The sequence below is a fragment of the Colletotrichum aenigma genome, assembly GCF_013390185.1.
Source record: "Colletotrichum aenigma strain Cg56 chromosome Unknown KSG_Cg56_contig05, whole genome shotgun sequence".
NCBI classification, from domain to species: Eukaryota; Fungi; Ascomycota; class Sordariomycetes; order Glomerellales; family Glomerellaceae; genus Colletotrichum; species Colletotrichum aenigma.
Window position 1 is genome coordinate 884214 of NW_023500911.1, and position 1068729 is coordinate 1952942.

At 51.8% G+C, this 1068729-nt stretch overlaps 312 protein-coding genes across 312 annotated transcripts in view; 154 read left to right on the plus strand and 158 right to left on the minus strand.

Annotated features, from left to right (window-relative positions):
• The window catches only part of naf1 (H/ACA ribonucleoprotein complex non-core subunit NAF1), a gene marked incomplete at both ends in the record, with an annotated part of 1869 nt that extends 1136 nt beyond the window's left edge, over window positions 1–733 (plus strand). Inside the window, one exon of the mRNA XM_037323139.1 lies at window positions 1–733. This exon is cut by the window's left edge and continues 1136 nt beyond it. Within this exon, the coding sequence (XP_037178054.1) occupies window positions 1–733 (733 nt within the window).
• A 4332-nt stretch (window positions 734–5065) lies between these two features.
• Window positions 5066–7199, plus strand: CGCA056_v007892 (uncharacterized protein; the record flags this gene model as incomplete). The annotated part of the gene is made up of 2 exons (XM_037323140.1): window positions 5066–6589; window positions 6642–7199. 2 exons carry the CDS (start codon window positions 5066–5068, stop codon window positions 7197–7199), a joined length of 2082 nt encoding a protein of 693 aa, XP_037177772.1.
• Window positions 7200–9598: 2399 nt separating this feature from the next.
• CGCA056_v007893 (uncharacterized protein) lies at window positions 9599–10125 on the minus strand (the record flags this gene model as incomplete). Its single annotated transcript, XM_037323141.1, has 4 exons — window positions 9599–9689; window positions 9753–9935; window positions 10045–10064; window positions 10123–10125. The coding sequence occupies 4 exons, from the start codon at window positions 10123–10125 to the stop codon at window positions 9599–9601; spliced, it is 297 nt and encodes a 98-aa protein (XP_037178056.1).
• A 509-nt stretch (window positions 10126–10634) lies between these two features.
• CGCA056_v007894 (54S ribosomal protein L3) lies at window positions 10635–11939 on the plus strand (the record flags this gene model as incomplete). The annotated part of the gene is made up of 1 exon (XM_037323142.1): window positions 10635–11939. One exon carries the CDS (start codon window positions 10635–10637, stop codon window positions 11937–11939), a length of 1305 nt encoding a protein of 434 aa, XP_037177773.1.
• Window positions 11940–12410: 471 nt separating this feature from the next.
• On the minus strand, window positions 12411–15024 carry Pla2g4f (Cytosolic phospholipase A2 zeta; the record flags this gene model as incomplete). Its single annotated transcript, XM_037323143.1, has 2 exons — window positions 12411–14402; window positions 14470–15024. The coding sequence occupies 2 exons, from the start codon at window positions 15022–15024 to the stop codon at window positions 12411–12413; spliced, it is 2547 nt and encodes an 848-aa protein (XP_037178057.1).
• A 1550-nt stretch (window positions 15025–16574) lies between these two features.
• On the plus strand, window positions 16575–18495 carry aurF-2 (Monooxygenase aurF; the record flags this gene model as incomplete). The annotated part of the gene is made up of 7 exons (XM_037323144.1): window positions 16575–16608; window positions 16671–16802; window positions 16859–16887; window positions 16949–16979; window positions 17036–17318; window positions 17371–17440; window positions 17497–18495. 7 exons carry the CDS (start codon window positions 16575–16577, stop codon window positions 18493–18495), a joined length of 1578 nt encoding a protein of 525 aa, XP_037178059.1.
• Window positions 18496–23039: 4544 nt separating this feature from the next.
• On the plus strand, window positions 23040–24892 carry CGCA056_v007897 (Cell division control protein 3; the record flags this gene model as incomplete). The annotated part of the gene is made up of 4 exons (XM_037323145.1): window positions 23040–23313; window positions 23408–23680; window positions 23741–24207; window positions 24257–24892. 4 exons carry the CDS (start codon window positions 23040–23042, stop codon window positions 24890–24892), a joined length of 1650 nt encoding a protein of 549 aa, XP_037178058.1.
• Window positions 24893–26405: 1513 nt separating this feature from the next.
• CGCA056_v007898 (37S ribosomal protein NAM9) lies at window positions 26406–28253 on the minus strand (the record flags this gene model as incomplete). Its single annotated transcript, XM_037323146.1, has 3 exons — window positions 26406–27407; window positions 27480–28037; window positions 28212–28253. The coding sequence occupies 3 exons, from the start codon at window positions 28251–28253 to the stop codon at window positions 26406–26408; spliced, it is 1602 nt and encodes a 533-aa protein (XP_037177774.1).
• Window positions 28254–28662: 409 nt separating this feature from the next.
• CGCA056_v007899 (uncharacterized protein) lies at window positions 28663–28848 on the plus strand (the record flags this gene model as incomplete). The annotated part of the gene is made up of 1 exon (XM_037323147.1): window positions 28663–28848. One exon carries the CDS (start codon window positions 28663–28665, stop codon window positions 28846–28848), a length of 186 nt encoding a protein of 61 aa, XP_037178060.1.
• A 256-nt stretch (window positions 28849–29104) lies between these two features.
• Window positions 29105–30449, plus strand: CGCA056_v007900 (La protein-like protein; the record flags this gene model as incomplete). Its single annotated transcript, XM_037323148.1, has 3 exons — window positions 29105–29392; window positions 29454–30244; window positions 30299–30449. 3 exons carry the CDS (start codon window positions 29105–29107, stop codon window positions 30447–30449), a joined length of 1230 nt encoding a protein of 409 aa, XP_037178208.1.
• A 479-nt stretch (window positions 30450–30928) lies between these two features.
• On the minus strand, window positions 30929–32526 carry vrtL-1 (Efflux pump vrtL; the record flags this gene model as incomplete). Its single annotated transcript, XM_037323149.1, has 2 exons — window positions 30929–32250; window positions 32310–32526. 2 exons carry the CDS (start codon window positions 32524–32526, stop codon window positions 30929–30931), a joined length of 1539 nt encoding a protein of 512 aa, XP_037178207.1.
• Window positions 32527–34218: 1692 nt separating this feature from the next.
• CYP86A4 (Cytochrome P450 86A4) lies at window positions 34219–35263 on the minus strand (the record flags this gene model as incomplete). Its single annotated transcript, XM_037323150.1, has 3 exons — window positions 34219–34223; window positions 34267–34797; window positions 34864–35263. The coding sequence occupies 3 exons, from the start codon at window positions 35261–35263 to the stop codon at window positions 34219–34221; spliced, it is 936 nt and encodes a 311-aa protein (XP_037178206.1).
• A 412-nt stretch (window positions 35264–35675) lies between these two features.
• Window positions 35676–37310, plus strand: CGCA056_v007903 (Cytochrome P450 52A13; the record flags this gene model as incomplete). Its single annotated transcript, XM_037323151.1, has 2 exons — window positions 35676–35766; window positions 35842–37310. 2 exons carry the CDS (start codon window positions 35676–35678, stop codon window positions 37308–37310), a joined length of 1560 nt encoding a protein of 519 aa, XP_037178205.1.
• Window positions 37311–39299: 1989 nt separating this feature from the next.
• Window positions 39300–47501, plus strand: alt5-2 (Highly reducing polyketide synthase alt5; the record flags this gene model as incomplete). Its single annotated transcript, XM_037323152.1, has 6 exons — window positions 39300–39494; window positions 39547–39691; window positions 39788–42782; window positions 42836–43821; window positions 43880–44066; window positions 44141–47501. 6 exons carry the CDS (start codon window positions 39300–39302, stop codon window positions 47499–47501), a joined length of 7869 nt encoding a protein of 2622 aa, XP_037178204.1.
• Window positions 47502–57023: 9522 nt separating this feature from the next.
• Window positions 57024–59984, plus strand: CGCA056_v007905 (Xylanolytic transcriptional activator xlnR-like protein; the record flags this gene model as incomplete). The annotated part of the gene is made up of 3 exons (XM_037323153.1): window positions 57024–57147; window positions 57433–59777; window positions 59841–59984. 3 exons carry the CDS (start codon window positions 57024–57026, stop codon window positions 59982–59984), a joined length of 2613 nt encoding a protein of 870 aa, XP_037178203.1.
• Window positions 59985–60760: 776 nt separating this feature from the next.
• CGCA056_v007906 (Vegetative incompatibility protein HET-E-1) lies at window positions 60761–63309 on the minus strand (the record flags this gene model as incomplete). The annotated part of the gene is made up of 4 exons (XM_037323154.1): window positions 60761–61880; window positions 61933–62511; window positions 62563–62587; window positions 62646–63309. The coding sequence occupies 4 exons, from the start codon at window positions 63307–63309 to the stop codon at window positions 60761–60763; spliced, it is 2388 nt and encodes a 795-aa protein (XP_037178202.1).
• Window positions 63310–66591: 3282 nt separating this feature from the next.
• On the plus strand, window positions 66592–69274 carry CGCA056_v007907 (Nitrogen assimilation transcription factor nit-4; the record flags this gene model as incomplete). Its single annotated transcript, XM_037323155.1, has 2 exons — window positions 66592–68162; window positions 68209–69274. The coding sequence occupies 2 exons, from the start codon at window positions 66592–66594 to the stop codon at window positions 69272–69274; spliced, it is 2637 nt and encodes an 878-aa protein (XP_037178201.1).
• Window positions 69275–70782: 1508 nt separating this feature from the next.
• CGCA056_v007908 (putative RING finger protein) lies at window positions 70783–72514 on the plus strand (the record flags this gene model as incomplete). The annotated part of the gene is made up of 4 exons (XM_037323156.1): window positions 70783–70926; window positions 70984–71474; window positions 71565–72293; window positions 72331–72514. 4 exons carry the CDS (start codon window positions 70783–70785, stop codon window positions 72512–72514), a joined length of 1548 nt encoding a protein of 515 aa, XP_037178200.1.
• A 5357-nt stretch (window positions 72515–77871) lies between these two features.
• On the plus strand, window positions 77872–78657 carry CGCA056_v007909 (uncharacterized protein; the record flags this gene model as incomplete). Its single annotated transcript, XM_037323157.1, has 1 exon — window positions 77872–78657. The coding sequence occupies one exon, from the start codon at window positions 77872–77874 to the stop codon at window positions 78655–78657; it is 786 nt and encodes a 261-aa protein (XP_037178199.1).
• A 1420-nt stretch (window positions 78658–80077) lies between these two features.
• mtp-2 (Mitochondrial fission 1 protein) lies at window positions 80078–80799 on the minus strand (the record flags this gene model as incomplete). The annotated part of the gene is made up of 4 exons (XM_037323158.1): window positions 80078–80407; window positions 80523–80616; window positions 80696–80714; window positions 80784–80799. The coding sequence occupies 4 exons, from the start codon at window positions 80797–80799 to the stop codon at window positions 80078–80080; spliced, it is 459 nt and encodes a 152-aa protein (XP_037177543.1).
• Window positions 80800–81570: 771 nt separating this feature from the next.
• On the plus strand, window positions 81571–82481 carry SPC24 (putative kinetochore protein SPC24; the record flags this gene model as incomplete). The annotated part of the gene is made up of 3 exons (XM_037323159.1): window positions 81571–81597; window positions 81663–81795; window positions 82036–82481. The coding sequence occupies 3 exons, from the start codon at window positions 81571–81573 to the stop codon at window positions 82479–82481; spliced, it is 606 nt and encodes a 201-aa protein (XP_037177544.1).
• A 526-nt stretch (window positions 82482–83007) lies between these two features.
• On the minus strand, window positions 83008–83736 carry CGCA056_v007912 (uncharacterized protein; the record flags this gene model as incomplete). Its single annotated transcript, XM_037323160.1, has 1 exon — window positions 83008–83736. One exon carries the CDS (start codon window positions 83734–83736, stop codon window positions 83008–83010), a length of 729 nt encoding a protein of 242 aa, XP_037177545.1.
• Window positions 83737–87904: 4168 nt separating this feature from the next.
• scn1 (Cut9-interacting protein scn1) lies at window positions 87905–88999 on the plus strand (the record flags this gene model as incomplete). The annotated part of the gene is made up of 1 exon (XM_037323161.1): window positions 87905–88999. One exon carries the CDS (start codon window positions 87905–87907, stop codon window positions 88997–88999), a length of 1095 nt encoding a protein of 364 aa, XP_037177546.1.
• A 758-nt stretch (window positions 89000–89757) lies between these two features.
• On the minus strand, window positions 89758–92116 carry CGCA056_v007914 (uncharacterized protein; the record flags this gene model as incomplete). The annotated part of the gene is made up of 3 exons (XM_037323162.1): window positions 89758–91857; window positions 91910–91980; window positions 92035–92116. The coding sequence occupies 3 exons, from the start codon at window positions 92114–92116 to the stop codon at window positions 89758–89760; spliced, it is 2253 nt and encodes a 750-aa protein (XP_037177539.1).
• A 2186-nt stretch (window positions 92117–94302) lies between these two features.
• On the minus strand, window positions 94303–96920 carry yanR (Transcription factor yanR; the record flags this gene model as incomplete). The annotated part of the gene is made up of 6 exons (XM_037323163.1): window positions 94303–94397; window positions 94494–95195; window positions 95244–95353; window positions 95412–96026; window positions 96077–96159; window positions 96555–96920. 6 exons carry the CDS (start codon window positions 96918–96920, stop codon window positions 94303–94305), a joined length of 1971 nt encoding a protein of 656 aa, XP_037177540.1.
• A 5060-nt stretch (window positions 96921–101980) lies between these two features.
• Window positions 101981–105583, minus strand: CGCA056_v007916 (Bifunctional cytochrome P450/NADPH--P450 reductase; the record flags this gene model as incomplete). Its single annotated transcript, XM_037323164.1, has 6 exons — window positions 101981–102656; window positions 102725–104364; window positions 104427–105110; window positions 105177–105212; window positions 105280–105401; window positions 105454–105583. 6 exons carry the CDS (start codon window positions 105581–105583, stop codon window positions 101981–101983), a joined length of 3288 nt encoding a protein of 1095 aa, XP_037177541.1.
• A 2425-nt stretch (window positions 105584–108008) lies between these two features.
• On the plus strand, window positions 108009–109060 carry nhm1 (m7GpppX diphosphatase; the record flags this gene model as incomplete). The annotated part of the gene is made up of 2 exons (XM_037323165.1): window positions 108009–108078; window positions 108144–109060. The coding sequence occupies 2 exons, from the start codon at window positions 108009–108011 to the stop codon at window positions 109058–109060; spliced, it is 987 nt and encodes a 328-aa protein (XP_037177542.1).
• A 131-nt stretch (window positions 109061–109191) lies between these two features.
• GILT1 (GILT-like protein 1) lies at window positions 109192–110001 on the minus strand (the record flags this gene model as incomplete). Its single annotated transcript, XM_037323166.1, has 3 exons — window positions 109192–109487; window positions 109549–109675; window positions 109738–110001. 3 exons carry the CDS (start codon window positions 109999–110001, stop codon window positions 109192–109194), a joined length of 687 nt encoding a protein of 228 aa, XP_037177537.1.
• Window positions 110002–111353: 1352 nt separating this feature from the next.
• Window positions 111354–113139, plus strand: hxkA-2 (Hexokinase-1; the record flags this gene model as incomplete). The annotated part of the gene is made up of 3 exons (XM_037323167.1): window positions 111354–111541; window positions 111682–111699; window positions 111783–113139. The coding sequence occupies 3 exons, from the start codon at window positions 111354–111356 to the stop codon at window positions 113137–113139; spliced, it is 1563 nt and encodes a 520-aa protein (XP_037177538.1).
• Window positions 113140–114062: 923 nt separating this feature from the next.
• Window positions 114063–115343, minus strand: CGCA056_v007920 (uncharacterized protein; the record flags this gene model as incomplete). Its single annotated transcript, XM_037323168.1, has 1 exon — window positions 114063–115343. One exon carries the CDS (start codon window positions 115341–115343, stop codon window positions 114063–114065), a length of 1281 nt encoding a protein of 426 aa, XP_037178266.1.
• Window positions 115344–125297: 9954 nt separating this feature from the next.
• On the minus strand, window positions 125298–126179 carry CGCA056_v007921 (uncharacterized protein; the record flags this gene model as incomplete). The annotated part of the gene is made up of 1 exon (XM_037323169.1): window positions 125298–126179. One exon carries the CDS (start codon window positions 126177–126179, stop codon window positions 125298–125300), a length of 882 nt encoding a protein of 293 aa, XP_037178265.1.
• Window positions 126180–128772: 2593 nt separating this feature from the next.
• Window positions 128773–130107, minus strand: CGCA056_v007922 (uncharacterized protein; the record flags this gene model as incomplete). The annotated part of the gene is made up of 1 exon (XM_037323170.1): window positions 128773–130107. The coding sequence occupies one exon, from the start codon at window positions 130105–130107 to the stop codon at window positions 128773–128775; it is 1335 nt and encodes a 444-aa protein (XP_037178268.1).
• A 3377-nt stretch (window positions 130108–133484) lies between these two features.
• On the minus strand, window positions 133485–135585 carry PUT4-2 (Proline-specific permease; the record flags this gene model as incomplete). Its single annotated transcript, XM_037323171.1, has 5 exons — window positions 133485–133601; window positions 133655–133995; window positions 134064–134485; window positions 134715–135169; window positions 135241–135585. 5 exons carry the CDS (start codon window positions 135583–135585, stop codon window positions 133485–133487), a joined length of 1680 nt encoding a protein of 559 aa, XP_037178267.1.
• Window positions 135586–136669: 1084 nt separating this feature from the next.
• Window positions 136670–138385, minus strand: stcB-6 (putative sterigmatocystin biosynthesis P450 monooxygenase STCB; the record flags this gene model as incomplete). Its single annotated transcript, XM_037323172.1, has 4 exons — window positions 136670–136928; window positions 136992–137605; window positions 137680–138213; window positions 138290–138385. The coding sequence occupies 4 exons, from the start codon at window positions 138383–138385 to the stop codon at window positions 136670–136672; spliced, it is 1503 nt and encodes a 500-aa protein (XP_037178270.1).
• A 1215-nt stretch (window positions 138386–139600) lies between these two features.
• Window positions 139601–140225, minus strand: CGCA056_v007925 (uncharacterized protein; the record flags this gene model as incomplete). Its single annotated transcript, XM_037323173.1, has 2 exons — window positions 139601–139790; window positions 139867–140225. The coding sequence occupies 2 exons, from the start codon at window positions 140223–140225 to the stop codon at window positions 139601–139603; spliced, it is 549 nt and encodes a 182-aa protein (XP_037178269.1).
• Window positions 140226–141179: 954 nt separating this feature from the next.
• Window positions 141180–142046, plus strand: CGCA056_v007926 (uncharacterized protein; the record flags this gene model as incomplete). Its single annotated transcript, XM_037323174.1, has 3 exons — window positions 141180–141417; window positions 141486–141936; window positions 141974–142046. The coding sequence occupies 3 exons, from the start codon at window positions 141180–141182 to the stop codon at window positions 142044–142046; spliced, it is 762 nt and encodes a 253-aa protein (XP_037178272.1).
• Window positions 142047–142494: 448 nt separating this feature from the next.
• Window positions 142495–147111, minus strand: CGCA056_v007927 (Sugar transporter STL1; the record flags this gene model as incomplete). Its single annotated transcript, XM_037323175.1, has 9 exons — window positions 142495–144089; window positions 144973–145335; window positions 145387–145707; window positions 145765–146119; window positions 146175–146278; window positions 146332–146390; window positions 146446–146750; window positions 146803–146833; window positions 146897–147111. The coding sequence occupies 9 exons, from the start codon at window positions 147109–147111 to the stop codon at window positions 142495–142497; spliced, it is 3348 nt and encodes a 1115-aa protein (XP_037178271.1).
• Window positions 147112–149336: 2225 nt separating this feature from the next.
• CGCA056_v007928 (FAD-dependent monooxygenase OpS4) lies at window positions 149337–150729 on the plus strand (the record flags this gene model as incomplete). The annotated part of the gene is made up of 2 exons (XM_037323176.1): window positions 149337–150626; window positions 150694–150729. The coding sequence occupies 2 exons, from the start codon at window positions 149337–149339 to the stop codon at window positions 150727–150729; spliced, it is 1326 nt and encodes a 441-aa protein (XP_037178264.1).
• Window positions 150730–151466: 737 nt separating this feature from the next.
• RTM1-8 (Protein RTM1) lies at window positions 151467–152418 on the minus strand (the record flags this gene model as incomplete). Its single annotated transcript, XM_037323177.1, has 2 exons — window positions 151467–152158; window positions 152217–152418. 2 exons carry the CDS (start codon window positions 152416–152418, stop codon window positions 151467–151469), a joined length of 894 nt encoding a protein of 297 aa, XP_037178263.1.
• A 2192-nt stretch (window positions 152419–154610) lies between these two features.
• On the plus strand, window positions 154611–155732 carry metXA (Homoserine O-acetyltransferase; the record flags this gene model as incomplete). Its single annotated transcript, XM_037323178.1, has 2 exons — window positions 154611–155506; window positions 155558–155732. 2 exons carry the CDS (start codon window positions 154611–154613, stop codon window positions 155730–155732), a joined length of 1071 nt encoding a protein of 356 aa, XP_037177582.1.
• Window positions 155733–157198: 1466 nt separating this feature from the next.
• On the plus strand, window positions 157199–158292 carry RED1-1 (NADP-dependent oxidoreductase RED1; the record flags this gene model as incomplete). The annotated part of the gene is made up of 2 exons (XM_037323179.1): window positions 157199–157960; window positions 158014–158292. 2 exons carry the CDS (start codon window positions 157199–157201, stop codon window positions 158290–158292), a joined length of 1041 nt encoding a protein of 346 aa, XP_037177583.1.
• Window positions 158293–160040: 1748 nt separating this feature from the next.
• PLT2-2 (putative polyol transporter 2) lies at window positions 160041–162363 on the plus strand (the record flags this gene model as incomplete). The annotated part of the gene is made up of 9 exons (XM_037323180.1): window positions 160041–160187; window positions 160265–160644; window positions 160702–161325; window positions 161381–161552; window positions 161601–161695; window positions 161752–161885; window positions 161938–161997; window positions 162053–162145; window positions 162200–162363. The coding sequence occupies 9 exons, from the start codon at window positions 160041–160043 to the stop codon at window positions 162361–162363; spliced, it is 1869 nt and encodes a 622-aa protein (XP_037177580.1).
• Window positions 162364–164132: 1769 nt separating this feature from the next.
• On the plus strand, window positions 164133–166207 carry DNAH12 (Dynein heavy chain 12, axonemal; the record flags this gene model as incomplete). The annotated part of the gene is made up of 4 exons (XM_037323181.1): window positions 164133–164275; window positions 164325–164548; window positions 164602–164721; window positions 164781–166207. The coding sequence occupies 4 exons, from the start codon at window positions 164133–164135 to the stop codon at window positions 166205–166207; spliced, it is 1914 nt and encodes a 637-aa protein (XP_037177581.1).
• Window positions 166208–168792: 2585 nt separating this feature from the next.
• CGCA056_v007934 (putative endo-1,3(4)-beta-glucanase) lies at window positions 168793–171183 on the minus strand (the record flags this gene model as incomplete). Its single annotated transcript, XM_037323182.1, has 3 exons — window positions 168793–170635; window positions 170695–170963; window positions 171052–171183. 3 exons carry the CDS (start codon window positions 171181–171183, stop codon window positions 168793–168795), a joined length of 2244 nt encoding a protein of 747 aa, XP_037177578.1.
• A 7597-nt stretch (window positions 171184–178780) lies between these two features.
• On the minus strand, window positions 178781–182793 carry Pxd (Peroxidase; the record flags this gene model as incomplete). The annotated part of the gene is made up of 4 exons (XM_037323183.1): window positions 178781–178785; window positions 178842–179988; window positions 180058–182284; window positions 182360–182793. 4 exons carry the CDS (start codon window positions 182791–182793, stop codon window positions 178781–178783), a joined length of 3813 nt encoding a protein of 1270 aa, XP_037177579.1.
• A 1836-nt stretch (window positions 182794–184629) lies between these two features.
• sorD-5 (FAD-linked oxidoreductase sorD) lies at window positions 184630–186313 on the plus strand (the record flags this gene model as incomplete). Its single annotated transcript, XM_037323184.1, has 2 exons — window positions 184630–184933; window positions 185061–186313. The coding sequence occupies 2 exons, from the start codon at window positions 184630–184632 to the stop codon at window positions 186311–186313; spliced, it is 1557 nt and encodes a 518-aa protein (XP_037177577.1).
• A 129-nt stretch (window positions 186314–186442) lies between these two features.
• CGCA056_v007937 (uncharacterized protein) lies at window positions 186443–187582 on the minus strand (the record flags this gene model as incomplete). The annotated part of the gene is made up of 1 exon (XM_037323185.1): window positions 186443–187582. One exon carries the CDS (start codon window positions 187580–187582, stop codon window positions 186443–186445), a length of 1140 nt encoding a protein of 379 aa, XP_037178061.1.
• Window positions 187583–188105: 523 nt separating this feature from the next.
• Window positions 188106–189165, minus strand: CGCA056_v007938 (uncharacterized protein; the record flags this gene model as incomplete). Its single annotated transcript, XM_037323186.1, has 2 exons — window positions 188106–188611; window positions 188667–189165. 2 exons carry the CDS (start codon window positions 189163–189165, stop codon window positions 188106–188108), a joined length of 1005 nt encoding a protein of 334 aa, XP_037178073.1.
• Window positions 189166–190472: 1307 nt separating this feature from the next.
• Window positions 190473–194063, minus strand: prp22 (Pre-mRNA-splicing factor ATP-dependent RNA helicase prp22; the record flags this gene model as incomplete). Its single annotated transcript, XM_037323187.1, has 1 exon — window positions 190473–194063. The coding sequence occupies one exon, from the start codon at window positions 194061–194063 to the stop codon at window positions 190473–190475; it is 3591 nt and encodes a 1196-aa protein (XP_037177585.1).
• A 992-nt stretch (window positions 194064–195055) lies between these two features.
• ARG82 (Inositol polyphosphate multikinase) lies at window positions 195056–196275 on the minus strand (the record flags this gene model as incomplete). The annotated part of the gene is made up of 2 exons (XM_037323188.1): window positions 195056–196115; window positions 196211–196275. The coding sequence occupies 2 exons, from the start codon at window positions 196273–196275 to the stop codon at window positions 195056–195058; spliced, it is 1125 nt and encodes a 374-aa protein (XP_037178332.1).
• A 2820-nt stretch (window positions 196276–199095) lies between these two features.
• arb1-0 (Argonaute-binding protein 1) lies at window positions 199096–200595 on the plus strand (the record flags this gene model as incomplete). Its single annotated transcript, XM_037323189.1, has 4 exons — window positions 199096–199165; window positions 199220–199286; window positions 199338–199355; window positions 199425–200595. 4 exons carry the CDS (start codon window positions 199096–199098, stop codon window positions 200593–200595), a joined length of 1326 nt encoding a protein of 441 aa, XP_037178331.1.
• A 482-nt stretch (window positions 200596–201077) lies between these two features.
• Window positions 201078–201665, minus strand: pmp3-1 (Plasma membrane proteolipid 3; the record flags this gene model as incomplete). The annotated part of the gene is made up of 3 exons (XM_037323190.1): window positions 201078–201425; window positions 201485–201552; window positions 201608–201665. 3 exons carry the CDS (start codon window positions 201663–201665, stop codon window positions 201078–201080), a joined length of 474 nt encoding a protein of 157 aa, XP_037178330.1.
• An 858-nt stretch (window positions 201666–202523) lies between these two features.
• Window positions 202524–204089, plus strand: CLP1 (mRNA cleavage and polyadenylation factor CLP1; the record flags this gene model as incomplete). Its single annotated transcript, XM_037323191.1, has 4 exons — window positions 202524–202559; window positions 202645–203443; window positions 203502–203768; window positions 203821–204089. The coding sequence occupies 4 exons, from the start codon at window positions 202524–202526 to the stop codon at window positions 204087–204089; spliced, it is 1371 nt and encodes a 456-aa protein (XP_037178329.1).
• A 2872-nt stretch (window positions 204090–206961) lies between these two features.
• CGCA056_v007944 (Acyltransferase BOA11) lies at window positions 206962–208720 on the plus strand (the record flags this gene model as incomplete). The annotated part of the gene is made up of 2 exons (XM_037323192.1): window positions 206962–208067; window positions 208129–208720. 2 exons carry the CDS (start codon window positions 206962–206964, stop codon window positions 208718–208720), a joined length of 1698 nt encoding a protein of 565 aa, XP_037178336.1.
• Window positions 208721–209220: 500 nt separating this feature from the next.
• On the minus strand, window positions 209221–210585 carry CGCA056_v007945 (Secondary metabolism regulator LAE1; the record flags this gene model as incomplete). The annotated part of the gene is made up of 8 exons (XM_037323193.1): window positions 209221–209248; window positions 209296–209712; window positions 209786–209923; window positions 209973–210010; window positions 210066–210220; window positions 210278–210319; window positions 210368–210458; window positions 210511–210585. The coding sequence occupies 8 exons, from the start codon at window positions 210583–210585 to the stop codon at window positions 209221–209223; spliced, it is 984 nt and encodes a 327-aa protein (XP_037178335.1).
• Window positions 210586–213311: 2726 nt separating this feature from the next.
• On the plus strand, window positions 213312–213643 carry CGCA056_v007946 (uncharacterized protein; the record flags this gene model as incomplete). Its single annotated transcript, XM_037323194.1, has 2 exons — window positions 213312–213431; window positions 213485–213643. The coding sequence occupies 2 exons, from the start codon at window positions 213312–213314 to the stop codon at window positions 213641–213643; spliced, it is 279 nt and encodes a 92-aa protein (XP_037178334.1).
• Window positions 213644–214108: 465 nt separating this feature from the next.
• Window positions 214109–214933, plus strand: CGCA056_v007947 (uncharacterized protein; the record flags this gene model as incomplete). Its single annotated transcript, XM_037323195.1, has 2 exons — window positions 214109–214139; window positions 214191–214933. The coding sequence occupies 2 exons, from the start codon at window positions 214109–214111 to the stop codon at window positions 214931–214933; spliced, it is 774 nt and encodes a 257-aa protein (XP_037178333.1).
• A 403-nt stretch (window positions 214934–215336) lies between these two features.
• On the plus strand, window positions 215337–217790 carry CGCA056_v007948 (Heterokaryon incompatibility protein 6, OR allele; the record flags this gene model as incomplete). The annotated part of the gene is made up of 1 exon (XM_037323196.1): window positions 215337–217790. The coding sequence occupies one exon, from the start codon at window positions 215337–215339 to the stop codon at window positions 217788–217790; it is 2454 nt and encodes an 817-aa protein (XP_037178338.1).
• Window positions 217791–218189: 399 nt separating this feature from the next.
• On the minus strand, window positions 218190–219995 carry CGCA056_v007949 (uncharacterized protein; the record flags this gene model as incomplete). Its single annotated transcript, XM_037323197.1, has 1 exon — window positions 218190–219995. The coding sequence occupies one exon, from the start codon at window positions 219993–219995 to the stop codon at window positions 218190–218192; it is 1806 nt and encodes a 601-aa protein (XP_037178337.1).
• A 3228-nt stretch (window positions 219996–223223) lies between these two features.
• Window positions 223224–225242, plus strand: patE-3 (Dehydrogenase patE; the record flags this gene model as incomplete). Its single annotated transcript, XM_037323198.1, has 2 exons — window positions 223224–223807; window positions 223862–225242. The coding sequence occupies 2 exons, from the start codon at window positions 223224–223226 to the stop codon at window positions 225240–225242; spliced, it is 1965 nt and encodes a 654-aa protein (XP_037177635.1).
• Window positions 225243–226038: 796 nt separating this feature from the next.
• On the minus strand, window positions 226039–228021 carry patE-4 (Dehydrogenase patE; the record flags this gene model as incomplete). The annotated part of the gene is made up of 1 exon (XM_037323199.1): window positions 226039–228021. The coding sequence occupies one exon, from the start codon at window positions 228019–228021 to the stop codon at window positions 226039–226041; it is 1983 nt and encodes a 660-aa protein (XP_037177636.1).
• A 1901-nt stretch (window positions 228022–229922) lies between these two features.
• On the minus strand, window positions 229923–230562 carry CGCA056_v007952 (PI-PLC X domain-containing protein 1; the record flags this gene model as incomplete). The annotated part of the gene is made up of 3 exons (XM_037323200.1): window positions 229923–229979; window positions 230069–230382; window positions 230460–230562. 3 exons carry the CDS (start codon window positions 230560–230562, stop codon window positions 229923–229925), a joined length of 474 nt encoding a protein of 157 aa, XP_037177637.1.
• A 1930-nt stretch (window positions 230563–232492) lies between these two features.
• CGCA056_v007953 (uncharacterized protein) lies at window positions 232493–233008 on the minus strand (the record flags this gene model as incomplete). Its single annotated transcript, XM_037323201.1, has 2 exons — window positions 232493–232866; window positions 232927–233008. The coding sequence occupies 2 exons, from the start codon at window positions 233006–233008 to the stop codon at window positions 232493–232495; spliced, it is 456 nt and encodes a 151-aa protein (XP_037177638.1).
• Window positions 233009–234005: 997 nt separating this feature from the next.
• Window positions 234006–237433, plus strand: atnG-9 (ABC transporter atnG; the record flags this gene model as incomplete). The annotated part of the gene is made up of 7 exons (XM_037323202.1): window positions 234006–234051; window positions 234112–234261; window positions 234322–236038; window positions 236104–236547; window positions 236602–236688; window positions 236750–237124; window positions 237211–237433. The coding sequence occupies 7 exons, from the start codon at window positions 234006–234008 to the stop codon at window positions 237431–237433; spliced, it is 3042 nt and encodes a 1013-aa protein (XP_037177639.1).
• A 1064-nt stretch (window positions 237434–238497) lies between these two features.
• Window positions 238498–240406, plus strand: CGCA056_v007955 (General alpha-glucoside permease; the record flags this gene model as incomplete). Its single annotated transcript, XM_037323203.1, has 6 exons — window positions 238498–238713; window positions 238775–238915; window positions 239131–239556; window positions 239606–240080; window positions 240135–240305; window positions 240357–240406. 6 exons carry the CDS (start codon window positions 238498–238500, stop codon window positions 240404–240406), a joined length of 1479 nt encoding a protein of 492 aa, XP_037177640.1.
• A 535-nt stretch (window positions 240407–240941) lies between these two features.
• On the plus strand, window positions 240942–242411 carry PGLR2-1 (Polygalacturonase; the record flags this gene model as incomplete). Its single annotated transcript, XM_037323204.1, has 1 exon — window positions 240942–242411. The coding sequence occupies one exon, from the start codon at window positions 240942–240944 to the stop codon at window positions 242409–242411; it is 1470 nt and encodes a 489-aa protein (XP_037177641.1).
• A 755-nt stretch (window positions 242412–243166) lies between these two features.
• CGCA056_v007957 (putative feruloyl esterase) lies at window positions 243167–243745 on the minus strand (the record flags this gene model as incomplete). Its single annotated transcript, XM_037323205.1, has 2 exons — window positions 243167–243661; window positions 243695–243745. 2 exons carry the CDS (start codon window positions 243743–243745, stop codon window positions 243167–243169), a joined length of 546 nt encoding a protein of 181 aa, XP_037177642.1.
• Window positions 243746–244873: 1128 nt separating this feature from the next.
• On the plus strand, window positions 244874–246196 carry CGCA056_v007958 (uncharacterized protein; the record flags this gene model as incomplete). The annotated part of the gene is made up of 2 exons (XM_037323206.1): window positions 244874–245820; window positions 245884–246196. The coding sequence occupies 2 exons, from the start codon at window positions 244874–244876 to the stop codon at window positions 246194–246196; spliced, it is 1260 nt and encodes a 419-aa protein (XP_037177643.1).
• A 109-nt stretch (window positions 246197–246305) lies between these two features.
• On the minus strand, window positions 246306–248147 carry CGCA056_v007959 (General alpha-glucoside permease; the record flags this gene model as incomplete). The annotated part of the gene is made up of 4 exons (XM_037323207.1): window positions 246306–247199; window positions 247258–247506; window positions 247565–247819; window positions 247887–248147. 4 exons carry the CDS (start codon window positions 248145–248147, stop codon window positions 246306–246308), a joined length of 1659 nt encoding a protein of 552 aa, XP_037177644.1.
• Window positions 248148–251278: 3131 nt separating this feature from the next.
• On the minus strand, window positions 251279–253327 carry prlL-26 (MFS transporter prlL; the record flags this gene model as incomplete). Its single annotated transcript, XM_037323208.1, has 9 exons — window positions 251279–251846; window positions 251912–252140; window positions 252206–252273; window positions 252330–252423; window positions 252485–252572; window positions 252622–252705; window positions 252757–252837; window positions 252894–252995; window positions 253064–253327. 9 exons carry the CDS (start codon window positions 253325–253327, stop codon window positions 251279–251281), a joined length of 1578 nt encoding a protein of 525 aa, XP_037178410.1.
• A 1151-nt stretch (window positions 253328–254478) lies between these two features.
• Window positions 254479–256455, minus strand: cysK-1 (Cysteine synthase; the record flags this gene model as incomplete). The annotated part of the gene is made up of 6 exons (XM_037323209.1): window positions 254479–255051; window positions 255115–255475; window positions 255527–255587; window positions 255655–255926; window positions 256004–256196; window positions 256263–256455. The coding sequence occupies 6 exons, from the start codon at window positions 256453–256455 to the stop codon at window positions 254479–254481; spliced, it is 1653 nt and encodes a 550-aa protein (XP_037178409.1).
• Window positions 256456–257625: 1170 nt separating this feature from the next.
• FUS6-9 (Efflux pump FUS6) lies at window positions 257626–260014 on the plus strand (the record flags this gene model as incomplete). Its single annotated transcript, XM_037323210.1, has 9 exons — window positions 257626–257811; window positions 257885–258018; window positions 258071–258375; window positions 258508–258652; window positions 258765–258964; window positions 259030–259387; window positions 259445–259510; window positions 259563–259625; window positions 259690–260014. The coding sequence occupies 9 exons, from the start codon at window positions 257626–257628 to the stop codon at window positions 260012–260014; spliced, it is 1782 nt and encodes a 593-aa protein (XP_037178412.1).
• Window positions 260015–261120: 1106 nt separating this feature from the next.
• Window positions 261121–262890, plus strand: lox-2 (L-amino-acid oxidase; the record flags this gene model as incomplete). The annotated part of the gene is made up of 1 exon (XM_037323211.1): window positions 261121–262890. One exon carries the CDS (start codon window positions 261121–261123, stop codon window positions 262888–262890), a length of 1770 nt encoding a protein of 589 aa, XP_037178411.1.
• A 313-nt stretch (window positions 262891–263203) lies between these two features.
• Window positions 263204–265111, minus strand: AMI1-4 (Amidase 1; the record flags this gene model as incomplete). Its single annotated transcript, XM_037323212.1, has 1 exon — window positions 263204–265111. The coding sequence occupies one exon, from the start codon at window positions 265109–265111 to the stop codon at window positions 263204–263206; it is 1908 nt and encodes a 635-aa protein (XP_037178406.1).
• Window positions 265112–274558: 9447 nt separating this feature from the next.
• Window positions 274559–277487, plus strand: CGCA056_v007965 (Pheromone-regulated membrane protein 10; the record flags this gene model as incomplete). The annotated part of the gene is made up of 4 exons (XM_037323213.1): window positions 274559–275931; window positions 275988–276484; window positions 276738–277016; window positions 277078–277487. 4 exons carry the CDS (start codon window positions 274559–274561, stop codon window positions 277485–277487), a joined length of 2559 nt encoding a protein of 852 aa, XP_037178405.1.
• A 2321-nt stretch (window positions 277488–279808) lies between these two features.
• CGCA056_v007966 (putative alpha-ketoglutarate-dependent sulfonate dioxygenase) lies at window positions 279809–281065 on the minus strand (the record flags this gene model as incomplete). Its single annotated transcript, XM_037323214.1, has 4 exons — window positions 279809–279975; window positions 280025–280399; window positions 280456–280800; window positions 280852–281065. 4 exons carry the CDS (start codon window positions 281063–281065, stop codon window positions 279809–279811), a joined length of 1101 nt encoding a protein of 366 aa, XP_037178408.1.
• A 1591-nt stretch (window positions 281066–282656) lies between these two features.
• On the plus strand, window positions 282657–284995 carry CGCA056_v007967 (putative transporter; the record flags this gene model as incomplete). Its single annotated transcript, XM_037323215.1, has 12 exons — window positions 282657–282815; window positions 282877–282932; window positions 282989–283058; window positions 283129–283186; window positions 283255–283299; window positions 283359–283576; window positions 283632–283912; window positions 283966–284222; window positions 284271–284450; window positions 284505–284518; window positions 284615–284729; window positions 284781–284995. The coding sequence occupies 12 exons, from the start codon at window positions 282657–282659 to the stop codon at window positions 284993–284995; spliced, it is 1668 nt and encodes a 555-aa protein (XP_037178407.1).
• A 2628-nt stretch (window positions 284996–287623) lies between these two features.
• CGCA056_v007968 (uncharacterized protein) lies at window positions 287624–288477 on the plus strand (the record flags this gene model as incomplete). The annotated part of the gene is made up of 2 exons (XM_037323216.1): window positions 287624–288064; window positions 288130–288477. 2 exons carry the CDS (start codon window positions 287624–287626, stop codon window positions 288475–288477), a joined length of 789 nt encoding a protein of 262 aa, XP_037178404.1.
• A 2088-nt stretch (window positions 288478–290565) lies between these two features.
• AQY1-3 (Aquaporin-1) lies at window positions 290566–291549 on the plus strand (the record flags this gene model as incomplete). Its single annotated transcript, XM_037323217.1, has 3 exons — window positions 290566–290874; window positions 290943–291243; window positions 291320–291549. 3 exons carry the CDS (start codon window positions 290566–290568, stop codon window positions 291547–291549), a joined length of 840 nt encoding a protein of 279 aa, XP_037178403.1.
• A 3444-nt stretch (window positions 291550–294993) lies between these two features.
• CGCA056_v007970 (uncharacterized protein) lies at window positions 294994–296554 on the plus strand (the record flags this gene model as incomplete). The annotated part of the gene is made up of 3 exons (XM_037323218.1): window positions 294994–295211; window positions 295266–295530; window positions 295589–296554. The coding sequence occupies 3 exons, from the start codon at window positions 294994–294996 to the stop codon at window positions 296552–296554; spliced, it is 1449 nt and encodes a 482-aa protein (XP_037177708.1).
• An 842-nt stretch (window positions 296555–297396) lies between these two features.
• On the minus strand, window positions 297397–298200 carry rha1 (Rhamnogalacturonan acetylesterase; the record flags this gene model as incomplete). The annotated part of the gene is made up of 1 exon (XM_037323219.1): window positions 297397–298200. One exon carries the CDS (start codon window positions 298198–298200, stop codon window positions 297397–297399), a length of 804 nt encoding a protein of 267 aa, XP_037177709.1.
• Window positions 298201–302443: 4243 nt separating this feature from the next.
• Window positions 302444–304310, minus strand: apf9-3 (FAD-linked oxidoreductase apf9; the record flags this gene model as incomplete). Its single annotated transcript, XM_037323220.1, has 4 exons — window positions 302444–302665; window positions 302732–303782; window positions 303826–303999; window positions 304117–304310. The coding sequence occupies 4 exons, from the start codon at window positions 304308–304310 to the stop codon at window positions 302444–302446; spliced, it is 1641 nt and encodes a 546-aa protein (XP_037177706.1).
• A 519-nt stretch (window positions 304311–304829) lies between these two features.
• On the minus strand, window positions 304830–306278 carry CGCA056_v007973 (Tyrosinase-like protein orsC; the record flags this gene model as incomplete). Its single annotated transcript, XM_037323221.1, has 6 exons — window positions 304830–305111; window positions 305173–305422; window positions 305476–305654; window positions 305721–305807; window positions 305865–306030; window positions 306094–306278. 6 exons carry the CDS (start codon window positions 306276–306278, stop codon window positions 304830–304832), a joined length of 1149 nt encoding a protein of 382 aa, XP_037177707.1.
• A 1686-nt stretch (window positions 306279–307964) lies between these two features.
• Window positions 307965–309464, plus strand: CGCA056_v007974 (uncharacterized protein; the record flags this gene model as incomplete). Its single annotated transcript, XM_037323222.1, has 7 exons — window positions 307965–308150; window positions 308208–308439; window positions 308490–308615; window positions 308684–308801; window positions 308849–308917; window positions 308989–309015; window positions 309077–309464. 7 exons carry the CDS (start codon window positions 307965–307967, stop codon window positions 309462–309464), a joined length of 1146 nt encoding a protein of 381 aa, XP_037177712.1.
• A 166-nt stretch (window positions 309465–309630) lies between these two features.
• Window positions 309631–310335, minus strand: CGCA056_v007975 (putative sterigmatocystin biosynthesis peroxidase stcC; the record flags this gene model as incomplete). Its single annotated transcript, XM_037323223.1, has 3 exons — window positions 309631–309776; window positions 309837–310170; window positions 310267–310335. 3 exons carry the CDS (start codon window positions 310333–310335, stop codon window positions 309631–309633), a joined length of 549 nt encoding a protein of 182 aa, XP_037177713.1.
• Window positions 310336–313125: 2790 nt separating this feature from the next.
• On the plus strand, window positions 313126–313452 carry faeB-2-3 (putative feruloyl esterase B-2; the record flags this gene model as incomplete). Its single annotated transcript, XM_037323224.1, has 1 exon — window positions 313126–313452. The coding sequence occupies one exon, from the start codon at window positions 313126–313128 to the stop codon at window positions 313450–313452; it is 327 nt and encodes a 108-aa protein (XP_037177710.1).
• Window positions 313453–314156: 704 nt separating this feature from the next.
• On the plus strand, window positions 314157–314675 carry faeB-1-2 (putative feruloyl esterase B-1; the record flags this gene model as incomplete). Its single annotated transcript, XM_037323225.1, has 1 exon — window positions 314157–314675. One exon carries the CDS (start codon window positions 314157–314159, stop codon window positions 314673–314675), a length of 519 nt encoding a protein of 172 aa, XP_037177711.1.
• A 633-nt stretch (window positions 314676–315308) lies between these two features.
• Window positions 315309–317766, plus strand: dbp-4 (ATP-dependent RNA helicase dbp-4; the record flags this gene model as incomplete). The annotated part of the gene is made up of 2 exons (XM_037323226.1): window positions 315309–315443; window positions 315517–317766. 2 exons carry the CDS (start codon window positions 315309–315311, stop codon window positions 317764–317766), a joined length of 2385 nt encoding a protein of 794 aa, XP_037177704.1.
• Window positions 317767–318069: 303 nt separating this feature from the next.
• CGCA056_v007979 (uncharacterized protein) lies at window positions 318070–320031 on the minus strand (the record flags this gene model as incomplete). The annotated part of the gene is made up of 1 exon (XM_037323227.1): window positions 318070–320031. One exon carries the CDS (start codon window positions 320029–320031, stop codon window positions 318070–318072), a length of 1962 nt encoding a protein of 653 aa, XP_037177705.1.
• Window positions 320032–321206: 1175 nt separating this feature from the next.
• On the minus strand, window positions 321207–321851 carry CGCA056_v007980 (uncharacterized protein; the record flags this gene model as incomplete). Its single annotated transcript, XM_037323228.1, has 1 exon — window positions 321207–321851. The coding sequence occupies one exon, from the start codon at window positions 321849–321851 to the stop codon at window positions 321207–321209; it is 645 nt and encodes a 214-aa protein (XP_037178474.1).
• Window positions 321852–324381: 2530 nt separating this feature from the next.
• GAL10 (Bifunctional protein GAL10) lies at window positions 324382–325750 on the plus strand (the record flags this gene model as incomplete). Its single annotated transcript, XM_037323229.1, has 4 exons — window positions 324382–324410; window positions 324557–324791; window positions 324847–325297; window positions 325347–325750. The coding sequence occupies 4 exons, from the start codon at window positions 324382–324384 to the stop codon at window positions 325748–325750; spliced, it is 1119 nt and encodes a 372-aa protein (XP_037178473.1).
• Window positions 325751–325965: 215 nt separating this feature from the next.
• Window positions 325966–327027, minus strand: ZTA1 (putative quinone oxidoreductase; the record flags this gene model as incomplete). Its single annotated transcript, XM_037323230.1, has 2 exons — window positions 325966–326220; window positions 326278–327027. The coding sequence occupies 2 exons, from the start codon at window positions 327025–327027 to the stop codon at window positions 325966–325968; spliced, it is 1005 nt and encodes a 334-aa protein (XP_037178472.1).
• A 4175-nt stretch (window positions 327028–331202) lies between these two features.
• RNASEL (2-5A-dependent ribonuclease) lies at window positions 331203–336840 on the plus strand (the record flags this gene model as incomplete). The annotated part of the gene is made up of 3 exons (XM_037323231.1): window positions 331203–333231; window positions 333280–334478; window positions 334528–336840. 3 exons carry the CDS (start codon window positions 331203–331205, stop codon window positions 336838–336840), a joined length of 5541 nt encoding a protein of 1846 aa, XP_037178471.1.
• Window positions 336841–342692: 5852 nt separating this feature from the next.
• On the plus strand, window positions 342693–344082 carry CGCA056_v007984 (uncharacterized protein; the record flags this gene model as incomplete). Its single annotated transcript, XM_037323232.1, has 4 exons — window positions 342693–342806; window positions 342865–342997; window positions 343056–343123; window positions 343198–344082. 4 exons carry the CDS (start codon window positions 342693–342695, stop codon window positions 344080–344082), a joined length of 1200 nt encoding a protein of 399 aa, XP_037178470.1.
• A 5242-nt stretch (window positions 344083–349324) lies between these two features.
• On the minus strand, window positions 349325–349816 carry CGCA056_v007985 (uncharacterized protein; the record flags this gene model as incomplete). Its single annotated transcript, XM_037323233.1, has 1 exon — window positions 349325–349816. The coding sequence occupies one exon, from the start codon at window positions 349814–349816 to the stop codon at window positions 349325–349327; it is 492 nt and encodes a 163-aa protein (XP_037178469.1).
• A 1173-nt stretch (window positions 349817–350989) lies between these two features.
• On the minus strand, window positions 350990–352816 carry FEN2-3 (Pantothenate transporter FEN2; the record flags this gene model as incomplete). Its single annotated transcript, XM_037323234.1, has 7 exons — window positions 350990–351186; window positions 351247–351386; window positions 351446–351552; window positions 351622–351807; window positions 351869–352081; window positions 352134–352216; window positions 352273–352816. The coding sequence occupies 7 exons, from the start codon at window positions 352814–352816 to the stop codon at window positions 350990–350992; spliced, it is 1470 nt and encodes a 489-aa protein (XP_037178468.1).
• A 1952-nt stretch (window positions 352817–354768) lies between these two features.
• MEP (Peptidyl-Lys metalloendopeptidase) lies at window positions 354769–355527 on the minus strand (the record flags this gene model as incomplete). Its single annotated transcript, XM_037323235.1, has 4 exons — window positions 354769–354814; window positions 354872–354994; window positions 355063–355226; window positions 355288–355527. The coding sequence occupies 4 exons, from the start codon at window positions 355525–355527 to the stop codon at window positions 354769–354771; spliced, it is 573 nt and encodes a 190-aa protein (XP_037178467.1).
• A 686-nt stretch (window positions 355528–356213) lies between these two features.
• Window positions 356214–356957, minus strand: CGCA056_v007988 (WSC domain-containing protein; the record flags this gene model as incomplete). The annotated part of the gene is made up of 2 exons (XM_037323236.1): window positions 356214–356553; window positions 356614–356957. 2 exons carry the CDS (start codon window positions 356955–356957, stop codon window positions 356214–356216), a joined length of 684 nt encoding a protein of 227 aa, XP_037178476.1.
• An 889-nt stretch (window positions 356958–357846) lies between these two features.
• Window positions 357847–358713, plus strand: cpo-0 (Non-heme chloroperoxidase; the record flags this gene model as incomplete). Its single annotated transcript, XM_037323237.1, has 1 exon — window positions 357847–358713. The coding sequence occupies one exon, from the start codon at window positions 357847–357849 to the stop codon at window positions 358711–358713; it is 867 nt and encodes a 288-aa protein (XP_037178475.1).
• Window positions 358714–360299: 1586 nt separating this feature from the next.
• CGCA056_v007990 (Vegetative incompatibility protein HET-E-1) lies at window positions 360300–361461 on the minus strand (the record flags this gene model as incomplete). Its single annotated transcript, XM_037323238.1, has 2 exons — window positions 360300–360305; window positions 360346–361461. 2 exons carry the CDS (start codon window positions 361459–361461, stop codon window positions 360300–360302), a joined length of 1122 nt encoding a protein of 373 aa, XP_037177779.1.
• A 7494-nt stretch (window positions 361462–368955) lies between these two features.
• On the plus strand, window positions 368956–372075 carry CGCA056_v007991 (Jerky protein-like protein; the record flags this gene model as incomplete). Its single annotated transcript, XM_037323239.1, has 4 exons — window positions 368956–369151; window positions 369198–369560; window positions 369616–370023; window positions 370460–372075. 4 exons carry the CDS (start codon window positions 368956–368958, stop codon window positions 372073–372075), a joined length of 2583 nt encoding a protein of 860 aa, XP_037177780.1.
• An 8639-nt stretch (window positions 372076–380714) lies between these two features.
• On the minus strand, window positions 380715–380918 carry CGCA056_v007992 (uncharacterized protein; the record flags this gene model as incomplete). Its single annotated transcript, XM_037323240.1, has 1 exon — window positions 380715–380918. One exon carries the CDS (start codon window positions 380916–380918, stop codon window positions 380715–380717), a length of 204 nt encoding a protein of 67 aa, XP_037177781.1.
• A 203-nt stretch (window positions 380919–381121) lies between these two features.
• CGCA056_v007993 (uncharacterized protein) lies at window positions 381122–381860 on the plus strand (the record flags this gene model as incomplete). The annotated part of the gene is made up of 2 exons (XM_037323241.1): window positions 381122–381345; window positions 381395–381860. 2 exons carry the CDS (start codon window positions 381122–381124, stop codon window positions 381858–381860), a joined length of 690 nt encoding a protein of 229 aa, XP_037177782.1.
• Window positions 381861–385620: 3760 nt separating this feature from the next.
• CGCA056_v007994 (Serine/threonine-protein phosphatase 6 regulatory ankyrin repeat subunit B) lies at window positions 385621–391287 on the minus strand (the record flags this gene model as incomplete). Its single annotated transcript, XM_037323242.1, has 3 exons — window positions 385621–389365; window positions 389417–390260; window positions 390309–391287. 3 exons carry the CDS (start codon window positions 391285–391287, stop codon window positions 385621–385623), a joined length of 5568 nt encoding a protein of 1855 aa, XP_037177775.1.
• Window positions 391288–391821: 534 nt separating this feature from the next.
• CGCA056_v007995 (uncharacterized protein) lies at window positions 391822–392745 on the plus strand (the record flags this gene model as incomplete). Its single annotated transcript, XM_037323243.1, has 3 exons — window positions 391822–392134; window positions 392213–392593; window positions 392651–392745. The coding sequence occupies 3 exons, from the start codon at window positions 391822–391824 to the stop codon at window positions 392743–392745; spliced, it is 789 nt and encodes a 262-aa protein (XP_037177776.1).
• A 4989-nt stretch (window positions 392746–397734) lies between these two features.
• On the plus strand, window positions 397735–398649 carry CGCA056_v007996 (uncharacterized protein; the record flags this gene model as incomplete). Its single annotated transcript, XM_037323244.1, has 2 exons — window positions 397735–398220; window positions 398284–398649. The coding sequence occupies 2 exons, from the start codon at window positions 397735–397737 to the stop codon at window positions 398647–398649; spliced, it is 852 nt and encodes a 283-aa protein (XP_037177777.1).
• Window positions 398650–401372: 2723 nt separating this feature from the next.
• Window positions 401373–402955, minus strand: CGCA056_v007997 (uncharacterized protein; the record flags this gene model as incomplete). Its single annotated transcript, XM_037323245.1, has 5 exons — window positions 401373–401491; window positions 401542–401918; window positions 401970–402282; window positions 402351–402574; window positions 402630–402955. The coding sequence occupies 5 exons, from the start codon at window positions 402953–402955 to the stop codon at window positions 401373–401375; spliced, it is 1359 nt and encodes a 452-aa protein (XP_037177778.1).
• Window positions 402956–409802: 6847 nt separating this feature from the next.
• lpqL (putative lipoprotein aminopeptidase LpqL) lies at window positions 409803–411532 on the plus strand (the record flags this gene model as incomplete). Its single annotated transcript, XM_037323246.1, has 5 exons — window positions 409803–409906; window positions 409965–410272; window positions 410329–411069; window positions 411134–411172; window positions 411246–411532. The coding sequence occupies 5 exons, from the start codon at window positions 409803–409805 to the stop codon at window positions 411530–411532; spliced, it is 1479 nt and encodes a 492-aa protein (XP_037177783.1).
• A 730-nt stretch (window positions 411533–412262) lies between these two features.
• trt6 (Cytochrome P450 monooxygenase trt6) lies at window positions 412263–414025 on the plus strand (the record flags this gene model as incomplete). The annotated part of the gene is made up of 5 exons (XM_037323247.1): window positions 412263–412478; window positions 412533–412652; window positions 412714–412882; window positions 412941–413525; window positions 413607–414025. The coding sequence occupies 5 exons, from the start codon at window positions 412263–412265 to the stop codon at window positions 414023–414025; spliced, it is 1509 nt and encodes a 502-aa protein (XP_037177784.1).
• A 2961-nt stretch (window positions 414026–416986) lies between these two features.
• Window positions 416987–418473, plus strand: CGCA056_v008000 (Secondary metabolism regulator LAE1; the record flags this gene model as incomplete). Its single annotated transcript, XM_037323248.1, has 5 exons — window positions 416987–417059; window positions 417159–417626; window positions 417709–417910; window positions 417961–418206; window positions 418272–418473. The coding sequence occupies 5 exons, from the start codon at window positions 416987–416989 to the stop codon at window positions 418471–418473; spliced, it is 1191 nt and encodes a 396-aa protein (XP_037178348.1).
• A 1726-nt stretch (window positions 418474–420199) lies between these two features.
• On the plus strand, window positions 420200–427914 carry gloL-3 (Highly reducing polyketide synthase gloL; the record flags this gene model as incomplete). Its single annotated transcript, XM_037323249.1, has 4 exons — window positions 420200–420238; window positions 420290–425659; window positions 425715–426415; window positions 426474–427914. 4 exons carry the CDS (start codon window positions 420200–420202, stop codon window positions 427912–427914), a joined length of 7551 nt encoding a protein of 2516 aa, XP_037178347.1.
• Window positions 427915–428210: 296 nt separating this feature from the next.
• Window positions 428211–428657, minus strand: CGCA056_v008002 (uncharacterized protein; the record flags this gene model as incomplete). Its single annotated transcript, XM_037323250.1, has 1 exon — window positions 428211–428657. The coding sequence occupies one exon, from the start codon at window positions 428655–428657 to the stop codon at window positions 428211–428213; it is 447 nt and encodes a 148-aa protein (XP_037178346.1).
• A 2033-nt stretch (window positions 428658–430690) lies between these two features.
• GAP1 (Amino-acid permease GAP1) lies at window positions 430691–433583 on the plus strand (the record flags this gene model as incomplete). The annotated part of the gene is made up of 4 exons (XM_037323251.1): window positions 430691–430919; window positions 431015–431847; window positions 431904–432450; window positions 433267–433583. The coding sequence occupies 4 exons, from the start codon at window positions 430691–430693 to the stop codon at window positions 433581–433583; spliced, it is 1926 nt and encodes a 641-aa protein (XP_037178345.1).
• Window positions 433584–434522: 939 nt separating this feature from the next.
• Window positions 434523–434986, plus strand: CGCA056_v008004 (uncharacterized protein; the record flags this gene model as incomplete). Its single annotated transcript, XM_037323252.1, has 3 exons — window positions 434523–434612; window positions 434684–434920; window positions 434981–434986. 3 exons carry the CDS (start codon window positions 434523–434525, stop codon window positions 434984–434986), a joined length of 333 nt encoding a protein of 110 aa, XP_037178352.1.
• Window positions 434987–439588: 4602 nt separating this feature from the next.
• On the plus strand, window positions 439589–441153 carry afvA-2 (NADPH dehydrogenase afvA; the record flags this gene model as incomplete). Its single annotated transcript, XM_037323253.1, has 5 exons — window positions 439589–439687; window positions 439788–440216; window positions 440273–440425; window positions 440492–441047; window positions 441104–441153. 5 exons carry the CDS (start codon window positions 439589–439591, stop codon window positions 441151–441153), a joined length of 1287 nt encoding a protein of 428 aa, XP_037178351.1.
• A 190-nt stretch (window positions 441154–441343) lies between these two features.
• Window positions 441344–443571, minus strand: aurR2-5 (Aurofusarin cluster transcription factor aurR2; the record flags this gene model as incomplete). Its single annotated transcript, XM_037323254.1, has 3 exons — window positions 441344–441953; window positions 442017–442609; window positions 442681–443571. 3 exons carry the CDS (start codon window positions 443569–443571, stop codon window positions 441344–441346), a joined length of 2094 nt encoding a protein of 697 aa, XP_037178350.1.
• A 2342-nt stretch (window positions 443572–445913) lies between these two features.
• PSF2 (DNA replication complex GINS protein PSF2) lies at window positions 445914–446722 on the plus strand (the record flags this gene model as incomplete). Its single annotated transcript, XM_037323255.1, has 2 exons — window positions 445914–446027; window positions 446102–446722. The coding sequence occupies 2 exons, from the start codon at window positions 445914–445916 to the stop codon at window positions 446720–446722; spliced, it is 735 nt and encodes a 244-aa protein (XP_037178349.1).
• A 1307-nt stretch (window positions 446723–448029) lies between these two features.
• Window positions 448030–449960, minus strand: CGCA056_v008008 (uncharacterized protein; the record flags this gene model as incomplete). The annotated part of the gene is made up of 4 exons (XM_037323256.1): window positions 448030–448032; window positions 448073–449269; window positions 449570–449809; window positions 449862–449960. The coding sequence occupies 4 exons, from the start codon at window positions 449958–449960 to the stop codon at window positions 448030–448032; spliced, it is 1539 nt and encodes a 512-aa protein (XP_037178344.1).
• Window positions 449961–450940: 980 nt separating this feature from the next.
• Window positions 450941–451315, minus strand: CGCA056_v008009 (uncharacterized protein; the record flags this gene model as incomplete). The annotated part of the gene is made up of 1 exon (XM_037323257.1): window positions 450941–451315. One exon carries the CDS (start codon window positions 451313–451315, stop codon window positions 450941–450943), a length of 375 nt encoding a protein of 124 aa, XP_037178343.1.
• Window positions 451316–452680: 1365 nt separating this feature from the next.
• abfA-2 (putative alpha-L-arabinofuranosidase A) lies at window positions 452681–454952 on the minus strand (the record flags this gene model as incomplete). Its single annotated transcript, XM_037323258.1, has 7 exons — window positions 452681–453076; window positions 453147–453213; window positions 453310–453581; window positions 453691–453833; window positions 453890–453927; window positions 454235–454749; window positions 454812–454952. The coding sequence occupies 7 exons, from the start codon at window positions 454950–454952 to the stop codon at window positions 452681–452683; spliced, it is 1572 nt and encodes a 523-aa protein (XP_037177651.1).
• Window positions 454953–456480: 1528 nt separating this feature from the next.
• Window positions 456481–457846, plus strand: CGCA056_v008011 (Fasciclin-like arabinogalactan protein; the record flags this gene model as incomplete). The annotated part of the gene is made up of 3 exons (XM_037323259.1): window positions 456481–456957; window positions 457014–457474; window positions 457531–457846. 3 exons carry the CDS (start codon window positions 456481–456483, stop codon window positions 457844–457846), a joined length of 1254 nt encoding a protein of 417 aa, XP_037177652.1.
• Window positions 457847–458373: 527 nt separating this feature from the next.
• ustQ-10 (Tyrosinase ustQ) lies at window positions 458374–459592 on the minus strand (the record flags this gene model as incomplete). Its single annotated transcript, XM_037323260.1, has 4 exons — window positions 458374–458706; window positions 458766–459195; window positions 459247–459402; window positions 459471–459592. The coding sequence occupies 4 exons, from the start codon at window positions 459590–459592 to the stop codon at window positions 458374–458376; spliced, it is 1041 nt and encodes a 346-aa protein (XP_037177653.1).
• A 5178-nt stretch (window positions 459593–464770) lies between these two features.
• On the minus strand, window positions 464771–466210 carry HXT2 (High-affinity glucose transporter HXT2; the record flags this gene model as incomplete). The annotated part of the gene is made up of 2 exons (XM_037323261.1): window positions 464771–465891; window positions 465991–466210. The coding sequence occupies 2 exons, from the start codon at window positions 466208–466210 to the stop codon at window positions 464771–464773; spliced, it is 1341 nt and encodes a 446-aa protein (XP_037177654.1).
• Window positions 466211–466959: 749 nt separating this feature from the next.
• Window positions 466960–468150, plus strand: CGCA056_v008014 (Arylacetonitrilase; the record flags this gene model as incomplete). The annotated part of the gene is made up of 3 exons (XM_037323262.1): window positions 466960–467030; window positions 467114–467322; window positions 467570–468150. 3 exons carry the CDS (start codon window positions 466960–466962, stop codon window positions 468148–468150), a joined length of 861 nt encoding a protein of 286 aa, XP_037177655.1.
• A 1545-nt stretch (window positions 468151–469695) lies between these two features.
• Window positions 469696–470961, plus strand: CGCA056_v008015 (uncharacterized protein; the record flags this gene model as incomplete). The annotated part of the gene is made up of 2 exons (XM_037323263.1): window positions 469696–470047; window positions 470069–470961. The coding sequence occupies 2 exons, from the start codon at window positions 469696–469698 to the stop codon at window positions 470959–470961; spliced, it is 1245 nt and encodes a 414-aa protein (XP_037177656.1).
• Window positions 470962–476196: 5235 nt separating this feature from the next.
• CGCA056_v008016 (uncharacterized protein) lies at window positions 476197–476895 on the plus strand (the record flags this gene model as incomplete). Its single annotated transcript, XM_037323264.1, has 2 exons — window positions 476197–476340; window positions 476476–476895. 2 exons carry the CDS (start codon window positions 476197–476199, stop codon window positions 476893–476895), a joined length of 564 nt encoding a protein of 187 aa, XP_037177657.1.
• A 6409-nt stretch (window positions 476896–483304) lies between these two features.
• Window positions 483305–483718, plus strand: CGCA056_v008017 (uncharacterized protein; the record flags this gene model as incomplete). Its single annotated transcript, XM_037323265.1, has 3 exons — window positions 483305–483336; window positions 483391–483556; window positions 483617–483718. The coding sequence occupies 3 exons, from the start codon at window positions 483305–483307 to the stop codon at window positions 483716–483718; spliced, it is 300 nt and encodes a 99-aa protein (XP_037177658.1).
• Window positions 483719–485041: 1323 nt separating this feature from the next.
• Window positions 485042–486708, minus strand: GPR1 (G protein-coupled receptor GPR1; the record flags this gene model as incomplete). Its single annotated transcript, XM_037323266.1, has 2 exons — window positions 485042–486392; window positions 486470–486708. 2 exons carry the CDS (start codon window positions 486706–486708, stop codon window positions 485042–485044), a joined length of 1590 nt encoding a protein of 529 aa, XP_037177649.1.
• A 5473-nt stretch (window positions 486709–492181) lies between these two features.
• On the plus strand, window positions 492182–493484 carry CGCA056_v008019 (uncharacterized protein; the record flags this gene model as incomplete). The annotated part of the gene is made up of 2 exons (XM_037323267.1): window positions 492182–492260; window positions 493222–493484. 2 exons carry the CDS (start codon window positions 492182–492184, stop codon window positions 493482–493484), a joined length of 342 nt encoding a protein of 113 aa, XP_037177650.1.
• A 2746-nt stretch (window positions 493485–496230) lies between these two features.
• On the minus strand, window positions 496231–500022 carry RAD5-1 (DNA repair protein RAD5; the record flags this gene model as incomplete). The annotated part of the gene is made up of 10 exons (XM_037323268.1): window positions 496231–496644; window positions 496724–496875; window positions 496944–497412; window positions 497480–497984; window positions 498041–498148; window positions 498208–498260; window positions 498320–498399; window positions 498455–498532; window positions 498584–498774; window positions 498830–500022. 10 exons carry the CDS (start codon window positions 500020–500022, stop codon window positions 496231–496233), a joined length of 3243 nt encoding a protein of 1080 aa, XP_037178434.1.
• Window positions 500023–501288: 1266 nt separating this feature from the next.
• Window positions 501289–503418, plus strand: esf1 (Pre-rRNA-processing protein esf1; the record flags this gene model as incomplete). Its single annotated transcript, XM_037323269.1, has 1 exon — window positions 501289–503418. One exon carries the CDS (start codon window positions 501289–501291, stop codon window positions 503416–503418), a length of 2130 nt encoding a protein of 709 aa, XP_037178433.1.
• Window positions 503419–503844: 426 nt separating this feature from the next.
• Window positions 503845–504956, minus strand: CGCA056_v008022 (uncharacterized protein; the record flags this gene model as incomplete). The annotated part of the gene is made up of 2 exons (XM_037323270.1): window positions 503845–504144; window positions 504810–504956. 2 exons carry the CDS (start codon window positions 504954–504956, stop codon window positions 503845–503847), a joined length of 447 nt encoding a protein of 148 aa, XP_037178635.1.
• An 862-nt stretch (window positions 504957–505818) lies between these two features.
• On the minus strand, window positions 505819–507033 carry ARC1 (tRNA-aminoacylation cofactor ARC1; the record flags this gene model as incomplete). Its single annotated transcript, XM_037323271.1, has 1 exon — window positions 505819–507033. The coding sequence occupies one exon, from the start codon at window positions 507031–507033 to the stop codon at window positions 505819–505821; it is 1215 nt and encodes a 404-aa protein (XP_037178435.1).
• Window positions 507034–508022: 989 nt separating this feature from the next.
• Window positions 508023–510868, plus strand: IRC5 (putative ATP-dependent helicase IRC5; the record flags this gene model as incomplete). Its single annotated transcript, XM_037323272.1, has 4 exons — window positions 508023–508533; window positions 508612–508925; window positions 508981–510704; window positions 510757–510868. The coding sequence occupies 4 exons, from the start codon at window positions 508023–508025 to the stop codon at window positions 510866–510868; spliced, it is 2661 nt and encodes an 886-aa protein (XP_037178430.1).
• Window positions 510869–511394: 526 nt separating this feature from the next.
• On the minus strand, window positions 511395–512255 carry CGCA056_v008025 (uncharacterized protein; the record flags this gene model as incomplete). The annotated part of the gene is made up of 1 exon (XM_037323273.1): window positions 511395–512255. One exon carries the CDS (start codon window positions 512253–512255, stop codon window positions 511395–511397), a length of 861 nt encoding a protein of 286 aa, XP_037178429.1.
• Window positions 512256–513189: 934 nt separating this feature from the next.
• Window positions 513190–514338, plus strand: CGCA056_v008026 (Aldo-keto reductase yakc; the record flags this gene model as incomplete). Its single annotated transcript, XM_037323274.1, has 3 exons — window positions 513190–513299; window positions 513354–513704; window positions 513762–514338. 3 exons carry the CDS (start codon window positions 513190–513192, stop codon window positions 514336–514338), a joined length of 1038 nt encoding a protein of 345 aa, XP_037178432.1.
• A 569-nt stretch (window positions 514339–514907) lies between these two features.
• On the plus strand, window positions 514908–515798 carry CGCA056_v008027 (putative hydro-lyase; the record flags this gene model as incomplete). The annotated part of the gene is made up of 1 exon (XM_037323275.1): window positions 514908–515798. The coding sequence occupies one exon, from the start codon at window positions 514908–514910 to the stop codon at window positions 515796–515798; it is 891 nt and encodes a 296-aa protein (XP_037178431.1).
• A 431-nt stretch (window positions 515799–516229) lies between these two features.
• tdiE-17 (putative methyltransferase tdiE) lies at window positions 516230–517799 on the plus strand (the record flags this gene model as incomplete). Its single annotated transcript, XM_037323276.1, has 10 exons — window positions 516230–516265; window positions 516320–516361; window positions 516415–516505; window positions 516556–516578; window positions 516636–516654; window positions 516887–516909; window positions 516972–517009; window positions 517064–517201; window positions 517251–517670; window positions 517730–517799. 10 exons carry the CDS (start codon window positions 516230–516232, stop codon window positions 517797–517799), a joined length of 900 nt encoding a protein of 299 aa, XP_037178438.1.
• A 9533-nt stretch (window positions 517800–527332) lies between these two features.
• CGCA056_v008029 (putative glutamine amidotransferase-like protein) lies at window positions 527333–528156 on the minus strand (the record flags this gene model as incomplete). The annotated part of the gene is made up of 2 exons (XM_037323277.1): window positions 527333–527620; window positions 527683–528156. 2 exons carry the CDS (start codon window positions 528154–528156, stop codon window positions 527333–527335), a joined length of 762 nt encoding a protein of 253 aa, XP_037178437.1.
• Window positions 528157–528691: 535 nt separating this feature from the next.
• CGCA056_v008030 (putative exopolyphosphatase) lies at window positions 528692–529958 on the plus strand (the record flags this gene model as incomplete). The annotated part of the gene is made up of 2 exons (XM_037323278.1): window positions 528692–528806; window positions 528871–529958. 2 exons carry the CDS (start codon window positions 528692–528694, stop codon window positions 529956–529958), a joined length of 1203 nt encoding a protein of 400 aa, XP_037177719.1.
• Window positions 529959–530728: 770 nt separating this feature from the next.
• nucS-1 (Nuclease S1) lies at window positions 530729–531608 on the minus strand (the record flags this gene model as incomplete). Its single annotated transcript, XM_037323279.1, has 2 exons — window positions 530729–530735; window positions 530785–531608. The coding sequence occupies 2 exons, from the start codon at window positions 531606–531608 to the stop codon at window positions 530729–530731; spliced, it is 831 nt and encodes a 276-aa protein (XP_037177720.1).
• Window positions 531609–532719: 1111 nt separating this feature from the next.
• Window positions 532720–534555, minus strand: CGCA056_v008032 (ATPase synthesis protein 25; the record flags this gene model as incomplete). The annotated part of the gene is made up of 1 exon (XM_037323280.1): window positions 532720–534555. The coding sequence occupies one exon, from the start codon at window positions 534553–534555 to the stop codon at window positions 532720–532722; it is 1836 nt and encodes a 611-aa protein (XP_037177717.1).
• Window positions 534556–535474: 919 nt separating this feature from the next.
• Window positions 535475–539626, plus strand: CGCA056_v008033 (DNA-directed RNA polymerase; the record flags this gene model as incomplete). Its single annotated transcript, XM_037323281.1, has 1 exon — window positions 535475–539626. The coding sequence occupies one exon, from the start codon at window positions 535475–535477 to the stop codon at window positions 539624–539626; it is 4152 nt and encodes a 1383-aa protein (XP_037177718.1).
• A 1349-nt stretch (window positions 539627–540975) lies between these two features.
• sle1 (N-acetylmuramoyl-L-alanine amidase sle1) lies at window positions 540976–541407 on the plus strand (the record flags this gene model as incomplete). Its single annotated transcript, XM_037323282.1, has 1 exon — window positions 540976–541407. One exon carries the CDS (start codon window positions 540976–540978, stop codon window positions 541405–541407), a length of 432 nt encoding a protein of 143 aa, XP_037177723.1.
• A 668-nt stretch (window positions 541408–542075) lies between these two features.
• On the minus strand, window positions 542076–542371 carry CGCA056_v008035 (uncharacterized protein; the record flags this gene model as incomplete). The annotated part of the gene is made up of 2 exons (XM_037323283.1): window positions 542076–542096; window positions 542150–542371. The coding sequence occupies 2 exons, from the start codon at window positions 542369–542371 to the stop codon at window positions 542076–542078; spliced, it is 243 nt and encodes an 80-aa protein (XP_037177724.1).
• Window positions 542372–545612: 3241 nt separating this feature from the next.
• Window positions 545613–546704, minus strand: Ank3-2 (Ankyrin-3; the record flags this gene model as incomplete). The annotated part of the gene is made up of 1 exon (XM_037323284.1): window positions 545613–546704. One exon carries the CDS (start codon window positions 546702–546704, stop codon window positions 545613–545615), a length of 1092 nt encoding a protein of 363 aa, XP_037177721.1.
• Window positions 546705–547369: 665 nt separating this feature from the next.
• Window positions 547370–547845, minus strand: CGCA056_v008037 (putative glutathione-dependent formaldehyde-activating enzyme; the record flags this gene model as incomplete). Its single annotated transcript, XM_037323285.1, has 2 exons — window positions 547370–547720; window positions 547780–547845. The coding sequence occupies 2 exons, from the start codon at window positions 547843–547845 to the stop codon at window positions 547370–547372; spliced, it is 417 nt and encodes a 138-aa protein (XP_037177722.1).
• A 374-nt stretch (window positions 547846–548219) lies between these two features.
• On the minus strand, window positions 548220–551646 carry CGCA056_v008038 (uncharacterized protein; the record flags this gene model as incomplete). The annotated part of the gene is made up of 6 exons (XM_037323286.1): window positions 548220–548921; window positions 548983–549150; window positions 549244–549717; window positions 550693–550802; window positions 550860–550989; window positions 551194–551646. 6 exons carry the CDS (start codon window positions 551644–551646, stop codon window positions 548220–548222), a joined length of 2037 nt encoding a protein of 678 aa, XP_037177725.1.
• A 513-nt stretch (window positions 551647–552159) lies between these two features.
• Window positions 552160–554259, minus strand: dotC-7 (Efflux pump dotC; the record flags this gene model as incomplete). The annotated part of the gene is made up of 4 exons (XM_037323287.1): window positions 552160–552372; window positions 552463–553397; window positions 553451–553476; window positions 553550–554259. 4 exons carry the CDS (start codon window positions 554257–554259, stop codon window positions 552160–552162), a joined length of 1884 nt encoding a protein of 627 aa, XP_037177726.1.
• A 2386-nt stretch (window positions 554260–556645) lies between these two features.
• Window positions 556646–557643, minus strand: tdiE-15 (putative methyltransferase tdiE; the record flags this gene model as incomplete). The annotated part of the gene is made up of 6 exons (XM_037323288.1): window positions 556646–556676; window positions 556728–556884; window positions 556939–557201; window positions 557252–557389; window positions 557464–557501; window positions 557575–557643. The coding sequence occupies 6 exons, from the start codon at window positions 557641–557643 to the stop codon at window positions 556646–556648; spliced, it is 696 nt and encodes a 231-aa protein (XP_037177681.1).
• A 3059-nt stretch (window positions 557644–560702) lies between these two features.
• CGCA056_v008041 (Cytochrome P450 monooxygenase lolP1) lies at window positions 560703–562650 on the plus strand (the record flags this gene model as incomplete). Its single annotated transcript, XM_037323289.1, has 6 exons — window positions 560703–560991; window positions 561096–561292; window positions 561356–561702; window positions 561789–561914; window positions 561977–562460; window positions 562519–562650. 6 exons carry the CDS (start codon window positions 560703–560705, stop codon window positions 562648–562650), a joined length of 1575 nt encoding a protein of 524 aa, XP_037177680.1.
• Window positions 562651–564886: 2236 nt separating this feature from the next.
• Window positions 564887–566369, plus strand: CGCA056_v008042 (uncharacterized protein; the record flags this gene model as incomplete). The annotated part of the gene is made up of 6 exons (XM_037323290.1): window positions 564887–565060; window positions 565230–565602; window positions 565654–565771; window positions 565826–565890; window positions 565939–565969; window positions 566024–566369. The coding sequence occupies 6 exons, from the start codon at window positions 564887–564889 to the stop codon at window positions 566367–566369; spliced, it is 1107 nt and encodes a 368-aa protein (XP_037177679.1).
• A 3265-nt stretch (window positions 566370–569634) lies between these two features.
• CGCA056_v008043 (uncharacterized protein) lies at window positions 569635–570220 on the plus strand (the record flags this gene model as incomplete). The annotated part of the gene is made up of 3 exons (XM_037323291.1): window positions 569635–569645; window positions 569707–569983; window positions 570038–570220. The coding sequence occupies 3 exons, from the start codon at window positions 569635–569637 to the stop codon at window positions 570218–570220; spliced, it is 471 nt and encodes a 156-aa protein (XP_037177678.1).
• A 418-nt stretch (window positions 570221–570638) lies between these two features.
• CGCA056_v008044 (uncharacterized protein) lies at window positions 570639–572293 on the plus strand (the record flags this gene model as incomplete). Its single annotated transcript, XM_037323292.1, has 2 exons — window positions 570639–571645; window positions 571696–572293. 2 exons carry the CDS (start codon window positions 570639–570641, stop codon window positions 572291–572293), a joined length of 1605 nt encoding a protein of 534 aa, XP_037177677.1.
• A 133-nt stretch (window positions 572294–572426) lies between these two features.
• On the minus strand, window positions 572427–574535 carry xptC-6 (Dehydrogenase xptC; the record flags this gene model as incomplete). The annotated part of the gene is made up of 5 exons (XM_037323293.1): window positions 572427–573241; window positions 573297–573752; window positions 573805–573931; window positions 573991–574277; window positions 574334–574535. The coding sequence occupies 5 exons, from the start codon at window positions 574533–574535 to the stop codon at window positions 572427–572429; spliced, it is 1887 nt and encodes a 628-aa protein (XP_037177674.1).
• A 681-nt stretch (window positions 574536–575216) lies between these two features.
• Window positions 575217–577037, minus strand: sit1-1 (Siderophore iron transporter 1; the record flags this gene model as incomplete). The annotated part of the gene is made up of 1 exon (XM_037323294.1): window positions 575217–577037. One exon carries the CDS (start codon window positions 577035–577037, stop codon window positions 575217–575219), a length of 1821 nt encoding a protein of 606 aa, XP_037177668.1.
• A 2676-nt stretch (window positions 577038–579713) lies between these two features.
• Window positions 579714–581498, minus strand: put4-3 (putative proline-specific permease put4; the record flags this gene model as incomplete). Its single annotated transcript, XM_037323295.1, has 2 exons — window positions 579714–580977; window positions 581080–581498. The coding sequence occupies 2 exons, from the start codon at window positions 581496–581498 to the stop codon at window positions 579714–579716; spliced, it is 1683 nt and encodes a 560-aa protein (XP_037177665.1).
• Window positions 581499–583411: 1913 nt separating this feature from the next.
• aes1-5 (Acetylesterase) lies at window positions 583412–584481 on the plus strand (the record flags this gene model as incomplete). Its single annotated transcript, XM_037323296.1, has 3 exons — window positions 583412–583524; window positions 583580–584284; window positions 584346–584481. The coding sequence occupies 3 exons, from the start codon at window positions 583412–583414 to the stop codon at window positions 584479–584481; spliced, it is 954 nt and encodes a 317-aa protein (XP_037178211.1).
• Window positions 584482–585078: 597 nt separating this feature from the next.
• CGCA056_v008049 (uncharacterized protein) lies at window positions 585079–585391 on the minus strand (the record flags this gene model as incomplete). Its single annotated transcript, XM_037323297.1, has 2 exons — window positions 585079–585243; window positions 585305–585391. 2 exons carry the CDS (start codon window positions 585389–585391, stop codon window positions 585079–585081), a joined length of 252 nt encoding a protein of 83 aa, XP_037178210.1.
• A 2956-nt stretch (window positions 585392–588347) lies between these two features.
• SDH-4 (L-sorbose 1-dehydrogenase) lies at window positions 588348–589841 on the minus strand (the record flags this gene model as incomplete). The annotated part of the gene is made up of 1 exon (XM_037323298.1): window positions 588348–589841. The coding sequence occupies one exon, from the start codon at window positions 589839–589841 to the stop codon at window positions 588348–588350; it is 1494 nt and encodes a 497-aa protein (XP_037177874.1).
• Window positions 589842–590043: 202 nt separating this feature from the next.
• betA-8 (Oxygen-dependent choline dehydrogenase) lies at window positions 590044–590313 on the minus strand (the record flags this gene model as incomplete). The annotated part of the gene is made up of 2 exons (XM_037323299.1): window positions 590044–590203; window positions 590282–590313. 2 exons carry the CDS (start codon window positions 590311–590313, stop codon window positions 590044–590046), a joined length of 192 nt encoding a protein of 63 aa, XP_037177876.1.
• Window positions 590314–592064: 1751 nt separating this feature from the next.
• ecdD-7 (Major facilitator-type transporter ecdD) lies at window positions 592065–593911 on the plus strand (the record flags this gene model as incomplete). The annotated part of the gene is made up of 6 exons (XM_037323300.1): window positions 592065–592113; window positions 592166–592360; window positions 592426–592767; window positions 592818–593423; window positions 593481–593719; window positions 593774–593911. The coding sequence occupies 6 exons, from the start codon at window positions 592065–592067 to the stop codon at window positions 593909–593911; spliced, it is 1569 nt and encodes a 522-aa protein (XP_037177878.1).
• A 172-nt stretch (window positions 593912–594083) lies between these two features.
• Window positions 594084–595040, minus strand: PHO2 (Acid phosphatase; the record flags this gene model as incomplete). The annotated part of the gene is made up of 2 exons (XM_037323301.1): window positions 594084–594802; window positions 594860–595040. 2 exons carry the CDS (start codon window positions 595038–595040, stop codon window positions 594084–594086), a joined length of 900 nt encoding a protein of 299 aa, XP_037177879.1.
• Window positions 595041–596917: 1877 nt separating this feature from the next.
• Window positions 596918–598175, minus strand: mcpII-2 (Metapyrocatechase 2; the record flags this gene model as incomplete). The annotated part of the gene is made up of 5 exons (XM_037323302.1): window positions 596918–596949; window positions 597000–597109; window positions 597182–597432; window positions 597527–597679; window positions 597765–598175. The coding sequence occupies 5 exons, from the start codon at window positions 598173–598175 to the stop codon at window positions 596918–596920; spliced, it is 957 nt and encodes a 318-aa protein (XP_037177868.1).
• A 2011-nt stretch (window positions 598176–600186) lies between these two features.
• Window positions 600187–601503, plus strand: CGCA056_v008055 (Nitroalkane oxidase; the record flags this gene model as incomplete). Its single annotated transcript, XM_037323303.1, has 2 exons — window positions 600187–601298; window positions 601353–601503. The coding sequence occupies 2 exons, from the start codon at window positions 600187–600189 to the stop codon at window positions 601501–601503; spliced, it is 1263 nt and encodes a 420-aa protein (XP_037177869.1).
• A 753-nt stretch (window positions 601504–602256) lies between these two features.
• CGCA056_v008056 (putative magnesium-dependent phosphatase) lies at window positions 602257–602928 on the plus strand (the record flags this gene model as incomplete). The annotated part of the gene is made up of 1 exon (XM_037323304.1): window positions 602257–602928. One exon carries the CDS (start codon window positions 602257–602259, stop codon window positions 602926–602928), a length of 672 nt encoding a protein of 223 aa, XP_037177870.1.
• Window positions 602929–603405: 477 nt separating this feature from the next.
• SEC14 (SEC14 cytosolic factor) lies at window positions 603406–604884 on the minus strand (the record flags this gene model as incomplete). The annotated part of the gene is made up of 3 exons (XM_037323305.1): window positions 603406–604016; window positions 604070–604581; window positions 604679–604884. 3 exons carry the CDS (start codon window positions 604882–604884, stop codon window positions 603406–603408), a joined length of 1329 nt encoding a protein of 442 aa, XP_037177872.1.
• A 1328-nt stretch (window positions 604885–606212) lies between these two features.
• On the minus strand, window positions 606213–607571 carry CGCA056_v008058 (uncharacterized protein; the record flags this gene model as incomplete). The annotated part of the gene is made up of 1 exon (XM_037323306.1): window positions 606213–607571. One exon carries the CDS (start codon window positions 607569–607571, stop codon window positions 606213–606215), a length of 1359 nt encoding a protein of 452 aa, XP_037177548.1.
• Window positions 607572–608068: 497 nt separating this feature from the next.
• Window positions 608069–609454, minus strand: CGCA056_v008059 (uncharacterized protein; the record flags this gene model as incomplete). The annotated part of the gene is made up of 1 exon (XM_037323307.1): window positions 608069–609454. One exon carries the CDS (start codon window positions 609452–609454, stop codon window positions 608069–608071), a length of 1386 nt encoding a protein of 461 aa, XP_037177549.1.
• An 897-nt stretch (window positions 609455–610351) lies between these two features.
• CGCA056_v008060 (uncharacterized protein) lies at window positions 610352–610728 on the minus strand (the record flags this gene model as incomplete). Its single annotated transcript, XM_037323308.1, has 2 exons — window positions 610352–610567; window positions 610630–610728. The coding sequence occupies 2 exons, from the start codon at window positions 610726–610728 to the stop codon at window positions 610352–610354; spliced, it is 315 nt and encodes a 104-aa protein (XP_037178279.1).
• A 2594-nt stretch (window positions 610729–613322) lies between these two features.
• ge1 (4-O-methyl-glucuronoyl methylesterase) lies at window positions 613323–614720 on the plus strand (the record flags this gene model as incomplete). Its single annotated transcript, XM_037323309.1, has 1 exon — window positions 613323–614720. One exon carries the CDS (start codon window positions 613323–613325, stop codon window positions 614718–614720), a length of 1398 nt encoding a protein of 465 aa, XP_037178278.1.
• Window positions 614721–615714: 994 nt separating this feature from the next.
• CGCA056_v008062 (uncharacterized protein) lies at window positions 615715–616713 on the plus strand (the record flags this gene model as incomplete). Its single annotated transcript, XM_037323310.1, has 3 exons — window positions 615715–615791; window positions 615869–616351; window positions 616452–616713. 3 exons carry the CDS (start codon window positions 615715–615717, stop codon window positions 616711–616713), a joined length of 822 nt encoding a protein of 273 aa, XP_037178281.1.
• Window positions 616714–617077: 364 nt separating this feature from the next.
• Window positions 617078–617698, minus strand: CGCA056_v008063 (uncharacterized protein; the record flags this gene model as incomplete). The annotated part of the gene is made up of 3 exons (XM_037323311.1): window positions 617078–617084; window positions 617138–617544; window positions 617615–617698. The coding sequence occupies 3 exons, from the start codon at window positions 617696–617698 to the stop codon at window positions 617078–617080; spliced, it is 498 nt and encodes a 165-aa protein (XP_037178280.1).
• A 3670-nt stretch (window positions 617699–621368) lies between these two features.
• CGCA056_v008064 (uncharacterized protein) lies at window positions 621369–622475 on the plus strand (the record flags this gene model as incomplete). The annotated part of the gene is made up of 1 exon (XM_037323312.1): window positions 621369–622475. One exon carries the CDS (start codon window positions 621369–621371, stop codon window positions 622473–622475), a length of 1107 nt encoding a protein of 368 aa, XP_037178283.1.
• A 952-nt stretch (window positions 622476–623427) lies between these two features.
• Window positions 623428–624427, minus strand: PXG3-1 (putative peroxygenase 3; the record flags this gene model as incomplete). The annotated part of the gene is made up of 5 exons (XM_037323313.1): window positions 623428–623570; window positions 623622–623985; window positions 624037–624069; window positions 624135–624223; window positions 624277–624427. 5 exons carry the CDS (start codon window positions 624425–624427, stop codon window positions 623428–623430), a joined length of 780 nt encoding a protein of 259 aa, XP_037178282.1.
• Window positions 624428–625171: 744 nt separating this feature from the next.
• Window positions 625172–626263, plus strand: CGCA056_v008066 (putative oxidoreductase; the record flags this gene model as incomplete). The annotated part of the gene is made up of 1 exon (XM_037323314.1): window positions 625172–626263. The coding sequence occupies one exon, from the start codon at window positions 625172–625174 to the stop codon at window positions 626261–626263; it is 1092 nt and encodes a 363-aa protein (XP_037178285.1).
• A 2889-nt stretch (window positions 626264–629152) lies between these two features.
• Window positions 629153–631891, plus strand: bglG-2 (putative beta-glucosidase G; the record flags this gene model as incomplete). Its single annotated transcript, XM_037323315.1, has 2 exons — window positions 629153–629895; window positions 629950–631891. 2 exons carry the CDS (start codon window positions 629153–629155, stop codon window positions 631889–631891), a joined length of 2685 nt encoding a protein of 894 aa, XP_037178284.1.
• Window positions 631892–631983: 92 nt separating this feature from the next.
• Window positions 631984–634277, minus strand: CGCA056_v008068 (Heterokaryon incompatibility protein 6, OR allele; the record flags this gene model as incomplete). The annotated part of the gene is made up of 2 exons (XM_037323316.1): window positions 631984–633480; window positions 633540–634277. 2 exons carry the CDS (start codon window positions 634275–634277, stop codon window positions 631984–631986), a joined length of 2235 nt encoding a protein of 744 aa, XP_037178287.1.
• Window positions 634278–634893: 616 nt separating this feature from the next.
• On the plus strand, window positions 634894–635839 carry Hydrolase (the record flags this gene model as incomplete). Its single annotated transcript, XM_037323317.1, has 2 exons — window positions 634894–634963; window positions 635016–635839. 2 exons carry the CDS (start codon window positions 634894–634896, stop codon window positions 635837–635839), a joined length of 894 nt encoding a protein of 297 aa, XP_037178286.1.
• A 93-nt stretch (window positions 635840–635932) lies between these two features.
• YNL040W (putative alanyl-tRNA editing protein alaX) lies at window positions 635933–637374 on the minus strand (the record flags this gene model as incomplete). The annotated part of the gene is made up of 3 exons (XM_037323318.1): window positions 635933–636557; window positions 636615–637092; window positions 637149–637374. 3 exons carry the CDS (start codon window positions 637372–637374, stop codon window positions 635933–635935), a joined length of 1329 nt encoding a protein of 442 aa, XP_037177597.1.
• Window positions 637375–637697: 323 nt separating this feature from the next.
• mtr-12 (N amino acid transport system protein) lies at window positions 637698–639290 on the minus strand (the record flags this gene model as incomplete). Its single annotated transcript, XM_037323319.1, has 4 exons — window positions 637698–638347; window positions 638412–638558; window positions 638624–639057; window positions 639127–639290. The coding sequence occupies 4 exons, from the start codon at window positions 639288–639290 to the stop codon at window positions 637698–637700; spliced, it is 1395 nt and encodes a 464-aa protein (XP_037177598.1).
• A 2800-nt stretch (window positions 639291–642090) lies between these two features.
• ustM-1 (Methyltransferase ustM) lies at window positions 642091–643028 on the minus strand (the record flags this gene model as incomplete). Its single annotated transcript, XM_037323320.1, has 2 exons — window positions 642091–642725; window positions 642788–643028. 2 exons carry the CDS (start codon window positions 643026–643028, stop codon window positions 642091–642093), a joined length of 876 nt encoding a protein of 291 aa, XP_037177595.1.
• Window positions 643029–650751: 7723 nt separating this feature from the next.
• Window positions 650752–656283, plus strand: ANK2-1 (Ankyrin-2; the record flags this gene model as incomplete). Its single annotated transcript, XM_037323321.1, has 2 exons — window positions 650752–654635; window positions 654948–656283. 2 exons carry the CDS (start codon window positions 650752–650754, stop codon window positions 656281–656283), a joined length of 5220 nt encoding a protein of 1739 aa, XP_037177596.1.
• Window positions 656284–656682: 399 nt separating this feature from the next.
• CGCA056_v008074 (uncharacterized protein) lies at window positions 656683–657196 on the plus strand (the record flags this gene model as incomplete). The annotated part of the gene is made up of 3 exons (XM_037323322.1): window positions 656683–656830; window positions 656878–657035; window positions 657155–657196. The coding sequence occupies 3 exons, from the start codon at window positions 656683–656685 to the stop codon at window positions 657194–657196; spliced, it is 348 nt and encodes a 115-aa protein (XP_037177593.1).
• Window positions 657197–660814: 3618 nt separating this feature from the next.
• Window positions 660815–661427, plus strand: ustYa-5 (Oxidase ustYa; the record flags this gene model as incomplete). The annotated part of the gene is made up of 4 exons (XM_037323323.1): window positions 660815–660899; window positions 660956–661074; window positions 661164–661236; window positions 661294–661427. 4 exons carry the CDS (start codon window positions 660815–660817, stop codon window positions 661425–661427), a joined length of 411 nt encoding a protein of 136 aa, XP_037177594.1.
• A 729-nt stretch (window positions 661428–662156) lies between these two features.
• CGCA056_v008076 (uncharacterized protein) lies at window positions 662157–663383 on the minus strand (the record flags this gene model as incomplete). The annotated part of the gene is made up of 3 exons (XM_037323324.1): window positions 662157–662325; window positions 662386–662878; window positions 662981–663383. The coding sequence occupies 3 exons, from the start codon at window positions 663381–663383 to the stop codon at window positions 662157–662159; spliced, it is 1065 nt and encodes a 354-aa protein (XP_037177591.1).
• A 3412-nt stretch (window positions 663384–666795) lies between these two features.
• CGCA056_v008077 (Uncharacterized protein) lies at window positions 666796–667957 on the minus strand (the record flags this gene model as incomplete). Its single annotated transcript, XM_037323325.1, has 3 exons — window positions 666796–667510; window positions 667564–667821; window positions 667884–667957. 3 exons carry the CDS (start codon window positions 667955–667957, stop codon window positions 666796–666798), a joined length of 1047 nt encoding a protein of 348 aa, XP_037178131.1.
• A 1660-nt stretch (window positions 667958–669617) lies between these two features.
• On the plus strand, window positions 669618–670982 carry gnr1 (Guanine nucleotide-binding protein negative regulator 1; the record flags this gene model as incomplete). Its single annotated transcript, XM_037323326.1, has 1 exon — window positions 669618–670982. The coding sequence occupies one exon, from the start codon at window positions 669618–669620 to the stop codon at window positions 670980–670982; it is 1365 nt and encodes a 454-aa protein (XP_037177589.1).
• Window positions 670983–672993: 2011 nt separating this feature from the next.
• Window positions 672994–674255, plus strand: vpl2 (Versatile peroxidase VPL2; the record flags this gene model as incomplete). The annotated part of the gene is made up of 2 exons (XM_037323327.1): window positions 672994–673986; window positions 674040–674255. The coding sequence occupies 2 exons, from the start codon at window positions 672994–672996 to the stop codon at window positions 674253–674255; spliced, it is 1209 nt and encodes a 402-aa protein (XP_037177590.1).
• A 582-nt stretch (window positions 674256–674837) lies between these two features.
• Window positions 674838–677684, minus strand: CGCA056_v008080 (uncharacterized protein; the record flags this gene model as incomplete). The annotated part of the gene is made up of 2 exons (XM_037323328.1): window positions 674838–676985; window positions 677037–677684. 2 exons carry the CDS (start codon window positions 677682–677684, stop codon window positions 674838–674840), a joined length of 2796 nt encoding a protein of 931 aa, XP_037178554.1.
• Window positions 677685–678873: 1189 nt separating this feature from the next.
• Window positions 678874–679593, plus strand: inhA-4 (Isonitrile hydratase; the record flags this gene model as incomplete). The annotated part of the gene is made up of 1 exon (XM_037323329.1): window positions 678874–679593. The coding sequence occupies one exon, from the start codon at window positions 678874–678876 to the stop codon at window positions 679591–679593; it is 720 nt and encodes a 239-aa protein (XP_037177715.1).
• Window positions 679594–679685: 92 nt separating this feature from the next.
• apr-2 (Subtilisin DY) lies at window positions 679686–682048 on the minus strand (the record flags this gene model as incomplete). Its single annotated transcript, XM_037323330.1, has 3 exons — window positions 679686–680729; window positions 680786–681856; window positions 681905–682048. The coding sequence occupies 3 exons, from the start codon at window positions 682046–682048 to the stop codon at window positions 679686–679688; spliced, it is 2259 nt and encodes a 752-aa protein (XP_037178553.1).
• Window positions 682049–682831: 783 nt separating this feature from the next.
• rihA (Pyrimidine-specific ribonucleoside hydrolase RihA) lies at window positions 682832–683893 on the minus strand (the record flags this gene model as incomplete). Its single annotated transcript, XM_037323331.1, has 2 exons — window positions 682832–683732; window positions 683787–683893. The coding sequence occupies 2 exons, from the start codon at window positions 683891–683893 to the stop codon at window positions 682832–682834; spliced, it is 1008 nt and encodes a 335-aa protein (XP_037178552.1).
• Window positions 683894–684790: 897 nt separating this feature from the next.
• Window positions 684791–686533, plus strand: amdS-3 (Acetamidase; the record flags this gene model as incomplete). Its single annotated transcript, XM_037323332.1, has 1 exon — window positions 684791–686533. The coding sequence occupies one exon, from the start codon at window positions 684791–684793 to the stop codon at window positions 686531–686533; it is 1743 nt and encodes a 580-aa protein (XP_037178560.1).
• A 76-nt stretch (window positions 686534–686609) lies between these two features.
• On the minus strand, window positions 686610–688661 carry CGCA056_v008085 (uncharacterized protein; the record flags this gene model as incomplete). The annotated part of the gene is made up of 5 exons (XM_037323333.1): window positions 686610–687048; window positions 687109–687353; window positions 687408–687564; window positions 687626–687891; window positions 687942–688661. The coding sequence occupies 5 exons, from the start codon at window positions 688659–688661 to the stop codon at window positions 686610–686612; spliced, it is 1827 nt and encodes a 608-aa protein (XP_037178558.1).
• Window positions 688662–691074: 2413 nt separating this feature from the next.
• CGCA056_v008086 (Bifunctional solanapyrone synthase) lies at window positions 691075–692295 on the plus strand (the record flags this gene model as incomplete). Its single annotated transcript, XM_037323334.1, has 2 exons — window positions 691075–691727; window positions 691794–692295. The coding sequence occupies 2 exons, from the start codon at window positions 691075–691077 to the stop codon at window positions 692293–692295; spliced, it is 1155 nt and encodes a 384-aa protein (XP_037178556.1).
• Window positions 692296–692633: 338 nt separating this feature from the next.
• Window positions 692634–693785, minus strand: asqI-2 (Tyrosinase family protein asqI; the record flags this gene model as incomplete). The annotated part of the gene is given in 4 exon segments (XM_037323335.1): window positions 692634–692816; window positions 692874–693029; window positions 693048–693200; window positions 693264–693785. The coding sequence occupies 4 exon segments, from the start codon at window positions 693783–693785 to the stop codon at window positions 692634–692636; spliced, it is 1014 nt and encodes a 337-aa protein (XP_037178555.1).
• Window positions 693786–694816: 1031 nt separating this feature from the next.
• CGCA056_v008088 (Heterokaryon incompatibility protein 6, OR allele) lies at window positions 694817–696976 on the minus strand (the record flags this gene model as incomplete). Its single annotated transcript, XM_037323336.1, has 1 exon — window positions 694817–696976. One exon carries the CDS (start codon window positions 696974–696976, stop codon window positions 694817–694819), a length of 2160 nt encoding a protein of 719 aa, XP_037178144.1.
• Window positions 696977–702957: 5981 nt separating this feature from the next.
• Window positions 702958–704736, minus strand: yanF-8 (FAD-dependent monooxygenase yanF; the record flags this gene model as incomplete). The annotated part of the gene is made up of 5 exons (XM_037323337.1): window positions 702958–703869; window positions 703924–703982; window positions 704033–704165; window positions 704241–704555; window positions 704623–704736. The coding sequence occupies 5 exons, from the start codon at window positions 704734–704736 to the stop codon at window positions 702958–702960; spliced, it is 1533 nt and encodes a 510-aa protein (XP_037178143.1).
• Window positions 704737–706190: 1454 nt separating this feature from the next.
• On the plus strand, window positions 706191–707424 carry CGCA056_v008090 (uncharacterized protein; the record flags this gene model as incomplete). The annotated part of the gene is made up of 4 exons (XM_037323338.1): window positions 706191–706716; window positions 706775–706892; window positions 706958–707012; window positions 707062–707424. 4 exons carry the CDS (start codon window positions 706191–706193, stop codon window positions 707422–707424), a joined length of 1062 nt encoding a protein of 353 aa, XP_037177502.1.
• Window positions 707425–707984: 560 nt separating this feature from the next.
• Window positions 707985–710067, plus strand: CGCA056_v008091 (Vegetative incompatibility protein HET-E-1; the record flags this gene model as incomplete). The annotated part of the gene is made up of 4 exons (XM_037323339.1): window positions 707985–708940; window positions 709000–709462; window positions 709494–709766; window positions 709816–710067. The coding sequence occupies 4 exons, from the start codon at window positions 707985–707987 to the stop codon at window positions 710065–710067; spliced, it is 1944 nt and encodes a 647-aa protein (XP_037177503.1).
• A 1037-nt stretch (window positions 710068–711104) lies between these two features.
• On the minus strand, window positions 711105–713032 carry CGCA056_v008092 (putative MFS-type transporter; the record flags this gene model as incomplete). Its single annotated transcript, XM_037323340.1, has 4 exons — window positions 711105–711107; window positions 711193–712260; window positions 712314–712697; window positions 712751–713032. 4 exons carry the CDS (start codon window positions 713030–713032, stop codon window positions 711105–711107), a joined length of 1737 nt encoding a protein of 578 aa, XP_037177504.1.
• A 2466-nt stretch (window positions 713033–715498) lies between these two features.
• On the minus strand, window positions 715499–716942 carry CGCA056_v008093 (uncharacterized protein; the record flags this gene model as incomplete). Its single annotated transcript, XM_037323341.1, has 4 exons — window positions 715499–715602; window positions 715990–716061; window positions 716125–716845; window positions 716901–716942. The coding sequence occupies 4 exons, from the start codon at window positions 716940–716942 to the stop codon at window positions 715499–715501; spliced, it is 939 nt and encodes a 312-aa protein (XP_037177505.1).
• Window positions 716943–720271: 3329 nt separating this feature from the next.
• Window positions 720272–720607, minus strand: CGCA056_v008094 (uncharacterized protein; the record flags this gene model as incomplete). The annotated part of the gene is made up of 1 exon (XM_037323342.1): window positions 720272–720607. One exon carries the CDS (start codon window positions 720605–720607, stop codon window positions 720272–720274), a length of 336 nt encoding a protein of 111 aa, XP_037177506.1.
• A 204-nt stretch (window positions 720608–720811) lies between these two features.
• Window positions 720812–721834, minus strand: CGCA056_v008095 (uncharacterized protein; the record flags this gene model as incomplete). The annotated part of the gene is made up of 1 exon (XM_037323343.1): window positions 720812–721834. One exon carries the CDS (start codon window positions 721832–721834, stop codon window positions 720812–720814), a length of 1023 nt encoding a protein of 340 aa, XP_037177507.1.
• Window positions 721835–723250: 1416 nt separating this feature from the next.
• On the minus strand, window positions 723251–724786 carry Ank1 (Ankyrin-1; the record flags this gene model as incomplete). The annotated part of the gene is made up of 1 exon (XM_037323344.1): window positions 723251–724786. The coding sequence occupies one exon, from the start codon at window positions 724784–724786 to the stop codon at window positions 723251–723253; it is 1536 nt and encodes a 511-aa protein (XP_037177508.1).
• A 762-nt stretch (window positions 724787–725548) lies between these two features.
• FPV162 (putative ankyrin repeat protein) lies at window positions 725549–726949 on the minus strand (the record flags this gene model as incomplete). The annotated part of the gene is made up of 1 exon (XM_037323345.1): window positions 725549–726949. One exon carries the CDS (start codon window positions 726947–726949, stop codon window positions 725549–725551), a length of 1401 nt encoding a protein of 466 aa, XP_037177509.1.
• Window positions 726950–728304: 1355 nt separating this feature from the next.
• proC (Pyrroline-5-carboxylate reductase) lies at window positions 728305–729201 on the minus strand (the record flags this gene model as incomplete). The annotated part of the gene is made up of 2 exons (XM_037323346.1): window positions 728305–728597; window positions 728649–729201. The coding sequence occupies 2 exons, from the start codon at window positions 729199–729201 to the stop codon at window positions 728305–728307; spliced, it is 846 nt and encodes a 281-aa protein (XP_037177510.1).
• Window positions 729202–729642: 441 nt separating this feature from the next.
• On the minus strand, window positions 729643–731572 carry CGCA056_v008099 (putative MFS-type transporter; the record flags this gene model as incomplete). The annotated part of the gene is made up of 5 exons (XM_037323347.1): window positions 729643–729882; window positions 729947–730708; window positions 730777–731028; window positions 731098–731348; window positions 731491–731572. The coding sequence occupies 5 exons, from the start codon at window positions 731570–731572 to the stop codon at window positions 729643–729645; spliced, it is 1587 nt and encodes a 528-aa protein (XP_037177511.1).
• A 3360-nt stretch (window positions 731573–734932) lies between these two features.
• Window positions 734933–736482, minus strand: ERG5-1 (Cytochrome P450 61; the record flags this gene model as incomplete). The annotated part of the gene is made up of 2 exons (XM_037323348.1): window positions 734933–734968; window positions 735034–736482. 2 exons carry the CDS (start codon window positions 736480–736482, stop codon window positions 734933–734935), a joined length of 1485 nt encoding a protein of 494 aa, XP_037177393.1.
• Window positions 736483–737395: 913 nt separating this feature from the next.
• Window positions 737396–739046, plus strand: CGCA056_v008101 (uncharacterized protein; the record flags this gene model as incomplete). Its single annotated transcript, XM_037323349.1, has 4 exons — window positions 737396–737696; window positions 737765–738048; window positions 738126–738250; window positions 738302–739046. The coding sequence occupies 4 exons, from the start codon at window positions 737396–737398 to the stop codon at window positions 739044–739046; spliced, it is 1455 nt and encodes a 484-aa protein (XP_037177457.1).
• A 4995-nt stretch (window positions 739047–744041) lies between these two features.
• CGCA056_v008102 (uncharacterized protein) lies at window positions 744042–744186 on the plus strand (the record flags this gene model as incomplete). The annotated part of the gene is made up of 2 exons (XM_037323350.1): window positions 744042–744097; window positions 744153–744186. The coding sequence occupies 2 exons, from the start codon at window positions 744042–744044 to the stop codon at window positions 744184–744186; spliced, it is 90 nt and encodes a 29-aa protein (XP_037177392.1).
• Window positions 744187–747772: 3586 nt separating this feature from the next.
• CGCA056_v008103 (uncharacterized protein) lies at window positions 747773–748138 on the plus strand (the record flags this gene model as incomplete). Its single annotated transcript, XM_037323351.1, has 1 exon — window positions 747773–748138. One exon carries the CDS (start codon window positions 747773–747775, stop codon window positions 748136–748138), a length of 366 nt encoding a protein of 121 aa, XP_037177477.1.
• A 2299-nt stretch (window positions 748139–750437) lies between these two features.
• Mutanase lies at window positions 750438–752652 on the plus strand (the record flags this gene model as incomplete). The annotated part of the gene is made up of 2 exons (XM_037323352.1): window positions 750438–750518; window positions 750598–752652. The coding sequence occupies 2 exons, from the start codon at window positions 750438–750440 to the stop codon at window positions 752650–752652; spliced, it is 2136 nt and encodes a 711-aa protein (XP_037177396.1).
• A 111-nt stretch (window positions 752653–752763) lies between these two features.
• CGCA056_v008105 (uncharacterized protein) lies at window positions 752764–754339 on the plus strand (the record flags this gene model as incomplete). The annotated part of the gene is made up of 2 exons (XM_037323353.1): window positions 752764–752810; window positions 752866–754339. 2 exons carry the CDS (start codon window positions 752764–752766, stop codon window positions 754337–754339), a joined length of 1521 nt encoding a protein of 506 aa, XP_037177397.1.
• A 107-nt stretch (window positions 754340–754446) lies between these two features.
• CGCA056_v008106 (uncharacterized protein) lies at window positions 754447–755237 on the minus strand (the record flags this gene model as incomplete). The annotated part of the gene is made up of 2 exons (XM_037323354.1): window positions 754447–754913; window positions 754964–755237. The coding sequence occupies 2 exons, from the start codon at window positions 755235–755237 to the stop codon at window positions 754447–754449; spliced, it is 741 nt and encodes a 246-aa protein (XP_037177394.1).
• Window positions 755238–755697: 460 nt separating this feature from the next.
• On the plus strand, window positions 755698–756713 carry CGCA056_v008107 (uncharacterized protein; the record flags this gene model as incomplete). The annotated part of the gene is made up of 2 exons (XM_037323355.1): window positions 755698–755831; window positions 755957–756713. The coding sequence occupies 2 exons, from the start codon at window positions 755698–755700 to the stop codon at window positions 756711–756713; spliced, it is 891 nt and encodes a 296-aa protein (XP_037177395.1).
• Window positions 756714–756999: 286 nt separating this feature from the next.
• On the minus strand, window positions 757000–757786 carry CGCA056_v008108 (uncharacterized protein; the record flags this gene model as incomplete). Its single annotated transcript, XM_037323356.1, has 3 exons — window positions 757000–757079; window positions 757132–757524; window positions 757711–757786. The coding sequence occupies 3 exons, from the start codon at window positions 757784–757786 to the stop codon at window positions 757000–757002; spliced, it is 549 nt and encodes a 182-aa protein (XP_037177398.1).
• A 562-nt stretch (window positions 757787–758348) lies between these two features.
• CGCA056_v008109 (uncharacterized protein) lies at window positions 758349–759270 on the plus strand (the record flags this gene model as incomplete). The annotated part of the gene is made up of 2 exons (XM_037323357.1): window positions 758349–758486; window positions 758548–759270. The coding sequence occupies 2 exons, from the start codon at window positions 758349–758351 to the stop codon at window positions 759268–759270; spliced, it is 861 nt and encodes a 286-aa protein (XP_037177399.1).
• Window positions 759271–759294: 24 nt separating this feature from the next.
• CGCA056_v008110 (putative oxidoreductase) lies at window positions 759295–760206 on the minus strand (the record flags this gene model as incomplete). The annotated part of the gene is made up of 1 exon (XM_037323358.1): window positions 759295–760206. One exon carries the CDS (start codon window positions 760204–760206, stop codon window positions 759295–759297), a length of 912 nt encoding a protein of 303 aa, XP_037178007.1.
• Window positions 760207–761083: 877 nt separating this feature from the next.
• CGCA056_v008111 (Botcinic acid biosynthesis cluster B protein 16) lies at window positions 761084–761896 on the plus strand (the record flags this gene model as incomplete). Its single annotated transcript, XM_037323359.1, has 2 exons — window positions 761084–761337; window positions 761392–761896. 2 exons carry the CDS (start codon window positions 761084–761086, stop codon window positions 761894–761896), a joined length of 759 nt encoding a protein of 252 aa, XP_037178006.1.
• Window positions 761897–761916: 20 nt separating this feature from the next.
• CGCA056_v008112 (uncharacterized protein) lies at window positions 761917–762904 on the minus strand (the record flags this gene model as incomplete). Its single annotated transcript, XM_037323360.1, has 2 exons — window positions 761917–762692; window positions 762796–762904. 2 exons carry the CDS (start codon window positions 762902–762904, stop codon window positions 761917–761919), a joined length of 885 nt encoding a protein of 294 aa, XP_037178009.1.
• A 1016-nt stretch (window positions 762905–763920) lies between these two features.
• CGCA056_v008113 (D-arabinitol 2-dehydrogenase) lies at window positions 763921–764772 on the minus strand (the record flags this gene model as incomplete). The annotated part of the gene is made up of 1 exon (XM_037323361.1): window positions 763921–764772. The coding sequence occupies one exon, from the start codon at window positions 764770–764772 to the stop codon at window positions 763921–763923; it is 852 nt and encodes a 283-aa protein (XP_037178008.1).
• Window positions 764773–765657: 885 nt separating this feature from the next.
• Window positions 765658–767426, minus strand: PbP450-1-2 (Cytochrome P450 monooxygenase 1; the record flags this gene model as incomplete). Its single annotated transcript, XM_037323362.1, has 5 exons — window positions 765658–765820; window positions 765891–766057; window positions 766125–766439; window positions 766521–767321; window positions 767376–767426. The coding sequence occupies 5 exons, from the start codon at window positions 767424–767426 to the stop codon at window positions 765658–765660; spliced, it is 1497 nt and encodes a 498-aa protein (XP_037178003.1).
• Window positions 767427–768940: 1514 nt separating this feature from the next.
• Window positions 768941–770162, plus strand: radE-3 (Efflux pump radE; the record flags this gene model as incomplete). Its single annotated transcript, XM_037323363.1, has 4 exons — window positions 768941–768963; window positions 769013–769019; window positions 769067–769516; window positions 769563–770162. 4 exons carry the CDS (start codon window positions 768941–768943, stop codon window positions 770160–770162), a joined length of 1080 nt encoding a protein of 359 aa, XP_037178002.1.
• A 390-nt stretch (window positions 770163–770552) lies between these two features.
• Window positions 770553–772158, minus strand: CGCA056_v008116 (uncharacterized protein; the record flags this gene model as incomplete). The annotated part of the gene is made up of 3 exons (XM_037323364.1): window positions 770553–771725; window positions 771761–771863; window positions 771977–772158. The coding sequence occupies 3 exons, from the start codon at window positions 772156–772158 to the stop codon at window positions 770553–770555; spliced, it is 1458 nt and encodes a 485-aa protein (XP_037178005.1).
• A 744-nt stretch (window positions 772159–772902) lies between these two features.
• On the minus strand, window positions 772903–774016 carry ivn1 (Invasion protein 1; the record flags this gene model as incomplete). Its single annotated transcript, XM_037323365.1, has 3 exons — window positions 772903–773718; window positions 773776–773873; window positions 773938–774016. 3 exons carry the CDS (start codon window positions 774014–774016, stop codon window positions 772903–772905), a joined length of 993 nt encoding a protein of 330 aa, XP_037178004.1.
• A 5737-nt stretch (window positions 774017–779753) lies between these two features.
• Window positions 779754–780721, minus strand: PRPX (Pathogen-related protein; the record flags this gene model as incomplete). Its single annotated transcript, XM_037323366.1, has 3 exons — window positions 779754–780063; window positions 780116–780497; window positions 780556–780721. The coding sequence occupies 3 exons, from the start codon at window positions 780719–780721 to the stop codon at window positions 779754–779756; spliced, it is 858 nt and encodes a 285-aa protein (XP_037178011.1).
• A 2778-nt stretch (window positions 780722–783499) lies between these two features.
• On the plus strand, window positions 783500–783820 carry CGCA056_v008119 (uncharacterized protein; the record flags this gene model as incomplete). Its single annotated transcript, XM_037323367.1, has 1 exon — window positions 783500–783820. The coding sequence occupies one exon, from the start codon at window positions 783500–783502 to the stop codon at window positions 783818–783820; it is 321 nt and encodes a 106-aa protein (XP_037178010.1).
• A 467-nt stretch (window positions 783821–784287) lies between these two features.
• Window positions 784288–786012, minus strand: PDAT9-2 (Pisatin demethylase; the record flags this gene model as incomplete). The annotated part of the gene is made up of 4 exons (XM_037323368.1): window positions 784288–784494; window positions 784547–784684; window positions 784747–785744; window positions 785814–786012. The coding sequence occupies 4 exons, from the start codon at window positions 786010–786012 to the stop codon at window positions 784288–784290; spliced, it is 1542 nt and encodes a 513-aa protein (XP_037178678.1).
• Window positions 786013–787258: 1246 nt separating this feature from the next.
• Window positions 787259–788285, minus strand: SAT3-3 (Short-chain dehydrogenase/reductase SAT3; the record flags this gene model as incomplete). The annotated part of the gene is made up of 4 exons (XM_037323369.1): window positions 787259–787476; window positions 787531–787999; window positions 788049–788119; window positions 788210–788285. 4 exons carry the CDS (start codon window positions 788283–788285, stop codon window positions 787259–787261), a joined length of 834 nt encoding a protein of 277 aa, XP_037178679.1.
• Window positions 788286–789272: 987 nt separating this feature from the next.
• Window positions 789273–789981, minus strand: CGCA056_v008122 (Extracellular serine-rich protein; the record flags this gene model as incomplete). Its single annotated transcript, XM_037323370.1, has 3 exons — window positions 789273–789405; window positions 789460–789853; window positions 789912–789981. The coding sequence occupies 3 exons, from the start codon at window positions 789979–789981 to the stop codon at window positions 789273–789275; spliced, it is 597 nt and encodes a 198-aa protein (XP_037178680.1).
• A 1115-nt stretch (window positions 789982–791096) lies between these two features.
• On the minus strand, window positions 791097–793157 carry aflT-5 (Efflux pump aflT; the record flags this gene model as incomplete). Its single annotated transcript, XM_037323371.1, has 7 exons — window positions 791097–791571; window positions 791629–791738; window positions 791794–792299; window positions 792355–792481; window positions 792536–792823; window positions 792888–793056; window positions 793123–793157. The coding sequence occupies 7 exons, from the start codon at window positions 793155–793157 to the stop codon at window positions 791097–791099; spliced, it is 1710 nt and encodes a 569-aa protein (XP_037178681.1).
• Window positions 793158–794621: 1464 nt separating this feature from the next.
• Window positions 794622–796336, plus strand: WAR1-2 (Transcriptional regulator WAR1; the record flags this gene model as incomplete). The annotated part of the gene is made up of 4 exons (XM_037323372.1): window positions 794622–794902; window positions 794965–795195; window positions 795257–795546; window positions 795603–796336. The coding sequence occupies 4 exons, from the start codon at window positions 794622–794624 to the stop codon at window positions 796334–796336; spliced, it is 1536 nt and encodes a 511-aa protein (XP_037178682.1).
• A 3930-nt stretch (window positions 796337–800266) lies between these two features.
• On the minus strand, window positions 800267–801988 carry CGCA056_v008125 (uncharacterized protein; the record flags this gene model as incomplete). Its single annotated transcript, XM_037323373.1, has 1 exon — window positions 800267–801988. The coding sequence occupies one exon, from the start codon at window positions 801986–801988 to the stop codon at window positions 800267–800269; it is 1722 nt and encodes a 573-aa protein (XP_037178683.1).
• An 821-nt stretch (window positions 801989–802809) lies between these two features.
• On the minus strand, window positions 802810–803634 carry CGCA056_v008126 (Uncharacterized protein; the record flags this gene model as incomplete). The annotated part of the gene is made up of 3 exons (XM_037323374.1): window positions 802810–803040; window positions 803099–803412; window positions 803484–803634. 3 exons carry the CDS (start codon window positions 803632–803634, stop codon window positions 802810–802812), a joined length of 696 nt encoding a protein of 231 aa, XP_037178684.1.
• Window positions 803635–806394: 2760 nt separating this feature from the next.
• On the plus strand, window positions 806395–807078 carry CGCA056_v008127 (uncharacterized protein; the record flags this gene model as incomplete). The annotated part of the gene is made up of 1 exon (XM_037323375.1): window positions 806395–807078. One exon carries the CDS (start codon window positions 806395–806397, stop codon window positions 807076–807078), a length of 684 nt encoding a protein of 227 aa, XP_037178685.1.
• A 647-nt stretch (window positions 807079–807725) lies between these two features.
• ADA2-2 (Transcriptional adapter 2) lies at window positions 807726–809426 on the minus strand (the record flags this gene model as incomplete). Its single annotated transcript, XM_037323376.1, has 2 exons — window positions 807726–809222; window positions 809334–809426. The coding sequence occupies 2 exons, from the start codon at window positions 809424–809426 to the stop codon at window positions 807726–807728; spliced, it is 1590 nt and encodes a 529-aa protein (XP_037178676.1).
• Window positions 809427–810580: 1154 nt separating this feature from the next.
• Window positions 810581–811937, plus strand: gal-7 (Galactose-1-phosphate uridylyltransferase; the record flags this gene model as incomplete). The annotated part of the gene is made up of 5 exons (XM_037323377.1): window positions 810581–810681; window positions 810734–810755; window positions 810835–810970; window positions 811023–811667; window positions 811717–811937. The coding sequence occupies 5 exons, from the start codon at window positions 810581–810583 to the stop codon at window positions 811935–811937; spliced, it is 1125 nt and encodes a 374-aa protein (XP_037178677.1).
• A 263-nt stretch (window positions 811938–812200) lies between these two features.
• On the minus strand, window positions 812201–812792 carry ERG28 (Ergosterol biosynthetic protein 28; the record flags this gene model as incomplete). Its single annotated transcript, XM_037323378.1, has 2 exons — window positions 812201–812671; window positions 812730–812792. The coding sequence occupies 2 exons, from the start codon at window positions 812790–812792 to the stop codon at window positions 812201–812203; spliced, it is 534 nt and encodes a 177-aa protein (XP_037178373.1).
• A 493-nt stretch (window positions 812793–813285) lies between these two features.
• Window positions 813286–814346, plus strand: CGCA056_v008131 (Very-long-chain 3-oxoacyl-CoA reductase; the record flags this gene model as incomplete). Its single annotated transcript, XM_037323379.1, has 2 exons — window positions 813286–813429; window positions 813489–814346. The coding sequence occupies 2 exons, from the start codon at window positions 813286–813288 to the stop codon at window positions 814344–814346; spliced, it is 1002 nt and encodes a 333-aa protein (XP_037177949.1).
• Window positions 814347–815037: 691 nt separating this feature from the next.
• Window positions 815038–819358, plus strand: NUP170 (Nucleoporin NUP170; the record flags this gene model as incomplete). Its single annotated transcript, XM_037323380.1, has 3 exons — window positions 815038–815383; window positions 815446–818597; window positions 818645–819358. 3 exons carry the CDS (start codon window positions 815038–815040, stop codon window positions 819356–819358), a joined length of 4212 nt encoding a protein of 1403 aa, XP_037177948.1.
• A 3041-nt stretch (window positions 819359–822399) lies between these two features.
• On the minus strand, window positions 822400–822829 carry CGCA056_v008133 (uncharacterized protein; the record flags this gene model as incomplete). The annotated part of the gene is made up of 3 exons (XM_037323381.1): window positions 822400–822596; window positions 822618–822668; window positions 822727–822829. 3 exons carry the CDS (start codon window positions 822827–822829, stop codon window positions 822400–822402), a joined length of 351 nt encoding a protein of 116 aa, XP_037177947.1.
• Window positions 822830–827172: 4343 nt separating this feature from the next.
• On the plus strand, window positions 827173–828000 carry CGCA056_v008134 (Dioxygenase; the record flags this gene model as incomplete). Its single annotated transcript, XM_037323382.1, has 1 exon — window positions 827173–828000. One exon carries the CDS (start codon window positions 827173–827175, stop codon window positions 827998–828000), a length of 828 nt encoding a protein of 275 aa, XP_037177953.1.
• Window positions 828001–828868: 868 nt separating this feature from the next.
• LIP1-6 (Lipase 1) lies at window positions 828869–830698 on the minus strand (the record flags this gene model as incomplete). The annotated part of the gene is made up of 3 exons (XM_037323383.1): window positions 828869–830023; window positions 830088–830183; window positions 830240–830698. The coding sequence occupies 3 exons, from the start codon at window positions 830696–830698 to the stop codon at window positions 828869–828871; spliced, it is 1710 nt and encodes a 569-aa protein (XP_037177952.1).
• Window positions 830699–835544: 4846 nt separating this feature from the next.
• On the minus strand, window positions 835545–836387 carry hsdA-2 (3-alpha-hydroxysteroid dehydrogenase/carbonyl reductase; the record flags this gene model as incomplete). Its single annotated transcript, XM_037323384.1, has 1 exon — window positions 835545–836387. The coding sequence occupies one exon, from the start codon at window positions 836385–836387 to the stop codon at window positions 835545–835547; it is 843 nt and encodes a 280-aa protein (XP_037177951.1).
• A 771-nt stretch (window positions 836388–837158) lies between these two features.
• On the minus strand, window positions 837159–837692 carry CGCA056_v008137 (uncharacterized protein; the record flags this gene model as incomplete). The annotated part of the gene is made up of 1 exon (XM_037323385.1): window positions 837159–837692. The coding sequence occupies one exon, from the start codon at window positions 837690–837692 to the stop codon at window positions 837159–837161; it is 534 nt and encodes a 177-aa protein (XP_037177950.1).
• Window positions 837693–838397: 705 nt separating this feature from the next.
• On the plus strand, window positions 838398–840221 carry ptaR3-1 (Pestheic acid cluster transcriptional regulator 3; the record flags this gene model as incomplete). Its single annotated transcript, XM_037323386.1, has 1 exon — window positions 838398–840221. One exon carries the CDS (start codon window positions 838398–838400, stop codon window positions 840219–840221), a length of 1824 nt encoding a protein of 607 aa, XP_037177946.1.
• A 474-nt stretch (window positions 840222–840695) lies between these two features.
• Window positions 840696–841241, minus strand: CGCA056_v008139 (uncharacterized protein; the record flags this gene model as incomplete). The annotated part of the gene is made up of 1 exon (XM_037323387.1): window positions 840696–841241. The coding sequence occupies one exon, from the start codon at window positions 841239–841241 to the stop codon at window positions 840696–840698; it is 546 nt and encodes a 181-aa protein (XP_037177945.1).
• An 8001-nt stretch (window positions 841242–849242) lies between these two features.
• CGCA056_v008140 (putative GPI-anchored cupredoxin) lies at window positions 849243–850591 on the plus strand (the record flags this gene model as incomplete). The annotated part of the gene is made up of 2 exons (XM_037323388.1): window positions 849243–849598; window positions 849652–850591. The coding sequence occupies 2 exons, from the start codon at window positions 849243–849245 to the stop codon at window positions 850589–850591; spliced, it is 1296 nt and encodes a 431-aa protein (XP_037178643.1).
• A 419-nt stretch (window positions 850592–851010) lies between these two features.
• vpr-16 (Minor extracellular protease vpr) lies at window positions 851011–853964 on the minus strand (the record flags this gene model as incomplete). Its single annotated transcript, XM_037323389.1, has 4 exons — window positions 851011–851638; window positions 851697–852446; window positions 852501–852968; window positions 853024–853964. 4 exons carry the CDS (start codon window positions 853962–853964, stop codon window positions 851011–851013), a joined length of 2787 nt encoding a protein of 928 aa, XP_037178644.1.
• A 2019-nt stretch (window positions 853965–855983) lies between these two features.
• Window positions 855984–857339, minus strand: CGCA056_v008142 (putative oxidoreductase; the record flags this gene model as incomplete). Its single annotated transcript, XM_037323390.1, has 5 exons — window positions 855984–856325; window positions 856375–856607; window positions 856667–856823; window positions 856877–856983; window positions 857039–857339. 5 exons carry the CDS (start codon window positions 857337–857339, stop codon window positions 855984–855986), a joined length of 1140 nt encoding a protein of 379 aa, XP_037178641.1.
• A 678-nt stretch (window positions 857340–858017) lies between these two features.
• Window positions 858018–859529, minus strand: CGCA056_v008143 (Secondary metabolism regulator LAE1; the record flags this gene model as incomplete). Its single annotated transcript, XM_037323391.1, has 10 exons — window positions 858018–858057; window positions 858123–858542; window positions 858613–858750; window positions 858805–858842; window positions 858898–858935; window positions 858991–859120; window positions 859176–859198; window positions 859267–859352; window positions 859406–859440; window positions 859497–859529. The coding sequence occupies 10 exons, from the start codon at window positions 859527–859529 to the stop codon at window positions 858018–858020; spliced, it is 981 nt and encodes a 326-aa protein (XP_037178642.1).
• Window positions 859530–860908: 1379 nt separating this feature from the next.
• CGCA056_v008144 (putative acetyltransferase) lies at window positions 860909–861719 on the minus strand (the record flags this gene model as incomplete). Its single annotated transcript, XM_037323392.1, has 3 exons — window positions 860909–861278; window positions 861329–861565; window positions 861619–861719. The coding sequence occupies 3 exons, from the start codon at window positions 861717–861719 to the stop codon at window positions 860909–860911; spliced, it is 708 nt and encodes a 235-aa protein (XP_037178640.1).
• A 677-nt stretch (window positions 861720–862396) lies between these two features.
• Window positions 862397–864079, minus strand: EXO5 (Exonuclease V; the record flags this gene model as incomplete). Its single annotated transcript, XM_037323393.1, has 2 exons — window positions 862397–863661; window positions 863722–864079. The coding sequence occupies 2 exons, from the start codon at window positions 864077–864079 to the stop codon at window positions 862397–862399; spliced, it is 1623 nt and encodes a 540-aa protein (XP_037178190.1).
• Window positions 864080–865002: 923 nt separating this feature from the next.
• On the minus strand, window positions 865003–866172 carry CGCA056_v008146 (uncharacterized protein; the record flags this gene model as incomplete). The annotated part of the gene is made up of 1 exon (XM_037323394.1): window positions 865003–866172. One exon carries the CDS (start codon window positions 866170–866172, stop codon window positions 865003–865005), a length of 1170 nt encoding a protein of 389 aa, XP_037178638.1.
• Window positions 866173–866945: 773 nt separating this feature from the next.
• On the minus strand, window positions 866946–868943 carry RTase-15 (putative RNA-directed DNA polymerase from transposon BS; the record flags this gene model as incomplete). Its single annotated transcript, XM_037323395.1, has 1 exon — window positions 866946–868943. One exon carries the CDS (start codon window positions 868941–868943, stop codon window positions 866946–866948), a length of 1998 nt encoding a protein of 665 aa, XP_037178639.1.
• Window positions 868944–870980: 2037 nt separating this feature from the next.
• On the minus strand, window positions 870981–872292 carry CGCA056_v008148 (putative alpha-ketoglutarate-dependent sulfonate dioxygenase; the record flags this gene model as incomplete). The annotated part of the gene is made up of 3 exons (XM_037323396.1): window positions 870981–871182; window positions 871239–871780; window positions 871849–872292. The coding sequence occupies 3 exons, from the start codon at window positions 872290–872292 to the stop codon at window positions 870981–870983; spliced, it is 1188 nt and encodes a 395-aa protein (XP_037178636.1).
• Window positions 872293–873646: 1354 nt separating this feature from the next.
• CGCA056_v008149 (Pantothenate transporter liz1) lies at window positions 873647–875262 on the plus strand (the record flags this gene model as incomplete). Its single annotated transcript, XM_037323397.1, has 3 exons — window positions 873647–874011; window positions 874080–874321; window positions 874391–875262. 3 exons carry the CDS (start codon window positions 873647–873649, stop codon window positions 875260–875262), a joined length of 1479 nt encoding a protein of 492 aa, XP_037178637.1.
• A 396-nt stretch (window positions 875263–875658) lies between these two features.
• On the minus strand, window positions 875659–876180 carry ctxA-6 (Cholera enterotoxin subunit A; the record flags this gene model as incomplete). Its single annotated transcript, XM_037323398.1, has 1 exon — window positions 875659–876180. One exon carries the CDS (start codon window positions 876178–876180, stop codon window positions 875659–875661), a length of 522 nt encoding a protein of 173 aa, XP_037177894.1.
• A 2708-nt stretch (window positions 876181–878888) lies between these two features.
• CGCA056_v008151 (uncharacterized protein) lies at window positions 878889–879894 on the minus strand (the record flags this gene model as incomplete). The annotated part of the gene is made up of 3 exons (XM_037323399.1): window positions 878889–878893; window positions 878979–879291; window positions 879349–879894. The coding sequence occupies 3 exons, from the start codon at window positions 879892–879894 to the stop codon at window positions 878889–878891; spliced, it is 864 nt and encodes a 287-aa protein (XP_037177893.1).
• Window positions 879895–880300: 406 nt separating this feature from the next.
• ywbE (Uncharacterized protein) lies at window positions 880301–880831 on the plus strand (the record flags this gene model as incomplete). Its single annotated transcript, XM_037323400.1, has 1 exon — window positions 880301–880831. The coding sequence occupies one exon, from the start codon at window positions 880301–880303 to the stop codon at window positions 880829–880831; it is 531 nt and encodes a 176-aa protein (XP_037177896.1).
• A 337-nt stretch (window positions 880832–881168) lies between these two features.
• CGCA056_v008153 (putative transporter) lies at window positions 881169–882793 on the minus strand (the record flags this gene model as incomplete). Its single annotated transcript, XM_037323401.1, has 2 exons — window positions 881169–882503; window positions 882593–882793. The coding sequence occupies 2 exons, from the start codon at window positions 882791–882793 to the stop codon at window positions 881169–881171; spliced, it is 1536 nt and encodes a 511-aa protein (XP_037177895.1).
• A 1110-nt stretch (window positions 882794–883903) lies between these two features.
• CGCA056_v008154 (putative deaminase) lies at window positions 883904–885001 on the plus strand (the record flags this gene model as incomplete). Its single annotated transcript, XM_037323402.1, has 1 exon — window positions 883904–885001. The coding sequence occupies one exon, from the start codon at window positions 883904–883906 to the stop codon at window positions 884999–885001; it is 1098 nt and encodes a 365-aa protein (XP_037177898.1).
• A 1659-nt stretch (window positions 885002–886660) lies between these two features.
• CGCA056_v008155 (uncharacterized protein) lies at window positions 886661–887852 on the plus strand (the record flags this gene model as incomplete). The annotated part of the gene is made up of 2 exons (XM_037323403.1): window positions 886661–887777; window positions 887833–887852. The coding sequence occupies 2 exons, from the start codon at window positions 886661–886663 to the stop codon at window positions 887850–887852; spliced, it is 1137 nt and encodes a 378-aa protein (XP_037177897.1).
• Window positions 887853–888257: 405 nt separating this feature from the next.
• Window positions 888258–890097, minus strand: BOT4-1 (Cytochrome P450 monooxygenase BOT4; the record flags this gene model as incomplete). Its single annotated transcript, XM_037323404.1, has 7 exons — window positions 888258–888855; window positions 888930–889040; window positions 889108–889279; window positions 889336–889734; window positions 889793–889862; window positions 890001–890006; window positions 890074–890097. 7 exons carry the CDS (start codon window positions 890095–890097, stop codon window positions 888258–888260), a joined length of 1380 nt encoding a protein of 459 aa, XP_037177900.1.
• Window positions 890098–895710: 5613 nt separating this feature from the next.
• CGCA056_v008157 (uncharacterized protein) lies at window positions 895711–896914 on the plus strand (the record flags this gene model as incomplete). The annotated part of the gene is made up of 2 exons (XM_037323405.1): window positions 895711–896062; window positions 896130–896914. 2 exons carry the CDS (start codon window positions 895711–895713, stop codon window positions 896912–896914), a joined length of 1137 nt encoding a protein of 378 aa, XP_037177899.1.
• Window positions 896915–897461: 547 nt separating this feature from the next.
• On the minus strand, window positions 897462–905454 carry azaB-1 (Highly reducing polyketide synthase azaB; the record flags this gene model as incomplete). The annotated part of the gene is made up of 7 exons (XM_037323406.1): window positions 897462–898304; window positions 898361–898681; window positions 898743–904491; window positions 904550–904883; window positions 904940–904997; window positions 905057–905143; window positions 905203–905454. The coding sequence occupies 7 exons, from the start codon at window positions 905452–905454 to the stop codon at window positions 897462–897464; spliced, it is 7644 nt and encodes a 2547-aa protein (XP_037177902.1).
• A 936-nt stretch (window positions 905455–906390) lies between these two features.
• On the plus strand, window positions 906391–908282 carry roqT-6 (Efflux pump roqT; the record flags this gene model as incomplete). Its single annotated transcript, XM_037323407.1, has 3 exons — window positions 906391–906588; window positions 906645–907067; window positions 907122–908282. The coding sequence occupies 3 exons, from the start codon at window positions 906391–906393 to the stop codon at window positions 908280–908282; spliced, it is 1782 nt and encodes a 593-aa protein (XP_037177901.1).
• Window positions 908283–910269: 1987 nt separating this feature from the next.
• FUB1-3 (Reducing polyketide synthase FUB1) lies at window positions 910270–917731 on the plus strand (the record flags this gene model as incomplete). The annotated part of the gene is made up of 8 exons (XM_037323408.1): window positions 910270–910355; window positions 910418–910557; window positions 910610–910878; window positions 910930–911292; window positions 911344–912337; window positions 912392–916764; window positions 916819–917497; window positions 917562–917731. 8 exons carry the CDS (start codon window positions 910270–910272, stop codon window positions 917729–917731), a joined length of 7074 nt encoding a protein of 2357 aa, XP_037178605.1.
• A 2604-nt stretch (window positions 917732–920335) lies between these two features.
• Cyp4f4 (Cytochrome P450 4F4) lies at window positions 920336–922046 on the plus strand (the record flags this gene model as incomplete). The annotated part of the gene is made up of 2 exons (XM_037323409.1): window positions 920336–920468; window positions 920521–922046. The coding sequence occupies 2 exons, from the start codon at window positions 920336–920338 to the stop codon at window positions 922044–922046; spliced, it is 1659 nt and encodes a 552-aa protein (XP_037177995.1).
• A 474-nt stretch (window positions 922047–922520) lies between these two features.
• CGCA056_v008162 (Acyltransferase BOA11) lies at window positions 922521–924044 on the plus strand (the record flags this gene model as incomplete). The annotated part of the gene is made up of 1 exon (XM_037323410.1): window positions 922521–924044. One exon carries the CDS (start codon window positions 922521–922523, stop codon window positions 924042–924044), a length of 1524 nt encoding a protein of 507 aa, XP_037178606.1.
• Window positions 924045–925647: 1603 nt separating this feature from the next.
• On the plus strand, window positions 925648–927460 carry CGCA056_v008163 (putative metal ion transporter; the record flags this gene model as incomplete). The annotated part of the gene is made up of 2 exons (XM_037323411.1): window positions 925648–926819; window positions 926881–927460. 2 exons carry the CDS (start codon window positions 925648–925650, stop codon window positions 927458–927460), a joined length of 1752 nt encoding a protein of 583 aa, XP_037177547.1.
• A 904-nt stretch (window positions 927461–928364) lies between these two features.
• Window positions 928365–929876, plus strand: MCPA-1 (putative metallocarboxypeptidase A; the record flags this gene model as incomplete). Its single annotated transcript, XM_037323412.1, has 5 exons — window positions 928365–928680; window positions 928767–928996; window positions 929048–929130; window positions 929203–929513; window positions 929569–929876. The coding sequence occupies 5 exons, from the start codon at window positions 928365–928367 to the stop codon at window positions 929874–929876; spliced, it is 1248 nt and encodes a 415-aa protein (XP_037178602.1).
• An 801-nt stretch (window positions 929877–930677) lies between these two features.
• On the plus strand, window positions 930678–933026 carry chyD-3 (Amidase chyE; the record flags this gene model as incomplete). The annotated part of the gene is made up of 4 exons (XM_037323413.1): window positions 930678–930903; window positions 930960–931522; window positions 931573–931831; window positions 931885–933026. The coding sequence occupies 4 exons, from the start codon at window positions 930678–930680 to the stop codon at window positions 933024–933026; spliced, it is 2190 nt and encodes a 729-aa protein (XP_037177984.1).
• Window positions 933027–933215: 189 nt separating this feature from the next.
• Window positions 933216–935008, minus strand: eqxH-4 (Cytochrome P450 monooxygenase eqxH; the record flags this gene model as incomplete). Its single annotated transcript, XM_037323414.1, has 5 exons — window positions 933216–933652; window positions 933724–934323; window positions 934383–934451; window positions 934511–934601; window positions 934646–935008. The coding sequence occupies 5 exons, from the start codon at window positions 935006–935008 to the stop codon at window positions 933216–933218; spliced, it is 1560 nt and encodes a 519-aa protein (XP_037178603.1).
• Window positions 935009–935806: 798 nt separating this feature from the next.
• asqE-2 (Short chain dehydrogenase asqE) lies at window positions 935807–938544 on the plus strand (the record flags this gene model as incomplete). Its single annotated transcript, XM_037323415.1, has 2 exons — window positions 935807–936589; window positions 938164–938544. 2 exons carry the CDS (start codon window positions 935807–935809, stop codon window positions 938542–938544), a joined length of 1164 nt encoding a protein of 387 aa, XP_037178604.1.
• Window positions 938545–939868: 1324 nt separating this feature from the next.
• On the plus strand, window positions 939869–941509 carry CGCA056_v008168 (uncharacterized protein; the record flags this gene model as incomplete). The annotated part of the gene is made up of 2 exons (XM_037323416.1): window positions 939869–940462; window positions 940517–941509. The coding sequence occupies 2 exons, from the start codon at window positions 939869–939871 to the stop codon at window positions 941507–941509; spliced, it is 1587 nt and encodes a 528-aa protein (XP_037178607.1).
• A 1497-nt stretch (window positions 941510–943006) lies between these two features.
• On the plus strand, window positions 943007–943831 carry CGCA056_v008169 (uncharacterized protein; the record flags this gene model as incomplete). The annotated part of the gene is made up of 1 exon (XM_037323417.1): window positions 943007–943831. One exon carries the CDS (start codon window positions 943007–943009, stop codon window positions 943829–943831), a length of 825 nt encoding a protein of 274 aa, XP_037178000.1.
• Window positions 943832–944509: 678 nt separating this feature from the next.
• CGCA056_v008170 (uncharacterized protein) lies at window positions 944510–945222 on the plus strand (the record flags this gene model as incomplete). The annotated part of the gene is made up of 3 exons (XM_037323418.1): window positions 944510–944714; window positions 944765–944971; window positions 945029–945222. 3 exons carry the CDS (start codon window positions 944510–944512, stop codon window positions 945220–945222), a joined length of 606 nt encoding a protein of 201 aa, XP_037177842.1.
• Window positions 945223–945861: 639 nt separating this feature from the next.
• Window positions 945862–946454, plus strand: CGCA056_v008171 (uncharacterized protein; the record flags this gene model as incomplete). The annotated part of the gene is made up of 3 exons (XM_037323419.1): window positions 945862–945917; window positions 945988–946114; window positions 946170–946454. The coding sequence occupies 3 exons, from the start codon at window positions 945862–945864 to the stop codon at window positions 946452–946454; spliced, it is 468 nt and encodes a 155-aa protein (XP_037177841.1).
• A 191-nt stretch (window positions 946455–946645) lies between these two features.
• On the plus strand, window positions 946646–947537 carry CGCA056_v008172 (uncharacterized protein; the record flags this gene model as incomplete). The annotated part of the gene is made up of 2 exons (XM_037323420.1): window positions 946646–947064; window positions 947123–947537. 2 exons carry the CDS (start codon window positions 946646–946648, stop codon window positions 947535–947537), a joined length of 834 nt encoding a protein of 277 aa, XP_037177840.1.
• A 1527-nt stretch (window positions 947538–949064) lies between these two features.
• Window positions 949065–950270, plus strand: oxd-2 (Phenylacetaldoxime dehydratase; the record flags this gene model as incomplete). Its single annotated transcript, XM_037323421.1, has 1 exon — window positions 949065–950270. One exon carries the CDS (start codon window positions 949065–949067, stop codon window positions 950268–950270), a length of 1206 nt encoding a protein of 401 aa, XP_037177839.1.
• Window positions 950271–951640: 1370 nt separating this feature from the next.
• Window positions 951641–953145, plus strand: CGCA056_v008174 (uncharacterized protein; the record flags this gene model as incomplete). Its single annotated transcript, XM_037323422.1, has 8 exons — window positions 951641–951808; window positions 951866–951893; window positions 951949–952120; window positions 952181–952317; window positions 952385–952439; window positions 952501–952566; window positions 952624–952753; window positions 952813–953145. The coding sequence occupies 8 exons, from the start codon at window positions 951641–951643 to the stop codon at window positions 953143–953145; spliced, it is 1089 nt and encodes a 362-aa protein (XP_037177838.1).
• Window positions 953146–955682: 2537 nt separating this feature from the next.
• On the plus strand, window positions 955683–956801 carry CGCA056_v008175 (Laccase; the record flags this gene model as incomplete). The annotated part of the gene is made up of 4 exons (XM_037323423.1): window positions 955683–956062; window positions 956114–956156; window positions 956231–956297; window positions 956386–956801. 4 exons carry the CDS (start codon window positions 955683–955685, stop codon window positions 956799–956801), a joined length of 906 nt encoding a protein of 301 aa, XP_037177837.1.
• A 63-nt stretch (window positions 956802–956864) lies between these two features.
• On the plus strand, window positions 956865–957858 carry CGCA056_v008176 (Laccase; the record flags this gene model as incomplete). Its single annotated transcript, XM_037323424.1, has 3 exons — window positions 956865–957161; window positions 957323–957364; window positions 957424–957858. 3 exons carry the CDS (start codon window positions 956865–956867, stop codon window positions 957856–957858), a joined length of 774 nt encoding a protein of 257 aa, XP_037177836.1.
• A 377-nt stretch (window positions 957859–958235) lies between these two features.
• CGCA056_v008177 (uncharacterized protein) lies at window positions 958236–959897 on the minus strand (the record flags this gene model as incomplete). The annotated part of the gene is made up of 2 exons (XM_037323425.1): window positions 958236–959790; window positions 959845–959897. The coding sequence occupies 2 exons, from the start codon at window positions 959895–959897 to the stop codon at window positions 958236–958238; spliced, it is 1608 nt and encodes a 535-aa protein (XP_037177835.1).
• Window positions 959898–960657: 760 nt separating this feature from the next.
• Window positions 960658–962940, plus strand: ATG1A (Serine/threonine-protein kinase ATG1a; the record flags this gene model as incomplete). The annotated part of the gene is made up of 4 exons (XM_037323426.1): window positions 960658–960678; window positions 960741–960950; window positions 961004–962772; window positions 962808–962940. 4 exons carry the CDS (start codon window positions 960658–960660, stop codon window positions 962938–962940), a joined length of 2133 nt encoding a protein of 710 aa, XP_037177844.1.
• Window positions 962941–966825: 3885 nt separating this feature from the next.
• Window positions 966826–968019, minus strand: CGCA056_v008179 (uncharacterized protein; the record flags this gene model as incomplete). The annotated part of the gene is made up of 1 exon (XM_037323427.1): window positions 966826–968019. One exon carries the CDS (start codon window positions 968017–968019, stop codon window positions 966826–966828), a length of 1194 nt encoding a protein of 397 aa, XP_037177843.1.
• A 5674-nt stretch (window positions 968020–973693) lies between these two features.
• Window positions 973694–975041, minus strand: CGCA056_v008180 (Sterol uptake control protein 2; the record flags this gene model as incomplete). The annotated part of the gene is made up of 3 exons (XM_037323428.1): window positions 973694–974259; window positions 974324–974759; window positions 974964–975041. 3 exons carry the CDS (start codon window positions 975039–975041, stop codon window positions 973694–973696), a joined length of 1080 nt encoding a protein of 359 aa, XP_037178521.1.
• A 26859-nt stretch (window positions 975042–1001900) lies between these two features.
• Window positions 1001901–1003278, plus strand: CGCA056_v008181 (uncharacterized protein; the record flags this gene model as incomplete). The annotated part of the gene is made up of 2 exons (XM_037323429.1): window positions 1001901–1002365; window positions 1002433–1003278. 2 exons carry the CDS (start codon window positions 1001901–1001903, stop codon window positions 1003276–1003278), a joined length of 1311 nt encoding a protein of 436 aa, XP_037178522.1.
• Window positions 1003279–1006278: 3000 nt separating this feature from the next.
• On the plus strand, window positions 1006279–1007118 carry CGCA056_v008182 (uncharacterized protein; the record flags this gene model as incomplete). The annotated part of the gene is made up of 3 exons (XM_037323430.1): window positions 1006279–1006677; window positions 1006751–1006918; window positions 1006981–1007118. The coding sequence occupies 3 exons, from the start codon at window positions 1006279–1006281 to the stop codon at window positions 1007116–1007118; spliced, it is 705 nt and encodes a 234-aa protein (XP_037178519.1).
• Window positions 1007119–1009118: 2000 nt separating this feature from the next.
• On the minus strand, window positions 1009119–1010033 carry CGCA056_v008183 (uncharacterized protein; the record flags this gene model as incomplete). Its single annotated transcript, XM_037323431.1, has 1 exon — window positions 1009119–1010033. One exon carries the CDS (start codon window positions 1010031–1010033, stop codon window positions 1009119–1009121), a length of 915 nt encoding a protein of 304 aa, XP_037178520.1.
• Window positions 1010034–1010934: 901 nt separating this feature from the next.
• On the plus strand, window positions 1010935–1014168 carry CGCA056_v008184 (uncharacterized protein; the record flags this gene model as incomplete). The annotated part of the gene is made up of 3 exons (XM_037323432.1): window positions 1010935–1010938; window positions 1011032–1011206; window positions 1011270–1014168. The coding sequence occupies 3 exons, from the start codon at window positions 1010935–1010937 to the stop codon at window positions 1014166–1014168; spliced, it is 3078 nt and encodes a 1025-aa protein (XP_037178525.1).
• Window positions 1014169–1016649: 2481 nt separating this feature from the next.
• Window positions 1016650–1018405, plus strand: atnN-15 (Aspercryptin biosynthesis cluster-specific transcription regulator atnN; the record flags this gene model as incomplete). Its single annotated transcript, XM_037323433.1, has 2 exons — window positions 1016650–1016702; window positions 1016929–1018405. 2 exons carry the CDS (start codon window positions 1016650–1016652, stop codon window positions 1018403–1018405), a joined length of 1530 nt encoding a protein of 509 aa, XP_037178526.1.
• Window positions 1018406–1019420: 1015 nt separating this feature from the next.
• Tannase lies at window positions 1019421–1021175 on the plus strand (the record flags this gene model as incomplete). The annotated part of the gene is made up of 1 exon (XM_037323434.1): window positions 1019421–1021175. The coding sequence occupies one exon, from the start codon at window positions 1019421–1019423 to the stop codon at window positions 1021173–1021175; it is 1755 nt and encodes a 584-aa protein (XP_037178523.1).
• A 372-nt stretch (window positions 1021176–1021547) lies between these two features.
• tdiE-18 (putative methyltransferase tdiE) lies at window positions 1021548–1022741 on the minus strand (the record flags this gene model as incomplete). The annotated part of the gene is made up of 3 exons (XM_037323435.1): window positions 1021548–1021578; window positions 1021641–1021797; window positions 1021871–1022741. 3 exons carry the CDS (start codon window positions 1022739–1022741, stop codon window positions 1021548–1021550), a joined length of 1059 nt encoding a protein of 352 aa, XP_037178524.1.
• Window positions 1022742–1025343: 2602 nt separating this feature from the next.
• On the plus strand, window positions 1025344–1026444 carry CGCA056_v008188 (uncharacterized protein; the record flags this gene model as incomplete). The annotated part of the gene is made up of 1 exon (XM_037323436.1): window positions 1025344–1026444. One exon carries the CDS (start codon window positions 1025344–1025346, stop codon window positions 1026442–1026444), a length of 1101 nt encoding a protein of 366 aa, XP_037178517.1.
• Window positions 1026445–1027213: 769 nt separating this feature from the next.
• Window positions 1027214–1028095, plus strand: hchA (Protein/nucleic acid deglycase HchA; the record flags this gene model as incomplete). The annotated part of the gene is made up of 1 exon (XM_037323437.1): window positions 1027214–1028095. One exon carries the CDS (start codon window positions 1027214–1027216, stop codon window positions 1028093–1028095), a length of 882 nt encoding a protein of 293 aa, XP_037178518.1.
• Window positions 1028096–1031298: 3203 nt separating this feature from the next.
• Window positions 1031299–1032997, minus strand: CGCA056_v008190 (Secondary metabolism regulator LAE1; the record flags this gene model as incomplete). Its single annotated transcript, XM_037323438.1, has 11 exons — window positions 1031299–1031347; window positions 1031402–1031821; window positions 1031953–1032090; window positions 1032145–1032182; window positions 1032242–1032264; window positions 1032326–1032448; window positions 1032513–1032531; window positions 1032599–1032621; window positions 1032684–1032777; window positions 1032852–1032887; window positions 1032971–1032997. 11 exons carry the CDS (start codon window positions 1032995–1032997, stop codon window positions 1031299–1031301), a joined length of 990 nt encoding a protein of 329 aa, XP_037177769.1.
• Window positions 1032998–1034125: 1128 nt separating this feature from the next.
• CGCA056_v008191 (uncharacterized protein) lies at window positions 1034126–1034812 on the plus strand (the record flags this gene model as incomplete). The annotated part of the gene is made up of 1 exon (XM_037323439.1): window positions 1034126–1034812. One exon carries the CDS (start codon window positions 1034126–1034128, stop codon window positions 1034810–1034812), a length of 687 nt encoding a protein of 228 aa, XP_037177768.1.
• Window positions 1034813–1035124: 312 nt separating this feature from the next.
• On the minus strand, window positions 1035125–1036613 carry CGCA056_v008192 (uncharacterized protein; the record flags this gene model as incomplete). Its single annotated transcript, XM_037323440.1, has 2 exons — window positions 1035125–1036540; window positions 1036596–1036613. 2 exons carry the CDS (start codon window positions 1036611–1036613, stop codon window positions 1035125–1035127), a joined length of 1434 nt encoding a protein of 477 aa, XP_037177771.1.
• Window positions 1036614–1039852: 3239 nt separating this feature from the next.
• bli-3 lies at window positions 1039853–1040530 on the plus strand (the record flags this gene model as incomplete). The annotated part of the gene is made up of 2 exons (XM_037323441.1): window positions 1039853–1040050; window positions 1040108–1040530. The coding sequence occupies 2 exons, from the start codon at window positions 1039853–1039855 to the stop codon at window positions 1040528–1040530; spliced, it is 621 nt and encodes a 206-aa protein (XP_037177770.1).
• Window positions 1040531–1040639: 109 nt separating this feature from the next.
• Window positions 1040640–1041580, minus strand: dph-5 (Diphthine methyl ester synthase; the record flags this gene model as incomplete). Its single annotated transcript, XM_037323442.1, has 2 exons — window positions 1040640–1041365; window positions 1041446–1041580. 2 exons carry the CDS (start codon window positions 1041578–1041580, stop codon window positions 1040640–1040642), a joined length of 861 nt encoding a protein of 286 aa, XP_037177765.1.
• Window positions 1041581–1042070: 490 nt separating this feature from the next.
• Window positions 1042071–1042784, plus strand: snu23 (U4/U6.U5 small nuclear ribonucleoprotein component snu23; the record flags this gene model as incomplete). The annotated part of the gene is made up of 1 exon (XM_037323443.1): window positions 1042071–1042784. The coding sequence occupies one exon, from the start codon at window positions 1042071–1042073 to the stop codon at window positions 1042782–1042784; it is 714 nt and encodes a 237-aa protein (XP_037177764.1).
• Window positions 1042785–1043344: 560 nt separating this feature from the next.
• Window positions 1043345–1043940, plus strand: ubc15 (Ubiquitin-conjugating enzyme E2 15; the record flags this gene model as incomplete). The annotated part of the gene is made up of 2 exons (XM_037323444.1): window positions 1043345–1043510; window positions 1043576–1043940. The coding sequence occupies 2 exons, from the start codon at window positions 1043345–1043347 to the stop codon at window positions 1043938–1043940; spliced, it is 531 nt and encodes a 176-aa protein (XP_037177767.1).
• Window positions 1043941–1048850: 4910 nt separating this feature from the next.
• Cdkl4 (Cyclin-dependent kinase-like 4) lies at window positions 1048851–1050378 on the minus strand (the record flags this gene model as incomplete). Its single annotated transcript, XM_037323445.1, has 2 exons — window positions 1048851–1049753; window positions 1049812–1050378. 2 exons carry the CDS (start codon window positions 1050376–1050378, stop codon window positions 1048851–1048853), a joined length of 1470 nt encoding a protein of 489 aa, XP_037177766.1.
• A 1022-nt stretch (window positions 1050379–1051400) lies between these two features.
• CGCA056_v008198 (putative myosin light chain kinase) lies at window positions 1051401–1053392 on the plus strand (the record flags this gene model as incomplete). Its single annotated transcript, XM_037323446.1, has 2 exons — window positions 1051401–1051607; window positions 1052172–1053392. The coding sequence occupies 2 exons, from the start codon at window positions 1051401–1051403 to the stop codon at window positions 1053390–1053392; spliced, it is 1428 nt and encodes a 475-aa protein (XP_037177762.1).
• A 2941-nt stretch (window positions 1053393–1056333) lies between these two features.
• Window positions 1056334–1057590, minus strand: xdhA-6 (D-xylulose reductase A; the record flags this gene model as incomplete). The annotated part of the gene is made up of 4 exons (XM_037323447.1): window positions 1056334–1056509; window positions 1056560–1056942; window positions 1057001–1057231; window positions 1057298–1057590. 4 exons carry the CDS (start codon window positions 1057588–1057590, stop codon window positions 1056334–1056336), a joined length of 1083 nt encoding a protein of 360 aa, XP_037177761.1.
• Window positions 1057591–1058424: 834 nt separating this feature from the next.
• prlL-25 (MFS transporter prlL) lies at window positions 1058425–1059980 on the plus strand (the record flags this gene model as incomplete). The annotated part of the gene is made up of 3 exons (XM_037323448.1): window positions 1058425–1059240; window positions 1059314–1059560; window positions 1059622–1059980. 3 exons carry the CDS (start codon window positions 1058425–1058427, stop codon window positions 1059978–1059980), a joined length of 1422 nt encoding a protein of 473 aa, XP_037178043.1.
• Window positions 1059981–1062058: 2078 nt separating this feature from the next.
• On the minus strand, window positions 1062059–1063386 carry CGCA056_v008201 (Secondary metabolism regulator LAE1; the record flags this gene model as incomplete). Its single annotated transcript, XM_037323449.1, has 3 exons — window positions 1062059–1062301; window positions 1062354–1063094; window positions 1063165–1063386. 3 exons carry the CDS (start codon window positions 1063384–1063386, stop codon window positions 1062059–1062061), a joined length of 1206 nt encoding a protein of 401 aa, XP_037178039.1.
• Window positions 1063387–1064433: 1047 nt separating this feature from the next.
• Window positions 1064434–1065477, minus strand: CGCA056_v008202 (uncharacterized protein; the record flags this gene model as incomplete). Its single annotated transcript, XM_037323450.1, has 2 exons — window positions 1064434–1065027; window positions 1065079–1065477. 2 exons carry the CDS (start codon window positions 1065475–1065477, stop codon window positions 1064434–1064436), a joined length of 993 nt encoding a protein of 330 aa, XP_037178044.1.
• Between the last annotated feature and the right edge of the window lie 3252 nt (window positions 1065478–1068729).

The following is a 1068729-nucleotide window of genomic DNA, read 5'->3' on the forward strand; positions in this document are numbered from 1 at the left end:
GAGGGCGAGGAACGGCGGCGGGGAGAGGCCCGCGAGAGGGGGCGGCGCGAGGGAGCTGCACCCGCTGCGGAACGAGGTCTCCGCGGGGCCGAGCGACGGCGGGCTGAACTACGACGACGAGGATGACGGGCCGTACAAGCCGCTCACGAGGCCGCCTGGGTTCGGGCAGGTGCCGCCTATGCAGCAGACGTTCAGCCAGGAGCCCGAGCCCGGCAGGTTTGGCGGGCGCAGAGGCGGACGGGGAGACTTCAGGGGACGTGGTGATAGGGGCAGAGGCCGTGGACGTGGTGGACGTGGTGGGTTCGGACAGCGCGAGGGCAGAGACGGGTACTCCATGCCGCAGCAACGGCACCAAGAGCAGCAATCACAGGGACAATGGGGCGGTAACAACAACTACCAGCAGCCTCAACAGCCGCAGCAGCAGTCTGCGCCGGCCCCCGCGGCACCGACCTTCAACTTCCCCTTCCCGGGCATGCCTCCTCAACCGGGCGGTCAAGGATTCCCTGCCGTTCCGCCGCCTCCGCCTGGTTGGCCGGCGCAGGGCGGACAGACGGGGCAGAATCCGGCGGCGGGAGCGTACATCAACCCTGCCTTCTTCGCAGCCCTGCTGGGACAGATGCAGCAGAACCAGGCGCAGAACGGTCAGCAAGCGCAGCAGCAGCCGCAGCAGAACCAGCAGCAACCACCGCAACAGCCACCTCATCAATGGGGCGCTCAGCCTCCTCCGCGATGAAGCAGATAAGCAGAGGGAGGTCTAATTTGAGATGGGTGGCTGCATTGCCTCCAGTCGCCGATGCGCGATCTGATGCAGGGTACCCGGCGGTGCTGATGATTTGGATGGAAGATAGCAGAACGTGGAAGCAGTCCTATCTGAATGTGTGAACGACGGTGACGCAGTCACCTGTTGGGACAACTGAAGGGACAACTGAAAGGCCGTCATGGCACGGATTATGGCGAATGAAGCCAGGGGGCATCAAAGTGTCGGGTGGCTTGGGTAAGCTGCCTGCTTGGCCCCTTCTGCTTGTCGGTCTAGACGGAATTCAAGCCAGGACCTTAAAAAAGCAATTGTATGTAATAAGTAGACTTGAGACCGCAAACAATGCGAGACGAGACAGATTTCAGCCACGGACTAGAGAGGCAAGACACGAGTTATTTAAAGTTAAAAGCTCGTCGGGCTTGGTGATCCTGTTGCATCACCGGTGAAGCTGGCAACGGTGCTGAACGCTTGCACTCATCGAGACTGATGCTGCATAGATGTCATGTTATGGACGATCATGAATGTTCTGGTGCAGGTGCGGGTGCATCTCAACTATCAAACGCCGGCAGCTGATGCAAGGGAGATTCGCTCAGGTCGGTCGGAGATCGTAGATGCGACAAACGGGCCAAGCTGCATACATAGGGCCGACGATCCCGAATTAGCGGTCGATATATCCAAATAGCCGGGCAGAAACATGATCGTCTGAGAAGTGAGACGGCGACCCAGGCTCAAACTTCGTTGGTTGGGAACGTTTCTTTGTTTTCGTCATTTACCCAGAAATGAGTAAGATAAGGGCAGCGCAGATCTACGACGCTGAGCCCCAGGAGCTTGAACTTTGCATTCTGGCAATGTTGACCTCGGTCACAAATGCGACGGTGGCCCCGGTTGGAACGCGTGTTTGACGTGATTGCGGTGTCCACAGGCGCTCCCGCGTGAGGACGGAGGGCTCCATTGGCGAATTTCGTTGTTGACGTTGGTTGCCTGCCAAACCCATGCGCCGATGCGGTGTTTTTCATGCACCCGGGGGACAGGGTACGTCGACTTTAATCTTGCTCGTAGGTTTTCTGTTCCTTCCCATTCCGCGTGTCGTGGCATGGATCGCGGGCAAGGCTGGGTTCCATGTGCGGAGGAAGGCCGGAGGAGGCTTCATCTCGGTAGTGGTGGGGAATGGAACGGCTTGGCGGGAATTGGGAGTCTGTTGGCAGATCATGGCCCCCATCGCCCAATCTGCGATGAGGGGAACCACTGAAGCAGACGGCTCGGGCGGAGGAGACGGCTGTTTCAGAAGGTTTCCCAGTGCGCTAGACGGCGCCGTTTACTCTTCCCCGGGAGATTTCCCCCGTCGCTTTCTTATTTCCCATCTTGTGCCGTCTCGGACAGCGGGAGTTTTGTGCACTCGGTTCGGGCGGAAGAAGCAAGCACAACGCCATAAAATCGAACGGTGAGCGATTTTGGTGATTCCTAGACGTGAAATAGGGTATGGATAGTGTCCGAGCATTGCTCGAGAGCAGAAACTCAAGTCGGCATGACGTGGCCTGACCTGTCTCGTATGAGAGATAAGCAGGGCGAGGCAAGCAGACGTCCTTGGATGCCCATTTTCGTCGCACTGGCTGCCGGGCACTGACTGAGCTGATAGTCTGGGTGCAGATGCATCTTTGTCAGGCCTCCGACTCGAAGCAAAGGCAGGCGGATCGAGAGGAAGAGGAGCTGGCTGCAAAGCACAGAAGATGTCATGCCATTTTGAAGGGCATGATTGCTTCTTGTCTCCTCCCCGGACCCTTTGGAAGGAATGGTGTTTCGGTGGTATTGTCGCTGTCAAGTGAGACATGTGTCTGATGACCGAACGGCGGCGGGGAGCTGTGGCCACCTCTCTAGAAGGCTGCGGGCCGAATGTCGAGATGATGATGGGCAGATTGAGCCTCACCAAGAACGCCGGCCTTTCCAAGCTGCGACTGGAGGGAGAATGCGATAATGACCGTAGTGATGACCTCGGACCAGGCTATTTTGATGCGATTTTTGGCTTTACTATTTCAGTCGTAGACGGCCATGAGGCGGTGGCCTGCCTGAAGCTTGAGAAGCATAAGCAGCCTCCCGCTCTTCTCGAAGGAACCCAAAGAGGAGAGCGAGCATGTGGTCGGTTGGGCTAATGTCGCCCATTGGATGCCTGTGAAGCAAGGAAAAGGGGAGTCGGCGGTTGCAGTGAGTAGACGTCGCCGAGTCGCTGGCGACACCATCAAGTCAACCCCTCCAGAGTCCAGAGGTCACAGGTGCGTGTGCCTGCATGGCCAGTTGGCCACAGGCAGTGGCACAGCATTTTGCGGACGCAGGTACGGCAAGATTGTGGCCCCTGGGCCTTGGTTGGTGATGACGAGAAGCAGGCGGCAGGAGAGTTGGGATTTGGGATTTGGGGGCTGCGGATTGGAGCTCGGGCCGGCCAAACGGTCTTTCCTGGCTGTGCATCATGTGACGTGATTGGACCAACATCAGGCGAACCCTGAGCAAACAATTTCGTCTATCCTGTGGGATGCGCAGTGGAACCACACGACGATGTGAAGGCCAATCAGACAACACCGGTACCTGACAGGATGGAGCGGGGGGCCCCTGGCTAGCGCGGGCCGTGCAGGGCGCTGATGAAGATGGGCGCCGGTGTGGATGGTTTTAGGCTTGGAGCAGGGCCGAGTTGCGGGAATTCGACGAGCGAGCGAGTTGTGCAAGTCTCTGGGGACTCGGGAGGGGGGCAGAGGGGTGATCAGGACCGGCGATGATTGAATGCGACCGTACCGCTGGCATTGAGGGAGCCGGCGATGACACAGGGTGCAATGGAAACCATGACACTATCGCGAAATGTTTGGTTTGTGCTTGTGCAGAGTTGTCATGCTCCCTGAAGGCGCAGGGAGATGCCCCAGAAACAGCCCAAAGGTGAAACGCTGACTCGGCGCGTGGCTTCACGGATCAGTTGCATTGTCGAATGGCCGTTGAATGCGCCGTTGCATTTTTTTTTTTTTTTTTTAACGCAGCCGCAGTTGTTTGTTTGTTCCCATTGTTGAATTGTGCAAAATGTGATCCGAGCCCCCTAGCAGAAATCCAAAAGAGTGGCCTCCGTCGCCAAGGGACACCAGCGACGACCACTGCGACCCCCAGAAGCCGCTAACACGGCAAAAACTGCAGGCGACACAAGCCATGCCGTACCGCACGGCCGCGCTTTCCTGCAAGTGCCATCCCATTTCCATCGGTGAGCCAGCGGCAGGAACCAACCTGAGTACTGAGTGCTGAGTGCAAGACAGGAAGTCGCAACTGCCTGAAGGTGAGGTGGGCAGAAAAAAAGAGGGAAACAAGTGCCAGGAACGCGGCCAATGGGCGACTCGCCGCGCAGGGATCGTCGTCCAAAGTCACGACCAGGCACACCCGCCGACACCCCCGTCAACACGCACACACGCACTCGCTCCCACTCACATTGGGCTGTCATCCTTGTCTCTCCGTCCAACGTTGCCTGGGTCCTCGTCCACTCGTCCAGGATGCGCATGCACTGACTGCAACCTCGACTTCCCCGTCCCCTTCTTCTCGCGCCCTTTCCCACTTTCGTCCCTCTTCTTTCTGTCCGTCCCATCCCATCCCATCCCGTCCGAACTGCACTCACCGGGACTGTTCTCTCTGCCGCTGCCAGACGCAACCGCCAACAGGGTCGTCTTCTCCTGCAGCTTGCAAAGAGTGACTGTGCAGATTCATCCGTTCTTTCCCTCCACACGACGTCTTCCGTCTCGTCTGGATGACAACTCACTGTCATTAACACTGACTCTTGTGTGTGTTGTGCATCGCCTGTGAGCTGGTAGTGAGATCCTCAACCTTTCTCCCCTCATCCACCTCTCACATTACTCTCTTTCCCGGCCCAGCGCCGCTTTACATTCGTTCTCAAAATCGCCCACACCGCACAAAACGGCACCACGTCCTCGAAACCACAACAATAAAAATCTTCGAGAACTAGACACTCTCTCTCACAACCCGTCCACGACAGATCTGAGCACCGCGACTCCCTGGCTGGACCTGTTTACAGCTCGTTCATTCTTTTGACGATCACGATTCATCTGGCACACGTCGCCTAAGAGCATACCCATCATCAGCCTCTCCCGCCCACGCCAGTATTCCCCAGAGATATTTCAGATACCCCTCTGACCCACGAACCACGACATTCACGATTCGACTACCGAAACATTCCATCACCTTCATTCTTATCACGACGACTGCTGGCTGGGCCTATTGAATTACTTGACCTCGATCCACGCGGCCACGACACGACCTCAGCTTCACACAATGGCTCACCACCACCGTGCTGCTCACAGGCATCTGCCTCGCAATCCCGATTTCTGGAACGATGTTGGAAACAGTTTCAAGAACTTGAACCCTTTCGGTTCCGATGATGACGACAGTGAAACCACTACCAAGAACGGAGGTAATGACAAAATCAAGCGTCAAGACGATGACGATGACACGACTACTACGCGCCGGGCTAACAGGCAAGGTCGTTCAACTGTTGTTCGTACCATCTACCAGACCGTCACCGACGGCGCCGTCGCTGCCTCAAGCGCCTCGTCTACGAAGCTCATCGTCGCGCCCTCTGCCCTTCCCACCCGCTCCAAGTCTACTACCACCACAGCCGACTCGGGCACTACCATCCAAAGAGCCGGCGGCGCCATCCTCGTGACCCCCGATGCCTCGTCCTCTACTGCCACAAGCGACTCTGCCACGAGCACTCTCCCCTCCGCCATCGAGGAGTCTGTCACCGAGAGCATCCCCTCGACTCTGGCCATTGCGACTGACGCGCCCACTCTTGCCCGCTCGACCAGGTCCGCAGCCACCGCCAACGAAATTACCGCCGTGTCCAGTGCTTCTGCAACTTCTACCGCCATCAGCGACAAGTCTGCCAGTGAGCCTAGTGGTGCCGCAAAGGCTGGTATTGCCATTGGCGTTTTGGCTGGTGTTCTGGTTGTCTTCCTCCTCGTCTTCTTCCTTTTCAACCGTCGCAAGAAGCAGTTGGAGCAGCAGCGCCTGGCTGATGAGGATGAGAAGACTGGTGCCTTTGGAACTGCCGCCGCTGTCACCAGCGGCAACAACACCCGCGCTCCCCGCGTCAGCCTCCGACCCGTCACTCAATTCCTGCCCAACTTGAACCCCGCCGACAAGCGTCAGAGCAACGTCAACGGAAACATGGCTCCCGCCGCCGCCGCTGGTGCTCTCGGCGCCCGCGCTCCTGGCCAGAGTGCTTGGGAGAGACCCGTCGCTGGCCAGAACGCAAACCCCGTCAACCCCTTCGGATCTGGAGCTGAGAGAATCAACGGCACCATCAAGGAGGAGTCCGTAAGCAACATGAGCCTCAACGAGAAGCCCCTGCCTTCCGTCGCCGCCGATGTCCCCATTGGTACTGCCGTCAGCGAGCCTCCTTCCCCCACCAACAGTTCTATCAACGGAGCCACGATGGCTGCTGGCGCCGCCGGTGCCGCCGCCGTTGCCGGTGGCGCAGTCGCAGCCGGAGCCCTCACTCGCAAGGCTTCCACCCGCAAGGATGGTCCCAAGGCCCTCGATCTTACCATCCCCGCCCCCGCGCCCCTGTCTACCGTCCCCGCCAGCCCTTCTGGTACCGAGTTCAGCGCCAACTCCGCTGGCCCTGGTCACCAGTCCAGCGGCTCCACTGGATCTGCTGCTATCGCCGCCGCTGGTGGACCTGCCAACACGACTGTTCACCGCATCCAACTTGACTTCAAGCCTACTCTCGAGGATGAGATGGAATTGAGAGCTGGCGGCCTTGTGCGTCTCTTGCACGAGTACGATGATGGATGGGTAAGTTTCAAATACATTCCGCTTTACAAGAATCACACTAACACATTCTCAGGCGCTCTGCATTCGCTTGGATAGATCCCAGCAGGGTGTTGTACCGCGCACCTGCTTGTCTACTCGTCCGGTCAAGCCTAGGCCTCAGGGACCTCCCCGTGGCCCTGGTCCCAATGGCCCAAATGGCCCTCCTCGCGGTCCCGGCCCCAACGGTCCTCCTCGCCGCCCTGGTCCCAACTACCCTCCCGGTCAGCGCCCGATGACGCCCCAGGGTGGTCCCCACGGCGGACCCCCTTACTCCCGTCCCGAGTCGCCTGCGCGCCCCAGAACTGCCGGTGGCCGTCCCCAGTCTCCGGCCGGTAACGGCCCAATGGGACCTGGCGGTCGCCCTCAGTCGCCCGGTCCCCGATTCCAAGGACCTCCTGGACAAAGACCTCAGAGCCCGGGAGGACACGCCCGCAAGCAAAGCCCTCCGGGACCTAGCAAGATTCCCCAGCCAAGCCGGATGGGTCCCCCAGGCCCTCCTGGCCCTCCCATGGGCCCTGTCGGCCGCAAGCCCGTCCCTGGCCAAGCCCCTCCTCCCCCTAGCCAGTCCCCTCCCCCTGGCCAAGCCGCCTAAGTGCCACAAAAGCACCGTTCATGTACACTGATTCCCTGCGTATATAACGTCTTTTGGCACAAAGACTGGGGATTCATCTTTCACGTTTGGCGATAGACTGGGGTCTGCTATGCATTCTGGACAGTACGGCGTTTCTGCGAATCAACAAAAAAGAACTTGGGAAGATTCTGTTTTCTTCTTCCCCGACCGGACTCTCACGACGAATCCGACGATGGGAACAAAGACGACACCAACGCGTTGTTTTATACCTTTCGAGTCACTCTCTTACGACACAAACTTTTGATACACCCTTTGCGAGCACCCAACGACAGGGCCCCGCAACTTCTTTTCCTTTACACTTCTTGTCACTCCTTCAGACACCCGATCAAAAACTTCTTTCGATTCATATACCGTGCCCGGACTCGATTCAACGCCAGACCGCGAATGCTGGCGAAAAAAGAGTGCTGGGAAAAGGAAGCGCCTAGTGCTTAATGTATATTGCGCCACTCTTTGTTGTTGTTTTTTCAAACCTCCTTCTCGTTCTTGATTTTCTTGCAGCTCTGGTGGCTGGTGGTCGTCGCAAGCTGGCGACTGTTAGGGTGGAATTTTCCATGCGCGGGCTGCGTTGGTCCCCTTCTTTTTTGGATGCCTTTGTGTAATTTGACACTGGGGCATGGGAGGGGGGCAGGTTGAACGCACCGCGATGCGGGCGGATGGAGGGGGAAATCGTGTTGTTACATGTTCCCTCCCTCGATTTACTAGGGCTAGAGCTGCTTCTTGTGTCGAGCAAGATAGGTAGACAATGAGATGCCATACTCTGAAATGCTTTGAGCCGCAAAGTGACTTGTCGAATCTAATTGTACAAGGCCGAGGATGGTTGTACAGGGCCCTGAAAGAGCAGAGTCTTCCTGACACAAGGAAATGTTGATCAAAACAGTCTTACGGTACATGGGAAGAATGTAGGTGTTGGGTGAACTTGATGTAGTACTCGTGCGAAGGTCTTGCGCGGTGACTTCGCGAGCAGCTGGGCTGATACTGCTTGAACTGGGCTGGAACAGCGCCCTTCCATGCTATTAACTACCCTCTGTCGGTATTGCTGAGGCACTGATATTCTCACTTGATCTCATCTGCCTAGACAACAAAATACGCCAGGTCACCCACACTTGGGTTGGCCAGAAACTCCAAGCGACGAGGAGAAGGCTGGGAAGTAGACATGGGACTCCATACACACAACCGGCAAGGTAACAACGAAAAGACCTCGGCTGCACCTGTTGCTCGCACTCGTGGCCATTCATTCTCAGGGCACCCTAATCGGATTTTTGCAAAGGCCGTTTGTTGTCATCTCATTTGGAACAGTCAAATGGCCTTTTACGCACTGATGATAAAACCTGGTCTTGTCTTGGTGTGTAGCCATGTCACGGTGTGGACTGCAATATCGACGGTGGAGGGCACATAGGGGATCAAGCAAGACTCGCCATTTAGCAATGGAAGCTCTATTCCGTTTACCAAGCTCTATAGAAGGCCGATGAGTCAGCGCCAAAACGAGACGTTCCACAGCCATCGCTACCTATGATCTTACTCTTTTGACGACTGTCAAAAACCCAGAGACTGGCCAGCTAGATCGCAACACCGCAGTTGGTCTGTGGCAACCACAATGGACATTAGTGTGTTGTCGCGGTTAGCTGAAGGTTTATGACTCCAGCTGGCAGGTACCGCCTAGAACGGTCAAAGGAACCAAAAAATGGGATTGCGTGACTTCTGACCTCTTGTCCATCCAGGCTGTGTCGCATTTGCAGCCCTGATGATGTGCGTGCATTGACAAGAGGTCGATCATGGCCAGTGGTGTCTGCTCTTCAGCAAGGCTTCATTTGTGTCTCCTCCCTCAACCGGAGCAGAGATGGTGAAAGCCCAACTCGGTGGACATGATGCGAGCGACCGAATCTTTCTCTTATCATTGTCGTCAAGTCGTTATCAGCCAGATCTCGTGTGACGCCCTGGACAAGCTCAGTATGAGCATGTGATCTAGACGCACTTTCACCGGTAATCTCAAATGGCCAGACCGTAGAATGTCATGACAGGACACACCAAACACCCGATTCTCCTTCTAAAATATCAGCATCTCAGCCAACACGATCTGGCCACTGCTGAAGGTTAGATTGGACGTCCATGTAGGACTCGGCGGAACACGCTACAGCACAGCCGCAGGGGATGTCGGTGTACACGTATGAAAGGACCGAGCTGCGCCCTTGTCTCCCTTCTTTTTTTACAGGTGCGTTCCGTACGGAAAAACCTGGTCGATGAGTTCGTCGATAACACAAGGTCTTCCCGTAGCATCCATTGTTCGCAATCGCCGCAATTACACGGCCCTCAATTCGTTGAGTACCATATTTACAAGTACAATTTTTCCCCACCCATCTCGCTTATGAGTTCTGGATAGCTTGTGACTGCGCCGACTCCTTCTCCTTCTTCGCGGCCTGTTCTCTGTCGTACTCGATCAATTGCTTCGACCAGCTGTGTCACCAGTTGTTAGTCCGTGATCCCCGACTGCTCGTGTGCCATGGCCGAATGACGTACTATCTGCTGGGGAAGAAGCTGTTCTCCCGAGGCATAACGTAGCGCACCTCCTTCTCGGCGCTGATCCTCCAGATAACGGCAACGGTGCCGAGCATGACGGTGCCGATGATGGCGGTGTTCAGCTTCCAGTTCGCGGGCTGCGCGTACCAGCCACCGGCCGGCGACCAGACGTGCTTAGGGTAACTTTTAAAATCGCAAGATGTCAGACAAAAGGTTCGCTTCGATTTCGATGGGGGGTTCCGGTCGGTCGCGGTTCGTAGGTGGGTTGTGGTTTTCGAGGGGTATAACTCACGGAACTTTGGGACCGCCTCCCTGTGCAGCAGTTAGCAATTGGCGCGTCAGGATCAATCAGATGAGGGTTCAATCTTACCATCTTGACTGCTTTTCAACGAGAAGAGGTTGGGGTGGTTCTGGTGATGGCAATCGCTTTCCCGCCTCGACAGGTTTGGTAGCTTTTCGACACAGCCGGGCACTTGACGTTGTAATCTGCGGTACGCTATTCGACCGTTCCTCCACGGTGGAGCTCGCACCGCCCGGAGATTCGGACACCAGATGTTCCGGGCTACACAACGGGCTCAGGTGAAGGCGACTGCGTGGCTCGTGCACGGTTCACCCTGGCATTGGGGGGGAATAGAGCTCACACGACTCCAGTCAATTAGACGTCTAGAAACTTTTTCGTGACGGGAGACCGGCGCTGCGAACGAAGGGACGTGGAACTTTTACTCTGTGCGGAACCCCCCTCCATCGACACCCAGCAATCCCAATTGCTCGGCCTCCGCATCACCGAGTTCGACATTGATCGAAACACTGCTCGACTTTCCCTTTCTTTTGTCCCGTTAACGACCAGCAAAACTCTTCTCCCCACCAAAAAACGACTCCCCGATGAAGAGGTTAAGGATATCAAGATGCACCGGGCAGCTGCTCAACGCCCAGGCCAGGACACACGCCTCGCCGTCCTTGACGCCAATCTCTGTTAGAAGCTCACAGCAACTCGTCCACAATGCCCGCAGCAGCACCTGCGGTGCAAGGTCACTATTCTCGTGGACACGACCCTCCGCCACGGAAGAAGAAAAAGAAGTAGAAGTCCCCGAGGAAGCGCCTGAGGAAGCGCCCGAACAGGAGCTCAAGCCGCTGTCCTTCCCGTCACCACTCCCCGAGAAGGCCCTCTCCTCGGCCAAGCTCGCCGCTCTCCACGCCCGTCTCTCCCTCCCCGAGAAGGTACCGCTGCAGACCCTCGCCCGCTGCCTCGTCGACCCCTCGGCCGACCCGAGCCCCAACTTCAACAACGTCAACCTCGCCGTCGTCGGCGCCTCCCTCATCAACTACCACACCTCCGAGCGTCTCGTCTGCCAATACCCCCGCCTACCCATGACCATCCTCTTCGAGGCCATGCGCGCCTACGCAGGCTCCGACTCGCTCTACCGCATCGCCCACGGCTGGGGCGTCGAGAACACCATCCACCCGGGCGACGAGGTCGACCCGGGCCTGCTGCAGTGGTCCCAGGAACTCCCCACCGTCGGCATCACGGGCGCCTGGGGCTACGAGCGTAAGGAGGCCCACCACCTTGACAAGTTCAAGTGGCGCCGCGGCGTGTCCTCGCGTGTCGTCCTCGACGACGAGTTCGGCGACACCGTGCACACCAAGCGGGCGGAGGCCCCGAAGGAGCCCAAGTCGAGCAGCCCCGAGGAGTTCCTCGAGGACCCGGCCATCGTCCGCGAGCGGTGGATGCGCATCCGCAACAACGCGCACGCGGCGTTCGTGCGGGCCGTCACGGGCGCCATCTACGCGCACTGCGGCCGCGACGCCGTGCGCTCCTTCGTCGACGCCCACGTGCTCAGCCGCAAGGTCGACCTCGAGCGGCTCTTCAGCTTCAAGCTGCCGACGCGGGAGCTGGCGATGCTGTGCGCGCGCGAGGGCTTCGAGCCGCCCGTTGCGCGCCTCGAGAGCGAGACGGGCCGCCTGAGCAGGACGCCCGTGTATGTTGTCGGCATCTACAGCGGCCGTGACAAGCTCGGCGAGGGGGCGGGCGCTAGCCTGACCAACGCGCGGCTGCAGGCGTCCATGAACGCGCTCAAGGCGTGGTACCTTTACAGCCCCGGCAACAACGTGCGGGTGCCGAGTGATATGCTCGTCGAGGGGGCGAAGCCGTGGCAGCCTGTGCATATTGACATGGGTGAGATCATTTAGAGAGAGGAAGAGAGGGTGGGTGTGGGGGGGAGAAGCGGTAGACGAAAAGCATCATGTGTAATTGCCCATGGGGCGAGGACGAAGGATGAGAAGGACTGCCTTGGCGGGGCGGATGGGTGATGACCGGGACACCGAATGCCGTCTGGCAGTGTACATTTTTGAACAAGGACATGTGGAAAAAAAGGTTACGCATGTCTCTGTAAGATGAATAGATCTGTAAAAACAATGACACACTCTTCGAAGCGGGGCGACTTTTGAGTCAAGACTGCACAGATTGAAGATGTTGAAGAGGTGAACACACAGAAGTAGACGAGACGCAAAGAGCTGGAAGAGTAGGTGAATCTGATCATTAAGACAGCTGGCTATTCTGACAATATTACAAACGACGTACACCCCTTATCACAAGTCTCCCTCTCTTTTCCCCGGGTATCAACTCTCCCCCTTTACCAAAAACTCCAGTGGCGAAGCTGCTCAACTGAACTGATCGCCCTCTCCCAACTTGTGCGCCATGCCCCTCTGCACCAGCCTCCTATATCTGTCCTTCTTCGCCTTCTCCTCCCGCTCCAGCCTAAGCTTCCTCTTACGCTCGTAGACCGCCCTTACCGTGCCGCGGATCTGCTCCCGCCCCTCGGCGTAGTTGGCCCGCGCCAGCGCGACGACGTTGTCGATCTGCTCGGGCGTGTAGACAAAGTTCCACGTGCTGAGGTAGTCCGTCGTGCCCGGGTTGATGCCCGGGACCTTGGGGTTGGCCAGGAAGGGCAGGTAGACGATGGCGATGCCGGCGTCGGGCTCCATCAGCTGCCACGAGGAGCGCTCGTCGATGGCCTTGGACGGCGGCGGCGGCTGCGAGGAGCGTTCCTGCGTGGTGCCGACCCAGACGGTGCAGTAGCCCAGCTCGCCGGACTCCTGGTCGCCCGGGGTGAACTTGGCGGCCTGGCCTTTGGCGGTGTCCTCGTCCGGCGTCGAGTGTGGGTGCTCGGCCTGGTGGTCGATCTGGTGCTGCTGGGCGTCGTGGAGCTTGCGGTCCGCCTCGGTGGAGGAGGCGGCCTCGGCCTTCTTGAGCTCGTCGTCGACCTGCTTGGGGGACTCGCCTGCCTTCGGCCAGCCGACGCCGACGGGCCAGCCCTTGATGCCGCGCTGGCGGGCGTAGCCGTCGGCGACGGCGAGCCAGTTGTCCGTCTTGATGTCGGCGGAGGCGTCGAAGGCGACGAGGACGTCGACGTCGCGGCCGGGGCGGAGGAGCGGGTAGATGGGGAGGTTGTTGGACATGCCGGCGTCCATGAGCTGGATGTACTCGGTGCCGAAGATGCTCTTGGGCGCGGTCTTGGGCAGCTTACCCTCCATGCCGTAGGCGAAGTTGGCGACCGTGCCGGGGTCGATGGGGTGGACCTTGCTCAGGTCCTCGTTGTAGCCGTAGATCATCTCGTCGAGGGTGCCGAAACCGGTGAGGCTCTGGACGAGGGGCCTGATCTCGTGGTAGTAGTGGCTGAGGGTCGCGCAGAAGGCGCTGCCGAAGACGCCGAGGAGGAAGGGCATGCGGGTCTCGGGCAGGTGGAAGCCCTCCTCGGGGGGCACGTCGACGCCGTTGTCGAAGCGGCGACCCATGGCCCAGGTGGGGATGCCGGCGGAGAACTCCTCGCAGAAGAACTCGTAGGGCGTGATCTCGAACCACTGGAACCAGGCCTCCTTCTTGGCGACCTCCTTGGCTGCCTCCGAGGTGGCGGGGACGCCAACGGCGCCGTCCACGTCGACGTCCGGGATCTCGTGGCGGACGGCCGTGTAGATGGGCAGCGGGTTCTGCCCGTACTTGATGTACTCCCTCTGGTTGGAGAGCTTGAAGTCCCGGTCGTTCACTTCGAGGTCGCCCCTGGGGACGAGGTACCTTGCCGCCAACAGCAAGCCGTAAACGTCGACGAGGCCAAAGTCGGCGTTCGGATCGCCCTTTAGCTTCTCGACCATGCCGCTGAGGAGATACTTGCTCGTCGGCGCAGAAAGGAGAGTCTGGAAGGCTACTGGCGGGTAGGCGATGTGGATGCCCGCCCGGGCCTTCAGATGTTGCAGGACGCGGCCGAGGCTGCCATGCGAGATGGACGAGTGGTACAGCGTCTGTAGCCAGCATGAGCCGCTGACACCAGAGGTGTAAGTAACGCAGTCGAAGAGTCCGTCCTCGTCGGCGGCAAGCATAGACCCCGTGCCGGCGACGAGGGCTCTCAACCCCCCGCCTGAGCCGCACATGGCGATAGTGGGGACGTCTTCGGGGTGGACGTCCTTCTCGTCAATGTCAAGATACTTGGCCAGGGCCATTGTCGTGACCCTCTTTCTCCTCGACAGAAACTCCTTTTCCTCATCGCAGAGGTCGTTGGATACTCTCACCCGGGCGCTGTACTGCACCTCGGGGTTGATGAAGGGGTCATGAGCTTCTTGCCAAATCTCATCGGCCAGAGATCCGGGTGACATGGATAGCTTGGGTATCAATCAGCATTCTTCCCAACTCGAAACCCAGACCAGCTCACTGGCGGCGATAACTCACCTCTCTCTGGAGTTTCCGGATATAGCCGGGGACTCCCTTGGACCATTCCGGGAGGATGAACCCGACAATCTTGTCGGCGGTCCACTCGACGTCGGTGGCATCGGACAGGTTCTCAAACTTGAGCGCAAAGTTGTACCACGCCGTCTCGTTCGCCTTCCTCTGCTCCGGCGCGCCGCCGCGCGGGGCGGCGCTCTGCTGGTCCGTCGGCGCGATCGATAGGCGCTGAAAGTCGTCAGACGGGTACAGCCACCAAACAAAAAGCCCGCCGGTGAGCACGGCGACGGGGAGAGAGGTGGTAGCTGCCTTTTTCTTGCCGTTGTTGCTGTTGCTGCCGGATCCCTCGGGGCCCTTGTCGCTGGCCGTGAAGAAGCCGTGCTGCGACTGTCGCGACTGCAGCGTGGGCCTCCGGCGGGGGAGGAGGCCATGTGTCCTGATGCGGCCGAGGGTAACGTGGTGAAAGCTCCTCATCTTGCCGGCCGCCGATGGCGCTGCGGGTGCGCGGCGGAGGAGCAGGGCGGCGGCGTGTTGGCGGGAATACGCTGTGAATAACCTCATCTTGGCGATCTTGGGTTCGTCGGGTTGAGGCTGGAGGTCTGGAACATGACTGGCCGGACGGGCCCTGGCGGTCGTGGGTGTTGGTTGGAGATCAGCAACCAGGCGCGGGGGGTAAAAGATTAGTGTGGTGTTGAGAGTGTCGTGCTGGTTCAATACCAGAGCTGTAGAAATGGGCTCTACGGCTGCGGCGGGATTTTCATTGTTTTCTTTGGTATCAAGAGTTTTGTTCTTGGAGACTCCCTCGCACTGAGAGAATTATGAAAAAACCCTTTGGAGAAAGGCGCGCGGCCAGCGACGAGGCGCGAGGCTGTGAACTCAACAACTTCTCTGCTGACCCTGGTCTGCTGTTGACATCATTGAGGCATGATTGAAATCGGTGGATCAGAAGCAAGCAAGGACAGGCAAGGGGGTTTGAAGGTGCGGACCTGTTGATCGGATGGGATTAAGACGATACCTATGCGCGCCGGGACTCCGTCGTGTGCAGCACAAGTCTCGCGCTATGACAGGGAAATCTCCACCGTCCGTTGAGAATGCTCCGGAAGGCTTGATTCGCCAATTACATTGGTGGACCTGAACGTCCGCTGCGCACCGCTGTGGCCCAGCTTGTGGAGCCTGCGACCTGTCGCCCGACCCTCTGTCGCCTTCTGCCATGTGACGATGACGGGCCTCAACTGTCATCGTCACGGCGCGCTGCGTGTCTGAGTCTACCATGCAGTAGAAGCACGCAGAATCTGCAGATGACTTTGCAAGTGATCATAGGGGAGAACAAGAGGACTTCTGTTATGTGTGTCAACCAAGGCCTAACCGTGGGCCAAGTCGGGATGTCAAAGAGCTGCCATCTTAGCTGTGGCCCAACTGGCGATCTGCTTCATCGGACGAACCGGACCCAAGCTTCTCACCGGCTCAAAAGGCGAGTCTCGGAATTGTAGCTGAATTATAGAAGTTCAACTGGATACTCTGAAGCCCATAGCTCTTTTATCGCATTCACGTAGCTTCTAGGCTTCCATTTACAGGTAATGTTGCCGCCGCGGGATTAACTTCTGCGTTTGTAAGTAGCCGGAGCTTAAATATCAACATCAAGCACTCAATTCTGGCGACGAGAATCAGATGCGACTAGATGAGTAAGAAGCGTGTTGGATATGCCGTGTAACGTTGGAGGCGTCAGAACTCTACGATAGCCCTGGATTTCAACCCCGCTCTCGGATGCTCTCACCCAAACACTCGTCGAAGCTTTTTCTACTTATGCCTACCCATGGGCTGACAGTCCAACTCTGTTCAATTTTTTTGCTCTCGGATTCCGGCGTGTGCAGCCTCACTTCATTGAATTCAGCGACGGCGGTGCCTATCCAGATACCCGGGATGAGCTAGTCTCGGGAGCCGCCCACCAGCCCAACTCGCCACACCGAGTGCTGACGCTTATACTTAAAATCCCCCGACGACGAGCCTTCTTTTATTTCAACGCTGCAGTTGGAATTGCATTCATATCCGACAGCAACAACATAAATCTGTTCCCTGAATCAAAACGTCTGTGGGGATACTCCAAGTTCACCATGTCCCGAGGAACGGTTGCCGTCATCGGCGCAGGTGCGTGGTCCTCCCCAGCCGGAAAGAAGACTCGTGCCCGGACTGATATCCGAGCCAAACAGGACCGGGAGGTCTTTCGGCCCTGAAAGAGCTTCGCGAGGTCGGCTTCGACGTGACGCTGTTCGAGAAGCGGTCTGATGTGGGCGGCTTGTGGACGTTCTCGGACGACCCGTCCGTCACCTCGGCGATGGCGTGTAAGTGCAGGCCACAATTCCAACATGTCAAGGCCGATCAAGCTGACCGTGTCCAGGGACAAAGTCGCAGATTAGCAAATTCATAGTCAGTGCAGAAGAAAGAAAACACATCCTGGCATTGACGCGCAGCTAATGAAGGCATCCAGTCGTACATGTCCGACTTTCCGTTTCCTGATCGTAAGTGCATTCGTCTTGAACAGTTCTGCCTCCCGGAAGCTGATGCAGCGGCATAGACTACCCTACCCACATCTCGGCGCAGGAATGGTCTGATTACTACAAGATGTACGCCAAACACTTTGAGCTTTACGATAACATCGTGTTCAACGCGGATGTAGACGTGATCCGGAGGGACCAGGAGAAAGGCAAGTGGGTGGTGCACATCAAAGGCGAAGCGACGCCGCGGCCGTTTGACAGAGTTGTGCTTGCTAGTGGGTCGGAGACAACGCCGGTACATCCAGTGATTGAGAATCTGGAACAGTTCGAGGGGAAATTCATGCACTCTCAAGCCTACAAAGGGTAAGTAGGCCCAGGTTGAAATGTGCCGGAAACTGGCTAATATCACGAACAGGCCAGAGGGGCTCAAAGACAAGAATGTGGTCGTGATGGGCATTGGAAATACTGCTTGTGACACCGTCGTGGTGAGTGTGCGCCACGGTCAGCTGATTCGACTTCACTTGTTTAATGCGATTACCAGGAACTCGCAGACTACGCCTCGAAAGTATATCTGTCACACAGACGAGGTGCGAAAATAATTCCTCGCATGAATCAAGACGGCCCTCTAGATGCTGTGATGTCGTGGCGTACTTCTCGTTTCGGTCACTGGTTGGAGCACTTCCTCCCGGGCGTGTTCAGCCTCCTTACCGAGTCTGTCATCAAGAAGAATTCCATGATCCTCGGGGAACAGGATCCAGGCTGGGGGTTCGAGCCGTCGCCCAGTCTGAAACTCAGCCTAAGCGTCATCGTGGTCAACGATGATCTATTCTCGCGTCTCCGAGAAGGCCGTGCCGAGTCGGTTCGGGGGGTGACGCGCATCGTGGGACCGAAGTCCGTCCAGCTGGACGACGGGAGGATCATCGAGGATGTGGACGTCATCGTCGCGGCTACCGGGTACCGGCCGGATTTCTCACTTCTGCCGGATCTGTCCCACACCCCGGCCCCGGATGCGAAGGCCCCGCCCCTCCCGAATTTGTACCAAAACATATTTGCCATCGACTACCCGGATTCTCTCGCTTGCGTGAGCTACTGCACTGTCGGCGACAATGCGGCATCATATCGCGAGCTCCAGGCCATGGCTATCGCACAGGTATGGGCGGGCAACTCGTCGTTGCCGTCCAAGGCGGAGATGCGCCGCAGCACCGCAGCGTATCAAAAGTGGACTTGGAAAAGGTTTCGAGCCTTTGCCGGAGCGCCCCTCGGGTCTGGCCAGCAGTATCCGTGGTTCAGATTCGTCCACGAGATGGCAGGCACCGGTATGTGCGAGTACCTGGGCTGGGGTTGGAAAGGGTGGCAGTTCTGGTGGCAGGACCGGGAGTTCTACCGCCTAGTAGCGTGGGGGGCTTATTCGCCGCACATCTACCGCCTCTTCGAGACGGGCAAGCGGAAGACGTGGCCGGGAGCAAGGGAGGCCATCATCAAAGTCAACGAGGATAGAGACAAGATGTTTCCAAAGAAAGAGAAGAAAAAGATGGCTTGATCGAGAGTTGAAAGAACGGCTTGCCAGGGCGAAACAAAATGGCGCGGAATTGATTGGTGTTTGCGAGCGTGCCAACCAACCAAATAGATATCTTGATTTTTTTTGGGGTCGTGTTTGCTTGTCTGTCGCGGGCAGGTCTGCGCCAATGCAGTCGACGGGCTGACGAAACGGACGCAAGGTGTTTGGGCGAGACAGTGAGACCCGAGACACGGCAAAGCGGGCTGCCAGACCTGCATCAGGTTTCTTATCTGGCTTGATCCTGCAGTCTGGTCTGTCGACTTGCGATTGCAGGACCATCTGGACCGATGTACTTGTATACTTGCGTGAGTACGCAAATCATAGACGAAGCAGCCACTATCGTCTCGAGACGTAGGATCCGCTGGGCCAATGACACGCCATTTGGTGATATGGAGGAGCATTCCCGTAGCGAGAAACAGGGAAACGTCGCCGCCAGCACTACCTCGCACATGCAAGTGTCAACGATTGCACTTCCTTCGTATGGGCAGCGTGATAGGTGTGTAAGGCCATGATGTGGATGGCTAGCAGTGGCTGCGCATCGGTGCACTGGGGAGCCGTTCTGTGCAGCTAGCGGCGGGGATCAGTCTTCGGCAGACGTCGTGTGCTGTGTTGGTATTTTTTGGAGACACGACTGACTGGCAAGTCCCGATGGGAAGCAGAGGCAGGCTTGACTGGGCTGGCTTGTTGGCTGGCCTGGCAGCTGGCGGAAGGGCTTCTGTTGGTGTGGTCGTGATCCAGGGACTGCTCCTGCAGGCACACGGGGGTTTCCTGCAAGTAAAAGTGGCCAAGCAGATGAAGGGGTGTGAAGACCTGATGTGAATGAAGCTTGCAGGTTATCAGAGGAGCCAATGGAGCCGGGGTTGAGCTTGCAGGTCGGTGTCAGGAAGTGGCTTGTGCATCGGGACCAACATTTTCCCGTTCCTGCCTAGCTGGAGCCGGTTCCACCGCCGACCGGGAGCCGGCTCTCGCTTAAAGGTACGTCCCGCGATGCCAAAGAGGTCCCCTTCGTGTTGGGGCGGCTGCCTGAGGCGCATTGAGACGACGGGTAATTTGTCAAAAAATTGTGCGAGGAACTTGAAGGCATTGGCGGGCATGGGGTTGACGGTTGACGGGTCGAAAAAGAGCAGAATATCTGCAGATGATGGTGACTTGTGACCGACGGCCGACGTTTTCCCATTTCCCGCGTCTCCATTCCACCCGAGCAGAATCTCAATTGCACCGTGGACCTCAGTCCACAGGTGCGTCCCATGTCCACAGTTCACTCTTCCACCTTTTGAGCCCAGCCACATCCAATTTATAGAGGTTTACGCTATATTATAAAAATTCTATTTATACTTTAACATATACATACTAAATATTATAATACTATTTATAACAACTAAGAAAGCTTCAATCTAGGTTTATAGAAGTATTATTAATAATTTTAATAGCTTATAAATAATTTACTATATAAGATAATATAAAAAGAAGAATATAGATTTTTTATTTATTTATTATTTATTCTTAATAGAATTAATTTATTATATTTAAACTTATATTAACTAAAATACTAATTATAAAATAACTCATAACTAAATAAAATAAAATAAAATTTATCTAAAAAAATATAAGTTTAAATAGTTTACTAATTATATTTTCCTTAATATTATAACTAAAATAGTTATAAAAACTACTATAAATATTTTATCTATATCCTATAGATTACTATATATTTTCTATATCTACAAAATAATAAATTAAATATAGAATATATCTATTTATAGTTTTAGTAGATATATCAATAAATAAAAACCTATAGAAACTTAATAATAAAAAGCTTAAAGAGGATATTAATAAGTTAGAGGAAATTTTATAATATAAGGATTATATAAACGAAATAATTATAGTAATAGTTATAGTCCTTTTTAATTACTAAAAATAAAAAAAGAGAAGTAAAGAGGGAAAGGGGGTAGCTATAAGGGTAGCCTGCGTACTAGTAGAGTTTCTAAAAAGTACACTTTAATACACTATGTCACTTTAAAGTGAGTCCACAGTTCACTCTCAGTTGGGTATCCATAATGTGAATCCACGGTGGCCCTGGCGCAGGTGCTGGTGTCCCTGTTTCTTCGTCCCATGGATTATGGTTGAGACGTGGAAATTGGTGGTCGGTTTTGATGCTTTCCTGGCTCTCAATGCGACCAGACGCCACACTCACGAACGCCTAATCAGAGCGCGTCTGCTGCCACACGCCAGCAGAACATGCTACCTGCCTTACTAACATTGAGGCGACTTAACTTCCAGAGGCACTCAAGGTAGGCAGGTGGGCAGTGGGATTCAGTAATGGCGGCGGCCAGAGGCATTCGTCAAAGAGTACAGCAGAGTTAGCCAGCAGCTGGGCCGTCTCATTTTCGTCCCATTCCCAAAGCCCGAATACGTAAGTTTGCAGCTTGCTCGCATTGTTGACAGTACCTTAAAGGCAAGGACTTTATGCACATCGGCCACCAATGCACATGGGACATAGCACAGAAGGCGGCTCTGAAAAACTCAACCGGTGCGTGTCGTTTCACACTGACGGTTCACCTGTCATTGTCGCAAGCCATCACGGACACCTGCGAATTGAATTGTTGGGTATCCGTACGTCGTCCGTAGAGGGAGGCTAAAGCCTAGGCTGCCCAAACGCCCCAGATTGTTTCTTCCGTTGGCCCCCATTGCCGGCAAACACTATGAGAGTGGAGCAGACATGCTGGTAAGGCCATGCCGTGTACGAATCCAGAGCAGGATTAGATTATCGCGTAGTCCGCCGCCCAAGGCCCCTAGCACAGGCATGATAAAGGGGTCCTCAGCTACCTTGCCTTCCAGGTAAGGTAACTGATGGCGGGAAGAGGGAGCATCTAGAACGACAAGTCGGGTCTTCCGCTGAAAAACCGTTGCTTGTGTCTGTCTGCTATGCGATCTGTGAACCATCTGTGAACCACAGGGTCAACCGAGCAAATCTCCCTCGTCCTCATGAAATTCGAGTCTGTCGTCCCCAATCTCAAAGGGCCTCCTTTTGGCGGTTTTTTTTCCCTGATGCTTCATTACGACCTCCACACCTGAGCCAATCAGCGGCTTTCATCGAAGGCAGCCCCGGTCTCTAATTCTCTTTCTCCATCCAATACCCCTGCCACCTACCCCACCCAAACCAAGCTAGCCAGACTGGGATTAGGACAGCTCAACCCCCTTTTGCTGCCAGTGAGAAGGGAACAGCAACGTGCTCGTCCTCGTCAACCACGCAGCGGCCAGCAGCAGGCCACCCTCCCAACCTTTACAGCACATGCTGGTCCCTGTACACAGACGATGCCGCTGGAAACAGAAGGGCAGCTCGCTGCAGCATCTGCGCTGCCAGCACTCCCTCATGCGGCGAACGGAAGCCGAAGCACAGGTGCAGCCGTCCAAGGTCCCCAGGTAGGTAGGCACCTAGGTAGTGGCAGCAGCAGCAGCAGCAGCAGCAGCGTGAACGGGAGGAGGACCGGGGAGGAAAGGGAAGGGACTGTCTGCCACCATGGGAGAAACGGGACGATGTCGCACCGCACAGCCGAAATCTTTCCTGTCCCCGTCGCACCCCAAATTTCCCCTTCCACCTAAAACGTAGTCGTACCTTCGTCGTACTACCTTGCCTGACCGACCTACTCTACCTAATCTCACACCTTTCACAACCACCACACTCTCTCTCCCTGAGGTTGTGATTCTTCCCTTCCCCTTCGACATCATCGATACTGCTTCGAGCATCGCCAGTATCTCTTCCCTCAGGGCTCGAGAAATTCCACCCCAATTGTCCTTTGCAGTCCATCGCCATCACCTGACGTTGCTGCCCCCTTTCTCTCGTTAACCTTTTTCCCCTTCTGCGACACTCCTTGACACGCGACTACTTCGTAGACGTCCAGGTACGTACGTGTTTCCTTCACGATTTCTCTGCGAATACCTCTTGCCATGAACCACGAGGCAGGAGAATATCCCATCCCATCATCCCATCTCTCCTGCTCGCGCCATTCCTTCGACCTCCTGGCTTGATCTTGCTGCCGCGCGGTCTCCTCACGTCCTTCTGCCTCCGATCATCCTCCTCCCTGTCCACCTCACCTCCTTACTCCATCTTTGTTTCCCCCGAGCCTCTTCCATCTTTACGGCATAGCTAACTCTTTCTTCCGCTCCCCAGACTTTTTTCTCGATCAATTCCTTCTCAACCTTGACTGCTCCCCGCGTATTCGATATGGGTAAGCCCCCTTCCTTCCCTGAGACGAAGATTGTGAGACTATGGCAAGGCGAGGCAAGAGGATACTGGATCTATCTGCGGCAAGCGACGACCACATGGCCTCGTTGGACTGTTTCTACCTCCCGCTCCGGATCGATTGAGTTTCAGAATCTCAACAACATCACCTCACTTCTCGTTACCCGACCACATTCGTTCCACCATCTACCATTTCTTGGTTTCCCCTTTTTTGGTCCTTTATTGGTAGACCAGAGATATCAACCTGCCCTACTCAGAGTACCCAAACAAAACGACATACACAATGATCTACAACTTGGACCAGCCCTCCAAAGACCGCAAGGGCAAGGGCAAGACCGTCGGGTGGAGAGATACGGACGCCGATTTCACAATCAAAAACAAACAGCAGTCAAACGCAGGATCGTCTCCCACGACACAAGTTCAAATCGTTCGTTCCATGCTCGACGTGGGTAAACCCGACAGCGACGGACAGCCCGGTCCGTCGTCCGCTAGTCGGCTTTCACAACCTGGCAAGGAGAACGACGATCCCGCCAGACAAGTCTCTGAACGGCCACCGGGTTAGAGAAGATCCTCTTGCCTATGCCTTGCCAAACATACTTACCACTCGTTACTACGGTACGAGCATGAGCGCTAACATGATTGCGTAAATAGCCTCCGAAGGTTCTCCTGCTACCTCCCCGCCGCCCTCGGCGGCGCCGGCGTCGCCCCCCGCCGGCAAGCTTGTTTCTGCGAACGAGATCGAAGAAGCCATTTCTAACGCGTCCTTAGCTGGCGGTGTTGTGCCCCCTATGGCGGCGCCTTCCAGCGATCTTAGGAACATTGTTCGCCGCAAGCTGACGGGCTATGTCGGCTTCGCTAACCTGCCTAACCAATGGCACCGCAAGAGTGTCCGCAAGGGATTCAACTTCAACGTCATGGTTGTTGGTAAGTCTCTTCTAGACAGCTTCGTTTTGTCTTGAACACTCTCTTACAAGTGGCGTACAGGTGAATCTGGCCTCGGAAAGTCCACTCTGGTGAACACCCTCTTCAACACTTCCCTCTACCCTCCCAAGGAGCGCAAGGGACCTAGCCTCGACATTATCCCGAAGACTGTTACCATTCAGTCCATCAGCGCCGACATTGAGGAGGCCGGCGTCCGCCTCCGTCTGACCGTCGTTGACACCCCTGGCTTTGGCGACTTCGTCAACAACGACGAGTCGTGGCGTCCGATTGTCGACAACATCGAGCAGCGTTACGACGCATACCTCGACGCCGAGAACAAGGTCAACCGCATGAACATCGTTGACAACCGCATCCATGCCTGTGTCTTCTTCATTCAGCCCACTGGCCACTCCCTGAAGCCTCTCGACATTGAGGTCATGCGTCGCCTTCACACCAAGGTCAACCTGATCCCCGTCATTGCTAAGGCTGACACCCTCACCGACGAGGAGATCGCCAACTTCAAGTCCAGAGTATGTTCCACTCAATTCCCCCCTACAGCTCAAAATCTAACCCCTCCAGATTTTGTCCGACATCAAGTACCACGGTATCCAGATTTTCGAGGGTCCTCGCTACGAGCTCGATGATGAGGAGACCATTGCTGAGAACAACGAGATCATGTCCAAGGTCCCGTTCGCTGTTGTCGGTGCTACCAACGAGATCACCAACGCGGATGGACGCAAGGTTCGCGGCCGTTCCTACCCCTGGGGTGTGATTGAGGTCGACAACGAGGAACACTGCGACTTCGTCAAGCTTCGCCAGATGCTTATCCGCACCCACATGGAGGAGCTCAAGGAGCACACCAACAACAGCCTGTACGAGAACTACCGTACCGACAAGCTCATTGGTATGGGCGTGTCCCAGGACCCCAGCGTTTTCAAGGAGGTCAACCCCGCTGTCAAGCAGGAGGAGGAGCGCCACCTGCACGAGCAGAAACTCGCCAAGATGGAGGCCGAGATGAAGATGGTCTTCCAGCAGAAGGTCGCCGAAAAGGAGAGCAAGCTGAAGCAGAGCGAAGAGGAGCTCTACTCGCGCCACAGGGAGATGAAGGAGCAGCTCGAGCGCCAACGCATGGAGCTCGAGGAGAAGAAGCAAAGGGTCGAAAGCGGCCGGCCCATCGAGAAGGAAGGCAAGCGGAAGGGTTTCTCGCTCCGCTAAGACTTCTTTGCCGGTCTCTTGACGCCACTTGTTCGCATTCTTCTTTCTACGACCCATGTCTAAGTACCCATGATGCCCATACAATACCAGCACAACGCGCCTCTTTGTCGGTTCTCTTCTTGTTCTTTCTTATCATCCCTTTTTCTCTCGACCTCTTTTAATCACAACCCTCATCTAATCACTTACGGAAACCCAACATCACCAAAAAGTCTTTGCGAAGCAGTCGTGCAAGGGGTTTTGATGCCGACTAGGAGGGAAAGACGCGAAAGCAAACACGAGGAGTCATTGCTTCTGCGAGGCTTGATTCTGGCGATGAGGCGTTCTCGGGAACAGTAGTCCTACTTGCCGCATCCTATCATACTGTGGCGGACATGGGAGAGGAGGACCTCGGGGAGAAACATGGGGTCGGTTGGGCGAACACATTTGCGCTAGCAGAGTATCCTCGTGGTTTCATTTCTTTCGCAAAGACTTGCCACTCGGAATAGGGTTTTCTTATAATCTATGACGCCACGCTCAATACTCTTGCCGCCTTCTGGTGTCGAACCAGCTAATATCTCTCGCTGTGGACGCACAATGTGGTGAGTGGGTAGAGGCACACGCTGGATGGAGGAGCCCACTTATGTACAGCAAATTACCCCTTGATGTTGTATTTTACTCGGATGAGGTCATGGAGAGGGAGGGGTAGGAGACGGTCTGGCATGACAGGCGTCTTCACTTACTTGGCATTTGATTTCCTTGACGTCTACTCTCTTTGTTAGCTTAGTTCCTGTGTGGTTCGAAAAGGGTTGTTTCCCAGAATTTGTCTATCTTGCCATCTCTATCGTCGTGATTCCTGAACCCTTCCAGGTCATTTAGCTACGCCTGAGGTTAGTATTGTAAAGACGCTTTCCTCGTGTCCTTGCCTGTGCCTGATGTCTCGTAGGTGACGCTTGTTATCTTCCAACCCGCCTAAGAAAACCGAAGACCCTGAGTGCGATGAACATCTAGGGCAAAAAGATTTAGCTGGGCGGAGGGTACTTCGACTACCATGGCGCCTGTATTCCCGATGTCTCTACTCTCGTCTCTATCCTCGTGATCTCTATTATCGTCGCGTCTGCCATCGCTGTCTTTCTACCATTTCTTTTACTATTTGACGTCTGGGAACTTCTCGTCGTAGGACATGAAAATGTCCGGCAAAATGGGCGGTGTCTATGCTAGAAACGAACTCTGGAGATTTCCATCCTCTGCATAGTATGTTGACGACTAACAACTCCCAAGTAGCACACCCATGGCCAGCAATGTGGGGGTTGGCCTAGAAGCAAAGGCAGGTAACGGGCAACATGGTGAACGGCAGAGTCTTTCATTTCCTCTACCAAATATGATGTACATATAAGACTACGTCTAAGCCTTTACATTCGGGTCGTAGAAGCTCGGGGTCTATATCCTGTTGTACAATGCCGCCTGGACCCCTCCTCAGGGGCGAATGCTACCACCACGTCCTTCATCCACCAGTCAAACATCATTAACAAAGCGTCTACCGCCTCCTCAAGTACCAGTTAAAGGCGAGCTGGTTTGTCTCGTAAGAGAAGGGTGTGGGCACTTCGGCGAAACCACGACGGGCGACGGGGTGGCGGAGGTAGACGGCGGCGCAGATGTTCTGGTTCACCTCGAGGTAGCGAGGGATGAAGGCGAAGGGGGCCATGTAGCGGCGGGGTTCCCAGGGGGTCCAGTACGGCTTGGACTCGTCGATGGGGTTCTCGGCGTTGGTGCGGAGCAGGCTTGCGAGAGCCGTCTGCTCGGCCAGGGACAGGCCCTTGACAGCCTCGCGCACCTCGTCGCTGGTGATGAGCTCCTTGATAGTGTCCCTAGTCTCTTGTTTCTTGGCGCTGACCTTCTGCTCCGCCTTCTCTGACTCTTGCTGCTCCTGCTGCTGCTGCTCCTGCTCAGGGGAAGTGATGGCCTCGACCTGGTTGCCCTCCAGCTTGAAGTCCTTGAGCATGGAGGAGAGGTGGTCAATGACGTTGTCGGGGCTGATGGTGGCGCTCTCGGCGGTGCGGCCGGCCTGGGAGAGGGCGCGCTTGACCTCGCTCGTGAAGGCGCGGAGCTGGCGCTTCTTGCGAGGGTTGAGGCCGTTGCCGTCGTAGAGGAGTGCCTTGGCGGAGCTGATGAGGCCCTTGAGCTGCTTCTTCTGCTGCGCGGCGCGCTGCTCCTCAGTGAGCTCCTCTGTGGCCTCGGCTGCCTCGCCCTCGCCCTCACCCTCTGCTTCCTCGCCCTCGGCCTTGGCTGCAGACTCTGCCTCGACTTTCTCTTCGGAGGCCTCGGCTTCGGCCTCAGCCGGGGCTTCAGCAGCTGCTTCTGAGCTGTCGTTCTTGTTAAGGAATTCCTCCCTCTTTGCAGCCCGGAGAGTTTCATAGTCTTCGCCGGCGAGCCACTTTGCGTGTAAGGGGGTCTTGGGTCGGCCAGTGGCATAGAGAACGGAGTCTACGTCGACTTGGAACATGTCGCCTGGGTTCAGGAGGTAGGCACCATAGCGCATCTGAAAAGAGGGGCGGTGTTAGTCGTCGTCAAGGCCGAGTCGAGTGTGTGCAACGCGACTGGGAAAGCTTACCGTCTTGCCGTTGACCTTGACGGCGCCGTGTGTGCAGAACTGCTTCGCCTGGAGGGTACTGCTGGCGAACATGGCACGGAAGATGGCCACGTCTAGTCTCCTCTCGAGCGGCGCAAACGCCATTTGCATGTAAGGCGTCATATGCCTAACGGGTCTGCCTAGGAGTTCTGCGGAGTCGTCCCTCTTGGCCTGCCAGGGGTGGACATAGGGAAGACTATCCTCCTTGTCTGAGATGATGCGCTGTTTGCGCTCCTTCTCGGAGCGGGAGAACGAGCCGGCGTTGATATCCAGGTCTTTGCGGCCGGAACCGCGGCCGCCAGCCTGTTCGGAGCCGTCGTACTTGGCGAGGTAGGCCGGGGGCATATCAACGGCAGAGTAAAGGCGGCGAGAGAACATGCGAGACCAGTCGGACTCCTTGATGTTGGCGCCGTGGTAGCCTCGGGTGAGTGACTTGGCCGCCCATTTTTGCTGGAAATGAGTTTGCTTAAAGCGAAAAGGTTTGAGCCTTGTCGTCACCAATTTGAATAGATTGTATTTGTTCCATGACTGGCGGACTTTCTGGCGGTAGAATAGTGGTCAGCGGTTTTTGTTTACAGCCAGGGTGTTGTGTGCGGCGTGGTATAGATAGAAGCATCGCATGAGGTAGAGGTCGAGGAGGGCGGCCTCGCAAGTTGTGTGTGTGCTTCAATTGACGCTCCTGCGAGGGGGAATATGGTTTGTTCGGGGGCATACCATGGACTGAAGGCTGTACCACCTCGGCTTTCTTGCTCTCATCTTGGGCTAGTTGTGTGTCGACGGGGACGTGATCGCACTCGTAGGGCCGGAGGGATGGCGACAGCTTCAGGAGCACGAGACGTCGAGACCGAATTTTTGGTGATGGAACGGCATCTCCCGCACACAAGAAATCGGTACGTACCGCACATCCCACAACGCGCTTGAGGGGTGGAAAGCTCTCGTTGGCTTACCTAAGGCAGCAGCAAAGTCTTGGGCTGTGTTTGGAGCAAGAGTCCCTGGATGGGGTGGTCCGGGTACGTACCGGCCCCTCTCGCGATTCACCCTTCACCTGCCACCCGTGTGGTCAATTTTTTCAGTCTCCCCACCTTACCAAGTGGGACTTGCTGCGGGCGGTGTGCATCGAATGCGCGCAACCTGCTGCGGCAGAAACTGGAGCTGTTGCTCGTGCATGCGAATTCTCGTCGCAAAATCCTCGCTGGGGAAACGGCCTGCTCTCTGCTTTCTCGCGCTGCCAAATAAAATCCACACGAGAAACGAAGCAACTTTTCTTCAACAACACAGCCTTGTTTCTCTCACTCACCCACGTCTCCCACCACGGTCGCCGGATCGCATTGGTCCGATTATTAAACTGTAAGCTTTCTTTTTTTCCTGTCTCCGAATTACTCACGTTACCCTGCTGTCTGACTCTTTGGGGTCGAGGACAGTACCCCGCCACATAATATTCTTCCTCCTTTCCCAGCCTCAATTCACCTTTCGCCGTGTTACTCATCCAGTCATACGCGACGGAGTCATTGTTTCCCGACCGAGTACTTCTTTTTCGAGGAATTTCATCGTTAATTGTCCCTCTTGCAGACTACTTTTTCCCAACTTGAATCTCGACTCGCCACGCAATGAGCGCCGCCGAGGAAACCAAGCCCATCGAGGCTGTCCCCGCTGAGGCGCCCGCCCAGGCTGAGGAGCCCGCGAAGGTCGAGGAACCTGCCAAGACTGAGGAGCCTGCGAAGACCGAGGCCGAGGCCAAGCCTGAAGAGACCGAGGCGAAGCCCGAGGAGAAGAAGGAGGAGCCTGAGGTCCTCAAGACGACTGCAAAGATTGACGATAAGAACCACTCGAACAACGTCAAGTTTGATGCTTCGCTCCTCAAGGAGACAGATGACCCGGCGGAGATCCGCAAGCAGGTAAGGCGCTCTCTGCAAGGATGCCTGTCGTTGACAAACGAGCTAACGTTTTGACGAAAAGGTCGAGTTCTACCTGTCAGACAGCAACTTGCCCCATGACAAGTACCTGTGGGAGCTCACTGGTGGCTTCGAAAACAAGGCCATTCCTCTCAAGACCATCACCTCCTTCAAGCGCATGCGCCGCTTCCAGCCTTACTCCGCCGTTGTCACTGCTCTTAAGGAGAGCCCCGCCCTCGTGATCGCTGGCGAGGAGGGAGAGGAGACGATCCAGCGCAAGCAGCCTTACACCCCTGGTAACGATAGGTTCAACGCTCGCTGCGTCTACGTCAAGGGCTTCGGCGACGAGGAGCCCTCTACTCAGTTCGACCTTGAGGCCTTCTTCACCAAGTTCGGCCCCATCAACTCTGTCCGTCTCCGCCGTACCCAGGAGAAGCTCTTCAAGGGCTCCGTGTTCGTCGAGTTCCCCGATGAGGAGGCCGCTCAGAAGTTCCTCGCCCTCGACCCCAAGCCCAAGTGGAAGGAGCACGACCTGAAGATCATGCCCAAGACCGAGTACGTCAAGGAGAAGAGCGCCCTCATCCACGCTGGCAAGCTCGAGCCCAACACGTCGCGCCGCTTCTTTGAGGGCAAGGATGGCAAGGATGGCAACCGCAGGGGTGGCCGTGGCGGCAACAACAACAAGGACAACTGGAGGGAGCGCCGCGACAACGACCAGAAGAACGGTTTCAGGGGAGGCCGTGGAGGTCGCGGTGGCCGTGGAGGCCGTGGCAGAGGCCGTGGCGGTGATCGCCGGGGCGGGCGTGACAACGAGAACCGCAGGGATCCCAATGAGCGCGGCAACGACCGCAACGCGTATGTCTTCACCCCAAACTTGGCCGTTGACTATCTTACTAACCTTCATTACAGCGGCAAGCCTACCATTCAAGCCACAAACGACAAGGGCGAGCCCGTCGCGGAAGACAAGAACAGCAACGGCAAGCGCGCCCGTGAAGATGACGGAGCCGCTGCTCAGCCCGAGGCGAAGAAGGTCGACACCAAGACTGAGGTCGCCGCATAGGTTATGTGAGAAGAATGGAAACAACCTCACGAACGGCACACTCTATCTGAAAAAAGAACGAGATACCACTTACAAAAGCACTCTATCGGGAATCGATTTATTTTGGCTTCACCTGCCCCTTCGACAAAAATGACGGGCAAACGGTCTATGGCGTTCACGGAAATTGGCTTTAGGTAGCTGGCTTAGAGGTCTGGTTGTTATGAAATAGCATGAGCATGTGGCCTTACTTCAATAACGCCTCACTGTGTGCCCTGTCTGGAGTCGCAAGTGCAAGAATGCCAGCTGCTCTGCTAACTTGCGGCTCTTTTGTGTTGTCATCATAGTCAATCAAGATATTTGTACCACTTATACGCTGCTTGCCTCCTGTCAAGATCCACGCTTGATGACTGCGGAAATCAGCCAACTCCTTTTAGTTGGTGCACCCTTATTGATACTCGAGTTACGACAATAAGACCTTCCAACCTGCGATGAGAGGATCCTCAGCCAGCGGCAAATTGACTCCTCTTTCTCAGCCGCTCCCCAAACACCCACAATAGAATGGGGCCAGGCAAACCAATACCGACGGCAATCAATGCCAGCAGCGTGTTCCCCCACCCATAGTCCAGCCTATGGTACAAAGCCGGTGCAAATAACGGATACCCAAACCCAGCAACGCTTCTCAGCACCATGACCGAGCCGATGGCAGACGCGGCGTACCTCGTATACGTATCGACTAAGAACGCCTGAATGCCCTGGAACCCTACAATGACGCCCGCGCTGAACAGCACCGCGCCAAGGTTGGGTAGGATCCAATGGGCCTTGTACTGCGCAGACCATCCGTATATCAGCAACCCAACAGGCACGAGAACCGCCCCCGGAACCATCATCGGCACGCGAAACTCTGGCTTCCCAGGCCCGCCGTCGGGGACATAGCGCTTCTTGAGAGCGATGTAGACGCGGTCCTGGAACTTGGCGCATGTTTGGGCCCCGAGGAAGAAGCCGAGGCCAAGCGAGATGTAGTTCAGCCCGCTGATGCCGGTCGACTCTCCATACCTTGTCGTCCAGAGGGCCGAGAAGGTGGAGAGGACGAGGTACATGATGCCGTATAGGTACATCATGTACACGGCCAACGCCTGGATGATGACCTGTTTGCCAAAGAGGCGAAAGGGGCGTGTGAGAGCACCAGCGAGGGCGCGAATGACGGTGCGTTCCGGGTTGTCGAACTCGGTGCGCAGGGCGGTGTTGCCCGTCTTCTTGACGAGACGGTTCTTGGTGCGGACCAGGAGGACCGGGGCGCAAGTCTCCTGGAGCACGAACAAGCCGATGCCCTGGACGAGGCCCGCGAAGATGGTGGTGCTGTAGAAGATCCAGCGCCAGGTGGTCTCCTGCGTGATGAAGCCGCCCGCGATGGGGCCGATGGCCGGGCCCAGGAGGGGCGCGAGCGAATATATCGATATAGCCCGCCCGCGCTCCTCGGCGTTGAAGAGGTCTGCGAAGACGGCGCCGCCGACGGCCATGGGCGCCGAGCCGCCGAAGCCTGCGAGGAAGCGGAAGGCGATGAGTTGGGTTTTTGTGGTGGCGAGGCCGCAGCCGAGGTTGAAAGCCATGTAGAGCAGAGTTGTGAGCTGGAGGATGATGATGCGGCCGTACAGCTCGGAGAGAGGGCCCCAGATGAGGGGCCCAAGGGCGTAGGCGAGGACGAAGATGGAGAGGACGAGGATCTGTTCAAAGGCGGAAGGGATGGTGAGGTCGTGGGCTATTGCTTCCAGGGCGGGCGCGACCATGGATGAGGACACTGGCGAAAGGAGGGTGTAGAATGAGACTGTTGACGGTGATTTGTGAGTACATGGACGGTCATGTCCTGAGTTCAAGCCAACTTACCACAGAATACTGCTGCCCGTTTCTTCTTTGAAGGCCAATTCTTGGGGCTGCGGGGGTCGTTCGGCCCATCCCATGTGATGAGAATGGGCTCTTTCTTGTCTTCCGCAGCGACTGAGTCTTCTCCTGTTGAATGCCTGTCGAGCTCAGGAGGGGCAGAGAAGACCTCAACTGAGGAGCGCGCATGCTCTACCACAGCTTCGTTTCCTTCTTGCTTCATTGATGCGTGGGGTGTTTCTTCAGGCTTCAACTGCTCTGGGTCTTCTGGGGTTTCTTGTCCCAACGCAATGGGTATGCAGCATTTGATAGAAACAAGCTGGCAAAGTGTTTCTGTCCGAATGACTCCAGCGTTGGTGGACGCATAAATGCAACATCATCAGAGGTGCATTGGAGGGAGACTTTTCACCAGCGGAGAAACAGACCCTGAGACAAGACTTTCAATTTTTGCCCAAAAGTGATCAAACATGCGGCCATGATCCTTCGTGAAGGTATCCTAGACATATCTCATCCTGTTGACACCCTTCGGCAGGCAACTCCATCTATCCCAATACACGTTTCGGCCGAAATCGTCAATGCTTATCTTTTCCACTCTTTTAGCTCTAGGGCTGAAGGCATTCCGAAACCTATTATCGAGCTGATATAACGCTGACACAGCAACCGTTGTTTTTGCCGCGAGTCGTCTGCTCACGCTTCCGCGTGGAAGCTGCCCAGGTGTCAATGGATGCCGAATTACCCGAGAGGCTCTCATTACTAGACGATTTTCCACTTGTCAAAGAGAGTTTCTCTAAGTATGTACTGAAGTGGGCGATTGCCGAAAAGTAAGAGTTGCGAGAGGGCCGGTGGCAGGTCGTTGCGATTCATTCTGAACCGTGCATCCGAAACTCCAGGGACTAAGCTCGTAGACCGACCCTTCGTCCGATTCAATTATCTCTACTTCGTATTAACCACTTAAAGCTTTTTGTACAGAAACGGGAGCTTTGTAGTGAGAGTGGAAGCATATCTTCCTCGTCACCAGTGTCGTCGTTGTCGTCACCATCGTCTTTACAGAGCCCGAAACAAGGAGAGTTCAAGTCAAAGCCGTGGATACTAAATAATGAATAGCCGTACACCCGGCTACTATCTTTTGATAAGTTCTAGCCTTACAGATGACGGCTCATACATGTGAACAGTCATGACAGCATACGTGTTGTTGACCACTCTAAGCGTTCATTTACGCGCGTCACCCATGCTTTCCCCAGCATCAGGAATAACTTCAATCCTATGCTTGAGCAAGATTGCCGCAAGCGCTGCCACAAAGCCCACCTGAGAGAACCTTTTGCCGGGGCAGATACGCTTGCCGTCACTCCACGGTAGGAATGCGCCCTCAGGGGGGGCCCGGAGCTGCTCGTTTTCCAGCCCTGCAAGTGATTGTGATGAAGTGATCCAACGGCTTGGTCTGAATGATTTCGCATCCGGGCCCCAAACTGGCTTGTGTATTTCAATACTGGGCATGTTAACGTAGACATTGATACTTGGCGGAATATGTCGATCGCTCCCGCTGACGAGAAGTTTCGTAGACTCTGAACCGGTGCACTTCGGCAGCACAGTGACTGATGGATAGAGCCGTAAGGTTTCGTTCTAGATTCACCCTGTGAGCCCAAATCAAACATGCAAGCTCTGTTGTGGCACTCACCATGACAGCTTGGCATCTCTTCAAGCGAGCAAATACTTCCATGAATGATTCCTCAGACTGCCAATCTTTTTTTTTGGCCAAGAACTGACGTGACCTCTGCTGCCAGCCACTCTTGCTCTTGTGGAAGAGCTGCAAGGAGATAGAGCGCGAAAGTCAAGGTATGAGCGGAAGACTCGTGCCCACCAAGTGAGTAAGTGAAGAGATTCCCACGGATCTCTGACTCTTTAAGATAATTCCGTTTCAGGCTCACGTCAGAACTTGCGTTCTCGGTCTCAATCTCACCATTACTCTTGACAATGAAGCTTAGAAGATTATCCGTCTGAGTTCGTCTTGTTCCCTTTTCTTTCAGCTCCTCTTTACTAGAAGCAATCATCTCGTCGAGATATTGGCACATTTCACGCGCGGAATCACGAAAGTTGCTAATCCTTTGGGGCAAGATGGGCAGATCCAAGATCCATTTTGGCACCAGCCGGAGAATGAGCAAGTCCTTGAGACTGGTGTGAAGACAGTCCTTGTAACTGCGTGCATGACCTTGCGGCATGTACTTTTCTGCAGCTTGGCGGAAGTCGTACTTGACACCAAAGCAAACCCCCGTGAAGACATGGAGATACACCTCTCGAACGTCTTCTACGGGGTCAATGATGCGACCGCTCGAGGCTGAGAAATAGTGCTGGATCATCTGCTGCGTCTGCCTGACGGTTTCGGTCCAGACAAGTCGATTGTTCCTGTCGCTCAGTGTAGAGACTGTGGCTTTGCGATGGCGAACCCAGTCCTCGCCATCTGACGAGACAAGACTCGTTCCAAGAAAATCGAGCACCTCTGTGATGATGGTTGTCAGCAAACATCTCTTCGAGGAAACTTTGAGAAAGTTTGGGTGTAGCTTACTGGCATAGTGGCTTATTTTGGGGAACTCATTGGCACGTTTCCGTAACACCTCGTCGGCGACAGCAGGATCGCGTGTGTGTATTTCGATCTCCCTTGGAGTGGCATGAGCGAAGGTGTCGCCGAGCTTCTCATGGACTTGTGAGTCTCCATGAGCGCGGTCTACCCAGGTCCAATCTAGCGCATCGTGCTGAGTCCAGCTTCCCTGGCTGAGGGGCAGACGCTGGATAATCGGGGACAGCCGTTTATTGAAGATTATCCAAAATGGGTTGAATGGGCTGATGGGGCTCCATACCACTGGGATGCCAATGTTTTTGGCGATTCGAATGTTTCGAATCAAGCACAGCAGTGAGTATAGAGCATAACTAGCGCAAAGAAATACGATGACAATAGTGGAAGACATTGGTGATGTGGTAAGAAGCGAAGGGGAGAATGACTGCTCCTGACTACCTCTCGGTGCGGTCCAGCGTGCCCAGCGCAAAGCTCTTTTGAAGCTGTGATCGTGCTTGTTCCGGTCGATAATGCGAGCTAGAGCTGGTCCCTTGTCCCATAGCTCTGATTCTGGTATGGAACCCGAGTCAACTTCTGTTTCCGAAAGTTGCGGGATGTCAAGCACGAGTTGCAGATACGCAGGGGCCAAGCGGAACAAGGAACATACTTTCCAAATCTGCCGACTTGAAGTAAGTGCGTTGTGGGATGCGACGCCCTTGGTTTATAATGCTGGCAAACTCTACTCAACGTCACAATTCTGATCAAATGGTATGTCCATGTCTTATACAGCGTGGCTCATAGTTGGCGCTTTGAGTGCTATCATAATGAGACATGTTGCTCTTGCCATACGGGGAGAGAGGATCATTGGAAAATTGGGTGGACATGCCCAAAAGTTCCAATCTTATACGCCTATCGGTAAGTCAATTATATGTCTCATCTCAGTGAACCCGAGTATATCGTGTTTGGCGACATATGTCTAATGCTCAGTAGAATGGCTGTCTGGAATTCACTTCCTCTTGTCGATCACATCACACGCTTTGAGAGACCAGAATCTCAAATTCATGCACAACACATTCCGTCTGTCTGGCAAAGGAAAGAAAAATCCATACACTTTCGAGGTCAACATGCTTGGCTCACGCACGTTGTTTACTTCTGATCCCGAGAACATTCGAGCCATGTTAGCAACACAATTCAATGACTTCGGGAAAGGCGAAAGGTTCAGAAAAGACTGGTTCGATCTTATGGGAAACAGCATATTCAACGTAGACGGAAGCGCTTGGCATGAGTCTCGCCAACGACTTCGTTCGCTCTTCACTCGCCAACGGGTCAGTGACCTCGCTTGTTTCGAGCGCCATGTTCAAGACATGACACCCATGTTGGGCGGAGGCCGCACCGTCGATGTGAAGGACATCTTGAGTAGACTTGCACTTGATGTATCGGCGGACTTTTCCTTGGGACGACAGATTAATTCGCTGACCAGTCACCAAAATGACGAGTTTTTCGACGCCTTCGAACGTATCCGCCACATCCAATCCTTGATAGAACGATTGGGCCCTCTGAACTTTCTCGTCCCTCGACGCCAGTTTCGCCAGGACCTGGAGACTCTAAATGATTTTATGAAACCAACAAGTGAAAAGGCAGTTTCTATGACTGCAGAAGAGCTCGAGGAGATGGATAAGACAGATCATGGCTGGACGCTTCTTCATGCATGCGCCTCTGTCTCCCGAGACAAACGCTGGCTTCGAGACGAAATGGTTGCTATTCTCATAGCGGGTCGTGACACGACTGCTACAACCATGTCTTGGGCCTTTTATGAGCTAGCCAGGAACCCCGACGTCCTAGCTGACCTTCGGCGTGAAATTGAACTTACGGTTGGCGTTGGCGACTCATCTCGGGAGCCAACTTACAAAGACCTGAAGAGCATGTCTTTCGCTACACATATTCTCAACGAAACTCTGAGACTGTATCCGAATGCACCTTTCAACATCAGAGCAGCCGTCAAAGACACCAGCTTGCCACATGGCGGAGGTCCAGATGGGAATAGCCCAGTTGGTGTTCGCGCTGGCACTCAGGTCATCTATTCCACCCATGTTTTGCAGCTTCGAGAAGACCTCAATGCGTACGACTTCGCACCGATTGATGAGTTCTGCCCTTGCCGTTGGGACTCGTGGACCCCGAAACCGTGGACGTACATTCCGTTCAATGGCGGTCCTCGGATCTGTGTTGGACAACAGCTAGCTCTGACCAAGATGGCATATGTGTTAGTACGTGTATTCCAACGATACAAGAATGTGCAGTTAGGAGTCTCGCCGGGTCAAGTCCAATCAAATGAGTCGGGTTGGACAAGAAAAGGGTCAGAGCCTGAAGGGATAGAAAGATTTGTCGGCACACGACTGCGCATGGCGAGTGAAATCACTCTCTCTCCTAGAGGAAGTGTTGATTTGAGATTTATCGAGTGATGTTCAAGACCATTGTCCTTTTTCTTTTTTTCTTATCAACCTCGAAATCACAGTTCCCGAAAGAATTCTCTCGCCCCTCCCCATTTCTTTTTATTATTTTATCTTCCTCTAGGATGGTCCCTATCATTAGCAATATCATTATCTTGTCTGTTGTCTGTAATCACTTTCTTCCCGACTAACAAAATTCTTGTCAGAATTGCACTAACGGTATTGATGAGCGTTTGACAGGTTCAGATTCACATCCTGTGACTTATACGAACGAACACATCAAGAATGATAGCAGTGCAGAAGCTGAAGTGATACGGGGCAATAAATATCAAATGTGCTTTTTATATTAGATCTAGAAGTTATAAGCTACACCGGGAGTTCTCGGTGACTTTGCCTCGAAGAGCAATGTAGTTCCGACCACTCGAAATTCCACTCTCTCAAAAGCCGCTTCAAGAGGCTGAATAATGTCACCCGTACAGTCTCCTTCATTATGAAAGACACCTGAGAAATTATAAACAGACATGAGCAGCCTTCCGAAAGTGTTGTGCTTTACTCCAGAGCCGAGGACAGTGGCGCCAACGACGGCGCCGCCAGGTTTCAACAGTCGGCACAGGCGCGCGACTGCTTCTCCTTTACGGCGCCCTTCTCCTGGGAGGCAATGAAGAAGCAACATGCAGGAAATGACGTCGAAACCCCCATTCCCTCCTGCATCAGACAAACGAACTGATGATGATGTTTTGTCGTCACCAAGTTCAAAGACATCTGCTAGGACCACATCAACATCCACATCTTTGTGTGTGCGTTTGATGCGTCCTCGAGCCTCGGCGAAGGGGTTTTCGTTGATATCGGCTAGGATCACTGTTGTGCCCGATGCCAGAGGGGCATGTTCAATAAAGTGGCCTGTGCCAACGCCAATGTCAAGCAGGCGGGGACGGGGTACGCCAGAAAGGGAGCTGACGTGTTTGCTGTAGTGTCCCTGAAGAACATCCTCGGGACATCCCCAGGCGCGGGGGCAGATGAACCCAAGGACGAGGGTGTCGTAAAACCACTGGAGAAACAGTGGGAAGTAGATTGCGTTGCCGAACTCAGCTTTGCCCATGACGACGTTATGAGGAAAAATGATATTCTGTCAAGTCAAGCAACCGAACCGATTCTGTCAGAAGCTGCCTCGCAGTTATGTCGGAAACAAGTCCAATGGTGTTTGTGATGTGTTGTAGTCAGTCAGGTCGGATCCAAGTCGTGATGTGGTATAAAGTTTCGCCTGATACGAAACCGAGGCTCCGCTGCTGTCGATGCTGTCTTGTGAACAAGGAGCTATGATCCATGTAACCCTCATAGTTCTGGAAGCCCCCTTACTAGGTTGGGTATCTTTGCCGCGGAACTTACCAGCTTGGAAGGAAGCTGAAGTTTAAATCCAGACGTTGTCTGATGTTGAAGACTGACGTCCCGGAAAGTGGGTATTATCAAACTCAAGAAGCTTAGTCACAAACACTATTGCGCGAGTTTCAAACCTGACTGGACAACACTCGATTCTGGACGGTCGCAAAAGGGTAATGACTCGGTCCGATTTGCATTAGTTCGCGGATGGCGGAACACCAATCCACTCATAACAGTCAGTATAACGAAATCCGAAACTTCGTGAACGGCTCCAAGAAAGTGTCAAACCTTGCAAAGCGGCTGTGATGTGAAATGGGACCGCGGCACTTGTGTCCGGCAGGCTATTCGGTTACGTTCGCCGACGACGTCGGCGTTTGTGATCGACGAAGCTGTCAAAATTAACACCTCGTCATGAATATGTATATATGATATCGGCGTGGCGTCGTTGGCACTTGATCTAGGCGCCCTCAAGTTCAGAAAAGACAACATCAATTTTGACTTACATTCAGTAGTACCTAAGTGAAGTATACTTTACTGTCCGTCTCTTCACCAGAGCAGATGCAGATCTTTGAACCAAACTGTCGGAGACTTTGAGTGAATTCAAGTCTAGACATGAACCCCAACATGGACTTCCCTAAATCAGAGCACACCCAACCCTTAGCCATCATTGGCTTGAACCTCAAATTTCCTGGAGATGCTACGTCACCGGAGGCATTTTGGGACATGCTACAGAATGCACGTAATGCTTCAACGAAAGTGCCGACATCACGCTTCAATGTCGATGCATTCTACCATCCAGATCCAGCTCGTCTGGACAGTGTTAGTCTGCTCGGTGCCTGTTTCTAATACCCCAAGCTGATGGCTGTGATAGATGCGCGTTCCCAAAGCTCACTTCATGAACGAAGATCCTCGAGCTTTCGATGCTGCTTTTTTCAACATGTCTCCCGCGGAGGCGTCCATTCTGGATCCCCAACAACGCGGACTTCTCGAGGGGACATATCACACTTTTGAAAATGGTAAGTCACATCAAATACCGTCTTGGATCGCACCCATATTTGGAAATGTTGTCCAAGTCGACCAGTCACAGGCTCCATGAGGCTAACATTGCGCAGCCGGCTTAGCCATTGAACGTGTAGCCGGGTCTCGCACCTCTGTTTTCTGCGCCTCCTTTGGTCGGGACAGCGACGCCATCGTAGCTCGTGATCCCGAGTTTCAGTCCAGATACCAGGCAACGTCGTCGGGCTCATCGATGTTGTCAAACCGCATCAGCCACTTTTTTGACCTTCGTGGGCCCTCTCTGACAGTTGACACGGCGTGCTCAAGCGGGTTATATGCTCTGCACTTGGCTTGCCAGAGCATCTTGACTGGAGAGTCTGATATGGGTCTTGTCTGTGGCTCGAACACCTACCTCACCCCTGAATGCATGAGCTTCCCACTCAGCAACGCCGGTTTCCTTTCACCTGATGGACGTTCGTATAGTTTCGATCGCAAGGCCAACGGCTATGCCCGTGGCGAAGGGTACGCTTTTGTGCTTCTCAAGCCTCTTGAAGCAGCACTCCGTGACGGAAATACCATTCGTGCCGTAATTCGGGCCACAGGGGTCAACCAAGACGGGCGAACGCCGAGCATCACCCAGCCCAGCGCTGCTGCTCAGGTCGAGCTTATCAAGAATACGTACGAGACAGCCGGCTTGAGTCTTTCTGAGACCGAATACGTGGAGGCTCATGGCACGGGCACGCCAGTTGGAGACCCCATTGAGGCTTCTGCAATTGGTCAGGTTTTCCGGTCTCACCGGAATCGCCACGTGTGGATCGGCTCTGTCAAAAGCAACATCGGGCATCTTGAAGGCGCGAGCGGGCTGGCAGGGTTGCTGAAGGCAGTTTTCGCACTCGAAAAGAGTCTGATACCACCCATTGCAGATTTCGAAGAGGCAAATCCAGCGATTGATGTTGGCGAGTTAGGTATTCGCTTCCCGACGGAACCAACACCTTGGCCAGTAACAGAGTCGGGGATCCGTCGGGCCTCGATCGGCTCCTTTGGGTATGGAGGATCGAATGCGCATGCTGTTCTTGATGATGCTTACAACTACTTGCGGACTCATGGCTTAAGTGGCCACCATCGCTCTGTGGACTCGCCTCGGAAGATCGCCAATGGTAACTTAACAAATGGAGCTCACACCAACGGCACCGACCCCAATGAAAGTAAGGTTGACGGAAAAGCTCAGAATGGAAATAGCCAAGATGGTGGCGTTTCTACCAATTCCTGTGGTCTCTTGACATTCTCTGCCGCAGATGAAGATGGAACACACAGACAAGTCTCGACCCTAGAGAACCATCTCGCTCAACACCCCATCAGCTCAGCAGATGCCCTCGTGGACTTGGCACACACTCTTTCACGTCGCAGTCTCTTGAGTTGGCGCGCTTTCACTGTCGTCGAGTCGTCAGATGACCTCAAGTCTACACTCGGAAAATCACTTTCGCCGGTTGTCTTCGCTCTGCCTTCCAAAACTCCTGAGTTGGGCTTTGTGTTCACAGGGCAAGGTGCCCAATACTCGCGCATGGGTCTTGGCCTTCTGCGATATGAAGTATTCCGTCAAAGTCTGCTTGACTGCAACGAATACTTACGATCCCTCGGATGCGAGTGGTCGGTTCTGGGAGAAATGCAACGGCCAGCAGATTCCTCAACGATTCACAAGCCGGCGCTTTCACAGCCACTTTGCACAGCTCTCCAAGTTGCCATAGTTGATCTTCTTCGATCATGGGACGTCGTCCCTCAGTCCGTGTGCGGACATTCATCGGGCGAGATTGCGGCAGCATATTGTGCTGGTGCCATTGATCGTCTTTCTGCGTGGAAGATTGCCTACTTCCGAGGAGTCTTAGCCGAAAGGCTGGTATCTGACGCATCGAGGGCCAAGACAACTATGATGTCCGTTGGCCTAAGCCAAGAAGATGTTCACACTTACCTTCAAGATGGGCTTTCAATTGCCTGCGTCAATAGCCCTGTCAATGTAACTATATCGGGGCCAGTCGATGCTATCGAGCAGCTTTTGAGCAAGCTGGATGGAGAAGAAATCTTTGCCAGAAAGCTCTCGGTTGAAGTCGGATACCATTCGAAAACGATGGAGGCAGTCGCCGCGGAGTACCAACAAAAGACTCAGGATATTCATGCTCCGCCACAAGATGTCAACAAGGCCTCTCAAAAGCTGTCTTCGATTGCACTGTACTCATCCACGACAGGAGAGCTCGTGCCGCATCTCACGGTGATTGAACCGGCATACTGGGTACGCAACTTGGTGTCGCCTGTTCTCTTTTCCAATGCTATATCATCTATGAGCGAAGCCAAGCAAGGCGCACGTCAGTTCTTGGTGGAGATCGGGCCACAGTCCGCTCTGCGGCGCCCAGTTCAAGACACACTGGATTGCGTCATTGGGAAGACCTCCTCAGATAAATGGCGATATTCCTGCATTCTGAAGAAGGATGGAAACGATGTCAAGTCCCTGTTGGAAGCCATCGGATCCATGTGGACAGAAGGCATCCCGTTTAACTTGAGTAAATTGAACGAGGATTCAATCCAGCCCAGTCGTAAACCACAGCTGATGGTCGACCTCCCTGGATATCCGTTCAACCGCTCACGAGAACTTTGGCAGGAAAGCCGACTAAGCCGCAACTATGCAAATCGACCTTACCGCCGCCATGCTCTTCTTGGCGTTCGAGATAGAGATTGGAATCCCGAGGAACCAAGCTGGAGACATTTCATACGATCAGAAGAGAATCCATGGATCTTGGACCACGCGTTGAATGGGTCTCCCCTTTATCCCGGCGCGGGAATGCTAGTTATGGCCATAGAGGCCGCAAGACAACTTGCCGCTACTGTGGAGTCTCGCATTGTTGGGTATCAACTAGACAACGTGCGTTTTCTCCGCGCCATCAACGTCAGCGACTCAGAACGAGGAACCGAGGCGAAGGTCGTGCTGCGGCGGCGGAGGCAAGCTACCAACACCAGCGGTCAGATGCTCTGTTACGACTGGCGCGTCTTTGGCACGAACGGCGACACTGGGATGAGTGTGCCTACGGCAGTACCAAAGTTGAGTTGGAACCCGAGCAAGGTGTGACGCCTGAGCAGGCGGCTCTCTGTGAAGCTCGCCGTGCTCGCTTCGCTAGCACCATCTACAACGAACTGCAAGAAGATGCGGAACAATGCCGTTTGAGTGTTCACCACAGCCAGCTTTACAAGAACATGTCGAGACGTTCTGGCTTTGACTACGGGCCATACTTCCAGTTTCTCAGGAATATCGGGTACGACAGAGATGGCCATGCTACTGATACTCTATCCCTGAGAGACTACATAAAGACGATGCCATTCGCCGGAGAAGATCCATGCGTTGTGCATCCAAGTACTCTGGACGCGATATGCCATCTCCAGATGGTGGCGCTATCGCAGGGTGGGTGGAATGCCGTTCCCACTATGATGTTCTCTCACCTTCGAAAGCTTTGGGTTTCACATAAGCTTTTCCGTGCCCAGGACAACCCTCAAATCAAGGTCGCAACTCATGAGACCATGAGAGCTTTCAGAGAGGCGGAATGTCGAACGACAGCCATGCTTGCTGGGACCTCCGAGCCCGTTATCGTCTTGGATGGTCAGCGCGGCACCGCTATCTCAAGTTTGTCAAAGACGAACGCGGATATTGGCTCTGACAAGGACTCCAATAAGTTGTTCTACAGTCTTGATTACAAGCCAGATCTGTCGCTTCTGACTGAAACTGAAAAGAGCAAGTACCTCACCAACGCCTTCGAGCAAGATCCTCGGAGCAAGGCCCCAGACAAAGGAATAATTGACCGCGCCGACGCCATTGCACTTCATTTCATCGAAGCCGCTCTCAGCGAGATTGATCAAGATGACCAGGCCACCAAGTATGATGGTAATCTGGAGCGTTATGTGGCATGGATGCGCCGAGTTCGTCAGAGCAGAGAGAAGTGGACGCTAGAGTCTCGAGGACTCGGCGGCTTGGATATCCAGGATATTCTGGAGGAAGCTGACTCTGAGCCTACGCAGAGGCTTACCAAAAAAGTTGGTGAGCATCTGTACCGCATCTTGAGAGGGGAAGAGAACGCCCTGCAAATCATATTCGAGGGCAATCTGGCAGATGGTAAGCACTTCTCAATGAGCAGCCTTGACCCCTGAGTACGCTGACCGACACACCACAGAATTCTATCACTCAAACATCTTTTCAACCAATAATAGCAAGATGGGTGCCTATATGAACATCCTGTCTCACGCGCAGCCAAATATCCGCGTGTTAGAGGTTGGTGCTGGCACGGGGAGCTCGACTGGTCGGATCCTCCCATACTTATCGGTGGATGGGGAAGAATGGGGTCCTTCCAAACCTGTTCGGTAGGTCATCAACCTTTGATACACCTTAATGGTATTTCGAAGTATTCTTGGAACTTTACTCACACAGCCAATAGCTTTGGCGAGTATGTCTACACGGACGTGTCAGCCGGCTTCTTCGAGAAAGCCCGCGAGCGTTTCTCCTACGCCGCAGACCACATGACGTTTCGAAAGCTCGATCTCGAACAAAACCCATTCTCTCAAGGCTTCGACAAGGCAAGTTACGATGTTGTTGTTGCGGGTAATGTTCTCCACGCAACAAGCGATTTGATCCAGACCCTTCGATACGTTCGAAGCCTCCTACGCCCTGGCGGTGTCCTCATCCTCGGAGAGACGGTGAACCTCGATAACGTCCGCGACGGCCTCATTTTTGGTCTCTTGCCTGGCTGGTGGCTGCGAGACGGGCAGTGGTGGTCTACGAATGAGGAGTACCAAGATCAAGGCCCTCTGTTGACCGAAAAGCAGTGGGATGTCGTCCTACGTGAAGCTGGGTTCCCCGGAGTCCAGATGACGTTCAGAGATCATGAAGAAAAGCCGCATCATCGTGTGTCAGTCATGATGACCTCCAAGGTTGAAGACGAAACCACAAGCGAAGATTACGTCAACGTTGCGCCTGATCAACCATGCGGAAGCTCAAGTTATGGAATCATTATCGATCCATCATCTGACATCCAGAGAGTTGTTGCTGAGACGCTTCGGGAGACTCTTACAAAGGAATTTGAAGTTCGCGCACCAGAAGTCATCAACATGGACGACATCCTTTCAAACACCACCCAGCTGCAAGACAGGATCATTGTCAGCTTTCTCGAACTCGAAGGCTCCATCCTCAAAGAAATTTCCGAGCCTACCTTCACCGCCACCAAGAAGATCTGTCTCGACACCAAATCAACCCTCTGGGTGACTCGCGGCGCCAGCCCCAACGCATCAGTTCCCGCGTCAGACATAACTACAGGCTTCGGACGAAGCGTCTGCTCCGAAAGAGGCGACCAAAACTTCACGACCCTATCCTTGTCCACGACTCCCACAGCCATCTCCATTCCGACTATCGTCGACCACATCACCCGCGTCCTCAAGCATCACCGTCCAGGTCTTGACAACGAATCCGAGTTCTCAGAAACAGCAGACGGTATTCTCTGCATCCCACGCCTCACCCCAACCTCATACCTGGAGCAAACCCTCTCCCAGCGCCACAAGATGCCAGAACCCAAGACTTACAGCACCACCACCCCTACCCCAGCCAAACCTCACATTTCGGCAAGTATCGAAACCCCCGGTCTCCTTGACACACTATTCTACGCCGAGTCTTCCCAAGATTCTGGCGATCTAGCCGACGGCGAAGTCGAGATCGAGATCAAAGCAACCTCTCTCAACTTCAAAGACGTTATGATCGCCCTCGGCCAGATCCCGGGGCGCTCCTTCGGGTTCGACGGCGCAGGTATAATTTCCCGCACCGCCCAAAACAGTTCCCTCCGTCCCGGCGATGCTGTCCTCTTCTGTTCGTCCAAGGGCGGTGGCTTCGGCACGTTCGTGCGCTGTCCAGAGCATCAGACGGAGAAGATCCCGCAGGAGATGAGCTTCCACGTCGCGGCGGCGATCCCGGCTGTCTGGTCGACGGCGGTGTACTCGCTGGACCACATCGCAAGGCTACAGAAGGGGGAGACAGTACTGATTCACTCCGCCGCGGGTGGCGTGGGACAAGCTGCCGTGCAGCTCGCGTTGCTGAGGGGCGCCGAGGTGTTCGCGACGGTAGGAAACGAGGCCAAGCGGCAGCTTGTGAAGGATCTGTTTGGGTTGGACGATGGCCACATCTTCAACAGTCGCGACGACACCTTTGCCGAGGACGTTCTTCACGCTACAAAGAATCGCGGCGTGGATGTTGTCCTCAACTCGCTTGGCGGCGAGCTTCTCAGACAGTCGTGGGAATGCATCGCGCCCTTTGGACGGTTCATTGACATCGGCAAGGCGGACATCATCGCGAACAACACGCTCCCCATGGGTCCGTTCAACAAGAACGTCACATTCTCCGCGGTGGACCTTGTGGTTGTCCACGAGGAGGCGAAGCCGCTGATGAAGAGGATCTTGCAAGATGTCGTGCGTCTCTTTGAGGAGCATCCAGGGCTGGCTAAGCCTAAGCCGCTGCATGTATTCTCCCCGTCGAAACTTGAGGATGCGATGAGGTTTCTTCAGGGGGGCAAGAACACTGGTAAGGTTGTGATTGATTTCGATGCATCAGATGAAGTCATCTACCGACCTTCGCCGCAACCTGGACTGGAGTTTAGGGACGATGCGACGTACATTGTCAGCGGTGGGCTAGGTGGATTGGGTCAGGAAATTGTGAGGTGGATGGTCAGCCGAGGAGCGAAAAATCTGCTGCTGCTATCATCTCGCGGAGCCCAGGGGCGAGCGGACGCGATGAAATTCATCGACGAGCTCAAAAGCACCCACGAGGTCAAAATCCTCGCGCCAGCATGCGACATAACCAACCGCACCCTCCTCGCCGAGACGCTTCGCCAGGCCAGAGAGACCCTCCCCCCAGTCAGAGGCTGCATCCAAGCAGCGATGCTCCTGCGCGACGACATGCTCGCCAACATGTCCGCCGCCACCTTCCACGCCGCCCTCGACCCGAAATATCTCGGCTCCCAGAACCTGCACGAGCTGCTCCCCCCAGACCTGGACTTCTTCATCATGCTGTCCTCCTTCTGCGGGATCATGGGCAACCGGGGCCAGAGCAACTACGCCGCCGGCAACGCCTTCGAGGACGCCCTCGCGCGGCACCGGGTCGTGCGCGGCCTCAAGGGCGTGGCCGTCGACCTGATGTTGGTCGCCGAGGCCGGGTGGGCCAACGTCAATTACGAGTCCGTCACGCAGAGCCTGCGGGCCGGCCACGGCGGCCTGACGCAGGCGCAGCTCATTGCTCTGCTGGAGATGCTGTGCGATCCCGCGTATGATTGCTCGCGGCCCGGGGCGGCGCAGGTTGTGAACATGGTCGATAGCCCCGCGGAGCTGGCGCGGATGACGGGGTTGGGGCTGTTGGACTGGATGCAGAAGCCGATTTTCAACAATCTCTTGCGCATGGGCGAGACAGATGATAGTGACTCGGCTGGCGGGCGCGGGGCAGCTGGGGACGATAAGGGTGACGAAGTTGATTATCTTGGTCTTGTCAAGACGGCGGCGGACTTGACTGCGGCCGGCGAGGTTGTCACACAGGGCCTGGTGCAGAAGCTGGGAAAGAGCTTATCTGTCCCGGCCGAGACACTTGATGTTGGGAAGCCTGCGTATGTTGTTGGCGTGGACTCGCTGATTGCGGTCGAGGTGAGATACTGGTTCATGAAGCGGCTGAATGTTGAGGTGCCTGTGTTTGAGATCTTGAAGAACCAGAGTATCACGGAGTTGTGCCAGCAGGTTGCGTCAAAGGTTCTTCAGGGAACAGCTAAATAGGAGTTGCTATCTACAATGCGTGCTAGGACATGTTTTCTTTATTTCGATATATGCTAGAAAAGACGGAAGCATCCGTAGAAAGATATAGACTAGATTTACAGTCCTATTATTACAAGAAATTCTCAGAAATATTCGCTCGTCTCTTGGTGCTCCAGAAAGCCCCAACAAGCCTAAACTTCGTAGTTCAACATGCGCCAAGTTGAAATAGTAGGGCCATGCGTCTCTTCTACCGAAAGGCCCCTGGAAGGAACGGCTGTCGTCTCTGTTGTGCTCTATCGTGCCCTATCGTGATGTGAAAATCTGCCACCAGATCCCCCTTTTGCAAGCCAGATCCGTCCGCAGCATGCAGCAGATACTCAATCCCTCTCTCAGGTCATTACGTTACCTACACCGAGCTTTCGAACTCCCAAAACAAACGTCGAGCTAGCCGATCCTTCTCGATTGAGACTATTCCTCCCCGGCCAACGACGATCATCCATCTCCAGGCGCATCACTCCTCCCAAGACGGGCGAAACAGCACAGCACACGCCCCGAAGTCGTCGAAAGGGGTGTATCAGCGCTCCAATATCAGCACGGAAGAACCCGCGCTGACAGCTCCTACTCCCCCTGGAAACTAGACGGCGCGTTTCGCCCGTGGAGGCGGGCTGCTGTCGGCAGGGTGCCTACAGCGGGGTGTGTCATTGACCCAGACTTTACACGTCTTTGGGAGGAGCCTAGCCAGACAGATTCAGGTCAGGAGGGGATGCCGCTTTTTCAGATGAACGTGATCGACGTCAAAGTTTCAGCTTCTTGATGAAATCAATATCGGGTGCCTTGGTAGCGACGTTGGGACGCTGGGAGGATCCTCGGAAGGAATCTCCCTCATTGCCGTGGGGGGCGAATGGTATGTTGATATTGAAAGGACCGAGCCAATTCGGGCCTATGGATGGACTGGCGGTGTTTGAGAAGCGGGAGGCAAGCGACAAAGGCTAGAGTAGTTATGTTTTGGCACTGATAGAAAGTTGTCCATGCGTGCTGGTCATGGAGGACGTAGATCTAGACACTGAACCATTTACACCATGGTGTTAGATCTCAAGCTCTTGCCATTCAAGTTGCACACGAGCTCCGAGAAGCATCCCAAATCTCCTGCTGCAAAGTGAGAGCACAGCTAAGTCGCACGTCTGGGCTGTCCAGCTAACTTCCCCGCAAAACCGCAGCCCTAGACATCGGCAGTCCGCTGCAAATGCCGCAGGATGGCCTGTCAAATTGGAACACGAGACGGAGGATGATCTTAAACAGGACAGCGTCAGATGTTTAAGGCCGCAAGTGTGTGTGTGTGTTTTCAACGTTCTGGTAGGGGAGCGCGGCTCGACGTGCCGTGGAAACGGTGGTGTGTGGACTTTGGTGATATGGAAAGCCCTCGTGCCGTGGGCTGTCATTCCTGCACCTATACCGCGTTGATGGGGATGCAAATTCGGACAAGCCAATGCTTAGAGCCTGTCGCATCCCCCCGCCAGACGGGTTGATTGATGGCCTTGTAGATGCGGGCAGGGTAGCATACCATCTATGCACATGTGTGTGTATATTTGCTCCTGCCGCTGGTTATGTTCCGAATTGACCGAAAGATCGACCCACACCTTTACAAAACAATGCCTTCACTTTCCACGTCCACAGCCTGTCTCACGCAGGTGATCCCTCCATACTATATGCAAGCCGTGGGCAAACAGATGCAGGTCCCTGGGCCAAGACGGAGGCCGCAGCCGTGAAGCCTACATTCGACCGTGAAGTCGACCTTGGGGTTGTGCCAGCCCGCTTCACTCACAAGGTGTGACTGGAGTTGAACAACTTGTCATCGTACGTAGACGATCAGTCAGTGGTGTTGGCGTCATTATGTGACTTGACGGTGGGTGGCTTCGCTTGCTAGCTTTAGTCCGTAAGTGAAGCTTTTAATAGACACTCGAAATTCGATACCACTTCGAAGTGCAAGTGAGCGAAGGTTCGTCGTCCAAATAGACCTGGCATGCATCATGACAGCTCCAGTAGGGCATGGAGACAAGCTTTAGCCGGTACTTGAATGTCAACCTAATTTTTTCTCCTATGTTCCGAGCTGACACTCAATTCCAATGCAGTTCGCAGCGTCTAAGACAACATCGAACGTATCAGGACGCGTCCACTTTGCGTCCACTGCATGTTTTCTGACGACTGTATGGATGCTGTCTCTTCTTCTAGGGCACGTGACTTATTTTATTTTAGGCCACTCCCCTTTAGTCCTCGACTTGCTACAGTTGCGAAACAAAAGGAGGCCATCGTGTCGAATAGTCGGCTCAACTGAAAGCCTTCGTTCATTTGCAACTGTCTTATGGGCTCTGTCCTCCGAAAAGAGTAACTCCATTGACGAAGAGCGGCATTGCTCATTTCAATCTAACGAATGAGATGTTTGTCAAATAGTCGGCCTCCCTAGCATGACGATATTCATGGGACTTGTGTTTCCTGATCCTTGACCAGAGAAGTAACGACGTGGCGGCAGACCCTCCAAGATCAGCGTCTTAGCGGGTCACGAGAGGGGCATCCTCCCTCCTCAGCTGTAAGCTTGCTGCATCCCATCCGACATGCATCGGCGGCTAGGAAAACTCCCCGACGATCCACTAAGAAGGAGAGCATCTTGCCGGGCCCGGAAGGTCGGATGGAGGTAGACCTGCGCCGTTGACGGGGGGGACCTGCCCCCACGGCGAAAGAGTCCAAGCACATCCGTCATTTGATTTTGATGCTCATTGTGAAAGAATATTTCAACAGACATGATTGAAATTAATCCCCACGAGACCAGCAGCCTCTCGGCCGTAGTCCGGCTTGGAAGACAGACGTCTAGCGAGTGAGGACACTGTTGGACAACACTACGGATTTAGCTTGTCTGGTGGAACGACGGTCCACCTGCCGAAGCCCCCAACTCGACCATGTGTTGGTTGAAGGGTCAAGACCAGCCGGTAATAACACTGCAACTTCACCGCGAAAAGCAGAGCCAGACGCAGTGCATCCTCTAGACTGCAACCCCGGACTGGGAACTCGGAGATCCACCTCGACATCCGCCGTCACTTGACCGCAGCTCAACACGGGGAGACCTGGCCGTCAAGCCTTGTCGGGAGCCCAATGGACCACTCCAAGACCAATGTCACGGCGGCTGAGAAGCGTGTCGTCCAATAGGCTGCTCGTCCTCTTTTCGTGTCTTGTTGGTTCAGAGGATTGATGCGACGACGATGGTCAAGCCAAGACGGCAGAAGAAGCTAAGAACCAGGATAGGAGGGGCTTCAGCGCGCCGTCTCGTATTGATCAACTGAAGGCTTCGAGTCTCGACGGGCCGACCTGAAGCAGCTCGCCCTTGCACTGATTTGGTCTGAGAATTGACGCGGGCAGACTGAGATTATTCGGCGAGGCCACAATGACCAATGAACGGTGGTATCGGATGCTCGCCTGAACCCTCGCTACTAGCTGGGTTCTGGATAGCCAAACTGCCTGGGAGAGGACTCTTGTCCGCCACGTGGAGCTGATGGGCGGACGGAACGGGACTTGTCCCGCCGAAGCAACGTAGGTACGAAACGAAAAGGAGATGTAGCATCGGCCATTATTTAGACACGGCCGGCAACGCTCTAGACTAAGAGAAGGTGTTGACAGAGTCGAGACCTACTGCAATGTCGTCACATCCAAGCGCCTTTGGCCAGGTGTCGGAGATTGACGACGAGCTTGGATGAACGACGACCTAGAGACCTGGTGCACACTGTTATGGGAGGAGCCTCTCGGGAAGGCTTCCTCAGTGGCTTCATAGCCTTTGGAACGCAAAGAGATCTGGTTGATGGTGATGAGCACTCTGATCATAAACGTTGATGACTTGCGTGGCAGGATCTGAGCCACTCCGGGGTTGGCATCTACCGCTCGCTGCTGTCCCTGGATCCATCAGCCCGGGGGTTTGACTGACTGATGAAGTTGGGATTTGGAGCAATTTGAAGATGTGGATGAGTTGGGGTAGAACAGGGGTTGTCGATTGGTTCGTGGAGTAACGAGCGCGGGAAACCCACGAATGAGAACCGCGTTCGCGGTACGCCGTCAGATCTTTCCAAATCTTGGAGTTTCGGACCGACGACCGTTGTGGCATGGCGCCACGCGCGATGCCATTTTGCATTTTGCCTAAATACCTCGTGGCACACTGGGCAACCTAATTTGGTGGTGCCATCACCCTCTGGGTGCAGTCAACGAGCCGCCACTGTTTCCTCGTTGTCTTCCACGGCAATGTGTATGCAACGGTCGGGTATGACGAATGTTATTCTAGATGAATAGATGAATTAATCAGGCTCGGGGTTTGCCTCTCGCTCCTAGCCATCAGCTTGCCGGAAAGGGTGGGCGAGAGATGTTGACCGAGGTTATGTGGCACAGATCACGACCAAGGACGGCTCGGAAAGCTTCGCGAAGGAGCCGTAAAATTCGCAAAAACTGTGTGTGCGCTTGTCGGTACCGAGGCACCGCGGTTGGTTTGGTGCACATAGACAAATATGCTGGCCACCGCGGCACAGGACAACGTCGTTGTCGAGGTCGATGGAGGCGGCATGAAGCCATGGCTGCAAAAGTCCTCCAGAAGCCCCACCCGCACTCTGTGCATTAGCTCTTCGTCCTCCCGTTATTCTGAGCGCCATAGGCCGATGACGGCAAGGAGCGTCGGCCTCAGTTAGGGTGTTATGAGTACTTGGTAAATAACCCCTCAGAATCGACAGCCATTAGCAAGCAGGGATTTCCTGGTAGCATCTGTGAAGGCGGAATGACCCAGCCTCACGCTCTGAAGTGTTGGAGCAGGCGAGTACTTGTCACAGAGCCTAGAAGCCTGTCTTTTGTAGCACGCATAGGCATGGCGGATTGAAGAGACAAGATGACCGCCGGCTGACGACTTGGGCTTGGTATATGATGCTCCTTCGTACGAATCTCGGAAAGGAACGAATGGGACTTTTTGGGGGGCGGACTGTGGGATGACTCGACGAGGTGTGGGAGGTGAGGAGGTGAGGAGGCGGAGACATCCTTTGCTCCGCATGTGCGGAGAAGAGTTGGAGGACGCTGAGTGGGCCGGATCGCAAAGGCGGTTTCTTCACACGTTCGCGGCTCGAAACACGTCAATCGTAGGGTGACTGCGCAAGTATTTGGTTGGGTCGCAACCGTTGGAACGCCTGCTCAGAGGGTGCATGCGGATCGAGCAGCGAGGACAGCTGGCAGATGATAACTCCCAGTACATGCTGTCACTTTGGTCTGGCCAGCTGAAGACTCCCAGTACGTAGATAGCCGTCCATTACTGTTGAAGGAGGAAAAGCTTGTCGAAGTTTAAAGTGCGTACGAAGACGCGGTAATTATGTCGGTTTCGATCAAGACTGCTGTAGCCAGTTCACAGTCATCGAGGTGCATCCCGGCCAGTGTCACCAGGCTCCTGGGTAAGAGTATCAGTGCAGGGCCAGGCAGGAAATAGAGCAGGTCGGTAGTACTTGGTCCCTTATTTCGATCTCTGAGCATCTGCTAGGGCGAGATGCCCCTTACAGCTGCTTTTGCTGATATTAAGTCGACACCCTCAGGCTGCCCCCGCCAATTTGGGTTTCTGGGGATGATGGGTTGAAAGGGTGGCTGGTCGCTGGTTGCTGGTTGCTGCTGCTGGGTCTCTTGATCTCTGTCGGAGCTCAAGCGAGTAGGGAATCCTGGTGAAGTTGCCGGCATTCGACTGCGGAACCGGAGCTGAAGTTTTGCTTTTTTGGAAATTGCCCGACCTCGTCCTCCCCGGGTCATCATTTAACAGTCGGGCTCCATGTCATTTGCCTGCCGGTGGGCGTCAGCGAGAATGTGAGACTTGAACATAGACTGGTTGATGCGGTTAAGGACCGTCAGGCTGGGTGATTGTCGGCGTTGAGGGAGTGGTCATGTTGTGTTTGAAGCTCACACCAGGGCCCAGAGAGGTCTCTGGAGATGGACAGGGAATGCCTTCCGGTCGGGGTTGTACCTTCCCATTGCGAGTTCCCTCGCTCCTGACAGAGGAAAGCTACGTGTAAGTAGGTATCTTGGGTAATGACGTAGGCAACTGGGATGGACGTAGAAGGGGGAAGGAAGCAAGAATGGAGGAAGGAAGGGGGAGACCCTGATGGCAACTGGTGGTTCCTGCAGTGTGAGTGAAGTGCGTGCATGGATCAATCTTCGCAAGTACCTCCCAGAGAAGAACGAAGTCATTCGGTCACTAAAAGCAAGAGCAAATGCTCGTCTTACAGCGCTGGAGATCGCCGTCGCCGCGTGTCCTGTATCCTTAGGGGCAATAACCTACGCCTGTGCGAGCAAACTCCCTGAAAAACAGCTGCTGCAGAGTCAGGTACCTTCGCGTCAGCAATTACGACCACCACCTGGGCTGGGCTGACTTGAACTTGCACTTCTCCAACCTGACCAGAGCCATCCCATCTCATGCCCATTCATCGCAGCCCAACCTCGCCATCGGATTCGACATGGCTTCTCTCCGCATTCTCTACCATACCAACCACCACAATCCCTGTCGTCGTTGGTCGTCTATCTACCTACCTACCTAACTAGCTCGCAGAATTTGTACTGGCATGTACCGGCAGACCAACAACCACCTGCAGCGGACCCCAAGAGAGTGCAGATTACCTGCCTGGGGAGGGCATCAACACCACCGTCTACGGTACATTCGTGGCGCATACTGACGTTCAAATCCCTCGCGCCCACGCCCGCAACGCCGCTTGTGCGTCAATAAAGCCATCCCGCTAGGCGACGCGCCATCCGCACCTTTCTGACAGGCCCGGTTCTTCCTCTGCGAGTCTGCGGCAGACATGGTGCGCCGTACCCGTGCAAGGCGTTCGTTCGTCTCCGCCTGCTTGGCTCTCTTTTGAATTAGGTTCAGTCAATGCAGCCTACCAAGCTTGGGCACGCAGTACGAAATCTGGGGTTCTTGCAGGGACGCCTTCACTTCACTCCCCCATATTCTGCTCTTCACACCACCTCAGAACGCCCTCCTCTTCCCACGCCTTCCAGAACAAAACACTCGAGCCGAGAGAAGCTCTTGTTGTCTGATCTCCTATGTCAACCGCTCGTCACAGCAACTCGGTACGGCGCCCGAGCGCAACGCCAATGCAGCTCGAAGCGGCCCACGAGTGTTGAAAAGGAAGCTCGTCTCCGCAAATTCGCCCGCTGTCCGGCGTAGAGAAAGGCACCACAACGGCCACATCGCGCTCTAATGCTCGTCCTTGCTCCACAGCGGCTCGAATCCTGGTCATGCTTGCCGTTTGCGGTAATGGGAAGGAAGCACGAATCCCGGCAAACATTATAACAGACTTCGCTATAGGGCCAACCCGTCGCCGTGTCTGGCGAGCGCTGGTCGGTACCGAGCATTACTTACGACAGAACGAGGCTGCGCGTGAGTGGAAGGACCAACAGTGCCGGACAACGGACGAAGAAGGATGGAGCAGAACTTCAGAAGAATGACGGTCATGTTCATGTCTGTTCGGCGGTAGTCGAACCGAAAGAGAAGAAGCCAAGAACCCTTCCGCCAAGCCGAATGGTATTATTGGCTGGGATGGCACAGTCCAACGACACCGGGCCTCCCTCCAACCCACTTGGGGCCGGAGCGGGTGGAGTTTTGGAGGTCTGGAGACAAGCCTTGAAGCTGGAGAAGCAGACTCGAAAAGACGATTCCCCATCTCTCGAGATTGGCACCCCCCAGTGTGTGTGCCGCGCCACCCCTACATAGCACCACGCTACCGTCTACTTTCGGCCTCCAACCTGCTTGACCCAAGGAGCAAGTGTCGTGGCTACGGGGGTTGTCCCGAGGCGCGGAGGAGACGACCGAGGCCGTCGGGGAGGAGAGCATGAGAGACAAGAGGAACGGTGGGGAGAAACCCGTCCCGGTGGGTGGGAAAAGCTTTGATGACATGACACTAGCCATCCCGTCCGCTACGTCGTCTGTCACCGCCACCTCGATGGCTTCCTTCGCTGCCTTCGTCGCTTCTGCAGCCGCATCCCCGTCCGTCACGCTCACCGGCTGAGCCCAGCTTCATCTCATCTGAGGATCGACCAGAAAATGCTGGGCCTGTGCCACACATCTCAGTCGACTAGAGCTCGACAAGATCAGCCTGGGGTGGAAAACTTTTGGTTCTAGACCGGCACAGCAACTTTGAGCATGTGGCCCTGTCCCTCGCCCAAGATGCCGCTCTTCTCCACCACACACCCGTAAATGGCCGCCTTCGCCAGTTTTCCTGTGGCTGCTGTTCGTTGCTCCTCACCTTACCATCGCCCATCGTGAGCTAGACCCCTGCTCCCCTCACTGCAACCCTGCCCCGTCCCTCGCAGCTATTATGTACAAGCGTACCATATAATACCTAAGCCCGAGGATCCTGAATGTGACCTTCTCGCTTCTTCCCCCCTTCGAGAACCAGACGCGCCGTAGAGACGTCTCAATGTAGATGCGTCGCCGAACGTTTTCTTTCCTTTTTCGCTGTCTGTTCTCGCGTGTAGACAGATCTTCTACATTTCCTAGTCACCCCAGCCCCGCCACCTCTTGCCCTTTCGTCCCGCGTGTTTATTACTTTGCCAATCCGAGGGTTGCACGGGACGATAACCGTGCCGTCTGGACTCGCCCACATCTTCACCTCGGCCTCGAGCGCTTTCTCGTATGCATGCCAAGTTTCTATCTACGACCATTCGAAAGAAGACTGGCAATCAGAGAGGCGGAAACGACAAGGGGGATTCTAGTTGAAACATTCATCGAGTCGGTCGCCTTCTCGCAATCGTACAGCTACAGTCTTCGCAGCACCTTAGACCATTGCAACGGCAACAGCTCACGACAGAGACCGCATCGTCGCTGTTGCAGTATTCGAACCCGAAGAAGTGGGACGCAAAAGGTTCGACTTACGATTCACCAAAGGTCGTCTTCGTGTCTAAAACCACCGAAGACGACTCTTCAACGAATCATAGCGGAAGACAACCAAGGTGTAAGGTGAGTTGCGCTTCGATTCAGTCAGCAGTACACCAGGCTCCCCACACTCCCTCGCGGTGACTTTTCCACACCCCCCTTCCATCTCTCCCGTCCAGGCAAGTCGGCCTGGCACGCATCAACCCCGCCATGCCAATGTGCTAGCTGTGCCATACTCCAACGGTGGTACTGGTGGTCTCTCTGGTGGTCGTGCCCCTTATTTTGGACCATATTACTTTACTCAATGCCCGCCTGTCTCCTTGATTTTGCCCCTTGACGCACTCCCGGCTCGTTTATGTGCCGCTAACTGAGCTGCGTAGAAAGGCTCTCTCGCTTTAGTCTGCCTCTAGATATATGTTACTCGTCATTCCCTAGTCCACCCCAACGACGACGTCCAGCCATCGAAACCTAGACGATTCCTAGACTTGCTTTCAGCCGCTCTCAGCTCGATTTCAACTACGCATGAACAACAGAAACTAAAGCATATCTGAATATCGTTCACGATTTACCCATTACGCAACCACAAGCGGGCTTGGCCCCAGCACAACGAGGACAGAATGCTATCCAACCCACTACACCGTTTCTCGCCATATCATGGCATGCCACCCAACACGCTCTTCTCCAACACCCACGTCCAGAACGGTCATCCCCATACACCCGGGATGGACGCACTCGCCCCAAGTTCGCATTACGCGCTTCAGCAAATACAACAGCATGTAGGAGTACACAACCCGCATCTTGCCCGTGCCGGGCCCCAGCACAAGCATCGTCAACACCCGTATGGACCCGGTGGAAGAACACCAAGTGCCTCTGGACCCATCCGCAGAAGAATCAGTCGAGCATGCGATCAGTGTAACCAGCTTCGGACGAAATGTGACGGGCAGCACCCATGCGCCCATTGCATAGGTAAGGATCGAAAGACTAACTCACTTCATCTCGCGAGCTCCTCACTAACACCCTTCATAGAGTTTGGCCTGGGGTGTGAATACGTTCGGGAGCGAAAGAAGAGAGGAAAGGCATCGCGGAAGGACCTTGCCGCACAAGCAGCCGCGCAAGCAGCAGCATCAGCCGGCCAAGGGCCAAAGTCGCCATCTGAAGACAACGGGCAATCTTCAGAACAGTCGGAGTCAAATAATTCAAAGACTGGGCAGCCCTCCATTGATGACTTGCAACAACACCATGGCGGCAAGACTCTTGATGACCTCGGCGACGAAGCCATGCAGCGGAGTCAACGCACGGGCTCGCTTGATAGTCTCGGCGATATTGCTGGTCATCAAGCTCAATTGACTGGACACCATGGTATGGACAGGGACCAGTTGGAAAGCCCGACTACTCTCGATCTCAACGGATACGGAGGCGTGCCTCCGGGATACGATAGACAAAGCCTGGGAACACACATGATGGCGGGCCCCTCACATGCCGGATACGGCCCAAATCAGGGGAGCATCTCAGCATATCCTGACATCCCTTACGCCATTCAGACGCACAGTCCGACTGCATACGCCAACGGCGCGCCGTTTCGCATCGCAGCAAGTCCGATTAGTGCCTATCCGCTCGCGGGCGAACCGACGTCCCCTGAATGGATCTCCATGTCCTCGCCGCCAACACAGTATCCGACTCATATGCCCACAGGCTACCCTCAACCTAACCAACAACTACGGTACCCAGTATTGCAGCCTCTGCTGCCCCATCTTGGGAACCTTCTCCCGGTCTCCTTGGCATGCGATCTCATTGATCTGTACTTTGCCTCATCATCGTCTGCGCAAATGCACCCGATGTCTCCATACGTGCTGGGATTCGTCTTCCGGAAGCGATCTTTCCTTCACCCCACGAAACCGAGGTTCTGTCAGCCCGCCTTGTTGGCTAGTATGCTCTGGGTTTCTGCTCAGACCAGCGATGCTCCATTCCTCACCAGCGTCCCATCGGCTCGAGGAAAGATCTGCCAGAAGTTATTGGAATTGACAGTGAGCTTGCTCAAGCCTCTCATCCACACCCCGTCTGGCGACACCTCGCCAGTCACGAGTCCAGTCATTGATGGCGTTGCTCTTGGCGGCCTTGGAGTAGCGCTCCCTGGGTCCATCAGCATGGATGCGCTCACCGGTGAATCGGGTCCTTTTGGCGCTGCAGGGACGCTGGACGATGTCATCACCTACATCCATCTCGCGACGGTGGTATCGGCAAGCGAATACAAGGGCGCCAGTCTTCGCTGGTGGAACGCCGCCTGGTCTCTGGCTCGTGAGCTAAAACTGGGTCGTGAACTACCTCCCACTCCTATGTCTATGAGCCAAAATCACGACATGGACGCAGACGGCGAGGCCGAAGATGGCATCGGCAGCAACGGCCACCCGGGCGTCATCACAGAAGAAGAACGCGAAGAGCGTCGACGTATCTGGTGGCTGACTTACATTGTTGATCGACATCTAGCCCTCTGCTACAACCGACCATTATTCCTCCTCGATCTCGAATGCGCTGGTCTTATGCAACCCATGGACGATACTGCCTGGCAAAATGGCGACTTCCGCCAGCTTGACAACACCACTGATCCGAGCCTCGGAGATGGGTCCAGCCAGTCCGGCCGTGTCCGTGGTCCGCATTTCGAATGCACAGGGCATAGCATTTTCGGGTACTTCTTGCCCCTCATGACCATCTTGGGCGAGATCGTCGACCTGCACCACGCCCGCAATCACCCCAGGTTCGGCGTTGGCTTCCGTTCCGCCCGCGAGTGGGACGACCAGGCGAGCGAAATCACACGACACCTAGAGGCCTACGAGCACAGCCTCAAGCGCTTCGAGCAGCAGCACCTCACGCGCCATGTTAATCTGGACGACAAGATTGACCTTGTCAACCCAGAAAATGGCGAGCACGGCTCCATGGCAGACATCGGCACCCCGTCTGTCCACTCAGTCCACACCAACGCGTCGAATCGCATGACCGAGAGCGACATCCAAACGAAGATCGTCATGGCCTACGGCACCCACGTCATGCACGTCCTGCACATTCTTCTAGCTGGCAAATGGGACCCCATCAACCTCATCGACGACAACGACCTCTGGATCTCGTCCCAGGGCTTCATCACCGCAACGGGTCACGCCGTCTCGGCGGCCGAGGCCATCAGCAACATTCTCGAGTTCGACCCCGGCCTGGAGTTCATGCCCTTCTTCTTCGGCATCTACCTGCTGCAAGGGTCCTTCCTCCTGCTCCTCATCGCCGACAAGCTCCAGCTCGAGGCCTCGCCCAGCGTCGTCAAGGCGTGCGAGACAATTGTGCGTGCACATGAGGCTTGTGTCGTGACGCTCAACACGGAGTACCAGGTAAGCGGGCCTCCCTTGTGAGATTGCCTCCTGAAGAACCCGTAAGCTGACCATTTCATCCAGCGCAACTTTAGTAAAGTAATGCGAAGCGCTCTGGCCCAAGTCAGGGGCCGCGTACCTGAAGACCTCAACGAGCAGCACCAGCGCCGTCGCGAGCTGCTAGCGCTGTACCGTTGGACAGGTGACGGGACCGGACTCGCTCTATAAGGTCTTCCATTCCAAGGATGGAGTTCAAGTGTGGAAAGAAAACGAGATGCTTGATGCGTGGATGGCAATATCACGATGGAATACAGGATACGGAAAACGGAATCGGTGCGATATAGGGATTTTGACCGCGGCGCCGGGGATCGGGTACAGCGGGATATAGGCGGACGACAAAACAAAAACATTACACGACATTGGGATGGAGTACACCAGCTTTGGGGGAAAGGGATGGGACGTTGTCTGCTTGTTGGTTTTCTGAGAAACGATTTATCGTTTGTTGGATGTTTTGTGTTTACTTTTCACTCTTCTTTTTACTTTATACCAGGGGAGTTGTGCGGGATGCGAGGGGATGACGGGAGAGATGGGGGTGGGATGGATGAATGTACGAATGTTTGGATTCATGTAAATAGCCTTGTAAATGTGATTGCTTCGATGTGACTTGGATTGCAATGGCAACGTCTTGCACACAGTTCTCCAATAGAAAACACGATGCTCTTTGCTCGCGCTTGGGGCGGGTCTGGGTTTCAAGTGTGGTCATGAAGTCTACGTCCTATGTGGGGTACCCATCAGGTGTTGTTCATGAACTTTCATGGCCCCATGGTGCCGGAGAACTTTGGTCAGTGATTCCTCCTCGAGGTATTGCGGCGTTACATGAAGGAAGCATGTGTTAAGGATTGATCGGGTGCTGGCGTTGAGTTCGATCAGGTGCCGAGAACATACGACTGGTTCCGGGTCGAGACTTGATGTGATGTAGTCGATTAGAAGAAATGAGGCACGCTTCATGACTCCACCCACTCGATCCGAAGCTGCTGAGATTCCATCCGACGTCTAGCCGAGTCTTGCTTAAAGCGCTCCCACCTTTCAGACTTCTTGCGCCTTTCAGCCTTGAGCGCGACGGTATGCCATACTTTGTCTGGCCACAGCTCATCGATGAGTTCTACCAACTCGTCCATGTCACGAGACACGGCCAGCCGGCGACTGGTTTGCCCAATGGTGTCGTAGGCATCTGGGTTTGCACCTGCTCTCAAGAGCAACTTGGCGTCTTCGACGTTGCCCTTCCAGACGGCAACGAAGAGCGGCGGGGAGTAGAACCGTCCACCTTTCTTGTTGACATCGACCTTGTGTTCCGGCTTAAGAAGAAGCTTGAGGATTGATGTCATGCCGTATGAAACAGCGTAGTACAGGGGCTCTGTATTGCGGATAGCGTTCAGGTTGGTTGTGTGCATGATGTACTGCACCCAGGATTCGAACGGGCCGCCGTTCGAGTGTTTCTTCGTCTCGAAAAAGTCGAGGATAAGACGCTCGTCGGCTTCGGCCATTGTGAATCGTTCCGAGTGGATTGGCCACATGGTCGCTGCGTAGTCGAGCAGAGGGTATTTGACGAAGCGACTATCAATCTGCCTCTGCTTGTCTACAGGGCCTGAAGTGAAGGGGCCGAAGTTAAGGTACGCAAGACACTTGCGCATGATTTTGCGGTGGCCCTCTGTGGTGTCGAGCGCAAAGTCTGAAGCGTTGGATGTGCGAATCCAATCCGATTGCAAGCAAGTTCGTATTGAGTCGTGAGCGAGAGTGACGGTCTTTTTGCTAACGTGGACCAGGTCCTGACATATCTGTGGGATGATGGACGAGTCGTTCAGCCGGCAATCGTTATCGATATCGGTGTCGTTTTCTTCAACGACGACGGCTTCCGCGAGCTCTTCGAGGCCCAAAGGACGGAGGGAAAAGCTCAGCCAGGTAAGGGCCTCGCGGGCAATCTCCTTATCTTGTTCTGGGATGCGGTTCAGGATTGCCGCGTAGGTCTCGTTGAGGGTGGAGGGCATGTCTTGCAGCGCTCGCTTCACATCCCGTGGCGTGCGGAGCACACTCAGTCTGTCCATGCAGACCTTTGCCCATCGAAAGCTAGTAAATGTCAGCTCATGACATAGAATACTGGTGCCTTTTCGTAACGTACGTCCCATGAGCATCTGATACGATCTTGGTCCTTATCTCCTCTTGGATTTCGGGCCTCAGGGTTTGAAAACTGCGTTCGTTCGATAGTCTATGTTTGACGTACAGCTCGATATCCGAATCGATGGACTCAGTGGTCATTTGCCTAAGATATATCTTGGGGGATGCATCAACTGGCTCATGAGTACAAGTAACCAAGACGCGGAGATTAGCATGTTTCTCGCAAAGATCTAGCAAGATCTGAATGATGAGGGCCTCGTGACTGTTCTCGTTCAAGGCGTCAATTGCGAGATAGAAAATGTCGAACAGCCCCAACGCCTGGTCCATGACCTCATGGATCTGGGTGATGGACAGGTTGTTCTGGGGTATCAAAGTGTTACCCGACTGCCTGAGCGGCCGAATATGATCGAGGATTTCTGGTCTCACTGCTGCAACCTGAGCCAAGATGGACCCAAACACATTCGGTATCGCTTGAGACGCAGTATCATCCAGCGAGCAACAGTGAAACCCCAGACCAACTTTGCTGGCCGAGTGTGAGGCATTGGAGTCGATCCGCTCTTGAAGCTTCTCGACCAGGTGCGAGCTGGAAAGGTGTGAGCGATGGCAAGCCAAACCTTGGCAGCAAGAGACTCACAAGAGAACCGTTTTACCCGAACCCGCTGGTTGCATTAGTTGAGGCAGCTTGACGGCAGGCGGGGGCTTCGGGGTCGAACTTACACCGGCCGGCAATCCAAAACACAGGCCAGTTGGTCGGAGCGCCCTCCTCCCATGCCGAGAACCGGCCGGCATGGATCCATTGCCCGCTCCCCGGCACTCGGTCAGCAACAGAGTCACGCAGTTTGTCTCTGCTATTGACGGGCGACAACCATTTAAGCAATTCGGCGATCTCTTCAAGCTCTTGGTGGGTCTTTTTGTCGAGTATGTCTTGGCGCACCATCGCTGTCAAAAGCTGCATCTCCGTCAAGACGGTCGCGGTAGCGTCGACCGAGTCGCGCATCAGAATCATGATGAACCAGGTTTTAGACCTCTCAATGGCTGCGAGATACTGTTCGACGTCATCCGACTTGAATGGCCATGTCAGGCTCTGGATGGCCTGGCCTACTTTGGAGGTGGTGGGAGTTCCGAGCTTCTTTTGTATAGATTCAAGGGTTTCGTTGGTCAGGGCGAGCATAGATTGGACCTGAGCCTGCCATGGGGCAAACGAGTCTGATTTTGTGTGAAGATTACACTGGTACATGGCTCCTTTGAGAGCGAACAGCTCCTGGGTTAGTTTGCGAATGTCATCTTTGGCGGATCTGACGGCAGAAACGTAGGTGCAGAGACGATCAACGACTTCGGTGATGAAGGCGGCGACTTCGATGATAGTCAAAGCCTCGGCCATTTGGTGCTCGGGGACGGCGCGGGCGGGCTTGGATCAACGGACGAAGCTAATCTAGCGATCGAAACGGGTCAGTGGTTGGTGGCTGGCCATAGCTCAGCCGGTGACGTCGGTCGAGGGGCAGTAAGGTACGGATGCCATCGCACATGCATTGCAGGGTGAGGTGAGGTGAGGTGAGGCGAGGAGCTATACTAACCACAAGACTATGGATGGGTAAGGTAGAAGGAGTCATGCGGGAGGCAGCCCTTCTAGTTCCCGGAACCGTACTACCTTGTTTGGAAGTGAATGCCCTTTAGCAGTTGCAGTTGCAGATGCAGATGGGGCGCCACAAAGCCGGACGATTGGCAGGGTCTCTCGGGCGCGACAAATTTCGCAGGTTTCCGAACCACTCGTTGATAGCTTGACGCGGGTGGTTGAGTTAGACGTGGTGGGTTTGAACTTTCTCGGTCGAGGTGGGAGGATTGGATAGGATGGAGGTCGGGTTGATCGCAGACGACGGGAGCGGGGCAGAATTCTGAACCCTCCACTTCCACATTAGACTTGACTGCCCCGTTGCTTGTCTGCCCCGCGACGGCGAACAACACCACTCCATCGCACCTAGGTACTGAACCTGTCACAGTCATGGATGCGTGGAAGATTCAGGTCGGCGGTAAATGTGGGGGAGATGTAACTGCAGAATCCGTTCGTTAGGTTCGGTTTTGTGGGGGGGGGGGGGTAGGAGCCCCTGCCTCGTGCAGCCTGCCTCCACTGTATCCGTACCTACCTAGGGTAGGCAAGGTAAGTGCCTACCGAAGGAAAGGAAAGTGATGTGAAGGAAGGAACGTGCAGTTGAAACTTCCTGCCACAGAGGCAAGGTGGTGGTGTGGTGGTGGTGGTTCACGATGCCTGCCCAGCAACCACAACGAACTGACTTGCCTTGCCTTGCCTTGCCTTGCCTTGCCCTGACTTGCCTGCCTGCTTCACCCGCCATGAGCCGGAGCGCAGGGCATGCCAAGAAGGAGAATGCCGCTTTCGCTGTCCATGATTCCACACCGCAACCCACAACGGACGGTGCTCCCACATGGACTTCCTTACCAGCTCGCACGGGGATATTCGCATAGACGGGCATTTGCTGCTCTGTACCTACTCAACAATGCGTGCGTCGGACCAAGATCGTCGCAGGACGGAAAGGCAGACAGCATATCAGACGCCGAGTTCCCGAGTTGACACGGACATCTGGCACGAGAGTTTGGTTCTTGCAACGTTGGACCGACTACATGAGGCGCTCATTGAATGACAACCGTCGGGAAATCCGGTGGGTGGCTCACGCATATCCACTGTCCACCTCCTGTCATGTCCATCCAGTCTGCTCTCTTCCATGTCATACCTACCTTGCCTTGGGAAAGGTATGCACGACAATTCACCCAATCATCCACTTCCCTGAGCTGGCTGTTACTTCCCAGAGCAACAGCTCACGGCGTTTAGCCAGGCTGGAACCAGCCCACTCCACCACGCCTTTCCGCAATGCGCCCGGGCATGGGCATGGTTGTTCCCTTCTTGGCGGTTCGCCTCCCCATTCGTGCATCCACGGGCCGCGGAGATATCACGTCGTCCCAAATCTTTCGGATAGCCTTGGGGGCCGCCAGTGCCAGTTTACGGCCTAGGCTACTCTGTACCTGCCCACCTGCTTCACCTACCGCCTACCTTGCTTACCGCTTGATACATACTAAGTGGTTACTAAGGTACCCGGTAGGTAAGAAAGCCAACATAGAAAGGTAAGGTAGGTTCAAGTTGAGGGCTTGGCTACATACCCAAGCAAGTAGCCCCAAGGTTTGTTCAACTGATGGAGTCATTGTTGTTGCACTTTTGTATTCGTTCGCCCTTGCAGGTGCATCCTAAACCGAGACGAGGCCTTGTTACTCCCTCCACTCGAATTACCGACTTCGTCTCCAGAACTCCCATCCACTCAATTGGGCGGCGACTTCCACCTACCTACCTACCTTGCCCTACTCGGCACTTAGACGCCTTTTCGGCACGGCCTGTTATACACAGCAGCCCGCGTGTCCAACGATTCATCTGAGGCGCTCTACTCATGGTATTTGTTATTCTTAGCATCGTCCGTCTCTTGGGTCCAAGCCACAAACTGACGCCCCAACCTCCACCCGTCCAAGAAGAGAAAAAGAGGCAAAAGGTCTAGACCTGTCAAAGAAGACTGATTTCTCATCCCGGCACGGCATCCCCCTCCACACAGGCATCTGTGGCGAGGCACCATCCCGCACCAGTTGACACTTCGACCCAACACCGCGACTCATTCCAACCATCCCGGCCTACCTAGGTAATCAATTGCCTTAGGTACCTTCCATTACCCCAGGATGGTGCGGACCTTGAACCGCACTGGGGGCACCGGCACAGAACGTTTCGTTCCCGCAACACAGACTCAGACTTCCTCCCAAGCCAAGCCAGCCTAGTGCAGGTTGTCCAGTCTTGGCATACTGCTTAACGTGAGCAATATCGCTGTATCCGGTACTCTTATGCATTCATACCACACTTCTCGAGTCCTTCCAGCACGCAGACACTGGACTTTGCTGGGATGGCGCACGAGACACTGAACCCCTCCAAAAGCCCATCCCGGGGCCTATCCATCCTGACGTCCCTTTCCCGGCCAGCTTTTTCCCTCATAAGAACATGTGCTGATTCCTTTCTAGAGTCGTCGAGAGGCTCTTCTCGTTCTCGGTAACACCATCATCAACAACGACAACAACACAACAGACGTCACTTCGAGCAAACATGATTGAAGAACTTTAAGACCCAGTCACTTCGAGCCTTGGTTGCAGCTCTGCACCCTTTGAAGTCGTCCATCCGTCAAAGCCGCCTTCACTCTCCCGTCCGGATGCCCGTCAGCCAAGCCACCCCCAGCTGCCCTGCTTGTCTCTTCGCTTCGCGCATCAGACGCTGCGTTGCGCTGCGCCAATCCCGCACGCATACCCTCCCTGCACGCCCCCGATCGTCGCTCAAGCTGTTTATCTCGACGACAGGGCAAGGTGTCTATCCTTATCGATACCTTCCTCTCCCTCCCCTACCTGGCTCTACCTGAACACTCCGCGACCCCCTCAGATCCCCGCCTGTCGCATCCAGATCCCCGGCAAACCTCGCGCCTGATCTTGCTGCTGCACCGACTCCATTCCCTGGGAATCCGCCCCCATCGCGTTCCCACACCTCCGTGCGCCTCCGCGTCTGCCCCGGACCCAGCATATCGGGCCGTGAGATTGACGTCTACCGTAACTACCGGCCAACCAGACAAACAGCATGGACAGCCAACACGTCTTCTCTCAGGCGTCGTCCCTCAAGCCCAGCAAGAGCCCTCCCGATTCCGCTTCTGGGCCACAGCCCAAGAAGAAGTCTCGCAGGGGCGGCGACGGTCCCCAGAAGCGACGTTGCGTGAGTACCGCCTGTGTCGCATGTCGCAGGAGGAAGTCGAAATGCGACGGTGCGGTTCCCAGCTGCGCTGCCTGCGCCAGCGTCTACGGTACCGAGTGTGTCTATGATCCCAACTCGGACCACCGTCGGAAAGGTGTCTACAGAGAGAAAGCCGACAGTATGAAGGCCCATAACTCTACCCTTCAGATTCTCATCGAGGCCATCCTCAACGCCAACGAGGACGAAGTTCCAGACATTGTCAGGAGAATCAGGACCTGTGACAGCCTCGACGTCGTCGCCCAGCAGATCTTGCGACGAGAAACGCCGTCCCACGAAGCTGCAGAAAACGACGAGAGAGAGGACGAGTACCCTGCCGACCAGCCCTTGGAGGGCGAAAGGGAATTGGCTCGCAAGATGGGCGAATTGCGTCTCGAAAATGGCTCCGTGCGCTTCATTGGCGGCACCTCCAACCTGATCTATGTTGACCTGGGCGAAGTCAGCTCCAATGAGCCTGAGTCGGACATCAACTTGGCAAATGAAGATCCCGTCACCAGTTGGACGCGAGTGACCAAGGATAAGGAACTCATCGCCCATCTGCTGAACATGTACTTCAACTACCACTACACGTACTTTACGGTTATGTCAAAAACCCTATTCTACCAAGACTTTTTTAAGGGCAAGCATGGGGTAAACCACAGCAATACTGTGTACTGCTCCCCATTACTCGTCAATGCCATCTTGTCTCTTGGGGCCCACTTCACGAGCGTGCCCGGCGCCTGCGGAACACCAGGCGACAGCCGTACCAAGGGAGAGCATTTCTTTGCCGAGGCCAAACGTTTGTTCGTGGAGAACGATGAATTCGAGCGCCCAAAGCTCACCACCGTTCAGGCATTAGCCATCATGTCCGTCAGGGAGGCCGGTTGTGCTCGAGAAGCCAAGGGCTGGGTGTACTCTGGCATGGCATTCCGGATGGCCCAGGACCTTGGCCTGAACTATGACGACGGCGGCACGTCAACGGACGAGAAGAATTTTGGAGAACAAGCGGTAGATGCTCGAAGGATAACCTTCTGGGGTTGTTTCTTGTTTGACAAGGCCTGGTCCAATTATCTGGGCCGGTTGCCACAAATACCGAAAAACTCGTATAACGTACCCAAGTACGACGTTTTTCCCAACGAGGACGCCGAGCTCTGGTCTCCTTATACAGATGCTGGGTCCGACCACACCAACAGGCAGCCATCGAGGACACGCGCGGTTGGCTTGCAGTTCACGACGCTCTGCGAAATCAGCAGCGATTTGCTGCTGTTCTTCTACCATCCTAACCACATCGGCCGATCGAGCGGGAAGGCCGTGGAGCTGAAAAAGCTGAGCGAGCTGCACCGGAGGCTCGAGGATTGGCGAAAGGATCTGCCTCAAGAGCTGGAGCCAAGAGAAGGACAGCTGCCGCACGTCATACTCTTGCAGTGAGTCTCTCCGTTCTTGATATGCTTCTATTCTGACTTTTGACAGCATGTTCTTCCATCTCCAATATATTCACCTCTTCAGGCCCTTCTTGAAGTACACCCCAGCAGCATCCCCACTTCCGTCGCATGTCTCTCCTAGAAGGATTTGCACCGCCAACGCTGGCGCCATGTCTAAACTGATGAGACTGTACAAGAAGTCATGGAATCTTCGCCAGATCTGTAACATTGCCGTTTACATGATTCATAGTGCTTGCACGATTCACCTGCTCAACTTGCCTGAGAAGACGGCCAAAAGAGACATTATCCACGGCGTGAAACATCTGGAGGAGATTGCTGAAGACTGGCCCTGCGCGCGGCGGACGTTGAGCATTATCAGTGTCTTGGGACGCAAGTGGAATGTTGAGCTGCCCGAAGAAGCTTCCGTTGTCCTTCAACGGACCGACGAGAAGTACGGCCACTACAACACCTCCGACGTCCCGACACCACGATCCAACACCACCTCTTCGCCATCTCAGCAGACAGTAGCACACATCCCAACAACTACTACCGAACCGGAGTCATTCAGCCCGATCACTCGTTTTGCCCAGCACCCAGTGAGCCAAGCGGATCTTTCTCCCAGCGATATCATCATGGGAAGCGCGTCCTTGGCACAAATAAGTGGTGCGGGTCCTCCAACCCAATCAAGAGCTGCAGACAACGTGTCTAACATGAGCATGACTGCGGAGTCTCTCGGTGGCAGCAGGCTTCCCGCTGGCCTCGCGCAGAACATATACCACCAACAAGCACCGCAACGCTTCACCCCCTTGAACAGTGCCCAGGGCAATGTCTTGAGTACCTCGCAGGCAGGTGTTCCGGCGGCTAGAGTGTCGACAGGCCAGGTGTTCCATGGGCTCGACCAGGACTGGTTCCTGAATGACGGCGCTAAATGGCATCAGAATTTTGAAGCGTGGAATATGCCGGGCTCCATGCCGACGAACGAGCAGATGTTTATGTTCGCAGATGGCAACAGCGGCATGCCGCCACGGCAATCATCAGAGGACACGTCCAACGCTTCCAACTTCGACAACCTGAGCTCCCTGACGAGTAACGGGTGGCTTCCCGGGCTGGACTAGGCAAGCGTGGCAGGTGGGGGCGGAATGGATGCAAGAGACGAACATGTACGAATCTTTAGCTAGCTACGATTTCTGAACATATTTTTTTTTTGGCACAAACTTGGTCTCAAAGCTCCGTCAAGCGGCCAGATTGAAGCAGCGCAAGGTCACGTTGGGGATGCTTGCTCAGCTCGCCACTCCAAACCCAAGCGCCTTTGAGACGTGTCCGGAGCTCAGACACATGATGGCTGAAAAATCCAAACTCCAAGCTGGCCAAGACGAAGTGAATCACTTGCCTAGATTGTGATAACACACGATAATCGCGTGGCGTGACATAGTGGCACTAGGCACGCACCGCCACACCGAAGCCGGTGGAAGGGGAGAGAGCTGGTCCAAAGTGGGGGCCAACATTCAACATTCAATGCATCTCCTCCGCGATTAGTAACCGAGCGTGGTAGGTGCGGATGTACCTACCTGGGCATGCTGGCAAGCACCTCTACCCTGACCGCCGCCCGATGAATGATGCATCCCCCACCATAAACGTCACGTCAGAGGTACCTCGACCCTGCCTTACTTACACTTACCGACCGCCCGTGCCTTCCATTTCCTCTTTGCTCCCAAGAGTAAAGACCAACGGAAGACCAACGCATCAAACGTGAAAGCGACCCTGGTTTTTTTTTTTTTTTTTTTTTCTCCCTCTTTTTCTTCCTGTTCATTTGCTTCCGTTTGGAACAAACTTCCTACGACTCACCCTCGCCTCCCGAAGCACAATACGCGTCTACCACTTCGTCTCGCTCTCGCTCTCTAAATAACCTACAGCTACTCCGCGCTGCGATCATCGCCCTTTGCTGTTGCTTTCTGTTGGAGAAATGCTCCTCTCCAAGCTCCGCTCACTGTACAGGGCTTAGCTTAGGTACGTCCCGCCCACCACCCCTACGCCTTACCACCACATCCCAACACACCTCCATTGCGCAAGCCCGTCTTGGAGAAGGGAAAAGGAGATAGATGCCGAAGACGAGCTTCTGGGGCGAATTTTGGGTTCTACCTCATTGGTTGCGCCTCCCGTTGTGAAGCATAAGGCCGACTCTGACATTGCTGCGTTCAGGCTCGACATATCCACATTTCCGCCTCCACCGATCCGACCTACAGTTCCGTGCCACCATACTCTCGTCGTGCTCTCCCGCTCTCCGCCGATAACGACCTGAACCTCGATTCGGCTGACGTCGCGAGGCTGTTTCCTACATCACCAGCACAGCGGACCTCCTCCCAAAGGCCGCACTTGCTTCGAAAATTGCCTTCCGACCTTCATTCACTGGGCTTTCATTTTATCGGATACCACGAGAGCACTCGGCAGCCTTCGCCAATAGCTTACGCGCCCGCCGAAGGAGATACTGCCCCTCCCAACAGCTCTACCCTAACTTCGCCCTTCCACATCATCCAGCCTGGCGTTCAGAGCACTCCGAGCCGCCGGCCTCGCTGTGGGCCTTGGACTTACCGCCCTAGCAGCCTACCAGCGCAACCAGGCTGAAATGGATTCGCACGCCACGAGAGGCGGTCACCTGGATGCCACGGCCGGTCGGGAAGTCGTATACTGCCATGCCTGCTCCAACGAGTGGTGGCAAGATGAGCATGGTTTGCAGTGTCCTCGCTGCGACAGCGAGATAACGGAAATCGTACGTCAAATAAAACTACCTGCGGTCCCGAGGATGCAAGATCTAACGAATGCACAGGTTTCGCCGGACAACGACCCCAGACTTATTGAGGATGGCCCTCCGCTGCATGATTCACCCTCTAATCGCCACAGACATCCGTTGGACGACGATTCTGACCCAGAAGAGGCCGACATAGAGGAGCATTTGCACCGAGGACCCAGTGGCTTTGTTCTCCATCGCACGATATGGGATAACCAGAGACCTGGACAGGGTGCTTCCCCTAACGCTCGGCAACCGACGGACCCGGCCGACGGCGACCAGATTATCAGGCGCTTCATTGATATGGTCAATGAGTTTGGTATGGGCATGCCTCCTCGCCCGCCGCCAGACGAGACCCGGCCGCCCCCTGGATTTGGCGGTGGTCTATTTGGAGGCCCAGGCAATGTGCGCACCTACTACAGAGAAGGCCGTGGAGGAACTACAAGCTTCACAATCGCTACTGGACCGATCCATATCCATCAAGGCGGCAACCGATCCCCCGTCGGGCCTGGAGCCGACCCCTTCCAATCGTATGTTCGCCAAAGTCCCCGTGGCCACCCCACCAATGGACCTCGAGTCACCATGATATCCATCAGATCCAATGCTAATCAGCTTCCCAGTATCTTCAGCAGTGTTCTGGCAGGAGCAGGACCCCCGACCCTGGGCGGACCTCCCAGTCCTGGCCAAGGACAGCGTGCGGCCGGTGGAGCGCCTACACTTCTCCATGAGATTCTCAACATGCTCAACCCGGCGAACGCTAGTCATGGAGATGCTGTGTACACTCAGGAGGCCTTGGATCGGATAATATCCACCTTGATGGAGCAAAACCCTCAGTCGAACGCGGCACCTCCGGCTACCGAGGACGCTCTCAGCAAGCTGAAGCGCAAAAAGGTCGACGAGAAAATGCTGGGACCAGAGGGCAAGGCTGAGTGCACAATCTGCATTGACGACTTCAGCCTCGGTGATGATGCGACAGTTCTGCCCTGCAAGCACTGGTTTCACGATCAGTGTGTCGTGATGTGGTTGAAGGAGCACAACACCTGCCCGATCTGCCGCACGCCTATTGAGGAGTCGAGCAGCAACAATGCCAGCGGCAGTGCGAGCAATGCTAACAACAGCGGAAACAACGCTTCCCAGCGTTCTCCTGATGCTGCCCCAGGTTCATCTGGCAGCAACCAGAACCCTGTATACTGGGATGATGCGCCTCCTGGGATCCCCGGCCACTGGGGAGCGCAGTCTTTTGGCAGCCGCCCAGTCTTTTTCGGTGGACTCGGTCCACCTCCAGTACCGGCGGACTCGACGCGTCCGGACCGATCCGCGGCTACCGATTGGGATGTTCCTTCCCCTCTGTATGGCTTTAGCACAGGCCGAGACATTAATCCCCAGCGCCCTCAGGAGACAAGCCGAATGTCTAGCTTCCGGTCTCGCCGGGATTCTCATTCGCCTCCTAGCCTACGTCGGCACCAGTCCGATTCATTCAGAGCTAGACACAGAAGCCCGTCTTCAGGAAACTGGGAGAGAAATCAAGACAATAACAATCAAGATGGCGGATCCAGTCACGGACCCTTGAACTGGTTGAGAAACACCTTTTCTCGGGGAGGTGGCTCGAGTGGTTCGGGAGACAACTCGAGAGACAGGCGTAGGGCCCAGTGAAGGGAGGCATGGTTGCCACAAGGGTTGGATGAGTGAAAAGTGATAATGGGCATGGACAAAACCATGTCAGGGGGGACTGGCCGGCGGCAGATTATGAATGACGAAATGGATTGCCGGCGTTTAGCATGGGTCGTTTTCTCCATTTTCTCCTTACGAGGGTCATATTCCGGGGCGACGCTTGATTGTCGCCCTGGACGTGTATTGGTAGATCATAGCCCACCACAAAGCAAGGGCATTTGGAATGATTACGGGCTGTCTCTTTTCGCATGTGATGTTCATGGTGCTCCGTTGTCACCCTCATCGGTGGGCATGGGTTTGGGTGACATGCGCAGCGTCCCAGCTTAGAGGTTCATTTACTCATCAAAAGCGCCATGGCAGCAAGGCTGTCAGTCTGCTTTACAAGTTCCATGAGGTTTTGGCAGAAAACATCACGACACCAGGTTAGGCTACAGGTGAACCAAACAGAAACATTGCAACACCGCCAGCCGGTTCCTCAAAACGGGAAACCAATCCCACTACCCCCATGACCACTTTCTGAATTTAGCGCGCTTGCTGGTCTGGTCAGCTCCAGAGGCCCTCTTCGGAATAAGAATCAAGGTATTGGTTCGTATAATATGGGTAGCCGGCTAGCTGGCTTTCTCCTGTTCCACGCCAATTCGATTCTTCGTGAAGTCTTGACAAATGTGCGAACGGTCTCGAGGGCCTTTTGTGATTGTATCGGGCATAGCTACAACTCATCTCGGCAGTGAGTACGCAGAGGCAAGTTGACGAGGAATGGTGTGGAGGTGGTTCTCGTCGGCGTTGTCGTCGTGTATGTATTCTGGCCTGGATATGTTGTGGACAGACAAGGGGGCATGGATGGCTTCGAGGCGGTGAAAAGGGGGGTTCCGGTGGAAATGTCTGCAGTTGGCTCTTGCAGAGGATTCAAGGTCTCGGTGGAATACCAGATTTCTGCAATCCCGTACGGTACGGATCCATGCGGCATTGCTGGCCCGGAACTCATTCAGTAAGAAGTGCTGAGGCTAAATTTATACTGATCAATGATCAGTCGATGTTCACACTGACCATTTAAACACGTGAATGTGGCCGGTCTGTTGTGTCGCGGCTCACATGTCTTGGTGCTTTCTTCGTTTGGGAAGAGGCCAGATGATGAGAAGAGTGTGTTATTGCTGTACAGTGGAGGCGTCTAGTACAAGGCGTTGTGTCCAGGTATCATGACACTCAGAGACGATCCTCGTCCCGCGTCTGGGAGAAATCCTGCTCTCATGTATAAAAGTACGGTTTTCTGGCAGGATCAAGCAACTTCAGGCACAATGATGTATCTATGTACCGTTGCCTGTTTCTAGTTAGAAACTCATAACATTCGCGCGAGCTTCTCTCGGGCCCGATGTCCCGTTCATGGTTCAAGTCATGGGCCATGAGAGCTGTATTGAGGACCCACCGTGGTCTTCTTTCTTGATGTATTATCTGACGATACCCCAACGGTGAGGATGACTGAAGATTGCGTTGGTATTATGGAGTCATTTTCCACGCTCCAGCGTTGATGTTCACTCACACGGTGAGGAAACATTCTGAGGTTGTATCCGGCATGTCTCAACTGGTCATGATGGCCTTTGATCAAATATCGACATCGAAGGGCCTCATTGCCAACTCCCGAAGATTGTGCGTTTGGCCGTCTTATTTATACTCATTCCCTGGGTAGTTTCTTCCCCATGTTCCGGATCTCCTGCCATAGTATATATATATCGCTTCAAGCAGGGCCTAGAGCTACACAGGCCTGCTGCATTCTTGTTTGATCCGGAATCAGCAGAAAAGGGAGCCACTGTACCAATGTGTGAGATCAAAAGGGGTTGAACTCTTCTCTTACGAATCAGGAACCAATTCGTTAGCTTCCGGGAATATCCTTAATGGAAGCAGTCGACTTCAGTCATGGTATTGCTACTCACAGCCTACTCTCCTGTGGAGACAGCGTACTATGATCGGAGCAAGATGCTGGGAACTGCCTACGGCATTGCGTATTCTTGATAACAATACGAAGCCGGCGATTCTGAACGATAGATAATGTAGATCTGGGTTGATAGTGATGCCCGGCGAGTGCTTTTGATTGAGAACACTAGGGAACTCAAGACAGATTTCCAAAATTCAATACGACAATCAGTAAAGCTCCTCATTTTCTTGGCTTTCAAGGCCTCCATGCTCACTCTATGAAGACTATGTCGGCATTCATACCTGCTTCAAAGAGCGAGGTCGGGCAGTCCTCACTCAGATACCGAATGGGGGATGATCATGCTTGAACGCTGTGACCGGAACTTTGCCAATCTCGTGTCGTGTTTTGTTGCATATTCAAATGGGTTCTTGGTATTTCTAAATGTGTAGGAGAGCCAATTGAATGGGATTCGATTTTGAAGCGATCTATTGCCTCTGTGCCCACTGCCTTTTGATGCTACTTGGTCTTGACTGGTGGTAGGGGTGACCAGATGACCGCGATCCAAGTTAGCCTTCAACATTTCGTTTTAACCCTTCACTGCTGGCATGTTACTCTTATGAATAAAGTCGAGAAATAAGTGATGCCCCGCAGGTATTAGTCAAACAAAGATCATTGGTAGAGTTGAAGAGGTACATGCGTCGTTCGACCATGGCGTTCTTGGCATCAGTCTGATCCCTCTTAATGATCTGGAGTTCACTCGAATTTGGTGCGGCCTTTCTACGAGTCCCAGTATTCAAGGTTTTATATGAGTGGGCTGAAGACTTCTCGGGGATACGGCACAACCTATTCTCCATCTTTTGGTACCTACACATCAATGAGATGAAATAGAAAGAAGCAAACCAGACAATTGCGAATGCCTTTGGTCGGATCTAAAATCCACAGCTCCTCGAGCTCGACAGTTTCTGAGGTTATACCAGCTACCTTTAGGTGACTATTACGAGCAGCTTGGTCCCCCTGAGAATTTTGCATCTTGGTTATTCACTGCGTATCGCACTTACAGCCATGGCGGACGAAGACGACTGTGTGGGAGCGATTTTACGGGACAGTGAGATAGACACATCTTGAGTCCATGTTGCCTGTTGCCGGAAACATCTCCCAAGTACCCGTACTGTCGAGTGGATGTTTGTCGACTGGTCATAATTTGAGGCAAATCTTAACTCTTTGAATAATTCGAACTTTCATACAGTTACAATGAAAACTTCGCAAGGGAGTCTGAGAAATATATAAAAAGCAAAATCCAAGACAAGTCTCTATGATTCTCATAATTGTTGGCCTGGGTTTTAACCCTAGTTATAGCGGTCTCTTTGATGCTGACCTACTTGTTTGACTACGTTGGTAGCATGACACCGTGTTCTGACCCTGGGTTCGGCCACAGCCTTAGTAGCCCAGGAGTTGTTGCTTCATAATAAACCGGCGATAGACTAGGGAAGAGATGACAACATTCCAGTCAGTTGATTGAATTTCAACTGAGGTTAAGCGGTATACTAACAGGCAGAAAGCATTTCTTTCTATCTTAAAAACTACTTAAGGGCTGAGAAAAGATCAAATTAGTTTTACGCTTTAATAGGTAGAATGTTAATGCTCCTCCTTTTATGTTGTTTTGAGTACTGAAGTTGATGGTCATGGAACGTTTAAGATGGGATGTCTGTAGACGAGAAGCACGCTGCTACATATCAGGCAGCGTCATGTTCCGTTGAAGGCGTTGAATGTGCCCGGGCACCTTCGCAGATCATAGTGACGTCGATGATATATGTAGTGTCGGAATGAATAAACAGAGAACAGACGTGACGAACCATAAAGACTAGCGAAAAGCTCTTGGTTTCTTCCGTCATCTCTGATCCACCCAATCGCGAGGTGTATAGCAGGCATAAGTCAAATCATCACACAACTTTAGAAAGAATAGTTGTTCCTCCCGGGTCCCCAGCTATTTGGCGGTTTTAGTTCTTGAATCCTGACTGAAGTCCTGTTTTTATAAGTCTAGGTTAAGAATGTGAAAAAGTGTCTTTGGCAATAGTTGAAAATATAGTAAAGATGGAATATTGGATGACCAAAAAAAAAAAAAAAGGATTTTGGTATTCCGAATGCAACACCAAATGATTGCAGATTGCGGTCTATTTCTGACTTATAGTTGAAATGTATCAGCCTTTTGAGGAAGAGTGGTGTTATCTTCATAGCGAATACTGCTGCGACAAATGCGACAACAAACGATGACGGAAGCCGCACGACGCTGGTGTAGAGTCCTGTTAGGTTCCTTCTTCTATCAATGCATAACAATACTCACGTTGAGCTTTTTCTCACCCGGCTGCCTTTTCAACGAATACCGCGAGCACCCCATCGATTGGGCTTGCCCTAAAGTTTCTGTCTCATGTGTTGATCCTCAGCTTTTATTTATCCATTTCTTACAAGAGCTAAGAATCACCGCACGTCCACTTCCTAGCGCAACAATCTCAGCCTGTGAAAGGTTCCATGCATGAATCTTGAAACCGTCTGTTGCTGACTACGTTTAAGCTGTCCCGCTCTAAGAATAAGAAATGCATCACCTAGAACAATACGACTTCGATTGAACAAGAGAGCCTTTTTTCATGAGTGAGTTAGTGGTAAGTATTAGATGCAATGACCCTATCATGCGCAAAACCTCCGTAAAACCTCACCATTGTGATGAGGATTACTTGAGTTGATTCTAATCTCACAGGTCCACAATCCATCAAACGACCTTTTCACCCTCACAACCTTTACGAGCACCTTGCTATTCCCATCTAAAGCTTTGTTCCATCCGCAAGATTCATTTCCCTTAAGCACCTACTTAACTTCTTAGGCTTTTCAAGTCCAACACACCTACCTCCGAAAAGGCTTGACCGTCATCTAACCACAGCATCAAAAAGCTGCAAATTGCTACCCCTCGCTCTCGTCTGCGTTCTCTCCATTCATATCTCTGATTCTCGACACAACCACATTATTTCGGAAGACACCACTATTTATGAACAACCATGGCTACACAGAAATTTTCTTCGTTTGGTGATCTCTGTCCAGAGATTCGGACAATGATATGGGACTTTGTAACCCGTCCTCACGGCATCCGCGGAGTGCAACACTTTTCAATCTTCCCTTGCTACGATATTCCTGCAGACTTCGACGGACACATCGCCCCGATAATGTAGACGAGCCAAAAGGAAGTCGTGGGGGCTCCATCGACGATAGACAGCACGACAGGAAGCCCCTACAGCAACAACTCAACATACACCATCGACAGCGGGCTTTGGACCGCTTGCAGGGAGTCGAGAGCGGCCATGTTTCGTCGCTACAGGCCTGATGAGTGGACCGATTTTTACGAGGTTCAAAAGAAAAAGTACAGCCCAAATCGCGAACCCGATCGAAGCGTCGTTCACCTCAGTAGCATATACGACGATATGCCCGCTACCTTCGAAATGGAACACGGGGAGAAGAGCCAATTCTTCACCGTTCTTCCCGCTACGGACCTTATCTTTATACACCTGACGTCGCTTCGGCAGAGAATTTGGGATCTGAGCAAGCAACTTCCCTTCGCCTCCTGGAAACTTGGTTTCGGGGGCATGTGCCACATCGCCCTGGAATTCGACCCGTCGTGGAGCATCGCTGAACTTAAGCAGTATCAACGAGAGTGGGAGGGGGGCCAGCCTGAACTGAGCGTCGAGCGCTGGAAGGAGTACGACATGCTGGTACAAACCAGTAGGAACGTTCATGCCCGTGGCAACCGCAAGATGTTGTGGCTCGTGGATCGTCATCTGCGAAGAGAACATTTAGCACCCACCGCTGACCAACTAGAAGACATATTGAAGATCGAAGCCATGTCGGACGAAGAGCGAATGATTTTCCATGAAGGCGGCTGCAAGTACTTTGTTGCGTCGACGTATGGAAGATGGCTCTGGGCATACGAGGACGAAGGATCGGTAGACGGTAGCCGCGATACAGTATGGCAGTTTGTACACAGTCTGCGATGGGTCGCCACTGTTCAAGCAATGGATCGCGACGATGATCCTTGGAATCTACCCCTGGGCGCCGTGCAACGATGGGGGGTTTTATTACAGTCGAGCTAATAAATTGGGTATGAACAAAATCCAATAATCAGATCAGCATGTACGGACGCGGTGGACTCCTTGAAATCTCATAACTATGATCCGGTAACTATTCAGGGTGTTTGCTATCTCTAACTGTCAAGCAAAGATTTGCAGCATCAGCATACGCAGTTTTAGTTTCGACTGATTGGGCAGTGGCAGTAACGCCTCCTCTCGATTCCAATACTATTCTTCTGCATCCTCAACAGACATGCGTATTCACCAGTATCATACCTGATGAATGACGAAGCAGCCCGGATTTCACCGTCGACGTCGGTGGTCGAACGGTTGTTTGTCTATTTTCTGAAGCCATCCGGCCTTCCCAACGTAACATGTGGGCTTCCAATCATTCAAATTTGCTGTCTGCACTTGGGCCTGAAGCGTTGGGTCGTCGTTTTGCAATTTAGATATTATTTCCCCCCTAATGCTTTCGGGTTTTCCAATTCTTGCGGCTACATCTTGGCTGTTCTGTCCCTTGACTTGTCGTCCTAAGGAGCCCGGAAGGCAAATTCCCCCCCATCACCAAACAAATCCTGTCATAAAAAAGGTCAGGGAGCATTCACAGCTACCGGCAAGAATCGCATGACGAATGTTCAGCCACAGTCGTTGTTTGAAGGCGAATCCGGGCCAGGCAGTCCTCCGGGGTGTCTGCTACACGATGTAGGGGGCTTGATCCTCCCCACGCCTGCACTTGATGCGTCGGCTCATCGAAACATTACGGCACATACCGGAGGGCCAACAGAAAAGCCTGGTAGAGACGAACTGTGTGCTTGTAGTGCGCTCCCCAGGAAGGGTTAAAGAATACGATCTGCCACAAGCGACTGCGCCGGCTCCAGATGCTCCTCGGTGATGTTGTCTCAAGACAACATACGCGTAATCGCCTCATTGTGTGCGGCTTGTCCCGGCTAACGATTTGCCAATTCCCACCTTTATAGATTTCACATTAACACCTCTAACAAGGCGTGCGACATGCAAAAGCTCGCCAGCGGTGCGATGACTAGCAGAAAGTCTCAGCTGCTCCCAAGCCCGGGCAACATGACCGCGCTCGTGTCCAAGCTCTCGTATGAATCATAAGTCCGTCAAGCCTCACACGCGACCGCACTAGACTAACAAAACATAGACAACGTTTCGAATTCATGCCGCAATAGAATGCTATGAAGGTGAGAAAAGAAGTCTTTGTGTATACGCCTGTACACCGGAAAAGCCGTCGTCATGTCCATACAAGTACACATTACCAAGAAGAAAAAACACATAAAAGGGGAATTCTGTCCTCTCAAAGCAACACCGTCGTCTGCCCGCCCCATCCATCCATTCATCCCATGCTGTCGTGTCTCTCTTCTGCAGTCGCAGCAAGAAGCGTTCGTCGTCTCGCTCATCAGCCGTACCCATCCATCTTCACCCCTCATCTCCTCTTGACGTTCCTCACCAAGAAGGCGCCCACGACACCGGCCGCGACGGCGACACCGCTGATGATGGCGACGCCCATGAGACCCTCCTTGGCGACCTTATCGTCGACGAGCTGGCGCAGGTTCGAGGCCTGCAGGTTCGCGGGCTCCTTCTCGAGGAGGAGGTCGTTGTAGCGGCGGGCCTCGCCGTAGTTGCCGAGCTTGAAGTTGCCGAGGGCGAGGTAGTAGAGGCACTCGCGGCGGCGCTCGGGGGAGACGCGGAAGATCTCGGAGAGGAGGCGGACGCCTAGTTGTTGGTCGTTGCGGTTGTCTGATTTTACGAGGCCCTGTGCGTTGGGGGAGGGGTTTGTTAGCTGTGGTTTGGCCTGGGCGGCGGGGGATATGGGAGAAGCAAGAGGGACAAGGACGAGGGAGAAGGGGGGAGAGGGAGAGATGCCATACCCATGCGTAGTTGAACTTGGTTTGCACGCCGACCATCTCGCCTTCCTTTTCATACTGGGCGCGGAGGACCTGGAGCTCGGATGCCTTGAGGGGCCTGCGGTGCGGTGAGTATTTTACGTTACGCCTGCGCGATGCGTCGCGGGGGAGAGGTGAAGGGCGCGAAGGCAACATACGTTTCCGCGTCGAGGGCGTCTGTCGTCGTCGTCAGTCACTGCTGCGCGGACCATCATGATGTGGAGGGAGGAGGGGTCCTCTACTTACAGGGTAGATCGACCATTTTTGCGTGATGTCGGCAGCTCTCTCACGGGAGGGGAGCTATGGACTTTTCGGAGGGGATCGTCAGGAAAAACTTCAAGCACGGCGCGGGCGCGTTTGTGTGCAGCTATCGTCTAAGGCGGGTTCAAGAAGCCGTCCGAGGGGTTGCACAAGGTGGTTTTGCAGATTTGGGCCTTTACGATCGGAGGGCGGGTTGGTTGGGGTGGCTTGCGAATGGGAAATGGATGATGGCAAACCTGCTTCGGAATGAGGCGGAAGTGGCTGAAGCTCTGACATCTGAAGATTGCGTGGGGACCGCGGAGGGGATCATGTGTGGCGGGCAGGCGCTGGCGCTGGCACGCTGGACAGCAAACACACACAGCAAGCAGCAGCAGCAGCAGCTGATGACGACGGCCGACGGCGGGCGAATGGGATGGACGGGAACCGAAGGAGGGAGGGGTTTCGCCGGGGGGTGCTGGCTCGCTCCAGCACTGGCCAGTCACTGAGGGGGAGACCATCGCACTCTGTAGGAATCAATCACAGGCCTGCAGCAGTCCGCGTACCCAACCTTAGTCAGCCGATTGTCGTCCCGGTGATGTCGACCCGATAAGCGGGCTCCCGTCTTCTTTTTTGTTTAGGCGGTTTCCGCTTTGGGCCGAGTGACAGACACCCACGCAAATCACATCCTTTCATCACTTAATTAATGAACGACGACGCGACAACCCGCGACTTCAACCGAACCTGACGATACCTCTATCGCGAAAGACATCACCCACGAGGAAATACCGTCAAGATGCTTTTGGCAGAAGAGCCCGCGACGGTAGGCGCCCACACCACCGCACCATTGACATCTGCGATGTACTGACTGATCTGGCGCGCACGCAGCTCATCCACCACACAATCGCAAACTTCAACATCCAACCCGATAAACAAGCCATCGCGCGCATCAATGACTCCTACTCCACGCTCCAGCAGGCCCGCGAGATGCGTCTCCGCGATGCCGAAAATGCCCTCAAGAGTACGTTACTCTCGTCACAGTGCATTGCCATTCGCCGGTCAAAAGTGACCCGACTACTACTCCAGCCCTCAATGGCTTATCTATGGGAGACTCCCGAGACCACCCAACACCACCAACGTCAACTCCCACTCCCGCCCCCACCGGCTTTCCTATGGAGAGACCGGGCAACAATTCCTCGCATCTCACACTTTTCTCTCAATCTCAAGACGCTATTTCAAGACGCTGACCAAACCCAAACAGAACTCTCCCGCCAACTAAACACAATGTCCTCCCAACACGCCGAGCTCACGCAAGCGCACTCCTCCACCGCCCACGCCTCCGAGATCGCCCGCCTCGACACCACAAAATTCCGCACCGCAAAGGCCGCCTCCGACGCCGAGATGGAGGCCGAGCGCCTCGCCCAGCAGGCCGCCGACCTCAACGCCCGCCTGCAGGAGCTCGAGATCCAGGGCCTCGACGGCTCCGCCGACGACCAGCAGCGCCGCCGCGACCCCGTCGACGACGAGGTCCTCCTGCGCCTCAAGGTCTACCGCTCCCTCGGCATCGAGATCGAGCGCGACACAAAGGACGGCGAGTTCAGCCGCGCCGTCGTGAGGAACGACCGCAAGGGGGATGTGCACGTCGTGAACCTGGACCCAAAGTTTTCAAAGTTCTTCTACGCCAACTACTTTTGGCAGACGTTGTGATTGATGGCTGGGGCAGACAGCGGGCGCGGTTCAAGCATTGCTATGACGGCGTTTGGGCGGAGTTATGATAGGATACCAGGTCAGGAATTACCTTTTTAACGCAAATACATACACTTGATACAAATATCAGGATGCACAGTTGTAATAGAACTTGTTTGGTTGTCCGTTCGGACGAATGAGATGTGTGATGCGATACTGCCAGACGCCTGATGACTCCCAAGAACCAACCCAAATTCCTTTCCGTAGCTGGCCACGCCTAGCCGACCATGCCTCTGATTTCTTTAGCCATCCCCGTCATAAATTGATCCATTTCTACCTTTCCGTCCGCCCATCACCCCGTCTGCAGCCATCCAAGGCGCAACGTCCCATCCTGACATATGAAAGGTACAGTTAACTCTTACATCACCCGCTTTTAGGGTCTCTCTTTGTCATCATCGTTATTTTCGAAGGTGACCTCGTTGTATAAACCATTCTTGGTCTTTTGTTATCACTCATTAGTGGTTGTAGTTAACGTGGTTCTCCCATTTCATGCCACCGCCACTTTCCTCACAGCCTTTGCTGATAAGCTTGGGAAGTAATCCCCGTCGGCGCCATCAAGAGCCGTAAACGCAATGTGAGATGCGTTTGTTGGTGTCCTCGCGCGAGAGCTGTTTGGGGACGTCATGGCATAGCCTCCCCGATTGCTCTCCGGACTCCTGTTGCGGCCTCCCTTCATCATGAGATAACCGTCGCCACCACCGGGCGTTGTGGGTCCGCCGCTGGGACTCCGGTGGTGGTGCCTCTGATACTGACGGTCAGGAAGCTCAAGACGCGAGTTGATTGTCGTCCACAATTCATCGTCGTTGCCGTTTCCTAGGCGCCATCCACCGAGACCCTCGTAGTCCCGGTCAATGCCAACTGAGGGGAAGAGACCGATCCCGCCGGACTCCGAGATGGGCGTTATCGTGCCGACAGAGTGCGCCGATGCCGAGGACGGCCGGCGGGTACGACGTGAAGCCGAGCGTCGGGTTGGCGTTAATGAGGGAGAAGAACTGGCGGGTGACGGAGTCTTCGACGCGTACGACATGTACCGAGGGCGTCCAGTGATGTACGATGGTAGTAGAGATAGCGCAAGATCGAAGTAGACGAGAATGACTCGGAAGATAAGCACGGTGAAGGCGAGCGTCGTCGTAATTCCGGCGAAGATGGCAAGCGGGACGGTGAACAAGAAGAGGAAGGGGACGATAATGGCGTACATGGGGTTGATGAGGGCCATGATTGCGGTCGTAGAGCGGACGGGGGGAGAGGCGCGTGTAAGGTGATGGCTCGGTGCGGACCTCATTCACCACATCGCCTCGAATCTCCCGGTGTACTGGTCGGAGTGTGGTTTATCTGTTCGGCGTGGCCAGTTGTGGAAACCGGTTGTGACCAGTATCTCCCAGTACCTGAATCGTATGATCCCCTTGCAGTCGTTCGGTCGGTGGTCCGATCGTTCGATACCGTTGTAGTACCCCAACACCCACAGTCGATTTTCCCAATATCTCTCAAGATAGAGAAAAACGAGCGTCCGAGGAAAAAGAAGGTGGTAACTGGACGGACAGCTGGCGACTTTGTACGATGGAATGGCTTGCAGCTGGGAGGAATGGGGGCACACAAAGTCAAAACCCGGACGGCATGGTGGTGGACGGGGGGAGGTATGCTGTAAGAGTATGGGATGAGACGGAGAGGAGCCGGGAGCGAACCTTCAAACCTTGAGGTTGGTTGGTGGCTTCCTAGCGAGTAACTGCAGCACGCAGCAGCAATACCAACAGTACATGAGCAGGAGCGGCTGCAGCATGGAAGGGGGGTCTGAACTGAACCACACCGGAGGGTAAGGTAGGGGTGGCAGTCTAGTCGTCGCGGGCACTTTGTTTGTCTCTTTCACATGCCGGGAGCTAGCGGCAAAGCCTAGCACCGCCCTTGTCCTCCATTCCCTGGTCCTGGTCTGTCTTGTCGGAGGGTTCTATGCAGTGTAACGCTATTTTAGTAGCCACGGAGGGAAAAAATGGAGAAGCCGAGCTTGCGCTATCAGAAGCTACAGGGTCCCAAGTAGGGACTACACCAGTTGCCAGTGGTTGGACTGATGATGGAATGGCCCTCTGCTTTGTTGTGAATGGCTGGCTCACCCAGCGCAGCGGCGTTTTCCTGTGCGATTTCTCGCGCTCAAGCTGGGGGACTCCAGAAAGTTTATGGTGGCCACATACGGGGGCTTCGGAAGGGCCAGTGAGTGGAAAAAGAATTTGCGATTGTCTTTTTTTGTGTTTTCAGGGCCTGTGTGCTCTCTTTCGTATTCGAAGGGTCGTCACTCTGTGGAAACTTCAGGCCGTCCAATATTGCTGCTCAAATCAGAGTCTTGTCCCTGGGACGGGGGCCGGGGAAACAGAGTTTGCAGTTCCTGGACGCTGGCTCCCATGTGAAGACAGACGTGTTTCTGACTGACAGAAACGGCCGTGGGGGCAAGCGGGAAGCAGAGTTTGCCGGGTGAATCAGCGACTTGACTTATGCGCCTTCTGACTGGAGAATCCTGAGCCTGAGGTCTTTTCTGCCAGCCAATGCTCATGTAATGCGACCGCCGCCCTGGCGTTGGTGGGAGAGTGACGAAAGACCAGAGCCCTGCGACCGGACTTGGGATGGGGGGACGTTGGGTGTGGTGTAGTGTAGGCGTGCGTGTGCGAGCAAGCTTGTGCCGGCATGCCGCTATCAGATTCGCAATCGAGCTGCCGTTTTGGTATGAAGTGACGATGAATGCAATTGCGACAGTTGGCCGACAGAGATAAGAGACGACGACGAGTGGGTGCTCTCGGTGAGGTGAGGTCGAATCCCCGAAAGCGATCGCCCAACTTCTCCGCATCTCCAGACTCCAGACTCCAGATGTGCCAGGGCCAGGGTCAGCGTCGTGGAGCGTCCGGGGAAGAGAGCAAGGGCGCAAACCCCCGAATAGAACACCCCGCAGATCCAGACCTGGGCGAAAGACAGAACTTCTGTGGTTCTCCAGTTAGATGCTCTCGCCGGCGAGCGAGGAGCATGGATGGAGCGGCGGCACATCACCACTCGGCGTCTTCATTGCGTGGAGGTAACGTTATGTGCGTGATGTGCGAGTGCTCTCAGTGGTCAGGACGGCTCTCAATGGACCAGGGTTGACGCTGTGCATTTTCTGGTAGTGGTGGGTGGCTGAGGAATGGACAAGATTGGGCCGATGTTCACAACAGCAGTCAGAAGCAGCGAAGATCCTTCGTAGGTGCGAAACATTCAAGCTGCCGACGTTCTGAAGGCAAACGACGGCGATATCTGCCGTCTGCCGCCCCAGGACGGCCCCTGACTGGCAGGCGAGATCGTCTTGGTTTCCCCGCGACTCTGACATCGTAAGGGATGTCCAAAATCCAGTCGAGGCCTCGGGGCGATCCAAATTCCTGGGGTGCATATCGGGGTGTCTTGGTAGCTGAGTGCTGTGGGTGTCACGTCGATAATCCGGGGAATTGTCCACTGGCGGTTGTCTGGGGGCTGTCAATGTGGGAACATCATGGTCCATGCCTCTTCAAGATGGCAGTCAACGCCAGATTGCGAAGGCAGACGCCACAGGTAGCGCAGACAAGCCGATCGTCAGAAGCGATTGCATCTTGCAGGCAAGCTTGGAACATTGAGCTATCGACGAACAGCGAGCGCAGGCCACGCAGAGGTCGAAGCACGACGATGCAACCGGGGGGTGACTCCCCTAGCCGCAGCCCTAGCTTTGATAGATTGACAAGGCGAGATGAGACACCGGGCCTTTGGCGATGTCGAGGTGAGCCGTCGGATTGCATTAGAGGGCCCCGCCTGGCTTGGTCATCTTTACACTGCGCAGCCGTGATTCGCAAGCTTGGAGCTCTCCGGTGAGGACGCAGTCGTCGACGGGCGTCAAGGTGTTTGTCCATGTGTCCGAGTTGTGCATGAAGGGCAGAAAATCTGCAACGAAGCTATGCACTAAGCGAAACCGTCAGGACGTCTGCGAGCGGTTGCTGTGGTGTTGCTGTCTTTCGAGATGGGCTCAGAAGGACAATGGACCTGAGAGCATGTCTTGGTGCTGCGTGGTGAGATGATGAGATCCGAGGTACATCTAGCCTGAGTAGGTGGCAGTGGAAGGGCAATGTGATGGTAAGGTGCCTTAGGTAGGCGAGGAAGAAGAAGCAGACGAGGAGGAGCAAGAGGAGTGAGTCGCGGGCGGGAGAGACACGCAGCGACAACATGGCACCGGTAGCACTGGCGCCTTCCCAAAGTCCGGACGGGGCAGAGGGAAGCTGGGCTGGGCAGGGTGCCTGCCCTGAGGTGTTGGTGTTGGTGTCTTGTCTTACATTGCGTGCCTACCTACCTTGCCTCATGGAGCTCGACGCAGTAAGGGTCTCGAGTGTCTCTCTTTCCCGTTCCCCCGTATGCCCGTCCGTCCCTTCCTGCCCACCAGCGCTGCGAGGTGATAGGCAGGAGGCAGGAGGCAGGAGGTAGGTGAGTGGGGAGATCGGAAGAGGTGCTTGGATCCTTCCAGACCACGTCCCCTTGACATCATTCCGCAGTGTCCCCACTAATTGCCCGTTTCACTCATTCTCGCAGCTGCCCGCACTCCGGCTGCAAGCCTGCCACTGCCGCGGCCACTGCCAATGCTGCCTCCACTACTACGACCACGGCATCATTCATTCCCTCACCACCACCATCATCATCGCGCCTTGAGCAAGTGCGCAAAAGTCGACATCGAGATGCCCCACGGAAGGTAGTCACCTCACCTGTGTTGCATGTGGCAGCCTCCTTCTCATCCCGCCTATCCGTCAACGACCATCAAACAACCCACATTCGTCTCTTTCATCATCGCCGTCTCGCCATTGTCCACATTGACGACCTTGACGTCGTTCGCAAACCACATCCCTCGCACGCACATCCAGAGCGCCGTCGTATTCGCAAATACAAACCGCTTGACTTAGACCGTCCCAGCGTCGTCCGGTCCCTGCTTCCCAGCGTCGCCCTACAGCTTCCAGCCATCCCGCTCTCGGCAACCGACTGGCACCGGGAATCCTTTGACGGATAGCTCCATCTTCAGCTCAGCTCTCCGGCGAGGTACACCCAGTTTTACCGACAATTTACCGCAGTCTTCTTCTTGTCTCCTAGGGGCCTCTGCTATCCTACTGGCCCTTCACCTCGACGTTTGACCTTCGGCGATCCCCGTCTCCCGCTTCCCGCCTTCCCCGCCTGACGTAACCCGGCACAGTCTCTGATACCACCCGTCTTAGACGCATCGACCACCAAGGCTGCCCAGTATGTGTCTTCAACATGAGGATGGGCATCATAACCCCTCAACTGCCGTCACTTCTGCCTCGACTACGTCGGATCCTTTCCCCTGGGACCATGGAATCTACGATGCCCATTGCCACCCCACGGACACCATGTCGTCTATCGAGACGATAATCGGCATGCGCGTCGCTACGCTAACCGTCATGGCCACTCGCAGCCAGGACCAGTCCCTTGTCGCTGAGGTAGCCGCATCCCACGGTGTGCGCTCAAGGGACGAAATGTCTCAAGGCCATCTGATCCCCTCCTTTGGTTGGCACCCCTGGTTCTCCTACCAGCTGTTCGACGACACCGTGCCCGTGGCTGAGAGGACGTACCACGAGGGCCAGCCCGACGCAAAGAAGCGCCACTACCAGGCCGTTCTAGCACCCGCCCCTGAGGACCCCAGCTTTATTGACGCCCTGCCCGCCCCGCGTTCATTGTCAGCCTTTTTAGCAGAGACTCGCGCTCGTCTGCAAGATCATCCCCTTGCTCTAGTCGGTGAGGTAGGTCTTGACAAGGCCTTCCGCCTGCCTGAAGGAACCACCAACGTCGACCAGTCCTCCCGTGACCAGACCCTGACCCCGGGTGGTCGCGAGGGGCGTCGTTTGGCTCCTCAACGTGTCAAGATGCCCCACCAGATTGCCGTGCTGAAAGCTCAGCTGGCGCTCGCGGGCGAGCTAGGCCGACCCGTGAGTGTCCATGGCGTCCAGGCTCATGGTGTACTCCATGATGCCCTTGCATCCCTTTGGAAGGGTCACGAGAAGGAGGTTATCACCAGGCGCCAGAAGAAGATGGTCGCCGAGGGAGCCGAGGACCCCTATTCCGAGGATGAGCTTGATGAAGATGACTACGGCAGGAAGCTCGTGCCGCCGAAGCCTTTCCCGCCGCGGATATGCCTTCATTCGTACTCTGGTTCGGCTGAGATGTTCAAGCAGTACACTAACCCAGCCATTCCCGCACGGATATACTTCTCCTTCTCCTCGGCCGTTAACCTAGGAACCAAGGCCAACGCCAATAGCATAGTGGAGGTCGTCAAGGCTTGTCCAGATGACGCTATTCTGGTTGAGAGCGACCTGCACGTCGCAGGTGAGGAGATGGAAGCTAGACTCGAGGAGATGTACCGCAAGGTATGCGAGATCAAGGGATGGACGCTCAAAGAGGGCGTCGCGCGCATAGGCAAGAACTACCGCCAGTTCATTTTTGGTTGAGGTTCTGGCCAACATGCGCTGGTGTTAATGAGGTCACGAGATAGATGCTCACCGCCATGCGCGGTCATTCACAGTAGATGCTTACAGCGAAAGATTTAGAGCGGAAGAATTCCTCAACAAAATCAGCATTTCAGAATGAGCGTTCCGGTGAGCCATGAGCAATAGGATTTTTGCCGTGGTTGTTTCCATGATGTACTTGACACAAACTGCCCTTTGCTTGATTTACATTAATCGAGCCTCTCACTGATGTGGTGCTTCTTGAGACGCTAGACCTTTAGATCTGACATGGCCATCAAATTCACAGTTGATGTACTCTAGCCCCTTCAACTGACCTTGAATCGCGGACTGAGATATTGAGATGGGAGGGGTCAAGATGAAATCCATCCTCACACGATAACTGAGCAGATGAGGTTGAGCATGAAATGTTTTTGAGTGCAATTGGTCACCGCCAGATATAAGCTGGACAGAGCTAGTTTGCTCAGACTACAACGAACAACTGAAACATATGATTTCTACCTCCCCGTTGGAATTATACCATCCCTCTTTTGTGCATGATACTCATACCACGCAGTTAAAAACAAGCTCAGAAAGCGAACGCCCATATATACATAGAAAAATCAAGGACTCTTTGGAGTCTTTTAGATGGGGAAAAAATGCCGGATATCTTTCTACTACACTTAAAAAAAGCCCAAGCTCGATGACGTTACAAATAAAACAAAACACACATATATATATAGACACAACACAACGACCGCTGCTCAGTTCTTGGACGGAGGAGCCTCGCCGAGCACGTCGTCGATGCCCTCGGGCGCGGGGCCGTCGGAGACGCTGGGGGTGTAGTCGCTGGAGCCCGGGGTGTAGCTGCTGAAGCCGTCGGAGACGACGACGGCGGGGGCGGCCTCGTCGTAGGTGGGCAGGGCGTCGTCGACCATGTAGTCTGCGAAGGCGGCGGTGGGCGAGGGAGGGGTGTTGTTGGTCATGTGTTGCTGCTGCTGGTGGTGGGGTTGGAGGTGGTGCAGCTGGCGCTGTTGGGCCTGGTAGGCGAAGTGGTCCAGCTGCTGCTGCTGCTGCTGCTGCTGCTGCTGTTGTTGTTGTTGTTGGGCAGCGAGGCGGGAGCGGGCTTCCTCGGCGGCGACCATCTCCGAGACGAGGGAGGCTGCGTTGCGGAACTCGACGATCTCCTGCGACATGGCGTTGTTGCCCCCGTCGGAGAAGTGCGAGGAGGCGTTGCTGGCGGAGCGGTAGCGGGAGCTACCCGACAAAAAAGCCTGCTTCTCCTCGTCCTCGGTGGCGGCGGCGTTGGAGGCGGCGAAGACGCGGGACCAGAGGGCGGGTAGGGAGGCGGTGAAGGCGGCCTTGCGGGCCTCGCGGGCGTCGCGGCGGCGTTGGCGACGGGCGCGGCGGTCGGCTTGCTTGCGGGAGGAGGTGGAGGCGAGGCGGGCGCGGAGGAGGAGGGCGATGCCGACGAGGAGGATCAGGATGGCGGTGATTTTGGCGGGGAAGGGGACGAAGCCGTGGGGCGGGGGAGGGGGGCCGCCGTGGTGGTGAGGGCGGCGGTGGTGGTCGTGAGGGCCGAGGGGGTGTTCTTGGTCATCTGGCGGCGGGGGGCCGGGAGGGGGAGGTCCGGGGGGAGGAGGGCCCGGGGGAGGAGGGGGAGGGCCGCCGTGGTGGCCGTCGAAAGGGGGAGGAGGCGGGCCCGGGGGACCTCCGTGGTGGCCTTCAAAGTGAGGAGGAGGCGGGGGAGGAGGAGGCGGGCCGGGAGGACCTCCGTGGTGACCGTGATGAGGAGGCTCGCTGAAGGGAGGAGGAGGAGGCGGCGGCGGGGGGCCATGGCCGTGAGGAGGACCGCGAGGGGGCTCGTCAAAGTCGCCGTGGGGAGGGCCGTGGTGGGGAGGCTCGTCGAAGGGAGGGGGAGGACCGTGGTGAGGCCACTCGCCCTCAGGAGGCGGGGGGCCACAGGGGCAGAAGCCCGGGGGCGGCGGCGGCGGGGGCGCTGTGTGGTTTCCGTGGGTGTGGTTGCCGCCGGGGAAGGGGAAGGCGCCGCACATCGGGGGCGGGCCGCCGTGGTGGTGGCCGGGGCCGCGGTGACGACGGCCGCCGCCGAAGCCGTGGAAGCCGCCGCGGAAACCGCCACCGACGCGGTGCACGAGGGTGTCGAGGACGCACTTGAGGGAGTCGCACTCGCGGAGGGCGTGGCGGTGGAGGCGGACGCCGTGCTCGTGGGCGAGGCGGGCCTCCTTCTCGTGGATGAGGTGCTTCAGGGCGTGGAGCTGGTGGCGCAGGCAGTCGAGCTCGTGGATCTCGGCCTCGGCCTCGGGGGAGTGGTGAGGGTGGTGCTCCTTCTCGCCATCATGACCGTGCGGCGGGTGAGGGCGGTCCTCGCCGTCGTGCTTAGGAGGGTGGTGGAAGTCGGCCTCGTTGTGATTGCCGACGTGGTGGTGAGGGGGCGGGGGGAAGGGGGGGTCCTCGAGGAGGCCGTCCTCGTCGTCGCCGGGGCGGGGCCTGTGGCCGTCCCACTCGGGGAGGGAGAGAGACGGGGGCTGGGGGCGGTCGGTAGAGACGCGGACGGGGCCGGCGACCTCGATGATGGAGGCCGGGGAGGTCTGGCGGAAGCGGGCGACGAAGGCGACGTCGGAGGCGAGGGAGCGGCCGGCGAGGGACTCGAGGTTGAAGCGGAGCAGCTGCTCGTCGCCGGCGCAGGTGGCGGTCCAGGAGGCGATGAAGGTGGAGCCGTCATGGTCGCCGGCGAAGGTGCCGCGGCCGAGGGTGTGGCCGCCCTGGGAAAGGGGGTTGTCGTTTACCTTGATGTTGGGGTAGGCGCACGGGGAGGGGGCTTCGAGGACCTCCAGGTGAAGGGTCTGAAGCGTGTTAGCGAGGTTTTCTGTGATGAGTTGGAGAAGCGAGACTTACGTAAGGGGTAGAATGGTCCTCGTTGAAGCCCGGGGGAATGTCGAAGGTGACAAAGGTCGAGGGCGAAGCATCTAATGACTGTTAGGATTCACTATGCTTGATGATAATGACTGAGAAGAACTCACCCTTGACCTTCTCGTCGATCCGCGAAGGAGCGGCTCCGACCAGGGCCGGCGCGAGCAGGAGAGCTTGCGCCAGGCCGCGCATGATGGGCGACTTTGAAACGGCGGATGAATTACAAGCGACCTCTTCTCGTGAAGTCCTCTAGTTTGCCCGTGGGGCACGGTGGAATCGGGGGGCCTCGTATGTCGAGGAGTTCTCTGCCTAGAGAAACGGGGTCGCTCGTTGTTGTCGTCGGGGTTCAGGGGAGGTGAAAGGTAAAAGTCGGCCCCAGGAAGAAAACAAGAAAAGGTAGACAGGTGATGGTAGAATGGCTGCCTGGGATTTTGTTCGGCTTCCGGTATGTATGTATACGTATGTCGTCGGCTTGGTGGTGGTGGTGTGGTGGTGCCCTTTTCGGGGTTGGCGAGGTCAGTCGGGCTTGTCTTACACCGGCTTGTTGATCGAAGGCTCGATAAGATAGATCCTCCACCCTTCACTCTCTTCAGAGCTATCAACCCAAACTCTCCAGAAACCGAAACGAAACAAATAAACGAATGAGGGTATTGACACTTTTCGAACCTGGTGTTGGTTTGAAAGTGGTTAACTGTCGGAAGGAGGAAAGAGTAAGAAGGAGGGGGGAGGAAAGGGGAGAGAAGGGGTCGACTTGGATGGAACTCGACAAAAGAGGCTTGCCAGAGAAAGGGAAGGGGACTACGCGTCCATGGGGCACCAAACAGTTACACTGCCCTTGCCTTCCTTGCCCATCACCGGCAGCGCAGCGCCGGGCCGCGCAGTCAGTCGCAGCAGCAGCAGCAGCAGCAGTTCGTTCCATAGTACCTTACAGCAAAGCGAGTGAGTTGAGTGGCAGAGTGGCAGAAGTGGGCACATCAAGGACCGTCAGGGACATTGGGGCTGCGCAATCCTCGCGGCGTAGCTAGACCACCGCCGGCCAATGACCGCTGACGAGCTGACGAGTCCCTTCTGTCCCTTGGCCCGTGTGTCGCGGTACGTACACGCTGAATACCCACGACACTCGCGCGCTACTGGACCAACAAGGCCCTCTGTGGCCAATGGAAACGGCCGCACGAGGTGCTAAGCACCGAAGCTGGTGGAGCTGCACCGGGCTGGTGGGGTTGATGCGATGGACTCGGCCGACGCACTGGATTTTGGTAGTCTCGTTTCCTTTTTTTCGCAGCATCTCAATCTGTTTCCCTGCCCTTGCGCGTGCTGTGGGAAAGGGAAGGCTTAGCGGCCGGGATCAAAATGACACTCTCGACCGCGACACTGCCAACCGGTGGGGTTCCATTCCCGGGACGTGGGGTGGCCACGCTAGCGCTTCCGGGTCCGTCGAGTCCACTTTCCCACTTCACTCAGTGCTCTTCCCCAAGAGGCATCGCTAAATGGTGCCAAAAAAAGGGAGTTTGATAGAGTGCGAGAGGGCGAGGGAACCGCAGGGAGGCAAGGGACACGCCCGATGAATGATCCCGCTTGTTCGGCACTGTTGCCGCAGGCTCGGGCGGCTTTGGTTCTGTACTGCACCCATCGACATGCTGCTGCTGCAATGCTAACTAAGGTAAGCATGCACGCCTGACGGACGGCGACGCCGTTTCGGGTCGGACTACCTTCTGCATAGATGAATGGCTCTCAATCCTCGGGAGGGCCATGTTCAATGTTGGTGGAGTCTCCATCATGCCCGCCTGCCGTTTGTCAGTCGCCCGTTGCCCCCGTCGTTCGCTCGCCCACCGCGGCTAGCGACTCACTTGCCGTCTCGAATTGCTCCCAGGAGGCCGTGGTGTGATGGATGATGCGAGAGAGCGAAGAGGCAAGGGTGGCGATCCCGGATCGTGAGAAAAGGCTCATTAACCTATCATTAAGCAATACACTAGCTCCGGGAAGAGGAGTCCGCCCCCCCTTGAAAAGTTGTAGGTACTGCAGCAGAAGTGTACAATAGACAAACCCCGAGAGATTCGCGTCCCGGATGTGGGAATCGAACATGAAGTGGATGATGCACCGACCCGACTCCCACACAATGTAAACCAACTCCCGTCCCGCCAAGAAAAAGAAATACATCTCGCAAAATGACAGTCCCCGGCCGGCGACAGGTGAGAGAGCAAGAGATGAAAACCAGAAACCCTCCCAACCCCCCCCCCCCCCAGCCAGCCAGCCTTCATCAGCAAACATCTTGCGCAATATCCGTACGTCGCCCACCTTCTCCACAGAAAACCACGGGATCTGCAAAACATCCACGACGACGTAAGAGCACTGGGCGCAAAAGGGGCCCCCCGCCCACCTCACAGGAGGTCCTTCAACACCTGGACCCGCGCCCGAGCAACTTCGGACCCTTGATCCCCCTCGCCCATCAACTCCATGATTTGAATCATGCGCGCTGTGACCATCTTCACGTCAGCCTTCTTCGCCACATTATACACGCAAACCGAAAGACGCGTGGGTAGGTAAGGAAGGCAGGTAGGTTTTTACTCACATATATCGGCCCTGGCCCTTACGAACAGCGGGTCCCGCTCCGCCGCCTCCACCGCCGCCGGGTCCTTGGCCGTCTCCCGGAGCACGCTGCCGATGCACAGCGCCTCGAGGAAGGCGCGGTGGTTGAAGACCCACCACACCCGGGCTTCCAGTTCGAAAATGTTGAAGAGCAGAAAGAAAGAGTTGATCGCCTCGTGCGCGGCTTCGAGCGTGCCGCGTACGTTTACGGGAACGTCCGGGGACTCGGAGGCGTGTACGAGCATGATGTTGTGGTGGTAGTTGCTCGTGAGGAACAGCGTCTGACGGACGACGCGCTTGTTGGTTCTTGCCAACGATGTGAGACTGTCCGAGTCCCATGACCGGAAGACGTCGGGGAACGACCGGTACACGGCACGGAAATCGGCCACCAGTTTGGACTTGTGGCGGGCGGTGGTGCAGATTGGCATGTCGAGAGAGCGCGGCGAGCAGATTGTTTCTTGGACCAAGTTGGCCAGCGTCCATGATCCGCGTATGTAGGCAATGTCTGTCGGGTCGCTGGAGGCAATGGCCGAGCCGTCGTCGAGGAGGTCTTCGACGGAGACGTCTGTGTGAGTTGCTGACGGGGGCAGGGAGAGGAGGACGGTTAGAAAGGTGTCCTGAAGAAGGACGGCTTGCCAGAGCTTGCGGCGCTGTTGCTTCTCAAAGATGCTAGCTTCGGGAGTGACTAATAGCGTTTAGCAGGTCTCGATGCGTGACTTCAGGTGTAACTTACCAATGTTGGGATCACGATGCAGGCCCATCGCGTAGGCCTGGCGTATGAGTATGCCTGCGAATGCCCACCCGTCAGAAGCATGGTTGTCGTTGATTAAGAAGTAGGTCAACCTGGCTAAATCAGCATCATTCCCCCAAGATCTCTTTGGAGTCTTGGCAATAGACTTACAAGACCATGGCCTGGATGGACCGTAATGAAGCAGCGCTCAGATAGGAGAACATCCGTAACGCCTGGTTGCTGGCCGATGCATAAAACTCGGCCGTTTGCTTCCCATCTCTCGGCGACGTGGACGTCACAAACTGCGTCCCCAGAGCCAGCATCACAAAGATGAGCCCAATGAAGGCGGCATCCACGCGGTTCTTCTCGTCATTGCCTAAACTCCAAAAGTGCTCATAGTCCGCGTAGAATGTCTGCCGGTGGATCATGGGGTACACCGGGTCGACACACTCAAAATACTGGGCCAGCAGAATGTCTGCCTGGATCTTATCCGGCAGCACAGAGATGACCTCTGGCAAGCCCCCCTCACATGTCCAGTAGTTGGCGAAAGGGTGCTCGGAGCCGATGCCAAAGACATTGCTGGCTGTCGGCAGCGAATAGGGCACATTCGAGAGCAGCCCGGTTGACGACGAGAAGGCGATGGAACCAACGGAACCGCGGGAAGTGAAACCTCTGCCTTCAATGAGACCCCTGTCGGCGATGTTGGGTATCGTGTTGACGTCTGAAGGTTTCTTCTTTGGCGGTTTAGTCATTCGCCGGCCATTGGTGGCTGACCGTGTCGTTTCCCTGAGATGGTCAGTCCGGTAAGCCTCGACAAAGGCAAGGGGGGCACTTACTCGAGCAGGTTCGCGACATGTGCGTACTTGCATTCTGTCTGACGCTTGATGCATGCTAAGCAATGCGGCCTCCCTCGATCGCACTATCATGCGCGTCAGCGTTCCATGCCATGACTTGCATTCTGATTCATATGGGATCGGTGTGTAAACCCCATTTGGAAGCTGTCAAAAGCTCGTCTCGGGGATCTGAGGAGCCAACAAGGTTCGGGCAGCGTGCATGCCACGTGCGAGGCTCATGACTCTCTCGGCGCCCGCCTCCTGCAAATAGTAGCAGACAGGTTGACAGACGGCCGGGTCCAGACTTCGGGCCAGCGTCGGCGCGGCTGCGAGAGCCACGGTGGACCATGAAGCTCCGAGTGCGGGGGAGGGTAGGGGAAGCAAGCGCAGGGAGTGAAGCTCGGCTTGCTAAGCAACGAGGAAGGGAAGAGTCATGGACTCGTTGAATGCGCCGTGAGGCAGAGAGCCAATGCGTACATACCTTCGTTTTGCGCTCGACGCACTCGTGACATGACAGGGTTGGTTTGTTGCGTTTCTGCTTCTTCTTGGGCGGCTCGTCGGAGGCGTTCAGTTGTCCGTCCGGGCTGGCCGAGTTGCCGTCGACGCTGTCCTCTGTCTTGACGATGCCGTTGTAAGGGTATGACTGGGAGGATGAGTGTGCAGCGATGGTTGACGAAGACAATGGCGTTCCGCCTGGGTGCAGAGCTCCATTTGGTGTCGTCGCATTCGTTGTCGGCGGTGGCGGCAGGCGCCCGTGTTCTGAAGCCGGCGATGCGTAGATTGTCGAGGCCGAACTCGGCGTGTATGGTTGCTGCTGATGCTGCGGCGGGTGGTCCTGGGGAGCCATCGCGACAGCTCTGGCGATGGTGGTGATGGTGTTTTTTTGATTGCGGCAGCGGCGCCGAGCGGCAGTCAATCAATTGACACCGATGCCACCGAACCCTCCCGCGACACCGAGCCTGCTATCAATTTCCCACCTCCGGCGCCGGTCGTAAAGTGCCAATTCCGCGATGGACGCTGCTCCAGTTTCCGCCGTCTGGGCACGCGGCGTCTGTGGTGCTGGTCCCCTTCCGGACAGGAGGTCTGCAATCTGCAATCCCCGGGGAAGCACCGGATCGGGGGATGCGCGCCAGCAGCAGCGCAGCGAGGATTGATGGGACGCTCAGGAAATTGGACGCTCGAATCCAGCGGCGCGCGCGAACGCGGATTGGATTGGCAAACGACAAGCAGTGGCCGTCCGCCGTGTGCCGTCCGGGAATAAGGATGAGGTGCGCTGCGGCAACGCAAAAGCTGGGCAAATTGCGGTGCGGCGCGGCGCAGTGTTCGCCGTCCGGAGGTCTTGGTCTTTTTGGGGGTTGCTGCTGGGAATAAACAGGCGATTGCAGCAGCGAACGGGAACACAGCACGCTGCGTATGTAATGGTTGTCGTACACCACCAAGCCAACAAATTTGGGGTCGCCGCGCAGGAATCTCTTGGGTGGGAAAAAGCGATGGGAATAAGGAGGGAAAAGAGAGACAGACGGGAGGGGGATTGGAAACATGAAAGAAAAAAAGAGGGGAAAAGAATTGGTGCAAGAGACCACACACTCGCTGGACTGTGACTTGCTGCTGCTGCTGCGGCAGCGGCAACCAACCCGTACCGTACCTTGCCTTGCCTTGCCTCCTGCTCCTCTCCTCCTCCTCTTTGCTCCCTACCTCCAAGATGAGGAGCAGGACGGGAGTCTCCCAACCTATTCCACACAGCGGCCGCACCCAGACGGAACGGAGCGCAACGCAACCTATGCAACACGGGCACCTCACATGGGAGTCCACAAGTCACTGGACAGAGACCACTCAGTCAAAGTCCCAAAATCTGCCTGGTAACCAATCCAACCCACGCCGCAGCAAACTGAACTAGCCACGGATGGGACCAGGCTGTGAGACGAACAAGGTCCAGGGAGAAATAGAGAGATCACGCCAACGGCCCAGCTGCTGCTCCTCTCTACTAACGTAGTAAGTCCATCTTCCATCCACATGTCGTCCCCGTCTAGCCTCGACTAAAAGACCCTCGAGACGAGATCATAATCAGCCTGTCTTCAACAAGGTGCAGCCACTCAGCATCCAGCCCAACTCTCGTCAAAGCCGTGTCATCTCTCTCTTGAATCATCAACCAACGAGCAGACAAAACCCCCTCGAGTCATCCAGTCATCCATGGCCGAAGGCAACTGCCGGCCGGTCAACGGCATGGCTGGATGGCTGGGGTTCCAATCTTGGTCCATCCCCCATTCTGCATAGGCGATCAGGAGCCGCTAATCGCACTCGCCGCCTGGGGGGCCCAACGCCCGTCTCGTTCGACACGGGCAGGTATCGCCGTCAACGACCTGATTTTGTCCTGCTTTGCCTAGTCTTTCCTCCCGGGTCTGTAAGCTTGTATTCGGTGCTAGTGAGCAGGCCTTGACAGACGTTGGCCGACCCCAGAGCCTGGCTTTTTGGGCGGTATAACTTGGCAAACTTTTAACATGGTTCCTTCACGTCACAGGACAATTGGTTCGCTGGACAAGTCATGTTGGTTCGCGCCGTCCGCCGCGGCATGCTCTGCTGGACTCTTTTCGCTCAACGCGCGCCGGAATGATGCTAGGCACGTTCCCCTCAGCTGCTCAATTGCAATTCCTGAACGTCATTGACCAGGCGATAGTCTATGATAATCTATCCTAGCCCTACGCATATTACATGTTGCGTGTGCTTGTGGGAGCAGCAACAAGAAGACCATAGCTCCCTCCTCGCTCTCGGTCTTGCCCCTCGAACAGCAGTCAAGTCAGCAAGCAGTAAGCTAGGTAGGTTGCCTGCCGGAAAGCTTCGCCTTCCATCGCACCGGGGTCGCGCACTTCTACCCGCCCACATCGACGTCACTGATGCGACGGAATCTGTTCCCCGAACTCCAGTTCAACGGCCCCCTCTGAGCAACACTCGCATCGTGCATCGTAACAATTTCTTCATCGCCTCCTGATCGTATACACCAGGCCAATCCGGCTCTTTCTCCCACAAGGCTCCGGGATCCGTTCCTAACGTCCCGTCCACATATTTGTTGAGCCCTCTCCCTTCTCGGTCATTTGGCCGCCGGGTACGCTTCCCCGGCTGATATCGCCATGGGCTACCCCCTTGCTGGCCCACAAGTCAGCGCTACGGGGCCTGCACTCTGCAGCCCTCCGCCCACACCTGCAGGCGGGCACTCCATAGCCGGGCTCACGAAGCAGTTGTGCATCAAGTAATCCATCAGCGCCGATGGTTTAGTGGTAAAATTCTCCGTTGCCATCCAGCAGCGTCGGGGAGCCGGGGGTTCGATTCCCCCTCGGCGCAAACTTTTGCTTTTGGACGTTACCTAATGCTTCAATTTTCGCTTTTCTTACAGATAAATCATGTTCAAAACTTTTTGGCGCTGAAACAGCCTACAGTTGTGTAAGCAGTAGTCCTATGGCTTTCCCAGCTTGGTGAGTTGCGTTGCGACTCAGCAAGACATGACCGACTAAACTCTCAGCATCTGGCTTCCCTCTTTCCGTTCATTGCATCAACGTGCATGCTCCGTACAGATGCGGCGATAATAGCGATCGATACCTTGTCTCTGAGTCACCGCCCACAGTCGTTTGTTAGACTTGGATCAGTAGACACGATATGTCATGCCGGGCCCTAAGAAGCCTAGGTTTATACTCGGTCGTCTCAACTACCTGCGTTACTTGCTCAGAGCCTTTTTCATGTAAGTTCTTGATTCAGGCCAGCCTGTGCCTCCCACGCTATTGTCAAGACGACGGATCAGAATAATCATCCGCACACGATGCAGGCGGTAGCGTAGATTAGGTGCAGTCGAGCAGGAAAGATTGATCACAAGGACAGTCGACCCGAAGTGTCTACAGCCTTGGATAGGATGATCATCGTGTTCAGCTAGCATTGGAGGCACTTAATACATGGACGGCCAACTCTGCACCCGTTGGTTACCTGGGCTGGAGCCTGTCAAGTAGGGTCCTCCAGGCTGCCTGGGTATGTGCTGTGTGCTCACTTTCATCTTTGTCTTCACCTTCCTCACCTGGGGCGGACTCTTGTCCCACCTAGTCTATATAAGCCGGGTCAGAAGGCAAAGTAAAGCACCCAAGTAAAAGTCGGATTCGGTTGTTGTCTCTGTCGACCACTTGTGTCGATCTCACCGCGGACACGTGCCGTTAAAAGAAGATACAGGCATTCTGTTGCCGAAACAGAGGAAGCCATTATGCTTTTGTCGTTGGCTTCACACTGTCTTTTCTCACACCTTTTGTCACTCAAGTATTCTTCTCGCAGATCAATGCAGGACGATGTCAAAATGCGACTTGTCAGCTACAATCGGACTCACGTACGACGTTCATCTGATTCGCTTCTCGAAGTTTCTTGCTATCGTCCAAAGCTCTACACGCCCAACTATCAGTCATGCAGACTCGCTCCTGGACTGTTTGAATCAAATGAAGGAGTTCATCACTACTGCTCCCTTTTAAGCGCGTCCTACTCAAGTTCAGTCTAGGTCAGGGACTATGGGCGGGTCCGGGGTTTATAAGTAGCAAACTTGCCTCGAGAGACTAGTTCACCAAGGCGGCATATCCCTTGGGCGAATGCTATGGTGGCGAGTCGGTAGACCAGCAACCGATTCCAAGTCTTTTCGAGCCCTCGCGTGGAGCATGGAAGTATCATCAAAGGGCTGGTAATGCTAAATTTCGTGCACCACTGTCTGTCTCGCCTAGCATTGATGTATTCGGGCTTATACGCTTACAGGAGTTTGGGTCTCTTCCGCTCAAAAGCTCTCGAGCTATCCATGGGAAGACTGCGGTTTACCCGGCCCGTGTTTAGGACAGCACACCATCAAACCAAGTGCTGCCAAATGTCTGGACTCTTTCCCCTGTTTCTGTCGCTATCAAGACGAAGGAGAATAAAATACCTAAAGGGGGTTGGTCTCAAGAGCTGGACCAATTTTGTATTGCCGCACGTCAGCGCTCCTGAGAGAGGTTGGTTAATCAGAGCCTTTATTAGCATCGTCAACCATGGAACGCCCAGAGACGAGTGGATCACATCTCTCAGCATACGGGGTACGGAAAGATCTTCCCAGGGGTTGATGATTCATTCGCTGCTGTCTGTCTCGCCTGGCGTCGATGGATTCGGGCTTGAATACTCTCATAGTAGCTTGGTGATGCTTAGTTCATCGATGTCGTCGGTGACCTAGTTACCAAGAGAAAGACAAAGAACGATAGGCTTACATTTCTTAGCTTTGATTCTGCGAACCGCGTTCACCCTGTCTGAACTTTGTGTCGTATGAAAACTCATGTAGCTATGCCACATTTTAAATACCGATTTCCAAGTCGTCCGATCCTTTCGTGGAGCTCACTTCGGGGATGTGAGGCACTTGCAAACGGTGAGTGCCCAGTTGGCGCTATGTATATGAATTTGAATGATATGCATGAGTATATTCTGTGCCATGTTGAATATGGCTCGGGAGCTTATAAGGACTGCTAAACGGAGCAAGCGGAGTTGCGAAACCACAAATCTGTATCATCCAACCCGTCTGACTTCCCGTATTCTAGTTCCCTGAGGACTACCGAAAGATTAGACAGCTATCACCACGCTATTTAATTGAAAGGCTCGTGGCGTAAGATCGGACTCTGGGCGCCATTCGTTTCCGTTGTCTCCAATATATTCGTGTGCTTGTTGTGATCCAACGCTCTGGAGCACTGCAAATACGGCTCAAGTAAATTGGTCTTGCTATGGACGTCACGGCAATTCGGGCAATCGCGAAGAACAACCCATGGACTTATCTCGACATAAGGGAATCTATGCCAATGCTATTTAAATATCAAGTGAGACCACGAGCTATCCAACGCTGAGGGGAGTATCTCAAATCCAAACGAGCCCGCCAATCTAATCAAACACATCAACAGCATACCTCACATTCCTCATCCCCTCAAACCACTTCTTCCCCTCCTCATATTCCATCCCCTCAGCCCCCTCAACACCACCATCCAACAGAACCTTCACCAAAGCCTCCTCAACCGCCTTGCCCATACCCCTCGTCCCGCACACAAACACCTTGGCCCCCTTCCCCCACAGCTTCACCACCTCCTCCTTCTCCCGCCACACCCGGTCCTGCACATACCTACGCCCCTCGCTCTCCCCCACCGCGCGCGAGTACGCCCTCCGCACGCCCACCGCCCCCATCTTCTCCCAGCGGTCAAACTCCTCGCGGTACAGGTCCTCCGCGCCCGGCCGGCGGCAGCCGAAGAAGAGCACCGCAGGCGCGAGAGTCCGGCCGGCCGCGATCATCGCCGCGCGCTCCTGCACGAAGCCGCGGAACGGCGCGAGACCGGAGCCCGCGGCGATCATCACGATGGGCGTCTTCTCGGGCTCCACGGGGAGGTGGAACGCCGCGGGGGACGGGCGTACTGCGATGTGTAGCTTGTCGCCCTTCTTCAGCGCCGCGAGGTAGTGCGTTGCGACGCCGACGTGGCGGCCCTGGCCTGATAGTGAGGGCGCGTCAAGGAGGGAGTATGTTAGTGTCGCCTGCGTCGGGTTCCGTAGCGGCGAGGATGAGATGGAGCTGTTCATTCCTTGTCAGCATCATAGCCCCCCTGATGGTAAACCAGAAGCCGGGATCAAAGAACTTACTACTGCCTCACGCGCATCGGCGGCAACATCCCCAAAAACGCCCCAATCCCAAGCTCGACCTCGGGGAACCTCTCCAGGAGCTCCAGCACCGTCACCCTCTTCACCGTGACCTCAGCGTGACAACGCTCCTCGCCCGCGAGCGTCTCCAGCTCCCTCCGTGCCGCGGACCCCTCCGCCGCCGCCTCCGCCAGGCTCGCCACGTTGCGCTTCGTCGCGGGCTGCGCGAGCTCGACGTACGCGCTGAGCACGTCGACCGCGGACAGCGTCTGGTTCACCGGCAGCGCCCCCGCCGCGGCGTGCTTGTCGCCCGAGAAGGTCAGGCACGCGTCCCACGCGAGGCCGAAGCGCCGCATTACCCGCTCCACGCTCGCGCGCGGGTTGAGCGGCAGCACGGCGAGGTAGTCGCCCGCGCGGTACGACGTGCCCGGCGGGAGCTGCACGTCCATGTGCTTCTTGGCCCTGGCGACCTCCGACGGGGCGTGGTCATCCTCGACGAGGATTGTCTCGTCCGCGACGACGGCTTCCTGCACATCCTGCCGCAGAGTCGATGTGCGAGGGTTCGAGACTTGTACCGACAACCCTCCGGCCGCTGCCGCCGCTGCCGCATCGCCGTTGACGGCATCGGGCACGCCGTACTTGGCTGCCAGCGCGGGCCAGAGCAGCTCGTCCTCCCAGACCTCAAAGTCGCTAAACATGTCCCGCTCCGCGGCGTCCGTCAGCCCCATCTCGACCAGTCGGGTAGCGCCGCGCGCCGCCATGGTGTCGTCGACGAGCCGCGGGATGCGGTGGAAGGTCTGCACCCAGTCGTGGTGTCCGCAGCCGAAGACGGCGTAGCCGACGCCGTCGAGGGCCGTCTCGCCCTTCAGGCTCTCGAGCCAGAGGGTGAAGTGCGCGGCGTTGTCGGGCGGCTGGCCCTCGTAGGAGGCGGTGATGACGACTACGGGCGTGCTGCTGTCGCGGGGCAGGTTGTCGCGCGCGGTGTCGAGGGGGTCGACGACGGCGGCGCGGAAGCCGTGGGCGGGGGCGTCGGCGGCGAGGCGCTGGGCGAGGGCCTCGCAGGTGCCGCTATTAGAGCCATAGTAGATGTGAAGGGGCTTTCCAGAGGTTGTTGTGTCGTGGCCGTTTGTCTGCGATGAGGCGGCAGCTGGTCGGGACGCCAGCGTCGTCGTCGCTTTTCCGGCGAGGCGGTGCTCCAGCTGCGTAGGCGACATGCCGTGCCGCAGCGCCGCGCGCATGTAGAACCCCTTGGGCTTGATGGTCAGGGACTCGGCGATCTTGAGCTGGTAGTTGGGGTCGTCCATGGTGAAGTTGAAGTTCTGCAGCAGCATCGCCGTGGCGAGCAGGGCCTCCTGCCACGCAAAGGGGCGCCCGATGCACGCGCGCATGCCGTTGCCGAAGGGCTTCCACGAGTTGGGGAACTCCTTCTGCAGGCGCTCGAAGCTCTCGTCCAGCATGCGTTCGGGCACGAAGTCCTTGGCCGAGTCCCCGTAGACGACGGGGTCGAGGTGCGCCTTGCCGAGGAGGCAGAGGATGGGCTCGCCCTTTTTAACTGGGTATTTCCCGCCTAGGAGCGTGTCCTCCTTTGCCTCGACGCCGAAGGCGGGAATCGTGGCGCAGAGGCGCAGAGTCTCGCGGAGGACCTGGTAATCGTCAGTATAGCCGCGACTTTACACGAAAGGAGGACATGCTGAGAGAAACTCACCGCGTTCAAGTAAGGCAGCTTGGTCAAGTGGTCGATCGTAATCGGACCCTGCCCGATGACGCTGTCGACCTCCTGCTGCGCCTTCTGGTACGCCGCGGGCTTCTTCAGCAGCTCGTAGAACGCAAACGACAACAAGCCCGACGTCGTCTCGTGCCCTGCGATTAGGAACGTGATGAGGTTGTCAATAATGCTCGCGTCCGTCATCTTCTGGCCCGTCTTGGGGTCGACGCCGTTCAGCATGGCGGCGAGCAGGTCCTTGCGGTCCGAGGGGCTCGCCTTGCGCGCCTGCAGGACCTCGTCGGCGGTCTTGCGCATGAGGTCGATGTCCGCAAAGAACTTGTGCTCGGTGCCGCGGAAGAAGTAGTTGGCGATGGCGGGGCGGCGGTCGCGGTTGCCGCACTCGGTGAGGGCGTCGCCCATGGCCGTGATGAAGGGGTGCAGCTCCTCGCGGTAGTACGAGTTGAAGCGGAAGTCCATGGCGCAGAGGGCGATGGTGTCGAGGGTCAGGCGGGTGAAGTCCTCGGTGGCCATGATGGGCGTGGAGGAGCCGTGGCGGGCCCATTTCATGGCCATCTGCGTCGCGATGTCGTGCATCTCGTCGAACATGCCGCGGATCGTGACGGGGCCGAAGGCGGGGATGAGGATGCGGTGGGCGATGCCCCAGTTTGGTTCGTCGAGTTTTGCCTTGGGATGCGTGTTAGTTGATGTCTGTCGTGTGGTTTGGTGATGAGAGGGGAGGGGGGTGCTCACGGTGAAAAGGCCATCGCCGGCGATCGATCTTACTTCCTGTGTACAAATTGTCAGGGGTTTGCCGTATGGATGAAGAAGTGGTGACGGATGGAGGAAGATTTACCTTGAGGACGTTGTTGAGCGTCTTTTGGAAGCGTGTCTCGTCGCATACTTCGTTGACCAGAGCGTTGGTGGAACAGATAACCAGCGTCTTGCCTCCTGGGAAGCGTAACCTGTAGATTTCACCTGAGACAGTGAGCAATTGGCCCGTCACTGGCCATGGATATCGTTTCCCTACCGAATGTGTCTGCCAGACGGTGGATGTCCTCGAGGGGGTTCTCCGGGTTGAACTCTGCAATATGCCCGAGGAACGGAAGACCCCAGGGTTCGGGGATGGGCACTTCCTCCGGCATCACCGCAGACGGCATGATGAAAAGATTCCACTGACAAAACACGCAATGGTGAGGATATTTGGGCCGCTGGCTTCGTGTTGTTGGTGAACTGCAATCAACTAATGTGTCTCACGGATTGTCGGACAGGACCAACGTCGCGCAAGGATAATGTGATGTGATGCGGTGGACGCAGAGAACGAGATGCTCGCACAAAAGACCCAGGGAATTCCTCCGCTCGGACTTGCAAAGAAACGTCGAGACCAACGAGCTCTGGCCGAATGGGCTTTTATCAATTAGCGTCGTGGTCCCTGTCGTTCGCCCAGGCCGATGGGGATGTGGAAGCGGAACAGCAGGGATGGCGGGCCGGAAGGACGCAGATGCATCTGCTCTGATGGGGGCCTAAAGCGGGCCCCCGGTGAGGCAAGCAACGGGCGATTCCCACGGAGCAGCATGCCTCAGAGCAGAAAACTGCGGTGCTTCTTGCATCGTACGTTGGTGGTGTTGGTGTTGGTGCTCACGTACCTGGAAGTTCCAACGGCTACACGGGATTGGTCGAGAGATGTAACAGTTCAAGTCGTCGATCAAGCTCCGAATTGGGGTTGGGGTATGATTTGCAAGACTGATGTTTGAAAACTATGTTGGTCGTGTTGGTTCGGATGATGCGTTTACCTGCGTCTAGAAGATGCGCCAACGTTGGCCGGCGGGCTACCCTTTATATCGAAGCATTTTTTTCATCAAAGCACGTCCAGGCCTCTGCCGCATCTGGGCATCCCTGACTCTTGTCCGCCGCAGTGGGTTTGCATGCAGACTGTGGCTACACGACCCTTTGAGACACAAACCCACGCGCAACGTTCTTTCAAGCCCAGACTCTGGGGCTTGCAAAGTCCGCACGTTGTTGGCGGAGAAGTTCTGGAGCCCAGCCGTCGTGCGTCCAATTCCCCGAGGACGACTTGCTTGGCCTCCGAATATAGTACCTCGTACGTTTCGTGGGATTGTCCAAGATACGCGGGAGAGTCGACGATGACAGGATTCGCAGCCCCGCAGGCTGGCGAATGAGAAGCGGCGGGTTGCACTAGAGGTTTTACGGGCTACCAGGGTGCGTTAGGCCGACGCTCCGCTCCGAGAGAAGGAATCGAAAAGACCGCCTGCTGCAAAACACCGAGCGAGAGGCAGCAGCCGTGGTGAGCAAGCCCTGCAGGTGGGTTCATGCCGTATCTCGGCCGGTTCTCGTAATGTTTGGTTTCCATTGGCGGAGTGTCAGTGTGTGGCTTCTCTGGAATTGTTCTCCGTAGGTTCTCCACGGCTCATGCGGCGGCCCCCCGGGAGAAAGTCACGACGCCGGCTGATGTGAGGCCGTGGCGGAGGATCGAGGAGTACGAAAGCCACGGGCGGCTTAAGTTTATCCCGGCGTTGTTCGCCGTCTGGTTCGTCCCTTTCCCGACAGCAGTAAAAAAAAGGTGTGGGAGGTCAACAACATGCTGCTGACCAAATTGAGTGCTGACGTGAGGAGCATAGATGAAAAGCCCGGCGCACGAGAGTGAGGGTCAGCCCACAACTAATTTGGCGTGGGAAGATGTCAATGATAAAACGGCGATCTGCGTATTCTCCTATGCCGGTGGGAGGGTTTGCTGGCCCCGTTGCTCGGCGTGGGTTCGACAGGAACGCCGGAGAGATTTTCAATCCCGGAACGGAGTGGGGCTGGCTGGTGTTCTCGGGGAATTCGAGACTGGACCACGGCGAAAGGCCGCCGGGCTGCCGCGGGAGGCCGAATGTGACGAAGTAGAAGAAAAAGACGCCAGCCAAGGAATCTTCTCGCTGATTTCATATATGGATCGTCGGGTTCATGAATCGAGACCAAACACTTTCCGCTGTGTCATGGGGCTATCGTCTTGTCAGAGTGAAAGTATTGCCAGCAGGCGGAATCTTCATTGTGGCTTGGTGGATGGGAGCGTCATTTGATACGGCCATATGTGATGATAGGATATTGTCCATGAGATGAATCATTCCAAAGAAGTCCTGCTTTTCAGGCAAGTATCCTAGCCAAGCGGGCAGGTAACACTACTCTGCCTGTTTTATTCCACTTATTGTTCCCATTATCCTCTTCACACCTGCCGTCTCTAACTAAAGAGACGGGAAACGAGTAAACATCGGGTACGATGTCTCTTAAAACAAACAGCCGAATATCCAAACCAAGTTGTAAGGTGCTTCAGCACTGGACACCTTACTGAGTGTAATAGCGCTGCCAGCCCCACCGCGGGGTAGCGCAATGGCGGGGTGAATTACTCGGCCAGCTCAATCGGGCAGCCATCTCCCTCCTCCCACTCAACCTCTCGGCACGCGAGACACAACACATCCGCGACGGCTTCAGAAACACGTCCATCCGCACCCACACGAGCCAATTGCCAGCCATCCTCCTCCATCAACCTCCACCACGCCCTTCCAAGAGGTCACACTACACACCATGGCCGACGTCAAGGCAAAGGCTGAGGCCTTGGTCCCCAAATTCAAGCTCGACCGCGTCCTCAACCAAGGTAAACCGCCCATATCGCCTCCCATCTCTCACCTCGTCGATTGCTAACACACCACCCACAAACAGACCAAGCAGGCCGCCGCACCTCACTCCTCGGCACCATCGACGCCCAACCCGCCCTCCTGATCCTCGAACGCGCCCCCTTCCCCACCGACCCGTCCTACCTCGCCGCGACCCCGACGACCCTCTCCTCCATCGCGAACCTCGGCGCAAACGACGTCTACCACTGGTACCTCGCCAACACCGGCGGCGCCAGCTCCTCTTCCACCAAACCAGACCCTGCCCTCGCCGACCTCAAGATCAACCTCATCTACCCCTGCACCGAGACGCACGTCAAAAAGTACAGCAAGCAGGGCGTCCGCCTCGTCACCGAGACGCCGCACATCTACGCCTCCGCCGTGCGGCCCTTCATGCAGCGCAAGCGCGACGAGGGCCGCCTCAACTGGGTCTTCAACATCATCGAGGGCCGCACCGAGGTCGAGGACGTCATCTACCGCACGGAGCTCGGCGCCTCGCAGAACGACGAGGGGTTTCTGTTATTGCCGGACCTCAACTGGGACCGCAAGACCATCGAGGCGCTGCACCTGCTCGCGCTCGTCGAGCGCCGCGACATCTGGTCCCTGCGCGACCTGCGCCGCAAGCACATCCCCTGGCTGCGGCACATGAAGGCCAAGCTGCTCTCGGCGGCGGTCATGAAGTACCCCGAGGTCGAGCCGGACCAGCTGAAGCTCTACGTGCACTACCAGCCTACGTACTACCACTTCCACATCCACATCGTGCACGTGCAGCTCGAGGCGGGCGCGACGCAGGCTGTGGGAAAGGCTGTCGGGCTCGACAGCATCACGGAGACGCTCGAGGCCATGGGGGGCGACGAGGAGGCGGGCATGGAACAGATTTCTCTTAGCTATACACTAGGGGAGGCAAGCGAACTATGGACAGAGGTGTACGAGCCGCTCAAGCGGAGCGGTGCAGCTTCTCAATAGCGATGACGAGGTCGTTGACGCCCGAGCCGTGGGGGCAGTCCTTCCATTCTCCACCGTCGCGGATGCAGTAGATTTCGTTGTCGAGGCGCACGGTACAGCTCTTGGTAACGCCGGCCTGGATTTTCTCGTTGTCAGTATCCGTCTTGCACGAAAGAGACCGCGGGATGGACAGCCTCTGGGGGAAAACTTACGTCCTTGCTCCTCCGCACGCTGTCGCGCAGCATGCCCAGGCCCAAGGCACCGTCGTCCTGGGTCGCGCAGTCGTTCAACTCCTTGATGTCGATAGCATGCTCCAGAGCGCAGTCCTCCACCAGCGACCGCTCAGGGATGGCCTGGTACTCGCGGGTCAAACACATGGTGAAGCCGAGGTTGATCTTGGGGTCGGGGTAGAGGTGTGCGGCGCAAAGCTCGATGATGTTTCCCATGCCTACAGAGAGATCATTAGAGCATGTTCTTAGAAGAAGCCGGGCATATAGACTAGACGTTACATTCAGACGGGCCGTGCTTGCAGTCGATTCCATCGTTCTCGGTCGGGGTTCCAATGTAGGACAGGGTGAAGTTGACCTTTTGGTACGTCTTCATCATGGTCGGGAGGACCAGGTCCCTCAAGCAATCCTGCGCCGCCGCCGTCAGCACCCTATCTCCAGACTTGCCAATAGCCAGCTGCGACCACTCACCCTCGCATCAGGGCATTTGCTCATGATGTGCGCCTCCAACGGCACAAGCTTAGCGTTCTGCTCGACTACGGGAGCCTGCTGGGGAATGAAGCGCGCGTGGGGGATCGCCGGCTGTCCCACTACGTAGCCCCAGAAGCCGTAGAAGAAGACGAGGACCACGAGGGCGGCAGGCCAGAGGTTCTTCCTCCGGACGAGCCGTCCAGACATGTTTGGCGGTGGTGGTGCGTTGGCGTTGGTGGTGTAGTATGCCTGCTTCTCGTCCATGGCGGATATCGTACTCGGGGGGATATTTGTTATCGAAATCGGATTGGGGGCGGAGCTCGCGTCGGGCTTTATTTTCGGCGTTTCGTGTTGATGAATCGTTCGTGGGATCAAGGCAGTCGAGAGTGTGATGTTTTGGGGAAGATCTAAATGGCTCCTCAGGTACGGGATCTGGTGACGAAATGGAATGCAAGCTTGCTTAGAAACAAAAGGCTACTTGCGTCCAAGTCCCCTCCCCGATCGGAGGCGCAGAGAGTTTGGGTTGTTGTCGCGAGGGGGCCCCGTTGGAATTGCGACAGCCGTGCAGCGAGCACGGCAGCGGCACCTCAGGCCAAACAGCGACGTTGGAGAGCATGTCAGGGTGCATTGCACTACAACGATACCTTGTATTACGTGAGATTCCCGCGTTGGAAGATGTATCTCCTTACTGGACAGGTTGAGGTGCTGCTTCTCCAAGTGGCCAAAGCTCCATTTCAGCAGCAACGACGGGCAACAGCGGGGAACCTGTCCACTAGAGGCTTATCTTATCGGCTGCTAGGTGCCTCTTCGTACTGTTGTTGCATTCGGCGAGGAAGCTGTGGTCCAGTACCTACCTGATGCAACAGTGCGAATCTGTGTTTCTTTAGCAATGTTCACCGTACGGCGGCAGGGATTCGAGGTTTGCAAACTTCCATCCGATGTCCAAGTCGAGAGATGCCTTCTCTTCAAGACCTGAGTCGATGTTGACCATCTGCAATTACTCTGAAAAGAAAAGCTATCGGCCAGCAGCAAGAGTCATGCAATTGCAAACGTCAGCGAATCACCTTACATAAGAAAGACATACACAGTAGCCTCGTCAGCAAGACACAGTACACAGTGGACATTCATCCACTTTCCCTCGCTCCTCACCTCCACGCACGACGGAGAAGAGAGCAGCAGCAGCGCATCACGGCCGAGTGTAACGTGCCCCTACTATTACATGCAAACGGGGGCCAAAAAATCCCCATCGCTACTTATTCTTCATCTAACAACTTGATTGAAACCTCCTTTTCTATTGTTCCTCCGTTTCAGAGACAATTTCCAGTGACAAGAAGCTTCCTTTTCCAAAACACGCAACCGCTAGACCACCTGGCTGGCCCCCAGACGTTGATAATCCACACACTTCCGCACCAGACCACACCAGGAAACACCCACCCGAGGTGTGAGACCCGGGAAGACTAAGGCGAGGAAACAGCAGAAACGCCTCATTGCCTCCTCCCGCATCCCGCCTAACCGCCTGACCTGACCTCAACCTGGACAACACCAACACAAACACTACTCACCAACGTAGCCATACCCCGTTCGATTGACCACATACGCACGCAAACAACGCAAACATGGATCCCGGCTCTGCGCTGCAGGACTTCCTGCAGCCGCTCCGGGTCGACAACCAGACAGTCCACACACTGTCCCGCCTGTTTTACTCCAATTTCAAAGACCTCGCCCTCAACGCCCACGATCAATTCCTCCCGACTCCCATTTCCGAGTCAATTCTGAGACCCGTAACCCAGCGTGGTCATGGAAGGTGTGTCCATGTCTTGTCGTTCTCTCGTGACGTCTCCCATGCCTTCGTCATGTAGCACCATGTCGGGCCGTTGGAACGTATCACACAACCGTTTACCGACGTCTTCCAAAGTTTCACCAAACGCTGACATGGGACGACAGACACCTTGCCATAGACATGTACGTCCTCACTGCCCTGCAGCAGCAGCATCATCACTCATCAAGATTCCTCTTTGGACGCGACCCAAGCTAACCATCACCAGCGGCGGCACAAATTTGAGAGTGGGCTTCATCGAACTCTCTGGCGCAGAAACACCATCAACTACCCGCAACTCCACACAGACGAACGGGACCTCGTCAACTCCAACCCTGAACCTCAAAGAGCAGGCATGGCCCATAGACAACGCCCTCAAAGCCTCGTCAAATTCAGACCCTCAGGGTCTCTTCGACTGGATTGGCTCCTGTATCGCAACAGTGGTCCGCTCCGCCCTCGAGGAATGGCCCTCTCTCGCGGCGGAACCTGAGCTGCCGCTCGGCATCACCTTCAGCTTCCCAATGGTCCAGCACTCCATCTCCGACGCCACCGTCATGACAATGGGCAAAGGCTTTAGCATACAGGGCGATGCAGAGCTCGGCCCCTTACTCCTGCGAGGCTACGACAAAGCCCGTAGTGCGGCTGTTGACTTCCAACTACCACCAATCCGCATCGCCGCAATCTCAAACGACTCGGTCTCAACACTCATCTCATACATCTTCCTTTCCCCGCCAACGACAAAGGCCTCTATGGGCCTCATCGTCGGCACTGGCTGCAACGCCACCATTCCGCTTAAACTCTCCCTCCTCGGCGGCTCCAAACAGCCCGCAAACATTAGCCTTCTTCCCGGCGAATCGGCGAGCGACGTACGCATCGCCGTGAATACGGAATGGTCCATTCGCGGTACCGCGCCCCCTCTGCGTGAACTGAAGCTCATCACCACCTGGGACTCTGCACTGGACGCAGCCCTGGTAGGCCCCAATGAGATCACTGGCTTCCAACCTTTGGAATACATGACGGCAGGCCGGTATCTGGGCGAACTGGGACGTCTGATGCTTTTAGATTACCTCAAGACCGTTTTAGGAGTCAACGAGGACTCCCTCCCATCACGTCTCCTCGTCAGATACGGTCTCACCACCACGTTCCTAAGCCACTTCAAGCCCCTACACTGCCCAGCTCTTCTCCCGAAACTGGAGTCGGAATTCCCAGCTGACTCCTCTTCACCATTCAAATGGACGGAAGAAATGGCAACAGCCCTGTACCACATTGCAAAAGCAATCGAGCTCCGCGCCGCAGGCATCGTTTCTGCGGCAACCGTCGCTCTCCTCAGGCTTGCCGGGGACCTTCCCTCGGACGGCACGCCTTCCAAAGTCCCGGAGCTGGGCGTTGGATACACGGGCGGCTGCATCTCGCAGTTCCAGGACTACCTCGCCGACACGCAGATGTTCCTCGACGAGATAATGAAGCTAGACTACGATGGCAAGTTGCCCACTAGGGTTGTACTGAGTCCCTGTCACGACGGTGGCATCAAAGGCGCAGGTATCCTGGCGGCTGCGACGTGTGTCAGTCAGAAGCATGATATGTAAAGTTCGGGAGAAAACAATTACGGAGAAACGGGCAAGTCCAGGCAGCATCATTATGCGTTCGAATGATTGGTTCCGAGGATACATTATACTGTACAGCATATAGGAGACGGGCCTTAAAGAGAGAGAGAGAGAGAGAGAGAGAGGGAGAGTCACGTTTGCTTCACTAAAAAACTAGCAGACTCGTATTGGCCCAGTTAAGTCTATCAATATCAAAGGCACATACACATATACATCCCAAGACGTCATGATTGCAACGTTGCAGTGAAGAAAAGAGGAGAGGTGAAGGAATTGTATTCAAAATGACAAATCGCCAACTGTTTCGCTTTGGATATTTGAACCCGGGAGAATCTCCGTGCTGAATGAGAAACCACACCAACGTCATCAAACCTCGCCGCCCGCCCAATATGCCGTCCCACTACAACCACCGAGTAAACAAGAATAAATGACTTTGTAAAACTCCTCGTCATTAAGCTCGATTCTTTCCAATCATCGTGAAAGAGATGAAAAAGACAAATGGCAAAAGAAATCGTTTCTCTCACTCTCCGGCATGCCCTGGTAGATTTTCCCGACATTGCACACACTTACACCCACACGCATATACAAATGCCCGCCGCCTTCGCGTGAATAACTCAAGTACAACCACCCCCCCGGCCCCCCAACCACCCTCTTTGCAATGCAACTGAAGCGATGGTGATGAAGCAGACGCTATGCTATGCTATGCACGTGTTTTCGATTTTTGTTTTGGATGTCGTCAGGAAGGGGGGACTCTCGTTCGGTCCCCCCCACAGTTCAGATGGTACTCCCCTCTCCAATGCTTTTGGTCCCAATGCTCCCCCTTCTCTCTTCCCCGTTGAGGCCGTGTCAGTCATGAAAATAAGGAATGCTTGCGCAAGCGGCGGTAAAAAAAAGGAAGAAAGGGGCCTTTAGTAAGCTGTCGGTCCTCGCATTGCCCTTGTAGATCGGAAATTCAGCCGCGGAGGCGGTACGTCGTCAACAATGCCCTCATCAACGTCGGCCTCGATAGGCGATTCGTCAGCCACGAGTGGCGCCGACATGTCCACCTCGACAGCCCTGGTTACCGGCGTCCTGGAACTGGACTCGGCCTCAAGCCTCGCGTCAACCTCGAGCGTCCTGGGAGTTATTGGCGGATTGCTGTCCTTGGCGGGCGTGAGCTCCCGCCGCATGCTCGTAGGTCGAAGAGTCCGCACCTTGTTGGGCTCGCTGGTCACCCTCAGCAAATCAGGCTCCTCCTTCTCTATGCGATCCATCTCTCTGACCGCCAACTCCTTGGTCTCTATCAGACGTCTCTGTATGTTGGCAATCTCCTCCCTGCAATGCGCGTCACGGAGGAACTGATGAGCAGCGTGCTCGGCCGTGCCTTGCACATACTCCAGATGCTTGTCGAGCTCGTCGTAAACGTCTGGCACGTTGCTACCCATCCCGCCGGCCTGGCCGGCTCGTGTATATGATGGTCCGGGTCCGCCTCGTCTGCCAGCGCCCATTCGTCGTGCGCTCATGTACCGCAGAGATGGCAAGGCCTCATCAACTGGGGCGGCAGCCAAGGACGCGTTCGCATCAGCCTTCATGGATCCATCTCCAGCATCGTCATCTTCGTCTCCGTGCTCAAGCTCCGCCATGCGTCGGATGCTTGCAACCTTGGCCGCCATCTTCGCCTTGCGCATCATGTTTCTGCTTGCCGACACGAACTTGACCAGATCTTCAAAGAACTTCTCCACAAATTCGTCGTAGAAGACAGTCACTTGTGTCTTGCTGCGGTATCTTGACTGGTTGTCTTCACCAGACATGACGGACGCGGTCCGAACGCGCTTCTTCACCTCTGCTCTAGCATACGCTTGCGCCTGGGTAAAGGCGTTCTGCGTCTGCTGCTGTAGAGCCGACGGTGTTTCGCTGCTGGGGGTGGACGGGTTCGCCGCTGTCTTTTCTTTATCTTGGGGCGCTGACGCGACCTCGGGCGTATCTGACTTGGTCGCGGGCGTCTCATCGACGGGAGCAGGAGTGGCATCGGCGTATTCGTCCTTTTGCTTCAGTGATTCGGTAGATCCACGGTTGCGAAGAGGCTTCACGGTGTTTTCGCTAGCCAATGCGGCGAGCTGGGCCTGGCGCTGGACAATCTGGTCGCCCATCTTGTCGAGCTGGGAGACCCAGTCGGGCACATTGTTGATGACGTTCTTGAGGGCGTCCATGATCAAAACCCCCTGGTCTTCTTCGTGTCGAAATCTGGCCGTCGTGACTGATTTGGGAGACGTTAGGTGTTCCTGGACAGCCTAACGTCTTGATGCGGGGAGAGAGTAGATAAAATCGATTGAGGTTGGTTGCAGAGGTAGCAGCGACAGCAACCAGTTTTGAGGGGGTTGTTCGGTGGAAGATGGGGCGACGATCGGCGCTGCAGACCTGAGGACGGGGAAGGCGAAAAAAAGAGGAGGAGATCGGCGCAGTTATGGGTGAAGCATGGTCCGCCAGCAAGCGAGGTTGGCGTGTCTCTCGTTGGGGGGTCGTACCGCAGTTGGAGGCAAGCGAAAGGGTCGATAATCGTGCGTCAGGTCCAACGTGATGTGATGGCAGAGCGTCAAGACGGGTGAAGACGCTTACCTGCTCACGGTTGGGTCCGGGCGGGAGTCTGATATAACTAGCGGCGGCGTTTTGTGCCGGCAGAGAGGCTCGAGAAAGATGTTGGGCAGACAGCAACCTTCGAGGCGTCGGGAACAAAAAGGCCGTAAATTGGGCGAGGGCGATCGGCCGCTAAAAAGACGACTTGAGATCTGCGCGGGAGAGAAACCAGGCTTTAGACTGGATTTTGTGGGCAGGTGGGAAAGGAAAAGTAAGATATAGATGGAACGGAGAGATCAATCGATGAACAGCGGCAGACCGGGACCATGTAAAGAAAAAGGGCCCCCTAGTACTCTGTATATCGGTACGGCGTGGTGAGGGCGGCGGCGGCGGCGGCGGTACCTTAAGATGGATGAGGAGGCGGATGGGGCCTTGTGGGTGTGCCGTTTGGTGTATGCTTGGCGTCAAAGTTGGGGGTCAATGGCACTAAGTGAAGCCGCTAATGCTGGGGGGAGGAGAAGTGACGAGGAGGATGTCAACGACGAGTGGTCAAGGAAGAGAGGATGGTAGTCGAAGCGTGTTATGCTGCTTCTCGGATCGAGTCGGCTGGTGGGCACAAGGACGGGTATACGAGATGCCGAGTCCAAGAGCAAGTTGTAGTGTCGTCGGGGAGAGGCGCGTTTGGTTTGCTGGGTGTGATGAGGGAAGCAGAGTAGAGAGAGATAGCGCCTACACACAAACACGTCTGGGGGAGAGTGGAAGGAGGGAAGAGGAGGAGGAGGAGGGTGTGCGAGAGCAGGAGGAGTAGCGGTTATGAGAGAGAAGTTGTGCAAGGTGAGAGAGAGCGGTGGGGGTTGGGCAAGACGAGGATGAATAGGCCGGGGAGGGGAGAGTGTGAGAAGACTGAGAAGGCCAATGGCACAAGGCGGGCAGGCACAAAAGGACTGGACTTGCGAATGGGCGGATGCGAGCAGCAGATGGGCAGGTACTGCGAGGTATCAGGTGTAGGGGCGCTTGTGTGTGTGAGGTGCAGACGTGGATGCAGATGCAGACGCAGGCGCAGATGCAGATGCAGCAACAGAGATGCAGCCAGAGCAGAGCAGAGCAGAGCAGAGCAGAGCAGAGCAGAGCAGAGCAGCAGAGAGGAGAAGGACGGGGAGTGCAGCAGTCGGTGGTGGGAAAAGCGCAAATACAGGGTAAGGTAGCCAATCCACCCACTCTGCTGCTGTTCTTTCTTGTTGGAGCGTGAGGGGGATGGTCCGGATGGAGAACGGTGGTGGAAGGGCCTGCTCCAAAAAGCGAGCAGGGGTTGGCTGGTCCGTTGCTCTGCAAATCTGCAAAGAGAGGCGGACGGGGGACGGGGACGGGGGGTAGCGGATGGGGACGGACGGCGACGAGGACGAGGGCAGCAAGACGCCGATGGTGGATGCTTGTTGGAAAGTGATGGTGGTGGAGGAAGAAGATGTGAACAGGGGACAGGGACACGCCCGTGGTGTGGTGTGTGGAGGGGGAGAAGAAGGGGAGGAAGAAAAAGAAGGAGAAGGTGTTTGGTAGGTACGTACCGGTATGTTTTCCTTCCGCAAAAAGACGGCAGGCGGGGCACCGCACCGGGGGAAGTGGCAGCCACGGCAGGTGCAGCGACATGGCATGGTGAGGTGAGGACTGAGGAAAGAGGAGCGGATGGAAAAGAGGGGAGAGCTCGCACTCAGCGTTCCATTCCATTGCCCACTGCGGGAGGGAAGCCGCTGTGGACAGGTGACAGGACAGAAGGACATCGTCTTCGTCCACCGTCGTCTAGTTAATTACAGTAGGCCCATGCCTTGAGCGTCCCTTATTCCATTCCATGTCGTTGCCAACTGGAACCGCACAGTGAGAGGAAGGCAAATGGGGGAACCTTACCTAAGGGGGGTACCTTCCCAGGATACCTTACCTAAGGTGGTGGAGGAAGGAACATTGGAAGGATTGGAAGGTGCCTTCCCATGGGCCATGATACCTACTTACCTAAGGTCAGGTACACTCACTGGTAGATGGATGAATTGGAAAGAGGTTCCAACAGTCACCCGTCCGTGTTCTTTCTGTCTCAATTGCTCAATTGTCGAATGGAAGGAAGGAGGAGATGATGCAGGCCAACCACCTACTTAGGTACCTTAGGTACAAACAAGGATCCGCATGCACCTTCCAGAGAACACCTCGCTTTCGTAGCAATCAATCCCGTGTGTATTTCTCCGTCCCATGTCTCTCTCTGCTCTGCATCTCCTTCTTTTTGTGCACTCGAAATGGCGCGGAGACTCGCACTACACCCACCGCGGTACCTTACCTTCCCTCTACCTAAGGTACCTACGGAAGGTAAAGCAGGCACTTGAGACACCGGCCGCTAAAATCTCTCCCGCTAGAACCCGCCCGCGTACCTTGTGTCTACCTACCTTACGCCGTGCGCTAGGCATGTCTGATAGCGGGGGAGAAAGGCAGGCACATCGTCAATCGTCAATCATCCATCACTCATCGCCAGATCTCCAAAGGACACTCTATCCACCTGCAGCCCACAACGACGATCTCCAGTTGCTTTTCTCCCGTTGTAACGCTGGGAGTGAACTGAAGCTCCCACCGGGTCCAGCACGTTTGATCGTTTTCTTCGCCATGCCGAACCGCCCATCTGCCGCAATCAATTGCCTTCCCCTTCATCAACTCGCCGATCCAGCTTCAGCAAGCAGCACAATGCCCGACGCACATCCAACACACCGTTTGCACTACCTACCTCATGATTTGCGGCCTGCCTGCCCTGCAGTACTGCGTACAGCCAGACAGACTGCATAGCACGTACGTACATAGGATGCGGTTTGCACTTATGCAAGTGCGGCGCAACAACATGGTGGCAGAGCCAGAAAGACGCCTCCCCCACCAACCCAACCGCCATCTACGATCCAGCCTTGGACGATGAATGCCATGTACCCATACGTCAACCAGCCCTCCTTCTCACTTACGGCCGTTATGTGCCCTACGTTGGCTGTCTTGGCTTTGCCTGAAGCCCTAACCTCCGCAGCAACATGGACACACGACATTTTGCTGTCTGTGCGGCCACCGGCTGCAGGCATTAGATTGGTCCGCATGGTCAAAGACTTTCCGATCCGGACGGTTGATGCCATCGTCGGTCGGCTCTCGGGCGTCACCTCACTTCGTCTCCAGACTCGCTGCAACCCGAAATCTCCAAACTTGAACCTACCTCCTCCACCAGTCAATCCACCGAGGTGCTTCGCATTGGGCATGTGAGCCTCAAGCTCCCCATCCCGACATGACAGCGCTAGACAGAGACAATAATGAGGGCTGCCCCGAGACTTGGTCTCATCACAAAGCGAGCCGTCCATTTTTATTTTTATTTTTATTTTTCTGCTCATCTTCGCCCACGGTACACGAACGTTCGACATCGCTCGGACGAAAAGGGCAAATGCAGTCCAGTCCAGCCTAGCCGTCACCGCCCCCGGGCCTGCCTTAAGCTGGCTCCGCCCGTCGGACGTAGCTCCGACTCGCGCCGCCGTCTCCGCCGCTATTCTGCACAGTCAACACCGCTAGAGAGCCCTTGTCCTGTCTGTGCTTAAACTGTCTTATTGACGGCGCCAACAGAGGTGACTCCAGGCAGGCCTACGAATGCCAGTGGTTGGCATACGATCGACACTCGCAACTGTTGAACTGCTAAACCCAGAGCAGCTTCTCTGAGCTACTACGACAACTACGACTACGACGGCTACCGCGACCGCCAGCGGCATTCATGCCGCTGGCCGAGCGTTCGGCAGTGTCAATGTCCATCCAAATTGACGGCCGGCCGGCATGATTGGCATGCGGCTACGACGCCCGATTGCCGTCACGGCAGTCCTGAAAGGAGAAGAACAACAAAATCACGATGCGAGGCCAAGGGTCACACCATGCTAGGCCAGCACCGACTACGGTTCGAAACCAAACCAAACACACAGCACCGCCGACCCTCGAGGGTTTCGAATGGCTTGTCGACTGTGACCTTCCTTTTCCTCCCTTGCCGACAAGGCCTGCCAGGCAGTCGCGGGCTTTGATACGCCATACGGTGCGGTGGGTGTTCGGCGGACGGGTCCACACCGCAATGCCTCGTCAACCGCGGTACGTGACTGCGAATAATAAGACACGCAGAGCATAGAGTGCAAGGCTTCTCTCAGAGCTTCTCGAACAAATCATCTTGTGGAGGCACGCCAGGGTGAAACATCCCACAGCAACGCCCCAGTGATCGCTGCTGCTAGCCCTATTTCTTACTGTTGCCACCACCACCACCACCACCACCATCAGCAGCCAGGCCTGCTTGTTCCTGCTGGTCTGCGACGTCAAATCTCGCATCGACATGACTTGGAGCTCCAAGAGATTGGCCGAGTCTAATGACTCTTGTTGATGAACTCTTGAGGCGAAAAGAAGCACTTCTGAAGCTTTTCCGCAGCCCATAACCCTGCACTGTCCCTCTTTCTGCCTGACACAAAATCATCGGGGGCAAGAAGAAGCCCAGGGTCCGCTGCCAAGCGCTGGTACGAGTCCGATATGGATGCGACGATACTCTCCTCCATCTCTCACACCTGGACCAAGCAGATCTGGGTGTGTTCAAAGTGAAGGGAAAAGGGACAGCAGCAGGCCCTTTTGCTTCATCGACACTGACTATTCCCAGCACGCCAGCCCACATTGGATGATGAAGGATAATCAAAAGCAGGCTGTTGCTGTATTCCTTGGCCACCAACCATAGCAGGGCTTGCCGCCTCTCCGCCTCTGCACCTCATGCATCCCACTCTCACTCGTCTATCCATACAACACCTGCGATTGCGATTTTTTCCGGCTACGCTTGCATGCGCTGCAGATCAAGCGGAATGCCCGCCCTTTGACCCCAGCCGTCGAGCCAATTATCCCAACCTATTATTGGCACGTTGATGCGTTGGCAGTGTGGCAGTTTCCTGGATGTTCGTACGGATACTCGCTTGGTTCCTTCGAATCCTCTCCCCCGCTATGAGCCTCTGTTATGCAGCCGATGGTAGCAACATCAGATGACCTGTGGGCATCTTTGTCTGATGACTACAACCCCCCCCCGGCTGTTCTCAAGTAGACTTCAGATAAGTGTCGCAGTACGAGACGAAGAGGATGTGGCTGGCAACGTCAGCATTCCCTAACGGTCGAGAGCCTAATCGTTGTAACCGCTGGCGAGTATTCACAAAGAGACAATCCGGACCAGAACATTCATAGGCGGCATTCTCCTCCAGTTCGGCATAGGCGTGTCTCTAATCCGCGCGGCGGGACCTCCTCGTCCACTCGGCAAGTCCACCATGTTGGTCGCTGAGCAAATTACCCCGCGGTCTGCTGGTTACAGCCAACGATGAAGATCATGCTCTCAGGCAGCGCAAAGCTCGTCAAGCCTCAATCGGCACTTGTGCCTGCAAATGGCCATAGGAGAACAGGACTGTGCACAAGATGCTACGATCAAACCTGACCGGCTCCCTCCGCCCGAAGTAGCCGGCAATAGAGTCAGGCAGTGGACTGGCACGATGACCCATGAAACAGTCCAAGCCTGTGCCAGGGCGATCCCCGCGAAGACCCCGAGATGTCTCCAACGAGCCTGGATCAGGGTGGTTCCTGCCAACTATTTCTCCGACTTGGACGGGAAGTGGCTCGTTTTGCTCAGGTACATGTTGACCAACAGGCGCCAACATGAGCCATGCCGAATTTGTATCTGGTATCGTCGTATTATTTTTCTGCGAAAGCCCCAACGGACGTTGGAATCAGGGCCGAGCGCACATGTCAAGTCGGCTGCTTTTGCTGCTTCCAGCCTCCGCGGGAACCTTGGATTCGACACTAGCGCCAAACGAGCATGCCAGCGTGAAAATCGAGGCAGAAGTCAAGAGACTTGTATTCACGATGTCAATGCGAATGGTATGATGTTGGTTCAACGGATTCCACTGCCTCCCATGTCAGTTGCGCGGATAGGATAACGTCCGAAGTCCTTTGATGTCCAAACTCTATCCCGGGCCGTGGCGTGCCCGTAAACAGAGACTTGTTCATGGAGCCGGCCCATCGTCGTCAGCCAGTCAGCCCCTCATGCACCATTCTCGTTCGAAACACATGAGAACGGACGACTGCGGGCAATCATATTCCGTAGGATTTAGCGAGAGAGCAGCCGCGAGGCTTCGGCAGCGTGAACTCATCGCATATTGCCCATACAAGGCGCAGAAGCTCCAGGACTCACGAGGTTTAAGTTGCCGTGCAGCTAATCAGCGCAGGATATCTCCCGGCGACTTCAGAATAGTATACCAAGGCGGTCCGGACAGGGCGAATTCAAAATGACGGTGAATCATCCTCGTCTAAAGGCGACGTCAGCGCCTACACACCCAAACTCAGGCTCGTCGGCGACAGCGACGCCCTCTTTCGGCTCCACAGGCGGCAGCTGCAGCGGCAGCATGCCATGCTGGTCACGTCAAGCGGACGGTTCCTTCGGCGATTCAGAGTCGTGCTCGATCTGGGAAGGCAGATGCCCACGCATGTGTGGTAGTGCTCAACCCGTGTCTGACGGACGGAAACTCATCAATCTGACGTCTTAATCTTTCCGTGTCAACTTTTAGCCTCGCGCATTACAACATGCAACACCAACCTACGTACGGACTGGCTTGCGAGCCAGAGGCGGCACCCAATCACGCATCTGTGCAATACAAAGATGCACTCAGGGCGAAGCCGCCTTTCTTGCTACTCAACTGCAATTTGCAACTTAGCAGTTTCTTCGGAGCCCTTTCAGACGAGGCACTCGCCCTCAGTCCACGATGCGGCCCGGGGGCTAGAAAGGACTACGCGTACATGTTCGAGGTATCCAGGAGCTACCCTGCGCGCTCTATGGTGTCGCCAATTTAAAGTGCCTGACAAGCCGCACGAGCACGATCTCACAGCAAGATGAGTTTGTGAAGTTCCTCATGATGGCGCAAGGACAACAGGCTGGCCTGAAGTTTTCGTTTAAAGACCGGGGAGACGTTGAATCGTCGCCCGTTTGCAAGGGACGGCCAGCTTTGAGCGTTGTATCACTTGCGAGCCGGCCGCCTACTCTAGAGCGCCTACACGCAGCAACTCGAGCACCCACATCTTCTGCAAGGTCGGCCGGCGTTGTCACGGATTTGGAGATGATTCTTCGGAGGTGATAAGAGCCTGCAATATAGCGGATCCCACAGTCGTTCCTTTTGTTCTCGATCCATCGACAAACTCCAGATGCAGGAGAGTCGGTGCCAGCGAATCAAGGCACCGAATACCCCATCCGCCCACGGCACCTGATCTCGTGATGCTGTCTCGGCGGTTAGGCGAGCAGTAAGGGTACCGAATCGTTTTCCGCCGCCATTGAGTGCTTCTGGCGACACCATAACAGCATCAATTTTGTGCGCGGTGTCTGCCAACATGGAAGAGCGACACACGAATACTGCATAGTACACGAGATGAGAGCTGTTCTAGAGTCTCTGCAGCGTTCGGCGACGTCGGCGGCGGAAAACGATTCTCGACCTCGTGTGATTTAGAGTTTCGCATTCCGGGGGTTTTTGTCAGTCCCCGTTTTCCATGGGCTTTACTCAATATTACCTTTCGTTGTAGGCAAAAGAAACTCCGCCAGCTCCCGCCCACACCACCTAACCGTCACTCCTCCAGGTCAACTAGTCGGTCGGCAACGGCAGCTTACAGGGAACATCGATCGCTAGCTGCAGTTCATGGCTTGGTCTGATACCACCACCGCCTTAACTACCCGCGCGTAAGCAGTGCACTGGTTCCCCAAAGGAGAGAACGTGCTGTTTGTCAATTTGGAGTAGGAGGCCGGGATTTGCATACATTGCTTTTCGACAGGTTGGCCTTTAATTTGGCCTCGACTACCGTCAGGCTCGCAATCTATGTTTCGTGGGACAGCGTGATCGACTGTCCTACGCGTCTCGGACCCGCCATGGCAGGAGAACCGGCCAAACCCACCAGACGCCGTTTCTCATCCTCTTCTTTTTTTTTTTTTTTTTTTTTTTTTTTTTTTTTTTTTTTTTTCTCTCTCCCCTGGCCATCACGCTACGCGCAAAACGACGGCCGGTGCCAAGGGCTCGCGGAAGCAGCGCTCCCAGATCCGGGGTGGAGAGATGGCTCCTTTGCGGCTTAGGGCTTGCATGGCTGCCATGTGGAATAACTGACTAGCTATGGAGACCGGCTCCGGCCTTTTACGAAGTATTTCCTGAACAAAGGCCGACAAGAGAAGGGGGGCTGGTTATCGCCTGGGAGCGGTTTCTGTCACTATGGCAGCACCGACTTCAGCGCTGGGGGTCTTTTGAGTCTCTGCTGGTCGGTCCCTTCACCTCATCCGGGAGGAGGAGCCCGCACGTTGAGTTGCAGTGAACCGCCCGAATGATGAGATGTGAGGAAATTCGTTATTTCCCCCAGCGGCGCCGTTTTCAGGCCGTCAGGGATAAGCCGACTTGCGAAACGGAGGGGCCTGGCTGTACTGATCGGAAATGCCATGTGGCTCGTGCCGGGGCTACCCATGAGAGACCTTCGAGACGATTCTCTGTCGATATTATTTCCAAAGTGCCTCTCCACTGGACGCCCAGATCAGTGGGCGTATTCCTCATCAGACCGGCGAGCAAATCGACAGGAGGTTGGAGCTCGAAAAGGAGGCCCTCGGTACGGACGGCAAATAGCAAAGACCGCCGTCATGCCGAACGGGGGCTTACGCAGCATGTAGATGGTACACGTAGAGTGTCGGTCACGGGTATGGCGGGCGTGTCAGGAACCTGTCGAGAACCAACAGCACCAACACGAACAATCATCCTGCGCGTTGCAGGTCTCCGCGCGGGCTCAGCAAGGCCAGCAAATGCGCACATGCCTAAGGACATCTCTTACAGTCTGACTTCCATCCCGCGCGCAGTGCCGCAGATCCATCGGACGCAATCATGTCCCAAAGGGGGAGACTGCCGGGCCTGCTCGCCAGCCTGCCTCTGTTACCCGCTTACCTATGCCAGGCCCGGGGTCAAATTGACGAGAATCCTTGCACCAACAGACCTCGGGCGATGTGGGCAATATGGACGATGTATCCCTTTTCGATCGACCGGTGAGGGGGCGTAAGCACGGCACGGCTCGGCCAGCTTTTTGGTTCACACACTTGTCAGCCGCCAGGCTTCGGTCTCTGTTTTCAGTTTCCTTTTCTTGCACAGACGCCCGGGAGGTGCCTTCCAGTGGAAACCCGCGCCGCGCCAACCTCCCCGTGATGCGTGCCGTCTGTATGTCTGTGTCGGGAGAGCCCCAATTGTACGATGATGGACTGAGAACATGTGAGACGAGCACAGTATGATGAAAGCTATCTTAGACTCTGCGACATTTTTTGCTGCTCGCCGTAAGACTGTGGCAGCCTACCCGCCGCATCTCGTTGGTGTGCATGCGCATGTGTGTTTGTGTTGGTAGATCCCCAAGCCAAGCAAAAATCCCCTCCTCTCTCCCCTCCCCCCGGCTGCACACACACCGCGGCCCTCAACGAACTGCCCCCTTCCTCACGCGTAGACAATCACCCCCGACCCCCGGCCACCGCCTCTTCCATCCTTCCTTCACGGCCACGTCTCAATCTTTTCCCACCCGTTGGTCCTCTCCGCACCCTCCTGCGCCTCCTCCGGCTCGTCCGCGCCGACAAGCCGGTACAGCCAGCGGCGCGGGTCCGCCGAGTCGCTCAGGTCCGCGCGGTCGACCTCGGTGGGCACGATGACGACGACGCGGAAGTTGTCGCGGGCGATGGGGTCCTGCAGGTCCTCGACCTTCTGGCCGAGCTTGTGGTCCGCGTCGGGCGGCTTCGCGGTGCGCGGAGTGCCGGGTTCCGGGTTGCGGAAGGTGCCGCGCATCATGGGGGAGAGGTTGCCGAAGTGCGCGGTGACCTCGCGGGCGAAACTCCATTCTTCGTCGTCAGAGGTAGAGGAGGAAGCGATGTTGGAGCGGACCTCGGAGGGGAAGAGGGTGTCGTCGGAGGTCTGCCGGCGCTGGACCTCGGAGGAAGATAGGCGGCGCATGCGGGCGAGGAGCTTCTCGCGCACGGAGGCGGCCGGGGAGGAGGGGGAGGAGATGTCCGGGCCGAGGATGTAGGCGTCGCCGCGGATGCGCCACTGGACGCGGGCGGGGGTCCAGAAGACGGCCTCGACGGGGGCGCCGCCGCCGGAGGATGCGGGGTCGGAGCCGGAGCCGGAGGAGGGGTCGCTGTTGAAGAAGTCCGGGACCTTGGCCATGCGCGCGTCGGTTGTGAGGGTGAGCAGGTCGCTCTCGTAGAGGGGCGGGTTGAGCGGGGCCGGGTTCTTGGGGTTGACGGGGAGGGAGGCCCAGAGGCCTCTGTAGATGACGGTGCGGGTGCGCGGGGAGAGGGAGGATGAGGATGAGGAGGTGGATGTGGATGTGGGAGTTGGGCCGGCGTGGAGGGTTGCGAGGTAGAATTCTGGGGAGGACATTTCGGTGACGTTTTTGAGGAAGGCGGCGCGCCAGGGCGCTGGGCCGGTGCTGGAGGAGGGTGAGGAGGACATGGTGCGGGATGTGAGGTGGTGGGATAGTTGTGCGATGCGGCGGGTTGGAGGCATGCGTGGTGTCTGGTCAATTGACGGTGATGGCGATGTGTAAGGATGAAGATGAAGGTAGGTTGTGGAAGCGGAAGAGTTTTTGGTTTTGCGTGACATTTTTGTTTTGTTTTGTTTTAGGCGGCGTATCGTCTATGATTCATCATCGGACCCGGTTTAGGGCGTCATGATGCCCGCCTCGACGGTGAGTGAGGCGGTTTGCTTGGTGCGTATTTGTGATTTGCATCGTACTTTGAGAAGCCCGTCGGATTTGATTTCTTTTTTCCCGGTGGTTGGAAATGTAGAGGGCCAATGCGAAGGTGAGTTAAGTGAAGGTCGCAGTGACGGAGACTAGTGCGATGACGTCGGTGAAGCTTGAAATGAGCCCGTCATTCTCGCCATTTCTGGCCCACGCAGGATAGCGACTCGTCAATATCTATAGTAGGATCATTTCTTTACCTGGATGTATTTCTTCGCGAGGATGTCACTACACTTTTGCAATACTTGACTTCGTCCAACCTGTGAACTTGGGCAAACTTGCTCGTCGTCTCTTGCTTGGGCGGTATGAGAAGCAAATTCCAACATGACATCAAGACAGTCACAAAGAACTTGGCCACATATCATTTGTGATTTGAAAAAAATCTCTCTGCTTTTTCGTGTGTATTTCTTGGCTGTTTATGATGAGAAACTGGGAGGCGGAATAGGGAGTCGGTCTCATCAGTCAGACACGACTGGGCTTGATGCTTCTCACAAATGGGCGACAGGGAGAGAGCCATGGCACTTCACACTGAAGGGCGTCTTTCTTCACTTTCAAGATTTCTCATCATTGCTTTGATGTTGAAACTAATAGGCTCTTCAACGGAAGCGATGATGGGCCGCAAAGCCGTTGGCGACCGATGTCATGTCGATTTAGTGCTCATAGCCTCTCGAGCTAGTTAGCCACGCTATGAAAAGATTTGTTGACAGGTGCGCGAACACACACACTTTGGCCGCCGCTAGGTTAACTCACCCTGAATATAATGATTGCATCTTCTGTATGTTTGCTTCTGCTATCTTCGTGTCAACCGTCGTGTTCTCTGCAGGCGTGTTCTCGGCTATCGTCTTCACTGTTGTTGTCTCCTCTGCCAACATCGTCTCTGCTATCTTAGTCTCTACTGGCAAACTTATATTGAGTCTTGGAGACGATTGTGACTGCAAGAAATTGAAGGCCAGCCGTTTTTCACTTCGCCACTTGTACGCAATGACGAATGAAAGCCCAAGTTGGGCCACACCCAACTCAAAAGCAGCCTTACAACGCACTCTAGGAGTTCATGCATGTGGAAATGAAACCGAACAACCCCGCGCTTGATTTTGAATAGGCATCGTGATCCGGTCAATTGTCTCGACAAAAGATCTCCAAGTCAAGGCGGCCAAATCGGAGGCAGCCAAACCGAAAGACTCCAGTCCACCGGGTGGGCTACTAAATCAAACATCCTAGGTCTGCGAAGCTCCCACACCGACCATTCTTGGTTCCTGTCTGGCGGCCCCTGATGTTCATCAGAGAGAGTTCGTCTGATTGGGTGAGCTCTCGAAGTTCTCGATAATAGAGCTCTTACCGGTCATTATTGCTTCAAGTTCCTGAGGTTTGAGGTAGAGCGAGGCTACGTTTTGCCAGAGCATCGGATACAAACCCCGAGCGAGGGACTCAAGCATATTCCTGACTGTTAGTCTGAGTTGCAAAGATAATTCGTACGGCTTATATCGTTCGCCCTAGCGAGGATCAGACGTTGCAGCTTGTTATCGATTTGACCATTCGACCAGAAGCCCTGCCCACAGCGGCTGCCATCTACTTCCTCGACGGTCCCAGGAGGAAAGCGACTCAGGCCAGATCAAGGTGATCGTCTATCAATATCAAGCAGCAAGCCGTGATAAGTCCACGTCGCAGATGATGCGGGGTTTTGGCAACGACGATTGCAGCGGGGAAGCTACCGTCGACGCTGATGTCAAATCATACTTAAAAGGCGAGCCCAACATACCGACACTCTGAACATCGGCTACTTCACTTAGCTCGTTTACACTCTACGGTTCTGCTGTTTCAATGCTCGCTGCTGGCGGGAATTAAAGAATGGTCCCTGGGCCAGCTTTCATTTGACGATAGTTGAAGATGTAGATTCGACATTGCCATCTTCCTTCAAGCTTATTTGGACACCTCATACATCTAGCAAAAGAGTCCAAAACACTTCACGCAGTGGGAAGACCAACGATGTCAAAGAGTGCGTGTCATCATTGCTCGTGCTTATGTGAATGATCTACAGACTGTCATACGCTAAAACGTTGCCCAAAATGCAGTACCGACCCCCAGGCCTCCCCTGAGGCATACCGTAGTTGGGCACCTGCCCCCTTACTAATCAGACAGTAGGTAACGACTGAACGCGCCTTCGCTTTCAATATCAAACACCAATATCAACACCCAGACCAGCCGAATGACTCTTGCAATCCCAAGGCATCACCGTCAGTCAACCAGGAACCGACGCAAATCCTCCTCTCCAAACTCCCATTCCCCTGTTTGCGGGTTCCTTTCCATGGCTCGCGCGATCAACCTACCATGCTCGTCTATACATCCCGACCGATGCTGGAGCCGCCACCACTGCTCTTCGCTGGAGCCTTCCTGGGCGTTGGAAACCTCAAGCATGCGATTGCGGAATGTCATGGCATAGAATATCCGGCTGTCCCACAGACCGTCCCGCCTGGGATTCTCATGGAGGAGGCGTATTGCCTCTGACCGCACCTCGGGATCTCGACAGCGCGTACCGGCCATGAAGATGGGCCACGTCGGGCCGGTGTCCATCGTAAACATTTCGCCGTCGCCCCACGATCGCTTCTGGTACTCGAAAAGCTGATGCCCTAGTTCGACCACTTCTTGGTACTTGGGCGTCAGCTTGGCGATGCTTTCGTAGCTACAGCTGAGTGGTGCGTGGACGCAGCCATACATCGTCAGGTAGTGAGCCCGAAGGTGAGCTGCCTGAGCATACGATTTTTCGTCTTCGGATTTTGACTTTTGTGCAGCTTTCCAGTGTGGCTCGAAGCCTTGGTGCCATCGTTCGAGGACATCTTTGAAATCCTGCCACTGCTCGGGAGTCGCCGTCTTGATGCCTGCTCTCGCCTGTTCGATCTTGTCCATGTGTCTTTGGATACGTTCGTTGCACTCTGAGAGTACGTCGTCGTCCAAGCCCAGATGGGTCACGCGAAAGACGATGCTGGACGAATGCGTTACGTAGTGTTGTACCACGTCCCACCAGCGTCGAGCTTGTTGGAGACTCATGAAGCTTGATGGCATGTTGTGGACGACACACTTTGCGGCGGATCCTCCTCGGCAACACCACAGCTGCTCGGGCGAAGGATCGCCATCAGCATCGCTCGGCTTACCGGCAATCTGCTGATTACGCCGCCGGAGAACGCCGCAAGACCAAGATTGCTGGATCAGCCGCTGGAAAACGTGGAGGATATCTCTTTCGACGAAATCGGCACCGATGATGTTCTGCGTTTGGTCATGGTCGTGATAGTCGCGAATATGTAGAAGTTCGTCCATCATGCGTTGGCCGTTGTTGATGTGGGCGAAGGCTGCCTTTCGATCGCCATGCAATACCTCAAAGCAGACGAACAGCAGGCAGCAGACGATTGCCCCACGAAGGCTACCGGTGTCCAATTTCGACCCTCGGACTTCGTGGATGGCCCTGCCATAATATGAAAGGGCGAGATGATAATGAGGGCCATTTGCAGCCATGAGTGCTGGGCTTGTCGGTTTGAGGCTGTGCCGGAGCGCCTTGGAGATGCCGCCAATGGCCATGATGGCGTACCTGACAGACGCATGCTCACGGCTTAACTGAGGAATTGTTTCATTCCAAAGTTCTTCGTCAAAGAAGCCGCCGCCCAATTGAGCCCGATATCCCAGCCAGTGGTCAAAGTATTGTCGTTCGGTTTCGTCTTTGAAATAATTCACGGTCGGCTCGACCAACAAACTGACATTGTCTGGTTGGTGGCAAGATCCGACATCCTCCGCTACGCGTTTTTTCCTGGCCAGGGCCTGCCTAGTCGCCAATCTGACGCCTTTCTCGGTATCTGGAGTCGGTGTTGAGGTCGCTGATCCGCTCGGAGGGGGCTCGTAGCCTTCGCAGAAGCCTTGCCATTTGACACATCGCTCGCAAGCGGGCTTTACTTCGTCACACTTCACATGTCTTCGCCTGGCAAAAATGAGGAACTGGTCGCTGTGGCACAATAAGGTTTGACTCACTTGCCTAATAATCGATTAGTTGACGCTCATCATGTGGCACAGGACGCAGGAACGCCTTACAAGTGATACACCCAGTCTTCACTTTGTTCGTACTGGCTCGAGTAGCCCTAGGCCGCCTCTGGAGAGCGAATGTGAGGATTTGTGGCCCATTTTTCGCACTCCTGCTTCACTTAGCCGTCCGATCGCCACCAATTACATTGCTTGCCGCTCTGCATGCGTGCAAGGTGTGGGTGCTTACTTGGGGGCTGTTGTGTGTTGCACTGGCTCGGACCAGACCACCTCAGGCGCTCGCGACATGAAGAAGTTGATCTGGCTCCCGCCGCAATTGTTCACAACAGATGGCATTTCAAACGTAACAAAAAGCGGAGTAGATACTTTAGGAGATTTTTGAATCGACCAGGAATTCTCTCTCAGGAGCGAAGAGTCGCTTTATAAGAAGAACGGCCGTACAGTGAAGAAGATTCCAAAGGCAGTTGGGGGCCAAATTTGGCCCCCATCGATCCTATGAAGCTCATGGCAGTACCCCTTCGTCACTCTTTCGATCGGCGTCTACCACACGGAGGAAGTGCCCAAAAGAGGCATGGGTCCGTTAGGCCTCCTGAAAGAACATCACCTCGATTGGCTCCCTGAACGCGTTACTTCTCACCCCAGGGACCAAGGGGGCCGCAGCCAGGAGGTTGGCACACGGAACTGAGCCCGGGTCCAGTTGAGGCCACAGCGTCCAGCCTTACCAGTCTGCCCTCGTCTCTGTGGTTGGGGTCCAAAACTGACTGTTACTATTAAGAAGGCCTCCCGGCAGCTTTGTTTTCATTACAGCGTCCATAGGAAAACCATCCATGCGTACGTCAGCAATCAGTATCGTATCTACGCAACAGCGGCAGTGACAGCATCAACACTAGGTCTCATCAACCACGGCCACGAACGCGACGGTTGCAGTCTCAACGTCTTTGAGTTCACGGCGGACCATTTTCCAATCTCAGCACCAGGCATGGCTACCACGTTCCAGGAGAAGACGCAGCAGTTCCACTTCGGAGGAACGCCAGAACAAAAGATCTTCCTCTGGCTCGGCTGAGGGATCCCGATGGCAGGGTGCCCTCATCAGGACTGGCAACAGCCAGACATTGGTCCATGTCCATCAACCCGCCTCGGACCCTGCCTCGGACTTTTGACGCCATAACGGAATCCTGGGATGGTTTATCTTGTCGCCTAGAGCTTCTTTGCTGGCAGTGCTCTGTTCCTTGCTGCACCGCTAAAGAAGCATGGGTGAAAATGGACAAACGTCAGTGGAGATGTTCCTCTGAACCTTTCAGGTATCTTTGAGTTCCTTAGCGAAGCGGGATATGGCTCACATCGATAGGTCGATAATACGACGAGACTGTTGCGTCTGGACACGGCCTCAACAAACTGACTGTCAGTTCCAAGCCACCTTATTTCAGGTACACCACACGGGCTCAGAGAAGCATCCAACGGTTCCCAAAGTCTTTTGCGACGACAGGTGGCAGTTTTTTGCTTCGATCCTTCCCAAACGATTGTTGAGCGCAACCTCACAAGAGAGGCAAAGTATTACAGCACCAGCTTCATGCCCTGAAGATGATCTCACAGTATCTCTTTGGTCCCCATATCGAAGCAAGAAGCGCACCATCGCGAAAACCTCGCTTAACCGAGGAACGATTCCGCGAAATATGACAACCAAGACCCAGCTTCACCTGATGCCCCGCGTTTGAGTCTCAACCGGCTTGGCTTCAGCCTGGCCCAAATGCAGTTTAAACTCCTTCAGGGCCGTACCGCTTCAGCACCAATGGCATGCCAGACGTCGCCAACCAACGGCGTTTTAGCCCGACAGGCGAATCAGGGTCTCGCAACCGTTTACCTGGGCCGCTGTACGGACCGGCCGAGATCTTTGCAGCACTCGCTAAACCTCATTGAGCAGATTAGACCCTGGACCACGCTGTGCTTACGCCAAGCATCCACGCAACGAACCGAGTGGCATCGCGCTTCTGCATTTCACACATTGCCTACCTGTCGTCTCGTTGTCTGCCAGCGCAGAGAGTCCCTATAGGGGAAAAAGGCCACTCAATGCTCGTTCACTGCCCTCTGGTTGTTCTTGGATGCCTACTCCACCGCTCTTCCATCGAGTCAGTCGCTGTCACTGTTCCTTCACACACGTCTACCGCCATTAATCATATTGACGAAGGGACTTTGGGCCGCTAGTTCGAGACTTTTGTTGGCCCGCAACTTTTTTATTCTTCTGCCTAATCCGATGGCTCTCGCTTGAATGGCAGACTACCCTTCAATATCGCGGAGATCCCGGCATTAGCTGCTGACGCAGGATTTACGGAACCAGGCTGGTGGCCTGATGGTTTGCCGCGGACATAGTACCCGAGGAGACTAGAATGCAGCAAGGGGACTTTCACTCCTTCTGTCAAGCTCGCGGACGTTATCCACCCGCGAAGGAGATCAACGGGGATGGAACAGGGGATCGCAGCCGGGAAGCGAAGCCTCCCGCTATGGAGACTTTCAAAGTGCGAGCCTGGAGTAGTGGGCCGCTCGCCAATGGATATCTTCGCCTGGATGCAGGCGAGCTCACGAGTTGAGAGTACGACCCAGACCGTGTTCGATTTCTCAAGCGTTTCTTGTGTGACGTATTTCGTCAATGCCACAGGGCTGGACTTGCATGGCTGCCTCTCGATTAGACTTGACACCGCACATGAAGCCATGTCGGTGGCCCGGATCACGAGATTGGACACCGTCTATCTCCGCGGACAACCCAAGAATATGTCGTCATTCATTGCGCTTGGCTCAAGGTAGCAGTTTCGCTTCTGCAGAAGGATTCAAAGTTGTCTTCTTTCGATTATTATGATATTACACATTCATCACGGCGTGTTGAACGCCTTTGGGGGAGTAGTCTTCTATCTAGCCCCGGCGCACCAAGGTCATGAGAACCACTGGCTGACGCGCTCGCGGAAGTTTTCTGGCTTCGGCTTTTCAGGGACGTACTCTGACTCGTGAAGACGGCCTGACCACAGGTCGATCTCGTGGGCGCGAACAAACTGTTCATGTTAGCAACTTGACCATCTATGTCTTGATAAGGAAGCAGACAAACCTTGGTGCGGTGGTAAAGCTTCCAGCCGATGATGGGCACAATGAAGATGGGGATTCCAATGTAGGACGAGATAAAGTCCGCAGTGGACCAGTTGCCCTTGAGGAAGACGGAGAAACCGGCGACGAAGGTGATGACGGTGGAACCGACGAAGCCGAACCAGGCGGCGTAGGGCTGGAAGGGCGCCTTCCACGGCAGGGTGTCGCGGCTGACGCCCTGGACCTTCATGGCACGGTGGAAGCGGATGTAGCAGAAGCAGAGGGTCGCCCAGGCGATGAGGCCGGCGATGGTGCTCAGACTGAGGAGCCAGTTGAAGGCGTCAGCGGCACCTCCCGATCCAAGACCTGCGGGGCTCGGTTAGTTTCTGTGTTGAGACGAAAGTCAGGGGGTTTGCCCCCCATTATCAACTTACTCAGATAAGCCAAAGGACCAAACAGCCAGGCGGTGATGACGGCCACGTAGGGAACACCCTGCTTGTTCGTGACACCAAAGATTTGAGGGAGTTGTCTGTCTGTGGTCATGGCGACGATCATGCGGGAGCCGACCCAGCAGTAGGAGTTGCCGGCGGACCAGGCGGAGACGAGGATGCAGGCGTTGACGATGGAGGGCAGGATGTTGATGCCGGCCTGGCGGATGGCGATGACCCACGGCGAGCTGTTGGCGTTGCCGGAGCCGGAGACGAGGCCGGGCTCGCGGGGGTCGACGATGAGGCCGATGAGCAGGGCGCCGAAGATGTAGAAGAAGCCGATGCGCATGGTGACGCGGCGCGCGGCGTTAGGGATCGCCTTGTGGGGGTTAACGGATTCGGCAGCTGTAACCACCACGGTCTCAATTCTACGACTTTTTGTCAGCACTCATTTCTTTCATTCCTGATGGCGAAAAGTGAAGCAAAAGTGTCGTGTTGGTCATTTCGATCGTGAAGCATCATCCATGGTGTTTTGCAAGAACACAGCGGCCAGCTGTCAGCCATTCACCAACAGCTTGCGCACGAACTGGAGCCGGCCGGGCCGCACCGTGCTTCTTGTCTCTCGGCGAAAGGAAATTCAACACTGCTTCAACTTACCCAATGAACGAGAACGATGCGTTGATGAACGCCGCGACGAAGCCGAGGAAGTGGCCGGTCGAGCCGCTGATGCCGTTGTAGTCGACCCAGGCGCCGGGGTTGTGCCAGTAGCGGAAGCCGATGGCCTCGTGGTTGGGCCCGCCGCCGGCGGTGATGATGATGGAGGTGAAGACGAGGCCGATGAAGCAGAGGACCTTGATGGTGCCGCCGGCGACCTCTGTCTCGCCGTACCAGCGGACGCTGAGCAGGTTGCAGGCGAGGATGAGGACGAGGGAGACGGTGATGACGACGGCCGGGGTGATGTCGGTCCAGTAGCCGACGAGGATGGCGGCGGCGGAGGCCTCGGAGGCGATGGCGATGGTGTAGCAGTAGCCGTAGGAGATGGCGAGGGAGAAGCCGACGGAGGGGTCGATGAAGCGGGTGGCCCAGTGGGGGAAGGAGCCGGCGGTTGGGATCTAAGTGGTCATGGTTAGGGAAGATCAAGTGAAGAACACCGGGGGAAGCTCTGTTGTGAATGACAACATACCAATGTCGCCAACTCTCCGATGCTCTGCATCACACACCACAGAACCGCGCCGACGACGATGTAGGCGAGCAGCAGGCCGGCGGGGCCGGCGTTGGCGTATGCGGAGCCGGTGCCAATAAACAGGCCGGTGCCAATGCCGGAGCAGAAGCCGATCATGGTGACCTGGTAGTCGCGCAGGCGGCGCTGGGTGCGGCCGTGGCCGCCGACGTTGAGCTGGGGCTCGAGGATGGCGGCCTTGTCGTCATGGTGGTCGTCGGCGCCGGACTTTTCGACGTCGCGGACGGCGTTGTCTTCGGCGGCGGGCCCGATGGACTGGGCGCGCCTGTCGGACTCGTACGCGGTCATGGCTGGAGGACGAGAAGGGTCACTTCTTCAAACCGGTCAAAGTCTCCAGGGTTGAATGCGACGTGCGAGGGAACGGCAAGACGAGATAGCCAAGGGGCTAGGATCGGAATCTGATCAAATACTACATTTGGGCCATGAAAATTTCAGGTTCCCCCATGGCGAAACCGGAGGCTACGCGATGGCATCATCGTCCTGGTCGCGGGGCGTCCCTGGCACCGGTGGGGTCGCGGGGGGCGAGACGTGACTTTGAGTACGCTTGAAGGTTTGAGGTCTCGAGATGGCCCCTTTTCTCACCGAAGCTGGCCGCGCTGCGCTCTCGGTCTGCGTTCGGTCTGGCAGCCCTACGTGGTCTTGGCGGAGTTTGAGAGCCATCTGGCAGCCCAATACGGCTTCAACAGCTCCATTCACAAACGCATCGTATGCGCTGGCAGAACATCTGGGATTGCTCTCCCACTTCTCCGGTCTCGCAGCCAGCTGAGATTGATGGACCGGTCTGAATTGCTGGTACGTAAAAATTCTTTCCAAGTGGCCGCGGCGGTGGGTCCGGGGATGGGCACTAAGGCAGACGAATTGGATGTTAGTGTCCTTTTGACTGTGACCGCGGTGCTTTGTAGGGCGCGGTCCAGAGGCTCCAAAAGCCGTTCGCGCCCGTGGTTCATACCCCCACCTCTGGGATCAGCGGAGGCGATGCATGAGTCGTTCATCTGAAGATCTTTTGAGAATTCCGTGAGCTCATCACGCTACTTTTTTTAATTTTTAATACTACCGAGTAAAGCTATGGTGGGTCTGCGGTTCATTGCCCCCCACGTGCGTTTACCAAGGACCTGGCCACGATGGCAAGACGTGCGAGTGAGGAGTCATCTCATCACTCAGTAACACTCAACTAGCCGCGGGACATCGGTTTCTTCGGGATCGTGATTTGCGTCACTTCTATCGCCGTTTGTGGAGAGTCTATGGATCTTTTTAGACAGCAGCTGCAAAGGCCGATGTCACTGACTCCTTGCACGCATCTCGGCCCGCCCTTTGCCCCATGCACGGCCCCGAAGACTCCGGATCCGGATCCGGGCTCGGTCGTCATCGACTTTCACGGCATCGTCACCTCACACTTGTGCCCGCGCGGGTTGATCATGAAAAAGTTCTCCATCTCCATGGTCTCGTCGTTGGTGCCCGGCGCGAGTCTCAGCCCCTTGCACCTCCTGAAGAGGACCGTCGTGGCCAGGCGCATCTCCATCCTCGCCAGCTCAATGCCTAAGCAAATCCGGGACCCCGCTCCGAAAGGTGAGAAGAGGAGCTTCTGCTGCGGTGTGAGCTTGCTGTGATCCAAGAACCTCGTCTCATCGAAGCTGTGTTGTGCACCATCGTTAGCACGCACCCAAACCGATTGGTAGGGGACTCGTGATACTCACCGGTACGGATCAGGCCAGACCTCCGGGTCCCGATGCAGCGTGTACGCCTGCGTCTCGACCGTGAAGTCATTGGGAATGTAATACCCCCCGATTGTGATCCCCTTGGGCGGCACCACTCTCTGCAGCTGCCCGGGCGCCGCCCCGTACAGCCTCAGCGTCTCGTCGATGACCGCGTTCAGCAGCGGCAGCTTCTCGAGCACCGCGTCGTCGAACCCGGCGCCCACGGCGTCCACCTCCTCCTCGAGCCGCGCGCGCAGCTCCGGGCGCTTGAGGACGGCCCACACGAGGTACGTGAGCGTGACCGAGGTGGTGTCGGAGCCGCCGATGATCATGCTCTTGGCCTCGGACTCGACGACCTCCTCCGTCAGCCACTGCTTCTCGCCGGCCTCGCTCGCCTCGATCATGCGCCCGAAGAGGTTCGGCCGGTCGCCGCTGTGCTTGCGGACGTTGGCGACCGCCTTTTTGCCGGAGACCTTGAGCACGTGCTGCGCGTCCGGCGGGCCCTGCCGGGACTTGAAGGGGACGAGGCGTTGGAGGAAGTGCAGGAGAGGCAGCTCGTAACGCATCGTGTTTTGGATGGAGATTAGCTCGAGGGCTTTCACGTAGTCATTTTTCTTGAGGGTTGATGTTAGCAGCTGGGCAAGCACCACCGGAGAAGCTGAGAAAGGGGGAACGAGACAGTGCTTACCTCCCCGATTTCCAACATGTTGAACGACTCCCCAAACGCCAGGTGCGCAATCGTGTCCGTCGTCATCATGGTCCACCACTTCAACACGTCCGAACGCCCGCCGCCCGCCGCCTCCGTCTGTATCCTGTCCACCGCACGCTCGACCTTTTCCCGCACGACGACTTCCCAGTCCGCGCGGAGGGACTGCTTCGTGAAGACGCGGGCGAGCAGGCGGCGGCGCTGGGCGTGCTGGCGCGGGTCGGACATGGCGAAGATGCTGGACTCGCCGCCGTCGGGGCGGGTGGACTCCTCGTACCAGGCGGACTTGAGGAAGCCGCTTCCGATGCGGTGGATGGCGGCGAAGCCCTCGGGGGAGGCGACGGCGACCTCGGACGGGGAGATGCGCACGATGGGGCCGTAGCGGGCGTGCAGGGCGTGAATGTGGTACATGCGGCGGCCGGTGAGGATGTGGTATTTGAGCGGGTAGTGCGTGACGAGGGTGTAGCGCGGGCCGGGGATGTGGCGGATTGGCGAGTGGAAGAAGGTGTAGATTAGCTTTTAGACGACATCGTTAGAAGGATTCCTGGTGCCGAAGCTTTTTGGATAGGGGTTTGGAAGAGGGAGGACTTACGTAGACTGTCGTCAGGGCGATGTGGATCAAGGCGAGGACGGCGAAGAAGGCGAGGAGGGTCGTGAGGAAGCTTGCCACGGGGTTGGTGAAGTACATCTTGGGAGTTGTCGTCGATGCTCGACGGAGCTTTTTGGCGTTCGCGGCTGGGTGGGTAGGGAGCAGACGGACTGCTGGATACGTCGAAAGGGGAGGTCTAATGTGATGCTGTGAGAAATACTCTGCGATGGAAATTCAAGGAAACACCCGCTCTGCCTCGCTCTGCGATGGTTCACCACGGCCAAGCTCGCCGGCTGAAGTGGGACGCGAGCTTTTGATAAACTGCTGGTTTGCCGGACTGTCGATATCCCGGGCGGCAGTGCGGGAGGGCGGCTCACGGCGAACGTGCCTTTGTTCCGTCTGATCGATTTGGGTTTTGATATCACACCTGGACAAGACGCCGGCCGTCAGGGATGTTGGAAAGGCTAATGACGAGAAAGATACTGCTTCGTATAAATGTTTCCTCGTGCTGTGAGACCGGGGTAGATGTTTCGTTGATTGCCAGACACCCAGCTGGACAGGGGGGAAGGAGCCGGGAAGAAGAGGCAGACAAGGGAGACACCGGGTTTTGCATACGCCTTTCCAAGATGAATGGGGACGAATGAAACGATGTCGTGCGAAACTCAATGGCTACACCCGCATTACCAAACAGCAAAGCACGTTTACTTGATTGGATGATGCCCCCGCATGCATTGGAAGCGTGGGGTGCTTGGAAGATGGGACGAAAAAGGTTGCGAGAGCTCTGCCTCTCTTTCTTTGGCTTGTGAAGAGGACTTGGTTGGGTGAGGCGGCAACAAGGGAGCTCTGGCCACCTTGGGGTGAGGCGGGCATCATGCCGGACGGATGTTTGCGGGGGGGGGGGGGGGGTGGTGCTTCCGGAACGCGGATGTTGTCCTTCTCAGGGAATGATGTCTTTGGATAAGTCAGCATTGTCTCGCAAGGAGGACCAAGACTGTTTGGGCATGGTTTGCTATTTCTCGTGGCGTTCTGTTCCGGGGCGAAGGCGGGAGTTGCCGTCATGAAGCGCTCGACAGGTGTCCTGATTATCAGACGATCTGGACTGCGGATTGATTACTGATTCATCTAGCGGGATGCTTTGCTCGTATGTGCGAATGTACAAGGAGTGTATGTTGTGCGTATCAGGGCATGTCTACGATGTATGCTAACGTGCTTGCTGATGATATTTTCCAAGGAGTAACTAAAGACTTTGCAAACCTAGCAATTTGACACACTCCAGTACTCGATTGCGCTTGACTTTTGAACTAGGTGTCCATTTCAGTGACCCGCTTCAATGTCCCTCTCGAGGACCTCGGGCTCCGTGTCACCGTCACTGAGAGGAGTGTACTCCGACACGCCCGTCGTGAAGTAGCTCGTCTTGCTCACACTCTGGCAGTGAGGGCAGTCGCACCGACGGCTGACGAGCATATGCCCGATCTGCGGGAGGAGAACCCAAAGATGAATAGCCCTGGCATTCAGAAAACCTGTCAGCTTCAAATTACAAGCCATGCCCGGAATAGCGCAAAAAGGGCAAAAGGACTCACGTGTCAAGCATCAAAGGCACCGTTCCGTAAGTGCCGAGGACAATCTGGCCCCTGTCCCACGGCTCCCTAATGAGGGCCCAGCTGATGAAGAGGAAGACCAAGTGGAAGACGCCGAGGGTGGCGTCGGCGAAGAAGACGTTTGACGGCGTGAGGGCTCGGATCGGCGAGCCGAGGGCGGCGATGAGGTCGCGGCGGATAATGAAGAGGCCGAGGATCGCGGAGGCGGCGAGGGGTAGGATGCCGAGGGCCGGGAAGGCGCAGTTGGAGATGATGCCGTGGATAAGGAGGATGATGAAGGCTGGTGGGAAGGCGAAGATTGTGATCTTGCGGAGGACGACGCTGGTTGCTTCGGAACCCATGATTTTCGGCCGATTGGTGTGTGCTCGGTATGTTGGGATTTTGGTTGTGTTAGTTAGTGCTGAATACGTGAGTTTGACATTTGACTTGAAGTTGGGTTTCATCTCAAACTTATATCACGACTAGACACTTGCCACGACGCCCGAGGACTATGATGGACACATTGTAGTTCGCCTATGATCTGCAACAGCCGGGCGCGGTAGTCCATCATCAGCCTCATACTCAAAGGAGCTGATAGGTTGGACGTTGAGGATCAGTCGTTCGAGACTGTGGCTGGTCGCCTTAGAGGATCCTAAATTGGGAGGATAAGGCCGGTACGTAGCCAGGAAGGAACGGTAAGCTGTATGGTCTCAGAAGTCTAGATGTTAGTGCTTATGCCCTGACACTTGCAGGGAGAATAACATGGACTACTTTGGAGCTGTGTACCAAGCTAAATGACGACCGCGCCCCTGCATGCATGCCGCAGTCAGCTTCGGAATCCTTCGCAGGCAGCCGGGGCGGCCATCGGCCCCGCCCACGGGTAATGGGCCAATTGCTGATCGGGACCGGGGCGGGGGTCGGATGGGTACGTGCACTGTTCCTCGGCGGCTAGGCAGATTTCTTGGTGTTGTTTGCTGTTGGTGCTGTTGGTCCTTGCAGCTTGCTGGCGCTGTGCCGCTTCCTTGGTAAGGGCACTTTTGGATCCTTTTGGATGGTGAATGGGACAATGGATCCTTAATCAAGTGTCAGGTCCCCAAGAAGGAGACCCAGCAAGGCCACCAGGGGGGCCCAATTCAGTTAGTGGAAGCAGGGATGATGGGTGATAAAAAGCCCCAACCTACGTTGAAGTGCCCTTGTTAGATTCCTTCGCTCCTAGACATACGCCTTCCCTGGCATAGCTGGTGCCTTGAGCAGGTGTGCAAATCTTGCTTTCTAACGGTCTCCGGGGATGAGGCTATGTTGCTAGAAGTGAGACAATGTCATACCTGATAGGGCTGCTGTTCAGTCTAACATTTGCCTCGTTCGCAATTGCCGAAGATGTATTCCGCCGACCGCCCGGCCCAGGGCCTACGAACGACTACATCGACAACCCGATTTACACTCTTGGTGAAAAGGTGACCTTCGTGTGGGAGTCAGATCCCCTGAACGACATCTGGATTTGGAACAATAAGGCGGACAGTACTACCGGAGATCGGTCTTCGGCTCGGATTCTACGTATGTTCCCGACAACATGGGGACCTTGCGAATGCATCGCTAACGACTATCTTTTCCCAACTTTGTAGAGAATTATAGTTCTCTGGACTACACATGTGAGGTCAGCTATGACGGTTTCCCCGACGACGCCGATCTGTCTCTGCCGGTCTTTTACCTGGCACTGTACAGTTCCGGGTCGGGGGCGATAACCGCTACGTCACATTATTTCAACATTCCAGAAGCCTCGACGACCACAGCAACTACTTCGAGCCCCACGTCTTCGAGCCAGAGCCAGGCTTCGGCTACCTCAAGCTCTCCTGCCGCGACCGAGACATATTCACAGTCCCTTGGCACGGGGGCCGTCGCTGGGATAGCCGTCGGTGCATCGCTGGGTACCATTCTCGTTGTGTCCGTGATCGGTTGGTTCGCATGGAAGGCACTAAGGAAGAGGAAACTTGGACAACCCGACAAAGGAGGCGAGACCTTCGACAGCTCTGCTTATCCCCATTACGAATACGCGGGATTGAAGACGGATCCTATGTCAGCGGGACCAATTGAGACTGACAATACCTATCAGAGACCTCCCGAGATGGACGGAGGCCATCATGTTCACGGGCTTTACGCTGGACGGCATTGAGAGAAAGAAGTAGATAATTCAAAAGATACCAGATCACAGTAACTCTAGAGATAATAGGATACAGTTTCCAATACTAATACATACACGGGTACGTACCCGTTTTTGTATTGATCCCACAGATACCCATGAAATCGACTCGGCAGGCGCTTATTCTTTCTTCTTTCTTTCCGCAGTCTCATTGCTGCACGTTGGTGGAGACTGTGTAAACAACTACGCAAGCCCTAAATAGGCTAGTCGGGGCGTAGAAAGACGTACATGCTGTCTTTCACAGGGAACAGGAAACAACTTGATAGAGTGCGGGAATCGAGATAATATGGGCTCAACTATTTGTTCATCGTGACACAATCGGGGTAAAATGCCAAGCAAGAAACAAAGCACAACGACCACCATCAAATAAATCCCACAACACAGCAATTGCAACGAAAACAAGACCTCTGATGAGAGTGGATAAACTACCGAACCTAGTAGTAATAGTATCCATGACTTTGGCTGTTGGGACGTACTTCTCCCCAACTGAAATCCATGTTAAGGGGCATTCTTGAGTGTTCAGCCTCGTCGTCGACCGCGTCCAAGTTACGGCCCAGCCATGCGCAGTCCCAGAATGTAATCAAAGCCCAGAACTTGATGAGAGAGTGAACGTACCCGAAGAGAATCTGGTAAGGCAGGAGCAGCAGATCCGAAGGATACCGCAGAAAATGGGGCACGATCTTCCATACCTTGGTAAAGAGCATAAAGCAGAGGAGATTCCGCATTTCGGTAGTTAGGAATTCGTCGGCGCCCAGCGCGTTGTAGAAGGTAAAGATCAGCAAGCCATCCAACAACAGTGCAAAGTTGATAAGGCCAGTCAGATAGACGGTGAAAAATGACCACGGCATGCGCTTGATGAGAACCCTGTTGCTCTCCAGCATCATGCACGGGTTACTCCGGAACGTGGTCCTGGCCCAGCGGACGAGTTGACCGCGGAATTTGCTGAGCGACTCGTCGCCGATCGTGGTCCAGATGACGCATTCGTTCGTGTGCTGGAACTTGATGTCCCAGTCGTGCTTGTAAGCTTCGCGGGTGAGGAAGTTGTCATCGTCCGGTCCGAGGCCTTCCTTACCGCCGAAGAGACCAAAGAAGAACTTTTCGTTGCAGAACCGATGCATCAAGCCGTCGGCTTTGAGAAACCTGGTGCGGTAGATGGCGGTGCGACCAGACACCACAAAGACGCCGCCGTCTACGGCGTTGGAGGCCCTGAGATCATAGTTGTGGCGCTCGAGGTAGAGGCATCCGATGAAGTTTATGATAGAAGAGATGCTCCAGAACTTACCGGGACTTGTACGTCGGACGCACTTGTAGGTAGCCACCACACCCACGGTTGGGCACTCAAAGGGCGCAAGAGCGTTGGGGACGAACTCTTTACTGGGCCAGAAGACGTGGTCGTCGGCGAGGATCGTGAACTCGGTTTCGACCTTGGGTACGGCATGAGCGACTTGTCGGCGCTTAGAGGGGTGGGGGATCGCGCTGACGCCGATTCGCGTCATTGGATACTCTTGACGGAAGTGTTCGAGGAAGTCGTCACACCGCTGGCGCATGGCGGCTCCGACGGTAACGACAAGGATTGCGGCCGGCCTGTTCTCCAGAATTGAGAGGATGCACTCGGCGAACTTGAGGTTGTCGGGATCGATCGTGGGGAGGATGACCGTGACATCCCTGGATGTCCAGAGCTCTCTCTGCTGCATGGGCGAGGGCCTGTAAACGTGATTTCCCCAGAAGCCGATTGCAAAACGGTAGTACCGTGTGATGAAAACCCAGACAAATGCGGCAATCCAAGTATCGCGATCAATATCCTCGAGTAATTCACTGTAGTAGATTATCGTGTCCCAGAAGTACCATACGTTACATGTAACGCAGATCAGAAAGAGGATGAAGTGAGGGTTGTTTCGGATGAAGTTGATAATTACCAAAGGGACGTTCGCGATGGAGGAGAGGATTGCTCCGAGAAAGCTTCGGGGCTGTTCTTCAATATCTTCCATCCGAATGTTGTTATCCTCTACCTCTAGTTTGATATCGTGGCCTGGCATGTCGTGAGCTTCAGTTTGCCTGATAATAAGACGTAAATCGGATTCAAGTTCTGAGACGAAAGATTGCTGAGTGTTGTATGATACTGCTCGCCGCTGCTGTGGGTTTCTGTACTGTCACGATTTGCTGGACTTGTCTCTAGTCAATACCACAAGACTACTCTTATACTGACTGCGAATCAAAACGAGGATATCGACGTTTCTGCTGTGAATGAACAACTGGCTTCATTCTCGACTAAGGTAGAAGAAGAAGAAGAAGGCATTGTTCGAACTACTGCGCCTCATCTACACAAGAGACACTTTGACGGCGTTTAGAAAGGGGACTGCCGAGACATCAAAGGACTTGAGCCTTTTGGGTACTCGGCATCACAATGTCATTGAGCAAAGTCTGAACCAACAAAGTGGTTGTTTTGACTAAAAGTTCCCTCTCTTGCAGGAACATTGCCTTTGTTGACTGCTTAGAATGCATTGAAAGAAGTCCAACTTTTAGACTCATATGCTTTGAAACATAGTCACAATGCTAACGTCGTAAATTCTCAATACAATGATCTAATGCCAGCTTCATCATGTAAATTTATGTCGTTGAGACGCTTGGCTCTATTTTAGATCAATGGCAAAACCTGACTTAAGCATGGTGAAAGCTCCTCTGGACATCTTCATACATTGACATGGTGCATCTCGCAAATGGATGGATGTAAGAAACGTTTGTGTATGTAGTTGAATTCAGTTGGCCAGTCAGCTAACTATATAGAGATCTACTTGGCAGCATGCACTGCTGTTGAGAATGTGCATTGCGAGTATGAGGCACTCAGTGTCTTGTTTGATGACTGTGCCCAGTCATCGGGCGCGTCATGGGACGAGCATCTTCAACCTGCTCACTGGACCCGAAGTACTTGTCAAGCTCGCCCTCAAGCTCGAAACCCTCGATGTGCCGCATTTCCTTCGCACGCTTGACCGGGTTGACGCCGTCAGCGTGCGCGCTGGCAAAAATGACGTCCAACTCCTCCAGACTTCGGCCCTTCGGCTCTGGGAAAAACAACCAGACGCACGGAATGATGGCAGCATTGAAAACGGCAAACATGACATATGTCTGGTATCCCAAGTTGGCAAAGGCTGGAGGGGTGATCATGACGATCAGGAAGTTGGAAAGCCAGTTGGAGCAGGTCGACAGGGCGTTGGCCTGGATGCGAATGCGGAGGTTGGTGATTTCGGCAGGGTACAGCCAGGTCATGCCGAGCCAGCCTTTAAATACGTGAGCGAATGAGGTTGCATAGGTTTGCATGGGTTACTTACCAATGGCGAAGAAAGAGTTGAAGACAAAGAGGAAGACGGTGGCCGTCACACCGTAACGGGTTTCAAGGTTTGGTGCTCCGTTCTCTGCGACAGTGCCAGTGGAAACGGTACCAGCCAAGATAGCCATGGACGCCATCATGCCAAAAGCGCCAAAGAGCATGAGCTTTCGTCTACCAGTCCTCTCAATGAGAGGCAATGCAACGAGCGATGCCAGGAAATACTCGGTCCCGTTTGCAGCTGCGAGAAGCCGCGACAGCACAGGCCCAAATCCGAGAGAGTTCTCAAAGAGAAAACCGGCGTAGTAAGTGATGAGGTTGATACCTGCAGCAAAAAAACTCAGTTTGCGGTCAAAAGAACATTTCGATCCAAAGAACTCACCGCAGATTTGCTGGAAGAACTGAGCAGCAATGCCGAGCAGCGTACGGCGGAGGTTTTGGGACGGTCCGTTGGTGAGAAGCTCCTTGAACTTGAAGCCACCTCCCTCGCTCTGCTTATCCAGGGCTTCCTGAATAGCCTTGACTTCTACGTTGACGTCCTCATGATCAATGGGTTTGCCGAGAAGACGTGCCGTAACCTCACGCGCCTCGTGAGTGCGACCCTTCATCGCCAGCCAGCGCGGTGAATCAGGGAGATAGAGCAAACCGTACATGACGATGATGGTAAAGAAAGACTGGAACGCGATGGGGAAGCGCCATCGGATTGAGCCTTCGAGAAAGTAGAAGCCATAATCGACCTGAAAGTCTGTGAGCATGAAGCTGATATGTCAAGGGCAGGGCTTTGATATTTACCCAGTAAGCAATCATGATACCTCCAGAAATAAGGGCTCCGGAGAGGGTGATGAGGAAACCTCGTTGGCGAGGTCGCGCACATTCAGACTGCCAAGTTGGAATAGCTGCGCGGAGTTTAGCCAGGAGAACGGGAATGGTAAACCGAAGTGACGCTTACTTGAAGTAACTGCTCCGTTGCCGATTCCGCCAACAATGCGACCTGCAACAAAAAGACCGCTGAAACCGGTCAGTTAGCATGTGCCCCAATACAAGGGAATAACAAAGTACATACTACTCATGAGCGGCAGCTTGCATGATGGTGCCAAGGATCATTACCAAGCTACCCCAAAAAGTGGATGACTTGCGACCCCATGTCTCTCCGTAGAAGAGAATGAGAAGGGCGCCCAGGAAACATCCAATCTGATAGACTGCTACGGCAGCGGCCTGCGTGTTGGGGTCTCCGGTGCATTGGCTGTAGTCACGTTGTGTGTTCTCAGGGTTGTCGACCCAGCATAAATCATTGGACCTTTCAAGTGGCGTCATCAACGGGATGCTCTTCTGGAAATCGTCGAGGGTAAGGAGCGAGCTCAGAACTCCCTAGAATATGTTAGCTTTGCACTACCAGGAAACATTCAACCGGGAAACCTACCTGATCGTAGCCAAACATCAAAAACCCGCAACTTTCGTATAGAAAAACAACTCGTCAGCATACCAGCACAAGATCATTGTGGAATACGGCTCACCTTGCGATAAAGCCAATAGACCAGTTGAGCGTCCGGCCCTCAAGAGGCTTGCCTTTCACCTTCCATTCGGGAAGATCGCCAAGTCTAGAACACAGCCCCCAGAAGCCCCCTTGACTCTTAGGTTTCTCATTGACAATGCGATCGCTGTCAGCAGATGATGGGGATGGGCTCCCGCTCTCGCCAGAGCGTTGCTGTTTCTCTTGCTTCTCGGCCATGTTCATGCACGTCCGTTGTGGTGGGGGGAAAAAGACAGAGTAGGATGATCCCGATAAGACTGGGCAGGTCTTGGAGAAAACGTGGCTTGGGAACGATGCACGTCTTGTAGTCGCTCACTTATCGCCTCGGACGTCGCTTCGCACCGACATCGTGGGGCTCAATGAGACCGTCCCCAATGAAGGATGGCTTGGCTGAGGTCATTTGGCACATTCGCGGGCGAGCAGGCACAATTAGAATGGAGCATGCGGCTCGGGGTCTACCAACAATATCCAAAGGTAGCCCTTGAATCGCGTCTTGGTGTTCTTGGATGTTGGCCGTGTTGGTCCGAGTCTCTGGTCAGCCGCGGAGAAAAGCCCGAAGTACGCCCATCCGGGTCGAATGTCAGGGGCCACACGGGCGCGAGGACTTCTTGGCTCTTTCTCATTCAGTAACGACAATCAAAGGAACCCTGCGTCTCTTGACCTCCCGGGAATGTGGCCAAGCGAAAGAGATCATGCCTCAGGACGTTTGCAACGCAAGAGATTGGCCGACCAACAATCCTAAAAATGCTTACAGGTCACCAGTTGGTGGTAAGATTTCGGCTCGATGTGGATATCATAACCAACGCCGAGTCCGACGGGACGACGGTGTAGCGGCATCCTCCCGTACGGATTACCCAAGAGGGTAAACCGAGGCTGGGCGAACCAAGACATTGAATGAAAGGATTGAGTGCAGTCAGCTGAAGTGTGAAGACCTTTTAGTCTCGGCGACATGGATGAATGACGTTGGCCAAGTTTAAGCTTATTTCTCTAGTTGGCTAGCTTTTGGGGTTTGATATCCACGATATCTTGTCCCTCCACTTCCAAGTCAAACATTTGCGGACCTCACGCTTGGCAGTCTTGGTTGTGGGCCTGTTTGGCTCAACTAATTTTCCTTGCTCTGAACCAAAAAAAAACTAGAGACGCGCAATCGGCGTGTATTTGAAAAAGCTTCAATCCGGAAGCACCCTTTAGAGGCCGCTGAATAGCAAGATGCTGACAACCTCCTTTGTGAGGTTTGGTAACGTAATGCCCGCGGTTGCTCTGCGCTGAAACTTTACCTCTTTGGCACATAAGCTCATTGGCGGTCACAAAACATACCAGATCTCACGTCTTTCAATGACTTGGAGTTTCCTTTCATAGCCTCAATTCGTCGTGAGGTGGAGAATACCGCTTGTTCTTTCTTAGCTGGGAGTCTCACTCGGCTGGGGTGTGGAGAAGCGAGGTCGCCAACGCGTCTTGCCCAGGAAAAACCCCCACCATCTCCAGTTCGTCCGGAAAGTGGGAAACATCAGATCTGCATGATCATTCTTGGATCACCTTTACTTTCTCAAGGGTCTTACTGGACTACCTGCAGTATGTTTCTCGTTTCTGGTGAAGGGTTCTGTGTCTCAACGAGCCCGTCCTTTTCTTCCACCGGCCCATCCGCAGAGCTTATTATCGACTGAAGTGCATAGCCCGTAGGACCAGTCGATGAGTATGATCACTATTGATTGGTTGAACCGACCTATCCGTCGTCGCGCAGCCAAAACTACGTCCTTATTCCCACGCTCACTACTTCTGCTGGGAGTTACCCTCTTATACTTAGGAAACTTGCAAGTGGGGTTCTCAAATACTCTTCGGCTGAAAGACTTTGGCCCAACGTCTCATCGTTTGCGATACCGAGCTTTGCCTTAGCTCTGGAACAGCAGATGAACCACGGAAGTAACCTTCTACCCAGCCCCATCGATCGAAGTATCAGTGATCCACTGGGAGGGTCCTAATGATGCCGATTTATCCTTTAGCCGTCGGCATTGGACGTAAAGTAACCATGCACAGACATAGATAGACAATTGCTGATGAGGGGACATATAGCGGGGGACTTCGGTGAAGTTAGTGTGGCCCGCCGCCCGACAAAAACATTGAGGCACGCAGTAAATTGTGCCATATACCCTGTCCTTAGAGACTGATGTGTATATTGTCTAGCAGAACTCTATTCAATAGCCAAATCACACTAGCAAACCTTTCTCAACGGACTTCGGTTAATTAGAATGCCGTGTCTTCAGACGAACTCTCAGTCAACAAATATTTGAAAGGCGACACAACTGGCTACATATACCTAGCTGCCGCCCCACTGTCTGCTGCTACGCCGTCTACTTTGGGAGGGTAACACTCTACTTGACCTGCTGAGGTGTCGTCCATGAGCCGTCAATACTGAGCGAGTCAACATGCCCTCGCAAGTTTCGTTGACAATATTAATTGTTGGAGCCGGGCCAGCCGGACATACGGCAGCGGCCGCTTTGGCTTCTGACGGACATCAAGTCACTGTCCTCGAACGCAACTCTCTACTCCAAACACGTGGAGGGAATCTCATCGTACAACCTTCCGCTGTGAAATGCCTGAACTTGATTGGTGTCTCGGAATCTCTGGATAGGGTGTCTTTCGAAACAGTCAGCGAATTCGTTTGGAGATGGAAGGACGATGCGCCGTTCATGGAAACAAAGGCGATTCCCGACGGGACGATCCGGAAGCCGACCGATAGGCCATCGCTACAGCGAATTACTTACGAAGCCGCTGTTAAAGCAGGAGCCAACTATTTATTCAAGAAATCTGTCGTCAAAATCATCGACGAGAAAAGTGGCAAACTTCTGGTACTGGCGGAGGACGGCAGTGAATACATGGCAGACATGGTCGTTGGCGCTGATGGCATCAAGTCACGCGTCCGCGAGCTTGTATTTCCTGGGCAAAACATGAGTCCTATCATGACAAACGAGTGTATCTTTCAGACAGAGGTTGACATTGTCACAGTACAGCAAGACCCAGCTGCCGCTCCGCTGGGCGTTTGCTCGCACCATCTCATGTTCGGGCCCGGACTTTACTGCGTTGGTCGGCCGACTGCTCACCGCACCGTTCGCATCCTTCTATGTAATCTGAATTATGGGCTTCCATCCGGAGATGCGGACCTTGGCGGGACTTGGAATTCCGACGGAAACCCCGAAGAGATCCGTGAAATGTTCAAAGGATTCGGAGCGCCGCTGCGTGCCTATATCGAATGTGTGATACGTGGGGGTTACCCAATCGACAAGTGGCACCTTGCCACAGCACCAAAGATGAAAACCTGGCTGGGATTCGGTGGACGCTGTGTTCTTGTGGGGGATGCTGCGCATGCTATGTTGCCGCATACTGCCCAGGGGGTGAGTCAAGGCATCGAGGATAGCTTGGCGCTTAGCACAGCTCTGCGCTGGCTCGACACACGGGAGGACCTTCCCGCCGTTTTAGAGAAGTGGGAGGCCATCAGGAAGCCACGTGCTGAAAAGATGTTTGACCTCGGCCACAAGAACATCGTCATGTTCACCCTGCCTGATGGTCCAGAGCAAGAAGCAAGAGACCAGAAACTCTTGGCGACGGGTTTCACTGGTCAGCCTACGGACTGGGAAAGCATTCAAATGGATGAGAATGCTCCACCAAGAACGCCTCAATTTACGAAATGGGCCATGTGTTATGACGTGGTTGCAGAGGTAAGCAACACCCCGCATCCCTCAACTTCTCACTCATTACACGTTACTGATGGGAAATACCAATCAGACCAACAAGTTGTTTACCGAACACCACGTATTCTAAGAGAAGGTCTTTGCAGGAAACTTGTGGAGCTACCAGGGCATCCTAATTGGATGAATGGCTGGGCTAAAGGAGTGACATATCAGGGGAGACATTTCCCGAGCAGCACAGAAGGATGTGCGATCGATGTACTAGGAGCTCGGGGTGCTGTAGCGGCACTGACCTTTACTCTGAACTAAACAACATCTTCTTTTCTTTGTGGTTAAGAAATGGATTCGAAGCCATCGCTCTTCTCCCTCTGTTTGTTGAAAGGGAGTGCGGTATGTCGTATGATGGGTTCACCGAAAGCTTCGTCATCACCACTCGGCATGAGGCCCCTACTATCCCGAAAGCTAGGGGAGTGTATTGAATTGGAGAGTGTCAGCCATGTCACTGATACTCCAACATCCATTGTCTATGATGCCTGTGCCATCATTCTTGCTCTTTCTCACAAGCAATTCAATCAGAAAGCGTCCTGGCGAAAATCTTTTCAGTACTACATCGCGCAAATATCAGGACCAAAGGACTATCACTGAGTAAACAAAAGCGTTGATCGAAAGAATTGAGTGAACAAACGATACGCCATGAGTCTTGCGATGGACAGAGATCAAGTGAGAGCTTCTTGACTGACCCAGTTCATTCGGCCTCTTGGGTTTGAACTGGATATACGCAGGCTACTCGGCAATTTATCATTGATTATACCTCTAATGTCGCCTTCCTCACTTGATGTAGTCTGTGAATTACAATTCCATGTTTCTCGTTCAAGCAGACAATCGGCGATAGTTCGCGAGTTCTTGATGCTCTTCTGTTCCACCCACCCAAGCTGCATCCCGAAGAATCTTTCCAGGATGAACAAAACAGTACACGGCTGCAACGAATATCATCGGTAAGCCGTCCAGTACGTAGACGAAAGCTTCGTGCGAAATGATGAACCCTCCATCGCCTTGAAGATACTCGATGCCTCTCACAAGACTGCGAAGTAACATCGCTCCGGCGACCCAGTATGTAACCTGAAAATATCTCGGAGCAGAGTCGGCTATCGAACCGACCTTGTAGTCTTGCGATTTGCTATTCTTCGCTAGCCAGTCGGAAACCAGGGTTAGGATCAGGAAGAGACACAAGGTTGCAAGCTGTGTTATCAAGCCTCCTATAATCAACGTTTTCCCGAGTGCGATCCCTTGAGGGTCGCCCGAAGCCGGTGCGGCGGAGCCAAAGACCTGAGTCACGAAGCAACCCAGATCAACAGTGACAAAGACGAATGTCATCAGTCGTGGTGGGATCACGACACGATCTCTCAGCTGAAAAACTTTGATGTACGTTCCGAGAGTCATATAGACAGTGGCAGCGATTAGTGGTGCGCATCCCAAGATCAAAATATTTTGCATAATAAACGGGCCTGCGACGTTGGGTCTTCTGTGTGCCTGGACACGCCCATAGTAGCCAAAACCCTCACCTGAATAGGGGTCCAGTCAGAGAAGTGAACACAGGTAATTGCTCTGGTAACATCGAACCGACAGCCCCAAGTGTGAGGGGCAGAAAGTGCCATGCCCTCAGCCATATTAAAAGGCCAAGATAGACGACAGCAGCGAGGAAAAACAAGACGACGAATATCCAAGCAGCTGCTTCTTTCGGGAGGTATTCAAAGAAAATAATTTGAGTTCCATTGACAATTGGACCAAATGGAGGTTCTGTCTTGTTGTAAACAACTGACATGATGAATGCGATGGAACAAGATGCTTGATGATCACTCGCTTGGTGACGGTTTAGAAAATAGAGTTGTCTGCAAATCATGCTGGATGGTTCACGAGCGATTTTAAGCCAAGACAGGTGCTTTGAGCGGTCACCAAGTCAAATTAAAATCCAGGATCGAATTTCTCAAGAGCGCGTACTCGGACCTAAACGAGACAAATCTGTATGAACCAGAAAGATGGGCCACTTCTAATCGTTGCAGGTCTGGATACGAAAATCCACATTCAAATACAAAAATTCGCACGGCATGATTGACGGCTGGTTTTTGGATTAGAACTTGACAGCAAAGCCGAAAGAATGGGACAGAGGTGTCATGCTTAGTGGATTAGCGGCAGGACATGCTTTGAATTTTTATCCGCTGGATGATACAGCCTCAATCTAATCAAACAATCGCTCCTATATCATGTTTTCATCCCTTCGAGCGGGCGATGATGTCGCACGAGGCCACAAACTTCTATTACCCGCGTAGAAAGACACCTGGCGTATTGAACAGCGGTAAATGTGGAGTAGCTACTGGGGGACAGTATCTCACAGGGATCTGGGACGACAATGGTTGCTGGTCGTCAGCTCCATTTGGTCATAGAAGCCGTGCACATAGGTGTGGAAGGCTTACTCGAATACGTCAAAGCCATGCCTGGTTCTGTAAACGACGAACGATATATCTGTCGATGAACATGTCCTCGCGTCAGCAAATTCAGCCACTCTCTTCAACAGCCTGAGGTTTAGGACCGCAATGATAGAAGCTTGATGTCACTTCAACCAACACGGCGCCTTCACTTCACAAGTCACCCTAATCGGTTCAAACGAATGTCAATTTGCTGTTCTTGAAGGGGATCAAGGCTAGAATCATAGCATGGCTGTAGTACATCGTTCGGTCAATCAGATCATCCGTTAACAGCCCGACTGAACCTCTCGTCTGCTTCGAGTTGACGTGACCAAATACTGCATCATCGGCATGTCCCAGTTCCATTCCCTGGCGCAGATAGTTGGCTGATTCTTCCGGCAGATAATAGGCTGCACTGCGTGCCTTTCCCATCTTTCCCTCCCGGGTCGCTACCACGATCCACGCAAAGTTCAGATACGCGCCATTTGCATCTTCCGGGACTTCGACGCCTCCTTCAATTCCGACCCAATAGTCTGCATCCTTCTCGACCTCCTGAGCGTTCCGCACCCGGGTCAAAGCTCCAAGAAGCGTCTCCTTGTCGGAGAGCGGTTGGTCCGGGACACCAGAGGGGACGCTGACACCCTTGAACTCGAAATCGCCAGCTAGAGCTAGCTCGAAGCCTTGCTTTGCGGCGTTGATTTTGACGGGATTCTCCGACGAGACGACAACGACTGATCGCTTTTCGGAAGACATGATGACTGTCTAGAGGAACATGTGAGCTTTAGTTCTTGTGGCGTTATCTGCCTCAGATACGCAGACTTACAATTTTTGGAGGCTTTAAAGCTTGATGAATCTTTGACGAGTCGATTTCGACGTTTTTGTGAGACGGGCTCGTTGAGTGAGTCACTCGGCGAATGAAAACGTGGGTGGAGTTGTCGCAGCAACTAGCGCTTCAGTTGACAGCTAGGTATTTTGCAGTAGCACGAAGGTCAATTGCTTCACTCAAGAGTTCAATATTGAATGTAAACCAGAACGACTAGCAACTCACTCTAGAAACGAACATCTAACGACCATCAGCATTAGTAGGGGATCTATCAGCGGTCCGCCGTATCAACTAGATCTCAGATTTCATTCGCTGGTTTCGAACCAATTCAATTGGCGGGCTGCTGCATTACTGTCGATTTAAAATTTCAACTCTACCAGGATTAATGATTGCGCCTTCTGCTTGTTGCACTACGGCTAATAACTACATCCACGGATTGCTGATAACGCCTCCTCTTATCAGTGATGATAGGGTAGGGCGTCCTTGACAGTTTGACATCAGCATGCATGATAACGATGAGGGGTATGAAGTTGGGGTCGCCAACCGTTGGTTTCCGTTTTCAACCGCCTGGCGTCGATGGCACATGATAAGATTCACTGACTAAGGCAGCGCCTCAAAAGCCCAGCGCTATCTAAATCCCCTCTTTCGCAAACGGTATCACCTTGAGTATCAATCAGTTAAATTTTGATTGGAAATTTGTCTTTCTGATTGAACAGGTGCGGCGTAAAAATGTCTGAGATCAAGAAGTACACCCTCGGAGATTTCCAGCTTCAGAGTGGCGAGGTTCTACCTAGTGCCTGGATCGCTTACAAGACATTTGGCGACCCTTCTCTCCCAGCCGTTGTGTATCCAACTTGGTATTCGGGAGCGATTGCGGACAACGAATGGCTGGTCGGCGACGACAAAACCCTGAACCCGAAAGACTACTTCATCATCATTCCGGCGCTGTTCGGTAACGGCCAATCCATCAGTCCCTCCAACTCCGACGTCAGCCCATTCCCCGACATCACCTTTTACGATAACGTCCGAGCCCAGTATGAGCTTATCACGAAAGAACTCAAGATCAAGCACATCAGAGCGGTATTGGGATGGTCCATGGGCGCGGCACAATCTTTCCAATGGGCGACGCAGTATCCCGACTTCACGGACATTTGTGTTCCCTTTTGCGGTGCCGCCAAGACCGCGCTGCATAACCAGGTCTTCTTGGAAGGTGTCAAAACAGCACTGTTGGCCGCCAAAAGGACCAGCTCCGCCGGAAGTGCGAAGGGACGCGTCGAGACCGCTGAGCAAAAGAAGAGCCTTCGCATCTGGTCTGATGAGGAGAAGGAGGTTGGCCTGAAGGCCTTTGGCCGTGGCTACGCGGGCTGGGGATTCTCACAAGCGTTTTATCGACATGAGCTGTACAAGGAGCATTACAAGGCAAAGGATCTCGAAGAGTTTCTAGTCACCTTCTGGGAGAAGTGGGCTTTGAGCAAGGATCCGGAGAATTTGCTTGTCATGCTGCAGACTTGGCAGAGTGGCGATGTGAGTAAGCAAGAGCCGTACAACGGTGACTTCAAAAAGGCGATGGCCGTCATTAAAGCGAAGACATTGGTGCTGCCTTCCAAGACCGACCTCTACTTTCCGTAAGTACCCGCTTAGCGTAGTCATCATGCCGAAAAGCTAACTCTTTCCAGACCGGAAGATTCTGAATATGAGGTTGCTTGCATGAGCGATGGTGTGGGAGAACTGGATGTCTACCCGTCCATTTGGGGACATTGGGCGGGAGGCCCCCCAGGAAACTTCGACGATGTAAAGTGGCTTGACGATCGACTGAAGAAGATTTTCGCGACAGCGCCGAAGAGAGGTTGAAAGTAAGACAGGAAGTCGTTTTATCGAAACATGGAGATTGAGCCTTAAGCCACCAGCTAATTCACCTTTGTCTTGATATTTCACTCCCACCCTGATATTGTCTTGTGCACTCGAGTCGAGGTCCGCATGTACTAAATACAAGGTTATTGTCATCTATGCAACAACCCAAGACCAGTAGGAACTTCGCTCAGATGGCGACACGAGCCAAGTCCCGATACGTATGAAGCGCGCATCAAGCAAATACGAGTGCACAGCTGCACAGCAGCACAGCAGCTACATTTACAAATTCTGAAATCTCTGTGTCAATCGAAACAGAAATGTTGAATTTAGTACACTTGACAGTTTCATCCATAGACATCAACTATTTTTTGATCATTTCTCAACAGTAGTCATCTTGAAGCTGACTGTGGTTGCAATCTCAGTCATGTGTACCATTGGGCTTGCTGCCCTGGTGAGTCTATCAAATCCCACGTGTCAAGTTGTTTTCAATGTTGAGTCTAGAGACTTGTCTATGATTGCACAGGCAAGTCAGCCTGACGGGCTCGCAACGAGAGGCGAACCGCACTAGACGACGTCGAGCATCCTCCATGGAAGAGAGCAGATGCCGATGGCTCCTCATTCAAAGAGTGTAAGAGAGATCATGGTGCTCCTGATTATGTCAAGTTCACCGGCTGGAAGAGACGGAGGCAGTAAGTTCTCATTGCCACCATTTGGGCCGAGAGACATGAACTGGCAGTCTTTTGTACCTTGGATAAATTATTGACATGATGGACATTCCATAATTGTCAGAAGGATTTGACCACAGTTGAAAAACTCCTTGTCCTCTTCGTCTGAACAGTGATACTTTTCTCATTTGATTCTCTTAAATATCTGTGATTTATCAAACGTGGTTGTGATGATTTTGATGAGGATACAAATCAATGCATTATGTTATTGTGTTCTATTACTTATTCCTCGGAATCTAGGATCTGTATGAGCGGGGTTGTCATCCATGGCGGCTGTGAGGCTCACTGACAGTGAAATGCTGACAAGTATGTACGCTCAAGATTGTCGAAAAAAACAACATCATCCAGTGTCCCGGAAATGTGTTTTCCCCACTCCACCGAAAAGTCAATTCCAGAATACCTTAGACGCAGCTAAAAGATGGATAGACTCCAACGATGGTACGATGTCCTGATGATTAATCCACAGCACGTCATCTTGACTCGTATCGTTCTCGGATGCGATGTAGCTGCGCAAAGGTGGGGTTCGACCGTGGAAAGCGCGGTGATTAACACCGACGGCGATAAAAAGAGCTACAAATCGCACAAACATACCTCGGCATCTTTTGCCTTTCTTCTTTGTGCACCATTACGTCAATGCAGCATATCAGGGACTCTGAGTTGAAATACCTTTCACATATTTCTCTTTGACACCTGCCAGATTTTTTATCCTTTTCAACCGAAGTCTCTCTCAGCTCATTCACCATGACCCAGAACAAGACCCTCATTTTCAAGAAAATCCCCACGGCACTGCCAGTGGCAGGGGAGCATCTTGTAGTGGAGGACCGCCCCATCGACCTCAACGATGCCCCCGAGGGCGGTCTCGTAGTCGAGATTCTCTACGCGAGTTTCGATCCGTATCTTCGCGGCAAGATGCGTGATCCCAGCAAGAAGTCCTACTCGCCTCCGTTCGACGTCGAGGGACCCATCACGAACGCGACCATCAGCAAGGTTCTCAAGAGCAACACCCCCGACTTCCCGGAGGGCAGTTTGATTGTCGCCCACACGCCCATCGCCGAGTTCGCCCGCGTGACCCCCACCGCCCTGCAACAGGCCCGCCAGATCCACAACCCGCACAATCTCGACCTCGCGCTGTTCCTCGGGCCGCTGGGCATGCCGGGACTCACCGCCTGGTCCAGCCTGCACAAGATAGGGCAGCCGAAGAAAGGCGAGACAATCTTTGTCAGCTCCGCTGCTGGCGCCGTGGGACAGGTCGTTGGCCAGATTGCCAAGCGCGAGGGACTCACGGTGATTGGTTCCGTTGGGTCTGATGAAAAGCTTGACTTCGTTACCAAGGAGCTTGGCTTCGACGCCGGTTTCAACTACAAGACTGAGAAGCCCAAGGATGCGCTGCCCAAATTGGCACCGGAGGGAATTGATATCTATTTCGAAAACGTGGGCGGCGATCACCTCGAGGCGGCTCTTACGAGCATGAAGGTTGGCGGCAGGATTCCTGTTTGCGGAATGGTAAGTTGAACCAGGGTGCCCGGTAGAGATGGAAGAGACCTAACAACGTGCAGATCGGCAACTACAACGTCCCGCCTGAGCAGCAAGAAGGCATCAAGGGTCTGATGCAGCTCGTCTCCAAGCAGATCACCATGGAAGGTTTCCTCGTTGGCAACCCCAAGTTTGGCCCCGCTCACTTCAAGGAGCATCAAGAGAATATGCAGAAGTGGCTGGCCGACGGAAGCGTCAAGGCCAAGCTCTCCATCACTGATGGTATTGACCATGCAGCCGATGGATTCATTGGCATGCTTGTTGGCAAGAACTTTGGCAAGGCTGTGCTGAAGATCAAATAAGATGTCTCAATAGCTGAAGGCAAACGACGCAAAAAGAAAAACAGCTGATAGTTGGCTGCAGATAGTTGCATCATGATGCATCTCGTACAGATGATGGTCACTCTATTTGCCCTTGCATTTGATTGTTGACTCTCCAACCAATTAAAAATCATCCCTAGTATTACATTCTGAAAAAGACCACTTACATACAGCCCGTCCAACCAATCTTCCATGTCTGAGATCGAGGTCAGGTGATATGCATATCACGGCCGTAGCGGCTATCGTCGGGCATCGACAGCAACAGGCTAGAGCCCAGGAAAGAAGTACGCGCCCGTCCAACTTTTTCGGCGGGATAAGATGAACTAGCTGGATGATTTTCGTCGCAATTGTTCAATTGCGACACGCGATGTGAAACCGTCGACGTCAAGTTGATCTCCAGACATCCACATTATAAGCAGTTCTTCAGTGATACGTGATGATCTTGAAATCTGGAGATTCTGGAGATTCTGGGGGTTTTCTCTGGGGATGTTTCCACTAAAAGCCGTCCCACGTCAGACGCGTCCCACCTTTTGAACCAAACTCAGGCTGGCATCGCGCCGGCCCAAAGCCCTCAGTCTGTACTGGAACGCAGAGCCTCCAGTGCATCACTTAAGCTTAATCTAGAAATCGCCGGTGCCAGGAGTCAGCAACGCGTAGGGCGCAGGTTAAGATGCGATGACTTTTTGCGATGGAGATCGTGGTATGGTTCTTCAATAGGTCAATGGGCGTGGCTCCGTGAATCTGGTAACGCGGTGTTCGTGGGCCAACAGTGAGTGCAACATTGATTGAAACACCATCGCCCGGGATGCTCTCCGCGTTCGTATAGCGCGCCAATCATAACCAAATCAAGATAAAGGTCTCCAAGACCGCCATTTCCTTGGAACCTCACAGTCTCGGGCAAATATGCGGGTGGGCGGACTCTGTCCGGTAGAAGGAATATGACAAAAAGTGCCTCGTTCCAAGGTAATACGCCATTGAGTGTCATTCATTGCTACGCTGGGAATGGCGGATGACAACCGTCGCACACACGGCCCACTATTGTGAACCTATGGCGCAGGTTTGTGTCTCCGTCACGCTCCGATGACTTGGGGAGGCATGCCGCATCTTTAGCCGATGACGGCCACGGCACCCAATCAGCTATGACGACTGTTGGAAACACGGCTCGACGGTTCGACCATCCTCGACGGGACTCCTCACTTGGAGGACGCAAGGCCAAGCCACGGTCAGCGACACTAGCCTTGTCAGTTCCCACTCTTTCATCTCCAACGTCCCAATGAAAACAAGCAAACTCGTGCGAACGCGCGCTACCAACTGCCTCGAGAGGTCGAGTTCGCTGACAAAATTGGGTCCAGCTGGGCCCCGATGTCCCCGACGCGCCCAAATATCAGACGAGGGGGAATGAGACGGATGATCATCTCCTCATGTTGGTGCCTTTGGTGCCTTTGATGGATGGATCCCCATGCTTACCCCAGTGCGGAGAGCGGGGGAGCAGAAGCGTCTGGGGTTTTGGTGTTGAAAGCATGATTAATGGAGCCGCCTGCAGGAAAGACAGCCTTTTTGGCCTTCTGCCCGGAAATATATAAGACTTGGCCATGGTCGTCCCCGTTACTTGGCCCTACTTGGCTCACTTGGCTCAACGTTGATCAATTGGCGCACGTCGCACAATCCCGCAGTGAACAGCCTCCATTTCTGGATCCCGCCAAGCTAATCTGAACGCTGCCAAGCTCACCATGGGAGTCAACGAAATCGACACCGTTCCTCACTCGGACGGTGCGTTCGAGAAGGACACCGGGGATCTGAAGCCCCAGACGGAGCTCGCCGAGGGGCTTGGAGGTGGAAAGGCCGCCGCCGTCAACATCGTCGAGAACCCGCTGAAGGTGAGTTTTGCGCCAAGATCCAGGGCCATGAATCAAGAAACGCCCCCAGAATCCACTGACACGCAGCTTTCTCGCAGCGCAAATCCCCACAGCAAACCGTTGAAGACGCAGTGGCGTTCGCCGAGAGCCACAACCTGGGCGAACATGCCGCCCTCTTCGGCCGCGCGGCCATGGTCGCGCGCGACATGAACAACTTCAATGATGTCGCAGACCTCTCCGAAGAAGAACGCCGGGCGCTCGAATATGAGCGGGACCACAAATGGCACGGCCCGAAGATGCTGTGGTATTCTATCGGCCTCTGTGCCATCGGAGCCGCCACGCAGGGTTGGGATCAGACTGGCTCCAACGGTGCCAACCTGACATTCCACGAGGCCCTTGGCATCGACAGCGGGTCTTCCAGAGATGAGTGGCTCATTGGTCTGATCAATTCCATCATCTTCCTTACGGCTGGTCTGATGTTGGTGACACTCGCCCCCCCGAATCTCATCGCAATTGCTAACCACGTGCATCGCAGCGGCGCGTTCATCGTCGATCCTCTCAACCACTACTTCGGCCGACGCGGCGAGATCTTCATCACGGCGCTATGCCTGACTGCCACCCCGATCGGCTCCGGTTTTGCGCAAACATGGCAGGGTCTCTTCGCGGCGCGTTTCGTGATGGGCATCGGCATCGGCGCGAAGAACGCCACCGTGCCCATCTACTCCGCTGAGATGGCTCCCCACCGAGTCCGCGGCGCCCTCGTCATGTTCTGGCAACTCTGGGTCGTTGCAGGCATCTTTCTGGGTTTCTGCGCAAACGTCATCGTCAAGGACACCGGCGACATCTCATGGCGACTCCAGCTGGGCTCGGCCTTCATCCCATCCTTCGTCTTGGCTGCTGGCATCTTCTTCTGCCCGGAGTCCCCGCGTTGGCTCATGAAGCACGGCCGACATGCCGAGGCTTTCAATTCCATGTGCAAACTTCGCGCGCACAACATCATCGGCGCCAGAGATTTCTACTACTCGTGGGTTATCTACGAGGAGGAGCTCAAGGAGGCTCGTGGCGCTGGCTACTTCCGCCGCCTTTGGGACTGCTTCTCTATTCCCAGAATCAGGCGTGCCAACTACGGTGCTAGCACCGTGATGCTTGCCCAGCAAATGTGCGATCCCTTCCAACCTTTATCGTACCTCGACTTGTTAGGCTGACCCGAGTAGGTGTGGAATCAACATCATCTCCTTCTACAGCTCTACGATTTTTGTAGAAGCAGGATACACGCCCGTGGAGGCCCTGTATGCTTCTTTGGGTTACGGCGCTATCCAAGTTATTGCGACGATCCCCACCCTATTCCTCATTGACACAAAGGGGCGAAGGACTCTCTGCATGATCGTGAGTCAATGTGACCCAAAGCTGCTGAGCATAGACTAACAGTCCCAGACCTTCCCTCTGATGTGTATTTTCCTCTTGGCTGCTGGTTTGTCCCTGTTGAACCCAACTGAAGAACGTGGACCAAAGATTGGACCGGTCGCTCTGTGAGTATCATCATTCGTTCGCACAGACTACCTAGGCTAATACTCTTGTGATTCAGCTTCATCTATCTGTTCACCATCTGTTACTCCCTCGGCGAAGGTCCCGTTGCTTTCCAGTACTCCGCCGAGGTTTTCCCCACCATCCAGCGTGAGCAGGGCATGGCCTGGGTTGTCTGCATTAACAACACCTTTGGTGAGCCTTGAAACATTTAATATTGGGGATGATAGACTAACTAGCCTTGCAGCTGGTGTTCTTAGCTTGACTTTCCCGCGCATGAGCACTGCCATGACTGCAACTGGTGCCTGTAAGTATTCTAATTAATCCCGATTCCAATTCTGCGACTGACCTGTCCGCCATAGTCGGCTTCTACGCTGGACTAAACCTCATTGCCTGGTTCATGATCTTCTGCTTCGTCCGAGAGACTAAGCAACTCACCTTGGAAGAGTTGGATCGTAAGTCGACCTGTTCCCTCCTGCGTTGCTCCACTTTACTAACCTCACTACCAGAGGTCTTCTCCGTCCCGACGAAGCAATTCATCAGCCACGAGATCAAGTACTCTGTTCCTTACTTCTTCAAGCGCCACGTCTTCCGCCAGAAGGTCCCCAAGCCTCCCGCGATCATCGCTGTCGCTAGCGAGTCGAAGAAGGACAACGGCTCCAACTCGGCTTAGATTTGACCGATTGCGCGTGGACATATTTTGCGTGGAGGAATACCCAGGACGTCGGATGGATGTGTTGCGATTAGTTCACTCGTTATGAGATATCCCAAGACTAGTATCGATCGAAACTCTGAGCTCATGCATCGGGTGCAGATTCGGATAGATCGTGTCTTTTTTTCCAACCTCGAAGTTGGGGTTAGTGGTAGTATTGAAAGATAATATGAGGTCTGCTACTTTACTTCCTCGTCTAGACCCTCTTCACGTGAAACTGAACTTCTGCCTAATGACTCGCACAGTAATTGGCATGTAGAAAGACGCAGCAAGTGAATCACGATCTGGGCTGGGCCATGTCCTGGCTTCTAATTATTGCACTAACGGCCACTTGAATTGAAGCGTCAAGTAATCGAGCCAGCTGTGGCCATCGTCGTCATTGTCGATACGGTTCTAGTGTAATCTTTACAGACTGCTATCGCCTCAAGAATAGAACAGTCTACCACCCATGGTCCACTTCAACCGGCGCCTCTCATTTGATTCCACACAGGTACAGAATCTCTCCTGTTTCCGACACTTCGGAAGCTGTGTCTGGGTGTACTACCCGCCAACTACCCGCCATCGGGTTGAAGTGGCGGAGGTTATGCCACGCCTGGTTGGTGATGTCAACTTCGAGCCCCACAAACGTCCAAGAGCGGAGTGTGGGATGTTGACTTTGCTGCGAGAAGCTTTCTTTATAGGGTAAACGGGCGAAAGACGTAGGTGAGCGCTGCGAGGAACATCGAGATGCTGGGACCCGTATAGTCAGCAACGCGCTCGTTGAAGAAACCGATGTTTTCTAATGTACCACGCCTTCGGCGAATGAAGCATTTCCATAGAATGAAGATCGTTGACGGAAGCCCAACAACGAGCGAAACAATCGCTACGATAGCTTCCAGAGTCATCTCCATTTTTGATGCGGGCGAGATTCAAAGCGGCGGTGATCTCAATTTCTTTCCGTGAATATATTTCAACGACGGTCGTGTCGAGGGCTCAAAGGCAAGAGCCAGGAAAAATGAATTGTTAGGAATCAGAGGTAAATATACTTGAAGGCTTGTGATACTGAAAACAACAAAAACTAACGTCAGAATGAGGAGAAACGCTAACGACAGTTTGGGAGGTTTGCGATCTTGTAGCCTGGCATCGGACCTGAAGGGGATCACGGAGTTGCTGGAAGCAATTTCAGTCTTCGGAATGCACCAGTCAGACGCAAGGTGGCAAGGCACAGGATCTGGCGGACCTACGTCCATGTGTACTCATTCCAGTGATGTTGCCCTCGCCGCCAGTCCTGGTCATTTCAGACTTCTGAATGAACCAATAGCAGCATTCGCTTGCTCGTGTTTTGTGGATTATGAAGCTGCATTGTTCCCATTGCTGAAAAAAGATGCCGGCAGTCGAGTACGTACTTATCGAGGACAGTTTTGGAGAAACCGGACTTGACTGATGAACTTCCATAGCCTCACAAGACCAGCCCCAACAGACAGACGCGTGGTCTAAGCCTTATTTGAGATTCAGATAATGGCTTTAGCCAATTACAGGGGCCTGACACGACTGGTGCTGATTTTCTGTGATGGTTTAAGGCTCCAGCTTTCCCCCTTCCTGTTTTCATTTCACATTGCCAGCCACAACAACCTACAATCACGCTTGCGCACACCGAAACATGTTCATGTAGTATCCGTTGGGCTTTCTTCTACCAGTCTCTTCTCTGTGGATGTGCAAGCTGTCACATTGTTGGCTCCTAGATCAAGGCTATGGCTTCCTCCTCTGCCAGGAAGCGGCCCTCTGATGAAGAATGGCTGAAACACAAATCCACCATAGAGCGCATGTTCGTCAGGGAAAAGAAGTCTTTTGTCGAGACAAGACAGCGTCTGGAAAATGATGGGTTTCTGGTCACGTGAGTCTCTAGCTCTGTATCTGAATCGCATCTGCTGACTGATTCGTAGCAAGGCACAACTCGAATACAAGTTGAAGCTCTGGGGGTTTCGCAGAAGAATACCGAAGACCAAGAGTGATGCCGTCTGGCAATTCGTTGGTCGTCGTGTTCAACGAAGGAAGCAGCAAGGCAAAGAAACCGAGGTCATGCTTGGCAACCAAATTTTTGATGCTGCCAAAGTCTGCAAAGAGATCAAGCGGCACCAAGAAACCATTGTTTCCAGACTTCGTCATCGTATGCCTCAGTCTTTAACTCATATCGACCAAGTTATATGCTAACATGTGCAGCGAGTCCAACGACCCCTGAAGGACTAGAGATTTCCCTCAACACCCCGGCACCACTGCCCATGCAATTCTTATGGCCAACTAGTCTGCCCTGGAGCAAATTTCAAGACAGCTTTCCTTTCGGTAAGTCGTATAAATGTTACTGATTCCATTCATCAACACTCAATCTTACAATTGTGAAGTTGTCTCTGCTCCGGGATTGCTCAAGAACATGAACGGCCTATCAAAGGGTTCGAGTTGCCAGAAGGAAGACTTATTCTTCACCGAAATGCTACGGGTTGTTGCTCCTCAATATGTGTCTGGAAGCAGCGTTACTCAACTTGCTGCCGAGATTGGATCTATTATCCCAGAAACCCACCAAAATGAGAACTTTGGTCGGGCTAGTCGACTTCTCCAGGGCACGGCCGACGAACGATTTAGCGAATATGTCAAGATGATTTTGTATAAGATTTCGAACAATCTCTTCTCGGTCAACAAGATACATACCAAATATGCCAACCGGCGACGGGGCGAGACTTCGGGTGAGGTCTCATCCGAAGAATGGGAAAATATTACCAAGACGCTAGAAACCTCAAGCATCATGAAGACACCTCTCCAGCTTGGAAACATCACAGACGCTACAATGACCGCAATAATGGAAAAGCTTTTCCAGAATGCTATGCGGAATATCGAGTGCAAGATATTCAACCATTCCTGGGAGACGTCCTCTCACGGCAGGATCATCAACTGGTTGTTGCAGTCTGGTCAGAACCCGGACATACGGATCCAACATCATGGTGAAGATTATACATCTGTGGTGACACCATTACAATTGGCAGCTCGAATGGGATCCTTGGAGCTGATGTCACTACTTCTGGACCATGGTGCCTGTCCTGACTTGGCATTTGAGCCCTGGGACGAATTTGACGAGTCTGGGACTGCCAAATGTGCACATCCCTTGCTGGAAACAGTTCGTCATTACAACGGCTTTTGTGAAGGCCGTTTGGGTATGATTGAACGCTTGCTGAATATGTGTTCAGAAGCTTCCAGGGATTCGATCATCAGGATGCTGATGAGCTGTGGACGGTACTTCCCGGAGTTGATGGAAGCGTTCATTCGCACTGGAGCTGATATATTCCAATCAATAAAGGCCACGACTGATGATGCCTGGTTTATCGACACTTTCAGTATCATCGGCTGCACAGTCAAATACAGCTGTAAGCCGGAAGAATTGCATCCGTTCTTTCGCTTGCTGGAGGATGCTGGGATTCAAAATCTCTCTCAAATCCCAGAAGCCGTTGATACGACAAGTGTCGTCTTGCTTGCTGCAGTGGAAGGCAACACCGCCTTTTTGGAGGACTTACACAGCTATGGCATTGATACCACCGCCACAGGGAATCTTGGAAGTTCAGCAATACACGTTTCTGCGTTCTACGGGCACCTCGAAACTTGCAAAAAGTTGGTCCTGGAGCATCATGCACCAGTAAAAGCCGTGGGGTTCAACAAGCAAATCCCTTCTCCCCTACACTTCGCTGCAGCTGGAGGAAATCTAGGAATTTTTCGCTTATTCCACCAAAGTAACCTCGACGTCAACGAAGTTTTTGAAGATCAGAATGGTCTGCAATTTTGAGTAGGACAGATGAGCGAGAGACCTGGCTCGATCGTTCGTTCACTGCTGTTGACGTAGCGCTGGATCTCTCCAACGACGACATTACCCAGTACTTACTGGAAAACGGAGCGAAGGCACCGCCCTGGGGTGCCTATTACATCACATACTACCGCGAAGATTACACAGCGCAGAAGCTTGCAAAGCTTGCTCTAAAGGCTGGAGCAGACCCATCCTGGGGAGTCTGTACGCCTCCGTCATTAAGCACCTGCCGATTTAGCATTTGCTCCCAGTTCCGAGGAGCATTGAAATTCGGATACACTGTTCTGGCACAGGAATTGATTCTTAATGCCAATGAAGACGACCTATGGAATGATTCCAACATGTCGATTCTAGAAGCAGCTATGATCACGTGCCACAAACAGACGGTAGAAAAGACATTCGCAGAAAACCCAGGCGCTTATGATCCTGGGGCCCTTTGTGCCAAAAATTTATTCTCTTCAAGATCCAGAGATAGCATAACCATCCATCAACTTCTCTCGAACCGCCCCCAGTCTGAAAAAACATCACCTTTGGAAGCACTGGCCATCGGATTGGCTGCCTGGAATGGCCGGACGGACATACTCAAGCTACTCCTAGCTGAATTTCAGCAGCCGGTGCTGGCGAAGGCACCTAAAGTACTGCGCCACGGACTTCTAGGATTTTCTCCAGCCAGCTTTCCAAAGACGGATTGCCTTTCTGGCATCGACCTGACAATCTTCGATCCACTTCGCCGACCCTTTTCGCGCTTGGGTCGACAGAAGCGCTATCACTTATGCTGAATCATGGGTACAGGCCTGACAGGTCCACCATGCGTGCGGCGGTGAATGATTCCAACCTGGACATCCTCAAAATACTGATGAAGTCTCCCAGACTGTCAGATTGCCCTGATCGCATTCAAGGGCCCTTGTCATACGCTGTGATGTATGAAAAGTACGATGTTGTGCAATTTCTTCTGGAAAATGGAGAAGACGCCAACGAAGACAATCATCACGTGTACAATGAGAAAGGGGAGAGTGCCAGAAACCCTCTCCAGTCAGCTGTTGAGAAAAGCAACCTATATCTAATCGATCTGCTACTTAAGTCCGGTGCTGACATCAATACTCCCGCCGCTAGAAGTTGTGGGGCAACCGCTCTACAACTTGCAGCGATAATGGGACGGCTGGGGATCCTGCGAACATTGATCGACCATGGAGCCGATGGTAACGCACCCGGTGCTGAAATCGAAGGTCGCACAGCACTAGAGGGTGCGGCGGAACATGGGAGGATCGATATGATCCAGTATCTTCTCAGTATAGGAGCGCGGACAACTGATGGAGATCGCCTGCAGTACCTTCGCGCCATCAGGTACGCTCAGATAGAAGCGCACGAAGTCGCAGCAAACCTTCTCAGAGGTCACTGGGAATGGACGACAGACGACCACATTTTATGGACAGCGTTGGAGGGATTGCATGGTTGGCAATTGGAACACTTCAAAGAGAAGACACGAGAAGTACGGTCGTTATTGAATCCTTTGGGTGACAACTTGGCTTCGAAAGATAACAAGGCAGAAAGCGCGTCGATGAAGAATGGCCCAGACCACTTGGTGCCAAAGGAAGATGTTTACTACCCTACTGAAGAAACGGAGCCGCCCGATGACCTGGAATATTTGGTAATGAGGACAAATGATCCTAAGGCATTCATGATAGGGGAGACGTGAACAGCTGATGAAACGATGTTGTTGGTGTCTATTCTCAATATTTCCTAAGAATATACGAAAGTGCGAGTGAAAAGTCAGAAGGGGGGAAGGGTAATTTCCCAATAGTAGACGGCTTTGATTTATGCCAAGGCTCTCTTCACTTTCTTCCTGTTAGCCTGTCATGTTGATAAAAGTCACCGCTATCAATCACCTGAGTGCTGATGGGGATAAAAGATCCTTGGCAAGTTCAGCTACTATCTCGCTAGCTTTAGCCCCCTTCAATGTCGTCAACCTCTTGGTCACGCCCTCAGGTTTGTTCCAGACCTCAATGGATTCGTCCCCGATTCCCTATGAAGCAAACGCCTTGCCCATGTTCTCGGCCTTCAGTAGCTTCCCGATGTCCTCATCGTTTAATTTGGAGCTGCCATACATCTGATTGACTCGGGCGCAACAGATGACAAGCGCCGCTAGTACAGTCCCCAAGTAGTCGCAACTGATGGCCCAGTCTCATCAGTCAAGCTTTTGACATGCCCGGGGTCACAATATGGATGTCTGTTGACGACTTCCACTCTAGCGAGTATGAAGTCAGCATTGGAAAGGTCGCCCACCGAATCGCATTGGAGCCTGAAGTTTAAGCCGTATTCGATGGGTTCATTCAGGCTTGCAGTTGCACATTGGCGCTTTTGCCAAGGTATCGAATATGTTAACGCTAAAGACGGATGAGGCCCAATGCAAATCGTAAAAACTTGTTTCGGGATGCTTTTTGGGATTTCGTCCCACCCTCCCAATCTACCGAAGGGTATATGCGCTCTAGAGGAACCATATTTATAATACATAGGAAGACAAGATAAAGGAAAAACACACAACAATATCCATCATATCTTCATCTCGCTTAGATGACAAAGACGGCCAGCGCCACGGCCATCATGAATGCGCCTGAGCTAAGCTTGCCTGCGCCGGCCTGAACGGGACCGGTTGTAGTAGCAGGGCACGCAGAGCCGATGCAAGGAGCGGCGGTACCGGTAGGGAAGAGACCGGTGGGGAGAGTGCCGTTGTAAGGAGAAGAAGGGGCGACGACCAGAGTGGTGGGCATCGCGGTGTCAACGGGGGTCTCGGCTACGGGCTTCTCGGCGGAGTTGGTCCGGCCGGCGGCGGGAGCGCTGGCGGTAGAAGCGTCGGTTCCAGGAACAACCGGGGCAGTAGTGACGGGGGACTGGGTGCCGGGGACGACAGGTATCTCCGAGCCGGGGACGGAGGGGTTCTGGGGCACGTTGGTGACAGGGACACCGGCAGCGGGGGCAGTGGTGGTGATGACGGCGCTGGTCACGATGGTGGTCTCCTTGCCGACAGGGCAGTTGGTGACGGTAGGGGCGCATGAGGTAATGGTATGGACCTCGGTCTTGTAGGTGGTCAGGACGACGGGGACGTCAGGGGCCTGAGGAGTGACAGGGACGGGCTTCTCGCCCTCGACGCTGGTTGCGGGAATGACCTCGCTGGTGATGATGGTGGTCTCTTTGCCGACGGGGCAGTTGGTGACGGTGGGAGGGCAGGAGGTGATGGTGACGATGTTGGTCTTGTAGGTGGTGATCTGGCCGGCGGGGGGCTGCGTGGTGATGACGGGCTTCTCGGCCTGGGTGGTTGTGCCGGCGGCGGGCTTGGTATAGCTCTCGACGGGGATGGCGGCGGTGGTGGAGATGACCTCCTCCTTGGTGATGGTGGTCTTGGAGCCGACGGGGCAGTTGGTGACCGTGGGCGCGCAGGAAGTGATGGTGTGGACTTCGGTCTTGGAGACGGTCATCGTGGTGGGGACGTCGACGACGGGGCAGATGGTGGTGGTCAAGGGGACGACCTCGGTGACGATCTGAGGAGTCTCGCGGGCAGGGCAGTTGGTGACGGTGGGAGCGCACGAGGTGATGGTCTTAACGTTGGTCTGGTAGACGGTGGAGGTGGCCAGGCGGGTGGGCAGATCGGCGATCGGGGTCTCGGCGGGGCCGGCGGAAGCGGAGACGGAGTGGGTCTCGGCGCCGGACTCCGTGGCGATGCCGGTAGCAGCGGCAGTGCTCGACACAACGACATCGGACGCAACAGCAGTGCTGGCAACGGCAGTGGAAGAGGCGATTTGGCTGGTGGAGAGAGTAGTGTTGCTGGCCTCGCCCATCTGGTAGATCTTGATGGAGCTGAGCTGGAAGTAGACATCAGCAAAGGCGGCCGGGTTGCTGGCAACCCATTCCTTGCAGGTGAGACCAGTCTGAGCCTGGCAGCCATTTTCCGCATCCCAAATGCCCTCGTTGCCGGCTACGCCGCACAGACCTACGTTTAGAACCATCTTCGCCTCGCCAAAGACCTTGGAGGCTTCGCAGACGCTGGTGGTGAAGCTGGGAGTTCCCCAGTTGTCGGGGTTGGGGTTGTTGGCGATGTCGGCCGGAACGTTGGCATGTGTGAAGCCCCAAACCTTGATCGCAGTATCAGTCCACTCCATGGCGTATACGCCGCCTTCGGCAGAGCCAAAAGGAGCAGAAGAGTCGAGACCGGCGCAGCCCTCGTTGTCAGACTGGCCCGCGGCATAGTTGGCGCAGTTGGGTTTGCTGACGGTGCCGGTCATGCCAGTGCCGTCGATACGGCACTCGCCAACGTCGCTGTCGGTGTGGAGGACAACCTTGTTGACGTTATCCAAGTTCCAGGTCTCGACAATGTCGATTTCACCGGCAGCAGGCCAGGGGTTGCCGACGGTCCAGCTTGGATGATATCGTTAGCATCTTCATATGGCACCATGATATCGCATCCTTTGACTTACAAAGCAGGCCAGGCACCACAAGTAGGCTTGGGAAAGTGGGAGAAGTCGGCAACGAAGAGACCCTTTTGGTACTTGCTCTTACTTTCGATACGGACAGAGCTACGGCCAACGCCAACGGGATCCAGGGTTGTCGTGGAGTCGACGCCGAGATATAGGTCGTCGTCGACGATCTTCAGAAGGCCCTGAGCCTGGGCATTCTCAGCAGACTGATAGTTGACGTATCCGCCCGTGGGGTCGACATCGTTGTAATCGCCGGTGGAGTAGTCGCTCTGGGGAGAGAAAGGGATCGTCAGTATATGCCGATCACATCATCGACTATCGTGAGCCTGTATTGTGGGTTTTCTTCTTGGTACTTACGGTGAAGAAACCAAACTTGTCCAGGAAGTTCGTAGAGTCGTAGCTGTCCACCAGCTGGTATGACTGGGTGGCAGAGACGGTGGTACCCAGAAGAAGGGCGGAAGAGAGCGTGGAGAGAAGCGAAGGCGCCATTTTGGGCAAGAAACAAGACACAATAATAACAACAAGAATTAACTATTCCAAAAAGACACACACAACACACAAAAGCGACTGAATTGAATCTTCAAACTTAGACAACGAAAGAATGAAGGTCGTGTTTAAAGAAAGGAGTGACTAAGATACCAAAGAGGAAATCTCGAAGAGGATAAGAGGGAAAATGCCTAGATGCCCAGGGCGCGTGTCCCATGGGGTCGCCCATCCATCTTATACCGAGCCAGCTATACGGTCGACCCAGAACCGTTCCTGACCTGTCGATGCGCCTGCAGGGCCGTGAGATGAAATCCCTCAGGGGTTCAGCCCGCTCGTCCGTTTTCTCCAGCATTCCCACTCATTGGGTCTGCGGGTTCCAGCAAGAATAGCCAGAGCCTTGGTAGGCAGGCAGGGCAACTTCACAAACGGCGGCTCTCGTCTTGGTTGGAAGGGGGGCGTAAGCGAACCGGGAGGAAACCAAGAAGAGAGACTAGAACACAGCCCCCCTGACAAGCCTGCCAATTCTGGAGATATACAAGGACTCGTCCGCTCCAGCTGGTCTCATGGTGTGGCCGCTAGGTGGCCCCACCGATGAACATCTGGAGTCTCTGCGTGAAGAGTGAAGACAGAGGCGTGGAAAGTGTGAGTGGGAACTCTGGTTTCTCCTGCACAATCCAAGCAAGAAACAGACGACAAACAATGCGCCAATACAAAATCAGGCTAGCAAGTTTTCATCCCAACCTGAAAGGACGCCCAGGACAGAAACGGGACGGCGGTTGGCTGGCGGTTCAGGCACCGTCCAGGCGTGAAGAAGGGCAGGTGGTGGTCGTCGTTCCCGAGGCCAATCGAGTTGTGAGGACCACATGCGTCCAAACCTCACACCCTTGTCGGTTATGCCAGGAACAGACCCTGATGTGGGTGCTGGCGGGCCAAGATTCCGCGGTTCCCCTATTTTCTGCCCGGAGCGCACTCGTGGCATTTCAGCGCTAGGCCATGCGGCTTGCAGGGGTTTGCTGATGCGCTCTCTGCTCAAGCCGCCGAGATCTTGATGGCGCTGTCACTGTTTCGGACATGATTGGCACAGAGATCTTCTGCACCGTTGCATCGAGCCCTCTAGACCAGCGGCTGTCCTTTTTTATACCAACCAGAGAACTCAAAAAATAGACACAAGACGGCATAGGAAATGTTGGCACGAATGGACGTCTGACGCGCCGTCGCTTTTTTAGGCGCGTTACACCAGAGCGACGGTCCGTACATAAGTCTGGCCTATCACTTTTTTCTGCACATCCCGCTGGACATGCCGAGCTCCAACCGTGTTTATCCACGCACACCAACAAAACGTGGTTCTCGTTTTTTTTTCTCTTCTGTGGTTTTCATCCGTTAACGTCCCGCTCAGGGGCTTGCTCCCGTTTCGGAGGACAACGTCCAATCGGGACGGCTGCAGGGCTGGAATTCGCGGCGTAGCGGCGGAGGTTTCGTTCAAATGCGTCCTAGCGGAGGGTTTCCGGTGGAGCATGGAAAGCGGCACGGATTGAAGGTGGGTATTGTCTTTGCTCGTTGACGCCGCGTATTTGGGGGCAAAAGTCCACGCACGACCGAGGTCAATGGAATGGATTCGTATGGGCTATGGAGCCTATCCATCACGTAGGGTCGAATCTGCACAAAATGCACCATATCCTCCAGAAAGGCACGTCAGGTCCGCTCATGAACGGGCCTTGTCCTCAGCTCAGCAGCTGCGATACTGAACGGACCATGTCTCGCTTGACGAATACGTGCTCCGCTTTGGTGCTCGCTTGTTCTCCTTCGGTCCTGTATCAAATTCATCGAGCTGGATTGGGGGACAACAGTATCAAGGAACCCATGGGCCGGGCATACTATTCTTGGTATTCCCCTCATCTCCTTCACCTTCGCTGACCGACTTTACGGCATTGGCTCACCGTCTGATGGGTGGCCTCTGGTATTTATTGTAATTTCATTGCGCTGCGCCTCGCCAAGATGGGACGTTAGTGCGCTGTCATTTGCGTGTTGGTAGTTGGACACCGGACATGAGTTGCGACAGGACGATATCTTGCCAACCCTTGTCTGCATTGTCAGCATTGTTATGCGCAAATGCATTTTCTTTACTTCATAGGCATGTCCACTTGAAATCCTTATCATTGCACGCTTGACGCTGGAATTTCATATGGACGCCCTTCCACGCAAGCTTCATCAGTCCTTAGGCCCAAAACGCTGTCTATTGGGCAGCTTGAGAACAGCGCTAAAAGGATCTCACATGCCGTGAGGCTCGATTATCGCGCAATGATAGATCGCACAGGCGCAGCGACGCAGAGATCGTCGCTGGTCGATTCTGCACGGGCGAACCGGTTGCTAAACGTCTAGACCGCGCATCGCCGCAGTGGAGACATCAGGCTCCTTCGCCTAAGTAGATTCCCCTGTAACGGCACTGCTTCGGATGTCGACGGTTCTGGAATTGATCGTCTCTTGCCTTGCTTTCAGCTGTTTTCATGTTACATTCTTTTCCTTGACGACCAGTATTTTCCTTGGCAAATGGTGACGATGCATAAGACTTGGACAAGCTGCCATGATTAGGATGACAGGTCAACCAGACAGGACTTCCGTTTTTACGTCATACTTTAGTTTGTGTAAAGTGCTGCCAGCTTGTGGATGTTTTATGAAGTTCTAGATATGGGCATGAACAGTCGCAAGCGGTCCGGCGGGCCACATAAATACATTCGCGTGGCTCAGGGTATCCACATGGATCGGAATAGCTTCAAGTCCTACACAGATGAAGTCAGGGCCTAATCACTACACCTGATCGAAAAATAGGTGACTTTCGTTCGTTTTGTTTCAACAGTTCATTGCGTTTGTCTCCACGTTTTTCACGCATGTTTCCAGACGTTGAAATAAGACTGCTGTCACAGATCTGAACCGAAACTCTAATTTATCACAAGCCAAGTCGTTTGACTCGCTCCCACCACTGGCCGAATAGTGCCACCGCGCATCGTCAAACGAGTGGAAATTATTCTAGGTTGGACTTCATCGTTTTCAACTAGTATTTCGATGTTACCTCACAACATTTACTAGTTGGGTGAAGCTTTACAAGCCGGGTGGTGTCTACACACACGCTTGTAATCCGGATATCCTACACTGAAGTGATCATGTTTCCTGTGTACTTGCTTTCGTTGTCGTCATTGTAGTCGTCTTTAACGCTGTCGCTGTCGCTATCGTCATTTCTATCGTCGTCTATTATCGTTGTCTACTGTCGTCATCTATTGTCATTATTAATTGGCGTTATCATTATCACTAGCACTATCGTTTTCTCCACTGCTGACGTCCTTACAGAAGATTTAGGCGTGCTATAATACTGCCCGGTTAGCAAAACTGTTTAGGCAAGTAGGCAAATCCTCAGAATTTTTGCCTCATCCAAGCGTACCCCTGGCCTCATTGATATCTTACCTATGCTCCTCAGAAGGTTGCTAGGTTGGATTCTGCCCTGCATCCTCAAGGTACTCTTAAGGACTAAGCCTTCGATAACCATCTTGCCCGTGCCCTCAACCGTGCTTTCACCAAGGTCCCCAAGAACCTTGTGAAATGACCAACATTGTCACATATAAATAGTCGGTTGCCTCACCGAACCAGGCAGATCATTACCTTATTCCTCCGGCCTAGTTACACCCTCTTGAGCAATTTTTGAGTAACGGAGCAGTTTCATCATGACAAATACAAACAATTCTACAGCACGCCTGAAGTACGGTCAAGACTGGCCCAAATGGTTTTTGCAGCTCCAACTCCGGGCGCATGAACAGAACGTTTGGGAGCATATCAACCCAAAGGCAACCAATTCCAATGTTTCTATGCAGCGTTCGCCGCTGGACGAGGTAATTACGACGGGTCAGACGCAAGGCACCGGATCAGACATTCACCAGGAGTATACAGATCGCTTCGCAGAGCATTTCATGGCTGCTAACGAAAGTGAGGAAGTTCGAAGGGGTTGCCTCGTCTTGCGGAGATGGATTCACTCAACAGTCGACACCAGGGTTCTGTACGCCGCACAAGAGAGAGCCGCCGGAGAGGGTGGCAGCCTGCAGGCTGTCGTGCGGGCTTTGCCAGGCCAACTTGCTCTCCCCAAGAGGAAAGTGATGCAATCGTTTTTCTCATTGAAAACGAAAAGTCCACAAGAGCTGAATTTGTTGATGAAGAATACAAATTTGGAGGCTTCACACACAAATGAGGCCTCGGCCGATGGAGCTGATTCGAGCTCTCTCAAGACTATGAATTTGCACAAAACAGGTTGGAATCCAAGATCAATCTTAGCGCTGTTGAAGCGAACCAAGACAAACACAAAATCGAACCTTTTGCAGCTTCCGAACGAAGTGCTGCTGAATATCGTCGAGCGCCTCGAGCTACATGATGAATTCATTCTTGGCCAGACTTGCAAAGCATTTCGGACCATCGTCCAAAAAGATTGGAATCTTGTTTTCGACTGTCTTTCGTTAGCTCGTAAACAAGTCTTTTTGACCGGAGTTGCCTTTGTTTCACCTAACCACTGGGTTTGTGGGTTTTGTGACAAGCTTCATCGTTTTGAAAAAGACGATGTACCTTGGCAAAAGCCTTCGAGAAGGTCTCGTAATCGATGTCTATTTGACAGAACAGGTCTATTTGACAGAAACGGTGCCAGCTTTGACCCTTTAGGCTTCGAAATTGAAGAGAGGCATGTTCAGCTTGCTCTGAAGTTGGCACGACTCAAGACCGTCAACCGGAAATATCTCAACAAGCTTATGGCACCTTTCAGCCACGAGTTCGACTCCGACATACGTGAAACCAGCGAGTACTTCCGAGCCTCGCCCAAGATCATTCAGGAAAGGTTCCTCCTATATACTCAGCTCGACATCGTCGATAAAGTCGGCCTTACTCTCAACAGTTGCGACTACAATGAAATTTGTCCACATATGGTGGTTCACTCCAGCGACAAGATTCACGAGTGGTCCTCTGGCCCCGAGAATTTCAATACCGACATCAGAACGGCACTTTCACAACCCGGCAACGAAATTACCGGCCATTGCCCACGTTGCCCAACCGATTATGCAATTACTGTGGGCCCTAATGGTATGAGAATTCAAGCATGGAAGGATTTTGGATCATACAAGTTTCCAAGGGATGAGTCGTGGACCGTACATGTTTGGAGCAAGCAGAACTCGAGGACAAAAGGTCCCATCGTGTATCATGATCCTGGCAGTATTCGGAAGCTGTATGTCACGGGCAGTGGGTAGAAAAGACAACAATAGACATCAACGACAAACGACGACGGCGGTAGACAACGATAGTAACAATAGTAAGAATTTCTCGTTTTGAAAAGGCCATCCTAACTAGGTAAATGATCGCACACTTCGAAGGAAAGGGACATACCTATTCATGGTTGTCTCCTCTTGGTTTCACCTCTCGAAAGAGGCTACTCAGCCCAGCAGCCACGTCAAGGCGGGAGACTTCTGCTGGGTGCCGACCACCCACCCCCCGGTCTATCTATTGCCCGACCGGGAAAGGCCCCCTACTAACCTCGTCAGTATCTGTTTCATCGAGATGGGCACAGCTTTCGAGGCGATCCCCAAGCAGAGCGGCCGTCATGTCGACCAGAAGATGTCTTTCGACAGCCGCTTCTTGGAGATGGTTCATTTTCACTTGAAGAGAACTATTCTTCTCCTTAACATCGTCCATCTCCTTTCGAAGAGAACGGCAATCCTCCTCACGCTGTTTGCACTCGCTTTCGAATTTCTCTCTCAATCTGCGCTCTTTACGAAGCGAATGAAACTGGCACACACCTGAAATAATGCTCATGAAGGCCAGGAGGCCAGTGGCCACTGCACTAACAATCTCGGGAGCAGGCATGATTGTTGTGTTGTTTGCAGTGGGCTTAAAGAAAAAAAGAAAAGACAAAGAATCATGAGAATTCAACAGCTGGGTGATTATATACAGGAGTCGTAAGTCTTCGTCTTCAATAACCTGGATGAAAGAAAGAGTGCTCTCTGCAAAGATGCCGCTCAACAAGAGACTATCGAGACAGCCGTTTTCCCGGAAGGGCATAATCATGGATTCAAAATTCGCAGAATGAACCTTTATGGAGGGATGCCTCTCACGAGGCAGCTGTCGCCTACATCTAGATAGACAGAGAAGCCATCGAGGGATTTGGAAAGGATCACACCAGAGAGAACAGCCGCCAATGATCATGGACGATGGCAGGACAATAGAGGGTTCAGCCATAGCAATGGTGTTTGGAGAAACCATGGATGCGTTGAACTTTGGATGTCTTGCCTACTTCCAGCAAAGCCTAACCGGGAAGATAGACAACGTATATCAAGGTCCTCGGAGAGGAGGCATCTTCATCTCAACTTCCCTAAGGCGGCACATCCTCCACAGCGACTCGGTCAAGTAAGTAGGTAGATCATGAAATAGTAATATTATATTTTCTGACTACTCCACGTTTTCTTAGCTTATCGGAACCCCCTTCATACATATTGCCGGGGCTTCATGACGGGCACCTCGCTAGTTGCTTCGCACTGGCTTGGAAAAATCCGGGAACTCACTAACGTAATAAAAAATGCGGACCTTGGAAGTATCAGATGGCCAGCAGACTATCTGAATTAGACGCCTTGTCTTGATAGAGACTTTTGGCATTGCAGAGTTGGAAGTGCTGTGTGTTCGCGCGGCGGTTCCGTTTCCCCTCACCGAAATTACGGACGGATGGATGTAGATGGCTCTGAAGATCAATAATTCAGCAACCGCTATCTCCTATTCTTTGCCTTTGATTCGTTAGGTTTATGTTACATACTGCCCTTCTCTGATTTTAAAGTAGTCACGGAACTGAGAGGAGATGCGGTCACGCATGACCTTAAAGGTACATATCGGTTACCGACCGCTGATGGGGCAATCGCAAGGCAACGTGTAAGACCGACAAAAATATGAAGCTTAAATCAAAAACCAGGAATCGTGTTTAGAGCATCTACGGATATGTTGAACTTCAAATATATTACCTGCTTCTAGCAAAGTCTATCAGGGAAGATAGGCAACATACATCAGGTCCTCGGGGAAGAGGCGTCTTCATCTCAGCTTCCCTCAAGGCAGGATGTCCTCCTAACAATCGAGTGAAGTGATTAGATCATGGAATGCATCTTAGATTTTCAAACTCATAGACATCTAGCGGAGGTTCATTATGAGCACCTCACGAGTTGCTTCCCACTTCGCTGGGAAAACTCGGGAACTCACTATCGGAATAGAAGAAATTATGACCTTGGAATTATCATATGGCTAGCATACTATTTCAAAGGGACATCGTGAGAAGACTACCTTGGTGTCTTTAAGAGCTTCCTCAAAACTTGAACACTACCTATGGGGTTAAAACATATATGTTATGGGTGAGAAATTTATTAGCTACCAAATCCTATAGATGACCGTTGTGAAACGGCGTAGACGTCCTATCCCTAGCTTACGAAAACCTCGATCATCTGAGGCAATGAGTAACATAGAGACGCGCTTGGTGATTCGGACTACAACACAGGGCGGGAAGTAGTACTTATGGATAGAGCCTAGCAAATACAATTCCATGATCTCATGCTGTCTGAACAGTACTCCTTAATCACGCAAACTCCTCAGTTATCCAATCTACGTACTCCTCTTATACACGGTCACAGGGACCTCCTTTCGGGTAACAACGCCCGCGTGGTACTCATACTTCTCATCATCGTCCAGCCCCGTACGCGCCGGCTCAAATTTATATCGCTCAAGCACCTCCTTCATCATGATGCAGATAGCCTCCTGTGTGAACCACCGTCCCGGGCAAGTATGAGGCCCCTTGAGTCCCCAGGTGATGAACTCCTTGCTACCAATATCAGGGCCAGAGGTGAGGAATCTCTGCGGATTGTACTGCTTCGCATCGGGGCCATAGTTCTCAGGCATACGGTGCGAGTAGAAGGAGCTCAGTGTCGCAACTTGCCCTGGAGGCAGTTTGACGCTTGGGTCGGAGGCAAGGGCGAGGTCGTGGGTGGATGAGATGATGCGGGCTGGACCAGACGCGGGACCGCAGAGCCGGATCGACTCGAACATTGCTGCGCGAAGGAGGGCCCAAGGTGATGAATCCGTCCTAGTGAAGGTGTTGAGCGTGGTGAGGTCAGCTTTGACACCTCTGGCAGGTCTGGACAGAGACAAGTTGATTTGGTCTGCAAGCCCGGGCACGTCGATCATATCAAGCAGCGCGGAGAGCAGGGTGATCTGCAGGTTGCGCAGGCCGATCCAGACGGTAATGGTGACGAGATCTGCGGCGCGCTTGTCGTCATCAACGATGTCGAGGATGAAGCTCATAAAGTCGATGAAATCGTCCCCTGCTTCAGCACCAGCCGCAGCGCCGTTGAGCTGCTTCTTCTCTTCGAGCTCAGCGCGGCGCTTGGCGATAATAGGCAGAAAGACCTTTCGGAACTTATTGTATCCTTTATTCATAGGAATATTCGCAATAAAGCTCATCCACGACGGCAGCAATGAGCCCAGTCCAATGACTTTGTCGACCTCCTCGTTAAACTCGAGAAACATGTCAATAAGCTCTGGGTGCTCATATGCTTCAGGACCGACCATGCATCTTGCGCAGACACTCGTGATGTACTGGTTGATGTAGGCCGTTAGACCTTCCGAGTACACGTGTGAGTTGGAAGTTGCGGGAACAAGAGGATTAGTCTCCAGGAACCGAATTGCAGCGGCTTGCATTGTGTGTCCAATCTGCTGTACTGTTGCGGGATCGCCAAGATGGGTGCGTATCAGGTTCGTGTGCTATTGAGACAATGTGAGTAGGTTGCAAAGCTTGTCAGGGAACCTCCATCCTGGAACCCATGAACTTACCAAGTTGCTAGCAAAGTTCACCTTGCGTAAGATAATGGGCATATTGACAGCCTCGAAAAGCTTGCTGAGGTTGAACTTCATCTCGTAAGGAGCATCGTCAATCATGCTCTGAACGTCCTGGGGATTGGAGATGACATAGTGCGTCAACGATGCAAGATGTATGCCAAAGACGCTCGGGACCGAGCGGTCGCCAAACTTTCGGAATCCTTCAAGAACGACCGCCTTGGCATCTTTCTGGAAGTCAAGCGCCTTGCCCAAGAATGGCAGACCACTGAGAACCTTGGGGTATCCTCTTGCTGCGGCGTTGACCTTGTTGTACAGCCAAACAGTGATGATCACGGCGGCAATTGTAGCAATGATCTCTACGTAGTGAGTCTTGATCAGCGATAGCGTCACTTCGACACCGGTCGATAGCAAAAGCCTGATGTCGACGCTGCTCTCGGGGAGAGCGCAGAGAAGCGGGTTGGTCTTCTCATCCAATGGGAACAGAGGGTTCTTCTGAAGACAGTTGATCTCGCTGTTCTCTGTGACGAGGCGCCAGAGCAAGTTTTGGCCATGGGCCTGGAAATCGAGCTCGGCCATCCAATAGTCATCGTAAAAGCGAGCATTGGGGAAAGCCTCGTCCTCGACAGGCTTCCAGAGGAGCTCCTCAAGCGCATTGCTTGGGTGGCAGTCCCAGGGTTTATCCACAAGCAGGCAACGCATTGCGGCGAACCCAATGGAGAAGCGGTCCGAGTTGCCCATGCTGATCAGACTGAACAAGCTGATGATCAGGGATGAGGTGGGTATAGTGGCGTGCGGAAACATGGTCTCGTCGAGCTGGCAGCCGACTACGAGATCAACCTCGTCAGGGTTCTTATAGAGTCTCTTGAGCTCTGCAACCATCTTTGGGTCTGACGAGAAGTCTTCGAATCTCTTTCGGATGGGCACCTGGACTTCTGGCGGCTCTTGGTCTGGGTTATTCTTGTTGTACGCGGCAAAGTACTCGTTGAAAGTGGGCAATCCCTGCTCGCGTTCGTGGACAATGGACCAGACCACGATGTCGAAAGGAGATCCTTTGTACTTGCCTGCAGATCGGAAGTCTTCTTCCACTCCACTCTTGAAGTTGGGGATGGAGGAAGCGACAGTGCCACGCATGATGTTCTCCAGCCCAGCATCGATGAATCCTGTCGCATTGAAGGCCGTGGCGAAAAGATTCTGGTCCCACATTGTGTTGTTGAGCGCATCTTTGATGGGGAATGTCTTGACGATGAACTCATGGAAGCGGTAGACGACAGCCATCTCAGCGCTCACAACCGTAGGCTTCCCCTCTTTCGTGACGAGGGGCCAGGGGTAGTTGTTGGCTGGATTGATCTCTAACCAGCTGCTACCAGACATCTCGCGGTACAGAGGGAAACCGTCATCGTTTGGCCATGGCATGTCCTTGAAGTAAGCCATCTGATAGGCATTGCCAATCAGTGAGAATTTGGCAGACATGAGCAGGCGGACCGTCTGGTAAATCTCCTCGTCATCGTACGCAGGCTTCTTAGCCTTCAGCAGGTCACACATGCGGTTGTGTTCGCGCAAAAGCAGAGTGTGGACACTGAGCATGATCCAGTCTTCGTTGGTGCGAGGGTCGCCACCTGCGAAGAGGGCCTCTGGGCTGACTCCAGGTCTGGTCTGCACTGGCACGCCCATGCTATTGAATGGCAGGTACGAAGCAGCCTTCTTCGTGCCTTGGGTCTTGACCTCTTGTGTGAGAAGCTTACCATCCTTGAAACTGCGCAGCTTCATAGCGACCTCGTGCGTGCTGCCGTACAACGAGGAGAGATCGAGCCATGTGGTGGCACGATTGATGTTCTCGCGCGGGTTCTCTCTGGAAGTGCCCGTCTCGGGGGCAGCTTCGGTGCGATGGACTCGGAAAGTCGTGTTGAGTGGGAAGTCCTTCTCGTCATCGGGCACGGGCACATCAATGTACTCATCTCGGGAATCGGAAGACCACGTGATGTCGTGCATGATGAACTCGACAAGTCCAAGGAGGAATGGTGTGTGTTCATAGTACAAAACCTCCTTGCGCTTGAAGAAGGCGTTGCTCACAGCTCGCGGGTTGGGGCCCTCACGAGGCATGGATATGCCATCTGCGTAATGGTGCTGACCGTAATCTCGCGACTTGGCTACACCGTACATTCCCTCGTTCATCTCGCCGTTCTTCAGCCAGTTGCAAGAGCCGTCATATGTGCGATACCACCTGTTGCACGCATCATGAAAGTTAGTCTCTCGAATATTGCCTCTGCCAAGTTCGCCTGACTCTCCAGAAGCTTACCATTGATCCTTGGACGCAGTACATCGCTGATCCAGAGGCCATGGTAGATGACCTAGAAGGGCTTCCGCTTCATTCTGGGGCCAAGTAGCCTTGTAGCTTGGTGGGCGTGTCGCATGAGTTACGTTGGGGGGAACCTCTGGCGTTTTGATATTCTCCCAGATATCTTCGAATGACGGGTGCTTGGGAAGACTGCCGTCTGTGAATATCTCCTGCAGGCCAGCGACAGTTCCCTGGTTGACGAGACGTCCAAGCCATTCGCCAAACTGATTACCTGGGCCGCTGTCCTGACCGCCGAACTCCGGCTGCGCCTTATCGGCTACAGGGTCGCCTTGCTTGTTTGTCTTTGGATAGTAGCGCTCATACGGCCACTGGTTTGCCAGCACCTGGCCAGTGAAGCAGCCCAAGCCAATGACCGTGGCAGCAGACAGCTTCATGGTCACCAACGCGGTCAACCAATCGTCTAAGAAGATAAAGAACGTTGATTGCGATCCTATGCACAAAGTGACCAACGCAAGTCATGCAGCAAGTAAGGGTCAAAAAACTCAGGGTACTGTGTTTGTAGGTCTTGGCCTTTTATTGATGACATGGCGCTGAGATTGTCCTACAGTGGTACCTTATATGTGTAGTTGCCTCGTCTTACAGCTCATCGTAGCCAAGATATTGTTTTGGCAATAATCTACAGCCGCTTGGTAGCTTGATAGAGAGCTGACGTGAGTCCCAGCTGAAGGCATTGCATTGGCAGCGACTCATGTCAGCCGTGATCGAGTTGCCTTGAACCCGTGCCGCCTCTACGCCACAGTGAAGTGGAATGCTGGTGGCTGCAGGTTCACGTTTGTCTGATCAATGAGCAGGGCAGTGATCCCAAGGATTCAATAATATCCCCCAATATAAAACGAGTCCTCGCATAAGTTCAGGTAGTCTCGCCGGTTGCATTGTCAGCCAGCCTCCAACGCTACCTTATGCACACAGCTATAGCCTATAGGCTGAGATGCATAACCCCAAGTGGCATAGCGCTATAGGGAATAGACCCTTTACTTCGTTCATTAGCCAACGATGAGTGAGTCGACACATTTGTCTTGCACCAATGAAGAACTTCGTATTTTGTTTCGGTAAGCATGCACGTCTTGTGACGAATGAAGACCGAGGTTCGCGCGTCCAGGGCGGCTGCCTGGACTGGTCAGCCTCGCAGGCCTCACCTTAGCCACACACCACATGAAGGAGGGGCTCCACTGCTACAGGGCGGCAATTTCATGGTCGGTCTGCCTGCTGTAGTACTTTCCGTTGTTTCTGCATTTTCTGTCTAAGGTTCTACGCCTGTCTAAGCGTCTAGAAGGTCAGCGTGGGTTGACTATTTCAAAAGTACTTACTATACTAAGTTAACCTGTTAGCAATGTTGTTTAGTCTAATCTATAAAGTACCACAGTAACCTTTTAGATGCTCAGAGAGGTATGTACTTCGTGTTGCAGGAAGGGAGAAGGAGGTGGCATAGTCCTGCAGCTTACGGGCGGAACTCGCGTACCCGTGGTCCCATGGTCCTTTACCCTAGTCGAGAACAAGGGCTTATTTCAAAAGCTTGGCAGGGCTGAGAAAGAATACATGGGTTGATGAGACTTGCTGACTGTATTTCAAGCTATAGTCACGGGCGTCTTGCATAAGGTCGCATCGGGTGCTGCCTCGGCGTGAACGTTCTGTAGTCAGTCTCCAGAGTTCCTCATTGGGCACTTCGCGAGGCAGTGAAGGTCTCTTAGACTGAAGTCGTGTCGTAGGAGATGCACAGCACGCAGTGCAGTATGGAATGAAGTATACCAATACGAAACGAATTATTCCGGTTTCCTCTCGGTAAGAACGGCAATGGTGTGCACCCATGGCACCTCACGCTGCGCCCATGTTCGTGGTATGTTCGGTAGCAACGCAGTAACGCTCCAGTCCGCTTCGAGTGCCTTGTCGTCTTTTGTTTTGCGTAAGCACAGCACTCGATAGCACGGTACTGCACGTTGAAGGTATCATTGGGCCCATGAGCTCCCTCCGGACAGTGGCAGTGCTAATGTAATCCATGTAGTGCAGCAGTATCCAACATTGCCTGACAAGCTAGGTTACACGAGCAAACACAATTGCAGGACAAACAGCTAGATTCCGTCTCGACATGATCCAAAATCCCCCCGAGCCCTGCACTTGCTCGCTTTCTCACGTTTTGGCCAGTTCTTGAGAACTTGACGATTCAATATTCCGCTCATCCATTCATCCATCCACCCGCAAAGGGAAATATAACCATGTTCTCCTTTCCAGTCCTCATCTTCACAGCCCTGGCGGGAGCAGGAACAGGAGCAGCATCTTCCACTCCGCCATCACTTCGCGAGTGTCTTGACGGGGCTGGTATCCAGGACTACGCTTTCCCAAGCCACCCGCTGTACTCGCTTCTCAAGGTCAAGCGTTGGAATCTGGACATTGATGTGACTCCCGCCGTGGTTACGGTGCCGGAGACGGCCGAGCAGATAGCCGCTATAGTGGCCTGCGCGCAGGAGAGGGGTCTGAAGGTACAGCCCAAGAGCGGAGGGCATAGCTTTGGTAACTATGGTGAGTGAAGGCTTGGGGTATTCCTTTGATGCTAGTTTTCCACAATGCTTCGCCCGCGTGGCTACTGATCAGGGATTCCATGTTGTGAAAACAATCACGATGCTTACTCTCTGGGGTGGGTGAGCAGGTCTCGGCGGCCACGATGGCGCGGTAGTTGTCGACCTCAAAAAGTTCCAACACTTTTCCATGGACGAGACCACCCATATCGCCACCATCGGCGCGGGCACTCGCCTCGGCGACGTGACGAAGAAGCTGCACTCGCACGGTGGCCGGGCCATGAGCCATGGGACCTGCCCGTCTGTCGGCATCGGCGGGCATGCCACGATCGGTGGCCTGGGTCCGACCTCGCGCCAGTTCGGCTCGGCGCTGGACCACGTCGAGGCCGTCACCGTCGTTCTCGCAGACGGCACCATCACGCGCGCCTCGTGGACAGAGAACAAGGACCTGTTCTGGGCGCTCAAGGGAGCCGGCGCTGGCTTTGGCATCATCACCGAGTTTGTCGTCCGCACAGAGCCCGCGCCCAGCAGCCTCGTGCAGTACTCTTTTGCGCTCCACCACGACGACAGATACGCCGACATGGCCGATGAGTTCAAGGCGTGGCAGCGTATGATAGCGGACCCGGCGCTGCCGCGCAAGCTGGCTAGCCAGGTTGTTGTGAACCAGCTCGGGATGATTGTGTCGGGCACGTACTATGGCACGCAGGAGGAGTGGGAGTCACTCGCGGCCGAGCATGATTTCTTCCGCCGGCACAACCGCAAGGATGAGTACTTTGTGCTCAACGACTGGCTGGGCCACATGGCGCACCTCGCAGATGAGGCTGTGTTGCTCTTGGGCACCGGGCAGCCGACGCCGATCTACTGCAAGTCCCTGGCCTTCACGAATCAGACTCTCCTCCCGGATGACACTATCGACGACCTGTTCAAGTACTTTGACGACGCGCACAAAGGCAGCCCGCTGTGGTTCGCGTACTTTGACCTCGAGGGCGGTGCCATCAACGACGTGCCCCCCGATGCGACGGCATATGCCCACAGAGACGCCCTGTTCTATATGCAGAGCTACGTAATTGGCCTTGACTGGGGTCGAGTGTCGCCCACGAGCAAGAACTTCATCCGTGGCATCGCAGACACGATCCAAAAGGGATATCCCAAGGGTGAGGAATTCGGAGTGTATGCAGGTTACGTCGACCCAGAGCTGGAGAATGGGCAGAGGAGGTACTGGGGCCAAAACCTGCCCCGGTTGGAGCAGGTCAAGCTCAAGTACGACCCTGAGGATGTATTTTCCAACCCGCAAAGCGTGCGTCCAGCGGCGGCTAAGATTGAGGGGATGGCGGAGGGTCGCACAGATGGTGCGAGTGCGTCGGTCAGTCACGACGAACTGTAGTTAGTTAGCTATCAGGCACACAAACATGCAGGCACAGCCATGATTTCCATAGGTATTTCATGGTGATGAAAGAATACTCTCATTCTCATTGGAGTCGTGGTTGCAATTGAGATCCCACCCTTGGAAGAATCAAAAACTCTTCTGCTTACCAAGTCTGCCCTCAGTCGAAGCCATAATGCCCTCCCGCAGCACCCAGGCCAAGCAGAGTCCAGCACCAGGGCCTAGAGCTGCACCGGCTACAAGACTTAGAAGCGCAAGCCGCCACCCAGCCTCTGCGAACATCCAGTAGACCACGCTCAGCCCGATGGCAGTGAAGTCCGCGATAATGAAACCCAGGGCAGCGCCGGTGGTGTGTGATCTGTCATCGGGGACAAAAGCAATGTTGTAGAGAAGTAACCAATGTGCGACCACGGACCACAGCATAGGGACTAGATATAGCCAGAGGATCGCAGCACGGCTGGATTCTGGGTGCAAGTTGCTCCCTGCAACAGCGCCAGGTGGGTTCGCGACTCTGAGCAGCCCACGCACAGCAATGCGGACAATAGAGCTGTAGGCGGGGAAGAACAGCCACGCCAGGATAGAGACGGTACCCGGGGCGAGGACAAGGAGCATGCACGGGACAAAGTATCCCAGGACCACCCCGGCCGAGATGGCAGGCGGCTCGACAGGGTCCAGATGGCGGTGCATGTGCTCATGCTGCTGTTGCTGCTCCTGGCCCTGTGGTCCAAGTAGTGCCTGCTGCTCCTCCGAGGATTGTCGCTGACGCTTCCTCTCGTGCGAAAGAAACGAGGGAATGATGACGAGTTGCCAGACAACAGCGCCGCCCGCAAGGTTGAAGAGCAGCCAGGACGGAGTCGGATTGCGGATGAGCGAGGATGACTGATTGCATGCCCGAGCGGATTCGAGCGTGGTCACCGTCAGGAGGGCGCCGACATATGAGAGGATCTCGCCCATGATGATGGCAGAGCGGTGGGAGTCGAGCGCGGCGCGAAAGAAGGAGACGAGGCAGCAAACGGGTGGGCCGACGATGGGGATAGTGGCGAGGAAGGGCGTCGTCGTCTCACCATCGCTACCATCGCCTTCCCCATCACCTTCAGTGAGTGGGAAACATTTGGTGAAGACGGCGCTGACACTGGGGTCGGAGTTGACAAAGAGGATCCAGGCAGTGCCAAGCCCCAGCAGTACAAGAGGCAGCACGAGACTGGGTAGACTGTGCTTGTCGACAGCACGACGCTCGCTCCCTTTGGCGATAAAGTTGCGAACAGGCATAGTGGTCATCTGTGTAGAATTTCGTCAAGTGTCGATGTCAGTAATTGTCATTGTTGGCATTTAGACGTGAGGAAAGGTTGTGGAGTAAGATGGGCGGGCATCAGGGGAGTGGTAACGACTGCTTTGGCGGGAGGTTTTAAGAGGACCGCCGCAGGGATGCCAGCAGCAGCTGAGGTCCTAAGGTAACTTATCAGTGGAGGCTAGACATTCATTCATAGCGACCTAAGCAAATAAAACATAGTATATATATAAGGAAGATTAGATACAGTTATCATTAATCACCTTAAACCAAGTATAATATATAGTATTTATATAAGTAAAATAGTTTAAATTCTTTTAAAATTATAATTTAATATTAAATGCCGCTGTTGATTAGTTAGAATATTATAAGGTTAGAAAAGTATTAGAAGTAAGTTAGTATATACTTTCTTCTAAGCGTAAAGCTACCTTAGATACTTAAGGGTATCACAGTAGTATCTCTTATAAAAAATACAACACGCTCGCTTGAAACCAAAAGCTTCCCTCAAATAAGAGCCCAAACCAGCACTAAGGCAGCCGCAGCCTTACCAACCCAGTGTCCGCCCAGCGTCGCCGCGCCGCTGCCCGTCCGATCGCCGCCCCTGGCCGCCGCAAAGTCGTTGGGCAGCACGAGACTAGGCAGTGTCCTGAAAGAAGGCGTCTCGAACACCGTCACAGGCGTGATTGAGCTCTCCACCGTCGGCGTCACCTCCGGCTCTGGCGTCGTCGCGGCAGCAGGCGGTGGTTGCGTCGAGGTCGGAGCATCTTGTGGTGGTGGCGGTGGTGGCGCCGTTGAGGACGTCGATGAAGTCGAGGACGTAGACGGTCCGGCGGGCGCTAATGCCGGAGGGACTAACGTCGAGAAGCCGCCCTGAGCTGGGTTCGCTGCCGGAGGGTCCGTAAGAATTGCCGGAGGCGGTGATGTCGTCGAAATAGTCGTCGTAGTAAACACCGAAGAGGCCGGAGGTGGTGGAGGAGCAAACCCGCAGTCGGCCATGATCTCCCTGATATCTACCTCTCAAGTCAGCCCACCCATCAACACCATTCCTCAACCAGGTAAACTCACCTTCATTCGCCTCCACAGCCGTGGCATTCGCCGCTATACATCCCGCGCACCCATTCATCGCCCCAAACACATCAAACGACGTATCCTGACACACGCACTCCTTCTCCTCCCTTTCCGCCGCCGCGACAACCTGCGGCGGCGCATCGTCGCCGCTCGAGTCGGAGTCGCTGTCCGACTGCACCTGCCGCCTCCGCATCCTCTCCTCCAGTCGTTGCCTCCTCCTCCGCACCCTCTCCGGCGCCAAAACGTGTCTCCGCCGCGCCTCAAAGTCCACTGTTCCATCGTGAGAAAACCGCTTGTCAATGTCCCCGAACCGCTGCTTCGTCTGCGCCTCGCACCGCGCCGTGAGCGCCACGATCGGCGCGCAGACCGGCACGCACTCGGGCGGCACGTCCTCCGCGTCGAGGTCCTCGGCCCCGACGAGGACGGGCAGCTGCGCGACGGAGGAGAGCGCGGCGAGGGCGGTGAGGTGCAGCGCCAGGCTGTTCCGGCGCGTCATTGTCGGTGGTGGACCATGCAATCAGCGATTTGCAGGAAGATGTAAAGTAAACGCCGTTGTTGAAATAGTCGTCGGTAGGATGTTGATCGGGTTTCGTCCAATGTTTTGTCCCTTTGCACCTTCAAGCCCAGTCGTGACATCTGTCATCCACACTCTGCATCACCAACTCAAAAAAATGCGTGACGTCCCCTTCCCAACACCAAACAAGAAGAAAAGCGCTCCCCATTCCCGCCCGCGCGCCCGGGGGCTCTACCACGTTTTATTCGCCCTCTCCCGGCTTTATCCCGAAGTGATCTTTAATTTTTCCCTGGCGCCCTCAACAGTAAGACGGAAACAAAAAAAATCCCCTAAAACACATCCGCGTCCCCCATAATCCCACCATCCCCAAACACTTCATGTATCACGACTCACCTCACCCCACAACCCGAGCGTCCAACCACACATCTGACAGGTCGACAGCGCGGCTACCGTTGATAAGGTCCGACGCAGTGACCTCCTCCTCGAGAACCCATCCGATTTGATCGTCGACCAGGATACCAGGGTTCTTTTCTTCTAAAGCTCCTACAACTGCATCGTTGTAAACCATCGAGTCATTCGTCATCGCCAACCGAGAACTCTAATCCCTAAAGACCGACTCTATCGTACGCATCGTTAGAAATTCTAGACAACTTCGAAAAAGCCAAGATCTATGCTAGCGGGTCCGAACCTTCAGCCGTCTTCTCCGCGGTCCGTAAGATCTGTCACTGCCTTCCCGGCCGAACCCTCCCCGACGTCGGTATTCAACACGCATACGCAATCCAACACACAACCTGCCACACGCCAAGTCGTCTCGCCAAAGATGCTTATAATCCCCCCCCCCCCCCCCCCCCCCCCCCCCCCCCGGCCTTCTTGTTTCTTGGCTTCCCATGCCTCGCTTGCGTTCGCTTGCTGACTTGACTGACCTTGGCGAGCCTCTCACGCATCGCAGCCGTCTTGGCTCGTTCGTCTGCCGGCCTCCCGAGGTTTTGGCCTGCTCTGTCGCTTCCCGATCAACATGACCAAGAACACAAGCAATGCCTGCCTCTCTTGGCTGCAAATGCTTACTTACTGGTAGAGCTGCCCAAAAAGTCTGGGCATTGACAAATCTTCACAGTCGTCCGAGTCACAACGTCATCTAGAAATAGCCGCGTCATGTGTTGCCTCTGTGGGGGGTATATTTCTCTAAACTATAACAACAACATGAACACAGCGCCATCCCATCCAGTCTACACGCACGCGTTCCCTTCTCCTTCTTTCCAGCGACAACAAGGGGCACAAGGAAAAGATGATTAACCCCATGTACCACCGCCGCCACCGCCACGTCCAGCCTTCCTCTGCGCGCTGAGCCTCCAGTCGTCCTCGCCGGCGTACTTATTATGCAGCGGCTGGATCCTCTCCGCCTTCTTCCTCTTGGACAGCCGGTCCGTCGGCGCGACCTTGAAGAACGTCGGTGCTGCGTCGACGAGCCACTTGGGCTCGATGCTCGTCGTGCAGTGCATGTACTCCTTGGTCGTGAGCACCAGCGTGTGGTAGATGACCCACTCGGCCTGCTTGCCGAACAGTGCCGAGCTCGGGTGCAGGTAGACCGGCGTGCCCTCGATGAGCGTCTTGTAGCCCTCCTGCGGGTCCTTGCGCGCCGCGTTGCGGAAGAAGCCCGAGCAGAGCGCCTGCCGTACGATCTGCGTGTTGCGCCCACAGGACGCGACCGGGTGGCGGTAGCGGTCCATGATCTTGACGAGCTGATCGTGCACGTCCTTGGCGCGCTTCATGGAGCGCGCCTGGATGAAGTTCTCGAAGCACCATGGCGCCGAGTAGCCGCTCTGCTTCCACGAGTTATAGACGTTGAGGAGCGTGAGGTGGTCGCCGTGGGGGTCGTGGAACTTTGCCTTCTTCTGGTCCGCCTGGGATTGCTTCTCCTTGGGACGGTAAAAGACGTTGGGGAGGTTGAGCATGGCGACGATGATGAGCATTTCCGCCGAGCAGTGCATGTCGACAGAAATGATCAGGACCTTTGCCAGGGATGGCTCCATAGGGAAGTCTGCCATTTTGCGACCGAGACGGGTCAACAGGCCCTCGTCGTCGAGAGCGCTGAGGGCGTAGAGTTCTTCAAGTGCCGTGAGCATGGTGTTAATCGGGGGAGGATCCATGAAGTCGAAGTGCAGCAGGTCGTTGATGCCCATAGCCTTGAGCATAAGAATAACGTGGGACAGGTTCTGACGCTGGATTTCAGGAATAGTCGTGGGCAGCATCTCAGACTGATACGCGGCTTCGGTGTAGAGACGGAAACACTTTCCAGGCCCCGTACGACCGGCTCGTCCGGCACGCTGGTTTGCTTGTGCCTGGGAGATGGGAGTGACGACCAAGGAGTCCATACCCAGCTTAGGGTCGTAGGCGTTTTGCTTGACGAAGCCGGGATCGACAACGAAGTAAATGTTGTCAATGGTGATGGACGTTTCGGCAATATTGGTTGCGATGACTACCTTTCGGCAGCCAGGCGGCGCGGGGTCGAAAATGCGACTCTGCATTTCGTTTGGAAGGGCGGAATAGACGGGCAGGATGATGAGCTCTGGGACATTTGGCCCTAGAGCTTTCATGCGCTCGTATAAAATCTCGCATGACGTGTCAATCTCTTCCTGGCCCGTCAAGAACAACAGGATATCGCCAGGAGGTTCTGTCAGGTGAATCTGCATGACGGTGACCAGTGCGGCGTCCAGATAGTCTGACTCTGGCTCACGAGAGTAGAGAACCTCGACCGGGAACGTTCGACCCGGAATAGTGAAAATAGGGCAGCCGTCAAAGTAGGATGAGAATTTGTCCGCGTCCAGGGTTGCTGAGGTGGCGATGACCTTCAGGTCCTTGCGGCGCTTCATGGTCTTCTTCAACAGCGCAAACAGCACATCCGTAGAGATGGTACGTTCGTGAGCCTCGTCCAGCATAATGACCGAGTACCGCTTCAGATCCGGGTCCACCAGAATCTCACGCTGAAGCATACCATCCGTCATGTACTTGATCTTGGTCGCAGGGCTAGTGCGGTCCTCGAATCTGATGGTGTAACCGACGGCCTCACCCAGCGGTGTGCCGACTTCCTCAGCTACACGCTTCGCGACGGACATGGCCGCCACACGACGAGGCTGGGTGCAACCGATGACACCGTTGTTGGCGAAGCCGTCTTCCGCGAGATACTGCGTGAGCTGTGTTGTTTTGCCTGACCCAGTCTCTCCAATGACGACCATAACCTGGTGATCCCGGACGGCATCCAAAAACTTTTGCCTGAAAGCATACACAGGCAGCGTCTCTCTCTGCTCCTTGATGCTCAAGTTTGTCCGCCTGCCGAAGGATTGGTCCTTGGGTGCTACCGCACGCTTCCACTCCGGCACGGCGTCGGGCTTGTTCTGATTCATCTGCGACTTGGCGTTGCGTAGATCGCTGGCGAACTTGCGCTTGTCGGGGTCCGCCATCGGGTCGTTCCACTGAGCGGAGAGATCGACCTTGGATTCCTCCGCCGCCGCAGCTTCCGCTTCCTGTTGTTTCAGCTCCTTCCTCTCCTTGGCCAGCGCTGTGCCCGACATCGCAGCACGGTTCATCGACCCATCTGGCGCTTTCACGACTCGGATGGGCGATAGTTCGAGAGACTGCTTCGTCTGACCAGCCAGGAATGGCGGCTCCTCCTCGCGTACTTCAATGTCAACATCCTCCTCCAGCTCCAGCTCGGCCTCTCCCCTCAGTGTCGCATTGTAGTCCTCTTCCAAGTCAGGGTAATCCGAGGCCTTCGCAACACCCGAAGCAATCAGCTGGCGGATCTCCCATCGCTCAGGCGAAGTCATCCGCTTCTTTTGTCGGCGCTTTCCAGCCTGGTGTTGTGGCGGTGGCATAATTCCGTTGTCGAACATGTTTCCATCCCTGCCACCACCAAGTGCCTCCATGTTTGCGCCCGACGATATCCTGTCTTGTGGATGGAGGTCCATGCCGGTCTCTTGGTCCACCTCCTTCATCGAAAGCCCTATCCTGTTGCCCTCAATATTGACGACCTTGACCTTGACATCCTGGCCTCTCGTCAATAGGTCGGAGGGGTGGTTCACACGCTGCCCCTCGACCAGTCTCGAGATGTGCACCAAGCCATCCACCTTGCCACGCACACCATGCAGGTTGACGAACGCGCCAAAGTCCTTGATGCCAGTGACATGGCCGCTGTAAACCTTGTGAAGTTGTGGCGCATCGTCGACCTCGGGCTCTGGAGCTCTCCTAAAGCGGCTGTCGTCGTCGTCGTCGTCGTAGTTGCGCCTTCCCCTGCGTTGCTTCAGGGAGGGCCCGTTCTCGTAGTCGTCGACGGACCTCGACCTCGACCTGTACTTGTCTCGTTTCCTACGGTCCCTCGACCTCGACCGATCCCTCCTCTTCCGCCTCGACTCGCGACCATCGTTCGGACTGCGACTGCGTTTGCGCGAAGACGCCTTCTCGCCTCGGGCCTTACCCTCCAGTCCCTCCAGCAGCGCCAGTGTATCGTCGATTGCGTCGCCATCTCCCATGCTGTCGTACGCAACGGCCTTGTCGGGGACCGCGAGGCCCTTGAAGATCTGCTGGTTTTCCTCCGCGCTGCGATGGTGGTGGTCCTCGCTGCTGTCGCCGTTCTTTTGCGCCTTGCCCTTGAGCTTCGGGTGCATCGTGAGCACAAGGCGGTCGACGCTGTCGACTAAACTCGGGGGGAACTCGGCGCCGATGGCGGCGAGCTTCTTCTTGAAGGCATCGTAGTCCTCGGCGTCGACTCGCTGGGCAATGATGAACTCGGCGAGGGTCTTGTCGGAGACGCCCAAATGGTTCTGCAACTCGGAGGTGACCTTGGAAACGAGCGACAAGAGCTCGAGATTCAAAAGGTCGTCCATCGTCGCGATGTTGTTGTGGAGAAAAAGAGCAGTTGCCGGGACCTCGTTGATGGTCACTGAGGCCTCAAAAAAGTTCCCAGCTTAGTTACACGCTGCGCGACGCTGGGAGGCATGACGGATTAGGTGGCTGGCTGGCGCTGTCGGAGGAAATAGCCGCCGCGTTCCGGCAGCACCTGGGCACGGACCCGGTTTCTTAGCGGCTTTCAGCAAAGCTGCAGCCAAGGTACCTACTTCAAGTACCTTGCAACAGCTGCAGAGGTGGAGAGTTGAAGATATCCACTGCCGGAATAAAAGAGTCAAGATTCTGCATGTGAATCTTTGCGTGGTCACACTAGCCCATTCGTCATGGTAGCTTGAACACTCATATGTTGCAATTCAAAGAATCTCCAGAGTTATCGACTTTTGAGGAACACAGCGCTTCAAGCTTCAAAAGCAACGTTGAATACTTGCCGTTTGAAATCCCACCATGTCACCCCCATCTCTACATAGGTCGAGTGACTAGAGCAACCTCCCCGTGGCTGTGGTCCGTGTGGGGTTTCCCGCGACCTAACGAGATGGGCGTCCGTTCATCTGCATCCTGCATTGGCTTCATGCAGGTCCATTGGTGATGTCAGGTAACTTTAAGCTTCCCTGTCGGTTATAGGTCATACACTTGAGCTCATCGACAAAGACGTAAGGCGAATGGAAACGTATGCTATGTGGTATTGAAAGAGACCCCGACGCCGGGTGTAATGATATCCTTGGGTCATTATCATGGATGCTAGCCTACTGTCCACTGAGGAGCGACTTCTATTCGCACTCATATCCGCGCAACTGTATCTGGGTATTGTGATTGCGAGCAAACCGTGCTCGTCTGATGCCTGCTGATGGTCCTCTTGATCGCACAAATCATGACCTGTAAAACTTTTGTGTCGTGCCACGGGAGCTGGGTCCGTCGTGCCTCTCTGCTCCCGTGTTCTATCGAACCAAAACGTATCGTGAGGATCGGTGTCTTATTGCACCAGCTTCTCGAAAATGTCAATCAGGCTTCGTACGCCCTTGAGGACGTTCTCGTCAGGGCCCTGGCCAGGCACCCACTGCGCATGGGCAAAGTCGATGAGCTTCAGCGAGTAGATCTTGGGCAGGGCAGGGCCGTCGTCTTCGTCATCGTCGTCTTCGGTATCGAGGTTCGCGTCTCCCTCAATCAGCTCAATACCACTGTCCACTCTGGCCGCATTTCCACTGGGCTTCTTGCCCTGCGCGGCCTCGTAGCTGTCGGCAGCCGCGTTGTTCTGCGCGATGGCTTCCTTCAACTTGTCGCCATCACCCTCAAAGACGAACAGCAGACTGGCAGAGTACATGCGACTCTCTTCGGCGGCGAGGACGCGCTCAACGTTGCGCAGGTCGCGCAAGAAGACCTGAGCGACGGCGTTGCCAAGGTCGTCGTCGATACCGGCGGTCTTGTTGAAGATGAACTTGCGGAAGTTCTCAACAATGTTGTCGGCGTTGACGTGGATGCGGCCGTAGTCCTTGTCGTAGATCTTGTAGTCCTCGGCATCCAGTTCGGACTTCATGGAGGACCCGCGGTAGACCTTCATGCCGGCGATTCTGAAGCCCAGGGGACCGTGGGTGGTCTTGGAGGTGATGTCGTCGAAGCGCTTCTTCTTCTCGGCGGGAGCATCGTCGGCCCACAGGCGCACACCGAGCTTGACGTCGAGGATGTTGGGAGAGGTGAAGCCAGCTCCCGAGTTCTCGAGCACGATAGCCTGGTCTGTCTTGATCTTCTTTGACTTGTTCTGCACCCACTTGTCCTTGTCCTGCTCGGCGGGAGCCTCACCGGTGACGGCCTGTGTCAGTTCCTCTTTGGCGGCTTGTGTCGCGACGGGGCCAGGGGCACCGTCTTCAATGGAGCTGAGCTCTGCGCTGTCGTTGAGCTGGAGGGTGCCCATGTACAAGGGCATCAGCTCGGCGAATTCTGGGTGTGCTTCGTTGGCGGAGTTGTAGAAGTCGACCTCTGCGGTCGTGCAAGGCTTAATGAAGAGCTCGCCGGACTCGTCGCACATGGTTCCTGCACTACATTCGAGGCAACGTTAGAGACACGTCCCAAGTGATGTTGCCCAGCCGGCGCATGGTGAATCGCGAAAAGGGGCAGCATTATGGCGACTCACTGTCCAGCAACGGTGTGGCCATAGTCGACGAGCTCGGCTTTTGTGGGAAGCGCCTTCTTGCCCATTGTGTCTGCGCTGTTGACGAAGGTTGGAAAACGAAAAAAGAGTGGTGTTCAAAGTCGAAGTCGAGTCAACCTCAAAGGTAGTCAGGGGGGACCCTAGGATTGTCTCGCGCGCAGGAGGTGGAAGTTGGGGTAGCGGAGTGATTTGTATCGGAGTTGTTGCAAGCGACAGCGGCAGCAGCAACGGTGTGGCAATGTAAAGGATTTGGGGGTAAAAAGCACAGAGCAAATGTCCAAGAAATCAGTTTCCGGCAAACGGCAGTGTGAAGGCTTGGCGACGGGAGCGAAACGAGGCACAGGAGGAGCGGATCGACAGTCTGAACAGACGAGACGAAGGCGAGGAGGGAGGGGGGATCTTTAAGGTGCAGCAAGACGGGGACAAGGTTATCTGAGAGAGAGGGAGAAGGACAGGGACAGAGAGAGAACGAGGCGTAGTCACGATGGATGGAGGGATCGATGGAAGCTGGCCGGGAATTCGAGGGAAAATGAAAATGGCATTTGGGCTGGGTCTGATTGATTGCGCTCCGCATTGCAGATACAACTGCTGCAGGGCACTTTAAGCACCCCCAAGTTACTTTTACAGTGGACACCGCTGTGACTCTGGTCGCAGCTGCACCTGCCAATAAACGTGTGGTGGAACCGCTTCAGATTTGATGGATGCGCATGCGCGCCTCTGCGCAGGCGGCGTGTGGGCGGCATCACCCTCACGGTTCACCTCACCCACCTGCCCAACCGCCTCAGGGCCTCCAGGCCTCCAGTGTTCCTGGCCCAGCCAGTAACCGCCAGGCGTGGCCGCGGGAGGGTGGCAGGGAAGGAGCCCTGAAGGAGGGAGCAAGAGGGGGGCAGAAGCGTTCTTTCCCACCTTCTCCCAGGGATCTCCGCCTGCGAAACGACGCTATTTTTCTGGAGACCCCTGTCCGACGCGTCCCTCGTTTCTGTGCCTCCCTCCCGCGCTTTTTCATATAGGCCTGTTCAAGCGGTCGTTGCAGAGGCAAGAGGAAAAAAAAAAAAGGTGGCGGATGTCACTCAGCCACCAGCGAACCTCGTTACGTCTTACTCGTGCGAGCTCTCGACCTCCTCTTCGACCCCTCGTTCGCTCAGCTGCCCTGTCGATCCTCTCTCCGGTTCTCCTCCCAGTCCGCCTTGTCCAGCTGTTGGCCCTTGTTGATTCGTGTCCAAGGCGCACACGCTCTCGCAGACGTGAACCATTGGCCTCCGACTCTCGAGCCACTCCCTGAGCAATGGGGCAAATGACCCATGCAACATTGAAAGCCGCAGTTCGCTTTCGCTGTCGGCCGAGTCGGAATACTCTAATTCTTATGATTACGTTGCATCGACGGTTTACCAAGGTGCCTTATTCAAACTTGCCCCGCCTAACTCGTCATCTTCTGAATTCCCAGGACATTGTTACATAAGGATACTTTCGCAAAGGAGAGATCGCCAGGGGTGCCAAAAACGCCCTGTTCAGATTCCAAGGAAGGATACAGATACGTAGGGTGGTGATGTGCAGCCTGCAGGTGATGCGTCAGACCCAATGATACCGTCGACAAACACGCTCAGCCGGCCACGATCTGACGCAGAACAGAGCCTATCCGAGGTGCCTTCCACTCTCCCACTTTCCCTCTCGTACGTGTCTTGGTCATTTGTCGATGGTGGCATGACTGCATGCGACCGATGACGGGAAATCTCGACATGGCGCGGCGACTTTTCTCGACGAAACGTTGCTGTCCAGCTTCGCTTTCGCCGGAGTCTGGAACGAGAAGCACGTTGGACAGGTGTATCGCGATACTATCCGCAGTGCGTTTCATCGCCACTTCCAAGATGACCGAAAAAAACTCTATTGGACCATCGCAGTGATCTCTGATGGTTCTAGAAGCAGGCCGTGAATGGGAATTATCTTCTCACCGCCATCGGCAACGACTCCCACATCAAGTGATGGACAGCCAGCCAGAGGATCTAGCAGGTCAGCCATGGGTGTTCTTGCGTATGCGAGCCATGCGAGCTGCCTGGCGTGCTGCGCGCCTTCGTCAGCCGTCATCCACTCCTGCGGCGCGTTACGAAGTGCATCCATCTGCACCGCACCAGAGACTCCGCCCCAGCTTCCGCCTCAGGAATGAGTTGGCAAAGCCGTCTTGCAGACTGCAGCTCGCTTTCTTACCGCCGCGTCCCACAAACTTCCAATATCTCAAGAAACCTGCATCTGTGCATCCTAAGCGAATCCCATGCTGCTGGTTTTCATTGGATTGCTGCGAGCGTTTGCCAGGCGATCACTTACACCCGATAGTGGGAAGCCATCATGCGATTGGATCGCATGAAATCCCAAGATGGAAGCCTTGGGTCCGATCTACGACCAACGCCGAAATTCCCGTTTGGCAATTGCTACAACGGATTGATGCAGGAAACCTTCGATTGGTGGCTTCAGACCAATTCAAGACCGCACTTACTAGTATGCTTGTGGGCATAGTTTGGTGGAGGTAACCGGCAAACGAGTGTTTGTGTGTGCCGTTTGACATCGTGATATCAGTTTGCAGCTTCTTCCTAGACCTTTATCACAAGGCCAGAATTTAACCCCTGATGTGTTTATTTATAGGTATCTCGGTAGAATAGATGGCAAAATAGGCAAGACTTCCTTAGGAAGTTGCTTCCCCATGTCATGCCTAATTCTCCGCTTGCCTAGAGTTGATCAGGAAAGTGCGCAGATATATGTGAGTTCTTGCTAATTCTTAATTCTAATCGGCGGGCAGCTACAAAAGAACAACTCCTGCTCGAGGTCGTCAAACGGCTGACTTCTCCATCCCACACCACCAACGGCCAACCTTCACCATGGGCGGCAAGACCACAGTTAGCCGCGGGCCTACGGCTCTTCCCAAGTCCCGTGGCACCGGATTTGAGGGTAATTACTGTTGCGAATATCACCACCAGTATCATTACGGCTGACTGTTTCCAGAGTATTTTGCCGATCCCCCCATGACACCTGCCGAGGCTAAGGAAGAGAGAGAAAACATCTACAGCCCGTGAGCATCTCCGAAATTTTCCGTTTTGGATCTCATACTAACCAGTCTCAGTCTTATACCCTTTGTCGAGTAAGAACCATCCTCGGCGCCTTCCTGGACCGGAACTCTTGACGTCGTGACTTCTGACAAACGCAACAGCCGCATCCAGTCATGCATCCAACGCTTCCGCTCCCGTCGTCGCATCACTGGCACCGAGTCAACTCAGCTGTTCAACCAGTACCTCTTTCTCGGCGGCGTTGACACCTCCCCTCGTCTGTTCGGCGGCAACATTGACGCAGATACTGAGGGCATGACCCCCGACGAGCGCCGAACTGCAACCGCGACCGACGTCGTCTACACCTCCGGCGGCGGCAGCCGCTTCTACAACGCGGATGAGCCCGAGGGCTGGGACGTCGACTTCGCCGGCGTGGCCGCGGGCTTCTTGTCGGAGAACCTTCCTGCCATGGCTAACTGGGACTACTTGCGAATGGGCAAGGCGATCGGAATCATTGAGAGCTTCCTTACCTACATCCTGCAGCACGATGTCTGCCCCGAGTACACCGCCAACATCAAGGAGGCCATGGCCGTTTGCAACCTGGCCAAGATCGATCTCCCTCTTGCACACCAGGCTCTCATTCACTTCCCCGGACACTTCAACCTGGCGCTGTCTGAGATGTTCTGCGAGGGTTTCGACTACATCCATGACGACGACACCGCTGGGTTCGCCCGCCCCAAGGACTTTGACCCTACTGCGGTGGTGAAGCTGGCGATGGGAGTCGGCATGATCTGCATGGGCGTCGACAAGACCAAGGCAACGTCTCTGATCCATGCGGTCAACAATCCCAAGACGAGCAAGGTCAAGATGATCTTCGAGGAGGAAATCAGCATGCAGGTAATCAACATTCACCGCGCCAGCTTCTCTGTCCGCGAAATTATCGCTGGCGTTCGAACCAACGGAGGCATGCCTGACGGGTTCGCCCCCTTGGGCAAGCTCGTGCTTAAGCCATGTATCATTGAGGATGGCTATGATCATGGAAACTACGGAGACGCGTCCGACGACGAAACTCACACTTTCCTCGTGGACGACGACATCCTGGCTCGCATGATGCCCGGCTTCAAGCTGCAGCTGTGCGTTGTCCATCTCAACAATGGCGTATCGTTTATCAAGCAGGTCAAGGCTGTTCTAGTGTCGTGGCACACGTACCTTCCCCAGAACCTGATGACGCACTTCAAGGAGCCCGTTGAGAATGATCGACCTGCTCCGACGGTGAAGAACCCCAACGCCGAGGATTACAATGACTCGTTCGACAAGAGCTTGTCCGACGAGTAGGCTGTCTGCCTGTTAGTGGCCACTCAGTCCCGGAAGAGGACTCCATGATGCAAAGAACAGGGAATGGGTAAAAGGATGGAATAACAGTACTGGGACACATCAACAAGTCCAATAAAGGCTGGGGATGAAGTTGCATGGGTGGCGTTCAGGGACCATCTAGATACCCCATCAATTACAGACAACGGCGATATTCAGGATTGGACGAAAGAAGCGATGCAGCCACTGCTTGCATTGTATTAAGATCCATAACTCATACACAGCGTGATAACTCATAAATCCATAACGCCAAAAACCCGCCGGAGAAGTTTCACCAAGAAAGTTCCCCCCACCTTCAAAATCGAGATCAATTTACGCAAGCCAATCGTCTATGACATGTCTAGGACACCCCATTCGACGCTTCAAAACCCAGAACCAGCAACGGATGCAGTCGGCAGTTCTGTGTAGACCACCACTCTGCGTCTAGTATCCTTAACCGAATGCCTCTAATCTCTCGTCTGAATCTTGTTGTCGCCCGCGACGGCCTGGGCGTAGCTAGGCGGCACGGCGCCGTCGCTGCTGCCCTCGCCGGCGCCGCCCTGGGGCTGCTGTCTGGAGCCGCCGGCGTTGTTGCTCGTGGTGCCGTAGGTGACGTTGGCGCCCTGCTGGTGGTGCGAGGGACGCGGCTGCTGCTGGGGCTGTCGGGTGTGCGGGGCGTTTCCGTTGCCGTTGCCGTGGACGAAGACGTACGTCACGCGGCCGCCCTCGCGGTCCCGCTGGGGGAGGGACTCGTACTCGTAGTCTGGCTCGGGGAACTTGGCGATGATGTACCAGGCGTGGATGAGGCCGGGGATCTGGGACGGGGTGTTAGTATGTCGGGGAAGTTGGGTGATTGGGAGGATTGAAGACGTACGTAGCCGAGGAGGCAGAGGAGGATGTTGATCATGGAGTCGGCGGAGCAGATGCCGCGCTTCACCCAGACTGTGGTTTTCGTTGTTAGCTGGTGCGAGATCGTCTGATGCGGGGAGAAACGTACCAGGTAGAGGGGGGAAGAGCAGGGCCAAGAGGCCGAGGAAGATATCTGCGGAACACATTTCGAATGTCACAACTGTCTTTCGAGATGTGATGTGAAGATTTGGTGTTGTTGAGGTTTGTATTGTATTCGAGAGTCTGCGCGAAGTTTGCAGAGGTGATCAAGGGTTCGGAGGCGCGGGCGAAATAAGGTAGGTAAGGTGACGTCTGGGGCCTGCGGCGTCCGAGTGGCCGTCGCAAGGTCAGCAGGTGAGCAGCGCAAATGGCCGGTCGCAGAGCGCCACTGAGGAGGCAAGGCAAGGCAGGCCAGGCAGCGAGGAACCGGTGGGTGTGGCGGAGCTTGGAGGGGACGTGGGGGCTTGCGTAATTGGCAAAGAGACGCAATTGAGAGACGCTGTGATTGGTTGGCACGGGAGAATGTGAGGCCGAGGCGGAGCTTTCCGGTTGCTTGACGCGGGAGCGAGGGCGCACCCTTGAAGATGTGCTGATGGAAGCTGGATTCTAGACTTTTGCTGCGATTCAGCGGATTGGAGCTTTCCCGTCACCAGTCATTGACTTACTTTGAGTTGGGATTGTTAGCTGGGATGTTATGTGAAGATATAAGAGTGATCTCAAGTTTGGACTTATCTTATCTTTGTCTACTTACAGAGAATGCGCTGATGCAGGAACGCTAGCGCCCTGAAAATCGGAGGAGCCCCGCCAAAAAAACCCCCGCTGAAGCTCCCGCACGGGCCAGCCTGGATGGAAACTTGTGATGTCAAGCAGCTCCCACACAGCAGTGTGTGGGCGCGTCCAGAACAATTCCACGCGACTCGTTGATTCTCCATCCAACTTGCACCTTGCACGTCGAAACCGCTCCGTCACCAACGACCACCACAACTTATACCAGCATCCCCTCGATGACCGTCACATAGACCAGCATGTCGATTCCGGGTCTGGGCCAGCTGGCAGCGCCGGTACGGGCCCTTTTCACACACCCTCTCTTTGAAGCCTGAATGCAAAAGCACGAACCCATACTGACGGAGGCAACACCACGAACAGCAGCCGGCCAACGCATCCCAAACCCGCACAATCAGACTCCAGCCCTTTTGGGAATGGCGCTTCGAGGTCTCCTTCGGCACCGACCTCACCTTCAAACTCCTCTCCGGCACCGCAGAGAAGGACGGCACCGAGCTGGCCCTGCACCACCTCTACACCTTCTCCGGCACGAAGTCCAAGATCCTCACGCTGCAAGGATGCGAGTTCGAGATCGAGGGCAGCAGCCCCGCCGCCGAGTTCCTCGCCGAGTACCACCAACCGCAAGACAACCCCGCGAACGCGTACCTGAACCTGCACTTCCAGCTCACCGCCATGCGCCAGCGCGCGGCCGCTGAGCGCCGCGAGGGCCCCCGCATCGCCGTCTGCGGCGCCCCGACGGCGGGCAAGACGACGCTGTGCAGGACGCTGGCGAGCTACGCGACGAGGGTCGGCGCGCAGCCGATCGTGGTGAACACAGACCCCAAGGAGGGCATGCTGAGCCTGCCGGGGACGTTGAGCGCTGCTGTCGTGGGGAGCGTGCTGGACGTCGAGGCTGTTGATGGGTGGGGGACCACGCCGACGAGCGGGCCGAGTCAGGTGCCGGTCAAGCTGCCGCTGGTCTACTACTACGGACACGCGAGGGCGGAGGAGGATCCGACAAAATACAAGCAGCTCGTCAGCAAGATGGCGGCTACTGTTACCTCGCGGTTCGCGCAGGATACCGAGGCTAAGAGCGCGGGAATGATTATCGATACGTTTGGGATCAGTGAGAAGAGCACGTCCGGCTTGGATTCGTTTGCTCATGTCGTGGAGGAGTTGTCAGGTATGCAAAGAAGAGACGTGACACGGGGTGTGTTATGGATCGAGCTAACGGTACCCAGCGAACATCATCATTGTGTTGGGATCGGCTACGTTGAATGCAGAGATCCAACAGAGGTTTGCGTCCGAGAAGACGAGCCTGGGCGAGCCGTACAGCATTGTGCTCCTCGAAAAGTCTGAAGGTGTAGCCGAGAGAGATGAGGGATTCATGCAGCAAGTCTGCGAGGCATCGATCAAGGAGTACTTTTTCGGCACAGTCGGGCGGACGTTGAGTCCTGCGACGCAGCAAGTCGACTTTGATAGCCTTACGATATACCGTCTAGGCGACAGTGAGTCTGCTTCAAAGCCGTCCTTGATGCAAGCTTTACTGACTCTTTGCAGATTCTACCTACGGTGGCACGGACGACGGCCTCACGCGGGTGGACTCGTCCCAGCTAATGGCGCATTGGACGCTGCCCGTCGTGTACGCCTCAGTTAGGGACAGCCCCGAAACGATTCGGACGTCGAATATCATGGGCTACGTCTACGTTGCCGACATTGACAAGGAGAAGCGCAAGTTGAGAATTCTGGCGCCAGTGGGTGGACGTCTAGGAGACCGGCCGCTGTTGATGGGCAAGTGGCCTGAGCCGTACATTAACTTGTTAGGATGAGATAGAAATGATACCACGACTTCTTTTTTTTTAAAGCGCACCACGGAAGGATCAGTCACACTGCCCTTTCGGAGTTCCGGCGACTTTGGAGTCACCAACTGAGGCGAAGGGAATCCATCTCTACGACCCTGTGCCCAGGTGCCTGAAGCAGCCTGCCGTGGCGATGTCAGCAATGATGACTGAACCAAAGCAGGGATCCAGGGATGAGCGACAGAGAGCGACAGAGACCCTGAGTCTCGTAAGGCTGGGTGTCGCATTCCAAGGACGTGTGATGCGACGGAAATCAGGGGGTGTCAGCACTACTCTGTACGAGCTTTCCAATCAAGCGGGATGCGAAGAGTCATGTCTCTCTCTCTACAGTGTCGAGAGAACAAAGGAAACAGTTCTTCTTCTCTCCCAAAGTCCTGGGAGCTGGAAGATCTTGGTGTAACGTGATGGGCGAAAAGAAATGCATGCGATTCGATGCAGCTACGCGCGATGCTGCCTGGCCAGTCCAGGCGGGCCCCTCCATGATGCACCCCACCATCCCCATTCCCAGCACCGCCGCCTTGGGTAAAGTACTGTAAGCCTGGAGCGAGTCTGAGTGGGTGGTGATCGGCCGCTGGGAATGACCCAGAAAAAGACCAGAGTGTGTGACATTGGAACCCTACGTCAGCTTACTACAGGATTCCACCGAACTGGATATTCCAGGCACCACTAGGCTGATAGCGACATTATCTGTCAGTGTCTGTCACGGCCGAAACTCCAAGAGACGGAGAGAGGCAGCAACTTTTTTTGTTCTCTCCCGCCGTCGGACTTTCCACCGGTCTGCCGTGCCTCTCCGTGCCTCTCCGGCATCGCTAGCCCACGGCTCTTGAGACAATGTCTTTATCTCATCGTTTCGCCTCCCCCGCCCGCGCGGCGATAGGCGAAATCCCCCGTTTAGGCAAACCGAAGCGGCGCAAGAGGCGCGGAAAGCCAAGCGACACGGAGACGACGCCGCGACATTTGAAGGATGGAATGATGACCCCGACGAAGCCAATGAGGACGCCGAGGGCCGCACACCACTCACTACACACCACAAGCGCTCGCCAGGTCCTCGTAAGGCTGAGCGGCCGGTGAGTCGGGATGGAGCCGTTATTGATTGTCGACAGGGAGGCGGAGGAGGGGTAGGTAGGGACCCGATTCCTTCTTCAGCGGCAGCATCGCCTCGCTCCCAATGGCGTTTCTCGGGCACTCGCTCGTCATCCACTTTCTCACTTATCCGCTCTCTGTTTCTGGGCGCAACAGTGTTCCCCACGTGCACTCACACTCACCGGAAACGGCCCCCAGCAAGCCTCATTTATCGACTTTTGTTTTTTTTCCGGCTCGGGGCTGTCAAAAGATGGCTTGAGCCGCAGCACCGGCAGGCAGCGAAAACGGTTCCCCCGGCCGGTAGCCCAGGCGTCAGGACGATGTCAACGGGGAAAAGGCGCATGGTGGTTGTGGGAATTTGGGAATCAGACCCCGGCGAGTGAAACCCCACTCCTCCATCTTTCTCATCCTCATCGCAAGGGTCAAGTTAGCTGAGGAATCATTCGCAGTGCCAACGCTGCCTATGAGCGAGAGGGGACTGCTTCGTGTGTTTCCTCATTAGGAAAATGCACTCCCCATCCCACCCTACTACCAAGGCCTCTCTCTCAATAGCCTTGCGCTCTATCAAAAAACCCAAGAAAGTCGTGCCGCAGTGGAATCCGGAGCTAGGCACCTGTTCCATCATCGCCTCCACACCCGCGCGCTGGCCGTGGCAGGGGGACGGAGGGGAGGGAAGGGTGTGTGTAACGCAGCCTTGCGACCAATGGGGCTCCACGGCCGCCATCTCGACATTTCTCTCACTCTCGCAGGAGGATGAGGCTTTCCTGGCCAATTGGCTTTGTGACGAGGAACCAACAGCGTTTTTCTTGCGTGCGAGACAGCCCAAAAACGATAATTACGTCCGTAAACAGTGTAGGCCCAACCACAAACCCACACACATTCTACATTCTCGGTGTGATTGCCTTCTTTTCGAAAAGGTACCTGGATCCTCCTGGCCACTGGTTTCCTGCTTCGCAACGGCGCAAGTTCTCTCGGCCGTCCTTTTGTTCTTCATCGGCTGAGCCGTACGGAAGGACCCTCCACCTCCACCATACATACGCCTCACACGCACCTTGAGTCACAGACCCTCAAATCCTGACTACCTACCTACCTGCCTCAGCTCATGTATCTTCTTCTTGCTTGAGGCCACTTTGGAGAGATAGGCCTACTGCCCGAGTTACCGAAGCTGCGAAGGTTTGTGATGGGACTCCGCTAAGATACGCCTGGTGCCGCGCCGTGGCTGGCTGGACCATGTGGATGTGGCATGGGGGAGGAGGGTGGCCGGGGGCAGAGGCGCTCCTCCCGATCGTTCACACAACGACGCAGTTACCGTTTACGGCAAACGCATATCTACCACTAGGAAGAGTCTGGTACGTGGAGGAGTCGTCCAAGATGTGATGGCCCCCAAATATCACATCCTATCTAGACCAAGACGAGCGATGATGGTGCCGGGAATGGGCGGAGGAACACTGTCACTGGCACTGATGCTAACACTGCCTCCACGGTGATGGCGGCGCAGGATGGGGAGGGGCGAGGAAGGAAGGCAGCCATCTGACGGGAAGGAATCTGGTTCCCCCGCCGAGGTGAGAACCATATATGAATCCCTCAAGGCCGACGTGTAAGTAGGATGTCTGAAGGATGTAGAAAAGAATCCATTGCTCTCCTCGACTCTTTGGTTTTCCCCAAGAAGAAGCATTCTCTCTTCCTCTCCCACATATCTCCTATATTGTTACATCTTCGTGTAAGGCCACTGCACTACCCCAGACTTCCATCATCAACCATGGCGCGGGTAGAAGTGCACCACCTCCACCCTACCAACTGGGAATCAGACCCAGAAGAAGAAATCTTCCCCCTCTCCACGCTGGACTACCTCTCGGGCCAGATCTGGTGCAACTACGTCCTCTTCTTCAAGCTCCCCTCCGCCACCCCAGACTCCCAGTCCGAGCTCATCACAGTACTCAAGGCCGGCCTCGAAAGGACCCTCTCCCAGGTTCGCCAGCTACCCGGCGTCCTCACAAAACACCCCTCCGGCTCCGGGCTCTGCTGGCACAAGAAGAGAGAAGACACCGTCGAGTTCCACGTCCAATGGCTTGACAACGCCGCCGCCACCGGCAAGAACAAGAAGTATCCCACCTTCGCGGACCTCGAGAAGCAGCACTTCTCCTCAAAAGCCCTCGGGGACCCCAAAACGTGGTCCGTCCACCCCTTCAAGGGCGGCCAGTGCCCGGAATCCCACTGGACGAGCCGGCCCAAGGCCGCCGCCTACAAGGCCACCTTCATCCCCGGCGGCATGGTCTTCATGATGCACCACCACCACTTCTCGGGCGACATCATGGCCTGGTCCGGCCAGCTGCACCAGCTCGCCGAGAACTGCAACGCCATCTGGGCCGCCCGCGGCACCGGCTCCGCGCCCAAGTTCCCCGCCTGGGACCCCGCCTGCCTCGACTTCTCCCTCACCACGAAGCCCGACCTTCCGGCGTCGCAACAGGTCGACGGCCCCAGCGCGGCGCCCGAGCGGAACGCCGCGTACCGCCCGTCGAAGCGGCTGCTCTTCCACCTGCCCAAGAGCAAGATGGCGAAGCTCAAGAAGCTCGCCGCCCCGCCGGACGAAGACGGCGAGGGCAGGTGGATCTCGAGCTACGACGCGTACACGGCACACATCTGGCGCGTGCTTTCGAAGCACAAGGCGGCGCTGTACGAGCCGGACCTGAAGGAGGCGCTGATCTGGGGCGAGGCGGTGAATATGCGCCCGCGGTTCCGGGACCCGGTCGTGCCGGCGCGGATCCAGAGTAACTTCATGTCGGTGGCGGTTAGCTTCCAGAGCGTGGTGCCGACGATGAGCGGCGAGGAGGTAATTTCCTCGGCGCCGTTTTGGAAATTAGCATGGTACGTTTTTCATCTCTGCTTCCCTTGATGCTTGAAATCTTTGCTAACAACGCTGCTCCAGGTACATCCGCCAGCTCACCAACACGGTAACACAAGACTACGTCAACGCGATGCTGGCCTCGCTCGCGCCGATCCGCGACAAGACGACGCTCTTCATCCGCGGCGACGCCTTCCACCCGATGACGACGCTCTTCACGGACTGGCGCGACACGCGGCCGTGCGAGGCGGACTTCGGCTTCGGCGCGCCGTACGCGTTCCGCTGGCTGTTCGAGAGCGTGCAGACGGGCATGTTCGTAACCTACCCGGCGCGCGTCAACGGGGCGCCTGCGGGCGCGGACGAGGGCACCGAGTTCAGCCTGCCGGTCGAGCGGGAGGTGGCCGCGGCGCTGCTGGCGGACCCGGAGTGGAGCGAGTACTTTGAGTACCGCGGGGTTGAGAACGATGTCGATGATGTGGAGGGCGCCGAAGAGGAAGAGGAGGAGGAGGAGGCGGTGGCGGAGGTGGTGAGGGACAGGTTGAGCAAGGTGGAGAGGGATACGGTCGTGGTGGTCAGGGTCGTGGCGGCGCGGTGTCGCAATGCTTCTGTCCGCGTGCGGGATGTTTGTGGCTGGCTGGTTACGGTGTTCAGGAGGGTCATGACGAAAGGATTGTGAGCGGGCCTGCTTTCTTCGTCTTTTGTGTAGGATACCTATCTGGTGTGGTCTTTTGTCTGATTTTCATATGTAGAACAAGCAGGCGGTTGGAATTAACAAACAATAATCACTATCAATAAGACTTACACCACTCAAAAATGTGACAGAAGCGCGTGATACTTAAGCCTGGAAACTCTGATGGCCAAAAAGAAAGCAGGAGGGAGGAATTGAGCCTCACGCGGGGGTCGAACCCGCAACCTTGAGATTAAGAGTCTCACGCTCTACCGATTGAGCTAGCAAGGCCTGCGAGATATTGATTGTTGACGATGGCCGGCGTGCGAGGAATGAAGAGCCAAGTGGAGCGGTAGGGCTAGAGCTGGGTGAGTGGGAAAAATCTTCATCGTGGAATCGCTTCTTGTTAAAATTTCTCTCGTGAACTAGTGGGTTGGCCCCGAAAGCATGGGCCCGTCCGGGAAGGATAACTCCACCCGGCCCCGTCTCCCGGCTCCGACGGACCCTCACTACGGCTTCCTGCCGTACACCACGATCCTGTCAAAGTCAGCACCAACCATCACATGAACCACCGTTACACTCACATGGGCCAGTACGCATGGATACTCCGATCTCCAACATCCTTCCTCGTCTGCGCGACGAGCACATTCACCTCGTCCGCCTTCCACGCGAGGCCCCTCGTCAGGAACGCCATCAGGAACCCCTGCAGCCCGGTGGTGATGTTGTCGTAGTTCCACGCGCCGAGCTCCTTGAACTTTGCGTGGCGCGGCCAGGTGTTACTGGGCCACTTGAAGCAGATCTCGGCGACATCCACAAAACCCGCGGCCTCCATCATGGGCTTGAGCGTGCTGAGCTCGATGAAGGCGTGGTCCATCTTGGCGGCGGCCTCGCCCAGCAGGGCCATCGACTTGTGGAGCGCGTGGTCCGGGGTCAGGGTGCCGTCGTCGGAGAGGGGGAGGCCGAATTCCTGGAGCTCGAGGTAGCCGCCTGGGTTGAGGTTTCTGCGGGGGGCGTGTGAGATTTTGGGGATCAGATGTTGGAGACTGTTGGAGACAGGCAGGGGGGGGCATTTACTCGTAACATTGGCGCAGGTATTCTTCCCATTTCGAGATGGATGAGTTCATCATCCGGGAGTGGATGTAGTCAAAGGGGCGGGAGTAGGTCCAGCTGTCTTCGATATCGTCGATCTCGAACTTGACGTTTGGCGGGACGCTGGAAGATGTTAGCGGAGACCGGAAAGTGAAGTCTCAATAGCACATACAACTTCGGCTGCGTCGGAGAGAGATCGACACCAATGACCTACAAACAAACAAAGGTCAGATCATATCAAAGAGGGCGCTGCTGGATTGCCTACCTCCGAGCCTGGATGCTCGTCGCCGTAGTCCATAGCCCAGATACCCGTTCCCGTTCCCAAGTCAAGAACACGGCCCGGGTTGGCGTCAGCCTTGTTGGGCGGGGATAGACCGAGCAGACCGTCAAAGGAGAGGTAGAAGATATGATGCTGAAGGTCTCAAGACAATGTCAATACGCTGCCCTACAGCAGGCTCAAGGCGGGTTCGACAATACCTAGTCGCTCGTTCTCTTCCTCGTCATTGGGGAAGTGGTATTCTCGACAACAATCAGCTCACTCCTCGCCCATCCTGCCGGACTACTCACTTCCATCTCGGAACCTGTGATAGGTGCGGCCGTTCTCCTTGCGATAGTCCAGGATCGAGCTGTTCAAGCTCGCCGTCGTCGAGGTCCCGTCCTGTCCCACCCGTCAGTACCTTCGCCGAGCGCACAAGCAGTGAGATTCGCACATTGGTATCGCCCACGGCCGAGTCATTGTCGTTGAAGTCGTCGGGCTCTACAACGTCAGCCTGAAGTGCCGCCATGTCGACAAGCTTCCGAGTCTCGCAATCGCAGCAACGCGTGTAGGTGAAGAGGTGCCGTTGTACGCAGGTCTAGTCAGGTCCAAGTGTGACGGACTGCGGGTCTGGCCTGGCGATCGGTGAGGTGAGCAGAAATATCACGCTATCGACATCTCTTTCTTCCCCGCACAGCCATGTCTTTGATTAGACAGTTGGCCGGGGCTGGGAGGACCCTTTCCTGAGCGACTCATGAAGAGGGGCCGATGGGAGGAACAGGCGGTGATTGACCACCACCCCGGGCTGTCATCTGCAGGCATTGCGGTCCCAGGAGCCAGGTCACTGACACAAATGATTTGCAGATGACAGCGGAAAAGGTCCAGGGTGAGCCCCATCTCGGACCGGTGAGTTTGGACGGTGACAGAAGTGGCGGTCGATAGTCTGGCCCAATGAGGTGTCTGCAAGACAGAGACGGATCGCGACCAACGACTGTTCTGAGCTCCAACAGCTCCAACTTTGGTTTTGTGACAGGTTGATAGGATTGGAGAAGTCGCAAGCAGGCGAAGACGGAAGCGGCATAGCATGGCCTGCTCGATGTGCGTGATGGCCAATCGTGAGATGTCTGCCAGCAGTTGGAATGCAGCAGAGACATGGCATGATTCCACCGAGCGCGCACATCGGCACTAATTGGCGCATGTCTTGAACCTTGTCAGTTGTGCGCCGCAAGCCTCCACGGCCGGCTCAATCGCTCGATCGAGACCGTCGCCTGAGCGGGCATCCAATGGCTGGGTCCTGTTGGTCATCGCAATGGCGGAAGAAGCTCCGGGCAAACTAGCTTGAAGAGGAATCAGTTTCGACGACGGGACGGCGTCGGAAGAGACAGACATTGGCAGTCCGTGTGCAAGACCTCGCCAGTACGGTCACCAATTGATTCATTTCGAGAAGGGTTTCCATCGTAATTCTTTCGACAGAGGCTCAGTAAAGCCATGCCTTCGCAAGATGCCCGGTCGGAGATGGGGCCGAACTGACCTCACCGCCTCGTCGCTGGCCACGAAACGCTGAGTTCTTGAGATCGAGGTATCGGCACCGGTGCGTCCTCACACAGCACCTAATACGATCAGCTGCTGGAGCTTGTGTGCGATCTCGTAGACGCTCAGTCAGCATTTCTGCGTTCCCCGGGAGTTCCAAAGGCAGCCGGCGGTATTGGAACTGCGGCTGCTGCTTGCTTTCCGGATCTCCGGACGACGAAGAAGCGACAAGCGAAAGCGGGCATTCCGACGAGAGAAAACACATTGATTCGAATAGATTGTTGGAAATGAGGCTGGTTCTGATGGTATCGCGCTGCCAGACCCAAGCATTTCGATTGCTGTCGACAAGTGTTGGTGGTGTTCACTTGAACCCAGCTGAACATACTGCCTGTCTCAATTGCTTCGTGGCCGTGGACCTACCATCAACCGGCCGCGGTCAATTTGTGGACTTCGCCGAGTTGTGCAGCTTGAACATGATTGCCTTCGAGGCAGATACCGCATCCATGTGAGTATGGTTCTGGGGCGTGTTGGCGTCTCCGGCGATGACTTCACTCGACGCATCGCTGGGAAGTCCTCAGTTAAACCGCGACAGTCAATGAGCTGACTTGGGCCACATTGAATGAGCAGAGGCTGCGGGATAAAGCGAAGAGTACGTCAGCTGCAGGTGGCCCCTGGGAGAATGCGACTTTGCCCATTCATCCATGTCCAACACGCAGGATTGTCGTGGTTGGTGTCGCAGAACCTCGCCTACCAGCGGTGAATCCGTAATGTCGCCAGCGTTGTCTTTCGTCTTGACACACAGCGATGGTTCCCGCATCGCTGATGTTAGGTGAAGATTGCGAAGTCTTCATGATCGACATGTCGTGCAAAGAGGCGTTGAGGATGCAACATGGCGAGTCACGTCGAGAAACATGTTTCTGTCGATGAAGTTGTAAGAGTCAGTCGCTGCTCAGTTGTTGCTCTGTGTCTTGATCACTCAGGGGCTGATTAGATGAGATAAGCAGCCGCAAAGCCAATCAGTGATCCAAGAAGACAGGGCATCCATCCCCTGGAGCTGCCAGCTTTTCCTGTTGAGGGCCCCTGTTGCTGCGAGAAAGTCAATTCCGCGCTCACAGGGCACTGCTTGGTCTTTTTTCTGATTTACTCCGAGTCGCCGAAACTCTGCTGAACTTTTGGAGGATTGACGTTTGATCAACTTCATGATGCGCATTTCTTCATCGAGCTTCTTGGAGCAAACATCTTCACGATCGTTCTGACAAGCAAACACGGCACAATCGTTGCGCCGAACGGCAGATCCTCCCCTGTGCCATCATCCCCGACTGATGACGCTGCCGCCCGCCACCTCCCAGGATATCTCAAACCATCAACACAGGCATCGTGGGCATCAAAGCCGACCTCAGTGGAGCGTCCAGCGCGATCCTGTTGGCTAAGACCGGCAATTTCACCCCTTTTCAGCGAAGGATCCTCAAGGACATTCATGCTGCGAGGCGGACCAGACATGAACCAACCCGCACCATCTCCTCAAACAATCATCACTGCCTCCCTCCCACATTCCCCCTTGGGCCATGGATGGAACTCGGCTGAACTCGCCTGCCAATTCGGCCGAACTCCAGCGCAGGATGGATGGATCTCGCGAATAGGGGCAACTCCAGTTCAAACGACCTAACATCGGACAGACGGCACACCGAAGGCTGACAGCCGTGACAGCGGCCCTGCGGTTTCGCAATGCTTGGGCCCGGGCCCCCAAACGCAGCGCCCCAGACGAATGGCGAGCCGTCGTCGCGATGTCGCTCTGCACATCTGCGAAAATGGGGAAACCTGGGCCGTCGGAAGATCTGTAGCAAGGTCGACCGTCCTATCTCTTTTCTTCAATCGTTGACTAACAATTTCTTCTTCAGCTCGTCTGGGCCAGGGACTACTCGACCGTGTTTGGGCCCGTTTGCCGTTTTCCGATGTTTTGGGGAGCATGGTCTCATCCGAAACATTGGCCCGACAGGGACGGCCTCGTCTGTGACTTCAACCCCCCCGCCATCAGCCTCAACGACCTCACTGGCTGATTTGCTACCTTGCGCTATGTTCTCCATCTTAATTGTTACTGCCCGTGGTATCGTGCAGGTCAAACGGCAGAAGATCGCCGTGGTGGCGGTACGCATGTTCGGTCGGATTTTCACACACAACGGCGCGCAGGCTGGGTGAGCTCTGCTTCGTCTCTGTCGCTCAGCCTCAGTTCCAGAAACGTGCCCCTGTGACAGAACTGCGTCGCATCTCCAGCTGGATCTTCGTGACATGGCCGGAAGGACATCAGCAAGCGCTGAGGGAGGGGCTTTGACAAGCTTACTTCAATGTTCAGACCATTTCGTGGGGATGGATCGATGTTATTTAAGATGGCAGGTGTCCTCGCTTGAGTTGATCGAGGAGCTAACCAGAAGCATCGAGTACAAGGCTGCAGTCGTCTCAACATATCCTTTTTGGTAATTTGAGGGTATTTTGAAAATACTTCTTCCCTTCCTTTTACTTTCAGCATGGTTCGCTTCTCAGTTACCGCAGCACTTTGTAAGTCTTCTCCGACTCAAAGCCTCTCTGTCTCACACTAACATATTCAAGGCGCTGCTTCAGTTCTTGCTGCCCCAAGTCCGCTTTCACCTGACCCGGCCGGCGCAAAGAACGTCGGCAACGGCCAAGGTGCCCAGTTCATTGGCGGAGCCTGCCTGAGCAGCAAAGACTGCGCCTCCACATGCTGTGCCACCCTCAACGGCGCCGGCATCTGCTCCGGTCTTGGAGCGCAGTTCCAAGCAGGCAAGACAGGATGTGGTTTCGGTGACGGGGGAGCTGCCGCCGCTGCTCCTGCTGCCGCCGCCCCAGATACAGGAAACACAGCCGCTGCAGCAGACACCGGAGCTGCGGGCTCGCAGAACGTCGGCAAGGGTAACGGCCAGCAGTTCATCACCGGCCAGTGTCTCACAGACGCCGACTGCGCGTCGGCTTGCTGTGCAGGTCTCAATGGCAAGGGCACATGTTCTGCCGTAGCCGTGGCCAACGCGAACGGCAAGACGGGGTGTGGCTTCGGCGGCGCCGCGGCTGGTGCTGGATCGGGGACCGGCGCTGAAGCTGCGGCGCCGTCTGCACCTGCTCAAGCTGCCCCGGCTGCGGGCGGTAACACGGGTGCGGCTGGGTCGCAGAATGTAGGGAAGGGTAACGGGCAGCAGTTCATCACGGGGCAGTGCCTCTCGGATGCGGACTGCGCCTCGGGGTGCTGCGCTGGGCCCAAGGGGGCATGCTCTGCGAGGGCTGTGGCTGAGGAACAGGGCAAGACTGGTTGCGGATTCACGGCGGCTGCACGATTCTGATAGTTGAATTCTTGGCATGCATTCGTATAGTAGCGAGTATTTAATGACGTGGATTTTGGCGTAAGATGGAGGGGCATAAGAGCGATGTCAGGCACACATGGATTTTAATAGAGACGAAATGGATAATACTTGATACACTTCGCAAGGCAGAGATCACTCGTCGTTATGAGCTGCAAGGGCGATCATTCAGACTAGAATAGGCAGCAGGATGGGCGGAATTAGGCCCGTTCGTCAACTTTCTCAAAATGATGTCCTGATTTAGACAGCTGAAAAGCGCTTGTGCATTAGGTTGGACAGGGGGGCCAGGAGCTGAAAAGTCAGATGCTGCCCTGTTCTCTGGTGGCATGTTGTCTGACTTGCAACACGTTCTTTCGAAAGCTAGAGTAAGGTTCAAGTCTGAGCGATGAACCCATACCAGTATCGGGCTTTGGGGCCGGGTGAGATTCGGCTGCTCCGTCTCCACCCGGCGCCGGACCCGCGCCGAGACCTCACCGGGACCATTCTCCACCATGAGCTGTCCAACCCAGCATTTCGGTGGGCGTCAGACGGACCGTACCTAGAGCACAAGCTACCATACGAGGCTGTATCCTATCACTGGGGAAGCAACATCAAGACACCCTTCAAGCTTCTTGTAAGGGATGAGAACGCCGACAGCAGCACCCCCGCATCCATCATTCCATTAACCGCATCTCTACACACCCTTCTCCGCCAGATTGCTTACACCGACAGCGACCGCGTAGTCTGGGTCGACGCAATCTGCATCAACCAAGTCCGCAGCGCCGACAACGTCGAGAAGGGCGCGCAGATCCGCATGATGCCCGACATCTACGGCATCGCCGCGCGCGTACTGGTGTACCTCGGGCCGGCCGCAAACAATAGCGACCTCGCCATCGCCTTCCTCGAGCACATGTCCTACTTTGCAGACTACCTCGATGAAGTCCTCCCGACGGCCAACTTCGCGGCCGCTCTAGCCGCGGGCTTCGTGATGCCGCCGCCGGGCGCGCCCGAGTGGCCGGCGCTCCGCGCCTTCTGGCGCCGGCCGTGGTTCCGCCGCGTCTGGGTCATCCAGGAGTTCGTCAACGCCACGGAGCTGACGGTCCTCTGCGGCGCGCGGGAGATCGACTGGCGTAGACTGTTCCTTGCGACGCGGGCCTACGTCGACAACCTCCGCCTCGCGCATCAGGGGTTCAGGTCGAACTGGCTGGTTCCGCTGGAGCTTCTGGTGCCGTGGTACCGCAGGCGCAGGCTCGATCGGTGGAGACTCGCGCACGAGGGGGCGAGCGCGATGCACACGATTGGGGACTTCCGTCTTAGGCGCGGGGGATATATGAGTCCCGCGTACATGTGGTTCAACTACCGGGAGGACACGGAAAACGATAGGTGGAAGGAGCCGTTGCCTGTGAAGCGAGATTTTGCGGCGATTTGCGAGTACGAACGCTTGGCAACGCCGAGGATGTTGGAACACAGGGCGGAAGGGAGGGCGTTTCCCTTCGGAAGGAGAGGGTTGCTCGAGTTGTTTAAGATGACTGGTACCTTTCTAGCCACGCAGCCTGTGGATAGGATCTATGCGTTGTTAGGACTGGCTGGGGATGTCGACGGCGAGGAATTTGCGCCTGTTTACTCGAAAGAGCAGACCCTTGCAGTGGTTAGCAAGCGGTTCGCGATTGGCAAGATTGAGCAGGGCCAGGGAGCCGAGGTTCTCGCTCGTTCGGGGCTAAGGTCGAAGAAGTCTAAGAAACGCGGTGGTGACAATGACGAAGCGCCGTCGTGGGTGCCCGACTGGACTTCCGTCACGTATGCCCAAGACAAAAGACCTGGGTTCACCCTGCGATCACATGGCAAGCAACGCGAAGAGGCCGAGTCGATGGAGAATCAGAATCAGGAACCTAACGAAGATGACACGAACCTGGCACCCCCAACGGACGGGGGGGATGATAAGCCACTCGAGGATTCAATGCATTTGTACACAGCCTGCGGCGACACAAACTTCTACCACCATTTCGACGAAACGCGCAACATTCTGTACGTCAAATCCATTGGTGTCGACAGCATAGCCGCGATCATACCTGGAAGAATGAGGCTGGGGGCCTTCATGAACGAGTTCCTGATCATGTCCACGTTCAATATCGCAGGCAGGGAGTATCCGACGGGCGAGAAGCTTGAGGACGTGATTTGGAGAACTCAAATCGCCAATCGGACGTCGCAGGGTGAGGTCCCGGGGCCGGAGGTCTTTGACTTGTACCAAATGATCAGGAAGCGAGACCGCGACATGTTCGCCTTTGTCATCTTCACCATGGCGATAGCGTGCGTCCTGGCGTCGCCATTCGCACTCACCATCCTGCGGCGACTGCCGCTGTATCTGGAGATCTTCATCTTGGCCATGGCCTTCCTCAAGGGGAAGATGCCTTTGAAGTATGCTAGGCTGTCTGTGGTATGTGTTCTCCTCCTGCGATGGCTGTATTGGGTGTTTGCCATACCGCTATTGTTGTATTCTCTCTATATTGGAGTATGCAACGTCTGGCAGACGGAATTTCTGGTGGCTGTCTCACAGTTTGGGATGACCTCGGCTTCCGACGTGGGCTCCCTTCCTCCGGAGTGCGCCATGTACACAAACCAGCTGTCGAATATCGCCAACAAATATGAGCTTGCTGTCACCAAGCAAGGGCTGATAGGGTTGGTGCCGCTGTGCACGGAGGTGGGGGACAGGGTTGGTGTGATCCACGGCTGTGACGCACCATTTGTTCTGCGCCTAGATGAACAGAGGGGGCTTCTCAGAGTTGTTGGAGAAAGTTACATCCACGGCATAATGAATGGAGAGCTGGCTGGGGGGCTTGTTGAAGAAGTTGGCTTGTACTGAGTATTGAACGGCCAGGGCAGGGATGGATGTCGTGGAAGAACACTCGCTATTCAATAGGCTTGAAAGTCCCATGGCCTGGGTGCCCATGGATACCCACAATCTTGGGTTCTTCTTGACGCGTATCCATGGCAAAGAGGCCTATCCAGGGATACCCACGGGGGCCTACGGGCGCTGGGTAATACCTAGTTACTCATGGATATGGATATGGGTTACCATGGGTATTATGAGGCCAACTCACCAAGCACAATCTGTACGTACATCTCGCTTCATAAATGCTTGAGCGCAACGACTGAAAAAAGTGTAATATATCTGCTTTCTAACAAGTCGCTATGATTATCTATGAAGAAGTATTATCATTACCAATTAATCGTAAATATGGAAGGTTTATGGAATCTTGCGTCACAACTTCTTGAAACATTTGTCGCCAAACCATCGCCCGATCTTGACTGTTGGTACATCCACCACGCGGTTGAAGATGTCGCTAACCCACAAAAGAACCAACGTATTAAGGAGGAAGCTTCCCCAGAACGAGAAAGCATACGCGCTCCAAGCCGTTTCGAACATCGAACCAGTCATCTTCAGAGGAAGGTTCTCGAGAGGCGCGGATGCAAGAGAGTGACTCTTCATCAAGGCGGCGTTGGCAGGAACCAACCACCGTGTGCCCACTGCGTGGTTGATGAAACCGTGCCACAGGTAGATGGAGTAAGAGATGCGCCCAAGGTATTGGGCAATGTCTGTGGTGAAGAGCCGTTGGAGCAGTGGCTCGCCCTGATCGTAAGTGGTGGTCGGTGCCGATTCTTCTTCCAGCTTTTCCTTCTCGCTTGTGTGCAAGACCGTGTTATTCTTGTGCCAGGGTGATCGGGTTCTGAAACCGCACACAATATTTGCCCAAAAGCGTCGGATGTTGGTTTGGGGTGAGTACATCAAGGCAATGATGAAAAGAATGGAACCAATGGCGTTCCAGTGAAGCTGTACTTGAGCGTCCGAGCCACGATAGCATGACAAGACGTGCGATGACAGCCAGTAAAATCCTGAAGACGAAGCTCCGTTTGTCTCTGGGTAGGACATGAGATGAAGGCCACAAACAAACAGGGCAATCGTCCACACATGGCGGAGAGTCCCCCTCAAGTACGCAAACGCACGCCGGCTGGTTGAGGTGTTGCATCGCGGGAGGACGTCATGCAATGCGCTGGGAGGCATAGAGAGGGAGAGCTCGGCCAGCAAAAGTCCGGCGGGGAAGAGTGCCTTGTCCCAGTCCCCAAGATGAACTAGCCAGCCGGTGAGAAGCATCGTTCCAGTAGCGCGAATAGACTTGTGCACCAGCGAAGAAGCAAGGAGAACCACCAAGACGAGTAACGAGCCCTTGATGGCAACGTGAACAGTCCAGAGGTGTCCGTTGTAGGCCATGACTCCAGCGTCATCTTGGTGAGCAACGGGCTTGAACGGGTTCATCAGACTGACAAAGTCCCCGAGCCAATGCTGCATTTGGCCGGCGAAAGTGTCCACCACTGGTGGAGCCGGTGCGGGTGTTGGGTCCCTGATGTAGAAGCCGAAGTGTACCATAATAGCGATGATGGCGGTAGAGACGGCGACGGGGCCGTACAGACGGATTGGTCGACGCAAGATAGACGAAGCAATGCTTCGATGTAGATGCTCGTCTTTATGCTTGTAAATCATTGTCAGGGCTCTGATGGAGAGCACGTAGCCGGATATGACGAAGAGAATAGTGACGGCGGACCGGCCGGAGTGAATAATTCTGAGAATTGATTTCTGCCAGACAATTGAGCCATCGTCGGGCGAACCGTATCCCTGGCTCAATTCAGGGTACCAAAGGTGAGAGTAGTGAGAAATGTAGATAATGAATGAGGCTAAGCCGCGAAGGCCATCGAGGTAGGTCGTGGAATCGTAGACATGCGATGTTGAACTCCTGCGGGATTCGGCAGAGGGGTTCTTCGTCGGGCTGAACATGAAGGACGGGAGCATCAGGTATAATATCGACATTAGATAGGCGTTCCTGCGCGGGTGACTGGCGGCATCGCTGTGATTTTCGCTGAAGAATGAAGAGACAGAGCTTCTCGCAGACCTGATGGATACCAGTATAGGGCGCTCGTCCTTCTTGAAATCTCGGTAGCAGCCGTTTTCGAGGGAACTGCGCGACCACGGGGACGCGTCTTGACCCTCGACGAAAGGATTGACGAATCGCATGGTGGAGACAGTGGATGAGCGACGTCTTGGCTGGGACGCCGACGAGGACTTCCGGCGAGGACGGAGGAAAGAGGTACTGGCGCGACCCATACGTCGTGGCACCTGTTGAACAAATACTGCAAGTTTCTTCCAGGCTGGAGGGTTGTTGTCTTCCATGTTGAGCCTCGGCGGGTGAGCGATGCGGAGGATATAGGCGCAGTTTAGTAAAGAGATGTCTGGAGATTTAAGGGTCGGCCTCTCTTTACATTCTACGGGATTGGAACTGTCAACAAAACGATGTCGTTACGATGATGTTGATCCTACTTCACACCGACGCCGCTTCCGGCTGAGTGGTAAGGCCGGACCCATTGAAGAAAGGTATCGAATAAACATCATCGGCAGCCTATCCTGATGGTGATGTGAGAGGCCCAGACGAATGACTGACGAGCTGTCACTCCCCGGCTTGTCGGAAGCATAACGAAGATCTTTTCAAATTCGGGAGAAAATCGCAGCGGCTGGAATGGTGCCAAGATCAACAACACCCTAAAGCCGAATGTCTCAGTCTCTCTCCCCCGCATCTTGCAGTAGACCGGGCCGAGGCCTCGAAAGCGACCCAATACCATCCGCAGCGTAGACCCAATGCGGAAACTTGAATCAAATCAGTCGGCTAAGCGATGGTTCGTCAACGATTATGAAGTCATTCCGTCATGTCTCAGGTGGGAGACGAGGTTCTGTGTAGGGCCAGGAGGATAAGAGCCGCGCCTATTCAAAGTATGTTTGCGGCTAAGAAAGTTGATGTATATCGAGGATCGTCATCGAAAGAACCTGATCAATGTCAGACCACGGGAGAAAGAAGTTATCAAGAGGAAAGAAGCTTGACAACGAGATGAGGGCCGTTTACGAACACAGATGTTCGTCTTTTCTTCAAAATGGCTTCACGAGGTTTGTTTCAGTTGTCATCTCATCACCCAATATACAACCCACTTGCTGTTTGGTTTTAATCAGGCGTAGTATACGTAAATCTCTTCCGGTTCTTGCACCTTCGAATACCCAAGGAAGCCCGGAGACCATCTGACAGTACGAGACATCGTCTCGCGTGGAAACGCGACTGAATCCGGGAGAACCTGGCGAGCTAAGCTTTCAAGGAAAATACAACGTTCTAGACAACATCGACAATCCTTGCCAGTAGAAGAACGGAACCATACGTGGTACACCAGGGTCGACCAATGAAGTGGCATATTTACCAACTGGCAGCTGCCAGAAGCTAGCGGAACGCGTCATTCGTCGGTTGCTGATCAGGGCTATCGTTGAACGCACTGACCGAGAGGCGAAGAACTGCAGTTTTGATCTTCCATGACGATAATTATGAATACACAAACTAAACCTAGGTTGCAGATCTTTCACGCCCTCAACTTCCAGTCGCGTTCATGTCTCAGCCAGCGCTCTCATGTCGCAGATCGATGGGTGACGGGTCGGATCGGGTGGCACCTCGTGCCGTAGATCAGAGGCCGACCAACATTATGAGCAAACCATCGGGCCGGATTCAGCACATTTACACAAGGCTTCTCTTTTGACAGGAGGGGAGAATGATTTGCGGGTAGGTTTGATGTTGGTTCGATTTTAGCGACGTTAGACTAGCCCAATTCGGCCGACGTTCTAAGAGTCTTGGCCATTCACATCCGGCGAGTGATTGAATGCGGTCATTATTGTTAATTGGATTGGCATCATCATGCGGCCCGAGGTCAATTACCCGACGGAAAGGCTCCAGGGCAAGTGTGTTGTTCTGGTGGGGATGTTTATCGTTCGACGGAAGGCTCGAAAGCTTGGGGCTCCTTGTTGGACACTGTGACACAGTAGCAACGAGCTACGTGCCTCTCGCGAACAACGTGTCAATCCGTAGAGAGGATGTCAAAAGTAAGACAGTGGAAGAAAGATATGAAATTCAATAATCGTGCGCTCAAGTCAGCATGTTCAAGGAACGATGCTTGACCATTGTGTTCTTCGAGTACACACGTTGCCTTTGAAGCCTTTGAAGGGTGAAGTGCCTGGATTTCCCTGATGATCAACGGTTTTTATTGTTGAGCCTTTGAGAATTTACCCGCTGCCACAACCTCGCATTCGCTTCTTATTGGATCTCTCCTCAAGTTCTCCAATTTACATATTGGAAAACATGCGACGAGTATGCAACTCACGACGAACATCTAGCATTTATGAACGATTCTTTAGTTGGCATCTAGCATGCTGAAGTACCTAGAGTTATGAAATGCCGCTGTAGCTGTCATTGTAATGGATTATAAACCGGGCTTGAGACGAAACCCATAGGAGAGGTTAGACGTCTTCCAGTTGATCTTTTGTGTGGCATTCCATGCATATCGGGCTGTCACATCTTTCTCATTTGCGCATGTGATATTGACGATCTTCTTGCAGCGTGCCAATAGCTGTGGCTGTCCCCGCCCTATCTAGACTGCCCCTCTCGAATGCCCTGCTGCATGAGAGCTGAGATCTCATCAGCCAAGAGCAATCAATATGTACGAGCCAATCGAGAACAAGAAATCAGAATCATGTGCCTAATGAGGGAGCATTGAACAGCAGCCAAAGTAGTCCCATTTGTTTTCTCTTGTTGTTCATTGTGCGTGAACCGTAACCTACATGTAACCAAAGCGATCTCCTGTTCAAACGTTCGTCAAGGGTAACTGGTACAACCACTGCTCGACTGAATACGCATCCGCTCTATTGCTGCATTTTGCTACTGTGCTGCTCTTCCAACACAGAGATCCATGGATTAGGGCATTGACCCACCCGTCACCACTCACAAGGCTGTCTCGTTGGGTCAATCTGCCCCGTTGCTGTCCGATGCATCATGCACGAAGGTGCATGTATCTGGAAAGATCATCGCAGAATTCACCACATTCGAGCATATGACTGTATCAACCTCATCCTTTTTGGATAGCAACTCATGCGTTACCTCATAGACCCCACGTGGACATTAAGCAACCCGACCTTGCATCCGTCTCGATTCCCCCCTCTCTCGTATTTCAAGTCTTTTGTGGTGAAATTGTTTGGAGCCCTGAGTGCCGACAAAAGGACGCTGCATGGTGTCACTTGAGAATTCCACGCAGCCGCTGCCCGCAGTACATGCTAGAATGTCTGGACATTGTCACCTACTGATTTCTTATTTATCGATGGATCACATTGTGAATTTCTGTAACTTGCCTTCACTTCATAGTTGGGTCCTCAGATAACCCGAAAATGCGCGTTCGTAATTCCTTCCTTTCTCTGACTCTTGTGCTTTTCGCCGTTCGTGCCCTCTCCGCACCGATCTTTAACGATGAATTTGCTGCGGCATTACAGAGCATTGGGATCTCGCTATTAAACCCTATCCTGTCGGCTGTAAAAGCCGTTCTCTCGGGCCAGGGTCTAGTGCAAGGTGTGCTTGGTGTCGTTGAAGGCGCCCTTGGAACCGAAGCAACATACGACTATGTGGTGGTAGGAGGCGGCACGGCTGGCAACGCTATCGGCTACAGGCTTGCAGAAGCCGGCCACTCAGTCGCCATCATCGAAGCAGGTATTTACTATGAGATTGCTAAGCCCGTCTTGGGGACGACACCGGCTGGCGACATCATTGGCATCGGGTCGAGCATTTATGACACCGTCCCTACGGTTGACTGGGCATTTCAGACGGAGCCCCAAGTCGGCGCCAAAAACCGCAAAATTCACTATGCCCGAGGCAAGTGCTTAGGTGGCAGCTCGGCCCTGCATTTTATGATCCATCACAGAGGTAGTAAGGGCTCTTACGATATGTGGGCTTCAGAAGTTGGGGATGACAGCTATCAGTGAGCTTGACACGGGTCGTTCAAAACTGTACGCAAATTGCTAATGCGCCAAAGATTTGACAACTTTCTACCCTATTTTGAGAAGTCAACAAACTTTACGCCTCCTGATACCACTAAGCGCCGATCAAATGCGTCGACACAATATGACCCCGATGTATTCAGCTCACCCGGAGGCCCTGTGCAAGTCGGCTACACAAACTGGGTGTCAGCTTGGGCGACATGGTTAGAAATGGGCATGCAAGCAATTGGTATGGAACGCACCACCGGTTTCAGCAGCGGCAATCTCTTAGGATATCACTACTCGCAGTCCACAGTGCGTAGCTCGGACCAAACCCGCAGCCCCTCCGCGGAGTACATATACAAGGCCGTCAACGAGAACCTGGACAAACTCAAGGTCTATACCCAGACCATGGCCAAACGCATCGTGGTTAACGAGAACAACACCGCTACAGGGGTTGAGGTCAAGTCTCTGGGTGTAGGCTACACTATTCACGCCTCAAAGGAAGTGATCGTCTCAGCAGGTGCCTTCCAGTCTCCACAGCTTTTGATGGTCTCAGGTATTGGGCCAACTGTTACTCTCGCCGAGAACAACATCCCTCTCCGAGTAAATCTCCCCGGGGTTGGACAGAACATGTGGGACCATGTCATGTTCGGACCCGCCTACGAGGTCAACTTTGACACTCTCAACCGCGTTCTTCATAACCCGGTGGTGCTCGCCCGCAGCCTCATTGACTACATCAACGATGGTACAGGGCCCCTGTCCTCCAATGTCGTTGAGTTCATCGGTTGGGAAAAGCTGCCGCAGAAGTACCGCGACACTTGGTCTGCCGATACCCAAGAAGCCTTGTCTCAATTTCCTGATGACTGGCCCGAGGTTGAGCATATCAGTGGTAACGGCTACATCGGCAATTTTCGGTTTCCAGCGCTACAACAACCGCTTAATGGAAAACAGTACGCAACGATCCTGGGTGCTATGGTAGCCCCAGTCAGCCGGGGCAATGTAACGATCAAGTCCTCCGACACTGCCGTTCTGCCGCTCGTCAATCCAAATTGGTTATCTGCCAAGGCTGACCAGGAAGTTGCTATTAGCTGGTGGCGTCGGATGCGGGAGGTTTGGAATACAGACGTGGTGCAAGAAATTGTCATTGGCGAGGAATACTGGCCAGGCCTGGACAAGATTACCGATGAGGAAATCTTGGCTGTAATCCAGGATAGTCTGATGACTGTGTGGCACGCTGCCGGTACCTGCAAGATGGGGAAAAGGAGCGACGATATGGCGGTTATTGATAACGAGGCCAAGGTTTTCGGTGTTCAGGGCTTGCGAGTTGTTGATGCATCCAGCTTTCCTATTCTGCCTCCTGGCCACCCTCAGAGTACAGTTTACGCGCTGGCCGAGAAGATTGCGGCAAGGATCATAGGCGAAGGAACTATTTAAGCAGAAGCAAGAATCGTCAGAGAGCCTTGAATAACAGGCAATCATTCTATCTCAGTGGTGATATTATTAAAGTTCATCTCAAGTCTTTCTTCAGCCTATTGAGCACGAGTCCATGTTGATTTGACCGAGGCGCCAGCGCCTCCACAAGGGCAAGTAAATTGACAACGCAAATAACCTAACCAAGCAAAGTGAGGCAATCACCACTACCCAATCGATCAATCCGACACCCCTCGATTGAATTGAAATATTTGATGTCTTATACTCTAGCCAATAGGAGGCCTTATATAGACCATCGCCCCACTTATAGGTATGCCCAGCCTATAGGCATACGTGAGGGCATACGTGAGGGGCCCCCTTAGGGGGGGGGGCTTGAGGGTCCCTCCAAAGAGCCCTCTGAGGGCCTACAAGAGGGCTTATGAGGCTGTAGATATCCTCAAAATTACCCGATTAAGTAGTCTATATGACGTCATTTTATATAGTGATTTGTTTTATTTGTAAGTTAGCTAAGTAATCAAAAACACAAAAAAAAAAGAGCCAAGTTAACAAGTATGGGGGTCAAAATTGCTTTGATTACCCTTGTGGAGGCGCTGCGAGGCGCATCACTAGGGCACCGGCATATGTGAAGGCTTGAATTCCTACTACGATTGAAAGTTGAGGACTTTTCATAAACCAGTTACTGTCGAGGAAGCTTGCATTCACTGCGGTTTGAAATTGTATACTCAAACTGGACTTTTTTCGACCTTCCGTTGCACCGTTTCTGGAAATCTGCGCTGTTACTATGGCTTTTGGAATATCCTCAAAAAGTGCCTATGATGTCATCTGCAATCTTTTCGGCCAGTGCATACACAGCAGACTGTGGGTGTCCAGGAACTGCAAAAGGGAAGGTGCTTGCATCCACAACCCTCAGCCCCTGAACGCCAAATACCCTCCCATGACTGTCAACGACTGCCTTGCCGGACTGGACGTCCTCTTCCTTGCCCATGGCACATGTTGATACAGGATGCCACACTTGGCCGACATTGGCTTTGACGTACTCCAAAATCTCTTCGTCGGTCTGCACCGCGTCTCCAGGAAGTCCTTCTGGGCCAGCTTTAAAGCCTGGGGTGTTGGCGAAGTCTGAAGCCCATGCTGTGCGAAGTCGCTTGACGGCCGTTACGGCAAGCTCGACATCTGCTGGATCAGAGAGCCAGTTCAGGTTGATTTTGGGTGGGGTCTTCAGTACTGAAGGCGATGAGATGGTGACATTGCCTCGGGAGAAGACTAGGGGAAGGTACGCGGCGAGGGTACCGCTGGTTTGTCCTAGACCTGTAGAGAAAGAGCCCACGATAAATGACAGCTGCGGCCAATCTGAAGGAACGGACGCGAGTTTATCGCGTGCATCCTGCGAGAGTTTGGCGAGCGTTGAGTTCGGGAGGCGCTCGTGGGCCAAGAAGCCTGCAGCCGAGCTGTACGGCCCACTTCCAGATCTGAGATACTCTTCAATGAATATCGAGTTTAAAGTTGGATCCGCAGCCAGGGATTGCGCTGAGGTCGTGCTAACAGGGTACGCGACGAAGATCTGGATAGGATCTTGGAGGTTCTGTCCTACTCCGGGGACATCGGCTACCACTGTAATCGATAAAGCCTCAAGGTGTTCCCGGGAGCCAATGCCCGATACTTGGAGAAGTTGTGGAGAGTGAAACGTCCCTGCGGAAAGAATGACCTCCTTGCGCGCTGATAGGGTGTAGTCAACACCTTGTGAGTTGACGCTGGCCCCAGTGGCTTGAGTGCCGTTAAACAGAATTCTGGTGGCTTGAGTATGGGTGTACACAATAATGCCCGTATCTTTGATTGCCTGCCGTAAGAATGTGCTCTCGCTGGTTGACCTGTGGGCTTTCTCGGGCTCAATTGTCGATGGAACCCAAGCGCCGTGACCGACAAGCTGGCCACTGCTGAAACCTTTTGGGCTAATTGTCAAGCCAAGGCTCAAAATGACTTTCGCAAGCCATGTCAAAGTCGGATCAACCCAATTGTTCCACGAAACTTGCAAAGGTCCACCGTCCCCGCTGTAATCAGAAGCATCAAACACAACGGTCGCGTTGGTATTCTGCCGTTTCTCCTCATTCGGCGGTGTGAGATGGACAGATCGTTTGAAGTACTTCAGCATGTTCTCCCATTTGAACGAGTCGTCGCCGACAGTTTCGGCCCAGAGACTGTACGAGCCCTTTGTACCACGGATGTACGACATTGTGTTGATCGCGGACGAACCGCCGAGAGTTTTGCCTTGTGCGTAGTGGACCCTCCGGCCACCCACGCCGGGGATCGGTTCCGAGACGAGCGACCAGTCCATCAAAGGCTGTGGGGTGAATTCGGGTGTGGGATCGATGAAGTCAATGCCGGTGAGAGAGAGAAGAGGAACAACGCTATTGTTACCGTTTTCAACCTCGTAGAAGCCGCCAGCCTCGACGACGGCGACGGATGCGGATGTTGCGGCGAGACGGGACGCTATCGTGAGGCCTGCGGTGCCGCCGCCGATGACGAAGTAGTCATAGCTGGCATCCCGACCGGGGTAGCCAAACGCTGACGAGAAAAGTCGATCTTGGGCAGCCGCGAGTCCTACGAGACTGGAGAGAAGACATTGCGTCAGCTTCATCTTGATGATCGCTTCGCCGACGGAGGCGCGCTCTTCGTAGCGGACAAAAGCGAGAAGCGTTGAGAAGAAAACATCGTAGAATACAACGGTGGGTGACTCGCATTGAATAAGACTGTTCGTGATGCACGATGATGGCGCGAATGACATGGGCAGTTGTCCTAGGATGATTTCCTCGTTTGCTACAGCTGCACGCTCAGGTGAGCGAACCCCGGATAACAGATCACTGAAGGCGGGCAGCAGGGCCCTGGATGGTTGTCCCCGCGCTGTTTTAGGTCGGTTCGGATTCTGTCGTTGCATTGAACCAACCTACAACTTCGATAGTCTCAGGGGGCCCTGGTCGGCTGTCACCACGGGACGGAGTTCTGCTCGGGCGTTGTCATTTTCGGACACACAAAGAGTGTTGTATTGCGTGCTGACCGGATCCGTGGAGAGCAATAAATTGTGCGCGAAAGCCGGGCAAATGTTTGCGAGGGATGCAGGGGTCTCGTTGATACCAGTACAGCCATTGTCAACGCAGCGCAGGAAAAGTCTGTTCCACCTTGTGTCTGTTCTATTTAAAAGCAAATAATGGATTTCTAACAGTTTGGACTTGTATTTGAGAATGAGTGCAACCTGAGATAAAGGTACTCGTGGCGCATGCTCCGACGAACAGTGAAATTGAGCCGTCTTACATGCATGGTAGGCGCAGCCAACCATTCCAGGGCTGAAATGCACGTCGGCTAAATTGTCGTCATATCCAGTTCAGAAGACGGAGAACACACCACATAAGTCGCCCTCCATTTGTACGCACGACTGAAGAGTTCCTCAATTTAGGATTGCGAAATCGACACCCCCTTCGACCTCGAGACCCGGCCGACTACACAAACACCCGACGCAACCTCGACACTGTTGTCTCAACCGGTGCGCCGTTGTGGAGCTGCGGACCCTCCGGCCTACGGCGGCCTGACCTGCTTCTCTCTCCCTTCAACCGACAGTTCACGCCGCATACGCAAGCTTCATACGCTGCCAGCGACAGACTTCAAATATGCCATTTCCTCGTGTCAGATTCCACAATGCTACGAGAGTTGTGCTGTGGGGGTCGATCTCCCTGGCAATCCTTGCCGGAGGCGTGATCGCCTGGACGCTCCTCTGCGACTGCTCCGGGCCCCCGAGGTCAGTCCCCCCCGAAAAGATACAGCTCGAATGCAAAGTAAGAGAAAAATTGATGAGAGCCTTCAAAGTGTGGCGGCCGTGGTTTTCAACGTCAAGGGAAGTCATTACCATCATCTACAGGTTCTGCCTCAGCGCGTGGGGTGGGCAGCATCTCGTTGCCGAAGGCCTCCGGTCTGTTGTACATCTTTCACCGCAGGACTCTCTTGCCAGAAAAATACATAATGATGAAGCTGTCACAAAATGGCTGGCTCTTATCGCCTTCGCTATTTATCCAACTGCCTTATCCGTTGGGATGGCCACCATCTCCCCTGACGGTTACTGCGACCCACAATACAATATCCACCGCTTCTGGCCGCCTCATACTCGCGATGACATCAAAGACATACTGGAAAGCTGGACCGGGCTTATAGTAATTCACGCACGAACGGGAATGAGTTTACATCAAATGAACAGATGGCGCCTGACCGTTGGGAAAGCCGTGGTCTGGGGACTGGGAATAGCAGCATGGGTAACTGTCGAGATATACATGGGACCTTGCTGGTACTTCTCGCGAGTTTGGAAAGTGTGGTTTACTGTTATTTGCGCATCATTCGCGACATGGTTCATCGCCCATGCGCAAGAATTGATCGTGAGAAGCTGGAGGTCAGTTGGAACGGCACATCTAGAGTTGCTATTTTATATTGGGGTCGTTCACATTGTGAGGCGGGTTGATGTGGATGGATTCTGCGTCAAGCCAACATGTTGGTAGGGCAATTAGCGAGTCAAATGCTCAGCCGAGGAGGGTGTAACTTGGCGAGCATCACCGGGATATTAAGACGATCCAAGGATGTTGCCTGATGAACGACATTGAACTGCTATCGAAATAGAAAGATATTCAACACATGGTGACGGCCCAATCAAGAGTTGAAATGATCTTGCGCCTTGATGGCGTCCCCATCATCAATGAAGTCGAGCTTTGCAATTAACAATCAGCACTCTCAGAGTCGACGCAAGTTTCCGTGACGAAGACGATTTAATGAACGGCCGGTGAAGCTTAACTTACCAGAATGACGTTGGGTATCTTTCCCCACTTCGCCTTGCAAAGCTTGACTTGTCGACTGATTGAGTCCATCGAGTTGGTAATATTTGCCGCGAGTCTGGTGGGAATCTTGACAGTCTCTCCCTCAAACCTCGCACCCATGGCTATGTTCCAGACATGGTTGATCAGGTACATATACTTTGATTCATCGATGTCCCGTTGTGGCCGGTCGCGCTTGCAGTGAGGGAAGTTGCTGTCCAGTTCGCCATATGGTGTCTCCCAGGAGTAGCTGAACCAGTCCATAATCCACTTCTCGCGCCTAGGCTTTTCGGGGTAATCTGCTAAAGTTAGCATGTTTATCACTTTAAAAACAAATACCCCAATGTTATGTGGGATCTTGATGATTTGTACCTACCCATGAAGACAACAAGTCTGTTATTATTATCAATTAGCTGGCCGAGCGTGGGCCACGAATTGACGGTAAGTTTCTTGTTTGGCGTGAAAGCAATTTTATCCATTCCGACTTTCCGAAAGGCTGCGGCAAAGTCTCTCCCGCGGATGGAAGTCGGATTCGTCAACAGTAAGGTCACCACCTCGTTTGGGTGTTTCTTCATCCAGCGGCTGACCTCTAACAAGAAGTCCTCCAACTTTCCCACGTCAAGAAGCCAACACTTGGAGTGGCACATTCTGATCTCGCCGTCCTTCCAGTGTGTTTGAATAGTTAGAAATCGGACGCCTATGTCAAGCTGTCGAGTGACAGGGACATTCTGATTGTGAGTTATTCTATCGCCAATGAAGTTGGCGTTGTGCGAACCGACGAAAGTGACGTTTGAGTATTTCCTATTGCAGAGATGTTTGTGGCCGTTGCATTTGCGGGCATCGGCTAGCCCTAAAGCCACGAGGCAGACTAGCAGATGAATGATACGCATGACACTCAGAGGGGGAAAAGAAGAAACACAGGTGGAAGCTAGAACTGATGAGGAATTTGGGGGGAAGGAATAGCAAATCCGAGAATACATTTTAATCGTGAGCGCCAGATATGGACATGTCCCTCCATGGGCCTCCAAGGTTCTGGTATGGAAGTGAGAACGTTGTGGCGTGCGGCGGACGTTTTTTGATACTGGCACGCCACGGCCACCATCAGCGAGGCTGGAGTTTAAAATCGTCGATGCGGCACATATGAAAATGATATGAGCTGGTTCAAGAAATGAAGCTCAAAATAAATGACAAGTTTATGTGGCTTGATCAAAGTTGAAGAGAAGCGTCGATCTTTGACAACCTTTGTACACAAATAAAGAGACTTTGGAGACACTAACTCTGTACCTAATTTGCACAACATTACTGATGTCAAGAGTATCTCTTCGATTGCGATGGGACTACAGTACTTACATGTAGCATCGGCGAATGCTCCCGGCTTTCTCTAAATCTGCTCAACCACAATTTTCGCTATTAGCCCGATAGAAATTTCGATTATTTTGAAGGCTGCCTGGTTTTTGCTTGGTCTTCTGACTTTTCATTTATACTTCTGTGTGGCATGTTTTTTGCTTGCGGGCAAACCTTTCTGGCTGCTGTAAGAGGGGAAATACCTGAGAAGTCACAGAGTGATATTTCTTCGTGAATGGAAGCACGTCTGCCTTCTTCCATGATTTTGGGTCGGTCTGCGTATCGAAGACCCCATCCAGAGCCTTTTGCAACTTAGGAACAACAATAGAAGACCCGTCCTCCTGGCCAGCGGAAATGAGACTGATAATGCCATGCACATGCCCCTGCCACACTTGGGGGGCGGGGGAATTTAGTTGACACGGGGCCAGGGAGCACGAGAAGGCTTGTCTTTCCGGCTGGGGAAAGTAATGTTGAAGAACCGAATAAAACAAGAAGCTCTTCAGTACCCCAGATCTTTTGTAAAGCATCTAGGACTCCGGGATCCTGGCGTCCTTCTCAGAAAATGCCCTTGTGGGCTGCAGCATATTTCTCGAAAGAACTGTTATCTGACTACACTGGTAATTTCTCATCAATCCAGGTGGACGGATCTTATAGGATGTGAGCGGATTCCATGTGGGTTAGGAAGACCAGGAGAAGCTGGGCTGAGGTGCTTTTTGGCCAAGTTCTATGATCCGTGAAGTGTATAGTAGTTTGCAAGACACCTTCAGTCTCGGCTTTTGCGGAATAATAGATGGATGAAGTCACTGGCGCGAGAATTACTCTTAACTTGTTCCGTTCACTACATGGATTGGGGGATTGTCAAGTCTCAACCATATGAATGGAAATTGTGGCTAGTCAACATGTCTGTCGGAAACATCGTTCTTGTCATGACTAATCCACTATCCAATACCATTGTTCTCGCATAGATCATTCAAAGACTTTCTTGCCATTGCAAACCCGAAGCTTGGTGGCATGTCTCAAGACCAGAAAGGTTGACGTGAGTGCAGAGGCACGTTCCAGACCAACTCACGCGCTGACGTTGGTCTCTTCGCGCTCGACTTTGGAGTCCGCTCCATTGGCATAAAAGATACCGTACGCAGCGTCAGCATCATCACGCTTAACCTTCGACGCGCCGCTGTTGGCATAGAAAATGCCATAGGCTGCGTCAGCATCGTCACGTCGGGCTTTGGTTCCCGCACCATTGGCGTAGAAGATTCCGTAGGCTGCGTCGGCATCGTCCCGCTTGGTTTTGGTGCCTGCACCGTTGGCGTAGAAGATACCATACGCAGCATCGGCATCATCACGCTTAGCCTTGATACCAGCTCCGTTGGCGTAGAAGATGCCATAAGCGGCATCGGCGTCATCCGGCGCACGCTTGTCGTTGACCTCTCGGGCCACAGCTGTATTGTTTGCAAAAATTAGTCTAGCGCGTTTACAGAATGGCTTATCATTTAACTTACCTGCACCGCCATTATCAACAGGCAGGGCTTGCAGAACAGGGGCCAGAGCCGCGAGGATCGCGAATTGGGTCTTGAATTGCATTTTGCACAATGAGTACTCGAATCCAAAGATGATAGGATGTAATGAAAAGGTTTTGGGACGGAGAAGAACGGAGTAAGTAGACTGAGAGTGGCTGTGAGGATATGAAAGAGTCTAGCAGGTCAAGGAAGCTCGTTCCAGCTGTACTTGTACTCCTCAGCTCCTGCTGCTCAATTCTTCGCTGACGCGAACCTCTCGGTCTTCCGGCTTTTCGACTACTTTTTCTCACAAGTCGTTCATTCACCCTTCCTGTTTCCATGGTATCGTCGACGGCTGACAGAGTATGTAGTAAGTACAAACCTATGGTGAGTTATTTGGCCAAGGGCGTGTTTCTAAACTTCCCCTGGTCATCGCCATTGTCTCATCGAAAATGGGTCCAAGTCTTACAGCACACCGATGGAACTTTTGTCAGTCTTGGTGACCTAGTGGCACTCAAGAAGCATTGCGATCTGAGTCAAAGCTGGTGTGCTTGCCTCTGCGGCCGCAAGTCGGATGTGTCGACGAGCCAGAGTGGAAGCTACTGGTAGCCGCTTTCAATTTGATGGCGGATTTGACGAGGACTGTGCCGTATGCACGTATCAGCTTGCAGAACAAGTCGCATGAACACGCAATCAGGACTGGTATGTTGGAAGACGAGAAGTGAATGGCTTGGAACTCCGCAGGCGTGCGATTTCTCCGTTGGGAAGGTGCTCTTGCCCCAAACAAATGCAGGCCCTTCTGGCCAGACTGTGCCTCTTTCAAGTCCACGTAGAGGGTGCAGGATGCAACTTCTCATGAAAGAAGGAGATATCTCACTCACCAACAGCCCAACGTGAGTTTGATACCCCGTTTATTTGGCTTGGCGATATGGCGTCTTGCATATGCGTATGCGCCCAGTTTTACCCGGCAAGCGGCGGTCCTTGAGTAACAGGGCAACCTGAAGTCTTGAGAACTTTGACAGAAACCTTACTAACTTCTCACAGCATGCTTTCTGGTCACTCTGTGCGTCAACAAGTTCACAATGCCTCGTCAGAATCGGTGGATGGAAGCTCTCCAGGCGCGAATCAGTAAGCTCTCGTAATATTCTGTGGGTGATGAATTGTGAATGATGTCTAAGACGAATGTAGACCGCACAGTCTCTGTACTTTCGCAGATCAAGAGCATCAAAATGATAGGGTTAGGCGAACAGTCTGAAAAAGTATTGGACGCACTTCGTGTTAAAGAGCTACAATTTGCCAACGGGTTTAGGATGATCATGGTCTTATCTTTTTGCATCGGTTAGTAGGCTCATAATTATCTAGCGTGAACCTCCGCCCTATTACTAACTCATTTGGTAGCTTTTGCGCCCATCTTCATCGTTCCAGTTGTGTGCTTCGCCATCTATCTATCAGCTTCTCCGAATGGTAGTGGAGACAACACCTTCGACGTTGCCAAAGCCTTTACATCTCTGTCGTTGGTAGTCATTTTGACTCAGCCACTTTCAAGTCTTTTCCAGTACGTTCCGATGTTTGCCGGGGCTGCCAACTGTCTTCAACGTATCATTGACTTTATCCACTCTCCTTCACATCGTGACCGAAGAGAGGGAAAGTCAGATGTCACGAGGGAGCGCGGTGGTCGTCGAGATAATGCTTCGGGAGCAGAAAAGTCTACAGCTGTAGTGGACATCGTTGGAAGAAACACTACAACGGGAGACGTTCTGTCCATCTATGACGGCGCTTTCGGCTGGAGCGAAAATCAATGGGATCTTCACAACGTCAACATCAGCATACCCAAGTCTCAGCTGACAGTAATTACCGGGCCAGTTGCCAGTGGTAAATCGACACTTTGCAACGCATTTCTTGGTGAAGTGCCTTACGTTAAAGGTATCGTCGAGATATCTTCTGGGGCGGGCATTGGATTCTGTGACCAAACGCCATACCTGACCAACACGACCATCTACGAAAATATCATTGGGGGAAGTGTCGTTGACAACGCTTGGTACAAGACGGTTGTTAGGGCAGTGGACCTGGAGACTGACTTTGAAAGGCTTTCGAGTGGAGACCGCACCTACGTTGGGAACAACGGAGATGCACTGAGCACAGGACAGAAACAGCGCGTTGCAATCGCTCGAGCGGTTTACGCAAGAACGCCCCTTATCATTCTGGACGACGTCTTCAGCGGGATGGACAACGTGACCAAGGCCTACATCTATGAGCGACTTTTGAGCCCTGGCGGGCTGTTGCGCCACTTAGAGATGACTGCGATCTTGGCTTGCTCTGATCAGGATATGTGTCTTGCTGCAGACTTGGTGGTGGACCTTGCACCTGGCGAGCCTCCTGTTTCCAGCCACCCCGGCCGCAGAGAACAGCCCAAGTATCACCCGATGGATGAACGAAAAGAAGACAATATTTCAGATACTGCAGATTCTCCTGGCACTACATACACCGAACGTGATCAGAGCACTGCAACTCCAGCCCCACAGAAACAAGCGTCTAAGACACCCAGTGATTGGGCAACTTACGGCTACTTCGCCCGAGCTGTGGGAAGCCCGAACACGGCGTTACTAATATTCCTCGGTGGAGTATTCGGAACACTATACACGTTTCCCTCTGTTTGGTTGAACTGGTGGACTACGGATCCTACAGCCAGAGACAGTTTCTATCTTGGCATCTATGCCTTACTTCAGGCCACTGGTCTTATCTGTTGGTTTCTCTTCACTCGCCATTGCCTGACGACGGTAGTGTCTAGGTCGGGAAAGAAGCTGCACAACAGCCTTCTGTCAACGGTCATGTCAGCATCATTTTCTTACCCCAGCACCAAAGACTCAGGGACCATCATCAATCGATTCTCTCAGGATCTTCAGTCGGTCGATGGCGAACTGCCGGCTGCTCTGCTCAACACGGTAGCAACAACATTCATCGCCTTAGCCCAAGTCGCTTTGGTCGCCACCGCAAGTCCGTGGCTGGCGATTTCATACCCGCTCCTGGTGTTGGTCTTTTACGGTATTCAACGGTTCTATCTTCGAACATCACAGCAACTTCGGCCCCTCGATCTTGAACTCAAAAGCCCTCTGTAGTAAGTGAGGCTTATTTTGTGTCTGGACATGGCACGACGAAATCTCTGACACCACTTCCCCGTAGTACACATTTCTTAGATACCTTACGAGGCATCACCACAGTCCGAGCTTTTGGATGGTCTCAGCATTACGTCGAACGCAACCAGCAGCTTCTCGATGCATCCCAGCGTCCCAATTACCTGCTTCAGATGATTCAGCAATGGCTTTCATTGGTTTTAAACATGGTGGTCGTGGTCATAGTCACGCTTCTCGTGACCCTTAGTCTGAAGCTTCGATCAAGCCTTGGGCTCACTGCAGTTGCTCTGGTCAATCTGATGTCTCTTAGTCAGATGTTGCGATCGGTTGTGATTGGGTGGACGCTTATGGAGACATCAATTACTGCAGTTGCACGAATCAAGGAGTTTGAGCAGACGACACCAAGAGAGAATGACTCAAACTCGGATGGAGTCATCATTCGCGAACCAGATTCAGGCAGGATTGAGTACAAGAACCTGACAGTGTCGTATGGGTAAGTAGAAGCCTCATGCTAACCTTGATTCTGAATGCTGACCGAGTCTGCCAGCCTGAGTAATGAGAACCTCGCACTCAAAAATGTCAACTTGGTAATCGAGGCAGGGCAGAAAGTCGGCATATGCGGCCGGAGTGGAAGGTGAGTGATACCGTGCAAGTACCTGTCGAAAAGGCCAGGCCTCGAGTTAACAAATCTACAGCGGAAAGTCATCATTGGTTGCATCTCTCTTCCGATTGCTGGATGTTCGACGAGGGAAGATTATCATCGATACAAACGACATCAAGGATTATTCCTTATCGACCCTTCGATCAAGCATCAACGCCATTCCGCAAGATCCCTTCGTCACCGGTGGAACATTCCGCGAGGTTCTTGATCCTTATGGAGCATCGCCAGATCATGCAATTGAAGAAGCCCTCCGCAAGATAAAGCTAATCGAACACGTGCAAGACCATGGAGGCCTCGGAGGTAGTGTGAAGCCTGAGTCACTCAGTCAGGGGCAAAAGCAGCTGCTATCTCTCGCAAGAGCCATCCTGAGGCGTTGCAGGATCGTCGTTCTGGACGAAGTCACCAGCAGGTGAGTATTGAGAATAGAGACTACAATTAGCTTTCTTGTAGCCTGCGATTCCTGATTTCAAGGCTAACTCGATTCGCCAACAACAGCTTGGACCTAGAGACGGAGCAGCTCATATGGGGCGTTTTGCAGGAAGAATTCAGGGGATGCACCATCATTGCTATTGCGCACAGACTCGAAACAATTGTTGGCTTCGATCGGGTTGCTGTCATGGACGAGGGGAACATCATTGAATTCGACGATCCTCGTGTCTTGTTGGAGGATGCTAACTCGGCTTTTTCCAAGATGCGTAGAACGGGCAAAGCACACTAATGAAATTGTGGCGATTTAAGACAGAATACACGAGACCGGTGATTGAGATAAATGAGGCCAGCTTCAATGGAGGCCGATTCTCGGCGGAATTTACATGTTGATTTGAACGAAGATGAAGTAGGCCACGTTGAAAAGACCTTTTCGTCTCTCTCTCGCATGTCTCTCGCTTTGTGATTTTCAGCACTAAACACTACGTCCAGAATGAATATTAACCAGTACAGCTTTGTCGAAATGCAACGTTCGCGTTTAACTTTACGATGCTCTAGCCATTGCAAAAATGCTGATTGGCCGGTGTGGGCAATCATTGGGCTTCCTAAACCGGGGAAGCATCGAGCCTGGCTTCTCGGTAACACAGCTGGCTGGCTACTTTCAATCCATGATGACCGGGCGGGCGGGGCGTCCGGCCGATGCGGCCTCGGGCATGGCACCCGGTGCGGGGTCGGTTGGGTCGCCGTGTCGGATGATGGTCCCAGGTGAATAGCATCAATGCCACTTGTTATTCAGAAAACACGTTGGACGTAAGTTGTTCCTAAGAAGGCACCGTATCTCACATCCGTCCCGCTGTTAATCTTGGTTCGATCTCCGGCCTGACTCGAGGTGGGTGATTGCCTCTTTCGCAGGCAGCGGCGCCTTTCGACCAGTATTTGCTCGAGCCAAGCTGATGTCATGTGCTGATCAAACTGGGAGTCTCTTGCCTGATGAAGTTGATCGCGGGGATCTATCCTATTGGGCCGCTTGGAATGGGCTGCCTTACATGGCATGGTGTTCCGACCACGTGTAGTTCTCAAGGACAGGGCGCTCCTCGTATCCCGTTTCATTCTTCCCCGCAAATGACGACCAGGGATGATCCGCTACCCCGGATCTACCGGTATGGGGGAGCGTATTACAGTGAATGAAAGAGCTTGTATGCAGGTGGTTTTAGCCGTTGGTAGATGATCAGTTGGTGTGTCGAACTTTGAAATAAGAGTCAATTCGTGGCCACGAATCCTCATCTGACTCTTTATCTTCTCGCTTGCAAATTTCCTTCTTCAAGTAATCTGACTTGCAAACCGTCGCAACTGAACATGGCCGTTGAAAAGGTTGTCCCGACTGCGAGGGAACTTGAGCAATTCGATCTCAATGATGCCCACACTGTCGAGCTTATTAATCGTGCCCAAGAGGGAGATGCCGCCGATCGCAAGCTCACCGTCCGTCAGGCTCTAGTCAAGTACAAGAAGGCAGTTTTCTGGGCCTTGTTCTTGTCTACCAGTCTTATTATGGAAGGATACGACCTTGTCATTGTGGGACCCCCCAAGGTCTTTGCACTAGTTGTTTCGCACTCGGCTGACATATGACAAATAGATCACTTCCTTCTATGGACAGACACAATTCAAGAATCGCTTTGGTGTGTATGATGAGGGAAGCGGCGAGAAGCTCATCCCTCCTGAGTGGCAATCCGGACTTTCGAACTCGGCACTGGTTGGGCAGCTCGCAGGCCTGGTTGTGAATGCCTGGTGTCAAGACAGATTCGGGGCGAGACACACAATGATGTTTTTCATGGCATGGATGGCAGTGATGATATCAATTCCTTGCTTCGCGCCATCCTTACCCGTGCTGGCCTGGGGCGAAGCCATGTGCGGTGTCTCGTGGGGTGTTTTTCAGGTATTTGAATCGTGTTTTCTTACCGCTGATACTCATTACTAATCTTCGGGCTCCAGACACTAAGTACAACATACGCTTGTGAGGTCGTCCCAACCGTACTTCGGCCGTATGTCACAGCCTACGTCTGCATGTGTTGGGGCGCCGGTATCTTACTATCAGCTGGAGTTGTCCGAGCAGTCGCTAGCATCGACGGCGATATGGGCTGGCGGCTCCCATTCCTTCTTCAGTGGGTATGGCCCGTCCCTCTTTTCATTGGAGCTTACTTTGCACCCGAGTCTCCGTGGAACGCTGTGAGGCGTGGCAAATTCGACACAGCTCGGAAAAGTCTTGTTCGTCTTCGAGAAGACACCACGGAACGCGAAGCTGAAGTCGATGCTTCGCTGGCATACATCAGACACACGACAGCACTCGAGGAGGCCGAGACTCACGGCGCCTCGTTCATTGAGTGTTTCAAAGGAACCAATCTGTGGCGGACTGAGATTGTGAGTTTATACTAAATACCCTGATATCGGTGTTATAATTCTGACATAGATTCTCCTGGAGAACTGCGTCGTCTGGGCTGCCCAAATCCTAGGGGGCAATGCTCTAGTAGCTTATGGAGTGACCTTCCTCCAAGCCGCAGGCTTTTCGGAGATACAGTCTCTCAACTTGAACATCTCATTGTCTGCATGCTACGTTATCGGTGGCATTATCTGCTGGTTTCTGTTTCCTCATGTTGGACGTGCAACGCTCTACATGAGTGGTTTGACATTCCTATTTTTCTGCAACATTGTGATCGGAGGACTCGGATTCACGAAGGATGCAAAAGCTCAGATTGCGATTGGCGTCATTCTGGTTGTCTCAACTCTGGTCAATATGGTCACGGTCGGACCTGTCTGCTACCCTATCGTTGCGGAAACCCCGTCCGGGAGACTCCGTTACAAAACCATCGTGATCGGTCGCTTCGTCTACAATGTTACAGGCATTGTGGAACACACCCTCACCCCTCGAATGATCTCGCCGATTGGTAAGTCAAACAGTCGTCAAAAAAGCCCCAGAGTCTTCAGCTAATCGATATCAGGATGGAACTGGGGAGCGAAGGCTGGTTTGTTTTACGCTGGAACTAATCTCGTTTGCAACACGTGGTGTTATTTCCGTCTCCCGGAAACAAAAGACCGACCGTTTGGTGAACTTGATATTCTCTTCGAAAACAAGATTCCCGCAAGAAAGTTCAAGTATACCACTGTTGACCGTCAGTGAAACGCCTTCCGGAGAAGTTGACGACGAAGCTAATGTGTTGTAGAATTCGCCGGAAGAAATGAGATCGTTGGCAAGGAGGAAGACATGGCCTAAGGTTGATTCCGATTGCAGTCCGGCAGGTTACAAAGAAGACTTTCAGGATGGAACTTGGTGTCGCCTTTAAGTAAGTTTCTTTTGTCTGGTGTTTCCCAGGTTGCGGGTTCCACAAGCAGAATTGGTATTTGAGAATATCCGGCGATGACTTCTGCTTGCAGATCAAATCATTTTTCTTGACTCCTACGTTAGTCCCGATATGAAAAGCCTGTCTGGTTTGTCAAATGTTGACGATGCGCTCGGGAATGCTCCGGTAATTGTCCCGATCCCGTCAGCCCACGCTGTGCCTGGCCTCGGCACACATCAGCTTCGGTGATAATCCCGTAATGGCTCCTTGGCCTAGAGCGGGGCGCTCCGCATTTTACTCCGTCAGTTGCAATGAGACTACACATCTCGATCGTCCATATGAGTTTCTGTTGACTTCAGAACCGAAAACCTTTGCTCTGACACGCGACGCTTATTAGGAACACAAGAACTCGAATGCCTAGTTTTTCTTACCCTTTCGGCTTTCCTCACAACACCTCAACAATTGGGGATGGCTTCGCGCTCAGCTTTCAGGGTCTATGACAGCCCGTCAGGCGTATCCATTCACGACGAGTTCGTGGTGGAAGTCCGTCCCATATCGCCTGGCAGCACTGAGAAGCAGCAATGGACTCGCGTGCCAGCATACGCCATTGAGGTCGCCAACGCCAACATCACACGAAACGACTTCAACAGACATACAGTGGCCTTAGCCTCATTTGATATCAGCGGTCCTGTCGATATCAAAGTAACATACACGGCTTGCCCCGTTAAAGAGGCAATCATTCGCCCGGTTTCTCTCGGCATCGATACTCAAGTTCATGAGGGAGAGATCACATTCACACTCAACGAGTCTCGCGATGTTATGCTTGAGATCAACAAAAACAAGTGGAAGGCTTTGCACTTGCTTACCAACGAGATTGACGCAAACGCGCCGACGCAAGATACCGATGATATTTGGTACTTCGGGCCCGGGATCAATCAAGGGACCGCTTACTCAAATATCACTGACGGAGTCAACTTGATGGTGCCGTCAGGCAAGACCGTCTATCTCGCTGGCGGTGCATTCATCACCTGCAGACTCAACTTCGTCGGCGTTTCCAACAGTGCTGTCAAAGGCCATGGCTTCATTCTCGGCCCGAAAGACGGATACGTCCATAGGGAGCTTGGCGGGGCGATTCACATGAGCAACGCAAACAACATCCTGGTGGAAAAGGTCACATCAATCGGGGCCAACGGCTTCAGTCTGTCGGCCGGAGAATGTGACGGTGTTCGCGTTGACGGCTACCGGTCATTTTCTTTTGCTGGAAACGGCGATGGAATCGACTTCTTCTGCTCATCAAACATCATAATTGAAAACTGCTTCCTGCGGAACTCAGACGACACCATTGCTCTCTATTCCCATCGATGGGACTGGTACGGCGACTCGAAAAACATTACGATCCGAAACTGTGTGCTACTGCCAGAGATTGCGCACGCCATCAATATGGGTACGCACGGGAATCCTGCCAAACCAGAGACGACCAGCAACATTCGCATAAGCAACATCGATATCTTGGATCACGAGGAGAACCAGCTGTGGTATCAAGGGTGCATCGCCATCAACGCGGCTGATGAGAACCTCTTTCATGATATCCACATAGAAAATGTCAGAGTTGAGCGGATCACGAAGGGTCAATTGTTCAATCTCCGTGTTATGCAAAACGCGATGTGGACAACGGCGCCAGGAAGTGGAATCCGTGATGTTGTCTTCAAGAACGTGTCACTCGACATGAAACACTCCAAAATTGTCAACCCTTCACAGATTCTGGGTTACAATCAACAGCGGCAGATAGAGAACATCAAATTTCAGGGCCTCAGAATCGAGGGTCGAGAAATCCATGAGGGTATGGAGAAGCCCAGGTGGTACATGGTCGCCGACTTGGTTCCTGTTTTTGCCAATGAGCATGTCAAAGGTTTATCGTTTGAGAATTTGACGTCTTAGAATGGACCTCGAGGATTACACATTACAGTTTGCCACAAAGTATGTTTTCTCATCCATCGGCTAGTCTCAATATCTAGAATAGATCTTCCAAGCCAGCTGTTCCCAATCCATGAGGCAATGACCTACACACATCTAAACGATGATGCGACATTTGGATCGCCCCTTAAATAATGTTGGATACCGGGGTACATGCAGATATCTCTCTCCACATGAATGCCGAGGCCATTTGCTCCAGAGGCTCGCAGCGTGTCTAGGGCCACACCATCTTCTACCCAGTGAATGATTGGATCCATGGAGAATGGCGGGCTTGGTCCGCAGTTGAAACAGTGTCCAGCACCCGGAGCCACGAAGAACCGATAATAATCCTGAGCCTCTGGATCTTTGGCCAACGCACGATCATAGTGGTTAGTGCTCCCATTGAACGGGATGGCAGCGTCCACAGTTCCGTGTCAGTTGATCATTCTGTTGCCCTTTCCTTTGAATGCTGATAGATCAGGGTCTGAGGTTCCAATGATGGAGTCGAATTCGTTGATGGAGGCGTGTACAAGGTCACCCCACTCTTGGTGTGTTATTTTGCTGATATCAAAGGACGGGTCCTTCTTGACCCAACAACGTACCCAGACAGGGTTGCCCTTAGCTTCGCAGGAGTCCTCAGTGCATTTGACTTGACTAGGCCCGGTGATTTCTTGCGTCAAGTCGGCTCCCTTCCCGTACCCGCACCACTGAAACTCGCCCGCAGAGCTTCGAGGTCCATCTCATGTTGCCTGAGTAATGTCCGCAGCCGCAGAAGATACAGCAACCTCGGTGCCGTCGCAGTCAGCGATGTTGCCCACGACTTCGTGAGGATCGAATTTGCAGAGATCAAGTCGGGAGATGATGCCGTCTTCCACCCCATGAAGCTTATCACAAGCAGAGATGACTGCAGCTGTTATGTCCTTAAACTCGCATGGCTTGGGGTACACGCCCGTTTTATCCATGACAAACTTCGGCCAGTAGCTAGCCCAGAAGACCTTTACCCAGTTTGTGGCGGGGAACAGAGCAATAATTCCATCGTAGTCCTGTGGGTACCTTTGTGCGAGCATATGATCTTGTCTACCACCTGTAGAGCTGCCAAAGAAGTATGAATGTTTTGGTGACGTGCCGTAGAACGCTTTGGTGACGGCTTTGCGTATGGTTGCTGTATCGTGCAGTGCGACCGAGACGAAGTCCATGTGAAGAGACCAGTTGACATTTCCGGGGCTATCCAGGGCCTATGAAGGATCGTTGGCCTCGGGGCCAAGAACGTCTGACGAGTGCCCGCCGTCGTTGGTAGCGGTTGCATGTTCTGACGCCATGATTGGCATCATCAAGAACCCTGCTACCTCTCCAACCCCGGTGGCGAGATTGCCTCCACTGACTCCCGTGAGCCTGCCGTTCCAATCATTGGTAGGAAGTAAGGTGTTCAACTTGATGGTATCGTGCCAGCCGGGGTGCGTGTATATGACGGTGACGTTACAGAAATTCAGATCTGGGATGGGCTTAGAGCCCGGCAGGCCTGCTCCGAATATCCACGGAACGTATGTATAATTGCGCTCTTCATATGCTTCGATCGATAGTATCTTAATTCCGGTGACGTCAGGGAGGGATATCCCAGACGGGCTGCACCTGACGTTAGACCCCATAGACACCTGAGAAAGCCATTAGCTAGCCAATGCAGATGAATCCCATCCGCCTCCGAACAATTCCCATGCCATCTTGAAAATGTGAAATATCTGATCGAGAGTACGATGCTTCAGTGAGAGAAAGTGTTTAGAGGTACGATCATATCCGAGAACTGCATTATTCATGAATACTTCTATGTATGTCCGCAGCGATTCATACCCCAAAAGGAGGAATAGGGGTGGTACAGCATCACGTGAGCTGATTGTGTGTCATGTTGTAGCCTCGCCAGGATATGAGACACCATGATTCATTCACATGGCCTCTTATTGGATCATTAATGATTTGTCTGATAGCAAGACCAGCTAAGGCGTTCCGGAATGAATGAACACGCGGGGGTTGCAGTTGCAATAAGGAGGGGACATTCTACCTACCTATCCATGGATGTGAAATTGGACCCAGCTCTTACATGTTGAAAAGTGTTCCTGGTGTCAGAGGGGTACTGCTCATTACTCCTCGGGAAATGAGCGGGGCCGCCGGATGATCGGGGGAATGCTCGGCCTCCTCCGTGCCAGCTCTCGGGAATTGTGACATTGCGGGTAGAACCGCTTTCTTGGCCCCGGAGTGATAGCGGGGAAACGTGGAGTAAATGGCGGAGGAGTGCGCAGATTTCCAGGCCTCATACAGGCCTCGAATCAAATACGGCCATGAAGAGAGAGGTTAAAAGGCTTCAGTCGGCTATTGAATGTCACGCAAGAAACGTCAAGTCTGATTTGATTCGTTTTCCAGAGATAGAGATCTTTCCCCACCCGGCCGGTTCAATCATGAAGGTCAATAATCTTCTTTTCGTTACGGCTGTTTGCCAAAGCTTTGTCTGTTGGGCCTCTCCAGCTGCTGGACCAAATCCGGGATCCGTCGGGTTTGTCCATCCTGGAGCACTACACAGCGCCAAGGACTTCAACCGAATCAAGAAGCATGTTCAAGCCCAGGATCAACCCTGGTACCGTGCTTGGCAACACCTCGAATCTTCAAAGCTCGCTCAAACGACATGGGTTCCGACACCCCAGACTGTTCTCGTTCGAGGATCAAACGCGACGTTCACCGAGCCAAAGGCCAACTACGGATACGCATATCGCGACGCTCATTCAGCATATCAGCTAGCTCTACGCTGGCACATCGGGGGCAACGTCTCTTATGCCGACCACGCTAGGGATATTTTAGACGGTTGGAGTTCGACCCTGACCGACATCAACGGTACCGAGGACAAGTATCTTGCCGCGGGCTTGTACGGGTACCAGTTCGCGAATGCCGCAGAACTACTGCGCACATACTCGGGCTGGCCTAAGACCAGCCAGGATGCCTTTGGCGATATGCTCAGCAACATCTTTGCGAAGTACAACCACGACTTTCTCGAGCACCACTACAACAAACCAAACTTTTACTATGCCAACTGGGATCTTTGCAACATCGCGTCTCTGATGTCGATTGGCATTTTTACCGAAAATCGGACGATGTACGATTATGCCGTCAACTACTTCAAGAACGGTTTACCCGGGCAACCCGAGGTCGTTGCCAATGGTGCACTTCCTTACTTCTCAATCGCAAACTTCACCGAGGAGGACTCAGGCAAGACCTTGATGCAGATGCAAGAGTCAGGTCGTGACCAAGCCCATGCTCTCTTGTGTATCTCACTGCTTGGCGTTATTGGTCAGCAGGGTTGGAATCAAGGCGTGGACTTGTACTCGACGTACGGCCACCAGATCTTGAACGCGTAAGTGATCTCCAACTTATTAAACAGCAAATGATGGATTCGGCTGATCTTCTCATCAAAAAGGGCTGAATATGTGGCCAAGTACAACACTAATCACTCCGTGCCGTATACTCCCTACACAAGTTGGGAAGGGGTGTTGGAGGTTGTCGCAGAAAAGGCTCGTTTCGACATCCGGCCAGGATATGAAGCTCTGTATTCACACTATGCAGAGTTGAAGGGTATGAATGCATCCTGGTCACTAGAGTATCGGGAATTCGTCAACCGCAACATCAGCGCCCAGGTTGAGGGCGGTGGTGGCGACTACAGCCCAAACTCAGGCGGTTACGACAGCTTGGGTCATGGGACATTGATGTATCGACTCGCCAAGGAGGATTAGGTCTAGATTATTTCTATTGGTATTTAAGGAGTATTTGTTTAGTGTCTAGATGCGAATTATACAGGGTCTATATGATGCCTTTCTTAGGATAATCGAAAACTTTGATGTATTACTCGTTATCAGTAACACTGATAACGGTAGACTTGAACTTCCTGGCAGAGATCTTGCGGTTGAACAGGATATCAGTCTCGCGGTAAGAACGGTGCTTGAGCTCAGGAAGGCCGAAGTATGCCAGGACCCAGCAGACGATGGCAGTTCCACCCCAGACGTAGCCGCATTTTCCAGCGACGTTCCATCCGGTAGGGTTCAGGAGCTGAGAAGCCAGGTAAATCATGGGGATCTCGGCAACGTAGTAGGCTGCGCGACCGACGGCAGTAGACAGCGCACGAAGACGGACAGCGGAGGTCTCGGCAATGATGGTATAGGAGATGGGGCCAAGAGTACCAGCGAAGACGAAGGAGATCAAGATACCCAAGACGGCCTGAGCATAATTGGTAGCGCTCGTTTGCTCGATAGAAGCGCAGATGCCGAGGACGATCAGGAGGGTAACGTTGGTGGCGGTACCCCAGAGGTAGATGGTGCGGCGACCGAACCAAGCAGTCAGCGGCCACGAGAGAACGTTGGCGATGAACTGCAAGCAAGAGTTGATAAGGTTCAGGTCGAAGGCGCGGTCGTGGCCCATGCCAGCTTGCTCAAAGAAGAAAGTAGCTTGGTTGGCAATCAGGTTACCGGCGAAGTTCTGCGAGGCGTACATCAAGCAAGTGATGGTGGTACGTCTGAGGTCGACGCCCTTGAACAAGTCGAGAAGGGTGGGAGAGCCGCCCAATTGAGACTCAATCTCGACGGTACGCTCGATCATAGCATATTTCTGCTGGTTCTGCTGAATAGTAGCATTAGAAGGACCAAGGCGCTTGATGGAGCGAAGTGCCTCGTCCTTGCGGCCGCGGCGGATGAGCCACCATGGTGATTCAGGAGCGAAAAAGAGGATGACCATGAGGGGAGTCTGCATGAAAGTAATGTCAGCTTCGGTAGATCAACGGCGGACGGGCTGGGCGGCTTACAGGGAAGATCCACTGCAGGGCGAGAGGCGCACGCCAAGCCCATTCATCATCACGCTTGTTGTAGCCAAGAGTAGCGCCAGCAACGACGATGGAGCCAATGGACCAGGACATCTGCAGAGTAGCAGTGCAGGCACCTCGAAGGGCGAGAGGAACGATCTCGGATGCGTAGGCGGGACCAATGGCAATGAAGAATCCCCAAGGGATACCCTCCAATGCCTGTCCAACGGTAAGGACCTCGAGTGATTGGGCCTAGATAGCATGCTGTTAGGCAACGGAACGGGATGAACATAGTTGTTGCGCGACTTACGAAGAAAGAGATGAAGATGGTGGCGTTCATGAGGATCAGTGCAAAGATGGTGGTCCATCGGTAGCCGAACTTGTTGACAACGGGGCCAGCCAAGAATACACCGACAAAAGCACCACATTGACCAGCCTGGAAGAGAGCACTCTGCCACTTCGTCTCAATAGCATAGCCATCAGCAACCTGCACACCGTATCTCTTCTGGAAGGCCGCCTGCGCGACGAAATTGCCGTTCAAGAACATGTCGAAGGACTCCATGACCTGTACGAGATCCGTCAGTAATTGCCCAGCGCGGATGTCGCGTGGCGAGTCATGTCAGAGGACTTACGATAGTGAAGCACATGATGAAGGCCCAGAAACAAGCTTTGGGGTGGGTCTTGACAGCCTCCCAAAGGCCCTGCTGGTGCTCCTGGTTTTCGCCATCAAAGGCATCGTTCATGAGGTCGTTGTCGGCCAGGACTTTGGAATTGGCAACGTCGACGTGGTGCGCGCCGTGGCCGGCATCGTGCTTCTCGTCAATGCGAGCATCTTCGCTGCTGCTGTTGACGCGGGGGACGTTGTGCCCGTCGTCAGTGACACCCGTTGACATCTTGGAGTCTTGAGCGGTTGTGCTGGGCCAAGTAGAAGCCAAGGGAACGCCAAGAGTGATTTACAAGCCAAGAGGAAACAAGAAGAGGCCAAGAAGAGAGGCGTAGCCAAGAAATACTGAGAATTGGGGGAGAGTTGGGGTAAGAGTCTTATGTACTGCCATTGGCGCAGCTGCGGACCAAGCTCACTTTCAGAGCATCAACATGGCCTCTTCCATTGGTGCGCGTAATGTGTGTTTAGGAATGGTCCGGATGGCGTGTGGAGTAAGAGCCAGATCCCTGTTGTTGTCTGGGGTTGTTGAAACGTTATGATAGGTGGGAGATTTCTAGCGCGTGCGGAGGCGGGGAATGGAGGTTGGGGAACAGAGGGGAAATTGAGGAGGACTGGAGGAGAACTGGATGTTCCCCTGTCTTTGCGGCTCCGCCGGCTTCTTGGCGTTGGGGTTCGGTCTCCTCTTGTTCTGCGTGTGAGAGAGCGAATTCTCTCCATCGCCGTGGGCCGGGAAAACGGTGTGGAACTTCATCCCATACTTTGAGAAATCGGCTCGGAGCATCGCACCCAAATCAGGAGAAACTAGCAATCGCAGACAGGTTTCGGGCTCAAAATGTGGCCAAGGACATGTGACTGAGTTGCTGAAGATAGGGCCGATAGGACCGCTTCTGCAGGCTTGACAGTTGGAATTTTAGGCTCAGATTCGCACAAGAGAAGTATTGCTCAAGACATGCGGTTATGGCATTGTGCCTTCTGATGGCCCGAGTGCGCCTCTTGAACTTCGGTCTCACCCGCAATTGATCAGCCTAGTCACTTTTCCCTCTCAGCCGGAGCCCGGAAGCAAGCCATGTGGCTTTAGCCACTAATCCGATTACCGGCCGAATGAGAATCTCACACTACCCGCCGTTGCCAGACTTGGATAGATGAGCGTGACTCCAGGCGCGAACGTCCAATGCGGGGTTTGAAGAACTAGACTGCTGATTGCTGAGGGAGCCGTGTTGATCAGCAGCTGATGAACAGACGCAAGCTAAATGGGTCATGCTGAAGTCGCGGTTGTTGCCGAGGGCAGAGGCATAGAGGCAACTCCGATTTTACTTGTACAATGACGACACGCAGTGGCCGAAAAGCGATGAAGCTAGTGTAGCGGGTCTACTAGTGGCGTCTCGGAAACGATGTCAGGAATCCAGATTCTGAGCCCCTGCTCGTAGCCAACCATCGTGTTGATGACACCAACAACCATAACCATAACCCCTGCAATCACGAATACCTCGGCTGTCTAGGAGTGGGATGTGGAGTTTTTCACTCAAGAAAAAGGAAAAACAGGATGTTGATCGGCGCCTACCTCGGTAAACCTTTTTTTCAGTCGCTTGATTCCGGAATCAAGCGCGAGGACCCGGAGGAATGTAATCGCTTCTGGTTCGCAGTGCGTGTCTAGTCTCGAAAATTAATTTCAGAAGTTCTTCGTTCGCGATCCTGCGGCGAAAACCAAGTCTCTCAATTTTCCGACAGTGTTGAATGGTGGTTGTTAACGTTGTCTGCAGCTCGCCATACGGATATCGGGGTCAAAAGCTTTGTGTTTAAAGTGGAAACTTTCTCACTCAACACCTGCACGCAAGTCTTATCTTGTTCATGCTGGTTTCCAATGGGCACCAATAGAGAGAATGACATCTTGTCCCAAAATCCATCGAGAGCAAGTAACAGTGACATGGGAATCAACGAAAATCTATGTGCAGGGCGCGACGGGCGTGAGGGAGCATCTTCGGGTAGATGTTGAAAAAGCGTAGCAGTCAAATGCACCTCAAAGCCTCGCGAACTTCTTGTTCGGATAGTGAACTCCCAGCCAACACGTAAAACACGCACATAAATGAAAATGCGAAGCCATATTGGTCATCATGATCGATGAGGAAAGGGGGAAGTGGTCTAGACCAGGCGAGCAAGCATCCAGCCGGAGGGTGACACTCGGGAAATTATGATCTCGCTTCCAATCCATCGGTAGGCATGGTCCTTACGCAGCTTCATGAGCGTGTCAAACATCACAATTCCATCTATAAGAGCCCAACTTTGACATGTCAGGATAGTGTTGGGAGATGCGGCCTGTTGGCGTCATCGTCGCTTCCCGCACCACGCGAAACCGGTTAAATGCCCCGAGTAGGGTACGCATGCAGGTTCGATACCACGATGGCAACCCCATGGTGGCAGTTTCCTGTTTCATCGCAGGCCACGTGCATCAGTGATTTCAACGAACCGACCCAAGGGCTCAAAGCTAGTGGGGGCGAGGAGACCACTCAAGCGAAGAACAGCGATACGATATGCATCTTAGCCCTATGGAAACTTCACCACCTTTCATTTGCAACCTGCTCCTTTCGTTCATTTGAATAATAATATGAATGGCGGGGATAAGTTTGCTGTGGATGAAGCCGATTGTGAATTAAAGGCGGTCGTAGCCAGGTTTATCTGCACCCCACAGGAAATTGAGACGTTCACATGACAGGGATATTGATTGGGATGGAAGATCTGGGATGAAGGTGAAGAATTCATGCTACTTGAATACAAAAGTCCGACGCCAGCTGCTTCATCTATTACCGCTTGGATACTATATGTATGTCAATGTTTGACATTAGTGCTAGTTAAGAGATAGGATTTTGATTTTTGCCAGGCGGCAGAGATGGATTCAAGGAGTCGGCTATGGGGAATGGAGAATGCTGGGTGTTCATAGACAGCAGTTCATGTGTGAAAATTGGTTGCATCCAGACTCTCACATGATAAGATTGATCATTCGACAGATCTGAGCAATGACCTTGGTTGCAAATAGCCATGACGGCATCCGGGTGGCGCTAGATAACCTCAAGGCGAAGGTTCATGTTTCCCTTGACTATCAACTTAACGGCAAACCTAAGCACTGGCTGAACAAGGTACGTATAACTACGGGTAATAACAGAATGCGAAGAATGGATTGACAAAGCATCCATGGAGTTGAGCCATAAACGGCATCCAAATCTGCAAGCTTTCAAATTACTCTAAGATAAGTATGCAGCCTGAAGTTGATGACCCGTATGTGATGGGTCCCTCAGAAGACAGGCTGCATATCGATGTCTTTTCGTTAGGCTATCAAAGACGTTATGAGCAGACACTAAGATATGTCTATGCCTTCGACTTGGTCTTAAAGTCGGCGTCGATGTTGACATCGTCATAGACCACTTCGTTCCTCTTACCAGCAGCGATCTTCATCTTCTTCAGATGCCTGGTCTGCCGCTCTGTCTCCCGGGTAATCCACCATGTCCAGGCAGTCGCCACAATGCAAAGTCCACTCATTCCCATTGCGACACCAAACGGAGTTGAGTACTTAGGTGCGTATGCGGATCGGAAGAGCTGGGGTCCGATGAGCGTTCCGATTTGGCCGAGTGAGTTGGAGAACGCGATGGCAAACGCTGATCCTGTCGCCTTGGAGGTGGTCTGAAGACGCCATGGCCACATGGTTGAGAACCAAGCATTCGAGGCAGAGGCAGCAATGACCGTCGCAGCGTAAACACCTCCGTTGTTCGGATATGTGTACATGACAGCATAGCACGCCAGTGTGGCCACCAGGTAAAAGAGTGCTACGACAGGATATGGCACACCCTTCCTATCCGTCAACCAGCTGCTGAGGATGATGCAGAAGATAGGTAGAACAGCAGAGGGGATCGTGAGAAGTTGGCTTTCGGCAATCGAGCTGGGGGAGATGTGAGTTTTCTGTGATGTCTCTGCCTTCGGGTAGGGCGGAGGGAGATAACTTACGCAAGTCCCAGGTCAGCAACGATGGTGGGTAGGTAGAAGGAAAGACCCGAGCCTCCAACAGTCTTCGTTGCCCAGACCAGTGTGAACCACCAGAGTCTCTGGTCCTTCAAACTTTCCAAGATCTCGCGAGTGTTGAAGTGCGCCTCACTTGATCGGGGAGAGTTTGCAGGAAGTCGAGCTTGCAGGAACCTCTTTTCGGTATCGGTAAGCCATGAAGCTTGCTCGGGAACTGTGGGTTCTTCGTTAGCCTTTGTTCTTGTTGTCTCTGTTGGTAGTGACAACGGGTTATCTTACAGTCAGGGAAGATCCACCAAAGTGACGCTCCGAAGGCAATGGTGATTACACCCTCGACCAAGAAGAACCTACAAACTCGGGTTAGTTCTGCAATTGTCGCGACCGCGATGGGGTGTTGACTGACCACTGCCAACCAGACAAGCCATATCGCCCGGAAATACCATCAAATGCGAACGCCAGAACAGCACTGACGACATTTGCGAAGAATTCGAAAGAGTCTGTAGGCAAGACACATCAGTCGGTGTCGGAGAAGAATCGGTCATAGAGGTCGTCACTTACAGAAGATCAAAAGCCGAATGGTCATCTCATCAGCACGGTACCAGTATGTCAATTGCAGAATGATACCAGGGAACATTCCAGCTTCGCACTTCAAACAATTAGTTTCGCAAGAGGCATAGCTCAGAGAAGCTACTCACGAGACCGAGGAAGAAGCGAGCGACCCAGAGTCCCTCCTTTGATTTGACCGCGGCATGGCATGCCAGAGTGATGCCCCAAGTTACCTACGCATGCTGACTTAGCTCATTAGTCTTCAAAGGGGTCGTAGTAATTACTATGATTCGCGCCTGGAACCTCGATGGGAGCATTTTCTTCATAATCAGGTTGGATGGGATCTCGAAAATAATGAACGGTATCTAGTAAGTTAGTTAGATTAGGATCATGAAAAGCAACAGCTCTTGAGGTGACGTACATAATACAATGTGCTGACGAAGTTGTAGTCGTCGCCAGTCATCTTCAGTTCAGTGAGGATGTTCCGGGGTGTTCCACGATTCATGGTGCGCGCGTGCGCAGCCTAAGCCGAATAAGCCTCTAGCTTCAGCAACACTCGTCGAATCGGAACCATTGGCTTCTAAGACTCACATTGTTCGCATCGACATTTTTAACCATGAAAATGAGAGCGCATAGCACCATGAGGTGCCAATCGACACGGCGCAACAACTTCTTTTCCTCTTCATAAGACAGGAGACTGCGATCTTTCATGCGCTGGTGGTCATATCCGGGGATCTCGGCGGCGGCCTCGCCATCAATAGGGGCGGCCCTGGGCTGGACGTGTAAGTCACCCTCCGCCGGAGAGACCTCCGTTGGAAGGGTAGGGTCTGTCTTCTCGGTGGCATGGGCTGCCATGGTGAAGATGCGAATCAACAAACAGGATAAGCGATGGAGTGAAAGTGAATGAATGGACCGTGAGTACCCGGAGAGCTAGACTACATGACGTTCTTGATATAAGCGCTTCTTGTCTGAGTACCCAGTGGGTATTGGGGCAAATCTTTTGGAATGGGCAGAGCAGTTCATTACACACATCCCATGTTCTTTGGACATTGGCCAGCCGTCGTCAACATGCCTGTCCGTCCTCCTGAATTGTCACTATGGTGTGTGGATAGAAGAATATGTTGGAACGAGTTCTCTCCTTGCAAATTTTCTATCAGATGAACCATGAACTATAATATGACTGTCTAATTAGGAAGGCGTCGGATCAGCTCCTGTGGCAGGGTGGTGAGGTGGTAGAGCTGCGTCCTCATCATCTTAGACGAAAGCTCGGCCACCGAGGCAAATTTCTTCGGCCGAGCTGAAAGGCTCTGTTGGACCAGGGTGCTACGCTACCCGGATGGGCGGCGACTGCGACGTTACTTACAGGCGATGTACATGCAAGTATCTTGAACCTGCACATTCACTGGCCGCACCACAACACTGCGAGCGCCTTGATGATCCCAAGTCGATCGTGCGGACATTTTGTAATCAGATTCATTGATTGATAAGATGCATTTCATTCACAGTGATAAGATTCAACAGACTTGGGCCATTGGCTGTTGAGCACGCAACTCACCCCCCCACCACTCCCCCAGGATATTCCACAAAAACGGCGCATCCCCACATCCGTATGCTTAATAGTAAGCATCCGTTATTGGCATGTCTTGGAAACTCTTAGCGTTCAAATCTTATTCGAGAACCCTTTTGACCGGTGCCCACCAACTTCACCTCTTACACACATTTCCCACTCCCCTCAGGTTTGCCCTTGCTTTACGACGCGAATCGGCGGTCTCGATCGCCGTGTTCCCTTAGACGCTGACATGGAAATAGGAGTCAACTCAGGTTTCGATCTGGTCATATCATCCGAGCACGGCTCCATCGTCGGTGACCAGAAGAAACATATTTCCTTCAGTTGGAAGAGGCACAGCACTAGTGACAAAAGAACTACCCAGTCTTGATGCATGAATAATCACTAAAAGGCTCCTAATGTAGCATTATTCGCTCGCATAGCTCTCACCTCACATTGACTAGTGGGTGACAGAGCCCACGGACTGCCCCTGGTAACCTTGAGAGAGCGGCTGCCCACAGGGGTCCTCCAGCTGCAAGCCCACCTCACGCATAGCCCGAATCCCGCCGTTCATACTGTCTGCAGCGTACCCCTTGGCTCGCAAAACACTGGTGGCAACGCGAGCAGAGTCTCCATCGTAGCAAATGATGAGCGAACGCTTGTCGCGGAGCTGAGAGCAGATGTCTTCATTCTCGGAGCTAAGCTTGGCCTCGAGCTCTCGCCAAAGCGATGCCAAGACCTTTGGATCTGAGAATGGGCTTGGAGTACCCGCCTCGATGAGCGGAAAGCTGACAGACCCCGGGAGACTAAACTGGTCGAAGTCCTCAGGTTGACGCAAGTCAACCACAATGGTGTCTGGTGACGGGGCTACAATCTTCTCCCAGCCTTGTCGCTCATCTGACCGTCTCTTGGACACGAAGAAAAGAAGATCCCTAGTCAGGATCTTGTCTAGGTGGTAAAAGTCGTTGAGGGCCACCAGAGGGTCCTTTTCCCAGGCCGAGTCGTATCGGTAGAGGTCAACACCACTCAATTCCTAAGCGCCCCGTAATTAGCGAGATGCACCGTACCACAGGGACAATGAACATCAACAACTTACTGAGTTTCTGATCGGAGGGAACTGCTCGGAGTCTAATTTGTCAAAATATTCGTCCATGTATTGGTACGGGAGATCGCAACACAAAAAGACGCAGTGAATTTGACCGTCTTGCCCTGCAAGCTCATTCAATTTCCCACTCTGCTTTCTTTTCTCGATGAGCTGGAAAAGTCCTTGGAGGTTGAATCCGGACGAGGGACCGCAGACAATTCCGTTGCGGCACAGCTCCAAAGAAAGCGAGAATGAGGGGTGGGATGCGACCTCCTCAATGTGGTCGACAGCTGACTTCCAGGGGAAATTAACAGGAGCCAGGAGAGCCAGGGACCGTGGCCCTGGAACTCTGTCGCCTGCAGCTGTACACACGCTGCGGATGCTGTTAGAAATCACTGCGAAGCTGATCCGTTGAATTTCTTACCCCAAACGGAAAACAGACGGGCTGTTCTCCTTGAAAAAGGTGCCTAGTCCTGACATTGTACCTGTGCACAAGAGTGTTAAAGCCGCAATCTTCAAAAGAAGCTGAAAGTCTTTGAAGACAAGACGTACCAGAGGTTCCCATTCCTGCGCAGATCAGGCTAATTTCGGGCAATTGTTCCAGAATCTGCGGGCCTGTCCATCGCATATGAGATTTCCAGTTCTTGTTGGCTCGATCAGTAGCTGTAACACGCCCATAACGCTTGACAAGATATCTCACCAGATCGTTGTTGTATTGGTCGGGGTTGACAACAGATTCGGATTCCTGTGCCCAGCGGTATGCCGCTCGAATCCCGCCACGCTCGTCGTTCGGTTCCGGTTGGGAAGGACCGCCGAATAAGGTACTGTTGCAAGGCCATAGTGAGCAAAGTTATGTCTTACCGGGAACCATTCAATCAAGCTAGAGAACGGCCCCACTTACAGTTTAAGACCAAAGAACTGCATCAGTTTCAACTTTGCCGATGTCGTCTTATTGCTCAGGAAGGCATGCACATCTCCTAAGTCGTAGAGAACGCGGGACATCAAAGCCATGGAAATGACAGTTGAACCAGAGCTGTATTCAACGACGGTTTTGGTCTTGTCGGGAGCAACCCCGTGCTCAAGAAGATTGAGGGCTTTGGTTGAATCAGACATCAGCAATTCAGATTCGATTTCCCCTAATATCATTCCGACATAATTACCTGGCATAGCTTTGACATTGTTTGCAGGGTGCATAGTCATCATCTTGGCGTAGATACGGATGCCATCTTGTCGGTATGGATTGAGGGCGTCAGGAAGCTCCACAAGCGGCAATGGTGGTGCCTTGTCAGGATTGAAGTAATCCTTGACAGAGTCAGGGCCCTTATAAACGTTGAGATTGTTTCGTGCCGGCATCTCGAAGTTGTGATAATAAGAAAAAAACGTGTTGTTGGGGGATTATGTCGAGGAATGTAGAGTTCGGAAGCATTCAGCTGCAGAAATGATAGACAATAATCTTTTGCTCCTGTGGAAGAACGTTGCGCTCAGGACAACCGATCTCAAACCTTCAAAGTGAAGCGACTGCCCTTGATATTATTGCATGTTCTCAGCTAGACCACAGACAATTAAGCATAACCACGGACGATACGCCTGAAGGATACGTCCGCTTACATGCCCAATGGAATTACATCACGTCTTCACCACACTCTACACTTGTCAATCGCGCGTGGCAGGGGTACGAGAAGCTACGAGTGATTCTCGCCGACAGAAACCGATCACACAAAACAAATGGCTCAATGGATCAAACATGACTCAACTAAGAACCTGTTACCTGTGGGAAGTTCATGATGAAGCTTTCCATACACGAAAGGGTTGTGATCGAATGGGTCCTGAACTGCATACCCCAGTCCCGAATTGACATTCCGCCGCCCCCCTGTGACCTATGAACGCTGTGGCGGCCATGTCCGATAACACCGAAGGGATCCTCTCTTCGCCGAGTGCGACCTGCTATTGCTTGTTCTGCATGATGGTCTGCATAACCACAGAAGGCCCGTCCCATCGACCTACTAAAATATCAGGGTGTGCAATTATAAGGCAAAGACCTTCATGAACACGCGCCGTTGAGCGGCGTCCCTGGCGATGGAGGCAAAGTCGCAGCAGGCACCCCCACTCTCACGACACATGCCGCGTGGAACAAGGTCCGACCATGACAGCGAAATCGATGAATAGCGGTAAAGCTCTTCATTAAACTCAAAAAAGGAAAATTCGGCAAGCTCAGCGCAACATCATTAGCAAATACTTTTGACGTTCCACTGATATTGACCGTGACGCTGTGCATGCTACGGCGAAATTCTACACTGCTAGTCTACCAAGGGTCCGCCAAGACCTTTTCAATGATCTGCCACGTCATTTCAAGCTGTCTACAGAACTTCACGTTCGTCCCTTGAAGTTCTTCGGGGTATAATTTGGTCCCAGATATCGTGTAAAGGCAGCATCTAGGTAGTGAGCGAAAGAATAGACTCCAGCTTCTACCGCATCTTTGTTGGAAACCCGAATTTGCACGTCCTACGCCTTTACTTTCTAGCTATGAACGAGAAACCTAATCCAGCTGACAGCAGCCCTCGGGAGGCTGGGGGCATCATTACCAACACCCCCGAGAGCTCCCAGACGCCGGAGACTGTGATGGAATCGCCAACGTCTACAGACAAAAAGCCAGAGGCGCACACATTCAACGAGCAGACAAATTACGTGTCGAAGGTCAAGGTTATCACGGTAGGTTGCCCCGCCTCAGAGTGTTCGACTTTATTCCCCTGTTTGCTCTCGCGACAAATGCTCACAAGAAAAGATTTTCCTGGCATGCGCCAGCGTGGACCTGGTAGCGCTCATGGACCAGACCACCCTGGCAGCTAGCTTGTCTATTGTTGGCAATTACCTTCATGCAGGACAACAGCTATCCTGGCTCGCTAATGGTTACTTCATGTACGTTTTGATCGGTTGACGATAACTCTCGCTGATTGATGCGTCCGCATAGCACATCCACAGTTGGGCAGCTCTTGTACGGCCGCCTCTCGGACATATGGTCGCGTAAGGTGATCCTAATGGTCGGACTAGCCATCTTCGGCCTCGGGTCGCTGGCATCTTCTCTCGCGCAGACGGCTACCCAACTCATCATTTTCCGTTGTTTTACGGGTCTGGGCGGTGGCGGACTCATGACAGTTGCCCAGATGATCGTCAGCGATGTTGTCCCTTTGCGCGAGAGAGGGAAATACCAGGGTATTCTGGCAAGTTCCTCCGGTCACGATTCCACTTCCACCCCAGCCTCCCTTCCCCGCTACGGTATCAGATTTGATCAGATATCTTTTCTTCAGAACAGATGAACATCCACACCCCCCTCCCCTGCACAGGCGACCCTCCTACTAACACCTCGGTTCCTTCAGGGCGCCGTCACTGCACTAGCTAACGGAATAGGTCCCGTCATCGGCGGCACCCTTTCCTCCAAAGGCGGCGACTCATGGCGCTGGATCTTTCGCCTCAATCTGCCCCTGGCGGCACTGTCTGCAGTATGCGCCCTGTTTTTCATGCCACTCAGGAAGGTCACTGGGGACTGGAAAGTGTAAGTCGTCTCCTGTCAGTGGCTGACGTGAAAGGAAATCTGAGCGGAGCTCCGCTCGGTTGAAGCCCCTCGTGAAGTCGCACTCAAGCTGACCACCGGCGTCCCTATGTAGGAAGACACGAGCCATCGATTTCGTAGGCATCTTGCTTGCATTGGCTGGCACCACCAGCTTGATGCTTGGTTTGACTTGGGGTGGTGGCGAGTACCCCTGGGCTTCTGCAGCTGTCCTTACTACTCTCCTCGTGGGGTCCTTCATCTGCGTCGTCTTTGTCTTGTGGCAGTGGAAGGGGCCGAGATACCCGCTCGTACCTCGTAAGATCCCATATTCCCCCTGAACACGCCTATAGGATTGACATTTATTCCTTCGAATTCCACAGTGGACATTTTTCGCGCTCGCATGACCATCGGGGCATGCATCACCATGGCCATTAACGGATGGAACTTTGTCGTTCAGGTCTACTATATTCCCACCTTCTACCAGCTTGTCTACAACTATGGGGCGACTAGATCCAGTGTCATGCTGCTTCCCATCACCCTCGTGCAGACTGCGAGTAGTACCCTCTCCGGACTCATAGTCCACTGGGTGGGACGTTATCGCGAGTGCATCTTGTTCGGGTGGCTCTGCTGGTCGGTCGGTCTAGGCCTCATGTCCACCCTCGACGAGACTTCTGGTCTAGGAAAGCAGATCGGCTATTCCCTGCTTATTGGTGTGGGTGTGGGAAACACCCTTCAGCCGTAAGCATCGGTGCTTCGCCCGATCACTATGCTGTTTACTGACGCGGTCCTCGGCAGAGCTCTGGTTGCCATCCAGGCGAGCGTTCCAAGAAAGGACATGGCCGTTGTCACATCATTCCGCAAGTATGTCATCCCTCCGCTCTGAGATGAAGATGTACTGGTGATACTGACACAGGTGGGATAGCTTTGTGAGGAACTTGGGGGCTACATTTGGGCTTGCCATCTGCGGCACAATTTTGTTTGTCACCTTCCCAGAGGCGTACACAGCCCGTTCGATGACACCATATACTGACAATTCCAAGGAACAACATCGTCAAGAGCTCGGTCAATGGTCTAGATCTGGGTGTGGAACAACGCGATTCGCTTCTCAGCAACCCACAGCAGTACATATCGTCGCTTTCTGATGAAGATGCGCAACGTATCAGAGCCGTTCTCGCTCCCGCGTACCAGAAGTCTTTCAAGGTCATTTTCGAGCTTGGTTCTGGCTTAGCAGCAGCAGCATTCTTCGTAGCATGGTTCTTGATGCCACACATTGACTTGTCCCGCCCCGACGATCACAAGTTGAAAGAGGAGGGTCATCAGGCACAACTGAAAGAAAACGCTGACGCCGCAGAGAAGTCTCCGTGATCGGCGAGATTGAACAACGTTGAGCTACATTTTCAACAATGACCAGGATCGTCGGAAGGAGGGCTTCGGCGATAGGAGGCTGGTTAAGACTTTTGGAGTAGGGCGGAGTTGTGTTGAGTTTTTCGACTCAGCGGGCAAATTTGTACCAAAGCTCATTATTAGCGATAGAATGGGCTTGACTTGAAAATCTACAAAATTGCCGAAGTACGTTGCGTCCACGTGTGTTGGGGGAGGGGCAGGCTGAAAGAATACGTTTGGTCTCTGGTACCTCAGCTGAACATGAAGCCATATCCCACCGGCTGCCACATCACTGACCAGTAAGATCGACGCTGATGCTGCAGCAACACCACGGCCTTGATTCGTGACAAAAATGCTCGGAAACCATCACTGTGCTAAACTTGCCGACACAAGACCCTTGTTAATTTATGATTAGATTGATAAGCTTTTTAGCCGCGATGTGCTCCATCGGCTTAATGCACTCCGCGGACCACAAGCTTGAATTCGGTCCCCACGGTGTACGGTGTGGTGGTTTAAACACACGCCTTGTGGTATCGCCGAACTGCCCTGTCCGACTATCCGAGTCGTTTACATAATGCGACCGAATTCAAAGGCATTCCCTGCGTAGAACATGCAATGCAACGCACCCCCAGTCATTTGAACACCAGAGTGGGCCAACGCAAGTACCTCGTCTGTAAGTATTCACCAGTACTGCAGATCCGCGGCAAGATCGTGGCATCAAGGTTGTCTTCAACAATCACCTCATGGAACTCAACGACTAGCGTGCGCGATCAGTTTAATCACTCAGTCACATTGCATGTCCGACTCGGATTCGGAGGTAATTTCGAGCTCGGGATGCAGCTGCAAAGCGAAACCTTTATGGCCAATGTCGTCAATTCGGTAGTTGTATCAATAGCGCGACCAAAAAGCCTGTAGATGGCTCCATTTCCACGACATCATCGTGGAGATATAAGCAATTGGGCTCCGATTCCGGATGGAAAGATTCATCATCGTCTTTCCTCCAAGTCTTTGAGGTCCCCGTGGCGAAGCAAACTGTGCTCACGGAAACATCGCAACTCACGATCCATCGGTTCATTCATTTCCCAAAGATGATTCCTCGCACAGGCTCAATCCTACTGGCCGCCCTGTATGCTGGCTCTAGCTTTGCAGCAGCCGACTCTCAGCGGCCATTACTGAAGGACTTTGACGCCCTCGGCGCCTGGTTCGAAGAAGTAGCCGCCATCAATGCCACGGGACCTCAAGATGTCGAACAAGCCAAGAACACCACCATTGCTATCGTTGGCGCGGGCATCACTGGCCTAGCCACGGCTCTCATGCTCGATAGCGTTGGCGTACACAACTGGGAGATCCTCGAGGCTAGTCACCAAATCGGTGGACGTCTGCGGACTATCTATGTTGGAGGCACCCAAGAATGGGCGGAAATGGGCCCCATGCGTCTTCCCTACAAGATCAAGTACAAGAGCGACAATGCGACACTTGAGTACTCCGACCATGCCATGACATTTCAGTTGGCAGATTGGCTCAATGAGATGAACCAAGGCAGCCAGCCCGACCTGAACATCAGTTTCATCCCCTGGATCCAGCACTCGCCCAATGAGTTGCTGGCACTAGGCACCGGGAGACATCCCGACGGAAGCATCCCCACGCGCGCCGAGATTGCCGCAAACTCCAGCCTTGGCAAACCGGCACCGATGGATACGCAGGAGTACAAGGACATCAAGGCAAAGATGAGCAACATTCTGCTCAACGAAGATACAGTCAGAGAGATCCAGAAGGACGCATGGAGAGTACATGGCCGAACTATGAAGAGTGGGCTTGACGACGTCAGCCAGCAGAGCATGATGCGCAACGTCTGGAACGCGAGTGCTGAGGTGGTGGATGCCATCCACGGCGCCACTGATTACGACGTCTTCTGGGATGAGATGTATCACAACTCCAACCTGGCACAGGATGGCAGCAAGGGTTCTTTGGGCGAGACGGAATGGCGGTGCGTCGATGGCGGCTTCAGCCGCTTCTCGGACGCAATCCTGCCACACGTTCAAGATCGTCTCGTCCTGAACCGCCAGGTTCGGGCGATTGAGGCTGTCAAGGATGATCAGAACGCGGTCACAGGCACGAAGATCTCTTGGGTCGATGTTGATGCCAACAGAACGCAGACGAAGCCGACGGCTGAGCAGAGCAAGACCTACGATTACACCATGCTCGCAGTTCCTTTCACCATGACGCGGATGATGCGCCTACCATCCTTCTCACCCACCCTCTCGCGAGCCATGGCTGAACGCGGTGTTCGCTTCAAGGACGCCTGCAAAGTTGGCCTGCTCTTCAGCGAACGCTTCTGGGAGAAGGGTGACCGTCCTATCTTTGGCGGATACTCCACGCCTCCTGATGCAGCTGTCGGCGCTCTCTACTACCCAGTCTATGGACACAACGAGTCGGGACGTCCGGGTCTCATTCTGCACTACCGCGGAGGTGACTGGAGCAGCCGCTTCGCCAGCCTCAGCGAGGAGCAGCACGTGGGAATGGTCCTCGACGCCATTGCTTCACTCCATGGCGAGCACGTTCGGAACCTGTACACGGGCACCTACGAGCGGTTGTGCTGGTTGGACGAGCCTTTCATCGCCACGGCCTGGACACGCCCGGATGTGGCTCAGCACGCGTTGTACATCCCGTCATACCACCAGACTGAGTCGAACGTCATTGTTCTCGGCGAGCACACCGCGCCCACTCACGCATGGATTAGCTCCTCACTTTACTCCGCCGTTCGTGGTGCTGTTCAACTCTTGCTTGAGATTGGTTTGGTCGACGAGGCCAAGCAGCTGAACCAACAGTGGATGGGACGATGGATCAACATGCAGTAGACCACATGTGTGCGTCAAGATGGGAAGGTTCAAGAAGTAGCGGATGAAAAGTTATAATTCGGAGGAACCTTACAAGGGGAAAATCAGCGATGAAGTTCCAGGGTAATCTAAATAGCCACCGATGCGCTTCTAATTCTGCAGACGTAATGAGATTATGATTCAACCCATGAAGTTCTGCAGCAAGTGACACGCTGGGATGATCAACGTCACAGGCTCGCTCATTTTGAATTTTTGAATTTGCTAGACCGTGCTTTTTCTAGAGATGCGCTGTCTAGATCATAATTGGGAATGGCGAAATAAATATTCAACTTATCTACACAAGAATTTGGCCACCACTAAGAGTACCGCCAGCCTCCGGCACTTTCAAGATACCTTCATTCACCAGATCGATTGCCAGCCGGCTCAAAAGTCCATCACAGCCCTTCGCCGCCAGTATTCCCACAGCCACCGGCAGCTTCTCATCGTGATTGGTAAGAGCGCTGAAGCTAGAGACCTCACCCACTGGATAGATCAAGTCCGGACATCCCGAAAAGACAGACATTCGGGCCGCCGAGAACCCAGTAAAAGGCGCTGGGAGGGCTATGTCGTACCGATTCCTCGGTGACTGCGTTCCTGTCTTACCAGCATATAAAATGAGGCCGGACGAGCATTGCAGGCTGTCATTGACTGGAGGTAGGATCTGATCGTTGAACCAGTCCATGAACATTGTCTTGTTCTGCATGGCCTCATCCCAAGAGTAGTTGGCAGCCCAGGCCCATCGCGCTAGCGGGGATGGGTTGATGAAAGGCCGACGTCCGTCGAATTGCTTCGCATAGTCTGCGTAGAACGGCTGGACCACCGCATCGTCCTGACCCTTGCCAGTGAGCACTGGGTAGGTAATGTTGAAAGTCTCGGTGAAGTTGAGATCGGCGTTAGGGTTCGTTTCGCGCATGCCCCATTGCTGGGCCACATTCAGGGTGCCCACGTTGCCACCCACAAACTTGGCCAGAGCAGCCGCGAAGTTGTTCAGAAGCACGCCTGCTTCGGTGCTGGAGTTCGGGTATGACACAGTCATGATCTTGGTCGGATACTTCGGCTGCAATGTCGCCAGAGAGGTGTAGTTGGAGCCATAGGTTACAGCCTGGAGTTTGTCCCACAGCTTCGGGTCCCGAACAAGGAAGCCGACAGTATCAAGAGGCTCTGACAGCGGCATGATATGATCGGAGCTCACGGCACCGTGCGATGCTCTGTTGCCGAATACGCCGTTCACTCCTGCGGGACTGCGGATGCTGCCACCCGTGTCAGTTCCGACAGCAGCATCAAGCCAGCTGTAGGAACCAACAGAAGCACCTGCACCGGAGCTCGAAGAGGACGGGTCTTGATAGCCATCTCCCCTAGGGTTGAAGGGAGAATGGTAGTCAACCCAGTCAACAGTAGCAACCTCGCTCGTTGCAAACTGGGAGAGCTTCTGTGTGCCCACAATGATAGCGCCGGCTTCGATAAGCCTTGAGATGGCCGTTCCAGTGACGTTGTTCGCCGGGTATAAATGGTACCATGCGCGGTTCCCGTTCGACTGTTTGGCTCCGGCCAGCGAAAAAATGTCCTTCACGGCAATGCGGACGCCAGCTAGGGGCTTGGAATCTGAAGGCTCGTAATACAAGCGCGAAGGCACACCGATGGTGAAGGTAGCTGAACCGGGGATCTTGGCTGGCAAGACTTGAAAGGTGCCATCGTTGTTGTATAGCAAGGCTTCGGTGAACGCACCGGCGGTATCGTCATAAAGCCGGTACGCTTTATGTAGGTCTCCGGTGGCTTTTCGCAGGAAGTATGGCCCCTTCGGCACGTTGGAACTCGATGTAAAGCTGACCACTGTCGAAGGTGTTTCACCAGCAGTATGAATGGCTTCAGCTGTCGAGGTCTCCGCGTCAATTGTTCCGTTGAGGAGAAGCTGTGTAAACCCAGACTGGAATACGTCGTCGGTCTCGGTCCAAGCAGTGAAGATGTCGGAAATATTATCTGCTTGGCTCGCAGGTGCCGTTGGCAGGACGGCGACCGGAACGAAATCGAAGACACCATCGATACCTGCAGGAACATCCGATTGGAGGGAGATGTTTGCAGCGACGTGGGGGCTAATGAAGTATGGGATCCCATTCAGAAGAAGAGTTGAACCAGTTGAGATGATCTGGGATGCCGCAAATGGCAGTGCGGCCACGACGAAGATCTGCGCCGGATGCATCTTCATTGCGTGGTATGAAGGGCAGTTTCACTATGACACGCTGCTCGTTGGCAAAATCAAAAGTATCGAAGGTCTACAAGATACCCAAGGGCACTCTCGACTTGGACCTAGGTGAGTGTTTATTGACTCGAGCTATCTGTATGATACGTGGGTGATCGCCCCAGAAACATTTGGCCAAGCCTCCAATAGTACCTGAGAACATGAATCCTAATCCTACGGATTCCAAAGACCCCCCACGGATGGATTTTGACGACCAAGCATGCGTCAGTTTGCAGGGATTACTTTAGAGCCGACTTTTGAGCAAGTGTTGAAGAAACACACGCCCACCATGTGGAGTTGCGGAAAGAATATGCATCCATAAATGTGCATCTGCGGTTGGAGCTTTACCGAATTCTGCGCTCAAGGCAACCTCAATCTTGAGTGTTGTCCGACCCTGCAGGGGTCTCATTCCGCCAGCACCATCAGGGTGCATGTATCCATGTGACCTACTCACGAACCAGCGGGCAGGCATCCCCATGCAATCTTCGATTTCCGAGCACATTCTCGGCGGAACTCTACAAGCTTCTCAAATTCGCTCGCTGACGTTGCATTTACAAGTGCGTAGAATGTTTATCAGATTGTCAATTGCCTAGGCGCACAATCGTACCCATGGCAGAAGCTACCTTGTTGGCTGCATGCAGAGTAAGGTCGAGCGCAGAGTAGTCAGGCTTCACGGTCCATAGCGAGAGTGCGGAAAAAGAAAACAGGGGGAGAGACTTATCAAGCTTTCAGAGCAATTCATGGCGATTTCTTATCTACCTACTACTATCCCAATGGATGCGCAAGATGTTTGAGCCGACATACCTGGGGGTCAAAGCGTCTGGCAGGCTACTGCTAGACCCCCTACTCATGTAGGGGGCGAAAAAATGGGGTTTCTACGCAAAAAAGGGGGTTTCTAGCTAGTCGCGTAAAAGTTGCGTTTTTCTCGTTTTGCTACTAAAAAACGTCTTTTTTAAGACTACGCTATAACCTAAAACTATGCTTTTTTTTAATTATTTCTTTTAATCTTAGCTACTAGGATACTTCGCTAAAGTGATAATTATTTAACGCTTACTAAATAGGTTATATTGGCGTTATATACTACGTAATGTTAAGCCTTCCGTCCTAGCTACTTTAGTAAGCCTCTATCTATAATACTATCAATCTAAGCTATTACTAAGAACTATAAAATATCCTATAACTTATAGTAATAAGAAAATATCTAAAAGCTTTTTAAGTTAGTTATAATATCTCTATACTACTTAAAAAAAGTAGCTAACTAAAGTTATTAATAGAGGCTAAAGATTTAGCTTTAGTAGTATTAATTATATAGCTTAATACTACTAGTTTTTTAGCTATTTTACTTATGATTAAAAAGATAATTAATACTTTCTAAGTGTTACGGTCAGCTATCCGACAGTAGGGTCTGCTAACAGAAGCTGGGGATTGACACGTTCTAACAGTATACTGGGTCGTGGTCTGAGTCGTAGGTTGTAGGCTGTAGTAGATCAGGTCTTCAGAGGCTAAGGTGATCAGTCTTAGGCTCAACAAGTAATTCGCAGTGAAGGTAAGCTGAGAGTATCTGTGAGGATGAATACTAAGTTGATTGCTGAAGAGCTATGGAAGTCTGACCATAAGCCAGGCTCAGGGTCATACTATATATAAGTTTCTGAACAGTGGTCTTGCCTATCCCTAGGTGATCGCCTACGTGTATGAGGTGATCGCGATCAGTTGGAAGAACTAACTGATTACTGAGCGTCCCTTCCTATGCTCTACTGATCGTTTTCTTATCTTATCGTTATGTGACTTATACTATAGTTCTTCCGTGCCGAGTGAGTCCCTTGTTGTTCCCATGATCCTGTAGTATAAAGGTCCTGTTCTAGCCGCCCGATGCCCAAGTGGGTCGTTCAGCTGTTATCCTTGTTTACAGGTCGTAACACTAAGCTAGCTAGAGTATAAACTTTACTTTAGAGTATTTTATAAAGTCCTAGAAAGCTAATTACTTAGAGTTTTAAAAAAGACTAAAAATGAAACTTATTAAAGTTTATTAGAAAAATATTAAGTTTAACTTAATGTTAATCTAAAACTTCTTTAATTAATATAAAGCTATAATTTAAGATTATAAACTTAAGCTTTTTAAGATCTAAAATATTCATAAGTTTAGCTATTATATTACCTATTTTAGTAGCTATATATATATTATTTTACTCTAAAGATACTAAAAATAGAATAGATTATACAAAGTTATTAATTTAGCTAATAGAGAGTTATATATTTTAGTTAGTAATAATACTATGAGAGATATTATTTTAGCTTATTTTATTTTTGAAACGTAGCTAATTACTATTTAAACTAATTATAATATTAATAAATATATCTAATTTATATAGTCTCTAATTACTTTCTCTAATTAAGAGATTATAATAAATTATATTAAATATTTTAATACCCCCTACGTGAGTAGGGGAAGTTTTACGCTTAACGTGGCTGACTAACGCCCCTGGGTAGTGGAGCTGATGCACAGGACTAGTCTCAGTACGTCAGGCTGAGAAAGGACATCCATGAGTTACATGAGGTGTGCACTAAATGGAACTCGCGATCTACCGCGCCCAGCCCGTTTTCATGTTTCCTTGAAGTGATCTGCGCTTTGTCTTCGAATATGATTATCCTGCAACAGGGCCAGTATGTATGCATTGTACTTAGGAGCCCTTACTTCATTTACAATGGAGTTCGTAAGTTGACTTCGGAGCTATAATAGGATTCGAGCCCTTTGCTGGATGTTTCATTGACATATACTACACCCTCTTCTTTTTGACATTCTCAACAACGCGGTCTAGACTGTTAATAAGAAGATCTCCGGGTCCTACTATGGGCGTTGTTGATACAGGTTTTCGACATCAAGCCATTCGTGTTGCGTCAGATTACCCATTGCTGTTTTAATTGCAATCTTGCTGTAGCGCTGACGCTGGGCTAAATATTGAGAGAAGAGGTTTAGAATAATTAGACGATTGAGACTGACGCAATACTTGGTTAACACATCATCGACTTAGCAGGAGATGGATTGCACAAAAAGTCTTCATTTCTCTGCCGACAAAGTTAAAGACCGAAAAGTAAATCAACAACGATAACGATGAGCTCTTTTTTGGTCAGACTCTCTAGAAATCCTTTGTAAAGACCTAAATGTCAAAGATGGAAACTTTGGAAGTGTCGGTAAATGCCTTTGCTCTCCTGCTTCATAGCACGCGTCTCTTTAGGTACCCAACGTACTGGCACAAGCCAGAGCGTCGTGGGAAAGAGATGGTTGGTGGACCGTAGTTTGACAGTATTCTCCTTTTGGTATCTTATCCTTTCCCCGTATACTCCCCGTTATCACCCGCCCGAAATCTGATTGTCGAAGGTGTTACGACCCGTAAACAAGGATAACAGCTGAACGACCCACTCGGGCGTCGGGCGGCTAGGACAGGACATTTGTACTGCAGGATCACGGGAACAACAGGGACTCACTCGGAAACGGAAGAACTATGGTACAAGTCACGTGACGATAAGATAAGAGATTAGATCCGTACGCCAAGAATACGGAAGCCGTACTTAGCGTGAACGGAACCCGTCAGGACTAGGAACGGTAACAAGAGACAAGGGCACTGTTCAGAACTTGTATATAGTATGACCCTGAGCCCGGCTCATGGTCAGACTTCCATAGCTCTTCAGCAATCAACTTAGTATTCATCCTCACGGATACTCTCAGCTTACCTTCACTGCGAATCACTTGTTGAGTCTAAGACTGATCACCTTAGCCTCTGAAGACCCGATCTACTACAGCCTACGAACTACGACCTACGACCACGACCTAGTGTACTGTTAGAACGTATCAATCCCCAGCTTCTGTTAGCAGACCCTACTGTCGGATAGCTGACCGTAACAGAAGGGTGGGTGGCATGAGATGATAGTTCTTTGCAAAAGCTACCAATGAAAGTGAAAGGTTCTAGGTCGGGATCTAAAACATAATGGTGGGCGTAAAAGTATTGAACTTGCAGTCAACCAAATCATCAATGTCAACATCATTGACCGTCAATTGACTCATTGATCGTAAATTGAACGCATGGATTGGCGACTGGCGAAGATGGACCGCGGTGATACACATCAAGTAACGCGTAGAGGAGGAACTGGAGACTAAAGCAAGCACCAACGAGATATTGTTATGAGCCAAGCCTTGCCGCACGCCATGTTCCAAATTGTTCCAGCTTTTCCTGTATTATTTCCAGTCTCTAACGAGCGTTGACGAGACGCTCTCGGTATATAGTCTGGAGTGCCGCTTTACAGATCCGTCGGAGATGGACTCAGCGGTTAACTGTCCCCCGGTTGGTCCCCATGAACATATCCATGATGACATCCAAGAAATATAAACAATTAAATGTGTTTTCATATCAATTTGCAATAAATGTCATGTGTGGGAGACGAGACATCTTGTAGATGAAACTAAAGTGAGAGATATCACTGGTCTCACGGGAAGGACCGCCAGGGCTACACAACGTAAAGTTTCACTGGCTACCAGGTAAACATCGACCGGTGCAAAAGGCACGGGGCCTCGCGTGTCACTTCATGTTTGAACGTTCGCAAGTTGGTCACCTTGAATCGGGCACTCTCATGCGGAAGAATTCAGCCATCAAAATAGAATGGCTTCTGAAATTCCGGCACAGTAGTCTCAGCTGAGCGCCCACTGCTTCATGTCAAGACGGCCGAAACAAACTATATAAGGACGAGTGTAAAAAGGTAGTTGAAAATGCCACAACTCACCTCAGCTAGGTAGGTAAGCCACCTTGACGATGCAAGTTGCCGTTGGCTTGTCTCGGCCTCGATTGGCAGCCATAACCCCGAATTCGGGTTCGGGATTCCGCTTCGTAGACATGCTCGATCTTGTGGACGAGATGGCAATTTCCTGTGGTCTTAGATCATTAAGGCCAACACAGCGATGGGCAAAGTGCGTGTCGGAGTTAACGTCCCACACCCACTTCTGGGCACTCCCCACATTTGGGCACCCCATTTTTGATGCCCTCACCTTTATACACATCAACTTCAACCAATATTTATATGTATTATGATGCGACGACGATGCAACTTTCGCTATCACTAGGGTTTTCTGACTCGCTGGATTCATCTGTGCTACTTTCAAGTTCGCCCGCCTCGATTTGAGCCCTCCGAATAGCCTCAATATCGGCAAACTTCGAATTTGGGCTCATTTTGACCTTCTTCTGTTTCCTGGCCCTACTGGCATCAACCTCTGCCTGCAGTGCCTCAATCTTTCGCTGGGCTACTGCAAATTGGTATGCCTTCTCATCAAAGCCCTTCTGAACCTTCCGGAAAAGCAGGCGCTGCGTATGCTTATTGTTATCTAGCTTGCTGAACAGGCTGAACTGATCCTGAAGCTCATCCCTCTTCTTGGGGGTTGACCAAAGGACTGCTGATGTATCTGCCGCCTATTTTTCGCTTGCTTTGCCATCAGAGAGCCCTTTGCAGACCTGACCAGCTGGTTTGGCAGGGGTTGATGTGTTCTCAAGCAGCAGAGGGCTCATGAGGGGTCTAGCCATACTGACAGGCCACAAACCAGTCCATTTCCAGCCACTGATGATGTTCTTGCTTGTCAGGGCTGCTTTACGCGCCTTGCCATAGTATATAACGAAGTTTCTCTTGCCCATAACTGTACCAGCATCCTATTCAGCCAGTAATCCAAGCTCCTTCTTGTATGCTGCCTTGAGGGGCCTAAAAACCGACTGATCAAGTGGCTGAAGGACGTGTGACGTGTGTGCTGGCAAGAACAGCAAGTGTATCTTGTTCCTGAAGCATGTATACATAAAAGCAGTAGTCTCATGGCTTCTATGACCATCCAAAATCAATAATCTGACCTCTGAGGGGTCTCCTGGCTGGGTTGAAGGAATAAAGACCTCTGTTAACCACTTGACAGCTGTAGAGTCTGAAGTCCACCTATTTTCTGTAGCTGTGAACTTCTAGGATTCATATAGCGTCAGATCTAGAGGGAACCACTGCTGCTAGACACTCTTGCCCTTGTATATAACAAGTGGAGGCAGTACCTTGCCAGTTGCAGAGATACACTCGATCAGAGATGTCCAAGCACGCGATCCAGGCTGTTTCTTGCGGATAGATCGAGTTTCTGATGATCTAAGGATAAGCCTATTTGATCCTCTGCCTTCTAGAATACCAGTCTCATCCATATTGTATCGATTGGAGGCCTTGATGGCCATGATCTCAGGTATGGCGAGGTGCTTGAACTATTGCCTGATTACATTAGTTGAAGCTCTATTGATACGTTGGGAATCGATTGCTCTGCTTCTTTGGACCCTTACAGATGGGTTTCTCTTAATAAAAGACTGCACCCAGTTCTTTCCAAGAGGCTGGGAGTCTCTATGGATCTGTAGGATGCGTTCAGCAAAATCCTTGAGTTGCTGATGGGTTGGAGGAAGGCCTAGGGCAGCCTGGATTCGAACCCATTCAGCCAGATGACTTTCCTGGGTTGGAGAAAGCCTTTGCAGATCAGAAAACGCTATATCTCGCGTCTGCACACCTCTGATCCGATTCTGTAGAGTTGAACGCGGCACACCATGCTCAAATGCAGCCTTTTTGACAGATGTACCGTTTGCGATAGCAGCAAGCGCCCGTAGGACGTCATCTTCGGAATATGAGGGCATCTGATGTTTATAAAGCTATATACCAAAAATGAAGCCAATTGGGTAAAGATTGATAAAGTTGTGTAGGTTTGAAGGTGGCGGGTATTCATGGCGGTGAGGCATTTTTGGGGTGCCCAAATGTGGGGGGTGCCCAGAAGTGGGTGTGGGACGTTAATATTTCGGGACGCCGACATAAGGTAGGGATAAGAAATCAAGCAGTCATCTGTGAAGGCCGCGATTAAAGACAGTAATTAAACACAGTCATTGCCCTTGAACGCATGACTGGTAATTCACGCCTTAGGAGGAAAAAGGTTCTCACCGCAGTTTGTGGCGAGGTACTTTGGTAGCGAATTGATTGAAGGAAGTTTCGTTTCAGAACTCAAATGTGCTTTGGAATACAAACGAGATCGAAGAGCTGCCAGGAAGCCACTCCAACACGGGCCGTGCCACCTTTCAAACTTCCGGAGTAAATGCTCAACTGCAGCGGAATATTGAAGCAACAAAATTTATCGACAAAGAACTAGACAGGCAACTTATGCAATTGTGGATGGAACTGTGGTCGTCCCAACCATGAGGCCATCTGACAGTACTACAACAACAAGCTATTTTGGAAATACTCAACAGACTGTGGTGCTTCCCAACTAACGGTGTTATCATACTTTATTCAAGGCGCAACGCGTACTCAAGGTATGTGACAATGCCGAAGTCTGAGACGAGGAAGAACGAGCCCCACTTGTGGCCGCGGCCCGGGCAACTTGAAACGGTCGAAGAGCCAAATTTTACCCAGCAGCATCTATATGAGCTCGTCGAACTGAAAACAAACATAAGAACACTATTTTAACTGTTTAGAAACGTGCCTATTTCCTGCTGACCCGATACCCATCGACACCGCCTGAAGTCTTCTGAATTCTGCTTCTCCTGATGCTGCTGGTCATCTCCCTCTCCGGCATCCAGACGCGCACTCAACCCCTTCATCATTCATCAAGAACCGTCAACTGAGAGCGATGTCGGAGGCCTCGAACGTTCCGCCTCCTTTGTGAAGTTTTTCATGTCTCACCGCTTCACGATAATCGCGGTTGGGCAGCCCCTCATCTCGCGTAGCACAACATGACAGGAACATATGACTATTGTCGTGATTTGGCGCGCTCCCAACGGCAAAGGAAATTCCGCGTATGCTTTCCAGGGTTCAGTCAATTTCAAAAGTTTTCAGTCACGAGCTCACGGGGCGAAACTCAAAAGTAGCTTAGCTCTCCATGCCCGATCCCAGGGCTGTTTACCCCACCAAACCTCGTGGGTGGCAAACGACCCTGTGCAGCTCTGTGAAACTACGAGCGGTCAGGTTCGTGAGTTCAGAAAGTGCAAATCCCTGTGTGCCTCCTTCGACTGCTAGTTGAAGCTCGAACAGCTAAACTGCCAGCTTGTGCATGGATCACTTGAAACAAGAAGACCTTCTGCTGAGTGCATTGCATATGTTGGACGGAAACATTTTTCCTTCTGGTGTGACAAAGTGGGTCATCTAAAGTCTGCGCGAACCCCTTTGAACAATACAACGCTGAGACTCGAGCTTTAATCAAATCTTGATCACGGCCAAGCGACATGATTTCTGTGGCTGTGAGGCCAAATTTGATCTGAAGACCAAGGAATGAGAAGATGGCAGCCAAGCAGAGGAGGACTCCCGTTGACGAGAAAAGGGGTGCTTGTGAAAGCTATGGCCAACAACAACGTGTGGGTGCTGCACGTGGTTCTGGCCAAGCCGATCCAGGAGTCATGACTCAGGTACTCGGATACAGGGAAGGGGGTTGACGATCCAAAAACTCCGCCATAGAGTCCAGACTTTGAAAAGCCACACACGGCCGTGCAAAAAGTATTCCAAAAATTGAAATGGGTGGTTCTGAAAACCGGTGAGTTGGTGACACTGGGCATGGAGTTTGCGGGAAGACCCTTGATGTGCCCCTGACGATGCTTGATATTTATGGTAACAGAATGCTCTGGCCGCGCTCTGGTTGGCTGTGTTCGGATGACAGTCTTGCAGGACAAATCGGGTCCTTCCGCGCGGGGGGTTCTCTTCGAGCCACACCAGTCTTATGCACCATGCCGGGATCGGGAGTCCAACGGCTCTAGCTGCGGCTCTTGGGCGCATCGACACCATTGTGTCATCTCAACTGATCTGTTGTCCATCACCACTTCACACGTCGCCAGCTCATCGGCCGACAACGCGTCAAAGAGAATTGGGAAAGCCAATGACGCCATTACACCAGTTTCAAGTGTGCACACAGCCAAGAACAGTGGCCGCACAGGGACGCACAGGGAGAACCCCTGACGAATGACGAAAGGCAGCTCCGATGTTATTAGGTAACAGAGTGCCGGAGGCCGGCCTCTGCCCTAATGAACCCGCGCCAAATATGGTGTGCTAGTACCAGCCAGGAAATTCGATCTGCTGTCATGTCCAGTTGTTTCGGCCCAAGTGGAGATATATGGATACGAGATGGCACTTCCGGTGAGAACCCTTTTTTCCAGAATTTCGCAGATGCCGGTGGCTCCGCGGGCTTCAACTTTGCCGCGTCACGAACCACCGGACCGGTTCGCTTATAAGAAAGAAGACGCTCCCCAGATTTTGCTCCCCCCCACGATCCACTCTGGCCTCCCATAGCAAACCTTTTGTGGCATTATTCAATATTTTGCTCTGCAACCTCTTTGTCAACGGCTCCATCCCGCTCCGCCGCCAAGCAGAAGAGTCGTGCTGACCGTCGATGCAATGGTCGAAAACTCACCCGCGTCTCAAGATGACGACCCCGGCCCCGAGCCCGGCGGCGGCATGTCTCCCGGGTTTGCATCCGGCAGCGCTTCCGGAAGCACAACTCCCGAGAATGCTGCAGTCACGCCTAACCCCGATCCGGCCGAACAATCGACTAGCAATGCCGAGGCCGCAGCTGCAGCCGCCCTGAAGAAGGAAAAAGGCCGTGTACGCTTCAATAGCAGAGCGGCCGTGACCCAGCCCCCAACTTCACCACCACCCAACGCAACTCTGCCTGTTCCCACTCCGGCAAACCCGCCGAGACCCTCCATCTTGCGGGGCAGTTCCGGAAGCTCTATTCCCACTGTTGCAACACTCGCCCAGGATAACCCGCGTCCCTCGGTTGATAGCGAGCGCCAGGAAGCCAAGTCTGCCGCTGCCGCTGCTCAGGAACGTGCACGCCAGGTTGCCGCAAACATCCAGCTCGGATCTCCTACCCGAGAGTCCCGAGTATCCGTTGAATCCGCCGGTACGACTACTGCAAGCGAGTATGAACCGCCCAGCAGAGAGGGAGCCTACATTCCCCTTCAAGATCTCAACTCTGATCAACCTTTGACCGGAAAGGCCAAAGAAGAGGAGGAGAAGCACGAACACCAGGCACAACTCAACTCGGAAGCTTACCGAATCGTCCGGGCCCACACTTGGCGTATTGCCGACAAGACTGAGAGCGAGGCCGGCCCGTCCAATGCTCAAGATGCTGAAAAGACTGAGCAAACCGACCACCTGCTCCCTGAAGTCAATGACGGCAACTATGACGGTGTTTACGTCGTCCCTCCGCCGAAGCAGTATCGCGGCAGCGTCTTGTCTCAGCTTCTCAAGCTGTACAAGCCTGCAGAGGGTCCTGTGCAGCCGCCCAACAACCGCAACTCTGTCGCCTCTTTCTCTAATTTCGGAGGACCTTTGTCAACTGGCACTCCTGGCTCCGAGTCCGGCACCACAACTCCCACTGGCACCGCAACTCCTAGTCGTAAGAAGTGGTACCAGGCCAACAGGTCCCAGGAGACCCTCGTCAACCTGATTGAAGCTTCTGCACGCCTCGCCAACCCCAACCAGCAGGGCGAGGGTCCAGGATCGCCAAAGGATAGCAAGGCCGCGAAGAAGCAGCGTCCCAAACACAAGCGCACCACCAGCAACTCTCGCATCAGCGCGTACCTTGCGAGAGAAGAGGAGGAAGCCAAGATCACGGTCCACATTGCAGAGACCCTCGCCCGTCAGGAGTACATCATCACTCTCTGCCGCGCGTTGATGCTCTTTGGTGCTCCTACTCATCGTCTGGAAGAGTATCTCTCTACCACCGCCAAGGTCCTTGAGATTGATGGCCAATTCTTGTATCTGTAAGTCTCATTTCTGTACACCAAATATTGAACGAGCATACGCTAACACCGTCAAGTCCTGGCTGCATGGTTATCAGCTTCGACGACAGATCCGTACACACGACTGAAGTTCGAATGGTTCGCGCAGCGCAGGGAATCGACCTTGGCAAACTTCGCGACACCCACCATGTCTACAAGGAAGTTATCCACGACGTTGTCTCGGTGAACGAGGGAATCGAACGCCTGGATGCTCTTATCAAGTCCAAGGACAAGTTCCACGTCTGGATCAGAGTCCTCGTCTTCGGCCTCACCAGTGTTACTGCTGCACCTTTCTCCTTCGGCGCCCGCCTTATTGACCTCCCTCTGGCCTTCTGTTTCGGCTGCCTTGTCGGATTCCTCCAGCTCATCGTAGCTGCCCAGTCCAAGCTCTATAGCAATGTTCTCGAGGTCACCGCAACCGTCCTGGTAAGTTTCTTGGCCCGAGCCTTCGGCAGCATTAGAGGTGGAAACCTCTTCTGCTTCTCGGCAATAGCCCAAGGAGGCATCGTCATGCTTTTACCAGGATACATGGTTTGTAAGTCATCTCTCTCCAAACTCCGTCACTCCCCTTTCCCCCTCGCCTCTTGTTGGTTGTATCCCCCTTGATTGGGGCTCTACTAGCCTACGGGCACCCATTAGGACATCTCGCGTGCCGCCGGTCGATCGGTGCCAGGCTTCAAGCAACCTGGTGCCAGACTCGAGCGTGCCATCTCCAGCAAAAGCCAGCGCGGCTGCTATCGTAGCGCCGCGCCGCCGCAGGAAAATGAGGACAGCCGCTGATGGACCAGTGTGTTCCGCCCTCGAGCTCCAATCCCGCGCCATCGTTCCCGGATCGATCCGAATCGTCTACGCCGTCATATACAGTCTCTTCCTCGGTTTCGGTATCACCATCGGCACTGCGATATACGGTCTCATAGACGAAAACGCCGTTTCGACGACCACTTGCGAGAACCAGATCCCAACCTACCTGACATTCATCTTCGTCCCCCTGTTCGTTGTCTGCATTGCCATCCTTTACCAAGCCAAATGGCGACAAATGCCAGTCATGTTGGTTGTCGCTTTTGCAGGTAAGCATTCAACACTCGACTTGTTTTATTGTAACATCGCAGATCTAACGTTGGGCCCAAGGTTACATGGTAAACTACTTCTCCGGTCTCAGGTTCAGCGCAGCCCCTCAGGTCGCGAACACTCTTGGCGCTCTCACGGTCGGAGTCCTCGCCAACCTCTACTCACGTGTCCGCCATGGAGTCGCCGCCGCAACTCTCATCCCTGCCATCTTCACCCAGGTGCCAGGAGGTCTCGCATCCACCGGCGGTCTTCTGAGCGGTCTAACTACAGCCAACAAGATCACAAACTCGACGCACTCGGTCAACGGCACGAGCTCCGTCACGTACGACAGCACCGAGATGAACTCCGTTGTCTTCAACGTCGCCGCATCCATGATCCAGATCGCCATCGGCATCGCCGTAGGCCTGTTCCTCAGCTCTCTCATTATCTACCCGCTCGGCAAGCGTCGCAGCGGTTTGTTTAGCTTCTAATCGTAGGTAGCTTGCACTTGCCCAGCATTTGCCATCTTTCCTATTTTACGTAGGGCTTTTATCCTGTTCATTTCCATGCAAAGTCATGTCCATCATATCCATCCAGATGAGATCTTCCCATGTAGTTCAGCACTCGGTAGGGATGGTCGACGCAGCCCTAGTCGGTCGGTCTCCCATGCCGCATCAATCGTCCATAGTCCTACCATGGCAAACTAGCCGGCAGGCGATCAAGAGCAACAGCCAATCACACATTGTAGTAGTATCTTTGTATGTAAGTTCCAAAAAATTGAGGAATTCAAGGAAGCGAGGGAGTTGAGGACTAGGGAGAGGAGAAAAAAAAAAGGAAGAAATCACTGTCGTTACTGGGTCGGAATAGTATCATTTACTGAAACATGATCAATCTCCATTATTGTGACCAATCTTATTGAGACTCTTTTAAGCCGATGGTAGGTTGTCCAAAAACGGCAACATTGACAAAACGGCGATCTCGCAATTAACTTATTCGCCGGGTCGTCAGGACTTGAGCGTGCATACGACCGAATGCCGTACTGGCATTCGTGATCTCGGCAGTAACGTAGGCGAGGTGCTCCGCATCCTTAATGTCGGATAGCTCCGGCCATTACTGTTTCGAGATACATGCTAACACACCATGGCTACCAACCTAGCTATTCGGGCTGTTCGGTTTCAAATCGCCCGAGATCGCTGCCCCGAGACTCGTATACACTATCGGAAGACTTTGGCTCAATAGAACGAACTCCTACAACGCGTTGCATTTGTGTCTGCATGTTAAAAAAAATTGCCCGTCTTATCGGTGATTCAGCTAAAATGCTGCTATTTGAGCAATCGGTATGAACCCGAGTCTCATCATGGGCATCTCTTATATCTAGCCAATGGTCACAACATCTACATGGGATTCTCGATTTCTTCACGCCTCGGTTCACCCACAAGTAACTCGCCATGTATGCAGCAACCGTAATGCATGTTCTTGTGCTCGCAGCCGCCGTTACCGCAGCCCAGATCAGCATCGCATCCGTTACCATCAATGATCTTGTGACCCCGTTGGGTGTCGATAATGCAGCGCCTACCTTCGGTTGGAGCATCGGGAGTGTGGCGGCTCGTGGAGCGTCTTTCACGGCTGCACAAGTTCAAGTCTTGCCAGCTACCGGAACATCTCCCCTTTGGGACTCCGGCACTGTGGCAACAAACGTAGCCCGTCGGGTTTACTCTGGACAGAGTCTGCCCTCGCGAACCAACTTCAACTTTCAAGTCCGATTGCTGGATAACTCCGGAGGCTGGACAGAATGGTCCACAAGTACCTTTGCAACCGGTTTGGTCGCTGATGAAGACTGGGAGGGATAGGGGCCGCGAATCCATCCGTGGACCAGCCAATTCTACGCACCGACTTTGACCTGTCCCGAGAGATTGCCAGCGCAAAGCTATTTATCACTGCGATTGGCGGCTATGAGGCGTACCTCAACGGCCAGAGAGTCGGCGACCTGTATCTTGCACCTTCTTGGACACAGTACGCCAAGCGCTCCTTCTATGACATGCACAATGTCACCAAACAGATCATCGAGGGCCAGAATGCGATTGGAATCGCAGTAGGCTAAGTTTGGTCTACCTTTGGTTCTTTGGGCCCGGAGGCGAACCGTGGCGCTTGGGACGGGGACATGCGTACCAAGGCCCAGCTCTTTATCACCCTCAAGGACAACACGACGCAAACATTTGTAACGGACAGCTCTTGGAGAGGAAAGCTTGGCGGCTCGACCCGCACTGGCGTCATTCCCAACAACGAGCTCTTTGATTCACGCATCGAGTCGCAAGCCTGGAAGAAGGCTGGCTCTAATGCTTCGACCTGGCCAAATGCTATCGTTCAAACGCCGCCAAGTACCGAGATTCAGTCCTCTCCTATAGAGCCCGTGCGAATCAGAGAAAGTATCAAGGCCGTATCCATCACCAACCCGGAATCTGGGGTATGGGTATACGACTTTGGTCGAAACAACAGAGTAGAGATATCTGTTGGCCATAATGCCCATTATCTCGTTATATATCGTACGCTATGGTCGTAGACTACATTCGAATGCCCAAAACCAATCAGTCTTGTCGTCCAATCAACGAACAACAGCCCCCGACGCCATACCGAACCGAGTTGTTGCTGGAGTTGGCAGGTCTAAAATGGTGTCCCTTGCCCGTTGCCCATAGCATTTTGTAATAGATGGGCAAATATCAAAACTCGAAATGAACACTGATAGATTGATATGCAAGTTCTGTACATGCAACAGCAGTAAAACATCTATTCGTCGGTGTCTCTGATTGCATGTCTATGGCCCAGTGACATAATCCAGCCCCAGAGCATCCCGACGGCCGGTACTGTTTGGGTCGAGGTAGGGCGCCTCGCCGATTCCAACCGCTCTGTTACCGAACCTCTCTCCTTGATCATCGTAGTCAAAGGTCGCGGTGTGGAAAGTACTGCGGTTGTCCCAAATCGCTGCATTTTTTGGTTAGTCTGATTCGTATGTGTTGTGGAGCAAGCTCACCAATGTCGTTGTTATTTTGCCACTTCAGACGAACTTGAAGATCGTGATTCTTTTGCAGAATATCAAGAAACCAATCGAGGAGGTGCTTGCTCTCCTCAGCGGTGACACCATTGATGTGCTTTACATGGCCTCCAACAGGGAAGATGCTCTTCCAGCCAGAGACTGGGTTAGTTCTGACGATAGGATGCACCGCCTTGAGGATACTGCCGATGTTCTTGGGATTCCCCCGAGGCTTGTCGTAGAGAGCGAAGCCGCCGCGCTCCGCTGCAGCAGCGAAGCCGGGCTGCTCGAAGGTCACAGTCAGACTCTCCAGGAATTTCTGGTACGGAGCGCTAAGGCGATCGTAGATCTCATATCCAGAAGCCCACAAAGTGTCTAAATTCGCAGGTCAGTGATTACTGATAACGAAGCGGAGTGGGCGGATCATTTACCTCCACCAGTCTTGGGCAATTGAACCAGACGAAGGGATGAGTAGTCTGCCGGCACAGGCTCAAAAGCGATGTCGCTGTGCCACTGAGCGGTCGACTGTTTCTTGGGGCTGAGTTCCTCGCCCTCCAAAGGTTTGCGGTAGATCTTCTTGTGCTGCACTGAGCTGATGGTGCTGATCTCCGGGTCAGACCCGCCAAGCTCCCGTTCCGAGTTGAGCACCGGGTGAATGTGGAGTCCAGACTCTTTCGGCCGGCCGGTCAGCTCGCCGAGCCGAAGAATTAGCTGCTTTTGCAGATCATTGGTCAGATTGTCTTGAGCGCGGAAAAAGACCACTCCGCGCTGGGAAACTTTGCATTCATCAGTTTTCCATAGTGTCAGGACATGTTGTTATGGCTTACTGGTAATAGCGAGTTCTCTGATAAGTTCATCAGCGTTTGGAGCGTTCAGCCACTCCACGAGGTTGGCCTTCGGGAACTCGCGACCAATGACAGGGGTCACATCAAACGACTCGTAGCTATCGAGCGACGAGGAAAGCTTCAAGGGCTCCGGATACGCCGGCGCCTTCGTGCTGGTGTGAATGGGGACTTCTGCTTCAATTGCTGTAGGAGCCATGGTTGTCTGATGTGTTGATTTAATAGCACTGATCTTGGATGGTCTACAAAATTCCTTGTGTGAATTGCTCGCCACCTGAGAAAATAGACTTATTTTATAACTTGAGCGGCTCTTGATACCGGCTCGCATCTTGCGCTGGCTACCTGCACATGTCGCGACGTCGTCGGCTACGGAATGATGTCGCAATGAAGCGACATCCGGTAGGATTGGATGTCCCGGGGAACCCCGCAATCTTCAGACGGAAAGCTGATTGAGCTCGGCGGTATGGTGAAAGCGGGTGAACTTATTTCGTGATTGAACGCCCCCTTGACATTATTGCGTGGATCTAGAGTCGATGATGTGATCAGCAGGCCACGTTGGGGTTGGCCGATCATGCTTAGGATATTTGATCTGCCCATGCACGCATAACTAACAGGCATCATCATCGAGCTGATAAATCTACGGAATTTGGTGTTCTTATTGACCAAAAAAAGCTATGAATTTAATTTCGTGACACTAGTCGCGATTGCTAAAGAATTCCATTAGCATGTCTGCACCCAGCGACTTGGCAGCACTCACTTGTACCAAGAGAGAAGATTTCTGTGCTTTTCAGCTGGCTTCCAATCACAAGGTCTGGATCAAGCCTAACTGATAAGAAGACGTGGTGGTGGCTTACGTCAGAATGATAGTTTATTGCGAGCAGCTGCAAAGCAAGGGTGGCAGAATCACGAACATGCTCACCCCGTGAGCATTACCAAACGGCATGCGATAACGGATTTAACAAATTTCCCAGTATAGTGGGATTTTGTGTCCAATGAATTAAGAGGCTACTCGACACACCAAAAAATGACACCGAAGCCGGATGGATGCCGGCCTCTCGCCGAGCGGCAAAGCTAGCTGCATGGTCCGGAAGAAACCCCCGTAACGCGTATCTCGCATATTCATAATATTGGAATTAAGAGATACGGAATTCAAGCCGTGGATGACGAGAGAAACTTGGATAGCTTCAAAGAGGAAGGCTTGTGTTAGGTGCAAACGCTGCTTGGAGCTGTCTGCACTGTTTCTCGTTACGTTTATCCCATCTCGGGGTTAAAGTGTACAATGCACGCTGGCTTCGAACGCGCAATGAAAGTTCTTTACGTAGACCATTCAGTAAATATAACTCTTTTTGCGTACCTAAGTAGACAACTTTCGTATGGAAACATCTTGCACCAATATTCAACCCCCGGAGTGATCCAAAGGTGCGTCAGCTGCGACGGCAAATCCGTCATCCAAGGGAAGATAAGAGACGGGGAATTAAGACACCACTGACCCAGCTCGACTCCTTTTTCTTTACCGAGTACAGCCAGGTTCAGCTCCATTCAGCTCCGACATCCCACGCGGGCGTGATTTTGTGGATCCAACTCGCCATCGCAGCGTGGAAACACAACCTTGTAGGAATGGTCCCGGTCTGCCGTGGTGACCTGGCGAGATCCGGCGAACCGTACTGCTTCCTCCAATTCTCTTTAAGTAGTAGCGATTTTCTGCTCCGAGGAAATACCTCATCAGATGGCCATCGTTCAGCCTCACTTTCAACGACATTTGAAGCCCATGCCATAACCTATTTGCGATCATGGCAACGGTTCTGGCGAAGGACCCTCTCCACAAGGGAGAGGGGGCGGAATCTACCGCATCTCTTGAGGGAATCCCTCCCCTAGGTGCACCCAAAGAGGAAAAGCGATTCTTCTTCCAACGAGACAAATACTATGATCCGTTTGCCATTGCCACCCAGGTATGTTGGAAGACGACAAAAGTATTCCTCGGGATGGTGAAATAATTCTAACAAGCCAAAGCCAAGCGTGTTCGATGACCCCGATACAGCGGAGAAATACCACCCTCGGTCAGACTGGTGAGGATTTCCCTGATGTGTTTTCGCTACAAGCGCAGGTCTGACGTAAAGCTCAGGGAGAATATCCACAGATTTGATCCGCTGGCTAGATGGACGTGGGCTGAAGAATATGCGCTGATCCGGAAGGTCGACTTTCGAATTATGGCAAGTGATACCAAATTACTCGATCGTCTCATGTGCTGATTCATAGTCACAGGTTTGGGCCTGCATCATGTTCATGGCACTCGAGCTGGATCGTGCCAACATCAGTCAAGGTTTGAACTATTCACGATAGTAGTATCAATGTCGGGAGATATTTGCTTACATTTTTCCAACCATCCAGCAAATACCGACAACATGTTGGGCGATCTGAGAATAACCACCAATGGTATGGTTATTCTGGAATGACACGCAGTCTCTTAGTTCAGGAGCTGACCTACTGTGAAGACTTCAACCTAGGAAACACCGGCTTCAAGCTAGCCTTCCTTTGCGCTGAGTTGCCATCACAACTCGTCTCGAAGTGGGTTGGGCCTGACCGGTGGATTCCTGCACAAATGGTGCTGTGGAGTATTGTAGCTAGCAGTCAGTTCTGGCTCTCTGGAAGAGACTCCTTTCTTGCCTGCCGTGCACTTCTGGGTTTGCTACAGGGTGGTTTTATCCCAGATGTAACTTCTACTCCTTTATCCTCCGACAATGAAACCGCCGCTAACTCATCCGTAGGTCATCCTGTACCTCTCATATTTCTACAAGCACCACGAGCTATCTCTCCGGCTTGGTTTCTTCTGGACTGCGATGAGCATTGCAGATATTCTTTCGGCCCTACTCGCTTATGGACTACTGCACATGCGGGGTCTGCAAGGACACGCCGGCTGGAGATGGCTCTTTTTGATCGAAGGACTCCTAACTCTGGTTATCGGAATCTTTGGTTTCCTTTTGATGCCGGCGGGACCTTGTCAAACAGCAAGTTGGTTTCGTGGCAAGAAGGGTTGGTTTACTGAAAGGTAGCGTTGCGCATGTACATGTGATTACTGAATCATTGCTGACTGCGAAACAGAGAGGAAGCCATTCTCGTGAACAGGGTTCTTCGCGAAGACCCGAGTAAAAGCAGCATGCATAACCGTGAGCCCATCACTCCGCGGTTGTTGTGGGACAGTCTACGGGATTACGACCTCTGGCCGCTTTATATCCTCGGTCTCACTTTCCAGATTCCGTCCACGCCGCCTCAACAGTATCTCACCTTGACGTTGCGCAACCTTGGTTTCGATACCTTCCAAGCGAACCTGCTTTCTATCCCAAACACTGTGGGCCACAGTAGGTACTGTCCTAATGTCCCTTGATCAGCGCTAATAGTTTTGTTAGTGATTACCATGCTTGCGATTACCTACCTAGCTGAGGTCTTCAAAGAGCTCACTTTCATCGCCATGTCTGGTCAATTTTGGATTCTCCCCTTCTTGATCTATCTCAACGTCGTGGACACGACTGAAGTCAACAGATGGGTGTTGTACACAGTCATCTCACTCCTACTTATCTACCCCAATGGTAAGCTGCACGTTGCATCTGCGTTTTAAATCCACGCTAACCGTTTGATTACAGCTCACCCAATTCAAGTAAGTTAACTCTTGCATGAAGTAGGATTCAAACAGTCTCTGAAGTTCAGGGACCTTCACCATCACCACCTGTAGGCTTACTAACACACCTTGAAGGTTGGATGGAATAGCCGAAACTCCAACACTGTCCGGTCCCGAACCGTGTCTGCTGCATGTTACAACATGTTCGTCCAGACTAGTGGAATCATTTCTTCGAATATTTATCGCTATGGTGAGTCTGTCGAACGTTCCTCCTTCCTACTGTGCTCTAACATCCTTCAAGATGACGCGCCATTGTACAAGAGAGGAAACAGGGCCCTCCTTGGCATCGTCTGCATGAACTTGGTTCTCTATCCTCTAGTGAGGGCATACTATGTCTACCGTAATAAGAGACGCGACAAGATCTGGGACGGCATGTCGGAAGAGCAGAGACTCGCATACTTGGCGACCACCAAAGATGAAGGAAACAAGCGACTAGACTTCCGATTCAGTCACTAGTGGCTCATAAATTCTCAGGGGCGGCCGGAAGGCTAAGTCGATGGAGAGCATGACTAGCACTTTGGTCTCTCCTCAAATAGCGACCGTGGCCAATGAAGTCAATACGTGGTGCGTGTTGTGCTGTATGATACGTGTTACACCGTCCGTTCTGAGACGTACTCGTTGGCGCCAGCAACAGACTGATCAATAAGACTTTTTGTAAATACATATATGAAGTATTCCGCAATCCCTTCATGCAACCTAGCCGGGTATGGAAATCCAAGCTAGTTGATAGCTCTGTCTAAGTGGAGGCTTCCGGTCCCGTTGGCAATACATGCCAGTTCTTGGGGCCTGCACGCTCGGTTCCACTTATACGCGGTCGAGCATGAGCCTTTGAACATGATAGGCATGGATGTACTCTGATATGATGTAAACGCTATAACACAGACTCATGAAAATTATTCTCTATGCGATGAATGTCGTGCGCTTCTTCCAATGTCACCTCACATCTTCCGAGACTCCGTCCAAGTAATACCCCTCTGCACTTTGATCGCGTCAAGCGGAATATCTTCATCGCAACTTCCCAAAGTCTGAGATATCTCCGCAATTGTGGTTTGATCGTTGACGTAACCTTCCGGCCACAAGACTGGTTCATCCGTTGAATCGTTATCATCGAGCCGCTTGAATGAACGGCCACTTTTGTGCCCCTTGCCTTTGACTGACTGATTTGACCCGGTGCCACCAATTTTCACGAGGCCGGTGACATTGTTCTTTCCATCGGAAGAACCCCCGATGAACCGGCCAAAGAGGAAGGGCATGAGTGGCCGCATTGTGGGAAGACTTGCGCAAAGCATCGCGATTGTGGGTTCAATGGTAGTCCAGATCCAGCATGGGCCTATTAGCTCTGTGCTTTCGGATTAGCTTGTTACGCACGAAAGGTTATGCTGGGACCCACGAGTAAAGTCTGCATCAGCTCCTGCATTGGACAAGTCGATAACCACTTTCAGACGTATGCAACTGATTACCACGACCCTTTGCCGGCAGAGTTAGTCGCATGAAAGGCGCAGTGTGGGGTTAAGTGTGTTAAAGTAACTCATAGGCCGCCCAAAAGGAACATTCCTCCAATAGCTACTTTCTGTGACTGACGGACCTGGAGTTTTGAAACCTCGAGAACCGGCAGACAGAGAATGAGAGCATCAGTGACAATATTAGGAATTGAGTTCCCCAGAAAGAACTTATTGGTGTCTAAGCATTTACCACCCTCCATGAGAGGATTCCAAGCTTTGTGAATCGGCGTGCACTGGAATGTCGAGACCAACACCACAGCCAACCACCAAGCCAGTGTCAATCCGCCGAGCACATACCCTCCCACTTTCATGCCTGTCGTAGGGAAAATACGATAATACATCAGGAGAACAGATGCTTTCACGGTACATAGAACAGTCCCGTATGTGTACTCGCCGATGAAGAGACACTTCGTGATACGTCGTCAGCAAAACATATGCAGGCATATGTAGGGGGTGATGATAGGGAAAAGTACTCACGAGCATAGAGCGACCAAAGATTACCGGATCCTCCGCTAAAACAGCGATCAAATGCCTCCCGACTCCTCCGTAGCAAACCGCTTTAGAATTGATGTCAGTGGCTTCGTCCTCGTCACGAGGACTCGGGTACTCACCAGCAATGCCGAGAATGGCAACAGACCATAGCAATGGCTAGTAGTTGATTAGCATAGAGAAATTGAATAACGTTCGTAATTTACTCACCAAAGATATGACAATCAACCAGTCGTCCCACTCTAGGGGCATTTTCATCCGTCGTCTTGCCCAGAGTCTGAGAGCGACAACGACAGCGGAACAGGGCATCATGGCGGCGCACAGCCCAATAATGGTTGGACCCTCATCATATGCGAGGATATCAGGCGTCGAGATGGGTGAAGCAATAGTTACTGCGATTCCTTGCCAACCTAATGCGATTGAGGTTGTGGTGGGATGAAAGATGACTGTAACTTCGGGTCGGCCAGTGTCTGCGCATTGACCTTTGCCGTGAGTAGATCTCCACGTGATGTTCTGACTGAAAGGTAAAAGTGCTGCTGGTCGACCTATTTACTTACTGCAAATATCATTATTACATGTGTGCCCATTCTTCCGTTGTGGGCCTAGCGCTTTTGAACCTTTCCAGCTGTTGATTCGAAACTACTGTGCCGCAATCATCTCTGTTGGTTCTCTGCATGGATTGTTCTTGGCGAAGACCGTTAACCATTCTTGGTGACTAGGCAAGGATGCTGGTTCCACGCTCTGGGGCTGGGTGTTCCGGGCCGTCCGGAGACCGAGCCGGACAATCTGGAAGGTCGCATCCAAAGGCACTTCAGCGTTCCAACTCTTACGATTTTGATCAATTACTGCATGGAACCAGCCAAGTTTCGGTGAGATACGGAGCATCTAATCTCGCTGCTGGAGAAGCCAACAACCAACCACGTGATGGGATTGGGCCGTTTCCCTGACCCTTGCCGAGCCACCAACAACGCACTTCTGTCGCCCGTTGGATGTTTCTGGCGGGTTTCTACTAAAGAGACGGAAATGCCCAATCCTGATTCTTGGTTCCGCCAAGTAATCAGCTCCTACTTTCAAATCACTATCAGCTACAAACATGGGTTCAATTGGCAAAAGTGAGCCCGTCTTCCTCGTCGTCACGGGAGCGTGGCACCCGCCTGCATGCTATGAGCCCTTGAAGACTGATCTCATCTCACTGGGATACGAATGCATTATCCCGCATATGCCATCGATGGGCTATGGCACCAACGGAGTTACATGGGAAGCCGACAAAGCAAAGATTATCGAGGAGGCGACATCTTACTTCGACCAGGGGAGAGAGGTCATTCTCGTGGCACATTCTTATGGAGGAGTGCCGGCAACTGTCGCCACAGAAGGTCAAGGAACCCAGGAGAGAGCCGCACGAGGATTGACAGGCGGTTTCAACTCCATCATCTTCGTTGCAGCTTTTGCCGTTCCTGTCAGAGGATGGGATCTTCTCACGACCTTTGGCGGGGCTTGGCCAGACTGGCAGGATACCTGCGAGTCCTACGCGAAGGTGAACCCTACCTAATTGCAGTGCAACATAGTAGCTCGACTGCTTACCAAACGTATTTCATGCAGAACAAACTTTCAACGGTGAATTTGAAGGGTTCCAAACTGTTGTACAATGACACTTCAGAGGAGGAAGCGACAAGGGTTTTTAGCATATTGCTGCCGCACTCCCAAGATGCATTTGAGACCGGAATCAATTTCATCGCGTCGGATATTGTCATACCGAAGACGTATCTCATATGTGAGAACGATCTGGTCTTACCTCTGAGCCTTCAAGAGGCACTGGTAAAAGGCACCCCTGATATGCAAGAGGAGAGAATTGCAGCTGGGCATAGCCCTTTCCTGGGAAAGAGTGAGGAGCTGGCGCGGAAGCTAATCGGAATCTCCCAGAAGGCTGGTTCGGCTCAAGCCGCGTAATGGGTTTAGGGACACCGCATTGTTAAATACGACAAAGAACTTGATCGAGGCTTTCGTTTGAACTAGATGTGGGCTAAGGCACATTCCACCTAAGCCACTAGCCCAATCCAATCACGTGCGATGGTGCAATTGTGGCTACAACCGGGCTGATCAGCATTTTGATTTCCGTGTATCCCTTGCCACACCAAGCCGATTACCTCTTCAAGCGACATTGGTACGCCAAACCCCCAGGATCGGCCTCTGACAACGCCGTTGCCCAGCATCAACGTCAGCTGGACGTTTTGTATCATGATCCAAAGCCAAAGTGCATGATTTGGAGTGGATAGGGACTTGCCAAATAAACATCGGATCAAGATAGATGGGATGGGAACTGGCTGGGTCTGCCATTTATCGTCGTTTATGGATGTCGCATAGCGGTAAAATGTGCAATTCTCTTGTTCGTGCGCCTCGCGCCTAGTGTTCGATTGAGTAAGCTAGCTCTTTGAGATGTCTCGGAATATTGATGTTTAGCCCCGGACAACTTGATCGGCGATCCAAGGGATAATCCTGGATCTTGGGACAGACAAGGATTGGCCACCTCTTCATCCAGCTACAATGCGGGCGGTCTCATTAAGCCCATAAACATTGAAATATTCAACCTAGAAATATTTGAAGAGATCATGTTTCTCATTTCCATACACGCAGCTGCTCAGCCGCTTGGATACGCTTGATCATCGTCAGCAGTGAACGCTACAAGTAGGTGCGGCTGACCCGGAACATTGGCCGGAAACACAGATTCCGATGCATATGACATTGCTTTGGATTGATGACAAGGCATATACGTAGTCGTTTGCGTAATATTCGGAGCACTATTCTGATAACTGAGCGGACCGAAGATTGATCACCATCTTGATTACCACCTCAACGACGAGGCCGACGGCAACAAAGCCGCGAGACCTACTTTTGCAGATTCTATCTCAAAGTGAGTCTACGAGAAAAATAGATGACTGCTGAAAGGCAGTGTGAAACCACATGAATCCAATAGTCCAAGATCCCCACGATAGGCGACCCCGCATCTTGGCAAACACGATGACGACGCTAAGAAACCGAGGATGCGGCCGGCCGGATCTACTTGCCATCCAATCGGCGGTGAACCGCAGGCACGACGTTCATAGATCAGACCGACGGAAGCGGTTTATGATAGTACCAGGATTGCGTCACATGGCAGCGCACTTGATGCCACTTTGATCAAATCCGACGGTATGGGGTTCTTCACTGCAGTCAACTCAATATGGAGGGAGTCTCGAGCTTAGTGGGACTCCGAGGGGGGCCGGACATGAGACGCTTCTGGACAATCTGTATGAACTCCTAGTCTGGTTGTCATATTTTCTTCCCGACATCACATTCGCGGCGTCATCATTGAAAATGATCAATTGGTCCGGAGTCTGCGCAGCAGAGCCGCGTTAGTCCCAGCTTCATTGCAGCTGCTCATGCACACAGATGCCCGAAGAATCCGCTCACACCTCGACGTCCTGACGTTCAGGGCTGTGCGGAGGGGAAGATTGCCTATGACACTGACAGATGCCGCAACCGAGACATGTTCTTCATTGACAATGATGTCCGTGGCTTCAGAAGCTAGTCGCCTATGGGCAGGCTGTGCGCGCTAAGCGCCGTTGAGCCCTCGTTCGTATTTGATCTGGAGTTGAGTCCAGACCTGATTGCTCGGCTGCCTTTGCCCGGTAGCATGCGTCGCGTGTAGCTGGCGTCACCGGCGCTGACCAGTGCCTTCGAGACACGGCGCCGCTTTGGGTTCGCCGCCATACTTCGAAGGTCGGGGCACTGCCGGATGCGGGCCTAGTGTCGTAACGGGCGCTTGCTTCGGAATGATACCATCACCTGTCCATGCCTTTCTTTGACGGAGTAAAAACAGAGAAAACATGTAAAGTGACGGGCAAGGACCAGCATTTCATATAAACACAGACATGTCTCAAATTAATATAGAGCTCGTGGTTCTCAGACCTTCTTCGACACTGGGGTCCCGCCCTCAGTTAAATATTCCCCGACCCTAAACACACATCGACCTTCACCATGCCGCGACTGTTATCCAAAATGAAGAACCCCAAGCGAGTCATCCAAAAGCTGGCGAGCGATGGGGACCACGACAATACCCTCCCGATGCTTAGCATCGCCGATACCACAAGGAACAAGATTGTATCAGGGTTAGGAGAGTTCTGCGGCACATTTCTTTTCCTGTTCTTCTCCTTCGCCGGAACGCAAGTTGCCAATGTGGTAGCAGCAGCCAGTGCATCTAAGGATACCCTGACAGTCATCCTCTTCGTCGCTCTATCCTTCGGTGTCTCGTTGACGGCTAACGTTTGGGCATTTTACCGAGTCAGTGGAGGGCTATTCAATCCCGTCGTAAGTGGAACCAATCCTAAACAATGTCTCCCTCTTGGTCACCTTTGTCTAATTCGCTTTTCCCCAAGGTTACGCTAGCTCTCGTAGTCTGTGGCGGACTACCGGTACTCCGTGGCCTTCTCATCCTGCCCGTGCAGATAATAGCGGGAATATGCGCAGCAGGCATTGCGTATGCTATGTTTCCCGGGCCTTTGGTGGTCGACACGCTTCTTGGAAACGGGACAAACACGGCACAAGGCTTTTTCATCGAGCTGATCTTGACCGCTCAGCTTGTTTTTGTCATCTTGATGCTCGCCGTTGAGAAACATCGCTCAACCTTTCTTGCACCCGTCGGAATCGGCGTGTCATTCTTCCTGTCGGAACTGGTTGGTGAGTGGTCCATGAAGACATGACTAGAACATTACGAAGAGCAACAGAACGTGCTAACAGTTCATTCAACCAACAGGAGTCTACTTCACAGGTGCCTCGCTAAACCCCGCTCGGTCATTTGGACCAGCTGTGGTCAATCGCCAGTTTCCTGGTTATTTCTGGATCTACGTGTTCGGGCCTACGTTCGGGTCTTTACTAGCTTGCTTGCTGTACGCTGTTTTGCGGTGGTTGAGGTATTATGAGGTCAATCCTGACCAAGATGCGGACGGTCAGGACGAGGATGCTGAGGCGGCTGCGAAGGATTGATACAATCACTTTGCATTATGTATACAAATAACCTAATCATTTAAATGTTCATACTAAAAAGTTCAACAATAAATACTACCAACGTGGACCAATACAACGCCTCCCATCGATCATGCAGTGTGCACTCGTAACACCTAAGGTATCCTTTACACAATGAACACGATTCGAGACCGTCCTCCTGGGATTGGTCCCACACACAGGTTTGAACAACATCGCCCTTTATGCCATTCAAAAGGTTGTTCCTCTCCAGCTATCCTTCGCCCATGTTATGCGTGCCAAAGAAAGCGGAGATCGCGGAGATAATGTTTTCCTAGTGCGCTTTAGTGAGGCTGCTGCATATCACTACGAACGTCTCTCGGTTTTAGGAGTTGCTCTATTAGTTCTAATAAAGCATGCAAAGAGTCCTAGTCGTCAGCACTTACCATTAAGAGAGTATTGAAATCCAGGTATGTAAGGTCATTTCAGCTCAGTTGCTTATAAACCTCGACTTCATGTCTTGTGAATAAAGTTGTTCTACTAAATTTCACCTTTTCTAATTGATTCCAGTCACAATGACGCGCTCTACCAACACCCAGTGGCAGCTGACGAAGGTTATGAGCCCAAACCTCAGCCATCCTGTGCCGGTAGTCGCGGCTCCGAACTTGCCTTACATGAACAATGGCCACAGGTTTCAGACCCTCAACATCTATCTTCCGAAGACGAATCAAACAAACAACCTCGTCGGACAACCAGTTGTTAATCTTCCGACGTATTCACCTGCCGACGGCATTCCTTGTTGGCAGGTCCATATCCATGGCGAGGCATGGCGAGACCCTGAACTCACCTCAACTTCTATTGAACCTGCCGCGGCTCATGCCTTTGCTGGCAGCGACACGAAACACCCAATCACTGCGATCATCTCAATGAACTATACGTTGTCGGCATTTCCAACTCATCCATCTTTACCTTACGATCCGACCAAGGGAGATAGCTCAGATCCGTCGAGAGATGGGCATCATCCCGACCATATCCGCGACGTTCTTCAAGGATTCGCTTTTCTACGTACGCTTGGTCTTCGTGATGATTCGTATATCCTTTCAGGTCCTAGTGCTGGCGCATGTCTTGCCTTCCAGTCGACTCTCCGGCCACCACAAGCCTGGGGCCTCGACGCTGCTATGGAGCCCCCTCGGCCCGTGGCGGTTGTGGGAATGAACGGATTGTATGATCTGCCGGGTCTTGTACATACATGACTTGGGGTCATCGCATGCTAGCCTCAAAGAAGTCTATCAAGAATTTCAGAGCATCACATTTGGACCAGACCAAGCAAAGTGGGAGGCTCCAAGTCCGTCCCATGTCCCTGTTGATGAGCTCGAACGGAGAGTCAAGTCCGGAAAGATACCACAGCGCGGAAGATCAGTCGGTTCCGACGAACCAGGCCCATAAGCTTGAAGCTCGCTTGAACGGAATTGCCGGTTTGCGTGTAGTCAGAGGCACTCGATGTGAGGGCCGGCATGCAGCTCCCTGGGAGGAAGGGTACATGATTTGGAATAATGTGCAGGACATCTTGAAGCATCTTGGGTAATGAATATCATCGCATCGCATTATGCATACACCAGTAGCCTGGAGGAACTCATCCAGAAATTCTTACAGACTGATTGGGCGTAAATTTGTCCACACTCGAGGTGCAGATTCCCCCCTAGAAATGAACAGATGGAGACATCCTGATATCCCAGCTCAAATGTGACCATCCATAACAAGATGACCCCAACCACGGCTGGTTCTTCCAGAGTCACCTCTAAATGCAGCCAATGTCTACAGAGACAATACACGCCAATCTCCCATCATTCCCTTGGGCACTTGGTCGCCATGAGCCCCAACACCAGCCACATCTCGTGGCCATGGATGGCAGACCAGTGGCGGAAAGTCGCTTTTGATCCAATGGCATCCCAAAGAAAAAGGTCGCAAAGGGCTCAGCAATGTGGCAAATTGCTAACATCAGCTTAGAGTTGAGCTCGACTGATCGTGTTGCGGAGACCTGCGAGTGGCGCCTCAGTGGGTGGCTTGGGGGACTTCTTCATTGCAAACCCGCATGAACAGGAGAAACAGACGAATGCGATCAAGTTATTTGACCGTTGTACACTGCCCCGATCCAGAACGAATTGATACTGGCAGGCGGCGATCGGAGGGATGACGGTCTGGTTCGGGGTCAGGATTGGGGCAACCCCCTGCAGGATGCCGATCAGGTGTGGGTCGCCGGGGCCGATCACTTCGGCTTACGGCGGAGGAATGTCTGACCTACAGGGGTGAGCCGGATTATTCGCCCCGGGCAGGCGGTTGCAAGGCGTCTAAGATGTGTAAGGCTGACTTTGCATTTTAATGATTGCCTGGACGGGAAGTATCTCATTCATTTACAGCACCTTGTCACACACATCGTCCGGACTATATGTAACCTGAGCAAGGGCTTGTGAAAAGGGGGGATTACTGGTCTATTGGTCAATTGGTTTCATCCAATTCACACGCCCCTACGTCGGACATGTCCGAAGGCTAAACACATGGACTGGATTGCGCATACTCACGTGGCTCGGGATCCGGGCCATTGACTGCACTGCAATTTGACGACCAAGGGGCTCTGCCACTTCACGCAAGGCTTCCTTCGGGATGCTGTGAATTTGACCACATTCATAGCAAGTGTGCCTTGGGAGAGGAATGCTTCTATTGGTGGCACTTACGAGTTGAACGCAAGTTCAAAAGTATCTAAGCGTACATGCAGATGCTGTTGGAAGGGCAGTGTGATGGCTTCTGCCATGATGTCTCGGACCCATGGCATCTTACCTTATCATTTGGCCTCTTTTCAACATCCATTTTAGTTCTGTTAAATGAACCTCGGGTCTCGAAGCCCCTTACTGAACCCCTTGTCAATTGTAATTCGTGAGCGCGTTCCAGCGTACCTCTGAAGTCAAAACAAGCACTCCACATCACACATTCGAGGCCCTGTGACTCTTTGTGCCGATTGGACACCAAACGACATATCGCAGAAGGGTCTGGAACCACTCAGTCTTATGACCCTACCTCAAGAAGTGCCCCAACTGGCTCTACCGTTCTAGGTTGACTGTCATCTCGGGCGCAAGCAGGGGGGCAATTTTCAAGCCAGCAACATTTGGCTGAGTATAGCAATCACAGCCATCTTCTCAGTATGAACTCTATCTACAACTGTTACTTGAATGGTCACATCAGGTATCATATAACGACCGCACTTCACATACTTTAACATCCTTGGCTTCAACCGAATCATTTCAACCCTGGTATGTTCATGGTCCGCAAAAGCAGTTCTGGTGCATTGGCAAAAGGAATACTGCAATCGTGCTTTTAAAACATCGATATTGAACAAAGCAGATAAGCGAAATCCCTCACTCGGACTCCACCACATCAGTCGCGCAAACCCACCGACTTCAAACAACAACCGCCATGTCAACTGATCAAGGCTACAACATGGTAGTACCTGCCGGCCTTCCGCTCCGCAATCTCGATCATGACTTCAACAACTGCAATGGCAGCATTCTATGTTTCGAGCAGATGCAGTCGCTGACACTCCACAATCCTCTCTGGCGCGAATATCTTGGAAACCGTCTAAGGTTAGAGCGCCGTTACGGTGAACTGCTTCACTCTTATGAAGAAGCTTTCGCGTAGGTCCCTCATCCATGGTATGACAGCCTGGAAGACTGCTAAAACACGGCTAGAGCTTATTTTGGGGGGTTTTACCCCATTGACTATGGGGTTACCACCAACAAGGCAATGAACCCAGACAACATTGTCAAAATCATCTTGACTCTCGCGGAGATCTCCATGTCTGAGTCATCAGACTCATCTGAGAGCCCGTTTACGGATGAAGACGACACATTGAAACGGCTTGGTTGGGAGGACATCCAGGCAAAGCGACCTCGATGGGCCCTTCTATCGGACACGTACGCGGCTGCAGCCTCTACCACAGTCTCAAGCTCAGTAGTATGTAAGTCTTGCCATATAATATGAGCAATGGTGGGCCTAACAGAGAAATTTGAAGAAGCCAGGACTGAGATTTTCCTCAACCCAGAAGCCTTACGGTCAAGATCCGATCCTCCTCCATACTGAAGGCGTGTCGGACGACGAGCTCAGAGATCAGCTCTATGAAGCCAAAGAGCAAGGCTGCATAGGAATCATTATTGAAATCGTCGAAAATCAATACAACGGCCGAATTCTAGATCCCGGACTGTTGGAGCGCTTTGCTACATTATGCGCGGAGGAGAGTCTCCTACTTGCCGTGGACGAAACATTAACCGCTATTCGGTGCGGTGCCCCCTTTTCGTTTCACAGAGAAGAATACTCCCATGTTGCAAGCCCTGATATCGTGTTCTTTGGGAAAGCCACCGGCATTCAAGGTACAGCTGTCGATTTCGATGGCCAGTTCCTGAAGAGGTTGGGCATTCTTGGAATATCGCGGACAGTGGCAGTCAAAAGGTGGCAGAGCCAATTTCAGAAGCCAGTTCCTACCGCGGACCTCATCCAGGCCTTGGCTACACTCGACTTAGCCATCAGAGGAAACCTTACGATGGTCAGTCGAATCATTGGCCAAACTATCCGCACATTTATTCTCGAACAGGCAGAAATGCGAGGACATGAAGTCAAGCCTCACGATATTCTGGGCGGGTTAGAAAGCTTGATTTTTGTGCGAAAAGACATTGCTGGCGAGTTTCTAGTCATGAGTGCTAAGACGGCGGGATCGTGGATCCCGTGGGTGAAGTGGCTGCCGAGGCTTGAATCGGACATGTCCAGAGGCGAGGTTCTTGATGAGATTGTCGGTACTGCAAGTCACCAGGCTCGAGAAGATCTTTCTGAAATGTTGGTTCAGAAAGGTCAGAGGCCTAGCTGGTGTTTCTGGTGCGGCAACCAGACCAACGCTAAGAAGACTGATTGGTGCCGGCGGTGCTGCATTGCCGTCTGTGACGACGATATTTGCCGCCGTCACTTGGCCTATCATAATCACATCTAGTTGTGATTCACATAATAATCGGCCAGGCAGGGCTATCTTTCTTCCTCGCGCTATCAATTATGCTGATGCAAGTAAGGCGCTACGTGTGGTTTGCAACGCAACTATGAGCGCACAGGTTGCGTACATTTCAACACATAAATAAACTTCCTTCTTCTAATTATATAGGTACAAGCTGCTTAACACAGGTGCCATCCAAACATTTAGCTGCACGCGCTGTTCAGTACCGACAAAAAGTGATGCCCATGACCTAGCCCGGACTTGAACCGGAGACCTTCATTGAACCAGGAAGAACGTCCGATGACATTCTGTGCTGTTAGACTGACGTGATGACCAACTACACCACCAGACCATTTTCATTAGTTGTGTTAGTCTATGGGAAATATTTTCTTAGGGCAAATCGCAGCGAATCGTGAGTCACATGCGGAGTTTCCTTAGGCGCCGGAGGCAATAGAGGTGGGGGACGAGAGTAGTCAGACACTCGCCGATGGTTTGCTGGATGGATTCGATTGCGGTTTGCCAATGCATCGGAAACAAGTTCGTAGTTCCTTGATCCCATTTAAGCCACGCAGTTCTATGTCTCAGATGAATTATTTTTTGGGGTGTGGGGGGTCTTCCAGGCGTGGTTAAGACATAGATATGAACACTCGAGATGGAGGGAGAAATATTGAGTGATTCAGTAAATACGGCTAGGCTATGCACAGGCGTGCCTGAATATGTACAAGCGGAGCTTCCGTATAATATTTACAGTGAACAAGGGATTGAGCTGTCCTCTGCTAGCACCTCTGCAAGCAAGGCAATGCAGCTTTTTCAATTGACTCTGGGCATGAGAATCAACCGTTTGTTTAGTAAACGATCTTAACCGGGGTCTTGACATGAGCGGCCAAGCTGGTGGTGCCGTTCATGTTCTGGGAGATGGCCTGAACAAAAGCCTGGGAGCTCAGGTCGGCGCCAGCCGGGCTGGTGTGGGTGTTGTCCTTGATGTAAAGAGCATTGACAGCAGTAGCTCCCATCTTGCGGTACATGTTACTGACGGCCTGGTGGTGGTCGACAAAGGTGACGCCGGAGTCGGCCAGAGTGTTCTTCGCCTTGAGCTGCATAGCGACGAAGCGAGAAGGAGTGCCGACCCAGCTGCCAGTTGACCACTGGTTCTTGGGGGTTTGGGAGCTGAGGATCACGGTAACACCCTTGGCTCTCAAGAGCTTGGCAGCCTGGATGACGTAGAAAACGAAGGTGTACACGGTCTCGCCGGTGGTGTCGGAGACGCAAGTCTCGGTGCCCTCGCCAGGGCAAACGGAGCGACCGTTGTCGTTGGAGCGGGGCGAGCCGACATCGTTGTGGCCGAACTCGATGACGACAATGTCTCCGGACTTGACTTCGTTCGCGACGTTTTGGAAGCGGCCCTCGTTCCAGAATGAGCGGGAGGAACGACCGCCAATGGCTCTGTTGACAACGGCGATGTTCAGGTACTTGGAGACATACTGTCCCCAACCATCCATCTGGGAGTCGCTGCTGCGGGCCATGGTGCTGTCGCCACAGAGGTAGAGAGTGGGCGCGCGAGCCTCCAGCTGAGCCGGCTCGGGTGCGGGAGCAGCCGTGATCTGCACGGCGCTGAGCGCCAGAGACGCGAAGATTGTGGAAAACTTCATGATGACGATCTGCGGTTTGCACGGGCCAGAGGGTCGAAGACAGTGGTATAAGTGGGCAGCAAAGAGAAACTGGCAGTGATCCACGGACTCAAGCAAACGGCGGAGACACAGGTGATTTAATACAAATATTTCTGAGCAGTGAGCTCAATCTATTTTTTGGGGAATATCCCCGATTGAGTTGCAGCTTCCATATCGAGAATGGCGTAGCTTGATAACGCTCCGGTCGGCCGAGCTTTTCTTTCATATACGACGTGTCCTGCCAAGCTATTAGAATGTTCTTCCGCCAGTCGCGATGGTTTGGAGGAGGCACAAGGCGTTGTTTACTCTATGTTTAATGCGACATTGGGTGGTTGCGGGAGTAAGCTTAACTCTACTTGAGACCACAATGCACGTTTAGAATTGCAAGGGCTCTTGAGGACCCCCGCTGACCTCGGATCTGGGCGGCTTCTTTGGGACGATTGTAACCTGCCAAGAGACAAGGTCTTGATGAATTTCTTCCTGTTGGGCAACTTATGTCCGCGCCTTTGCGGAGTTGGCCCTAGTGGCTTGGCAAAATGGTCGTAAAACTAAGAAGTCCCGGTAGACAGCAGCCATCTCCGCCAATGGCGGTGAGAAACGTTGAGAGTTAGCGGGGAAATGCCGATCTGACCTGCAAACCGCTCTGAGTTGGGACGAACGTGTTGATACTCGGCGGAAGTTTGTCGCGAGAAGCTGAAGGCGGGAAGCCGCAAAGCTTCTACGAACGCAAATGGCTTTCAGCTCAGCTCAGCTTAAGTCCTCAAAATAACCTTTTGATCCTGGTCAAGTGCCTATCCGAGGTTACATTCGCTTTGGGCTGTCATCTAAGGTTAATGAAGGGATAGCGAGTGAGGTGGCCGCCGAGACATCCTGCGACGTGGAATTTGGGTTAAGGATGCGATCCGTCGGTAGTTCGGAAATGTAAGCCCGATGCGCCCCAATAGTTTACTTTCTCTTTATTGACATGGCCCACTCACTCGATCCCGTCATCCGAGCCTGCCGCTTTGTGCAGCCAGCTTGAGATAGTGCACCATTCACTTGGGGATGTGCTCGTTCAGCCATAAGAATGCTGATGACAATGATTTAAAGAATGTTGAATCCCAGGAGTGTCTACACTGCTGAAACACAGGTGCGTCAATCCCAACAGCATTTGCCTCGCTTCAATATCACCAGAAACCCATTTATTGTGCCGAGGACATTTTTCGTGTCCGCATGTTGCAAGTTCATTACAGCAAACTCCTGCACCATTGATTGTTGGCCACGCCAGCTGCTCTCACGTGGTTCATCATGAGGTTTTCGGCGTTTCGCCCCGGATATTTCCATCAGATGGTACCTACAATATGATTTTGGACTTACTGAACAATGTTGCCCGCAATTTAGAAAGAGATCCGCTGTTCTCTTGGAGGAATGACCCTTGTCTTACTCCGCTATCTGCCTTAGTCCGAAGTCGTCGAGGCATTTGTGGAAATGAGCATCCCGATGGGTATCCGGATAGGCGTGCGGGTGTCTCTCCTAGCCGTAGCTATCGCTAGATCTTTCGAATGTTAATCGTCGCGTTGCCATATATGCCAAGGCGATTGGCGTGCATACGAAACTCCCGGCGGGCAGAGTCTTTCCTGCTAAATGCCATCGAATCGAGAGGTATTCTGGGGCCGTTTCGGGCGATACCTTAACGGTGAAATAAAGCCATGTATATCGGTCGCATTCGCAGTATATAAAAGCGCAAGATAGACCATAAGCTTGACTAGACCATAAGCTTGACTAGACGCACTTTCAAGTATCACGCAGTCTACATGCATGCCTATCTAACTAGCAATGACAACTAGGTAGCCACTTGTGACGTGGACTTTGGGAAAGGGCCTCGATTAGGAGCTTCTTTTGTTTTGCCTAGCCATCGTTACGGTCGAAAACGGAATCTTCATTGGATGTCGATATCTTCATTGCTCTGTTTCACATCGATTGGAAACTCGGGCGGGGCATTTGAATCCTCCCGGGACTGAATCGATACCCTATCGACGGAGAACGGCGCATAAGACCGGGTCCTTCGGGTAAGTGGGGGCGCCCTCATCGGAAACCGGAGTTGGTCGAAAACGCCGATCGGTACACAACAGTTCTGTTACGAGCGGGTCAGGGCAACCAACTGTGGCACAAAGCAAAAGCTTCGCTAATGACAAATCCGCTGTCATTATCCCCTGTTCTGCATTATATAGTTACAATCCTACAGTGACCAACTGTAGCGGTCGTAACAAGTTCGGCCCGGTTAGCATCGCTGCGGGCTCGTCAAATGATACCGTCAGTTCGTAAGCGACTCGGTGCAATGTGATGAGTTATTCACTAACTCATGAGCCTTCCATTCAAATTCATGGAGTTCTTTGTTCAATATGCTCCGATTATGCAGACTAAAACGGCGTGAGTCACGACGCCGGTAACTGATCGATTTGAATCCATAATTCGTTCTTCTTCCACGGCAATCTATGTAGCCTGTGAAATAAAGTGGAGCTTGATAATAAATACGCGTGTAAGGCAAGATTTGGATCTCACAAGGCCTCAGCCACGATGTACGAAACAAGCACCAACCCGCATCTAGCCCCATCAACAGATACCTTTAGTGCAGAGACTGCGAATATGAATCGCGCCCCGGCACAAACAAGACCTTTCTACTTGCAGCCTTCTTTTTACTTTTTGCAGACCCGCGTATTGGCTCTTTTCCCTCCTTAACCTCTTCTTGATTCATCTCATTCCGCGCAACACCACTACCGATGCCAAAGCAGCAGCATGATCATCACCCCGGAGGTCGTCGGTCCCACAAAAAGTCGAGAAATGGCTGTGCCGGGTGCAAGCGGCGGCACATCAAATGCGACGAGACCCGCCCAGAATGCCGGAACTGCGTCATGAGCGATCGGGTCTGTTCGTTCCTCAAGACTGATGCAGACGAAGAAAAACTACCGACTGGAACAGTCAAAAGTCCCTCTCCTCCGAGCAGTGCGGCGGCAAATGTCGCCATCGTCCCTCAGCAGTTGACGAGTAGCCTTCATTGCGACTCACCAACATTTACTGTGGCGCACATGGTTTTTCTCCATCATGCCGAGTCTCACATGGCTGAGTTCATGGCTCTGAAGGGCAATGTACGGCCTATGATCAACACCGCTATCGAGCATGTATTCACAGCTCCCTACCTACTGAACGAACTTCTTGCACTTTCTGCGCTCCATCTATCTACGCAAGGTGGTGCTGAGGCACGCTTGTTCAATCACCAAGCCACCGAGCTGCAAACGCGGTCTTTGGAACTGTTTTCTGAGGCCAAGGGCGATATTTCAGACAGTACCTACATGCCCACGTTTATTTTCGCCTCGCTTCTAGGCATTCATGTCCTTCATGAGACGCTAAAAACAGAATACGGAACACTGGCAGACTTTGTGAAGAGTTTTGTTAGCTACTGCCGTCTTCATCGAGGGGTCCGAGCCGTGACAGGACAATATTGGTCAGAGATTCTGCAGTCGGACTTGAAGCCTTTGCTGTACATTGCAACCCTCTCGAAGCAGACAGAGTCACGATCACCGGGCACAGAAACCGATCAGTTGAGAGAGTTTCTCACAGGGATGACAACATCTTCAGCAGCTACAGAGGCTTGTCTAGGTGCACTGGCTGGTGTGCAACGGGTTTTGGATATGGCCAAACAGGAGCCAACAAGATACGATGTCGGTGTTCACGCCGTTATGGCATGGCCCTTGTATGTTACAGATGGGTATATCGAGGCTCTTCATCAACATCAACCAGAGGCTCTCGTTGTGCTAGCATTTTATGCTGCTACGCTGCACAGGTATCGGCAGTACTGGGCATTTGGTAGTTCTGGATCCACTGTTGTTCATCTGGTTGCCAGCAGCATTGGGTCATTCTGGCAAGATATTCTAACCTGGCCTCTGCAAGTTTTGATAGAAAATTAACTCATGCCGTGCTTAAGAATGTTATGTGTCTTGCGTTTCAATACTTTCATGAAGTCGTGGGGCAACTTGGTGGTCACAAATAAAGGTCCGTATCAAAAGATGGATCGCTCAGTTGGAAGATATGGGCAATCAGGATCATTTTGGTCATTAAGGCACACACCAATTCAGATCATCGATGACCTATTCTAGGTGCTCTCAGGGTGGACCCATACTCCCAAAACCGTCCGTCCGCTCTAAGCTCTCAGCGGCTGTGAAAACCCCTATGCAGATGCCCAGTGTATTTACGACATGCGACACAATTTGCCAGTATCCAGAGTGTAGTCCCACATGTGGCTTCCAGGGCCTGAAAGAACGAACATGCTAGCATGAGGGTCGTACTTCTGCTTGATATCAGATAGACGATCGTAATTCCCGCCGAAAAAGTCCTCCTTAAAGTTGGTGTTGAAAGGATTGGCTTCGTTGAAGTATGAGCCAGATCCAGGTGCCCACTTACGCCAGACAGCCTATTTGTTCTCTTCAGTCCATGCACCTGCGGTCGCCAAAGCGTCTTGGAGTGTGGAGTCTGTAACGTTGACGTACGCTCCAGTGCTGATGAGGTGGATGTACGCTGCTCTCCAAGCTGGCGTCACAGCTCCACGCATCTTTTCCTCGACTCGATTCGTTCCAGGGCCCCCTTGGAGCCCGAAGATGAGGGATGAAGCGCTTCCTTGTACCTGCGAGGTGGTAATACTCTGTAGATGAGAGCGCAGGGTATCAGAAGAGATTTCTGTCAGCTCTTTGCGGCCGAGGAGACGACTGGAGATCAAGCTGATCTGTGCCACGGGCTCTGATGGATTGTTGAGGCTGTCGACGAAAGCCATGTATGAATCGAATACCGTCGGGGTTGAGATGGTCACGGACAAGCCCTGGCTTGTTTTATTTCCCAATGCGCGTGCTTTCACGGGTTCCAAAATAGAAACCAGAGTGCTTGCGGTAGTGTTGAAGCCGAAGAAGGTGAAAGATGCCCCGATACCCCTGTTGAATTCACCGGCAGACACCTGAGAGCCCACCACCGTTGTTGCAGTCCCAAATCCTGCAATGCCTAAGTCCATGAGGTCGGGCAGGGAGCTTGTGAGAGTCGCGAATGCGTCCCAAGATGCGGCGAGAGCGTCTACTGTGCTGTTTTGGGGCAGCGACAGGGAGAATGTAGACTGGACCACGTTTTGAGGTATCGGATGAGTGCGCAAGACATACTCGATAACGACTCCGTAAACCCCCGGTCCACCACCTCGAATCGCCCACAACAAGTCCTGGTTCTGAGCTTCGTTGGCGACGAGAATGTTGCCCGAAGATGTTACGACGGTGGCTTGGAGGACTTGGTCGGCTGCGAGACCATAGTGGCTCGAAAGAGGGCTGCCACCCCCGCCGATGAAGCCACCCAGGCCTACTGTCTTAACTTGACCACTAACGAGAGTTCTGCCAAGAAGAGAAGCCGCCTGGAGAACAGCCCCCCAGTTGTTGCCGCTGCCAAGTATCACCGCATTCTCCGTATCGTTGCTGAGAGGAAGGGGCCACTGAGAATTGAAGTCGATGTGTCGAAATTGATGGGTCCATATCGATAAGGCGTAGACACCGCTAGATCTAAGTTCATGTCAGCTCCTCTGTCTATCTATCTGGTCACTACTCGATGGATCCATAACTTCCATTGAGATCATGGCCAGTTCCCTTAGCAATGATCCGAATGTTGCGGTCGCTAGCCCATTTCATGGCAGTTGCAACCTGGTCCGCACTCGTGGCATTGACGATGTACTCAGGCAAGCCTCCGAGTGTGCATCCTTGATTTTTGTACCCATAGTCACTGGGTGGAACGCATGAGCTGTTCGCCCAGAACGGATAGTCTATCGACTCTGGCTGTTGTGCATGGAAGCTGCTTGAGGACCAGCCGTCATCAACTTCTTCGCAAGCCAAAATTGACTAGAACGGGTTACCCTCGTAGCGATATGATGCAGCTGGTCGAGTCTTGATCAGCGCGCCAGCAAGAGTCTGGTTGAGAGCGTTCCAATCTTCTGTCTTTGGCCACGTCGCATCGAATGGGGTTGCTTTGCAAAAGGAGTCTGCTGAGACGGCGCCCAGCAGAAAGAAGGCCGTAAGAATGTGACCAACTAACATGATGTAAATGTAAGATACCTTCTCGATTGACCTAAGTAAGATCATGCTGAGGGAAAATCATCCCTTTTATCAACAACACGTCAAATTCCGTGGGATAGCAGGTGGGACTAACATGTGCACGGAACCGGGTTGATGAATTTCTAGGCAGAGGCCGAAATGGCCTTACACGCGTATAAGTACAGTGGGTACCATTACGAATCAGGGCCATCAACGCATAGCTTCCACTGCCTCTTTAATTTGGCAGGCGGAGAAGGATCAAGAAAGGAATCGATTTCCTGTTTAAATATTAGCACTACGTGATTACGTATGTTCAAAAGCCGACAGCATACCGCACCACCCGCACTCATCTAGCTTCAAGGGTTGTACAAGCAAGTAAGTCCGCACAGACTTTATGCGATGCAGTGAAGACACCCTTCACATCATTCCATGGCAGTTGCAGTGAAGTTACTTTGATCAGAATAATTGTATTATCAATTAATGGGGTGGTGGTGAAATCATCGCTATGAGGTCCCTTCTATATTAAAGATAGATGTAACAAAAGGGGCTGCCTCCAATTGTGTTGAGCAGATCACTGATGGGCCGGTTGGGCGCGTTGGGTTCTTGGATTACAAGATCATCGAGCCGGGCATCACGGCTCGGGGGGTTGTTGAGGATTGTGATGGTACCCGCGATGTTGAAGGCTTCGGTCAGATGCAGAGCCTGCCAAAGCCAGTACACACGATCCACCATGGCGTGGTGAAGGAAGAAGGTTGGGTCATTAGTGGATGAGTAAAGGTCAGATGCCTCGCCATTGACAATCATCTGGAAGGTAGTTAGTTCCGCGTTTTAAATCAAGGGATGTTAACAAGAGACCTTGACATACGTGTCCTGAGGTGTGCGTTCCGAGAAAGCCATCTCCAAAGCGACCCTGAAGCTCATCCTGGAATGTTCGGACGTTTGCCGCAGCGGCGCCAACGGTAAGGTTCAAAACGTTGTCCGGGGTCATCCAGTGCTGAGATGTCCAGGCGCTAATGTCTCGGGAAAGGCATCGAGGGTTGTAAGCGAGTGGGCCACCGGGGTTGACAGCGAGGCCATCAATTCCGGGCCCAACGGGTCCGAGGTGAACTGTCATGCTAAAGCCTTGTCAACTATGTCTCTCTCTCCGTCGTTTGATGAATGGACCTACTTCGCGAATGGTCCCTTGGTAACACAGCCGCCACCATCACCCGAGGGAATGTAAACTCCACCACCAGAAGTGCTACCGTTATGGGCCTTGAAGACACCATTGCCGCTCATGCTGGTCTCGCTCCCGTCGAACATCGGTGCCTTTGAGGGGTCATCGCGGTATGACAGCCAGTTCCAATACTACATGTAAAATACGGTCAATATCCTGGCGTCTCTTTTTTGCTTCTGCAATAAATGGCGACTCACAGGCTGGTATCCTTCATAGCCGCACTCTTCCCTCAACGCGTTTTCGTAGGCCCAGGTGAAGTATCGGTGCCATGTGAGAAAGTTACCCTGGGGTGGCCAGATTAGCTCATGCACATGACCTTGTCTAGATGGCAAGCTACTCACAGTTCCATGGATGCTCAAGGTCTGATTGATATGAACGCCAACAAAGTCGTCATAACGGTTCCTCGCACCGGGTGCAAATCCAGAAGCTTGAAGCTTGGATGGCTTTCTCAGAAGGCAGTTCACGGCGCTCGTGTATGCTTTCCTTTCTGAGTCAGACAAGGCATTCCTGATGAATAGCGCCGTTAGGGATGCCTGGATTCAAACACGTCCGACTCACAAGGTCACTTACCAGTCTTTCCGGACACGTGCGTTGAACAAATTGCACCCACCCCTCTTTCCGAGGGTGCCGTCACTTTCAGCAGCTTGAAGAGCCTCGATGGCTTGGGCCTGAATGTCTGACAATTCGTCGCCCTCAATGGCCAGGGCTGGGCTGGCGCAAAGACCCAGGAACGCAAGGAAGTTGGCGAAACGCATCTTGAGGCAGTCAAAGTCGAGACCAAACGTGACGACGGCTTTACTTGTTAGGTGAAGGGAATGTGCTAGCGAGCTAACGAATAGAAGTCGGCTCGTCTTTGGCTGGGACGCTGCGGCTTATATTTATCTCATCTGCGTCGGTCATTCTCAGCCCTTCCCAGGCGCGACGGGTCCGCCCGACTTTCACGATTCATTTGACTTGTGCCAAAATGGCAACCAAGCCGGTTGCAGGTGTCGGCGGGCTCGTGGATTCCACGAAAATTTCTAAACCCTGACCTTGCCTGCATGTTGGACAAGATGTTGGTTGGCTCGCGTGGAGTCAGTCTCGCAGAAGCGATATGGTCAAATGGCATGGATAAATCCAGAACCTGGGAAAGGCACAAACAGGGTCACATCGTTGGTAAGCACTAGCAACGACCTAGAGATACACCGATGTCTATGATGACCCGCAGACAATTGTCAGACGGCAATTGATGCAGACAACTCCTAGTTTTCTCTCGATCTTTGCCGTTTTCCAATGTCTTTGGTTTCGTTGTCGCCGTTGTGCCGCATATCCGCTCCGACATGTTGGAGATGCGGCGCGGGTCCGGGTGGCCAACCGGCGGTCGGACGACCTGCTATTTCAAGTAAAAGCCATGCAGGGGCCAGGATGCTACGCCCCATGACACTCAATCTGATCTGGGGTTTCATCCACACTTCGGCGCGACCTCTTTTGACTTTCGCCGAAGTCCAAGTCTGTTGGAGCTGTGGCGAAGTATTTGCTCGATATTACAGGTTGAGGTTGACAGATAGCACCGACGTAGCAAGAATGATCAGATAAGCCCATTTTTATAGATTAAATGGTGGGTATGTTCATAGCTCCATCCAAAATCGTCGGATGTGGGCCAGATTAGGTTGCGGGACGTGAGTCTATGCTTCTTTCAACCAAATAGATGGTCAAGGCGACAACGTCATAGTCACTTGAGGCGTAAGTCTGCCTTACTCGGATTTCTGAGATACGTTGTAGAAGTGATTTATCTGGGAGAAGCAGTGCCAATTCCAATCCAGAGGTTCAACTGCAACGACCTCTTTGATTTCGGAGCGATCGGATGCGGGCAATGGTAACCTGGTTCTTCGCTCTTGGCTGTTGGTCCAAAGACCAGGCTCACAAACAACCTTGCAATCATGGCAAATGAGATGCCCACACTGATGTATTCCTTCGCCACTCGGAACCCTTCCTTTGAGGTCTTGTTGACGCCAACAGGTCCGGACTCTCGAGGTTTCAAGGAGCAAGCGTGATTTTGCCAACCAGCAACTTAGAAATCGAAAGCCTTGGAGTCTCCGAAGATGTCAGAGGTACGCAAGCCATAGTGCAGGCTCGAGGCATTGCCGGAGGGAGAGAGCCGGCCTTTTGCGCCAGTGGAGAAGATCGAGGCCTAGGATTCGTGCCTCTGCTGTTTTCGGAAGGCACGTATGATGTTGGCCTCGGGCTGGTGGGAGGGCTTCCGACCATTCCAGGTCGCAGAAGCTGGCTTGTGGTTCGATTTACATGGGCAGGTACGAACTAGGATGTCTCTTCTGTTGGTGCTTAGCCCCCTTTTACTCAGGGACCATCGGCACAAATTTTTAATAGTTCTTTTGGTAGTCGTCTCAAACTCTGCGTCCATCTTCAAATCGACACTTCGACCCGCGAAATAGTCTGTTGTCATGTCGACTGATCCCAAGCATTCGATTGATCCGGATAGAGCACGCGAAAGCAATACAGAATGGATTCTTGGAGTGACGGGCACTCTGTACGTCATTGCTGCAATATTTGCCAGCCTTCGACTTTACACGCGGGCGTTTTTGGCCAAGACCATCGGCCGAGATGATTATGTTTTGGTTGCTTCTGTTGTGAGTATCTAAGGCGTTTTCATTGCTTACCTACGTTTTTCCGTGCTGACGGCGTAGATTCTCGCCACCGTCGGTATGGTTCTCCTGATCATGCAAGGTATCCGCGGGATGGGAAAGCACCAGGACACTCTGTCCGATGCTGACGTGACTGAGATCATGCAACTGAGCTTCTACCTTTCCAACATATCTGGTGTTGCCGGTCGCAGCTTGCTCAAAATTTCCATCGCATTATCCCTCTTGAGATTCAGCCGGAGTCGATGGTATTCACGCTCACTGTTGGCCTTGATCGGTAAAACATTCGACATCAAAATTTGGATAAATAACTGATCCAAACCATAGTATTTGTCGTGCTATGCGGCATCTTCGCTTGGGTTACTATTGCCCTCTATTGCAAGCCCCTAGCCGGGTACTGGGACAAGAGTCTCGAGCCCGAATGCTATGACATCAAGCTTTTTATCTCTTTTGGTCTATTCTACACCTGCAAGTACCCGTGCGGTCTTCATGGTTGCCAATTACTAACAATCAAAACGCAGCATCTTGCATGTTCACAGACGTTTGCTTTGCTGTCCTGCCCATCCCAGTCATTTGGACATTGCGGATGAAGCGACGCACTCGAATCTATTTGATTGGAATTCTGAGCCTGGGTTACTGGTAAGTCTGCCACTCGCAGATTGGAGAATTCTCTGCTCACAATCTAGCGCTGTTGGAGTCGGTGTTGTAACTGCAGTCTTTCAGATTGCGTATGGTGGAGAAAAGGACGGAACTTTGTATGTTCTCTACGCATGCCTGTGGTCCGAGGGCTTCGGAAGCAATTCAGCTAACTCGTACTTTCATGCAGCAAGAACAGTGTTCAGTTCTGGGGTTTGTGAGTATCTCTGAAGTCACGACGGCGTATCGCGTATGGGCTAATTTTGGGACTTGTGCAGCGTCCAGTTCTGTCTCGCCATCATTGCGGCTTGCGCACCCTCTCTGAAACCGCTATTGGGCCGCGCCCTGAAGATTTCGTCGACCGATAAATACAAAGCGAACCTATACGAAAACCGCTACCCCACAAACAGGTACAACTCTACCATGCGGCGTCGTGGATACATGGAACAAACAAGCCAAGACTCCCCGGAGTTTGAGCTTCAGGATAGGGCGTTGGCAGGGTCTGGTGACAAACATCAGTCGACGGTCAACGGCGGTCCAACTCGAACCGCGAGTATTATGTTCGGGAAGCCCAAGTCTGACCGATCAACAAGCGAGGAGACAATATTGAGAGAAGCCAATGCGAAGTGCATTGTCTGCACAACAGAGATCACAGTCAGACGGTAGTAGAGTAGAGAGCAGGAAATGTTCGGATGACAACAACGATGGGTCTGTAGCCCAGACTTGGTAGTGCGATTATATGCGGAGAATCCAAACGATATGTGCTTTTCCCACCACAATCGACTCCACTAAAAACATTGAGGCGAAATTCAACAGTCGAGAGTTGCTGTCTTCAAGAAGCCGCTTTCGGCGCGAATGTCAGCGGAACACCGGCAGGACTAGCGTCAGTTATGTCCTGGGCGATTTGCAAAAGTGTCGGAACCGTGAGCGCAGTGTCGGTCGGGGACCAGCCCAGCACCACTGGAAATCTCTCGTTCCCTGGACAAAGTCAGTCAGTATACAAGAGTTTTCGTTTTCTTGCATGTCTGTCTAACTTACGGAAGAAATACTCAAAGTATGACCTCTTTGCTACTGGGTTGTCCGGGCTTCCCCAAACAGCCAGCATGAAGGCGCATTCTCCGGCCGATGTTCCCTCCCTCGCCTCAGTAATGTTCATCGTCGGGTTGAGCAAGCTCATCTGCTGGATGTGTCGGGCACGGGCGTTTGATATTGACGTAACGTCGAAGGTTTGAGCGTTGCCAAAGTAGAAAAGAAATTGGTTGAATGTTCCCGCATCGAATGGGTTCGTTGGATCAAAGTACTCGTCGCGGCGGGACATGCTTCCGTCGTGTTCGATGACATTGTGTTTGTTTAGCATGTCCAAATCGATGTACTGCAAACGCACGTTATTGATCCGGCACTTGACTTCACTTCCAAGTGAGGTGCTAGTTGGTGTTGGTATAGAAATAGGCGCATGGGTTCAACTTACGTCTGCATTGGGGTTCGGATTTGTTGCCAGTCCCGGAGTAAATGTTCCAATTGCAATATCATCGCCCATATTTATCCCGTCGGAAAAAGCTGACTTGATCTTGTCTAACGTAATATCCCGACCATTGTGTGGAAGGAATCCGTGGTTCGCTAGCGTGTTTAACATTGGACAAGGAGAACGAACTGAGAAGTCGGCAAATTAGTGAAGGTTCGCAGGTTGGGTCCGGGAATTCTCACCATCCCCAGGTCCAGCTGGTGTCCAAGTGAAATGATTGGGTTTTAACTTGGACGGCAGGTTCCTCAATATGGACCCCGAATTTGATGGGCAACCAAAACCAATTGAACCAAAAAGACATAAAGGAACGCCATAGGCCAGCGAGAGGGTTCCCGCGACCAAGAGATAAGAAAGTTGCATGGTATGCGATATGAAGTAGTTGAAAGAAACTTTGATGTAGGAAGACAGAGTTAAATGGTTTGGATGAAGTTATAGAAAACCAGTATGAAAAAGATGCGTACGACTGCTAATCGTGGAAGGCAGGTTCATCCATGATTTAATACAGAAATTCCATGGACTCGCGATACTATCGTCCCCTCTTACTAGACCTCTCCAGAGTAGTTTTGAAGTCCGTTGAGAACTGCCTGTCCAACGAGGCAAGTTGTAATGTTGATCTTCGGCACTAAAAGCGCCAAATGGGCTGCCTTCCTAGCGCCGCCCCTGCACGGCGCGAGCTATCCTCCTGGAGCGCTCAGGAACCGAGCTTTCGCGCTGTGTTAGCGCCTGGCAGCCGCTTAAAGAAATCAAATTATTCAAAGAACCCCGTTTCATTTTTATTCCAGTTCATCCCATTGGACGCGTCCGTTGTTGAATGGCCCCCATCTCGAACAGTAATCAGGGTCCAGGCGAGCCTTCGACCGAGCTAGGCCCAACAGCAGGAAAACGGAAATGACGAGGACAGGCGCCAGGCACGCCAATCGGAAGAGGTCCGATGCGTAATCAGCGTCTTGCGAGTCGTTATCTACGGCGCTGTCTCTTTGATGCTTCCGCGGACATGACTCTAGCTTGCTCAAGATGCGAGATCCCGTTAACTAGGACGCCTTGGCTCCGTTGGACCCCGCGATCTACGGCATCGGTCATCGCACATGGGATGACGCGATCGAGACTTCAGTCCCTAACGGTTTGACTGTGAACCGTTGGTGGCAAATTTCTGGGATTGGGTGCTGTTTGCTATGGTTGGATATCAGAATACTTGGGTTCGCATTGAGAAAATATTTCGGCCATCACAGGCTTTGTTGCCGCAGCTTACAGCTTACAGGTCGGCTTTGGACCCGTTGACTGTCTGACGAAGTTTCTCTGCCGCGATCATCATCTGAATTTACGCGTCATCCTGGCAGCACCGGGCCTGTTCAATCACCTATTCGGTACGATGAACTTGTCCGGCTTGTCCATGTTCCCGTTCTCTTTTCCCGGGATTGTGCTGGCCGTACTCCCGAACATGTTTGCCATCTTGTCCAATTCTCTCTTTAAAGAACCAGTTCTTCCTGCGGTCTTTCTCAAAATTCCGCCCACAGGAAATATCAAAGTACCCGCTGCGTAGGGCCCTTATATGAAATCGCTGACAGTAGCCTCGGGTCCTCAACGACATATCCTCCTCTCGGGGGGCCATGGTCCTTCGATGCTGGGTCTAGCCATTTACTACTCTGGTATTCGGGCTAAAGTCCATAAAAGGATAGAAATTCATTTTCAGCGCCAGTAACTTGCTTCGTTCTGTTGAAATCACCCGAAACCCTCGAGATTTTTCCCAGCTTCTGAGAGAATGGTTCAGTAGAGGGATTTAGCCAATCGTTGTGCACAGCTGGGCGTATGTCGATACCGAATAACGGAATAAGTAGCCCGTGTGGGCGCCGAGTGTGAGACCGAAGATAAGCTTGTCCCGAACCACGGGTTCAAGAGACAGAATCCTAGAAAAACTGATCTCTCCGAAGAAAACTACATCAGTTCTTTGAGTGCGGCGCTGAAGCGTGGCCACAAACATGATGCAATCATCTTTAGTGAGGCGCGACTCAGGAAAGTCAGCAAGCGGACATAAGGCCGGACTTGCTGAACCTACAGCCCTTGTGATAGGATAGGAGTGGGAACTTGCAATCGAAGTTACTTGGCAGACAGCTCCGCAACTACACTCTTTTGTCTTCTGTCACCGAGGTACCTTCCAGGTTCAGAAACGTCGCCCCATATGCTACTGCGGCTTGTCTTGTTCAAAGACACCGGTACCCGTGGACCTGTACAGGAAATCAAACTGAAAGCTCAGGCCCTGTAAGTATAGATGGAAAAGTATGTTTGTCAGTATCGTCTAGACGCTACGATTATCCCTACTGTCGATCTGAAGGACCCCAAATTATCATCGCCTTCGGCCGAATGCATCCGCGGCAGACTGAGAACAGTTTCCGCGCCGTTCGATCAGCTCATTAGGCAACCTAGTCCGAATACACCGGCAGCGGGCGATGATCCAGGCTTAGCAACGGAAGAAAACTTGCGATGGCGCGAACTTTTCCCCTCATACCAGCCTGATGTCGGCCCACTAATGAAATGAGAATTAGCTTGGTAAATTCGTCTGGTGCTTTGGTTGAGGTTTCTTATGTATATAATGGTACTTACTGTACGTTTTGATTTTCGTATTGGTCCCATCGCGGACATCATCTGAAAGGTTTTGACCTCTCTGCCCGTCTCACCTGGTCAGCTTTCACCGTCACCAAGCATATACTTTCTCGAACTGGATCCATCTTCTTGAACCACGGCGGTTGGTGATCTGCCGCAATGATCAGACGTAGTTTTGTGGGTTTTGCAGCCCAAGCTATCGGCGCCATGGCAACGCTTGCCAACAGCCAGGCGGGCTTCCAGCAGTATTGTGAGTCTTTCAATGCCAGCACCTTTTCAATTTCCGGCGTCTCTTTTGCGTCAACCTACATCCCTGTCGGAACCGAACTTCAGCTCAACGAAGTAGACGCCACGTGTGGCATTTTCACCCAGGCCGTGACAGTCAGTCTATGCCGCGTAGTCGGACAAGTGCCTACGTCGAACCGCTCTGGTTTCTGGTTTGAGGCGTGGCTGCCTGAAGACTGGAGCAGTCGCTTCCTCGCAACTGGTAACGGCGGTCTCGGCGGCTGTATTCAGTACTATGACGTGGAGTAATGGGCGTCTCTTGGATTCGCAACCATCGCAACAAACAACGAACATCAGGGTTATACCGGAGCTCCTTTCCTTCACAACCTCGACGTCATTCGGGATTTTGCCTACCGCTCTATCGTGAACGGTGTCTCCATTGGCAAGCAAGTCGCCCAAGAATGTTATAGCAAGTCCTATACCAAGAGCTATTATCTCGGATGCTCTACAGGGGGGCGCCAAGGATTAAAGGCAGTCCAGTCTTTCCCGGACCTATTCGATGGTGTCGTAGTTGGAGCGCCTGCTATTGCATAGAATAATCTTACGTCATGGGCTACTCGGTTTTACCCCCTGCTTGGGACAACTGAGTCTGCAACGTTCATTCCTCTGGACATGTGGCCGGTCATCCACCAGGATATCTTAGATCAGTGCGATACGCTTGATGGCGTTGCAGACGGTATCCTGGAGTCGCCCAATCTCTGCAACTACAAGCCTGATGGTCTCCTATGTGCTGAGGGAGAAGGTCAGACAAGCGGATGTCTGACGGTCACGCAACTGGAAACCCTGAAGAGTATTTACTCGCCGGTTTTGGATGCAGCCGGTAGCCTCGTTTATCCGAAGATGCAGCTTGGATCCGAGTTAACTGGAGCTGTCGACAGTTACTTTACTGGAGCGGTCTCGCCAGTCTCAGATTGGTGGCGCTATGCTATTTTCAAGACTCCACCTGGGATCCCATGACTTTCAGACCAGAAAACTACACTGTTGCGTCAGGCCTCAACCATTTCAACATTGACACCTGGGAAGGTGATTTGGGAGCATTCCAGGGCCGCGGCGGGAAACTTCTTCACTGGCACAGTTCGGCCGATGGTGTTCTCTCGAGTGAGAATTCCCCCAGATACTATGAACACGTCTCGCAAAGCATGGGCATGGATTCGGCTGCCCTTGATATATTTTACCGCTATTTCCGTGCTTCTGGTATGTCCCATTGTGGCAGTGGCAATGGCGCAACCTTCATCGGTCATCAGTCGGCAAGCGTCGCTAGTCTGGCTCCGGAGGGAAACGTGCTGATGGCGGTTGTGCAATGGGTTGAGAATGGGGTCGCCCCTGAAACTATTATGGGCACCAGGTACATCAACGGGAGCAAGGATAACGGTGTCGACTTCCAACGCAAGCATTGCAGATGGCCTTACAATAATGTGTATCAGGGCGTTGGTAACTATAAAGATCCTAACACTTGGAAGTGTGTATTGTAAGCTAAGCGTCATAACACACTGGCGATAATCTAAATCTGTAGGAGGATCTCTCGAAAACTGGATTCTGTTTTCCAGCGGGAATAATAATTTGAATCCACATCGCCTTACGGAGGGACTATGTCCATTGACAATCCTTTAGATACAGACTCTTTAATCTATCGAATGAGAAGGATATCATTGTTTCAAAGGACCTTCTAGCTATTAATAAGTCGTTCTTGCACGAGGGAGCTAATATGCGTTGGAGCAACGGAATGATCCATGTATATTTTCATAACTCGTGGGCCATTTGACCAATTTCTTAGGTCTGCTGCAACAGCTGCTATCTATGTATCAAGATTACAGTGCCCTATTACTTACAAAGCAATGGCATACTCCCAAAGCAACAAAATCCCATCTCATGACATCTGATTACCTAGTAACACGAATTGAGGTCGAACTGACGCTACCAGCTGGACCCAGCTGGCCACGCTGTGCCAAGCGCCCCACACACGGCGACCGCTGACGCCGAATACCGAACTTTTTTTCATCCACCCCAGCTTCCCGGTACCAAAAATTTCCCAGCCGCCCTACAGAGAAGTTTGGCGAAGGAATTCTGCATCGAAAACACCGCGAACTCGACCACCGCACGACAAGATGGCGACCCCCGCGAAGGCACCCGCCAAGGGACCTGCGAAGCGATCCAAGACCCTGAAGAGGGACACAAGGGTGGAAAAGCGAAAGCAGCAATTGCAGAGCATCGAGCAGCTCGAGAAGGCCGTCGCCGACTTTGTAAGTTTTCGATGCACGCACTCCATGATCTTCAATCACGCGACCCAGAGACTGACACCTCGCCGGCATACAGGACCCCAAGAGCGAATTCACATCCTTCTCCGAACTCCCACTCTGCGAAGCGACCGCCACAGGCCTCGAGAAATCCCACTTCCAAACCCTCACCGACATCCAGTCCCGCGCGGTGCCCCTCGCCCTCAAGGGCCACGACATCCTCGGCGCCGCAAAGACCGGCTCCGGCAAGACCCTCGCCTTCATCATCCCTGTCCTCGAGAAGCTCTACCGTGCGCGATGGACCGAGTTCGACGGCCTCGGCGCCCTCATCATTTCCCCGACCCGCGAGCTCGCCGCGCAAATCTTTGACGTCCTGCGCAAGGTCGGCCGTAATCATGCCTTCTCCGCCGGCCTGGTCATCGGCGGCAAGAGTCTCAAGGAGGAAGCCGAGCGTCTGTCCAAAATGAACATCCTCGTTTGCACGCCCGGCCGCATGCTGCAGCACCTCGACCAGACCGCCGGCTTCGACGTCGACAACCTCCAGATCCTCGTCCTCGACGAGGCCGACCGCATCATGGACATGGGCTTCCAGTCCGCCGTCGACGCCCTCGTCGAGCACCTGCCCCAGACCCGCCAGACCCTCCTCTTCAGCGCCACCCAGAGCAAGAAGATCTCCGACCTCGCGCGCCTCTCCCTCAAGGACCCCGAGTACGTCTCCGTCCACGAGGAGACGACCCCGAAGAACCTGCAGCAGCACTACATCGTCACCCCGCTCCCCGAGAAGCTCGACACCCTCTACGGCTTCATCAAGGCCAACCTCCGCTCCAAGATCATCGTCTTCTTCTCCTCCGGCAAGCAGGTCCGCTTCGCCTACGAGTCCTTCAGACACCTGCAGCCCGGTATCCCCCTCCTCCACCTCCTCGGCAAGCAGAAGCAGCTGCAGCGCATGGAGATCACGAAACGCTTCGCCGAAGCGAACCACTCCTGCCTCTTCGCCACCGACGTCGTCGCCCGCGGCGTTGACTTCCCCGCCGTCGACTGGGTCGTCCAGGTCGACTGCCCCGAGGACGCCGACACTTACATCCACCGCGTCGGCCGCACGGCCCGCTACGAGCGTGACGGCAAGGCCGTACTCTTCCTAGACCCCAGCGAGGAAGCAGGCATGATCAAGCGCCTCGAGGCCAAGAAGGTGCCCGTCAACAAGATCACCGTTAAGGAGAGCAAGAAGAAGAGCATCACGAACCAGCTGCAGAGCATGTGCTTCCAGAACCCGGATCTCAAGTACCTCGGCCAAAAGGCGTTCATCAGCTACGTCCGCTCCGTGCATCTCCAGAAGGACAAGGAGGTCTTCAAGTTCGACGAGCTCGACCTCGACGCCTACGCCGCCAGCTTGGGACTCCCCGGAGCGCCGCAGATCAAGCTGCGCAAGGGCGAGGACGCCAAGAAGATCAAGAACGCGCCGCGCGCCGGCATGTCCTCTGACGAAGAGAATTCCGACTCGGACGCGCCCAAGAAGCCCAAGAAGCAGGAGGTCCGCACAAAGTACGACCGCATGTTCGAGCGCACCAACCAGGACGTCCTCTCAGGCCACTACACCAAGCTCGTCGCCAACGGCGAAGTCTCCGGGCCCGCGATCGACGACAACGACGAGGACGACTTCCTCTCCGTCAAGCGCGTGCTCAACGACGACGCCCTCGACGTCGAGTCCGCCAACGCACCGGGCGCCAAGCCCAAGGTCATCGCGTACGGCGACCAGCAGTTCATCGTCGACTCGAAGCGGCGCGAGAAGGCGCTCTCGTCCAAGAAGAAGATGCTCAAGTTCAAGGGCCGCGGCACGAAGCTCGTCTTCGACGAGGACGGCAACGCGCACCAGATCTACGAGCTGCAGAACGAGGACGACTTCAAGCAGGAGGGCCCCGCGGAGGAGCTGCGCCAGAAGTTCGTGGAGAGCGAGACCGCTCGCGTCAAGGAGGCGGACGCGGACGACAAGGAGCTCGCGAAGGAGAAGAGGAGGGAGAAGCGCCTCAAGCGCAAGCTGGCGGAGAAGGAGGAGCGGGAAGGCGGCGCGGCGGAGGGGCCGCGGGTCGGTGGTGGAGACGGGGGCGACGACGAGGATCCGTTGGCGCTGCTGCGATCGTTGCCGATTGGCGGGGAGGAGTCTGAGGACGAGAGGCCGAAGAAGAAGACCAAGAAGTGGTTCCAGGACGACTCGGACGAGGAGAGGGAGAAGGCCAAGAGGGCGAAGAAGGGCGGAAAGGTGTTGGAGATCGACCGCGAACCGGAAACGCTGGAGGATCTCGAGGCCTTGGCTGCGGGCTTGTTGAATTAATGTGCGTTTTAGACGTAGATACCCGGAACGGAAAAGTAATTGTCAATTTCAGGAGAAATATTAGAGCATTTCACTTCAGCGTCACATGGGCCTGCGTGAAGTGATGCGTGTCGCAATCATTAAATGCTCTGCCTAAAGGACCAAGTAGAGTCCAGGGGTATCACCAACCCCCAACGCCAAAAAGCTTCCATCCATCCGGTCGTCCCAGAATGCCAAAAAATAAGAGTAACGTAACGCACTAATGTCCTTCTTCTATCGCTTTGAAAAGTGCCTCCAAACCTGATGGGTTCCAACGCCTGAGATTTAAACCAATCTCTCGCCAAACAGACGTGCCCTGTAAATACAGGTGTGATCGGCGCCATAGTTGTTCACCGCACGAATGGTGATGTGATCTGTCGAAGCTCCCAGCTTCACCAACTCGGGGCTGAGCTGGTGGACGTAGATTCCGTTGATGGTGTCGTTGCTCTCGTACGTGAACTGGCCGATCTTGACCCAACCATCCGACAACCACTTCTTGCGTGATGCCGTGTCTGGCTCTGGGAAATGACTGGCCGAGAAGTCCTCCACGCGCTGGCGCATGTTGATCTCTGAGATGTAAGCCCAGATCTCAATGTCCTGAGGCCGGGCATCGGGGTTCAAGGTGGCGCCCGGCAGAATGTGCTCGACGACGACGTGCCGGGGAACAATCTCATGACTGAGCAAGTAGGAGATAAACACGCCCAGATGCTTCCCATTTTTGCTTACTGTTGGCCGGCCGCACCAGCATTCGCCATCATCGTCCCAGCGCGTTTGGGTCTTGGCGGGTTGTAAGACCCAGGGGCTTCGTCTCGTGCTCTTCAGCCAGGCGGGAGATCCTATCGGCCCGACGAACTCCGGCTTGTAATTCGGCGACGTGTGCTTGATGTCGACGATAGAACCACTACCGACTGTGAGATAGTTGACCTGGCGGCTAAGTTCCTGGTTCCAGTTTGCTCCGATAGTGCCCTTCGCAAGGGCCTCCAGTCCGGCATTTGCAATCGCCTGGCGGATCATGTCGTCGACAATGTGTATCATCTCTGTTCGGGAGACGCCGGAAGGAGGGGCCTTGCTCATTGCAAGGTCGACTGACTGGGCGATGTACTGCTCGAGGTTCTTCTTTAACTCCTCGGCTTCGGCCCTGACCTCGGCGCGATGAGTGGTAAGTTCGTTGTTCAGGTGTCCAATGAACTCCTTCCGCGTGACCACAATATCTGTAATTCCCTTGTCCTTGTTGAGATCCTTCACATACTTCTCAATCTTCTGGTCGAGGTCTTTCTCGATCTTATCCGGTATCGACGTGCCAAAGGCAGGCTCCAAAATCTTAGCCACCTTCTCGTTGTTGCTCCGCAGCCACCCCTCCCAAGACTTGGAAAGCTTGTTCTGGAAAATGTTATCGACGTCGGAAGCTGAGACGCCTGGATCAGGGGGGTTGGTCGCTTTTTGGTAATCGGGGTCCTTTTTGAGCTTATCTCTGATCGCCCGCCAGTGTTCGTCGGAGATGAAACGATAGCCACCCTTCGCTGTACCCAGGGTCAAAACTTCCTTGTCGGCTTTCATCAAGTCTCGCAAGGCATACCAGAAGCCTTGTCCAACGATGGGCCGCCCATCTTTGTCAAGGTTCATATGGACAACCTTTGGCACAATTTGTTCGAGTCTATCAATCGAACGTTTTTGAAGGTCTGAGGCCAATGTCAGATCTCTGATTGCGTAATCGTGCTCGCGTTGTTGTCGAGAGTGCTCCCTCGTATCTCTGTCACTGAAAATGGTGGACGGTGCCGCCATCCATAGCGGCACGAACTGACCCAAGTTATGATTAATGTCGGACAGTCCGTACCAATGTATTCCACCAAGGCCTCCAGCAGGAAATGAGGAGATTCCTGCGTAGAAAGCCCACGCAAGAAAGCACGACACCAGGCCGACCAGCAATGCTTTGATGAGCCACGCTTCAGGAGACATGAGAAAGCTTAGAACTTCCACAAAAGCGTCTGCCAACGTGAACATGATCCATGCGTGCCAGTCCATCTGGTCCCTGGGTATCTGCCTTGACGACTCGTCTTGTTCATCGTCCAATGGATCTCTTGGGTCGTCATCTACCTGGGATGGCCTATCGGGACGAGCAGTGTTGGTCCAGGTGTAAATGGGAGCGTAAATCTTTGGCCATGTCTGAAGACGTGTTGCACGTTCGCGCCGAAGCTTTTGCTGTTCCTCGAAGTCACGCTGTTGCTCTTGTCCCACTCTTTCTGCCATTCCGTTGCCAAACAGGCTGTGTTGCTCGGTCGCAATAGCCTCGACCCGAGCGTTGACACGAGTTTGCAAGGCAGGTACACGGGTTTCCTGATTAGGACGAGGCGGTGAATGGGAAGGGGGATGAGGAGGGGCTAAGTGCGAATGACCAGGCCGCGTCAGTCGATTGAACGCTGCAGGCTGCGCTGGCTGAAAAGCTTGAGGTGAATGCACAACTGGTTGTGATTGTCGAGCGGGTCGCGGTGTTCTTGCGTTGTTTTGCCCTTGTTGGGAGGGCTCCGGTGTTCTTGAGTTGCGAGGATCTTGCTGAACAGGACTTGGTGTCCTCCCGTTGCGTTCCTCTTGTTGGGCAGGACTCGGCGTTCTCGCGTTGCGTGGCTCTTGCTGGACAGGACTCTGCCTTCTCGAGTTGCTTGGCTGTTGTTGGACAGGACTCGGTGACCTGAAATCTATCTTCGCTGGCTGGTTCTGTCGAATAGGCTTTGGTGAAGGTGCTTCTGATGTCTGACGAGATTCGGTACGCCGTGCTTCTTCCGCGGCAGCGTTCCTAGCTTGGCTCCGCGTCGTCCTTCCAGGCGTAGGTGCAGTAGAACTTGGAACACTTTGAGCCGCAATCTGCCGGTCTGGTGACGCACGACTTGAGCGTCTTTGGCCCGGCGCGCTTCCCTGTCCTGGAGTCTGGGGAGGTTGCAGTGAAGGTGCTGCAGCGAAGGGGTTTGGACGCAACCGATGATCGGGTGCTGGTCCATCAGAGACCCTTGCGAGTGGCGACCGGGACGGCTCGCGCGGGGGTTCCTGTTGATTGAATGAGGTAGGAGGCATCGGTGGGTTGTTTCTGGGTCGTGGTAACACCGGCCTGGAGGGGCTCATGGCAGCGGCCACGCGATAGTCCTCTGCTTCCAAAATAGAATCTTCTTCTTCAATGGTAGGCATTGGTCGATCTTCAATGGAGCCCGGGGATCTGGATCCGATGGTAGCGTCGCCAAATAATGAGCTCTCCTGCCCAAAGGTTCGATTGGATTCGGGCGTGGCTGTCGGATCTTCCGAGCCAGCTCGATCGCGTACTTCCTCGATCGCGCGATGGAAGGCAGACCCTACGGTCTCGGGAGGGACAATACTTGACCTGCGAGGTGATCTGCGAAGAGGGCTGTTGCCGCGTGGTTCTTCCGAGCCAGCTCTTACTGGCGGCGGAAGATTAGGGCCTCTGAGGGGAGCTGAAGTAGGCAAGATCCTCTGGTCGCGACCTCCGCGATGGGCAGCTGGCTGGAATTCGGCAGGGTCGACCGATGAGGCTGGTGTTGTCTTAGTAAGAGATCTGAGACTGGTACAATGCAAACAAGGGACAAAGGGATGTCCACGTGGCTGGGCTTACCTCGTCTCGGGGGGCTCTGTCGCGGCGGTGTGCTGTGTCTGCTAGCAGGTGAATTTGAGGCTGCGTCAAATCCAGGATCGAAGTCTGGCTCATTGTCCGGCTCCGATTGACGTCCTGGTTCCGGCTCTGGCTCCGACTCCGACTCCGACTCTGACTCTTGCTCCGGCTCAGGCTGCTGTCTGCGATTCGGTCTCGGTGGGACGGATGGTCGCCTCGCGCGACGCGGGCCGCCATCATCACTGTCGTCGTCGTCGTTCAGTGCGTCCTCGAGAGCGACCTGGATATTGCGAACTTGTCCGCGACGACTGTTCCTCGGCATAGTGGAGGGAGCGGAACCATAAGATGTATCGAACCTGGAGGGCATGCTAGGGAGGTTCTGGGTGACGGCCGGGCCAGTCCGTATAGGCGGTGAGTCCTCGTCGGCCCGAGAGGGTCTTCTCCTTGGCGGCATCTTGACGATGTGAGTGGGATGCTATCTGATTTGGTGATCTAAGGATGTGGTTGTTGATGTTGTGGTTTATGAGATGAGGCCGGCTGTGGAGGTGAGTGAGAAGGATTGAGGATGAAGAGATTGAGAGATGAAGTGAGATTGAGAGATGAAGCGAGGTTGAAGAAAGAAGGCGCATGAAAAAAAGAACTTGGGGAAAGAACGCCTCAAAAAAGGAAATCGCGATGAGAAAGAGCCACGATGAGAGGCAAGAAGGGAAAGACGGGAAGGTGCAACTCACATTATTATCTGGCGCAAAGGACCGGCGCCGCGGCGGTGAGGTTGATTGTATCCGCCAGGATAATGGCCTCAGCTGCAGTCCGAAGGTCTTGTCTCATCAACAATGCTAGACGCAGATGTCCATGAGTGCTATGTTGAGCGACAAGGGAGACGGCAGCCAAAGGAACAGCTCAAGGCAAGGTGTGAGAGCTGTTAGAGCTGGTGTGGGGATGGAGGCGGGATGAGAAAAGGTTGAAGGTTGCCTTTGTGAATGTTGCTGCAGGGAACCGCTTTCGGGGTGATTGAATAGGCGCAATAATGGAAAAGTGAAGCTATTCCAGAGAGATGACCCGCCGGATCGGGAAGGGAGGGAGGCGGTTGTCAACAAAGAGAGTAAGAGCGGTGGTACCTGGTCGCAACTACCATCGTTCCTGGTTGACTTCCTCCGGGCAGCTTGGGTTGACGGTCCTCAGGTCCCCGTCCCCGGCAAGTCGCGCACGCGCCGCGGCAGAGGCAGATCGGATCGAGGGAGGAATGCAGCCGCCGTCGCGTTGCTTTTTGGGAATCAATTAATTGTCGGACGGCGAAAGAGACTGATGCGACAGCATTGAGCAACAGCAAGGGGCGTCTCGAGGGGTCGTTGGGTCTTTGTCCCGGCTGGAAAAGTTCACCTTGCAGCTTCACCTGGAATGTTTTCGCGACGGCTGCCCGCCACCGAATTCGAGAGCGAATGAGGCACGGACCCCTGCACCGTGTCCGTCGCCCACGCGCTTAAGCTTCGTGGCCGGGCAGACAGCTCTAGCTCAACGCGCCTTGGGCCTGCTGGTCCTGTGTTCCTTACATAAGCCTCAAACCTTAGGTAAGCCGGGATGGTGAAGATCGACGAAGATCAAGGACGTCTCCACTGCACGTGATGAGCCAAGACTTTTTTCTTTGTTGCCTGAGGCGGCAGTAGTTGAGCTATCGGCTTACCTAAGGCTGGCAAGGAAGTCAACTCGCGCAAATGGCCAGGCCTTGGAAGTCCTACGTCACCGTTTCAATCCATGTCCGCCGTCCCACCTCGCTGTTGTCGGCCCATCCTGGCGCGGTCCCTTCGAATCTTATGGCCGACATATGCATCCTGCTAACGAATTTCGCGCAAGCGCTGGACGATAATACGATGCGCAGGCAGTCAGGTCGCCATTGATAGCCCGGAGCACACAGCACACACAGTACGTTGAGTCAGGGCGAGTCGAAGATGAAGATGCAGATGCAGGCAGAGTCGCTCGACCGGGCCACGGTGCTCACTTTGATGATCCGTGTGGACGCGGGAACCGGCTTATTGTCCGTCATCTCGGTCCAAGTTCCGGAGAACATGGCAAACCTGCAGGTCCTCTGAAAAAGCAAGCGGCGGGAAATGGCAAATGGCGCCTATCCTTACCTTGGTATGGTACATGCTCGAACAACCCTGCTCTGTCTCCCATCGCGGCAACACACAGCGACAGACTGCACCAAACAATGCGGGAACCTCGGTCGCTACCTTACCTTAGGTACTATGCAGTACTGCGTATCCGCACCCTGCCAAACCAAAGACACCCGACACCATCACGATGTCTTCTGTCTGCGTCGTCCGATCCCTCAGCTGAACCACCTGGTCTGCCGCAGTGGTTCGTCGGTGGCCAACTCAGCTCTCTCCATCTCCAGCCAACCCACGTGAAAGCACCAGACAGCAGACGACAGGACCCTGTCGGAGCGTCCTCAATCCTGAAGATCAGTCCCCACGGCACCGCCATCCCCGGTCGTTACAAGTTTCAAGTGCGCCGTTTGAGGCTTGAGAAGAAATTACTGGCTCCGCAGCCAGCCACAACGCTGCAAATTGGTGCCACCCCCGCTGCGAGACCCCGCCATCGAATTCATTTGGCCGCAGAAGATTGGCCGTTGGCGGCGTCAGTCCCCAAGGTCGCAAAGGTGTCGTCAGGCCGAGCCAATTTCTCTCCCACACCCATTGCCTATCGGAACGTTACAGACAGACGACCCGGTTGTTTTTTGTTATTGTGACCGTCGCCGCAGCCTCCATCGCCAGATTTATATTACGCCGCGCCATCCTCTTCCTTCGCCTTCCAGAGAGAATACTGGTCTGTTCGTCCTTCAACCCAAAGCCTACTTGATACCCCCGACGAACCGCACCAAGCGACAGACACCAACCTCGGCGCTGTCCTCTGTCCTTCGTTTCTCTACTCCAAATTCATCCCCTGACCGCACCTAGTTGCGATCGACGCTAGCAAATTTCTTCACAATGGCGATTGGAACTGTCTTGGTTACCGGGTAAGCTCCACGACTTTGACTCGGGCGCATCGCGGCAACGCGACAGCGTGGGGGGAGGCGTCCACGAGGGACTTTCTGGTCGCTGTCGCATTCCCGGCGCATCGCTCGCACCCACGCGGCGGAAAGCTAATCGCGCATCTCGACAGTGGCACCGGCTACATTGGCTCCTTCACTACCCTCGCTCTGCTTGAGCACGGCTACGACGTTGTCATTGTCGACAGCTTGTACAACTCCTCCAAGGTCGCCGTCGACCGCATCGAGCTTCTTGCCGGCAAGCGCCCCCACTTCTACCAGGTCGACGTCACCGACAAGGCTGGTCTCGATGAGGTCTTCAAGAAGCACCCCGAGATTGACAGCGTAATCCACTTCGCTGCGCTCAAGGTATGTCGCTCTGATCCTGCCGCATCCGACGCCCTCGACTCACGCCACGTTACAGGCTGTCGGCGAGTCTGGCGAGATTCCCCTCGAGTACTACCGCGTCAACGTCGGCGGCACTGTTTCCCTGCTCCAGGCCATGACCGACAACAATGTCCCCAACATTGTCTTCTCTTCCTCCGCGACCGTCTACGGTGATGCTACCCGCTTCCCCGACATGATTCCCATTCCCGAGCACTGCCCCATTGGCCCTACGAACACGTACGGCCACACCAAGGCCTTTGTCGAGCAGGTCATCACCGACCACATCCAGGCCGAGCGCAACAAGCTCCAGAAGGCCGGCAAGCCCTTTGAGCACTTCAACGGCGCTCTCCTCAGATACTTCAACCCCTGCGGTGCTCACCCCTCTGGCCTCATGGGCGAGGACCCCCAGGGTGTTCCTTACAACCTGTTGCCTCTGCTCGGCAAGGTCGCTACTGGCGAGCGCGAGAAGCTGCTCGTCTTCGGTGATGGTGCGTATATCTGGATTTGCCCTACAAAACAGCGGCTAACACGAGGCAGACTACTCCTCAAGAGACGGAACCGCCATCCGCGACTACATCCACGTTGTCGACTTGGCCAAGGGCCACCTCGTCGCCCTCAACTACCTCCGCGAGAATAAGCCCGGTGTCAAGGCCTGGAACTTGGGCTCGGGCCGTGGCAGCACCGTCTTCGAGATGATCAAGGCGTTCAGTGCGGTCGTCGGCCGCGACCTCCCCTACGACGTCGTCCCCAGACGCCAGGGTGACGTCCTGGATCTTACCGCCAACCCCTCGCTGGCCAACAAGGAGCTCAACTGGAAGACGGAGCTGACGATGGAGAAGGCTTGCGAAGACCTGTGGCGCTGGGTCAGCAACAACCCCAAGGGTTACCGCCAGGACCCTCCCCCTGAGTTGCTGGCCAACGCCAAGCCCACCAGCTCGTAAATTGGAGACATGAACATGCATCGGAGCATCGGCCACGCTTCGCCTAGATCTTGGCCCTTTTCATATCGCTCATCATAGACGGTGTTAGAATTAGTGCTATTCCAGCGACAGCCATGAGACTACGTTCGCCATAGAGAGAATCTAATGAGAGAAAAAAAAGTTTGAAAACATCATTATTCATTTATGCTTGCACAAACTCAAAGTTGCGCATCCAGTCAATCAATCTTGAGCAGGAGCTTGCCGGTGGTGTTTCGGCTCTCGAGATCCGTATGCGCCTGCTTGACGTCCTTCAATGGGTAGGCTTTGTGGACGGCAACCTCGACCTTGCCTGAGGTGATCATCTCAAACAGCTCACCGCTGTACTTCTCCAGCTCTTCTCTGGTGGCGACGTAGTTGTTCACCACGGGGCGCATGACCTTCAAGTTCTTGGGTCCCAACTTCAGAATGTCGAAAGGGGGCACCGCGCCAGACTATGACAACTGTCAGCAACCACACTCACTCCCATCAAATTATGCCAATCAACTTACAGCATTTCCAAAAACGACCAACCGTCCCTTACGCGCCGCCATCTCCAGGTCGCTATCAAATGTCGCCTTGCCAACACCGTCAAAGATGACATCCACGCCGTGGCCGCCCGTAATCTTCTTCACCTCCGCGACGAGGTCCTGGCTCTTGGAGTTGACGATCCACTCGGCGCCGTTCTTCTTGGCCAGCGCGCACTTCTCGTCGCTGCTCGTCGTGCCGATGACCTTGGCCCCGACGGCGCGCAGCATCTGCACGAGCTGCAGCCCGACGCCGCCGGCCGCCGCGTGCACGAGGACCCACTCGCCCTTCTGCACGACGCCCGCCTCGCGGATGAAGGTCCACGCCGTGAGGCCCTGCAGAAGCGCGGCGGCGGCGGCGTCGGTGCCCAGCGCGTCGGGGATGCGCAGCAGCGAGGAGGCGGGCACGGCGGAGTAGGTCGCGTAGGAGCTGTAGGGCCCCATGTAGACGACGCGGTCGCCGGGGGAGAAGGAAGAAGATACAGAGGGGTGGGCGGAGACGACGGTGCCGGCGCCCTCGCGGCCGAGGACCTGCGGCAGGGGCGCCTTGTAGAGACCCGTGCGGAAGTAGGTGTCGATGTAGTTTATGCCGGCGTACTCGTTGCGGACGAGGACCTGGCCGTCGGAGGGGGCGGGGATGGGGAGGGCGGTCTCGTGGGTGAGCACGGAGACGTCGCCGGTGCGGGGGATCTGGATGCCGTTCATTGTTTTGGGGACGGAGGGCGTGGAGGCCATTGTGAAGTGCGGGGCGGGGGAGAGGTCGCTGAGGCGGGGGGTGGATGTGGTGAGGGGGCGTGAGGGGGCGAGTTTGCGGGTGAGATGATGTTCTCGTGAGGTAAGGGGAGGTTGTTGTCTGGTGAGAGGTGAATGCGATGCTGAGAGGAGGCACCTTGTGAGCTTGGGGATCGTTCGCGGCGGGGAGGGGATGAGAGACATTGATGTTGTGGCTAAGCTTTAATCCGGGCGAAGCCTCTTTTTTTTTTTTTTTTTTTTTAAAAAAAAAAAAACTCCGGACGTCGGATGGCGTGCAACTAAGCGGGATCTGGATTCCGTCTTTGCTGAGCTGAGCAATATGTTTGCGAAATGGCATCCCATTCCGCGGCGCGCGCGGAGGGGTGGGACGATGATGGGAGTGATTTAGTAAGCAGGCACCGATGACGGGGTCGGGTGAGGGGTTCGCTCGGCTCGTCGGATGGCGGGATCGGGAGGGGGCGCGAATGTGTGGGGTTGGCATGTTCGGCTTTGGGGCCGGGGCCGGGGCCGGAGCGGTAGCGGTAGTGGTTTGCGCGGGGCTAGGAACCAAACGGTGTGGTGATGATGAGGTTGGGCTTTCATGTCACTTGATCTGGCGCATTCTTGAGGGCCGTAAGGTTATTTGGGAACAGTACGAGATTTCAATCGGATGCTCAGGTTTAAACACATCAGAGGCCATGCTGGTGAAAAGGAAACATGTTCTCCTCGGACGAGCTTGCCATTCCAGCTCGAGATACGTTTTTGGTGGACATGGTCTGGGACGAACTCCCCTGAAATTGGCAGATTTTTAAAGAGGGTTGAGGCCTGCAAAACCTGAAGGATGAGCAAGTCTATGAGCAGGAGTCGTACTCGGTGAGTGTGTATCTAAATGTGATGTGCAAGGCATCAAGTCAACCTATTTGCATGCAAGCAGCGGTGGATAACGCCAACGCCCACAACAGTCACTGAGGGTAGATTACCAAGCCCAATCCCTGACTGTAATGGCGAGATAGCGCGTGCTGATGCATGGGACGATCCAAGTCTGATGGTATGCTGTCGCCATACCACGTCTTGGCACGAACCGATGGTCGTGGCGGCTACGACTTCCCCCGTCTGGACCATGGCAAAACACAACCCCATCATGTTTCTTGCCCAGAAATATCACGCGGTCATGGCTACCAGAAGTACACTACATCAGCAATCCATCAATTCTGCCACGGACGTCTTCTCTGCCAAACAGCAGCTGAGTAAGGTGCCGGCATGCTCCCTCGGGCGCCGCGCAAAATAGAGTCGGGGCTAGTCAGGCCTGCCAAGACTCAGATAGAGGCGGGATCAATGCGCGCGGGTCCATGGGGGCTGGCGGGGAGATCTCTCCTCGACATTTCGGCCGGGGTGCTTATCCGTCGATGGTGGTTATCAGTTAAGGTCTGCCTAACCTCTGTCTTTTCCTCTGATGTCGAGACTGAGTAACCTTTTTTGAGGGTGGTATCCCCGCGGGTTGATCAGAACCTTGGACTACCTAACCTTAGTTCGGCGGGGAGGGTCGCAATGGGTGTCGTCTGCAATTGAGGCTCAGCCGTCTTGGCCTCTGCTGTAAAGTTGCGGTGCTGTGCGTGATTGGATGTCCCGTCTGCGCACTTCGCCTCGACTTGCGCGTTTTGCAGGTACAGCAGAACGTGAGGCGTGTGGTTTGGTCAGTGTGGCCTGTGCCCGCCACTCCTACACCTTATCAAACGTGGGAGCTTGTTGGCGGGATAACGTCTCCTTGGTGTGTGGCGGTGATGGTGAGGTTTAGTGGTGGTGTCTGTCACTCTGTCACTCTGTCCCGTCGTTCGGCCACGTCAAGGGGGCGGACGGGACCGATGGTTTGGCAGGTTGACCGGCGCCGTTGTGGGCGAAAACGCGCACGGAGGGTGAGAGAGGGGACATTGGAGCAACGGCGCAGTTTGCAGTCCTGCAGAAGGGTTTCAACCAATCATCAGTGGCTTGCGTCAGTCAGGGGTCAGGGGTGTCAGGCACAACAGGTTCACGGTTCCAGGCCTCTGTTCAATATTCCCCAATATTTCCCCCACCCGCTCACTTCGGCACCCCGAAAAATATCTCGGTTCCCGGGTCTCGTTTGTGTAGGACCCCGGAATTCTGGTTTCTTAATTCCAATGTGCTAGCCAGACTGAGGTCGAGGTGGATGAGGAGCCACTTTGTGAAGCATTTTGGGGTGGTCTGGGCCGGCCTGCATAGTGTTGCACTCTGAAGAAATGTCACTCGTCGAGTACCGTCCATCAAGCGTCAAGTTTGCCTTCGGTACGCCTTGGCCCTGGGCTAGGCCAAATCGGAGGTTTCCATGCTGCTTCCACGGCCTCCTTCGGTGCTTCTCTGCGTCTGTCTCCCCCCACCTTCTCGGCTGTCAAGGGCCGTCTGCAGGTAGAGAAGAAGTGTCCGCGTATGCCCCTGCTGGTGCAACACCCAATCCCAAGGTATCTCGACCTCTGCCAACAAGCTTAAACGAGGGATGGACTGGGCTGGTCACCTCAAGGTATGTCGCAATGAGTTTGCCTCTGTGCTATTTACTGATCTCTTTTTTTTTTTTTTTTTTTTTTTTTTTTTTTTTGGGCGTTCGTCTCCCGTCCCGCTTTCTCCTCTTTCTCCTCTCTTCCTCGTCCCTTCTAGCGGTCAATCATTTCTCCACCGGGCAAGACAGCATGTTCCTGGTTTCTGGCTGTTAAAAGGGCGCGCAACGGCCATCTCTCTGGAGCGCCAGAAGAAAAGAAAAAAAAAAGTCACGAGTCGGAGAAGACAGAGATTCCCACGACAAGACGGAACAGCCGAAGAGACGACGTCATGGCCGCTGCCCTGTCGCGCATCGTCTGACCTCTAGACTTTAAGCAATCCCAGCCTCATCAATGCCCCTGTCGAAGTCGCTGCTCCCTGAAGCTGAAGACGGTTGTATTTCTTAGGGGACAACAGCTTGTGAAGGCGCTGGAAGAAGGGGACGAACAGACGAAAAACCACGGCTCCACCCCGCTGAAACGCGACGCATTGTCGCCGCTGCGGCCTGCGTTTTCACTTCCATTCATCGTCGGGTCGCTCATCAGCGGCCACCGGGTACCGAGATACGGACTGGACACTGAGGTGTTGCTGAATGCCTTTCTGGGTCTTTTTTTGATCTTTTCCATCACCTTGTCGTCGCCTTACCTCTCTCACCTTAGGTACTCACCTCAACACCTTACCTTGCGGTACTCTGATACCTTGGTACTTCCACTACTCACCGACCGTTATCCGGCTTCTTCCCATCTTCATCCCCTGGGCACCATCAAAGACATCTCACCAACATTCATTCATACGACAACAGCTCGCAGGGGGAACTGTGCGTGTCCCACATCTCTCCCATTGAATTGAATCCCCCCCGGGCGGCGGCATCTCCCAGCCGAGAGCCCGCGACGAACCAGAAGCCGCCAGACGTTGCGACTCGGACCCATCGAACCCAACGATCCAATCCCAATCCAACCTCGTTTTCCCTTTTTTTTTTTTTTTTTTTTTTTTTCTGCTCCTCTCTCGCCTCCCCCTCGTCGCCTCTACCACTCGACCCGCGTCCCGTATTCTCCTTGCCCAGCCCTTCCCTCTCCTGTCTAGGTCTCCAGTCCCGTGGTTTGCCCCCTAACAGGCCTGCCACCTATCCGTACCTTACCCGTCCTTCTGTCACCTCAACCCGTCGATCCTGGATGCTTGTTCTCAACTTCCCGTTCATGCCATCGCAGCCAACGCACCACCACCACCAGCACCGGTTGCCACCGGCTGAAGGCCGTCTTTTCCGTTCACCTGGCCTGACTGTCTTTGCTGCACGCTGCTAAAGTCTATCTGCTGCTAGAGGACAAGAAGAGTGAGGAGGGCCAGAAAGAGAAGAAGGGAAACTTCTTGGGACGAAAACGAAACTTTGCGCCGCACGTCTCCTCCCCTCTCACTCACCCGCCAACTCTCACTCTCCTCAGCCTCGCCTTGCTGTATCTCAACTTCAACTCACCTTTCCGACACTCACTCACGCTCCTTTTTTATACTTTTCTCCGCTTCTCTTCACCTCCCACCCGTTGCCCTCGCATTCGCCGCCTCTTTACGGCCCCCCATCCCGACGTCCGTCATCCAACATACGGTCTCACGCCTAACCCCCCCTCCCGGCTCCCCCGATGCCGACTCCGCCGACCGAGGATGACCGCCAGACGCGGATCATCCAGTTCGCGGAGGAATGGGGCCTCGAGCCCCCGCCGTCCCCGACGCCGCTGACGCGCCCCAACAGCCCCCCCAGCTTCCGCACCTCCGAGGACGACATCAGGGCCGAGGAGCTCCTCAAGCGCAAGGCCTCCGTCCTCGGCCGGACCGACTCCACCACTAACCTGAGGCGCGTCCTCACCTCCAAGAAGACCAAGTGGGACTACAAGCTCGTCTTCGACACCCTCGACCAGCACGTCACCGAAGGCGGATCCCCCGGCGTCGCCGAGGCCCTCATCGTCCAGCTCGTCTCGTCCGGCGGCGACGTCAACATGGCCCAGAAGGCCAAGACGAGCATCCTGCCGAGGAGGAAGAGCCTGGAGAGCTTCGGCGAGCGCAGTAAGCTGCTCCAGCATGCGGTCCACAACGGCCAGATGGACATGATCCAGGTCCTGCTGCCCCACGCCGACCACTTTGCCCTGGACGCCTCATTACCGTTGGCCATGCGCGCGGAAAACGTCGAGATTGTGGAGCTGCTTTTGAGGTACGGCGCCGGTGTGCTTCGCAGTAGTGAGACGCAGGAGGTTTTCCGACAGGCCTGCGCTTCGGGCCGTCAGGCCGAGCTGGTGTCCATCGTGTTGCGTTCCGAGGCGCGGCCGCCGCCGACATGGCTGTCTCAGTGCATGGTGGAAGCGACGAAGGCGGGGTGCTTGACGACGGTTCTGCATCTGAGTCGGTCTGATGCTGATGGCGACTATAACCAAGCGGAGGCGCTCAAGATTGCCATTAGCCAGGGACGTCACGACATTGCCCTCGCGATCATTATGGGCAACCACCCGCCGAAACGACCAGGCCTGGATGAGGCGTTCTCGCAACTGCTGGATCACCCGTCGATGAACCCAAACGACAAGGTCGCTGTCGCTGAGTTGCTGCTTTGTGCGGGCACGGATGGCGACGGCCCTGCACTCGCTCTCATCCACGCTGCGGCTGCCGAGTTCCAGGACATGGTCGATCTATTGGTCAAGTACGGGGTTTCTATCGAGTATCAGGACGCGATGGCTGTCCGGAAAGCCATCCAGAACGGACGGGTCGACGTAGCATACACGCTACTGAACGGCAACTCAGAACTCAGCTCAATGCATGCGTCAGAGTGTGTTGAGCTGCTCCCAAGGAATATGCCAATCGAGAGCCGCCGACTTTTGCTGGACTTGTTATTGAGGAGGGGCGCGAGCGGGACTGCGCTAGACGACATGCTCATCGAAGCGGCCGAGGCGGGTGACGTCGACTCGGTCAAGCTCCTCCTCACCCCCGTGTTCCCGGGAGGCCGACCGGTCAGCGAACATGACGTGAAGAAGGGGCCCCGATCGATGGTGTATGAACGCCACCAAGTAGCCTCCGTCGACCATAAGGGCGGCCTGGCGTTGCAGATTGCAGTGATGCGAAGTGATGTTGCGATGACTAGGGAAATGCTGAACAGCCAGCCGTCGAGCGAGACGCTGGCGCAGATCTTCCCCCTTACCAAGACGCTGTCCCGCCAGAACAGGTATCGCATGGTCGAGTGTTTCCTGACGAGCGGCCTCACCGGGCCGATTGTGCATGAGGCGCTGCAAGAAGCCATCGACGAAGACCCGAAGTTCAAAGACGAGGATCTCATCGGTCTGTTCCTCAAGTACAACACCGACATCAACGAGAACGACGGATCCGCGCTGGTGGCTGCTGTCATGCAGAAGGATCTGAGGTTGCTGAACGCGCTCTTGAAGAAGAATGTCACGCCGCAGACTGCCGCTGGCATCCTGCCCAGGATAATTGCGACGCCTGACCAGCAGACTAGGTTAGACATGGCGACCTTGCTGCTTACGAACGTGCCGACTCTCGAGCCGGGCAAGGTTTCCCAGGCGATGCTCAATGTGTTGAACTATCGACCCGCAGACCTGAAGCTTTTGCAAGTGCTGCTGCTTCAGGGCCGGGCGGACATCAACGTAGACAGCGGAATTGCCATGGCATCAGGTAAGTCGTCATAACCTATCTCATACGCAGGGTACTAATGATGAGTAGCAATCCACAGCCACGACCCTCCTGTTTTGGACATGCTCTTGAAACACGGCAAACCTTCACCACAAACCGTTGGCCGAGCCATCAACGAGCTATCGATGATGCAGTCCTCCGAGCAGAAGGCGGAGAAACTCGAGATTCTCCTGTCAAAAACCAAGGACAAGGCCCTGTTCAACGACGTCCTCGTCAAAGAGGTTCATTCCCTCCTCCAGACAGACCCCGGAAAACGTGAGCTGTCGATCGTCAAGGTGCTCCTTGAGTCGGGCGCCGACGTCAACTCCCACAACGCCGCCGCCCTGTGCCACGCCGTCGCCGCCGGCGACACCCAAATCACCGACATGCTCTTCGCCGCGCGCCCCAGCCCAGCTTCCCTGGCGTCCGCTCTGCCTCACGCGCTGCGCATCGCGGATCCCATGGACCGTCTTGACTTCTCCGAGAAACTGCTTGAGGCCGGTGCGCCCAGTGCAGAGGCAAACCGGGCGCTCGGATTCGCTATCAACACATACACTAATGATATCCCGTTGTTGAGGACATTATCACTCAAGGCCAATACCAGCGACGGCGAGGCCTTGATCTCGGCTGTCAAGAAGGAGCGCCCCGACATCGTCGAGCTGATTCTCAAACAGAAGCACTCGATACCGATCACGAACGACGCGTTTGCGGAGGCGGCCATGCTATCGGACAAGGAAGCGAGAGCGAGTATTTGCACACTGTTGTTGGAGCACGGCGCGTCGGGGACAGTTCTCTCGGATGCGCTACTTGCCGCCGCTGCAGATGGTGACTTGGTTCTCGGCAGCATACTCGTGAAGAACGGTGCCCAGATCGACGAGGAGTCCATCGTGGAGGCATGTAAATCTGGTTCTGCCGACGTTTTGGCGATGCTACTCAGCGGTAGCTCGACGCCCAAAAAGTCGACCATCGAGCGAGGTTTCCAGGCTGCTACGGAAGTCGGCAATCTCAAGACGCGAGCTGCGATTCTCCAGGCTCTACTGCCTCATGGCGTGGATGGGGAGGCTCTTCACATCCAACTGGCGTCCGCCGTCCGTTTTGGTGACGACGGGGAGGACTTGGTCAAGACTCTGTTGGAGGCTGGTGCGGATCCTAATTACAACAAGGGAGAGGCGGTATGGGCTGCGACGAGGAGTGCCTTTCTCAACACTCTGAAAATGATGCTGGGTCAGGTCGACATCGGCACGAAGCTGGTAAGTAATCTGCACAACTCGTGTGAGGTCATTTCTAACACAGAAACAGCAACACAAGCCCAACCAGACCACGCTCAACCGCGCTCTCAGGGCTGCCTGGAAGCTGAGCCGCGAACCACGGGCAGCCATTATTGACGCGCTCTTCCGGGCCGGTCTGCCTATATCAGATGACCTGCACGTCGTTCTGAACCAAGCAATCAACGAGGAAGAACCCGACTTCAAGCTCATCAAGTCACTGCTCCGATTCGGTGCTTCACCCATTGCAAACAACTGCCAGACACTCATCGACGCGACGAGAAGAGTGATGGTGCGGCCGCTGGCAATGATGTTGGAGTCCAAGATTCTCGGCGAGGACCTCAATCTGGCCATCAGGGAGGGTTTCACCAAGGACAATTCGGCGCAATGGTTCACAGAAACAGGTTTCAGCATCTTGCACAGCTTCCTGCAAAAGGGCGCTCACGGCGACGGCCTGAGCTCTGTGCTTACTCAAGTCGTCGACATGCCGCTGTCCGAGTCCGACGACAGCGTCAGCCTCGCCAACGGTTTCGTCGACATCCTCCTCGACCACAAGGTCGACGTCAACTATGACAACGGCATGCTCTTGCAATCCGCGGCAGCCGCCTTGAATGCGTTCCTCGTCAACCGGCTGTTGGAGAAGAAGCCCAACACAGAGTCGATCTCGCGAGCGTTCTACCGCATCTTCGACAACCCCACCTCCGAAGACGAAGCTTTGGAGCTGATTACAATGTTTACTGACTACGCTGACGGCGAGACCCGATTGGACGTCATGTACACACCGCCGGAATCCATGCCCCTCCTCTTCCTCGCCATCTCGCAATACCCCCGATCTATCCGAATCACGAAGGCGTTACTGGATGCCGGCTACTACTACGACCAGATGATGCCGTGCAAGGTCATGGAAGACGTGGACGAAGAGCCCGTCACGCTCATGATGTGGGCTCTGCACCAGGAGCAGAAGAAGGTCAGCAGCGGCATCATCCAGATGCTGATCGAGACGGGCGCCAAGATCAACTTCGAGAGCCGCCTATCTCAGACGACGCCATTATTACTAGCAATCCGCAACCGCCGCCCTGACATTGTCAAGATGCTGCTCCTCGAGGGCGCAGAAGTGGACGTCTGCGACGTCAAGGGCAACACGCCACTCACACTATCCACAGAAGCCGGCGGCGAGCTCGCCATCAAGATGATGTCCAACCTCCTCGCCGCAGGCGCCTCCAGCAACGACGGCTCGCTCCACAACGCGGCGCGCGAGCTGAACCTCCCCGCGTGCCAGGTCCTTGTCCAATACGGACACGAGCCAGACTTCCCGAGCACCCTCCACGGCGGCCGCAGCGCGCTCGGCGAGCTCGCCTGCCACGCCGCCGACAACGAGCCCCTCACCGCCGCGCGCCAGAAGCTCATGGAGCGCGTCACCAACTTTCTCATCGAGGCCGGCTCCGACATCACCCTCCGCACCGACGGCAAGTCCATCCTCCTCCTCGCCCTCGACTCCAAGGAGCCCCTCGTCACCAGCCGCACCCTCCTCAAGGCCGGCATGTGGAAGCACGTCAACAAGAAGTTCAACCAGTTCACCGACGGCAAGATGACGTACTCGCCCACCATGTACGTCGCCCACGTCCTGCCCGCGTCAGACACGAAAGAAGCCCTCATCAAGCTGCTGCGCGCCAACCGCGCCGAGGACGTCTACTACTCCAACACGGGCCCGCAGCCCGACGGCGCCTGCGGCATGCCCGACGAGCTCGAGGCGCAGGAGCGCACCCGCCGCGCGCGCCTCGACCGCCTCAACCTCGAGCAGGAGGACCATCTGCTCTCGATCGCGCGCAGCACCGAGCTCGCCTCCGTGCAGGCGCAGATCTGGTCCGCGCAGGCGGAGCTCGAGGACAGCCGGCGCAAGCGCATCCAGGCGGACGACCTGGTCGCGCTCAACGAGCGGGCGCGCGCGGAGGAAGAAGTGTTCGCGGCGGCGATGCGGCGCAAGCGCAGCGAGCGCAGCGCGGACCTCGAGCACCAGGCGGCGCTGACGGAGGCGACGATCACGCGGGCGCGGGCGGTGGAGCTCGCGGAGCAGGACCTGGTCATGACGCGGCAGAGCATGCTGCTCGAGTGGGAGAAGCAGATGGCGACGGAGCAGGTGGACCACGCCAAGGCCATGTCTGCGATCCGGGTCGCGGAGCGGGAGGACGTGGATCGGATGGACCGCGAGGCGGAGGACCGGTTCCGCACGCGCCTGGCGGAGCAGCGGCGGCTGGTCGACGGGCAGACGAACCTGGCGAGCCAGCTGGCGGGCGCGGGCGTCAACGGACGGCGGCAGATTGGGTATATCACGGGGGAGATTAATTAAGGGCGGTTGTGGTTTGGGTGTTCTATTTCTTTTGTCACTTCTGTTATTGCAATGCGTGGCCTGGCAGGGCTGCCGCTTGCTTGCTTGCCTCCTTGCTCCTTCTGGCACGGAGAGGCGAAAAGAAGAGCGCGAGCGTACGGGGCCGTGTTTGTCGGTTCGCGATATGCTACGGATTTGGTAGAAAGGGGGGCGTTTTCGTCGTTATCTTGGTTACATTGCACGTGGGGGAGGGGGCAGGCGGTACCCTCTTCCTCCTGTCTTCTTTTTTTTACTATTCCATTTTCTTCCCTTTGTCTGGAGATATTCTTGGGAGATTATAGGGGGGCTTCAGTTCTTAGCATTTTCCCGCGTAGGTAGTAGTACTTCTGGTTTATCATGCATCCTTCAGATGGGGATGGAGTAAGTAGGATAGGCTGGGGTGCTGAAAAGTAGCAAGTGTTGCCGCAGCGAGTAGTGAAAAAGAGATCATTCCACAGGCAGTCATTCGAGGCGGCGCGGCGCGATCGTGGTGCCTGTCGTCAAGTCAAGTTCGTTCAGCTGGCGTGTGTATGAGCATGTCTCTCATCCATTTCTCTCTCGGCCCCCAGTTTCCCTGATAAGAAGTGTCGTCCGGACGGGGGAGGTTGCGCAAGCCAGGGTCGTGGAAGAGAGAGATCGGCGGTGTGGTGCACGGCAAATGGTGCATTTGCGGGATCCATGGACTCTCCACGAGGAATGCGATGCTGGGTCGCAGACCGCGCAGCACGCTGGATCTCCGCGGTCTTGGCTTCCGGTCGCTTTCGGGGTTGCCATTGGCTTGTGGACGTCATACACATCGCGGGTTTTTTTTTTTTTTTTTTTTTTTTTTTTTTTTTTTTTTTTTCTTTGCGTTTTAGAGGTTGTTGGTGAGTTGCATGTTTGTGGGTTCTGCGAGAGGGGGGAGGACGGTTTAGTGTTGTGACTCTGGATTGGTGGTTGACGATCGAGAGTGAGATGGGTGGACGAGATGTGGTGCAGAAAGTTTGGGCGTGCTCTGGACCCGGGAACAGGGCGGCGCGTGGCAGCGTGGCAATGCTGCCTTGGTCTGTCTCCTGCTTGCCGGACAGTTGCCGTGATTTGATCGAAGACTGGCTCTTGAATGGGGAATGGTCGTGATTTTGCGTGATGGATCGATCATGGAGAGTGAGTGGGCTGCGTCTTGCCCTTTCGAAGGGGAACGTGCGCCGGAATGGCACTGCGAGGTACGACGCACGCTTTTAGAGGCGCCTCGCCAATTGGAGAGGAGGGGCGGCTGCGAGGGGGGGGGGGGGGGGGGGGCCTGGATTTCGTGGGTTTGTTGCTTGGACCGCCTCGTGAGACGGGGCTGCTAGGGTGGTTTGGCGAAGGGGGCCTGAAGATCGCATTACTCGTGGAGGTTGAAGGCGGCTAGAGGCGTGAGAAAGAGGCCTGGGGTGTCTTTGATTGAGGTTCGTGATGGGATGGCAGCAGGATGGGCTGCGGATGTCGGGATGGAAGAAGTTGGCATATCTTGAGGTCCAAGCTCTGTGATGGTTTGTGGTGAAGATGTGATGAGGAGGAGTTGTGCAACGGTGATGTCGTGGTGAGATGGGGCGTGGGCGACATTGCGCGTGTGTGAACTGAGCAGAATATTGATCCCATGATTTGTGTTCCTCTCAATGCCGCTCTGTACGTTTCCTCATCCAAACTATCACCACGATGCGTTGGAGGTTATCGTGTGGTGTTTGTGTACCATGATTGCAACCCGTTCAGCGAATGTTTCTGCGCGAAGGTTTGGTTTCTCTCCCAAATCGTCGTTCATTCCATGTCTTGGCGGGCCAAAGCTCTTCCCGATCACGATGACAGGAAAACAAATGTTCAGACGATTCGTGCAACGTTAAAGAGGGGGTCCCGGGCAATGATTCAACCGCCGCCCATCATGAATGACACTTGATTGACGTCTGTTTTGACATACTCGCAAAGTTTCGTCGTTGCACCAAAAAAAAAAAAAAAAAAAAAAAAAAAAAAAAAAAAAAAAAAAAAAAAAACAACCACGTGTTGCATCGTCCGGGAGGTTTGAAAGGGAATGTGGAAACCTTGCTTCAGAACATGTTTCTTCCCCCAGCGCTGTCGCGTGGTTTTTTTTTGAGCAGATCGACGGTCGAGTCTCGAACGTTTGTTTGGTTAGACGAGACGAAAAGGCCTCGAAGCCGAAGAAGGGCAAACCGACCGGGGAGGGGGAGAGTAGATTGGGAACGAATGTCTCGCAGCTGTCAAACAATATTGGCCACTTTTCTTGCTTTCTTTTTCCTGATGCTTGTTGCGCACAAGCCCAGCATATAGGCACACAGCAACAGCAGACTGCCAGGCGCACTCAGATCTTCAGCGGAAGGCGGCACGGCAGTCGCGCCGGAGGTTCAGAGCAGAGGTCCAGTCCAGTCAGGGCTCCGCTGTTTGAATGGTTTCCAATCTCGAATTCGTGCCAACGAGAATGGTCGGGTTCGTATCGCCCACTTTCCGAGATTTTTGTAAACCCACCCTTGGTGTGACAGGTCCTGACTTGGGTTTGGGGGCGCGTTGGCTGGCTGGTCGGTCCTCCGGGAAGGGCAGCGTGACATTTTAGGAGAAATTCTGGCGATCTCGCTGAACTCTGTTGCGATGGGGGATCTTGTCTGGACGATGACGGTATGTGTTTTTGAAGATCATTCGATATGTGGCTTGGGCGAGAAGACATTGCTGTGTCTTTCGATCCTCTCTCGTGTGTTCTGAATGAGTTGGATTAAGGCTGGGGCTTGTCGCTCTGCATCATCTCGAAGTTGAGCCCTATCCGTACTCTCATCGCGTCTGCCTGCCGACAGAGAGATAAGATGAAAAGATTAGCGCCCGTTCCGCTGCACTTCATAGACATGAAATCAGCTAGCAAATAAGCTTCAACCCAACCAACAGGAGAAATCCCAGCATCGTCAACATTCTCCCTGAGAAAACGCGATGGCTTCGTAACCAGTCTACCGGCAACATCCCTCGATCCCAACGGCCCGCGTGGCACTCAGCGCCACCGGGGCAGGCCAGAGCTTCCCTAGACGCTCTGAATTCTGGGAGCATTGAAGCATCGTTCGTCGCCCAGAGGTCGTCTTTTGCCCTCCCCCCACTCTTGTTTCTTACTGTTCCTTCAGTGGCAACCCCGTGACCCCCAGCGCATGTCAGTCAGCACTTTATGTAAATTGGCCAGCATCACTGACAGGAGCAATCCGGATGGAGCCTCAATCCACCCGTAAAGTGACCGTCGACGACGCGGCACAGCCGTGGAAGAGCTGACTCGGGGAGAGACAGAAAAAACCGGCTCAGGATCGCCCGCGGAAGACTGTCCCGTGCGAAACCTACGTCTTTTGACAGTTGACCTATTTGTCCCCCATCTTGCGTGGGCCTTTCGGTGAATGATTCAGTCTCGCAGTGGTTGATAGGTGCGTTCGCTCTCGGTGAGAAGAAATGCGTACGTTATTTCGTTGGACTCTTTTTTTTTTTGATAATATCAAATGCGTCCGAGCGTACAGGCAGTCGATAGATTGGCGAGATTTCATTTTCTGGTTGAGGACTGATAACAGCGCACTGTTTGCTGATGTTTCGGGCCTCGCTGCCGTCGTTCGCTTTGCTGGAGCACGGGTCGTACCTCGTATCTCGTCAACGAAGCTCATACTCGTCTATTTCGGAATTTCCAGGCCGGAAAACTTGCACAATCGAGCATCATTCGGGGTCACCTCGCCGTGGGCGACCCCGGGTCAGCCATTTGCGCGTTGACCTCCTCCAAAGCTCCAACTCGCCTCCCCCGCTTCCCTGGGTTACTGTGGTGCAACTGGAGAGCACGTGGATATGAGCCATTGAGCCCACGATTGCACCGCGAGGTAACCTCCCCTTCCCCCCCATCACGGCCGGACGTCACACCAATTCGATCTCGAGTCGCGAGAAGTTGCCTCCGAAATTTGATGTGGAGGGTGGTGCTCGTCTCCGGAGCTGTAAAACCGGAGGCGTATGAGCCACGAGGCCCACGGCGATAGACGAGGCTTCAAGATCTTGAATTTTCGAAGGGTGTTAAGATGGCACGCAACTGTATTATTGCCGTCTCCTCTTTTTATTTATCGCGGATGAGCACATTGGCTGGCTCTCGTCGAGCCCTGATTCTTGGACGGTTTAAGACAAGATGCTATGAGTGTTTTGACTCGTTGGATCGGAATACTAGGCGGAACACACTCCGATGCATTACGTGGATTGCTGACTGAGCCGCTGCAACGCCCCCCCCCTTTGCAGTCGAGACCTTCTTCATCGTGAAAGTGTACACACACACACACACACACATTGCATGCTGCGACGTGAACTCTTTGACTTGACAGTTGCGTCCCGGATATCTCGGGCATCTCTAGCTCATATTTTTGAGGGTTTACTGCCTTATCTGTACTGCAAGATGCAGTGAATTACAGCGATGGAAGCAGAAAAAGGACCTACATTCGCTGAAACACGCGGTCACTCTAGCGGGTGACGGTCACTGACTCGGGGCTCTCGTCACAGCGCAAGGGACCGGGGTCGTCCGCCTGTGCCTTCAATCTTGCTGCCTCTTTCTGTCTGCCGTCACTCGCCATGCAATAGTGAATGTCATTCATTTCCACAAGTCGTGAAATATCACCGAAGATGGGAGTTTCCTCGCAGTCCTTCACATGTCGGGACTAAGTGTACAAAGTACATCTGACTTCCCCAGCCCCAGACACAGCCCAGAGCCACGTTCTTAGACGATAACCACAATCGGGGGAGACCATCGCCCAAAAGCAGAAGATCTGCCACCGTCTCGTTGATGAAATGTGTGTTGGATCGTTTTAGTGCAGACACTTGTTCCCGGGTTTTCGGGCGCCGGACGGCCTCGAAAGAAACTGCCCAGCGCCCCGTGCTTCCTCTTTAGCGCCTCGACGACGTTTAAAGGTTGGCTGGATGATATGGTGACAACGTGGCTTGCGGCGCCATGCTTCATGCACAATTGTGCTAATCTCCTCGAACCCCGGCAGGTTTTTTTCTGCACTCTTCCAGCCCAGCAATTGGCGCGCCGCAGCCTCTTCCCAGCTGCTGTTTGGACGACGAGACGACCGATTCAATCCACAATGTCTTACTCTTCTTTCCCACACCATGTCAGGGTTGGGGTTGCAATCGCACGGACGCCATTCCATCGGGGGAAAGCAAGAAGTGAAAGAAGAGATCAGCACCACTGAGCCAGGCTCCCCCTTGGCCCCCTTTGCTGTCAAAGGCCCCTGATGCTTGTCCTCTCATCCACCGCGATCAGCTGCTTGCAGCGCGGAATTTTCCAGTGCAGCAGCCAGCCAGCAGCATCCTCCCTCGAGGATGGCGCCCTCACCCGGCACGCGTTAGGAGAAAAAGGGGTATGGTTTGAACTGTGGAGTAGGGTAGCCCCACCCCCCGGGCCCCCAGCAGGGCTTTACTGACGTACGGCATATGGTTAGCAAGGGTGGCGAGCGGGTTCCTGGGCAGGCACTATGCTGCTCTGGTGTTCGTCTCGAGCTATCTGTGGACTCGTTTGCTGGAGGAAGCAGAGCAGAATATAATACCACGGACCCGGAACGGGCAGATCGGTTGTTGGCTCGAACCGTTGTCGTCTTGTTGGTGTGTGTACCTCTCTTCGTTTCTTTTCTTTCGAGGAGGGATGGGGCTTGTCTCTATCTTGATATTCACATAACCTACCTGCTTCCTCTGCTAGTCTTTTCCTGCACTGATCACCCCACGGCTTCTTGACTTGTTCCCAAGTTTTACTGCTTGGGTTGGGTCAGACTCACCTCTCTTTTCTGTCTAATGTTTTGATCCCCCACCGTGGTTTGACAGCCATGGATGGAAAAACGATTTATACGCTGTTCGGCACCGGATACGACAACTCTCACGAGCCGAAGCCGCTGGTGAACGAGAAGGGCACGATCCTGGGTGTCGCCATCACCTTCGAGGTATGGTCTTCCATCGGGAATTTGAAGCTATTCGTGTGTTCTAACATTGGCTCTCTAGGTCGTCGCATGGATATGTGTCGCCTTTCGTATGTACACGCGGGGGATGGTGGTTAAGGCCTTGGGATGGGACGATCTGTTCGTCGTATTATCGCTGTTGACGACGACAACTGGCACAATCGGTGCTTGTGTTTGTAAGTTGTCACGTCTCAGATGTGATCTCAATGGCTTCTTGGCTGACACATGGCAAAGCGACTTCCTTTGGCTTGGGCAAGCATCTCTACGAACTAACAGCTTCAGACGTGCAAAACTATCTCTGCGTACGATCCCCGTGACGAGTCCCCCCCGGTTACCGGTCTATCAACAATTGCCCAACTAACATTGGCCATTTCAGACGTTTTACATCACGAGTGCCTCCTACCAGATGTCAACAGCCTTCATCAAACTATCCCTGCTCTTCCAGTACGTCCGAATCTACGACCAGCCCGGCTTCCTCCGCAGCGCCTGCAAAGCCATGATCCTCTTCACCGGACTCTGGGCCATCGCCTACAGCTTCCTCGGCTGGATCCCCTGCTACCCCATCCGCGCCTACTGGGACTGGCAAGTCCCCGCCGCCCGCTGGGGCTACGGCTCCCTCAACGCCGACATCTTCTACGGCACCTACGCGAGCCACGCCGCCCTGAACGTCATCCTCGACCTCCTCGTCCTCGCGATCCCCGTCCCCCTCTACTTCAAGCGCGACGCCTCGCTCAAGTCCAAGCTCGGCCTGCTCGTCCTGCTCACCATCGGCCTCATCGTCAACGCCATCTCGATCGTCCGCCTCATCTCCGTGGTCCAGCACAAGGCCGCGACCCTGCCGACCCTCGACTACACGTGGTACGCCCCGATCAGCGTCGTCATCGCCTGCGTCGAGGTCGACCTGGCCATGGTGGCGTGCAGCGTGCCCATCTTCTGGCCCGTGTTGCGGAAGCATTTCGGAGATTTCGGAGACGGCATCTTTGTCACCAAGGAGATCGAGGTCACGCGCGAGGCCAGGCGGTTGGAGAGCGTCGAGCTGGACGACGACTTGGAGATGGAGCCGGACAGGAGGTCGAGGGTTGGGAGCGAGGCGAGTCTGCGACAGGAATCGCGGGCGCCGCCGAATGGGCGGTATCTGGACGAGTTTGTGGTGCGGCAGGTTGACCCGTTGGCGAGGAGTAAGAGTGTGGTGACACAGATCAAGACGGGTGAGGGTGAGGTGGAAGATGCCAAATGGTGGAACAAAGGCAGGCTAGAATAAGACTCTGAATGTCTCGGAAGTTTTCAGGAAGCGAGCAATTGCATTTCATTTTTCGATCACAACCTCCAAGACCTAGTATTTTACGCCATGTAAATGTGGTACTGGCATTGTCTCACCGTACCGAGAGGGTTCTACCATCTGGCCGGGTGACAAGCCGTTCGCTTACCCATGTCTTGCATGCCGTGTGAGCCTTTGATTTATACCACCCCTAATCGTTCCCTACCTCCTTGCGTGAAGTGTTGTGATGCCAAATCTTATGTTTATCTACTCTATCGATGTCTAGTAACTGTATTACGAGAGTTTCTTGCAAGACTACCTGATTTCCCTGTCTGCGCGACTATTACCTGTGGACAGGGTTACTACAATCGAGGACGATGGTGAAAAGAACAACAACCTGGTACAGACAATAACGGCGGCGGCGACGACGACGATACTAGCCATATAGGATATTAAAAAAAAAACAAAAAAAAAAGTCCACCATCTGATAACCACACTCTGTCGAGGAAGTTGACCTATAAATGCCAAGGCTGCTTCCTTATCAGTCGGGATTTTGACTCCAATCACACCAACCCGCCTGAACTCCCCCTCCCCTGGGACCAAGGCGAGTCTCAACATAGACGGGCAAACGAAATATAAAGGTACAAATTGAATGTCGGCACAAATGTCATCGTAAGTGTCGAAATGAACCCAGGCTTGAGTCATGGACTCAATCATAGTTCCATGCATAGCTTGAAGCCCAGGCTCATGAAAGCTTGACAACGTGACTTGACGAGACGTGATTGCTTTCATCCGCTTGTACCATTCCGGGCATGAGTAAACATCATCAACTGTAGCCGGCAGCACTATAGCTTGAAGTGTAATGGCGCCATCCGTAACCTGGCCAGTCTCATCATCTGTCAGGGGAGTTGTCTCCGCTGACATGACTTCGGCCAATGAGTTGTTGTCAGGAGACTTAATGCAACTCATGATTTTCCCATCTACTGCGGCCCAAGACCATGAAGGTGCCCGGTAATCGAACTGCCGTCTCCCGCATACACTGCCTGGATGCACATGCCATGCCAAAGCTTCAGGTAATTTGGCCTCCCATATCCCAGCCAAATATCTGGTTTCTTCGCCAAGGGCTTCCAAGAAGCTTCTTGTTTCTTTTGCAATGGCCGATATCGCCACCAGCTTATCGCGTGATTTGGTAAGTTGGCATTTCGTGTAATACCCAAGCAGCTCACGCCATTGACTGTAATGGAGTTCGGGTCCCCAAACAGGCAATCCCGGCCATTGAGGCATTAGATATTTGAATGCGGGCTGATGGTTGCTAGGCCCTCTACTTCGGAGGTCCTCTTGGCGAGTCCAGCCAGCACCAAACCAGTCGGCATCAGGCTGGCTCTCAGAACAATGCATTTCATGGCACTCCCATAAAACTTGCTGTTTACCCCAGTATATTGTCCGTGGACTCAAGACTCTCTCCTGCAAGATCCAGGCGCGCTTACATAGAGTTGCGTGGTCGAGGCTTTTCTGATGAAGCAAGAAAATCTCCCACTCGTTAACAAATGAGTCTGGCGTGCCAAACAGAGATAAGTCGATAACAGTGGGCTTGATATCCTTCGGGTCCCGTTGAAAGCAAAGGTCCCCTTCATCGTTTTCCGCACCCAAGGCTGCGATGCAAAGAAATGCACTCTTGAACACTTGATGCATCGATGAGGACTCCTGACTCCAGTCAACCTCGGAGTCTTGAAATATGCACAAGCGGTCTATCCATATGTACTGTAAACCAGGCCGTTCCAGGGCCACGAAGGCGTCTTTGAACGTCCTTGTAAGACAAGATAGTGGCTTGCCTCTCGATAACTCTGTCAGCATTGAAGCTCTAAGTGTGAGATCCAGGTCCCAGGATTTGTCTCCCCAGCAATGGCTTAGCGCAAGGTATTTCGATCCCGGCTCAACTTTTTCGCGCAGGACCAGGCGGAAACTTCTCTCCCCACCGCTCGTATGTAGCTTCAGGAGACGTGTCGGAATAAAGGTCGACTGGACTTTGCATAGAGAATGTTTGTCATCGCAACTACGTATCCAATGTTGGATGGTAGCTCATGTACTCGGGGCATCAGAGAACTCTGATGTCATGTTGTTGAAGCGACGTTGGATTGCTGCAGAGTTGCATTAGTTCTTCTATTTGATTCCATGATACGTATTCGGACGATACTAACTTGAATATGGCCAGAACTCGCCATAGCGATCAAAAGATTGGTCCCCACAAATGATGTACATACTGAGGCATATCTTCCCTGTGTGGGTTTCTAGGCCGAGGCAAATGTTGATCCAGGTGAAATATCCCAAAGTTGCCATATCCTCCGTGTATTCAGTTCTCACTGGTAGGGAGCTGCATATTGCGCAATCTTCTGCTGCTGATTCCGACCATGATTCGGGCGTTTTATGGTGCCCGTACGCATATTCATCACGGTCGAATCGGCGTTCGGGATCAGATAACACTGAATGAGCATGTGAGCATGCTAGTGAGACGTAACACCTGATTTTTAAATATCTTACATCTTGCATGTCTTTGTCTTTGGCTCTCCGTTATTGGCGCGACCCCTTCTGGAGGCCGGGCAATGCCGGTCGCGCCTACTACCTCAACCGACGAAGGGTCGACGTAGCTCTCGAGGGATTTGATACACACGGCAAAAGAATCTTGCAGATCGACGTTGTTGATCTAAAATGGAAAAGCTCTAGGAGAATGAAAGAGTTCATGGAGGTTATCATCAGTTGTAGTAAATACCCACAGACCTCTGACCAATCAATCCCAGCCACATGGCGGACGTGAACCAACACCTCCGACTTCGTCACCAGGAATTATGTTACATAATCTTGCAAACATTCAACGTGATCTACATAGCTTGGCATTCAGAAAAGAACTCCCCAACCTCTATATTTGAAGGAACCCCTCTGCTCTACCCTAGTGGTAAAAAGCCTCCTAGTATCATCAAGGAAGGTTGCCTTGCTGTAAGTGAAATCTAAAAAAAACTCTTGAATTTAGTGTCTTCACGTGTAGGATGTCTTCACGTAGGTAGAAGTTTTGCAGGTGAGCTAGTTTTAAGCCTGTTAGCTTAGCGACTGGAATCAACTTTCAATGATCAGGCAAACCGGGGTCACTCCTGCCTTCTCTCCAGGCCGTCTCTATCTGATATCCAAGGCAATTCTAGGCAGCCGTGTCAACGCCAACTTCAGTCTTTCCGCTAGCTGAATTGTCACCAGTGCATCTCCCAAGGAGGCCTCGATGGCTGAGGGGTTAAGCAGCAGCGTAAAAGAATATCCAGGTTAAGGAGCTCTGGGAATCCATCTGGAGGCGCTGGTTGGACACTGCCCTGAGGCAGTAGGGCGTATTTGTTTCTTCTTTCTCTCTCTGTATTCTTTTCACTTCCATATTCACACTCGCATTACGTGCTCATCATGCTTAATTTCTCAACGTTATTTTTCTCCTCTGTTGTTATTGCATCTAGGCATACCTATTAAGCTATGATTACGAGCTGTAGTGACAGCACGTAGGGACTTTAGAACATGCTTTTTCTACGTGAGGTTAAAAGAAATAGTACCTTGCGCCAGAGCACCAGGCTATTAAATGCAGAACTTATGATGGGACCTATATATTAGTGCGCGAGGTTTTCCCTGAAGACGACAGTTTTAACTTAACACCTCATAATATAACGAAACTTAGTTCTCTTAAACGCCTTATTTCTCAGCAGATTCTTTCTACTTACCCTCCTTTATTTTACTTATGATCTATTAAAACCTAAACTCAGTCTAATAGTATGATCTAAGATTATTATATGTAAATCACTCTTACCTTAAATTCTATAGAATTTTGCTATCTAGGCGGATAAATACTTATACTAGGCCTAGCAGTCTATTTTAGTTAAATAATTTTACTATTATTATCGTCTTTATTATCTTTATTATTCTTATCATCCCTTTCTCTCTCCTTCTCCTTCTACCTATAACTATCATCGTCGTCATTATCGTCGTCGTCGTCGTTATCGTCGTCGTCGTTATCGTCGTCGTCGTTATCGTCGTCGTCGTTATCGTCGTCGTCGTTATCGTCGTCGTCGTCACTGTCGTCGCTGTCGTTGCTGTCGTCGTCGTCGATATCGTCGCCTATTCCCACTACCCGCCCGGATAGCTTGAAGTATCCGCCCGGCTAGTAAAATTCATTCCATGACCTATCCCAGCTGCCCAGCTTGCATGTAGAATTGTGTTCTTTGCAAAGCCCGAAATGAGAAACCCACCTGTGCACGTTTCCAACTAGTAAAAGTCGCCTCAGTTTCCCAACTAGGAGGACTTCACCGCTGAGGAAAACCTTATACTATTAAGCCGTCCGACGGAACATTACACGATGCCGACGCCTATTACACGACAACAGGAACCGGCCATCCTTTGGAACATAAATAGTCTCCATGATACCTCAATTGACCTCAGTACTTCATTCGCCATCGTTCATTTTCCAATTCAATCATCAAAGTCCCTCGCTGCAGCTCTTTCAACATGCGCGTTACCTTCTTACTCGTTGCTGCGGTTACCTTCTTCGGCATTGCCAGCGCCAAGCAATGCTGCTGTGTTGAACCTATACACAATGCATGCGTTCTTGCGGAAGTGACAGGCGACACGTGCGCTACGAGTGCTTGTCAAGCTTGCAATTGCTAGCCGTCTACGTGAGTTGAACCCGTCTGTTACCACGACCCCTTACAACTAAGACAGAATTTGCAGTATCACCATATTCTGGATTGGCGGCTGGAAGTCCGTTGAAGATACCTGTCTAGTTAGGCAATTTTGAGATTTGAGGGGGCAGCAACCTGCAAGCAACGCGATAGATTACACATCCCATAGACTTGTGCCATTTGAAACACCACTGACCTCTGCTGTATGTGCAAGTAGTTAGCGGCTCTGAATGAATTCACTTGGTCCACACCATTTAGCTCCATACTTGACACTGCCCTCAGCGCGAGTCATGGGCGAGGCGCTAGGTACGGCATGTCAAAGCCACTAATGGTGTTGACCTCAGCGCGCACGGGTGACGTCAGTTCTCGTAGCTCCAATATTTCGCTTTTCAAGTTGTGAGATGAAATATCTACACCAGGAATGTACCAAAAGATAATCTAACATGGGGCTGCCATAGGCGATTCCTTGCTCTACCATATACAAACAGAGTGCCTGGAAGGATACACAACGCTCAACACAACCGCGCTGTATTCCTTGAGCGCGATTACTCCGCCTTCACTCCCTTGGCAGAAGTCCTCACTCCAATTCCAAGCACAATCAAAATCCGAACCAAGACCATCGGTGCCGTCGACCAAAAGATGACCCAATCCTCAACAGTCCACTCTTGGTACTTCAACCAGACCTCCCAGCCCCCAATGGCCTGTGCCGATCCGTGCATGTAGGCCGCGTCGCTCAGGAGCATGCCCGCACAGACGACGCGCCAGAGATTCAGGTCATCGAAGAACCGCAGCACCACGCCCTCCATGAAGGCGAAATAGAGCCATCCTCCGCTCAGCTGGGTGAAGAGAAACTGCGTGTGAGGCGCGTAGGTGTGCGAGTTACGCGTCAGCCCCGCCTGATACTGGTTCGGCGCGTGCAGCGTCATGACCGCGCCCAGGATCGCGAAGATGGGCTCGACGGTCATGATGATGAGTTGGTAAATCCCCGGGACTGCGGATGACCCCTTGATGGTCGCTTTTTGCGGTTGTGTCGCCATCTTGCGCGTTCCCTTGTGGTGGCTGGTGTACGTGTGTCGTCGGGCGATCTGTTCGTTCTTTTCTGTTGAGAAGAGTCTTATCGCGAACCACGGTCGCGCTCGATATCGCGATGATCAGAAATGGCCCTCGCTGCAGGTTGAAGGTGAGATTTGGCCGTCTTTGCGATGAAGGATGCAGCTAGAATGAGATGGAATGAGATGTGAACAGCTCTGGAAAATTCCTCCCTGCGCCGCTAGCTTTATCAATATTGGACTGTCGAAGCTTAAGTAGCTCGGTGAAACACGTAACTCGGAACTACCGGCTGCGGGGTCACTTGTGCGAATAATCCGAGACGATTCGATGAGTTACATGAAGCATCCTGGCAAGAGAGACGTGGTCTACCAGGAGTGCACGGTCTATGAATTTCCCAGTGATGCCCAATTGAGAGCGCCGAAGCATAATAAGGCTGCGAGCATAAATGCATAGTTCTCAGTTCTCGAGGATTGCCTGATTGGGTATCGCAGCTCCCTTGGAGCTTGTCCCGAGCTTCTGGTCTCTTGTTTCGCAATGATGAGCGAACTGCTGTCAACTGACTGGCGTTCGCCTCGCACGCACGGCTTGAGCGTAAGCTGACATGAGACGAGCTGCCGGACTGCATGAAGAACCTTGCTGAAGGATTTCCAAGTTGGTGAAGCAATGGCTCGACGGTGTCTCCGAAAGTGGAAGTCTCGAGTCATTGTGGTATCATTGTAGGCAGGGCGGATTGCTGAGGTGGTGATGAGTTCGTTGTGGGGTGGTTTTCCCGGTGGGATATGCAGCAGCAAATAATATTGCGACTTTGCGAGACATACACTGCAGTTGGTTGAACGAGCTTATTCTGGGCAGTTACACAGCGTTTGCTGATCTATGATTGACAGAATATGACGTGGGCAAGGCTCTTCTTTCCGATGTCCCCAAAAGGACCAAGCCACAAATTCCACATTGGACGGCAATGCTTTGGTAAATTAGCACTGACCTGCCCATTCGCGCCTACAAAAGGAAGCATTCGCCCCCCTTGACAATGGCATTGAGCCTGGAAGTTACTTCCTGCTGCGCCTCGATATTCTCATATCAAGGAAGCTCCATCCACCTACGTTACCGACCGTCCCTCGATAGTGTATGCCATCGCTCCACGGGAATAGTAATATCATGCTCTAATTCTTTTCCGTGGCTTTATCGGCTTCTCCTGCGCTATCTGCTGTTTTACCGTGTTCAATAATAACACCAGACTCTAGAGAAGTCTCTGGAGCTTCGGGATTCTTCTTCTGTTCGCGCAACAGGAGGAGTCTGATGCTGATGACCGCAATTATCGCAGCGATGATGAACCCGAAAGTAGCGGGGAAACCACGTCCTGAGTGACCAAGCTGTTAGCGGACGATGAACGGCTTTGCGTCAACCTTTCGGGACTTACTGAAACTGGGTGCCATAGTCTGAGGGAAAATCACGATAGGTAGCCAGGCGTCAACTGCATATTGCATCCCGTTCATGCTGCTAATAACCAGTGCGCGTTCTTCGTTATCGCCAGCGCAGACTTCGTTCGCCCAGGTGTAGCTAAGAATGGCTAATCAGTACGGAGAGGCTTCTTGCCGATACTGACTCAATATGCTTACAAGACTGCTGTCATCAAATGTATGCTGCTCGTGAGGAATGCGGCCTCTTTCAAGGGAACACTGGCAGGCCATACAGCTAAGATGCCGTTGGGTATGAGGCCCAGTATCTATTTCGAGTCTAAGTCAGCTTTATTCTGACATCTTCACGCAAATGATAAGGCGAATGCGCGGCTTACCAAAGGTATCAAAATCAAAGCAAAACGGCTACCAGTGTAATCAGACAAAAAGCCCCATACAATGACGCAAAAGGCCATGATCAGCCTCGAGCCGGTAGGGATCACGTTTCTGTCAACGACCGAGTAGTTTTCCGATTTGAGCCAGATACCGAAGTAGCCGCTGGCTTGGCAGGATTCGCCGTACAGCTGCAACGTCCTTATCAGCAACCTTGGTATCGCATCTGCGAGACGCCTGATATGCACTCACCACATAACCCAGCACGAACGCATACCACCTCCACTTTGATAAGACACGCTTGAAGGTAGCAAAGGTCACTCCTGCAGGTGCCGCCTTGCCAGCCTTTTGGACTCTCTCGATAGCCAGCTCGCATTCCTTGGCGGTCAGGAACCTCGACTTTGTGGTGTATGGCGTATCGGGGAGGAAGAAGAACGTCGCTAGACCGACGGGCACAGTCATACACTGGGTTAATCAGTATCGAGGTGAAATTTAACGGATCCTTTCTTCGACTTACTCCACAAACGATGTATAGCCATCGCCATCCAGACAGACCATGGGCACCATTAAGACTCTTGTACACAGCTGCTTGAAGATATCCTACAAAAGGGCTTAGTCAACAATGTTGAAAGATAGACGTTTTCATCAACACTTACCTCCAAAGGCAGAGCCAAGGGGTGCAGTCATGTGAAAAATGGCCACTCTCTTAGCAAGCTCCGTCTTCGTATACCAGCTCCCAAGCACGTAGAGCAACACGGGGAAGAAACTGCTTTCGAAGAAGCCCACGAAGAACCGAAACGCATACAGCTGGCTGGAGCTATGAGTGCCAGCCTGAGCAAAGGTGAAGACGCCCCATGCAACTTCCATACAAGCCAGCCAGATACTTGGTCGGATCTTCTGCACAATGAGGGTGCTCGGCACTTGCATGATGGCATACGCGCAAGTGTATGCTGTCTGGGCGTAAGTGTACTCGTTTCCGAACATTCTCAGGTCTTCCTGCATCCCCGATACGTAGGCGTTTGCAAGGTTGCCTTGGTCTAGGTACTTCATGAAGAACCCCAGGCATCCGATGGTGAGGATGGACCAGTCCAGTTTTCGGAGAAGGACTCGTTCTTCGTGGCTCTTGAGATGGGTGTCGGTATCCCAAATGAAGGAGCGGAAGGACCGCGAGGGTGATTTAGTAGGCTGCGATTCCGTCATCTTCAAGGCGTGGTAAGATGCCGTGAGGGAAGAGTGTGATTTCCACGGTAGTCAGCTTCAAAGACGGCAGCGTGGCAGCATATGTATGCCTTCTTCCATCGACACTAGCTTAGGTTGCGCAATCGGAGGAGTGTATTTCAGACGGCCGAGGCATGTCTGCCATGCATTGATAGCACCAGACATACCTGCATGCCAAAGGCAGAACCGGACCATATCCCCTGTGGAGGCAAAGCAGCTCTCGCTAGACATGCCAGAACGTTGCGTTCTTGTCTCTTTGAGTATGGCGCTGCAGAATCTCGTTGGTGTTGGGAGGTGTCGGGGGCTGTCCGACGGCGTCGACCAATCGTATGTGGTCCATTATCGTGGGGTCGATCGGCGGATGCAAGACGACAGAGTCGGGGATGATTGCGAGCTTATCATCCATGGCAACACGGCCACAGTGCCGGCTGCTATTCGGGGGCATTTGCGACAATACCGATAAAAGTCCATTCAGACGTGTATTTATGGAATTTAATCCACGAAAGGGCTTCTTACTCGGAAGGTTGTTTTCTCGCATACTGTATGCACGTCGCACAAACCCTGGAGCCCTTTGACGTCCACATGTAAGAAGCTGCACAGTGCTCAACATACCCAATATTTTATTCATCTTAAGACGGACTTCATTATGTGAACTTCCTTACACAACCTGACCGACTGTCACCCGACTAAGGTCTTGTCTTGGGTTTCTTGTGAAGGCCCCCTGTGTTCAACTCCAGTTGCGCCAATAATAATCCCATAGACGTGGTTGACGTACAGAACTAGCAATAGCGATAATAAGGACGAAGATAATCATAACGATAATAATAAAGGTAATAGAACTAAAGATAAGGATAGAAATAATAATAATAGTAATAGAAGCGACAACGAAGACGACGACAACGAAGACGACGACAACGAAGACGACGACAACGAAGACGACGACAACGAAGACGACGACAACGAAGACAACGATAATGACAGTAAAGTGATTAGAGTATAACCACAGGAAAAGTAGGCGATCTTAAAATCAAATGGCTTTCCTGCTTCCTGCTACAGCCTTGAAGGTAAGAGCATGTAACACAAGAGCGCTGGAACAAATGAAGGGCGAGCTTTTGTGATGTCCATATGATTAATGTCTTTGCCACGTCCTTTATCACCATACTTCGTAGGCAATATCTACGAAAGAGGACTGCTATTCTTTTTATGGAAAAGGGTATGGAAAAGGGTTCAATGTTTGATTTTGTCAGCAGCTTCCACTTCTTGTTGGCTCCTTCGAATAATGTGCAGAAGTTAGTGCTCCCCGTAAGGTAAGTAAACTTATTAAGTTCAATCAATCAATTAATTAATTATAAAGCTATTACTAGTTAGTTAAGTTAAGTTTGAGGCTCAAACTTGATTAATTGCTTTAACTCTTTTAATAGGGGGGGAGGGGGGCTACTAGGGCTTAGGGGGCCTTATAGGGGGGCTTTAGGGGGGGCTTAAGGGGGGGGGAGGAAGGCTAAAGGACCTAGAAAAACACAGAAAATCGTTACTCTAGCTGGACTTTTAGCCCTAAAAACCCAGCTCCAGGGCCCCCTTTTTAGCCGCCCTTCTAGCCCCCTTTCTAGGGGCCTTCCCTCTAGGGGCTACCCTCCTAGGCCCTAAGTTTCTGGACCATACCCTCTAGAGCCCTCCCCTCTAAAGCCCTCCCCTCTAGAGCCCTCCCCTCTAGAGCTCTCCCCTCTAGCCCCCTCTAAGGCCCCCCCTCTCTAGAGCCCTCACCTATATGTAGGGATATTTACTAATTAATTAGCAATTAATTAAGTATAGCATTGCGATGTGGCAATTAAGTTAATTATGGGCCTCAAACTTGATTGATTGCCTTGGGGCGGGCGCTGGCAGAAGTTTGGGCATTATCCACGGTCTCCTCCTCTGCAGCAAGATCGGATCACTCTCTAAGGGCCCCAAGGTGGCACTTCCACTGCGAAACGGGGGTGGTTGCTGCAAGATACACGTCAACCTGGGCCAACAACTTTTTCAGAGGCTTTGATAACTTACTCGGCATTCTTGACCGCCTTTTCGGGATCCTCCAAAGCAAATTGCTTGCAGTAGTCGACACCATAACCGTAGTCAGTAGTGCCCAGAACTTCTCTGAAATGCGTTGCTTCATGGATAATGGTGCTAGTAGAAATTGCTTAGAGCTTCTCTTATGTATGTAAGTGTAAGATATTGACTGGACGTGGACTTACTCCCATTGGTTGCGATGACGTCCAGTAGGCGGCAGCAGTTCTTCGTTGAAGTACACACTGCAAATCTTCACGTCGCCATAAGTACCACCGACCGTGGCAAATACGACTGAGCTGGTGCAGGAGCAGTCATATCGGAATGTTGTGGCCAGATCAGGCGCGAATTTCTATGCGATTCGGTCAGCATGCCTGAGCATCTGCCACATTCAATGCCAGATAAGAAGTCACCTTGAAAGCTGTTAAGACACGGTTGTAACGCTCGGTGCTAAACGTGCCGTACCATGTTGTCTGGATGTCGCTGCCATTGGGGTTGGCTTCCAGATGGTCAATAGCTGCATACGACTTGTTCGTGGCTCGCTCAATCGCCGCTTCGAGGGTGGCTATTTGAGTGCTAGAGCATGAGGTAAAGGTCGCGGCAAGGGCGCCGGACACGACGGACAGCAAGCTGCCCAAGTGAAGAACGCGCATATTGATCACGTCGACACAATAGTAGACGGATCTAGGTGTTGATCATGAGATTCCAGAATGCCGCAAGGTCGCGTGCTTTGTTTTTAAGGTTGCGGAGATCTTCTTGACCGTCAATTCTTGGCAAGCATGCATTAGGAAGGTACACAGTTTTCGGGTTGCATTTTCCATTTGGAGGCATCATGCCGGGCGGCTGTACCTTTTCTCGTATCGCGCCATCATTTGAGCATCCATTGAACATGCAAATATCCTATCTCGATCAATTCGGGAAGTTGCCGTAGAGAGTGACGCATCTCAGGCCTTGGTCATACATGTTACAAGCACATCCGGGGCGCTCATGTAATACGCGGAAGCTACGTCGGGGCCCCGGACGTTGGCGGACGGAATGCGCGTGCCGTCCCGGAAGGCGCCGGCAACAGGCACGGAAGCTAACCAGACTCAGCGGGTTTGAAGGGCTTCCTTCAATGGCCGTGACGACTCACGTTGGTGCAGTGGACTGCGCCAATTAAAGGGGCCTGTTGACCTATTGTAACAGCCATTTAAGCAATGCAGCCAAACAGTAAGTAATATTGGGTATGTAGGAAGAGGCATAGCACACCGAACACCCAGTCATGAATCCCGTCCCGGACAGCCCATGACCAAAACGCCCGCTGATCGGAAAGTCTTAGACCTAATATGCCACTCAAGATTCAAGTCTTCTTCGTCTTCTTCCACACGCTCAGAAACCAACCTCCCCCGCAAATCTCTCCATCACTGCTCCCTCTACAGGGTGCATTGCAATTCCACGCCGGTGAAAGCGCGTCTTCGCTTGGCGCTGTGCTGGAGCAGTAGCACTCGCCCCCGGTCTCAGTACCAAAGTAGTCGTAATTCTTTTCGCAAAACGCCTTGCACTGCCGATTCGTCTGACTGGTGGTGTAATTCTGGTACGCGTCGCGCATGGTTCTTTGATCGTTATCACGATAGCAGCCAACGTACTCCCAATCGGAGATCTCGACCCAGGTCGTGGCGGCCGCGGATGCTGAGGCAGTTCTAATGAAGCCTTAGCTGGGTGACGCCAAGCAAGTTGTGGTGTTGTCGTTAATAACTCACCTTGTACCCCCATTTGTTTGTTGAAGGTTCTGTATTTTTGCATCCTGGTTCGCTATCATAGCCCCAAACACGCCAGCAACCATCCCCAGCATGGCCGCCATAAAGCCGATGATGCACCACAGCACGAAGACTGGTTTCCGGGCACCGCATATCCTCTTCTCTGCCTTGAGTGTCGTGGCCGCGCTGATTTGTGTGTATCCTCCATAATACTGGCCATCGTACTGGTGCTCTATTGGCCCGCCGACAATCTTGTCGGAGTGATGCACAGGATGAAGGCCGTTTTCGATGTAGGCGTTCTCAACATAAGCAGGCTCCGCATGCGTTGTATGTTCGTAAGACGCCATGATACCGCCACCGGGGAAATAACCTTAAAAATTAACTTCTATATGACGACCCAGAATTGAAAGCCAGAGAAGGATTGTTTTAAAGAAATCCGATTTTCAGATCAATCATAGGAGGAGTTGAGATAATTAGACCAGAGACATGGAGGAACTCCGGTCTCCTGCAATGCGGGATGGTGCATTGAAGAGGCGGCTTAGACCCATTCCAGGCTGCAGCAATAGGTCCCCCGCGCAGAAAAACGCCTGTACAGCTGCTGGGAATAGAAGATTAACCCCTGCGCTTCTGCTCAGCCGGCCCCTAAGCGAAAACATCCGGTCAGCACTTATCCAAAAGGGACGGTTCCCCAGGGTCAATAGCATGGGTTTGGATCGTTCAGTCGTTGCCTGGCTACAAGATTTGATTACAGCAGTAGAATTTTTAAATATATGGGCTGGTTGGTGTTTGCCCGTCTTCCAAAACATGCCAATGCTCACAGCGTGGCCCCCAGCGCTGGCACAGCCACGCGTGGCATTCTCATCGGATGCTCTATGATTTTTGCATTTGGACTCATTCTTCATGATATTACTAGTACAAGACATCTACAGGATTTAGAATCCATTTGGCGCCCTTCGGATTGTCAGCGCGATTCGTCTCCGCTGCGGATAGATCTTGGCCGTCAGCATCGGTGTCACCAACTACCCGAAGCAAACGTGCGTGACCTCTCCCCGGGTTTCACGCGGGAGCAATCGGAACCGGCGAACCTCGTGATAACTTTGCAATTTCAGGGCAAACACTCTTGAATCAAGGTAAACAACTCGTATGTGGTTTGAAATCAGTATAAAATGTTTGATCCATGATTTCATTCTCGATTGCTCATAAGGTCAGACCCAGCATTTTTTCTTTGCATCTACCATGCCATTCTTCAAGCGTAACGACAACATTCTCATCTTCTACTTGGATGAGGGTCCTCAAGAGGCTCAAGCAGTTCTCCTCATTCCAGGAATTACATGTGACCTACACGATTGGAATTGGCAAGTTCCATTTCTTCTGGAACACGGATTCCGTGTCATCACTCCAGATCCTCGAGGCCAGGGCCGCTCTTCCGCTCCGGCGCCGACTCCGGACATCAATGCCTATCCCGGTTCGGATGCGGACCCATCAATCATCGACTACTACCCACAAACCGCTGCACAAGATTTCATTGCACTTCTTCAGGATCTCAACATCAAGTCAGTCATCTTGATTGCTCATTCTCTTGGTACTGCCATCGCTTACCATCTCGCGTCGGTGCGTCCCGATCTCACCCGCGCCATGGTCATCCTCGACCCGCTCCATTCCGTCCCCGCTGCCACTGCGGATGAATACCTCACCGATCCTACAAAGGTACTCCAAAACTTGGCCATGCTCTTCGGCCCGGATCTGTACCCTTCAACAGTGCCTGCCTGGCATAACACCTGGATTGGCAGGCGTGCCGCGCAGGGGGATATGGGAGCTATCCTAGCACAGTGCTCGGCATGCTTAGGAGACCCCCAAGGAATTGGTCGACGGGAAGTTTCCGTCGCACAGCATGATGAGAAGATTCAATGCCCACGCCTGACGCTGGGGAACAGCGAGTTCTGGGTTAGCACGGAACGTAGTCACCTGTCCCCGAGCACAGAACTCGACGAAGTTGGTCTCGTGGAGGATTCGGGACACTGGTTTTTCCAACTGAAGAGCGAAGAAGTAAATGAGCGACTCAACAGGTGGTTCGTCAAGATTGGCGTCTTGCCTGACTGTTGAAGTTGAGCTTCGACGTAGCTGGATGCTGTGTATGATGGATAGCTGAAGACAGAACTCCACTTCAATGTTTTCTGCAGCTTAAACAAAGGCGTAGCCAACCCTTACTAAGAACAATTACGGCTTAATGATGGGCTAAAGCCTATCCGCTGACACAAGCGAAGAAGCGTCGACAACAACAAGTACACTCTCCGCAAGCAAGTGTCGCCACACATGAAAGTATACTCGGAAAAATATGGCCAAAAATGCCGCCAAGTGACCAACATATTTCTCTTGTGTCTTGTTCAACGAACCTTCCGCGCCTGTTGCTTCGAGAAAGATGCCCATGTCAACTAGCAGAGGCTTACAGTTCGTCTCGATCGCGAAGTTCATGCTGTCAACGAAGACCATGTAGAGTCCGCAACACGCGACAGCTAGTGGGTAAAGATGAAATAGCTTCCTCCGATAAAGCATGTCATCCGATATGCTCAAGGCAGTCTGGATATACAAGGGAAGCAGTGCCAGGGTTTGCGGGAAGTCCCTGCGCGGGTTTAAGGGGGACCAGAGAATGAGGGGGCCCATGAAGAGACCTATGAGGATGGCGAGCACGCTCCTGCCCTTCCTGATAAATCCTGACCATCTCGGTGCGAAGCACGAGACGACAGGTAGCAAGTGGAAAGCGTAGACTGCCATCAATGCATCCCAGGCAAATAGATGCACCAAAAAGGAAGCCAGAAAGCGAAGGCTGTTTAAGAAACCTCCTAGTTGGCATTGGCTATTGCATATGCACTGTGACATAACAACGCCCAGCGTTTCTCCAAGCGCCCCTGCAATCCCTGCCAAGATTGTCATGTGGAGGGTGATTGGCAAAAGCGATAGGTGCCAGGGAACCAGATGCTTGCACCAAAGAACAGCATTAATAACCGATACTGGGAAGACGAGGCTCACCAAGGTCATCGAAATCGCCAACATGTGATTTGTGATGAGCTGGAGTAGCCACAGACATCTTCCTATGCAGTATTGTAGTTGCGATATGTACCCTTTCGGGGATTGTGTGATGTTCATTTCGAAGACGGGAATATCAAGCAGCTTTCTCTTCATGACCTTGAATTGAAGGCAAGAATCTTTCAACTCTAGAGACCACCTTGTGAACCTGAGTGAGCCCGTGCGTTTCCACGAAGATATCAGGTTATCAGGCGAGATATGTTTGGCAATGCAACACTCCAAATGATACAGGTCACTATTCGACCTCCAGGGCCACCTTCGGGGCCAGATCCAGGAGCCGAGATCTGTATAGGCTGACGTTTTGGTAACTTTGATGATGAGAGAAAACCTCTCGTTTGAAGCCTTTGATTCGAGCTTCATCCCGGTGATTCCATACCGCGACCTAGAGATAGTCTGTGTTTCGCGTTCGGAAAACACGGGCAACAGTGTATCCGCTGCATAAAGCTTTGAATCTGAGTATCTTTCGAGGATTTCCATTTCTGGAGGCAAGCTTTTGATCCAGATGTACCACGAGGGTACGGGTTCAGTGTCATAGTTAGGACGTATTCTTGTCTTCAAGAGAATCCTTCTCATTGACCATTGATGCCAGGTATGATGGCTGATTCTCATGGCTGATAGTGGACTTCTGGAGTATGCTCCGCCATCGTGAACGTCGAGAGGAAGCGCAAGGAGACTCCAGGGGTCGTTACGCAGTCGACAGGGAATGATGGCATACGGCCAGGTGTTGTCGGACACGGGCAGTTCGATCTCAAGGCCACGGCTGGTTGGGGTCCAGTCGAGCACTGTTTCGCATTCGACGATGTCGTTGCAAAGCAGGAAACACCCGGGGCTCGGAGCCAAAAGACCCATGGGCAATGCGTTGGAGTGGGGTTGCTCGGGAGCAGACCAAGGATGCCCCATCCCCATAACCATCTTCACTGCGGAGGCCCAAGAAGAACTCGGTTCAAGTTCATCAAAGGCCAGGGGCCGTCCGTGCTCATCTGTCGGGTTCCAAGCGAGGAGTGTCGAGTCGAAGCACGTCTGCAGGATCTGCTCTTGAAGCCTGAAGAAGGCTTTCCGACCCTCTCCGTACATGAGAGGCATATTCACCCCGAAGATACCCAGCAGGCAGTATGCAATATCTTCAACGCGGGTAGTTGTCCGCCGAGCTGCCCAGCTCATCCTCTCTGCAATGCTGGCCTCTGTCAACAACCTCAGGCGGGTGTTTTGCTCTGATATCGAAGATTCCAGGTACGTCTGGTCGATGCCTGTAATATTGCTCACTGAGGCCGCCGTGTCCTCGCGGCTCGCGATCAGCGTCCAGTCTGACGCAAAGAAAAGCAGCTCTCGAGGTGCGAGTAACTCTTGTAGAGTCCATCCCCTTGTGAACCAGCGAGAGTTCACGAACGCCGGGTCCGTCGCGTCTTGGGTTGCCGGTACATCGGATAGGTATGCGAAGCAGATTTGTGCATTTTCGTACCATTTGAACATGGAGTTGATTGACTCCGACAGTTCCGCACTACTTGTTTTGTCGATACAGCAGGTATCGACCCAAACATATCGAAGACGGTACTCCAGGGCTTTCCCGCATGCCTTTATGATCTTTGGGTACCCAGCTCTGTCTTTAATTATAAGATCTTCCGGGTCTCCGCTTGTGATGTCGAGGCTCTTAAACTCTTGGAAGGAGACCTCGTCGTGTCCCCAAGTATGCGATAGAATGGCGTAGTCGGGAACAGCCGCGTCAAAGAACTCCTCAAGTTTGAGCGTACGTGTGTTGATGAGCCACATGCTCGATGGTTGGAGTTGGAGTAACTTGGCCTCGCTGAAGACTTAGAATTGGAAGGCTGAAATGTATCTGTTTGGGCATATCTTGTGGAAAGGGATGCCAAGAAAAGAGACAGCGAGCCGTGGGTGCAGTGAAGCTGCGCGTTTTGACAGCCAGGCAGCAATCGGACCTGAAAACTGAATCCCTGCCGCATGAAAGAATCTCATAGGCTGTGCAGTTGCTACAGTCCGTTGCACTAACAGCGTCCGCCCCCCCCCCCCTTTTTTCCCCGCTTGTGCAAAAACATAAAACAAAAGCCTATTTTCCGCTGTAATGTGTATTTTTCTATATTATACGTAAAACGCACTAAATTTATTACTAGTATTTTAATTACTATTCATTACTATAGTTATAATAGTATTTAAATATATAAATGTATAATAGAGATAACGTACATGCATAGCGAGTCGCGCACTTTTCCTCAATTCTACACCCTTCACCTTTACAACAACTTTTCTCCACGTACAACCATGGGTTCTTCTTTAAATGAAAGTCGCATTATCCTTACAATTGAAGCTATCAAAAAAGAGCTAAAACTATCCGTACGAAAAGCAGCCTCTATCTATAATATCCCCAAAGCAACACTCTGCGACCGACGCGCCGGACGACTACCACGACACGAAACGCGTACAAACTTAATGAAGATGACTGCGACAGAAGAAAGTGTGATTCTTGAACGAATTATCGACCTAGTCGATCGAGGATTTCCGCTGCAGCTTGAAGACGTGCAAGATATGGCTGATTATTGTCACGGGCTAGAGCCCGGCCGAGATCTCCGGCTTTGCCGGAGCAGCTACCGAGACCCGGCTCCGCCGGGTCCACTATTCTGCCGTAGCACACCGCCTAGCCCCGGTGTGCTTCACCGCCGCTAGGCGCCTATCCCTGTAAAGTCCCTTCTTCCTTCTTCAGCTTAGAATAGTCAATCGACGGCACCTCTACGTTGAACAAGCCTAGGGGCCAGCCCCTTACAAATATCACCTGCTCTTATAGTACACTAATAGCTAATTCCCACCTGAATAGCGCGTCCACCCTAGCGAAAATAGATAGACTATAAATAAGATTAGCCTAGATTAGCTAATGCATTTTGAAAAGTATATAAAGTCTCATATAAAGGGTGTTAAGCAGCTCCTAATCCTTAATAGCTATGACAGCTATAAATCCACTAAGTTTGATGATTACTGCAATAAACACAGCATTATTGCTCTTTGCATGCCTCCCTATTCATCGCATAAGCTTCAGCCTCTTGATGTTAGATGTTTTGGTCTGCTGAAGGCTTTATACAGCAAGGAAATCGAGAAGATAATATAGATGCAGATTACGCATATTACTAAGGATGATTTCTTTCCTGCCTTTAAGGCAGCCTTTTTTTCTTCAATAGGTGAAGGAAATATATAAGCTGGTTTTAGACAGGCTGGCCTTATATCTTTTGACCCAGAAGTAGTTATTTCCCGCCTGGATTTCAAGCCAAAGACGCCAACACCATCCAACTCACGCCTAAGCAGCTAGGGCTCATAAGACCTAAAGACACCAACCACAGCATATAACGCTGTATAAAGCTCTGCTTTACTTAAGAAAAGGATTACTAGTTATCAATATAGCTCACTAACATATTTATACGAAGTTATTAACTTGCAAGCTAAAGGTATTAGCAAGTTAGCGCACAAACTAGCTCTTGTTGAAGCTGAGTGCCGCAGGCTTCATATGGCAAATGAGATACTAAGCAAGCGCTAGAGGGCTAAAAAGTCCCAACTGCATCTTAAAGGGTCACTTAACGCAGTTGAAGCTGAGGCGATCCGGGTAGAGAAGGGGGTTGTTAATGCTAGAGGCGAAAATATACGTCAGGAGGGTGCTCGTACAGAGGGGGGTGAATCGCGCGGGCGGCGATGTGGCAATTGTGAAAAGACTGGACATAACGTACGAACATATCAGGTAGTTAGGGAGACCTCTGAAGAAGAGGATGATGAGTAGTTTTGATTGATTTTGTACGATGTAGCTTGATTGATACATAAAAATAGTAGAGAGGTGGTGAAAAGTGCGCAACTCGCTATGATGCGCGACTAGCTATGCATGTACGTTATAAGATATATATTTAATATCACTATAGTAGTTAATTTATTTATAGAGATATTACTAACTTAGTTAGTTATTTCATCTTTATATTAATTAATTAATAAAAAGCATATTTTATTTTTATAAGAAATTAAAATAATATTTACTAAGAAATAGAGAATAAGATTTATTATATAACTTTATACATCTATTTAATATATAGTTTATATAGTTTTAAATAATATAAAAATATATTAAGAAGTTTAAAATATTTTCTTTAAAATAAATAGCTTTAATAGTTAATAAAAGTAATAACTTTTTAAATAGTTTAGTTTATTTATAACTAAAAATCTATTACTATATAGATTATATTTCATTTTTTATTTTTCATTATTAATTAATATATATTAATTGAGTATTATATTAAATATACTAAAAAGAATATTAAATAATAATAGTAATATAATAACGCTTAAAATATTAAATCCACAGCTATTAATATTTATAATAATATTACTATTTAAAAGCTAAAAAAACCTTGTACATTAATAAAGATTATTAGTTATGTTAAATAAATCATTTTATAATATAGATTGTAATATAATATCATTAATAAAATATAGAAATATAAGAAGTATTACTAAGATTAATAAAAAATAGAAACACAAAATCTATTTTTTAAAAGCAATATAAATTGTTTTATTTAAAGCTTTTAAAATCTATTTTAATTATTTCATAATTAATTAGTAATTAAATTTATTTAGCTAAATAAATAAAAGGTCTATAATTATTACTATTTAATAGGATAATAAATTATAATATAATATTTCTAATATATATAATAATATTATTTTAACTAATTAATATTCATTAATAAATCTAATATTAATAAGAATATTAAGATATAAAAAGTTAAATAAATACTAAACAAGCTTATTATGTTTTAAACTATAGAGATTAATTAGTTTTAAAATTTTTGTATATAAATCTTATTAGCTTTTATATTAAATAGCATTTTATATTTAACTATATATTATAGTATAATTAATAGGCATAGCCTTTTTTATTAGTTATAAAAATGTTTTATCTTAAAATATAGGCGTTTTCTAAAATTAAACTTTGATATTATTATAAATAAGCTTTTTTATTATTACATATTTTATGTTAAAGATTTATGTTAAATATTAAATATTAATTTTAAATTTCCATTTTTATATTTACTCAAGTTTTATTTTATTAAAAAGTATTTTAGTAATTAAAAGTAATATATTAAAAAAATGTATTTAAAATAGAATAATAATAAGAATAATATTTAGAATCTTATAGAATATTTGTATAATATACTATAGAGATTAAATATTATTTATTTTAAAGTAAAAGCTATTTCTATTCTTTATTTCTTAATTTTAATAAAATAGAGTATACATTGAATAATATTAAATTATAAAAAAAGATAACTAAGCTATAAATATTAACATTAAAAAGTAATTTAAGCTTTTATTATACAATTATAATAAATCTTAATTATATTATTATAAATATAAAATTATTAGATTTATAATTATAGCTGATAAAATTATAAAAGGTTTAGTTATAAATATATTAAAATATACAAAATATATTATTATTTATTTTTTTATTAGTACCTATATATATATTAAGTTTATTTACATAGTAGCTAAAATATATTACTGATATTTATAGTAATAATTTATAATAGTAATATAGTACTGATATTTATAGTAATAATTTATAATAGTAATATAGTACTGATATTTATAGTAATAATTTATAATAGTAATATAGTACTGATATTTATAGTAATAATTTATAATAATAATATATTACTATAGGTTATAATTAGAGATTTTAACTATAGTTAGGAATCTTAATTATAATTAACTAGAAAATATTAAAATAAGTTATATTATTTATAAATCTAAAATTATAATATTTTTCTTATTTTTAGATGAATAATAGTAATATTAAATCTATAGCTATAAATAGATATTTTATAGTTAAATGTATTATATAACAAATTATATACATAATTAAACTTTATACTATTTTTACTATATTACTTTTCTTTTCTGTTCTCTTCTAATTAATATATCTCTATTCATAGTATATTACTTAAGATTTTAATTTAATTATTCTATTATTTAGCTGAACTTTATTGTATTTGATTTATTACTATATAAATAGTATCTATAATATTAATATTAATAACAATAAAATAAAACTTGAAAATTCTAAAATATTTATTAAATTAGCTATATTTAATAATAAATAGCCCTATATATGTTTACTATATCAATTAATTTCAATCAATATATTATGGATCTTTTACTTCATAAATCAATCTAATCCTAAAATAGTAATATATTAAAATAACTTTAATGTATTTAAAACTAATATTATAAAGTTTTTAACTAATACTACTATTATCCCTCTGAATAATTTAATACATATTATTATATTAATATCTTGTTTCAATTCTTGATAGTATAAATAGAAATTAGAGTAAGATACTATATCAAAAAAAGTATTAAACTACTCTCTATAATAAATACTATTATTTATAAAATATTTAATTAAATTCTTAATATTGTTAATAAAATCCTAAGTAAAGCTCTATTTAGTAAACTCAACATCTAGTAATTTATAAACCATGTATAAGCTATTATTTATTAATTATAATTTACATAGCCTTCTTTTGAACCTTTTATTAACATTATATTATTTATTTTAAATAGATATAAACTATTTAATAAAGCTAGCTATTTAATCTAAAGCTTTTTAAAATAAATCTAATATTACTAGTAAAGATAAATAAATTAGAAGTATAATACTTAGTTAATAAATATTTAGAAGGTTTAATAATAAAAAAGTTAGCAATGAATATTATAAAATATTAATAGTAATAATACTAATAATAATAACTCTATACAAAAATTGAAATACTAAGAATAATAATTTAATGCCTTTATACTACTATATATATTAATAATAATAATAATATTAATATTAATTAAATTAGATTTTAATTTTAATAATAAAAGTATAATATTTTTAGCCTTTTTTATTATTATCATTATGTTCTAATTATTATTAATTTTAATTTTATTTCTATTTTCTTATTTTAGTAAAACATGAGACGGCTTGCCTGCCTTCGGAAACGGCGGTCCTGACCTGCCATTTTCGGCACCTGCCACATCGGGTAATTCTCGGCCACGCCATCACTCGCCGTTTTTGCCGTCCCTTAAATGAGCGCCTGCCCCGCCCAACGCGCCGATGTATCTCGAAGTTCCCTTTGTATTTTTTTCTCTCGCAGCTTGGCCCTGCGCCACCTTCATGTTCCTTCCGACCGCCTCAGCCACATCCACAATCTACTACAACGTTCGCCCTTCGTCAACATCCATTCAACTCTCACTTGCGATTATAAACCACGCGATAAACCACAGTCTCTCCCAACACCAGTTGACGCCGGTGCTTGGATGGTCAAGGTATCTCTTTTCCGCTACCTCCACCCGTTACGCCGAAGCCAGGTGTAGCGTACCTTGCACAATAGGCTCCGATGTGATCCTGCTGGAACAGTGTGGCTAATTTCCTCAGTGTATTGCCGTTTATGGTAATCTGGTCTACGCTCGTCTGCTGCTTTGCGCTTGTCGATTCCGTTCATTGACAATGTCGACAATCTCCAAGTACCCGAGGGAACGCCTAGCGGGCCCGTCGCCCATTCTCGAATGTTACCGTTACCATCCACGTCTACCTCGCCTTACCATCCGACCCAAAATTGCCTCTTCTGGTAACTTGAGGACTCGGGGGGGATCATTGGATGAGGTATGGGACCATACAACAGGCCAACGCTGGTCCGACGTGCCAACTCAGTTCTCGCAACTGCACCGTTACAGCCGCCAAGGAGTGAAGTCGTGGGTGCCTGGCCTGCCCTCAAGCCCAAAATTCCCTCTTGTGGTAACTTGACAACTCAGCGGGGGTCGTGGGATGCGCCATGGGATCATGCAACCACGCAGCGGTGGTTCGAGGTGCTGTATCAGGCATCACGACGAGCGCCTGTGGTGATGTCCCTGATAGTCTATCCTCGGGCGAAGGGGGGTAGGGCTAGATTGAGGAATTGCCGTATTTGGTAATTTCCAAGCCTTCAACCTCATTAGCGGTTGAGATTTGGCTAAGAGGGTGAGAAACACCACATGTCGCAGAGATTGGCATCCGGCTAGGCTGCTGGTCGAGAAAGGACAAACTCCGCCTCGCTGAGGCCCCTCTAGGCTTCAGAGACGCATTGGTCAGGGGCCAGGGTGGCATGTGCCAACAGAATTCCCTTGTTGGGTACTTCACTTCTCGACTGTAGCCCGGGTGTCCTGCTCACCTACCCCTGGCGAAGTGCCACCAACGATGACGGCCTCATTTGAAGCACGCCAGTCAGGCTATGTATCCTTGAGACAGCCTGCTTCTCGGTGGCTTCCTAGGCCACAAAATTGCCTGAAGAGGCAATTCTCGTCTCGATCATGCCGTTTGAGTCTGCCTGTTTTGCCTCCGACAAAGGGGTGCCAGGATGGATCACCTTGCATATACGAGACGGAGGTTGCCAGGAAGCTCGAGCACAGCTCAAAGTGCCGGCATAACATTCCCAAGACGACCGATAGCTCCGCTACGAAGGCTGCCTCATCCCAACAGCTTGAGACTGTCGTACGGCTTCCGAAGTAGCATTCCTAACGGATCGTGCTCTTGGCCCTGGAGAATCACGGCACACATCCCAGGAGAAGCTGCAGATGACCTCTCTCCCCCATGTCAAGGGGGCGATCGTTACGCCAGCTGACAGGCTGGCCGAGCTCGATAGAGAGTTGGGTTCAGCCAGACTGGCCTTACTCGGTGCAACCACAAGTCCGAGCATTTGCATCGATGGATGGGTGCCTGTCTTGCTCCGCCAACTATGAATCATGCCGCTTGGATCGGACCTGGTTTGCTCTGAAGATGGTGACATGGCTTGTTGGACGTGGCCAAGGGGTCAGGGCTGCAAGCTGCTGCGCCCATGATCAATCGTTGGCTTATTTCGGAAGAGGGGGAAAACGCCGCCAGCGCGTCAGGGGCACCTCTGAGGCACAGAGAAAACGGTACGGCAGGGCAGCAGCGTTGCCATGAAGCGAGGGGCCTAGCGATGTTGCGTTTGGCTTTCACCGCGGATGTAGGAGCTGCAAGCCCCGTTCTGGTTTGGTAACGGGCCGTTTTCTCCGACTATTGTATCCAGAGATGGGGCCTTTGACTTGAAAGAAAACCTATATAAAGCCTTTCTTCCACCCCTATTACGGGAGCTGACTGATTCCATACTGCTCACTCTCAACCTCATTATTTCTCTTCCATCGAGGATGGCTCACCCCAACTTCAGAAAAATGCATGACGTGCAATCCTTTGCGAAACTTTACCAAGAAAAGGAGCGCAAACGACAGAAACGTCAACGCCAGCTTGAGGAGCAGCAAAAACAACAGCAAACATCAACGACCTTGTCAACAGAGTTCGCAACACCACTCGAGCAAGATGTTGGCGCTCTCACTTTCACAGAGACTCAGGCTTCAGGCTTCACATCAGGTATACCTACATCACTTCCTAATAAGCATTAACTTATAATAAGCAGGTGGTCTTGCTAACTCTTTTGCTGGTATTGACGACTTCGGATTCGACTTTATTGAGGCCTGCAACACAGCTGAGTTATATAACAACGATGCTCTGGGTGACATTGCACACACGACCGAGCCTTTTGCTCCGATCTCCAAGATTGGTCGTGTTACAGCGGAAAGTATGAAACCCAGCTTGCCAGATGAGATCAAGTCTCCGGTATCCTGGTCAACTTGCACCCCTGAACTAGCCCAGCCTCCGACAGAACCGAATTCGCAAGAAGTGGCAATTGCCTCTTCACGAAGCGAACAGCCCCTGGCTCTTGACCTGGTCAGACGTTCAACCGAGCAACTGACAAGTTGTCTTAGCGACATGAACGCATGTGAGTGACCAAAACCGCAAACTAGAGATATTAAGACTGAAACAAACATGCACAGATATTGCTGGATCAAAAGAGAGGAGCAAGACCAGCGACACCAGGGAAAGTTGTGATAATAACAGCTCAGCCAAAGATGGTCACGCCAGCTCTTACGATAACAACACCGAGAGTGAGAGCTGTCCTCAGCAGTTAGCGGTTTCAGAACTCAACCTTACGAGTCCAGATTCATCGGGGATCACTACATCACATATCCTCACCAGAAGCACCTCCGTGGCGCCCGACTCCATGGCGGGTCCGTCATGCACACCAAGCCCTGTTACCAGTCTCTCCGTCAACGCTGCTGCCACTTCCATGGATATGGTGGAAAAGCCTCAAACAGACGTTTTCGCGCTTCCTACTCCATCCTCGGATCACACCGCCATCTCACAGCAAGGTGGTGATACCATCACCAGCCGGAGGAAACGAGGTTATGGGGCAATTGAAGACAGCTGCGAGAGCCATAATCGCCGCTTGCCTAAACGACGCAGGTCACAAGATGCCGACACGGGGACAGTATCGCAGGCTCTTCCAGCGAAGGCTTTGCGCGCACTACCATCTCGAGTCTTGAGAGACAAGACGAACAAGAGAGGCCTCACAACCCAAAGCGACAGACAGCTCCGGAGCTCCTCTAGATCACAGACACAGTCCCACGTGGCTATCTCTACGAGCTGTGATAATGACCACCCGCACCTGAAAAGACAACCTGCTTTGGACGTAACGTCCCGCACCCACTTTCCGGACACCCCCTCATTCCGGACACCTAAAAATGCCTCAATAAAATCTTTCTCTTACAACTTTGATCCTGAATAGCTTCACCACCTTAATCTCACTTATTTCCATCTTTATCTAACATCTTCTTCTAGACCATATGAGTCAATATACAGAGTATGAGATTAATCAGGCTCTTAATGCGATCTCTAATGGGCTTAGCGTGCGAAAAGCTGCATTGCAGTATGGGGTCCCAAAGTCTACTCTTTATGATCGTATCCAAGGCACCCAATCAAGAGATATTGCCTTCTCAGATCTACAGAGGCTCTCTCCAACCCAAGAAAGCCATTTGGCTGAATGGATTCGAATCCAGGCTGCCCTAGGCCTACCACCAACCCATCAACAACTCAAGGAATTCGCTGAGCGTATCCTACAGATCCATGGAGACGCCAAGCCTCTAGGGAAGAACTGGGTTCAGGCTTTTATCAAGAGAAACCCATCTGTAAGGGTCCAGAGAAGCAGAGCAATTGATTCCCAGCGCATCAACGGAGCCTCAACTAATGTCATCAGGCAATGGTTCAAGCACCTCGCCATCCCTGAGATCATAGCCATTAAAGCCTCCAATCGATACAATATGGATGAGTCTGGTATTCTGGAAGGCAGAGGATCAAATGGGCTTGTTCTTGGATCATCAGAAACTCGTTCTATCCGCAAGAAACAGCCTGGATCGCGTGCTTGGACATCTCTGATTGAGTGTATCTCTGCAACTGGCAAGGCACTGCCTCCACTTGTTATATATAAGGGCAAGAGTGTCCAGCAGCAGTGGTTTCCTCTAGATCTGACGCCATACGAATCCTGGAAGTTCACAGCAACAGGAAACGGGTGGACTTCAGACTCTACAGCTGTTAAGTGGTTGACAGAGGTCTTTATACCTTCTACCCAGCCAGCAGACCCCTCAGAGGTCAGATTGTTGATCTTGGATGGTCATGGAAGCCATGAGACTACTGCTTTCATGTATACATGCTTCAGAAACAAGATACACTTGCTGTTCTTGCCAGCACACACGTCACACGTCCTTCAGCCACTTGATCAGTCGGTTTTTGGGCCCCTCAAGGCAGCATACAAGAAGGAGCTTGGATTACTTGCTGAATGGGATGCTGGTACAGTTGTGGGCAAGAGAAATTTCGTTGTATGCTATGGCAAGGCGCGTAAGGCAGCCCTGACAAGCAAGAATATCATCAGTGGCTGGAAATGGACTGGTTTGTGGCCTATCAGTATGGCTAGACCCCTCATGAGCCCTCTGCTGCTTGAGAACACTTCAACCCCTGCCAAACCAGCTGGTCAGGTCTGCAAAGGGCTCTCTGATGGCAAAGCAAGCGAAAAATGGGCGGCAGATACATCAGCAGTCCCTTGGTCAACCCCCAAGAAGAGGGATGAGCTTCAGGATCAGTTCAGCCTGTTCAGCAAGCTGGATAACGATGAGCATACGCAACGCCTGCTTTTCCGGAAGGTTCAGAAGGGCTTTGATGAGAAGGCATACCAACTGGCAGTAGCCCAGCGAAAGATTGAGGCACTACAAGCAGAGGTTGATGCCAGTAGGGCCAGGAAACGCAAGAAGGTCAAAATGAGCCCAAATTCGAAGTTTGCTGATATTGAGGCTATTCGGAGGGCTCAAATCGAGGCGGGAGAACTTGTAAATAGTATAAATGAATCCAGCGAGTCTGAAAACCCTAGTGATAGCGAAAGTTGTATTGTAGTTGCATCAGAATAGCAGAAGTCCTAGGTTTAAGTTACTGCGTTGATATATGGGGGCATAATTTTTGGGTGTCCGGAATGAGGGGGTGTCCGGAAAGTGGGTGCGGGACGTTAGACCATGCTTTGAGAAGAGGGACATAGGCGGGAAGACTGCGGAGGCGATCGCCAACTACACCGGAGGTTGCTTCACCTCGCCTCAACCACTCTTCAGGGGAGCCTAGTCCCCAAAGGTCCAGACAAGCTCCTCTCTCTCCCGTCGCCACCACAGCAAATCCATCCTCAACCACATGTCACACCTGTGGTTTTTCTGCAGAATATTTGCTGCGGATGATTGATACCATCCAGGCTCTCATTGGGATTGGCGTTGGACTGTCTGGCAGTCAAGGGGGTTTAAACATACTTCAGTTGTTCCTTGGGTTCGTCAGAGATTATGCCACGAGGCTTCCACGTAACGCCGCAACAACCACGGGAAACAGCGAGCTCAGCGACGTAATGAATCCAGAACACATATTGAAGTCAACTGTTAGGCTACCAAGCTTAGAGACAGTCAATAATAACGAAAGGTCAGACGACAACTCTGGAGACGATAGCGACAGCAACAGCGACAGCGCAAGTATTGGTTCAGACCACAGTGCCGGCCCAGATATTCCCGAGGAAAAGGGTAAAAGGTCTCAGCGTCGCCGTTGGACGTCTTTAGACGAATTACGTCTCCGCGCGTGGGTTCAAGAGGGAAAGGAGTGGCCATGGATTACTCGTAAATTGCAGCGGAGCGAGCAGGCTATCATTCAACACTGGGCGATCATGGGTAAGCAGGATAAGCAGACGACAAGGATGTGAATAAATAAACAGCACTTTTATAAAGGCATTGTTATGTATCTTAGATGATGAATACTTCTCTCATTCTAGTTTTACCACACCTTAATCTCAGCTGTAGTTGTTCGTTTTGAGTGTTACAGGCGGGGGCAGGGTAATTGAGAGGTCGCCCTCCATTTGAAGTTGCGTCCTTGTATCATCTGGTTAGCTTTCCTCCTAGCACTTCCATTACAATATATATCATCGCTCAAACCCCCCTGTCTTCTGAGTCACATCTTTGTCTGCGTGGGCAATGCGACCTTTTTTCTCTTCTGTTGATGCCGCCATAATCTCACGGCATGCTGGCGCTGCAGCTCCTTATTGCGGGCTGATCTGTTGGATTTGCGCCTCTTTAGGTGAGGCTAAGTAGGTCGGTCGTATGGTTATTTCGTAGACTAGCTGGTGCTGGTGCGGGCTGTTTGGCTGGATGATGGATGCAGCGAGAGGGATGAAGCGATTGTTATCAGTGATGCTGTTGATAAGGGGCTGGTGAATTGGGAGATCGCTAAGCTAAGTAACCTACTGACGGAACTACATAAGTACTCAGAACAGCCTCATACAAATGAGGGGTCCTCTCTTTTGTACACATGGCTCAGCGGTACAGTTCTAGGTTCTGGCACCTACTTTTCGGCCTCCCTGACTGGAATCATTTAGATGGAGCTGAGGCGGCTCTTTTTGTGATAGCTTCGCTAATCCAAAGTGGTAGGCACCATCCTAATAAACGGACTGCATGGAACATAATCTAGCCGATCAACTCCATTTCAGACGGTGGATGTGTCGTCAGACGCTGAAAGGCTAGTCTTGCTCCTGGGCGTGATTCTAAAAAGAACATTATAACCTCAGGCATCTACTTTGCTGCCTGGGCGCTTCCAGCTAAATCCCATCTTGCCCAAAGTGATAGGCTGTTAAACCTCCTCAGCTTCACTACCCTAGAAAGCAAGATAATGCTTTCCGCTTCCACACCACCCTCTACGGTAAACCACTAAATAGCCTGATTATTCCCTATCTACAATAAGTAAATAATTCAACATTATTGAGTTCCGCGCGTGTGAGGCGATTGGAAGCATGCCTGTCACGTGTGGACCCAATATGCCACAATTCTCCTCTGTCTCAGCATGTTGAAGGCTAGCACAGTACTTGCGGGGCTTAGTAATATGGAAGGGAAGGGCCCGTAAGAACCGCACTAACCTTTCAAGATGCCGGCATAGATACAGACACGTCTCGACGTGATGGACGTGGAGAATAATCCGACGTCTGTCACAATTGCAAGGAGATGCAGTCAATCGAGCGACAAGACCGTCGCAAGTAGCAAGCGAACGGCTATAACTCCATGGCCAACAGCATCACAATCGTCAACTGCGTGATGGCAATGGCGACAGCGGATGGAAAGGGCAAGGGCCCTTGCGACGAGTGGCCAAAGATGAAAGGAGAGCGCCGTGTCAGCCCAGACTCATACAACAAAAAAGCATCACGCTGACTTTATGATAATAGGACATTAATGCCTCCATATGGATACCTCCTAGTGTTGTCCACCTGCAATGAGATAAGGCGGCGTGTGAATATTGCACAGCTCACCGCCCAGACCTAATGCAGCAGAATTCGACCAATGAGAGGACAGGAACTTCCCCAGCCCTCAATGCCAATGTCATGGTGACAGATCATCAGTATGGCCAATAGCAGCATAATGAATGTGGGATTAAAGTTGTTAGGCAAACGATGTTGATTTAATGCAATACCACTGAGGTCCATTGATCAAAAGGTGATTGTTCTGCTTGATTGAGGGATTTCCTCCTATACCGGTCCGAGCGGGGTTCTGTCTTGTATTTACCCATCATCACCGGTTCTTGCATATTATTCAATGCATTTCTAGCATCCCTTTATCCAGACACAGTCGTCAATCCAACAATTATCCCTTGTAAGGCAATCCTGGCCTGTATATGCAGTTAACTGAGTAATGACTGTAAGCGGTGAGTTTCATACAAGCGAGGGGATCCCTAGTTCTGACACATGGCCTCTTGCCGCATCACAAACCTCAATTCTACAATGCACTCCCACCCAATATCCAGATGACCCTATGGCTAGCCATATTAAACGCAAGTGCCCTGTACAAGAAGGGTTTTTCTTGGAAACATGACAAGCGCATCATCCCAAAAAGCGTGGGTTTCACGCCGTCTGCTTCCTCAACCGCTCCAACATCAGCCACGCCAAATGTTCCATTCTTTATCGGGGGGATGAGCCCAGTGAACGACCATTTGGCTGGCGCTGGCTGTTCGTACTTGGATACTTGCCGTCAGGTCTGTCTGTCTTCTTGTGGTTTTCCTGCTGGACTATCTCTAAGGCTGCCTTTCTGAGCGCGCAAGTGACCTGGCCATCCAGAGCTATACTAACAGCAGCCACAAGATAATGTTAAGGGAGAAGGCGGAAGCGACACTGATGGTGCTGAGAGGGCCTAGCCACTTGGCTGCCACTCCTGTGGCCTGCCAGCGAGTGGCAGGGCCTGCCATACAGCCCTCTTCAGCGCCCAGCGCCCGTACGCAGTTCTTCCACATATATCACATCAGTTGTGTCACGTCTCTTCCACAGATGTATTAGTACCACTACGTGTACTACGTAGACCTTTTGCCATCTGGGTCCTATTCTAGTTGGGTTTGAGGTTCTTGGACATGCGGGCGCGACTGATGACGCCCATCGGTATGGCAACAGCGCGACGGATGTGAGCGATCATGACTAGTTATTGTGGAAGGCGCGAGAACCACTCATCAGAGCTCGATTGAATCATATGATCAAGAAACTTATGAAGGAAAGAAGACGTGACCGGTTAGGAAACCAACACCACCACAAGCAGCAGGCGGATGGCTGTCATGCAAGCAAGGTGCGAACAAAGGATGTCAAACACAACATAAGTATGCCACTCAGGCAGGCCAGTTGCAATAAAGACTTTGTTTGACTGATGTCTTGGCGCGAGCACAGCAACAGCATCTGGTACTTTGTCGCGCAGAGGGGTCAAAGTGTAGTTGAAGCTCCAAACCCTCTCTCCAGTATAATGGGCTTACGAACCCACCAGGGCTCACCAGATGGATCTCAAGTACGACACAGCCTTCATATCTCTGAAGTATGGTTTTGGCGAATTTGCCTTGCGGAGTATGAGACTAGAGACAAGCGACTCCTCAACTTAGAGAGAAGCTTGGGATGGGATGTTCAGCGAGTGGAAAGGAATAGGCCTGCTATGATTGACGACGGGGTTTGTAGTGAAACTGGCCTTTCAATGCTGCGCGTGCACTTGAACAGTGCCTCGGCAAATTTGATCACCACCTCCAACGAGTTTGGGCGTTATGGATCGAGGCAGTGCCAAGCGGCATGTGAAGAAATCAAGCGAGACAACACGTGCTACCTCGCCAACTTCATGACTGTGAGGTTCTGTGTTCACCATGCATGCCCTACATTTATATAGCCTGGATCTAACAGACAAGACTCAATAAGTCCGTGGTGTAGCTACCAGCCAGGACTGCTGCTCGATTTTGAGGAGCTCAGGTAAACCCCCTGGGGACAATGGGAGGCTTGGGCCACATGGGCTGGTCATTTGAGAGGATGCCTGGGGGCGGTATTGCCAGTCCGCAGTTATGCTTTAAGTAGGTTCCACTATAGATATAGTAAGGGATGACGTTTAGGTTTCTATCTTTTGGTGAAGGTGGGTACAGCACCCCATAGGGGAAGTGATTGTTAATGACGCCGATCCGAGTGGGAGGGGGCCTATTGAATGCCGCCGCGTGGCTATTAGGCATGGGCTTGTTAGGCGTGACAGAGTAGTTTGACTAGCGCGGACAGTCCTCAAACACGCAGTCCGTTGTTAGGATTAAGGTGCGGCTCGTCTATAGCATAACACTGAGCGGTTATCAGCAATAACGTGCAGAAAGAGGTTAATCAATACACGCCTTTGGGTTGGTGCGGGGGAGGCATCCACACCAGCCGTAAAGGGGCACCTTCCGGATGTTAATTTGATGGTGAAAGTTGAGCTTCTTAGAACTTGGAAGAGTGGGGCCCACGCAAAGAAAACCAGATATAGATTTGGAGGTTGGCGGCCTTCATAAAGTTGGGCTGTTTGTTATTACAGAAAACAGCGTTGCATAGGCGGACGAGGTCGGCCTGGCCAGTAAACTGCTAGAAAATTAGGAGCTGGCATTTGGTGGAGTTGCTCAAGTCGAAGGTGTTACCGACTCCTCTGAAAGGAGAGGCCTTCGGACATTGCTCCTTATTAAGTAGCAGTCCTGTTGAGGAGATTGATGAAGGTTTTGAGGGTGCTGTGGTGGGGATCGTTTTGGGGAAGGATGCCAAGTTTGACCAATATAGGGCTGACAGAACAGAGTCTTGTCTCTTCGAGCGGCGTTTTATCAGACGAGAGCTTGTGATTTGCGGGAGTAGTAACAGACGCCTTCCCCGAGAGACGGTTAGTGATTGCCGAGGAAGGAAACTGTTTCTTTGGATGCTCCCCACGCAGTTAGGAGCAGTCAGTTGGCACCTACAAAGGAGGGAGCAGCTTGCTTGGCTGGGTAATGAAGATAGTTTTGATAAATGGAAAGAGAGGTAGGCAGTCTTTTACTGCTAGTGACGTAGGGTCTCTAGAGGGTATTAAGAAGAATTGGATATTCGTAAGGAAATCATTGCGATTGCGTACCCAAACATGGAGGAAGGTAAGATTTTGACATAGCAACTGTCAAATTTGAATAAGAAAAGCATTTTATAGTATATATAAGTCATAGAAAAGTCTCTTTAGACCAAAGAAATCGTCCCCTATATTGTAGGTGATATCAGCTATAAACTGATCCAACTCGTGCGGCAACATGAACCAGAACGCCTGAAAACATAACCCATCCATACAATCATCATGGGAAAGACGCCTCATCTGAAGGAGAATATCCACAACCTCTTTGTTAGATCTCCATATAGCCCGCATAAATGGGCTGAACCCGTTGTGGTCTCTAATATTAATATCAGCATCATGGGCGTTCGCGAGTAACAACACTACCTCTACGTGCCCTTTGATAATAGCCCAGGATAGTGGGGTCCGGCCGGTGTTGTCGCTAGAGTTAATGTCTGCCCTCCCTGTATTAATGAGAATTTTGATAATAGCTTTATTACCAAATGAAGCTGCCCATGATAGTGGTGTTCGGCCAGAGGTATCTTTTGAATCGATATCGACCTTGCCTGTGTCGAGAAGCACCTTTACCACGACCTCATGGCCATACTCAGCTGCCCACGATAGTGGTGTTACGCCGGAGGTATCTTTTGAGTCAACTTCTGCTCTGTTGTTGAGGAGCATCTGGACGATCCCTTAGTGGCCCTTCTTTGAAGCGGCTTGGAGAGCGTTGCCATAGAAGCCACCCTGAGCGTTGACATCTGCTCCGTGTTTGAGGAGAATCTGGACGATCTCTTGGTGGCCCTCCTTTGAAGCGGCTTGGAGAGCGTTGCCATATCTGCCACTCTGAGCGTTGACATCTGCTCCATTCTTTAAGACGTCTTCTACTGCGGAAAGGATCCCCCCATAGGCCATATAGTACAGCACTCTAATCATGTCATTCCGAGAACTTTCTTCTTCTCTTTCCCACGGCCTATCTGGCTTGTAGAGACTGTAGCATGTTTGAGGGGAGTCCTTATCTAAGCAAAACTCTCTAATCAGATGATGGACTTTACTGATGTCAGCCTGGATAGCATGGCTCATCCAGTAACGCGCAGCATATTGTGCCAGTGGGTATGATTGCCTGACGCTTTGTACAGAAAGGCTGTGGTCCAGCTCCAATAGATACGCAAGGCAAACCTCTGTAATAGAGGCTGTAGCCTGTGCCTCCATAAACGTTGTGGAGATATTCTGCTGTAGTCGGTCGGATATAAGGTATTCTTTCACCGAGAAATGCGTGAGCTGAAGCTCCTTCACTCTATTATTTTCGTCTCCACCTTGAGTAACAACAGCTACTAGACTCGAGCAGTAGATGGAGATTTCGTCTGCTTGTGGCATTCTGTTTTTGGCGTCAAATCGGGGCTTATTTTTGGCGACCACAGCAATTACGTCGACAGCCTCTTCAACCCGTAGTGGACGTTCGGAAAAGGCAAGAAACTGTAATATTCGTATCACATTCTGCTCGAATTCGGGCGGGATTCTGCTCAGGACCCGCGCGTACGTCTCGTCCAGCGTTCTTGGTAGCGATTGCAGTGTTTGGCGAAGACTGAGGGGATCGGGACACTTTTCGAGAGCTTCGAGTTGGCATGAAACCCAGCGAAACCTATCTGATTTAGCAATAGAAGCCAAGGGTATTGGTCGTATCTCACATTCCGTTAGCTTTCTCCATCAGATGGCTTTCGATCTCGTTTTGAATTTCTTCATCTGATCGCCACCGTTTAAACCCTTCGTAGTTTCTCACTGTTCCATGAACATACGCACGTATATCTTCTATAACAAGGTTGCTCTGGAGAAATATCTGATTGTCAACAAATCTTTCTAATGCTGACTTAATATTGTGTTCAGGGCGACTTGTGACAAGAAGGTGGATGTTTAATTGTGGTGAGTGTAAAATGCTTTCAATCCAATGTAGCAATCCTTCGTTCCTTGGACCTGCTCTCGTCTGGCATTCGTCGAGTGCATCCAGGACGACCCATACTTCGCCGATCTGTTGAATCATGTCTTCAAAGGCTTTTCTCAGCTCGTTGATATTCGGCTGTCGTAAAGGACTTTTGCAAGAGGAGTACAGTGAGTTCAAAGGCGCTTGAACATTCTGGCTGTTGCAGTACAGCTGAGCGATCAGTGACCGAATTGCCTTTTCAAGCGACTGCTTGCTAGTGTCGGTGAAGTCGAAGTAAAAGAAGAGAAGGCTTCTGGCATAAGGCTCAGTGCTACGGAGGTCCTTGACGACGATGGAACTCAAGATTGTCTTTCCACAGCCGGGGATACCGTGAAGCCACAGCGAGGACTTTTGCGTTGTTTTCCAATTTGAGTATTCTTAGCTGTCGAGGAACCATTGTCCTGTGCCTTTGTGGCGTTGTTGCAAGGCCTTATTATCATTTGTTGATGGATCCGGCGGGGACAGCCACTTCATGACTTCCTGGAAATGTAGGTCCTGTTGCATGTCTTTTGTGGTTGATCGGAGCTGGGAAACATCCTCACATACTGAAAGAAATATAAGTAATGAAGCTTTAAATGTGATTATGAAATACTAACACTTCTCCATGATTTCATCGACTCTGGAGGCTCCTTCTACATCATTGCTGTCGATAACTTCCAGTAGTTCTTTTGCCAAAGCGGCGGCTGTTGCTGCGGAATAGTTCTGCCAGCGATCATTTTTGTGGGTGTCTGCATAGTCGCAGATTCCTCTGATCACGAGGCAGGGGAAATTATCCATCAGACCAGCTGCCTCCATCTCAAAGCAGATGCACTCGTCCCCAAGTCGTCGTATAATCTCGTCCCGAGACACGCCGTCTTTCACAACCGAGTCGCCGGAAGCAATGACGCCATAGTGAACCACGGGATCGGTGGATCGTCGCTGTCATCGCCCTATTTCTTTCCCAGAATCGCAATGCTCGCAGGCTCTCGTCTGGCCGACCTCTTGACAGCCTGCATCTTCTAATGGTGGGATTGTCCTCGTAACGTTTGAGGTGGCTGGCCTTCTCACAGAGGCGAAGACCAGCCAGAAGAATGCCCAAATCCAGGCCAGCGCCGACTGAAGATAAAACTTGTTGACATCACGCGAAACTGTTCCTGCTAAAGACACTGCGCTTTGTACAGTAAGGGTCTAGGACAAGGTCGGTGCCATTGGTCTAGCCTACTACTACGAGCATTCCAAGCTGGAGGAAAGAAGAATCATTCTGGGAAAGAGTGGTGCCCTTCTCATCTTTAAATACATGTGAGTCTTCTTCCAGAAGCTTCCATTGAGTAAGGGCCGACAAGGTTCTCATAACCTTCCACGATATTCTGTAACCTTCCAAAGTATTCCATAGCTGAGGGTCTAGCCGAAGCTTCATATCGGTCCATAGACCGTGACAGATATCGTATCTGACCCCACACGCCGATTGGCTTAGGCTCTCGCGCAATATCGATTGGGGATGGCTGTAGTGAGCCCACTTCAAACCGACGATGGCGATGACATAAGATCACGGAACCTGCAGAAAGATCCTATTAATGAATGTAAAACAATATCATAAAAACGAATCAGATCACAGCCATAATGGGCTTCACCGAATTCTCCTACTTCGCCTCCAAATCCGGCGCCCCCTTCCCGGACCCCGACACCCCGGAGCGCAAGGACATCAAGCACATGCTCGAGACCGCCGCCGCCCAGCCCGGCGCCGGGCGGATCTACTGGGGCCACGCGGTCGAGAAGTCGCACCAGCAGTGGCTGTTTTTAGACTGGGATAGCGTCGAGGAGCATCTTGCGTACCGCACAACGCCGTGAATCACCCGCTTGTGTTTTTGAGATGGTATACTGATGCGTTCACAGGGAACACGACGTCGTCGCCAAGAGCATGTCATCTTATCTTGACTGGACGGATGGCTATATCAAGCACATCGTGACCAAGCCCTGGCCGCCAACTATCCTCGCTGAGGCGCCCGTTACTGAGGTGTTGACGCTGTTCTTCCCCCCGGACCTGGAAGAGGCTGCCAAGGAGGATCTGAGTAAGCAGCTTGAGCAGTTTCGGGTGAAAGCGCTTGATACGTCGCCTGACTTTAAGGGTATTGCGTATGGATGGAGCAAGGAGAACGATGTACCCATCACGGGCGAGGATGGCAAGACGGGGAACTTGTTGGTGGCATTTATTGGGTGGCCGAGTGTTGAGGCGCATTTGAAGTTCAGGGAGACGGAGGCTTTTAAGGACAATATTGGGCTGTTGAGGGGGATGAAGGGGGTTGTTAAGTTGGGCGTTTTTCATGTGGCTTGTAGGAGTTTGACGTCTGCGGAGAAGTAATGAGAGGTTTGAGTCGTTCTCTTTCAGAAGGGTCGCATATCATCCGTTGTACACTGGTTGAGGCCAAAGGCTTTTTGTCTCAGTAGCGCGATATTCTGCCTCAGCTAATCATAGTGATGACAGCCGGCGCTTTCGGGCCAACGGAACTAAGATGGTGAAAGCAACCAGATTAACCGTTCTTTCCTCTAGGCTAATTATCCTACAATACTCTGCGCATCTTATAAAACCCCAATTCCCCATATCAGTATCTCTAAACCCAATCAGTTCGTTACTGGCAATGGCCTGACGTTGCTTCCAGACGAGGTTGCGCTCTTTTAGCCATCAGTCTTTGGGCAAATTTGTGATCTTTGAAGCCTTCAGGCCTCTTATTCACGGTCATGTTGACGTGCGGGTCGTTTGATCGTCATCCTTCATCTTCGTCCTTCCAGTATTCATCCTCAGAACACGCGGTCGCCTGCGGTGAACAAGATCTTACTCGCCGGAGCCATCCCCGACAAGTGGAGGGCCAAATGCGATTATTGTTATGATGATCAATAATAGGTAAGGATTTGTGACCAGTCCCTTTTGCGTAGTTTGATTCTGTTTGGTGGCATAGTCAACCTGTACTGTCGGAAGCGAAGGCGACACAGCATGCTGGGGCTGATGAAGGGTGGGGTATTCGTCGCAGTACGGCGGAAACTCGGCGAACGATAACGATGAAGAGGAGAGCCGTGAGTTTGATGGTGATTCTGTAGGCGTAGGCGGGTTGGAAGATGAGCCTTCAGACCCCAATATTGAGGCTGCGGAGGGCCCAGCAACAAGAGTAAGCTGCAAGGATAAAGGGTTTTGCCCGATGGAGACTGACTCCAGTTCAACATCAATGTGCCGTCCGTCAAACTGCACCTCACCAGGATCTCCTTCACCGAGATCGCATTCACCATCGCTAGTGTCGGTGCAGCTGATGTCGTCGTCTTCGTCCTCGTCGTCGAGTGGTTCGCCAAAGTGTGACTGTAGTATTCGGACTGACTTTTGGCAGAGCCACGGGCCCGCTGAGTATCGAGATGACCGGTCGAATGGCTCGAGTGCCTTGTAGGGGATGGTATGCTTTTCTCCGATGTACACGTACGACTTCTTCCGCAACGAGGGGCTTTCGGGCCGCCTCTTGAGACGCCGTATGGACGATATGGGGTGGAGGGAGTCGTCGATGGGCAGGTAATGGGCGTAGTCCTCCTCGCGGTCGAGAACGTAGGCGACGGGTGTGTCCTTAAAAGACGTCAACTGTAGAAATGGTCAGCAAGACATTATTCAGTGGACGGTCAGAAGGGCAAGGGTCGTCATCAACCATGGCTATCTTCACACGGCCAACACCATCGGGCCGCGAGGATATGATCACCCCTGGATGGTTGTACCCTGTCCTCTCCAGGTCGGGCTTCAGGCGAGCGGTTATTCGGTTCTTCGGTGGAACAAATACGATCTTTCCAGCCAGGGGCTCTGTCGTCTCCTCCAGGAGTCGTCGCTTCTGCTGAGCTTTGGGAGGCATTGAGGGTTTCGAGGAGTCGAGGAGCACCGAGCCGACCTTGATCAGTTGACAGGCGCTGCTGTAGGCAGGTGTGCGGGTTGCTCGTACGTTTGTTCTGTTTGGTGGGACTGTATGGCCATGACTCCCGTTTTTGTTTCATCTGTTGTCTGATTCAATTGCTGCACATCTTTGTAAACTATTCATAATTAGACGGTACCAGGTGAACTGAGTGTATAATACTAACTGGAACCAAGTACTTCGCGAATTTATTTCTCAGCTTCTGCACTGTTTGGTGGAGTTTGATGCAAAATATCCCTTATATACGCTGCAGCCATCATGGCCGCAAAGCCTTGCCACGCCTTGTTCTTATGCGAGGCGGAATAGTCGCAGATTCCCCAGATGACGAGACATGGAAAGTGATTCATTAGGCCAGCGGCCTCCATCTCAAAGCAGGCAACGCTATATTCAGCAGCCAATTTGTCCTGGATTATAGCGTTCTTCATGAGCTGATTCGCGCTAGCAATCAAGCTATAGTGAATTGCAGGGTTGTTGGTGTGTTCACCTTGTTCGGCTTGGAGTATTATATGGGTTGGATTATTGCTGCATACTTAGGTGCATCCTTCTGATGTTTGCAGATGGGTGATTTCCGATTGGTAGAGTCTGTTGCTTGCTGAAGGAGGCTGTGAATACTCTCAGTTCAGTTGAGGCTACTGTTCTAAGGCCTTGTTAATCGCGTTATTCAGCTGATGGCCTTTCCTCTTGTATCGACTCTTGAGCGCGCTAACAGCTGTTTGTAGCAGCATGGGTGGTTGGTCTAACAAGTCTGTGTGCTGGAAGGAAATATCCTGGTCTTGCACTGCCTTGCTAAATTTATACTGGAAGACGCTACCTTTGCCTCTGTTGCAGCTGCTGACTATAATATCGCCAAGTTGCATATCATGTTTTGAGCTGGGCGCCCCTCTGCTGATGCTGACCATGAGTCCAACTCTGCTTATTTGGAAAGCTGTGCAGCATATCTCGAGCCACAGCCCCAGCAGCATTTATACTATACTCCCTATCCAGTAAGACAGCAACAACGATAATACGCCTCCTAATCTTGCCTAGAGTATAGTTGTTATTGTCGTTTAGGGCAACTGGGGGATAGTCCTTATGTTCTTCGTCGAGGAAGGCTTGTGCTGCGTCGAACTTGGTGGGCAGGGCGCAGATCTAACTAATGGTGTAGGCTTTGGAATCAGTTATAGCTAGTATTTACTCGAGTAAGACCTCGGCTGAACGGTTTCACGGAAATAAGTTAGATATCGTGTGCCTTCTCCTGCTGTGCGGTGTCGACCCTCTGCGGCGCGATGCTCTTGGCGACACGGCACTGCATTTTCTGGCAGGCCCTGTGCATTGGTTGAGTCCGGAGGTCCAGCGGGTTGCTGGGAACGGGCCGCAAGGCCATCAAATGAGACTGGAAACAGAATCGACCGACATCTTGAGATACTTGTTGGCCTTGATACACAAACACGAGGACTTCGGGAATGGGGAGAATCCCCTAAATAGAGTCAACAACTACGGCAATACTGCTCTGGTAGTTTCTGTGCTTTGCGGTAACATAGATGCTGTTAGCCTGCTACGAAACAGCGGCGCAAACCTGCAGATCAAGGCAGAGTTAGAGCAGTATCCAGAGTTGGACGTGATGGATATTGACAACTTGTAATTATTTAACAATCGCCATCTTATTGCCCTCAGACATAGTCTTATCACTGTCCATTCTTGGCTTCAGGTGTTCGTTCGTAAGAAATACGGGGATATTTTAGGTGGCCATATTGTCAATCAAGCTGCAGGACCTCCAAACCTCACAGCCGGGAATTCCAACTTCACGTTTGTTACGGCCCAAGGTGTTGAGCCGGCGTAGCTATATAATGTAGAACAGGGGATAATGACGACGGATTCGTCATTACCGAAGCTTTTGCTTTGTGTCACAGTTGGTTGCCCTGACCTGTTCGTAACAACGTTGTGCGCAATCACAGCTAGCTTAAGATGGCCGGCTACTTCAACAACGTATAATTGGACAAGCATGACGAGGAAGGAGCCCTTGGCTTCGGTCCCCGAAGGAGTGAAACTGCCGCCCTTGTGGACGGCGGGCAAGGAGAAGGAGTGAGTTCATAGACTTAGCGCCACGGTCTATCACATTGCTCCAGGCAATCCTAGTATCTTCCAATGAGAGGTTCTTTTGACATAAAACGTAGGTTTTCCTAATATAGCCGCGAGGGATACCGCCTAGAGAGAATTGACATCCGCCCCCTTATCCAAGAGCATCTGCACAATCTCCTGGTGGCCTCTAAATGAAGCGGCTTGGAGAGCGTTGCCATACTCTCCGCCCTCAGCATTGACATCCGCCCCCTTATCCAAGAGCATCCGCACAATCTCCTGGTAGCCTTCAGATGAAGCGGCTTGAAGAGCGTTGCCATACTCTCCGCCCTTAGCATTGACATCCGCCCCCTTATCCAAGAGTATCCGCACAATCTCCTGGTAGCCTCCATATGAAGCGGCTTGAAGAGCGTTGCCATACTCTCCGCCCTTAGCATTAACATCCGCCCCCTTATCCAAGAGCATCCGTACAATCTCCTGGTGGCCTCTGGATGAAGCGGCTTGAAGAGCGTTGCCATAATAACCGCCCTTAGCATTAACATCCGCCCCCTTATCCAAGAGCATCCGTACAATCTCCTGGTGGCCTCTGGATGAAGCGGCTTGAAGAGCGTTGCCATAATAACCGCCCTTAGCATTAACATCCGCCCCCTTATCCAAGAGCATCTGTACAATCTCCTGGTGGCTTCTGGATGAAGCGGCTTGAAGAGCGTTGCCATACTCTCCGCCCTCAGCATTGACCTCCGCCCCCTTATCCAAGAGTATCCGCACAACCTCCTGGTGGCCTCTGGATGAAGCGACATGAAGAGCGTTGCCATAAAAGCCGCCCTTAGTATTGACAGACGCCCCCTTATCCAAGAGCATCTGCACAATCTCCTGGTAGCCTTCAGATGAAGCGGCTTGAAGAGCGTTGCCATACTCTCCGCCCTTAGCATTGACATCCGCCCCCTTATCCAAGAGCATCCGCACAATCTCCTGGTGGCCTCTGGATGAAGCGGCTTGAAGAGCGTTGCCATAATAACCGCCCTTAGCATTAACATCCGCCCCCTTATCCAAGAGCATCCGTACAATCTCCTGGTGGCCTCTGGATGAAGCGGCTTGAAGAGCGTTGCCATAATAACCGCCCTTAGCATTAACATCCGCCCCCTTATCCAAGAGCATCTGTACAATCTCCTGGTGGCTTCTGGATGAAGCGGCTTGAAGAGCGTTGCCATACTCTCCGCCCTTAGCATTAACATCCGCCCCCTTATCCAAGAGCATCCGTACAATCTCCTGGTAGCCTTCAGATGAAGCGGCTTGAAGAGCGTTGCCATAATAACCGCCCTTAGCATTGACATCCGCCCCCTTATCCAAGAGCATCCGCACAATCTCCTGGTAGCCTTCAGATGAAGCGGCTTGGAGAGCGTTGCTATACTCTCCGCCCTCAGAATTAACATCCGCCCCCTTATCCAAGAGCATCCGTACAATCTCCTGGTGGCCTCTGGATGAAGCGGCTTGGAGAGCGTTGCCATACTCTCCGCCCTCAGCATTGACATCCGCCCCCTTATCCAAGAGCATCCGCACAATCTCCTGGTAGCCTTCAGATGAAGCGGCTTGAAGAGCGTTGCCATACTCTCCGCCCTTAGCATTGACATCCGCCCCCTTATCCAAGAGTATCCGCACAATCTCCTGGTAGCCTCCATATGAAGCGGCTTGAAGAGCGTTGCCATACTCTCCGCCCTTAGCATTAACATCCGCCCCCTTATCCAAGAGCATCCGTACAATCTCCTGGTGGCCTCTGGATGAAGCGGCTTGAAGAGCGTTGCCATAATAACCGCCCTTAGCATTAACATCCGCCCCCTTATCCAAGAGCATCCGTACAATCTCCTGGTGGCCTCTGGATGAAGCGGCTTGAAGAGCGTTGCCATAATAACCGCCCTTAGCATTAACATCCGCCCCCTTATCCAAGAGCATCTGTACAATCTCCTGGTGGCTTCTGGATGAAGCGGCTTGAAGAGCGTTGCCATACTCTCCGCCCTCAGCATTGACCTCCGCCCCCTTATCCAAGAGTATCCGCACAATCTCCTGGTGGCCTCTGGATGAAGCGGCATGAAGAGCGTTGCCATAAAAGCCGCCCTTAGCATTAACATCCGCCCCCTTATCCAAGAGCATCCGTACAATCTCCTGGTAGCCTTCAGATGAAGCGGCTTGAAGAGCGTTGCCATACTCTCCGCCCTTAGCATTGACATCCGCCCCCTTATCCAAGAGTATCCGCACAATCTCCTGGTAGCCTCCATATGAAGCGGCTTGAAGAGCGTTGCCATACTCTCCGCCCTTAGCATTAACATCCGCCCCCTTATCCAAGAGCATCCGTACAATCTCCTGGTGGCCTCTGGATGAAGCGGCTTGAAGAGCGTTGCCATAATAACCGCCCTTAGCATTAACATCCGCCCCCTTATCCAAGAGCATCCGTACAATCTCCTGGTGGCCTCTGGATGAAGCGGCTTGAAGAGCGTTGCCATAATAACCGCCCTTAGCATTAACATCCGCCCCCTTATCCAAGAGCATCCGCACAATCTCCTGGTAGCCTTCAGATGAAGCGGCTTGAAGAGCGTTGCCATACTCTCCGCCCTCAGCATTGACAGACGCCCCCTTATCCAAGAGCATCCGCACAATCTCCTGGTGGCCTCTAAATGAAGCGGCTTGGAGAGCGTTGCCATAAATGCCGCCCTCAGCATTGACAGACGCCCCCTTATCCAAGAGCATCTGCACAATCTCCTGGTAGCCTCTATCTGAAGCGATATAGAGAGCGTTGCCATACTCTCCGCCCTCAGCATTAACCTCCGCCCCCTTATCCAAGAGCATCCGCACAATCTCCTGGTAGCCTTCAGATGAAGCGGCTTGGAGAGCGTTGCTATACTCTCCGCCCTCAGAATTAACATCCGCCCCCTTATCCAAGAGCATCCGTACAATCTCCTGGTGGCCTCTGGATGAAGCGGCTTGGAGAGCGTTGCCATACTCTCCGCCCTCAGCATTGACCTCCGCCCCCTTATCCAAGAGCATCCGCACAATCTCCTGGTAGCCTCCATACGAAGCGGCTTGGAGAGCATTGCCATACTCTCCGCCATCAGCATTGATATCCGCCCCCTTGTCTAGTAGGCTTCTAGTGCTAGCTGTGAGGCCCTTGAAGCATGCAAAGTAAAGGCAGGCCGCTGTGGGAAATCCTGGGTTGTTATCCCATTCCCTGTCAGGTTGGAACAGGCTAGCCCACAGCCTAAACGTCGTCTCGTTCCACAAAAAGCGCACCGTTGTTGTAACGACATCTTCTGAATCTTCAGCCGGTCTGGCGTGGTCCATCCAGACCTCTGCTGCATAATTTGCGAACGGGAACCATGACCTCATTTCTGCATTGTGATACTCTTTTATGCTGGCGAGGTATGTGAGGCAGGTGAGCGTGATGCTGATGCTAGCCTCTGTATAGCGAAACCCCTCGACTTTCTGCTCTAACAGATACTCCTTAACCGAGAAGTGGGCCAGCTGTAGTTCTTCTACTACTGTGGCGTCAGTCGAAACTCGGATAATCGATACTAGGCTTGGACAAAATTTCGTAATGTTAGCCGGAGAAGGTAGCCTGTATTTGCCATCGAAGTATCGTGGGGTATTGTCAAGCCGGACGGCTATTATATCCACGGCCTCCTGGAGCGTCAAAGGCCGCTCGGCATGCACCAGAAACTGCAGCAGCCGAACAGCCTTTTTCTTGCGCTCGGATGGAATGTTCTGGATGATGCGGTCGTATGTCTCGTTCAGATCGCGGGGTAGAGACTTGAGAGCGGCCTGGATTCCTTCGTAATCGAGGCACGTCTGGAGGCTATCCAGCTGGCATGCGGCCCATCTAAACCTAAGACGGGTATCAGCACACTCACTGGCGACAGAAAGGTTGTATACTCACATTCCGTCTGCTTTGCTGCCGACCTCATCCTCGATCTCCCTAAGCACATCCGGATACGAGGCCCAATCCCTGAACCCTGGGCTGTTCTCAACCCTCTCCTTGACGTAGGAGCGGATATCGGCGTTGACAGGCTCCTTGCTGAGCGAGACGCAGTTTCCTTCGCCAATGACGCCGGGAATGCCACGCTGGAACTCTGCTTCTGGCCGGCCGGTAGCAATCAGTTGAACGCGGGACAGATCGGGATCGGACAAGAAGGTCTCCATCCATGCAAGCAGCTTGTCTCTCACGGCGCATTCGTCCAGGGCATCCAAGACGATGAAGATACCAGCCGAAATCTTCATCATGGCGCGAAGAGAGCCAGCCAGCGTCTCCGTTGCGGGCTGTCTTTGACCCTTGTCGTGAGTTTCGAAGAGACTGTCGACTACTCTTGCATATTCGTCCTGTTGCTGGTAGAGTTGAAAGGTAAGCGAGCGTAACATATCGTCCAGCTTTGTTTTTCTAGTATCGCTAAAGTCAAAGAAGAAATTAAGCGTGATGCGATCGTTCAGCTTCGTCAGATCATCGAGGACCGTGGTGCTAAGAATGGTCTTGCCACATCCTGGTATCCCATGCAGCCACAAATGCCGACGCGACCCGAGTTTCCACTCTTTGAAGGCGGTGCTATTGAGGAACCAGGCGCCAGTTCCTTCGTGACGAAGTTCCCTCGCGCGGTTGGAGTTGATGGATGTATCAGGGGGTTTAAGCCAATTCTTAATATTTGCATTATGGCCGTCAGATTTTATCGCCTCGACCGTGCCTTTTGTTTCGTTAATGGTCTGAAGTTGCTGGGTCTGTTTCACTTCAACTGCTTCGAGTCAGGAAACATCGAGGAAAAACGGATAGTATTACTGACTAGACTCCAAAATTTCTGCAAGTCTTGTTTCCATCTCAACCTTGTTAGGTGGGATCTGATGCAAAAGATCCTTTGCGTATGCAGCGGCCATCATAGCTGCGAAGCCTTGCCAGTCCTGGTTCTTATGGGTGTCTGAGTAGTCGCAGATGCCGCGGACCACCAGACATGGAAAATGGTTCATCAGGCCTGCAGCTTCCATCTCGAAACAAAGCACGCCCTCCTCTGCCGCCAAGTCTCTTTCTTTTGCATCCTTCATCAATTGGTTTGCGGAGGCGATCAATCCGTAGTGGATTGCAGGGTTGTCGTCGTCTTCCCCTCTTTCGGGTCGAGAAACCAAGTTCGACGGATCGGCATTGCACTTTTTGGAACAGTTTCCAGATGAGTGGGTGATACTAGACTTGAAAAGCCGGTCATGGTCTGCAGGCGGACGACAGTAGGACTTTCGAAGCCGAGGTCGCCGATTTAAGGCCCCGTCCACGGCATCGTTAAGTTGATGGCCCTCCAACTCGAAAGTGCTCTCTAGACTGGCCACAGCTGTCAGTATTGACTGTGGTGGCTGGTTCAAGGCGCCTGTTGTCTCGAAAGGCTGATCCTGCATCCTTCTGCCGTAGTCATACTGGAAAACCCCGCCTGTCTTGCGGTCACGACTGGCAACCACGACGTCTCCGAGGCGTATGTCATGCTCATGGCTTGGAACCCCGCCGCCAACGCCGACCATCAGCCCGATTCGGATGTTTGGGAATGTGCGAAGCATGTCTCTCGCAACCGTTGCAGCCGTTGTTGTGCCGTACTCCCACTTAGGCAAAGCTGCGATCACCACGTTGTGGTTTGCCATCTTCCCTCGGGTATAAGAGTTGTTGTCGTGCTGGAAGGATGTCATGGGCTCTTTGTGTTCTTCGTCCAGGAAGGCTCGGGCGGCGACGATCTCGGGCTTAATGGCACAGATCCAGCCGACCGTGTAGATCTTGGGGTCCGCCATGGTTGCGCTGTAGTGATGTCTGTGGCAGTTGAGATGCTGGCGAGCAGACGGTAGTATGATATGAGGAGAAGGGCAGAACAGCTGAACATTAAAGCCTTCTGCTAAATGCAAGTGCACTGTTACTGTAAACTATTAGTGGGCAGTTATCTTTTGAATAACCGCCGGGCTACTGCAGGAGGCCTGCGGCCGGGGCAGTGTGACGGGAATACGAGCTAGCAAGATCATGGCAGGTACTCCACCCAGGCCCGCAGGAGAGGGTCAGTAAGAGAAGTCACCCGATCAATGCGATATCTTCAATAAGTACCGGTACAGCTCTTATTAGTACAAAGTATGCCTTGTGAGCCTTATGTCTCCTCTGTCGCAAGGGTATGAAATACATGTCAGCATTGGCTGCATGACGCGAAACCCAGGCGACCCCATCAGCAGAACAAATACAACGATACGCGTTAATATCACTATACCAACCGCCCCTAACAAAGACTGGCTTTCTCTCGTCATAAAAAGTGCACTTGATACTTGATTTCACACACACAAATGGAACAAGCGCCACAAGCTCTCAACCGTTTCCGCGATCATTGGAAAACCAGCACGGCCGACGATAATGTAACACTCTACGGCTTTCGTCGTTTCAAGACCACTCACCTGCTCAACCTCCGTTTCCTAGAAAATGAGATAGCCGAGCTGGACCACATCATCTACCAAGCCGGTCTCAGCTTGGAATTCAGCCCCACAGGATGTGACCGACTTGGACTGAAGCATTCCAGAAGAGACCAAGATCTTCTTAACCCGCTTGCAGCAATTGATAATGAGCTCGTCAAGAAGCTGCGCGGCCTGCTGCAGCAGTACGGTGAGTCGTCCCCTATCACCTGTGATAGCCTCCACGTTCCTTCACACTTCATTCAGTCCACTGATAATACAAACGTAGATGAAGCACTACAAGCCTTCAATAGTATCATGAGCATGGAGACATCCTTTCTAATTGATACTGGACAACAGGCCCGTCAGCGGACGGACTTAAACCCCTACGAAATCTACAAAACCAGACTTTTGAGGATAGATCTCGGGCAACGTCTACGACAAGACCCAATTCACCGCTTTGTGCGACGCTGCCTCTACAGCTTCCGGTTTCGTCATCTGTCGAGAGAATGGGATGCCGATAATGGGTCTGTTGAGGCACAGGGCCCCGCTGAGAAGAAGGTGTATCAGAATACGGTACTCATCGCTGAGATACTTGCCCGTTTTCTCATGGCGGCCTTGATTGGGGTTTTCGTCGTAGTACCACTAACAACGTTGTCTTATCAACCCAGCAAAGAGGTTCAACTGGCTGTTATTTGCGTTTGCATTGTCATATTCGCCTGTCTGGTGTCTACCTTGCTAAAGGTGACAAGCTTAGAGATGATGATGGTGTCAACTGCTTATGGGGCCATCTTAACAGTTTTCATATCCAATGTATCATAGATGAGCAATTTGATGAAGCGAGCGGGCTTAGAATCATATTACCTCACGTTGGCGTTCAAGTTATATATTTTAGGACATCAACGACTTAAAGCACGAATTGTACAGCAGTTGCACTTTGCGGTTGTAGTCTCGGACGTACTTCGAGCGTATTTTCGGGCTGTGTTTCAGGAACGTAATTGGGGTTGGGCTTGCTGCCGGGGGATTTCAGGGCCTGCCCACTAAGCCGTCCCTAGTTTAGGTTCAGGAAGTGCCACGACTCCGTCACACATATTTATGCAGACAGCGCAGCCCCGATCAATTCTCTGTCTTCACTCAACCCTTCAGCTTTTGGTGTCGTCGAGTCCGCCTCGCGCTACATAGCTGAGGCCGGGAATAGGACTAGTCTGAACAGGGCGTGACTCTTATCGACCACTGTGACGTTACTTGAGCTGGGTTCAAAGAACATGTTGTCGCACCAATTCCCCGAGGCTCTAGGACGCCCGAGACAATAAAGTGCGCCGATTATCTGCATACACGACAGCCCCGCCCAGCTTGCGCTGCATGCTGCAAGCTTGCGACCGGTAAAGGCTCCCTCTGGTCAGATTAGTAGTCGAGGTATGTCCACGTCGGTGGATGTACTTATACTGTGAGCCCTAATGCGCTGCTGACCACCAATAGGGTCGAATATCTGCCACAATTCGAATGCAAGCGTTTAAGCGCAGCCCGCCACTTGTGCTACCATCCAAATGCATCACGCCCATGCGGCTGTGCCGTAACATGATACCCTGACCTGCGCTGGACCGCAGTGATGATCATAGGCAAGTGCTGTAGATGCGGAGCAGCCTAGCCAGTAGATACACGCCATGTCCGAAAATATGCAAGGCATCGCTGCCTAAATGCAATGCAGTGTGTCCAATGCGCATATTTGGAAAGCTGCGCAGATGTCTCGAGACACAGCCCCAACAGCATTTGTACCATACTCCCCATCCGGCAAGACAGCAATAACAACATTATGCCTCCCAATCTTGCCTAGAGCATAGTTGTTATTGTCGTTTGGGGCGACTGGGGGATAGTCCTCATGTTCTTCGTCGAGAAAGGCTTGTGCCGCGTCGAACTCAGTAGGCAGGGCGCAGATCCAACCGACAGTGTAGGCTTTGGAATCAGTCATAGCCAGTATTTGTTCGAGTGAGAAATTGAGACGAGCGAGTGCTTGTAACGAACAAATGAAAGTGGATTGTGATGGGCAGAGAAAGGCGATGGAATAAGTTGGCTAGGCGTGTATGTTGGACCCAAGATCAGGCTGGCAGGAGTGAGCAAGATGGGGCCGGGGTACTTTGGGGCTGCTCTGCTGATTGATTGGCGAAGAGCTTGCTGACTATGCCTCTTGGATGCAGCGCGAAAACCAATTGAGGCATCCCATGATATATCTATGCCCACAGCGCTGCAGCAACAGCTTGTTGATGCAGGGCATGGCGATGTCGTTATTGGCGCGTTGGGCGAAGTTGCCGGTGCCAAGTGGAAAAGATGACGAACGCCAGCCTCTCATAATTAGGCAGGAGCGGGGTCGGTATAAGATGGATGAAATGCCTTACCGTCCGACTCCCAAGACCAAGATCAGGCTCTATGATGGCTTCAGGACCCTTACTGCAACTGGTTTGCCTGCGCGAGAATGAGGCAAGGCGGTATGGTACGTATGGTGAGAGCTGACACCACAGCGCTGTTTCCGACTGAGAGGAAGGAAGATGGGAGCCCAGCAACTGTTGGTCAGGCCGTCCCTGCAGCCCACAGCTTAGCCGTTTCTGGCTGTACTTATTGTTTGCTCTGTTCAATCTTGGCTCTAGCTAATTCTTTCCCGCTATAGTACCATGTGACGTGACTGCTCCAGTCCGCCTGGTTTTGTACCTCATATTCTTGCCCAGCTTGATGGCAGGGTGGGCATAGAAACGGTTTCATGAACTGGCAGGAATGCGCGATTTTACGATATGTCTTGTCAAGTCTGAACGTCGCGAAAAGTGTCGACTGCACATCAGGCATTTCCCTGGCGTTTCTATCTCGTAGTGACCAGACGTGTCCTTTTTTGGCTGACTCGTCTTTTCGGGTACTTGGAGGGCTTGACAGCAGTTAGGAAGATCTTTGTCTCCTAGGAATGCCAGGAGGTAGTTGACAGGTGTATGCGACCTGAACGACCCCAGTCTTGTTGACGAATAACTTCCTCCTGCCCAACGCGAGCCAGCTTCCTATCTAGTTCATTCTTTGGCGGCGCTCTCCTCCCTGACGCCTGTGTGAACTGACTAGAGGCATCGTGGTCGAAATATCTCATTGGTGTAGTTGCAGATCTGCGCCGGCGAGCCCGGATCGTCGCACTTCTGGGTGGTCTGGTCTGTCACATTGCGAAAGGTCCGGCATACGGCCAGGGTACTGAACCCTTCCCATTCGCAGCGGTTTGCTTCCGTGAGGCAGCGAAACTGCGGCTGAGATGAGGAGCCGGCAAGCGCTTGGAGAATTTGGCTTTGGAACGCAGGCAGGTCCTCCTTTAGATCCCTCTTCTGCCCTGTTGAAAGATTCATGTCAGTCCGGCTTCCATAACAATCGCTCGACGCACCTCGACCTCTTACATGACTGATAAGGCAGCTGGCGGAAGCCTCTGGAGAAATACTCGTCGGCCCTGCTAATGGCAACATCAAGGTGCGGCAGTTCCCGGAACAGACTAGGATATTCGAGGATCTGCTGCGCGCTCAGGGAGACCGCAAGCGTGAGGATGATGACCAAAGACAGCGCGCAGGCAAGTTTCGACTGGAGGAGAAGGTGCCGTATCATCAGGATCGATCCCCACGGGCCTCGGCTTGCGCTGTCGAACAACTGGAGATGTTCGAGCGGCCGGGCCTTGAGAAACAGGTGCCTCCACTTGAGTTGGCTGATGCTGCTCCCCAGCGGCACCAGGAGCGCCGTCCTGGCAACAGTCGTCAAGACGGCGACGATGGTGTTGGGAGAAATGGCCAAGGGCCAAGCGTCCAGCGGATTTTCATCAGCTTTGGAGAGGGCCATGGCGATGAGAACCATGCAGATTACAGCTACTAGTTACAGCACCAGCAATGTCCCAGCACCACCAGAAGTGGGTGGCCTCGATGTTCTTTCCCTTGGGGGTGGTTGCTGACGCTTCGGAGTCACTATCGTTGTCTGGCCGGTGTTGTTGTGAAATGGATGGGGATCGTCGTGGGGAATTCTCTTGGAGGGAACTCCGGTTGAAGTCGTCCCTTGATGCATCGATGCCATCTGACCTCGATAGATTGTCTTGTCTGCTGCCAGTGTCGCCTCCACGGTGGACGGATTCGTCAGGCTCTATTGGGGACACGACATCATCTGCAGGTTGATGATGGGTATCCAAAAGACATTGCTGCTGCTGACGGTGCTCTATTCTTAGGGTCTAGCAGATGGTCGAATTCGGACCAGTCTAGAGATTGTAGGCAATAGAGATTACGTGTTGTTCTTAAGTATCTATGGGTGCTAGCCTAGCGAAAGTTATGCAACGCGAGCGGTTTTGCTTGTATGCAAACCTGAGTATCAGTTCATCATCTAGGCGCCCCGCCGTCTCTGTTGACAAGATTCAAAGTCCTGTTTTCGTTAGCGTTTATATTATATACGTTTGGATAACATTACCTTCACAGAATCGAAGAATCTCGCAATAGCTTCACCGCCTCCGAGCTCTTCTACTCTACCACGATTAACCCGCGCTGTGACAAGTTTTGCTACCGCTTGAACGTACGTAGGTGCACTGCGGTTAATGTCTTCGTTGGTGAGGGTTGGATTCCGTACTTCTTCGATGACAATTTGCAGCTGTTTGCTATGCGTTTTTGCGGCGTATGCTAACTACACTCCAAGGCACACTGCGAAGCTTATGTTCTCTCGGAGTGCTCGGTTGGTTGGAGCCGCGATGAAGGGAAGCCCCACTGTGATCGAGAAGTGGCCGTTCAGATTGAAGCTGCGGCCTGGACAGACGGGCGCTCAGGAGGAGTTTGGTCGCCTTCTCGGAGGAGGAGTTTCGAGTAAAGAGCGTTACGTGGAGTGGAAGAGAGTTTGAGTGTCAGGATGAGGCATGGAAGATACGGAGTGCAAATCAGGGAGAAGCCAGTGGACTTCATCGTGTAGCTATGACTCCTTCTACTCATAGGAACATAAGAGTACCTACGACCTCGTTATCTGTGTCCCACGGCTCTGGGTCTATTATCTTGATATCCAGCTACTGAGTTATAGGATGGTCACGATATCGTTGAGAGCAAAAGCTCCGAAATATTGGGACGTATTGTCGCTACCTTATTCTATAAACAGGTTGAGCAGAATATTAAGGTTGCCTCGACGCGCAGATAGTTCTTGCCTCGCCTCGAGCTTTGCTCTTCGTGAACTAGCGAAGGCGTGGGGAGCCGGATCATGATACCTGTTCTTGGCCGCCATCCCGAGGAGGCTTGTCGATCAAGAATTCAAGATGGTCTTCTGGGATTCCTGTTCCGCCCCTTCTGGAGCAGTAGTGAATTCTCGAAATTCCACATGCATGCACATCAGAGCAAGTCCTGGGCACAGTAGCCAGCATCTGGGAATCCAAGCACTTGATGAGGTTTCCTCCTTTGATCCACTTCATTATGTAGCTGCTTTCCAATCTGCTACTGCCTTCTTTCATCCTATTGTAGAGGAAGGCAGCTGTTTCCTCATTCCTCATCCAGCCAGGCCGCTCCTTCTCTTTCAAGAACGCAGGCTGCTTCCAAGGCCCCTCCTTCCAGCTGGCAATTTAGCATCTAGCGCCTTCTCTTCTCTTCCTCCTACACCACCGCCAACAGGAAAAAAAACCACCTGCTCTTCCTTCCTTCTATCCCTCAACCGATTTTCATTACCCAGCCGAGCCAGCTGCTCTCTCCTTCGCACGTACCGACCGACCGCTCCCGGCCGCTCTCAACTGCTAGGGGAGCATCTAAAAGTACAGCTTCCTTCCTCAGCAACCACTGACCACCTTTGGGCAAGATGTCTGCTGCTACCGCAAGTCCCAAGCTGTCGGCTGACCCGAAGCCGGCCGAGGAGATGATGCTTTGCGCTATCCGCCCTATGCTGGTCAAGCCTGGCATCCTCCCCCACAACGATCCTGGTCACAATACCCTCAGAACCTTCGTCGATCTCCTCGACACCACCGCCACTGAGAAGGAGCAACGTCTGAAGGTCTCTCCTTTTAGAGCCGTGGGCAACACTTTCGACTTCAGGGACCCCGTCAAGTGCCACCTGCCGAACGTTTGGCAGTTCGCTGACCAGGCCGACCTCGCCCGCCTATACGACGCCGTTTTCCGCAGCGACAAACAGCCTGACTTCGTCAAGGCCGTCAACCTTCAGATCTACATCTGGTTTCCCCAGCGTGGGCCCCAGCCTTCTAAGAAGCCCAACTTCCACCATCTGATTGACATCCGGAACCTTACCCTCTGCGGCTGGTGTGGATGTCTACCCCGGGACGACCCGAAGGTAAATTTGGATGATCAACCTCTCCGTACACATTGTCACTGATACTTAGTATCTATACCACAGACGAGCCGTACGTTGGTTCTGACGACAGACCGCGTGTTCGAGGACTGTCCGCACTGGTCAAAGTACCCTGCTACACCCGTTAATCACCTTTCTGGTAGCCACGCGGCGGCGTCCCATGGCCCCCCTCCCGTCCCGATTGGCGTCATCAACGGTCACTTCCCCCACGGGGTGCTATACCCACCTCCACCAGAGGACGAGAACCCGAACGTCGTCCCTTACCATATCTACGGTGGCATCCACTTGAACTATAGCCGCGGACTAGCACTACCGCCCCCAGGCATCCTCTCGAATGACCAGCCTGCGTGGCCCGAGTCCCACATCGTCCCCAGGGAAATTTACCTGAGCTCGTCGACATCGCAGCAGTAGGCACGGCTGGTAGCCACGCCGCGGACTCATTAAGCCTCGGCCGTCGGATGCAGGCTAGAAAAATGCAGGGCATAGGTGCAAGGCGAACCGACACACTTATGTTCGTGAGGTTGACGACGATGAAAGGGTGAAGGGAGGAAACACCATATGTGTATATCACATGAAGGGCGAGGAAGTCCACGGGGTTATGAACACAACGGCAATTTGCAGCTGGGGGTGTAGCGTTTTATTGAGGGCTAGGAAGCCTATCACATTGCGAGGATGGTGGTTTTTACGCGGGAGGGAACCACGAACATACATATTACAGTAAGCAAATCATTTTCAATTATGGCCTCAGTAGGGTGAGTGGCCGACTATTTCCAAGAAAAGCAAACAATTGTGACGAATGTTGTGCGGCCGGCCTGCGCCGAACCTTGTGGAGGAAGAGGAGCGAGGTGCGGTAATCAGGGATTCCGAGTGGTCCGTGAGACTGGAGGTTGGTTCCAGATGTCCGTTTCCACTAACTAGTCGATAAGGAGTTTTGCCGCAAGATTACATCATACCTGCTTTGTAGGTTCTGCCGCTAATCACCGCCTTAGGCGTGAAGCAGTTTAAGCTCCGGCCATTTCCACGACAGGCACAACTTGTTGTTCCTTTCCTGTTGGATCCGCCATGGCACAAATGGTGCAGAAGCGAAAAGGCTACAAATACGACCGCAAACGAGTTGCTTTTGAGAGGGAAAAGGGCGAGGTTGTAGTAGAAACTGAGAGTGAGGGACTCAGGCGTGTCTTAAGAAAACCAGAAGACGTGTAAGAAGGAAAAAGAACAGGAAGGGTCGGGGAGAGTAAAGATGGAGGCACGCAGGAGGCCCGGCGGCCTAACACGTAGGCCCCCTTACGCCCAGTCAATCCCTCGCAGGAAATCGAGTATAACGAAACGGTCCCGGAGGATGAGGGGCGTGTGAGGTGCCAGTGAGGTGACGTTGAGAAGGCCGGGGAGGAAGATGGCGGGGGCGTGAGAGAAGGTCGATTTCGTCGGGGCGGATGGGCGGATAGAAGTAGTTACGGACGTAGGACGGTGCGGCGGCGTAGGGGTGGAGCAGCCGTGCACCGTTTCGCCTGCTGAGTCAGCTGGGATTCCGCTCTTCTAGATGACCCAACCCTCACTGGAATGCGCCCACCCTGGTCAAGTTACTATTAACAAGCGCAACAGCATTCGTCATCCACCTGTTTTCGGTAGCCATAAACTGCCAATCTTTCTTATCTTCAAGATCTGTAGGAAACCATTGCTGCTGGACGTGTTTTCCTTTGAATATCACGAGTGGAGGGATAACCCTGCCTGTGGCGGAGTCCAGACGCGTGGTGTAGGCTTCTTGACGTAGATCCTTCGCCTCCTCGAGTATCCAAGGACCAAGTGGGAGTCCACGTTGCCTTCTGCGATGCCAGTCTCATCCATATTATATCGATGCTTATGCTGAAGCAAGTGTAGCACTAGTCAGGGCTTCGGTCAGTTTGGTGACAGTCACGCTAGCGGTCTCCGGCCGGTTTGCCTGCCTCAGCATCTAAGGTCCCCGGTGAGGGGATGGGGAAGCAAGCGTGAAGCCTACAACATCAGGTTCCATAAATCTCCGTGGTACTTTCAACTAATAGCTATAGCTGGCTATGTTGGAGTCATAACTGGGCCTGTTTGCTCAGCCCATATCTAACGAGCAGGGTCACAATTGCAAGTCATAAAGCTGTCATCCAGTCAAAATTAAGTAGAATCCTATTTGCATTCACAAAGCAAGCTCAAGACCGTGAAGCTAAACGGCTCTTCCTGCAAACCCCCATATTGCTGCCGGGCAAAGTCGTGTGCTAAGTACCACCCACTAGAACCCCCGCTCCCAGGAGAATGGCGGAGACAAGTGCTCAAGACACGGTGCCGTGAATCTTGAAGGCATGACTCTGGAGGTGCATCTTATGGTCAAGCGTCATGTCGCAAACTTTACACTCTATATTATCGCTGTCTGCGACTTTGGATAAGTGCTTACGTCGGAAGTGCTTGGTCAGGTCGTTGGAGGTATAGAATTCACAGGTGAGGTCGTCCAACCGATCCTCATCGTCTGGTGGCAGACCTATAGCCTGGCCAATACATATAAAGCATCGTCTTGGCCGCTGGTTTTCACTGGTGACAAAAACAGATAGCGTGGCAAGATACAATAGGCTGCCCTCCGACAGGTCACAAGGTGAGTCAGAAAGTACGGCCTTCGATGTCGACAGAGGGTGACACTGGCGTACGGTGCATCCTTCCTGGACAGAACAGTATGCAGACACTGCGTCGATAGCGTCATCTCTCCGTCGGTATTAACCTTCGAGTGAAGTCACAATTGGGGTGGTGAGCTTTGCGAGCAATCGCTTTTATGCTGGGCCCTGAGGTCGACAGCCACCTCCTGTCGCAGGCTCGGCAAACCCTACGCCCTGGATTTGGCGCTCGATATCGTCAGTGGCCTGCTTGTTAGTCCACTTGTCTCTGATCTTCTGTTTCAGCTCTCTCCTAAGTCTTTGCTTTTCATTTCGTATCGCTCGTTTAGCTTCTTTGTATTGTTTGGAGCCTGGTGGCAATTCTCAGAGGGCCCTCGTCAGCTCCCTGATAGTCGGATGCGTAGTGACAGATGCAGACTGATCTGGCGTGAGATCGATAGGGCGGCGCTTAGAGATAGAGTGACCAATGCTGCAAGACTGCTTCATGAGCGCTTGCTGCGGCCTTTATCCGCGAAGGATGCCCCAGAGGTCGGCGGAGATGTTCCGCCCGAGGTAATGCCTCTGGAACGGGTCTGAGCTGCCATGCCCCATGGCGAGGTTCCGGAGAGCTTCGCTGACGTCAACTGTGATGGACATTAGCGTAGCTAGTTACAGCAGTACGAATGAGACGCACCACTTTGGTCAAACGCGTTGGCTGCGTTATAACGCAAGTTATAGGCTATCGTAGGGTACTCAAAGCCTAGGATTTCGCCGATTCTCTTAATCCACGCCGCCATCATGCCAGAAGATATACGTTCTTTAGGGGAAATTTGGTAGCCCGTTAATGTCTCAACGGCTCGACGGAAAATGAAGGTGTTGTTCAGGTCCTCCTTTAACGGTAGTGGCAGCTCCCGCTCCCTGGGATGTATGTCGAGGATATCAAGATGGTGTGGCGAGGTGAGGTTGGATGCATTGAAAGCTCGATATCGGAAGAGGACGCCTAGAAGGAAGACGTGGGGGCTCAGGAGCAAGGATGGGTCGAACATAGTCTCAGGAACTGCGTATGTTTTCCTGAGATGTCAGCATATTTGGTCGGTTGCAGCAGACCAGGACCATACTCACTGTTCCTTCTCGCCAAGGTAGCTTTTAGTGAACTCCAGAGTGAACCGAAGAAGAAGCTTATGTGGTCCGCCTTCTGGATCCCTCGCCAGAGCGACCCTAATATCCTTGAACCGCAGATTTAAAGTCGCTTCTGGGCGAGAACCAGCCGGGGCAAGCAGGAGGAGAAAGAGCACAGCGAGGATACGTAACTCTCCTAGTTTGAACGATTTCTTTATTATGCTCAGCGTCGTCTCGATCTGCTGCTTGAGATCGTCGATCGTCATACAGCGATTAGCTCGCTGCTGCTCGCTCAAATCGTGCTTCTTTGCGAGATCTCGCAGAACCTGACCCGGTTAGTAGGAGTGTTGGCGCTGTGGTGGGACAGACCTTCCCTATGCATACTGCGGTTCAGCTTCTGGTCAATCTTGTCGCCCACAGCTCTCTCGAAGACGAGTCGAAAGACCTTCCAGTATGTGCCTAACGAGCTCTTCTTCTTGATTCCACGTTTCTTTCTGCCGTCCTTACCGACCTTCTGACTTAGGAACCAGTCAAAGAAGTTATATAGGAGGCTAAGGGAGATAGTCGCGTAGCAGTCTTCTTTGTCGCGCTTAAGAACACTACAGAATCTGTAAACATAGAGTGTAAGTAGCTTATAAAGTATAAGAAGTTGCGGGCACTTACTGGCGCCACTGTTCCTCAACAGCATCGAGAAGCACCATCGTCCCAGAGCTATAATCTTGACAGGCGTAAGAATCCTCGTTAAATCCCTCCACATTGCACCGCCAGTACTCAGGTGGATGCACATTCCCGTCGAAGAGCCGAACCTGGTCCTCTATATCAAAATCGTCGTCTTCGTAGAGATCTTCATTATCGGTTGTATCGGTATCCGAACCATCTTGTTGCTCCTTCGCATCGAAAACATCGTCGTGGTCGTCGTATTCATCGTCAACCGAGAAAGATGCATCGGAATCGTAAGCGACCGCTAGGGTGCGTCGGCGATTTGACATTGTGGAACGAGGAACGGCACAAGTTCAACAGAAGGCTTGCTGGCGGAGGGACTAGCCAAACGAGTAATAATAGTCAGGCTTTGAGAGCGGATGGATTGACATGACCGCTAGCTGAGGCCCTGACTGCAGCGACCGCGGTTTATGTAGTACGAGAAGGTAAGCCATTGCAGGACTCATTATGGTGGCTATTTTTGGCTGTTGGAAAGTGACGCGCCAAGCAAGAATTGGAATGTCAGTTGGGTGAACAGTGACTGGCAGGGCCATTTGGGCAGTTCTAGGAGGTGTGGCTGAGGAACTCTGGTCAGTACTTTGGTCGGTACCCTGAGGTACAAGCCTGGGACGGGACAGGGGTTGGCGCGCTTGGTGGCCTTGCCGCCTGGGTTAAAGCGGCGAGGGTTTTCTGGCAGATGTCCCGCTGAACTTGGCGGCAGAACCTGCCTGAAACGGCGCCAAATACGCCGTCTCTTTCTTTTAACAAGTAATCTTAATCTTTAATAAATTAGTTATTAAAACTCTTACTAAATAGTTTTTTAAGTAGTTTTATATTATTAATATTAATCTACTTAGTTATAATAGCTTTTATTTATTTCTTTATATAATCAAGTTTAATCTTATAATACTTCTAGCTTAGCATATAATATTAATTAAACTTTTTAATTTTTAAACTATTATTATATTCATAATATTATGAATAGATATATATATATAGAGAGAAATTATTTATATTCTTTTAATATTTAATATTTATAAAACTATTAAATTGATAATTAACTATTTTTTATATATTAGCTATGAAATATTTATTTAATTATTTCTTTCAAGTATTTATATATTAAGTATTATTTTATTAGAGATTAATATAGCGTTATGTTACTATTTAATGGTAAAATAAATTTTACTTCTCTTTTTAGCTTATTTAAGGGAAAACATAATATTAATTTATACAATATTTAGCTAAATAACTTCTTTAACAAATAAATATATTTAAATAAAAAGTAGTGTTCATTTAGAGATATTAATTAGCTTCCTATAACGTAAATGATAAGCAAGCCGAACAGATAAGCGAGCTGAACACCCAACTGCAACCACATTATAAATATAATCATCAAATAACCACAAAAACTATAAATCAATTAAAACTACTCATAAACCTCTTCATTAGACGTTTCTTCAACAAATTGATATGTTTGCGCATTATGACCGGTGTTCCCACAGACGCCACACCGCTGTTAGCCCGTCTCAGTCCTTGGCTGACGACCACTACTCTAACGTATTTCCTCCTCGATCTGAGTTGTCGCCTCTCTCTGCGACTGAATATCCTCTGCCTCAGCTATAGTAAGACTTCCTCCTTGTCTAAGACGTGTTTTCTTAGTCCTCCTACGTCGGCTAAGTAGGTTATTCTCTTCCTGAAGTATCTGGACCTCAGACCTCAATAAGGCAATCTTATGCATAAATCCACACTCCCCCTTTGATAAATGCTTAACAGCCTCAATAATTAAAGTTGGTGAGCTATTTTGATAGCGTGAGATTTAATTCTTAATAAGTTCAGACTGAGAAGACGCCTCTGTTAGGTTGTTTGGCGTCTGAGAAGTCCACGCAGGAGGTGTTGTTAAGAGAGACCCTAGAGGCGTTAGAGTGTGTAACTTCATATTAAGCTTAGATAGCACACTCTCTACACTTAAAGGCATAAGCCTAGCCCCTCTGAATCCTCCCTGAATGTTTTTTTCTGTAGTTGCTTTTGTTAATGCTCTGTAAAACGCAGGGAAGAAGTCCTCCTTTGTGATATAGGTATCACCCTGTCGCATCTTTTCCTCAATTTCTCAGCTGTAAGCCTTCTTCAGTAGCCTAAAACACCTAACATCTAAGGGCTGAAGTAAATAAGAGGAATAGGCCAGCATATAAAGTGTAATGATGTTGTTTTCCTTGCAATATATCTTAAAGTCAGCTGCATAGTGACTTTTATGACTATCGACGATGAGGAGGCGATATCTGCCACTCGCACGCAGTTTTGTATGCTGATCAAAGTGCTAGAGCTAATCTAGGCCTCTTTTGTTTGTTGTCTATCTGTTTTCAGACGTTATAATAACCCAGTTGCATAGTAGATCGGTTTCAGTATACCAGGTGGAGAGGTGATATTAGCCTGTAACGATAATATATGGCGGAACGCTGTAGCCTGACGAACTAATAGCCTGAATAACTGTAACCTATTCATAATTGCCAGGCTGCATCATTTTTGTGTTTGAACGCCTTTCGGCACTCATAACAACCATCCCAGATGCAATCTAGCCTATCATAAACCTAGTCTCATCAAAGTTGTAGATATCAGAGTCCATAATGCTGTATTTTGCGATTATGTTCGCCACAAGATGAAACCACGCGTTTATTGCGTCTGGACCTTCGCGTTAGGCCCTCTTATAGTCGTACTTGCGAAAAAAGCGCATCTGGAGCTGTGGTTATCACTTAATGAAGTTCGAAGCCTAGCGCTTCCCAACTGGGGGCGCGTCGCAGTCGGCAAGCAGTCGATTAGCCATATCTTCAACACCACTAATCTGAGGTGGAAACGATTAGGAATCCAGGTTGAGAATATACTCAACAAGCTTTTCTTCTTCAAGCGTAGTTAATATCCGCGAGTTAGGCGTGGTGTCGCGTTGTGATGATCTTCCCTTCAACCGATCGTATAACGTTATAACTGGGACGGAGTAGATCCAGGCAGCCTCTCAGATACTGAGACTTAGTGTGTTTTTGATAGCTTGGACTGCTAGGACCACTTAAGCTTCTTTTTGTGTTGATGCTATTGTTATTGTGGGATTGACGTGTGGTAGAAGTAAGAAGATGCTGTGGTTGCGGTTAGGTGTTCAGCTCGCTTGTCTGTTCGGCTCGCTTATCATTTACGTTAAATATTAAGAATAATAATATTAATTTTTTTAGATTATATAAACAAACTATTTCTATTTTAAATTAGATGTTACTATTTATTTCTTAGTTTTTATTATTTATATCTAATATATTAATAAAGCTAAACTTATTATATGTAATACTTTTAATGATTAGATTAAAATAAATAAAGTATTATTTTTAAATATTAAACTATAAATAATTTAGATTTATAATAAAATTAATTTATTGTTACTCACATTTTCCTTTTTCTTAAATATATTAAGAAATAATATAAACATATTATGAACATTATAATAAAAAGCTGTAAATATATTATTTATAAATTAAATAATTTAATAAGAAATTAAACTAGCTAAAATTAAATCTAATTTAAATAATAATATTAATAAAAATAAGATATTTTAAAGTTAGATTTTCTACAATAAATCTTTTTTTTATTTTCTTTATATTATTATTATCTTTTAGTGAAAACATATTTTTAAAGCTTCTTATAATAATAAAAAAGCTATATATATATACTCTTTTATAATATAGATTGACAAGCTATTAAATTATTAATTTTAAACTTAATTTTAATAGTAATAACCATTTTAATAGCTTTTTAATAGCTTATTTAGTAATAATAACTTAATAAGCTCTCTTGATAAATATAATAATTTTAATTCATAATAAAATAGAATATTAAAAAAGATCTTTAGTAATATTTTATATTAGTTATTTTATATTATATTATTTCTATATATTACTGGTAATAAATAGTAGATAATACTTAAATAAGCTGTTATTTATTTACTAAAATATATAATAACGCTTAAAAAGTGTCATAATACTTTTAGATTATAAAACTTAATAAGAATAAATTAGTTAAAGTTATTAAAACAAGTTAATTACTATACTATAAATATTTATATAGCGTTAAGCAAATTTTTATATATATAAAAGGATTATATATACGTACTTTCAGTAAAAAGGGGGGGTGGACGCTGTTCGTATAACAGACTGTACCCCCTATCTAGTGGAACCATGGATATCTGGGCATGAGAAGGAGCTTCTTCAGTACCTTAGATTCCATACGCGGTGACAACCCAATGCGTTGGACTTGTTGATAAACGTTCATCGTGTAAGTCATATGGAGCGTGAAAATTCAACAGTGAACTTAATGGCAAGATTTGCCTTTTTTTCTTTCGCTCTGAGTGTTCAAGGATTGACCGACTAGCCTGGCACCATAATTTCTGAAGACTGACGGTCCTTCTACCTTACGGAGTCTGTGTCACAGAAAGCATGCGATGCTCTGATGATTTGTTAAATACTTCATTTCCCATAGAAACACTTCATCATTGATAGAGGTACTAAAATTGCTCCAACACTTATGAAGCAACAACCGCCGTGCCATATGCCAAAGTAACGCCACGTCAATCCCACACAGACCATCAACAAACAGTGTTAAACATAGTCAAGTAAAAAAGAAGAAGATAGTAAGCATATGAGCGATGCTTTTGCGAAAATGGCCTCACGAGGAGCAGTCTTTGAGGTAAGGCTTCACTTCCTTGGGGGAGTACCTAGTGGTTATTGATTAACCTAGGCTAGGATCTCTTCAATCTATTCATATCATCTTTGTTCCCAATTTCATCTCTATCGTAGTTATAATACTATTTGAATCCTCTCTGATGTTCGGAAGTGTCGGCCCGGACAGCAAGGCTCCTGAATTACAAGTATGCTGAAGACTAGGGTGTTTTCAGTCCATGTCACTCAGCCGTGTGGGTTCTTCATCTGCCCTTGAGTAACTTGATCGAAGTAGTGCAGTCCCATAAAATCTCGCTGGCGTATTGCCTCCATGTATTATAGCTGCAAATAGCTGCAAACGAAGTGTTGCATCCCAGATAAACATGCATAACATGCATACCCGCCAACGCACTGCACGTCAGCGCAGGAACACCCAAGAAATGCCCATTAGATGTCTTTCACCCAAGCCCAAGATCGGCATAGACCCCGCTACGGGCCGTGAAAATCAGGGGTGGTCGGATGGGCCGTAGAGGTTGGCAGGATGGGACAGCTGGCCATCAAGGTATGTAGCTATCTCTGTAGACGGCCCGGGGCGCCATGAGGCGTTCCAGCAGCCAATGCAAGCCAACCATGTCTAACTGAAAATTCACGTAGAAAAGCTTGTTTGGACCTCTTTAGTTATCAAAAGGAAGCATTTGTGATGATGTGAGTGACCTCAACCTTGGGAGCGCGCCCGAGACATCTTCTTAGCGCACAACGACACATAGTTGGATAAGACTAAACCGAGTGGCATCATTTCATCTGTGTCTATATAAATACTTCATTGACATGGATATTTCATAAGCCAGGTCACACAATTTGGTATCGCTAATAGACTTTGCCGGCACTTGAAGATTGGAACGGTCTTCACTGCCGCACACCGAAATGGCCGGTCCGGTATCCCACTTATGCGGGGTTGTACCCCGGCACCAACGCCGAGACTAGGACCAGCAATTGAAGGCACGGCCGATACAAAAGAACAAGGGTTCATATCTATCAGTCAACAAGACCTCTCCGCTTTGCCCAGAATTTTGATTGCGTCTTGTTTTTTGCCAAGTGTATGCCGCCTCCCCGATTGACTAGCACATTCCTTTCCCGTCGTCTTGGCCCAGCGAAGCGCCTCAATCGCGTAGCCAATGCTGACAACGAGCTCACAAACTGTACAGTGAGAACGATGCTGCTGACAAACATACGAGGCATTGAGTGCTGGGGAGCCGATGAAGACAATCATATTTGCTGAAACGGCTCCCAGCGGTTCATACCGACCGATCGCTTTGCTTCCGCGGGTGGTGGGAGAAGGGTTCTTGGGATGAAGCTGTCTGTGGTGGCGCGATCTCGCCTGTTGAGTCGTCTCTTGGCGGCTTTGCACTGCAACGTTGGACATGCAGTGCTCATGCAGGCACCTAAACGAGCAGGCCTGCAGTAAGAACACACATTCTCACGAGGCGTCCAACGGGGCGTTTCTTCATCCATTCTGCTCAGACGAGTCAGTTCGAAAGCATGTCTACAAGATGAAGTTTCTGTCTGCCAGAGTAAACTTCTTGAAAGTTACTTTTCAGGCTGTGCTTTCACCCTATTGTGTTCATCGTCATGTAAAGCACCGACCTCATCACGGTGTGCCCCCCCAACGTTATTGCGAATAAACAACGACACCCTAGCACCATTTGCCATGCTCGTCAGCCACTACTCGAAATTCCCCTCTCTTAAGGCTTGGCACCTGCCTGATGAAGCAACGATGATCCACTGCGCCAGAGAGGAAAAAAGCCGCCGTGGCCCAGAAGCTGCCCTTGTCCGGGATCTTCTCCGCCCATTGTCATTTCTTGTGTTCGCCCCCCTGGCAGCCGACCTTCTCTCCGCGTCCTAGCAACAACGGCATTGCCAACCGTATCCTTCACTTTTGGACCAACATTCGCAATTATCCCTCGCAAAAGTCCTTGCCAAGACGACCCGACGTCGTTCACCTGCCCGAGGTAGCATCGCCCGGCCTGCATCGATGCCTCAGCACCCGGGATAACGAGCAAGATTCTCAGGGACCAGCCTCTTGGGATGTCATTGTGGCGCTGCGATGTACGTTTCCTCGAATTGGATCTCGCGGTGCCACAGCTTCTCGGCGCACAACCTTGCTACCCAGAGCTTGCCCGGCCACGCGAGCCGGAGCTCTCTCCAACCCAGACTGCATTGTCACTGGATGTCGTCTTATCGCGCAATTACGCCTGCACGACGAGCAACCTCTTGGCATGCCCAGACGGCATGGGCATCTGAGAACATAAATGTCCTGGCATCGCCCGGGTTCTTCTGCAATTCCTTAGCTAGCTGATCAGTCCGCTCACTTGGGATCCATCCGAAGCTTGTCAAATATTCACCTCGTACCGTCAATTGGAACTTGGGAATAGCTTCCTCATTCACAATGAAGACCACCTCCGCCCTCGCCGCGGCGCTCTTCGCGCTACGCTCCTTCGCGACCGACCCCCTCACCGCTGACAAGGCCGAGGCCGACATTCTGACCACGGAGTGAGTGTCAATCCTTTCAATTGGTGTGTCTGAACTTGCTCTCACGCGTTCTCCCCAGACTCGAGCGCAACCTCTGGAACCTGAACAAGATTGCCAAGGACAACGGCGGCAACCGTGCCTTCGGTCTTCCGGGTTACAAGGCGTCTTCCGACTACATCCTCGAGCGTGTCCAGGGCCGCTTCCACAAGCAGCTTGACACCAAGATTCAATACTTCAACCACACCTTTGCTCAGACTCGTGAGATCAAGGTCACTGGCCCCGACGACGAGGATGTCTACGTTGTGGCCCTCCAGTACAACCACCCGACCTCGCTTCCCGACGGCGACACTGCACCCCTCATTGACATTCCTGTCGATGACGAGCGAGGTAAGATGACTATCACCTTGCACCTGCGAAACTGCAAGCTGACTCTAAATACGCAGGCTCCGGATGCTTCGCCGACCAGTGGGAAGGTATCGATGCCACCGGCAAGCTCCCGCTCGTCAAGCGCGGTGTTTGCGCCATCTCGGACAAGCTCAAGCTCGCCAAGGCTGCGGGTGCCGTTGGTGTCATTCTCTACAACCAGACTCCTGGCACCAACATCGGCTCTGCCACCTTGAGCGCCGAGAACCTGGGCCTGCTGGTGCCCGTTGGTCTTATCCCTCTCGAGGTTGCCACCGCCTGGCAAGAGCGCCTCAAGGCCGGCGAGACCCTTGAGGTCACTCTCCTCGTCGATGCCGAGTGGGATGAGCGCGAGACCTGGAACATCATCTCCGAGACCAAGGAGGGCGACCCCAACAACGTCATTGTCCTCGGTGCTCACTTGGATTCTGTCCAGGCTGGACCCGGTGTTAACGACGACGGCTCCGGTACTAGCGCTCTCCTTGAGATCGCCGGCTCCTTCAAGAAGTACTCGGGTTTCAAGAACAAGGTCCGCTTCATCTGGTGGGGCGCTGAGGAGAGCGGTCTCGTCGGATCTCTCTACTACACTGCTCAGCTGTCCGAGGCGGAGGCTGACGCCATTCGCTTTTACTGGAACTACGACATGATTGGCTCCATCAACCCCGTCTACAATGTCTACCTCGGCGACAACGAGGGTGACAAGTTCGGCGCCCAGCCCATCCACGACTACATCGCCGCCCAAGGCAAGCCCGCCGCTTTCGGTGGCTTTGGCAGCAGCTCCGGTATGCGTACTTCTTTGGGGTTGAAACTTGTTGATTGTGTAATAAATATGCTAACAAAACGCAGATTACGTCGGGTTTTTGCAGCTCTCAATCCCTTCAAGTGGTACGTAGAATTTTCCTCCCAAGCTTTCATATATTCTGCGGACATACCTTGCTGACCGTTGTATCATCTTCAGGTATCTTTACGGGCGCTGGCGAACCCACCGATCCATGCTACCACTTGGCTTGCGATACCCTCGACAACATCAACTGGGAGGCCCTCACCATCAACACCAAGGCCGCTGCCCGTGTTGCCGCTGACTTTGCCAACGAGCTGCCTGCGGGTCTCCCGCGTCGCAGCAAGACTACGCCTGCCCGCCGCAGCCGTGAGGCTATCCGCCGCGAGTTCCAGAAGTGGGCTCTCGCTGCTGAGCAGGCTGAGCACGCTAAGAGCTGCTCTCACGGCGATGACCACGTTGTTTAGATGATGCTTACGAGACGGCTTAGAAGCACATATTCTGTAATTTCATGATGACACCTACGTAGTCTTGGGAACTAAAAGAACATGAACTCTTGCATGCCTTTCAGTCTACTCGACTGTGGATCGTGAACCGTGAACTATCGTCCGTATGGGATGAAGGTGTGACTTGAGTGAGCTGCGAAGCTGTGCGGGGTGGCGTCCCATTTTACAGACGTCCTAGGCATCCTGCGTGATCAATGCTGATGGCGCTGCCGTCGGGGAACTTTGAGGACACGCCTGTCCTCCTTGATGAGCCGATATAGCCTCCCGGACTCCCTGAGATGCCCGGAACCGGGCGGGAAGCCGTGCAAGTCAGGTCGTTAGGACGAAAAGGCCGTCCGTGGTCCGTGGTCTGTGGCCAGCTCTAGGAAAAGTTGACAGTGGACAAATAATGGGCCAATAAGGATGGAATGGTAGGTCATCCCACGAATTATTCCCCACAGCGTTAATACTTCAAAGCTCAGGAAAGTTGCCGGATTCGCATATCAGAATACGAGTACGAGCATCCCTGCCATTTCCGCCAACATCAACGACAGCGCGGGGATGGGATACAAGAAGATGTCTTACATGAGAACCTCCGACTGTTATAAGACCATTGGCCTCAACGGCACTACATTCATACTTCCATTTTCCATGACTTGCAGCAATCAACTACACACTATCTTCTTCTTCTTGTCTTCTGCGGAGTTCCGTCATGTCGTCAATTTTGGAATACGCCTCTAGGCCCGAGTTCACAGTGACTGTCACCATCGGCATTTTGTACCTCCTTCTGCAATTTATTTTCAGGGAAGACGGGCCTTACCCGGATTTCCCCCTGATAGGGAAAGCACCCAAAGACTTGTTCTACACGAAGACTCGGAAAAGATGGGACAACGAGGCGCTCGACATCTTGAAGGAAGGCACGGCAAAAGTGAGACCAGCACCTCCCAAGTCTTAGAGCTTATACCAACAAACCCCTTCATAGCTCAACGGACGCCCTTTCCAAGTTTTGAGTAACTTTGGCCCATCCATTGTGCTCGCCAAGGAATTTGCCAACGAGATTCGGAGTGACCCCCGGCTGTCATTCCGCGGGTTCATTGAGCGGGTACGAACACTCTTTCATTTGGAACAGGCTCATCATACTTACTCGGGTTGGAAACTTGTAGCAAGGCATGGTTCAGTACCCAGGCCTTGACTTTCTCCACACAGGACTCGAAGGCGACATTATCCAAGACACGGTCAGGAAGAATCTTACTCAGGCATTGGGTGGAATGACCGAGTCGTTGTCCAAGGAATGTGCTTCAGTTGTTGGCGAAAGTCTGCCGGCCGCAAAAGGTTTGTCTTTGCATCCCGAAATCACCTCAACATACGAAAAGGCTGACACAAGATATAGATTGGAAGCATACAAAGTTCATTATGGGAGCAACGAACATAGCCGCCCGACTGTCGGCACTCGTCTTCTTGGGTGAGAGGCTCTGCCACAGACAGGAGTGGATCGAAATCTCCATCCGCTTTACGATCGTGATGATGAGAGCCCAAGAACGCCTACGCACTTGGCCTGTGTTCATGAGACATTTCGTACACTGGTTCCTCCCCGAGATGATCTATCTGCGCAAGCTTGTGCGCGACTCGAAGAAGATTATCGAGCCCGAGCTGGCTGCTCGCCGGGCAGCACGGGGTGATGTCAAGAAACCACAGGATTCTCTGTCGTGGCTGGACGACGTGCGAGGAGACAGGTCTTTTGATGTGGTCTGTGGGCAGTTGTTCCTGACTGTGGCTGCAATCCACACTACTTCGAGCGTCATCACGGCAACTATGTACGACCTGATCTCGAATGCGGAGTATATTCCGTTGCTCCGTGAGGAGATCATCCGGGTTTACAACGAAGACGGAGGCTGGGAGAAGACGAGCCTCTACAAGTTGAAACTCATGGACAGCTTTATGAAGGAGAGTCAGCGTCTGAACATTCTCGGCCCCAGTAAGTTGCCTTCAACCGCAGTGGTCTCTTTGGCCTCAACCCGCGCTGTGAGTGAAGTGCTTCGAAACTGATTGTCGACAGACATGATGAATCGATATGCGGAAGACGATGTCACACTCTCCGACGGCACCATCATCCGCAAGGGCTGTCACATTACGATCCCGACGCTCCATATGCGCGACAAGGAAATCTTTGGCTCAAATGCCGATGACTTCGATGGGTACAGGCTTCTGCGTATGCGAGAGCTGCCTGGGCAGGAGAACAAGTGGCAATTCGTAAGTACAAGCCCGGAGTTCCTGAGCTTTGGACACGGAAAGCACGCTTGTCCCGGTCGCTTCTTCGCCAGCAACGAGATCAAGATTGCGCTCATCCACCTGCTGATGAAGTACGACTGGGACATTGTTGGGGAGAAGCCCAAGAACGCGGCCAAGGCTCGGTTCATACCGGACCCTGAGACGCTTGTGGCATACCGGTCTAGGATACCGGAGATTGAGATCTGAAGCAGTGAAATATGGCTCGGTTCATTTGGCGGATATGTAGAGATGCTCTCATGTACGGATTGGCTTCCAAATCAGTAGCGCACAGAAATAGACTCGCGAAACTCTATGCAAATTTCTCTGTTATGTCAAGTCTTCAAGAAGACGACGGATTCTTGACAAACCTTGATCCTATCACTCTCATTACTGGTGCTTTGACTATGATCATAAGGATAATTATTGTCATCATCGTCTTTATCGTCCTTGTTGCTATCAACCTGTAACACACTTTGCCAGTTTGCAAAGTTCATTCTCCATATTCACAACAGCGGTATCAGCATATTTAAGCTCAAGCAGTTCAAGGGATCTTCGGGGTGGGTTTTAGGATCTCATTCATTTGTCCCGAAAGTACAACATGACAGACGCTGGCTTACTTCAGCTTACCACAAGCGCAGCAGCTCTGGCCATTGGCATTGATTGAAAAGATTGGATCGTCGGCTCTCCCTGCCTCCTTCTGTGGATGCCACTGGTGCTAGACAGAGATTGATGTACAGTCTAAGATTGAGAAGAAGCAGTGAAGAGGCAACCATAGAGGCAAGGCTCACTTGAAGAAGGCCGCACCAAGGTGGAGGCGTCAGCAACGACATCGAAGGCGAGGCTCGCAGGCCGAACCCTGGGTAGGGACCGAAACAGAAACTGCATGCTATACAGTCACGGCGAAACGAATAATGGGCGATGCCCCTGACCCATTGGACAACACATCAGCCAGAATGCGAAATCCAGTGATCTGTTGCATACCAACAGAATCTCGTGTGTGAGTCCGCGTTCGTCGGGTGCCTGCTGTCTCACCGTCACGCCTGCCATTCTCGAAACGTTGCAACGACCCCAGAAGTAGCCGTCACCGATGCGCCATGCGAGATGATCTAGGATTAGCGACCGCGGCGTGAAAGGAAATGTCTCTATTGCATTAGGGCCGGAGCAACCTCCGTTCTTGGCAAAACGCCGACCAGCGGCTGCTCCCTTCGCTTCCCCGCGTGGCTCATTGCGGCGTTTGAACACGCGAGGGTGGATGAGATTGAGCTTTTGGAGGGGTCATTTGTAAGATGACAAGAATAGTGGACTGCCATCTCAAATGTGATGTGCCACATGGGTGTTCAAGTGCTTTGCCGAATGTCACGGACCTTGTTTTGCCCCTTCGTTGCTTTTTCCTTCAAGATCGCGCCCCCCATCGCCAGTTCACAGATATCTGCAGGATGTTGACGTGGCACAGCAAGAAGAAAATCGAGAAGTGAGACAAAACATCGAAAATCAATTCTGTGCGACCGCGGATCGTACGCGGGAGCGCGGCCGCCTTTTGATGCTTGCTTTTTCTGCTCCGCTGCTACCACCGAATAGGGCAAGTTGCAGACAGAAAAGCCCCCTGCGATGGCCCGGCCAATTGTGGTGCATCTCCATCAACTCTGTGACGAAGGCCGCCGGCTTGTATCTAAAACGTGGGTCCGCCTGAGCCGCCTCGATAGAGGACATGTAGGCTTTCAATCTGTCGTAAGGATCTGCGCGATGAACCGGCTTCGCGATGCATTTGTGCAAAGTAGTCTGCTGCATCTTGTAGAATGACGTATCATCACTACACGTGGGAACACGTCAAATACGGGGATGGATCGACAGGGACGGCCCGGAGCTTGATGTTCGAACTCGAGAAGGGATGAGGGGCTTTCGTTGTTTAGAACGCGGGGCATTTAGCGCGGGACTGTGAGGCCAAAGTGGACGTGATCATGATTCTTCTCAGCTCATCTTAAGCAGCATTCATCCGGCACATTCATCCATAGCCGTCAGGTAACCAATAGGTCAGAGACAGGGCAAGGGATGCACGAAGTGACAGGGGTTCAAACCCGTTGCCCTACCTGAGTGCCTGCTAACCGGGCACCTGGAATGGGCGGCAGCGGCTTCGACGGCCCATTCGAGACCCAATGAGCGCCACCCAGCCCAGTCTCCGTCGTGAAGCCAATACGACTGAGGAGACCCGCGCCAATGCATGTTAGATTCATGGTCAACGACAGTAAAAAGAACAGAAAATGAGGTTCTCATGGCGTGATTCCCCTCTTCGAAGCTTTCGCCAGGATATAAGTGACAGAATCTGTCGATCATGGGTGTGGTAGACGAGCACGAGGACGCAAGCGAGGGAGATGAATAGCGCGCGATCACATATCCGAGTGCAACACGTCAAGTCATATTGGGCTGTCGTATTATGCATGCGACACAGTCCATACAGACAGAAGAAGAAAAGAGACATGCCCGCGAAAACCTTGCCAGTCCTGGGCGCGCTATTCCAGACACTAGTTCATCTTGTGTGTATTGTCTTAGCTCGGCAATCGCTCTCAGGGCCTTCAGCGGGCGGTCGAGATGGTCATAGACTCTTCTCAAGGGCCCAGCTTCCCGGTTTTCTTGTCAAACTCCCTCCTCAGATCTCCGTCTTGTCTCTCTTTCTTCATCCCTACATCAAGATCGCGAACGCCTCATTGCCCAATCCTCCCAACTATCAGCTTCTGGCGAACAAGGATCATACCGGCAACATCTTGAACCATTTTCAGCCCTGCTCCCGAGCTAGTAAAGCTTGCTGAAAAGCGCAACACGAGGCCTGGGCCCCTCAGCGCACCCGGCCACCGCCTAGCGAACCCCGCCTCCACTGACTTGACTCGAACGGACTTCCCGCGTTCGTGCCAGGCCGGCTTATGGTCCGACGAAAGTTTAATCAAGACTGTCCGGGATTGAGGTACTAAGAGCTGTCGAAGCGAAAACAGTTGATTACGACGCAAGGTCGCAGCCAAAATTGTTGCCATTTGCTCGTGCTCGTTCCGCCAGTTCAACTGTGAACAACATCAGACAGCTTTCCTACGACCACATCCCACTGTCTGCGACGATACAACCCGGACATCGCGATCGAAAACTGCATGCGCTTCTGCTGAAGCTACGTGATAGGAGACAATGGGTACGGGAAGCAAGCCCGCTAGCCCTAGCGGTAGCCCTCACGGGAGCCCGCGCCGTGGCCAGACTGCAGGTATGTCGAAACTTTGTGCGCCCATTGCGCAGCCAGAGAGGTTGCGTCTGAAAATGGGAAGCTTCTTCCGAGGATGATGAGACGTTGACTTTACCAAAGCTGCTACAGAACCGGTGGTCTCGAGCTCCAACGTCGACCAGACATCCGTCGCACCTCCCAGCGCCGAAGCAATCCCGCCTGCGCCATCGACATCGACTGAGCCGGCGCCAGCTCCCGTCCCCGCCGAAATCCCAGTCCAACCAGACCCGTTGGAAGCTGGTGGCACAGACGATGAAAACGAGTTTGAACCCAGCGTATTCGACGAAGAGTCTGTAAGCGACCAGACGGACTCGACGTCGCTCAAGTCGAGCGTTTACGAGCACAGCTTCAAGAACGGCCGGCGCTATCACAAGTTCCGCCATGGACGCTATCCAATTCCCAACGACGAGACAGAGCAAAACCGCGAGGATATGTTGCATGCCATGATGTTGGAGGTCACGGACGGGAGGCTGTTCTTCGCGCCCATCGTTGATAACCCTGCGAAGATTATTGATCTTGGTACCGGGACAGGCATCTGGGCTATTGAAAGTAAGTATCCCTTTCGAAAGAAAGCCAGATTCGGGGTTCATTGACTGCTGGGAATGGGGTGGAAGAGCTGACAACATCATAGTGGGCGATATCTACCCCAGTGCCGAAGTCACTGGTCTCGACCTGAGCCCCATCCAACCTGTCTGGGTGCCGCCGAACGTGAGATTCTTAGTGGACGATGTTGAGGACAGTTGGCTGAATGGAAGGGATTTTGACTTCGTTCACCTGCGCAACATGGTTCCAGTCTTGAAGTCTCCGGTGGGCCTTTTGAAGAACGCTTATGAGTAAGAACTGCCGCAATGTGCATCCGTATTAGGGACTAATATCATCACAGACACATGAAGCCAGGCGCCTGGGTAGAACTTCAGGACGTCGACGGTCAAGTTCACTGTGATGACGGCACAATGCCAGCAGACTGGCCTCTCGTCCGCTTCACAAATCACCTGGTAGAAGCATTTGCCAAGTTTGGGACGAACTCCCATGCCGCTGTGTTTGGCCGGCAGTATCTCGAGCAGGCTGGTTTCGTCAACATCCAGCACCACACAGTGAAGTTGCCGTATGGCACTTGGCCAAGAGACAAGTAAGTGTGATACTCTCTTTTTACAGACGCTCTGAATGCGCCTCTGACTAAGGTTATCCGCTCAGGATCATGCGCTTGGTTGGCATGTACTACCGCACAGCCTGCGAAGAGTTCTTCCCAGTGGTTGGCGCGATTCACTTCGAGCTGCTTGGATGGAGCAAGATGGAAATGGAGGTTCTTTTCGCCGAGTGTCGCAATGCCATGAGAGATCCCAACGTCCATGCATACGGCAAGATGCACTTTTGGAGCGGGCAGAAGCCGTTCTGACCCGAGGGAGCTGGGTAGCGGGCGAGTCGGGAAGCGAGAAGAGGAGGACGAGGGCTATACCCCTGCTTCGGAGTATCGGTGACTGGAGTTTATTGAGAGCGTCTTCTTGCATATATCATAATTCACATGAGATGGTCGTTCTGCAAATTTGTTCCGTTTTCATTGCTGCAGCGGTACTTGGCGGTTAACCGGTGGTGGGTGCGATGTAACTTGTGCGCCCGACCACGAGGCCACTGCCTCCACCCGTAAGCGCTCAGGCTATGGCGCAGCTTTTGATGAGGGGAGGATGTATGCTTTCTTTTGAATGGGACATAACGTTGATACGTTTGCCAACGCGATTAGTCCTTTCCGTACGAAGTTGGGGCTGGAGGGACTTTGGGGGCGCGTTGCGTCAGCTGCATGTGGGTGATCGGGTGCGTACTGCATCCAATAACGATATCTGTCAGATCTAAGCGGTCGATTCCCATAGGGCTCTCAACGACAACCTGCTTTCTCTGGCCAGTAGTCGATCATTCAAACCTTGACATCTCATCTCGCCTGTAAATCGAGGGATGCTTCACAAACATGCACATAGCTGACGAAGCCGAAAACGGAGGGGAGTGACCGGATCAGACCCAGAATTTCGTTCCTTTTTAGATCCCCTTGAGAGTGTTTCGGGCAGACTTTGCATGTGTTGTGGGCAGAAATTCGCCGCGGTACCCCATCATGGGCGGCCGCCTCCGACTTTGACCGGGACGGACCCACCACACGGCGATGTGGCACGGTACTCTATGTTACCGAAAACGGTCGTGGGGGCCGAGCCGCTAGCCCGTTGAGAGCCCGATCCTCGTGGTGGCCCCCAGGTCTTCCGATTACATATGTTCCGTGCCGCTGGAGCTACTTTATCCTGGAGAACCTTTGAAGACCAAAGTCCCGTCACACAATTGCACGCATTGTGATCTTCACTAGCTTCTATGGCCTTATCTGGTTAAGGGGTTGGCGATGTGAAGGTGTAGTAGGTGTGGTGAAGGCTGCTTGAAGAGCAGCACTCTAGCTCAGGCCATGGTCACGGCTTGTATTGCAACGAGGTAGAGTGCGCTGTCATCACCCAAACCCATCGAATGAGTTTTGCTATCCGGGCGGATAGTACGACTTCATCGAATACGGCCCGAAGCGAGAGCGTTGAGATTGGCCGTTTGGTATGTATTAATGCGGCGCATGCCCATGTTTCTCTTAGCTGTGCTTACGTGTACCCAGATCGTCACAAAAGGCTAAGGTATTCAAGATAACATGGTAGATGTCTCGACAGCCACAGCTGACGTGGGATTGATGATCGTCGACGAATTGGCGTATCAAATAGCCGATAACATGCAGCACGCCCTGTGCCGCTCAATAGTCGATTCAGCTTGCCATGCATCATGGCATCGGGCCTAAAAGAAGGCAAGGTCGGCTTGGCATATTGTCAATATCCAAGACAACGTTTGTACTTAGTGCTGATAACAAGAGGCGTAAAGCCCTGAATTGGATACCCCTGACTCACCAAGTATAACCAGCCTGTATATAGTAAATATAGGTTGCGGCGACTTATGGAGGCTCTATCTGTGCCTTGTGGCTAGATCACGTCTTATTAGCGAGCTTCAAATACCAGGGCTCTTCTCCACAAGTGGTTAATCCTTCACTTCTTGTAGACACCTTTCCTAGCATTCCATAATCGCGTATCTTGAAAAAGAAGAATTTGAACGTCATTATGGCCCCATTCATGGATGCCTCAACGGACACGTCCGAGGTGGGTCATAAAATCTTCCACGCAGAAAGTCATTCTAAACTGATACTCCAGGTGAACGGGCAGCCTTCGTGGGCAGATTGCTCAATGGGCGCAGCGGAGCCTATCGCCATTTGTGGTATGGCTCTGAGACTCCCAGGAGGCATTGCGACGCCACAACAGTTCTGGGACTTTCTCATCAACAAAAAGGATGCCCGTGGTCCAGTTCCAGAGTCACGGTTCAACGTTTCCAGCTACTACTCTGAGTCTGGCAAGCCGGGCCATATGAAGACCCAGTACGGGTATTTCCTGGACGAATCTGTCGACCTAGCGGCACTGGATACGACATTCTTCCGGATGCCAAAGACAGAGGTCGAGCGAGCCGACCCTCAGCAACGGCTCCTTCTTGAACTCACGCGAGAGTGCTTGGATAGCGCTGGTGAGACAGACTATCGAGGCAAGACGATCGGCACCTTCGTCGGCTGCTTCGGTGAGGATTGGCTCGAGACTCTGACCAAAGACACCGAGGTTGTCGGCCAGTACAAAATTACTGGCTATGGCGACTTCATGTTATCAAACCGACTTAGCTATGAGTACGATCTCAAGGGACCCAGCATGACGATCAGGACTGGCTGTTCTTCGGCTCTCATTGGCCTACACGAAGCATGCATGTCTATCAATAGTGGTCAGTGCAACGCCGCTATTGTTGCCGGATCGAACCTCATCATGGCTCCGGGTCTCTTCGTGAGCATGTCTGAGCAAGGAGTACTTTCTCCGAATGGATCTTGCCGGACCTTCGATGCTGGAGCTGACGGGTACGCCCGTGGCGAGGCCGTCAATGTCATATATGTGAAGCGACTCAGCGATGCTATTCGCGACGGAAACCCCATCCGCGCTGTGATCCGAGGAACCTCAAGCAATGCCGATGGAAAGACGCCCAGTCTGACTATTCCGAGCTTCGAGAGCCATGAGGCTATGATCAGACGAGCGTATGCCATGGCGACTATTGACGATCCCGACATCCCTAACACCGGCTTCGTGGAATGCCACGGCACAGGCACAGCTGCAGGGGACCCAATTGAGACAACAGCAATTTCGAAGGTTTTTGGTACTTCCGGGATCTACATCGGATCTTGCAAACCAAACATTGGACACTCCGAGGGAGCATCCGGGATCACCTCGTTGATCAAATCCATCATGGCCCTCGAGAAGCGGACTGTCCCGCCAAACATCAAGTTCGATACTCCAAACCCCAAGATTCCATTCGACAGGAATGGCCTCAAAGTTCCCGTTGTTCCTACACCTTGGCCTGAGGACCGAATTGAGCGGGTCTCTGTTAACTCTTTCGGAATTGGTGGCGCAAACGCCCATGTCGTTATCGAATCTGCCGCGAGTTTCCTCGGACTAGCGTCAATGCCGCCCACCACAGAGACGACGAATATACCGAGAAAACAAGCACACTTGATGGTGTTTTCAGCCAATACTGCAGACTCCTTGAGGCGACAGGTCGTCAGCAACCAGGAATACATCAGCCAACACGGTGACTCTCTTGACGATATTGCATACACCCTATCGTCGAGACGCATTCATCTACCTCATCGGGCGTTTTCAGTATTTGGAGGTGGCGCCGAGAAGTTCACATCGCCGTTTTCCAAGACGTCTCCGTCTTCAACCGATCTCGTGCTTGTGTTTACCGGGCAAGGCGCACAATGGCCGCGTATGGGCGCGGAGCTTTTGCAAAGCAACAAAACCTTCGCCCAGTCTATGCGACAGATGGACAAGGTCTTGAGCGCTCTACCTGATCGGCCGTCTTGGACCCTGGTCGACGAGCTCTTGAAGCCTGCAGAGACCAGTAACTTGCACAAGGCCTATCTCTCCCAGCCCATCTGCACTGCCGTCCAAGTGGCACTGGTGGACGCACTGCATGATGCAGCTGGAATTCAACCTTTTGCGGTGGTCGGCCATTCATCAGGAGAAATGGCAGCAGCTTACGCCGCTGGAAGACTCACTGCCAACGAGGCAATCATTGCAGCGTACTATCGGGGCGTTGCGTCCTCTGAAGTTAGCAAACTTGGCGCGATGGCCGCCGTCGGGATGGGCCGAGCCAAAACTGTCCCTTTTCTGATCCATGGTGTTGTCATTGCGTGCGAGAACTCCCCCTCAAGCGTGACGATCTCCGGATACGCAGAACGGGTTGAATCCGTTCTTTCCGAAATTCAAACCGCCTACCCCGAGGTCCTGACACGACTTTTGAAGGTCGAGAAGGCGTATCACTCTCATCACATGCAAGAAGTAGGCGAGAGATACCTCTCTTTGACCTCTCCCTACATGACCAGCCACATCAAGGCGGACGACTCTGAGCCGCTGTTTTTCTCCTCGGTCACCGGCACGCGGTTGGCAGCAGACGACGCTACTAATGCCAATTACTGGCGATCTAACCTTGAGTCACCTGTCTTATTCGATGCAGCTGTGACGAGCTTAGTCTCGGAGCATCAGAGCAAAAGCAGCAATAAGCTCATGTTCCTTGAGATTGGTCCTCATTCAGCCATGGCCGGCCCCTTGCGACAAATCTTGACCAAAGTATCTCTCGAGCTTTCGTATGCAAGCTGTCTTGTCCGGTCAAGGGACTCGACAGAAAGCCTTTTGACAGCGCTGGGCCAGCTGTGGCAGCAAGGCGTGAGCGTTGACTTCAATCGCCTCACGAATCCGAACGGCAATGCCTGTGTAGTCAATGACTTGCCGACCTATCCTTGGCAACACGACCACTCTCTGCTGTTCTCAAGCCGCATCTCCGATGAATGGAGATTCCGGAAGTATCCCAAGCACGAATTACTTGGTGTCCGGGTTCCTGAAAGCAGCCATAGTGAGCCGGTCTTCCGCAATGTTTTCACTCTGAATTATGTTCCGTGGGTGCGAGACCATAACATCAAGGGGGACGTTGTCTTCCCATGTGCCGGCTACGTCGGCATGGCTGGAGAAGCGGCAAGACAGCTTCATCACGGAACTTTCGCTGGATTTGCGATGCGCAACGTTGTCATTGATATGGCAATGGTGCTTGCCGACAGTAAATCCACGGAAATCATCACGAGTTTGAAGAAGGAGAGGTTGACGGATAGGCTGGACGGCTCGTGGTGGGAGTTCACAATCACTTCTCATAACGGCTCAAGTTGGTTGAAACACTGCAGTGGCCAAGTCAAGGCTTTGGAAGAGGCTGGCGTGGGAACACGAGAGCCTCTTACAAAGCTTTCCAGGGTAATCGGGCCCGGAAAATGGTATCAAGCCCTTCGAAATGTCGGCGCCAACTACGGCCCGTACTTTCAAGGGCTTCACCATGTAACCTGCTCCCCAACCGACCACAGGTCTCATGGCACAGCAACACATACTGTGATGAATGAGTCGTTCTATTCGACTCATCCAACAAAGGTTGACTTCTTTTTGCAACTTTTCAGCGTCGCCGCCGTGAATGGAGTTGGCCATGTTTTGGACAAGATGAACGTGCCGACCTTCATTGAGTCCCTCGAGATCTTCAATACCGACTCAGAGATCGATATGGAAGTCAGTGCAAGCGAGACACCTCGGGGTCTTATTTGTGGAGGAGGACACGGTGTAACCTCCGACGGTGGGCTAGTCCTCTCGCTCAAGGGGGTGAAGCTGAGCCCGTTAGAAAATGACGCCAGCGAAGAAGATCCTGATCCGCACGCAGGCGCGCGAATCTTCTGGCAGCCTGATGTCGACTTCTTGAGCATATCAGATCTTATAGAGGCCCACCCCAACCAGGGAAACCTCGCGAGAACACAACAGCTCACCTTGAACCACATTGAGGGTGCGCTGAGCCGGCTCGGGGAAGTTCAAACGACGATCCCGCATCTGGCAAGGTTCCACAGTTGGATGAAGAAGCAACCACCACCTGAGACATCAATCGAAATGGAAGTCTTCAAGCCTACCATCTCTGAATTCGAGCCATTTGGACCCTTTGTGGTGGCAATGCAAAAGGTATTTGACCATATCGTTTCCATATTCCGAGGAGAGACCGAGCCATTAGAAATTCTGATGCCTGACAACGTTCTCACGAACGTGTACAACTCCCTGAATATCACAGACAGGGAGCCGCTGTTCCAAGCACTTGGGCACTCGAAACCGAATCTTCGTGCTTTAGAGATCGGTGCAGGCACCGGTGGCACAACGAACAAGGTGCTGAATTGGTTGCGCGGCCCGACTGGCGCTTTGCTTTACTCGGAGTACACCTACACGGACATCTCAGCGGGATTCTTCTCCGCGGCCCAGGACCGCTTCAAGGACTATCCCAACATGACTTTCAAATCCTTGGACATCTCCAAAGACCCCGTCGACCAGGGGTTTGAGCCAGCATCGTACGACCTGATTCTCGCTGCCAATGTCCTCCATGCAACTCCCAGCTTGAGAGAAACCCTCATGAACGTTCGCAAGCTGTTGCAACCTGAAGGCAGGCTTTACATGGAAGAACTATCACATGACGCACTTCCCATGAATTTCGTTATGTCCGCTCTCCCGGGCTGGTGGTTAGGGGCGGACGACGGACGACCTGATCAACCACATGTCTCATCCGATAGATGGGATATGGAGCTACGGGATGCCGGGTTTGATGGCTTGGAAAATGTCGCCTTCGACTCCGAACGACCGAACAATTTGCTTGCTTTTATGACTGCAAGACCAGCAGCGGCTATAACACCGCAGACTGCTGTCGGAATCCTACACGACTCTTGTTCAGCTGTCATTGCAGCAGATCTGAAACGTGAGCTTGCTCGGCTGAATCTGGAGGGAATTCTTCACGACATTGCGGATGGCTTGCCTGTCAACTGCCACGAGATCATTGCCACTCTTGATATGGAGGCCCCCTTTTTCGAGAACATCAGCGCGTCGGCACTGGGCAGCTTCCAGGACCTCATCGCAGCCGCTTCAAAGTCCCACACTGGAATCTTCTGGCTGACTCGATCATCTCAACTGAGATGTTCAGACCCGAGGTGGGCCCAGACCATTGGAACTACTCGCTCTATCAGGAGTGAGCTCAGCCTGGACTTGGCAACATGCGAGGTTGATGGCGTAAGCTCTTTGTCGACGATCGCAAAAGTCTTTGCCAAGTTCCAGCGGCACCGAAATAACTCCAAATACAAGCCCGAGTATGAGTACAGCATCCATAACGATGTCGTACAAATTCCGAGGGTCTATCCTATCAAAGTCAGCGAAGAGCTACAACGTATGTCTCAGAAAAAGGGCGGCAAGGGCGACAAGGGCGACAAGGACGGCGAGGGCCCTGATAAGCCTAATATCAGTGACCGCACTGATTGTGACCTGCTGATTGGAAAGTATGGTCGCGTGAGTACACTCTCCTGGGTTCCGCGATACAAGAGAGAACTTGTTGACGACGAGGTCATTATAGACGCAAAGGCTGCTGGCATGAACTTCAAGGTAGGTCAATCATCATTGACAATGATAAGCGATCAACGGTCCTAACACAAGGCAGGATGTCCTCATTGCTATGGGTATCGTTGACTCGGCCAACAGCCGCATGGGTCTTGAAGCAGCTGGCGTCGTCCGTGAGATTGGGCCGAATGTCTGCGCCCTTGCGCCCGGTGAGAGAGTCTTCGTTTTTGGCGGCGGTTGCTTCTCGACTGGTATCACCGTCTCGGAGAAACTCTGCGTCAAAATCCCGGACTCTCTTAGTTTTGAGGACGCAGCCACAATGCCGTGCGTTTTCTCGACCGTCATCCATGGACTCCTTGAAGTCGGCCGCCTTGAATCCGGCGATTCAGTCCTTATTCATTCAGCCTGCGGCGGGGTTGGCCTAGCTGCTATGCAAATCTGCAAGATGGCTGGTGCAGAAATATTCTGCACCGTTGGTAGCGAAGAAAAGGCTAAGTATCTTATGTCTACATTTGGGATGCCCAGAGATCACATCTTCCAGTCACGCGACGCATCGTTCCTCCCAGATATCCTCGAAGCAACGGGCGGAAGGGGAGTTGACATAGTTCTCAACTCACTAAGCGGCGAGCTTCTACATGCGTCTTGGAGATGCGTCGCCGAGTTTGGCAGAATGATAGAAATCGGCAAACGTGACTTCGTCGGTAACGGAAAACTTGCTTTGAATCCATTCGAGATGAATCGAAGCTATCATGGCGTGGATTTGGGACATTTGATCGAGTTGAAGCCCGAAAAGGGCAATAGGTAAGTCCCGTCAATAGCGCTACGCCATGTGAAAGTACGGCTATTAATTAGTGATCAGGCTACTAAAGAAGATTGTTGAACTTTACGAAACGGGTCATGTCACCGCTCTGCATCCTATAAAGACATTTGACGCTGACGCTGCTGAAGAATGCTTTCGTCATATGCAAAAGGGGCAGCATATCGGGAAGATTGTGTTGAAGATGGACAGATTATCCGCAATCCAGACCGCGGGGTGTAGTCTTTCGTTCCAATCGAGCTTTGATGGCGACTCAGCTTATCTCATTGTGGGAGGTCTTGGCGGTCTCGGTCGACTCGTATCAAATTGGATGGTCGAGCACGGTGCCAGGCACTTTGTCTACCTTTCTCGGCAAGGTGGCGACACGGAGGAGAACCAAAACTTCTTCAAAGAGCTGGAAGACCAAGGTTGCGTGATATCAACAGTGAAAGGCAGCATCACAAGCCTTGCTGATGTCGAAAAAGCCATCGCGACTTCCCAAAAGCCTATCAGAGGTGTCATCAATATGTCCATGATCTTGCGAGACCAGGGCTTCACCAAGATGACTCATGAGGAGTGGACCACCGCAGTTGAACCCAAGGTTCTGGGAACATGGAATCTGCACAATGCCTGTGTCAGTTCTGGACTTGAACTGGACTTCTTCCTCCTCTTCAGTTCGATTTCTGGCATTGTTGGACAGAAGGGCCAAGCCAATTACGCAGGGGCCAACACCTTTCTCGATGCTTTTGTTCAGTACAGACACAGCCTTGGCATGGCTGCTGCTTCTATTGACGTCGGCGCAATGATAGATTACGGGTACCTCGCAGAGAACCCTGTGATGATGGAGAAGCTCACAGCCCAAGGCATGTATGGGGTGAAGATTCCACAGCTGCTTGACGCAGTTTCAGTCCTGGTCCATCAGCCGATCCCTCAACTCAGCAAGGTCCCTACAAGGACCTTCTTCAACCCATCGCAGCTTATACTAGGCCATCGAAGCCTCACCTCTCTCTTGGATCCATCGAACAGAGTGATCTGGAAGGAAGACCGCCGCATGGCTGTTTACTACAGCTCCGATGGTGCGAGGAGGGTAACAGAAGTCAACACGGTCAATTCCAGTGCCCTCCAGAAGTTTCTCACTTCCACGTTGACAGATCCCCAACTTCTTTCATCCCCTGAAGCCCCTGTCTTCTTGGCGAGACAAATCGGCAGACAGCTTTTCCGACTTCTACTGAAGCCTGCAGAGAACAACGACGAAATTGATGCGAAAATGTCTCTTCAGGATGCTGGATTAGATAGTCTCGTTGCGGTGGAGATGCGCAGCTGGTGGAAGGGAGTATTCGGATTTGATATTAGTGTGCTTGAAATGCTTGGCATGGGAAGCTTGCTAGCCTTGGGTGAGAGAGCAGCCAGGGGTCTCAAGGAGGGTCAGATTGATGCAAGTCAGGAGACTGAGAGTGGGGAGAAGCATAGCACTGAAGATTACTTGAGGCTCAAGATGCCTTAAGAACTTGAATAGCTTCCGGTTGTCATAGATAAGAGACAGCCCGAATTCTCCTGTGCTGGAGCAACTTCTTTTCCCGCGGCTTCTACCTTATACGCGCTGCCGTCATCGTCGTCGTTACTATGGTCCTCGTCATCGGAATAGTTAGATTCACAGAAAACATAGCCTCGCAAACATTGGAATTTTAGGCGGTTTCATTGATTATTTCTCCCTCGCTCGAGCTTCTGGTCGCGTGGCCGTAGACAGGGGCAGCCCCATGTCGCGTCTGAGCCTGCTAGCCTGCCAAGACGCGCGTGGCTTTACTTCGATGGATCCAACGCAACAGGTCTGTTCTCGTCGAACCAAAGCTTCTCTCCCTCACTTTTCCATTGTGGCGGGTACATCCCATTGATCATCCAAAGTCTTCTTTCCGTCTCATTGATATGAAACTCCCAGTCGTACCCTTTGTCCTCGATGTGCGGCTTCAGGATCTGGTGAAGGCCATCCGTGGTGAGCTTGTAACTTTCGTCATTGTTTGGAAGCGTCACAGCAATGTGATCCACGGTAATTCTTATGAAGGTATCGCTGGTTCTGGGCTTTCCTCCCACCCAGATGTCGTTGGGTTGCAGCTTGATGAAGTTAACAACCACATAGAAAGCTGGAAGGCCAAAGTTGGTGTAGAAACTGGTGATGTCCTTGGAAAGGGCGCGTTTGGTCTCGTCGTCGGTGAAGACGTTAGGTGGGTGGTAAATGAGCCAGAGAGGCATGTTGAGAAGATTAGTAGTTTGGTTGGAATTTTGAAGTCTTGATGAAAATAAGTCGAGCAGATTGAATGCGAAGAGAACACTCACACAAAGGCTTCAATGTCCTACTACTTAATTATATGTTGATTTTTCTTCCTTCACATGAGTTGCAACTCTGCCAGAGGAGTAGGCGTACGCACGCCTCTTGGATCACTTTGTGATTACTGATCGTGGGTCAAGGCACCTACTTGAGTCCCAGCCGCAAGCCATACAAGGTCGCGCGCATCAATCAAATCTGCTGTACCCTGGCAGATCAATAATCAGTAATTACTTTTCTGGCTGAAACTTGACAGAAAGCCTGCAGTCTACTTTGTTCCTCGGCGGATTTCGGTGGGCTTTGGTTTTACGAGTTCCGACGATGATGTTCAGACGAAAACACACCCAATCAGTGTCATGCACTGCCTCGGGGGTTATTATTGTGTTCGAGAGTGCAGTTAATAAGCGAATTCCGTCTTGTTCCGGACGGACAACAGGGATTACTCAACATATTCAGGGCCGGCTTCATAAAGACCTCACCCCATCGAGACTTATAATTATCAATAAAGTTTTCGTAACCGGGCGGGAAGTGGGTATAGACGACGGTAAGGGCGACGGAGGTAATAAAGGCAGAGAAAATAATAGGTGCAAGGATACGGACGATAACAATAAGGAGGATACCAACGAACAAGAGAGGTGAAAATATTATTATACAAAGAACTAACAAAACTTTTGAAATAGAACGACAGCTATTAGACCAGATGCGGGCAAGAGAGTAACAACACATAAGATGACATGGATTTGAGACACGATTGCTCACCAGCCTCTGTGGCTCTGGTCGCAATCATTTCCGCCCAGCTCAACATGCCTTTCAGCTCATCTCTGAGCATCCTCATCGCTGCAATACTGATGATATCCTCCATCAAACCGCCAAACGTGTCAGTGCGGCCCAAAGCGTTATGCTAATGCTGTTTGCGACAACTCGAAGAATCGGTCACTGTTTCAAACCATGCTTGTCTTTTTCCCGCCCAAATGAACCAAATCGATCGTAATGTGAGCCTCAGTTGCGAACCTACAAGTTTTCAAAAACTGAGCCGCCGCCGCGAGCTGATTCGAGTGATCCAAGGAGAATGACCTCCACGAGAAAGCGTGTTGGAAACGAAAAGGAAAACGCGTCGCAGGACATCGCCTGCAGAGGTTGCTGATCTGAAGTCCCGCATCTCTGACTCTGTTACATTCGCATACGTGGGGGTCAGATTGCCTAAACAGGATGTGAGAGGAAACTCACGCCTGCCCGGTTGGTCTTGAATCGGCCGATTGCGGGGGCTCGGCCAACTTACCCCAGATTTTCGGATGCCGCAGTTGATTGTTATTGGATAGAGGGAACTAAACCGGATCATTCTTGGCCAGTTGGTAGTTACCCCGCGTGTTCTTTTTCACTGTCTTAGAAGGATTCATGTAGGTCCGTGGTGAAATTTTGAAGCAGGTCCAACCCGTAAACCTTACCCAGACCGGAAGTATGAAGTTGTGTCTGACCCCAAACGATGATTAAACCTTTATCTATAGACTCCACACAGTTGGACCTTCGTATCAAACTTCCGGTCCCCACAACCTGGCTTGCTCCTTATCAACGTTCGCAAATCACCACCCTCGCCTCGGGCCGTGGCCCGGTCATAGGAGAAGCAGGTCAGAAAGACTCTATACCCGCCAGTCATAACCCCGCAAAGTTCGGACAGATCCAGATCGATATACCCTTATCTGACCCCTAAAGCTTGACAACCGTATCTCTTATCTTCCGCCCCCTCCCTCCTTTATCTAGACGGGTTCTCGGGTGATACGCAACAAAGTGCGAAGTTATCGCATACCGCTCATCATGCAGTAGAGCTGTTTCAAAACTCATCAATCCGAATGACAGATGTCCCGAGACCAGTCCTGGACAGACCAACTCCAGATTATCGACAAACTACAGCATACGTCATTTGGTCTTTCGTGATACTGTCCAAGACTGATACCTGTCGACAATGGATGTAAAGACTCAAGAGGGTGTTGAGGTCGGGAGGCGCGACAATGAGTCGACCCGGAAAACCAGCATGGTTGACATTGACCACGGCGCCGACTCACAACTACAAAGAAGACTTGGAAACCGGCATATCACAATGATCGGGATAGGCTCGTCGATCGGAATGGGCCTATGGCTCGGAAGTGGCAAAGGGCTAGTTGCGGGTGGTCCAGCTTCATTATTCATCGGATGTGAGTACTTCTGCAACGTCATGTCTGAATGCCCTCCCCAGTGAGCCCTTCTATGCTTGCAGCTTGGACGCTGACTAGGGCAACCAAAACTCCAGTCATCATAGCCAGCTCCATGGTTTGGGCAGTCTCGCAGTCCATCGGGGAAATGGCCGTGATGTACCCCCTCCCCTCCGCTTTTGTCCAATGGACGAACAAATTCGTTGACCCAGCCGCTGGATTCGCGTTGGGATGGTGCTACTGGTTCAACTACTGGATTGCCGTCGCCAACGAGCTACAGGGCATCGTTACCGTTTTGTCTTTCTGGAACACGTCAGTGCCCAAGGCCGTATGGATCTCAATTTTTTGGGTCGTCATCGCCCTGATCAACGTTGGTGCAGTTACAGTCTTCGCCGAGGTTGAGGTCGTCATGGCGGCCATCAAGTTCGGCTGGATCTTTGTCGTCATCATCGCCTCAATCGTCATTTCAGCAGGCGGGGCACCTAATCATGAGGCAATCGGTTTTAGATACTGGAACGAAGCCCCGTTCTTGAACGGCTTCAGGGGTTTCTTGACTGTCATGCCAGTGTGCATTTTCGCTCTGTCTGGGTCGGAAACGACAGGTCTTGTCGCAGCTGAGCTCAGCAACCCGAAGAAGGCGGTTCCAAAGGCAGTCAAGTCCATCGCACTCCGCCTTGCCATGTTTTATCTGATGGGCTCCTTGATGATCACCATCACCGTGTCCCCTTCCGACTCGAACCTCTTTGGTAGCGGAGCCCATGCCACAGACGCATCACCATTCGTGATCGCCTTCAGGAACGCCGGTCTGGAGCCGTTGGCCCATATGATGAACGCTGTCATATTCCTTTCGGTCCTCTCTTCCGGTAGTATCAACGCGTATGCGGGATCCCGCACACTCGTTGGGCTGTCTGAGATTGGCATGGCCCCATCTGTGAGTCCTGCTGTTTGTATGCTTCCGAAATTTTGACTAATCGCGTCTTGTTACAGTGGATGAAGAAGGCAGACCGGCGGGGAAGACCTTGGTATACCTTAACACCGACACTACTGATCGGCGGTGGACTCTCGTATCTCAACGCCAGTCACACGGGTGCGGAAGTCTTCAGCTGGTTGTCAAGTCTTGTCTCGCTTCTCACACTTTTCGGATGGTCGATGATCTGCCTTTCCCATATCCGCATGAGACATGCCTGGAAAGTTCAAGGACGAAGTGTCAAAGATCTGCCATGGAGAACGAAGACTTGGCCATGGGCAGCTTACTGGGGCTTGATATGGTGCATCATATTGACGATCGTCCAGTTCTATCTTGCCGTCTGGCCCTTCAACGGTGAAACGTCGGCGAAATCTTTCTTCTCGACCTACGTCTCAGTACCGGTGGGCATCATCATCTATATCGCTGCTAAGTTCTTTTATGGCGGTCGTCGTTGGCTTGATAGCCGATCGATTGACCTTGACTCTGACCGACGTTTTTACTCCGCCGAGCAAGAGGAAGAAGACAAGAAGGTTCCATTCGCCAAAGGGATATTGAAGAATTTACTTCGTTCGTAAGGCACAGAGAACATCACCACGTACGGCAGGACTGATGTCGCGGAGCTTTACACGACTAGACCGTGCTTATTGACAAGAGTAGAAGTCAATGGCTTCTTTGGAGGATGATCCCATTGCCTCATCTGTTCGCGTATCCCAATGTGACTTTGGTTGGAAGGCTCTGCTTGGAATTCTCCAATGTTGTTCATTCTCTGAGTTAAACTTCACCTTCTCACGGAGTAGTCCGGCTCATGAGGACATGCCGAGATATTTACACTCATATCATCTGCATCGCGGTCTGTGCCGTGTCTCGCAACTAAAGTTCCCGGGGTCCCTAGTGAGAGTTGTGTTAGTTAATATGTTAAGTTTGAGGCGAAGCATCCACTTTCTAACACTCGCGAAAAATAGGGCGCTTCTCACTTTCGCAACAGCTCCGTCCGCAGAAAACCACAGACCAGGCTGCAGTCATTCCGCCGCTGACTCGCCGCAAGGCGCTGAGTTGAATTGCTCTCCACATGTCATGTCAATCAACCCGGAACTGATATTACCTGGGACATCCTACGGCATCCGCGGAAGTTACCAACGGACAAACTAGGTTGGTGCTGAACTCTGTTCTCGATTGCAATAAGTAATCATCGGCATATTGTTCCGGGCTGGCATCTGCTCATCCCATCTTACCTTATTTAAACTTGGCAGTCTCGTCCGAACCACTCCTCAACCTCTTCTGGCAACAACTCAATTGACATCCAACACTGACCTGACCGCAACCAGTAAGCATTCATTCAGCCTCTTGCCTAGCGCAATCATGGCCAAACCTAATTTGACTCAGTGCAACTCATCAACCTCCTTGTCCTTCTTCCTGCGCTTGTCTCCGCAGCCCATGGCGACCCCCGCAGAATGAGCTACTCCGGAAGCTGCATCATCGCCAAGGACGGAACATGGTCACCAAAGTGCACGACGGCCTACGTCGAAGCGGCACTCGGATCCCAGTGCACGAACCTGGGCGGTACTTTGAGCAACATCAACTTCCAAACGACCATTACGCAGATCAACTACCGCTGCAACTGCGTGCACGGAAATACTAAGGACTTCACCTTCAATGACGGCGTCTTCGAGGCTAAGGCTGTGGTTGGAGACAAGTGCTGAAGGGGGGGGATCAAAAGAGAATCAATTCGCATATCATGGGTACCCAATCTCGCAGCTATCATGGCTAAATACAAGAATGCTTCCTTTTTTCGCCGTCGTTCATCAAGTACAATGTTCCGGTCACGCCTGGATAGAATTCCGTGACAATTCGTTGACAGTACATAATGTGAAGTTTGATGCAGCTCATGAAACGGTGTGGTCGATCTGGTTCCAACGTATGTACCACATGTTGAATAAAACCTGCAATCCGCATGGACGCCATCCAAACCAACTAAGCACCATCCTTCAATATCAACAGGATAGATCAGCTCATTGAGAGCACTAATATTTGAGGTAACGGAAGGCATGGTGCATGATTAAATGAGGAAAAAATTAGATCTCTATCCCTTTTTTTTCGTGCCTTTCGCAGTCCTTGCGATGTTGTGAGTGATAGGGACAGAAAAGGGGCGCTAAAAGATTGATATGTGACACAAAAAAGGATCACTGAACATGCTAGAGTTCCACACGAAGGTAATGTCGCGCTTTCACCAATTACGCTGCTCTCCCTACCTTACACGACAAAACACCCTTCTCCCAAAGTACTCGGTTTCCGACTCAAGATTACGTCTTACGCCCCTGTGATGACATCAACTCATGCTGTGTTACCTTGATTGGCGCTGTGATTGGCAGTCGAACAAGTGTCTCACATTAGCCGACATGGACACTCTGGCTTTTAGTCAGCTGCTAAGTTTATAGTTCTTCATCATCAACTCGCCATTACTTCCAGATCAATTTCAACCAAAGACTCCGGCGATGCTCGTGTGGTGAACGAACATATGGCGCATCAGACTGTATTTGCTTGCCAATGTCGAAGGTTCGCTCGGCTTGATTCTTCCGCAGCAACCTGCATCACTTGGCATACAACCAACAGCAATCCAATCGAACACATTGAGCGACACGATGTCGAGCACAACCTTTTGTCATGCGATCAATTGCACCGACTTGAAGGGGAACTTCCTCGAGCCTTATGCAGACATCTCGGGCACTGGTGTAAGCATACTAGCCATACCGTAATTTGAAGAAAGATTGATCAAATTTATGCTGATACATGTGCTGTTAAGGTGCTCATAGGGTTTATTGGAACTGCTTATCTCGTCTTATTACTGGTCACTGTCAGCTACTTTCTGGCATTTGACCCAAGCGAAAATCCGTTCAAGGGCCGCGTGACTGCCTATGAGGATGCTGAAGACCCCCACTGGAAACCAAATCCAATCGACCAAAGATTCATCGCCTGTTTACGAAAGCCCTCGGTGCTGATGTCCAGCACACGTGAGCGACTTCAATCTGCGTTCGACGAGGTAAGGTATTCGTAGCACCCACGTTGGAACAGCGATTTGATATTAACACTACCTAACGAGGCATAGTCTATAATTCTCCTGTGCGATATACAAATTGTAACCGGAATCGGAATTCTACTCAGCGGTTATATGCTGTTAAAGTGCGGTCTCGATGCTTGTCACTGGCAGATCGTTGTTTACCTCGCGTGGGTTTTCTACTGTTACGCACTTATCAGGTCTGAATATCTTAAGAAAGCTTCTTAACACTACCCTATGGGCAAAATATGTCCGCGTTTTTCTGATGTTGGTTCTTTTAGTGTTGGTTATTGTGGGACTGCTACCGACCGGGTTTTTCAACAGTGACAACTTCTCGTCACAGGCCATATGCTACTTCAATCAAAGTTACGGCTACTGGCGACATGACGCGACGAGTGGTGATCCCGTCAGAGAGACTGCAGAATGGCAAACCATGGCCATGTCCGTCATACTTCTCATTTTTGGATTTGTTTCCCGATCTTTCAAACTATTTCAGCCTCTGTCTACAGCATTCAGGGTACAGATAAGAAGTCCAATAAGCCGGCTAGCACAGAGGACTTTACAACGACTTGGAGAACCAAGCTCCGGCGTATCTCTCGGCTGGAAAGACAGATTGAAGCTGAGCATTGTCACAAGACCCGCTTTGGCCACTTTTCTGATGGTGCGATTGAGTTGCGATTTATTTAGTTCAACCATCTTTGAGGTATGATTTCGTTCGAGATCTTTCCAAATAATGTCATAAACCCCGCAACTGACACGAACAATTCGCAAGGTTTACTGGTTATTTGTCATTTTGCTTTGGGGGACCTTGAAATTCTTAGCCGCTCGAAATTCGATAAGCTCAAAGAGCCCGCAAGCTACCTTAGAAGAGGAGCAGTGGACATTCGGCCAGATTCTGCCTATATTTCTCTTGCTTGGTCCGCTCTTCACCGTGGCCGGTATTTTCGCTGCTAATGTGGCCAAAACGACATCAAATCCTGCTAGACTCAGCGGCAGAGAGGCATACATCATCGGGACGAATGTAGCTGGACGCCAGACTCAATCCTACAGCGGACCGGCTGAGAGGGTGTCATTTGACTCACTTGAAGTTAACACACCACAAGGCTTAGACCTGCTCGAGCTACCTCCTACTCCTACAACGGCGATTCCCATTTCAAATTCCAACGAAGCGGATCTCATACATCTGAAAGACTACAGCAACGCTCAATGGCTCCCAATTTGTGTGGCAGTCCCGTTTTTGAGCATTTTTGTGGCCACCCGGTGGATGGCGAAAATTTGGTTTCTTTTGGCTCTGTGGAATGATGTACACTGTTTATTTCCTGTTGGCGTTTCCATGGCTCATTGGGAACCTTGAGTGGATCAAAATTGCGCCGTATTCGGGTTTCATTGTTGCCTCGTCGCTTTACTTTGGACATGTCCTCGTTTCATTTGCCATGATTTTGGCAGGCTGGAATCTGCGCTTTACGTCGTTGATTCCTCAAAACCTGCTGTTATGTAGATAGATAATCTTCACTCTTAGGGCATGCATTGCATCGCTTCTGATGTTTCAAGCCTCGCTCCACTGTCTCTGTTGTCGGGGTTATATACATACCCGTCGTCAGCTCAGACGCTATTGCTTGCGTACCGTGTATGCCAATGTCGGTACTCGTTGTCATCCCACTTCGATAACCATGGCAAGGATGATGAAAACCAAGCAAATCGCTGTTGTGAAACTTTTGAGCTGCATATTATGCATAGTCACTAACAGAAATGCTGCCATATGTGCCCATTCCGAGAGGGAACATTTCAATGGTTCTATAGCACAGGGAGGGTCTCATTCATTGTCACCTGGACTGGCCGATCTCAGTTGATCACTCTGAATGGGCATTCTCAAACCCACTAGCTTGTCATGAGAGACGCCGTCCTGTATTGACTACTGTGAGAATACAGTCTTCGAGGAAAAAGAGTCCGAATCTCGAATTGTGAATCATGGGTAGTTCAATTGTTGGTCGTGAGTTTGATTCTGATCGACAAAACACGCAAATGACAATAAGGTCTCCCTACAAAGTCATGTTGGGTTAAAGGATGCTCTGAATTAGCCCTTTGTTTCAAAGACATTATTTTGTGCGCACACCTACAGCGTAACGGATCGGGACATTTTCAAGGATCTGGGGAAGGTTCTGCTTACCCAAAATACTCCTTGTCGACGTCAGGTGGTGGATGGCCGAAATTTCACAGATGGCGCTATGTTAGTTGTGGCAGCACCGCATTCCAACTGTCACCTATCACATTTGCTGCCTTTGTAAAGGTTTGAAACTATGCTTCAAAGCATTGCCGGCTCCTAGTGTTAAGGACGTTGAAGAGAAATGGCTCAATCTGAATGCAACACTGTAATTTGGCCAGTCTCTGTCGGATGCTTTCCTCAATCTTGCCTTCACATAAGCGTCATGTACGTCACACCCATCACGCGGCAGCATCATGCCTCATGAACAGATAACCAAAGCCTTGATGTAATCTCCAGTTTCTCAGATCCAAATGAGACTATTAACAAAGATAGCCACGTCGAACGTTTTCTTGCGGTGACAACACCACAGCAATGTTCATCTAAATAGGGTCGTTGCCATTGAACGAACATAGGAACTCTCCCTTCAATGTTGCAGCTTGATAGCTAGCCAATTCGCCAGAAAATTGACAGCGATCATAGTGGTTGCTAGAATGACGAGTGCTTAAATTCTGGTGGCTCAGATGGCCGCATTCACCCTGGTCTATTCCATGTGGACGAGCTAATTCTCCTTTTAGTCCGCCAGTGTTCGTGTTGCTTCAAGCTCGGCGGGGATCGAGCTTAGGGTTCTGGCATGTGTCGCCAATTACTGAACTTTGCCAGTACATCGATAGATAATCATTTTAATGACTACTTTCTCTGAATGAATTGTAATCTTGCCAAAAGTGGTAGAGGATTTCGATCTCTCGGGACAACGACTGTTGAGTCATGCGACGTACGGGGATGTACCAACTTGGCTGGGCAGTTGACAGGATGCAACTCTTGTTGACTATTCCTTGTCTTGCAGAAGTCCCAATCGGCGTTTCGCAGGCGCCTTACCATAGGTTCGTTGCAACCTTGCAACTTCATACTTTTCAGCTCGCCGTTTCATTAATAATGAATTGAATAGACTATCGAACTAGTGTATGAAATATGTGATTCGCATGGTCTTTACGTAAGCTGGCTGTCAACACATCTCCGCGGAAGCTGAACAATGTCGAAGCATTGATAATTTTAAGAACTGTTGAAATTTATCAGTTGTTCCAGTACTCTGTACCCTTGACCATGTCACTATGTGGTCCTCCGTTATCTTTACGTACAAAATCTCGTCATGTTCTTTTCAATACCCGTTTCTCTCACTGTTGCAACGCTCTGAAATGCTGCCCAGGCAGCATAAGCATAACCCGCGGGAATAGGATCCCACAGTCGATGTTGCCGCCAGCTGGAGAGCTGCAAAATGTCCACAGCCAAGAACCGTGGACGTGCCGATACAACCTTATCATGGCCCCGGCTCCCTGCTTCTCTCGCCCGGGTAGGGTCTGAGACACTGTGGACGCCCCGCTTCAACGCCTCCAGCCCAGCCAGGGTCGGCAACCGGACCATCTTCCCGCATCCCCCCACTGTGGTACGTCGGCGAGACGGCGAACCACCGAGCCGCGCCAAACATAAACATTCGCCCGTCCGCCTGCAGGGTTTCATACAGCGGACACCTTCCGTAGGAGGACCGGATATCTTCCCGACTCTGCATGCACAATACATTACGGTGTGTGAGTATTCGTACTCTGGCATAAGAACACAACTCAAGCCAGTCATGAGCAAGTCATGTACTCAGCAGTGATGCATGGCGTGCTGTCAAATGCCATTCCGAACTTTGTACGATGTCCCGTCTCCAGGCCACAGGTCCGTCTGCTGCAGGACGGATCGCGTTGAGCTCGCATCGCGCCTCCGCAAAGACGTTGTCAAACCTCGCGTTCGCGTCTGTCGCTTGGCTGCAGATCTCGCTATTCGGATTACCCATTTTGGCCTTGTGCACCTTGGCGGCTTTTGCTATTAACTCAATGTGAGTAATCAGGTCTGACATTCAAAACGCGACGGTGTTTGCTTGCATAAGAATGTACGGCTCGGGATATGTAGCTGCGCCTTACGTTGGACATATCAGAAATACATAGGGCGCTGTAATAATACGGTCAGCACTTGCGCTCGCCTAAGTAATCAGCATATGTACTCTTCTGGGAACCATTCCAGAAGCAGTGTAGCGAGAAGAAGAGGAATGTCAACCCGAGCGCGCGCGCGCGTGGCGTCATCGGCATTTTCTGCAATTGAATTCGCCCGATGACCAAACAGAACGCCGACATTTCAAAGATGTCGGCGTTAGATGCGATTATTCAGCTCCGTGCGGCTCAACTCGAAGCCGCGTGCGTGGTGTCTCTCTCTGTCGTGATGGTAACACAAGCGCAGATAGACAGTACATATAAGGTCTCGCCGTTTTCGCTGAATACCTCTTGCTGCATGTCTCCCAGAAATACGAGCAGCTCGCATCCTCTCGGGAATTATCACGACCAACAGCACAATTCAAGCTTAAACCATCCAATCCAAGTCTCCTTCTGAAATAGTAGCACCTGCACCCCCACGCAATGACGAAGATCGAAGCTCCCCAGGCCGCGGACCAAGCTCCGGTTGCTGGCGCCCTGCAAATCTCCAAGCCCGATCTCATCAATGAGGGGGCCGCGAATGTATGTAATGCTGCTGCTGCTGCTGCTGCACAATTGCTTTTGCCAAACGGTCGTTTTGCTCCACTAGCCTCGTTTACCGCTAACACCCCCCGGACCAAAGGTTCCGTACTTCACCCCGATCCAGCACCCGGCCGCCGGCACCGCCAGGGATCCCCAGCTCGCAGGCACGCTCTTCTCCCCGCTGACGCTGCGCGGGCTCACCCTCCACAACCGCATCTTCGTCTCGCCCATGTGCCAGTACTCCGCGGACGATGGGCACATGACACCGTGGCACAAGACGCACCTGGGCGGCTATGCGGTGCGCGGCGCGGGCCTCGTCCTGACAGAGGTGCAGAGTGTCGTGCCCGAGGGCCGGATCTCTCCCGAGGACTTGGGGTTGTGGAGCGATTCACATGTCGACGGCGCCAGGGAGGTCATTGACTTTGTGCACAGCCAGGGGGCCTTCATCGGCGCGCAGATTGGGCATGCGGGACGGAAGGCGAGCACTATCGCGCCGTGGGTTGACCGGAAGGCCGTCGCTAGCGAAAAGGTATGAGACAATGTCACGCGACAGTGGCGGTTGTGATGAGACTGATGCTGTTGTAGGCACGGGGATGGCCTGAGACTGTCTATGCCCCGTCTGCAGAGGCATACTCCAATGCGACGTACGTGCCTAAGGAGATGACCCTCGAGGAGGTTGAAACGTTCAAGACCAAGTGGGTTGAGGCCGTTAAGCGCGCCGTGAGAATCGGCTACGATGTAAGTAAAGTCCATGATGATTGCATCCAACACCATGTCTCGGACTAACCCGGCTCCCACCCAAAGACCATCGAGATCCATGCCGCCCACGGTTACCTCATCAACCAGTTCCTGTCCCCAGCCTCCAACCACAGAACCGACAGATACGGAGGCAGCTTCGAGAACCGTATCCGTCTCATGGTCGAGTTGACCGAGCTGACCCGCGCCAACGTCCCCGAGAATTACCCTCTCCTTGTTCGGCTAGCGGCTACCGACTACTTGGAACACGATCCGTCGATCCCCCAATGGGAAATCACCCAAGCCACGAAGCTTGCCAAGATCCTCGCGGACAAGGGTGTCGATTTCCTCGACGTCTCCGCCGGCGCGCTTGACGCGAGGATGAAGGTTGAGTTCGGACCCAAGTACCAGGCTCACTTGGCTGCAGCTGTCAAGAAGGCTGTTGAGGGAACCGGGACATTCGTTGGGTCTGTTGGTGGCATCTCGACCGGAAAGGAGGCCAGCGAGATTCTCGCCGACGGGCAAGCGGATGCTGTTCTTGTGGGCAGAGCATTCCTCAAGAACCCCAATTTAGTCTGGTCTTGGGCCGACGAGCTGAACATCGACATCTACGTCGCTAGTCAATGTGAGTTGAGCATGTCTCTGAGTTGCTTTGATTTCAACTAATTTTGAGTTCTCCAGATGGTTGGGCCTTTGGGAACACCAGGACTCACCGGCCCAGTAAGCATTGACGAGCTGAAACTCAAGTCATCATTGGCTGTGCTGCCCTTTTCCTCCTCTTCTATTGGTCGTTCTTTTTCTAGTCGTAATAGACACGTTGTGGATGGTGCGCGATGGACTAGCGCCGTCGCAACTCATAGGATAGTCCACATAGTAATAACCTCAACACCTAATCCCCATTTTTGGTCCGCCTTGCCGTCGTTACATCTCTTCATCATCGTCGTCGTCCTCTTCCTCGTCGTCAGAATCCGCGTTTGTGGGATATTGCGACGGAACAGTAGCCTGGGGGGGTTGGCCCCAGGATGTAAAGCTCATAGGTTGCAGAACTGGCTGGGCCGCAAAGTAGCCCGGGCCACCCATGACGGCCGTGTGGGATGCACTCGGCTGCCCAAACATCCGTACGTCCCCTAGAATATCATCTACCGTCGCGTTTTCCAGTGATAGTGTTTCCTTTCCTTTTGCTGTACTTGTTGGCCCTAATACCTCCAGCCTGTGCGTGTACCATGCTCCCTGGTGAGATCGTTGCTTGTGGTAGTGAATTGCCTCCTCACAAAGCTCTTCGATAACCCGCCAAGCAGCAAACTTCCGCATGCTAATGTCTTCGTTGTTGTGCCTCCGGAACACCACGTTGATTTGCCGCCAGGCTCGGTCCGTAATTGGATGATTTGATTGATCGCGCAGGCCAATGAGTACATTGTAGATCAAACAGGGCGTTGTTGGCCATCGGTAAAGCCATCCCCAGTGGTTCTGCAGTGCGATGTTTTCTCCACGCTCCATCTCTTCTAGGATTTCGACACATTCCTGGTAATACCTGAGAGGCACCACAATGTTAGTAACCTAGTTCAAAACACGAAGGAAAGGCTTTCGATCTTACTTCGCCCGATAATCGGGCTCCGGGCCAAACGTACGCTGTGCGTGAAGTTGATGGATCAGAAGTCTCATGCTCTTCATTGAGCCCTTGTAGTATGACAGCATGATCGCATGGCTCGGGTTTGCGGCAACGACATGACTCATGAACTTGGTCGTCAAGAAATTCTCCGTCTGCTCGACAATTCGGCCGAGCTCTTCTGGACTTGAACCGTTCCTCCTTCGTGCAATGGACTGCATGGTCTTCATCAAGCACTGACGCACCAGGACAAATGACATATCTGTAATTCCCTCTTGGTCTGATGGGGCAGAACTGGGTTTGGCGAATCTAGTAGGAACCCACTGACTGTCGTTTGCGTTCGTTGCAGGCTGGGTATCGGAGATAAACGGCAGACCAGAATCAGCTCCTTCGAGGTTGTACATTGGATTGTCCAGGAGCTCGAAATGCCCCCATATCCGTCGCCGCATGTTTGTGACCCAAGGTGTGTATGTCGGATAATGACCTGGGTCGCGATGCAGCCCTATTCGAGTCCCAAAACGACCAGCCAAGCCAAGGAGAGAGACGGCAATTTCTCCATCACCAGTGATGAATTTCATTTGCTATACATGTCAGCATACATCTTTTCTCTTGCCGTAACAAGTCCGGAGATATTCAAAAGCAGTCGACCTACGATATGATAAAGCAAGGCGATGAATGCAAGGAGTTTCCTGCTGCGCAGAATATCTGCCCGCTCTAATGCGAGTTGCGAAGCCTCCTGCAGGTGCCGCAGGACATCTTCTTTTGCCTTCCCAAGCTTTTCTTGGATCACCACTGCGGGTAACGCGGCTACAGTCAACGCTTGAGTAGTAAACATTGCCGCTTCTACGTCCACCGGAATTTTGCTGACACCAACTCGGAAATCCGTGATTTGCTGCCTCCAGTAAGCATTGTGGGACATCCGGATAAACGGCTCGACATGTGCAAAAAAAAGGTCGGTCAAGATGTCTTCTTTCTCGGGATCGAGGTGGAAATGGGACATATCCGGCAGTGCTGGGTTCCTACCAATTGGCCAAGCAGTAGGACTATCCGGATTCTTGCCGGTCTTGTCGGACTCGATGCGGTAGAGATGGCGAGGTTCGTAGTTATACTCTTGTATGTTGAGCCAATAATTCGGTCCGAGATAGAAAGAGACGTTTTCGTCGTCAACCTGGATTCCAGGGTCGCCGGCCATGGACTCTTCGATGCTGTTGTACTCGCTGAAGCTTGATGGAGTTGTCGATAGCAGCGGAATCTTCGGAGGCCTCAACGGTTCACCGCGTGCAGCCATCCCCTTCAGCTCCTCAATCTCTCTCTCGAGACGGGCCACCCTCTCCTGGAGCCGCTGTTGGCTCTCGGGGGTGCCCTCTCGCGGAACATCGTAAGTGCAGGTTGCGGCCGTGCCGTTCTTACCGCAAGTTCCACATGGCAGTTGCCTGTCGCATTTCACTTTGCGGCGGCGGCACGTACTGCACGGCTTGTTGAACAGGATCTTACCAAATTCCGGTTGAGGAGCCAAGTTGTCCTTCGTGGAGGGCGTTGCCATGGTCGAGAGTTTGCCTCAAGCTTAAAAGCAGAAAACGGCAGACAATCTGCTCCGACGGGCGGCTGACAAAACCCTCCAAGAGGTTGTTGGTAGGGCTGGCCGTCCGTTAGGGGGGGCTGCGGCCGGTGGAGAAAATTCGACGAAGAAGCAACCCTGATTTGGGAGAGGTAATGCGGCGCCAGAGCCCTAGAGGACTCTTGTCTGGCGCCGCAGGCGGACTTCCTCGTCTGATCAATAGGGCTTTCTGGGCAGAAGATCCCCGCGGAAAGAGGTTGCAGACCGTGGACAACGGCAGGGCTCGATGACCGGCCAGAGTCTGCGGTGTCATGCCCGAAACACCACTGTAGGTGAAGATGGAGAGCTCCACAATGGAATTATGCCCCTAAGACAGTGCGTGGCTGCCCTTCAGGAACTGCCGACCCCGTCAGTTGGAGGCAGGATCGGGCCGCCACGCGTGGTCACTGGTGGTATGAAGAAGGAAGAATGCGGTGTTGATGGGCAATGCCAGCTGAAAACACTCCACCCGAGTCTCGCAGCAGCCCAAGGAAAGGACACCACGTCTGGGCCACCGCCTTTCCTGCAGAAGTGCAAGTCCCAATGAGGGCGGCCGCGCCAAGCTGGCGGATACTGGATGCGCCACCAGACCCTCCCCCTCAAGCAGGTGTGTGCTTGAGAAGCAGGATGCGTGCTTGTTGGATGACGGTGGGGTACGGCCGTTTGGGACTTGTGGCCTTGGAAAACATACACAGACAGCGTGAGTGTGGTGGTGTAGCCTGGCTGGGCCCTAGAGATCCTTGCAGTTCCCCTTCTCTCTTTCTCTTCCTCCCTGATTCCAGGCTCCGAGCCGGGGTAGGCACCTAGCGTTCGGACGAGATGTCGGGGAGAACGGAGGGATTCGTCGTCAATGACTCGGACACAGCCAAGACGTTCGTCTGTATCGAGATTGGAATACGACTCTTTTGTGACGAACTGCGGCTTTTGGCGAAGGTCACCGTCACGGGGGTTAGGCGAGGCGAGGTGAGGCTCTTGGGCAGCCCAGATCAATTCATCACAGAGAGGACAATAAAATCCGCCGTTACCGGGCTTCGGCTCCAGGTTCGGTGTCCTATGCAAGAAGGGTCACCGTATGAGGAATACGGTACAGCGTGGTTAAACGGTGGAGATGGAACGCGCGTGAGAACTCTGAATGGGACGAGACGTCGGAGAATCCCGACCGGTGAGGTTGTGTTGTGTGGGCAAAGGGGGTGAGATCGGCAATTCAAGTCGCAACCGTTAAGCCAGAGCAGGTTTCCTTTCCCTGGTAGATGAGGTGACACAAAGATCTCAATGAGCAGGATTACATAATGTTTCTCGGCGAGGAACGCTTCGATAGCAACGCATGTTATTGGCTCGTATCCTTCAAGATGTGGCCTCATACGGTGATTAGCGCGGAACGGCATTGCATGTAGGTACTTGTTCCCGGGCACGCCTACCGGAGAAGCCCCGACGAGAAAAACAAAAGTCTTGGGGTTTGGGTACGACTAGGACTAGGTATTGTTGTCCGTATTCATCCGCGGTGTCGGTGCCTTGGTGCGATTATTGAGTTCGAACCTGCGTATGCACGAAAGCACGGGATGAGACGAGGAGGCTGGAAACCGAGTGCTCTCGACGTGCATCAATCGCCACGATACTGCATCTCGCCGTGTCGCGCCGATTCGCCGGGGGCCTAGATCCAGGGTCTGGAACGCAACCAACCACGCTGGACTGGTCCAGGCGCGCAGCATTTTAATCAAGCCGAGGTCCAAATAGGGCTATCAGCTCGTCCAGTAGGGCAACATTTCAGCTGGACCTTAACCCTGAGCCTTACAGTTACGCGACCCCAGTTGGGAGAGAATGGGAATTCTTTCCGCATGGCGACCTTATCCGCCTTATCAGTATCTTCCCTTCTCCACGCCTTGCTTGCCCGCTTGCCTGGTAAACGGCACGGAGGGGCCGGGCCTCGAGTGGGGCCTCGGGACGCAAGTGGAGCTCGGCCTTGCAGCCCGACTCCGAGACCCCGGTACGTACCTCAGCCCGAGCCTGCAGATGGACTGTGGACTTGTCAAAATGTCCAGGCGCGAAAGTGAATTTCACTGAAGGGAAGGTCCACCCCACACCCAGTGCACCTTCCATTCTACGCCTAGACCCTGCCCCACCTCCACCACTCAGGCACCTCACGGCGTGGGCGGGCCGGTTCATTCCAGATTCCGCGCTCCCCGCCGCGGCGGACCTGACGCGCCTTTGCACCGCCGCCAAACCTGAGCTCCGTCCCCGACATCATCGAGTCCGTTCCGTCACCCGCGACAGATCTCCCGCCAGAGACCATGGCCTTACCTCTGCCGTCGGGTCTCGTACCCGCCGAAGTTGCTTTCCTCTGCGAAATGGAACTGGTCACAATTGTGCCCCGCCAGCGCCTGGAGAGCATCGACCTGCTAAGCGTGAGCCCCTCCATCGTCCCCCCCGCGACGCGTCACGATCGATCCCTTTACTGACGTGTCACTCCGTCTTGCAGGGTGCAACACCAGCCCTACGACCTCCGGCACGCGCCGATCTGCCCATGTGGCTCGCCCTCCTCCTCAAGAAACAACGTCGAGCGAACATTGTCCCTCCGCCGTGGCTCCATCCCCAGTCGCTTGCCAAGATCGTCCACCACGAAACCAAAGTCGAGCCCGATGCCTTCTCGCCCCCTCCACCACCGCCCGCGAGAGGCGACGCGCTAGGAAATGCCAGCCGATACGGCGAAGAGACGCTTTCCGCCCCGTTCCTACCTTCATGCACCGCCGATGCACCGCCAAACGCCCTGCCATACCACTGGTTCGAGCTCGCAGAGATGCTGCTAGCCCACGCGATCGACGATATACCCGCCCCCTCCGAAGTCAGGTCACTCCTCCGAGACCTCCAAGAAGTGCGATCCGCGAAGCTGAGAAAGAGCACGGAAGAGCTTTCCGAGGTTGCGGGTGTCATGAGCCTGCGTGGAGTGGGAGCGATGGAGCTGGCCGAGAGCCGCGGCTTCTTCCTGGGCGTCATAGAGGGCGTCCGGAAGATTGGCGCGAGCGCTGAGGCCAGCAGACGCGAGGAGGAGGAGGAGCGTGGGGAGGGTGTTGATTATGACGAAGACGAAGATATGCTATGATACCCGGCGTTGCATGCTCTCTTCGTCCGAGAGAGTCGGCGCCTTGCTTTTTGCAAAAGTCCGAACGGCCAGGGCACATGTACGCCTGAGGGATGCCACCATCTACGCCCGCCTATAGTTCAGGTATGGAGCTTGTGTCTCTGAGGGTTAACCTTCATGCTGACATCCTCTTCAGTTAGGCCTTGCGAAGCCTCCCGGCAATCGGCTGCCTGTTGCGGTCCCAGTCACGCTTCCTGCCCCAATTGCAGTAAACATATGTTATTGGCCGCAAAAGGGAACAGACCTACCGCCACATTATTTGGATCAAGTGGTCGCTCTGCGCGATAGAGGTTCAAACATGGTTTGAGGCTGTGTAGATTCCCGTGCCCGAGCACTCGACATCGGACAAACTATATATAGGGCAACCACCAATGATACTAACGATTAGAGCCATGCTGAGGCAATGATTAGACGCCCCTGAATATGTTCCATGTGACTTTGGCCTATCCTATGTCTACAGGCGGTGCATTGTCTACCCTGGCCTATACATCCATCCTTTCCCAAGCCTGATTCGCTCCGTGGCTAGTTTCGCTTCGAGCAAATGGCCACGCCACGAGACAGACTCTCCTCTTCATTACGGACGCTATTCTCGTCGATGGGATTGCGCAAGGTTTTCCCTCGCCAGCCTTTTTGCGAGTCGGTAAGAGTTCTTGTCTGGGACGAAAAAGGGGCTGAACACCTCACCCCACCCTCCGCAACACCTCACCATATAACACTGCAGACTTTGTACTATTACTTCAACCTTTACTACAGATGTATAGATACGTTGTTCTCTTGAGACAGCTCACGATGTAACTATAAAAAGCGTAGGGGAAAAGACTATTTTGGCTTCTTTATACCAGTAAGAAAACCCAAATGTTGTTTCAGTCATGCTGCATTGACATTACTCCTCAATGTCCCCAGAAACACAACGGCGGCGTGGGAGATGTACAAGCATGAAGTAACTACCAGCCCACCAATCGGGGATATCGACTGCCACCGATGAGATAGCTCAAAAATGTGCGGCCTTCTCATCGTCAGTAGAAAGTCCGCACAGTAGATAAGTGCGCAAGCCCAAAAGAACAGAAACTGTCTCCATCCTCGGGGCGTAGTCTTTGCGGAATGTTCCGCTTCCATCCACAGGCCCAAACGAATGGTCGTTGCGCAAGCGCAAGGGTAGCTGATGAACAGATTGCAGACGAAGTTGAGGTCGCTTATCCAGAGATCGTACAGTGTTAGGCCTGGTTGGAAGTAGTTATTGAAAACAAACGATGCCGCAGAGGCCATCATCACTGCTGCTAGCAACCCGAGAAACGGGAAGGCTGCACAGACGGGCAGCCAGGAAGCGCACCTGTAATCTTCAAGATGCGGGATAGCCTGATGGAAAGCCTCGTCGGCGTCGTACGACCCCGCGTGAGAGTCGGCGACGTTCACTTTGGGCCCCGCATTCTTCGACGGTGTTTTTGTATTCCCTTGTCTGAATGATGTGGCGCGACTGGGAGCTACTGTCGTGCCGGACATAGTGGCCTCATTGGGACGACTATCTGAATAGACTTCGTGTTGAAAGTCTGCAGAGTCCGGCTTGGTGATGTGATGGACGAAGGTGCCGAATATCGTGAAGACTGGGCCGAACAGGAGTATCACAGGCAGTATTTGCCCAAAGGTCCACTGGTTCTCCGCCTCAGCTAGCGTGAGCTGATCTTCGTCGACGGCGGTCACAATGAGGCCAAGAAGCTCATTGCGGGTACCGAGAACCTTGATAGTGCCCCAGACCAGGATTACACAGAGCCAATAGACCTTGTTGTTGAGACCACTGTCAGCCAATTCGTCTCGATTACTCGGATATTCTGATTCACGAACCTCAAATAGGGATGAGCTGAAAAAGTCAGACGTAAGCCTGACCATAAAGAATCCTGCCAAAGCAGGCTTCAAGATGAGCTCAGTCTTGAGGAGTTTCCTACGTTCCGATGATGCCGGTGTGTTTGCAAAGTCTGTCAAAAGTCTTCTTACGCGACGACTCGTCGTTTGTCTGACATTGAGCTTGAACGTCCTAGACAACGGGTGGAGCAACTTCATAGATCGGGTACCAAAGCCGAGAACAAGCAAGACCATGGAGTACACCATAGCCTGGTATGCGGGTGTACGTTCCAGCTGCATCTCCGGGAAGTCGCTTTGACTCAAGGTTTCCTTGAATCGCCAGAAGCCATACTTCAGGTCGAAGTAGCATACGGCTGGCGAGGAAAAGTTCCTGTTCCGCAGGCTGAAGAATCCAGTGGGTACGATGCCCACTAAGAGAAGGATCAGGAGAAGGGACATAAGTGAGAATCGGAGATGCTTTGACCAGACGTAGGTGTTAAGATGAGTTCGCAGAACCTCTGGTCCAGAAAGATGGGTGACAGTAAAGAACCACGCTAAGAAGACGGCTATTTGCCAGTGAATAGCGTCCAGACCACATCGCAAGAGGACAAATCCGCTGATAAGAATGCCGAGGCCAGTGACGACTTGCACATCACAGAGCATGATTACTGACTGTTCGGTTTGTTAGCCATCACTGATCAGTGGCGATATGATACATTGTTAATGAGTTTTGCTATCCGGGTGGATACTTCTAGCTAACCGAGCGGGTACTGGATATACGACGATAGGGATGATTAACGACGACGACGATGATGACGACGATAACAATAGCGACAGAGAGAGGGATAGGAACAGCGACGATAGTAGTAAAACTTAATCGAGATAAGTCAAACTAGTAAACGGGCTAATAGGCAGTTATCCGCCCGGATAGCAAAACTCTTGTCAATGGGAAATCAGACTTAAGCCACTAACCTCATCAAATGCCGTTCGAAGGCGTGCGCAGGTATCATCCGTAAAGACCAACGGTCCCTTCCTGACCCACCTGAGGAACCGCTCATCAATCGGATTTGGTCGCCACAGCTCTCTGTTTATGTTCTCGTTCTTTGAGTTGCCGCTTTGAAAAGGACAATCCGTGGGGTCGTATGCAAGAAAATAGTTGCCGATGACCAATAGAAGTACAAGATAGGCTGTTCCCATGAAGCCAATCACAACCTGGAAGGCATCAGCACTTCAAGAACCATACAAGACTGCCCATTCTACCTACACCATTGCCCGAGATGTCAGGATATGCTTGAATCGAAGTCTCTGACAGGTTGTAGCAATCGATGACTCGGCAAAAGCCATTGGCTTCGTTGTCAGTCATGGTTGTCGCTTGGCATTCTAAACTTTTCGGGGCGGCGTGACGTTTAGAAGGGAAGTACGATAAGCTTTGTTTAATGGCCCAAGTTGGAAACGACTTGGCACGTGCGAGGATAATGAGAGCTTGCTTGATCAAGATATCGAAGGTTGGAAAGATGGCTTATGCCTCTTAAACACCCATTGCCAAGGAGTCGCATTGCGGCTGGCGATGTCGCCTGCAGGGCAGCCTGTAGTCAGCATTGCCTGAGAGGGCTGAGCCAAGGGGTTTGTTTACTAGACATTGTCTCGCAAACGGTGATGACTGGTAAGCCTGCTTAGCTGCGAATGACGACAGTAACTTGACGGAAAAGGCCGAAACAAAGTTCAAGCTCGATTGAAAGTCTTACCTTTTGCTCCTGAATCTGCTGGGAACCGACTGATAGTTCGTCTAGGGAGGATTAGAACATTGCTGGCGAATGCGATACCGTAGTTTCTACTAAGATGCCCTCTGGCAACAATTATACGGTGAATCGCGCGGCGATCCCCAGTGAGTGAGGAATGTTTGCTCCATGTTCTCTCGCTTGCGTTGTTGTGCCACGATCCTACATCATGCCCCTTGCTCGGCATCCTAGCGTCCTCTCGGTCAGTCCGTCCATCATGCATCACGTCCGCAATATTGACAAACGATTGGTTCATCATCCGAAAATTCCACCTTCCCTTCTTCAAATAATGATGTCATTTCCAAGTACGTTTTTTGTTCTTGTCTCCATACATCCGCGACCGAAAGATTCGAGATTATCCTCCCAAGTGGTGTCGACATCGTACAAGTTCGTGCGCTGTTCATAAATCCAAACTCCAAGCGCCAGCCCGCGGGAACAGGTCATTTCCAGAACAAGCTCCCTCAAGATCAACTTCCCCAAAAGCTCAAAATCGAAGTACCCGGATAATCCATCATTTATGTCGCTGCAAGACCGGCGTCATCCCAACGACCTTCAAGGCCTCAAGTCATGCAGATGACCCGCCGGATGGATCCCCACCTCCCGAAGCGCTGGCTCCACTGTCGGGCGCGTTCCTGCTGGCACCCGCATCGCCTGGCCCCCCGGCCTCAGCACCAGATAAAGCGCCGGCGACGGTGGCGTAGCCTAGTGTGCTGTCGAAGTTGTAGTAGGAACCAGCGTGTTCGCCAGAGAGTCGGGACGGGTCGCCGCTGTCACTGGCTGCGGACTTCTTTGCGAGTTCTTCATCCGACTTTTGGTGTCTCGGCTCGAACTTGAGCTCCTCCTTGTCCCAGTCCTTGAAGACGGGGTCGTCCAGTGTGAGCGCCCTCGATCGACCCTCCCAAGTCTGACGTTGCTTCTTGGCTTTGAATGGGTTTCGCATCGTAAGATGTAGTGTAGTAAATGTCGTTTGGTTTGCGTTCGCGGCGTGAATTGTTTCGCAGGGTGCTGACGGTGTGTTGTCTCGTCGCTGTGATGAAGGCACTTTCTTCCGCCTTCTCAAAGATTCGTGAGAGAAGGAGGAAAACTGGATAAAAGTGAAACGGCGCCGTTGGATTAATATGTGCTAACCGCCAGCCTGAAGCATGAACAGCTGATATCAGCTAGCCGGGGGTGGCTGAGCAATTTTGACAGCGCCGTGCCGCAAACTTTCAGGGTCCAACATGAGAAGATATGCCCCAATAACGCCATGAGGGTCAGCAAATGGCGCCCGATTGATAGCTGAGCCCACACCCACGTGCGCTTCGCATTGCGAAAGGTCCAATCAAGCACCGGAACCCCGGACAGTTCGTGATCGGTGCCTAGAGAGAGACGATAAGCCAGCCGGGGTCTCACTGGTCACCAGTAGGGCTAACGAAGGGTATCCCTGCTTCAGCTAGGCGGAGCTTGGCATAGCCTGGCCACTTCGGGGGAGGCAGCCCGCAGCCTTTGGGGGAGGTTAGCGGGATGGTTTGATTGCGTCCATGCCGTTGGTGACAGATTCGAGATTCGGCTTGATTGTGGGAAATAAGGCCAATTTTGTTGAGCAGGCCAACCCCATTACGGCATGATGCTCCTCACCATTGATGAGTCTAATGATCCTTCACGATGCATCGGGGCTTTACGGTCTCGAATCAACACCGAAGAGCATGAGATCGTGACGTTTTGTGATTATAATGTATCGCTCTTGAGGAGAGTGATTGGATACCGTGCGAGTCATCAAGCCGGAGACCGACCCAAACTGGGACCAATGTCTGTTCTTAACTCCGCTATCACAAAGTAAGCTTAAATGCGCTCCGACAACTTACCCAAGTGGAGGTCGCGAAGAGGCTTGGTCAGTGATGGGGTCTGGTCACAACTGAGATCCACGTTTATTGCGACTCAAGATCCGGGGGAATGATCGAGATGAAACATGGCACGGATCTAATTGCAATACGGCACCAAATTTAGGTGCTCCTTAGACTCAACGAATGGGAGAGAGCCCAGAGGCGCTGACTAGCTAAGTATGCAGGGGCATTCACATGATGATTTGTAGAGAACCGCGATGTTCCAAAAGCCTTGGTTTAATTTGCTAAAGGAATGTAGAAATTGGCCGCGTCTGCAGTTGACTCCGTGAAAATTCCTTCGCGGATTATGACCCGAACCTGTTTTCGCCAATGGGAATCACCGCCATCGGGGGAAGAAAGAAATTTTGATGCTCAAACCACCGCCATGTCTATGCGGTGGAATATGTACGAAATCGCAATCGCAATCGTCTCAAGGAACAGTTTTAGTCTGCGCGAAGGACCGCAACGGAACAAGCAGGCATGACGAAGCTGAAGTTGTCGCCGGAAGACTCGATGCGCGAGATAACCGGAGGAGCGATGGGAGATCCGGCATGGCTGTTGGCACTATCAGGGTTGTCATTGGCCAGAATGGACAGCGTCGCAATACCCTTTCCTGCAATCTTGATGTCTATTTGCTGCGGCTCAGCGGCGTAGTTGGCCAGCTTCACGATGTACGTCTCGCAGGCGCTAACCGCGCTCCAGAAGACAGGGTCAAATCCAGAGTCAGAAGTGACCTCGTGGGTCACGTCGCCAGCATTGTGCGCGAAGAGCTGTTGGACCCAGTAGCTGGACGTGTAGACGATGGCGTCAGGCGCTTGTTTGAAAGGGATCAGGTTGGGCTGCAGATGTTTCCAGATGTTAGATTTGGCTCACAATCTCAATTTCAATCAAAAGAGCACGACAACTTACCGCCCATTGGTGGTGATCTACGAGACTGAGCAAAGGCGCAAAGGCTACGCCCCGAATGAGGTCGCTACTACGTTCCAGTCCAAGCATGAAGACGGCCTCGGACACCGAAACCCTCATGTCTGAATACTGCACGCTCTAGCGACCCATCTCAGCGATGACGTACTTGTTCCTGCAAGAAATATTTTCCCACTGGGCGAAGTTGACGATGTAGTTCTCAGGGATGTTGTATTCATGGTAATCGATCCATGCATCTTCGGGGAAAGGGTCAGGCAGGCAGTTGAAGCCGGTAGCAGAGGCAATAAGCTGGAGATCCGGATACTTGGGACGGATGGCATTGTAGAATGCGGCGAATCTCTCAGGATAGCTTCTGCAGCCAAAGTCATCCTCGTTGCCAATTTCGACCCACTTAACGGGCGATGGCTGCTCGCGTCCGTTCTTGGCTCAGAGGGCTCCTATAGGTGTCGAGGAATCGCTAAGGACGTACTTTTCAACATCAGTGGTTAGATTGAATGGAAAAACAGGCTTCATATTTTGTAGCACGTACTTCAAGCTCTTGGAGAACTTCATCAACGAAAGGTTTCAAAGCTTCACCAGTGATGTGGGTTCCGTCGAGGGAGTACCCAGAGTAGACGCCAAGGAATGGCTCAAGGCGTATGTCATCGCACCATTCAAAGTATTCATGAAGGCCTACGGTACATTAGCTATTTAAGAGTTCAAATTTGTGCGTCAGAAGTCATTTATACCAAGGGCATCAGTGTTCGGGTATCCCCAGGCACCTATGCTTTGTTAGCTTGTCATCCTGTTTGGAAGAGGTTCTGCTAATACCTTGATGACCAGGACGCGAAGTTATGGCACCAATCGTCTCATTCCATCTCCAACGGTTCTCGACATTCGGACCTTCCCCTATCTTAGTTAGACATCGCAGTTTTCCCGCAAGCATAACGGGGGCAGAGCATACAGGTTATTGCCGCCAGGAAATCTAAGAAACGATCCACCAATGCTGTTCACCGCTTCGCCAAGTGATGGTTTGAGTCCGTTGTAGCTAGATCCACTAGCCGCATTTCTCTTCAAGTACGAATCAGACATACCGATTATGGAAGGTGGTAGGATAGAGCTGCGGAAGCGCAAACCAGAGCGAAGAGCCGGCGACAAGGCCCGCATCAAAGGTCATCCTGTACTCTATATCCGTCAACGACGAGAAGGTAGTCGGCTCACGTTGGTGAAACTCGGTAAACTTGTCGGTGGTGGAGTCAACGTAGAAAGTAACGTTCGCGAAGACCTCCTTGGTAGAAACACTCTGCAAGATCCAGTTCATCTGGCCTTGATAGTTGCCACGGATGAAGATGTTGTGCGAGTGAGGGCTGCCATCAACCGGAATGCCCCAGTAACCCTCCTTGGCGAACCCAGCCTGACCCGTGGCGCCAGCTTCGACACTGACTTTGAGTGTGTTGGGAAGAGCGTCAGAGAGGGGAACTGAAGAATCGACTTCCAGGGTGGTTCCCGAGATTGCCGAATAAGCTGCTAATCCAGGATTATCGCCTTGGAAGCCGTTATTGCGGATGAGCTGGCCATGAGTACCGCCGTCCCCGGAGTAGTTGATGTCCTTGCCGTTCATGTCCATTAGTATTGCAATGTTCAAGTCGCGTCAGCCAGCATATTACAGACCCCGAACATGATGCCCCACATGGTAGAAGAAGTCTCATTGCCACGATCCTGTGATACCGTCAGACTGATGGCACCGCACTGGACTGCGAGGGAGGACATCAAAAGTCCTGCCAAGGCTCTCGAAGACATGAACAGGACCATGATGTCGGAAAATAATCAGAAAACGAGTTCTCGATGAAAATGGAATTACCATTGCTTGTTGAAGTCTACAAAACATCTTCAGAATATTATAGGTATTTTATATGTTTGAATCATGACCATCGCGGTGTAAGTCCAGAGCCAATGACCAACAAACGTTTGTCGTTCAAACGGTAGCCGACGATAGATTCCACCGGTCGTCTTTGAGGATACCGTTTATGAGGTATGATTGACTCTAGTCGCATTTCTCGTCGTGGGACGGAGAATTTGGGGATTGAGCGGGTTGTCGCACGCTATGCCACTCGGGTAACGCACCAATGGCGTGACACACTGAGGTCATTTCCGCGACGCCGATACTATCACCGAGATGTAGTGTTCTGCGAGACTGGGCGTATCTGAGCGCGTTGCATTTGGCGATCGCAATAAAAATGATGAACATGGGTATTTCGGCACATTGACGTCGGTATACATGGCTGGGGATAAAGAGCAAGAGTTCACTCGGCATTGCAGCTAAGGGGTGGCCCAAGGAGTATGTGGCTCGCAATGCACCGAGGGCGAAGATTTTCAGGACTTAAATGCTCAATCTCATAGTTCTCACGAGGCTACATTGTAACCCCAGTATGGCTCGGCAACCAAAACTCTACGATCACCGAAAAGACGATGGACGCGCCCAGCCTTGTGATAAGATAGAACAGACATACGTACCTACGAAAACGCCTACAGTTCAAAGTGCCACTCATGCTATTCAGCCACCGCAATAAGGCACAAGGGACTGAAAATCCCCATCATATTCAGTGATAATCCTGAACTATGGTTCCATCGAAGCTTGGGGGTCACAAGACCGGTTCCTCGCTACAACCTTCTATCCATTGGCTTGAGATCTCACCGCCTTCGGCTCTATAGCAGGCGACTTACTTGGATATGAAGTCTCCTATTACTAATTCCTTGCATACTAGTCTGTGCCGCCCAGCGATGGCTTGCCAAGGCCAAATCGTGACCGTTGTGCTTACACCCCGTCTGCTTTGGGACGGACTAAGCCCAAATGGACCGTTCGTAACCCCACAAACATGTCGCGGACTGGATCTGGAGTGATTCAGCCTACGAACGGAATCGCGCGAGTTTCGCTTGTCTTCGCAGGTTTTTGAATGCATCCACTGTCAGCGTGTTCGGGCAAAGGGCTGTGCAGCGTTAAATGCGAGCCGCCGAATCGCTCATGAGAACCATTAAAATGAGTAAAACAGTGATCTGGAATTTCACGATGAATCTTGCTTCTCTCGATTTACGACTGCTGGATAATCGTCATGACTTTGAGTGTCAAATGGACACAATGGCTGATCCATTTGGGACAGCAGCCGCACTACCAAATCTGGGTCGATTTGGTTTTATAAAGACGATGTGTTGAGCACAACGACTTGTGAGAAGATATCTATCACCATCGCATCGCATTGCATCGCATTTTACACTCGAATTCGAATTCTAGAACACTATCGACTTTCTCAAAGTCTGCCTACCGACTTCAGAAGCTTTGAACATGCGCTTGTCACTCTGGTCTGCTGCGATTTTCGCCGGCTCTTGTCTGGCACAAGGTGATCTTGCTGGGCTTCTCGCTTCGCAAGACGATCTCAGCACGCTGCTTGAGCTAGTCGGTCTTGTTGATGGCCTTGCAGAAACGCTCGCATCGGCTTCCAACATAACCATCATAGCCCCGACTAATTCCGCTTTTGCCAATGTGCCACGGGACATTCCAGAGGGCGAGGCTATTGAGCTTCGCAACGACACTATCGCTATTGCAGCCTTGCTTGCGAACCATGTTTTCAAAGGAGTTTACCCATCCAGCGTCATCACTGAAGTGCCCACCTTTGCTCAGACCTTGCTCAACGGTTCCTACATCACCGCCCGCCAGCCTTTCTCCAACTTCACCGGAGGCGCCTACAACGGACTCGTCAAGAACGGGAAGGACGTGTGCATCCTGTCTGGGGAGCAAACCATCTCCACGGTCACTCAAGCTGTGTGTAACATCTTCATTTACATCTAAGCTCTTAAAGGCGCTAACGTAACGCATAGGACATCAAACTTGGTGAAGGTATCACAATTCACAAGGTCGACACTGTGCTCTCCTTTGGAGCCCCATTTCAGCTCTTCACGTTCCGAGCAGGCTATCGCGCCATGAATGCCGCTCTGGAGGCGGCTCACCTCAACTTTGCTTTCGGCGAGACTGGAGCCGATGTTCAGGGCCTGAACATTTCCGACTACACAATCTTCGTCCCAACTGATGAAGCTTTCAAGTCAATCGGCTCTGTAATTGAAACAGCGGACCTAGAGACACTTCAGCAGGTGCTTCAGTACCACATCATCCCAAACAACGTGATCTTTTCGCCGTCTCTTGGAAACGTAACAATCCCGTCTCTTCAAGGTGCAAACCTCACTTTCACCGTGTTGCCGGACGGATCTGCCTGGGTGAACAACGCCAGAATCACGTTCCCCAACACCATTTTGTACAATGGCGTGGCTCATGTGATTGACAGGTTAGTTTACTCCAGTCAACGGCAGTTCTTCGCATGTTATGCTGACGTATTGTTAGTGTCTTGGGCCCTGGAAACTTTGATCGCGCGTCTCTGCAGCCGTCTAAGCCGGATTCTGAGCGAGTCGCGTTCCCTAATGCCTCCGCAGTCTCGAGCCTGCCTTTCTCTAGTGTCTCTTTCGCGACTGACCTCATGGCTTATACTACAACTCCAATTTTGCTCCAGACCGTTGCTGCTGTCGCCACCCCTTCAGCTAATGCGACCGCTACGACGAGCCAGCCTGTTCCGGTTGCAACTGGGGCTGCCAGCGGATTGATGCCTGGCGCAATTCTGGTCGTTTCCGTTGCCATGGGCCTTGCTGCACTGCTCAGCTAAATTTAAGAAGCTAATCGGGCGTCTTCACCAGTGCAATTGAACGTGCAAGAGAGTTGGTTGGAAATTGATGCATTGGAGATGGAGGTAATTAGGGCGTTTTGTGAAACGGTTGGTTGGTTGGCATACGGAGGAGATCTTGATGCTGTTTTTGCCTTGATTATCTGTTATGATTTTCACACCTTCATTATGCCTGTTTTCATCGTTGTTATCTGAACTATTATCACTTCATTAGGGACTTCTTTATTATTATTTCCCTGCTAAAGTGCTATCTGTCATAATGTGTCTTACACAACGGCGGTGGTGACACAGGCGGCAACGAGAAGCGGCGACGATAGCAGACGCGACAGATGATTAATTTGTTGCTTACCTACTTAAATCTCCGGTCGGAAAGCAAGACTCATCTGTAGAAGTGGTATGTGATTCGGTCTGTAGTCTAAAATCTATGTGGTATCATCGAATGCGCGTGCTCCGTCAAACTCTATGTACAAGTGAAGTGCAGTTTCTGACGCCGTATTATGCTATCCACCCTAGTAATCGGCGTCGATGTACTCGGCGCAGATGAGGTCGCCCTTGAGGTCCATCACATCGGCGATAGTCTTATTAGGGATGATGCCACCCATCCAGAGGACGTGGTTGAGGGTGGTCTCGTTGCCCGGGTCACCATCGTAGTCGGTGTAGGCCTTGGACGGGTAGAGCCAGCGGTTCTGTGTCATGATGAACTCCGGAGGGATGATCTGACCGCTCATGTCCGTCAGACGAGCGGTGAGGTTGGCCTCCTGCCACTTCTGCCAGAGGCGATCCAAGTTAGCGTGGTGTAAGAAGAAAACAGGGTCGCCAGGGCTGGCGTTCTGGTTCTCCATCTGAAAGAGCTAATGTGAGTGACTTCGCTTTCGTATAAAAGATTTAGAAAGAGACTCACGGTTCCGCCAGTAGCAAGGTGTCCACAGGAGTGAGGCGAGTCAACGTAGCAGAAGTTGGCCTCGTTGTAGTTGTCCTTGGCGAAGCAGGTATCGACGTTGGCCTGGTTGGCGAACTCCCAGGCCGTCTGGTTCCATCTACGAGAAAGGCAGTACTCGTCGTAGTAGTCAACACCCCAGATCTGGTCCATGCGGAGAGTTGTGTTGGCAAAAGCACCATCGATGACGCAGTTGACGCCGTCAGTGGTGTTGACGCCGTTGGTACCGAAGCTGAACTCGTCGGATCCCCAAACAGAGGCATTCTCAATGGACCCGAGAACCTCAAGATCACGTTGCTCGTCCCAGTAGGGAAGAGCGCCCTTGTATTCACACTCGTTCTGGAGAAGCATCTCTTGTAGGCGAAGGAAAAGGCGGTGCCAGGGAAGGAAAGCACTGCGCAAGTTAGCTAGATACTAATTGAACGTTGAATTGTGGGCCACATACCCGACTCCGTGGATGAAGTTCGATTGCTCGACGTGGCAAGACTGCAGCTCGTCCCATCGAGAGATAGCACCAGTGATACCGCTCTTGGCGGGGGACTCCATCAAGCACTTGACGGCCTGAAGGTAGTCGGACTTCTCATCATTGGTGAGAACGTGCCTATTGAGTGTCATGGTCAGCCCTACTAACAATACAACGCTGGTGTAGGTGGGTCTGATGTCACTCACCATGCCTTTCTCTGGTTAAGCGAAGTGCAAGTAGAGTTAGTGTAGGTGCCGTTGCGAGCGAACGGTGATGCGCTAGCGAGCCCAAGGGCTGAAACGAAGCCGAAAAGAGTGGACGACCTCATGTTGATCAACGAAGGACGTGCAGATCTCAAACAGATCTGCAGAAGAGTTCGGACTACAAGTAAAGAGGGAACGACCCGATGGATTGGTTGACGTTCCAGCAGTTACAACAGCGCGGCCCTGCCAGGCTCACTTATACTACGACATCAACTCCGCCAAGACTCCAGGATTTCTTTTTCGTGGTCCAGATTCGGAGATCAATACAAAAACTGCCATGCCCCGAAACCCACTGACTACGCAAAGAATTGCGATGGACCTACGATAGGGAGCCGCGCAGCCCGCATGTTGCGCGGGACCTGTGGGAGTGCTCCATCGCGGAATATGGCGATGCTCGAGATAAAGATTGATCCATGCGCAGATTCGTCTCAAGTTGCCCATTTTATGCGCGTTAGCCAGGGATCGGCAAGTTAAATTCCTATCCATGTTCGTCCCAAGAAATTCGCAGGGCTTGAATAAGCATGGAAGGTGACCGAAACCGAGTATGAGTGGAGCTCAGATGGACCTCAGCCATCATTGAGCAAGGAAGAGACTTCTTGGCTTGACCTCCTGCCACATCTCCCACATACCGGTCCTCTGGGTCATGTCCGAGAGGGACTACCTTGGACCTGCATTTGAGCCACGTTTGTTGGCGTTTACTGATCGAATGGAGAATAAAACCGGAAAAGCCGGTCGGACTAAATTTGATGGTTTCGGCTCCCACATCGCTTCTGCTTTATTACGGGGCCAGCTTCTAGACCTGTGACACCTCGACCTGGGTGGCTCCGATGGAGACGACGCTCTTCTTGGTTCCGCATGTGGCGACGGTGACGACTACGGCGACTTCGCCTCGGTTGTTCAATAATATGACTGGGGAACATGTGCCCTGTCGGGCATTCCATCATTGAGCCCGATTTGAGGAGCTTTGTTATCCCTCGAAGTGCCTCTGGCTGAGATATTACGCCAAAGCCTACCCATCCTCACAAGCGGCATCAACCGGTGCACACGAGTCATAGTAATTTCCAGTCAACTGTAACACGTCTGATATTCGACGTTACCGGGTTTCAGCTAGAGACTTCGCCAAGTTTACCTTCCTAGTATCGTGTATTGTAAAGATAGCAACTAGGAATGTGAAGAAAGCCCAAAAGATGAAATGCGTGCGTTATCGCGAGGCTATTTCAAAAACTGTCACCCCTGCAGGTGTGACAAGTCATCGATGCCCGCAAAAGAAACGACTGTGGGTATTTCAGGGGATCGCTCAGCATTATGTAACGACAAAATCGGGAGTGATCTTCAGTCTTACTCCCATCTTGGCGGACTCAACGCCTACTTGACCCAGGTTTTGAAGTCCAAGCATGTTTTCTCAGCGGCAACCCGGAGTGGGGCAGCCGGCTCGGAGCAAAACCGCGATGTCGGAGCCGATGCTTTACGAATTAGGGTTCGCGTCGCTAAGAGGCAGTGCCAACCAAATCCGGCTCAACCGTACCTTGTGTTTCCCGTTTCCAGTGGTTCCAAAAAAGGACGCTTTACTCTAACCAGGGCTAGCAGCGATCCTCACAAGCCCCCCCGCGCTTTAGTTGGTGAAGTTTACGCACTTATGATTAAAGTTGCCAAATAACTTCCAGAGACAGAGCGTCACCGAGAAGATGAAAGCCCGCATGCAAAAGGTTCTTGTAAGACTGAGTGCATTTTTCTGAGGCTATCTCGGAGCGAACAATAGGAAAGTTATGCACACACCAGTCACACTCAGTGGTGCAAGATTCAAAACTTTGGTCTTCTTTGTTGCTGACGATGGAAATGGGGATCTTTTAAAACAGAGATTGGACTCGCTCTGCGTCGGGGAACACCCAGATAAGTGATTACTGTCCTTAGCTGTGTTCTTGACCGTAAAGCCACCACACTAGGTGGTGCGGTCCATTGGTTGATATTCTTGGCTGTCTGATCAAAGATGACAGATCCAGACGCCGGGCGCGAAATATGTCCGAGAGGCAGAGCCCGCTGGAAATCAATCTGGGGGCTTCGGCGACCGGACGCGAGGGGTAGGACAGCAGCAACGAGTTGAAGGCAAGCTTGATTATTTTCTCGTGAGCACATTCTATGCATCCAGTGCTTTGGTTTTCTGTAAAACAGATTGTGTCTGTTAAGCTTACTATTTACCTTCATGTGAAAAGAAACTGCTTTCCCAAAACATTAGCGAACTCGCTGGCTTGATTGACCAAGACATTGCGAAATGCTTAAGGTCAGTGTAAACCTCCTTCGCGTACTCCGATTTTGGAATCATCCAAGCGAGGGAGTTTATTGTCGATCTCAGTGCCCTGATTGTCTTATGATACGAGGAAACTTCCGGGTGATCTAGCAAGACTAGATGAACCAATGCAGCGGTGAAGGCTGCATGTATGACCATGAAGTCAGCGATACTATTAGAGTATCGTTCGCGGTATATTTTGAGAAGTGCAGTTATTGTTGAGGCAAACTCCAAACAGTGGTTGTTGGCAAGCTCACGCTCAGCACTAGTCTGCTTCAAAGATGGACGATGTAGAAGGATCATGCCGGAGTGGTAGCATAAGCTTTCTTAGATGTCAGTTATGAACCGCGTTGTCTTGTTCACAATCGGACTGACTGGAGTTAGATTAAACTCGGTGGGCACTCTGGAAGATTTGTGGCTCGAAGAGAGGCTGGTAAAGCTGTGAGCCATGAAACATATCGAAGATTACCCGCTGATATTGCTTCCTCCGTCGAAGCAGGGCACGCAAAAGAATATCTGATCGTAAATAAGAAACAGGGAATAATGACACTGGGTCTCTCGTGCACTTACATGTCCCCGAGACATACATCTTGCATATCAGCCAAGCTAAGATGATACGCATATATATCATGCGCAGTGACAACAACATCGTTGCTTTCCTTGAGGGTTCTCTCAACATTATGGACGGGAGACTGGACGGAAACATCGCAAGCAGCCATCAACACAGCACGCCCCTGAAGAATTGTCAGGCGTCTAGCACACAGTGACTTTAGCCCATGAACGATGCTGAGCTCCGGTTTTTACTCACCTGTCTAAGAAGAAACAAGCCCAAAACGTCTTGTGTCTATCTATGTTGTCGGAAGTTTGTCGCATGTAAGGCCCATCGTGCAATGAAGCTGGGTCGACATGAAGACCCATAAGCTTTGCCGCATTGCAAGCAATCCCTAGGCGTTTTCATTAAGCGTGGACGTGAGGGAATGCAGAATTTCGCATGGCAACATACCTAGGAAAACGGCTGCTGACTCAAGCTTTCCTTGCAAGATAGCTAAGTATGACCGGAGTAGAAAAGACTTGATGTTGGGTATGCAAACGTGCTCGATCTCACCACCACTCAGTTCAGTGAAACGACTCGAGAATGGGAGGTTGACTTGATGCTGTCGCTCAGGATCGCTGTCTGAGAGACAGAAAAAAGCCCCAACACCTAGCACACTTACTTTGAGTAGCAGATTGGTTGCTGCGGCCTGCTGAAGCTCGGCGGGTGAAGAGAACAGCGGAAAATGGGAGTGAACGTGATCCCGGTAACTCCTTAGGTATTCAAGCTCTGTTGGTAGCCATTCTGTACAGCGATAATGGGCGACCTTCCCGGCTGTCGAAGGTCGCATCGTCCCGCATGTGGGCGATAAATGGAAATTGCTAGTTGGCCCAACATAGACCGTCTTTCCGGCGACTTCGTCGTGTATCAATGCACCATTCACAGAGCATATAGCCCCAAGGGCTGAAGTTGACAGCTTATCGTCGTCAAACTCCAGACCTAAGACACTGAATTTCAGAGACTCAAGAGGGCGTTCGAGCCTCACTTCTTGATGCTCTTCGGAATTGAAGGGAATAGAAACGCCATAATGTGTATCCAACGTTGAATCTCCCATTAGCTCAAATCCGAGTGACGCACTAGCTTGCGCTTTTCTGAGCTGAGATTCCAAAAAGTCGATTCTGTTGTTCAAAGCACTGAATTCGGATTCCGTGTGTCGTGACTTGCGTCCATCAATTCGACTGTAGTCGCAGTTTCGATCAAGTCGAGCGCATGTAGCGCACTGCGGTTTGGCGCCATCGCACTTGATCCTTCCTGTCCGGCACTGATGGCATGCCATTGATACCCGTGATGTCTGGCGCCTCGTTCGCGGCAATGAATTGGAAGACATGATGGGCTGCGTATAATTCCTCAAGAAGTTGGAATTTTCCATCCATGCTAAGGGCGAAGATTGGATTTGGACAAGTTGTTAGGTAGAATTCTTTGAGTACCTAGCTGGAGTATAAGCATCCATGTGCGAAACCTACTAGATATGCCTTCCATGACGAGCGGGCCCCATAAGACAAACGAAGTTCAACCAATGAAATGCAGTAACCATATCATAGGAAAATATACTCCGCTCAATCATCATGAGCGCCTTGGACAAAAGAAACAAACTTGTTAGCCGTGGGTATCTCGTTTGATATGCTTACGCAAGCTCTTATCCTATAAGGGCGATAGGGATGATAAGGACAACGCAGACGACGTGGACGACGGGGTACGAAGGGAATAATGAGGACGACGGGGGACGACGGGGGACGACGGGGGACGACGGGGATAATGAGGACGATGAGGACAAGGAAATCGACCGAGACAACTGGTATGATCGGAGTGATTGGCACAATGGAGGCTCCAGGATTTAGGAAACACGAGCAGCATTAACAATACCGAGGAAAGCAGAGCAATGAGAGTATAAACATCGCGAAATGTCCAGGATGAGCGACTAATCTAATCCAACTGAGTCAGAAAAGCTTGTACAATCAATGATAAGCTGAATGAATGAATACTGCATGTAACATTTACGAAGGGCATCAAGTGCGACTTGTACCACTTAAATTATCATAAGCTGTTGTATAATTGTCCTAGTCATAGAGCCCGTCGATTTGTTCCAAAGTCTTTCCTGCGGTTTCAGGCATCCAAAAGTAACAAATGAGAGCAACCATAACACTCAAACCACATATCATGAAAAGGGATTGATACCCAATGGCAGCAAAGAGGTACGGACTGATCATGCTGGCAAAGAAAGAACCAATTCCAAGACCAACTATGCCCACGGAACTACCTTTAGCCCTAGATTGAGCAGGGAATATTTCGGAAGGATACGCAAAAGGGCACCAGACTGTTCGCAAATCTCAATTGTCAGCTTAAGTTTCACAAGAGGTGCCGGATACGTTAGAAGGACATACGCCACGTTGCGCCAAAAATGGCATCCCAGAGGAACACCAAAGCAACTGTTGCCGAGCCATAGGATTTAGCTAGTGCCGGATTTGTGTGTGTGTACGTGTTGACGAAGTAGCCGCACATGCCAATCAGAGCCAGAACGACGGCCCCAATGGCTGACCCACCAATCATGGCTTTACGGCGACCTATAGTGTCGGAAAGCAAAGCACCAGGAAGACCAAAGGCCGCTTGAGTGATAATACCCATTCCTGCAAGAAGTGCTGCTAGCTCGGACGACCATCCACCAGTCTCGAAGATTTGGATACCGTACCCAGAGACAAACCCCGAACCGACCATTGCTTGTGTCGCGAACTGTATGAAAATTGCCGACCAAGTCCGTCGAGCTGTTTTCAGATCGTCTGGAGCCGTCAACATAGCCCAATAGCTTGTCGACGAATTGTGTATACGTTCCGTCTCTATCGCCTGTGCAATCGAAAGAAGTTCGGACTCCACAGTCTCCTCAAGCTCAATGGGATCTTCGATGGACTTGACACTCCGGAGACCATCCCGGGCTGCATTGATGAAGCCGACTTTGACGAGCCAGCGTGGCGATTCAGGCAGGAAACACACCATAGACAGGACAGTGATGACGTAAATCAGCTGAAATGACATCGGCAGCCTCCAGACTATCTCGCCTGTAGTGTGCTTGGCCAAACCATACGGGATGAAGTAAGCGATGGACGCGCCTGTAGCAGCGCAGCACATCAAAATGCCCATTTTACGGCCTCTGTGGCGATGATCAGCGCTTTCAGCTGACCAGTTCAGTCCCACAGAATCGAAGGATCCCGTAGCGCACCCGTTAAGGAAACGAAGCGCCAGAGCCCATGGGAAGCTCTGCAGAGATGCAAACGTTGGAATGATGGCAACCGTGAAGATTCCAGTAAGGACAATGGCACGTCGGCGGCCAACGCGATCTGAGAACGAACCAACGAGAAGGGCGCCGAGGATGACACCAATCCAGTAGACGCAGTTGATCAGGCCGATGAGAAGCTGAGTATGATTGCTTCCGTCTGTGAGTTCGACGACTTGGAGGTACGAGTCTAAACCGGAAATGCTGCCCATGAGTGCGAGATCTATAATTAGTGTCAGCTGCATGTGATCTCCGTAGAGGCTAATAGAACAAGCAGTGAATGGTGCCAAGGCTAAGAAAGATAATGACAGTTATAACGTACTGTATCCTGAAAGTGACATGATGCAGCATCCGCAAGCAACTACGCCAATTCTCGAGACCTTAGGAGGCAGCCCAACGAAACGGTACATCGGGGATGGCCCTGGCATGTATTGAGTCCATGCTGGAACGCCGTTCGGTATTGCGTCTGTCTGTCCCAGACCGAAGTCGCCAGAGTCGCCAGAGTCGCCAGGGGTGCCAGATGAAACAATTTTGCTCTTCATTGCAGTTGAATAATCAAGACAACTAGTGCAAAAGCCTGTGTGATTTTCGATTGAGACGGGACTGGTGGCGTCGCATGGGCCAAATACAGCGGGTGGCCTTTGCCCTTTTTCATAATGCTGGGTCGCTTATCGCCTCCATACCAGAGGAAATATTATTCGTGGGAGTTTACATAGACAGTAGTGTTGTAAGAGAGTTCGTACTCCCTTATCTGCGTGATAGCAACCGGAATTTATTTCGCGGATCGGGCAAACTTTCTGTACTTGGAAATAACGCCAGGGTGATACCGCCATGAATCTGATAAGAAGAAAGGGGAAAATAGCTTATCGGAAGCTCCTTCAGTACATTTCACGTATCAAAATTGCCGCTTTCTAGATGTATGGGGGGATCCGTCAGGCTGGTTATGGCTATGGGTCCCAGTCATGATACCAACCGGAAGTTGATATACGGATACCGATATACCGATCAGATCGTCAAATCATCATTGACACTAGAGACCAAAACAATGTGTCAGAATATTACAGGAAATCAGGACGTAAATTACGTGCGCCGTATCAATATCTCCGGTTGGAATCGTGGGTTGGGCTGCACTGACCAGTTCAATACCTCTTTATTGCTTCAGCCATTGCAAGCAACTGAAAACTGGCTAAAAGTCAATACCATCATCACAAGTCCGCAATCACGAACGCCTAGTCAAATAGAACACACTATAGCTGGAAACTTCAAAAGGTCTCTTCCTATTACTTGAAAGATGAACAGCCACGTGTATGGAGATCCCAACGACCCTGTCAAAGTTGCAGTCGTGCAAGCCGAGCCTTGTTGGTGAGTGATGCACCGGCCAGATCTTCATCGCATCTTCGGCAATTCTGTGTATCTTGTAATGCTAACAGCCGTTCCTTGACCAGGTTCGATATCGAAGCTGCAACTGTCAAGACATGCGAACTCATAACCGAAGCGGGCGCGAAGGGTGCGAAGCTTGTAGCGTTTCCAGAGCTCTGGATTCCCGGATACCCCAACTTCATCCATGCCAAAGCAGCCAAGGAGACTATGAATTACAACCTCAAGTATTACCGCAACTCCATCGATGTCCGGTCCCATCACATGGAGCGCATCCGTATGGCGCCCGGAATGCCATCATCATGGTTGTCGTGGGCATATCGGAGCGGGACAAAGGCAGTCTGTACATGGCCCAGACCTTCATAGGCCCAGACGGAGACGTGCTTCTCCACAGAAGGAAGTTCAAACCCACTGCTCAGGAACGGATCCTGTTTGGTGACGCAGCAAGTGGCCACTAAAGCCCCAGCAAGCCTTTGTGCTGACCTCGTCGTGCCCAAAGTCGGGTGACTGCACGACGAATGTAGTTCAGACGCCCATCGGCCGAATCGGTGGCCTTCAATGCTTCGAGCACCTGCAACCTCTTCTAAAGTACAATACATACTTTCAAGGAGAACAGATTCATGTTGCCTCATGGCCAAATCTCTTCCCTCCAGTCGGCAAAATGCCCTTCTTCAATACCGTCGAATCGTGTATGATGGCTACCCACACCCTCGCCGTAGAAGGCGCAACATTCGTTCTTCTCGCCTCATCAACTCAGACAGAGAAAGGGCTTGTAGCCAACGGGCTTGTGGATGAGAGTGAACATGCCGGTCAAGGGGAAAAGCCCCACACGGCGGTCGTAGGTGGTGGATTTTCCGAGATCATCGCTCCGGATGGGCGCGCGCTGGTGAAGGCGCCTAGCCCTACGTTTGAGGGTCTCCTCTATGCAGAGCTCGAATTTGACGAAATCTACATCGCAAAGAGTATTGTCGACACGGTGGGGCGATACTCACGCCCTGATCTTTTTACTCTACAGGTCAGGAGCAAACTCAGGCGCCAATGTGAGTACGACGAAACAAGCGATATTGGTCATGTATCAAGGTTTCCCGATCTCCCGATAGCATAAGGAGAGTTTGGAAGTAGACCGGGTTTTATCTTCCGGATAATGCATCTTTGGCGGAGAACTATTTGAGATTCGCAATTTGTAAGGAAGATTCGGTGTTGGAAGATGCAAAAGGTCATCTCCGTGGTCTCAAGAAGTATGTTCATCCATAGAGGCATCTGCGTGAAGTAGGATCAGGCTACTCTGACAGTATTACATGTTTGTTACATTCAGGTAGACGGCAGGAGAATTCAGATTTCAAGAACGTACGCTGTTATCGCTCGACCCACTACCCTGTTTTTACCTCGAGTCTCATAAACATAACATTCTTCAGCCTCAAGTTACGTCTCTATGGTTGGGACTAATTTATGAGTTTTGCTATCCAGGCTAATATTACTAGGTAACTGGGTGGGTAGTAGGTACAAGCGATAATGGGACGACGCCGGCGACGACAATAGGGACAGGGTGAGGGATAAGTACAGGGACAGCAAGGACAACAAAGACAACAGGTAAGACAAGTACGATAGGAGTAATCAGGATCATAGAGATAATAAGCTATTTCAGATAAACTATCTAGCCAGTGAGCCAGAAGTATCCGCCTGAATAGCAAGGCCCATCTTTGTAGCTTCTTTTAGAAATATTATCCTTATTGCAGGTATTGTCATAACTTTCGCTACTCCTCTTATCGTCTTTATTGTATTTATTATAATTGTCGTCCTTGCTGTTGTCGTCATCACTTTCATAGCAGGTGCGACGCATGAAGCTTCGGAGAGTTCAGAGACCTTGCTGAATAGGACATCAATTCCCACGTGCTCCCGCCCAAGTCTCCATTATACATAACTACTATCAGCTTCCAAGCGGTGAAAACCTCAGGCTAACAAATCTTTCATAGACCTTGAGTTTGAGATTTTGGGGCTTCTCTGATTTTTTCATACCACGCACATATCTGCTTGCTACTTCAGTCGGCTGTGCGACTTCAGCTGGTCGATCTCTTCGACATTGGCCGAACTCCTATATGGGTCATACCAACGACGCTCTCCCAACGCCATGTTTCTCTGCACCTTCAGCCGATCGTCCCTGATTTTGTCGAGATTCCCGCGCCCCCCTCCTTCGAGTTTCCGACCATGCAGGGTTGTATCAAAGAACGCCCGTATTCGCCTCCCATTTGATGTTACGTGTCAGAAACCGAGCATCACCGTCAGATGGCCTTACAGCCGGCGATTACCTACTCTCCCGAGGCCATCAACATTGCCGAAAGGCCAAAACCCCAAACTGTTGTTAGGACCTCCAACAAACTGCAGCTTTAAACTGTTGTCGGAACCTCCAAAAGGCAATAAATTCAAATTGTTGAACCCTCCGAAAGCATGTATGGATGACGTAGATGTCTACAACGGAAAATCCATCCCAATCCGCGTCTCACCGCACCTACATCATGTGGTTCGAGCTATTAGGCATCACCAGCTATTTCCCTTTTCTGCAGAAGTTACAGAATTATGCTCACGCCCTGGTAATGAGCTATACGCAAGGGCCCGCAATGCCCGCCTCATCATGAGTAACATCATACCAGAGATGTCAACAGATGCAGTGACACCTTACTGCATATGGTATCCTGATGTAGCCACAGAAGAGACATATCGCGAATTATCTCGGCGGTATCCAAGGATGCGGCATCAAGTTGGAAGAGCTTGCGCAGTGGCAGGTTATAACAGGCTATACGACGAGCTCCAACTGCTTCCGGACGTCTGCATCGCGGAAGAGGCTGAAGATAACAACAACGCCTACATCCGAGACGCTATCTCAAGCAAGCAAGTGAGATACGCCGTTATGAATGACTACACAAGGACCATCAACATCGATGCACCGAGAGCCAGCGCGAATCTTAACGGGGACACGGCGGTCAGGTCGTCTCTGGAAAAGAAACGCCCTCTTCATCATGATACAGACGGATTTGATTTCCTTGAAGATTCCAGCCATTACTTCGACATACAAGAGGATCGCCACGTACGCCCTTTGTATTGGCGTGGCCCTGAGCATACAGCTCTGCCGAGCAAGTATTCAGACCTGACGTACAAGCCACTAACCCCTGATATACCGCCTGTCAACAAGGATATCCTCATTCTGATAGCTGCTTGGGATGGAAACATTGATCGCTATTCACGTCTAAGGCGCCCGAAAACTATCAACAACGAGATCTCGGCCGTCATTCGCGGAGCATATCATCACACCCCCTTTGCGAGATGGTTGGATGGCTGCCTGGACGATCTGTTTGCTGACAAGTCGGAAAGCATGCCAATCCGACAAGCCATAAACGCCCGGTTCATAATGAATGATGATTTGTCCAGAGCAGACAGGTTTACGCACGGCAATACCCTTCCGGAGTTTTTCTGGTGGCCTCGCTGTCCCCATGAAGACACGCTAAAGGAGTTCGCATGGCGACGGCCTGACATGAAACACCAAACAGCCCTGGCGTGTATCGTTGGCCAGTATCGACATCTATTTGATGAGCTGATAGCCGACTTGGAACCCACTCAGGGCTTATTGGAAGTTGCTTACCAGTGTCCAGATGAGCACTATCGAAAGCAAGTCAACCGGTGCGCAGAGGCGCGCGGGGTAGAGTTTTACTCCATCAGAGGAGTCGACGGCTGGGACGGACATCATTGGGCGAGAAGCAGGAAGCACCTTCAGCCCCGTAAAGAGATATACCCCCCCTTTCTTCCCTTCTACCTTTTCTTCTTTGCAGTTTGCTGCCTGGAGGTGCACCTTGTTGACTGCTGTATGACTCTGACGGGGAAATATATAGAGGGTTATAGTGTAACCTCTATAGCTAGCCTATAGGGTATATAAAGGGGATTTTTAAGCTACTTAGTCAAGCTAGTAGAAGTAGCCCCTTATTACACTATAGCCTAAATTTAAAGTTTTTTAAGATAAATCTTATATATACCTCTATTACAGTTAGCTATCTGATAATAAGGTCTGCTAATAGAAATTAGAGATTAATATTAAAATAGTATACTAAGGTTATAGGTTATAAGTTATAAGTTATGTTATAGATTAATAGTTAGAGACTAAAGTAATTAGTTTTAGACTTAATAAGTGATTTATAGTGAAGGTAAGCTAAAAGTATTTTAGAGATATTTATAAGTTAATTACTAAAGAGCTATAGAAGTCTAACTTTAAAGCTAGCTTAGGTTATACTATATATAAATTCTAAATAGTATTCTTTATTTATATTTAAGTGATCATTTAGGTATATAGGTAATTATAATTAATTAGTAATATTTAACTAATTATTAAGTTTTCTTTTTTATACTTTACTAATCGTTCTTTATTTTGTCGTTATATAACTTATACTATAATTTTTCTGTTTTAAATAAGTTCCTACTATTTCTATAATCTTATAGTATAAATATTCTATTCTAGCTATTTAATACCTAAACAGGTTGTTTAGCTACTGTCTTTATTTATAAGTTATAATATTACGTTTTTTCTCTAAAGGTTTTATTTTTAAAACTTAATATAAGTAGGTTATTAGTCTTAAGTTAGGGATCTATTAATTATACTTCTTAATTTACCTATAATATTAATACTATATTAAGTTATATTTAAAAATTGAAATTAAGTACTATTTCTACTTTTGATTATTATAATTATACATTATATATTACTAAGTTTAGTTTTATTATTAATATATTTTGTTTTTATTATTATTCTTTTAGGAAGTATTATAAGCTTTCTGTTTTTAGTCTTATTACTAATAAACTATAAGTTCTTCTATTATATTAGTGATATCTGTTTACTAATTTCTATATATTATCTTTATATCTATATCCTTTCTATTTAATAAGGTAGTAGTAATCTTTTGGTTTTTTAAAATGGTTAATAAGTTATTTAATTTTATACTCTGGCTTATTATCTTCTATAATAATTATATTATTTATTTACAATTCTTATAATATTAGCTTAGGTAGTGAAATATAGAATATTAGGAAATATTTTATTGTATTAAATAAGTTAAGTTTATAGTTAACTGGTAAGACGTTTTAGAGGATTTTAAAACTTTTAAGTTTTTTAAAGTTTAGTTTATTATGTAGTCGTTTATTTTAATATTCTACTATATAAAATAAGCGTTATCTCTTTTTTTTAAAGTTAATCCCTTAATCCTTTATTTATTACTAAATTTGGTTATACATTATTATATAAATTTAAGTTTTTTTTATATACTATCTTAAATTTCTTTAATTTAGTTAGGTATTGTTAACACAGGTATAAGCGTATTCAGGGGCGTGGTGTATGCGCCTATATAGTATAGGGTTATAGATAGGCTTATATTATGATAAAAGGTGATAATCTTAAGCATTTATAGGCATTCAATTATATGGATAATAATAAGGGAAGTGATGTATTGTGATGACTCTGGTTGTTATAGTTAGGAGGTTGTTTCCTCTAGTAGAGAAAAGTGAGGGGAAAGATAACCTGAAACGTAACCTGCTAAACTGCTAATTACATAAAGTGCTTATGTAACTGTATTAATTACATAATCAATATTATAGTTATAGGTTATAATAAATAGAGTATTTTAATATAAGGTTTAATACCTTAATCTTTATTAGTTTATTTTATATAGAATATTAAAGTAAGTTAAGCGTTATTATCATACTTATATCATTATTGTTGTTATAAAAGAATGTTATATGTTAACAATAATTAATATAGTTATTTTGTTTCTTTTTATTATATTTTTAGTCTATTAATAGCTTAAGAGGTAATAAATTTATTTTAGCTTTATTATTAATTAGTATAAATATTATTTATTAGTTAATAATAACTTTAAATTTAAAATTACTTTTATATCTTAATAATATTTAGTACATAGATCTTATATTTATTGCTTATTGTAATCCTTGTTTAATAAATAAATTTAGTTTCTTTTGACTAATTTGGTTACTTAAAGTAAGTAATTTATTTCCCTTCTCTAATTACTTTTATAAAGCTATTTTTATAGATTTTAATTTATAAAGGTTTAGGTCTATTTCTTATAATTCTCTATATACATAACTACCTTTTCTTTATAATAAACCTAATATTTATTATATTAATATGTATCTTATTCTATTTATTTATTATTAAGGTATTTTATAGGAATCTTACGGTCTAGTCTAAAAGTAATAATATTAGTATTAAACTAGGTAATTTCCTATTTTTTTAAAGATATATACTAAGTAGATTTAAGTTATAAGTTCTTTTTTAATTCCTTAAGGGTTAAATTAATATTTCTGCTTATTACCTATTTATATTCTATATTATAAATATAAACATTATACTTAAAAAAGAATAGTAATATCTAAAGTTAAATAGTCTAAAGTATTAATAGTTTTTAAATCTAGCTTAAAAGACTTCTATTTTTATTAGGGTCTTTAGGTTTCTATAGAAATATATATATTATTTATTAGTAATAGAGTTAATTAAGTAAATTTTAATTTTAATTTTGATTTTTCTAAGTTTATTTTTAAACTCTTCTTTAGAACTAATATTATCTATGTTGAAAATAAGCCTATAAGTGATTTTTATTTAAATATATTAGTAAGTAATATTATAAAGTTCATTTAAGTTATAAAATAAGCTTTTTTTGTTTGTAAAAGTTTATCTATTAATAAAGTTAAATAGTTATTATTTAACTAAAAGGTTATATTAATATTCTAATTTTATATTATATGTTTCTTTATTTTATGTTTTAAGTTTTTAGTTTATTATTAAAGAGGTATTAATAAGTTCTAACTGTTAGATTTATAGTATTTTATTAAATTATTCTCTTAGTTTTCTTATAATTTTATTATGACTAGTATATAATACTAATATAATCTTAACATAATTATTTAAAGTAATTATACTATATTTAAACTATTTAAGATTATTATGTCTTAAGTAGTATCTTAATATTTCTTCATTTTAAAGTGAATTTAATAATTATTATTATAAAATTTAGTTTAAAATAGAGATACATAAGAAGCTTTTAAAATTATATTAACTTATTAATATTATTTAGCTATAAGTTTCTAAGAAAGCTTTTTAAGCTATTTATAATCTTTAGCGATATATCTCCATTTATTATAGTTATAAAACTTAAGGCTTTAAGTTTTTTATTATTAAGTTTAGTTATTATATCAAAATCTATAACTCTACTATATTATCCATAAATACTATTTTAATATACATTATTCTAATTGTTATAAAGTTAACGATTATTCTACTAATAACTGAATTTATTTTATAGCTACTATTAATATTTATATTCAGTATTAAGTTCTTATTACTTTTTGCTTTGTTTTAATATTATTTAAATAATTAGTTATTAATTTTAATAATAAGATTTATATATTATAAAAAGTTATTTAGTTAATTAATCTTAATCATTTTATCTTTAATATTATCTTTAAGCTTTTAGTAAAATCTGAAGATCGTAGTTGTTTTAGTTAAATTAAGTTAAATACTAAATTATTAGAATATAGTAATAAAACCTTTAGTAAACTTAATTTATTTAAGTTATAATAGTTTATATTTAGTTTATAAATTTTTATTAGTATTTTAGAAAAAAGAGTAAAAAGTATCTTTAAATCCTTAAAAGCTACTATAAATATTATAAATTTCTATAGAGTATTTATCTAATATTTATATTTAAGGAATTAATTTTAAATAAATTTAAACTATTTAGAAGCTTATTTTTAGAAATAAACAGCTATATAGACTATTCTCTCTATTTAACTAATAAAATTATTATCATAGAAGTTCTAATAATTTTTAAATTAAATTAGAAATCCCTTAAAATATCTAAAAGTATTATTATAAATTATTAAGAAACTAAATTTAAGCTTCTATTAATCTTTTATAAAAGTTAGAATAATATTATCAGTAGTTCAAAAAGTATTAAGTTCTTTTTAGAGTTCTTAGATCTTCTCAAGATTAATAACTCTTTTAATATTTCTTTTTTATTTCTTATAAGTTTAGCTAGCGTTCTAAAGTTATTTATTAAAGCTATTTATAGTTTATTTATTCTTATTAATAAAAGTTTATATCTTTTTAGATTTATTCTTTTATTTCTAGATAATATATTAAAGCTTTTTATTTTTATTTTAATAAAAGATCTTTCTCTATGAGAGTTATACTTAAGGTTTAATATATTATAGTTTTTAATACTAATATGGTTTTATATTAAGTTTTAAAGCTAGTTATATAAAGAAGATAAAGATCTTGAAATAGGGGATTTAGCTAAAATATAAGAAAATATATTTATTTTTTATTATTAGTAGGTATTATTAATTAACTTACTAAATAAAAGTAATTAAAATGTTATAGTTAGCTATCTAATAATAAAGTTTACTAACAAAAGCTAAAACTTAATATACTATAACAATATATAGAGCTTATAGTCATAATTATAAGTTATAAACTATAATAGATTAAGTTTTTAAAAGGTAAAATAATTAGTTTTAAACTTAATAAATATTTTATAGTAAAAATAAACTAAAAAGTATTAAAAATAAATATAAAGTTAATTACTAAAAAGCTGTAGAAGTTTAATTATAAGCTAAACGTAAGGTTATACTATATATAAGTTCTAAATAATATCTCTAGTTTTATTACTATTCTTAAATTAAATAAGATCTATCTCTACTAAATATAGCCTCTATATCTATAGTATTGTCACGGGCTAGAGCCCGGATTGATATCTCCGGCTTTGCCGGAGCAATTACTGAGATCCGGCTCCGTTGGACCCACTACTCTGCCGCGTTACACCGCCTAACCCGGTCTGCTTCACCGCTGTTAGGTGCCTACTCTTGTAAAGTCCTTTCTTCCTTCTTCAGCTGAGAATAGTCAATCAACAGCACCTCTACGTTGAACAAGCCTAGGGGCCAGCCCCTTACATATTCTCAGCTCAACAACAAAAGACGCTATACGAAACCTCACGAGAGCGATACGACTGATTCGCTAGAGGGTAGCGCAACGAGAAGACGCTATACGAAACCTCACGAGTGCGACACAATAGATTCGCCTGAGGGTAGCGCAAACGACGCGATGACTGCAGAGATTGACCGCAGGGTTAACAAAGCAGTCAACACAAGCATACGTCCTCTTCAGGACCAGATGACGCAGCTCTTAACAGCTCTGAACGGGCTTATATCAACAGATAGAGCGACCCCTACGCCGCTTACGAGCAGCGTACCCACACCGTCCACCGCTGATATAACTATACAGGCAATAAGCGACAGTATAACAATAGCAACAGAAGGGCGAAAGAAGCCCCTGCTAAACCCCCCGAAGTTCACAGGAAGGCGTAAGGACTACGCAGTATAGGCCCAGCAGATGCGCAACAAGATAGAGCTAGATGCAAGGTATATTAGCAGTAATGCTGATATCTGGTACTTCATCAACTCCTGCCTTGATAGCAGGCCACAGCAGGTTGTAGCTACCTTCTACGCAGCAGGAGGTCCAGGTGGGCAGAAGGACTCTGTTGAATTCCTGAAGTACCTTGACCGGACGTATAAGGACCTAAATACAGATCTACGGGCAGCAACCACACTACAAACCCTTCGCCAGCGAGACGATCAGTCTCTATCCTCCTTTCTACCCCAGTTTGAGCGAACACTAGCTGAGGCTGGTGGCGCCAACTGGGCAGATAAAGCTAAGATAGCCCTCCTTAAAGGGGCCCTTAGTACTCGTCTTAAGAGGGGTCTGATCTATATTGAACTTCCTAAGGACGACTACCACAGATAGCTTCTCAAAGTTCAGGATTTCGCTATCAAGCTTGAAAGCCTACCTCAGCAGGCGCATAAGGGTACCCCACCTTATTCGAAAGCACCACAACCTGGCCAACAAGACGCAGACGGAGATATGGCGATGTCTGGCGTTAGCCGCGCTAAGGGCAAGGAGAGGGCAAGGCCACGTCGCCAACGTAGCAGCTCCTCCTCATCTGAAGACCTGCAACAACTAAAGAAGGACAGTTGCTATTGTTACAACTGTAACCAGATCGGCCATATCGCTGTATGGTGCCCTAGGCGGAAGCCTCTCAGCCCTACGAAGGCTAAGAAGGTCAAAAAGGTTAAGAAGGACCCTAAGCCTGAAGGAAGCAGTAATAATAGTGCTATAGAGGAGCCAGGAAGTTCTGAGGCTGAAGAAAGCTTAGGAAAAGAGTAACTCTAACGTAAAGTTAGGCGTTAGAGGCAAAGCCTAGTGATATCACAGAATAGAAGCAGTTTAAGCATCGCATAAGCGGCAAGTCAGCAGTGATCACTACCTGCATATATAAGGGCACTCAAGCAGACGCCTTAGTAGATACTAGGTGCGACCTATACGCCCTTATCGACCACAACCTTACCTGTAAGCTCCGCCTGCCAATAGTAGATCGCTCTAAGCGGGTACTAGGCAGCTTCAGCGACATTACAGGCGCTACGAAAGCAATAGGCGTAGTTATCTTTAACCTCGAGCTGTGCGGTTATGATGAGAAGATCTTTGTGTATACTGTACGTAGCCTTAGCGACGACCTGTTCTTAGGGAAACCCTGGATGGAGAGGAACCGTATATTATATGATGCTGCTGCCCAGCATATACGGCATAGGAGGGGTGGTGTAGACTTACGTCTGAAAGGCGAGGGAGAGCCAGAGCGAGTGCGCCAGATCAGGGCTGCCCGCCTCCTCCCAGGAGCCCCTTTTGCAACGCTCTATAGGAGGGCATGACAACAAACCAAAGGAACTGCAGGATATGAAGTTCGAGCGATCAGCTTAGCAGATATACAGAAGGCTCTTACGAGGAAGACTGAGAAGGCAGACCTAAAGGCCCTCCTTCCACCAGCTGTACTAGCTGAGTTCTGAGAGCTATTCCAACCTGACGAAGCTGCTAACCTTCCTCCGCATCGCCCTGGAGTCGACCACACGATCCCTATCAAACAGGAGAGCGACGGCAACGAGGCTGCACTACTATGGGGGCCGCTCTACAGCATGTCACGAGAAGAGCTTCTCGTCCTCCGTAAGACCCTGAGAGACCTACTAGATAAAGGCTTTATCCGCGCTAGTAGCTCAGAAGCATCAGCCCCAGTACTGTTTGTACGCAAACCAGGTGGAGGGATATATTTTTGTGTTGACTACCGCGCCCTTAACGAACTTACAAGGCGCGACTGATACCCTCTTCCTTTGATTTGAGAGACGCTACGGACTGTCAGCGCTGCTAAGTGGTTCACTAAGCTAGACGTAGTAGCAGCGTTCCATAAGATCTGAATCGCAGAGGGAGAGGAGTATAAGACAGCCTTCCGAACAAGATATAGGTTATTTGAGTGGCTTGTCGTTCCCTTTGGGCTCACGGGAGCCCCTGCTATGTTTCAGCGATATATCAATAGCGTACTTCAGGAGTACCTAGACGAATTTGCGACAGCATATATGGACGACGTCCTGATCTACTCAAATAGCTTAAGGCAAGACCACGAAGCAAAGGTTAAGCTAGTACTACGTAAGCTTGCCGCCGCGGGGTTACATCTAGACCCCTATAAGTGCGCGTTCTCTGTTAAGACAGTTAAGTACCTAGGGTTTATCATCACTGCAGGTGTGGGTATCTCTTGCGACCCTGAGAAACTGAAAGCAATTAAGGAATAGGCTGCGCTAAGGACGGTTAAGGGAGTCCGAAGCTTCCTAGGATTTGCAAACTACTACTGAATCTTCATCCCAGCGTACTCAGAGATCGCTGGACCCCTAATAGCTCTTACAAAGAAGGGTGTCCTCTTCTGCTGGGGTAAGGAACAAGAAGCAGCGTTCCAGGAGCTTAAGAGGATCTTTGCAGCTAAGCCTGTTCTATACCAACTCAACCCTGAGCGTACAACCTACGTTGAGGCTGACTGCTCAGGCTTCGCCCTTAGAGGAGTACTGTCACAAGAAGATAAGCACAAAAGACGTCATATAGTAGCATACCACTCGCAGCAGCTTAACGCTGCCCAGTTCAACTATCCGATACATAACAAGGAGATGCTAGCTATTATGAGCTGCCTATAAGAATGGAGAGCAGAGCTACAGAGTGTCGGCCACTTTAGGATCCTATCAGACCATAAGAACCTAAAGTACTTTATGACGAAGCAGAAGCTTACAGAACAGCAAAGCCGATAGGCAGAGGAACTATCTCAGTACAACTTCGAGATACAGTACCAGCCAGGAAGTGAAGCAGTAGTGCCAGACGCACTCTCTAGACGCGAACAAGACGTACCTACGTCTCTAGAGGACGAGCGCAAATAAGGCCGGATTCTCCAGCTTCTTCCCGAAGTAGCCCTTACCTCAACGCGTACACGACGCGTAGAGGCAGCCCCATCAGTGCTTATGTTCACCAACGATAAGGAACTATAGCAACTCTGGGACCAGACCTAAGGGTAAGACCAAGTCTACCAGCAGGCATATAATGCTGTGAAACAACGAGAAAGAAGCTTCCCTCCTAGCCTCAAGCTAAAGGTCCAGATTGCTAAGTGTGAGATCGATAATAGTAACCAACTACTATTCAGAGACTGGATCTAGGTACCAGGTAGTGAAGACCTAGATAGCGAGGCGAACACACTACGTACTTATATCGTTCAAAGCAGCTACAACTCAGTACTTAGTGGACACCCTAGTAGAGATAATACCCTCGCGTTGGTCAGTAGGCGCTTCTACTGGCCTGGCCAGTCACAGCTAGTATGACGCTTCTGCCGCAATTGCGATGGCTGCAGGCGAAGCCACATCTGGAGAGAGCATCAAAAAGGACTTCTGAAACCTCTACTAATACCGCAGCATATACGAAGCGACCTCGCTATAGATTTTATTACCAACCTTCCCCTTACGGATAAGGGTGAGGGATACCTTTGGGTAATTATCGACCGGCTAGGAAAAGGTGTAACCCTTAAAGCTATAGAAAGTATGGAAGCTGAAGCCTGCGCTAAACGATTCCTAAGCTGCCACTTCTGCTTCCACAGCGTCCCTACTTCAATTGTGAGCGACAGAGGAAGCAACTGGACGAGCCGCTTCTGGCGGCAATTCTGCAAGCTTTTAGGAATAGAACAGCAGCTCAGTACTGCCTATCACCCACAGACTGATAGCAGCCCAGAAAGGATGAACTAAGAGATCCAGGCCTACCTACGCAATTATATTACCTACTCGCAGAAGGATTGGGCGAATAACCTCCCAGCAGCCCAACTAGCGCTCTGCAGCTGCGATAGCAGCGCTATAGGCATGAGCAGCTTCTTCTTAGAACACAGATACCACCCAGAGCCTATCTGGGTTCAAGAGACAGACCCAGAAGACCATGAGGGCCCTCGTGAGGACCTGGCATGCAAGTTGGTAACAAGGCTCCAGGACGTGATGGATATGGCACGGTCGACCCTTGCCTCAACGCAGCAACGCTATGAGGAGCTGGCTAACAGGAAGCGCCAGCCTACGGAGAGACTAGAAGCAGGCGACAAAGTCTGGCTTCACATGGGCCACTACAGGTCCCCTAGGCTATGCAAGAAACTGGATTGGTTGCACCATAAGTATACCGTTACGAAGGTTATCTCACTATACGTGGTAGAGCTTAACGTGCCAACGGCTATATACCCACGCTTCCACGTGGATACCCTGAAGCGTGCAGGTAACAACCCTTTACCTAGGCAAACGCTAGATAACGAGCAGCCGCCACTAATTATAGATGACGAAGGCGAGGAGACCTGGAATGTAGAGAGTATCGACGCCGCTACCTAGAAGCGTCGAGGGCGCGGGCGACGCCGCGAAGTTCTGGTTAAGTGGGAAGGATACGCAGAGAGGACCTGGGAGCCTATTGAGACGCTCCAGGGGACAGAAGCATTGGAGGCTTATGAACGCCGTTATGGCTCCGCGATGGAGCATGATGGAGACCCAGCCTTAGGGCCGCGGGCACGCCGCCGGAGGGGAGCGGGGGGGTAATGTCACGGGCTAGAGCCCGGATTGATATCTCCGGCTTTGCCGGAGCAATTACCGAGATCCGGCTCCGTTGGACCCACTACTCTGCCGCGTTACACCGCCTAACCCGGTCTGCTTCACCGCTGTTAGGTGCCTACTCTTGTAAAGTCCTTTCTTCCTTCTTCAGCTGAGAATAGTCAATCGACGGCACCTCTACGTTGAACAAGCCTAGGGGCCAGCCCCTTACAAGTATATAGATCTAATCTCTTATCTTATTATTATATAATTTAGATTATAGTTTTTCTATTTCTAAGTAAGTCTCTATTATTCTTATAATTTTATAGTATAAATATTCTATTTTAGCTGCTTAACGCTTAAGTAAACTATTTAGCTACTATCTTTATTAATAAGTTATAATAACCTCTTACTTAATTAATATAGTTCTTATTAGTAGTGATATTAAACGTCTAAAAGAAATTAGTTTACTATATATTAAATAATAGCTTAGTTATATCTTTGTAGCTCAGAATAATAACATAATATCTCTATACGTCTTTTTAAACCTGTAGAAAACCTTTAGAATTAAACTTTCTATTAAGTTAAATAAAGATTTAAAAAGATCGCTAAAAACTTAAAAAATAAGAATAATATAAAAGATAAGAATAATATAAAAGAGATTAATAGAATATTTAACAAGAAATATAGTAAATAGCTCTAAGAACTAATTACTATTATTACTTTTATCTAAGGATATAGTAGTTAAAGAAACTAGGTTAGGTTAGGGTAGAGGGAAAAAGGGTTCTTATATTCCCTTTAGTTATATAAAAATTCATAAAAGAATTCTTCACAAACTGGTAAAGAGATGTACAAAGGGGGCAGTTCCGTGCATTTTCCCAAAGAGCTCATCAATAGACCTGACCAACACGACGAGGACTGGAAGGAATGGGACCACCCAGATGGTGAACTGTTCAATTATCACATGCATCTTCAGTTCGCGGATTAGCAAATCTTCATAAGCGTAAAGGATGATGCTAGAGAATCGTTGGCAAACGCATACGGATGGTTGTATTACTTGTCTGCAGACGATTTGAGACGCCGTTCAAAGCCGGGCCCTGCGCCACTTTTCCCGAAGAAATTCGACATAGATGAGGATGACGCTGATAAGGACGAGAAAGCATTTCGGGAAAAGGTGTCCGATACCTAGGTGGAATTGGGTCGCTTGGAGAAACCAGAAGTGTTAAAGACGGCTTGCATGTTTGCGCAAAGTCTCTAGCCATTCGCGACATGCTGAAGACAGAGGTGGGAGCTGTGACAGGTGCGCCGAGAAGGAGAAGGGGAATAACGAGAAGCATCCATGGATATTACAGTTGGGCGGAAGGGGATCGCGGACGATGAGAACGATACCAAGAATAAGGACAGTAGCAACATCCACATGTCCTTCCAGATAGTACACGCTCTTGAACCAGCGGACACTCCACTCAACTCATTACACCTTAGGTAGATACCCAAAAGCCGAACAGGTCGCATCACCATATCGTAAGCGTGAGCCAGCTGGATGATCGGGTCCCAAGTTGCCGGTTGTCCGGTTCACAATCAAAGGAGATCGAGAAAAGTCCTTTCCCAGAACTGCGTCGTGTCATGAACAGCCGATAAGACATTATCGTTGCTGCAACTTGCACATTGGGAATGTTTCACCAGTGGAAGAAATTTCGCAAATTCTCCTACAGCATCTCTCTCCTCCAATTTTCCAACACCGTTTCTGGACCTCGTAAACATGGATATGTCGTGTTCCAACGGGCGCTGGGGGCCAAAAATGTCGCGTGTCGTCAATCCCCTTGAAGCGATCGTCTCGGGCTCCGCGAAGTTTCTTCAAATTTTTCCGCGTCAATTTTGGGCAGCACACCGCAGTGACCTCCTGTCGATCGGTCAGGATTCTTTGTCGAGGGAAGCGAGAGACGAGTTGCCAAATTAACAGCAATCTGGGATGGCCCTGCAGCGTCATTTAGACGGTCCCAGACCGTGGCTCGGGGTGAGCGCACGCCACATGTGGCGCATGGGGGAGTTTGCGAGATAACGGTGAGAGGTTGAGTCAGGGAGTCGTTGTGAATCTCGGCGGTCCCGAAATAGCTCGGATGGCAAGTTGAGATATAAGACTACGACGAGGGAAACAATTGAAGTGACTGAAACATCCAGCAAACTCGAGCTTCAGCAGTCTATAATATTGAATCTATTAATCCAGACTTTTTCATCACCTCAACATCATCATGGTTTCCACATCAGTCTTTCTCACCATTGCGTAAGTCGCGAACGAACCCTGGACGACATCCGATACCCAACTGACCAATCGCAGGGCGTGCATTGCCGGCTCAGCAGCGTCCATCGCAGACTGCGTCGGAGAGAACTACGCTGGTGTCTGCATGGATGCCGGCGCTCCAGGCCTCGCCCACGACGGACTTACACAGAGCTGCTGCCAGCCTCCCCACGGCTCAACGTATAACGACGGTCCCGGAGTATTCGTATGTTTGCCCTCTTCGAAAATCCCCTGAAAGCCGTGCAACTAATATCTTTCCCTGCAGTGCTGCGTCCGAGGAACCGAAGAGAACATCAAATACCTGCAGGCATGCTGCTCAGGCAGCGGCCAGAGAGACGTCATATTCAACCACGCTGGAAACCTTTAAATTCTGAAAAAAGTACAACTTCAAAACATGAATGCACAAGCGGGCTGGGCTGGGACAAACAAAAGTTTTCGATTTTGATGGGTATAGACAAAAATGGGAGGTTTTCACGACATAGACAAAAGTTCTTTGATTCAACAGAGCATAGATAAAAGTACTTGGTGTTTCTAAGATAGACAAGATAACGTTTTCCTACTTGGCAATCTTTGCTTGAGCTGTATGCTGCAGTATTGAGCCGCTACTAGAAAGGAGAATCTGTTTGAGATTTGCTTCGCTGCATATCTATTCGAGCACCTTCGCTAATTTCATTTTCTCCAGACACATGATCTTTGCAGAATATAGAGTACCGCCTCAATTATAGTTTTCAAAGTGAGAAAAGCGAACCATATCGACAACTACAAGGGGTGCAACAGCAACAACGACGACGAGGACAACGACAACAACACTGCCGAAGACGACAGGAACAAAACCCAAAGTGACGAAGCCACAGTGATGAACATCATGACGCTAACGTGTAAACGCCGGCGAAAATCGATACAAAAACATGACTCCTAACCACCTCCAAATGATTTCGCCTGTAAAAATCACGGTGACTGACAGGTATAAGCCCACGCCAAATGAATTACTTCCCCATACATCCCCAACTCCAAAAGCCCAAGAGCAATGGAAACTCGCACATGAACTCTCTACGTCCTGCATACTCGATCCAGCCTAAGTATTCATCTGACAAAAGTACACAGTCCACAACCAGAGATTCTTGTTTTGTTGAGAAAGGGGGCCAGTGCCACGCAGCGGCCTGAAAAGCCGACGTTACGAGCAGCACCCTCCAAAATCCGAACAATCGCAACTCCCAACTCCGAAAAGCCTCATCTTGTTTTTTGGCTTCCATCCCATGAAAGTGCATATCACGAGATGCCCGTTGTGCAGATGACAGGACGACGTCTCACCAATGTCGCATCTCCCGAAGCTTTGGGGCCTCCGATGGCGCTAGTGGGGCCGAGATTACCGCCGGCCCTCCAGGACGGGACGACGCCAATCAGGGTTGCCTCGGCATCAGCTCGAGAGAAAACAGCCCCGTAAAGCGCGGGCCACCTAACCGACGAACGACAACAACGGCAACAATCAGGGGCATCGTTAGTCAACTGCCATTTTATCCTTCGCCGAGAAGCCAAGACTGTGGCGTCAGGCTTCACTTGCGTCACGGTTTTACATGTTTCGAGGGTGGCGTGATGTTCGACAGGTATGAAGTAAGATAATCAAAAAAAAATAGATTCATTCAACTCATGTGGTATCAAAAAACGCCTTGCCAAATAAGCAACCAAATGACTATGCTAATGATGATGTCCGTCGTCCGACCCGTTGCCGGGCTTCGTCCTTGTCTCTCCTCAACTTGGACGGTGTTCTTCTGTATTTCGCTCTCCTGTCGATCCAGGGCTTCTCTACCGCGCAAAACAAACACGCATTGACTAGGCCCTGTATTGACAGGCTCACTAGTGATAGGAGCACGACCGCAAACGGGCCGGCTTGTTCTGGGTTGTCCCAGCGCATGACGTGGGCCACGAAGGGGACGGCCCAGATAAGTATGTATACAAGGGGGTACACGAAAAGTAGACGTAGTTGACGGCGGATCTTGTCACGCGTCTTGGCCATGCCTGTGCCGTCCATGGTCGGGTGAAAGAGAAAGGGCGTGCCATTGTGGTCGGCATCAGAGTCGAGCGTTGTGCCGCGCCGGAGGATGGACCAGATGTTGGCCAGAGACTTGGCGCGGGCTGTCGTTGGGCTGTGTGGCGGGTGGCCGTAGGTGCTGAAGCTGTGACGGTGGGGATGGAAGTTGTAAGACGGGCTCAGGTCGATCGTGTCCCGTCGGATGTAACTTTGCGGAGGTGGAGATACTGGCTCGAACGTGGCAGATAAAGGACTGGTGCTGGGGTCAAGGCCAGTGTGTTTCACACTCTCATCCTGCTCGGGAATGCGGCCGTCCTCGTTTCCGTACGTCGGCCAGTTCCACTGAATCTTCTGGCGGCTGTGAATGAGTTCAATGTCTGCCGTCATTGTGGTGGTCGTTGATGAAGTCCGCTGTCTTTCAGAATCCTCCATCGAAGTTTCCGATCCGCGACGTGAGCTTGGGGTAGGAGGCACTGAAGGAATGTGAGCCCAATCGTCGTGCATGTGTGTCGCACTTGCTCTTCTCATAGCGCTGAGGCGACCGAATCGTCGAATGCGAAGGGTGACGTATGTGTAGATATAAGCATATAAGGCGACGATGGTGAGCAGAATCATGTATCGAGGAACCCAACTGAGCGCAAGCCTGGTCCATTCTGGGCGAACTGGCAAGTAGCAGTATTCGCCGTTGTTCGCATAACCGGGTGAGTTGATGAAGGCCAGAGAGGCCATCAATAGTGGCAGGAGGATAAAAACGGCGAATGCAATCCGGCGGTGGGGGTAGAGGCCGCTTTGTCGACCGGAATATCTGGGGCGGAAAATGTAGATGGCCGTGTGTAAGGCGATGAGAACGACGGCAATATCAGATGCTTCAATGCCGACCGAAAGGAAGAAGCCGCTCGCTTGGCAAAATGAAGAGCTGGAGGGGATCGGGCCATTTCTGAAATCGGCGATGGGGAAAATGATGAACCATAGCGACTTGAGCATGTCGCTCGACATGAGCAGCATTATGAGACTAACCATGGTTAGCGATGTTCCTGGTTGACGCTCATGACCCCTCTGGCGAGGTTGTCTGGGTAAAACATGACTTACTCATGTCTGAAGCTCCGTCTCATGCGGGAAAACCAGTAGAAAGCAAGGGTGACGGATGCGAAGCTCAGAGCGGCAACAGCCAGTGACGTTGATTGAATTATAGTCCATTGGTGGTCAGTCAGGCCGTCGGGAACGCGGTCCCAGGCAGGGCTCCGGCGAGCACTGATAATCTCGGATGCGGCCGCAGCTGGCGGTTGCGATGCATCAGGGATTTCCAGTGCGGAGGGCCAGGGTGCCATGGCGGCTGCGTTCTCCTAGACGCCTGAGCCTGGAATCGAGGAGAAATTTGGTTCACGTGGGAGGCTTCGGATTCCTCATGTTGATGGGTGTGGCGAAGAGGTTGTACCAGTCGGTGATACTTGTGTTCACGATCGAGTCGTCGGCGGGGTCGAGTCCGGATCTCTCAGGGCTACCTCCAACCTTTCCTCTGCCGATGCATCCACCTCTTGATGTGCGATGGCTGTTTCCAAACTCCTTCGAGAAATATCCTGGTCCCAGAAATTTGACCTTCCTCAAACACGCAGTCGTGGAATCGAGGGTCCTTTATGTCGACGTGTGGGCGCAAAGGAGTGCCGAAAAGGTATATATAGCTATGTCGCTCCGCCGGAAACAGACGTCACTTTGTTCGATGGTCGACCCTGGCGATGATCACAAAGCGTCAAGCGAGCGTGTTCGCACCGAGCTTGTCCGTTGAATGACTATCGAATTCAATCGATAGATGTGGGAGTTTTCTCTTTGGGAACCGGAGGGTGGGCGAAGTTGAAAGGGAAGGGATGATGGCGGATATAAGAAATGGCGGTGCATGGGAATACAAGCGCCTAACCTCTGTCCGCGTCTTCAGCTCTGGCAGCAACGCAGGCGTGGAAATTGAAGTCCGTCCTCCAGCAGGCATCGGATTACTGTTCAGAAAGGGCGACAGAAGCTTAAAAAGCAACGGACGCAGGCGAGACAATGCAGTACGAATAGGAGAGACGGGAAGCGGATACACTCGAAAAAGCAAAGACAGGCTGTTAGCGTCGTGGTTTGAGGCTTTTGGGCAGAAGTCGACTTGGCCAATGAATGAGCAGCCAGGGGCAAATAGGCATCTGGTGCGGTGTGTGCGTCTGTGTGTTTGTGCGTCGATCGTGTGATGGGGGGCGTGGGATGCGGCGCGGGTGTTTGTCGAGCGAGGATGCGTTGAGTTTGGCCTGGGTTAGAGCCATTGAAAAGCGTCTAGTGTCAGTGTTTGGGAGAGTGTGGGTGGCTGGCGGTCAAGTCTGTGCCGGGGGGGAGGGTGTATGAGAGGGGGTCGATTGCTTGTGTTGGTACGGAGCAGGCCCCGTCTCGTTCCTCGTTGATTGAATGGAGCGAGCAATTCAGCCCAGTAACAGGCGAGAGACAAGACAGAGACAGCCACCTGAGTGAGCGCATCACATTTTCCTTGTGGTGGTGGAAGTGTAAAGGAGGCGGCACAGGGGACGGGCTAGGCGGGACTGGCCTCGGTTACTAGGCGCCAGGGCAGGAACAAAAGCAATTATCTATCCATTGCCCTGCTATTGTTCTCGATATTGGGGGCTGATGGGATGGGAAGCTATGGTGAGCGCTGCGCTCGCAGCGGCCGAGCTCACGGGGGATCCCCCGTGGACTGACGATGACGATGGTGCAAGTCTTGTGCTTCGTCCTCGAGCGGTCTTGTGGTGCAGTGCATGTTGTGTGTATTGGGCGGAGAGGTGCCGACAGCAGGATTATGCCGGCGTTGCCTATGCACGCGACTGAGGGCGCGAGGTGCAGGTGCAGGTGCATGGAAGTGCAGTAGGTAGCAGTTGGACAGACGGGTGCCGATTAGGTGCCGGGACATCAGCAAACCTCTAGGCGAGGCCATGTTTAGATTCGGCAAAGCGAGACAGGTGACGGATGGTGAGGAGGACCAGCGCCAACAAGAACGGAACGTAGTGTACCTTAGGTAGGCGGCCAAGGTTTGTTTGTTTGTTGGAACTCGGTACTTCATCCGGTGAGGAGGGAGAAGGGAGAGCGGTGACATGCCTTGCGTCGACGGACCTGAAGAAGGGCTTGGAGGGCTTGGGTTGATACTCGGCAGGGTATGATGTGTCAAACCCCAAGATCGCCAACGACGTCGGTGTAGGTATCTTCCTTGTCTCTGGCGGCATTCGAGGGTCTCGCTGGAAACGGTGTCAAACAGGACTGTCACGGCCGTTGGCGCAATGATGGTGAAGATGGGGGTGCCAGGGGCCGCATCCGATCCATGCTTGCGGCATGTTCGTCAGTGGGCTTTGAGGCATCTCTTTGTCCGGGAACAGCGCTGAAAGATGAACATGATCAGAGCAGGGTAATACCAGAGGTGTGTATTCGTTGTACATTGCGGGTGCGGATAGGTGGGCGCACAGAGTGCCGGCATATGTGGTGGGGAAGGGGTCTTTTGGGGATTTGTGTACGGGTAGTGAGATTGGGGGGCACGGGAATGGTGGCCATGATGATGGGTGAGGTGAGATGGTGTCTTGAGTTGTTGGTGCGTGCCGGTGCTCCCTCTGAAATTCTGAATCGCAGGTTGGAGAGGAGCACAAGACTTGTGCTCCCCTGGGTGGAAAGTGAAGGGGCTACGTACCTTTTGGCCGCCTCTGCCTCTTCCTGCGAGCAATTTGTCTGCCGGTCAACAAGTTGCCAGCCTCGAGGAGGGCTGCTACCACCTGCTCCAGGTCATTTGGCCAGGTCGCAGCACAAGCAAGGCCCAAGCGGGACTTTATGGATATGCATAAAGTAGTTTGTGCGGGATAAGTCAATGAGATGGGCCAAACCAACGGCGGAACGCTGCGAGTTGGGCGAGCAACGACATTGGAGCGAATGAGGCAACTGTCGGTGGTGACCAACCAATGCCAGGGCCACGAGCATCAGCAGGTGGTGTGGCTTGGACGGGTGCGCAGGGACGGTCATCCAAGTGGAGGTGACGTGGACGTGGTCGACAGTGAATGGACGAAACCGGCAAGCAGATGCGCTTAAAGGGCCTGGCTGAATGATTATCTCATCAAATCCCCCACGAGTCTGCCCGGAGTCTGTTCGAAATGGCCGAGTTCGCGCTTGGGTTGGGGGGAGTGTGAAGTCGTGTCTGTTTTTGGTGACTTGGCGGATGAGAGAGGAGCTTTGGGCGCCGCCGAGGGAGTGTAAGTGAACTGACCAAGACTTTGGCAAAAGGCTATGTGTTGTTGTTGATGCGGATAGTGATGGAGCGTCAACGCCACCTCAAGACGGGAGAGCGTCCACGGGTCTCTGTGTGTGAGAGATGGAATGAAGGAGCCGGATTCCGAATGATTGTCAGGGAGCACCCGGCGAAACTGTTCAGGACAGCACGCGAAGAGGAAGGAAGGTGAGAGAGAGGATCTCATCAGCACGATCGATTGGGAAAGCAAGTGGAGTGCCAAAGCTAGGACCACCAAGCGAGCTGAGATAAGTCCGGGGAAGGCAGGCAGGGCAGGGCAGGGCAGGGTCGGTTAGGTAGGTACGGCGGAGATAGCTCCTGCAGCGGCACCTGTAGCAGGCAGTAGCAGTCGCAGATGAGATCCAATGCACCTCACCTTCCTTCCTGCCCGTCTGTTGGTACGGCACCGCGGCATCCGCCTCCTCCGTGTCCCAAGCAGGCTGCGGTTGCTTACTTTGCCCATCAATGTCCGGCTTACTTGGATTGAATACAACTCACGAAGGAGTGAACACTGAACCTTGGCGCCAGAAAGAGGTGAAAGTTTGAATCTCCGTTTCTTTCCATCCTGGGATGCGCCTGCAACGGCTGCCGCACAGAGCAACCGCTTGCATGGGACGCACCTGCCTCCGGTTCTCTTCTCCTTCCTGCAACTGCCATACGACTGCTGCCACTGCCACATCCTGCCCTGTGCCCGTGTGCACCTGCTGCTTACCTTACCTTACCTACCGGGCAGGCAGGTAAGGTGAGGTAAGTGCACCTGCCTTCTGACTCTTTTTGCCCACTTGTCTGGTACGGCAGTTGGCCCAGGCGTTGCAGCCAGCCGCTGCAAGTGCGAGAGCACGAGCCAGGAAAGAGTCAATAGGCATCGACTCGCATCACCCATCTGTCATCCCTCAGCTTGCGAAGGAGCGAATCAACTTGAACCAACCTCACTTGGGCAAAAACGTCGACCAACTAACTACCTGCCACCAGGAACGACAGAAACACCACGCATGGTACGTACCTTCACCGTCCTTACGTCCGTTAGCGCGCCGCCCTTTGCGCATCTCACCTTAGAGCCTTCATGTCTCCTCCGGCAATGGGAGTGCGAGGATAGCCTCCTTCCTTCACTGTGAAGTGATGTAGTATAATAAAGTGTACTTTTTAGAAACGCTACTAGTACGTAAGCTACTTTTATAACTACCCCCTTCCTTTTTCCCTTCCCTTCCCCTTTCCTTTCTTTTTTTATTTCTCTTAGCTTTAATAGTTAAAGAGGATTATAGTAATTATTATAATTACTTTATTTTTATATTCTTTAAATTTATTTAGTTTATTAAATTTATTCTAAACTTTTTCTATTTTTTTATTATATGTAAACTTCTTACAATTTTTTTTGTTCTATTTATAAATATTAGTATTTTTAATACTACTAAATTTAGAGAAGAAATATATAATAATTTAGTAAATAAATATTTAGTAGTAATATCTATTTTTAGATTTATTTAAAAATTTAATATTAAAACTTATAGTATAAATATTATTTTAAAACTTTTACTTATATTTTTTTATAAAAATAATAAAATTAACTTTCTATTTTGCTTTTTAATTTATTAATTTAATAATAAATATTTTAATATATTCAATTATAAGAAGTTAATTTAACTGGAGATAGCTACTAAATAAAAGAAAAATAAATATTTTTTTTATATAATTTTATATAATAAGTTATCTATAAACTATTAAAATTATTAATAATATTCTTATAAACTTAGATTAAAGTTTTCCTAGTTATTATAAATGGTATTATAATATATAGTAAATATCCATTAAAGTATAAATAGAATTTTTATAGTGTAGCGTAAACCTCTATAAATTGGATGTAGCTAGGCTTAAAGGGTAGAAGATGGCCTCCTTCCTCATAGCAACTGGGAGCGGTGAAACGCCGCCATTTCCCTCGTGGCCGTTGGCACCGGACCTCCTCAGCATCAACATACCTACCTAGGTACCTACCTAATCAAATGCATCCATCCACTGGCACCGCTAATCAATTGCCTAGCGACTTGGCGGTCTGCCTTCAGCAGCTTCAATCAACCACAGCAGCCGCAACTCGGTGGATCGGCAGAATCACGAACCTCTCGTCAAGGAGAAATCACGCGCTGTCTGATAGCGAGCGCCGTTCCCTGCGTCTGGAAACAGGGCTACGTCCGTATTTCCTTTTTCTTGTCGCGGCACTCGGGACCGCATTCCCCTTTCCAGCCAGCAATCCTAGGAAACGCGACCCCTAATTTCGTCTCTCATTGGACTCGACCTGGATCTGGGTTGGATCGCCCTCTTCTGCAATCTCTGGCAACCGCAGCCGGTCGACCACTGCTGGCAAGCATGAGACAGGTCTCGACGCCATTGGGAAACGAGAGACGGAAAATGCGGCTTTCTGCTCCTCTGGCGTACGGCCCTTTCACTCCTTGCACAACCACCGCAGTGCCATGCCTGCCCTCCGTGTGGTGCCTCGAGGCCCTCGATATTGAGCATTCACAAGCACAGAAATGGCTTTCGCGCTATCGAGCCTCGAGTCTCCCAGCGTGTCCGCAGCCCTCATCTGGATTCTCGGCACCGCCGGGATCGGTATGCGACGCTACCCAGACGCTGCGGATCGTTCGACCTTGCCTCGAGATGCCAACATACGCATTGCGTTCACCAAAACCGAGCCGAGACGCCTCCATTTCGTTGCGCTCTATTTCCATACGAACCTGAACACTCCGCGTCGTCGGCAGTCGTTGGCATCTCGGCGCACTTTAAGGTTTGCCCTTTTTGCCCGCTTCGCCTGCAGCCAGCGCGGCCTGCAGTCCGTATTCGGTCTTAGGGCTCGGAAATTCTTGCGTTCCAAAATTAACCCAAATGCCTGCGTCGGTCTGACTTGCTCTACTGACCATCACCGCTACTACTCTTGCCTTACTCTGCGCCTTTCAGACGAAGCAGGTCTGACCTCAGGTGCCATTTTCCACTTGAGGTAACACGCGTCATCAGCCACGGGAAGGAACAGACGGCCCTTAACGTATCTGGGCAATGTTGCCGCAACACCCAGCTTGTTCGTGGGCCGTGACCTGCGGGATGTGGGCTGTGTCAGCTTCCCACGGTCTGTCTACCTACCGTGCTACCGTCGCTGCCAGAGCAGTTCAGCAGCCGTCCTGCCCTACGAATACAAGCTGCGGGTACAAACTACGTACATAGCTGCTGTTCAGTCCAGCGCAAGCATTCGACACGGCAAGGACAAGGACCGGGAGGTGCGGGTGCAGCGCATACCTTATGCCCGGGCTCTCTCCCAGTCTCCCTCCGCCCTTTTGATGGGTTAATTTGATCGTTACCTCCCGGCCTCCCGTCGTTCGTGTTCGAGCATCTCCTCTACAACCACCAAACATCCTCGCAACACCCCTTGGTGGTAAGGGACCCCCTGCCGACTCGACTGACGACATCTGCCGAAGTTGCTCTCAATCTCGGTTGCGTACCATCACTGATTGGCTGATCGCACTTCGCGCCTCCCGCGAGCCGTGCCAACCCAGTCGCAGCTCCAAAGCTTAACCTTTAGATTGGGACGCAAGTATCATCGAGGATGGCAACCAGACAATTGGATGGACGGGATTTCCTTACCAGTCACTGGTCAGTCAGTCTCAAACTGTCCATCCCACCCATCCGCCTGGTGAGCCCAGCCCTCGACTTGGCATGTTTGGGTCCCCTCAATCCCTATTTTCAATCGAGATCCAAGCAGCCTCTACGAACTTTATCTGCTTTCAGCTGCCACCAACACCTCCACAACTACCACCAACATTTTTCATCATCTCACCCGGGTAATCGGGCTATTTAGAATGGAGATTACCGGTATGAAAGTGAAGCCTCTCACGACACCGGCTTAAATCTCTGCATTGCTGACCCCTTTGCAGGCCATGTTGCCCGTGGCGCCACCTCAACGCACCAACTGGCGCTACCATCGGCTCCGCGAGCCACCTTTCATCCGAACCGATCGGCTGCCCTTCCTCCACATTGCTTCGCACGCAGATCGTCGTCGCTCTCCGATCCCCATCTCCACTGACCGTGCCCTCCTCCGCTCGAATTTGGCCACCGAAAACCGAGACCGAGATGATCGTCGCACGGTCGTCAAACCCCATCGACTCTGCGAGCGGGCTACTTGCCCATTAAAGCCGGTCCCTTGGCCTTTGCCAGCCCACTCGAGCAAAAGGCCTAGATACCCGCTCCATCTCTATTACCTCAGCCAGCAGATCACTTTCTTTGACGTCCAAGCTGTCCCTGCCTGACTATGTTTTAGAAAACCGTTGCTCGGCTCCTCATCCCACCTTTCAGATGATGGCTTCCTCCCACATCACGAGGTGGGTTTGCAAGCCTGTCGCATACATACAAGGATTATCCAACTGCTATCCTTTCCTTCCGAGACCAGACAACTTTGTGCCTCATTGTACTTGTTCTCGTGCCTCGGACGGGCTTGTCGATCCCTGTGGACGTCTAGCGCAAGGTCCAGGCAAGCCTTTTGCTAACACATTCATCTACATAGCAGAGACAACCATATTCCAGACAAGAGCCACGGCAGTTGCCGCTCACTTGTAAGACATCGACAAAGCCCGATTTTCCTCCATGTAGGCTGTCCTTGCACGATACGAACCCTCACCAAGATGGGCGCGGTTCATTAGAGTCGTCAAGGCGCTCCAAGCCGACCTGCGCAAGCCATGTGTCTGGATGGCTTGAAATTCAAGGTCTCACCTACATGCCGGGAGCTGTGGCAGTGCACCCCCAGATGCGGGCTTCTCGGGCCAGTCATGGCCATCGCCTGCGTCTGGTCCCCGTGGAGTCCGCGGCGGGTTGAAGAGTTTAAAGCCGCCCGCCGCAAGCGGAAATCAACCCCCACACGTTGTTCTACAATAAGACCTTCCTTGACAAGCAAAAATCAGAAAGTAAGCAAGCTTGGACAGGTCCTCAACGTTGCTAGGAACAAAGCCGCCTTTTTGTGGTCCACATGGCGTGCATCTAAGATACCTTGACATCTAGAGAAAGGACGATACTGGATGGTATGTTGACCAGCCTGATTTAGGCATTTGTTTCGAACGACATCCTCGGGTCCCTCGCATATCTCTCAATTCTCACTTTGCGCCCGGCGTTCACGGGCTGAGCTGCATGGGACGGAATGAAAACCCCGCGCATCCTTTTGCGAAGCCGATATATCTTTGCTTCTAGTAGTACTCGATCAGGACCCTACGCACCTTGGCTGAACTCAGCCGAGGGTCTTATGACTCTGGAGCTATGACATGGATGGCACAAAGCGGAAACTAACCATTGTCATTTGAGGAGAAAATGTCTGGCGGTGTCACTCCAACCCAACAAGACAGACACCTCTCCGATACTCTGACTCAGAGGCAATACTCTTGGATGAGGTTGCTCATCTCGAAAGCGCGTTCGCCATATGCCATGAAAATGGTAAGTGACAATGCATGATGGTAGGTCTGCTCGGGCCGCTCGCCGAGCAGTCACGTCTCCCGGAATATTCAGACGAACAACTCCAAGGCTACCAATGAACACGGTGGGTGCTGACTCCGAGTCGAAAGCGAGTCTAGACTCCTACGTCAATAGTTTCATATTTAACCCAGCAGTCCACCTCTGAGGGAAGAGAGCCGCGGCAAACGCCTGGGGTCCCGCAAAGAACACAGCGACATCAGATGATCTGTCACGGATCTTTTCAACACCTTTTTCCTCTTCTTATGCGCTACGTCTAGAAGCAAATCAAAGCTCCCCGGACTCGACTCCGGCAGATATGGAACCCGCCACACGTCCATCATCCTCGGCCTCTTCCTTCTGACCTTACCCAGAGAAAAGGTAAAAAGACAGCGACGATCTGCCGCCCCACTGATGTGTGATCTACCCATGTTCCAGCGGGACCATCAACATGCCGAACCGTGCAGTATTTCTCCCTTTCAATCGTCCAGGTGTTGCGATATTCCACAGACCTGCTGTACGTTGATGTCATTCCCGTCGCAGACATTGGCAACCTCGGAGATTTATCTAGATCTCGTTCACACTTTTGGCGGAAACGCGGCCCGAGAAAAGGGTTGCGCCGACGCGTGAATCTTGATGCTGCATCGGGGGCTCTGCCGCGACGGCGCTTTTGCTCGCCGCCACTTGCTCTTTGCCGCGGTTGATTGCTTTTGGAGATGTTGCTATCCTCTTCGTTGCTGTCCTTTTCGTTGCTGTTATCGTTCACTCTTGTTGTTCATACCGTTATCGTCATGATCGTCGTTGTTGTTATTACCGTCATTATCCTGGTTGGGCTCATTCTCATTTACTTCCACTAGGTACCCGCCTGGATGTCAAAACCCTTGCAGATGAATTGGGAAATAGATGTATATAAAAATCAATGTTTCGCTGTGTTGTTTTATGAAGGTTGCTTCCTGCGATTGCGGACCAAAACTCCGCATAAAGGCCTGTTGGAAATGTTCCCCCAGACGGGTGAAGCTACCTTGCTCCACCAAATTATGAGAATGCTTCCATGTCCCGCGATGAAATGCCAAATCAAACCAAAAATGCAGCGCGAAAATCAGACCTTTACCCAAAGCCTCGCCCCCGGTGCAGCCTCCGCAGCATCCTCTTCCTCGTCCTCGCTGGCCTCCTCCTCGTCGATCTCCTTAATTAGCTGCGCGCACTTGGCCTGGTACGCCATGGGCGCCGTGTGCATCATTACCTCCCAGTACGACATGAGTTTCGTCTCGTGCCGGTCATCCTGCATTCTGTGCGCCACCTTCTCGGCCTTGGTCTCCTGCAAGTCGTCGATGTGCTCGTCGATGGTGTCGGCGGCTCTGATGACGACGGCGTACATCTTCTTGGTCTGGCCCGTGCGGTCGATGCGGCCGAAGATCTGCTGCTGGGCAGCCTTGTTCCACCAGTTATCGATGTTGATGATGCGGTTGGCGCAGGTCAGGTTCAGGCCTTCCTTGCCGACCTTGGACGCGAGCTGTTGGTGGTGGAGAGTTAGCTCAGGTTCTTTTCACACGGGTGGAGGGAGACTGAAGAACGTGCAATGGGGAACTTACCAGGACTTTGATGCTTGGGTTGTTTTTGAAAGAGGTAATGGCATCTTCTCTACTCTTGGCGGACATTTCGCCATTGAAGTAGTAGAAGGGGATGTCATACTGACGCAAAGCGATGCCAAGGATCTTCGCGGTCTTCAGGAACTCGTGGAAAACTGCCGTAAGTAGCTTCATTAGCATTTAATGTCCCAGGTTCTGAGACAAATGAAGACCGTTACTGTACCTATTATCTTGTCTTTGGGCGCTTCGCTCTGAAATTGGAGGACGTAGTCCATGGCACACGCAGTCTTGGAGCTGAGCGGAATCATACCGTCTGCCTCGTGAACTCCAATGTTGATGAATGCGTTATCCTTGCCCTTCAGATCCAAGAAGACACCGCGATAATCGCCGCCGTACTTCTTCTTGGTGAAGTCCGCGACGATCTTCTTCTCCTCTCTGGCACTGAGCTGCTTCTGCCTCTTCGATTTCTTCGGTGTTCTCTTTGTGGGAGTCACGGTGGGAGGTGCGGATTCTGCTTCCTTAAGTGCTCTCACCCTGTCATCCTCAGCGTACTCTGTCTCCTTGGTAGACAGATTCTCAACCAGCCTTGCATCTGTTTTTCGGTCGTATGGCTGGTCACACGTTGTGCATTTTGTTTCGCCTGCCTCTCTCCAGTCCTCGGAAAGACATTCATGACAAAATAAGTGCTGACACTGGAAAGATTGATCAGTGAGGTTCTGGATTGTAAAGATGATGCAGGACGGATGATCATGAACTTACCTGGGAAATGATCCAGGGCTTGTCGATTGACGTCTTCTCGCACTTCGTGCAACCTTCGTCCACCATCTGCTCGTTGATGGTATATTTCAGGAGATTTTCCATGCCGAGTGTCTTGTCTGTCGAATCGGTATGAAAAATCCTGTCTTCCTTTGGTTTGGTCGACTTCTTCTCCTCTGTCTTCTTCGATCTCTTCTTCTTTCTCTTTGTCTTGGTATCCTGCGACTTGGCAGAGCTATTTCCCACCGTTGGCTCTTGAGTGACGAAGAGTTCCGAGTCTTGGTCATTGGGTGGAGCTGCGTGAAGGAGCTTCCTGGTTTGGGGGATGGCGGAGGGGTCGGCCGCCAATTCCTCGAGCCCGTCTCTCAGATTCGTCAAGAATGCAGGGTTGAGATCATCTCTGAAGACACCCTCGATATTCCAAGCATGAGAAATCATCATGCGATGACAGTTTATCCGGCTGAGTCCTTCCCGCTTTTCGAGAGCATCGTAGTGTTCTGTGATGAGGCTTAAGACATGTCACATATGAGCCCCAGTAATGATAAGCGCAGGTTCCAAACTTACTCGTAGATCATACGCTCATGTCTGCTGAGATTGACCCACACCTCTTTGGATTTGAACTCAGGCAGATCTCCCGTGATTAACCGGCCAAGGAACTTATCCTTCTTCGTTCTGAAAATTGTAAGTCAGCACCCACAGACACCAAATGAGTGAAAAAATGTGTGTCTCACCTCCGGTATGTCACCAAATGGATCAAGGCGTCCATTTTGGTATCGCAGTCATACTTGAAAAGAGTCAAAAATTAATCTACTAAATGATTGGTGAGGATTGAATGCTACTTACAGATTCAAGGTATCTGTCCTTGAAGTCTTGGTAGGTGTTGATGCCCTCGACTCCCACGAGCCTGAGGTACGGAAAGATTTCTGAACACCCAATTAGCATGAATAATGCCCATAAAACTGGTGAGCTGGTACAAACCTGTCTCTCTGTCTACCAGGGGAGTTGCGGTGAGAACCCAAAAGCTTTTGCGTTGGAGGCCGTAACATGCTTTGAAAGCTGCCAATATGTCAGCGAGAGTTTATCACCTCTCCTCATGTGGCAACTCACATAGGGTATTCATGTTCTTGACAGCGTGCCCCTCATCAAGAATGATCCTGTACCACTTGATGCCGTAAACTGGGCCGGCAAACTTGACTAGCGCAGCTCGATACTCATCACTTTCCATGCCGTGTTCCGCTTCAATCTTCTTCAGCTCTTCGTCTGTGAGGTTTCCACGAATCTCAGTAATCGTGGCGATCCTGACATGAATGTTAGCAAGCCGGGCTTTCAATTCGTTCTGCCGAGGTCACTTACACAATCTTGTAGTTGTGAAAGTTCACGCTTGACTCCTTCCATTGAGCGTTGGACCAGATGAGAATCTCATTGTCTCTGATGGCTTCAACATGCTTGAGATACTCTGCTCGCCATTGCTTAGCCATGTCAGTTGACGGCACAATGATCAAAGTGGCACCGAAGTAGGTTTGAAGGTCTTCAGCCGACGCAGGATTCCCCACGGTGCAAGCCATGGACACCATTGTCTTTCCGAGACCAACATCGTCCCCGAGAACTCCTCCAAAAGGAGGCGATATACCGTGCTCCCGCTGGACCATCCATGAGACGGCGGGAAGTTGCTCCTCTCTGAGCTTGGTGGTCTCCCTCATTCCCTTGAGGTAGTACTCTCCGTTGAGGAAGCAAACAACTTTGCTGTATCCGAAGATACTAGTGGCCTCTTTGAGATCTCGCTTTTGAGTTCCACTTCGGCGGTTGTTCGTGCCGTGACTGATTCTGTCCTTCAGTTCCTCATTTCTTTCTTTTTGAGTGATTGATCGGTTGGCTGTGGCGCGAGCAGTTGTTTTGCCGGTGTCATGAAAGTTCTCTTCGATGCTTCGCTGATCTTTCTTGTCTGACTTTGCAGATGATGTCCTCATCTTCTTTGCCTTAGGCGGCTCGATGTGCACATTGCCATTTCCAGCGCCCTGTTTCCTCTTCCGGTCGTTTTTGATGTAAATCTTGAATTCTTCGTCGAGCTTTCTCTGGTTCTTCCTAACTTTCTGTTGGGCAGTCTTTGCGACCCCAGCGCTTGTTGCTCTCTTTCTTGTGGGCTTGTTGCGAGGCTTCGGCGATTCATCTTTCACGTCCTTGGCGGGCTCAAAGTCTACGTCCATCGGGTCCGCACTCGGTTCCGGCTCTGAGTCTGATGGCGCATCTAGTTCTGGCTCCGAGTCTGATGAATCTTCATCCTCGGTGCTGGAAGTCTCGTGCTCTGGGCTGTCACTGTGAGTTTCGTTCGTAACTTCACATTGAGCTGTGTCTGAAGGTGCTATGTGAAGATTGTGAGATGTCTCAGCGCCAAGAATCGTTTCTTGAGTGGGGTCAAAATCCTGTAACTGCTGAAGGAGGTGGAAATCATCGTTGAATGAGTTGTCTGACTCCGGACTTGAGTTGGGGAGTTGATCCACACGACCTTCAAGAGCAGATGAAATTGCATCTGAGCTGAGGCTGTTCATAATGAAGACGGAGTATAGGAGGATGAGTGAGGGATTTATGAAGGGAGAATGAAGATGTGTTTGTGGTGGAATTGAATGTCAGTTGTGTGTTGCAGCAACTGGATGATTTGAAAACGCGTGAGGAAAGTCAACTCGGACGCAAAATTGATCTGGTTGACGAGATAAAATCTGTGAAGGTGAAGTGTTTCGCCTCTAAAGATGGCAAGAAGTAGGGTGGAATGTGAAGAGATTGGGGAGGAAGGCTTGCCCGATGCTTAGTGGATGAAGTTGTTAGCCAACATAGAAAAGATTGAAAGGGCAAGGCGAGTCATAGATGAGACGGAGGTAGTGTGATGGAGGCGTCTGTTGACACCAGGCTAATTTGCGATGGTTTGTGAAAGGCGAGGGTGAGAAAGTGGTCGGAAGATGGTGAGTTGTTGAGGTTGTGGAGGTCTGAGTTGAGTTGGAAACAGAAGGATCTGAGATGGAGACTAAATAGTCCGTAGAATGTGGTAATTGGAAGGAGCTGATGTGTGTTGGAGAAGTCGCGAGCCTCTGGGAGTTTGGGAAGGGGCAAAGCCAGCTTGATGTCTCTAAGGCGGCCACGCTTGAATGGTCAGCGGAGCAAGTCTGGTCCTTCCAGATAACCACAACCAGAGAGCAGATAGAATTCAAATGTAAGTAGTGTGTAGATAGGTTGAAGGCCAACAAGTTTGCGATGTCTTGGGGGAAGAAGCAGGGACGGATGGACAAGCAGGACCATCGCTTAAATAAGGGCTCTGTAGTTGAAGAGTGGGGCTGAGGTATTATTGCCCAAGATGGGAAAGAAACAGGGAGCCGGATGCTTCTCAATCCTTCCTTATCTCCAGACTTTTAAAGTGGGAGAGACCTAGGTATTAAGTATGATAATCACAAGGAAGGCATCAAAGACGAATGAGCTGTGCCTTCCTGGCTGGTCGAGGCAATTGCATTGATATCTTCGTGCAATGACCTGATGTAAATTTTCAACATGGGAAAATGACTTTTGACTTTATCTTGCTCAGTCCTTAGTTCTCAGATGAGGCGGCTAGTGACTCGAAGCTGGTGATGTTTCGGTGTATCCTTCGGTGAGCACGGTCAGCCTACACCGCCTTCGGCAGAACGCAGAATCTCCACTAAAAAATTGACCGTCGCTCGCACCCCACATGGATTTTTCCCATGCGCCCGCGACCAAAACCCGGTCCTCTTCTCCCAACAGCCACCGTCAATTGACGACCACACGACCACACACCCCCAAACACCGCCACCATGTCAAAATCAAGTAAGAATGGCAAGATCACCGACTCGCGGTTCTCCAGCTTCGAGACCGACCCGCGCTTCCGCCTGCCCTCGAAGAAGCAGACAAAGACCAAGATCGACAAGCGCTTCGCCGGCGTGCTGAAGGACGACGCCTTCACGGCCACCGCAAAGGTCGACCGCTACGGCCGCAAGATCAAGTCCGACTCGAAGAAGAAGGCGCTGCAACGGCTCTACGAGGCGGAAGATGACGACGAGGAGGAGGATGAGGAAGAGGAGGACGGTGGTGATATGGAGGTCGACGCCGACGACGTGGTGCAGCGCGAGCTGGCTAAGGCGGATGCCAAATACGACCCTGCGCGTGGCGGCGGCTTCAGCGAATCCGAGTCGGAATCGGAGTCGTCGGACGACGATGACGAGGAGGAGGCGGAGGTCGTCGCGGACCCGAAGGCGTCCATGTCGCGGCTGCGCGACGAGCAGGCCGAGGTCGAGGACGGCGAGGTCACGACGCGGATAGCGATTGTCAACCTCGACTGGGACAACATCAAGTCGGCGGATCTTTTTGCGCTGTTTACGAGTTTCCTGCCATCGACCGGCGGGCGGATCGAGAAGGTGGCCATTTACCCGAGCGAGTTCGGCAAGGAGCGCATGCAGAGGGAAGAGCTCGAGGGCCCGCCGAAGGAGATTTTCAAGAGCGACAGCGATGAGGAGAGCGAGGAGGAAGAGGAGGACGAGGCGATCAAGAAGGAGCTGCTGGAGGAGGGCGACGCCGAGGACTTTGACAGCGACGCGCTGCGCAAGTACCAGCTCGACCGGCTGAGGTATTACTACGCCGTCATGACGTGCTCCGACAAGGCGACCGCGCAGAAGGTGTACGAGGCGACCGACGGCACGGAGTACCAGTCCTCATCCAACTTCCTCGACCTGCGCTTCGTGCCCGACGATGTTACCTTTGACGACGAGCCGCGGGACGAGTGCGACAAGATGCCGGAGGGATACAAGCCCGTCGAGTTCACCACCGACGCGCTGCAGCACTCCAAGGTCAAGCTTACATGGGACGTCAACCCCGACGACGCGGCGCGCAAGGCGTCCATCAACCGCGCCTTCACCGGCAGCCGCGCCCAGCTCGAGGAGAACGACCTTAAGGCGTACCTCGCCAGCGACAGCGAAGATGACGGAGAGTCTCTTGCCGGCTTTGAGGAGGAGGGCGAAGAGGAGGCCGAAGAGAAGGCCGAAGAGAAGGAGGAGGAGCCCAAGCTTTCCAAGAAGGAGCTCCAGCGCCGCAAGATGCGAGCGATGCTCGGCCTCGGTGCAGAGGAGGAGAAGAAGTCCAAGGACGCCCCCGTAGGCGACATGGAGATCACCTTCACGCCCGCGCTCACAGACACCAAAAAGGACAAGAAGGAGGGCGAGGAGGAGACCACGATCGAGAAGTATAAGCGCAAGGAGCGCGAACGCAAGGAGAAGAAGCGCGAGATCGCCAAGGCCAAGCGCGGGGCCGTCGACGCCGAGTCAGACGTCGAGGTCGAAGAGGCCGCACCCGCCGCCGGCGAGGAGGACCTCGGCTTCGACGACCCCTTCTTCACGACCGAGGAGCCGCCCAAGAAGACCAAGACGTCGATCCGCAAGGAGGAGCGCCTCGCGAAGCGCGCGGCGCGTGAGGCCGAGGAGAAGGCGTCCGCCGCGCAGAAGGCGCAGCTGAAGCTGCTCATGGCCGACGACGGCGACGAGGCGGGCGAGCACCTGGACCACTTCGACATGAACGAGATCCTCAAGGCGGAGAAGGCGAAGAAGAAGAAGGGCAAGGGCAAGAACAAGAAGGGCAAGAAGGCCGGCGGCGACGACGACGACGACAAGGTCGGTCTGCAGGAGGGCTTCAAGATCAACGTGGACGACGACCGCTTCAAGGCTGTCTTCGAGAGCCACGAGTACGCCATCGACCCGAGCAACCCCAAGTTCAAGAAGACCGAGGCGATGCAGACGCTGCTTGAGGAGGGCAGGAAGAAGAGGAAGGTCGGCGATGACGAGGTGCCTGCGGAGAGGAGCGGGAAGAAAGCGAAGAAGGAGAGCAAGGGTGGTGACGCGGAGCTGAGCGGACTTGTTGCAAGTGTTAAGAGGAAGGCCAAGACTGGTAAGAAGTAGAGGATGATGTTGGAGGGCTCTTGTTTCGTGCTTATTTGAGGCGTGTGGTCATACCCTAGATGGATCCTAAAAGTTACTGGAATGTATAAAAGTACATGGTCATAATGCACAGCTGTTCAAGGTGTAATTGATTCTGCGTTGGTTCCAACGTTATGCTGATAATGGGTATCCAATACTAACAAACGCTTACTTGCACCTCTAACTATCAAAGCATGTCGCTGAGCCGCCAGAAAGGTGACATGATTCAACACTGTACGTCCGAAACTTAGTATCCGCTCTCCCACATAAAAGCCAATCCAGGCCTTCAGTACCCGACCCAAGCATACAGAATGCGGTCCCTAGGCAAGACCTGGTGTCTAGCCCTTTCGACCAACTCTGTAATTCTGGGTCGAATATCAAGACTGTTCCTGGGAAAGTCTTTGAACCTCACCTGAAACGAGTTCGTTGCATCTCGGGTGGGTCGTTTCGAGCATCAGAGGGCCGGCGCTGGAATGCTACATCTTGGCCGGCCTGAGCCTCTCTGGGCTCCTCTTCTGGACCGTCCGTTCCAGGCTCATCTTCCGGCGCATCGGTCGTGGGCTCATCGCCGTCATCATCCGTCTTGGGTTCATCCCTGATATCCTCGTCGTCACCTTCCTCGGGCTCATCTTCTGAGTAGTCTTCTTCGCTCCAATATGCAGCATTCGTATCATTGGGATCGATTGAATTGATGCGATGGGGATAGGGCTAGAAGAGTTCATGCGGTCGTTAGTCTTGGAATATAGACGTGAGAGTACCACAAACTCACGTTCCATCGCCGACTTTGCCCTCCAACCCGCCTGCGACGCTCTCGACTCCGTTGCTGATTTGCTCTTCTAGCACCGGGAGTGGGTGACCCCGGCGAGGATGAGTTTTGCTGCCAGGATGTATTCGAGGGTGGCGGGGTCCCAGGGCGGTTAGGCGAATCAGAGTTTTCTCCAGCAACGTTCGGAGTCCGTGGAGGAATGTGAGTCGGAGGATCCTGTTGCTGATGCTGAGGAAGAGGTGGAAGCTCCGGGGAACGAGACGGAGAATGGTACGGAGAAGTGGGAGTGGATGGGTGTTCCGGGATAGTAGACAGAGCCCGAGACGGAGGACGAGATATAGGTTGGTGACGATCTAGTGTGTCACGAACTTGGTCACGAACCCAATCTCCAGGAATATGGGGTGGAAGTTTCGGAGAAGAAGACTTAGGAGCCTCTTGACGAAGACAAGTAAAAGAGCCAGAGGTAAGCCCAGACTGAAGCTGCCCGGGACTTGGATTGTTCGCTGGATCCGGGCGAGGAGGGCGTTCAGGAGTTGGTGACTGGGGAGGAATGCGAGTTAATCCAATCCGTTCTTGTTGCCGAAGAGCCCATGGAGGCTCTGGGTACAAAGTCGAGGCCGAGGGAGGAGGAGGAGTAGATGGCTGTTTCGGGGACAAAGTCGGAGACGGAGTAGAAGGGGCGGATGAGCGCTCTGAGATCGGAGACAGATTTCGAGACGGAGGGAGCGGTGTTTGACGAGCAACATCGAGGCATGGGTAAGTAGACAGATTTCGAGGAATGTGAAGTGGAAGTGTCGGAGAAGGAGGCAGAGGAGGAGGTTGATGAGAACGAGTAGAAGAATCAGGGGGAACGCCTGAAGGCTGAGACTGACGCTGCTCGGGAGTTGGAACATCCGCGGGATCCGGGCGAGGAGGGCATTCGGGAGGTGGTCCAGGTTGAGGTCGGCGAGGCGGAAGAGGAGAGGGGTTCTCCTTCTTGCCAAAAAGGTTGCCAAAAAAGTATTCCATCCAAGTATCGGGGCTTTGACGTTGAGGATCCACGCGTGGTCCGTCTCTGGGCTCGCCGGTATCTGGGTCCCAATTGTTGTTCCGCTCGTTTCTCCCGTACTGAGCATTCATGTGCCAACAAAGAAGTGGGATTATGACGAAACCAGCTCCAGCGCAACTACAATAGAAAGCTGGCCATATATATCTTTCTAGGGCTGATGAGGGAGCCATGGCGATGCTGAGAGATGTATGTGTTATGAATGAGTGTATGATGGATGGATGTTGCTGTTCGGATGATGATGTCGAGTTGAGCGAGGTGGAAGTTTGACGTTGTTGACAAAGATGAAAAGCATGGGAAAGGGGTTGGTATCAAAGGAAGAGCCTGGCTGGACTTTCTACATGGGTTGCCATATGATGTTGGGTAGTCACGATGGGGGATAGTCGGTGTCATTAGCATACAGAGGCAACAACTGCCCATTCCTGCTTGCCAAGTCAGTTCACCAAAAACACACAAGGAAGTAGACACGGACTGCGTATAAGGAACAGGTTTCTCTAATTCTTAGAGAGCAGACGCAGCTGCCATAACTTTTGTTTATCATGAATCTTCAAATACATTAATAGCCCATCCCTTATCGGACAGTAGCACCCTTCAAGCTGGGAACAGTGCAGACACCACCAGACTCGGTGACCAGTCTGCCAACACCCTCCTTGCCAAGCTCCTTGACAACAGCGGCGTCAAAGGCGACCTCGAGGTTGTCGGTGGTGGTGAAGCCAGGCTGGAACATCTCCCAAATCTTCTTCTTGGGGTTCAGAACACCCTCAGGCTCGCCCTTCCAGCCCTCGAAGAAGACGCGCTCGCCAGCCTTGGCGTCAGCAGGGGGAGCAGCAAGCTCGACGGGGCCCTTGTGGTCATCGACCTCACCCTCCTTGAGCTTGGGGGAGGCGGCGAGAACCATGGCGCAGGACTTGATGCCGCGCATCTTGACGGGCTTGAGGTTGGCAACGACGATAACCTTGCGACCCTGCATCTCCTCGAGAGGAACGAGACCGTTCAGACCAGAGCAGACAGTACGGCAGACCTGACCCTCGTACTCGGAGGTGTCGTCGTTGGGCTTGTCGCCCATGGCGATGGTGGAAACGTAGAGGGAGTCGGCCTCGGGGTGCTTGATAGCCTTGAGAATATGACCGACACGGAGGTCGATGAGAGCGGGAGACAGAGGGGCAGCGGGAGCAGGGGCCTTCTGGGGCTTGGGCTCCTTGGCCTTCTTCTCCTTCTTAGGCTTGCCCTCGCCGGCGCCGACAGCAGCCTTGACCTTGTCCTTGGCCTCGGTGACGGCCTCTTTGACCTTCTCGCCAGCGCTCTTGTCCTTGGGCTCCTTGGTGCGGTCGGGGAGAGCGGTCTCCTTTCCACCAGCAGCAGCGGCCGCAGCAGCCTTCTCCTTCTTGAGGCGCTCCTTCTCGGCCTTGGCGTCGACGGGAGGCTTCACGTAGAGAACCTCATCGAGGTTGACGGAGACCTTCTCCTCGGACTTGACATCGGCGGCGAAGGCGGGGTAGTTCTGGACGAAGTCGAGGTGACGGACGATGTTGGGGTAGCCCTTTTCGCCGGTGCGCTGCTCGGGAGACCACTTGGCGACAAGAGGACGGACAGCGGAGTAGAGAGCAGTGTCGGCCTTGCTGGGCTTGGTACCGAGGAGGGTGGTGCGGGTGCTCAGGTGGGAGTTGACGGTGTCGAGGATCGGGGACGCATCGTCACCGGTGGCCTGCTGCAGGCGGGTGGCGGTGGTGAGCCACTGCTGGATCTCGGTCTCCTCGTTAGGAGTGAAGGAGGTGTTGGAAGCCATTCTTGCGAAGCGGAAGGGGTATGCGCTGCGAGTGATGGGTCGTAGTACGCGGAGGGAGTTCATGAGTCGAAGGGCGAGGAGGGGTACCGTCAGGAATCACAGAATTTTAGTGTGGTTTTGGCGGGGTAGCACGGACAGGCGCTGCGACTGCCCCTCCAAATTCATCTGACGTGCCTGATTGGTTAGGCAAGTCCGACTCACCTCGCTCTTCCTCGGTGAGCCTCGGTGTACGCTCCCCAGAGTCGTTTCTTTTTCGGCAGAAATTTCTCAATACCACCCTCCCCTGCTGATAGTCAAGTTCGGCTGGACAAGGATCATGGCGAAGGCGCTGAGCTTGCTTCTTTGTCAGTTGCCTATTGAGATGATGTATTGTTGATGGGAAGAGCTTCTGCTTTCAAGCTCGTCGTCTTGTCTCAATGCCCAGTAACAACATCTTGTAGAGGTCAATTGGCACCGGGATGCTTTGCATTTTGAATCGATGCAGTAAACAAGACCCCGATCTCTGTCCCGATCTTCCCGGACACCGATGGCCCGATGAATGACGATGGTGCCTGGACAAAGCGGCCGGGTTCTTAATTAGTTCAGTGACACGGAGTCACATGACTCCGCCTTTGTCTCGCGTCGGCGCGCGTCCTGAATTTTGCCCCCGGGATCGCGCCTTCCCATTGACAGGACCCTGGACCTTCCTGACATTCATCTTTCTTCCTCGCCCCCCTTTCTTTCCATTTGACCTCTCACAACCTGAGATCACTCTCCAGCCTCTTATCCTTGCATTTCAACCCTCATTTCCCTCAATTTTGGCTCATTGTATCCTCAATTGCCGCGTTTTGAGCCAGAATTCGCGGCCGCTGCAGCGCACGAACCACCTCAATTTAGCGTCGCACCTGCAGCTTCGTCATCGATTTGATTGGCACTTCCTGCCTTTCCCTCTTTCTTGAGCAACAACCACCTGCAAATCGGCCAGCAAAGGCTTCTGCAATTCGGTGATCATGAGCTCTTCACCCGGTTCAGACGTTGAGTCTGTACTCTCGAAAACCTCGAGACCATACACCAGCGCCCCGTCCTCACCCCCGAGAGAGGGCTCTGTGGAAGCCATTGACAGCGATTTTCAACGCATGATCGATGAGGAAGAGAAAGTCAGAGCGACCAACGATGCCGCCGAGAAGAAACGCAAGGCCGCGCTTCTTGCCAAGCGCCGCAAGAAGAAGAAGGTCGAATTCACCAAGGAGGAGAGAGAAAAGAAGGCCAAAGAGTTGGATGACCTCCTCGCCAAGTCGGCGGCCTTCTCGGACATCTTGACAAAGAAGACCGAGGTTCTGGGACGAGTTGGCTCTAGCTTGGAGGGAGAGACTCTAGGAGCCCACGATTTGACCATGGCTGCGCAACCGAAGATCATGAAGGGAGGAACCATGAGAGACTACCAGCTCGAGGGTTTGACATGGATGTACGAGGTGTGCCTTCAAGGCATGTCTGGAATTCTTGCCGATGAGATGGGCCTTGGTAAGTCGCCTCATTCCACTTTTGACATATGACAACATCCAGCTTCTGCGAATATGACCAGACGCTAACATCTCACAGGCAAGACGGTACAAACCATCTCACTCATCGCCAAGCTCCGAGAGGAAGACTACCTCGGCCCTCATCTCATCGTTGCCCCTCTGAGCACACTGTCCAATTGGATGGATGAGTTTGAGAAATGGTGCCCTGAGATCCCGGTCGTTCTGTATCACGGCGACCCTAAGAATCGAGAACGTGTGATGAAGGACCAGATCGCCAAGCACTACGTTAAGAACCAGCCAACGAAGCGATTTCCTGTCGTCTGCACTTCCTACGAGATGGTACTGCGAGAAAAGGCTGCCCTCTCCAAGTTCAACTGGGCCTTTATCATCATTGTACGTCTTGGCGCTCACCAGGTCTGATAGGTCTGAGTTCCTAACTCTTGTCTAGGATGAAGGACATCGCATGAAAAACTTCGAGTCGAAGTTGTTCCAGGAGCTCGAGAACTTTCGCTCGGCCACAAGATTGCTTATCACTGGCACGCCTCTGCAGAACAATCTCAAAGAGCTGTGGGCGCTGCTTCACTTCTTGCTCCCGGGCATCTTCAAGGAATGGGAGGTTTTTGAGAGTTGGTTTGACTTCGACGATCTACGGGACGAAGAAGGCACGGAAGAATTCATCGCGGACCGCAAAAACCAGGAGATCATCAAGAAGATCCACGTCATCCTGCAACCACTTCTCCTTCGTCGAGTAAAGGCAGATGTCGCCGCCTACTTGCCCAAGAAGCGGGAATACATCCTGTTTGCTCCCATGACAAAGGAGCAAACGGACATGTACAACGCGATTCAGGATAAGAAGGTCGACACCCGCACTTTCCTCGAGAACAAGGTCGTCGAGCGTCTCACCGCAGTGAACAAGTCTACGCCAAGCTCCCGCGAAGGAAGCGCCCGTCCGAACGTCAAGACAGAGGAGGAAACGCCGGCAAAGAAGCTCGAGATCCCCATCCGCAACAGCCCTAGGAAGGCCAAGTCGGAGGCTGCTTCTGAACCCAAGAAGACGAACGCGTTTTCGGCGATGATGAACAGGGCTAGAAGCTCTTCAACCAAGCCAAAGGATGTCGCTAAGGAGACGCCCGTTAAGACCGCGTCTCGTTCAAGTTCCAAGCGCAAGAATCCGCCAACCGCCGAAACCCCAGAGCCAAAAAGCGCAAAGTCATCGCGTCAATCGACCCCCTCTGTCACCAGTCGAGGCCGCGTCACCAGAGGTCGCCGCCGTTACGCCGAAACTGACGCCGACGATGAGGATAAGCTCTCCGACGACGAGTTCGAGGCTCGATTGGTCAAAGAGGCCGAAGAAGACGAGAAGGATGTAGATGATGTCGTCTTGTCTGTGGAAGACCAGTACAAGAAGAGCATCACCGAGCACGCGAAGAAAGAACTGGCGACCAAGAAGTTGGGCAACCCAATCATGCAGCTGCGTCTGGTCTGCAACAGCCCGCACAACTTCTTCGACCCCTGGAGCTATGAAGGCGCACCTCCTGTCGACGAGAGCATCGTCACGGCTTCTGGAAAGATGTTGCTTCTTGACAGACTTCTCCCTACGCTGTTTGAGAAAGACCACAAGGTCTTGATTTTCTCCCAGTTCAAGACGCAACTGGACATTCTCCAAGACTACTGCGAGTTGCGCAAGTGGAACGTCTGCCGCCTTGATGGTTCAGTCAGCCAGGAAAGCCGTCGCGACCAGATCAAAGAATTCAACGAGAACCCCGAGTTCAGAATCTTCCTGCTTTCGACTCGCGCAGGTGGCCAGGGCATCAACCTTGCCAGTGCCGACACTGTCATCCTCTTTGACTCCGATTGGAACCCTCAGCAGGATCTCCAAGCCCAGGACCGATGCCATCGCATTGGCCAGACCCGCCCTGTCATTGTCTACCGCCTTGCGACCAAGGGAACCGTGGAGGAGGAGCTGTTGCTGAGTGCAGACGCCAAGCGTCGTCTTGAGAAGCTGGTCATCAAGAAGGGGAACTTCAAGTCCATGGGCCAAAAGATGGACCTGAAGGAAGATCTTGACGAGAAGACTCTCAAGACATTGCTGCTCAAGGATGGCCAAGTTTTCAAGTACTCAGGCTCTCACGAGATTCTGAGCGACAAAGATCTTGATGTTCTTTGCGATAGGTAAGATAATCCCCGGTCTTTGGTAATAAAGATCGTGCTAACATCTGGACAGGAGCGACGCAGCATATGACCGAGCCGCCGAGGGCTCCGGCAACGCCGATGGCTACAAGGTCATCGAGACTGGCACTGATGGCATCACGATTGCCGGCCAGGCCAATGCATGATTTGATTTAAGAGAGGACATCATGCTCAACCGATTTACGACTACTCGTCCCTGTCGAGAGTCCGACATTGTTTTACTATGGGCTTGGAGTACGGCTAAGGATTTCGAGCGGATGTCTCTAGATATAAAGAGTGTGTGTGGATAGCGAGACTTGATATTTGCTTAGACGTGCCCGAGCGCGGCATTGGCTGGTTTGAAAGATGGATGGCCGCAAGGATTGGATTGTGTGTCCTAGACATGGCATGCTTCCCTCGAGAAGCGCCTACTACTCTTGTATTTTCCCCAATAGGGACTGGAGTTGTATACCCAGGGATACTAAAAAGACTTGCTTGATCTACTCATTTGCTACATCAAGTTACAATCTGACACCAGATGCGTCGCGAAAGGTTTACGGGCTAATCTTAGGAGTTTATCCGGGCGGGCGAGGGACGAAGATGACAGAGACGATGATAACGGGCCCGGAGTGCAAAGCTCTACATCAACCTCATCGAGGTTGAATGGAAGAATACTCACAATCGAATGACACTTCATTCGATCCAGCTGACGGTCTGCCACCTCTTCGTTCCCCCACAGAACCCCTTCTCGACCACCAGTCGTTCCAGCCAATAGCCAACGGCAAAGATCTGGTCCCCGATGTCCATAAGCAAGCTGGAAAGCACGCGCGCCACAGCTCTCTGCAAATACGCCCGATACGTCTCGACAAAGATGGCGTAAAGGATGACGCAGTACCCGGCCATGGCCAACCACACCGCAAACACCAAATACTTACTCTCCGACCTTAGCACCTTGCGGTCGACCCCGTCGCATATCGTTTTCGGCGCGGCGAGCAGAAACTCCCTCAAGCGCCTCAATGACCCTTGGATAAACGCAGCCGGGCCTTCCTGCAAAATGTCAGCAGCCCACCACACGCCCTCCGAGACCTTCCCAACAACCCAGACAGGCAACCCAAATACGCCGGGCAGAATCAGCTTCAGACTCAGACTAAGAAGCAGAGGGACATGCCACACACCGATCCAGAAGCCATAAAGGTGTGCGAGCTCGTCGAGCTGCCGGTTGTGCGGGTTCAGCCACCAGCACACGTAGATGGGGCCGCAGAGGTTGGGCAGCAGGAAGAACCCGCCGAGATAGGCGTCGAGGAGGAGGCGGTTGATGCGGCCGATGCGCTCGCAGCTCTCGTGCTCTCGGAGCCTGCAGAGGTGCGCGCGCAGGCCGGTGGCGCGGATGAGGATGTAGGCGTTGAGCCATAGGGTCATGTAGATGGAGGCGGTGGAGATGAGGTGGTAGGCTGCGGAGAGGTCGGAGCGGTAGAACCAGCGCTCGAGGGGGCGGGAGGGGAGGTAGGTTAGGTAGGTTAGCGCGCGGACTCCATAGTTGAGGTGGGTGAGCATGGTGACTTTGGAGTGACTGGAGAGTTTGGGAAGAGTTGTTGGTTTGGCTTGTTAGATCTTGGTACAGCCAATCGTGACGTGGCTGGGATAGGGATACATGGTTTCCTGAGAAGAGCCAAGATGGGGCATGTTCTCTTAAGGTAAGCCCCCACAAAGAAGGCCATACCAGCTTGTGTAGATGTCTGTGCAAATGGTTGTTCTCTGTATGATCAAGACAAAGCAAGAGGAATGGTGCGTCAGCACACCGTCGGTGTTTCTTTTGTTATTGACAACCCCTTGTTCGCAGAATTCTAGCTAGGTTGTAGACAAATCTGAACAACACTGGTTGGGGAATGAGGAGCATAGTCTTCTTGCATGCTACTGGCCATCAACTGGGCAACCGCTTCGTATGAGCGGACGAGACGGTCCCTCGGAGTCCTTACGGGCAATGCGGGAGATGCGGCCGCAGCGGCAAAGCCCGAGCCCCGGATTTAAACCCGCCTTCAGATGCAGCCTACCAGCCAACGTCCTGTCCGACTTGTAAACAACCTTCAAAGGCACGATTTCCTAATGAGAACTTGAAATTTGCATCAAACCTAGCTAGGGCGTCGCTTGAGACTCAACTTGAGAGGTATTATTCTGGCTGCAGAGGCGGGAGCCAATGCAAGACACTGGTTTCTGTACCATTGCCGGACTTTAGACATGGAGATCTTGAATCGTGCATGACATCCCGTCGGAAGCGATGGTCTCCAGTGGAGCTTTCGTGAACTCAATTTAGCAAGACTGTGTCGACACCACTTCTGAATAGTGTATATATTCCTCGCCGTGCCCGATGAAAAGCTGAAGACCGTCTTTCTAATGCGGTTCACCTACAAACCACTCTTAACAGGCCTCAAGCTTTTCTATATATCAAACCTACTTGAGTAATCATTCCGTACTCCGTACACCCACAGCAATGGCTCCTCCCACAAGTCTGCCAACCCGCCAGCTTGGCCAGAACGGGCCCGAGATCACCGCTCTTGGGCTTGGTCTCATGGGCTTGAGCGTGGCCTATGGCACCCCTGGGTTAGTTCTACACCTATCATGATATGCTATTTTACGGCTGACCAGAAGAACAAGTTCTGAAGACGAGCGTCTGAGCTTTCTCGACCGCGCATGGGAGATTGGCGCCACAAACTGGGATACCTCCGACTTATATGGCGACAACGAGGTGTTGGTCGGCAAGTGGTTCAAGCTGCATCCAGAGCGCCGCGCCGACATCTTCCTCGCCACCAAGTTCGGCCTACGCGGCACGGTCCATTCAGATGGCACGTACAACATCCGTCCCGATAGCTCGCCGGAATACTGCCGCGAGGCTTGCGAGAAGAGTCTGGAGAAGTTGGGCGTGGACATTGACCTGTACTACGTCCACCGTGTGGATGAAGTCACTCCAATTGAGAAAACTATCGAGGAGATGGTCAAGTTGAAGAAGTGAGACTTACGCACCTGGAATTTGGTGGGTGTTATAATACTGACGACTGGTTCAAGCGAGGGCAAGATCAAGTACTTTGGGATTTCGGAGTGCTCTTCCGCAACACTCCGCCGGGCGCACGCGATCCACCCAATTTCAGCCGTGCAGGTTGAGTATAATCCATGGTCCCTCGAGATCGAAGGTGCCGCCGGAACCCATCTACTGAAGACGTGCCGCGAGCTCGGAGTTACGGTCTTCTGCTACTCACCGCTGGGCCGGGGCATGATGACGGGCAAGTACAAATCTGCGGATGACTTCGAGGAGTCGGACTTACGGCGCCAAATCCCGCGATTCCAAGGCGAGAACTTCCGGAAGAACATCGAGCTTGTGGAAAAGTTTGCGGGTATTGCACAGAAGAGACACGGGTGTAGTGCCGGCCAACTCACGCTTGCGTGGCTGCTTGCGCAGGGGGGTGGTGTGATCCCGCTCCCGGGCACCAAGAAGATTCCATACCTCGAAGAAAACTTCGGCGCTTTGAAGATCCAGCTGAGCGCCGACGAAGAGAAAGAGATCCGGGGGCTTGTTGACGAGGCGGATGTTCAGGGCGACCGGAGCGCAATGTTCGGCGCCTACGTCACTTCAGCGCCGCTGTAAATTAGAAGCGGACTGAGAACGCTTTCGGCACATTTGGTTTGTTTCTTTTGGAATCCATGCCTCTTATTCTTTGATGCAGGTGTTGTCATTATTCCCAGTCGCCATTTCTAGTGAGATGCTCGGGATGGATCCCCGGCCCCAGTTCCGAGGCCCGAAATCCGGGGTACGCATGGAAGTAGGCAATGAAGGGGCACCATGAATATGTACCGAGCCCCCCGCGTCCATTGCAGAGATACTTCGCCTCGGGGAATGAGTCCGATGACCGGACTGGATTCGGAGATCGGAGTGGGTCTCCGCTGATAGCGCTGCCGGGTGAACCCCGCAATTCGGGAGTTGGCCGCATTCTTATCATCGCCAACGTTTAACCGATCTTGATAAGAGCGTGACTAGACTTGCCCATTGATAAACTAGTTCATCCAACGAGCGTTGGGTTGCATCTAGACTTTGTGAACTTTCACATATTGTACAGACTCGTATCAATTAACTCCGTGGCCGCCGTTAGTCAACTCAACCAGGGATACTGCACTTCAATTCAAATCCTTTCTTGCCAAATCCCATCTCTCTTTATCATGACCGCAGTCTACAAGACGGGCGAGGACCATCGTCTCGCGTGTCGTTCGGGTGTCTTCGAGACCACCACGGCCGGTCAGGCCCCGACCCACTTGCAAGCAAACCTCATCGTCTTGCCCAAGCGCTATGCCGACGACTTCCGACTCCTCTGCCACCGAAACCCCGTTCCATGCCCGCTGCTCGCCGAGTCAGAAAGCCCAGGTGACTTTAGCAAGCTCAAGTCATATGTCCAAAGCATCGATGGAAAGAGTCTTCTCCCAGTAGCCAAGAACGTTGACCTCCGCCATGACGCTCCCCGATACCGAGTCTACGAGAACAGCAAACACGTCTCCATCAACGGCGCCCTGGAACCTGTCAATGTAGCTGATCAATGGACTGATGGTGATCATGTCGGGTTCCTGATCGGATGTTCGTTCAGCTTCGAGAGGGCTCTTCACGAGGCGGGCCTCACGCCACAACACATGACGCACAACCGCAACGTGCCCATGTACCGCACCAACATCCCACTATGCGCGGCGGGTGTCTTCACAGGGGCGACGTATGTTGTTTCTATGAGGCCATACAAGGTCTCGGATGTTGAGAAGGTTCGGGATATCACAAGACCGTTCGTGGCGACGCATGGAGAGCCAGTTGCCTGGGGATGGGACGGGGCTGCAAGAATTGGGGTCACAGATGTTACGAAGCCACAGTGGGGAGATCCTGCCGTCAAGGATGATGGAAAGACGCTATTTGGGCATGATGATGAGGAGTATGTTCCGGTGTTCTGGGGATGTGGAGTTACGCCTCAGGAAGCTGTCATGAAGGCGAACTTGAACGGTACTGTCATGGGACATGCTCCTGGGCACATGATCTGTTTGGACATCCGGGAGGAAGAGATCTTTCCTGTTTGACTTTTTTCAATTACAGCTTTCCTATTCCATTGGCAAAAGCATGCCTCGACTAATGAAACAACCACAATCAGTAACCCAGGGCAGAAGATGGGAGGGATGGCAGAGGCGGCAAAGACGAAGGAATTCTAGGGTGATAAATCTTAGCTCAGATATTGAGAAAACCTAGCACATTATTTGCTTTAGGGAAGCGAAGTTTCTGCAATGACTGTGCCACGGATCGCTCCGGAAACCAGAGCCAAGCCTAGATCTGCAAGGATGGCTTCGTGTCCAACAGCGTAATCCAATCAAGAGGTCACAAACCCGCATGCATTGAACCAACAACCACAAACAATCAAAACAGGTGGGGTGATCCAACTTTCCCCTCACTTCTCCCGTCTGTTGGAGTTTCCTGAACGAAGAAACGACATTGAACTTGAGAAAAGTGGCGCAAGATGATCGAACCCACCGCTGACTACCCTCAAGCTGAGGTTTGTGCCTATCCAGCTTCTCCGTTACGGCACGACTCATTTGACATCTCGTAGGACACCCGCACCGATGACGACGCATCCTCAGTCGGCGATGCGGTAGGTTGCGCGATGGTAACTTCGATGATTATGCGTCTTCTGACAGCCCATAGTATACACAGGACTCATTGGCGTCTCTGAGACCAAGCATCTTAGACTATCGAAGAGAGAATGGCCGCACGTATCACCGGCTTAGTGACGGCAGTGAGTCTTCTACGTCCCATTATGGCGGTCCGACTAACCGAACCCGCTAGAATATGTTCTTCCAAACGATGAGGTAGGAATGGATATCGCATATGACCTCGATTGAATAATCTAACAGCGGTGCGTCAAGCGAGAGCAAGATCGCTTGGGTAAGTGAACTCTGGCACATTTGCGTGCAGCACTGACGTGGGATGGCTACATGAAGATATTACCCACCATCTTTGGACCCTGACATGGGACGGCGAGCTATGCAACTGTCCCAAGAAAGACGGTGCCAAAAGGGTCTTGGATGTTGGCACTGGAACGGGAATTTGGGCCCTTGATTTCGGTTAGCTGTCCTCGGCCCATTGCGTGGCAACATACGAAGCTGACACTTGACAGCGGACGACCATCCAGAAGCAACGGTAGGCCATTAGGTTTCCTAAAGGAATATCTCAAACAAGTCCAAACACTGACTTGGCCTTAGGTCATCGGTGTTGATCTCAGCCCTATTCAACCTGGCTAGTATGTCTATTTGAGCACTATGATGTTGCTGTACTAAGAATGCTTTCTGTCTAGCGTGTCGCCCAACTGTAGTTTCGAAGTCGATGACGTTGAGAAGGAATGGACTTGGACGACACCATTCGACTTCATCTTCATCAGGGCCATGATCGCCAGTTTCAAAAGCTGGCCAGACATGATTGCGAAGGCCTACGCGTAAGCCAATGTTGAATTCCAATCGACCGATCTGACACCAACCTCATAGCAATCTCGAGCCCGGCGGTTACCTCGAGATACACGACAACGACTTTCCATTGAAGTGCGACGACGGAACTATGACGGACGAATGCAAGACCCTCAAGTGGACGAAGCTGCTGATTGAGGGAACTGATCTGATGGGCCGACCAATCACCGTGGCAAAAGACTTCAAGAAGATGCTCGAGGACGCTGGATTTGTCGATGTCGTCGTGAAGAAGGAGAAGTGGCCTTATACGCCCTGGCCAAAGGACCCGAAGTACAAAGAGTTGGGCGAATGGGATAAGGAGTCGGCATTGCAGGGGATTGAAGCTATCACCATGGCTCTATTCACCCGTGTGCTTGATTGGAGTGTCCCGGAGACGACAGTTCTCTGTGCCGAGGTTCGAAATGAACTTAAGAGGGTGGACATTCACGCTTATTACGACGTGTAAGTGTAGTCTTGTATCGGATTTCAAGATGCTGCAATACGAGTACTGACCATGCCAGTTACTCTGTCTATGGCCAGAAGCCGGAGAAAGAGTCCTCGCACACCCCCGAGAACAACCCGGAGGAGTGACACATGAATTCCACGCCGCTTATACATGTTAGGAATGCAATCTTATGTACTTGATCGTTACCAATTGATATAACAGGAATAAGGATGATCATACGACATCTATAGGCAGAGTCTACCCACTCTGTGAGCGAGGTTATATGACAGATATAACTCCATTCTCATCGCTTGAGAATCCAACCGCGCTCTGTCAGCCCAAGGCGCCAACCTGCTCCAGACTTGTTTCGTATCATGCTTTCCATCTACTTCTGCTGAAAGCTTCTAGTGCCTTCTTGCTCTATAGCATGCTTATCCTGTGAATTTATCGCAAGAGTTTTGCTAGTCGGGCAGTGTTAGTTAGCTATCTGGGCAGTGTCCCTTATAATTCGTGATTATAGAGAGAACGAAAGAAGTAGTAATAAGGATAATAACGACGACGACGACAACGACGATAATAATAACGACGACAATAATAATAATAGATAATAGTAATAGATAATAATAACGATAAAGTGAGAATAAAAAAATACAGTCGCTTTAGAAATAAGCTACGGATTTACGTGTATGTGAACACTGCCCGAATAGCAAAACTCTATTGCAAAGAAGGATGGCAGAATCGAGCTCTTCGCCACCCCGAGCCCGGCCTGCCTGGTTTGGATGATGACCACGCCCACCAGCAACATTGAAAGCAGGACTTGAGCTGATATAAACGCCAGCCAGCCCCATCTCACAAAGACGTACGTCTCTGTCACGTATGCTTCGCCGGTGACATTCTTTGTAGGGTCGAAAAAGCTAGGGAACAGGAAACAAATTAGTTGCTTTGATCTGGGATGGAGAATAACAGCGCAAAACGACTTACGTCGCGGTCACGCCTCTAGCCACGTTGTTAGTAATGTTTCGGATTGCGTCCCCAAGTAAATCTTCGCCTAACGCTGCGTCTTCGTTACGGACGAGGTTAAGAACGTTAAAGTATCTAGTCGATGCGAGACCACGAATATGTCCATGTTCTCTTTCCCAGGTCTCGTAATATGTGTTGTTGAACGCGGCTGTTAAGCTTACATTCAGGACGAGCGTCATTACTGGAGTTAACGGGAAAGATGTGCCGGGCTCTTCGGGTATTTTAAGCGCATCGAATTTGATGCGCGTCCCGTTCATATACTCATAGACGTCATCTTTTCGATCGGCTGAGGTTGATACGATAGTTCGAGACGCGATATTGTTCTCGACAGAGACCTTGAAGCGCTGTACGCAGTAATAAAATAAAATCTCCATAGCGCCAATATTGTTGGCTGTCTGATTTCCGAGAAATTAGGTGAGATTACTCTTGTTCACCAAGTAAACACTTCGCTTGCGCGGCTTGTCAAAGGGCATCTGGGTGATCTTCAGGTGCGCTTGAGTCAGGTTTGCGAGCCGGCCCTGACCAGAAGTCCTCCCCTCCTTGTAGGTAACATTGAATGAGGCGGTAATGTTAGTCGTCTTGACACAAAGTCCAAGCGAACTGAAATCATTCCACCTACTCTCGGTTGTAGGACATCGTGGCTGCTCGAACGGGAATTCCTGGTCGTAACTATGGTGAAGCCCGGAGTAGACACCGTTATCAAACAAAGGGTTCATGTGAAGCCCTGATTTTGAGTCAGTAGACCTCGATCCGAGATGGAATTTGATGCCTTACACATATCGCCTGCGTCTGGGGTGCGATCCGGGACTTTGACTGCTCGTGATAGCGCAGGTTTTGCCGACAACAGAGTCAAACGTGTTGGGTACGTCACTGTAGACTGGGTCAAGGTTGATGTAAGTATAGATGTGACGAGAAGGACCATCGAGATGATTCCAGGTGACCTGGAAGCCAGATCAATTAGTAAAAGAGAACTGCCGACAGGTTTATAATCACATACCATCCTTTCGTTGTCTTTACAAGCTGGATTGCCCCCCATGCCCCCCGGCTAGCCTTGTCGAAGTCCTGAAAATTATTCAAAGACCTTTCTTTGCGATACCAGAGCCACTTCAGCTGTGAAATACTTTCGGCTACGGGTATCAAGAATGCAGCGCGGGCGAGCGTGGATAGTAGGGCGACGACGGTATTCAGGGTCAGCCCAAGTGGCCACTGCGGCAGTCCCTGATTGTCGAAATGAAGAAGCACGCCAGCCAGGGTGGTCACGAGCGCGATGCTGGCAAAGCACAAGAAAAGTTCCTGCCACCAAGCAAGAAGTGTTGTACCCCATGATTTCGGTTCATCATGTATTCTCTCAGATATCCTGTCATCATGTCCGTTGGCTGTTTCGTCCTTTGAACGAGCGTTTGTCGTGGCTGTTGGTATCTCTGTCGATTGGTCGGAAAGGCCAGATGTTGTGCTGATGCTCTCGGTGGCCGATGACAATGTCAATACAGGAGGGTTTGGGCTGGGCTTTTCGACAACTCTGTCTTGTTCCAGCGAGTCTCTGTTGTCGAGCAGACATCTCAGATCATCTGCTGAAAGCGCTAGAGATGGATCATGACTAGAAGTATTTTGCTGATGCCGAGCTGAAGATTGAGATTCTGTTGGATGATTGCTGGTGTTTGGGCCCCTATCGAGTGTCTCAGCACCAGCAGGAAGTGGCTTCCTCCTGACGGCCGATGCGGATGTCTCCTGGGCTTCTTCCATTTTGAACGAAAGAAATACGCAAAAAAACTGTGTCTCTTTTCTCAAAGCTTGGAGAATCTCAGAACGAAGGCTCTAAGTGAATTACACGGCTCCCCGTGACAGTCATACGGCAGTCAAAAAGATGTGCCCACAGGCGGTGAATTGTGAAAGAAAAGTTGTAAGGGAAGACAGAGAGACACGGCTTCCATAAATTGGATGGGCATTGCAGGAGAACCAGAGGTCATAAAGCGGGCGCAAGGCGGACTCAGTCGCATCTTTCAACTGCCGACGGGTTAGGACTAACCCAGAGCATCGCCTCTACTTGTGTTTAATTTAAGGCAACTAAAACACTTCCCATTCAATGGAATGAATATGCTAGCAAAAGGTCCGCGAAAAGAGCAATTAAACTGTAAATCTGCGCAAGCCTTTTTGTGGCGAGCTGACACTAATCGCCCTCAACTCTGCTTGAACCAATTGCAAGCCGTAGCATGACGCCATGTTACCGAATATGGCAGTAAGATGTATAAGTATCTGAGATATGTGTCTCAAACACAACACAAGCAGCAGCCTGCAGGTACCGCGCTGTAAGGCTGACATACCTCCCTAGCAGCTGGCAGCAACAAATCATGCCTCTTTCGGTTTGAGCAGACTATTCTGTAATTTTTAGGCGATATCATACGATATTCACTCCTCGCGAGGCCGCCACCCACGAAGCCATGAGTTGAAGCAGGGGACTAAATCAATTCGCGACCCAATACGCACCCCTGCCTCCTTATCATCGTCTTTTTGTTCGTCTCTATGCTTCTCTCTGTCGTCGCCTGCATCGTCCCCTTCTCTAGATCTGACACACGTAGCTTTTTGCGCTGTTTGATACGCCGGAGGTGAGTGTCTTTCAAAGTACCTTCGTGATTGTCCTCGTTCGCGCCCTGATCTAGCGTCTTTCCTTGGCTCTGTTGTGTCCTCAGCTTAATCATGGGTTCTTTCCTGAGGGCCAGGAGAACATACACTGCCGACCCTTTGATTGCAGATGAGTCTTTGGCCTGTTGATAATCAAAGTACCATCCCTTTTTGCAAGTCATACCCAGCCTCGCATCTGCTACTCTAACAATCAATGGTCAATATTGAAACCATTCGACTAGACAGCACACATGTCGGACATGCCTACGAAATCAGCCTCGGCAATGTGCAATTTCTGAATGGGTTTCCATGATCAACTTCTTCCTCGCCAGTGACATTCTCCTGGATGAAAGAAATTCTATAAAGCAGAGACTTTTGTATTTGCAGTAGCTCTTGAGAACATCAGCACTCCATCTATGAGAGTGTATCTATGATAGGAAGCCATAAAGAGCGGCGGGAAGCCAAAACATGATGTAAAATTAAGCTTCCCTCTTCTCTGGTCCCCTCAAAATACCATCCAATCCGCTGAATCCATTCCGCAGCTTCCTCGCGTCCCCTGATTACCGCCCCTGCGCAATTACCAAATGGTTCCCAACCTCCGCGGTGCCCATTCAGCTGCCTTCATGCCGGAATCAAATTTGCCGAATGCCAGGAAAGGAATCTCTCTAAAATGAAAAAGGAAAATGAAAAGGGCGGCCGTTTGATGCAATGTCGCGAATAGAATGCTGGTAAGTTTCGTTTCGGTGGTCGCGTGAATCTCGTCATATGCAATGAAGGTGAAACGCGTGAGAGAAAGCAGCGCAGCAGTTTGAAGGTAAGATGATGTGTCGGCCCGGCTTCTTCAATCTCCAAGTTACTACATGGAGTCATCCGAATCATCTTCGATAAGAATCGCACCATCCTCCGCGTCCTCATCTTCATACTCGACCTCGTCATCCGGAACAACAAGGTCCGGAAGATCTGGTTCTTCTTCAGTCGCACCATCGGAGGTATCGTCATCGCCGTCAAGGTCGGAGTAGTCGGCAACAACTTTGTAAGTGCCATCGTCGTCCCTGATGACCTTTCCAAGAAGCCCAGCAATGTCAACGGCCTTGACCTTGGCCGAGTGACGTCCATCGTCCTGCAGAGCTTCATCGATCTCGAGGATCTTTTCGGCCTGCATCTCGAGCATGCGCTGCTCTATGGGAGTTTGCACAATGAAGCGCACAAAGTGAGTCTGCTTTTTATGGCCGTAGCGGAAGACACGGGCGAAGGCCTGCTGCTCTGCCGCATGGTTCCACCATAACTCCATCAGAACCACTCGGTTTCCTCTTGTGAGGTTGAGGCATTGACCTCCGGCTCGCATGGATGATACCAGAACTTTGACGTCGTTGTTCTCTTTCTGGAACCCTTCGACAGCCTTGTTTCGCTGCTCGGTTGATTGCTTGCCGCTGAGGTACGCGAATGAGATGCCCTCCCCTTCGAGCATGCACCCAACGATCTTCATGACTGCGTTGAATTGACTGAAGACTATTGAAGAGGAGTTGTTAACAAGAGATCCCGCAAAAAGGTTTAGTTTACTCACTGATAACTTTGTCTTCGGGCGCCTCTTGCCGCCATCTCAAAATCGTTTCCTTGAGTGCAACCAGTGTGGCACTGGGAGTGACGGGGATGTCCTCCATACTGTCGCTGATCTGAAGAAATTTCTGAGGTCGCTTTTCTTTCCTCTCATCTTGAAAGTGCTGATATCCGTAAAAGTCATTTCCCTTCGTGTAGGGGTTTTTTAAATTACCCTTTCCTTTGTGGTCGTGGGCGTCGGGGTTGCCACTCAAGTCTTCTTGATCATCTTCCAGAAGCTTGAAACGTTGCGGTCGGCCAATGAGTCTTTTGCAGACAGGACACTTGATTTTCTGAAATTCTGTCAGCGCTGTGAAGCTTGAAAAAGGAAATGCGTACTCACCCTGCTAGCCAAGTAGTTGGTCAGGCACCAGTGGCAGAAAAGATGTTCACACTGTTTCTGTTAGCTTCATGTCGTATCAGAAGTCTCGGAAATGAAAATTGTAACTCACGCTTCCTTTCATCGGATCCCTGGGAGCATGATTGCAAACCGAGCATTTGGCGTTGTCCAAGAGCCGGACTCTCTCCATGTACTCCATCTGCTTGTCCATGTCAAAGTTCAGACCAAAGTCACTCTCGCCAAATGGCGAAAGCGGATCCTCTTCGATCTCTACCTCCCGAGAGCTTTGACGGTTTCTTTCACCTACCTCCTTGTCGTTACTTTTCGCCATGGAAGAAGATGCCACAGGTCCTGTCCCAGGAACCATTCCATACATGTCCTCTTCGATGTCGTCCACGCTGTTGGTCTCGTCCTCGGCATTGTCGTTGGCAACAGTGGGTGCGTCGGTGTCGTGGGTTTGCTTCAGGCCTCTTTCAGCCTGGTCCATGTCAGCGCTCTGCTCCTGGTCGGAAACTTCGTCTTCATAGTCTTCCACATCATCTCGATTGAAAGCTTCCGCACTTTCCTGCTTCCGTCGGTCTGCCGCGTCCATGATCTTCTGCATACGCTCATCGCACATCTTGTGTCTCTGAATCCACGAACTAATCTGCTCGTAGATGGTCTTCCCTCCTTTCAACTCTGCAAGCTGCTTGCGAACACTTCGTATGTCCTCGATGGAGAAATACTGGTCCATCATTCCTTCGAGGAGAAAAGGATGCGTAGCAGCTTGGCGCAGACGAAGTAACATGACTAGAAATGCTCGCTTGTTTTTCTCGGCTGTGCCCTTCTCAAACTCCTCGTTGATGCAGCGTCTGAAACATTCTTCCATTTTTCTTCAAATCGTTAGCAGGTCCATTGAATCTCCGACTGGCAAATCGAACGAGCGCGATGCATACCGGAAAATGACCATCTCCTCTTTAGAGAGTTTGAGGTATTGATGAGACGGGTGGGTACCAGGAAGTTCCATTAAGGGTCGACCAAGAAACTGGTCGTTGGGGGTCCTGACGATGATGTTAGCAAGGTAGCTAGAACAAATTCAGGCGATTGTGATGTATACCTTCGGTACATGATCTTGTGAATCAGCCTATGATGCTTTTGCTTGGATTCTCGCTGTGAAGAGTCAGGGAGAGTTTCATCAATGACCATACAAAACAACATACAGTGTTTTGGCAGTATTCCTGCTGGTAGTCACTGAAGGGTTTCACATCGCACCGAATGAACTTCAGGTAGGAATATAACTCTGCTGAGAATTAGTCTACTGCATCTTTCATAACCAGTTGCGGTTGCTTACCATGCGCGCGGTTGGTCATGGGAGTTCCTGACACAGCCCAGCGATATTTCGCTTGCAGCTGGTAGCAGGAAAATGCAGCTAGAAAGGCATGTTAGCGCAGTTTCAAGGATAGCAGACTTAGCAGACTCACCGTGAGTATCATGATTCTTGATCGCATGGGCTTCGTCAAGAACCACGCGGAACCATTTTACCCGGAAAAGAACTCCGGTCTCCTCTGCTAGCCATTCCTTCATGCCGTCATCATCATCGCCGAGCTCCTTCATTTTTTCTTCTCTCTCCTTGATGGTTGGCGTTTCTCGTCTCAATTGATGGTAGGTGGTGAAGCTGTTTAATGTCAGAAAGTTCCTGCGTTTGCGTCTATGTTACCTAGACCCAGAAGACTCACATAATGTCCTTTGATGTTAGGAACTCAACGTCCATGTCACTCCCTGCCTTGTAGTGAACCAACCTCCGAAAAGTTCCCTTTTCGCAGTGCTTCTTGACTTCAGACATCCACTGGGATATGAACTGTCCGGACTGACAAACAATCAAAGTGGTGCCATTTCCCTTTCTCTTAGTCACGGCCGTCGGAGGATTGCCGACCATGCATGACAGAGTTTCAATCGTCTTCCCAAGTCCCATGGCGTCGGCCAAAATCCCGCCTCTTGGAATGTTCTTCATCGGCTTCATTTCGCGGCTAAGCATCCACGCGCCGACACTCAGTTGAGCGCTTAGCATTCCGCTCTGCATCCCTTTCGGTCTCCATCGACCATTTGCGACAGCGACCTTTCTGTCCCCCCATGTTCTTGTAGCTTTCTCGAGGTCGACTCTTTGTCTTGAAGTCCGCCGAATATCACAGCTGTCCTGACCGGCTTCCTTGATCTGTCTCATCTGATCTTTCTTCGTTTTCGCAATGATGTTGGGGCCAGGTGGCTGGTCACCCAAATCTGCTCGCTCTTGAATGGCGTCGTTGATCCGGAGCATCTCTTCCACTTCACGATCATGCTCTTCCTCCTGGCGATTTCTCGCGCTCAATCGGTATCTCTTCGGATTTCGCTCAGTCTCACGATCTTTCTCGGCCTCCCGAGCGAAGAACTCGGCGGCATTTCTTACTGGTCTTCTTCTCTGCGTTGAAGCCTTATCTTTCGTCTTTTTCTCCGCAGCTGCTTTGCTTCCATTGGAATTCGTAACCTTCTGACTTTGAACGTCATCTTCTTTTGTCTTGTCTGTTTCCTGCTTCCTTTCCTGTAAAGCAATCTCAGCGCTGAACTTGAGCAACTCGTCCAAGTCACCTGGACCGTGGTCTCCGGTCAAAACTTTGGCTTTCAGCTCGTCGCGCTTGCTGATAAGCTCAGCAATATCGGCAGAAGACGCATTGGAGTCGCTTGTAGCCGGCATATGATTTCCAGATGGATCCTCAGCCTTGACCTTGACATGTTCCAACCCTGACTCTTCTTTGACTTGGACGGGATTGTCATCCGTAAGATCAATTGTCCATGGCTGCCGTCTCTCTGCCCATTTCTCTCGAGCATCAGTGGATGCTTCTGTCGGCTCAATAATCATGAAGCCATCATCAAGGTCGGGCTCGGGCTTGACTTTCGCATTCTCGGGTGCAGGTGACGGGCTGACGTGTTGCTCTCCACCTTGCGGGACAAAGAGCTCGCTAGCCTCGTCATGCTGATGAGTTGTATGGGTTCTTGCATTGTCGTCTGCGATGGTTTGATCGGTCTGATTCTCCATGGCAGTCTCGCGAAGGAAGCGGTCGATGATGTCAAGGCCATGGTCGTCCTCGCTAGCGGCTCTCTGTAGGCATGGAGGATCTTGCATCTGCTCGTCATCAGAGTCGTCATTGCAAGCGAATTGGAATTTTCTCTTGTTTGGCCTGCTGACCATCTCAGACTCATCTGCTCTGGCAGGAGATGCCATGATGGCTTCCCAGTATGTTAGAAGGTATTGAAGTTCTGTGGCGGAATGAACGTAAAGAATCAAAGTGCAGCGGCGAGGCAACCTAATATGCAAATTAAATGAGATGTCGGCTGTATAGCATTGCTGGTCTTTGGTGCTTGGACAGAAAGTTTGCCGAAAGATGATATGAGAGGCGGAATGAGAGGATGTCGAGAGAAAGTGAGGATGGAGACTTGCTTCCGCGGAGGAAAGACGACTCTTGCTGGTGGAGTTATTGTGAATGAGGAAAGATTCAAGTCGCTCGAAGCGAAGAAGAGCGCATTTTCCGAGAGATAGCTACAAACTGTTTGGTAGCGAGTAAATGACTTTGAGCAGGAGCGACGAAGACAATCAAATGAGATTATGTCTTAGTTTCGCCGGTAGGTAGGAATGAGAAGGTATGATGAAGGATTCGATACGAATGGCGAAATGGGACATGCGACGTGAAGATTGGGTGGTAGTGGGTTGTGGAAGAGAAGTTGAGTTGTTTGTGAAAGGGAAAGGATTTGTTGGTGGTGAGTTGTGAAGGTGAAGAGGTTGAATCTAAATATTCAAGAGCTGGCCCCAACCCTGAATATTCTAGGAAGGCAGGAACGAGATGGCGATGTTATTTGGAAAGAAGCCGATTTGATGATCAGGAAGGAAGGAGGCCAGAGAAAAGGGCCACTGTAGGGATGCCGCGCAAGAGCAATGAAGTAAGAGGCGCCTGCCGCAAGAACGAATTCGATTGCCGATGAATGTGATTCATTTGGAGGGGCGCGATAAGTAAGATTGGCAATAGTGAGTAGTGGTCAGGATGAAAATGAAATCAATCGCTAGTCTATTGCTCTAAGCCAAAATTATCTACAACTTCATTCCTTCAAGAACCGCAGGAAGGCCCTCGCAATGGCAACACCGTCATGCTCGATATTCGCGCGGTTGATAGCATCGGTAAACATCTCGTCGCTAAAAATGCCCGCTTTGTGGCGGACGTTGAGAACCTCACTGACGATAGGGCCGGTGAACTCGGGGTGGCCCTGGACGGTGATGTACTTCTTTGGCGCGTAGAAGCCCTGGACGGGGCAGAGGTCGGTGTAGGCAAGAGACTCAGCGCCGGGAGGGTTGGCGGTGACAACGTCTCGGTGCATTTGATGGATGCGCTGGTACCTCGTGAGTCCTTCCGTACTCATCTTCAGCTCAAGCATATGTGGAGGGAACATACCATCTTGTCCAACTTGAACAGCTCCTTGCCCTTCTCCGTAAGGTTCACATCGACAACAGCAACCTCCCAGCCCAGCTCACTCCTCTTGACCTCCACCCCGAGCGCGCGGCCGATGATCTGGTGACCGAAGCAGACGCCGATGACCCTCACCCTGTCGCTCTCGATGCACTTCTTCGTAAAATCGACCAGCTTCAGGATCCACGGGTCGTTGTCGAAGGAGTTGTGCTTGCTGCCCGAGATGAGAATGGCGTCGATGGAGTCCAGCTCGGGGTAGACCGCCTCATCGCCGACGGCGTGGTACACCGAGATATCGAGGATCGAGTCCAGCGGCGCGGGCGGCTCAGAGGAGAGCGCGGCGAGGCGCAGAAGTGAAGTGAAGACGCCGCCGTAGCCGCCGTACTGCGCATTCGTCTGCGGCTGCGGCGTGTCTGCCTCGATGATGGCGAGGCGAATGCGCGGTGCTTGAGAACCCATCTTGTCGATCGTTTCGCTGGAAATATGTACTGTATATTCAAAAAAGGGGCAAGAAATGAAGTAACTCGATATGAGATGAAGCGCGTATGTAAGATATGTAGATCTATGAGATGAAAAGTGACAAGCAGCACAAGGGGAACAAAGCGCCGATAGAAAGGAACAAGAAGAGAAGCCTCGCGCCCTTTAGAGGACAAAGGAGCCGTTGTCACCGCGGTCCCGGACGAGCCACGATTCAAGCGTCCAGTGACAAATTGCCCCGCGATGAGGGGCCCAGGTGGCGCCGATAGCGGGGAGGAAGGCGCGATAAGCGATAACGGACCGCGCTGCGCTGATAACGCGCTTACGGTTGGCTGGCGGGGGAGCTAGGTAGGAAGCTTGGGGAGTTCCTGCTGTGTCACCACCACAAACCGGACCCCCCTCAAACACGCCGACGTCATTCCCTGTCTTACTCTACCCTGCAGTTCGTCAGCAATCGTGATCCCGGCTCCAACTTCGTCCCTCCAAAACACCACGCCTAAAGGGTGACAGACTCGGAATGTCTGCCAGGACATCTCTGCGCGCCTTCCTCGCCAGCGCGCGCTCTGCGCTGGTCGCGCCTGCTGCGCAGAGAAAGAGCCCTTTGACGTTGGTCGTTGGAAACGAATCGGCAGGTGCGTTTCTTCCCCAAGTCCTTCCTTTCTCTTGAACAAGACAAAGCTGACGATACCGAATCAGACCTCGACTCGCTCTGCTCAGCCGTCATCTACGCCTACCTCCGCACGACGAACCCCCCGCACAACCTGCACATCCCAATCTCGAACCTGCCCCGCGACGACCTCAAGCTGCGGCCTGAAATGACCGCCGCTCTTGCCCACGCCGACCTCAAGCCCGCCGACCTGCTTACCCTCGACGACATCCCGGCCTCCCTTCCCGCAGATGGCACCCGTTGGGTCCTCGTTGACCACAACTCGCTCACGGGCGCCCTTTCGAAACGGTTCGCAAGCCGAGTGGTGGGTTGTGTCGACCACCACGCTGACGAGGGCGTGATCCCGACGAACACCGGGGAGGAGCCGCGCGTGGTGGAGAAGTGCGGCAGCTGCGCCAGTCTGGTGGTGGAATACTGCCGTCAGGCGTGGGAAGCTGCTGCCGTCGACGGTGGGGAGGGGAAGGAAGAGGATGCGCGGCTGGCGAGGCTGGCTTTGGCGCCGATCTTGATCGACACGACGAACCTGCAGTCCAAGGACAAGACGACCCTCAAAGACGTCTCGGCCGTGGAGTTTCTGGAAAAGATTGCGGGCGCAAAGTTTGATCGGGACGCTTTCTTCAACGAGATCTCCGATGTGAAGGAGGACATCTCCTCGCTCGGCTTCCGCGACATTTTCCGCAAGGACTACAAGCAGTGGGACGACCAGGGCTCTGGCCCGAAGCCCGCCGTCATGGGCGTCTCGGCCGTGGTGCAAAACCTGGAGTATCTGCTCTCCAAGGCCGACGGGGACCACAGCGTTCTGCTCGAGGAGTTTAGGAAGTGGGCTGCGGAGAGGGAGTTGGATATCGGCGTCATCATGACGACGGCGCACCCCGATGGGAAGTTCCAGCGGCAGCTGTTCATTTGGGCGTTCAACAGGAACGCTGTGGAAGTGTGCAAGAACTTCGTAAAGGGGTGGAAGGATGACCTGGGCCTGGAGAGCTGGGGTGAGGAGAGGTTGGATCAGGTTGGGGAGGACGAGTGGCGGATGGCGTGGAGTCAGGGGAACATTAGGCACTCCAGGAAACAGGTTGCGCCAATGTTGAGAGAGGCTATTAAAGGCGAATCCAGACTTTGAGGCAAAGGCTGGGTGTTCATAAGAATAAACGAAAGAATTGCCTTCTGATTTCCTGCTAAAGAAGCCACCCTCAAAAGCCCGGACATGGACTGGGACGCCGTATGCAACACCGCCGCAGGCATATGTACAGCTAAATTTCCAATGCCAGAGCGACTACGCTTCCTATGGGGCTGATGCATGATCTGCACTATCGTCGTTGGTGTCGCCATCCTCGCTTATGCCGTTGGTGTTGTTCCTCCTATCATTGTCTCTAAAACTGCCGTCATGCCTCGTCTTTGTCCTCGTCGTGTCATCATCCCTCGTCTTCAACCCTCATCGTCCTCGTCGTCGTAGTTGTTACCCTTGCTATCCTCCTTATTCTCATCATCGCCCTCTTTGTCACCTCTATGGCTGTTGTCATTATTATTTCCACGAGCATCATCTGTACTACTGTTCTCAATCGAAGTATAAGTCTGAGCTTAATACCCAGAGCCCAGACATAGAAACTTCAAGCGGCCTCATGTATGGCATATCATTCTCAGCATCAATTGGTAGACAACGCAGTTTTGATTCTCAAAAACTCATGGATATTGGACTACACCAACTCGGCAAAGCGAGATCTATGGCGACTACACATTACACCCGAGCACATCGGCCCATGACCGTCCATGAAGCGTGCCTTCATCGATACTTTTCAACATCATTTCTCATCACTCATCAACCATTCTCACAAACTCCTGGCCTTGACTTAGGCAACCTCAGCGACAATGGCATCCAACCACTTGGCCAATCTAGAAACTTTGTCAGCTTGCCTACACTCTCAAGAGATATGGCTCTCAAAACTCACCTATACCCCTGCTTCGCAATCTGCATGCTCACAGTAGGCTGCGCGCTCGTCGTATACGCACCACTAATATCCAGCCCCTCCACCCCGGCGCGGCCCTCGGGCAGGACCACAGTGCACACGAACGCATTGCTCTCCGTCGCCCACTGCAGCGCCATGTCCTGCGGGTCCGCCAGGCTCAACCCCTGCGTCCAGCACTTTGCCGCGCTCTTGAAGTCGCCGGAGCTGATCTCGGTGCTCAGGTTCGCGGCCCACGTCTTGGCGACGGCGAGCCCGCTGCCGCCGGAGATGCTCTGCGGGATGTTGGTGTCCCACGCGGCGTGCAGGTTCGTGCTGGCGCCGGCGAACTCGACGGCGATGCCGTTGCCGCCGAGCTCGAGGTTCTCGCAGTGCAGCGGCTGGCCGATGTCGCCGGTGAAGTGGATGACCATCTTGGCGGCGATCTGGCGCTGCTCCAGGGAGAGGGAGGGGGTCAGCATGCGCGTGGTGTAGTTGGCGAGCGCGGAGACGATGCAGCCGGTGGGGCCGCAGTCGCGGTCGAAGTCGACGCCGCAGGAGGCCGGGGGGTCGTCGAGGGCGTCGATGTAGTGGAAGGTGGAGGTGAAGGCGCCCTCGGTGGTGTAGCGGTAGGAGTCGGCCCAGCTGGAGACGGAGGCGAGGTAGTCGTCGGAGGTGTCGCCGAGGAGCTGCTGCATGTAGGACTTGGTCTCGGGGGCGACGAAGTTGGTGGCGATGTAGGCGACCGCGGCGTGGCCCATGGAGCCCCAGGCCATGGCACCGGGGAGGAGGGGGGACGCCAAGACGGCGAGCGGGAGGAGACGGGCCATTGCGGGTGTTACGTTGAGGGGGAAAGAGAGGTCTTGGCGGAGGAGAAGGGGGGTGGTTGAGAGTGAGACCATGGTCCTGGGAAGACGGGGAGGAAAGGCTTATATGTTACATTCTGAGGAGTGTGCTACATGCGGTTCATCTCTTGTTGGTCGGCGAGGGCCCACGTGCGATGTGGACGAGCGACGTAACGTCGGGTGAATCCATGCTGGCGGTAAGGGAGATGCCGCGTCGCCCGGGTGAGTGCATATCGGAGAGGAGGAGACGACCATGGAGGTTGGCGATGCAGACCACGTTTTTTTGTGCTCCTGCTTCTTCAGGAATCGCGAGGTTCACATAAGTACGGGGCTAAGGTTGATTCTAATGCCGATCAAGCGTGCGGAGGGGTGCTTGTCGAAGTGTCATTGGACGAACTCGGCCGGGGACAGGAATCAAACAACAATGCTGGTGTCCGGGGGCCGGGGTTCTTGATAGCCAGGAACGGGCGCGATTTCGGCCGAGAAGCAATTCTTTGAGAGCGCAGACAAACTTTTGGGAAACCTATCAGACGACCAGTTCCCGAAAGCGATCGACTGGTCTTGGCAAACAAGTCAGACGCTTTTCCAAGAGATGAGGCGGAAATCTTGGATGCACTGTTGTCGGATTACACCTGCATTAGTGCGTGAAAAAATTGGCGTCAAAAAATCAGCTCCGATGATCCCCCCGCATGCTCTGCCGTGGCGGCGCCAACTTCAGAGAGATAAGACGGAGGACTGCCCGATTAGGAAGGTGTGAGATGTGGAAAATCATCTCCTCTGCGTCGCACTGAGCACTGTTTCACTCGATTTACTCAAAGGTCGAAGGTATAGCGAGGCGAGAAATATGTATTTCGTCATCATATCTTGGTCATATGCAGAGTGTATGGTACAGTATTGTGACAGTGTTGTACAAATCTGACTGCTGTCGCATCGACATCATGCAGAAAGGGACGATGGCATCGTTCCTTTATCGTGCCCTCGTGAGATGACCGCCGGTGACCGGTGGGCGCCGATTCCCGTCGTAACGAACGAGGATCCTATCGTTATCATGCCAAGAGGATTCTGCCGCAATCCGCCCAGCAGCAGACAGGCTCGATTAGAGACTTTGTCGAATGCTGTCGAGTTGCTGCCAGATTTTGACAAACTCCAAACTGTTGACTTTGCTTGCACTCGTGGCACCCATCGTCTGAATATTCTTCGCAACGGCTTCGGCCGCGGGATCGGCGACTCTGATGCATTTTCTGACAGCCTGCCATACTGCGTCTGTTGGCAGGACCGGTGGCTCCTCCGTCAACATCTCCTCCGCGCATTTCCTAAGCACTTCGATGCACCTGAGCTTGTCTCCCGTCTCGGCCGTCTGCTGAAAGAAGAACTCATACATCTCCGGTCCACGGCGTTGGCCGTATCTCGGCAGAGTATACCATATGTCCCAGAGCTTATCCCAGTTGCCTTGGATGAGGTAGGCTCTCATAAGTCGCATGGCGTCCGCTGGGGTTGGACAGGACGATGTGGCTTGGAGTAAGACCATTTCCAAGTTGGATTGGATGGCTTCGATCTTTTCTCCGCGCGCTCCAGAGACTGCGATCGATTCGATAATGACGCTGATGACATCTGGCTCCATAATCGGGATGCCCCGTTCGCTCATCGTGGTGATCAGTTCTGTGGCGAGATCAGCCTGGATCTGAGAGTGGTTATCCTCCGTAGAGGGCGCTCGAAAGATGAGCTCCAGAAGGTGCAGACATTTTTCTCTATCGACCCTAATGCCTTCCCAGCGAATCGAATCAAGGTACTGGCGAATCTCGGTAAGTGTCGCAGGAGTGGACTGTTCCTTAGCCGTGGGCTTTGCAGCGCGGGACCTACGAGCAGGTGGGCTCGTGGTCGGCTCCGCTGCATATGGCATCGTCTGGTTCAAGGATGTAGAGAACAGACGTTTTTGCTGGGGCATAGCAGAGCTGCCCTTGGCTGAGCGATCAGTCGTAGGCGGAAGCTGGCCAAAGCGATGCTGGAACTTGGCACCTTCGGCCAGCGCTTGAGTCTGGACCTCGCTGCGAATGAGCTGCTGGCTCCATAGGCGCTCCAGATCCAGTTCCTTCCGCCGTGCGTCGGTCATGACTTGCACAACAATGGTAGTGCCACTGACAGGGGCGCCAAAACCTGACATGTTGCCCTCCGCATCAAAATGCGCACCCTCCCCGTATTTTGCACCAAGTGTTCCAAGATTGACACAGATCCATCCCGTGGAGATACCGTCGTCGCCGCCCGGGGTGATCGTGGCACTAGAGCCCAACAGCTTTGCTTTCCTTCTCATTCTGCGAAGCTTGGTCTTGAGCTCGCCAGGCCCAATAAGGCCGTCTGCGTTTGACTCTATACGGTGCGTGTGTCGCAGCCATTTGACCAAGCGGGAGGACGAGACGTGAAGATGTCTTTCGCTTCGAGCCGTCGCCAAAAGCATCAAGAGGTTCGGGCCGAGGGCGGGAGGGGGGTCCATTGCGCGCAGGTCCAGTAGAGACAACTCGTCAAGGCCCATCTCTTCGTACACGTACTTCATAAGCGGCTCGAGAATGGCTGGGGGCGATTCAGGTAGTTCTGGAAGGGGCGACACATGCTGGGTTGGGGCGTGCGTTGGAGGGTCGACTTGCAGGAACCATGGCGTATCTTCGGAGGCTTTGCTCTCTTCGATGCCTTCGTGGGTAGAAGGAGCGGCTTCGGGAGTCGTGGAAGCCGGTTCTTCTGCGCCTGTTTCGGTGGTGGCCTTGGGTGCGTCAGGCGGCAACGTCGAGAAAGCCCGGCGCAGATTGTGAGGTCGAAGGGGCACAGCCGTCGTAAGTGCTGGGGCTCGCAGAATCTGGTTGGGGTTTGCGGTAATGGCCCTCAGAACGCGGCCACGACAGTGCAAGCAGCCAAGAGCTGCGAATGCTGGTCGCGAAGCCATGTTCGTTCCGAGCTTGACGAGGATTGTCAGTCGTAGTTGTGGTTGGCAAGTGCAGGACTTTTCGCATGAAGTCCAGCTTTGGCGTACCGAAAGGCGGGCGGCTTCAAGCTACTAGAGCTTGGGACTTTTCTGCCCCTCTTAGGTAATCACACCCGGTGCAGCAATGGATCGGATTTTTGGTGGCGCGCCCCACGGCAAGAGCTTTTTTCAGCGGGGAAGAGCGCGTGGGCACGTCCGTCTATGGCGCCTGCCAATGACATGGTACAATGCGTGGGTTCCCAAGTTTGCTTGTCAGTTACAAAGTGTTCACGGATACCATCCAACATCTTGTCCACAGACTAGGGAAAATAACCATTCAATTCGGCGTGAGTTTCTCATATCGTGACCCCAAGCAAAAATCAACGCAGGATAAAACTGCGTACATGCCTCCAAGGAACTCACCCAGCGCAGCAAATCAGAAACGCGATGCCACGTGACGAATCATGACCAGAGAGGCGCTAGTCTGCTTTAGGAGTAGACCCGCTCATCGAACATTCCCAGCAACGCCGTTGGCCCATTCCTCCAAGTGGATCCGGTCTGCCACCCGGGCCAAACGATGGCAATTTTTTTTTTTCATACCGATAGCTCTAAAGGACTCCTATCAGCAGCAGCACCACCACCCAGGGTCGTCGTCGAGTCGAGTGCATGCATCCTCACCTCCACTCTCCCTACACCAAAACTTTTTTTTGCATGCGCTTTCGCACCGCCATGCAATTAGGTGCACCTTCTCTGTACTTGTAATATACTCTGTCTTGGTTTTCGCATTCTCTATTTAATGTACCAGCGTCTCCATTGAACGCACAGCAGTCACGCCGGGCTGTTGTACCGCCGCTGCCGCCGCCGCCACCTTTCATCCCATCGACTGGGGTTGACGCCCAAGATGCTTCTGAGGCATGGCCGGAAGGCCCTTTCCCTCCATCAAGCAGTCGTCTTCAAACCACTCCGACCGACTTTGCGATCTCCCCTCACGAGCATCCCCGCGACCGAATCGAGCATACGTTTGTTGAGCACGCAGCATGATGCTCGCCCGGTGACGAGAAGAAAGAGCTTCGATGCTACATCAACATTCAAACCAGGAAGGAATCTTGCCACCGCAGTCGACGACTACCAGCCGATTGAGCCATCAGGCTACTCCCGTCTACAAAACTCCATCTTGCCATCCTTGCAAGATGCCAACAACCGCCCAAGAAACTATGAGCTAAGGGCCTTCGACCCCTCTTCGCCCCTCGTTGTGCCAGAGGACGACCCTACCCCCGAGAGACAGCGTGTGAATATATACGGCATCCCTGGAAGTGCAGAGGAAATGATTCCTCTCTTTGACGCCTGCATTCGTGTAGGCAAGATTGATCGTGCCGCCGCCATCCTCAAGCGGCTGACCCTACCTGCGTTTGACCACTTTCCAAGAGAAGATCTCGCCGTACTGCACACCCGCTATCTTCGCGCATCTCTCGATCAACTGCGCCTGCACCCAGATCGCGCACAGGCGGAGGCCCTCCAAACGTGGTATGAGTTGTATATCAGAAAGAAAGGCTATCCGCAGACCGCCGAGACAATCGCGTGCATGCTCAAGTCCTCTTTGCTCTCCGAGCGCGACCCCGAAAGGCTCAGCCGCCTCATTCATCGTTACATGGGAATGGTCCCCGGCGAAGCAGGCCTCGAGGTCTTGTCAATGGCTGAAATCCTGACCGATCAGGACCTCGCCGCAATCACTGCAATCTGCCCGACATACAATCTATCGTCAGACGACACCACGATTCCAGAGCCCAATGAGCTCGCAGCTCCTCGGGAAGAGCATCTCAGCACTGTTTCTGACCAGGTGCCCGAGGTCTTATCCACGCCACAAAAGGGCTTTGGGTTGAAGTCGCTGAAGCAAACCCTGAGCCTCTTCGACGAACTCCCTCAATCCTGCGATATTTCTACGTTGCCGATCCGAGAACGCAAGGAGATCCAAGCCCGACTTGAGCGAGATTGCGTTGAAGCTGCAATCGCGCGATGGCGAGAGGAGAACGAGTCGTTGAATAAGATGGGCCTGAACACTGCCATTTCCCATTCATCTTTGAACTCCCGACTGTATGACTGGCAGACTGCATTGGAGGCTCGCTTGACGGACGAGATGGCCAAGATTGATGCCTCCGAAGCTGTTGCGAAGAAGACCCCTGAAGACTACGACCGATGCTTATACGGTCCCTTCATGCGACTATCAACCCCCAGTCGCCTCTCTGCATTGACGATTCTTAGTGCTTTGAGTACTGTGGCTCTTACGGGCATCGACAAGGGTATCCCGGTAGCGGGAGTAATCTCAAGTCTCAGCAAGTTCGTCGAGGAAGATATTCAAGTTCAACTAGCGAATGACAAGTTGAAATCGAAGTCGAAATCGAAGCGGCGACGTGTGGTGCTTGCCGAATCCGCCAAAAACACCAACAAAACGCCAAGCCCCAAGAATGAGGCCGAGCCTCTCCTGGGCAATGACTCGGCCAGAGACAAGAGATTGGTTGAGGCTCCGTGGCCGGTCGCAGTGAAGGTGAAGTTGGGTGCTATGCTCCTCACGGCGCTCCTCGAAACAGCCAAGATCAAGGTCGTTCAGGAGCAGCCCGTCACCCAGACGTTGATTCATCAATACCAACCCGCCTTCTCTCACGCTCTCCGGTTGAAGCGAGGAAAGAAGATCGGCATGATTCTACTGAACAAGACGCTGGTCACCATTATGAAGTCAGAGCCACGAGGAGATTACCTGGCTAAGCACCTCCCGATGGTGGTACCCCCCGAGCCTTGGACAGATTTCAACAAGGGAGGTTTCCTCGAGAGCTCCTCGGCTGTTGTTCGTGTCAAACAGGGCGACAAGGAGCAAAAGCTGTATGCCGAAGCAGCTATTACGCGAGGCGACATGGACCAGGTTTTCAAAGGGCTGGATATTCTGGGCAAGACCGCATGGAGAATCAACACCCCAGTCTTCAACGTGATGCTTGAGGCGTGGAACACTGGAAAAGCCTTTGCCAACTTCCCCGAACTATCTCCCGACATCGCGTACCCACCTGAACCAGAGCTCAGCGACGATCCTATGGCGCGCCGAAATTGGATCCGAAGCGTGAAAGCAATCGAAAACAAGAAAGGCGCTCTTCACTCGCAGCGATGCTTCATGAACTTCCAGTTGGAAATCGCCCGGGCCTTCAGGAACCAGAGTTTCTACTTTCCGCACAACGTTGACTTCCGAGGTCGCGCCTACCCCCTCCCTACATACCTCAATCACATGGGTGCCGATCACGTTCGTGGCCTTCTGCGTTTCGCCAAGGGCAAGGAGCTTGGTGAACGGGGCCTCCAATGGCTCAAGGTTCACTTGGCCAACGTCTATGGGTTCGACAAGGCAAGTCTCAAGGACAGAGAGTCATTCGCGATGGAAAACTTGGTCAACATATTTGACTCGGCAAACAACCCCTTGACAGGCAACATGTGGTGGCTGAAGGCCGAGGACCCCTGGCAATGTCTTGCGACGTGCTACGAGCTCAAAGCGGCTCTCGAGTCACCGGAGCCAACCAAATACGTGTCTCACCTGCCTGTTCACCAGGACGGTACCTGCAACGGTCTCCAGCATTACGCTGCCCTTGGTGGTGATACTTGGGGTGCTGAACAAGTGAACCTCGCGCCCAGCGACAAACCTGCTGATGTTTATTCCGCCGTTGCCGACATCGTCAAGGATCACATTGCAAAGGACGTCGAAGTCAAGCACCCCATCGCCATGGGTCTCGACGGCAAGATTACGAGAAAGGTCGTCAAACAGACAGTCATGACAAATGTTTACGGTGTCACCTTTGCCGGAGCCAGGAAGCAAATCTGCAAGCAGCTCGATGCCCTGTATCCGGACCTCCGAGAAGAGACTGGCGTCAATAACCTCACCAGTGCTACCTATATCGCCGGTCTTGTTTTCAAGGCACTTTCAACCATGTTCAAGGGTGCACACGATATCCAGTACTGGCTCGGCGAAATCGGTGGCCGCGTCTGCAAGGCTGTCACCCCCGAACAGATAGAGCTCATCTCTCAGGATGGCCTATCTGAAGCCTCCAAGGTTTCCAGAAGCGATATGCTGTCACAATTCCGCGCGACTATCGTCTGGACAACCCCGCTACGAATGCCGGTTGCTCAACCGTACCGTAAGCACGGGACTCGCATCATTCACACTGCCCTTCAAGACATGTCCTTCACCGTCCCCGAAAGATCAGATCCCGTCCACGCCAAGAAGCAACTTCAGGCTTTCCCTCCGAACTTCATCCATTCTCTCGACGCTACACACATGCTTCTTTCCGCTCTCGAGTGCAACGAACTTGGTCTCGACTTTGCCGCCGTTCATGACTCTTTCTGGACACATGCTGCAGATGTTGACTCCATGAACCGTGTGCTCAGGGATGCCTTCATCAGAATTCACGAAGAGGACGTCGTTGGCCGTCTCGCTACCGAGTTCGAAGCCCGCTACGGAGGCTCTCTGTACATGGCACAAGTAAAGCCAGGCCGTGTTCATAAGAAAATTTCCGATTTCCGGATAGCAAACAGATGGGGCTTGAAGGAGGAGATGCTCCGAGAGCGTGAGAGACAGACTCTTCTCAACTCTTCCGATCCCGAGGAGGTGGCCAAGGGCAAGGCGATGGTGACTCCCGCCAGCATTTTCGAAGAGATGGCTGACGAAGAGGATGTTGTAACGGAGGCCCAAGAGCTGGCAGGGTTCGGTCTTGGGGAGATCTCTGAAGTGAAGGCCGATGACCTGGAGGACGCTTCCGACGAAGGAGCCGTTGACAGCGAGGAGGCTGGTGCCGGCGATGTCGACGAATCGACCCCCTCGGTGGGCGATCGTATCTTGGCGGCGATGCTCGAGAAGAAGGGCGATAATGTGTCCTACTTCCAGGACGTGTTGAACAAAAAGCAACCCAAGAAACGAGGGCAGCTCCCCACCCAGATCTGGATGCCTCTGAAGTTTCCCCCCGTCCCAGCGAAGGGCGACTTCAACGTCCAGTCGCTCAAGAACAGCGAGTACTTCTTCTCATGAGCAGCCGTGCGATGGATGTTTGGTTCACGTTTGTCACGACTGCATATATGGTGCATATAGGGAGGCGTTTGTTGTCCTTTTTATTTCAAGAGGGGGCGTTCGCTGGTTGGATCACCGAAAATAAAAACAGGCAAGGGAGGCTGGAGATTTGTAGGATGTTGGGGGTGTACATCTGTATAAGTAATTAGATGGGATGACGATGTGTCGGTCCTGGCGGTGTTCAGGGCTAGATCCCACGATGAAGACAAAAAAATAACTGTACAATAGAATTCATCTGTGGATGGAAGACAAAAAGCCAACGAGACAAAAGACAACTTTTCTTACAATATCACCACTCGCTCTTTCGCATCAACAGCAGGTTTGATCTCCATGACGGCGCGGCACTCACTGAACAGACCGGTTCATCCCGTGCGGAATCTCAGTCGACGCGTCCTCCCATCCCCAAAGACCTCTTCTCAAACTCAACACATGAATGCAATTTGCTGGAAAAACTCTGGCGTCAAACCGTCAAATGCTTGTTAGATTGCAGCTCCACCACGCCGGCCCGTGTCACGCACAGGTGACGGCCTTCGCGAGTAAGTCGCCTGCTCCGATTACCCGAGTTGACTCGGACAGCCTCGCATACTCAAAGTGCGCAGAGGTTCTAGAACTCTTTGCCGCTGCAGCCGAATTGATTCTTCACATCTGGTCATCATACCTACAGCCCTGGTCAGCCTCTCACATCGCTTGGTAGAGGAAGTTATCGTCGCCCGATGGTCCGCCGTCCAGTGCCGGCCGCCCGCTCCGGGATGACTCCCCCACGCGGGCACCCGAACCAACGAGTCAGCGCCAGCCGGGGAGGACGATCTTGCGCGCGTTTGGCGTGGCCCAGGAACCGCAGTCACCGAGCCGTCGCGCCCGTCTTGAAGATTCTCAAGGCGAAGAAATGAGACCTGTTGGCAAGCCCACCCACACCTGTCGACGGTGAAACTGACCGGCGGGAGATGAGCGGTAGGGCTGTCGTGAAGTCTAATAGAGTAGCATTCTGGAAGGCGGAGCAGTCCGTGCGACGGGTTCATCGCAAGATGGGACGGGTTTTGGGGGCGGGCGGGCGCATGTTGACATTCTTTCCGGACGGGAAGCTTTTCAACTTGGTGGTTTAAGCTTTAATGAGAGGCCCTCTGTCTAAGCAATACGAAAGACGGGAGTTGCTGGGCGAAGACTGTCCATGCTCAATAATATTCTGATATATATATAAACATCGCGAGCATCCTCCTTGCCTCCGTCTCCAGGACCCTTTCTTCCCCAACCCACCTCCAACTATCAACACTCATTTCACCCCCCAGACCAACCACACTCATTCATCCAAGATGCGCTCCGACATCCTCCTCGTCCTCGCCGCCACCTTCGGCTCCACCCTCGGCCTGCGCCGCGCCTGCAAGCACACCGCCGCCTCCGAGGGCTGGTACTACACGACCTCCTCGGACTCGCTCGACGCCATCGCGGCCGACTTCTGCACCTCCCCCGCGGTCATCAAGCAGTGGAACAACCTGCAGAGCATCAAGCCGGGCATGAACCTCAAGGTGCCGTGCCACTACAACGCGGGCCGCCAGCGCGACTGCGCCAAGAACACGGCCACCGACGGCGCGTACGTGATCCAGTCGGGCGACACGTTGAACAGCATCGCGTACGACTTCTGCACGACGGCCGACAAGCTGCAGCAGATGAACTCTGCGCGCATCACGAACAAGGATTTGATTTACCCGGATTGGGTTATCCAGGTCCCTTGCAGCTGGAACTAGATGGTGGAAGGGAGAAAAGGGGGTTTGGGGAAAGGTTTGGATAGATGTTTAATTGATAATTCATCCTCTTCTATTCAATGATGTTATTAATGCTGTGTCCGCTGTGCGATGTTCTCGAAGGCTTCCTTGCTGTGCAGGATTCTTTGCTTGGTCGCTTCATCACCGAGGTGACCAAGTCACCCACTGCATCTTGTCCTGTTTGTACAATCAACACAAAGCCGGTTGTTCCTTCAGCAGATACAACATTATGAAACACGATAGATGGGTATCGCTGACCTATTTTATATTGCTTGGTCACCCTCACATGACTCTATATGTTTTGCTAGCGCGCAGTATTACCCTAGGTTTGGTATTACACCTTCTGTCTTCCGTCATCCTCGTTTGCCTTCATCATTACCAGCTCCTTGGCGATCTCTTCTACGATTTCCATCGCTGTCGCCTTCAGTTCAATCGTCGACTCTCTCGACCTCCTGTATCATTATCCTCCTTCTGCCCGTAGTAACTCTCCATACCACGCGTACCAATCCCCTCGTCCTCTGCGTCTCCATCCCACCACCCTTCCCGTGAGCATCTTCGTCTTCAGCGTCAACAGTGAAGTTGCGTTGGTGCGCCTTCATCTACGCAGCACTTGATAGATGTCTCACGAGTGCGGTTGACGTCCATGTCAATTACTTCGTGCAGCAAGTGACCTAAAGATATGTCTGATCAGAATAATGTCCCACTTCGCACTCGGGCTACTCACCGCAACTGCGCAACCGTTGCCCTCATTGTACACGTCCCCGTCGTAGCTGTACCGCAGCTTTTCCTGAGTCTGCCCGGCCTGACAGACAGCGCTTGCCCTTCCAGTGCACTCGGCCGCAGTGCCGTCCCGGTACACAGTGCCCCGGTAGCTCTGAGTCCGGCAATCCGCCGCCGCGACACTGGCGCACGCAAGAAGAACAGCGAAAATTTCTGAGAACAACATGTTGAAGAGGTATAAGCTGCAGGAGGATGATGAAGCCTTTCGAAAATGGAATTAAGTACGTAGTAAGGGTTCTGCGTTTGATACAAAACCTATTCCATCTCCAAGACCGAATTTCGAAAACAAAGAGCTCATGTTATATGATCTCGGGGTTCCCCTATGTTTCCGGCTACTTTCCTTATCCAGCTCGAAAGGGCAAGCTATCTTACGAATAGACAAAATTGCATACAACTGATCATTTTCATTAGTGGACCGGGCCCCTGACTCGGAGGCGGCGGGCTGCTGGCTGGTTGGTTATCCCATCGGCTCAATATAAGAAAGTTTACATGACTTACCATATATGGGCGTGATACGAAAGACTTCCAACCAATTACTTAGGATCGGCAACTTGGCCCAAAGTTTACCCAAACGTCAGAATAACTACAGACAGCTCTACGGATACGCTATGCCGCTTTTTCCAACTTGGCGCTCCCGCGAAGGCCCATCGAAAGACTTAAGTCCCCGAGCAAAGGAATGGTTCGCCCGATCTCCGGTCTGGGATTAAAGTCTCCGGGCTCAGTCCCTTACCGGGCCCAGGAACAAGGAGGATTGTTGTTGTCTAGGTTGGTGCCAGTTCCTGCAGCCGTCACGGTAGGCTTGCTGTCCTGTGCGCAGGTCTTTCCAGACAGCACAGGGCGTAACATGTAATAATGAGTTTCCTGGTGTCTCAGACGTACATTTGCCTTCATCATTATCTAGTAGGGGTCGTATACGATACGAGTCAAGGTTATGCAGCAAGCTGTACAGCCTACACAGCCTTTAACGACTTGCTTCAACTCTACAGAAAAGGCAACTTCTAGATATCTACAGAAACAAGACTCTGAGACGCAAATCCAACTGACTCAATCGCAACGATTGTAAAACCAGGAAAATAATATCTATAAAAGCTGGCATTCCGTCGACTGAACTCGATCGATATGATTTCATCACACTCATTTCTCTATAGCTTATCGCAATAGGTGGTTTTGATCTAGAATTCTCAGACTTTCGTTGACTCTCTGACCAAAACGGTTAGCCTCAAAATGCGTCTGCAAGCTCTTTTCCTCATCGCGGCACAAGTTGCCACAATCGTTGCACAGGGCACGTGCCACTGTGAGTGCAACCGAACTTCCGATGCCTCTGGGTGCGCGGCACTCCCACGACCTGCCAGCGGAAACTGTGCCGAGGTGTGCAACCCTGGAGGAAGGTGCCCGAACTGGGTCAAGTGTGGTTGAAGACTGAGCCAAGACAGTAAGCATCCTCCTTAGTTCATGGCTGTCAGGCGATGCTCACAACTTCGCTAGGCCCGACATACCGCCTTCGACATGTATTGCGAGCTTTGGGCTCTTCCACTTGAGGGAACTCTTTAGGATAGTTCTTCACAGAGATAAAGGAAAATGTCGAGATGATCTGGGCACAAACAAAAGACCAAGAATCATACCTCTTCGCTATTTGATGCAAATACCTCCCTAATGCGTTCTCGATATTGGTATCCTGCTTGGTTGATGGCCGTCTCGGGCAGGTAAGCTGAAGAGTTCAATGTTCTCAGAGACAGACTGGAAAAACCTTTGGTGGTAGTAGTCTGGGAACATTGGGTCCCCCCACACCAAAAAAGGGGTTTGATTTATTATTTGTGAGATGCATACCCCACTGGCTTCCAGAAAAGATGCACCGTGCACGAAGGAGATCGATACTTGTTTCTTAAAAACAGTGAACGTTGGAGTTCAATGGTATTATAGGACCAGAGGATTCTGCTGACCCTAGTTCACTGGCAATCAGCCGGTTAATATTCGTCGACTGATATGTCAGTGTGTGTGTGTTCTTAGGTACCTCTAGTCCCTCTCCATTTCCTTCGCTGTCGTCATCGCAAGGTCTCTCTTGAGTTCTTCCACTCACTCCTGTATCCCCACTGTCCGTCGCTCATCTTCTCTAGCTCTCTCCGTCTGTATTCTCCTCTGTGTCTCCATTAGTCGCTCCCAACTCCTCCGCATGGAATCTGTCCGGTTTTGCTCGGTGAAACTCAATCCCATGAAATCGGCTTTCATTCCATCATTGTTTCGCAATGAGTGGTCAGCTCCTTTGCTGATAAGCATGTCAATGACTGACTTCTCACGTCCCGGAGGGAAGTCGATGCGGAGTTGCCCTGAGGGTCGCTTGTGATAGAGGTTCATCGCCATGAAATGAAGGGGCGTATTGCCGTTCTCGCAAGTGACATTGGGGTCGACTCCCAGCTCATTGAGAAGATAGCTGACGACATCAATGTCTCGGGCGGCACAAGCTTGATGAATGGCATGAATTTTGCCACGCTCACGAGTTATCAAGCTCGCGCCGGCCTCAATCAAGACTCGTGCTACCGCAAGCCGTTTGCCATTGACGTCGCTTTCGACAACAGGGTGGTTGTTGCGCCATCTCATTGACTGCCATTGCGACCGTAACTCGTCGGGACAGGATTTCAAGGCAAAGAAAAGAGGGCTTGCTCCCATGTCGGTTAATACTTCAGCGTCCCAGCGCTGGCCGCTGCGATCGGCGATTCTCATCTCTTCGTACTCCTTCCGAGTGTAACAAAGCATTGCCCGAGAGGGGTGAAGTTTCATCAGAAGCCCCAACTCATAAAGCTTGCCACAGACCCCAACGTATCGCGTATACCCGAGTCCACCCAACGCGGCCTGCGCATGACCACTGTCGAGGAGGAACTTGGCCAGCTCTGCATTCCCGTTGAAGCATGCCCATGTTAAGGAGGTCATGCAAAGGAGCGTAGGTTCTCTCACAACGCTGATTCTGCCACGCCTTGCGAAAGGTGCCTCGCGGCAGTGGTCGAAGTTGGTCTGGTCGTAGGCCATGACATCTGCGCCGTGCGAAACGGCCTTTTTCACGCCGATGATGTTATCCTTCTTCGCGTATATCAGCAGAGAAGAGTTGTAGTGGCGCTTGATGTCGTGCTTGTAGGTTGCTGGGCTGATGATCTTGTAGAGGTATTTGCAGGTTGACGCAAGGCGCAATGCATCTGCGATGCCTCGGAACGGCTTGTTGAACCTAACCTGCATTCGTGGCTGGCTTCTAGGCTGCAACATATCTACCTTGCCGCAAAAAGGTATTCAAAATCTTTTGTGCTGCTGTAAAGAAAAATCTTGATTCAAAAATATCTGCAATAATTTGTATCTACTATTTGAAGAATACGTACGCAAATAGCGGCAGATACTATTGCTTCGCCTCTCGGCAACCCTCCTCAGACGGCAGGAATCGACAGACCCATCTCTCCCGGCGTAAGGCCATGCGGACCTTTCAGGTTCGCGTCTGCTCCTCTCTCCACTAGAAGCTCTACCATCTCGCACGTGCGGTTGTATGGGCCATGTGTGCGATTTCTGGCAAGAACGTGGAGTGACGTTTCGTTATCTGTATTTCGAACATTTGGATCCACGTTAAGCTCATCCAATAAATATGTTGCGACCTCAATGTCACGATAAGCTGCAGCTTGGTGCAAAGCGTGAAATTTGGTCGCATCGCAGGTGATGAGAGACGAGCCTGCCCGAGTCAGACGTTTCGTAATTGCAAGACGATAGCCACTTTCGTCTTCGGTGACTAAAAGGTCATCCTCTTTGAATGTCGACGCATCCCACTTCATACGATGAATGGGACTCGGGCTGCCCTTCAAAGCAAAGAATAGCGCATTGGCTCCAATTGGGATCTCGAGGTCGCTATATATCGGAAATGCATCATATTGCTCTTTTGTGGCAGTCATCATAGCTCGATGCGAATGGCTCCAGCGGAGGGTCTCGGACTCCCAATGATCGCCAGATTCATATGTTTCGAGGCTGTGTTGAAATCCGAGGTCGGCTCGCTGTTGAACGTCCGCGCCGTTTGCAAGAAGATATGTGACGAGCTCCACGTTTCCATAGAAAGAGGCCCAATGCAAAGACGTGAGAGTAGAGAAAATCGGGATTCTCCAATACTCACTGTAGTAATCATGTCCATCACTGTCCACGATGAAAATGTCGAACAACGTTCGATCAGCCGTATTGATGTCCTGCTCATGGCTCAGAGCTCTGATGACACCTTCCATTGAGCCCTTCTTAACTGAAAGCAGTAGCGCTGAAGAGAAGTTGACTTTCTTGTCATGTTCGTGGATAAAGGGGGCAATGATTGTGTGCATTTTCCTGCACGTGGCGCCAAGGTGTATGGCGTCTCTGACACCTTTGAAGCTCAAGTAGTCTTGTGATTCATACCATCCAACTCTAATCTCTTCATATTTCGTATAGCCACCTAGAGGGTATTCTTCGAGTATTTTGTCGACTATTTCTAATACCAATTCGGTTGGCATGCATTGGAGGTTTGCTTCGGGGTTTTTGGTGTCTCTTGATGCTTTCTTTGCCTGTTTGGAGGCAGCCCGTCTGGCAGCTTTCGTGGCTCTCGCGACTTTAGATTCTTCAGTGGCCCTTATTGGTAATCGGTTACCGTGAGCCATGCTGGTTTTGCCTCCGCCGGAAAGGATTGATTCAAGTGAGTGGGATTACCCTGCGTTGTGATAGGGGAGAAACTAAATAGTTTTTAAGTAGTGTCGTTATTTTGGGAGAAGAATCAGATCAGGTCTGGGAAAGTTCTCATCACGGTGAATTCTCATGGAATCGCAAGGGTTCTTGTTCAGTGACATCCTTTCTGGACGGTCCAGCACCGTAACAGTGGATCAGTGCATACTAACCCTCGTCAAGCATCACAGTGAATTTACTATATATCCCGTTTCTACTTCATCACTCACTACAAGCCGAATTAGTGGGCGAAAATCGACTTCAGCGCCCAGGCATAGTCTCAATAAGTAGGAGTAGCTGCAACCGGCTTTACGAAATTAGAACTGGAGAGGCAGAAGTCATTAGATTTGCTGCTATGAAACTCCCACCAATCTTCAACAGCAGTGACCAGACAATGCCTGACTACCTAAGCTAATTCTCCCGCCCCCTGTCGGCGAGAAATTCTGAGATGAAGGTCATCTCATTCCATCAGCTCTTTCTTTTGCAGGGCACCCTCCATCGGCTTCATCCACTCGATCCTCCTCGTCGTGAAGATCTCAGCCGACGGCTTTTTCATGTTCACAGCATCGGAATCGTCCAAGACGCCGGCCTTGACATAGCAAAGCCCCTGCGTCTTTGGACCGTCTCGCCATAGCGTCGTGCCGCAGGAGCCACAGAAGTGATTGGTGACCGGGTTGCCACTGAGTGCGGGAGCGGTGAACTCCTTGAGACTTGCCCCATCAGTGACCGACAACTGACTGGCTGGAACAACCCAGTTGATGGCAAAGGCACTGCCAGAGGTCTTGCGACAGTCGAGACAGTGACACATGGCCTAGGCAGTCTGTATGAGCTTTGCAGATTCTGCGATTTGGTTGGAAGCTATCCACTTACAACGGCTAACGGATCGCCCTTGATGGTGACCTTGGCGGCCCCACAGAGACAAGTTCCAGATGTCATGGTCGGTGCAGTTTGGATTCTGAAAGAGAACACAGAAAAGAGATATTGATCAAATGGTGAGACATGGAGAGATGAGAATGATCGACCTAATACTACGTTCCAGGTGAATGGGCTTGATTTTATAATTCCTCCACGTCGCCTGTGGGTTGGAAATGTTGCTGCACAGCTGCAAACACAGAACATCAAGACTAAACCATTTTGGGTGATGTGAGCGATGGCGAATCATGATTGGCCGTAATTGAAACCTCATCCTAGTGTCTCAAGTCAAATGCTCAATCTCAGCTCGTGCACGCTACCGTGCTTCCAACAGCCAAACTTTCACCCTGGTACTAATAATTTTCGCAGGCCGAGGTGTCCGACCTCCAAGGAGCCTTTTATATAGCTGGTTCGATTTGGTCGCCACTAGGCATCTGTGAGACGATAGTTTCCGCGAGACCAAATCCACAGGCGGCGCCGAGCTCCCGAAGCCTCCACGCGACCCAGCCTTTGCTGTACTCGTCAACCAGGTTAGACTGAAGCATGGCCGTCATCGGCCAGAGGAGTGAAAAGACTAGCATGCCCACGCCTGGGCTGTTCTGGGTCGAGCCCCCATCACAGCCGAGTGCCTTGCCTAGTTCATTCACCGGAGAAGGTGCAGCAGCTGGCATGCTTAACAGCTGCTGGCCGAGATGCATGCTCATGTCGTCCAATGGGTCACTGGTTGCTTTTGAGATTATTTCAAATATGTGTAGTCGGACTGTCAAATAGAGGCATTTTGCGACAGCGGCGTGGGTGACGCTCGAGATGCTAATGAGTGCATTGAACACGGCGGGCGGCGGACCATCGAACTTGGGGTCGAAGGTTATGTTGTTGGCAGCATCTTGAAGGTCTTGAGCCACCAAAACGCCGGATCTGACAAAATCTGCGAGAGAATCAGAGGCTTGCCCTAATGTTGCGGACATGAAACGGATCTTAATGTTCACGGCTCGTCGAACCAAGGGATCCAGCAAAGAACCCCGGCCAAGAGAGTTGATGAACGCTTCAAGTTCGAACCAGAGGGGAGGGATCATGTAAGATGTCGTGAAGAGGTCTGCCAGCTGATATTCCAGTCAGCAGAGTGATCGGTTATTTGAGTGGAATGGGAGAATGGGACAATACCCTGAGATGCTGGAATATCACAAGTAGAGTGCGATCCAGCGCGTTGCTCAGCCGGTACTGCGCTCGATAGCGAAAAAACGTCAGCGCCCCACGAGCATGGGGATGACACCCCGGCTCAGAAGTCGGGTTTAGGTCCGGAGCAAACTCTGCCGCGATGACCTGCAGAGTCTTGTGAACAATGTGAGCAAAGGACATTCTGCAGCTTCATACCTGAAATAAACCCATGACAAACAGCGCAACGAGCACCGAGTCATCTCTTACCAAGACATCATCCTGGATCACCCTATTCACTTCGCGGATCGTCTTTCCATACCTCAACCGCGCGCGATCCATTAGCCCGACTTCGGAGCGCTGGCGGGCCACGCTGGCCAGCGCTGCGGCGTGAATGGCGTTGGCAAGACACGAAGCAGGCTGCAATGCATAGCAGTCTTTCAAAGATGTGAGGTAATCAATGCCAGACCTCGAGGTGTAGTCAGTGAAGAATTTGTAGACACTCGGCGTCTCAGGGCCGACAAATGGCGTCCAGGCCGGCGACGGTGAAGTGATGTTTCTCCCTTGGAGCTGACCTCCACCAGCCTCAGCTCGACGCCTCTGAGCCCTCTCGACTCTATTTCGAACATGCTCCTTGGCGTGTGTGTCCTGCTGGCGATGTACTAGGGTCCACTGGTCTGGGTAGCCGGGGCAGACGTACTTGAGGCGTCGGCACCGTGAACATGCTGGTTTCTCCTCGTCGCACTGGTCGGGGGACTGTGAGCAGGGAGCGACGAGAGGAAACTTGAGCAAGCCGAATATTCCTACCTTGACTCTACCCTCCTTACAATTGAGGCATCCCCTGGATGCTCGTCCTCTATATGCCATGTTCGCACTTGTTATGAACAAAACAAGCGGTTGAAGCTACCGTCGCGGGGAGGCCTACCGCAAAGAATGTCATAGTAGGATTACTAATCCTCTCCAAATTATAACCAGCGAACTTGACACAGACACTCGAACACGCACCTACGGGGTACAAAGTTAGGTAGTAAAGAATCTCATTCTTCGTTGACTTTGTCAAAAACCAATACCGAGCAGTAGTGACGTCGTATGCGCCAATTTATTCGAGCTACAATATATACTTGTTTCCTTCCGCAATCCCTGCCTCTCACCTGGTTGAAAGAACTTCAACCAGGGGCACCTACTTCACTCAAGCGTCTTGGCCTTCATCGGCCAAAAATCTATACCCTTTGACTGGACCATTGATCCTGATATATCTCAGCGTCCTCCTAATCTCTCTTTTATCTTCCTCGTGTGCGCGACGATTCCTATCCAAGATAGCCTCGTACTCGGGGTCCCATTTGCATCCGTTCCACAGCAGCAAACCCGCCAAATGTAGGCCGTCAGGTGATCTCAACGCGTCTTGAATGGCTGTGACACCCGAGTTAGTTTTGGCGTTGACGTCTGCGCCAGAAGCGAGGAGGAGAAAAAATGTTCTCTCCATTGGATCAACATCAACCTCATGTAAGTCAATATCTTCCCACAATAATTCTTGATTTATCGCCATATAGTGCAACGGAGTGAGTCCATTGTTATCCCGGACATTCGCGTCAACGTGCAAACCACGGATCAGGTATTCTGCTATTTCGAAGAGACCATAACACATGCCTGATGTAAGGCATGTAAATTTCCGTACTGCCTTGTGATGAGGTCGCACCCAGCTTGGCAAAGGCGTGCTACCGTGTCGATATCCCATGTATGGGAACCTTTCATAACAGCCTTTACATCATGCGTAATAGCATCTTCCTTGATACCTTTAAGACCTTCCATGAAGGCCCATTTCGTGCATCCTTCATAGCTGTTAGCATAAACAAAACGCCACGGTTTGAGCGCAGATATTTACTTACCGGAACAGTCACAGTTGTACTGAGTTGCCTTGAGCGCTAAAAAGAGCGCATTCGCTCCGAACAGAGGCACTAGACTATGTGTATGCTTGTCGGCGACAAATTCCCATTTTGTGACCCCAAACATACCATACTGGTCATATGGACGGTAAGGTTCACCAATCTCTCTGGTACACCATGCGTTGGCCCTTTTATTAATATCGGCTTGGTGATTCAAAAGTGCGTCGACGATTTCAGGATGATATTTGAAGCATGCAAGATGCAAGCTGGTAAGGGGGGGTAAGATGCATTCCCTCGAAATCTTCAGTGGCGGGAGTTTCTGGCATACTCCGCGTACCCGAGCCCAGTGGAAGAAGAGAGTGTGATCATCCATGTTCGTGTCGGCCTTTCCGTACTCCAGGGACCTAAGAACTCCACTAAGTACGCCCTTCCTTGCAGATATAATCAATGCAGAGGAGTAGTTGTACTTTGTATCAGATCGATACAATATGGGGGTCACCATCGAATAGAGCGTCTTGCAAGTCGCTCCGAAGCGTGCTAGATCTCTCCATCTATCGAACGCGCCCCAATTCAACTCCACCTGATCCAATGACTGCCACCAAAATTCACCTTTGCCAAAGAATTTGATGTGGTCATATATAGTAAGGCCTTTCCCCACACCCTGATTCGTATCAAGGGTCTCGGCCTCAAGAATAGCGTCGGTAACTAGGAGAAAGACGTCTGCCGGAAGGGAAAGAATGTCAGGAGTTGGTTTCTCGACGCCGTCATCTTCATCTGACAGTCGTGGCATAATGGGATCGTGATCTCTGTTTGCGGGGTGATACGAAACGAAGAGTTTTGCTAGCCAGGCAGTGTCAGTTGACTACCCGGGCAGTGATCCCTAACTTACTTCTGTGAGGACAACAGTAGTAAAGAAAATAGTATCGATGATAGGTGACGACAGTATAGGCGATGCGATATCACGGCGATGGTGACAATGGTGATAATCAAAGTAAAGATAGGAAACGTAGGAAGCATAGGAGGTCTCGGCAGGGCATACGGATCATGTGGAGCTTGCGTGAAAAGGAATCTTCCCTAAGGAAACAGCGACCTTTCTAGTGGGCCTAATCATGCATCCTTTTCGGTCACGGTTTGCTATGCACACATACTGCAGCTTGCCTCTAAGTTTTCAAGACAATCGAATTTGTAAAGCCATTTCAGTTCTGGCTAGGCGGGTGGACCGACAGGGTGGGATCAAGCCGCCTACATGAACTTACACCATAGCGCAGGCGATTCAAGTCAGTACCTCTATCACACTTAGCTATCATGCTCCTCTGTTCCTCAGGGTATGCTGCTGATTCTCATCGCGTTGCCGACCTGATGTCTCCAGAGGTATGTCGACCTCTCGACCTGGTTGGTCCGACGGGCCAGGATTTCCCCTGTCGACACCGAGAACGACCGCGTTTCTCTCGTCGCTCAGATGATATTCAGACACGAACAGGTTCAGCACCGTTGCTAACCCCGCAAAGGCGACATACTGTTCGACAATGTTAGCAACGGAGGACTTGTCAGGGTTCTCGAAGCACTCCACGCTCAAGTGGACCTGATGCACCTAGCAACCACTTACCATAATCCATACCGTCCTCAGTGCTCCAAAGTAGGCCTGTCTCACAGGTATCTGCTGATCTGTCGAAAGTAGCCCAATTTCTTCCACATGAGCCGAAGCGTTATCCCCGTCGAACCGACTTGCTAAGTCGTGACCAATTTGGTCAATTAAGGCTGAGTTCCCTGCCTTCATCTGATTCTGGAAGATGACGCCACCAACAACGACAGAGATGGCTGTCGCGATGGAGCGCAGGAAGCTCATTGTTGCCAGCACGGCAGCTGTGTCGCGTACCGTGGTTGCAGCCTGAGCCGCCAGGACAGGAGCTTCAATGTTGAGGCCGACGCCAATGCCGGTGAGGATCTGGAATACGAAGAGCTTTGCTAGGTTGCGTTCGAACTCGAGATTGATCAAGAGCCCGGTGCCTAGTGTCAGGAGAACCTGCGCTGCGTACATCAGCACCCGGTAACGACCAGTCATTTGGATGAACACCCCTGCGCAAGCCGCAGATAACGAGCAGGAGACTATTAGTGGCAGCAGGTACAGCCCAGACGTCAATGCGTCGACTCCCAACACCGCTTGTGAATACAAAGGCAGATAGTACGTGATGCCGATGAAGACGAAAGCGTTAAAAGCGAAGACGAAGTATGCGGCGGATTTCGACCAGCTTGACAGTAGCCGTAAGGGAAGCACGGGATTGGCGGCAAGCTTCCACTCGTTCATGAGAAAGATGCCAATGGCGACAAGGCCGAAGACGATGAGACAGATGACCGTAGCGGAAGACCAGGGGTGCGTGACGTCGCCAAAGTCCAGAGCGAGAAGCACCATCAGTGACCCGCCCATGCAAAATAAACTGCCTGTCCAGTCAATTGCCTTAAGTCCGGCCGCGACGGAAGTATTGGGGGATGGGAGATCGAGGAAGAAGAAGAGCACAATAAAGACCACACCGCCGATCGGTACTTGATTGTTAATTAGTCTTCATTCTCCAATTGACACATACAGATTCACTCACGGTTGATCCAGAAACACCATCGCCAACTGGTAAAAGGACAGTCAGCAAACGACATCTCGATTTCATCGCGCTGCTTGAGTGACAGGGGGCGGAACTTACTCCAGTCTTGTCGCAAAGACACCGCCAAGTACGGGGCCTACCGCGCTGCCGATGGCCCAAATGATGGAGGTGATGGCAAGATACAGGCCGCGGTCGCGAAGCGAGAACATGTCGCAAATGATGGTGTTGACCATGACACCCATACCGGAGGCGCCGACTCCTTGAACGGCGCGGCCGGCGATGAGGGCGTCCATATGTGGCGCGAGCGCGCACAGGAGACTTCCGACCAGGAAAATCGTCAGAGCCAAGAGAATGATTGGCTTCCGCCCCCAGAGGTCTGCGACGGAACCCCAGATGGGCGTCACGGCGGTGAAGCCGAGAATGAAGGCCGAGCCTACCCAGATGTACCCAGCGACCGAATCGAGCGATGCCACGATGTTTGGAATAGCCGTGGTCACGATAGTCATGTCCAGAGCTGAGAGGGCGACTGATAGGCAGAGTGACGCCATAGTCAGAGCAATTGTAGTCCCTGAGAGTTTTGGCATGTCGGTATTGGGGTCGTCGTCCGGCGGCAGATCGGGATGCGCATCATTAGAATGGTTGAAGGTTTGCGTCGTCGTTGTTCTCTGAGGAGAGACCTTTGGCGGGGATTTTGGCGCGGTTGAAGGGACAGGAGGTTGTATCACGTCTCCATCTTGTTGCAAACGCGAAGAAATCCCGATTCTGTCACCGGTTCCCTCAGGATAGATTGCAGCGAGTCCTAACGGCATGATGATCTCAATTGCGATGTGAAGTGAGAAACTTGAAGAGGATGGAGCAAAAAGTTCGACGTTTTATTAGCAAACGCCGGATCAAACGGGGATGTAAAGGGACCTTCGTCAAATAGTGGTGTGACGCTGTCAGACGAAGTCGGTCTCGGATAATTGGCTTGGCCGACGACAATTCGAAGGCAGCAAGAAATAACGCGATCGTAATTGGCGCTTGTGACTGTCCAAGGCTCTGAAGGATGCTTGGCAGCATCGTGCTTACGCACATTCCAGGGGCACCATTCCGAAAGACCATTGATGGCGGTGGTCAGTGACTTAGCTTATGACTATGTCACAAATGTACTAGGTATTGTTGACTATGTCCTGAAGACCCAGTATATACACAGCATCCAGGTCGAGTAGAGCTCCTGTAGTGTTGCAAAACATACGGGTGGTATCGACATTAATGTTTGAAAGAACGGACTTGACAAGGGACAGGTAGAAAACCGAATGAGGTGCAAGTAAAACATAGTAGGCTTTGGTGAAAAAACCTCGTCCGCGGCGAATACGACGTGATGAAGATCGAGAAACAAGTATTTCTCGGTTTCTGGACCGGCTGCTCACGTTCCTAGCCATGCTGCATTTTATCGCGAATGGCCTTTCCCAGCGATTAGTTTACATGTGCAAAGTCTAGCTGAGCGGGCGGGAATTAAACCTTGGCTCGGCATTGCCATGTGGAAAACACAATTACATTTATTCCACACGATCTTAAACTGTAACAGATTTTCTAAGGTGTTTGAAATGAAACCGCCTATTTCTCTCGTGATAAAGCGATTACTTCTCCTGTGGTTGTAAGATACTTACTTTATATCATTATCATTATGGTTGTTGTCGTCGTTGCCATTGCTTCAATCGTCGTCGCTTCTATCGTCGCTATCGTTATTGTTGTTATCGTCGTTATCTTCGTCGTTGTCTTCGTCGTTGTCTTCGTCCTTCTTCCCTTGTCACTTTCCTTCTCGTAGTTTGCGGCCTCTGGGCACACTTTGTGACTGCCGCATGACCCTGAAAGATAGATATTTGAGGGCCAGGAAACCCTAGGACAGAGAAACCTTTATAGTTACCTATGGGGTAAATAAAGCAGGTGAGAGTCGCTAGTGGGCAGCTCTTTTTTCACACCGCCACAACCAATTACTCCCTTCAACATCACGATAACAAGTATTCAGCATCTGCCCGGCGAGATTATGTGCTTGATTGCAGAGTTTGTTTTCGTTCCTGACACCGGCAGCCGGTACGACGATGGGATCACTGTGAGAAGTGAGTATCGCGTTGACAGTACATTTGACCACTGGCAAGATATTGTCAACATGTCACAGACTTGCAGGGACCTTCACGAGCATGTTCAACCTCTCCTTTACAAGTGGGACAATCTTTACAATCACTCCTCAGCCTTACTGCTGTCGACCAAGAGGGGCAACTTGGCCGGCGTTCTGAGATCGCTGCAGTATGGCGCCAACATTGAGACACCAGACCATACTCAACGCCAGAACGTCGAACAGCCGTTGAGAAGGGAGTACAAATATGGCGTTTCATCCTCGTCTGTGGCGCTGCATTGGGCCGCGTTTGGTGGTAACATTGAGACTGTGGACGCCCTGCTCAGTCACGGCGCCAATGCCAACGCCCGCTGCACGCTGAGCACCAGAACAACTGACGGTGCAAAGGTTGATTTCGGGCACAGTCAGTTCGAACTCTGTTCATACTGTATATCGGACATGTATTGGCTTTCTGGAACGTATGCACGTCGACGCCTTGCGAGATCACTTGGCGTGAACGCTCTCTTCTTCGCCTTGAAGTCTTCTCTGCCTGGCAAGGACCCTGCGGCCTCTTCGGCGAACAGACTTGTTCTCTGCAGAAACTTGATAGAATCTGGATCATCTCTGGTTGTCCGCACGTATGACGGGCTCCACGCCCTCCATGTAGCAGCTGTCTGTGGACTGGAAGACATCACAGACTATCTACTTACAGAGGGGCATTGCGATCCCAACGTAACGGATGGCAAAGGGGACACCGCATTGCATTATATAGGCCAAAAGTGGTCGCAATCCGTGCCTGAGGCTGTCCAAAATGGGGCAGACATGAACGCCCTAAATAGGGAAGACATGACTCCCTTAGACCTGGCTGTTCGCCACGACTTTTCTGGCACTTCTGTGCGTCTACTCAGGCACGGGGCACAATGGCGTCAAAAGACGATCGACTACTACTACAGCGACGACGCCGAACGTTATTTTCGGCACGACGTCGAAGCTCATGGGTTGGCACCTCTCAATGTGGAGGGCTACGAATCTGACGTGCCCGAATCATAGTGGATAACATACTGTTTAGACGACGACAACGAAAACAATAGAGATTGTATTTAACCGGGCTTCTGACCATACACAACATATCTAAGACCTATTAGGCACATGATACACTCAAATCTGAATTGCAAAACTCACATTGGCCACCATCCATGTATCGACTTGTCCCTCATATCCTTCCTGGCCTCCGCCAGGAACACTTCAAGCTGTGCTGGCGACCAGCCGAGTGCTCTCGTAAATAATGCTAGGCTCAATCCCGAAAGGCCGTTTCCAAGGTTCTCATATGTCCACATGCCTGACCCGATGTTAGTTGCGAGCCAGATCTCTTTTCTTTCTAGAAACCTGATACCTAGCTCTTTGTACTTTGGGTCTTTCGGCCACGGGTTCGACGGCCATTTGTAAATCTCTTGCTTGATGTTCTTGAATCCGGCTGCGGCAAGCTGTTCTCTGTAAAACTTGCAACTATCGAGCGGCCTCTTCCAAACCGCCGCTGCCTCGAGCATGTGTGTCGCCCATTTCTGAGCGGCGCATGCGGGTGTCACGGTACCGTCGTCACTTTTCAGATCGAGTAGGATATCTGACAGCTCCAACCACCCACCGGGCTCAAGAAATCTGGGGCACGTCAGCCACGCGAGGAACCCGCCATTTGCGGGAGCACACACTCGAAGCTTTGCCGTATAAACCTCGGCCAGTCGGCGATCGAGCCTGTTAGCATTCTGCCGTATATGAAGTCGAACTTGTAAGAATACGTCCATTCGTCTTCCAGGTCATCGACGTAGAATGTGACATTCGGTGGAACACTGTTGTTTTGGCGTAATGCATGCATTAGCTCCTGCGACGCTAGCAGATTGGCTATGCAGTCATCAATACTGACAATACTGGCTGGATCGGACTCAAGTCCACGCCGGTAATCTATCTCCCGTAAGCCACATGAAAATCACCCCAACCCCCCTTGCGTGGGAAGCTGAACACAGCATGAACTCACAAGAGTTTCTGGATGCTCGTCGGCTGCAGTCAAACCCAGCGCAAGCCACAAAAAGTCAGCACTCAACATCCGGGAAATAAAAAAAGCCAAGGCCCAAGCCAGAGAACGAAGGAAGTTGGAAGCGAATTGAAGGAAGCGAAGTGAAGTGGGCCCAGGGTGAAAGACAGAGAGAGAGTGGCTGAGTGCCCATTTTTCGTACCAAGGTCCATGGCCCATATCCCCGTCCCCGTTCCTGCATCTAGTACCCGGCGGAGCGGCTTGTCCCGGCCGGCCGGACACGTAAACAACTGGTTATCAAACGTGAGGGTGTACAAGTGATGTTGGAGGTCTGTTTTTTCCCTCACACACGTATGAAAGCGTCAGCGCTAGCTCCAAAATGTCTAACAATCTTGCGATCGGCTTTTTTCCGCCTAGGGGTCTGGCTGACCTAGTCTCTCGTTTTCAACCTGACTCGGGTGTCAACGGGCAATTATTCTTCTCTCGGGTTCCGTGGCCTCGGCTCCCTTCGCTTGGAACAGAATTGTGGCTACTTACCGCGTCGTTGGGTAAGACATATCCTGGAAATTGGGAAGGGGGGCCCCGTCAGTTTTGGCACAATTTTCGGCAGATGGGATATGAAGGGTTATGACAGATGAATACGAATGACTGACTGCCTTCTCGGAAGGAGTGATAGGTCCTCCCGTTCTCCTCGCGATATCGCATGATGCTGCTGGTCATTGACATTGAAGACCCAAGCACAGACTCCAAAACAAGAAAACCGAATGTCAGTATCCGAATGTCCGAGTAGACACGTAATGCGACTGAGAGAGGGGCTCGGGCGGCCGCGGGCGGCAAAGGTCCTTACCTCCCCCATGGCGGAATCTGCATCGCCGCCGTCATTTTCATCATCACCAACCTGCCCCCAAAAAGCGATCAGCCCAGAAGTTGACCAAAAAGAGCCACGCATAGGGTGGTGGGGAAGTCCAACAGCGACATCTTCCATACTCACATCCGCCTCCAAAGGCGCCGTGGCGGCCGCCGCTGGTGCTGCCGGATGCACACCCGCACCCGCGCCCGCATCCGACCCCGCCGCCCCCGAACTCGCCATCACTCAACTCTCGGCAGAAGAAAACAGGAAAACGACAGAAAAACTGGAAGGACGAGATGATTGCCCGATGACCTGATGATCCAACGGCGAGTTGATTAGTCGTACGTGGGACTCGAAGAGCGAAACCAAAAGAGGTGCATGCGCGGGAATAAGAAAACGGGGGACGATGACAAGAAACGATCGCAGAGACACTATCGCCTAATCGTCGTTGCTTTTTGGGGACTTTTTTGGAACTTTTTTGGAGGGCGGGTTGGTTCTTGGACCTCGGCGAAGGGGTAGTGCCCACGCGGATGCTCAGGCATAACCAAGACACACGGCTTCAGCCCAATAAAGCGCCCGGGCATTCGGGCAACTGCAGCGTGTGAGTGTGTGAGTGTGCGAGTGTGTGAGTGTGTGAGTGTGCGAGTGTGTGAGTATGTGAGTGTATCTGTCTCCGCGGGGAGACCAACGGACCCCAATGACTGAACGAGGTAAAGATGAAGCAAGAATCAAGAAAAAGTGTGTCTGCTCCCAAACGTCCTGTCGCCCGTCGATCAGAGTTCAAACCGCCCCTGGGGGCCGTTGATGGCCGCAGCGCCCTCCATCATTGTCCATCATACATCACCGATTGTACATCCAACACCAGAAGAGAGAGATGGCCCAAGTTTTTCCCTCCGTCGGGTCCTCCCCGAAAACCCAGAAAAACAGGCCGTGTCCTTCTTCCATGGCCGCCCCCCCTCCCCGCTCCGCCGCGCCGCGGTCCGGCAGGTGTCAACTTGCATCATCACACACTAAGCCGGGGAGCTACAAGGCAAGCAGCCGTCAAAAAGGCAGTGTGGCCCCCCACAAAGCGGTTGTGTGAGTGGCGTAATTGAGCATCCATGGGGTCCATGACAGGAGTCAACCGGTGTGCTGGCGCTGTCCGCCCGCCCCCGACGACCCCCGAAGACATGGCTTCGTAAGGTTTGTAGAGTGCGGTAATCTGCAGAGACCCGTTGAGTAAGAGGACTTCGGTTTGCTGTTTATGGACCTCTGGACGTTTTGCGAACCGGGCGTCCATATGCGAAATAAGCAAGGCGGCAGTGGGAACCATTGGCCCATATCCACCTCGCCGATGTGCCGTTGCGGGTAGCCGCATGGACCCAGGATGGCCCCCCTTTGCGACCCAGTCGTCGCCCCCTACCTGATCTTCCTCCTGTCTAAGGTCTTGTGCGTCTGTCTCTGTATGGACGGTGTGGTTTGTGTGTGTGTCCACGACGACGATATGAGGCCCATCACAGACATTGCACACAGATGAACGCATGTCACTGGAAGGGGCGAGAGAGGGTCTGGACTCCAACGTATCAGGTTGGCTGCAGCTGGTGAAGAAAAAACAAACAACCACACACCACCATGAGCCATACACCACCATGAGCCATACACCACTGCATACACCACCACCTCCACTCAACTCACGCACGCGGCAGCACATCACCGCCGCCAAAAGGCTGGGCACGCAAAGCAAGCTTACCTGCATCCATCGTGGCGGCCAGATAGCGCGGAAGATGAAGTGACATTGTGCTCTGACGTTGAGGTGTGATGGGGGCAGCGCAGCAGCGGCTGGCCAGAGTCCATGTCCAGGAAAAAATTCACGATGGCAACCCGGAATCTTGTACCAAGTCACCCGCCGTGAAGCACGGACAGCTGAACCCCTATCAATCCCTCCCTTCCCCCCCGTCCTCATGGATCTTTTAAAATGATCTGCCCGTATTGCTGGTCTCGACGAACTGGAGCCCTGGTGTTTTGGTGTCTCATATGCCGAATTTAACCTTCTTATCCTTTCCAAGGTTTCTTCATATACCGGCCGTCTCGTCCCAGACTATTGTTTCCTCCCTCGTCGATTTTTGTTGCCCACCACCCCCCGTTTCCTAGGTCTTCCCAGTAGCGCGGGAACACGGACGCGACCATCCAGACGAAACGCTCAGTCTTTTTTGTTATCTTATTTTTTTTTTCCTGTGTTGATCATTCCCTCCTTTCCGTCTCTTTTGTCCCTCTTTTTTCCCTCTTTCCCTTCTCTTACACAATGCACAACATGAATCAAACCGTCGAGTTCGTGCACGCTGCCATGAGTAGTGTCGATGCTAGTCGTCCGAACGAACAGGAGCCGCTGCTGCGCCACAGCCTGGCCAGCTATGCGACCGTCGCATTCTCGATCTTGGTCTTGTACGCCGTGACGTCTGTCGTCCGCCAGTATGCGCGTCTGCGGCACGTACAGGGCCCGCCCGGCGCGGGGTTCTCAAAGTGGTGGCTCGTCCGGACCGTGTACGGCGGCCGCCAGCATCTCGACTTTTACGATGCGTTCCTCAAGTACGGTATGTGTAACGATGCTCAAACGATCCAGCAGACGTCCGGTGTTGTTGTGTGTAACAGAAGTAAAGAGAGAGGTGTGTTTGCTGACTTGTCTGTCTTTTGATAGGATCGCTTGTGCGGGTTGGGCCGAATGATCTCATGACCAGCGACCCGGAGCTGTGGAAGCGCATGTTGGGCGTGCGCACGACTTACAAGCGGTCGAGATGGTACGACGCCATGAGGCTTGACCCCGGCAAGGACAACGTCTTGTCTGTGAGGGACAATGAGTTGCACTCCAAGCTGAGGGCGCAGATGGCTGCCGGTGTAAGTGATGTCGCATCCGCGGAATGTGGTTGGAGAGACCTGTTGGGCTAATTCTTGGTTCAGTACTCCGGCAAGGAAGTCGACAACTTCGAGTCCAAGATCAACGAGAACATCCTCCGCTTCATGGGCCTCATCGACAAGTACGTGTCGGAGAACACGCCCTTCGACTTTGGCCTCAAGGCCCAGTACTTCACCCTCGACGTCATCTCCGACCTGGCCTTTGGCGAACCCTTTGGTGACTTGGCGAGCGACTCGGATGTGCACGAGTACATCCACACCATGGAGCATAACATGCCCAACGTGGTGTTGACCGCCGTCCTGCCTTGGTTGTTGTCGCTTATGTCTTCGCCGCTCTTCAGGAGCATGCTGCCCTCTGAGAAAGATGCGATTGGTGTTGGCAAGACTATTGGGTGAGTTCCCAAGAAGCTGTTCCGTGTGTATCGGCACAGAAGCGTAATGTGGCTACCATGAAGTGACGGGAGCTGACCATGGACAGCATTGCCAAGAAGGTTGTCGCCGAGCGATTCGGACCGGAGAAGAAGACCCAGAGAGACATGCTCGGCTCCTTCATCGCCCACGGTCTCAGCCAAGAAGAAGCTTCCTCAGAGATCCTCATGCAGATGTAAGCCCATGCCTTCCGCTCAACACCAAAGCATATGAAATACTCACAATCGTCTCGTTCAGTCTCGCCGGCTCCGACACAACAGCGACCGCCATCCGCGGCACCTTCCTGCACCTCATCACCAGCCCCAGCGTCGTCGCCACTCTCCGCGCCGAGATCGAAGCCACCAAGCCCTCGCTGCCCATCATCACCGAATCCGAGGCCCGCGAGATGCCCTACCTCGCCGCCGTCATCAAGGAAGGCCTGCGCATCTTCCCGCCCGTCGTGGGCCAGATGTCTAAGGAGGTGCCCAAGGGCGGCGACACGTGGAAGGGCGTGTACCTGCCGGAGGGCACGCGGATCGGGTACGGCGCGTGGGGCATGTTTCACCGGACCGACGTGTGGGGCACCGATGCCCTCGAGTTCCGGCCCGAGCGCTGGCTGGAGGCGGAGCCGGACCGGTTGAAGCAGATGGAGGGCACCCTGGAGCTGGTGTTTGGGTACGGCAAGTGGAAGTGCCTGGGCCGCGACGTGGCTTTGATGGAGTTGAGGAAGATCTTTGTCGAGGTAAGCCCCCCCTTGATAAGCTAAAGGAAGACGGGTTGACTAACTTTTGGACTTGCAGCTTCTGAGGAGATACGACTGGAAGCTGGTCGACCCGACCAACCCGTGGAACTCCCGCAACTACGGCATTTTCGTCCAGAACGAGTTTTGGCTCAGAGGATACAAGCGCGATTTTCAGACGGAAGAGCAGTAGCGCTGGCCAGCCAGCTGGAGAACGGACGGAGGTTTTGTGTGTAAATTGTATCCGGTTTTGGGGAAGCAGGTGTTTTGGTAGACAGGCAGGCTGGGCAGGTACCGCGGTACGGGGACTTACGATGATTATGACTGTAGCTATCAGCGGTTAATTTGTTAATGAGCAAGCGTAGAATTTTGACTGAAAAGTCGCTCGCGCGCGAGTCACGAGTCACGACTGTGGGTTGTTCGTGAGACCATGATGCATGTTGTGCGTTTCGTCAACAACGGTCCCCATTTCCGGAGTCGTCGGCAAGGGAATGGTTGTGAGTGCAAAGTGAGACATCTTTCCTGGGACGATTCATGGAAAGAAATGGTCACCTGGCTGTTGGACTATTAAGAATATTAAACATTACGACACCGGGAAGTGGGCTTGGCTTCGGTAAGTATGGAGCATCTCAGGAAGGCGTCGTCGGCTCGCTCCCTTTGACGAGAAAGTCGTGATTCAAGTCATGTGAGTCGTTATTGCTGATGTTTTGCCGTCAGGCTGAACCCGCGGATTCGGAAGCGAGCGGCGTGGTGCAGAATCAAGAAACACAAGCCTGCCTCAATCTCCTCCACATCGCCCAGATGATGTCTCTGCACCCTCGCACATTAGAGGGGCCCGAATGTCCGCCCGCATCGTACCTTTCGCGTCCCAGAATCTGACGAGGCTGCCTTGGCAACAGCCACCGAGTTGCATCTCCCCCACACCCACCGTTCTGGCAACACCACCCCGTCATGTCTGAGATTCCCAGAGACCAGGAAAACTTGACGCAAGCGAGGAAGAGAGAGAGAGGAAAGGCAACCAAGCTCTTGCTCGCATTGCGGCGTGGAATTGGCGACCCAAGATTTGCAAGGATGACTGGTCCGGGGAAAAGCTGACGAGTGACGAAGGGATGGATGGACCTGGATCCCAGGGGGTAAGCAGACCTCGTCCACGTTGCGAGTGGATGTTTTTTCTGGCTCACGATGGAGTACAGTTCTTTTTCCGCGTGCTTGCGCGCTCAGACATGATCGTTTCGCGCATTGACCGCAGCTTCAATATCTCATCTGACCGACATCGGCTGCCTCGGCTCCTCCTTGACGATGTCTTGGTTCTGGTTCGGGTAGGAGAAAGCGCCCATTATCTAAAGCCTTGATCGCGAATCTGGTAGGATGACTTGATCTTGCGTGCATATCAAGTTTGAAGTCGCCTGCCCCCAGCCGCGCTAGACGACTCAAGACCTGGCCAGTTCGCGCCTACCGGCTGCAAATAGGTGCCGGCTGATTTGTGCTTACACGCAGGCTGCAGGAACATCGCCCAACAACGGACAAGATCCGCGGGCGCACGACAGAAATGCGATACAGCAAGGCGTTGCCAAGTTTTCAGCCGGTGGGCAGGTCCCAAGCAGGCCGAGGTGACAGCGGCAGGCACTTCAGACGAACTTAACCCCATCAAAAACGCCACGTGTGTGGGGAAGAGAGAGACCTGATAATCAAGCATCATGCATTCCATTCCGCAGCGGAAAGCGAAGGCGAGGGGGAGGTGAAGAATTGGCCTGGATCTGGACTAAAACGCCCCATTGTCTGGCGAATCGGGTGAGACGTTGGTAATCCCAAACACCGGTTCGTCGCCCTATTCGTAGGATGCCAGAGGGGGGAAGAAGATAGAGCCAGGCGGGCGGCGCGGACAAAGCGCAGCGCGGTGCGTGGCTTGCGATGCTTGAATCATAAACGTGGTTGCCGCGCCCCTGCAACAACGCCAATTCAGGGCAACGCAGGGGGGTTATCGTGAGATTCCCAGGCTCGCGCTGGAGGCTGGTGCTACCCTAAAGGCCCTTTGGAGGACACTGGGAGAGGGGTGTAGCGCGAGTGACCCCTGCCGGCGATGCGACTCTAAACCACGAAATCATCGTGGATCAATTTATTTGACTTTTGTTAAATTCCCTATTCGGGGCATGGTCTGACTAGCTGATGGATAGACAAGTGGGTTTCCCGCGATGCACGGTTCGCAACTGACACATGTCGGACAGCGGACCGTCCCTGGAGTATATTCACTTCTTGTCTGTGTGAGCGTCTGTATTGTGTGTGTATTGCGAGGAACCCAATACCGTGCTTCAAACCCAGTGTGTATTTTGTCTGGGCAACTCCTCCTTCTCTTGTTCCTGCTGGAACTCCCCTTTTTCTTCCATTTACTTTTCTACTGTGCGTTTGCGGCACGGCCGTCTCAGTTCGAAATGTCGACCAACGTCTCGTTGGCTCGGGACGCCGAGAACAGAGGGCCCGCGGCCCTCGCGGTTGTCATATGCGTCTCGGTCGTCAGCACTCTGTTCGCGGCCGCGAGAATATTCACGAGGGGAAGGATCATGGGTAAAGTCCGTTTGGACGACTACCTGATTCTTGCGTCGGTGGTAAGTTCACGTTCCCAGGATGATGTCGTCAGCTCGACGGCTTTGATTATCCGCCAAGGCTTAAATTGCCCTTGGAAAACTTAATGTTGCTTGTCACTGCTGGTCCTCGCTCAAGGATCGTCGGTCGATGCACGTAATGACTGGCGTGGCTGACAAACGATAATCACAGGTTTGTGGTTGGATGAACGTCGCAACCCTCGCTGCAGCGGTATCGTACGGCTACGGACACCACGTCGACACCCTCACGCCTGAACAAAAGTCGGGGGCAATTCTGTGGAGTGTCGCCGGCTACCCGCCCGGTCTTCTATCATTCGGCCTGCCGAAGCCCGCCGTCGTCGTCTTGCTCACCCGCATCCTCAACCCCAGCAAATGGCACAAGAGGTTCCTCTGGTTCTTGGGCATCTTTTGCGTGACCAACCTGATGGGCTTCATCACCATCATTTTTGCGCAGTGTCAGCCGGCACGGTTCCAGTGGGACTCATCGGTGGGCGGAACATGCTGGGATAAGTCGGTCTTGGTGGTCTTCGCTACTTACTCTGGAGGTGGGTTGTGATCATCGTCTGCTGGAAGTACAGGTGCACTGACTTGCGCAGCCTTCTGTGCTTTCGCGGATGTTTACCTGTCCATCTATCCCGCGGTCGTGCTTTCTAAGCTACAGATGGATGTCAGGAAGAAGGTGGCGCTTAGCATTGCCCTTGGCTTTGGATCACTGTAAGTCTATGACACATTCTGATCCCCAAGATGCAAGTACTGATACTCACGCAGGTCATCGATTGTCGTTATTTACAAATGCACAAGGCTACCGCTGCTCGCCAGCTCCGACCCTACTTGTAAGTATCTCTCTATCAGTTTTGCAACGTAACTAACACTTCCTCAAGACGATACCGTTGAACTCGTAATTTGGACAATGTAAGATCAAGATCCCTACCACCACTCGTCCTATCACTAACAACCCCTTTACAGCCTTGAAGGCAGCGTCATCATCATCGCAGCCTGCGTCCCCGTCCTCCAGCCCCTCGCGGAACTCGCCTTCGGCAAACGCATCTTCTCCTCTGGCAGCCGCCGCTATACGCACCAAAACACGGGACCCGGAACCGTCGGCAGACTGAGATCGGGTATAAGGGCCTTCAGCCGTCAGGCGAACGACAAGGCGCAGAGCGAGAGCGGATCGAAGAGCTTCAAGAGCGTGGTGCAGACTACCATCGTTACTAAGGGGAGCCAGGAGAGCATATTAGAGAAGTACGACTCTGACGGGAAGATCGTGAGGACTGATGCCTTCACTGTCACTGTGGAGTCAAATAAGGATTAGTGTGCGGGTGTTTGATATGACTCAGAGAGTGTGGACGCCTACGTGTCTGCGTGAGCACCTCTAGGAATAGCATTATCTTATTATCGTATTGTTTTCGATTTGAACATCTTACAAACGCAACAGCTTCTCACTCTGAGAGGTTTGTGTTCAAAAGGAAAAGGCCCGTCACAACCTTTTGCTCATAGTATGAGCATTCTAACTTGGGTTGAGATGCTTCCGAAATTTCAAGTTCTTGCGGTGCTGACTTCGGATTGGAGCATGAAAAAATGCTTCGACTTTTCATTTTCAGTCAAGTCATTTGATGCCGACTTGCATTGTCGCTTAGTGGCACAGCATTGCCCGGCGCTGGCGGTGGATGGATGGCTACAGTATTTTGCAGCACTGGTCCAGGCTCAAAGCATGCAGGTTTACGTAGTTATTGTACACACATCCTCTTCAAAGATCAAGCATCCGCGTTCGAAAGCCAGTCAATTTTGGTCTAACACATAGCCTGTCGCGAGCACGTCAAGGTAGACGAAAATGAACTTCCATATTGTGGTTTCTGATGCATCATTGCTTCATAATAGGTCGTGTGCCTGCTTCCATCTCGCATACGCTAAGGGAAATCCAAGCCAGATTTGGGATTGAGCAAGACAACGGAAAGTTTCTGACCACCCACTCACCCATTCGCCGACCAATTGAGCAAAAGGTAGCATAACGTAGCATTGATGTTTCAATTGGGCCGATAGCTCCCAAACACTCCCTTCAATCAGTTGGCACTCCAGGTCTCTCTAGCCCAAAGTCCGCATCTGGAAGTAAACGTCGGATTTAAATATGAATGTTTGGGTCAAGCTCCTGTTCTGCCCCGTCGTACACGCCTAGAGCATGTTTGCATTGCCTCAATCCTCGTACTGAAAAGTTTTCCATCAAAAGTTGGTCGAAGTTGAACCTGAATCTCGGTCAGCCGATCCGTCGCATTCATGATGAAGTCCGCCGCCATCTTCCAGCTTATTACCATTGGTTCATCAGTGGCTTTTGTCAGCTGTGTACCGTTGGGAAATAAGGTAGCCAGGTGCCCAGAATGCTATTGGAAGGGTGTGCCGGAAACAGGCGACTCAACTCCTGTTACCGTATGAAGAATATATAAGGAAGATTCTATAAAGCGTATCCCCCTACTATGCCAACGACTTACATGTTGCACATGCTAGTGAAATCGACGCTGCTTCAGCTAGCTCGGGGAATCACAACACTCTAGAGATGCCCCTGGGCCATAGAAACTCCGATTATTCAGCTCTAGGAAACAGGCCGAAACATTACCCTAGTGCCTGAAGTGGTGATGCGATCATTATTTAGTCACAAATATACGATGACACGTATGGCTTGTCCAATTCCACTCACAAAATATCTCAAATACTATGCAAAGCTTTTCTCTGTCCCAATGATGCATGTCGTAGAAGGTCCAGGCGTATTATCGCACCGCTACACGGCATGGACCGATATTAGCGATGGATGGGACGCTAGAGAATGATTTCGCACTTCTTTTAACTCACAGCCTTGGGGTTTTCGTGTTTGGCCTGTACAAATGCTCCTTCCATTCGCAAAGCTGAACAAATCTGGATGCCTAGTCCAGCCAGCTTTGGGGTTGAGCAAGGCTGCGCAAGCCTCTCTGACCACCAACTCACCCATACTTCAACCAATCATGAACAACGGCTGGGAAAACATCGCCTTCATGTCTCAATTGTTCACAGCCCAGGGGTAGGTTTGAAGACTAACCACTTTGCCTCCTTGGCCCACAGTCTTCGTTGAACAACATGCTGGAGCGCTGTAGTAGGTTCGACTATAAAAGCCTGAACAAGGTCCCTGATTTATGTTGCTCTCTCTATCAAACGCACGCTTTCTGATAGACTCACTTTGCGCTGAAACTCGATCTTATCCAGCTCCAGTCTTATCAATCCAACAATGAAGCCAACCGCTATCATCCAGCTCATCGTCGCTGCTTCAGCCGTAACGCACGTCAGCTGTGTCCCATGGAAACAGACCTCGTTCCCTCGTGACGAACGGTCTGCACTTGCCGGGACTGAGGGGGTCGAACCTGACCTAGCCCCTCGCTGGAGATGGCGCAGAGATTTTGATGAGTTATGGGGACGATGGCTTAACTTCACACTGGCGGCCGTGACTCCTGTCACAGAGGAAAGTCAATGTGAGTGGGACAATATTCCGTGTGCAAATCCTAGAATCACGCCGACTAATTATGCTAACGGGCTTACCTGCAGCTGCCCCACGCGACAAAAGTGGCGCGGCTTCGGGCATTCCAGTAGGGACTCAACCACCCGAAATATTCTAAGCCATGCAAGCTGCCACAACAGATCGTCGCTTACTAGTCATGCGAACTGCCACAATAGATTAGCGGTCTAGCGTTGCCCCAAAGGTTGCAGGAGCACTGGTACCGGGTCGGGGCTTACTGGCGCTTGCAGATGTTAAAGGAGCAAAGAAAGAACTCGGAGAAGAAGTACACCAACAAATACGACGGGCTACGTCGCTCCCTAAACATTCAGCTCATTGACTTTCAAATTGGGAAGGCTTTATTCTCAGGAAGAATTACCCATGTACGTTGACATACACGACTGTTAACATGACATTCACCCTACGCATTCCTTCGTGTAAACGATGCGCCAGACAATAGCAAATATAAGATGCGTCAAAATTGGCAGTGTCAATTTTTCTCCTCGACTGCAAGCTGCAAATGAAACTGATATCAAGTGACCATTTCGATATGTCCTCCCAAAGCATCCTGCGTAAGCTTTACAAGCGAGCATTCATGAGGACACGGCCCCACATCGGTCCCGGAGTTACCGAAGTCTCCTGTGGTGGGGACCCCGGGGTCCGGTCTGGTGACCGAGTGGGTTATTCCCGAGACCGCCACCAGTTCGCCCACCGTCAAGTCTTCCATTGATAATCCATTGTCCATCCATGCTGAGTCAGGCGCACCTTACCTCCTCTCTCAGTAAACCGGTCGTATGGGATGACGCTTCGCGGGGTACATGCCGAGTCAATGTGGGGTCCGGCTGTTGACTCGCAGTTCTGGGCTGCGGATGCGCTGGACATCACTTACCGCATCGTGAACTGGACTGTTATATGTGTTTTTTTGTGTATATAACTCGATACCGTGGCTTCTGAAAATACAACAACTCGATCAACTCATCAAGAACTCCACAGCCTTTGAAGACACCGAAATTTAATCAGAACGATTTTGAATCACTCACCTTAGCGCAGCCTACACGCAACTATGCCAGCTACGTACGAGACAACTCAACCTTCGTTTACAGCTTGACTTCGTGAAATCTAATCATTCAAGCAGACCCGAAACCCACTTCTTGGAACTTTCCAAAATCGAAGGTTCCGTTAAAGAGGTCGATGTCGCCGCGGTGTTTGATCAACTCAAGCCTGTCTCCCCAAACCAGTTGATCGGCCAGTGGGAGGGAGGAAGTTTCGACACCGGCCACCCGACGCATCAACAGCTTCGCACCTTCAAGTGGGCGGGAAAAGACTTTCGCTCCGTTGACGACGTTGACCCCATCATGGTGTATGGTGATGAGGGCAAGCGTACCTGGTTATCAGACTACGGCCATGCTCGGGTGAGTTAATCACGCCAGTGACCGTATCTTGATGCGGTATTAACATTGTGCTAGATTCGGGAAGTAAAGTACCGCGGCGTCGTTACGGCTGCCATGGTGTATGACAAGTTTCCCATCATTGATGCTTTCCGTTACTTGGATGAGAATACTGTCATCGGGGCGATGGATACCAAAGATCTGAAGGATGCTGGGACGTATTACTTTTATCTCAAGAGGAGACCAGACAGCAAGGCCTAGCATCTCTGGGTTTCAAACTAGCCGTCGCTGTACATACCTAGTAATGATACATTCACTTCGCTCTTCTCAACGATCCGCCTGTCGGATGTCCTAGTTTGAATAGTGTGAAAACTCCAAGCCTAAATCATCGCCACAAGTCAAGTAGATAAGCCACAAAAACACCCGTCCTGCCGAGGTCGCCGGACCTCATATCCCTCCGTGTCCCCGCTTCAATGCACATGCACAGACGGCTCAGCCCGCCCCCGCGTCCGCCAGCATTTTCCCCGCATTTCGGCGCGAACCCACCCTCCAACCACGTATGACGTTCGATCCATCTACCCGGGAACTCTTTTGCATAACAAACCTGTGTCCTCTCCACCCCGATTCCTCCCCATTGTCCAACTACGAGCAAAGCCCTACAGCAAATTCTCCGAGAACCATGGCCAGCACCCCGGGAACCGCCCCGACCCCCGACGTCCGCCACCACGGCTCCGGCTCTTCGGCCACGGTCTCCTCCTCGCGGCTCAAGAAGCGGGAGGCCGACCGCAAGGCACAGCGCATCGCGCGCGAGAAGACAAAGAACCGTATCGCGCACCTCGAAGGCTTGGTTGCGGAGCTGAGCCGCAAGGAGGACAACGCGACGACGGTAGCGCTAATGACGCAGCTGGCGAGGGTCACGGAGCAGAGGAACAGGCTAATGAGCTGCATGGAGGGGGCGTCAGCTTCTTTTGTGAGGCATCTGGCGGAGGTGAAGGAAAATGAGGAAGGGAAGGCGGATGGGGATGGTGGTGATGGGGGGAGCTTGTTGGAGCCGTCTAGCATGGAGTATCTGAGCACGCCTGCTGCGGTTCCCGTCCCGACCACGCCCCAGGATCATATCGACGAAAGGCAACCTCGCCATCTTGAGAAAGATGTGAACACTTTGGTGGAAGCCTCTGCTCTCGACGTCAGTAATTTTTGGATCGACGAGTCTTTCCCCGTGGACCTACCAACAGCACCCTCATTACCCAAACTCCCATCACCAGCTCCTCCGCCTGCCGCACCCTCAACGATCAAAGTCCCGGTCAAGTCAGAATGCAGCTGTACCTCAACCTCCCGCACGCGCCGCCTCTCCGACGGCTCCCTGGTCTCTCACAACTGCTGGAAAGCCGGCAACGAGATCCTCAAGGAGCCCTTCCCCCTGACCAAGGCGATGCTCGAGCTGGAGTACCAGGTCAGCGAGGACATCCCCGTCCACGCGGTTCTCCACGGCTGGGACAGCCTGTCCCAAACGGGGCGGATGACGCCGCTGTGGAAGAAGGTGCGGCAGCTCGACGAGCTCTGCTTCGCAGGTTGCGGGCCGCCTGAGCGGCTGGCCGTGTTGTTCATGGTTCACCTCTTGATGCGGGCGTACACGGATCCGACGCCGGCGAAGAGCGAGGTCGTGCCGCGGTGGTATCTCAAGTCGTAATTCTCTCTCGAGCTTTGTTATTCTGCTCTCACTGACCGCAAGCTAGACAACTCCAACAATTATCCCCCGAACACGACCCCTCGGCGGACTACTTCACCTGGCCGGCGCTGCGCTACCGCTTCGCCACGACGCCGCACCCGTACTGCCACAACAACACCTTCTGGCACATGTTCCGCGAGCACTTGCGCATCGCATGGCCGTTCGACTTCCGCGACTGCTACGTGCGCAACGCGCACCGCGGCACGTACGCCCTCTCACCGCTCTTCAAGGACCGCCTGCGCGACCTACGCGCGTGGACGATGGAGCCGGATTTCTTTGCGCAGTACCCTGAGCTCAGGCAGGATGTGCCGCAGTACCCTGGGCAGCCCTCGCCGGGGCCGTTGCATGTATCGTCGCATGGTAGGTTTGGGGCGCTGATGCAGGGTGGTACGCCGTCCACGGAGAAGGAGGAGGAGCAAGAAGGGGGGAAAGGTGGAGGGGCAAGGGCTGACGAGGATGACGGGGAGATGTTCATGGGTGATGTTGGGATCGAGACGAATCCTGATTTTCTGTTCTTTCAGGATGCGTTTCTGAATGGGAGCACGGCGAAGGAGTATGGGGTCCAGCTTAGCAGGCATAAAGATAGTTCGTGTATATCACTTTAGCACGTACACACCAGATACCAGATACACATTGATATTCATGTTACGTTCTCCGTGACACTTGAACTATGTGGTCGAGGAAGTACAGGAGCGTCACGAGATACACCATTCCCACCTAAACACAGCCATCCCCTCTTCACAAAGACCCTAACCCATACTCCTCCTTAATCACATCCGCAACCTTCTCCGCGCTCGCATACGTCGTCGCCGTAGGCCCCGCCGTCAACAACATCGGCCAGTAACTAATATCAACCACCCTCAACCCCTCAACCCCATACACCCTCATCTTTGGATCCACAACGCCGCCGCGTTCCCTCGGCATCATCGCCGCCGTGCAGCACTGATGCGCATTCGACGGGGTCATATTCGCCCTCAACAACTTCTCCAGCTCCTCCCGCTCCGTGACGCCCCCAAAGGGCGCGCCCACCGCCGGCCCAAGCACCTGCATCGCCGGCGCAGACATCACCTCCCTCGCCTTCTCGAACAGCGCAATCGCCACGTCAAAGTCGACCGGGTCCGCGCCCGTGCGGAAGTCAATCACCGGCTGCGCGAGCGGGTCCGCGGTGCGGATCCGCACGGAGCCGCGGCTGAGGGGCTTGAGGAAGTAGAGCGTCAGGCTGGGGCCGGTGCCCCAGTGGATCATGCCGATGGGGACTTCCTGGCCCGCGAGCTGGGTGAGGATGAGCTCGCGCTGAAGTTTGTAGCCTTCCTGTACGGAGGGGGGCGTTTCTGGGGCGAGATGGGCGAGGGGGTCGGTCGCGGCGGCGGCGGCGAGAAGGGAAAGGTAGTCGTAGGTGGCGTTGGAGAGGGGCGGGAGGACGAGGTTTGTGCCGAGGGTGCGGATGATGGTGTAGGCGCCTTGTTTGGCGGTGTCGTAGAGGGCGCGCTGTTCTGCGTCGTAGGTTGCGTTGGTGTCGAGGGATCCTGAGTTGGGGAAAATCTGGTTCGTGACTGGGAGACTGTTAGTCGTGCTCCATGGTTGCATTGCGGAAGAATCAGGACTTACAGGTGTAAGGAACCTTCAGGTCTGCTTGGTCTTGGAAGTTCTCCCCGACACCAGGCAAGTCCTCCACGACCTCAATGTCCAATCCCTCCAAGAACTCCTTGTTCCCGATGCCAGAGAGCTGAAGCAGCTGCGGCGTATGAACCCCTCCAGCAGCAAGCAGTACCTCTTTTGTCGCATAGACGCTGACTTTCTCTCCGCCAGCTGTGGGCAGATACTCAACCCCGATGGCCCGCTTCCCCTCGAAGAGCACGCGAGACACAGTGTGCTCGGCGAGGATATGGTAGTTCGGACGAGCGTCCTTTACGCGGGTATAATGGTTTCGTCGGGCATGACTACGCGTGCGAGTCGTTGCGTCAGCGAGGGTGGGAAAGTTGAAGAGGCCCACGGCATGGTCGCCGGCGAGAGGGTCCGGAGACGGCGTGAAGCCGCTCTCTAGAGCGGCTTGCCAGAAGTTTGCTGACCCGTATTAGACTCTGGTTCCATTACCAAGAGGTGGGGATGAAGTTACCGGCGCCGGGGAAGAAGTAATTCGGGTACGAAGCTTGAACGGGACCGTTGTGGCCGTGGGCTGCGTCGATCCACGAGACGTTCGCGGCATTGGCGAAGTCTTGCGGAGGCGCCGTGAAGTTTTCACTCTGTGATGAGGTCAGCTCAGATTCCTCAACAAGGCCGAGACGAACGGTCGAGGATTGACCTTCTTGAAGTATGGAAAAATGCCATCCCACCCCCACCCCTCAGCGCCCAATTTCTCCCAGGCCGCGTACTCAGCCTTGCCGGCGCGGACGAACACCATACCATTGACGACCGACCCGCCGCCGACGACTCTCCCAGCAGGAACAAGGAACGAGCGGTTGTTGAGCTCCGTCTGCCGTGCGCTGATAAGGTCTGGCCACAGGTACGGCACGGGGTTGAAGGCGCCGGGGATGAGGACGCTGTCTTCGTCTTTGTCAAATGGGCCTGTCTCGATGACGAGGACATTGACTTTGACCATGTCAGCGATTGATACCGCGTCAATGGGGTAAGAGGGGATGGCCCACCGTTGGGGTCCTCGGTCAAGCGGTCTGCGACGGTGAGGCCGGAGACGCCGCCGCCGGCGATGAGAAAGTCGTATTCTGTATTGGCGGCGACTTCTCGCGAGGCGACTGTTGCGTGGTGGGGGACGCGAAGACCGGATACGTGAGATGAGCATGCTAAGAGGACCGCGAGGGCGCCAATGACTGATTTGCGGGAGCTCGCCATCGTGGTCGTTATGTTTTGATTACCAGGACGTGAAGTTCCCCTCGGAACCGAGGTCTGGAGACTCAACGGCCATCTTGGTTGATTTTATACCCAAGCTCCGAGCAAGAGGTTCACAAAAGATTGCGGACTCCTGCTCAAAATCAGTACCGCAGAAGCCTTGCCTCTATGTAGACATGCATATGCCAGTCAGCAGAGGCACATAGGCGACGTAGCACCAACGCAACTTAGCACGGCATGGGCTGCATGGGCACCAATCGGAATCGAGGATGAAAGAGCTCAATCTGGGTGATCGCGCGTTTAATTCCAATGTTGAGAGCTCGCTAACCTCGAGGCCAGGCCCAGCCGGCTTGATGCGGGGAGGTTGATGCCAGTCGGGGGAGAATCGATGCGTGTCAGCGACAGGGCGATGGGGCACTTGCTTGAGTCCGAGGCTTGGCTACCAACGGCAGACAAAGTTGCAGCAAAGACTTACAACCCTTGCTCATCGCTCTGGGCGTGTTCGTTCGCATCGGAGACAAAGATGTTGAAAGTGAATGGTATATTAAATTACTAATAAGATCGATGGCCGGTGAGCTTTCTCCAGCGCCCAAGGTAGAGACTGATCCGGAGTCTGTTCATTTCGCACTCTCCCATTACATGCATAACTCATGATTCAGTTCCCCTTCTTCATGTAAAAATCATCTAGATCTTTGTAACCAAGTCATTGTTGTTCTCCCGGCCTTGAACGTGGCCGGTGTCGGCACCGCTCTCGTTGGCCAGGGTCTGCTCGTCGTTGAGCTTGGGGTTCCTCAGCAGGAAGGCGAAGCAGATCAACGGCACAGTCAGGCAGATACCGGTGATGGTCAGCAGGCGCTGGACGGACTGGTATGCGTCGATGATGGCGGTGCGCTCGGGGGTTCCGACGGGGTACTCGACGACAACGGAGAACGGCGAACCGTAGGTCAACTCTGCCAGGGTGGTGTTGCCGAGGGGCGCGAGCTTGTCTTCAAGAACGCCGGGGAGGACCTGGGTCCAGATGGCGCCGGAGATGGTGTTGCCGAAGGCGGAGCCAATGTTGTAGGTCGCGAGGTACAGACCGGTCATGATGGCGAGGTGCTCGTGCTTCAGGCTGGCTTGCAGGGAGGCCTGGGCGGGGTACGGGAACATACCACCGGCGATACCGAGGAGGACCTGGGCGCCGATGACACCGCTCTGGCCGGAGGGAGAGCCACGGTAGTGGATCAAGAGACCGAAAGCGACCATGAAGAGCATGGTGCCGGCGATGATGAAGTACTTGAGGCGACGGACCTTGAAGACGATGAAACCGAGGATGAAGCCGGTGATGACACTGCAGAAGGAGTAGAGCGAGGTGATGCGGGTGGCCGAGGCGATGCTGAAGTCGAAGGCGACGATGCAGACAGTGTACAGGTAGTCACCCTGCATGTACCAACACCAGTTGAGGAAGAGGGCGATGCCGAGCGGGGCGAGGATGCCGCGGTCCTTCATCAGGTAGAAGGGGACCAAGGGATGCTTGGCCTTGCGCTCCCACCAGACGAAGACGGGAATGCAGCAGATACCGACGACGAGAGGGGCAATAACGTGGGCCGAGCTCCACTGGTTCTGGAAGCCGCCGGCGATGGTGAAGGGCACCAGGATCAGGGCGAAGACGGCAATGACAAGGATGATGCCGATGACGTCGAGCTGCCAGAAGAGCTGGATCATGAAGTCCTTGAAGCCGAGGGCGTGGAATGAGGACTGGTAGGAGTTCATGAGGCCCATCTTTTTGGCGCGGCGGCCGACGATGCTCAGGCTGATGATGAGGGGCAGAGAAAGGACGGGGTAGATGATGCACCACATGCCGATGCCCCACTGCCAGGTGCTCCGGAGAAGGACGAGCTGGGAGATGTTGCCGCTGACCCAGGTGTTGATGATGAAGGGCAGGGCGGGGATGTAGCTGAAGAGCAGACGAGCCCGGGTGGAGGTGATATCGGCGATGATGACCTCGACCAGAAGCATGATCATGGTGTACCCGATCTGGTACAGCACGGCGCCGCCGGAGAAGTAGGAGACGTTGGTGGCGCAGGCCTCGACAATGGTGCCGACGACGTAGAAGAGGACGGAGACGCAGATGAGCTCGACTCGGCCGAAGACGTCGGCAATCTTGGCGGAGGTGGGCTGGGCGGCGGCGGCGATGACGGAGCGGAGGACGTTGATGCTGGCCAGCAGAGAGTGAGTCGCGTAGGAGGAGGTGGCGGTGGGCTGGTAGGCATAGCGCAGGGTGCCGTCGAGGCCGTAGGCGTAGGCGACGAGGAAGACGCCGAAGAAGATGAAGAGACGGTCGACGCGGGTCATGGCCTGGGAGAGGGCCTCGATTCTCACGACACCGGGAGACTTCTCGCCCATGATGTGGTGGGGGATCTCATGGTCGTACGTCGGAGCGGCTTCATGGCCGGGGTGGCTCTTCTCCGGAGTGATCTCCGGGGCGGGAGACTCGGTCTCCTTCTGGAGTGCGGGACTGGCCATGATGGCGGCCGTGAGGGGTCTGGGCGGGGGGTTAGCACCGTGTCATGAGTGAGTGAGTGATTGAACGAAGCATGACACGAAGCGAAGACCGCGAGAGAATCCGCTGGTGAAGTGCTTTCTGTGACAACCTTGAAGGCAACCTTGGAGGATATGAAGGGTGTAGAGCAAAAAGTCTTACCAAGTGCAAGGTCCTTAACTTCAGGTGATGTCAACCTTGTGTTTTATCAGTTGCGGCGCAGTGACTTGCTGCAGGCCAGTGCGCCAACCGGAAGCTTGCTTCGGTGAGACGGTGAGAAACTGCCGCCGACCGAGGTGAGCGCGAGGTGAGATCGGTGAGACGTTTCAATGATGCACGGTGATGACACTCAGCCCAGCAGACGAGATATGGATGATGCACCAACCAGTACGACGGTGGCAGAGATGATGTTGGAGGGAGGGAAGAAAAAAAAGAAAAGCCCAGATGGAGAGGGATCCGCCTGAAGACAGGGAAAAGAGCGCAGCGCAGGTGAGGTTACATCCGCCGCCTTTTAACTTTTATCTCTCTCTGCTGCAGCAGTCTCCGGAGAGGATCAGGATCTGCTGCGCGCACCACCGGCTAGCTGCCCAGGGTCTTTCTTTCTTTCGCCGCCGCACCACCCTGCAGAAAGAAATCGGGCCCATCTCGGTCGGGGCTGTCGAGTGGAAGCTGGGCTGGGAGACACGGGAGAGAAACATGAGTGGCCGGGGAGCTGGGTCGATCCCTCGCCGCGCTATGCTGCCTACATAGTAGCCTCGGGAGGTACACTTTTTTTTTTCTTGCCTTGCCCACACTTTCTTCGTACATTCGGTGATGCGCTAGGAGCAAAAACCAGCAGTGGCTAGCGGCTATCTTGGTTCTTTTGGTTGGCCTCTGAGACTCATCGTGTCTGGTTGGTTGAAAGCCATGATGGGCAAGAAACTAGCGGGAGAGTGGGAGAAGAGATACATGGATGAACCGTCCGTCGGGGTCAAGATGGGAACGCCAAACACTGCTAAACGTAAAACGAACAAGAGAGCCGTCAAATTTTTTTTATCAGATCCATCTGATATGATTTAGCGCACGCCCTTCATTCCTCGAACCGCTGCGACCGATACCGCAAACGGCTACCTCCCCCTAACCTCATTGTGGCGCATCCAACCACCCACCATCTTCACCCTCCTGATGGACATCATTGGGCGACTCGGCCGTGGCCGTCAGGAGATGGCTGTCCGGCTGCTTACTGGCGATGGAAAGGTGCCGCTACCAAGTGCCACTGCCAACGACGCAACAAAAACGTCAGCAGGGCCCTTTGCTTGACTCGATCAGGTTGGCTACTCGGTGCCCTCTTTCATGTGTCTCTTCAGCGAGACAGGCGACAGAACAGAACAAACATCCAGCATACCCCTGGACAAGCCCATCTCCAGGCAGCGAATCTCGTAAAGAACCACTGATTCTCGCCCCCAAGGAGAGAAAAAAAACAAAAAACACTCAGGGCCCACCTCCATGTTACCACATGGGTGACAGGCCCAATCTCCGCATGCTCCCGACTGGCCCAGGAACGACCAATCCAGTCGGGGCGCCGAGTGACCTGAGCCTGCTCCAACATCGGTCAACCCGGTCGCGTTTTTGGCCTGCTTTTGACAAATGGTTTGCGAACCCGACAGCTTGTCAGCGCCGGCGACGGGCTACAGCACGAGAACCCGTGAGCTTCTCCGCTAGAGAAATGGGCTTACCTCCGTGTCTAGACTCTCAAACTCCCCATACTGATCAATCTATTGATTGAAGAAAGTTTTTAGGCTCTTGGGATGACGGTTCTAGAAGCGGCTGCCAACACCAGTACCGAGGTCTTTACAGTAGAGATAGATCACTGCACATCATCAAGCACCACTCCCTGCAAAATGTCTCGGCCCCAAGATCTTCTACATTTGTAGGTACATACATAAGTATTGACCAGACAAGCAGAATTCAAAGATATCCTTCCCACATCCCACCGGCAGTCAGACACCGAAAAGACGCCACAGATCGCACCGCGACCGAGCTAGCTGCCCGCCTGATTACCATCTGTCTTCAGTCATAAACTAGTCTGCAATAACTCCCGCCATTTCGGAGCAAAATGCCGGGGGGCATCCTGTGTCCTGCGCGCTCGATCCAAGAATAAGGGTCCTATAACTTGCCGCGAAAAATACCAGACTCTAGCGCCCCAGACAAGCAATTGGTAGATTGTCGCCACGGGAGAAAATCCTGCGCCTTGGAATGGCAATGGGATGGGGGACCCACGCGGCGTCCGAGCTACCCGGCCGCCGGCGCGGATCCTGCCCAGTGATCAAAGACTTGGGCGCAAAGCTACATCTTATCAAGTTCCTTCATGTGAAAGGGCGGACCGACTCATCTGAGTAGCCTCTCAACATCTGGTCACGGGAGTAACATCTAGTTCTGAAAACTTCATGAAAACTCCTCTTTCATCCGTTTTGGCGACGGTCTAGTCCAGTCTGACCAACCTCTCTCCGGCCATTCAACCTGATCAGCCAAGATCACTCCGCTAGACCCTCAAACCCCTAATTCCAAACACAAAAGTTCGCGTGCTCAAGATCCAGCCCTCTGGGTCTCTAGCCCACACGTCAACCCATCCCCTCGGGAACCCGCCAAGTCCAGTGCCCCCCCCCCCCCCCCCCCCCCCGTCAAGCGATCCAGAACCAAATCCTCTCCACCCAGTTCCTCGGCGTGACCACCGGCCACGTCGGCTCCAGCCTATCAATCTCCGCCTTGCCAGACCAGATATCCATCTCGGCCACCTTCACAAACCTAGTCCCCTTGACAAACTTGTACCCGAGGAACAGGCTCAGAAAGATGGGGATGTCAATGTACGGCGGCACAAACGTCTTGGCGCTAAACCGCCCCGGGAAGAACGCGTCGAAGCCATTGAACAGCGCGACCACGAGACAGAAGCACACCGCAAAGTACGCCAGGAACGGCTGCAGCGGCGCCTTGTACGGCAGCGTGTCGCGGTCGACACCGTGGTGCCGCAGCCCGTGGTAGAAGCGCAGGTACGTCACGCACACGCTCGCCCACACGATGAGCGTGCTCACGGCGCTGAGGTTGCTGATCCAGAAGAACACCTCCGCGGCGCGGTTGCTCACGTTGAGGTAGACGAGGCAGCTGAGCGCCGTCGTGGCGGCGACGCACGCGTACGGCACGCCGAAGCGCTCGAATTTCAGGACGGCCGGCGCGGTGCCGTCGAGAGCGGCGGCGTAGAGCACGCGCGTCGAGGCGTAGAAGAAGGAGTTGCCGGCCGACCACGCGGAAGAGAGCACGACGGCGTTGATGATCGAGGGCAGCGTGCGGATGCCGGCGTTGCGGATGGCGATGACGAAGGGTGACTGCGCGGCGCCGGGGGCGCTGGAGCCGATGGCGTCGAGGAGGTTGGGGTCCTCGGAGGAGACGCAGAGGCCGACGAGGAAGATTGCGAGGACGTAGAAGAGTGCGATGCGCCAGAAGACGCGGCGGATAGCCTTTGGGATGTTGCGGCGTGGGTTCTCGGTCTCGCCCGAGGCGACGACGACCATCTCGCTGCCGCCGTAGGAGAAGGTCGCCTGGATGAAGACCTTCCAGAAAGCGAGGAAGCGGCCGAGGGCGCCGGGGCGGAGGTAGGCGTTCATCGGCCCCGGATCGGCCCAGTAGCGGAAGCCGATGCGGTCGCCGGAAGGGGAGCCGCCGAGGGTGATTATAAACATGAGGAGGATCAGGCCGACGATTGTGATGAGTTTGATGGCGCCGAAGAAGAATTCGGCTTCGCCGTAAATGCGCACGGGGAAGCAGTTGATGAGAACCATGGCGAGCAGGAAGATTGTGATGAGCGCGGCTTGGGGAACGGAGTGGTCCCAGTAGTCGAGGATGACAACGGAGACGGTGACTTCGATTGGCACGCCGATTGCAAACTGGTACCTATATGGATCTTAGCTTGGGTCTTCACGTCAAGAGGTAAGTATCTAGATAGCATCGGGAGCGATAATTTGGGCAAGCCGCCGGGTTGGTTCTCACACTCACCAGTAGTTCCATCCAAGCGTAAACCCGAGCGCCGGGTCAACATATCGCGCCGCGAAGATAGGTACCGCACCCGGGATGGGGAGCCATGCGGCCATCTCCCCAAGACTGTTGATTACGCAGTAGAGGTTGAAGCCCGTGACTGCGTACGAGATGAACGCCGACAAAGGGCCAGCCAGTGACAAGACTTGACCGCTGCCGACGAACAAACCGGTACCAATGGCGCCTGATAAGGCCAGGAACTGCACATGGCGAGCTTTGAGCTTTCTATCGAGGGTTCCCAGATGTTGTGTTTCTTGCTGATGCTTCACCTCGGCCGTGTCGCCCCCACCTATCGTGGTTCTCGCCGGCTCAATGTCATCATCCCCCGGGGTCGTTGCTGGTGCCTCCGGATGTTCTCGTATTCTCTCCTTATTCTCCATCGTGGCTAATTTATCTAAGCGTACCGTTGGTCAATCTGCAGGCTAGGTGGACAACGGGTCTCCGACAAGTGAGCTCGATACTCCACAACGCAAAGACGAGGATGTTGGATTCCAGCAACAAAACGACGACCCAGCACTAAGAATGACGTCGGACTTGAAGCAACTGAGGGGACGTTACACTGCATCCCGTGGTTGGCTGCTGTCCGTGTCGTGGTTGTGCTCCCAAAGGCCAAGAGTTTAATGTTCCAATTGCCTCCCCGGTTTAGGGGTTCAAAGTGTCGATCCCTGCATCCTGATCCTGCGTCTACGGCATATGGGCGACTCAACGTGCGGGGCTGATCCGAGCCTGTCCGCATGTATGGTAAGATTTGGAGAAAGGCCTTCGTAAGAAGCATCAAGAACCTTCATGGTCAGAATACCGGAGCAATCACATTAATACAAGAAAGCGTGTGGCCACGGGTGTTTGCCCTACTGTCTATGGCCTCGATTGCAACGTTATGATCATCGTCGCCATTGCTTTCGACTTGTGTTTTCTCTATTTTTTTCAATCTTAGTCCTATTCATAGTATATATATGCCTTATTGTAACCGCCTAATACTTAAGTAGGACGTTCAACTATTATCCTTGCGTACGAGTTGTGACACTTAGATGCGGTGTGCGACATTAGCTAAAATTACGACCTAGCGGACTTCTCTTGGATCCGTACATACCGCTTACTCATTGAGCATGGATATTAGAGCTACTGATACCGTATACGTCTTCGGAGCCCTATTTGAACCAGGGGCCAATCCACTTTTTAAACAGCTGGTCATTGATTGGGAAGGGTATGTAGCGGACCGTGGACGTGATATTGTTACAACAGCCAGAACCTCGACTGGCTGAGCCGTAACACTTCAGCCTGACAGATTTGGTTTAGTTTCATCTGTTATTGCAGCACATAGACTAATACCAAGGGATGATCTGAATTACCGCATTGTTGAGAGAACCCGACGCCGGGTGGACCACTGGCATAGCCCGATCAACCTGACATGTCTTGCTCTTAAAAGCGACACAAACCATCACGCTCTGAAGCGGTTCTCACACATCTAAGAGCTCTTCATAAGCTTCTACATGCCCTCAAAGCCATTCAGTTTCCAAACCTTTACCATGAGCGACACTCCTATCGACTCAATTCCCTTCGCTGACAAGGCCATCAAGTTGGACATTGTTGTAGTTGGGCATGGAATCGCAGGGGTATATGAAGAGAGCGCGAATCGCCAGGGGGCAGGCATCTCCCTCTTCACGCTGCCACAACCCATTACTCCTTCAACATCATCTGTATCGCGCTGGAGCAATATAAACCTCGCTGATATGAACTAAATGGTATCTTTCAAAAGCAGTGTTGCATCATGAAGTCAACCGGGTACAATCAGTGTAGGCCCGGCCGAGATGGACCGATTTCCGGAGCTGAGGTGGATCTTCAATTTCACAGCTAAGAATTATTGGTGGAATCAGAGTCGCGTAGATATCATGCATTGCCACTTTGAGTTATCTTGCTTGAATCCGTCCGTGGCAAGTCTCTTGACCATCAATGTTTGTACCGTAGGATGGGGTCGTTCGTGGGCCAAGAAGACGACGCACCAAGCGCTTGTCTGACAAAATGACGAATTAGTTTAGCTCGTCATCGAGAAAAGCATCATTCCGTTAATCACTGAGACAAGGCGCGTTCACATCCGTTTCTGCGAGAGAGGAGAGCAAGAAAATAATCTTCATTTGGCGGCTGTATCACTCGCGTTTGTTGGGGAATCTCTATGAGTACATAAGGAGAGCTACATTTAGAGGCAGTAAGAGGTCTTCAGTCTTGTCCATGCAGCAGCCAGATAGCCAACCCGAAAAGTCTCTCTTGTCTTAGGGAACATCCTTCTGCATGCATCATGGTTTCAATCTCTCGAAGCATTAAAGGCAACGTTTTGCTCTTCTCCGTGGCTGTTCATGGTGTCTCTGCGGCCTATGGCGGCTTCTCCTCGCCGAAGACTTTGTTCACTTTGTGAGAACTCACGCAAAACAATCCGAAGAACACTTTACTAACAATATATCCTTAGTGGTGATTCTTACACTAGAACACGATTCATTCTGACCAACGCTCAGCCGTCTTCGGCGAACCCTTTCGGCAACCCAAGCTACCCCGGCCCAACTAGCGCCAACGGCGAGAACTGGATCCAATACTTGACGACGAAGTACAATGAATCCCTACTTCTGACCTACAACTTTGCATACAGCGGAGCAACCCTTGGTGCCGATATAGTCGACTCCGGCGTAGACGTTGTCAATCAGATTGACGATCAGTTTCTTCCCTACTACAGCGGCAGCAATCAGACCTGGGACCCTGCGACCACGCTCTTCGGATTTTGGATCGGAATCAACGACATCGGCAAGTCTTACACTGACGGCAACGCTACTGTGCGTCATCCTATAATCTTCGGACGGTACGAGGCATTGCTGGAGAAGATGTACGATGCAGGAGCAAGGAACTACCTGTTTCTCAACGTCCCGCCGTTGGAACGGATGCCGAGAACCACGCAGTCAAGCGCTGCTGCCATGCGTATCCCACTCGAGAAAGCAGCTGTCGAGGATTGGAACGGACGCCTTCGTGTTCTTGCGCGAGACTGGAGGCAAGCCCACAACGACGTGACTGTTTTCCAGTACGATACCTACGGGCTCTTTGATAGGGTCATTGATACCCCGGAGCGGTACAAGGAGACAGCTGTGTACAAGAACACCACAACATACTGCTCCGCTTACCAGAAGTAAGTCAATTTCCCAAAGTCTTCAACTTTATCACTCACACTCATTTTTCCAAATTATTAGTGGTACCCCAGAGCCGGACACCAAGTGGGATAACTGCACTTACGCTGCGGATGAGTATATGTGGATTAACAATCTCCATCCTACTTCACCCGTCCATTCTCTTCTGGCCAAGAACATCGCAAAGTTGTTGGCTTGAACTAGTGACAAGACGTTCAACCTCTTCTGGTCTGGGAACTCATATTAGGCAACATTCCGGGGAAAGCGGTCCGAGGCATGTGTGGCGTCAAGTACGGAAGATTGAAGCCGAAATTGCAATGCAATGAATCATTAAATCCAACTATGAGCACGAACAGCAAGTATCGTGTGTAATGGCTTGCCATCGAAAACCAGTTTGTGCGAGTCTTGGTTGATTATGATTTGGAACTCGAGAGACGCCAAAAGTCCTACTCTACTTGCACCTAGCAGTGTGCCGTGGACAAATTAAGCTTCAGTTCCGGTTGGCCCCTTCTAGACGGCGAGGTGGTGACCCGAATGCCCTCGCACTGCTGAAACCGATGTTGAGACATGAACTCCTCCAGTAGCGTAGGTGATGATAATAGTCCTCTGATTGACATCGCAAAGCATCGAGAATACAGAGGCTTCTGAGTCCTTCTTCGCCGTCGAGCTTATCCAACGTGTGCCACGACTTCTATCTCCACTCGCATATCGTCTTCTCCAAGTCTTGGCACGCCAACGCAAGTCCAAAGGGGCTGATGATTTGGCATCCATCTCCGGAAGTTTCGTACCATGGCAGCTAGTGCCTCGTTAATAATGGGTACATGGTATGAATTGACTCGGTAGACCTGCGACCATACTTTTCCGCCAGCATCCCCGAGGCACCGTTCCACGTTTTCAAACGCAAGGTCGATCTGTGCGTTGATTTCGTTTTCAAACTCTCCGGTAATCGGATCCCAGCCACCTTCAATACAATATCCAGTCAGAGAAGTCGATAAAGTGTAAGTTTTGCACGTAAGGCCGACCTTGTCCTGCGCATTCGATGCGGTCACCAACTCGCACTGCTTGGCTATACGAGAACTTTTGCTGTTTCTCGACACCCTGCCCCTCATAGGCGAAGAACTGCAAGTGCGACGTTATTGCAGAATTAATACGGAGGAACCGGAGGGCTGGACTTTAATGATGGAGTCAATTGGAAATTTTAAAATATCTTGATCGAGAGTCATTCGAGGTGGGCTGAACAGAAAAGTATAGGAATGTGAGCTCATGCTGAGGACTGCAGACGGAACGTATTTTCCCCTGGAGCTTCCAATGGAACCTATTACTATCATCCACTCGTCGCGCCTACTACGACCGGTTCAGGTCACTCAATTTGATAAACATAAGCAATGTCATTATCGCTCTCTTCTTATCTGCGGGATTCAACTTCCATTAGACCATGAAAAGAGAATAAACCGTCATTTGTCGTCCTACTAAACGCTGTACATACCTGCCTCTATTGATGACGTGGCTGCTGGTGGGTCTCGCGATATCAGCTGGTATCAGCGGTTTTAAAGCGAACCCGAGACGGAATACATATTCCAGCTCGCCAACGTTGTGGTGATCATCAACTCCTGAGTCATTCTGCCACGTAAGCTTAAGTGGTGATTGTAGTCTCTTATCGGACGAATTCGAGGTCACTTTCGGTAAGGTCTCCCGGTGCGATACGACTTGCAAAGTGCGATAATGGAGGAGCGTGTATTCATTAGCTTGCATTTGAAAGCTTACATTAGAGTATTCTTTAAGGGGAAGATATGGATAGACTAACAACATTTCGAGGGCACACATAGCTAGTTTGAAGATAGGTGTGTTGACTTCCTCAAATTTGGAATACATCCAGTATCAAGACCTGGCGATGATGTTCGAATACCAACCAAGCCACGTTTCTTTCGCTACGATGTAACAAGTCTTGACGTCAGCTCAGAGCTAGGCCTGAAATTCTAAAGTTCAACCTTAAGCCAGACTCGACTCTGCTGCCTGAACTATCTACCTTGATAAAGGAATGCGGAGGAAAGACAATAGATCATTTGTACAAATCCAAAAGAAAAAGTCCACCTCAGCGTCAAAATCCATGATCCATATTATCACACCAACGCTCCCATCCAAATATCACTTCGACAACATACCAATACTTAACTGCAAATACCCCAGTGACACTCAACAAGACAGGCCGGCCAGATCAAACTGTAGTCAACATGATGTTTGGTTTGCAAAGCATCATCGCTGTTGTCCTGGCCGACGGCGCCCTGGCGAGGCCGAAGCCTCTTCAAGGCAAACACCTCCCCTTTGAGACGCTGCCGCAGTGCTGGCGGGACTGCGCTCAGGAACTCAACAAACCAAAGAAATCTTTTGACATCATCACAGTCAGCATTGCTGAATTCTGCGCTGACCAGGAAACATGGTTTCAAGCATTTTCTATGAGCGATGTATGGGCATGCGGCAAGATGAAGTGCGCCAGTCAAATCGACGACGAGACGTCGGTAATCAGGTGATACACCGAAGTCTGCCACTTTGATTTGATCAAGTCAGAGTTGTGAAGATTTTACGTACGCTACTGCATTCTTCCATCAAAGCGGTAAGGACTGCAGCGACGCAAGGATGGTGCATAGGCGACAATATCAAGGGTCACAGAGACAGTGAGGAGAACAAGGAGACTTGAGTCAACAGAATCAGATGCCTTCTTGTCGAGAAACGTTTGACGGCATAGATGAGATCTTGTGAGCCAAGTACGTTGCAGAATATTCGGACAATTATGGGTGAAGGGGTTTAGGATGGCTACTTTTGGAAATTTGCATGAGGTATTTACACCGAATTGAGGCGTACACATGGACAAAGGAAGAATAGCAATCGAGAGATTGACATGATATTGGCTTACTTGCTGAGTTTCTCTCCCTATACAGCTCGACTTCTGTCACGCCGCGGGCAGGATATATGGCGGCAAACGCAATGGAATCTGCAGGTGATTGCTTGATGAAACGTCAGTCGAGTATATGCCTCGTCTGAGAACAAAGTGCCCTGGCTGAGTTTTGTCCACAAGCCTAGACAATCCGTGCCAAGAGAAAGATGATCTGATAAGATGATGCTGAGCATCGTGTTCTCCACGTGCTCCACTATATAAGTTACAAAACTTCCTGTTAAGCATAGAATAGGCAACTTTGCACTCTTTGCTCTCTCCGGCTCGTAACACAGACTTTGGGAATATCAACTAAGGTCTTGGCTCATGGTAATAAGGTAGTGTTCGTCGTTAAAACGGCCGAAAGTCCGGGCTGTCGATTATGATTTCAAGTATAAATAGGCAGCCTTATTCGCCATATTCAAGACCAGTCTCGTCACCCTTCATCAGTCATTACAACTCGATTTTGAGATCATTTGCAGTTCAGAGAAAATGAGATTTTTCCTGCTCCTTGTTGCCGCAGCCAGCGCAATGGAAGCCGCGGTTGGAAACAATGAGAACCAACTCGTCAATCGCCAATTTACTGGCTGTGACAACTGCCACAACAATCCAGAATACCGTTGCGAGATCATTGACCGCTGCTTCCTCATTGGTTGTTGCTAAGCAGCACAAGTCACAACCTACTGTAAGCCTTCTTTGGACAACCGCAGAGTATCTGCTCAACATCCGATGTAGACTGTACTCCGAGATTATTGCCGCTGAGCCTGTTGGTGAAAGACAATGCACGAATGTATGCCTCGAAATGTGTTGGGCTACAGGGACGTTATTGGAGTATACTGTATGAGTTGTGGCCGTATAAAGCGGGCATGTTACGTTGTGGAATGTGATACAGCAATGACACGATTGTCTGTCCTCCTCACTGTTCATAGTGTTTAGAATCAATCCTGATGTTTCGGCCTGTCATGCGAACATTTCATATCCGGGGCAGATACTTGTCATCAACTAATTGCCACCACTTGCGACCTTACCAATCTAGTATTTCACGGTCAAAACTTTATTCCCGTAGTTGCTTGCGTGAGATACGAGTTCATCCACGAAGCTCAGTGCTGCTCGCCCTTTCTGAATTCCAGGACCAATTAAACATCCTGCTTCGACCTACTTTTGAGTCCATGTTTCTTCTGAATGAACTCCGCAACGAGCTCCCCGATCCCGTACGCCGGCATCTGCGTGTGGCCGCTATTCAGCGTCGGCATAAGACTACAGTCGGCGACACGTAGGTTCCTGACACCGTAGACTTGCGCGTAACCATCCAACACGGCCATCCGGTCATCTTCCTGACCCAGCTTGCAGGTGCCTCCCGGATGGTACGACGTCGAGGCATACTTCTGCACATGCGACTGCCAGTCCTTGTTGGTCTTGTTGAGGTGGTGTTCAGCGCCCGCCGGCCAGCCACCCTTGACAATGTCCTTGGTGCCGGCGCCGTTCATGATTATCTCATTAAGAAATTTGACTCCCTCGGCCATCATTAGCAGGTCTCGCCTGTCTTCGAGGTATCTAGGGTTAACATTGGGGTTATCACGGGGGTCCCTGCTCCGCAGTCGGACCTCGCCGCGTCCTTTGAGACCGCACAGGAAGCAACACATAGCGAAAGCCCACTCGCCGGCCTTGGGGAAGTCCGTGTACTCGGGAGGACCGCCGTAGCAGATGGTGTGAAAGAACTCAAGGTTCGGCTGGTTCTCGGTCAGGTCCATGGGATCACGACCTGGCTGCCGCGGAAAGTTGCGCCACTCCTCGCTCTCCGCCTCGAGACGGTCATTGAGGCGGGCGAAGGCGAACCCGCCGAAGGGAAAGCTGGCCAGCCAGCCATCCTTCGTATCGGTCCACTCCTTGTACCCATTCTCGAAGGCATTTAGATCATGGCTGACCCTTGCGTCGTCAGTAAGATCGGGCTCGTTTAGCTCATAGTAGACAAAGATGAGCTGATGGTCCTGCAGATTCTCGCCAACACCCGGCAGATCCTTGACGACGGGAACTCCCATCTCGGTAAGATGCGATTTGGGCCCAATGCCAGAGCGCAAGAGGATGGCTGGGGTCCCGTAGGTGCCGGCAGACAGGACAATTTCCTTCTTCGCTTTGGCGCTGTGTCTTTGACCGTCGTCTCCGACGTACTCTACGTACTTTGCCTCGCCATTTACAACTGCTACCTTGTCGACAGTTGCGTGAAGCCTGATGGTAATGTTTGGTTTCTCTTGGTCCTTGGTGATGAAATCTGCCGCGGTCGATCGGGTTCCCTTGTATTGGGTCCTCACGGCATGGCCACAACCGTTAGCCGCCACGCCAGAGCTGAACATGTCGGGGATGTACGGCAACCCAAATGACTTGTAGGATTCAATGACTTTATCAGTGAATGGAATCGTCTTTCCAGGCTCAATATGTAGGGGCCCGTCCCATCCATGTGCCTTTTCGTCGTGAGGGAACCAATCCTTGGGATGGAATGTTTCTGCCTGTTTTGAGACATTCTTGAGCGTCAGGTCGTTGTTTATTGAAGATGGAGTGCGAAGAAATTGATAGACAGGGATTTCAAGAAACATGCCTTTTTCATCGCTCTGAACATCTCCTTGCCGCTCCATTGCGGAAAGTTCCAGTCATCGTAGTCTTGCTCGACGCCTCTCACGCAAATTGTCCCATTGCAGCCGCTACTACCGCCCAAGAACTTCCCGCGGGGTAGATGGATCTCTCTGCCTTGAAGGCCTGGTTGAGCGGGCGTCCTGAGATTCCAGTCCGTATCGCCTTTGTGGAGGGTAGTCCAGCTGGTTGACGACGTAGACGTGGTCAGTGATCGTCTTTGGGCAATGACGGCTCGAGTACATACGCGGCGGGCATGTGCATGTTATCCATGTCTTTACTATCCTTGCCTGCCTCAAGCAGGAGGACTTTGATGTTCGGATCTTCCGCCAGACGAGCGGCGACAACAGGGCCGGCGGTGCCGCCTCTGTGACTTCAAGTCAGCGCCATCCGTTTTGCAGCTGCGCCCATGGCCCTGCGCCGGCGGACGGTAGAAGCATCTTACCCGCAAATGATAAAGTCAAACTCTTCGAGCATCCTTGTCTGTGTATCTCTGCTTCGACTTCAAGAGCACAACGATTTCGATAGGAGCGAACACGACGCCAAGAAACAGTACAGGCGATAGCTGATCACTCGAGTGTCTCTGTCAGCAGCGCAGAAAATGGGCTCGGTAGGGTTGTAATTCTTTGCCACTTTTATATGTGTTGCTCGCCAAGTAAATCAGGCGGTCGTATGAGGGGTAAAAATGAAAGCCAAAGATTGAACGGATGTGATTTTCGACGCAGTGTAACAACGACGTTGGAGGCTGCGGATAAGTGCTCCCGAGATTGTCGTCAGCGCGCTCAGCATGCAGCGGCTCGGCGCCGTCAGCCATAAGCTGGACAGGCAAGGAGAGAGTCGATCGGATAATCTAGTCTCCATGTGATCCCATCGCTTCAGAAGTCGTCGATATACCAACTCAAGAGCGCGGCAGGTGTAATCTAGCCAATCCATCTCCTATTACTTAGGATCTGAGAAAGAGTCGATACATGTATATTGTCCAAGCACCTCTACGGGCATGTAGACACTGCTCATGCAACGCGAAGCAAGTGTTCAAAGCTCGGGAACCTCAAGTGTGAGACGGGAGCTTACGAGATCATGAGAGGGGCTATGTCGATCCATGTTCTCGATGATCACCTCCATACCAAAGGACAATGCTCTAGCCGAGCTATGTGGTGATCCTCCCGCACCTTAGATCGCCTCTATGAGCCGGGAAGACCTGCGGGCTGGGCATGCATCTCACGCTGTCACCCCACTCGTGCGTCTAGGCGAGCTGGTCCCTTCGCTTTCTTCCGCCACTTGAGGATTTGAGAACATGTGATAAGTGATTCGGTGCATTGGTCAGGTCATTCATGGTTTGTCTCGAAACGTCTTTAACATTCCATACAAGGCGATTTGGTTCACCAAGGTGTTCTTGCTTCATGCTGGGAAGACCGCACCGAGGACCATCAATAACCCTGTAGCTGCGGGAAGCTGTTACATGAGCAACCCGGCCTTGGCAAGCCATCAATTAGAATCTTGCTGTTCAGGCAAATACTTCCAGATAACCAAGCAGATAACTGCCTACTTTACATCAGGTCTATTATTTATTCGCATGTTAATGATATCATTATCCCCCCTTGGTCCGTATTCCTCTCCCTCTCCCTCTCCTTATCCCTATCGTCGTCGCCGTCGTCGTAGTCGTCCTCGTCGTAGTTGTCCTCGTCATAGTTGTCCTCGTCGTCCTTGCCTTCGCTTTTCTTGTCCTTTTCGTCGGTGTTGTCGTTATCGCCGTTGTTGTTCCTGTGATTGGCTGTGCCTATTACCTGCTTGGATAACTAGGAGGGATATCCGCTTAGATAGTAAAACTTATCAATAAACAAGACCGCGCGAATTGTGGAAGGAATAGAATCCAAGTTTGATAGATATATGCTATCGCTATTGCAAATCCGGGGTTTGATATGCTGGGCTGGGGGTCTTGAATCCTGGACAGCCCACATCCCTGCGCCGAAGAGACAAGCGGCAATAATCGTATGTCGCCTCGAGGCGGAATACAAATTCCTGTCTCTGGACAACACCACAATCCTGTCTTTACTCAATTCATACCTTGACCAAAACGACTCTCAATGCCGCAGGCCGATTCAGAGACTTGAACTCAGATAAGACACCAATGGCTGGAACTTACTAAAACATGCTGCCTGCACTTGGTGCAATAGCATCATACGAATGCGCGGCTTTCAGACGGGTTTAGACTTGCATTTTATTGCAATATGCTGTCCGCTAAACAAATCCTCGTGTACGGGATCATTTTCTCATCCGGTAAGCTTTAGTCCTCTTATTGAGACCAACGTTTCTTAGTTAGACTTATCAGCAACCATCATCGGCTATGATTCCGGATACCTCAATGGCGTGCTTAGCTCCCAAGACTTCATCCAGGTCTACGGCATCAGAGACGGCAATACAGGGACCATATACTTGACGCCTTACACCCGCAGCACGTTCTCTGCGTTGTTTGTCGTCGGAGCTCTTGTGGGTTGTCAACTTGTTCCGCTGGTCACAAGTTGGAGTAAGTGCTTATCAACTCCGTTCTGTTGGCAGTGCATGTTGCCGGGAACTTGCTGATGTACGCAGTCGGTCGTAGAGGCAACTTGTACGCGGCGTCTTGCACCTATGCCGCTGGTGTGGCTCTTCAGACTGCAGGGCTTGCTCCGGCGATATTCATCGTGGGCCGCGTATTGCTTGGTGTCGCCCTCGGTCTCATCTCCGTTACGGTCTGGCCCCTTCAACCCTCCCATGTTTATACTGAGCGACTGAACGATGTGCATCAGGTCCCGGCCTACCTTATGGAATGCTCGACTCCGACGGATAGAGGCCAGCTGATGGCGCGCTACTCGCAGTTCCTCACCACGGGCAACGTTCTAGCGTGCGCGATCAGCCTAGGCACCTCAAAGTACACCGACTCTCGAAGCTGGCGTGAGTCATCCCGAACCCGAAACAATACACAGCCGCTGATGCGGAAATAGGCATCACGATCGCGTTCCAGCTGGTTTTAGCATTGACCGTGTTCGTCGGCGTCATGTTTTGTCCCGAGTCACCACTACTCCTAGCCAGGAAGAACAAGACCACCGAAGCGCGGCGCGCCCTCGCCATCCTTCGCAATGCAGACACGAACTCACCGGAAGTCGACGAGGCTATGCTTGAGATCGAAACCCACATCGCAGATCAGCACGTCAACGGAAGCGCTCGAATCGTTGAGTGTTTTCAAGGAACGGACCTGAGACACACCCTCATCGGCGTGGCCATGTCTTTCTTCACGATATCGACTGGCATAACCTTCTGGTTCGGCTACGGGACGACCTTCTTTGCAGCTGCAGGCGTCGACAACTCGTATTTGATATCCCTCATTCTCGCGATTACCAACTGCGCTTTCACGGCGCCGTCCATGTATCTCATCGAACGCCTGGGAAGACGAAAGTCTCTGATCGGAGGCGGTGTCCTCATGGGTCTCGCCCAACTACTGACCGCCATCATTCACAGCGCTGCTCCGGACAGTAAGGCGGATAAGACGATGCTGGTTGTTGGCGCGGTGTTCTTCATCGCATCTTATGCGCCGACTTGGGGGATCGGGGGTTAGTAGACCCGCACCACTAACTGTGCTATTTCAAAGCGGCTGACAGTATGTGTAGGTTGGCTACTAATGGCAGAGCCATTTTCAGACCGCGCGAGAAACTACCAATCGTCCATCGTTCTGACGGCATACTGGATCATCACATGGCTTGTTGGCTTCGTCACTCCGTACATGGTTGACGAGACTGCTGGAAACCTGGTGGTCAAGGTCTCCTATATGTGGTTCGGTATGACCATGCTGTCCCTTGTGTGGGCCTACACCTGCGTTCCGGAGCTTGCGGGGCTTTCTAGGTCGGAGGTAAGGCCCATATCTTCAGGCCTGGCTCATTGGTCTTGTTACTGACTTTATCAGATTGATAAGCTGTTTGAGGAGAGAGTCCCTGCGTGGCGGTCAAGGGAGTGGCAGAGACAGCTTCGAACTATTCAAGCTGTTGAGGCAGAGTCGGACAAGGTTCCTACCGTTGAGGAAAAGATGCCATGCAAAGAGTAATGAGGGGTTTCGGGATATTGGAATCGGGGAACGCATTGCCATGTCACAAAAGGGGGATTGCAATTAGGCATCCTCGGGCCATTTAAAGGAGCTCTCATGTATTTGATTTCATATCTCATAAATTACTCTCACATTACATCTCATGTTCACCATCGTCCCTCTCATTCACACCCTACGGCAGGCATGACAGGAAGCTTCCAAGTCTGTCCAGAACAGGCTGCTGCTTCTCCTTAGGCGCAGTAGACTTGTCCGAGTCACCAACACTGATGGAGATGTAGCATCCCGCGGTGCCCACAACCGTGTTCTCCCACGGCAACCTATCGCTGCTACCACAGGTGCCGACGTCCGGGTTCAGGGTGACGGGGTTGATGCGGCTGAGCACCCACTTGAAGTCGTCCGCGTTGTTGCACGCGGTATCGGTAACAGCGGGGAAGTTGACATTCAGCCAGACCTTCTCGGGGAGGTACGGCGCGCCGCCGCTGACGATCTTGTCGACGAGGCGCTTCGCGAGCTCGCCGTAGACGGCGCTGCGGGCCGGCACGGGGGAGGTGTTCCAGGCGAGGGTGCCGGTGGAGGCGCCGGAGAAGGCGATGGCGGGGATGTTGCGCTCGTTGGAGGCGAAGACGGCCGTGCCGACGGTGCCGGAGACGAGCACGGACAGCCACAGGTTGGAGCCGACGTTGGGGCCCGAGACGGCGAGCTCGGGGGCCGCGCCGTTGAAGACCTCGCCGGCAAACTGGTCGATGCCGTAGCGCATCGAGGTCACCGGGAACGAGTTGACCCAGCGCAGATCCGTCTGCGTCTCGTTGACGCCGACGGGGCCGCTGTTGGCGGGGCAGCTGTCGTACTGGCAGGCGGCGGTGCGCGGGTCGGGTTCGGCGTCGCTTGAGCCTGGATTTGGAATTAGTTGGAAGGTTCATGTGAGGATGACGGAGGAGGGGAACGTACCGGAGCCGGACTTGTTCTCGGCCGGGGCGGAGAGGAGGACGTTATGGCCGGAGGACTTCAGGGCCTGGTTGAAGGAGCGAGCGTACAGCTCAGCCCAGCCGTCATCGTTGGACTGGACGATGCGGATGCTCTGGACAGCGAGGGCCTGCGCAAGCAGCGCGAAGGTGGTGGCGGCGCGCATCGTGATGACGGGGATGATGAGGTGGGCAGAGTGGCGGCTCGGGGGGAGGAAGGGGTTTGAGAGAGTGTGTGAGAGGCCGAGGGCGTTTGGCTTGAAGGCGTGAGTAGAAACAAGACACAAAACGTCGCCGGCGATCGGCCGAGTTTAAGTAAACGGACTACGGCAAGTTGGAACGGCCATGGAGGCCGGCACCCCAGTTGATTAAGATCCTTGGTAGAAGAAGCTTCTCCACGAACCACGCCTGACACGTGCCATTCGCCCACAGCTACGCCCACCGGTGATCCCTCCTCATCCGCCCTTGTCAATCATCTGTCAAGTGCCCAACCCCCCAGGTGCATGACGCATCTGCAAGCGGTAGAAGGGAATACGGCGATCATTGAGCTTGGCCTCGTACGCTGAACACGCAAAGAGAAGATTAGCGTATTCTGTATTGGCTTGGGCAATATGCGGGATGCAGAAGCGCCATCCAATGAAGGATGCGTTCGCGGCGGCGCCCCTGAATCCACGAAACCTTGTCCGCCCCCTCAAAAAGCCCAACCCCAAAGCGCCACCGAACGAACCGAACTAATAACTGGACAGCTGAGAGCTACACTACGAGCTTCCTGTTTGACACCCCGGGGGAAGCACGCCATTCGCCGGAGCTCTGCTCACGTGGGTCTTGGCCTGTTGGAGTCGTTGGAGATGACCTTCTCGATATTTCGACATGTCGATATTAAATCAACGGCCACCGATGCCGCAAGGGGGAGGCAGTGCCGATGGAGGATGCGACCGTGGACGGGAGGGACCGGGGTCAGGGCCGCTTCCCGTTCGCTGCGCGCAGGGATGATGGCGGGACTCTTCATGCCAACGGTAGCCAGCGGGTTTAATAGTTTCTTGGGGGGTTGGCCGTTTCTGAACATGCGGTTGTATTCTGCATTGTGATTGACTCGTGAGAGATATGGGGAAGATATGGCAAAGTCTAGCGTGCTGCGTGGTCAGCCAGCAACAAGGTTTCTCGATCTTGGATATTAATTGCGATTGATGAGCTGACAGCCGGACAGGTCAATAAGCTCTTCGTCTTTTCGGGTAACTTTGCCGTTCATTAAGTCGCGCACTCTATCCCGACATTGATTACAGATAGAATCATTGATTATTTTTCTCTCGACTTCGCACATGATTCAACAGCAGCTGCCATGATCCGACTTAGACAAAAGCTGAGCCCGAGTCTCCGCTCTGCACAGCTCGCGACCAGCGATCGCCAACTCTTGAAACCGCGGCATCCCCGAATCGAAGGCCTCCCAGCCCGACTCCTGGCCTGTGCTTCTTCCTTTAATGGCAGATGGCAAAAGGGCAAAGCCACACCAGCCATGCTGAGGCTCGTCTCAAGTGCCACTTTCAGTGACGTCAATTGGAGAGCTGATTCGCCCAGCTATGATAGTCACCGTGTAGTATTGGGCGGGATATGTCGAGGAGGACGCCAACATCGCAGGGTGCCGGGGACAACGACACAACTTAGAGCCAAAATAGTCGTCAACACGAAGCAGCAGTCGACGGTTCATCGTGCAACGCCGTCTTTTTCGGGAAAATTGATGGAATGTCGTCTCTGACTGTCGTCCTCGGCTCGGAGGTAAGGAGAACATGCGCCTTGCTCCGAGTTGGGCGATGTCACTGCACGAATTTGGAAGGACAGACAAGGACAAGGACCGAGCCATGTTCGACGTGTGAACTAATTCGGGTTGCAACATCAGGTTGGCCATGTGCACGTGTGGCAATTATTTACTATGGCTATTCATTCATCTTTCTCGTCGGCTACGCATTTACTTTCATCTTCTCAGCAGATTGCCCATCCCACCAACTGGCTAACATCGAAATCCAAAGTCGAACATCATGCAAGGAACTCATTGCAAGAAGTCGGACGGCACCTCCGGTCCTAGCAAAACGTCAGTAACAACTCCCGCACAGTCGACCAAAAACACTTACCCCAGACGTGCAGGTTATCCGGTGATGCCGGGTTGTGATGCGTCTCCTCCGTGTCGTCGAGCAAGTCGCCGTCGACGTAGTGCTCCATGATGAAGCCAGATGGGTCGAACCTGTCTCTCTCATCAGCCCAACATTCTCACGCTACCATCGTTCACCCCGCCACTGTGTCCATTCAAACTCACCAGTAGTCAAATATCTGGCTGCCCATGATGTGCCTCCCCACGCCCCAGCAGTTCTTGTACCCCTGGTGCCGCAGCCAGTCGTGGCCCAGCACCTGCGCGTCAAAGTCGTGCGTCTCGAACGACGAGTGGTGCACGTGGAACTTGGGGCCCTCGAAGAAGAAGAAGCAGTGGTGATCGACGTATTCCTTGCCGCGGCCGAGGCGGAAGAAGACGGTGACCTTCTTGTCCTTGTTGTCGGGCGCGTGTACGAGCTGCGCAGATTCCAGTCAGTCTAAGTGTATTCATGCCTCCCTTTCCCCCCTTTGCCTTCAGAAGTCCGAAGCGAAGATGAAGGTGGTTTCTTACCTCGCTGGGGTAGAAGTTGAAGTTGCTCGTGTAAAACTCGTACGCCTTATCAAAGTTGGTCAGGCAAACGCCAAAATGGCCCAACTTGTGCACCGGCGCGGGCCGCTTCGTGAAGCGCTGCTTGTGGTTGACCTCGCGATGCTTCTCCGTCGGCTACCACACCCAACCGCGTTAGCAGATACTTCCCCCCTTTAATTCCCCTCTCCCTACGACATAACGCCTCACTCAAGAAACTCACAAAGTTGAACTTCAAATTCGGAAACCCAGGATCTCTCCTCTCCACCGCGGTCTGCCCATACACCAAATGGAACGGCCACCCGTCCACCGGGTCCTTGAACGTCACGCACTTGCCGCCGCCCTGCACCTCGCCCAGCTCGTAGATCTCGCTCGCGCCGGGCAGGGTCTTGGCCGCGTGCTCGAGGTCGTCGAGCGACTCGACGACGAACGCCGGACCCCCAAACTCGTCCTCATCCGCCTCCTCCGCGCAAAGCACCAGCGGCTCGCTGCCGTAGCCGCGGTAGTACGTGCGCTTGCCGACGCGGGCCGTCTCGTAGAAGCCGAAGTCGTCGTAGAAGGCGCGCGCGGCGTCGATGTTTTTGTGCTTGTAGTAGACGTGGGCGATGCGCACGAGTTGGATCTTGCGGGACATGGTGGGCGGATTGTGTACTTCTCGTCTTCGTGTTATGCGATGTGGTGATGAAGGACAGGTTGCGCTTGAGGAGCCGAAGTCGCGACCGGGTCAATGAACACGAGGAGTCTTCAAAAGCTTCGGGGTCTTCTTATATCATCTGTCCCTTTACACTGCGTCGCAAATGCCGTTGGAGAACGGGGGCATGTGGAGGGAAAGGGGTGGGAGGACATCAGCCAGTTTATTTCCCCCGCACTACCCCACCACAGTCCATCGGACGTCACGCAGCGCTCGGTACTTGCGCTGTGGCACTAGAACAGTCCGGCGCCGCGGGAACCAACCCAAGACCCCTTGTTTTTCTTTTCATGGACCAGGTGGCGTTTGTGGTGGTTGCTGTGGCCGGGTAGCTTCAGATGGCGCCGTGCCGAGGAAACTCAGACCGCTGGGGGGCTGATGGGAAACGTGGCGTCGGGGACGGACATTTGGTTGAGGAAGAGCGTCGTTGCCCGGGTTCCCGAACACGCCGAGGAAAGTTATGTTTGTTTGAACTTGCGGCTGCTGCAAGCTCTCCCATCGGTTGTGACAAACGGCGTCAGGAGATGTTTGCAAATTTGCGTGAGTGGAATTGCCGGGCATGGTTACCGGACGAGCACACCGTGTGTATCAGAGCTTCCTCATCTCATTCAAGCTGTGGGAGCTGTCATGTGTGTGGCCATAGCTTCGGGATCAAAAAGTAGCCTCCGATATGAGATGCGACACACAAGGTTTGGCCTGTGGTTGCTTGGGATCGGCTTCTTAAACATTTCGATGTGATGGTGGTTTTACGGATTTACGGGTTTACAAGCAGTGCGTGATTGGAGATGGGGTGAGCTTCTGCCGAGGCAGTTGGGGATATAGCAAAAAAGACGGAATACAAGCCGTCTTCTTCTTCAATCTTGTGTTTATTCTTTGAACGCAAGTTCCGGCTCTTTGCACGACGGAAATGACGTTTTTAGAGTGAAATCTGGTCCCCGGCGTTCTTATAATACCGGCTTTTACCGCCGGATTAACGGGACAGAGGTGGGGCCGGTCCCGGGCCGCGGCACGGGAACACCGCCGAATACACAAAGTTGACCCGGGATAATATGCCGAGAAATCTATCCATATCGCGCCGTGATTTGGTACATCCTACCGCAAGCCTATCAATAAGACCAACACAGTCATCATACCCGCGCAACATCACCTCCACTTGCCCGTTTCGGCACAGTGCCGATCGTACCCGCTGGGGCCGGGACACGCGGAAGACATACCCAGCCCCGCGTTTCTGAATCTCCACAGGTATTGCTGGAGCAGCTCAGAAGCCCAAGCTATGTGATGCGGACTGGCGTCGCGGACAGCCGGGTTTGATGTAATCTACGAATATCAACACTACAGTCCAGTTCTCGTCGACATGGGGAACTGGGGCACGCTCCCACTGATTCATTCTAGATGACAGGATTGATGTCCTTTTCTGAAGGCCAAGACTGGCCAAGAGGCAATGCCGTCAGCTCAATTATGGAGTCTCTGCATGTCCTATTGAGGGTCTTTGGTCGACAAGCAGAATCTCTGCTGCTCCAATTGGGTCGCAGCTCCGGTTTGCTGACCACCTTCATGCAAAGTACCTAGATCATCGAAAGACAACACATTGCCAAGTTCGAGAAATGGCTTTTGGGATGACAGTTCAACGATACGAATGCCTCCTTTGAGGAAACACGCACCGTCGCAGAATTCACGACAGTGAGGAATCAACGCTGACTGGCAGACGACCTCATGGTTGGTCCAAAGCTATACAGCAATTGGCTATGTTGACGGTGCATCTAGGCCCTAATGAGCCGTGAAGCATCCATGACAAGCATTGAATCTTCATCCTGACGGCCTTCTTGCATTGCGATCTACCAGGAGGTTGGCGATGGTGGTCAGCCCCAGATGGCAGTCCACCTACATAACCTAGGACAGCTCACCTCCAGCCATTTTCCTCAATCGAATCGCGACAACCATCGCCAACCAACACACAATGATCGACTTCACCCTATCCGACTCACAGCGCACAGCCCGCGCCAACGCGGCAGCCTTCGCCTCCCAACTCCTCCACGGCGCCTACGCCTCCTACACCCAGCTTCCCAACGACGGCGTCACCCGCTTCCTCTCCACCAAGCCCCTCTTCGAGACCGCCGTCCGCGCCGGGGTCATCCGGTCCCTCGTGCCCCCGCACCTCGGCGGCACGGGCGGCACGCTCCTCGAATCGGCGCTCGTCACGGAGGAGCTCTTCGCCGTGGAGCCCGGCGTCGCGCTCAATCTCCTGACGGACAGTTTGGGGCTCATGCCGCTGATCTTCTCTTCCGCCGACGAGTCCCTCAAAAAGGAGCTCGTGGCGCCGTTCTTGGCGGCCGAGGGGGCCCCGCTGGCAGCGTTTCAGTGGTCTGAGCCCGGCGGCACGGCGAACTTCTTCGAGAAGGGCGGGAGGGGCGCGCAGACGGTGGCAAGGCGCCGGGGTGATGGGTGGGTTGTCAACGGCGAGAAGATGTGGGCGGGGAATTGCACGGGGTGGGATGGGCGCGGGGCGGATGTGCAGACTGTGTTCTGCCGGGACGGCGATGGTGATAGCGGCGACCTGGTGAGTTCGGCGATGCTGCTGGCTATCCCGCGCGCCGTGTTAGACGAGAATGACGAGGGCGCGTTTCGGGTGGTGAAGTACATCGAGACGCCGGGCTTCACGGCGCACTGCGGCCCGCACGTCGCCTTCACCAACCTGCGCGTGCCGGAGAAGTACGTGGTCGCGAAGGGTGACGAAGCGGTGCGGATTGTCGAGATGGCGTTCGCGGCGACGGGGGCCATGGTCGGGGCCATGGGCGCCGGCATCATGCGCACGGCGTTCCGGTCCGCGTTGCGCTTTGCCAAGGACAAGGACCAGGGCGGGAGCGTCAAGGTCCTCGAGAGGCAGTCTGCGGCGGACCTGTTGGTCTCGCTGAAGACGAAGATTGACACCGCGCGGCTGATCAGCTGGAAAGCTGCGCACGCGGTGGACAATGGCGAAAAGGACGCGGTGGAGCTGTGCTCGCAGGCGAAGATCTACGGGTCTGAGGTGGCGGTGGAGGGGGTTGCGGAGGCGATGAGGGTCATTGGGATGTGAGTGTCTTTTATGAATGTCTCTTTTTGGCGGAAGTGCTAATGGAAATGCAGAGCGTCTTGGTCGAACGAATACCCATTTGCCAGACTTGTGCAGGAGGCGGCCGTGTTGCCCATCTTTGACGGCGGCAACCAGGGCGTCAGGAGGAGGGTTGTGCAGAAGGCGATGTTGGCAGAAGACTACGATCCATTTGGCGACCTCTGAGAGGTATTCGGTCGGACTTAGGATGCCACAAGTTGTGAGTGCCAGGGTTTCACATCCAAAGGAAGAGTTAGTTCATGGGCGTGATATTGTCGGGAATTGGGCATCGAATAGGGTCAATGTCTCGAATTCGTCTCTGATGATGATGATAGAATGTGGGCAGTGCGCTCCATAGTCTACTAATTCAGACCCTCCCTCCGAGCCCGCATCTCAGTGGATACCCATCTGGCGTTGTGGCAGAGTGGTCTAATGCGCAAGACTAGAAATCTTGTTCCTTCGGGAGCGTCTGTTCGAATCAGGCCAACGTCGATATTTTTTGCCTTTTGCCGTCCATGTCCGTTATAAATGTTCTTACTGTCTCTGTGCCAATGGTATCGAAATGATATTTTGTCCCGGGTCTCATTCCGCCAAGTTCTTCGTCTGATCTAGCTGTTTCGTTTGCTTCCCGTGCGGCCTTCCCGCCGAGAGTTTTCGATGCGCGGCCCGGGGGTCAAATCACCGCTGTAATCCCGCAGGACCCCGCCGTTAGAGCCAATGCGCTAGCTCCCCCGGCAGTGACGAAAAAAACCGCCCGTCGCAATTTATCGCTCTGCCCCTCCAAACAGTGATTCCCACCAGCATCTACAACCCACCCAGCCTCGATAACGACGATAACCCCGACTCTCATTCTGCGTCCACGACATCACCCACGCCAATCCAACGCACCTCACAATTTCCCACACACAAGACGTCCCACGAGGGCACTCCCTCCACACAATGCCCAAAAAGCTCTCCAAAACCCCGCAAGGAGGCAGCACATCCACCCTCGGCAACGGCACGCCCTCCACCTCGACCACCGCCTCGCTCTCCCTCCCGCGCATCCTCACCGACGACCTGCCGCTGCCCAAGCTCATCGTCTTCGACCTCGACTACACCCTCTGGCCTTTCTGGGTCGACACCCACGTCTCGGGCCCGCTCAAGGCGAACGCCGCGCACTCCGCCGCGACGGACCGCCACGGCGAGTCCTTCGCCTTCTACCAGGACGTCCCGCGCATCCTGTACACCCTGCCGCTGGCGGGCGTGAAGCTCGCGGTGGCCTCGAGGACCAGCGCGCCGGAGCTGGCGCGGGATATGCTGAAGCTGCTGCACGTGCCGCCGCCGAGCGCGGAGGAGGGCGGGAGCGGGAAGAAGGAGAAGGCGCGGAAGGCGCTGGAGTTTTTCGATGGTGGGTTGGAGATCTATCCGAGTAGTAAGATCCGGCACTTTGAGGCGATTTTCCGCAAGACGGGGATCCCGTTTACGGAGATGCTGTTTTTCGATGACGAGAGCAGGAATCGGGATACGGAGAGCTTGGGGGTGACGATGCATTTGGTCAGGGACGGGACGAGTTGGGCGGAGATTGAGAAGGGCGTGGCCGAGTGGAGGAAGAGGAGGGGGTACACGGGCTAGGGCGTGTGTGTACACCGTGGCTGCACGAGAATGATTGACGACGGCGAGGGCGATAGAATCTAAACGCGAGGATAAAACAGTACATAGAGGCGTTGGGGGCGGTAAGGTTTCGGGCATCCCAGTTCCACGGACGCGGGGAGGGTTCGCCAGACGTAGGACGGGACGGGACGATACGATCACACCGAGATCTGATCTCAGGGTCTTCTGGCTTTAGATGATGCGACGTCTTTCTTGATACCATGCACTTCTAGAGATGAAATCAAACAATGTTTTTGGTATTTCAGAACTAAAAACTCCAGCCCATGTTGTTGCTCCGTCGTCCGACGACTGACCAAAGCCAGATGTAAATTAATAGGACCATCGAACCCTCGGGGGTATATATATATGATAACAGCCGTTTCCCAAACCACACCCAAAAGCAATCGCCCCCTGCCGCATATGCATCCCCCTCTTTTCTATATTCTACTCGGAATTCGTCTATGCCAGACCCACGGGCGCCGTCGTGCTGCCGTTGGTGTGCTTCTCGGTAATCTCCTTGGTCTCGGAGATGGACAGCTTTGACAGCTCGTCCTCGCCATTCGTCGTCGCCGCCTCGGGCTCGGTGATCTTGACAGGCTCGGTCTGGGTGCCCTCCGTCACGGCGTCCTCCTTCTCGTCAACCGGCACGGTCGTGGTCGTCTCCACCGCGACACCATTCGTCTTCGCAGGCGGCCACGTGCGCGGCACCGAGGCGATGAGCTCCTCCTGCTCCTTGCCGTTGACGCAGCCGATGCCGAAGCACTCGACGCGGGTGCCGTCGGCGGTCTCGCGCCAGACGGCGGGGCGGCCGGTGAAGGCCTTGTGGCCGTTCTCCCAGCGCACGACGCCCACCCACGCGGGGTCGACGGTGGGCTGGTCGCCCCAGGAGAACTCGAGCTGGCCGCCGTACTTCTTGGGGATGTTGCGCGGCTCGACGAACTGCTCGAGCGTCGGGAGGACCTCGTGCGGGGAGAGGATGAAGATCTTGGAGACGGTGATGGGGTCGAACCAGCGCTTGACCCAGCCCCAGACGGTGGAGAAGAAGACGGGCGCGCCGATGATGAAGATGCCTGCGTGACGTCAATGACTGCGCGAGTAGGGGTACACTGTAAAAAAGGCTTACGGTCAAGAGTCTCGGGGTAGTGCGCGGTCGCGATCTGACTGGCAGCCTGCATGTGACTCTTCAGGTTCCAGAACTGCTTCAGGCTGACGCCCGAGATGTCGACAATGTTTGTGCTCAGGGTGATGGGGGTATCGTTGAAGTCGCGGTCCTGCAGCTGCGTTGAGAAGGGCTGGTTGAAGCGGGTGAGGTTCTCGTAGAGGGCGAACAGGCGCAGCAGGCCCTGCGGGGTCTTGCCGTCCCACTTGGCCTTGCTGAAGGTCTCCTTGCCGGACTTCTCGTAGGCGGCGATGGCCTTGGTGTCGAGGTGCTTGATCTCGAAGAGGTACAGCGGGATGCCGCGGCGGTCGCGGCGGCCGGTCCATTGCGGGTACAGGCGGCGGCTCTGCTCGTAGGCGTCGAGCTCGATGGTGTGGTAGAGGGTGTCGATGTCGCTGCCGGCGCGCCACTCCTCCGTGTCCTTGAACTGCGTGAGGGCGTCTGCGGGGACCCAGCTGCGGGCTCTGAGGTATCGCCTATTGGAGGGGGGAGGCAGTCAGCTTTTCGTGTGTCCCGGTACATCCGGCGCAAAGAGAAAAACTGAGCAAGGAAAAAACGTGTAGAGCGGCTCACAGAAGTGTTTGGTCGTCGTGGGAAGCAGGCGGGCCTGGCTTGTATAGCCCCTTCTCCTCGACCAGCTTCTTGAAGGCGACGAGCTGCGCCTCTTCGTGCTCGTTGAGGTGCCCCAGATGGCCGCGCGGGTAGCCGTGTTCGGCGACGACAGTCGAGGTGTGGGATTTCACCTTGGAGGCGGGGTCGAGAATCGCGGTATCGGCCATATTTTTTTTGGTGTGTGTGGTTTTATCGTGCTCTTTTTTTTGTCTGTCCTTTATCGAGATGTGATGTCGGATCTGTGTCGGCGGTGTGCGACAGGCAGGTTTCTCTTTGGGGAAACAAAAGGTCGTATTTCCTCCGTCAGCCGGCGTCAGCAAGCAGCGCAAAGTGTGCGAGGTCGCTCTGGAAAAGATCGGGGGCGGCGGCGGCCTCGAAGCGGACTGCGGACTTTGACATGGTGGGCGGGCAGGCGGGCGTTGGCGGGACGGACGGGATCTTGTTGGGTCCCATTCCCTCTCGCAGGTGCAGGTGCAGGTGTGGAAATTTGATGTGTAATCGGTGTGGGAGAGAGATCCATGGATCCCGCTATGCCGTTCCCGTTGAAGTCGCGAGGAGATGACCGGGTTCCTTGTACCAAACCCCTGTCGCCTGTCAGTCAGCGGCAGCCTTTATCACCACCCGTGCCGCCCGGGGTCATTCGCCCGAACAGCCCGACGCAGCTGCCCAATCAATGACGGCGAGAAAGCGTCCTTACGTCATACAACTCGGCCGACGTTCATCCACCTCGAACTTTTTGTTCTGTTGTCCGCGATCCTGAACTGAACTTTGCGAATAGCTTCAACCTTGGCTTCCCTCAGGATCCATGATGCATACGATACAATCCCGTCCTGCACCACAACGCCTCCACATGCATCTCGTCTCAACCATCAATCTCACCTGCAGCAGTGAAGCGCGCATGCCCGCCCGGCGCGACGCCACTGCATCCTTCCGCGCACTGTCCAGCCAATGGGAACACAAGCAGTGGAAACATCGCTTGCGAGTCATTGTGGAGCCTCACTGTTCAAACACAACCCGCAATGGACAGCACGCACGGCTTATGAGAAACCAAACATCCGGTCGACCACTCTGCAGGCGAGTCTGAAGTCGCGTGTGCAAAATGCCTCAGGGTTTCCCTATGATCATTCACATTGAACCAAACACACCGCCCAGCCGTCCCCCTCAAAAAGTAATGAATACCACGCGTGCAATGTGGAGGTATTTCATGCGCCTGGAGGCTTTATCCCGACTCTGCAGCTGCTTCCACATGGCCTCCTCGCCAATGACGTGTCGCGAATGGGAATCCACATGGCTCGTTCGGGCAAGCTAGTGCGAGCTTCTCGAGTCGTGGCCTGTGTTTGGGGTCGACACAGCTACATCACGGTCTTGATCTTGCTTCAAGGACTGCATGCGAAGATTGAACGATTAAAATGTGATTTGGACAACTTCTGCTGGGCCCTGCGACTTTGAAATGACAGAGCCAGGCTTCATAATGGCTCGAACATTTGCTTACTTTTCACATCTCCGAGCAGCTTTCAGCTAGCCATTCCTCGCGCAAGTCTTCCAGTCGCAATATTGCTTCCGGCAGACACTCCATGTCAACAAAACCTTGCTTGCTAGCATGGTCATCAATGATTTCGGAACCTTGATCTTCCCTCAAAGTCACCAAGGGCTTCTTGAGCAACTTTCGGCTGAGATGCTGCTTCAACGCCGTCTGTAGCGGCTTCAAAGAATCCTCCGTGTCATCCAATATCAACTCCAGCTCACGTGCTGCACCCATCTCGAGACCAGCCAACTCGCTCCCCTGCGCAGCCGTCTCGCATGTGTTGAAAGCTTCAAAAGAAGCAAGTGGCCATTCCAAGCAGCACCAACCCTCCAATAAGTCCATCATCCAGAGGGCCCGATCGATGAAAGATGTGTCTGTCGAAAAGAGGCAGCTCCAATGCAGCTTCTTCAGAAAGAACTCTGCGGGCGTCAGAGGCCCCTGCCAAGACCACACTCTGTTCGTATTGATACCGCGCTCCATGAGAAATTCGACCTTGGCGCGGAACAAGCTAGGAACTTCATCGTCCAAAGCGTTCCGCCAGACCTGGCCGACGTACTGATCGTTCATCTCAGCATTGATGTTTGCTCCTGTGGCGAGGAGAAACTCCATCATCTCGATCGAGTGGGCATCTGCGTTTGCAGCTTCGATGAGCGCGATGTCGAGCTCTCTGCGGTATCCATCGAAGGAGAGTGTGGGATATTTCATATGCCTCCGTGAAACATCAATCCTCATTCGCGCGAGGATCTTCATCATCGTCCGTTTCTTCCATCTCCAATACTCAGCTTCGGACGTATACGGCTTGGTGGGTCTGTACCAAAAGGTCAGGTGGTAGCGGCTGCGAGCGGCGAGGGCGAGGGATCCGAGGTGCCCGTGAGATCCGCTTGTCCGTATTGCAACTTCTTCGCTGCGTAATTCTGGCCTCGAGCCGGCGCTGTAGAGTATTTCTGCCCCCGCGTTAAGGAGGGCATCAGCGATTCTGAAGCTGCCAGTTCTTAACGCTCCTACGAGATGTGCTCTCAGGTCCTGAGGGTGGATGGCCCATCTCGGCGTGGACCGATGCGTCAATATCTGCGTGAGAGTATCAAAACGGTCGCGGTCAATGGCCCAACTAGTTGGATCTGTCCCTCGGAAAGAAGCGCGGTAGAGAGCGCAGTTGGCGATGCGTGCTAGGCCTCGACATGTGCGAGCAAGGCCGCTGATAGTGGTGGCGTCGTCTGCTGCACTCAATATTTCCGTGATCAGCTCTGGCGGCAAGTCTCCCAAAGAGCTTCTCGATCTAGTTGTGCTTTTCTGGGCGTCTTCGACATCTTCGTCGTTTGGGCGTAACATATCATCAACTTATCCTCCAACGCCGCGGTTGAGAACCAGAGTTGTCTGGAAATCTGAAATAGAGGTAGGTGTATCTCTTGCGCGGATCTTGGGGAACTCTCTCGAATCAATTGTTTTCGTTGGAACAAATCGCAGCGGAATTTGATTCTCTTGGCGAAACTAAATACCACCAATACTTGAACTTTCGAACCAGCTTCTTTGTCCTCTTCGTTGCTCTCACCACCAATTGCACGGCCTCCTTGAGTTGTTGGAGTCCAGTCATCACGCTTTGGCTGTGAACATACTTATGTTCAACACGTCAATCAATGAGAGCCCGAGTACCGGGTGATGTTTTCAAGGAGCTTCCACGTTGCCGCTTTCCAAAAGTCTTGATCAGCCTACATGGACAAACACAAATGCATACCATTTCCGTCACACTCCAGGAAAACCGCTATGAGAACAGCTATGCAACATGCTGAGTTAGGAACTGTTAGTCGAACCTTCGGGTCTGTATTGTCTCACGGCGGTCTAATCTTGCAGGAAACACCCGCCTCCAGGAGGATCGCTCGAAGCTCGGTAACCGTCCTTCCGCCATCGCATCCGTCCTCCTCTTCGTCACTATCGTACTCCCAATCGGACCCGTGCTGGTCGACGCCCTCTCTGAACGGATTATTCTCGTCGACATAAGTGCCCCAACACGGCCCCGGATGATCGGTGTCGCACTCCCAGCCCGATAACCAGACCTCTTTGAGGTTGGGATAGGTCCCCGCTTCAACTGCGCCCGCCAGCCACTCAATCTCTTGGCGGCATTCGTCGTCTCTAGGGTATCCGTGAATTTCGAGGGACCTCAGACTTCTTGGTAACATGTGCAGGGTGCATTCTTCATCCCACCCCATCTCCCGTACTGAGATCCCAAGTTCTTCGAGGCTGGTGAAGGCTGCAACCGAGCCAACGCAGAGGCCATCTTCTTGCCCCTCCGCCCCGAAGTTTATGTCGAGCTTTCGAAGGGTACTAGCATGCGATAAAAGCGCCGCCATGGTTTCGTTCGGGGCGTGGCCTTTGTCTGGCGAGAAGGTGAACTCCCGCAGCCCACGACAGGACCTGGCGACGTTAGCAATCGCCGCTTCACTCGCGTCGGCGTCCGTGAGCTGCAGCGACGTGAAGCCGCTCCAGTCTAAGTCTTCGTCGTGACCGAGGAGAGCACGCCAGACTTGGAGCTTCTTGAGGTTGGGAGCAAGCCGGAGGAGAGGGTTCATGCTGGCCATGGACTCGCCGGTGGTCGAGTGGCACCGGAAACGGTTCAAGAGCTCCAGGCGGGCGGACGTCTCTCCTGGGCTGGGCATGTATCTGAAGAAGTCGCCGCCGACGAAGAGGTCGAGCGTTCTGACATTCTGGGCCATGAGGACTATCAGCGCCGTGATGAAGCTGAGGTTGTTGAACGCTGTATGCCACGGCTGTGTTTCGGGTGTCTGTCCCGGAACCTGCACCCAAGGCTGCGACAGTTGGAAGCCGAATTCCTGCAGAACCTGCGACAAAAACGCGATGTCGTCCTCGTCGATCACTTGAGGGCCGAAGGGCAGGTCATCGCTGGAGAAGTAGAGCGTGTGGACGTGGCCTGCGAGCTCGGGTCGATTGTGCCAGAGCCGGATCAGGCCGATCAACTGCCGCGTCGTCGGGTGGCCCTGTCGCCGGGGCTGCGTCAGGCAGAGGTGTCTCCAGATGAGCGGTTCAGCGGCGTCGCGAAGGACCCGACACGTTCGTGAAGCCGCTTTCAAAGTGGCAAAGTCGGCGGCGTTAGGCTCGAACAGGGGAAGGACCAAGTAAGCGACATGGTGGTTGATGTTTAGGAAATTTGAGAGAATCTTTTGCAGCAGCTCTGTGGGGAGCTGAGTCAGTTTTGCCATGACGGGGTGGTATGCCGGGATTTGGTATGCAAGCGTCCGTGGTTGAAATAAAGGCGTCGGAACAATGAAGCTTAAGTCCCTACTTAAGTAGACAATTCAAACAGCGGAGCTCGGACTCGATTAGGCCTGCCTGCCTAATCCGATTTGTGATTTTTAGATTGCGATATTGTGTCGACGACGCTAGTCCCAGTTTCGAGCGGCACAGCTAGGCAGCAGGTCCTCTCTATCTAATCTGGTTGGGACTTTTGACTTGAGCTGTGATTGTTTAACCCGAATGCCTGCCGCGCCAAACTCACAGATCATCATCATCACAACAACCCCTCTCTGTTAGAGTGTGTGTACCAACAAGGCTGGCGGAACTCGAAAGACAAGCTATATAGGTTCGTAACAATCGCATCTGTCATTTCCTTAGAAAGACTTAGAAAGGCTTAGAGGTCAGTAAGGTGCCCCGGCAGCTAGAAATTGCTTTCCGTACTCATTTAGTAACAGACCGCCTATTTTTTCCTTTGCTAAAGCACCCACTTTTCCTGTAATAGCATGCTCTACCTTGTTGTCGTTGTCGCTGCCATTACCGTCGTCGCCGTCGTTATCACATCATCATTCCTTCCGTTACCGTCTTCAGTAGAAATAATTAACTACACAGGTAATTTAGCCACGCAGACATAGGAAAATGAGGCGGTCTCCTTTATAATTAGTTGGAGTACAAGACTTCACGTTGGGTCAACGCCGCCTGATCACAGACCATTGGCACCAAAAGCCGGGATGAAAGCTTCCATGGGGATTTGCGAGAATCTTTTTAATTCAGGTATTATTGATTATCAACAGACAAAAATAAAACCCCCACTTTCAACTAGTCGAAAGTTCCCAAACCGATTCCATCAAAACAGACTCATTGCCCTAAGCCTTGGGGTTGGGGTTGGGAGTGGGAGTCTGAGGAGCCTTGGGGTCGGGGACGTTGGGGCAGATGGCGGCGTCCTTTGCGTCGGTGCAGTCGCGGCGGATCAGCTTGGCGCCGTTGTAGACGTCCTCGCAGCTGCAGTCAGAGCAGTCGTGCCAGTAGCACTGGTTGTTGTCGTAGTAGCAGGCAATGCCGTCCTCAGAGACGCAGAGCTTCTGTTGGAGCAGACTTGTCAGCAAATCTGGATGATGTGAAATCGAGACCGGGTGTCACTTACGCGAGCGAAGAGGTTGGAAGCCTCGTTAGAAGACTCGAGGGGAGCAGCGAAGACAGCGCCGAAGAGGGCGACGGCGGAGAAGATGACGGCGGACTTCATTTTGAATGTGGTAAAAGAGTGGTTGTTGGTTTGAAAGAGTGTGGTGGTTTGTGAGTTGGTAGCGAATGAGTGACTGTTGACTGAGTTGTTTGAGTTGATGAAGAAAAAATCGTCTGGAGGAGGAGAATCTTCGACTGCTTTATAGAAACTTGACCGTCATATGTTTTCTCTTCTTGTGACGTTGTTTTCTCCTCCCACCTCATGCCGTTGCCCCCATCGCCAACCTTACCCGTGCTGTAAACCTGCGCATCTACGGGGACGATGACTTTTGGGAAATCATCTCCGGATGGAACACTGACACACACACCCGGAACACAGCCCGCGAGGAGCCCGGCAGGGCTGTGCTAGCCCACGATCCCCGCAGTCTCAGCCAAAAGCGGTGGGCTCACTATGGACTACGGAACAATTCGCATACCAATGTGGTGCCAAGCTTTGTTCTAAAGGACGCTAAACAGATTACTGTCCAGGAACCGACAACGTCTGATTCGTCATCGCGGCCCGATCGAGGTTGCATGTAGTGCTAGTTTGACAACTCGGATGATTGTTGACTGATGTGTCAAAGTGCCCATCGCCTTCGGCCCTTCGGGTAGATTCTCCCACATTCCCGTGCCGAGACTAGGTTGATGTCTATCGGGAAGCCCAAAATAATAGAAGTTGTGGAGTTGTGGGTTAGCGCATGAATCGTCCGACCTTTTTAGTGGTTTGCGGGGAGCGCAGAGGCGGAACATAGGGGTTTCCAGTTTCATATGTTGCTTGATAGGAAAATAGTCAGTGAACACAGCATTTTCTTTTAATGTGTTCATCTAGCTGTTGAATAGGCTGGATGAAATTAAACTGTTCAAAGGTTTCAAAACCACTTGAAGAGGTGATAGTTCAACTCAACACCAGGTGATCGAAAGGCGACGAGGAAGACCGCGCCATGTTGGTTCGGGACTCGGAATGGCCCCACTCCAGCCATCGGCATCTTCCTTCCAAAGGCGCAGATCCAAATTTCGGGCAGGTCCACAACCGCTTCGACCTGCGATTCATGCCATCATAGGTAGGAAGTTCAGTGGCATGAGATGTCACTGGCGACAGAGCCGCAAGCAAATTCGGCATAATGCTGACGGGGCGACCTTAACGTCGGATGAACATGCTTAACTTCACCCTTTCCGGAGGTGCCGTGCCCGAGCTCCATCAACTCCTGTTCCGGATTAAACAGCCACCCCCTAAAACATCTCCAGGCTGACTTAGGGCTTAGGGGCCGGTTACCAGAATTCCTAATCCCTAAGCGCCACATTACGGAAGAAATACAAGGCAACTTATCCGAATTGCTGAATTAACTCTACACATGCTAGTGGACTACTCCGTAAACTCTACTTGTAGAGATACCACCTGCCTACACTGGCCTTTTGGTTGCTCTGATGATGACTCTAAGTGAAAGTCAACTCGGGACGAAGTTCCTCTAAACCTACCTACGCTCTAGTCTAGTCACGATATCCGTATTCCACCTCATGGCTTGCTCCGACTAGAGCTCGACTAGAATGACATCTTATGATGGCTTAACTGTATGTTCCGCATAAGAACATTGAAGCAACCGCACACTTATGTGGGTCGTGTCCGAAAGCAAGACTCTACCCAGAGTCACTTAATTGGGATCATTGCCTTTTGGCCGGACCGCTGAACTCAGACTGCCGTCACTGCCGTGTTGGCAAAAGACATGCTAGGCGTCAGACTGATTGCCGGACGTTTCTTGGGAATTTCGGACGTTTTTTGGGAATATGCGGGGAGCCCATGAGCAAGTTCTTGACATACTGGTGGCCTTGCAACCTTGTTTTTCAAAATTCAAATACAAGCTGGCAGTTGCGCGTCAATTGCACAGCCGCTCGTCCGAGCCATCAGCGGTTGTGAGGTCGGCGCATCCAAACTTGTGGGACGCTCCATACCGAGAATTACTGCGTGCGGCATAAACAACAAAGCCCTCGGTCGGGAACTCACAGTTGGGTGGGCGTCCAGTGTCAAAGGCCTACATATTGCCAGGGCGCACCTCCTCAAAGTCATCAGCCAACCAAGTTTAATAAGGATGAGTCAGGTCCCAAGTCTTGCCTGAGGTCTACTTGGCGCATATCAATTGATCATGCCACCCAACATCTGGAGCGTTGCCTACCACATACACATCTCAACTCAAAGGCTCAGTTGTTGCAGAAGGTAAAATTGAAAGCTGAATTTGCCCAGATGACACCATTCTACCATGGATATATCCGCATTTGGAGTGTTGGGGCACTATCAAGACAGACTGTTCCATTCAGCCTGAAATGCTGTTTTCCCGGAAGACCACGCGATCGGTTCAATGCAACGCAACAAGCTGGATGTCCCAATGATAGAATGTAGCACTGCTTTTCAGCCCAAGTCCTATTCGGGGTGGGCAAATGTTTGGTACGCTAAAGTTGACATTCCGTTCTTCTTCTGATCATTATCGTGAAAAGTTTGCCTTGGCGACAAGCGGACGTGGGTATAAAAAGTCCCAAGAAATGAAGAAATTAGTTCGCAATCTCGCGAGGTTGTTCACAATTGATTGATCGGCTGTTGTACCTCAAACCCCGAAGAAATAAGACATGAAATATCTTCAAATCGCGGCGGCAGTCGTCGTTCTAAGCGCACACGCAGTTGCGCAACAGGGAGCATGGGCTCAATGTGGTGGAATTGGGCACACTGGCGGAACAACCTGCATCACCGGCTATCTTTGTCGCTACACAAACGACTGGTACTCACAGTGCGTTCCCGGAAGTCCCCCCCTGACGCCCTCCCCGGTGCCGCAGCCCCCCTCGACCACCCTGCAGACCTCGACTACCTCCACGGGTAGCCCCGTCACCAGTACCTCCACTGCGCCGGGGGGAGGTGGAACTGTTTGCCCCGCTCTACCTAACGGGCTCGGCGCATCCACTTCGGTCTTGCCGGACCCCTTTACTTTCCAGGACGGAGGCAAGGTCACGACCAAAGCCGACTGGAGCTGCCGACAGGCCGAGATAAGTTCACAGCTTCAGCGCTTGGAGCTTGGGACGTTGCCCCCCAAGCCGCAATCCGTGACCGCATCTTACTCGGGAAACAAGCTCACTATCAATGTCTCGGACGGTGGAAAGTCCATATCTTTCGCCGTGACCATCTCCAAGCCGAGTGGCAACAGCGTCCCTGCCATCATCGCCTACGGCGCCGCCAGCATCCCCGTCCCATCCACGGTAGGCACAATCACTTTCAACAATGACGAGATCGCCCAGCAGCAAGGCGGCGGCTCTCGCGGCAAGGGCAAGTTCTACGACCTCTACGGCAGCGGACACAGCGCGGGCGCCTTGATGGCTTGGTCATGGGCCGTCTCCCGAATCATCGACGCGCTTGAGCTTACCCCATCCGTCGGAATCGACCCAACGCATCTGGGAGTGACCGGCTGTTCCCGCAACGGCAAGGGAGCTTTCGTCGCCGGCGCCTTCGACTCCCGCGTCGCGCTTACCTTGCCCCAGGAGTCCGGTGCGGGCGGTGCGGGATGCTGGCGCATCGCCGACTGGCAGAACCGCAACGGATTCTCGGTCCAAGACGCCAAACAGATCGTTACCGAGAACCCATGGTTCAGCCCCAACTTCAACCAGTACACGAGTAACGTCAACCAGCTGCCCTTTGACCACCACATGCTGGCTGGTCTAATTGCACCCAGACCGGTTTACATCATGGAGAACCCCGACTACGAGTGGTTGGGAACGATGAGCACGTATGGCTGCATGGGAGGGGCTAGGAAGCAGTGGCAAGCCCTGGGGTCTCTTGATACCTTCGGCTACAGCCAGGTTGGAAATCACGCGCACTGCAGCTTCCCGAGCTCGCAGCAGAGCGAGTTGACTGCGTTCATCAAGAAGTTCCTCTTGAAGCAGTCTGGCGGCTCGACAAGTGTCTACCGGACCGATCAAACATACAATAACTTCAATGTTGACAGTTGGTCGCCCTGGGCGGTGCCGGCCCTGTCTTAGGAAAGTTCAGGGCAACCACAAGGCTAATTTGGAACACTCATTCAGAAAAGAAAGAAGGATGGTTGGAATTAAATGCTCAGCTATGGAATTTGGTTAATTGAGTTCGTTCATTCGCTGTAGGACGACAAGTGCCAGTGGGAGCGTCAATCCTTATGATAGGTTGATCCATACACTCATTTTGCAGTTTTAGTCTTTTCATTATTCGTAAGACAAAGGCAAATTTCAAGGAAAATAATTGCCTGGGTCTTTGTTACCATGTTCATTCCGATCATAACATTTCTGCTTCTCATCATGTGAAGAGAAGCCAATAAATCATCTGGATACTGTAGTCTCGCTACAGAGAAACTGGTATCTAGTTACAGGGGTTTGAGCAACTGAGAAAGAATCTAGTCTACCAATCCGCAAAGTCTGTTGAGCTCGCGACGCGAGCGAAGCGGAGTCTTTTCTTCATAGTCTCGGCCTTCGGATATTTCTTGATTTCCGTACCTACAAATCTTTGTAATCCCGCGTGTTCATTTTACATCTAATTGTGGATATGTGTAGCATTTCTCATGCAAGTACCCTTCGCCGTCGTGTGAAGCTCGTACAATGTCTGCGAATAGTCGCTTCTGTTGACCTAAAACTATTCCGCGCCCCACAACTCGCGGCACGTTGGTTGCAGCAGCCCTCGTAGATAATGCAACATGACATATTCAACATTACATCACGACCCACGAGGACTGCATGAGTGGTTCGATATACCAAGCGGAACGATTCCCCCGGCCCGCGGTGTGCGTTGTTCACCGCATAAGCGCTGGGGATCAGCCGCGGGGTATGTGATATGTCGACCACGTCGTGCATCGAGAATGGCCGGAGGTAAGCAGCAACGAGGCGGTTTCCGAGATACACTGTCGCCTCCGGGAGCTGCACCCGTTGATAATATCTACCATCGCGCTTCCTCGATCACGACATCTTTGCCTGCAATCACGCAATTGAAGACTAGCAAGGGACAAAGATGTCTAGATTCATCGACCGCCAACCAGTTCACCCAAACCCTCTGGAGAAGGAGGTCATCCTACTCAGTTTCGGACGGTACGCAACCCCATGCCATAACTAACAAGTGGGACGGCCCCCAATGCATCCCAACGATCTGACAATGTCGTTTCTAGAAACGCAACCAACGGATTTTACCATGCCCTGAAGATCCTCGGATACAAACCGTACCACCAAGTCGAAGTCTTCAAAAATGGCGTGTCGCACATCCGCATGATGGACGACGCGGTCCGTGCCGGATCCCTGGGCGAGGGCAAGAAGTTCGCCCGAGAGGACTTTGACAAGTGGTTCGGGGACTACGACAGCGTCACCGACGTGCCCGCGTGGTTCCTCCCCGAGCTCGTGGCGGCATACCCGAACGCCAAGTTCGTCCTGACCGAGCGGGACCCCGAGGCATGGCGGCGCTCCGTGGCCAAGACCTTCCAGCCAATGGCGACCTTCTTCACGACGCCCTCCGTGCGGCTGATTGGCATGTTCGACGCCTACACCTACTACCTGACCCAGCTCGGCCACAGCTTCCAACGAGTCCTCTACCGAGGCTACATGGGTGGAGATAAGAAGAGGGAGCTGGACGAGTGTGTCGAGCTGTACAACGCGCAGTAAGTTTATTCTCGCCAATCGTTCGCGCGCGCGGACGTGATCGCCGTCAATTATTCGGAATTCGGCTGTCAGGTGTCGGAAGGCTAACCTGCCACACAGTAACAAAGCTGTCAAGGAGTTGATTCCTCCCGAGAAGCTTCTTGTGGTCAGATTGGAGGATGGCCTGGGCTGGGACAAGCTTTGCCCCTTCATTGGCAAAGACATTCCGGACGTCCCCTACCCCAGAGTTAATGACACCGCAGAGTTCCAAAGGCTGGCGACAATGGACCTGTTCGCTTCGTGGAAGAAGACTGGCCTCAAAATGGCAAGCCTGATCGTCCCCCTCATTGGAGCGTCGATCTGGTTTGCAAGGCAAAGATAGTTCTGGTACAGACTCCATGTTTTAACAAAATGTCTATCCTTCTTGACGCGAACGGCATTCTCTTCGCTGCGACCCACTACTAGACAGATCAAACTATGTGCCCTGAAGTCTGAAGATGAATGCTCCCAAACCAGGTCAGACCGAACCAACAATGATCTCCACCGCTCTCTATGCAAACCCTGTCGCAGGAAACACCCAATGGCGAATTTCGTGACAGGACCCTACGCTGGGGCAAACCATCCGTGCAACCTGACAAAACAGAATGCCAAAACGCTTGCAAGTCAAAATAAACAGACTTCTCCCTTACAACTCCTGTGCTGTGCTCCTTTTTGTGCCAAAATCCAAACATTAATCCATCTCGATTCTACTGTCTGATAAGGGCATTAGTCTGGATGCTTCGATCAACTGTTGGGACGCCACTTACGGTCGGGTAGACTTGAAAGTCACAGTCACTTCATTTGCTTCCTTGATACTTCGAAGCTCGTTCGTCAGGCGATGGACCTGGCTATTCGCCGCCGCGAGGCTTTGGCTGATGCTCTGGATGGTCTCGTGGTGACTGTCGAGGCGGAAACAAGCGTTTCCGAGCTTCGTGCCCATCGCTGTCTCCTGACTCTCGAGTTCGCGCGACTTTAGCGTCTCGTTGAGCAGATGATCGAGCTTGAAGTTGATTTCATCAAGCTTTTGGTCAACGACCTCGCGCCATTGCAGGAGCTCGTTGACTTTGTCACCAATCGTGACTGTGGGCGAAGGGGGCGCCGGCGGCGCCTGCATCTTGGCAGTTGAGTTCGCGGTCTTTTGCATCTCTGACAGATCGAAGCTGGCCGTCTTTCCCTGAAGCAAAACCTTCTGTCAGCTCAGGAGGTACGAGTAAGAAGAGAAGCTTGTCTCAGCTCGAGCTGACCTTGGGGTAGTGGCCAGGCATCTTAGGCCAGTCCATCGTCGCGACTTCTCGGGTCTTCTTCTTGTTTGCGACTTTTCGGTCCATGGTTTCGGCACTTGTTCAAATTGCCAGGGGGGGTTTTACAAAACGTGTCTTTCTACCATATCTTTCGTGCCGCCTGCAAGAACTTTGACTGGTAGTAGCGATACAGTGGTGGAAGCAAAGCGTTGAGTTTGTGTTTGTGAGAGTGTTGGTGTTTTTCGAGAAGGCACTTGGTCAGGAGATTTGTGAAGGAGAGTAAATATCGACGCGCAGAGGAATAGCAGACAAAAGGGAAGGCGCGGTGGTTGGTGATTGTTGATGCCTAATCTCAATTCTTTTCACGCCTCGTGACCTCCTTTGTCAGGCCTCACGCCAAAGCTGACAGTGAATTGTTCGATTGAAACCATTCCGGTTGCTGGCTAACACTTACCGCGTCCTTCCAGAGCAGATTCCCATAATCGCCAACTACCCACAATCATTTTCACGAGATTCAGGACCTGGTGGTGAGCCCGAGGAGATGGCTGATTCAAGGTGTCCCACTTTTCCTCTCCCCCAGGACGAACAGTCAACTTCGGATGACAAGCGGCAAGTTCCTGCTTCCAACGGGTAGACAGCGGACCGCAAGCTTTTTTCACCCTTCAGCCGTTTGCCCTCAAAAGTTCTACGGTGCCGCTTCTGCCGTTGAATGTCGGATCAGCCCATGTGGACACCTGGTTTGGGACAATGTTTGCGATTGTCTGAGCCTTGAGGGTCAATGAAGCCATTCGAATGATAGGCCACTTCAACGATAGGCTGGTTCTTACATTATCTTAAGAGCGACTAAGCCATGTTCCATCAGCATGGAGGAAAGTCTTCTGTTATTGCAGCTTACGTGTCTAAGCCTCACCACAATGCTATGGAACGCCCTGATACCGCCCTGTTTTTTCGACTTTGGCGTTAAGCGTAAGCGAGGATGGGATTCCGAGTCAAGCCCAAGACTCTGGAATTGACAGACACTTGTCAGGTAACCGTCTGAAATCAGGTTTGTTTGCTCATGCGCACATACCTGCTTGACTTTCAAGGCAAAGGTTATTCGCTCAACGCTCAATGCAGCTGGCAACCTCCCCACTTCCCGCCCTCACGAAAGCTTGACGTCTGGACAAGGTCGTCCCTCCAGATGATTGGGGGAACTCAGCAGCCCACCCTGCAGACTGGTCCCTCGGGAACAAGGCACCGAAAATCCAAATCGATGTAAACATATAATCTTACCCAATAATCTTAACAACCAAGCTTCATTCTTAAATCCTTAGCGCGTCGAAGAATTACAGCCTGCGACCGTTAGATGCCTGAATTCATCTAGACTCCAGGAACCAATGCCATCTGGTTGGCTCTCCCCTGGGCTGCGTCCGCCGGCACAGATCATCAAGACCTTTGTGCAATCGCGATCTCATAGAGTTTGGGGGCCGGGTCAGCGGTCACCCTTGTCGCAGCGTGGTAGTCCCTGAGTCATCCTGGGAAAGCGAGTGACACCCTACCAAGAAGCTGGATTTCCGACCTGTCTTGAAGTGCCTTTGGTCTCATCAAAGGGCCACCCAACCTTGTCAACCCAGCGTTGAGGCGCCGCTCTCTTCCTCTTCGTGGTCGCCAAGGCTGTCTACCCGCTTTGGCTGTGCTCTTGGCGGCGTGATACGGGCAGCAGATTCTCACGAACACTCCCTCGAGAGCCTCAGATCAAGCAATGCGAACAGCGCTCAGTCTGTACTTGGCGGCGCTTGGCGCTTGAGGCTTGGGGTTTCCATAAATAATCCTCCAAGCGCAGATCTTCGTAACGGGGAGGCAACGCAGCTTGGCGCTGGACAAGGCATTCCGCTTCTCTGCCAACATGAATTCGCTAACGACACCTATGCCAAATAGAACGGCACAATACTACCCGCGATGCATTTTTTTTTCGTTCTCGCTATCTTTTGCGTTTTCGTGATCGACCGGAGCCGAGATGACAGAGTTGCCCCTGAGCGTTTAAGCTGCTACCCGTCGGCGCCGGTTAGCCAGCGTTCCACTCTGTCGCGGAAGCGGCCGAGGGCGCAAGAAGGGGAGCATTTGACAAAAACATCAGACCGAGAAGCTCGCAAGCAGTAGACTCTGGCCAGCGCCCGTCTTGCATGAGTCGGGGGAAGGTTCGTCGCCATGGGAAAGAGGAAGAGAGCCACAGGCACCAACCTGTGATCCTAACGTGCGTGTGTGCGCGCCGGCTGTGGTGGCCGATGTTCTAGACAGGGATCCGTGTACAAGGTGGCTAAAAAGTCCGAACTCAAAACAAATCATTTTTGGCGGAAAATGTACCCTCACGGCTTGTTCTAGCGTGAGGCGACATGTGGGTTGGAAACAAGCTAGGCATTCCTGGACTGTGGTGGCTCCGGATTTTCTCAGGTGGGAGTTAGCTAGTATTGAGGAGGAAGCCTCATTCACGAGAGCGAGAGGGAAGTGAAGAAAAGACTAGAGGGCCAAAGTCAGAGTTGGGGACACTTCGGATAAGGAGGGCGGCTTGTTTGGATGACGCGAAGCCTCAGTGCGAACTAACATTTGGGCCTCAATCAACCGCCGCCTCAACTTCAAGAGTCAAAATCGCGCCAGTTCGTGATTTCTTCGACGAAGATCAATCGAAATGCGACTGGTAATACTGGATCCAGGGCGATCTGGCGATCTGGAGAAGAACGTGGGATTTCCCCCTGTATTCTCCCCCTTTCCTGCAAGGGGCTGCGGACACTAGGCGGCGGCCGAAAGACTAAACGGCGTACTGCCGACACCAAAACATGCGCGGGCGCCGGAACGGACTGGTAGACTGGCCTCTTAGCTGGCCCAAATATGAGCTAGTGAGAATTATTCCGCTTTGCCGCTAGGCCGTTCGAGGAGAAGGCGCAGTTTGTTGGTTGCTGTGTTGCATGCTATGCGCCGCCTTAGTCGGGGACCTTTGCCTGGGAAGTTTCTTCGGCCTTGGTGCGACCAACTCGGCGTGACTTCACGGACCAACTGCGCATACAGACGCAGGAGTAGCAATGCAATTTACTATTTACTGCTGGCGAGAGACAGTAGGTCCATCAAGAAGGGGGGGTCCAAGGTTTGTTTCAAACCCGGACAGAGTTCGCCGCTCGCGGCCAATCCCTGCCGTCGGCCCTCCTCCCTCAGCCTCTGTCCTAAACTTCTGGACGACAGCTTATCAACCGGACTCTAGGCAATGCGTGTCTCAGAGAAGGGTCAGTCGTGGAGAAGTCGGGCGTCCCTTGGGCAGACAGGCAGCCAGGGAGCAGAGAGGGGACGCGGGGACGCACGTCGTCTGAAAATACCGCCCGTGCATGCCGAGAGCGACATGGGGATCAAGTGTTCAGGTGTCCCATCGCCTAGAACCAACACACTCTACGGCGTGAACCTTTGGGTCCTCCTCCGGCGCGTCCCCCGTATGTCGTCTGTTCCCTCCAATACGCACGCACTGAAACGAAGTGGGCTAACATTCATGCTCAGGCCACTGGGGGGGTTGGGCTTGCAGGAAATGGTGCGAAGCTAGAAGCCCGATGAGGGATCATGACGTTCAGGCGAAGGATGCGTGAGGCGTAAATAAGGGACCTGTTCCCGCATCTCTTCTTCATGATGATGTTCGGTCGATACAGCCGAACGATCAGCATTCTTCACCAAAGGCGTGCCAAGAAAAAGAAAATGGAATAAAGGGCACTTCATCACAAGACGATCAACTTCAGTCATCATGAACGCTTACAACCCTCGTCGGGTGTCCTACCTGAGGGCTCCGGGGACGGGAGGCATGCCCAAGCCTTGGGTATCGCCTTACCCTTCGCTCAGCTCCATCGGATATCCACCTTCAACACGATCAGCCGACGAGCGGTTCGCGTCCGCCGTCTGGCATCGCACGTTCAATCACATCGACTACGCGGCATACAAAGCGGCCTGTGACGCGGAAAGAGCAGCAAAGCCGGAGCGGGACGCGGATGTCTTCTCAGTGACGGCATCATCACACCGCAGTGGATTCTCGAGACTAGGAGCCATGCTCACTATTTACCCGTACCGCGACATGGGATGGCTCGTAACTATGGTGTTCATTGCCGGCAGTATCTGCTTCTGCCTAAACGGCATCTTCACTCTCATCCCTTTATTGAGCCCTGCTCTGGACTTCCCGGGACAGGATGCTGGTATTCAAACAACAAAGACTTTGGGAGGCGCGCTATTCGCCTTGAGCGGTCTCATGGGATTGCTGGCAGCATTCAACGTCGACCGTGGCGTGTTGGACCCGAAGAAAGATGCGCCTGATGCGTACAAGCCAGCACTACTCGGCAGCGATGAATGGGTTTGGTGGGCCAACTGGTACGAGCTTCGAACTGTCTTCTTGCCTAGCTTGGCCTTCCGAGCTGGTATCCTTCAGTTTCTTGCCGGGTCTTCCTTCACCGTCTCCGCCGTCTCTGGGATTCCGGGCGTCCTCGACCTCTCACACCCTAGCGCCGGTATTATTTTCGTAACATCACCTCTCCTCATCGGTGGCGGTCTATTCGTGATCGCCGGTTTTCTGATGATCTACCTGTCTCAGGACAAGTGGTACGTCCCCAAGACTTTCGATGCCAGTTGGCAGAATGGACTCTGGAATTTGGTCGGCGCTGGTGCTTTCCTGGCTGTTGGCGTTGTTACCCTTCTCGCAAAGACTGCGGCTGTGGCTATCGCGGCGTTATTCTTGACCGGTGGACTGGGTTTTCTGATGGCTGCCTTGATTCAGTGGTACATCATTATGGAGTTCTATCCGACTGATCCTTATACGGAGGACCCCGCGACTGCGGCAGAGATTCCTTCACAGTCGATTTATTGACGATCTTATGATTTGGTGTTTTGGACCATGGGGTTATATCAGAAAGAAACAGATTTTACATACCGACTCAGATTATTTAATTTACGATGTCATGACCTTCAAAAATCCTCCAACTTCACTCCTCGACAGTGACAAAAACAGACAATGACCAAGCCCACTGCGCTCTCACCGATGGCCCGCGGCTGCTTGGAAGCCAGCAAGCTGGAACAATTTCAAATTAGCGTCATGAGCTTCACGATGGACGCATAACGCACTAGAACGCTTTCGTTGATATCCTCAAATTCAACCGTTACCAGGAACTGAGGCGGGCGCGTCCAAACCATGTTGTTATTGATGTTGCGAGATGCTAATTAATAGTCACTGCCGACAATGATCAACGAACTCCGCACGGCCGAGTAAGCTTCGGCGACCGAGAGGGAGGGGGGGATTTTGGTGCATTGATATGACGCGGGGTAGGCATCTTGAATGAATTTCTCGCCCAAATTATGGGATGATTGCTAAATTTGATTTGGAAACGACTTCAATGCTTACGGTTTATTCCTGAAAATGGGCTTTTCTTTTGTACGGATGCACTACTTCCATCCAGATCAATTCGATCCCCTTAACATACCGTCACACATGCGATTGAACCGAGTTGTTTCCATACGAAGGGTGAGAGTTTCATATGAACAGAATTGTGACTAGACTAGAATAGAATATAATCGCCCAGTTTACATGTCAGTGATGGAGATATGGTGTCTCCGATGTCTTAATGTATCTGATTATCTACACTTCCTCTATTTCGCAACGGAGCAGCAAAGCTCCTTGGAAACATTAAGGGCTCTCATCCAGTGCAATACCCGTTCAAATCAACTCTTGCTACGTAGCCTGCGTATGTAATGAGTATGCAAAGCGCGTTATCACATAATCCCAGACAGCAATGCCTGATATACCAATCAGATAATGCCATACACTAATTGTGTTTAGATTGGACATCCTTCTTTTGGGATCTTCGGGCAGCAATAGTGTAGAACAGGCTGCCGTCGTAAATTCCACGGACATCTTCTTTCCAGATTCGGCCATCGGCAGGCCAGAGCATAATATAAGTGGCCATCCCTGTCCTAGGATTAGTGACACTTATAAGAGTAAATCAGAATTGTTACTAACATTCGAAGAATGCGCCTCCCCAGCCAACAGGGTCGAGAATCACCCGGTTGCCCTTGAGCATGGCAAAGATGTCACCAATGGTCATGTAGTCCCTGCCCTCGGCATACTTGGCAAAAATGTCTTCGAACTTTTGAGAGCTGAATCGGCCCTCAGTGTCATACGCGCCGCTGTCACTTCCGTGCTTATCCCTGTGAATGTTGTCGATGAAGATGCGGAAGAAGGGATCGGGTAGGTACCCGCGCACTGTAGGGTAGGAGAAGTTGCCGTGAATGATGAAGACCGAGAGTGTCGAGAGAATAAGTCCAAAGCCAAGCTTGTAGAATCCAACAAAGGTGTCCAGTGGCCAGATGACACCATCTTGGTCCTAATAGACATTAGAATACCAGAAATTGATGAGACAGATGGCAATACTTACACGGTCGAAGAACTCGCAGTGCTGTTGCAACACCTGCATTCATGCCCATTAGTTACCAGGTCCCATCTCAAACAAGCCACGGAGGAAAGATCACTCACAGTTTGATGACGATGGATTTTGTTCCAATCATACTCCGTCGTGCCGTTCGGACGATCGTGCGTCGCAGCGATGTTGGCCCGAGCAGTGCCTTTGACGATGGTTAACTCCACTTTTCTACTAATGCAAGGGAGAATGGTCTACCAGTGTGGGACAGTCTCTGGTCATCCTCGGGCTGCAGGAACGGCTTCCGCTGGGTGGTAATTGGGACCTCCGAGATGGACGAGATCACCGGCTCCCCAAGCATGTTGGAGGCCTTCTTCAGATTGGTGTACGTTTGCCCTTCTGTAGCCATAATGGTGATGGGTGTCAAAATGGTGTGAAAGTAGTGAGAGCCACTCAGAACGGAGGTATTAGAAAGGCGATCGACGCCGGGTTTTATGGAGCTATGTGATTGCTTGGTGTCTGTCTCACATTCAATGACCCCTTCATGGTGACGTCAGTGTCTCTTCACGAATTGTTGAGACTGGGCGATCGGGCCATAATGGTACACGGTCTCTTGGTGTTGATTTTGCATGTGATGGAATAAGCCACAAACTGCGCTTTGTGTATCGCGATGTGGCTGAACAGGAATGCAACATCGCGTCGCCGCGTCTTTCAATCGAGGGCAGAACACCCCGCTGTCAGCATCGTCGTGGTGGATTCACGCGGACATGGTGTAGAGGGAAGACAGTAATAATGACATATGTTAACCAATCTGTTGACAAGCTTCAGTTCCCTAATCGCTTGTGGGCTGAAGAAAATATCTGGGTAAAGGTGGACCATCGGGCTCGTGAACCTGGGGAAGATCGTGGCATGACGCTAAACTGACCTCAAAGGCATCTGTTGCGACGATGAAAACATTGTGTCGTTCCATGCTGAAGAGAACAGAAGAAAACTATCTCTAACCGCTTCTATAAGATGGCCAGACGTACTGGGCGAAGCGATAAAACAATCAAAAAGTTTGCAATGCCCATCGACTAAAGCCCGATTTTTGCTCAACTACGAATCAAGCACAAAGCTCATTTTTCCCTCATAACATCTATCTACGCCAATTACAATGGATCAAGCACTGCAGACCGCACTCAGCACCGGCCTATCCTCGGTCTCTGGGTTCCATTCCAACAAGCCAAAGGAAGTCGATCCAAAGTTGGCTGGCAAAAATGTTCTGCCTCAAAGCTTCTGTCCAACTGCCAAAGACCGCCTGTCATTCCCGCCAGTCAAAGCCTCTTATCTTTCCATTGGCGGCTGGCCGTGGGCAGACAAGCCGACATGGCATTATGACGAGAGCGAGTGGATCAAAATCCAGGAGGCATGGCAGATCCTCTACGACGCGGGCATCAACTTCATCGACACCGCGGAGGCGTACGGAAACAACGAAAGTGAGAAGATCGTCGGCGATCTTGTGCAAAGTCTTCCTCGCGATAACTTCGTGGTGCAGACGAAGTTTTTCGGCACGCCCATGAAAGCGGAGAACTTCATCCACCCCGTCGACGCACCCGTGACGAGCTTGAAGGCCAGCTTGGAGCGCCTGCGCCTCGATTTTGTCGACATTTACCTAGTCCATGGTCCTATACATCCTCAGAGCTTCTCGAACATTGCTGAAGGAATGGCCAAGTGCGTGAAGGAAGGTCTCACCCGAGCTGTGGGCGTTGCAAACTACGACAGTGAAGATGTCTTCAAAATCCGAGACGAGCTAAAGAAGAACAACGTGCCTTTGGCTACGAACCAGTGCGAATTCAGCATCCTTCGTCGTTACCCCGAGATCACTGGTAGCATTAGAAATTGCCAGGCGAGCGACATCATTTTCCAATCGTACTCTTCCCTCGGGCAAGGGCGCTTGTCTGGGAAATACACACCTGAGAACCCACCGCCTAAGGAGTACCGCTTCAGCAGTTACGATATGAAGGATATTGAGCCGACCATCGCCACCTTACGAGAGATCGCAGAGAAGCGAGGAAAGAGCCCAGCTTCTGTTGCTCTCAACTACAACATCGGCAAAGGCGCTGTTCCGGTCGTCGGCATCCGTAGAGCTGAGCAGGCAAGAGAGGCTATTGAAGCGCTTGGTTGGAGATTGAGCGAGGAGGAGGTAATCGCTATTGATAAGGTCAGCGTCGAAGGCCAGACCACGTCACTCTGGCAGCAGGGGTAAACAAATCGGCACTGACGACAGTGGCGAGAGCAAGAGATTGTGAACTAAAAGCAAGCGACAGGTGTCTGTTTCTGCCCATAGCGTGTCAAACTATCTTGCGATTTTGTATACGAAAGAAAATGAACATTGGCAACAATCCTCAAAAGTGACACATGGACCTTACTCATATTAAGGAACTTGATCGGTGACCGAAGAACTTAAGCAATGAAGTTTTAGCGACCCAAGTACCCATTAGCTCCCAAACCGTTCATTCGAGGGCGAGGCGACGAGACTCGGTTGAGAGCGATTCAGAATGATGACGAACAGGACAAGAGGTGGCCTTTGTATTTCCATAGCGGCACTTGACAACGGCGATTCATCATTTCAACGCTGAACCTGGCCGGCATCGCAACGCGACATACGAGGCTTCCTTGTCACACATCATGGGACGAGCCTGTCATTTCTGCCTGGATTTCCCCACGAGCTTCCGAGAATATCTCTGACGCACTCCCGTGATTTGAAGGGAGGTATTGATGGGCGGCGAACGCTTGGACAGTGTTTGGGCTCAAACCAGCCGGCGACAACGGCTTCCTGTCAAGTAGCTAATGGCAGTTCACTTGAAAAGCGAAACCACCCTGCGTCCCCGAGCCGCAAGCACCCGGCGTCCTGCCGATGGGTTGCCACGGCGTATTGTCAAGAAACACGTTCATCTCTTGGCAATGGCCGAGCGAGCGACGCACGACAGAGGTGCATCGACCATGTGATTGGGAGGTGCTCGGATCTGCCTGATGTTTCTCTGTTAGTGCGCTCACGGCAGGGACTTTACCCGACCTGCACGACCGTTGAGATTTGATCGAGGAGTTGAGACCTGGGCCCAATCAAATTTAGGCTTTTGGACACCAGTGTTCAAGCATATTTCTGCCGGGAACTGTGATCATAGAAACGATTGGCCAAGTCAGTTCATCTCAATTATGAACATAGCCGGTTTACATTGACCTCGTTCGCTAGTTTCCCAAAGAAGAAATCTTTGGAGAACCTAAACGACGAAAACATCAGGACATATGTGCACAAGCTGAAGCGAATAGACGAAGACAAGGATCCTCTGTATACCTTCGGTCATGAGAATATCAATGCAATTCGCAAAACCCGAAATGATTCTTTTGCGGACTTCTCATCGTCTCAAGCCTCTTCTCTAGAACTTCTAGAACGCTGTAACGGTTGCCAGAAATGCATGCCATATGGCCCTGAGGGACAGAACGTGTACGATGGGAACCTTGTACCTTCCTCGCCATGTGTTTCTAGTTCAGATGATTACCGTTGGGTTCCGCATAGAATGTCTAGATCTAGACAACTACGCCGAGAGGAGTGAACTACCTGCTTTCCGTACAACGATTTAGCCTTCGCAATTGTCTACAGCTCGGCACGTACTGCCGTAATGTCCGGTGGGTGCATTGTTTCCTTGTAGCAGCGCAGGTGACTCAACTCATCAGCAAAGATAAATGATTTCATGTTCCACGGCGAAAAGAAATTAGATGATGTCCGCAATACTAAGAGGATTTGGTCGCAAAGTGAGTCTAAAGATAGCAAGTAGGGGGTTTGAGAACAGCGTACGCTGACAACAATCAAAGCATCGAGCAGCAAAAGAGTATGATCAGTGGGAGGCTTGAACTCCCGGCCTTGGCATTACTCAATACGTCTGATGATGTATTAGTACCACGCTCTAACCAACTGAGCTAACCGACCAGTTGTGGATGTTAGACCAATGCCCTAACCCTGCTCATGTTCGGTGGTGGAGATGGAAATGAGTCACGGAGAAAGAGTGGCTCAACGGACCCTGGCGCCGCATCTTGCTCCGGCCCCACATTGAGGTTGAGAGAGACGTCAAGCCTCAAAGAACTCCAGATTGGGGGTTGAGCTCTTAGTATGTTGTGCTGCTAATACGGCTGCTAAAAATAGAGAATAGAATAGCAAGGCAGTATTGCGTCTGCTTGCGATAATGTGTTGTTGTGTTTGGTGAGCATTCAGGGCCCAAGTTCATCGCACCTAGCCCAGGTAATAAGCCAACTTCAATCAAGTGACCATCTTACTGCCCGATTGGGAACTCTCTGCGCATCAATAAACTGAATATTCTAGGGTCTTCTCATACAAGTGTCTGAGTTCCGAGTATTACCCGAGACAAAACTGAAAAGCCTCACAAGCCATCGGCGTACAACATATATCATATGACTTGAAAGAAGCATAGTAATTGGACCGGCGTGAGATCGAGCGCGTACAACTTTCTTTTGCTCAGGTCCTTTAGCACGATTTCTTAAGCTAGAAAGATCGTGAGGTAGTTCAGCGCATCACTTAAGAGACATCAATACGTGCATAGGGGTAGATCAGTGTATCAGCAATGACGTGCTTGAATAACTGTCGGATCCGAACCCGAAACTCCGCAACGGCGCTATTGGTCTATTCGCCGGCATTCAGAGCGAAAACGCTCCAGGAACCAGGCACATTGAGGGGAGCTTCTCCAATATATTCCCCAAAAAGGTAAGTCTGGTAAGTCGAGTGTCACGCAATGACTGCCCGCCCTACGGCGTTCCCCCCGAGTTCGGTCCTTCAAGCCATTGCTTTTCTCCCATTTTCTCAAACCTCTTTTCCTTCCGCAAACCTTCACTTTCAATCGCTAACACCTCCACTGCTGAAGAACACGGTCACCTATCCGGACCAGGCGGAGACGAGCTCACGGGCTCTCAGTCCACCAAAGAAAGCGTTCACGTCAACTGGCCTTCTACCCCAGATTCTTGAAACTTGATCTCTCGTTCGCCCGGTTTTGCCGCTCTGTCCAATCCATGAGTTAAAGCATCGCCAGACTGTGCACCCACGTTGACAGTGACGAACGACATGACAAGAAGCGAACCCGCCGCCATGGACTCGAACGTCCGGGAGCCAACGCACATCAATGCGCTGCGTCCCCGAGCTGCCGAAGACGTGAAGATCTCTTTCCTTTTGAATGGCCATTCCTGCAGCTTCTCGACCGACATGATGCCCGATGAGAGCCAAATCACCACTAGCAACCTCACCCGCAGCACCAAGGAAGCCAGCCACAGCAGTCAAGAGTACATCCTGCAGCAGCAGCAGCCGCACCATTACCATCCTGCGAAACAGCAATTTGTCAACCTCCCTCCGCCACAATGTACGAGCCGCTGTCGCCAATCATGGACCAGAGCCGTGTTGTACCTCACGGGCCTCATCCTAATCTCGGTTTGGTATGCCAGCAGGCAATACGGCGCCGGCAGCGGGCGCTGGCCAGCCCGCCAACCACCGCAATCCCCTGCTTCACCTTCACCCGTCCGGAACTGGGATTCGGCGGCCTCCAAGGCCGCAGCTTTTACGGCGCGTCTCAACCTTACCGAAAAGACCCGAATAGTTACTGGTCGTATCGGTCTTGAGGTCGGCGGCTGCATTGGTAACATCCCGCCGATCGAGCGCGTCGGCTTCCGCGGCCTCTGCCTGCTCGATGGGCCCACGGCGCTGAATCGCGCCGATCTTGTTAGCGTGTTCCCGGCCGGCCTGACAACGGCCGCTAGCTGGGACAAGGATTTAATTTACAAGCGTGGAAAGGCGTTAGGTGAGGAGTTTCGGGACAAGGGCGTCCACGTTGGACTCGGGTGAGTTTTGCAGTCTTTCCATGGTGAATAACAGGGCGCTAACATTTGACTTAGACCAGTGGCTGGACCACTGGGCCGGAACCAACTCGGTGGACGCAATTGGGAGGGCTTTTCTGTCGATCCATACCTCACTGGAGTTGCTATGAGTCTCACCATCAAAGGCATGCAAGATGCTGGCGTGCAGGCGTGCGCAAAACACTTCATCGGCAATGAACAAGAAACTCAACGAACTAATTCCTGGCTGGAAAACGGCACTGAAATCGCAGCAATCTCTTCCAATATCGATGACCGCACCTTGCATGAGCTGTATCTATGGCCATTCGCCGATTCTATCCGCGCGGGCGTTGCTACAGTTATGTGTAGTTACAATAGGCTCAACCAGACCTACGCCTGTGAGAACTCCAAGCTTCTGAACGGAATTCTCAAGGATGAACTCGCCTTCAAGGGATATGTGCAGAGCGATTGGTTCGCGACTCACTCGGGACCGGAATCGATCAATGGTGGCTTGGATATGAACATGCCGGGACCGATCGGCCAAGCCGAGACTTTCACGGGCGAAACCTACTGGGGACCCAACATCACGAAAATGATCAGCGACGGTTCTGTCACTGAAGACCGTCTTGACGAGATGATTAAACGCATCATGACACAGTACTATCTGTTTGGACAGGATAGCGCCGGCTACCCGACGGTTGACCCATCCATCATATTCACCATCGCAGCGCAATCGAATCTTCTTCACTTGATCCCATTTGGGCCGCCACCGAGCCGCGATGTTAGAAGCGATCACTCCAAGATTATTCGCAAGCTGGGTGCCGAAGCCGCTGTCTTGCTAAAGAACGTTAACGGCACCCTTCCATTGAAGCAACCCTCCAACATTGGCGTCTTCGGTAATGATGCGGCAGACCCGGCCGACGGGCTTGTCTTTGGCGCTGGGTTTGAGGTTGGCACACTCTCAATCGGCGGTGGTTCTGGGACGGGCCGGCACACATATCTGGTTTCGCCTCTCGAAGCGATCAAGGCTCAAGCTCGTCAGAGCGGCGCGCGGGTGCAATACATCCTGAATAACAAGGTCCTAGCGGCAGGCGACTTCAGCAGCTTGTACCCTATCCCAGATGTTTGTCTCGTGTTTCTCAACACGTTTGCTTCTGAGGGTTACGATAGGAAAGACATTGAGGCCGATTGGAACTCGACGCCGGTTGTTGAGAATGTCGCCCGGCGATGCCCGAACACAGTCGTCGTGACACACTCGGCTGGCATCAACACCTTGCCATGGGCTGATAACCCCAACGTCACAGCCATCCTAGCAGCCCATCTTCCAGGACAGGAGTCTGGTAACTCCATCGTCGACGTTCTCTGGGGGAAGGTCAATCCTTCTGGAAAGCTGCCGTATTCAATCGCCGCCAACCCGAACGACACCAACATCCCAGTCGTTAACCTTACTGAGGCCGAGATATCCTCGCCCACAGCATGGCAAGCCGATTTTACGGAGGGCCTGTATATCGACTATCGGCATCTAGACGCCAAAAGCATTGATCCACTATATGAATTTGGCTTTGGCATGAGTTACACCACTTTCGAATTACAGCCATCATTGAAGATAAGGCAACTTGTTCATAGCGTTTCTGCTACACCGAACCCATCTACACCTAATATCCCAGGCGGGAACCCGGAACTTTGGGAACCTATGATACGCCTTACCGCCCTTGTTACTAATACGGGGCATGTTGCTGGCTCGACGGTACCCCAGCTTTACGTGTCATTGCCCCAAAACACAGTCCCAAAAGGCACTCCCGTACAGGTTCTTCGAGGATTTGAAAAGATTTTCTTGCAACCGAAGGAGTCTGCAACTGTTGAATTTGAGCTTCTGCGCAGAGATCTTAGCTACTGGGACGTTGGGTCTCAGAGTTGGGTTGTTCCCGAAGGCTCCATTGCATTTAGAGTTGGGTTCAGTTCTCGCGATATAAAGACTACAGCGAAGTATGTTGTTCGTTAATAATTCGAGGTTTGAAATGTGGGTTTCTTCGCAGCGAACGAAGCAGGAGTATAGGAGTTAAAACGTGTTTTGTCTTACAATGTTCCTTGTAATCAAATAATTTGCAATTCAGTCTCCTCAAAATCTGGCCTCACACCTTCGCCATCCATAAGATCGTGAATGTAGCAGTCACCTATGATGCGCCACCCTCCATCCCCAGCTTCTCGAAGAGTAAAGACAGAGTCACATCCATGAAACAGGGCAACGATATCCCCTGGTTGAGTTCCGTCAACACACCATCCAAATCTTCCTGCATCGGAACGGAAGAAGCGTCTGTTCAAGCTCCACTTCGCATTCGCTCCGATGACCAGCTCAAGATTCTCCTTCTGTTGCAGGTAGTACGAGTCGGCGTCGCGTAAGGATAATCCATGGTTGTCAATCTGATCTGCCAGGAGCTGTTGAAGTATCCCCTCAGGTCCCTCCATGAGGGTCATTGTCTTCAGGTAGACATCAAAGCCGGTGGCGCATCCATCGCGCGGGCGCTCATTCTCTCGAGTGCGGTTGTACATGAATGTTCTCCATAGATTCTCCCACGTTCTTGGCGTGACTTTCTTGTCCGGGAATGCAACGTCCACAACGCCGAGATGCCAAGCCTTCGCATCTTCCCTGGTCTTCTCGATGATCTTCATATATCGGTATCGAGCATCCTTGGGCGTTTTTTTCCCATGCTGCCTCGTTGTTCCTTCAGGCGTAACTTCTTGGCTCTCGGTGCAATCCGTTTCTGCATCATCTCCTGAACACCTGGACATGGATTTTGCGACCTTGTTCGCTGGTTGCCAGGCGAAGAAGCTTGGTGGAGATCGTTCGGGCTCAGCATCGAGGATTGGCCCGCCGTATTGCGACATTTCGAACTTGCTCCAATCCCCATCCTCGTCGTCGGCAGGGTCCATTGGTCCAGCCTGTTTGGGGGGCGGGATTCGACGCTTCATCTCAATGGCAGCGACCTTGTCGAGGATTCTCCCTCTGATGCGAAGAATCGTGCCGTCTCCGTCGATAGAAAGCTCGGGCTTAGTGTTTCCAGCAGCTTTCATTTCCAAGCCTCTGATTCTAAGCGGCTCGGTCCACCCAGGACACGTCCAGTCCGGCACCCATGAAGGCAGTTTCAACGTGGTCGGTTTCGAGGAATCGACACAGTGCGTTAGAACATCCATATGTCCGGCATGCAACTCCCGCACGGCAAAGTCAGTGAAGAGCTTTTCTGCTGATTGAGCGTAGTCGACCAAAAATTCGTCCTTCCTCTCCGTCAGACCCAGGACGCCGTAAATCTTATCGCTTGGTATGGTCGCGTTGAAGTCTCTCAGCTCCTCCAGCAATCCCAGTAAGGGCATGGTCGAGAATGGCGCGGATTCGTCGATTCGCTTCTGCCTCAACTGCTCCATGACGGCAATTGTTTTGAGTGCTTTACATTCAACAATGGTGCTCTGGAGTTTGTACATCTGGATCGCGCGGATCACACTCGATAAGAATGTCCATCCAAAGCTGAGACCCCCGATGTGCACGCTAATGTCCTTGGAGTTGGCGACCTCTTGTATGATCCATGTACGTTTGAACTGTGTATGGCTGTCAGTTTGCCTCTCATGCTCTGCCAATTCAGTGAAGATACACATACCCATGCCCTGTTTAGCATTTCAGACAGCAAGCCCCAGTCTAGCCGCTCGGTGTTTGCTGTCTGTTCAAAAAGCCACTGAAACTGAGGAACACTCATGTCAATCTCAAACAGACCCTTTTTGTACAAATCGTCAAACACGTCCGAAATTGCCATTAAGGTCCTGAAGGCATGGAAGTCCATTTCTGTCGATTCGCCGAGCCACACTCTTGTCCGCGACGCACCCGCGTAAATCTGGCGCATGATCTTGACGTGCTCGTTGCGCTCGGAAATGTCCTGCTGGTTGATGCAGAGAGCATCAACCCAAATTCGCAGAGGGACCCCGTCCTCCTCTCTCAACCTCCTTAAAGCACGAAACAGCTCGCCACCTACAACAACAGTCACGCCGTCGCAGATGATGGGTGCGTCCGGCATCTTGCCGCCCAAGCGGATGTAGGTTTCGCCCATGTACGGGTGGTCTACCAGGTCCTTGAATTTTAGGGTTCCCCCTTTCTCGATGAGCTGCTCGTCTTCGTCTTTGCCGTAGACTGCCCACGGGAGTTCGTCATCGGGACCGATGCCAGGGTCCCGATCAATGCCTTTGCTCCAGCAGTAGCTCAGTGCTTCGTATGGCTCATCGGGGGATGCGATTTTGATGTGGGAGAGACTGCATGTTATGTCGTCGGTGAACTTTCCGGGTTGGAAAGTAAGAACACGGGTCTCGTGTGGTAAATTGAGCTTACGATAGGGATAGGTCGCCATGCTGAAGTCAGCTTAAAGTTGTCGATGATGTACAGAAACGTAGATGGAAGTGCAAAGATGATGCAGAGCAGAACTTCCAGTCATATATGCATTATATCTCATTCAAAAACAAGCAGGTTGAGGCCTGGGCTGCCTCTGTGAGCATGGTCTCTCGCAAGACGGCTGGCTGTGCCAGGCAGCAGCAAGGAGCAAACCCCTGCACGCATCGCATCGTCCTCAATCAATTGGTGGAGGACCCCAGTCGTCTGTTAGAGCTGAGCGCTAGACACCACCCGTCGATGTTACCTTCATCCTAAAATTGACGGCGGGTAGAAATTAAAAAGTAACTGTGTTTAGAAGCCCTTGTATTTGAAGGTGGTTCAGGATAACCTGACATTGATCCGAGAAGCACCAACATGTTCTCATTCTGTCGGGAGAAGAGGCGTGAGTTTCCTGTTTCGGACTGTGGATCTGAAGGGGTTCTTCTACCCCAAGATGTTGGAGATCATGACAAACCATTATTGCAAAGTTGGGGTATGTCAAGACTATAAGTACGCTGCAGGTTTAAACATCTTTGCATAGCCTGTCTGACGCGTCAGTTCCCTTGATCTTCAATCGCAGTCATTGCAATTTTAAGATGACTACCTCAGAAAGCCCAGGACTGCTGCATCAGCCAGTGAAAATCGCCTGTATCCAGTTTGCAAGTGGTATAACCGAACTTAGCCCCCAAAATCAAGAGCGGGGAGCTGACCTGGACAGGCTCGGACAAACCCCTCAATCTTCAGAAGGCTCGCCAACTCGTCTTGGAAGCGTCAGCCCACGGTGTCAAAATTGTAGTACTCCCAGAATGCTTTAACTCGCCCTACTCTACGACATCCTTCCCAGAATATGCCGAGGTCCTTCAACCGGCCCCGCCTCCGGAGTCTTCATCCCCAAGCTTCCATGCGCTGAGCAGTATGGCTAAGGATGCCGGTGTATACCTCGTCGGTGGCAGCATACCAGAGTTGGAACCCGACACACGCAAGATCTTCAACACCACGCTCGTGTTCTCGCCTTACGGAGAGATCCTCGGAAAGCACCGCAAAGCCCATCTCTTTGACGTCGACTTTCCGGGCAAGATGACCTTTCGCGAGTCAGACACGCTATCTCCAGGAAACACCATAACCACAATAGACCTTCCGGAATATGGCACAATCGGACTTGGCATCTGCTATGATATCCGGTTCGCAGAGTTTGCGACGGTTGCATCCCGCAAAGGAGCCTTTGCTTTGATTTTTCCTTCGGCGTTCAACAGCACGACGGGACCTCTGCACTGGGAGCTTCTTGCCCGAGCGAGAGCCCTTGACAACCAAGTGTATGTGGCTATGTGCTCGCAATCGTACGAGCCGGGGTCCGGATATCCGGCTTGGGGCCATAGTATGGTGGTCGATCCGAATGGGCAAATCATGGCGACGACAGAGAGGGGCCCGGCGATTGTGTATGCTGATCTCGAAGATGCACCTATCGGCCAGGCGAGAAGACAGGTCCCAATTGGGTTCCAGCGGAGATGGGACCTGTATCCCGATATCTCCAAGCTTATATGATCTTTTCTCTGGTACACCAAGATTGACGGAGTCAAACTTCAGCATGCATAGAAAGAGTCAGCCTGACAGCTACGTCTATTTCTACAACATGTTCTAGAATGAGAATCCTTCTATCAACTCCTTCAACGACGCTAACACCCCTTTATCCCAAGTCGTGACCTTGCCTTGCCACTTGTCCCCAGCACCTCCTCCCTTGACATCCTTGACGAGATCTTTGATCTTCGGCACTAAGGCCTCGACGCCCGCCTTCTGACCCAAGACGACAAGCTGCCCGCCTTGTTTGTCCTCACCAGTAGCCACAACCACCAAACCGCCAGACGCTGCCAGTGCATCCTTGATATTGACTGTGACCACCTTGACAAAGTCGGCGTTTCCATCGGCGCGATGTACCCAAACGGCCTTGCTCGTCTGCAGCTTCGTCTTCGCCGCCTCGGCTTCGAACTGCGCGATATCGGCCACGAGCTTCTTCTCTCTCTTCTTCAGTTCGGAGGCAGTTTCCTGCGTCCTTTTCACAGTTTGGATGACTTCCTGCGGTGCGCTGGGGCAAGACAGCAGTTTTGAGGCAGAGCTCATGGCGCCGATGGCTGCTGTGGCCAGATTGATGGCTCGGTCGCCTACAGAAAAGTACAGGCGGTAGTTCTTTCCGTGGACTGACTCGCCGTGGTGGACGAGGATGAGTGAGATGTGTGAGGTGGATGATAAGTGAGTACCGCAACATCTGCCCGTGGACAATTAGAAACTCCGAATAAAAGTAGATGAGTCACATAGGACATACGTATTGCGATCGATGTCTCCGATACGAATCACACGAACGACACCCTTGCTCTGGTCATAATCCCCCGGCATCTTGTGCACTTTCGCATCGTCAGGGGTTTCAACCGTGATGGGCAGGCTGGACCGGATGATTTCGGTGCAACGGGCTTGGATGGCTTGCAGTTCGGCATCTGTGGGCTTGCGTGGCAGGTCGACGTAGTTCATCGCACCGCTCTTTCCCATCCCCCAGCCGAGAGTGTTGAGGTTCTCATGGGTGTCCATGACGGCTGAAAGGAGATGCTGGCCTGTGTGCTGCTGCATGTGGTCCCATCGGCGCTGGAAGTCAACTTCCTGACGAACACGATCGCCTGGAGACAAGGGCTGCGGAGAGTGATAGACGCAGCGCAAGCCGACTCTTTCTACGAATTTTATCGGGATAGGTGTCTCTGAGTCACCTGCGAGCAGAGTGATGGTGCCGTGATCTGAAGGCTGACCTCCACCTACGCTCGTCATTTCATTAGCCTCATAACATGACAACATAACGAAAGACACCAACCTTCGGGGAAAAGAACCGAATCATCAAACTCAATCAGCCACGTCTCAGACTTCTCAACACCATTGGACTCCTTCGACTTGTCTTTGCCTCCATTCTTCTTGGCAACCGGCGGCGGGCGCTTTTCGCAAGAGATGACCTCTGCCTCTAACGTCTTCAGATATGTGTTCCGTTGACAAGCCAGGGCCCCGACCACCTCTGGCCTTTTTGTTGATTCCGTGACCGCCATTTGGGAGAGTCTCGCGGTGTTTTGTGATGAAGAAAAGTCGAAATGTTCCAGAACAATCTCACCAAGATTACCAGATAAGATACGTACACATCGCTATCGGCCTTCGGCATGATGAGATACCGACCTAGCAATTGTTAGCTCACGTGACTGAGTTGGAGTTGTTCTCCAACTCAAGGTCGCGAGTCATCCATCCAAGAAATGAGAATATGATCTCCACTATGGCATTCCACTTCTTCAATCAAGCAACCACGAAAGACTGGACATAAACCCAATATTAACATTTAAGTAGCTTCTAATGACAATACTGACACAGGGCGCGGCCTTTATGGCGCAGCATTAGACGCGCACGTCCACGGCTTCGTCAGCGACTCGGTCGCGATCGCCTCAATGGACGCCCACAGGCCAAGCACGCAAATGAGGAAGCCCGTAAGGAACAACATAACGTTGGCAGCGAACTTGCAAGTCTGCTTGCCGTCCTTGAACCAGTTGCCATAGTGCATCCACAGCCAGAAGATACCGGGCAGGCCGTACGAGAACCACGAGGCGAAGAGCGCGCAGATGAGGCCCAGCAGCGAGTTGAAGACGGGGATGGACTCGGCGATGACCATGGAGAGGGCCCAGATGCACACGACGATGCCGGTCCAGGCGATGGTCGAGATCTTGGTGCGGCGGATCATGTGCTTGGTGTTGCGGAACATGCGCGAGAAGATGTACTTGGCGGCGACGTGGCCGTAGATGACGCCGGCGATGACGATGGTCGGGATGGCGATGCCCCAGATGGCCTTGCGCATGGTCTTGGAGCCGGCGGCGGAGAGGGCGGGCGAGGGCACGTCCGGGCCGACGAAGACGTAGATGACGATGGCGGCGAGGAGGTACAGGGTCGTGTCAGCGATCTGGAGGAGGGCGAGGGCCTTGGGCCAGTCCTCGGGCTTCTTGAACTCGCCAATGACGGAGAAGAAGCAGGAGTGGGAAGCTGTGATATGGTTTGTTAGCATGCTGTTCGGTGTTTTGCGACAGAGAGTGGGTTGGTGACTTACAGAACGCGATGGCGATGTTGGTCACGGCGAGGAAAGCACCGGTGAAGCCCAGCTGGCGGGTGACTTCGATGCTTCCGGATCCGATGGGGCGCTCGGCGGCGACATCACCAAGAGTGATCAACATGGCCAGGGTGATGGAGATGCAGGCTAATTCGCGAGGTTAGCAAAAGTGGTTCTTGCGCGACACAAAATGCGACGGGGAATAGACTCACAAGCCATGGACATCCAACTGGTGTACTTGAGTGTTCTCGGGAAGTTGAGGACAGCGAAGACGGCCAGACCGACGACAGCCCATACGATGGTGCAGGTGGACGAGTTGGTCAAGGTGTTCATGCAGATGGTCCAGGTCAACAAATGGCTACCCATGACAAAAACCTGGAAAATGACCTGCGCCCAACCAAAGACCTCCTGGAACACGCGGCCCATACCGATAGACTTGCCGATAACCTCGACAGCGTCGCCAAAGTTCTGCACGAAGGGGTATTCCTTGCGGAACTCGGCCAAGACCAGACCGGAATACGTTGAGAGGAAGCTCATGACGAGAATGAGGATGATACCCGGCACAAGACCGACAGTCGCGAGAACGGAAGGCAGCGATAGAATACCCAGGGAGACGGTCTCGGCGATCAGGACGATGCCACCTTGCCTGCGGTCAAGAGTCAGTAATGATGTTCAGATTTGCTGCGACTCGGTTCAAATTTCGGCCTCAACATACCACCAGGTGAGAGTCTTGTAGTCGATGAGCTCGCCATCCTCGCCGGCGAGCACACTGTTGTCCTCCGCCGGGGGCGCGTAGGCCGGCGCGGCGTCGTTTCCGACATCCTTCTTCGTTGGCTGTTCCATCTCGGGGTTGCTGCTGACCTCTGTCGCGTTGCCCATATTTGTTCCTTCTAGGTGGTGAGAGCCTGGATAGCTCGCTGGTTGATATTAAGGTTTCGAAGAGTCTTGTCGGCCGTCCGGGTTGTTATTGACTGACACCTGTTCCCACGTCACAAAAGTCGAGATCCGTCGACTCTGTCTTGGCAAGAGGGAAGAGATTCAAGGTGTGGTCAGAGGAAAGGAAAAAAGAAACCACGGACGTCTGGGGAAACCGCTATTAAGCCAAAGAAGAACCAATTCCACCGGAAACCCTTTCCTATGACTCCCACCCCCGAATCCAGGACCGCAGATTCTTGATATAATCCACCATGCGCGCCGCGATCGGCCTCTCTCGCTGAAAAAGCAACGAGGCAAAATGTCATATGAGGCATCTGCCGAGGCGATCTCGGCGCGTCCGGTTTACGTTTTCTGGTCCTCACACGCGCCAGAGACAGAGACTGAGGACCTTCACGGACGGGGGGTGGGCGCGCGGGCGGGATGGGCGCTGCAAACGGCCCTTTGCGCCTGCACTGACTCGGTCCCGCAACTCCAGTCCGGCCCACTCGGGCGTGGCGATTTGACGACCTGGACCCTCTGTCTGCCAGGGCTGGAGCCTCATGTTCCAACGGAAGCCTTCCGCAACTTCTCTCGTGGAAACTGAAAGCTTGGTCAGCTTCACAAAGTGAGGCCATCATCAGGTTATTCACGAGTTGCTGCATCTGCGGTCTCGGACATGGCTGCTCTACATGGCTTCATCAGCAGTTGATGATTCTTGTTGAGTTCCTGTTGACTCACAGCTAACATGAGCTACCCCAACTTTTCCAAAAAGTCAATCGCCTGATCCGAAAGTCCCCCCAAAAATGCCAATGCAGCATTGACCACAGCATTGACCATGAGAAAAAACTGTCAAATACGCCTCATAAAACTTTTCAGGTGCGCATTACGGTTGCAGGTCCACCAGTTGGCTAATGTTTACGCTATAATATCCACTTGGCACTACTTTTACTAATGTTGACGTCCCAGTTGGTTTTTGTGCCCCAATTTCCCCTTTCAAATTTTCGGCCCTTTTTCCCCGCGTGGTTCCCGTCCCACCGTCATGCGCGTTGCGGTCCCGACCGCCGGTCCTGGGTTGAGCCAAACTTGCGCACTGCCGGTGGTGCGGGAGATATTCTGGTTTCCCATCAAATTCTGCTGTTCATCCTGCGCCGGCCGTCTTCTAGAATCTCGCAGCCTTTCTTTTGCAGATAAACTTTGGAGCGAACGCTTGGGGTGCAGAAGTCTGGCGGGGAACGGTGATCGGCCGACGCAACGTTCCATGTTCGGCATTGCATGTTGTTCTCATTATGCAATGTAGATACACGTTTCTGTTGAAAATCGCATGGTTTCTCGTAAAAGTGTCGCTGCCTTGTGAACCCCTATCCTGCTTGCCCCAGATCTCAGACGATCCCCGCAATCTGTCAGTAAGATGCGTGGCTGGGAGGGTATTTCCCCGTGATCGTTGACACTTGGGTCGTGCTCTGTCCCTTCCCTCTATTTTCCCTGCATTGATAGATGGGGAAATCCTTCGCTATTACGAGAAACTTTAGGAGCACGGGGAAGCGGTGCAGCTGACCCAGCTCGGACAGGCTCGTCATTGCTCTCATCTTATGTAAAATTGTCATGTATGCGTGTTGAGCTGCAAAAGCCCTTTGTTTTGGATTCCCTTCCCCATCGTCTTTTGATTTTGAGAAGCCCAGTGAAATGCAAAGACCTAAGACCACCCATACTCTTTCCGGGTCAGACCTTTAGAAGTCCGTTCCGGCTGAGACATATCAGGAGTTGGTCACACGCAGGTACTCAAGAGAAACACGGAGTTGCCCTCTCGTCCTGAGGGAAACCGCGGTCTCGGCTTGACATGAGGCTTTTCTTGTCTTTCATGTGAACCGAGCTAAACTTATTCAATTAGGAAGGTTGCATGCAAAGAAGTAGAGCCGAGACCATTTGACATCGGTCCCAAGCGTTAACACTTCCCTTTCAGCATCTTGAATGTAACAGTTCTTTGGGCCGAGGCTCGTTCGGAATTGCAGGCCACGCGTCAATCCTTTGGGATTCTCAAGAAGAAGATGGCTTCGATTATAAGGTATGAAAACAAGTGATCTGTTCTCACTCAATTCTCCAGTTGTTCCAGATACTTCCACACGACGTTTCATGCATCAAAGAGTACCTATATAGCGGTATTTCGCGTGTTAATAAAACACGTGCTCATTATGCCATGCCAGTAGTTGTTAATAATTGCCTAAGATATGCGTTAATATCGAGGGATAGGGTAATAAGAAGGTACAGAGCAAGTCTAGATAACTCAGCCTAAAATAGAGGGACATATAGCGGCATTATCAAGCTGAGAAGCTAACACTTGAGATATCTTAGTCGTGGTTAAAGTTGCTCCCGCTAGCCGAGTCTCCTATTTTCATACCAAATGAGGCTTCTCGATCACAACACTCTACATTGCAGATAGCAGTAGCTCAGGTGTACACAGCAGGCAATTATCGTCTATTTTGGAGGTGGCTGGAATTTCATCATCATTCCGCGTAACCCCTTTCGGTCCTCGGCGATTGATCTACGCACTACATAATAAAACCCTTGTGGTCCTCTAGACTCAGGGCAGTCTATAGCGTACGAAACGCATCTCACATTTTCCAGTAAAGGTTCCCGATAAGAGCACATGAAATGCCACTCTTCTCTATTCTGCACTTGTTACCTTCCAATTCTTGCCCTAAACATCTTGCAAAGCCTCTTAGCCTCATAAGTAGTTGCCAGGCTAGTGCACGCTCACTGTCGCCGGTTAGACGAAACCAGCAACCCAAACATCCATAGACCTAATACCTTTCAGACCCCCTTGCACACCCTTCAAACTCGCCTCGCACGCATCCCGCGATGCAAGAACCACAGCTCGCTCCCTCTCATCGCTCACATGCTCCTCCACCTCCCTTTCGAAATCTGAACTAAGGCAAGCACCGACTTCCCACTGCCCGTCCAACAGGCTCTCGCCACATTGCACCAGGGCCTCAGTCTCTAACTGCCACCCGGCAGCCAGAGCCAGCTCCGTCAGCCTGTTGGGCCCCAGCACCGTGCGCACGTTGGACTCGCTATCCTTTTTGCGACACTCCAACGCCGCCTGGGTGAGGGCAGCTAACACATGAGGCTGCGCAGAGGGGTCCGTCGCAACTAAAGACCACTCCGCCAGAAGTAGACGCTTGCTGTGCTGCTTGAGAGCCCGAAAGGTGGAGATAATGACTGAGGGGGAAGCGAAGTACCACAGGCAGTGGGCGAGCACTGTTGCGTCAAATGCTTTGCTTTCACTGGTGGAAGAGAGGGAGGAGAGGTAGTCCAGGGGCGCTTGCTGGACCCAGGTAATCCGGCTACCTAAAGGGCCTTGAGAGATGTGACCCTGTGCTTGGCCCAGAGTGTATGGAGCGCCTGTAGGACACATACGTCAGCTGAAATATGAGGCAGAAGACCAATGTAAACGAAGGACTGACCATAATCCAGCTCAGCCGGATCGACCGCAACCACGGCCCCTTCCTCGCCCACGGCAGAGGCAATAACAGTCGTGCAGTCACCCTGGCCGCATCCCAGTTCCAGAACCCTGGAGCCGGCAGGAATGTTCCAGTGCTGCAGGACTGCCAGGCGATGAACGGTCTGAGAGTGCTGGATGTTGAAGTGTTTGGCATCGTGTAAGGAGACACGGGCGATGGAGGCGGCGTCGAGTTGGGTGGACATATTGAACGAGATGGGGGTTCGATCACGAAACGGCTAGGTTGAGAAAACTTGGGAAAGGTATGGATGCTGACCATCTTATAGAGATAGGCTTTGTGGTTCGCCTTGTTGGTGCTTACATGTAAGAACATCCACTCTGTGCCGCAGCGCGACATAGATAAGCGCTGCCCTGCTACCCCGCCTTTATAAAACAATGACATCTCGCCGCAGTCACTGAGTAGCGTCTCCTTATCAACTCGAACGCAAAGTTTGGCAAAATATCAATCTGCTTGAAGATTATATGACATGCCGGACTTTGACTTGTGTTATATCGCCTTTGACTATGAGGTCCTCCACACGCGCCGAGGTCTTTGGTGACGGTTGCCAGGAGATTGCACATGCGTTGGCGCCGGCGGGAGGGACTGGAAATCGCGTGATTGTCGAGTACTTCTGTTCTGTCAGCCATTGGAAGGGACGGAGAAGCAGTTAATCAAGCACCGAATGCGCACCTCGACAGCAACATAGACCTGAACCATGACCCCGTACGGCATTCCTGAACTTCCGGCTTACTCGTGAAATTCTACCCGGCCAGGCGTGGTGATAGACCTTGGGAGGTGGAAGCATTTTCGCCGCCCTGTCCAGTCCCATCCTTGCGTCGCCATAGGGGATGCCCTCGAGTTCAAAGTCAGACAAGGGATAAGCCTGGTGTTCTAATAGTGTAATGGGAAGAAGGGCGAAATTCGCAGCTGATAGAAGAGATACTACGAAGGAGAGGTATAGTATGAGCTTGGGCAGTTGCGGGGGCTTGAATGGCGATGCCGATGTCACGCTATTCTTCATCGACATCTCCAACAACGCGATCCACTTCCCGAGTAACTTCCATCGGCTGAAGCCCGGAGGGGTCTGGATCAACCTTAAACGTACGTTTAATGTCCTAAAAACACCAGAGCCTGATAAATTTCCTTGCCATTGGTTTCACAGTCGAACTGGAGCTGACGTCGCCTACCCAGCGCTGATAGGGGGGCACCCACACTGCTCTCCAGCTCTCCGCCGAGAAAGTGCCCCAGCTGTCAGATCCGACGTAGACCATGCGTCAAAAAGAGCGTCAACGGCCTGTATGCCGATCAGCCAGGCATGGTGCTGAAGTTGACTTATAGTGAGTACTCGCCGTTTCAATGTGACTCGCGAGGAAAAGCCGTCTCTGCTGATGGGATGAGTAGTCACGTAATTCTGGACAGCGACGAAGAGGGTGTAAGTGCGCTGTGTGGTTAATCTTTGCTTCTAATGAGTTATGTCTTGAGTCACAACCCAAGACTCGCCGCTTTGACAACGACAGACAGCAACAGGAAGGACTTCTCCCGCCTCACCACGTTTTCCATGAAGAAGACTCACAAACCGCCTCAGACTAACAGAATTTTGGAGACGTCCATCCAGGACCGCATTTGCGATTGTCATGTTTGATGTATTTAACCGTCGCCGGGGCCGAGGTGTTTCGGTGGTATCTATCTAAACCTTTGTCCCGCATCCTGCTTGATCCCTCCATATTTCCGTTGCGTTATATACATTAATATTACATATAAAATAGTTTGTGCGCGCCTCATTTCATGGGCGTGATGATGAGTACAATCCATTCAACCTTCTCCTCAACATTTTTCAATGGTGTCCAATAGGTAGTGAGCTTCTCCATCTTTCCAGCGTCGCCGACGAGACTTGCAAACCCAGACCTGCTGACAGGCCTCCCGGGCTTCTTCGAACTTCCATCGGAGTCGTCCTTCGAGGACCTACCCCCACCGAGACCAATGAGACTGCCCTTGCGGGCGAGGTACCCGCCTCCCAGCATAACGTCCAACGTGGCGGTCTTGCCGTCCCGAATCACGCGCTCGCGCACCGTGTTCTTGAAACTCTTTGTGACGGACGGCGAGTCAGCCAGCTCGGACAGCACTGTGAAGATGTCCCGGTGCGTGATGCTGTCAGCAACAGGCCCCAGACCGAGGACATCGAGTGCCGCGGCAGAGCAGTAAGCGACGCTCAGTTGAGGCGCTTTCCGCTTGCTCGGGTCGGCTGGCAATGACGACGAGCGTGGCGGGAATCCAGACGGACCCTCCGTGTTTTGAAGAACAATGAAGCGGCTGTACGCCTCGTAAACGGTTTCTACCTGAGAGCCAAGAGAGAGGCGTTCTTCTGAGCCAACGGTAAGGAGTTGCTCAAGTCCGAGCCCCACTCCCTGCGACGGTGACGCGTTTTCCTGGTTGTTGTTGCCGCTGTTGTTGTGCGTGGCATGCTTTCGGAATGGTTGAAAGAGGCTTTTCTTGGGTCCTTTGTTGTGGAGACTATCCCTGTTGCGGAGGCTTGTCCGACGTTCCGTCTTGCGGTCACGGCTGCTAGTTCGGCTCATCCTCCGGCTGCTTCGAGATTCCCGACCCGAGTTGTCGTCTTTCGGTGTTTCGTCCAGCGCCGGACCAAAGTTGAGGGCCCGGACGAGGTCCTTGTAGCCGGTGACATGGTCTGAAACGTCAACCTGTCCTCCGAGGTAGTAGCGGACTTTTCCGGAGGAATCTGTGAGCGGGCAGGTGAAGAGCAAGTTCCAGAAAGGGGTTCCGTCGCGGCGATAGTTGAGGATTAGTTCTAGTGATTCCTCCTCTCGCACCACAGCCTCGCGAATTCTCTTGATGGTGTCCTGGTCGGTAAGGCCACCTTGGAGGAATCTGCAGTTCCGTGGCAGAGCCTCAATCTTAGAAAAGCCGGTGAGCGAAACAAAAGCGTCCGATGCGGCGACGATGGGATTCTCGGGATTCAAAGCATCGGTGAGACAGAAAGACTCGCCAAGGCCGGGATACCTGGGACCACGGGTGCCCGACAACGAAGCTGAAGTGCAGAGAGCCAGCTGATGCTTGACATAGGCAGGGAAAATGGAGCGCGCAACTCTCTGTTCTACACAGCGCTTGGATTCTCCAAAGAGTGAGTCGAGGCCGGGCAACACGCATCCAGTCAGTTGCTTCATGTCTGCGTTGAGTGACTTGCTGACGGTGGATGGCAGGTTGGCCGGCGTTGGCATTGATGAAGCCTGCTTTCCAAACTGCGCCAAGCAACGGGAATACTCCTGGACTCGGAGGAGGAACTCGATATCGGGACCACTTCCGCGGCTCGAGGCGAAGTGGAAAAATCGTTGTGACGTCTGCGCATTGCCGAGAATCATCTGGAAAACTTCGCGGCCCAAGAAGTCAGGGATAGGCAGCGTCTCGGTTGGCTCCGCTTCCATCACGGGCGGTCCGAAGCTCCGGCGCAAACTCGTGGAGATACTGTCGAGGCTTGTCCATGTACCGGGGCCAAACGTTGGCGATCTCGGGGAGCCATCGGGGTTGTAGTCGGTGTAACGGCGGAAAGCGTCTTCGTTTGTGTGTAATGTCAAGCCGGAGTTGCTTCTCAAACGGAGGGACATCTTGCTGGGTCGGACACTGCGGGGGGTCGCGGGCGGCGAGAAAGTCATGGTAGGGACTGGTAAACACGAAGAGGGCGGCGGGGTAATCTTCATGTTCGGGTCCATCAGGCCCTTTGGGCTGTGGTTGTAATCATTGTCGTACGGTGGCGTCACCGGCGATCTCCTGGACATAGAAGACATGTTGTTACTGTAATTTGATAGTAATGAGCGTCTGCAAATGAGTGTGTAGTGATTGTAATAGCCGTCTGGCAGGCTGGGCCGAAAGAAAGGAAAAGAAAAGAAGAAAAGAAGATGAGATTAAAGAAGATTGGTTTCCAAGTAGATCAAAATCAGACGTTGGACAAAGGCCTACCGTTGCATCATACCTTGAGTAAAGAAACAGAGTGACGGACGCCAATACCACATGCCACCACGGAGCAAGAGTGGTTGTTCCTCTGGAGATGGAAAAGACGGCGGTCCCAGATGCTTATAGAAGAGGCAGCAGTGGGCAGATCCTGACTCGCACAGGCAGACTTCTCTTTGGTGTTGTGGCAGGCTTGTCAAACGCCATGGCAAGTAGGATGTCTTAGGGCGGCGCCACGAACTTGCGGGGAAAAGTCGAGCACGCTGTACCCCGTAGCTCGCCCAGGAACAAACGGACACGACAGACGGCGTCCGCTCAGCGGCCCTGGGTATTTCCCACAGTGAACGTTGATCTCGGGAGATGCATGAACGCTCGCAGTATGCCGGTATAAGGCGCGAGAAGCGTCGATCAATGGCATGTCGGCAGGGCAGGTGCAGGTAGGAACGGGGACGCATTGCCTGCCTTGTCGATTCAAGGGCCAGGCTAAGCATCGGCCTGTCGCTCCAGGCTCCGGCACCAGGGGTGCTGCTATTGCCAGCTGCGCCTGGTAAAAAAAGCAATAGGCCGTGCGTCATGGTTGGTTCGTCGAGCTGATGGTGGCGGCGTCGAGAAGTCGTTATCCCGGGCCTCTTTTTGGGACGAGTGCTTTGTGTTGGCGCTAAGATAAACAGAGGGATTGGCAACCATGCCATCTGAAGTCTGGCGGGGATGACGGAGAGCAGCGAGGACGACCGAGACGAGCAGGGTTGACCAGGGAATTTTGGACCACATGGTAGGCGATCTCCCGCCATTGCGTGACGATGGAGTAGCACGGGGCCCTATTTCGAGCGTGGCCGACACACCCAGACCGCCTGGTTGGGACGCCTGTCCCTGTCGTGGGCTTGATATGAAGGGGTTCGACGCCGTTGCGACGCTTTGGCCGGTGGCGGCGATGGCGGCGGTGGAATGTCGCATGCTGCAGCCGGTGGGCACATTGGCACAAGAGATTGAGTGGGTGCGGATTTGGCGACGCGCAGAAAGCGGCGGTCAACAGGCAACGAGGCAGTCATGCTGAGAACAAGGCAGGCCATGCAGGCGGTGTTGGGATTGTCCCTGACAGTATCCGTACCGAGGACCATACGGACACGCGAACGGGGGGCAATGATTTGGCCAGGCGGATGGGAATAGGGCGGGATCCCGTGCCGGCGTTTCATCATGATGAATGTTTCGGCTGCCATCGACATGTCGCAGATGCAATGGGACATGTCGCTTCTTGGAGACGAACGGCTGGAACCCGTCACGGAATAGTCTGGTTGTTGGGGGCGGCGTCATTCTCGGCCGGGAGAAAACGGTGCCCGCGAGACGGCTCCATTTGGTTGCGAGGTGACTCCGAGATGGCCTTCGTAGTTCGTGGTGGTGCGGGTGATTGGTGGTGGTGTGGCCCGGTGACCGTCGCGGCTAGAACAGAACGGCGGTCGCTTCGAACGAGGAGCTCCAGGATGGGGGAACGGGAGATGGAGACGAAGACGTAGACGAAGCGCCAAAAACGAATAGAAGAGCTAGAGACGGCTGTGCGTTTGGCTTTTGGGCCCGGGGTGTATCAGGTCTTGGTCCTCCCGGCTGACTGCCTCGCTCATTTGGGGGCCGTCTTCAGGTGTGAAGCGATCGACAAACAGTCCGGCCTGCTCTGATGGAAGTCTGGCGAGAGGTCCATGCTGGCGATGTTGACGAAGACGGCGATTTTAGGGAAGAATGGAAGATGAGGATCATTCGTCTGGTCCGGGCGGGAGACACGATCAGACGGTGCTTGCAGGGATCGCAGCTGCAGGAAGACGGGAAGCCAGGTTCGGACGAAAGAGGCGGCGGTCTGTGTAATCGCGCTAGATGTCGTTTTTTAGGTGCCTTTTTCTACTGTGCAGTCGAATGGCCATCGGAGTGATTGTTGGTGTGGTGGTGGTGGAGGTGTTGGACTTAGTGGTGAGGAGGGGAGAAAATTGGGGAAAGCGCGGCACAGTCCAGAAACCTCGCCACACATGGCAAGCCACACTGTCCTCGTAGGGCGAAGGGCTGGGCCTTCCTGCCAACGCCTCAAACAGTCTCTCTTTCTCATCCGTCAAGCCTCACCGGTAGACACCACATCCACACCTCTGCGCAACGCCCGCCGTTAAGCCGTTGATGCCTCGTCTGTTTCCGTCGAGACACCAAATGGCATTTTCAGGAATGCAAGAAAAGCAATTCTGTCACAAAGTTTAATCCTTTGGATGGGCAATGGCTGAACATCAGTCACTACAGACAGGGCTTGAAAGCGCCCATCATCCACCGCCTGGCACCGGTGAGATTGTGGGGAACCCCTGCGTCAATCAGTGGATACTGTGCGAGACTGCGTGCTCCTGAGTCCCGACTAGCAGTCCCATTCTTGGGGGAAAGGTCTAGGGCTGGATGACTTGTACGCAGGACATAGCTAAATGCTGCATCTGCCACGCTCTAGATGGAGAATGGGGACCGGAGATCAATGTATTCAATCATTGATGGTAGAAACATGCACTTTTCGTCACCATGGACTTATACTAGTCAATAAATACACATTGGAGCGTCATTCAAGGTCCACTCATTAGTCGGTCCCACGGAGGAAGCTCCGTCGAGCGAAAACATGGCAACCATTTCCCATTCAAGAAACCTGTAGACCACGAACTCACCAGTTTCAACTCAGTTCTGCTCCCGGACATGAGCTCAGATCACAGAGTGCTCATCAGCCCCGGGACCTAACAAAAGCTCTCCATCATTGAGGACCGGGACCAGGCCATCGGTGTGCCGCCATGCCATCAGCCCGGGCCTCACGAAAGCACGTTCTCCTCAACACACCTCACGAGACCATTCATAACAGTGTCATTGACCTTCAGTCACAACTACCGGACTTGACAGCTTCATTTATGTCAGCTGACGCTAGCCACACACAAACTCAATCCGGTCTGGAGATCTATATTTCTTATTACGAAATCAAATAAACATACGGTGGGTGATAGACGTCAGCTGATTCAATTTTAATGGGGTAATCACGTAGGATTTCTATTTGCACGACAAAGCACTTCTGTCTTGACAGCATCTTTGATCAATCTTCAAAATACACCTCTGCTGGGAAATCCTCCCCATAGCGCCGATGGCTACATTGGCGATCCGGACATTCTCTTATCGGCAACCTGCGCCGTTTGCAAAATGATGAAGAATGATGTAGTAGTGCAGAAACGCTCGTCCCTTCTGCATCTTGAAAGATTCTGCATAATATGGTCGATGAGGTCTGAACACTTGAACAAGTACTTGCAGCTTGTAAAATACCTTTTTTTTCTCCGAAATAATTAACCAATGTTTTCCCCACAAACCATTGATGGGGAAGGAAAGTAAGTATGCCAAGTATGGGGTCCTTTGCTGCGAACATCCTCATGAAATAAATTGACAACTGACTTTGTCTTTGAAGACTGAGATCCGTGCAAAACTCCCTACAAATTGATAAACTTCTAGTCTATTTTAGGAGTATTGTCAAATACTCAAGACACCCGCAAGCTTCACCTCATATTCACCCAAATACCAAAAATGCAGGCCCAATCTGAGGAGGTCCAAGCTTCCGTGGTGCCATGCCGCCTTACATAATCTGTGAGCTGTGTGACCGACCGCTGGAGTCAGGCGGAGCCGTGCTGTAGGTATCCTGCCCATGATTGCGGCCCCTATTGTCGTCAGTCGCCGCCTGGAAAGCCTGACTGCCCTCCGGGGCGGAACCTAAACTTCCCGACCCTTGATCGACGACGAGACGTCTTCCTTCCTTCCACGTCCTCACTTGCCCAAGCCATCGCCTACCCCGCGGTCTCAATTGGCCTCAATCTCCCGCCTCCCAGGCCTCCGGATGGTATCGAATGCCCTTCGCAATCACAGAGTCCGAGCCAGACTACCCCACCTAGGCTCGCCGACGGGTGTCCGTCGCCGCCGCCGCCAGCATGGACGCTAGCCCCGAGCGAGATTGGGCCAAGGCTCTGGAGGAGGTCCACGCGAAGACCTTCTCGGCGTACCTCTCGCTTCGCCAACATGCCGTGAACGACGACTCGCAGCCGCTTCGAGATGTCGTCACTACTCTCAGGCTGCTTGTCGGTGCGACGCAGAGCCTGGCATTGCTTGTTGAGGAGCTCCGCATGCGAGAGCTGGACTTCCTGTTCGACGGACCGAAACCTGGTCGCAACCTGCTTGACACATTGGATGGCACTTTGAGCGACTTGAACCAGGCTCATCAAGGGGGAAATATTGACGAAAAAATCCTTGTCAAGCTTCGCGCTATTTTCAGTGGCCTCAGAACAGCGGCAGCTACCGACCACCACCTTGACTTCGAGCTCTGCTTATCCACCATTGGCTCCTCATCTGTCGTAGAACAAGGGCCTCAGCCTGCGCTGTCTACATTGAATGATCCCCACCATCATGACAGCTCCTACAACGATGCTCTAGCATGTGTCGAGCAGATCTGCGGCCCCGATGTTCAGCTAGCCAAGCCAGGTGAATACTACGTGTACAAGGCGAAGCTGGCGGAGAGAGATGTGGAACGGCCATCCTATGGCACGTACGCGCTGAGACTGCCAGAGCTTGTCGAGAAGCACTGGGGAAGTATTCGCCGAGACGAGAGTATTACTCCCGAAACGGCACAGTATGCCTTTCAATCCGATTTCAAGCACCTTTTCGCTCCAAAACTGAAGTCAGGGAACTTTGAGAACTGGGTTCTCGAATACGCGCGCCAACAGTGGCCCGAACGATTTGATCCCACGTCCCCGAACTTCTCGACGAAACCTCTTGTGCGTTTGATGTCACAAGTTTCCGACCCTTCGCTTCGTCCTATTCACGTCGCAGCTGCGTTGGGCATGGCCGAAGTTTGCCGGTGGCTGATATCTGCCGACCCAGAGTCTGTCCGAATGAGGAGCCCCTGGGGAACACCGTTCTACTGCGCCTTACTTGGTCCCAATGCTTTCCTCGGACGCGTGGCAGATCCAGTGGAGCTCTTAGCAGACATGCGCACTCCGGTCAATCAAAATGGGACCCTTGCCGTTCTCCAAAATGCCGGTGGCGCATTGAAAGGGACTTATTCTTCAATCATTGGCCCAAGTCAAGATGAGCCTGTGTCTCTGGCTACCTTGGCATTTCTTGTGTGCAACTTTCTTCAGTCACCAGAGAAATTTCTCAACATCATGGACCACAATCCCGACGTCTCTTTCTTCGACGACCGTTTCCTGACATTGTTTCGCTCAAGTCGCTCAGAGAGATCAACACTGAAAAATTGGCCAATCCCATTTCCCCCGATCTATCATAATTTCCTCGGTAGTGTTCTACCGGTAATCCTGGACAGAGCCGTCATCAACTATGACAGCTACAACGAAATGTCAATGCTAGCCACGGGTGTATATGAAATGGTTGGCTTTTTCGATCTTGAACCGGAATATCTCCAGCGAGCCTCTTCACTTCTGGACGTGACCCCCAAGGCTTACACTACGCTCGTTCGGGAGGCAGTCCAGGATCGTGAGGTGGACGTTGTTCGAAGGCTCACCGAAGATCCGCGCTGGGACCCAAACGCCTTCCTACACAAGGAGTTACCGTCTTTGCACCCGACCGGTGATTCTTCTGACGTTCTGGATAAGGGAACATCCATTTTACATTGGGCCGTGGAATCCGATGACCTGGCTTTGACCCACCTCATACTGAACTCTGGATCGAATGTCCACGTCCGGAACCCAAGGAATCAAACACCATTGTTGTTGTCTGAATCTCCCGATGTCTTCAACCTTCTCCTAAGTCATGGAGCACAAACGACTGATACTGATGAGGACGGGAGAAACATATGGCACGTTGCAGCGGCGAACTCTGACATTGATCTGATCAATTGCCTTCTCGAGAACGACGAGAATCAGGATCAGAATCTGAGGGCAAGGATGCGTGGGGGACAGACTCCAATTGCTCAAGGCATCATCTACCCATTCAAGCAGATGATTAAAGGCCCCAAGTCGTCACCAAAACCACCATTCGCTGCCTTGCATCTCCTCAAGTGGTGCAAGAAAGACCCGGTTTATCTTCGCAGCCCGAAGTCTCTGCTATTTCTAGCAGCCGAATGGGGCTCTGAACCTTTGGCGTCAAGCCTGCTCGAGTTTGGTGCGGACCCCAATGCTGTCGATGACCACGGCCGGTCTGTGCTACATTATTTGAATGCATCTGCAACACCAGAGCTTGTACGGACGCTCAAGAAGGGTTGCAAAGCGCCGGCTCTAGACAATCGTGGACTGTCACCAGCGGAAACGATATTTGCCGCTTTCAATCTCGAAAAGGGTGGGCGTCTCTCGAAAAAAGCCCGGAACCACCCAGCGTACTCTGAGCCGCTCAAAGCTTCAGCGTACGAATGTCTCCTCACGCGAGATGTTCTCGTCTCGCGTAATGCATCTGGGGCTGGCCTCTGGGAACGCTTCGTGACGACGGTGATCGCCGAGTGGAGCCCTCGCTGGCCAGAGGGGTTGGATGCTGGACCGTCTATCCTGACGGCACTCAATGCTCTAGTCAAGATGTGGGCACTAGCCGACTACGAAACCTCCACGCAAAGTTCGGCGCTGTTTCCCATCCTTTACACTTGGATTGAAGGCTTACCAACTCATTCCGAGGTTCCGCCATGGATGGGGGATGTCTTTGGCTGTATCTTGAAGGCGTCAGTTTTCAAAGATTCTCTGAAGGCTTCCCCCGAAGCGATCACGTTGCTCAAGGCTTGCATACAGCAAGGCAGAGGCGACCTCCTGCCTAAGCTTCTAAAAGCGGGTATCTCTGTCCATGAAAGGGTAGGTGGTACTTCAGCGCTTGAAGTGGCGTGTCAGGGTGAAGAAACATCTCGTTGCAATCTTGAGATGTTCGAGAATGTATTATCTCACGCGGAAGTAGAAAGGCTCAATGAGGTCGAAGAGGGAGGGACCAGCTTGTTAGAATGTCTGTTGGAAGACTTGGTATCATCACGAGATAAGAAGCTATCCTGCCTGTTGGATTATGGATGCGACCCAAATGCCGGCGTTGGAGTCCGTGGCACCCCTATTGTTCTGAACTACATCTCGGGCAACCAGATCGATGGTGCCAGGACGCTTCTCAGACACGGTGCAGACCCTTCAGCTACCGATACATCCGGTAGAGACTCGGCACTTACAGCGGTATCAGTTGGGTCCCTCCGTCTTGTCGTATGCCTGAAGAACTTTTATTATGCGGATATCTATTGGGCTAGAACGTGTACTTCCCAATTCGAGGTAAAATCTGTTGCCGGGTCTAAGCGTACCATCATCTCAAACACTTTCAACGCCCTACACATTGCCTCGATCGGCGGCCACGAGGCTATTGTGGACTTTTACGTCAAGGAACTCAGACTCTCAACCAATGTAGCGACGTTGCATGAGCGATGGACACCTCTCCACTGTGCCGCCCTCGGCGGCTCGACATCCTGCATGCGAGTACTCATCGAACACGGTGCGGACCCTACGAGAGAAGATTACCAAGGCCGGACACCGCTCATGATCGCCGTTGAGGCCGGCGATACCGAGGCCGTGCGCTTGTTGCTGAAGCCTTGCTCGGCGAAGATGGCGATCGAAAAGCCTTTCTTGCGTGCTCTTGAAATTGGTTACGGAGTTTTGCTTGTGCTATTCGCCCCTTACTTGACGACACTCCTTCCTCGTCTCACACAAACACCAGACGAAGATCAGGCGCCCCGGGGCCACCTAGCTGGGGCCATTCTTGAAGCACTGATCACAGCGGGAGACAAGGCAGCATGGAAGACCAGCGAAAGAGTCTTGGAGTATCTGGATCCTGCAGCCTTGAACGACATCAGGTTGCCCTGCGGAGAATGCTCCCCTGTCGTGTTCGCACTCAGGTCGGGCTGCTACAGGACCTGTCTTCGCCTTCTACAACATGGCATGAGACCAGAAGTCATCACTAAGCAGTGTCCTCGTCATCTCCACGCACCACCCTCATTTGCGCATGAGAACTTTCACCCATGCACTGTCTTACACTTGGCTGTACATCGCCTGTCTGAGAAGGGATCTCCCAAGCGGCACATACACGAAATTGTCCAATTTCTCCTTCTTCACACCGACTGGTATCAACACCCGATAAGTCCGATACACTATGCTGTCACTTGCAGGAATGGGGCTGCAAATGCGACATTGCTGGCCATTCTGACGCACCTGAAAATGTACTCCTCCAGATACCAAGATATGGTGCCGGAAGGCCAGTTTCGGATCACTGACCGAACGAACCCAGACCGCGCCTGGGCGCACAATCAGCAAAAGGTTCTCTCCCACTTTTCCAACCAACGTATTTCCTCCGATGCGTTTTCGCCGGAATTCCAAAAGGGCGATTCCCCGCTGCTCCTGGCAATTAGGGCGAAATCATCGACATCCATGCAAATCATCCAGATACTGGTGACGCACGGCGCCGATCTGTCCGATGGCAACGCTACAACCCCACTCCACGAAGCGGCCGGCAACAACTTTGTCGAGGCTGTCGAATATCTTTTACAGGTTGGGGCCAACTGCAGCCTTCGGGACGCAGATGGCTTTACTCCTTTGATGGTCGCCGTTGCTGAAGGAAATCTTGACACAGCGAAGGTACTCGTCAGTCACGGTGCCAGCATACACGTGCGGGATGCACATGGCACGGGGCTACTGGGTATTGGTGCAAAGTCCAAGAATCCGGCCGTCTTGCAATGGCTGCTCGGTGTTGGGCTAGATCCGTATGAACCGGATCAGCAGAATCTGACGGCGCTCCACCACGCACTCTGTAATGTTCATCTCTCCAGCTTCGTTTTGAACTACGGCTTTGACCTTTCAAATATCGTACGAGGCGGCGGCAATGACTTCTTGGCTGAATTATTCACCCAGACAAGGGCGTCAGAGAGCCTTGCCAAGCTACTGAAGCGGCTTCCAACAGAGGAGAGGTTGGCTTTGGTCAATCTTTCTCTGGGAGACCCCTTCACGCCTCTTTGCCGCGCGGTTGTGGAAAACAACTTGTCTCATGCCCGTGTGCTCCTGGAATATGGCGGAAGACTTGACGAAGAAGGAGCGTCTGAGGGATCTGCGTTGATGCTGGCGTGCTCATTCGGACGGCCGGACTTTGTAAAGATGCTCGTCCATCTCGGCGCCAGCATTTCGTACACGGCTCCCCTTGCCGAGGGGCAACCTATCTTCAGAAACGCCTTGGCATCAGCAGAGCCATTCCCTGAGCTTGTGAGATGGCTTCTCGTGGAGAGGCATATATCGCAGCGCAGACTCGGGGATATTGTCCCCGAGGTGATGGATGTTGATGGAGACGTGAAGCCATGGGCTGGCGTTTGCATTACGGAATACGACGTTTCGGGGACAGGGATTCTTGTTGCTCGTGCGGCGAGGGAGTCGAGCTTGGATTATGTCAAAAGGCTTGAGGGCGTGCGGAGAGGACTTAGGGGTACGGTCTTGAGGGTTGTCCAGCTGGAACACTAGAATGATAGAGCCAGGTATATTTCTCAGTAGATTTAGCATCCGCTAACTTCTGGTGCAAGGGGTTGTGTCAAGGAGGACCTCATGAGAGAGACGTAATTGGAAATCATAAAAGATCAGGATTGGTAATGCGATCATGAATATCCCTCAAAGTACCTCTTGATGAGCAGTGTTTCAATCTCGGAATATTTGGCGATGAAAGATCCCGTGAATTTGATTGGTAATTCAGAGCCACGATCATAGTTAGTGTAAGTCTCCGAGAAAGTCTTCATTAGCAATCATTTTGTTGCATCCCCTGTATAAAATGGATTACAATCATTCTCACTTTAAGCTCTTAGTCCTCCTCATCACCTACCGCCCCAATCCCTTCCTGCAACCCTTCTCACCGGCACACCCACCACAATGGCCAACATCACCCTCTACAACGCCTCCATCCCCCAGTTCAAAACCGGCCTTACCGTCCTCTCCCGCATCCTCACCAAAGCAGCCCTCCACTTCCCCAACTCCCCCGACTCCATCCTAACCGCCACGCTCATCGAGCTTTATCCACGTCTCTGCTTTATATTCAATTTTCGCCTTTCCCACAAATGATGGCAGTACGCGCTGTTGAGCGCGTCAACAACCAACAGAAAGCTTCTGGCTATAACATTCAACAACTATGGACATCGGATAAGCACAAGTTACCGGAACAACTGTCTGCTATCAGTACCATAATCGTCGACATTGACGGAATTCTGCTGTGTGAGACCGCTTCGGTTTGTGCTTATTCTATCGACAAATGTGTGGTGGACATACCAAGGCTTACCGATCATGAGGAGCGTCAAAGCCAGCGCCAATACACAAATGGCTCTTTTCTATCTGACGTTGGGGTCAGATCTATACTCTCAGAGACACTCATCATAACATCTACGGCTGATAAGACTCTGGTACCTGAGAGGACTCCGAGTGTAGGAGGTGGCGCCTACGTACATCCCAAGTTGGCCATTGAGACACCCATCCTTCATTTCGCAGAAAACGAGGTCAAAAGTCTCAAAATCGACAACATGTTAAAAGATTTCAAAATTATTCGCTACCTCCCTTTTGACTCAGCTAAACGGCGATTTTACTCTATGGCCGTAGCCGAACTCCCAAGCGGCCAATTTAGAGTTTACGTCAAGAGTGATCCTCAGACGGTAATTGACAGATGTCAATACGCAGTCCGGCGCACATGGGATTCTAAGCGCAACAGAAATGAGTCTTGCATACCTTTCTCACCGCCATACAGGGAAGAGGTACAGGATTCGGTTCATCAGCTCTCTCGGCAGTCTTTGATACTGGTTTCTGTTGCGTTCAAAGACCTTGAGCCCGTCGATCTGCAGAACTTAGAGCACAAGAATGAAGACCACAATATTAGCAGCTTATCCAAAGGTCTTGTATATGTTGGTACCCTCGGAATAGACGCACCACTGCTCCAAAGCCCCAAAGAAGGCATCCGTCTATGCCAAGAGTCGGGGATCTTTGTCCGCTTCTGCTCCTCGGCCCCCACGTCAACAACAACACTTGTTTCTAAACAGTGTAACGCTCTTCCGCCCAGAGGAACGGTCACAAGACTTTTCAACTTCTGCCTATGGTCACAAGATCTCCAACGTCAAACACTGCCCCGTTTGTTCGGCTTCTCGGGCTGCACTCGACAAGGATTGCGCCTTCCGGAGGATGCTGGTACTCTATTCAGAGCTTTCCACACGATGGGAGAGACACCGGCATGGGCCGATGCTGAGTCCGTGAAATTCCAGAAACCACCATTCTTGCACGGAATTCTCGGTGGCATCCACTGGGGTCGCTGGTCCGTTGCTGTCAATGAAGAACTAGCGTATTTGTCAATGACTACGACGGCCTTGGTCACGCTAGTTATCATGGTCACTTCTTTTGTAGACACACACGCAAGATCCTTAATTCGGCCGGTTCATGTTATTTGGTACGAGCTGCTTTTTAGCTCGTGGGGCTCTACGGCGTTGGCCATGGACACCCCACGCGTGGGGCTTCTGCAACACAACCCATTTCGACTATCCGACACCTTGTTCAATCCGCCTACAATAAAGGTGGTATTTGGAAGGGTATTTTATCAATTGATTGTTCTTCTGTCACTCGCGTACGGAAGTAAATCAATGGCAGGATATGGAGGCCAGGGAGATCTACGAGCAGGCAGCATGGTCTTTAACTGCCTAGCATGGATGCAGATATTCACTATTTTGACCAGTCGCTTACAGGAGCGCCTGCCTGACATTAGCGATTATTTTCGAAGCGGCCCTGGCTTCTACATCATGCTCGCTGTGATTGTTGTTGCTCAGGTTTTGGTCATGCTGTTTGGGTCCTCTCCATTTGGTCTTGTTTCTCTTGGGCCTGCGAAATGGGCCCTTTGCGTCTACTTAGGTGCTTCAATGATAATTGTGGAAGTGGTATTGAGAGTCGCAATAACGACAAGCACACGCAATTCCATCGGCGTCTCGAGATGGCGCATCCTTGGCAAATCAGCCAAGAATCTTGCATGAAGGTTTCTTGGTGTTGACCGCTTGATTTTAGCAAAATTAGACTTAGTAAAGATGGCATTCCGCGGTTTCAGCGTTTGCCGACTTGAAACAGCATATTGGGGCGTTCCCTAGGTGGAAGGCTATCTGAGAGATCATTGAATTGGTATGTTGCCATTTGTGCTTCTCCGTGATAAGCCATGATCTTTTCTTGGGCCGGGGTCAATGCGAGGTGCAGTGTTCTTGACTGGCAGTTCAAGGTATGGCAGACAGTGAATGTATTGGAAAAGAAAAGAAAGATAGAGTATATTCTTAAGACTTCAGCCATGGGATATCGACGGGTCAAGCTCAATGTGAAGACATCGTACACTTCGAAGTTGAATATGTTTAAACCGCTCAAACTACGCCAATGCGCAATCACCTATATCGCTACATGTCTCCGTGTTCTCAAGAATCGACGAAACAACTGTCAATCTGTTAGCTAACATGCTCCACATGTAAGATGGGCAAATGGGACGTACGGATACTCTTTACTTGCAGATACCATTGGTTCTGCAGAAGCCGCAGCAACGCTGGCCGTCGACCTTGCTAATGCAGCATTGGCGGGCAGTCAGCTCGCCGCTCTCGGAGGTCGGGTCGACACCAAGAGGGCCGGCGGCGGCGAAGGCGGCGAAGGCAGTGACGAGGAGGACCTTGAAGTTCATGTTGATGGTTTTTGGGTGGTGTTGCTTAAAGATAGTGATGTTGGTGGTTGTATAGTGAATGATCGAAGTGGATGAGTATGCACGGGAAATTGTCAGAGGCAAGCAACGTACACTCATTATATACATCTAAGGTGAGTAGTTCGGTCTCGTAGAACTGCGGCTGTAAGTTCAAAACTGGCGTAAAGTCTCTACGCAAATGACCATCGGTATCGGTAAAAGTCTCAACGTATCCTTGGTCTGTGTTTGAGTTAATTAGGGGGTATCTCGTCTCAGTGGGCCTATACGATCCCGTCGGGTTCTAGTCATGTACGGGGTTGCCGACTATGTCGTTCCCTAGAGCTTGGAGTCCGTAACAGTCGAAAATTCGCGGTGCATGTATTCGGGACCCCGCAGGCGTCTCAGACCCTAGGCCACCTCTAAAGGCAGCGGTTTTATAGATAGAACCTGCGCCACTTAAGCTATGTCTACGGCCTTGCTTTGCAATTTTGACGACATGGTACGGTCTGCTACTTCAGGGGAAATTCAATGCTTCTCTTTTGTATCTTGGTCGAGTGCAGAGTGACCAAATTTATACTTCATCGGGTTAGGTGAGCGCGCTCCGGATGGGACATGAACTATGTGAATGAAGTCTGCCAAACTCGCATGAGGATGGTTCATCTGTACAAAGTTCATCTGACTTTCCGGTTACCGCCAACTCGGAAAGACGGCACTCGTAATATGACGATTGCGAGTCAAGAGATTGAAAGCGGGCTGATTGTGAGGCGGATGTTGTCGATCAGCCAGTGCCATGCCGGAACCTCCCTGCAAACCTAAAAATGTCAGCGGACATAATCGGGATGCGCGGCATCCAGATGAACGCCCTTTACTCGCCGATTATTGAACATTCGGGGCTTGCTGTTGCGGCCTGATCCATAAAAGTGTGATTCTCGCTTTTGAGAATCATTGCCCGGCCTGCCATCACACAGTGCTGGCGAGAAGAAGCAGCGGCAATGGACTCCGAGACATACCGCGAAAAGGGCAGGCTGCTCACGTGGTCCGACGATGATTCCAATAGCGACGAGCAGACGCGCAGGTTAAGCCGACGATCTTGGGCGCCGATTACCATCATAGCACTTTCATGTTCAAACCTTTTCCTCGTCGCTTTATGCGCGTGCCTCGCACTGCAAGGGGTCGGTCGACCAACACTACACACCGGTCCGGACCTAGGGCCCTCGTGGCTTCCACCACAAAGTAAAGAATCTTCCTCTTATCCCTTTAGATGTTTCCCAGAAAGGAGAGGGGACAGCACTATGGACATTTTCTAATATGAGGTGTGATACAGTACCGATGAAAAAGACGCTCATTTCCGAACCTATATATGGAGGCCCGGTTACGAATGAGAGCGAGAAAGCTTGGGATGATTTGATGCCGCGTATGTTCCCCAGCACCAGGAAACTTCCGATCGCATAAGTTAATATGTTGTACCAGTCGGCCGAGGGTTCGTCGTCATCAAAAATCAGACGGCGCTTCCTCAGGTGCCCAAGTTCAACGCGACCATGGGCGAATACAAGGGGGTGATATCTGTCTTTCACCAGCTGCATTGCGTGGTAAGTGATTAGCATCCCTACACCTCGAGTTCCTGAATGGAAAGACCCGCGTTTTTTGAAAGGTTTTGAGACATTGACAACTTCAACAGTGGGCGACTCGGGAGGCCTTCTTCAAGTTGCTTCGGGAGGGTAATTCGACCGAGATCGATCTCGGACACCTGAGTCACTGCTGGGACTTCGTCAGGCAAGCCATCCAATGTCGCGCTGACACCACCATAGAGTGGCAGGTGTCGGAAGAGCTCGGGGGAAGTCTGGGATGGGGCTACCAGCATCAGTGCTATGATTATGAAGCCCTCAAGGCCTGGGCGGAGGACCACAGCTGGGGTGATGACAACGAGAAGAATATCGAGTAGATGATTCTCGAAATAAAGAGCAAGTGGATCAAGACGAACGACCCTACTCGTATGATACTTCTCGAACCAGGCTGTCTGCGAGTGTTTGATTCACAGCTAGGCTTGGACGAGCCTTCCTGAACATCTGGAAATGGCGATGATAAATGGAGAGGAAAGACAATGCAGACAATAATTTGTCTCCCAACAACCTCCAGGGCTACGTCAAAGACAAGCAGGCGATTTGTGCCTTTCTCAATCAGGAGCTTCAGCACATTGAAACATCTGTTCTTGAACCCCTTTCGGCTGGGTCTAGCAGGAAACAGACTTGCGATGTCAGCCTAGCCAACCGATCGATCAAGGTTTTACACGGCTAAGATTACTGCCCTGTCTCGCAAGTAGATGAGGCCATCACCGAGAACCGTTTAAATGGACTACATGCTGTAGGTAGTGAGTAAGCAACATCTGAAGTGGTGATCGCAAGATGCACAAAAACCAGCTACCATCAATACCCATCGCGTGTCAGCTGCCAATCATCCGCTGTACCAAAGTAGAGAAGACACTGAATGCTCTATTCGTCATCCAAGGCAGCGTGCCTCGATTTCTAGTACGACATAGATGAGAGGTCTAGTATGCAATTCATGTGATGCAACCTTGAAACCAAACCGAAAGCCCGGAAAAAGACTGAAAAGTTGATGAAGGGAAGGGACACATGTCAAAAGCACGAGATGAAATCAGCAGTCAACATGCGGCTCAGCACATCTCCCACAATGGGCGTGGCAAGACGGTGTGCTTGCGTGGGCCGGAGCGCTTGCTCGTCTCCTTCACTGTGACATAGACGACGCGGCGCTCGGGGTTGCCGGTTGTGACAGACCGGGACTCGAGACCGTAGTAATCGGAGATGGAGTGCGTCAGCCATCGCCTGGAACACGTTAGCGACTGATATTCCAATGAAGGAATCCTACGGCGGCGATGGACACACTTGAAGGAGGCACCCTCATCGTCGCCTAGGGAATCAAAGACCATGCCTGTGTCAACCTCCTCGCTGCCAACCTCACGTCTCGCCTTCTTCCACCCCTTGCCAGCAGCACTCATCCCCTTGCGCCCGACAAAGACAATCTCCTCGTCAGAGGAATCACCCTCAGCGTCGCTCTCCTCATTGCGCTCCTTCAGGAAGTTCCTCACTGGCTCCTCGAGCACGCGGACCCAGCCCTTAACTGCAGGTGTGCGCTTGGCCGTCTCACGCAGGTCGCGAGGGACTTCGCCAATGGCAAGACCAGTGGCCGAGCCGTTCTTGCGCTGCTGCTTCTTGCGCTGAGCCTGCAGCTTAGCCGTCTTATCCTCGATGCGCTGGCGGAGGCCGGTGTCCCAGAACTTGGCAATGTCGTAGGGGACGACCTGGACGGGGTATGTGGGGTGGACTTCCCAGTCGCTCGGGAGGGGAGGCTGGGCGTTGGGGACGCCGACAAGACGGTCTGCAAAGACGGACAAGGCGGTTAGTAGAGGACGGAAACGCTAGGGCGGAGAATGTGGTGATGTCATATGGAGCGGGTAGGCAAGAAAGGGGGTCGACCGACCATTCTCCCATCTCCGACGCTGCCGGCTGCCCTCGTTACCCTTCAGCAGCTGTTCCCGCTTCTTCTGGCTGTCCCTTCGGCTCAGAGGCCTACGGATAGGCGGCTGCTGGACGGCGGCCGCGTCGGTGGCGATAGTCACCGATGTCTTCTTGACCTGCTCGTCGATGTTGATGGCCAGCGGTGTCCCTGTGCCACGAGCGATCGGACTGACGCTGAGGGACTCCAGCGCCGAGATGGTCCACGCTTCGATATCGATTGCGGTCGTTGATGTCTGGGAGGGATCGAGGGGGGCGGGAGGGGTCTGCGTCGGTGGCGGGGGAATCGGCTCGATCACGGGGGCGGCGGCGACGGCGGCCGAAGCGTCAAAGTCCTCCGGGGGAGGGACGGCACCGTAGATAGCCATGCTGGGCGAAACTTACGTTCGAACGGGGTCGCGTGCGCGTTGGAGGTGCGGTCGAACCTCGATGAACGGTCGTCGTTGAGGTAAGGTAGGGTTCAGGGCTGCCGATAAGGGGCGATAAGGGCGACCGATCGCGGGGTGGAGGAGCTACTGATAACTGATAAGACGCGCGCGCGGTGATGAGACGAAGAGATGGGACGGATGAGAGCCCAATGCAGTCTAGATACTATCTGAACGAAGACGAAATGGAGTTCTAAGATGAGGACACAATAGGAGACAGTTGGCGGGGTGTTGAAGGAGGAAGCGAGGTGAGTGGAAATGGACGACGGGGGGTAGTTCGACGCGGACCGGGATCGTCTTAGCTCCGGGATAAGAGGCATGACACATTCGACTCGTGAGCTTTGGCCAATCAGAACGCGAGCGCAAACCATGTCTTCGGCAGGTGATTCACGGGCCATTTGTTTCCTCGCCCTGATTCACTTCGAGTCATCGCCAGTCATTAATAGACTCCTTTATTCGGAGTAATACCAGCGAATAGCAGAACAGAAGAAATGAGGCACAGGACCAATCATTTTATGCGTCGCATATTCGCACCTTGTGTGAGAACCCGGAGTGCGTCTCTTACCGATTGCCTCCAGGGAGTCATGTGCCGCTCACATCCACATACCTCGTCTTTATGGTGTATTGCTGCCTCTCATATTCATTCATTTGCTGTGGCGACGTGTACTTATAACCAAATATTTCTGCATTCACGCGGCGGTAAGCATGGAGCCTCCACTGTCATAGTTGAACGCAAATCATTTCAAGGCTTTCAGATATGTTGTGATGGCTAAAAATGATCCATCAACGCGGGAATGGGAGAAACATAACATCGAACCAGAAACTCAAGTTCCTTCCCGCATGTTAACCTTGAAGGTGCCAACGCGACCCTGCTTGATTTATGGCTATGAAGTGTTTCTCGCCGATGAATATTCCGGCAACACGACGAGAGTTGCTTATTGTAGCAACTACAAGGTACCCAAGAATGAGGCCTGGGTAAACGGAATGAAAGCATTCAGTAGAAAAGCCTCATCTCGTTGATTTAGCTTTTGTGGTAGATGTGATACTACACTGGTTGATTTTGCTACACGCCGACCGCACTCATGTTTTTCTACTCCGTGTTGTCATTCATCTACGGTGCGTCTTCATATGGGGATATTCCTCGACAGCATGCAACTGAGGATGACTCGTCAGGTCATAAGCGCCTTGTAAATAGTCTTGCTATATTTCTTTTAAATCCTTTCTTGTCGAGAAAACGTATTCTTAAATCGCACAATAGCCATCAAACATGGCGTATAATGTCGAATCATCCCGGGGCAGAGGTGAGGGAGGGAAAGGTGATTGAGGTGTCACTGCCTCGTGTAGATTATTTCTCCGTATCACAGGCTCCGGAAGATTGAACGTCACGTTACATGAATGTTTCGTAAAAGTAGGTGGTGCAACAGATTGGAACTTATTGCATCCTGCCTTAGAAAACATTGAAGTGCCTCAATCAATCCTATTTATACTAACTTAGTATTGAGAGTTAGAAACACACTGGACCATCATGCTTATCGGTATCGTACCTTAGGTAAAGTGTAATTTGGATCCGTGGCCCGTTCCAAGCAAATCCCATATCAGACAATGTTCGGAACCGTAGACTGTCTCGTATGTGCAAATACCTCGTAGTGGGAGCCAGAGATGATACTATGCAGTTGGCGCACACTGTGCCGGATGTGTTTTCGCTGTTTAGTGCGGTTCTCCGCTGCTGAACTCATAGTGTAGCAAACATCTTGCTTCTCTATCTTTCACCCTTGACTGCACTTTATAACCTTATGAATAAACCACGAGCATTGCACGAAGGGGCCAGCTACTCACATACACCATGACATAGGGTAGACCTGCCCTTGAAGTTGCCGATCTCAACAATTAGGCTGATAAGTCGTAAAGCTTGACAACAAGATGAGGGGTTCTTCTATCTGGGGTTGCCTGCTGCGGAGTGTTTAGTTTCTTTCCATCCTACGGGCCGTTGATACAACCTAACAATCCAGAATGCGTCGTGACATCTCTAAACCAAAGGTTCCATTCCCTTTTAAACTCTCGTATGTATCCCCCAGCATACAGCCAACGCGCACCCCAAGGCAATCGATCAAGTTTGAGGCTCATAATTGAGTTGATTTCTTCGTGATGGCTTCAAAATTGATTGATTGATTGATTGAACTTGACGGGTTTACTTGCCCCTTGCGGGGGGCGCTGCATACAGCCCATCCAACACAATGAAATCTGCCCGAGTTGAATCGTCCAGTTCAGACGTAATCGCCCAGTAGACTCGTCGAAGCCATCAGACACGCACGTAGCTAAACAAAACGCATGATCTTTCAACCGTATCACCGTCAGTCGTTTCTGTCCGCAGCTTATTCATTAGGTAGTCAGAACTGCTTGGTCGCGACCAAAGCCAACTCCAACAGCATTGTCTATGTTTCCCAGGCGGCGTCGGACGACACAATATGGGCGACTCATCCCCAAAAAGCGATCCTGCCCTCGTCGTCTCCTTCATTGGTGTCTCTGCAAACCATTCCATCAACTCAAACTCCTCAGCGAATTCATAGCCCAGGCCAAGGACGCCCGTCAAGCTTGATGGCAAAGCGCCCAACCTCAATAGAACAGACCACGAAAAGTACCACCCACCAAGGACCCTTCCCAGCTCCCAACTCCCGCAAAACTCCAACGTTGCCCATCTCCAACCAGACCAACCCTGCCCATCTTCCCTCAACCCTCCCTCTCGAGGTCTTCTCACCAGCCAAACCTACGCCCAAGCATCGAAGGGTCCACCAAGAGCACCCCTCCTCCTCCGCAAACTAACAGGAAAGACCAGATCGAGGACCCTCCCACCAAAAGAAAACAAACTTCATCATCGCCTCATGAAAACGTCACGAGCCTTCTCTGTTCCCGGCCGCGGTTGCGCATCGGCAATTTGTACTTGTCTTGTCTTCGTCTCATCATACCTCACACGGCGTGTCCGGCCGAAGGGGGTACGAACACAGTTTACGCTCGGATCCGGCGTTCGCCCAACATTGACCCCTCGTAGTCATGAGCAGAGTTATCCTACAACGCCGTAGTTGGGACTGAGGTAATTCGATGGTGCGATTTCACAGACGATAATTGTTGATTACAGACGATCATTGTTAAGAGACAGAGTTTTCAACGGGCAGGGAGTGTCAGAGGAGTGGATGTCATCTGCATGTTGTGTCACTTGGCTGTCATAACCGGTTTGGCAAGCAGATAACGGCGGTCTATGTGCAATAAAGTTATTGGAAGGGGCTGTCGCGATGCAAAAATACTATTAAAAATCCCAATCCAAGGCTAAAAGAGCATAATCCGGCCCGATAGCCGCTCCTTAGTCATCATGCGTGGTGTTGTAGTTTTTGCGCGGGTCTCCAATGCCGCCCGGGCGCAAGAGAGGCCTCGTCTCTCTTTCAACCTGCCTCTCTTCTCTATCTTGCAAGTGCTCTAGCTCCTCTTCTGTATCAGCATACCTTTCGGGATGGGCCGTGTAGGGACCAGGCAGACCCTGTTCCCAACCTTCGGAGTAGGTTCTGATGGGGTTTGGCCGTCTGGGCTCATCGACCGAGGTGCGTGGAGATTGCGGCGGCTCAGCATGGTGGTCCTGGAATTCGTAGTAGATGGCCATGGCAAGAAGAACACCCTGCATGAGCGCTGTCAGGACGAAGACGCCCCAAGTGCTCCAGCCCTCCCAGCCCAACCTTGCGAACAGGCTGCCGGCAAAGAGGAAGCCACCAGGGGTTTGAATGCACATCATGGGAATGCTCAGACTGCCAACGTGCTTAATATGGTAGGTCGTCCAGATCTGGGGGACATATTGGATTCCCGCCAGGGCACCGGCCATGACCCCGAGAAAGTTTGCCCAAAAGTCGAGGTGGTCGCGGAGAGCCATGCTGAAGACACCAGTAAGGATGATGACCAATAGTCCGTGGATCAGGCACACGGAGCCGACCATGATGGCGGTGCCCTTGGAAGGGGGGTCGTCGGCGAGCTCCTCATCGGGGACATTGGCGTCCTCGTAGCGGAAGTACACGAGGAAGAGGACGAGGCTGCGGGTGCAAAGTTAGTTTCCTGTGGACGCTGACAGGCATGGAGGACGTACATTAGAGCAAAGGAGATCCATTGCACGCCAAGCTGAGCGATGCCCAAGAGACCAGCAGCGCATTCGAAAGTTCCAAGCTCGCTACAGCACTGGATATCTCGGCGGGACGGCGGGACAGTCAGGATGTTGGCAAAGCCCGCGGTTGCTGAGGTTGTTCCGAGGAGGACGAACCAGGGCGAAATGCCCTCGGAAGTACCTCTGGCGACAATTCGATAGTGCTGAGGAAGGTAAGACACGAGAAGGCCGACAAGAATGATGCTGGGAGAGAGAACGTTAGCTGGTGCTTGGCGCATGGAGGATCTCCCCGGAGCTTGACTCACATGGAGATTGTCAGGTTGAGGAAGCCAGGAGAACGCAGCTCCTGGCAGCGGTCGTCAAACAGGGTAGCAACCATTCTGGGCACACAAAAGGCAAATCGATTGTGGCTTCCGTTGGTGCTTCACGAGATTTTGACTGTCCAGGCAGGCTAAAGTAGACGGCCGAGGCAGTCAATGTGGCGGGTGGTTGAGCGGTGTCGCCGTGCGCAGGTGGTCCGTCGGGTCGCGAAGCTGAGATGGCGGTGTTCCGGGAGCAGGCAGAGTAACAAGATGCACGAGAAAGCGCAGGGCTACCTGAGCATTGCGTAATCGTCGGAAGACTTCAATCGCAACTTGGGGTCACGAGATAAGCTATCACTTCGCTTCGCGTCGGTCGAGCGGTCGGTGATTCGGACGGGGGTCGAAGCCGAAATGAAGGAGGAGAGAGGTTGACGGACGGGAACGTTGAGTCGGGGAGGAAAGCTGAGACAGTCCGCGCAGCTTGGACGAAGCAGTGGTGACGGTCGACAAGGACGAGAAAGACGAAGAGCTGCTGGAGCTTCTCGCGCGTCGAATGCCGCAGCAGAGGAGCTCGCGGCGGCGTAGATGTTGTTTGTGGAAGCTGAGAATGAAGCTGCTGGGGAGGAATAAGGTCCGGATCCAGCGGGGTTGGAGACTGAATGCGACTCTGTGCTGGGGAGGAGAGGCGGGAAGGTGGAAGCAGATGGGTGTTCAGTGGCAGATGTGTAGCGGGCACCTCAGGCAGGTGGGCCGTTCCTAGCGGTGCCCTGGTCGCTGGGAGGCAGGTGCCGCTGGTGCCTGGCCTGGCACTCTGGTAGGTGTGCCTGCCCGCGGTGTGGTCAACCAATTTGGTGGGCAGTTGAGGTGCTCAATGCTCACCTCAATCAGATTCAGTGCCAGTGGACGGCTCCAGTAAAGTGTTTGCTGTTGCAGGCGGCAAGTCCCACGCCAATCAGCGCTAGGACCAGGGACATGCGGTTCCCAGTGCCGGCGGGCCCCATGACGTCGGGGTCTCAAGCTGGAAGTCACTTTTGCATCGCTGCAGTGGCTCTCAGCGCTCTCAGTGGTCCATCCCGCTGTGCGCCTGCCCAAACAGGCACCCGGCTCGAAGCCTGAAACTGCGTGCTTGGGGGAGATCTTTGTGAGGAAACTGCGGGTCCACAGGGAGTTGCAAGGGAATCTGCAGCGTAGATGCACCATGACCACCACTCTGCTGCGACCCTGATTCAATGCAGTGTGAGCTCGTGGAGGTCACATACCGAGGTTGCCCCATGTCCTCACCATGATTGGCCCTCTACCGTCTCCACACACCGCCCGACGCTGGAGGTGAGAGCTCAGGTGAGCCATTCAGGTGGAAGGTGAGACATCCTAGACATACCTCACCGAGAATGGCCCCCACCACCAGGAAAGAGCAGGTGCACTGGCCGTAAATTGCTGCAGCTCGTTTTCACCCTCCAAGCTCGCCTCCAGCAGCTCCACCACATCGCAACACATCACCAACAACATTCGTTTCCTTTTTTGATGATCGACCCGTTGGGAAGCCGCCCACATCTGCACTGTGGCAATCTGCATCGTTCGCTATCTCTCGCCACCGTCGACCTGCGCAATCTCTGCTGCTGCATTTCCTTGAATCTTCAACGCGTCTGCAAAAAAGCTCCCGCCTCACTTTGCGCCTCCAATCACGCCCTCGCCCTTGAGTAATGCTAGCGCATCTCGGTTCACTCCCGACCGCCAACCATGCATCCCGACGGAGATCAGCCTGCCGACTCCATTGTGACGGCCGCCGGATCGCCCAACCAGCCAACCGATCCCTATCCGCCCAACATGGACATTGTTGCTACTACCGACTTAGCCGCCGCTGACGCTGCACACCAAACAACAACGCCGTCCAGCTTCTTCCGCCGCGTCCAATGGTCCGCTGACGGTACTACGCTTGTTGCGTCTGCCTCGGACAACCGCATCTCGGCCTACGTTCTACCGGAGGACCTCCTTGACCCGGCCGGCAGACCCCGGACCCTGAGACCCCAAGGCCACCTGCAGCTCCCGGAGCCCTCCTACTCTACTGCCATTGCCCCTTACTTCTCACTGTCCGAGCCGCAGTCCCAGCTCGCCCTTGTTTCCTGCAAAGACCACCCGCTCCAACTCTATCACGTCTTTCCCGCGTCCGAGTCGTCAACTCCGCTATGCTCCTACAAGCTAATTCGACGGGAGACGGAGGAGTACATCTGCGCCGAGTCCCTCCTGTGGTCTTGGCCCGGAACCCATTTTATGACCGGTTCATCCAACCGACTTGATTATTTTGACGTATCACGGACCGGTTCTGATGGCCCCATTCTCACCATCCCCACCATCCCTTCCAAACGGCATCTTCTCAAGGGCGGCGGCGTTGGCATGAAGGGCATGGTGTCGTCACTGTCGAGTCAGCACCCCGACGAGTCCGGCGCGACAATCATTTCCGCCGGTACCTGGACGCGCTGGATGGGACTGTACGACGTGACCCGGACAAACAAAGCCATTGCAAACTGGAGCATTCAGGGCGTGGCCGAGGATCAATTCAAACACAACGTTGGCGGCAACGGTATCGTGCAAACCATCTGGAGTCCCTGTGGCCGCTACCTGGCTATCAACGAGCGACAGTCCAGTGGTATTCTGGTCTACGACATACGCGGAACCGGCCAGCCTCTGAGTCTGCTCCTTGGCCGGACCGCTGCAAGTCAGCAACAACTGACGTGCGACGTCTTCCCGGGCGGGGAGTCAGCCGGGGGCTTCGAGCTTTGGGCGGGGACACAGACCGGAGATGTCTTGGTGTACGAAGGTGTTGGCACCCAGGCAGGCGCTCTTGACAAGTCCTGGGATTGGGCAGCTCATCAATCACCCGTGGGAAGCGTAGGAGTTCATCCCACTGGGTCAGTGGTTGCAACCTGCTCAGGCGCGTGGACGAGCCACGCAGATGGCGACATTGACAATGAGCTGGGGGCTACCGACGACAGCGGCCGTCCACTGTTAACATCGACACGAATCACCGCCGAGTCCTGTGTCAAGGTCTGGACGTTGGCGGCCAACACTACCGACCCCGCTGCGACCGGACAAGGGACAGAATGAATAGCAAGGGAATAGAACCCTTGGACGCCCTTGCAGGCGTTTGGCACCGCGGGACGACAACATTGACGCTAGACATGAGCGAAACTCATCTTTGTTGGTCACGATGCCCATTCCAACCCGGACAGCGACTTCAAGAGGATGCAGCCAGACCGGCACAGTCCAGCCCGTGAAAAACCATGCCTGCGCCGTCTCACGAGAGGTTCAGCATTGGCAATTATGTCACAAATTCTTCTCACGCGAATTATCTAGAAGGATTCCGCTGGCAAGCACCTGGATCCTTTCGGCATAAACTCGAGGGCAATGGTGCGGCTGGGTGCTGGCTCGCCCGAACGGGTGGGATCGATCAAAGGTACTTTCGGGTGGCTTGAAGCCAAGATCCACGAATAACTCAGAAAGCATCCTCTTCCTGTAGCAAAGCTCCCACGCTAGCAGGCCGAATACCGATTGGAGTGCCTCCTCTCGCGAATCTGCAGCTCGGTCAATCAACTATCACAACGACCTGCAGAAGCAAAATCACCAATGGCCGGCTTCCGAGGCGACTATTCTCAGCTCATCCGAAGTTCTCCATTGTCCAGACTGCCCAGCCACACGGGTTCTATGCTGCCCGGTGCATCAGATGAAATTCCAGAGGACAAGAGTTGGGAGTCGAAACTGGCTCAGGCTGTGTTGTGGTAGAAGGGGTCCGAGGGGTGGTCGGCGGCCTTCCGGCTCAACAGTCGGACGCGATTCACAGGCTGCCTCTGCCTTGCGTACCCGAGTTCATCTCACAAACATCACGGTTCCACGCATGCGAGACCGAAAAATAGGCTTCACATGCCATCGTATTATTGGACATACAGATATTCCATCAGCCGAACGGTGAACATCAGCCCAGTCCTAGAGAAGACGATGCTGTGTCGTCATCGCCGATAGACCGATGGCCGACAGATCGACTGAGCAACCACAACGTCAGCTTACCTTGCAGCAAACATTCTCATCAATCTCCTTACCCTCGGTTTCCATCACGATTCCCCATCTTGGCGAGCCCTGAACACAGACCCTCCCCGAAGCACTCAAACAACCCCGCCAGCATGTCTGACTTGAACGGCGCCGCGACCAAGCGTTCCTTAACCAATTAAACTATTTCCCAATCTGGACACGTTTGTTCCTGACTAGCAGCCCCCATGCTGCGGTCTCAGCCCAGCAATTCGAAATTCGGATGAGAAGACCACCATCTCGAACCCTTCCTCTCCGCCCGCTGTGTAATCGGCAGCCCCCCGTTGGTGCTTTGCACCGACTTGCCCATTTTGGCCGTGCATATTCCTTCTCGAGCCGGTCGTGATCGGCTACACCCTTGGCTGAGAGCGGCTAAGGCCCAATTCTGATCTTCATGGGATTCGCCGCTGGACAAACAAGGTCTTCATGCTATGTCTGGCGCCACAAACGAAACAAGCTTAATAGCGCGGCCATGTTGCGGTATGTGCCGTTATCGACGGTGCGTGAGTGGGTGCAAACTTGATGTTCCTTGGCCTGTGGAAACCGATTTCTGCTAATCATCTCGACGGACTAACAAGTCTCGACTTCCGGCCGAAAGCGAGAAGACTTCCCTAGTGTCACATAACGAGAAAATGCTTTGATCCTCAACTCAACGCACGTCTCGGCGATGTGATACATGGACGGACTCTGGCGACTCAACTGTGCAGCTGCTCTACCTGCACCTCCCCACGTCAGGAGTCTGACTTGAGATTACTGCATCCAAGCGGCCGGCAATCCGCGAGCCGGAAGCTAAAGAAAGAAGCCTCATCGAACAATCTTTAACACACCTTATATCCCATAAATACAACCGACGATGCCAGCCAATATCATGAAGCTTTTTCCAGGCCAGCACCTATCTCTCGCTTTCAGCTTCGGCATCTTTCGCTTCTAGCCTCTGCAGTCCTGACCTTCGGGCGGGGTGTTCGATTCGTCACAGTCGTTTATCAATCCCCTTTTCTTGTTCTTGTTGTTCTTGATTTTCTCAAGTCTAGCAATCATGAAGACCGCGTCTTTCATCACCGCCCTCCTGGCCGGCGTCGCCGTTGCCCACCCCGGCATGAACATGGAGAAAATCAGGGAGGAGGCCCGCCTCCAGAACCGCCAGTCTGGCGGCGGCGGCGGTTCCACCGAACTGATTGGAGACCTCGCTACTCTTCCCGATGCAAAGCTCACCAAGACGGGCCGCGAGATCAAGGCCATCTTGACCCTCCAGTCCAGCGGCCAGGACCAGGCCTCCACCTATGAGGCCCCCGGCAAGAAGAACTCGGCCGAGTGCAAGGCAGACAAGTGCTGCATCTGGAAGTTCATCGCAGACGACATGGTTAAGCAGATGGTCGGCAACGCGGGCCGCTGCAACAGCGTCGCCCGCGCCTCCGTCCGTCTCGGCTTCCACGACGCCTCATCCTGGTCCAAGACCTCGGGCGGTACCGGCGCCGACGGCTCCATCATCCTTGCCAACGAGTGCCACACCCGCGACGACAACAAGGGCCTCGAGGAGATCTGCGACACCATGCAGGGCTGGTTCGACAAGTACAAGAAGTACGGCGTCTCCATGGCCGACATGATCCAGTTCGCCGCCAACGTCGCCACCGTTGCCTGCCCCCTGGGCCCCCGCGTCCGCACCTTCGTCGGTCGCAAGGACACCACCAAAGCCTCCCCGCCGAACCTGCTGCCCTCTCCCTTCCAGAAGTCCGACGCCCTGTTCAAAATGTTCGCCCAAAAGTCCTTCACCCCAGACGGCCTCGTCGCCCTGCTCGGCGCGCACACTACCTCCCAGCAGCGCTTCGTCGACCAGAGCAGAGCCGGCGCTCCGCAGGATACCACCCCCGGAGTCTGGGACGTCGCCTTCTACGGCCAGACCCTGAACCCCAGGACCCCGCCCGCCGTCTTCAAGATCCCCTCCGACGTCAGCATCTCCCAGGACCCCAAGGTCATCGACACCTGGAAGGCGTTCGGCGCCGGCCGTCGTGGCCAAATGGCATGGAATCAGGTACGCATCTCCTCTCTCATCCCTCTTGTATCCCCATCTCTAATACCTCCCAGGCCTACTCCTCTGAGTATGTCCGCATGTCCCTCCTCGGCGTTCCCAACATGAACGATCTCACCGAGTGCACCAAGGTCCTGCCCCCCTTCAAGGGCGCCGACTTCCGGATGCCTGACCAGTCCGAGCTTGACAAGTTCATGAACGGCATCCTCAAGTCGCCCCAGGCCGTCCAGGCGCTCGACGCCGGCAACATCATCCCTCCCACCGCCCAATAGATTGATGGCATTTTTCACTTAAAGAGCGCGCATTCCACAACATCACGTACATAATGGTTCAATCCGACCTTTTCTTTTCAAGATCATAAGCCTGTATAATATTACATGTAAAAGCCAGATGGATTTCCATGGCGTTTTCGGTGTTCTGATGCATAAAAAGGGAAGCATAACCACAGGGGCCGAGGCTGGCCGGAGCCTGGCGATGTGGCGGTTTGTGTGCGAAAGGGGGAAAACTCCATTAGCCTTGTTATCGGATGAATACCTTCTTGATTGTTTATTCTTCAATAGCACTCAAATTTCAGACTTGCATCTACCTGCATCTGCATGCACCTTCTTTCGGCATTCCAAGAGAGATAAACGTCCCACAGATACAGTCGGCGGCCCTCCCCGAAGAAACTGCAAACGCGTCTCGCGTCTCAAAATCGCCCCAAGAAAGAAAAATGTGGACATGAAGTCCAATCTAGATCACATGAGGAAAGTAGGTTGAAAAGAACCTTGTTTTCTTCCCGCCCGAGCCAGCAGGTCGTGTCTGCAACGTGATGCGAGCGCGCACGTCCGTACGCACGCGGCGACCACTGCTACTCAAATTCGTCCGAACGGCGCTGCAACAGCCGCAGATGGGTTCGTCGGCTTCCGGGAGGGCATGCTGTCGTATTCCAGACGCGCAATGACTCTGTTCAGCACCTCGTGTCCTCTCTCTCCCAGGTATCGCCCAAAGACCTGTGCCTTTTGCGCGGCAGGCATCCTGAAGAATCGTACGAGTGGTTCTTTTTCTTGGGGCCCAAAACATCCTCTGAACAAGGAGATGGTGAGCTGTGCCGCGTAGACGTTCAGTCCCACGTGTCGAAAGAATACCTCCCACTCGGTCTCATCCATCATCAGCATGTATCGTGCTGTTGTGATATTCTCCTTGACGTATGTTGATACTAGGGCGCACGTCCATGTCTCAAGGGTATTGGGACCGCCTCCAATGTAGATGACTCTGATGACGCAATCGGCGGAGATGCCAACGCCAGATGCGAACCCGACGAAGGAGTTGTAAGAATCAACATCGCTCTTCCCGAGCGGCCCAACATATTCTTCACTGCTGCTTTCCGACACCATGATGATGAGCCGCTGGTAGCGTAATGCGACTTTGGTCACGCGTTCACGAAGCTTTGACAGCTGTTGTCCGGAGTTCAATGGCGCCTTCTGGCCAACTTGGAGTATGGTGGTAATGATGATGCCAGTTGCTGGAGATGGTATAATGTCGGCTTCAAAAAAGAGCGGAGAAATTGCTGTCGATATTTGAGCGCTGTTTGGTGACCAAATGGTGTTGTTGTATCGGGAGAAGTCTCGGTCAATACTTTCTATGCCAGGAAGGCTGTCGATTGCGGCCATGATATTTCGAGGAAGGGTAGTGGAAATTACGATATGGGTCTTGCCCTCTATGGTTAGAACCGGAGGGAGAGGGGCAACTGTACTTGGTAATTGCCGTTCAGGCTGGGAGGTCGGAAGTTTTAGTGAATTCTCCAGGTTCCTTGCTCTCGTCATCGGTGATCTGGTACCTCGGTCTGGTGTTGGAATGAAGTGGCTCATCGTCTCCGAGCGGGACTTGTTTGAGGGATGTAGCAGCAAATGATTGTCCAGGAGTTTGCTTGTAGCATTGGGCTCGTTCTCGCCCAAGAGCAAGCATCCGCTGCTGTCTTTCGTTGCATTTCGACGTTTGCTAGTGCGGCGGAACTTGTGCCCGACAGTGGGAGATTCAAGCTCAGCATCATGTCCGCCAACGAGCTCCGCCAGCTTGCGCTTCTTGATGACGCTCAACAAGTCGATTGTGGGGCCGTTTTCGGAATGGTCCTCGTCGTCCTCGTAATAGGGCATAGGCAGCTCCTCGTCGTCGTCTTCACGAAGGATCTTCAGCCCTGACTCCCTACGGACGCAGTCGGCGCTGGTGGGTAGACGGGCGCCGCGGCAATCAAAGATTTGTTGAAGAGCACAGTCATCGCCAACTGTCTCTTTCAAATTGACAGATCCCAACGAAGCGTTGAAGGGTTGCCACTTCAGCTCAATATTCTCAGACCGCATCTTGGGCCAAGTTGGCGCCTTCCTTTGACCATCAAATTCGAGGCTGATCCAACGGAACATCTCAGACGCCCCTTTGGCAGGAATTCCAGACCATCGTGGCTCTGGGATACTGAAGTCGACGACCGGGGGCTGAAATCTGGCAATGGCATCAGCAACATGGATCTGCTCTTGCTCCGCCATCCTCGTCAACTCTGCGTTCCTGTCTTCGAGTAACAGGCTGAAGTCTTTTTCAAACTTGGCGTCTGTCTCATGCATGGAATCGCTTTCAGCGTCTTCATCTTTGGAACCCAGGCATGGAACTGTGTTCAGAAGCGCTCGGCAAGAGGCTTCGTCTTGACTGGCCGATGGAGGCTCTTCAGGCTTGCACAAGATGGGCACCTCCAGCTTCAGATCCTGGGTGGGCTTTGGAGATGGAAAAATATCCAGAAACGGGGGGTCGGATGGAAACCCAATCATCTCCGTCACATCCACGTCAGGTTGGATCGTTTCCATGGTCATCTCATCCATCAGTTTACCAGCTGTGTCCAAGTCATACTCAATGAGACTGTCGGGTTCGGACAAAGGCTCTAGTATACAGGCCTCGCTGGTCGGTATGAATTCCTCTTCCGGCCCCGAGGCAAGTGGCGGTGGCATTAGCGGAGGTGTCATGGATTGGACTCGGTCCTACATGGGATATTAGCGGATTCTCTTCCTCGATGGCACGCGTCAACCCACCCGCTTAGATATCTCGAGGAAGATCAAGTTTTCAAGATCTTTGTTCGTCCACTCTTGATACACAGCTTTGGCCACGTACGTCAGGTCCTCTTCGGTGTAGTCGATTTCTTCGGGCTCGGCTCCTCTAGCGAGCTGATCATGGAAATGCCGAGCAGACTTGGGCAGCGCAAGGCCTTCGTCCTTATCCTCATCAACAGGCTCCATGACGAGGGGGTTTGGTCGGCGAAAGAAACAATGCAGCTTCGCCTCAGAGATAGTCTTGCTGAAGGCTTTGGAGTCGTGTCTCGGGTCGGATCGGAGAGACGGGAGCTCCATCTTGCTCACTGCCGTCGCAAATCGACGCTGAGGATAGCTTGCTTCCAGGGCCAGCTTCATCATGTCGGCCTCGTCATCGATCCCGATGATCTTGGTCACCGCATTGTCGAGGTTCCCCTTCTGGAAGTCGGTCTCTGGAGGGAAGACCGGATCAGGGATGGCCAGTGCAGAGAGGTCGGCTGCATCTTCGATGGTGGCAGTAATCGGAAAGTAAGGCGACTTCTGCAGCTGATCAAAGATGGCTTTCGTCCGGGTCGAGATGTGCCTGTTCGCGCTGATGAACAGGCCTTCCTTACGGGCATATTCTCGTGGACTCGGCTCTGCCTCGTTCATGGCGGTGGATCGAAAGGACCAGGACCGTGTCTTAATGGGATTGCAAGATTGTTGAGATGGACAATAGATGTATTGAAAGAATCGAATGACTGATCCGCGTCTTGGAAAGGGACAGCCGACGACGACAATTTGTTGAGAACTGGAGGAAAGGGTTGGAATAGTTTGGCAGTCAAAAGTGTCGTCATGGTGCAGACGAGTTACTTGGGCAAGAGCAGTTGAGCACCTTCCGTTCCATGGGAGGCAGCTCCTGCCCCTCGTGAGTTGAGTTGCGAGTGAGGAAACAGCAGGACCCCGTTGCTTCTGTTCCTTCCCACTATTGACTGGTGCTGCATCTTCCTCCCCTTCCAACTTCACCTTCACACAATAACGAGAAACACAGAAAGCAATCACGTCTCCTTGTAACCCGTCGTAAGTAAAGTCAGCAACATATCCAGGCGGTCGCAAACTAATTCTTCAATATCAACCGTTGTTGCAGGCCCCCAGCGTCTCAGCTCCGACTCTGCGAGTTGGCACCGGAGCCGATCATCACCCTCAACCCCCGACAGCCCCCGACAAACCCCGACTGGCTGATGAACAATGGCCGCGCTCTTGTGATTGTGTTGCGGAGGATGCAGCCAAAAGCCGAGCTGGCATCATCTCCGACGGTCCGACCAACAGTCCCCGCTCCGGAAAAACAGCGACAGCCTAACATCCGACATCCATCGGATCTAAATCGTCGATCGGCGCGGTCGAGGTTCCACCAATGCCCCATTTCTCTGTCTCCCGGGCTCCATCTTCACCACCGTCCAGCAAACTTCCGCTCTCTTTCAGCTAGACTTCCCGCTCCCTCTCGGCTCTTTGTGGAGTTTGCGAGCGACGCATCGGACGATGAACCGTTTAGCGCAAGGGGCCGCGCTGGAGCCGCTGGAGACCGTCGCGACCCTCCGCGTTTGAGGTCCCGTGACGGCGCAGAGTAAGGCAAACAACTGCAAAAGACTGCAAAAGGCAGCTGTATCCAGAGGGGCCCGGTCCTTGCAGGAGACGACGACATGCCTATTTCGGGCCCTTTGCATACAAAGTATAAATGGTCGCGATCCGCACCTCGCTCAAAGACCCAGCAACAGACAAATCCACCTTCATCAGATCTGACCAGTCCGACTAACGACGCTTCCCCTGAACCTACAATCAACTGTGACCCGCAAGATTGAAAATGGCGACAAAGCTTGGCGATAAGAAGTCTCTCCGCATTGGAGTAATGCTCGAAGCCGTTCAGCTGAGCGACATCATGGGCATCGACCTGTTTGGCAACATCTCGCTCGAGTACTACGACAAGGTCAAGGCTTTCGACCCAGGCTTCGCTCCTTTCGAGGGACTCGCGCCCGAGATCAAGTTCTACTTCATCTCTTCTACTCTCGAGCCCGCCGAGATGACACCAGGCCTCAAGTTTGTCCCAAATATCACCTACGACGACTGCCCGCGCGACCTCGATCTTGTCCTCATCGGCGGACCTCTCCCCTCCCATAGACCACCTCAAGCCGACCGCTTTATGAAGGAGGCTTTTGCCAAGACCCGCGTCTGGATGACAACCTGCATCGGCTCGCCGTGGCTGGCCAGTGCAGGCGTGCTGAAGGGAAAGAAGGCGACAGTCAACCGGGAGTTCTTGGCGTTTGCGAGGCAGGTACACCCCGACACCGAGTGGCTTGACCAAAGATGGGTTGTCGAGGAGAAGGAGTACGACGGCGAGGGCAAGGGCGAGCTCTGGACGGCAGGCGGGGCGGGAGCTGGTCTGTCGATGATCATCGAGTATCTTAACCAGAACTTCGATCCTGCTTACGTCAAGAAGATCGCGTTACAAGGCATCGGAATGGAGGAGATTGAAACGAACCAGTTCTACAAGACAACATACGGATCGGGCTCGGTGAAGCCTTGAGTGGCTGAGAATATTTATCCAATTGATCTCATTGAAATACAAGACCTTCACATCCACGAACTTGAGCGTCTTCAGACGCCGTTGACAGGTCTCTACGCATCTACATACCGAACGAAGAATTCGGGAGAGTCATACCGGTCCCAGCCCTCAGGCACAGTCCTGTCCGCCGCGATCTTCAGCGCAAAGATGCTAAGACGGTACCATCCAGCCGGAACCCAAGACCCGTCAGCCAACGTACCGTCCCACGGGCTCGTCCAACCGATGGGTCTGCGATATGTCACAGGGTACCCCGCGACATTGCCCAGCGTGATGACCCCAAGCCCGTTGTCCTTCGCGTCAGGGTTCTCCTCTAGCGGCACAATCTCCACGCGGACCTCGGCGCTGCCCATGACCAGCCAGACAAACTGATCAGGCAGCGCACCAACCGGCAAGACCAGATCCGTCGTGTTGAGCAGAGGCTGCGCCCAGTCGGGATGCTCCGCGGGGGTAGCAAATTGGAAGGTGGTGTTGGCTGCGACCTCAGATCCAAGTGGGTCGTCGCTGCGGCTGAGCCAGATACGATTGGAAGCAAGGACAGTGACGTTCTTCATGGAGCCCGCGGCACCAATATACGGCACAGACAGCGCGATCTCGCCGTCGGCGTTGGTTCCGTTAAGTGCAACCCAGCCGGAGTACACAGGCAGGGAAGCAGCGTTGAGGCCCTGGGGCGGAACTACACTAATACGAATTTCACCCGTAGCATTCGGCTCGAGGGTGAACGACGACGGTTCAAAGGTCAGACTGGCATAGACCGTCTCCAGGTCCGGGGAGCTGCTGCGGTAAATGTCAGACAGCGTGATGGCTGTCAGAGCCGGGACGTGGGAGACGTTATATGTGGCGGGCGTGTCGCCGACGTTGGTGACTGTGAAAGACGCCTCGGAGACGAGATTGTCGGTGTCGTCGAAGGAAAGGCCCGCGACACTGACTACGGATGTGGCGTAGGCTGCGTCGATGGCTTGGACCATGCCGGCGCCCTGTTGTGGGACGGGCCCGAGGCCGGCGTCGATGTTGGGGACGCCGTAGTTCTGAGAGAGGCTCGGCTTTGCGGTGGATGCGAGAAGACGCTTAATCAAGTCGGGGTCTCTCGTTCCTCGTGCCTATCGGTGTCAGCTGAGTTGTACTGATGCCTGTCCTTCTGTTTTTCACGGCTTACCTGGGAGACGAGCGCGACAATACTGGCCACAAGAGGCGTCGCCATCGAAGTTCCAGACGCTTCGGCATACTCGCCAAGGGCTACCGGCCATGTTGAAAGAATACCAGCGCCGGGTGCACCGAAGCTTGGAGCGAGGGTGAGCTCGAAGGTTGGGCCCCAGCTGGTGTAAGCGGACACCGTTCCGGGGCTGTCAGCCCCTTGGCTTTGGTACGAAGAGACGGAGATGACCCCATCGCCGGTGCTCGGCGTGCTGATACCAAACAGACCCTCGGTGCCGCCGACCTCGTTACCCGCAGCAAACGTGCAAGGAACCCCGGCATCCACGATCCTCGCGACAGTAAGGGCAAACGCCTCACCGGCCCATCCGCTTGGTCCGCCGATGGAGCCAGTGATGATGTCCGAACCATCCTCGAAGGCCTTGATCACACCGGCCATGAGGACATCACCCGTCGTCTGGCCGTTGCATGCAAACGTTCGGTACATGCCCAATTTGACATCGGGGCTAGCGCCAGTGAAGCCCATGGGATTCTCCATTGCCGCAATAATGCCGGCAACGTGGGTGCCGTGGCCCAGGCAGTTCTCGAACGGGTCATCGTCTGGTACCGGGGTATTCGTGCCGTCATACGAGTCACCGACAATGTCCTCGCCGTACTCTACCAGACAACCAGGCCCGAAACAGCCGCCTAGGGCCGGGTGGGTGTAGTCAATTCCAGTGTCGACGATGCCGATCTTGAGACCTTGGCCGGTGTACCCCTTAGCTCGGAGCTTGTCGACCTGGGTCATGACATGAGGCGGCCAGGTATCGGTCGAGTTGGCCTGGCGCTTGTACTTTGAGGTGGTCGACTTGTCCTTTCCAGTCCAGGTGATGTCAAGCTTGGGCACAGAGATCAGGGGCACAGGCCAGAGTTGCTTGACCTGCGCCAAGCTCGCAATCCTCGCAGTCGTCTCGTCGTTGGCGTTCTCGACATTGACGGAGACGCCGTTGAAGATCTTGGAGTTGAGGGCCAAGCGCTGTGATACTTTGGCGAGGCCTGCTTCCGACTCGAGCTTTGTCATTAGACTGGCGGCATCCTGGACAGGTGTTAATATCATGTTTGCGGAAACCCTAGATCAACTGACCTGGTCATCGGCAAGTTCGAGGATGAATGCGCCTGGAACTGTAGTCTTCTCAATCGTAGGCGCAACCTCGTCCCTCTTCGAAGAGGCCGAGACGAGACTCGCGACGCTGGCCAATGCCGCGACGGAGGCTTTCCAGGCAACCATTTCGATCGATTTTCTTCGCCGACTTCAGACCTGAGAGCCTTGCAGATTAGGGCCTTGATCGCATTGTACCTGCATCTGCCGACCCCTTTATAGCTTCCAGCTTACACCACCAAAAATGCTGTGATGCCCGTCTTGGCTTCTGAGGTTGCATCAAGCACTATCGCCATGCCGCCGTAGACCCACCAACCCATCCCAATCTCGACATCTCGGATGGACGAAGCGACCTCGATGCGGGGCAATACGAGTCGGCTTGAGAGCAATTGAGCAAGATAAGCAAAAAAGCTCATTGCAGGCGATTGTTGCGCAGAATTAGCAGGGCGGTTGCGTCCGCGATGGCTGCATTCGATGGGATTGTTGCAGCGGCCGCTGCGCGGGTGGCATCATCGGACTCACGGGGGACGGGGGTAGAAGATGGAAGGTGGTATTTTGGAGAACCCTGGCGCTGCATGCGCTCGAATGGCTGCGTGATCTTGGCGCTGGAGGAGGAGAGAAGACTGCCCGGTTGGCGCGAGAGGCTGCTATCTCCGGGCTGGAATGGTAAGCTTATTTGCTGATCGACGTGTTTTGTTCGCATGAGTGAGGTCCCCTGCATTGTCGTGTATTTCGTTCTCGGTTTGGTGGACATGAGAATGCTAGGGAGTTGTTCAGTCCAGGTGAGTTCATTGATTCTCAATTGACGAGATAATCTGTGCATTGGTTCTCGATGTGACTGAACATTCGTCCCGATTGATGACGTTGAAACCCAGAATACACATTACGTTGTTGCCCCTCCATACGGCCTGCTCAGATCTGAGTTGCGTTGGTCGCCGACAAAGCTCCCTCAAGATACAGCTTATCAAGCGCATCAGCCGCGGTGACATTATCAACCTTCAGCTTCAACCAGAACTGATCCGTCACACTCTGGTCGTACACCCACTCATTTGACCCATTAGCAAAGACGTGGTTGTACCCAAACTCATTCCCGTACTCGAACAAATCGCCCAGGCCCTGTATCGCATATACCACCGTAAGCGGGTCCCACGACTCCCTCGGCCGGTAGAAGTTGTAATACACATACGCCTGCCGCACCGGATCCGTCGCCGGGCCCCCCGCCAGCAACTTCGCGCCGGACAGCACCACCGACCCGACCTCCGTCCCACAGAACACCACACGCCCCTTCCAGTTGTTCACCACGTGCGCCGTCGCCGCCGGGTTGTCCCCGAAGAAGTTGAACTCGCGGCCGGAGGGATACCCGCCGCCCATCACCACCAGCTGCTCGACCTTGGCCGCGATCAGCTGCGGGCCGGTGAGGTTCGAGTACGTGTCGGCCGTGGAGTTGAGCAGGCCCGAGAGGTTCTCGAAGAAGCCGATGGAGGCGATGGTCACGGGCGCGTCGGCCTCGGCGAGGAGCTTGCGGTACAGCGCGACGGCATCCCAGGCGTCCTCGGCGGCGCCGAAGGGCAGGGACCCGCCGGAGAAGTGGTAGGAGATCTTACTGGCGTACTCGCCGAGGTCGTAGGCGAAGGTGTCGAAGAAGCTCTCGTTTGTGAGCGGGCGCCGGGCGCCGATGGGCACGGCGGAGTGGTTGTAGTGCGCGAGGATGGCGGACGCAGCGGTGACGGAGTAGGAGGAGGGGTAGTTCACGTTCACGCCGAGCAGGTTGACCTCCGGGGAGGTGGCGGCGATGAGGAGCGCGCCGGTGTCACTATCGCGATGTCAGGAATGGTTCTTCGGTGAGAGGGTTAAGAGGGGATCTGACTCGCAGTCACTGAAAATGTCAGTGTCGATAATGAGGTTTTTGCGGGCTGCCAGGGCCGGCTGCAACAGGAGCGCGCTGAGGGCGATTTGCAACGTTGAGGCGAGCATTTCGTGATAGTCTCACCGGGCGCGTAGAAAGGGACCTGGCCGGCGATCTTCAAAACTTTTCGGATGAACCGGTGTTTGGGTACTTGTAGCCCGCCATTGCTTCTTATCTTGATGGATAACGGTTGCCGTCGTGTCGGGCGACTCCGATGTTAGGAGGGAAGTGGAGTCGAGTAATTTTATTTTCTCGATGATTTCCTCGGGAAATTCGTCGATGGCAAGGTTTACCGTTGATGGATAGCACGGGCAAGAGATAAGAGATCGATAACATACTCATCCAGAACAATGTGTTTACTACCGGAAGACTTTGTCATTGAAGTCTTCCAGGGCTGAACGCAGATCGAACATGAGCTTGAGAGCTGTCCTGGTCGGGCAGTGGGCTGTGTTGATCCCTTCATACACAACGCTCAAGCACCGCCTGTGGTCATCTTGATAATATCGCTCACCTGTCTTCTGGACCTCTGCCTGAACGACTACCTAGAGCGTTTAGGGTAGAAGAGACTTATCCAGGCTTCACCTTTAGTTCCCTATTGGTGGTGTAGTATGGATATCTAAATGACTTTTTGAATCACACATGAACAGCAGCCGTTCGCCAACATCCACTATCCTGCGGTACGTATCGAACATGAGCGATCGACGTGGGGTAGACGCACTGGCGTGCGGTACAACAGCTTCATGTATTGATTGTTAAGCCAACACGCGTCGGATACAGCAGGCCTCATAGCAAAGACATTGTCCCAGCATCTGCCGAGGTTCAATGCAAGTCTGAGCTTCAGCCCCCTCAGGCTTCATTCATGAACGGTTTGCTCAGATTATTTCCTCCCGCCAGCCTATCGTTCTTACTTCATTTTCATAGCCGAACAACTAAGTCTGGGAATTATTCACACAAAATACTTCAACATGTCATCGCAATCACATGAAGCTGCGTGGATCCCAATCGCCCGCCGCAAGCAAGCCGAGCGGGCAGCCCGCATCCCCGCAAAGTGGCACATCCCGACAAGCGTCATCCCGCGAGATCCACCTCATCTCCGAAACGGCCCCCAAAACGTACTGAGCGTCCCCCGCCAGTTCCTCTCCGGGCTCGAGATCTCCATCACGGAGGGCTACACCATCGAGAGACTTGTCAGAGCCATATCGTCGCGGGCCTTTACCGCCGTCCAGGTCGCTGAAGCATTCTGCCACCGCGCGGCCATCGCCCAGCAGCTCACGAACTGCCTGACTGAGCCTCTCTTCGATGCTGCATTGGAGCGCGCGGCGTTTCTAGACAGGTATCTCAGCGACAATGGCAAGCCTTTCGGTCCGCTTCACGGCCTCCCCGTCTCCGTAAAGGATACGTTCAATGTTACTGGCGTCGACTCCTCCATGGGGTTGGCTTCGCTGTGTCATAAGCCGGCGACGGAGAATGCACCTTTGGTCAATCTCCTCCTCTCGCTGGGATGCGTGATCATAGCGAAGACGAACATTCCCCAGACTCTTGCTAGTTTGGACTCGGTGAACAACGTCTTCGGCCGGACCATGAACCCCATCAACCGGCTCTGCACTGCGGGCGGATCCTCCGGCGGCGAGGGCGTCCTAGTAGCTATGAAGGGCAGCATGATTGGCATTGGCACCGACATTGGCGGCAGCATCCGCATTCCGGCCATGTGCAACGGCGTTTACGGGTTCAAGCCATCCAATGGGCGCGTGCCGTACGGCGGGCAAGTTCGCACTGGGTTTGAGGGGATGAGTCGGGCTTCAGTGCAAGCTGTCGCTGGCCCGATCGGCAGAAGTGTTGAGGACATTGATACCCTTTTGAGAGAAATCATGCCGCGGGCATCATCATGGGGCGAAGACTGCATGCCGACGCCGTGGTCTCCAACTCCGCGCAGCATGAAGGCCTCAGGGAGCGGGAAGAATGGCGAGCTCGTCATCGGCGTGCTTCGCGGCGACGGAAACTGCGTTATTCACCCGCCGATCGCGAACATGCTTGATGAAGTTGCCGCCTCCCTGGCACATACAGCCACCATCAAAGTAGTTCCGCTCGAGATCACGAAGGTGCTCGCCGCAGCGCAGTCCGTCATGAACAAGCTCATGGGCGTCGACGGCTCAGTCCCGATGCTTGACATGATCGAAGCAACAGGCGAGCCCTTGGTGCCATGGACAGCGGCCCGAATCAAAAGAGGACAGCCCCAGCCACTCACACGCGTAGCCGAGATTCAAGCTCAGCGGTCACAGATTGAGCATGAGATGCTCAAGGTTTGGGTGGAGGACGATGAGTACGGCCGCCGTACGCAAAGGATCGACGCAATCATTTGCCCACTGGCGCCACATCCTGTACCACCCATCGAAGGATATAACGCAGTCGGGCTCACCAGCAGCTGGGTGATGCTCGATTATCCTGCGGGCACCGTGCCTGTGCGAAAGGTGGAAGAGGGTGATCTGGAGCTTGGAAAGCCACAGGATGGCAAGGCAATTAGCAGCTGGGATGAGAGAAATCGGGAGCTGTGGGATGAGACTAAGATTGATAGACGACTGTACTTGGGAACGCCACTCTGCGTGCAGGTAGTTGTTCCCAGGCTTCGGGATGAGAAACTTGTTGAAGTTATGGGCTTGGTGGACGCAGCGTACAAGGCAGATGGTGGAAGGTTGAAGGTGAAGCTGTAACATGCTTTTTGCAAATAGTTTATCTATACCAAAATCACTAAAGTAAGAGACTTCTGTCATTTAACGTCAGACCAACTCAAGACAATCGCCCATCAAATGGCATGTACGGCTCCACAAAAGAAGCCATTGCTCCAGCGCCGGACCCAAGATCAAACCCGTTCATAACTGTGTCCCAGTCTTGAGGCGCCATTATGTGATCATAAGCCGAAAGACCACAGTCGCCTAGAGGTAGTGGAAAATCACCCGCAGTTTGCTGGTCATACACACAAGCAGGGATGGCCGGTGCTTCCGGGGGCGTACCTTCTGGAACCGTCCGTCTGGCAATGGCAAAGCTAGCAAGCTGGTGAAAAGTCTTGCAGACGTCGTAGAGCTTCTTCGCGGATGGAGAGCTGGTCGATGTCGGCTCTAACGCCGATACGGTGGCTGCGAGAAGTGCTAGATCGTCTGTAGAAGAGGTCGCGATGGTGTTCCCGGCTAGGACAACGAAAGCAGCAAACGGTAACATTGAAAACATTCTGTCATCTTTAGCAATTATCCTATAGAAACAATTCCGCAATTTTACGGTTTCAACTTACATGTTAAGCAGCATGGCCCAACCTGTCTGGTTATCATTGCCCCAATCGTTAAAGGCTTCTACCATTGTTGTCAAGGTCTTCCGGGCTGCATCGATGCAGGCAATGTTGCACTGAAGTGGGTTCGAGTTTTGTGCTTCGCATGGCACAATTCGATACGCGATCGTGACCAGGCTGTACATGATCATATCGAAGAGCATCGCTGGAGCTTTGTAGATGTCATTTGTTAGGGGGCCATCCTGAAGCGCCTCGAATCATGAATGTTAGCAATTGTTTTCAGCCAAATATTCTCTCTGGCACACCTTTTTAAAATCTTTGTTCGTTTGTAGAATCCTTTTGGCAAAGGACTTCGCTGTCTCGATCCTGCTCTGTTGTGGTTGTTGAAGGGCCGAAGCCGAGAAGAGCTGGATGTGCATATCACCAACGATTATGGCGTAATCTACGTAGCCGGCATAAAGACTAATGATTATCACATCAGTATCAAACTAATAGTTGCACATCATCACCACTGGGGACTTACTGAACCGGAACACCAGGAACGTAATCGTCGGGCACCGTCGGTTTCGGGGTCGAAACGTCACATGGATGGATAGACGGTGAACGCCCGAGGGTAAAAGCCATCCCTTTATCGTGGATGTAGATGTGCCAAAAGATTTGCCGCTCCTTTGAAACCCTTGGTCCCTCTCTCGGAAGACGATGCCAGCCAAGATCAATGCACATCCTGGAGGCGGCTGAAATCATTTGCCAAGCGAGGGCGCTTCGTCCGGACTTATTGCAAAAGGTGTACTGATGCTTCAGCAAGGCAATAGGGGTGCCAAGAAGGTTAAGGAACATACCAAAAGAGCCAGGGCTTGGCAAGCTTCCATCGACGGGTCATTGCAAAGCCTCAAGGACTGCATAGCAGCCTCAATGTTATCCTTCAACTGCTGTGAGTACTCATGAATATTTGCGTAATTGACGCCGATCTGTGTGTGAAAAGGCTGCTTCAAGTTCAGAAACATGTAGAACAGACCAATGTTGACGATTATCCATGACAAGATGGAATAGTCATTCACTGCGAAGTAGACCCGTTGGCAAAACTCAGTGAACTCCTGCTCATCCACGACTGAGCAGTCCACGAAGAATCTCTTCTTCTCAACATGTGCTAACCGGAGAAGCTTCAGAACCTGATCGATAGGAGGAAGAGACCTCCCTTCCAATTCCGGATATTGGATCTTAAATGGCGAAGGTGATTTGCCGTCGGAAGGTGGGCTGCTTTCTTCACTGTCGGCAGTCTCGTCGATCATGTGTGTCGTGGTGGTGAACGTGGGGTCGCCAATAGTCAATTCAAGATTTGACGCGGCATCTCTCAGTGCATCAGTGATCTTGTGAACATGTGCTTTGAAGGAAGAATCGCCGCGATAGCCCTCGGACATGATGGCGATGTTTGATGGGTTGCTGCTGATGTATGATGCGGGAGAGTCCTTAGGCGAAGGTCCCGATCCTTTCTCATTGATTTCAAGGAGCTTTTGAACAGCTTGTGAAACCTCACGGAGGGATTGATCAACGTTTTCCATGGCCTCGTCGTATCGAGGGGAGATGAGAACCCGCTGCCGCCTCTCAGTGGCGCGATGAGATATCCGGCAATTTAGACCGGAGGCGATGCAGCTTGAGCATGGTGCCTCGCGATCGCATTTCGTCTGAAATATGAAATCAGTGTTGAGGCCAAGATGATGGGGCATCATCAATTACCTTTCGATCTTTACATTGGTCGCACTTTGACAGATTGCCGGTTAGCTCCGAATACCGATTGAAGATGGGGTTTCCGACGCCTCACCGCAGGCCGTTTCCCGCTTGATGTCTCCATTTCTCAGCTTATGTGAGGTGCGACCGCTTAAGAGAACAAACATATACTCAAAGTTGAAGAAGATGAATGTGTGCGTCGCACACTCTCTTTGTCAAACTCATGTTCAGGCACATGCGCTTTCTCCAGCTCCAACTTCAACACTGCTGCCTGTTTGCCAACGGCGGGGCACACTACGCCTTCCAAGGACATATGTGAACGGTCGGCCGCCGTAACGTCTGGGTGTACGGCCCCAACCATTGCCACAAATGCTGCAGGAATAGCGACTAGAGGACTGTGATTGGATCGCATCCCTGTCGGTCTGTCAGAGATGGTGTCTAACCTCGGTCGGGGAGAGCCGAAAGTAACACCTTTGTCAAGATTAGAGGCGTAAGTGAGCTTCGAAATTGTTATAGTGCGTTACTTATTCGCGGACTTGGACGTCATTCCAAGGCTCATACAGTTGAGCTTCTATCTCAAAACTGAAAACCAACTACCATGAAGCTGGCAGACCAGGCAGGAACGAATATCGCCGTACAGGCAAGGGTACGTAACTGTTCTACATAGTACTTCACCTTATCGCGCTGGATTCAGAATTCTTATCACGGCGTCAGTGGCCGCGTTACCATGTATCCCCGCATTCTCTTTCGGATACACTAATCTCGGAGAGCTCGGGAAGTATTCAAAACGTGTTCCAAAGTCGTATGCACCTTTAACAAATCCTTTGATTCTACGCAGTTTGACTGGGTGTCAAATTGAGCTGCAGGTTTAACAAGCAGTCCGGTGGGGGGACGTAACGGGATCTACTAACAGTATTCCCGTTCCTCAACACCCGCCAGGCTGAACATCGTTGAGAAGCACTATCACCAAAAAGGCAAATATGCATGCCAAGGGGCCAATTGACCAACGAGAAATGCAATGGAATCCAAAAAACGAATACGTGCTGTCTCCTGGACCCTTCATCGGGCGAACTTTAGTGATCATCAGCACCGAAGTAGGCAAATTTGCTTGTTCGTCACCACAACCTTACGTCACGTCATGTGGATTTACTACTGATCATTGAACCATGCGTCGAATCTAGGCAGCGAGGCTTCTAACCTTGATTTTAACATGTAGTCAGCGGGCATGACCTACTAATGAGACCAGCTTATCCAAGACGCCAACGGCTCTGCGGCAGGAAGCCACTTTTCCTGAGGATCTGCTTCGGGCCCTCGGGCCCGGAATGCTACGCTGCGCCGGCGAGCACAGCCACGCAAGGCTGCTGACAACTGGTTGTTCGTGAGCACAATTGACAGGGGGCCGACTGAGTATGTTTCTGCCATACTGAATGGGGAAAATGGCATTGCCATGGTCGGGCTTGCTGCGAACTTCTTGCATGGGTTTGGACTTGCGCCGGTGGACTGCATGTCACAAGGTGGCGTAAGTACTTTGGCTTCAGGTTTTAAGAACACCTAGTATCTTGAGTGTACTATGCGGTTGCCTTACGCCCATGTTCGCGGACCCGAGGAACCGAGAACGGGGCTTTGAATGGGACTGAATGCAAGCCAAACCTTCTCCTCGATGCTACGATTTGATATTTAAGCTGCACAAGCCATGCTCTTGACAGGCCGTTCGATGCAGCTTCAGTGGCATTATTCTCCTTTCAAGCTTTTCGGATTTCCAACACATTAATCATTGCCTGATCTTTTTCAAATTACACAAAGAATGCTGCATCGTATTGTCAATCTAGGCATTCTTGTGGGGTTGGTTGGTGCGAAAAAGCACGCCTGGTTTAGTAATGGGACAACTCCAGAAATTTTCAATGGCGGAACGCCTCCGGTATGTAAAAATACCTCATCTACGTCTCTATGTAGGCTAAGTGCCACGAGTGTGACGCAATAATTGGGGCTGGTCTCGAAGACAGGTTGCTTCTTCCGACAGATTCTGCCTATGAAGAGCAAGTCAACACTTGGTGGGCAAAGAATGCGCGGCAGCATCCCTGGTGCATCGTTCTCCCACAGAGTGCCGCCGAAGTTTCTCTCACTCTTACAACCTTGCTGGATACTGGAGATGGAGCTGGCGATTGGCACATCGCAGTCCGGAGCGGGGGGCACGGCTGGCAACTCAACAACAATATCGATAACGGCGTTACCATTGACCTCACGCACATGAACTCGTCTGTCTATGACAAGGAGATGAACGTGGCTCGTGTTGACACCGGTGGCCACTGGCAGTACGTCTACAAGGACTTGGACGATCAAGGGGTCGTGGTTGTCGGCGGTCGAGATGGCAACGTCGGCGGCGTTGGTGGATTCCTCCTTGGTGGGGGCACCTCCTTCTTCTCTCCTGCTCGAGGATTCGGCGCCGATAACGCTGTGAACTACGAAGTTGTTCTTTCCAACGGTACCATCATCAACGCCAACAAGTCTAGCAACGCAGATTTATGGAAAGCCCTCAAGGGTGGCGGCCCCAACTTCGGCATCGTTACGAGGTTCGACCTCGAAGCAATGCCTACACAGGAACTTCACTATGAGGTTCGGTTCTTGCCCGGAAACGTAACTGATGAAGTTATCGATACCCTAATCGAGTTTGCTGACTACGACATGTCTATGGCGGACAATGCTCTCGTCACATATCTGACGTACAACAGCACGCAGAGCACAGAGATTATGATCGGTACCATCTTCATTAACACAGCTGGCGAGGATAATGCCACAACTGCTTACGACAATCTGAGGAAGATTCCTGCATTTTTGGAAAGCAGTGAAAAGAAGACCCTGGCCGAAGCAGCGGCAGAATCGCAAGTGGCCGGTGGAGTATGGTAAGTCTTGCCCATATCTTCCTTGGGTGAGCCTTTGGTGTGCCTTATGGCTGACCGTAAACTCAGGGCCTCCGGAGCCACACTTCTGTACAGAAATGACAGGAACATACTCCAATATGTTGCCAAGATACACGAGGACTTTGTCAATTCTCTTCAAAACTCCATTGGGGAGGACGCATTCCATACCATGATCTTTCTCCAACCAGTCACTAGGGACTATGCAGGCATCGCTGAGGAAAAGGGCGGAAACATGCTTGGACTCGAAAGCATGGAGGGAAACGCCATAATGTGGACAGCCGCCGTCTTTGTCAAGACAAACGAGGCAGATTTCGCCATTGCTGAGCACCGCCTAAACGAAATGTCAAGCTTAATGAACCACTTCGCAGAGTCTGTTGGTGGAGCTGAAGACTTGATTTACCTCAACTACGCCAGTTCACGCCAGGAATCACTGGGAAGCTACAGTGCCAAAAACCTCGAGTACATGCGCAAGGTTGCGGAGACGTATGACCCAGAAGGCGTCTTCCAGACGCGTGTTCCTGGAGGGTTCAAGCTATCAAGGGCAGCCTGATCCTCGTGAAAAGAGACAAGCTTTCTCGCGTTCAAGTGCCGTCTCATTTATTCCCTGCATGCAAGAAGCCAGTAGCATCCAATTCAAGCGCACTCATGGGCCTAAGGTTGCAAAGATGTATTTAAAACAAGCTAGGCATGTAAAAGGCTTGCATAGCTATTGAATGATACTGCAGCGATAGAAGGCCCGGAGATTCGACCAGCTTCACCAAAGTGTCCGAAGGATTCAGTCCACGCGACTTAATGATCATCGATAAGTTCTGATTTGAGGCTTTGGTGTGCTTAGACCTGAGGAGTGTAGTCGGTGACGATGCCGAAAATGAACTCCTCGAAGTGACACTAGCCCTCGAAGGTCTCTTGACCAACGATGCCACCCTTCATATTACCATTTGCACGCTGGTAGATGCCATCCTCGTCCTTGAAAATCAGCTCAGGGGTGATTTCCAGCGCCAAAATCTCGCCGGTGGGCAGTGTGTAGTTGACTGTGATGCCCTCAGTCTCGAGCAGACCAGTGACAGGGGGCTAAGCAGCCTTGCCTCCTTTCTGGCGGACGATCAAGCTGTCAAGACTGCAGCTCACCATGAGCACCTCGTCATCCTTAACAACGTAAGAGCGGCGGCTCTCGTTGCCATTGTAGTCGAGGAGGTTGTACCAGACGACCGTGTACGGACCAACGCGACCGTGGCCCCAGTCCCAGTAGCGGGGTCCGTCGATGATGGATTGGTTGCCCCAGTTCTTGTCATGCTACCCAACGCCATCGGTAAAGCTGATGGCAGTGTCCTTGATTGTGAGGTCGACGGTGGTGTCAGCGTCCGGGACTGCGTTGGCCCAGTAAAGTCCGGGGAGGAGGTTCTGGTTGGCACCAATAGCGCCGTTCAGGTCGCATGGGTAGTGAGTGGGTGCGGTCTAGTTCGCTCTAATTGGCAATCAAACTACTAGGACAGTAGAATGAGAATGCACGATACTTACTGATTTGAAAGTAATGTTGCCGTTGATGTCCATCACGGAGGAGTCAATGCTGATGTGGTATTCGACATCAGGCTTATCCAAGGCGGAACCATCGAAGGTTCCAACTCCTTTCCAATCACCGGTGATGCCCTTGGGTCCGTTGGTGATAGTGAAGCCGGAGTCGGCCAGAGCCTCATAGTAGAAATCCGTACCGTTGGCATACGTACCAAAAACCTGAAGGGCGAGAGGATGGGGGTATAGTTTGAATTCTCCAGTGTTGAAGAAAACAATGTTGAGCGTCTGATTAGTGGCCTTAGTGGCCTTGGAGAAGACGTCGAGGTACCAAAAGTTGGTGGACGCCCGGGCAGCCGGGGTCAACATCTTGAAGCCGTCAAGATTGCCGGCCACGGAAAGGTGTTCGACAGAGACCGTGCCATTGAAATACTCAGGGGCGAGCTCAAGCGTGCGGGTAGTTTCGTTGATGGCAGCTCCGAGAGAGCATCCGACCATGGCGGACGCCGCAGGAAGTTTGTTGATGCCCATGATGTTCGAAGAATTATGGTGTAGAAATCGAAGTACTAAAGAGTGAATAATTGAACGAGTGTCGGATGGCAAAACAGATGATGCTGTGACTGAAGGAGAAGAGAGAAGAGTCAAATCACATTGCAATCGGTCGTCCCTATTTATATTGTCATCGTAGAAGGTGCCACTCCTGTCGCATATCTCCATCTTTTCTCAGCAGTCCTGAGCTCTACGAAAACGCGGCAACAAGCAGAGCCTTTCAGGACGCCTAGCTTGTCTCATTGGCTCCATTCAATGATATCCTAGCCGCGGATTGGATCTGTGGGGTCGAAGGTGTGGGATCGAGGCAGTGTTCCGATTGTTTTCTACGGGTTCTCCGCGATCTAAACGCCTCTCATAATCTCCGGCGGTATGCATCCCTGTCAGCTTGAACCGTGGTAAAGAACTTGATAATGGCTAGTGGGCGCAGCGGTCAACACTCAGGTTTTGCGTTCAAGAATGACGCGTATTCGTATAACTGGCCAGTGCGCTATCCGAACACCGGCCACATGTGCCGCACGACATGAGCCGAATCCCCTTTTCGAATGCAGTCATTGAAGAAAGTCATCGAAGAAAGGCTGGTGGAGAGAAATTGAGGTAGAAGTTATTTTAGGAAGACGACGACTCAATCGCAAAGGATTGAGTTGCTCTCCATTGCATGCTTGGAGTCAAAATAGTTGCGTAAGTGGGGGTTCCCGCAGAGCCTCCTTGAGCTCAACGAATGCTACCCCTTCCGAAAAGCAGCTTCGCCTAGAGAGGCAGTCCTCCTTACCTAGTTATCGTTCTAATCCCCGCGCCTTGTAAGAGTGGTTACGTTAGTTGGCAACAACCTCCTCCGTCTACTTTCTCGTAGGGACTCTTTGCATTCTCTGAGGTCCTTTAACAAGCTAGCACGGTAATGAGTATTGGATCCTCAAAGGATAAGGAACAATATGTATTTGGATGATGACAATTAGATTCGCTATGCAGTGCTTTAATTAGTGACTGTTTATCATTGAGTAGCTTACTATGCTCTATAGTATGAGTATTTCTTGTTCACGAAGGTCCCATTTAACCCAATCTTTGCTGCCCTTCTCCCTCCCAATGAGTCGGGCCAATGGGCGTGTCTGACCAGAAATAGCAACATCTTCTTGAGAGTCAACAATTGAAGCGCTTCCAACAATACTGTAGTGCGGCTGCTCTCCCGCTGGCGGATTGACTGTGGGCCGCAGAATGAAATGCAAACCACAGCCAAAGACGATGGCGCACACGTCGCCTTCCGCTACTTGGCAGTACCCCATACCAAAGAAACCACGATCGGTGAAAAATGGTGAGCCACCCTCGTTACGTTTCAATACTTTGTGCAACATGGGGAACTTCTCTTCGCATGCCCTGGGCAGGGAAACGTTGTCGCAGCTTTGCAACAACTTGACCAAAGCCTGCCTCTCATCAGCCCAAGCAGTGAAGTCCCCGTCGAATGGTATGCTTGCTGCACACAGACAGTCGATCATGACTGCTAGCCTCTGCTCGGGAGGATATGCATTGCCCACATTCATCCGGTGCACTGTCGTCAACAGCTCCGCCAAAGTTGATAGCTCTGGTTTAGGCTTCAAAAAGCTTGCCCCAGCTCTTACACAATCAAAGACAACGCCGGTCAATGTAAGTTTTGTTCCATCACACTTTCTAGTGAGATTGCCGTCGAACCCTTGACTGGGACTCAATGGTCTTCCCTGCCAAGGATTTGGTACCTGATAAATATCATCACCTCTCAAATCCCAACGAGGAACCCAGGAAGGGAGAGCATTTTGAGTACCACGCCCCTTGGAGCTAGTTTCCTGAGCGAAATGCAGGATTCGGATGTCGCCGTGGAGAATGCGCTGACGAGCAAAGGCGGTATACACCTCTTCCTTAGATTTTTCATAGTCCGGCTTCATAAGTCGGCCTGGACCTAGGTCGGCATATGTTTTCGACGTTGTCGCGAACAATGCGTCGCGAAATGCGCGCAGGACTAGCAAGAATGGACGGAATAATAGCACCATTCCCCCCGGGTACGTGATGCGCAGGAAGCCCAGTGCTGATGACATGAGACCCATGGCTACCGACCATGCCTTCGGCGCAGAGTTCCGAGACCAGTTGGTGGCTATGAACGATAGTATGACTGGTAAGGGGGCCAAGTACAGTAGGGAGAGGTAGGTAACTCGCATCTTGGGTCTTTCTTTGTAAATTACCCCGTCACCACGGTGGCTGAATACCCCAAGGGATAAGAAGGCGAATATCCTATCTTTAGGATTCGTCATATCTGTCTCTCGCGCAAGGTTCAAAATCGCAGCGATATCCAACTGGTCTGTCGAATAACGATAGGCTGCTGCTTCCTTCCCGTAACGTTCCAAGTGTAGCTGAATGTGGCAATGAATATTGGAACGAGCGCCCATATACTCTTCCTCAACTTCTGTGCAGCGAAAAGCAACCCATGCGGCACAACGTATCAATTGGTCCCAGGCGATGGTTTTTCCTCCCCAGAGAATGTCGGTGCTCTGACCGAGCGCTGCTTCCTGGATGACCCAGCCACGATTGAACCAGGGCTGGGATAGCAATCGATTGAAGGATTTCCATCTCTCATCATTGATGATGTTTCTTCTCTCTTCGGTGCTCAGCTGTGGGAAACCGTACCGTATACTTCGGATACCAGCCAGCAAACCGAGGTTCTGTCGAACATACGCATCTCGCTCCCGAATCACTGATCCCGCTTTCCCCGCGTGGCCGTCGTCCCCGTCCGCCAGGTGAATCAGAACCCTAGATGCCCTGGCGTAGATTTGACCCATGAGAGCCACCTGGTGGCTCTTCTCTTCCTCGTCATCTTGGTTGATACATAGGGAGTCGGCCCAAAGGACTATCTGACCAAAACGCTCACGAATTTGATGCAAAGCTTCAAAAAGATTCGGCGTGATGTGCGTAGTCTTGTCGTTGCAGAGAATGACTTTGTCCTTCGCATTGGTGCCCCAAACGTAGGAGATTGCGTCGTAATAAGGCCCCAAAATGTTTCCCGGTCCACGGACGTTGTCCAGGTTCCATGTTTCCAGCCGGCCCCTCAGAGGTTCGGCAGACTGGCCTGCCTCGAGGACTAAACAACGAATGAAATTCCCATGTGGCAGCGACTGATACACTAGCCGCTCTGGAGTGTGCTCGCGAACCATCGACATTGGACTGAATGAGGCTGTTGATTGCTCAATTGGCTCAAATCGTTTGTGGGCTTGATCAGCACCTCATGAAGATAGGAATGCAGAGAAAGCTCAGCTGGGATCGAGAATTGGGACAATCATCTTTTTCAGGTTTTTGCCGCACCTTCCCGTGGCTGTGTAAAAGCATGCATATTGTAATTATCCTGCAGATAAGCGAGTGGCTGAGATGGTGCTGTTACCGCAGCCAGCGTCGGCTTATCTACTGCGTAGGTCGTGAGGACAGGGGTACTCAAGCGCCCAGTTACACAGGTACCGGGTAGACTGATTAGTCTCGAGTTGTGATTATTATTGTTAAGTACCTTATGGTGTGCTGCTTGTGATTCGTGCTTGCCAGGGCGATGACACCTCGGCAGCCCAACGAGATGCCCATATGAAAAGCTGGAGGAGAGCAAGGAGTCTGGCCATCACCCTCCAATCGGTCACCCCACATCCGCCGCAGCAAAACTTTGCCCCGTCGTCCCAGTCAAGGATTCGATCCCACTAGGGCTAATTTAATTGACACGCGGTCCATTTTTGGTGAAGCCCTTCTGGAGTTCTGAGAAGGTCACGCAGTGCCTGGTGCTCACGACCGGCCAATGGTCTTCTCTGGTACGCAGGCTGTGCCTGGAGGCAGGGTACGCTTCTTCAACCCTTGTCTAAACACTTCCACCGCGTGCACCTCGTGGGGCAAATCGTCCGGAACTCCGATGATCCTGATGAATTACCCGACACGCCTTACCCAGCCCGCCCAAAGATTGCGAGCGAAGACGCGTTATAAATGTGATTCACTGTGAAGTGATATAGTGTATTAAAGTGTACTTTTTAGAAACTCTACTAGTACGTAGGCTACTTTTATAACTACCCCCCTTCCCTTCTCTTTTCACTTTTCTTAGTTTTAATAGTTAGGGAGGATTATAGCGATTACTATAATTACTTTATTTTTTTATTCTTTGAATTTGTTTAGTTTATTAAACTTATTTTAAACCTCTTCTATTTTCTCATTATTTCTAAGTATTTTATAAAGTTACTACTAATTAGTTTAGTACTTTTTAAAACTAAGTATTTTCTTATTAAATTAGAAAAAGAGGAATATAGTAATTTAGTAAATAAATATTTAGTAATAGTATTTATCCCTAAATTTATCTAAAGATCTAATATTAAAACTTATATTATTAGCAAAAAACTAAAGTTATTATTTATATATTTTTACTAAAACGATAAAATTTACTTTCTATTTCGTTTTGTAGTTTATTAATTTAGTACTAAGTATTCTAATAAGTTTAATTATAATAAGTTAATTTTTGTCACAGGCTAGAGCCCGGATTGATATCTCCGGCTTCGCCGGAGCAGTTACCGAGATCCAGCTCCGTTGGACCCACTAGTCTGCCGCAGTACGCCGCCTAACCCGGCCTGCTTCACCGCTGTTAGGTGCCTACTCTTGTAAAGTCCTTTCTTCCTTCTTCAGCTTAGAATAGTCAATCGACGGCACCTCTACGTTGAACAAGCCTAGGGGCCAGCCCCTTACAATTTTATTAGAAATAGTTAATAAATAGAAGAAGAATAAATTTATATTCTTCTTCTTATATAATCTTAGTTATCTATAAATTATTAAAGTTATTAATAATATTGTTATGAACTTAGATTAAAGTTTTCCTAGTTATTATAAATAGTATTATAATATATAGTAAGTATCTATTAAAATATAAATATAAATTTTATAGTGTAGCGTAAACCTCTACAAATTAGATATAGCTAGGCTTAAAAAGTAGAAGACGTGTTATAAATAGAGAACCACAATTGCTAAGCAGCAATTGCGCCTTTTTTCTTCGCAACACACCCCCTCAGATCTTAGAGACTCGTTTACTGGATCTGAACCCCTCTACGATCGTCTCTTCTAAGGGGAAAAATCCCTTCCGGGTACGCTAGAGTCGGGATTCGAACACGGGGTTTACTGCTCAAAAATAACACGATAACTAGCAGAGTTAAAGGGCTCATAACTGTTGCAAAAGTGGGACCACAATTGCTAAGCAGCAATTGCGCCTTCTTTCTTCACAACAAGTCGCCTGCTGTGGATGTCCAAGTCGAAATTCAACTTGGCTTTCCAGTCATACATTCGCCCGCTCTTGACCACGCCCTCACGTCACGGCCCCTTCCCCATTACGTATTACTTGGTTTCGTAGAACTTCTCGTACACCAAGTGTAGTAGTGGGTTGAGGTTCAGCTTCAGATTCCCTGTCCATTAGATTAGCACGTCCTTGTCCATGAGCCGCCGCGCGCTGTAAGAGCCGAACTCGGACACACGGTCGCTGCGTTGAAGCTCTCGCTGGTGATCGTACTGGCGGTCGAGGGGGAGGAGGAACTTCTTCTTTCTGTAGCAGCAATTAGCGCGCCTCTATTACCCTGCAGACATGCTCTATGGGTGAGTTTGGACTTATCACGCGGGAATTCGTATACCCAGTAGAACGTTACGTCTGGCTGAAGTAAACCCATGCGGCATCATTACTCAGATATTGGCTGACAGAGATCAGTTGACTATAGTCAGTCTTGGAATGGTATTCCCAATGCCTTGGTATTTTGAATCAAGATCCATCGAGGCAAGACTCATGGGTCGCAATAGTTAGCTGGTCCTCAAGAGGGGGCACCAGTCACCGCTCTACGAGCCCGGCGCTAGGAACAGCTACTGTTAATGTCGCCCCCGCCGGATGACAGGTCCGTAAGCCCAGCTTTGCCATTGATACGCTTGAAACCTCGTGGTATCGACGTCCTCTTCTCATGGAGAGAACCTCTCCGCAACGGCACTCCTGGTGCAGAAGTCTGGCGAATATCACTGTCGGCAGCGGAGTGCCTGCACCAATGTGAAAGCAGACGCAACTAAGCTGTGAGTTGGTGCTAGTGTTATCAGGGCCGTGGTATCGAAGCAAGAGACAGGAATGTACGCGGTAAAGTCGGGCTTCTCACAGGGTCCGGGCTTCTCTTGATGGCCCCTTCGTCTCTCTCTGGCTCGACCAAAAGGCTGGGCTTCCCTTGCAATTCGCAGAGCTTTACTCGCCAAGGATACACAGAGGTCCCAGCGCTCACGTGTTGCCCACAGCCAAAGAGTGTCTGGTTGATCCTCTTTCTCTAAGGCATTCAACCAAATTTTGTCGAAAATGAGATTTCGGGCAGCACAGGGTGCGATGGAAAATAGTATCAGCCCGTATTAACTCCTTACTCCGGTAAGATAAGCCTCTAATCTTATCATCAGGTTAGTCCAAACCGCTAAGGACCAAGTATAGCTAAGCTTGGCGCTCTTTGTTCTCTAGAAAGTCCAGCAATTCTTGATCTATAGCGTCTATGAAGCGGTTATTCGCCAAGATACAGATCGAATAGGCGGCCTCTAAGTCTGAAAAACCAACAAGCTGTCGATGCGGATTCTCTCATCGTCGATCTCCTCCGGCCGCTCCAACGAATGCACTTGGATGGACTACAGGTGTGCCAAACCGGCTAGGTGACCGTTGCCGGTGCAATTCCACAATGATTGACGCACAAGTGAACCCGAATTTGAATTCGAGATACCGATGCGAAAACCACCCGAATGGAGACTGCGGAGTGCACTAAACAGCTGCTTGGATTTCTCAATGCCGAAGTCAAGAAGAAGCCTCTTGACATGTCTCAATGGCTCAGCGCTCAGAAGTATGCGGTCGAGACTCGGCAAGTTGGTAAATGGAAAAGTCAGCCAATAAGAGGCTCGCTAGACTAACAGACTTGAGTCCCGAGATTTCCCAGAGCTTAGGTAATTGTGCTTTCTGTCATGCTGATTGGCTAATACAGCGAGAAAAACGCCGAAGAGCGAAGGTTTGCCGAGACCGGGCCCGACCATGTCGGAGCCGAAAGCTGTGATCCACCCTACCGGCCCGGCTCCTTGCCCTACGTCTCCGTCAAGTTGTGCGGGCTTGACCGGAGACCACAATCTTGAGGCTTGACCGTCATTCAGCTGGTAGATGCAAACATCACTCACTCCCGGCGGGTACCGGCAACTGTGCCTTGAGCTTGATGAGTGGCTTGCTGCGGAGTTCCACATGGCCATGGTAATCGGCATCAACCAAGGGCTTCCTGCGGTGATGGCTCACTTAGCGAGACAACAAGCTTTGTACTACGCTTGAAAATTCCCGCAGTATGCGTTCGGCGTCTCAAACTTGGAAACAGCGCCCGAATAGTTGTCAGGATATCTCAGTTAGTACCAAGCCACCGGCGAGACTCCCGGTTGAAGGGTGCAAGGGTACAGATGCCCTGTGCAATCTTAGACTTCGGCGTCTCACGGAATGACGGCATTCGCACTCCATGTATGTCCAAGCAACGTTGTAAATGCCTTCAGTGATCCTCGGTTTCGCGGTCTCTTGGGATGTATAAGTATGGCCTCAAGTTCCTGCATTTTGCGAACATCTGCCTCACCATCACACAGCTCACACTCAACTTACACACACCTACCAATACATCTTTCAAGCACTACAACTTACTATCTCTGGAACCACACTTTACACTTAATCATTATTTACCAAAACTCAAGCAACATGACTGCTATCAACAACGTCAAGGACTTCGACTTCATCGTCGTCGGTGGTACGTCTCTGATCTACGGCCTCTCTAACGCAAGCACAGTTATCTAAACCCTCGTCAGGTGGCACTGCTGGTTGCGTCGTTGCTGGACGCCTAGCAGAAAACCCCAACGTCAACATCCTGGTCATCGAGGCTGGCGTCAGCAACCCCATCGACAACGAGGCCATCATGACCCCCGCCCGCGCCTTCGAGCTCCGCGGCAGCAAGTGGGACTGGGGCTACAAGACCGGCATGATCGACCGCCCCGACTACACCCGCATCGAGAAGCCCAACACCCGCGGCAAGGTTCTCGGCGGCAGCTCCTGCTTGAACTATTACACTTGGATCCGCGGCAGCGCAGCCACCTTTGACGACTGGGCCCCCTACGGCGGCGACGAGTGGAACTGGGAGGGTTGCAAGGAGTACTTTGACAAACCTGCCACATTCCACGACGACCAGGAGTTGCTGCCCGAGTAGCTCGCGAAGAATGGCGGCGTCGATCCCTTCGGACCTGGAGGACAGCCCCATTTCGAGATTGACTTTGTCGTAGGTAACTCCCGTAACCGGAAACGTCAGTGTCAGCCGAAGCTAACGAAAGTTGACAACAGCCCATGTTCTGCGACGCGTTCCAGTGGCACATCCCCACGCCTCCGAAGGGCGACTACTTCACCGTCATTGTCGATCTCCTCCGCCCCCTCTCCAAGAACGGCACCGTCACGCTCAACTCCGCCGACCCCCTCGCGCAGGCCAAGATCAACCTCAACTTCTTCTCCAACGACCTTGACCTCATTGCCATGCGGGAAGGCGTCCGGAATGTGGACGACATCATCATGAACGGCGAGGGGATGAAGGACATCATCGAGGGCGACTACCCCTGGCCGATGCCTCGCTCCTCCGACGAGGCCATGATCAAGATGATCCTAGAGCGCTCTCAGACTGGCTTCCGTGAGTAGAATCTCTTATTTGTCACTTGTGACAAGCTTCTTGAACTGTGTTGAGAATTGTGTGACTGACTCTGGACTTTTCGACAGACCCCTGCGGAACCACTCGCATGTCTCCCGGCATCGACCAGGGTGTCGTCGACAGTAAACTGCAAATCTTTGGTGTCAAGAGCTTGCGTGTGATTGATGCCTCCGTCATCCCTGTCATCCCCGACTGCCGCATTCGGAACGCGGTCTACATGATTGGCGAGAAGGGTTCCGACATGATCAAGGCGGCCTATCCTGAGCTGTACCAGTGAGCAATGACTGGCCCAGGGTCAAGCCCTCACAATCTCAGCCTCCAGTGCGACATTAGTGCGATTTAATGTTGGATATGAGTTCTTAGTAATACATGAATTTGAACAAAATTATCGCTGGTTCGGCAAATCGTCTTTGCTGAACCTAGTCAGACTGGGATATCTTGAATCCCCCCGCCACCCGTGCTTGGAAGAAGCCGGTGGGATCATATGCCTGCGCCGTACGATTCAAAAGGAACCTATCCTCTCCAATAGTCCACCACACGTCTTGGAGGGGATTAGCGTAGTTGAGGTATTTCCACCTCGTACGCTGGTGCGTGGTGGCAGACCAGAGGAAGATAGTGTTTTCGACTGCTCGCTGGAGAGCTTCTGTCAACAACTCCTTATGCTCCGGCGTGGTTAGTAGAGCTTCAGCCTGAAGTACCATACTCGGTTCGTAACCCGCATCGTTGATACCGAGAACATTCTCGCCGTTTCCTGCGTAGTTCGTCGGCAGAGGTGTCAAGACGAAGATGATCCGGTCCTCGTCACCAAGAGTATTCTCGAACTCTGCAATGAGGCTGTCGAATACTTCAATCACCTTCCGGACCATGCTCATGGAAGAGTGGAATGTGAGTGTGAACCACACATTGTAGAGCCCTAACCCTCCCTCGATCTGTTTCACGAGACTCGAGATTGCAGCATGAGAGCGGGTGTCGACGACTGGGTTCAAATCTTCGAGTCCCACGAATGATGTTGAGTTCTCTACACCATCGACGTTGGCAAGGACCCATGCCGTAGAGGGACCTGTGGCAGGGTTCCAAGACAAGGACACGAAGCCGTTCTCTGCGGGGTTCTCTGGGTTCCTTCGGATCATTGCGTCGAGCTTTTCCAAGACCGCTTCAGCTTTATCGTAGGAAAACGCCGTGATGCCACCGTAGGCGTCTTGGGAAGGGAACGTTCGCATGTCGAATCGAGTGACAAGACCGAGGTTGTTCAAGCCGCCCTTTAGAGACCGCCAGAGATCATGATGACTGGTAGAGGATGCAGTAATCACAGTACCATTGGCAAGAACAACCTGTAAACGTGTTAGCAGGTTCAACTTCGCAGCATTTGTGTCTTCAGCACATACCTCATAGCTGACGACGTTGTCGCATGCCATTCCCTGCTTACCAGACTGCCAAGCAAAGCCTTTTGAATGTGTTAGCCGGTGTCTCCAATGCTTCAACCAGGCAACTAACCGCCGCCAAGAAGAAATCCCCCAACACCGACATGGCCTTCCCGTCCCCCAGTGACCATAACGCCCTGTTTCTCAAGCTCGGTGTAGACATCGCCCCATCTGGCCCCGGAGCCGATTGAGGCGACTCCGCGACCCTTCCGTGATACTTGTCAGCCTCCGGCAACTAAAACAAACACACTCAAAACCAAGTTCCTTCTTCGATGCCTTACCTCGGCATGGTCATCCTCCCCGTACGTGACCGAATCAAGCCGGCCAAGATCAATCGTCACACCATTCTGGGCATTATTGCTCGGGACAGGCGAGTGCCCTCCGCTACGAATCGCCACCGTCCAACAGCCGCCATCCTCAGCGCTGAGGGCTCTCAGCGCGGTCGCGACTTGCGCCGTGTTCTCCGGCTTGAAGACGCACCGCGGGGTCACCTCCTGGACGGCTCCGTCGTAGTACGACTCAAGCGTCTCGACGTACTCGCTATCGGCCGAGAAATACAGTTGCGGTGAGAGGCCGGCGTGGACGAGAGCAGCGCACTGCAGAAAGAAGAGGGTTTGAGCGTTTCTTTTGTCAAAAGCAATGACGGTGGTGGGGATTTCTTACGCCTCTGCCCAGGGTCTCATTGGCTTGCCGAGCGACCAGCCGAGGTGTTGCAGATGCAAGACTGGCGAGGACGACTGTCGCAAGAGCGGACAGCCGAGGGAGTTGGGGAGACATGTTTGCCCTGTGCTCACTTTGGAACTATTAACTTACACTCAGACACGGAGATTTTCTAGAATGAAAAGAGGCAACAAGCCTTTTATGACCGTTATTGGGGGCGCCAACCATTCTTGTTGTTGGGGCGCGGGATCCATGCAGCCATGCAGTAAGACGGAATCGAGATCCGCAGGACCTCGCTAGGAAGAGTTGGGATACTTCGCGTGGCTTACAATCCCACTCTCGCGTGCTGCAAATGTTCATTGGCAAAAGCCCGTCGACGTTTCGTCGCACTCGCATACGAATAACCCCCACTCCATTGCCCGGGGAAAAATCACGTCAATGGCAAGATGCGATAGGTGGGTTTCAATTGAGCAAGCCGGCTGTCGGAAGGGTCTTCCGCCAATATTTCGAATGCTGTATATGCGGCCCTCTTCAACGGCCTAGTGATGTCTTGCCTTCGAGCGCCTGTCCCTCCCGTCGCCTTACAAGTTCAAAAGGTCCTCGGCACCCCTGGGTCTGGGCAACCAAGATCGAACGATGTTCATGAATCGTTTTTTGGTGGGGGAATGGGTTCAGTCGGACTCTGTTGGTTCTGCCCATGTGTGCTATTGGCTGCTGGTCGTGCCCGGCTCCTCCGAGTCCGGAGATGGTGCTGCTCTGGTAGGGCGTCGCCGGGGTCGGACCGGGGTCGGGGCCCACCCGGAGCGGCGTGGAGGGCTGGGAACAGGGTCAACGGTCTTGCATTCCTCTATACAGGCGATTTTATCTGGATTTGATGATGGGATGGTGCGTTGAATCTTTCCGTCGTGTTGGCTGCCTGAGTGAGACCCATGATATCGGGCGTTGCGAAGACATGAATTCAATATCATAAGCTTCGCAGCCCATGTCCTGTTGTTTCGTAACTTGCGAACAACCGAGGTTGCTGAATCTCGGGGTATCACAAAACATCATGGCCGATAAACCTTCTTTTGATGAAGGGGTCGGCGGTCAACATTCCGATAAACAACACACACGCAGCATCCTCTCTATTTCCCGCAGTTGCCACTCCTGCAGCGACCGTCGTGGGTCTTCTCGCATCAGAGCCCCCACGAGAATCCTCGTCGCGATACTGCAGCCTGCTAGACAACCCTTCGCCTGTAAGACACAAGTGGAGCTCGAAGCCCGTATGAATAATCATCCAGTCCAACCGGATTGATCATTGTGCCGCCACGCAACCTCACACATTGTGCCGACAGCGTGCATAGGATTATTTCTGGGTCCAAAACCCGAGAATAAGGAAAAAGAAAGTTGAGACTCCATCCACATCACGTCTGACAAGTCATGACAGGCCTTACGTAAGGTGTCAAACCTGTCAAAGATGGAGTCTTGCTGCATAAGCCGTATCCCGTACAAATATGGCGTGTCTTTCTCTCCGAGGAGCTCGGAGCGGCTAGAATGTGTCTAGTCATTTTCTGCTCGACGACGCCGCCACAATGTCGGAAGGTGCAATCATGTACCCGATGCCCTCCCGGGACCCCTCTGTCGCCACGATGGTCCTCTCCTCAGCCTGGACCATGGCCTCGGTGTCGACCATCTTCCTGGCTCTGCGCCTCTACTGCCAGGCCGCGCGGACGCGGAAGATGTGGTGGGACGACTACCTCCTTTTGATCGGCTGGATGTTCCTGATCATGGCGGACATATTGCAGACGGTCATCTACCGGAGGGGGTACCTCGTCACGACGCTGACGGGGCCGGTGATCATGCCGGCGAACCTTGCGTCCGACACGGCGATGAAGCTCTCGCTGGCCTTCAGCAAGACCTCGTTTGCGCTCACGTTGTGCAGATTTACGAGCGGGTGGGCGCGCTGGCTGGTCATCGTCGTGGCGTTCGTAATGGACGCCATGTGTGTTGCGCACTCAGTGCTGGTGTGGAGGGCAAACTGCGGCGCGCCGGATCCGCATACGTTCCAGCCGTGTTGGTCTGCGGATAGTGGACTTTGGATGAACATGGTTGGGTCGAGTAAGGGAACATGTTTCGCGGAAGGATTGGGAAATTGAAAGCTGACGCTATGGCATAGTTATTTCAGCGCTGACCGACTTCATCTTGGCCATGATCCCGATCAAGGTTGTGTGGGGGTTGCAGATGATCAAGCGCGAAAAGGCTGGTGTGGCGATTGCCATGGGAATTGGTTGTTTGTAAGTCAAGAGGCCGTGAGATGTCTTAGTTGCACAGCGTGTACTGATACATCACTGTCATGTAGAGCTGGGAGCGTGGCCATTGTAAAGGCAGTCGAGTCCTACTGGGCCGCAAGAGCCGTTGGACCTGAATATGAGTTTCTCAAACGCCCCGTCTTCCTTCAGACAGGTAAAGGCTGACCTCGACACCGTAGTCTCCCGTCGACTCGCGGTTCTCAGCATCTGGATCCACGCCGAGCCCAACGCCACCATAATAGCCGCGTCCATCCCAGTGCTGCGTGTTCTCCTCCGGGACGCCAGGGCTTACTACGCGCGAAAGTACCGCTCGGGCAGCAAGTACCTCAGATCTGAGGGGGACTTCCAGAGCGGGACTACTTCGCGTGCTGCGGCTAGAGCATCGGGCCACATCAGCGACGACGGGAGTGAGGCGATTATACTGCAAGGGGGCAAGGTGCGGAATACGGTTGAGATCACGTCAGGAGGGGTAGAAACTGTGTTTGAGATGAATGATCGTTGGGACCGTCGTCCATAGGTAGACTCCATATCATCAGCATGTTCTTCAGCATTAGTGAACAATGACCTCGTACCATATTCATGCCTAGGCACAACTGCGTCGCCGATATGAAAACCGGAATGCCCTAAGTTCGCCTTGGCTAAGGGGTAAGTTCAACTATCATATCTTATTTCAAACGCGTAGAGCTGATGATCGACCCATAGATTTAGCTGTCCCACAACATGATTGGTCTTAATGCCTGAGGAATGGGGTTGAAAGGATTTTTGTAAAAACCTGAGAACACTCACCGAAGCCACACCGCGGTGCTGTCCAAAGTCGAAAATCATTCTATCCAATCAAACAAAAGTTTCCGATGCAGCAATGCCCATCACCGGTTCGTCAACTTCACTCGGGCACACGACCCCGAAGAGCAAGGATTACCTGCATCCATCCCGCGCGATCCCACCCCGCGCTGACAAGCCTCAACATCAGCAGCACAGCCTCATCTTCAGCAAGACTTCACATAAAACTATCTCCCACATCACACCCCAAAACTCACCTATTGCCATGCGGCATCTCATGATGCGAAATCATCCAATATGTGGCTAATCAACACCACAACGCTCAAACTCGCCGAGTTCCAGGGCGGGCCCCCCTCGCTGCCGTACGCCATCCTCTCGCACACCTGGTCCGACGGCGAGGTCTCCTTCCACGACATGGCCGACTTCGTCCACGCCTCCAAGAAACCCGGCTTCACCAAGATCTGGAAGACCTGCGAGATCGCCCGCGCCGCCGGCATCGAGTGGGCGTGGGTCGACACCTGCTGCATCGACAAGAGCAGCAGCGCCGAGCTGACCGAGAGCATCAACTCCATGTTCCGCTGGTACAACGACGCGCACATCTGCTATGCGTACCTCTCCGACTACCCCCCACCAACGTCGCAACCTCGCAGCAGCTTCTTCCGGTCCGTAGAACAGCTGTCCGCCGGGGAGCTCGGGCAGTGCCGCTGGTTCTCGCGCGGCTGGACACTGCAAGAAGTCGTCGCGTCACGGGACATTACCTTCTTTGACAAGAACTGGAACGACATCGGCTCCAAGGCGCACCTGCAGTCCCTCCTCGCGAGCATCACCGGCATTAACCAGGAGGTCCTCGAGGACCCGGCCGCGGTGTACGAAGTGCCCGTCGTGCGGCGCATGTCCTGGGCCGCCCGCCGCCGGACGAAGCGCGAGGAAGACCGGGCCTACAGCCTCTTCGGCATCTTCGACGTCAACCTGCCCCTGATCTACGGTGAGGGCCGCAAAGCGTTTCTGCGCCTGCAAGAAGCCATCCTCCAGAACAGCACCGACCTCTCCCTATTAGCCTGGGACTCGGCCGACGACGACACCCAGGCCTTCCGGGGTCTCCTCGCGCAGTCTCCCGACGATTTCGCAGACGGCTCGTGCCTCGTCCTGATCCAGGACGCAGCCATCCAGCAAACAGAGATCCGCATCACTAACAAGGGCATCCACTTCAAACCAGACGTGATGCTATCTCCCGGCAACATCTCGAACGCCTCGTCCCTGACGACAACACACCCTCAGAGTCAGGTGACTCAGACGCAACAATGGGCCGCAGCACATCCAGCCTGTCCTCCTCCCTCGTCCCGGAAGCCCTCCTCTCCCAAGACCACCGCGCCTTCGTCATGAAGCTGAACCACTACTACCTAGCCCCCTCCCGCCCGCCGCCCGACATCAACCACCACCTCTACGTCTGCATCGAGCTCTTCCGCACGCCCGACGCCTTCGTCCGCCGCCGCCGCTGGGTCCTCGAGTGGTCGCGCGGCACAAACCCCAAGATCGCAGACAAGCGCGAGGTCCACATCCCGCGGCACCTCTCCCCGTCGCAGTCGCGCGCCGTCATCCGCGAGGCCGACCACACCTTCTCCATCTCATGTAAATCTCCCACGGGCTACCGCGTGAGCGTGACCACAGGATTCCCCGCGCACCTCTGGTTCGTCGAGACGTCCACCTTCTGCACGAAAGCCCAGCCGGGCTTCGTGGGCATGATCAGCATCAAGCAGAAAGCAGACGGCGACTGGGTCACCTTAACCCGCAAAAAACGGCGGCGAGATCCACTCCCGGAAATGGCACTACCCCGACTTCCGCGTCTTCTTCGGCCTCGGCCGTCCCGGCTCAACCCCGGAAACATCCTTCTCCTCCTCATCAACACTCTCGCTGCCTCCCCAGCCAGAAGCCTGGGTCTACGTCCCCACGCGCGCCGACCTCCTCCTCGGCCGGTCGACGCTCTGGGGCGGCTACAGCCAGAGCGAGCTCGACAACCCCGAAGGCCTGCGGCACCTGATCCGGCGCTCGTTGGGACCCGAGCAGCTACGCCTACTCGCCGTACACGCTCGGCGGGACGCGGCAGGCGCCCGTGATCTCGGACTGCAAGGATGCGTCGGGCTGGTTCGTGCTTCGCGCTGAGTACGAGGAGGCGACGGGGATCGTCACGCGGGAGGACGCGGAGGTGCTGGCGGCCAAGTCGTTGGAGGTGCAGGCGGCGGTGACGTCGCATAGGTTTCCGAGCTGGATGACGGAGCATAGGCTGGAGATACAGGCGCGGCCGGTGAGGGATCGGTTTGATGAGGTGTCGGTGTTTTCGGGGCCGCAGGATATGTGTGCGGAGTATCTTTGTTTGATATAGAGAGATCGCCATGAATCGGCTTCGATGACAACGTGTTGGGAACCAACTTCATCGTAGATAGCCTTTGATAATGTTAATCCTGCCTTCAAACCCACCACCAAAATCCTCAAAATCATCATCACACAGCTCACACGCATAAACCCAAAGCCCCCAACTCATCCCATCCTCCCCACAAAACATCAGACGACGCAACCTCCTCCAACTCCGGACGATCAAACCCAACCCAACTACCCAATCGCATCCCTCCATCACCACCGTCTCGACATCAGACGACTTGAGTCAGATGAACACCAGACGAAGATCACGGTCACAACTCTAAACAACGCTAACCAGCCGTCTCCAGTTCCAATGTAATCTCACCCGTCAGCTACCAAGCCGCATCTTCAAACAAACCCGCAAGAGACACCAACGCCCGGCACGACTCATACTCGCCCTTCACCAAACCGTGAAAGTGTATTTCCAAGTGCCTAAAGCCTCGGAGTCGTTGCAGCGTTGTCCCGGTCGGATCGGAGGTGAGGTGGTGATGCCGGCTTGGAGGGTGCTTCTTGGGTTGGTTTCATCCGCGGACGAAGCCTTTTCCCCGGCGGAAGGGAGCACATAAACACCCCCTTTAGGAAATCCCTTCATCTCCGAAAAAACAACGTTCCAAGACACACAGAACCACAATGACAAAAAAATGAGCGTGGTGTTGGCATTCATTACTCGCGCGTCCAAGTACGACATGAACACACAAAGACTATTTAGATGTTTACTTTTTGCCCTCACAATCATGCCCTTCCCCTCATTTCCCACTCATCACTTTCAATCTCATATATCCCCGGAATTTGTCCTTTTCTCATCCGTCCCCTGGTATCTCAAAAACAAATGAAAGTAACGGACAGAACCATTTCATATACCACGTCCTGTCCTCTCACCCTCGCTCCCAAATCTTACACACCATCCCACCCTCGAAAATCGGCCGTGGTCATTACACCGTCATCATTCTCCCCAAAACAAACGAAAACCAAAAAGTCATGAAGAGCACACTTTCCCCATCCTCACTCAATCCGTATCAAAAAAGCTCCCCGTCCTCTTCAACATACTCAAATCAACCAACCCCATCACAATTCCATCCAACCGCCTCACCCTCTCGTCATAAATCCACCACAGCGCGCACCCCGCCACGCCCACGAGCACCTGCGTGACCCCCAGCCCGACCACCGTCGCCTTTAGCCCGGCCCACATCACAATCGCCCCGGGCACCGTCATCACAAACACGCCACTCAGCAAATTCCGCCAGCACACCACGCCAGCATCCATGTCCGCCACATTCCGCAGGCACACGTTCATGTTGCTCGACGTGAACTGCGTCGAGCGCCAGATCACGGGCCGGATCGCCGTGTCGAGGGTGCCCACGCCTGCGGCCAGCAGGCCCAGCAGCAGCGAGACGAGCGGGAAGGAGAGGTGCGTGCCGACGCCGTCAGTCGCGAACACGTTCGAGGGCGCGGTGGCGCTGGCGGAGACCTCGGACATGACGTCGTGCGTCTTGAGGCCGAAAGCGAGGATGCCAGAGGATGCGAGGACTGTGCCGGCTGCGAGTGTGCATGCGATGCAATACGGCGTGTAGTCCGACGCGCGTCGGCGCCAGAAGGCTGTCGCGACGACGGCGATGATGGCCAGGAGGAACGGCGCAGTCATGAGCGCGCCAATGTTTGACTCGGAGAGCATCCACGGCATGGGGAAGAACAAAAGCGACAGGGACTCGGAGAGACCCCAGAGAGTGCAGTACGGGAGGAACGTGACCACCACGAGCAGCCCCGTCGTCGGCGCCACAAAGGCCCTCGGCGCCTGCAAAATCGTCCGCAAGTCCATCGTTCCCGAGAACGACACGGGCTTCATCGTGCGCAGATAGGCCTTGGCGTCCTCGACGCTGGGTCTTCCGAGAGGCTTCGGGGGTTGCGACGCCCACGGCGAGGAGGTAACGGATCCGGGAGTCGGGGCGGGGCTGCTGCTGAACCACCGCTCGAACGCGGTCTCGGGTGCGCCGAAGAGAAGAAGCGGGATCGCGATGAACTGGAAGGCGTTGATGATTTCGAATTGCACGGTGAAGCGGCCTGCGTTTGCTGAGGCGAGACCGCCAAAGAGGGGCGCGCCCCAGGTCGTCGCGACGGTGAGGATGTTGTATATCGTGATGCGAACATTGCGTTGATGTTCCTAGCCAGGGTCAGCACCCACTCCCAAGCAAGTTGAATCGGCAAACGTCATACAAAGTAGGTATCCTGGATGGAACCGAGGATGAGCGTGTCAAAGGCTCCCCAGCCAAACCCCTGGAAGACACGACCGGCCATGCACCCGCCAAAGTTGTTCCCCGCTGCCATGTTCGCTATCGCGCCGATGAAGATGAGGACCATCGAGACGAGATACACCGGCCTCTTGCCCCAGATCTTGGACGCCACGACACTGAACAGGCCTGTGAATGCTGAGATGACGAGCGGCACGGCGGTGAGTGACGCGACGGCCGTGTATGAGACGTTGAAACGGACGGCGAGCACGCTGTTGACGCTGATGTACGCCGTCTTCATCCCACCCACTAGACCAGCCGTCATCAAAAGCGCGACAAAGTTGAGTTCCTTCTTCCACTGTGGCCAGTTCTGCGCACAAATGTCAATGCTGTTCATCGAAAGTCCGAGATTGGAAACCCTACCAAAGGATCGTCCGGGTCATCAGTCGGCTGAGGACTCAGCTCTGTCTGTGAATGCCGCCCCGTGCCGTACTTGATCTTGCGCTCGCTGTAGGTCGTCGAGAACGATAACCTCCTCGTCGAGCTCGTCATCGGCCGGGGTACGTCCTCCTTCGGCGGCGGCGGCGGCGGCGGTCCTCCGATCGATACCCTCGCCAGCGACACTCTGTTGCCCGGGTGTACGGCAAGGTGGCTCTCCCTCGGCCTCGCAACCTCGCCGTCCCCCTTCTCCACGTCCTTCTCCATCTGGTCGACTGTGTATTACCCAAGTTTATCCCCCCTCAAGTCGTCAAAAAGGTCGTATTCGTAAAGAGGTTTCGAGTCCAGCTCACGGTAAAGACTGAACCAGCAGTGATACACCAAGCAAACGTCGAAAAGAAGAGAAGAAGAAGAAACAAGAAATAAAGAAACAAGCCCAACCGGTGGAGTATGATTGAAAAAAAGAACGAGCCAAGCGAAGGGCAAAGAAGGGAATATGGTTGTTGAATTAGCTATCGGACGAGATCGGGGGCCAACATGCTCCAAGCCCTTGTTTGCCGTCCTGCAGCTATTGGGGCGCAAATATTGCAAATTATTGCACGATGAAGAAAGAACGGGAAGATTTCACGTTCGAACGTCTCGGCCGGCACTGAAGAAAGAACATGTCAACCCAGCCAGGTCTCGGGCGGGTCACTCCCATGATTCCTCTCTCAACGGCTCCAAGCGACCCCGATGCAACCTCACGGACCTGACCTGGGCCATGAGTTGTGGTCGACAGACGGCCTACGAGAATACCCCTGGCGGCCCAGGCATGATTGCTGCACGCGGCGAGGTGGGCAGCAGAGTTCGGCCCCTGTCACCGAGGGCATCATTGGACGAGACATGGCCCTTTGCAGGGATGTTGAGGCCTGTCAAACGGTCCCCCCATCCGATGCATGCTTGGACCATGGCCGGCCTGGGCGGACTAGAGGCTGAAACCGTCCTGATGCTGGGACTGTCTCTTGGGTATATCATAGGAGTTGGCGATTATTGTATTTTCCTGATGGGCCAGTATTATTTGCAAGGACTGGCCACACGAGGCCGGCTCTCGAAGAAAGAGGCTCAAAAGGCTCAATGCTAGCGCGGGAAACGGGCGAACCCTGGGCGCTTTCTGCGCCCGAACGTGCTTTGTGCATAATGTGGCCGATGTCGAAGAAAAGGTTATTTCAGCCAGCCGATCGTGGGCTTGCCGTATCCAAGACAGCCGCGCAGCCACATGGTGCACGATCAACAGTGATGAGAGTGTGATGCTTTCCCTGATCTTCGCACTGGCAATTCAGCGGGGAAAAGGCCGCTGATTGACGCGCGTCCCAGCCAGATCGCGGCTCTCTCTGCACGCTCGGATGTGTGCACTACTGCAGGAGTCGTCTTGATCATGATGGAGTTTGTGTCGTCGCCATCTGTTGCCGTTGCATTTGGCGCTTGTCATCCGTCATGATGAGAGCTGTCAACGCGGCCCCCCTCCCCTGGACTCCCAACACGTCTGATTTTGCCACGGCGACAACGTCTCGCTCCGCCCACGAAGCGAAATATCCGGACCGCTTTGTTTCTTCTGGTTCCGTGGTTCGTCGAGAGATTGGCCAAGTTCCTTCGTTGGTCCTCGGTTGGCTGACCCGCTGTGGGTTGGGGGAAGAACCATCCGTTGCAGGCCGTTTCGAATACCCCCCGAGGAACAAGGACCGCTGTCGGTTCGTGGGAACCTTCAGCCAATGTCCCTGTCAACGTTGACGGCTTTGAACGCGATATCCTCGGGTACAGCGCATGATGTCGATTTTTTTGAGTTAAAGTGCCCTCTCGCCCGAGGAATTTGACTCAACTGGAAATGGCTTTCGAATATTTTGAAATTGGGGAACTCATCAACGCCGAGTGATGCATGCGCTGCTGAGACGCACCTGTGGCCAATTAGCTTTCGCTCACTCGCCAGGTTACAGCCATCGATCCTTCAGCCAACGACCGCAGGGCCATGACGGCGATCTCGACATCACGTCAGTAACGTCCGACGGGATGCGACGGACAGACGAGTGAAAAAAAACGTGATGACCATGATTCCCTTGCAGCTCGCCGCCCTACGGCGTCGCGGCCGGTGTCTTCGGCAGTGTAGGAGCGGCCCCCGCAGCGGCGATCATACAATGGAGCAGTCGGATGTGTATGGGGCAAGCCAGTGGAAGCAGTGACCGAGAGTTCATGGCACATGCTTGCTTGATTCGGCTCTCCCAGCAGCCATGGCGATCCCGTGTCGTCAAAGGCCGCCGTGGGAGGGGGTCTATAATGTCCTGTATATCCTGTTGACCATTGCCCAAATAATTCCCGTCTGCAAAGGCCTCGAAGGGCCTTCTCCGCGGCGCATCCGTCCCGATCTAGATTTTCCTCCCAAAACGCCAATCTTTCAAATTCCCATTAGGTGTGCCCAGGGCATTTCCAGCCCAATCGTGGACTTTTGCCATCCTCCATTACTGCGAACGCATGACGATAATGCCAAGTCGCTGAAACGGTGACCTGCCGTTGTAATGCGTTGCATGGCTGGCCTGGCGGCCTCGACGCGAACGACAAGTGAGACGTCTCGTTCGCCGGCGGCCCCGTCCGTTGAGTTCGTCTTCCGTCGGCGACCTCGTTCCATCCCTCTAGGTCGGCCCCCGACCTGGTCCGTCTACTTTGTATAAAGTTTGCTCGAATCCCCCGAGAAGTGAGAGGTCATCACATGACCGCGACGGCCTGGGGGAAGAATGGGCGCATGGCAGGCGCCATCAGAACTGTCTCGATTGCGTGGGCGCTCTTTGCGTCGAGCTGCATGACGAAACCTACGGGCGGATAATGGTGAGCATAATGATCAAGACTGTGTCCAATATGTGTTTTGCGTATATTGCTGAGGCTGAATCGGTTCTTTGTCACATGGGTGGCCGCCACTAAGTGGTCAGACTGTGGGAATCGGTCCAGCCCAGCGGAGGGGCTGATCGGCCGCAGGTCAGGGCTGGGCCGGTGAAGGCCGCCCTGCCCTTGCTCCAGAGACCTTTCACCGGTAGCTCGGAAACCTTTATATGGCTAGTTCCGACGGTGGAGGTTGTTGGTAGCATTGGTGGGTAGTAAGTACTAAGGTGTTGTGTGTGTGTGTGAATGGTCGGTCCGGCCCGGTATCGGCCGGACGGAGGGAAAGATCCCTCAATAAGAAGCTATGACGATTGCTTTACCTGAGTCGACAATCTCCTGCACTGCTGACTTCTCCATGGCCAGCAACACTTGGCTTGTGCGAACCAGCAACTCTGATGTCATTGTCAGCTGCTTTGCTTCTCTCACATGTGACGGACTGAATCGTTGGAGCTCACCTTCGTAGCGAAGAGAGTAGGTCACAGGCGGATCCTCGTCTCTCGAGTGGAGGATAGGCGCCTGCTCCTGTGCGACCTGTGTTACGTGGAAGCGTAGCCCTACGTTCTTGGTGGCATCGGCCCACAAGATCGTGCTCTGGTCCCGCTGCTCTGGTGCGATGGCGCACTTGGCCGCCATGCGCTCGAGCCAATGCCTCCAGACACGCACCACACCGTCTTCGATGTTGCTGTGGCTCGCGAAGACGCCGGGTCTCGGGCCAGTCTTGACCAAGCTGGTTGTTGTGCAGAGCTGGGTGAAGGGCTCGCCCTCGTCCAGACAAAGCTCTTGGGTGACTGGCTCGTCGCCGGCGTCTTCCTGCGGGGCCTCGGCGCCGGGCACGCGGCGAGTGTAGATCCTCCGCATGCGCCGGGTTTCCTCCGAGACCACCGGGCGGAAGTGCGAGTAGAGCTGCGAGAGGTCGGCCAAGTCCAAGTCGTCGTCGCCGGACCATGTGCGGCAGTCAAGGAAGTCGACTCCCAGGAAGCGACACGACATGGAGGGGGTGGTCAGCTTGGCGCTCGGGTGGTAGCTCTCGAGCATCATCTCGTGGCCTTCCATCTCGGCGGTGTGGAGTAGACGGTGCTGTAGGATGGTGGTGGCTGTGGCATTGAAGCGGCGGTCGACGAGGGTCATGGGGAGCAGGGCGCGGGACTCGAAGGAGGACAGGATCGCGATCAGGATCTATGGGTCTGTTAGCAAGGCAGTCACGGTGTATCAGACGGTAACCAAGGCTGACCTCGTTGGGTAACGAGTCTATCGGGGTAGTGAGCCCAGACATGATGATTGTTTGCAAAGATGTGATAATGGTAAAGATGTGGTGTAGAACAATGGCTCTTGCCGTTCAGGAAGGTCCGGAACCAGACCGGTTGGCCATGTCGAGGGCGGTCATATTTAAATGAATCGAATCATCCGTTGAAGCACACCGAGCAGCGTTCGACGGGAGATGGTGTGCAGGGATACGAGGCGGGCAGGCCAGGAACGAGAGACCTCAGTCGGTTGGCGAGGTACTTGGGATGGAGATTGATGGAGATGGAGATGCCGAATGCCAGATGGCCAATGGACGGGCAGCAAGGGGCCGACGAAGATCCTGCTCGTGGATATGCGATGATGTGTGATGTGTCTGCTGGTTCGGGTTCTCTGGTGGCGCGACTGGGCTGATGCTGATGCGAATTTGCTCGTGCCCGCGGCCGGAGCGATGTGTGGATGGGCAGCGGAAAGGATGTGAAGCAAGGTTGATGGACGCGGGAAGAAATGGACAAGGCGTGCTCGGTGGGCCGCGGTGACATGTCGGGCACACGTTGGATCATGCTTCAGGGACCTCCCTTCCTGCAGCCGCTGCAGGGCTATTTCCAGCGCAATACCCGGCCACCTCAGTGGAAGATACCGCCAACCTGGTGTCGGTGCACCACTCGGGCTACCTGACTGGGCAGATTCCAACGGTTTAGCAGCCACTCACCTTCAGGTACTCCGTAGGTTCAGTGAGCTGACGGCAGTGTGGCGCCCAGGAAACGCTGGAAGCATTCCGGACGGGACAAGCTTTCCAGCGGGTGTGGCTGTCTGAGGTAAGGCAAGGCGGACGTCGGCACCCCCCAAGGGGACTAGCGCCTCGCTTAGGTGGCTGCCGAAGCGAAACCCGTGATGGCCGCCGCCCTGCACCTCTTGTTTTTCGCTTCTGCGAGTTCAGCCCAGATTGACGCTACCATACCAACACAACACACCCTTTTCATGATTCCTTTCCCAGACCACAAGATCCAAAACACATCTCCCAATTATTCTGCTATCTTTCGTTTCGAAAATCAAAGGCAAATTGCATCAAAAACTAATCGCAAAATACAAGCCTCTCCCCAGCAGTGCAACCCGGTATTGACCGCCGTCTACCGGTTTCGTCCGACCGGCCAGCGCCAGCGTCGACAATCAACGAGGTAACATCATCATCACCCCATCGCAATCATCTTACGAGACCTGTGCCTCCCGAGTCAGAATCCACTTTTCCTCGATAAAGAAACAGGCGGTGGGCAGAGTCTAGCGTCAGGACAGAGAGCCTCATTGCCTCCTTGTCCTCTCAATCTCGGTATTCGTCCAAGCTTCGCCATGTTGTCTGGACCACCCTTCCCAGCCCAAAAGTTACTGATCCCCCCTTCCCCCCCTGCTTGTACATAAGGTATCCGTAGGCCGTGATGTTTGTTTTCTCTCCGAGTTTGGAGCGAAACCCTTTCCACACATCACCGAACTACTGGCGCATCGCTGTCGTCATTCCGCCCAGTTCCTGGCCTCGCTCACGCCCCCTTGTCGGCCCGCCAAAGATAACAACGCTTCGTGGCGTGACTTCCCGCCTACCCGCACCATCGCGACATTCGACGACGTCTTCTAGACTCCCAATACTGCCGAGCTTGTATGCAGGATTTTTCCCGAATATGCACGCGCTGTATCTGTCCCCTGTTGCCAATCGTACTATACCCACGTCCACCGACTCAGGAAAACAAGAACACGTAGGATGAAGCAAGCAAAATAGGGGGTGTGAGAAGAACCTCAAAGCAGAAGCAAAATTTTCTGCTCCTCTTTCATGCGAGCCAATCTCTTCCGTCACATGTTTCGTTCGCACGCCCTCCCTCTCTCGCGATACATACCCAGCTCAGCCTCCACTTGTCCCAGACCGGAGTCCAGCCGTACACAAACCATCGCACGCACATCATCGCATCTTTCTCAACGTCTCCAGCCTGATCTTTTCTCTTAGACAGACACCACGGCATGTCCCGGGATGGTGTACTCGCTGAACCCGCCGCCCCAAATTTCGACCTGGATGCCGGGGTCCGCTGCGCTGTACGCGCCTGCCAGCCGGCGTCGCGCCGCCTCCGCCATACACTCGGATTTGCTGCAAACAACGTTAAAACGTATGTCAGCCTCAGTCACACCTCGCAAGGAAACACAATACACCCACACACACCGTCCGAACCAACCAACCACACACAAACAAACACCAAAACAAAACAAAAAGGTATCCAATGTAGCAAGCTCACATAGCACGTCACATAAAACTGCGCTCCGCCGGGCTGCGACACCGCGTGCAGCGCAATGGCCTCGGCCCGGAGCTGATAGTCCCCGGACCTGAGCGCCGGTGGGATTGTCACCTCGAACCGCCCGCAGTTCTCGTTGAGCACACCGATGCCCCACGTCGCGTCCGCGGCCGCGTTATTATACCCGTACTCGCCGTTCGTGAAGAAAGCCGTCAACCCGTCCGTCATTCTTGCTGAGGTATAACATCACGGGGCCGTAGTGGTTTCCCCCGATGGCGGGTTTCTCGCAGCTGCGCTCGCCGACCCCTCGACCGAGACCTTGCTGCCGGCTATATCGGGTTCGCTAACTTAGCGAGCGGGAAACATGCGTTGCAGACGATGCATTGCACCCGCAACTGCAGCCTCCTCTTTTTCTACATGCATGTCTCATACCTAGTTACGAAAAGGGGAGTACGTAGTGGGAACGATTTCCATCAAGAATGGAACCGGACGGGAAGGTCTCGGTGTTGTGGGGACGCCTCGCCTGGGACCTCGCCGGAGACGCCCGCGGCTCCGCCGACATTGCACCGTAGATCGTTTGACGCGACGTCCGTGACGGGGCTGTTGCTCGGCTGGACGTACGGTTATTCAGTGACAATTGTGGATCCCATCGCGACTTGGCCTACCGGAAGTCTGGCGCAGCTGCTGTCTTGGTCTTCGTTGCCCATCCACAGCTGCTAGAAGGTCGCATGGCCGAGAGCTGTTTCGGCGGTGCTTAGAAGTGCGAGTGTTGCGGTGAAGGTCTTCATTTCGACGATATGAGGATTGGCAGGGTTCATTATTTCGAAGAGTTATGCTTACCGGACAGTGTGCAATGACCATCCGGCCAGTGTCTAGTGTGGAATCCGCCTGCCGAGACCACTTGCTTTTCATACTGAAGCGAATACGCTTCTCTCTTTCGTCGATGCTATCGTCATCGCTACTATCCTCGTCCCCCATCGTCGTCCTCCATCATCGTCCTCCATCGTCGTTCCCCATCGTCGTTCCCCATCGTCATCGTCGTTATCGTCATCGTCGTCCTCCATCGCCGTTATCGTCATCCCAAACGTGGCTCCTACGGCTCCTCTGGCTCCTGAGGCTTGACTGGACGCGGTCTCCCTCCGTTGTCTCGCATGGTCATGCGAGCAATGAACCGCGCGGAATCTCCGTTGGGGTCGCTGCTGTTGCTACTTTCGTTCGAACGCGCCAATCCTTTTTCTTTGACAATCCATTGAAGACCATCACGGAGGACGGACTCGACCTGGTCGTAGAGAGAGTTGAAGAACTTTTTCGGGGGCCAGCGAGGGATAGAAACGGCGCTCCAGTCGCTGTGCGATCCCGAATGACTAGAGAAACTGGCGCCCAAACAAAGAAACTTGTGGCCTGATTCGCGCTCTAAAATTTCGAGCATGATGTGGCACACCGCGCAACATCTCTTGTTGACTGCCATAGGGATGGGTATCTTTCGGAAATGGTCAGTGATCTCTCGGCGAGGCAAAAGCAGAGACTTGTCGGCAGTCTCATGGTCAACGTTGTGATTGACCACCTCGCCACGAACCCGTGCAAGCACATGAGCACAAATTCCAATGCCTTCTGCATGATAGGCCAAGTCTTCTTAATGGGCCGTCTTGTGGCCGTCAAAGAACTCAGCCAGTGCGAGCTGCTCCTCGTTTGGGAGCGGCTTTCCATTATTGCCCTTGAAGGAGGCCAATAATTCAGCCGTGGACATCAAGTTCCTTTTCGTCCAGTCAGTTACAAGAGGCTGTATGGAGGTATTCAGAACGAATCTATCCACGTGACGTGAAGCGCGCATGATGTGATTGAGGGAAGCTTGGTGGCGGCACAAAATGCTCACAGCATCTGACACAGCCACTTCCCAGCCTGACTGGGCCGCCGTGCTCTCCAGAAGCCTAGACTCATCAGTGCCCCCAGCATCAATGCCTGAGACCCCAGGCTGATGGGTTGCGTAGAGCCATGTGTAGTGCGACTGCAGAATCTCGCTGAACTCCTCGCGAATACTCGCCAGGCAGGAGTAGGCACGGACGGTGGCGCCAACGACGTATTGGAGAGACTCGATATGGTACTGCTCCATGGCTTGCTGCGTCGAATCCTTGGTGCCTCTACTCGTTCCCCGGGCGTAGTTGGTTGCTTCTGTTTTGGCGTTTTGCAGTTCTGTGGTAGAATCTTTGACCGCTTTCATGACCTCAGATAAGAGTTTTTGAAACTCCGAACGACCCTTTTCGTCATAGAAAACATACTCTGGGTCTCCTTTCGCGTTCAGAGGGCTACGCTCCCAGGCTCTCTCGCCGTCTTCTGCAGTGCCACGACCATGCCGAACGTACGTCTCCTTGTAGGTCTGCTTGAGCAGGGTGGATTGAGCTTGGGTCTGACCTTTCCGAAAGCAGTATTCAAGTTCATCTTGAGGGTTTGTGGCACCTCCTTTCTGGAACGGCATCGATTCGATCAAGTCCAGGTCAGTGAGTGGGTCTGAAGTTGACCGAAGGGACTGTTGCAACCACTTGCCCATGGAGGTCGCTTTGAATTGCGAGGCCAACTGATCGACGGACGTCATGCAGATGGTGCCAAAGTTGTGTTTCTCAAACACGTCGATGACACGACCATGGAGCTTCTCGGTCATTTGCACGTAAACGAGATCATGCAGCAGGTTCAGCCAGTGAAACCTCTCATCGGACTTAGTGGCTCCGTGAAGCTTCTTCAACAGAGAGAGAAGATCCTGACAGTATTCAAAAATGATGATGTTGCTGCGTTGCTCCCAATCCTCTTTTTCCAGCAACCGGTATGCCAGGCGAATGGAAGCGGTACCTACCTTCCTACCGAAAGAAAATAACTTTGCTTCCAGGTGGGGCCGGGACAAGACGCGTGGGAAGGTAGGTAGCTACCTAGGACCGCAACTTCCAATTCTGCCTGCTTCCTTCCTTTGATGTGGCTACCACATAAGGTAGACGTGGACGGCAAGTCCAGGTGGAGACCATGGGAAGTGCGAGTGAAGGTCCACTCCAGGTGAAGGGTGGCATCACCCTCCACGTCTACAAATTCCCGCTGGAAAATCTCACTTTCCGGAGTTTGCCGTTGAGATTCCCAAGACACACATGAGAAGATCAGGAGATTTGCTCTTCTGTACATTCTGACGTTTTCTGTTCCTACGGAGACAGTGGAAAGGTTTGTTCACAAATGAGTCACAACAATGAAGACACACTGCTAGCTGTGTTCTCCCCCATACCTTCTACCGCAGTGTGTCCAATCTGTTCTCCACCTTGAGCGGTCACAAAAGAGAAAATATGCCTTTGAAAAGCATAGACAAGCATCCGGAACAATAGAGAGAAATGGTTGGGCACACAGACAACCTTTCCAACAATTGATCTATCTCATCGTGCATGAAAAACCACTTCATCACGTTCTTCTTACTTGGGCGTCTGATTGAGAGCACAGTGTTTTGGGAGTAAATTGGAACTGCCTCTGGGTCGTATACGTTGCATGTCACTTAAGTATGATGTTTTACGAAATGTCTTAAGATGATAAAAAATAACGTAATGTAGCAAGTCTTTGCAATATCTATACTGCCAGTGATCTCCCCACTCTCGACTTGCCAGCTTCTCAATATCGGTATCGGGGACGCTGGCATTCTGTGGCGGGCTACTGCAACGATGAAAGCTGCGGTACGCTGCTCTCTCCCGCTGGGCGCAAATCTTCAACGGATGGCAACCGCCCTTTGATAAAATCCCTGTTGTAGCATGCCCCTCAACCTCCGGTATTCAAAACTCGACGTCTTTGTCTCCGTACTTACAGCTCCCGCGGAGCTGATCCCGCAGCAGAGGCGCAAATGCGGGAAGAAGACATGCTCAAAGCAACCAGATGATCGATTTCCTCATCCAAGTGCTCCTCTCCGCCCAGAATCTCATGATGTGATAGAGTAGTGTGTATTCTGCAGCGTTGGGTGCGTTGACGATAGCGCCAGGCTGTAACAACCTCCCTCGACATACGTGCAGCAGCCGAAGTTATTTTTTGGAAGAATGACTGGAAAAACATTAAGATATTACAACGTGCCATCAATTGACCTCTGCACCCAATAATCCTTCCACTCATCCTTCGATAACTCATCGGTGAATTCTTTGACCGCCAAGACCTGAAGCTCCTCCGGCACCTCGCAGCAGTGGTAAAAAGTGGTGAGCGCCACTTTCTGCTCCTTTTCACGGAGGTCCTCCATCTTCGGCAACTTCCTGCCGTCAAACCGTATCGCGTGGCGTTTGGAGAGTTTCACCGCCTTCGAAACCAGGCGGTTAACGTACTGCACGTCGTTGTAGCGTTTGTTGTTGATAATCTTACCGCGCAGGTCCTTGCACTCGGGCAGCAGATACGCTCCTGTCTTCAACAGGGCGACCAGGTGGTCCGTCTTGTCCGTCAAGTGGTGGCCGTCGTCCCAGAAGGCCAGGGCGTAATGAAGCGGCGTGTAACCTGCACAATTCGTTGCGTTGACGTCAGCGCCGCGCTGTACCATCAAGCCGATCAGTTCTTCAGGGTCATCGTATCCCTCAAAACCGTCCAGGGCGAAGTAGTGCAGCGGGGAGTTGCCAAGACAGTCTTTGACGTCTGCGTCTGCGTCGCAGCGCTCCAGCAGGTGCCTGGCAAGGTTCACATCTCGTGAGCCGCACGCCTGGTGAAGCGCGTGAATTCCCAGCGTTCTGTGCGTGATCAAGGAAGACCCGGCGTTGATGAGCATCCTAGCCGCCTTTCGACACTGTTGTCTGGTGATCTGATATTCCGGTAGATAGAGGTGGTCGGCGGCCTTGTAGCTGGGGATGAGGGCGAAAAAGAGGGGTTTGACCCCTTTAGCCAATAGTTGTGATATTTTGTCCCTCCACAAGCCAGTATACCGCAGATGGCGCCAAAAAATTGAAATAATGCAAGAAATGGGACCGTATAGTCCGGGTTGATAGGCATCCACCTCGCATTCCGGGTCGGCGCCTCGATCCAACAAGATCCTCATGGTGTCCAGGTCACAATGGTACGAGGCCCAGTGAAGGGCCGTCATGCCGTGATGGAGAGGCTCCCATCGAGAATCCTTCGACTTTGTCACCTCGGTCTGATTGACGTTGGCGCCATTCTCGAGAGCCCACATCATGCCATCCAAGCTTCCATACTTCGCGGAAGGCACCAGAGCTGAGGCGTAGGCGTGCTTGACGTTCATGTCGTAGATGGTGGGCGTCATGCGATGGTAAAGAGTCTTGCAAGAGGCGGCCAAACTGACGAGGTCATGCCACACGGCAGAATCAAGACCCCCGTCAAAAAAGACCTTGTTTATCCGGTGACCTTTTGTACTTTTGTCGGCGAGCGTGGATTTCAATCCATGATTCTCGGTAATGCAACTGATAATGGCGTAGATTAGTTCTTGCGGTAGATCAACGCAACCGGCATACGTTTTGATAAATTCGGTGGTTCCAGTGGATGGACTCAGGGATGATAAGCTGAGTTGAAGGGAGCTCTGTTTACCAGAAAGGAGAGTCGTGTTGTTGTCGGACTCCTGACGGGTAGGCGCAGCGTCAGCTGCGAATGTGCGTTGCGTGGGAACCATGTTGATAATAGCAAGCTAGCTCATGTTGTGGTTCCTCGGTTCTGAAATGACATGGAAATAGAGGGGCAGGAAATTTTGTAACCTGAAACGAGCACAAATGGCAACGTCGGAACTTCCGTACTGTGGTGTGGAAAAGCAAGCAACCAACAGAAGGTATGCAAGCGTAGATAGGTGAGAAGTAATGATTTGGCTGATTGTGAGGGAGATTTGATCACAGACAACGGTTCGACGTGTTCAGGGCCAGGTACTCATGAGTTTGATCTCAGCTTCGGAGATACATACACGAGTTACCTTTGGGGTTGAACAAGTCATCAAAGAAAACCTTCAGGCTTAGTCACCGTAATTGACAACTTCAAATTATCAAGGGACACAACATAACGAGATTTTGTTTTTGAGAGAATGCGTAAGCTCAAGAGAGATAAAGCGAAATCGCATAGGTTGATCAGTGTGGATTCTCAGAGAATTGGTTGCAGTGTGCCGTGAATCATTGCACATTCAACAGAAGACCAGCCTCTCTACTTTTCCCGGCGCTATAGCGATGACGTTTCTTGTGTGCTTTACATCGTCGTCATTCATCGTCGTCGTCATTCATCGTTGTCATCAGTTATCGTCGTCGTCGTTATTTGTCGTCGTCGTCGCCGTCGCCGTCGTCGCTTCCATTCTTTTCTCTACCGTTGTCATACTCATTGAAGTCACTAAGTACACAGTAAACCACCTCGATGGTTGTCAACATAACGGGCCTTGTCCCAATAAGACTTCCAGTCATCCAAGCTCGCTGCTGATAATTTGGGTTGGCTCCGACTGGCCAAATTTCCTACACCACAGTTTGCACAGTTGGATATTGACCGCTTTTGCTTCCTCCTCGCTGAGCTCCACCTCATCTTCATCCACATCCGAATCGTCCTCGTCAAAATCCGAGTCCATCTCGTCGGTTTCTGAGTCATTCTCATCTATCCTCGATAAGTAGATGTTTTGGCCTTTGGTTTCTGCGTCCAAGACTATTTGTTTCCTGTCATCGGACAAGGGCCTACGGCTCGTCGATAGATAGAAATCTAGCAAACGCTCCGAAATAACGTAAGCACCTACGTCGAGAAACGCAAAGCATGCCTCAGTCTCAGCATTAGAGAATCTTGACCATTCAGAACGCAGAAAAGAGTGCAGCGGAGTGTATCCGGCTGCGTTCTCAGCGTTGATGTCCGCTCCATGACGGAGGAGTAAACTGATCAATTGCCTCACGTCGTTTCGGTAGGGGTCGTTTTGGTAAGGGTCATATGATGATTTGACGGCAAGCGCCATGTAATGCATCGGTGTGTTCCCGAGTGGGTCTTTGACGTTTGGGTCCGCTCCGACCTCTTCCAACAGGAACCTGGTCATCTCGAAATCGTAGCCGCAGCATGCTTGGTGAAGTGCGTGAAGTCCCAACCCGGTGTGTGTGATCAACGATGCTCCAGCCCGTATCAGTAGTCTCGCTGCGTCAGTCCCAGCATCCGCGCGGGCCTGAGATCCTTCCTCGTTCCTATCATAATAGTTGCAGCTGTACCTGGACGACTCCAGAAGGGTTAGATAGAGAGCGTTGGCACCTTCGTCGAGAAGTGTCTCGGCCCGCTCGCAGGAGTAAAAACGGTCCCAACGCGTGTGCGATTTGTACACCGATTTCATCGCGTTGGATGCGGGGCAATTAAGCCGGGTATCAGGAAAAGGCAACTTCACGGGCACCACGTCATTAGGGCTGGCACCGCGTTGCAATAGAATATCCATGGCGTCCAGGTGCCGGTGGTACAAGGCCCAATGCAAGGACGCGAGCCGCAGAGCAATTGGTGTTCGGGTGGTCTTTTTCTCGTCCAAAATCCACAACTCGGTGCAATCCGGAGAGTCGATTTGTGCCCCAAACTCCAAGGCTTTCAATATGCCGGCCACGTTGCCCCTTTTCGCGGAGAGGAGTAGGGCGGAAGAGTGGAAGGCATAGCTATCCAGTCGGTAGATCATCGGCGTGATGCATTCGTGGATTCTTCTGCAGGTCGCAGCGACATTGACCATGTCTCGCCAAATATCAAAGCGATGAAAGCGATCGTCATCGCCTCGTGTCTCTTTCTTCCGATAACCATTTGCCCAATCTGCCCCACGGGAGCCCAGACGCTTGAAGATCATAACAATAAGCTCCATAGGGAAATCTGCTACGGAGACCGTTGGCTCAACCGTCTGTTTGTCCTCGTAAATGCGGGGTGGCGTGCTAAGCCGGATAGAGCTCAATGTGTCCGAAACTGAGGCCAGCTCCTCGCGCTGACGGGAAGCCGCAAGAGCCGGCCCAGATCCAGATGATAGTGGCTCCATCAGGGCTCGTATTCCGCTTCGTTCGGCTTAGTTTCGGATTACAGGTTGATGAAGATTGAGGCGGGAAGTTTTTCGATCCAGCGATGGCGGGGAGTCTGTAGTGGTGTCACACAGCACCCGGCTAATGCAAGTATGCTGTTGGTATGCACACGGATGCGCGGTGGGGTGATATCGAATCATGGGCTGGAACCGAGCCCACGACAAGTTTTGATGCCCGCCCTTAGAAGAAATCTTCGGTCTCTATATCGGAGATATATTCTTGATTCACGGCCATCTGGATGAGTCACACCGTCAGCAACGTCAAGGTGTGATGCTTGAGAGGTTCTCGGTATAATTGACGGGCAAACCTTGACCACTAAGTGAAGTGGGGCAAAGCTTTCTCCAAACACACCGTTGCGGTGCAAATTGGACGATATCGCCTGATCCTCCTGTGTACTAGGTGACTTTGATGAGGAGGGCGACGATGACAGACGACGATGACAGACGACGATGACAGACGACGATGACAGACGACGACAACAATAGAAGCGACGAGAATAGTAACTATAGCGGCAACGACGACAGAGACAACACAGGTCAAGTAGTCTCTCTAGCATAGGAAAAATAGAGGGTCTGAATTGGACGGCTGTCGTCCCATCAGGTGTGACTGGACTACACTACATTGTGCGTCTGTAGCTACCCCAGTTGCTCCAAGTTCCAACCACAAAATTACCTTGCCCCTCAGGACCCTGATACCACAAAAAGCCTATCGATCTCTGTTGATTGGTGCTATCCCCGCATGCCCCATGCTGTATTCGTAATCCACTTGTACCTGGTGAGCTACCTAGCCGACCCAGTCCGATAGGCCGGCGCAGGATCGGCGTCAGGGGCAAGCCCAGGGAAGGGACTTGCGGTACAACCACTCGCCCACTTTCATTGAACGAACATCCATGATTTAATTCAGAGCTAGCTGTCAGTTATCAGGTGATGCACTCATACGCAGTGGAATTGCTCTGAGGAGAAATTGAGGAGGTGAACGAGATTCTTTGGTTCTCTCGGTTGATTGCCAAATTACTGTCCGACACGAGCAAACACAATGCTCGTTGACGTTCCTGAAGAGACGTGGTGCACTGAAAGTCGCCCTGTGGCAAGAAACTTTTGTTTGATTTGGATGGACACGAGACTTTTATGCCTTATGTGAAGCTATTTTACTGCTTGCCCAACTCGTCGGCGCGATCCGTCGCGGCCTTGACGGCGCCCTCCACGATCTCCTTCAAGCCAGCCTTCTCAAAGCTCACAAGAGCGGCATGCGTCGTGCCGTTAGGGCTGGTTACGTTCTTGCGCAACTGCGCAGGCTCATCAGAGGACTCAACGAGCATCTTGCCCGCACCGAAGCAGGTCTGCTTCGCCAGGCGGGTGGCCTGCTCCTCGGAGAGCCCGAGCTTCGTGGCGCCGGTGATGAGGTGCTCGACGAAGGCGAAGAAGTAGGCGGGGCCGGAACCTGGGCAAAATTAGCAATGTCCCGTTTCACATAATTGAGGGCCCAACATACCAGACAGTCCAGTGACAACATCCAGGAGCTCCTCCTTATCAACCCACTCCGTCGCCTTGCTCACACTGCCCATCAGCGCCGTGGTCAACGCCTTCTCATCCTCCGTCACATCCTGGCTGGCATAGATACCCGAGGCGCCCTCTCCAACAAGCGCGGGCGTGTTGGGCATGACGCGGACAATGTGAGGCGCGCTGCCGCCGCTCTGCTTGAACCACTCGGCGATGCACTCGACCTTGTTGCCGGCCGTGATGGAGATGACGAGGGGCAGCTTCGCCGCGCCCTTCCAGCCAGCGCCGAGCTCTTCGCACACCGTCTTGCACACCTGCGGCTTGACGGCCAGGATGACGATGTCGGCGTCCTTGGAGGCCTCGAGGTTGGACGTGGTCGTGCGCACGCCCTGCGCGGCCATCTTCTCGCGGTTGACCTCCCACGGCTCGGACACGAAGATGTTCTGTTTGGGGATGTCCTTGGCGAGGAGGCCGCCGATGATGGCGGCGGCCATGTTGCCGCCGCCGATGAAGGTGACCTTGGCTTGCTGGAGGCTGGGAGTCATGTTTGGGGTCGGGTTTGGTGGGATGTGGAGGGTAGTGGGTTGTTGATGTGAGGTGAGGTTGGAACGTGGGGTTAAATCAGTTCAAATCGAGAGAGTTGGAGACCCGATAACGGTCCCGCAGATCGGGATGCCCCTCCGACGATGAGTCAGCCTGTCAAGAGCGCCACTTCCGGTAATTCGCGGATGCGGATTGGTCAATGGGGAAATGGGGCTGGAGACTTTGAAAACTGCCCCCTCCACTTTTCTGAGTTGAACATCTCCCGAAGACTCTGCAACTGCAACTCTATGCACGTAGTAGAGTATGCATAGATGAGTATACAATGCAGTTCTGAGGTTTAACTCGTGGAATGTACATGCGATGTGATCTCAGAGTTGACGAAAAATATGGCAGCACACGTTACATCGAGGGGGGTTTCTTTTTACTTTTTAACATCATTCACATCACGCTCTCTCAACCACCCCAGCAGTCGCAATCCTCGTGCGCTTTCCATAAAGCCACAGAGGAACTGTGAGAAGAGAAAAAATGCCCATCAGCATGCCAAATACTCCAAATGGCTCTGCGGCGCCCCTATCTTCGACCCAGTGCGACACGAAAAACGTCCATGCGAAAGCGATGATGGCGCGCATGATGGTAACAATGACGAAACAGTCTCCTGAGAGGCGGCCGTAGGAATCGATCAACTGTTTTCAAATGTTTAGTATGGTTGTTGCAGGGCGACAAAGTGGGTTTTGGGTTTTGACTTACGTAGTTAAAGCCAATTGAAGGGACCTGCATGAGACCAAATGCGACCATGGCGTATCCGAAGCATAACCCAACCCAGCCGTTCTTAGAAGGATACTGGGCCACAAAACCGAAAGTGAAGAAGCCGCATGTTGCAATGACTAGAGCGGGGAACATGGTCGGCAATCTGCTCTCGGGCTCCGCCAGTCCACCCTGCGTCTTGACCGTCTTCTTCAATCGAGAGTCGGACAGGAGATAAGTGTACAATGCACCGAAGAGCGTGCCAAGAATACCACCAACGTTGATGAGCCCGACATTCGCGCCCCACAGGTACGGGGGCTGGGCCATAATCTGAGGTCCGATGGTCGAGATGGTAACGATGCCGCCAACCAGTCCTGCGTAGTGGAACATGACCACCCACGTGCCGGGGAGCGCGAGAGTCCTCCATGGCGCGATGAAGTTCCGAAGGACTCCGCCGCGGTAGTGAGTAAAACCGAGGGATCTGGCGAACGTGTACGGTTTGTATTGCGTGACTTGGCTTCGGGCGTCCTCGACGTGGCTGTCCATGCCCTTCTCGTCGATGACGGGCCTCATGCCGGGGTCGGTCGAGGAGACGACGCGGTCGTACAGCGTTTCTGGGATGAAGAAGAAGACGCCGATGATGCATGCTGCGGAGATGGCGGCGCCGACCCAGAAGATGTAGGTCCACCCGAGTTGGAAACCGATGTACCCTCCTGCAATGCCGCCGAGGAGAGGACCACCTGCGAGGAATACGGTGTAGATGGCCTTTGCGAAAACATATGTTAGTCTGTATCAAAGAGACACTTCGTGTTCTTTGGATGTTTCAAACATACCATTGCTCGACCGCGCTCATCAACGAAAAAGACCTCCCCAATCAGAGCTGGAGCGACTGTCTCAGAGGCACTGCCACCAATAGCCTGAAAGACTCTCGCAGCGAGGACGGAGTTGTATGAAGTTCCAACGGCACACCAGATTGAGCACACAGTCATGATGACGGTTGAGACAAGTAGGACCGGCCTTCTACCGATGATGTTGGACAACGGAACCCACCAGATATTCGCCGCGCCGAGGAACAAGGTGCTAATCTACAACGAAGGTCCCATGTTAGTCGATCGAGATTTCAACTTCCTCCTTGACGTCTTTGGGTAACGTACGGCAATAAAGTAAGTCAAGTCGCTGAACGGCCGGTGGTCCGTGGGGAACTCCTTGAACCAGAGTTGAAGCGCAGGAGCGATGCTGGCACTGGTGAAGTTTCCGGCGAACGAGTAGAGGCCGACGGTCAGCAGAAGACCGAACTTGCGCCATTTTGGCCAGTTGAGAGGGTCGGCCGGGTCTTCTGATGGTTGGGGGAATCGGATGAGCGAGGCTGATGATCTTCGGGACCCGCCTGAGGATTCACTTTCGTCTTGAAATTCCACAAGTTAGTTAGGTGCAGAGTGACAAGATATTGGACCGACAAATGGAGTTATTAACAGAAGCCAGTTTTTTTGATGAATATTGGTGACCAACCCCAGGTCGAAGATGTCGACAACACAAAATTGACTCACACATCAACTTCGCCGTCCCAGGCGGCGTCGCCTCCAACACCTCATACTTGCTCAACGAAAAGGCATACTTCCAGCCCGACATGGCGTCGCTGTTTGTCGATTTTAATGTCAGTGTCGTTGGTGGTTCAATGTTTGATGAACTTTCGAGATGACAAGTTCAAACTGTTGACCCGTCATGATCTGATCTCGAAACTCTGGCTCCTGAGTCGTCCCTTTTTTAACTAGATACCCTCGTCCTTCTGCAAGAACAAGTCGCTAGTCTGGAGCGAGAAAGTGTTGTGCTCGCACTACCCCGGGTTCCCCAGGAGATCCACATTAGTCGCATCCATGCAACCTTAATCCAGTGGCTGCCGGAGTGGGGGACGAGGGGCTTCCGGTGGTGGGGGATCCTGGCCCCGGCACATCGCGACGGGAATTCTGAGCGTCTGAGGGTGACTTAGAGCTTGTAAGTTACCATTTTGATATTGTTGTAATCTCGATTGATATGCAGTGAGCAAAGAGGGCGAAAATTTGGCGAATTCTGGGCGAAATTTGCTTGCAGCTACATCACCGCCCACCGGCTTATTCCATCCGCATCACACGAAACAACCTGGCGGGTACCAGCACATGCTCCCAGACTACACCGGAGACATGGACCCTTGATACAGTGGAGAGGCCAAGAGAACTATTGATTTTCGCGCATCTGCCAGCAGCGCTCACGGCCAATGACAAGCCTGTCAGTCCAGATGACGTCGGGCTAATTATCTAGGGCCGGCCCCGCTTGCTCACCGGCCAAAGGTGGGGTTCCGATATATTCCTGAATATCGTGTAGATCAGCCTGGTTTCACGGTAGCAGTCGTTTCAGAGTCGGAGGGTTGGGATGCAGCATACCCGCGCAGCGTGGGACAGGCATAGCAGGGATCGGTTGCCGCGCGGGATGTCCAAGTCATTCGCCCGCAGCGTTCATGGTTCAGTGGACGATCGCTATCAGTGATTGGAGTCGCATCTCAGAATCGTGAATATGCGCATGTGGAATGTATGCTGTGATCAGTGATCAAAATGCAGACATCAAAGCATCATCACGCGGGGATTCAGCTCGGCATCAGAGTTCAAGATTACTGAGCTACCCCGGATTTGCCGGACCGACGGGATGAAATGAAAGATGCGGGGAGAGTTTGCGGCTGGGAGGGAGGCTAACGCTTCAAGCAGACTCGGAGCACCCGCCAGCGCAGCTGATAAGCAAGATCACGAAAAACTCAACAGCATGCCAAGGTCACGAATCACGACACGTCAACGCCGACCGCAGCTGTGCGTTATCACGCATCTTGGTCCCATCGCGCTACACATCACAGCCTCAACGTTCCAGTATCACTGCTCCCCAAGCCTGCAAGTTGAATCTTAGATTCGTCGCCAATCTCCCGTCAAAGATCTTGCCATGGCAGAGACCATCACGCCATCCCCCACCGTTCCGACAACTGTCCGTAAAGGGGCTGGGGCTCGACTGTGCGGGCCTGTTTAGGCACTCGGGCATCCAGGAGGATTGACGTCTGAGGGCCTATTTTGCTGGTACGAATGAGCTAGGCGGCGGCCCCACGGAGACTTGGCCACCTTCTATTCGAAGAAGTGGCGGGGCCGGGGGAGTAGATATCCCTACATATGACAGGGGCGGGCCGTCGGATTAGAACTGCCGAAGACATGGTGACGATGTCACCTGCCGGATGCAGGGAAATAAATGCTGTTTGGCTTTAGAGGAGCCAAGAATCTGAGAAGTGAATAAGTATCAACGGGGTCCTCTGTTCTTAGTTGCATTGCCGTGACCTGCCAGGCGCGTGCTATCATGTGGAGCCTTGGCGCAAGACAGCCTCAAGATGTACACATTGTTGTGGGCTCTTACAAGCCTTCGGACTGGGCTAGCAACCCGACCCATTTCGGCTACAATTCTGTTGTGGCACGGGGAATATCAAAAAGCCGAAAATCTCAGGGCGTTTCTTCCTGAACTAGAAACAGTTGTGAGCACGCAAGGCGCATCAACAAACGCTATCTGCTTTATCTTTCTCTTGCGTTTGGTTACAATCACAACTTTACGGTCTCTGGCTCCCAGTCTTCCTTATTGAGTCCGTGGATACAGGTGCAGGTGCCGAGATGGACGCGAGCTGATGTGCATGATCTCGCCGACTTATGAGCCTGTCACGGCAATGACTGGTAATGATTGGCGCCTAGGACGCCGAACCACCACGAAGAATATGCCTCAGTTTCATTTGTGAAAAGGCCAAGAGAGATGCTCGATTAAACGTCAAAGTAACGCATGATTCTGTTGGGATCTCTCATCAGACTTTCTCGGTTTAATTGATAAAGAAAAATACACAGTCGCCGGGTGAAGTAACGGGGTTATCGTGGCTATCATCAACGGTCATGTCAATCACTTTGAGGTTTCTTGGGAGCTATAAGCTATTTCCCAAAGCATAAATAGTCGCCACCTCAAAAGTAAGAATTGATCCAGAGACACTGCATCATAGCATCTTCTTGAATCCACGGCTCTGTCCTTACAATGAAGTCACCCTCTATCATCTCTTTCGCTTCTTATCTAGCCTTTGTCGCAAGTGCCAGCCCTGTAGACATCCCCCCAGTCAAAAAGATAGGGGTCTGGCAGTACGACTGCAATGCGGCATCTGTTTCTGTCATGCCCTGGAATGTCTTTCAAGTCGTCGCTCAGAACTTCTGCGAGGAGGCCGACAAACGCCCTGCTCAATTTGAGTTGACTGTAGATGGTCAGGGCAATAGAACGCGGGACGTGAACAAGATGACTCCGCCGCCAAACCTGGGTGCATACTCTGACTATCAGGTCACGCTGAGGAAGAACGGATCATCAAACGCAGAGAGCGAGGGCTGTACCCAGGCGTATAACCTCCTCCAAACGTCAGAATGTGAGTGACCGCAGAGCATCTATGTGGGAACTTTGACTAATACGCCCGCGGCTAACAGGCGGACACGCAGGGGGGCAGTCCAACAATATGGTAGTTGCGGGATGGGCCTCCGCTGGGACCGTCACCTACACATACAGGATTGACAAGAAGTCCTTAGTTTGATACTGGAAAGAGCCACCACTGCCAAGCGTAGAAGAAGATCGACTTGCAGGAGACTGGGCCAGTTGTATCTTTTGGCATGGTGCCAAAGGCGCTCGGGTTTGTTGTGGTATTTTGTACAGTCCCAGCAGTCTGCAGGCTCGTTATAGATTGTGGGTTATGGTTGTGGGGGTCATGGATGGTTGTGGGTGTCAAACTGCGGTGTGGAGAACGACGAGATTGATTCAGTTTGAAACGTGTTGATCCAACCAAACTTGAGACTTGACAACTTTATCTATCCATATATCCCAGAATGACTGCGTCATACAACCTTTTTCATTTGCACCTCTGCCTTGTGAGCATCGAATCTGATAGCAAGCCCAGCATCGCGGGCACTTCTTTCATGACCGTCTTCGGAAGACCAACGGACACCCGTCCTGCTCGTTTGTTAGTAAGTGGAATAGCCAGGCAAGTATCATCATGCATTCTGCTTGATGCTTACCATTGGGAACAGTGTCGCGAACACCCTAATCTCCTCCGACCTCTCTGTGGCATGATGCTCCCAGTCCAGTTCCAGTGCAGCCTTGCCAATCATGCCTGCCATGGAGAGCGGCACATATCTCCGCGCAAGGCAGTCATGAGCCCCGGAGCCAAAGACAAGCCAGTTCTTGGTCTTTGACTCTGCGTCTCCAGTGATCCATCGGTCGGGGTTAAAGTGGTCCGGTCTGGGGTAAACTTCTGGATCATGTAGCGCCGGGTAGCATGACGGAATGATCATGGCACCTTTCGGGACAGTGTAGTTCGGCGTGACGGGAAAGTCCTGGGTCGCAAGGTAAGGAACGAAGATGACTGGTGGCCTGTGACGGAGAAGTTCCTTAATGACCGCATTGGTATATGTCAGCGACTCCAACATAGGAAGGTCGAAAGGCTTGTTCCTGTCGCCATTCCGTGCAGCCAGGTTCTCCTCCCGCAGACGATTGAGTACGTCGGGACGTTGGGCGAGAATCTGGAACAGCCACGTCGTCGCACTGCTCGATGCATCCTGGGACGCAAAGAGGAAGGTGAAGAGCGTCTCGCCGATTTCCTCATTAGTGAACTCGCGGATGACATTTGGAGGCTTCTCCACATTGGTTTCCCCAGCAGCAAGCCTCTCGCGGTATCTCTCAGACTCCATCATGTGCAGCACCCAATGGTCGACGACGCACTTGGGCTCTGCTCCCGTCGCCATGCTGGCTTTGCAAGCGGCCGCGCATTTGGCGAATTCGACGTGAACGGCATCAGCGACGCGCTTACCGCGCCAGACCTTGGAGAAGGGGATATACATCGAGAGAGGGATGTTGACCAGTTCGAGTGCGGCAGTCGCGAGGTAGAAGTCGTCGGCAATCTTCTTGACAGCGTCTTGGGAGATGTAATCGCCGAAGAAGGTGCGACACGACAGCGCGCAGTTGATCTCTCGGAAAAGAGTCATGAACTCCATCGGGCGACCTCCGTTTCCCGCGCTGTCTGCAACAAACTTGTCAAAGTAGTCGGCAAGTACCTTTTCTTGGATCGGGAGATAGGTTGACATGGCCTTGTTGGTGAACAGCGGAGCCAGCCCTCTTCGATACTCTGCGTGGTCCTTGCCTTGGAGGAAAACCCAGGCTTTGTGACCGATGATATCTTTGGCAACAGGCACCAGGCATGGCTCGACGTACTTGGGGGACTTGAAGACCTTGTGGGCAATGTCGCGATCGGATGCAAGAACAACGAATCTGTAGGCAGACGTCTTAGCATGTGGATGAAGGATGAAGTTGAAATCATACTTGTGGAAAACAGAGACACAGCTCAGGGGTCCGCTGGCCCATTGGGCGAGATACTCATCAAATTTGGGATGGATGGCCTGGAGGAAGGGGCCCATAATCGGGATCTTGAAAGCTGGTCCGGCAATGGGGCCTTTCCGCTTGAGATACATGACTGCAAGACGTTAAACCAATGCCTTGCAGCACAGAGTTGGGAACAGAAGTACCTTGGTCATAGACTACCGCACAGAGAAGGATAGTCACGACATATTGCCAGGTTGGCCATCCAGCAAGAAAGTCGGGTAGGGAAGTCTTGAACTGCGAAGTACTCGAGTGCCATGTTTGATTCAGCTCTGGCTGAGACGCCGAGCTTCTCAAAACTTCAGCAGCCATAACGAGTGCGTGTGCAATTTTCGAGTTGAAGAGCTTATGTCTTTGAAGACAAGAAAGACTACGGCAATCGTTTCCATCTTATACAAACATCAGATGACCCTCCAGCTGGGTAGCGGAAGCTGGCGTTCGCCAATCCGTACGATCAAGCCATTGAGCAGTGGTCCTTGCCTGGCCAGGAATGATAAAGACTGAGAGGCCTTGGGCGCATCACACGGCTCAATTTCATTTCTGTTCCTTGCCATTTTGGGCTTGATGATACGATCACTTCTGTCTTGACATTGCAAAACCATTATCGATTCGATATCCGCAGACTCTATGACGGCCAATCGGAGTGCGTCGACAGCAAAGTTATCCCCGTCTTATCCCCGTTCTCCAATCATCATCTAGCGGTCCCTTGATGACGCTTGGATCTGCGGATTCTCAATCCTTCAATTCCCGCCAGATCGTACCTGAACAGCCCAGAATACCGCATCAGGCTTAGTCTCCGAAAGTCGTGCAGACGTTCCAGAGACCCGACACTCCCAGCGGAGTCTAGTCCCCATTCGGAAAAGGGTTCGATGGGGACCCGTACGTATTCTGGCTCGCTCCTCAGCCCATCTCCACCAGCACTCTTCCTCCTTTGCTCACTCTGACATTCGAGAATGCCTTAACATCCGTCTGTTCAATCTCTCGTGCCTTTCCCCCCTCCCAACGATGCGCCAAACTCTCCGCCGATCCTGTGATACGTGCGCCAAATCAAAACACAGCTGCGATCTCCGCACACCGCGCTGCTCGCGCTGCGTCAAGCGCAAGATCCTGTGCGTCTACGCCAACGAACCCCTGACCGCACCGCCGCCGCCTCCGGCTGCTCCGGGGCCGGATGCTACCGGAGCCGCGAGACATCACCATGGATCCGGCGCTTTGACCAGCTACAGGATCGGGTCGCTTGATCCCTTCGACTCATATCCGCAGACGCGACTCCCTAGAGAACACGTTCAACGATTGATTCATAGCTGTACGTAGGGGCTCAACTCATGGAAGTGGTTGTTGGTCAGGGACTGGATGGCCGGCTTACCAATTCAGTTCTCCACAAGATCGCGTTTCAGTATTACCCGCTCGACCTGAACGCAACCTCAAATCCGTTTCTCGTGTCTTGGTGGCCGCTGGCACTGGGCGATCCCGCACTATTTCACGTCTCATTACAAACAGCATGTCTCGACGAAGAGATGTTGGCTCAAAAAGGGTTCCAAGCATCCGAGATTCTCATGGCTGACTCGGTCGCACTGCTCCGTCGCAAGGTTGAGGACACGTCGTTAGCTGTGCAAGACGGGACAATGAACTCTGTCATCACTTTGGCAGCAATTGAAGTGAGCTCCTTCTACCCGTGCTTGTCCTCATCGCGAAATCTCATTCGTAAGGCGCACTATTTACTGATGTCACGCAGTTCGGCAAGGGAAATATTCAAGTGAGCGAGATGCATGTTGACGGTGTAGCCCGACTAGTCAACATGCGGGGCGGTATCAACTCCGTGAGGCAGACCAGCCCACTTACCGCACGAATGGTGAGCTGGTAAGTCAACTTCAATCTCTTCCAGCTTCATGGTGCTTATGTCTGTGAAAGGGTATCGATGATTGTAAAAGGTCATCCCCAGTTCGAAACACAGGATGACGACGGCGTTGGGCATGGCATACCACCGATCCCCGAATGGCAACAAGCACCAACTATTCACGACGACGACCTCTTCAACTTTGCCGATCAGGAAGTTGACTGCACAGTACTAAATGTCTTCATCCGGCTACGGAATGTCTTCCAACGGGCTAGGCGGGTTCCATTCCCAACCACTCGACTTCACGATCTCACATGTTTCGTAATACACCGCCTCCTACTTTCGGCGCCAGATCCAAGTGACCCTGCATCATCGCCACTCACCGAATGCATACGCTACGCCAAAATACTTTACATGTTTAATGTCCACGGACCAACCTACTACTCACACGCAGTAATATTAAACGCCATCGTCACGCGGTTCATAGAGCAGCTCACACGGCTTGACTCATTACCGCGGGTATATAACTCTCTGGACGTCTGGTTTCAAGCGATAGGAATGGTCTCGGCGGCTGGCACGCCCCTGTATGACTCGTTCGTGGAAAGGGCATGGGTTGTGGCCGCCTCTCTGGAGCTGAGCAGCTGGGATGACGCGTTCCTTCACGTCAAGAGCGTGCTTTGGCTGGAGACACCGCAGGGCGAGGATGTCTTCCGGCCCCACTGGGACGCTATACTTAGCCCGGGAAGTGGGCTCTCGTCGCCACAGACACTGGTGGTCTCTGCTTCGCCGAGTAGCACAATAGCGGTGGGATTCCGCTGAGAGGTTGTCAGGGGCTCACTGTTTGTAGGTTGTGCTTGCAGGCTGATGCAAGCTTCTTTCTGGTGGAAGATAATTGACTCGTGAACTTGAACCTGAGGTGTAGAAGTCTTTTCAGCGCTGTTCTTGCCCTTCCGAGCGGCATTCTGAGGGGTTTGTTGATAATTGTGGTGACTTTCCGGGAGGCGTGCCTGAATGATCGTCAAAATAGACAAGACCCTGTTCCACGACCTTGGCGCAGAGCTGATATTCACTAGACCCCAACATGCATCATCATCAGCTGAACTGACAGAGCCTGAGATATCTTACAATTATTGATGGATGTACATGTGCCTTGGGACGATTCCACTTCTTCATCCGAATAAAAGGCAGGCGCCAAGTTTCATTGGGTTGGGGTCGATTTGGTGCTTGACAGATCCCATTTTTTTCTGTCGTCCCCATTGGCTCTGTTGGCCGGTGTAAGTGCGTTGGCCCCTCGCCCCCAACGACGCCCACGAACCCATGGGCTCTTGCTTGCAGAAATTGCAACCTTGCTACAGATACAGCCCACATGTGCTTTCAAATCTTTCTATTTTTACCTTTTATTGTGGCTGGTTGCAGGTCAGCTCATGTCTCAGCGCACCAAGGGCTATTCCCGTGTCACTTCAATAAATTGTGAACAGTTATATTGACTGAAGATTGAATCAACATTTGAAAATATCGATTTTAGGTGTGTCTGCTTTATTAAAACCAGAACAACTCCAGCGCGCTGTGTGGTACCCATAGACGCCGGGTAACAGAGGTAACAACGTGGTTGCGCAAATGTTGAGGTTTGGTAGATGCAACAAAGATAAGTAATGCTACGGACAGGTATAAAAGAAATCAAAGATAATCAAACCATACGTTGAGGAATCCATGGTTCATGTTTTACCTGACTAAATACGTGAAACCTCCCTTAGCATCTGTGTCAGGAAGCACAAGTAGCGAGAGGCATAGTGAAGGAAACGCAAACAGCGAAGCAGTCTCACTCAACAAACAATGCAGGGCCGGCAGCGATGGACTGCTGCACTAAAGCTTGTGCGGGAGACTTTCAGGGGAAGATGGTATAGCCGATTAATCGTCTTCACAGAGTATCTTAGGTGCCTGATCATTCTCATGGGCTGAACGGGGCACCACCAATTATGTCTTAACACACCATATGTTGGGATCCAGAGCCCCGCAGGTGTAACCACTTGTTATCAAAGGCGACCGCAGTATGCGATCCGGCTGTCTTAATCGTATGATGGCTCTGCGAAGTCTGATGTTGAACCAAGAAAACTTCAGCACTTCCTCTTGAATGACGTGGCATAGTTAGCCAGGAGTCTGTGGGAAACTGGGTGCTTAGGAGGCAACTGCGTTGTGGTGTGTGCAGTCTGCATCGTTGGATGGCTTCACTTGAAGCGCCTAGTCCTTGCTGCCTAGATGCCTTAATCTGGATTTCCCAATAAAAGTGCGAATCGACGCCAAGAGGGAAGACAGAGCTCAGCGATTCAGATAAAAGGACCTGGAACACGTTTCCTGCAGCTGACATATTAGGCAGGCTTGCTGGATTTCAAGGCGAAGCATTTCCGGCTTGGGCCCGCGCTGCGCATTAAGCACCTCAAGTCCCTTATTTGCAGCCCAATGCCTACTTCTGCTGGCGCGACTAGAAACAGACAGATGCCGCCAACAGCCTCACTCAGCTGCACCCCATGAAAAACATACATGGGCCTTTTATCCGTAAGCAAGGTCACAGTCGGATTGGAATGGGGATAACTGTCAGCCGGCTGCGTAATCTTGCAGGTAAAAGTCCCCTGCGATGCTGGGGTAAAGATCGGAAGATGCGGTGTAGATTGCTGGGCTCGTCGCCGTTGCCTTCTTTTGAAGGAGCCAGCATATATGGGTTGAGCGTTTCTGTCTGAGTTCTTGTGCGTCTCGCGTTGCTCGTCTGTTTTCCTCAATATTACGGCCCTCAAAATCTTCTTTTCAATCACAGGTATTTTTGTCCTTAGTCATCGTCTACTTCCCATCAAAGATCATGGGGTCTGTGGGAGATTTTGTCAATGACCTAGTCGACTTCGACGAACCTCCCCCCTCCGTACTTTCACTATTATTTCAAGACAATTGTACACGATACAATGCCCCCGGGATCGAAAGCTTAATGGATCACACAGCCATCGATGGTAGCAACTTATCTGAAGAAGTTGGTGTTGCGAGTCACGAACTGATCCCTTCAGTCGCCATTCACGACGCCAAAAGCCCTGTTGCCCTTCCTCTGGCACCGACCAACTCTCCGCGTCAAGCTGAAGAGAATTGTGCCCTCGTCGTTTCCCCAAAAAAACCTCTGAGTCGATTCGGTCCCCAGGAGCGTTACTCTCCTCGCATCAGCATCTGGCTCTACCGTCGATGAATATTTCAGCGGGTAGTCCGGTTTCTGTATCTTCTGAGGGCAGCGAGGACCACCCATCGTCACATCAAGTGGCAGAAGAAGAATGGAGAGCCCGGAAAGATGAGCTTCATAGACTATACATGACCGAAAACCTTCCTCTGGGAGAAATAATGGAAATATTCGGGCAACGGCAGTTTTTTCCAACGCAGATTTACGAATTATCAACTGTGCGTTGCCCATTAGCTCATACTTAATATCACAGGCAAAGAATGTACAAGTCTTGTTTTAGAAGATGGGGTTGGTTAAAAAATACCACGAAGAAAATCCGACAAAAGCTCAGAAATGGCGAGATGGTTGAAATGGCTCAAGGTATGACTAAGAGACGTCGACGAACCCCGAAACTCTTGCGTAGCAGCCGGGATTCGTCCGCTTCCCCGAGATTCCCCCACGAGATACTGGCACTTGCCAGCAGAATATGGTATGCGAGCGACAACCTTCGACGAATCGAAATGCTCTTCTGCAACTTGAGAGAGATGATTGACGCTTCCGCTAGCAGTAATCATATCTGGGGTCAGGTTTCCCGATTTGGATGCCTTCCGGCATTTGGCCAGGGCTTATGCTCTCAGATAGCTCTGGCATCTGAGCTTTTCGCGACTGATCACACAGCTGAAGAGACCGCCGTTCTGGAGAAGACGTTTGCATACATTGGACAAGTCGCTCAAGAGGAAGACATTTCCATATGTGGACAGCTTTTCATCGACATACCCTTTGTTCTCCTTGATTACCAGCAGCACCGCATCCTTCAGCGTTATTTGAGCCATCTGTACGGCGTACTAGATACTCCCGAGAAACGATGCCATCCGATTACGCAAATGACCCTACTGATGCAGCACATCACCAACGAAGATGACGACAAGATTCTCGAGAGTATCGAACGATTTCACTATATCGCAGCGGATCGATATGATGCAATCCACCACGCTGTCAACTTCAACAGCAATGAACGGCAGATGGAGGCCGAGCTGTTCAACGGAGCTAACAACCAAAGCCAATCTGATTGCGATAGGGTACTTGCAAGCTTTGAGACCCTGCTTGAGGAGGCTATTGAAGAACACGTAGAAGTTTCTGAGACTACGGTTTCGATGAAGTTATGGGGAATTGAGGCGTCCAGGCGGCTCAAAACCGTAGACTCGGCAGACTTCAATGCCCGATGTCAGAAATTTCTCCAGCAGATCTTTTTAGCGGCTGAGGGACGGAACTCATTGACAGAATGGAGTTCCTGGCTTCTCTGGAAGCTTGGTGAGGTCCATTACGAGCTGTTCAGATTCTATATCGACGAAGGACATCATGAAGCAGGTCTTCGTGAGCTCGGCTCCTGTGTGACACTTTTTGACGTAGCTATTTTGGGTGGGGATGTAGAATTAACGTCGTTCTTGTCTCCTAGAGTATGTCAGTATAGGAATCAGCTGGTTCAGCACTGGATGGATCTTGGAGAGGTAGAGATAGCGAGAGGTTGGGAACATGAGCTTTCCTCCAGTGGATATCTGCAGGAGGCCAAAGAGAGATATGGAGGATAGGTCCTAGTTTGTCATATCTAGATTGATGTCTGCGGTCGGAATGGATGGGCCTGAAGTATCAGATCTAGGTATTGAGGAAGGCTTTTGATTTAGAAGATCTCGAGATGGTAGTGTTGGCACAAATGAAGTTATATCGAGATATTCATGATGACAAGGATCTTTCCTCACTTAGTTTGCCTCATAAGAGAAACACCACTGTAATCGTCAAAGAGCCCGGAACCCGAAGGGGTAGCAGATGGCGGGAATCTCACAGAAGGGCTGGAGTGCACGATATTGCCGCGTGTTTTGTGTCCCAAGACCAAGCCCTGGCTTAGGCATTTTTCCATTTGATTTGTCAAATTGAGGTGAAAGCCTTGCTAAGCCAATTCACATCGCGTGAAAAAGGCCCGGGCAGGTGGGAGCTTGGGGGCGATGAGGTGTTAGCACCAATAAGACATCACAAAGGGTGGCAAGTAATGCGAATGCAAGGAGACGTATGACTATTAGCCATGGGAAAAGTGACTGTTGGGGCTGAGGCTTTGCGACCCAATGCGCATGGGACGCCTGCATAGCCAATCGTCCTATAGATTGCACAGATTCCTTCCATTCTACCTCGCTTTCGGTGAGGCTGATAGGTGACCCTTAAGAACAGTTCCCTCAAGTACCTATTTTTAAGCCGTTTTTAAGGTTGTTATCTAACGTCGGTTCTGCAACTTTTACGAACATTTCGTATTCCATAAATTCCCTCGACATGTGGAAGGTACTTACTTGAACTTCGTCATTTTACCTATTAGTCATTCTCTAGGAGCTACTGCTTGATACCAGATAAAAGTTGCATTCGGTATCAACAAGACATCGAATATGGAGTTGGCATCGGTACTCAATCCTGCGGAGGAACAGCCCGCAGCTTGCAGACACAGATTCTACGAACATGACTATCCAGACATTCCATCACGACCAACAATGATAAGCCGTTAGAACTCGACACCCAGGCCGAATGACAAAGACTGGGAGAGCAGAAAACATGAATTATACAAGCTCTATATGTTAGACAACATGAATCTCAAGATGGTGATGGAGGAGATGACGGGAAGATATCTCTTTTGCGCAAGGTCAGTGACGCGAGCGCCACATCAAATATTCCCGCGAGACCTAACGATTCCGAAGTCAGAGGATGTACAAGAGACGATTCATGAAGTGAGAGTGGTTCAAATACCAGACCAGGCGATCGCAGTTGACGTTGTCTCAGCCAGGCAGTCAAGGCAGAACTTGTCACGGAAAGACTACACGACAGAGTGGCAGGCGCAATACTCTCCAAAGCTTCAAGAACCACGAAGTAGAAGGGGCTCTCGCGGGGAATATGAACCTCTGGCCCGTGGCACCTACTCTCCCTACAGCAAGACATCGAGAGTATATTCAATACCAATAGAAGCCTTCTTTTAACAGCTCGAGCATTAGATTATGCAGCAGTTATTGCTACCTTGACTCGGCGGTTTTCTAATTTTCCCGCTGACCCTCCCCCTGTTGATGTGTATATAGCGCTTAGTACTACTAATGTGAAGGATACTGCTTTACGAAGGCTCATAATCAGCTAATCTTGACATACCTATGTAATAAAGCACTAGAGAAACTCCGCCATACTAGCCGGTCAAGTCAGCCACTACTCATTAAGCCTGTTACGTAGTCCTAACGGGCGAGGAAGCATTATACACATGTTGCGTAGAAAACAAAAGATATGAAATGGCTGCTTGGAAATTTTCTAACAGCTTCCACCCTATACGATTATGACATTATCAATCCTCTTTTTGAACATCCAAGTTTTTCCAAGGCTAGACAATATTACAGGGAATACCTGTGGAACATCCCAGATTCGAGGGAGTGCCTAGGGCTTCTGTGGGTTCTGCGACAAGGGTTGAGGTTGCAAGAAGCTGTTCCAAAAAAACATGGTCTTGCAGGATATTACTTTCCAGGATTCTCCTATTAGTATCGCTCTCTGCCTGATGCATTACCTGATTGGTGGCGTTGATAGACTTCCTCAAGCAGGATATGCTTGACTCACGATCGTCCATGCGACCGAAGTATTGGCACAAGTACCAATGTGCCACACCGTAGAGCTGCAGCTTGCGACAACTCCATTTACAGAAGTATTGGTCTTGCGACCCCCTCAAGTGACTAATGAAGCGTTGACATGAGCTGCGAAACTTCTCGGAGAGCGACTGAAGTTGATGGTTTGTGAATATAAGATAGAATTCGATCTCCATCGCTTCGTTTGGTTGTCTCCCAATCTTGAAGGCGGACTCATATAATAGCCTTTCAACCCTCAGCATGATACTGGTCTCGTTTCTGCCGGAGGCGTCTAAGCTCAAAGTCTCAACTCTTGCTTTCAGGGTGTTAAAGTCATCCTTTCCCCTCATTTCCGTATAACAGTCAGTGACTATGCCGTACATTGTCTTGATGAATTGCTGGATGTCCATCGCACTTTGGACGCTGAGTTGCTGCATCATGAGACTTATACGCGTAAGAGGCTCATCGCCTTTCCTGATGCTTAAGAGCCGAGAAACATGCAGCAGATAAGACTTCAGTTCCCTTTTTAGTCTCTGAAAGCTGAGACAGTACGGAACCTCAAGTAGGAGAGTTTGGTAGGTCCTGATGGATGGATGGAGAATGGCATCTTCAAGGTCTCGGAAGGCCTGGCGAAGAATCTCGCCACCCTTGGCAAAGCTTTCTGACGTCAAGAGGTCTGAAGCGACAACAAACTGTCTGAAAAGATGATCGGCACTTTTGGGTAGCAGATTAAATCTATCAGCTTTGCCCCATTCAGGATCCTGACAAGGAAGAAATTCCGCGAATCATGTCTCGGAGGCTAGCAAAAGCCTCCTCTGTAATTTTGAGGTTCTGTGATGCGTGAAGGAGTGGAGTCGAGAGCTTTGAATGCTTGGTGGTGATGGAATGTGTGTGCATGATATTCTTAACTACTCGTTGTCGAGGTGGTCTTATGCATGTCGCATTCCCGGTGGGCATCTCAATGGCTTGTCCGTCTTGACGACTTTGACGAAGTCCCCTTGAATTGTATTTTCTCCAATTCCATTTGACGAATTGTCGTTTATACATTCTTTCCCTGCTGTCAATGTGAGAAATTGAGTTTCTATGACAGCGCATAAGTTGGCCTGGGAATACTGACGTAGCTGGAAAAGAATGCGTTGCTGTCATAATGCCCACAATCTCCTTCAGTGGAAGGTTGTCCACCAGATAAAGATGCCGAATGGCTGTTTTATTTGCATCCCATTCCTTCTGACTCTTAGCTCGAACTCGTGCACACCGTGAATCGTCGACCGGGAGGAAGGAGAATGAAGGTTGCGAGGCGAGCGACGACATGTCGTCCATGACAGTCGCACCATCCCAAAAGTCCACACCTACGTTGCCACAGGTCGTAACATCCCAATTCATTGCATCCTCCGTGGCTTCCTGCCTGAAAAGCTTCGTTCCTAGGTCCAATTGACTCACAAACGGCCTTTCGAGCCATTGATCATAATTAAGGCCTTGGGAATCCATAGCTGAAGAGGAACCCATCATGTGGTTGAAAATCCAGTAGTGATTCCAGTTGCCGTACTTCGAAATCAATATGCGATTGACACGAATCAACAAGAGTTTAACCACATGTGGCGATTAGGTATGGGAACAAAAGTTTCCTACTCCTTTTCAATTTTGAGAGGCTGACAGGTTCAGCCTAATGGCTGACTGGATCATTGTGTCTGCCTTGGGCTGCCGGGCCTTTTGGCTGTTGTGAAACAAGCTAAGGCTCGTCCGCCAAATAATGCAAGCAGTTAAAAAGACCTAAAAGACTAATAGTCCAGGATTGGATCACAACATGACGAATTATGAAACTGCAGGTTCCAGTGTGATCGGGTGTCTGGAACCGCCACAGTGCTATTCTGTGGCAGGCCGCAGCCACTTACTTCGCCCCTCTGTAATAATCACACAGCATAGAAATCCAGCGAGCACAAATGAGCTTGTCGCCAACCATGGTGTGTCACATAAGCCGATTGGGGAGGACAAATCCTGCCGATCAACAAGTCTCACTGCGCGGTGCTGCGTGCGCTGATGACAGATGGCACGCATCGGGAAATCGAGATTGTGAATCTCAACGTTATCAATTGAAATCAAAGGCGAGAGGGCCCAAGCAGATACCAATCTGGTGAAGTTTGATTGTTGCTATCGAAGTTGTCATAATTCAAGACCGCAATCGTTTCTTTGAAAAATATCAGGTCTACACATACTAGCCTAGGGTCTCTGACACCTGGGGCCGAGTGCATCCAATATTGTTCATGTCACAGGCTTCCATCAGCTCTTTATTTCACAAGGCCACGTATCGCGTTACCAAGATCCTACAAGCATTCATGAACTCGTATCACTCAGGTCTTCGGCAATCCATTTGGTTGGTTGTGTTACAATCCTCCAGGATCGTAGGAACCGTTGTGTTGCTGGCTAGCCACAATATCTCTGGAATAGCTTTTGAATCCAGAGCGCTGAGGTCATCGCGTCCGAAAGGCTGTCGGAATGTCTTCCACTGGCGATGGCATAGACTGGTGATTGGTGGCAGGGCTATGAGGGCCCATCGACTCCCTGGTGTAGCCAGACTGAAATCTGTGTATATAAGTGGCGATGTCTCTCTCCTGGGGCCCAACCTCCTCGTTCTCCCACTGGCATCCTATTAGCTTTGATTAAAGGCCACACAAACTCTGTTGGGCTCAAAACGTGCCAATTCCTCTCCCTCTCAAATTGACGCCATGAAGCTCTCCACCAGTCTTGCCAGCCTTGTCATCCTATGCACCAACGTCGCATACGTTTCAGCTGGTTGCTACACCCACGGAGAGAAATGGGCCAACCAGGGTGATGCAGTTTATCACACTGGAAGAGCTTGTAGAGGCTATGACGGCAACAAAGGAGCTTTCCAAGAATGGTTCGCATCAGGAGAGACAAAGAATCTCTGTTATCAGTACGGCGATCAGAAATGGGAATTCCAGATCACCAATCTCAACGAAAGTGCCGGCTTTGACCTCAACGACGACGACTGTGCCAATGGACTCGCCAGGGAGATCATCGGCTGTGAGAGTGGCGGGCAGTCTGATAACGCCGGCTGGCGGTTTAGGTGAGCAAGGAAATTGGGCAACAGCTGCATGCACACTTGCTGACGTTTTAACTCGACACTAGAGCCGACCCAAACACAGGGACTTGTTAAGGCTTCAGCGATGAACTTTTCGCCTGTCATAGACGTAGTTGCTCCATAGAAGGTGAAGGGGGTCTATGGATATCGCTTTGGTGCCTTGTAGTCAGAAGTCAATGGCAAAGCCGCTGCAAAAGCAGTTCAATGAGAGAATACAGAGAAAGTTTGAAATTTTGAAGTCGAAGTAATCACAGCGCGTATCATAACTATGATCACCGTGCATTTCCAAACCTAGTCTAGCAATACGCTCTTATGAGGCACAGAACGGGCGTAGTTTGGTAGCCTGTCTTCTTCAAAATAAATGCCTTACACATTGAATAGTACCCAAATATCGGTATTATCACCCCTTAGTGGTGAGAATAGAAGTGGACTGCAAATAACTCGTTTATAACACATGTGATGTTCTTGTGTCTCTGCGGTATCTCCATCTTGTGACCTAGGACTCTTGAGTCCAAGCCCATGAAACTCGAACCCTTTTGATATTTTGGGACGAAGCCATGGTCAGATTCGCACCCGCTACGGTAGAGTTTGTCATTGTTGCATTCGAGGCACCGGGGTCAACTTTAATGTCAGCATGACAGATCCTACGCAAAAATTCACTACTGGTGACGGGGAAACGAGAACATCAAAAGAAAGAGGAAAGCAGGAAACACATGATGTAAGACGGGCAAGAAAAGCTTTTGCTTACGAATGTGAGTCTTAGGAATTGAGGATGGGCGCCGGACACAGTAGCTGTAACCACGCTGGAGCTTGCAGTCTTTCAACTTGGCAAGACTTGGGTTCCAGGCTAAGAAGTTTTTTACTTGGGAACCTATAGTTAGCGCCATCTTCCCGGGGATCGTCTCGATTGAATCCAAGATTTTCTTGGGTCACTCACGACTGATACTGTGCTTGGTCGCTGTGTACCCGCAGCCGTTGATACCGAAATCATCCAGGAACTCCTTGTTCCGGTCGGCCTTCTTGTAAGTGAGCTCAAAAGGGCAAAAAGCTCTGGTACTTGGGACAATCTTCAGAAGTACCTGGAGCACGGGGGTTGACCTGTCGAGCCAAACTTTGCGCCGAGGCCTTCTTCGAACGGTTTCTCCGCTGCTTCCTGGTGTTCTCCTTGCCTTCTTGGGCGTCGGCACTAGCGGCGGTGCCTACTTCCAGCAGAGGATAGATAGACGGTATCATCTCTTGAGCAGAGGTCACTTCCGTAGCTGTGGCTGTGGCCTTTGCGGCATCCGTCGTCGAGGCCTGAGCCGTAGTCACGACGTCCCCGAAAGTAGCGGTTGCTTCTCCGTACGGTGTTGGGGTGGGTGTGGCGTAGGCATCAATGGAGCAGCTCCTAGTCAGCGACGCAAACTCTGAGGCGCGGTCTTCGTTGAAACCAATGGGGGATCTGAGTTGGACGGACATGGGGCCCAGCCAGCAGTCATCGCAATAATGCGCCTCGGAGCCCCCTGTCTCATTGCGCCAACCGGCCACAACAGTATCACAAAAGCTGCCCGTGGACTTGTGTTTGTAGCAGGAGACGTCGTAGAAGTACAGATATCGGTCAACGATGTAAGTTGCCGGAAAGCTCAGATAGCTGTACTGGATGGTGTCGGCACTGGCGTCACAGGAGTCCAGGACCTTCGTGCGCAGGTCAACGAGCGACTCTTTGCAAGAGCTCCATACCTTATTTCGCATCCTAGCGACGCCAGGGGGTTCACTCTGACCTCTTCGTGTTGGTTCTGTGTTCCATTTTCTCTTTTGTCGTTGGTTCAATGTTGCATTCAAGACGGCCTAGTCCCGCCGAAGACACTGGGTGGATTACGCTAACTTAGAATTGCAAGCATATCCGGCGGCACAGCATGTCTCTCACCGGAGACTGCCTGTCTAGCTCCAATATCAGAGTGAAAATGAAGAGATTTTGCAATGCATCACAACTCATTCCGCACATGCACCGGAACCTTCAGCATGATGGAGGGGGGAGGCAAAGCAATATCCACGACCTCGCTTACGATGGATCAAAGCTCCTGGAAGGGGAGATTGCAATTCTGAAGGGAAGGGACGAAATCACGGCGGGAGAGGCGGGTCACTCAGATAATTCTTTGCATTGACTGTTAGACCAAAGTCCAGCAATGGATGGTTAAAACGAGAATCATCGCCAGAATCTCTGTCCGAATGGAATCCATATTCGTTGTCTTTCTTGAACTTTACAGCACCGCATCGCAGCAAACTGGGCCACTTAACTTACCGGCAAGATGAGGCTACTCTTGCTGGTGACAGCACTGCTCTCATGGATCCTCCAGGTGAGGGGCAGAGCGGTTTTCGCTCACTTCATGGTACGTCTAAGAAAACCCAGATCATATTGTGATCCAGAGGAAAAATTAGAGGCGAGTTTCTAACTTGAGCGAACGTCAGGTTGGCAACACGGCCGAGTATACCGACACAGACTGGGCGGACGACATCAACAAGGCGAAAGAGGCGCATATCGATGCTTTTGCTCTCAACATGGCGCAGGGCGAAGAAATGAACGACAAATCTGTCAAGGCCGTCTTTGCTAAGGCTGAACAGCTCGGCTTTCAGTTATTCTTCAGCTTCGACTACACCGGCAATGGCCCATGGAAGAAACAAGTCGTCATTGATATGTTGAAGAAGTACAGCAGCAGCCCAGCTCACTTCCGCCACGAGGGCAAGCCTTTCGTATCAACCTTCGAAGGCCCTGCACAGGCGGACGATTGGATCGATATCAAGGCTCAAACAGGCTGCTTCTTCGTACCTGACTGGAGTTCCGATGGGGCTAAGAGAGCTATGGAACGTGCTGGAGGCGTCGCAGACGGCCTGTTCAGCTGGGATTCATGGGCCTGGGGTGGTCATGATATGGATACCTACACCGATGCCTCGTATGACGAGTTCCTAGGCGGCAAGCCGTATATGATGCCTGTATCTCCTTGGTTTTATACCAACATGCCAGGTTTCGGCAAGAATTGGCTCTGGCGGGGAGACCATGCCTGGTATGACCGATGGGTGCAGGTCAACTGGTGGCAGCCTGAGTGGGTGCAGATCATCTCATGGAACGATTACGGCGAATCCCATCACATCGGCCCCGTTAGGGACCACGCGCTCGTTGCCTTCAAGACAGGCAAATCTCCTTACAACTACGCCCTCGACCGTCCCCACGACGCTTGGAGGACTCTCTTGCCTTTCACTATCGATCTCTACAAGCACAATACCGCCACCATCACGCAGGAAGGTGTCGAATTCTGGTATCGCAGAGTTTGCCGCAAGGACTGCAATGACGGCGGCACTACGGGCAACACCGCATCGCAGGTCCAGCTGGAGTATAAGCCCTCTGAGCTAGTGTCAGATGAGGTTTTCTTCTCGGCACTGCTCACGGATGAGGCGGAGCTGCATGTTGTGATTGGCGGATCTGCGTACAGGAGCACCTGGAGGAACAAGCCAGAGGGCGGCGCTGGCATCTATCATGGCGGAGTGCCTTTTGACGGTAGAGAAGGCGGCGTCGAAATCAGGCTCATCCGAGGCGGCAAAACCATCATGAGCGTGACTGGCCCAGACGTCGGACGGAATTGCGGCAGCGATGGCTACCACAACTTCAATCCAATCACGGGCGGCAAGATGATGGCGGTCACACGCAGTGTGATGGTGCCGTCGCTTTCGAACCAGATATGCATCGGTGGATGGGGTGCCAACGACTTCAGCCGGCTCTGCAAGTTCACCTGCAGCTATGGGTATTGCCCCAAGGGTGCCTGTGTCTGCACCACGCTGGGCACGGAGTTCGAATATCCGAACGGAACTGGTCCTCCAGGATACGCTCTTGAAGGCCGAGGCTCCAGTTATGCCGGTCTTTGTTCGTCAGCCTGCTCGTATGGATTCTGTCCGGAGGAGGCATGTGGCCTAACGGAGCATCCGTTGATCGAGCCCACGGTGTCACCCTTCCAGCCCCCGGCTTGTGTATCCGGTACTGGCCCTGGCGACCTCGCCGCGCTTTGCAGTTTTACCTGCAGGCACGGATACTGCCCTATCGCCGCCTGCACGTGTTTGAGTCAGGGTGAGCTCGACTGGCTCGATCCCACAATTGACCTCAAGGCCGGCACCATCAAGGACGACGGCCATGGCTTGTGCGCTTTTGCCTGTTCAAGGGGCTATTGTCCCTTCGACAAGTGCGTGCAGAGAGTCATCGGAGACCAGGGCAGCCAGGATGGCGGCGGCCGTGACATCGGGATGGTCAACCTCAATCAGACGTGCTTCCGCAGCGAGAAGTGTGTCGATATTGAGGACGACATCAACAAGCTTGGGTACTCCAAGGCCTGTGGACAGAGTTACAAGCGTGTCGGTTGGGACAAGAGCATCTGCAGCGGTATTGGGAGCAACTGGGGTCAGCCCATCTGCTGCAAAGCAACAGACGCTCCGGAGAAGTGTATGTGGAGAGGCAATGGCGGCGACTGCAATGGTTAATGCCACGAGGGCGAGGTTACGCTGTACAAGTCTGGAAACGGTGGCTGGCCGGTTGAGTCCGGCGGCAACAACAACCAGTGTAGCCGAGGCTACAAGTACTTTTGCTGCAGTATGGACAGTTATGACGAGTTGACTGACCAGTGCTACTGGAGTGGTTGGTAAGTTTCCCAGAAGTTGCCCTGTTGATGTTGAACCTAGCTAATAAACAAACAGCGAAGAAAGTTGCAAAGGTGACGAGCACGACGTTGCAACAGCTGTCAGCTCACCCGACCAGACATGCAACCTCTTCAAGTACATGTCTCACTACTGCTGCAAGTCTTCTCAACCGCCACTCCGAAGCTGCCATTGGGTCGGCAAGGGCGACTGCGCAGACAACACATGCTCGGCCACCGAGGTGACGGTGCGGACCAACTCTCAAGGAGACAGCCTCGTGGATTGTCTCTGGGGCCGGAAGAAGGCGCTCTGCTGCACCCCAAATGACGATGTCTTCGACACACCCACATGTGGCGGAAGCCTTTGTGACTACCCAGGCTCCGGATTCAACTGCGATGAAGAACTTTATGCGGACGACTACTCTGATGAAGACGAGTGCGAACCGGCATTCTGCCCCAGCCTTGACCGTCGTGGAAGCAAGCGACCACCGTTCATAGTGGCATGGGAGCAGGTTATCAACGGTATCGTCCGCAAATTCAGACTTGAGTTACAGATGAGAGGGGCTCCAGGCTCCAGCAACCTCCACAGATCTACGCGAAGCACCCCGGCCAGCAATAACGTTTTCAGGATGGCACAGAATGATTGCCGTTCGACAGAAAACGAGGTCCTGGACAGATCCACAATGAGTTCCCAGGAGTTGAGAAAGGCTGTCGATACGGAGCAAAATCCCGATGGGCAATACACCCGTGACTTTGTTAGGACCATGGCCACTGGCATCCTCCCCAACGGCTCGACCACTACCAACGGCCCTATGCACGGCCCCGACCTCGCGGACAACTGGAACGCCGAGGTCTTGCCAGCGAACTTGCCTCGTGCTGGATCCAGTCATACGCTGCGGACACCGAATGGCTACTTGTTTGACCGCTTTGGTTCGCATGGTAACCGGGAGCCGTTTGTGCTGTGCGAGCGCGTCATGAACCAGATGAAGGGCCGCATCTACAACTTGCGTCAACCATCACCCAAAGCGGACAACGGCGGTAATACTGGTGGCGGTTCTGGGTCCGGTAGTAACGATCCGGACAGCGATGTCGGAGAACGGCCAGGTATTATAGGAGATGAACGGTTTCAAACGCTGTTAATCAACATGTTGAGGGGAGATGTGGCAGCGCAAACAGAGATGTTCGACAGCATTCGGATGGCCATCTGCGTCTTCCGTTACATCAATCACCCCGACGCACTGCCGACGGTTCAACGCAATCGCCGAGAAATCCGCGCTGCGGTCATAGCAATAGCCAAGTTCGTCAGGCCCTTGAGCGATGCCGCGGCTATTCGCCGGGAGTTTGACAGCAATTGGTACCGCGAGTGCGCTGACAGAACAAGAGCGTGGGTGGTCGACAGTATCTTAGAGATACGCTTGAATTTCGGTCAGCTCCAGCGAGATGGTAATTTACCACCTAATGCCGCCGAAGTTCAAGATATCTTGGACGCTCTTTCAGATCAGATTCATTATATTCAACCACCGCCTGATATTTGATAGCTGTAGTCAATGACTGACAGGTAGTGCCGGTCATCGCGAATGTATAATGCTCCACAAACTTTGCACTCAGAAATCTGCCGCCGTAGCTGTGATATTCGTGTACCTCAGGCTGGCATCGACTGACGTCCGAAGGGCGAAATGAGAGGGGGCCGCTTGTAGTCAATATGACTCAAAGGATATTGATGGGACTCTTCGTACGTGCCGACCAGCATCTCGACTTCTTCATACCTCCAGCCCACGTACCGTTCCGTGCAGCCCTCAATCTCCGAATATAAACCCTCGTCATCTCCAGGCGTTCTCCTGTCGAAAGCGCCATCAATGACGACAGTCACCATGTTAGACAGCTCCATCCGGGCTCCGCGGTAGTTGTTGGGCAGCTTGGCCAGCGTGTCGAGGCATTTGCGATCCACATAGACACAGTGCTTGAAACGTGGCAGCCCTTGAGTCCTGGGTCCGGTGGCCCCCGGGCCGTCGCGCTCCTCGCTGCGCGCCTCGCACCAAGATCGAAAGTGCTTCCGCACCTCGGCCTTGGACGCGCCTTCGAGGGTAGCTCGATCAGAAATCACGGGCCCTAGGTTTATTAGCGTCATGTACGGAAAATAAGCGGCGAAGTCCTCTTACAATCCATATACTGCTCAAGCAGCAGGTCAGCGCCTGCGTGCAGAAGGGTACGAAGTCTTGTGAGCTGCAGCACTTCGAGGTAGCGGTCCCAGGCCTTGTCATCGTCGTATGTTGTCCTGTAGATAACAAAGCCCCATCGGTGGAAGCCGGACCGTTTCATGCCGTAGGCTATATCGGCGAGGCGGCGTCCTGACCAGGTAGTTGGGGTCAGATCCTCCAGAGTGATGCTGTACGGTGCCCTAGGAGAGCTTGCTGGTTGGTTTTCGGTGCTCATCCTGGCGAAAGAGTGCGTCGAAATTGACCTTTGGAAGTCGAAGATCCACTGAGAGACAAAAGAGCGCGTCCTGAAGAGGAGGAGCCTTGAGGCAAATATTGGTTGCATGGGAGTGACTGCCGAAAATGATCCATGTTGCCGAGAATAATTGATGTTGGGAGACTTGAAGCTTGCCTTGGATAGTTGCATAACTCACTTGAAGTACTATCCACGTGATCTCGTGTGATGAGCGGATCCGCCGTTATCTTATCTAGCACCAGCCCGTGCAGATACGCAAGCTGCAGCTCCATTGACAGCTGTCACCTTTTGATTAAATGATCTCCAGTTCGCTCCGGGGAAAGCTGGACCCGGATCGCTCTCCGTCGCGCCCACCACCCCGAGTCAGGCAATGCCCCGGTCTTGCTAGGACACCTTAAATCCTGCCGGTTGCCCTACGTCAACCTCGCGATTCCTCTCCATCATGCCTTCGCTGTCGCATCTCCTGCTGGGCGCCGCCCTCGGCCTGTCGAGGCTAGCTGCAGCCAATCCCGAAGATGGCCTCCCTTCCTACCACTACGGCGCCCCCATCCACGTGGAGTGCATGAACCGAAGCTCGTGCGTACTCTCCCTTGGCGATCTTCCCCAAGCCCTCATCAGTACCAATGGGCGCAATATTTTCATCAGGCCCTCTCGCGGGAATATCACTTGGACTTGAACGGCCCGGCTAACACTCATCGCAGCGAAACAGGAGAACATGTCGAAAACTCCAACCACGAAATCGAATGGATCCCCTTCCCGATCTGCGAAGAAACGAACAAGCCTCTCGAGTTCCAGTACGGCCACGAGGGCGAGCTGAACTGCACGATCCCGATGATCACCGACCCCTTCTTCCACCTCCTCGAGTTCTACATCCACAACGACGCGCCCTTATCCTGCCGCTTGCCCGCCCGCCCCAAGCCACACGTCGAGACCGTCGGCGAGAAGCCTCACGTACAAGAATACATCCCCCTCGTCTTCGCGCTCGCCGGCACCCTCCAGCTCAGCCATCTGCACGTCAGCACGCACATGAACGTGCTCCTCCACAGCATGCCGAAGCACCACACCCGCCCGCACGACTCGGGCGTCCTGGACTCCGGCACGGCGTACAGCACGAGCCCACTGAGCCACATGGACGGCACACACACGAAGAGGCTGGTCATCGGCGACCCGCTGCCGTTGACTTTGTCCGTGAGGTGGTTCCCGACACCGAACCTGCCGAAGATAGAGGGACACGTCGAGTGGCAGGGCATGGGCGGGCACGTGTACGCAAGCACCGTCTTCTACATCATCACCTCCTTCATGGCGGGCGTGCTTGTCGCGGGGACGTACTTCTTTGGCGTGGTCCTGCCCAAGAGGTTGAGGGGGCGGGGACTCGGCGGCGCGACGCCACTGGGGTATGGGCTGAACGGTGTTGGTAATGGCTGGGGATACTCCAAGGCTGCCAAGCGAATGGACTAAGGCCTTTTGCTGGCCTTGGTCGATGATGGCGAAGGAGTGTATGATGTGGTCCGATTCATGTATATTTGACGCCGCTCTTTGAAGGCCTTTTCACGACACAAGCTTGGAGTTTCTTATTTGGTGGGCAAGGGAGGGAAATCATTCTGGCCTGGAACTGAAATGTACACATGGACGTATAGGGGAAACGGAGTTTGGATCACTCGTCTGGATTACGCGCGCGGTCTGACCGAGCATGGATATACGATATCCTAATGTAACCAAAAATGCCCGGAGGCCCATTTCTGTTCTACTGGATCTTCTTGGTCTTGTCGGCGGAGTTTGCGCGGTTGAGAACGCGCAGGCACATGTCCAATCCCATCAACGTGGCTTGGATCACTCATCAGTATCGAGCAAGTAAACTGGAAAGAGAGCGACTTACGGATGACAACCCAAGGTCCATACAGATTAAAGATGAAGACATTCTTCTGAGCCTCGCTGTACAGGTTGGGGTCCCAGTAGGAGACGTCGAAGATGCAGGTCAGCGTCGTCAAGGCGCATTCCACGCAGAAGACGAGCACGGCGAGCTCAAAGCCCACGGTGGTGCCAGTGCCGCGTGAGAAGCGGTAGACCATCCACAGGGTCATGGGGAGCTGGTAGAAGACCTCGAGATAGGTGAAGAGCTTGTACCACGAGGGCTGGTTATCGTGCGACATGACGAAGAAAGGGTCGTTGTAGGTCTTTATGTAGAAGTCGCGCAGGAGCTGGAGGAAGTGCAGCGGTGACGACGGCGTTGCGTAGAGCGACGCTGGGTAGAGGGGGACCAGGTCAACCACTGATGAGAGAGTTAGTCTGGGCTCATGTGAGGTGATGCGAGGCATCAGATGCCGGATGTCGCGTCTTTCTCTTCGGAGATGACATCAATGGACTGGATATGAGATCTCTCGTGATTTCCATAGCGATCCATGAATTGTGAAGATCATCTTATGAGAGAAGAGACATGTGCAGGGGTGAGACTCACTGAGCATGGCGGTCAACTGGATACCTGAGATGACAAGATACGCGCTGTCGCGCCACGTCTTGGGGTAAGCCGACATCTTGAACAAAGGAATCAAAACACGAAAAGAGTGTAATAAGGGCCAGTTCCTCGGAGGAAATGTGTCTTTGAATGAGATTGAATCCCAAGACGCCGGGGCTTTCGGTGATGACCGCAAAACTCAATCCCACGTGTTGTGGCTTCACGCGATGTCAGCCGTTGGACGGTTGCTTTCAGGGGTCCACCAGAATTATTCAATAATCCGAGCAACTCGGTCAAGCAGTAGATCAGACTATGCATTTAACAAGTACAACGGATAGGCAGAATGCACTTAACCCAATCATCGTTATCCGACTCACCAACACCAAATCACAACGCTAAAAGCAACCGGGCGGATCTCCTCGAACCAGCAAACCGCACTTTCCTTATCGGGGCCTTTCCGCCATGAATTCCGCCACGCCCACCACTGCGGAGAAGCAACCCAGCTTGCTGATGCACACGAAGGAGCGTTGCATCACTCCCGTCCAGCGCCTGCATTGCCGTTGAGCCTCTTTCTCAAGACCCTTGGCAGTGCGCCGAAGCACAGAAAATTTATCTCATAACTGCTGGATAGTCGCTGAGCAATGTCGAACCCGCACGACACCACCGCGAGCGGCAAGGTCCAAAAGCGGAAACGGGTCCGCCCTCTGCCCGCGCATGTAAATGCGCGCAACCTGGCCACCGAGAAGAGGAAACGGTGCGAGATGAAGGAGAACATCATAGTAACATCGGCTCTGCAGACTTCGGGTGTTGTTGGGGCATAGTGACTGACATGTGGAACAGGACCTGGCCCGCTTGGTACCGTCACTCGCCAATGCCCGTCGTCTAAACAAAGTCCTCATCGTCAACGAAAGCATCAAGCACTTCCGTACCCAGCGGGACATGTGTCTAGATGCCGCTGAGGACATGCAGGACCTGATCGCGGAGAACCGGCGCCTTGCGGCTGAGATCAATGCGATGCGCGCCCAGACTGGGCAGCCCCTCGTTGAGCCGAGGCCCGTCTCAGAGGCCATGACGCAGTTGATGAGCGTCAAGGACGAGGTCTATGGTGTTTTCAATAATGGATTCGGCGACAACTGGGCCGCCGAGGCTGACGAGAACCAGCGCTCAAGGAGCGGTACGGCGGACCAAGACCTGCAACTGGGGTTGTTTCCGCCGGGAGAGCAGACGTATCTTGCGCAACTGTCGCCGCCGGATGAACTTACGCTGGGAAACGAGATTTCATTCCCAATGCCGCCACCACAGTTCTCAGCGCAAACGGAGGTGCCCTGGGGGCTTCCAACAACAGGTCTTCCAGGGCAGGTGCCAACAGTCTTGGGCCTGGATATGTTTGGGTCCACGACTGTTCCCGAGAGCCAGGCCCTGGGAGAAGCTGCATACCCAACAACATTTGACGCTCTGTCACCATCTTGGACGCAAGGTGTCGAAATGGGTGTGACCCATTGCATGCCATACATGCCTCACGGAAACCAGGATCTTGAATCCTTTGGACTCAGTCAACCATGAATTACTACTTTCGAAGCACCTCAACTACACCATCTTCTCAACATGACCTTCCAACTCCGTCTGAATGTACGCAAACAACGCTTCCCGAAGCTCGCGGTTTTGGCTCGCCTTAGATCCCGACTCCCCCTTCCCAATCGGGCGGTAGTACTGCCCACTCTTCGCTTCCGGGCTGACAGCTGCCCAGATCTGGGACAGCGCGCCCTTCTCAACAGGCGCGGCGAACGCAATTGCTGCATACAGAAACGGCCGCAGGAAGAACCCCGCCGAGGCGTGGTGGAGGTTCGTCGCGACCATGCCGGGGTGTACGGGGATGATCTTGACATTCTGCTCCCTCTCTGCGAGGGCCCTGGCGTAGTGCAGATCGGCCAGTTTGGAAATCGTGTACCGCTGCGTCGTCGCGCGGTCGGGCATCGTCGTGCGGAACTCGGCAAAATTGTACACGTTGCTGGGAGCCATGGAGTGGGATGCAGATCCAAGCATCACGACGCGTGTTTCGCGGTTGAGTTTGGAGGTCTCGCGCATAGTCGGGAGAAGCAGCTGGGTGAGGAGCGCGGGGCCGACGACGTTGGTGCCGAATTGGATCTCGTAGCCGTCTTTCGTGAGGCCCTCTGCGGTCATCATGATGCCCGCGTTGTTGACGAGGATGTCGAGGCGGGTCTCTTGGGTGAGGAAGGCGGAAGCGGCGGCTTTCACGCTGTCGATGGATGCGAGGTCGAGCTTGAGGAAGCTGATGTTCTTTGCGGCGGGGTTTGCTGTCTGGATGTCCTTGATGGCTTGCTCGGCTTTCTCTTGCGACCTGGCGGCGAGGTAGATGCGGGCGGCATTGCGGGATGCGAGCTGCTTTACCGTTTCGAACCCCAGTCCTGCGTTTCCGCCGGTGACGGTGATGACTTGGTCTTTGAGTTCGGGAATATCTTCCTGGCGAAATTGAGGCATGATGGCGGTGTCGAGTTGCAGAAGTACATGCAATCCGGGGTAGACCACAGGAGGCAGAAATACGGAAGTCGATCACGAAACTGAAGAGATTTGGAAAGTCTAGAGACCAAACCAAATTTATGTTGTCTTGAGTTGCACTACGACTTATATACTGTCAGTCTATACCCCGAGGTACGTCGTATACTGCGATCTTCTTACTGGACGAAGTATCGGCCGAAATGCTCTAACTGTGTTTGCCTACTCTGTACCCTCTTCCAGGGTGGGCTAAGACATTTGCCCGGCATACCACTAGTCTGTAAAAGAAATTGATGATCCAAGGCATCAAATACATGACGAGGCAAGACGACTACAAGCGGAGTTTGGACATGGCCGGAGCTATCCTGAGGTAGAAAGCCAGTACTTCCGGCACTGTAAGTACAGGAATAGACACCAAGACTTCCAGCGGAGTTTGAAGATGCAGCTAGCACGCCATGAGGCTCAATAGTCCCTGCACTGTCCTCGGACTTTGTCTTCGTCCCGACTTCCAAGGTTGAATGGGGGCCAAGATCTCATCTCGAATCCACGCTAGACAGGGGAGTAAGCAATCCACCTGAGGCCCAGGGTCGAGCAGGCATTACCGCAGGACCCAGGGAACCAACATGCCTCTCTCACTCCCCATTGGTCATGATGGATGTGTGTCTCAGTTTTGACTGCTTACGCCCCTGATGCGGGCTACATTATCGAAATCATGGACATGCATGAGAGCTCCAATCTATCACGTGCATGTCTTCCCATCTTTGGTGGCTCTCTCTTTCCTCCCACAGATTTTCTGCTCTTTTTCATTGATTTTCTGCTTTTTCCTCCTCCAACAACTTGCATTCCCACTCTCATTGCCACCATGCATCTCATTCTCACGGGGGCCACCGGCCTCGTCGGATCCAGCGTTCTCGACGCGATGCTCAAGTCCAAGGACGTCACCAAGATCTCCATCCTCAGCCGAAGACCGGTGTCCATGTTAGGAAACAACCCGAAAGCCAACGTGATCATTCACAAAGACTTCGAAACCTTCGACCCGAGCGTCCTTGCCAAGGTCGACGATGCCGACGGCGTGGTCTGGGCGCTGGGCATCAGCCAGACAAAAGTCACAAAAGAGTACAGCCTTTGCACCTTTGCAATCTGGATCGTTGGTAGCTAACACGAGCGCAGTGAATACGTAAAAATCACAAACGACTATCCTCTCGCGGCCGCAGTGGCCTTTTCGAAAATACCGTCGACCGATGACAAACCGTTCCGCTTCGTGTACGTCTCAAGTGGCGGCGCAACTGCGACTCCGGGCCTCTTCACACCGTACTACGGCATGGTGAAGGGCGAGGCAGAGGTGGCGTTGGCAAAGCTGCGGACATCGAAGTTCAACGTCGAGTCTGTGCGGCCTGTAGGCGTTGATCCTTCTAACCATGAAGCTATCAAACCGCACATCCCAGATCCTGGATTGACGTACCATGCGATGAGTGCCGTTCTGATGCCGATGATGAGGTCGGCGCTACTGAGGCGGCAACATACGCCGACGGAACACTTCGGGCCGTTCCTGGTGGATTTGGCTTGTGGAAAACATGATAAGCAGCTAGATGCCGGTGGAGATGGGATCACACAGGTTAATGGTTCGAGGATCTTGGATAATTGGGCATTTCGAAGGTTACACGGACTCTCTTAGAAGGATGATACCCAATCTACCTAACTCAGTACAAATTCAAGACATCTAGCACCCCTCTTTCGCCTCCAGTAGTTTGTCGATTCCAGGACTTCATCGCAGCCATGCAACAAGGGACCCCATTTTGAAAAGAACTCGGCGCTAAACTCCCACCCTGCGGCATCCCAAGACTCACCCCACACGACGAGAGCCGCGTTTGTCCCGTCTTCGAGATTCAGCAGTTCGCAGCAGAGTGTTTCGCACAAGACGTCCTCATCATATATACCCGCTTCAATGCCCCGCAGTATGTTATCCCGCATCTTGGGAATGGGGAACAGGTCCAGCCATGAATAATGCGTCACACTCCTTTGCAGTTCGGTCGGACGTAACGTTTCGGGGAGACTCGGCCGATCTGGCGTGTTAGGCCCCTGGTAGTTGAAGAGAGAACAAAACTCGTCCGTTTCTAGCATCTCGAAGGGTATTTGCAGCATCAGCGCGTTTCGGGCTAGCGCATCAAAGGTGTTTAGCCGGGTGACGAGTGGCAGGTCGCGCGCCGCGGGGAGGTTCAGGCCCCAGTTGGTAAACGCCATCTGTAGGAACCCCTTGATTCTCTCGTGGAGCCCCGTACACCTGACGAGGACCAACAGTGGGAGCTGATCGATGACGGCTGTGAAGAGCCGAGCTTGCTCTTGGCGGGAGGTCGTAGACTGGATGACGGCCGAGACGCTCGGTTTCGGGCCACCAGCCGCAGCAGCTTTAGACGTCACGTCGAGACCGGCATGTAGCGTTACAGGGAACTTCTCAAGCCGCTTTTTGGCACCTAATTTTCGATGTTGTTGGTACAACCACCTGCATACGTACGTCGATACTTCGACCACTATCTGAGGCCGTCGCATCTCCGTCTGGGTGTGGGTAGCACTCACGATACGCTCGTTGGTGGAGCCGGTTCTGCCGTTTCCTTCGCTCTCTGGAGCTGCTCACTCCAGCCCATTCGTCATCCTTGTCCCAGATGTTTGAGGATTCCGCGGACATTGCTCCTTACTCCCAGAATCTGTGCGTTTTCGTGTGTCAAAGCTGGATCGAGATGCTGCCTCAATGCGGGTGCGAACGAAGTTGGAAGAGGAGAGGTTGGCCATTTCTCGGAGCAGGCAATATGAGACCTGTGGAACCGGCGGACGCTAACTCGTTGGGCTGAGCCGTATATGGACTAATGTGGATTGCTTACGCCCCTGTCACCAAGGAGTGGATAGGGTATCCTTGTTTGTGGGAACAGCCAGGTTGGATTTCCTCCCCCGCCAGGCTGGGGTCCCGAACGCTGGGTGGGGGCTGATTCTCCGTACCCCTGCCTCATTACATGGACCAGCAGCGGAGAAGAGATCGTTGTTGTATCTGACGCTCAAAAGCCCCTGCGAGTACATTGACTGAAGGGCCCTTAGACCGTCCCTCTTCGGTTGCATGAGAATGCAGTTGGGCAGTACTGATGAAGCTGTACCTTCGGAAGAGTTTGAGTCGTCTTGGGTACTTACATGACATCGGCCATTAATACGGTGGCATGAGGAAGAACATGTTGTTGATGCCGAACCTTCAAAGCCAAGATACAAAGACAATGCTTTGAGGACTTCACTCACATGAGGAAGGAATAAACAAAATCAAGATCTGAAATTGCGCTCTTCGGCGTGTTTGAAATTACTGAAAGTGTGCGTCGTGCAGATGGATCACCTGAAGTATCTTGCACTCGGCTGGATGGGGATGTAAAGCTAAAGCATGTTATTTCCACTACAGATGTGCGCTTTCAGAGCCTGAGGGTACTGGCAGAGCACTGAAAAATGTGTCTCTGGAAATCACTTTTGACTCGATGCGGTTCCTCGTAGCTGGGCTCGGGCTTATGCCGAATCGGCGTCATGCCGAAGGGCGCCAGAAACATGGAGATAAGCACAATTACAGGGTTTGAATGTTGAAAAGCCCGAGTGGATAGACGAGAATGACAGCACCACAAATGTTGCATGGTTGGAGAATCAATGCAAGACACTTTCTTGGACCTTTTCCCCTTAGAACACACTGATACCTCCATCGACAAGAATGTCCGCCCCAGTGATGTAACTTCCGGCCTTGCTAGCCAACAAAATCACAGCTCCAGTCAGCTCCTCCGGCTTGCCCATTCTACCGTAAGGGTTTCTCTGCTTCCAAGTCTGCCGATGCTCTTCCAGGCCCTCGCCCTCATTCAGGATGGTATCCATATATCCGGGGCTGATACTGTTGACCATAATGCCGTACCTCGCCCATTCTGCCGCAAGTGACTTTTTGATGGATAAAATGGCTGCCTTCGCAGCATTGTAGTGAACCTGCGGCTGCGGAAAGTTCACAATGTGCGCCGAAATACTCGCCATGAGAACGATGCTCCCGCCATTCCCCCGGCTGACCATCGACTTTGCCACAGCCTGAGCGACAAGAAAGGCGCCAGTAGTGTTCACCTCAAGCATGCTCCGCCACTGTTCCGGTGTGATATCCAGCGCATGTATGGCAAAGGCAATGCCCGCGAAGCAAAAGCACAGGTTAATCGGACCGATGTCACGTTCGGCCTGTGCAACAGCCTGCGACACTGCTTCAGCATCCGTCACGTCGACCTTTGCGAACGTGATTTTGGCATCGGGAAACTCGGATTTAAGGTCGTTGACAGTTGCCTGTCCTGCATCAGGGTGAAGGTCAAAGATGGCGAGACCCTGGAGGCCGTGCTCCAGCAGAGCTCTGCAGGCGACGGAGCCGATGTCGCCGGCCCCGCCGGTGATGAGGGCGTTGCCGGTGACTGCGAAGCGGGCCGTGGCCCGCTCGGCTGGTGTGAGATTGGAGGTGGGTTGCGGGGGTGCGGTCTTGGAGGTGGCGGAACCATCGCTGAGTTGCATGGAGGGGGGAGCCCGGAACTTGAGCTGGTCGCGCGGGATGGACATAGTGTCGATTTGCAGGAGGGGATGAGCGCTTAGGGCTTGTGAAGCTTTCGATAGAGATAGACACGCAGGCAACAACCTATGTTCTATCAGTCTTTGCAGTGGTTTCCGAGATGAATCTGAGGAGAATTTTGGCTTTCAAATGGCCTGTCCAGTTGGACGAGTTGTCTTTTTGAGTGAGGTTTCTTGTACAGCGACTTGTGCAAAACTCGTCGAAATGTCACTGTCTCCGCTTTTGTGATCTGCAAACTGTACAGTAACGGCGGCTTCGTGCGGAGAAAGTTCTTCTGATACGGCCAAATGGTGTTTGCCATGCGGTTACTGTACAGTACCTGCAGCAAGGTGGCGGGGATGACCCTATCCAGCAACACGCTGATGCTTATGTCACTGCAGTGTGTTGGGACCATTATACGCGAAGGAGCTTCGTCAATAATATTCGTCATGGCCCAACGTAGTGCTGATTACAGAATCCCCCCTGACCATCTCCGCGTAGAACATGACGTCATTTTGGTGGTGTTTGCTTGTCAAGACGTTTGGCAGGCCTATTGACTCGCCGCCGACTGTGTTACGATTGATAATGTTAAGAGGACCTTATCAGCCTTCCGATTGGACTTAGCCGAAATGTTACTGTACAGTAACCGCACTAGCGTGGTCCGATCGGGTCACCGTTCAGCTTCACGTGCATAGCCGAGTTGATTCTAGGCTGACTGGAGACGAGTGCGGGGGCCCAATCGCCGTTCACTAAATGTTCCATTGTCCGCAGCAGCCAGTCAAGTTTATGCATGGATAAAATGGACGTTCTAAAGTAAAGCAGGTCTAGTACGAAAACATTCTCAGATGGTTTCAAGCTCTAGCAACAGGCTTGAGGTGAACTTTGAGAGGCCCCTTGTCCCACAGAATGAAGACCTTCTGTTGTCCCACCCAATCCCGACTCTCTTCCGCAAGCTCAAGGTCAAATCTCCAAACCAGGCGAGCTAGAATGAGGCGCATCTCGACATACGCCAGACTGCTCATGTCAGCTGTTGAATTCAACTCTCAAACAATACGAATCGCGGTGATGGCAGGGGTGATCTCACTTTCGTCCCAGGCAATTACGGGCTCCGATGTGGAAGGGCTGGAATGCGTCTCGGTTATCGGAAGCAAACTCTGGGTCGCCGAGAAATCTCTCCGGGCGGAAACTAAACGGATCCTTGAAGTAGGCTTTGTTGTGATGTATCGCCCATTGATGAATGGCGACAGTCATCTGCGTCGAAGTCATGGCAGTCAGCATTGCAGCTTCAGTTTTCGGATGTAATCTTCGGACAGCTCACATTTCCAGGTATAAAGCGACCGCAGACTGTAGCGCCCTCTTTGGGAGTCACTCGCGGTAGACCCATCGACACAGGAGGGTAGATACGGAGAGCCTCGTCCAGACAAGCTAGCATGTAGCTCAACTTGTTGACGGAGATGATGGTGATGTCATCTTCCTTTTCGAAGTTCGAGCGAACCTCAGCGACCAGCTTTCTAAGGGTGTGTTGGTTTGTTAGTAGATAATAAGTCACGCCGGAGAGCAGAGTCGCTGTTGTTTCTGATCCTCCAATAACAAGTGTGTTGCTGTTTGCAGCAAGCTGGTCAAAAGAAAGACCCTAGAGTATACGAGTAAGCCAAAGGAGACAACGCGGTTGATGCACGACGGATACAACAGAAGAAGACGGGTTAAGGCTTACAAGTTCATCCTTCTTCTTCAGCAATCCTTCAATGAGATCTGGTCTGCCCCCCTTGCCGCCCAGGTCCATGCGACGCTGGACCTTCTCCTTAGCGTTGTTGAGATTCTTGCCACGACTCGCCCTTGCGGACTTGGTTGACAAGAGGTTGAGCATCAGCTTCTTCAGCCAGGGGTAGTGATTGGCAGTTTGGACGACTGTCCCAAGCCGAGCAGAGATGAAGATGGTGCGAATCCAGGGATGATAGTCTGACCTCTCCAGACAACCGAACGGCTCACCGAACGCAAGATCACCGATGATGTCGAATGTGGTGAAGTTGTACCAGGCCATCATGTCGATTGGTTCGTCTTTGACGCAGTTCTCGTGAAGACGCTGGATAAAAAGGTTCACATACTGCATGATGAGGGGCTGTTGATCCCGGAGGCTGCGCTCGCTGAAGCCATGCGACATTGACCTCCTCAGCAATGCGTGCTCTTTTCCGCCGGAGCTGACAATGGTAGAAGGGATCGTCGTGACAGGGCGGTAGAACATTTGATACTTCTCAAATTCCGGCGCACCGGACGATCGGTGGCCCATGATATCCTTCCAGGCGCTGACATTATTGAAGGCAAGTTCGTTAGGCGCCACTCGGACAATGTCGCCGTATTTCTTATGCAGCTCCAAGATGTCAAATGGGAGCGTGCCTTTGTTGAGTTTGTAGCCGAAGCCTAGTCGTGTGGCTCGGAGAAGGAAAGGCCCCGGAAAGTTTCGCAGTGGATGAAGATAGAGGTTGTAAAATACTGAGAATGCGAGATAGACCGCGATCTTGGCAAATGTCGTTAGATGTGGCCGTTTCAGATATCAAGGCGGCGGACTCACCAAGCCAAAGAAGGCCAAAAGGCCTGTCCAAATGTCGATCTGAAAGAACATTCTGCCTTCTTCTCTGCGTGGGAAAAGAGTGTGATGCGTCGTTACTCTTTTCTGACCCAAATTTGCGCCCATCCAGCGATAGGAAAGGAAATTTAAAGCATGTCTTCAACATCGCAAATGTGCCCGAAAATGCATGTTTGGAATGCTCTCCGTCTCCAAGAGACGATCAACCCTTGTAACCCGAGAAATACGAGTATTGGAAGCCGAATCTATGCGACCGCCAGTGCGCCTAATCATCACTGCCCGGATTGGTGGGCTCCGGAATGGCAACGTCCGGGGGCACCCCTGACAGCGCTGGAACGGCGATTGCAGCATTGACGAATCATTGGGAGATGCGAAAACGGGAAAAGGATGCGAGACGAAAACGAGATACCCGGCACTGAGATCAGCCCGAGAGATCAGACGCAGCCTTTTAGGGAGCCAACTTGCTTCATTCGGATGAACCAATGAGCGACGGGATTGGGCGCTGTCAAGGGGGAACGAATCCCGTTGTTCCAGCGTTAGAAATCCGGGGGTAATTTTGAGATTGTGGACCATTTCCAATTGACAGCGCCCACAGATGGTTTCGTTGGGATCAGACTGCGTCGTAATGCGCGGCCAATCTGAAGCCAAATTGTAGATCTCTACGGGGATTGGGCGGGGGAATTGGTACGGCATGCTCTCGGGACAAGGTTTCAGGACCTCAGGCGTGCGCTGTGGCGGTCAAATACAACTCCGCAGAAATCGTAGGGCGTATCATCCGGAGGCTAGATGGCCTTCGCCCTGCACAGCCAAGCCTAGAAGCGAAGCTTGGAGCCAAGCCCCTTCCCGCAATTGCAGAGAGGCTAGCTCGCAGATCTACGGGGCATCTCGTCGTCGTTGTCGTTATCGTTCCCGTGCTGATGGTTTTAGACGAGAACACGAACGATGGTGTGTCACGTTGTAAGTCATCAATGGTTGTATTGAAGCTGCGCCGTGTGATAGACTTTGACAATCTAGAAGTAAACCCAGGCTCTGTTAGAAGATACGTCCTGTGTGAGCCCCATCAAGTTTCAGCAGGTGACGATGGACGGGGCCGGCTGACGAATGCCTTTCCGTAGATGGTACGGAGTTTCACGTACGAAAAGAGTGTGAAATCCGAGATGAGATCCATAGATCGTTAGCTAGGTTGCAATCCCCAGAAGCGAGACATGTAGGATAACGCGACAAGATAGAAGAAAGGGACCATGGAATAAAGAATGACCTGTGGTTAAACCAAGTGGTCGCGTTAAGTCCAAGAAGGTACCATTTGACATCGACAAAACCAAATGGCGGGAAGCTCAGATACCGAAAAAGGGACTTCTTGTCTCTCACCGACAGTCCCCGCTACTCGTCTCTCTGCTCAGCAAACCGAATGCAATGGACAAGATGCAAACCGGATACTCGCTGATGAAGATGCTCTTGAAGACCAGAGAATTGTCGACTGGAATGGGCCCGACGACCCTGATAATCCCATGAATTGGCCAGAGTCGCGTAAATGGGTAAACCTAACGGTGATGTCAATTTTGTCAATCATATCGTGAGTAACGTCTATCACCTGAGTATTGACAAGCGCTAACGAATTACAGACCTCTGGTAAGTCATAAGACTCCGCCGTGTTGTTCACTGCTTATTGGAGACAGGGTTCATCAATGTTTGCGCCTGGTGTCCCGAAGTTGATGATGGAATTCGGCAGTAGCTCTCCTATGGCATCGACATTCGTGGTCTCGATCTACTTCCTCGGATTTGCCTTTGGTCCGCTTGTCATCGCTCCCCTCAGCGAGATGCACGGGCGGATGTATGTTTACCATGCGGGAAACATTGCATTCACCGCATTCAGCATTGGTGCGGCGTTGAGTGTGAACTTGGACATGCTGATGGCCTTCCGACTTCTGATGGGTGTTTCTGGATCAGTCCCTACGACCGTCGGAGTAGGAAGCGTCGTCGACGTGATGAAACCCGAGAAGCGAGGCAGGGCAATCTCCTTGTGGGCAATAGGGCCTATGTTAGGCCCTGCCCTTGGACCGATCGCAGGAGGATACCTTATCGAGGCAGCCGGTTGGCGGTGGGTCTACTGGCTATTGGCCATCTTGGTGAGTGCTACTTCTACATTGATATGACCATCGTTGACGAAGACAGGGAGGGGCTTTTGGCGTCCTCGCACTCTTGGTGATGAGGGAGACATACGCACCTGTTCTGCTAGAACGGAAAGCAAAGGCAATGCGAAAAGTAACAGGCAACTACACTCTCCGGAGCAAACTCGACACAGAAGGGCCTTCGCGAATCAAGATGGCCCTCATTCGACCACTCAAATTCCTGTTCCGGACACCTCTGATCTCGACAATTGCGGTCTACGTTGGCATTGTTTACGGAATATTCTATCTCCTTGTAACCACGTTTTCGTTCGTCTACTCTTCACAGTACGGCTTTGACGAGGGAGACACCGGACTGTCTTTTCTTCCTGCGGATCTGGGCATGATGATCGGTGTGTTGAGCTTGGGACACATACAAGATTATCTGGTGCTGCGAGCGAAGAGGACTTCTGATGACGATGGAAAATACAAGTTGGAGGTCAAGCTGACACCTTGGATCACTCTTCCAGCAGGGTTGTTGATGCCCGCCGGGCTGCTACTCTACGGATGGGCAAGCCAATACAGAGTTCATTGGATTGCCCCCATGATTGGCGCGATGATGTTTGCGCTTGGGTTGACAGGAGCAACGGTAAAATCTACCCCCTAACTGAGAAACCCTACTTTAAAGCTAACGGCTATTCAGATGTCTCTTCAAAGCTATCAAATGGACTCGTACCCAAGATACGCGGCATCGGGTTCTGCTGCAGTCATATTGTTGCGATCTCTGATAGGAGCATTGATGCCCCTCGGGGGGCTGAAGATGTACGATGTACTTGGCTTGGGATGGGGAAACAGCCTTTTGGCATTGGTTTGCTTACTTCTTGTTCCCGTACCGGTTGGGCTTTATCTTTTTGGCGAAAGAATTCGGAAAAGATACGATCCAGTTCTTTAAGGGGCGGGGGGTATTGTTGGACTGGATTACGCAGTCTGTCTCTTATCCGTCGTGGTCTCATAAATATCATAACACTTGTTTCCTCCGATCGCAATTATAAGCTCGTCATAGCCGACAAGGCAGCGCACCGAAATCCTCCAGCATGTGCGACAACGCTTCTTTACTATTCTCCCCGTACCTCTTCATGGCGTATGTGTGCTCCCGCGCGTAATCTTTCTTATACCTGCAGGCACTCATCACGCTGTAGCTCAGCTGGCCCATCTTGCCGTACGTCCACATCTGCATGAGCTGCTCGGCGGCCGGGTGGCTGCGCCGCACCTCGACGACCTCGTAAGCCCGCCCCAGCGTCTGCATGGCCAGATCGTACCTCTTCGCCGTGCTGTGGAGCCCGACCAGCGCCAAGAGGCATTTACACTCATCCTTGAGGCGTCCCACGTCCGCATACTCCGCGGCGGCCCGCGTGTACATCGATACTATGCGCTGGAAGTCGTTACCTCCTGCCTCCCCGAGCAACTCAAGCAGCTGACCCTGCAGCCCGTGGATCCAGTTCATCGTGACGTTAAGCGCGCCCAGCCTCGTCTCCCAGTAGCGCGAGGTGTACTGGACTATGGAGCTCAGGATACCGACACGATCTGCTGTACCGGCCGCTCTGATGCGCCGCCATATCAGCGTGAGGGGGTGTCGCTCCCCGAGCACCGCGGCGTACATACCGCAGGCATATGGGACGAGGACGTCGGATACGTGCGGAGGCTGCTGGAGCACGTTGTAGCGCAAGAAATACGACAGCTCCGGGTTCGACGTCTGGACAATCCACTTGATAAAGCTATACTCGTTCTTGAGGATCGCGGTCGCGGCCTCAGTCTCACCGCGATCCAGGAGGTTGTAGACGCCGCTCATAATGCGGCACCACCTGTCGAGGCGCTTGCGGCTGGCGCGCCGGCCGCGGGTGCAAAGGGCCCCGTCAACGACAGCCCACAGGCCGTCCTTGAAGACGCCGTCGAAGAAGCCTTCCAGAATGCGCAGGATCTCGTCTGCGAAGCGGAGGCCAGGCTCCGGGTCAAGCGGCTCCGGGACGGGCGAGGGCGTCCTGCAGACGACGTCGAGACGAGCGACGGCCTCTAGGTCCTCCCGCAGGTCCGGTCTCTGACTGAGATATTGGACGACACTATCCCATTGGACGACAGACTTATCGCAACTAGCGGCGGCTGACAGGCGCAGTGTGTCTTGCAGTTCGGGCCTGCGCTTGAGGTAGTGGACCACGCGGCCCCAGTCGACGTCCTGGTTGCGATGGCGAAGCGCGTGTCTTTGCCGACGGCGTTGCGGTCCCGCTTGAGCTTGAGCATGGCGAGTATCTCAGCGTCCTTGAACTTTTTGTCGAGGTCCCAGCGCCTGATCCGTGTCTTGTACATTCTCTCCCTGTGTGTTTGGTTGAAACTATTAGTCCGCAACGTTCTCGACTCCTGTTTAAGTCAGGTCGATATCCCTGGATCTCGTGTCTCCAGGGCTCGACTGCAGGCTCTTGGACGTACATTGCGTGGAAGAAGTACTCAGTCTCCATGATCTGCCTTACTTCCTTTAACGCCCTGTTCTCGTCTTTGTACAGCCGGGTGATGACCTCTTGATGACAGGTCCAGAGCTCCTCCGTCGCGTAGATCTTGCCCTTGGCCACCACGGGCGGGGCCTGTCCGACGTCGTGATGAGCGATATCCATGGCGATACGACGCGTTTATCCAAAGTCGATAACGTTGTTCGGATTTTCTTCTACCGCAGACACCCAGACCCAACTGCTGCGGTGGAGACTGTAAATTGTGGGTGAAGTTCTTTATCAGGCTGAGGTTCGTTCAGGGATCGCCGGCAGCCAACACTGGTGATACCCTTTTCTGTTAATCCCTCCCTGATCTTCGCCCGCGACTGTTATTGGTTCAGAGCAAAAGGATCTTGCATGCAAGCGAGTTTCTGCGCAGTGTCTACAGGCTGCAATGATTCCCGATTGGGGTGATTCGAGAGTTTCGACCAAATAAACCCTCTCAATCTACCATACTTAACGTAGGCCAGCTGTCGATGTTACGAGGAAGATGTCGTGCAAAGCATTTATCCAGGAACGAGACGAAACGAAGGCTAAATGTAATGATATATATCTCCAGTTGATCTATCCAAAAGCGAACTTCAATCGACAAAGAAGCAAACAAACTCAAAGACTTGCGCTCCGATTTCGAAGCAAGATGTTACTACGATGTAGATAGTCGTGTTCCGAAAGCTTCCTTGGGCGATATCTCAATGTAAGTGCAAAAAGGAAGGCGGCAAATACAGAAAAGGCGCCCAAAGCTGTGTAAGCTCTTCCCACAAATTCGTTGCGTCTTCCGACCGCTGAGTTTGTGGAGATGATGATAGATTTTGTTCCGTGATTTTTGTGGATCGGGAAGTCTGGTTGAGCAAATGTCAGTGGTTGCTTGGATCACAGAAACGGTCCCAGTGCCTTACGTGAAATTACTTCGATGCGGTACATTCCTCTTTCCATGGCGTCATCGTCATTGCGCATGGCAAGCTTCGCAAACCTGTTCCCGGCCGATGTTCGCATCCAAACCATGAAAGATTCATCCTCCGCCGGGTTAAACATGTTGCGAGCATGGTATCCGTTCGGCAATCGCTCGACCCATCTAGGGGGAGGATCAATTACGGTATCGTTTCCGCCGGCTTCTGCAGGTATCTGGTAGCTACTCGATCGATAGATTGCCCTGTCGATATCTTTGGCGATGCCAGTTCGGGACATATTGTATGTATGCGTCTGGTTTGAGCCGCTCGAAGAGGGCAGACGGATAGGATCGTGGAAGGTGTCGTTGAAGTACGAATTGGCAATCATTCCACAAGGGTAGATGATCTCCTCCGACCCGTCCTCTGTCTGGCGCGTCTTCAGAGGCCCACAGTCAGACGATTTGATCGCGTTGATGCCGACACTGTCGCCCATCAACTGTTTCTTGTCACGGGAGTTGATATACTCGCGGTGATTCTGATGGAAATTTGTAAGACGGTAGTAATACAGCACAGGTGGTTGCAACTCTTCAGGGAGGAAGAACTCCATGGTGCAAAGTGTATAGTTCTTGGTGACGCCATCGAAAGTCAAAGATTTGTTCGACCGCTTCCACTGGTCCAACAGCTGTCCCGCGGAAGATGCTTTGAACTTTTTTTCCACGTTATCTGGTGGCATCACCTCGAGCTCGTCGTATGATTCGATTTCGTGGCATTTCGTGTAATCCAGTCGGATTTCTCTGACCTTTGACAAAGATAAGAATCATGCGAATCCCAAGTTCTGGCAGATCTAGGCGCATACCTGATCGTTTACGACAAGCCAGAAAATTCCGATGGTAAGAAAAGATAATCCCAATGAAGAGAAAGATTCTGATTGATGTTTTCGGCGTGAGAATGGGCCTGGTATGTCAGCAGGAGAGCGGGATGCGTGGACTAGACTTGACATACTCCCATGCCTTCATACGCTGCTGTTTTAAAGGTATGTCCTTTGGCTTGTTTGTCTTCTCATCCACAACTTCCTTGCCAGGTCGAAGGCGCGCCATTGCGTTTGTGCAGAGGTGTTTCGATGAAGAGAGGCTGTTGTTCTGAACGGAGGATAAAGCGGGTAAAGTTTGCTGAGGCTTTTAGAAATGCAATTGGCAAAGGTCTATGAGAGCAGCCACCTTCAGACAGATGGAAGCGGTCGAGACGCCGGCGATAGGGTACATCTATGCATGTTCATGACAAATGTCCCACTCGTCGTCGACGTGAAGATGTTTGAGATTATCCCGTGGCTGGCTATGCTCGTGTCTCATCAATTACGGACCTCCACTGCTCAAAGCAAAGTCTCGAAAAGCAATATGATAAGAACCAAATTCAGTTTCGATCGCCCGCTAGGCGCCGCCTACGTAGAGAGGGTGAAACCTTAACCATAGGCAGCGGCGAAGCAAGGGAGAATACAAGCTGAAAACGAGTCAGACCAAGAGGTAAATTGAGGCAGGGGTGGATCTTCAAATGTGCTGTTGTTGCGGTAACGAATGCCGATGCCGTCCAAATCTCGTGTAAATCAAGCTGATAGCGACAGAAACCGCCCGAATTGTGGCAGTGTTTGACGTTACGGAGGGTTACGCGCGTTTTTGCTGCGCGAAGCTGGGCATTACAATGTCCGCTAGGGATCGGCAGGGCTGAGTTCGTCTAACGCCAACCAATAGTGGTTACAGTGCCAAGAATCTCGTTATCGTTTTCTCTTTCGAAGTGCCTTTGGCCAGGGGCTGGTTCGTGCGGAGGATACAGGGATTCGTAGTGCAACTGTATCGGAACTATTCTTCGACACGCCGCAGTATCCCTGGCTTGCGGGCCGGATAGCTGAGCAATGTGTTTTACGAAGACGAAGGTAAAATTATTTTTTGTAATTGAACATAATGAGATCGACTTTGAATCAAATTGGAAATAGCCTCCCAGGTCCTGTCATCTAGATGCTTATGCTGGCCGTCATCATTAGAACATAATCTCGAGAAAATTCAGTCCACCCAACGGGCGCATCATCAGGAATCTCTACTCTACATCTACGGAATCTTTCCAATTCGACAGTCTTCAACCGGCAGTCTCATTCTCCCAGTCCAAAACTTGCGACTCTGCTAGCCTTGAGCTTACAAGCCCTCCATAGAGAAGACCGCAACAATGCTGCAGAACAAGAAGGGCTGGTCCATTAGTTCGCTTTTCCAAAGGCGTCCATTACCTCCATCTGCAAATGGTCGTCATATCCCCATTCGGCTAAGTCACCAACAGCTCCTGAAAGATGAGCGTCGCCGAAAACCATACATATCCAACGCTATCAAGACGTCAAAGTACAATGTCTTCGACTTCCTGCCACGGCAATTGTTATACCAATTCTCACGCTTGGCCAACGCCTATATGTTGGTGATCTCAATACTACAGGTGATCCCTGGTTTCAGCACCACCGGCAGATTCACTACCCTTATTCCCTTGCTCATTTTCCTCTCCCTCATCATTGCCAAAGAAGGCTACTACGACTGGAAGAGACATCGACAGGACGTGGCCGAGAACAACCGTGACGCTGTGGTTCTTCGAGATGCTGCGTCAGGTGCGAAGGGGTCGCTACCAATGGGCGCGCAGTACTACGGCGGCTCCAACGCGACTGGGTTGCAATGGATGCGGTCGGCATGGAGAGATATCAAAGTCGGGGACGTCATTATGCTCTCCAGAGATGACGACGTCCCAGCTGACATCGTGCTCCTTCATGCGGATGGCGAAAACGGATTTGCCTACGTGGATACGATGGCCCTCGACGGCGAAACGAGCCTGAAGGCAAAACAGCGACCATCAACGCTACCGGACTGCAGCACCATCGAAGGCATCGCAACATGTCCAGCGCACCTGACTACCGAGGATCCCAATGCGGATTTGTACCGATTCGATAGCAAGCTGACTGTCGATGATCTCACTCGTCCCTTGACGATCAACGAAGTCATTTACCGCGGCAGCACGATTCGGAATACCTCCTGCGTTGTTGGGATCGTTATAAATACCGGCGAGGAGTGCAAGATCAGGATGAATGCCAACAAGTCAACGAAGCCGAAGCGGCCAGCATTAGAGAGCATGACCAACAAGATCGTGGTGTTCCTCATGATGTACGTGCTACTCAGTTCGGCTATTGCGACCGTGGCGTATGTTATCTGGAAGGACAAGCAAGAGCGGTTTGCATGGTACCTCGAGAACACGTCAATCCAGTTCCTCGACATCTTTGCTGGCTTCATTATCATGTTCAATAACGTGATCCCATTTCTCTCTACGTGGGTCTCGAGGCTATCAAGCTAGGCCAGATGAGTCTCATCGAGAATGATCTCGACATGTACCATAAGGAGACGGATACTACCGCTGGTGTCAACAACACCAATAACCTGGACGACCTTGGCCAGATCAGCTACGTTTTCGGCGACAAGACAGGCACTCTGACCGACAACATCATGAAGCTACGGCGCATCAATATCGCCGGCACCAGCTGGCTTCATCGGATGGACGTTGCAACAGACTCGGACGAGTTGGGAGACCAAGGGGCCGATCTCACCACCGACGACATGCTGGAGTACATTCGAGCACGACCGAACTCTCCATTTGCCACCAAGGCTATGCGCTATATTCTTGCGATGGCACTGTGTCATACCTGTTTGCCTGAAAGGAACGAGGATGGAGAGATGGACTTTCAGGCATCTTCTCCGGACGAACTTGCTCTGGTCAGGGGTGCGCGAGATCTGGGATTCGTCGTCACGCAACGCTCATCGCAGTCGGTCACTGTACAGATGCCCCACGTCGATGGTAGCTCTTCTCAAACCACCTACGAGATCTTGGACGTTATCGAGTTCAGCAGCAAGCGGAAGAGAATGTCCATCGTCGTTCGCTGCCCTGACGGCAGTTTATGGCTGATCTGCAAAGGCGCCGACAGCATCATCTTGCCTCGTCTTCGATCTGCTCCGTCGGACATGACAGGAGCCCCTAGCAGCAACGAGGATGGTTTCAAGGGGGCGCGAACCATCTCTGCTCGTTGGAGCACACATAAAACACCCAAATTCTAAGAGACTATCGCCGAGTTGGGGGATATGGACGATCGCTCGGAGTACAGTCAACCATCAGCAAACAACGAAGACTCGTGGATTCGTCTTCAGCCTCAGTCGCTCCGCGTCAATGCGACGAGGTCCACAGCTGGACAGCAATCTCGGTTTCAATTTTTGGAGAATCCTCAACTACTGGACGACTCACACAACATTCGCCAATGCTTCGCGCGAATCGACGAGTATGCCACGGAAGGTCTGCAGACGTTGATTTACGCCGGCAGGTTCTTGGAGCCAGCAGAGTACCACAACTGGAAGCAGCGCTACCTTGAGGCAGAGACTAGTCTCGAGAATAGGCAGCAGCGTATCGAGGATGTGAGTGATCTGCTCGAGCAATCTTTGGACCTGGTGGGTGCATCAGCAGTTGAGGACAAGTTGCAGAAGGGCGTTCCCGAGACCATCAAGAAATTGCGCCAGGCGAGGATTAAGATTTGGATGCTCACCGGCGACAAGCGTGAAACCGCAATCAAAATCGCACACTCCACGCGTATCTGTGGTCCAGATACATCCCTTTTCGTCATCGACGTGAAGGAAGGTGATCTGGAACTGCAGCTGACAGGCATCACAGATGCAGTTCAGTATCGCCTGGGACCGTCGTATTCTGATCCTTCACGTGCGCACGCAGCGGTGGTCATTGATGGAGAGACTCTGACTTGCATTGAAGAGCCTTCTGCAATCCGTCTTCGCAATCTTTTCATCTCTCTCATGATCATGGTTGACTCGGTCATCTGTTGTCGCGCCTCTCCTGCTCAGAAAGCCCTACTTGTCAATACGATTCGCAAAGGCCCACCGAGCGAGGCATCTGGAATCTTTTCTTGGCTCAAACGGGGACCCAAGAAGCCCTTGACACTTGCGATCGGCGACGGAGCCAACGACCTGGCCATGATCTCCGCAGCCAACGTCGGAGTTGGCATTTCCGGTCGCGAGGGACAGCAAGCGGCCCGGGTTGCCGATTTTAGCATCTCTCAGTTCCGATATCTTTCGAAGTTGATGTTGGTTCACGGTCGATGGAACTATTACCGCACCACCCGCTTCATCCTTGCGACGTTTTGGAAAGAGACATTCATCTACTTCCCCCAGGCCTTGTTTCAGGAGCAGACCGGGGCAACGGGGACTAGTCTCTACGAACCAGGAAGTCTCACATTCGTCAGCTTCTTCACGGCAGTGTCCTCGGAACTTGGGAGCAGGATCTCAAGTCGCGGACTTCGGCGACGATTCCGGAATTGTTCAGATATGGCCAGAATGGTGAGGGATTGAACATGGCTGTGTATCTCGGATGGGTTGGCAACGCCCTCATCGCTGGCCTCATTGTCTACGCCGGTTGTTGGGCTGGATATACCGATTCAGAGATGATTGATGACGACGGCCTCTACGCGCAAGGTCTTTTAACTTTCATTGCCTGTGTCATTTGGATCAACATCAAGCTTTTGTAAGTCAAGTTGAAGCAAACAAGGTGAATGTTTTGAATAACGCCTTCAAGGATCGTCGAGCTACATCACAAGACGCAGATTGCCTTCTGGGCCATTTTCGGCAGCGTTGCTGGAGTGTGGGTCTATGCTCTAATCACTGCAGTCGCCTCCGGCCCCAGCTCAGGTCCGTACTCCATTCGAGGCGGCTTGCTTCTTCTTTTCGGTCGTGATCCAGCCTGGTGGTTCACCTTGCTGCTGGTGCTGGGGGGGTTGAGCATAATGGAAATGGCCACTCAAGCTCTAAAACAGAGTCATGTCTTGCGGGCCTGGCTGTCTCGGTGCTGGTCTTCAGAACACAACACGGAAAAGAAAGGGGAAACAACACGGAAAAGAAAGGGGGAAGGGTTCGCGAGGGTTTCAAAGACTGGGAGCCACGTTTGTGGCAGGAAATGGAGAAGGAGCCGGGTGTGATGAGTGTCCTCGCCCAGTTGCGCCGGCAGGAGCTCGTTGAGTAGCAGCCTTGTTTGTAAACACTGGGCTTAGCCTGCACTATCAGATATTGAATGAATGTGCCTGTTATGATAATCGTTACTCTCGAAACGTTGAAACTTGGAAGTTGAAGGTTTCAATGACGACCTCAGCACGTATGATCACCGTCGTTGCGGCTTTCTGGAAACTCAGGAGTCGGTTTTAAAAACGACGTTCCCCGCCAAGTCGGCTTCCCCTTAGTCTGGCATGCATCTGAGATCTACCCGGCCGATTTGAGACACTTCTCAGTACACCCACCAGCCTTACCCAACGGCACCTTTGAGTGAGTGGGCCTCCACATGCTCAAGGGAGGCGTTGGGGCTTGCGGGTGGGTTCGATCTTCCGGAACCAACGGGTGGCAAGGGGCAGCTAAGGCAGGCCGGAATGCGGAGTGACGGCTACACGATGATCAAGTTCTGGGACCATACTGGCGTCGAGTGGCTTTGGAGTCCAAATATGCCCCCTGTAGCCGAGCCGTTGCGATTCTAGCTTGGAACTCATTGCCCGCGAATTTCAAGGGACCTGGGTAGGAGCAATTTTGGACGTGAATAATGAAATTTGGGACTACCTCCTTTGAAACGGACGATAGTTTCATGCGTTTGGGTACTAAGTATTAACAATATTCGAATTCGATGATCGTAAGACTTCAACGGTGCCCAACCCCATGGTGCTACGAATACTCCAGCGACCTCTTCATTGGGACGGGTGATTGATCCGCACCGCTGACACATTCCTTATTCTCTATTCATCATAGGACATCCCGACGCATTGCCCGACGCTCCAACATGAAGGTCGCTGAGCTCTTTGGCGGTCATCTTCACCTCTGCGGCCATAGCCTCGTCGAACCTGGTCTCAGGATCGACAGTCTTGCCGATGGGATCTTTCCTTACCACCCCGTTGGGAGCAATTTGCTGAAACATCTGCAAAGAATCGAACTGGGTATCTACCGCCTGAAGCCGAAGCTTCTCGTCCACCCGCGCAATCGTGACACCTTGGATGTCGATGGGTCCTCCGTGCGCCTTTGCGGTCACCTTTTCTCCTTTGCTAAACGAAATCGTCAGAAAATGAACCCAAACGAGAAATGGTGGATGCATACTTATTAAAACCCACGTAGTCGTTCTTCATGACGCCCCAATGGCGCCACTTGAAGGCGACAACAGGCGGCCCGCTGTACACCTCGAGAACCTCCCAAGCGAAAGTAGGCATCATTCTCTTGAAGGTCTTGTGGCTGGATGCGAAGTCTGAGTAGTCGGGGCTGTAGTACTCATTGGGCGAGATGACGGCGTTGTAGGTGCCGACCTTAAGCATGTGCTCGCCTGACTGGGCTGCTCCGCCGTTGACTGAGAATGTGTACCTCTCGTGGTCGACAGTCCTCCAGTCCTGGAGTCTTGTCTTGAAAGACGCCTCAACTTCCCAGTTCTTGACCAGGTTCTCGACCAGCTCCGGCAAGCTGCCAGCAGCGTGGTTCATCTTCTTGCCTAGCCACATGATTAGCTTCCACCGTTCGCGTTTGAAAGCGCAGAGACACAATCTTACCTTCTCTCCAGACTCTCCGTGTCTTTGTGTAATCTGGCGCTCTGCCATATCGCCACTGGACGCCCTCGTCGCCAAACACAGCGTTGGGGGAGGTGACATAGTCCGGCAGGGCAGGCGATGCCGCGGCCTCAGCCTTACGGTCTTTGGGAGCTTCCACGATAACCATGGCGGCGAACTGGTTCGAACGAAGGAAAGAATCCGGACGAGGGGCGGAATGAGGCGTTGTCGCCTAGTTATGGTCTCTGGCTTCCGGGGATTGGGGTGGAAACTTGCTGTGCCACGAGGGGGTGAAATTGTCTTAGATGCGCGTGGGAGAAGAGAGACAACGGTGATACAAGTATTCCCGCAGTTGTCAAATCTCCAGCGGTGGCGCTGCTTCCTCACGGCCGTTCCGCCTCCGTCTGAAACGTAAAACGCGGCGGGAGACTGCGTCCCAAGAATCCTACAGCAACGTTCGGTCCTGCAGGAAAGCAAAATCTCCTGCACGAAATGGCGAGCCGAAGTCCGAGCTCCGGGAACACAATTACCTTTTCTTCTTTCTCCAGGCACCAGAACGCACGTGTGTATTGTATGTGTGTCTGTGGTCGGCAGAACAGGCCTGGACCAGCTGAAGTACCAAAGCGACAAAGGTTATGTGACACGAGGTGGCCACCCGGGAGCAACAAGTTCAGATTCTGCACTTTAATTTGCTGGAAGGGGTCCCGACAAGCGAATCCTGGCTCATCTGACTAGGTCAGCAAATTGATTGATTCAGATATCCCGATGACATGGTAGGGGCAGAATGGAAACGTGCATGTTACCAGATCCGGCGTGATGTTCGATCCTTGCGCAACGTGAGTTGAGCGAAAGAGAATTCTGTCAATCAGAGGGGAGGAGAGATTTCAAGAGAAGACAGTTGCCCGGTCAGACTGGAGGAGTGAAACTGAGGAGCAAAGTCTATTATCTCATAAACACAATTTTCCCTCGTGGCGGCAGCATGGCGTTCTTTATGTGGAGCGGTGTAGCCCGGCTTTTCCGGTTCAGAAGCCTCACTATCACATCTCATTATCCAAAGTCTCATCAAAAAGTCATCGTCGGCACTAGGGAGGAGGGAGAAGGCTTAGCTCGTGTTGAGAGGAACGCAGGGAGGAAGGGAGGCTGCAATCCGGTAGTCCCATTGGCTCCATCGAGGGTCAGTAATCAAGCGCATCGCCGACTCTAATAGACCCCTGGAAATGTCTCTCCTCTAACGCGTGGGTTCAATGTCTTTGATTGATCAAATCCATGTCTGTTTTGGCCCAAATGTCTCAGTTCGGCGTGCCACGCGTATAGAAAGCAAGCAACTTTCCGATGTCTTGGCGGCCAATCGTAAGCTATCGGCAGAGACATTTTGACAATCTGTGGGGTGTCTGGTTCAAGAAGAAACGAGGCCGACATGCCCGTGCTACCTTACCTCGTGGTCTGGCACGCTGAGAGGTGAATCATGTCCTTTTGCCACGCGACAACAAGTGAGTCTTGTCCTACTTCGATGTCATCATTATCGGAACGGAGGAAAGAATCCTTGATGCCGAAGTTCCCCAGCCCCTTGCCTCCTGGCATCTGGGTAATTATGTGCCGGGAGCATGTGAACCGACAGCTTTTTCAAAGGACGCCCTGTTCTCTGAATCCTTGGTGTGCATGGTCCAACAAAAAGCTAGGGTTTTCAAATTTTCAATGTGCAGTAGACCGATTCTTAAATGTACATAAGGTATTTGTATTCGGCGAGCCTCGCCGACTCGGCAATGCACCCAAGGAAAGCCGTTGAGGGAAGCAAGGAGATATATGTTTGAAAGTTTTGTGAGAAGAGCTCGGTCCGGAGCTACCGACAACAACAACATTGTTTTCCGGTGCATTTGTCACCGATGGTTTCCGGTTCTCAAGCGTGCGGGATGCGCCGAGACACACACTATTATCGGCCGAGGTCTCAATGTGGAACCGCGTCCGGGCCTCGTGGACAGAGCGGGGAAGGGCACGATTCTTCGTGGAGGAATGTTCAGGCGGAATGGCAGGGCGAACCTTCGGTGAATGCTTCATTTGGCAGCTACATCTTTGTGATTACCACCGTGTCATTGAAACCCGGCTCAACCGAGAGGTCTAGAGTGACGATCCCAGAACTACCTGGACACACTAATTCACCGCACAACCCATCATCTCGCTGTCTAAGACAGAGGAAGCCTCATTTGGGAATCAGCTTGCACGCATATGCTGGTGCTTAGTATTACCGTTACTGTCCTCGTGGGATCAGTCGCACCGGATGCCATGGGACGAACAACTCACAGGTGATTCCCGTTGAGGTACATGTTCGTGCATGATCGCACTATCACCGCGCGGGCTGTAATACGATGCGATGGAGCCAACTGCCTTCCTGGGGTTTTACGCCCGAAGGTTGCGGGGCCAGACAACCGCTTCGGGGCGGGAACATCCCGACCCAGAGCCGATCTGTGGAGGGTCTGCAGGTACTGTAGCATTTGCATCGAAAGACATCGGATCCCGCCGGCTATTATCCCAGCCAGGCTCTGTTTGTTTGGTGGGCCAACGCCAACAACATAGTCATTGTTGGCTGTTTTCTACTACCCCTCTTCTCGGACCACTCTCACATCGGGGCTTCCATGTAACCATGCTTAAATGAACTGCCAAAAAGCTTCAAAGTCTCCACGTAGAGGACCAAGGAAGGCCATGCTTTGTCACATTCTAATCAGCCGCCGAGAGTCTAGAAACTTGTAAACAACAGGTAAATCGCAATTGACGGATGCGATCTGCTTCCGAATGGAAGTTGTGACAATGACATATGGAGTGACCTAGACATAAATACCAGCCAGAAGGCCGCAATCATCTTGTACACTCCATCCTCATCATCACAAGCTCAGACACCAAACTGCGTCACCTTTGGCACAACCCCATTGTCAAACACCTCCCAACCGCCATCATGCAGTTCACCATTCTTTCTCTTGCCACACTGGCCTCTTGTGCCGCTGCGCAATTCTGCGGTGTCGTCACCTCTCCCGCTCAGAGCTACATCCCCTGCGAATCAGAGCAATTCCCCGCCATGGACGCGGCCTGTACCGCCATTGGAGGTACTGTGTCCGGTCACAACCGAGAAGTCGGCAACCAACTCTCCAACTGCATCACTTACTGCAACAATGTCCCCGCCGGTGGACACGACACCAACGGCCTCGCCGGCCGCTGGAACTACCACCTCTACGTTGTCGATTCGTGCACCAACTGCGGTTACTGCGGCGGTCCGTAGACATCGCCTAATCTTGACGCGATCGGCTCGTGTTGGTCAACATGTGGGCGAAGGCCAATTGGTAGATGGCAGAACACTAGAACACTAGAATACGGCGACTCTGTCACGTTGTTCCCAAGATCGAGTTACTGGACACCAAAATATTCATATACATACTACGCCATGCAGACATAGTTGGAGATGTAAAAGAGATTGACATTTCATTACATATAAACGGTTTCAATTTGTTGAGAGCACTTGCAATCTACTTACGTCATATGGAAGCCCCCCCCCTGCTTTGATCGAGAGTCTTTGCGTACAATATTCGGCAGGATAATATGAGATACTTTCTTCCCTTCCACATGTGATAACCAAACAGTCTCTAAGATTCCCGTCCATTAATACCGGCACAACGTTGTACTCAATGTGTCGCACGAGGGGTAGTGCTCCAAAGTGCATGACACCAAGGTCAGAAAACGCCCTCAATCTCAAGAGATGAGCTTTCTGGGCTCTACCCGAACGCAGAAGCCTCGGGGCTTCACGAACCACGCGTTGGCAGTGGTCCAAGATCCTCCGGGTGCTTCCGCGTCTCCGTCCAGCTTGAAGTCGAAATCGCGGATGATTCTTGGAATCAGTTTAGTCATCTCTAAGATGGAAACATTCTTTCCCAGACACGTCCTCGACCCCAAGCCAAACTATTCCAAAAGTTAGCCAAAACCCTCATTGAGCTTGTACAACTACACTCACCGGCATCCAGTTTCGGTTCATCAGGGAAAGCTTATCTTCGTCGTCGATGAGCCAACGCTCTGGGCGGAACTCATCGGCATCCTGACCGAAGATACTCTTGTTATGGTGTTGAACCCAGCTGTTGATGCCAACGACAGACTGAAAAGGAAAAGAAGACATTAGTAAATTGACGGATTACCCCAACCATCATCAATACGTACACCCTCGGGAAAGAAACGGTCGGCGATGGTAGCGCCTCCCTCAGGAACGACTCGCTCCAGTGGTAGGCCGACTGCAGGGTGCATGCGCAACGCCTCCTTGATGACAGCCTGCAAGTAAGGCATGTCCTGACCCTGCTTGAATGTGGGATTATCCGAAAGCTCGCCCCGGCTGCTGAAGCCGTCGATCTCGGCACGCAATTTTGTGACGCAATCTGGGTTCCTGAGAATATGATACAGGATTCCAGAAAGACTAATGCCGGTTGTGTCTGAGCCCGCAAACATATTGGTTGCGCAGCCAATGAGAATGTGGTAATTGGTGAAGGCATCGGGGTCCTCGGAGTGTTTGACAAGATACTTCCTCAGGAAAGTCTCACCGACACCAGCGCCTTCAACATGGGTTTTTGACTCAGCCACTGACTTGGGTGCAGCTCGCTCTTCCGTGATCCTGCTCTGAGTGAAGTTCATCACATACATGATGCGGTCGGTTCGGAAAAGTGGACCCATGGCTGAAAGAAGCGGGGCAATATATCGATGGAATGAGGGGAAAATTCCGGCGAGGCTTGAGTAGACCAAGCTGGCGTCAAGGTTTTCAATAACCTTGCCAATATCATCACCGCGGTCTAGGAAACCTAGTCGCTTGCCATACGTGATGTACGCAACGGCATCAAAGGCAAAGCACTGGAACCAGTGGCCAATATCAACGGGTGCACCGGCCTTTGAGAATTCCAGCATGCGTTGGGAGAAGATCTCGCCGCACTCATCAAGATACGGCTCGTAGTTGACGAGCGATGTCATCGAGAAGGCATGCGCGAAGAAGCGCCTGTTGTGAGCATGTCGTTTGATGGACTGCTCGGAGAAAATGTTCCACCAAGTGTCGTTTGGCTGAAATGATGAGTACCAGAACGACTTGGGGAACTGGGTTCCGTGACCGTAGATAGTCTTCGATGCCTCAGCGTCATTGATGCTGTATCGGTTGGGGCCGTATCTGACGATGGGGCCTAGTTGGGTGCATCTCAATTAGAAATTGCCACGCAAAAAAGGCCCGGCACATCTGCACATATACATACCATACTTCTCATGGAGAGAAATGTTGACTTTTTCGAAATTGCCTTGCTTGATGCGAATGAAATACCAAAAGTCCGTAAAGCGCGTCAACATAGGCCCAGGTATGGACCGCAAAGGAGAGCGCACCCAATTGAACAATGCTGCAGCAACGTAGAAAAACAGGGCAAACGCCGTCACGGCCAATAAAAGTTGGTTATTCATTTTGTGAGGTCAACGATGCTGAAAAGATTGGATGAACTGCTTGCTTGTCAGGGCTGGTAACATGAACTGGATCGATGCAGCTCTGAACATTCTTCGCGAGGAGCTTTATAGTCGACGGAATGTCTCATTTTTTGAGTTCCATTTCTCCAGGTCTCGTATGGTTGTGATTGCTTTTGCGCGGACTGATACGCAATTGATGCATCACGTTCATGGGTTGCCTGTTTCGTAAAGGCGTACGGCTTAGAACACCAATTGGTCGTTGGCGATGGTCGAGTCATAGCGCCCCCCGGAAAGCCCCAAAAAGCGGACGGCGTGGAAAATGAGCTGGCCCCATAAGACGATGGCCGGCGGCGAATAGTTGATAGAACAATAATAATACTGGTGCTTGGCCTGAGACCTTCGCTTCAGCGAGTGGATCATACAGCGGCAGTACAACCTCGGGTGCTGATGGCGGGCTATCGTCGTCAACTTACACACCGCCAAACTTTCCACCTGGGTTGTGTCGAAGCTTTCATTACGTATCAGTGATGATGACGCTCTATGTTTTCTCAACAAAGAAGCCTGGACTGAGAAGCAATCCGCTGTCCGCAGCTTGCGAAAGCAAGCGAAAGCAAGGACGAAATGATGCTACAGTCTGGATTGAAGTCATCGGATTTTACCATCATCTGCCGAAGCTGCACGGAGCGCGTCGCGGTGATGGCGGGCACATAACTTTCATGGAGGGACCTGGGGCAACACCCGGAAAACGAAAGTTGTCCGAGACCGAGGTCGACCCGTCTTATGCTTGACACTCATGAAGGCGGGCTGGCCCCGCACGGGGTGCTCCGGCGATTGGGACAGCGTTCGAGCCGGGATTGCGGACCGGAGGCTATTGGATGCCGCGACCGAAAGTCAACGGCCATTGACTACTCTCGACCCCCCACTACACTTTGATCTTTCACAAAAATCCCTTTTTCAATGAGCAAAGGAGACTCGGAAACTATGAACGGAAGGAGCTTCAGAATGTCATCCCGGGCGAGCTGAGTGTCCTGAACTCAGCTTGCGGCTGCCTATGGAAGCGGAGACGATGGTGTAACATAGCAAAGGCATCCCTGGTACGAAATCGGCATATCGATGCAAAACCTCACCTGTAATACTCCTAAGGCTAGAATTCGACGAATGACAAACAACGTATAGATACTTGCGAATTGCCAATGGTGGCTGCGGACCACGGGAACCGCGTACATCGCCGGCTTTCCTCTCGTCTTTAGTACGTACCCGGAGTAACACTGAGCCGGCCACCATCCGTCAAGACGCAGTTACCATTACAGTATGCGCCAGCTCGTGAAGCCAAATACAGTAGGGGTCCCATGATGTCTTCCGGGCGACCTGCTCTCTCGGCAGGTATTTGATCCAAGGGAAAGGCTCCCTCGATTGTCGGATCTGTGCCTTGAATCAAGCTCGTCGTAAGGTCAGTCGGGAACACTGATTAAGTTAGCAATTTCGACCAGAGATATTTCTTTTTGGGTGGAAACTTACATCCTGGGCAGAGTACATTGGCTCGGATCCTGTACGGCAACAAATATGTCGCCAGAACCTTCAACATCATCGTAGTTGCCGACTTACTAGTGCCGTAGGCAAATCCAGCAGTGATCTTTCTGTTGAAGCTGCCAATACTGCTGGTTGCAATGACCTGGCTCCTTCCACCCTGATAATTAGACCGATTGCCTTTGTCCAACAGTCCCAAGAACGATATGGCTGTGTAGAATACAGCAGTGCAGTTGACGTGGTACGTGTTGGTGAATTCCTCCATGGGGATCTCCAAGAGAGCGTCTTGAACTTGCACAATCGAGGCGTCCGGAGGCACGTTTCCGGAAGACCCAGCAATACCTGAATTGGCAACGAGCAGGTTGATAAACCCGACATCTTTTTCAATCATCGCCACTGCGTCCTTGAGGCTCTGGCGGTCTGTCACATCGCATTGGATCGGTACAACGTTGTCACAGCCCTGCCATAAGTCAGCGGGCATTGGACTATTGGCGATCATCGGTACGCACAATTTCTTTCGCAGCATCATCCAGCACCTTTCTTCTTCTGCCGAGTATGTAGACTTTCTTTGCGCCGTTTTCTGCCAACGCTCGTGTCATATAAAGTCTTAGCCCCGCAGGAATTGTGATTAGCCATCCGAGTAATAACAGAGCCATGCTTGCGGACATACCACTGCCTCCGCCTGTTACAACAGCCACAATCCCTCGAATATCAAAAAGACTGCCTGATTTGTAGGACTGAGACATGGTGTACATGCACGAGTTTGGGCCAGGGTCGTGAGATTCGATGCGAAAAGACGGTTAGATAGTTGGATTGAATATGGGGACTTATGAAGAAGTGAGGAAATCGGCAGTCTACCATGTGAAATGGGTTGATGACATGACGTTGTTTTATCACTAAAATGCCTAGAATATCTCATGATCTCTTTTCTACGTTGGTAGTCCTTGTTCGCGGTGGCCTGCCAAATGCGGTCCGCGCGACCCCCACACGACTACTGCAGGCGTAGTCGACCGAGGGCAAATGGAGGCTAGCTTCCCATATCCATCAAGCTTGACATATACCAAATGGCCTCCCATAGAAATCTCTCAAGTAAAGTCAAAGGAAGGTTATCGCGACCCTCTCAGTTATGCAAGCGCGGGGTTGTGGGTGTTCTGGCGAACTCCGGGGGCTCGGGCCGGGACTGGGGCCAGCTCCGCTGTGCGCATCGGAGGAACCTGTCAAGGAAGGAAAATGACAGTTTCCCAGGCCTTACATTTCGCTGGTTAAGTTTCCTCTCAAAATACAAGCAAAGAAACCGAAAATGGAAGATAGGTGTGCTCCTTGACGCTAACAACTGTTTTCATGTGTTCATCCATTTCTAAGCTGACGCTCTATCTGTACTCCGTCGCAGGCAAGAAGAAGTAATTGAGAACGAATCGAATATAGTTAAGGGATCAATGAGATCGAAAACAAGATCGAAAACAATGTGAATTTATTCATGTTAACCGTCTTTGACGCTTGTGCCCCTACGAATATCTAACCCGACCAAAACTCCTCGCATTGATAGACCTCTCCAGCCCCAGCCGATAACCCGCATCAGCAGTGCCACCTCCTAGTTTAGTGACGTCCGGTTTCGAGCGACGTCGGAGAAGAAGCTTAAAGCGAGCGTATGTACAGGAGCAACCGATTAACACATGCAATCTGTCTTCAGTACCTCTGCGCTAAAAGAATGCACACTCTGTCGCGGTACCACCTTAAGCGACGGGGGGCAGGGCCAGGTTCGCGGGGATCCTTCCGGCGGAACCACCGGCCACATTCTTTGCGGGTACGTTCTGCTGCGATCCCTTGGCGGCCATCTTGTAGGCCTGTACATCCGCGTCCGCCTTACTGCGAGGTTGTCAGCACTTCTCTCGTACGCTTCGGCTTACGTGAGTATCTTACGGGTTGATGATCATGACCATGCCGAGTTGGCAGTGCATGCCCTGGGCGCAGTACAGGAGCATTGGCTCGGTGTTCTCAACCTGAACGTTGAAGGTTCCGATAGGAGAGCCATCGGTGACACCCGGGATGAAGCCGCTGTGAACAGCGTTGGGCTGCATATCCCCAAGAGGCAGGCATGGTGCCTGAACGTTCGCAGCCTGGGTGACGGTGTGGTTGTTGGGCCAGAACTGGAACTGAACGATGTCGCCGGGCTGAGCTCTCACGATCTCAGGGTAGAAGAGCAACGACTTCTCACGAGTCGGGCTACCGACGAGGACTGGGATGACCTTGGGAGTAGGTCCGGGAGGAGCACCCGCGGGAGGCATGGGAGCAGGAGCAGGTGGTGCCTGGCGCTCTGCAACAGGGTTAGCTCGGAGTCATAGCACATTGACCTCATAACTTCGTCTGCTTACCCTCAATGGCAGCAGCCATGGACGCGCCGATGATGGCGGAGAAGTAGACGGCGAACGTATTGAACTTCATGGTGACAGACGGAGACCCGTGGGCTGGATGTTAATTACTAGAGACGTTGATTCGATATCGCAACAAGAACGCTAATAATCCCACACAACAGCAGGAGGTTGGAGGAGGGCCTTGTGATATTTAAGCTACTACTCCTTTGCACTGCAGAATCTAAAACGAATCGCACTCGCAGGAAAGCATCGCTCCTGCACCCGCTGACTAGAACGAAGCTTTTCTCTCTTAACCTTCCGCACTGGGCCAAATTCTCCCCATCATGAGACCGACTAAGCCCTTCAAAACGGACGGACATTCATCTTTTTTCTCGGTTTGCTGCCGCGATCAACAGGGGTAGCAAGTGAAGCTTGGGGCTCCCGAGAGATGGGATGACCGAACTGCCCAATAGGACGTGCTGAGTACCTCAAACGTGCCTTGTTTCGTTTCTTCGGCCACACTCCCTACCGAACTGGCTTTCTGCTTAGAAATGAAGAAGAATATGCAGAGATGCTGCTTAAACATGCGGTGGGAGGGGCGGCACTTCGCTCTTTCGGAATGGAGGGGGAGCCGGCCAGTCAACAATCTGTCTTGCTGTGTCAGGGTGGCCCGAGATTGGACGACAAGCGCAAGGGGCGAAGCTGCGGGGGGTAGCTTATCCTCGCTCACCGGCCGCGGGCTTGCAGGAGTTAGCCATTTTGACTATAGAGTAGAGTTATGACCGGATGAAACGGTTGCGGAGTCGTTTCGAACACTCACGATGCGTTGGCCGCCTTCTGGCTCCATCACGACTTTCCGTGGTGGGGGATCTCCGAGCGTCGAGGAGCATAGGGGAGCGGGAGATCGGCACAAAGGGCATATTAACCTGCACATCTTATGGCATTGCAGCTCCCGGAAGATACTTCCCACGCGCGCGGGAGACCAAATTGGTCTTGACGTCAACTGAGTTCTTGGGCTGAAAGCGGGAAATGGTTCGATGTATTTTAGGGTCGTGCGCACGTCTTGATCGTGTCAAAATCACGATTGTATTACCATATGCGATCACTTCAATCTAGTGAGCCTGATCTATTCTATCCAACATGTACGCCATCTAATTGCAATATCCGGTAACTTGGAACAACCCTGTTCCAAAAGCCGATGCCCTATTATTTCTCCGTATCTCCGTCTGTTTGGCTTTTTACATCCGTCTCCGGCTTGTTCTCTTTGACGCTCTTCCACTCGAAAAACCCAATTCCGAGGACTGTTAAACATCCGAGAACGGTCGCAATGAGAAACACGTTTTGTAGTGCCCTGTTGTACGACTCAATGATGCCGTCCACCGAATCGGGGTAGGTCTTGCGCATAGAGTCCACCAGCCCCGATGCTCCGGCGTTGATGACCACGGCCGGATTTACGTTGGGGACGTTTCGGCGGAGCTCGGCGACGAGTCGCGAGCTGAAGATGTTTTGCGCAACGGCCAGGAACACAGTACCGCCCAGGCTCTGGAGGAACACCAAGACCGAAGTAGCGAGGGCGATGTCGCGCCCCTTGAACACGGTTTGCGCGGCAATGATGCACTGCTGCCCTCCCAGACCCACTCCCAGACCCACTCCCAATCCCATTAGGACGAGTGAAGCAGCCCTGAGGCAGATGTTAGCACTTTGGGCAGACTGAATCGGAAAACGTAACAGGCCATACCAGAACGCCGTGTCAGTGTTGACGGTAAACGAATAGATCAAGCCACCAGCCACGGAGGAAATGACAGATGACGCGATGATTTGCGGCACGTAGTAGCCAATTTGACTCGTCTAATGATTTATCAGCATGAAGTGTCAACGTCGTCAAAACGGCGGAGGGACGTACCAAGATCCCGGACACAATTGTCGCCACAGACATCGAGGCTGATGATGCGAGCAGGTCGATGCCACTCTTGTAGGCTGAGTGGTTCTTGACGGCCTGCAACCAGATCGGGATGTAGTAGACATCGATAAACAGAAGAGAGAACAAGATTAAGATCGTCCAGCATGAAGCGATCATGGTTCGCTGAGACATAATGCGAAGAGGAACCGTTGCCTTGTCGCCTTCGCGATATTGGACGAAGCCCCACAAAAGAAAACAGACCGCGAAGATGCACCAGCAGAGGATGATGCGCCAGTTGCTCCATGCGTACTCGGTTCCGCCCCACTGTAGAGCCAGTAGAAGACAGATGACCCATGGAATGAGGAGCAGTGTTCCGACAAGGTCAAAGTTGTCCATGAACTCTTTGAAGCCTCTTGGTTCTTTCTTTGCCTGTTCGGGAAGCCTCAGAAAGAGGCGAATCACAGCGAAAGTTACACCTCCCAAGGGGAGATTGATCCAAAAGCACCATCCTGCCACAAGTCAGCAAACAGAAAATCATCCAAATGATAGCAGCCAAGATCGTACTCCAGGTAGCCTTGTCAACGAAGACGCCGCCGAGGGTCGGCGCGATGACCTGAGAGACTCCGGCAGCGGCATCAATCGCGGCGGTGAAAGTGGGCCGCTTATGAAGCGGTACACTCTTGGTAATGATCTAGATCCTTGTCAGCCGGTGTCTGCGGCGGCCGTTGGCGCTCCCGAAACCTACAATTAAAGCCCCGGTCATCAGGCCGGCCGCACCCACTCCGGAAACCGCTCGTCCGACGATGAGAACGACGGAATTCGGGGCCGCGGCACACACCACTGACCCCACCTCGAAGATGGCCAGCCCGATCAGGAAGATCCACTTGATGCTGCACTCGGCATAGAGCTTTCCGAAGAGGAGCTGAAAGGAACATTGTGTGAAGAGGTAGGCCGACCCGTACCACGCTACGTCGGACAGCGAATTGAACTCTGAAGTGATTTTAGGAATGGCAGTAGCCAAGATTGAGCGGTCCTATGAGAGACGAGGTGTCGGTAAATAGATAGCAGTAAAATTTGCTTGGCTGTCGAGATCTTACTAGGCCAAAGCAGAGAATAGCAAGAAATAGACCAATCGAGATCGCCGTAAGGGCCGGGCCGCTGGGATAGACTTCGATTATTTCGTCTTGGCTTTGGGCACCCTGTTCCGACTCCGGTATATCCGTTTTCTCTGAGGGTGTCCTCAGTGCTGGTGTAGCGTTGACCGGCCTGGTGTGATGTCACTCGTGAGCAGGTGTTCCGCTGCCGAGCCGCTAAGGACGTCCGCAAACTTACATGGTTTCGGCGGAATATGCCCCGGAAGACGCCATTCGAATGAATACCTATTATCGTTTGCGCTGGTGTTCAAATATGGGAATTTAGATGTTCGATATCTAACACTAGGTTGCCTGTGCTTTTCGAGTATTTGTACTACTCTCGGCCATCTCGAAAAACAATCCCATCTTCTTGTATTGGTCCTCATGTATGAACATTCTGACTGCCCTCGACATCGGTCCGTACGGGAAATAGCCCGTCAGCAAGTGTTGGTAATTAGTGGGCTAATCCGAGACCCGATCCCACGAGATCTCCAGGGACTTTGGTCTGCTTCTACCCTTTGAGCCCAGCCACATCCAATTTGTGGAGGTCTGCTCAATTTTCGCTTCAGCCTCGACAGGCAGCAGGTCTCTAATTGTTGCAGCAAAGGAGGTCACGTCCGAAGGCGCTCATGCAAATTGGTGGAAGATGCTGCCTAGCGCTGACCCTTGTCCCGCCAAAATGGCTCCCTAGCCGGGGTTAACACGGGCGAAAGTGGGAATTTGCGTGTCCATCGGCGGTCGGGTGGTAAGTTAACACCCGACTCCGTATTCGCATATCATCATCTGCCCAATCAGATGCTGCCATTGTCGACCGATCTTCGACATACGGGACTTAAGACTGACACCGGTCCCCGGCCTTTGACAGCCTTCGTCCGTTCCCAGCTACGCCGTCATCCGCGACATTTCTGCGATTTTGCCATTGCTTGTGATATGCCATTTTGAGCGCCAAATTCACAGAGCACACGCCATAATTGTTGTTCCATCGGCTTGAAGATGACAAATGTTTCTCCAGAAGAGGAGGGCAGTAGCCCGGAGTTCATTGCGAACGCCAAAAAGCTCCGAGCTTGCAGCAATTGTGCGCGCCTCAAGATCAGATGCAGGTGGCCACCGGCGACGGAGCATGGTGAACCAACCGATTGCACAAGGTAGGGAGAGATTGCGGACTCCATTCTGGGCACTCCAAGAATGACTTGCAGAGAGCTAATACAAGCTAGATGTTCCCGGATGAACATCCGCTGTCGGGTGCCGGAACCAGTACCCAGAAAGAAACGGGGAAAGTCAAGGTAGGATCTTTTTTGATGTTCTTCTGGACACTTCTCCAGTGCCGAACTGAGATATTATTGTGTCTTCTGGCATTGAATATCAGCTGCGTTGATCATCTGTGTTTCCTTGGCGCTGACAGCTCACCCTAGTCGAGTCACAGAACTAGAGAAGAAAATCGATGGCCTGGTCAACCTTTTCCAGAATCAACGACAGGCCAAGCAACATGGAGCTGAAACTCTTACTCCCGCTACCAGTTCATCGACTTATGAAGAAAACCAGCTGCGAGGACTACTGCCTTGCACCGGGCTGCCCATGCCTCAACCTGATACTGAAGCATCCTCCAACGCCGTCACCCCTGACCCTCACAGCACCCAACAAACCCCAGATGTCGGTCCTTCGAATACCTTGCAGTTGGTCCCTGGACTCTCCCTCACCATGGATCAAGCCGAAGAATTCCTCAACATCTACCGCACTCGCATGGTCCCACACTTTCCCTTCATACCTATCCACGTGAATGTGACGGCGCGGGAACTCCACTCCCAAAAGAGATTTCTTTTCTGGTGCATCATGCAGGCTCTCATTCCTCAGGAAGCCCCTGTCCAGAAGGCGGTAGATGACTGGATCAGGCACCATGCAGCAGTGCATATTATCGTGAACAGGGAGAGGAAGCTTGAGCTGCTGCAGGGCCTGTTGATCTACATTGCCTGCTATGCTTGGTTGGTTCATCCCTTCTCAGTCTTGCCCAGTTGAGGTTGCTAACCTTCGTCTTCACGTTCAGGGGTGACATCCACATCCACTTGGGCATGAGTGCCAACGGTCTTCTACAACTTGCCATAGGCATGGTCTCAGACATGAGCATCAACACTCTTGCTGGGCCACTAGCCTGGATGCCCAAGACCATGTTATCGGATGCATGGGCTGTTATCAGCAAAGGAAAACACTTCGAAACCCCAAAACAGACTCTCGAAGAGCAGAGAGCGGTCTTGGGAGGCTATTTCATTGCATCTAGGTATGAGGCTCAGTTCTAGCCCCATCTCGCTCCGAATCAATGCTGATCTAGTGATCCATAGCGTGGCCATGTCAATGCGAAGAAGCCCCCAAGTACAATGGTCAGCATATATGGCGCGATGTTGCAGAACTATCCGCGAAGCAGGGGAGTTCGCAACAGACTCGAGCTTAATTGCCTTCGTCCGCATGCAACACATAACCGATCGTCTCAGATCTTTGTTCCCTATCTATGACAGAGACGAGGACACGCCTGCCCCATTCTTTAAGGAGCACTACAGCGCAATATTCTCGTCCGTACGGAAGGAGATGGAGGACCTTCAGAAAGAGGAGCCTGCTATAAACAAAGATAATCGTAAGTGCTCTTTCTCTAATGCAGGCAACATCTGCTTACCTGATTCCTCCGCGCAGCGCTTGTTTGGTGTCACTATTTGACCCTCGCAGTCAGACTCTACGAGCCTGCACTGGGTATGCGGCCAATGAGCCCAGCAGATACAGCGTCGCCGACCGAGCCGTATAGCCGAACTGACGCCCTCTGGAAATGCCTTGAATGTGTTCAGGCCGCCATGGATGCTTTAATGTCCATACCCGCAGAGATATATGCATACCTGCCCTTCACCCTGGTCTCCAGTACCGCCTTCGTAATGATGGCAGCGAACCGGCTTCTTTTGGAAGACGGCAGCCCCGACTGGGACGTTACTATCGCTCGGCAAAAGATTCCACACGCGGAAAACGCACAACGAATGGCGGACAGATTTGAAGAGGCGGATAACGTTGCCCTCGTTGTCGGCCAGAAGAGGCGTCTGTTCGAAGACCAGACGTCTAGATGGGCGAATTACGCCTACCGTGCGCGATGGATGAAGAACTGGTACTTGAGCAAAGTGTCTCCTCCACAGCGGGAACCGTCTGCCGAACAACAACCCAACAACGCGGAGGGTTCAGCGAACGACCCGAGCATGTCTTGGGTGGATGATGTCACCATGGACAAGATGTTTTGGGGACAGATGATTGTGGATGGATTTGGTCAGATGCCTTATGATTTCCAGTTTGGCAACGACTCGATGCAGACCTTGCAGGGCATCATGTGGCAGGATGGGATGAGCACGACTGAGACGATGGCCATAGCGAACATGATACCCCAGTAGTATTTCGTTACAATGCGATGTTACATGAGTTCAAGCTCGCACGTGAGATCTATGAAATTATTATTGACAGATATATCAACCGTGAACGAGGTCCACTAAAAGTGTAGACGACTTTGACATATTGTCCTTTGTCGGCTTATAGCCAACGCTAACTCACCAAAGTTGTTCATCCCGCACCATTTGTTGCAAATTCGCCGAACTTTCAGGAACTTCAGCCTTTAGCTCCATCGCTTCCATCACTCTACCACAGTTCACAAGATGTTTAGCCAACTTGACACGAGTCAGCAACGCGGTACTTGAATACCGTAACTTATCACCCCCTGTCGCTTTGCTCTGGGCATAGTCTGTCGCCTCAACTGCCTTCTTCAAGCATTCAATGCCAGAATACGTGTTGCCTGATGTCTCATGGAACTTTGCCATAAAGCTTATCGTCCTGCCGTACAGCCTCAATGACCAGCTATCCCAACTCTGTAAAGGACCGTTGTTGTTTGCCGCAGCTAAACGAGAGAGATGGCGATGGCACAGGGCCAAGAAGTCGGGTGACTTGTGATTCATCAGTAGGGAAGTTGCGACCACACGACTATGCTCGACGCGAGTAACTTCAAAGCTGTTGGTTCGGAATGTAGAGCTCGCCTCGTCAAGCAGAGCCTCGTAGCTTCCCAGAAGGTTAGACCAGCTCTGTACACGTCTCTCATCATCGTACCAATTCATCGCTTCAACAGTAGCCTCAATGCTGTGCAAGTCGATACGCCCTCGCAGACCGACATATTCATCCATGATCAAGGTTCGAAGTCGCTTCATGTGGTCCAACAGATCCTCGCGGCATGAAGCCGCAATATTGGACATGAACTGGGCAATCTGGTGGATAGGGTGGCCCCGTTGTTTGATACCCAGCATTTCCGAGACAAGTTGCAGATAGGACTGAAGTATGCCGTGATCAGTGAGTAGATGGAGGATTTCTAGAAGCAACATGCGGAAGGTTGCTATGGGCTCTTGGGTGAGAATGTCTTCAATGCCTTGGAAGGCTTCATGGAATATATTCCCGCCGCGCTTAAAATCTTTGATGTCGAAGAAATATGCCCCGAGTCGTGCCAGAGCTTTAAAGTGACGCCCCGGGATGGGAAGATAGTTGAACCTTGCGCGTCGATGCCACTCGGGGTCCCGACGAGAAGCGCCTTGTATCAAGTCGTGCAAGTTGAGGAGAAGCCCATGTGACAGGCGATCGTTCTCGGTCCCATGTACAACACAAGTTGATGGTATGGGGAATGGACAGTTCTCTTGCCTCCCAGCGTATCCTCGACCCAAGAGCGGGCCAAGGCGTCTGCGCCGTGGTCTTTGGCATGGAATCTCGCCTTCGACCATTTCCACCCTGTCACCACTCAGCTGACTTTGTCGAAGCCCCTCAGAGTTGTACTTCCGCCACTTCCACTTCATGAACTGCCGCTTGTACATAGGCCAGTTCCGGGTAAATCCACAGTTTAGAGGACACGTACGTTGCCAAGAAGAGGTACTGGTGGTGCATGATGCCCACAATCTTTCTTAGAGGCTTGTTCTCTTTCAGATACAAGCGCTGTAGGATGTCCTTCTTTGCATCCCAGTCCTGGCCGGGACGAGGCCTGGGTAGCTTCTGTGCGCCAAGTGACATTTTCAAGCTTAAAGAATCCGTGCTTGTGTCGTTGAGTGCAAGCGGTAGTCGATTTGGTACTCATTGGCTGGGTGACCACGTTCCGGAAAGTCAGTTGTCGTGCGCCGTCTTGTTCGTAGTCGAGTATTAACGAGTATGCAACAATCACGCATAATCCCCGATATATTCAAACAATTTGTAAAATATCAAAAGATCGATGATTTTCAGATAAATGTAGCAGAAGATCGTTGAATTTGTACTCCGGACGTAGGCCCGGTGTTACTGAGTCAATAGAGCGCTTGGTTGCTCATAGCTGTTTCTAAAGTAGAAATTCTACCCCACGAGTCTGTCTGGTGACACGTCTGAAGATTTCCGTTTTTGGCGGGCTGATAATCCTTCAGCTGCATGGACCTTTTATCCACTGGTCGGCATGAAATACAGTCTGTTGCACTAACAGCGTCCGCCCCCCCTTTTGTTCCCCCACTTATGTAAAAACATAAAAAGAAGCTAATTTTACGCTATAACGCGTATTATTCTATATCGTACGCAAAACGCGCTAAATCTATTACTAATACTATAATTACTATTAATTACTATAGTTATAGTAGTATTTAAATATATAACTATATAATAAAAATATAAAAATATATTTAATATCTCTATAGTAATTAATTTATTCATAGAGATATTATTAACTTAGTTAGTTATTTTATTTTTATACTAAGTAAATAGTAAAAAAGTATATTTTATTTTTATAAAGGATTAAAATAATATTTATAAAAAAATAGAAAAAAAGATTTATTACATAATTTTATATATCTATTTAATATATATTTTATATAGCTTTAAATAATATAAAAATATATTAAGAGGTTTAATATAAGTTTTTTAGAGTAAATAGCTTTAGTAGTTAATAAAAACAATAACTCTCTTAATGATTTAGCTTGTTTATAATTAAAAGTTTATTATTACATAGATTATATTTAGTTATCAATTATTAATTATTTATTATTAGTTAGTATTTATTTAACTAACTTAGATTTATAATAAAGTTAGTTTATTATTACCTATATTCTTCCCTTTTTAAATATATTAAGAAATAATATAGATGTATTATTAACATTGTAATAAGAAGTTATAAATATATTATTTATAAATTAAAGAGTTCAATAAAAAGTTAAATAAAATAAAATTAAATCTAATTAAAATAAGAGTATTAACAAAAATAAAAGAATTTAAACTAGATCTTCTATAATAGATCTTCTTTTTATTTCTTTTATATTATTATTATTTTTTAATAAAAGAATATTTTAAAGATTTTTATAATAATAAGAAAGCTCTATATATATTTTCTTTATAATATAAATTTAAAAACTACTAAATTATTAGTTTTAAAACTAACTTTAATAATAATAATTTGTTTGGTAATTTTTAATAGCTCTTTTAGTAGTAGTAACTTAATAAGCTTTTTAAGTAAATAGAGTAATATTAATTAATAATAAAATAAAATATTTAAAAAGATCTTTAATAATATTTTATATTAATTATTATATATATTCTTAGTTTTATATATTATTAATAATAAATAATAGATAATACCTAAATAAGTTATTATCTACTTATTAAAATATATAGTAACAGTTAAAAAATATTATAATATTTTTAGATTATATGATTTAATAAGAATAGATTAATTAAAACTATTAAAATAAATTAATTACTATATTATAAATATCTATATAGCGTTAAGTAAATTTATGTATATATATAGGGATTATATATATATAATTTCAGTAAAAAGGGGGAGCGGACGCTATTAGTGCAACGGACTGTATACGCTACTAACGTGTATAACAGGCAGCAAACGCTGGACCTTCCCGCCATTACAGGCGTTCAAACAACACGGAAAACGTCCACTCAGGGCATTCAATGAATCTAATGCCAACAGCAGCAGAATCCTTCCTGTCAATAGTGGCCGAGGGGAGGTTGTTAGTATGGTAATTAATCGAAATCTTATTAGTGAACCTCACTGTAGTCTAACAATACAGTCAAACTCCATGTTCTCCCACGCTCCGCTCACAGTCGGGCTCCAAATCTCAGCCAGACCGATGAACTCATACGTATCCGCGTTCGCGATAGGTCGCAAGATGACAGGGCACCCATAACCCTCGACCGCATAAACCATATCGCCTCGTCTTGCAAGTTGAGCAGCCACACCAAGATATCCACTCATGGTGGTGACCAGGCGCACCTCATGAAGTGACCAAAAGTTAACATATCGCATCATATTCTCGAGTGCCTTTAACTCATCCGTGTCTAAGAGGTTTGCTGAGTCCGACTTTTGGGATGCTGAGATCGAGGGCCCTGGCTTCTGCCCAATTCCGGGAAAAAACAATGATAGCTTCTTTCCAAAGTATGAAGTCGACACTAGCATCAAGGAACTGCTTCAAGAGAGCCAACTCCGTGGCTGTCCCTGCCGAAACTCCGAAGGGTATCGATACAGACGAACCATTACTGGCCAGCTCCAAACTCACTGCAAGAAGACCGAGTTTAAAGGCGTCAGGTAACCCCTCGGCATAGTATTTGCTTTTGAACTCATCCGTCTCCCAATTCGGAATCTGGCGCAGAATCGCATCCAGATGGACTAGCATCTCCGAGTCATCCCTGTAAGAGTGACAAAGTCGTGTCGGCTGCATCATTGAATAATCAATGGTTCTTGGCAGAAAAAGCTTCTGAGACGAGCTTTCCAGACTTCCACTGTTTACAGGCACACAAGCCGCAACTCCATCAACTGTGTCCAGGTATGTGGCTTTAAGACTCAAGATGCCTTGATCACTCAGTCCAAGTTGACGCTCCCAAAAGGCTTCCCAGTCTACCTCAGGGATCGCAGCTGAATCTCTCATATAAACGTACATCGCGATACTCGAAAATAGATCATGATCTGTCGAAAGGTCTGGTGCCCAAGAAGGCACTTGTAAGCTTTGAAATTCTCTGCGTATGTCAAAACACCCGAGACTTTCCCCAACACGAATCAAAGCAATCGCCGCATCAATCGAGCCCTTTCGAACAGACTTCGTATAGTCAACATCAATTCCAAGATACGTAGCCGGCTGCAACAGGCCTAGCACTCCGTATAGCACTCCGTATAGCTTGTCCAGGGGTATAGACGAGCGAGACATGAGGCCTTGTAGTATCAAAAGGTGTTCGGGACTTGTCCCCGGCTCGTCGGGTCCACGTTGGAGCCGAGCTTCATAGATCGTATTGAGTAGAAGAAGCGTGTTCATGAAGGTCCTCGTGTACTCGTCATCGGGTGACCAAGCTGGGTTAAATATAGTAGCTTTGACAAACCATTCTGCAAACCAAGACAGTCGCTCGAACAAGATCGTTGAGGACCCTGCTCGTACGACTGTCTGACTAGAGCTGACAGTGAGCTCCTGAATTATCCAAACCCGATTCCAATAATCGAGGCGGAATATGGGAGACAGCATGGCCAGTAGGCGCTCGTCAGCGGACAGCGTTTCAAGTAGAGAGATGGGAGGACGCTCTGGAGGATTGAACTGTGAAATCACAACAAGAGCTTTCTCCGACACTGTACGGGTTCCCTGGTTTTCAGGATCATGCTCATCCATACATCTAGCTTCTGATGGAACGGTCTCAGTTGATGCTAGTTGTAAGGAGTCCATCGACGAGTCATCCGAGAGCGCCAAGCGATAGAGACTGTCTAAGAGACGCCCGATGAGGTCAAAGTAGACTTTCGTATCTGCGCCTTTGATGTCAAGGGACGTTCCGAGCCAGACCATCGACTTGGTTGCAGTGCTGAAAATCTCATTCATTCTTTTGACCTCGGTAGCTCGCTCGTCGAGGTCATACTGATTAATGCAGATTGCATCCGCCCAAAGCATCCGCTTCCGGCCTTCCACAAAGTCTTCGCTTCTCCGAAACTCTTGCAGTGCCAGAAAGAGATTATATTGAACGACGAATGGCCGGCCTATCGTTGACGTGGATAGTGTGCTTTGTGTTCGACCCATTCTCCCATGTGTAGCTTATGGTCTCGTAGTCTCCCCACACGAACCTATTAGGAGTGGGTGTGTCGTCATCCATAGAACCATTCTTCTCGCGCGAGAAATGTTCCCACTCCTCATAGAGAGTGATAGGCGAGTGGGACCTGTCGATTACCTTGGCTCGGAAGGCGGCATAGTCTGGGGTCCAATCTTTCAAAGAGGCCGTTATCATGGAGCACATAAGGGTTCCATCAGGAATGCTGTCTCGAAGCATATTACCGCTGTCAAGCTTGTTCAAGTCTGAACGGATCGAAATGAGACGAATTTCCCGGCGCGAGGCCTTGAGAGGAGTGTACATGGTTGACATATTGTTCGTGATTTGGTTGACATTGGGGAACGTGTCGAGTAATGTGTTTTTGGGTTCGTGATATCAGGCAGTCACGCGTTGGAGGATCAGGCTGCACTCTTCTGTCAGATTCCACTCTCGGCAAACTCGTGACCGATTGCATGTGTGGTTGACAGTATCTCCTTTCACTGGCTGGTTACCCCTGTCCTCCCTAATGCCCTTGGAGTTCTTGCCTCCCTACCTACCTGACTACCAACATCTCGGTGAAGTGAATCTAATAATCATTTTAATAGCAACCACAGATAATAGTGACGAAAGCGACAAGAACGATGGCGATAATAACTAAAACGACGATGCCAACGAAGACAACAACAACATCAACGACGACGACGATAAGAATAACAATAGTCGTAATCATAATAGTAGTAATAATTATGGCTACTTCATAGATAAGACAATAACAATCTGCTCAGTTAGCTGGATATACCCGCCCGCATAGCTTCTATATTAGGAGCAACAACACAGCAATCAAGCCCGACACCGGAGCCACCATGCGGATTGCAGCGTTCGTAGGGGAAGGAGTGGAAACGACCGTAGGAGACGGGTCCGTAATTGAGTTTTCGTTTATCGCGATACTCGCAGCTTGGATGCTCAGACCCGACGAGTTGAAGCAGTTGCTCTCGTTCACTGGGGCAGTTTTGGACTCATCGCCTGTGAAGATGATGTCGACGCACTGATTTCCAGTTAGCAAGGCTATCCGGCACCATCAATAGCACCTGGAGAGGACGTACGCTGAAAAGAGCACCACCATGCCTCGCTGCCTGGACGACCTGGATCGTCGCCAGGTCACCCTCCTTGGGTTCAACGGTCCTGGGGAGCGGAACATGCGGCAGACAGACTGTGCCGTCGTAGGCCTCGTTCGTGGGACCGGTGAGGTGGAACATTGGGACCATGACGGTGGTGAAGTTTGATGGCACTTCACCCAAGCCGATGTTGACGTACATGAGGGCGCTCTGGTGGCCGCTGTTGTAGCCGGGCTGGACGGCGATGGCACCGCCTTCGAGAGGCCAGTGGGTTCGGTTCTGGGTCAAGTTGAGGCCGCCGCCTGTTCGATGCCATGTCAGATATCTCGATATTGGACTTGATCACGCAGGCGTGGTATCTGGCAAAACTCACATGGATACATCCATTGCATCCCGAACGGGAACGTTTCATTCGTAATAATGTTGTTCCCCCTCCATCCTGGGTACGAAATTTCGACATGTGCAGTTGCCAAGGACGCAAACAACCCCGAAAGGGCAGCGATTGGTATGAATGCGCTCTTCATGTTGATATGCCTTCGATATTTGAGCAAGGTACAGACAGCGTACTAAACAAGGACACCGATCCACCAGCACAACCCACATTTATAAACAATCATCCATCAAAGAGCCTCCTCCCCAAGATACCCCGCGGTGAATCCTTTGACGTAGCCTCTGCATGGAGGCGATGTCAGCATCAGCACGAGCTGCCAAATATGGCCTTCCACAACTTCTTTGTGCCGACACACATGCACCGTTGGCCCGAACGAAGACGATTGGATTTAGAAAACGCGCGTCAGCCCTACCGACGACCGGGCGCCGAATGGCTGAGCCGGTGGCTTACGCCGCGCGGGCTGCTTATTGGAGCTTCGGTGTTTGGGAGGCACTTGGCTGCTTCTGGACCTGCCATGCTCACAAGAGAAACCGGTCTTGATTTTGAGTTGAGGGGGATGACTTTTGGTTGAGGTTCGGGGCAGTTTAGGGTTTTGATGCTACGGTCTGTTGTTCCTTCGGGCTTGGGCTGAAGATGAGCTAGGTGCTTCGGATGTCCTCCGAAGGCAAGTCTGAATAACCTTCTTTCAGCTGGCCTTATTATCCCGAGAATTGTTTACAGAATGACTCGGGGTCGCAGATCATGCCCGTCTTCGAAAGGGACGCCGAAGTTCTGTTGGAAGCCAAAAGTCCCGGGGCCGGGTCGAGATAGACTCCCGCCGTTGGAATTTAATAACCCACCAAGAGATGGGGATTCTCAATCTCACTCACATGCCTCATCAATAAAACGAATGCGAGGATAAGACTGACCAAACGTTGGCCGTCGCTAGCTGCGTGAGATAAGATCCTTATCCTCCCCACTGCGGCCTACACATCTTCAACTCACCGCAAATGCCAACAATGTGTAGCGCAGCGCATTCCTTCCGGAGCCACTCCGTCACGCTTCCAGTAACCATAGCTGCCAATCTCAGGCTGACACAGAAGCGGGAGGGGGAAACGCCAAGCCCTGCAGCGGGACAGGCTCCGAACGACAGGCAAAACGGCGTCTGGCGCCGTCAGCACTAGCGCGACGCGGTGTGTAATGCATCGAGGCTGTGTCTAGGATGTAAACCATTGCAACGTTGGAAATGCCGTTGGAGCCGTTACTCAGGTCGTGGGGAGCTGAAAACCATAGGTAGCTAAGAAATACAATAGCAAACGGAAGAAAAGTTTGGTAGGCTAGCTGAAATATTCGGTTCTTCGGATGGCACAAGTTAAATGGGAAAAGTACCGTGCCGCTCAGCTGCCTGCAGGAGAACATCGGCCGCCTGGACGTGAAATGAGCCACCCCGGCTTCGGGAGATTCGAGAATGCACGGCGGGTAGAGGCAGACAATGGAACATATCGTTGCCGTCCTGTTTGCAACAACGGCACTTCGTGTATGCCAAGCACTGTTTCGGTTCCTTCGCAACTCAGCCTCACGATGCGGTTCTTGACTTTCGTCACCTCCATACGTTATTCTGCTGCCTCTCTCCAGTAGGAGCAGGAAACTGGGGTAATCCAAGACCTGCGTGAATCCTTCAAAGCCAGCAAAAGCCACTTCCGTCCCATATTTCTCGATAACCAACAAATCACAGTGCAGACTACCATCAAAAAAAAATCCACGTTTGAAAAGCGGTCCTCGCAATCTCCCGCGTCGGAGTTTTTAACTGGTTAAATGGTCGCGCGGCATCACGCGAACGGCGGAGCCACACTCAACCTGAGGATGCTCAGCAGGGATGTCATGTCCTTCTGGTCGCCGACAAAAAGGGACTTTTGCAGCTCATCCCTGTCCGTATCTCTGATAGACAGTAGAATCACTGAATCAACAGATCTTTGCCAGCGCAAAAAAGCTCGCCCTTTTCGCGGCCGAACAGCTGGACCGCACCACATCGCGACTCCTACTGGAGATTTCCCACTTGTCGGGTTCAGCGACAGGGAACGCGATCCATCATCCATTGCAGGCTGCAGAAAGAGGGCGAGGTACATGCCAGATTCCGTCAAGACTGCACACCTTCGAGATCCCAAGCGGCAAAGCAGTGAATGACAGTTGCCGGAGGCTGCTTCTTTGCCCCTTTCCCGTGCCGCTGTGCATTATCTTCCGAACACCTAACCACCACTCCCAAATTTCACACATCCTCGCCGTAGCTTAGCGTCCAACAAACCCCTGTCCCAGGCACAAGAACAGAGTCCAGTTCGGTCCAATTCTCAACAGAAGGTAGGAACGAATATGCTCTCTCCCGTCGACCCATCATCCCTTCGCGGACCCACGGCACCGGGCGTGGGCGATCATTGCATCACGCCCTGCCGCGGCGTTCGCCCGGCCGGAGCAGGCAGCAGGCACACACAGCACACTCGGCGCCAATTCAGGGGGGCAAACGAGATTGCCCGACTGTCTCGGTTGGCTTGGCTCCCTTTCCTATTCGCTTGGCCTGCCTGACGATGTCTGTATTTTTGCTGTATCCGTAGGCAAGTCGCCTAGTCAGACCCAGTGAATGATTCTCTGGGGCACTCAGTCACACACCATACCCCATCTGAACCATCTCCAATCGAGTAATCGTAGAACAAGGGTGTCTACATGAATTCAGCCGGTGACATGATACTAAAGAGCTGAACACATCCCGCCCCCCATCGTCCATGTCTTCTTGTTTCTTCTCTCTCCAGCCCCAAAGCCAAGCTGCCGTGTAATCCCACAAAAAGACTTTAACCAGTCTCACCAGCTTCACCCGCTCACACACACCCCTTCACCACCAACACCAACAATCACAACCGCTACAATGCAGTCCAAGCTCCTCCTCGCCGCCACCCTCCCGGCCGCCGTCCTCGCCGTCCGCGACCTGTCCGGCACCCTCCCGCACGCCTTCCGCCGCGCCGAGGCCCAGCTCGCCGCCCGCGACGAGGCCGCCTGCCTGTCCGCCTACGCCGCCCACTCCACCGTCGTCGACGACTTCCCCGAGCTGCCCACCGCCCTCGCCACCTACACCGACGTCGACGTCCCCACCATCACCGACCCGTGCCAGTTCCCCTCCATCACCGGCTCCGCCGGCGCCCTCATCACCTCCTACTCCTCCGCCCTCCAGAGCTGGCAGGACGCCCACATCACCGAGATCCGCTCCCTCTACCAGGCCTGCTCCGACGTGCCCCAGTTCTCCAGCATCCTCGCCGAGTACGGCGACGCCATCTGCACCAGCGCGGCCGCGGTCATCACCTCCGAGGACGGCACGGCGACGGCGTCGGCGACCGCTACGGGGCTGGTCACGGCTACGTCCAGCGGCGGCGGCGCTTCTGGGGCTACTGCGACTGGTACCGCTGGATCTTCTGCCTCCGCGTCTGGCTCTGCTGCGTCTGGCAGCGCTGCCTCGACCACCGCCGTCCCTGCCGCCGCGCCCAAGGAGACTGGCCTGTTCGTCGCCGCTGCGGCTGCTGCTGCTGCTGGCATCGTCGGTGCCGTTATGCTCTAAGCAACATCACGCAAAGAGCCGTTAAAGAAGACGAACGCCCCGCTGGGGTTGGGATCTCATGGTCTCCAATTTCCCACCTAGAGTTTCTCGGGAGGAGAAATAAAAAATCTTAAATTTTACCTGTAATTAATTCTTGTAACTTAACCTTAAAACACACTCTGGGGCGTAAAATATACCCGGTCGACATTTAATCTCTATTTCAACCTCGTATGGGGATTCTCCGTGCTTCGACGACCTTATGATATTCATCCTGGGATATGCAGTGGCCAAAGCTCCGAAGTTTGCTGAAGAAAGACCTTGTGTCTGTTAAAGTGCCCCCTGAAGGCCTGGGTCGATGCAACCTACCCTTCACCGTTGATGCACAACCTGAAGCAGTTACCCGTGGATACATCTACCCAACAAAAGCTGCATCAACTTTGTAACGCTACGTCCGCTGTGAGAATTGGAGGCAAAGAGTTGCGCTCGTAGATTGGTATCTTGATACACTTCAAACTAAAATGTGTCCCCCTACTCCCCTAGTAAAACAGACCCACCGCCCCCTTTTGATGATACTCCAAAGTCAAGTCAGTTCAGGTAAGAACATCGCATTCTGAGCCAGAGCCCAAGCCAGACCCAGCATCCGCGCTGGTTGCTTACTTTGCGGCATACTATGCCCTGCCGACCCAGCCAGCGTTGATGAAAAACTCAAAAATGCGCCCGCCCTTCTGCGAGTCCAGCCTACAGATCTCCTTGGCCTGCTTCTTCTTCAGTGTACCGTTGCTCTTGAGGGCCTCCTTCAGAATCTGCTCCTTGATCATCAGGTATGGCTTGGGCTGCAGCCGCACCACCTCGCAGAGCTTGGCTTCCTCCGGCGTGAGCAGGTGCAAGTCTGGCGCGGCCTCTTGTGTGAGGGTAAGGGGTGTGACGCCTGGCAGAGCCTGTGCCATGTACTTCTGCCGCGTGACGGGACCTGACGGGCCCGTTCCGTTTGCCACAATGACGGTGCCATTTGTTGAGGCCCCATTGACGTTGCCGTTGGTTTGAGGCTCGCTTTTCACGTCCGCGCCGTTGGTGCCATTGGATGGCGGTGCTGTCCGTATTGGCAGCTCGGGCTGGACAAGGAGTGCGGCTCCGCTTGGGGGGTCGGGCACAGCGGCCGCCTTGGACCTTTGGGCCGACGCCATGCGCTCTCTGTCCATTGAGCCCATTGGTATCGCTTTCTGTGCCCTCTGCGCCTTCTCAGTCTCGAACTTCTCTCCGCTCCGAAGGTCACCAATGCGCAGGCTCCTCCATTCTTGAAGTTGGGTGATAGCTTGTCGGAGGTTGAGCTCGTCAATAAGACCCTGGCATAAGCTCTCAAAGTCATCGTGGTTCATCATCCGTGCAAATGGCTTGGCCTTGTTGAGCAGATCCCTTTCCTCCTTACTCCTCTTCTTTTCGACTTTTGTGTTTTCGCGGTATTCGAGCAGGTTGTGCTCAAAGATGACCTTTTTCCTGTCGACACGCTGGGTAAGACGGCAGTTGTAGATGTCCATGACCGTCAACTTCAGCTCCATCTCCGGCTCAAGATCACCAGTTCTAGGGTTGAGGCCATCGCCTGGATCGAATTGCATGAGCTGTACCGCTTCTTCCGCCTCGTTTGCGTATTCTGTCTCGAACTCCAAGCGACCAGGCATGTATCCTTGAATTTCGTGGCATGCTGGTACGGAGGCAGTCGGCTTCGTCTTGGGTTGTAATGTGGGCGCATTCTTCGCGGCGTCTTTGCGCTCCTCTATCCTGCGCTTCTTCTTGGCCTGGAAGTCCTCCCTAGAAATCTCGTTCGCGAGCTCGTTGTCGCCTGGACTGCAGCGTTTCGGCAGCGGAAACCTGGGCGAGTCGACATATACCTTGAGGTAGTGGTCCCTGACTTCGTCCTTGTGGCGGAAACCGCCAATGTGATCCGCAATATCAGCCCATGATCCCAGGCCGTATATCTCTGCGCCCTCAAGGAGGAGAAGTTCTTCGTCGGCGCCCCAATCCCGGTCGAAGATGGGGAAGGAGTTTTGCTCGATGACGCGGTATGGATGTGATTCGGGCTTATGGTTTGAACTGGATTTGCCCTGCGAAAAGCATTGGACGCAGAGGTCGTAGTCGTTGCAGGCGGAGTGGGCGCATCTGATGCGTACCTATCGACGCAGAGGGTGGGCGTTAGCGCGAGGCGCGAGATGATGTATGCGCCGGAGCTCGGCAGCGGGGCTGAGGGACGCGACGACGGGCAAAACAACAAAACAACATACCGTTGATGTGATGTCTACAGAGCAGATATCGCAGTGGTACTTGACACCGCCCTCGCCGCCTCGTGTGACGGTCTTCTTTCTAATGACGCCCATTTCGTCCAGGGCTGCGGTGGGGACGTGGAGGCCAGCCCCTGGTAAGGCTCAGCCGGAGTCGGTCGAGTTATCGCGATGCGGAAGCGGGCATACGGTGGTTTATTGAGTAGGACTTTGTATTTTTAATGTAGAAGCGTGGTCTGCTCGATGCGGATGGGACGGTCGTCGATGGACTCGATGGATTTCGGGTGGGCCGATGCGCGTTGTTGATAATCCACGTTTTCAAGGTTCGCCGTCGAAACAACGCCAGGCTCCAATGGAAGGAATCCGGGGATCTGGAGACGTGCTTGACCCGACCCGAAGTCTAGCCGCGCTTGGGCCAGGCAGATGTGGCTGCGAGAACAACGCACTAGCCACATGTCCGGGAGCCTAGCCACATGCTGGCCGCTATCAAGACGGCTCCGTCATCCCCGACTAACTGAATTCAATATTCGGCCAACGGACTATCGTCCGGCTGTTTGCATCTGCAACCATTTCCTGCAGTGTATGTACATTAAGACGATAGGTGCTGGCGTCGTGGAATAATATGCCGACCTGCGGGCGAAGAGCTGCACAGCAGAAAATCTCACTGCTGCCAATACAGACACCAGCCAGCAAATACCTCTCTCTCACCCATTGACCCGAGCCAGGACTGTCGCGTTCCACATGTCGTCACCCGCGGCCCCCAAAGAGTTTCTCCGCCAGTTTCCCGCCGCTAGCTCGGCCCTTCAGCGTATCGAGCCCGCCAGAACAATGGCGCGCCTCTGCGATGGTGGGGTTTCGCGGGGCAATTCTTCACTGTCCCTCTGTGTCCTCTGGCGCAACATCCCCGAGGCACGAAGCGCATTTGCAGGGATCGGACGTCACCACCACCAGCCGCCAGAGGTGAGCTGTTTTGTGGCAGCTTCCCCGTCTGTTTCCTCGGCCGCGACCTGCCGAGGGCTGGACTTTTGTACTTAGCCAGATTGGTATGGAGAAAATAACAACGTGATTCTTTAAATAATCGTGACTGGTTCATTTTCGAGCCTTCTCTTATTTTTTCCATCTCTTGGCTGGTTGAGTGCGACGTTTGCGACTGACATTAAGAGCCCCGCGCTGTCTTCGTCGCGGAGCTACTACCCCGCCATCTTCTCCAAGATTACTGTTGTCTTTCGTGAATCTCACCATCCGTCGCAATGCCTGACAAGATCCTCGACGACATTTCCCATCGTCGCTACAACCCTCTCAAGGGCACCTGGCTGCTGGTCTCGCCTCACAGGACCAAGCGCCCCTGGCAGTAAGATCACCTCGGCCGGGCTACGTGATGCGACATGCGCTAAGGTGGACAGAGGTCAGCAAGAGGCGCCCACTGTTACGAAACTTCCTGAGTACGATCCAAAGGCAAGTCGTTTCAAGCTGAAGAAGAGAAGCATTTTCTGACCCTCTGCAGTGCTACCTCTGCCCCCGCAACTCGCGCGCTGTCGGCGACGCGAACCCTGACTACAAGAACACCTTCGTCTTCGTCAACGACTACAGCGCCGTCAAGGAGGACCAGGCCGAGTACAAGCCCGAGGAAGGCAGCGATGGTAGGCTTCTTTCTGTCCCAAGCGTGGACATTATGATGATTGACGATGCCAGACCTCGCCGCATCCCTCCTCAAGGCTGAGGCTGCCACCGGCAAATGCTACGTCCTCACCTTCTCCGAGAAGCACCATGTTACCCTCGCAGACATGACGACCGAAGAGATCGCTCCCGTGATCGACGTCTGGACGAACATCTACGCCTCCCACCTCTCCCCCACGAACCCCCTCTCCAAGGTCGCCGCCGCTCTCCAGCTGCCCCCTCCGACGCCCGCGAGCACTGTGCCTGCGCCCCGCGACCAGCTGCGCTTTATGCAAATCTTCGAGAACAAGGGCTCTGCCATGGGATGCTCGAACCCGCACCCTCACTGCCAGATCTGGACCACCTCCACTATGCCGGAGGAGCCCGGTACTGAGCTTGTCCAGATGGCCAAGTACCGCAGCGAGCACGCTGGGCGTCAACTGCTGGGCGACTACGTCAAGGTCGAAATGGAGAAGAAGGAGCGCACGGTCTTTGAGAACGATGCTTTCATTGTGGTGTGTCCCTGGTGGGCTGTTTGGCCATTTGAGGTCATGATTCTGCCCAAGAGGCATGTTCGCGCGCTTGTGGATTTGAGCGCAGAGGAGAGAGTCCTGTTTGCCGAGTCAATCCAGGAGGTCGCAAGGAGATACGACAACCTCTTCGAGACACATTTCCCTTACAGTAAGTGGTCTCCGTCATTAGTAGGGGAATCACGCTCACAAGACAGCAGGCTCCGGTATTCACCAGGCACCCCTCGATGCCACCGAAGAAGAGGTCGAGAACAGCTACCTCCACATGCACTTCTACCCACCTCTCCTTCGCTCTGCGACCGTCCGAAAGTTCCTTGTCGGTTACGAGCTCATGGCCGAACCGCAGCGAGACATCACTCCCGAGCAGGCTGCGGCCAAGCTTAGAGATATGGGTGGACAGCTGTACCGCAAGTCAATCTAGAAGAGGCTATGAAAGCATATGGGGGAGAGTTGAGTCAGGCATCATTGGCGGCATTTTTGAAAAACCCAAATATCTGAGTATTGACATGATTATTAAACTATCTATTTGAAATCGCTAGACATTAGGGCCCTAGATCCCCTGAACCCATTACCCGTTTCCTGGAATGCTACATGGCGATCACTGCTGACCAGACTGGCCCGAGCATGTGGGCATCTACATGAAGAGCTGGAGGGCTGCTTCCTCAGGTCCTCATCATTTTCTGCTCAAGGGGCCTCGACGTAGAAGCTGCGAACCTGGGGCATCCATATCAGGGCAACAGTAGCCAGCGTGAAGGGGAACGCCTGAGGAACGCCAAATGTCATGCTCTTGAAAACGAACAGCTCGCTCGCAAAGTGACCCAGGGCAATGACATATGTCCAGATGGCGAGGTCGTACATGTGCGCGTAGTGCAGGTGGTAGGCGCAGTAGAGACGGACGACACTCGTCAACAGAGTCCAGGTGCCGAAGCAGCGGGCGGCGAGCGGCGTGCCCTGATCCAGGGTCTCGGACTCCTTTGCGCCGGCGGGCGCGGGGACGAACTTCTTGACCGAGTCCTCGGGGTTGTACTTTTCGGAGCGAGGAGGGAGGGCGGGGTTCTTGACGAATTTGCCATTGTAGACGCGGCGCGAGTAGTGGAGGGTCAGGTAGTTCTGGGCCGAGTTGCCAATGGCTAGGAGGGAGAGCTGCAGGCAGTACTGTATTAGCTTCGCGATGTTGCGCGTGTGGTGTTATAACCAGTGACACGAGACTTACGAAGAGCATGTAGTAGGGCAGAATGCCCTTCGCAGGAGGAAGCAAGTCGGCGAGAGACACCATTTTGGCTTCTCTGTGGATGTTTGAAGTCAGAAGAGATCAATTGACACCAAAACAGAGCATGAAGAAGGGATTGGGAGTAAAAGAGTGGAAAATGACCTGTCACCGTGGGATGCCGCCTTTCTCATTTTCGATGGGTGCACCGGCTTCCCGCTAAGAATATTAACGGACCTAGCTGCCACTCCTTCCCGAATACGAACCCGGGCAGCTTGTCTACCGGCAGGTCCCTGTGGCTGATGCTGTCAAGCTGTGGCTACTCAAGACCTGTCGATCCCCGATTGGCTAAAGCTCAAGCCCCTCCAACCGTTGGGAGCTGCCGAGGCGTGGCTGGTGGCTTTCGACATGCATTTTCAAATTGCCTATCCCAACATTTTGTCTGTGCTTGTCGTGTGGTCGAGCTGCACATCTCAAGGTCGCCGACGCAATCCTGTCAGCTCTGGCCTCTTCCTCCCCGCACAACCATCTTCGCGCACCAGACTGCTCGAATATCTCGAAGATGCAGGGAATCACAGATTATATCGGCCAGCTACCGCAGCCGGTCCAGCTCGTCCTGGCCAGCGTCGGCGCTCTCTTCCTCGCCAACAAGGCCCTCGCCTACGTCAAGTTCCTGCTCGGCGTCTTCGTCCTTAGCGGTAACAACGTATGCAAGCCCCATCACCTCTCCTACTTCGAGGGCGTCACTAACAAAAACTTGAACAGCTCCGCAAGTATGGCAAGCCTGGCACCTGGGCAGTCGTGACCGGTGCCTCCGACGGCCTGGGCAAGGAATACGCCTACCAGCTCGCCAGCAAGGGCTTCAACCTCGTCCTCGTCTCCCGAACCCAGTCCAAGCTTGAGACCCTTGCCCACGAGCTCGAGGCCAAGTTCTCCGGCAAGGTCCAGGTCAAGGTCCTCGCCATGGACTACGCCCGCGACGACAGCGCCGACTACGACCGTCTCGCCCAGCTCATCACCGGCCTCGACGTCGGCATCCTCGTCAACAACGTCGGCCAGTCCCACAGCATCCCCGTTCCCTTCGTCGAGACCGCCCGCGAGGAGCTCCAGAACATCGTCACCATCAACTGCCTCGGCACCCTCAAGACCACCCAGGTCGTCGCCCCCATCATGCAGAAGCGCAAGTCTGGCCTCATCCTCACCATGGGCTCCTTCGCTGGCTGGATCCCCACGCCCTACTTGGCTACGTACTCGGGCTCCAAGGCGTTCCTGCAGCACTGGTCCAGCTCTCTCGCTACGGAGCTCAAGTCGGACGGCATCGACGTGCAGCTTGTTGTCAGCTACCTCGTGACGACCGCCATGAGCAAGGTCCGCAAGACGAGCGTTGCGATCCCCAACCCCAAGAACTTTGTCCGTGCGGCGCTCGGAAAGGTCGGCACTGGCATTTACCAGAACTTCGCGTACACCTACACGCCGTGGTGGACGCATGCTCTGATGCTGTGGATTGTTGAGAACACCATTGGCGTCGCTCACGAGTGGGCTCTGGCCGTCAACATGAAAATGCACGCTGATATCCGCACCCGTGCGCTGAGGAAGGCGGCCCGTGAGGCCAAGAAGGCCTAAGGAGGCCGCGAATAGAGTTAGATGACTCTTCGATGTTGCATGAGGAAGAAACAGAACGTGAGGGGAAATGCAGGTTATGAGGAATGAAAGCTAGAGGAAGATGATTGGTGCATGAGCGTAGACGCATGCGGAATGCTTCAGGGGGAAGCTGCGAGTGGACGTCGTGACGGTGGCAGTGCCTCGTTGGGGTGCTGCATACGAAGGCTACGGATATACAAAAGTTCTATATAATTAATTCTGTCATCTAATCATGTCGCGTATGATATCTGCAATGAATTATGAATGAAAGCTTGAATCAAGTGTGAAGCTCCTGCCAAAGCGTCAGGTTCAGCCTTGTGTCCTGATTGGGCCTAGCGTGGGACCACCGGGCTCCTCCAGGCGCGAAAATTCCAAGTGCTGGCCCAGCCTCTCGTCGAGCTCCTCCAGAAATTGTTTACTGCACTTCACCTTTTCCACACCGAGAGCTCCCGCAGCTCGTAATCTTTTCTTTGTCGGGCTTGAGCTGCACAAGCTTCGAAAAGCATCATCCAGCGTCGATTTTTTACCGACAGCCTTCAATTGAACGGTCTGCGACTGCCCGTTGATGATTCAATAGCGCGACCTCCTTCCGCCTACTGGCCGCATCTTTGCGACGCGTTTGCCCGCCGAACCAGCACCCTTCCGTCGAGCTTCGAACCGAATCCCGACGACGATGTCATACCCTCAGCTGACGCCGGCGCGACCGGTGCCCGGCGCCTTTTTCAACACGCCAGCAGCTTCCCGATTTGCAGGCAACGACAACGAGCCCGTCAGACGGCGCCTGTTCTTGGACGGTGACGGAGCCCAGGGAAGCACAACAACTGGATCCAGCGGCGCCCTGGTGGGAGGATCGAGCTTCGCCCCTGCGACGGTCTCTTCGGTCGGTACGAGCGGCGGACTGGTCTCGACGTCGCATGCTCCCCAGCAAAACCTCCCGCCGGTCACAAGAGCGGCGCAGGCGGTCAACCAATTCCTGCAGGCCGATGAGAACTACCCGGAACTGGATTCGTACTGTAGGCGTACGTCTTCTCCCCTTCCACCGCCCTTTCCCCCCTCGATGGCACATCTGACCCCCAAACAGCAGGCGCATCCTCCGAGTATGACTACAGCTCGCTCGATTCGGCGTGGGCCCCCTTCCACAAGACGCAGATGTACCCCATCCCGAACCAGGTCTTCAGCCACTACAACACCGGCCAGTTGCAGACGTTGATGGGCTTGTTCGCGGAGATCAACCACGCATGGGTTGTTATAGACAACTCGCTGTTCCTCTGGGACTACACACACCCTGACCCTGAGCTTATTGGCTTTGAGGACCAGCCTCACACGATCCACGCAGTCGCCCTGGTGTCCCCGAAGCCCGGCATCTTTGTCAACTCCATCACCCACATTCTTGTCGTCGCGACTTCGTCCGAGATGATTCTCCTCGGTCTTTCTGCCGAACCGACCCCCTCCGGAACGAAGACGGTTTCGCTCTACAGCACGAAGTTGAACCTCCCCCTGCGAGGCACCGATGTCCGAGTCATTGCTGGCACCGCGGACGGTCGCATCTTCTTCGGCGGAAGCAACGATACCGATATTCACGAGCTGTACTACCAGCAGGAGGAGAAGTGGTTCTCGAACAGATGCGGCAAGATCAACCACACCAACCCCGGTTGGTCCTCTGTGGTCACTCTGCAGAGTGGCTTCTGGCAGCACAAGTCTCCCGAGGGCCTTCAGAGCATCGTCATTGACGACTCGCGGAAACTGGTCTACACTCTGTCTACCAGGTCTACCATTCGAACGTACCACATGGACGGGCCTAACAAGCTCACCAAGGTTATCGAAAAGGAGAGAAACGCGTGTCTACGTGACATTACCCACATGATCACCCAGTCGCCCTTGCTCAACGAGCGCACAACGATCGTTTCGATTAGTGCCATTCCCTCCCGAGAGGCCTCGAAGTTGCATCTCATGGCACTCACCAACACCGGATGCCGACTATTTCTCAGCGCAACAAGCTCTGCTTCTTATATGATTGGCGGCGTGTCTTCTAATACCCCCCCTCAGAGTATGCAGGTTCAGTACATCAAGTTCCCTCCGGCGGAAAACCCTGCCCGCGCCAGCACCAATACTGCCGGCGAGACCATAATCGATTTCTCTTCAAAAGCCCTGGCGATGAGCAGACTCGGTGCTCGATTTGCCCCAGGCTACTTCCTGGATTTCGTCGTCAAGGAGTCCGACCCCAATAACGACCAGCTTTTCGTTTCTGCCCCCGAGACCGGCCGCATCAAGACCAACGCATCGTCTCAACAACTCAAGTACTACGAACACGGCAACTGGATCGATATTGGAAGTAGAGCTGAAGATGTAGGTTTGGTAACGAAGCCATTCGCTGCTGCGAACCAACCCATTGGTTTTGGAAACGAGCTCGCTGTTCAGTTTGATGAGCCTTCGACCGAGTTTGCCATTCTCACGAATACCGGTGTGCACATCATTCGCCGCCGCCGACTGGTCGACACTTTTGCTTCTGCTATCCGCGGTGCCGTGGGCGATGAGGGATTGGAACTGGAGACGCGCAAGTTTATTCAGCGATATGGCAGGGTGGAGACAATCTCTTGTGCTCTGGCAGTAGCTTGCGGACACGGCGGTGATGCACGACCTGGAGCCGCTCGCGCCATCGATCAGGCCACGGAAGATCGCGCTCGCACTGTTTTCGTCGACTACGGTGGACAGCCCTCAATCACGGAGACCGACGGCACACAACTCAACACCACCTCCGTCCGCCTTTCTCCTAGGCATGACGCCCTCTGTGTGTACATCACTCGCCTGATCCGAACCTTGTGGAAGAACCACGTGGTTGTCCCTGCCGTGAGCCCCACCGGAGGCGTCACAATCGGATCCAGAGTGCCTCTTGCCAAGCTTTTGTCGATTCAAGAGCAGCTCGAGCGCCTTCGCAGATTCCTCGAGGCTAACAAGAGCTTCATCCAAGGCCTGTCTGGCCCCTCTGATCTCCAAAGAGTGGCGAGCAAGCAAGAGGAGGTTGCTCTCCAGGCCGAGCACCAGGCTCTGCACGCGCTTCAGAAGCTGATGGAGAGCATTTCAGAAGGCATTTCTTTCGTTTCAATGTTGTTTGACGAGCGTGTTAGCGACATCTTCACAAGACTTGACGCGCAAGCGCAACAAGAACTGAAGGAGCTCACATACGAGAAGCTGTTTTCGCAGGCTCCTGGAAAGGAGCTGGCCAAGCTGCTTGTTAAGTCGATCGTCAACCGCAACATCGAGAGCGGTTCCAATGTGGAGACTGTGGCCGATGCCCTGCGTAGGAGATGCGGCAGCTTCTGCAGCCCTGATGATGTTGTCATCTTCAAGGCCCAAGAGCAGTTGAAGAGAGCATCCGAGCAACCATTGAACAGCAACCCGTCACGCACACTGCTGCATGAAAGTTTGAGGCTTTTCGAGCGCGTCGCCAACGCCCTTTCCTTCGCCAACCTGCACAACGCTGTGGCTCAGTACATTGAGCTGAAGTACTATGCAGGCGCAATCCAGCTTTGCCTGGTCGTCGCCCGCGAGAAGGACAGAGGCAACAGCGCCCTTTCCTGGGTCCACGATGGCAAGCCTCCAAACGACCCTCGGGCTAATGCCTTCTCGGAACGTAGAAAGTGCTACGAGTTGATTCACGAGGCTCTGCAGCACTTGGACGCTGCCTCAAGCAGGGAGCCGGAGACGATCGATGGCAGGTTGACACTGATTGGCACCAAGCGCCTGGAGGCATACAGTGTGGTGAACGATTCGGATGATGAGGTCTTCCACTTTGACCTCTATGAGTGGTACATCGAACAGGGTTGGACCGACAGAATTCTGGCCATCGAGTCACCTCACGTTATCACATACCTCCAGAGCCTCGCCAGGTCTAATGTTGGACACGCCGAGCTTCTCTGCAAGTTCTACACTCAGCGTGAGAGATACTTTGAGGCAGCCCAGGTCCAGGCCGACCTCGCGAACTCTGACTTCGACCTTGGTATCAAGGAGCGCATTGTCCTTCTCAGCAAAGCCAAGGGCAACGCCAGTGTCGCCACTGCCGGCATCGGCAGGCAACAACAGCAGGTCCTGGCCCACGAAGTCAGCGAGCTCCTCGACATCGCCAACATCCAGGACGATTTGCTCGAGAGGCTCAAGGCCGACAGCCGTATTGCACCGGAGCGTAAGGCGGAGATTCAAGAGGCTCTCGACGGTCAGATATTGTCGCTGTCAGACGTAAGTCGCCTCCTGAAGTGCTCAATGACAAAGCTAATTCGCTCCAGCTCTTCAACCAATACGCCGACCAAGCCAATTACTACGACCTGTGTCTTTTGATCTACCACAGCGCCGACTACCGCAACCCTAGCACAATCTCCCAAACGTGGGTCAGCCTAATTGAGCAAATCCACCAAGAGGCCGTCGACCGCATGGAGGAGGCTGGCCCCGGCATCCCTGTGCTGCCGTCGCCGTACGAGTCTGTGTCAGTCAAGGTGCAGAACATCGCCCACCGCACATCACTCGACAGCTTCATCTTCCCTGTGCCAGTCCTCCTTCCCGAAGTCTGCCGCTACGCCGTCGAGTACCACCAGGATGCTGAGATTGGCGCCGACCCCACATGGCCCGTCCAGCTCTTCATCAGCCTGGGTGTCTCCCACGACATGGTTACACGCGTTCTCGAGAGCGTCTTCGACACGCAGGACTACGGCTTCAGCGGCAACAACCGTAACCGCATTATCGAGCTCATTGTCTTCGCGGTCGACGTCTGGCAACGCGAGGTGAAGCGTCGCGGCGGCGCCTCTCTGAAGGGTGACGGTGCTATCGGTGCCTGGGTTAAGGATCTGCTGAGCAGGTGCGAATCGTCCTTGCCGCCTGCGGGCCACGGCTCGAACCCTGGCGGTGCGGATTTGGCGGAGGTGCGCAGACGTCTGCGTGCTGTCAGGAGGGAAGTTGATGGTCTCGTGGAGAGGGGGCCGTCGGGAAGCTTGCGCTTTATGTAATGTCTGAACAACGTTCTAATGATCCGGGTGAAAGCAATAAGGCAGGAGAGAAGGATGGTCGAGGAAGAAAGAATACAAGATAAACTAGGAGACTGACAACAGAAAGCGCGCTGCTCTCGTCTCGAGAGATTCCGCCAGTCGGGGGAAGGAGGAGAAAGATAAATCATGTACAAAGAGTTGGACCGAAAAAAACCGTGTGTATTTTTGCCCGGGGTGTGTTGGGGTTTAGGCCGCGCGCGGCTTGGGACTTGGCGATGTAGGCTTAGGTTTTTGAATGACTACATTTAGTTGGTGTTCTTTTTTCTTAATGGATTGGGTTCCTGAGATGCGGTAGCTGGACTTGGTGAGTGATTTGAGTGGCAGTCAACCACCAGACAATAGGGCGTCATCTATGGTCACTTGGCGATCGTGTCGTGCTTATCATCCAAAGTTTCTGTACAGTTGTCAAATTTGATTGATCGGCTGACAATATGGACCGTGATATTACTTGAGATAACCACAGCCAAGACTGGATATTCTCGATGCGCAGTAGGATGACAGAGACAAGAAGGACAGCACAGACGAGAAGGGCGACAGACGAGATAGACGAGCATGACTGTGCATGCACAATGACATGCTGCCAAGTCGCAAATTATTCTCCTTCTGCCGAGCAGCGGCTTGGCATGTAGTACCCAGAGGCTTTTCTACTGGATCATGTAACATGGCACTTATTGACCTCTGCGTCGTTGATACGTGCTGATGTGAGACAAGGCATTTTGATTCCACAGCGGCTGAGGCTGGCTACGGCCGGAAGGTAGAGTAAGGTAAGGCAACCACCAATAATGACAGCGAAAAGTAGTGTGGGAGGGCCTAATCGATTCAGCTGACAGCTTTTTACCAACCAACAGTTGTAAATTCAACCTCATCGAGCTGGACATTGACGTTGACGCTCATCCGATCCAGTCTTGTAAGAGCCTTTTTTTGTTGGCGTGAAGTTCTTTTCGTGCTCTCTTTTATCCTATGTGTCGGCGAGAAAGACAAGTGTAATGATCCTCAACAGAATCGACGAAAGACCGGAAACTCCTCCGCGGGGAACCTCTCAGGATGTCTCCAAAACACCATCCGGCTTTAAGCTGCTGGCTCCGAAGCCACATCAACGTATTACACCGAGCCTCAGCATACGCCCCTTGCAGTCGCCCGAGTCCTCCAGTCAAGCTGAGCCACGGCGCCCGCAGACGCGACAAGAGTGGGACGTCATGAAAAACGTTATCAGGCACCTTTACCTGGTTGAGAACTTCACGCTTGAGGAGGTTGCGAATACCATGCTTAGGGACCACTTCTTTGCAGCGACGTAAGAGTTGTCACCGGACGCCCGCGACGGCTGAAGCTGACGTCTTATTCTAGTAAAAGGATGTACAAGCGACAATTCAAAAGATGGGGCTGGAACAAATACAACACCCAATCGGTCCAGGAAAGTAAGGAAACTGGCCGAGCTATTGAAATGTCACAAGGCCAGACAACATGTCGACGACCGATGCGCAGTAAAAGAAACATCAACATAGAGTCTGCTTGGGCGATCAGAAGATGCAGTTCGGCAAGAGTACCGATCGCAAATGCCACGCCACCTACCAAGTTAACCTGCGCGAACGGAGATGATAAAAGCATCGTGCAGCTCTTCATTAGCCTTCGAGATCTTATTCATGGCACGTTCCGGGGCGATGATGCAGTCTGGTCTAGTGGAGAACTCAGATTCACCGGGCTTCCGACTACCGGAAGGCTCCTGGTGTCCCAGATGGACCAAGCCATCCGTCTATTTGAAAGCAAGCACCACAAACAAGGCGGCATGATGTTGCGGGAAGCCTTCCGAAATTTGGAGGATGTTATGGAACGAGATGCTATTGAGATATACCAGGTCGTTCTGCTATATATTCCCTTTTATCTTCCCGCCAGATACAAAGATGTCACGCGGGCTTGGCTGCACTACGTATCGCAGATGTTGAGTCTCAAGAAGATGCAGGATCCGATCTCTCAGTTGGCCAAGCTGCTATATTTAATTCACGTGAATGATGCACAGCAACTGGCTCCGGCTCTTGAGCGTCTATTTAGCATCACCGCAGACATATATAGCCAGCTCCGTGGGACGAAGGATCTTTCTACGCTTCTGGCCAGTATCGAGCTGTTGCTTGCGAGGGGAGACTCGAACACGTCGCAGGAGTCCACGCTTGTCGTCGAAAAGCTCGGGAGCCTTGTCGAAGAAGCGGCCGACCAACTTGGAGAGACTTCAGAGACTGCTACTGGCATTGAAGCGTACCAGATCACGGCCGCAGCACGATTGATGCTGTCTCCTGCAGACACGAAGATTGCTGAACTGTGTAAAACGCATGTGGGTAGAGTCAGTGCCGCAGAAAAAACGTCAGCATTGAGACATAGGGATTGCGGTGCAAGCCTCGGGGCATGTTGGTGGGGGAAGCCGTGGGCATGATGGCTGCGTTCATTGCGGAGGTCTAGAAACAAAAGATACATACTCCAAAGACCTTGGTAGAGCTTTCGAAGCGTCAAAGGAGCAGGTCGGGTGCTCTGACATTGTTATTTTGCCTGACCAGACTTTGCGGCGGAATCGCCTGATCTGGAGGGAAATACTGCAATCATTGGGACGGGCGGAAGAGGCGATTGAAGTATGGAGAGGTTCTTTCTCTCGGTACGCGGATGATGATGAACAACGTGACCCAGACTCCCCAGAATGAGGCGAAAAGTACAGATTTATCGAAAGGGCTATGGTTGGTCAAGACCCAGCCGTGGACAGGAGATAGCCCATATTTCCTATGCCTGAGTCACAATATTTCCTATGCGTTCATCCCTTGTGTACCGTATGTTACTATGGCCAACACTGTTGTCCTCGTCGTCTCTATCACTATTATCGCTTCTAGTGTCGCCATCTACAAAGTATTTTTTTTGACAAGATGTGTTGTGCATTGATTTCAATATAAGGGCTTTTGTTAAGCCACCTGACTTCATGGCTAGTCATCCACGCTATTAAGTAATCCATACCGCCAGCCTGATGGTTAACGTTTACCACTATTGTTTGTGTAATTGATCTTCTCAAACGAAGACTCATGAATGTAGTTTCCGTTTGCATCCTCTGTAGTCCGTGAGGATGCTTTGATCATTTCGAAGTCACCGTCTTGCCCGTAGTTGATCTGTACCATGGCGGATCCGCCGCCCTCGCCTGTCGCCCCTCCTCCTCCTCCTCCTCCTCCTCCTCCTCCTCCACCACCCCCTCCGCCGGCTTTAACGACGAGATCTTCGCTGCTCCGATCTTGACGGCCCATATCTATGAGTTTTCAGGAATTTTGGGGTCTTATTTGTAATTGTAAAATGCCTCACTGTACCTGTGGCCTGAAACCTTGGGGGAGTCTGAGGCTTAAAAACTTTTTGTGCAGAAAGAGTCGAGTCAAGCCACGCTTCTTGTGTACCGGGGTTCTTTGTTGGCATTGTCAGGGTCGGCCGTGAGAAACATCCTCTTCAGTATGTCACGTCATGATCAGGTCCTCCAAAGTTGTTTTGGCCGCCAGGCTAGTCGGCTGGACTCAGTGCCGCGGGGCTAATAGCTTCCTTCCCTAGGTTGCGGCCCTGGATTCACGACGTTGACTTTATCAAGGGCTAGCCATTATAGTTACTATATTCTCCCCCAAAAAGGCTCTTTCTAAAATTATTCAAGCATCTATAGCTTTCTAGGGTGAGGATTTATCACCACACCTTTAGCCTATTAGCTATCAAGGCAGAGAACGCGGAAGGAATAAGTAAGATTGGCATTTTTGATTATTCAGATGAGGTGACATGTAACCATCCAAGTGAATGCTTTTCCTAAGCTGCTGGCTTGAGACTCTCGCAACGACATGCTGGCTACCATAAAACTGCGAAGCAAGACTCATGTTGTCCTATGTCGTCAGATATGATCACTGTAGACCGAGAATCATATGCGAACCTCTGGGAACCTTCCGCTTATCATCATAATGCGAAAGCGCGAAAACCAACAGTCCTACCTACTTGAGCATAACGGTCGAACAATAATGCGTGCTAGTCTTTCTTAGGTGGCGCAGCACCTTGTGAGTGAGCCTTGCCATCAACCTTGGCGTGTCAGGGCAGTGCAATGGAGACTTCGGTGAGAATTGAAAGATCTGGCAAACACCGGGCGGCATTGCATTCAATTTTGAGGCTATTCTTTGGGGCCAAGTCAATCAGCTAGCAGTTATCGGCTTGGAAGAGCTTAGTACCCGTGCATCAACACCGAAACGTCGGGTACCTACTACAGATGGAGCGCATCATGTTCCGCTCTGGACTGCAATACTATGATTCCATTCGATAACTAGGCTCTCACTTGCGTCCTCGTTATTGTTAGTCAGCGCAATCCAATTCGGCTAGCGAAGAAACCCCTAACAACAAAAACTTCGATTGGTATCCGTACCTTATTATCTGGTAGAGTGGATGTGAAAGCCTGGCAATAGTCCCATCCTGAAGTGGTCCTGCCAATGTAACGTGCTCCGCCTGAAGTCGGTATTTCTGTCGCATTTCGCGGCACAGAAATGAATGGACGTGCAACACCAGACCTTGCCAAACGGAGATGTGTGCGATGTCTAGGAAATCTTCGATGATAGTCGAAATGTGCTCGATCCTGCTCCCTGTTGGTAAAATAAAGACAACATATCCAAAGATCCTCTTTGCTCATCAGATATCACTTGTTAAGGTACGGCCGCCTTGGGTACGATTGCCTCTCAACCCCGCATCCTTCGGAACCCCTGCAGAAATCACTTTGATTCGTTCAATTAACAACGTTTATTGTACTTCACGCGTAGTAGCCAACCAAACCCTTGTCTCGAGGTCGAGGGCGATCGCAATTGACGGGGAGCCCATGTACATCAAGTGACGTTGCCTAACACCGAGTTGCCTGGTTGCCTCTGTGACAGCGCTGCCCTAACGTACGCGCGAATTAATCGTACGGCCACAACTCCCTCTGCCTCATCGTCGCAGCTGCAACCAGCGGCCAATACATCAATCGCAAAGTCACCCCAGGAGAAGAGACGTGAGAGTCAATCTAGTGATACAGTTACTTCGTGTTTGCTTCGCTTAGACGCGTTATCGAAGGCAGCACGACATCTCGCATGGATCCTTCCATCATGGCCATCAAGCCCAAAGTTGAACACCCATCACGTGATGGAGAAAAGGACAACCCGGCAGGTCCGACTGTATATCACAACCATATCTCAATCTACGGCCTATTGTTTCTTGGTCTGGGGTGTTCAACGGAGACTCCAGCCCGGCCTGCGCTTTTCAGACCCCAAACTATCAGCGACTGGGAGAAACGCAAGGAGACGATCCGAGACCTTTACATCACCAAAAACCTGTCGCTCAGAGATGTTGACAGAATCATGACGGAGAGACATCAGTTCTCAGCCACGTGAGCGATGCGACGTTGGTTACCCGAAAGACTGCGGCTAACAATGGATCCTTCTCAGGCATCGGCAGTACAAACTGAAGTTTCTTGCATGGAATTGGAAGAAGTACAATGCCAGAGAGAGGAGTACCAGACAGCTGAACGAAGGCTGGGTGGAGACACTTCCAACAGTGGTCATTGGCAAAAGACCCATTCGTTCTCGGCAGAGCACTGTTCCAACAAGAAACCGCAATCACGAGGTACGCATAGTCGGAATGCGATCATCCCCACAGCTTGAATGCCAAACACAGTTTCCTAATGCGCCATTGCTCTGGTGCCAGGAGGATGAACGTGTTAATGGGCTATTTCTCGGTCTACGGGATCTCCTCTTCGGCACCTCTCGCATTAATCCTCGTTGGAGACAGGTCGGCAGTTCCTGGTGGCTACCTGATGCAGGGGAGCACCTTGTCTCCATAATTATTTTAGCCACCCGTCGGCTAGAAGCTGGAGAGATCCAATCGAGTGGTTCTGCATTGCGAAAGGCTTTCCTTGGCATCGAGGATGTCATCAAAAATGAAGCCTTGATGGGTTACCAGTCGCTTTTCTTGGAAATTCCCTTGAGGCTTCTGGAAACTGGACAGATCAACGAATTGCATTTTTACACTGCCCACCTTTGGAAAATGCTTGAAATCAAGAAGAAAGGACAACCGATCACCCAAATGGCCAAAATGTTGCATGGCATCAGTGCCAGCTCCCCTGAGGCCTTGCTGCATCACCTCCGCCAAATGCATGTCATCACTGCAGATGTGTTAGCTCGGATCCGAGGCGAGAGCGACTATAACACCGTCAACGCGCGCATGAGGACGCTGAATCTGCAGGAGAATGCCGGAAGCGACGTTTCACAAGGTTACCTGACGGTCCTCGACAATTTTGGAGCTTTGGCGCGTGACTCGACCACGACATTTGGTCAATTTGCTTACGACATGAGCCAAGTGGAGTGTCGCCGGATTCAAGCCAACATGGGAACGACACAGGTGCCACCAACAGAGCTGAAGGAAGTCTGCGACAGGTCACTTGCACACCTGCTAGCAGGCGTTGACCGCTCGACATTTATTCGGAAAAGCCAGAGCATCTCAGAGCTCGCGCATTACGCCGTGACTGAGTTCATCACTCATGAATGCATGATGCAAGTTGGAGATGTGGATGCAGGGATCGCCTGCTTGATGCGAATGGTCGAAGCACTTGAACGTGCTCAGGAGCTGTCTTCCAACAAAATTGTGCGGATGTATCATGCTGGCCAGGCAATAAGGGCTCGCCTGAAACTTTCGGATCTACTGACTATGGCGGGAAGATCCAAGGAAGCGTTGACGGTGATGCAAGGCGTATCTTCTTTGGAGTACTTGGGGGAGCCTATGCAGATTTAATAGGGACGCTGGGTGCGGGATGGGCCGTGGACGAACACAAACGTCTGCGTCTTGATGATACCATATGTTTGGGAAATATAATATGGTGATGTGCCGAATGCATTGACTTACCGTAAATATATATCAATCACGCGGTAATGCTTTTAGTCCATAGCGGTTATAGCGTCCAGCTGCTGTAATCATTGTTCATTACATAGTATCAATACTCGACTATCATGCTCACCATTCTTAATCTTTGGAGATGCTCTGATTCAAACTGAGACGAGTGCGCAGCGTGGTACTATCGATAAAAGATAAGTCAGGCTCTTAGGCCCGCAGCACCAATTAAGCGCTGAGAACTGTAGCTTCATTGTTGGTTCAAGGTTGAATATGCAGCGGAGTGGGAACTCCCAATGACGACCCCTGCCAGACCAACAGCTGCTTGAGAGGTCTCTTTGGGTACTGCCGTGCATATTGATAAGACCTTTGTGTATCATCGTTGCTTACTCTGCATGCCTGACGTGTTTACTTTCACCAATCCGTACTTGTTTCCTTGCTGCATACCCTAGTTCGGGACGCGACAGAGCGCCGATCGCTTGTGAAGCAAATCATCGCCATTGGAGAAACAAGGTTGGTTGCCTTCAGCATAACGCAACAATCTTAGGATTGTATGCACCGAGGCGGGGTTGATTGAGGAGATGGTAGGGATAATACGACGAATATTACCGTCGCTGCGCGTACTCCATGAGCCGCCTCGGGAAATCAGATCCGATATATATGGTAATGAAACCCCACAGCCTTCTACTCACATCTTTGCTACTGATTCATTGTCAAACGACTGCCACCTCTGCCATACTTACACCACTTGACGTCCCTACCTCCCTGTTTGAATCGTCAATTCCCCCGTAACAATTTGTATGCAAACATATTTATCAATCTGACTACGCGCCCACGGCACTTGATATTTACCAATTTTTAGTCGGCATTAGAACCCATCAACCATGACGTTCGACCTTGAAGAAGCCAAGGCTCATCTCAGGGAACACGGCTGGGTGCGCGTACCCTCAATTCTCACAACGGAAGAGGCTGCGGCTGCTCTCGATCGACTATGGAAGGTGAAGGCTGCCGCCGAGGCCCGTGGAGAGGATACATACCTGTCGTTTCTCGACCCTAACCCCAGCAATGTACGCGTTTTCTACCTCATGGAGCTTGACAAGATCTTCCGAGACCTCATCTCGCACCCGACCGCCATCTCCATGGTAAAGGCGGTGCTGGGCGAGAACTTCCTCATCAGCAACTTTACTGCCAACATTGCTCGCCCCGGATCCCAGAGTATGGCCCTGCATTCCGACCAGAGCATCGTCTTCCCCGATCCGTGGCAGGATGTATGGGCGCTGAACGTCATCTGGTGTCTGACAGACGTCAACAAGGAGAACGGTGCGACGCAGTACATTCCAGGGTCTAATAAATGGGTTTACCGCAAACAGGTGCCTGATAATGCACCTGAGATGCTGGTCCCCTTTGAGGGCAAGGCCGGCGACATCATTGTAATGGACGGTCGCGTATGGCACACGTCGGGCAGCAACACCACGAAGGATCAGGATCGGGCTTTGTTGTTTGGCTACTACACTGCACCATTCATGCGCCAGCAGGTCAACTGGACTGCTAAGCTGCCCAGGGAGATTCAGGATAGATGCAGCAAGGAGCTCAAGGAGTGGCTTGGCCTCAATCCTGTTGGAAACATTGGTATGACGGGCGATCTGCGGTACATGTCGGTTCAGTACCCTGAGGGAAAGACGATTTCTAGCGAAACGGTTGCCAGTGGTTGAAGTTAGGGTTATACTGGAGTCGGCTTCCAGAGGGCCACAGTCTCATCATCGGAGTCGATACAGCTGGCCGATATACGGGCTCGGACTGTGATGAATCCAGGGTGTGTTGTGATATCCTCGCAATTCGCACGCCAAAACATTACTCGCGTGGACATAAGAAAAGCCCAACGAGAAATCACTCTCGGCGGCTTCAAGGTGTCCCAAGGAGTGAAATTTGTATTGTAGTACATTCGGCTCTGTTACCTGATCAATCCATGTAGCTAACCAAGTGAAGTTTCTCATCACTAATGCTGTCTGTGTCAGTCTCATAAGGATGCTTATGGATGGTGTAGCTATTATCCCTGTCGTCTCTGTTGTCCCTGTCGTCTTTGTTGTCCCTGTCGTCTTTGTTGTCCCTGTCGTCTCTGTTATTCCTGTCGTCCCTGTTATCCCTATCGTCCCTATCGTCTCTACCTTTCCCATCGTCTCTGTCCTCTGTATTATCTCTATTGTCTCCATCGTCTGTGTCCGCCCAAATTGGAAAACACCCAATACCGTATAGTTGTCTGCTCAACCCAAATTACGATAAAAGCCTCGAGATCATGAGACAGATTGAATTTGTCTTCAGTCAAAGACGCTTCATACCAACCATGGATGGTTACTTAGGAATAGGAGCTGTGCTCGCAAGTTCATGCAATTATTTATACCCCGTAGGGGATTTTTGACTGTCTCGTACGAACTTGATGACGGTCCAGCTGGAGTCGACTTAAATACCTCAGCGTCATTACACATCCTTTCTTGAAAGGGAAGCGTCATTATTTGTTATATTGACTTGCCCGACCTCTAGACCAACCGGCCTAACGTCTGCGAATATCATGTAGCGGATGAATCAATGGTTCAGCTTCACCGGAATTGATCTCCAGTACTCAAGAGCCTCCCTCCTGATACTATCCTCCTCCAGCCATGTTCCGTCGGGGCTGACATTCACTTGCCACCCCAGGCCATCTGATCCTGGTGTCGAGTACAAACTCCACTCAGCTGCAGCCGACGCCTTGAGGGCATTCGGATCACCATTAACCACAAAACTGGCATAGTATCCAGCGAGTACCTTTCCGGCTTCTGGATACTGCGTGTCAGGTTCGGCCCATGCGTATGGGACGTCAGAGCCGTGAGAAATGCCAAGGTAAGGGGCGATGCTGTTGTTGGTGTTCCAATGCAACTTCCAGACGGGAATATCAGCCGCAGAAAGACGAGATGCAATTTCTTGAGAGGCACTGATATAGGATGTATCGCCGTAGACTGCGGTGAGACGTGTGAATTGCGCGGATTGACCACGAGCATCCACGTAAGGAGAACTTGAGTCGGCTTGGGGATCGGGGTATAATCGAGAGAATGCTTCACGATCGCTGCTGTCAAGACCCGGATACAGATTGGACAACCAACCCCAGGCCTGTTCGTCAGTGGTAAGATTTGTCGGTGCGTACATACTTCCTTCATCGGTGATGAAGGAGGTGAGAGCTGGGACGTGATTCCACTCCCCAGATTGCCAGGTCTCTGACGGTAGACGAGGAATGATAGCAGCGCCTGAGACGGCTTGGAAGGGATGAGTTCCGTTGTACCGGTAATCAGCCAGTAGCGCCGTAGATGTTTGCTCAATGAGATCAACATCGACTTGTCTCAAACAGGCTAACAGGTCCTCGGCAACGCCGTTATCCTGGCATCCCACTCTTTCAAGGAACTGCTCGTATTGCTTGACAATGATGGGCTCAGAAGCATTTGGGAAAGATCGTCCCGTTGGGCCACCGGATTGAAAGATGGCTTGATGGAAGAGCTCCTCGCCCTCCGCGAATGGATTTTGATAGTGGAAACCGACGGAATGGGCACCAGCGGACTTCCCCCCCAGCGTGACACGATCAGGATCTCCGCCGAATGACGAGATGTACTTGTGGACAAAACGAAGAAGCTGGTGTTGGTCTCGCAAGCCCAAATTCACCAAGTCGAGATCTGCAAGGAGAGGCGATGCAAGAAACCCGAGAGCAGCTAGCTAGGAGTGACGAGAATGTCAGTATACAAGAGAGTAGATGTAACTGATGAGAGGATAAACTTACCCTGTAGTTGAACGTGACAACCATTACAGGCTCGGGTGATGACGCGACAAAGGATGCGCCATCAAATATGATGCCAGCTCCGTTGCGGAACAAACCCTGGCACAGATTAGCTTCAGTCTGTTTCATAGGGCGAAGATTTATCTGGAACGTACGCCATGGATCCAGATCAAAACAGGCAGCTTCTCCTCGATGCTAACCCCAGCTGGTCTATAAACATTGAGGTTCAGACAATCCTCGCCATACTCCAAATCAGTCTTGATGTAGGTCACCAGATTCGAATTCCCCGGCTCTTGAATGCAGACTTTGCCATACACCTTAGCATCGCGAGTCCCATTGAAAGCCGGCGGCCAACCTGTAACCGAGAAGCGCAGGTCACCAATTGGTTGAGTCGCGTAGTCAATACCGTACCAAGCATGAACCGGCTTTGAGAGGGGGTATCCCGAAGTCGTAGAGTTCAGTGTTGTGCCGGTAAATGAGCCATATGAGGGAATAGAGACGGTGAGAGTCTCATTGAGGGGCAGTGGACTGGCACAGGAAGCAGTAGCCAAGAGGAGAGAGGCGAAGAGGTTGGCGCCGTGCCAAGAGCTCCCAACAGAGGGCAACCAAACCATGACTTTCCGAATCAAGGGTCAAGTGCAGCACTATTCCCAGACCACAAACGAGGAGGTAGAGACTAGAAAATCTACAAAGTCACAGACTCGACGGTTATTTATTCCGCTTAATGAGTCGGCAGATAACTAGCCGGTGCCGATCAAATACCGGTAATAACCCCTCATACTGTCATGTTACCCTGGCAAGTCCCCCACCGAGACGATAAGAGTCCCCGCTAAGCAATTAATGGTGCAAGAGTAGTTTGAATGACGAGATTCGTGCCTTGGAATGGCGAACAGCCAAAAACTGTCGGTGGAGGATAAATTGGATTGGATCATGTCGACAAATATTGTAAAGCCAAGAATGATTATGTAGAAGTCGCATTTGAGTTGAGTACCTGCAGTAGTTTGGCGAACTGCCGCCAATGAGGAAAGCCGCTTACAACTGTTATGTTAATTTGGTGTCCACAGCCTTCTTTGGATGCTCCTGAGGTCGCACGGCATTTCGAATGGACTTGCTTCCTGTTACCTCGAAGTCGTTGTGATTTTCGTACCGTGTTCGTGTTGATGCAGCAATATTGCTCTCTTAACATTCTCCGGGTCACGCGGGGAACACGCCAAGGAAGCCGAGTGGGGAACTGGTCGGGGAAAGTGCGACGTATGAACCTAGTCGTCGGTGCCGGTGCCGGTACCGGACTGGAAGACGGGGTGTCTCGGTTCATCCCCCAGCGAAGTCTTTTACTGCAATTCAGATCGGTCAGATTGAAATTTCGCTTTATCAATAATGCAGTGCGGCGAAAGGGTCTTCTCTATTCAACACAGTCATTCAAGTAGGCCATATCAAATGGGCAGCCTACTTTGCGGCCACCACGATTGCAGTCAAAGTACTGATGGTGGACCGCTTCCATTTGCGATCGTGTTCACGCGGCTCAAATGCCAAAATGAATGGGAAGATGACCAGAGGAATGACTTGCTTGTTTGCGCTTCCGAACCTTTCAAAGGAATGTTATAGTACACAACATGTTGCACGCCTTATTTGTAACCCTTTTAGTTCCTCATACAATCATCAAATCGTCGCCCAACTTTACCTACATCCAAATAAACATGGATGTAAACAAGGTTACGAAGACGACACAGGACCCTGCTTGGATCAAGGATGCGGCGTTCTTTCCATTGCCGCCATTACCGCCATTATTACCGTTGTTTCCGTTACCATTATTCCCCCCGTTATTGCCGCCGCCGCCGCCACCTCCTCCATTACCGCCGTCCTTGGCCATGTTCAGTGTGAAGAATGTGCCGCCGATGGGGCGCTTGAGACCGGCCATCTTTCGGAAGGACGTTAACTTGATAAAGTCAGTAGGTGTCTTCCGTGGTTATGCAGGGAGATTATGCTCACGTTGAAGTTCTTACGATCCTTCATATCCATACCGACCATATCAAAACCCATCCTGTTCATCTTCTCGGGCTGGACGTAGAGCAGATAGATATATCGATGCATGCCACTGCCGGACTTGGGCTCGGGCGGCATGTATTCGGTAAACGCTGCTGATGAATTCTTCATAATCATTGAAGAATTAAGTACCGCCGACTTAGTCTGTTCGACAGTAAAGTTTCCAGCCAAGTAGTGCTTGATGTTTCGCTCGCTCGGATTCTCACGCGAGGGCGAGTCAGGTCCAATCTAATTCGTGAACGTCAGTCAAACAATCCCGCATCAAACCCCACGAAATGACCAAAACTTACCATCAGGACAATGAATCGAGAGTTCCTGGTCACATTCTGTGCCATGCTGATGTTTTCCACACTGAACTCAAATGGCATCTTGACCTCCTTCATTTTTAGCTTGGAACCCGGCATCATCAACGCCTTGTCACCGTCGCTGGCCATGTATCCTGCGTAAAAGGAGACCATGGGGTCAAATGATCCCATCACTTCTGGGACGATACCGCTCTCCATGAATGCCTGGTGGAACTCGGATGTCGACATGCTCCTCGGCGGCATATCGCCATGGGCAACATTAGCGGCTGCGAGTGGGGCGAACAACGCCGCGATACTGAGAATGGCCTTCATGTTGGTGTCTGGTGGTAGGCTGCCGTTCAGTTGCCAATGACCTAAAGCGTAATGGAAAGAATGGCGTCCTGCACCTGATGTTATACAAGAGGGTTGAGAGCGAAAGTGACAGCAGGGCGAATCGGGCACATTGACGAGTACACGAAACAAGGTTGGGCCTAAGGAAGTAGATGATCTTTATGTTCTGCCCAACTCATCACTTTACCACCAATACCCCAGTATTGGGGCATCACGGGCCAAACGTTAGACTGATATCCTGGATCTCGAGCTGCACCAAATGGGCCAACATGCTCTGGCGATGAGACAGAAACAGTGAGGCTATTAAGCTTCGCGACAGTGCTCAAAGAAGCCGGACGTGCGCGGGGTACCGTAGACTTTTGAGCTCATAGTTTCAGGAACATGCACGTCCCCGCATCACCATTGGGCTTCCTCGTTGGCGGACTGGGAACAAGCTTTTGAAGAGCGGGTGGGATGTCCCTTATTCTTGCAGCATTGAAAATGTGTTGCGAAATGGTTAGAGTGCTCAGAGAAACATCCTGTCACCATCGCGCACGCACAGCATGTCGGCCCATGGTGAGCTCCCAACCTTCAAATTTGTTTTCTTGCAATCACATCTCAGTGTTTCTGAGTGGCTGTCATCGACTTTCGCATGAAAGACCCCATGGTGAGAACAGACTCGGCCATATCTTGAGCTATCGTGTGCCTCCAGACGAATTAACGGACAGACAGACCCTTTCCTAGGGACCAAGGGTCGTTTATGCCGCGTACGCCAATGATATCATGACTTGAAAGTTGAATTCGTCCTGGTCTTAATTGTACAAATAATGGCTTAATAGCCCTGTTCTTGCCCAACAAGCGGGAAACACGTCGCAATGCTTCGGAGAGGGCTCCGACTCAAAGCTTTGAGCCGCATGGCCACATTCGGAGATTTCCTCCCGCCAAAGTGCGGCGACTTCCGAGCATCAGGCGGGGCAAGAGGAAACAAGTTCACGGCTCGGGGGCCTCCGAACGAGGAGAAAGCTTCGATAGGACCAGGTGAACGTAGCTGTGGTCATTTGACAAGGTATATGCTTGACGCGACATCCCCAATCTTCACGAGCCGGAATGTTTCCCACGTGCCCGGGTCGCTTTATCAACCCGACTGACACCCCAAAGCCAGTCCTTCACCACACTTTTCCTCTGGATTGAGGAATGAACGCCGAAGGTACTTGTTGCTGCTGGATTAGGGATGCTAGACGTATTGGATGCCAAGGTCAGAAAGGCGCCGTTTCAGGGCGCCAAGAAACTCAGAGGCAAAAATAGAGTTTGAAGATCACCCACAACCCCGTTCCGGTGCAAGACTACGCGAGATGTGATTCTGAATGGAAACAATAAACGTCTTCCTCCCTTTCTCAATTGGTTTGAGACTGTTGACTGTTCACCTGTTCGGGTCAGTGGTCGGCATCTACGGGGTTGCATCGTAAGGTTGCTCGTTTGAGCGAATCGCAAACGGATGCGACTGCGCTGATGTTATCGACCTCGCAACCACCAGACAGTGAAGGGACCCTGGCGCGGATTCATGTGGACAGTGGGACTGTTTCATGCTTTGTGCTGAATTGAGGTTGGCATCGACAGGGTTTTGGGCGGTTGAGAATATGCATACGATCCCAATAGAAGGATCAGAAAATGAGATGGTAAAGGAACGAACACAGATACATGCAAATGTAAATACCAGGAATGATACAAAAGAAAAGCTCCACGTAGTGCTCAAACTGGAAGCCGGACTTCTAGTAATTTCCATATGAGATCAAGCATTTAACTGTGATTGATCCTTCGCTCGGTATCCTACATTGAAGTTTTAGAAGTCACTGACGAGGCGTCAAGTTGAACAGCCAAAGCCTCATATTCCCTATCAATATTTCCTCGTTATATTCCAACGAAGAAATAGCTACCGGGTCTAGAATCCCATATCGGATCATTTTCCAAAAAACCTTGACTGTTCCACGTCGTTCGAGCCACACGATCAAAAGTATCGACGACGGACACCGGCAACTTAGTTGAAGATCTGCTGTAACATTACAGTTCCAACGATGGGGATTGAGTTAGTGTTACAGTTACTACAGAGGAGCTCATCCCGAATTGCATCGGATATACGACGGTTTTCCGATTGATATCAAAGCGCTACGCGGCTACGCAGTACAACTGTAACATCAGATGGAATGTCATCGCTTTGAACGCAGTGAGAGAGTTCTGAGAGTGAAGTTTGTTGCCAATCAATTAGGTCGAAGGCTGTTTGCTTGGTAATGTGCATGGCCTCTCAATCTCCTTCTCCGTGGACCTTTACACTCACATTTTCTGATTCCCTCATACTGGGTCCTGAACTAGGAAGAGCCGGATTACACATACGGCGCAAGTCATGCCATTGTCCATTGAAATGATAAAGTGGGCTAAACTGAAAATCATGAGCGGGCGCTATCCTGCGATCTCATGGCCCACGCAGGGTGCAGGTACAATACGCAAACGATGAGTTGAGCTGGTTACAGAAGCTCTAACCCAGGTTTTCTATGACATCTAACTACGGAGAAACGCTCTGTGGCTGTGAAATGTGCCACAGCGGCGCATAAGGCGGAATATCACATGCCGAACACACAAGAGAAATGGCCCTTGCCCAAACTGACCCGGTTCTCTGGGCGCGGTCAATATTGCCGATTTATGTCGGTAAATCTCGGTGTTTGCCCGATATTCCGACACGCAACGGTCAGTGTACCGAAATGCCGTGCATACCAGATCAGGGAAAGCTTGAATCCCTCGGTGTCCCCACTTATTTGGTCCTGTCAACCCCCGCTTCGGTGCCGGGCCACCGGTGAGTCGCCCGCGAGCCTCCGTCCACCAACAAATCCGCTCCGTTGACATACGTGGCATCCGGGCCCGCCAAGAAGGCAAGAGCACCAGCAATATCGTCAGGGGTCCCGATACGGCCGAGAGGAACGCCCTTGATAATACCCTCCAACATCGATCCCGCTGCTGACTGCATAACCTGGGCGATCATCGGGGTCATGGTGACACCAGGGCTGACGGTGTTGATCCGGTTTCCTTGACGGCCCCAAGCAACTGCAGCATGGCGAACGCGAACTATGCAGCCTCTTTTGGAAATGGAGTAAGCGTCGCCTGGGTCTCCGGCGAGGTTGATGTCTGCATGGTTGAGGAGTTCGGTAGCAGAGGCAGTTGCAAAGTGGTCGTCCAGAGCGGAGTTCGGCTTCTTCATGTGACCTGCCATAGAGGCTATTACGGTCAAAGAGCCGCCCGGAGCCATCAATGGCTGAAATGAGTCTATGATGAAGGCAACGCCAAGGAGATTTGTGTTGTAAATCAACTCGGCATTATTGGCTACGTTGGACACACCCGCTGTCACCACAACAGTCTGAATGGGACCCAGCTTGGCTGCAGCCTCCGCGAAAGATGCCACAGATTCTTTGTTGGAAACGTCGATTGACTGGGCCGTAAATGAGTGGCCGGCAGAGCGGAGCGAGTCTTCGGCGTTTGAGAGGGTTGCAGGGGAAAAGTCGGCAATAAGGATGTGGTGGGACGGACCGAGCCGACGGGCAATGGCAACGCCCATGCTGCCGGCGCCAATGACGGCAAGAACGGGGCGGCTTGGAGACATGATGGGAGAAGAGAGTGTAAATCCAATTGAGATGAAGCGAAGAGTGTTTGCAGAACTTCCTGATTGAAAGTGTCGATTGATGGTGTTAAAAACGACGAAGCTCGCGTTGTCAGTCTTCGAATCTCGTTTTCGGCTCGGTTGAGTAGTCGAAGACCAAGTTGCCAAGATATGAACCATCGAATCAGAAGTTATCGCATTCGGTTTCGTACCTCGTTCAGATCGGAAATCAGGATGCTACGCTGAGTTGGTCAAAAGTGGTCCCCTGCATTAATGTGGCTTAGACCAATCCAAGTCATCTTGGTGTCAAGCTCTTGCAAGTTCCTGTTACTAATTATCACCTTTGTAAACAGTCCAATACACGAAAAGGTGAGAATGTTCACATCAGACTTACTGTGGGGTGAGACCAATCAACTTCCTGCTAGAGATCGCAACTCTGCGAAGTATCCCTTCAAGTTGCTTGTTATTGGATGTTGTTTTGCTTAGTTGAACTATCTTAAACTTTCTGACGGGTTGCTAATAGTGATTCGGTACGTAACACTCACGTATCAACTCCGCCTGAATGAATTTAGTGTGAGCTCGGTAAGTTATTCAAATCCGCCAATGACATTCGAATAAAAACTGGTAATGTTGACGATTACTCTGCTCTAGTTGTCTTAGAGGTTACGTTGTCAATACAGACGACATCTTTAATGAATTAAGACTTTCTAGGCAAAGCTTCGAGTGCGAACATATGATCGGAGAATCCGCCAAACACAGCGTTCTCGTGGTATCTCATGCAAGGCTATGCGGAAAAAACTTAGCGATGGAAGAGCTAAGCGCCGGCATCTTGCCTTTCCACTCGTCCGCCTTGCCTTCCGCTGCATCAACAAGCCACTTTGCCAAGGCCCCTCTTTTCATGGAAGATGTCCATCCAGACTCTCCGATCCATCCGGTGAAGAGATTCTCCTGTCTGTCTTTCTCCCAGCTCTCAGGATCCGACTCGCCGGGAATTTGAGCGATCCGAAAGACCGTCCAGTCCAGACCCTCGGCCTCGGTCTCAAACAACTTCGCAAGATTCAGCATGTTGTTGTAGATTGGGCCTGCAAAGAGCGACATGAAGACGGTTACCATCGTCTGAAACATGGTCCAATGGTCTTCGGGTCGTTTGATGGACAATGTCCCCATGGCGAAAATTCGCTTGACTCCGTGCTTTCTCATTGCTGGAAAGACAGATGAGCGGTAAATATCTGCAAAGAGCGACGGATCGATCTTCGTATTCTTGATGTCGGGCCCCAAAAGCGAAATGACAATGGCGCTCTCTGCCATTGCAGAAGACAAGGCATCCGAATCGCTCATCTCACCCTTTACAACCTTGAGTCTTTTGTCAGCGCAAGTCAAAAAGATTGTGACCACAGCGGTAGAAACATTGACCATGGGCCTTAATTACCTGGATGAGTGGGTTCGAGGCTAAGTCATGAGGGATCTTCGTAGGGTTCCTCGCAAGGACCACAGTCGCATGGTTTCGAAAGAGGAGTTCCCGAAGCAGACAAATGCCCGCCGGCCCCGTGCCTCCGAGAACAAGAATTTTGCTGCCCGGCATTGCGACAAGAATGAAATGAGCTGGATGCAATGACAATGTGGCTCAGATTCACCCAGCGACTCTCCTGTGATATAAGACACATCTTCCTCCGCATTGATCTCTGTCACTATTTCGCAGCCCGACTTGTAAGTCACGGTGGCCATTCTGCAACTGCATCAAAGTCCGCCGCCGCGCCAAGGGCCAAAGTCCGGCGCCCAACTGGGTTCCCGCGCGGAAACCATTCCGGGCGGGAAACTTTTGCGCGCGGACCCAAGTCGTGCGGACCGCGCCCCGAGCGGGTCTCTTTAAGACCTAACCGTCCGAGTCCAAGGCCAGGCGCGCGGAAATCCTCACCTCCTTTTTCAGTTATTCAGCCATATCTTGTACCACGCCGCTTCCTCTTTCGGAAAATAAAGGGAAAAACAACCGAACAGCCTGATCAAGTCGGAAACATGCCCCGTGGCACGTCGAGCTGCTGGACGTGCCGCATACGCCACAAAAAGTGCGACGAAACGCTGCCGGTGTGCAATGTGTGTGCCGGGCTCGAGATCAGCTGCTACTCCGACCAGGAGGTGCCAGAATGGATGGATGGCGGTGCAAGGCAGCAGGCTATGGCCGAGAGGCTCAAGACGGAGGTCAGGAATGGAGCCAAGCGCCGTAGGGCTAGACGGATCTTGCAGCGCATCATCGGAGACGCGGATGACATATCTAGCGACATATTTGTATTGGATCCTCCCGCGCACATCAACTCCCGTCCGGCGCCTCGTTCGGCGGACAACGACAACGAAAGGCAAGATGCACCCCGTACGACATCCCGCCGGACTGGCACGCCATCCGGATCATTCACCAATGGCCCTGGCTCTGATTACCCCATCGATCCTCTCCTGCAGGACATCACGCCGCCATCTCTGCCAAACCTCCCTACAGAACTGGAGCAAAGTTACATCATGTCTTACATCGACTACATCTTCCCTGCAGTATTCCCATTCTACACGCCCAGCGTTCTCGAGGGTGGGCGCACGTGGTTGCTTATTCTCACCCTGGCCAACAAATCACTCTGCCACGCCGCTACCAGTCTATCCTCCTACTTCTACTCCGTGGTACCCGTCCAACAGCGGCCAGAAAGACGGGATTGCGTGCCCGAGGCCGAGGAGGAAGTGAAGAACCAAACATGCATGGCCATGAGGAAAGCCCAGTTCGACCTGAACGAGGTTAGTAAACATGGCGTACACGGGGATTTACTTACAAGCGCGCGTCTCTTTAATAGCATCGTACATCTGATGTGTCTCGAGGTATCCATAGCCAGCAATGAAAACTGGCAGTTCCATCTAGACGCTGCGGTCCTTCTGTTCAAGCAGATGTTGGAGTTCCCCGGAGACGTTGGGAGCCATCGGTCAAAGTGGGACGCCATGTTGGAACACATGAGACGACTCGCCCACCCCGGTATGGATAATCTGCCTCGGTGGCCAGCATGGACAGTGGACCAGGCCGCCTTTCGCTTCTTTTCTGGTCTGCTGATTGTCCACGACATCATCTGCAGCACAGGCGTTGAACAGATCCCACGGCTTCAACCCTACTACCCTCTCGTCCTAGCAGCCGAGGACGAACCAAAAGAAGACCCGGATCGAAACTGTCGACTAAGGTTGGAAGACTATGTCGGTTGCCAGAACTGGGCAATGATACTGGTTGGCGAGGTGGCGGCCCTTGACGCCTGGAAAAAGACCATGCATAAGAAAGGAGCACTGTCATTGATGCATCTTGTCAAAAAGGGGACGGACATTGAGCAGAGTCTGCGCGATGGCTTAAGCCGATTGGAGACAATTGACGCGATAGCCAGGGACCATCGACCGCCATGGCTGGCCGACTCAAATCAAGCCCATGACGAGGCAGAAGCCTGCCACTTGGTCACGCAGATCTGGGCGCACGCGGGGTTGGTATACCTCCACGTGGTGCTTTCCGGATGGCAACCAGCCAACATCGATATCGCCGACTCTGTCACTCAAACCATTGAGTTATGTAGGAGACTAAGAACGCCACGGAGAATTCATACGCTTGCATGGCCGTTGTGTGTAGCGGGATGCCTGGCGCAACCTGAGCAAGAGCCTGCGTTTCGAGAGTTGTTCTCACACATGGGTCCCTTAGGGTCATTTGGCTCGACGAAGCTAACAATAGATATTGTTGAAGGTGTATGGCAAAAGAGGGAAAGTCTCGCGGCCGATTCTTGGGATGTTGCGGCGTGCTTGAACAGCCTCGGTCGTCGAGTCCTGCTTGGATAAGGATGTGTTGGAACATACACACCAATCCTGACGACGGCAGGCTGCCGGCAAGTAATTGCTCCGTGGAGAGAGTTGCCATCCAAGCGGTTACTAGAAGTCAAATTCCCAGTCTCTTAAACGGCATGATTTGTCACTAGTCATCCACCAGAAAGGCATCGACCACAGACCGACGGACGTTTCTCAAAGCATCCCACCGGCCCAGCCCCGCGAGATCGCGAGGGTACATGCAAGCAAGGAGGATCGCTGGTTTGGTCAGAGAAAAGGTATGCCTGCAATGAATAGTTACATCCATATTACATCCGCATTGCGTCGTTAACAACGCTGACGAGCGAGATACACAGAACTTATACGATCGAGTGCTCTACAAACACGGGCGACCAGGCACCTCTCTACCACGAACGATACCGCTAAAAGTCCTTCTAAAAACCTTTCCAAAATCTATCGATAGCGCGTGTGATATCCTGAGCCGAATCATCACAAAGCACGGCCCGTATACGACTCGTACGCTTGATTCATATCCTTGCTCCCCTTGTGGTCCAAGGGCACCATAGCGATGCTTGTAGATTCCTGCTCTTGCTTAGGATCCAACTCAGGACTATATCGACGTCCTGTAAGGGCCGTATCGTCATCAAATTCCCCATCACCACCTCTGGCATTCGCGAGTTGTCCTCCGCCCCCGCCCCCGATATGAACATACATGTGTTGGCCCCAAGTCTGAACCCTCTTCAGCAGGGTCAGTGGCCTTGGGACACCGCCTTGGACGTTGCCGCTTTTGATAACCCGTCCACCGGTGATCATTCCACTGGTGGGGCCCTTCGGTGCTCGGGGGTTGTGTGTCTTGATGCCCATCAAGACCGATGCGAGGAGGGAGAATGCGAGGGCAATCCAGGTCGGCACAAACAGCAACCCGAGCGCGGAAGAGATGCCGATATCGTTGAAGTCTTTGTTGACGGCATCGTCAACTTTCTTGAAGATGACTGTCGCTGCGATTGATGCCGCGAGAAGACAGATTATGGCCATCGCAGACAGGACAACACCTGCGAAGCCAGCCCTGCCGCAACGACCGCTAATAACTGAGACAATTAGAGCTAAGATGGCCAGGACGAACGTGAAGATATATATAACGCTAAAAAAAGAGGACGTCTTAGAATAACTATTTAGAGTGTTATTAAAGCTTTTAGAGAAACTCCTAGTAATTAAGGTTATATTAAGCTTCAGATTACTATATAGGTTAAAGTCATATCTAACTAGATATATAGTATAAATTATAATATTATTAATATACTTATAAGATCTAAGAAATGTTATATAGTAAATATTGAAAATCTAAAGTATTATTAGGTTTATATTTTGTTTAATAAACTTAGTATTAGAAGCTTTTAAGAGATCTTAGAAGTATTATAATCTATTAAGTTTATAGTATTAACTTATTAAGTTAATTAGAGCTATAGAAATCTTAAGAAAAAGAACAAATATTATTTATTAAAAAAAAATAAAACTTATCATTAATTTTAAGCTATAAACTTAATATAATAACAACTTTAATTAATATATTTATAATTATTAACATTAAAATTAATAGAAAAATACAAATAGATATTTTTTAAATTAGTATATCATATATTAGATTTATAACACAAAACCTAATAATATAGAATAAATTAAATAATGTAATTAATTTTATAATATATAGAATATAATAGGTTTAATAAACAGTATATAAATAAGTTAGCTATAAAAATATAAAAGTTTATAGTTTTATTAAAAATAAAGTAAATAACTTATAAGTAGATATTAATCCTTAGAATAATATTTAATAACCTTAGATCTAAAGAACTATAAAACGTAATACTTAAATAGAATCTTTAGAGTAATATATTTATAAGAGATAAATAGTAGCTCATTATAACTTATTTAAACTAACTTATTAAATATCTATTAAAATAATAATATTAGTTTAGGTTTTATATAAACCTTTTAGTATTTTATATTAATCTATATAGCTATATTTTTATTGTTGTTTTTATACTTTTTTATATTTTATTTATTTATTTAGTAATTATAAACTATTTAAATCTATTAGATTAATAACTTAAAATATGATTTAGCTTAATTTATATTTAGATAATAATTAAGCTAGATAAAGGATCATAATATTACTATTCAATAAATAGACTTAATTTTAAAGTTATTAATAAATATAATTAAAAGAAGTTTATTATTCTATTATAAAAATTTATGTTGTTATATCTTAAACAGCAGAATAAATATTATCTATGTAATATAATATTTAATAAGTATTAATATAAAAAGCTAAATAATAACTAAATATTAAGTTTTGTCACAGGCTAGAGCCTGGATTGATATCTCCGGCTTTGCTGGAGCAGTTACTATGATCCAGCTCTGTTGGACCTATTACTCTGCCGCGGTACACCGCCTAACCTAGTCTGCTTCACTGCTATTAGGTGCCTACTCTTATAAAGTCGTTTCTTCCTTCTTCAGCTTAGAATAGTTAATTAACAGCACCTCTATATTAATAAGCTGTAAGGGTCTAGGACAAGGTCGATGCCATTGGTCTAGCCTACTACTACGAGTGCAATAAATCTTCTTGAAGAACAGGAAACAGAACCGTATCCTCCCTATTTCCTGGGCATTCTTATAACCTTGCCATTGACCTTGTCGATATTCCTAGAACCTTCTAGCAAATGCGCCATTGGATTTGGTGGGTCCAATGAGTCGTGGCTGAGGGTCTTGCCGAAGGCCGAACACCGGTCCATAGACCGTGACATAAGCCTAGGGGTCAGCCCCTTACATATTCTAAGCTCAACAACAAAAGATGCTATATAAAACCTCACGAGAGCGATATAACGATTCGCTAGAGGGTAGCACAACAAGAAGACGCTATACAAAACCTTATAAGTGCAACATAATAGATTCGCTAGAGGGTAGCATAAACGACGTAATAAACGCAGAGATTGACCGCAGGGTTAACAAAGCAGTTAACGCAAGCATACGTCCTCTTTAGGACCAGATAACGCAGCTCTTAACAGCTCTGAACAGGCTTATGTCAACAGATAGAGCAATCCCTACGCCACTTATAAGCAGCATACTAACCCTATCCACCGCTAATATAACTATACAGGCAATAAGCAATAATTAAATAATAGCAGCTGAAGGGTGAAGGAAGCCCCTGCTAGATCCCCTAAAGCTTATAGGAAGGCATAAGGAATACACAGCATAGTCCTAGCAGATATAGAATAAGATATAGCTGGATAGGAGATTTATTAATAGTAACAAGGATATTTAGTACTATATCAACTCCTGCCTTAATTATAGGCCTCAGTAAGTTATAGCCACCTTCTACGCAGCAGGAGGTCTGGGGGGCCTATATAACCCTCAGGAGTTCTTAAGCTACCTAGACCAAATATATAAGGACTTAAACGCATACAACTAAGCTGCCTCAACCCTATAAACCCTTCGCCAGCAAGAGGACCAAGCTCTAGCTTCCTTCCTACCCCAGTTTAAACAGATATTAGCAGAAGCTGGAGGGGCTAACTAGCCCAGTCAAGCAAAGTGTTACGAGCGGGTCAGGGCAACCAACTGTGGCACAAAGCAAAAGCTTCGATAATGACAAATCCGTTGTCATTGTCCCCTGTTCTGCACTATATAGTTACGAGCCTACAGTGACCAACTGCAGCGGTCGTAACACAAAGATAACCCTCCTTAAGGGAGCCCTAAGCATAAGGCTTAAGAGGGCCCTAATCACTATCAAACATCCCCTTAACAACTACTACTAATAGCTCTTATAGGTCTAAGGTATTACTTCTAAGCTAGAACGCCTACCTCAACAGGCGTCTAAACACGCCCTATCTCACCTAAGAGCACTACAGGCTAGCTAATAAGATATAGAAGGAGATATAGTGATATCTAGTATTAGCCGCACTAAGGGTAAGGAGAAGGTAAGGTTATATTGCTAATATAGCAGCTCCTCCTCATCTGAAGACCTACTATAACCTATAAGGGATAACTGCAAATACTTTGACTATAACTAGATCAGCTATATTACTATATAATACCTTAAGCGGAAGCATCTTAGCCTTAAGAAGGTTAAGAAGGTTAAGAAGGCTCCTAAGCCTGAAGAAAGCAGCAATAATAATGCTATAGAGGAGCTAAGAAGCTCTGAAGCTGAAGAGAGCTCAAGAAAAGAGTAACTCCAACGTAAAGTCAGACTTTAGAGGCAAAGCTTAGTGATATCACAGAATAGAAGCAGTTTAAGCATCATATAAGCAGTAAGTCAGCAGTAATCACTACCTATATATATAAAGGCACTTAAGCAGACGCCTTAATCGATACTAGGTGCAACCTATACGCCCTTATTAACCACAAACTTACCTATAAGCTCCACCTACTAATAATAGACCGCTCTAAGCAGGTACTAGGCAGTTTCAGCAACATTACAGGCGCTACAAAAGCAACAGGCGTAGTTATTTTTAACCTCAAGCTGTATAGTTATAGTGAGAAGATCTTTATATATACTATATATAGCCTTAGCAACAACCTATTCTTAGGGAAACCTTAGATAGAGAGGAACTATATATTATATAATACTGCTGCCTAGTATATACAGCATAGGAGGGGTGGTGTAGACTTACGTCTGAAAGGCGAGGAAGAGCTAGAGCAAGTACGCTAGATCAGGGCTGCCCACCTCCTCCTAGGAGCCCCTTTTGCAACGCTCTATAAGAGGGCATAATAACAAACCAAAGGAACTACAGGATATAAAGTTTAAGCAATCAGCTTAGCAGATATATAGAAGGCTCTTATAAGGAAGACTGAGAAGGCAGACCTAAAGGCCCTCCTTCCACCAGCTGTACTAGCTGAGTTCTAAGAGCTATTCCAACCTAATAAAGCTGCTAACCTTCCTCTATATCGCCTTAGAGTTAACTATATAATCCCTATCAAACAGGAGAGCAATAGCAATAAGGCTGTACTACTATAGGGGCTACTCTATAGCATATCATGAGAAGAGCTTCTCATCCTCTATAAAACCTTATAAGACCTACTAGATAAGGGCTTTATCCACACTAATAGCTTAGAAGCATCAGCCCTAATATTATTTATATATAAACTAGGTGGAGGGATATATTTTTATATTAACTACCACACCCTTAACAAACTTATAAAGTGTGACTAATACCCTCTTCCTTTGATTTAAGAGATGCTATAGACTATCAGCACTGCTAAGTGGTTTATTAAGCTAGACGTAGTAGCAGTATTCCATAAGATCTAAATCGCAGAGGGAGAGGAGTATAAGACAGCCTTCTAAATAAGATATAGGCTATTTGAGTGGCTTGTTGTTCCCTTTAGGCTTACAGGAGCCCCTGCTATATTTCAACGATATATCAATAGTATACTTCAGGAGTACCTAGATGACTTTGCAACAGCATATATAGACGACATCCTGATCTACTTAAATAGCTTAAGGCAAGACTATAAAGCAAAGGTTAAGCTAGTACTATATAAGCTTACTGCTGCAGGGTTATATCTAGACCCCTATAAGTGCGCATTCTCTGTTAAGACAGTTAAGTACCTAAGGTTTATTATCACTATAGGTGGAGATATCTCTTACAACCCTGAGAAACTGAAAGCAATTAAGGAATAGGCTACGCTAAGGATGGTTAAGGGAGTCTAAAGCTTCCTAGGATTTATGAACTACTACTGAATCTTCATCCCAGCATACTCAGAGATCGCTGGACCCCTAATAGCTCTTATAAAGAAGGGTGTCCTCTTCTGCTGGGGTAAGGAATAAGAAGCAGCATTCCAGCAGCTTAAGAGGATCTTTATAGCTAAGCCTGTTCTACACCAACTTAACCCTAAGCATATAACCTATATTAAGGCTGACTGCTCAGGATTCACCCTTAGAGGAGTATTATTATAAGAAGATAAGTATAGAAGATGTTATACAGTAGCAAACTACTTATAGCAGCTGAATGCTACCTAGTTTAACTACCCTATCTATAATAAAGAGATGCTAGCTATTATTAGCTGCCTATAAGCATAGAGAGTGGAGCTATAGAGCGTTAATAAGTTTAAGGTTCTCTTTGATCATAAGAACCTGAAGTACTTTATAATAAAGCAGAAGCTTATAGAACGATAAAGCTGATAGGCAGAAGACCTATCTCAGTATAACTTTAAGATATAATACCACTTAGGCAGCAAGGCAGTAGTGCTAGATACACTCTCTAGGCGCAAACAAGATATGCCTATATCCCTCGAAGATAAGCGTAAGCAAGGTTAAATCCTATAGCTCCTTCTAGAAGCAGCCCTACCCTCAGTATATATACAACATATAGAGGCAGCACTATTAATACTTATGTTCACTAATAATAAGGAACTATAGCAACTCTAGGACCAGACCTAAGGATAAGATAAAGTCTACCAGCAGGCCTATACTGCTGCGAAATAATAAGTAAGAAGCTTCCCCCTTAGCCTTAAGCTAAAGGTCCAGATTGCTAAGTGTGAGATTAATAATAGTAACTAACTACTATTCAGAAACTAGATCTAGGTACTAGGTAGCAAAGACCCTAATAGCAAGGCAAACACGCTATATACTTATATTATTTAAAGCACCTATAATTTAATACTTAGTAGCTATCTAAGAAGAGATTACACCCTTACACTAGTTAGTAGATAGTTCTACTAGCCTAGTCAGTTGCACCTAGTATAGCATTTCTATTATAACTGCAATAGCTATAGGTGAAGTTATATCTAGAGAGAATGCTATAAGGGACTCCTAAAACCACTTCTAATACTACAGCATATATAAAGCAACCTCACTATAGATTTTATTACTAACCTTCCCCTTATAGATAAGCGTGAGAGGTATCTCTAGGTTATTATCAACTAGCTAAGTAAAGGTATAACCCTTAAAGCTATAGAAAGCATAGAAGCTGAAACCTATGCTGAATAATTCCTAAGCTGCTACTTCTGCTTCTATAGCATCCTAATATTAATTATAAGCAATAGGGGAAGTAACTAGATAAGCTGCTTCTAGCAATAGTTCTATAAGCTGTTAGGAATAGAGCAGCAGCTTAGCACTACCTACCACCTACAGACTGATAGAAGCCTAGAGAGGATAAACTAAGAGATCTAAGCCTACCTATATAACTATATCACCTACTTATAGAAGGACTAGGTATATAACATCCCAGCAGCTCAGCTAGCGCTTAGTAGCTGCAATAATAGCGCTATTAGGATAAGCAGCTTCTTCCTAGAGCATAGATACTATCTAGAACCTATTATAGTTAAGGAAGTAGACCTAGAAGACTGTAAGGGCCCTTATGAGGATATAGCATATAAGCTGGTAATAAGGCTTTAAGATGCAATAGATATAGCCTAATCAACCTTTGCCTTAATATAGTAATGCTATAAGAAAGCAGCTAATATAAAGCGCCAGCCTATAGAGAGACTAGAAGTAGGTAATAAGGTCTAGCTTTATATAGGCCACTATAGATCCCCTAGGCTATATAAGAAACTAGATTAATTACACTATAAGTATACTATTATAAATATTATCTCACTATATATAGTAGAGCTTAATATGCTAACAGCTATATACCTATGCTTCTATATAGATACCCTAAAGCATATAAGTAATAACCCCTTACCTAGTAAAACGTTAGATAATAAGCAGCTGCTACTAATTATAGATAATAAAAGTGAGGAGACCTAGAATATAGAGAGTATTAACGCTGCTACCTAGAAGCGTTGAGGGCGCAGGTGACGCTGCGAAGTTCTAGTTAAGTGGGAAGGATACGCAGAGAGGACCTAGGAGCCTATTAAGATGCTCCAGGGGACGGAAGTATTAGAGGCTTATGAACGCCGTTATAGCTCTGCGATAGAGCATAATAGAGACCTAGCCTTAAGGCTGCAGGCATGCCGCCAGAGGGGAGCGGGAGGGTAATATCACAGGCTAGAGCCCGGATTGATATCTCCGGCTTTGCCGGAGCAGTTACTGAGATCCAGCTCCGTTAGACCCACTACTCTGCCGCGGTACACCGCCTAACCCGGTCTGCTTCACCGCTGTTAGGTGCCTACTCTTGTAAAGTCCTTTCTTCCTTCTTCAGCTTAGAATAGTTAATCGACGGCACCTCTACGTTGAACAAGCCTAGGGGCCAGCCCCTTACAAGTTTAAAGCTTATAATTTAATTAAATTTACTTATTAAATAAATCTTAGATGTATAAAAGTTTAAAAAATTAATATTTAGCCATTATATTATTAGAATACTATTCCAAATTTCTATTTTTTTTAAAGATATTTAGATATTTAGTTAGCTTAGTTTCAATATAACCTTTTTTTATTTTTAACTAATATAGAGAGTATAATATAGATTTAATATTAACTTTAATCCTTAAAAGCTATTAGTTTTATCTTTTTAGTGTTATAATTAGTTCTAATTTAGTTTAAAATAGCTTAGGAATTTCTAAACTAGCTTAAAGAGAGAGTTTAGCTTTAAAAGCGTGTGAAATATTATAGTTATCCCTGTATAGTAGGATAGATAACTTTTCTTAAGGTAACACCTATTATAAATATTTAGGACTTTTATATTTATCTATAAATATAAAGTCTTTATTCTCGTTACTAGCTATAGCTATAACGCTTCTTAGCGTGCAAGCTACGTACTTCAACGTGAATATTAGAAAGAATAACTAGCTTAAGTTTGAGCTAGAGATACTTATCACAAACCGCGGCGATATAATCACCTACCACTTCTTCTCTAAGGCAAGATTGCTTCATTGAACCTGATATGAGTGCCAATTTTCCTAACATTTTCTCAGAATCATTCGGTCACCTAATCTTTATTCGATAGTCCCTGCAGTCCGCTGGCTAGCGGTGGCTTCTTCTCAGCCTTCGTACCCGCAACTTCCGACTCTGAGTGTGCCAGAACAGTCTTCACAATCAAGGTCAACGACACTAAGCCAATCTGGATATTCTGTGGCCAGGGAAACCACTGCCAGCAGGGTATGCTGCATAGCATCAACCCACCATCATCAGGGAACACCTTCGATGCGTTCCGTGACAAGGCGAAGGGTGCCGGGCTGAGCAGCTCTCCTCCCGATGGTCTGCCCGTCGGCGGCAAGCGTATCTCTCGCGTCGACGTGGGTCTCAACGGAGCTCTGACGTTTATTCCAAACGACATCAAGGAGCCGCTGAGGACGCAAGTTGAGTTCAGCTTCAACCCGCGAAACCACTCAGTCACACAGTCATCTTTCGATAAGCCATGCGAGCCATCTGCCAACGGCTTCAGCAGTGGTCTCATTCCCACAGCTCTTAGTCCGTCCGGGGTAACCTTCAGCATCTTAGTCAACGATACCAAGCCGTAAGTCCCAAGTCTTTGTGCATGGAAGATACTTGCCGCTGATCAAGCCGAAGCATTTGGTTCTACTGTGCGCAAACAACTGGAACTCTTTGTCAAAAGGGCATGGTCGGAGCCATCAACGCTCCAGATCAGGGCAACACCCTCAAAGCCTTCACAGAACTCGCCTCCAAAGCACCCCCAAGCACTCTGCCCCCCATGGCCCCTCTCGGCGGCGTTCTCCGCGCGAACAGAACGATCCTCCCGATGGTAAATTCCGCCGTCGTCAACGTCTCCGCCCTTACAGCAGACATGATCGCCTACATCCCCAAGCCGGGTGACAACGACCAGTACATGATGGGCAAAGCCGGTGGCTGCGCAATCACGAACTGGAACTTCGGCACTAACATCAGCGACGCGGCCGTGGAACATCTGCAGCTCATACAGTTCCTCGACAACATCCTTCTCAAGGTCCTATTCGAAGGGTACGAGAGTCTGCAGACGGGTGGCAAGTGGGCCAATGTCTACCCCGAGACTATTGTCGAGACGATCGGGACAATGGCGGCGCAGGCGTGGGTGCATCGTGGCACGGCGACGGATTCGCTGCAGCACTTTTCCAAGACGGTGTTGAAGGAGTGCGCGTACGCCATTCCTGATCTTGACATCGATGCGTTTCTGAGCACGACGCTTACGATATTGCTGTTGGAGATTGGGCTGATTATTGACGCGACGGCGCTGCTGGCGCCGTCGGACCCGTGGCTCATCCCGGCTCTCGCGACATCACTCGGTGCCAAATCGCGCATGACAGCTGTTATCAACCTGATGCAGAACCATATTGCCGCGGCTGCGCCCCGTGAGGTTTCTATCCCCGCTGAGCTGGTATACTCGTACGCCATGCATCACTACGTGTCCTCGTGCCCGGATAAATTGGCCTGGGACAAGCCACTTGCTAAGTTGGACATTAAGGGTCAGGGGTTGGACCAGGCCCAGAGGTTGATGGGAGTTGATGGGAGTTGATGTTCAGTGGGAGGGCAAGCATGATGGGGACTTGTTCCTTGCCTGGCTTGGTGCGTGGGGAGAGGTAAAGTTTTCGTCAATTGCTGATGGCAAGTCTTCTGTACCTGATGGTTTGTACGGCCATGTTTGGGCTGTTGTCACCTCGAAGAAGGATGTTAAAGCCTCGGAGATTGCGGGTGCAGCGATAGCTGGGCCTGAGATGATCCGGGTCACACAACCTTAGCCAAGGTTGTCCTGGAGTGGTTTGACATAGCATCGGCGTATATACAGAAAGAAAGAAGCCATCGAGCAAAGTGACACAACTGGGGGGATACGATCATTGGTGGAAGAGATCAGATGCCATGCATATACACTATCATTACGTATTTTACATTACTGCTCCCCAAAGGTGTCGTATGCGTGCCTAACTAAGCGATATTTCAAGCAGCAGCTGTTGCGTTTCCGGCCGCCTGGTACTTGACGATGAAAGGCACCGTCGTAAACACATCCCAGTCTTCCTTCTTCTCGCGATCTCCGTAGATTCTGAGTGCGTTAACCTGCATCTTGTACACGCCAGGCTCGAGAACAGTGCCGTCGGCAAGCAGACCGTTGAAGTACGCCCGTTGGTCAACGCGGGTGACATACGGAAGAGGCCAGCCGGCCAAGCTTCCGAGGTTCTCCTCCTTCCCATTCACAACTGAGAGAACGTCCACCGCGAGTGAGGCGGTACCCACGGTAGGTTGGATGTAGACGTTGGGAGTGGCAGACTGGTCACCACGGTCGGTACGGGGAGGGTTGGCAGGGTCTGGGCGGGCAATGGTGTAGGCGCGGTTCGCGGGGACGACGCCATTGTATTCAGCGAGGTATGCTTGCGAGGCGGTCAGGACTGGGACGGTGTACATGCTGCCGACGACGCCAAGGTACGGCACGTTGAGGGAGGGGGCGTCGGTGGTGCTCGTGAGGATGATGTATCCGCTGTACACCGGCAGGAGGGTCGCGTTGAGGTTGGAAGGGGGCGTGCAGGTGACGGTCAAGTCAACCGAGCCACCAGCGGGAACAGTTAGCTTTCTATGAAAGGCGTTAGTCAAGGTGGAATAGACGTGGTGATGTCAGCGACATGACTTACTCAGAGCTGAACTGGAGTTCCGCCCACTCCTCGACCATGGGGTTGGGGAAGGCGGCCGCTCTCAGGCGGTCGGAGGTGGAAATGAAAGTATACATGGTCACAGCCTTGCGGTGACTGACGTCGAAGACAAGGTCTGCGGACCCAGTGTTCTTGATGCTGACAGTAGCGTTGCCGACGAAGTTGTCTGTGTCGTTGAAAGAGATGGAATTGACGCTTAGTTCGGCGGTGGAGCGGGCAGCATCAAATGCCTGGACAATACCAGCACCCTGTTGCGGGACAGGGGCAACGATGTCAGAGTGAGCTGTGGTACCATCGTACCAGTCGAGCTGCTTAGCTGTAGATGAGAGGAACGAGGCGAGACGCTTGGGGTCCTTGGTACCATGAGCCTCGGCGAGCAGGGCGTAGATGGCAGCAGTCATCGGGCACGACATGCTCGTTCCCGTCATGACTCGGTAAGAGCCAAGTGCGACAGGGTAAGTAGATAAGATGTTGGCGCCAGGGGCAGCGAACTGAGGGCTCGCGTCTAGTTCCCAGGTCGGGCCCCAGCTGGAGAAGGTGCCCATGTAGCTGCCGCTGCTGTTGTTTTCGAGGTTCTCGAGGCGAGTCTTGGTGTTGTTGGCTTTCGGGATGGAGACAGTGACAGCTCGGCCTTGGTCGAGGAGAGACAGCCACTGCGTAGACTGATAAGGCGGAACAGACGCAACGCCTAGGATGCCATCGGAGTAGACATACTGCTCATCGCGCATGGTTCTGATACATACGTTAGTTGATTAATCATGGCCATCACAGGTGCTGACAACTCACGTGTTGTCATTGGTGTAGTAAAGGATGTAATGTCCGCCCTTCGCGGCAACATTGTTGCCTTGGTCGTTAGGGTAGCAGCCGGTCGCTCGAGAGTCGGGGAATTGCAGCAGAGCGATCTTATTGCTAAGATCCGGCGTATCTTCCGGCAAAGCACTGCAGGCGTCGCCAGTCCAAAGCTGGAGGGACAGATCACCAGTCAATTCGGGAACACCAGGTAGGTAGCCAAACTCGGTCTTGCTGCTTCCAGTAGAGTTCGAGTCAACAGTGAAAGTGCCGGCGTTGAGAAGAGTGGGAAACAACGCGTTCGTAACGGCACCGATGCCGGCAACACCCCGGCCGGTTGCCGGAGTAGAGGCGTAAAACATGCCGGTGCCACCGTCGTTACCCTCAGAGATGACGACCGGAACGCCGGCATCAACAATACGGGACGCAACAAGGCCCCAAGCATCCTCAGCCCAACCGGAAGCACTGTTAAACTCGTCAACACATCGTCATTGATGAGCAGTCACCGGGCATAACTTACTCTCCGTCAGAGCAGGAAATAATATCAGCTCCCTCCTCGAAAGCCCGGCTGAACGCAGCAATCAAGATCTCGTTGGTCCCCGAAGCAGCGCATCCCCATGCACGGTAAGCAGCCAGCTTCACCCCGGGAGCGGCGCCAGTGAAGCCATACTCGTTGCCTTCCAGCTGAGCGGCGATAATTCCAGCAACGTGGGTTCCGTGGCCAACGCAGTCGTCCATGGGGTCGGCGTCGGGCTGCGCAGGTCGAACGCCAGGAAGGAAATCGTCGCCGGTAAAATCCCATCCGGCTTCGACTAGGCAGCCGGGGCCGAAACAGCCTCCAAGGGCAGGGTGCGTCCAGTCGACACCGCTATCGATGATTCCGATCCGAATTCCCTTACCGGTGATACCCTGTTCGCGCAACTTGTCGACCTGGGTCATGATGTGAGGGGAGAAAGTGTCCTTGGTCGAGTTGCCGGGAGCACCGCCCTGACGCTTGACGCGGGCGTTCGCAGTTGCGGAGCCTTGGTTAGGGGCACCGTTATCCTCGGGCAGGTCGAGCTTGATGGTCTTCACGGGCCAAACGTTCTTGATGCGAGAAGAACCCGCCATCTGGCGCCGGAAGAGCGCGCTATCATGATGCGCTGCGTTTGACTCTTTGACTTGGAAAGAAACGCCCTTGAAGAAGCGGTAGCTCATCTCCATACGCGTATCGGCATCGATTCCATCAGCCTTTAGCGACTCAAGAAAGCTGGAAGGAGTGTCATTGTCGTCGGCGAACTCGACGATATACGCGCCTTGAAGCAGCTCGCTGCGGCTCTTCGTCGTCTGGGTATCGTCGAATTCCGCTCTCGGGAGGTGAGCCGGCGCCGGGGCATCCGCGTAGATGCGCGGGTGGAGCGGCTTGGCCGTCGCGGCGTTGGCGCCCAGGATGGCCGAGATGATCGCGTGCGAGACCCTCATCTTGACTTGATCACTTGCTCACGGGATGTAGGCTAGCGGGTGAGGAGACAAAGAGAAGCAGATCGGACGCCATCGCGGGTGCAGCCGTTGATATACACGGGAAGCCCGCACCTCGTCATGGGGGTTGTTTATCGGTTGATGGAGCAGATGACACGAGTTGGAGATGAAGAACGGCAAATACGAGCTTCGTTCGTGATCTAGCGCGCAGATCCCCGGCTTTGCAAGGGGCAGCCCCACTGTTGAAGGTGTGCCCCTCGCGTGAGCCGAGATCCCCGACTTTGGACTCTGGAGAACGATTGAACGAAGGCGTAGTTTATTGTAGAATGAACCGAAAGAACGACTACTTGGGTATCGATCCAAGTCATGGCTCGACATATAGTTCTATTGTTAGAGGTCTTCAGAGCCTATAGCCTTCGATCTTTCGCTCGCAAACAATGACTCTGTTCAATGTTCTTGGGTGGGTCTTCTCAGCAAGTTTACAATGCTCAACTCTCTTGGCACTCCTCCGTATTCCGAGGGTATCCATTTAAATAGAGTAAGGTAGTATTCGCCAAAGTTACCGACCCGTCACTTTACTTGCTTGGGCAGGTGGGCAGAAGGGGCATCTGCCCACGACGAGGATGTCATGAAGCGCCCTAGAAACTGAAGACTCGACGTCTTCGATTCGCATCGGGAAAACGACCAAGACATAATGATGAGACGAATGATAACTACTAGAACTCTAAATACACCTTAACTCGACTTCGCCCTGCGAAGTTGCATCTCGAATGAAAGCTACCTCAACCCCTCCAGTCTCTCGCATCATTCAATAGGGCTCCGACCTCATGAGTCCGGTCACTCGCGCGCTCAATCACATCGTACTCATACATAGCTTTCCTCCAGTCTTTGATCTCGTCCACGAGACGGTCAGGATATTCTCTCGCTGTTATGGTGATATCGTCGAAGAACTCCTCCAACCTTTTCCGTCTCTGCCGCTGCGCTTGCACTGCTAGTTCACGCTCTGTGTGCTGGCTCTCAAGCTCAGACCTGAGCCTCAGGATCAAGTTATCGGCTCGTTGCAACCCCGCATTCTGATGGGCGAGACAGGTCCGAAAGGCCTCTCCTGCAGACATTTTCTGGCCCTCAAAGTTAGCATCCGCAAAGCACTTATCCATCTGCCTCATCTGGAGCACTTCGCTTGAAGTTTCAAACTGAGAAGAGTTGTAACTCGATGAGGTGTGCGATAGTTCTGGAGACTCGCCGGAAGAGCTTGATGTCAGATTCGAGAGTAGCTCGGGGGGTGGCGGGCAAAGTGGTGAGAGCATGCCTTGAACTACCTCGCGCATCAAGGGAAATGAACCGTGTACCTTTTTCGGCCCAGCGCGTGGCTGAATCTTTTGGGATCTGTCTGTGATATCTGCACTCCAGGTGTTGACATCGCGGCGCAACCGCTCTTTGGCAGCCACGCACGGTGTTCTTGGAATTGGGCTGGGATCGTACACGGTTGGGGTTGTGTTTGTATCCGCCTCGGGGAAGGCTGCCTTGGCCTTCTTGGTAGCTGTAAGCCGGGCCTCAACGCTTTCGTTTGCACTCATTGTAGGTTAATTGCGATGATCGTCTGTAGCATAAGAGTTCGTCACAATATTCCTCAGACAGCTGCCGCGTGATTTCGATACTTATGTATCAAAATCTGGAAAGGTAGTGTAGGTACTTACTGAGAACAAAGTCGTTGGAAAATCAACCACGCAATACACAATGGCTGTGTCTTCAACGCGGATTGTGTCCTCGTCAAAACCGTTGTTTTCATTGTTCCCACTCAACCTGTGCCACCAAGAACCGGCTTAATCCTTGCCTTGTGGTTTGAAAGGAGGAAGCCGAACCCGCTTTGATGCTTTTCTTTCGGTGTGTTCCACATGGCCTTGGAGGTGAAATGCGATATTTTATACCAGGACAGATAAGATGTATATGATCAAGTTATAGGCCTTTAACGAGGTCGCCGCTCAGAGACCCCGTCATCTTGTCTCATTTTGCACATGCCTTTTACTTCCACGCAATAGTTGCTCCCGTGTTGTGCGACTCTCTCGCAAGCTCGATGATCCTGATCGCGTCTCGTGATTGAGTGGCCTTCACCTCGAGCTCAGCTTTGCCATTGATCGCGTCGGCCAGATTCTCATAGATACCCAGCCAGCGCCCAGTGATGCTGGGATATCTGCCAGTGTACTTCTTCGTCGCTTCATCGTACTTCTGAACTGTTCCATCAAACTCTTTGTACGTCGTAAGAATACCACGCAGCTCGGCCGGCTCCTCGCCGAAACCGGGCTCAAGCGGCTTGCGGCCCTCGGCAATTTGCTCCTCCTGAGGGCAGGTGCTTCTTTGTTGGAACTGTGACGTGTCAGCGGACGATGTTTCGTACAAATGGCGGGCAACAAACCTTGAGCCATGATCCCTTTGTTCCCCTCACAAGATGTTTCAGTTGCTGGGCCATGGGCGTGGTGACGGCGGTCTTGACGGTCACCAGGAGGTCCTTCTGCGCTCCGTCGTACTGCAAGACGATTGTGAACGAGTCTTCCACCTCGCTTTCGATGCTACGCTGAGCGTGGAAGAAGCCAGTCACCGACTTTGGACGTCCGAAGAGAGTCACGGCCTGGTCGATGCTGTGTGTTCCTGTATTTCGACACGATGAGAACAGTGTTCCTGGGACCTAAGATCAACGTTCAACTCACCCAGGCCAAACGCCATGCCATCGCCCGGAGTGTACTCCTTCTTGTTCATTGAGCTGAGCCAAGGAGGCGACTCGAAATCATAGTGGATCTCGGCCTCCTTGATGTCGCCAAGTGCATCTTCTTTGATGAGCTTGCGCAAGGTTTGGAAGTCGCCATCCTACAGGTTGAATGAGTCAACGGCGCCGGCTGAGGTAAGTTCAGAAGACGTACCCATCTACGATTCTGGAAGCAAGTCAAAATGAGACCCTTCTCCTTGGCAATTTCAATAACACGGTCCGCCTCTTCGGACGACCTTGCGAAGGGCTTGTCGGCAATGGCTTTTCATCATCAGCTTCCAGCGCAAATCCAGCTCGATGTAGGTGTATGCCTTACCATGTTTGCCCGCCAACAGCGCCTTCTCTGCGAACGATGCATGTGTGTCAGTGTGGGTGGCAACCACGACGAGTTGAATGTCCGAGTCGGCGAAGAACTCTTCCGCGGTCCGGTAGTGTCTGATGTTGGGAAAGTCGACCTTGCAGTGGGAGCCCGCAGGTCCGGATGACAAATCCCTCGGAGCTTCCGCTCTCTGCAAGATCGCAATCACCTCGTAATCATTGTTGGCAGTGATGAAAGGTAGGTGGAAGCTCTTGGCGGCGAAGCCGTAGCCGACGACACCAACTTTGACGGTGGACATGTTGTTTCTTGTGTCGATTTTCCGTTTTTACTCTCGGGTGACTGGACGAATCTTACAGAATTTCGAGAGTTCTGTAATCACAGAGCTGGCTACCTTCATTTATATCCCATCTTCTAAGATGCGGGGTGTTGGTGCAGCGGCAGCTCGACGGTGCGGGATGACGGGGTGGGGCGGAGAGGACCCACCTCAGGCCGACACTCCGCGGACGACTGGAACTTCGTTTTCGTGTGAGTTGTAGTACCGACTTCAACAATTATACTTTAGTTTAGTATCTAATAATTTGCCAACTAGGATCTCAATAATATCGGACACTTCCAACCAGCCAATGCTCTTCTATTGATTGTAGGGAATTTTTGAGTTGAGTCTCTCTGTTCTTCTCGTTTGAGATACATCGTCAAATCTCCTTCGCACGCATGGTACCAAAATCTAGGCAAAAAAAGCCTCCACCCGCACACGATCAATCATCCATGACATGGTTTTAGCCGCTTCGCATCAAGCCCCACTGATTCCCCAACTGCTAGACTTTCCCGATCGAGACATGACTAACGACAAATGACGTTATTGAAGCTATCCCTCACATTTACTCCAGACATTTACCGAAGACCAACGCAAGTTGGATGGGTTCCACTATTGACACTGGGTGGCATTGTCCTGCCGGTCTGAATCGTGGAACCCAATCTAGTGAACATAACCCGGTTTCTGACCGTATACGACAAAGCTAGTTACAAATAATCAGCAGAAAGCCTGGTTTTCACGGAGCGGTACAAGAGGGGTAGCACTTACATGTCGAACAACAAATGCATATCCCCCTGTTTCAACTCCTTCCTAACAGCCGCTAACTCTACCTCAACCTCGACTCGCGATCTTCCCAAGATATCGCAAAACAGCTTCAGAGTAAACGCCTCTAGGCCCTTCAAGGTGATCGCCAAGTTCATCATTCCAAGATCTTTGTAGTACGGGTCCCTCGGCCAGGGACCTATCGGACACTTGAACTGCCGGGCGTAGACACCATTAAAACCTACCTCCTTCACCATTCTTTCGATCTTAGCCGCCGGAGAGGGGTCGCGACCCACGCTTCTGCAGGCGCTTACGAATGCCTGATTCCACGTCCAGGTAGCAAGTGCCGCAGTGTATGTACTGTCTTCCGAGTAGTACTCTGTGTCCATCTCTTGAAACTCGGCGAAGCCTCCCGGATTTAAGTGGCTGATTCACGGTCAGCAGTCAGAAGTCCCTGAGCGGCACCACTCGCTACTACTATTGAGACTTGACGTACTCGTAGACATTCTTCACCAACTTGGGCCAGTCGGCGATGGACGCGGCCATATACCGACACATGATGAAGTCGTACTTTCTACTCGTAACCCAATCACTTTCCACGTCGTCTACCTCGAACTTCACGTTCGGTGGAACCCTGTACCCCTGCATATCAGTCTTCGAGCAGTCTTTTCAACGCGAGTTGACTTACCATTCTGGTTGGATCGGACTTAGGTCATTTCCGGTGATCTGCAGTGCTTATTAAGCTCTCGATATACAATGCAAGACCTGACCTGTATCTAACCTCTGCGTTCTGGAAAAAATCACCCATTTCCACCGCCCCTGGGGGTAGTCAGCCTTCGCTCAGGTGTTGCAATAAGGATGCTCCGCTGCGTACAAATTCCGGTGCCCGTCCCGATGTCGAGCATCTTGTGAATTCTCTCCTTTTGCAGCGGTGCGAGATAAAGTCTGTTGCCAATGGTTTTGACAATCATGGCGTGAGCTAGATCGAGTCGGTCCATTTCATACTACATTGGTTTCGTCAGTGGATTGACATTGCACTCCAAACAACGAAAGTCGTACGTCATCATTTGGGAATGCGTATGCTGCGAATTATCAGCATTTAGACCTACATTGCACCTGAAATAGACAGGAAAGGCAAAAGCCGACTTACTTCCGGGGCGAAATGCATGATACCGACGGCCGTACTCGATAGGATAGTCGACAACACTCGACGTCAATGATGCGCTGTAATTTGAACTGGTCGGATTAGCATTATGAACGCAACAGCCGTTGCAAGTCGATGAACTAACAGTCTCTCGTCAATTGATGCTACATCATCCTCTCCCTAATGCGACATTAGCACCAGACGTGAGTCGAACCCGAAAGGCCAATAAAGCATACGTAAGGCCAAGCCTCCGCCTCGAGTTGATCCATCTCGCTAGTCAACAAGATCTCCGGCTGCAATTTCCAAACAACAAGACATGAAGAAGAACTCGCTTATCAAGACGCAGGGCATGTGGTGTTTTGCTATCTGCGGGGTCGCCGAAAAATGTACGCGGCCGCCGTGCAGAGTTCACGAGTTGAGTTCGTCTAGTGTTTCCAACCGCCCGTTTCCTTCGTAGAAACATGTTCGCTACGTTGTTCAGCTAAAGGTGTAATAAATTCTAAAGCGGTTTCCTCGGCCCCTTACAGTAGTCTGCTGACTCAGGCCTCACGCATTTATCGAGCGACTCACTTGAACGGTCGCAAAGCTGGCACAAGAACCTGCCTTTTCCTTGTTACCGGTCGCGCCATTAAGGACTAGGAGGGTAAACCAAAGCCCACTTGAGGCAGTTTGTGGTAGAACAAAGCACATCGAACTTTCTACGTAACATCGCAGCAATTGTGTGGGTTTCCAGGGAACAATTGATTCTACGGTCTTGATCACTTTCATTGAGATAAATCAACTGAATCCTGTTGAGCAAGGCCCTTGAACGACAAGCTCGGAAATTGGGACTGAGCTTTATTAGTAGAAGCTCTTTTCCGCGAGTAAACCTTTCTAGCTAACAGCGAAATCAACTTCCACCGATTCCCCTCAAAAAACAGCGAATATTTCCGACTCCGCCAACAACCTATTCCAACCGAAAGAGCCACTCAAAATATTCAAAAACACCACCTTGCAAACGGAAAAAATGGCCTCCCACAAGCCAACTTACGCCCAGGCCCTCGCCCACGCAAAGGTCCTCCACGACGACTTCCAGACCGAACTAGCCGCCTTCCGCCAGAATCTCAGCTCGCACTGGGACAGCTGTAAGGATATTCTCGAAACCTTTGAAGAAGGCGCGCTAACACGCGAAAACCTCGCCACAAACGTCAACGCCATCGACGCGCTGCACATCCGCCTCTTCAACCGATATCTGGCACTGCGCGAGGGCCTGCATGATCTCATTGGTCCCCTCTATGTGGGTGCGGTGCATCCAAAGAAGGGCGAGAAGGACATGTTGTTGGGAATGTATTGGGCCTTTGAGCGAGTGCCGCCCTTTGATGCGAAAGACGGGGATGACGTGATTGGGGGTCGGGAAGCAGACCGTGTAGAGGTCAAGACTTGTCGATACACTGGAACAGGAACTGGTAACGGTGAAGAGCCTTGGACCTTTCAGGAGTATGATCCCGGGGCTGACGGCAAGGCTGGTCCTGATGAATGGTGGGAGGATTCTAAGGAGAAAGAGGCGGATCTTATTGATCTGAATTAGAGTCGTTGAGTCTTTCCGCTTTGTAACCACTTAGCCGAACCTAGCCTCCCATTTCAAACTCAGTCTTGATAATACTTCCTCCTAGCTCTCCACCAGATTTCCCTTCAAATCCTTATACTTATTCTTCGGATCCGCCATTTCCTCCTCCACCGTCTGCAACTTCTTAATCACCCTCGCCGGGCTGCCCACCGCCACACTATACGCAGGCAAGCTCTTCGTGACCACGGCGCCACTGCCCACCGTCGTGCCGCGCCCGATCGTGACGCCTGGCATGATAGTCACACCCCCGCCGATCCAGCAGTCGTCCTCGATGATGACCGGCAGGCCGTACTCGACGAACTTGATGCGCGAGAGGACCGAGGTGTCGTGGCCGGCGGTGTAGATGCTCACGTTGGGGCCGAACTGGGCGCGATCGCCGATTGTGACGAGGGAGACGTCGAGGATTGTCATGCTGTGGATGTGTCAGATTTCTCACTGCATCAGTGGAAGAAGGTGCCGTACTTGAAATTAGCAAAGCAGTTCTTGCCAAAGATGACGTTGCACCCGTAGTCCACAATAAACGGCGCCTCGACAAAGGTGCCCGCGCCGAGCTTGCCAACCATCTTGGCTAACGTCTCCGTCTTCAGCTGGGCCACCTCGTCGGCTGTGTGCTTGCGATGGTCAATTTCGCTGAAGTCACGCGCGAGGCACCTGCCTTGGTGGCGACCGTCGACTAGGATCGGGTCGACGGGGTTGTACCTTTTATTGCGGTCAGTAATGGGTGACGAGGTGTTTCTGGAAATGGCGCTCACATCATCCCAGAAACCATCTTCTCGTACTCCTCGCACCAGGGCGTGTTCTGAAGAGTGCGGGCTACCGCGATGATTTCGGGGTCTTTTTGGGACTTGGCCATCTTTGTGAGTTGGAGGGTCGTTGTTTTTGATTGCCGGACGGGAAGGTGTGATGGGGAAAAGTGACGACGGTCAAACGAGAAGCTGCAGAAGAGAAACAAATGAGAGTCCGGTTATGGACGGTTTTAAGAAAGACAACGATGAAGTATATCGTGTCCTGAAGTCAAAGAGTCCTTGGTGTTGTGTGTAAGTGGCGGCCGATGCGGAGACTCCGCCGGCCGGGTACACCACACTCGTGCGTGGGAGGCAGGAACACCCTGGTGTGGGGTCCTGCCATTTGTCGCGATAATTTTCACGACGGCTTCTAAGTGGCTGGCATGAGTAAATGTCGGGGAACACAGCATGAGAAGCGGACCAGATTGCCCACGCGGTGGAGGCTGAGACCGTGGTCCCGGGATGGCGAGGCGGCCCGAGAAACACTAGATCCAGCCTTCCTGGCCCCGTATCTTCCGGAATACATATCCCGCCTGGGTCTGTCTGCATGCCGGTAACCGGTCACGGGTGAAACAACGCCTGCGCATAGCCCTATTAATATTGGAAAAGTTTGTCATGTCTAGTAACGAGGCCGTAACTCGTATGCTCATATCCATCTAAGAGAAGTATGTATAGACTCATTGTACCTAGCGCCTCGCATAGCCCCAAATGCCAATCCGCGTCTAGCAAATACACCTCATGCGTCTCATCCGCTAGCAGCAGTTTTCCTGCGACTCGCCAGCCGCTGTTTGGAAGCTTGCAGCCTCTCCTCGTCCATGGTTGACCGCCACGTGCAGTCGTCCGCAAACTCGCACATGCGGCACTTGTACGCCTCCTCAATCTGCACGCCCCGCGGCTCTCGGTCTGCGCGCCACCACTCCAGCGTGCTGCCCAGGTAGAGATTCAGCGCACGATCGTCCATCGGGAACACCTGGCTGTCGATGAGGGAGCCATCGCCGCGGTATCTGTACTCTACGGCGAGAAGTCTACCAACGGAGTCTGCACCGTGGGCAAAAGTCTCCTTCAACTCGGACCTGAGAAGTGGGAGAAGTTCGCGGAGCGTTCTGTACTTGATAAAATCGGGCGTCTGACTTGTGGCTCCATCCGCATCCGTACCGCCATTTGCCGCACCAGATGATGGCGGAACGTAGTCACCATCCGGGGATGAGTTGACGTCGAAGAACAGCTCGTCGTGCAAGCTGCCAATCTGCGCGATGAACGAATCCGAGAACGGCACATCCGGGTCGAGATTATACCGCCTGAAGATTCTCAGGTAATCCAACTTGTCCGCCGCCATCTCTGACAGGAACCGTTGGTAAAGAAACAACTGCACCTTTGCGGGGCGCAGCAGCGCGGGGCTGTTAGGCGCCTTCATGGACCCCCGCGTCTTGACGTCCGTCAAGTAAATCTGCGGGATCTTCTCCTTGCCCGCACTCTTCGACGGGAAGTAGTCCGTGATGCTCGCCTGGCTCTGGCCCTCCGACTCCTGGCTCAGCTGCTCCTCAAACTCCGGGTCTGGGTTCTCGAAGCTCAGGCCGTCAATGACGCCGTTGACGAGATTGCCGTCCGCGAAGCCCCATACCTCGAGCTCGCGGGTCATGCCCGTTTCACGGAGCGTTCGCAGGCCTTGGATGAGGTTCCACATGCGCAGACCAAAGCCGTCCTCTTTGCTCGCGATCTCGACGCGCACGGTGGTGTGGACCTCGTCCTCGAGGTCCTGGTGCACCTTGGTGCCCTGCTTCATCGCCGCCGTGCGCGTCTTGCGGCCAAAGGGCAGGCGGGTGAGGGTGTAGAAGTATTGCAGCTCGCACCATGCGCCGGCCGTCAGGTCGGTGACGGTGAATGGCTTTCGCGGGTAGGATCGAAATCGTACGAGGGGCGATCGGGTGTCATCGTCAGGTTCTGGTGGGGGAGTGGTCTTCGGTTTGGAGGGCGAGCGCGAGGAGTCGCTTTTGGAGAGAGCTTTGCTCACTAGACGCTTCCCAGTCAGTCAGTTTCCAAATACCGGTCCGTTGCGGGTAGCGAACTCACGATCCGGGTAGTTGACGACGCCGTTGCCATTCGACGGCGGGGTAGCAGCCCTGTGCTTCCTGCTGTCGGTGCCAAACGCAGCTCTGCGGCGACTGCGAGGAGACCGTAATGGCGCCTTGGCCGTAGCAGACGGCTCATAAGAGAGGGCATTGGAGGGAGCATCGTTCAGGCGGAACTCCTCCTCGGCGACGGTGTCGATGCCGAGGTCTTCTGCGAGCGCGGCGACTGCGGCAGGTGGTGGTGGTGCTGAGGCGGGGTTGGGAGCTTCGGTGATGAGCTGGCTTAGCAGAGATTCGTCTTCAAGAGTGAGATCGTAGCCATATTCGTCGTCAGAGTCAAGCGAGAGCGATGCTGCCATTGTTGTGCGACTTTGGAGTCATGTCGGTGCTTGGTGGGGTGATGTGAGGTCCTTCTGGTGAAGGCGTCACGACTCAGCGGGGAGATCGCCGCTAAAAACACGGGAGACGCGTTGGATGAAGTCGGGTGGCAATGGGAGGTGACGGCGTGGAGGCGATTTACCTTAGTGCTTGCAGATGCTGTAAGCGGAACTTCGCCGCCTGTGATTGGGCGCTGGGGCTCGTTGGTGCCTGGGAGCCCCTGCACTGGGAACAGGCAGCGCTGCCATCGAACAAAGCCTAGAAAAATACACAATACAGATTTCAGAGGATACGGTTTGCAAGCTTTCTTTGAAGATTTTGACACTCCTAATGTTCGTAGTCGCTGATATCTAAACTTCGCATTGTGTAAGGTAGGTATATTGGTGCCACGAAAGTTGCGATATAGGAACTGAGTGGGGGGGGGGCTTGTTACTTTAGACGTTGAAGCAGGACCAAAGGAGGATAAAAGCTATGGAAATGGAACTGTGTGGATTCTAGTCTCAGAATTATCTTACGTTCACAATTAATACCTAGGTAGCTTTCACTGTCATCACATTGTCCAAGATTTGCGATCGGAAGGAACCATGATTCCAATCTTAAGGTGCAAATACCTTCCTCGTCTAGGGGTGTCTATTTTCGTCCAAAAACTCCTGAACGCCTAAAACCGATTTTCTTTTCCGTCGCGACGTGTCAAAATATTCGTGAAGCGTTTCCCGCAGCGCGTATCTTTCCCATTAGAAGAAGAAAGGTCCAAAAAATCTCTATCCTGTGTCAAATCCGAACCTCATCATCTTCAGTTCTCCCTTCTCCATGAATTCAAGCTTTGCAAGGTCGGTCGGTTTCTGGCAAGCCTTCAGTCTCCTATCTCAACCAACATCCCTAGCTTCTCATCGGGTCGTTTAATTTATGCACTCAGGTTGTTGACGCGCTCCGTAAGCGTCTCCCGGAGCTTTTCCGCCACAAACTGGCGAAAATCCCTTCCCTTAGCAACAACCAACTGACCAGCCCACTTGACAAGATCGTCCCAGCCGTGGGACTGGAGCTTCGTAATGAAAGGACTTAATATGCCCTTGCGAAAAGTCTTGCTTTCACTGGCCGCGATATTTGGCAGGAACTGTATTATCTTGCGCAGCTCCGTGATTGTCTTTTGCATATTGGCAGCGTTCGTCTCTGTCGTGATTTGGCGCTCGACTTCGTGCTGAGCCTCGGCAGCATTGGTCTGACTGCTGACAATACTGCCAACAGCATTACGACTCTCATCCACGTTAGACCCGGCATGTTGGCGTGGTCGCTTGATCGCGGGCTTTACTTCTTCGTCTTCCGACTTGATCTCGATGACCTCACTGTGACCTTGAAGTGTGGCGGCTGATTCATTTTTCTCTGTGCGTCTTTTCTTCTGCCCTGGACCATGTGTGACGAATATTTGTCTTCCTGACGCCGTACAACCGCTAGATTCAGCAAACCAAGAAGAGGTCTCCGGCGCCTTTCTCTTTCGAGAGTCGTCTTGAACGGCCTGCCTCGGCCCAGCTGCTTTTCCAAGACTCGGCTGAGGACCTGTTCGCGCATCATCATTCCCACTTCTAGAGTTGTCGTTATTTTGAGGCCCGGCAGACTGAGCACCATACATCGCTCTCTGCAACCCCTCCTGTGAGTAGGTGTTCACGCCAGTGATGCAATTGATAAGGTAGCTCGGTCCCGCATAGCACTGCCTGAAAGTCGGATGGTCCAGCCAGGTTTCGGGAAGGTTCATCTGGAACCTCAGAATGGCAGAGCACACCTGCCATTTCACAACGGCCTTGTCTCCTTTCTCCATTCGTCGTGCCAACGAGACTGTGCGGTTATTGTGGCAATCTCCGGATGGTCCTCTCTTCTCGCTAATCGTCAATTCTTTGGAGAGGTCATCAATGACCATGGTCTTCTCTTGTCGGGACAAGACAAAGTCGTGAATGTCCGAGTTGAAGATTCGAATTGCCAGTTTGAGGTACTTAACCTGGTAGGGAAGGTGGTACGGTTTCTTCGGATAGCGGTACCTGGCATGCGCAGGCGCCGCCATGCCTGTTTGTTGATTGTTCATGTTTGTGGCCCAGGAGGATTGTGAATCTGCTAATGCCGTTTTGGAGATGGCTGGCTAGGGTGAAGTTCGTGGGGTTGCTTTTATACTCAGTTCTAGAGGAGGACGTTATCGTGGTGAAGTTATCAACGAAAGATGTGTGTTGTGTTTGCAACGAGGATGAATAGATTGCCGACGAGAACTGAGATTTAAATCACCTAAAGGTAAGAGCAATGCGGTCTTGGATTATTCTTGAATATGTTGAAAATGAAAGAAAAGATCTCTTGCAATACTTTCGCCGTTGTCGAGTTAATGTTTTGTTTGGAGGAGACTCGGGTACGGCTGGAGCCGATTTCAGATGGTGAACATAGGACGGGTGGGTTCGTTTGGCGGAGGGAAGGTGACTCAAGAGGAAGGTGAATCCTTCGGTGGGTGAAATGAGTTTCACTTCAGGAGATTTTTGATGAGTCAAGGGCTAAGAAGGTGCATATGGTGATTGCTCTATAGTTTTGGGAGAGAACGTGTTGTTGTTGTTGTTGTATTTAACGCCGTGGCGGCAAGGGCGCAGCCGCCCTTGCGGCCGACCTCCCGAGGGGTATATGGCGTGGAGGGCCACAGGCTCAAGCTATATACTCTACAGTACACGCCTCTTCCTAACGTCCTCCAAATCTTGCCCATAGGCTACTATGTGTTCTATCCGTCCCTAGTTCCCGCTGGTTCCCTGGTTCCGTTATACTCGTCAGTTCCTCTACGAGGGGGGGGGGTTCGTTACTAAGGCCTAGGTTCAGACCTAGGCCCTAGTACCGCGGGCAGATCTTCCGGAAGAAATCTGTCACGCAGAGAAAGGCCTGGAAGCCTTCATGATCAGTGATTAGCCCCTTGTAGTATCGATCCAGAGATCCTATTGGTCCTATAGGCTCCTGTGGACTAGAGGGGTGGAGGGTGGGCCACTGAAGCCTCCTCGCTAAGGTCTTTCGGCAGTAGACTAGGTGGTCTGCCTCCTTTGCCTCCCCACAGGAGCAGGTAAGCAGTGCTTCTGTATGGTTAAAGCGTTGATGGTATTGTTCGAAGTCTCCATGGCCTGACCGGGCTGCTAGGAGATGATGGAGTATAGCCCGTGGCAGGGCTAGTTCAGGGGGGCAGGCAAGGGAAGCCTTAAGCCCTAGTTGGGTATAGCGGGGTGTTGCATCTTGCTTCCACCATTTTCTATACTGGCGGCATATACGTTCTCTAGCTAGCCGTTTGATCCCTGACAGGGTGGCTAGTTGGCCCCTAGGGGCTGGCATGGTTGTGCCCTCCTTGGCTAGGCTGTCTGCTTCCTCGTTCCCTTTGATGCCTTCATGCCCTGGGGACCAATGGGTTCGTATGTCATACGTCCTAGCTGCCTCTTGGATCTCAAGGAAGGCCGCTTGTGAGGAGTCTGGGACCCTGCCTCGGATCCCCTGGATAACGCTGGTATTATCGATACAGATATGTATAGGCTGGCCCTGGGAGGTAAGGAGGGCCCGTCGGAGCCCTGCCCTCGCCCCCTCAGCCTCCCCATCAAACACTTCTGCTAAGCTGAGGCGGCCGCAGCCCTGGGCTATACGTTTGTTCTTACGGTATATAACAAAGCCAAACCCTGTAGCGCCATCAGGGGCCTTAGAGCCGTCTGAGTAGATAATAGTATGCTTATCTGGCACAGTCTTAAGCCAGGCCTGGAAGATCCTTGCTGCTGCTTCCTTCGTCTGTGTGACTATAGGGTGGTGAGACCCTAGGGGGTATTGCGGCTGTAGGAGTGCTGGCCTTGGGCACCTAGGTAAGAGGCCAGCTGTTCTTTGGAGCCTGGTCTGCTGCCGCCCTGGCTGTAGAAGCCTTGGGACCAAGGGATGTTGTTGGTCAACCTTCTGTAGGCGTGTAGCGAAGCGTAGTCGCGCTGCCTCAAGGGCCACCTCTGCTGTTGGTAGGCCAGCATCTCGGATGAGGGCACTGGTTGGTGTGGTCCTCCAGACAGGTAGGATAGCCCTTGCTGCTGCTGTAATAACTCTTCCGACTCTACAGGCTAAACCCTTCTGTCCTGTGCCGACTATACTGGTGCTGCTGTTCAGGGCTGGTCTGGTCAAGCCTGCATACCAGGTCTCAGCTCCATATAGGGCTATTGGGAGGGCGCAAGCAATAGCTGCTTTTCGAACTGCAGCTGCTGGGAGCCCCCCTTTTGTGTTTGTAAGGTGCTGTAGGAAATAGGCTACCTTCTTTGCTGCTGCTACTTTTATTCCTACATGGTGTTGGAAGGTGAGTCTCCTATCAAACCAGACCCCTAACCATCTTATAGGCTTTATTGAGGCCTTGATAGTTAGGCCTCTGGCTTGGATATCTGGTAGGTCTGTTGTCTGTTGATGTTTTCTGCTGAAGTGGATTGCCTCACACTTAGCTGGGTCAAAGGCGACTTTATTTTCTGTTCCCCAGCTGAGGATACTACTGATCTCCTGGCCTAGGGCTGTAGCGTTCTCTTCTAGCGAGGGGCTAGTAGCTACTAAGCCTATATCATCTGCATAGCCAAACCGTAGCTTCCGATCATCAGCTAGGATATCAGCTATATAGAGCAGGAAGAGGATAGGGGATAGTGGAGAGCCTTGCGGTAGTCCACAGGATAGAGGGAAGTCCTCTGTAGTAGTATCCTCTAGCCTGACGCAGGCTGTTCGGCTAGAGGTGAAGGTGTAGATCAGTCTGATCAGGCTACTAGGCCAGCCCTGCTGTCGTAGCCTGACAATAAGTCGGTTTCGTAAGACGGAATCAAACGCCCCCTTGACGTCCATTGTTGCTAGCGTCGCAGTAAGCCCTGTATCTAGAGCCCTCTCAATCTCATGGGTTAGACAGGTTGTCAGGTCGACTGCAGCCCTCCCTGGTAGGGCTCCAACCTGCTGTGGGCTGGCAACCCCTTCTAGGATAGTAAGGTAGGCCATCCTCTTTGCTATCAGCCGCTCTAAGCCTTTGCCTAAGCAGGACAGCAGGGATATTGGGCGCCAAGACCCAGTCTTAGAGAAATCTGTTTTCCCTGGCTTCTGGGTCATGACAATTTCCGCATTGCGGAAGGGTCTAGGAAAATAGCCTACTTGAACGCAGGCCTGGAAGAGCTGTTGTATAGGCTTGGCTACTAATCCCCAGGTGCATTGTAGCAACTTTGTAGTAATCCTATCAGTCCCAGGGGTTGTAGCTTTTGTCAGAGTAGCCTGGCGTACTTCCTCTATGCTAACTGTATTCTGCCAGGGTATAATACGACTTACAACCACTGGGGTACTAAAAGGGTTCCCAGATAGGTCGTCTGTAGCACTAAATCGCTCTAGTAGAGCCTTTCGCAAGGCTTGGGCTTTATCGTGGGTATTGCTGATCGTCTGCCCTTCCACTATCAGAGGCGGAGCTTTAACTGCTAGGCTAGACTTCCGCCAGCCTATAATTTTATATAGGTCTTGGTCTGTCTTAGCCTCTTCGATCTTAGCAGTCCAGTAGGTGCGTTTCGCCCTTCTCACAGTTGTTAGGAAGACTTTTTGCTCCTCTAGGATAGGGGGAGGTATGACCAGCCCAGGTTCTTGGGCCTGTTGGCGCCTAGCCTTAATAGCAGCTTGGTGGGCTACTGAGCATTCTTCTGTCCACCAGGGGGCTCCCCTACCCTGATTAGTCCGTCTCTTGCCTACAGCTTGAATAGCTGTATGGAAGAGGCTGACCAGTTGGGCAGCTAGGGTGTCCAGCTCTGCTGGGCTGGGCAGTTCCCCTAGAGTAGGTAAGGCTGTAGCCCCAGCCTTTACTAGGTCGATCAGCCGTGGTAGGGCTGACTCCGGGACTGAGAGCTGGTTATCCTGGCGTCCCTGTTCCTGGGCCCTACTCATAGGGATAGTTGTTGTGATGGCTTCGTGGTCAGCCCCTGGGTGTAGGTGTGGGCTGATATAAGCCTCAGTAAAGGGAATATTTGAGAGGGTTAGGTCGAGGGTATGCCCGTGGGTATGGGTAGGGGCCCCAAACTCCCCAATAAACAGAAGATTGTAGCCTTCCGCCCATTCTGCAATATCGTCTCCTCGATTCCGGCTAGGGGACCCAGGTTCCCAAGAGGAGTGGCGGGCATTAAGGTCCCCAGCGATAAGGGCTCTCTCTGGCGGTTGATAATCTAGAAGGAGGCTGGTTGCTTGGTTTATAGGCTCATCTGGCGGCCTATATATGTTCATAATAGTGAGGTCGCCAGCTTTCACCCATAAGATATCTCTTGATTGGGTAGGTCTTTGTTGCTGTATTTGCAGCCTTAGACCTTTGCGTGTGTAGGTCATAACCCTAGGCCTTGTGTCTCTGTTGTTCCAGAAGTCAACTGGTACATAGGAGTTAAAGCCTGGGTGTGTATTAATCTGCATCTTATCTCTATAGCCTATCCAGGGTTCCTGGACCAAAACTATGTCGATCTGATCTGCCCAGCAGAGCTCTAAGAGAGCTGTATGGGCCGGGCTCCTCTTCCCCACATTACACTGGGCAACTCGTAGTACCTGTGGGGTAGCTGGCCTGAGCCTATAGCTCTGAGTCGAGGTCGAGGTGGGTGTAGGCATTAACAACGTTATAGTCAGGCTTCTGGGCTACCCTCTGGCTCCTGCTGCTGCTTGGGAGTGGATGGATAGGGAGAGAACGTGTTGCCGTGAGAAAATAAAAAGGATAATATGATGCGGGATGATATGCCGCAGATGGTGAACCTCTAGGGGTGCTGTGAGGTTGATGTTGATTCAAGACTGAGAAGTCAGAAGTTGAGTTGAAGTGTAAGGCTTGGCTTGCATTTATAGCTGCGCTGAGGCGGTGATGTTGGGACACAAGCTGGCTCGCTATAGAGAAAAGTCCTTCAGCCCTCTTGTAGTGCCATCAAGCCCCAGTGCCTCCTTCTCATCGTCACCCAGTAGCCCCAGTGCCTGCCTCCTAGTAGGCGCATTCGCATCAAAGTACGGCTGCTCCGCGAGGGAAGTCACACGGGTGCCGTGACGCGGGTGCTTGCCCTCGTAATCCCAGCTGGCGTTGTGAATGGTGATCCTGTAAAATAGTCAGCTCATACTTTTCAAAATCATTCTTGTCAACCATCAACTAACCTGTTGTCCCAAAGGGCACTAGTGTTCGGCGTCCACTTGAACCGCACCTGGATATCCACATTCTGCTCGTACACATCAAACAGATATCCCAAAATCACATCACTCTCCGCCTTGTCCAGCCCGACGATGCGGTCTGTCATCGCGCGGTTCACCCACAGTGCTTTCCACCCCGTCGCGGGGTGCACCCTGACAAGCGGGTGTGCGCGCTCAATGTGCTTTGGCCCGGCCTCCTGGTTGTCGCGGTCGAGATATGCGTGCGCGGACTGGTACACGGCGTAGCGGCCATCGATGATCTTGCGGAAGTCGGGCGACAACTTCTCATACGCAGCGTATCCGCTCGCCCAGAGCGTATCGCCACCGATGGGCGGGACGGTATCGTTGTGCAGATGCGTGACGCCCGCGGGCTGGCGCTCGTGGACGAGGTCGGTGTGCCAGCGGGAGGCGCCGCCCGGGTTGCGGAAGTTGGCCGGGCGCTCAGTGGCCCATAGGGCCGGCCAGATGACGGAGGCGCCGAGGACGCCGGGGACTTGCGGGACTTGTGGCTGAGTTGGGGAATTTTTGTCAGCAAACATGGATATAGGAACACCGAAATGGCTTCGCAACGACTAACATGAACTTCGACCTCTCCGAACCATTCACCGAGTTCTTTCTGCTGCTGAGGTGAGAGGTCCTGGTCTCTGAAGAAGACAACGCTGCGCTCGGCGATCAAGAGCGCGAGCTCATCCTTTTGCTCAGGGGTGAGGTCCTTGAGTTGCAGACCCTCGATTTCGGTACCGATATGCGTCGTCAAGTCAGTGACCTTCGTCGCGGCACCAAGCAGGTTCTTCTTGGACTTGTCGGCACGAGCGCCAGCGTCGACGTATTCACGCTCCTTGTTGCGGATGTTGATGGCATCCTGCAGGAAGAGGGGTCTTGAGGGGCGGTACGGGTAGCCGTTGGAGAGGTCCACGCCGGCCTTGGTCAACCTTGCCTTTGCGGGCTCGGGGAGGCCGAGGGTGTCCTTCCGGGGCTCCGCCACATCGGTGATGGCTGGATCAATGGGGGCGGGAACCATGATTGTGGTTTTCCGCGTGGGGTTTTGAGGAGATCTCAATTCGGACGGGAAACGATTTGGATATAGATGTTGTTTAATCTGTTGGCAAGATGATGGAATCTTGGCAGAGAAGGAACGAGCTGCTATCATAAATGTCCTTCAAAGCTGCAACTGCCTTCCTTTAAATCGAACACACAACGTTACGTATGTCCCAACCATCCCTCCAATGACACGATTACCATATACAAGCATCACAGCGCCAGCAAATGCTCACCAATCGAGCTATGATTACCAATAATCGCCGGGTTGACGGCCATTTAGACGACTTATCTATGGCTCAATCTGCATCAACTGTGACGAATCCAGGGACCTCTGTGCAAGATCGAACCACTCGAGTCACGGATCTCGGGAAACGACTCACGAGCCAAATCCTTTGGCGCAGCACGCCATACAAACCAACCAACAGTATGTTCTCTGCAACACCGAGATGCAACACTCCCCGAGATGGTGTTGTGAAATAACGGCAACGACGAGTGAGGGGCGTCCCTCTCAGCTGCCCCCCGCGCGGCCGAATTAGACGTTGGGGATATGTCGCGGATCCGGGGTTGTCAGCTTGCCGCGCAAGTGGGGGTTGCGCGATACAAGGGGCCGATTGTGTGCTTGTGGACCAACGGCAGGCCAGGCCCTTTGTGACGAGATCGCCAGCGCCCAACTCAGCATTTGGATGGGCTTCGGAAGCTAAATAGGCGTGGGCTAACCCGTCTTGTTTGACGAGATGCTGTCAGCTTGGGTGGTCGCCTTGTCCCCGCTCCGTTGGAGCTATCCTTTGGACTTGTTAGAGATTCTCCAAGAAACCAAGGTGCCAGGCGGCGATCTCCCGACCTCCAAGGCTGGGCCACTTGTGCTTAGTCTTGGTGCCTCATAGAATAGCCAAATTGGCACCTGGGGAAGCAAGAGAGGCGACGATGGTTCTTGAAGGCCAGAATTCCTTCACACAGATCCACGAGAAACCGCTACAATGAACCATATTTTGCCTTGAACAATCCCATCCCGCGTTATCTTCGCGGGATGTTGTCGGATGTTGCCCGCCACGGGTGCCAAACGGCAGCAGCACGCCATCGTATCCAGAATCATCGTCAGCGGGAAAAGCCAGTTTTTGGTCTTGCCGCCGCGAACTTGTCCGATGTTGCCCCGATAAGACCCCTACATCGAAAGAAAATTCACATCCGATGGGATGTTGGTTTGCATGTATAAAGCGCGATGCGCTTGCTGTCAATGTGGTACTTGGTCCAGACTACTGTCGATCCTGACGAGCATCGTGCATTGTCTTTGATTCAATCGTCGTTGCCTCGGCTCCGGAGCCCATTCGTTCACAATGGCAGTCATCGAGGTCAACGAGAAGACGGCTGCCGTCGACTCGCCACGGAGCAAGTCCCCGACCTCCGTCGATGCAGACTCCGCCGCGGGGCATCTCGTCGAGGAGAAGCCCAAACTCACTTGGAAGTCGTATGTCTGGGATACCCTGGACAAGTCCCCCGAGGAGCGCAAGTTCATGTTCAAGCTCGATGCCATCATCCTCACCATGGCGTCGCTCGGGTACTTCATCAAGAACCTGGATCAGATCAACATCAACAACGCCTTCGTGTCTGGTATGAAGGAGGACATGCAGCTTTTCGGTAATGAACTGAACTACATGCAAACTTGTTGGACTGTTGGATATGTTCTTGGGGAAATTCCAAGGTCAGTTGCCTATACTTTAAATCGTGGACATCTGGTGTCTGAGAGATGTGGCTAACACGAAAGCACAGCAATCTGCTCCTTACCCGTGTCCGCCCCTCAATCTGGATTCCCGCTTGCGAAACAACTTGGGCTGTCCTCACCATCCTCATGATCAAATGCACCAGCACAACCCAGCTCTACGTCCTCCGTTTCTTCATCGGCCTCGCCGAGAGCACGTTCTATCCCGGCATGCAGTACATCATCGGCTCTTGGTACCGTAAAGACGAACTAGCCAAGCGATCCTGCATCTTTCACGCCAGCGGTAGCATAGGTAGGCCAAGATTTCCCTCCAGCTCTCACTTGTACTTCTGGAAGGTAATCATGCTCATCTCTTCTCCAGGGTCCATGTTCAGCGGCTATCTCATGGCAGCCGTCTACAACCTCGACGGCGTCCACGGCTGGAAGGGGTGGCAATGGCTCTTCATCGTCGACACCGTCATCTCGCTCCCCATCGCCCTCGCCGGCTTCTTCCTCCTCCCGGACGTCCCCGAGATCGCCAAGGCGTGGTACCTCAGCGCCGACGACATCGCTCTCGCCCAAAAACGGATGCAGCTCGAGGGCCGCGCTAACCGCCAACCCTTTACGAAAGAAAAGCTTAAGAAAATCTTCACCAGCTGGCACCTATACACTCTCACGGCGCTATACATCTTCTTCAACAACGGCTGCGGTCTCCTCGGCCAGCCGGGCTTCCAGCTCTGGCTCAAGGGCGCGGGTTACAGCGTTAAGGAGGTCAATACATACCCGACCATCACATCCGCCATCGTGGTCGTCACGACGCTGATTTACGCGTGGTCTTCCGACACGGTGTTCAAGGGCGCGCGGTGGCCGCCGATTGTGTTCTCGGGTCTGGTGCAGATTGTCATCTACTCGAGTCTCACGGCGTGGGATATCCCGATCGCGTGGAAGTGGGGGTGCTTCCTTTTGGCAGGTTTTGGGGGCGGTATCAGCGGATTGACATTTGCGTGGGCGCATGAGATCTGTAAGGATGACAATGAAGAGCGCGCGCTGGTGACGGGATCGATGAACCAGATGGCCTACGTGTTCCAAGCATGGCTGCCGCTGCTCATCTGGCAGCAGGTGCAGGCGCCGCAGTACCCGAGCGGATACCCCACGATGGTGGCACTAAGTGTCGGGCTCATTGGGATGTCGTTCTTGATTCGGTATCTTCATCGGAGGGAGCTGGGAAAGCAAGTATTGGCGGTTGCGGCTTGAGATTGGTCTGAGTTATCATACGACAAGACGCTGCAGTAGCAAAAGATCGAAGTGCAGATTGTTTGAGCGACGTAAGAGGGGATCGTTCGATGATCCAGTAGAACAAATTTGAAAAACCTATAAATTGCTTGGCCTAGATCTCTCTAATGCGAAAGGGTTATAAAACTATGGGTATATATGTAGACATATCTAAAAAGGACAGGTTTCTCTCTCAGCGGAGGCTTCTTCAGAGTGGTGCTCGCAGCCTCGAGTTGACCCGCGGAGGTCTACGCGGTGGTGGTACGCCCGTCAGAGGGCTGTCGTGATAGCAGGGCGCCTGGACGCGGGCTGTTGAGCGGAGGGTGCTTAGCATGAATCAGCTTAAGGCTATATTCCACGACCTTACCAGACATACCTTCAGTAAATCAAGACCGAGCCTGGCTTCTTGCCGATGTTGCGCTTCGAAGGCTTGTGGCTTTTCCAGGGCTCTTCGCCCCAAGCCTCGTGGTTTGGAGGGAAGCCAGCAAGCTGGTATTGCACACCACCATTGACCGCCAACCCATAATTTGCTTTGTCATAGTTCTTGTTCTTGGTCGAAGTTCCGAGTTTTCTGCCGTTCAACGGCCTCCATGAAACGATCTGTTCATATTTGATACCCCCTAAGGCCGCCCATTCGCATTCTTCGTCGAATTCGCTGTACTTGCCAAGAGTCCCAACAGTATCGATCAGGTTCGGAGTAACATGGATCTTGTAAACGTAGGCGGAAGGCTTCCCGTACACAAAGACAGCCGCCACGGACTCGCTGGAACTGGTTGAGACGTATCCGTCTTCATCCCGGCTCCCGATGCTATGGGTACCCTTCATGTGGTTGAAGAGGCTTGTGTCTTGGGTTTGAAGCCCAAAGTTTGCTTGACCCTTGGGGAGAAACCCCCCAAGCATTTTAATCTCCTCGGGCGACCTGGTATCGCCACGATAGACGTGGAACACTAGCAGAGGTGCTCCATAGCAAAGAAGACACCACAAATGGGCACCCAAAAAGAAGAGAAGAAGTGGGCGTTGTCTAAACATTCGGCCGATGAGGATCAACACAGTGTAGCCGAGTGATCAAGTCGAGAGTGAGTAAAAGCTAGGAGGCTGCTAAAAGAGAGAAAGGAGTATAGCAAAAAAAAATCCGACGAGTATCCGTAGTAAAGGTGTGATGAGAAAATCAGGATAAGCAACAAAAATCAATCAAAAAGCGACGTTTAGATATGGCCGGCTACGATGTGATATGCATATTTATGTAAGCGAGATCTTTGCTTGCATTGTTTGCAATTTTGTTTAATCACCTCTTAAGGAGGTGCGGGAAAAAAGCAGAAAAAGTTTAATTTCCAGCATAACTAGGCCCAGTCTTTGAGGTACCTCACTTCCATACAGTTTCCCTTTTTGTATTGTTCTGGAAACAGCCCAAAGAATAGTCTGTCATAATTTCCATAAACTCCCAGGGCGGCCTGTGTCTGAATGCGGACCGCAGCTTCCATTGCGTCGCTTTTTCATCGTTGGAATGAACAGGCTCGTGTCAATGGCACATTGCGCGTAGCCCGACAGCGGTGTCACCGAACTTACGTGCGGGCCTTTTCGGTGATGCCGTAATTATTCAATGGGATCACCGAGCTTTCGATGTCAGCCACTGCAAGTCTCAAACTTTTCGCACACGGGGCCTAACCGTGTTTTGTTGTGGTTCGCTAACAAAGCTAAGAGCTAGCGAAGAAGGCCAGCATCCTTAAGCCTGGCGAAAGCGTTCTGTAAGTGAAATCAATTGCGTCTTGCTATTCGGGTAGTGTGAGAAATCTATCCGGGCAGTACTCATCCGTTCTAACGATCAATCGCATAACTTCAACACCGCGCACAAATGAAGCCATCGCGGCAATCGTTAGGCGCGCGTAATTCACCTCTTCTTGCCGTTCTAGCAGGGTTAAAAGGAAAAAAAGCCATTCGATGAAGATTTAACCTATAATCAGCGACTTCTCCGTTCACTAGGCCATGTACGCAAGCTTGTCCTATGGATCTGTACTTTTTCGTTGGAGCTAGAGTCCCGCTAGTATCGTCGCCATCTATGAGTGGCCGTGCTACGTATAACACAGAGCCTCCGACCAGGAAAACGATCACATCACCACGTGTGGTCGTGTTTGGAACAAGACTTATCGAACCACCTGAGGTGACTGTGAATCTTCGTGATAGAGTAAACAGACTTGTGAGGGCTATCAGGTTCCAATCGGAATCCGTAACTCTATCAATAACATCGTCTGCAGGACGGTCTTCTCCTTTTGGGTTGGCCAGAAGGAGGGTGCTTGACAGCGCTTTCTTGGTAGTCTCACCAGTAAGTCCGTAGACCTGAGGGAGGTCGTCTAGGAGTCGCGTCCAACCCCTTAATATGTAAAGCATTTTTCCGAAGACTGTGACGCCGACTGCCTCTTCGGGTTCCACTGCCGGAATGCGTGAAACCCTTCGATGGTGGCACCGAATACATCCAGGCGCCCCTCAATTGAATCAATCGAGCAGGGATACATTTTGTTAGAAAAGCAAAGTTCATGAGAGGCGTCGTATTTTCTCTGTTCCGTGTGCCATTGTAGTTTGAACTTTGGCCGCAGTTTCCCTCCAAAGCGTGGTAGTCAACCAGGACGTGAGTTCGTGTCCTTGATTACTGACAGGAGGTCTCATTTCCGGAGAGTGGCTTGTTCGTGTCAGACCCCGATAGTGAGTTGTTATAGTCCGCAGGATCTCTACCAGTCAGGATATCTAGGCTTTGGTTTCGGAGAAGGTGTGCCCGTACAGCATCCATATGAACATCCTGGGCAGGCCGTTGTTGATTGGGCAAAATATCTCCTCGCATGATGTCGCAACAGATCCCAAGCAGACTGTAAATTCTATCGGAACGAGTATTGCGACGCCGACGCCGATGCAGGACGGCACGGTCTCGAACTGTAACAAGTTCTACAAGGTCGCCAGTGGCGACGGTTGTTGGGCGATCGCTGATTCTAACGGAATCGCCCTAGATGACTTTTACTCGTGGAATCCTGCAGTTGAAACCAACTACACCAGGTCGCTGGCAGATGTATTCGTGTGCGTTGGTTTGGCAGCGTCTCCGACGAATCCGACTGCTGCCACAACCACCGCTGCTGGGGTTTCGACACCGACTCCGATCCAGCATGGCATGACTGCAACTCCTTGGTATCAAATATTTCTCAATCTGCACCCCACCTCTTCTGAATGCCCAATCTTATCAACTCTTCTCGTGTGGCGAAAGACCGCTCGAATCTGGGCTCGAATACGTCCCTCACCGTGCCCACGCCTTTCAAAACCGTACGCATGCGCGGATCATCCGGATAAGGGTTTTCACCGCCGTCGTAAAGAAACTTCATGACCTCTTCATTCATGTGGATTCCTCGTCCGGGCAATGTAAGCTTCTTATCATCTCGGATGATGACCTGGGGCTTCACGGATCGGCTTCGCCATCCGAGGTCATCCTGGATACGGAAAAGTACGCTTCTGTATCCGCCACTATGTCTCACGAACCACAGAAAGCTAAGTCGGCGGTCAGAAGTTGCCTCAAGCGACCGTTGCGAAAGGCAGCATAGTTCTGTTCGGCGTGCATGCCCACCATAACGCTAAGCTTGAGCATCGAGAACCAGGTTTCCGCACTAGAGCAGCGAGGGTTTTGTACTCTTCACATGGCTCTTGCGTTGAGAAAATCTCACATGTAAGTCCCGAATTGATCTGGTTGCCATCAATGACCACCTCTGGGACGGTTGCGTACTCTTGCTGGGCGTGAAGATGAGTAACAATACGGAAGCCGCACCATTTATCCTTGATCGCTTCATCTGCCCAGCTTTCGCAGGGGATTCTGGCCCCGAGTGGCGGCGTGGTCCAGCTGCGAGGAAGGGGGTAATTGAAGCCGTATGGGAATGCGCGGATCATAGGCGTAGGATACTGAGGGAAGAAGAGGATACCATGAGCAGCAGGCGTGATTGTAACTCTCCGTAGATTGGGAAACCGTTTCTCGGCCAGAGCCTATTTAAAGGCAGCACTGTCAGCCGCAGTAGCGAGAACCTCTTCCTGATCACGGACCAATCGTCCATAGTATTCGTAAGCTACGTCGAGAGGGAGCTGGGCAGCAAGCTGTTGTGCGGTTTCAACGTGCTGCGGCAGTGTTTCGACGTCCCTTCCTCGCCATTTTCGCAGATAGTCCATGTTCTCCCGACATGCTGTAACGAACCACAAGGGAACTCCGTCCGGCACAGGCGTATCCTCGGAATCCGAGCCTGCAGCGTCATATCCGTATCCACTGCGGTAACCCGATTCCTCCTCCAGGGAAACCATGAAGCGTGCATCGTCCCAGACAATCTCACGAACGTCATGGCGAAACGTCTCGTGATTTGCAATATTCCTGAAGACTTGGATATTGTGGTTGCTTGCTGACATAAAAACACGCTTAAAGCTGAGGTGAGGGGTGGCGACTTTGGAAAACCGTCTGGAAGCTAAGCGCAATTTCTTGAGGTCGGAATTGGGCAGATGCGCGAAGATGGCCCCGGAAAGCGCTATTGGAAGCCCAGCAAGGAATTCCACGATGGTGCCCGGTTTGGCCGGGATTGAGTCTTGGTGAGGAGTTGCCATTCAGGGTTACAGTACCTACATAGAGACCCTCCAAGTTTGACAGCTAACATTGAGATTTCTCATATTGGTAGGACCTAAATCACTGTGAGTACGACGGTTTCAAGGCAAAGGGGGAGATCATATCAGTTCATGCAGTTTCCCCGTGCCATTTACGACGCATGATCGCATCTCTACCTGGATCACACTTGCATAAACATGGACCAATCAGCAGATCCACCAGGCTGCCACGGCCGATGACATCGCGAAGTGTGCACGGACCACCTTCAATGCGCCACAGCAAACAAATTTCGTTCATTCTCTCCCTACACATCAACCGCCCGCACTCATAATTATCCATCTCACAACGACGTCGCCCCACAGACATTGTCTCGCAACTTTCGGTGGCATAAGACGCGCACTCTTAAAGATGAGCAGGATTCCCACAGTAGCAACCGTCGTCCGCGGCGCCAGCGTCAACATCGTGCTCAAGGCCGACCAGCCCACGGGCCGCACCGTCTCGGGAACCGTCCAGGATGTCTTGACCCGTGGCAACCACCCGCGCGGGATCAAGGTGCGCCTCTCCGACGGCCGCGTGGGCCGCGTACAGTCGCATGCAGGAGCCCAATCAGCCGGAGCATCATCTGCCGCCCAGCAGCAGGACTTGTCCGGCGAAGCTGGGCCCGCCTTCGGAGACAGGCGAGGACCGCGGGGCCGGCAGGGCAGGCGGCAGGAGCAGGAGGCCGAGTTGCCGTCGGCGCAGGTCGGACTTGATGCGTACATTCGGCCGGCGAAGCAAAAGAAAGGTGGCCGTGGAGGGGCTGCGCATGCTGCTGCTGCTCCGGAGAACGAGGATACGGCAGCGGCTGCGCCCTCCGAGGTCGTCACCTGTCCTGTGTGCGGCACGTTTGAAGGGGATGCAGCCGCGGTGGAGCATCACGTCGCCAGCCATTTCGACTGAGAAGTCTCATTTGCCTCTGCCTTGCACGCCTGGTGGTGACGCTGTTAGCTTGGGTGCCACAGTCTCACCTAACGACAAGCACTCCAAGGCTGGTGCCTACTGAAGGCAACCACGAAGGACATGTGAACAGCCTCAACAGCATTCGACACAACTTTCACAATGACGCGGAGTGACAACAACGGGCTCTTAAAAGGACAACCTTGTATTCGCCGGAGGGGATCTGTATTCCCCAGGTCTGGCATTCGCTGCCGCGCTAGTAGCTACGGCTATGCTCACAACCAGCACCACTTTCTACCACCTAGGATGCAACGCCGTCGTCAAACTATTTCGCCAGCGACTACAGTCTATATCTAAACCCAGCAGTCTTCCAGTCGGTTACGTCCTCATAATCCTCCGGACGCAGCTCCACCCGGTCAACCATGTCCGCGACGTCATTCGCGTTGCCATCAGCCTGCATCACCTTCCCGCCACCAACAGCACCAGCTCCTCCAGCGCTGCCCTCGAAGCCCTCCTCCCTCGTGCGCTTGGCGTTGATCCACTGCAGATAGAACCGCAGGCAGAGGGCAAGCACCACCACGAACGAGTAGCAGATCATGATGGTCCGGAAGGCGGTGTTGTAGTGCGGCTCCTCGCTGGCCTTGAAGAACTGCGGCCCGGCGATGTTGCCCGCGCAGTACGCCAGAAACAGCAGCGCCGACATGGTCATCTTCTTGGTCACGCCGCGGTAGTTGGCCTGCACTAGTGACATCGCAAGCGGCATCGCCGCCGGGCCAGGCGAGAGGAGGAAGTACGCAAACAGCTGGACGCCGTTGCTCACGTGCTCGCGCGAGTAGATGATGGCCGCGCCCGTAATGCAGGGGAGCACAATGAGTGCGATGAGGATGCAGTTCATCTTGCGGAAGCGGCCGGCGACCCAGCCCGTGCCGGCAATCATGCCCGCCGAGAGGAGCGAGTAGGGGATGTTGATCAGCGTCGACTGCAGACTCGTGAAGCCGAAGGACTTGATGACGAGGTTGGCAAAGTTCTGCGTGCCGCCGTTGGGGATCTGCGAGATCAGCTCGAGGCCGAAGATGAGCCACGTCTTGGGATCGATAAGGCACTCGCGCATCTGGTCCCACTTCCAGTGCGTCTTCTCCGTGCGCCCGGTGCCCGCGATAACAACGCGGTCGCCGGCGTACTGCCGCTCCTCGGGCGTCAAGAAGCGCGCCGAGGAGATGGTATCGGGCAGCCACAGCCACAGCACGAACGCCCAGACGAAGGTGACGACGCCGAGGATGATGTACATCCAGCGCCAGGGGCCGATCTTGTCGTCGATGTGGCCGACGCCGAAGGCGAGCAGCGAGGCGACGAGGCCGCCGACCGAGTTGCCGGCGAACCAGATGCCGGTGCGGGTCGGGATCTCGTCGCGGGTGTACCAGGTGGAGGTGAGGAACATGAAGGCCGGGGTGATGGTGGCCTCGGCGACGCCGAGGAGGAAGCGCACGGTGAGCAGGCCGCCGTAGTTCTTGCAGGCGGCGGTGACGGCGACGACGGCGCCCCAGAAGAAAGTGTTGGCGGTCATGTACTTCGCGACCGGGAGGCGGGCGATGAGTAGCGTCGTGGGGTACGTCCAGGCGAAGTAGCCAAAGTAGAAGATGCTCGAGACCCAGCTGTAGTTCTGGCCTTTCAGGTGCTATCGCGGCGCATCAGCAAACATGCTCATTTCATCACTTCTCACCCATCTTGGCCAGGACGTCTTCAGGAAAAGTGGCAACTACTCACAGTATCATCTCTCAACCCAAACACACTCGCGCTCGACAGGATAGTCTTGTCCATAAAGTTGAGCATGTACGTGACGAAAAGCAGCGGAATGACCGTGCGGTCAATCTTCCACAGAATCTTCTTCGCCATCGCGGTGTCGATATGCTGCTGCTGTTGCTGCTGGTCCACGCCCTGCGGCGCATCATCCGGAGTCGAGCCCATCTCGTTGTCAGCTTCGAGCAACCTCGTTCTCTCGTGAGCGTCGTCTGCGCGGTGCGGTCGCGAGCTGGATGCTTCCCCCGCCCGAGGTGCAGCCGCCGCCCTTTTGAAGAGCCCGGCCATTCAGCGAAGAACCGGTCGCACGCGCGGTTACCGGGGGGGGTTGCTGCTTGCCTGTTCTTCCCGCGGCGAGAGGGAAAAATCAGGATGAGGGGCCTTATCTGCGGTCTCGTCTGCCGATGGCCGATGATCTCCGACGCGAACCACGCGGTCGCTGTGACCCGACCAACCACCACCGCGAACCGGAGGGGCGGAGCAGGGCCGCGGGGCGGGAGATAAGCAAGCGACTGGATGCCAGAGACGAGCACCGCTAGACTCCGCTGTATAGAGCACTACCCCCGACGAGGAAAAGGAAAAAGTCGTTCCACTCTAGGGTCGGTGAATATCCGAACCGAGGATGCGACGTTACCACACTGCATACGGCTTGGAGATGAAAGAGGCAGACGTTGAATGGACCTGACAGGCCGGCAAAAAGAAACAGAGAGCCGCTTTGATACCGGCTGGGCGGTTATGGTTGGCTGATGGAGGCTTTGGGGAATAAGACGGGCCCCAGAAAATTAAGTGTTATCGGATCCTTCGTGTTTTTGGGATCTCCACATTGCTGCGAACATCGGCCATCAAGACTCCATCAAGGCTCATTTGATTCGCGACTCTTTCGATGTTTGATTTGCAAAGGGTCTTCAACCAACCACTTACGAGATGGATATTTGTGATGTTCCATTCACATCACCCGAGAATTCGGTCGAGGCGTTCGAGTTTTCGTGGAAAGAAGGCGATGAACCAGTTAGAAGAAAGAGAACGAGAGACGGTGGGACTCTGAAGAGTGACATCCCGCAATACATTAGACGATAGCCGACAGGGGCAATTTAAGACGTCGGGACCTGTCCGACATAACGGAGCTGCACGTCAATCGCCATAGTCCAATCGGCCAACTTCAGTCTCACATGAAGGCGAACATCTGAAGCTTCATCACAGCAACTCAGAAATCACAGCCAGTTTTCTACTCCCAGATCAAACTCACCGCCACCTCCTTCCGACTCCTCTTGGCCCAAAATGAACGGCCTCGAAATCTCCCCCTTCATCGCCTCCCTCCCCAAGGTCGAGCTCCACATCCACATCGAAGGCACCCTCCTCCCCTCCCTGCGCTGGAAACTCGCCCACCGCAACAACATCCCCCTGCCCTACGCCACTTACGAAGACCTCCTCGCCTCCTACACCGTCTTCTTCAACCACCGCCCCGAGATCAACGGCCGCGTCCCCGGCATCCCCACCTTCCTCGAGGCCTACTTCGCCGGCTGCGAGGTCCTCCACACTGAGGATGACTTTTACGAAATGTCCATGGACTACCTCCGCCGCTGCGCCGAGATGAACGTGCGCTACGTCGAGCCCTTCTTCGACATCCAGGCGCACACGCGCCGCGGCGTGCCCGCGGCCGACGTGCTGAACGGATACCTGCGCGCCCAGCGCGACGGCGAGCGCGAGCTCGGCGTGCGGTCGAACTGGATCTTCTGCTTCATTCGCGACGAGAGTGTGCAGGATGGACTGGATGCGTACGAGGTCGCGCGGCCGTGGGCGGCGGGGAACGTGGAGGGCGGCAAGGGGCTTTTCCATGCTGTTGGACTGGCGAGCAACGCGTTTGAGAGGCCGCCGATGCTGTTTGAGGAGGGGTACGCGAGAGCAAGGGCGGATGGCCTGCATGTTACGATGCACTGCGACTTTGGACAGAAGGATACACACGAGCATGTGCGGGAGGCCGTTTTCGAGGTTTGTGGCGGCAAGGGTGCGGAGAGGATTGATCACGGGCTGGACGTGGCGGACCGGGAGGAGCTGATTCAAGGTGTGTTGGAGAGAGGGATCGGGTTGACGCTGTGTCCGCATGCGTATCACCGTAGGACGCCGACAGAAGTGTTGTTTCCCAAGATCCGGGCGCTGTGGGAGCGTGGGGTGAAGTTTTGTGTGAACAGCGATGATCCGGTGTACATGCATGACGTGTGGGTTGATGGGAACCTGCAAAAGGTGTATACGTACTGTGAGATGAGTAAGAAGGACATGGTGCAGTTGGTCAGGAATGGAGTTGATATGTGTTGGGCAAGTGACGAGATCAAGAAAGAGCTGTACAGGGAGCTTGATGAGGTTGATGTTCAAGAGTAAAGAATTGGTTAGTGATAGGAAGAAAAAAAAGGATTTATGTCAAGACCAATTCTTGACTGATGCCTTCAGAATCGGACATGTCAATGTTGAATCATAACTCCATGGGAATAGACTCATTAGCTCGTTGAACTATACTGACAGTCAAGATTTGTTCTGCTGCTGGGATTTGGGAGCAAATAACTGCTGATTCCAAGCGGACAAACCGATACTTAACGGCTTTGTTTCTTAGACCTTCAGGGTTACTACCAATGATAGACTTTCCTTGAACTCTGATTACCATCTATCTTCCAACCCTGGAACGCCGCCTTACCGAAGATATCACTAGACTTTCACAGTCAGACATATCTGCAATCTAGGAATCTCTTCCTGCATTCAAACACACATGATCTCAGTCGGTACATGCCGTTAATTCGTTCCGCTGTCACGTTAATGTTGTAACTCAGTTCCGAGTTGAACTCACAGTCGTCACCGATGTCTTGGTGTTGCCAAAATCATCTTGGCATCTTCATTGACTTTGACTAGAACAAATGGTTCTCTCACAAGCCTAGTCCCTTCCCAATCAAACGCTATACTGCCATCAAACCTGTCTCCTCCCAATCACCCACGTCTTCTCTCTTCCACCTGCAATCACAACTCAATTTCCTATTGAAACGTCTTTGGCGGCTTTGGAGCAGGAGACAATATTTTCTGGTCTTCGTTATGCGATGTCGTCGCGCCTTCCTTGACGAAACTATAGTGACTGCCCAACAGACTTCTTCTACACCGCGTGTGCTCTTTCCTAGACAATCTCGGGCCATCGCTGACGTGTCAATGCTATTTAATCAGCCTCATTTCAAGCACTCAGCTCTTCTCTGTTCCACTCTCAACATCCAACACATTTCACATCCACTTTGACTCACCACAAGTGACTTATCTATCCGCTTTCGAAGGTGGGCAGTAAGAGTACGACGTCAGTCCAAATTCAATATCACTTGTACAGTGCATCAACTTCACAAACGACATCAATTCGAGGGCTGTTCCTGCCACCGCCTATTTTCACATCTCCTATAAGAACACCGAAATCAGTTTCACCTACAAAAGGCACAGCCGTTCAACCCAAAGGTCTTATCGTACATGCCCGAGGATCTGTGGTTTGAGTTGCTCTTCGTGCTTGCCCGCTTCCAAATTAATACGACATCATCCCCTCAAGTCCATTCTTCTTTCTTCATCACAACACGGAAGCCGACGAGGATTCGTTGTCTGTCTTCAACCTCACCACAAACAGTATTCTTCTGAAGAGGAATCTCAAACATCGTTCGTTTGTCACAAGAAAGGTCACACGATCCCCAGTCAAGCCTGCCTCCAGAAAGTCAGTGGTCAGCTATCACCATACGCCTCTCGGTTACTCCCCTTGATTCAACTCTACCGCACAGAATCATTCGAAGAAGGAACGAGCCAATAGCTGGGATCAACTGTCCAGCTCATAGCCAAAGTCACTTCCGTCGATTCTTGACCATGACCCCAAGTTGATCGTTCAACCCTCTTCGACATCGATCTTGAGAGTTAGCCTGCCGACCATAGTGAACTTTGCGACTCATTCCTTTCAGACATCGCCACTTCCCACCCGAGCTTTCATGATCAAGTGTCAGAGAGTACGTTCATTGCCCACAGACTGCAACCATGGCCCGCGGCGAATGTGTCAAGAAGCCCTGGCGCCTGAGCACGCTGGACAGCTACTTCATTGACGACCGGGCTGCGACGGTCGACCGCGACCCAGAAGCGAACTTTGTGCCGAGCGTGACTCAGTACGCCGATGATGAGTATAAGGCCTTGCAGCTGCCTGCGAATCCGAGGGGGCGACCGAAGCGCGTCACCGGGACTGCACGTATCTCGCAGCGACAGGCGTCCAAGAAGGCGAAGGAGAGAACATCCATGCTCTATGAGGAGTACGGACAGCCCATAGATGAAGACGAGGTATCGAGCGAGGACTCGCCTGTTAAGGGACAGATTGCAGAGGAGCAGGCTGAGGTGTTCGCCGCAACGATCAGACCCTGTCAACCGGCCGCAACTTACTCACCAACCCAGAAGCCCAGCTTCGTGTCAATGACTCGCCAGGCACCATCCAGCTGTACGCCGTATGCACTGACCGAGATCTCAACTTCAGGCAAAGCTGGTCGAAAGCGTGGTGCTGAGACCAACGCTGCCGCACCACGTAAAAGAGCACGTCGAAATCTTCTCCAAGACAGAGAAGATCTCTCCGATGACAGGGAGGTCACTTTGGGCCCCGAGATTGTTGGTAAAACCAGCAATGGCATTGCAGAAGTGAACAAGGTTGAAGAAGTCATACATGTGGCCGTGGCTCCAATGACACAGGCAGCGCGCGCCAGCGCTGCGCAGTCGCAACCTACTTTCCTCGAAGCACCAGTACCGGTGGCAAGCCTATCAGGGGCTATTGCGGGACACAACGGAAAAGTCCCACGACACCATAATACGGATAATCCAGGCACATCGATTGAAAGCCGGAGCGGATCGGTCGAAAGCCGCATCAATAGCATCAGTTTGAAATGGGCCCAGGTCGAGGAAATCATCGTCCATGAAAGGTTCGTGAACGCAGCGTATCTGACAGTGGCGGGACTTCGGAGTAGCATTGTCGATGATTTGGCGCGGGAGTTTGGCATCATCGACTATGCAGACATCACTGATCATCTGAACGAGATCCGGCGCAACGAGCACCAGGGCGCAAGAGTTGAAGCTGCAAGAGGGCTGGGGAGAGTGGTGATGGACCGTATGATTGTTGGTAAGTAAAGCTTACTCTTGGTATCCTCAGACTCCATGGAGCTGACGTTCTACAGCAGGTATGAAATCGGAGTAAGTCAGACGGGGTCAAGTGTGTGTTTCGATACACAGAACGGGATACAGAAGTCTTTTGGAATGACGGAGTGATACAGCTTCGTCAGAAATCAAGTCATAAGGAGTTAAGGGCGCCCGAAGGCCAACATAGTCTGGGGCTTGCGTCAGGGGCGACGGATGCCTCTCCGACAGAGAGTTGATTTTCAATCGAGGTTTCGCATTTGGTCACACAAGTTCACCAAACAAAAATTACCATAGTCACAAGAATTACTCAAGTCCAAACCATCAATCACCGTGATCTTGATACGTTACTTGCTCATCTATGGTGTATCAAACCTCATCCATGCAACTCTAGGTTCTAAACTCAGTCCTGGCAGGCAAACCCATGAAAACTTCGCGTAAACCCCTCTCCCTGCGAAGCTTACCTTCACAGGGCCTTCCTGACCATGATGTTGTAATCATGCCACACGTAGTCGTTCCCAGCGTCCCTCTCCCAGACAAAGGAATCCCTGTTCGCCATCTCCATGTCAAAAGCGAAAGCGACCTTCGCCACGGTTAGCCGGATGGACTGCAGGGCCATTTCGCGCCCAATGCACACTCTCGGCCCGACGAGGAAGGGACGATAGCTGGTCCGGACATCGTGCTCAAAGGCCGTCCCGGGCCCATTGTCAATCCACCGGTCGGGGCGGAATTTATCGGCGAGTGCCCAGTAATCCGGCCGCCGCTGAATGGTCCAGATGTCGGCCGAAACGTTGACGCCCTTGGGCACGTAGAGCCCGTCGATGGTGGCGCCCGGGGAAATGCGGTGCGAGCCGCGGCCGTTGATGGGCGGCAGGAGGCGCAGAGTTTCCTGCACGCACGCATTAAGGTAGGGCAGTCGGAGGACGCTCTGGGCTGAGATCTCGGCGAGCGAGGAGTAGGCGGCGCGGACCTCGTGCTGGATCTTGTGGTAATGGCCTGGCTCGCGCAGGACATGGTAGAACATGGCAGACAGGGTTGTGGCAGATGTGTCGTAGCCTACCATGCTGTTTTGGATTCAAGAGTGCATGTCAGCAAGGTGCATCTGGGAAAAAAGCATGAAAGATGATTGGCCACTAACGCGAATAAGGCCGAGTTGCTCAGGATCTCTGCCTGAGTCAGGCCTGCGGACTCTTTGGCCGCCAGGATGGCGGTGAGAAAGTCTTTACGGCCGCCTTGTCGGTCGATGCAGCTGGATGACTATGTTAGAGTTTCTGTTCGGTCGGTTGGTACGTGTTGGGACGACGCGGGGCACTGACTCTCTCAGTTGATTCATCAACAGGAAGTTCTTGGGAACTCTGAAGATGTGGGGCACGATCATGACAGGCAATTTGGCCAGGCCACCAAAGATTGGGATTTCTGTGAGGAACTGGAACAGTTCTAGGAGAGGCGCTCCTTTACCGTAGGTGAACTTGAGCTTTTCGTATGCGCCTGTTTGGATAGTTAGCGCGACGCGCAGCCACAGATTGGTCGTTACAGATATTTACTCATTTGGTCATGGAGCAGGGGCTCGCCGAATGACAAGTCACCAACAATGCTCCAGATCATCCTTGCAAAGTGGTCGCTGATATTGATAACCTTCTCTTCGTTCAGTGCTTTTCCCAAATTGTCGACCGCCCTGCCAACGTGGTGCTGGACAATGTCCTCTTGTTCCATGAGAGCTTTCGCGGTGAACGCTGGCTGTAGAGCAGTGCGGAGACGCTTGTGCGCTGTCTTGTCTGTCGTGGTCAACAGGTTCGGCGCTGCCCAGATCAGCTTTGCAAGCAAGGACTCAATGGTGCCCTGTTTCGTAAAGTGTCCACCATTTGGGCCCGGGTTGTGGATTGTCTTGAGAGCATCTTCGGACGCAAACGACAATTCGTTGGGACCGATTCGTACAACGGGGCCTGGAAGTAAAAAATTAGTCTTGGTTTGAAATGTGAAGATATGTATGTGAGCTGTTACCATATTTCGCATGAATTGCTTCGATGTCATTGTTGAGTCTATGCCCCGACACGGACCGGATGAGCCAAATCTGGCTACCGTGTTAGTTACAGCGAAATTGGCTGAAGATCAGGGGCCTTGCAGGAGATATCGCCGCAATGAAGGGACCTTTGAAGTGGGCAATTGGATGAAGATAGTAGTTGTAAAGAGCTAAGAGTACTGGGCATACAATGAACTGTACAGAGGTGAGTCGGTTAGTTGACCAGGTTCGGTGTAAGTCAAGGGCATACTCAGTGACATACTAGAAAGCCGAAGTACACCGGCATGTTCCCCCATGACAGCCAGCCATGGGACGGGCGCAAGATCCACGGCACAGCAAGTGTGCTAACCTTGTCTTGGGGAAAAGCGTTGAGTGTGGCGTCCATCTTCTTTCGCTATTCAATTTCGATATGATGTCGTTCATGAGAAGGTCGCAAGGAACTCTATGGCCAGTTCAAATGGAAAGGCTGCAATGGTAATTGAACTCCCTGGTATCCAAAATGTGGATACTCTCTGCATCAACTCATCGGCTGGTGCTTTTGTCAAAGATGCCAAGTCTCTAGCTACCCGTGTGCTCATTTTCGGTCAACTCAGCGGTCCTGGAGCACATGCTGTCAAACTTTCTGCAATTGATTACTTCGCCTGGACTTGATTCGTAAATCCATTCCGTGGCAACGGTCCGATTCGGTCAGTACCTAAACACCGCGGCCGGCTGAGCAACTCCCCCACATACCGGCCGACCTCTTCTGGGCGGCTCCGAAAGTTTATCATCTGAAGTGGCACGCCGTCCGAGGTCATCACGCTTCGGCGTTAACCTTTATGGCGTAGTCTTCGGTCTCGGGTTCCTTCCTAAACGAGGTTACACAACTGCCCCGCGTATCGACAGATGAAACGGTTGACATAGAGAGATTGACGATAATCACCCGCCGACTGACACGAGTCCACATCTTTGTGGTATGTTCCCGCCGACTGCTTGCCGCGAAGCCCCTCTCGCAACACCTCCACAGTCACACTGAGGAGCTACCTAGGGGTCCTAGCGGCACAGGCTAACATTAAAGACCCCTACTCACATAGGGGGGGGAAAAGCCCCTTGCTACTAAAAAAAGCCTTTACTACTTAAAATACTAAAAGTACTTAATTTAATACCTTACTATTATAATTACTAACTTTGTATATTAATTAACTACTTATAACTATGTTATATAATAAAAGTATAATAGTTATAATTATCTTAATATATATAATCTAATAGTACATTTAAAATAACTATATAGCTATTTATAACTTTATAATTATTACATTTTTATTTATAAGCTTATTTTAAGTATAATTACTCTAAATTTAACTTTAAGGTATTATAAGTATTATTTTTATGTATAATTATATTTTTTAAACTTTCTAAGTATTAATCCCCTTTATAATCATGTAATACCTTAATTTATACCTTATTACAAATATAAATATAATTAATATTGATAGTAGAAGTAAAATAAATAGTTGAAATTTATTAATAATATTATTATTAACCTTATTATTAATATTAAAGTTAACTATTAGTTTTAATACTATATTATTCATAATATTTTTAATAAGATTGTTAGCTTTAATAAAGATATTTAAGTTAAATATAAAGTTAATAGATATTTCTATTATATCTAATAGTAATTAGTTAATATCTAACTAATTTAGAAGTTTTACTATATATTTTATATAATTAAATATATCTTTAAGTAGTAACTTAAAATTAAAATTAATCATATTAACTAAAAATAAAAGCTAAGATTTATTAAACTAATAAAGGTTTTTTGTATTAAACGTAGTAAAATTGACATCTCTTCTAATATAATAAAATTACTATTTAAACATTGATATCTTTATTTTATTATTAATAAACTGCTTTTTAGTTTTTAAATACTCTATATATACTTCTTAATATTGCTTTTTAGTTTCTCTTTTTATGTAAATATATTGATATTTAATCTCTACCTATATAGTTTTAATAAACTATTTCTTTTATTATTTAACAATATCTAGAAAAATTACATTAACAATAAATAAATAGCTTAGTTTTAATATTTACTTTACATAAGTTTTCTTATATAGTATGAAGAAGTATATATTTCTATTCTACATAAACTTTTTATTTTTAATTAACTATAACTTAACCTTCTTTAAGATATTTAGTTATATAATATTATTATTAACAAGTTAGTAAACTAAAGAATAGTATATATTTCTTAGTAATATAATTAATTAGAAGGTCTTTTTTTATAAAATACACTATGTATAATAGCAAACTAAAACCGTATATTAATGTAATAATATTAGTTTTTTATATCCTTTTTGTAAAGTATTTTAATATAAACTTAGGTTATATGAGCTAAATATTTAATTTTTAAAGCTTTTTATAATATTTATTAATATAAACATAATATCTATTATATTACTAAAAGTTTCAACAAAGTTACTTTTTATAAATATAAAAATACTTTTATAAAATTAATATTACATAGCTTTTTATTAATACTTTTTAAATAGCTAGAAAACGTCTATATTTATTAGCTATAATAAACATATAATATAAAGTAGGAAAAAGCTGATAATAATATTATAATCTTAATAGTATTCTATAAAAAGCATATTAATGTACCTAAAAAAGCTATTTAGAAGTAGTAATTAATATAGTTTTTTAATAATAATATATTAAGCTATCTATATATTTAATTTAATAACTTAGCTTTATACTAAAAATAAATAGGTTATTAGAATAATAGATATAAGTATTGATTTTAAAGTATTTCTGTATAAGAAGACTAAAGTATTTATCTTTAGCTAAGCTTTTGTATAATTCATTATTAAAATACTTAATAAAATCTCATATGATCTTTTAATTAGAGAAAGTAGTAAATAGTTAAGTAAAATGTATCCTTTTTTAAACGTTATAGTTAGTTTAAGCTATAATAAGCTATAATTTAAATATAATATAAGTTATTATAATACTATCAATAGTATTTTCATACTTTATTAAAATACATAATTATAATTTGCTAAATTAATAACCTCTAAAGGTATATTTTATTTCTATTTATTTTATAATATAATAATATATATTTTAGCTAATAAAGTAGCTAATATAGTAGCTAGATTTATTAGTGTTTTAGATCTCTAAAAGCTTAAGTTTATATTAACTAAAACAAATTTATGATAATTAAACTAAGCTTTAATTAATATTAAGTTATATTTAATATTTTTCTAATAAAACTTTATTAGTTTAATTAATTTAAAGATTCAAAGCTTAAAATAGTTAGCCTTTTAGTTAGTAAATTATTATTTAGATACTAAAAGCTAGCTTCTATTAACTTAAAAAGTATCTACTATTTTTTAAATTATAGGTAAAAAAACTAAAAACTTTAGTTTATATAGCTATGTAATAAAAACAATAAGAGTAATATCTTTACTCAAAGTAATAGTTTTTAGCTAACTTTTTAATTTAAAAAAACTTTTAAAGCTCTCAAAATATTTCAAAATATTACTAATAGTAATATAACTAACTTTATAAGTTTTAGCTACTTACTAAATAGAGAGAGAATATAAAATAAAATAATAGTTATATTAGAGGTTTTGGTTTATATATATATAGTATATATAAATAATTTAATTTACTTTTTCAATCAAATTAAAGCTAAATTTATACTAATAAAATATCTTAGTTATTTATATAAAAATATAAAGTAAAAAAAGTAGTATAATTAGTCTATATTTAGTTAGAAAATAAGTAATTTTAGTTAGAAAATAAGTAATTTTAGTAAGAAAATAATGATTTTAGTAATAAGAGGTCGACTTAGGTAGTAAAAGGTTTTTTCAGTAGTAAGGGGGTTTTTCCCCTCCCTATGTGAGTAGGGGGCGTTTTGCGCTGACGCAGGCTGACTAACGCCCCCGGGTAGGAGCTTTGAGCCCTCCAACGCCCAAACATGACTTCTCACTGCTCTACTTACACTACACCGTGACGATCGGCAGCCAAGAACGACGCATCCACTGGTAGATAAGGTTCGCCCACTGAGAGCGGCTGCCCACATAAACTCTCCGAGGCTGTTTCGATCGCTGTCAGGCCAACAACCATTAACTATTCCCGCCAGTGACCCGCCCCTGCGGGTCACCCCAATGTCGGGCCACGTTCGCGACCTACTCGAACTCAAGCCACGTTTTTCGGCTGCAGTAGCTAGTCAACATTGGACAAGTTTGAATCTTACCCCTTGCCAAGATTGATTTAGGTGAGATGGCATCCCAGAGCCACGAGATGTGCGTGCGTGTAATTATTCCCCGCGCTGAAGTTTGGGGAGCTTTTTCTCGTCCCCTTGCAAATTCGAAATGCCGTGATAGGATGCACAAGTTGACAGCCTTTCCGGCGGGATGTCTTCGGCTAAGTTGTTTGTATGTCTCTGCTTGAATCGCGCTCCTATAGCACATGACTCGCCTGGTCATATCTCAATGGCGGATCATATCCCCGAGCGTATCCTTACCTGTATCATCTATCGTAGGCGGCAAACTTTAGACGATAACCCGCGCATGCTTCTACTATTCTGCCAAGCCGCCTGGAGTAATCCATGGTAAGAGTGGAACCGGCCCACTGGATCAATCCGCCATTTCAACCCTGACTTGCCTCTTCAAGACCAACTTCCAGCACCTGGTCGCAACCTGTGCGGCGTGTCGGCACTGGATAACTCGCCGTGCTCGCGCCATCGGCAAGATCCTTGAGGGCTCTATCGCGCCACATTCCCGTTTGACAAGCTGACGCCATCTCCATTCCTATCAAGGGCCTGGTTTCAGCTGGCATGTGGTAAGGCTGGGTATCACCGGGGACTAACTCCCCTACAAGCATATTGTATACGTGCCCCTACTAGCCTGGGTTTATTATACTCTTCCAATCGTCTAGAACACCATTGGCGAAGCATTTGACTGCCCGGCTACATTGCCCTGCTTCTCTAGGTCCGTAACTTTCTTTCACGGCCGCCTACCGTTGCTTCCTGCAGGTCTAGACTTTCTTTCGGTGAAGATCCAACCCCTCCCACGTACCTCTCCTACGGAAAAATGAACCACTCCCACCAAATCTGTTTAATCGTCGGCAGCATATCCGCATGATTGGCCGACCTCAGATAAATCTTGTTTGCGAAGGTTTCCTCAGACATTGCATCTGCTCCCTCGAAGGTTGTATCATGCATTCTGCGAACCGCCCAGGGTCGTGTTTGATCAATGGCACGTCAGCGCAAGAGAGGAAAAGGCCTTTTCCCCGATGAAGCCTTAGACCCTTTAAACCTATGGTGACTTGTCAGCCAAACCCGAGGAGACGCGATTGTCTGCTCGTTCTGCTCGTTCTAGAAACCGAAACTGTGTCCATTGGTCACTGCGCTATACTACTTTTATGATTTGATCGCCCGCAACACACACACACATCCGTTGACTAATTGGTCGGATTATCTGCTCGACGTTTTCTAGAACAAAGCAAGATGTTCGGTACTTTGATGTATGATCTACAGCACAACGAGCCTACGTTTATCGAGAACAGTCCTGAGGCGGTGATCAACCGGAACCGACGGGGCAAGCCACACATCGCATGCGAATTTTGTCGAGCTCGCAAGGTAGGCTTTTCTCTACGAGCGGCACTTGAGACTTCTTCTGATTGCGTGCAGCTCCGATGTAATGGAAATCCCAACGGTTGCGACCGGTGCAAGTCAGCCTCCAACATTTGTAAATACCCAACAAACAGAGGCGTTATCCGAAAACGAAAACAGTCCACCGCCTCAACCAAAGACTCGTCACAACCACGCCAATCTGCCCTTGGAGATAACACAGCACCGCAGTCGCCAACACTTTCCGACCACTTCAGACTTGACCCGGCAATGATGTTCCACACATCAAACAACGAAGCCGAGAAGACCGTTGCGCTGGGTCAGTTGCATCGGCAAAGCAATCTGCCCAGTCCGGTGCTTGATCTGCCAGCCTGCCCCACCGACTTGATGGGGGAGTTGACCAACGGTCAAAACGAGAAGCATGAGCAGGATCAGATCGACCAATGGCTGGCTTCATGTAGCCTGTTATCGCCCAATGGCACAATTGATATGGGCAGCCTGAAGGCAGGGGACTTCACTTGGCAAGAGCTGAGCAAAGACATGTCATATTTTGACAATGTGGATGACAGTGGAGATGATGGAGCGAGCTCTCAAGAGACTCAACTCGAGGACTTCGACATGAATGGTAAGCATCATCTGCAATCAACTTGCGGACCTGGGCTTGTTCATTCGATGGCTGATTGAATTATTAGATCCCGCAGAAACCATCGACGACTCATCATCAACCCCATGCCTATCATCCTCAAGTCTAGACATGCTACTGGACGAGAACTTCCCCACAAATACAAGCGCTCCCCTGCTGGATCCCCCATCGAACAAATCCCAACAACCAAGCCGCAAACAGACCCCAGTAGCATACAAGATGTCCGCGCCGGCACCAAGCCCACTTACGGCGCTACTGGAGACGGCCGAAAACACCTACAAGAAGAAGAGCGAGTGCCGCTGCCTCCGGCTAGCTGCCCACCTCCTCGAGCAACTTGGCAACGAGGGGGCAAATACGGAACAGCCGACGATGGACGGCTTGCTCAACTGCTGTCGAGAGGCCATCAAGGGCTGCGATTCAATCCTCAGCTGCACATTGTGCAAGTCTCGGTCCGAAAGCATGATGCTTCTCGCCATGGCGGGACAGTATCTCAGCAACATTTGCGAAAAGACGGTGCGGTGCTACGTGGACGTCGTCCAGCAGCCCCGGCCGGCCAATCCCCCGGACGGAGGCGTTGCCATATGGTTCCGCTCCTACAAGATCGAGAGCGCACCGGAACGCAACCAGGTTCTCAGATGCCTCGTTACAGGACAGTTAACAGAGTTTTGCCAACTGATCAGCAAGATTAAAGCGCGGGTTGGCACGAGAAAGGCACACCTAGCGCCACTGCTGGGAGCCGAGCGGAAGATACAGTGCATGCGAACCATGTTGATGCAGTGTGAAAGTTATGGAGGATCTAGAAGCAACAGTAGCGACTCGCCGTCCCTAGCATAGCGTAATCAGAATATGTCAGTTGTCTCACTAGCGCTGCTGTACGTGAACATGTTGAAGTTTCTCTTTACGAGTGTGTCGGCTTTCTCCCGAGGGTTGCCGAGCCTTCCTGGTCGTGAAGACTTTTGCGACGCATGCATGTGCAACGTTATTGTGGTTCGCCGGCTTTTGAGTTCGTAGCTTGAGACGAATATGCGATTACCTTTAGTCACACTCGTCCCAACTCGACTGAGGAGTATGCTCGGAGTAATCCTGCTCAGATGAAGTATCTGGGATCTCGACAGGCAATGTGTAAAAGCGTATAGCACAGCTTGACGGAGGCTAACAGACCCAACGGCTAAAGTTGCCTGCGCCTAATGTGCCTAAAGCGGCATGACAGTGCGCCGGCAGCCATACCCATACAGCAGCAAATGGATCACGAAAACAGGCAATCATCAAGTCTGGGTTGCGGCGCAAACAGGGTCCTATTCCAGCAAGCAACTCGGAAAACTCGGCCAATTAAATACTCATGCGATGGAAAAGCATCAATAAAGCTAATACGACCCTTGTTCTATGCTGCCTTCACAAGCGTGGAAACATAACGACTCTTTTCTCCAATTTTCTCAGCCAATACGCTCAAGCTCGGGCTGTGAAGCACGTCAAAAATGCTTGTCGTCTCGGCTCCCGCACTAGATACGAGCCAGTTTCTGAGCTCTACCGCAATGAGCGAGTCGACGCCGTACTTGGACACGGGATACTTCTTGTCAATCTCCGCAGCGTCCAATCCGAACATCTCGCCCAACTTTGAGATGATGGCGTCGAGGATGAGGACCACAGCACCGGTGCCGCTCGTGGCAGACTGCAGAGAGTCCGAGAGGCGGGCCGTCGCTTGACTTTGCTGATCTCCTCGTCCACGTGGACCGCCATGTGCGTTGCGGGTGACTTGGGCAGCCGTGAATCGTTTATCGTTGACCCACGCAACCGTTGATGCCTCATCGAACTCTAGGATGCCCGTGATGAGCTGGCTGAGGTCGACCGGGCGAAGAGGGTGTTGAATGGCCGTCTCAACAATCTTGAGCATTTGCACCTCGCTTATATCGGCAAGACCGGTTTTGGTCAAACGTTCCGCGACACCATCGGTATTAGCTACAAATCCGACCTCTTGGATGCTGGCCAGGTCAACCGACACCGCAGGCAGAGACTGAGAAGTCCGGAACTTGGCAAAGGCGTCCTGGAATGTTCCGCCAGCAGAGTAGTTCGCCTGGCTCGTATTCCCGCCCAGGCCAGTCAAGGAGGACAGCATGATGAAGAAGTCAAGGTTGGGAAGGTTATTGTGGATGTTCCACGTGGCGGCGACCTTGGGACCAGTTGCAGCAAGCCATTGGTCGTACGTCATGTTGGGGAAAATAGAGTCCTAAGTTGCTTCAGGTTTATGCTTGCTTGTTTGGACAAAATGGGAAGGGAACTTACGTTCAGGATCATTGCCGCCTGGATCACCCCACGAACCGGCGGGAGACTTTGGCTAGCTTGGTCCAAGACTATGCGGAGCTCCGCCTCGTTCGATACGTCGCAATTCCCCAAGAAGGCATTGCACCCCGTGGCTTTTAGATCGGATAGGAGAGCCTCACTGTCTGGATGCTTCTTGGCGCTGCGAGAGAGGATAATGAGATTCTTGCAGCCGAGGCTGCGGGCCATCCACCGTGCGATGGATTGTCCAATCCCTCCCATGCCACCCACAATAACGTACGTCGCATTTGGTGAAAGACGGGCGGGCTTAGGGGACGGGATTACCTAGTGAGTAGTCAGAAACCGTGTAATGCGATCGGAGGGAAAGTGCGACAGGAAACCATACCTTGACAAGATCTGTCTTCTTGGGTGTTACAACAATCTTGCCCAAGTGCTTCCCGCTCTGCATCAACCTGAACGCCTTGTCGACCTCCGAGATGGGATAAGTTGTCATTGGTGCCACTACTCGAAGCTGTCCATTCCTGAACATCTCCATGACGCCTTGCAGGACATCTTGGACCGCTTGCCCCTTGTATTTGCCCAGTTGGATGAGATCAACAGCAGCAAACGAAACGGCGCGACGCAGAGGGCTCATGTCGAGGTGCTTTGCAGCCTCCATATCACGCTTGCCAATCTCGACAAAACGTCCAAAACGTGCCATGCAGTCCCAACTCTCTTTGAGCAGTGCACCCGAGAGGGAATTGAGAACAACATCAGCGCCTTTGCCGTTGGTGGCCGCCATAAGTGCAGGTCCGAAGGAGGTATCTCGGCTGCAGAATATGTGATCTCTTGGGATCCCAAACTCTCTCATAACAAAGTCACGCTTGGCTTCGGTGCCGACGGTAACGAAGACGTTGGCACCGCGATGTTGAGCCAGCATCACTGCGGCCTGCCCGACTCCACCGGTAGCCGCATGGATGAGAACGTTGTCGCCCCTGGTAAGCCTGCCGATGTCATGCAAGCCATAGCAGGCTGTCGCGAATACCATCGGAACGGTGGCGGCTTCTTCGAATGACATGTTGTCAGGGATGCGAACAGCACATGGCCAGTTGATGGTTACTCTTGTTGCCCAATGTCCGCGAAGGATAGCGCAGACACGGTCACCAACCTTCAGATCACTGTCTCTCTGAGCGTCTGAACCAAGTCTAGTAACAATGCCACTGCACTCATAGCCCATGATGGTTTCATCAAGCTGACCTAGAGCAACTAAGACGTCTCTGAAGTTCAGACCGAACGCGCGTGGCTCAATCTCGATCTGGTCTGCGCCAAGAGAGGATTCGTCGCGCTCGACTTCCCGGAAGCGCAGGGTGTCGAGTAATCCAGCCGTGCCGACCTCCATCTGAAGATCGAACTTGGAGTCCTTGGCATCGAACTCTCTGATCTCTGGCTCAGGTTCACTGCCTTCGGGAGCGAATGCCTTGTTCTCGTTGTCGTCATTGTAGATGCGGGAGATATGGATGAGTGAGTTGTCAACGGCATATTCGCAGTCAATGTCTTTTGAACTTTGTGAAAAGTCGAATGAAGTCGCAAAGACATCGGCGATGAAGTCCACATTCCTCTCCGACCACACCGGATCCTTGGTGTCAAGGTCAAGGGAGACGTAGCGCCTTCCGGCGTCTTCCATCCGCAGAGTTCTTAGAAGACCAGAGTGCATGGCCATGTCGGGATCCAGGCCCTTGATGAGACTAGCCCTTGTGACCCAGAGAACACCCCGAGCGGTCGTCAGCAGACGCTGTATACTCGCAAACTCGTCCTTCGTCAGGCGACTCAAGAGAGGCGCAACCATCTCGACGAGCATGATGCAAACTTTGTTCGTGGCATCCACCTTCTTCCAATCCTCTACGGTAGTAGAAGCTCCAATGTTACGTTGAATGCTGCTCTGAAGGCTCTGCAGCCAAGGGGCGGGTGCCTTCTCTGAGGGCGAAAGAATGGTGACTTCTGAAGGATAAGAAGTCGGCGCGGCGGCAGTTGAAGTCATGACGCTGAAGGAGTAATTTGCCTCGTCTTCCATGTCGCGCACCTCCAAGTCAATCCCGGAAAAGCCGCTTGCCTTTAACACCCTGCTCCAGTGGTCGACTGTGAGATTGGGGCCACCCTTTCGCTCTGACTCTTCGGCAAGCCACCAACCAGGCAGTGCACCGAAGATCAGCTGGACGTCCAGAGTATCCTTGGTGGTCTCCACCAGAACGAGCTTTCCGCCAGGCTTGAGCAGGGAGCGAACATTCTTCATCGTCTTTTCCATGTTCTTTGTGGCGTGTAGAACCTGGCAGGCGATGATGAGGTCGTATGAGCCAGGCGTGAAGGACTGCTCAGTGGGGTTGGCCTCAATGTCAAGCTTCTTGTAGCTGATTATGTCACCATACTCGCCAAACTTCTTCGCGGCTGCTTCGAAAAAGCCAGCAGACACGTCGGTGAAGGTGTAGGACGAGAAGCGGTATCTGCCGTCTGGGGTGTCCTCGGTCAATCCCTTGAGGACGGATCCTGTGCATCCACCGGTACCACCTCCGATCTCCAGAACCTTGGCTCGCTGGTTCTTCATGGAGTATAGATGCACTAACTCCTGGACCTGCGCGTAGGAACGGTTGCAACGCAGAGCCTTCTCATAGAACTCATACAGGAGGTTGCCTTCCATCATGATTTCGAGAGGAGCCACCTGCTTCCGGAGGATCTGTGACAGATTTCTTCCAATACGGCACAGAAGGCGGCCATTGACGCTCTGAGAGGCAACTTCGTCGAAGAGCATGTGTTTCATTCCCTTGCTTGCCTTGGCCCAGGAGGCGCTGCCACGAGCAAGACTGCCTACGAGACCAGCCTCATAGTTGGACTGCATCCAATTGTACAGGGACTTATGGTACCACTCCATGTCGGCGAGAGCCTGTTCATCTGAGCTCAAGTCTTGGATGGCGTCTTGGATGAAGTGCCAAGCAGCCCGGACGAGCTTCTTATTGACCGACAGTTCCAGTGCGCCAACTTCGAATGTCAAGGGCTGCACAATTGTCTCAGTAGGCATCAGCGTCATATCAGGATGCCACAACATCTTGAACAAGAGCTTGGTGGCATTCTCTGATGCGTTGGTGTTATTCACGCCGCCGACGGCCTGGCAGAAGAGCCCCTTGACCTCCAAAAGTGTTGTGTCAGGATGTTGTGGGTCGGAAGTGGTAATGGTGGAGCGGAATCCTGAGCGGTCCTGCTTGTCCACGGTCGCAAGAGACTGAAACTGGCTCCCAGGAGAGGATGACAGGGACTGAGAAACAAAGATCTCTCCAATGGCACGAGGCATGACCATGGAGTTCTGGTATGCGTCTGATGACAGCGCCGCATAGGCTCCCTGGAATATGGAGTCCAATGTTGTAGGATGAAGTACGTGAGAACTGGCAGACTTGACGTCCGCAACCTGGAACTGGAACCTCGAGCCGAAATCTTGTGCTTGAATGCTGATCATATTTTGGAAGGTCGGACCATGCTGCAGTCCCATTTTCCTGAGACGACCAAAGAGCTCGCTAACCTCAACGGGTCGTAGACCGTTGTCATGCACACCGTTTGACAGGCTTTTGGAAGCCTCTACCGGCGGTAGAACTGCATTTGTCTTCTTTCTTTGTGAGATGTAACCGTGAATGTGCTCAGTCCATGATTCTCCATCTGTGCTGGGCGACTTGAGCGAGAACTCGTACCATCCTGACTCCAGGTTCTTGTTGTCGCATGGATGAAGAGAAAGTTGGACCTCAATTCCGGCCTCCGTGTCCGGAATCACAAGTGCATTACTGATCTGGATGTCCCTCAGGCAATAGCCATCAATTGTGTTCACGTCAGCATCAGAGAGTTGCCGCACAGCCTCAATCGCCATCGCAATGCCACCAGCACCCGGGTAAACAATGTCAGACTGAACCAAATGGTCCCGAAGCCACGGCAGCTCGGAAGCCTTGAGGAAATGTCTCCAGGTAGGGCTCGTCGCTGCTGGCCCGGAAAGCAGTGAGCCCAATAGCCCGTGGCGGACATGTTTCCTGTTGCGATGCGCAACATTGAGCCGTGACTCTTGCCAGAAGCTGTGAGTGTGGTTCCAGGGGTATGAGGGGAGGTCGGCAATAACGCGGTAGACTTCATGGTGATTATGTCGATTAATAGCAGCGAGATCCACAGGGTAGCCCTTGCACCACAGATATCCTGCCGCAGTCTGCATAGCAACCGCCGCGTTCTGGCCTCTAACCAAGCAAGAAGCATACGGTAAGCTTATATCCTTCAATAAAGGAGTCTTGCATATTTGTCTGATTGGTCCGGCCAACGCGGAATGAGGGCCGATTTCGAGAACGAAATCGACGTTGCTTTCGTTAGAGGCAGTGTCCACGCACATCTTCTCGAATGATTGCGAGAAGAGCACCGGCCACAAAAGGTTGTTCACCCAGTGTTGCGGTCCAAGCTTCTCGGGACTTTCAATGAGGCCTCCTGTGACTGGCGAGGAGTAGACAATTTTGTTCCACTTCAGCTTTGGCTGGATGACGTCTTTCAATGCCTTCAGGTATTCGTCGGCCATGGGGAGCATGTGGTGGGAGTGGTATGCCGACTTGACCTTAAGCTTTCGAGCGAATATCTGGTCATTTGCGAAGTCCCTCTCGAGGCGATCGATTGCATCAAGGTCGCCGGAGAGCGTAACGCTTGAAGGGCTGTTGACGCAGGCCACTGTTACCAAGCCCCTGTCAACCCCATGCTCCACTAAATATGACCAGGCTTCGTCGGACCCAAGACCGACAGCCATCATTCCGCCCGGTGCTGAAGAAGCAGTGTGATATTTTTCGGTCAGGGCACCACGGAAGTAAGCCACACCCAGGGCCTCCTCAAAAGTAAGAGCTCCCGCAGCATATGCAGCCGCAATCTCACCGCTCGAGTGACTCGTCACGGCACTTGGACGGATGCCCCAAGTCTTGAGCAGGTCTACCAAGCAGATCTGTAGTGCAACACACACAGGCTGACTTAATCTGGGCTCGTTGACGCGAGTTAACTTTTCGTCACGTTGCAATTCTTCTACCAGAGACCAGTCGGCACCATAGTCGGCGAGGACAACGTCAGCGTGGAGAAGTGATTTCTGGAAAGTTGGATAGACGGAGATCAATTCGCGTCCCATCGCATGCCACTGTGCTCCCTGGCCGTTGAACACGAAGCCAATGCGTGGGGGCTCCTTGGCGAGTGTGACCGCTTTCTTGACAGGATCGTCTAGGGCCTCAATCAAGTCCTGCTGCCAGTTCAAACTCGAGATGGCAACTCTCCAGGGGAAATGCGAGCGTCGAGTGTCGAATGTGTAAACAAGATTGTCAAAGTCAATGGCGGCCCCTGTTGACTTTCGGCTTTCCAGGTACGTCTTCAGGTTGGAAACCATTTGTGTCGTGACCGTGGAGTCCTTGCTGCTGAGAACGACAAGCCGGGGCTCTTCTGTCTTCGTTGTTGTGGTAGCAGAGTCAGGCAGATGCTCATTTGGACCGTCAATGATTACATGACCGTTGGTTCCTCCGTAGCCGTAGTTGTTGACAGAGACGCGACGTGGCATACCCTCAGGCCAGTTCTGGGAGACCAGTGGGACGCTGACCTTCAAGGCCGCCATATCGATCTTCGGATTCGCCTCTTTGTAGTTCAAGCTAGGTGGGATGATTCCATGCTTCAACATCATAACGGCCTTCACGACTCCCGCAATTCCACTTGAAGCCTCCAAGTGTCCCAGGTTGGTCTTGATGGAACCGACTAGGACTGGGTTGTCGGCAGTACGACCCTTACCGAATACGCGGCTAATCGCACTGGCTTCTATCGGATCGCCAGTCGGTGTTCCCGTCATGTGGGCCTCGACATAAGGGGTCTTAGAGGGATCCAGTCCTGCTCTGCGATAGCAGGCGCGAATGAGCTCTTCTTGCGCCTCTGATGAAGGTGAAGTGATTGTTGGGGTCTTTCCATCTTGGTTGATGGCGGTCTCCCGGATGACAGCATGGACTGGGTCCCCATCCGCCAAGGCATCGCGCAGGGGCTTCAGAAGCAGCGTAGCGATTCCCTCACCGCGACCGTAACCATTGGCCCGGCTGTCCCATGCAAAACATCGACCATCGGCCCCAAGAACGCTGTGGGAAATTAGCTTAGGCTTTGGAACCTAACACGGAAGCGGCCTCTTTGACTTACCCAAGACTTGACATGACGATAAATGGGTCGGGGTTCAAGAGAAGGTTTGATGCCCCAACAACAGACATCCGAGATTCCCCATTACGAATGCTCTGGACTGCCAGGTGAAGAGCAGCCATACTTGCTGAACAGCCAGTATCAGTCGTTAAGCTAGGGCCACGAAGGTCGAAAAAGTGCGAAATCCGGTTCGACATCATCGCCACACCGTTGCCTGTCAAGGCAGTTCTTGGCAACGTGTCTGGATCTCGCATAAGACTATCGTGGTAATCCCGGGAGAATGAGCCCATAAAAACAGAAGTGTCGGATGCTGCCAACTTATGCAGAGGAATTCCGGCTAGATGGTTGATGAGGTTAGCTTGATGTTGTTAAGTTTCAATCCATGTAATTTACCATTCTCCGAGGCTTCAAAGACGGACTCTAGGAGCATTCGAATTTGAGGATCCATGGCCTGGTTGACAGAGTAAGTCACTTGATACGCCGTAAATATCAAACATTAGGGCAACTCACATTGGCAATTTCCGCAGTGAAATTAAAGAACGATGCATCAAATTTAGAGACATCATCGCGAATGAAATGCCCACCAACCACGTTGGACTAGTTGGTCACTTGTTAGCATTGAAGCTACCCTTTTATGATGGATTAAGACCTCGTACCATTCCAATTTTGGCATGATCTTTGTCGTAAAATGCGTCCGAGTTGAATCTCGACTTTGGAATAGGAGACCATCCATCACGTCCGTCGACGACAAGTTGCCACAGCTTCTCAGGTGTTGTTGCATCGCCTGAGAACTTGCAACTCAAGCCAATGATGGCGATGGGCTCTGCCGGTGCCCCGCTAGGTGATTGGACGCTGTCCACTGGAGAGCTCAGCTCTGAGGAGGTTGCATGACTCATGTAAGGCGCCATTGTAGGTGGTTATTGTGATAGGTCTCTGTGCTCAGTTGCTTCACACGGGCCACAGTAAGCTGTGTCTTGGTTATGGCAGAGAGTTAGCTGGGACTTCCAAATGGTGGGTACCCGAGATGGTAAGAATCGTCGATGAGGGAATGGTTACTAAGAGGTTCTACTCATTCTACAGCTTGCCAGGTATCTTGCCAAACCTCTATTGATACAGAACCGGACTGGAAAATTGTGCCTCCAAGCTGCAAATCCGAAGGTTTGGCTATGCAATCTTCACCTCAGCAACCGGATCGCCGAAAAGGACAAGGCCCGAACAACTCGGTCTCCAAAACAATTTCCCACCTTCCGCTCAATTGTGACCAGCTCAGATCTAATCTTGGCTACGCAATAAGGCTCTTCCTAAATGGGAAGCGCCGTGCCCCTCCCACCCCTCCCCGGAGCAAAACACGGGATGAAGCGGGAGGGACAGACGCCCCGGAAAGTCTCGTAGCAATTGCGGCAACTCTATTTGATGGGCATGTCGCTAGACTGTCGCTAAACTACCCGGTGTCAAGGGTCCACGGTGAGAGCCCCGGTAAAGTTCATCACGACTCGTGGCACCAACGGCGGTGCAACTTTGGACGATGAGCTGAGAGTGACACGCGAATGTAACCACTGAAGGCTGCAGCGCGTTGATGATGCGACCCTAGAAGGGTAACCCGATTTGTAATGCCATGTGGGAAGCCTTTGCTGCATTACGCGTGTTTGGCTGCTTAATGACTACCCAGGACTACTCAGAACACATTGAAATCGCTGGTTCCTGTCAATTACTCCTGCTAGTGTCTGCAATCAACTCAATGATCGTGTTGTAAACATCAAATTGATTACAGCGTCACATCGGAAGTAACGCTATCAAACACCATTCTGACATTCTTGCCGACTTTCAGACAACTCCGATTCAACATGCCTTCTGCAGGAAACCTGTCCAAATGGGCCAGAATGGGCGGTCGCAAGTCGAGCGTCAAATCCGAAGAGCCCTCGGTCACTGAACAGCAGGTCCCCGATAGTCCGCCTGCAGACCCTAGTGCCGATGGCCCGACTGGGCTAAAGCTACTTGCGATTACACTCGGGTTATGCTTGACGCTATTCCTAGTTGGCCTGGTAAGGGATCCTGTGACCACCCTCTCACCACTATTGCTAACGTGGACGGCATGTAGGATAACATCATCATATCCACGGCTATACCACGAATCACTGACGAGTTCCATTCCATCAACGATATCGGCTGGTACGGGAGTGCCTATTTGCTCACGACGTGCACATTTCAGCTCACCTTCGGGAAATTGTATACGCTCTTCTCCATCAAGACTACCTACCTTGTCTCAATCTTCATCTTTGAAGTTGGATCAGCGATATGTGGTGCAGCTCCACAGTCCGCCGTCCTCATCGTCGGAAGAGCCATCGCTGGCGTCGGCTGCTCGGGGATTCTGGCCGGAACCTTTACCATTATCGCCGTCATCGTGCCGTTGCCCAAGAGACCTGCTTACACAGGACTTGTCGGCGGGGTCTACGCGATTGCCTCAGTGGTTGGACCACTCCTTGGAGGTGCCTTCACAGACAAAGTGACGTGGAGGTGGTGTGTAAGTGTACTTCTCAACACTTTCATTGACTTGTCCGTGACTAATGGCACGTAGTTTTACATCAACCTACCTATCGGCGCCGTTTCTCTGGCTATTATGATCTTCGTCTTCAAGTCACCGCCACGACCGGACTCCGATAAAGACCTTACCTTGGTGGAGAAGTTTCTCCAGGTGGACCCTCTGGGCACAGTTGCCCTGATGCCGGCCGTCATCTGCTTGCTTCTCGCTCTTCAATGGGGCGGAACCGTCTACCCATGGAGCGACGCGAGAGTGATCGTGCTCTTCGTGCTGTTCGGGGTTCTTTCCATCGTGTTCGTCTTCATCCAGATTCGTAACGGCGCAAACGCCACTTTGCCCATCACCGTCATCTCTCAGAGGAGCGTTGCAGCGGCTTGTTGGTTCTCAGTGTGCACAGCCGGTGCCGACTTCACTCTTCGACAATACATCCCAATCTGGTTCCAGGCGATCAAAGGAGTTTCGGCAGTCGATTCTGGTCTGATGAACCTGGCACTCATTCTGGCCACAGCCCTCGCCTCCATCGTCAGCGGCATCGGTATTACTAAGATTGGATACTACAACCCATTTATGATTGCTGCTACGCTGTTCATGTCGGTGGGCGCTGGACTGCTCACAACGTGGAAGCCAGATGTCCCTTCCAGAGACTGGATTGGATACCAGGTTCTTTACGGATTGGGCTCCGGCCAGAGCATGCAGACACCGTTGATGGTAGTCCAGACCGTGCTCCCGATGGCCGAGATTCCACTCGGTACAGCCCTCGTAATGTTCTTGCAAACATTCGGAGGAGCCATTTTCATCTCGGTGGCGCAGAATGTTTTCACAAATGAGCTTCGCAATGGGTTAGCAAAAGACTTCCCAAATCTGAACGCGACAGCCATCGTTGATGGAGGAGCCACAAGCATAAGATTGCCAGGCGTCTTGCCTGATGGCATGCTTGAGCCTGTCCTTCGTCTTTACAGCAAGTCTCTGACAAATTCCTGGTATGTTGCTCTGGGATTGGCATGTGCGAGTATCGCAGGAAGTACTCTAGTCCAGTGGAAGAGTGTGAAAAGTACGGAGACACCGCCTGCTGCCGAAGGAGATGGCAAAGACAAGATGAGTGGAGCGGTGGACACTATGGAAATGAAACAACAGGACCTCAGCCCCACCGACTCCAACGCAAATGATGTGTTCAATAAGCGAAACGATGCTGTCTGAGGGATCATAACAGAAAGTCCGGATCGGCTGGTATTCACGGTTCTTGCATACCTAGAAGAAAGATTGATGTAGACTTTTTAATTCTGAAGAAACTGGTTTCTCACAAGTTCTTGGCAGTTTTTCAATGTGAATGATGTCGAAAAATCCATTCCTACATGCAGCCTTGCGTCGTTGTGGTAGTTAGCGCCGATTCGGAGTTGAGATTCTCTGTAGGTTAAAACCTGCTAGTTTGTCAGTCATTAAGGAGTTACGGACGACACAGGCCCAAAAGACGTTTCAAATGACATTGGATGACGGCAGCTGGCTTGTATATGAGACGAAGGCGTGTGCTCCTCAAAATAGGGTCGTACTGCTTATCATGCTCCTCTGTGGCAACATAGGTATTCTCATGAATCTCAAATTCAATATCTATATGCCGGCTTTGGTTCCCATCTAGCTAAGTCTGGTATCATAGAAATGATGGGGGTTGTCTGTAATACTGATCCACAGCCCACTCCATAGCCCTAACAACTGCCTTGATCTCCGAATCCTTCTTCGGGGGGTGATGTCCTCCCGAGTGTTGAAGCTTTTTCGATAGCCTTGGGTCACACATTTGATATCCTACCTCATGCATGTCGTGCATGAAGGGGAAGTCCCGTCTGCCGGCCACATGGACAGTCGGGATGTGAATGCGCTCTGAAAGCAACATGGGATGCAAGACCCGTGGAACAATACCACCCACATCCCGAAAGAAATCTTGGTTGAAGTCGGGCAGAACTGCCCCAATCTTCAGAGCCGATTGAAAAGTGCGCACGAGGCAGTCGTTGAAGACTTGCTGCCGGGGAGGGAGATCTACGGCGCTCGTTCCGGTACGGCGATATGAACAGAGCTCCTCTATCTCAGGTTCGCAATATGTCGCGTCGGCCGAAAAGGGCACTACTGAGGAGAAGAGCACGGCGAACTTGAAGTCAGGCTCCTCGCCATTGACTTGCTGGTGGTAGATGTAAGAGAGGGCGACAGAGGCCCCTTGGCTGAAGCCCAATATTCCGTCAAATGGACCAAGCTCGTCGACTGTTGTGGCGATGTGTTGATGTGCAGCCTCAATTTCTCGGGGTGAATACCCAGTAAGGTGTGAATAGAATGGCCCCGGAAGAGCCGGGCTCATACCTGAAAGCATATTGTCAGCTTCGTGTCTTTGCAGCATGCAGGTCATTCCTGAGGTGTTCGCAGAATGCAGGTCATTTCTTAGTTCGTTCAACTTACCAGGCCCTCGGTGAGAGGGAACCGGCCCATCAACCAACACAAACTCGTAGCTTGCATCGACTGATTTCATCAGCCCTACAAGCTGGCTCTCTAGAATCTTGGCAGAACTGCCGACGCCGTGCAATGCGAGAATCCTCATGGCTTCTAGAAAGAAAATGACAGCAGTGAGTACGAAGTCAATAGAAAAAAGTAACTTCCAATGCACAACTTCGCGGATGCAAGATGAAAAAGGAAATTAAAAACCGAATCCGACGTTGTCTTCTTGAGCTCTAGCTGTCAGGTCCCTTGGCATCCCATGTGATAGTTTACGCGGGCCATCCAGTTTGGGAAGTCTGTTTACAATTTACCTATCTGAGCCCACACCGGTGCCCTTTTGACAGCACCGATGCTCATTTTGGGGTAGGTAACAGACTGCTGGATCAGGTTCCGGACAGGGATTGGCTGTGGATCCACGATAACGAAAGAGGCATTACTTGTATGGCAGTGCGTAGATTTGGCTGTAATGAAGCGAACGCGGATCGAGAATAATGGCAACTCTGTGCTGCTTCTAAGCTTCGATAACTATTCCTCACATTACAGGTTACACGCGTAGACACCATCGTCGCTTAGGTAACTTACACACATTGAGCCCCAAAATTCACTATGAGTCCGTGCAGCGAGCAAGAACCAATTGCCATCATTGGGGCAGCATGTCGCCTACCCGGTGAGACGACGTCACTTGGAAGATTATGGGACATGATCAGTCATGCCAGGAGCGGCCACGGCAGAGTTCCATCTTCGCGATGGGATGCAGATGTTTGGTATCATCCTGATCCAGATCGCAAAGGATCCGTAAGTGAGATCTTCTTAAGTGAGCAGAGCAGTGTATTAACATTCCTGGCTGTAAAGATCAGCGTGAAACATGGGTACTTCCTGGAAGAAGATGTCTCTGTGTTCGACGCCCCATTTTTCTCAATGACGGCCAAGGAGGCGGCGGGTATGGATCCTATGAAGAGATTACTTCTCGAAGTGAGTTATGAGGGATTTGAAAACGGTGAGTTTCACGCTGTATCTTGTGCGAAGCTTTGGTACTGAGACACTGTTAGCCGGTATCCCTGTGGACACACTCATGAACTCACAAACTGGATGCTATGTTGGATGCATGACGAACGATTATGAGCAACTATCGACTCATGAGATTTATGACGTTGGAGATGTCGCAGCCTCCGGGGTGAGTGAGGCTATGACAGCAAACCGAGTGTCTTGGTACTTTGGATTACGAGGACCCAGTCTAACCGTTGACACCGCATGCTCATCAAGCCTCTACGCCCTTCACCTCGCTTGTCAGTCACTGAAATTGGGCGAGACCAATATGGTAAGACATCTACTCGCAGCGAAAAAAGAACAGCCAATAACACTTTTTCAGGGACTTGTTGCCGGTGTCAACTTGATCTTACATCCCAACTTTATGCATCAGCTCTCGTCAATGCACATGTTGAGTCCCGAGGGAATCTCCCATTCCTTTGATCACCGAGCAAACGGTTATGGTAGAGGAGAGGGGATTGGATGTTTAATCGTGAAGAGGTTAAAGGACGCCCTGAGGGATGGAGACACAATTCGCGCCGTAATCCGCGGCACGGGGACCAACGCAGACGGAAAGACGCCTGGCATCACACAGCCAAGCTCAGAAGCGCAGGCGGAGCTGATCAGGAGCACATACGAGGATGCAGGATTGCCTTTCTCTGACACACAGTACTTTGAGGCCCATGGCACTGGTACTCCTTTGGGCGTATGAAGACCCGGTTGTCATTCCCTGTTCGCGAATGCTGACAGTTGTTAGGACCCGATTGAGCTGTCAGCAATCGGCGTCACATTAGGCACTGGTAGAAACCCGGACTCGGGGCCACTATTTGTGGGTAGCATCAAGGCAAATGTCGGTCATACTGAAGGATGCTCAGGGCTGGCTGGTGTTCTCAAGTCCATTGTCTGTCTCGAAAAGGGGATTCTTGTTCCCACAGCTGGCATCGAGAAGGTGAACCCGAAGCTCAGGCTTACAGACTGGAACTTGGCCTTGCCCTCAGAAAACATGTCTTGGCCTTCCAAAGGGCAGCGGAGAATTAGCGTCAACTCATTCGGGTTCGGTGGTGCCAACGCTCATGTTATCCTGGATGATGCCCACAACTACTTACGCAATCGAGGTTTACTGGGCAATCACAACACCACCACCTTGGAAGACGACTCGTCAGAGTCTGGCATTAGCATGGGGTCTGAATCCCCGAAACAAGACTCGCACAAAAGGCTTTTCGCCTTCAGCACCAAAGACCAGACAGGAATCGACCGCCTTGGCCCTCTCTTTAACGACTTCTTGTCAAACAAGGAAGCCACATCAAACGCAAGATTTCTCGGCGACCTGACTTACACCCTCGCCGGACGCCGATCTCATTTCGAGTTCCGAAGCTTTGCTGTCGCAGAGTCCGTGTCAGACCTACAGACTCAAATTGAGAAGGGCTTACCAAAGTCCAAGCGCGCTTCTAAGCACGACAATCCTATCTTCGTCTTCACTGGCCAAGGAGCTCAGTGGCCTGCCATGGGTAGAGAGCTACTCAACAGCTGCATCTTCCGAACGAGCATCCATAAGTCGCAGGTCTTACTCGAGCACTACGGGTGCCCGTGGGATTTGATCGATGAACTGTCAAAGACTTCTGATTCCAACGTCGATCTTCCTCAGTACAGCCAGGTACTATGTACGGTCCTTCAGATCTCGCTGGTGGACCTGCTGCGGGCCTGGGGTGTCATCCCGAAAGCTGTTGTCGGCCACTCCAGTGGCGAAATAGGTATGGGATCATTTCCGAAAGGAGCTATCGTACAACTCGCTAACATTATCATAGGCGCGGCCTACGCTGCCGGACTCATCTCTCACTGCAATGCTGTTAAGGTGGCCTACCTCCGTGGGGTTTGTTCCGCCAAGGTCGCCGATATTGTAAGCCCTCGAGTTGGCGCCATGCTCGCAGCCGGGCTGAGCGAAGATGAGGCAGCCACATATCTGGATCAAGTGCCTCCCGGTTCTGCTGTGGTGGCATGCGTCAACAGCCCCTCAAGCGTGACACTCTCGGGAGACCAGGATTCCATCTCTGAATTATGCGAGCTGATATCTGCTGATGGCAAATTTGCCAGAATGCTTCGCGTCAAGACGGCTTATCATTCTCCTCACATGAGCACTGTTGCCAAAGAGTATGTCGACCGCATGGGAGTCATTATACCACTCTCCGACGAAGATCAAGTTGCGCCCATGTTCTCATCTCTCACCGGCAACCGCGTTACCTCGAGAGATCTCGACGGTCCCTATTGGATGAAGAACATGTGCGAACAAGTCCGCTTTTCTCAGGCCATGAGCAATCTCCTGGAACATTCCCCCGACGCATCAAAGGGACGAAGTCGCAATCGTACGGCATGGAGCGCCTTCATCGAGATCGGTCCGCATGGCGCGCTGCAGAGCCCAGTCAACGAAATTGTCAAAGCGAGCCAGAGCAAGGCCGCAAAGGAGGCACCGTATTTCTCTGTTATCACGCGTGGCAAGAATGCCGAGTCTACCTCTTTGCAACTCGCGGGACAGTTATGGGCCTCTGGACACGCTGTGAATCTTCTTCATGTCAATGGTATCATACCTGAGACTATGCCGATGGCGTTGCCAGATCTTCCGTCGTATCCGTGGAACCACAGCAAGAGCTACTGGCACGAGTCGACCATAGCACGTTCAAATAGGTTTCCTTCGGGCCCACGGACCGACCTCCTTGGCGTTGCCGTCGACTTGCAGAACCCAATGGAACCGAGGTGGCGGAACTACCTGCGAATCTCGGAAAACCCTTGGATTGAAGACCACAAGATCACTGGAACCACGCTTTATCCAGCAGCTGGCATGATCGTGATGGCTATGGAGGCTGCTCAACGACTGGCTGATCCCGAGAGACGCCTGAGGGGAATCACCTTCCAGAATCTGAAGTTTGAGCGAGGTTTGGTAGTGCCTTCAAGAGATCAAGCCGTTCAGACTGAAGTCAGCCTGCGCCCTGACGACTCGATGTCCTCGACTTGGAGCTTCACTGTCTACTCCACAGTTTCGGTGGGGTCATGGACCAAGCATTGCCACGGATTCCTGACGCTCGACTACGAGAACGACAATCGCAACCGCCTTGGTCCTTCGGAGACAGAATGGCGAAACTTCGACGCCGAGCGACAGGACATTGAGCAGCATGCGTCTGAGGAGCTTGACATGGACTCCTTCTACGATGACCTCGAGTCTGTGGGTGTTGAGTACGGCCCAACCTTCAGGAACGTCTTTCAAGCTGCAGCCGTACCTGGAGAATACACTGCTTGCGGTTCTATCGCAATCCCTGACACCAAGTCGGTTATGCCCTCCAATTTCGAGTTCCCCCATCTTATCCACCCCGCCACTATGGATGCCATCTTCCACCTCCTCTTCATCGCCTTCGCCGATGGGAAGCCATTGGAAGAAGCAGCAGTTCCGTACACGTTGAATCACATGTACGTCTCGACAAATCTGCCTCGGGGCGACGGCAGTGTCTACACTGGCTATGCCAAGCGCCTCCGAACCGACGGCCGCGAGACATCTGGTGACTTGATCGTATCGGATGAGGACTGGTTGGCACCAAAGCTCATCGTTCGCGACTTCGCCCTCAGACAGGTAACTTCATCTAGAGATGCATCATCTCTGACTAACGAGTCTGCTCGAAGGGTATGTGCCAAGCTCCGCTGGAAAGAAGACTTTGACTTCATTTGTGATCCCGTCGCGCTGCAGGGTTTCCCTTCAGCTGCGGGTCTTGGAGAAGTGACGGCAGCTGTGTTGAAGCTATTGGACCGACTGTATCACAAGAAGCCAAACTACAAAGCACTGATCGTGGTAGCGGATGCAACCGACTGGGCTGAAAGGCTGCTGCAAAACCTATTTCACCCATTCACTACTGTCAGTGAGGGAAATGTCAAATCAAACAAGAAGCTCGCGTTAGCAACGACAACGAAGGACGCAGGCAAGATCATTAACTGTCTCCCCAAGTCTTCTCAGCATGTTATCAATGCGCAAGAATGGCCTGCTCAAGATGACGAGCCACTCCCGTTCTCAGACGAGAGCTTCGACTTGCTACTTGTTATCGACGACCCACCCAAAAGCATTCACAACTCAGCTGGCTTCCATAGGCTCCATGAAGCATTGCAGCCGAAAGGCTACCTGGGCGTGATTGGACCCATCCTCGCGCCTGACTCTAGTGGAGAGACTGTGAAAGATATGTCAGCTTCAGGCCTACAGACAAGGATCGCCATCTCAGAAGCAGGGTCATGCCGTGCTCTGGCCCTCTCCCAGAGGTCTCCTGCATCGAAGTCCACGACTGTCCCAGAACTTGTCTTCCTGCTACATAGAGCTGGTCCGGCTCTGCCTCAGGATCTGCAAGCAATGTTGACGGACCGACTCAACGCGCTCGGATGCCAAGTCCATCCAGTCACGCTAGAGCAGGCTCATGATCTACGAGGAAAGCACGTCATATCGCTTCTTGAGGTTGAATCCCCATTGGTGTACTCCTGGACCTCCGAGGAATTCTTGCAGTTCAAGACATTGGTCTCCGGTGCGAGTCACGTGTTTTGGGTGACCCGTGGTGGAGAACTGCAGAACTGGGATGGCGGGCTCGAGTTCGCGCCCTCTCAAGGACTTCTCCGAGTGATGCGCACGGAGTATTCTCACATCACCTTGCCACATCTGGACCTTAGCCGAGGTGGCTATCTCTCGTCGGAAGCAACTGCCGATGTGATCATGAGCGTTTGGCACACCTCCCTCGCGGACGATTCTTCACGGCTTGAGCTGGAGTACGCAGAACTCAACGGGACTATCTTCGTGCCCAGATTCGTGGAAGATGAAGGTATCGACATCAACTTGGGTCCAAGAGATCAAAGCCTCAAGCCAATTATGCAGGCCCTGGGAGACGACAATCCACGCACTCTCTCTCGACAAGATCACCGCCTTGTTTGGGTTGATGACGATATATCGGCATCTCTCGTACCAGCGGAGGTTGAGATCAATGCTGAGTATCTGGCCGTACAAAAGAGCAGTGCAGATTCTTCGGAGGGCCAAACCTCCGTTATGTCGGCCATGGCCGTCATGGGCACTATCGCTGCGACGTCACCGGAAGTCACGTCTGTTAACGTTGGGAAGCGTGTCATTGCCTTGCGTTCCGGTTCCTGTCATACCAAGCCTCGGGTTCAAGAGTCGCTGGTGAGAGTCTTGCCTGACACCATGCAACCCACAGAGGCCTGTGAAACTATCCCTGCTTTGGTTGCCGCGCAGTATGCGTTGTCTCACGTTGCAAGACTTGAAGATGGACAGAGGGTTCTCATTCACGGAGGAGAGACATCCGTTGGACAGATGACTGCCCGCCTTGCCTGCTTATTGGGGGCGACTGCTTTCGTGACTGCGGGGGGTGCTTCCGAAAACCGGAATATGACCGAAAGCCTCTGTCTTGACTCAACCCGTATCTTCGAAGACATCTCAGACCATTGCAAGAAGTCAATATTGCGACAGACGAATGGACGAGGTGTAGATCTCATCTTAAACTGCCGCCAGGCTCTCCCGACGTCAACATGGTTCGAATGCCTGGCAGACTTCGGTTTCTTCGTAGACATCAGCGGAGAGAATGCTTCTCTTCCATTCAACACAAGCCCGGCCCGAAATGCCACAGTCGTTAAGGCTGACCTATCTCAACTTCTTCAAGCAAAGCCGGTACTTGTAAGCAGACTTTTCATGAGTGCTTGCGACTTCATCGAGAGAGGCCAGATCAGTCCAATCATTCCGAGTGTCGTACGGTCTGTGTCAGAGTTCACCAGCACTGATGCAGAGGCTGAACACACTGACTTCGTTCTTCGACTGGATCCAGGTGACAAGGCCCTTGTTGCCCCGTCTCGTCTTGATGAGCTCCAGCTCGACAGTGAGGCTACATACATACTTGCCGGTGGTCTCGGCGCTCTCGGCCTTCAGATTGCTGAGATGATGTTCGAGCATGGCGCCGGTCACGTTGTGTTCCTCTCACGATCAGGAGGGGACAAGGCCCAGGCTGAGCTCGGCGGCTTCCGTGAACGGGGGTTAAAAGTGGACGCATTGAAGTGTGATGTTTCCGAGGCTTCCCAAGTTGAAGCTGCGGTGAAGGCCTTAGTTCAAAGCCAACGTCACATCAAGGGCGTCATTCAGTGCGCCATGGTTCTAGAGGTACGTATTGCCTGCTTGCTGGGCATCCATCGTAGACTTGACTAACAACACCAGGACGCCATTTTCGAGAATATGACATACGATCAGTGGCAGAGGTCAACTCGCCCTAAGATTCAAGGAACTATGAACCTTCACAACTACATGCCGAAAGACGTCGATTTTTTCATCCTTCTCTCCTCCATTACTTGCGTCATCGGCAATGCAGCACAATCGAACTATGCCGCCGGCAACACTTTTGAGGACGCCTTTGCTCACTACCGCCGAAGCAAAGGTCTCGCTGCCACCGCGATCGACGTCGGGCTCGTAACTGACTCAGCCCACTTTACCGGAGACTTTGACATGGACGCCTACCTCCAGATGTATGAGCATCGTTGGGATGGCCTCCAGACAACCCAAAAGGAGCTCGACACTGTCCTGAGAGCAGCCATGCGAGGCCGTACCGCCGACGGACGGCAAATCGAGCCCCAGATTGTTCTCGGTCTTGGAAGCTCCATGCCAACCGGGGCAGCCTGGACCAGAGATCCCAAGTTTAGTCATAGAGTCAACCATGATGCGTCAGCTAGCTCTGGTGCCTTGGAAAGCCAGCAGTCAGCCTCAGAGAGGATAGCAAAAGCCGAGACCTTGGCTGACGCCGCACTCATCTTTGAGGATGTCCTCAAGACATATGCTTCGCAAGTCATGGACATTGCTCCCAGTGAGGTGGATCCCGAAAAAGCATTTTATGACTTTGGTGGTACGTTTGACCTTTGCTCCACGAACCTGTGTTTTCTCGTGCATACTGACAGTGTTTGATCTAGTGGACTCTTTGAAAGCCGTAGAGCTTCGCAACAGGATCTTCCGAGACCTTCAGTCAGACATGTCTGTGTTTGAGTTGTTGAGCCCATCACCGCTGTCCAAGCTGGCATTGGAAATTGCGAGCAGGAGCAAGTTGATGGCAAACATGACAGTAAGGACCAATGCTCAGTAGAATATATATCAACGAGAATGATTAAAGGCTTTTCTGGGACTCGGATCTAGGCTTGAACTGCTAGTGGACCCAAATGCTGTATTCCACTCAACGTCTCAGCTCAACTTCATGAAGCCATCTTCAGAGCCAGCGAAAATGCCAGTACGGCACCGGGAGAGAGTATCCCGCTAGCCACGGTAAGCCCAGCCATCCTGCCTATGAAGGAATCCATAACAGTTGAGAACCACTTCCGCCTTTTCAACCGATGAAGTAATGCCGATGATTTCAGCACTTGATCCGCAAACGGGACAAGCGCCGCTATGATTACAAAAATGTCCCATTGAAGGAAGTCTCGTGCTCCATCCGCAATGACTGTAGTTGAGGCCTTGTCAATGTACCCGGCCGGCCAAAAGACGCGACGCAGATCACCCTCTGACGGGCCTAGTAAAGCCCACAAGTGCCCAGCTGCGGCAGCAAACCCCGAAAACATCAAAGACGCCATGGTGTAGGCTTTCGCACTCGCCGGCGCCGGCTTCCACGCCAAGTATGCTGACAATTTCCTTTGGGCCCAACAACAAGCAGGATGAGCGACAGCCAAGGCCAGAGGGGTAAAACGATAGAATGCGATAAGTCCTTGTCGTTGGACTATGGTGCAGGATGAACTGAACGCGGGATAGAGCAGCATCGCTGGAGTGATGGCACCCAAGATTGCGGTCGGAATCAGCGCGAATGCCTCATTGGCATCTGACGGGCCGACCTCCAACTTTTCACTTCCGTGAGCGTCATCGAGAAAACGCTCGATATGCGTGAAGCAGTAGAGGGGATACACAGCTGCAGCGCCCCATGCTTGGTTGAAAACGCCCCAAGACAGATGCTCTCTGTTATTTGATTAGCAGGCCTCTCTTCTTCATACCATGATTGCACACGCTCACAGAATTGCCAAAGGCGGCCGCTTCCCTCGGTCCCATCCCAGAACTAGCATACAGTGCGACACCGTTTGCATAGTTGTGAAAAGACTGACGAGAAGCATACGATCGGCTGATGATCCGTTACTAAGAATGTTGTTGTAGAAGATGACAGCCGGAACAAGAAACTGGTCAAAGCCGGATATCCCGGTGAAGCTGGTTCGGAGAACATCGCCGTTCGGATAAGTGCCAGTTCTCTTCACTGAACCCGCAGACCCGGCCACGCCGCTGCGGATCATCCTCCCCCAAAGGGCATCGTAGCCGACGAGACTTAGCCCGAGGAAGTATGTGTGCATCGTGAGATTGATACGTTTGGACAATGGCAAGGAGTGTGCAGCACATCATAGTGATAGGGGACGCGGCGGGTTTTAACTTCGCAGTCACACTTTGGTCACGACCTGTCCCAGGATGAGCGAGTCATGCCCCACTTGTAAGTTTTGGATCGATTTAAAATCATATCATCTAGCCTCTCAGATATTTGCCCTGTTTGCCTTGCAGCTGAAGTAGGAAGGATACTCCCAAACCTCCTTGTAGTACTCTAGCGTCTTGGTAAACCTAGCATACAAATACAGATACATACTCAAGCTTGCCAACGTTGCAATTGCAATTCCTGTCCAAAACGGAGACGATACGTTCCATACAAATATGAATGCTGTCTTCTCATAAGCTTGCTGATTCCGGAGCAACCACCGGCTGACGATCCCCGCAGCCAGCAGAAGTGTCACCGCCACGGGCCAGCCAGCCACCTTTGACTTCGATGAAGCATTTTGAAGTTGCGCTCTTTGAGCTTCCCATGCTTGAGAAGAGATCGGCACCGCTTCGTTCGTCTGCATCTCGAGTCAGCTGGCTATTCGCAGAACACCTTGGATTATCATAACTCACCTCTCCCTCCAGAACGCCGATGTGGAATTTCACGAGCGTTTTGTACGCGTCTTCAGAATGACCAACATACTCAAAGCTCTCGGTGCCGTCTGATCCTGCGACGTCCTTCAAGACCTCGACACCGCCAGGGTGGTCATCCACGTAGCTGGAAACATCGTATACTGCAGTCGTCAGACATCATTGTTAGATGTAGTGACGCAATGAGTTACCTTTGCCTCGGATAGACACCCACAGATTGTGGACTTCGTAGTGTTTCGCAAGCTCGGACTCGGTAATCACGTCCATCGTCAATTTTCATTTGCCAATTGAAAGCTGCGTTATTCCTCAAGCTTGGCCGTAGGTCAAAGTCTCTGCAATTCAAATTTCCTCATAGACCAATCTTCTGCGGACAGTCTCTCACCCATCTCAGCCTCCTGTATCCATGAGCCAGCCAAAGGACTGAGACCAGACTAGAAGAGTGGGTCCGGGCAGCCAAAAGTGGCATCAGCAGAGGGCCGGCCCGAGCGGGGGTTCCAGTTTCGGCCTTCGGCTCGATGGTTTTGTCTTTCGCCGATGGGGCTTTTCAGGTGCATCCCAGCTTCGAATCACCCAAAGAGGCAAGAAAGGGAAGCCAAGTGATTTTGAGCATCGCAGGATATCCGGGACCTCAAAGTACACGACTGCGCACAAGTCTTGATGCGTTAAGATTCACTGTCACGGATCGTCAGTCCTAGCTTTTAGGCCTCCCCCAGCCAAAGATCATCGTCAATTGAGGCTCAACCCTCGACTCTGCATCACAATGTTCCAACAACAGTTCACCATTGGCCACGGCCCTTTTGAGCGATGTCATACCTTGAGTCTCCCGAGCATCAAGAGCATGCAGGAGCTCAAGGCAGGCATCGCCAAAGTCTTTTCTGTGTCTGACTGTGACTGTAAGTGTGTGATACCCAGTGTGCGAGTAGCTCGTCGCTGACCATAGAGAAGCTATCTGTTTTTACAACAGAAGAGACGTTCTCACATCACTGGATGACATCGAAAAGTGCGATGCTCCAGTGCAAATCAGGGTTAACGGGGAGATCGTGAGAGAGCCCTCCGGACCAGAGCCATTGCCCTATGTTGGAAATCGCTATGAGCTGTACCCAGACCCACTTGGCAACTATGACCGCCTGTTCGGCAGATACGGGCCAGTCATTAAGACGGTCAATATGGGAACCACAATCTATCTCACCAACGACCCAGACGTGTCTCGCGAAGTTCTCCGCGAGGGTCAATTCTTCACCAAGACAACCTCAGATCCCAGTCATCCGTTGTATTACATGCGCAACAATGAGGCTCTTTTCACTTGCGATAGTGATGCCCCTGCATTCAAGCTCGCCCACAAGTTCATCCCCCCAAGTCTGACACCAAAGGCAGTCCGTCATTACACGCCAATCGTGCAGGCCTGCGTGGACAGGTCTTTCAAGGTGTTCGATGAGCTTGACGACAAGGAGCTCGCTTTCAATGTGTACCAGTACACTTTCAAAATGGCTGGTGAAATCATCTGGAAAGTCATCTTGGGTATGGATCTGGGGCATTTCGACTCCATTGATTCAAAACCCCATGAGACTATCAGACTGCTCGGCGAATATCTTTCTCTGATGAAGAAGACATCCCTCCGAGGAAGTTGGTACGGATACCTTCCATTCGGTACCCCGAAGCGACTTCGTCTCGTTCGGCAATTGCTTTGGGACGGTGTTGCCAAAGGTATCGAAAAATCCATGCCAGCGGAGACTTCCCCAGACCTGCCAATGAAGGATGCGGCTCTCAACGCGACTTGCGTGGCAGATTATTTACGCCGGGCAACTGACGACAATGGCGAGAAACTTCCGGAAGATATCATGTTGAGCAATTGCGTTATCCTGGTCGGAGCCGGCTTTGTCACTACATCCTCTCTGCTGGCATGGTTGATTTACGCCTTGGTCAAGTATCCCGGAAACCAAGAGCGTCTGCTTCAAGAGCTTGTCGACAATGGAGCAGAGGCGGGGAAAGAGTGGTCATACGACGAGCTGACCGAGATGCCGTTTTTGGATAAGTTTGTCAAGGAAACGCAGCGAATGCACAACCCGTCTTTCCAGACGGCGCGCAACGCAAAGGAGGATGTTGTCTTGCCGGGCGGATATTTCCTGCCCAAGGGCGCCATCGTCATCCCCACATTTCCATCTATTCACAAGAACGCAGCCCATTGGGATAACCCCACCCGGTTCAATCCCGACCGGTGGGAGACCGAGGCTGTGAAGAGCAGGCACAAGATGGCTTACACGCCTTTCGCGGCGGGTACTCGGGGTTGTGTGGGGTACAATCTTGCGCTGCTGGAAGTGAAGAGCGCCATGGCGAAACTGGTTTATCGGTATCATTTTGAGGACGCATCGACGGAGGCCGTGGTGTATGATCCAGAGTTCATTGTCGTGCGACCTTTGAATTTCTACGCCAGAGCGGTGAAGCGAACGAAGTGGCCACAGAAGCAAGCATGATGAGGTTGGGTGCTTTGCCACGGTCTTATTTCAATTTGATTTCATTCTTCTTTCAGTATTCTAGCGTCACTGTAATCATCGTCATTAGTTTGTTGCATTTTTAGTCAGGCTGCTTCAGTCATTTTGAACACATCACTCAAATTGAACGGATTCAATGGCTCGCGATTTACATCCTCGTCCCTATTTCTTATCTGCAATTGAACTTCTCAGGCAGACAGGCCACAGTTCCCGTGTTTCTCTAGGAGCATTGGCACGATGCTCTGCAATACCATTTCCTTTTTCGGTCAGCTCCGGCCCCGACTTGGGTCATCCCGGCATAAGCTCTGACCAGTCCGCCCGCCGAACAGGGCAGAAAGAGGAGACCAGTATTTGTTAGCTATGCCAGTGGTACGTGAAATACGACACGCATACCCTCAGTGATCTTAACAAGGGCCGACATTGAATCCTGCATTGGAGACCATCAGATTTGTCACAATGGCGACCAACACGTATGCCACGACATCCATGCATATTTGCGTCAACGCGGCCCCTGAGACCAGCAGCGTGACCACACAGCTAAGCGTCTTCGACCTGATTCCGCCGCGAGTTTACATCAAATTCATCGTCTACCTCCCACTGCAACCCAAAGTCACCTTCCAGCAGGCCTTTGCGCATCTGCAAGCCGGGCTCCAAGGCACGCTTCGCCAGTTTCCGTTCCTGGACGGTCGCATTTTCCCGAGAGATGAACGCGAGCCTGGCTGGAGGCCGGGACACATCGTAGTGTCGTACGACCCCTCGGGGTCCAGCGACAGGACTAACCCCCCGAGACAACTGGTCTTCAAGGACCTCTCGGAAGTCCTGCCCGACTTCGAAGACCTCCGCGACGCAGGCTTCGAGTTCTCGGCCTTTGACGACGAGCTCGTCCTCTCCGCACCTTTCGTGCCGGATCTTTCTGGCGGTGCAGATGTTTTTCTAGCCCAGGCCAATTTTGTGAATGGTGGATGCATCCTCGCGACGGGATTCCATCACTCTGCCAGCGATGCGACCGGCATGGTCACCGCGATGAGGGCCTGGGCAGAGCACTGTCGAAACTTGGGAAATCCTGACAGCAACGTCTGCGACTGGCTTGCACCGGAAAGTTTTGACCGGACCCTGCTGGAAAGATTGTGGAGCAAGTCCCCCGCGAAGCCAGTCGCGGAGATCCCGCGCGACACGTGGGGCTTCCTCGGATTCCAGCCCCCGGATGCGGAGGATGATCAGGCGGAGCATCCGGCCCCACCTCCGGCGCCGACTCGGACGATGGAGTCAAGCATCTTCTACATCTCGCCCGAGAATTTTAGTGCACTGAAACGAGAGGTGCTTTCGGATGGTAACGACGGCTCGGGCTTGTCGGCGAACGATGCACTCCTGGCGCTTTTCTGGCGGGCCCTGATGAAGGCGAGATACCGTGCAGCTGTTGCCGCCGGCCAGTCCACCCCACCAGGCGAGGTGTCTTACCTCGAGTCACCGGTAGACGGCCGCAGAGATTTCGATCCCGCTTTGCCATCATCTTACGCCGGAAATCTCGTTATTGTCAATAAGGTGCCCATGCCGGTGCTCGACCTCGCGGCACCCACGACAAGCCTTCGCGACGTGGCTTTGAAGGTGCGCGCCCAGGCCGCCAAGGTGAACCCAGGGCTTGTGAAAGATGCATTCACTCTTATGAGGGAAGTTCCGGACTACACCAAGCTGAAGCACGCATTCACGCGGCTGGATGGCTTCGATGTCATGATTACGTCGGTGCTGCTTCTGCCACTGGACAAGATCAATTTCGGGGCTGACATATTCGACAACGACGGCAAGCCTGAGTCGCTGCGGCCGCTGATGGATGCGTTCAACGCCAACTTCAGACTTTGCATGGTCCTGCCAATGAAGAGTTACGGTGGCATCGAGCTGCTCGTCAGCCTGTTTGCTGATGAGATGGACCAGCTTCTGGAAGACGACGAGTTTGCGAAGTTTGCGGCGTTTTGCTGCCATTAATAGCATATGATGAAAGAGGTAGAAAGACGAATCATTGAATTGTCTGTTAAAACTGTGTATCGGTTATGTCATTTTAGTTTGATCGTCATCTGAATAGGGCACTCCGTGAGATGAAAATGAAGGACAAAAAAGCCGATGATGAGTTTTCAGCGCAAGGCCAACTGTAACCGGTGTTCCTGATGCACGTGCGCTGCGAGAACGAAGTTCGGGCGGCACTGAGATCTCCCGTCGTGTTAGTTGCGAGTCAACGTGTTGTCAATAATGGATCGATTGTTCTCCCATTCTTTCGGGTGCGACCGGCTTCGCACTATGTCCCAAACGCGTGGGAGGCGGTGAGTTGGACAGCCTGTCCGCACCGACTTTCCACGCGCGATACATAGGCCAGCTGCTTAGCTGCAAAATACGGTCGCGTGTTCTCCCCCAGACTTGATGATGACGATGCAAAAGTCTAACTTCTAGCTTTCAGAGCGGTTGCCGTCACAGCCGCCTAACCGTCTCAGCTGTGTGTGGTGCAGATTATGCCCAGACGCGCGAAGTGAGGCATTACTTTTCACCTTCTTAAAATACAAAAAGGCCTCTTATCTGGAAATAGAGGTCATGAGATGTGTTCGTGGGGGCGCTGATGGATCCTTTGAGGCAGATGCGATATGCCGCAACATCGCGAGCGCCCGCTGCGCCGTGTTGTTGCTATGAGGCATTTGAGTGCTGCGTCGCTGATCTTACCCGTCGACTGGTTGGGGGAAGAGGAGCCGGGGGCTGTGGTTGTGCGGAGGAGGCAGCCGAGTCAGAAGATGGGATTAGTTCCGTGTTACATGTGAGAAGCCCGCGAGAATGGGGGAACGGAAGCTTGGCTGGAAGTGGCTTAAGCTCGATTTTCTTGAGGCGAGGCGTCGTCGTGTAATCTGTGAAGAAATCGGGCTTCTTCAGATCCCAGGATTGGGGGCCGTGTTACCTCCGCCGGCACGAAATTCCCTCACGCTACAGTCTGCCTGGCCTGCACGTCACCGTGTTTTGGGGGTTCACAGGCTCGACAGGGGTTTCGATTGACCGGATTTTCCCCAGGTTGCGATTGTGATAATCCCTTGCGCGGTGAGATATTGGGCCGATGTCTAAAAACCTTAACCTGACTCCGCCGCTTTTGAGGCTGTGCTAAAATATTAGTGCAAGACACCCGTTGGGTTGGGCACCTTTTTACTCTCTCCTCGACATCGCCATCACCGTCTTTGTTTTTCTTCAGCATCCATCCTTACCACATTATCTGAATCCATGCAAAGCACAGCCGATTGCCTCATTGGACTTTTGCCAAGTCGCAACTACATCAACCAGTCGATCATGAGACGACACCTGATGAGAAGGTGAACCGCAGAGACCTACTGGCATACAACAATCATATCCGACCGTTCTTCTGTCTTTCTGAACAACCCTTTGAGAATGGCACACGTTTCTCGTCAACCACCATAAGGAGCTTCAAGATCCTCTCACCAGATTGCATCATCAACCTTACACTGCTAGTGTGCCATCTCGAAAGAGAATGGTCCCCCAGCAACACCTCGCCCATCCAACCTACCTTCGGATCTAATCTACCAACCCTCAATATTCCAACATGCCCGTGAGGCAGACGATCGAGCCCACCCGGGCCCACGATGCATCCGCTCCCCTCTCTCCTTTGAGTGCTCGACAAGCCGGTTCCAGTCCGCGCACTCGCGACAGAAGCGTCGACCACGCCTCGGCCCGCGGAGACATTCTCGACACCTTTCTGGGCTCGCCGACGATGCAACCCTTAAGCCGCCGTCCGACCTTTGACTCAACTCGGCGCACGGTCTCGCCACCGAATTCGGTCAAGGCGTTCGCCGCAGCACGTCGTCGCGGACAGGAGCATCGGCCGGGCAGCGATAGCGAGGACGAAGACGGCTGCGAAGGGGCCCCCGAAAAACCTCTTGGCAGTAGTCAGAGCTGTGACAGCCGCTCACACAACACATGTGGCCACCGAAACTCGTCGGGCTTGGCAACGACGGATATTGACGGAACGTACTTGCGAGAACAGGTGCGCCCCAAAGACAGACTGTATATCGACTTCGACTACCTCGAGACACTAGCTCATGCAGAGGATGGAGACCAGCCTGACAGCTCGGATTTTGCGAACCTGCCCGATAGTGCGATGCCGCATACCGCACCCATGTTCACTGCAGACGGCGATTTTATCGACATCCTTACCGACCGGGTCTCCATCTCGCAGGAGAAGGCGGATGCTGCGAGCAATGTCCACGTGCGTGTTAGCGAGCAGCACCCCGAGCAGAGCCGATTCAACTTCTTCTCGTCTGCCTTGGAGTCGACCATTCACGCTGCGCAGTTTGGGGACCTCGTTCTGCCCGGTGAAAATATGCGGACCTTGTTCGACTTCCCACATGAGGAGCCGGATGGAGTATGGTGGCTCAACATGAACAACCCTACTGGCTCCGAGGCATGGACCATCTGCAAGGCGTTTGGTATCCACCCTCTCACCATTGAGGACATCATCCACCAGGAAAGCCGGGAGAAGATTGAACTGTTTCCGTCGTACTATTTTGCTTGCTTCAGGTCTTTCGCGACCGTGGACAAGCCTGATGGTCATGGAGTTGACTATCACCCATTCAACGTCTACGTGGTCGTCTTCCGAGAGGGTATTATCAGCTTCAGCTTTACGCCAAACTCACACGCTTCTCGGGTCCGTTTCCGCATTTCGCAGTTGAAGGAACAGGTGTCGCTGAGCAGTGACTGGATCTGCTACGCGTTGATGTAAGGGCCATTCTAGAAACAGCGTGTACCCCTGTCTTGGTCATGACTAACTCTGTCCCAGTGATGACATCGTCGACTCATTCGGCCCAGGCATCAATCAAATCGAGAAAGAGGCAGATGCAATTGAAGACCAAGTCTTCATCACCCGCCCGGAAGATAATCAAGTGTTTCTCCGCCGCATCGGGCTGACGCGGAAGAATGTCATGAGTTTGATGCGTTTGCTTGGTGGTAAAGCCGACGTCTTGCGCGCATTCACCAAACGGTGCACCGAAGACTACGATGTTACGCCGCGAATGGACATCGCCTTGTACCTCAGCGACATCCAAGACCATGCGGTAACGATGATGAACAGTCTCGTGCACTTCGATACCATGCTCTCGCGGTCACACAGCAACTACCTAGCCCAACTCTCCATCGATAACATCGATATGGGCAACCGGACCAACGACTTCTTGAGCCGTGTCACTGTGATTGCGACTATCATCGTTCCGCTCAATGTGGTATGCGGTTTGTTTGGTATGAACGTCAAGGTGCCTTGGGGCGGAGATGAGAATTTGAACGCGTTCTTCGGCATCATGAGTGGTATAATCTTGTTTGCTGCTATTTCCCTCATGGTTGCGCGACGAATGGGATACTTCTGAAGATTTGAACTGAAATGCACGAAAATAATAGATAAAATCATTGTAATCAGATCTAGTCGCAGTAAAGACGTTCTGGTTGCCACAATTTCCAAATTCAATCTTGTCTTCAAAGCTATCTTTTGAATGAAATGCCATAAGCTCTTGCATGGATGACTCGGTTTCTGCCGGACTTGCTGCCGAGACTTGCCCCACTTCATCTCCCGAGAGGCGGCCCGCCTTCCGCGCGTCTTTCGGGACAAGGAAGTTGACGTCGGCGGAAACTAATCACAAGCGGCAACAAATGATTGGCTTGAAACCGATGCTGTCTTTTGATACTATCCTAACAGTGTGGGATATCAGCTTCCAAGTTCAGATCGCTTGTCCTCTAGCTGTGGCCAGACAACGAAAGAACCACCTTGATGGCTGCCCTCTCTCATATCGTTCAGCGAGACTCACCTTCCGTAAGCGAAGCGAGTTCTTTGAGGTGTTAGCAGTCACCTACCCAATATCTTGGGCTCTGCCGAAGTTGGGGGCAGGTAACTTCCTCTTCTGGCAAGGAAGATTGCCAAGACATGCGATTTCCCTCTTGGCTCTCTCTTGGCGGCGGGTGAAGTCGCATCAAACTCCCCGCACATGCCCCAGCTGGAATATCACCTACCGCTTTAGCCTGTCACTTCCGCAGTTTGGCGAGGGAGTTTCTTCTCAGTGCTCTTGCTTGTGACGGAAAAATGTAGAGGAAGACGCAGCATTCAGTCACTCGTTCTCATGCTTATAAAATGGGGTCCTCTCAGCGGCGATATCCTTCGGCAAGGCCTTCCTCACTCTTGGTGCCAAGCCCCAAAGCCGCGACTTTTTGCCAAACTCGATCTTGGCTCCCGTAGCCATTTCTAGTGTCGCGTCGACGTCCTCCATATCCTAACTCACCATGAGGGCTTCCATCCTATCGGCGGCTGGGTTTTTCACCCTGGCCTTGGCCACTGTGGTGCCCAAGTCAACCAAGGTTGACTACAACGGCTTCAAGGGCCTTCGCATTACTCTTCCTGAGGACGCAGAGGGTGTTGCTGATCAGATCAGCGAGCTGGCGGCTGCCATTCTGAACCCCGGGTCTAAGGAGAAGCTCGACGTGGTCGCGTCTCCTGAGAATGCCGACGCCATCTCCCAGCTTGCACTCAACACGACGGTTCTCGTCGAGGACATCGGTGCTGCTTTCGCTGAGGAGGAGACTGCTACAGTCTATGCTGGTATACTCACGTTTTCATAGCGATCTGAAAAACGGTTATCCGAGTTCTCGGTTTGTCGCCCATAGCTAACCTCAATCGTCTCAAAGTTCCTAGCGAGACGTGGTTCACCGCCTACCACAGCTATGCCGATCACCTTCAGTTCCTTAGAGACCTTCAAGGAGGATTCCCTAGCCAGTCTGAGATGGTCACTGTTGGAACTTCCGTCCAGGGTCGTGCTCTGACGGGTATCCACATCTGGGGCAGCGGAGGCAAGGGTTCCAAGCCGGCTGTCATCTTCCACGGCACAGTCCACGCTCGCGAGTGGATCAGCACCATGGTAACATAGCACCCCTCAGGACTCATCTGTATCAGTCTAACGCGACAGTAGACCACCGAATATATGGCCTTCCAACTCCTGACCAAGTACTCCACCGACTCTGCGGTCAAGGCTCTGGTCGACAAGTTTGACTTGTAAGTGCGAATGTCTTGAGTGTTTCTTAGTGCATGCTTTGGGCAAAGACATTAGCTGACACACAATTCAAGCTACATCACTCCAGTCGTCAACCCTGATGGCTTCGTCTACACCCAGAGCACCGACCGTCTGTGGCGCAAGAATCGTCAGACCCAATCCGGCAGCAGCTGTGTTGGCCGTGATCCTAACCGCAACTGGCCCTACAAGTGGGAACTCACGGGCGGCGCATCTACCAATCCCTGCTCCGAGACCTACAAGGGCGCTGCCGCCGCGGACACACCCGAGATCAGGGGCCTAAAGGCTCAAGTCGATTCACTGAGCGCCAGCAGGGGCATTCAATTCTACATCGACTTCCACTCCTACGGACAGTACATTCTTTGGCGTAAGACTCTTGACCTTCTTCAATTGGACTATCTCACTGACATGATTAATCGCAGCATACGGATATGACTGCAGCTACGTCGCTCCAGATGACGCTGCTTTGCAAGCCATGGCGCAGATCGGTGCCACCGGTATTCGGGGCGTTTCCGGCACTTCTTACACGATCGGAAACGCTTGCCGTGCTCTTTACGCCACTACGGGCGACAGCACCGACTACATCCATGGTGTTGGCAAGTCGAAGTACACATACACCCTGGAGTTGCGGGATAGGGGAACTTATGGCTTCTCTCTCCCTGCAAGTCAGATCCAGGCTACTGTTCGCGAGACCTGGGCTGGTGTTGTTGCAATGTTGAGGGCTGCTTAAGGATATCAAAACCAGTGTTCTACGAGGTTTTGCACTGCGACAATTCTGAGCTAGTTGAAAAATTACCAGCGCATGGAACTCCGTGCAATTGAATCTGCCAATGACCATTTGCGATTGTCATTTTGTCATAGTCACTACGGATTACCGTGAGGTCCTGCGCAAGGAGCACTATTCATGCTCATCATGAGCCGTCCTTTCGGCAACAAGCAACATAAGCTTTGCGTCCCGCCCGATACGTGAGAATCCGACTCATAGCCTCGCGGGAAATCAATCGCTGTTTTGGGTTTTTCACTGCAATGAACAGCGGAGACCCACGTCATAAGATTGTTATGCTTTCCATTATTGATTAAACAGGAAAGATCACGGCGGCAATCCTCATATCGAGCCTTGGTCTACTACTGACGTGCCGGCCAACTCTCGCTGCACATGTCCTTGGAATCTACTCAATCGCATGACAACGCCTAATGATTAGCGCGTAAGGGACTTTTCATGCATAAGTCACATACGGCAAACCCCAGATTTTAAGCTTCTCAGTCCCGGCCCTTCCCCATTTGGCCCCGGCCCGACGGGATAGATCCACATCGGGCCCATCCGCCCGGACCCATCTCCACACACCCCGAAAGTCTCAGCCCCACGGCCCGCGCCGGAGTCGGGACACCTGTCATTGATATACGACGGCTCAGGGCTGTAGGTGCTACTGCTACAGTCGGTCGTCTCTGAAAAAAGCACGGAGCAGCAGCCCGGACCGTTCTTGACTCAGTATCTTCATCAAACTGCATTGCTGATCAAACACTCGCCAAAATGTGCGGTATCTCGGCCTGTCTCACTCTCCGACCAGGGCAGCACTTCCACACCGAAGCCCTGAATGGATATGCCAGCGGCACCAATGGTGCGGCAGAAGCGCAGGCCAACGGAAATGTCAAGGCGACTCAGGATCTCAGGGAGCAGCTCAGCAAGAGCCTCGAGGCGATCTCTCACCGAGGGCCAGATGCGCAAGGGGTCTGGGTCAGTCAGGATGGGTTCATCGGTCAGTGCAGACGTGTGAATGTTTAACAACCTGTCATGATAACTGACATGCGTCAGGCCTGGGTCATTGCCGATTGGCCATCAATGACTTGACGCCCGACGGTAACCAGCCCATCCACAGCGACGATGAAACAATCCATGCCATCGTCAATGGGGAGATCTACAATCACGATCGTTTACGAGAGGAGTGCAAGCAGCGGGGCTACAAGTTTAGAGGTCACAGCGATAGTGAAGTGATCCTGGCACTGTACAAGGCCTACGGCGCTCCTCAGTTCCTTGAGCACCTACGCGGCGAATTCGCGTTTGTGCTGTACGACGAGGCAGCCGGGAAGGTTATCTTGGGCCGTGATAGGTTCGGTATCAAGCCTCTGCTATGGACGATTGTCCGCCAAGAAGATAGTACAGACAAGTTGATCGTTGCACCTGAGGCAAAGGCATTCCTGCCCTTGGGCTGGAAACCTCAATGGGATGTAGGTGCCATTGTCGATGGCGGATGGATGCAAGATGGCCGGTCATTATTCAAAGGTGTGAAGAAGGTGCCACCAGGACACTGGATGGAGATTTCGAAAGACGGCGAGATGCAAATACATCAATACTGGGATGCCGACTACAAAGACAAGGTAACTTTAATCGGTGACATCTTGAGCTACTACTGCTAACATGTCGACAGACCGAAGGCGAGACAAGAAGCGTGGATGAGATGGTCCTTGGGCTCCGTGAGAGGCTTACAGAAGCTATCCGTCTTAGACTTCGCGCTGACGTGCCGATTGGTATTTACCTCTCAGGCGGTATTGATTCATCCCTAGTCGCGGGAATCGTCACTCACCTTGTGAGAGATGAGGGTATCAAAATCGGCAACAAGGATGCAACCAGTCGAATCAGCTGCTTCACTATTCAATTCCCCAAAGAGTCAGGCTTTGACGAGTCCGGTATGTACCTAGGCCACCTTAAAACCCATGCACCACTGACTCAAGGTGTCTAGATATTGCAGAGAGAACGGCACAACATCTTGGAGTTCAGATACAGAAGACGCAAGTCAACGAGAGCATATTGGCGGAGAACTTTGCCGATTGCGCATATCATTGCGAACATCATCACTTTGATCTGAACTGCGTTGGGAAATTCACCTTGTCGTCGCTTCCAAGCGAGAACGGCGTCAAAGTGGTTTTGACCGGTGAAGGTGCTGATGAGCACTTTGCCGGATACGCCTTTTTCCCACCAGATTATCTGCGCGAGCCGGACCTGTCGATGCCAAGCTCACCTCTGGTGATCGACTCGGAACTTCGTCAGAATATGCAAAGGTCCACTGAGCGGGACATTAAGCTGCTCATCCCCCGCGCCGGAGCCTTCGAGCACGGTTGGGAGTCTACCCCCGCGATGAAGAAGGTCAACGACACACTTTTACCCCCGTGTATCCTCGCATGGCACCCTAGCATCGACATCTTCTCTCCATGGGTGAGAGAAAACAATACATGGACAGACCTCGATTGTAAAGACGTCATCGTCAAATCTTTCAAGCCAGCCATCCACGAAAAGATGCAGAAGAAATGGCACCCTCTCCATACGGCGCAATACATCTATAGCAAGGGGCCCCTACCGAACGTCCTTCTCAGCTGCCTCGGCGACTTGACAGAAATGTCCCACAGCGTCGAAGCTCGCACGCCGTTCCTCGACCACAATCTGACAGAGTACATCAACAACTTGCCGCCGAGTCTGAAGATGGCGTACACACCCGATAAGATCCCGCCCGAGCGCCACCAAGGGCCGTGGTGGGAGGGCATCGGCGTCGCGTCGCAGGCTCTCACTGAGAAGTGGATCCTGAGAGAAGCGGCAAAGCCCTTCATCCTGAAGGAGCTCTACGAGAGGCAAAAGCACCCGTTCACTGCACCGATTGTGTGGCCCAAGGGTGGGCCGTTGCACCAAATGTTAGAGAAGACACTTACGCAAGAAAAGGTGGAAAAGTTGGGATTCGTAGATTACAAACAGGTCAAGGAAGCTTTGGATAGAGGTTTCGGGGACAAGGCCGATGTAAAAGCGTTTAGAATCTTGCTTTTTGTGGCCGCTTGGGTCACCATGAGCGAGCGCTTCGGGATTCCGAAGGCGGTGGTTGGGGACTGGTCTTGATTGAGTACCTAGTAGACAGCTGAATTGACTTGTCAACCCACTTAGTTGACACCGTAAGGTTACTGCTTTCATTTTCGAATCGTCCAATACTCTCGAGGTAGCCTTCCAGTCTGGACGGCGGTGCCTTCGAATGTAAATTACAAACATGGGTGCATAGAATTGTCTTGGTTTCAATCCCATATTCAGCATTCAGCATTCCAGCGAATCCAAATCGATTTCTTCCTTGCGTCTCCGAATCAGGAACTTGACGTTGGGATCCGGCAATAACGCCATGCCAAAGGGCACAGGCGTCGAGTCTCTCGTCTGATCCGCCAACTTCCAGTCGTATTTGAGCAACAGGTGGGCCAGGGCAATTTTGAGTTCATTCGCAGCGAAGAATCTGCCTGGACAGGCATGCTGGCCGTAGCCAAACGCTGTATGCTTTGGGCTGGCGCTCACTAGATGGGCATGCTTCTCCTCATCGGTGTTGCGCATGCGCAGAAAGCGGTATCCGTCGTATTGTTCCGGATTATCATACCACTCGTCGTCCCACATGTGTGTGTTGTTGATGATCACGCGCTGTCCCTTGCGGATGACGAAACCGCTGGAGAGCTCGATGTTCTCAGTGGCCAAACGACGCCATGTGCCTGGGGATCAGAAGTCAGCAACAGCTCTGCAGGGCAGGCTTAATGAGTTTTCGTGAGAAGGATCAGCTTACATAGTAATGCAGGTTTGACTCTTTGCGACTCTTTCAATACGCTGTCCATAAGCTTCAGGTTGTTAAGCGAAGACTTCTTCAAGCCCTCTGTTCCCAGCACGCGCACGAGCTCCTCGCGCAGAGGCTGGAAAAGCTCTGGGTGTTGAGCCAGATCCACCATTGTCTGCTGAAGCAGGTCACTTGTCGTGTGTATCGCGACGAGCGAAAGGGTGATTTGCTGTGTCGCTGGGTCATAGTTATCCTTGAAGATTTGACTGAACCACTCAATCGCATCGTCGAAGGTTGCAGTTGTGTCGCCGCATGCGACAGCTTGTGCTTTTTTGGCATTTCGTCTCTCGATGTGGGGCTTCAAGACCTGACGAGCGTGGGATAACAGCCGGCGGACTTCCCAGCATGAGGGAAGAAACCAGTGAATCAATGGACGGCACCATCTTGGATACTGTCCGAGCTGATACCCGACGCCAAATGCAGTGACAGTGTAGTCGGCACAGGCTCTCAACCACTCTTCATCGCGACAGAGCTCTTCTCCCATAAAGACTCTGGTGGATAGACGGGAAACAATTTGGATGATTTTCTCTCGGGGTACGAAATCATGCCAATCTGATAGTTGTCATCAGAAATGTCGCAGAAGCTTGTCAAGGGGCTATAGTTGGGAATACCTGTTGCATCAGTCATGACCTGGCGCAAAACAATGGTGGCTTCGTCGGAAATGGGCTTGGTCAGCTTGGCTGAGAAGATTATGAACGTCAGCATTAGCACATCTACGAAAGGTAAAGATCTTACTAACTGAGGGCTTTAGTCAGATACTTTGTCACCATTTGTGGATGGCCCTCTTTCGCTGTAAATGGATCAAAACCCGGGATATAGCCGTGCCCGTCCTACTCAAATTAGCTGTGTAAATTGCAGAGCCAAGAAAACTTACCTCGTTCGATGGGGTCATAAAGTCTAAGCGCGGATCATTTCGAAGCTCCAGGAGATAGTCCGCAGGAAGCACCACAAGACTGCCCCATTCGGAGAGTATACTATATGGATTCTTCCCAAAGGTCGCTTTAGCCTGAATCATGAGTTTTTTCCCATTGTGAATGAAATCGTTCACACGACGCCTGTTAGTAACCTCAAGTGCCTTGCGAGGGTTGACTTCTGGGAGAGTTTGGTCATGGCCGGTGACTGTGTAGAAAGCCAACAGGAGCAGAAATCCGGTAACGATATAGTGAATAGGTTTCTCGGTGGGCGTAGACGCCATAAAGACATCTGGGATAAAGCTCGAGAAATGATTGGCTGACATCTTCGCTGGTTTGTGAATAGTTTTCATGAGTTTAGAATGCTCCGAACAGTCGTCAGGGCGTTCTGGTTTATATATCTAGCTCAAAGGAAAGGTTTCCCCACGTGAACCGAGTTCAGCATCAAAAAGCTAATCATCACAGGTGACAGGCGAGAGTTTCCAAGTCTGTTCAACTTGAGTGATGAATGATGCGAATTGAGTTCATGCAGAACGAATCTTCAAATCCAATGGCTTGCAAAATTTCTCCCTGCTGAAGTCCGCACAGCATTTCCGGCACCGCATATTGTTGCTTGCATATTGGCGCAAGACGGATGTCGCCAACTCCCCGAACTGCCGTGATTACCACTAATACTTCGGAGACTTTACGTCGATCGTGGGGTTTTTCGGTCGGGAGTTGCGCCGGCTACGCACGGTGGCTCCTCTCCAGGAGGACGGTAGTTTGTGGGGCAAGGCTTTGAGTTTCGGCGACTCATACCAACTTTGCCAGCTGAACCCCACTCCTGCCGGAAGCCCGGCCGAAATTCCCTTTCTCGGTGCCGTCGTGATAGCCCAGCTCCGCTCTGCATGCTCCATGTTAGCACCCGCTGCGCGATTCCTCCGCTTTAGCCGCAGGCATAGGTTGAGCGGACTTTGGAGGTGTTCAGATATCGCAGAGCCGTGGCAAGTCCAAAAATTGTTGCCGCACGAGACTGTTTTCCATTAATTGGCTACTGTCGGTCCCTGTTTTCAGTTTTTATCAGCCAAAGTCTTATCAAATTCGCACTCTTTAGTTCAAAGCCCTGAACTCTTAGCAACGCCAATATGACTCCGTCTCCCAGCTCTCAAGAACCTTGGTCACTTGTTGGCAAGACTGCCATCGTTACCGGAGCATCTCGTGTCATCGGAAAGGCTATCGCCATTCACTTAGCCCGTAAGGGTCTTTCCAAGTTGGCCATTACCTTTGCAAGCAACTCTCAGGCTGCACAGGATACTCTGCACGAGTGCCGCAAGCTCGGAGTCGATGCCGCCGTCGCCATCCAAGCAGACGCTTTTGACCCTTCGTTTGGAGCAAAGGTCGTCTCTCAGACTCTCAAACATCTTTCCACCGAGTCGATCGATATTCATGTCAACAACGCCGTCCTTGGCGACCCCTCCAAAGTGCAGCCAGTCAGCAACACAACACTGCCGGTCTTTCTTGAAGTGATGCAGGCGAATGTCTTCGCCCCCATCTCTTTGACCACCGCTGTCCTGCCGCATTTGCCACCTTACGGGGGCCGAGTTGTTACTATATCGAGTGTGCTGGCTTATCAGCCCAACTTGGACCCCACCATGACTTACGGAGCCAGCAAAGCTGCCCTTCAGAGCTACACGCGCTCGCTCGCTGAGCAATTCGGCAAGACCACCAAGGCTACCTTCAACAGTGTCATTGTTGGTCTGAAGGCGACTGATACGATCAAATCCAGCCAGGATCTGCTTCCTCCAGGGTATATGGAAGGGCAAATTCGAGACACAACGGCGGCTGACCGCATTGGGGTTCCGGATGATATTGCCTATGTCGTGGGGTTTCTCGCTAGCGAGGAGTCCCATTGGGTAAATGGCGCTGCTGTAAGTGCAAATGGAGGAAATCGACTAGTCATGTCTGCTCTCGGATAATATTTGTGCTCGTCTTAGTACTTCCAGATGAGTAACAGAAACAGGGGATCATCGCAGCAAAAAGTTCCCGCCTTCTCACAGCTTGCAGCCTTAAGATGGATTCAATTGATTAGCTGTCGCAAAAGTGGAACCCACGATTGCGGGAGCGCAAGCGTAGCTTTTGTTAACGTCCCACACCCACTTTTGGCCACCCCAAAAATGCCTCACCGCCATGATGACCACCAACTTCAACCTTCCACAACTTCACCAATTTTAATCCAATCGCCCTCATCTTTCGTATATATCTTCTTTTGATCAAGATGCCTCAATATACCGAAGATGACATTAACCAGGCTCTTGAAGCTATCGCACACAGTACTAGCGTTAAAAAAGCTGCATTTGAATGGGGTATACCACGATCGACGCTGAAAAATCGTATGAAGGGTCATCAGGCAAGGGATGTAGCCTTTTCTGATCTGCAAAGGCTCTCTGCAGGCCAGGAAAGCCATTTGGCTGAATGGGTTCGAATTCAGGCTGCCTTAGGCCTACCTCCAACTCATCAACAACTCAAGGACTTTGCTGAACGCATCCTACAGGTCCATGGAGACTCCCAGCCTCTTGGAAAGAACTGGGTACAGTCTTTTATTAAGAGAAACCCATCTGTAAGGGTCCAAAGAAGCAGAGCAATCGATTCCCAGCGTATCAATGGAGCTTCAACTAATATAATCAGGCAATGGTTTAAGCACCTCGCCATACCTGAGATCATGGCCATCAAGGCCTATAATTGATACAATATGGATGAGACTGGTATCCTAGAAGGTAGAGGATCAAATGGGCTTGTTCTTGGATCATCAGAAACTCGTTCTATCCGCAAGAAACAGCCTGGATCGCATGCTTGGACATCTCTGATCGAGTGTATCTCTGCAACTGGCAAGGCACTGCCTCCACTTGTTATATATAAGGGTAAGAATGTCCAGCAGCAGTGGTTCCCTCTAGATCTGACGCCATATGAATCCTGGAAGTTCATAGCTATAGAAAACGGGTGGACTTCAGACTCTACAGCTGTTAAGTGGTTAACAGAGGTCTTTATCCCTTCAACCCAGCCAGGGGACCCCTCAGAGGTCAGATTATTGATCTTGGATGGTCATGGAAGCTATGAGACTACTGCTTTTATGTATACATGCTTCAGGAACAAGATATATCTACTGTTCTTGCCAGCACACACGTCACACGTCCTTCAGCCACTCGATCAGTCGGTTTTTAGGCCCTTCAAGGCAGCATACAAGAAGGAGCTTGGATTACTGGCTGAATAGGATGCTGGTATAGTTGTAGGCAAGAGAAATTTCGTTATATGCTATGGCAAGGCGCGTAAGGCAGCCCTGACAAGCAAAAACATCATCAGTGGCTGGAAATAGACTGGTTTGTGGCCTGTCAGTATGGCTAGACCCCTCATGAGCCCTCTGCTGCTTGAGAACACTTCAACCCCTGCCAAACCAGCTGGTCAGGTCTGCAAAGGGCTCTCTGATGGCAAAGCAAGCGAAAAATAGGCGGCAGATACATCAGCAGTCCCTTGGTCAACCCCTAAGAAGAGGGATGAGCTTCAGGATCAGTTCAGCCTGTTCAGTAAGCTGGATACCGATGAGCATACGCAGCGCCTGCTTTTTCGGAAGGTTCAAAAGGGCTTTGATGAGAAGGCATACCAATTGGCAGTATCCCAGCGAAAGATTGAGGCACTGCAGGCAGAGGTTGATGCCAGTAGGGCCAGGAAACGGAAGAAGGTCAGAATGAGCCCAAATTCGAAGTTTGCCGATATTGAGGCTATTTGGAGGGCTCAAATCGAGGCGGGCGAACTTGAAAGTAGCACAGATGAATCTAGCGAGTCTGAAAACCCTAGTGACAGCGAAAGTTGCATCGTCGTGGCATCATAATACATATAAATATTGGTTGAAGTTGATGTGTATAAATGTGAGGGCATCAAAAATGGGGTGGCCAAATGTGGGGGGTGGCCAAAAGTGGGTGTGGGACGTTACCACATTGGCAAAGTGCAATATGCGCTAAATCGTTTTAGCAATTCGAAAAATCATTTGTCCTACGTTTAGGATGTAAAACTCAAGGCGAGGGGACCTAGACGTACTGACTTCTATCAACTACATTTGCCAGTGCTATGCTATGACTTGCGTCTTGTCTATCTCTAGGCGTCGTTTCGGACATCCATACCATGCCTACAACATCTAAAACAAACGTATCAGAGCAGGAATATTCTCTAGCCTTTTGGGGCCTGTGATGCATGGTTAAAGGGTCTTCTCGGTACTGCGTAATTGTTTCAACTTATGATGATAGTAATTTATCATATTGGCCTTGTGCAAGTTAATTAGGTTTCCATAATTCAATTGCTGAAGGGCAGATAGGTGAAACAGTTCACCAGTCTATTCTGCAGTAAGCCGAGCCCAACGGTCATATTCAATTCCTTCGTCAACTTTCGTCTCCGCGGCTCCAGTCTCATGATTTGATGTTGGTACCTTAGTCTGTCAAGTAAGCTTTCAATTCTTGCTCGTTCTGCTGTTGCTGTTGTTATGGTTTTCCTTATTCCAATCTGTTCCGCTATGCATCCGCTCAAACTAGAAATCCCCGCGGCCTCCGGCCAGGAGCGCGGCACCAAAAAATCACCTTCCATAAACAGCACGATTTCGTTCACCAAGCCTTCGGACGTTTCCACTTTAAATGCCCCAGGAGATCGCCCTCTTATCGTTATCGTCAACGAGGGTTCCAGTGAAAAATGCCTGCCGGATCCCTGCCCCGTGCTTACTGTTTCCGTTTTTGGCGAGAAGCAATTCGCACCCGCGGAACGCGTCGCGACGCTGGCTTTACAGATGCCTCAATCTACCCAACATTAGATGCTGAACTTCGGCGTGCAACGCTGTAGGTGGTATCGCCAAGACAGAATGAACTCGTTACAGCAACCACCGGTCCATTTTCTTCTTGTAATCTCCACCTTCTATGTTGTATGCGCCACTTCCACAAGGTAAGCTTCGTATTCTAGCAAACCTGCAGCTGAAAGGAACGAGTCTGCCTAGGCATTGGGTGCATTGATTACCTCTTTTGGTAGTACTCCTGAGTTCTGCATCTTGTTGATGCCTTGTGATGAAAATCGAAATTTGGTTAAATATCGACCTTTCCTTCCACTCGCACAAATGTCTTGTAGTGACTATTCTCTTATGGGCGTCAGAGAACCCACCGCGCTCTCTTATCAACATGAAGTTTCTATTCACCATTATCCTGCCTCTTCTCCCCGGGCTCTTGGCCCAGGATCCGGGCCTACCAGTGTCTGATCCGAGTATATCGTACTGGCAACTTCCTCCTCTCGACGGTATTGCCAATCACCAGTCTCAGGATCTCCCCACGGAAGCCGACGTCGTCATCATCGGATCTGGCATGTCGGGCACCAGCATCGCTTGGCATCTCCTCAAAGACAACGCCACCAAGCCGCTCCGCGTTGCCATGATCGAGGCTCGTCAAGCTTGTTCGGGTGCAACAGGAAGGAACGGTGGCCACATCAGGCCGTCATCTTACTCTGAGTACGCCGGTGCTAAGCAGTCCGTATCCCAGGCTGAAGCGGCCAAAATTACGAGGCTTCGATCTGCTCACGTTGATGCTTTGATATCGGCGGCCAACTCTCTGCCTGAGGAGGGACGTCAAGCGGCTGAAGCTCGTGTAGTGGACAGTATTGATGCCTTCTTTGACGAGAAGGAATGGAAAACCGCCATTGAGAAGTTACAGGTATTGAAGAGAGAGGTTCCTGATGTTGGTAACGAGTGGACCGCATTCGAGAAGGAAGAAGCTCGCAATGTAAGTCTAGTAGAAGATTTCCAATCCGTCGAGGAAAGGTACTGACGACAATAGATGTCCCTGCTTTCAGAAACCGTGGGAATCCTTACCGGAACAACGAAGGTTGCCGGGGCTATTTGGCCGTACCGTTTCATCACGCATGCTCTGAAAGCTCTCTTGAACGACTACCCCGGATTTTCCCTGGACACGAACACTGCGGTGAATGTTTCTTCCTCTATCAGTTCATCAGACTTTGGCTATGAGGTCACGACGAATCGGGGGGAAATTCTAGCCAAACACGTCGTCTATGCTACCAATGCCTGGACTCCCCACTTTGTCCCTGGACTGCAAGGCCTCATCAGAGGGGGTCGCCTGCACATGAGTGCCCAGATCGGCGGAAGCGGCCTTCCTAAGGCTGGAAGCTGGCCATCATACACTGGAAACGGCAGCCTCCCTGGTGGTCGCGCATGGTCGCTGTTCCGCAACGGCTTGGACTACATCGTTCAGATGCCCCGTAATGGGGAGCTGATGTTCGGGGGCGGTATCGAGGGCGACGAGCCTGGCACCACCTTTCCCAGCGACAGCGGCCCTCCAAGTCATACGGCTGTCTCGTACCTGAATGGTGCTCTGCCGAACTACTTTGGATATGATACGTGGGGTTCTGAACGAAAGGATTTCCCTGAAACTTCCGATGCCAACGTCTGGCGAGGTCGAACGAAGCGTGTGTGGGTAGGAATCGAAGGCAGTTCGTCTGATTCGCGCCCGTTTGTAGGACGCCTACCAGAGACTGCGACCAAGAGGCCCGCCAAGAATGCCACTACTGGAGGAGAATGGGTGTCGGCGGCTTTTGATGGAGAGGGAATGTGCTTCGCCTGGCTTTGCGGGCGTGCCCTCAGTGAGATGATCAAGGCTGGTAGCTTTGGCATGAACTCAACTGCAGGCCTTCCTGACTGGTTTCCTCAGTCATTCCTTGTGACCGGAGACCGCCTTTCAGAGCGAAACATTACCCGTCGCGAGGAGAAGGCTTGGACGTACCCTCGCATGGCAAATGCTTTTCGACGGCATTAGAGGTGGATTAGGGCGGCATTGAGTAGTAATATAGGCTAACAGCTTCTTATGGCTGTTCGTGCACAGTTCTTAGTTCTATAAATCGCGAATAGCAAATATGTCGCCACCTTATCGAGGTCGACAAAACGACTTTCGTCGGTGCTTGAGTTAACCTGTCTCTAATCGTTTCCCGCCCAAGAGAAAATGCCGCGATACATGTAACAACGTTAAGCTGGATTTCAATGATTACCTGAATAGCAAGAGTGAATATTGCTTCGATGCACCCTCATTTGATGGAATACGAAAACTGATTTGTTGGTTTCCAAATTTCGACCGAGCCCTCAACAATGACCGATGCAGTCTATGTACTGTACCCAAATCCTCAGTCGAAGGTATGTTGAGGAAGTTTCGAGCCCATCAAGTAGGGGTTTTCACAGTAGGGGAAAAAGCAGTAAAAGCACCTCGGTCAGTGCCCAGTCCAGTAGCTTCGCAGTATACGTACCCAAGGGTCCCGGAATAACTGCCCGCCACCACCCCAACTCGCCCATTGTGGCCAGAGTCGAAGGTATTAAAAGGTTAAAGTCTCAGTCGAAGGCTTTCCTGCTAGGGCCTGATAGTATGTTGGTATCCGTAACACAAGCAGGTTGATCGGTGGTCTTCATGCTTCCCGAGTTTCGCCTAGTTGACCACTTGTTTCGTAATCTCAATGGTGAATACCAAATAAACCTACGCAACGTCGCAAGACTTTCTTGCAGCATTAGAACTCAAGGCAGCATATGTCAGCGCCTTGATGTGAAGGATGCTCAGTACACAGTTCCTGACAGGAGACAAGGGGTTGCAGTTCCTGGTGAATGGTGGCGCAGCCAGCGATGCGCCTAAAAGATCTCCCCCGAGACAACAAGGCCCATCACTAACAAATGTGATAGACTTGCGCTTGTAATTGCTGACATGCGCTAGACCAAGTAGCCTCGCCGCAGCACATTAAACCTGCAGTCCTATGCGACCACGATGGCGGTGTTTGCCAAGGCAAACCGATCCGCGTAGATCGAGGATGCAAGAAGTCCGGCACGTGGCACCCGGACTGGTCAAGAGACGGGTGACGACCAAGTCAGGGTCTGACGCCGCCGACCTCATTTTTGCTCCAAGTGCGGAGTCCAGCGGCTGCCAATAAGCGGTTGCCGCTGTCTCATCCATTCAGTGACTTCCTTTGTCTGCTTGTGGCTTAGTGCCCAGTGGCGTTCTGTGCCTCCCACATATTTGCCAAAGTGGGAATAGCCTCATCTGTCTCTCACAGCGTCACTGGTGCCCAAACCTGCTAGATAATTCTTGCCAAGCGACCTCCAAATTCATATCTATCTGGTTATAGTCACTTCAACGAGATCACCACCACTTCAAAATCGTTCAACACTAGACGATAAACGCGCTCAATTTCCTTCCTGGAAAACGTCAAACAACTCATTCGATCAAAGTACGGCATTTGAGGCGTGCTATTAACATCATCTTTGTACGATCTCAATCATGAGCTCAGTATCGTCTGGGAACTCCGACTACGGTGACGCGCCTCCTGTTTATAAGGAGTCGCTCGTATCGGGAACTTTCGTATCACCCAGCGACAGCGGCATCATCAGCCAACTTGACATACAGGCCATTGGCTACGACACGAGCCAGGCCCTCACGGGCAATGTGCTGGAAAATATCTCCGTCTACCGTGTCGGCTCTGGCGAGCTAGAGTACACATCCATCCGGCTCAAGAAGAACTCCAACTCCTGTGCGCTCGTCCGCGGTTCCGACTCTAGCCAGACACCTGTGATATCAACCATTTACCGTTGGGGTCCGGGCCGTCGTCCCAGAATGAGGATACTATCCCCGGGAGCTGCTGCTACAGTGGAAGAGGCAATTGAATCAGACCATCTCGTGTGCGAGGTGGTCGAGGTCAAAAGTCGCAACATGATGTCGCGCACGCAGGAACTGAAGACGTCATTCGGCACGTTCGAGTGGCGCTATGGTGGGCGCGAAGAGCGCAAAGAAGTCTCCGAGGCATCCTCACTTCTAGTCTTGGAACGGACCGACGACGCCGCCCCGGCGTTGGCCAGCAATGGCAAGGTGGGCAAGCACGGCGTTCCCATCGCCCAGCTTGTGCGTAACGCGGATCTCCGCACTCCAGGAACCAGTCGCTGGATGGGCGGCAATGGCGGCCGCTTGATCATGAACCTTGGGATGTGGACAGATGATAAGAAAACGACAATTCAGGACGCCGAGGCCTTCATCGTCGCCAGCTGCATCCTCATGCTGAAGCGCGAGGCCGACCGATTCAAGAACAATCAGATTGCTGCTGTGGTTTGAGCCAGGCAAGTCAATGACATAATTGCAAGTCAAATACGACTTGGAGATATGATGACTATGGGACAGCCTAGAGGGGGGTTTATTAGCGCCAAGATTGGATGCTTATGGTATTGGCTACGAATGCATGTAACAACCACACGAAGAGGAGATTGGCAATGCGCTTTAAGCTAAGCCAATTTTTACACTTAAGACAAATCAAAGAACGAAATCTACATTTATATACAATGAGAAAACATATACGGTAACTGCACGCAGGCCTACTTCAAATTTCAACATGTGACATTGAGGGCTATGAATTAGAGACCCTGCAAATCCTCTAAACTTGGAGTTTAGATGCAGATGTGTTGCTATCCGCAACTAATGTTCAAATATTGCAAGTCAAACAGAGAGCCGCGGCTAGGTTCGCCAATAACTATACCGAGAGGCGGGGATTAGTTGTCCCAATTGGGATGCGGATAGCTCCAACAGACCAGATCGTCGGCAAAATACCCAAATGGAATGGATACAGATTTACCGCCTTGCACCCAATTGACATCGCCAATGCGTATTAAATGATAGGAGGACGCAACTTGAGTTCTCGGTTGCTGATCATTCTCTCTGCATCTGATCTTCTCCAATCGTGTAGAGCGATTTCCCTCCTCACGCATCAACGGTATCAACATCATTACGTTGTTTAGGATGCGGCTTCCTGCACTACTTTCCCCGGCGTTGGTCGCCGTAGTCTCCGCCATATTCATTGAGCCTGAGTCGTTTCGTACAGAAGGCGTGACAGCGCCGCTGGGCATCCATGCGACCAACCCAGTCTTGTCTTGGCGCCTCCAATCTGACCGCCGCGGTGATAATCAGACGGCCTACCAACTTCAGGCTGCCTCGTCCTCCGATGGTTTCGATGCGCGCGACTTGTGGGACACTGGGGAGCTGACAGTACTCAAGCTTTTGCGTCTTGGAACGGCAGCACTCTAAGTTCCCGGAACCAAGTGTACTGGCGTGTTCGAGCCTGGGACGCAGATGATGTTGCGTCATCATGGAGCGAACCTTCCACCTTCGAGCTCGGGCTATTGGAAGAAAGCGACTGGACTGCGCAGTGGATCGAGAACAATGAGTTTGTCACGGGTGTTAATTCCCTACCTCTCTTTGCCAGTGAGTTCAAGGTCAGTTGCACCGCAACCAAAACACGACTCTACATAACCGGACTAGGCGTATTCAACGCCGAACTCAACGGCAAGTCAGTGTCCGACGAAGTCCTCGGCCCCGGATGTTTTACCATCAACCGTACCATGTTGTACCGCGCCTACGATGTCACCGGTCTTCTCACTGAGGGCGACAATGTGATTGGTGTTTTTATTGGCAAAGGCATGTATAACTCAGACAAGCCCCTGCTAAACCGCTAGTAAGTGCAGCTTGATTCAGCTTTCTCTCATTATAACGAGGATTCTCAATAACTTATTCTCTTCAACCGAAAGTTCACGACGTCGACCAAGCCGCCTATCCTTAAATTCCAGCTCGAATACACGTGCGATGGTGTCAGTAAGTCTGTGGTTTCAGATGGTACATGGATCACTACCACCGACGGCCCGCTTCTCGAAGCTGCGTGGTATGGTGGAGAGGAATATGACGCTAGGAAAAGCATCCCCAACTGGTTAAGCTCTCAGGGAGACCGTTCAGATTGGAAACCTGCCAATATTTCAACCGGTCCGATAGGGGGTGCTGGGAAGCTGTATAGCTCCACCGCGCCGCAGCTTAAGGTTACTGAGACGACAACAGCAAAGTCGATAACATAGGTTCGTACTAATCCGTTTCATCAGACCTGAGTTGAAACTTGGCTTACCTATAACGCCCTTTCAGAGATCATGTGGCTATCTCTTTGACTTTGGTGTCAACTTTGCAGGGTGGTATCAATTCACCACGAACGGAACGGACAAGGCGGTCACTCGAATCGTCTTCTGGCCCCCCAGAAAGGCTTGTCGGCGGGAATCCTTCACAGACGAATACCGGATGCCCGGTGTTCGACGGTTATACCCTAGCAGGCAATGAATCTGAGACTTACGGCGTTCGTTACCGTTTTCATGGGTAACGGCATATTTGTGTGAGTTTGTCCCTGCTCGTTTGATTTGTTAACAGGAGAAACGCTTTACCTGAAACACATCTAATTCCAGGCTGCCAGGTTGTGGGCACCGCAACTCACCGAATGTCATTCGGGCAGCGAACGATGAAGTTGGCACTGTTGAAACAAGCAACTCGTTTCTGAACAAGCTCTATGAGATCACAGATCGCTCGGTGAAGGTACGCTCAAAGACACCGCCTTCTTCGCTGTACCATGTGCTAACGAGGCCACCAGAGCAACATGTACAGCGTACTGACTGACTGCCCTCACCGTGAGAAGCTCGGCTGGTTGGAGCAAGCCCATCTGCTTTTTGACCTGCTCGCCCGACGCTTCGACCTCCAGGCTTACGGCTGCAGCCTGATGCACACTATCGCTGACGCGCAAGCTCAGTACGGCGCCAACTCGGAAGGACTGATCCCAACCACTGCACCTGAGTACGATGTGTTTCCCGATAAGTTTCGCGACGACCCCAAATGGGGCTCAGCCATCATGCGGGTTGCGATGCACTTATATCGATAATATGGCGATACGAGGGTTCCGAGTGAGAATTACAACATCATGGTTGCGTATATGGACTACCTCGGCCGCCGAGCAACCGACTCAGTAATCGAAGGTGTTGGACTGAGCGACTGGGCGCCGGCGACGGGAAGACTCCCACTGTGCCTGTCGGTTTGACCAATACTTTTGGCTATCATCAAGCTGCGACGGCCATGAAGCAGATTTCCTTCTGGCTGAGCAACTCCGAGGAGGCTCAGAAGTGGGACGAATTGGCAAGCAGTATTGGTGAAGCTCTGCACAACAAATGGTTCATCGATGACACCAACGGCACCACCTCACAAGCGTACTACTCCGGAAACATCCAGGCATCAAACGCTCTTGCGCTCGACGTAGGCATTGTCCCGGAAGAATACCAGAATTTGGTGTTTGACTCGCTTTTGACATCGATTGAGAACACTACCTTCTATCCCACGGTCGGGGAGATCGCGCTTCCTAACCTTCGCGTACTCGAATACCGAGGCAGGAGCGACGTTATCTTCAAGATGCTCAGCGCTCCAGGCCTTAGCAGCTGGGGTCTCGCCAGTTACTCCTATTCAATCGAGCTAGGGGCCACAAGTCTCTGGGAATTTCTGTAAGAACTGATAGTGCCATTGTGCTTCTTTCCATGGCAAGCTAACCTTGCCTACCAGGAATGGCGGCCGTGGCTCGTCGTATAATCATTTCATGATGGGGGCTCCGGGCATATGGATTCAGCGACTCAGTGGGCTGGACACTGCGGCCGACGCCGTTCGATGGAATTTGATCAACTACCAGCCCATATTGGAGGCCTACCTGACTTCGGCTTCGTCTAGTTACCTAACGCCCGCTGGACAAGCCAGCGCCGCATGGGAGCTCAGCGAAGGTGTCTTGACTTATGATATCGTGGTTCCCGTTGGATCCGTTGGTGTTGTGTCACTGAACGCTACCCAAGTGCAAGAAGGAGGCCAGGACGTAAGCGTTGAGCAGGAAGGCATCTTGGCGGTGGAGTTTGACGAGGCTACTGAGGCCAATTGGAAGATCCGCGTAGGATCCGGGTCTTACCAGTTTTCGGCCGTCATAACTTAGCACTTGGAGTCCTCAAGAAACCTTGAACCTTGTGAAAACCATATCCACCAATGGTAGTCTCTCAGAAGCGGGGTGTGAACGGTGATGTTTTGAGTGGCTGCTCATTGTGGCTATGCTATCGATGGAGACTGTGGCTTTACACAGTGGCCAAAATAGACTTGAAGATAAGAACCTCGGCAAATTTGACAGCTTGACAGCACAGATAACATGCAGAAATTTCCGGGTCATCAGGCCATTGCCACGAGAAGTCTTGCTGGCTTCGGGACAGATGCAGTTTGCTTTCTTTTTCTTACTTGCATTGCCGTACATACACACGTGGCAAGCGAAATACCGAGGCTTTGGGAAGGCAACCACAATCATCCCAACCAACCTATCACAGGTTGTGCGCACAGTATGGCATCAAATCAGCCTCTAGTTCAATCTCTTGGTTCACAAAGATCACAGACAGGACTTTATGTTTGAGGCGGATAAATGGCCCGCAGACTTCAACAGAATATAGCTACCTCGGGATATGCATGCTCAATTGAGCATATCTACTAATGTCAAGGCGCTGATTAGATATTTTTGCGTGATAATACACTCAAGCGCCTCTAAAAACCCTCAAACCTAGCAGCTTTACCGACAACTTGCAGACGTAGTAGCCTTATTTTTCATTCTATCAAACTGAAAACATCTTCTACCTATTCCAAACAAATTGGATGCTGGAAGGAGGACAGAGCGCCAACCCTAGACAATCAAATGGATATTCCCACTTACTGCCAAGTTTCTTGCTCCCCTTGACTTAGGTGAACCATGGCATCGACGCTTAAAATTACTGAGCTGGTCCCAGAGACGTTTTATCGCAGACATGTTCCAACTCGAGACCGAGTATCCGGCAGAAGCCGTTGAAGAATTTCAGCGAGGGGGGAGGGAGACAACAAAACAAGCCCCCACATCTCGAACTCAATTGGGAGATCAAAGCGTTGATCTCTTCCGAAAACCCCAGAGGCAGACCCACGGACCCTTCACTCGCGTATGTGCGTACATGAGTCGGGGAATGTGACAGCGGAAGCATCGACCCAAAACGGAGCGAAGTCCCAATCCGCCGCCGCCAGCCACCAGCGGCATTTGTCGTAAACTAGGATGGGTTTACCGCATTGGCCCTGGACTGTGGGCGGTGACAACAGTCGCAGGATCTGGGATTCATGGGCGTGGGCTCGAGCACGGATGGGCTTTCTGCGTTGGGGACAGCCCACCAGGAGTGCCACATTGCACATCCACTAGTGCCTGATATGTGAATGCACAAAGGGTTTACCCCAGGCGCTGAAGCCGTCGAGATGGCGGCGACCCTTTCCAGTCAGGAACGTCTCATTACCAATGGCCGCCAGAGGTGGGCTTCGAGGGCGCATCGCGGGTAAGCATTACCCGCGATGAACATGGAACATTACTTGTATAAAGCCCAAGCGGCCCGGACGTCAAGCAGCAGCCGGGTATCGTAGTCACTCCTGTCATTATCAGCCGATTATTCCTGCCGAAGACACCGCAACCATGCTTCGCTCCAAGTTCCCTACCGCCCACCACTTTACGGTGTCCATTTTCGGAGCCCAGTACCACGCCGACTCACCTTCGGAGGAGAAGCTTGCCCTCATCAACCGATTCGACGGACTCATCAAGGGCGCTGCGATTCATGTCGAGGAGCTCGAGCAGAATGACCTCCCCTCCAAGGTCTGGATGAGCTACTGGGCCTCGCCTCAGGCCTTCAAGACATGGTGGGAGAGCCCGAAGACCGCCGCCTTCTGGTCCGCCCTCCCTGCCGATGCCGGATTCTGGAGAGAGACCGTCAGCATCCCCGCCACCCGTGGCATGTACGAGTCCAACAAGCCCCAAGCGTCCGGCTTCGGCCACTGCGGCGAGGCCATCCCCCTTACCGCGAAGACCGGCTACTGGGGTGCCTACCGCTCGCGCATGACCCCCGATTCCCCGGAAGACAAGTTCGAGTCTCCCTTGCCCGCCGTCCCTACACCGAGACCCCTCACCGATAAGATCCGGTCCGGCAGAGTCAGAGTCTCTAAGTTCCCCGACAACATCAACTTCGTCGTCGAGGGCCAGGACTACAGCTACATGAACGATAACGAGCGCGGACACTGGAACGAGAACTTCGACGGCCTGACCAAGCAATGGGTTACTAACGTCATGAACGCTGGCCCCGAGAAGGGCATGGTCAACGCCAGAGCTTGCCATGCTTTCGCCGGCGACAAGCAACCCGGAGCGACGAACGGCGCTGTCAACGGACATGCTACGAACGGAACGAATGGCGTGAACGGCACCAACGGTGTCAACGGTACCAACGGCCACACCAACGGCACTAACGACACCAACGGTCACACTAACGGCCACTCCAATTCCATCTTCCCTGGTCTCGACTACATTCGCCAGGCCCAGATCCTCTTCTGGTTGGATCTTTCAAAGATGGAGTACATCGGTCGCTACGACAAGGTCCACGTCAAGCTCAGGAAGGACTTTTTCGCTGCGTATGGACCTGGTGGAGTTATGGAGGGCGGTGATTTGTTGCTCTGGGTTGACGTTGCAATCCTGAAGGGTGAGGAGATGGACGCTGAATATGTGGGCTGCTACGACGGTACAGGGTTCCTGGCGTACGACGATCACCCGTCATTCGCTAGCGAGGTGGTGGAGGCTTCGCAGCTCCCGTCCTTCTTCGACAAGCCCATTCCCTCCCAGCCTATTGAGTGGTAACCTGGTAATGTAATACGATTAGATCTATGAAGATACGAAATTTTTATGCCTCCATTCAGACTTCTTTTCTTGAGAGATTGTTGCTGGCACAACGCGTCATAAACGGAGGGTTGATCCAATCTATGCAACTGCAACCATGTTCATCCGTACACGTAAGTTCGACACGAAGACAAGAGCTTCCATAACAGTACTTCCATGCTTCTGGCCAATCAGCTCCCGTGTATTATGGTCGAGCGAGTCAGTCCTGGTCAAAATAGAGTTCAGTGGCTGGCGGTGTATGTCAGAAGTTTAACAGGGGCCCCCAGCAAAAGACCCATCTCCCGGCTCCCCTCCCCGGGAGAGACCGTCTCCAGCTTTCTCCACTTTGGGTATTAAAACGACGCACTTGCCGGCCGGAGGAGTCCACGACTGGAAAGATGCAGAAATGAACATATCCATGTTTTGCGAGAACCTACAAGGTTGCACGAATACCACAAAATTAGACGAAGAGGTCAGATCACTTGACAATCACTTCGAGTTGGGGAATGGAGTCAACGGAACACGGACGTCCCAGACTCGCGGTTCAACGGCCAACAAACATATCCAGAGTCCACCAACTCCAGAATGCATATTGTCATTGCGTGATCGCGTAATTAGGAATGCTACTCTTATGCAGTATCTGCAGCGGAGCTCATCTTCTAAAATGATACCACAACCTTCCATGTTCCTTGCAGCGCCGCCACTGGCGGCAACGCATTCACGATCCGGAGGTCAGTGCGAACTGGACCCCCTGACGTGACACTTATTCGCTTGATCACTGTGAGATTTCACGGCATCGCTCTTTAGGCAAAATTTTCGTTGATCGCGTCGCTTAGAAGCGTCTTGCAAAGAGCTGTTGGGTGTCGAGTGTTCCCCGGACGAAAGAGAGAGAGAGAAAACAGGAAAGGGGTAATACTCGCCAACGGCCGATACATTCGCTGTGGACCCTGACATTGAGCTCCATCTTCCCTCAGGAACCCCCGGAACTGTCTCCGTAGGACTTCAAATTACCACCTCAGCCCACATTCATTTCGTATTGGATTGGCCCTGCCGTAGGCTGCCGCGATTCAGGAACCGGGCGCTTGGTCGATCGCAACTGCCGAATAGAATCTGAAGGCCAACCCGGAAAAGCGTCCGAGTTTTGCAATTGCAATTCAAAGACCTTGCATCGTCCCAATTTGGATTGTTTGGAGATTCCTCCTGCTTGTTGATAAACCTACTTCATCAGTCGGACATTTCCCCTCCACCTTGCGTTAGTCTTGGGCCGGACATTTTTAGACCTTGTTCATTCAGCTTTTTCTTTGATTGTCGTGAGCAGGAAGACGGTCGCGACCGCACGCACAGCAGCCAACATGGGATTGGTACCAGAGTCTCTATGGCCCACCGTCATTGAGATGTGGGTGGAATATGCAATCGGCATACTCGTCCTGTTTCTCCGCGTCTTCAGTCGGTGCAAGATGGTTGGCTGGAAATGGCAAGGCGACGATTATTTGGCGATTTCAGCCATTCTATTCTTCACAGTATGTCACGCGACACAGCGAGTGCGCGAGGCGGGACTTTGGCTGACAACCCCTTAGTTTGAGGTCATGATGTGCCAGATCATTGGTAATTACGCTGCCCTCGTGACCACCTCGCAACTGCTCTAACACCGCGACTTTAGTTGAGAAGGGAAGCATTACTGGCATGACAGATGCAGTTGCCCTCACACTGACTCCCGAAGAGTACAAGAGTCACGAGACCGGCGCTAAGTGGCTGTTCGCGGCGTGGTACATTTACGTCAGCTTGATCTGGAGTTTGAAGGGCATCATGCTGTTTTTTTTCTTCAGAGTCACGTAAGCCAGTCCCAATTCGGAGAGGTTACAGAATATCGTAGTCGCTAACACCATGTGCAGCAAGTCTCTGCCCGAGGAACGCCTGGTCAAGGTGGTTTCTGTTATCACCGTTGCCGCATACTTGGCAACTCTTGCAGTCATCACCGGTCACTGCCGCCCGATTCACAGGCTTTGGCAGGTGTACCCCTACGCTGGAGGTACGTGATAGCGTCCTTGCCAATGTTTTTCTTGATCAATTGTGGCAATACTAACGCCTGTCTGAAGATGATTGTACCCAGAATAGGTCCAAGTACTATGCGCTGGTCACAACAAATGTCTTGTAAGTTTGAGTGCTGCATTTCCAATATTCGTAGTTCATTGGCTAACTTCGTATTTCCAAGCACCGATATTTTGATCATGTACATCCCGATTCCCCTCTTGTGGAGGTTGCAAACCACGTTGAAGAGGTAGGTCTAGTTGATTGTCGTCAACCCTTTGGAGCATGCACTAACCGAGTATACCAGGAAACTGTCCTTCGGTTTGATGTTCTGCGCCGGTTTCTTCATTGTCATCTGCACCCTTCTCCGCTGCATCATCTGCCTGCAGACGCCCGAGAGACTTGATTTGGGGTTGAACTGGTCAATCCGTGAAACCGTAAGATCTCCCCACATTTTATTTACCAGGGAGCGCTTCTCTAACATCTTGACTTGCAGGTTATCGGTATCATCTGCACTAACGCGCCCTCGATCAAGCCCCTCTTTCCCAGCCGCCACAAGGGATCGACCGCGAACAGCCATACCCCCACCGGACTCGTCACCTTCGGCGGTACCGGCTCGAACCACAAGCGATCGCGCTTGAGGGAAGACCACGAGAGAATTCCCGACGACGGATCGGTTGGTAGCCAGGAGCACATCGTGAAGCCGAAGGGGGGAAACCAGACCAGCGCGTTCGCTGACAACCGTAGCGACGATCGCAGCTTCGACGATCAAGCGAGGTATAATGGGGGCATTCAGGTCAAGAGCGAGTACAAGGTTGAGGTCCGGTAGATCGGTTGAACGGGGAACAAACATCCAACGTCTATGTTGGCCCTCGTCAGGGAAGACAGAGGCGCCCGCGCAAAGATGCGTCTATGGGCATGTCACGGAGAGCAGATTACGCGCGAGCTCTGGAGCTCCGCTCTGTACCCGAGTGTTGATCCGGATCAACGTCGTCCTCAGTGCATTGGTGTACGAGATCATTAGAGGCTCACAGAGGATACACCTAGGCAATACCCAGGAGTCTGGAAGAGACTGCGCGTTTGATGAGAGATATGTAAACCACGAAGATAATGTACCATGGTTTAGCAACAAAGTAATGTGGTTACCAAGACAAGGTTTCGGTGCCCTGGTTCCAAACGTCAAGTATCCATGTTCCCAACTTGTGTCTTCTTGGACATCTCGACTGGATCAATGTTGCCTTTGCCCACCGAAGAAGCTTGACAGCTAGGACAGCCTGTAATCTGGCCATATACCTTGTTCTCTCCGTTTCGCTGCTCGCTTCTGCCCCGTTTCCACTCAGTCATTGATAGCCGATGAACCTCTTATCAGAAGGATTGATGGGACCGTGGGGCATTACGAAAAATGGATTTTCCGCCAAGTCGCGGCCCTTGATTGAACCCACTTCATTGGATAAACCGAAAACGGTTGCATTTCCGGGTTGACGAAACCTCTTCCGAACCCACATTTCGGTCTCGCCTGATCGATCAATGCAAGCCTCGTATCAAGGCCCATGGACTTTGCGGAGTACAGAGTAGCATTCGACAGAACGCCTTGCAGTGATGTTGTATCCTGATTTGAAAATCTGTACCGATACAGCGCCTAAGCATGCAAAACGGAGGCTGGTCTGCAGACTAGGAACTGTCTGGCAAATTTGGTATCCGTACAGAGTACATAAGGTAGGAATAATATTTTGATCTCATCCGTACGGTCTTGTATCCTAGTGATGTTACTTCCCTCATAATGTAATGGCTTTCCATCACATCACCATTTCCAGGTTTGTTAGGTGCTCCTCTATCATCGACTCCACGCATGGCCAACTATTCTAATTTGGTTGCGAATCCATTTGACAGCACCTACTTCTGGCCGCATGTAACCCATCGTATCAAATGTCAGCGGGAATGTCATGGCCGCTGACTAACGATACCCATCGTTGATGATGATCAATGTGGGTATGCTGCAGAAATTTGATTCCCCGTAAAAGAAAGCAGGAGTCAGGAGGGGTTCTTCTACGAGATTCGTCAAGGACTGCTCGATGTCGCCGAAGCATAGCATATACAGAAAGTCTCTTGTCAACCTTGCTCAGTATGGGTAGCCCGCTGGCATGATCACGGGAGAAGGAGACACTGAGACACATCGCACGATGTCTAGCGGCCGAAACAACTGGTTGGACGTTTTGACAGGAAGTGGTGGCATGGAGAAGAACACGGAATGGCTTGCCTGATTGTCTGAAGATCAATGCGAGACGCTTGTATACCAGTTTTCAACGCTTGATACGGCAACCCCCCATTCCCGCCTCTGTCTTCCACGCTCCAGAACGAACACTATTGACCCAGGTTGAAACAAGCGCGGGCAGCTGAAAGATTTCAGCTGCCCAGATGCGCGCTTGGCTGAGAGTCGACCGTTCAACCCCTCGCCTGCATCCGTAGACCATGGCCGTTGGCTGGCTGCATTCAGGCCAGTGGAAATACCGGCTCGAACTCTCTTCTGATGTTGTCTTATTGCGGCATGGAAAGCCGCCCTTGGGTACTTCGAAGCCACGTGCCGGCCCGTCCCTTGCGTTGAACTGGTGGGAGCCGCCATGAGGAACGAATTTCCACTCCGTGATTCCCATCCTACATGACGAGGATGCCCATGGCCTACTTTTCCCGATGCTGGAGTTTTTATCCCATTCATCGCCCAATAGCCCAAAAATACCTCTAAATGCTTCGTGTGAGCGCAGTCAATAATGGTCATTGTTAGGTTCTGAGGGTTTAATCTGCATTTCGCCACCATTTTACCATCACGAAGGATTTCTCATGCTGCACAGGAATTCCTTGGCAGCGCCCCCTCGAATGACGGTTTCGAATGTGGTGAAAAGCGCCACCAAGTTCCAGCACAAGCCCATTCGATTTTGATTTCGCCCTTCGCAAGCCTTAATGTGTCGTCGCCAGGACTGTTACTCGATACGTGGAAGTAGAGGACATTGGTCAACGTGTAAATGCCGTCTGTAGAGGGGGAATGTCTATTTAAAGGCGCTCAAATTTCTCTGTATCTAAGCTTTTTTCGATGCACAGCCTGAGAAACAGGCTCTACCTATCTCTCAGTTAGCAGTTCATCGACCTGCATGAAAACAACTCAACATATTGTCACTTCGCCATCTCTGGATCATCGTCACTGATGTTGCCAACTCGCTGTTCGGATCGCCTTTCCTTACTCAAGGGTCACAATACCCAATAGGAGCTAAGTTTGGCTTGTCTCGGCCTGACATCGACGGTATCAAACCTGGGCATCCCATCTTCAGGCCTCCCGGCAGCAACATCGATGAATTCGTCTGCGACTATTCGAACATGCCTGGCTTCAAGCCATGTGGAACTCCCGACGACCAAAGCTGTTGGCTGCGTAACGCCCAAACAGGCCAGGAATACAACATCACGACTGAATATGAGAGTGCTTCCCCTAAAGGCATCACACGCGTATACTATCTCGACGTTACGGACGACACTATTAACACCAACGGACTGGCATTCGGTGAAGCCAAAGTCTTCAATAACTCCTGGCCTGGTCCGCTTATTGAAGCCTGCTGGGGAGATACCGTAGAAATCCACGTGCGCAACTCTCTTGCTTACAACGGAACTAGTATCCACTGGCATGGCATCCGGCAGTGGGAGACCATGCACATGGACGGTGTGAATGGCCTCACGCAGTGCCCCATTGCCCCTCGCCCCGAGTTTGTCTACCGATGAAACGCGACGCAGTATGGTACTTCGTGGTACCACAGTCATTACTCCGTGCAATATGCCGATGGAACACAAGCCCCTATCGTAAGTCTTCTGGCTGCTCTTCAATGCTGATCTTGTATGTATTATACACATCATGGCTGACTAGCAACTGGCAGACAATCCATGGCCCAACCTCTTACCCGTACGACGTTGCTATTGAACCAATTACGGTCACTGATTGGGGTAGGTAAATTGTTTTTTTTGTTGGCTTGTTTGATGCTATCTGCTACTCCGACCCGCTCCGTGAAAACGGCTGACACTGGCACCGCAGCGAATAACAGTGCATTCCAATTCATCTTTCCACACGCCAAGCCAGATACTCAGGATATTCTCTTGGGTGGATACGGCAACATAACTCGGTTTTCGGGCGGCAAAATTCAAAACGACGAAGAGATTCCACGTGGCTTTGAGATTACGTTTGATGACGCGGATCCCAACCCAGCGACCAGGGCAAAGCGATATCTCCTTCGTTTGATCAACACCGCCTTCGACAATACTTTCGTCTTTTCAATCGATAACCACAACTTAATAGTGGTTGAGGCCGACTTCGTTCCCGTTGAAAACTTCACCGTCACCTCAATTCCCATCGCGATCGGCCAGAGATATAATGTCATTGTCGAGGCAGCACCAGTGGTCAACAGCTCGTACCCCTCGTCCAACCCTCTTCCAAAGGACGGCAACTTCTAGATTCGTACGTATGCTGCCAGCTCATCTACGCTTCACCGTGACATCGGGGACCAAGACAACTACATGAAGACGGGCATTCTCCGCTACGACAGGACCAGTACAGCTGACCCCTCCACCAATGCATGGGATGTCGATACCTCCGAATCTGATAAGGCCATCAATGATCAACTGAAGCCCGCTTGGCAGTGGCAGGTCCAGCGCCCGGCGAATGGTAAGGTAGGGGAGGTGTTCAACGTTGTTACCGAGGGTTCCGATAACAAATACGCCTTGTCGTTCTTTGCTTTCCAAGGGGAAGGCAACAACGAGGTGACGCCATTCCAAACGACCTACGGCAACCCTACGTTCTTGAATCTAGACAATGTAGGCGATGAGTGGCCGACCGGTTGGGTTGTTGTGCCGGAGAACTGAACCGAGACTGATTGGGTAAGCGCATAACTGTCGAGTTCCGGAATCTTGAAGTGTAGCGGCTCGTTGCATTGGAACCGGATGTGAATAGCCTTGTCACTAACCGTGATTTTCAGGTCTATCTGGTCATTGACCATCCAAAGTTTGGGCCACACCCAGTAAGTTTTGACCTTGACCTGGCAGCCTCAGAACATTGAAAAGGCTAAGCCGCTATTAGATCCATCTTCACGGCCATGACTTCGCCATTGTACAACAAGACGACAACAATTACTTTGACCCTGACAATTTCCACCCTAAGCTCACCAACGTCAACTTCCCCCGCCGCGATGTGGTACTGGTCTCGGCAGAGGGGCACGTTGTCATTGCCTTCAAGGCTGATAACCCCGGTGTGTGGTTGATGCACTGTCATATTGCGGCACATGCGTCTAGCGGTCTCTCATTGCAGATCTTGGAGCGTCAAAAGGCAGCAAACGGTATTTGGCCTCCGGGAAACTCAGCTGCCCTTGATGCAGCTCATACGTTGTGTGCCAGTTGGAACAGTTGGGCATATGATTGCAAGAACTTGTGGCTTGGAAACACGAATCCCACAGGCAAGCCGGTCTATCCTTCCTGTGACGACTCCACCAACATTCAGAACGATTCCGGGGTGTAAAGGGAATGCAGTATCAATCAATGGATGAGCAGGAAGGTGTGGCGTTTTGTCTCAGAGCCGATATGGACTTGAACAGGTCGCGCGTAGGCCGGACGCTCTAGAAGGATTTTAGTGGACACTAAGATTCTGACGAGACAGCATAGGAAGTGCATGCTCGTCGTCGGCCATGTAACGGATAGTCTTGAAGAGACACCAACAGATCCACCTATAGGAGCTACGACAAATGTCCCGTATCTTACGTGGCAAAACACAAGGTTCATATGATGGAGGTGACTATTTGGCGCAAAAAACCCTCAATCAACGTTTATATCGAATTCGGAAGTCATTAAAAGGACCAAGCGTCCATAAGAGAGAAAGGTCTTACTCCGCATCGGTCGTCACAGACTGATGTCCCCAAGTTTCATCAAGACTTTCTCAATGAACCTTACCCCCACTAGAATGCCGTCTGCGTCCTGCATGTCCTCTCCACCGAGCTCTTCGCTGTCTTCATCTAGACAAGTGAGGCAAGTGATAACCGTGGAAGCATACTTGTCCCCCATTCGAGCTGGTAAGCCAGTCTTCGCCAAATTCACTAGCCGCTTCTTGATGTTGATCGTCTGCTCAATGTTGCCTGGCTGGAACTTGAAATCGTCCAAGCTCAAGCCTAGTCCCGTCCCCGGCACCTTTCCACTGCTAACCTCACCCGCATGGGACTGGTATTCCACAAAGGTATCCCACAGCCCAAGCTCAAGAAGACACACTCCCAAACTGTAGACGTCATGCTGCATGATATATGCCTGTTGAGCTTGGATTCCCTGGCGGGTAGGATGTCTATAGAGGTTACGCTCCCATGCGTCGTCGCCAATTTTCAGCGTGTGAAAGTTCACGTTGCGGAAAGAGTCAAATCCGAGAAGATACGCCGAGCCAAACTCGCATGGCGGGTCGGAGCCATGATCCGGAAGTATGATGATTGTTTCAGGGCGGATGTTCTTGTGAACAAAGTCGAAAGTATGAATGAAGCTAACAGCCCTAGCCAACTGTTTCGCGATGTCCAGAATCCGGTTTAAACTGAACCTGCGCTCTTGTAGCAAGTGATGTCGCAAGCTGGTTGGAGGTACGCTGATGTCTGTATGAGGCAGCTGGAACGCCAAGCTCATTGACGAAAGCCTTTTCGTTTCTGAGCTTCTCCTTTTGATTACGCCCTTGCAAGGAAGCAGACCAAACATGCCGGCATCTTCTCTCTTCAGCTTCTTAGCGAGGCCCTCTGTGTCCGTTCTCAGGCGAGGCAGATCCCAGCTTGCGTTACAGGTTATCGTATCGACTGCGTATATCTTTTCAGATGCCTTCCGACGAATCAGCACGGTACTCGAATATTCGATTTTGCTGGTAGTGTTCCAGTCGAGCCCGTTTTCTGGTAGTGTGACATGTATTTCGGAACTTGTTTCTCCCTTCACTATACTTCGGATACTTTGAGCAGAGACTAGAGTAGTACTCCTACTCGAATAACTCGATGTTGACCGAGAGGATGGCGACGTTTTGACTGACTCGTTGGCTGAAAGAGAAAGTTCATCATCGATCAACTTATTGCCCATTCGAAGTATCAAGTACCAGGTTGGGTCAAATACACTATGCCATTGCTGGAGTTCCGTGATGGAATGGTCGATGGCTTCCCGAATTCGAGCGTATTTCCATTTCCTGACTGAGGAGTCTGGCCCGGATTTTACGACCGATTCGATTTTCGAGATGGCTAAGCCCAGTTTGCTTTTAAGTACCACTAGAACTTCCAGATGGATGCGACAATGATCCTCCTCGAGGACTTGAGCGATTTTCTTAACGAAGTCTACCTGAATGGCAGTCTTTTTCCAGATCGCCTCCACGATGAGCAGCCTGGATTGAACGGCTTCGTTGGCACCTTTCAGGTCTCGATAGACCTGCATCAAAGCTTTACCATACCTGCATTTTAACGAGTTAGCGGGAAATCAATTCGAAGGCTGTCAGATTACATACTGGAGGCATAGATCGGCCGCCGAAACGGCAGCTAAGACTAGTTCGATGGACATTGGCGACCGCCTTCGTGATTCAAACTGGATTGTCGGACAGTATGATGATCATAAGAACTCAGAAATTGAAAACCACTGAGCTTAAGATTATTTTGAGAAAGATACGCGCGCTTACGTAGTTATCTAGATTGGCTGGGGGTGGCGGGGGCTGTGTGTCTCGCTAATGCAGGCGTTCATGTTGGTTGACTTGGCCCCTAAGCTTTACAAGTCTCGTGATCAGGCTGGCGGATGGTATGCAACGGAGGAGCGGAATGTTCTGCAGAATTTCCTCATCAGCTCTTCAAACCATTATATGATCGAGACTGTCATCCCGCAGATGTTAGCGCCCGAGTCTCGTCCTCCCCATTTATGTCCTATCGCTAATTACAAACAACGGAAGGTTTAGTCGCAGTATGGTTCGATTGATCTCTGAATACAACACCCGGACGACCCCGCACGATTCGAGATGTCTCCACTGTCAGATCCTCAGACGTCAGATCTCGTGCAGGAAGCAAGACTCGAAGCATTACAATTATCCCCGACTCTGACCCAGCATACGTTCTGCCAGCGCGGCACATCTGGGCGAGAATGGAAGATCAGAGTACACGAAACGTGGAAACGGGAGAAACGATTGGGACAAGGCGCATACGGGATTGTATGGCTTGAAACGTGCGACCGGCCCGCAAGAAAACATGGCCCCGTCGTTAGGGCCGTCAAGGAAATAACGATCGACTCTACGGCCCCAGGAAATACGGACTACTATCGAGAATTAGAGGCAGTAATGAAGTTCTCTCAGGACAGAGTAAGAGGCAATAGGATGATGATGGTGCTTTCTGACAGTAGAGCTTTTACTGACCCCTATAGTACACGCCTTCCTTTGTGAAATCTTACGGTTGGTTTCAAAGTGTGGATGCTATATACATCGCCATGGAATACGTGGAGTACGGCGACCTTGAGAAACACCTGGAGAAACCTATTCCGGAAGATGAGGCTAGGCTCATTACTAGGCAATTAGCAGAAGGCCTTCATCATCTGCATCAAAATGGCTTTACACACAGGGATTTGAAGCCCAGAGTACGCACCATGAACCCGAATTCTAAGTAACAGACGCTGATAGTTTCAACTAGAATATTCTTGTCGTATCCAAAGGTCCTGACTGGCTTGTGCAAATCTCCGACTTCGGAATCAGCAGGCGACTACCCCCTGAAGCTACTTTGGGTACCATGCGCAAAGGAACTATTGGCTTCATCGCCCCTGAAGTGCTTGAATTCGTTCATGATCGAAGTCATCCGTATGCTGCGGACGTATGGTCTCTGGGGACTATAATCTTCAAAATGTTGACACTGAAGCTCTTCACGACCGATTTTAGACTGCTGAACAAATATGTCGAAGGAGAGATCGAATTGCCGACGCAGGACCTCACGGATCACGGTGCTACACCTTCGCTGATTGACCTAATCCGACAACTCCTCGCTGTTGCTCCCGGTGAGAGACCAACAACAAGGGACATTTTGGACCACCGGTGGGTTCAAATGCTCTCGAACATCACTGTGTCAGAACAGCATCACGACAAGCCGGATGATCCACAGAGCACCCGCCCGACAACCAACAACAACGAGCACCTCGGTTTCGAAGGTGACACTGACAATGATCCTTCGGCCGAGTGGAGCACGGGGTTTTTCAACGAGAAGATAAGCCGACAATCACATTTGAATATCGGAACAGCGGTAGGGTCGTCTGGACCTTCTGCTCCGAGAAGTGCTGGCGTGCCAAGAGCCAGCCAAAGCCAAGCATCGATGCCTGATACAGCTGAAACCAGCATACCATCCGTTAGAGAGACCGCCGAGGTTGATACTCATTTAGTTCCAGAGGCTCCGCTTCCCACTGCCCGTTTCTTTGTGGACCAGGAGGGCACTAGCCATCCATCTCTCAAGCCTTGTAGCAGCAGTGAATCCTCTGCTTCATATCATCCCGGAAGCGAAGGCGACGCGGACAGCGAAACAAGTTGGTTTCGTACTCAGTACTATCAACCGGCACCGTCCCTTCCCGACCCTTCGTCGACCAGCAGCAGAGAATTTGATTCAGAGGACCAATCAGGCAAATCTGATGATTATGTACGGTCTTGGTTAGAAGAACAGTTGCCTGGATACGACCGAGTCAGAACCCGTCTACGACGAGCAACTTCATCAACACCATCGGAAGGATACGGTTCAACAGTGGCAGACGCGGGTACCGAACAAGAAAGTATCGGGGAGAAGGCCTCAGCTGCCCACGGAAGACAATGTGACGATCTGTTCCCCGAAGTGAACAATTTCAGAATGCCTTGGGAACGTGACCACAAGCAGCCCAAAAAAGTGTGGTTTACGAAATCGATGGCTCCCAACGGAGGGGAGCCGAAAGTTCGTCGTCGCCTCGAAACTCGCAGAAGTAGCCCGGAATGGCATCGCGGCGACGGTCCAGAACCAGTACCAGAGTTGGGAGCAGCAGAAGGACAGCATAAGCGGACTACAATCACGACTGCTAACCAGCACAGAGTCGTCCGGAAAATCGCCCAGCGAAGTGATGCGAATAAATTGCGGATTTCGTATGAGTTTAATATTGATAATTGGGACCCAGCAAAACGTCCTATTCTGTTTCTCAACTTCGTTTTCGATCTGGTTTCGATAGGGATTTGGTTAGTTGGGAGGATCGACCACTACCTGGACCAAGGCTCCCCCATCGGCGACAACGCGGACGCGACCAGAAACCTCGCACGTCTGCTGGAAAATCTTGACTATAAGGTTAATGATGCCAATTACTACTTTACTCGACTCCGTGAACATGATAAAGAGTTGGTGGCAAACTTCGTCGACAGCGGCGAACGCCTATTCGATGACTTCAAGAAGCTCCTTCAAAGGTGTGAGGGCACGATCCTGCTAATGTGTGGAAAAGGGGACCAGAGCAGGGAGTTTTGGAGGAGAAACTCGAGGACAAGAGTGGTGAGAAGGGCTCTCTGGGGTCCAGAAAATTGTTCGACTACGGTAGGGTTCGTGCATCAGCTGCAATTATGGGATGTGCGGTATGACACTCATTGCTCATCGCCATTGATGATCGCCAAGCAAACACCATGTGCGCCCGCGGAGCGTCCTCCATTCTTCTAATGTTTTTTTGGTCTCGCGCACTCGGTGAGAACTTGGTCACTTGGGCTACAGTTCAGTTCACTCTTCGTCCAGTCAATATCTTCTAGCTAAGTTACTAGTTTCATGTAGCTACAGATGTAATAACATAAACGATATTCATCAGGCTTGAAGGGGCGGGGTGTAATGAAATCTTGACCAGGAACTAGCATTGCCAAGAAAAGGCCAACTGGATGCAACCAGAAGCCATCATCTAGACATAAAATTCCATCCAATTTTCAAGATGGGTCTGGTACTCCTTTTTTACAATTCGCAAGTAGGCCCCAGCGCATAGTTAGGCGAACGCGGAACATCCCTCCAGCTCGGAATGTTGCCTGATGACCGCGCCACGTTGAATTCCGAATTCGGCAAAGCGGCTCCTGAAACCAGCCACAATAGGAGTGTGCCTGACGCTGACAACGCAAAACCGCAGCCCCTCCCCGGTGACGGACGGACTGAAACTTCGTATCTGACGCGCTAGGAGCGCTGCCACGCTACAGGTGTCCCTAAAACATTATTCGAAGGCAGCAGGATTTCTGGCTACATATTTGGTTGGCCCTCGCAATCTACAACAACGTTGTATGACCTTTGTTCTTTTTTCACAACGCCCGACAAAGAAGTGTTGCCTTTTACCCGCGCACCGGTCCAGCCTAGATCACCTCATTTACACTGCGGCGTCGCCCCGTTTCATCTCCGACAATGGAGCCTCCCGTATCTCTCCGACGACCCACCCCGGGCCCCGCAGACGCTCGAGGCCGGCACTCAGAATGCAAGGCGGCGGACAGCACTCATGCCGGATTCACCGACTTGCCTCCGGAAATCCATCTTCTCATATCGAAGCAGCTCATCTACCCCGATGCGCTCTCCCTGAAGCATACCAGCAGCTACTTTTACTACCTCGTGGACACTGGTGTCCGGCTGAAGGTGGAATGGCTGATGGAACGCCGGATGTTACATCTCGAGTGCCCCAACGATAAGCGATGCGATCTTGGCAGCGATCTACGGTTTTGCAGGGGTAGCGTACCGTATGCATTCCCTCTCACTCGAAAACTCTCAACACGTTGACTAACGATGGCCAGACTCTTGATGCAACGACGACGAGAACACATGGAATGCGAGTCGAGGCCAGGCCTGGGCTGTCTTGTGTACGGCACGTCGGTTTGCTCTCACCGCAGGAAACTTGGCGCACGATGTCAGCGCTGGCTTAGACGACGGTTGACGATTGAGCTCTGGTGGGTGTTGATTGCATTGGTACCGATCATCTTCTGCTGGCTTTGGATGGCTGAGTTTGCTAAGTGGGCAGCTGGCTCATTATCGCATTCTTCATCAACTTTTACAGAGTCATTGATGAGGTGAAGAGTCATCGCTATTTTGGTCTTTGTATCCAACGAAACCCGTTTAAATAACGTGCCACATAAATCTAATTGAAAGAGGAATGATTGAGTTGCTCCCAGCGATAAGATCGAAATTGCAGCCAGTGAACTGCATTGGAGACCGCGAGGATTCCAAGGAAAGTACCCAGAGGAACCTATGGTATCATCATTCGATAGCAGACTCCATATCTTCTTGATAATAAAAACAATGTTCTTGTCTATTTCAAGGACATGGCCCACTATCCCGTGTGGCTTTTGCGTATTGGTCGTATCTTCCCTGGTAGTTGCTATGGAACCCTATAGTCTGCCTTCCATTTCCTGAATAGAACCCAAAAATGTACTTCTATCTTATTCTGTAAGTAGCCAGTGGACTCTTGCACTTTTGAACACGGGAAGTCGAACGATGAAAAACCTTCTATTCCAGAATCACATTCATATCCTTGGAACATCAAAATCGGGGCTCTATCTGACTCCTCATCACATCACAAGAGGCAGTGCAGCAGTTGCCTTGGGTTGTCAGAACATCGCACCTTCCAACACTCCGACGCCAGGTACCACAATCAATAAAAATCTATCCTATCAACCTTTCCTTGTGCCGCCTTTCCTTCCATTCTCAATCTGGAACACGCAAAAAAGCGTGCCTCAACAGAAACAATCAACTACCTAGCTTCACATGTCTCGCATACAGCACAGCTTCACCATAATCCTTGGTCAGGTTCGCACACATCAACTATGGCACCTTCCTCCTCAGCCAGCGTCAGGCCCGGCATTGCTCATTCACAGGGCCATACTCACCCGGCTTTTAAACCGAAGGTCGTCGTACCTTCCCTCATATATCATGCTACGGCTTCTAATCATTCTTTGTAGGACACGTTAGCCGCCCCGTCGAAGGTAGGAGCGAAGTCAAAAGGCGGACCATCTGCTGCGAAGCCCTTGCCCTTTTGGGCAAAGGCCAGGGTCGGAGGCAAGACCACAGAGGTATCCCTACCTGACAAGAAGGTGAAGGACAGCAGTTCTGCTCCTATTCGGAAGACTTTTGTGCCCGGCTCAGGCACCCAAATTAGATCGAAATTTGGAGGAACCCAGCAGCCCATCAAGCACCAAGCCGGGCAGATTGCCACGACGGGTGAGAAGAGGGCACACAGCCAAATAAGTGGCGAGCGTAACAAGACATCGAACAGCTCCTCTACAGATGGGACACCAAAGCTTAAGAAGAAGAAACTGGAAGAACCTAGGGAGTTTGTCACTCCGGCAGTGTCTAATACATCGCAGGCGCAACCAGTGGGTTCTATGCCCCACTTCAACACGGCCACGCAGCTTGCAGAGTTCATCTTCAAGCCCGACGCCGAGAACGGGGTGCTCCCTCGCCACACCAAACTACGGGTATGCAGCATCTTAACCGTCCCGGGTGTCACAATGGACGTGTACCTCAACCGTCTTGCTTCCTCCCCCGAGTTCAAGACTGTCACCCAAAAAGCCTTGAAGATCCTCCGGGGACAACTGCCCATCGATGAGATTGCTGTTATCACATTTATCATCGCGAACCCCAAGAGACTTAACAAACGTCGGGAAGACTGTCCCGAGGCAGACATCTGGTACAAAGCACAGCTTCAGATGGGCCTGGAGGCCGACGAGATCCGTTCATGGGAGAACAACCCCATTTTCAGGGCATACCGCCGCGTCCTTCGGTACTTGCAGCAGTGCGGCACTGGTCGTCTTCGCTTTGAGCCAGAGCTAGGACTTGGTCTTCTCCAAGACGCGCGGGAGATCAGCCGGATGCCCACAAACAAGGCATGCGAGACAACAGAGATGACCAAAACTGCGGCAGAAAAGCAAGTCCGAGAACCTCCGCTGGGATTTCTCGGAACATCAGACAGCCAAGTTGAGGTGCCTGAGTACAGCAAAGACCAAGATACACTAGGAGGCAAGGTGGATAAGGCAGCGAGTCACGAGATTCAGTCTGGCATTCAGCAACCTCTATGATAGCAGCACTTTGATGCGCTAAGCCCAGATCAGAAGGATGTCGTGCGACGAAGGATCCAAGGACAAAGAATAAGGCACGTCGCAGAGTTACGGACTCGCAAAGCAACGATGCAATCACCAAAAAATCAAGATTGACTGGGTGAGTGGGAAGTGAAGAAGTGCTCCGGTTTTTTTCCTATCGCCGGGCGCAATTCTTGGAGCGAAACAACACTAGAAGCGATCATCATTATCACGAAGAGATCCATAGATAAGAGACACAGGAAGTTCTTAGGACGAATCATTGAGAAACATGAAAGTGCGGTTGGCCCGCCCAATGAACAGCACGCATCTAAACATCATGTGTAACATAGTGTCAAGCCTGGAATAAAACCCACGTATAGCTACTTGTGACCATCTTATAGGTCGATAAACCATGACAATAACTCTAAAAGTCACATCTCAAGACGCATTGTCCTGGATCATAGGCTGCAGCGGACCCAGTCGCCCTCCCTGGTTTTCAACCTCCCGCATCACCTCTTCAGCTTGAGCCAAGTCGCGTGCATTCAGAAGCCTCAGCCAGTAAGAAAAGTAAGATCCAAGACCCGTGACGCGACCATGACCAGGAGGGCTGGCCAACCCAAGCTCGGCGAGCCGATGCCGGTCCCAAATGGCAAACCCCAAAGCCCTATACGGCTCAAAGCCCGCGTACTTGATCGGCGAGTGGGCGCCTCGGCTCATGCTGTCAACAATCCAGAGGCCGTCGGCTGGTAGCACCAGCGAAGACCTTCTCATGGCACTACTTGTTGGTACCCGTCTCGCCGAAGGTTCGATGTCCTTCGCAGGCCAAGTCAGCTGGGGCAGTCGATGTGTCTCTGAATCCGAACTGTTTCTTCTGCGAGCCTTAAGATGCCGAACGTACTCAATCGCTGTCATGACTTCGTGGTAAGCGACCTTGAGATTGCTGTTGCTGCTGTCGTAGAAACTCTGCATGTCAAAGTCGTTCACGTGGTCGCTCACCCCAGGAGTGTCTCGGACTCGGGACGTAGTTACCGCCAACTTCAGTTCGTATATGAGCTGCAATCGCCAAAATGCGCGAAGAACACGTTGCTCTTCTACCCATGATGGCTTCCGCGCCCTTTCGTCTTCAGGAGCCCACTCCAGCCGTCCCCTTGCCTTCGCATCAATCAGCTGTTGTAGGTGATGATCAATGCACGACCTGGTCAAGCAGTGAACCTGAGATGCTGTCGAGAGAACGGTGCGTAAGACGCTGAGAGATGGGGCTTTTGAGGCGTCGCGGTTTGCAAACTGGTAGCCCGTTTCCTCGCTCTTCCCGAGCACAATACCAGCCTCGCGGTCTTTGATCTTCCGCATAATTTCGTCCAAGCCCGTCTCCTTGTGGGCGCCGGCGCGGAGTTGTATCACAAAACGAATGATATCCTGTGTCTGCGGCGTGATTATGCTCTCTGAGATGGATTGCCAGAATATCTCGGTGCTGTATTGATTGAAAACGCGGTATGAGGCGGGCGAGGAGGTGATGACGTTCCACAGGCAGTGCACATCGTCTATGTGTGCGAGGATCTGGAGTAGCACCTCCGTGGGGAGATTCTCCAGCTGTGAAGTGGATTCGGCCTCATGAATCTTTCTATCTGTCATCTTGTCTTGACGAATTTTCGGAATGAAATGAAGTTGGCTGAAAGTAGAGGTTGCGTGAAGGCGTTGAGAAACGGTGGTCGCTGGACCCCGCATTCGACCCCGAACTGGGTACCTCGGATTCCGAGCCGTTTCCTGCAAAAGGCAAGGTTTCCTGCAAAAGGCAAGGTTTCCTGCAAAAGGCAAGGTTTCCTGCAAAAGGCAAGGTTCCCTGACCTACCGTCGATCGATTCCGGGTCTTGACGTCAAGCATTTCTGAAGTTTATCCTTATCAGACCCAATGATTAGATCTAAACTCCCACAGCATCCACATTGCCTCCCTACGTGGCTCTCGTATGTGCCATATTGCCTAGTTCCCTCTGATAGAGCCCGGCACCTCACACACTATAAAGCGAGTAAACAAGGGTCCAGAGCGGATCATCATGTAAATTAAATGGCAGTGCGAGACAGCGAAGCAACTTGTACTGTAGCAGAAAATAACCTGCCATGACTTCCTCTCTTCTTACTTTAGCACCCAGCCCATCTACAGTTGAAGCCACAGTAGGGGATAATGACAACAAAACTTTTATACCAAAGCCCTTGTTTTGTGGCGCAGTTGAGTACCATGACCTACCTGTAATAAATATCTAGCAACGATATCTTCTACAACATGCGGTGACGATCCAATAACATCGAGACACGGCACCTGGGCTTGAGCTATGTGACATCACATGGATTCAGCTCCAAGTGCCAAGTGCACCGAGAGGCTCTGCCCATAACAAGCTCCCCTCGGCCGAGAACTTGTGTGCCGTTCTGTAAATTCTCCCACACATATCAGCACTTTGGTAGGCTCTTGTCTCTCATGCTGCCTCCACCAGTCCCATCATCATTTCAAAAAACCCTAGAAATCTTGACAAACGGAGGCATTGATGATTCAAAGCATCACCCCAAAGCTTTCAATGGATTCAACAACCGGTTTTCGGATTCTCGACCTGCTGCCAGCAAACTACGATGATGACTTATGCTGCAACATCCGCAATCTGGAGCTCGGAACTTGTGAGCCATACGAGACCCTGTCGTATGTCTGGGGAGACCAGTTAAATTTGGAGCCAATCCAGGTAGCAGGTGCAACAGCCAAAATCACAAAGAGACTTCAGGCTGCCCTCAGACGCCTTCGACAGCCCAGTGTGATACGGCACCTCTGGATCGACCAGCTGTGCATTAATCAATTGGATTCGCGTGATAAGACGCGACAGGTCTCCATAATGCGCCAGATCTACAAGAACTGCTCGAGATGTCTGATCTGGCTCGGCGAGCTTCCTGACACGCTCGATGTTAGCGATGCAGAGGGAGCATTCGACTTCATTTGCATGTGCGCGGGGCAGTGGGGTGACTCGGAGTTCATTCCTCCGGGTCTTTCGACTCCTGAGCGATTAGCAAGGGCCCATGGCGCCTTCAAGGCTTTGGTACTGGATGGGAACCCTTGGTGGTCGCGGATATGGACGGTTTAGGAAGTCGTGCTCCCATCTAATGCTTTGCTCCTATGGGGCCCGCTGTGTCTGCCCTGGGTCACGTTGAAGAAGGCAGCAAGGAGATTGTGCTCAGGGCACTTTCCACGTTTGCATTTCCCCATAGTAGACACATTCCGAGATATAGTCAACAATTTTACAGGGCCAGTTCGTGGACTGGAGATTGCGGAAGCCGGGGAGAGCCCGCTGAATATCCTCCAGCGATGGTGACACCGAAAGGCAACGGACCCGAGGGACAAAGCTTTTGCACTGATGGGCATGTTTTCACACACACCCATCCCCGGTGTGCAGATCTGCGACTACGACATGTCCGTCGTCAATCTATACAAGGTTATCACGGGGCTGATACAGAGTGGAAAAAGGCCTCAGACCACTTGTCGGCCTGCGGCCGAACAGCATCCCAGATCTCCCTTCATGGGCGATTGACCTGTCACAAACACCTTGTGGCAACACCCCCCATTGGTGGTGGAACCACTCCCACCGTTACAAGAAATTTGCGGCTGATTGTGGGGAGGATCTACAGTTCACGCCGCCGTTGCACGAAGGCAGCCTGCTCTCTCTAAGGGGCATGCCGATAGACACTGCACAAAAGGTCGGAAGCCCACTGACAGGAGATCGCCCGGAGAGCATTTTGAATAAGCAAATCATCGAATCCACGAAGATTTGGCAGCAGCTAATGGAACGAGCTCTGGGAGACCGGAAGTATCCCAGTGGTGAGAATCCAGCTGATGTATTTTGGCGAACCATGATGGGAGACCTTCTCATGCAAGAGTTCTCGCTACGGAGGGCCAATGACAATGACGCTCGCCTAGCCGCTTTACAGTTCCAAGGAGGCAGTCCCTTGAACAAGCTTATCTGCAACTCTGTGCGCATGATGATAGTTGGTCAGACCTTCTTTGTCACAAAGAGAGGGTACGTTGGTGTCGGTCCACCGAACTTAGTCGAGAGGGACGAGGTCTGGGTGCTTTCGGGCGGTAAGGTGCCGTTCATTCTGCGGCCAACGACGGGCGATAAAAGCCCTCGAAGCAGTGCCACTCCCCTATTCTCCTTGACGGGGGATGCTTTTGTGCATGGCATTATGGACGGGGAGGCAATTGCGTTGCACAAGGGCGGACCGCAGGCTGTGTATCTGCACTGATTTGCATGAAGTTCATGGCTTGTACTGCATTGTCATTCAAGAGTTCCCAGGCGTGCAATCCTCCCTTTCCATCCTCACCCACCTTATGTTGCAAACAGCTTTTGATGGGTCATCTTGATGACCAGCGATATATATAACCAAGCGGAGAAGAAATCCAAAAGTAAAGTATTTAAGGCCTATCAATAACTATGGGATTGTGTTGGTGGTAGTGAAGAATATCATGCGGGGCAAAGGGCGTAGAATGATAAGCCTGTTGAGAGTATCAGACTCGTATATGCGTTGATCTCGTAAGATAGGTTGTGTGGAACAAGAGTGGCAGAACTATTGGCTTAGTTGTAGACAGGAGTGTTCAACCAATTGGGGTGCTGGCTAGCGAAAGTATGTAGTGCAGACCAAGAGATGATGATTAAGGATAGCGGCTTTGTCATTGCTGAAGATCTTCCTTTCTGGTGCGGTCAGTTGCCCTGACCTGCTGGTGGCACAGAATACCTCCATTGATGGAGACAAGATATTTGATTGCGGTCGGGCAAAAAAGGAAAGCTTAACCGGGTTATTTTCACTTGGGCACTTACCTTAGGCATCTAATCTAACTCAGAATATAGCTCACATTTTGTGACTAGATACTAGAGCGAGGTGGAAGCCGGCAAATTATTGATGCCGCGCGAAAAAACATACTAAGTCATCTGAACTTTCAGCTTGAGACGTTCCGTAAATTACTTCAAACTCTGAACAGCAACGTTCGTCAAGTTCTTGCTCGGCATATGTAACGGGTTTTGCTTGCTTTCATAACCATCATAGTAATATACTTAGGTCTCTTAGGTTTCTACATTTCCCGCTGTTATAACCTAACTCAGGAGTTGCAAACCGTTTCGAGTACGGATGAGTGTCGCCAAAACAGAATTCAAGCTTAATAGTATATGTGGACGTTTACTTATGTTGTCTGTGTTTCCAGCTGCAATATCGTGGCCACTCAGTATATGCGTTTACTGTATTGGATATTGTGTTGACATGTCGCGCTCCATTATTTAGACCAGAATATTCCACAGTGATCCCATTACGTCAAACCACGTTGAAAAGATACCCAGCGAAAATTGCTTCAGTGGGAGAACCAAGGCGTTGATGCACTGTGCTTCAGATATGACCTTTCGACTCCTGTATGCATCTCCCTACGCCTGGGTGATCGTGAATTGTGGATTCTGAGCAGCGTCATGCCGGGAGAATCAACTTTACCCTTACTGTGTACGCGGGAGAATGGCTTAGAGCTGCGGGTGTTGGGCAACTAAGTGCAGCCTTAGTGTTGTGGCAATCTTTCATGGTTTAAACTGCACTTAGGCCCGAGATTCTCTACGCATTTTCATGCTACTCCACGTGACAGATGACGATAAAATTTGTTTTGGGGCTGAATATTCCAATCTCTGATAGTGCATGATCCTTTCCCTAAGAGGATATGTAAGCGCCGTGCTTGAAAGACTGGGTGGGATCCTCGGGTATTTCGGGTGTTCAGTTTGGCGCTACACATTAGCCACAGAGATGACCGAAATTTGGGTTAGTGCTCTCCTTTTCCACGGCTAAGCCACAGTCACAGTCCGAGGGGCTCGGACTCGGACTATAATACGAGCTGTACGAATATTTCGGCTTGCCCAAGTCGATGGCTTTCAAACATGATTATTGTTTTACGCTATATACAAACGCTGCAACTGCTTCTTCCGGATTGTTGCTGTTGTTGTTTCCTCGCTGTCATGCGCCAGCCTGTCGGGGCATCTCCCGGGTCGTCCTCCCAAACATCGACGACCCATACTGACGACATGGGCCTTGTGCAAAATCCTCACGCTCATTGGACCTCGTTGAGACAGCGCGACGTGATTGGCGGAGCCAAACGAATAATCAGAACAGTGCTGGGCGCCGCGGAAGCCCGAAGAGTGGTTGAAGAAGCAGCAAATGTCTGGTTTGTTTCTCCGTGGGATTCCTAGTTCTGTCCTCCTAACCTCCGGGCCTGAAGCTTCACGGCAGTACCATGCGTTGGTCTTCGCTGCGGCTTGAAAGGGTTGGAACGCGTATTGGCGAGGGCCTGTTCGAGTTGAGTATCGCCAGCTGCGTCCCCCCTGACAACAGAATCGAACCTAGGGGTTAAGATCTGTGGCATTCTACTTACCGCTTGGTGCTGATTATTCTTTGCCTCTTCCACAGATAACGTTCCGAAGCCTGCGCGGCTCTCCATTCGACCAGACGCCCCTTACGGCCGCGTTTTGTCCTCAGTCCCGCGGGGATGTTGACAACGCAGCGATCTCGCGCCTCCTGTTCGAAATATTCCGAAACTTTGTCCACGAGCAGAGCAACTCGAGCTTGTACCGACTGCCCCCTACGCCTACCGTGTGACTCTAAACGACGACCTCGAGTGGCAGACGAGTAGAATTTCGACACCGCTAGCCGTTGGGATCCAGACAGCCGAGCTACCGAGCTGTAGGGGAGTTGAGAAAACTGGAAGATTGCTGGTTATGCTTTCTCTACAAAGTTTCTTGGTCATTGCCAAAAGGACGTCAACAATGCTGCTGTCATCAAGCGCGGTAAATCCATCGATAACATCGAGCGAAACAAAACCGCACAAGACCCTGGCCTACGTTCAAGAGCGCCTTGCAACTCTTGGTTCAATCGGCTCCCACTTTCCGGACCTTTCGTTGAACACGGTTGGCGACTTTACTCGTTATGTACAACATGCTCTCCTTTGTTGCTAGTCGAATCGATGAAGCTACCTTCAATGTATTCTCGGCGTAGGCGACCCGAACACCGAAGGTTTAGACACGGAAAGAGATGGCTGTGAACCCGGAGGCCGCGCTTCCCGCGGACCAAGAGGGCAGACAAAAGAAGCACCAATTGCTGCGGCGTTCGGAGATTTTCGACGCGGCATCGTGGTATCCACATCCCGACTGCGGTATGGGGAATAAACAAGTGGCAGATCATGGATCACGTAGGGCTGGCCATCTAGACGATGCCTTTGCCGCGCGTAGTAGGTTTCCGCAGGGAGAGGCTGATATCACGAACAGATGTCGCTGAATTCCATCGTCGGGTCCCTAACCCACGGCCTATGCTCGTCGTCCAACGATCCATACGTCTTTCCGTACAGGTTATTCGACCAAGCATCTAGCCACCACTGACTAGGCAGCTGCTTCAGCAGCATGCAAAAGTACAAGAAGATCACCAACGCCTTTTGTCTGGAATCCCTCAATAACGGCAGAAAGTCATCGGCAACCATTGCAATCCAGACGAACACATCCGTGATGTCCTGTGGCTCCGTGCAATCGTAAAACGCTCCGTACGACTTGTAAAGCTCGTTGATGGCATGATTGTATATAGCAAGTAATCCATCATCTCGCTCCGAAGCATTGATGTTTGCCTCAAGATCTCCGAGGTGCGTGTGATGATACGGCCTCTCGCGCGTCTGGAAGTGCGCTAGAGTACGCGTGATAATGGGCGAGATCAGTGGGTTGTCGTTTGGCTCTCCAACTAGATACCTGGTCCCGCAGAATAGTACGATCCAATCTGGTGACTGTTCAGTGCCAGCCAGCGGAGCATCACTGTGATATTGCGAGTTGGCTAGTACTAGATATCAAATCACGAGTCAATATACATAGCACGTTTTTACAGTCCGTGAAAAATCACTCACCGATATAAATCGTCAACACAGAGAAGATGAATAACTGCGCCTTGTTGCTCTCTTGTACCTCTTGCATTAGTCCAACTGCTGCTCTAGATGACATCTCGTGATGCATCATGGACTTTTCCAGCAGGTGATCCTTTCTCTCTGGGCAGAGGTGCGCGAGATGTAGAGCTGAAACGGAGAGAATACTCCGCATAACATAGTCGCACTCGATTCCGAGCTTGACGACGTTTAAACGCCAAAACTCGCGCATCAGGGAGTTTTCTGACAAAGTGTATGCCGTGAAGTTGCAGTAATGATGCAAAAGCTCAAGATCGAGAAAGTTTAACCCTCCCGGGTGCTCCGCCAACGAGAATGTGGGATCTCGTGACGAAGATGATAAGAAGCCACAGGCGACTCCATGTTTGATACAGTTCTTGCATGCTGGCCTCTGTTCGTCACACTATGGTTGTTTTGTTAGTCGCTGTTTGGCTGCTGGGGATGATATAGAGGCGTTCATCCCGTCAGCCTGCTAGCTGCCGTTGAGAATTAGGGGCACGGGCATGATGGATTGCGGGAGCTAGACGATAGAGCTCTATGTTGCCAGGCTCCCTGGCGAAAACCGCCCCAATTGTTGTCGCTATATCATGACGTATTGTGTACTCACCTTGATCTTTCTTGACTTGCAGGTTTTACAACCAGTTCGGGTCTTCGGGTGCGATCGTCGAGAGAAGTTCGACTGCATATTCGCGAGCTTCGTACTCGGAAGCTGTCAGGGAGTTGCTGGGCGGTGACGCGTAGAGTCTCAAGACAGTAAGCAGAACCGCGCAGGATTGTGGTTGGCATCTCGGCAGTGATAACCGTCTTCATAGAACAATCACCGAACCACAACCTCAAGAGTGCGAAGTCGTTTTCGGGTGGTAACACAGAGGAATACAAAGGGCGATTAATAGAGGGGGACGCATAACCCACACCACGTCCGCGGAGCCCATCGTATATCAGTCGTATTCGCACTTCCTCGGGTGTTCTAAGGGGCTAAGTGTGCGGACTGATTCAATTGGGCCGCCCGGCGCCACACTTGTCCTGAACACGACCTGGATCTTCCGCTGACGTCCGCTGAGTCATACGTAACCCTGTATTGAAATGAAAAAAAAAAAAAAAAAAAAAAAAAAAAAAAAAACCAAGACCAAGCAGGATACTTTCCTCCAGTAATCTTGGGACTGTGGTTCTGGGGTTGGCGATATCTGACGGCCACCGACTACGACACAGTTGACTCTGAAGCTCCCACCCAGCCTCGAATATGGTATATGCCATAGTGACGATACCCGTTGTCGGGGCAGAATTGTCTGACAGGTAGAACTTTGAAACCTAGCTACCATACCCATCCAACCAGATCATGGCGTACATACCCGTTAAGCTACGCCTGAGCAGGGTCTATTCGTGTTAGGTCGGCTCGACTGTCCGATCATATCACCAACTCCTGGCAGGCAAACCTCAATGCACCAACACATCTCCCGCATCCATGATCCAACTAACAAGGTCGTATTGTTAATCCCTGCGCTTCCCCAGACGTTCGCGGGTTTCTCTACAAAGAGAGAAGCACGCCTATGATCTCGGCTTACGTATGGATACAGTCTTCATCGACTTCCCAACGGACCACGATGAAGTCTCCAGGGGTGGCTATGGCCATCATTCTGGACAGCCGGGCCATATACATCTCATGTGCTAAACGCCGACAAGACTATCTGGGTGCGTCTAGCCTTTTGAGGCAATTGCTTGGACATACTGCAGTATTAGAAGGCCGCTGATAGGTCGCTACAGGTGTATCGTTGACACCGGCCGAACCTACGAGTCATGACTCTACGTAGGCGGGGGCCCATACCGTCCCGCAATCGACATCTAACAGTGCAAAAGGTGTCTGTCCTCATCTGGTGGCCCCATGCGGCAGCTGAGCCGCCCGCACGTCTGCTGCACGGCCACGTTTTATATCTGCCCACCCTGCTCGCGGCCGACCACGAGCCACTGACAGAACCTAACTCCCCGAAGGGGTGCAGCGGGTAAAAGGCTTATCCACCAACTGTCTAAACCGTGAGACACGTTTGTTGTCTTGTTAACTGACAATGGAGGAAGGCAACAGACCTACATGTTTAAGCTCCTGGAAAACTCGTCTCAGAACTCGGCCGAGACATCGGGGTAGTTCTTGCGAGTGATTAAAGACGACTTCTTTCCAAATCATATGAGACATGCTTAATCTTCCTGTGGCGTGAATTGATGTTGGGTTTGCGTCTCCTTTGGATGAAAGCTGAAAACAACAATCGGCGATCACAACTACCGTGCCCCTCCAGCTAGTGTGGACAAGTACCTCGGCTACGGGAACTATCCCAATGGGGACTGTACAAAAGGGGAATGTCCCAAAAGATGAGGGTACAGGCGGTTCGTTGTGGGGCGCGTCGTCCGCCAAGATGCGCATTGCTTAGTTTGATGTTGTAGTTCGTGGCTAGCGTGACGTTGAAACCCTAAGAGTCCGGGAGGAGTCCGGTGCGTAGTCCAGAGCTCCGGCAATCTCCGGCATAATCCGGACGGGCCCCGATCGAAATTACCCACTTTAAACCGGACATCTTCACAAAAACAAGAGCGACGGCTAAACGGCTCTATTAGTTGCCGCTCAAGTCACCGCGAACTTTGGCACGATTCAGCTTTCGTACGATCTTGAGCCTCGCCTCGGCAGGCAAAAGGTTTGTGTATTGATCTAGCCCGGACTTGAACCGGAGACCGTCAGTGAAAGACGCGCAGCTTCTCAAGTGAGAGAAACTCGGCATGTTAGACTGACGTGATAACCAACTACACCACCAGACCATATGTCTATGCACTTGATGAAGATGGCAAATTAACTGTGTGGTGTTCGTTACTGTGGATGCCAGCGGATGCCCATAGAAGCGGAGCTGACGATTCTCGGGTGGGAATCGAGCCCTAGCAGTGGAGACCTCCTGGCCTCACCTCGCGCGCTGGTTGGCTTGAAGACACACCAGGTGCCCGAGATCACTGAAGATCGTGGCGGACATAGCTCAGTTGGGAGAGCGTCAGACTGAAGTGGGTTTCGATGCTGTAAACTTCAATCACCTTATCTGAAGGTCGTGTGTTCAATCCACACTGGCCGCATTCTTCCCTTTTTGTCTGTGAACGAGATTGAAGATGGTAAATTGGGCTCGCTGTGTGTGCTTTTGTTAGCAGAGAGAGAGCAAACCCTTCGAATAGAAACAAACCCCTTTGCCAACATTGCGGGCATCCAATCTCCCGAAGAGTCAATAGTCGAGATACACCGCAACCACGGAAGCATCTCCACGAACACAATAATTCCGAAACACAAGATGCAAGCAAGGTAGAAGAACATCGGCGTGTGTTATGCGCCGACAACAAACAAAGTTCCAGCATACGTGTTCATCAACCAATGTCCTTTCGCCAAGAGCGATATACGACGCGCCACGAAATCCTTACTCGGTCCTTTGCATGTAATGAATGAATATTGAGCCGAGAATATGAGACTCGCGGAGGATGTGATGGTGCAAGTTCCAAGCAAGTGACTGGCTGGCGTATTCTCCCCTGTCAGATCATCATACCATTCAAGGCTGATCAGGAGTCCCCCACATCGGCTCACCTGCCTCCAACCAACTCTACCAATTGCCGACATGGTTCTATTGGTCATCGCGAGGGCCCGAGATTATCCCTCTAAACAACGATTTGTATGCGAACCGCGATAGTGCAATGGCAAGTACGGGATGGTTTTTTCATCCTACTACTTACTGTTAAGCTTTGCGCAACGCGGTGTTGCTTTGTTCGTCGAGAACACTTTTTCCCATCAGTCATGCGTCGTAGTTGGTCTTTCAGTCGAAACCCAAGTTGATCAATCTGGAAACCCCAAAAAGGTTGAGGGGAGCGTCAACAGTATCTAACCATAGAACCGTCGACTACCCCACGAGAGAAGTCGAGGACGCGTCATTGGCGTCAGCACGCGCGCCTATACCTTGAGCAAACCTCAGCTGTAACATAGAAAGCACCAAACACAATACGAGACATCTAACATCATCAGCAAATTGTCGAAACACGAGCATACGCTATGCAAACAAACATGGGATGCGTCGAGGAAAAAAGAAAAGGGGTGAAGGAGAGTTTCCCCGACGCATTAAACAACCGGCATTCTGACTCAAATGAGACCACGCTGTGGAGCAATGTTGTGACTCTATCGATACAAGATATCTGTTGCAAATTGCGAGAAAGACGGAAACAAGAGCTCTACACCAATGGTACCTTTGTCTCAGGATACTTGCCGGATGCGAGTGCCTCCCCATCCATGACTCCACTCACGTAGGCGTCTCCGACCACCTCGTACATTCCGGCTCCAGTCGGCCTGAGGACGAAAGGCACCTCCGACCCAAGTAGAAGACACACGCGATCGCCTTTTCTTCCCTCCCTCGGTATCATGCAGAGTGTGCCCTCTACAGTAGTCGAAAATCTCCTAGGTGTTGCCGCGGACAGCACACTCATCTCGACCGACTGTCCAAACAGAACGAACCGAACCCGCACCCTCTCCGCCTCCTCAACGTCCTCTGAGTTGAGCCACAACTCCATACCGTTTATCATCGTGTTCAGATGACTCGACATGTCAACATCGATACGGTCGCTGAGCTGGCTTCTCTCGCAAGTCATAGTCCGCCAGAAAGAGTCGAGTCTCTCGGGAGACATCTCGTCGATATCCTCGGAACCGCAAGCAAGTTTTACACATTGTCTATAAAGGTTGAGGGATCTCTACGCGTTGCGAGAATGATAGCTGCCCAGCCGATCTAGTGGAAATGGCACGCGCTTAGGCTTCGGCGGGAACGGCAGCTCTGGAAAGAAGACACCGTTTTCCTTAACCGTGTCGATGAACATCTCCGTACACTCGAGGATCTTGTCGTCTACGATTTCGACTCTTCCCGGCGTAGCCCCACCAGCAGAGAATTTCCCATATCGGACGGTGTAACTTGGCAGTATGTCGATCTCCTGGTTTCGCAGATCAGGAACCCACGAGGGCAAGCCTGGAAGACGCCGCTTCTGCCATCGGATATACGGGCGAAGATACCAAGGGGCTAGTGCGTCAGTGATGAGCTTTTGCGGCGCCAACGCGAGGACGGCGAAGTTTTGCTTCTCCAAAAGCTGGGAGCGGGCGAAGCGCAGATAGCACTCTTGCACTGATAGCGAGTACAGATTGTCCTGAGAGATGATGCTGTCTTTTTCGACATCTGATGCGTGTCCTAGAATACCAAGGATGTGGTCTCTAGGGTTGCTACAGAAGAATGACCTAGTCGCTTTGACCCCGTCCATCAGCGTTATCGGCTTGGTTCCCCGATACCAATGGCTGAGACGCATCATGGAGAGGTTGTACAATCGCCCAGGGATAAAAGCCACCGTCTGGTCCGAGAGCGAACCATCATTCGGTAGTGCCTGGATCCCAAATGTTGCCATGCGCAAAGCAAGTTCTGCCATGGGCTCGAAAGGCATCTCGAGCTTGCCGCAGTACAGCGATGTTCTGTCCTTGAGCACTGCCTCTTGATAGACCCATTTACGCTCGAACCAGCTGTGATTCAAGAGCGACCGGAGAGGCTTCCAATCGAGATGTTTCGTCGTCGACTTGTCCGCTTCAGACCCCTCAGCGTTGCGATGCCCAAGTAGTTCCGCGCTTTCTCTGTTTTTCTTCGGGTCGTCCACAACTTCGGGTATGAGTTGCAAAGCCTGATCGACAAGTTCCACTACGCCATCCACGTCTCTGTCGTCGCTCCCGAGCCAGATCAGAACAGAGGCAGCTCTCGAATAGATCTCCGTCATGCGTACTATCTGGTGCGTTTTCTCCATTGTGTTATGCTGGTCGATGCAGATTGAGTCTGCCCAGAGCGTGTACAGCTTATCGGTGCGACGCCATCGTTTGAATGCCTCAAATAGCGTTGTCGTGATTTGTATCTCGCTCCCATCGCAAGTAATGCATGCGTTGTCCCTGAGGTCACCCCACGCATACGATACCGCGTGATACTCCGGCGAATCAGAGATCGAGGCGATAGTGAGTTTCACCTCAACGGGATCGCCATCTCATCCTGGAAGAAGATGAAGCAGCCGGAATGAGCCTTCATTCAGTTCTGAGTGGATATATCGGGGAGCTCGCCGCACTAGTCTCTTCAGGGATGACAACAAATCGCGGTCACCGACGCGAATGAACGCGTGATAGCCGATCGGGGCTGACAGGACCAGTGTCACCCCAACAGCAACAACTGTCAGTGGACCGAACTTGAGGCTGTCAATGAATAATAGCATTTGGGCTGACACAATGAATCCGGCAGGCTGGAAACGCGCGGGCCTCCGGGGACTGTCTGTTTGTGGAAGTGCGGCTTGTGTGGCTGGAAGTATGTGTCTGGTGGCAGAAAATTGGGAGACCCCGGCAGATTGCGAACGGGATTGAGACGAACGGACGTGCATGCGGGTCCGAATTGATGATTATCTCGACCAATCACGACGAAGATCGTTCACTTTGAGTTACATCCACTTTCCGCATTGGTAATGATGTCAGAAAATCGTGTTCGGCATCGCACGTTGGAACGATCTAGCCCGTGCCGATTCGGTTTTGGCAGCTTAAGCGCCAGTGAAGGACAGAACGTGATTCTAACTTCGGAAATGGCGTTATTATCTGCAAGTAAGGTTCCCCTCGAGTTCAGTTGAAGTTGACTCTGTCAGGCAGTAATCCAAACATCAGCAGCCATCGCATCTTTGAGTTGCGATTGGGCTGTCAGAATTTCGTAGGGCTCTCAAGTCCGGAACGTGGGGCGCAACGTTCTCTCGACTCCTCCACGTTCCGCTGAAAGTTTGTTCTGCTGCTGAAAGGCAAGATCTCTTGAATCAAGCTTCTGCACACAATCTCACTGCCCGACACATCCGTTGGCTGCCAATTGAGCATCTCCACGGCGGATGACTCAGCGGATGGAACGGCAACCCAAAATAGACACCCTGGTAGCTGCGTCGCAGATTCATCAATAAGGCACGTGTTAACGGGTGAGGTATGCCAGGGCATCGTGTCTCACCACATCACAGCTGAGTTACCAACAGCGACGACCTGCTGTGATTGTTTGTAGAAGGAAATTTTCGCCAGTCCGTCTTCGACTAATACGTAATCACGCGGCAAAACTTGCGCATGGAATTCTGCATGAACAGGATGCAGCCGATATTTCACCGCGTCTTCAAGTACTATGCAACATAATGTGTAGGTTCTCCGTTACTGTCGTTGCAGCTAGAATAGTCAAAAGGAACGATAATCCAAGTCCCCGGTAGCAAACGTATCAGCACCGGGACTGCAAACTAGCTCCTGACCTTTCGGGGAATTGATTGATTGAGTACTCTCGTACCTACCTTGTGCCCTTGGGCGCAGGGCGGTCGATTTCACCGCCTGCGTAACCCACGAAATCGAAGCCGCCCTCGAAGCTGATTTAGTTGCTTCCTTCGCTACACTCAACGCTAAGGGCGCCTTTAATGCTATCCTTTATAACTACTTCCTCTTTAGGCTATATAAGTAAGGATAGCTAGAACCCTTTATCTACTACGTTAAGTTATTTATAACTAGACGTTGGGCTTAAATTCGTATTAAGGGTACTATTTTAGAACCTTTCCTCTTTTACTATAGGTTTCTTTAGTGTTCTTCTATTTCTTTTATTTTATACTTACTCTATTTTATAAAGCTTCTACTATAGAACCCCAACTTTTACTTTAAATATACTATAATATTCCAATATAGATTAAATCCCTTTCTATAGACAAAAATATTAAACTACTTATAATTAATATTGCCTATATTTTACGTTAAAGTACAAAAAATAAGGTTTCTTTAAGCTAAAAAAAAGTAAAGCTATCTATATTTTGTGAAAATATAAGCTAATAAATCCCTTAATTATAGCTAAAAGCTTAATAATAATACCTCAAGATATTATAAAATAATTTAAAATAATTTTTAATTATAAGCTTACTTTTATACTATATATTTGAATTTAAGCTAATACTACTCCAAAGTATACTAAAACTTTTATAGTTTTAAAGTAATTTATAAAGGTTTTCGTCTTACGTTTATGTATAAAGTTATTTTTTTTAATTATTATTTCTATTACTACTTATAGTATTAAAACTCAGTTTTTAACTTTTAGAAACTTAATTATATTCTTATTTAGTAGTATTTTAGTATTATTTTAATTAAACTTTTCTACTCTATAAATTAGAAAAAGTATCTCTAGCTTATTAATAAAGTAATTTATATCAATATCTAGGGAGTTCTACTTATATAATATATTACTCTTATTATTATATTATAAGTTTAGAATCCTTTTTATAGATATTACGTTTAAAACTTAGTAGCTTTGTTTTACTATAAAGTTTTGTAAGGGGCTGGCCCCTAGGCTTGTTCAACGTAGAGGTGCTGTCGATTGACTATTCTAAGCTGAAGGAAGAAAGGACTTTACAAGAGTAGGCACCTAACAGCGGTGAAGCAGACCGGGTTAGGCGGTGTAACGCGGCAGAGTAGTGGGTCCAATGGAGCTGGATCTCAGTAATTGCTCCGGCAAAGCCGGAGATATCAATCCGGGCTCTAGCCTGTGACAAGTTTAAGCGCTTAGACCTCTACTACTTATTAATTTAATACCTCTATATTTACTTATTAAACCCTTACTATAAGCTTATGTATTTAAAATATATTATTATTGTTAACATATAACATTCTTTTATAATAATAATAATAATATAAGAATAATAATAACGCTAAACTTACTTTAATATTCTATATAAAATAAACTAATAAAGTTTAAGGTATTAAACCTTATATATAAATACTTGATTTATTATAACTTATAATTATAATATTGATTATGTAATACGTATAGTTACGTAAGCACCTTATGTAATTAGCAGTTTAGCAGGTTACGTTTCAGGTTATCTTTCCCCTCACTTTTCCCTACTAGAGGATGCAACCTGCGAACAACAACAACCAGACTCATCACAATACATCTGTTCCCTTATTCTTATTTATACAATTAAATGCTCATAAATTCTCAGAATTATTACCTTTTATCATAACATTACCACATCTATAACCTTATACTACATAGGCGCATATACTACGCCCCTGTATACGCTTATACCTGTGCTAACAATTATAATACTCTCTTATTACTTTTACTTAATTCTAATACTTTTATAACCTCTAAGCCCCAGCCTCTAGCTACTTACTGTGATTTTTACTTGGAACCTGTACTGCAACGACGACCTCCGACTTGCCCCTTTAGCTAACGGCCTACTGGTCATGTGATTGTCGCCCTTTGGTCCTATTTCCCCCCACGCGCGCGGTTACGTGCGCCATCGTCACATCAGACAATCTCATCACTTTTAACGTCACTTCAACAATAACTTCACAACTTTGACTTGGTTTAATTACTACAGACTTTCATTGACCTTTCAACCTTTCTTCTGACTCTCACACACACCTTCCGTCTTCTACAGTCGTCAGCAACGTCCTTGATGTCATAGTCAAACCTGGTCAACTTACTGGCTATGCCGCCCTACTAAGAACGTCGTCAAAGTAGGCGCAATGGCCAGGATCAGCAGCAAATGTAGCTACCTCTTCTGGTGAGATTTGCTGAGGTAGATGGGCGTGGGCTGCGGCTGTGACGTTAGCCTTTAGGACTGTGAGGTAGGATGTGGCTATAGTTATTCTGTCTGTAGGGCTTTGTATATTGAAGGGTGTCGTCTTGCTGATTGTAGTAAGGCTGGCCCTGTGGTTGGCATTGAGTCTAGCGTCTTAGGGTGTGCCTTAGGTAAAGCCCTGCGGTATGAGGCCCTATGGATGGGGTAGCATGGAATATATCGTGAAGTTGTAGGAATCTGGGTGGTTTGTTTGTAGGAATCTGGGTGGTTTGTATTAGTGGTATTGACTTGAGATTGAGGATGAGGAATAGGCTCACGGCTTGGCGTGAGTGGCGTCTTAAGTATGTAGCTAAGATCAGCGCTGCACCTAAACTAAGTCTATTCAAACAAGTCAATCAAACAGTCAATCAAATTAAGGCTATTTAGAGATTCAAACAGCTAAGTCGTTATCACCCTTAACTTAGTTAACTTAATTAAGTCGGTAGTACCTTAGATTATATATAGTCTAGTCTCTAAGCTAATTATAACCCTGAATTAATTTAACTAGCTATCGCTAGCCCCACTCCTAGCCTAGCGTAGGCCCCACCTCTAGCCTAGCGTAAGCCTAGCATAAGCCTTACCCTTAGCCCTAGCTATTAGGCTAAAAAGTCTAGCACCTATAGTTTTCAAACCTAAGCTTTAAAAAAGTAGGTTCTTATTTAAAAATATATACTTATAACATACTTTTAACCTTTTAACTATAATCCTACCTTAACTTTCTTATCTATTAAACAAACTAATTTAAGTTTAAGTTAGTTAAATAGTTAAGTCTATCCTAAATTTTAGACTAAATAGTTAAGTTAGACCCTTAGATTTAACTTATTTGATTAGTATATAGCGCTAGCTAAGATATGCTTTTATGTAGCTAACCTTATAAGGCTATTTTTATAAGTTATATAGGTGAGGCTATTAACTTTGTTAGTAATAAAGCTATTATTAATATAATGCTAAGAGCTATAATAGTATATATGTTTAGCTTAGATGCTTTTGCTCATATATAGGCAGTTATAGTTAGGTTTAACGTAGGTAGTTATTCTAAGCCTCTAGGTATATATTGCGATCTTTTTATTAGATGAAGTACTAGCTGAAGTGCTCTTATTAGATTTATCTATTATGGACCCTCTTATAGGGTAGGCTATAAACTTTCCTTAATATAACCTCTAAGCCTCTCTTATTTTCTAAAGGAAGTAGCTCTTACTAAAGTTAAAACTTAGTTTAAAGATATACTTAAAAATATTATTATTATATATATTAATAGATCTAAACTTAAGTTTAAAGGAGTTAGTTATAGCTATATTGTATTTATATTTGTAAGTAAAAAAGAAGAGAAGAAAAAAGCCAAAATACTTCTTATATAAAGTTTTTAATACTTTAGTTTTACTAAAGTCTTTAATACTAAAGCTAAAGTTATAAACCTTAAGCTTTATATAGTAATACGCTTATGAAGTTTAATAAGTAAAGTTTATCTTTATATTAATAACCTTAATATTATTAATACTTTAGAAAGATATAGTAATATATTTTTATCTTTATAAGTAATTATTCTTTAAACTAGAAAGTATATTATTTTAGTAATTTCTCTCATTCTTATTTATTAAGTTTTTAGTTGTAAAGATATTCTCAGAAATAAGTTACTAGATATATTCATAACATAAAGGGCTTTAATAGCTCTTTTTAACTTTATTTTATTAATTATCATAGTTACTATAGAATATTTAGTATGAAAGAAAATTACTAAATATTATTAAGAATAGTAGTATATACATAAAAACTTTAATATTATATCTATAATAACCTTTAATTAGTATTTTAATATCCTCTAAAGCCAAAGTTCTTATAAAAACTCCTATACTACTTAATTACTATTTACTTACAGTATAGTAATTTTAAAACATATTATAAACGCTTTACTTAGAAGTAACAAAACGCTTAGAGATATAGATATAGAAAATAGAAATTCCGTATATATATGATATTCTATTATTTAACTTACTTAAAGAAGTTTTAATAGCTTTAGCTACTAATTAATAATAAGCTAAATCTGTTCTTATTTAAAAACCTTAAGTATTACTAAAGATTTATAATTAATAACATAAAGTAGTTTGAGAATTTTAAAAAAGTTATAAGTTTCTTTAGTAATTAAAATTACTAAACAATTTATTTATATAAACCTTTTAGCTAGTAGCCTTTTTAAACTCTATTATACTTTATTCTATTTTAATTTTTAGCTTACATAATTTAAATTACTATGAGAAAATATAGAAATTAACTTACTAATTTGTCTATAAAAATCTTAATTTTCTTAATAAAATATAATAAAATATAAGTAATCTTATTTTATTAAAGGGTTATATGTAGGTTAAGTTTTAGTTTTAGTTACTAACTAAAAGCTTCTTATTTAGATTTTATAACAATATTAGCCTTAGTATAACAAAACTTAAACTTCTATAGTATTAGCTTTAGCTAAGTAATATAAACTAGAAATAAGGGATACTTAAGCTACATATAGCTAAAAATAGCCTTTAAGCTTATTAATACTATATATAAGAAGTAATTAACTAGATAACGCTTAATTTAAGGGGTAGGAATAGTATATAATAGATTTATTTAGATGTATAGGCCTACCCTATATAATATATACCCTAGGGAGCAATCTAAGCCTAGCTCTAACGTCGAAAAATAGAACAACAATAACAATAATAACTACCTTATATTACGACCCGAGAACAAGGATAACAGATAACCAACCCACTTGGACGTTGGGCGGCTAGGACAGGATATTTATACTGCAGGATCATAGGAATAACAGGGACTTACTTAGAACGGAAGAACTATAGTATAAGTTATGCAACGATAAGATAAGAAAACAATTAGTGGAGTATAGGAGGAAACGCTTAGTAATTAGTTAGTCTTACTAATTAATTATAATTACTTCCCACACTTAGGTGATCACCCTAAAGTAGGTAAAGGATATTATTTAGAACTTATATATAACATACTTTACCAGTCAGCCGCGCATATCAGTCAGCCGCACACTTTTTCCATGACGCGCTTTATTCCCAGCCACTTAAACCTTTGACGCATAATATCTCAACAACCGCAATGCCGATTTACACCTAAGAAGATAAGATCATTATTGCTACTAAGGCGATCTGATCAACATATGCTCTAGGTTATAAACTTAGTACGTAAGGCGCTGCAAAGATATATGGTATCCCTAAACGTACCTTATGCAACAGAATGAATAATTAACTATGCTGTAACTATATCCAGCCCTAATAATATAAACTTAATCTGATTAAAGAGAAAACACTTCTCTAATATATTATTAAGTAGGATTCTAGAGGATTTCCCCTACGACTTGCTAGTGTGGAAGATATAGCGAATCTCCTGCTGCAGATATGGAATAGGACGCCTGTTGGGAAGTATTAGGCTAAGAGGTTTATTGACTTGCAGCTGACTCTGAAGATTATATTTAATTATCTATATAATTATTAAAAGGCATCTTAAGAGGACCTAGAGGTTATTTTGAAGTGGTTTATGTTATTAGGTAATATAAGTTAATAGCTAAATATAGTATTAATAATAAGGATCTATATAACTTTAATAAGATTAGCTTTATAATAGGCGTTATTACTGGTTTAATAGTTATTATATATGCTAATAGATATAGAAAAGCAAAATCTATCCAGCATAGTAATTATAAATAGGCTATAGTTATTAAGTGTATTAATTTGAGGGGATAGTATATCCTGCCTTTTGTGATTATTTGAGGGTCTTATCACCTTGCTAACTAGTTAATAGAATTAGGCTTTCTAGGCGACTAAGTGATTAAACTGACTACTAATAGATAGACTAATAATAAAACTAGCCTGGATTAGATTAAGCATTTAAAAAAGCATACTCAGGCTTATATAAAAGGTATCTACTAGATGCTTATAATTAATAGATATAAGAGCCATTTATTAGCTGAATTTAATGAATACTGCAAGCAGAATAATATTATAACTATTAGTATGCCTCTGCATTCATCTCACTTACTCCAGCTATTAGATATTACGCTATACTTGCATTTAAAACATATGTATAGGGATGAAATCAACCTATTTATTAAATCCTCTGTTAACTATATTATAAAGTCTGAGTTCTTTATTGCCTTCTATAAGGCTTATAATAAGATCTTTATAAATGAAAATATTAAATCTGCCTTCTATAGAGCTAGTATTTTACTATAGGACCTAAATTATGTGATTAAGAAACTTAATATATATATATAGACGCCCACACCTCCTGCAACTAATCCCTTAACACCACTAGCCTAGCAGTTATAAACGCCTTCTAACTAACATAAAGCGCTTTCACAGTTAAACTTTATTAAAACTTATATCTCAGCCTATTAGGGAAGCTTTTTAACACTAATAATTAAGGTGGTTAACCAGCTAGTAAAAGGTGCATAAGTAATAACACACTTAATCATAATTTTAATAGATCAGATGCACACACTTCAGGATGCTAATATAGCGCTTACTAAGCGCTAGAGAGCAAAAAAGATATACATCTAGCTTAGAGGAGTATTTAGTATAGCAGAATCTCAGGTTATCCTAGAAGAAAAGGGTAAAGGGAAACGTCTACCGCCTCAAGAAGGTGAAGATAGGGGTCTGTTGAAGAAGGGTCGGTCAGCTTAACAGCGTTGCAGTGTGTGCGGCAAGACAGGCCATAATGCGCGAACGTGTTCTAAAGATGTAGAATTGTCTAGTGAATCAGATGCTGATAAGAGCTAATTGATTTTCTACGTTCTGGTTGTAAAAACTGTTATGATGTTTGAAAGATGAGGAAAAGTGTGCAGCTGACTGATATGTGCGGCTGACTAGTAAAGTATGTTAGTATAACCTTAAGCTTAGCTTATAGTTAGACTTCTATAGCTCTTTAGTAATTAACTTAGTATTTATCCTTAGGGATATTTTCAGCTTACCTTTACTATAAAGTACTTATTAAGTTTAAGACTAATCACCTTAGCCTCTAAAGACTAATCTATAATAAAACTTATAACCTATAACCTAAACTATAACCTAGTATACTATTATAATATATTAATTCCTAGCTTCTATCAGCAGACCTTACTATTAGATAGCTAACTATAACACTTTAATTACTCCTATTTAGTAAGTTAACTATTAATTCCTACTAATAGTATTAAATAATAATATCCTCTTATACCTCTATTAAGTCACCTACCCTAGGAAGCTCTTCCTCTTCTAAATAGCTTACTAAAAGTCTAGCTAAAGAATTAGAAGAAGCGTTAATAGCTATAGACTTAAATAATAAAGTCACTTTTAAAAGGAAACCTATAACTATCTCTAACTTAGAGTTAAGAAAGGATATAATAATATTACTAAAGTTTAAACTATATATAATAAAACAGCTACTCAACTTTAGAATCTTAAGACTATAATATAACAGTTTAGTAATAGCTCCCAATATATTATAAACCATAAAAACGAAGTTCTCTAACTCTAGGAATAACTTACTAATAATAGTATTAATATTAGAGAACTTTAAGAAGAAATCTAAACTCTTTATACTACTACTAATATAATAACTACCCTAGTAGGAGGATAATAGAAACTTAAGCTTAGTACCCTTATTACTTATAATAATACTTCCAGACTACTTAAATTATTCTTAATCTAAGTTAAGAATTATTAGAACTTCTATTATAGAGACTTTACTAGCTAACTAAGAAGGTAGTATATATAGCTACCTACTTTTGAGGATAAGCCCTTAAGTAGTTTAAGCCTATCTAAAAAGAATTCCTTAAGTGTAAGATATTAGATAAGTGTTCTAATAAGACCTATAATATTTATAGTAGCTTCTAAGGATTTAAAGATACCCTTTGCTCTCTCTTCTAAGACCTTAATGAGAAATAGTAAGCTAAGTGTAAGTTAGTATAACTTAGATAAACTAAGTTTATTAAGGATTATTCTAGTAACTTTAGGTAATTTAGTATCTAACTTAACCTTATTAAAAAAACTAAGATCTTTATATTCTATTAAGGACTTAAAGATAAAGTTAAAGATAAAATTATTAAGGTTAACTAACTTAATAACTTCCTCCAGTATACTAAACTTATTATTAAGTTTAATAACTAACTTTTTGAATAATATAAAGAATGAGGTGATAAATGTTAGAACCTGAATTTGGGATGAAAATATTAGTAGTAACCTTAATAAAGGTTTAATAGCTAGTAGAATAATAGCAGACCTTGTAATAACTGGAATAACACTTAGCAGAGTACTGTTTATAGACAGTATAGCAGACCCATAAACCTTAATATAATAACTAAACCAGCTAATAAGAAACCTTAAAACCCTAAATGCTATAACTATAACTAATAGGGATATATTGCTAGAGATTATAAATAACTTAAGAAACTTCCCTGGAAACTAGTGGCTAAATAACCCTAATAGGTTAATATAATCTTAAAAGCACTATATATATCTTAGTCCTAGATAGGATATTATGATAATAACTGTTAAATCTACTTTAAAGATAAAGATATATTAGGATACTACTTAAGGGATAATAACCCTAAATAGTCTAGATATAATATAATCACCCTAGATATTTACCTTAAGACTATATTAATACTACATGCTAGTAATAGCAAGATTATAAGAAAACTAAAGGAAAAACTTAATAAGATATTATATAGCTAATAGTTTAGACCTATTAGTACCTCCTTAATAATATATAACTAGGAACTTAAAAAATACGTTAAGAAAGAATTTAATAAAGAACTAAAATATTAATATAACCTCCTAATAGAGTAATAACTCCTTAGTATAACTAATAGTTAGACTTCTAGAGAAAGTGAAAGCTTATTTTATAATTTAGATGAACTTTATGATATTACCTATTAACACATTTAAATGGAGATTGCCTATAGATTTACCCCTAGTGTGGATAACTCTAGCTCTAAGAGAAAATCTAATAACTAGGAAAATAAATATAAATAGCTCTTAAAGTATTAAGAAATTAATATACTCTAAGATAAATAAAAATAGTACTTCTATAGTACCTCAGTAGCTTAAAGGGATTAAAACTACACCCCTCAGTTATATATAGAAGACTATCCTACGCTAAGGAGTAACTACTAACTTCACTAAATCCTCTTCTAGCTTTAGAACTTCTATAATAAGTATAAGGAATATATAGGAGAGAAGTATAACTACTAGCTATTTAACCTCCATTATAATTAGATAGACTATAGTATTATTTAAAGATAGCTTTATAGTCTTTAGACTTAGCCTATAATTTCTTATAAAATACTAATATAATGATAATATAAAATAGGATAAATACTCATAAGATAAATACTAAGTATATTACTAAGAGAAGGTATATACCTAGAGAGTTATAAAGAATAAACCTAGACCTCTATAGGTTAGAATCTATAAGAACAGCCTTATTAAAGTAATTAGGGAAGGAAAACAGATTACTTATCCTAGATAACCTAAACAGTTAAAAACCTAGATTTACCTACTAACGATAGATTATAATAAGTAACTAGGAAAAGATCTATCTACTAGATATTATAAGGATATAAGAATAATATAGAACTTAAGGTTATTTTTAACTAATAAATAATATTTACGCTAATTCATAATGGAGCTGAAGTAAATTTTGTTACCCTTTAAGCTATTAATAGGCTAGAAATATAATAGGGAGGAAAAGAATAACTATATTAGTTATAAATAGCAGAAAGAAAAGAATTTAAATATAAAGGAGGTACTATCTATAATAAGACTACGCCCTTTCAGATAAGCTATTTAAATTAAAAAGAAAGAATCTAATTTGATATTACTAATATAGGAATATATAATATAGTACTAGGACTACCTTAGCTATAAGTAAGTAACCTATAGATAGATTAGAGTAAATGCTATCTCTATTAGGACTAAAACGATTTAGTCCTTAAGCAGTCTTATTAAAACTAGGCTTTAAATAAATTAATATATTAAGGAGCAGTAAAATGATACCTCTGCTATTTTGAGGTGAAAGAAGCTATATTATAACTACTTATAATAATAGATCTCTATTAGAAAAATAATCTACTTCTATCTATCCAAGAAGAATATAGAGTTTATAAAAAACTCTTTGGAGCTAAACTAGAAACTAAACTACTAATATATATTAGTTTTAATTATAAAATCCCTCTTAAAGAAGGAAAGGAACTACGATTTAATATGATCTATAGACTTAATCTAATAGAAAGAGAAGCTTTAGATTAATACCTTAATAAAAACCTTAAGAAAGGATATATTAGACTATTAATATTACTAATAAGAAGCTTAATCCTATTTATACCGAAGAAAAACAGGAAACTATAACTATATATTAACTATTATATATTTAATACAATAATAATTAAAAACTGCTATTTACTACTACTTATTAACAGAATAAGATAACTCCTCTATAGAGCTATTTAGTTTATAGCTTTTAACCTCAAAAAGCTTATAACCTAATTAGAATAAAGCAGGGAGAGGAATAGAAAACTACCTTCAGAATATAAAAAAGATATTTTAAATGCCTTATTATACCTTTTAGTTTTACTAACACCTATATAACTTTCTAAAATATAATTAATTAAGTCCTATATAAATATATTAATATTTATATAGTAGTCTATTTAGATAATATCCTAATTTTCTTACTTATACTTAAGAAATATAAAGAAAATATATATTACATCTTATAAATCCTCTAGGAAGCTAAGCTATTAGCAGAACTAGAGAAAAGCAAATTCTATATATAAAAGGTAGAATACTTTAGATTTACTATCATCCCTAGAAAAGTCTATATATCAGAAAATAAAGTTAAAGCTATTGAAAAATAGCTAATACCTAAAAACCTTAAGGAAGTTTAAGGATTCCTAGGTTTTATTAATTTCTACTATAAGTTTATTAAGGATTATAATAAGATTAATATAGCTTTTATTAGCTTTAGCTATAAAAATACCCCTTTTACCTAGGAGGAACTATAGTAAATAGCCTTCTAGAAAATTAAGGACCTTATTACTAGTAAACCTATCTTAATTATCTTAGATTTAGTAAAACAGTTTAAAGTTAAACTAGATATATTAAACTATATAATTAGAGCATAACTTTCTTAAAGAGACTTAGAAGGATAACTACACCCCTATACCTTCTTCTCTTATAAGCTCTACAGACTAGAATTTAAGTACCCTATCTATAATAAAAAACTTATAGTAATTATTAAAGCTTTTAAAGAATAGAGACTAAAACTCTTAGGAATAGTCTATAAAATACTTATATATTCTAACTATAAGAATCTCTTATACTTTACTACTTTAAAAGTGTTAAATAGATAATAAGTAGAATAGTTAGAATTCCTCTTAGAATTTAATTTTAGAATTATCTATTAGAAAGGATTAGATAATAGTAGAGCTAACGCTTTTAGCTAATAATTAGACTATAATATTCTAATACTTAAAGAAACCTAGGTGATTCTTAAAGGAAATAATAATAGAAACTTAATACTAGTAATTAAACTTTCAATAATAGTTAGATGATCTAATACCAGCTTATCTAGTAAACTAGATAATAAAGTAATTATAAATGTTTATACTTAACTTATATATAGTTACTAAGGAATTATAAAGACCTAAAAATAACTGTAATAATAGTATAAAGAAAAGGTTATTAGAGAATATGTAGCAAAAGTAATTAAGGATTATAAGGCTTACCTTAAAAGTAAGCATGCTTAATACTAACCTTATAGTATATTATAACTTTTACTCATACTATAAACTACTTAGTAATCCTTATTACCCCATTATTGAACTACTAAAGTCCTAAGAACCCTTTATAGGAGTACACTTTAATGGTATTCTTATTATTATAGACTAACTTATAAAATATGCTTACTTTATCTTATATAAGGAATTAAGTAATACCAGAGAATATACTTATATATTTCTTAAGTATATTATTACTAACTATACAACACCTAAGGAAATTATATTAGATAGAGATAAGATTTTTATCTCTAAGTTTTAGAAGTTAATAATATTATAACTTAGTATTAAATAATTTATATCTACTTTATTCTACTTATAGACTAATAGATAAATAGAAAGAATTAACTAAATCCTCAAAATATACTTTTATACTTAACATACTCGCATAGCAAGTCGGCCAACATGGCAAGTCAGCCACCTTCCTCTACCTTTCAACCTTTTGTATAAGTTAGTTCAACCACAGCATATAAAATCAATTAAAACCATATATCATCCTCTTCCTCATCACTATCCCAAACTACTTCACAAGTTCATGCGTTATATCCAGAATTTCCGTAATTACCACAGTATCGCACGCATGGTTCAACACTTTCCGTATAACCCTCCTTCTGAGGGTTATTCTCTCCTCTAGTATTAAAACCACCCTTTTCTACTTATAGTGCATCTGCTTCAGCAGTATTAAGTAACCCTCTAAGATATAGTCAGGTCTTTTTTACCTTTTAGCACTTACTTAATACCTTATTTACTATACAAAGCTTATAGTTCTCAGCTTTAATAAGAGCTAGTTAGTAGGCTAACTTATTAATACCTTTTGTCTATAGGTTAACTACCTTATATAAAGGTGTTAATAAGCTACTTTAATATGCTTCGATCTTCTTTTTAAGGGAGGAAGCATTTTATACGCCCTCTAATGCTGTGGTTAATATCTTTACATCCCAAGAGCTTTAGCTGCTTAGCTATAAGTTTAATAGTATTAGTATTTTTAGCTTGAAATCTAAGTGAGAAAGAACTACTTTAGGGTTAAAAAGCATAAGGCTTATTTATCTAAAACCAGCTTATATATTCTTTTTGCCTATTAAGGTAAAGAATGCTGTTTTAAAGGTAGAAAAAAAGTTATCCTTAGTAATATACAAAATCTATATCTATATTATCTTCTTAATTTCCTTGCTATATAAGTATTTTAATAAGCTAAAACACTTAATATTAAGAGGCTAAAGCTTATATAATGAATAGGGAGGTATATAAAGAGTAATAATGCTTTATTCCTTATAGTACTTATTAAAATTAGTTAATTTATAGCTATTATAACTATTAAGGATTAAGAGGTGATAAGAAGCCTTTAAATAAGTCCTTATGCACTAATTAAAATACTTTAGCTAATTTAGGCTAATATTATTTATTATCTATCTATTTTTGCTCAGATAGATATACTGTATAGCTAAGAATTAGCTGTTAGTATACTAGGAGAAGAGGTAATATTTACCTTTTATAATAATATATAGAGGTATAACCTAGCTATCTGTACACACACCCTAAATAATAGAAACCTGTTCCTAATTATTAGGCTGCTTTATATAAGGCCTTCCTTTATACTTACACGTTATAATAACCTTTATGTACAACAGCATTCCTATTAGGAACCTAATCTTATCAAAATTATAAATATTATTATTAAATATTCTATACTTTGCAATTATGTTTTATATAAGTGTAAACCAGCCTTATATAATTATAGGATCTTCAGCTAAAGCCCTCTAATAGTTAATTTAACGTTAAAATCGCATTTTTAATTAGGGGATATATCATATAAAGTTCTCTGCCTATTAAGGTCCTATATATATCCTATCGCATACGTTTAGGAGTTAGTCAGCTATTTCTTATACATCTTCTTATTACAGAACAAACCCTCAATTAATTAGGTTTAAAACTTATTTAAGAATCACCTCCTCTTCTGTCATAGTTATCTTCATTAAATTTAGTTATCTTTTAGGTTATGTAATGCATCTAGCGCGTCAGTCTTGGAGTGTCGTTCGAGGGACCTCAAAGGTTTGGGCTGCTTTTCGTACAGATATTTTTGGGTCTTTTTCAATAGCCTGGAGGGTAAGGATAATACGACTTTCAATTGGGGTGGATTGCATGTTTGTACGTGGAGGAAAGTTAGTGTAAAGGTCAAAGAGGTAGAAAGTAGGAAAAGTAGCTAACTCACTATATTAGCCGACTCACTATGCGAGTACGTTATATTAATTATAACTAAGATAACTAAGTAGTACTACTATTAATAGCTTAATTTACTTATAATAATATAATTAGAGAAAGCACTAAGAAATCCCCCTTCTACTTTAACTATAGATTTAAACTAACTACTTATAGAAATATATAACTAAGCCTAGCTATAGTTAAAGCTATTGCTTTAGTATAATAAATTGAGGATATTTAAGAGAATATATATAAAGAACTTAATTTAATATAATAGTAAATAGTAAAGTTTAGTAATCAATAAAGGACTAAGGGACTAACCTTAAAAAAGGGGGACAACACCTACTTTATATAGTAAAACATTAAAATGAAATAACTAAGTGATAAACTAGACTACAAAACCTTAGACCTTTTAGAATCTTATAAGTTATTTTACTAATTAACTATAAGCTTAAACCCCTTAAAACTACAAAGTGTTATTTAGTTTTCTATATTTTACTTCTTAAATTAGTATTATATAAATTAAAGATAAGTAATATTATTATTATAGAAGATAAGAAACTAGAGTATAAAGTAGAACAAATTATTAACTATCTTAAAGAACTAAGAGGATATTAATACCTTATTAAATAGAAAGGATATAGATATAAAGATAATATATAAGAATTAGCTAAGAATATTACTAACGTAGTAGAAGAACTTAACGCAAATGATAAGCGAGCCAAACAGACAAGCAAGCTGAACACCCAACCGCAACCATATTATAAATATAATCATCAAATAACCACAAAAACTATAAATCAATTAAAACTACTTAGAAACCTCTTCATTAGATGTTTCTTCAACAAATTGATATGTTTGCGCATTATAACTGGTGTTCCCACAGACGCCACACCGCCGTTAGCCCGTCTCAGTCCTTGGCCGACGACCACTACTCTAACGCGTTTCCTCCTCGATCTGAGTTGTCGCCTCTCTCTGCGACTGAATATCCTCTGCCTCAGCTACAGTAAGACTTCCTCCTTATCTAAGATGTGTTTTCTTAGTCCTCCTACGTCGGCTAAGTAGGTTATTCTCTTCCTGAAGTATCTAGACCTCAGACCTCAATAAGGCAATCTTATGCATAAATCCACGCGCCCCCTTTGATAAATGCTTAACAGCCTTAATAATTAAAGTTAGTAAGCTATTTTGATAGCGTGAGATTTAATTCTTAATAAGTTCAGACTGAGAAGACGCCTCTGTTAGGTTGTTTAGCGTCTGAGAAGTCCACGCAGGGGGTGTTATTAAGAGAGACCCTGGAGGCGTTAGAGTGTGTAACTTTATATCAAGCTTAGATAGCACACTCTCTGCACTTAAAGGCATAAGCCTAGCCCCTCTGAATCCTCCCTGAATATTTTTTTCTATAATTACTTTTGTTAATACTCTGTAAAACGTAGGGAAGAAGTCCTCCTTTATGATATAGGTATCACCCTATTGCATCTTTTCCTCAATTTCTCAGCTGTAAGCCTTCTTTAGTAGCCTAAAACACCTAACATCTAAGGGCTGAAGTAAATAAGAGGAATAGGCCGGCATATAAAGTGTAATAATATTATTTTCCTTGCAATATATCTTAAAGTCAGCTATATAGTGACTTTTATAACTATTAACGATAAGGAGGCGATATCTGCCACTTATATGCAGTTTTATATGCTGATCAAAGTGCTGGAGCTAATCTAGGCCTCTTTTGTTTGTTGTCTATCTGTTTTCAGACGTTATAATAACCTAGTTGCATAGTAGATTGGTTTCAGTATACCAGGTGGAGAGGTGATATTAGCCTGCAATAATAATATATAGCAGAACGCTGTAGCCTGACGAACTAATAGCCTGAATAACTGTAACCTATTCATAATTGCTAGGCTGCATTTTTTTTATGTTTAAACGCCTTTCAGCACTTATAATAACTATCCTAGATGCAATCTGGCCTATTATAAACCTAGTCTCATCAAAGTTATAGATATCAGAGTCTATAATGCTGTATTTTGCGATTATATTCGCCATAAGATGAAACCATATGTTTATTACGTCTAAATCTTTGCATTAGGCCCTCTTATAGTCATACTTGCGAAAAAAGCGCGTCTGGAGCTGTGGTTGTTGCTTAATAAAGTTTGAAGCCTAGCGCTTCCCAACTAAGGGTGCGTTGCAGTCGGCAAGCAGTCGATTAGCTATATCTTTAACACCACTAATCTGAGGAGGAAACAATTAGGAATCCAGGTTGAGAATATACTCAACAAGCTTTTCTTCTTTAAGCGTAGTTAATTTCTGCAAGTTAGGCGTGGTGTCGCGTCGTAATGATCTTCCCTTTAATTGATCGTATAACGTTGTAACTGGGATGGAGTAGATCCAGGCAGCCTCTCGGATACTGAGACTTAGTGTGTTTTTGATAGCTTGGACTGCTAGGACCACTTGAGCTTCTTTTTGTGTTGATGCTATTGTTATTATAGGATTAACGTGTGGTAGAAGTAAGAAGATGCTGTGGTTGCGGTTAGGTGTTCGGCTTGCTTGTCTGTTCAGCTCGCTTATCATTTACGTTATGATCTATTAGTAATAATATTAAAAATAAGAAATAATATTTACATTAGCTAAACTAATCATTTTAATAAATACCTTAAGCTATTTATAAATTAAACACCCCTATAGATAGATATATTAGACTACTAATAGAAGTAGATTAACTAAGATAAAGAAAACTATTAATCTACTTAGGAACTTTAGAATATAACTAAAGCCCCCCTCATAAGAAATTTAGAGTATTAGGATTCTAATTAAGGATAGTCTTAAGGTCTAATACGCTAAAGCTACCTATAGACTAAACCTCTAATATAGGAGAAGCTACTAGCTCCTCTTCTATAACCTCCTAACCTTTTTAAAACACTATTCTTTTCTACTTATATAAACGATCTAACTACGCTATAGATTTATCTAACTTAGCCTGCGTAGTATATAAAGTAGCAGCTTTCTTCCTTAACACCTCCTCTTTAGCTACCTTAGTATCCTCTAAATGAGTAGCTTTATTAAGTAAACGATCTACTACAACAAGTTTAGCAAAGTATAATAAACTAAGAGTAACTATTAAGAAAACCTATAAGTATAAATAGTATCTATTACTGTATTATATAACTACCCTAAATAAATATATTTATTATAAACTTCACTACTAGGGAGAAGCTTATAACGCTTCCCTAAAGAATGATAATAAGAAATAGGTATATTAATAATAAAATTAAACTTAATAATAACAAAAGTATAGTTATAATAATAAAGAGTAGAGGTAGCATTTAATTTTGATTTTTAAATATAACCTGATATAATGTTAGGATTATAATTAAAATAGGAAGTATAATTAGTAGATCCCTAACTTAGGATTAATAACCTATTTATATTAGGTTTTAAAAATAAGACTTTTAGAGAGGGGACTTAATATTATAACTTAAGAATAAGGATAATAAATAACTAACCTATTTAGATGTTAGGTAGCTAGGATAGGATATTTATATCATAAATTTATAGGAATAATAAGGATTTACTTAGAACAGAAGAACTATAGTATAAGTTATATAATAATAAAATAAAAAAACGATTAATAGAGTATAAGAGGAAACGCTTAGTGATTAGTTAGTCTTACTAACTAATTATAATCACCTTATATATTTAAGTAATTACCTTAAAGTAGATAAAGGATATTATTTAGAACTTATACATAATATAACCTTAAGCCTAGCTTATAGTTAGACTTCTATAGCTCTTTAGTAATTAACTTAGTATTCATCCTCAGGGATACTTTCAGCTTACCTTCACTATGAAGTACTTATTGAGTTTAAGACTGATCACCTTAGCCTCTAAAGACTGATCTACGATAAAGCTTACGACCTACGACCTAGACTACGACCCAGTGTACTGTTATAGTGTATCAATCCCCAGCTTCTGTTAGCAGACCCTACTGTTGGATAGCTGACCGTAACACCTTATACCCTTCTACCTGCTAGCCATAGCTCCCAGAGGTGAACAGCCAGTATTTTGCTGATGCTGATTTTAGTGTAACGAAAAGATACAATACGACTGTAATTTGAGCTTGTTTGCATTAGAAAAAATTCACTTATGTTTGGAACATATCGCCTTGTCTCGTGCTGCGTGAGGATGTGGGGTGGCAGGTCTCTTGTGTTCCACGGTTTAGGAGGAAGCATGCAATTCACCGGAACCCCGCAAAAGGTTATTTTTGGGTTGGCTCAGCTCTCCGTGGGGACATGGCCTCTTCTCCAGTGCCTCGGTAGCCTATGATCTGTTTGGGTAGCATGACCCTGCATTGATGCCCATCAGTCGATTGCTGTTGTCGGCCAGAATCGTGCCCCACAGACCCTACCCCCCACGGATCAAGGAGACCATGTTCGTTCGGTATCAGTCCGTTGGTACGGACCTTTCAAAGTAGTATGAAGACGTACTTGAAGTTCATTGGATCGGAAATATATAGGATAACAATCGATCAGAGCCTAGTCTAAACGCCCTGTCCTTGGTCCTGGCTTCAGCTCAGGACCCACCCGGACCATCTGGTAGCCATCGGATGGAAACACCGCTATGAAATTGTGTCAATCGGTTGGGATACTTATGGAGAATCAGCGCCAAATCAGGGAACTTGCAACAGGGAACTCCCTCTCCTCCCATGTTGCTTATGATCTCGAGAGCAACGGGAGACAGCAGCAAGTTGGTGCTATGTTTCACCATCAAGCGAGATCTACTACAAACACTAGCAAGCACCAAGCCATATGTATTGCAGTGGTTTCGGTATGATTTAAGTTGAGCTCATGTCCCTGTACACATGCCTCCACATTGCACAGAAATCCAAAGAGCAGACGAAAATGGTGATAACAATCCACAATAGCTCGTATTATCGATTAATTGAAAACCGACGCGAGCTGCCTTAACCCAGGCATGGTAATTGGACCCTCGTGGGCTAGATCTCATGCCTGGCTATGGCTCGGAATGTCATCCTTGAAGCTCCCTAAGTAGTTAATCCTCCGATCTGTAGTTCCTTGCTCTCGAAGATTGAGCTCTTGTGATTCGCGGTGTCAGGAGAAGGTTGTGGGTGTAAGAACTCCACCAGTACTTCGAGGAACACATGTCGTCAACCAGTCACCAGCCTTATTACGTTCTGTTCTCAAAGCTAAATGACATGCGAATATTTCATCCACCTGCGGTGGGCTAGAATACGTGACATTACCCTCAACGTGAGAGCCGAATTGGATCGCATTTGATGCCTTTCTCTCGCTTGATTCGTCTGGTGTAGTTGACCAGCATACATCGGTCTCTATAATAGAAGACAAGCCTCTATGACCCCATCGCCTCTGCCGCCAATACCTCCCAGCCATATCATGACCGCCCCTTTCCAGCATTTCATTCCCAAACGTGGTCTTGTCTAACAGACAAAAGCGGTCTATCGGCACGCAAATAAACTCAACCCTGTCGGACCACAAAAGTCTTAGTCTGGTCTTTATACTCATCATTGTTACTACATGCGTTCTCTCCTGGTTACGTGGACAATATGATCTGGCTGGAGGCGATGTGGGGGCCTGCTTCTATTGGAGACTCCATGGTGGGTAAATGATTTGTTGGGGCCGGCTTCAGGTTCATATCAGCACCCAACGTTGACATCGTGGAAGATTTAGGATCAATTATAAAACTGGCTTGCGTCTGCACTATATGCTTACAGACAGAGTATGTTTTGAATCATTCCTTCCTTACCTTCAAAAAGGCCATTCTTTTTCTTCTTTTTTTGTAACAAGTCAGTCTTTCGTAAGGTCTTTCTTTTGAAAAAGAAAAATGCTTTCTATTCTCTCCTTGAAGCAATTTGTGCTGAGCACAGCTCTTCTCCTAGCCTTGATTCACACTTCTCCTGTTCCCCAACCCAACAGAGTAACCGTCCCGGCTTCCTTGCAGACGATTGCACCCAATATTGTCCAGCATGGGCCCCTCGATGACGCCGCTTTGGCACGTCTGCAAGATTCATTGACAGCATCCAATCGACCTACGCCGTCATCGAAACCAAGTAGAGCCAAGAGGCAAGAGGCGTCATCCGCGACCGGAAACACGCTCACCATAGCTACGGGTGACGCATTTGTGTCTGTGGATGTTGGCGACATTAACCTCATCGACAACAACCCTGCAGACTGTCATTCTGAGACCCTGAACGGTCCTCTGCAAGCGTTGCAAGTATTCATGGGCGCCGCTAACATCCGCGCTATGAACATTACTGCCTCTGGAGGAAATACGACTTCAATCACAATTGTAAGTTACTTTAAATAGAGCTTTCATTCATGAACACTCAACGTTGATATGATTCGTCGTCTTTCAGAAGCTAGAAGGCAACGCAGATGCCGGCACCTTCACCTTCGAGAACAATGAACGCATTAAAGAATTCTGGATTATGGAACAAACTGGGACCTTCCTAGGCTTCAATTTCACCACCGAAACTGGCAAAACCTACTCTGCCATGGCCCAGACTCTCCGTGACCCGCCACCGATGACCAAAGTTCCAGTTGGGTCTGGCATCCTTGGTCGCATCCGCGTCCAGTGGTGCGATATCGGGCTTATTGGCCATGTCGGATGGGATTTTATCGATGATCTGCAGTCAGTCAGCATCAGCAACCTGGCCTATTCTGGCTTCACCGACAACATCATGCCCTCGGGCCCCGGTACCACCGTCACCGTTGGTTCTCAGATCCTCGACAACCGCAACTCCAGCACAGAGCAGATGATTACCATCATGACCATGGACGCGGTCATAAAGTCTCACACAGTCAGCGTTGCGAATATGTGGACTGTCGGCGGCAAAATCGGAGTCGAGACCGAGGCCGGCATCCCCTTCATCGGGAAGTCCAAGGTGTCCACTGAGTTCAACTGGCAGGTTGGGAAGACCACCACTGAGGAGGACACCCAGTCCGAAACGTTGACCAAGTCTTCCACTGTCAATCTCAAGTGCCCTGCCAAGAAGTACTGCGTCGGTTCTTCCTTCTATACCAGCTTCAAAATGGATGTGGACGTCACGGCCACCTTCCGCGCGATAACAAAGACTGGCAAGGATTTCTTCTGGGAACAAAAGGGCAAGTATTCTGGGGCGGACTCTCTTGCGCTGCAGCTGCAAGTAGATGAGGCCGACGGCGTGATCAAGCGCTCGGCCGCAACGATTGAGGCGTTTTGATATCGCCACGCTGACGATGGAAACTTGTGGCAGACATGAGTGGGCCTGTCTGGCATAGAAGATACGTTCATTTGTTCATTCAAAATCATGGTCCTCAGACATCAAATGACGCCGGCCGTCTGAAGTTGACCAATATGATGAGACCCGCGCTTCCCGAGCTGTGACGAATTAACATATTGTAAAATCTGAAATCCTACTCAGAACTTTAACAACCTGGTTCGATGCCTTTGAGAGTAGTGTTTGTTTCGATGACAATTTACGTGGCGACTAATGGGCCGAGGTCCACCCCTACAGCGAATTCATCATACCGATACAAACTAATTTGTCACTTCAGCTGCCAGCCACCTATATGCAGTCCATCGCTGGATATTCAAGATCTTACGTCACAGGTAGTACAGACAATTTAGAAGTTGGTGTGTTATAATCGACCAACCAGATGGCAGGGTGAGATCTTGTTCACCGTTGGGGTCCGTACGCAACGTAAGCAATCAGCAATGTCAGACTTGGCGAGGGTGCAACTGCTGCAATGATTATTTGCTAGTCTTGCCTTACAAACACCCTATCATGGATGGATTCAAAGATTTGAACCAACCATGAATGTTCATTCCTCCCTCTGACAAGGCGGAAAGTGTCATGACATGGTAATCTTAGTAGAGCTTGTTAGGTCAGAACGGGCTACGTATCCGTGTACTCTAATCGCGAGCAATATAAGTATATATTAATTGTTGGCCGCCTCTTTGTCCTTCTTCCTTATTGTTTCTTCTCAGTCTCTGGGGCTTTTCTCCACGCTGCCTTGGTGCCGATGACGATCTGTCACGATTCTAACCCCTTCTCGATGTCGAAGCCTTTATTTCCCTCCTAATGCCAATCATCCAAGCCCACTCGGGGCTGCTTCCCCGGGCTAATGATTCTTTCGAATGTGAGACTGATGGCGCAGCGGACTTCTACGGCTTTGGAGTCCGACTTGGCATCTACTTTGCCTGGGCCAATGCTTACATCGCAAACACACTCCTCCCCTCCGAGATTGCCGGCGCATCTGACACCAACAACATCTTCTTACTAGTGATCCTCATCGCCATGATCAAGTGCAGCGCCAATGGCATGCTCACCAGTATTGATGGACTAGTCCTGATGCATCTCAGCGGCGGCTTTCTCTTCGGAACCCTCAGCATCTGGGGATATCGGACGCGGCAGTACTTTGACAAGGGACCGCAAGGGATCCGCTTCTTTGGTGGTTTCGGAACACACTCGAGGCTTGTTGTCAGCCTAATGATAAGCGCTTTTGGGCTATGGTTTTGGATGTTCGGCGTCACCGATGGGCTGGTGCACCCAGGGACGGAGGAAGAAATCGTTGAAAATCCAAACCCGCCGGAATGCGCGACCTTGTATACCTTCATGTTTGCCAAAGTTCGAGCTGATGGTGGCATCCGCATCTTTTACACCATAATGTGTATTGGATGCATTGTCTATTACGGCATCATGCTCCTCGCCTCCGGCATCGCAGCTTGGGCACGGCTGGGGAAATTGCTGCATTTGTACAGGGAAAGGCGGTGGGCTGAGACTACACGCCTGCACTTTGCGACAGGCTTCAAGTACGGAGAGTGAGTGCGCATTTATGATCCACCTGAAAGAGCCAATGGGGCCATGCTGATGTCTACTAAACAGATTAGAAACCATTTTTCGATGGCTCCGCTGGCTCAACCTTGCCTTCTTACTCTACTCGGTGGTACTCGTCGAGTGCACCCTTAATTTCAACCATGTTGCTCCGGTCCTGGGAGGCGCGGGCCATGACAATGAGATTAGCCTTCCAGCACAGCTGCTTCCTCTGCTGATTGGCGCTTTCGGTTTTGTGCGAACCTGTTATCTCCTTCTGGAAACTTGGCGATCACCCGACGACATTGACCCGTCCCTTTCTGCGCCACCAACACCGCTCCCTGCGCGCACAATGCATGTCAAGGACGTGTTTCTACTTTTTTCTCCTGCAATGAGACGCAAGTCTACTTTCAGACATGACTCTGGAGAAGCGGATGGTTTCGCGAAAAGTAGAGGAAGACCTGTCAGGTATCTGATTGCATGGCTCCCTTGGTTGAGTTTGCTCCGGAGCTTTCAAGGACGATCAAAATTGAACTATTCTGGCACTTATAATTCTAACGAAGCCGGTAGTAACAGAATGAACCAGTCTTCTATGGCACAGGAAGGAGAACAGAGTTACAATGGGCAAGACAATCATGACAACAGGAATGGCATGGAAGGCGGGGACAGCAGCGGGAAGAGGTCCCGTCAAACCAGTGATGCGGGAACATCATGATTCGAAAGCTCATAGCATGTCTGCTTTTCAAATCCAGATTATGAGAAGGGCAGCAAGCAATCTTGGTCAAACATGCTTTGTGGGAATACATGTACGTCTTTGTAAGCGTCAGTTGATGCATTCAAGAGACTGGCTAGAACAAAGCACATAATAAATCTGAAGTTTTTCTGTCTTCTTAAATTCCAGATTCTGTATTTCTTCATGCATACCTAACCAGTTGCCGAGAGGGAACCATTACTCGTAGTCTTGGTGATGGGAAATCGGGTTGGCGCTGACTCATGTGAAGCCGCTCGACCCCTCTCGGCCAAGACGTGTTCAGCTGGTAAACCACCCCCAATCCTCTTCCGGCCGACAGTCGCAAGTATGCAAGGGGATGAGAAGCGCCGTTCCACCGCATGCGGCTGTCTCCACGGGCACCAACCAATTTGCAATCATCCGGGCTGAGGTCTTCATCTTGAAGCTCTTAGAAACATGCCAAGCTCATATTCCATCTTTCCTAGTCCATTGCTGATGTGATTGCAACCTGTTCGACGAACGCCACAAGCTTGGGATCCTGTGCAACGCCGCCAGAGACGCCACAGTTGAGGGCTGACCCCTCTCTTCCTGTCTTCCAAGAATCTTGGACGACTTTCTCTCATCTCATATCTCACTTAACCCCGGCACTGCAGTTCTCGGCAAAGATCTCCATAATCATGTCCGAATCCACGACATCGAGCCCCGCTCCGGCGAGCGATGCAGGGGATATGGACTTCGAGCCACCCGCCAGCTTTACCGATACCTATTTCTTTCCAGCCTTCGCTCAGCTGCAGTCAGAATACCACCTCGGCCAGCCCATCTATGAGGAGGGAGAGACGTGGTGTCTTCTCGCCGAGATTGATGCCGCGTCTACATCGGCTGGTAATCCGTTCTGCCTAGTCTGCCATGATCGCAACAGAGACAATTTCATCATTGGATTTGACCTCAGCAAAGGTCTTCGCTTCACGCCGAGTCAGTTCAAGGTTGGATACACCATCGCCGTGGTGTATGCGAAAAGGGTCAATTTTGTGGATGGCACCAAAGGTGTCCGGGTTGCGGATTTGAAGACTTGCCATGTGAGTGGGCCCTGCCAAGAGCTCTTGAGAGGAGTTAGAAACCGAGACATGGTTGACCTGTTGACTTCTCCAGGCATTCCCATTCAAGCTGGATCGAGTGCTCAGTATGAACAAGGCCCTATGTGATTACTGGGAAACACTGGACGAAGAAGGCGTGACAAAAAGATGCCATGCCTGTGGTAATGAAGGGAAGAGAATGAAACAGTGCGATAGCTGTCCATGGTTCTTTTATTGCGGAAAGGTAAGTTCCCAGCTGTATACTCAATTTTCTTGGAACGACAGTCGTGCTGAAATATTTGCCAGGAGTGTATGAAAGCTGGAAAGGATCGCAAGAAGCATAATGACGACTGCAATGCACTTAAAGATCCGAATATGGAAGCCCTTCTGCGCATTAACACAAGGGACGCTATGGAAGATACACCGTTCGAGTTTCCTGGTTAGGTGATATATCTTTCATTGCCGCATATAGCACAGCGAGGTTTGCATAGCTTGGCTGTACAGACATTCCGTTAGGAATGTCATAATTTAGTTCAAAAACCTAGGGCTGACGTTCGATAAGGAAGCAAATATGACTATGCATTCAAATCATCCGCCTTTAGATTGTATCCTTCAAGTTCAATGCGTGCATAGAAGTCAGAAGTCATCGAGGTCAGTCTATCAAGGCTTCAACGGACTCGGCCAAGAAATGATGATATCCCACAGCTTCAAGCCATACACGTCGCAGTAAAGTAATTATGAAGTCGCTAGTATCACAATATCCTGAGAGCCCACGATGGCAGACACTTGTCGGTATGCTGCGCATCGACGCTCCACAACTGCATCCCGCCCATATTGCGACTTGGCGCATCCAGTGACCCTTGCCCACGATGTCGAGTCAGAAGGTACACCTCAGATACTATCTGCACCAGAATGTTTGATGTTGATGAGTTGCAGGATCACCCACAGAGGCTTTTGGCATCTAGTTGATTTGTTTTCGAGTGAATATCAGACCCAGGACAGATGTCCAGAAGCATCGTATACCAGGCCTAAGCGCGGTCTCCGGTTCACACTTGGTGCCAACCTCAGAGAATGGTGAGCAGCGACAGAGTGCAAAACGCATTGCAGAATGGGTTTCAGTTGACTTTCGACACACGCTCATGACCTACCCTCCCACTACCGATGCGGTATAGGTTCGCAAATAAAACTTGAGACCTCGTAACTCACTAAAGTCACCGAACGGCGTTTTGTTCGAGAGCGATGTTTTTGACATATGCTTACGGTACTGACGGCTGACATATATAATTGGATGCATCATCTTTGGAGGAACGATCCAACATTCGATATCAACTCGGGCTATCTCCGCGTGAAAGCTTGTGAGTCGCTGTTTGCCTGTGCCAACAGTGAGAGGCATTGTATCGTGAGATTTCCGTTTCCTCCTCACTTCCATTCTCCACAGACAGCACCACTGATACTACGATTTACAGTGATCATAGACATCTCGCCGCAGTCCGAGAGCAGTCGCTGCCTGGGCAACTGAGCTTCGAGACATCCATCTTTCAGCTTCGGCTATTGCTCTACCGAGCAGGGACCCGGGCATTGGTTTGGTGCTGCTGCGTTCCCCACTCCTATCATTTTGCCGACGATCTGGTCCGGAATCGGGAACTTGATCTGCTTGTGCTCGTGTATTTGGACCAAACCAGACTGGCGCCAATGAGGCGCTAACCCATCCAGCTAAATGGCGGCTACTAGCCTAGCTCGGCTAAATATTCACACTCAAGTGGCTTTAGCTCAATTGCAACGGTCTCCTAAGCCCTGCTGCTTCAGCTCCAACTGGTAAGACATGTCTCGAGCTTCGCAGCTGACAGCTCCTCGTCCCCGCCAGGCTCGAAAGGATTGGGGGCCAGTGGTGATTACAGTACCGACATCCGGAGAAGAACTTGGAGTTGATATGATCATGTACCAAGAGCTTCTGAGATTGTTTTGCTCGAACAGGAAAACGACTGGGGGATGAGGTGGATGTAGGGCAAGGGGGTGGTGATGGAATGGACCCGTTTTCTTGAGAATGTTGGATATCGCCCCAAAAATGATGCTGGGAGATGCCTCTATTCGGCCAAGGTCAATGCCACAAAAGGTAGGGAGATGATCGGTAAATGAGCCGGCATTGAAGACACGATCAAGCATTAAATCCAGCCATTGAATATGATGCATCGAATAAGGAAGGCTCAGAGTAAAAGACAGGTGGCGATCTTTTTCTCGTTGTAGAGATATTGAACACGTGACATACACGGCGAAGAAAATGCGGCATATTATTTGACATTATTACGAAAGAAATGGATGATAGGCGAATAATGCATTGCAACGTGCGTTTTCCCCCGCCTTGAGATAGACCAATAACAAAACACAGAGCCCCAGTCGTCTGATTCGATGTTATGGCGAAGGCTTCGCAGAAGAAGTCTCATTGATTAAACCAGTGTACCGGCCAAGATGAATACGACCGAGTACAGTAGGGCATGTACGTTCCAGAGATTTCCGATGCCGCGAGAAGCGGAGGCGGAGGAGACTTGCACGCGAGTTGGCTCTGGCTGGCTCAGACTGCCTCTGGCAGACGTCGACCAGACCGAAGTCTCAACGGAGGGCGAAACAGGGTTGTGATAAACCGTAGTGTTGCTTGTAGCGGAACCCGGTTCGGATCCAGCCACAGAGGGTTTGGTCGTGAGGGCATTGGCAACGCCAGATGTCGATGTTGGCTGACTCGTCTTTTCGATTCCGATGGACGGACCCGCACCAATGGAGAAACCCTGCGTAGGTCGTACAGATGCGTCTTCATCTGTGCCGTCCTGTCCGGGATTCTTGGGCTGCTGCACAGCTCCGGAAGAAGAATGTGGGCTGGGAGTGCCGGAGTGGATGTTGGTGGGGTTAGTCGTTGGACCCTGGCGGTGGCTATCATCCCCTGCACCAGTAAGGGGTGGAGAGGGAAGAGCATTCTGGCCGGGGGCATCTGTCGGTTGAGTGGCCGGGTAGTCAACGCAGTTTGTGCAGGGAGAAGTCTGCGCAACACTGTCAACGGCCTCATCGGTAAAGCTGTTGATTGATTGGCATTGCGCGCCTTGGCAGGTGCCTGGGAGCCCCTTGGTGCTGGGTTGGCCGGTGTTGGCTGGGCCTGCAGGAGAGGACTGAACTGTAGACGGTATAAGAGGAGGCAACTGGCACCCGTCACTCTGGGCCGCGTTGACCACGAACGTCTTCATTGGGGCGAGAAACGTGTGTGTGATTGCGGGAATCGAGGTAATTGTAAGCTCACAGCCCTGTTCGTTCGGGCTTGCGCGAGGGGCGGCGAGGGCCACAGGTAACAACAAAGCCAAAGCGATGGAGCGCATTATGGGAATTTTGAACGAGTGACGGGGAGTGATGCTGAAGATGTCAGAGCTGGGGATAACGAGAGAAGGAGTAGTGTGATGAGGTGGCACCGCTCGCATTCATTATATACTCCGTGGAAGAGGTTCTTTGCACCTACATTGGACATGAGTCCTTGATCCAAATGCCGAACAAAACATATTCTCGACAACAAGCATGACTCAGTTCAAATCTTACCTTTTCCATGCTTTGGTGCTACTGGAGCTTCCTTTATCTTTTCCAGCAATCAAATCAAATTCTCCTCGTGGAGAAGGAAATCTGAATGATCCAAAAGCCGTTTGCGTTCATCACAATATCGAACATCGTACCATTCGGGATCTTGAAGGCGAGATTACTGACTCGAAAGTAGACGGGAAATTCAACAAGATCACCGAATCTTGGCCCATTCCGTTCAATGCCTGTAGGTTCTTCAGCTGGTTCATCCAAGTTCAACTGTTTATGGCTGAAAGCGGAACATCAACATAACCTCAAGTTGTATTATTCCATGATGGACGCCTACTTCATGCGTGGGAGAGCATGTTGTCTGTGGACCGAGTACGTTGATGCTGATTCGGCGGTACCCACTCTTCATGAATCCTATCGACTGCATGCGTTCCTGCCCACGACTTCAATTACCAATGTGGGCTCATGAGTAAACTTACCTTGACAAGATCGATTTCCAAGAATGCTGTTTCTTGGCCTAGATCAGCTTTGCGGAAGAGGCTCGCCATCTGAGGAGACATTAAAGTCTTCTCAGGGCCCGGGTTTACAGAAGAGAAACAACCAAGCACACTCGTTCAATATTCATCTTCTCTGACGGCCCTCTAAAATCGTCACAATCACTCACATTCGCTTTCCAACTTCAATTATACCATCACTGTCATCATGCGTTCCCGACGGTCTCATGTCACTTTGGGCGCCTTATCCGCACTGCCTTGGCTGGCATCCGGAGCTCAAGGTTGCTCGTTGGCTGACAATACAGGAGCAATCACTCAGGAGGTTGTTGTGGTCGATCACGTTCCCGTACATCTCAGCGCTGCCGTCTGCCACAACACTGTCATCGATGTTGCTGGCACAGTTGTATCTGTGACCAACGCTCCTACGGTGCTTGTGTCGGACTTCGTCGTCCAGAGCACTACGACATTCACGTCTACTCTGTAAGTCAGCTGCTTTTCTCGTATCTTATGTCAACGTGACTCTTCACTAACTCACACCAACAGCCATCCATCTGTGGTCTTTGAAGGCCCCTGCACCACTCTCTTTAGAGATGGCCCTCCCGGTTCCGAACCCACTACGCTGGTATTCCCTCCTCGCGGAGACGACGTCAATGGAACGAAGATCGTCTGCATTCCAGCCAACCCCAACTGGTACGAGGGACTGGGCCCATTCATGACCGGTGATAGTGACCCCTGGGGCATCGCGAGACCTGCCCCTACCGGAACGGACCTCGTCGACGCTGCCACCATCACACCTCCCACCACCGCCTTCACTGGACCATTTACTACACTTACAGGCGCTTGGACCGGTACATTCCCGACGACTCTCATCTTGCCTCCCGCCGGCACTGATTCAATTGGGACCGAACTTGTACTCCTCCCCGAGACCACTCCTCCGTCTTTCACCGGGCCTTATGTAACGATCACGGGACCCTACACTGGCGCCACACCGACAACCCTTTGCCTAGCTCCGTCAGGCACCGATACAACCGGGACTCAACTGGTGCTGACACCCAGTCCCGTGATCACCTCCTTCACTGGGCCGTACGTTACAGCTACCGAGGCGTACAACGGCACGACACCCACGACTCTGCTTCTCCCTCCATCCGGTACGGACAATGTCGGAACGCAGCTCGTCCTGACTCCTGCCCCCGACATCTTCACTGGTCCTTTTGCCACTGTAAGCGGTGTCTGGACTGGCACCTTCACCAATACGCTCTCTCTGGCGCCAGCTGGGACTGATGCCACTGGCACCCAACTTATTCTGTACCCAACAATGGCTAGTCAGTTCACTGGTCCATTCATCACTCTTACGGCCCCCGGCACAGGCAGTGTGGCAGAAACCTTCACGGTCCCGCCTAATGGAGCAGATGGCACTGGAACTGTCATCGTTCTGGCCCCCACAAGCGCGGCACCCGGTACCTTTGCCGAATCTGTTTCGAGTTTATCATCAGCGTCTCCTACTAGCGCCCCAGTTCTTGGCGGAGTTTTCACCAGCACGTACGCCAGCTCGACTACCTCAACCTCGGTCCTACCTTCAGGCCCCAATGGAGAGCCAGGAGCAACCATAATCTTCGTCCCAAGTCCCGCAGCAACAACAACCTCAGCTCCCGGTTCTACCATTCTGCCTCCTGTTTACACCACCATCACCAGCGGCTACGACGGCACAGTAACCTCCACCTCTACCATACCCCCAACAGGCACCAACACCGCTGGAACCATCGTCATACTGGAACCCACAACCGTACCAACCACCGCGGCGGCAAGCTTCCCCAAAGTGACCAGCGCATATACTGGCTCAGTCACCCTAACCTCGACCATTCCTCCCTCTGTCTCCGGCCAACCAGGAACAGTTGTCATTCTGGACCCGAGTCTGATATCGTACTCGACGTTGACGAGCGGCTACGATGGATCAGTCACTGCGACTACCACCGTATTTCCTTCGCAAGGCGGCACTGTTGGCGCTGTTGTTGTCCTTGTGCCCACGGCTGCAGCGTCATCGACTGCCTTGGCAAGCACCGATACGTCAACCCCTACCTCGGCATCTACTACGGCGACCTCTGAGTCCTCGTCTGCCTCGGAATCATCCTCGACCTCTGCGGTAGTCTCAACTTCTACAGTGTCTTCTACTTCCGAGGTCTCTCCTACTTCTGGAGTCTCTTCCACTTCTGAAGTCTCTTCCACTTCCGAAGCTTCCTCCTCTTCTGATGTCTCCTTTACGTCTGATGCTCCTTCTACTTCTGATGTGTCCTCCACTTCCGAACTGTCTTCAACTTCAGAAGCTTCTTCTACTCTGGATACTACTTCGGCTTCGAGTACTGCCTCAACCTCCGCCACCTCCGAAGTCTCCTCGTCGTCCGTTCCAACTTCCACAATCGTCACTGTTTCATCCACAACTTCATCTCCACCATCGTCTAGTTCAGCATCCCCATCCGCCTCAAACACACTTCCGGGAACTCCAACCACACAAACCTCCCAATCCTCCACTTTCACAGGCTGTCTCGTCACATCCTCCGCAACAGCCTCCGCCTGCAGCGTCTCCCTCACCGACTCCTGCGCCCAACTCTCCACAACCAACGGCCTCGCCCTCGCCCCCATCATCGCCGCCTGCACTCTCGAACTCGGCCCCTACGCCGCCGGCAACGTCCTCACCTGCCTCTCCACCACAATCTCTCTCACAACCACCGGCCAGAGCATCGCAAACTGCGTGACCAACGCCCTCACCGCCAGCTGCCCAACCACCCTCCCCGACGCCTGCGTCAACCTCCAAACCTCCAACGGCCTCGCCCTCCTCACCGACATCCCCCTCTGCACCGCGGCCCTCGGCCCCTTCGCCGTCGGCACCGCCGCAACCTGTCTCACCACCGGCGCCATCAGCGCCCTCACCCAGGGCTCAAGCGTCTTCGAATGTCTCCAAGTCGCCTTCGGCCTGGCTCCCTCCGTCGTCACTGTGACCAACCCCGCGCTCTGCCCGACACAAGCGCCGACAGCTACCCCTTTCGTCTGCGCCACGGTACCGGCGCCGTGCGAGTCCCTCTCTACCGTTGACGGTCTGGCCCTGATCCCCGCGATACCGGCCTGTACCGCGGCTCTCGGCGCGTTCGCTGTGGGCAACGCCGCGACGTGCCTCGCCACAACGGCCATCAGCGTGACGACCACGGGCTCCTCGATCGTGTCCTGCCTGGAGAATGCGCTCAGCGCCACGTGTATCTCGACGCTGCCGCAGGCCTGTCTCGATCTCGCAGGCGACGATGCGGTGGCGCTGGCGGTGGACCTGCCGCTCTGCGTGACGGCATTGGGGCCGTTTGCGACTGGTGCTGCTCTTGTGTGCACCACATCCGGGCTGACAAATGGCGATTCGGTCATTCAGTGCTTGAACAACGCTCTCTTTTCTACGAGCTAGGTGGTTGCGGGCTGACATTACTTACTGGTTGTCTTTAATTGGTTTTTTCTCTCCGTTTGTTTAGTCTATTCACTTTTTCTTCCTCCCTGCAATTTAGTTTGTTTGTTTTTGATATTCTCTCATTAGCCTAGTCGCTGGGGTGATAGGTCGTCGCGGGGGGGAAAAGCTTAATGTGAGGAATCACGATCAACATTTCGAGAAGGAGCCCGTTACCCATAATGCTAACAAGTACGATGTTCGACAATTATATACACATAATTCACATTATGGAATGTTTAAACATTTGATCCTGATGATGATTTCGACGTAGCTCTACATAATTCCTAATTATGATATTTTGTAAAGAATTCTTTTATGAATTTTTATATAACTAGGGATATATAAGAGGTCCTCCTTATTCTAACTACTCCTTATATATTTAATTACTTTTATTAACTACTACTATATTAAATTATAATACTATTTTTAGTTCTACTCATAAACTCTCTTATTTTAAATAATTTAATTAGTTTATTTTATAATATTAATTATTAGTTATTTTATTATTTTTTAAATATTTTAGTAATATTTTTAAACTTATTAAATGTTATAAAAAGAGATAGATTATTATAGCTATATTAATAGAAAGTAATATATATTAATAAGTAATAGAAAAATAATATTTCTTTAAACTTATTATAATTCTAAAAAAAAGTATTAATTTTAAATCATATAGATATTACCCTCTTTTTCTCTAATAAGTTAAATAGAACTATTACTACTTTTAAAATAGTAATCATAGAAGTAATAAGTATAGTATTATTTCAGTATTTTAGTCTAATAAGTTATAATAATATATAGAAAGAGATATTTACCCCCTATAATTGAAGCGATTTATACTCTTTTTATATACCCCTGTGAGTAGCTATAGATGTTTCTCTATGAAACCTAAGCTATCCTAGCTCTTAAATATTTCCCTATAAGAGTTATGCGATAGTTAATAAAGTACGCCTCTAGGTAGTAAACTGCGAAGAAAAAAGTTAGAAGGGAAGAAAGATTCCTAATCATAAGGCCTTTAAGATTCCTTTGCCTCCAGAACCGTAAACAACACGGCCGCGGTATCAATGTGTTGATTCAGAGGCCGAACGTATCATAGGGACTTGAAACTCTGATTATCCCACAACCTTGACACCCAAATCTTCCATCATTGAGATGTGGCGTTCTAGCCCCCACAACATCTGCAGCTGGGGGTCAAGAACAGCGCATGACATCATGTAAGGCCAAAGGACCCACGTACACAGTCACAATCACCTTTAAATGTCGTCAAACTTCACTCAACCCCATGACCAAGATCGGAAGGTCGATCGAAGGAGACAGAAAGTCGCAGTCGCTAGGCACCGCGTGCAGTGCGTCCCCCGCTTCTTGCTCACCGGCCCCGGGGCTCGGCATCCCCGACACCCACATCCCGGCAAGCCGGCAGACAGGGCAGACAAGGCGGGCCAATCTGCGTAGGTTAAAGCTTAATAATGGCTGCCTTCCTCCGAACCAGAACAACCGTAAAACCTTCATCCCATGGTCCGACCTTCCGCTTCAGGAGGCGAGCAGACGGCGACTGGTGGCCCCGGCCCGGCCACAGTTCTCGTTGAGTCGTTGTATGTACGGCGCCGACCAAAAAAGGGGGCCGTTCTGCCCTTCGGTTTCGGTCGGCGATAAGTCAGAAAAGTCTCAAAGAAGAAGCCCGGCAGGGATCTGCAGCAGCCCTCCCCGCACCTGAATCTGTCTATCTGATCCTCCACCTAAATACCTTAGTACGAATAGCTAATAGGCCCCCCGGTTAGTGCCGACGGTGCCACGATGCGCGCCGGCCCCTTAACAGGAAGCTCTTACGCGTCTCACTGGCTGAGCTCGCTCGCATTTGCCCCATAAAGACAAACATAAGACTTGCACCATGCCCCCGTCCGTTCCGTTGCGCCCCCTTGAACTGGCAGGATTTTCGAACCTTCTTGTCCTGTTACTCAATCTCCCCCAACGACAGAGTGCTCTTCTCTCTCCTCCTTTACCCATCCCGCCGGCCGTTGCACCTCGTTCTTGCCCCTCTTTCCTGTCAGATTCGCTGTTCCATCTGAGGCTAATCCCTTGAAGGCGCCAAGTGTTCTTTCTAGCCCATCGTACAACCCTACCTGCCTTGCCCAGTCTTGGACAATCAGGAGATTCTCGGTAAAGGAATTCGGGAGTCTACAGCAACCCGACGGCAATAGTCAATTGAGAACAGCAGAGAGCGGTGAGAGTGACGCCAATTAAAGATTTGATTTACTCCCCGACCGCCACCAAAAAAACGTTTCGGTCTCGCCCCACTCTGGAGACTCTCCCACGATCTTCGAGGGGGCCTCGGCGCCGGTTTCCAGTCGTTGAGCCGCTGGAACAAGGCACATCAATCATCCAAAGGAAGCGAAACCTCATCCAACACGGCGCCCGTCTCAATATCGCTACGCCCGATAAATCATGCCGCCCCGGAAGGGCAGTCCAAAGGTCAAGACGGGCTGCCGGACATGCAAGTGGGTTTCCCCCTCGAAAGCTGCCGCCGCTCCCTTATCTGAACCTTACTGCCAATGCCCTTCTTCTTCTTCCTCCTCTCACACCCCTCCCGTCCCTCCTTTTGTTTCTCCCCGACATCGAATCAGTGTTCACATAATCACCTCGTCACACCCATATCACGATCCCATAAGCCCGCAATGGAAACTAGACCAAGAAAACTAACCCAGGCGCCCTTCTCCCGCACAGAGCCCGCAAGGTGAAATGCGACGAAGCCAAGCCGAAATGCGTGCGCTGCACATCCTCCGGCCGCCAGTGCGCCGGCTACGAGCCGACCATCGAACACGGCCTCGCCTGGTACCGCCCGCAGCAGCTCACGGCCCACGACCAGCGTGAAGGCCGCGCTTTCCAGTTCTTCTCTCACATGGTCGGGCCCGTCCTCTCGGGCCCGACGGACTCGTACTTCTGGACGCACCTCGTCGTCCAGTTCTCCCACTTCGAGCCCGCCGTCCGCCACGCCGTGCTCGCCATCAGCTCGCTGTACGAGGACTTCCACGAGGGCGAGCGCGTCACCCGCCAGAAGAAGGGCAACGCCTTCGCCATCTCCCACTACAGCGCCGCCATCGAGCGCATCAAGGGCACCCAGGACGAGCAGCTCATGCTGCTCGTGTGCGTGCTCTTCGTGTGCGTGGAGTACCTCCAGGGCGACGTCGAGGCCGCGCTGCGCCACTGCAAGCACGGCATTCTGATCCTGAACAAGGTCGGCTGCCAGTCGTGGGCGCGCGAGTACGTGATGCCCATCTTCCGGCGGCTGAGTTTCATTTCCTTCTTCCTGGGCGTGAAGCCCTCCGAGGACGCGCTCGTGCCGGGGCTGATCGGGTTCGAGGCGCCGATGCCGCCGCGCTTCGAGAGCGTCGAGGAGGCGCAGAGCGCGATCGACAACATCACGGTGCACGCGATCGAGCTGCTCGCAAAGGGCGACGAGAGCGGCAAGCAGCCGCTGCAGACGCGGCTGCAGGAGTTCCACGGCAAGGTGTGCGAGCTGGACGCGACGGTGCCGCCGCAGGAGAGCTCGAAGAAGATGGCGCTGTGCGGGATGAAGATCAAGGCGGAGATGGCGCGGATACAGGTCAACACGATCGACGGCGAGGGCGAGATGCGGTACGACGAGTGGGCGGACAGTTTCCGGCGGATCGTGGCGCTGGGGAAGCAGGCGGCGGAGATGAAGGTCGCGTTCCCGAGCGAGCGGCCGCGGGCGAGTTTTACGTTTGAGCAGGGCTTCTTGTCGATGATGGGGTTCGTGTCGATCAAGTGCCGGGATTTGCAGACGAGGTTGGAGGCGATTGACTTGATGACGAAGATCCCGGCGCCGAAGGAGGCGCTGTTGGATGTCGGCACGCTGTACCGCGTCGGTCGGCGCGGCGCGGAGATTGAGCACGGGGTGTTGCTGGATGACGGCGTGTTGGAGCGGAACCCGGTGGCGATGGCAAAGCTGTCGTTCCCGCCGGAGGAGAAGAGGTTGATCGGGGCGCCAATAGAGCACGAGCTGGACGTGATTAAGAACGAAGACGGCACGACGTCGTATCGGAGGACGGTGCATTTCCTGAAGAAGGATGCGGACGGGATGGTTCACGACCAGACGGAGTACCTACTGGACCAGAAGCCTGGCCAGGTGGTGGTGCCGGATCTGCCATGTATGAGATGTTCGAAGCCTTTGTACGTGTAGTTTTCTTAGCGATACTCTAGTTTTTTAAAGATTCCCCATTGTCATTGTACCAGTAGACGTATCAGACGTGCATAATCGGGTGACGTGCATGCAGGTACCGTATGTTGGTTGCAGCAGCAAAAGCACCCCAGTGGGCCACAACTTGCAAGGTCCCCCGGAGCTCCATAGTCGATTTAAGTCTAAAATCTAGATCAGCCCGGTGGGATGCGTGATGTAAACGGACCCCACAAGGCGCTCGTCGGGTCGTTCCTGAATGTTTTCTGTTCCTTGGCAGCCTTTGCTCCGGGTTTCTCCCGATGCTACGTTCTTACACTCAAAGACACCACCAACCCCGAGCCCTCGGCGGAGCGTTACGCATCATCCTAACGTCCGACAGCTCGGTCAAACGGCGCTGATGAATCATCCAAACATTCTCATCAGCAGCAAACACGCGATGACACCTCGACGCATCTCAAGCCGGTCCCGGTCGGCCGGGATGAGACGACGGGGCGGGGCGGGGGCGGGTGGGGCCAGTCCGACTCGCGCTAAATTGGATCCCGCGCCTTCGGTCCGGGCCCACAGTGGGGCTAACCCGAGGACTATTAAACCCAGCCGATCGCCGCCCCCAACGCCACCTACCATAAACACATCGCAAAGGAAGTTCACTGCAAAGGGGCCTCGCACTTGGCCCGCATCGGTCAACACCTCCCAGACAGCGGCGTGCCGAGAAGTCAGACGAGGCCGCAGCACTCGGGTCCCGACGTCGTATTGCACTTCAGTTGGGGTGCAGAATTCGCCGAGATTTAAGGGACGATCGAAATGGGGAAAAATATCCAGTGCCATGGCGAGCTCCTCGGAATTGCCGGTGCTCGGTACACGGCTGCCGGTTGAGGCGAGGTATACAGATATAAACGCCTCGCCTTTGCCACCATCACCGTCTTGAATATCTCTCGATTTCAGCCTCTCACTTCATCTCCTCCTCTTGGCTGTGGTAGCCAGACAACTTCCCTACCCTATTCAGGCCATACTTCCCAACATGCCCTCTTCCCTTCGGGCCATCGCGGCAGCCATTGCTCCGGTCGTCGTCTACGCGGCAACCCTGCAAGATGTCTGCACCACAGAGCACGCCCAGCAGGCCCTCCCCGCCGCGGGCACCATCCCCGGCGTCACCATCGACTCCGCCTCCGTCCAGACCGCCGTCGTCACCGGCGCCAACGTCTCCTCGGAGTGGTACCCCTCCGCCACCATCGACTATTGCAACGTCACCTTCACCTACTCCCACGACGGCCTCGCCAACGACGTCGTCCACGTAACCTACTGGGTCCCCGCCCCGGACGCCTTCCAGAACCGCTACGTCTCCACCGGCGGCGGCGGCCTCGCCATCAACTCCGGCTCCCAGTACATCCCCACTGGCATCATCGCCGGCGCCGTCTCCGGCATCACCGACGGCGGCTTCGGCAACTTCAACACCCAATGGGACGCCGTCTTCCTCGCCGCCAACGGCACCATCAACTGGCAGTCCGTCTACATGTTCGGCTACCAGGCCCACAACGAGCTCGCCGTCCTCGGCAAGCAGTTCGCCCGCAACTTCTTCACCGTCCCCGCCGAGACAAAGCTCTACTCCTACTACCAGGGCTGCTCCGAGGGCGGCCGCGAGGGCTGGAGCCAGGCCCAGCGCTTCGGCGACCAGTTCGACGGCGTCGTCGCCGGCGCCCCCGCCTTCCGCTACGGCCAGCAGCAGGTCAACCACCTCACGGCCAACGTCATGGAGACCACCGCCAACTACTTCCCGCCGTCCTGCGAGCTCGAGAAGATCCTCAACCTCACCATCGCCGCCTGCGACCCCCTCGACGGCAAGACGGACGGCGTCGTCGCCCGCTCCGACCTCTGCAAGATGACCTTCGACTTCAACACCACAGTCGGCCAGGCCTACTCCTGCGAAGCCACCTCCGGCAGCGGCACCGGCGGCTTCGGCGACCTCGCCAAGCGCCAGGGCCCGCCCTCCAACCCGGCCCCCGCCCAGAACGGCACCGTCTCCGCCCAGGGCGCCGCCCTCGTCAAGCAGTACTACGACGGCCTCATCGACTCGCAAGGCAAGCGCGTCTACCTCAACTACCAGCCCGGGTCCGCCTTCACCGACGCCAACGCCAAGTTCGACTCCGCGACCAACACCTGGGGCGTGAGCATCTCCGGCCTCGGCGGCGAATGGGTCGCGCGCTACCTCCAGCTGCGCGACACCTCGACCCTCGAGTCCCTGACCAACGTCACCGCCGACACCCTCCGCGACTGGATGCTCTACGGCATGAACAAGTACGCCGACTCCCTGCAGACGACGCACCCGGACCTGTCGGCCTTCCAGTCCGCCGGCAGCAAGATCCTGCACGTCCACGGCGAGCAGGACGACTCCATCCCCGCGGCCTCGTCGGTGCACTACTACGAATCCGTGCGCAGCATCATGTTCCCGGGCCAGGGCTTCAACGAGAGCTCCGCGGCGATGGACGAGTTCTACCGGCTGTACCTGGTGCCTGGCGGCGCGCACTGCGGAGTGAACTCGCACCAGCCGGGCGGTGGATGGCCGCAGACGACGCTGCAGACGGTGATTGACTGGGTTGAGAAGGGGGCTGCGCCGGACACGCTGAACAGCACTGGGGAGGGCATCGGTGAGCTGTGCAGGTGGCCGCAGCGCCCGCTGTGGACGGATGACGGGGCCGGCTTCAGCTGTGTGTATGACCAGGCGTCGATTGATACCTGGAAGTACACGTTTGATGCGTTCAAGATGCCTGTTTACTAAATGATGAAGCGGGAGTATCTGCAGTAGACGAGTAATTTCGTTGAATGATGTAATTTCTTGTACATATTGGACTATACATATTTGTATAAACACACTTAGCCCACCTCTGTCAACTTTGTTGTGAGTAGCCTGGTAGTCATGAACCGCAATTGGAACGTTGACGAATTCTGCTCATTGGCTCATGAGGTGAACGGTCCTTTGCCATGGGACGTTAAGATTTGATATTGTTAAAGTCGTAGATATGAGACCCGTAGTAAACAGGAAGCCCTCAGAGTCCGATGCTGGTGCTGCGAACATTGATATGGTCTCAAATGCTAGGGTATACTTCGTAGTACAAAGCTATCATTGTTCACCCAATAGGCCACAATGCCCTCACTGTGGCTTCTGTCCGTAAACAACATAACTAGACCCAGGGTCAGTCTGCAAACGTTCCGCACCAGTTGAACGAAAAACAGGGTTACTCACATAGGCCAGTACGAATGAATCGCAGTGTTCTTCATGTCCTTCCTCACCTCCGCCAGGAAAACGTCCACGCTCTCCTTACTCCACCCAAGAACGCGGGTGTAAACCGCCACGCTCAACGCCTCCAGTCCCGATGTGATGTTCTCGAGTGTCCACATACCTACGCCAGACAAATACAGTCGGTCAGATCAAAATCATACCGTCAAAAGGGGACATCCTCATCGACGACTCACCAAGCTCCTTGTATCTCGGATCCCTAGGCCACCTATTCTGCGGCCACTTAAACACCACCTCCCTCACATTCACAAACCCCGCCTCCTCAAGCTGCTTCTTGTACAGCTTCGCGCCGTCAAACGACCGCCCCACCGCCTGCGTGCCCTTGAGCAGCTGATCGCTCCACCGCCACAGCGCCGTCTCCTCCGTCAGCGTGCCGTCATCCGACGTGATCGGCGTGATGTCCGTGACCTCGATCCACCCGCCCGGGTTCAGGTTCTCGAACGACTGGCGGAACATCTTCGGGAAATCCGCAATCGCCGAGGTCATCATGCGCGAGTACACGAAATCGAACTTCTGCGAGAACGTCCACGGCTCCTCCTCGATGTCGTCGATCTGGAAGTGCACGTTCGGCGGCACGAAGGCCGGCTGGATGGGTGACAGGTCGACGCCGATGATGGTCGCGGACGGGTGCAGGTCGCCAAAGTCGGCGGCCCAGATGCCGGTGCCGGTGCCGATGTCGAGCACGCGCTGCGGCGGCTTGGCGGGGTCGAGGGGCGCGAGGTGTAGGCGCTCGTCGAGGGTGAGGAGGAAGAGGTGGTGCTGCAGGTCGAGGCGATCGGACTCGGTCTCGTCGTTGGGGATGAGGTAGGCGCCATCTTTGTAGGCGTGGTAGGTGCGCCCGTTCTCGTGGCGGTACTGGAGGATGGAAGAGCGTAGGGAGGCGGTGGATGATTGGAGCTCGACGCCGAGGGAGGAGTCAGAGTCGGAGGTGTCGGGGTCGTCGGTGTTCGGATCGGCGGCGGGGGTGCCGGTTGTGGGGGCCGGATCGGCCTCGAGGGCGGCGGGAGGCACCGGGGCCGGGGTCGGGTCTGGTGTTGGAGCGGACATTGTGTAAGTTATCGGGCGACTTCAGGCAGAAGTCTCTCGGGGAGGTGTTTTCGAGAGAATAAGAGGCAGAAGACGAGAGGAAAAGAAAGGAAGGAAGTGGGTTGAAACGGGGACAGCGTAGTCCTGGTGGAGGCATTTGTTGTGTCTCGGAGGGTTTGCGGCGATGCGGCCAGTCCGGATGCGGATTGCGATTCCGGAGGGTGGGTGGAATGCATGACCAAAGCCTATGTTTGCCGTAATAGCAATGTCGCTGAGTATCTACCCGACTTTGGGACCGGGGTGTGAATTGAAGTGCTGCAGGATAGAAAGACCATGTCAACTTGACGTTGAGTCCTCATGGGGTTTGATGCATACTGAACTGGCGGTGGGATGGAAATCATTTGGTCTTGGCATGGCTGGCCAATGAAAGGGTGGGCATGGCTGTCGAGATGGCATGATGCACCCACGGCGACATTTCAGAAAAAGGAAAGGCGCCATGCGGGCGAATGACGCGGGGGAGGTCTGGCATGGGGTTGGTGGTTCTGGACGGCTCCATTGTCGTGCATGAGGTTTTGTTGGCAGATGGGGCTCCATGTGATGTGTGCATGCTGAGATGACAGTATCCGGGTTAGCGGGTGCTGTCGGCGTGCGGCGTCGACAACCTGGGACGTTGGTTGGTTGGCTGTGCGAATTGAAGAAACGCACCAGCGAGCTACAGCTTCACAATTCACTTGTATCTTTGGATCAATTGTTGACAGTCAGTATGATGAGCTACTCTCAAAGGGATTCTGTCATACTTCGCAGATGATACTTCAATTGGGCCCACTGCTGCTGGACACAACTCAAGAAGCCAACCACCTCGTACTTGAAGCGAGAGTACTGACCCTCGCCATGAGTGGGTAGATCATTAGATACAAATGAATGCAAACTGTGCGTCAATCGGTGAATTTTCTTGCTTTTAAAATGAAATTTGGTTCGTTGTTTGATTTAACATGATGCCTGACTCAACCCTGTTACTCGTGTCGGTCTAAGCCTCGAATTATTTATTTCGCAATAGTCCTTGATTGACCTATGACTTATGTGTGGTTGCACTTATACAGCATCTAGAGTGTCGAATTCGAACGATCCTTGTTGTACGTTTTCATATGATCATGCAGATATAGAAAAGAAGTTGACAAAGCTCTGCGCTGCTTGCTTTGATCAGTAAAGTGCGTCAGTTGAAATACTTGTATTCGAAAATTTAAGCCTAGCACATGTTGAGTAGCACATACTGAGTGTTGTATGATAAAGTCTGTTTAGCCCAGTCGACAACGCTACACGTCACAAAATAGCAGAAAGCACTGATTGCGTAGCGGCCAGAGTTCGAGTGTTTGCCTATTCGTAGATCCCACTACCCTAGGCTCAGTTCTACCATTACCTCTATTTGCCTCATCTGGTGACACATGACCGCCAATGTCTGTGAGGTTCCCCAAGGACGCATCTGCTCAGCACGTCCGGCGATCAGGCCCCTAAAGCTGGAAGCATTTCCATTCAATTCCTTGCTTCAATCCTGTCAGATGACGCCATCTTTCTTCCATCTGGTAGTCTGGTACAAACATTATTAGACCCCAATATTCCGCACCGCAAACTAATAAATGTATTTACCAAAACGAGCCCGCTCCAATCTCTTCATTCTTACCGCACCAAGAAGCTCAATTGGTTGGTGTTTTCCTCACTTACGGCACGAGATATATAATCTTGTTCATCATGATGAGTTGCGATGTCTACCGTTACCAGAGGCTTTCGAGTCCGCGATCCATTCGTCTGGTGGTGCTTCATCGAAATACGAATCTCAGCCCCGCCCAGGGCCTCAGTTGTGATCTTATTGAGGCGAGCGTGGATACCCCGCCACTTTACCTTGCTCTGTCGTGTACATGGGTCGGAGAAATACCCAGCGAACCACTGATCATTCAAAACCTCTTCTCTGGCAAAACATCCGCTGGCCTGACTGATACCGGTAGAGCAGGAGCTACTCGACTGCTCATTGAGTAGCTACTGCTCATCACTCCCAACTGTGCGATGGCTCTGAGTCTGTTACAGAGACCCATGAAGGGAAGATTTAAGACACGTCGCCAAATAGGTATTTGAGTCGATGCGATTTGCATTGAACAGTCGAGTAGCGAGGAACGTAGCACCTAGGTGGCCATGATGGCGGAAATTTACGATTGCGCGAAGAGAGCGGTCGTCTGGCTGAGCGTAAACTACGCGCCGAGAAGTTGGACCGGCCTGGCGGTCTCCAAACCGTTGTCGATACGTCCTCGGATCGATTACGATCATAATCATGACCAAAAGTTTAAGCGCTACACGGCTAAGATGGCTCTGAAAGGTACTTAGTACCATGACCCATCTCTTTCTTAAATGGATACGCCCACTGTGAGCATATTTCTATTTTACCTGTCTGACCAATACATAGTATGCGACGAAACCACCTTACACCCGTCTCAGATTGGCGCCATATTGGACACGGGTCTGGACCCTGCAAGAATTCGCGCACAAAACTGCTGCGATACTGTGCTGCGACTCGCATCTTCGCCTCTTCGCCAATCTCGCTCATCTCCCTGCGGTTGCTTCCAAGGACGAGACCATGCCCACCCAGCAAGGGTTAGATTTGCATGTGAACCTGTGCGAGTGGCAGGGTACTACAGACCGCCCATTTCGTGCGGCAACGAATCAACTGCGACGTGTGCTTTCGATGAAGGCTTCGGAGCCACGAGACAAGATCTATGCGTTACGGGCCCTTTCGCCTGGCGTTCTGGGTAAAATGAGGGTCAATTACCAGCAACCAATCGGGGAAGTTTTTCATGAAGCTACAAAACTCATGGTCGAAGAGGAAGGAAGTCTGCGGGTGCTGTACTTCGCGAACCGAGAGAAGACAACAGTTGGTGTTCCTTGGGATACGCTGCCCTCGAGGACGGTTGACTTCGCCACAGAGGACGCCGAGATGAGGGGCTCGCATAAGTACTACTACAAGAGCCTTTGCGCTGCCTCTGGAGGAAGCAAGCCAATTTTCGAGTTTTCGAGAAACGGTAAGAGTGTTCATCTTCGGGGAGTGCATGTTGGTCGTGTCCCGGGTCTTGTGAGCGACATATTTTCCGTAAGCATCAATTGCATGAAGGGCACGGGGTGCGTATTGGACGACAAGATTAAGGACGAAACGGAGGGCGAGCCTGAACAGACGTTCCAGCACGACTGCCAAAGCCGATACCTTGATGTACTAGGGAATTTCATGAAGGATGTGGCGTGTCTCAACAAGCCGGATTCTCAAATATACAAGATGAGCAGCAGGCTTTGTCGACTACTGTGGTGGATTATCCAAGGCTCGAAAAAGTCCGAATGGTATTCATCCACCCCATCTTCATTGACAGGTCAGGGTATGACGGCCGTGGCCGTGTCGTCGTTAGTTGAGTGGGACTCACGACACTTTGGAAGCCAGTGCAGAGTCGCGGTTCGCGTCGGGAGGCTGTTCTTGACCTCGGCTCAGATAGCTGGGCTTGCTGTCACTAGCGTACGTGAGGGTGACGCAGTATGCCTCATCGCGGATTTGGATCATCCTTTTATCTTGCGGCCGCGAAAGGGTGGCTACGGGAGCTATACCCTCGTCGGACCGACAGTATTTGCAGGTGCCATGGGTGGTGAGATGTGGCCCGCCAATGAAGACAAGTTGGAAATTTTCGAAGTTATCTGAGGCTTTCTACATGACTTAATGCACTCAGGGCGGGCGAGGCTGGACGGAAATCGATGCCGAACGCCGATTGGACAGGCACGGAAACATATATCTAGTTTGGATGATGCTAAACTTTTGCAAGTAGTGTGGTCAAAAAGCTCTACAAGTTTTGAGAATAGCTGCACATGCTTGGACAAAATCCTGGCGGTTAAGAGCCGCAAAGGGTTCTTCTTAGGGAACGAATACTCCAAGAGCGGCACCCGTAAAGAAGCACGAGCATTGACAACCGAATCCCGAAAGAGGGAAAAGAAAAGGGCAGACTATAAAAAGATATACAGAGTTTCTAGTTGGAGACTTGATTCCCTCAGAGCGCTCGAGAGGTTGAAGTGTTTTATTAACTGGCAGACTTAGTTGTGCCGGCGTAGGTCAAATATATTCCGGATGTGGACTAGAGTCTTCAATTAGTCTCCTCAAAATAAGGTTCACGACGTCACTATTCCGTCGACTTGGTGAAATACGGTGGTAAGCCAACTGGCCTGCGTTAAACTCCATAATTCCAGAGTTTCGTTTCCGGAAAACCTTACCATTGGTGTGGGAAGTGGACTAATGATAATCTATTTCCGCGCGTTCCACGCAAATCCCCCTCTCTTGTCCGGTGCTCCCACCAAAGGACTCACGAACTCATGAGCCATTCAGCACTTAAAAAGCCATCTTTGCGTCCTCCACGATTACGTTCCAGTTTCTAGATACATCCGAATTTGCGTCCTCAACAACACTATCATTCGTCACAATGTCAAACTCCAGCGAGCGCAAGCCTGTCCCTGACCAAGCCGAGGATGACGCTTGGTTCCCCTCTCCCTTCTCTTTGACGCAATACACCGCTCCCAAGACCGACTTTGATGGCGCAAACTACCCCAACGCATACAAAGGGGGGAAATGGAAGGTTCTCCTCATTGCCACGCAGGAACGGTACCTGAAGATGGCCGGCGGCGAGTTTTTCTCGACGGGCAACCATCCTGTCGAAATGCTGCTCCCCATGGTTCATCTTGACGCTGCTGGCTTCGACATCGATATCGCTACCATCTCCGGCGACCCTGTCAAATTCGAGATGTGGGCTTTTCCCAAGGAGGACGAAGCTGTGAAGGGCATCTATGAGAAGTACAAGCAGAAGATTCGCAAACCCCTCAACCTCGAGAAGGTGTGGGGCAACGGTTTCTCGACCGACACGCCCTACATCGCTGTCTTCATCCCGGGTGGTCACGGTGTCTTGAATGGTGTTCCAGATTCAGCGACTGTCGGAAATATTTTGCGCTGGGCCCATCAGAATGAGCGATACTATATCACTCTGTGCCACGGACCGGCCAGTATGCTCGCCGCAGACGTGGGCAAGCCTGCAGGACGCAAGTTCATCTATGATGGCTACGAGATTGTTGTGTTTCCCGACTCGCTTGACTCGGGTGCAAACATTGACATTGGATACATTCCCGGCAAAATGGAATGGCTTGTTGGCGATCGCCTGCGAAAGCTCGGTGTCAAGACGTTAAACGAGGGCATCACTGGTCAGACACATCAGGACCGGTACCTACTCACGGGCGACTCGCCGCTTGCGTCCAATAACCTTGGAAAGCTTGCCGCCGGTGTCCTGTTGAAAGACGTGGTCGGTCGGAAATAGGACTTCGGAAAAATATATCAGGCTCCTTGATTGCTCACCGCAACAAGATAGAACCGTGCGGATGTAGAGATTGTAGCTCGACTTTTCAAGATCTTCTGGATTCGGGATGGAAAGAAGCAAGCGACAAACTCTTAATTACAGAATAGGCTCAGTCGAATTCTAAGCATGCAAATACTCAGATATGAAGACAAGTTGGTAATCCGGCAGGTGTTTAGTCTTCTCGAACTGTCCTGGTGTTGTTCTCCTCCATGTTTGGACAAACGTGAACCCTGCTAGGGCTTTCTGGCGTAGACACAATGTCTGATTTAGCTGTCAGCACCAACTATCAGAAGCGGCGACTCCATGAACCTACATGGGCCAAAACGCGTGAATCCTCCTGTCTCGAATGTCAACCCTCGCTTCGTCGCATAGCTGACGCACACTCTGCTCGTTCCACCCCATGCCTCTCGTGAGAAGTGCCAATGACAACCCCTCCAGCCCCATCTCCAAATTTACGCAATGATTCATCCCAATCTCTTTGAGCTTCAAGTCCGCCGGCCACCCATTAATTGGCCATGAAAACGCCTCACAAGTGACGTCCACGAAACCCACCTGGTGTATAACGTCTAGATAGCTAGATGGGCTGATGATTGGACGTCTGAGGTAATCTGATGCCTGATAAAGAGCATCATGCCATCTGGCAATGGCAGAATTCTCTCTAAGAGTGCCGTCATGGCAGCCCAGAGGAAGCGAGAGGTCGCCGAGTTCAAACCAGCCGCCAGGGATGAGGTTACTGTTTTAGAGCACGTAAGTCAGCTCAAACTTGTTTTACCTCGTTATTATCTTGGAAGGAAACTGTGCAGGTAGCGGCAGAGTTAATACTCGTATATCTTCTGAATCATTGCTGGTACGTCGGAAAAAGAACCCGCCATCGCTCGACACATGATGAAGTCAAATGGCCGGCTGAATTGCCAGTCCTTCTCGAGATCGTCTATTTCAAACTTGCAGTTTGTCGGGACCCTGGAGCCAGAGACTTAGCGTCCATACGTAGACAATTTCAACAAAAGGCCTGGTGATTTGTCTTGCGTACCATTCGGGTTGTATCGGGCTTAGGTCGACTCCAATTACCTGAAAAACATCGTAAATTCAGACGCTCAGAAGCCGCACAGCAATAATGATATCTTACTTCTGCCGACGGAAATTCGTCCGCTGGTGCGACAAAGTGGATCAGCAAGTTTCTTCCGCGCTATTCTGAACTTCAAAATCACAGCGGCTCAACGAACCGAAGTCGATGGCCCAAATGCCAGTACCAGTGCCAATATCCAGCACGCGCCTGGCACTCTTGTGCCCGGGATTTAATGCCAAGTTGTCGTCCAGGCACAGCAACCATATGTGATGCTGCAAATCTAAGTCATCCGAGGTTCACCCCTTTCGCAACTGAAACTAGTAACACTGCGTTTGATCTCGTCTTGTCTTACCTAAACGCTCGTTTTCTATCTGAAAGCTCTCGTGGTTACCATGTGCAGTCGACTGTTACAGATAATCGACGTCATAAATAACTTACATCATCGTTTGGATAATTGTACTCTATCGTTTCCGTCAGCTCAGCCTTCTCATCAGAGAATCCATGCCCGGTGAGCCATCATACTGCCCGCACAGTAAGAATGGTAAGTTCTTCCATTCTCCCTCTGGTGCTCCCGTATACTCGATCTGAGGGACTTCAATGTCGATCTCTCGAGGCTCTGGAACCGAAGTCAGCAATCTCTCCAATGGATTGTGTGTAATAGCCCCCAAGCAAACACTCCTAGACGTTTGTTTTAGGCCTGTTTCTAGATCTGATCCCTCTGGGGGCTGGGGCTGTCATTACCTCCTCATAGTCGGACGAGGGATCCACCGCAGCGGGCTAAGTTGTTGCGGGGTCAATAAGTCGGCAAACATAAGAGGGCAAGACACGAATTCGCACCGTTTGCGCGTCATTAAAATCCTCCATTGGTAGCCCTTTCGTTTGAGGCTTTCAGGTGCTGTTTCTGTGACAGCATGTTGCCCGGGAGAGTGGCCAAAGTTGAATCCCGATCGTTGGTTAGGAAGTGGAGAGAAGCATTTTAAGACCGCATTTGTGACCGTCTTCGCGTCCGACACACCGCTTTGTTTGGGTGAACCCCCCAACAAGCCACCAACGAGCAAACACGAGCAGGGGACCAAAGTCCCGTCGGCTCATATTGTCGCGTCAGATGCCAAGATAACCCTCATTCGACTTTGACTGGCTCGCTTCAGCAGACTGCAGGATCAATACTGGTCATGATTGGACACATGTTCCATAGTGCCCCACGGCTGCAGATGTTTCTGGTTTGCGAGGTGACTGCTGCATGAGCTTGCAGCTGCATCCACGTTCCTGCCATTTTACCCCTCTGGTTCAGACTGAAAGCAGAGACGTCACAAACATCAACTCGTTGGAACGCTTGGATGTAGCAGTTTGTGTGTGGTTTTGAGCGAAGCCGTGTTGGCTATGACTACAATATTCCGGCGGAACCTTCTTCGGTCAGGACAATCGAAGCTGAGCAGCCCATGCGCTTGCCGAGGACGACGTCAATTACCATGCAGAAAGTCCATATTCTCTCCACTATAACACCTCATGGACGACACAACGCGGAAAGCACTTGCGACTTGTGAAGACGATGCACAATACCTTCCTCCACACTCAATTGAACGCAAGTCTTGTCAAAGGAACTGCAACCCCACCTATGCCTCCTTCTCATCCTGAGGCTTCTTAGCGTAAACGCAGTGCCTGCACTAAATTTCACCTACCAAAGCCGCCTATCTCATACCTCATTCGGAACTTACAATCTCCAGTATGCGTGGATCCTGCGATCGCTAAGATCCTTCCGCGCCAACGCGAGAACCTCCTCCTGGCTCCAGTCCAGGGCCCGCAGGGCGGGTACCTGCTCACGGGCGACTCGCCGCTTACGTCGATTGACCTTAGAAAGCTTGCCGCTGGTGTCCTGTTGAAAGATGTCGCTAGTCGGGGTTGAAGGGATGAAACTTGCTAAGGACATCCAAGGGACATATATCACTAGAGGTAGCTTTTGCAGCAACGCATAGGCATAATGTATTCACAAATGAAAGACATTTAGTTGTTTAGGCACATGATCATCGTGCCACTTAAAACTGTGTCCATCTCCCTGAATGCTGGTGCGGTTGGTCCGAATACCAATCATTGGGCACTCCTACTGCTCATCCTCTCCTGTCTCAGGCTTCCTGGCATACACACACCGTCTACCCACAGCGTCAGTATCATCAACGCCACTGAAGCACACGCGTCGCACTTACATCCGCCAGTACGCGTGGATATTGAGACTGCGAAGCTCCTTCCTCGCTAGAGCACATAGTGCGACGACCTCCTCCTTGGTCCAACCCATTACGCGCGTAAGGAGAGCAAGTGAGATTGCTTCGAGGCCCATGCTTAGGTTGTGAAATTGCCAATCGCCAAGGATCTTCAGGTGCGGGTCCTTGGGCCACGGGTTGAGAGGCCATTTGAACTCGTGGAGCTTCACGTCAACGAAGCCCGTCGCTTTCATGGTATCCATGTGAACCGACAGACTGTCGATCGGTCTACCTATTTGCTTCGATGCTTGATAAACAGCATCGTGCCACTTCCAAAGGGCTGAGTCCTTGGACACGGTGTCGTCGTCGCAACCGAGGGGGAGGGCGAGATCACCGACCTCGTACCAGCCACCAGGAGTGAGATTACTAGCGCATTCACAAGCTCATTAGTCTATCATCTGGGAAATAAAAGCTGCGATGGATGGTAGGAAGTCAAATCCGGGTAGTGATAGCCTTGGCCTTTCACTAAACCTGCGATATGGTAGGGTAGTACTTACTCATAGACTTTTTGAATGATAGCAGGTACGTTAGCGAAGGCACCGGCCATGCCGCGGCACATGATGAAGTCGAAGGGGGTTTTCCATAGCCATTCCTTCTCAAGGTCATCAACCTCAAAGAAGCAATTTGTAGGTGTCCTGTGAACTCCATGAGCCCAAGATGCACAAGTGGCATTGCTACCTCATTCTTACCATTCAGGCTGGATCGGGCTGAGGTCGACGCCGATGACCTAATATGAGTACTCTTATCAACTCAGTGAACAGATTTCTTGCTTGTCGTTGCTCCTACCTCTGCAGCGGGAAAGGCGTCCGCTATCGTGTGACGTAAGCTAGTGGCTCCGGGAGATGAATTAATGCCGGTGTTTTGACTTACCATAGTCGATTGCCCATACGCCCGTCCCGGTTCCAAGGTCGAGAACTCTTTTGGCAGTCTTATGACCAGGATTGAGTGCCAATTCGCCGTCGAAGCACACCAACCAGACGTGGTGTTGTAAGTCTGCAGAGGGCGTGAGTTACGTAGGCAGGAAGAAGCCCCAAAGCGCTCTTGTAGAATGACTCACCATAACGTTCACTTTCTCTCTTGAATTCACGCCGCAGTTAGAAAGTCCACATCAAATGAACACGAGTGAAGGGGCTTGAAGCTCACATCGTCGTTGGGATAGCTATATTCTGTGTCACAATGTCAGCAGTAATTCATCTTTGGCCGTGTTCAGGTCATCATAACGACGTACTCCCTGCGCTTAAAGAATGATAAGTTCTGCCATTCTCTACTTGACTCTCCATAATGCTCGACCTGAGAGACGCCAACGACGAAGACTCGTGGAACTACATTAGGTCAATATCTTAGATTCTTGACACTGTGTGCTAAGAGATACGTAGCGGGGCAGAGGTGTACTTACGTCTCCAACCTCGGACGCGTCGTCCGCATTGATAGGCTAGATTGGAAGCGAAGACTGTCAGCAAGGGTCCAACCACCTCTACAGTACAAAGAGTCTGTCCTAAATGTGAAAGATCGTACATTCTCTGTGTCCGGTGGGGCCTGCATTGTCGCGAGGCTGTAGCTAAAGTGGCGATAATTCAATTCACTGCCTTGGTGTTTGGTTGCCCGCTCGATTTCGAAGTCCGAAATCCTTCGCCTACCCTGGCTTGGGACATGCAAGTGGAAGACAAGCTTGATCTCTGTCGGAAGGGGCCTCCCCCCATAAATATGCCCGAGTGCAACATGGGGGTTCCAATGGACAGCCCCACTCACAGTTCACGCGAACCAACAACAATGAAGATGACACATGTTGCAACAGCGGTTGGAACTCCTCGGCGGGCGCGGGAATTGCGCTTCGTGGAAGAAAACCCGCTGCGATGTGATTGGGGGGGACAGGAAGTCTTGTCCCTGGGATGTGGGCGAGTTGCTCGGCGTTGGATCTCGATTGGCCACACACCCCGGTGGCTTCTGCACCGGGGCAGCATTGCCTGCAGCCGCTGAGAAAAGGTGACGATTGTCACAACCCCTTCAACCGTTGCCTTTCACCAACAAAATCTGTTCAAGAATGCTGTGAGGATCGTTAGCTTGCTACTCTACATCGTTATTACTGATGGATACAAATAGGGGAGAGGGGAATGAGAAAGAAATAAAAAAGAACGTCTCAGACATTTTCTTTCGTATCCATCTCCGTCGTTCTGCAGGCCCTTGTAGCGGCGAAGCAGCATTTAGTTCCTTACGGAAAGACACTTAAGTTTATAATAAATCCACGGCGTTGCTAACTTACCTGGATCAACTTTTCCTCTACAAAGCTGTTTTCGTACAAAACTCTTCGTGAGATCTAGTAGATATTGTGTGACAAAGATGAATCATCATCTTGAGTACTGCTGGAAGAGTTGGGTACTTCCCCAATCCTCATTGTTAAATGCATCTTTTGATTCCCTTATTTTTTATTTTCTTTTGTTTTTACTCCTTGGTTTGGTCTTGCCGTCTCAAAGGTGTGTATTGTCCGTCAAATGCATGAACAACGATATTGTGAGAAGACATTGACAGAGGTACGTTCTTTGTACCACAACCCAGTCAAAAACAGTCGTTCTACGCCCGACTACCCAGCGCCTACACCTCTTCTGAACCCCCTCAGCATCTCAACACCAAACTCCCATCCACAAACCTACCACCAACCCTCCAAACCCACCCATGGTCCCCCGTCCTCCCCGCCCCCGCCGCACCTCCCCCTCCATCCCCCCTCCCTCCCCCTTCCCCACCGCCGGCGTGGCAACCTACCACTCCCTCACCGGTCCCTCCATCTCCCTCACCCCCTTCCTCCTGCGCCTCCACCGCCTGCTCTCCGACTACGAGTCCGCCCAGCCCCTCCTCTCACCCACGGACCTCGCCCGCGACTGGGACGCTTACTTCACCCCCTCCGCCCTCCCGCGGCCACCCAATCAACCCCTCCGCGTCGCGCAGGCCGACATCGACGCGGAATGGGACCCGTGGAAACTCCGCGCCTTGATCACCGCGACGTGCCAGGATATAGAGAGATTACAGACGCATCTAATCGAGGTCGAGAGGCGCGTCCACGACGTGAACCGCGATATCGAGGATGCGAAGCGGCGTGAGAGGGGGCGATGGGGCGGCGTGGATGCCGGCGCGGGGTTTCTTGATTTGTATGCGCCGCGGGTTGATGGCTACCGGAGGCGGAGGAGGAAGGCTTTGGAGGTTGACAAATATGAACTCTGCTCGGACTGGGATTTGTTCAAGCTCCGGGATGTGTTCTCTGAAGCTCAAACAGATATCGACAAGCTGCTGGATAAGTTGGAGGACTTGGAGACTGAGATACGGGAAAAGAGGCGACTGCTGGGCAATCTGCGAAAGTATAGGTAAGTTCTCGGCAGATGAAGAAAGCTGACATTGTTTAGAAAATGAACGACATGTTGATTTGATGCGTACAGAGGTAACCCCTGGGTTTCATTACAAGTGGTATCTATGTGCTCGTAGCACAATGTGGTATCATAATCTCATGACCTGAGCAACACAACTCCGTGAGCTTTTCCTTCCGAGAACCGTGACCTACCTGCTGAAATTCATAGTCATAGTTCTTCCAAAGCCAATTAGTCCATGTTACTCCGTGCCATGATGTGCAAGTGTTCGCCTCGGTCGAGATCAGATACAACGCCCCCTTTTTCACCTAATCCTTCAAAGCTCGTCATCATCGTCGCCCTCCATCTCGAGAAGCTCCAACAAACTAGGATGGGGCTCTCCGCAGCAAGGGCAGACACCGAGCTCGTCGTCACTCATATACTCCTCGACATCCTCCATGGGGTAGCCGCTGCTACGACAGAACTCAGTCCACTGGCGCTCGTCTCCGTCCCTAGTCTTGGGGACTCGCTTCCAGATCGTGAGATCCTTGCGGCTCGGCGTTGACTTTGGGTGGCCCGTTTCCCGTGGCGCAGGAGGCATGATGGGCTCACGGGGGTGATGGTGGTCGTCAAAGTCCAAGTCCGAGTCCGAGTCGTGATCGTCAGCGTCTCCTTCAGTCTTTTTGGGCTTCAGCGTCTTCCAAGCCCTCACAACACGCGCGCAGCTGGAGATGCCAGAGAGAGCCTTCAAGTTGTTCTTCAGCTGGACGAAGGAAGGCAAGCCAGCTAGGAAAAGGCCCTCGTCTCTGAGCAGTCCGGTAAGCTCCGCTGTCGCCTTGCTGCCCGCGTCATCTATCGGCAATCCAGTCACTTGCAACTCGTTGAGCGAGCATCCCAGCTCATGAGACGCCATGTCGTGGAGGTCGCTACCAGGCATTGGCAGAAAGTCGTCCATGAAGTTGACGAGGTCGATGCGGAGCGATTCGAGGTTGGGGAACAGTCGAGGTCGAACAAGCTTCTTGTCGTGCTTGGGGTCGTACGGGGCGCGGAGGGCACGCAGGAAATCTGTCACCTGGCCCCATGTGTAGCAGCGGAAGCCGGCACGGGCGTAAGTGTGCTCGTTGACACGGGGAATAGTCCGAAGAGTTACGTCATTCTTGAGGGACGGATGGTAGGACCGGTCGAGCTTGTGCTTCCGCTTCTTGTCGTCAAAGTACTGTGCTATGATGCGGAAATTGACGTGCTTCACGTTCTTGCGGTAGGCGAAGTCGAGGTCTGCAAAGTTGCGGACTGCATCGGGGTTGGTGAAGACAAAGGTGTTTTGGTTCCACAGAATGCGGCTTCCCTCCTCGTACATGGCCTTACAGGTGGCCAAAAAGTGAATGGCGATTTGGTTGTCGCGGGTGCGCTCGACAGCAGTGAGGTTCTCGGGCTTGAGCTTGGACAAGGGGTCAATGATGGGGCTGTTAGACGTCAAGGAGTACTTCAGAATTCGCAGCAGCACTTCGGTCGGCAGGTATGGATACGCGTGAGACTCGGAGCAGATGGAAGACCGGGTGCGTCGGCCGTTGGGACGGTGATGCTTCTGGTAGTTGGCTGAGACGGGCGACCAGGAGATTCCGTTCTCGCGAAGCAGCTTCTTGAGCCTCGCATTCTCGTCTGTAAGTGCCTTGTTCTTGCTGCGCAGGGGTGCATTGAAGTGAGCTTCGGCCTGGTCCTCCACATCGCGACACTCCCAAGGCATGACGACATCCTGTAGCCAGATCAGAAAACTGCAGAGTAACTGCAAAAAGAGATAATAAACCTACCATGTCGCGATGCGCCATCGTGAAGGGCTGGCGCAATCACTAGTATGAAGTTGGAATGACGTTGAATTGGTTAGTCAGCTTGCGGGTCCAATGCAAGCGGAACTCGTCCGACAAAAGTGACGAATGAGACGTTGGTGGAAATTTGGCAGTTGATTGAGAGCAGCCGACGCAGGCAGGTTGGGCGTCGCTGCAGGTTTTCAGGTCAAATAAGCGGCGTCGAATTCAATCGCCGAAAAAGCTCATCGGGAAGTGGAAAAAAATTCGCAGCGATGAAAGCTCGGGGCAGAGTTTCGATGAGGCAGGGTATGACCGCTGAATGAACAAAGTCGTGTTTGCGATACAACCGACGGCTCAATGAAGAAAGGTGAAACGAAGGTTTTGGGAGGGATGTGGGATGGGGCGTTCGTCCTGACGTTCGTGGAGGGGCCGATTGGGGGTCAGGGTCAGACAAGCAGAGTCAAGATGGAGGAAACGGAGAGGCGAGAGCGAAGGATAAGAAGGAAAGAAAGTCGAGACTAGGCGTATGAGTCGTGAAAATGGGGAAAAAATCGAGCGGCAGTTGCGGATGACGATTCCAGGTGGCCGACGACGGTCGAGGATGGAGTCGGACGAAAAGCCAACGGGAGGCAATTAGTGCGGAAAGATGGCGAGGAGAGCGGATTGAAGTGTGAGGTGCTCTCTCGCTCTCCTGAGTCGGCGCGGCGTCGTATCGGTCGTGGAATTTCCGTCAGCGCGCTGTCCCGGGTAAACTCCGTGAATCAGTCGACAGGGGCGAGAGATTGCAGGCAGAGCGAAGACGGACTGGGGCAGTTCAGTCCTGGACTTGTCTGCATCGAAAGGTGGGATGAGGTGGAAAAGATGAAGATGGTGAGAAGGACGACGTTGGCTCCAAGGCGGGCAATCACGAGGAAAAAAAAAAAAGACTATGACTGTTGGCAGAGGAGGGGAGGGAGGCAATGGAAGGCAGGAAGCGACAAGCGACGGAAGGTCTGGCTGCAGGCAATGAATGATGAATGGGCAGGTGGGCAGTGGACGGAACGGTGGACGGTGGACGGAACGGTGGACGGTGGACGGTGGACGGTGGACGGTGGTGGTCAGTGGCAGGCGCTGGTGCTGGCCGGATCTGCATGCATGGGCAAAGAAAGAGCAAGAGCCCGCCCAATGCCTTCCTTCCTCCACTGGCTGAGGGGCTGAGGTGCTGGCTACCTACCTGAATACAGTGCCCGTCCAGTGAAAAGCCGTCTCAGCTTTGACGGTGCCGACGTCCGCCGAAACTCCGACATGAGAGCTTCTTTCGCATTTGGGCTCCTTCCCTTACTCTGCCGCTGGGAGGGAAGCTGCAAGCACTGGCGATGCGGGAGGGCAGGTGCAGGAGCAGGAGCAGGAGCAGGAGCAGGAGCTGGAGCATCTACCTCAGTCCTGCCGTCCACCTGCCTTGATGCTCCCTTCACCCACGGCATCTACGGCTAAGACTTGTCTCCTCCTGCCTCACGGCTCCTGCCGTGTGCCTCCTGCCAATGCGCCCTGCCTGAGGTGCAAATGCAGAATCTGGCGCAGAGAGAAGGAACGAGCCTGGAGGGACTGCCACGAATTGACAATGCATCGGGGCAGGCAAGGGCAGCGGTGCACCAATTGTGTTGGCGACCTCCCGACCATGTGGGGCGGCTGCACCTGCCCGAAGATTACTTGCATCACAGCTGCATTGATGACTATGAAGATTTCGATGCCCAGCGGGATGGGGGAATGACGATGCGTGTCCACGGATGCGCGAAGGGAAGGGGCCTGGACCTGGACCTGGACCTGGCCGGGACCTGGAGCCCGGAGCGGGATAGTCTGGACGGATGGTGACGAGGGAGGAGGAGGGGCAGCCCAGCCCGCCATCCATCAGGCAGGTCGGCAGGCAGGGGTGCGGTGCGTGAGTGCGTGGGTGAGGTGTCTTATCTGACGACTTGTTGTTTGGTGCTGCGCCTGTCGTCTTCACGGTCGGCGCCGGTCGTGTGGTACGTGGATGCTGCAGGATCGCGGAAGGCTCAACATAGTTGCGCCTCTGCAAACTCTCAATATCAAAGGCTCCGGTCGCGTATTGGCGGACAGCGTGCCACTTCTGCTCGTTGCTTCAGCGGGAAGCTCCTTTTTAGACTCAAGTTGCCGCCGCGCCAGACTACTGACTACAAAGTGCGAGAGCTTGAATTGACCCTGGCACGCCTGGCATCCGAAATTTAATGGGCATGACAATTGCGGGGGACAGACCCAATTATGTACAACCTCTGTCCTATGGATGTAGCTTCCCGCAATGCCTTACGATCGCTGTTTGATCGCAAGATCGGATCGCGGAGCTGTCACGGCGGACATGGGCGTCGCGTCCAGTCTGGTCTTCGCTTCGTCTGCGCTTCGTCTGCGCTTCGTCTTCGCAGACGACCCCTCTCGTCCATAAATCCGGAAGCTGAAGCTCGGCCGAATTGCCTAGCCTGCTGGCTGTCACTCTGGCTTGTCTTGTGTCTCATGTCCGTGCGAAGGCATGCACAAAATAATTGGCATGGGCAATAAGAGGGCAGAAAAAGAAACAGAGGGAGAAAAAAAAAGAAAAATAAAATAAAAAAGAGACGAGAGGCACAGACCCCAACAAGCTGAGTGTGACTCTCCCAAACGGGCAATTCCTGTACCGCGCGACGTGGTGAATGGCTCCCTGTCATTGGGCACAGGAGACTGCATCCATGGGAAGGTAGCTCAGACCTCTCAACATGATGCTACTATCCCCTCAAAATAATCACCCCAAAATGTCACCCACTGGTGGCCGTGGCCCAAACACCGACCAGCGCACGTTCTGGACCAGCGCCTAGAAGACGTACTACAGACGATCAATGATGAATTATCCCCATAAAATGCGTCCATCGCGGTGCCCCCATCGTGCCACATCCCGCTGCGATTTGTGCACGTTGTGCAGCTTGTGCAGGAACCGCAGGTGCTCCCTCCGCTCTTGACGTCATGATGTCTTGCCCGCCGGGGCAGCAGTCACGTAACGAGCGCCCTTCTATGATGAAATGGCCGTTCCTTCTGCAGCTATGGTAGCTATGGCAATGAGGTCAGCTTGGCCATTGGGGTTCAAATAGGAGGAGCTGTCCAAAGGGCGGCTGGTCAATTTTGCTCTTGCATACATCACTTCACGATACCAGCAAACGAAGCTTCATCTGCAAAAGACTGCTCAATTGACCTCGTTTGCATACAAATCATTCAACAAACACCAGAAATTAGTCGCAATGTCTTTCTCCAACACCTCCACCGGCGACAAGCCCGCCGACCCCTACAAGGCCACCAACAAGGACATCAATGTCTCCGTCAAGGACAAGGTCGAGGACCTCGTCAACTTCGCCAACAAGAGCAAGTTCGGCATGATGACAACCAGAGATGCCAAGTCGGGCGCCCTCGTCTCCCGCTGCATGGGTGTTGCAGCTACGGTAAGCTCACTTCCCCCCATGCCCCTGGGCAGCGCCAGAAGTTCTAACGCCACCCAGGAAAACGGCGGCATCGACCTGCTCTTCTTCACCAACACAGAGTCCCACAAGACGGATGAGATCGACAGCGATCCCCACGTAAACATCGCCTTCTACAACAGCTCCGGCGACTGGGCCTCCATCTCAGGCGTCTCCAGCGTCCTCACCGACCGATCCATCGTCAAGAAGCACTACAGCTCTTCGCTGAAGGCGTGGCTCGGTGACCTCGGCGATGGCAAGCACGACGGCTCTGAGAACGACCCTCGTATCGGCGTCATCCGCGTCAAGACTGTCAGCGCCACGTATGCCATCAGCAACACCAACATCGTCGGCAAGGTTGCTCAGGTCGCCGAGGGCATCGTAACCGGCAGCCCTGCCCACGTCAACAAGCTTCGCGAGATCTCGTCCTCCGAGGTCGAGCAGTACCGCTCGGCTTCCTCTTAATTGCGTTCATTAGGGTTAACGAAAAACATGTACATTAGAAGCGTTATTTGGGGGAATGAGGGAAAAGAATTAGCACCAACCAACCCCAATAACGGGACATGAATGATGACTATTGCTTCCCATAATCCGCCTCCCAGCTCTTGTCAAAGGTCTCCTTGTTGAACGCAAACTCGCGAATATAGTCCCTCTCAAGCTCATGCGCCCTCCTGCCGAGCAGAACCATGCTGTGCAGCGGCCCCCCCAGAATATCATCCGTCTCGCACAGCTCCTTCAGCGTGCCCGCCACAAACTTCTCCGTCTTGCCGCCCACCCTCGCCGCGCCGACCGCCAGACTCTCAGGCCCGTACACGCCCTCGCCCTTCTCCTCCTCAATCTCAAGCATCTGCGCCGCGCACTGGCCCACTGTCATGTACCGCGGCGGCTCGTAGATCTTGCGCCCACGCGCCATGTTCTCAAGGCTCTGCTCTTTGACCTTGATGTCGAGCAGCAAGAGCGTGTGTAGGCCGATGCTGCGGTTCTCGCGGATGCGGTCGTAGAACGACGCCGGCTTCCAGTTGTCCAGGAAGAAGACCATGGAGACGGTCTGGCCAAAGTTGTAGAGCTGCAGGCCCGTGGCGCCGATGCCGGACATGATGGAGGCGTTGGGAACGGTCGAGACGGGGATGGCGAGCTCGCGCGCGCGCAGGACGAGGTCGGTGTGCGTGGTCGCGCCGAAGGGGTCGCCGACGACGAGGAAGGCGACGTCGACGGTCTGGGCGTCGCGGAGGATCTCGTCGCTGTTGGACTCGACCATTTCGCGGTCGGCGATGACGACTTCGCGGCCGTAGTAGCTCTCCTGCGCATGATGAATGACATGTTAGTTTGCCTGGCCTAAAGCAAGGAGTGTAGCATAGGTGAGGCTTAAGTAGAACGCACCAAGATGGCCTTGTCCACGAGTAGGATGCTGGTGTAGGCTTCCAGGTAGACCCTGGAGGCCTTCTTGACGACCTCGAGGCCCTTGACGGTGATGTCTGTCTCGTCAGAGAGACCGAGACCGACGAGGTACAGCATTTTGGCGGCTCAGTTGGGGTATCAACAAAAAGGGATGAAGCTGTGTTTATCTCGAAGTCGCAAAAGCAGAAGTATGAGTCGACGGCTTCTAGGCCGAGCGCATGTCCATTTACTTTTTTTTTTCGCTGCGGCTTTGGAGGGGGAGGGGTTGGAGGGGTGGGTATTTTTTAGCGCTGTAACCCCACCACCGAGAGACGCCCCTGGACCATGTCTCGTCCGCCCCTCCCAATTTTCCCTGGCCTGAATCCCTGCAGCCTCGTCCGCTAATCAGGTCCCCAGTCAAGCCATATCTCCCAGACACCAAATTTCATCATCGACGCGTCTTGGGACTGTTGGCCGCGCTCTTCGAACCTCAGCCATCCTACATCGACCATCGACCACCATCAATTTCCTCACCTCGATCCATCGAAACCTGCCACGGGGAGAATACACAATCCCCACCGAAACGACGCGTTCACACACCGAAGCACCACAATCATACACATACACAATGGCCGACAAAAACGGCAGCGCGTACGGCGCGCCCGCAGGCGACACCGACTTCCGCAAGACGTGGGACCTCGACGAGTACGCCGCCAAGGCCAAAGACCGTGAGGCCAAGGAAAAAGAAGAGTCCAAGGCGCGCTACGAGGCGAAGCTCGCGGGCAAGAAGTACCACAAGCCGCTGACGGGCAACGAGACGATGACCTCGGCGCGGCGGACCGTGCTGGACCTCAGCGCGCAGGTGGGCAAGACGCAGCTCGTCCCGGCGGGCGCGGGCGTGGGCAAGCGAGGGCGCGGCGCGGGCTTCTACTGCGAGGCGTGCGACCTGACGTTCAAGGACAACAAGCAGTTCGTGGAGCACCTCAACACGCCGCAGCACCTGGCGAACACGGGGCAGACGACGGAGGTGCGGCGCGCGACGGCGGAGGAGGTAAGGGAGCGGATTGAGATGCTGTGGCAGCGGAAAGTGGACTTTGAGAAGGAGAAGGCGACGAGTCTGGAGGAGAGGCTGGCGCTGCGGGAGGAGGAGAGCTTGAAGGAGGCGGAGGAGAGGAGGAGGAAGCGGAAGGAGGCGGATGAGAGGAGGAGGGTGAAGGCGGAGGAGGCGGAGAAGGTGAAGACGGAGTATGGGGAGGATGTGAGGATTGAGGGGGAGCACGACGAGGATGATATGATGGCTGCGATGGGGATTAGCGGGTTTGGGACGTCGAAGAAGAAGTGATTGGTGGTGGATGGTTGGTTCAGGATGCAACAAAAGAATGATACCCCCTCCCTCCAGTCTGGTAAGGCTTTAGAGTTGAGGATATGACAATGCAAGTAGGTGAAATCTGGTCATTGGTTGTGGAATTGGTGATGGCGGTATCGGTGGTCGGTCAGGAGTTTGGGTGTTCTCACCGAGGCTAGTCGGTGAGCATCGGTGAAGACGCCACCCCCGGCCCCCTGCAGTTCGGGTAACCCCACACGCATTGGCTCCGATTTCGACGACCTCACCACACGACAGCTCCGTTTGCCATCTTTCTCCTCCCCGCCATCCACAGCAAAGCTGTCGTCGAAACGCGTCCTCGACCCTGCGAAACCCCGGGCAGACCCGCCTCACAGCCACTGTTGCTCCTGTCGAGTCGTCCATTCTACGCGTTACCCCAGCTTCCTCGCCGATCGGATCAGAGTTCCTTATTTGGCCCCGCGACACAAACTACCTTGACGGAACCGAGGAGCGAAACCCCCGAAGTCGAGTTTACACACCGAACGAACACACATACATATTTACATACTTCTGCACCGATGGCCTCGTCGTCCGCAGCGGCGGCCTCGTTGCTGCGCCGCCAGCTCAAGGAGATGCAGACGGGGAAGGACATCCCCGGCATCTCGTGCGGCCTGGTCAACGACAATAACATTTTCGAGTGGGAGGTCATGCTCATGATTAGCGATGACTGCAAGTACTACGGCGGTGCGTTCTCCATCCTCTACAACCCATGCTTAATCCACACCGACTGACGCTCCCCGCCCGCACAGGAGGAAACTTCCGCGCCCGCCTCACCTTCCCGCAGACCTACCCTCTGATGCCGCCCTCCCTCACCTTCCAGACCCCGATCCCGTTCCACCCGAATATCTACTCGGACGGCCGACTGTGCATCTCGATCCTGCACCCGCCGGAGGAGGACCAGTACGGCTACGAGGCGGCCTCGGAGCGGTGGAGCCCTGTGCAGAGCCCCGAGACGATTCTGCTGAGCACGATCAGCCTGTTTCACGGACCGAATGACGAGTCGCCTGCCAATGTTGAGGCTGCGCGCATGTTCCGCGAGGAGAGGGAGGGCAAGAATAAGGATTTCCGGAGGAGGTGTAGGGCTTGTGTGCGGGAGAGTCTGGGTGAGGACTAAAAGCAAGCGGTTGAGATTGGTGGGTTGGGAGGGTTTCCGGCGATGGTGGAGAAATATGGCTGCATGGTGGCGTTTGGTGGTAGTGAAAGCATTTTCTAAGCTAGGTTGGTATTCAAACTGACGCCTGTTCTTGCGCTCTGTTCAAAGTGGACTCGTGAGGGGTTCATTATCCATTCTCAGGTCATCGGGGGTCCCATCATACTGAGAGAACATTTTAGAACGGCATGTAACCTAAAGATACGGTAGTTGCTGCAAAGGCCACCCTTACTCGAAGCTTGCCACGTCCGCATGTTGAGTGATTTGTCCCCCAAATCACGAGATACGGTTCGAACCATGAAGCCCGCTCAAATCAAGGCAATGCCATGCGATCTTCAGCTGACAACTTGTGGAAATAAAATCAAATGAAAGGCTAATTTTTTTTGCGTGATGATCAACATCAGAAGACACGTGCAGAAATAGGAAACTAACAGCCCTTATATGAACAACATTAGGCCCCCTCTAGATTCTGGTTTTTTTCCTTGTGGTATGCATGCTTCCTCCTTTTCTTCTTCGAGGGCCTTTCATCGGTGGACATCTCTGGAGGAAACCATTCTTCAAGCGCCCCAATCTCATCATCAGTAAAAGGTTTGGTCTCCCTAAGATACTGAATCACGTCAACATCATCCTGGCCACCCAATTTCAACCATTTCGCCGCCCCGTTTCTGATCATTATCTGACAAGCTTGGTACTCAATTCGTAGTTTGGTCCCGTGGGCCAAATATGAGAGCTCTTTGACAAATATTTCCCAAACGCTGCGTAAGCCAGGAGCGATCCCGCTCTCTGGGCGTTTGATAATGTGTTTTTTGAATCCGCCCATCTGGAGTAAATTATCCAGTAACTCCAAGTCGATAGAATCGGATAGGATTACTTGAGGCTGGTCCCCAACTTCAACGTGCCCCGATCCGTGGAGAACTTGAAGCAGGATAAAAGCGCTATTTCGGTTCTCGTAGTATTGAACGTAATTTGTGCGAGAATATCTCAGTTCAAGTTGGTGTTTTTGAACCAGTATACGTGCCTGTGAAATTGCCAGCAATCGCAGAACTCCATCCAGAATGTCAGCCTCGTCTCCCAAGAGCAAACTCTTTTTGCTGTTGAGAATCTGTTGGAGCTCTTCGCATCGATGAAAAAGCATATAGCCATCATCTTGGGCCGGATAATTGGTAGCGGTATCTGTTTCTTGGAGAATAAACAGAAACCATAGTATGAAGTCCCTGTTGACATTTTTGTCTGTTGCATGGAACTCAAGAACACAGAGGCAAGACCTCGCAAGGAAGTACCGATTGAGGGAAGTTCTGTATCTTATTATGGGCCAGTTACGTTGGAGAAACTCGACGACTGTTCGGTGGAGAAAGCCCAGTCGAATGCCGTGGGGGTGAGAGTTGGTGGATTCAAGTGACCAAGCCTGGACTAGATCGCGACACCACGATAGCAGCTGGTCTCTGAACACGAGAGGATCTTGATCTTTTGTGCTGTCATTAAGGAAGTTTGGTAAGCTGACCAACTCACTAATACCGGGATCACCAGTATTTAGCTCGCCATGGTGAAGTGGATGTTGGTCGCTGGTCGTTTTTGGGGTCTCTCGAATTCTCTTGCGCCAGGAATATTATGGCACGGCAGACTTGAAGTAGTTTATCGAGCTCTTCGACTCCAGCGTCTGGATAAGCTTGGATTCTCGTGCCATAAACAAAGTGAGAGGCAATGGTGCTTTGGCCATTAGCAATATTGAGAAAACTTGATCCACCTGATCTTTGTACACGTCTTCAATAGAACCAATCATCCTTTTGAAGAATTGTTCAAGGTCTGGGGGAAATTCGGAGACTCTTCTTTGCAAGGTGTCAAGTCCGTCGTTGTTATTAAGGCCTCGCACAAGCGACTTAACGACTAGTGAAACCCTGAAGAACACTCCTTCAGCTTTGGTGCAGATAGTGTCTATGAGTAGTTCTTCCTGAGCTTCTTGTGACGGCTGAAGCATCTTAAACCGTTTATTCTGACGCAGGGTGCTTTGGACATAGAGCCGCATATCCTCAGAGGTGTGATCATGCTGTTACGGTCAGCTATCCGACAGTAGGGTCTGCTAACAGAAGCTGGGGATTGATACGTTCTAACAGTACACTGGGTTGTGGTCGTAGGTTGTAGTTTGGAGGCTGTAGTAGATCAGGTCTTCAGAGGCTAAGGTGATCAGTCTTAGACTTAATAAGTGATTTGCAGTGAAGGTAAGCTGAGAGTATCTGTGAGGATGAATACTAAGTTGATTGCTGAAGAGCTATAGAAGTCTGACCATAAGCCAGGCTTAGGGTCATACTATATATAAGTCTAATTCTGAACATATTCCTTTATACCTTGGGTCGATCTGGATCATTCTGATCCAGAATGATCGTTTAGCCCCTAAGTTGTGTTGGATCATATTGATCCAATATGATCGTTATCTTATCATCATATGACTTAGACCATAGTTCTTCTGTTACCAAGTGAGTTCCTGTTGTTCCCGTGATCCTGCAGTACAAATGTCCTGTCCTAGCCGCCCGACGCCCAAGTGGGTCGGTCAACTGTTATCCATGCATAACGGGTCGTAACACATGCATTTGAATTCGGCCAAATACACTGATGAATACGTTGCGGAATTCTTGCCACGGTCTACTTGCGCAGCAAACCTTGATCTCAGGCGACTCTGTAATAGCTTGGAGAAATTCCGTTAATTCGTCGCCCTGACCACTGTATTCATCAACCCCATCTACAAGGATTAATATACGACAGGGAATGACCGGAAGTGCTTTAAGACGCTCAAATGCGTCAGAAAGTTCTTCGAGGCTCCATGATTCTAGGTATCGAAATTAGCCTAAAATCCGACCAGGCAACAACTCGCTGATAAGTTCTGGAGAGTTGGATAGGATTTGGAATAATAAGGTTCTCAGCAGACCTTCTTAAGATTTTTGTAGTGTTGTTCCCCCAAACCAAAAGAAGTGACTAGCGACAAGCAGTGGTTTACGCCCGGCCCAAGTGTATGCGAGATCCTTCATCATCGTGTGGCCTAAGATGAATGTCATCAACGTCGATTTGCCGGAACCGGGCTTTCCTGTAATCCAAAAATGCCACTTGACTCCCGTAGCCAATTTGAAAAGTTTCCTTGGGCCTTTTCGCTAAAGATCCACTCGAATGTGTATTTGTGCGCTTTGGGGATTTCGTTCTGCCGTTCCTTGATTTGGGTGAAAAGTAGACTTTCAAGGGTAGCCCTAGCGATGCCGTGGGACTTTGCTTCCTCGGCGAATGCTGCCAAGTTTTTGGCCAAATGTTTGACTTCACTAGATTGTGTCGCCGAATGTGATTTTAGTAGGTCCTTGACCTGCTGGGCCATGACGTCCAATTTCTGCTCGGTCACCCTGTTCCACTCCTTTGAAGCTTCTCCCCAGGCGTCAACTGATTTCCTGAGAGTTCGATGATGTTCGCTGGAAATCGGTAAGTTAAGTTCACTGTATCTCCGCGGTGGAAGAGGAAATGGTATACGTACTAGATAATCCCTTGGAGCCTGAAACATATCTGTTCTCTGATGTCGCTCAAATCGGCCCGGAGGCCTTCTACCGTGTTGCTTTTCCAATAAGACATGATGGACATCTTCACCTTGGTTCTCTTCCGGTGCCGTTTGGAGTCAGGAACTCTCAAACGGCCAATCTCGATGCTCAGTTTCGTCGCGGTGTTGATGCATCTTGTCAATAGCGGCGCCAAATCAGCGTCCTTTACTACAGCCTTGTCGTTCTTCAGCTTGGAGCAATGCTCCTCAAAGTCGGAGCATGTGAGGGCTATTTTCGCATTGTGCTGAGCTAACCCGTCAAGATCAATGTCACGGTAGGTAGTGGTGATCGTCTGCGTGGCTTTGAAACCAAGTTCGAGAAATTGAAAGATGTTGGCTGCGATACCGAGCGCCGCGAAGGCCTCGGCCATGACGGAGCTGATAAAGTGGATGGCTAACGCTGTTGAATAGCAAAGACCCGTCGCAGGTTTACCCGTAAGATCAGAAAATGTCCAGAGCAAGAGGATTGTGTTAATCAAGAGGTGAAAGAATAGCGTGGAGAAACAGAGCCTGATGATATGTGCGCAGCCTGATTGCGCAGCCAAAAACATCAGCTGACAGGCGTTCCTGTGCCACACCACCCTTAGCTTTCGAATCTCACCATGCAACCATTGGCTCGCTTATGTGCCTGATGCTAATGTATACTGGTACAAGACGCCATATGTTCACATTTGAGCTAAGGAAAATCCCGCCCCCAACGATCAATATCCATCCGACTGCAGATTTCGTATTCTACTTATGACACTGTGGATGGCCTGAGAAGCATTCATACGGATGCAGCGAATGTCCTCGCCCATGCATTATCGTGGTTTTAGTCGCATAGCTCCTGAAGTCATGTGTCGTTCACGCATGACGGCCGGGTCTATGGATCCTTTCTGGGTAGATCTACTCCTACCCGTCTTATAACCCAGTCAACTGGCACGGGGTGGCATGCGTGCGGATTCGCAGAAAGGTCCCAGCTATCATTAGCAGAATCAATGGACTTATCAACTGGGTGGCTAAGGTTGCCGTCCGGCTAACGCTACGAAGAGACCGCTGAGGTAAGGAAAGAAAATCCCTGCTGCTTAGAATTGGAGTCCACGCGGCTTCCAAATATCCCACAGCTTTCTTGGATATGAAAGCTGCTCTTAGTGAAGGAATGTGTTGATTGTCATCAGTGCTGCGTTGCAAATCTTCAACGAGTTCAAGAAAGAGTGCAAATTTAAATAATGTAAAATCCCCATTGTGGAATGAAGGAATCCCCTTCTGAAAGTCACAGACGCCACCAAGCCCACGTACAACTCTTTGAGGCAGATGTAACAACTCCTTAGGTGTCTATTCTTGACCCATCCTTGAACAGATACACGATATCTTCTCTTGCCCTCTTCAGGATCTTTTCAAGTCGATCGGACAGTAGTCCCGCTTCGATTCTTTCCTCGACCCTGACCTTGATCATATCGTTCTCAATAATATCTAGCAAATGCCCAAATGCCGTGTCTTCGCCGCATGTTGCAAGATTCCTCAGATCTCTGAACGCACTTTGTACTTCATGAAGAACAACTGGCTCATTCTCGACCTTCTCATAAAAGTAAGCATCATCACCCGGCGTTTTTGCCTTCCTAACGGCATCAAAGGTCTTGACGTCGGCATTTCTGCGTGCGATCCACAAGGTAAACTCCAAGAAAATACATCCAAGTGACCAGATGTCGTATTTACGGGATCTTGTCTTTGACGAATCGCCTTCGGGGGCTTGGTAAGCAGGAGTTGTTGCTTTCGTTGTCGTCGGTTCATTTCTCTGCAAGGTTCCCACAACATGTACCCTGGAAATGCCAAAGTCGGCGACTTTCAAGATGCCGTAGCCTCCGGTCTTGAAATGGAGGATATTTCCAGGCTTGAGATCTCCGTGGCGGCAGTTTTCCTGGTCTTTCATCTCATTATGGAGAGCTTGTAGGGCCTCGGCGAGGCCAAGCATCTGTTCTAAACCCCATAGCGCAAGTTCTGGCGATCGACTTTCGACGTCCATATTGTTCCATGCGTCGACAAGATCCCCGCCATCTGCCCAGGGGAAAATGATATAATTCTTGGGCCCTTGCCTGAAGGAGTCGAGTTTCTGCGTGATGTGCTTTGCGTGCTTTAAATCACGTATCTTCAAAAGATTGTTGAACTCCTGCTGGAAATCTTGCTTGTACTTGAACTCCTTGAGGGCAATCCTGAGCCTTGGAGTTTCATTCTGTTAACACATCAGCCATCTCCAACGGAGAAACTCATCGCGAGGAGATTGAACCCACCTCAAATCCCATCTGCTGAGATGGGTGAACCTTGGCCTTGAATACAACGTTGTTGATTGTGCCTTTCACCTCGTCTACAGCCGGGAAAGGAAGAGGGCACATTGGATCAATGGTTTGATGATTGCCTGTGGTACTGAAGACAGGCGCCAAAAATAGCCACTGTTTGTCGACGAACACGTCCAGCTTTGGTAGCTCCCAATCGGCAGGCCAGTCGAGCCTCTTGTTGCCGCTCTTCTCGCATGTTAAGGAATTACCACTCTTTGCCAATGGAAGATCATGATCTGTGAAATGGGCGTCGAGGAGAAGCTTGACGCCCCAAGGCTGGCTGAGATACACGCAGGTGGCAAACAACTTTCGTCCCTTTTCCATAACTCTCTCGGCTAGCTTTACCCTCGCTTGTCGTTTTGATCGAAACAAAGAAAGCATTCCTCGCTTTTGTGTTTGTCGGAGCTCTTCTTCGACGGTCTCTTTGGTAACGAGTTGCTCGAGCTCGCTCCTGGCAATGTATCTGCGGTTTCCCAGTTTATCTTCGCTATAGGCCTCGCCTAACTTTGCAAATAAATCCATGGGTAAGAAGCCTGACTTTGTTTTATCTTAAGATTCGGGCAACGAGAGTTGGTGCAAGATCTTGTTGTAAGCCGGGTGTGCCAATTGTGCTCGGATGCGACAAAGTTATCTACCACTAGGTAGTGAGCTGACGGAACGCATTGCTCTTATAAAACTACGAAGAATGGCTACATGATTGATGCTCGGGACCTGGACTACGCGCTTCACTGATACTTACCTGCCACAGCCTCGTCAGCAAGAATTCTTCCCGGGAATAGCATGGTATTGTGCGGTAAATGCCTCACCATACCATCAGGCTGGGTTATGCAACCACATTGTGAAAGAAATGGTGGCTGCGTCGTTGGACCATGTGACAGTCATTATGTGGGCAGTGTTCTGCATACTTGGGAACTAACACATGTGCCCCCGCAGCCGGTTTGGTGACTATGTTGGTATACCGACAGCCCCGAAATTCCACGTAGTGGTTGCATTATGCATGATCAACCATTCAAAATCCGCATCTGCAGCAGACCAAGTAAAAGTCCGCATGATGCATGCAATAATTCGTACATGGTGCATAATGGCTATATGCCATGCTATCGACCTAGTACGTCCCCAAGCAGCTGCCTCAATCGTTGGCAGCCATATTTCATAGAGCGTTCCCCCCAAAATAAAGCTACGATAGGCTGCCTCGTTTTTGTACTGGACACAGTTTGTTGGCGCCATAAGTCCTGTGCAGAAAAAATACCGGCTAAATGGGCCAATGGCAGTGGGTGCATAAGTTGACCTGCGGTTGCTTCGCCAAAGGAGAGGAGCAAGTCATACCAAGCAGCGGGCCACAGCCTGGGGAGGTCGGTCTGTCACAGACAATATCCTTCCGAAGGACCCTAACAATAAGCTCCCGGCCTCCGACATTGGTCACAAATCTTAGCCGTATCAAAACAGCCTCTTCGAATAGTACAGCTGGCGGGCCTAATCAGCGCAGTCTTTCCTGGTCTCAACGGGTATCTGGTCGCAAGATTAGACCCCAGCTATCCGGCACAATGTCAGACAGCTCACCACAAGGCAGGATATTCGCAGCGACCGTCCGAACGACGTACGAACAGAGTGAGGGACCGAGATCCCCAGAAGTGGGAGGTCAGAATGGAAGAGAGCCACAAGGTAACCTGGAAGACGAGGACTCTGAGCTGGAAGATGACGACTCAGAGCGTGTATCACCACCGTGGATTCCATTATCTGAGGTCAAACATGTGATAAGCGCAGCAGAAGATGATCTAAAGACACTTCAGCTCTCACGACTTGATCCCGATAGATTGCAAACATTCATCAGCAAGGCACAGCGGCTGTGTGCTCTTCTCATCCATATCGACCGCCTACCTTGGATCGAAGCCTTCTGCGAGCAGAATTTTGGAGATGCAACATTTCCAGTCAAAATTGTGCAGAAGAACAAAAACACATGTACAGTGCGGCGATTGAAGACCAAAGTAACCTTGTCTGAGGCATCAGTCGACATACACATTGCAAAGCCAGACGATAGAATAATCGTTCATACGATTGAAGATCCCCACCAGTGGTTTTTCTTCCCTCCCGTATTTGCGAAAAGCGGCTCTCCCTATACCTTCGACCCCCGATGCAGGCTGCCATTCCTGAAGGAAATCACCCACAGAGCAACAAATTTCAGTGCGGTGACCGAACGTGTCATTCACAAAAGTCACCTGGATTTTCCGAAGTTCCCAAATGATGACCAAATTGTAGGTTATCTATAGTCATTTGCCTTTTGAGTGGGGAGCAAATAAAAGCTGAATGTTCTACAGGGTACTGTGGTCGATGATGATGGAAATCCTCATGTCGCTGTGAAGGAGCTCACTTCGGAAAAGTGGTTCGGGCCGCGATTCAAGGACGTCGTCAAAAACGAGGAGGTAGTTCTGGTTCACTTTCAAGAGAAAAAGCACGACCACTTCATCAAGGCCATTGCCAGGTACACCCAATCCCGAAAACATTACTTCATTTTCCCTTGGGCGAAAGGCGGAAATCTTCACGACTTCTGGGAGAAGCAACCTAGCTTGAGCGACGACTGCCTTAATTTCAGTCGCGAAACCTGGAACACGTTCATCAAATGGTTCTTTCGACAAATTCTTGGTATTTCTGGCGCCATGAAGAGCCTTCATTTCCCGGTCAGCAATCCAGGTGGCTCATGCCGCCATGGCGACCTCAAACCCGAGAACATACTTTGCTTTTGCGATGTCGTACCTGGCCCAGGTCAGGTACCAACTAACGTAAAGCTGGTGATTGCCGACGCAGGGCATGCGAAAATCCACGAGAAAGCAACAGAATTTCGGCCTGACCCGACGAGAACCCCGCGTGGGACACAACGATATACTCCTCCAGAGGCTAGCAACCCAGGCGAGACCAAGAAGCCCACATCACGACGATACGATATCTGGTCTCTCGGATGTATGTATCTTGAGTTCCTCGTCTGGATTCTATATGGGTACAAGGGACTTCTCGATTTCTATAACGACGTTGGTAATGAGTTCTTTTCCACCACTGGAGCAAACGTTCAAGTGAAATCTCAAGTTCAGGACTGGATCGACGCCATCAAGATTGATCCGAGATGCGCGCCTTTCACATCAACCGCAGTTGGGAGATTGGTCCACCTCATCGAAACCAGGTTATTGGTCGTCAATATCGAGGTCGAACCCACAGACAACACTGATTTCCAAGAAGTCATGGATCTCGGAACGATGGGAACTGGCCCCAAATTAATTATTCGGCCGCCGACTATTAAGATCAATCCTGAGCCGACACTGGCAAGAGCTGATGCAAAAGAGATGGTAGAAGAGATGGAAACCATTGAAGCCGCAGCGGATAAAGGTTCGATTGAGTGGATTAACTGGGATGGCATGGAACAAGCGTCCAAACTGGGAACACCGCAAGCATCCGATACCCTTCTTTCCGACAAGCAATTGAAGACAGGCAAACAGCGGCGCCATAGCTTATCAGTGGTTTGGAACTTCCTGTCATTGCACTCATAGACGCTCACTAATACCAACTACAGACTCAGAAAAGTGAGGTAGGGACCTCTCCAAGTATATCCTCACGTTTGAGGTAGTTTCGTTCTTGCTTCGTTGTTTCTGGGACTGACGTAATCCGTGTGACGTTAAAAGAGAGTAAGTTACTTCTATCACTGGTGTATGACCGGTGCCCGCTATATATTGACGACGAATTCAGTACGTAGGTAACAGCCCCCAGAATGCAGCCGAGCGGGGCTAGGCTTACAACTGCTCGTGGGTTTCTTGCAGATGGTAATTGTTGATTTCTCCTGACCCTCGGATTGACGTTGCTAATGTCGCTTTCTCTTATGGTATCGAAGTTTGTATGTGATATTACTCCCGGTTTTACTTTCACAGGCTTCAAGCTGATCAGCACTCATTCAGACGGTGGGTTACAGCCCCTCACGATCCATGGAACTAAGTCTGAACACCATAAACTGATAGCGTTTGGATTCCCCAATAGCCGGTAAGAAACCCCCTATGATTTTGATGAGATCAGGATGCTAAACGTCTGTAAATGACTAGCTTGACAACAGCTGGAAGTACACTGCAGATAGCAGCCTTGCCAGTTACATCGTCCGTCAAACTCCAAACACAATCCGACACCAGCACGTGATTTCCAAACTCTGCGAATATTGCGAGCACTATCGACTTTGGCTGCCTGACTACAGATTCTCTGTGAAGTTGCTTGACCTTGTGAGGAGGTCTGACCGGTGCAACTTCTGCCGACTTTTACACAGATGCATGAAAGATCGAGCAGCGCTCAGCCGGGATGTCATCACGGTTTTGAGATCAGACTCAAGCTCAGCGCTGACCTTCCATGAAAAACACCTTCGCCCAGTATTCTCCCTGTGTACTACAATTAGTAAGTGGACTCTCGTATGACTGTTTAGAGCCTTTATGTATGTCGGCCTGTTCAGCTGGGGAAAGGTCGAACCCTGCTGATTGATAAAGGCTCAAAGCGGCTCGCAGAAAATGACGTCCATATGGGTTTTCCTACTCTGTTGCCTCCAGGCAGCGACACGCACATCAGAATACTTGCGGAATGGCTCAGTATCTGCGACAAGAAGCATAAACACCACCAATCTGGAGGCGATTTTGTCCCGTCTCGGCTCTTGGACCTTGGATACAAGGAGTGCAAGAAAGTGCGACTCGCGTCCAGTTTCACGGACAAGACCTCTATGCGCTATGCAGCCTTGTCACATAGGTGGGGCTCCCCGAACGAAGCAAAACCGGACAGTGTAACGTTCCCTGTCACAACATGTGAGAATCGACACCTCATTGAGAGCCCCCAGGGAGTGGATGATATTGTACTGCCCCAAACCTTCCAGGATGCCGTTTGTATTACCAGAAGCCTTGGTATACGGTATCTTTGGATCGATTCCTTATGCATACTTCAGAAGACTGGGAAAAGCCACGATTCAGAACATGTGGAAGACTGGAGAAGAGAGTCACAACGCATGGAAAAGGTCTTCAGTTCCGCGTACTTCACGATTGCGGCTAGCTGCGCAGATCATATGTTTGATGGGTTTTTGAAGACACGCAGCCCGAGAGATATTGTCACCATGACTACGAACGATGGTGAAAAGTTTCATGTGTGCGAAACTATCGACGATTTTGATCATGACGTTGAACAAGGTGAATTGAACAAGAGGGGTTGGGTGTTACAAGAACGCGCTCTATCACGTCGAACACTTCACTTCACGAAGGGTCAGACATACTGGGAGTGCGGCGAGGGCATAAGATGCGAGACTTTCACTCAGACCACGAAGTAAGTTATCCAAGATGATGAAGAGTCAATATAGTAATAACTATGTCAAACAGTCGTAAAGCAGCCTTTCTTGGTGACTCGGACTTTCCTAATGCCGTTAAGTCCGATAAGCAAGGGAGACAACTTAAGCTTTACCATGAGTTTTACGAAAGATACTCCTCCTTAGACCTTTCCAACCGAACGGATAGGCCGATGGCTATTGCAGGGCTTGAGAAAAGACTGATATCAGCCTTGTGCTCTCCGGGAGGTTACGGTATCATGCACTTGAACTTTCCCAGAGACCTTTTGTGGCAACGTCAGGACCAGAATCGTTCACTAGAGCGCGTGACGTTTGATCATTCGTCTAGAGTACCGTCATGGTCATGGATGGCTTTTCATGGAGAGATAAGATATATGAACGTTCCATTGGGAGACGTCATTTGGGAAGACCGTATTATTTCTCCTTTCCAGCTCGGCGACTTGGCCACAGACACAGGTTACGATACTCAGCATCCGCATGAGTTCAAAGCCCCGATATCGGTGCTGACGAGGGAAAGAGAACCTGATCCGACTATAGACAGACCGAGACTGCTGATACAAGACGATATGAACTTTTCGCTTCAAGAACCAATCAAGTGTATCGTTGTCGCAAGAGGCAAGAGGAACCTACAGCTGTACGCTATTCTCGTGCACCTGGTTAAGGAAGAGGATGGAGTTCAATTTTTCGAGAGGTCTGGCGTGGCGTATCTAACGAAAAACGATATCGCAGCTGAAACCAGCGCAGAGCATCCTTGCATAGGAAGGATTCAATAACAATGAGCAAAACTGTTAGTTTGGGAGGGGGTACCTAGCAATTCGACATCAGAATATTCAAAATCCGGGGGGAGAAACTTTCAACAAGCCATCTTCTATAATTGTTTCGGTTATGTCGTTGGGAAATGGTGGTAATAAAACTCATCAACTACAGATTGATCACAGTAGCTCATTTCCCTTATCTTTCTAGCTGCAGAGTGCTGTATCGTTTTGTGCCGAATTCCTGTGTAGATTCAAGTATGACCAGGAATACATGATTGGGATACTTTAAGCAGCACGTGCTAAGAACCTCAGTTGTAGTATGGATCAATGCCCCTGCCCGTGTCCTGTTCGCACAGTACGGTTTGAGCTGACTCGAGGCTACTTTTGGTTCATTATGACGATCTTGATGTTCTTCCTCCCGTGCTGCGCCTCGAATGCCTGTGCAGCCTCGATCAGAGGGTACGTTGATGTAACTAACGGCTTGAGATCGACGAGCTTTCTCTCCAGAAGACTGATCGCGTCTGCAAAACAGCCCGGCGTATACCGCACAGTACCTGTTTCATTATGAGAATAGTTTCAACAGCAGCAAAGGGTCATGGATTACCCCTGATATTGATCTCCTTGGCCGTGACCAAGAATAGTGGCACCGATGTGAGGGGTTTTCCTAACCCGGCTTGAATGCAAGTTCCACCCGATTTCAGCATCGCGATTGCCATTTGGATACAGGACTCTGCTCCACTGGCCTCAACTGTGACGTCGAAACCGTTTCCAAGTTCGTGTTTGGAGTTGAGTTCCTTGGCGTATTGCTGATAGAAGGAGAGGGAATCTACAGATGGGTCGTCGTTCTTCGGAGGGACAATACCGATGGTCGCGCCGTACGTCTCTGCGAATCGCGTCCGAGATGATTCAATGTCAAACATGATGACCTTCTTGACACCGTATGCCTTTGCAACAGCAAGTACTAGGAGACCCAAAGGACCACATCCACTGAAAGAGAAAAGCGTCAGCATGGCCGGGCATCCTGTGTACATGTAGAATGCCATACAATATAGCCATTGTTTGGTGAGCGTTTAGAGAGGCTCTCCTGGCGAGTTGAACCGCAATGGCGAGCGGTTGGATCGCGCCCGCCTCCTCCCAGGAGATTGAGTCCGGGATGGGCACCGTCATTGAGGCCGTGCAGGTGAAGTACTGGCAAAGTGTGCCATCGGTGGGGTCGAGGCCGCAGTACTTCAAGTTCGCGCAGATGTTCTGGTTGCCATTGACACAAAACTCGCAACTAATTCAACCATCGTCAACACTCTCCGTAATTGAAATTTAAGACAGATGAAACCTGAAACCATACTTCATGCACGCGAAACCCGGCTCTACAGCCACTCTCTGTCCGACAAACCGGTCCTTGACACTCTTTCCGGTTTGGATGATGACACCCGAAGACTCGTGCCCAAGGACGAGTTGGCGAGATACCTTGTCGCTTTCCCAGTTGTGGCAGTCTGAACCGCAGATACCTGTCGCAACTATTTCAACGAGCACTTCATTGTCGCCTGGTGGGCGTACAGGACGTTCTTGGATCTCTAGTTTCTTAGGTCCAACCCAGACCACGGCCTTGTTGGATGTGGGAAGGCTTGTCTCCGTCATTGTGTCAGTTGAATCAATCTAACATCAAGATAATGAGTCTGTTGATTGGTTACGGTGTATTTCCTGACGACGCGACTGAGGCTCGTGGTGGTTAGGCAGTGTACAAATTGAATGACACTGAAATCGAAACGGAACTGAAGTCGGACGTGAATTGATCGGTTCAGCTTGAATTTGGCGGAAACAAATAAACAACACGAATTCGTAGAGTGTGTTAACAGTTCGCCCAAATTATTACTTTCCCGACCATGAGAGACCGACAATAAGAGACGCATGCCCATGTCTTAAACTTGGATCCGTCTGTGACCTGGGAACTTAAAGCTCCCCCTCGCCTTCGGCATGGATCCCGGGCCGAAAGGCGGTACGGAGCTCGGCGCTGCGGTACGGTTCCCGGGCCGCGATGGATGCAATTAGTCAGCTGAAGGCTCCTTGGCTTCATATGCCCTGCTATTCCCCGTGTCCGACAATCAAAGCCTTGTTGGGATGTGTTGTGCGACGCGAGATAACCCAGGTGTTGGTGTAAGGACCCTTGCTCCGAGATATGAGGGGTAGCGTACCAGGCAAACATTACCCATTCTGCCGCTATATCGAGAGGTTGGCTGCAGATAGCCAACATAGTCTGGGCATCAAACTGCGATAACGCGTCAGTCAGACATCATACCCAGCAAACGTCTAGGAACTGAAGTTTACCGTTCATCTCTTTAAGAGGCTAGAGCTCGCCGCCCTTTGTGACCTTGTCCATCAAATTCATGCTTGCTGCCGTGGTTTCAAGTTCAAATTTCGACAAGAATGGCTTCCAGTCCAAAGCAACCAAGCCTCAGGGCGACTACCTCCACAATGATCCCAAACTGGGACCCAGCTACAGAGAAAGCTCTCGTACGAAAGATCGACCTACGCATCTTCCCCGTCATGATCGTTCTCTTCATTCTCAATTTCATCGACCGCAACAACTTCGCCAACGCCCGCCTCAGCGGCCTCGAAAAGGACCTCAAGCTCACTGACGTCCAGTACCAGACCTGCATCTCCGTGCTGCTCAGCGGCTACGTTGCTATGCAGATCCCCTCCAACATGATTCTGAACAAGCTTAAGCGACCAAGCTGGTATCTATGCGGCTGCGTCGCCGTCTGGGGCGTCATATCGGCGGCAACTGGTGCTGTGAGAGGCTTCTCCAGTGCAGTGGTCTGCCGTTTTCTTTTGGGTTGCGTCGAAGCCAGCTTTTTCCCCGGGAGTTTGCTATTCCTGTCGCGTTGGTACAATCGGAGAGAGATGCAGCTCCGTGTCACGATATTGAACAGTGGAAACCTGGCAGCGCAAGGGTTCGGTGGATTGATCGCTGCGGGGATTCTTGCTGACATGGAAGGTGCCGCTGGATTACGCGCCTGGAGGTGGCTCTTCATCGTCGAAGGTGCTGTCACCGTTGCTCTCGCTGGGGTCGCCCTCTTCGTTCTGCCGGACTACCCCAAAACAACAAGTTGGTTAACGGAAGAAGAGAGGCGAGTGGCGCAGGATCGTTTGGCGCTTGATGAGGGGTTGGCTGGAGGATCTGCCGAAGATGAAGATGTGACCGCCATGCAAGGACTAATCATGGCGTGCAAGGATGTCAAGGTATGGCTTTTGGGGCTGGCATACCATGCGACAATAATGGGTTTAAGCGTAAGTTCAGCTTTCTTTTAGCCATGGGATATTTTCTTGACTTCAGAAAATGCTGATCATGGTCCCTTTACAGTTTGTCTTCTTCTTTCCGACCATCACGCAAGGACTTGGGTACGGCCAAACAGTGACACTGCTGCTGACAGCGCCGCCTTGGATGTTCGCTGTATTGGTGTCGCTGCCAAATGCCTGGCATGCTGACAAGACGGGAGAACGATTCTTTCACTACTTTGTACCGCTCTTGACGTGTATGGTCGGATACATCATATCTGCCACGACGACGACCACGGCCCCGCGTTACGTCTCTTTGTTTCTCATGACTGGTAGGTTTCTGATCTTTATGCCATGCTGAAGGTAGAGCGACTAACAAAACCTCTTACTCAGTGGGATTTGCATCCGGATTCGTCATTCTTGCCTGGATATCCAATACAATACCCCGCCCAGCAGCCAAGAAAGCCGCCGCGATCGCAATGGTCAACGCAATGGGCAATATCGGGAGCATTCCTGGTTCATATATCTGGCCGGCTAAGTACGGTCCGTACTACGTTGAATCGTTTGGTGCAGAGATCGCATTGCTTGGCTTCGCTGCGATTGCTGCTCTTGGGTTACGGTTCTACCTCCGTGCGCAGAACAAGACGCTTGATCGTGAAGAGGCAATGCAAGACTCTGTTGAGGCTGGTGCCAAGGAATTTGTGGGATATGATGGCATGACTGAGGTCAAGAGCTTTCGTTATTTGTATTAGGACGAATGCAATCTGATAGCAAGAGCGGCAAGAGCGAGCACAAACTCCTGTACGTGCGTCTTAGTCGGGTAATCTCTAGAAAACACTTAGACATATGTTCGAATGAGAACGCTGTTGCGACGACTTTATCACTCTGGGCTATTCAAACTTCCCTCTGATCTGCAAAACTCCGTACCGTCTGCTCTCAATACCGAAAGCTGCAACGAGCCAGAGAACATCGGCGATTGGTCATTTCTCCCACGTGCAGTACATATCTTCTGCCGATGTCTACTGCTGATAACGGGACATTTTGGACAAACTCGGCGAAGACTCCCCATGCCGGATAATTCCTATCGTACTGCCCGTTGCCCAGTGAAAAGGTGCAGCTTATCTGTCGCTCATCCAGCTCTCGATCGAACCAACAGGGGCCTTGAAGGGCACAGTTACCCCCTGCGGACCCCTTTCCAACAACGGTCGGCCCGAGGTCCGTACCGCAGGCCAAGAGATGCACGACACCAACATTCGTGACTTTCATTGAATACGTGATATGCTGACTGGTTTCCTCCTCAAGCTCTACGTACAAATAGTACAAAGCTCAGGTTATTGAAGTTGAAGGAAGCCTGTTCTTGAAGACGAAAACTGACAATTGTTGGATTTTTAAAAGATATACCACTCAAGAACATTCGCGCAGGAAATCAATTGTGCAGCATGAGGAGAATCAAGTTCCTATGGAATCAATTCCCATTTGCCCGACTTGAAGACTCGAGAGATCCTCTTGAACTGTACATTGACCTGGGCATGTGCAGGATGACATGTCTGGATCCGAATTTAAAAGACTGTCCACAGCCTCAAGTTAGATCTCAACAAAGCCTGGCTAGTCGATTGCAATCCGTGATATTGCTTCTGGTCCTGGAACTTAGGACATATCGATTGGTTTTCTTAGTTTTACTTACCCTTTTTAATTCAACGCTTAAGAAATCCATGTTTTGGAAGCTTTTTTCGTTTTCATCATGATTTCCTAAATCGATGGATGCCAGGAAGCTTTCCATGCGACCGGGAGAAGCCCCACAATCCTAAATCATGAGAACACGCCCTTTGGCACAGGTTACCCCACATGGGCGCGCCTTTCGATATGATAACTTTGTCTTGAGCTTGACGAGAGCGGAATACAGGGAAGTCTCCGAATCAGGCACATTTGTATTCCAGGATACAAATGTCGCAATGGTCCTCCCTCTTGGATAGCTTACTTAGCCAAACATAACCTAGCGACACCACGTCGAACATGGAACGCCCCCCGGAACTCATTAAACTCCGAAACCACCGCCCAGGCGACATGAACTACATCGCCCACCGTCACGCAGTGGTATATCATGCGGACTACGGTTTCGACGCCTTGTTCGAGTCGCATATGTCTAGATATACGGCTCATTTTCTCGACAACTTTGACCCATCGTCAGAACGTTGCTGGATCACTGAGAGAGAGAGAGGGCCAGTTTCTGGGCTGTATCATGCTTACCAAGGACCGAGAGGTGCCAGGGTGTGTGAGGATTAGGTGTTTCTTGGTTGAAAAGACCACGCGAGGTCTTGGGATCGGCACGATGTTGGTCGAAACGTGTCTTGCCTTTGCTAGAGAAGTTGGGTACGAGCGCGTTGGGCTCCAGACGTACGAAGAACTCAGTGGTGCGAGGCGGCTGTACGCTAAATTTGGGTTTCGGATCATGAAGACGGAGGAAGAGCGTGAAGAATGGGGAAGAAAACGGGCTTCAGAGATTTGGGAGCGACTCCTGTAAATGTGTCGATTTCGCCGGGGTAAGCAGAACCACCTCCGTTTTCAAGAAATTACATTGACCAAACGTCGCAAAGAATTTCAACTGGACATCCATATTATCAGGGCTCATATGGCAAGCCATGCATGATGGTCATACCAGCAAGACTTTCAACGTAGTATGGTCGATGGCAAACAACCCATTCTCTCGTCCTCTTCCATTACCTCAATTTATGAATAGAAGCGCGACATCATGCCCAAATCAGCCCGACGTACGGCTGCCATGTCTAAGCGTAGTGTGAACAAAGTTGAACGATCTTATAATTCACTAGTCTTATGGTGGTCCGTGAGGCTTCCTTCCTGTGATGAAGCGATAACTTGTGATGAGCCTGTAGTCTTTGCTCCTGAACTCCCTCTTTACGCCTTCCATGAGAACTCGTGCTTGATCCTCACTGAATCCCAATACCCGCGTGAATAGGGCAGGTGTGTGTGATTCAACTGACATCTGCATGTGCGCCAGCTCATAACGACCCAGCTCTTTCAAAGCAGGGTCTTTTGCCCATGGGCCAATCGGTATCTGCAACGGCGTTAATAGGATCCCAATGAATTAGAAGAGTAGTTTGACTTACCCTGTAAACCAGTTCTTGAACGTCCTCAAAGCCAGCGTCAATCATCCACTGCTTGTGAAACCTCGCGACGTTGATCTGTTTGCCGTATGTCTTGCTCGCATCGTCGAGCTTCGTGACCCATTCCTTCGTCCAAATCGCCCGATCGAAGCTGTCGTCGTCACTAAAGATCCAGGCGTCGTACTCTTGCATCTCCACCCATCCACCGGGCTTCAACCCGCCCATGACCCTGTCATAGAATCGCGCCCAGTTCGATGATGTGCCGCTTAGCGCACGGCCATGAATATAGTCGAATTTCTCATCTTCACGATACGTCCAGTCGTCCTCGTAGTCATCGACATGAAACTTGCAATTCGTGGGAACCCACTCAGGCTGGATCGGGGATAAGTCAACGCCAAAAACATCCGCCGTGGGAAACTCGTCCGCCAGATCGATCGCCCAAATTCCCGTGCCCGTGCCGAGGTCGAGCACCCTCAGCCCCTCAGCCGCTTCGCTCGCCGGATCCGGTAGAGGCGCCGTGTAGGTTCGACCACCCAACAGCAGGCGCCAGATATGATGTTGAAGGTCCAAGCGTTCCTGCTCCTGGTCGTCGTTCGGGAGGACATACTGCCCCTCGCGATACGCGTGATACCGCCGGCCGTTCTCATACTGGTAATGATAGATGGATGATGTGATGGACGACGTGTACGCGGACCCGGCGTCGGAGCCGTAGGCCGAGTCATGGTCATCCCGGCGGATGTCGTTCTGTCCGATAATCAGGTCAGCCTGCAAACGTCCTCTTCGGTCCAGCGGAAGTCTGATGTGTGCGGCGTACGTCAACCTGCAGCGGCGCGACGGCCTCGTTCTCAACGGGGTTGAGAAGGAACTGGATGCTCGTCGGAACCGTGTTCCGCGGAGGCGAGGGTGTCCTCGGCGTCACAGTAGTCGCGGGTGTCGGCGATTCAGTCGACGTTGGGTCGGCACTAGGGTGCAGTCGCTGACCCGGGCCCGAGTACCCGGAACTGGAACCGCCGGTACTTGAGTGATTCGACGTCATTGGAGCGGTGTCAAAAGATCGGCAGTGTGTTTTTGGCCTGTGCGACGCGCCGTGTTGCTTTTCCAATTCAGTTGCAGCTTCAAACAGCCGCGAAAAGCCTAAAAAGATCGCGGGCAGAAGCGTCGAAAACGAGATCAATCAAATCATCAGCCCACGTCGGAGTATCATTTGATTCCCCGGTTGCAGAGAAAGGATGAGAGGGAAGGGGGGAAGTGCGGATCGGCCGGGAACCCAGCTTGAAGAATTTCCTGGGAGGAGCCTTGCTCATAAACCCCTGGGCACCCCATCCCTGAGCCGACTTGAAAGCGTGGCAATGAGTCGAAAATATCCCCTAGTCCTCATTCAGCTCAACGTCCGTGCCTCCCCATGTTCAGCTCGCCAGTCGGTGGCCACTAGCGGAACTGTTCCATTGATATGCAATAAAGCATTATCAATTTTTGCGAGAAACATTGCTTGAAGATTACCAACAAGAGAGTAGGAATTGATGTGACCAAGTCTTTGTTCGTGGTAATAACATAGACTTTTGAACAGATCCGACCGGACCAAGATTGCTTCATATCGCAGAAGTTACTCATCTATCCAATTTGACACAAGCAAAGTTTCGGCTGTCATTTACTATGATTTTCGTTATGTTAATATATTATGTTTTAAGTCATTCAAAGTATGATAAGTTCATGTTTCTCGGACAGTAAGTGGTCACTGACTCACTCAATGAATGTCGTCTCATGAGCTAAACTTCTGACGTGGTTCATCGGACTTCTTAAGTTCTGCACCATAAGACCGTTGAAAATTTCAAGATGACAAACTGAAACTCAACGCATATTCTGTCCAAAGCTCTATCGCAACGTGAGATCTTGGGCGCTTTGCTCGTTTTCGCTCTAACACAATTAATGATATCGTAAAGGTCGAAATTATGTCCGATGTACAATAAGTGAGACTAACTGAGGTCAATCTCTACAGGCTAGAAAAGAGATTTCATAACGTCGTGACTGAGCTCAGAAGAGAGATATCACCTGATTTTCCTTCATCGGGGATTCTCAGCGTCGCCTAGCCGCCTTCCTCCATTGACCTCATCATCCAGGCAGGCGGCATGTCTATTTTCAAGGTCGTCTCTTCCGCCACATCGTGAAGGTTCTCAGTTCGCGGGGGCACCGCAACACCCACAGCCTTCCAGTAATCGTTCAATATCCTCCAGTCGAGCTCCATTCCTACTACCAGGTCATCAGCCCATATAGGCTCTGGCTTTACGCCTTGGAAGATAACTTTCAGCTCGAGAGGAAAATAACGCTTCTTTCGATGTCCGAGTACGACTAGGACCTTCCTGCAAAGCCGAGATAGACCTGTGCTGGCGGCGTCGATGACTCCGTCGCGACCGCCAGGAAACTGGGCCCAGTAGTTCCGCACCGCATCCAGGGCCAACCAACTAAGTTCGAACTCCGTCTTCCAGCCCGACTTTGACGGATGGTAGTCGATTGTTGCCGGTGCGTCGATGATTGTATACAGCTGAATGTCATAGACGCCACCACCGCTGTAAACGATGACGTGTTTTGTAATAGATAGTAAAACTGGTGTCCAAGTGTTCAAAACTTCCTCTAAACAACGCGACGGCTTTTGAGGCTGCGGGGCTGGACTCTCTGCAGACTACCAAAAATTAGCGCAACTCTGTGGGCAAGAATCAATTGGTGCTCTTACACTAGGCGTGGGAGAATAAAATAGTGCTTTCTTGTCATCAGCATCGCTTTCGCTGGGTAAAACAGTTTCCAAATCGCTTTCAAAATCGGTGTCCAAGTCGCAGTTCCAGTCGCTCTCCGAGTCACTTTCCAACACGACACGCCGGTGCGATGGAGGTATCGGGATGATCTTGGGGCGGATCTTGGGACGCGGATAACGCAGGGTGACGATCAATCGCTCCGGTGGCTCCGGCGATCGACCCAGTCTTGAATGAGGCTTCGTGCAAACATAGATGCAATCTTCGGCTTCTTTGCGCAGTCTAATGGTCACGAGGAGTTGCTTCTGTTTGCTTCGGGGGTGACGCCGGCGATCCACGCGAACTCTCGGTAGCATCGGCGAGCAGTGTCGCTGCACTGCCATCGCGACGAATGAACATAACTTATGGCGGAATGAACGTGCTATCAGATAATGGCAAGCCTACTAAGCTTATACATGGAGGCGAGGTGGCTGAGACTAAGTATGGCTGAAGGGTGTTGCAGCGTCCTTCTTGTTGATGTTTGTCGCGTCGTTGTCGGGGTCCGTGTTGCGGACTTGTTGGCCTGATGCAAGCGAAATGAAGACAAACGGCTGCCGCGGAGAATTTTTTTCCAGCGTTCTGTTTGCTGCCAGCGCCGTTGCAAATGGCCATCCGCTGTATTCATACGGCCCGTGCCGGAATACGCGTTTGTCAGCGGGTCCCTGCATTTCTTTTCTCACTACCTATGCAACATTCATCATGTGGACGCTCTCGTCAACATCAAGCGACTTTCATTCACCGTTTGGTATCTACTGTTACGCGATTATGTCTGCAGAGCAAGAATTGGCCATCATACGGAAGCCCATATCGCGCCCTGACTGCTTAAGGATGACTGTGCCGACGGAAGGCCCGCCAGGACGCGTGGTGGCATCGAGGATGACGGATTGTCGAGAGAGAGAATTAGAGCCGCCTTGAGGAGTGACGGTGACGTAACAAGGGTTGCTTGGAGATGGATATAGGATGATCCTGACATCTGCCTCTTGCATAGGCCGATCAATCATCTTCAACGTGCCCTGGCCTGAACCCCCACTCCCTATCCCAAGGCGCTGGTCGTATTCACCAGACGTAAAAGTATTGGTGTCTCTCGAAGGAGCCTCAGAGCAATCAAAATTCCGATTACGTTAAGCTCTCAACAAATCATTTAAATGCGAGAAACAAAGCACTCAGAGGAGCGTTGCTTCTTAGCCGGCACATCACATGTGTCTAAAAGCTAGTGTTGAAGTAGTTTGTTGTGGACTCTGAGCTGAAGCCAGCAGCACTTGAGACGATGAAATGTTCACGTCCTTCAACCGCTGGCGTAAATCAAGCGCCGCTTTCTCCCCCAAAGTGATGCGCGTAGTATGTAGCATGAACTCGACTTACAATATCGATACGCCGCTGGTGCGAGGAGGCAATTCTCTCATTTCACGTGCTACAGCACACGACTAATCACCGGACATGTTCAGTCGCCCGGCTTGGCTTTTTCCCTTTAATCTAAGCCGGACTAGTTTCCCTCTGACACCGAGCCTTGATGTTTCGGTCGCAAATATGTATGCGAAGCTCCTAGACCCTAATTACACTACTGAGACTGAATACTGACGGTCCTGGTGGAAGTTTCATCTCCCTCCCGTGGTTTTGTTCACCTCGTTTGACGATTACTTTAACACCTGGTTGAGTGCTATATAAGACCCCTAGGCGTTTTATCATGATGTTATCAGATATGCAAAAAAAAAAGCAGGTATTGAAAATGATCGGATTGCTACACGGAATTATGCGCGTATGAATAATATAAGTTATACTTAGGCTAACCTAGTTAGCTGTTTACTTAGAGTTATACTGGCGATATGGTTATGCCCTCCGAAGTGAGGGCATGAGTAAGTCTACAATATGAATAATAACTTCTTAGTACCTTATTAGAAAGTGGTTTCGTATCTTTGTTAGAGTATACTATTTGATTACCCAGTAGTGTTCTTCGATGAGTATGCCTGGTACGAGCGCAAGCAGCAGGATAGAGAGAGAGGGCAGGCCTCTAAGAAACCTGGACAAGTTGTATCCTCCAAGGCACTTGAACACAAGTAGATCCGCATATGAAATGAAGTTAATAGTTAGTACGGTGATTCCTTCGGAGCTCAACATCAATCCAAAAGTACAGGCGATCACCCGACCATTCTCGACGCTGCGACACCGCAACTTCCCCTGGGTCGTGTACAAGAGAGCTTACCGTCACCTCTACCTGCATCATCCATCCCGTCCAAAACTTTGTCAAATAAGAGGGGAAAAGAGCAGAGCCGCGAAATTGCAAGTGGTTTGATAGGCAGGACTCGACTGTCGGAGGATGAGAAAGAGCACGACACGGAGCATACGGACACCGAAGCAAGGACAAGACGACCTTCATCGAAATCAAGAGCCTGCGTCCCCATCTCCCCGGACTTTAGCAATGACGAGGCTGCCCAGGCAGAAGAGGTTGCTGACCATGGAGATGATGATAATCGACAATATCCGGGATCTCCCGCATCACGGGTTCTCAAAAGTTCGCCTTCGCAGAGAGCCCCTACTCTACTACTAGTAGCATCTTTGCCGAGTTTATTTTGCAACAAGAGTGTCGTCGAAGAACCGATTCCTTTATCATCGTCCGCTACCACTTCCCGCCCCTTTTCCCAGTTGACAAAGAGGAAGAGCCGAAAAAATGAGAGAGACAATGGGGATCCTGTATCTCCATTGCAAATGAGGAAGAGACGACGATTCATATAGAGATATGTTCCAGCCTCCCTTAGTATCACAGGGCTGGAAAGCTCGCCCGGTATGGCTCACCCACCCGAAAATACCATTGCGGGATATTGAAGACCAGCAGCATCCACCATGCGTGGTTTTTCTACAGGAAAAAAGTAGGAAACGAAGAGAACAACGAGGCAGAACCAAGAGCTAAATGGCTGTCGTGTGAGCGCAGTGTTGCTGTAAGCGACCGACAATTGTCACGGATTCGGTAGGCAGTTGAGGACCAAGGCTGAGAGCATCGAATGCAGAAACCGGTTGGCGACTCTGTATTGGCAGGTATCACTGAAGATTGACTACGACGCGTGGTTAGGCGAATTTGGCAGCCGTCTGAAGTCGGAAATAGCGCTCGAACAGAAAGTAGCAACCTTGAACAGTTTCATCGTGAAGGAATGGCGCATGCTGATCAATGATAACGAAGGAGTACTGATGGGAATTGGTAAGCTTGAAGTATGAAGTGCAGAGGGGGGCAAGGATTGCGGTAGGCGGCATGTGGAAGGGCGGCTGCTGAGGTTGCGAGCGAGGGATGGAGAAGAGTGCAAGCACTCCTCCAACACAGGTCATTCCATGTGATGCAGGGCTTTTTTGGTGAAGTGCAGCGACGAATGCTTTCACGTTCCTGGCCAAGTACTAGACTCGAAAGCGATGCACTAAAATATGCTCCCTGCGCTCCGCCTACGGTTCACTCGCGCCACGGTAGAGATCTCGCTGGAGGGAGAAGCTTATGGCGAGACACAGCGTGGCAAACCAGGTCCACCATAATTCCTAGGCCCCTTCCTAGATTCCTTCCGAGATTCCTTTGCTGCTTCCTCACGCATTCTTTCCTTGATTCGAATGCGGGCCAG